At 33.6% G+C, this 1153433-nt stretch overlaps 3 protein-coding genes across 11 annotated transcripts; 2 read left to right on the top strand and 1 right to left on the bottom strand.

Annotated features, from left to right (window-relative positions):
• Positions 1 to 32500: 32500 nt before the first annotated feature.
• Positions 32501 to 754356, top strand: PTPRK (protein tyrosine phosphatase receptor type K). Of its 9 annotated transcripts, XM_031964293.1 has the most exons (34): positions 32501 to 32893; positions 230766 to 230888; positions 330733 to 331004; positions 399851 to 399932; positions 402248 to 402363; positions 425273 to 425447; positions 475451 to 475744; positions 597887 to 598189; positions 606358 to 606467; positions 608631 to 608832; positions 610335 to 610440; positions 629539 to 629812; positions 634148 to 634184; positions 696830 to 696968; positions 700252 to 700281; positions 704861 to 705021; positions 706721 to 706756; positions 707986 to 707997; positions 709223 to 709407; positions 712161 to 712248; positions 714231 to 714307; positions 714506 to 714523; positions 717058 to 717094; positions 718928 to 719025; positions 720670 to 720786; positions 731364 to 731518; positions 736036 to 736171; positions 736408 to 736557; positions 737641 to 737814; positions 740877 to 741008; positions 741139 to 741264; positions 742939 to 743102; positions 743888 to 744023; positions 752883 to 754356. In XM_031964293.1, exons 1-34 carry the CDS (start codon positions 32797 to 32799, stop codon positions 752934 to 752936), a joined length of 4416 nt encoding a protein of 1471 aa, XP_031820153.1. In that variant the 5' UTR covers positions 32501 to 32796; the 3' UTR covers positions 752937 to 754356. The 9 variants fall into 9 exon arrangements, with proteins under 9 accessions (XP_031820153.1, XP_031820154.1, XP_031820147.1 ...); XM_031964294.1 differs by lacking the exon at positions 714506 to 714523; XM_031964287.1 differs by lacking the exon at positions 700252 to 700281 and having other exon boundaries at positions 32502 to 32893.
• A 107057-nt stretch (positions 754357 to 861413) lies between these two features.
• Positions 861414 to 966060, top strand: THEMIS (thymocyte selection associated). The gene is made up of 4 exons (XM_031964295.1): positions 861414 to 861640; positions 927240 to 927398; positions 942423 to 942881; positions 963402 to 966060. Exons 1-4 carry the CDS (start codon positions 861550 to 861552, stop codon positions 964460 to 964462), a joined length of 1770 nt encoding a protein of 589 aa, XP_031820155.1. The 5' UTR covers positions 861414 to 861549; the 3' UTR covers positions 964463 to 966060.
• A 134083-nt stretch (positions 966061 to 1100143) lies between these two features.
• On the bottom strand, positions 1100144 to 1115847 carry C4H6orf58 (chromosome 4 C6orf58 homolog). The gene is made up of 6 exons (XM_003770610.4): positions 1115517 to 1115847; positions 1115204 to 1115290; positions 1109945 to 1110129; positions 1108827 to 1108927; positions 1105799 to 1106037; positions 1100144 to 1100365 (listed from the first exon to the last, which is right to left on the bottom strand). The coding sequence occupies exons 1-6, from the start codon at positions 1115818 to 1115820 to the stop codon at positions 1100277 to 1100279; spliced, it is 1005 nt and encodes a 334-aa protein (XP_003770658.4). The 5' UTR covers positions 1115821 to 1115847; the 3' UTR covers positions 1100144 to 1100276.
• Positions 1115848 to 1153433: the final 37586 nt, after the last annotated feature.

Below are 1153433 nucleotides of genomic sequence, written 5' to 3' on the forward strand. Positions count from 1 at the left end.
TTTGTAGTGGCAAAGAATTGGAAACAGAGTAGATATCCATAATTTGGGGAATGCTTGAATAAGTCAAATAAGTTGTGATATATGAATGTTATGGAATATTGCTGTTCTCTAAGAAATGATAAGTGATTTTCAGGATGATTTCAGAAAGGCTTGGAGAAACCTACATGAACTGATGCTATCATCAAATGAGTGGAACCAAGAAAACATTGTATATAACAACAACAAGATTATGTGATGATCAATTCTGATGAATATGATTCTTTTCAAGAATGAAGTGATTCAGGACAATTCCAATAAACTTGTGATGGAGAGAGCCACATGCATGCAAAAAGAGGACTGTGGGGATGGAACATGGATCACAACATAATATTTTCACCATTTTTTGTTGTTGTTTGCTTGCTTTTTTTCTCTTTCTCATTTTTTTCTTTGTGATCTGATTTTTCTTGTGCAACATGATAAATGCAAAAATATGTATAGTAAAAAAAATTGAAAAAAGAAAGCTTAAATAGATATAATTTCTAATATTTTCAACATTTTAGGGCATATCACAACTTCATTTTCATAATAATAAATTAGAAAAATGTGCAAAAGATTAGTTAAATTTTATTTAAAAAAAGGTTATTAGCAATAGAAGTATTTGATGAAGGTACAAAATAAGATGATAACAATCTGAGTAGATAAATTGAAATAAAGTGCAACCCTCAAGAAAAATAAGGAGGCTTAGAAGAGGGATGGGTTTTGTAGAAAAGATAATAATGTTTTGTTTCAGAAGGAAGGGGATAACAGAATTGAGTACATATATTGGGGAATCAACTGCACAAAACTTGATAGTTAAACCTGTGGGGACTAACACTATGAAAGAGTATAGTGAGTGAGTATAGAAAGAGAGAGCAGACAGTACAAATTTATAAAGATAATAAAATAACAATAAAATGAAAGGGAAAAGTCTAAAATGAAATCTGGGAATTGAAGAAATAAGAATATAATTATTATTTATTTGGGAACATATGTCAAAATAAGAATGTCTGGGTCCTAATGTTGAAAAAGACCTCCTAAGAAAATAGAAACAATCGGACGACTTAAGTAATAGTATATCAGTAGAGAAAGACAATAGATAAATGGGTCAGATCCTGAGAGACAACAGATAGACTAACTAGTACTGCTAAAAGGCTTGGACTCCAATTAGAAGGACATCAAGTAAAAGACAGGTCTTCAGTTCCAAGATCACTGGGGAACCATTCATAGAATCTTGGGCACAGGAGACTGAGACCTAATTACTAAAACTGGGACCAAGGGCAGGGGACTTGATCATAAGGAAAAACTCCAATTAACAGATTAGAAGGCATAAGTTTAGATCAAAGGCAACAAGAATGATTTGATGCTAACTATTGACATAGAAGTCCTTTAATTTCCTTGATCTGAGGGTCAAATTTTACCCAAAAACATGGAATTGGGCTTAACCTATAGAGGAGCATTAAATAATCTGATTCTTAGAAACCATTAGCCTAGGATATTTGTGGGCAACAACAACAACAACAACAACAAAAAAAAGAGAGAGAGAGAGAGAGAGAGAGAGAGAGAGAGAGAGAGAGAGAAAGAGAGAGAGAGAGAAAGAGAGAGAGAGAGACAGAAATACAGACCCATAGATTAGCAGGAAAATTGTGATTAAACAAGTTTACCAATAGCAACAATAAAATCTGACATTCATATAGTATACTAAGATTTGCAAAACACTCTAGAAGCATCATCTTGATTCTTAGAACAAGGCTATGAGGAAAATACTATTATCATTTGCTTTTAATGGATTAGGAATCTTAGGCTGAGAAGCTAAGTAATTTGGCCAGGGTCACTAAACTCACAAATGTGTAAGGAGAGCATTGAACTCAGAAGCTGTATCTGGAGACATGAATATTTTGGCTTTCTTGTATTGATTTAGGAATCAGATCGCTATGTGACCATATTAACTTAACTTTTTCAAATGATCTCTTTTTTTGTTAATAAAGAGGAAAAATGTTTTCTTATTTTGTACTTCTGCAGAAGTGGCCAAAACAGAAAGAAAAGAAATAAATTCCCTCTCAAATTATTCATCACCTAATCCTCACTATAGATTGAAAACATTTTTGTATTGGGAAGTTAAGGTTTGGTAGGGAGGGCTGCAGAGGAAAAGGAAAGGGAGAATAAAAAGAGTGGTGATAGATCATGGTGCCCATGCTACTTTCAAATTCAGTAGTCTTCACTCCTACCCTTGTAAAGTTTTGCAATGTCTCAATTTATATTGAAGTACTTAGGTCCAACTTTTCAATTTATTCCACTGATAAATAATTAATCTGCCCCTTAGGCTCCTTAGTCAACTGATCAGCCAATGTATTGTTGCTGGACAAAATAGCACAGCATATAGTCTTGTCACTCATCAACTTGAGAATGATTATTCTTCCTTGAGAAATCATACCTTTGAATATGAATAAAGAAATTTCTTTTTTAATAATAGGTAAATGTTGCAATCACTTAAAGGCATTTCTAATGACTGTTCTTGTCATAATTTCTGTAAGCATGTTCATCTGTGTCAAATAATGTATTCAATTTAATTCAGTTCAACCTATTTATTTGTTTTTAATTGTTTTATTGAAACTCTTAAAGAATCTCACTGTTATTTTCAAATAATCCTCACTCCAACAGGACACTGTTTTATAACAAAGAATTATAGTTAAGAAAAAATTGACATGTTGACTATACCTAACAGTGTATCGCATTCTGCTTCTATTGTCTAATGCCACTTCTGCCAAGAACTGAGAGGAACATTGGATTCAAATTTGTCACTGCATTTATATAAGTTTAGCATTTTCTTCTATCATGTTGTTATTATTTTTTTACTGTCCTATTGTTCCTGCTTCCCTCACTCTGAATTGTTTCATTTGTCTTCCCAGATGTGCTCAACTTGCTTCTATTTGTCATTTCTCGTGCTCATACTGTACATGTAATTTGTACAGTCATCTAATTATCACTGGGCAGATACATTGTTTCTAGATTTTCTCCACCAGAAAAATTCCTAATATAGATATTTTGAAATATATGGGACCTTACTTTCCATACTTTTCCTCCTTTGGTATATGCCAAGCAAAGGGACAGCAAAGCAAAAAGGTGTGAACAGACAAGTAGGTGGTGCAGTGGATAGAGTGCCAGAGCTGAAATCAAGAAAAACTAAGTCCAAATCTCAGAGAATTACTATGTGACTCTAAGTGAGACACTCTATCTGCCTCAATTTCCACATAAGTAAAAATGAGGTTATTAATAGCATTTACCTCTCAAAGTCGTTCAGGGGATAAAATGAGACAACATTTATAAATTGTTTTGCAAATCTTAAAGTGCTATATGAAGCTATTACTTGTATATACTTTTATATCATCATTTCCTAATGTAGTTCCATACTATTTTCCAGAATTAGATCATTCCCTTCTCCAAATCTACTAAGAATATAATGTGCTTGTCATCCTATAGATCCTCCAAAACTAAATTAGTATCTTTTATTAATCTTTAACAATACGGTAGTCATGAAGCCTTTTACTTGATGACCTACTTACTGGAAACAGGAGTCCAAGTAGTTGTTTTAATTTGCATGACTTCCAAAGTAGAATGTAAATTCCCAGAAGACAGAGACTATTTTGCTTTTGTATTTTTGTTCCTAGTATATAGGTAAGATTTGGATCACTTCACCTAGCTTGACACAGAGAAAGCATTTAAGAAACACTTGCTGATTGATAGAATATTATTAGCTATTTAAAGCATTTTCTTTCATGGCTGTCAATAATTTGCTTCTATAGTTTTGAAAACTATTTGTTTCTTTCTTTTGACAACTTATCTTGAGTAATGATTCGTATTTCTTTTTAAAATATTTATTTATTTTTAATAGTCTTTTTTTTTTTTTTTAACCTTGAGTTCCAAATTTTTTTCCTCCCTCTTACTCCTTCCCTCTTCTTGGAAGTACAAGCAATTTGATTTTGATTACATATGTGAGACTATGTAAATCTTATTTCTATATTAACAATATTTCCCCAAAAAAAATAAAGCTAGAAAAATGAAGTACATATTTTCTACTTTCCACAATTTTCTCTCTGGAAGTAGAAAGCATTTTTCATCATGAGACCTTGAAAATTGTCTCAGAATATGTCTTGATCAGGATAACTAAGTCTTTCACAGATGATCATCTTTATAATATTGCTGTTACTGCATACAATTATCTCCTAGTTCTGCTCATTTCATTCTGCATCGATTCATATTAGTCTTCCTAACTTGTTCTAAAACCATCATCACTACTTACAACATAATAGCATTCCATCACTATCATGTACCACAACTTATTCATCCATTCCCTAATTAATGGGTTCCCTCAATTTCCAATTCTTTGTTACTGCAATGAAAAGATAATTTTAAAAGATAAATTGAGGAAATGCCTTTATTCCATCATCCTTAGGTCAGTCAGAGTTTTAGAAATTCTTGTGTTGAGGAATTTAAAGATGATAAGACAAGAATATGACATATTCAGAGAAATCCAGGAAAATTTGGATTGGAAAACTGTTCTTTGATGAATCTCCTAATATAGAAAGCTAAAAATGTAATTCCAAGGTGTTAACTAAATATGAAGCTATTATTTTATTTTATTTATTACATCTCATATCTTCTGGAGCTTTTCTTTCTTTCTTTTTTTTTTTTAAGTTATTTCTTTCAGTACCTCTGCTGATTATTTTTGGAGGTAACAGACTTTTCTGTGCTACTCTTTTAGTTGTCTTTGCTTTTATTGTTAGGGTTCTCAGTGTTCTAAGATGATTAGGAAAAAAAAAAATATATATATATACATACACACAAAGTCTCACACTGTCACAAGAAATCTTCCATAAAACCTCTCACAAAATGATCTATTCACTTATTGGCTATATATTTTATCTTTAATGAAGGCATGAGTAAGTAATAGGCAGGTTTTTACAGAAAAAAAATATTACAGCTATATAATTGCTACTTAGTCAAGTCCAACTCTTCATGCCCTCATTTAAGGTTTTCTTGGCAAAGATACTAAAGTTGTTTGCCATTTTTCATTTCCTGATTTTACAGATGAGGAAACTGAGGTCAGCAGGTTTAAGTGACTTCACACAGTAAGTGTTTGAAGTCATATTTTAATCAGGAAGAGTCTTTCTGACTTCAGGTAGGGCAGTTTATCCAGCACCCCACCTAGTTGCACTCATACAATTGATATGAATAGTAAAGAATACAAAATGTTTGCATTGTTCATTGTTCGCAAATACACATTATCAGTATGTTCTGGGGGGAGGGGGGAATATTTCACTAAAAAGCAAAGTTCAACAAACGATCTCACAAAGATATTCTGATAGATACTGATATAATATACTATACAATATGTAACACTTAGAGAATATTTCCTCATACAACCACAAAGATCACTTTATTGAACGATCAATAAATTTATTTAAAATATCAGGAAGCATGAAATGGGGAGATGTGCCCTCATCAAAGACATTTATCACTATTATGCAGGTGACCTGAACAAAGTTCAAATGAAGGAGTTGGGGGGTAGGTTGGGGAGTATGTGCCCTGTCAATAGTACAATTCTCCTGACAATATTGGTCCCTAACATCATGCTGAATATATTAAGTCACAGAACACAACAGAGCTTCAACAATTAAATCAAGCCTAGAAATCTAGAAAAGAAAAATCAAGTAAATGAAGAACACATATTTCCCAGATTTTTACATGTACTGTGTGGGAAGTCTATCAAGTTAGTCTATATTGGTTGTGTGATGTAGAGATATAATGATCTGGGCTCTGAACTGAATAACAGAAAACTGGTATTTGTTGAGAAATGACAACATTGTTGATGTCCTCAGAGATACATTCCAACAAAACATATAACTTTTTGACAATTATTTTCTCTTGATAATATTATATCATTGTAAGACCATGTTTTTGAAAGAACAAAGATTGTCAATGTGGCACAAGAAAAAGGAAATGTGCATTCTGGATATATGTAAATTACAGTATAGTAATAAGATTATTTTCACATGACAAATATTGTAAAAGATAGCATCAAGGTTATGTAAAACTTTTTTTTAAAAGAGGTAAATGAATCACATCAAAAGAACAAGGAATAATAGATAACCTCATAACTTGTATATTTTATTGATATGCATAAAAAATTGAAAAAAAAAAAACAAAAACACTACCAAGGAAAGTTTTTCATGAACTGAGAAGAACTTCTATGGAAGATTTAAAGAAGGAAATAGACCATAATTATTCAGGAAAATGAGACATGGATAGATTGCAATATGTACCAATAAAATAGTCATATTGATGGTCTCACAGATCCACTGAGGAAAGAACATTAGCTACTTTGGCTACTGTATCAGAGTGTTTATACTAAGCTTGCAGTCCAATAAATTCCATAGGTTCCACAGACATATTTTTTTTTAATTTATTTACTTTATTCTGAACTTTAAGCATTAATATAACAAAGTAAAATAGAAAAAAATATATGATTGCACAGGAAACTACAAATCTAATATGCACAACTTGTTATTCCTTTTAAATATATAAGAAAGTTATCATACACCTTTTTTTCCTTTTTTCTCCCCTCACTAAAAATAGATGCCATTAGGCACAAATGTTTTTGTATGTATGTATATAGCATATACAAACATATATATGTAAAATTATTCTATACATACTTCTATTTATCGCATTTCTCTGGATGCAGATAGTATCTTCTTCCATAGGTCCTTTGTAATTAATTTGGATATTTATAATAGTCAAAATGGCTTAGTTACTCAGTTATTCTTCAAATAATATTGCTGTTACTGTATATAACATTATCCTGTTTATTTCATTCTTTCTCATTTTGTGCAAGCTTATCTATGTTTTTTTTTTTTTTTACAATTATCAAGATCATCATTTCTTATAGCACGGTTGTATTCCATCATATCATATACAGCTTCTTCAGCCATTTCCCAATTGATAGGCATCCTTGCAATTTTCAGTTCTTTGTCACCGCAAAGAAAGATGCTATAAATATTTTAGAACATATAGGTTCTTTTCCTCTTTCACCAATTATTTTTGGAAACACATCTAGTAATGCATTGCTGGGTCAAAGGGAATCGGCAATTTAATGACTATCTGACCACACTTCTCCCATCTCATATGTGTAGAGTTGATTTTTTTTTTTAAAAACCCAAATGAAATCTTTCTTTGCTTTAAGCTGAGAAAGAGCTCTAGCAGATCTTCAGATAGCCACCTTCTCCTATTTTAGTGCCAGTTTTCTGTTATATAATCAAGAATTCATCATCCATCTTTCAAGTCAGTCTGTGGCATAATCTCAAGACAACATCACAATCTGTTTCTAATTTCTTTAATTTCTAAACAAATGGTATAATAGATTTAGAGCTAGAAGGGATTTTAGATACCAATAAACCTAATCTGCTCATTTTGTAGATGGGATTTGTAAATTTTCTAGATGGGATTAGGTGACTTGCCCAGGGCATGAAGTTATTAAGAGCCTAATTTGAATTCAGGTCTTATTGCCTCAAAGTCCAGTATTTTAGCCACAATATCACACTGCCTCTCAGATGCCTTCTGCCATGTTTTTCCCCACACCCCTCATATATCAGAATTTATTTTAAATATATTCAAGTTTTCCCTAATTAGATGTAAAAACAATATTTAGCATTCTTTTTTTTTTTTAATTTTGAGTTCTTATGCTCAAAAAAGTTATCAAACTCTGCATACCCTTTGATCCAGTAGTATTACTACTGGGCTTATATCCCAAAGAGATCTTAAAGAAGGGAAAGGACCTCTTTGTGCAAGAATGTTCATGGCAGCCCTCTTTATAGTGACCAGAAACTGGAAACTGAGTGGATGCTCATCAATTGGAGAATGGCTGAATAAATTATGGTATATGAATGTTATGGAATATTATTGTTTTTTAAGAAATGACCAACACAATGATTTCAGAGAGGCCTGGAGAGACTTACATGAACTGATGCTGAGTGAAATGAACAGGACCAAGAGATCATTATATACTTCAACAACAATACTATATGATGATCAATTCTGATGCATGTGGCTCTCTTCAACAATGAGATGAGCAAAATCAGTTCCAATAGTGCATTAATGAATAGAACCAACTATACTCAGCAAAAGAACTCTGGGAGAGTGTGAATCACTACATAGAATTCCCAATTCCTCTATTTTTGTCTGCCTGCATTTTTGATTTCCTTCACAGGTTAATTGTAACTGTAAGACATGTATACATATATTGTATTTAACATATACTTTAACATATTTAACATATATTGGTCTACCTGCCATCTGGGGGAAGGGGTGGAAGGAAGGAGGGGAAAAATTGGAACAAAAGGTTTTGCAATTGTCAATGCTGAAAAATTACCCATGCATATATCTTGTAAATAAAAAGCTATAATAAAATAAAATAAATTTTGAATTCTGAATTCTAGCCTCCTCTTTCCTTTCCTCATTGAGAAGGCAAGTAATTTGATATACCTGTTATGAAAATATATTTCCATATTTGTCACATTATAAAAGAAAACAGATCAAATGCAACCCCCTGAAAAATAAACCAATAAGAAAAATATTTTTTAAAGTATTCTGCATTCATACTACAGCAGTTATTTCTCTGGAAATAAATAGCATTTTTCATCATAAGTCCTCAGGAATTGTCCTAGATAATTTTATTCCTAAGAATAGCTAAGTCATTCACAGTTGATTATCCTACTATTTCAATTATTGTGTACAATATTCTTTTTCTCCTCATTTCAATTAGCATCAGTTCATCTAGGTCTTTCTAAGTTTTTTTCTGAGAACATGCAACAGTATTACATCACAATCATATAAACAATTTGTTTAGCCATTCCCCAGGTGATGGGCATCTTCTCAATTTCCAATTCTTTGCCATCTGAAAAAGAGCTGCCATAAATATTTTTATGTGTAAGTCCTTTTCCTTTTTTATTTATTTATTTATTTTTTGATCGCTTTGGAACACAAACCTAGTGATGATATTGCTGGGTCAAGTGGTATGTCTGGTTTTATAGTCCTTTGGATATGGTTTCAAGTTGCTTTTCAGAAGGGTTGAATCAGTTCACAACTACATTATTGACAGGACATTAATGTCTTATTTTTCACACATGCCCTTGAATGTTTTTCATTTTCCTTTTTTGTCATATTAGCCAATCTGATAAGTATGGGTGGCATCTCAGAGTTGTTTTAATTTGTATTTCTTTAATAAATAGTGATTTAGACCATTTATTCACCTGACTACAATAGCTTTGATGCCTCCATCTGAAAACTCCTGTGACCATTTATCAACTGGGAAAAGATTCTTATTTTTTATAAATTTGACTCAGCTCTCTATACATTTTAAAAATGAGGCCTTTATCAGAGAAATTTGCTGTAAATAGTTTTTTTCCAGTTATGATTACTGTGTATTTCCTTCCATCTTATCCCTACCATTCATAAGGAGCTTTCTCTCCCTTCCCCTTCCTCTTCCTCTCTCTTCCTCTCTGCCTCTCTGTCTGTCTGTCTCTCTGCCTCTCTCTTTCTGTCTCTCTCTCTCACACACATATACACACACAGATACACACACACACACTCTCTTTCTCATTGTGTGTGTCTATCTCTTTATTTGTCTCTCTTCTTCTCTCTCCCCTTCTCTCTCTCCTCTCTCCTTTCTCTCTCTCTCTCTCTCTCTCTCTCTCTCTCTCTCTCTCTCTCTCTCTCTCTCTCTCTCTCGAAATAGATATAGTTATAGATACATATATATAGATAGATAGATACACATACATATATAGAGAGATAGATACATATATTTTTATATATGTATATGCATACTCCTAACTCCCCTAATAAGTATCATCATCCCCTTTAGGAATATAAATAGTTGAAACTGATTGAATCACTTATAATTTTTCTCTCCTTTTTACTTTTTTATGCTTTTCCTGAATCTTGCATTTGAAAGTCAGATTTTCTATTCAGCTTTGATCTTTTTATGAAGCATGTTTGAAAATCATTTATTTCCCTGAATGTCTAATCCCAATCCCCCTTAAAACCACTCTACCTCCTGAAGAATTATACTGAGTTTTTCTGGTTAGGTGATTCTTGATTATAAATCTGGCTCCTTCTAGAATATCATATTCCAAGCCATCTGGTTCTTTAATAGAGATATTGCTAAATAATATGTTATCTTGACTATGATTTCATGATATTTTAATTTTTTTTTTCTCCTGGCAGCATGCAGTATATTCTCCTTGGACTGGAAGCTCCAGAATTTGCTTATGATATTCCTGAAAGTTATCATTTGGGACCACTTTTCAAAAGTGATCAGTTCTATGTTACTTTCTATTTTTAGAATATCAGGGCAATTTTCCTTGAGAATTTCTTGAAATATGATGTATATTTTTTATCCTGGCATTTAGGTACTCCAATAATTCTCATAGTATCTCTCTTAGATCTATTCTCCTGGTTACTTGTTTTTCCAGTAAGATGTTTCACATTTTCTTCTTTTTTTTTTCATTCTTTGAGTTTGATTTCTTATTTCTTGATGTCTCATGGAGTCATTAGCTTCCATTTACCCAATTCTAATTTTTTCTATTTTTTACTGAATTTTTATTTTCAAAACATATGTAAGAATAACTTTTCATCATTGACCCTTGAAAAACTTTGTGTTCTGATTTTTCCCCACCTTTCCCCCACCCCTCCCCTAGATGAAATGTAATCCAATAAATGTTAAACATAGCAAAAAATATATGTTAAATCAAAAATAAATATATATATATATTAATACAATTATCTTGTAGCACAAGAAAAATCAGGTCAAAAAGTAAAAAAAAAAAAAAAAAGTAAGAAAGAAAATAAAATTCAAGCAAACCACAATAAAAAGGTAAATTAAAAAAAAAAAAGTTTTGTACAAACAAAACCAATGCAGACAAGATAAGAAGAGAAGCAGAAAATTGTGTGTGGGGGGGGGAATCTTTATATCCAAGGATTCTTATAAAGGCTTTGCTTCTAAAATATATGGAGAACTGTCTCAAATTTGTAAGGATTCAAGACACTCTAATTGATAAATGGTCAAAGGATATGAACAGACAATTTTCAGATGAAGAAATTAAAATCATTTCTAGTCATATGAAAAAGTGTTCTAAATCATTATTGATCAGAGAAATGAAAATTAAGACAACCCTGAGACACTATTACACACTTCTGAGATTGGCTAAGATGACATGAAATGATAATGATGAATGTTGGAAGGGATGTGTGAAAACTGGGACACTAATACATTGTTGGTGGAATTGTGAATAGAGCCAGCCATTCTGGAGAACAATTTGAAACTATGATCAAAAAAATTATCAAACTATGCATACCCTTTAATCCAGAAGTGTTTCTACTGAGCTTAAATCCCAAAAAGATTTTAAAGGAGGGAAAGTACAAGGTCCAGGCTACCTCTCTGGAGGGCCTCAAGATCAGTCAAAGTCCAGATCAATCAAATTCCTTGATCTTTTGGGGGAGAAGTGAAGGAGGCAGGCAAGCTGCCACATGGCTTGCCAAAGATGTATCCTGGATTCTGGAGTCCCATAGTCTCCAGCCTCTCTCCTCCTCATCCTACAGACAAGTGACCCTGACCTCTGTTCCTCAGCCCTCCAATCCTTGCCTACGATTACCTCACCACGCATTCAGCAAGTGCCAATCATGAAGAGAGCCATCACATTACAACATCATCTAAGTATATGCTTATAGAGTCATTATCTCACATATCATATCCTGAGAGGTTCTGGTGTTCCAAGAGTAAATGCTGAACAGTCACAGTGCCAATGGCAAGACTAGGATTATCTAAAGATTGAAGGAAGGAAAAGAAGAGTCCTTGGAAACAAAATAGTAGATTAAAAGATGAGGGGAAGTAAATGAGAACAGAATGCTAACAGATGGACTAGATTGAAAAAAAATCATGGCACATTCTGTCAATGAATATACAAGAAGTGGAAATATAGTTTGTAGAAGGTAATTAGCTTTAAGTGTTCTGCTGTCTGATCCCAAGTACACCTTTTCAGAGTTTCAGTCCTCTACAGGAAAGGGACCCACATGTGCAAAAATGTATGTGGCAGCCCTTTTTGTAGTACCAAGAAACTGGAAACTGAATGGATGCCCATCTGTTGGAGAATGGCTGAATAAGTTTATGGCATATGAATGTTATGGAATATTATTATTCTATAAGAAATGATCAGGAAGATGATTTTAGAGAGGCCTGGAGACATTTACATGAACTTATCCTAAGTGAAATCAGCAGAACCAGGAGATCATTATACACAGTAACATCAATATTGTATCACAATCAATTCTGATGAATGTGATTCTTTCCAACGATGAGATGATTGATGTCAGTTTCAATGATCTTGCGATGAAGAGAGCCATCTACACCCAGAGAGGGCACTGTAGTAACTGAATGTGGATCACAACACAACTTTTAATGTTGTTCACTTGCATTTTGTTTTCTTACTCATTTTCTCTCCTTTTTGATGTGATTTTTCTTGTATAACAATAGAATTGTATAAATATGTTTACACATACTGGATTTAACATATATTTTAATATGTATAACATATTGGATTGCTTGTCATCTAGGGGGGAGGATGAGGGAAAGGAAGAGAAAATCTGAAACACAAGGCTATTCAAGGGTCAATGTTGAAAAATTATCCATGCATATATTTTGAAAATAAAAAGCTTTAAAAAAAATTTTTTTTAAATGAGGCCTTTACAAAACTCTTGAAGATAAAATTGCTTTCCCAGTTAATTGTTCTCCATCTAATCTTGTCTGCATTAGTTTTGTTTTTACCTAATTCTAATTTTTAAAGAATTACTTTTGTGACTGATCTTTGGTACTACCTTTTCCATTCAACCAACTCTATTTTAAGGGGTTCTTTTTTCAGTGAATTTTTGTACCTCTCTTTTCATCTGGCCAGGGCTTTCTAAGGAGTTCTCTTCACTGGGATGGGTTTTTTTTTTTTTTTTTTTTTTTTTTTTTTTGCCCCTTTTACCATTTGGCCTATATATATATTTTAAAAGTATTATTTTCTTTAGAAGCTTCTTTTACCAAGCTGTTGACTATTTTCTTTATTATTATTTTCTTGCAACACCCTCTTTTCTCAATTTGTCCTCTACCTCTCATTTTATTTTTAATATCTGTTTGAGTTCTTCCAGAAATTCTCTTTTCTTGGAGTGAGGAGGATGTAGTAGTTATCTTCTTAGTTTGTCACCATAGTAATTTTCTATACTCAGATTTTTTGTTTGTTTGTTTTGTTTTGTTTTGTTGTTTTTTTGCTAGTCTATTTCTTGACTTTCGATTTTATTCTAAAGTTGGGTTCTGTTTCCAGGTTGGAGTGAGCACTGTTCAAATTTCCAGAGATTATATGTAGCTGTTTTCAAAGCTAATTCTGGAAATTTCTAAATTTTCCATTTTTCCAAGATGGTATGATCTAAGAAGAGGTGTGTTTATCACTCTACTAGCCTATGGTTTGTTTTGTGAATGATTACAAACACTCTTTTATGTTTTGGAACTGTGACCATAGCCCCTGTTCCCCTATGGCTTCAAACTCTGTTGTGCTAGTGCTCCTTCATACCCCAGAAATGAGACGCAGAGTTGCAACGCAAATTTATGTACACCCAATGCAAGAGAATCCTGCACCCAGCACCAGCATAGAGACCCCTTCTGAACAGCTGTCCAATCCTCTTATCATCTATGCATTAGGAGATCTGAAAGCCACTGCTATCACTTTTGTTTCACTTACCACCATGGTCTGCTACTTTTTTGCTGGGGTCTAGCCTATATTAAGCAATCATGCACTACACTGAACTCTCCTCTCACCTTGATGTGAAAAATGTTTCCATGACTACTTTCTAAATTGATTTGGGTTGGAAAATTACTTCACCTTTTTCTTTTGGGAGTTTTATCACTAAAGAGTTCATTTTGAGATTTTATTTTAAGTTGTTTGAAGGGGAATTTGGAAGAGCTCAGGTTAGTTTTGCTCTGCCATCGTGGCTCCACCCCTTTATTGTAGAATTTCCATAGAAAAACAGGGATATCCTCTCCTTTTTACTATTTATTTTGGACAAGGCCTCATTTCATTTTATCTGGTCTGTGAGAAGAGGTGCTGATTTCATGTAATGCTCATTTCCAAGGCTGAGCCTTTGAAATCATGTTTGCCCCCTTTTGTTAAGTTCTCAAGTATGCATTATTACAAATATTAGATGCATTTGTATAAAGATCCCAAATGTCTTGTGATAGTTTTGCTTCTTTTTCAAGTTATTATCCTTTGTGGCTCAATAGATTACTTTGTTGTTTTTCTTTTTTTTCTTTTTTTTTTCTTTTATAATGGTTCTTCCCTCCCCCTTCCATTTTCAGTTTCAGTCAATCTTGATCATATTAGTAAATCTTTAGACAAATATTACTTTTCTGGTCCTTTTAGGGACAATTAGTTCCTGGTCAACAAAACAGGTTTCTTAAGCTATATCTGTTTTTTTTTTTTCCTCCCCTTTTAAAGTCTCTAATTTCAAATGGAATTAGTGATAACATTACCATACCTGAAATGGCTTTGCTTTTATGCCTAAAATTTAATAATCTCTAAAGATTCATTTCAGGTTTCTTTTTAACAGGATTTCTTCACAAAGCATTAATAATGGTTGAGGAGGCCTTTAATAAAATAAAGATTGGTTCTCCAATCATATCCTAAAGTGACAGCCTAAGAAGATGAGATATTTTAAAAATTTATCTTATGGGAATGATATAAGGCTACTTTTGCCCGCTTAATAGGATATTAGTGAGTCACCATGACAAATCTTTCCTGGAAAGGAAAATGTATTTTCCTCATATTTGTTGGCATCTTGAAAAGGATAGGATTATTTGCGCAATGAAAATATATGAGGAAATCAAAGAAAGAAATCAGCATCCTAAATTGAGAATAGGAAAATACTTTAGTCCAATAGCAGACAAAATACAAGAATCATATTCATAACTTCTTTGTTGTTGAAAGCAGTAGCCAAAGCACCAAAAATCATAACGAGTGAAGGATGACAAAAAACAAGGGTAACAAAATTAATTGTTGAGCCATACTGAGGAAGATAAGGAAAAAAAAAATGTAACAATGGCCACTGCTTAGGGTGAATAGAATGACAATAAGAGAGAATACAAGATAGTATAAATCTACTTAAATTTTGCTTTTTTTTCTCTCTCTACTAATTTAAAAGAGTCAAAAAAAAATAGCTAGAAAGGAGTTTTTGGTGTTATTAAATGATTTAAATTTATATAATGCTATAGTCTCTGAAAAAAATGAAGTTAACAATTCTCCAGCAGGAAATGGAGGAGCACATGTTGGGCAGGAACAAGTGTCAACAGATAACTAATGAGTAATTTAGCAGAAAAAAATGCTGAGAAAAATGTCAGAGAAATGTGTTATAAAAAAATCAAAGGCTTGCCACAAAGCAAGAGAAAGGTTCAACCTATGGATGATCTATATGATCCCTTAATATCCATACAATGTGAAGAGCATGAAAGAATGTTCCCTTCCAAACTGGGTCATACTCCCTATGGTGAGTCCTTAAGAGGGCATGAATGGTACTATTAAGGACAAGGTTAAGTGTGGATATTGATCTGCATTGTTGGGGAAAAAAAGCCTCATCAATAAAGCCAGAGATTCATTAGCATATAAGAACTCCAGAGCACTGCTCCTCCTCCAATGAATCGCTTCCTCTTCAAAGGGAGTGTTTTTCTGCATTTTCCCCACATTGGAACGAATCTGTCCAAAATATCGGAGGAATAATCACATGTTTTTTGCTCCCCTTCTTCCAACAACCATAGCCACACCTGGCAGACACATAAAAGGCACTCTCATAGGTAGTTCTCCAGGTCTTCTTCAACTATCATCCTCACCACCTTCAATTAGAAGCCTTCTCGTGTTCCTTGGGAGTGTAGGTTAGTAGTGAGTGAATGGATTCTTTTCAATTTAATCATGTTCTGGATTGGCAGAGTTTTATATATATTTTACAGTTTTACTTAGTCTCAAGTAGGAATTTAGCAACACTGGAAGTGGAAGTATAGAAATTACTTTTTTTCCTGCCCTAACACCAATATATCACCAAAACTTCAAAATCTAATTCTCAGTGTACTGTTTTCTATCTCTCCCTCTCAAATAGTACCTATGAAATCAATTTGTTTCATCCAACAGCAGTCCTTTGCATTTATTCCAATTAAGGTAGGTCTGACTTTTTGAGGTTATTTGGATTCTAGCTTTGTCATCTGAAATATTAGCTGTTCCTCCAAGCTCCATTTCACCTGCAGTTATTTCATATTAGTATACCTATGTAGTGATAGAAGTGGGCCTCATATATGTTGATAGGCTCATGTGTGGGCCTATCATTGTATGTGGCTTTAAGGGAAATACAACAGGCATTTTTAGCCTCTTCTATATACATATTTCTCCAAGGGGACTTTCATTCCTTCCAGGATGGGGAAATAGGAGGTTGGAGCTGGTGGCCATTACTATGCTCTACTCAAAGTGAGGGGGAATCAGGTAAAAGTATATTTACTGCTTCCTTAAATGTTGGCCAGCCAGGGGATTATGACTGGGTTCTAGGGGAATATAAGAAGGGACACAGGAGACTCAGGGAAAAGGAGATAATAATTTCTTTTTTTTTTTTTAATAGCCTTTTATTTACAGGATATATGCATGGGTAACTTTACAGCATTAACAATTGCCAAACCTCTTGTTCCAATTTTTCACCTCTTACCCCCCCCCCACCCCCTCCCCTAGATGGCAGGATGACCAGTAGATGTTAAATATATTAAAATATAAATTAGATACACAATAAGTATACATGACCAAAACGTTATTTTGCTGTACAAAAAGAATCAGACTCTGAAATATTGTACAATTAGCTTGTGAAGGAAATCAAAAATGCAGGTGTGCATAAATATAGGGATTGGGAATTCAATATAATGGTTTTTAGTCATCTCCCAGAGTTCTTTTTTCTGGGCATAGCTGGTTCAGTTCATTACTGCTCCTTTGGAAATAATTTGGTTGATCTCGTTGCTGAGGATGGCCTGGTCCATCAGAACTGGTCATCATATAGTATTGTTGTTGAAGTATATAATGATCTCCTGGTCCTGCTCATTTCACTCAGCATCAGTTCGTGTAAGTCTCTCCAGGCCTCTCTGAAATTATCCTGTTGGTCATTTCTTACAGAACAGTAATATTCCATAATATTCATATACCACAATTTATTCAGCCATTCTCCAACTGATGGACATCCATTCAGTTTCCAGTTTTTAGCCACTACAAAAAGGGCTGCCACAAACATTCGTGCACATACAGGTCCCTTTCCCTTCTTTATAATCTCTTTGGGATATAATCCCAGTAGTAACACTGCTGGATCAAAGGGTATGCACAGTTTGATAACTTTTTGAGCATAGTTCCAAACTGCTCTCCAGAATGGTTGGATTCGTTCACAACTCCACCAACAATGCATCAATGTCCCAGTTTTCCCACATCCCCTCCAACAATCATCATTATTTTTTCCTGTCATCTTAGCCAATCTGACAGGTGTGTAGTGGTATCTTAGAGTTGTCTTAATTTGCATTTCTCTGATTAATAATGACTTGGAGCAAGAGATAATAATTTCTATATTCAAGTCTTGATCTCTTGATTCCTTTCTCACCTAATACTAGTTTAATAACAAACACATATGGAGAATAGTAGAGAAACTCATTTATCCAAATTATAAGAAAAGAGAAATCAGAGAAGGTATGCATAGAATATATGCCAGATATAACATAATGAAAGGGCTCTTCCTTTAGGAGGAAGATAATAGCTTAACCAAGAGAGAGTTTCCTGGATCTCACCCAAGGGGGAAACTCCCTGAAGTCTCTAGAGAAGCAAACTGGATATGAGGATATTGTAATGCCAAAAAAAACTGAGCAAGACAGAGATTGGAGACCAATTCAATAGTTTATTAAATGGAGAGAAATACTGGGACCAATGGATCTCAGGGCTAGACGAGACTATCATCTCAAAGAGTCTAGCCCCGAGTATCCGGACAGCAAGTCTTTTATGGAAAAATAAGAACAATAACAAAATGCAGAGACCTAGGTGGGGATAGCCTCATAGATGGAGGTTACTGATATTCTAACGACATTAAGGGATGTCTATAACACCTTTATCTCAACCATTAAGAGGGGACAGTCATAACTTTAAGGCAGAATATGAAATAGGACAAATGGAGGAACTGTTCACCCTATTAAAAGTGACCTTTGGCATTACAATATAACCACCCAAAACTCTCATGTCTTCTCAGAGTCTTTTCTTTCAGCAACCTGAAGTGGGCTTGTCCTCTTCTATCTTTTCTCTTGAAACTAAAAGTCAATTTAATGCTGTTTAAAGAACACTTTCACTAGAAAAGTCTGGAACAAAGAGTTGCACTTGAACGGTCACCAGAGAAGCATTGTCTGGAGCCTAAAGTTTTATCCTATCACCAAATCTGCCTTGTCTTATCTTGGGCAAAGCCTTCATCTCCACCAATAAAGAAAAAATACCATTTATCTCCAAGGAGGCCAGTATCACTAGGTCAGAGTGTATGTGTGGAAAGTGGGTTAAGTTATGGGAAACAGAAAGGTAGGGTGAGGAAGTCAGTTTATGAAGGGCTTTGAATGCTAAACAGATGATTTTATATTTGATCCAGGAAGTTACCAGGATTCACTGGAATTTAATTAGTAGGGAGGTGACAGACTTGTTCTTTAGGAAGATCACATTGACAGCTGAGTAAGGGATGGAGAGGAGTGTGGAGATACTCTTGGCAGAGAGAGCAAGGGTAGACATTGTGATAGTCCAGGCACGGTGATGATAGCTTTCCTCAAGGTGGTAGCAGTTTCTGAAGGAAGCAGAGAAATATTACAAAGATAAAATCAACAGGCTTTGAAAACAAATTGGCTGCTGAGAATAAGGAATTGAGCAAGATACTGAACTTGAAATGAGTGACTAGGAGGATGGTGATACTCTCAACAATAATATGGAAATTATGAAGAGAGGAGGGTTTTTGATATGTAAAATTTAACATGACTACAAGACATAGCATTTGAATTGTCCCATTGACAGTTGGAGATAATGATATTGGAGATCAGCAGAAAGGTTAGGATTGGATAAATAGATAAGAGAATCATCTATATAGAAATGATAATTGAATCCATAGGAGCTGATTAGATGACCAAGTGCAATAATAAAGAAGCAAAAGAAAAGAGATCCTAAGACGAAGAACCCTCTGAAGTATCTTCCTTTAATAGGCTTGACCTATGTGAAAACCTAGCAAAGAGGTTAAAAAAAAGTAGTCAGACTGGTGAGTAGGAAGCAGAATGAATAATGAAAACCTAGGGACAAGAGATTATCAAGGGGAAGAGAGCAATTAACATTGTCAAGGCTTCTGAGGAGTCAAGAAGGAAGGGGACAGAGAAAAAAAAAATTTATGTAGATTTATAAAGAGTTAAGAAGAGAGTGAGAGAAAAGGAAATGGAGGCACCTCTGGTAGACACTATCCCTTGTGACAAAATCTTTTACACATTCAAAATACTCTCAAAGCATAAACAAAACCAAAAACCATTATTATTTTCAGACTGCATGGCAGACTGGTGAGAAAAAATTTTTGGTTAGAGAAGATTTTACTGACTCCCCCTCAAAAACAAAACAAAACAAACAAAAACATAACACATTATTGCAGATATGTCAGTTTATATTACCTACATATAAATTCAGTTCTGACTATAACTAGAATTCAAGTTTCCTCAGCACTACCTTTTTCTTACACTTCTAAAAAAATGTTGCATTATTTCCAACCTCCAAAATCAGTCTTCATTTCTTTTTTCTTTTCGAAATTTCCAAACTTTCTTCATCTAAGACCCCTTCTCCTTTATTTTCTCACTTAAATTCACCTTAGTTGGAACAGTGAATCCCAGAGTCTTGAAGGAGTCACCCTGACTCACCTATTTGCTAATGTATTTTACAGTTGAAAGACAAAAATTTGAATCAGAAATCAGAGAAAAGCTTTCCCTGAATGAGCAAAACTGAAAAGAGGAAATCTCTAATCACTCCAACTACTTGATTAAACTGCCTAAGGGCAAATTGTTGCTTTATAATCTGTGATTTAGCCAACCTGAGTCTAACTTTGAAGTATATTGAACCTCTATTAAATGAGATGAGACTACAATTTTTCATTTTTAAAGTAAGTTTTTTCTTGAGAAAAAAAGTGATGTCAAGTGTGTTGATCAATCACCCTAAAAAGTAAATAATTTAGTAAATAGCAGAATGGATACAAAAAATGAAAAACAAAGCCCATCCAACACCATGGTTAGTGTTGCTCACTTATTTAAAAAAAATTAAAAGTATAAAAATAGAGATTAAAAAAAATTTAGTAAATGTATTTGTTCATTCAACAAACATTTGTTGAATGCTTAGTGGCAGGTACTACAGGAGTAAATATGTGTATATGTATATGTGTGGATGTGAAATTAACATACCAACACAACACAGTCATTATTCACATTACCATTACAATCTTTCTTATTTCTGGTATTCCTGATGGGAAGTTAAATATTGAAATGGAAAGCCCTTGCTCTGCTCTTTTTTAATGGTTTGGACTTGGGCAAACCACTTGAACTCTATGCCTCAATTTTTTTAACAGATAAATTAAAGAATTCAATTATCTCTAAAGTACCTCTAGCTCTAAAATTGTGATTCTTCCAAATTCTTCTACTTATAAACTATTAAGGAAATGAGAATGACTTTCCTATGTGGATTGGATGACCCATTTTCATATGAAAGTTAAAGCTCAAAGAAGAAATCAACCTTCCCATCACTCTCCAATATTTAATGAAAACCGGGTAAGGTACATTGAACTGTTTTGAAAAAACATAGAGAAATTAACATATTTTCTCCTCAAGGAACTTACAATCTATAAATAATACATGTACAACAAGTTTTAACAAAAGACCACCTACTGGTTTTTGAGGTCTTCTGCCCAAATAAATTCTCTTTATCAGCCTAGAATTTTAATGTAAAATAGAAGATTATCAGTGTTTTAATAGACACTAAGAATTTCGTATGCCATAATCCATTGACACATTCACCTAAAGCAAATGCAGGAATCATTCACCAATCTATGCAATAAAATGTTAAAACAAGGCTCATTAAGCTAAGTCAAGATATTTTGCATAATAATTCATTATCTCTTAAAATAGCTTTCTATTCTTTATATGTGTTTGCTTTGATTAGTAGGCTTCTTCAAAGTATATATCTCTCAGATGGCAATGACAAAAATATGTTAGATAAAACTTGTAAGCTTTGTGATTGTTTTGATTGTTTTCTTTTTAGCTCTTGTTGAATCTCTTCTCTGACTGTTGTGGTTCCATGTTTTTGACATTTTTCTGAGATCAGTGAACCATTAATATATATCAGCAGTACTTGTCAACAAGTCAAAGAGCTAATTGACTATTCTATTATGTCCCCAAAGAAATTTCATGTGATTTTCATATTCAAGATTTCCACTGTGCTCATATAGAGATTTAATGAACTCATCTCTAGACTTATTTAACTTGGGCAGTAAAACAACTATGGAAGTCATATAAATGAATAATACAAGCAAAACTTTTTTCCTCTTCCATCAAGGCTTTTTAGGTGTTTCAAACAAATCAGTGCTAACACACAAAATCTGCTATTTCTCTATAACCAAAAGTAAGAGGAGAATTGAAGCTATCTATTTTAGGTAGTTCAAGCAAAAACCTGTTTTTAGTTGAATTACCTATTTCAAAGGAGCTATGTAAGTCAAAAGAGATATTTCCCCCCTCCCTTTCCTTAAACTATATTATTTGGCTAATTTGTTTTTATTTATTTCAACATCTGAGCTTTGCAATGTTGTTCCCTCTGCTTGAAATATCTTTAAATTTTCTTTCTGTCAATATATTTTTTCCCCTTCAAGATTCATTTCAAAGGTCATCTCTACTGAAAGAAAAGCCTCCCAGGACTATAATCAACACTCCCCTCCCCCAAATCCATCACTACCCTATTCTATATCTCTAAATATAGTACATGATATCTTGCCTTTTTTTCTTAGCTGATATCCTTTTCTTTTGGGGGGGTTGGGGTGGGGTAGGAAGAAGTTGTTTATAAAAGTATCAAAGATTGTAAACTTGTTCCAACTAAGCCCATCATCCTTCATGCATGTTATTATGCTCAGTACAATATTATACACAATAGATGTTTAATGAATGCATATATATGAATTAGGGAATTTTCAGTTTTGAGTAAAGTATTAAGATGTAAAATAACTTTTCATCTGGATGTAAGATTTCTGAACTATTAAATTTCTTTCCAGAATCTCCAAGGTTACTAAATGGTATAGTAACACTGAACTGTATAAAAGAAATACTTTGCTGGAGAACAATTATAGGATTAGAAAAGTCTCCTGTGTTTTAGTGCATTTGTTTTATATGTTTAGACATCTCTTTTCTACCATTTGAAAACTTAAGTAAGTATGGGGGAAAAAATGGAGAAAAAAAGGAGAGGGGTTGAGTACACCTTGGTTGGTTGTGGAACAAAAATTACTAGTATAAAGAGGCAAATTTGTAGAAGTTCTTCTAGTTCATTCAGAACAAACGAAAAACAAATGATGCACATTTTTAAAATATTAAAAATAAATGAGATCTGTGGAGGAAAGGCAGCTTAACATATGAGATATAAAATTTTACTCTTGTAACAAAATCACTAAAAATCAAAATAGATCAAATAGAAATGAATGACTCTATAATACTAAAAGAATATTTAAAACAAATCCAAAAGAATGAGAAAATGGAGGCTATCTCAGATCAAGAACAACTAACCTAGAAAACAAGTCAAGGAGAGAAAACTTAAAAAGCACAATTACCTTCCCTTCCCCCCCCCCCCAAAAAAAATACTCTGAATATCATATTTCAAGAAATCATTAAAGAAAAGTTGTCCAGTCATATTAGAAAAAGAGAAAATTGTAAAAATAGAAAGAACCTATTGTTTTCAAAAATAAAAATATCTAGATAATGAGTGAAATGTTCATGGTTCATGGATAGAACAAATCGATGTGATAAAAACAATACTTCTTATGTTAATTTACTAATTTAATGTAAAATTAATCAAGCCCCAAGTATTACTTCTTAAAACCAGAAGAAAGAAAAAAAAAAAAAAAAAAAACAGAGTTCATTCATATAGAAGCAAAATGTTTCAAAAATCCCAAGGGAAATAATGAAAATGAATGAGAACAAAAAGCATGTAGCTGAATTAGATTTCAAACATTAATAAAAAACAGTAATTCTCAAAACAAATTTATACTGGTTAGAAAATAAACATCAATCAATTAAATAGGTTAGATTTGTAATGTAATGGTACAAATGTATATGATAAAAAACAACAACAACAACAACAACAACAAAATCCCAGTTACTGAGAAAAAAGCTTACTATTTGATTAAAAAAAAAAAGAAGAAGAAGAAGAAGAAGAAGAAAAGAAAAGAAAACAACCTGCTGGGAAAATTGGACAACAATATTGAAAAAAAAAATAGATTTAGATCAATACCTCAAAAGTTAAATACAGGGCAGCTAGATGGAGCAGTGGATAGAGTATTGACCCTAAAGTCAGAATTCAAATTCGAACTCAGATACTTAATACTTAATACTTTCTAACTGTGTGACCCTGAGCAAATCACTTAACCTGAATAACCTAAGCAAAAATTAAATAAAAAAATAAATACAGATAAGTTTCAAATGAGTATATAGATATAAAAGGTCATATAAAAATATTTAAAAGTAGGAGGGGATAGAGAGAAAGTTCATGACCAAAAGAGGGATAAGGATCAAAAAAGATATAATGAATTTGTTGGTAGAGTTGTGAACGAATCCAACCATTTTGGAGAATAGTTTGGAACTATGCTCAAAAAGTTATCAAACTGTGCATACCCTTTGATCCAGCAGTGTTACTACTGGGATTATATCCCAAAGAGATTATAAAGAAGGGAAAGGGACCTGTATGTGCACGAATGTTTGTGGCAGCCCTTTTTGTAGTGGCTAGAAACTGGAAACTGAATGGATGTCCATCAGTTGGAGAATGGCTGAATAAATTGTGGTATATGAAAATTATGGAATATTACTGTTCTGTAAGAAATGACCAACAGGATGATTTCAGAAAGGCCTGGAGAGACTTACACGAACTGATGCTGAGTGAAATGAGCAGGACCAGGAGATCATTATATACTTCAACAACAATACTAGATGATGACCAGTTCTGATGGATCAGGCCATCCTCAGCAACAAGATCAACCAAATCATTTCTAATGGAGCAGTAATGAACTGAACTAGCTATACCCAGAAAAAGAACTCTGGGAGATGACTAAAAACCATTACATTGAATTCCCAATCCCTATATTTATGCACACCTGCATTTTTGATTTCCTTCACAAGCTAATTGTACAATAATTCAGAGTCTGATTCTTTTTGTACAGCAAAATAATGTTTTGGTCATGTATACTTATTGTGTATATTTTACACAATATATTTATAAGTTATATTTTAATATATTTAACATCTACTGGTCATCCTGCCATTTAGGGGAGGGGGTGGGGGGGTAAGAGGTGAAAAATTGGAACAAGAGGTTTGGCAATTGTTAATGCTGTAAAGTTACCCATGTAATGAATAATTTTGATTATATAAAATATAAAAGTTTTTATACAAAGAAATTAAATAGATCTAAGATTAAAAGATAGATAATTACAAAAAATATTTTTAGCAATTTATCTAAGGGCCTTATCTTCAGGCTATTTAAAGATCTGCTTCACATTCAGAAGAATGACAATCATTTCCCAGTTGATAAATGGACTAAGGATATGCAAAGACAATTGTAAGGAAAGAAATGTAGTCTATCAATAGCCCTATGGGGAAAAAAATGCTCCAAATCCTGATTTATTAGAGAGAAAAAATTACAGTAATTATGAGATTATATCTTACACTCAGCAAATTATCAAAAATGACCAAACAATAAGAAAACGATAAATGTTGGAAGGGCTATCGCACTACGATGCAGTGTTAGTAAATGTGTGAATGGATACAACCATTCTGGAAAAGAATTTGTAATTATGCACAAAAATGTTACCCAAAAGTCCATGTTCTTTGACATTTTATGTCTTTTAGGCTGATTTCTAAAAGACATGAAGGTAAAGGAATTTATAGTTACTTTATTTGTGCTGAAAAAAAAAATAACCTGAAAGTTTGAAGGATGCCTATCAGTTAAAGAATGGTGAATAAATTGTGGTATATGAATAAAAGGAAAGAGGTTATTTCATAGAGACATGGAAAGACTTTTTTGAACTAATGTAGAGTGATGTAAATAGAATCAGAAGAATAAATCATACTATTATCAATATTACACAAGCCACAATTATATATCACAATACACAATTATAGAGTGGTATACAGTTATACAATCGATATTATACAAATCCAGGATTTTTATAGTCAATGAAGATGAAATGAGCAGAACTAGGAGTACAATTGATAGAATAACAACGAATGTTATACAAAGCAAACAACAATCACTTGTCCTTTTAAAAACAAACCACTTTGGAAGCTACAAGAACAACACCAATATAATAAAGATCTATTATTCCACAGGACATATAACAAAATAACTATGTTTTTGTTGACATAAAAGTGATAGATTTTGGATGTAGAATAAGATATAAATATTTTTGTATAAAGCCAATGAAGTGTTTTCCCCCTTTTGCTTGATAATATATATTATTATAAGGAATGCAGTTTTTATTCTTTTTTGCATTGAGATGAGGTTGGATGGAAAAAAAAATAGATTTCTTTTAGTCAAAATCACATTAAAAATAAAGAGGGGACACTACAGATGAGAAACATTGCTGCATTTGCAGAGGGGTCATTGATTATTTATTTTGCTTAAATGTTTACTTTGTTCCAAGAAATTTCTAGAGGAGTAAGGATAATGGATAAATGTTTGTAACTGAAAAACAAAACAAAAAATAATAATGAAAGATAACTAGATCTACAAGAAAGAGTCCAAATGTGAGGTCAATGCCTTAATACTCTTCAGGAATAAATGGAGAAGGGAAGGAGTGTAAATATTTAGGAGTTTGTTTCAAGTTTTTAAATTATCCTCACACTATATAACTTGAACAAAATGAGCTCTTAACTTAAAATAATCTTTTTTAGGAGACTTGAAATCCTTAATTTTAAGTTGTCCCTTTTCCTAAACAATTATCTTAAATTACTAAACAATAAACAAAAAAAGATAACTAAATTATAGACTTCCTTTTTGTGCTAAAGGAATGCTAATACAAAACAATAGGAATATTATATAATCTTATTTACCTCTCAGACTAGTTGTTATGGTGAGTCAGAATAAATATTATCACTCATCCCCTTTTTTGGTGTGGAAGTAACTCACCAGTAAAAGCAGTATTAAGATATCTTTTAATTGCCTGGAGGAAGTAATTTATTAAATACATACTGAGGCACCATAGATTCCAAACTTTTTTAAAAGATATTTTTCTCATCATCAAAATACATTATATTTTTATTGCATTTTGAAACCTGTAAGCCACTTACAACGCTGTAAGGTAGCTAACTAATGCAAATATTATTACTATATTTAGAGATAAGGGGGAAAAAATCAGAGATTGTGACCTGCTGAGAAACATTCAACTAGATTTCAGAGAAGATACTGAAATCCAGAAGAAAGAGTTCTTAATATTGTATCAGATTGTTGTCAGAATAGACTCGTTGAAAATGGGTAGGGGCAGATTAGACAAGATTGAAATATCAGTGATATGATTCTTTCTTTCTACCTCAATGCAATTTCTGCTTTTACGATTAGCTTTCTTTTTAACCAAACTTGTTAATTACATCAAGCTGTAAGCAAACTCTTCCTTGTTAGCAACTTTAATCTTAGAGTGTTCTCATTTCTTTTGAAATTTTTTATTAAAGCTTTTGTATCATTGGACTGGGTATTTCAAATTCAAAAATATATATTGAATAATTATTGTGTGCAGAAAATGAAGCAAGCTACCAGAGAAGATAAAAAGTTGACATATTTCCTGTATACATGGAACTTATGGGACACACAAAGTGATAGGAAGAAGAAAAAAAAGAGCATTATATAGCTCTGACTATTGTACTAAGAACTTTTTTTTTTTTTTTTTTTTTTTGCTGAGGCAATTAGGGTTAAGTGACTTGTACAGGGTCACACAGCTAGGAAGTGTTAATTGTCTAAAGTCAGATTTGAACTTGGGTCCTCCTGACTTCAGGGCTAATGCTAAGAATTTAAAAAAAATAATATATCTCATTGATTCTCCCAACAACACTGGGAATTAAGTGCTATTATTTTACAGTTTAGAAAATTGAGATCAATAGAAGTTAAAGTGTCTTGCTCAGTATCACACCAGTAGTTAATGTCTTAGGGCACATTCAAACTCAGGTGCTCAGGAATTCTATTCACTGTGCCACCAGGTGCCTCTGATGCATTAAGCACAGATAATAAATACTAGTTAATGATTTGTCAGGGTCTATTGCTAGGACTCAAGGTACTTCATGGAGGAATCACATGAGTTATAAAAGACTAAAATCAATAGGCTCTTTCTTTTGGCCTAATCAAAATAAGGTCTTGTTGAATTAGAGGGTATGATAAGGGCAATACTGCCAACCTTTCACTGTTGATACAGGTGGAATTCACATTAAGATAAAGGGAAGGATTGGGAGACAATCTGAAATGTAATAAGTCTTGGATACCCTAGTTTTCAGTCCATAGATGGTAAACAGAGTCCAGAATGATTTTTCAAATGATTGTTTCCATTATAAAGCAAAAAATTCTCATCAGGATTCCTGGTTTCATATATCAGAGCAATTTTTGAGTTAGGGCATTCATGTGTTTTTTATGGAGAAAATAAGTGTAATTGATTTTTTATATCTGAAATCATAATAAGGAGGAACTGATCATCTAGGAAACTTGAAGTTTTTAGATTGGAACAGATAATTCCAAACAGTGGAGAAGGGACAGAATGAAAAAGATGAAGGAAAAGGTATAGGTAAAGCATAGATAGCTTGATGGATTGAGGATTACACCTGAAGAAAAAGGGGGGGGGGGGAAGCCCAGATTATAATAGGAGATGGAGAAAATAGAAAATAGTTACTATCAAGTAACATTAGGCAAAGCCTGTTTTATGCCATATTACTTATTTCTACATCCCCAAGAATTTCTCCCTCAGACCTACATGGGAATTTACTTTTAGCACCTTCTTCCCTCTTTAGTCCCATGCCAGACACATGTCTAAAGGTTTAAAAAACAACTCTTCCTCACATAATGGTACAGGGGACTTTGGCCTACTGTAACCTGCATTGACATTTTTGAAAATACTCTTTATATTCAAGAGAGTTTAAATTAAAAGACTATTGTCACAGCAGCCCATGAATAAGTTTTCAGTAGCAAAGAGAATAACTTTTTTCTTCTCTTTTTAAAGAGAAGCTCTTTTTCATCAACCAACCCTGTAAGCTTTGCCTAATAACTTGGCATTATAGATTTTGTCATTTGATTATGGTGACTTTTTTTTTTTTTTTTTTTGAGGGAGTGGGAAAAAAAGAGAAGGGAAAAAGGAAGGAGATTGTGGAAAAAAGAGAAATGGGAATTGAGGAAATGTCTAGGATGACTAATTGGAATCACATTCTATTTATCTATGTTCACTGTGAAGTAAGCACCATTTTTAGTGACTGGACAAATAAAATCTTGCTGCTAGTTACAGAAATATAATTTAACATTGGCCAATGAGGAACCAATAGGTTATATAAACCTATAAATGGAATTTTGCATGAATGGCAGTTGTAAAATTGATAATGTTTCCTTTGGTGTCCTTTTTTTTCCTTCTATGGTCAAATTCACTCTTTTTCACTTTCAATTTATAAGAGAAAACCAGGATGTTATACTTTCTGTCTTTTTTCTCTTGATATATTTCTCAGAATTCATTATAGATGAGCACTGTATTTACTTTGATATTTAAAGGGTGCTTGTTGGTCAGAGAGGTTAAAGTACCAACATGCTGCTGGGATGAATCTCTTAACTACTGAACCAAGGAAGGAGAATGCTAAGAATCCTGTATTAATTTATGTTTGCATCTAAATAACATGTTTAAAAAAATATGTTGGAGTTTGCTTCCAGTAAAGAGATGAGAAAATATAACTCCCTTTTTTCCTTATAGAAGTGGGTAACTAAGGTCTGGAACAATGTATAAACTGTTAGCTTCTAAAGATATATTGATTTGTTTTGTTGAATTGCTTTTTCTCCTCCCTTTATTTATTTCTGTTATAATGATTCACCCATTTGTGGACTGGGGAGAGAACTATTTAGAAATAAAGGTGATTTAAAAATAAAAGATATGGATAAAAATTAAAATAAACATACTAAGTCACAAACATTCTTTTCTTACGTTAGCTGTTCTTTTCCCCTGTCAGTAAAGTGGCTTTATAAATTAAAACTTATGAGCAATATTAACTGGGAAATGGTTGAACAAATTATGGCATATGATTATAATAGAATATTATTGCACCATAAGAAATGATGAAAGGGACAGTTTCAGAGAAGCCTGAGAAGGCTTGTAGGAACTTGTGCAAAATGAAATGAGTAGAGCCAGGAGAACAATTTTATAACAACATTGTTAAGACAAACAACTTTGAAAGATTTAACTTTACGAAATGCAATGACCAACAATGATTCCAAAGAATAGGAGAATTGATCATGGAGGATGCCACCTATCTTCAGGTAGAGAAACCTGATTGAGTAAAGAAAGGTGCAAAACAAGATTACATTTCTGGACATGGCCAATGTTGGAATTTGTTTTGCGTGACTAAGCATATTTGTTGCAAGATTTCCCCCTATATATTGTTGATAGGTGTAAGAGGGAAAATAAGGAAGGGGTTGTCAAAAAGAAAGAAAGAATAAAGAGAAAGAAAAATGTAGAAAAAGAAAACATGAATAAGATCATTGCTGATATATTTAAGAAAGCAGAAAACATAAGAAGGAACGCAGATAACCAAGATAGCTTTGAAAGTTACATGCTAAATTTATTATATACTTAAAAAGAAAAACAAGCTGTACACAATAGAGATTCATAATTTCATGCACATTCTTTTTTTTTTTTGTCCTACTATGCATGTATAAAAATAATCATTTTATTGGGTATTTGAGTTCAGAATTTTAAAAATTGAAATGAAAAAATCTATCGGCTATGTGTATTTGACTTGTGTGTTTGGCATTAAAACAATATATATTTTTTCCCCTGTAGAAATCTCAACTAAAACTTACAGGAAAATGAGCTCATTGAAGCTACCAGGTAGCACTCTCAATTAATATGGGGATGCTCTAGCTGGTGCAAAATTTGATTTTAAATAATGTCAAAATTACCTTTTACCTGGTACTAGTAGTACTATGGGGTCAATGAGGTGAAACAATCATTACCACCAAAATATTATATTGTATTTTTCTGGGGAAAAAATTAAGCTAAACTGAATTGAAGTGTGTTAGGTTAGTCAGTATGTTAATGAGTGGTCTATATAGCTCCAGATTCTGTCTGAGACTGTATTTTCCTATCAAAATTTTACGATACTATTTAATTTGGCTAAAGGAAAGGTCCAGGGTATAAAATGTTAGGTAATAATAATACAATTAATAGAATTTCAAGGTTTTTTTTTTTTTTTTTTAACTTCTAAATGCCATGTGTGTCTGAATATGTGAGAGGTCAATATATATCACCTCATTCTCCTAAAGTTATATTAAACCTATTTAAATCCATCAGAATATGAAAGAAATCACTTAAATTCTCGTTAGTATATTTATGTTCTTTTTTGCAATTTCTTTTCTTACACTGCAATACCGAGTTAACTCCCCACTATACAGGTTTATCATGAAAACAAGTGATTATGGTATTTAGTGAAACACTTGAGGCTGCTGAAGATGAGTAAACTTTCAAGAATTCTTATTATCATTCGTCTCCATTTAAATAAAATAATCTTTTTTTTTTTGAAGGAGGAGGAAAAATCTTTCTCTTAAGTCTTTCTTGTGTTACGAATAACTACTCTCCTATATTGTCACTGACTGGTAACCCAATTATTTCCAAAAAAACCCAGTTTGGGGTCGGAGGTCCTGGTTTCAAATTCTGGCTTCTGCCACTTATTATCTTTTTAACCCTGAGAAAAAGCACAACGTATCTGGGCTTCAATTCCCTCTATCAATAACGATATAGTTGGACTGGGTCATCTTTACAGACTATCTCTAAATCTACACTCCTGCTATTTCCTTTTAAACCTTTTTAAGCCAAGATCGACCTGAAAGATGATATTTTGCCTTCTTTGGACAGGGAAGAACTATTAACAGAAGGAAGATTTCAAAACTTCTGTGCAAAGTAAATAATGTCACATCATATCTGGCAAGTGCCAAAAGCGAGCAGAACAGAAAGGAGACGAGCCAGCCTCTCTTGCTAGAAAAGTTGAATGTTGGCTTGTCACAGCACCATTCATTTATTTATTATGCATTTATAAGATGACATGAATAATGAACAAAGAGTTGAAGAGGGGTGATGAGTTGGAAAAGTGGAGCGTTTCTTCCTCTCCCTTCTTTCTTTCACAAACTGCTTCCAGTCCCAGCTCTCTCTCATCTCCGCCTCTTGGCTTCCATACAATCTCAGTTAAATGCCCACCTTCTGCAAGCAGTCTTTCTCAGTCTTCTTCAATTCTACTTTCCCCCCTCTATGCTTCTCTCCACTTTACGCAATTATATAGCTTGTTTGTACGTAATAATTTGTCCATATCTCTCCCTTCATTAGAATGGAAACTCCTTGAGAGCAGGGACTTTTTGCCTTGGCGCTTCTCACTGTGTCTGGCACATAGTAGGCCTTTAAGAAATTGCTGACTGACTGCTAGGGCAGGGCTACTTCTCGGCTTCTAGAATCAGGGGTGCAGATATTCAAGGACTACCTTTTCTTTAGTCCAGCTACCGCTGTCGAGGTTAGAAAAGGCTGCCATTTCTTCTGCCTTCTGTCTCTAATCCAACTGCGCCCCACAAACACAAGCATAGAGCTAGGAAGCCGAACAAAAACGTCTAGGAGCCAAAACAGCACCCGCGGCTCAATCAGACAGACCGGCAGACAGACTTCCTAGACGGACCGACGCTCCAGGACCGCGCCACGCTGCCGGCATGCTGGGCTTTGGTCTCTCCGGCAGGAGGCGCGGGCGGCCGGGCAGCTTGGGCTAGTGAGTCCCACATTCCTGCGAAGGGTTTGAAAACGGAGGAGGAGACGTCACCCCACGGGGCTCCTCCCTTCTCCCCTCAATCCCTCCCTCTCTCCCTCCCTCCTCCTTCCCTCAAAGTAACTCTGGACTAACAAGAGTCGTTGCTGCCGCCGCGGAGCATGGAGAGCAGCCGCGGTCGCATCGGGACTAGATTCGTCCCTGCTCCCCGGAGCTAGTTGGGAATCTGAGAAGAAGCACAAAGAAAGTGATCGCGGTGGGGCTGTCGGAGGCTGGATTTCGGCCCGTAAGGTCTCGCCTCGCCTGGGTTCCACCCGGGGAACGAGAGGGTGTAATTTGCGAAGCGGTTGGAAAACTTCTCCCAACTCAACATGGATACAGCAGCGTGGGCGCTGCCTCCCTTCGTGGCTCTTGTGCTCCTTGCCCCATGGCCTTTCCCGGGAGCTGCCCGAGCCCAATTCTCCGCAGGTAAGTTGCTTAGTGGCGGCGCGAGTGTCTCATCTCCCTCTCGCCCTCTTACACCTTCCCTCCCCGCCTTTTCTCTGGCTAGAAGGGTTTGCTTTGAAGACTAAGGGAGGGAGAGGGAAGAAGCCCCCAGGTCGGGGAAAGGTGCTGGGAAGCGCTGGACTATGCTTGAGTTTCTAATTGTTGGGAACCGTGGGACAGGAGAGGTGAATCTGGTAGGCTACTCTTCGTTCTGGTCACTTTCGTTGTGAAAACCTATTGTTTCATTTCGGACGGTTTCCTAGCCCGGGGTTTGGGTCACTCCTGGATGGCGGCGTCTCGGTGTACTTGTGCTGAAGTATTGCGATTGCCTACTCTTTTTCCTCCAGGGACTGTTAGCAGCCGAGTCCGGCTCGCTCTGGGTTAGTTAGGTTAAGGGGGAGCAAAAGTACACAGGACTTCTTCAAAGGATATTCTGCAGCTCTTGTTGATAATTAGTTCTAGTTCATTTTTTTCTTAAAAAAAAAAAAAAAGAAAGAAAGAAATATTACTCTCCCCAAAGCTGGCCTCCTAATTGTTGTGGATGGAGAAATGTCGAGCTTTCTTCTTGGCCAGGTAGTGTTTGTCCCAGGAATAATCAAATCTGCCACATTGTCTAACTTATTTTTTTTTTCCTGCTCCCTCTCCCGTCCTTCTCACCAGCCTGCTTATTAATATTAAGCTATTCCTCTTACTTGTATTGTTGATTTGTTCACCTAGACTTATCGTGTGAGCAAACCATGACTTGAGGAAACTATTCATGTCCCTTGGAAGTCAGGTTTGGACAAGGTTGAGGCACTGCAGAAATGGGGAGCCCGGAGTAGGTTTTAGAAACCAGGCTACTGCTGTGCTAAGGTCAACTGGAACTAGGCAGAGGGAGGATCAAGGTGATGGGGCTGGGGGGGAGGGAATGGAATGAAACTCCTCTCGCCAGGAAGACAAACATATTGGCTCGTAATTCAAGCCAAGAAAAGCCCTTGAACTCGGTCCTTCCAGCGAATCTGGTCCCTGTTCCTTTTCCCGCGCGACTGGCGCCTTCCCAAATAAAGTAACTTTTTGTCGGTTGCCTCCCGTGTCTCCTCTGAAGCTTTGTGAGTTTCACCTGGTGAATGGCGGCGTGCCTTGGGGCTCTGTGTCTCTTACCCGCCAGTCCCAGCAACTTGGCTGGCCAGGCTCCCATAGCTCCACTTCGCTGGGAACTGCATCTGCTGCTTTGGTTGGTTGTGCAGATGGAGACACAGAGGTGGCCAAGTTATTATGGAGAAGATAGAGCGGGGAAGAAGCTTCATAGCTATCTTAGCGATCTAGGTTATCAGCATGTCTATTCTGGAGATGGATAATTAACTTATAATTGGTGGCTTCCTCACGTGGTTGTGATTGTTCAATTTTCTGGAGGGCAAAAAATCTTCTGCCTGCAGGTTTCATGAGTATGGCTTTATTGTCCCCATCTTCTCCCCCGCCCCCCCTTCCCTTTCCAGGATCTATAAAGGGAATCAGGCTAGAAAAATTCAGGTAGTTCCCTGTGCTGTGTATGCAGTGCAGTCAGGCAGAAATTATGAAATACACACTTGCAATAAAAGCTGTTCTGAATGTTAGCCATGTAGGTGATATATGCAGAATGCATTTGCTGCTTGTGATGAATGATCTGATAATAGAATTTAATTTCCCTTATAGTAAACATTACTGCATGCATCTCTGACTTAGTATGACTATTGGTATTGGAGTTGTTCTTGATTTGTAAGGCATTCTATGCAGGCAAGTTGCAGGGAATATTGATTTCTGCCAGTGTTTGTCACCGCATTGAGTGCCTGAGCTGGAAAAGACAAGGAGTTTGTTAATTGAAAGTTTGAACTCCTGGCTAGTAGAGTGATTAAACTACATGTAGTCAAGAGTTGTAACTACTATTGTTACAGCAGCTCAGGATATAGTCAGTAGTAAAAAAAATGAACCTTCCATTTCACCAGGCATTTCTTCCAGCATGTAAATATTACTTTTTCTTAAGAAGAATGCTTTTATATCAAGGGAGGAGATTGTCTACTGTAAGCAGTTTCAATATCTCAAATGATCTACCAGAGAGAGGGCTTCCTATAAAAGTTTTGAGATTAGTAAACCAACTCCAATGTTATCCTAATTTTCTCTGTGGTGTCTTTTGTACCAAATAATTACTTATTCATTTGTGATTTACATCTGACCTGCTTCCAAAAATAATACATTCATAGTAATGCTCTATATATTGCTGTGCTAGGGGGCAAATAAAAGGTGAAACAGACCAGTTAAAGGCTAGTTTGTCTAGGAGGTAAATGACAGTGAAACTCAATAGATGTTTTCCATCAATATGTAGACTGAGTGGAGTCTGAGTATGACTGGATAATTATCTAGCTAGAGTAATAATAAACATTTAACTGACCCCATCTGACCTAAATAGATGTTCTTTTCTTTTCCAATATTCTCTTTACCCTTTGTATGTTTTTGCATGTCAAGTCTTTATGACTAAAAGGTGGAATAAGTTGTCTTATACAGTGAACTCCAATTAGTAGAATAGTTATAATAGGATAATCCCACATGTTCTTTTCTGATTAAGAAAAAAAAGTTTGTATTTATATTGTACTAAAGTAAAATGATGTGCTTCCTTACTGGGTGTAATCTTCACAGGACTGTGTGCAACAAAGGTTTTATAAATAAAGACAATTGTGTCATGTCTAATATGAGGTTGATTTACATATAATCTGATACTTGGTGTCAGTCTTGGAACTGTTAGAAATTAAAAATTTGTTTTCTTAAGAATGATTTTAATTCCAAGTCCTGTGTCAGGCTTGATACAAAAATGTAGGTATTAGAAACATAGCAAGCATATTAGTTTGTGAGGTCCTTATGCCAATGTGGAATTTTTTCCTATGGTGTTTTTTCTTACCTAGATTTTTAAATGGTAAAGCAGCCAATTCTTTTGGGAAGCCCTTTGGAAAAGCATTTTATAATTTCTGAAGTGCTCTACAGATGTTAGGTGGTATTAGTGTTATAAAGATTCCTTATTATTGTATGCATTTAAAATTATATACACAAGGGTCAGCTTGCCACTTCCAGAAATTATAGTGTGTGGCCCATTTCAAAAGTCTTGTTTTATGCAGAATACCCTGAAGGCCACTGGAAGGTTTGATGTTCCGCGTTATTGCTTTAGTAGTGTGCCAGTTTGTTACATTTTAAAATGTGCTAGATGTAAGTTTAGTTATTTCAGTATTGAAGAATTGTGTGATTGGTTAAAGTGGTGATAGGTTATAAATGAAGTTCATTTTAAATAGATCATGTCAAACTCAAATGAACATCTCTCATTTTTCTATATTTCACTTAAAACACCAACACCTGTTTCATAGCTAGGGAGATTAATGTGTAGTAAAGTTAAGTGGCTTGCTTAGATTATTCAGTGAATCAAGGATGAAACTGTACATAGAGAACAAATCTCATATTAGGTTCTGTAGTATAGTGATTTTTGTGGTCTGAAGCAGCAGTATCCTGGAAGATCAAAAGCTTAGGCAGTCATTAAGAGTTCAGGTCTTGATCACATTTGGCCACTTATTGATTCTGGGCAAGTCACTTGCCCTCTCTGTACCTTACTTTCTTCATTTGTTCAATGGATCCAAATTAATAAAGTGCTATATACTGTCCCACTATTGGATTCTAAATATCACAAGTTATCCCTTGGCATGACAATAAAATTTTTCTGTCTTTCACCTTCATCTAGTTCCTTTTAATCATCATTACCCACAAACAGTTATCCAGGCTAGATCTCAATTCTTGTCATTTCTAAGGAAAAAAAAAGAGATTAGTATTCTTTTGTACTTAATAGCCTTGTGTAAATCATTACTTGGGTTCAACAAGTGGGTGATTGTTTTGTTGGCATTTTAAGTATTCTACTAGAACTGATTATATTTTACAAGTTAATTTCTTTTAGTAGTAGTTTTTATTTTGAATTCTTGTTGGTTCACTTTTCAATATTAGTGTCCACAGTAATATGCAGTATTTTAGATGCAATCTTATCAGTGTCCTAGAGAGGGACTATTGTCTCTCTAGTGTGATGTATGTCTTTGCATGCAGCTCTAGATACTACTTTGAATATAGTTTCATGTCATATTACAAGGCAGATATGTATTCAGTTGCTCTCTTCTAGTTCTTGCATCTCATTTAGCAGTCCTGCTTCTAAGTGTTGTATTTTTTGTGTTTATCTTTCCCTGTTTTATATGCAGAAACAAAGATAAAAGTCCTTATTTTAGACTATGCCTTTGTTTTAATTTTCTGAACTTCTATTAACACTTCATTGCATTAATTTTGTAAAATCAAAACAAATGTCACCAAAGATGCTGCCACAGGGTGTTTCCTGGGATGGCTCATACACTAACTTTTAATCTTTCTACATGCTTTGTGTGATAAAAATTTAGTTTGTTGATTTTTCTTAGTTCATGTAAGACCTCATTTTGTGCCTGGTCTAATCAGATGGGGAGAAACAGATCTGGCTGGTGCTGGGGCATTGCATGGTGCTGACAGCTCTTCCTTTTCTGTTATTAAATATATATTAAGATGATAAAAAAAAAAAATCATCCTGTGTTGTGACCAAAAAAGCTCCTGGTTTTGGGCACATTTTTTAAAAACAGAAAATGAGACTCATGCCCACTACGTATACCAATCATGTTCTCATTGGATTTTATGTCTTTATCTCTATCACATTACAGTTGGCTTATCAACTTTTACATGCATAGTCATCATGTGGTAGTTATATTTAGGGAAACCTGCTTTGTTGCTTAGTAATATTTTTAGTCCCAGTATCTTCTTGGGTTATTGAAAGTATTAGTAAATACATAAAAAATAATATTTAGTGTGGTTTTGAAGCCATAGGAAAGCCTTGACTATGTTTATAAAAACTTGAATTTGAGCTGAAAAGGACTTTAAAGATTTTTCATGTTTGGGGTGTTGTTTTGTTTTCCTCTTCCTATTCCCCTTGCTTGCTGCTCTTCAGGGGATGACTAGAAAGGAATGCAGGAAGACTGACAGACAGGAAACAGCCTAGAGAATTTATAGATTCTTCTATTTTGTTGTTTATAAAGTACACATAAGAAAAAAAGTGGAATTCTTTAAGAAGGCATGTTTAGATGTTCTTTGACTTTTTTTCCCCCTAAAGAAGGAAGAATTCTATGCTTATCTCATTGTTAGCAACCTTTCTTTAAAAACTATACTTCATCCATTAAGTTGATTAACAATTTCCTCTTGGTGTGTTCCATCTAGACATTGTCTTTAAGATTAGATTTGTCTTGTCAGCTTTCTTTTGTAAAATTCTTTTTTGCCTCACTCTATATACTAAACTCCATGTTACTTTTCCTTTTGTCTAAAAATCTTGTAATGCTTTTAGTACTGTTTATTCTTCATTAAAGTACATGCTGAATGTCACTGTTACAAATATGCTATTCATAAATCCATGGTGTTTTCTATTTCATATTGAAACATAAATTGACATAGATTAGCATTGGTACCATTGACTTTTGAACTTTATGTTGTCTTTTGCCTTCCACAGAATAGCTATTTATCTTTATATTTCATGCAAGGTGAAAAACATAGAGTCAGTTATTAAAATCCTTTGAAAAAAATAGGTAGTTTGAAAATAACTATTTGTTGAAGCAAAATAAAATTCAAAATATTCTTCAGAAAATATTGCTATGTTTGAATATTCATTATGTTCATAAAACAGTCTTTAAGAAATATGATTCTGAAGATATTTAGAGACCAAAAATTCATTCCTGACTATTTTTTGGTCCAAAGAAAAGCTTTGTAAAAAGCTTTCTTAATACTATGCTGAATATGTTGGTGGGTGTGGCATCTTTATGCTTTTTTTTTTTTTTTTTTTTTAACATTTTAGTAAAGTGCTTGGGGAATTATTTTGATTTATGGTCATTTTTTCCAATATTGAAAACAAAATTTGATGAATTGTTTTAAAAAAATGTCGCTTTCCTTCCTTTTCAAGTGTTGAGATTCTAGGGAATGAAAGGGGGGAGAAATAAGCTTTGGAATATAAGCACCATAGGGCCTGAATTATGGAACATTGTCATTAATACACTTAACACTGAGTGATTTTTTTTTTTTTTGTTGTTGTTGACATTCTTCATTGCCAAATTGGTAATCAAGAAAGAAAGAAAAAAACCACACATGTCTTATTCTGTCACTTGTAATTGTTTTAGGAACAAATTTAGCAGTTCTGAATGAAATCCATGTTTTTGATTGATACTACTTCAGAATTGTTAAAGGAGTACCATAAACTGGAGGCGTCCTAGTGTGGTAGATTGATACCTGGATCAAGAAGCAGATGACTTGATTAACCCACTTATTGCCTGAGTGACCATAGTCCAGTGAATTCATCTCTATACTCCTTTGCTGATTTCTTAAGTGAGGAGCCCTTACAGCTCTCCATCTAGGATCCTGGGTTCTAATAAGAGTGCCATTGCAACATGTTTTCTTATCAAGAAAAATTTGATTTGAAATAAATCCAAGCAGAATTTATACATTTTCACTTAATTATTAGAATTTATTTTTATCAGTAGTCATTATTCTATTCTGTGGAAAATGAATTAGTAAGTTAATTATGTGTGTAAGTTTTTTTTGTTGTTGTTTTTCAGGCCTACTCTTTGTGGCCCCATTTGGGGTTTTCTTGGCAAAGGTACTTGATTTCTTTGCCACTTCCTTCTTCAACTTCTTTTATAGATGAAGAAATTGAAGACAAAAGGGTTAAGTGATTTGTCCAAAGTAAGATAGCTGGTGAGGGTTTAAGGCCAGATTTTAACTCGGGAAGATGGATCTTTCTGACTCCAGACTTAGTACTATCCATTGTGCCACTTAGTTGCCATATAAATGATTTTATTTGAGGGATAATATGGGATTATAGGATTCATAGCTGGTGAGGGGAATAATTTTTTTTTTGCCATGTAATCTGGAAAATTTCACTTAGTTTTTGTATGAACAGTGGATCCCCAGACTTGAAATCTGAGCTGGAATAGAAAAAGCACCAGGTGCTTTGCCACATGAAAGTAGCCGATAGCATTCAAAGCCTTTTGTTCAATTGGAACTTTAGCTTGGGAGTGAGTGATTGATTTCAACCTGAAGTAAACAGTCAGTGGCTTCAGCATTAATTGATGATCATCTGTTGAGGACATTATGGAAGTATTCAGTCCATCTCTCAAGGATAAGGTCCTTATCATTGGTTCCATCAGCACTGAGTAGTTGAGATACATCGGTCTTTCTTTGACCCATTAGAGTTCAAGGATTCCTCCATTGTGCATCTCTATAAAGGTAATGTCCAATTCTGTAACAATTACAGAGAGAGATCTCTCTCTTAATCATTGCTGGCAATATTCTTATCAGAGTTTTACTTAATAACCTGATCCTACACCTGGAAGAAGGTCATCTTGAGAGTCAGCATGGCTTCAGCAGGAGCTGAAGAACAGTTGATATGGTATTTGCTGCATGACAACTCTGGGAGAAATGCCAGGAGCAGAACAGAGTTCTGTATATAACATTTGTAGTACTAATCAAGGCCTTTGATGCTGTCAGCTGAGAGGGCTTATGGAAAATTATGTCAAAATTTTGTTGCTCAGAGAAGTTAGAGTATATCAGTTTCATGATGGCATGCTTGCTCCGGGTTCTGGACACTGCTCTTGAGTTTTCCCAGTCACCAATAGAATGAAACAAGGCTCTGTGCTTGCTCCATGTTTTTTAGCATGATGTTTTCAGCCATGTTGTCAACCTCTTTCAATGAGGACAAACATGGCATCAAAGTTAACTACTGTACCGATGGTAAATTCTTCATCCTGAAAAAGCTACAAGTCAAAACTAAAGTAGAGGAGTCTGGTACATGACTTTTTTGTTTCCAGGTGATAGTGCAGACTCTGAAGCTAAGATGCAACAAAGTATGGATTGATTCTTTGCTGCTTGTGCTAATTTTGGCCTAACAACACTAGAAAATACAAGTTCTCCATCAGCCAGTACTGTACCCTGCATATGTGGAACCATTGGCTATAGAAAATGGAGAAGTTTTGAATGCTGTGGATAAGTTCATTTACTTTGGCAGTATACTTTTCAGGAATGTCCATATTGAGGATGAAGTTGACACATGCACTGCCAGAGCTAGCCTGGTGTTTGGGCCGTTCCAAAGGAAAGTGTGGGAGAGAAGAAGTATTACATTCACTACCAAATTGAAGGTTTACAGAGCTGTTATTCTGACTTTATTGATATATGCCTGTGAAACCTAGACAGTATATCAGAGTCATGCCAGGAAACTGAATTCCTTCCATATGAATTATTTTAGGATGATTCTGAAGATCACCTGGGAGGATAAGATCCCAGAGGTCCTTTCTTGAGATAAACTGCCAAGCATTCAAACTGTGTTGGACTGACCCCATTGTTTGAATAGAAAATGTATGTTTGCCAAAGAGTATTTGATAAGAGTACTCACCCAGAGCTCTTGTGGTGGTGAGAAAAAGGCAATATAAGGACACGAGGTCTGTCTTGAGAATTTTAAAATTGTTTGATATGGTAGATACTGGTACAGGACCACCTAGCATAGTGTGTCCTCATCTGAGAAGGTGCTGTGCTCTGTAAGCAAAACAGAATTGAATTAGTTCAGAAGAAACACTAGATGCACAAAGTTAGAGAAGCCACCCCAAATGTTCATAGGGATTATTTGCGTCTTACTTGTGACAGAGCACTCTGACATCTTATTGATCTGATCACTCAGAACTGTACATACTAATTTGATTCTAACATAGTGATGACATTTTGGTTCTCTTTGAGAACAAAGGACAACAACCAACCAGCTGGAAAGAACCTTAGAGATTACCTAACCTAACCCTTTCATTTTATAGGTGGGGAAGTTGAGGCTCAGAAAGATAGAGACTTTCCCAGGAAAATGTCAAATAATACTTATTTTCTATGGATGATAACCTGATTCATATCAGTGCATCCTGATAGAGAGGCCACATAGTATAGAGCATAGAGCAGAATTAGAAAAGCTTGAGTTTCATATCCAACTCACATCCATAGATCCTCTATGTGACCAGATGATGAGATGCTGGCAAATTACTTCACCTCTTTTCTTCAGGTTGCTCCCTAAGAATTGCTGAATCGGCATTGGTTGAGAGAATTTACTGTCCTGAAGTATCCTAAACAAATAAAATCACAGTTTTGTGTTATCCCCTAAAATCTCTGCACAGCTTACTTGAAGGGAAAGTAATTATTTGCCCCATTTTGTGGTTGGAAAAAACTGAATTGTAGAGAGGGCTCTGTATGTGCATTGTGATTTATAATTTAATCTTTTGAAGTTAAAATAATTTTGGGGGATTAAACATAAATATAAGCTCAACCTTTCTCTATCTGTCATTCTGCTAAAAAGCAGCTACTAATGGGCCTTGCTTTCTTAAAACCCATTCTTGTGTTGTTTTGAAGAATAGCAGCTGACTGGCTCCAGAAATTCCCCTCAGTCAGAATTGAGCAATAGAATAACGTACAATAGTTTAAACAGAAGTCTGAGTGAATGACGTTCCTTGACTCAGTTTGAACAAACTAACTCATTGAACAAACAACACCTTTAGATGCTGTCATTCTCTCAAATCTACCTATTGCCTCTTGAATCACCAAGTGATTTCCTTATTCTATCCACTGCCTTACCAAAACTACAGTTTTCCAAGGTTTAGGTTGTACACAAAGGGTCTGCTTGAAGAGATTTGCTATATGGACTTCAGTGTAAAGAAAAAAAAATTGATAATGAATTAATTGATGACTTCAACATGGATGTGATTACTGCTTTAACAGAAAAATTTCGTCTATTGATAGCTTACACTCAGCTATATTAAAGCAAGTATAAATTCAAGAGTTAGAAAAAAGAAAGCTGCTTTTAATGGGAATGAAAAGAATGGGAGGGGGACTGTATTTCATTGTTATTGTTATTGTTATTACACTGTCTAGTAAAGTAAAGTTTCTGGGAGAGAAGAGGAGTGGAAAGAAAGGAGAAAGAAGAGAGGAAGGAAAAGGAGGGGAAACATGGAAAAGAGAAAGGAGAAGAGAAGGTAAAACGAGAAGAGGGGAAAGGAAGAAAGGAGGCAAAAAGAGGTAAGTGAAGAGAGGAAAGGAGGGAAGAAGAGTTGAGGGGGAAAGAAAGAGGAGGGGGGGAAATGAGGAGGAGGAAGGAAAAGAAGAGAGAAAAAATGAAGAGGAAAGAAGAAGAGGGAGAAGATAGATGAAAGGGTAAGAGGAGAGAAGATGAAAGAAGAGAGAAAAGAGGGGAAGAAAAGGATCAAGGAGGAGAGAGAAGATGAGAGAAGGGGAAGAGAGAGGAGAGGAAATGATAGGAGGGAAGGGGAGAAAATAGAAGAGTTAGAGGAAAAGGTGAGCATAGAAGAGGGAGAGAAAGGTGTGTAGTGGGGGATGATGAAGGGGAAAGGAGAGAAGAGAAAGGGAAGGGGGAGAAGGATCAGAAAGAAATGGAGGGGAGAAGAGAAAAGGGGAGAGGAGGGAGAAAGGAGGGAGAAAAGAGAAGAAAGATAAGGAGAGTAGGGAAGAAGAGAGAAAGAGAGGGATATATAGAAGAGAGAGAGAAGAGTGAAAATAAAGGGAGGGAAGAAAAAAGAATAATAGAGAGGGAGTGAAGGGTAGGAGAGAAGAAGGTAAGGAGGAGAGAAGGGAAGATGTATATCAAATTTGATGTGACATAAAAACAAAAGGGATCAACTAAAAATAAAGGATTATATCTGATTCCTAAGAACCAAGACCAATATAAGATTGAATTGTACTTAAGTTCACTTTTGTTAGGAAAATTGATATTGGAAGCTAAATAGAAATAATTGCTATTTGTTTAAATGTTGCCAATGGCATTATATTTTCTTAATAGATTCTTAGTCACTAGATGAAAACTTTGAATCATCTTACACATCTCCTCTACCATCCACCCTCTTAAAAATTCCTGCTACACTGTCTTAGATGATATTTTTCTCTTCTGAATGCATTTTAAGAGTGTTTGTAATGAGAATACTATCTTAAGGGGGCAGTAATATATAATGAATGTAAGTTCACATGTAAAATGTATTAAATATTACTAGTATCTTTTTGTTGTCTGTACTCCATATTAAAAAAAAAAAAAACAAAAGCTAAAAAAAAACATACTCTGAGATTCTTGTCAGTTTTCTCAAAAGAGAAATTATGATGCCATATATAGTGTATAGTATTGGTGTCAAAACATAATTTTACTTGAATTAAATAGCTTAGTTTGGCATTCTTTTAGAAATGGATTTTCCCAGAAGACCTAATTGTCATCTTATTAATGAGCCTGTAAGTGTTTTTCTTGATTCATTTACTATTCTAAATGTGTCTACTTTTCCTGACTGTTTCTGCAGCGAAGTCTCTGATTAAATCATGACTGCTGTATTTGTTTTTTACTGCTCACCAGCAATTCAGAAAATATTGAAAGAATGGTAAGGTTGTGACAGAGGCTAATGAAAAACAAGAAGGGTAAATTAATGTTAATCTCTAGTGCTCAGGCATAACTTGGTAGCTTACATGAGTATGAGAAATATTTTATATAAACTATGGTAGGAGCTGAAGGGGGCAGGCTCAGTGTCATTATGGAAATATTCTTTGCATATATTTTAGTCCATTCTCATTGTCACCTTTAAAATGAAAATTTCAGAAAACCACACTTTTCAGAAGTGATAATTCTGTTCATTTCTTCTTAAAGGGCTGGAGTTCACCCAAGCCACTTTTTCTTTTCTATCTTCTTTCCCTCTAACATATTTGTTTTTACACACATCCAGAGTTACTTTATATTTTATAATGTATTTTTATTTTATAATGTAGCTCAGAAGAATATTCTCAATTAATATGGATATAAAAAAGACAAAATTTGAATTGGTATTTTTGTGGGGGAAAGAGGTCAGACCAGGTTAATCAATAGATAGAGTCTGAAGTTGGTACTTATTTCCTTAGTTCAACTGTGGCTTCATATATTAACTGTGATACCCTGGTCAAGTTTTTTACTGGTTGTTTCATTTTTCTCTTCTATAAAATGAACTAGAGAAGGAAATGGCAAACCAGTCTGGTGTCTGTGAAAAAAACATCAAATGGGGTCATGTAGGATTGGACGTGACTGAAAATGATGGGACAACAACTGGTATTTTTAGTAAATAATAATCAACAAAATGAAAACAAATAAGGAAGTGATGATGAAAATGAATAAGGCAGTTACTATGCATTTTAAAAAATCCTGTAATTTTGTATATTTAGCCTAACATAATGGATAATCTGAAAGACCTGGGTTCAAGTCTTTTATGTGGCTCATACTTTTTGAAATGCCTGTCTGGGACAGGATTTGAACTCAGCCCTTCCTGACTCCCATCTCAGAACTCTATGCAATGTATCACCTAACACCAAAGACATTAGACCAGCTGATAATAAAGTTGTAATTATCCAGAGGAATAAAAGGAAGACAGAAGAGCTCCATAGCCAGTTCTTTGAGGTATTTAGGCCTGCACTTTTCTTAATTTCATTTATCCTTTCCCCTCCATTGAAGTAGAGTAATAAAGTATCTCTCAAAGTTTTGGAGGAAATTTTGTTTCTTTGTTCAAATTGAATGTAAAGACTGTTAGGATTTGCATGGTGGGGATAGATTGGGGCAACATGGAGAAATATTTAGAGTCAATAAGGACAGGGCCCATATGTTATTTCTTGATACTTTTTAGCTTTGTAATGACCAGGCAAAATAGTTAAACTTTGCTTCCATTCTTTATTTGTAAACTCAGGATATCAATTTCCAATACCTATGCCATAGGGTTATTCTGGGATCAAATTAAGTGATATAGGAAACAGAACTTTGCAGATATTAAAACCAGTTATTAAGTCAGCTATTATTACTTCTGCTTTCTACTTCTTAACATAGCCAATAAACTGTTTACCCTATGTCTGGGACTTGAGAAGTTTGTATCATAGTTTCTGGATTTTGACTGTCTTTCATCATGAATTTCATTGAAGCATGAATGCTTTGTTAGACTTATTATTGTCCTGGAGGACTTCTACATCCTGGAATATCTTGGATATCAATATTTTAGATAATAAAAATATTTTAGTTAAAAGTCTTTTACATATTAGGGAAATAGTTAAGATTTCATGTAATCTCTAAATTATTCTTCCCTAAATTATATCAGTGCCTCATATTTAGGTAAAATTTGAAAATTTACAAAGTGCTTTTTAGACTATTGCCTTACTAAATAGATTTTGAATATAATTTGGGAAAACATTTTTGCATCAAAGGTTCTGATAAAGGCCTCATTTCCAAAATACATAGAGAATTGACTCTAATTTATAAGAAATCAAGCCAATTGATAAATGGTCAAAGGATATGAACAGACAATTTTCAAATGAAGAAATCAAAACTATTTCTAGCCATATGAAAAGATGCTCCAAGTCATTATTAATCAGAGAAATGCAAATTAAGACAACTCTGAGATACCATTACATACCTGTCAGATTGGCTAGGATGAAAGGAAAAGATAATGCTGAATTATCTTTTAGGAGATGTGGGAAAACTGGGACACTGATGGTGGAATTGTGAATGCATCCAACCATTCTGGAGAGCAATTTGGAACTATGCTCAAAAAGTTATCAAACTGTACATACCCTTTGATCCAGCAATGTTACTACTGGGCTTACATCCCAAAGAGATCTTAAAGAAGGGAAAGGGACCTGTATGTGCAAAAATGTTTGTGGTAGCCCTTTTTGTAGTGGCTAGAAACTGGAAATTGAATGGATGCTCATCAATTGGAGAATGGCTGAATAAGTTGTGGTATATGAATGTTATAGAATATTAATGTTTTGTAAGAAACAACCAGCAGAATGATTTCAGAAAGGCCTGGAGAGACTTACATGAACTGATGCAGAGTGAAATGAGCAGCACCAGGAGATCATTATATACTTCAACAACAAAACTATATGATGGTCAATTCTGATGGACATGGCTCTCTTCAACAATGAGATGAACCAAATCAGTTCCATTTGTTCAATAATGAAGAGAATCAGCTATACCTAGTGAAAGAACTATGGGAAATGAGTATGAAACACAACATAGCATTTCCATTCCCTCTGTTTTTGTCTGCTTTGTGCCCTTCTCAGATTATTTTTACCTCATTTCTAAGTCCAATTTTTTTGTGTAGCAAAATAACTGTATGGATATGTATACATATATTGTATTTAACATATACTTTAACATATTTAACATATATTGGTCTACCTGCCATCTAGGGAAGGGGGGAAAAGTTGGAACAGAAGGTTTTGCAAGAGTCAATGCTGAAAAATTACCCATGCTATATCTTGTAAATAAAAAGCTATAGTAATAATAATAAAAAAGAATATAATTGAATTGTAAACGAGGAGGGCAACATTTTAGCCCATTAATTTGTTTAAAAATGATAGTCAACTTTGTTTTGCTGTGTACTTCACAAATACAACCACCATTTTGTGGATGAAGAGGCAGTAATGGTTGTGACTTGCCTAGGTCTACATACCTATTAAATGTCTGCTGCTGAATTTGAATTAGAGTCTTCTTGATGCCTTGTGTATCCCTTTAATACACAATCAATATCATTTATGATATAATACTTTCAACTAGTCTACTTATTTGTGAATTTAGCTTATTTTGTGTAAAAAGGTAGGGGTTTTTTAAGCATTTTTTTCTTCGATTTGAAAGAAAATCTGATCAACTATTAATGTAAACTGGAAGTTCTTTAATCAACTACAGAGGAGTTTATCAGTATAGCAACTGTTATGCAAAATTATGCAATTAAGACTAATTTTTTTTGTCTACTTCTGTTGGCTTTAAAAATAATTATGAGAAAAATGTTAGAAAATTTCATCTGTCCTGGATTTCATTGATAGAGAATGTTTAATTGACTGATACAGATTGCAAATCCTTTCCATGCATTAGTAAGTATTTAACAAATTTCTATAGCCTCAAATTTCAAAACCTAGAGACCAACCTCTCATAATGCTACTAGGATGACAACTGAATCCCCAGGAGACTTTTTTTTTTCATGATGGGATTTGATGACAAGAGTTGTGCTTTAATGGGTATTGCCCTGAAGAATCCAATGTTAACCTTTGTGACACAACAAGGCATCAGAGTCTGACTCAACTGTGGGGAATAAAAAGAGGATCGTTCTTCTGTGTTACAGTGATCTCATAGTTTTTTGTATTCCTTCAGGTCACCTTATTCTTTTCCTCTGAAATTCTTGTACATATATTTCCATAAAGCCTCTATAGAAGATACACCTAGGTCTACTTTTGTTGTATTTAATATTTGGGGTGTATCAGTGCTCTGTTATTTTTCTCTCTTATTCCATGACTGATCCACTTCTTTTTCAGATATACATGCCCTTAATATCTTATGCTATTTTTTTGTGCTTAACCCTTTATGGATAAGATGCTAATAATCTCAAACCATTAATTTCATCTGCATTTTGATAATTATGAAGTTATTTCCATTATTTCCATGGGTATCATTGAAAAAAAGAGTAAAGGGCCATGATAAATATTTTTTGTATATGACGGTCTTTTTTCCTTTGTCTTTGGTTTGTTTGGGAGGTCAGTGGATTTAAATTTAAAGATTTATGATAGGATTATATTGATAAGCTAATTCAGAGGAACTGGTGCAATCTGTAATATAACTGAAATGCTTTATTTAATTCAATTAATAATAAATTTAAAATAATTATAATTATAATGCAATATGCTAAATAATAAATAAAAATGAAATAATAATTAATTTAAAAATTTTAAATAAAAGTCACCAATCTTCCCAGGCTTTCTTTTGTTCAGCTACAAAATGAGGGGATTTTATGTGATGATATCTAAGGTCCCGTCCAGCTTTAAATCTGTGATCCTGATTATTAGTGCTGTTATGATATTAGTAATTAAGATAGGAAGCAGTAAACATTAAAACATTTCAATGCTGTTGCTGGAGTAAAAGTGAGTTTAATTTACAGAGGAATGTGGGAGAATCGATCAAATCCTTTGTGGAAATTCTGAAAGGGATCTTTGCAGTACTTTCAAGAGCTTTAGAGATTGAAGTGGTACTAATTTCATTTCATTCAATTTCCTTTTTCTTGGTAGGAGTATATTCCTGGTACTGTCTTTATCCTCAGCCTTAAGATTGACAATTTCTATTATCTAATTTCCTGGTTTTCCAGATGAAGAAATTGAGGCTCAGAAAAATTGTGGCTCACTCATAGTCAGACTCAGAATAAGTGGCAGACCTGGAATTTGAATCTAATTTTTCTGGTGCCAGTCAAGCACTTGCCACTGTACCCAATGCCTTTTAGGTTTCTTTATTGGCTCTCATGTGAAATAAAAGGCAGGCAGAAAATATTTTCATAGTATAATTGTAAAATTGTAAGTGATACAATGGAATTGAAATAATGATGCTGCTTTACATTTATACAGCAGTTTGTGATTTACTAAGGGCTTTAATATACATAGATGGCACATTAAATAGAATATTGGCCCTGTAATCAGGAGGACTGAGTTCACATTTTGACCTCAGACAATTATTGGGCAAATCACTTAATTCTATTTGCCTCATTTTCCTCACCTACAAAACAAGATGGAGAAGAAAATAGCAAACTACTTCAGTATCTTTGCCAAGAAAATCCCAGATGGAATCACAAAGAGCTAAACATGACCATTTGATCCCTCAAATGATTCCATGGAGGAATAAGTTAAAGAGCCACAATCAGGGCTGTAAAATAATAATTTGCTCTATGTCTTAGAGTCAGGGATAGAAGACAGGTCTTCTGACACCTCACTTCCAAAGTCTTTCAAATGTTTCACATTTTCATCTCCAAAGAGAAGATGTTTGTGTGCAAGAGTTCAATTTGGAGCCAAGTTAAGAAGGAAAGATGGTTGATGAACAGCCTGGCTCTTCTGGGTCTGGGGTCTCCCTCCCTAGGATCCCTCTAAATAGGAAAAGATGATTACCTTTTGTCTGCTCTGGGTTAAAAAAAAAAAAAAAAAAAAAGTGGAATATGCATTTTCTGTTCCTGTATGTGATGCAAGACAGAGGCTAGCTTAAAATTCCAGCTACATCATATGTAATATGTGAATTGTTTTAAAAGTGGTTGATGGATATTCAATGCTTGTAGAGGACAGATGATCAACTCAAAGAGTTGAGTTAACTCTTTTTTTCAAAACTATATTAATACTCGGGGCAGCTAGGTGGTGCAGAAGATAGAGCACTAGCTCTGAAGTCGGGAAGACCTGAGTTCAAATATGACTTCAGACACTTAAGACTTATTAGCTTTGTGACCGACTCTTGGCAAGTTACTTAACCCCAATTGCCTCAGCAAAAAAATCCCAAAACCCACTATATCAATACTCCACTGATGGGAGGAACCCCTTTCTGAATTTCTTACATTAAGGTTTTATTAAATGTATTAATAGTATATTTCCTGGAACTTGCTCTGGAAATCAATGTTAGGACAAACTGGGATTCAGTCACTGTTTTTCATGGTTAGCTCAGATCACTAGGAGACTTATCAACTTTCATTTTAGTGCCTTTGTCCTTTAGGAGCTTAAGCAACAGAAAGTCACAAAGAGCTGAATAAAGGAGGACCAGAAGAAACTATGGAGAGAGTAGCATCAGGAGGGGGGGTGTTGATGAGAAAGTAGGAATAGGGCCTTTCTACTGGCAACCACTCTATATATGCCTACCTATTCCCTGCTGAAGGTTGAGACCACTTAAGGCAACTGCCTCGTGACTGAAAGATCTTGACAGTGAAGATTATGTATACTATTATAATCGTATATATATATATATATATATATATATATATATATATATGATTAGTTACACTACTTACAACCAGATTATTTATATATTTATACTTTTCTGTGTCATGGACTCCTTTGGCAATCTGGTGAATTCTTTGCATACTTTCTCAAAATAATGCTTTTAAATGAATAAAATAAACACACAGGATTACAAATGAAACTAGTAACTTCAAAGTACAATTTGTCAAAATATTAAAAAAGATTCACAAATCCCAGGTTAAAAACTACTGATTTTCCAGGAATTGTGATAGCTCAAAACCCTTTTCAAAATTCTGGATTAATATAAGTAATTGAAAGTGAATGAGGTAAAGGTATTGGCATATTCTTTTGTTTTAAAAAGTAAAGTAAGCTCAGTTTCTATAAATTTTGCTAGAAAATTTGAGAATTTGGGTGAGTGTATGAGAATGTCATATGGTTTAGGCACAGGATGGAGAGAGGCCTTGAAATTGATACTTTTTTTTTTTTTTTTTTGGTTGAAGCACTTAAAATACTATCTTTCTCTTGAGATTTTATAGATGAGGGAGCAGAAGCAAATATGTAGGCATTTATCTCACAGGTAGTAAAATAAATTACTCTTTGTAATTCACTATCTAGATGTTGTTCCATTAAAAAAAAATCTATATTCACTTCATTATTTTTCTTTTTAACATACAACCAATTTAACAATTTTTCAGGGAATGTACTTTTAGAAGGTTTGTTTGAGTCTTTGCTGAGAAATGTGTATTGAAACAAAAGTGAATCAATAAGCAGAACAGCATTAAAAAAAAAAAAAAACTCTAGGTAGCAAAAATTGCAAAGAAGTGATTCAACTCAGAATACAGGCTTTCTTGACAGACCAAATATTGCTTCGAATATAGCAGAATATTGCTGCAAAAAGGAAAAAAAAAAAGGTTCATTTGTATGGTGCTTGGAGATTTGCAAAAACATCCTGTGAAATATACATGAAAACAATAGGAAATAGGAAAACCTCTCCAAAAGGTCCCAAATCATCAAATCCTTAAAGCTGGCCTAAAAATGAAAAGTAGGACATTCAAACCTATTAAAAAAAAACAACAACTTATAAATCTTGATAAAATTGAAATAAAATTGGCCAGCAATTTGGAGACAAGAGCTATGTTGTCTATATGAAGTTGCTCACCTTTGTGGAGATTTAATCTTACACAGTGTATGAAAACTAGTTTGAAAATGAGATAAAAACTAAAATTGGCCAGAACAGGAGAATAGGTCATATACTTCTGGCATAAGAGTCTACTCCTGTGGAGACTAATATCACACCAAAGAATGGCAATGTGATTTGGAAATAAGACAATTAAGAAATAGCTAGAAGAGAAGTTAGGCCAAGGACACCTAAATGATTTTGTTTCTTCCAAGTTCCTAAATCAGAGGGAGTCTTTGAGGACTTGTTGCCTTTGGATTAGACATATTTGCTAAGGAAATAAGTGGTTTGCATTTAAAGATGAATTTTGTGGATGGATTTTTGGTACAGCATGTCAGTATTTTTTAGGTAGTTATTGCTTTTCAAACCTTCTTAGAGATGATATCTTTGAAAATAAATTTAAATTTCATTTTGTTTTCTAAATCTTTTTATCTAGGGTCAAGCCATTTTTAGATAGACAGGAAATACAAATAGAACATGTATTAAGCACTTATTGTATACAGGAAGCAGTTTTTCTTTAGCTTAAGTATATTTTAGAGTTCATATGAAGTTTCTGACAATTGCCTAATCTCACTTGTGAAATTGCTCTTTATCATTCAATGGTCTAATCTGTACTCTTTTTTTTAATAGTTTGCTCTGGTATAGGTGAAGCTTTAGTTTTTCACCTTCTTCTTTCAGTTTTCCCACTCTGTGTTTTTTGATTTTAGTCCCCCAAACACTAGTGTTTTTTACATATTATGCTTTTTTACTTCAACTAAATGTTAGAATGATTCTTTTTACTATACCTGATATAAATCAGTATTTGGTAATAAAGTCTAGTTTTTTTTTTTTTTTTTTAAGAAGAACCTCCCCCCCCCCCAAAAAAAAAAACCCTAAACAAATAAATCATGGTATTCTTCTAATCAAAGAGGATATTTAAAAAAAAAACAAACAAACAAGCAAAAAACTATTGCATTTCTTGTCCTTAATTTGTACCAAATTAAAAAGGTAATTTGATGTTTAAGGAGCAGCTCAAATTAGCAAAAACTATTTTTACTGATCTAGTTATGAGATATGTTCACAAAGTCTCTGCTAATGATAATGTGGTAGTTAGAGATTTGGATCTGAAGTCTAAAAGATTTGAGTTCAGATTGTTAGCTATGTGACTTTAGGCAAGTCGTTTAAATGCTCTTTGCCTTTGTTTCTTCATTTGTGAAGTGGTTCTAAAAATAGTACTTATTTCCCAAGGTTCTTGTGAGAGCTTTATATGTGTAAAGCTCTCTGCAAACCTTAAAGATATAAATGTTCTGTATTATTTTAAATATTTCTATTAGGCATTTTCTTTGTGGGGTTTTCATTTTGGTATGATATTTAATCACTTGCTCACATTAAAAAATTATTAATAAAATTGAACATTTCTTCTCCCCATATTCTAAAATGTTATAATAGACTCTTTGTGAAGCATATTGAATTGCTTTTCAGGAGTAGGGATAAAGTTGAGAAGAGATAGCAAAGGCCTAAGACTGAGATGACCAGATGTCTTGATTTGATTGAGGCAATTTCAGTGCTTTATTACCAATACTAAGAAAGTTGGTGTTTGGGGGAATCAAGATGTATTTAGAGAGTTGTTTGTTTGCTTATTTGGGATTGGGCAGGTGAGTTTTTCATAGACTCAGAATTTAGAAATAGAAGGAATCTTTAAAAAACATCTCTCTTCATACTCTTAGTTAGGAACTTGGCTTTTAACTCTCGGAATTACCAGCACAAAGAATCTTAGAATTCTGTAACTTTGATAAGAAGGTTTTATATACCAAGGAAATTTATCCCAGGCAAAGTGCTATACTATCTTGGGACGCATTTTATCATCAGTTCACTTACACCCCCCCCACCCACACACCCACACACCCACACACCCACACCCACACCCACACCCACACACACACCTCTCCAGAAATCTTTGGGAACTCCACATATATATTATCTCAGGGTGTCAAATTATTTATAATTTCAGGTGTTTTTGAAGGACTTTGGTTCTCCTCTTCCCTTCTCCTCACCTATAGTGCTTAGAAATCACCAATGATTTTAAAGGAAAAATAAAAACTAAATTAATTTTATTTAGAATATTTCACCATATCTCCTTAAGTAATAAACTCTAGTAATTCTTGTTTGCTTCCAGTCTATATAAATTCCTCCATTTAAGTTTTTTTGTTTTATTTTTACATTCTGGTCTTTCCCTACCTGTCCAGTCTTCCATACTTTATTGTAGCTGTGTTCTTCATGTACTCTGTGATCCAGCAATACAGGCTTGTTTTTCCTTGAACAGGATTGACTTAATATCCCAACCTATAAATCTTTTCTTATCTCCCCTCCTTAGCTTCCCTCAAGACTCAAATTAAAACCTCAACCATTGCAAAAGGCCTTTCCCAGCTTTTCTCTCCCCCAAATTTAGTGCCTTCTTTCTGAGATCTTTTTTTAGTTATGGATTGTTGTTGTTGTTGTTGTTGTTGTTACTATGTGATGTATTTATTATTTTTTTCATTATGTCAAATAGAGAAAAATACATTGGAAAGACAATGAATCTTTTTTTGATCTTATCACATAGAATTTGACCAAAATACATTTAGTTTCATAGACACTATAAAGCCCAAAACTTTCACTCTCCCTTGATGGATAGAATTAGTTATGTCCGTGTGTGAAAGCTCTGGAGAAGGTTATTAGATCTTTTCTTATGTCCCAACACTTCTTTTTTCTATTACCTGCAGTTATATAATAATCTTCTAAATGCCTTTTTCATTTTGGTTTTAAGATTTATTTAGACCACTTTAAAGAGTTTTAACCTCAGTAGGTCCTGTGCTAAGCCTGGCAAGAGAAATAATTTGTCTCTTTGAGTCATGAATGTGTTTTTATGTTAAGTATCATTGACTCCTGAATATTGCCAGTAGGTGGCCAAGAAATATGGCCAGCAAATTACTATGTACTTCTGGTTTCTTACTTCACTGATGAAAAATAGGAACACTCAACATTTGATACAATATATCGAATTGTGCATGATGCAAATTCAGTTAAAAAAATTTCTATGTGTGCATTTTTCAATTCACTATATTTTTCTCTGTTATCTATCACACTTTTTAATCTATCAAGACTTTTTATTTATTTTCCAAGATAACCTTTTTTTTTCTCAAAGTTTTTTTTTTTAATTTTCAAAACACACAAGGGTAATTTTTTCAACATTGACCCTTGAAAAACCTTGTGTTCCAATTTTCTCCTCTTCCCTCCACCTCCTCTCCTAGATGTCATATAATCCAATATATGTTAAATATGGTAAAAATATATGTTAAATCCAAAATAGGCATACATATTTATGCAATTATCTTTCTGTACAAGAAAAATCAGATAAAAAGTAAAGAAAAAATGATAAAGAAAATAAAATTCAAGCAAACCACAACAAATGCTATGTTGTAATCCACTCTCAGTTCCCATAATCCTCTCCCTGGGTGTATATGGCTCTCATTATCACAAGATCATTGGAACAGGCCTGAATCATCTCATCATTGAACAGAGCCACATCTATCAGAATTGATCATCGTATAATCTTGTTGTTGCTATGTACAATGATCTCCTGGTTCTGCTTACTTCATTTAGCATTAGTTCATGAAAGTCTCTCTAGCCCTCTCTGAAATCATCCTATGATCCTTTCTTATAAAATAAAAATATTCTGTAACATTCATATACCATGACTTATTCAACCATTCTCCAACTGATGGGCATCTACTCAGTTTCCACTTTCTTGGCATTATGAAAAGGGCTGCCACAAACATTTTTGTACATGCGGATCCCTTTCCCTCCTTTAAGATCTCTTTGAGACACAAGCCCAGTAGAAACACTGCTGGATCAAAGGGTATGTAAATTGATCTCCAGAATGGTTGGATCTGTTCACAATTCTATCAACAATGTGTTAGTATTCCAGTTTTCACACATCCCCTGTCTATTACATTTGTGAGCTATGGTAAGGCATATAAGAAATGTATACATATGTGTATATATATATATATATATTTTTTTTTTTTTTTAAGGAAAAATACTTAGATTCTTGCTTGCATGTGTTTGAAGATAGATCTATTGCTTAGTTTCTGGTTTGATGATATCTGATTACTTAATTTTACTCAGTTTCATTTACTTGAATTTTAGTTTATAGCTTATTAGTATTTTTCTTTGTTGATGGTCTCACATCCCTTTTGTACAAAGTGCAGATGCTAGTGATGTTATGTTAATTTCTGACATTAGAACATTTAGTTCTACCAGAATTTCTGGTAGAATTTCCTAGAAAATGGTTCAAAGTTGCTAGTGCTTTGGGGATTGAAGGGAAATGGGGGGACATGTTGGTATGTGGTTATCATGAATTGCATTAAGTTAAAAAAAATTTACCATAGTTCACATCTATCTGATCACTTAGTGTATCACTTTGGGCTTATTTGTGTTGTGTTCCTTTTTTAAAAAATTCATGGATATATAACTAACATTGCTTACTTCTGCATTTACTCTGTTTTCAACTAAGACATTCCTAAAATTGACAAGATTTGCAAAAATTTATGTTGATTCAGAGGGCCTTTTGTGGGGTTGGCATCAAAATGTTGCCCCCAGGGACTATAAATACAGAGTAAACTATTCTTTAAAAAAAGCTTTCTGTCTGTATCCATTTTATATATTGATATTCATATGGGAAAATTTTCTACCATTTAACTCATTCCATTAGAATCTAGGATAGCTTTTTACCTTTATATCATCTTGAAGCCTGTTTTTATCACAAAGTATTTATTGATTGGACAAAAAGAAATAAACTACCCAATCTGCCTTTCATTTGGTGACCGATATTTTTGTTAGTGTCATCATAAAGAAACTTGACTTTTATTTGCATTTCCTTTTACTTTTTCTTTTAACAGTATCACTATTGATAAAAGAGCAGAAAACTAAAGTTGTATAGATGTTTCTATACAACTTGTTATACGAATGTGCTTTCAAGTAAACATGCATTTTAAAATTAAACGAAAAAATCTTTATGAATGATTCATCATTTCTTTTTTCCTGGTAATCACTTATGGGAAGCAAAAGGATAAAACTTAAGTTTTGTGATTTAGAATACATTCCATATATTTCAGAAGAAAACTCAACTAAATTCAGAAAACTGTATTTCCAGATATTGTGATTACCTCAAATAGCCATTTCCCTTTTTCATCAGTAATATGCCTTAATTATTCAGTAAATATAGTTGTCAAGATATACATACACACACACATATAAATAGATATTTAGGTTTCATGACTATTGAGTAACTGAAGTTCAATTAGCATTTATATAGATAATTAGTTAGAGGTTGAATGTTTTGTATCATCTGTTATTATGATAAAATATTATGGATTTAAAAGCTTGCTGTGAATGTTGACTCGTGTAGAGCTCTTATATATAACTAAAGAGGGCCAAGAAGATTCAGAAATGGGGATGCCTGGCCTTCTTTACATGAACTCTGTCCTCTTGAACTGTGTCCCACCAGATAGCAGACTCTAATATGTGTTATTAGAAATGCGATTTTATCTTTTCTCGCCCCAAAACACATACCCTTGCCAATTTTTGGTCTTTTCTCACTTTATTGCCATCTAGCTCCATTTTATGTGTTGTGTTATGATAGTAGAATGTCAGCTGCTTTAGGAGAGGGACTTTCTTGCATATATTTGTATAGTAATAAGTACACTTTTATTCATTTCTTCATTTATAAATAAGGCAAAGTATATGCTTGTGATTAGGGAAGGGATGGATGGGAAAAAGGCATGATTGATGTTAATTTGTATTGGGGATAGCCCATTACAGACAGTTTAACTAAGTCATACTCTTTTTCAGGAATCTAGAATCTTTCTACCAGAGACAAATAGTCCAGATCTCCATAGTAGCTATCTGGACACATTTCTTCCCCTCCACCCCTCAATCATAAGTCCAATGTAAAGACTAAAAGAAAGTACCTTTAGGAAAAGAGGGTTTGTGTGTGGGAAACCAATATGTATTTTTATTTAGTTTTCCTTTGTGAGTTCCCTTAAAAAAATCTCTAAATGGTAGTATCATAAAAATAAGTATTTTTTAATTAAATTTTATGTATTCTCCATGTATTTAAAAACATGTAATTCAGTCTTTTCACTGGTTCACATACTTATTTTCCAAGCTCTGATAATTAGTAGCACTTTATATATGTTAGTCATCATGTGATTGTAAGAAAAGCTATTTTATAGTCACTCAATCTGTGTCCTAATGTATAACAATCACTAAGCATTTATTAAACACCTACAATATGCCAGGACCCATTGCTTGGACTCTAAGTATACAAAGTCAAAAATAAATAAATAAAAACCTCTACTTACAAGTGCCTTATATTCTAAGGGGAAAGAAAACATGTACAATATCTTATATAAACAAGGATAAAAGGTAAATTGCTTTTGAGTTCAGATTTAACAGATTGGAGATTAATAGTTAATAATAATAACTAACCTTTAAAAAAATACTTTAAAATTTGTAAAGTACCATACTCATATTATTCTACTTTATTTTCACAATAACCTCAAGAGGTAGGTGCTCTTATTACCTCTAATTTTACAGGTAAGGAAACTGAAGCAATGAGTGTTGGGCCAGATTTGAACTTGGATCTTATTAACTCCTGGTATAGGTTTCAGCCATGGCACCACACATCTGCCTCCCTAATAAAATAGTAACAATAGTAACATAGACAAATGTTCTTATTCATGTATATGTCTTGGACACTTTAGTTAGTAGTTAGTTAGTGAAACCTATGGAGTTCTCAGAATAATTTTTTAAATGTATAAAAGAAAATATGCATGATTATAAAGAAAATATATTGAAACAAAATTATCAAAATCTGTAGAACTTGTTAACAGACCCAAGGTTATAAATCTTTGCATTGGAAGTTGTTAGAGTCTCACATGTCTTGTTGTCATATCAGTCTCCAGCACAATGCCCTTCTGCATAGATATTCTGAAAAAATAAAGGCAATAAGTTGACAAATTCATCTCAAAAGGTACAACAGATATTTTAAGCTTTTATGTTTCCCATTTTTGTGTGCATTTGAATGGACTAATAACATTTTACAAATTTCCTTTTCAAAACCAAGAATTGAACCACAAATATTTTGAAAGAATTTTCTTAAAAAAATTTCAACAATGTTTAGATTTAAATGTTGAAAATGCATCTTGTTACTATGTATAATTAGGTTAGCGATACTCCTCTTTTTTAATGCTATTGATTTTTCCCTAATGAGAAGACAATAAGGGCATTATTTTTGCTCTTTGTGTTAGTTGGCATGGACATTTTATACTGTTATAAAATAATTCCTATATTGCTGGAATACAGTAGTCCTCACTCTTTTTTGTTATTATGAGTAAAAATGGAATGATTAAATGATTAAATAATCTTTGTTAGGTTAACCTGTTACTCATGCGTTGTGAGGTTCTGGTCATACCTCATATGGGCGTGTTAAAACCTGGTGTTTGTCCTTTTTGTGAAATCTAGAAAGTTTTAGGATTTTTGAAATACATTTTTCCCTTCAGCAGGTTTTAAGATATGTTAATCTCGACAATTATTTTAATTTTTAATATAGTATGTGTCTGCTTTTTAAGCCAAAGGACATTGCCACATTCAAAGATGGCTTGATCACTGATCACCAATAGCCAATTCAATCATATAATACTCGGTTAGCAAAATGCTTTATAAATATTATCTCATTTTTTCCCCTCACAGTAACTCTGTTATTACTTATTCTACAAACAAAGAAATTAAGGCAGGCACATAGCTACTAAGTGTTTGAGTTGGGATCTAAGTTCTGGTCTTCTTAACTGCAGAACTAGTATGTATTCATTTGACACCTTGGAAGGCATCTTTGAGGGCAACGCCTTCATTTTGTAGATAAGGATCCTGAGGCCTAGTGAGTTAGTGAGGTTAAGTACCTTATTCAAGGTCACAGAGAAGAGCTGGCTTTGAAATCAAGATCACCTGAATCCAGTACTCTTTACATTAAATTAAAAAAAAATAGTGTTAGTTATTATTAGGTTGTTTCAATCCTTTCTGATTCTTTGTGATTCCATTTGTGATTTTCTTGGCAAAGATACTACAATGATTTGCCATTTCCTTCTTCAGTTTATTTTACAGATGAGAAACCTGAGGCTAACAGGATTAAGTTAGTTGTCTAGGGTCAAATGAGACTAGTAAGTAAGTATCTGATGTTGGATTTGAATTAGGTCTTCCTGACCCTAGGCCTGGCCTTAAGTGTGCCATCTAGCTGCCTAGCAGAAGTAGTTAATAAATGAATCTAGTCCAATCCTTCCCCATTTTACATTTGAGGAAACTCAGGACCAATTAGCTAAATGACATGACTAAGATCACAGATTTAGAGGGAGGCTTTGAATACAGGTTCTCCACCCCTAAATCCAGTCTGTTTTTGTTTCTTTGTTTTGGCTGAGGTAATTGGGTCAAGTGACTTGCCCAGGGTCACACAGCTAGGAAGTGTTAAGTGTCTGAGGTTAGATTTGAACTCGGGTCCTCCTGACTTCAAGCACCTTCAAGGCTGGTGCTCTATCTGCTGTGCCACCTTACTGCCCCTTGGCTGTTTTTTAGTGTACTATACTGCCTATGAGATGTCACCTTTCTTCCTTCACAATATTTTCATATGGTCTGATTTGGTTGATAAGTATTAATATGGATTTGGTCATCTTTTTCACACCATGTCAGCTTTCTCTTCTTTGGGATATATAAACTCAGTTTCTGTTGTATTTAATAGCTTTACAAAGTTAGTGCAATATGAAATTCAAATTATTAAGAACTGGTAATTCACCTTTACAAGTTTATCAAGTTTCTTGTAAACAAAGATGTCTTGGAGAATTGGTAGAAGACTGAGATCTAAGTGTCTTCTGCCTTGTGAGAAATTGTAATTGACAATCTTTGGATGTGTAATGAAATAAAAAAATCCAGTAAATTGGGCCTTATTCTTGCAAAATACTTGTAGATTGACAGGAGACTTTTGAAAGAAAGTCATAACATTTAGGAGATGTGGGATAATTCTTTTTCACATACAAATCAAGTTGTAGTCCCTTTTGGAAATGTTTACTGTAAAACATCATGGGCAGTTATAAAAAATTTTTTTTGGGATTGCAGGACTGTGTGGTGCCATTTCTGTAGAAAAGACTTGTAAGATTTTCTTTTCTTTTCAAACAGTCAAGATCAATCTTGTAAACATTTTCTCTTGTTTTGTTGTTGCTTTTGTCCTATTGTGTTTTGCTCTAACCTTTTACCCTAGGGAAACAAAAGTCTTTTTTTCACATCAGTGCTCCTGCTGTGTAGTCAGCCTAGTGTCCAACAGCATCAAAGCTACACTATGCCTTATTTACACAGTCAATTCAGTCTTGATGAAAAGTGTTTGCAATGATTTATCTGAAGATTGTAAGATGTAAATGCTAAAGGGAAGGGCTTGTCACAAAAATAATGGAATGTAGCTCACATTTATAGCATTGTAAGGATCACAAAGCTTTTTGTACACATTTTCTCATTCAAACCTCACTAATATTCTGAGAGGTGGTAGGTGCTGTGACTATCACCCCCATTTTTCAGATGAGACTAAAGCTCAGTGAAGTTAATTATTTGGGTAGGGTCACACAACTTGTAAATCTCCAAGGTGGAATTCAAACCCAAGTCTTCTTATCTTTGTATGCTATAGATTATACCATGATACCTCTCCTTGAAAGTTCTTGTATTTTGAAGTGTAATAGATCGAATCTTTTGTAGTTTTTCTAATGGAATATTGTACTGAACATTACCTTTGGGTTGAAATAACATTGTACACACAAAGTGTCTTCATAAAACACAGGTTTCTTCTTGTGAGGGTCAGTATTGAGAACTCCAATTCATACCATACCAAATCCAGGTATTTCTAGAGTTCCTATCAAAAATAAAGGGGCCATGGTGGGGTGGGAGGGAGGGGAGGAGAGGGAAGCAGGAATGGAATGCAAAGAGGTCCAGAGAATTTTTTTTATTTTATTCATTCATTCATTTATTTTTGGTCCAGAGAAATGAAAACATGTGGAGCGAATTAAAATGTTAACGGAATAAGGTGAAGGGCTAATTCTAATGATCCAAGTATGACTTCTGGGATGTACTTATATATAGAAACTATATTCTGTAAAGAGGTACTTCTATTCATTCTTCTTAGATGTTTTGGCAACAAGGTAAGGAAGTTTGACCATTAACTAGTTAAATATTCATGAGCAGATCATAGACTTGCTGGGTTGGAAGAGAACTCCTCAGAGGGCCTGACATACCAGATGTAGCATAAGTCCATCAACTAGGGAGCTGCATATTACTAGACTTGCAGGAACATTGAACTGGGATAGTAAATATGTGTTTCCAGAAATGAATGTAGGTCTCTTCACCTATATTTGGTTCATGGTAAGGAGTTTCAAGAACTACTGTATTTATAAAACTAGGACCAGGCAAAAGAGGAACATAAAGCTGGAACTGGAAATGATTTCAAAGGCTATATCATCCTAACTTCATACAAATTGCAGCTGGAAGCTGACCAAACATGAGTTGCCTTAATTCAGGATGAGAAGGAAGATGATGTATGGCAGTATTTATTAAAGGAAGTAAAAGCAGAGGGCTTTTGTCTTTGGTTACAGCTTAGGGAATGGGAAAAATAAGATATAGCAGTAAACACATTTAAATGGGACTGAGAATTAAAAGTTAATGACAAAGGTTAAAGGAACAAATCAAAGTGTCTAGGCTTTGTCCAAGCTTGGGGAGAGTATAGTGCATAGGCAGGTAAAATTATGTGGGATATGCTAAAAACTGAAGGAAAGAACTGATAGTTCTCAGGTGGAGGGAAACGAATGTGCATCCTTAAACCATTTTGGAGTTCAGAAAACAAACAAACAAAAAAGCATCTCCTTCCCTTATATTAGAGGTAACAAAACCTGCTGTTTAAAGAGCTGTTGGCTTACAGTGCCAGAGCAATCCACAGCTCTTTTGACCTATATAGATTTTTTTTTCTGAAAATGCGAAAAATAGATGCTGTTTTCTTCCAAAATTTCCTTTACTTTTTAGGATCACAGATTTGAAGCAATATAGGACTTTAAAAAGCAACTAGCTGGGAAAGGAGGGCTATTCCATACTCTTGACCCTCCACATTAACATTGGATGTTTAAGTGAGACAGAGCATCTTCAGAGTCATCAAAATAATGGGCAAAACAAAGTAAAGACGACTAGTGATGACCCTGAAGGCAACATCATAGTGTTATTGTAAAACTCAAAGGATAGGCTGTATGTAAAACATTTTGCAGTCATTACTATTACCACCACCACCACCATCACCACTACTGCCATGACTACTATGACTACTATTAAACCTCAATTTTACTAGTCAAAATTTTATTCTTCTTACACATTTGCCTTGGTATTTTTCCCTACCTTAAGATTCTTTTATACTTCTCATTTTTTCTATTATATAGATCCTAGTCCATTGATTGGAGAGAAATATATACACACAAAGTTGTCCTGACCAAGGCTTGATAATTTAACTTAGTTATTTTTATTTTTGTTTGTTCATTTTTAATTGTGTCCAACTTCATGACCCCATTTGGGGTTTTCTTGTCAAATATACTGGAGTGCTTTACCGTTTCCTTCTGCAGTTCATTTTACAGGTGAATAAACTGAGTCAAACAGGATTAATGATTTGCACAGAGTCATGGAACTACTAAGTGCCTGAGACAGATTTGAACTCAGAAAGTTGAGTCTTCTCTACTCCAGGCTAAGTTCTCTATGCACTGCACTATCTAGCAACCTAACTTTGTTATTGTGTTATAACTAAATCCCAGTTTACATTTCCAAACCCTGGCAATGAGTTATTTATAACATTCCTGTAAAATTAGTTACTCTCTTCTCCCAAAACTTCTTTAATGTGTTTTTTCCTAGAACCAATAACAGACTTTAATCATATAAGGCAGAGAAACTTGAAGAAAGTAGAGTAGTAGTTAAAGTAAACGTGGATATTATCATCAGTAGGTGGCAATTTTTCCAGTGTGTATTAGGACAGTATGTATAAACTTGGGTCTTCATTGAGTGAAAAATAATTGGCAACCTTGTAATAATGAGAAGAAGCTTCACTGTTACAATTACCAGATGTAGAAACATATGAGCCATCTGGGAGATCTGGGTTTAAATCCCATCTCTTTTCCTGGCTGTGGAATCTTGAGTTAAGCCTCTTTACCATTTTGATATTTTGTAAAATCAAGAGATTTGACTGGATGATTGTTGAATACATTTCCTTTTAAATATGACATTTTATGGTTCTATGCTTTTCACTGCTTTACAGATATACTATCTGTGGTTGTTTCTGTATGTCTTTTGATGTCTCTCTTTCATGCATGCCCCAAGCTTACTGGAAGCATTTAAAATGCGGAAGATGAAAATCATAGAAACCAGATTGATCCACATTCTAGCCATTTGTTATAACCATGCATAAAGTGCTGTCAGTTGCTCATCTTTCCTTATCCTGTCATTAAATATATTATTGAGAGTTTTTTGTTGTTGTTTTTGCTTTTATATCTTCTTAAGATTCCTTCTGTTTGGATTATAGGTGATAATTTACTCAGATTCGAATAGTTTCATGATACATAGTGAAAAGAGTCACAAAAGAATATTAAATTTTTCATGTGGTTATATTTCAAACAATAGTAAAATTTAACTCTGTTTTATTCCCAGTGTCAAACTTATTGTTCATTCTTAGCAATGTATGTGGAGAATGTACTGTTTTTGAAGGACTAACTATTCTAAAACAAAATATAACTTATTTCATCATATTTAGCATAATTTGTAGTTATGCTATAAAAGTTTGGATTAAATCTAATCATTGGAATTTCTGGGTTAAGGACTTAGTATTTAAAAAACAAACAAACAAAGAAACAAAAACAAAAACAAAAAACCTGGGAAATAGTTCAACAAGTATAGACTAGCATATCACATCATATACTAAGGTAAGAACCAAGAATGCATGATTTAATTATAAAAGATCATATCATAAACATACTTGAGGAAGAAGGAAGAAAATAATTTTTAGAACTATGGCTAGGGATAGAAAGGATGACAGAAAATAAAATCGACAATTTTGCTCACATAAAACTGAAAAGATTTTATACAAATCATATCAAAGTTAAAATTAGAATGAAGACAGTGAAAAGTTTTATTTTTGCAGACCATTTCTCTGATAAAGGTTTTATATTCATGATTTATAAAGAACGGATTCAAATGTATGAGAATAAGAGAAATTCTCCAATATATGAGTGGTCAAAGGATATGAATAAGCAGTTTTAAAGAGAGAAAATCCAAGACATTAACTGCTCTATTAAAAAATATGTCAAATCACTAATAATTAGAAAAATACAAATTAGAACATTTCTGAGATTTCACCTTATATACCTACTGTTGGTAAATGTCAAAAGAGGAAAAAGACAGTTGTAGGAGGATCAATAGGAGGACAGCCACACCAACAGTGAATTTGTAAATTGACTTTACCATTGGAAAAGATAATAAAAAATGCATAGCCTTCAGTCCAGTGATAAAACTAATAGGACCATAATCCCAAAAGATAAAAAAATAGGGGAAAGAACCCATATGTACAAATACAATTATAGCAAATATTTTTGTGGTGTTCAACTGAAAACTAAGGAGGTTCCAACTTCAATTGATTAATAGTTAATTGTATGGTATATGAATGAATATGAAACCTAGAAAACTTGTATGAATCAGTGCAAAGTAAAGTGAGCCAAATCAGAGAACTAGTTATACAACAGTAATGCTGAAAAGACAAATGACTTGAACTCTAATCAACGCAATGACCAACCATGATTCTTGAAACTGTTAATGACATATGATTTGAACTAATGTGGTTAAGTTGATCCTTAAATTTTTAATGTGAGGTTTTATACTGTGGAAATGGGCAATGAATATAAATCAGGACTTGATTTTAAAAAATGTTTTTCTACACTAAGTGATGGGGAAAATGTTAAATAGTGCAAATTAAACTTAAAATTTTTTACATGTATATTTATAGGATTTTGTTTTGTTTTTATGTTATTAAAGCATTTTAAAGAGAGTTTTTAAATTAAATATTCACCCCTGTACATTACTTACCTGCTGACGAAGAAGTGATGAACTCAAGTAAGACACAGAATGAAACATTTTTGGATGCAGCCAATGTGGAAATTTGTTTTGCTTGATTATGATTTTTTTTTAACAAAAATATTTTTTGATTTTGGGGGAGATAAATGGGGATGAAAAAGGGAGCTAAGAATAGGATTGTCAATCAAAAAAAGTAAAGAAAAAAAGGAGAGGAAAATAAGATGCATATATATATATATTAATTCACAGTAGAGGAATGGAAGACAGCTAGAGGGAATCAGACAAGAAGGACAGCTTTGAAAATTACATATTTTTATCATATGCCTTTTAAAAAAGCAAACTATAATAAGCTCACAGTTTTATATTAAAAAAAGTATGAACATAATGATATATTAGGTCTTTTTAGCCTGAACTAACCAGTTTAATTTATTATTTTAGTCAAGAAGTTTTAGATTGTCTTTGTTATCTTATTTCCTGATACAGATTTTGAAGTTTGCAACAAAAACATTTCTAATTTTGCTAGCTAATATCTTGGACAGTCAGCATAAGGTGAATGAGCTGAAAAAATGATTGTAAGATAAAGAGATTGAACTTTTTCCCCCTGAAAACATCTTATTCAGTGTATTTGAAATAAGTTAAAGTTGAGAGTGATTTTATGTATTTTAAATGATATTTAAAATTGTGTTTGAAATTCTGTTGATATATATTCATATAGCTGAAAGCCATATCATTTTAATGAATTTTGATAAGACTTTGATTTTGTGGCAAATGAGTTATTTCTTGCAGCAGTCCCATAAAGAGATTTATTTTCAAGCTTATTATAAAAATGTGCTTTATACACATGTATAAAAAGATTTTAAATTGAGTGTGTGGGTAAAAGCAAATTTCTACTGTATAACTGAATGGTCTTCATGAATACTCTTGTGATTTAGAAAAATGAAAATCTCATGTGCTTTATAGGTAATACTGATGTAGTGTCTGTACATGCGAATTAAAGGCAACTGTAATTTCCGTGGTTTAAGGTGAAAAAAACTCCCATTTCTAATGCAAATTGGCACCTTTTATGCAATTTCACATAGTAGTGTTTTTTAAAGAGTGGATCCTGTTTCAGGAGTTCTCTAGATTGAAACAATTTTCATAACAATATTAAGGTGTTTTATTTTCAAATATGGCCAGTATCTATAACTATAATCTATATAAAAAATTCTTTGAGGTCCTCACTATTTTTTTTTTTTTTTTTTTTTTTTGCTGAGATAAGTGACTTGGGGTTAAGTGACTTGCCCAGGGTCACACAGCTAGAAAGTGTTAAGTATCTGAGACCACATTTGAACTCAGGTCCTCCTGACTTCAGGGCTGGTGCTCTATCCACTGTGCCACTTAGCTAATTGCTCCAGTCCTCACTAATTTTTAAGAGTGTAAAGGTTTCCTGATATTAATAAGTTTGAGTACCTCTGCTCTGGAGCACTGAGAGCAGGTGCTTCAGGGCTGCATAGCTAGCTAGCATGTTTCAGGGGCAGTCTTAAATTCAAGTATTCTTTCAGTCTATTTATGCCATACTACCTCTAAATACAGATTTTGTAAATATGTTGTTATTAGTTGAATTATTGAACATACCAGAAAAAATAGATTAAATAAATTAAAGGGATGAATTACATTTTTAAGGTTATTTGGTAATAAATTTTTTGAACCAGGTTAATATGAATTGTGTTGTTTTGAAGAAGAGATCTTAAGAGTTTTTATTGTCTTTGAGGAAGTTTTGATTTTATGGTTCAATGGTTCAACTGTTTATTATCTATCTGTAAGATGCAATTTTATTAAGATAAGAAATGAACAAAAACATCTTAATTTGATTGAATTTAAGACTCTTTAAGAGTACCCATGTTGTACATTTAAAATGATTTATAGATTTTTTAATGAAATTTTTTATTTCTCTACATATGCATTATTAATATATAGATTGTGTGTATACTTCCTATATAAAGTGTATTCCAACATGAATTCCTGACTTTATCTTTTTTTATTAGCTTATTTACTACCTAAAGGCATAATCCTCTTTTTAGAACTCTGCATTTGATTGCTGTGATGATGCTTTAAAACCTCAGGATTATGAGTTGTGAGGAAAATGCTACAGAATAAAAGGAACTTGTTTTTTTTTTTTTTTTGTCACCTTGTATAAGTCCTCTTGCATATGTCTCTAATAAAAATTAAATGAGCAAAGTATGTAAAATTTTAAAATAAGAATAGATAAAATGATGTGCTTTTTAAAAAAAAGTTATTTTTTTTCATTAATTGTCAATGACTGTATTTTAGAAGAAAATGCTTTTAGAATTAATCTAATTCTAAACTTATGCTATTGTGAAGAGATAACAAGATTTGGAGTTTTTCAGCATAAAGCCGTCCCTTCCACATGGAGGGGGTTAGAGGATGATCCTGTTTTGCTTCCACAAAACTCTCCCAAAACCCCACTTAATTTCTTATGCTTACCCTCGATGTATTGAAACTGAGATAGAGAAAGTAGTGATGTAGGAGGGATAACTGTGGAGATATTAGCAGTTCACATATATTTCAGAAATAGCTTCATCAACTTTTGAAGAACCATTTGGCAATGAATTTGATTTATTCTCTTCAGAGCAAAAATATAGTAAATATAGCCTATCCAATGCCTTACCTAGAGCTACTTATAGAATATACTTCCATGTGTATATATGGGCAAACCTGAACTTGATGCACTTTGATGTTTTCAAGCAATTCTAACACAGCAGCAGTTCTCATTGTGTAGTACTTATGGGGCAAAACATTGCTATCTCCAGTGAACAAAATTAAAGTTCACTGTCTGTGTGCTGCTTATTTCTCTGTAGGATTTTCAAAAACAAATGAGCTATTACCAAAGCACCTTAATATGAAAAATTTTTAGAATTTAGACAGTTGCAAAGTCCTAGTTTGTTCCTCTCTTACAGTGTCTCCCTTCTTTTCTTCTGTATGATCTCTTTCCATTTGTACTGTTAATTATTCTCTGGTTTCCTTCCTTCCTCATTTATTGTAATAACCTCCTAAACAGTGTCCCAGGCCTTCCTCCAGTTCAATCTTGCAAACTCTTGCCAGACTGATTTTTTTCTAAACTAAAATGATCACAGAGACCTTTAAACCTCACAGCTCTTATAGGAAGTCTAGATTCTTGTGTCTACCCTTCAAAGCCCTCTACAATTTAATTTCATTATTTTAAGCTTTTATCCTACTCCAATCCCCACCTTTTGTCCTCCTATCTCCCTTCTCTCTCATGCTTCTAAAGAAAACTCAAGCTCCATCTAGATTGATTTACTGCAAGTTCCCTTTACTTCTCATTTGGGCACCATTTTTTTTTTTTATTTTCAAAATATATGCAGATAGTTTTCGACATTCACCTTTGCAAAACCTTGTGTTCCAAATGTTTTTCCTTCTTTATTCCTTGCATCCCCTCCTTAGATGGCAAGCAATCTAATATATGTTAAACAGGTGCAGTTCTTCTATACATATTCTTCCACAATTATCATGCTGCACAAGAAAAATAAGATCAAAAAGGAAAAAAAAATGAAAAAACAAAAAAAACAAAAACACAAGCAAACAATAACAAAAGGTGAAAATACTATGTTGTGATCCACACTCAGTCCCCACAGTCCTGTCTCTGGGTACAGATGCCTCTATCCATCACAAGACAATTAGAACTGGCCTGAATCACCTCGTTGTTAAATGTAAGTCTCAGATTTCATCTGAAATCATCCTGCTGATTGTTTCTTATAGAACAATAATAATGAATTATTATTTTTAAGGACCTATCATCTACCTTGGATTTTAGCTTTCTTGTGCTCAGAGACCTCTTTTATTCCCCAGAATACCAAGCAATATGCCTTGCAGGTTGATAATAACTATTGATTTGATGAACCAGCATTGTAGCCATTTGGTGATCTTTTAAAATCAGTTTCAAAAATAACCCCCCATTCACAACTTAACTACTAATAATCAGATTGGTGACAGACTTTCTTAAAATCCTGTATTGGCTGATATGGAAATGATTAGATATAGAAAATGTTCATGCTGAGAAACTTGAAGATGTTGATTATTTAATTTGAATATGACCATTTACCCTCTTTCCAAATTCTTTTTTCCATTATTAATGATAATTATAAGGAATGAGTTTGATAGCCACAGTCTTGTCAAAGTTAAGTAAAATAATAACTACTTAATTGTTAGGACCTGATGATTAACTTAGAATGTTTGCTGTAACAAACTACATGTGTCTATTAAAAAGGCCATTGCTTACCTGATTCTTCAATGTGATGATGGGCAGATTTTTGAGGAAACTACAGGTTGCCATTTTCGTAGACCACTAAAGACGCTGCTATTTCTGGTAGTTTTTCTAATTATATGCTTTTGTTGTAATTATAGAGCTCCTATTTGTTATTAGATATAATTATAGTGCTAAATGATCAACATTTATGATCTTAAAAAAGAGATCATTCTCTCTTTTTTTACTGTAGTTCAGGGACCCCCTTAATATTTAAATTCTTGCTCCTATCAGCATCCTATTGAGTCAGATTGCTTATTTTTAATTGCACTCTAATTTTATGAGGTTTATGTACATTTGGAAACAATTGTTAGCCAGAATAAAAAAAATTGGTAGTTTTTGGTTGATTAATGTGTTCTTTTATTTATTAATTTAAATTTTCTTTTCATCTGAGAAGAGACAGAAATATTGAATGGTATCAGAAATACTTCCTTTGACATTTTTGATTACCATTTTGGACTGGATAGAATAATTTGGAGAGCCTATTAACAGAAATATGTGTATGGGGATAGTTTGATGATGCTTTTCATTGTTATCAAAAGACATTTCTTCCATTACTATCCTGCTACATTTGTGTTTCCTGGACTCTTTTAGAAAAGTCATTTACCACTACTGACTGCTTTGGCCTTTAAAGTTTACTTCACAGAAGATTAGTCTGGAAGCAGCTTCATCTACCAATTCACAATTGACCTTGGGGAAAAAATGTGTATTAATATTTTCTTTGATAATTTCTCCAGCACTTGAAATTTTTTCAGACTTTGTCTTTTCACTCATATTTGTTAGAAATAGTTAAAATCTTGTGATTGACATTTACTTTGCCAAATGTCAGGAATTACTTTTATAATCGAAGTATATGTTTGGAGATATAAACAAATCAACTATAGATAGTGTTCTTTAAGGAATCATCTTTATTTTTTAAGAGTGATAATGCTCCTAAATTTTATATTAGGACTTTAGAGCAGAGTAGAATGATTAATAAAAATGAAGTTCACACATACTGAACAAAGCTAAATTTTAGAGCTATGAGTCTCCATGTAGTACTATACTTTACATAATGACATTATGTGGATAATGAGACCCATTGATCAGAAATGACTTGCAATTAAAACAACTCTTGAGGTGCTAACTCACACCTTCAGACTGGCTAAAATAACAGGAAAAGATAATGGTAACTATTGGAGGGGCTATGGGAAAACTGGGACATTGATGGCCTTGTTCATGGAGTTGTGAAATAATGCAACCATTCTTGAAAGCAATTTGAAACTATGTCTAAAGGACTGTCAAACTGCTTACCCTTTGATTCAGCAGTGCTATTACTAGGTCTGCATTCCGAGGAAATCATATAGGAGGGAAAAAGGCTTACATATACAAAAATGTTTGTAGCAGCTCTTTTTGTAGTAGCAAAAATTTGGAAATGAGTAGATGCCCATCAATTGAGGAATAGCTGAACAAGCTGTGTTATATGAAGGTAATAGAATCATTCTATAACAAATGATGAAAAAGCTGATTTTAGAAAGGCCTGGAAAAATTTACATGAACTGATGCTGAGTGAAACAAGCAGAACCAGGATACATTGTATGCAATAATAGCAAGAATGTGTGATGATTAACTATGAAAAAATTGGTTCTTAATGGTTCAATGATCCCAATTCCAATAGACTTTGGATAGACAATGCCATCTGTATTCAGAAAAAAAAAAAATAAGGCAACATATATCCCATGTTCACTTCTTTTTTCTGTTGTTTTATCTCTCCATTGGTTTTCCCTTTTGTTCTGATTTTTCTCTCCCAACATGATTCATAAAACAAATGTGTATTAAAAAAATAAATTTATTAGAAAAAAGGGAAGAAATGACTTGCTAAAGTAGCAGAGCTGAAGTGAAAATCTAGGTCTGCCAACTCTTGTCTAATGCTCCCTGTGATACCAAGCTTATTATTATTGTTATTATTTTGGTGTATGTGGCAACTCTATTTTTTTTTCTCCACATGTAGGAAAATTTAATGGAATAAGAAAAAAAAATGATTTGTTAAGAACTTTGTTCAGATTACCTAATCATAATTAGTGAAAAATTCCTAGTCAATAGTGGCATTTTGATAAATCTAGGGACAGTAAAATGTATTGGTTTTGATGAAGTTATTTTAAATTTGTTGAGATTTTAAATAAGGTCCTCCAAATACTTTTGAGTATTGAGTGGAGAAAATTTAAGGAGATAGTTAGTATATTAGTTCTGAAGAATCCTAGGGAGCTATAGTCAGAACATTAGGGTATAGGGAGAAAATGGAATTGAAAGGAAAATGACCAAACCTGAAAAGTACCACTGGAGAGATATAGATATCCTCTGCTATTGATGTTATTTCCAGTTTCATATTTTTTTTTAAAACAATAAAAATCTATATATAGCTAGAAGACTATTACATCCTCAGTTATAATTACTGTGGAAGGGTAAGGAAAATTAAAGCAGATAAATTTGGTAATTTTAATTATGATTATAGTTTAATTACAGTTATATTGTAGTTCATTATATTCATTATATAATGATTGAAAATTAAGGTAGATTTGGGTCATGAAATCTTAAATAATGTGTACAATTACATTGCATAGACAACCTAAATTTGACCTATATTCTATAACCAGCCAGTTGCCAGGCTCACCAATCTTTCCTTGCCTGATCAGCAGTTAAACATCTAGCTCCTCTAACCCTTCTCCACCTTTTACTGTGGAATTGCTAATCATATATTCTTTGCCACTGCTCTTGTGAAGACTTTAACAAGCTTCCACTTTAAGCCTCTACTTGAATTATATTATGAGTTGTAAGTTGCCTAGGTAGAAACTTTTCACCTCCAATTCTCACTCCTTTATTATTCCAGTTGTTGGCCTCCATTTCTTGGCTTTCCAATTCCTAATCCTTTATTCTCATCCATGTTACCCTCAACTCTGCCAATTCTATCCTTTCGACTTTCCCTCTAGATCCCTTGTTTAATAAAAAATCTTATCATTCATAATAGTCTTGTACCTTTCTCTAAAAATTATTCTGTGTGTATATCTATTTCTATATTTATCTACATCACATTATATATAATATGTTTATATTTGAATTTTGTGTGGGTGCATATTGTCTTCCTCTTCTTCAAAAGAATGTTGTCTAACAAGATTGTTACATAAATTAAAATTGTTATCTTTTCCCTCTCTATTATTTTACTTGATGATCTTTTTAGTTATTATGCATTTGTTGTCTCTAAGTTAAGGGGTAAAGATTTATTATATCACTAATAGTGGGCTAAATTCCAAAAGAAGTTAGCAAAGAACCAGAAGTAAGAAGATAAATTTACAGGAAAAAATTGAGGGAGACCAGGTACTTAATGTCACTGATATGTTAATTTTATGGTTTAGAGGTAAAGTTGAGAAGTGGTTTGGTATGCACCTCATTATTGTCTCAGAAACTTTATCATCATTGACCAACAGATTAATATTATCTGACAGCTTGCAAGTGGAACTAACTCCCAAGACTGGGGGACCCTATATTTATTGCTAGATCTTCCCTAGAAGGTAGGGAAAGAAATAAATCATTTTTAACTACATCATTCCCAAGACCAGGTGCCCTTAGGATTATTGCTACACCTTCCCTAGAAGGTACACCACATCAGATTTGATAATCATTTCTATAATGTGATTCTCAGATATACTTAGCTATCCCTAATGCCCTCATGACTTCCAGTTTGTCTTTACCAACTGTCTATTGGACAATTGGAAAAGATGTCCCATAGATATCTTTAACTCAGCCTGCCCCAAAATGAATTTAATATTTCCCCCAAAACTTAACTTTCTTCCTAACTTTCCTGTTATTGTCCAGGACAATGCCATCCTAGTTGTTCATTTGTTCAGTTGTGACCCCACAGACATACTATGCTAGATCCTTCAATTTTTCATTATCTCTTGAAGTCTGTCCAAGCTCCTATCTGTTTCTTTTATGATATTACCCATCTATCTCTTCAGTATTTTCCAATAGGCTTTTCCATTGAGTCCATCTTCTCATTATTTAGCCAAATTATTTAAGTTTCAGCTTCAGTATTTGTCCTTCCAATGAATAGTCAGAATTGATTTTTTAAAATATTACTGATTTGATCTTTCTTTCCAAGGAATTCTCAAAAGTCTTCTTGAGTATCACAATTCAAAAAATTTGATTCTGAAGCAGTTAAAATAACTGATAAGAGAAGAGGTTCACATGGCACTTTTTGTATATGTTATCTCATTTTTCACTTGAATCTTGTGACTGTTGAGGAAATTGATACTCAACTTTTAAGTGATAGAGCTGGAACATGAATTCAGCTCTTTTGATAGCCCAAAATTTGGAAAAGGAAGGAGGGGGAAAATGGAGCCCTCTGAATTAGAGGAAATTACTGAATTATAGATTTTAACAAAAGTATGCTTTTATTACTTTCAAATACCATAAATAGTATAAACCAAAATTTAAATGAGTACTGAATAAGTTAAATGAGGCAGATTGTTAGAAAAAGTTACAATTCACAGTAGATCCTGATTGTAAAATGCATCATAAATTGAAGCCTTGTAGTACAAATTATTTGCTGGCACATATTATAATGAATGCACTTTTTACTAAATAATGAAAACAGCACAGAAGCTCTTCGGTGCCTGAATCATAACAAAAATGTCAGGAGAGGAGAGCTTGAGATAGTGAGATCGTCATATTTCCAGAGAAATTGAGAAGAAAAACTCTTAGTAGACACAACTAGGCAAACAAGTGTTAGGTTAATGCATTAAGTGGCTTTATGTGCAGGAAACCACCTGGTTCCTCCTTGCACTGACTTCATTTGTTTTTGTCTGAAATAATGAGTACTGTTCATTGGCCTGGTGCCTCCGTTTGTAAGAGACAGATGCTATCTGATTCCTCCCTGTCAGAGGAATTCCCAGAATAAGCCATTCAACCAAGAACAATTGGTGGTTTGTTGAGTGCAAACAACCAAAGAGGGAATTCTTTGTAATCTTTAGCACCTTGCTTTCTCTATCCCAGGATGTAGACTGATCCATCACTAGCAAGGAGTGGGTATTTAGGAAAGTGAGACATTGGTTGTTCTAAAATTGTACTTTTTTTTTTTGGCATTTTCTGCTAAAATAATTCATAAAATCTTTCACATGATTACTCTCTGTTGACAATTATAATGCATGATAATGTAGATTGGCTTAGTAGATTGAAAGCTGACCAGCAGTATTTGGGTTCAAATGTTGCTTCCAAACTATGAAATCTAGTAAAAGGTTTGTGGCTTCCAGTCTTAGAAAATAGAAAGTACAAATACCTCATCTAGTGTATAATTCTTTTTTACTTTGGAAAAACTCTAGTTAAAATCTAATTCTTGTACATTACAAGTCCTTGATGCTAAGATGCCTATTTTAGTAGCTAGACAGTTTCCTTTGTTGCCATCATTTCAGAAATGAACTAAACCTTCTGTTCCACATATTTCTAAACAAATTTTGTGATTATCTCCATTTATGAAGATACAGCTCCTTATTATCCATTGCATAGACTGTTTATGGCTTTTCTAGGCTATCTATATCTACTTGCAAATTCACGTTTTATTCCTTTAAAAATGGATATCTTATTTAACATAGGAGGTAAAGAAGTAAACTTCAATCCATTTGCTTTGTTCCTGGTCACTTTTTTGGAGGAGAACTTGGTAATTTTGGATGAATGAAGTTTTGTGATTTGTTTTCCCCTGCTGCTTTCATTACCATTTAAAATCTGCTTTCACTAAACAGACCCTTCAAATAAAAGATAAGGATAATGTTTAAAAAAGACAAGGCTCATTAGGACTCCTGAGCCTCAATAGTTGTTTGAAAAATGAGAGAATTCTTCTGTTATATGTCACTGAGGTTCCCAGAAATAATGATCTTAACAGAGTGCTTCAGATTCAGCACATTCATATCATTCTTGCTGTCTTGTACTTCATCTGCCCAAAAATATTTCTAGCACCCAAGAGGGAATCATCAAGAACAAAAAGGTATATTTGATATCAGTCATATTATAGTAGTGCCCAAACTGTCCTTCTGTGTAAGCCCGCATCATAACGAGTGTAAAAGAATCTAAGCAAAATATTAGATTAGAGCAAGATGAGACTTTGAGTAGAGAAAAGCAAAAAGAGCTCTCAGGAATCAATTATTAATAAATTAACAAACATGTGTGGCATCTTATACCCATCATCTTGTGGAGAGATGCAGCTAGATGGCAAAGTGCATAGAGTGCTGGACCTGGAATCAGGGAAACCTGGATTCAAATCTACCGCTCACTGGGTATGCTTGTATAAGTCACTTACTTGGTTCGTTTCAGTCTTCAACTATAAAATAATGGTGATAATATATTGCTTATGTCTCAGGGTTGTTGTGAAGAGAAAATCAGATCACATTTGTAAAGTATTTTGCAAATTTTAAAGCACTATGTTAATAAGTGTTAAAGGTGATGTTCTTAATGGCAGGATTCAAGGGAAGTAAAAGATATAGCTCTTTTTCTTGAGCAGCCTAGAATCAGATTTGCTAAAATGTGCATTTAAAACATACACAAATGAAAGAATAGAGCACTGGACTTGGAATTCAATTCAGCTTCTACCTAAACTCTGATTAGCTATGTAACTTTGGCAAATCCTTTAACCATTCTGTGCTTTAATTTCCTCATCCAAAATGAAAGGGCTTTGGACATTTGATGCCCACTATGTTCTATTTAAGCTTGAAATTTCTGCATCTGCGATTCCATGATTTGGAACAATAATGAATGCAAAAATGGTATTTTACAAAATAAAGACAGTGGATGATAATATGTAATGAAAATATCCAAGGTTATTTGTATGTATGAACATGTTTGGATATTGTTACTGAACACAGGAGTAACTATAAGCTAGTTCTCTAGTCCTGTATTCATGCAAGCCACTCTTAACATTCTCTCATCATCTCTTCCTGTTCGGGCAGTTAGGTAGCACAGTGGATAGTACACCAGCCCTGACATTAGGAGGATCTGAGTTCAAATGTGGTCTCAACACTCACTGGACACTCAACGCTTCTAAATTGTGTGACCTTGGGCAAGTCATTTAACCCCAATGGCCTCAGCAAAAAAAAGAAAAAAAAAAAGAGCTAGGATAACAACAAAAAAATCACCTACCCAACAAAACTGAGTATAATCCTTCAGGGGAAAAAATGGATATTCCATGAAAAAGAGGACTTTCAAGCATTCCTGATGAGAAGGCCAGAACTGAAGAGAAAATTAGACTTCAAATAGAAGACTTAAATGAAGAATAAAAAGGTAAGCAAGAAAGGAAAATCATAAGGGACTTAATATGGTTAAACTGTTTACATTCCTACATGGGAAGACGATATTTGTAATTTATAAGAATTTTTTTCATTATCAGATTAGTTACAAGAAGTATATATAGACAGAAGGACCAGATATGAGTTGAATATAGTGGGATGATATCTAAAAATGTAAAATTAAGGAATGAGAGAAAAGTATTCTGAGAGAGTCACTTAGAATGGGAAAAAAAGTCTTCACAGAAAAGAGTCAAGAAAATTATTTCTGTTGAGGGAGGAGGTGACAGAGAATGCTTGAACCTTTCTCTCATCAGAATTGACTCAAAAAGAGAATAACACACTCATTTGAGTATAGAAATCACTTTTACTCCACAGGAAAGGTGGGGAAGGGTATAAGAAAAAAGGGTGGATTGGGGTAGGTAGTAGTCATAAGCAAAACACTTGAGGAGAAACAGTAAAAGGAGAGAAAATAGAATAAATGGAGTGGGGTGATAGGATAGGATGTAGGGGAATATTTTGAGGCAGAGTTCTCTGATAAAGGCCTCATCTTTCAAGTATAAAGAGAAATGAGTCAAATTTATAAAATAAGAGCCATTCCCCAATTGACATGATCTAAAAATATGAAATTTTCAGATTAAAGTCATATGAAAAAATGCTCTAAATCAGTATTGATTGGAGAAATGCAAATTAGAACAATATTGAGGTACTATCACACTGCTAGATATGGAGAATGATGGGTTGGAGGGAATGTGGGAAATTTTTTTTTATTATTATTTAATGAAAATTGAGACATCAACATATCATTGATGGAGATGTGAACTGATTCAGCCATTATGCCGAGCATTTTGGAACTATGCCCAAGTATTTCTAACAGCTCTTTTCTGGGGGCAAAATATTGGAAATTGAGGGCATGCCCATCAATTGGGGAAGGGCTAAAAAGTGGTATGTGATTGTGATTTTTATCACAATTATTGTGCTATAAGAAATGATGAGTTAAATGCTCTAAAAAAACCCTGAAGACTTACATGAATTGATGTCAAGTGAAATGAGGAGAATCAAGAGCACATTTATACTCAGTAACAGCAATATTCTAAGATGATCAACTTAGCTCTTCTCAACAGTACAATGATCCAAGACTTTTGGTATATGTTTTCTTTTACAATATAACTAAATGGAAATGTTTTACATGATTATACATGTATAATGTATAAAATTGATTGTCTTATCAAAGAGAATGGTAGTGAGACGGGAAGGGAGAGAGAATTTAGATTTCAGTTTTCAAAATGAATGTTGAAAATTGTTTTTATATATAATTGGGGAAAAACAAAATATTAAATTAAAAGAAAGTGCTAGTACGGTGTCTGGTACATAGTAGGCCCAAAATATTACTCTTTTGCTTGTTTTGATAGATATCCTAGGTTTTAATTATTTTTCCTATTGATATGACCCATTTTATTGTTTGTTTCTCTAATACTGATTGTTCTTTACATTCTTGTTATAATCTTTATGACTATAACATAATGTCCCAACATATTAATATCTATAATATATACATGTATAATAACATACTCTATAAAGTGTTAAGTGTGTTTGTATATGTGTGTATATGATATAGATATATAGACTATGTAACATTTACTCCTAACTAAAGTAGATTGAGGCATCTAAAAGAACTCTAAAATTCTAAGAAACACTGGAAAAGTGGAGGTGCTATTGATTTTTATGGGGAATTAGAACAGGTAAACTCATTATTAGACTTGTTATATATTCTAGGCATTTTGCAAGGTGCTGAAAATGCAATAATCAAAAATGAGCAAATTAATACTCTCAAGGAGTTTATTATCTATAGGAATAGATCACATTATTAGAAGAAAACATTAATTTATCTAACACATCTATAAATCTGCAGAATAAATGAAAAATAAATTTGTTGGAGTTAAAATATGTGGCCATTGTAGCATATTGGTTCAAGTTTTGAACTCAGTCAAGAAAATCTGAGTTCAAATATCTGACTTTGAAATTTGCTGGTATGTGATGTTGGACAAGTTCCTTAATGTTTCACAGCCTCAGTTTCATCATTTATAAAATGGGGGATAACAGAAGCATCCATGTCACAGGATTGTTGTAAGGATCAATTGAGATCAATTTGAAGGTCATATTAGGAAAGGTTTCTTTCAAAAGAGGAGCTTAAAGAAAATGTTTCTTAAAAGAACATAGGGATTCTTTCTGTAGGATGGAAGCCCAGGAGAGTGCATTCCAAGTATAGGAGAGTGTAATAATAAAGGCAGAGAGGCAGTAGATTGGAAGTAGAATGCAGAAAGACGAGTAATATGTTATAAAATTTGGAAGATATGTTGGACATATGAAGTGAAAAGCTTTCAAAGTTAAAACTACTCTTTTATACTAGTGTTATAGGGATCTACTAGAGCAAGAATTCTCAGTTCTTTTTGTGTCATGAACCTCTTGATAGTCTATGGCTCATTCCTTAGAAAATACTTTAAATTTAGTAAGTTTGAACAACATTATGACCCACTATAATTCAAAAGACTCATGATGAAACCTACTCAACATCTCTGAATAGAAAATTGACGGACACAAAGTACAGATTGAAGCATAATTTTTCCTCTTTCTTTTTCTTGCCTTTTTTTTTTTTGAACATAACTTCAGGAAATGTATTTTGCATGGCTACATAAACATATACATTTTTTTGGTTTGTTTTTCTTGAATTTTCAATGATTGGGGAAAGTTTGAGGGGAAGGCTAGAAATCAAATTGAAAAAGTTTTTAAAAAGAAAAATGCTTTCAGATGAATAAAATAAAGTACAAAGGATTTCAAAAGAAATCATGGAAATACACTTCTCAAAAAAATTCTTTTAAGGAAATATGCAAATTTGCAGACCCCAGATTAAGAACTCTTGCAGCAGAGTTTGTTGAATAGGGGAATATCATGGTAAGATCTACACCTAGAATATTTTGATCTGACTCTGGCAGTTTTGTAGAAGACTGATTGAAATGGAGAGAAACTTGAGGCAGGGAAATCAATTAGGAAGTCTTTGAGTTTAAATGAGAAGTGATTTAGGATTGAGATATTGACTCCTTGATTAGAGAAAGAAGGAGTCATTCTCTAGAGGTTTGAAAGATGGAAATGGGATAATTTGGCAACTGATAGGTTACATGAGATGAAGGAAAGCAAAGAGTTAAGAATAATGCCAAGGCTCTGAACTTGAGAAACTGGGGAGAAAAATAGTAGTGTTTTTTAAAGAAGAAGAAAAAGAATTACTTTTTCTAATAAAGATCAGAGATAAAAAAAAATAGCTCCATTACAATACCATTCTTAAGCCATAATTTATTTGTGAAACTACCTTGTAAGAGTCTTTTACATTTCAGGGTGAAAATTTCTATGGATTGAGGATTCAAGGAATAGTATAAGTTCAAAAAGTAACGAAACAGTTCATTTTAAACAAGTATTAGCACTGACCACTTACTGTTGTTACCCTTAGTAAACTACTCTAGCATGGGGTTTTCAGGTAGGCACTGTTCCTACTTTGTGGGAACTAATAATTTAGTGGAGAATTAAGGGGGAAAATGTAGCATTGTTTAAATAAAATATGCTGCAACCCTGACAGTGTGGTACAGTTGAAAGAATAGATGAGTTCCAATCCCAATTCTGCCACTCCCTGCTAGAATGACTTTGGGCAAGTCATTAACATTTCTGGGCTTCAGTATACTTATCTTTAAAAATGAGGTGATTGGATTAGAAGTTTCCTGCTTATAAAGGTCTCTTATTTTTGATCTTACTTAGAATATCTTTCCATTGTACTGTGGTTTACTCTCAATTCAGCTCCTCTGAGACTGAGCTACATTGTACCATTGGAAGAATGTTAATGTTTCTGAAGTAGATTTTTTTGCAGCAACAATTAGGTTATCATTAGTATTATAAATATGATCCAGATTGATTTGGTCCTTGTGCTTAATTCTATTGTCTCCTGGAAGAAAAATTTGCACTGTTGAGACACAGAAAACAGAATGAGGTTAATTTAAGTGTGGTGTCGGGAAAAACTTGACAATAATTAGAATTATCCAAAGATGAAACAAGATGCCTTAGGGAATGGTGTGCATCCTCTGACTAATAGTCCTCAGGCAAAAAAGCTAGATGATTTCTTGTCCAGAGTGTTAAAATTGGGATTCTTTATTTGGATGTAGATTTGACTTGGCTGTTGAGTTACTTTCCAATTTAGAAATTATAAATGACTTTGTTAACAGTGGTCACAGAAACATAGACATGAATACCTTATAGTGTTGATGTGAAAACTTTAATGATTTTTTTTCCCCCTGAGGCAATTGGGGTTAAGTGACTTGCTCAGGGTCACACAGCTAGGAAGTGTTAAGTGTGTGAGGTCACATTTGAACTCAGGTTCTCCTGATTTCAGGGCTGGTGTTCTATCCACTGCTTCACCTACCTTTTCTCCTGAATTTTTTATACATAAAGCGCATTGCAGATCCGAAAGTGCTATGTAGAAGTTACTTATTATATAGTTTGCCAAAAGTGTTCAGATTGATACAGAGCACTACTCTACCTGGACCAACTCTTTTCTCTTTATAATGAATCATACTTTCCCCAGGCTTGAAGGTATTATTTTGTTAGAAAAATTTTCCTTATGGTGTATCTCTATAGTGGAAGAATAAAAGGAAAAAGATATTCAGGTAAAAATTCTACTGTGAACTCAACATAAATATGTTGTTTTCATGTTTTGGTGACTTTCCCATAATTGCAATGCTTTGCTGCCCTATTGATTGAATTTTCCATAATGTTTACTGTTTGCTAGCCAGTTTATTCTCTGATCCTTGTCCAAACAACAATTAATCATTCTTTGAAATTTATTTGATGTTATGCTAAGGAGAAGAAAACTGAGCACTCCAAATTTCTCTTCTACCTAAAGGTCAGATTACTGAAAAAACAAAAAACCACACAAAGAAAAACAAAAAAGTTTAGAGAAGGTAAAATGACTGTGCAAGAAAACTCATTTGTTTTTTTTGTGTGTGTGTGTGTGTGTGTGTGTGTGTGTGTGTGTGTGTGTTTTCCTTTTGAATATAGTGCATTTGCTAATTTTCTTCTCAGATTGTAGATCAGCATTGCTAAATTATGGTTTCCTTTGTTGAAAGCCACAATAAAAAACAAACAAACAAACAAAACACATTTCCAGACATTGTCCTAATAGAATTTGACTCTGAGTAAATTGTCAATATAGGACTTCTTTATGATGCTTAATAAATTAGATTCTGAATATAAATTTTACATTATGTATCATCCAAATAAGGTAGACTCCATAGTTACTTGTTCTAATTCAGTAACTATACATTACAGTCATTTTAATTGAGATAGACAGATAATTATTTTTTCAATCCTCATCAAAGTGCAAACATCTACTTATCATGAGTTTTTGAGGTTTGATCCTTTGAAGGAAAATAGAAGGTAATGTTCTAATCTGGGCCTTATTATTCTTTGACTTTTGATTTAAAGTGTCTTTAAAACACCCAATTCAGTGCCATGTATTAAGGTGTACAGTAAATGTTTGCTGACAACTTCCTCCAACAGGAAAACTGACTTTTGAACTGGGACTGCCTTCCATGCTGATACCTATATTAAATATCTTACATTAATAGAACAGATAAGGGAGGAAGTAGGTGTTGTTCTTATCAGAGAATGGGTGCTTATCTCAATCTGAATGACTTGTCCCTCATTCTGAGAAAAAATAAGTGTATGAGAGCTTTCACATTTTTGGAAATGGCTTTGGTCAGATTAGTCTTGGATTGTAAATAATGGAGCAAATGGATTTCAGTGTCAGGATCCTATGGGGGAAAAACCACATTAGAAAAAGTATTTTTCTTACCTTTATGTATCACCCTAATCTCTTAGTATTTTCAAACTGTCTTTCCAAAGCTTTCCTTCTTTGAGATTCTTTACTCAACAGTATATTACTAGAGAAAGAAATCTCATATTCTAGTTTTAAATTTGATTGGATTGCTCTCCCTTTTTGGAATTCTAATATCATTTGATACCACATTGCATAATTACTTGTGCCTTCTTTCCAATATTAAGCTCTATCTTCTTAGATGGAGTGTTAGAGGGAGCAAAAATAGATTTCCCTTCATTAACAAAAAATAAAGTAATAATGATCCTCTAAATGTATATGTCCAGCAGTCTTATTCTTGAAGTAACTAAACTATATTGCTTTTCATGTAACTCTAACTGAAAAAAGAAGACAAAAATACATTAATATACAATAGAAAAAGGCACAGAAGTTCTCCTTAAAGAGACAAATTTTTAAAATTGATAATTGTTTTTATTCTGGATCTAAAGACATGACATATCATTTTATTGCAGGACCCATAATAATAATAGATGGCATTTTCATAGCACTTTATGGTTTGCAAAATGCTAGGTTACTAGGCTTGCAGCCAGGAAAGAATAGTTGGACTAGTTCATAACTCTTATCAGCAATACATTAGTGTCTCAATTTTTCCATATCCCCTCCAGCATTTGTCACTTTCCTTTTCCTTTATGGTTAGCTAATCTGATAGATGGTAGATGGTATCTCAAAGTTATTTTAATTTGCATTTCTCTAATCAGTAGTGATTTAGAGCATTTTTTCATGTGACTATTGGTAGCTTTTGATTCTTTTTTCTTCTGAAAACTTCATATATTTTGACCATTTAATATTTGGGATTGGTTCTAATTTTTGTAAATTTGAGATTTGAGATCTTTATTATTGAAACTTGCAAAAAAATTTTCCCAGTTTCCTGTGTTCCTTCTAATTTTGGCTACATTTAGTTTTGTTTGTGGAAGCTTTTTAAAATTTCATGTACTCAAAACTATATATTTTACTTCTCATAATTTTCTCTGTCCGTTTATAAACTCTTTCCTTGGCCATAAACCTGACATATACATGTATATATATATTGCCAAAAAGTTGTCAAATTTTGGTGCTCTTTGCCTCCAAAAGAGAGTGTGTTTACTCACACAACACCACCACTAGTCCATGCTTTCATCATTTGGACTATTGCAGTAGGCTCAATTCAACATGTCAATAACATACCAAGAAAAACCACATCAAAAATTTGACACACCAAAGACATGTCATGAAAACTACAGCAAAATTCAACATGCTAATGCCACATCCAAAATCATTCAAAATTAAGCATGCCAATGAAACCCCAATGATACATGTCAAAAATCCAACACACTAGTGACACACCAATGATGTGTCAAGAAAATTATGGTAAAACATTCAACACATGAAAGAATTTGAGCTCAGACTGTCTCTAACCCAAACAATGGCATTTTAATGATTTTTACACACACAGTAGGTGGACCAAACTTCCTGAAGCAGTTAGCAGCTCTGCTAAGCAAGAAAAAGGTATCTCTATCAGAATGATTAATATGACAGAAAGGGGAAATGACAAATGTTGAAGATGGTCTGGGGAAATACAAACACTTAAACACTGTTGGTGGAATTGTGAATTGATCCAGCCATTCTGGAAAGCAATTTGGATCTTTGTCCAAAGGGGTATAAAACCTTGCATATCCTCTGATCCTGCAAAGACCAGGTCTACTCACCAAGCCTACCAGTAACAACCACTACGTCTACACAACATTAGCCACAGTGATTTTTTAAAATAAAAATTAAAAATTAAAAAAGGGAAAAGAATCTATATATATCAATATTTGTAGCAGCTCTTTTTGTGACAGCAAAAAATCGGAGATTAAAGGAATGCCCATGATTAAGGAATGGCTGAACAAGTTTTAGCATATGATAAGTGATGGAATACTAATATGCTATAATAAATAATGAACAGTATGGTTTCTGAAAAACTTGGAAAGACTCACATAAACTGATTGATACAGAATGAAGTGAAAGAACTAGAACATTGTACACAGTAACAGCAGTATTGTATGATGAACAGCTCTGAATGACTCGGCTGTTCTCAGCACTGATCTAAGACAATTTAAAAGGACCTATCATGAAAACTGCTATCTATCTCCAGAGAAAGAACTGATGGAGTCTGAATTTAGATTGAAACAAACTTTTTTTTTTAAACTTTTTTTTTTCTTGTGTGATTTTTTTTTTAATCTATATTTTCTTTTCCCACATGACTAATATGGAAATGTTTTGCATCTCTCTACATGTATAATCTCTAAAAAATTCTCTATGAAAGGAGAGAAGAGGAATATAGAAGGGAGATGGAAAAACATTTGGAAATAAAAAAATAAATGTTAAAAATTTTACATGTAGCTGGGAAAATTTTTTTTAAAAGAAAAGAAAAGCAGGATGGTTTCAGAAAAGAACTAGGAAGATATATGAATTAATGCAAGTTAAAAGAGCAGAACAAGGAGACTATACTCTCAGCTGCAGCAATTTTATAATGTTGATCAGCTATGAAAAACTTAGCTACTGTTAACAATACAGCTACTATTATCAATATGAAGATCCAAGATAATTCCAAAGAACACCCAGTGTGGTTTTCTTAAAAAAAAAAAAAATGCTATCCACTTTTACAGAGAAAATAAAGAATTCTAAGTGCCATTTGAAGCTTGCTTTTTTTTTTTTTTCTATTTTTTTTGCAATATGGTTAATATGAAAATATTATAGTCTGGCCACATATGTAATTGGCATATTATTTACTTTGTCAAGATGGGCTTGGGAAAGGTGCCCCTATTTCTTCTTTGGGGCCAAGCTTCATCATTATAGTTTCTGGGCACTCAGTTTAAATTATTTCATAGTTATTGTTTTCCCATTGAAATTGTTGTAATCATACCAGTATATTGTTATCCTAGTTATGTTTAATTCAACTTGTACTAGTTCATATGAATCAGGAGGTTTATGTTCTGGCCAGGAACCCCGAGTGTCTTCCTTTTCCAGACTGATTTTTTAGAAGTAGGTAACAGAGGACATTTCTGGCCTCATTTCTTACCTGGCCTTAATCACTATTTGAATGTTGCTTCCAACAAACTGAGACCTGGGAAAGACATTAATTTAAAAAGACCAACTTCTTACACTGTATCCAAGGCCATCTCTAATCATTCTGATCTACATCTCACTAGTGGACCCCATGGCAAGGGAGAGGAAAGTGGGACTAATGACTTTGCATAACCCACCCTCATTTAAATCCAACTCACTTTCAAGTCAAGAAATCACCTTCCTGGTATCATTGGTCTTCTGGGAGAATAAAGGACAAAAAAACCCCAAAAAACAAAACAAAACAAAACAAAAAAAAAACAGTGATTCAGGAATGCAAACATTATTATTAGAAAAAGCTATAACTAGCTTAGGGTGAATGGGACTTTGTCTCAGGGAAAAGGCAGGGTAGGGTAGAGTGTGCTTTATTTTATTTATATATTTTTTTATTTATATATTTATATATAAATATATATATATAACATATATATATAATATATATATTATATAATATATATAAATTATATATATATAAACATATATGTATTTATTTATTTATATGTTTTATTATTTTATATATATATATATTTATTTATTTTATTTATAGGGAGAGCAAGCATCTGCCTTTAAATTGCCACTTACAAATTTCTCTAGTTCTTCTCACTCTGAGGCCACTTTCTTGCCCCAGGTGAAAGAATTTCTAGGTAAAAATTCTGTTACTTGTCAATGAAGAGTCACTTGAAGCTTACAAATGGAGGAGAGGCCCAGATCATTTGGAAGCTTTCTATGAGGCAGGAATATTTTACAGATGAGGGAACTGAAGGAAACAGAAGTTAAGTGTCTTACACATTCTCAACTCCTGTTAGACTTTGAGTTCCTTGAGAGCTGGAACTATTGTATTTGCTGGGGATTTGTTGTTGGGGAGGGGGGAGATTGTTTGTTTATCCCAGACACTTAGCATAATACTCAGCTCATTTTAGGTGCTTAATAACTTTCTTGATTTGCTGACTTAAAAAGGAGATGAATTTGGGGTTGTCACCAGATGAATCTTTTGACATTCCAGGGATTCTTTCCCTGCCAGAATCCCACAAAATGTGTTCCCCAAGAGATAATAGCAGAGGCATTGATAGAGTTCCTTTATTTTTTTCACTTTTTTTTCTCAATAGTATTTTATTTTTTCAAATACTCACCAAGTCAGTTTTCAACATTCATTTTTGTAAATCTTCTGTTTCAAATCTTTTCTCCTTTGCTCCCTGATCTCCCCTTCCCCAAAGTAGCAAGTAATCTGACATGAGCCATACATTTATATTATTTACATATTTGTCACACTGTGCAAGAAAAATCAGACCAAAAGGGAAAAACCAGGAGAGAAAAAAATCAAATAACAAAAAAAGGTGAAAATACTATGTTTCTATTCACATTCATTCCCATAATTTCTCCTTCTGAATGCAGATGGCATTTTGCAGCATCAGTTTAGAATATATACCTGTTTATAAAACTTTACATTCGAGGACTGTGACCACAATTATATACACACACATATATCCCCTTATGAAAGGCATATAGGGGTGGAAAAAAAAAATCAAAGTAAAGTGGTGAGATCCAGTTAAGCTGCATTATCAAGGCATTTTATGGATAAAACTGGAATAGCTCACAGATCAAAAAAAAAAATTGGAAGAAGAAAAAAAAAAGGATTTCTATAGCAGGCTGTATCAATAATAGTGGAACCACTGCATTTGAAGCTTAATCAGGCCAAGTATATACATGCCAGTAGCAACATAATTGTTAGGTTAGGATCCATTAGGATCCATTAAAAGATGGATCCTTAAACTATCTAAAGGAAGGGTAGATAACATTCTCAGAAAATATCAATGATGTTACTACTGTTTAAAAAAAAGATGCTTAAGAAAATATCAGTATATATCAGTATACTACTGATTCATTATATGTCTTATTTTTCCAAGTCTCTCACATATTTTGGAAAATTACCTACACATATATAGAGGGCACACTGGATGAAGATAAAAGAAGAAAACTTAGATTTTGGCAAATAATATCCTTGAAAAAAGTTCTTAATCTGAGGTTCATATACCTGTTTGGAGGTTTGTATTTTCAAAGGATATTTGAATTTGCATATGAAAAAATTACTTGTTGATTTTCACATTTAATTTGTTGTGTTTGTGTAATCCTATGTATTTATTTTTATTGATTTTAAAACATTGTTCTGAGAAGAGCTCCATGGGTATCATCAAACTGCCAAAGATGTCCAAGATATCCTGTTGTGCCTTCCTCCTCCCAAAAGGCTAAGAATCCTTGTTTTAGAACATCACACAACTGAAAGATGTGTTCTCACAATGATTCTCACATTGCTTATTGCCCTGTTGACTTAAAAAGAAATTTATTCAGTAGAGCAAAATGTAATATTAAGAGAGCTTTTCAACAGAGTTATGGCTTCTCTGCATGCGATATAATCATTTAAGAGTCCTAGAAAATGCAACAAATGAGAAAACTTCGTATTAATGTTAAGTAGAACATAAAACAGAGAGGTATATTTTCACCAAATTTTTTTACTTTGCCATGAGTGATGTCTAGTGCAGAGAACGGAAGAACTCCCTATTATTGTTAATACCTTCTTTCAGAAGATGTAAATCCTGGAATGTTGAAATCTATTATCACAGAAAAGTTCAGTTTAACTATTCACACAAATGAAGTGTATGAATACTTATTCAGTCTGATTGCTGCACATTTAGGATAGTCTACAAAATTGGCCTTTAAATTCTGTCAGGAAAATATAGTTTTGGGTTTTTTTGGTAGTTAAATTGTTTTAGTCATGTCTGAGTTTTTGTGACCATTTTTTTTTTTTTTTTTGGTTTTGTTTTATTTTTTGTTGTTTTTGGCAGATACTGGAATGATTAGCCATTTCCTCCTTCAGTGCATTTTTTAACAGATGAAGAAATGAGGCAAAAAGAATGATTTGCCCATCATATAACTCATAAGTATCTGAAGCTAGATTTGAAGTCATGTCTTCCTGACTCCAGATTCTATCCACTATACTACCTACCACCTAATCAGGGAAATACTATTAGCCTTTACAGATACCAAATACCTTTCTCTTCCTTTGGATAGATTACCAACATCCTGGCAGAATCTAGAACCATTTCACCGGTCAGGATCAGGAACTATTACACATAGTTTTTTAAACTTGGATTAGTAGAATAGGGATAGGTTACATACCTGTACATGAGTCTTGAAAACAAAATTCTACTCCAGATCAGACCAAACCACATCAGATTGACTGACATTGGTCTTTCTCTCTCTTCAGGGAATACAGATCATTCATCAGTACTCTGGCAAACCAAACCCAATATGATCTACTTAAGAGACAATAAATAAAATTCAAGGGCTAGACAAACAGAGATTCTTCCATAAAATTAATGGTACATTTAACAATTTATAATAATTATTTGGATAAAAATAAAAGACAGATGAACAATGGACATGGAAAATATTATAATGTATATTCTGATTTTGTTTAATCCCTTTTTCATCCTTATTTATGATTAAAACTGATCCAGAAATAAATGTCTACAGTAATTGAAATTATAACTTAGAAAAGAAAATACATCCTTTAAATTTGTTTTTCCAAACTATACAGCTAAATGATTTGTGCATAACTGTGTTGGGCTTACTGTATTCTGTAATAATAGCTTGTTGAGAAATAAATTCCTTTTAATAATACATTATTATATTCTTTTTCATTTACTTGTTGATCTTTGAGATGTGAGCATGAGGATATAAATGGTGGTAAATTCCCTGAGAATTGAATGGTCATTCTTTCTCTAAACCATTTCTTCAAAAATAATGTTAATATTAATTATTAATAAAAATTAATATTAATCATGGCTTAGGTTAGCCTGTTAGTGGTAATGGAGAAAAATCTTTTAGACAAACCATAAATGAAGAAGAAATGACTAATGATGGTCTTTGAACTTTTCTGTACTTTTCAATGTTATACATCATATTCAGGTGCTATCTTTGTATAAGAGAATATCTGCATTGTATTGTATATTGTGTATATATATATAGTATAGGAACTATTAGAAAAGCAATTCCTTCTTTTCCTTTATTTCTTAATTTTTTTGATAAATTGTAGTAGGTAAGCTCCATGAAAATTATCACAGCCACTAATCCATAAGACTTTAGTTTGTAGTTACAGAAAAGAGATGTGACATTTTGGAAAGGCTAAGGACATTCATGCAAAGAACAGTATACTTTTCATTCCTACAAAACCTTTGTTATTATGATTCTAAGAAAACATTCACTTTTTTTTTTAAATATAGATCATTAATTTCTGTAAGGAAACTGGCTGATTTGCCATATGCATTAAAAAAGCTTGTCCAGGGGCAGCTAGGTGGCACAATGGATAGAGCACCAGCCCTGAAGTAAGATGGATCTGAGTTCAAATGTGATCTCAGACACTCAACACTTCCTACCTGTGTGACCCTGGGCAAGTCATTTAACCTCAATTGCCTCAGTCAAAAAAAAAAAAAAAAAAAAAGAAGAAGAAGAAAAATAAAAACAAAAGCTTGTCCAAGGGTAGTTTTATATTTTTCAGTTTTGAAAAATAATTTTTTCCCTTGGCTTTCTTATTGTTACTGCTCCTAAGCAAAATATGGGATTCACATTTATTTTTATACATGTGCCATATTTAGTGATATTACTATTTAGTCTGATATACTAGAAGGACCTCTGAACTATGTGGACTTTGGTTGAAGTTTAGGGCCTAAACTTCCCCATTTTCAAAATGGGGATCATAGCATTTGCCACCCTCAAGAATATTTTTTCTATTATTTTGTAGATGATAAGCCTAAATGAAATAATAAAAGTAAATGTAATTATAAGAACATATAATTTTAAACTGTCATTGTAATTAGAAGTAAATTAAAACCTTTGTATTTTCTGAAAATTAGTAAACTGAATCAAAAAATGGGAGAATTTTTATTTAAAAAAAGTGCTGTAGTCATACAGCATATTTTATATATATTCCAACGTAGGTGGTGCTGGTCTTTTAAAATTATTAGTTTAGTTAACACCTGTAAGTCAAGAATTTAAATCCATTCTTAATTGATTTAGAATACTTACATTTTAAGACAAAAGGATATGGAGAAATTACTGTAGATTTTGATACATTATAGAACCTTGGAAACGCTTTAATACAAACAAAAATGATACTGTCTTCATTAGATGCCTCAACCTTCTTTGGAAAAAAATAAACTGTCATCCTGTTAAAAATGAATTTGCTGAATGCTTGGCATTATTTGTTTGCTCAATTGAAAGCATCTAATAGGATGGACAATTAAATGAAACTGATAACAGCTTGTTAGTTTAGTAGGAATGATTCTTATGCTGCTTCTGAAGAAGAAATAACTGTCTGGTTGGTGAAGTCCAGTACTGTTCTTACACAGTTAATAAAGTGATGAGAAGATCATTTTAAAAGACTGGATGTTGTTGAGTATACTGTAGAGGCAATCTTCCCCTTCCTCCCCCCCCCCCCCCTTTCAGTTTTATGTTAGATTTAATGGACACAGAGGTACCTGACAATTCATAAATTCTGTGATATTATCTGAACTTCAAATCTGTCAAAATAAAAATTCAAAAAAGAAAATTGTTTCATGATTTTTTTCTGTGCTATGCGAAATGACTCTCCTATTACTCCTATACTAAGGAGCTTCCCAATTTTATGTGTTCATGCCAGGAAAGATGGTTTGAAATAGCAAGAATAAGGTCCTAGAAATTTAGAGCTGGGAAGATAATTTATTACAACTTCCTTATTTTTACTGATATGAAAATAGAATGTAAACTTTTAGAGCTGGAAGTAATGGCAGAAATCATTCTCTAAAAAAACTCGAGGGATGTAAAGAGGTTTGCTCAAGATCACATAAGGAGTTGGTGATATTGAAACCTAGGCTGCTGATTTCCAGTTCACATATTTTTCAAGTATTAGTTTTGTTAATATGTTAGGTTTATGCCATTATTAAGTAGAGCTCATCATGGGGATTACATATTCTTGTTATTTTCATCATATTCCATGAATAATATTTTGGATCCATTTCTGTGGCACAGAGAAAGCAGTGGGATGGGTTTTTTCCTACTAGTTTTTGAACTCAAAAGACATTTTATGTTTTCTAGGTCAACTTCTTTTTATAACTGCAGGAAGTGAGGCAGAGAGAGATTGGGACTTTTTCAGGGTCTCTCAGATTATGGCATACCTGGTAATGGAATCCAGTTTTCTTGACTCACACTCCAGGTGTCATTATACATCAAAGTATGTTGCTACTTCTATGTAGCAGTATGATATAAAAATCCTCTAAAGTTAAAATTTATGTAAACAAAAAGTCATGAGAAGCACCATGTGAACCGTAGCATAACAGGAATGTTTGAAGAATGTTATCTGAGAAACTGTGACTACAAAAAAATTAAAAGGTGGTGTGGAACAGGAAAAAAGCTATTATCTAGAGTCATAGGAACTGAGTTCAAATTCTGATTCACATTAACTGCCTATGTGTTGTAGCTCAGTCAATTAACTTCTCTAGATCTCATGTTCCTTGTCCTATTCCATCTTAAATGACAATGAATGAATATAAAGCTCTTTATAAAATACTTTCGTATTTTTGAAGATATCCTTTCCTGTGTCTTAAAAAAAATGACTCTTGTTTCTTCAACAATTTCTAAATGATAATATTTAATAACCATTTTCCATCCTCATAGCCCTCTTCTAGAAATAGCTCATTTTGGAATTTCTTAAAATGAAATCTTGGCAGGGTACAGTGGTTCTTGAATTCTGGATATCTGACTGTTGCTATTAAAACTGAAGACAGTATTAGGTTTTTTGATGGCCTACTATATTGTTGGCTCAGGTCTTCTGAATTCTGAAAAAAAATATGTGTATAAAATAAAACTTGAGTACCTGGCATGAATTAAATACTTAATGCATTTTTGCTGTCTGTTTGCTGAGTGCCCCAAACAAGCCTATTTACCCAATATGCTTATTTTGACTTTCAAGGCCAGTTACAATTTGATTGTAGACATCTCTTTTCATTCTCATTTTTATTTTTTTTTAAATACTAGGTCTTTATTTTTCAAAATATATGCAAAGATAGTTTTCAGCATTCACTGTTTCAAAATCTTGTGTTTCATATTTTTCTCCTTTCCTACCCACTTCCCCCTCCCCTAGGCAGCAAGTAATCCATTATAGGTTAAATATGTGCAAATTCTAAACATATTTCAATATTTATCTTGCTGCACAAGAAAAATCAGTTCAAAAGGGGGAAAAATAGGCAAATAAGTAAAAAAAAAAAAGGTGAAAATATTTTGTTGATCCCCATTCAGTCCCCATAGTCCTCTTTCTGAATGCAGAAGACTCTTTCCATCACAAGTCTATTTGAATTGGCCTGAATCGTCTTACTGATGAAAAGAGCCAACTTCATCACATAATCTTGTTACTTTGTACAGTGTTCTCTTGGTTTTTCTTATTTCACTTAACATCAGTCCATGTAATATCTCCTCCTCACTTTTCTGATTTCTTATTTTTTTATTTCTTATAGAACAATAATATTCCATTATATTTTTATATGCTATACCTTATTCAATCCTTCCTCAACAGATGGACATCCACTCATTTTCAAGTTTCTTGTCACTATATTGCTACAAACATGTTTGTACATGTGGATCCTTTTCCCTTTTCTATGATTTCTTTGGGATATAGACCTAATAGAGACACTGTTGGATCAAAGAGTATGAATAATTTGATAACCCTTTGGATATAGTTCCAAATTGCTCTCCAGAATGTTAAGACCAGTTTATGACTTCACCCAACAAAGTATTAATGTCCCAGTTTTCCCATATACCTTCCAACATTTATCATTATCTTTTCCTGCCATTTTAGCCAATCTGAGAGGTATGAAGTGGTACCTCAGAGTTGTTTTAATTTCCATTTTTCTAATTAATAGTGATTTAGAGCATTTTTCATATGACTAGAAATGGCTTTAATTTCTTAATCTGAAAATTGTCTATTCATATTTGACCAATTGGAGAATGGCTTGTATTCTTATAAAGTTGAGTCACTTCTCTATAACTTTTAGAAACGAGGTCTTTATCAGAACTCTTAGATGTAATTTTTTTTCCTCAGTTTTCTGCTTTCCTTTTACACTTGATTGCATTGATTTACACTTGATTTTGTATGAAACCTTTTTTTAATTTAATATAATCAAAAGTATAAATTTTGCATTTCATAATGTTCTCTAGTTATTTTTTGGTCATAAATTCTTTGCTTCTCCACAGATCTGAGATAGCCTCATTAAAAAATGAAAATATTTACTCGTTCACATAATTTGTTAAAAGTTGAGTTAAAAATTCTATCCCTTTGTCCAAACCTATTTCCACCCAGTTAATGGTAAGCAATTATATTCATTATATATTTTTTTCAATTTAGCCTTTATTATTTTTCATGTCCTGTTAAAAATGTGTGCTCATAAGAGAGCTTCAGGTGCTTCTCTCCTTTATTTCTCAATGAAACGGATTATACTGTTGTCAGAATTTCATTTTGTAACAACTACCAATTGCTGTTGATTGAATGTCTTTTATTTTAAAATTGCATTTTTTCCCATTGTACATTTCCACATATGAAAGCTATTCACATTCCATAGACCTTCCCTTTAATATTGGGGGGTGGCTGATGTATGGGAGTGGGGAAGACTTAATTAAGTAAAAATAGTAAATATTTCTAGTATGTCTTAAAGCACCTGCAAAATTCCTTCCTCAAAGCCCCACCTCTCTAATAAGATAACTTTCTTCACGAATTCTCACTGAGATTGGTTATTATAAAGGTAAAGTATTTAACTTTTTTCATCTTTTCATTTAAGTTGTTGTAAACCTTATATTTTTGTTTGTAGTGTGCAGTTTATTCTTTCTCTGAATTACTTGTTATTTCTTAAGATACAGCCTGCAATATGATTATCCATTCCATAATCCATGGACACTTTGTTTATAATTCTTTGCTGTTATAAAAAAAATGCTGGTCCCTTCTAGCATTCCATTTTCTTATACCTTACTCGTACCCACATTCAGTAATTCAGTGATCCTTGCCTCTTTGGGCTCAAAACTCCCATATCTTGACTTTGAACATTTTCTCTGGTTGTCCACTCTTCCTGAATTTTCTTACTTCTTTCAATTCTTAGGTAATACCCCCTTCCCCTTTAAAAAAAAGTGTTTCCTAATTTTTCTTAATCTTATCTTAATCCTGCTAAACTACCCTAAATTTATTCTCTCTCTAATCTTGTTTATACATAGTTGTTAGTATGTTTTCCCACCTCTACCTCATTAGACTGTCAGGACCTTGTGAGCAAAGATTGTTTTCTGCTTTTTTTGTGTCTTCCAGCCCAGGAGTAGTTAATCTCTGCAAGCATCACAGAGATCCTATAGCTGATGAAGTCAACATACCCTTCTAAACTTAATATCACTGTGGCAAATACCAAAGTGAGATAAGATATGCCTAACTGTGTCTTTGCTGTCTATACTTCTCATGCTGCTAATAAACTTCTTTCATTAACTGTCATAGTGTGGATACATACTTATTTAATAACAACTTCCTCCTTGAACAGGGGAATGGACCTGGGTCAGACTTTACCCATAATTCTTTTACCCAAACTCTTTAAACTTTTGATTAACCCTTTTGGTATTTTAAACTGCTGTTTATCTATAGTTATTGGCTGTTAAAACATAAAAAATGCTTTATCTTGATATGTGATTGTATAATATTCATCTTTTCTGAGGCAGTAGAAAAGATGGCAAAGTGGAAAGTTGTCTCTTTTCACTGCTAGCTATGTGGATCTAGGTGGGAGAGAATGTGGTAGCAATGTTTTCCTTTTTTTAGTGAAAAATTTTACATTAATTAATGCTTTCATTGTTAAAGGGAACTCCTGAATGCAGAAATTTCTTTTACCCATGTAGGTTGGCACATTCTCCACAAGAGTCTTTTAAGATTCACTTGACATTAGGGAACAGGCAGCCTCAGAATTGGTGCCAGGGTGAGGGAAAAAACAAGTTGAATATGGAAAACTCACATAGGAAGAGTGTTTCCAGAGGATTACCAAAAAAGACTTACGTGGCTCCAGCCCATGGTGAGAAAAAATTGGAGGTAATCTAAGAGAATCCAGGATCATAACCAGCCAGGTGGTAGAGTGAATAGATGCCTGCACTTGGAGCCAGTTAAGGTCTTTATTAAAATCTGGTATTAGACATTAGTTGTGTGCCCTTGTCAAGTCACATAATCACTGTTTCTCTCAATTTTCTCATTTGTCAAATGGGAGCAATAATATTAACTATTTCCAGGGCTGTTGTGAATAAGGATACAGTGAGATATAGTATATGTGAATTTGTAAACCTTAAAATGCTATATAGATGTTATTACTATTATTGAATCCAATCAATATTTCAGTGGGAAAGAAAATTTCAAGAAGGAGGGTATATATGAAAAGCTTCAGAGAAATCAAGGAGGATGAGGATGGACAAGGTTAATGGATTGCTAGTCACTGGTAGCCATTAGAGTAATTTTTGCTAATTCTGACTGTGGATATCATTATCTGTGGATTGATTTATAAACAATTTAGTTGAAAGGAAGAGGGAGGAGGTATATGAATAAAAAATTAAAAGTTTGTTGTAAAAGAAAACTTTATCAATGGGGCAGGAGGCAATGCAGCATTAAGATTATCAATGAAATGAACGATCATTTTTCTAGAAGATTGATGAAGATATTTATTTTCTATCTCTTGATGGAAAGATGATGGCCTAGATGTTTAGGATGACACATTTCTTTTTAGATTCAATATGTGGCTCTGTTTTTCATGACTATACTTAATTGTTGAAAGGTTGAAGATTTCTTTTCTTTTTTTTTTTATGGGAAGAAGTGAGGAGTGATAAGAATAACAACTGGAAGAAGAAAATAAATTATTTAAAAATAAAGTAGAAGGAAGTTCACAAGGGAACAGTTAGGAGCAGGATTTGTAATATGCCCCCTCTGCCCTCCTCCAAAAAAAGACACTCTATAATAGATGTTTATGGTTCCCTTGGAAATCTTTTTTCTCAGTTCTTTAAAATGTTCATGTTTGTTGATGTTGGTCAAGTTAATAATAATAAAAAGGAACTTTTTAAAATGCTGAGGTTATTTCCAAATTGAGATTGTTTCAATGGAAAAACAGAAGTAGTAATAGGAGATCCCTCAGATCTGGAAATTATAGTTCATGACTAATTAAATCTAAATTAAAGTGGATCATGTCACCTAAGTGTTAACTTCCTCACCTATAAGAAGCATAATACTCATACTAACTACATCCCAGGGTTATTGTGAAGAAAATACTTTGTAAATAATAAAGTACTATATAAATGTATAGTTTTTATCCCTGGGAGCTAATAATCAATTGCTGTGTGTGTGTGTGTGTGTGTGTGTGTGTGTGTGTAACAAGACAGTGAGAAAATGGAAATATTTTGCTTTATAATTCAGTGATCTATTTGAAATCTTTTTACTTACTTAAAGACTTGTTTACCCCACAATAATGACCCAAATTTTAAAGGAGTTATCTTCATTTTAACTACTGTTTTGGAGATTGGAACTATACCTGTGATTTTATTGATTACAGTAAGCACCAGAATACAGTTATTTTCTCTCTTCTTGGTCATTGGATCTCACCTATCTTCCCCACTCTGTGATTTAACCACATTGTTCTTCACAGTCAGCAAGCACTTTATGAAGTGCTTACTATGAGCCATTCACTGTGCTGAATACTGGGAGTACAAATACAAGCAACAAGGAAAATAGTTCCTTCTCTCAAAGGAGTTAAGGTTATAACGGGAAAAAAACCACATAAAAGGAAGCTGAAAGTTGAAGGAGTGAGTAAAATACCCAGCCAAGACAAAAGATAGGAGTTGGAACTTCAGCCTAATTAGAATTGGGGTTCTGGGAACAGACATCCACTCTGAGGGTGGGATCTTAGGATCTGAAGGTACTTCTCAAGTGTACATTTTAGGGCTGAAATGATCTGCCAAGTTAAAGAGTTGTCTGGAGCATGATGGGGGATGCCAAGCTGCAGCCTGGTTAATGATGCTACATTTCCCAGCTCTCTACTTTTGCTGTGGCTATCCATCATCTCTGGAATACTTGTTTGCTTTCCTCTGCTGAGAGCCCCTTTCTTTTAGATGCAGCTTATACACCTTATATGCCTGAAGCCTTTTCTGACTCCCACAGTTGCTGGCACACTCTCTTCCAGACTCTCTCTCTCTCTCTCTCTCTCTCTCTCTCTCTCTCTCTCTCTCTCTCTGTCTCTCTCTCTCTCTCTCTTCCTCCCTCTCTTTCTCTTTCTCCCTTTCCCTCTTCTCCTCTCTCTTTTTTTTTTCTTTTTAATCTTTATAGTTTTATATGTACTTGTTATTTCCCTCCTTCAATCAGATTCTAAACTCCTTGTTGAGCATTGTTTCATTTTTTGAATTTATATGCCCAGAATCTAGCTCAGTGCCTGGCACAATGGAAGAACTACCCAGTAGATAATCTCTTAGAGAACTAAGGATTTAAGTACTTATTCTGGGGTCACACACCTGGTATAATAAATCTAAATCTTGCCTCAAAGGCCATCTCTCTATTCATTGGTGTTTGACATTACAGAGGTATCAAATTCACCACCAGCAACACTACCCAATATTAAGCATATTTAAATTTAATTCAGAAATATTTAACAAAAATAAAAATACAACCAAACATATAGAACACATTTTAAAACTGTCACTATGTAACCCAGGGATCCTTAGGTAAAATTTAATAACCCCTGTTTCTGTTTTAATTTAACATCACTAAATTACACCACTATGCTTCTTATTGGTGTTGGTACTAAAAGGAAAAAAAATAATTTTGGCCAGAATACTTTCATGGAATTGAAATTTTCAAAATTTAATATTTGAAATTTATAAGACAACTCATGTGGTCTAAATCTGAATTGAATTGTTAACATTTAATAAAAGGATACTTTTTCTAGATGGTGGTGGTGGTTGTAGGGAGACTACATGTGAATAAGTACTCTTGTCTCTCTTATCACTGGTAATTTGGTGTACACATCTAGCTACTGAGGAGAATATAATGAAGCTTCATCTGGGAATGAAGATATTTCCTTTCATGCTTGTGCCTTAGGCAGTGAGGCTCTTATGAGATGAATTTTCTGTTTTGCAGATGTTAGGAAAGTACTTAAATTCTGATGGACAGAGAAATAGAATGCTAGCTAACTAAAGGAGTAAGGTCATTGAATCTATCATGTAAAACTCAATCAGGCTCTGGGTTTGAAATTTCTCATATTCTAGAGGAAGAACCATTCATAAGGCTTGTCTATTGACTTGTGAATTTTTTCACATTTAATCAGTAATCCACATACCTAACAGTTTTTTTTTTCCTTCTGTAAATATCTATTCATTGTCTGCTTTGTACAAAATCTGATAAAAGCTCTGAATGTATGGCAGAATTAAGGAGGAAGGGTGATGCAGGAAAGTATGGATTTCTCAGGGAAAGTGCTTTCAGTTTGGGAGAAACAAGAAATAGGTGGAAAAGGATTAAAAGTTAAGTAAGTACCTTATAATATGGATCGCTCATTTTGGCATTAATCATGTGAAAGTGAAGTGAGAGATTCTGGAAGAATGGCATTCTCTGCCAGAGAAGTAAGAAAAGGCTGTGAATTTTGTTTTTTCTGGGAAAGATGCAGAATGGGTACAGGCTAGAACTGAGAGTTCTTATTGAGGAATCCGGAAAAAAAAAATGAAGTGGATTTTCTTTTTGGAACATGATTACTTTAATATAAGGGACTCCTTTCTAGGGAATAATGTCTTTAATAAAGCTTGTCTTTCTATATTGAAGGCAAGGAATCTCTTGCTTCTTTTTGGTCACATAGCATTTTTTACACACTTAGTAAACACTTTTTCTTACCCTCTCTCTTTTTCTCCCTCCCTCGGTAGTGTCATTTTTAATAGAAAAAGAAGGAATTGATCTTAGAGATTTCAGAGAAGAAAGAATCAACAGGATTTCAATGGGTATAAAGAAAATGGAAGTATAAGATATGCTGGGAGTTAGGCTCTAGATCACTAGAAAAATGAAAATACCTTGAAAGTAAATAGTGATATAAAGAAAGTCTAATTGTGAAGAGGAAAATGAATTCTGTTTTAGCATACTGAATTTGCGATCTTGAGAATATCCAAAACAATATATCCAGTGATGGTTTAAGGTGAATTCTGAAGGTGTTGTAAGAGTTTGAGGTTATGTACTTTGCTCAGCTTCTTATCTCTTCTCACTTCTTTGAGGTTTTCTTCCTTGTTATAGAGTGTAATATTTTTCTCTTTTCTTTCTTTACTAAACCTCAAGAATCCTATACCCCTTCATCTCCCTCCTGTGAGATTATGTATCATAATCTTATTTCTGTTGGGCTCTGATAAACAAACAAGATCAGGGCTGAAAATCAGTCTTAGGGAAAAAAATGTGGTTTGAATACATCATGTCCAACATACATTTTATGCTGTATACTTCTCCCTCCCAAACTGTAAATTAGAAACAGGTGGCATTCAGACTTGTATTCCTTGTTCCTATGTTGTGTTTAAATAAACAAAGCAGTGAGATAATGGGGGTCAGTCCATCTTGGCTTAGTAGATTTTCATGACTAGACATTTTTCATCATATAATTTTTTTTTCTGTTGATTGATTCTTGTTTCCTTTTTAGAAATTTATTTCATTGTCTCTATCGTTCTTTTCCAGATCACACTGAGCTAATCACAGTTGATTCTCTTCTCCCAAATCTCCTTTATCATCAGTCAGGCCATCTAGTTTCTCTTCCTTTATATATCTCACCCCCAACAGAAGAACTTCCTTTCATTATTCATTCACTTGTACCTTTCTCCCATTCACTATTAGAGTTAGATTTAGCCCAATATCTAGATTCCTTTACACTTTCCCCTACTCCTTAAAATAGCAGCACAATAGAATTAACTAAAATTTGTAACATTAGTTCTGTAATAGAGTTGTTGGCTCTACTACAGAATATCAAGAACAATAATCAGCACATATATTTTTTAATAGCCTTTTATTTTTCAAAATACATACAAAGGTAGTTTTCAACAGTCACCCTTGAAAATGTGTTTCATATTTTTTTTCTCCCCTCCCCCATCTTCTTCCTCCCCTAGATAGAAGTAATCCAATATAGGTTAAACATGTGATTTCCTCCAAACATATCTTTGCTTTTATCAAACTGCACAAGAAAAATTGGATCAAAAGGGGAAAAAATGAGAGAAAGAAAATCAATCAAGCAAACAACAACAACCAAAAACCATGAAAATATTATGCTTAGATTCACATTCAGTCTCCATACATAGTTCTCTCTCAGGATGTGGATGGCTCTCTCCATCACAAATCTATTGGAATTGTCTTGACTCACCTCATTGTTGAAAAAAGCCAAGTCCATCACAGTTGATCATCACATAATCTTGCTGTTCCTGTGTACACTATTTTTTTTTTTTTTTGGTTCTACTCTTCATTTAGAATTAGTTCAAACACATGTTTTTTCAGAGCACTCTACATATCTTATTTGCTTTTCACAATAACTTTTTGAGGTAGGTGCTATTATTATTCCCATTTTACAGATGAGGAAAATTGAAGTTGAGAGATATTAAAGGATTTGCCCAGTTTCTTATAGCTAATAGGTAAAATCACATTCATGAGCTTGATAGGAATATATTTTTCAGAGATGATTGACATTTTAAGAGAGAGGAATCTCCTCTTTATTGCATCTGTTGCATATCATGTTGTGGTGGATTGGATTTGGTGTTAAGATAATGGGGAACTAAGAGTTTAGGACAACTGAGTCTCACAAATCGTCCAGATACTGGTTTTGTAAACTTAAACTAGTTACTTTTCTCCTCTGAAACTGTTTTAGCTATATTAGGAGTATGGTAATTTTTATGTCTGTCTCAAGAGACTTTTTGGAAGGAAATTTTCATAAAATGCAAAGGGCTTTATAAATATAAAATTATATTATTTAGTTTCTGTGTCAATTGCATCCCAATATTAAGAAATATTGAATTCATGTAAAATTAGTGTAATGTAACATTAAAATATTTTAAAATAAAACAGTTGACTAATGTGAATGGAAAGTATAAACTTGTATTCACACTATATTGTTTTAATTCTAAAAACTCAAAAAAAAAAAAAAGATTAAACTCTGCTCTAGTCCCTAATTTAGCTAAAATATCATAGTGTGATTTCTTTTCAGAAAGCTCCTATAAGAAGAAAGAAAATAAATTTGGTATCTTTCTACTATTAACACAAAAGAAAAAGAACCCTTTTTGTGTGCAGTGACTATAAAAAAATTAGCTTTCAGTGCTGATTTTGTAAGATCTTTCTGAGTTTATGTAATGGGTGACTAGAAGGGGAAAAATAATTATAGCCCTATTTTTTTTTTCTCAGTCTCTACCCCTGTTCCATTCTTCACTCTCTTCCCCCTAATATAAAAAGGAAACAAAAATGATTTATCATTTTATTTTTCTAAGTATTGTTATCTTACCTGTGCTTATATGTGTGCACATGCATGTATGCATGTGGGTGCATATACAAATCTAAAAACGTGAGAGTCTTAAACTACATGTTCTTTTTTTGAGGGATATGCAGCTTTTCTTTTTCCTCTTTTCAGATAACAGAGTTGTTACTGAGCCAAAAAATACATGCTAAGTGAAGCATTCTTTTATTTGTACTTTGCCCTTTTGAAAAAAAGAATGGACAGGTCAAAGAAACTGTTAGGGTCTTAAAGCCAAAAACCTAGGTTATGAGAAGCTGATGTATTTAATTTAGGTCATACTCTTTTTTAAATCTACTTTTTTTTTTTTTTCATATTCTAAGATATCACTACTCATATACTAAAGAACACAATGAAATTGCTATTGTTGAGATGAGGGAGAAACCATAGGGTATCATGGAAAAACACTGAATTTTCCAAAAGAAAAAAGGCAAGTTATCAACAATTGTATGAAAGAATGATATAAATCATGAATAATAGAAAGGTAATTTAAAATAACTTTAGGTTTCATCTTATATTCATCAGATTGGTTAAGAGGACACAAAAGGTAAGAAAATGTAATAATTGATAGTATGGGGGTGGGGAATAAGGGCATGTGATAATTTATATATAAGTCATAGAGAATATATCAATTAGGATATATTCATAGGTCTATTAATTGAATTGTTAATTGTTCTAACCATTCTGAAAAAAATATATATGGAATTGTAATAGAAAAAGAGTGTATATTCTATGCTTTTTGACTAAATGAAACCATTATTGGGCGTATATATGCTCCAGGGAGATCAAACACATGAGTCCCATATATACAAAAATACAGTAATAAAAAATTGGTGGTAGTAGGAGCAAACAAAGTTGGGAATTTATTAATTGTGCCCATTGATTGAAGAATAGCTTAACAGATTTTGCTATATGAACATATTGGAATTTTATTACACTGTAAGAAATGACCAATATAAATTCACATATGTAAAAACTGTTACAGGACAAAATAAGTAGAATCAGAACAATGATGATCAATGTAAAGAAAATCATTGAGAAACTTTAGAATTTTCAGCAATGCAGTGACTTCAAAAGCTTGATCATGAAGCATGTTTTTCATTTCAAGGCAGAGAGGAGGGTGATAGTGGATTAGAGGTTCAATATGGGATGAGAAAGAGAAAATGCTATTAAGCACTTGTAAGGTACAGACACTATGTTAAAGAGCTTCACAGATAAATTATTTTATCCTCAAAACAACCATGGAAGTGGCTGCTAATATTGCTCCCATTTTACTGTTGAGGAAAACTGAGTCAGAGAGGTTAAGTAACTTGTCTAGGTTACCTAGCTAATAACTATCTGAAGTCAGATTTTACTCGGATCTTCCTGACTCAGCTTCAAGAATGAGGAGTGTATTTTTAATTGTGACTAGTGCATTGATTGTTTTGCTTAACTTTACTTCTTTGTTGCAAGAATTCTCTTATGTGAGGAAGAGTTATTGATAAATGATTTTTTAAATGAAAGATTTAAAAAATTTGAATCAAAAGAGACCTGAGCGTTAGTTGACTAGCTGACGTTAGATGCACTTCTCCAGCCTTGGTACACTCATTTACTAAATGAAATAGCTCTCTACAAAGTGATCTACGAAATTCCCGTCCATTTGGGTTTATTATATAGATTACACTAGATGGCATCTGAAGTTCCCGCCCTCCAGTTCTGAAATTCTATGATGAATATATGTAGAGGGCTGAAACTCTGTATGATTGATTTAAATAAGGTGTTAATTCAGTGGAATTGATAATACAATGTTTATCTAGTTTAGCATGTGACTTCTCTAATTCAGTATGATTGAATTAATCTTACAACAAATAATGGTTCTCTAGTGATATAACGACTGGCTTATACTCAGTATGATGAATGGATTTAATTGTAATATAGAGTATTTAAGAGGTCAGAGTCAGACCTAGAGGGGATTGAAACAGACTCTGGGAAGACAGAGGACTGGAGGCTGGAGCACAAACTCCCAGACTTGGGGAGACTTCAAGACAGAGACTGTTGTGGTGGTCCTCCTGCCTCCCTCACAGAAACCAAGACACATTCCAGAGGACCTCCAGAAAGCCAGCCTGGACCCCAGGCAAGGAAACAAGACTGTAAAGGAGACAGTAAAATTTTTTGGATTTTATCTCTGGCTATCCTCTAGTGATTGCTCTGCTGAAACAGAGTGGTCCAGAGACCTCCAGAAAACTACTCACTACACATATGAGTATATACCTATATCTCTATTTTATTAGAAATTGTTTATGATTAAAGTTGTATATATCACAAAGTATATATGGATGCATGGATCTTACCAAAAAAAAAAAAAAATCCTTGATACAATACTTTACAATCATGGAACACTTAAATAACTGTTATTTGACAGACACTGTGCTGGGAATACAAATATAAAGAAACATTCTATATTGAGGAGTTTTCATTCATTAATTAATTTACTTTTAATAATGTAATGAAGCATATATTTTAAAAAGACAGCATATAGATTTCTTTTTTTTTTCCAGTGAACAAAGTGTCTGGCTTTGGAGTTGGAAATATCTAAATTCAAATGCAGCCTCAGATACTTAAGAGCTGTATATTCCTGGGCATACTAGTTAACCAAGCTTGCCTCAGTTTCTTCATTTGTAAAAAATGACCTGTAGAAGGAAATGACAAACCACTCTGGTATCTCTACCAAGAAAACCCCATGTGATACCATAAAGAGTTGGAGATTACTAAAACAACTGAACAACGTGCTTTCCTAGTTTATTGAATTTATCTCAATTAATGTATAAACCAACCTTAAGCATAAAGCACCACAAAATACCATATTTATTTATTTATGTATTTTGCTGGAGTAATTGGAGTTAAGTGACTTGCCCAGGATTACACAGCTAGGAAGTGTTAAGTGTCTGAGATCAAATTTGAACTCAGATCCTTTTGATTTCAGGACAGTGCTCTATCTACTGCGTTACCTACCTGCCCCTCATAATAACATATTTTTAACATAAAAATCCACCACATCCCATTATCATAATGTGTTGATCTTTTTTTTTTCTTTTTTATTACTATATATTTACTCTATTGAAGACAAAAAGTTCTCAATGTATACTTGTATAAACTGACAAAATAAATTTCTATATTAATCATTCCTGAAAATAAATCTTTCTACATTTCAAATTCATTACCTCACTTGCAGGAGAGTGTGCATATACATATATGTATTCTGTGTTATATGTATGTATGTATGTGTGTGTGTGTGTGTACACACAGAGCTACATTTATACCCATATATACAGCTACATATGTATGTGAGAGATCATGGTGGGTGTACACAAATACACTGAAATATTTGAACTTTAGATTTTTCTCTGAAATTATCATCTACTAAATGTCAGTTATGTATGTCACATAAGATCAAAATTTAATGGAAATAAGGTTTTAACAAATATTTTTAATGGTGAAATATAAATAGTTTTATTAACATTAGTTAAATACTAACCTAAGTTCTTATTAATGTTAAAATTATTTTATGGCATCATGATCATTATTTACTTAAAAATATACAGAAATTTTTGATTCCTTTCTTGAACTTTTTATTCTCCTACATCCAGCCTTACCTAGTAAGTTACATTATTAACAGTTGCCTAATTTTTGTTCCATTGAAATTTCAGTGTCTTTCCAAGTCATTAAAGAATAAATTATTATGTAGCTATTTCAGTTAGAGTGGAATGAATCAGGCATACTCTTCAAGTATACATTCCTTTTTTGTTACATTTCAACAACCCTCTCCTCCCCCTTGACATACAGTGACAGCTGAGTACAGAAGATAACCTTTTGTTTTCTGATAGATGACTTAATATATGCCTACTAGGTAGATAAAACAACTGGAGAAAGGTACAAATTGATAGTCATCATTTTGTTGGGTTTTTTCTCCCCCATGGTTAGATGCTAGTTAATTACACAACTAATAATTGAGATCTCATTTTTCTCTAAAATGAAGATATTTATCATTTATCAATGAAGTTGATATGAAACTGTAGATTGTTCATAAGAATAGTCTTTAGAAAACAAAAGAGCTTGGGCTTTGTGTATTCTTATATCCTTTATTATTTTTTTTTTACTGTCTTTATCAGATAGTGGATGGACTTTAGAGAAATCATCAAAGAAATAGCTTCATTTTGGAAATAAAAGAAATCCAGAGTTTATAAATTGTCTTCCTTGCTAAAATGTAATTTTAAAAAATTGAACCTGTGGCTTTGTCAGGGAGCTCACTGTGAGGAATTTCTCTAATTTATAGGCAATGGTCTTCTCATGTTATCTAGGAACACTTAAGAGGTGACTTGCCTGTGATCCAGTCAGTATATGTCAGCAATTTCACTTAAAATAAAAGTAAGCTTTCTCCAAAGCCAGCATCCCTCATCCCCACCCTTATCCCCATTATACCACACTGCCATAACTTTACTTGGTTTCTTTCCAGTGAAGGATTTAAAATGTTTCTGACAAGTATAATCTGATTTGGCTATGTAAAATTTATGGTAACCCTTTTTGTTCACTATCTTTTTAATTATTGGTGCACATATTTTAAAGATTTTTTGATTTAAGTGGGATAAGAACTTCTCAATGCAGGTATAAACCTATGTTTATCTCAGTAGAGTAGTTTTTTTCCCCCCTGTGGCTAGATAATTTTGCCTAGTATCCACCTTTCTTCTAACAGACATCTCTAAGCTTAGGTATGTGCTCAGACTCACAGGACATCTCTCTGCCCCTAATTCAATGTGTATTTTTTTAGCTTGTTCCAGTACTTGTTCCTTTTTATAACCCATAAATTCTTTGACATATATTAATGATTTTTTAAATTGAATTAATTGAAATTACAGAGCAAATTGAGGTAGTCATTTAATGGCACCTTTTCCTTTAACTTTTTTCAGCTTGTGATTCTGTAGCCCCTGTGAACTTGGCCATTAGGCCTCTTTTTTTTTTTTTTTTTTTTTTTTTAATATGATCCTATTCTTCTGTGGTTGAATGCTCAGAAAAAAAAAAAAAATTGGAGGAATTTGTTCTTTTGTCACAGTACTATTGGGTAACTGCTTCTAATTAATACTGAACTAGAAACTTCCAAGTACCAAACAGTAGCTATCAGTTGACTAAAAAACTCTGAAATTCCTTTTCCGGGATCCTTAGATACATGATTGGATATACATTTGGCATCTTTTATTGCTATGCAATTAAAGCTATGTTGTTAATTGTCAGTCTGTTGAGGGAGAAAAAGGAAACTAAACAAAACTAAACTTTTATAAGTGTTAGTTCATATGTCTTTATGGATACCTGATATGGAAAAGAAGTATTTATAAACATGGTTGTTATTTAGTTTTTAGGAAGATTGACTATTGAATTTCTTTAGACAGAAGTCTTTTATCATGTATTTAATATATGGTTTGATAAAAAAGAATTCATTTTACATGTAACTTTTCTGGAGCATATTATATCGGTTCTATTTAGTGAGTTATTTGTGCTTAGCCACTTGATATGAGTTCATTCAGCAAACATTTAATCAGTCCCTACTATGAGACCCAGGTGAAATGCTGAGTAAGATGAACTCCCTGACCCTAAGGCACTTAATATCTTGTAGGGAAGATAAATAATTGAAAAGAAAGACAGGTTGCATTGTTAAATTGTATTAAGATTTTTGCCTAAGACATTCATGATACAATTTTGATGCTACCTCCTTCCCATTTTACATTCTTTTGAAATCAATATTTTATGTCTTAACTACCAGTCAGGGGTCAGTCTTCCCCTTCTTGGTCATGTTTTTACTTTGTTTATTGTAGTTTAGAATAAGGGATACAGTTCAGCTATTATATTGCCTTCTTGCTTTTAAAAATGGATTTGATGCGTGAATAGTTGATAATTCATCACATTTAATTTTTTTTCATCACACATTTATTAAACACCTGTTGTGCACGTGCATAGTACTTTGCATTAGGAAAAATATATTGATTTAAAAAAATACCAGGTATTTACTTCAAGGAATTAGTATAAATATTGATCAAAAAGCCTTAGCTGAAAGATTCTTTTCTTGTTGCACACTTAATAAATGGCTGATTCTGGCTCCGTATTTGTCTTATGTGTACATGCTGACTTTGGGAATTCATCAAATTTAAGGAATATCTAATGTCTAGTGAAAATCTTGTCTGGAAGGTTATTACATAAATATCAAAAAAATTGCTAACTACAACCAGGTGAAAGAATGTTTCATATTAAAACTACCCTCAGGCTTCAACATATATCCAAAAAAATTAACAAAGATGATAAAATTAAAACTGAAAAGCATGAACTGATACAATATGATATAACCAGAGCAAACCAAGCAATATAACACAACAGTAGTAGGTTAATGGAAAGAATAGCTTCAAAACAATTCAAAGTGAATATTGTGAAAAGTAAATTGGCCCAAAGGAAAGTGATGAGAAACCGCTTTCCTTATTATTATTATTATTGACAGATTTGTTTGATGTACTGATAAGTTTTACTGAACTATTTTCATCTTTTAAAAGATTCTTTGTGTTAAAAAATATTCCCTGGGAGGGGGAAAATGGGAGAGGTACAGGGAGGAATTTAAATGATCTAAAAAAAAAAAATTGACAACTGATATTTCTTGTTTTTGTTTAAATACTTTACAATTTCTTTTCAGTTCTAAATTCGCTCATTCCCTTCAGTCCTTTTTCATTGAAAAGGGAAGCAATACAACACCTATTATGCATATCAGATCTTGCAAAATAATATTTCTTCCTTATCCATGCCTGGGGAGGGGGGGAGGAAGAAAAATTTTAAAAGGGGAAAAAAAAGTGCTTCAATCTGCACTCTTAGTCTATCACTTCTCTATCTGGAAGTAGATAACAGTCCTTTGAAAGTGTGGTTGATCATTGTATGGATCAGAATTAATAAATCTTATATAGTCATTTATTTATTTATTTTAAAGAATATTGCTGTTACCATGTAGATTGTTCTACTTCTGTCTGTTTCACGTTGTATCAGTTAATATGTCTTCCAAAATTTGTTTGTTATTTTTGGCTGAGGCAATTAGAATTAAGTGACTTGCCCAAGGTTACACAGCTAGGAAGTGTGTTAAGTGTCTAAGACCAGATTTGAACTGAGGTCCTCCTGACTTCAGGGCTGATGCTCTTTTCATCTAGCTGCCCTAAAATTATGTTTTGTTTTGTTTTTTTAAAGAAAGAAACTGCTGCATGATGAATTTGTTTGTTTCAAAGGCGTTTCTGACCATGTTATCACATTTCTTTCTCAAGAAGTTTGTGCAAATGTGCTTACACTTTGGTAATCCTGAGATTTGGAGCCTCTATTATCCATACTAACCTACATTCTTTCATAGTACTCCTCTTCATATAGTGGAGGTTCCAATCAAGTTCTTCTTTTACTAAATCTTCCATTTGTAGTGTCTGGAATCTTCTCCCTCCATACCACTTATTCTTTCCATTATCTCAATCTGTTGAAGTCCTTAAAGGACTTCAAGATGCCTAGTCTGCCTTGTGTTATTGATTTCTCCCCTTACAGATTTCTCAAGTCTTTCATAAATGTAATCTACTATTCCTACCCCCTTACCTAATCCTCTTCTTTGCATTTTTTTATTGTATCATAGTTATTTTTTAATTGATAGAACATTTATTAAACATTTACTATGCATTAGGGACTGTGCCAAGTGCTAGGGAAGCAAACACTAAGCAAATAATATAGTCCTGTCCTTAAGGAGTTTACATTCTAATGAAATAAGAAACCACAAATAAGGCAGCAGGTACATGGAGTAGATAAGTGATTGCTTTTAGAAGTAAAACAGTTGGGGGGGGGGGGGGGGGAGGAGAGAAGCTAGATGACGCAGTGGATAGAGTGCCAGCCCTGAAGTCACGAGGACTTGAGTTCAAAATAGGCCTTTGACAAACTTCTTCCTAGCTGTGTGACCTTAGGCAAGTTACTTAGCCCCATTTGCCTCGGAAAAAGCAAACAAACAAAAAAGCAAAACAGGAAGTAAAGCAGAATTTGTCAAGAAGGAATCAGAGTTTAGAGTCATTTGATGGGTAAATGAGGTGAAACATGCCTGATGGTCCCTTTGAGGAAGTCACCAATTATTGGAGTGGGGCTTTAAAACAAAGATAATTCATATCGGGAAAGGAGTAGATAAGAAAGAAATGAGAATGAGACCAGGTGTGTGTGTGTGTGAAGACTTACCTTTTGTGTATTTACCTAAGGAACAAAGGCAAACAGGGTTAATTGACTTGCCCAAGTTCACATAGGTCATAAGTGTCTGAGGCCAGGAACCTGGCAATGTATCCACTGTGCCACCTCCCTGCCCACTGTTATAGATTGTTATCTCTCTGAAAGAAGAATGCTGTCTGTATTGTATCTTCTTTTGCATCTCCATTGTCTAGCGTAGCACTTTTTATATAAAACAATTGAATTAAATTTAACTTGTGCCATAAAAGATCCATGATTTCTCCTTAGAAGATTCTTCACAATTTGTTCCTTTCCTGTTTATTCCTTATTTGTAACTTTCCCCCATCTCCACTCCCCCCAACCCTCCTAAAAAAGCAGATCAATTTCCTGATACCCAATTTTCTGATGGCTAACGTCAACCTCCAGGTCCTGATGAGATATTGGATTAAGACTTCAATAGACAGGGCATGTAATTTGGAATGAAGAAGATCCTCCAGCTTGTTGTGTGCCCTATAGCAAGTCATTCAATCTCATTGGACTCAATTTCCTCATCTTTAAAATAGGCTAAATCATTTTAAATCTGTGATTCTATGATCTTTAAACAAGATATATAAATAAATATAGTTAATTATCATTAGAGCTAAATGGAATTTTTAATTAACTCAAAGTCTTTTAGCATATCAAAGGAGCAATTTCTTCTCTATTCTTACTATTTCTACCTTTCAAATATTACCTTTAACAAGTAGATGATGTGACTTGGGACATATAGCTTTATGTGACTTGATTGTTAAGATGACTTTACTCTTCAAACTCTTTCCAAGTCATTAACTTCTGAGTGTTACTTTGATTAAATGGACATGCCTTATGTCTTGGCTTCTTGTAATTCTTGATGTCATGGCAGAAATTAATTTTGAACTATGGGGATATATTTTTGGTATGTGTCCTTAGAGATACATTTTAAAAAGATTTTTATTTCTTTGGAATGTATTGTTAAGAAGATTTCTCCACTGTGCTAAGGAGATACATTAGCAAGGCAAGAGCATATCAACCCTCTACCCCACTGGAAGAACTAAATATAATCAAACTATTTTGTTATAAATTGACTAATATTTCCAAGTTTCATCACTAGGAATTGTAATGAAACTTGGTTTTAAAGAAATGTTTTTCAGATTAAAAAAAAAATTATATATAGCAGTTTCCAAATTTGGAAAAAGGATGCGGGTTATGTTCTCCTAAGGGGAATTGCATGGGTTCTATTTAAACAGTGTATCCTCATGGAATTGAAATTATTTTAGACTATTTAGCTTCTTATTTTTAGAATATAGATAGATAAAACAAGACCCAATATAAACATGCTTGAGTGCTGTAAATTTGGATATATTTACTTCAGAGTAGGATAAAGCGCATAGATACATGAACACTTGCCTTTTCAAACATTTTTCTCAGGACTCAATATTTGTTTAGCATATTCCATTATCATGAATATATGTTTGCATTTTGTTTAAGATTGTCTAAAATTCCTTAATTTCTAATATATAGATATGTTTATATATAATAGAAATCTTAAATATGATTTTTATTGGTAATGTATAATTCACATGCATGTAAAGCACTATGTTAACTCTTAGGATAGAAAGACAAAAGAAATATTCTCTGTCCTCAACCTTCGTGCATTCAATTTCAGAGACTATATGTCTATATATGTATGTGGTTCAGAGACCATATGTCTATATGGTTCCTGATTTGGAATTATAAATATGAATTAAATATGCACATATGAATCAAAAATATAAGATTTTTTTTTTCCTGCGGGAGGAGCCCAAAGAGATATTCCTAATATGCATTGCAACTAAATTAAGACAGCATTTAATTTATAAAAAGTTGTCATAGAAAAGTCTTTTCTACTTCATCTTAGGCAAGGTATTCCCAACCTTTGCAGAAATATTTGAAAATGAAAAGGAACTCTAATTTAAGAGGGTGCCTGTTATCTCCTTCAAATGCTCTGTCATTTCTTGATTCATTTATCCAGTCAATATTTCTTTTTATTGTATTTCAAAAAGACATTTTGTTTACTGCTAGAAAATTCTTCCTGATTATTGAGCCAAAATTTTTCATCCGGTTAATTTCTACCTAGTGAGTCTTGTTTTTTGCCCTAGAGAACACAAAATGTATCATTTTCATGTACATGAAAGTTGGTCAAATATTTGAGGTAGCTATCATGATTCTTTTTTTTTTTTTTTTTTTTTTTTTTGCTGAGGGAGTTGGGGTTAAGTGACTTGTCCAGGGTCACACAATTAGGACATGTTAAGTGTCTGAGGTCAAATTTGAACTCAGGTCCTCCTGACTTCAGGCCTGGTGCTCTATCCACTACACCATTTAGCTGCCCCAACAGCATGATTCTTTATTCCCATTTCTTCTAGGTAAACAACAATTGTTGATTCATTCCTCTTATAATATGGGGATTCTACAATCTGTATCATACCTAGTTACTAGTTATGTCTTTCCTCCCCACTCTTTTATATAGTGATAGGGATTTGATATCTTGATTCGTGATTTTATTGGGAAATAGGTGAGGAAACTCACACTATAATAATGCAGGTCTGTCCTTTAACTGAATAGAGCTATTGACTGGGCATGAACTTTTGTTTATGTTTATGTATGTGTGTGTAATGTTCTCTGGTTCGTTTTTCTGTGGTCTCTGGAAGCAGCCTTCCTTTCAGTTCAGTAATCTCCACAAGAATAGCCAGATGTTAAAGTCCAAATCCTTTATTGTCTCTTTCAAAGTCTTATCTCCTTTCCTGGAGCCCAGTTAGATTTTTTAAAGGCCTACTGGAGTCTTGGTTTCAGTGGAGAAATGCAGGAGGAGAGCCTGCCACCAGCAGCCTGACTGAAGGTGGAAATGAATTTCTCTCTCCTTCTCTCTGAGAGCTTAAGCTCTTGCCTCCAGTCCTCTTATCTTCTTTGCCTCTCAATCTGGCTGAATTTGTCTAAGTTTATATGCTCTCTTATCACAGGTGTGAATCTTGTAGAACTATATTAAGTACTAAGTATATGTACTGAAGTACATGTTAAGTACCATGCTAAACTAGATAACCATTGTCTTTATCAATTCCACTGACTTAACACCTTGTAAGAATCCTTTGTTTCAAGTTCAGAGTTCTGGTTCATAATATGTGTGTATATGTATCCATCTATATTTCAATATAATTGCTTTCCTATGTTTTGTTTTATGCATTAAAAAATATTCATCTGAGAAGTCTGTAAGTTTTACCAGACTGACAAAAAGGGGGTCTATAATAATAAAAAGGTTCAGAATGTCTGTTATAAAGAGTTGTTTAGAGGTTAATTGACTTACCCAAGATCACAGATTATTTGTAAGGTGCTGTATTTGAATTTAGGTCCTCTTACTTGAAGGTCTACATTTTTTATTTAAAAAAAAAAAATGAGCTCTTTAGAGAGTATATTCTAATTTGATTTTTGGTGATCATATAATTAGAATTTCACTTTTCAGATTCTTCCATCTAAATAAAGTGTATGTTCTTTTGGGAAGTCTCTATTATTTATACCTGTTTGTTTCCTCTGAACTTCTTGAAATCTGTAATCCTAAAACACATATGTTCCTTTTACCATGCCTAACTATCACTTAGGTACCCTGAAACTTCTTGACAACAACCAGCTAGTATTTGGAAATTATTTTTTACCTTTACAAATTAATGATTACATTATTAGGATTTGCTGCCCAGTAGTAGCTGTTGTTTTTGTTTTTTTTTCTTTTAAGCATTCAGAAGGATTTTTTTCTTTTTGGCCATTAGAATTTTCAGGTACTGATGACTGTAATAGTGAGAATAGTGTAATAGTGAGAATATAATAGGTGGTTATTCATGAACAATTTTTCCATAGACCAAGTTGCTAGATGTTGATTTTCATTTCTTTGAAAGCTTTTTGGATGAAAAATGGTTATTTTTGGTATTAAATCCTGAATTCTATGCAACTTTTTTTTTTTTAATTCTAAACTATTCATGGATAATCTATTGACTCAGTAGCTATTACTGGTAATTTTCTTCCTAAATGTTAATGATATTAGTTTATTTTTTATTGGTAGTATAGTATTTGAAGACTTCACTCTCTCTTTCATCTTTCCCTTATTTTGTCCCTTTTCATCCCTCACTTAATTGAAGGAACCAAATCTTTGGTTAGGAAAAAAATTCCTAGATTGCTTTACTAAAGGTCACATTTGTTTTTCATAAGGCCTTTTAATACATAGGAGTAAAGTAAGGCTGCCTATGGCAAAAACTTGAACTTTTCTCACTTCAAAAATCAAACCCAGGAGAGAAAGAACAAATTGGATTTAATCTTTCAGTTCATAACCTTTGTGACCTGTGTTATTCCCAAACCTATAAACTTGCAATCATTTGTGTGCCTGTGTGTGTGTTTTGTTTTTGCTTTTCAGAAAAAGAAAAAAAAAAAAAAGCTCAGTTAACTCAGTTTTTTCTTTGTAATATTCTTGTCCCTGCTTAAATTTTCCTTTCTGTCAAGACATGGGGTTGTATACAAAATGGAGTTTATATTTCTGGTGCTACAGGTGCCCATAGGGCAATTTGTTAGCACCATAGTGTTTGCCATCGGTTATTTTATCAACAGGCATTACTAACTTAAAGGCTTTCAAAGACTCCATTTGAAGAACATGGTAATGGGATGTTGATAACTAGTGATTCCTTTTGATTTTAAAGTTGAATTTGTTTTTTTTTTTTTCCTTTTTTTGTTTTGTTTTGTTTTTCATTAAGTTGTGGAAATGAAATACCAACTTTAAGATTTCTGCATTATTGATTCACTCAGTGATAACTTGCAACTTTACTTTGGGTTTTATGTGTGCAAATCAAACAGAGGTTCTTTAACATTATTAACTATTAATGTACCTCTTTAGTTTTTTCTCTTCAAATGGCCTCTTTCTTTAAGAAAACAGCCTGGGTTATCATGCCTTTATTTGCTCCACTAAGTAACATAGACATTTGTCTACTTCCATAGGATAGTGGATACCAATATTTAATATTGTGTTTTTGACACCTGTCATTTTCTTAAGGTTGGAATTTGTTATTTAAGCTTTTGCATATGTTACAATGGGCTTTTTGCCAAATACATTATGCTTAAATAAATAGGTGTTTAGTTTTCAGAAATATTTTATTTAATGTGATATTATCTTCAGCATGGGATTTGTAGGCCAAAGCATCCCTCTCCTTCTCTGTCTCTCTCCTCCACTTTCCCTCTCCCTCTTCTTGTCTCCCTTCCTTTCCCCCTTTTCTCCCCACTTCTCCTTTTCCTTCTCTCTTTCTTTTTTTCCTCCTCCTCCTCCTGCTCCTCTTCCTCCTCCCTCTTTTCTTCTCTGCCATCCTTCTTCTCTTTCTTACTTTTTTCCTCCCTCCCTTCCTTCCTCTCTCTTTCTCTCCCTCTTTCTTCCTCTTTTGCTCTCTCCCCGTTTCTGTCTCTGTCTTTCGTGCTCTCTTCCTCCTCTACCTCTCCACTCTGGTTCATTTTATGCTCATCTGTTTTTTTCTTGTTGGAGCATATAATCCATCCATCATAAAAGTGTGCAAATCCTATGCTTCTTAATAAATATCCAGAATTTATGATATTTTTGTATCCAAAAAGTACATGTTTTTCTTCAGGGCATCAAGTTTATGTCTGAATAAATAGTCATAAAATAAAACAGCGGAGATTATTTATACTAATAGGAGACTCACTAAAGTAAGTAAATGTTAAAATTATATAATTGGAATATTACTATTCTATTATAACACCACATCATGAATTTTAAAGTGGAATTTATAATTTAAAGGGAGGATTACATACATGTATTTTTATCATAGTCTGGCCTGGAAATGTGACTAATTTAGGCCATGACTAAGAGTAAGCTATAAAGGTATGAGTTATTTATATATCTATATCTATATACAAATTTCAGTTATACAGAATTCCTACTTCCTGAACTCATATACAGATTATGGCTTTAAATTTTAAGTGTAGTAACACACAGGAGGTTTTAGTGAGAGGCAAAACCCTGGAACCATAGTGATTCTGTGTAATATGTGATAAAAATGCCCTTGTGACTAGGAGAATAAAGGGACTTGGAGAAAAATCTTACGTGGATTCATTATTTGAATAGTGATAGTATGTCCTTACTTGATTACCTTATTTTCCTACAACTTAGAGATTCTGTTCTTTTTTTTTTCCTAGTTTGTTCTCATTTGATTTTCTCTATTTCTTGTTCTTTGCCATTTTTGTCCAATTTTATCATCTAAATAAGTTAATTTGCCTTTCTTCACTTCCTTCCTGAAAACTACCTGGTCAAATCATTATTCCAGGGAAGTTTTGTGGCCACATGCTGTCCATTTCATGACATAGGTTTAGCATGCTCTATGTAAAGAATGAGACTTTTTTTTTTAACCTGTCCAATGTGTGGATTAGTTTTATCTGACCATGCTTATTGGTTATAAGGACCATGTATTTTTTTGAGGAGGATTTGAGAGGATTAATAGAATTATAGATTTTTAAAGGTCACTAAAATAAAGAAAAGAAAGAAAAGGAGTTTCTTGAAGCATATTTAAATATACAGAATAAAAGTGAAGGAAATTCAGAAGGAAATACAAAAAATAAAATTTTCAAAAATAATGTGTTGAAAATATTATATACTTTAAAAAAAATTAAAGCTGCACATAATAGATTTAATTTTTTTATAGTCTCTGTTGCTCTTCATTTGTAACAATTTCCTTTTCTTTGTTCATTACAAGTAACAAAAAAAGAAAAGCCAGGTAAGTATCAGGTGAAATTTGCTTTTAAATACTATTTGGAGTGGGCAAGTAGGTGAATACATTGCTAGGTTCAAAGTCAGGAAGACTTTTTAGTGACTTCAAACCTGGACTCAAATACTTATGATCTATGTGAACTTGAGCAAGTCAATTAACCCTGTTTGCCTCAGTTCCTTATCTGTAAAATGTGCTAGAGAAGGAATTGGCAAACTATTCTAGCATCTTTGTCAAGAAAACCTGAAAAGGGTCATGAAGAGTCAGATATGAGAGAAAAAAAAAGACTAAATATTAACAACACAATTGGTGGAATGCTTGTACACTTGATGCTTCCCATTTACAGTTCTGTCTTTTTATCATTTAATATTATAATTTGGTTAATGTACATATTCTTGATGCCCATTAAGTATATGTTGATAATTGAAAGTTGATCACCTAGTATATATAAATGAATATAGTAGCAGAAAGATCCAATGTGTAGAAAATGTTATCTTGAATTAAATATTATTCCATCTTGAAAATGTTATGAACAAAGCAATAATTTTTTGAGATTACATATATATATATATATACATATATATATATATATTATTTTTTTTGTTTTTTTGTTTTTTTTAGTCCACGGGAACATTTGTTTAAGCAAATGTACTAAGGAAGCAATTTGATGTATTTTTGCAGCATTACTGGTTTTCTTTTTATTTCAATGATGTTCCAACATCTGAAGAATTGTGTTTTTTCATTAGGACATCTGGGACAAAACTCCTTTATTCTGCATAAGTTGTACATATATCTATTTTTTGCTTTAAATTTATAAATATGTATCTCTTGAACAATGTATGTATTTAAGAGAAGTGTTTTGATTAAACTGCTTCATTGTAAAAAAAAAGATTTATATAAAAAAGTATTTTATTTCTATTATGCACCCCCCAAGTCCCCATTTTCTTCTTCAATAACATTACACAAAATATGCTGTAACTTTACAAGAAAAATATCTTACTGTGATGTTTCAGAGTTTCATTATTTGCATTTTCTTCTGGCTTTTGGATTGAGTTATTTTTATCAATATATACAGAACTATTATAATAATAGGTAACCATAATCTGAAAAGGGATTCTTCCTCTAGACCTCCTACACATTGATTCCTTACATTGTGAAAGAAGAAATCATACTGGATAAAGCATTTATTAAGGGCATATTATTTACCAGATTGTGTACTAAGTCCCTGGGATACAATTCCACATTGGCAATATAGTTCCAGACCTTAAAGACCTTTACACAGCTAGACACATCCTTATATAGGACACACCATTTCAGAGGGAATTGGAAATAGAGGGAATTTGGGTAGGGAAAGTGGCAGGCAATGTTACAGTATGGGATGATCTGGAAATAAGTAGAGGCATAGTTTTTGGGTAAGGTAAGGCAAAAATCCAGAGCTGATATTTTAGGGGCCAAGTTCAAGATTTTTGTAGGAATGGGAAATGAAGGTGATGCTTGACTGCAGGTGGAATGCTGTAGAAATGGTTTGGAATTAGAACTCCTTTCACTGAAGTTTTTCTTTTTTTTCTATGAAGAGTGCAGTTTTTGCTAGCTTTCCAACAACACAGACAGCGCAAGGGTGCATTATTGCAATTATGTTTTATTTCTCACTGGGGAATTTTGTGGTCCTTTGAGTCCAAGTCTGTTCCTTGAACTACTCTAAGAAACTTATTAGAGTTTTGACCAGATGAAGATTTGGAAACTGTTACTTTGGGGATCAAAGTGGAAGTTTGATGTTATCCATGACCAAATGATCACTCTTGATCTTACTGTCATCTATTTTTTTTCTTCCTCACTGTGAAATCCAAAAGAATATATGAATGTTCAAGCTGTAGGAAAAGAAAAGAAAGGCCCATATAAACAGATTTTTCTAATTCAGATGCTGTAGAAGTAGAGATGGAATGATGAGTCCCCTTGATCACTGCTGATTTAAAACTTTGAAAAAGATATCACCTGTAACTTTCATGGAAGCATTGTGGGTGTATAGAGAAAAAAATTGTTCACCTGATTTTAAGATTAAGTAATATTTACCAGATTATCAAGTCTTCCTTCTTGCCCCCTAACTAACCCTCCTCCCCTTTACTCTTGTTATACCTTTACCTAGTTTTCTTCACAGGGGCTAGAGGGAAATAGGGAGGGAGTTGATTGGTGTTTTTTATTGCTAATCTTGACAATAGGCACCAGGGTATTATGGTGAGATGGAGGGAAATTGTCAGATTATTCAAATCCCCAGAGTTTTAGGAGATCTACTACATGGGAGAAAGCTGGGAATACAAATCCTAGGAAACTGACTTCTTTGCCTTCTGTGCAGTCTGTGCCTTTGACAATCTGAAGGAGTTTGGGAGCAGCACAAGGCAGTGCTATGTAGGAATGTTAAGGAGTTAATGTGGTATGACTTAGTGTTACTGTACTGTGGCTAAACAGATGGTATAATTAGTCTACAGTGGTGAAGAGCTATGTTTTTATGTTTTGATAGAAAGGACTGACTGTAGGTAGTAAAATAAGAAGCTCTAAAATACCAGTACCTTGCATGTATTTATAAATATTGTGAGGGCAGTAGTTATGAACTGTTATATTATACAATATACATATCCGTGTATTAGATGCATTGATGCATCATCTACATATTTTAACATGCTAAATATTCAAACTTCTTATTTTCAGGGGAAGAAATAAACTATGGCATAAATGAGCAAAACGTGTTACTAAATAAATTTTAGTAGCAGATGCAAAGAGAATGGTACAGACAGTATTGGCCAAATAGCAAATCTGGGCTCTGTAACTAACAGTATGGCTTTGGGCAAGTCATTTAGCCATTTTGGGTCTCAAGATTCATTTTTAAAATAAGTAATATGGACTAAATGACGGGTCATTTGCAATTTTAAACCTGTGATTCTATGATCTTGGGTTCTGAGCTAATATGAATTTAATTTTGTTGTAATCATATGATAAAAGAGTCCTGAGTTACAAGCTTTCCTGTTCAGCATCTTCCACACCCAATTTTATATAATTCAGTCAAAGACTTGGAAAGCAAGGTTGTTACCTGTTTCACTGTTTTTGTGGCGGCTTCCCCCCTCCCCCTCCCCATCTCATCCAATTTATTCTGAACTCTGTGAGACATTTTTGTGAAGAACAAAAACAGTTTAGAAGGCTGAAAGACAGGAGAAAATAAATTGAAGAGTTTTCTGCTGTGGGATTTGAAAGAAATTTCTCAATAAAGGAAATAATTTTAAAATAGTTTTTTTGACCCATAAGTGCTCTAATAGATCTTACTCCTAAGTTCAGACCAATGTGTTTTTCCCTTGCCTATATTAAGTAATACCATCTGACACTTTGGTTAATTATCAGAGAGAAATGTTGGTAAAGATATTCCCTTTTGCAGCCCATCTGTTATTATGGTGAAGTCATAATGCTGAAATTGTGACATCTCAATTATTTCCATGGCAACAAATTGATGTCACAATCCCGTATTTGATTTCTCTGCAAGACCCAGTAGAATTTGGATTGTAAAGTTTCTTATTCAAATGATGAAGGGAAATAAAAAACTTCTAAATATAAGCTTAGTTAAATATATTTGTATTTTAAACTACTCTTACCCCCACACCCAGTATGCAAGAAAGGGCACTTCTAAAGAGTTCTATATTATTAATGTCTCCTTTTATTTTTTTTAAGAGTAATCAATTTCTCAAAGGATGTGAACAATTTTTAGATGATGAAATTGAAACTATTTCCACTCATATATTTCCACTCATTTCGAGTGTTCCAAATCACTATTGATCAGAGAAATGCAAATTAAGACAACTCTGAGATACGACTACACACCTGTCAGATTGGCTAAGATGACAGGAAAAAATAATGATTAATGTTGGAGGGGATGCGGGAAAACTGGGTCATTGATACATTGTTGGTGGAATTGTGAACAAATCCAACCATTCTGGAGAGCAATCTGGAATTATGCCCCAAAAGTTATCAAACTGTGCATACCCTTTGATCCAGCAGTGCTACTACTGGGCTTGTACCCCAAAGAGATACTAAAGAAGGGAAAGGGATCTGTATGTGCCAAAATCTTTGTGGCAGCCCTGTCTGTAGTGGCTAGAAACTAGAAAATGAATGGATGCCCATCAATTGGAGAATGGTTGGGTAAATTAAGGAATATGAATGTTATGGAATATTATTGTTCTGTAAGAAATGATCAGTGGGATGAATACAGAGAAGCTTGGAAAGACTTCCATAAACTGATGCTGAGTGAAATGAGCAGAATCAGGAGATCATTATTTACCTCAACAACAATACTGTTATGAGGATGTATTCTGATAGAAGTGGATATCTTTGACAAAGATAAGATCTAATTCAGTTCCAATTGATCAATGATGGACAGAATCAGCTACACTCAGAGAAGGAACACTGGGAAATGAGTGTAAACTATTTGCATTTTTGTTTTTCTTCCCGGGTTATTTTTACCTTCTGAATCCAATTCTTCCCGTGCAACAAAAGAACTGTTCGATTCTGCACACATATATTGTATCTAGGATACACTATAACATATTTAATATGTATAAGACTGCTTGCCATCTAGGGGAGGGGCTGCTGGATAGAGGGAAGGGAAAAATCAGAAAAGAAGTGAGTGCAGGGGATAATGTTGTAAAAATTGCCCATGCATATGTACTGTCAATAAAAAGTTATAATTATTTTAAAAAATTCATTTAAAAAATCTCCATAGGAGGAAAGGGTATTGTGAGACATAAGGAAAAAAAAATAATCCATTTCTTCCCTTGCATTTCTCCTTTCCCTCTTCCCCAAATATTCACATTTCCTCTAAATATAAGTTTGATCTCTTTCATAGAAGTGTACTTAATGCTCTTTTTAAATCCTAGAATACTTAAGCATCAGCCAAATATCAATATTATCTAAGAGCAAAAGTCAAGATACTTCATTCTTCTAACTGTATAGTCAATACAAGTCATCAGTGTGAAACACAAACTTTTAATAGTTGTATCTCTTTGCTCTGGCTTTCTTGTGTCATCATTCCAATAGCCAGGGAAGGTACTATTTTAATTTTTGGTGAAAAGATAATAGGTTATATCTGTAAAGTGTCTCAGAAAGGAATGTCTAGATTTTAATTACTAGGTTCCCTCTTGCTATAATTGATCGCATACCCTTATAGTTGTTTGGCATTCTACTTGCGCTCTTCAGTCATTTTTCATTATATTGCATGTCCCTTTAGCCATTTCAGATTTGACTTGGATTATTAATCTGTCCTCGATAAATCTCAGGAAGACCAGTTCAAAAGAATTTTAGTTCAATTTAAATTATTGTCCTATTAACTAATTTTCCATCTCTTTCTAGTATTTCTTGTTTAAAGGTTTTAGAATTAAAAAAAAAAAACTGTTGACAACCAAAGGTAAAAAAGAATTATTCTTTGTTTAATACAAGACATTTCTATTGAGAACAAAGATGCTTAATTCATTTAGTTTTTCACTGTACAGCCTAGTGTTCACCTGTGTTTTTTCACCATGTACTCTAGAATTAATTCATTATGCCTAGAATCTTATAATTTCTATATAATAAAGGTAAAATTCATATATTTTTAAATCTTTATACAAGCTTTAAAAATCTTAAACACTGTATTGAGTTATATATTTGTTATAACATTATTTCTGGAAATGTAGTTATGATAAAATGGGATAATATCAAATGATTTTTTTTTTCCTTTCTTGGTTTGGTGTGGGTAGAGGAGGCAGGGGATGAAGAGCTTAGAAGCAGTGAACTGGTGTAAATTATTTGAAAGTCTTAATCAAAGAATAATTTTTGAAGGAATGGATTATTTTCCTTTAAGGTAAATCTAATCATTAATACTAAAACTAAAACAAAAACAAAACTCAAGTTATTGGCTGATAGAAACCCTTAAATTTTTTTTTTTGCCTTGAAGAATTCATACAGGTGAGTTGTGATTAATCTATTCATCATTATTTTTAAGTTATATTTTAAGAAATACTTCATTTTCTTCTGTATAGATGATAAAGATCCTTTGGATCATTAACTTTTGCAAAAAATTAGTCTCTGTAAGTAGTATATACTATTTGATTGTCTAGCAAAATTTGCCTTATTTAATATGCATTCACTTGAGGTCATATATTATCTACATAATTCTCACAAAAAGATAGGTATCTCCACTTTATAAGGGGGGGGAGGGAAATTCCATTCTGAGATTTAAATCACTTGCTCATGGTCACATAAGTAAGTAGAGAAAGAATCACAGCTAGGATCTAAATGAATAGATTTGTAATCCAGTGCTCTTTAGAACACAGAGGTAATTTTGATTATAAGAAATTGGAAAGTGTTTATGTAAACAAGTCAAATGCAATTAAAAGAATTAACTGAGAGGAAGGATTTCTGTAGCAAGTTTCTCTTGATCAAGGTCTCATATCTAAGATATGTAAGGAATTGAGTGAAATGTATAAAAATAACAACTAATAGATAAATGGTCAAAATATATGAAAAGAGTTTTCAGAGGAAGAAATCTAAGATACCAATAACATAAGAACAAATGCTCCCAGCCAGAAATAATTAGAAAAATGTTAAATATGACAAATCTTAGGTTTTGCTTTATATCCCTCAGTTCAGAAATAATGACAAAAGAGGAAAATGACAACCATTGGAGGATTTGTAGGAAATTGTTATTGAAGTTATTAAGTTGTAGAATCATTTTGGAAAGACATTTTTAACTATGCTCAAAAAGTTACTAGCTATATTGCTACTCTATACCATAAAGAAATGATGGAAAGGACCCACATGTATAGTAGTATTTATAGTAGCTCTGTTCATAGTTAGAAACTGGAATTTAAGGAGTTATAAATCTATTGGGGATTATTTATATGAGTGCATCATATTGTTGTTCAATAAGAAATGATGAAATGGTCAGCCTCAGAGAAAATTGTAAGATATTTATAAGTTATGCATTGAAATGAACAGAATTAAAACAACTTATGCAATGATAATATTGTTATAGTGGAAAAACAATTTTGAAAGATGTAAAAACTCTAACTCAATGATAATCCACACTTTGAAAAGAAAGAGGATAAAACATGTCACTCATCTTACCAGGTTGTGATGAACTTAAATGCTAATACATATGGTTTTTTTTTTTTAATTCAGAGATGTTTTTATTTTTCTTGTAATTCTTTTTTTTTTAATAGCTTTTTATTTACAAATTTATGCATAGGTAATTTTTCAGCGTTGATAGTTGCAAGTCCTTTTGTTCCCACTTTTTCTCTCCTTCCCCCCACCCCTTTCCCCAGGTGGCAGATTGACCAATATATGTTAAATATGTTAAAGTATAAGTTAAATAAAATATATTTATACTTGTCCAAACAGTTATTTTTTCCATATAAAAAGAGTTGGACTTTGAAATAGTGTACAATTAGCCTGTGAAGGAAGTAAAAAATGCAGGAGGATAAAAATAGAGGGATTGGGAATTCTATGTCGTGGTTCATAGTCATCTCCCAGAGTTCTTTCCCTGGATGTAACTGGTTCAATTCATAACTGCTCTATTGGAACTGATTTGGTTCATCTCATTGTTGAAGTGGGCCATGTCCCTCAGAATTGATCATTATATAGTATTGTAGTTGAAGTAAATAATGATCTTTTGGTTTTGCTCATTTCACTCAGCATCAGTTCATGTAAGTCTCTCCAGGCTTTTCTGAAATCATCCTGTTGGTCATTTCTTACAGAACAATAATATTCCATACTATTCATATACCACAATTTATTCAGCCATTCTCCAATTGATGGGCATCCACTCAGTTTCCAGTTTCTGGCCACTACAAGGAGGGCTGCCATGAACATTCTTGCACATACAGGTCCCTTTTCCTTTTTAAAAATCTCTTTGGGATATAAGCCCAGTAGTAACACTGCTGGGTCAAAGGGTATGCACAATTTGATGACTTTTTGAGCATAATTCCAACTTGCTCTCCAGAATGGCTGGATAATACACATACCTTTAAAACATGAAGGATATGGGGATCTGGGACTATTTGTTTTGTGGGCTTCAAATTTGTTTCTTGGTTCAATTGGAAGGGGACAGTGAAAGGGGTAGCTAAGGTACTAAACACAGAATAAGCAAAGAAATAAGGATAAAAGAATACAAGGTTTGATACTTAGAGCTCAATCAGTCCAATCTCTTAATTTTATAGAGCTCTCCAAACTCAAAAATACAATCAGCCAGCAAGCATTTATTAAGTTCTTACTGTTCTTCTGTGTGATAGTAAAAACATCCTCTGTCCTCTGTCTGTGATCTCTGGAGATCTCATTCTAATAGAATAGCAACAAAATAACTGAATATAAATAAGATGTATATAGAGTAAGTGGAAGATAAATTGAGAGGGGGGAAGGTATCAGATAGGATATAGAGGGATTAGAAAAGCCCTCTTAGAAGGTAGGTTTTGAGTTGAGTCTTGAAGAAATCTAATAGTAGAAGTGAGGAGGGAGAATATTCTAGGTAGGGGACAGCCAGTATAATGGTACCAAAACAAGAGATGAAATAATCTGTGGGAGGAACATTAGGTAGTCCAGGATACCAGAATTGTAGTTTTGAGGGAAGGATAGTAATAAAGCTTAAGAAAACTGAAAAGGTAAAAAAACAAGGCCAGTACATGAAAAGCTTTAAATACTAAATAGAGAATTTTGTATTTTCGATCCTAAACATAATCGGGAAACACTAGTTTATTGAGTAAGTGAGTAAGCTTGTGACATGGCAAATTTAAGCTTTTTTATCAGAATTAGAATAGAGAGACTGTTATAATAATCCAAATAAGAGGTGATAAGTATCTGAATCAGGGTGATAGCTTTGTGAGTAGATAGAAGGGGACAGATGTTGTGAAGGTAAAAATGACAAGATTTGACAAATAAATGGATAAGTGAGAGAGAGTGAGGAGCTGAATGTGTAAGCCTAGTGTGAGCCTGGTATAAGCTTGAGGACTGAATGGATAAATAGTGCCCTCTGTAGCAGTGTTGTCAAACTTTAACTGAAAAAGATTACCATGGGATTACATATTAAGTTATAAAAGCACAAATTAATATTATGCATTTTTATTGTGTTTCTATTGATTTTTAAACACTTCTCTATTATCTTGTTGATTTATATTAATTTGCTTCTGGCTGTTCTAATCTGTGTTGGGGTTTGGAATTTGACATCTTTGTTCTGCAGTAATCAGGGGTTTGGAAGGAGGGAAAGATAAATGAGTTGTTCTTTGGACATACTGAGTGTGAGATGACTAACGGACATCCAGTTTGAAATGTCTAGTAGGTAAGTAATTGATATAATATTACAGATCTTGAAAGAAGTGATCTGCCCAAAGTCACACAGATAGAAGTAGTAAAGCAAAAATCTAAATACATGTCTTTTAAATTCAAATTCAGTGTGCTTTCATGACATATGCTACTCTGCTTTCAAGTATAACATGGTATTCAGGTCAGTGCTTAAAGAGTTTTCATAAATAAATGATTGGAGTTCAAAGTAATGAAGCTTTGGAAACATTACAACTTCATCTAGTTTATAATTCTGAGCATTCTGGAGCCTTTAAATGTATGGATCTTTTGTCAAATTTATATCAATTGTGAATTTTTTAAGTTGGTAATTCTTTTAAATATATTATCAGGTTATGTAGTTTCTTGCTGAAATGTAGGTTTGCATTAATTAGGATTAAACTTTGAGGCCTTTCTAACTCTGAGATTCAATGAACTCCTGTCATTCATCTCATATTCTTATTTGAACAATCAGTGTAGGCAAATGCATTATATTGTTTTAAACTAAATTTTAGGTATGGATTCCCTTCTCTTCTTATAGTTTGCATTCCTTCTTACAAATTCTAATCTTGGTTCACATTTACTAACCGATGTCATTCTTATGACGCTTAGACAATGCTATGATTCAAAAGTTTTACCAAAAATTGCTAAGATAAATTCATATAGCAACTTGTCTTTCGACAGTCTCATGTATTTTTAACTGAGACATCGCAATACCTGAACTTTTTTCCAAAGGACTTTTTAATGGAGTAGTATTATGGATTTTTATGAAGATGTTAAACTATGAAATGATGTTGGGCAACCAAAAAAAAAAAGGAAATGCCAAGAAAGATACTTGGAAGAACAGTATCATAAAGTGCTACCAATATTTTGATGAACACAGGGAATAGGGTCCTTGTACAGAAGCAGCTTTTTTAATAAATGTTAGGCACTATGCTAAGAGGTCCATGAAAGCACTTAGATAAATAGTCAACAGACAGACTTGGTGCAGAGAATTAGGTGATTTAAGCATGGAATGTTTCAAAGAGAAAATCAAATCTTTATAATGATTTGACTTAGTGGTTAGCCAGTAGAGAATACTACTCTTACAGAGCTAGAATAAGCCACAGAATTATATAATATTACTGTTGGGAAGATAACTTTACTTCTTTTTTTAAAATTCAGAACTGCAAAAATATATACATCTTAAAACAAAATACTAATTTTTGCAGTAATGGAAAATTTTATTTTTACTTTCCATCTGAAAGAGTTTTCTAATATTTTCATAAAATAAATCAGTACAATGTTAACAGAATTATTACAAATTAAGATTTCTACAGTGCTTTAATGATCTCTACTCTCCTTTTTCCACCTTGGTTTCCTAGTTCCAGTAAAGCTCTATTTAAAGGGAAAATTTATTTGCCTTTGTAATTGGGGTTTGATCCAGGTTGATTAGTGCTATTTTAAAATTTTCTTGCCTACAGAGATGTAACTACAGTGAGATCTTATTATTGTGAGTAGAGTTGAGGATTAGCAATGTGCCAAGAATTATTAAAGAGGAGCCTAGGAAAATTTATTTTGGAATAATCCCTGGTGAATTTAATGCTTCTTTTGTTAGCATCTGTTCATTGACACAAGTACAAAGGAATCACAACATCATAAATTTAAAGCCAAAATGAATTTAAGATAATCCAACCTCATTTTATAAAGGAGGAAACTGAGATATACAATAAATGAATGAATTCTTAAAAACCCTCATTTTTAAGCACTTAGATGGTGCTAAACTTTGAGACTACATATATAAAAGCAAAGTCAAACAAATTCCTGTTCTCAAGAAAATTATATTCATTCTAATCTGCAAAACCAATTCACATGGGGGAGGCCTTACCAGGAAGGGGACACTTTTAGTGAGTGGGGGATTAATTGTTTCTCATTTAAAGAACAGCAGCAAAATTGATTTTATAATGGTCCTCAAATTGAGACAGGAGTTGATGTGGAAGATCAGCTTGTGGCAGGCAGCCCCGTAGTTGGTTAGGCTCTTGAGATAGTAGCTAGGGAGTAAAAAGTGAAGTGAAGCATAGACGATCAAGCAAGTAGTGAGAGTATTGAGATGCCTGGAGAGAGGAGTGAGAGATTGAAATCAGATGATTTTGCAATGGTTTCTCAGTAAATGTCGGAGAGAATTTGAATACTGCACTTGGTTTTTCTAAGATCATTCTAAATATGCTTGCTAATTTAGTGAGAGGAACCTGATACCAAGATAATGGACTACTTACTCACAAGGAGGCTTTGGCAAGTCATTTCAGCTATCATAACCTAAAGTTTCTCATCTGTAAAATAATTGTTGAGAGTAGATTTTATCCAACATTTCAAATTCTGTGAGCTTTTTTCTAGGCATATAGGCCATCTCTCTCCCCTCTTCCCTCTCCCTTCCTTCTTCTCCTTCCCTCTTTCCTTCTCTCTTCTTCCTCCATCATTTTCTCTTTCCCCCTTACTTTGTCTCCCTCACTCCCTCTTTCCATGTGTGCCTGATGGGAGATAAATTAGTCTGCATTTTTTTATACTTCTTGTTACCCTGTACTTAACTAGTGTAATATAAGGATGATGTGAAGCAGTGGATACTTTAAATCACTAAATTATTTTAGATGGAATTATATGATCAGCTTTAGGTCAGTATTCATGTATTTCTTCCTTAAGTTTGCTCAAGCCAATATCGGAATTACCCTCTTATCCTTAAGACTACAAATATTGGCCAAAGAGAAGAGGTAAAGTTAAATTATGCTAAACTGGAATTTTAAAATGTGTTGCAGATCATTTACATATTGTATTGCAAAGTTAGGTCAAAATAAACATCCTTTTAACTGTTCAGTGAATTGTAAGTGCCTCATTTTGTCCAAGCATTGAACTAGAACTAAGAGAATAGTGGATGTTAGGGTTGCCTCTAACACATGAATAATCAGACAACTGAGCCCAAATTAGGTTTTTTCCAGACTTTCCTTTTTATCTTTTTGTATTTCATAGGAAGAAGTAATATGTTATAATGGAGAAGCCTTGCTTTAGAATTAGGGAATTATGGGAAATTCATGGTTCCATCTATTAATGCAAAAAAATAAATGTCCAAAGCTAGTCTATAACTTGCATGCTCAGAAGTTTTGTCCTGGGTAATGAGAGAGACTCATAGTCACACACCTAATATGTTTCTATAAACTATAGATAGTTTACCCTATTACCTCTTTTAAAAGATATATATTTTAAATTGGAAATTATCTTTATATATTTTTAAAGTATATATTTTCTTTTTAATGTTATCTAGTTCTTTGCTGATCAAAAGTACTCCCTAACTCAGTGTTATAATAAATGTGCTGAAGAGGTGATTATTAGTGATCATTTAATCCAAGGACCTTATAAAAGTTCTCAGCGTTTTAGATCGCAAAGGGTATTATTGTTGTCAGAATGTATATGTCATACAAAATTCAGCATATAAGTATACTTTAAATTTCAAATGTTGATATAAGTAACAGATGGAATTGTTAATCATTTCTTCTTGTTTGCCTTCAATCCACTGTTCAGAACCCTTTTATTTTCTTTCTGTATATCATCCCACAATGTAAATTTCCATTCAGTTATCTTTGTACAGATAATTGGAATACACATTTATGTCTAAACATTTCTAAATCATACATAGAAGTAAGTGAGGTCATTAAGAAAGAGAATTGAGAGGGGGGAAATGGAGAAGAAAAGAACTATAGCGATTACTTACATATTATAGGTGATGCTTGAAACTCCTCTGTCCCCTTTTCTATCAAAAAGCATTCTGAGTAGTTACAATAAAGTGCTGGACTTGGAATGAGGAAAGTCTAAGTAAAAATCTCACCTCAGGTATTTATTAGCATTTTCACTAAGGGCAAATCACATAATATATCTGAGCTTCAGTTTTCTGTAAAATGGGGAATGATAATACCTGTGATGCCTACCTTACAAGGTAGATGTGGGTCTAATGTTACTTAATATATGTAAAGTGCTTTATAAATGCCATTTATCTTTGCTGTTATTCCCTCCTTCATCTTTCAAAAAAAAAGTTGCTTTTCGATTCCTTTAACAAATTTTCAATTTTCTTTTGGTTTTTCTACTTGACTAAAAACATTTGTCATCTGCTCTACTGTTGCTTCTTTCCCTGTCCTTAAGCGTGAGGGTCTCCTAAAGTTTCTTTTTTGACTATCTTCACTCTCTTCCTTAGTGATCTCATTTATTCCCATCTAAGACTTTTATTTCATTTGATTTTGATTTAGATATATGATGTTAATCACTATACAGTCACTCGGGTACCTATACTTTGGGTCATGTTTGACCTTTCCTATACATAAGAAAGGAGCCAAGTCATATTTGTTATACTTTCACAATATCTCTTGAATCTATTCTTCTCCCTTCACATTATTACACCTTAATTCCAATTCACATTGATTCTAAATCCTTTTCTCTTTTAAATTCATCTTAACACTTCCTAAGGTCCAAGTCAAACTATGTAAAGCCTCTTGCTCAAAAACTTTTAATTGAATTGCTATTATCTTTTTGGAAAAAATTAAAACATTATAACCTGACATTTTAGACCCTTCCTAATTAACATCCACTTTACCCTTCCCTTCTTAATTTCATCTTCTTCATGAACTATGCCCCTTCTAGCCCCTCTCCCTTTTCCCCTATTTCCTCTCCTCTTCCCCTCAATTGAATTAACTATCTACCCCATCCTGTGATTCTTGTCCTTGCCATGTTATATCTTTTATTAACACTATTTGAATAACCACTATATTGTTCCAACCCTCCCTTAGTGAGAAATGTCTTCAAGGGACAGGACTGTGTTTTCTTTAATCCTCACCATATATTCTTGAATATTTTAAAATTAAATTTGGAGTGCTGCCCCTTGAAAGGTTTCTTGATCCATTTTCTTTAGAGCTGCTTGCCCAAAAATGTAAGTAATAAGGAAAAACTTCAACAGTGCTTAGAAAGATAGTGTATTTCTCCAGATTTCAAGTTCTGTTGATTCTGTCTGTATTTTTAGTTAAATTTTTTATCCTCTCTCTCCTGTGCTTCCATAGGATTCTGCCCAGCTTGAAAGTTAGTGGTGACAGTGGTTGTTTTGCTTTCTCAACAACTAAATTCACATTGTGTCTATTTTAGATATAATTATTGACCCCCCCTATCTCCCCACCCCCACCTCCCTTCTATTTAATGACTTTGTCAAGTAAGAGAGATCAGAATCAAATAAATTTCTCTTGTCTTCATACTCCCACTTCCTTTTAGCTCTTCCTTTGGGGAGAGAAAAGGGGAATATATAAAAGACAGTGCCTAAGATATTGCCTTAGAAAAAGTAATAAAAGACCCCAAGCCCATCTTTTTTTTCTTGCCATAAATCTTCAACTGTGGGCATGGACAAAACCTGAAACAGGTTGCAAGTTGACATCATAGCTTGGGAAATTAAGTTAACAATTTCTGATAAAAAGGTGGTTGAGAATAAAAGAAGCATCAGCTTTGACTTTAAGCAACTATGTGTGTGACACAAAATTGCAGAAAGTGAGACATCTTAAGAAGCTTGCTTTTAATTAGGATCTGCCTGGTTTTAAATCAGATTGGTATGATTTTTACAAAATTGTAGCTACTCATAGGTTTTGCAAAATACTCAATGACATGTAAGATGGCTGTATGTTTAAAAACAAAAGAATTTAAACACTTTAAACTTGTTTAATAAACTGAAGGAGGCGGGGTAAGGGGAAAAACACAGTAGCGGTCTGTTTTACATAATCTGATTTTTACCACCCCAAAAAGTTTTTAACATTTATCTAATGAAATGAATTTTATTTTGCCAAGTATAAAAACAAGCAGTTGTTAATGACATCCTAAATGATGATTTTAAAAATCATTTCCAGGGCTTCTTTGATACTGCACACAACTGAAAATAAGTGCCTCTTGTTTTTAAAGGGGATTATAATTTCCTATAAAAGCAGAATGAGATATAGATAAAAAACAAAAACAAGTTGCATTATTGTTTTAAAATGTTTGGTTTATGATGACTTGCTACAACTCATATTTTGTTTTTTTTTTTAAATCATAAAACTTTTATGTCTAAATGAGAGAACATATGTATATCACTGTGCAAACCTTAAAAAGGTTTGCTATTATTGCTATTATTGTCATTAATGCTATTATTGTCATCATCTTAATCTTTGCCTTTAGAATATGTGATAGAATTCCTATCTAATATCCAGAGAAAGAACTGATTATGTCCAAATACAGAATGAAGTATGCTTTTATTTTACTTTTTTTTCTTGGGGGAGAGGGTGGTGAAGTGGAGGGGAGATCTATGTTTTCTTTTGCAATATGCCTTTTATGGAAATGTATTATACAACTTCATATGGACCTTCTCAATGCGGGGGTGGGGATGGGAAAGGAGGAATGGGGAGAATCTAGAACTTAAAATTTTAAAAAAATGTTTTACATGTAACTGGGGAAAACAAGATATTGAAACAGATTTACTATATAACAAAAATATAATAGTTGACATTTATATAGCACGTAAGTGATTTACAAAGCATTTGTGAATTTCAAATTAAATAATGCACATACCACAAGCATTTGTGTACTATAGCCAAGTCCTAATTAGTACGAATAATGAATAGCATGAAGTAGTTGCATGTATTCAGGTTTGAACTGTTTAAAGTTATGGTTATTGACTGCAGCCCAATTGAATTGTTGGGGAAGTAGTGGGAGGCAATATATAGGTGATGATTCTACAAAGCAGAGTAAGAACCAATCAGAAGGAAAGAACAGTTTAAAAAAAAAAAAGATGGAAGTTAAAGGTAAAACCTAGCTACTGTCAAAAACAGCAGAGAATCAAGTCAGTAAACATGCTGTGTACTTCTTACAGTAGCAAATACTGTGCATACAAAGAAAGTCAAAAGTAGTCCCTGTCTTCATGGAGTTCATAGTCTAATGGGGACTATATACAAAGAAGATATATAAGGAGGGAATAGGGAAAAATTTCTTGCAGAAGGGATTTTGACTGATATTAGGACTGAGAATTTAATAATGTATAGGGGCAGCCTGTAGCACAGAGTACATGGAAGAATAGAGGAAGGCTAGAATGTGTAAAAACACTGAGATGGAAGAAAGATAAAGTTATATAGGGCTTTCAAAGCCAAGCAGGATTTTTTTATTTGATCACAAAGTTTATTGTTCAAGGGGAGTCACATGCAGTCATCTTTACAAAGATCATTGTGGCAGTTGTGGATGGACTAGAGAAAAGAGAGGTAGAGATACTAACTGGCCATCATTGTCACAGTGCCATGATGGAAGGATGGCATTAAAGAAGAGAGACTGGGTTTGTGTGATAGATGTTATGAAAGTAGAGGGAAATCATGAATTATGAAAATTAAGAAACAATTAAGAAACAAAACCCCCATTTTACAAAGTGGAGGGATGGGAGATATCAATTGACTTAGACTGAGTCATGCACTTCCTGCAAGTCCAGTATTTGGGTCCAAGTCTAGTTCTTTTCTCATCACTGAAAGTTGCCTCTCAGGTTTCTCTTCCTAAATATAGACAGTGGAAAAGGATCAACATTATCCCTTGGCTTTAGCCACTCACTCACATCCTTGGAACAAAGTTTCATTACAATAAGGATTTCATAGAGAAGCCTTTTTGTGGAAGACAGTCTTACCCGACTGCAGCAGAATATAGAAAATAATTGTTTAGTTGCTTTCTGTTTTGACTTTGGACATCCTGAGGGATGAAAATATAGGACTAAAATTCCTTTTAGTGATGGTCTTTGTTATAAAGCTGTTCTGAACATTCCCCCCACTGTTTTCCTTGGTTTTATTTGCAAGCTGGAGCAGGTATTAAAGATAAAGTGCTCTGGTGGGAGTAGTAGCCTGGAGTGGTTGAAGTATTGCTAATTTCAAACCTTGTAATTTAGTTAAATTGAAACATAACTGCATTTAGATGAATGGGCTGCTAGTTTTGTTTTCCAATACAAACATGCCAACCTTTCATTACTACTTGTCTGTGCTACTGTTTCTATACTGTACTGTTCAGATATATTAGTTTACCCGAAAATTGACGTTGCAATGATTTTTTTTTAATTAAAAAAGAGAAAGCTCCTATTTTTTTTTAAAGTGATTTCAGTAGTATACTTCTCCCATCATTTTATATTCTGAAGGGAGAGTGAGAGAGTGATTGAAAATGACTAGATGTTTCCGTAGAAGCTTTGCACTTGGATGGTATGCATTAAAAACATGCTTTTAATAACCTGAGTGTGAATAAGTGTCATAGTAGGTATGATTACAAATACAGTTTATCTTCATTTGAAATCCATGGCTTCTATTAAATTTAATTACTTCCCCCATGGCTTCTATTAAATTTAATTAATTTCCCCTGCAGCTGGCATGGTAGAGGTGCTGCTACTGAATGAAGGTGATTGCTAATTGAGGGATGTTACTCCAAGAGGCTTTACTCTTCCCTGTGTGTCTGGATATTACTTAACCAGCCAGGAAGTTTAGAACATTAGTGAGATGTCACAGGTTAGGCAGCCATTGTTAGTTCATTGCCATGATCAAGCATTATTTCCTCTCTCCCCCCACCTCCCTGCCCCCATGCCATCCTTCTAGTGTGTAATGTTTCCAGTATTAGGGCCTGAAGCAAAGAAAGCTGGCTCAGGATTAATCTAGACAAGATGGAGCAAGCTATGCTCTGTCAGGCATATAAAGGTTTCTGGCAACTGTGACCAGGTTAATGTCTGCTGAATTTCTGAAAGCAAAAAAAGGAGAGGGGGAGCCCTGTTATTTTTGCATGGTTCCATGGAATAATGTTAAAATAAACAAAGCCTGGCAATTTTAATTACTTTGGTGTTGAGACATACAGGCTTAAAAATAATGTAAATACAGATATAAATTCTTGAGGTGAGAGAAAACACAGGCATTTTCAAAATGCTATTGTTCAGCTAAGTCTATTTAAACATGTTTACTCCTGAGGCAAACCTCCATTCTTACAGAATGACTATTTCCATCACCTTTAATTTTCTTGCCTCTTCTTACAGATATATAAATCTTTTCAAGGTTCTCTGTATTCATCATATTTGTCATATTTTATAGTAGTCATATTCCCTTACATTCATGTATTATAATTTGTTTAGGTCTTCCCCCAATTAATGAACATGTCTTTTTTTTTTTTTTTTAAACAGGTTCTTTGCTAATAACAAAATGTTTTTATAAATATTTTGGTATAAAGAAGGGCTTTTTTTTTTTATCAGTGTCATCCTTGGAGTATATGCATAACAGTGGAATCTATGGATCAAAGTGCATGGAAATTTCAATCACTTTATTTGTATAATTCCAAGCTGATTTCCAAAAGAGTTGTACTTATTCTCAGCTCCATTATTATTGCACTACTATGCCAGTTTTCCCACAGTCCTTCCAACATTGATTGTTTCTTTATTTTGTCATCTTTCCCAATTTTATGGTTGAATTAAAATATTAAGGCTGTTATAATTTGCACTTGGCCTATTATTAGTGATTTGGAACAATTCTTTTATGTGGTTGTTAATAATTTGTAATTTTTTTGAGAACTATTTGTTCTTATACTTTGATCACTTATCTTTTGGGGAATGGCTTTAGATGGAGACTGCCTTTATCTTTGTGCATTCCTCAATTCAAAGCTTTGCTTATGAAGATATTTAATAGATATTTAGTTCATTTGGAACTGTCAACAGTACCACTGTTTTTTTTTTTTTAACTTCTGAGTTTAAAGAATTAAGAAAAAATATTTTTCATGTTAACATTGAATGCTTTTGTGTAATTATCCTACTCGGTTTTTAAATAGTAAATCTTAACTATCATTTAACTGGCTGTTAAAAAGTTGCAGGCTTGATGTTTAAGCTGTATTCAAAGTTCATGTTGTACTTTAAATTCTTTGTTTTTTGAAGCACACCCTTTTCCTTTCATATTTGCACATAATGTAAATTCATTTATCTTCAGGGAGCATTTGAATCATAAAAAGCATTAACTTAAGTCTTGGGCTTAAATTTAATTCACTCATTTATGAATGAACTATGGGAAATGAGTATGGACAACAACATAGCATTTCCACTGTTTTTGTCTGCTTGTATTTTTTATTTCCTTCTCAGGCTATTTTTACTTTATTTCTAAGTCTAATTTTTTTAATGCAGCAAAATAACTGTATGAATATGTATACATATATTGTATTTAGCATATACTTTAACATATTTAACATGTATTGATCTATCTGCCATCTAGGGGAGGGGGCGGGGAGAAGGAGGGGAAAAGTTGAAACAGAAGGCTTTGCAAGGGTCATGCTGAAAAATTATCCATGCATAAATCTTGTAAATAAAAAGCTATAATTAAAAAATGAAATAAAATAAAATTTATTTTAAAGAGGAATCTTTGTCAGTCACTTAAAACTCCTAGGTTGACCTGAATCTTTTCCCTAATAAATAGTTCATTTTTCCCCAATCAAATTTTTCTTACTAGATGTTAAAACTTTGTTATATACCTACTTTAAAAAGTGGAACAAAATATAAACTCTGAAATTTATTTATGTGTTAAAAATGCAAATGTACTATGTACTGATGATTCTTTGAATTTGAATGTTTCCTGTAATAAATCTTTTTTCCTCAATTAGCCATTAAGATTACTGATTATTGCTTAACTGATGGTGTATTAATGGACTTGCCACACTAATTAGGTGTCCTGAAAATGCAGCAGTAGATCAATGAATGAATTAGAGTGGATCTTAATCTGTTTTCCCTCTAAGCCTAAGTAAGTTTGACTTTAAATATAGAATCATCATAGAAGCATGCACTTTTGTGAAACCTCTTTCTTATGTGATTTTTAGTATGTATGAAGGACTCTTGTAATAGAATGACTGCTTATTATTTCATTTTCAGAAACATTCAAATTTAAAAATAATTTATTTTCTGCCTCACAAATATTTATTCTTATTCATCTTGCGATTAGATGTGATAGTTCATAGTTTTTTTTTTTTTTAATTTTGAGTTCCTAAGAATGGGGATTTGTGGTCACATAAATGGAAAATAAGAGGAAAGGACGTAAAGATAATTTGGTTCTCAAGAAAAAATTGTGCTGAGGATGTAGAATCCTACATTAGATCATACAGTCATATAAATAGAAGCATACAAATAAGAACCATGAAGTAGATGTGTGTGTTGGTTGGCCTAGTTGATATTGACTTGATATTTAATTGATATGAGAACACAGGGCAAGGAATTGTTTTTTAAAAATGGTGTCTATTTTAACATAATTCAAAGAAACTTGGGAAGACTCAAATAAACTGATGCAAATGGGTCAGAGGAACCCCCCCCAAAAAAAAATATATGACCAAAATAGCATAAAGAAAAACAATTCACAAATATTTATTAAGTGAGTCTGAGGTGTTGGGCAGGGCAGGGCGATGGCACAATGGATAGAGTGCTGGACCTGGAGTCAGGAATATTCTTTTTGTATTTCCAAGTAGCCTCAGATCCTGTATGACCCTGTGACCCTTACCAAGTCATTTCATTTTTTTTTTTTTTTTTTGCCTCCAATTACCTCATTTGTATAATGAACTGGTGAAGGAAACGACAAACCACTATAGTATCTTTGCAGAGAAAACCTCAACTGGGATTAAAAAAACTGAACACTAGCATGTATTAATAACTCCCTTCTTCTGACGAGTACATTTTATTTTATTTTATTTTCATTTTCTGAAATGCACTGATTTCATCAGTAGAAAAAGCATTAGCATCTGCTTTGTTGATATCCCTAAAGGACCGTGGGACCTTAGCATCTGACTTGATGTTGAAACATTACATGTGTGTTCTCTCTCCCCTAAGAATGTAAGTTCTTGGGGAACAGAATTTATCTTCTATTTCCTCAGTGATTCACAGAGTGCTTTGTTTATACTAAGGACTTTATAAATGGTTTTTCTTTCATTTTTATAAGGGATATCTCAAGTACATATATAAGTATATGTTGTATTAATGTAAAGTATAAATAGAAATAAATACAAAGTAGTTAAGTATCAGGTAGTTTGGAGGGAAAGGGATTAAGACTTGCTAGATAGATTATGAAAGGCTCTTGCACAAATTGCAAGACTGAAAGACATCACTGCTATGCTTGCTACAGTAATAAGGCTTGTTTTGAAAGTGCACATGAAGCTTGAATTGTTCAACTCTAAATATGGATGGAAATATATATTGTGAGATATGGCCAATGTGTTCTAATTTGCTTGAAATTATGTCTTTTTACAAATAAGGAATCGATCTGGGCAGAAAAATCATTGAATAGTCACAGTAATTTTTAAAAAAGTTATTAAAAAGAGCAAACAAAAAATATAGGACAAGGACAGAGGGCTGAGACAAGAATGACTACTATATAGTAATAATCTCAACAGTAGTCCTTTAAATCAGCAAAGAACTTATCCTGCAAGAGTCACTTGAGCCTCGCAAACAGTCTTTGAATTCAGTGCTGTATTGTAAATGATTCTTTTTCATTTTTCTTGAGGAAACTTGGAACTAAAGTTGTTGAGTGTCTTGTCTTTGAACTTATGACCAGTTAAGTCAGGCATGAAATTTAAACACAGGTGTTTCTGATGCCAAATATCCTTTAATACTCTGCTCAACTCTTAAATGTGGGAGACTCTTTCTTGCTCCCCTAGCTGATAAAGCTTGTGCAAATATAGAGCTTTGCAGTTCAGTGTGCTTCATACATACTAACTCACTCTTATCCTCAAAATAATCCAGAGAGGTTGGTGTTTTTATGTGCCCATTTTTGAAAGAACAAAAAAAGATAAATGACTTGCCTAGGGTCACAGCTAGGAAATGAATATAAATTCAATTAATTCCAGATCTAGGCTTCTATCCACCATGTCACCTAGCTTGTATACATTTTGTATATATGTATATGTTGCTTATATAATATACATAGGACATAGAAACATTTATACTACAAGTATACACTAAAATATAGAGCTCCTTGAGGAAAGTAATCCTGTTTTTACATTTCTTTTTATCCTCTGTGCTTAGTATGTATGCTGTTTGGGATGTAGTAGTCACTTCACAAATACTTGTTTAAGCCAGATATATTAGTGATTCTTGTTTTCATATAAAATTTTCTGTTTTTTAAATAGGGAAATGTTTGTCAAGTTTAGAATAACAAAAAATGAAAATTAAAACAAAAGCTTGTTGACTGGTTGATTTTATTTCCTACATAGTGCTACTACTTTTCTTAAAATGATTCTGTTTCTAGTACTAGAGTATAAGGACCTTCCTCCATTCTTAATCATCAAAGATTAGAATTATCCCTACTGAATCATGTTTGCCCATATTAATCTTTGCTTACCTATTGCTATGGCCACCTGGATATGGATTAAGAAGCTATAATTTTCTTTTAGTGACCAAAGCCAATATGCACCTGCTAAATAGTGGGTTTTTTAAAATTTCATGTAGCTAGAATAGATGGAAGAATCCTATGCTTCCTTTTTTGTTTTATGTCTCTAGCTTTCCTTCTGATTGTCTTTTCAGATGGGAGTTGTCCAATCTTTTTTCTTGTTTCTACACTTTGGAATTGAGATAATTTTATCAGTTTGCTGTTAATGGACATTCTCTTTACTCAGGCTAAAATTGGTTATATAAATTTCATTTAGAAGTTAAGGTAAAGCAATTGCTCTATTTAGGCATGCTAGCTGAACTTAGTAAAATTTAATTAAGCCTTCTTGTTAGCCTTTTGTAGGGCTGACTAAACTCAGTTTTTTGACTTGGTAGACCAGTAGAGTAGCTTTTTAATAATATGTGAAACCTAGCTTGGTCTGTAGCCCAGACCTGCCTCCACTGCTAGAGTATTTTAATTGCAGAACAGAGGGAATAAGGCAGGCAGAATACAAAATCCTGAATTTATTGTTGCCCTAGGCATGCTCTTCTTCTGGATGCTCATCTTCTTTAAGGACCTTCCTTTCTTCTTAAGTCTTTTTTTTTATCTACTTGATTGAAGAAAACCTGTTCTCCCCTTCTTTCCCACTTAATATCTGCTTTAATTCACACTTCTCCCCATTACATTAATAATTTTAAATATTCACTTTTGTAAAATTTTTGAGTTGGATTTTTTTTCTTCCTCTCTCCTTTTCCTTTCTTCTCCCCAAGGGATCATGTGACATAAGCCTAAGGTTTGACCTATTCTATCTCAGATTTTTTGAGAAAACTTCACCTCATCCCATTCACTCATTCTTCTTTTTCATACATTTGAAGATTTCTCACACCAATCCTGATATATTTCTTCTACTAGGGCATCTTTGTTACCTAGTCCTTCAGGCTGGTTGTTCTCTTAAGTATTAACTGTAATCTGCCCTGTACCATTTAGAAGCAATACCCACACATCAGTGGAAGCTTTCAGGAACCACTTTAGCTAAGAAATCTTGCACTATTCCAATGTCTAAATGCATAGTGCTGCTTAAAACAATGATCAGGAATCAAAGACCCCATTTCCACTAACTCCCTCTATCTGTCTTGGAAACCCAGTCATCACAGACCAACAGATTGGCATCTGGCAGCCATAGACCTACAACACTGTGGAGGCCCGGAGGCCTCATGGCCATTGTCACATCATTCCCACATCAAGCAGCTCGGATCCAGATTGATTTGGGTCAAAGGGATGAAAGTCTTATCTTCCAATGCTGCTTCAGGCTGATTGGGGGTGTATAGCTTGCCTTACCCAGTGGGATCCAGACTGAAGAAGGGAAACAAGTGACTTGGAGGTATCAGCAGCATCCAGTGTTGAGTGTCAGAATCAGGTATCAGGTGATTTCAGGTTTACCAAGTGCTTGGAATTTTATGACTTGGACTCTGGAAGAAGCAACTTTCATAAGTATATTAAAAATATAAGGACCAAATATGAGCAAAAGAAAAAGAATTAAAGTGTAGTTAATATGGAGATTACTGGGACAGTAACCAGGAGCCCTACCCAGAGGAAGTGTGGGAGGGAAGATGAGGCTATTATAAATGCTTCTCATCCAAACAGCTTTTCCTGGGATAAATATCAAAGAATGTTTTCCCCAAATTCCTGCTTTTTGTTTCCTTGAAGGAGTAGGGGCAATGGGTGGAACATTGCGTTCTTCATCAAGTATGATCTCTCTCAGCTGAAACCCTAAAGTCCTTAGTCTTACAAGGGAGAGCCTTTACCCAAATAATACAGATGTCAACAAAACTGAAAGCAGTTTGAAACCCCTGCAAGGAGCACATGTGCAGGCCTTTTTAACAGTCCTTTTAGAATTTACTTGCCTTGGAACTATATGAGGGAATGCAGGAATTAGGACTTGGGGATTTAAAGCTGTCATGGTCGGGGCAAATAGGCAGCAGCATGGGCAGCCTATCTATAAGCCTGTTTCCCATCACCTGAAATGAATTCCCCTTCTTTTAAGAAACAACAGGAACCTGTCTAGGTCCTTGGACAGCTAGCAGTAATTGTTTCCCTGAATATTTAATTGGGAATTGTTTGACTGTCAAAAATTCCCTTTCTTTCCATATAGCCCCCATGATCATGCAAAACATGAAAAACATATTTGAAGTAAATATAGATCTTTGAAAAGTAAGCAAGGGATCTAGGATAGGGTTCCAGAGATCCTTAGGTTCTAGTCCTGCCTTCCATCAATGTACCATGTAAAAAGCTCTAGGCAAGAGATTAATTAAGCCTGACCAGGGTATGCTAATATTGTCTATTTCCTCTCCCACTTAGCAAAAGAGAAGGTGAGAGGTGGCCCCACATACTTAGGGAAAGTGGGCCTTCAGACAAAGAAACTCTAGCACAGGAAGCAAGAGAGTTAAAGATTGTACAGTAGCAACCAGAGAATCTGCCAGGGCTGGGCTACAAATTAAAATATCATCTATATACTTGTATTGTGCCTTATATTTTACACTGACTACTTGCTCTGATTACAGAAATTTGCTGTGAGAGGAAAAATCAGAGACATGATTTAAATATTATCAAAACTGGTCCTTCAGGTCTTGACCTGAGAGCACATATAGGACAAACCATCCTTAACTCACTTTTACTCCAGGTAATTGTCCTAGTTTTTAACAATTCCACCATAAGCCATACCAAGTGGGTTCTTATTCAAAAGAACACCACTGGGAAACTGAGTCAGAAGTATCCCACCTTAAGCAGAGACCAAAGTTGTCCTCCTAATTCTTTCCCAGATACTAACTTCTACCTGTAACAATTTCTTTTGAGTAGCTTGTGGCATATTTCTTTCAAATGGTGGATTGATGTCTTGATAATCTATCAAACAGTCATACCTGAATTTAAAACTCCAAATAATCATCAGCTGTAGTCTCAAAAGATTTTATCTCCAATAGCAATTCTCATTAATCAAAATTTCAGATGAATCTAGCTCTCAAGGATCACAGTTAGAGATTTATCCTAAGAGGTTCAAAGTTTATCTGTCATATATAAATAAATAGTTATGTTCAATATTATTCAAATTATTTTGCTTTTAAAATGCTCAATATATAGAAAAATTCTAAATTGAATATTGTCCATAAATATTATTCTTCGGTAAGAAATGACCAGCAGGATGATTTCAGAAAGGCCTGGAGAGACTTACATGAACTGATGCTGAGTGAAATGAGCAGGACCATATACTTGAACAACAATACTATATGATTGATCAATTCTGATGGATGTGGCCATCTCCAACAATGAGATGAACCAAATCAGTTCCAATAGAGCAATAATGAATTGAACCAGCTACACCCAGCGAAAGAACTCTGGGAGATGACTATGAACCATTACATGGAATTCCCAATCCCTGTATTTTTGTCTGTCTGAATTTTTGATTTTCTTCACAGGCTAATAGTACACTATTTCAAAGGCCGATTCTTTTTATACAGCAAAATAACTGTTTGGACATGTATACTTATATTGTATTTAATTTATACTTTAACATATTTAACATGTATTGGTCAATCTGCCATCTGGGGGAGGGAAAGAGGGAAGGAAGGGAAAAATTGGAACAAAAGGTTTGGCAATTGTCAATGCTATAGAATTACTCATGCATATAATTTGTAAATAAAAAAGCTATAATTAAAAAAAAAATCTTAAAAAAAAAGAACATTGTCCATAATAGAAACATGTTCAAAGGGACAAAAGCAAAAACTATTATTCTCAGAGTTCCTTTAAATAATGGACACAACTTTAAGATGACTCTATACAATCAATTAAAATTCACACAGAATATAGAATACCCTAATTCCACATGAGAATCTTATCAGAATTAACATGAATTAACATTTTTTTAAGAATAAAGAAATTATTAAACTTCCACCAATAGAGGAGTCCCTATAAACGTTTTGGAAATAACCCTATCAAATTAGGTTAAAATTCTGCTCTTGACTTTCTTCAAGAAAGCTATAGATCACTATTTGTTAACATATTCATTAAACAAGGAGATCATTATGCACTTAGATAAACATTAAATGATTTGCTGAAGAGAGATGGAGACCTTAGTAGACAATCTCAGAGAACTTCTGGTTCCAACAAACCTCTTAAAAATTTCTTTGATGCAGCATCAAAAATGATCTTGCTTTAGAGCGGCTATAGACTTGAAAAATAAAAATAAAGCATTCAGTTAATACCATGTAAACGTAACCTGTTCCTTTAAACGATATAAGGAATTAATGAATGTTTCAACCAGCAGGGGCAGAGGAGAGCTCCAAAGAGCTGCAGTTTGTTCTAACTACTAAGAATCAGCCACATGTGGTGGGAGGGAAGGGGAAGTTAGATTGTCATCTAACAGATCTTGCTTACTCCTTCCCCCACACCACGTGGCAGCCCTCTCAACTCCACTATGCTTTTCAACCCCCACTTCTCACAGCTAATTCTTTTAGGGTGCCAATTCCCCAGAATCCAACCCACCAGCCAGAAACATGCCCCAACCTCATGGAGTGTCTTCCTTTCCCTTGGCAAATGGCAAGTTCCACTAGGAGCTTGCTCTTTCCTGTCCAACCTAACTCTTCTCCCCTTTTCCAATATGCTGTGCTTTTCTTTCTTTCCCTCTTTCTTTTTCTTTCAAGCCATCTCTCCCCCTGTAACACGCCATCTCTCTCTTCCTCCTGCTTCTAATATATTCTCTTCTTCTGTAACATCCTCTCTCCCTTTCTCTAACATGCTACCAAACCAATAATCCTTCTAACTAGATGCTCCATTCAAATTATTACGCATGTGTAAGTTACCTCGTTTACTCTTGCCCTCAGAAGACTTGTGCTTCTGTTTGTATTTGAATGTCTCTTTTAGGCCCATACTTCACTAAAGGGAGAGTCTGATCTCAAGGATGGTCAGAGAAAATCCAACCTGGTGCCTGCCTTGAATCAGTATCCCAGCTATCTCTCTGGGAAGCCACAGATCGCGGAGAAGCCCCCATAAACTGTATGGGATGGGTGCTGGATCCCCTTCCCTAAATTAACTAATCAGAGGCTTCTTCATGTACAAAAAGAAAGCATTTATTTAGTCCCTTCATGGAGAGGCCCAAGCACATCTGGGAAGTATCTCAACTCCCAACACGGACCTGACCTGAAAAGTTGGAAATAGTAAAGCTGGTTAAATAATAAAAGACCCAAGTCTTTTCACTGGAGAGACTAAAGGAAGTAACCCTCATTGACTAGTAGTCAGCAATGTTGTCTGCTTCTTGTGGGTCATGTCATTTCCTGTAACTGATGTAGGGTGTGACTTTTAGTGAGCTCTAGGCCTAGAGATCATGTGACTTCCTGCAACCTGGGCCCAAGACCTGGTCTTCAACTCTGCAGACCTCTGAGAAAAGGGATTCTGTGACATGTCTAAGATTTAACCTATTTTATCTCATAAACTTTTTGAGAAAACCACACTTGGTCCCATGCAGTGGGTAAGTTATTTAACCTTTGCCTCCTTGAGTTTCTTAATCTGTAAATGGGGAATAAAGATACCAACTTCCCAGGATTATTTTAAGGATAAAATGAGATAATATTTGTGAAATAATGATATAATTTTGCTTTGCAAGACTTATGTCACTATGTGACATTATTACTATTATTTTAATAATTATAATTATTAATTATTATCAGATAACATAAGTGTACTTTACCTTTGTCACTTCGGACTGTTCATTTGACCTCCCTGAGCCTTATGTTCATGTTTGCAAATTGAAGTAGATTGTTAGATTAGATTATTTCTTACGGAACTTCAGACCTCTAAATCTAGGATTATATGAAGAGCAATGAGGCAAAGTCTTCATTTCATCCACATCCTTGCATGTGCTTACAAGTCTTCAGGGTACCCTACAGGAAAAGGAAAAAAAAAAAAAAAAAATATATATATATATATATATATATATATATATATATATATATATAATCCACATTCTCACCCAAATTGCTCTTGCATCAGACAAAGGCAAGTATTTGCTGTTTGGTGTACACAGTTTTTTTTCTCTCTTAATCTAATTATAGTAGAATTGCTTATAATTTTTGTGTAGCAAATGTTTATACTATTTTGGTTATTTTTACCAATGGAATTGTCTTCTCTGAACCAGTATGAAAAACTAATGTTTTAATGGAAACTTTTGTTTCTAATGGAAAATGTGTGAAGTTTTAAATGGCTGATTTAGAATTTGCTCATACTATCTTTTTATGTACTTTGGAAACTTCCTCCATATAGCTTAACATTACTTATGGCTATCAAAAGCCTTTGCACCAGCTAGTTCTTGCCTTTGTAAGTTTCTCTCATATTTTTACCCTAAGGAAGGGAATTGTTCAGTTATATTCAACTGGAAGTTCCCATGAAACTGTGCTAACAAATTGGTGATTTATAAGTCAGATCACTTATTTTTATAAACATGAGATCTACTCTGATGAGTATTTATTTAAGCTTTGCTCTGTGCTAGGCACTGTGTTTAGTTACAGGTAATAAAAAAAAACAGGTCATATGATCAGGGAGCTTACATTTTAAGTAGTTAAATAACTAAGCATATGCAAGATAAATGTGTATATATGCACATACATAGAAGAAGGCAGGGCGAGACAGAGATGGAGGGAAGGAGAACAGGAAGGGAAGTGTGTGAAGGGAGTGAAAAGAGACAGACAGACAGATACATACATACATACATACACACATAGACACACATGTACACATGAGACAGAGAGATGGAGGGAAAGAGAGAGGGGGGAAAGAAGACAAGTGGGAGAGGAGAAAGACAAATGGGAGATAATCTATGAAGAAAGAACTCCTTTCAGAAGGTGAGATTTGGGCTGAGTCTTGAAAGGCAGAGAAATTGTAGGGTAGAAATTAGATGATAGAACTTTCCAGGTATGGGGGAGATAGTGCAAAGTCCCAGAGATGGGAACTGACAGGTTGTATTTGAGGGCTTTAGGTAGGCAGATGTTGCTGGATCAGAGTGTGTGGAGGGAGTGAAGTGTAAGAAGACTTGACAGGTAGCAAGGTGGAAGCTTGAGAAGAGCTTTAAATGTCAAAGGGAGGAATTTATATTTTATCCTGGTGACAATAGGATGTCATTGGAGTACTTTGAATTCATTACTAATCCTAGCCTTAGTGCCAATGCATATATTTATTTGTTCAAAAATGTTTAAATTGGTTTAATTTTTATACTTCTTTACTTGCTAAATATGGGACACACAAAATGCCTTTCTATTATTAGGGAGTAATAGTAAAGCTTCTTCCCACAGTTTTTTGTCTTATTTCATACAGGAGATACTTTAATACTTTCCTCAATGCCTTCCTATTTTCAGGAGTGATTACCCTTTGTGAGAAATGGCTGGACATTTATTTTCTACCTATATGGGAAGGGGTGCTAGACCTAGACCTCCCCCCTCCCTTACCCAAAATGACTACTCAAAAGCATCTTCAGATATAAACAGAAAACATTTGTTTGGTCCTTGCAAGGGGAGGTCCAAGCACAACTACTGAGCAGCTCAGTATAGTGTGTGGCCCTGGGCTGGAAACAGGGAGTGAAATATATACAAAAGACATGGGTTCATTGGGTGTATTGAAAAGGAAATAAACATATGCCAATGGTCAGCAATGCTGTCTACTTCCTGTGGGATGTGTAACTTTCTGAAGCTTAGACCTAGGGTTTGACCTTTTCTGCCCCACAGCCCTCTGAGAAATTTTCACCTGGCATTCACACAGTTATGAAAATTAAATTGGAGAAATGAAACCTAAATTATAAAATAGATACCCCCAAGGACATCAAAGAATAATCAAGGATGGAGGTTATCTTTCCCTAAAAGAATGTAAGCTATTTGATGTCTGCTACTGACTTTTTGTAATTGGGGTAGTGGCCTGAAATTTGAAAAGACTCTTTTGTTCTTATCCCCTTAACTTTCCTTTGTCACCTTCCCCTTTTTACAATGTAAACTTCTAAGGAGCATGGACTGACTGTGTAATAGGTGGTAGAGAATCTTGTCATGTTAACTTCTGTCCAATTAATGTTGAATCAGGGGAAGTACTTGTGCTTCAGGATAGGAAATAAAATGCTGCCTTTGGAGTTTCAAAGGTGTGTCTACTCACTTAGGCATCCATTCTTGCAAGAATGTAAAATAAATCATTCCTGCATTCATCAGTGAATCTGTGCAGTTCTTGGTAAGATATTTTTTTTTCCCTTACCATCTCTGTGTCCTTCTTTCTTTAGTTTCTAGGAGCACTCTCATTTAAGGGCTTTTTGGGTAAGTATTTCTTTTTCAAAGTGATCCTGAATTAATACTTTAATTTAATTTAAAACTGTTCACCCCAAAATCAGAAAAGTCTTATTTTTCTTATTCTTCTATAACCTGACTGATCTAGGCCATACTATGTGTAGTCTTGCCTTTCTTTTGATTAATTCAGATTGATATTCTGTATTTATGTTAAGACTAATTACATTTTGACAAAAAAGTAGATTTTTAGCCAGGGAACTGTGTCTCAAAGAAAATAGACTTAACCCTTTGGGATTCATTTGCAAATAGGTGGGCCATTTTGGTCTTGTCCGAAGATTTGAGAAATAACCCAGACTCATTTATGGCTTAAGGACAAGGCTCTCAGGTAATATGAATGCTGCTCTACTTCTAGAGCTTATTAGAATCTACTTGTGAAACATAGGATTGGATAACTTGATTCTTCTTTCCTTTGTCAGAAAGGTGCATCAGTCTCTTCATAATTTTAAAAGTTGACTTTGAAATAAGGTTGCATTATTTGACTTAAGATGAATAGTCATATATTTAATCCTACTACACTCAGGCTACACTTGAGATTTAATTTACATAAAAGAGTAGGTAAATTCCTGAAAATTTTGAGCTATATCCAAAAATAGATTCATTTTAAGTGGGAGCTCACCCAGAAAATATTTATCTGCGATGTATTGATTTTGTATTTTATTTTTATAAAATGTATATTACAGTGGATTGGGAGGAGGACCAACCAACCTCTCCAGTTTCCTCTTCAAAAACAAGAAGTTTTCAGCCTTTCTGTGCATATCATTGACAGTAACTTGTTTAACCTTTTCTTGAGGCCAAGTCCCACTGAAACTTGGATCTCTCAATGAGCTCTTCACTGAATTGTTTTGTTGGATTGCCTAGATTTAAATGAGTTTCCTATTATGAGCCTTTGTAGACTGGGTTTGCTAAGGTGAATTTTATATGAGAAAGCTGATAATTTTTTTTTTAATTATGTATGTGTATATAAATGTATGCACACTTAATTGTAGTTTTCTCAGGGAAAGAGATAAAAGAAGAGAAGGGGTAAAGGATGAAGTACAAAGTGCCCAGCAGGGAACAAAAGAAAACCTACAAGGAAGCAAAGATGGACAGTCCTGAATACAGTGTATAATATTTATTATATAGACTTTCTTGAAAGAGATTTATTGTTTTATATTTTGAATCCTCTTTGTGTTCTGTTGTGCACGTGGCAATTTTTTTTTCTATTTTGTGTTTAAGTTTTAAATAAATAAAATAACTTTTAACAAACTGCACTAAAAAAATAATAAATGGTTGAGTCTGTACTTTTTTTCAGTTTTGGAGACAGCAGGCTGAAGGCTCATGATGTTATTGCCAAGTCTTTAACAGTATTCCCACTAGTATTTAGTTTGAGTGGCTAAATTGTTGACATATTGGTTTCATCTACTAAAAACAACTACAAAACCAATGGATGTGATCAAGAATTAGTTAGAAGAGATAGATGTCTAAGTTCTCAGTTCTTTTGAAAAGAATGAAGGAAGGAAGGAAGGGTTGGAAGAAGAAAAGAAGGAAAGAGGAAAAATCATTCCTTCCTAAAGTAATTAAAAAAAAAACTAGAAGTTCCTTCTAGTCTGAAATACCTGATTCCATCCTTTTCAAAACATTCTCCCTGATTTTTTAGTGGCTTCACACTTTCCTATAATAACCCCAATTTTGAAGGTTTAAGTAATGGACAGTTTCTGAGGTTTTCATTTTTTAAGAAAATAAATTTCTTACTGTACAGAAAATTTTTTTCTTATACTGTAGGAAAAAAAATTAAATACATGTAAGTACATGTTGAGTGACGTAAAACATGATATTTTTCTCTTATGGTGGTGGTGTTAAGTGTTGGAAGCAGAATGTAACAAAATTTAGAGAAAAAAAATTAATTTATGCAAGATAAGTTTTATTTAAAGTAATTCTCCAAAGTCCTTGATAGGACCTTTCATTTTCAGACCCAAGTTTTTCTAGTGATATTTTACACCTTATGAAATGTTAGCCAATTTCAGTCATCTCTCGGGGTGACACTAATATTTCTTCTTTTCTTTACAGAATAAACTTTACACTTTCTCAACCAAATAGAAAATCATGGTCACTTTACCAAGATTTGTGTTTAAATCCCCAGTTGGAGTTATGTTTGAATATATTCTAATTTCTAATTCTAATTTCTAATAAATGATTTGTTTAAAAAAAATCCAAAGCTCTGTGTTGTGATTTGTGATAAGCACAAAAGGGTTTTGAATGTTGTTCATTTTCTTCTTTTGGTGGCCTCAGCAATTCAACTCAAGGAACATTATTAAAATAGCAGACTATGATGTGCTAGTTTAGAATACTGTGCTTGGACTTAAAGGGAGACAGAGATTAATTAGACATAGGCCAAGTCGATATAATATAATAAGAGAGAGAAGACCCCTATGCTATTAAATATGAAGTACAAATCGAAAAAAATAATTAAAATTCCCTGTAAGCTTTATTAATCACAGAATACAGGAATAGATTTTATGGATCAAATGATGTGTACTCTGTGGACTAAGTTCAAGTTCTGGACTGCATTCCACCCTTCCCTAGGGAAACATGATCAATTAAGACCCCCTTTCTTTTTTTTTTTCCAAATAAATCTCTCTCTAGGATAGGGATACCTTCTCTTTTCAAGGTCCTTTCTAAATATTAAATAACACACACACACACACACACACACACACACACACACACACAAAAACAAAAACAAAAACAAAACTGTCTCTTTTGATTAATAGTTATACTGACTTTTCCAAACATCTAGGACAGATCTATGTATGGGATTATAGCATTTATTTATGATTTAGACTTTAGAGATAATTTAGTTTTTGGTAGGTTATAATTGTTAATTAAAAGAGAGGGAACTTATGTTATTTTCTTCATTTACACTTCATTTTTAGTACTGTAGTGTCCATATATGTTTGTCCATGTGTTTGTTTTCAGTTTATGAGTACCCAAACTGTCCTGCTTATTTGTGAATAGATTTCCTTCATATTTTGTGCCTTTAAAAAAGGTATTTCCTTAATACTCTTTTATTTCTTCATTTTAATCAATATCACTACCCACTCCCAATGAAGAACTCTCCCATTTAACAGATGTGCAGTTAAAAAAAAACAAGTCCATGAATTATCCATGTCCTAAAAATTGTTTCATACTTCACTTTTAATATGGTTATCTCTCCATCAGGAATAAAGAAGCATTCTTTATTTTTTATCTTGAATATTTTTGGTTAATCATTGCATTCTTCATAATCTGTATTTCTTTCAATTTGCCCTTCATAGAATGTTGTGGTCACCGTATGGTGACTTAATTTTTTATGGCACAATAATATTCTGTTCTACTCATCTGTAAAATGGAGATAAGAATAACACCTTCCTCATGGAATTATTGTGAGGATCAAATGATACAGCACATGCAAAATCCTTTGTATTCTTTATAAAGTGTTATGTATGTATTAGCTATTATTATATAACAGAATTTCTCCAGTCATTTTTTAATGGATGGGAAAGTGCTTAGTTTTCAGCTCTTTGCTACAATGTAAATTACTGCTGTGAATATTTTTGGTGCTTAGTCTTTTCCTCTCTTTCTTTGCCCTCTTTTGGTCATATGTCTAGTAGTGTTAATTACTGACACACCTGGTGGTTTTGGGGCTCTAATTAGAAATTGTTTTTCAAAAGGGCTGGACCATTTTATAGCTCAACCAATAGAGTAATAGTGTACCTTTCCCATAACAAGTTACTCTCCAACAATTGTCATTTATGTATATATCTTAATATGCTGGATATGAGGTATAATTCTAGGGCTCTTTTAGCTTTCATTTCTCTAATTAAAACTGATATAGAAGGTTTTTCTCCTCCTCATCCCCTATTTCTACTTATAACTTAGATATATTCTGTAGAGAATTGCTTTGACCATTTCTCTATTGGGCAATTGGATTTTGTTTTTATATATTTCAATGTTGTTGTTGCTTCGTCACTTTCCAGTTATGTCTGATTCTTCATGATGTCATTTGGAGTTTTCTTAACAAAGCTACTGGAATGGGTTGCCATTTCCTTTCCCAGCTCATTTTACAGATGAAGAAACTGAGGCAAATAGGGCTAAGTGACAATCTAGGATTACAACGCTAGTAAGTGTCTGATTCTATCCAGATCATGTACACTGTCTATTGTATCATCTAGCTGTTCCACATAATTTCAGTGAGTTCCCTGTAATTTTTGTATAAAAAAACCTTTATCAGAGAAACTTGGTGCAAATTTTCCCACAGTTAGCTTTTTTTCCTGATTAATTCTAAAGACATCGATTTTGTTTATGATCTTTTCAGTTTACATAAAAGCATAATTGTGCTTTTCATTGATTGAGTTCTATTTTATCTCTTGTTTGACCAAGAACCATTGTGAAATGTCTTTCAATCTGCTTCTTTACTTTGTTTATGGTGTAAGCTTTTGTGATCCTGCTTTTTTTTTTCCTCCCAGTAGATAGTTTTCAATATTCACCTTAACAAAACCTTGTATTCCATATTTTTTCTCTCTCCTTCCTCTCTTCCCTCCCCCAGACAGCAAGAAATCTGATAAATGTTAAACATGTGAAATTCTAAACATATTTCCATCTTTGTCATGCTGTGCAAGAAAAATAAAATCAGAAAGGAAAAACATGAGTGTAGTGTTCTCTTCTTTTCTAAAATAGGATACTTCTCTCTGGGAAAAGGTTTCTAAACCTCTGGGGAGGTTTTCTGGAGGCAGCATTAGTTTCAGTTCAATGTAATAATCACCTCAAATACAGCCAGAAGTAAAAATCCAGTCTTTTATTGTCTCTTCCAAAATAGCCTAGTTAGTTTTCCTTGGTTCTGAGAGCTCTTGTTGCTAGTCCTTTGCTTCTACCTCTGCCAGCCTCAGCCTCTCCTCTTCCGAATCCCCAGTTCTGCCTGACTGCAATCTCTAGCTTGTCAGTCTCCTCAACTAACTGACTTCTGGCTTTCAATCTTTTCAACTCTCTTGACTGAAGCTCTAAGAGTTTCTTATATATAATCTCTTAAAGATGTGAACCCAAAGGTTGACTCTTCCTCTGAGAGAGTGGTATTATGGGAGGTGTAATGTTGGAATCCTTACAAATTGTTCAGTCATTAGAATTGATAGAGACAATAATTATCTAATTTAGCATGGTTCAGTATGATCTGATCTTACAAGGAGATATTATGGGCCAGAACTTGAAACAAGGTACTAAGTAGAGCTGATAGAAACAATGCTTGTGTTCATACCTTTAGAGAACTTATATAAGCAAGAAGCTCTTAGGGCCAGAGAGCACTCTGGGAGATTGAGAGCCAGAGCACTCTGGGAGGAAGACCACAAGCCCTCTCTGGGAGGCAAGACAGATTCATTCCAACTTTCACCTTGGTGCTGGCTGGAGACATTCTGAGTTGAGCTAGAGGGGTCAGATCTGTTCAATTTTCCACCTTTGTGCTGTCTGGAGGCTGAAGGGAGCAGAGGCAAAGGACTAGCGGCAAGAGTTCTTGGAACCAAGGAGAGAGAAGGCCTGCAGAAAACTAGCAGAGTCCCAAGTGAAGGAGATAAGATTTTGGAAGAGACAATAAAAGACTACTTTAATCCCTGGCTGCATTTGGGGTGATTATTGATCTGAACTGATACTAGGGCTACCTCCCTAAGAAACCTGCTCCCAGAGAACCATTATATTTTAAAGAAGAAGAACACCACAGTGTAACTATCTCCCGATTTGTGAGATAATGTGTGACTCTCTCAAAAAGTGTAAACTTAAGCCCGTAAGCATTGGTTCTATCAATTCCATTGAGTTAACACCTTGTAAGGATTCTAACATATGAGAAAGAAAGGAAAAAAAAAAAAAAAACAATGATAACAACAACAAAAACAATGAAAAAAGATGAAAATACTGTGCTTTGATCCACATTCAGTGTCCTCTGTTCTTTCTTTGGATGCAGATGGCTCTTTCCATCACAAATCTATTGGAATTACCTTGAATCATCTCTTTGTTGAAAAGAGTTAAGTTTATCACAATTAATCATCACATAATTTTGTTGCTTACTGTATTTACTTAGCCTGAATTCGTGTAAGTCTTTCCTGGCTTTTCTAAAATCAGCCTATTCATCATTTCTTATAGAACAATAATATTCCATAACATTCATATACCATAATTTATTTAGCCATTTGCCAAATGATCCACATTGACTCAATTTCTATTTTCTTGAAACTATAAAGAGGGCTACTACAAACATTTTTGTACCCTTTCCCTTTTTTAATGATGTGATACTGATTTAAAATTAATTTCTTACAGAGTTTTGTACTTTTTTAGGAGTTGAGATTGAACAGTAGTTATTACTCCAGTAGTTGGGGTTTTGAGGTTATGTAAAGTAAGCAGAACTAGGAAACTGATTTATATCTTATTTTTAAAATTATTAAAAACAAACTATGGAAAAAAATATTGTAAACACTCTTCAATTCAATGACCAACCATGGTTCCAGGGGAATGAAGATGAAGAAAGCTGTATACCTCTTGATGAGGGAGGGGAAAGGAACAAACATTTGTATGGTATCTACTGTGCTAAGCATGTTTTACAAATATTTTATTTTATCCTTACAATAACCCTGCAAAGTAGGTGCTATTATTATCTTTGTGTTATAGTTGAGAATTCTGAGACAGAGTTAAGTGATTAACCCGCATAACTATTAATTGAAGCTAGATTTGAACTCAGATAATTCTTGATTTCAGACCTCAATAGAACTACCTTCTTATAGAAAGGTTCTGAATTAAAGATAGAGGAGACATATTTTTGCACCAAAGTGGGGAGATTTATTTTGCTATAGTACATATTTCTTAACAGGTCCTCTCCCCCCCCCCCTGCCATTGTTGATTTCGAGGCGTGCCTAATAATTCCAAAATATTTTTTGATGTTGTTAGTTTCATAGAATAATTAAAATGGAGGAGACTGGCTGGGCACAAATGTATTAAAAAAAAAAATACTGGAAATAAAAAAGGAAAGACCTTTTGATTAAAATGGCAGTAGGTGGGGCAGCTAAATGATATGATGGATAGAGCCCTATCCCTGAAGTCAAAGAGGACCCGAGTTCAAATTCAATATCAGACACTTCCTAGCTATGTGACCCAGGGCAAGTCACTTGAGTTACCTCAATTGCCCTGCCCCCCCCCCAAAAAAAATTAAATTAAAGAATTATTCTCTAAATTAGTAGTAGGAAAAGATTGCAAAGAAATCTAACATTTTCGTGTATATTCCAGCAATTATCCTTAAAAAAAAAAAAAAGTAATCAGATCAAATAAAAGTTAAAGAATTTAAAGGCAAAATAATCTATAAGGTCATTCACCAATTTGTGACTTCAATAAAAGACAACTGGGGCCATGGACATAGAAGCATCTGAAGAGGGAAGCCTGTGTGACCTCTGGTGTGATACCTCAGGGAGAATGCCAATGCAGATTAGCCCTCTGACTAAGAAAGTACAGAGGAATTACAAGACAATTGAACTCTGAAAAAAAGACACTGAAAATTCTCAAAACTCTGGGTATAAACACAAGAAGAAGTTGTAGACACAGTGACAAAAACTCCAGAAATAAAGATGGAAAGCAAAAAGGGTAAGTTATCCCCATTTGACTATATGGGAGTGAGTGGAATATATAGTCCTGATATGAAGATACAAATTAGGAACTATGGTTAGAGAAAAGGAGTAAACAAAGAACGTTACCAAACACTATGAAGTGGAGTCTATTATTTGAGTAAGTTTTTCCTTTACTTCTCCCCTCTCCTAAACTATTTGTTATTCTTCCAGTTTTTTCTTTATGGTTTCCAATTTCATTTAAAAAAAATCTTTGCTTTTATTCCATCCAGTGTTGTTATACTTGTAGCCCAATTATTTTCCCCATATCTTTGTAACTCTATTTTTATTTTACTTTTTTTCTGGATTTATCCTTTTATTGTCTCTTGATTCACAGTGTTTGGTAATGTTTATTTGACCTGATTACTTTTTTGTTTTAAGGATAATTGCAGGAATATACATGAAAAAGTTAGATTCCTTTTCATTCTTTTCCTATTACTAATTTAGAGAAGAATTCTTTAATTTATTTTTTTCCCCCCCTGCAGGACAATTGAGTTAACTTAAGTGACTTGCCCTGGGTCACATGGCAAGTAAGTTTCTGATTCTGAATTTGAACTCGGGTCCTCTTGACTTCAGGGCTAAGGCTCTATCCACCATACCATTTGGCTGCCCTACCTACTGCCATTTTAATCAAAAGGGCTTTCCTTTTTTTATTTCCAGGTATTTTTTTTTTAAATATATTTGTGCCCAGCCAGTCTCCTCCATTGTAATTATTCTATGAAGCTTATTCAATTGGCTAAATTGATTAAAATAAAATCAATAAGTAGGTATTTATTTTAAGAAGCTGTCCTAAAAACTAAACAGTACTGACAGTTAAGTAGTGCTTTTTTCTCATAAGGCAACCTATAGATTTGCATATCTTGCATTGTTCTTTGAGAAAAATAAAATGCTACCCCTGATTCCTGATGGTAAATTTATGTAATATATGGCATGATATTATGTAATTTCCTTGTACTAGAGTGAAAAATGTATAGTCATTAAAATTTTGTTTTATACGCAGTTAGATGAGATTGATAAAATTTTTATATTGAAGCTAACTTATCTAACTTCGAAAAGTCACTCTGGAATTATTTCCTCACAGTTAGGTAAAGGATTTAGATTTGATGATCCAATTTCTTTTTCAACTCTAATTCTTTAATTCTTTAGGCCATGTATTTGATTCCTCTATTGCTTGATTTTTTTTTTCTTTGTATTCCCTTCCATGGCCACAGATTTAATGTGCTTTTGCAGAAGTGCCTCATTTCCAATAGTATCTGAGGGTTTAGGAAATATAATTCATGGTTAGACAAGAATTTAAGATTTCTTCATTTTTCAAATGAACAAATAAAGGCTTAAAATGTCATTTCATGGTCACATGTACAAGTAGTGTGGGAATTTGGGATTTATCCCTGTTTTTATTGACTGCAGTGACAAAATGGCTGTTCCTTTTAGGAAAATTAACTCAAAAGGTATCTCCTGTTGGCTTAAAGATGTATAGAATTTTATAGCTGGGAGGGAAGTAAGTGATCATTGATGGTAGATGAGTGGTTCCGTTTTACAGATTTAAAAACTGATATATGGAGAAATTAAATTATTACTTAGACAAGTTCAGCCATGAAGTACCTGACTCACAGGATTGATAATTTATTCACTTCTAGATGTTAGCTTCTTGATATTGTATCAATGAAGGATAGTATAATTTTTTTTTTTTATTGTTTACAGTATAAGAGGCAAGTGAAATCATTCCCTTTGATTTTTTTTTTTTTTTTTTTATAATGTTAGTTTGGTTTTAGGTAGCTGAGTTAAACTTGCCAAAACATTTTGTCCATAGTTTTATTCAGGGTTTCTGTTTGATTAACATGAATTATTTACAGGTCATGCTGCAGAAGCCTTTAAATTAGTTTTTTTTTTTTTTTTTAAATTACCTGGAAATGCTGGAGTTTCCACTGTGACTCATAATCTTTCACTGAATTGCTTGTAAAGTCAGGTACTTGGCCAGAGTGGAGAAAGAATCAAAAAGAAAAAGAAAAGAATGAAAATATGCTTTTTGTTGTTGCTGCTGGGGTAATGGTAGATTAAAAATGTTGTGCTGAAAGTGAGTGAAGGCTGTAAGGAATAAAAGAAAAAGGGAATTTTCAGAGTTAAGTGAGAAGAACAAATTCTTAAGCTGTACATTTCTAGAACATCACCAACCAATTGATTATTTTTCATTTGGTTTATGAGCCTTTTGTTAGGTTTCTTCATCCCTGACAATTTATCTTATATCATACTGCTTGTTTAAAAAAAACCAAACAAACAAACAACAAAAAAAAACTATGGGAATTATATATCGTATGTACCTAGTTTCTCAGTCTGATCAAAATTTACCCCAATTTAAAACAACAAAAACCATTTTTAAATTGAAGAGAATTTTCTTTTCTTTCTTTCTTTTTTTTTTTTTTGATATTTATTCTTTATATTATTCTATTCTTACCCTTCATTATGAGATTGATTTGATCAGTAAACTAAAAAGAGTTACCTTGTGTTTTCTGTTTTAGCAGGAGAAATTAAAATATAGGAGGTTAATAAAAATGGTTCCTCCCTTCCCATGTCCAAATGTCCATCTCAGATCAGGGGAAGAACCAGAAGTTGTTTTGACTTCTTTTTGTTTCAGATATTAGTGTCTTTGCCATTAAATTAAAACTGCCTGGCACATAGTAAGTACTTTATAAATATTTATTAATTGACTTTTAGTTGCTGAGAAAAATGTTTTTTTTGTTTTTTTTTTCCTCATGTTTTTAAAAGCTAAGCATTAAAAGACACTTTTCCTTTAACTTGTCTATTTGCTTATCTCCTCTTCCTGCTGTGGTTAAGTTCCAGAGTGGATTAGAGGTTTCTGAATTGGAGATAGGAAGACCTGAGCTTGAATCCTACCTCAGATAATTATTAACTTTTTGACCCTGGGCAATTTTCTCTTTACACCTCAGTTTCTGTTTGCTCTTTTGTAAAATGAGGATAATAATAGTATCTACTTCCCAGAGTTGTTATGAGGATCAAATGAGGTATCATGTGGAAAATGCTTGACATACCTTAAAGTGCTTTTAAAAATTCTGTTGTGGTAGTTATTCTTGGTTAGACAAGCAGGTGGGGAAAATTTCTTATTCTTAAGATGGTTTTTATTTGTTATTTCTGAATGGGAGAGTACTGGTCTAGAGTGATTAGCGGATTAGCCAATCCTTTCATATTTATCTCATTTTCCTCTACCAGCTGAAGGGGAAGAGATGAATAGCCTGTTGTTCGGTAGAGGAGTCTTACACTTTCCAACTTAAAGCTGGGGGTGCAGGTGGAGCCTGGAATATGAGTTTTGAGTGATTCCTGTTGTATTTCTGAATATTGCCTCTCATTTCCTTGAAGTATTAAATAAAGTTTAGGGTAAATTTGAAAAGAGAAGAAGAATTGGTTTAGGAAGAGTGACAGAAACTTCCTAGGTAGAAGAGCATGGTGTAATGGAAAGAGTACATAACTTGAAACAAACATTCTAAGTTCAAATTTTGACTTGGCCACTTTACAAATAACTTATTTTTCTTTTCTTAATTCAGTTCAGCAACAGACATTTGCTAAACAAATCTTTTGGACATAGCCATTGTTGAGGAGGTAGAATTTAGTAAGGGAATATATGCTAACATAAAAGTTGTAAACAAATTTGTTTAACGAGAGGAAAGTTGTTATCAATGCGAAGGATTGAAGAGGACTTGTTAGAATCCAGGTTTTTAGGACACTTTTGCTGGTTCCCTTTCTGAAATTGAAGCTGTTAGAGTGTTACCAAATTTATTTTATACTCTAGAACAGGAAGAAAGATGTGGCAATCAGCTTTGTTGTATATTCTTTTGGTTGTGACAAGGGCAGCTCTCCAGAGTAAGTTTTTTTCTCTTTTTGACATATAGAATTGATAACCATCTGTGTAGCTTTACATAAGTCTCAAAAATAAAGACATATAATTTAGCAGATTCTCTTCTTTCTAGGGCATTTGCCAATAGTAACATTCAACCAGTAATTGTTCCTTACTTGTCTAAAAAGTTAGTAACTTGGAAAATATCCATAGGCATGTGTACTTTTTTTTTTTTTTTTCAAATGGTCCTTTAATGTAAAGAAGAATAGATTTTTTTTAAAAAGGTTCTTATTGAGAAGAGAATAACTCTAGTCTTTTGTATTATTCTTGCAAGATATCTGGTTTTTTCTCAGTAAAATTTAAAAAAAACCTTTTAAAAGCTAATTTATATAGTAGCATTTATAAATTCTCATCTTCATAATAACTCTTTGGTAAATAGTATTGCTGTCTCCATTTTGGTGATGGTAAAACTGAGGTTGTGTTAAGTGGTATTGTTAGAAATACACTCTTGACACTGAAACTCAGTTATTGAAGAAAATTTATTAAAGAAGAATATTAATGAATCATCTTAATATTTCTGGCCAGAAGTGGGCCTCTCCTCTTTGGGAAGAGGAAGCATTGAGCACAGAAGTGGTAGAACCTTTATACTTGCTAGTGTGGTGTAGCCCCACCCTTCAGAGAATGGATTGGTCTATTTCTTCTGGGTTACAATCTTTCTGATTGTGTATGTTTCCCCTATATATCCACTATATTTTTCCTTTTAAAAAGTACAAAACATGTTCTCTCTCCCCCTCCCCCATACATCCTATATACAAAAATGTCTGAAAACTCTTCCTACAAAGTGTGTTGTTTATTCAGTTAGCCTATTGTAGGTCATAGTATTGATTTGATCAAGTCCTGTCATTGACCTCAACTAGTTTGGATTAGATGAGCTATTATTTTAAATTTGTGGTTTTCTTAAAACCTTAAGATTCTTTCTGATTGGTTGAATCCACCTGTGCCTTCCTAGCCCTCCAATTTCTTGTTTGCTTAAGGCTTCTATTGATTGCTTAATTGTTCTGTGAATCTTAACCTTCTTTAAGCTCTGTTCTGAAAACCTTTTGGTCAGTGGTACCCACTATCCCACACTATCTCAAAGTTTGTAACACTGTGGAAACCCAACTTCTCAGCATTTCTCAAAATATGCCTAAAGAACCACATTAAATAAGATGTGAGAACCAGGTGCATTACTTTATATATATATATATAAAAGAATATTTCATCTTTTATCTTCATATGTTCACCATGAGTCTTTCAAAAAGTAATCATGCTGAGGAAAATTAAAACAAAATAATCTTTTTGTTTTGACTTTTGTCTTTAAAAAAAAAAAAAAAAAGATTTCATATTGTACCATATGAAAAAATTGGCTAGGAAGGGAAATATTGGAGCTACTGGTCCATTCAAAAGATAAGTGAACAAATTTATAGTTATCTCAATATTTCAGCAATGAATATTATCTTCTCCAATAAAGCAGATTGCAACCTTTCTATAGATGATGTCCAAGAGCTGTTAAGGCCAAAAAATCCATTACCTTAAAATTGTCCGGGTTTTGAGCCTTGTTGTATAAAATGTTAAATTAAGTGAATTCAGAAAAAAGCAATAGCTCTGTAAAATTTTTTATCCCAGTGTTCACTTTAAAAATGTTTCCTGAATGGTTTTTACTTTAAAAAAGGAATACATCTTCAATTTTGTGCACTACAATTGAATTTACTCTTTTGAAACTTAGGAATCTTATTTAGAAACAAACAACCTCTAACTCACTTCCTCTCTGAAAGCTCAAGTGAAACAGTCATCCGAAGTTAGGACATTCATAATAGTCCAATCATAATATGCTACAGAACTTCCCAAATACTGAGAGGTGTTGTTGCTGTTGTTTTGTTTCCTATTGGTTTCAGTCTATAGTTCAACCTTTTCATTTGGAATTCTTAAGATTTCCCTGGATGCTTGTAAGACCTTTTGTGAATATTGCAAGTGTTGCTCTTCTTTGCAAAACTAAAGAGCATTTGAAATTATATGTGTTCTAAGGCATTGTTTGTGGGCAGATAAAAAGTTTAGGTCACATTTGAATTTTTAAGTTAGGGATGAGTCTGATCTTTATACCACAGTATTGGGAATGCTAGAAATTATTTTTAAGGCATTTTCTTTCTTTGACTCTTTTTTTTTAAAGTTTTTTTTTTTTTTTTAATGAACAAAACCCAATTTTTCTTTCCCATCCCTACATCCCCTTCTATTTGTAGAGTAACTAGGTTGTCTTTGAAAAATCTAGCTACTTTGTGCCTCTCTAAACATTTTGCTTTGTCTATGGTAGGTATTTGTATGCATGAGCTGATCCCCATAGATACTTAGTGCTTTTTACTTCCTTAAATGATCTTTTATTAACTCATATTTTTAAATGTAACTTTTCCATAAAATGTAAGTAGCATGAAGACAGTTACTGTTTCCTTTATTATATTTGTGTCATCAGAGTGCTGTGTACATTAAATGCTTATTTAAGAAACCCACATCTTAACTGTCAACTAAACTCTGCTACACTGCATTTCTTTGTGTCATTCAACCTGTTTTGTATGTAGTAAACAGTATCTATTGTTGGAATTTAATGTATTTATATATGGGAAGACATTTAGACTAGAACACACTTTTGTTGTCCCATCATATTTTGCACATTTTGTATATAAATGTTTGATGAATGAATGAAAAGAGATCTATAAGTTCTTTGAGGTCAAGAACTGTTGCTTTTTGCCTCTGGGTATCCAACATACCATCCACAATACCTGATTCATAGTAAGTACTTGATAATTGTTGATCAATGGATTTGAAAGCCTGAATGCTAAGCATAAGGAAATCTCATTTTCTGTCAATACATTTAGGATAGAGTGACAAGATGAATCACTACTCCTAAAATCCTTTTATTAAATAAGAGCTGAATGAAGTTCCATTAAAATTAAAAAAAAAAACCTGGATAGGTATTTTTCATTTTAAGAAATATAACTAAAATATTTCCTGAATATGAATAATATGAAGTTATTTTATTACACGTTTGCAATTTATAGTTCATTTATCCAGTAATACCTAATAAAGGTTTACATTGAATTCTCTCATGCCATAATCTGCATGATTATCAGTTCATAGTCTTTAAAAAAAAACACACTCCAAACCTAGACAAACAGTAACCTAATCAGCATTTAGCCTCACCTGTGCTGAAGTGCCATCTTGTGCTGAAAAGTGAGTGCTGCAATGTCATATAACTAGGCAACACCAACTTTCAGGTTGCTCTACCCCCACTATATAATAGAGTGGCACTCCTTTTCTTTCTATTCCTTTCCATTAGTTATAAAGAATAATGAAGTGAAGGGGAGGGGACAAAAGAATCTGAAACACCAGATTTTTCCATCCTTCCTTACCTGTAAGCCACAGGTTCCTTTTTGGCTTGTACCTTGGGTTTGTTATTGTTTGTTTGTTTTTGGTTATTTCCCACTCCTCTTTTAATACCACTTCTCTACCATTGAGTACTTGCTCTAAATTTTAGGACTATCTGTGTCCTAGAGCTTAGAGAATCATTATTCTTGCTATTCTTCTACAGAAGAGGGGATGAGTGGGATGATGGACCCTATTCTTATTGCCAAGATTGCAGTGCAGCAGCATATGTTCTGTAATTCTGGAGAAACCAAGGCAAGATAGAGATTAGAGATTTTTTAATATTCTATTTGAAAGGGAGGAATTGTGCTGGGGGCATGCTGCCCCCAGAGCTGATGTCCAAAGCATCCAGCTGCTAATGGGTGCTTCCCATGAAGTATATAGACACACAGAACTCTAAGCTACCAGGGGGTAGATTGAGGCAGGGGCGGAATCAGAGCACTGAGAGCAGAATGGACTATCAATCCAGTTCTGACAGGGTGAGGGGAGACACTGGACATTCTGATAAGTAAGGGTCATGATGTCTAAGATAGAATGTCTTTCTCCTTATCTGGATCATGATGATTAGGAGGGAGGGTGGTGTTGTAAGACTGAGCAGAACAATTAGGAATTGAGACCAAACAATTCAGGAAAACCAAGGGAGGACAATTTAGGGAAACTGAGTCAGGATAATAAAAGGGAACTGTGGCTCAACATTCCACACTCTGTCTTCTGAATATTCAAATTGAATTACCTTCCTCTAGGTACCTGGAAGGTTATAGCACCATGATTTTGACCAACCCTATGTGAGGCAAATAAACCAAAATAAAACTAGAAAAATGCAAGGACTTATGGCAAGGGCAAGTCTCTCCCTGATAATCCCAGAGTTAATAGCAGTACAAAGGCTTCCTGTTGCAAGCATGTCAGTTCCTCTGCAGTTGGGGCATCATCTCAGCCAGAAAATCCACTTTGAGATGGACAGTTCATTGTGAGTTAGGTCTGTGGCCATTTGTGCACTTAACTCAGCCTCTGCTTATAGAGCAGCAGGGTTCAAGACAGTCCTGCTGCCCATTCAGAGGGGCAACCCACTCCAGAGGAGAAGGGTGAGGCTTGGAGTAGTTTCACCTGTCCCCTCCCAGAGGAACAGACAAGGCTGCTACTAGAATACAGAAAGGATTGTACACAGAAAGACTTCTGAGCAGAGCTATCAGAGTATGCACTTAGACCATTAAGGTGGGTAACCTCCAAACTTTTAGAGGCCTTATACCAAACTTCAAGATCCTTTGACAATGCTGAAATACGAATTAAGGAACTGCGGTTACAGGAGTGGAGAGACAGATCAGAGAGACTGCCAGTCCCAAGACAGGTGTCTGACTTCTAGTTGTTTCTAAAAAATAATCCCCAAAACTGAGTCTGCCAGGGCAATTCCAACAGAATAAGGGGTTTCAAAGTTAAAACATAATCAGAAAATCATAGTCCTGTAAATTTAAGCAAGGAGTAAAAATGAAAAGGACTGCTTAAAGAACTTCCAATTCAGTCTGAACTAGTGAGAGAGGGGGTGAGAGAGACGGAACTAAGGCAAAGTGAATAGGAACTAAGGGTTCCCATTCTTTTAGGTATTTTGAGAAAAATCTACCAGTTTCCCCAGTTTCCTATATCTTCTTCCCTTTTTTTCTCACAGAAAGGAATTATCAAATAACCATCCCACATATGAATCCCAAGAGTGAATCAAAATTCCTATACATAACAGACTAGTACAGTAGGGTTTCCTAAAAATTCCTCAAACATAACAGCAATAGTTACATAATTTTAACAATTTCCATCCCAAATCTTAAACATACAATAATAGATGATCTAGTAAGGGTTTAACATTCATTCATCAACTATTCCCAAAATTCCCCATATCATTCCAAAGTACACTAGGAGCAGGGGCGGATAGTCTCATTTAACAACTGCATCATGCCGAGGATGGGTAGAGACTCTCAATCCAGGGAGGGGGGTGGGTATGGTGTGCTGACAATCAAAGCTGATTTAGGTCCCAGAAGCAAGTCAATACATCTGTAATTTGACCAATATCTAGAACAACAATAACAGCAGCAACAACAACAACAACAAAAAACAGAATTAACAAATAAAGATTAGAACAGTCTGAGATAGAATGACTGGTTCACAAGAATTGCTACAATATGTGGGGAGGCCAAAATAGATTGGCCAGCAGCTTCCTATATAAGGAGAAATACTTGTCTCACAGGACAGGCAAAAAGCTGTCAGCTATAATCCCAATTTAAAAAACAAAAAACAAAACAAACAAACAAACAAACAGAAAACAGCAGTTAGGTCTCATAGACCACTGTGCTAATTGTCCTCTCATTATTTAGAAACTTAAAAAAAAAAAAAAAAACACTTGAATATCATATACACAATATCCAGTAACAGATAGATGACCAGGCTAAATACTTATTTGCCCAAGTATTTAGGATATGATGATTACATATAATCAGATTGGAAACAACAAGGTATGGTATAATTGAATTGCATTAACAATTTCTTATTGACTGTTGCTCTGATTATAGAATCAGTTACAGGAGGAAAAAAATGCACGGATATGTCTATAACAATATAAATAATCAAAACTGATCGCTAAGCTCATTCAGGATAGAGACTTTAACCCAGTTTTACTCCAGATAATTGTCTCAATGGAGCTTTAAAACTCCCAAATAATATTAACTATAAGCCCAAGAAATTTTACCTCCAATAACAAATCCCATTAACCAAAGTTTTAGATAAATCCCAACCAAGTAATTACCATAACTTTATATTGATAACAGTAAGAAATGTGACTTAGTAAGTTCACAACTTAGAACAATTATCTTTCAAATCTAAGTAGATGTTTCATAAGTGAACATTGTACATACAAACCAGTTTGCTTTTAAAAATACCCAATACGTAGAAAAATTCCAAATTGCATATTGTTCATAACAGAAACATTTTCAAAAGGACAAAGAAAAACTATCATTTTCAGATGCTCTTTAAATAATATCAGGATGACCCAATACAATCAATTAAAACTTAAATAGAATATCCTAATACCACATAAAAGAATCCAAGAAGTTCTTAAAAGTATTAAACTCTTAGAAATAACCCTATCAAATTTATGACCATATTCCTTAACCAAGGAAGCCATTATGTATCAAAAGAAACAGATAGTCAGTCAATTAACTTAAAAGCAGATCTATCTGTTAAAATCACTTGCCAAAGCCAAGCCTCTGCAGAAAATGGCTAGAACATATTTTAGTAGGGGAAGGGGGGAAGGAAGAGCGAGAAAGGATTTCACATGGCAGCCCTTCTATATAAGGCTTAATTGGAGGAAGAGGATTTCACATGGCCTCCCTTCCACTTCTATTCCACACGGCCTTTCTCCTAACTCCACCATGTTTCCCTACCCTCTACTCAACTTCCTCTTTCCTTCTTGATACATATTTTAACCAATTCCCAACCTTACAACCTTTCTAACTGGATGCTCCATTGCTAAAGTAGCAGAAAGCAGTGGGTGGTTAGTTTAATCTTTACCTTTGAACACAAAAGATTCTCTCCCATTTTTCTCTCCCCCACCTCTTCTTTTTTCCTCCCAAATACCTTCTCAATACTTTCTCTTGCTCCCTAAAATCAGGTTACTCATATTAGCATTATATCTTCTAAATAATTATAGAATTGTCCAATATAGGGTTAGGGATTTTGATTAATCATAGGTATTGCTCCTACAAATTAATCCTTCAAAATTCATCTGCATTCTCCTCTTTTTCCCTTCAAAACCTTTAAGATTCACAATATAGTGAATAGCTAAATAACTTCATAAAACCCACACATGTCCAGCAAAGCATAACTTATTGTTAGCAAATTACCCAGTAAGTTTCAGAAGGTAATTGTCTCCATTGAGACAATTATCTGGAGTAAAACTGGGTTAAAGTCTCTATTTATCCTGTATGAGCTTAGCGATCAGTTTTGATTATTTATGTTGTTATAGACGTATCCGTGCATTTTTTTCCTCCTGTAACTGATTCTATAATCAGAGCAACAGTCAATAAGAAATTGTTAATGCAAATCAATTATACCATACCTTGCTGTTTCCAATCTGATTATATGTAATCATCATATCCTAAATACTTGGGCAAATAAGTATTTAGCCTGGTCATACTTTACCTAGAGGCATGTGATCCCTTTCAGGCAAGTTAACAGAACTTCTCTTTAACAAGCCATTGTTCTTAAGATCTTATACTCAAAGATATCCAAATCTAGCCTGCATGGGCAACAGTAAAATTTATTTTCCACAGTTTCAGAATGATCCTAAAATTCTTAATCAAATGTTTTCTCCTGCCTGAGTTTCAGTCAGATAAGGTTTTATTGCCCTTTACTCTAGCAGGCTTTGAAAACCTGCTGAAAGGGGGGAGAGGGGAAAAAAACTGCCGATTTTAAAATAGCCAAGCTTTTCTGTTCTTTTTACTTACAAATCAGTGCAAAAGGTTAAGGAGTTATTAACCACAAGCAATTTTTATACTAAACGCAGTTGCAACATTGAAATAACCATTTCTTAATCATTGTTCTGAAATAACAGAGATCTTTAATCAACAAAACAGAAAGATGTCACATAGAACACAAATCACACAGACATAGACTGCACAATTACAACATTAAAAAAAACATTTAAAACATATAACCAGATAGTACCCAAAAAGGTGCTCAGAATTTGATCAGACCAGATGTCTCTTAGAAGACACCCAAAAAAAAATCTTCATAGATAAAGGTTCTGATAAAGGCCTCATTTCCAAAATATATAGAGAATTGACTCTAATTTATAAGAAATCAGGCCATTCTCCAATTGATAAATGGTCAAAGGATATGAATAGAGAATTTTCAGATGATGAAATTGAAACTATTGCCACTCATATGAAAGAGTGTTCCAAATAACTCTTGATCAGAGAAATGCAAATTAAGACAATGCTGAGATACCACTACACACCTGTCAGATTGGCTAAGATGACAGGAAAAAATAATGATGAATGTTGGAGGGGATGTGGGAAAACTGGGACACTGATGCATTGTTGGTGGAGTTGTGAATGAATCCAGCCATTCTGGAGAGCAATATGGAATTATGCCCCAAAAGTTATCAAACTGTGCATACCCTTTAATCCAGCAGTGCTACTACTGGGTTTATACCCCCAAAAAACACTAAAGAAGGGAAAGGAACCTGTATGTGCCAAAATATTTGTGGCAGCCCTGTTTGTAGTGGCTAGAAACTGGAAAATGAATGGATGCCCATTTTGGAGAATGGTTGGGTAAATTGTGGTCTATGAATGTTATGGAATATTATTGTTCTGTAAGAAATGACCAGCAGGATGAATACAGAGAAGCTTGGAGAGACTTACATGAACTGATGCTGAGTGAAATGAGCAGAACCAGGAGACCATTATATACTTCAACAACGATACTGTATGAAGATGTATTCTGATGAAGTGGATTTCTTTGACAAAGAGACCTAACTCAGTTTCAATTGATCAATGATGGACAGAAGCAGCTACACCCAAAGAAAGAACACTGGGAAATGAATGCAAACTATTTGCATTTTTGTTTTTCTTCCTGGGTTATTTCTACATTCTGAATCCAATTCTCCCTGTGCAATAAGAGAACTGTTTGGTTCTGTACACATATATTATATCTAGGATATACTGCGACATATTTAACATATATAGGACTACTTGCCATCTAGGGGAGGGGATGGAGGGAGAGAGGGGAAAAATCAGAACAGTAGAGATTTTTTAATATTTTATTTCAAAGGGAGGGATTTTGCTGGGGACATGCTGCCCCCAAGGCTGATGTCCAAAGCATCCAGCTGCTAATGTGTGCTTCCCATGAAGTATATATACACACATGGCTCTAAGCTACCAGAGGATAGACCGAGGCAGGGGTATGGTGAAAGCACTGAAAGCTGGAATGGACTATCAATTCAGTTCTGACAGGGTGAGGGGAGGCACCAGACATTCTAATAAGTAGGGAATGGCTGGGGTTATGATGTCTAAGATAGAAGGTCTTTCTCCTTATCTGGATTATGATGATTAGGAGGGAGGGTTGTATTGCAGGATTGAGCAGAACAATTCAGGGAAACCAAGGCAGGACAATTTAGGGAAACTAGTCAGGACAATAAAAGGCAATTGTGACACAACACTTCCTGATATCTAATATTAGAATTCTGTTACAATCCAGAAAATGTGTTTATTGTCATAAATAATGGTTAGATTATAATATTATTAGCATTATTATTAAAAGGTATTATACAGACTAAGTAAAATTGGCGAGGGGGGGAGTGGCTTGGGAATCCATAGCAACCATTCATAACAATATATCAGTGAGACTAGGTGCTGGTAATATAACTCAATAAATTTGGACTTTGTTTTTGTGGGTATCCACCCCCAAGTGATGAGTTGGAGAGAAATGGAGAATAATCTGCTTTTTTACCATTTTATTTTACCTCAATGTTTTCTACAACATTTTATATAGGGGGGGGGGAAAAAAAAACAATAAGGATTGCTTCTTGAAATAGGGACCAGAGGTTCACAGCCATTTTTAGAGCTCCTGGTATGGATCTTTGCCCTTGTGCTGGGATGATCTGCTATAGACAGCAGCAAGCCAAAAACAATCCTAGAAGAAAGAGTATAACTGTCCTCCCAGACTAAACTTATGATTCATCTAGAATAATGGAATGAGTGCTAGATTTGTTGTTAGGGGTTTGGGTTAAAATCCAGATCTGCTAATTACCTGAAGCTTCAGTTTATTTGTTGAAATGGTGAATTTGTACTGTGTTAGAATTCTTACAAGGTTCTAAGAATTGATGGACACCTTTAAGAGAGCGTATATAAGCTAGGAGCCTCAACCAGGCTGCACTTCAGGAGATTCACAAGGCAGATTCACTCCAGGAGATTCACAAATCAGAAGCCCACAAGCCCACTCTTGGAGATGGAGTCAGATTCATTCCATCTTCCACCTTTGTGCTGGCTGGATACTCGGAGGGAGCTAGAGGCTGAAACTGGCAGAGGCAAAGGATTAGCGGCAGGTTCCAAGGAGAGAGATTGGCCTCTAAGCATGCTAACTGGGACCAAGGAAGGAGACGAGACTTAAAAGAAAACAATAAAGGATTTGAACTTTAACTCCTGGATGCATTTGAAGTGATTATTAACTGAACTGAAACAAAGGCTGCCTCCAGAAGCCCCCCAAGAAACCTGCTCCCAGAGAACATTATATTTTAGAGAAGAACATTACAGTACTAAGTGTATTTTCAAGCTTTTATTTTTTGGCTCTCAAGTCCTATGCTCCTCTGTTATTTTATATCAGAAGTTCTTAATCTGACTTTGTGTTTTTGTGGCTGAATTTCAGTTTAATTAAATTCTCCAGTAACTCTCTACTTTTTATTTTATTCATTTAAAAATACTATTTTGAGAATGAGTTCTTAGATTTCACTATAAAGTCAAAGTGATTGAGACCAGGTGAAGTTTTCTCAAAAAAGTTTATAAGATAGAGTAAGTCAGACCTTAGGCCTAAGTCATGTGATCCCTATTCCCAGAGGTCTGCAGAGTTGGAGGATCAGGTCTTGGGCCCAGGATACAGTCATATGATCTCAAAGCCTAGAGGTCTCTAAAGGTCAAACTGGGTCAGCTATAGGAAATGGCGTGACCTATAGGAAGCAGCCAACTTTGGTGACTATTGGTCAACTTATTGTTAGTGTATCCAATGAAAATACTTGGGTCTTTTGCTATTTAACCAAATTTACTGTTTCCACCTTTTCAGGTCAGGCACATGTTGGGAACTGAGGTGCTTTCTGGGTGTGCTGGAGTCTCTCCCTGCAGGGACTAAATAAATGCATTCTCTTTGTACCTGAAGATGTCTCTGATTAATTAATTTGGGGGAAGGAGGTCTAGCACTCTGTCCCACACAAAAGGGTTCTATGACACACATAGGAAAGGTTAAGATCCCCTTTTTTAGAGGGAACTTTTCAGTATTGGTCCTCCTTTTCAAGTGAGGATACAAAATCTGAGGAGTGGGGGTCAGAGAAACTAATGAAATGACTATCTACCCATATGCACCCAAACCATCCTTTGTTATGGTCACTGGCCATTCAAGGGAACAAAAACCTAAATCTAGTTTAGCAAATATTCAAGAGTTAAAGAAGTAAAGAAAAGATTGAAAGTGATTTCAGAATATATCATATGAAATGAAAAATTTTAAGGACTTTGGTCTAGATGAAAAACTTAATTCAAAAAAGTGCCAGATCTCCTTTTTCAAACCCATGCTGCCTTATTTCTCATGCAGCAATCATTACAGTTCTTGACACTTTCAGTTTCAATATTTGTAATTTATTTTGTATATTAATATTTTATCTAACATGATCATTGTTCTCTTAATATATTTCTACAAAAGCTCTGCTGCATTCCTAAGTGTGATTTTATTAAATCTTAGAGCTGAGTTCTTTTCCCCTAAGAATACTACTTTAATTTTTATATTGAAGTCAATGGTAAAATAAGATTTGATACATAGAAATGTATTTTACAGGCATCTTTTTAAGGAAAGATTTCGTTTATGAAAGAGCACCTGTAATAATTTGAAGAAATGCAGTTTTTATGAAGTCAAGGATCATGTCCTATACCATAGGTAGTTTTTGCATCACATGAAACATCTGGCACTGTGTCAGATTTGGCTAATTATTAATAATCTGTACTTGTTGAACTGAAATACACACACACATATGCAAACATACATACATACATCAAAAAGTATGGTAAGATCTTAATTATGTAACTAATCTTTATTGGTATAATGTTTCCTTTAATTATATAGTAAATAATTTAAGTGTTATTCATTCTCAGATCTTGATAGTTTCTCCAAAAATTGCATAATTTTGACCAAATGATTATGTGAGATAAAATTGGATACTGTTCTTGTTCTTGAGAATTTTTAAATTCCTGCAGTTGTTTTCTTATATTTACTTCTTTTCAACAAACTTCATTTTAACGGTGTGGTTAGCAAACAGATAATTTAGTCCTTTAGAATTACTTTGGATGCACTTACAGTTAAGTTGAAGATTAAGGATTTGAACTTGGATCCTTTTGACACCCAACTCTAGTAGACTTTCCCTAAAATTTAGCCAATCAGTATGGTGTTTTAGAAGTGATAAACTACTTACTGCATGTATAAAGTCCATTCTCAAGCACTGAAGTCCAGTGACCAATACAAAACAAAAACAATAGACTTTAGAAATTATTTCTAGTGGGACAAAAAAAAATGATAATAGAAGATTAAATGTGGTACTTTTAGTTTTATAAAGCACTTAAAATTTAAAAAAAATCTCATTTGAATCTCATAATAATGCTATGAGATAGGTATTACAGAGAAGTTAAGTGAATTGCTTTATTTCTAGTGAGGATCAAATGTACAGCTTAAAATTCCTAATCCAAAGTCTAGCACTTTATCTGTTCTCTCTAAGAAAATTTCCCTGTGTGCTAGGCACTATGCTAGCAGTTACCACAATGTCTGGCACATAGTAAATGTTTAATAAAGGCGTCTTTCCTTGCCATTTTGACAAGTAAGTTTAACTTCTTAGTTTTCTTAGACACTCAAGCAATTTGAAAATAAAAATCCGATGACCATTGGTCCATTTGGGCCTTCTTCAAATTTGGAGGCTCTGGGAAGAATTCACCAATGGGAGAAGGGACTAGCATGGGCAAAGAGTGTTCCAGGGTGAGAAGATCACATACACCCTGGGAAGCACTAGGGTATGACTGGCAGAGGTATGGTGACAAAGTCTAGGAAGTTAGAAGCAGAACTGGGAGGTGAAAGAGTCAAATCAGAGAAAGGGAACCAGAGATAAAAGAAATTGGTGGCTGTAAAACCAATTAAGATGTTCTTGGAGTGATGGGATCATGAAAATAAGAATTTTGAGATTTTGAGAAATAAGGAGTTGATTGTTGGAAGAATGGAAAGATTTAAGGATGATTGTGAGTTATACATAAGGAGACTAAAAGGCATGGTGATCCTCAAGGCATTTTAGTTTTTCTTTATATAGGTTGATGGCCCAAATTCCATTTCAGGAGAACTTACCCTTGAAAAGGAATTGTTTAGTATGATGGCTTATATGCCATTTTGTAATGAGAATAATATTGATTAGACTTAAGGGATGGGAGGGGAGGTTGGTGCCTCTTCTACCAGTGATACAACCCATGTAGAGAAAGGAGAGCAAATTCAATTTTTTTTCCTTTTTTTTTTTTTCACTCCTGTTTACTCCTTCCTAATGTTAACCAATTATAAGTATAATCTCTTATTAGATATTAACCTGTTATAAATATAATCTCTTTGAATAAAATGTCAATTTGTTCAAAATAACATGATCATAAACTCCCATTAGTTAAAAGTCTACCAATATACACATGCTCATCCCGACTTTTGTGTGACAAGTGTAAATAAAATTGAGAAGGGTGGGTAGTCTTTTTCTTTCATTTCTAGGTTCATTGAGTTAATGCTGTACCCTATGTTTTAGAGGTTGTCTACTCTATCTCCTCTTCCACAAAAGCCCTAAAACCACAATGTCAGATTGTTTTATTCCACAAATCTGTACTCTTCTTGATGTTTTCATTTAATTTTCACAGAACAATAGGCATCATTTTTGTAAAGGTATACCTCTTATTTTCAACTCATTAAACTGTTAGCTTATATCTTATATGGGCTACTTGGTCACCTATTTTCCCAGGTTAGTTTTTAGTTTTTTTTCTCTCTTTTAGTTATTTGAGCTGAAGAAATGAGAGGATTTTAATTATTTTATCCTTGGCATGTATTTATTGCCTCTGTTCTAGAGCATCTTTTATACTACAATCAGTACCATCAGATCAAGCAAGAATAGCTACTTAGTTTACTTTTTGTTATAAGCAGGACAAATCATTTGGTGAAAGGAACTGAGAAGTAAAGAATCCCATCCTTTCTAGTGAGGCTAATAATTGATTTATAATGTGGAATGATAAAAGCTTGCTTGGCAGTAGAAGTGACAATCCAGATTTGTATCAGTTGCTCTGTTCGCCTTTTTAGAATTGGAACAACTCTGCATATCAACAAATTTTTCAAATGAATTTATGTGCAAAAAGCAAAATGCAAAATACATTAGAAAATTGTATCAACAGAATTTTAAGCAGAGAAATGACATTATCTTAATTATGTAAAGATCTTTTAATGTAGAACCTATGCGTTTTAAAAAAATTATTAAGGATCTATTAAGCTTAAAAGTTACTTGAACTTTAAAGTATGAGCTAAACCTTGTTTGGATTATTTGAAATGAAGCATGTAGTGTAGCAGGAAAGGCATTGGACAGAACAGGAGTTAACTTTTGTTGGTTGGTTGGTTGCTTTTATTCTCCAAAAAAAAAAAAAAATCAAAATGACATCGCTATATTAGAGTCAGGTTAGTTTGTCCAACTATGGTTGATCAGATCAATACAAGTTCCTAATGCTCTGCCACTACTCTGACACGGATAGTCCCTATAAACATTTGGGGCAGATGCTCTAACTTTGTGCATCTTACATTTCTTCTGAGCTAATTCAGTTCTGCTTTATTCTCAGAGCACCTTTTCCAATGAGGGCATGTCATTTTGGATGGCGCTGTTCCAGTGTCTCCCCTGTAATGTTCTTCTCTCAATTATAATCTTCTCTGGGAGCAGGTTTCTTGGGGGGCTTCTGGAAGCAGCCTTCATTTCAGTTCAGTGCAATAATCACCTCAAATGCAGCCAGGGATTGAAGTCCAAATCCTTTATTTTCTCTTTCAAGTATTGTCTCCTTCCTTGGGCCTGGTTAGTTTTCTTTTAGGCCTATATCTCTCCTTAGTTCTGAGAGCTCTTGCCGCTAGTCCTTTGCCTCTGCCAGCTTCAGACGCTAGCTCCCTCTGAATGTCTCCAGCCAGCACAAAGGTGGAAAATGGAATGAATTTGTCTCCTCTCCAAGAATGGGCTTGTCCTTTCTGATTTCTGAATGTCCCCAACTGAATCCTGGTTGAGGATCCTAGCTTATATATGCTCTCTTAAAGGTGTGAATCTTGCAGAACTCTAATAAGACTAAGTACATTAGTGAGCTAGAGAACTGTTAAGTACCATACTAAATTAGATAACTGACTTAGCATCTTGTAAGAATTCTAACACTCCCCTGTCATACAAACTTTGGGAATGCCCTTGTATCACTTTTTCTGACTATCTTGTAAATGTTTGCCCTGTATGAGTTCTCCATAAAGTAAGTCTTTTTGGTAAGCATATATTTTTCATTTGAACAATGTGGCCAGCCCAACAGAGTTATATACTCTCTCAGTAGAGTTTGAATACTTGGCAGTTTAGTTTGAGGAAGGACCTTAGTGTCTGGTATCTTATGCTGCCAGATAACCTTCAGAATCTCCCTAAGACAATTCAAATGGAAGCAATTCCTTTTCCTGGCATGACACTAATATACTATCCAGTTTCATAGGTACATAATAATGAAATTGGCTTAATAACTCAATAGACTTACAGTTTAGTAGTCAGTCTAATTTCTCTTCTCTCCCACATTTTGCTTTGAAGTCTTCCAAACATTGAACTAGCTCTGACAATCTTTTCAATCTGGACATTCCTGGAGAATGTACTGGCAAGGTAAGTGAACTCATCCACAGCATTTAAAATGTCTCCATTTGCTCACATTTACTAACGCTATGACTATAGGCAGATTAATTTGTCTCTCAGAGCCCAAGTTTCCTTATTTGACAATCAGGGATATTAATATCTCCCTCACATAGCCATTATAAGTATCAAATGACATGTAAAGAGTTTTTAAAATTGGAGAACATTATATAAATGTCAACAACTATTATTTGATCAATTACAGATTTATGTGTATTTTTCTGAGAATATAGTTGATGGTTTAGAATACTTACATAGCATTCCTATTTTTTTTTGCAATTACATAACATTCTAATATTCTTTGTGTATCATGAATTATAGATATTATATCTATCATTATTGGACAAAAGACAATGTAGAATATTGGTTAGAGACTGGTGGCATTGGGACCAGAAAGACTTGAATTCAGGTCTTCTCTTAAATCTTTCTTCTCAGTGCACTAAATAACTCTGTAAGTTGCAGAGAAGGTGCTGATTGGCAAGCATAGGAATAGAAATTTATATGTCAATGAAATCACAGATCTAGAGCTTAGAGTTAAATCAAAAAACATTTATTAAGCTCTTACTATTTGTCAAGCACTGAAAGCATCATCAAATAATGGAGGCATAAACAATAATTTTATATAAAAATGTATAAAAATGGGAATGATCATTTTATTCCCTGGATGCAAAATTTAGGGTTCCTCATTGGGTATAAAGTTAATTTCAAGGTCTTCAGCCTGCTCCTCAGGGCTGTCCATATTATGGTACCAATCTATTTTTAAGGTCTTATCTTCTTCTTGTCTTTTATATGTCTTAGGAACTGCTAAGTTCCAATTACTGTAAGTTTCTTAACAGTTCATGAATTTATCTTGTACTTGCCCTCATCCTAGCTTTTTTTTTCTCTTTTTTTTTTTATTTTACTCCTCAGATACTTTTTTTCTATTACTCTGCTTACTAACAATGTAGTTATCTTTCAAAACTCCTATCGAATGACAACTACCTTCATAAATCATGTTTAAATCCTTCATTGATGTTACCATGTGTATAGGATTTTTATCCTATATGTATAGGATGTATATGTATAGGATAAAAATCCTATACATATGGTAACATCAATGAAGGATTTAAACAAAGGATTCTTCTTTTGAACTCTTACTGCACATAAAATGATTTGTCTCCTTATTTATTTATTTATTTATTTATTTTATTTACACCTCCTTTATGGAACTTAGCACACTCTGATATGATCACATTTAATTGCCCTATCTACATTGTAAGTCCCTGAAGATACCCATCACACACACACACTTCCCTCATCTGTATGTTCCCCCATGATACTTTGAACATAACTGAGTAGAACACTGGATATGCAGAGTTACAAGAAAAGAACAGATTTGGGAATGTTACTTAAGAGACATCCACTTACAAATGAAGTCTTTAACAGTGAATGAACATATTATGAGGAAAAGATTTTAATATGAGGCAGCTGGATGGTGCAGTGGATAGAGCCCCAGCACTTAACTTTTCCTAGCTGTGTGATCCTGGGCAAGTCACTTAACCCCAACTGCCTCAGCAAAAAAATAAAAAAATAAAAAAATTTGATCGCAAATTTGTAGTTCTTTAAAGATGGTAAAGCACTTGCATTAAGTACAGTATCTCTTTAGATGCTCACAGCAAAGAGATTATGCGTGTCATGAAAGTTCGGGGAATATAAAGTTTAAGGAAATTGTAATAATAGATACAGATAAGTGATCAAAGGTCGCGATGGTAGTGAAGGAAAAGATGATTGGTTTGGGGCAAGAGGAGGTCATTAGTGTTCTCAAAGAGAAAATTTTATTAGTCTTAAAGCAAAGACTACATAGTTATTGAAAATGTAAAAGAGATTTTGTTTAGGGACTATTGAGATTGGATAGCTTGAGGTCTCTTCTATATGAAGAGTCTAAGATTCTATGATAGTGGAAAGGGCACTGGATTCTGATTTACCTAGAGTAGAGTTTGATTCTGCCCTTCTATTTGCTTCCTTGGTAAAACTGACCACAGGTTAACGAGGGGCACAGTGGATTCAGTATCTGGCTTGCAATCAGGAGGACCTGAATTCAAATCTTAACTCAAAACACTTACTACCTGTGTGATCCTGGATAAATCCCTTAATCTTTTTTTTTTTTTTTTTTTTTTTTTTTGCCTCAGATTTCCCATCTATAAAATGAGCTAGAGAAGGAAATGACAAACCACTCCGTTATCTTTGCCAAGAAAACCCCAGATAGTATAACAGAGTCAAACATGACTGAAAACAACTAAACAACAAAACTGATCATATCATTTAACCCATTTGTAAAAATCTCAGTTTCCTCTTTTGAAAAAAAAAGTGAGCATGATAGTCACTTAAGATTCTTATGAGATATGAGATACTGTAACATACTTTGCAAGCCTTCAAGTTGTATATAAATGGTAGCTATTATTATTCATAAATTCTCTATAAATTCTGGTTTCTTGACCTTAAATTCCTTATAATTTAATTCTTACATCCCTAATTTCCTCTGACTATACTTATTCTATTTTCAAAATGCTTCTTTACCCTAGCAGAAATAGCCTATATTAAGATTCAAATGTACTATAGATATATCATAAGCCTTATTGATTTTAGCTAGATTAGGGTTTGGGGTATATCACCAAATCTGTACTTGCAATATTCAAACTTTCTGGATTCTCTTAAAAACAATTGCTCTTCTAATAGGTTCTAGTAGAAACCAAAGTCACCTTTGTGATTTTGAAAATTTTCGGAAAAAAAATTTCACTAGTAGAAAAAAATTAATGTTACACTTTAGTCCTTCAATATTTGGACAAACATTGATGTTCCAAATATTTCCTCTTCAACCCCCTCCATTTCCTCTCTCTCCTATTCCTCCCCTCCCTTTCCTTTTATTTCCATTATATTCATGTAGGGGGTTGAAGTGGTATAATTATTGTTTGTTTGTTTGTTTGTTTTTTAAGCTTGAACTAAAGGTTTTAAAAAGAAGGCTGTATAGACTTTATGCCATGTACATAGTAGATGGGGTTATTTTTCCATTGAGTTGAACTAATTGATTTCCTAGATTCCTTCTAATTTAGGGATTTTGGAATTCAAATATAGACTATAATTGTTGGTTGGATCCTGTTTTATTTTTTCCTTTCCTTTTCAAAGTAGATCTTATCCCTAGTTCATGAGAAGAATCTGAAAATAAATATCCTTATTGTTAATCACAGCTGTATTGCTGACCCATAACCTTATCCTGCATAAAGAGCAAGAGAAAAATGCCTAAGAATTTTCTCCATTTAATTAGATCAGCTGTTTTCCCAAAGCTTCTTTGCCAGACATGTTATGAGGGTGTTAGTACTAAGTCCATATTCAATATGATGCTAGAAAATTTGAAAGTGCCAGAGTACAACATGTGTTTTAAGATAGCTATATTATATTCATAGCAGTAATGCTACATGAGATTTGGGGAGGAAAATCACCAAATTCTGTGGTTTTAATTGGGCCTTCTCTATTGAAAGAAAACCTGATGTTAAAAATTGACCACTAAAATTATGTAGTTTCTTACTGAACTGTTTGGAAGTTTGGTTTCTTTCTTTGCAAAATGGCCCTCCTGAACATTTCTTCATGAATTTAGGTGAATTTCTGTTAAGTATTCTTTAGTTCCTGGGGAAGAATGTAATGCTATGAAAAGGGGAAAGAAAGTATGCACGCTTTAGAAGTATCTTCTGTATTCTAATTTTGTCACAAAATCTCATAGTTTCACTCCAATTCAATAATAACGATCTGTTTACTGAAGTGATATGAGTGATTGAGAAAAAAATGGTCAGGAAATTCTAGTGGTCTGATGATTTATTCTTTAAAAGAAAAAGAAGATGGGGATGTTGAGTTGCAATTTTTATTGGCAGTGTCTTGAATGACAAAGTGTCAAAATAGTTATTCAAAATAAAGATGAAATTATCACATACATAAATGCTAAATCAAACAATTTAATAAATTAAGTGGAAATGCATGATTATTTAAACTTATGGTCTGCTTCAATGGGAAAACTGTGTGTGTGTGTGTGTGTGTGTGTGTGTGTGTGTGTGTGTATGTATGTTTTGCATATCTGTCAAAGCACAGTTTTCATGGGGCAAGCCTTTAGTTGTTAAGTTTTTGTGTGTTGCTTAGCAATATACATTCCTTGTTTGAATGAACTTAGTAGACTGAGTCATGAACTATTAGTTTATATGAGTAAGGTGCTTTTTTTTATACACCCAGCCAAAAGCATAATCAGATTCAGACCACCTAAAAACCAGAGTGGTCTGAAGAATAGATTTCAGTTCTTTTCATGCTGTCTTCCCAATTTTCCTATGTCTAATGCCTTTCTTTGTAAATACTCATGAAAATGTTTTATTTACAACCAGCCTTTAGACCCTCAAATCAATTTGTGTTTAAATTCTTTGTTTCATCATTTTCATCAGAATCAGGAAGACCCGAGTTCAAATTTTACCTCAGCCAATCACTGGCTCTCTGACCCTTAGCAAATCACTTAACTTTTTTCTTAGTTTCAGTTCCCCCATCTATAAAATTGAGATAATAGCAACACCTACCTCACAATATTATGGTGAAGATTAAACAAGATAATACTTGCAAATGGTTTGCAAATGTTACAATGCTATAATAACACTAGCTGCCACTCTATTAAGAAAGAAAGATAAAGCTTTCTCAGTACCATCATTGGAGGAAAATGCCTTAAATTCTTTCTTCCTTTTTTTTTTTTTTTTTTTTTTTTAGAGTAAACATTTTAGATACCTTAAAGAAAGACATTTTTAAGATGTTGATCTCAAATCCTAGATTTAAGATCTGAGTATTATCCTCTTCAATCCTTGAATCCTTTTGAATCTTTGTCACAATAATCACATTCCCACAGTCTTAATGATTTTTCCATTTGAATTGTTGGAGATCCATTAGCATTTTTAACCAATAACAACAGCCTTGCTTTTCAAATATTTTTGTTCAGCTATTGTGATTCTCTTATTAATCTCTTTCTGGTGATATATTTCCCCTTCCATTATTTCTTTCTTCTCAAGCATATTTTCTTATGTCTAAAATAGCTCTGAAGAAAACCAAAACAAAATCACTACTAACATTTAAATGGAAAGAACTAATTTATAATTCATCAAATTTTTATTTTTATCTTTAAATAAAAGTTTTATTAAATCATGCTTAGTTCATATGAAAATTGAAGGGATAAGGGCCATCCTACTTATTTAAAAAAGTGAACTATATATTTTTTTCAAGAAATGCTTTATTTTAAATACATTATTAAGCAGAGTAAATTTTGCTTACTTGCTTCTAACACACTCTTCTTAGTCCTGTGTCTTTACCTCCCCCAACTTCTGTGTCAGCCACTTAGGATGTTTCCTTTCCTCTAATTTTGCCTGTCAGATTTGTCCCTATTAAAATAGGCAACATCATACACAAATTGGGGGAATAAGGAAGAAAAGTGTCTCTCAGATTTTAGAATAGGAGGAGAGTTCATGACCAAACAAGAGATAAAGAGCATCATAGAAAGTAAAATGAACAATTTTGATTACACAAAATTGAAAACTTTGCATAACCAAAACCAATGTAGCTAAACTTAGAAGAGAAACAGGATAATGGGGGGAAATTATTTGAAGCAGATTTCCTCTGATAATGATCGTATTTCTGACATGCAGCGGAAATTAATTCAAATTTATGAGAATAAGCATTATTCCCAAATTGATAAATGTTAAAAAAAAAAAACTTCCCTTTTGTAAGATGTACTTTTCTGATACATAAAATGGGGAGATAATAATATTTTCAGAGATGCAATGTGCTTATATGAACATTATTACTATTGATTCATTATTATTACAATTGGAAGAGATTTTGAAATGATCTAGTTCAAGTTACTTGTTTTATAATTGAGGAAACTGGTGAGACTCAGAGATAAAGTAACTTATTGTCATTCAACCAGATAAAAATATTTTTTGACTTTTTTTGGTAGTCATAGTAACTAGTGTTCAATTATGAATCATATGTTTGTAAATATCTTTTATAATAAAGAGCTAAAACTTTACCTGAATATGAGGCTTTCTCTTATTTTTCAAACTATATATAAATGAAATTTCTTTTCATTGTCTGCTACTATATAGGGTAGAGTAAGAGAATATACAATGAAGTGAATCTGTTAACTTACATCTCGGAAAGTATGTAAGAAAATGAAATTTGTGAAATGCTTTGAGCCCCTTAGAATACATTATCAATTAATGTGCTGTACTAAAGAGCTTACAAAGAAGAAAATGAAGCAGTTTATATTTTAATAGAAAAAATACAGGTACTTATATTAATGTAACCCTTGTTTCAAATACTTTTATCACAGAAACAGTGCATAAAGTTACTGTACCTTAAAAGACAAATGAAATGTTGGTTAAAAACCTAGGTTTTATCTAATCATGGATCAAATGAAAGAAACTGTCTCAATTTCTCTGTTTAAAACAGAACTAATGAAACTATCTCTTAATGCTGCTGAGTCTCCCTTCTCTTGAGTTTAGGGAATCACTTGAAGTCAGGAGAATGTGTGAGTTAATATCAGTCTGTGAGATGAACTCTTGGAGCAGCAGAAGGTGAATCTGAAGTAATATCTTCTCAGAATTTAAGTGTTATCTTGGTTGTTGTAAGGAAGAAGAAAATTCTATGAGATTTTGGTAAGTACAATGGTTTTGGAAAGTCCCTTTCCTGTGAATGCTGAAGAAGAGAAAGGCAACTTTTAAAGTATAGATTTCTTTTGTTTACAAAGGAGCACATAACTAATGTAAGACTAACACTTTCTGAGAGACTGAATCAAATTCTTCCCATGAATAACAATATAAAGATAATATTATTTAATTGATATTTTAGAATAAAGTGAAAGGAGAAGAACTAATTTGTTCACAGTGCAGGGGAATCATCTACTGTATTGTTATATTATTGAAAGTTTGAGATAGCTGACTATGATCTTCCTTATAGTCAATATATTACAAATAGTCTCTTACCTCAGCTTTATTATAGATTGATTTATTAAATCCTTGTATATAAGTAACTACCATTAGAAAAGGGGATTTCTTCAATTTATTTATAAATAGTATTTAATGAATTAGGATGAGGACTTGATAATAAATTAAAGAAAAAAAGGTTGCAAGTTGATTAACAATAATATTAAATCCTTTAGATTGCTGTAAAGTTCTGAATGATAAAATTAATATGCCATTTAGTTAAGTGGCAGCCTGGGTTTGGGTGACCTGTGAGTTAGGCTATGGACTCCCTTATATTTTGTTACCTAAGGATATACACCATATGTTCAAAATGAATAAAAAGTAATTTTGGAAGGGAATATGCTAACTGCTGAGAGTTAAAGGACATCAGGAAAGCTTTCATGTTGAGAGGTACTTGATGTGAGTATTGAAAGAAACCAGGTATCCCAAGAGATCATGGTGAGAAGGGAGAGATGGCAGCATTAAGGATAGTTTCATTTGATCCATTTAGCACATTAAGTTGGAAAGCTCTGATTTCTGCTCTTCTGTTAAATGTTTGGGTAAGAAGCCTGAATGATTTATTATAGTGATGAATACTGGAAGAATCTGTAATGATATGCCAACAAATTAAATTGTTTTCTTGTATTAAAGTGATCTGTGCCTATAACCACTTTTAAATATCTCCTCGGTTTTCCATTAGACCATTGCCTTTTTTTCTGGATTTGTAAATAAGATTTCAAATTTGCTCTAATCAGAAGCTTCCTTCACCCTACTGTCTAATATTGTTATTGGGGCCCTAAGATACTCTCCATTTGCAGAGTGGATATGGAGGAGTTATTAACCTCAATGTTACTAAGAGTTCATAATGTGATTTTAAAATTGCTAAACATTAACTTTTGACATAATCCACTTGTGATGTATTACTTGTGGCTTTTTGTTGTTGTTGTTATTACTGATTGTTTATCCTCTTTTCCTGGTATTTAGTCTTAATTTAAAATCCTGGACTTCTCTCTACCATCAATCCAATTAGTATATGTTTCAATAATGTAGGAACTACCCTAAGCAAAGTAGAATTAGAAGAACAATCCCTTTTCTTTTCTTTTTCTTTTTCTTTATTTTTCTTTTGAAGTTCATTATTTTATTTATTTATTTATTTATTTATTTATTTATTTATTGTCTTTAAAGGTGTTTTTTTTTTTTTTTTTTTTTTTTTTTTTTTTTTTTTTTTTTTTTTTTTTTTTTTTTGTTTTTTTTTTTTTTTTTTTTTTTTTTTTTTTTTTTTTTTTAATAACTTTGTATTGACAGAACCCATGCCAGGGTAATTTTTTATAGCATTATCCCTTGCACTCACTTGTGTTCTGATTTTTCCCCTCCCTCTCTCCACCCTTTCCCCCAGATGGAAAGCAGTCCTGTACATATTAAATACGTTACAGTAGATCTTGGATTCAATATATGTGTGCAGAATCGAACAGTTCTCTTGTTGCTCAGGGAGAATAGGATTTAGAAGGTATAAATAACTCAGGAAGAAGAACAAAAATGCAAGCAGTTTATATTCATTTCCTAGTGTTCTTTCTTTGGGTGTAGCTGCTTCTGTCCATTCTTGATCAATTGAAACAAAGTTAGATCTTCTCTTGAACAATCCCTTTTCAAGGGAAAAAGCAAAACAAAATAAAACTCTACAAAATCTCACAATTAGAAGGCACCTCTCAGAAATTTTTAGCCTCAGGTTCCTAGACCCCTTAAGACTCATAGATATTTTTGAGAGGATCTGTGAACTTACATGGGAAGAAAATATGTGTTTATTTTCACTAACCTCTAACTGAAATTTATTATTCCCTTCAATTATGAATGTAGGCAATAAATCACTGTAATACTGGATTCATAGCCCCCAAATGATTTAGTCTAAAGCATATATGCCCCCAAAGTTCTATATCTCCATTACAACATATGCAATAAGTGTTCATTCATCTTATTGGATGCTTCCAGAGAGCAGAAACTTGATTAAAATCTCATGATTTTAATCTCTTCTACTTTTTTAATTTTCTAATTTTCAGTCTCTTATACTTTTGATTAGCTCCAATTGTTAGAATTTTTTCCCTGATGTTAAGCCTAAGTTTTTCTTTTGCACCTCCCACTCATTGATTCCAGTTTTGCCTTACAGGGCCAAAGAGAATAAGCCCAGTCCTTTTTTTTTTTTTTCCCAGATGACAACTATCATATCCCTATCACCATCTGCAGTCTCCTTTCTTCAGCTTTAAAATCTTCAGTCCTTTCATTTGATTCTTCTGTCATTGATGTTAAGTTTTTCACCCTTCTGGATGTCCTCCTTGGGATGTTCGTTCTCTCTCTCTCTCTCTCTCTCTCTCTCTCTCTCTCTCTCTCTCTCTCCCCCTCTCTCTTTTAAACAATATTCCTCTTAAAATGTGAATAGGAATTATAACAAATAATTTGAAATTAGCTTTGTGTTGTCCTATTTTGCTTTTCTTCTCATTATCAGCATGGATGATGGAAATAAATTAAACTTTACCTAGTCCCCACAGTGCTAGGATTTAATGAGGGCAACTATCCTGTTTTTTGAATAGTCTTGTTTTATCTTCCTGGTTCCCATCATAGAATCCTTGCTTAAATAGTAAAAACTAAATAATTGATAAATTATGAAGAAAATAAATAACAAATGTATTTTATTTTGCTGAAATTTCAATTTGCTATAATTGATAATCTTTGGAACATTATTTGAACTTGTGATGTGAAATATGTAATAGTATTACATTTCTGTATATAACTTTTAATCTTTTACTCCTAAACCAGTATTTCCTTTACTTTTTTTAAACCTGTGGAACACTTAGAACCTTAAAATAAATTGATGGAATTTAGAACTGGAGTTCCTCAGGGTAACAAAGTGTGAGAGTAGGATCAGGGAAATAATTGAGCAAGAATGGAAGAAAATCAGACTACATTTTTGTGCTGAAAATTTGCTACATTTAATAAGTATTTTATGTATATGCAAATTTTATGTAAACAATTCAAAATTTGTCATTTAGCCATAAGGCAACAGAAGGACATATACTAGTTATAAATATATTGTACCACATAACCAATGATGACTTGTACCCAACAATTAGTATGAAAGATATCATGCAGATAGGCTTATGATCAGAAATTAAGCCAAACTCATCATGTAATGAGGGCAAGGGATAATAAATGGACACTTGCTGGTACCTACAAGATATTAAGAAACTAAGAAAATGTTCTCTAGAACATTAGGTAAACCTAATGGCTTATATTTAATAGTGGTTATGGCTAGGTTGAAATTTATACTGTTAGGGAGAATACTTTCAGCTATGACATTATGGATCCACTTAATTATTAAGATAAGTCTCTCAGTATTGTCATCTCTGGGACAAATCTCTTATGTATACTTGAACCTAGTGAACTTAATTTCTGATTTTTTTTTTAAAGCAGTGTTTCTACTCTCTCATGAAATACATTTGCAACTTTAAAATTAGAGTCTTAAGCATGATAGTACTCCTGTCATTAATGGAAAAACAATTCATTATTAAGTTAAAAGAAATGATGATATTTTTGTTTTTCTTCTCAGATTTTTTTTTTACCTTCTTTCTTGGTCCAATCTTCCTTGAGCAGCAAGATAACTGTATAAATATATATACATATATTGTATTTAACATATACTTTAACATATTTAACATGTATTAGTCTACCTGCCATACTGGAGGTGGGGAAAGGAGGGGAAAAGTTGGAACAGAAGGTTTTGCATGGGTCAATGTTGAAAAACTACTTCTGCATATGTTCTGTCAATAACATGCTATTAAAAAAAAAGGTATGCTGATAGAGCTTTTATCTTCCAGTTTCTTCCCTGAGTATTGTAAGGATGTATGACTTAATGATGACAAGCTTTATGTAAACTTAGTTTTTTTTCCTCCTTTCTATCCACTGATTCTTATTAATTCATGAAGTAATATTACTTATAGTATAGTATTGTACTGTCCTCTAAAAATTATTTTAATTTTTCTGAGTTGGTTTTGCCTTGGCCATTATATATCTCTCTTCTTGAGTAATAGATACTTCATATTCACAAAATAAGTAAATGAATTTTTGTGAACTTGCTAGGGCACTTAATTATCCTTCAAAACTGATTATAGGAAGCATATTCTAAATGTCATACAACCAACTTATAAATGAACTTTTCCAGCACAACTCATCAGTCTATAAGTTGATATTCTCAATTTTTACGATCTATATGTTGTAGAAAAGATTAATTTTATATTATGACTGGAGAAGGGACCTCTAGAAATGATGCCACCCAATCCTGTTGCTTTATCCATGAAATAACTGAGATCTAGAGAGTTGAAATAATTTGACCAAAGTCTCAAAGTTAATTAGTAGTCATTCTATAGATCATATTTTTGACAGAAGCCATTTTTCAGATTTATTTTTAACTTTTTCACTTTATAAAATCAAAGGCCTCTTATGAACAGGAGCTCATTTTCTTTTGCTTTATGTAAGCAAAATGCTTGTTTGCATTTTAGGATTTTATTTATTAGCCATTACAATAGTTAATGAAAGTATTTTTTTAGATTGAGGACTTGGATTTTTTAAATTTAATTTCAGATATTTTTATGAAACCATAGTTCTTTAGATTCCATAATAATATTCTTGAAGTTTAGATGTTTTATAGCTAAAGAAAAACAAAAGCCAGTCCATATCAGTAGAGCATTTTTTTTAACAGGTAGAGACAAGAATAAGCTGCTTCAGTGTTCTCACTGAAGACTGGAATAATTAACTTTTATTTCGTTAAGATAATGAAATGTGAAAGCTGCTATCTATTTTTTTTCCTCTGATGAGATTTTATTTGCCTGTGCAAAATAAAGGAGAATGGGTTGGTTGTTATATGATACCTTATTGAGGTTGAAATTGATGAGAGATAATTGAAAGAGTATTGGAAACTTAACATGGTACCATAAAAAAAGCAATTGATTTGGAGTCTCATAACCAGGACACATATACTAGCCTTATAATTCTATGCCTTTATGACCTTGGACAATTCACTTAATCTCTTTGTATAGGAGTGATGAAAAATTCCCAAGAATATATAGTGTGTTCTTCATAGGACATCATTACAGGTAAAATGCATGCATAGTCAGAGACCATTTAAGTTGACTCTGTTATTTTATAGGTGAGGGCTTAGACTTTCTTAATAGGCCTGTCTTTTGCTCCCAATTCTGATAATAAAGTCGCAGTAGTGCTTGTAAAAAGGACATTTGCTAGACAAATTCACCTTTTCTAATTTTAACATATGAATTGTATGATTTTATTTAATTTGGTTGGATATAATCCGGGTGGCGGGGGAGAGTTAGGGGGGACTAGTTTTCCATTTGAAGAGACATGTAATTTTAAAGATATCTGTCAAGAATATTTGTTGGTACCATAGGTATCTTGCCTTTTACAAAGATAAGAGTAAGATTTAGAATGTGTTAGAATTCAAGATATATAGTCATGATACCCAAAGTGCAAAAGAATTAAGATAAAATGGAATTCTTTGTAGGCTAAAACCATAACTAGTAATGCACATTGTAAAGTGATTAGAATAGGACAGACAAACATTTGATAAATACTTTCTATTCTGGTTTATTTTCTCTTATCTTTACATCTCCCCCCCCTCCAAAAAAAAAAAAAAAACAGCTTAGAACTTTGGCAGAAGTCATGCTAAAATGTCATTTTCTTGCTCTAAGCTGACGTGTGGGCGGTGGGCGGCTTAAATAATAGTCACCATCCTTCAAATGACTGGTTCTTCTACCCTAAGTGGCCCTTAGTTCTGAGGAAAATGTATGGGTTGTAGATGCTGAAATAAACAGGAGTTAAAACTATTTATTTCACAAAAGAGATGCTAAGTTGAAAGTATGTTGGAATGGTTATGCATCCTTGATATACTATCAGTTACTTGATGGCAAATGGTACCAAGCAAAACTTTAAACTTCTTACTGGGGACATGGGACTTAGGCAGCTCAATCACAATTGCTAAAATAAAGACCATGCCTCATTTTCCTTTCTGAGAGGAACTCTGGGAAGAAAAGAAAAAATAGGAAATATGGCCAGCAAAGTATTTTAATGCATTGGACTGAGAAGAGGATGAAGGTTTTTAGCCAAGAGGCAGTTGGTACTTTATACCACACCACTGTTTGACCATTTGTGTAAAGGAGCTCTTTGACTTGGGCAAAACTATAAGTCCTCTTTGCATCAGTTACAGAATAAGCATGGTTCTCTTATGCCAGAAACATCCAGAAAAATATTTTATATAACATTATATTTTGGAATCAAATAATACTTGAGATTTGTCAATATCTTTGTTTTTGATCTTGTCCTGAAGCTTAGATGTTATTTGTTTCCTGCTGTACTGGAAAGTAAAGTCAACAACCATTTATTAATTGTCTACTGTGTACTGTTATGGACTAGAACTCTGAAACAAGGATTCTTACAAGGTGTTAAGTCAGTGGAATTGATAAAGACAATGGTTATCTAGTTTAGCATGGTGCTTAATAGTTTTCTAAGTTCAGCATGACTGACTTAATCTTACAACAAATAATGGTTTCCTAGTGATATAATAATTGGTTTATACTCAGTGTATAACATATGAGCTAGGATTTACAGCCAGAGAAGAGAAGCAGACTGGTGGTGAGAGTTCATGCTCTCAGAATCAAGGAGAGAGAGATTCAATTTCCATCTTCATCAGCCTCATGGTGGCTGGCCTGTCTGCCTGCATTTTCTCCACTGAAACCAAGTTCCCTCTGAAGGCCACGGGAAAGCTAGCTGAGAACCAGGCAAAAGAGACAGTAAATACTTTTGGACTTTAACACCTGGCTGTTCTTGTGGTGATTACTCAACTGAAACGAAAGCTGCCCAGAAATCTCCAGAAAACCAACCAAAAAATTATAATATACTAGTGCTATGCTAAATACTAGGTGAAGAGCAAGGGGCTTGGAATTAAGAGAGAGAACATTTACTAGCCCTGACCCTGGGCAAGTTACTTAATCTCTTCTTTTCCTCAACTGTAAAATGGGGATAATATCACCCTTCTGTCAGGGTTGTTGTGAAGATCAAATGAGAATATTTGTCAAGCACTTAGAACCATGCCACGGGTACACTGGACAGTCACTAAATGCTTGTTTCACTTCCTTCCTTGACTATATGTTTTTAAATTTAAGATGTTTCTATATATTCTATAGTTTAAGACTATATATTCTAAGTTTAAGGTATTACTCCTATTCTAATGAATGTCTCCTAGAGTGCTGACAGTGGAAGAAATTAAATGGTAAAGAGTATACTGCCTCAGTTTCAAAAAGAAGTGTGAATATTATATAGATATATTTCCATATTTGGGTAACATTCATTCACTATAAACTCAAATTCAGATTAAGGTTATAAAGTCATGGTTTGTTTTTAAAATTTATGGTTTGTATTCTGTCAAAAGATTTTCATTAACATCTCTTGAGGCCCATAAAAACTTCCTGAGTTTTGTTTATAAATTACCATGCAACTAAAAGATTGCCATCTCAGTCCTGCTTACCTAACTGGCACACAATACAATTTGCTGATGCTGCTGGAAATTGGCAAAGTGAGATGAGATTTGATTAGAGGATTTAACTAAAATTTTTTGCAATGTATGAGTGCTAACTTCATCTTTTGTTTTCTTTATCAGCCCTCATATATTGAGATAATTTCTCTCTCTCTCTCTTTTTTTTTTTTTTTTTTTTTTTTTTTTCTGAGGCATTTGGAGTTAAGTTAGGAAATGTTAAGTGTCTGAAGACAGATTTGAACGTAGGTCCTCCTGACTTCAGGGCTGGTGCTCTATCCACAACACCACCTAGCAAAGTATCCTGAGATAATTTCTCAATTCTCTCCTTGCAAGTATATATACCACCATATACTTGTGGTATATAAAAGTATACCACATTCTTATTAGTGTGTAATTTTTATTATAATGATTAATCACTGATCTTCTGACATAGATCAATAGGAAGACTATGTTTTGAAAAAAGCAGTTTGTGAAAAGAGAAAAAAACTTTTTGAGAAAAGTTTTTGTATCATATGTACCTTTGTATCATCATTTCTATAAGCTGCTTTTTTTTTTTTTTAAACCCTTGTTTTGTTTGCTGTGGTTATAAAATGAAGGATAGGCAAATTTTTTTTTTTCTGTGGGGGAATAACACTGAAGGAATTTGTTCAAAAAAATTTATGATTTAAACAATGACTCAAATTCCTTGAGATTGATTACTTTTATGTGACTTTTCCTTTTTTATGGTATTATGAAGGGTTTTTTTGTTTTTGTTTTTGTTTTTGTTTTTTTTAATCTATGAATCTTTATAGGCCTCATTTTCACCTCTGGCAATATAATTAGCACAACTTTTTTTTTTTTTTTTTAACTGAGGCAATTAGGATTAAGTGACTTGCCCAGGGTCACACAGCTAAAAAGTGTTAAGTGTCTGAGGTCAGATTTGAACTCAGGTGTTTATGACCTTTGAACTGGTGCTCTCTCTACTGCACCAACTGGCTGCCCCATAATTAGTAAAACTTAACCAAATTCATAACCTTTTACCCATAAAGTTTCTAGGATCTTTAAAGAATTCAAATTGTGTTGGAAGGAGAGATTGTATAAATTATAAGTTAGGGCATATCTTCTGTACATGAAAATGCCTGCACACAGCTAAAATGATACAGTAAGTCGCTAGTCTTTAATTTTGAGAGTAAGCATGCTTGGACACCATAGCATTATGGCTCAAAGTGCTGAAAACATAGCTTTCTCTTTTGGCACTCTCTACTCTAGACATGATAAAAGAAAATGTTTTGTTTGGCTGCTGCATAAGAAAATCTTGTTAGAAGAAATAATTCTCAGATATTAGATATTGTTTAACTCTTTTGTGCCTTATTGAAACTGAAACTTTTTCTGAGGGCCTATCTATGAGTGGGAGATTTAGATCTACTTAGGTCACCCTGCATTTAAGATAATCTAGAGTTGTGTGCTTGGATAGACAGAAACCTCTGCAATCAGTTTCAATCTCCTCAAGGTTCCCTTACTTCTTGACATGCTTTCTACAAAAGTATTCGTAAACTAGGTGAATTTTATTCTTATGATTGTTACATAATTGGTTCTCAATAAATACTAGTGTAAATATACACATCGAGGCTGCATGAGGCCATTATACAGGTTTTGCTTTCAGAATTATACTAGATTTCCTTTTGAATGCCCTTGCCACCTGAATCAGTCCGCTTGAGCAAGTGATTTTGTCTTTCTTTGCCCCAGTTTAAAGAAGCAATTTTTAAAAAAAATTTAATAGCCTTCTATTTACAGGTTATATGTATGGGTAATTTTACAGCATTGACAATTGCCAAACCTCTTGTTGCAATTTTTCCCCTCTTTCCACCCACCTCCTCCCCCAGATGGCAGGATGACCAGTAGATGCTAAATATATTAAAATATAAATTAGATACATAATAAGTATACATGACCAAACCATTATTTTGCTGTACAAAAAGAATCAGACTCTGAACTATTGTACAATTAGCCTGTGAAGGAAATCCAAAATTCAGGTGGGCAAAAATATAGGGATTGGGAATTCAATGTAATGGTTTTTAGTCATCTCCCAGAGTTCCTTCGCTGGGAGTAGCTGGTTCAGTTCATTACTGCTCCATTGGAAATGATTTGGTTGATCTCATTGCTGAGGATGGCCAAATCCACCAGAATTGGTCATCATATAGTATTGTTGTTGAAGTATATAATGATCTCTTGGCCTTACTTGTTTCACTCAGCATCAGTTCGTGTAAGTCTCTTCAGGCCTTTCTGAAACAGGTTAAAGGGGCAAAATTTAAAGGCAAAAATTAAAGGGGTAGAATAGCATCTATCTCCTTAACATTTATTAGGAGCATCAACAGCAGAAGTACAGCTTCATTAATCTAGTACCTTAAAACTCTTGTATTAAGTAGAGGCTTTATACATATTTGCTGAGTGAGGATAGGAAGGGAAGAACCTATGAAGCTGTAAACATTTACAGAGCTGGTCTGCTTCCTAATGTCACTTCTAGCATGAGACACTCTATTTTTTCTCCTTTTTTTCTCCCTGTCAAGTCAGCAAGCATTTATTATAGACCTACTATGTTCCAGACACTATGGTAAATGCTGGGATCAAAAGAAAGGAAAAAAAAAATAGCCCTTGATCCTAAGGAATTCAAATTCTAAAGAAATAAAAGAAAGAAGATAACACATAAGAATATGGAAAAGCAGGAGAAAGGAGCAGGAAACAGTAGCCATTTGGAGTAGGGAAGAGAGGATTCAGAAAGAAAGTTTCAAAAGAAGAAGAATAAAATCATGACCATTGCTCTGCCAGGTTTCATTCTTTAAAAAAAGATTAAAGTAGGAAATAACCTTTTAGAGAAGGGGAGTGATCCTCCAGGTTGAGAAGACTAAGGAGTGATGGTTTAGACATCTTCAAGGAGTCTTTCTTATCAATTCTTAATATTCTATACCAGCCTAATCCTCTTGAGTTTAATTTGATGAAGTTAGAACTTCACTTTTAGTTTCTTTTTGTCTTTTTGGCACTTTACCCATTAAATATGATGCCCCTGTGAGCTGTAGAAATTTTTGGTTCTATGAAATAAAATGTTCTGTGATTACTTACTACGATTTCTTATTTATTTCATTTATGTATACTTTAAACATTTTATCCTGTCTAGAGTATAGGCATATATCATTGATTGTTAATTAAATATGGTATTTATTGTGACTTTTAGAAAAAGTTAGGCATCAGTTTCTTGGTCCAGATTGTAAAGTCTTATTACTACATAAAATATAACATATAATATGGCTTACATCATATTAACTTACAAATTGTTTGAAAGTTTGGAGATTGTGTAACAAACCATTCATTGTACCCTTTTGAAAAACTATTGTGAGACTGGCTAAATTGATAGCAAAATAAATACAGAATTTGAAGGGGATTTCCTTATCTTCTTCCAGTACAATCCCTTTTCCACTCCTAGTTTGTTTTTTATAAAATAATAGTGAGATTATACCTACATGCTCTAAATACACCCCTAAAAAATACAGTTCTCAAGAGTTACATGTATCATCTTTCCATGTAAGGATATAAACACTAACTTAACCTTTAAAAAACATAGTTTTTTTCTTCCCTTTTTTACTTTCTTATGCTTCTCTTGAGTTTTGTATTTGAAGATCAGATTTTCTGCTTGGCTTTGGTCTTTTCATCAAAAATAGTTGAAAATCCCCTATTTCATTGAATATCCATCTTTTCTCCTTAAAGATAATGTTTAGTTTTTCTGTGCTCCTGTTCTATTTTTAAGGGAGTTGTTATTTTTTTTTTCCATTTTACCAATTCTGTTTTTTTTTTTTTTGAAGAATTTGCTTTTTTTCTATTTCATCAAATATGTTTTTGAGGAGTTGTGTTTTTTTTTTTTTTCCAGACGATTTCTGCGTTTCCTTTTCCAAATTCTCCTGCAAAGCTCTCATTTCCTTTCTCCATTTTATTTCTAACTTTCTTTTAAGATCCTTTTTTGATTCTTTCAAGAGAGCCTTATAAGTTGGAGATCAACTCATCACCATTTGGGATTTTATCTAGAGGTGTTTTTGCCTTTAGTGACCTCAGGGTTTGAGGTCTGTTCTTCTCTGTCTCCATAATAGCTATCTATGGTCAGAGCCCATTTTTGCTTTTTTTTTTGGTCCATTTTTAAAGGTTGAAGTCTGCTCCTAGGACACAGGGGGGGTTGTCCTAAGCTTCCTTTCCAGGCCAATAAAAGTTTTATGTTGCCCTGGAACTGGTACTGCTAGCTTCCTTCCCATGCTGAATGGGCAGCACAGGAAGTCCCACTTCTTATTTTGGAATTCAGGGGCTCACTATTTGTCTTCTGTAATTTGTTGGGGTCTCATATCTAGTCTGCTCATTCACTGACTTCTGAACTAGGACAGAGTATCTAACACTGCTGTATTTTAGCTAAGAGTCTCCCATTAGGGGAATTTCCTTGTCTTTTAACCTGTGTCTCATGGTCACAAGACGATTAGTCTATCAAAAGAATCTCTTTCCTCCCTTCTCATTTTATTGACAAGAGACACAGGAAATTAGGAGGTAAAAAGACTCATTCAATGTCATATAACTAATTAGTGCCTACAGTTACACATTGTGTAGCTTAAATTTTGCTAGTTTTTTTTTTTTTTTTTTTTAAGGGAAATCAAACATTGAATTGTTGAGCTTATAATTATGGGAAAATTCCTTTACAACAAAATAACTTACAGAAAAAAATTCTATTTAAGAAAGTTATTTTTACATGTTGGTGGCTAAAACAGAGCAATATTATTGTGACAATCTGCAGCAATAAATAATGTACAACAAATAATTTCTGATAAGAAGTATTCTCCCTGATTTCTGCAAATGTAGCAACTGCTTTATGTTAGGAAAGATTTGATTATGTGCTATTTTTATTGTGGAAAAGATTGGTTAAAGAGGTAGGTCAGAAAAGTGTAATGAGCTATTATTGACTTTAATGATAGTTCAGTATGCTTCCTTTTGACCTACTGTTGAGAGTCTTTTATCCACATCAACTATGTCCCAAACCTTGCAACTTCCCACAAAATCTCACAGTTCAGAGAAGGAAGGGCAGCTAGATGGTTCATTGGATACAGTGCTATGCCTGGGATCAGAAAAAATTGGGGATTTGGCTTTAGATACTTAGTATCTGTATGATGCTGGGCAAATTGCTTAATCTCTGTTTTTCTTAATCTACTAGGGAAGGAAATGACTAACCATTCTTGTATCTTTATGGGCATAGATGGCAAATGGATAGGATTTGGGGCCTGTAAGAGTCACATAACTCTGTTTGCCTCAGTTTTTTTCATCTGCATAATGAGCTAAACAAGGAAATATATAGAAAACTCTAAATGTAATCCTGAAGAATCAAACGTGATTGAAATCACTGAACAACAGAGAAAGAAATAATTGATTGGAATGGTGTGCTAATTGTGCTTTCTACTCAGAGTTCAAAGTAGTGTTTGATTTTCTAATTCTATTGTTTAATTTTAATTTTGAAGATTAAAAAATAGATATCAATTATGTTACCTTTAATAAGAAAAGGAGCCAATAAACAGATTTATGTATGGCATCAAAAATAATACATATTATATTAAGGAGTTAGAATGATATAGCCAATAAGATTTTTGATAACTTTAGTACTTTCCTTGAGTCCTTGCTGCCACATTACACTTCAAATTTTAAAATCTAGTGGTTTTAAAGTCTCAGGTTTCTACCAACATAAAATCTCATATATATGTTCTTTTTTACTCACGTTGCTACTAAGTTAGTTTGAGTCTTTATTTCCTTTTGTCTCTAATAATATAATAACTTATTATTATATTATTGGTCTTCCTGTCTCTAATAATATAATAACTTCCTGCTTCAGTTCTTACAGATGGCTCCCAAAGTGATTTTTTCATTTGTCTAACTCCTGAACTCTAATGTAGAGAGCATAGTTCCAATTGGTTGGCTATGTTATTTGAATGACAACTATATGTTAGTGTAAAATTTATTTTATAAGGCAAGTGCTCATACAGAGGTGAGAAAAAGTATTACAAAGCCAGTTTTAAAGTTTCTCTAAATTGACCAATTCTCTAAAAAATTTGGGAATCTTTTTGAAGAATTTTTGGAACTTTGTGGAGGGACACTAGAAAAGCATTGTCTAGCATAGTATGCCCATGTCAGAGTAGGCATGGCAAAATATTGCAATAGCCTAAAAAATCCCCCACAAGATTTCAGATTTACAAAAATCTCCAAATAGTCAGATAGACCTGTGGAAGAACCTTTCAAACTCATGATCAAAAGATCATCTTTGATTATGAAGGACAACCACTGCCAGTACCACCATCATCTCTTTATTTTCTGTGTTAAATATTAAGTCCTCTGTTTGACATCTAAATCTTTTCTCAATCTGGCTTCTTTTCTTTCTAGATTTCTGACACATTGTTGTCTTTTACATGCTATGTGATGAAGCAGTATTGGTTTATGTGTTGTTCCTCCATTTTAACACTTTAGCTATTGTCTCAGGGATATAATAATAATATAATATAGATTTTTTTGTTGTTGTGATTAGACAAATGTCTCTATGTGTGACCACATTTTATGCTACATTTCTCTTTTGATAGTAAGTCAATGACAGCAACTTCCTCATTCAATTATGGTGCTTATGATCAGATGAGCACCATTTTGAAATCTGTCAGTGATGATATTGTCCACTTTATGTGGAAACTATGAGTGTTGCTTGTTCAGACATGTAACAATGAGATTCTCTAGTAATGAGTATCAAGTCACTATATATGTCTGTGAAAAATGTAGATGTATCTTATTTATTGACACCCTCTTGTAAAATCCCATCATAGCCAAGCCGCCTTGAATTTGTTCAAACCTGTAGTAGCTGAATATTCTCTATTAGGTTCCAGAAATGCTTTAGATGGTTTTATTTTTTATGGAAATTTTGATTATTTTTAGTTTCTCTCACAAGAATTATGAGCCATGCCTTGCAATTGCAGGAACATCAGAAATGTTTTGTGACATGCCTGGCTCTATATTCTGCCTAATCTATTTTGCATTCTGTCTGTATTTTCAGATGAGGCCTGAAGTTACTGAACTGATAAGTAAAAAGGAGATAAGAAAATGTTTATTGGAAGAAGGGAGAGGACTGCTTAGTAGTAGAAGCTCATAAACAAAACCATTTAAATAGATAATTGTATTTCTGCTTGGCTTTTAAAGCTATTAAGTGTAATTTATCTTATTTTGGGTGGTGGATCATATAGATTATATTTTTCCAAAATGATTTGCTCATCTTCATTTTGGTAATCTACTAAGATAATGCCAAAGAATCCATTCTACATCACTGAATTGTGGGAGAAATGCTTTACTATCCAATCTAATGTCATAGCCCCAATGTTTCACTAAAAAAAGAAACTGACCCATTTCTAAAAATTTCTTTGCTTTTATATCATGCCCCAAAAGAAACTGTGCCATCACTCCCTCCTCCCCACCCACTAACCTATCAGCCAAAGAAATACCAACATCTACTGCTTATCCCTTTGGTAGTATTTTCTATTCTCTTCATCATTATACTGCACTCCAATGCAGCTTGAGTTAGTAAATATTTAATTTTTATGGGTATGTGTGTGTGTGTGTAATTCACTCAACTAGACATTAAGGCTACAAAGGCAACAATGAAATAATTCTTAAAAAGAAGAAAGTCAGTTAACCTCTCAGTGCTCTAGGTAATTTACCAAGAATATAACAAATTACAAGAGAAAGTACTGCATTGCATTAGTAGAGGGAATTTTCTCTCCTAGTAGTTCTGTATACTGATGAAAATATCAGGAAAAAAAAATAGTATTGCCAACATTTGCTTTAGTCACATCACTAGTTAAAACTTGGAGAATTTAACTGAGAAACCAAACTTTAGCTCAGGTTATTAACTGGTTAGTGTTAAGAGATTTTTTAATTCATCTTTGTTCTTCCTACCTAAGTTAAGATGTCAGGTTAGTAAGTTTTAATGGTTAGTACGTCGATTCTAACTTTAATCTCTAGTATTTATTAACTAGTTTATAATTTTAATCTGAAACAAAGTCCCCTTTAATCTGTTCTTTGATGCATAAAAATCTTTGCCTTTTTCTTCTAACTTCTGTTAAATTCTGTCTGGGAACTAAAACTGATATAAGATTTCTGAAAATGTTGTTTGTGGGTCATAGGTTTCTGTGTACCATGGGGTCTAGGCTCCCAGTTTTAAAACTTTGCTTATTGATTAGCATTTAAAACCAATAGTATACATACATATACACATATATATCTTGGAGTCAAAATCAGTTAGATTCCCAGGCTTTCTTCTTATTTGAGTAAGTCCTATAGAGGGAGACTTAAAAGTGCAACTTTCTTTTTATACCTTGAGATCCAGAATTGGACTTGTTTCTTAGTGTTTTGTTTTATTTAAGCATGGAATAGTGAATAGAGAGCTAGCCAAGATCCATGAACACCTGGATTCAGGTTCTTTTTCTGGCACATATTAGCTATGCATCTCTGGACAAGTCACTTAACTGAGAGCAGTGTTCTACCTACTCTTTCTTTAATTCACTAAAACTATAATTTGCAGGAAAGGTGCCAACTTACTTCTATAAAAGTATTTTTCTTGTTCATGCAATTCCTGTACTATTTAAATCATAGTTCTACTTCCTGTCCCTCCTTATTATTTGGAATAAGAAGCTGTTCTTAGCCTTTTAGGACCTGTGATTGTTTCTGCTTTGTGAACTAAGTGAAAAATTTGCTGAGAAATTGTTATTTCATCTTTAATTTTGGTCTGTTAGTCATGGACAGTATAATGTTCTACTAAAACTAGATGACTGCTCCATACAACTAACTGCAGGACTGCAGTCTAGCATTTGTTTGGAATTTGATCTCTTCTACCTATCATTTTTCAAACAATTGATAAATGTTAACTGTGCCCCCCAACTATATGTTGAACACTGCTTTAGGTTTTATGTGATTGTACAGAAAGAAAGAAGGTTCACAATAAGCTTGGAAGATGGTCTTGTCCATAAGAAACATACTCTAGTTGGGGGAGAGGGGTAGTTAAATACTCAAGATACACAAAGTAATTAGTAAATAGTCTTCTTTAGACAAAGAGGATTTGGTGGGAAGGAAGCTCCCAAATCTGTGATTTGCTAGTGTAGGGAACTACACTAGCATGTATGAGGAAATTCATTTTGCAATGTAAATCAGAAACTACTTTTCAATTTATGTTAGAAAGTTGAGATTCAGTCTGTCAACAAGAAATTTAAAATGCTTATGATGTGCTAGATGCTCTGATAACTGTTGAGAATATAAATACAAGCAAAAGAAAGATAATTCCTTCTATCAAGAGTCTTAATTATAATGGATCAAGATAATACAGAAAAAGAAACAAAAAAACTGCAAAAAGGTGCCATGTATGCAATTTAAGCCACAATGGAGAAAGGTTTGAAAGAGAAGTCTGATGTGCATCCTGGTGAGAAAGGAAGCAATGAGTGCCCTTAGTGCCATTCTTTATTGGAAGTTTGAAAGGAGCCTTCCAGTCAGGGGCAGAGAGGGTACTTTAAATTTGAGAATTCCTTTTGAAAGGAGTCATCATTTAGTCAGGTCACTGTAGATGTGTGAAGTCTTGGCCTAAGTGAGAGTTCAGTGGAGAAGTTCAGAATTCAACCTGGTAAAAAATGAAGAGAAAGCATTGTCTTAATGATTTCTTTAAAAATGGTTAAGTTTAAATCACTTGCCCAAGGTTCCACAGCCAGTGTGTCCAGAGGTAGGCTTTGAATACAGATATCTATGAGGTCAGAGCTTATCTCCCTACTAAGAATAGTAGGCTTTTAGCCCAAAATTATATTCTGATTTAATGAAGTGCTAAATCCATTCGACTCCAGGTTTGCCTAAGCAAATCTGAATGGAATGACTGTCAGTGCTCATAAAAAAACCTGTAATCCAGAAAGTTTGTGATGGAAATCATATTGGTGTTAGTATAATTCATCACTGATGTGATAAAGCCATTTCAGAATTCATATGCCTTATTAGGTTTGTTTCATTTACTTATGCTGATGTTAGCTCACTTTATGGAGCTGATGTGCTTTAAAAAGTTGGTTGGGAAGCAGATTTCTTTCTCTAAAAGAACTTTCACTATAACTTTGAAAATGTAATTCTAAATCTTGTTTCTGTTTTGCTGATGCCAGTGTGAAGAAGAAATGTTAGGAGGCCATAGCATTAGCTCTTCTAAAGATGGGACCAGCTGATTCTGAAATTTAGCCACATCCTGAAATAGAAGTAGTGAGGATATAATTTTTTTTCATGTCTTACCATGGCTGAAGTTTCAGAGAAATGGATCATAGATTTAGAGATAGAAGGGGCATGCAAGGTCCTCTAGTTTAATCCCTATGTTTTACAAATGAGATTTCTGAGGTCTAGAAAAGTTAGATAACATGCTGAAGTTCATACAGGTAAGAAATTGAAGAGCTATGATTCACACCCAAACTCAGCATATGCTGTCAGCCTTTTTATATTGTTTCCATTTCCAGGGAAATGTCATTATTATGGTAGTTGATGCCACAGATAGAATTGACAGGATTTAAAGAATAAATACCAAGGTTTTTAAGTGACTTGTGAATTTTAAAAGATATTCTTGAAAACAATGAATAGTAAAAATGAATTCAGCATTTTTCTTTTAAAACAAATCCATCCTCTTACCTTTATTATTTGTATTGATGATACCATTTGAAGGAGCTTGAGAACCACTCCCTTCCACTTAATCACTAGAGAAGCTCAAATCCCAAGTCAAGTAAGGCCTATAGTAATGACCAGCTTTCCTGGTAGTAGCAATTCTCTCTATGTAGCAGCTGCCATCTTGTTTTTCCCTCCTAACTCCTCATCAAATCAGTATACCAGTCCCCATATTTTCTCTGCATACCTAGTCCAGGCTTTCCACTCCTTCCCTTTACTGTCTGATTCTATTTGAGTCCTATAAAAATCAACCACATATTACTGGTTTGGACACTTCCTTTTCACTGAAGTGCTCAATGATACTTGATTTAGATCTATCTTCCCTGACTGGTCCTTCTAAATTGGGATTATATTCTGCCACTAAAGCTGGCTTACTTTTACCTTTTCTGCTGACTCTTGACTTGTATTCTGGTTTGTGAGGCTGTATCCTTCCTTGTACTTTATGTTGAAATCTCAAACCTTACTAAAAACTATATCAAAACATTATCATTTCTTCTCCAAAACATATTCCATGTCATTGCAACATCATTTTTGTTAATGTATAGTTCTGATCATACTACTTCCTTACTCAAAAATCTTCAATGGTTCTCTGTTGCCTGTTGGATAAGGCCCTTTTGCTTAGCATTCAAGGCTCTCAAAAAATCTGGCTTCAATCTATATTTCCAGCCCAATCATACTCTTCTGTTTTTCTCATATACTCTGTGTAATGGCTAAATTGAGACTGTTCCTTTCACAAATACATCTTATGTTTTCATGCCTCTCTCTAATTTGTTCCCATTCTTTTCTGAATGCCAATATTTATTGATTAAATCCCAGTCTATTTGTCAATGATCAGCTCAAAATCCTGGGAAATGAGAAATATGCAATCAAATTTTGATTGGAGGTTTTATGACATGGTGAGTAGAGTACTTTCTTTTCCAAGGGACATATCAGTGGACATGATTGTACCTTTTCTTTTCTCTTAGAAGCAATTGTGGTTACATGCTTTGTTTAGGGTCCTACAGCCCAGATATGTTTGAGACCAGATTTGAATTTGACTCCAGTGCCAGTGTTCTCTCCATTATACAATCTATCTGCCCTTGGAGATGATTTTTCACAAACTCTTTGTTATTTTAATTAAAACAATGGAAAGTATATAGACTATTGCTATCAATTAATCCCATCATTTTAAACAATAGATATCATTGCTATTTTTATTATTGCATTGTTAATGTTATCATTGGTATTTTTATACTCATAGCTGTCCATTTCATTAATGCTTCTGCTCTTTCAATCTTTGTTGATTAAAGCATCTTTTATGGGTTTCTCTGGCTAAAAGATTCTGAGACTTATTGGCAGTTTCTTGATGCTTTAGTCTTTTCACATTGTTGTTATGACTATTAATATACTAATTAATTAATTTACTGTATTTGTATATTAATTAATATTAATTAATATACTCATGTTAGAGTTATAGAGTTTATTTTTGATGGGGAAGAGCTCCTTGAAAGTTATTAGTGAGTGGTTTCTTGATGCTGAGTCTCTTCACATTGTTGTTATGACTATTAATATACTAATTATTTAATTAATTTACTGTATTTATATACTAATTAACATTAATTAATATACTAATGTTAGAGTTATAGAGTTTGTTTTTGATGGGGAAGAGCTCCTTAAAAGTTATTAGTTATCTAATTATTATTTTTTTTAAGAATTTGCCAGTATTTAATCTCAGTTATACTGAATCCACTAGTCAACTTTTTCTTTCCCTGCTATCTTCTTTTGCTCTTTTTCAAAAAATTGAATTTTTTTTTTTTACTTGAATTGATACATTTTATTTGTAGCCTCAGGATACCTTTCTTTTTATTTATTTTTTATTTTTTTCTCCCAAATTTATTTTATTTGAAGAAACAGAATAAATAAAAAGAAAAACATAAAAGCAATACAAAACAAAATGAAACAAAACAAAAGAGAACATTATCATGTGCCCAGCAAAACACCAGAGAATTCAAAATATATGACCACAAATGCCAATTTAAGAAAGTATATATATTAGTAGAAGAAATTATATTCTTGAGTCTTCATAAGACTTCTTTTATATTCCTTATAAATTGTTGTTTTTCTCTGTTGCACACATTATTTATTTTATTCCCCCCCTCCCTCCATATCCCCTTACCCTCAAGCACACTATAGTTAAGAAAGGATATATTTATACATACATATGTAGATATATGCATACATATTCATACACATACATTTCTCTTTCATTCCTCCCAATCCCCAAGCAAGTCAATAGTTAAGAAACAAAATGTATTTATATATACATATGTAGACACACACACACACACATACATATATATATATATATACACACACACACACACACCCCAAATGTACACAAGTCTTTCCTATCCTTACTGACTCTTTCATTAAATTCTGCTCCATAACTTGCCTTACTATTACTTAACCTCCACCCGTCCAGGAATCTCTCCCTTGTCTTCTTCCCTCACCCTTTGCTTCCTCATTCACCTATCCCTCTTCCCTTATTTCTTTATAGATTTTGGAGGGTGCTATGACCTTCATGGTATATGTGTAATGTTGCTTATTGAATCCATTCCAGATATGAGTAGGTTTTCAGAACTATGAGTCTTCCTCCCTCCTCTAATGCCTTTGTGTCTATTCTTCCTCAGCACCTCATTTGTATAACATGATTAATATTTTTATCTTAACTCTGTCACTCTTTCTTTTGAACTATCTTATTTTTGATATAAATCCTAAACAGAAAGTATACATTCCCATGCAAAAATAAATAAATAAATAATATGTCTTTGTTTAAACAGTTTGTCCATGTTGAGTTCCTTAAAATTGCTTGTTGATAGTGCCTCTCATATGATAACATTTCTGTTACATTGGGATTTGGTTGATAAAAAGTCCTGAAAATCGACAAGTTCATTGAATGTCCATTTTTTTCCCATTCAAAAGTTATAGATAATATTCTGGATAGGATGTTTTTGGCTGCAGGCTTAGTTTTTTTGCTCGTCTATAGATATGATTCCAAGACTTGTGTTCATTTATTTTAGCTGCAGCTAAGTTTTGTGCAATTCCAATTGTGGTTCCTGTGTATTTGAATTTTTTTTTTCCTTGTTTCTTGCAAATTTTTCTCTTTGATCTGAGGTTTTGAAATTTGGCAATAATATTCCTATGTGTTTTACACAAAGGATCTCTTTGAGATGGTGATTAGTGGAATTTTTCTATTTCTACTTTCTCCTCATGTTCTATCACCCCAGTACAATTTTCTAGGGTTATTTCCTGCTTTATTGTGTCAAGGTTGTCTTTTTTTTAATCACAACTTTCTGGCAGTCCAATTATTCTTATATTTCCTCTTCTTGATCAACACTCCAAATAAATTGTTTTTCTTAGTGTAAGTACCTCTAATCCTGAGGTGGGGGAGAATGGTGCCTCAAACTTCCCCCTCCACTTTGTCCAGGAATTCCAAACTAAGAGCTCTACCATCCTGTACTTGTCCACCATCAGCAGTGTCCCTGCCCTCAAACTGAACAGGTACTGGTTCCTTCTTACTCAGGACCATGTCTCAATAGCACAACTGGACTTGGCATTCCCAATCAAGTTCACTGTCTTCCTGGATTCAAATCTCCATTCAATAGTCTAGGAGGTACAAGACTCTGCAGTTCCAGCTAAGGCTCCAGCCACAATCAGCTATCCAAAGTGATCCCCCCTTGATGTTTCTGAGGAGCTAGCCTGGAGGTATTTGTACTTCAGACAGGTTAATCCTAGCCTGAGTTGTTTCTTCAGATCTTGTCTGGTTGTCTCTGGAAGACCCCTGTTCTGTCCCAAGTCTTCTTGATTTTTCACCAGTGGATATTCATCCTGAGGCACAAATTTGTTTTATGTGTGGGAGAAATTAGGAAAGTTTGAAATTTACCAATCCTCAGCCATCTTCCCAGAATCCTCCTCTTTCCAGTCTTTAAAAAAAAAAAAAACTAGCATTTTATTTTTAAAATTATATGTAAAGATAGTTTTCAACATTCATTTTAAAAATATACTAGTTCCAAATTTTAGATATACATATACAGTCATTTTAAACATATTTCCATATTAGTCATGTTGTGAAAGAAAAATCAGAATAAAAGGAAAGAATGATGATAAAGAAAAAAAATAGGAAAAAAGTGAAAATAGTATGTTTTGATTTGCATTGTCTCCATAGTTTTTTTTTTTTTTTTTTTCTGGACATAGCTAGAATTTTCCATCACAAGTCTATTAGAATTGTCTTAGATCACTTTGTTGCTGACAAAAATTTAATTGTCATAGTTAATGAGTGAAATGGGAAACTGAGGACTTCTCAGAATAGTAACTGAGTAATTCAAGACTCAGCACCAAGGATCTGTTAATCATTAAGGTACTGGGAAGAAGAGCAAAAGACTTACTCTTCCAGCAGAAAACATCTAAGAGATAACCCCTTCACTTTTATTCAACTGCTTAGAGAAGAACCTGGTTAATTATTTAATTGCCTGGAACCTCCAAATTGTCATCTCTATTTGTTGATTGAGAAAGCCTGAGGTGTAAACCAAGTCTCCTTAGTTATTTTAGAAACTTTTAACCCCTCTGGTTTAATTGATTACTTACCTCTAAATAAATCTCCTTATTGTGAAAGATTATGTGGTTTCTCATAAAATCAATAACTAAGGTAGATTGAACCTATAACCTAAATTTTAGTATATGAAGGTTTGATGGGTTTGGGAAAAATGAAATTCTTTGTACAAACCTTACAATAGAGTGCTTATACCAGTTCAAACAAGCATTTGCAAACATTGTAACAAACTGACCCACCATAAATTTAGGCAAACACACCTATAATAAGTCAACTATAGTAGTCTGACTAGAATTTAGCAAACCTTTGCTACTTCCATTTGAGCAGGCAGTGGAAATTAACCACATAAAAGGAAGGGATCACCGGTTCCTGTGGCTTTTGACTATTTAAATCATCTCTTAGACTTTGCAAAATTGGTCTCTCTCTAAGAACCCAGTTAGTGGACTGCCTGCTTCTCAGGAGATTCTAATAAAGCTTCTGATCTTCACTTTGAGAAGTCTCTGAGTATTTAGAGTCAGGGGTTGCATTGCTATTCCAAACAGTTGATCATACTACTGATCATGTTGCTGATGCTATGTTCTTTTGGTTCTGCTCACTTTACTTAGCATCAGTTCATATAAGGCTTTCCAGGTTTTTTGAAATCTGCCTGCTCATCATTTCTTTATAGACCAATAGTATCCCATTATTCATATACCACAACTTGTTCAGCCATTCCCCAACTGATAGGCATCCATTCAATTTCCAATTGCTTGTCATCACAAAAAAAAAAAAAAAAAAAATGCTATAAAAATTTTTGCACATGATAATTTTTACCACATTTTAAGTGTTGCTATAAAGAAATTTGCTTTTATCACCAACTTTCCTATTTGTGGATTTAAAAGTCTGATTATTATGTTTTTGGAACAGGAACTAGATTATATACATTACTTCAACCAGTCATCTTGATGTGGTGCGCCCATTAGGATGGATATAGCAATAACACAAAGACCATCTGGCCTTGGGAGTGATGTAGTGGGGAGTGATGTATTTCTTCTCTTAGGTTATCCTGCCCCAGTTTACTCTATATGACCAGAGTGCTATAGCTACAGATATTGATGACTGTCATATAATAGCCTATTGGTCAGTGATAACAGAGTTTCTGAGACTAATGAGCAACAATAATGAGGTGCTTAAAGGAAATGCAGGTTTAGAACAAAATTGAGTATCCACCACTTGACCTAGCAGTGTCTCAGGCCTAAAAACACACTTTTGGAATCTTCCCCATTTGTTCTGCCCTGAGAATTATGGGTATTGCATCTCCATACAAAGTCCTAACCAGACCACTCCTCAACTCCACCTTTAACCCACAAAATTAGCATATCAGTGTCACAAAGTACCTGTTCTCCAATTTTTCCCTATAAATTTATCTTCCTGTCTCTGGTTCTTTGCCAACTTCTTTTGAAACTTAGCCTGCTTTAATTGGCATTACAATTATAATAAATTGTTTCCCTTGACTTGGAGGTGGGGTTGAGCCCGCAAATTCTTTTGAGACACCTCATGATGCCAGTCTGGAATCCCAGCCTTTTAAAAGGGGTTTTGGGGTCCTCCTTGCACTCCAATGATTTGGACTGCATAAAATCCAACTATGTTAGAAATCATGGACATATGATCTATACATTTGCAGTTATGATAGTAGAATAATTGCTTCTTTCCAGGGGCACACAGTTACTTTATTCCAAGTATTCTGTCTCTTCCGACAGAAGACATGTGAGTAAATAGTGTTCCTGAGAAATCCTGATCAGTGTGCAATTAATAGACTAATTTGTAAGTTACATTTAAATAGCTATGCTGGTCACAACAGGCAGGCTTTTTAAAAACTGAAAATTAGCTATAATTGAAAATGTGTATTTTCTGTACTTGAAAAGGATTTTATCAAGTGATTTAAGACTTAGAGCATGTGTGGCATACATTATGTACTTTTCTCCAACTTCCAAGATAATGGTTTTTAGAAATTAGACTCAAATATGAAATAGGATTACTGCCACATCATTTTCTTGACCAAATACTGTGATTTTTAAAAATTTGAATATTGTCTAGTCCTTAGATTCTTGGAGTGAAGATAAAACAGTCTTAGTGTATTGCTTGAAATATTTCTTGGGAGGAAAGGAAGGACTCGTTAATAGGTTCTTAATTTTATGGATGAAAAGATCAGGGTACAGGGAAGCTTCAATTACTGGGGACAGAGTCCCAGTTAGTGGTAATTTCCAAATTCTTAAGAAGTTCTACAATGTGAATAAGAACCTCCTGAAAATCCAAGCTTAGGAATAGCATAGAAATAGAATTTACAGAGTATTTCCTGTATCAGCAGTCCTAAAAGATTAATTGATTCAGTTATGATTCTTTGGAACGTGGTAACTAGGAACAAATTTATAAATATGTGGCTTTATTCTTTTTTTGTCTCCTATGATTAATATTAGAAAGAATTATGATTTGTTTCTGCCAGATCTACTTTTTTTTTTTAACCACATAGACTCCTTTTATAGATCTTGTTTTTGTAGGAATAAAACACAAAAATGATTTCCTCTAAACTTTTCAGAGATGTTAAGATCACATTCATTAGTAGCTGTTCTTATGATCTTATGAGATGTTAAAGTTGTATATATTGGTAGCTGAACTAATTGTACCTATAGTTTTCTGTTTTATGGATTAGTGCTTTCTAAAGTTATTTGCTTAGGGATTTAAAAAAAAAAAGTTTAATATGAGGTAAAGCACATTTGTATAAAGTGTATGTTTAAGAAATATTCCCTCACCTGGATACAACTTATAATTCATAATCCTAAATAAGATAGATTGTTACCTTGCTTTTTTAGAGAGGTATTGGATTTTGGAGATCTGTTTTCTATAATTTCTCTCTTTAACGCGATTCCCTGTAGACCAGAGCTCTGGGGAGAGGAATTCTGAAATAAGCCAGATTAAGTCAAATGTGTGTGAGGCAGGGCCCACCAGTAATCTTTCCCTGTATTATATATTTTTAAAAAATAAATATGAGCTTGGTAGTTTCCAGTTTTGTCAAAATGTAAATATTTCTCCAAACAGGAATTTTTTTTTTTTTGCAATTGCACTTACTCTATGCTATTTGGTTCATTGTGTCCTTTTGGGTTAGTATATCTAAAACTAAGTTATGGTATCTAAAACTAAGTGAAAAGTTAGTGCCCCCCCCCCCCCAATCCCAAAAACTAAGTGAAAAGTTGTAATAGTATTCAAATAGATAAGGGATAATAATGATAATGATAATAAAGCTAAATACTTTTATCATCTAGAAAAGAATTTTTTCACCTATAAATCATTGATTCCTAACCGCATTTTTGAGATGAGTTAATGCCACAGTTTATTTCAAGTGGTGAAAAATTTAAAACAAAAATGTAAATCTCTGTTATTGTTTTAAGTACTGTGTGCTGTGTTTATGTATGTTGAAATCACTGAATCTAGGACTACTGAATTTGGGAGAGCTGTATAGCTAATACCCATATCCCTTCCAACTATTCATATGTTTAGAATTTTAGTGGGTTCTTGGTTTAAATTAAAAATCAGAACAAGTGAATACTTGTGTGTAGCTGTTTCAGGGAATTAAAATGAGAAGGAAGGTTGCCATGATATTGTAAGAGTATTTTCATGGCAAATGGGACAAGTAATTTATTACATAACTTTTTTATTGTAGTCAGTTGTTAATGGATATGGCCTAAGGAGCTTATCCCAGAGACTTTGCTTCACCAAAGGGAAACCTCAAGGCGTAAGATTCAAAGTTTTTTGCCTTTTTTTTTAATAGATTAATGCTGTTTTGAGGCATACTGCCTTCTTTGTTCCTAAGCAACTTTCTATAATGGAGTAGATAGAAGGGAAGATAATTTTAGAGCTTTGTATGTTGTACGGACAGAATTATACTGTTTTGGGATGATCAGAAAACTCCCATTCTTGCCTCAGTTTAAGAATAAACTTTAGATAATTAAGTTTATAAAGATGAATAATACCAGATCTGTGAGGATGGTCTTGATTCTTTAATGGAGGTCAGTAAGAATATATAACATAGGAGTGGGGTCATATAGATAATAAATTTATAAGTAAGGGGGACCTCAGAGGCCATATAAAAGCATCTCTCTTATTTTTACAGTTAATAAACTGAGACATAGAGATGTTGAATGAATCAGGTTCCTCTGATGTCAAATTTGGTACTTTTTCTAATGTTACCATATTGCCTTCCACATTGATTTAATGTCTTAGGCAAAACTAAAATCCTATTAATTCTCCCTGTGTCTTGTATATCTATTAGGGTATGACAGTGATTATATTTTCTGCTAAAAAAAAGTTGGCAACTGATTTGAAAAAAGAATGTTCCTCTTGTAAAACTTCATTTAAAATATTTTTTTCCTCTTGATATTTTCATTGTCCCAAGAATTTCAGCATGTGTAGTTGGTATAGTTATGTATATATTCAGTCGTCTTAGAATGAAATGATTTTTGACCTCTCAACATTCTTAATTAGATAATTCAAGGACTTTTAGTTAACACAAATTTATATTATTTTAGTTCCTTTATTACATTCCAATTAGGAGAGAGAATGGGAAGGGAAAGATAGAGAGATTACTTTGGTCTTGTGACAATTTAACCAAGTAGATTTTGTCTCTCTTTTCCAATACTTAGATTTATATCTCTTTGGTGGGAGACCATTTAATTCCTCTGAGATTTCACCAAAGCTACCTTGATTGAATTAAGGAGAATATTCTACTTTCATTTATAAACCATATTATTTTTACTTCTACAACTAGCTGTTCTTACTCATTTTTTATCCATTCTTTCTTGTGAATTTTTATTTCAACTTGATTTGTTAATGTTGAATGTTTTCCTTATTTATTTTTAGCCTATTCCTCTAAATCTATATTATAGCTTTTTCTCACTGAACATTAGTAGTTCTGATTCTCAAGAAGTTTTCAGTGTAGCAAATTAAAATTCTCCCCTTTTAATACATTCTTCCACCTGTTTTTGTAGTCTAATTTTCCACTGATAACATAAGTCTCTTTATAGTCATTTTCTTTTTGGATTGATGAATGGTTGATTACTGACCATCTTTGGGACTAACTGAAAAAATCTTATATTACTAGTTTTCCATGCTCCAGGTTAAATAGTTTCAACTATTTTGGCCTTTCTTAATAGAGGGTAGGTGATTCAGTGCGACATTTGCTGGTTAAGTGGGTACAATGCAGAACTTGGAATCTGAATCTGACCAGACACATGCCAGCCTTGTCAACTCACTTAATTTCTACATGTCTCAGATCCCTTATCTGTAAAATTAGATAATAGCACCTACCTGCTAGAATGTTAAGGATCAAATGAATTGATATATTAAACACCTTGTCCCTTAAAGCACTTTGTAGATATTAGTTATTATTACTACTATTATTAGTATTAATGTAAGTGTTTTCTATCCTAGAATAATTTCAGTGCATTGGGCTATGGGCCCAGTAAAGTTTTTTTGCCCTTCTGAAATAACCAGTCTAAAATAAAATATTGAATCGTACTACATATAATAAGGATCACACCACAGTTGAGCATTTAAAAAAAAAAAAAAGGGATTACTTGGTGATTCTTAAATGTCAGATAACACGTAATTGATCCTGACTGTGTGCTAGTTTTTTGAAGCAGATTTGCACTGTTGATACTGATGTGTGATGATATTGTGACCACGTCCTCATTATTTTTTCTCCAGCTTGTACTAACTTACCATGTCCCCCCTCTCAAAATCTCCATATCTGTGCTTATTAAAATATCCTTATTTCTGATGGTTTCTGCCACATCAGCTAGTGGAGGGAGAGACAATAATTTGTAATAAGGTATGTGGGATGAATGATTCTACTATTATATTGCCACTCTTAATATTTAAAAATGACCATCTGTATGGGTCATTAGCTTTTTGGTTTATCAGAATGACAAGTTTATAACTAGCAGTCTGCCCTTGTCCTTAATTGCTAAGCCTTGGTGCTCTCTGTAACCCTGTTTCCTATTTAATTTCATAATAACCATATATTTAGAGATGAAATTGACCTTATAGGTCATCTAGTCCAACCTCTTTTTACCGTTGAGCAAATTGAGATTAAGTGACTTGGACAAGGTAATAAGTGCCAGTGTAATAATCTGAACCCAGGTTCTCGTGTCCTAAATTCAATGGTTTTTCTTTTGTATCAAAAGCCTTAGATTCTTCTGGATGCTTTAGCTCCAAAGACAAATCTCTTTTACTTTACAAGCTAGAGTCCCACATAACTCCCCCTTTCTCAAACTGAGTTTGTAAACATTTTTGCATCATGGGGAATTCTCTGGGGAAACCTGTGGACCTCTTCTTTGAATGATGTTATTTAAAGAGTAAAAGCTAATGCATAGAATTACAATATAATGGATTTTAAATCAGAATCCAGGTGGATAAAGAACCAGATTTTGAATCAGGAAGATTCATCTTCATGAATCTAAACCTCTGACACTAGCTGTATGATTCTAGGCAAGACACTAAACCCTGTTTGCCTCAGTTTTTTCATTTGTAAAAATGATGTGGAAATGGCAAAACATTACAGTATCTTTGCCTTAAAGCCCCAAAATGAGGTCATGAAGAGTCACTAATGAAAATATATATTTTTAAAAATATATTTTTTAAAAAGCCAAGTTTATGGGCTGCAGGTTATGAACTACTTTGTTGGAAATAAATGGTTTGGTGAAGTTGACCATGTTCTTAAGCTATATCTTTTGCCCATTCTGGTTTTTTTTTTCCTTCTTTATTTTCACCAAGCACACATTTATCTACCTTACCTATTTACCTCCTTGGGCATATGTGTTTGTTGCTCAATTTCCATATGGGTTTCCTTTCATCAGTATCCTATCTGGTTTTATGGTACCTGCTTCACAGGGTAGTTCTGTTTTGCAATTTATTTTTATTTATTTATTTATTTATTTTGAGAAGGCAATTGGGGTTAAGTGAGTTGCCCAGGGTCATTCAGCTAAGAAATGTGTTAATTGTATGAGACCAGATTTGAACTCGGGTACTCCTGACTTCATGGCTGGTGCTCTATCCACTGTGCCACCTAGCTGCCCCAATGTTTTGTAAACCTTAAAATGAAGTATGAAACAGAGGGGTGAAGGGAGTGTTAAATTATTCTAACACATTGTGTGACTTGACATCTTAGGTTCTTTCTAACTCTGGAATTCTAGGAATCTTCTACTAATACTTTATTATTAGTGAATGTTCAATTAGAAATATTTTAATATCTTTTTTCAGAAGCATCATGGCATAGATTCTGGTATTGGATTCAGGCAGATCCTTTTTCAAGTCTCGTATTTACTTACTAGTTATGTGACTCTGGACAAATCACCTAATTCCTGTGCCTCAGGAATCCCCAAGGACTAAATCAGTTAAATAGTTAACAAGTATTTATTGGCAGAAAGGTTGTGTTCTTTATTGGTAGAAGTAGTTTCCATGCCAGGAAATAGAGAAATTATGGCTCTTAGTGACAAATTTATATATTCAAGGTTTACTTTCCAATAGTGATTTTATTTTTCTGGGGAAGAGACCAGCCATGTAATATCATTTCCTCTGTGAATATTAGCTATTAAATATAATTTTTATTATATTTTATTATCTAATTTTGTTATCTAATGAAGCTGGTGTAGATGAGGGCAAAGCTAACCAAATGAAATGAACATTATTATGGTATGAAAACTGTAGATGCACATGGGAAAAATTTCCATACTGGGGACCAATATCTATGTCAATTGTATTTATTTCTCCCTCTCATTCCCTTTCTTTGTCTTATGGAACAATTGCCTCAAACCAGGCCCTCACCTTTTCTCATGTCCTAATTGGTTTTCCCAGTCTCTATCTACATACTCTAGTCTCTTTTCCATTAAACTGGCAACATAAATTTTCTGAAATATAGGTCTGAAAATTTCACTCTGTGCAAGAAAGTCCAGTAACTCCCTATTGCCTTTGGGATCAAAGGGCATCTCTTTTTATTTGGTTCCTGTTAGTTTTCCCAGGCTTCTTTCTCATTTTACTCCATTGTATACTCTGTGTTCAGCCAAACTGGCCTGCTTGCCATGACACTCTGTGACTATTTATGCGTTTATTCCCATGCCTGGAATGTGTTCCCTCCCTACTACTTCCTAACAGAATCCCTAATTTTCCTCAGAGTTCTTATAGAAAGGCTTTTCTAACTCTCTGCCTTCCCTAAGTCTTTATTTCTGCTGTTACTAATGCTCTGCCTCTGAAATTAATCTATCTCTGTTTCTGTCCTCTCCATCTCTCTCTGACTGCCTGCTTATCTGTCTCTCTCTTTTTCTCTCCCCTTTTCTGTCCCTCCATTTCTTCCTTCCTTAATGTCTGTCTCTGTTTCACCTCTCTTGATGTGTGTGTGACATCTATTTTTTTATGTACATGTTATTTCACCGCAGTAGACTTTATATTTGAAGGTCAAAACTATCATTTTTTTCTTTGCATACCCAGCATCTAGCACAATTTCTGACAAGCATTTAAATGTTTTTTGAAATGAATTATATATTTATTATTTGATACCAAAGAAATTTTGGAAGGAAGCTTCTTCTTTGTACATCTTTAAAAAGAAAAACTATTTAAGTATAGTCTTTCCTGGAGACAGTGATTGATCTGATTGAACTCTCAAGGTTTCTGCTTCTATCAAAAAAGAAAAGAAAAAAAAAAAAGTGAGGTCTTGTCTATAGTTAGACTAGTTTTTTTTTTTTTTTTTTTTAAATCGGCAGTAGAAGTAGTGATTATACTAGGCTGTTGCAAAGAGATGAAATATCAGAAAAGGGGTGTCCCAGTTGAGAGTTTTACAGTTGTAGTAGAAATGGGTTTCATTCCAAAAATGAAATTCACTCTAGGATGAAATTTATAAGTTAGGAAGGGAGGGGAGATTTATAAACATCTTTGCTTTGCTTTCTTGGAATTTTGCCTGGAACAGACTTGGTAGTTCAAGAGAGGGAAAGAGTGGAGGTCCCTATTGAAAGAATTTTTTTGGTGGGTGGTCTATTACATTTCATGAAACTTATAACTTCTATATAGACTGTGGATAACTGATTCTTTTTCTTCCTTTCCTCAACTTTTCCTAGGTATCTCTGAGAATAGATTGAAAGTGCTGATTTGAGGACTGTTTGCCATTTCTAGTAAGATGGTTTCTAAACAGTTGAGTTACATACTGTAGAAATCTGAAACACATTACAGGAAGGCTGGACAGACTGAGCAACAGACTACAATTTTCTGTTTCCACATAATTGGAGTTGAATGTCCTTTCCAGTCTATGACATTGCTATAATTTAGTATTTGTCAGAGGCATTCAGAGATGTCACTGCCACAGTGGAAGTGGTAAGATGCCATTTCTTTCCACCTAATACCTTTCCCCAATCTTTCATCATGTGTTTTTCTGCTGATGTTCTCCATGTTATCTTCAATTCTTCACTTCTACTTTACTTAGCTATTTTAAAATTATGTGACTTTCATCTTCACATCTCTATCACACATCCTCTTCTCTCTCCTCACAGAGTTTCTACCCAAGTAAAGGCCTTTATTACCTCAGCCCTGGATATTTCTCATTCACTTTATAGACTCTTAACCTTTCTTTCTTCCAAATCTTCTTCCTCAACTGAGATGTAGGTTTCTGACTGAAAAAGAAAAGCTTTGTGGTTTTATTAGCAGGGACCAGGGGTTGTCAAACTTGCTGCTCAAATGGAAACTTTAAACTCCTTTAAAACTACTGATTATTGAATGAACCAGATTAAAATGTAATTGGGAAATGTTTAACAAAATTAACAAAAATATAATTCACCATAGCTGATGTTAATTTGTAATGTTCCATAATCAATATGTATTGTGCAAGGATAATTAGATACTTCTATATTTTCTATTTAAGTATGACTCTAATTGACCTGGACTACTTCAATGGGCTTCTAATTGGTTTCTTTGCCTCAGCTCTCTCCCCACTACAGTGTATTCTCCACCCATTGGCCAAAGTGATCCTCTGAACTTAAGTTTTACCACTCCAACTCTATAAACTCTACTGTCTAACTGATACTACCAGAATAAAATATAAAATCCTGTTTGACCTTTAAAGAGCTTCACAATCTGGTTTGACTCCACTTACCTCTGAGCCAAAGAGACCAGAAGTAGAGCCCTGGATATTTCTCATTCACTTTATAGACTCTTAACCTTCCTTTCTTCCATATCTTCTCCCTCAACTGAGATGTAGGTTTCTGATTGAAAAAGAAAAGCTTTGTGGTTTTATTAGCAGTAATAATAATAAATTATTGTTAATGTTTACATGATAATTCAAGATTTGCAGAGCACTTTATATACGAAGAAGCAGCATGACTTCATTTAGAATGGGTGATACTAGATTGTTATTTCTTTAAAAAAAATAGACTTATGTGTTTCAGATATATACTAGGTCATAAAAGAGGGAAAAGGACCTACATGTGCAAAAATGTTTGAAGTAGCCTTTTTTTTGGTAATGACAAAGAATTGGAAATTGAGTGGATGCCATCAGTTGGCAAATGGCTAAATAAGTTATGGAATATAAATATAATGGGTTATTATTATTCTATAAGAAATGATGAGCAGGATGATTTCAGAAAAGTCTGGAAGAACTTATATGAACTGATGCTAAGTGAAGTGAGCAGAATCAGGAGAACATTGTAGAAGGTAACAACAAGATTATGTGATGATCAACTGTGATGGAATGGGCTCTTTCTAACACTAAAATGATTTAAAACAGTTCCAATAGACTTATGATGGAAAGTGCCATCTGCATCCAGAGAGAGAACTGTGGGAAATGAATGTGGACCACCTTTTTAGAGGTTATTTTATTGTTTTTTATTTTTTGTTTGCTTTTTTTCCCTTTCTCTTGTTTTTTTCTCCTTAGATCTTATTATTTTTGCTCAGATGAAGAATATGGAAATATGTTAAGAAGAATTGCATATGTTTAGCCTATATAGGATTGCTTACTGTCTTGGAGAAGAGGGTGGTAAGGGAAAGAGGGAGAAAAAATTTGAAATACAAGGTTTCACAAAGGTGAATGTTGAAAACTATCTTTGCATGTATTTGGAAAAATAAAATACTATTAAAAATAGTCTTAGCCCATTCAGGGGAATGCTGTAGATATAGTTTACCTACATTTTGTTCAAGTCAATAAACATTTAAGTGCTTACTATGTGTGAGGAACTGTGCTAAGTGTTGGAGACACCAGAAGTAAAACCATTCTTTGCTTTACAAGTCTCAATATGATGAGCAAGACAACATAAAAATAACTATGTAGAAACAAGATTTGTTGGATAAATGATAAATTAGAGTAATCTCAGAAGGAAAGCTATAGCCTTCAGAGGTATTGAGAACTCAGTTTTGCAGCAGGCAAGATTTTAATTGAGACTTGAAGGAAGAGAGGAAAGACGAGGTGAAGGTAAGAAGAGACCGAGAGCATTCTAAGATAAGAGACAATTAGTGAAGATACATTTACTGGGGGAAATGGAGTATCTTATGTGAATATCAAAGGATTTAGCTAAAAGTATATCTCATCAATTAATAAGCAAAGATTTGTTAAGTTCTTATTGTGTGCCAGACACAACTACACATTCACAGGAGGGGGGGACGGAAACAGATAAAAAAGTGAAACAATTCCTATCTTTAAGGAGCTTATATTCTCCCAGCTCATAAAATAACCTTTACAAGCATTGGATAAGAGTTGTGGTTAGAGAATAGTTTCTCTGAAAAAGATCTTGTATTTTAATGGACTTTAAATTTTGATTCTATTCTGAGACCCATGAGTTAATAATGATCCTTAAAAGCCAAAGAATGTCCGGAGGTAGGCAATCAGGATAGCAAAGACCCTTAAGTACATTCATTTGAAGATTGGTTGAAAGAATCTGAAGAAGAGAAGCTAGTGGGGATTAATTGCTGTTCAAGTATTTGAAGCTCAGTCATAGGGAAGAAGGATGAAACTTAAGGCTCAGTGGCTTTTAATGACCTGTTATTGGTTATCCAAATACTAGGTAGTGTTGTTGAGTTGTGTGAAATGTTTTGTGATCTTGTTTGGAGTTTTCTTGGTAGAGATAATGGAAGGCTTTGGAAGGCTCATTTAACAGATGAGGAAATTGAAGTAAATAGGGTTATCTAAAGTCCTAAGCCATTTGAACTCAGGAAGACAGATCTTTCTGATTTCAGATCCAGAAGTCTATCCACTGTGCCACCTAGCTACCCACGTGGCTGTAGTAGAATTGAAATTTAGGTCTCTTCCTGATTGTAAGTCCAGCATTATTCATTCCACCGGATCTCTCATCTCTGTTGTCCTAGCATTCTTATTGCTGTGACTTAGTAGTTGGCACACTAGTACTTAAAAATGCATTCTCTTTGGCTTTCTCTCAGCTTCCTCCTCTGCTTCTTATCTTGTGTCCTTGGATAGTGTTTATTAGACTTTTGTTTTGCTCTTGGCGGATAATCTTGGCTGTATTTTTACTCTCTGATATTAAGTGTTGGTCTGGCCTTCCCGAGTTTCAGATTGTAACTCTTGTTTGTGATATCTTACAGCCTTGGTGTGTGCCTTGTTCTTGAAAAACAAATTCTGCTGCTGATTGAAACTTAGAATCTCAGATCCAGAAGTTACTTTGAAAACTGTCTTGTCTAATTCCCTTATTTTACAAATAAGGAAATAAGTCTTGAGAGGTTAAGTGGCCTGAGTTTTAACTGCTAGTTAAAACTTTTTTGTATTATCTCATTTGTTCCATAAAACAATTCCCTGAGGTCAGTATTACAAATTTTGTCAGACCTATTTTATGGACTTTCCTGTGATATGTTTAATTACACAGAACTTTATTTGTACTGAGCATTGAACATATAAAAAAAAAAGATCTTGCTCTCAAGAACCTTGCAGTCTAAAACAAGATGACATGTGTAGATATATTTAAAAATAATAGACAATTAATTTCAAAAATTGCTAATTAATTAAAAGATAAGACAAGTAAGTGCTCCTTTAGGAGGTAGAATTTTAGCTGTGTTTAGAAGAAAGTCAGGGCTTCTATAAAGTAAAGATGAAGAAGGAATGCATTCTAAGCCCAGAGGACCAACTGTGCAAAGGCAAAAGAGATGGGAGATGGTCACACAAATGTTAATTAAATTCGGTGTCAAATGTAGGATGCTGATAACTATTCTACACTGATTCCTGATTGTGCTACAACAATCTCATTTTTACCACTTGGGGCTTGTATATACTGAAAAAGTAGTGTATTTTTCCCCACCAGACAATGTCCTGTATGTAGTTTCACCTTCTTTGAGGTTGAGTCGGTCTTGATAATTTACTTGATCAGATTAGCTTTATGTTGAGAGAAACGGCTAAAATTAGGGATGATGATGTTGCTTTTGAATGGGACTGACTGGATGAAGTTTTCTCACTTTGAGACCAGGCCTAAGTCACATGATCCTTCTTCCCAGAGCCAGAAGATCAGGCCTTGAATCCTGGGATGCAGGAAGTCACATGAAGTTAGTGAAGTTACAGAAAGTGATGGGACCTACAGGAAGCAGACAACATTGGTGACCAAGGATAGTTATTTCCTTTTAGTTTATCCAATAAAAAGGCCTGGGTCTTTTGCTATTTAAACCTCTACAAGCCTGAAGCTTGTCAGGTTCCACAAGCACATGCTGGATGCTGGGATGTCTCCAGGTTTACTTGCCTGGATCTCTCCCTGCAGGGACTAAATAAATGCTTTTTCTATGTACCTGAAGATGTCTTTAATTAGTTAATTTGGGAAAGGGGGTGGGGGGGGGAATCTACCATCCGTCCCACACACTTTTATGGAAGCTGCTGATGAAATTCTTTTCCAAAATGATGAGATATAATCTCCCCTAAAGCAGTTAGTGTTCACTTCATTCAGAAATTTGGGTATGTGAATATAACCATACACTAGTGCACAGGGTAAAGTATCATTTAAAGAATGACCCTGATTAGGTATCTTTTCCAATCACTACCTCAGTGGATGCATAGGAAGGGAGTTTACCAAAAAAGTGGAAAGCATAATTTCTTTAAGTTTTATTAATGTAAAATACAGAAAATGGAAAAGGATTCTGACAACCACTTCGTGCTGTGCACTATTCTTATCGAAGAATAAGGTACTCAGTCAGCTGAGGAAAAGTCTTTGCTTTAGATTATACATCACCTGGATAGAAATACTATTCGTTTAATAAGCTTGTATTATGTTGCTAGGATCCTGCCCCTCCCTTAATACTAGGTTTGTCTGAAACTGCTTGTTCCTAGGGATATAGCTTTTGCTGAACTTGGAAAATTCTTTCATTACTTACCTGTGCCTTGGTTCGGTGTGTCTGCTTCTTATTCATTGGAGAGTATGAGGGCAAGCCCAAACTTTAGGGCCATGAAAAACTCCCTAGTCTTTGACCATTTTCTCCAAGAGAGAACAATTAAGAGGGAATAAAAACAGATTAAACATGAAGAATATCCCAGGGCCCAGACTGTTGTCAACTTGACACCTCAACACAGTCTAAAATCTTACCTGATTTTTTTTTCTGTTTCTTTCTTCACACATAATTCCTGAAAATCAATAGAAATGTAGCTACCACATTTGTCTGAAGATGCACCTGCTTTGAAAATTCATATATCTTTACTTTTACATGTGAGCATTTTGCACTTCGATAGAAATACCATTGAACCAGCTTGACTTGTTCTACCTGCCTTCATTAGTCAACGAAATGGAAGAGCCACTTGAAATTTCTCCTGCCTTCCTGTCTGTCTCTATCTCTGACAGTCTTTCTTTCTGTCTCAGTTTCTAACAGTCTGTCTGTCTGTTTTAGACTGAGAGTCTCACTGTCTGCACGATACTGCCTATCTCTGCCTGTCTCATATGTGGGTGTGAAAGGGAGTCTATCTAAAAATGAAATATATTCTTTCATAGCATGGGGGCTAGAAGTATGCCCCAAGATTTGAAAAATATGATGTAAAAAAATTTTGGCTGTCCCTTCATACCAGAGAAGTTTGATTTTTTTTTTTCTCTTTTATGGGTTGTATACAGTAATTTATTGTAAAATTTGGTTTAAGTGTCTGGTCAGAGGCTCTGTGTTGTCTGTTGACCTTTGCATGTAGTCAGTGATTTCCACAAAACTGCCCCCAAATTCCCTTTTAATTTCTTATACTGAACAATGATATGTTGAAACCTAATGGGGAAAGTCATGATTTGGCAGTGATAACTATAATTGGGATCAACAATTAGGATAGTTAGGGTCGACTTTGGAATTATCTCATTTTCCTTTGAGTTTTATCGGTATATTTATCTGTATATTTTGTCAAAAATTCTACAAGCATATTTGTATTGTCCAAGTTGTGTGGATTCAGGATTTATTTTCCAATACTTATGTAAGTCATATAGTTTTGACCTGGAAGGGATTTTATAAATGATCTAGTGCCTCTACTCCCTTATTTTATATATGAGGGACAAAATTCTTTGCCTAGTGAAATGTAATCTATATAAACTTATTTAATGTGACAAGATGTCATTCTATACTGGAACTCTAAAAAAATTATTAAACCATTATTACTGACAATAGATTATCAATGACTTTTACCCAGTCATATGCATTCGGCCACTTGCTATTAGCTGAAACTGGGAAGATATTTGTTAATTCCATTTGTGTGTGTGTGTGTGTGTGTGTGTGTGTGTGTATGTGTACTGTATTTCATGGGGTAAACAGGTTTAAAAAGTAAAATCACATTCTTTGGTATTGTACCTAAACTTTGATATATTAAATTTAGTTATTATGAGTATTTCTCCTATCAGCTGATCTCAAACTATCTCTAACTTGTGATTACATGTTGTTTTTTTTCTATGCCCATATTATAGGCATGGCATTACTTTGGTTACAAAAATAAGAATGTGAAATAAGAAAATATGTGAAATTAATATGTCTTTATTAATTTTAAATAAAATAGTTTTTCAGTGATTACCATTTCACATTTCTCCTAGTGCAGCTGTGAAACTTGATAAACTAAATGTAAAACTTTAGAGGATCTTTAATTTTTGTGTATTTTGTTTGAATTTTAATTTTGGTCTATTAGATTTTTTTTAAGCCGTTGATTGTATCCTTTGTTAAAAGGTTTATTTTTGATAGACATTTGTATTATGCTTTCCCATTAAGTCATATAAAAATAGTAGGTTTAAAGTTAGTTTAAATTAATGTCCCATGTGTTAGTAGTTCTATATTCCAGTGCCCCATGAGATAGTATGGGACTATGCTTTTTGATGAGAAGATCAATCCAATTTTAATGGACAGTTGGGTATTTAAATGAGCAAATTTAGGTTTCTGACTTGAACTCATAAGGGAAATGATTATGTTTGTGATTATGCTTGAAGGTTATCAACCATCTGAATCAGTCATTTATTCCAAGTACATTTGGTTTGACATAACACTTCCCCCCATATATTTTGCCCCATACTTCCCTCTTAACTTTTAAAACTTTATTTATGCCAAGGGAAATTTAATTTGAACAAAAGAACTGAAAATGGTCAGTGTCTTTAGTTAAATGGAAGCTTGTTCTAAGCAAATAGAAAAGAAAACCATGAAAGATAACTGTGTGCTCATGGTCCTCATATTCAATAAGATAATTAAGAACTACACAGCTGCCCTGGAGATGGGGGAGGGTCAGGGGAAGGACTTTCTGGAGGACACTGCAATTAAAATATAACAGTACGACTGTTCCCCACTAACTTCTGAGCCATCCAAAGCACCTATGGCCTTTTCCCAGCTTCCTGCCCTGCACTGGCTTAGGGAATATTGATTTAATTTTGGAGCCACAGGTTTGCTTTATTTTACTTTGACTTGTCCCAGCATTTTGTCAAATTATGTGCCTTCAAAAAAGTTCAGAGTGGAGTATTCATCTCTGATGACTATAGAGAAATAGGCGCCATTCCCATGTTCACACAGAGAACTACTGTCAGCTCTGTAACTAAATTCCCAAGGCTCTATTTTTCAAAGTGCCAGATGCTTTGGCAGGCCACATCTCAGGCCCACAGCATCTCCTCCTGTGTGCCAGTCCTTTTGAGTGAGCAGTTTAGCAACTTAGTGAGAGCTGATCATACAAGCTAGATTAGCATTTGATTTTTAGATGAAGAGCTTGCATATATTTTAAATACTTCATCATAGTGGAGGACAAACATTACCAGTGATGGATTTGTTTTTTCTGCTGATCAATTGACACCAAGGAATTAACAGTCTTTGAAATTGAAATATCTTTCCAGAAGCATTTTTTTCCCCTTTTAAAACCCTTTCCACTTATTTATTTTTTGCATTTTTTGTTTGCATTCAAATTATCTCATTCTTTCTTACCCATTGAGAGGGCAAGCAATATATCAATTATCCATTTGAAATCAAGCAAAATATTTCCATTATTATCTATTTTCTTAATTTGATGAGTCACAATTTTGTTGTTGTTATTGTTGTTGAGTAGAACATTGTTGTAAAACTAAAGATCAATCCATAACATCTTAGAACTTAGAGGGAATTTAACATCTAGTCTGATCACCACACATGATGCTTCAGAGAGTTGGACTTTACTTCCAGGTTCTATTAATTGTACAAAAGTGGCCATTGTAGAGACAAATAAAGTAACTCAGAGGGAAAAAAAAACAAAAAAACAAAAAAAACTAGACTTAGAGTTAGAAAAACTTTAAGTTTGAATCTTGATTTAGATATTTATTAGTTATGTGACTTTAAAGTCATTTTGATGGGTGAATAGGACAGCAGCAAAAGATTAGGTCTTTGGTAGATAGATGAGCCATAAGGAGGAACCTTGACAGAAAGCCTTTGTTGAATTTAAGTGGGCAGGAAGTGAGCCTTTGTTGCTGTGGGTTGTAGTTGAATTCCCACAGTTATTGTAAACAATCTGGAGGCCTACCTACTCTCAAAGGCAAGGTGGGAGAGATGTTGACAGGATTATCTTGACCTCACTGTAACAATCTGGAGGCCAAACTATAGCTATCAGTCCCCAAGATTATTTCTCTACTATACAGGGGTCCTCAAACTACGACCCGCGGGCCAGATGCGACAGACTGAAGGCCCACAAAACTAAGTTTTTGTTTTTACTATAGTCCGGCCCTCCAACAGTCTGAGGGACAGTGAACTGGCCCCTTATTTAAAAAGTTTGAGGACTCCTGATCTAAGACTTTCCCCTTCCTCTTTTTAATTGCTAATTCATTAGGAATTTAACAAACCCCCTTCCCCACCCCATGTTTGTAGCATGGTCCACTAGGAACTTTTTCCTTGTTAATCACTAACTCTCTTTTTAAACTTAGCACACCAGTCAATGGTGCAATAACCTACACATTATTTTCAAACACCTCTAGACACCAGCCAAAACCCTAAATATATTTTGGGGATTTGGTCCCTGTACCCCTCAACTTTTTGTCCTCAGATTCTGTTTCCTTATTTTTAGAATGAGGAGGTTTGATTTCTCAGTTGCTCCAGGCCTAAAATCTATGATCTTGTGATTTTTGAATGCAATTCCAGATAAGTTATATCAATCTTATAAAGTGAATTCACCTTATTAGGTATTTCCAGATATTCCATAATACTTTATTTTTAATTTTAGATGAGTATGAAACTTGAATTTTCCACCAACACTTGTGGAATCTTCATGTTAACATATAGTAAATAGGGAATTATAGAAGCTTTTTACTGAGGGGGCCAACATGATCATACTTATATTTTGGAAGATTATTTTGATAGCTGCGTAACAAATGGATTGGACAGGTGAGAGACTCAAGATAGTGAAATCAATAGAAGGTTGTTCAGATAGTCCAGGTGAGAGATGATAAAGACCTGAAATATTGTGGTAACCAAGTAAGGAAAATGGAATGAAAGGGAGAGATTTTATGGAGCCAATATTGACAGGATATGGCAACTGATTGTATTAAGAGAGAAGATGATCAAGGAAGACACTAATTTTTGAATTTGGGTAACTTGAAAGACAAAGATGTGTAAAATTGAAACAGGTGAAGATTTCTCAAGAAGTCTATGGGGTGGAGTAGATCAGAATCTAGGCCTGTCGGAAGCTACCTTATCCCTATTCTCAGAGGTCTGTAGAGCAGGAAAGATCAGACAGTAAGTCTAAGCTCCAGGAAGTAGACAACATTGCTGATCATTGGTCAATAGTTTTTCAAGTCCATCCAATTGAAAGACTTGGCTTCTTTACTATTTAACCAAATTCACTATTTCCAGCTTAGAAATTACTAATTCCAATTCCCAGGCACAATGCTGGGTGATGAGAGCTGCTTAGGTCTCTTCTTGCAAGGACCAAATAAATGTTTCCTCTTTGTATCTGAAGATGCCTCTGAGTAATCAGTTTGGGTAAGGGGTTCTGGCACCATCCCACACAGTGTATATTCAGTAAAAAAAGGAAATCCCCAAAGAGAAATGAATTTAAAGGGAAGTAGAAAAGATAATGAGTTCTGTTTCAGTCATACTGATGTGGTGTTAATGATAGTGGGAGGTGTGAGAATTGGGATGGGAATGCCTTCCTCTGGTCGGTGCAGGTCCAATGAGAAAGAAGAATTTGCAAACCTGTGAAAGGTCTGCATGACAAAAAGGAAGTTTATTGTTCACTAAGAAGGATGTTCTCTTAGCAAACAAAATTCCTAATTAGTAATTTGGCAAAAGTGTGTTAACAGACCCCCTAGTTATATGGGCAAATGTTGGCCTGGGGCTGGGAGCTGTCTGGGATATTCAATAAGAGATCATTAGATAGAGATCTCCAATCAAAAAAATCACTTAACTAGGAGTTTGAAGGCTTCTTCCCAGAGTCTGGGAATTCCCTGAAGGGGATCTAGGCTACCCCTAAAAGATCTCAGTTTCAGTGGAGGGTGATTTGACCAAGATCTCCAATTGAATGAAGCCACTTAACTTGGGAAGGGCTTGTCTGAGAACATATGCTTTTCCCAGGGTTTGGGGGTAAGGATGGGGGAGAGGGGGAGGTTACATCATTTTCCCCCCAAAAGATCTCAGTTTATATCAATATCTGCTTTGATAATCTTATAAATCTCCTGTTGGAGGTATCCAAAAGATAGTTTATGGTGGAGTATTGAAGTTCAGGATAAATATAATGGATATGTAGAAGACAAACATTAGAGCTTATAAATTATTTGTGGGAGTCATTTATGTAGAGATAACTAAAATGAGAACTGATGAGATCACCAGAATGCACTTCTGAAGTGAGCTGTACAAGTTTAGGAGATTAGATGGGATGATGATCCAACAAAGAAGACTGAAGAGTTCAGACAGAGAAAGGGTATTGCAGAGGGAAAAGTATTGTTATTGCAATTAAAGGTGTGAATTTAAGTTCCATGTCTGCCAATTTGTAACTTGTGATAATCTTTCAGGGATTTCCTAAAATGAGCAGATTGGACTAACTAGCTTCTAAGGGACTCTTCTGGCTTTCAGTCTCTTATCTTATGCAGTAAAAACTTGGAAAGAATGTGAGGAACTTGTGTTTAAGAGAGAAGGAATGGTCAGAAATGTCAGATGTGGCAGAGAAGTCAAAAGGGTGAAGAATGAGAAAAGGCCTTACATTTTAGCAGTTAAGAGATTATTTGCAACCTTGGAAAGAACAATTTCAGTTCTCATCATCATTATGCCAGAACTTAGTGTCACAGTTCATGTTCATATTCAGTAATAGTGTAATAATGTGAATGTATTCTTTTCTTTAGTTTTGAAGCATTTTAGTTATCCTGAGAAACAGAAAAAGCAAAACAGTTCTAGTTAATTCCACTTGAGCAAGGAAATGCCAGCATTATAGAAATATTACAGAAATTAGAATAGATTTATAATTTTTTTTGTTAGCTCAAAAAACTGTACCCCTAATTTTAAGATGTATACCTTGTAGATAGATACAAAAATATCAGTTTTCTATACTTGCTGTTTGCCAGCCTCATAAGAAAGCCAGAATGAACAGTTATTGAACATTTCACCAGTTGGAACACTGTATTACCTGGAAGTCCTGAAATGCACAGATGGACACTGTAAGTTAAGATATTAGACTGGGAAACATTGTGGAAGCTCAATGTGTTTACTGTAATATTAGAAGAAAAAAGGGAGTCATAAAATAAATGAAAATTAACTTCTGTACAATTTGTCTTAATTATACTTTATTGCATTTTAAGTGTTTGGAAATTACCGATCTTTCTATAGTAGCCTAAATTAATTGTTTATTAAGCATGATGTTTGATTAACTGGAATTCTTTACTCCTATCATCAGGTAGAAAAGAGGTGGATTTATTTCTATCTGGGATAAATTATTCCAGAAAGTTAGTAGTTGTCTTATTTTCATGGGTAAATTTCACAGGTTTACTGTGTTCCTCTAGTTCAACTAATAGCCTGTGCTGATCCATTTATTTTTCACTGATTCTCTAGGTTGTTGTTCCTGCTAATCAGATGCCTCCAGTCTAAAATTAACATTGAGTCTGAAAGAAGGCAATTAAAGTCATTTGTCTTCCAAATGAGTCAATGTAGGTATCACTAGTACTTTAAATTTATATAGAGAGCACTTAAGCCATTAAAAATGGTAATGGGTGCCCAGAAGGCATATTTTGCAATTCTGTAAGTCATTTTAGCACTCTTGACAACAAACTAAATTTTGTGGAAGACTTTTCCTTTCTGTTATACAAGAATATGAGTATCATACTTTAAAAAAAAAAAATATCTGTTGCAAAATTTCAAGTGACCTTCCCTCCTCCCCCAGGGAAATTATAGAAAGAATTTTAAGAGCAAATCTATAGATTATATTTTAAACAAAACTGCTTGCTGGCAAACATCTCTTCCAGATCTCACTGAGAAACTCTTGGACAGACAGTGACATTTAGCATACTATATTTACATTTTAATAATAATTGTCAAAATGATGCTGAATGGAGCTAATCTTAAACTGTGAGTCAAAAGGAATTTTTTTTTCCTTTTTAGGTCGTGAAATTGATGAGGTTCATCAAAATCAACTAGTTCCATATCCTTCTGTTTCCTGAAAAATAAACTAAGAGAATTCAAGATTGTACACTTACTCCTCTGAAAAGAGAATGTACAGATTATTTGAAAGGAACTAAGATATGTATTTTTCTTACTGGGTCCATTGATTATGTCAGTTCTACCTGCTTCCTAAAATGCTTGGAAGCATGGGCGATTGTTTTCATAGCATGATTAAAATAACTATATATATATTTAAAGCCATTAAAAAAATCAGGAAGCAAAATCTTATCCTTTTTTACTGCCTCAAAAATTCTCACAAATTAAAATGTACAATTGATTTACATTGTGGAGGAAAATTATTGTTTTCAAAAGGCCAGAGTATATGTAGATATAAAATCATATGAAGGTTAATCTTAATCACAAGATTTTGTCCTCCAAAACAATAATAGAAAGTGAAATAAAATGAACTATCCTTTTCTTACATGGTATCTTGTGACCCTGAATGAATTTGTGTTTGGACTGGGTTAAGGTCAGGAACATTAAATCTATTTTTCAGTAATTGAAATACTATTTCACTTGAACAGAACTAAATTATCCCATCAGACTCATTTTCTGTTCTTATCTTTTAGTTGGTCTTGTGTAAAGTTCTCTCTAAAATGTAATGTTCTCTGTTGAGATTTTCTTGGGGTCTCTGGAGGCAGCCTTTGTTTCAATTCAGTAATCATCACAAATGCAGTCCGGTGTTAAAGTCCAAATTCTTTTTTATCTCCTTCAAAGTCCTATCTCCTTCGCTTGGTGCTTGTCTAGTTTTCTGGAGGCCTTTCCAGAGTCTTGGTTTCAGGGGAGAAGCAAAAGAGGAAAGCCTGCCACCAAGGTGCTGTGAGATGGGATGAATCTGAGTCCAAGGGCTTGTGCTCCAACCTTCAGCCTCCAGTCTTCTGTCTACTTGTCTCTGAATCTCTGAATCTCCCTGTCTGAGGCTTCTAGCTTATATGCTACACACTGAGAACAAACTAATCATTATATCACTAGGAAACCATTATTTGTTGTAGGAATAAATCAGTGCTAAACTAGATTTAACCATTATCTCCTCAATTCCACTTAGTATCTTATTTCAAGTTCTGGCCCATAACATCTTCTTGTAGGATTAAATCAATCATACTGAACCATGCTAAATTAGATAACTATTGTCTCTATTAATTCCACTGACTTAGTACCGCATAAGAATCCTTTGTTTCAAGTTCAGAGTTCTGGCCCATAACAGTCTTGCTATAGGTAATTTGCATATCAGGGATTTTGAAGTGTACACTAACATAATATTGCCTTTATTAATTAAAATGCTAGCATTTTGGGTCTCTCATTCAGGACCCACTTATATCTTCAGTTTAATAGCTCAATCTAGTTACTTCCACAAGGGGAAATGTCGTAGTGGGAAGAATTCTCTTGGATAGAGAAATTTGAAGACCCTGTTGATAGTTGGGATGCTTAGGAGGAGAGGAAAGAATTGAACTTCTAAACTGTTTTAACAAACCACTTTGAAAATACTTATATACAATATTTTGAAATTTTAATTTTTCTGGAAATTAATAAAAGACTTCTCTTTTGTTTCCTTTAGGGGGTTGTACCTTCGATGATGGTCCTGGAGCTTGTGATTACCATCAAGACCTATATGATGATTTTGAATGGGTTCATGTTAGTTCTCAAGAGCCTCATTATTTGCCTCCTGAAATGCCTCAAGGTAAGAAGCATTGTGGTAATATTGTGTTTTATTTCTTTTTTAGTATTAATAACTGATTGTTGAATTAGGGCCAAGATTTTTTTCCCCTTTTCTACTTCTTCATATAATGAATATACAAAATCCTTGGCAAAGACTTACCAGGGAATAGGTCTAATCAAAGACTGTAAAAGAAATTCTGAGTTTAAGGGAATGGGGGGATTCTTGGTCTTTGTGTTTACCTATACAGATCTGGGAAAATGTGGATTCACCCTTTTGTCTGACTGGGGAATAGGAAAATTGACCAGTTTTTTTCCTGTGATTTGGGTACTTCCTGTCACCTATCTCTAGATACTCATTCTTTTCTTAATTGTTTAATCACTTAGAGTTAATTGTTATCCTCCAAAACATCCACTCTTTCTTGGTCATTTAAGTTGTTATCTCACAGACCATGAGAGGTGTAAGGCATTTTATTAATAACAGAGTATTAATAAGATGACTAATTAACCTAGAATCTACATCTCTCAAACTTTTTAAAATATCACAGAATTACACGGTTTGGTATGTTCTTTGCTCTTCCTTATTTTAAGTGCCACACCATATCTTACTAGGGATAATGTGTTTTAAATTTGTTATTCCCTTGGAAGCTTTAATGTTTTAATTTAAAGCTTTGCCTTATCTTCACAAGTATTATAATAATAGAGTGGCCAATAAATGCTGGCTAACTGGCACTGTCTCTGGGGGAAAATGTAAGAGATAATATTATCCATATTATATTTAAATAAAGAAAACATCGATATTGGCAGAACTAGTAATAGTACTGAGTTGACCAGGATTAAAAGTTAAGCTTCTAGTGTTGTGCCACAGTTCTCTTTTATTATCCTGCCTCAGTTTATAATTGTGCTGCTCAATCCTGCAAAACCACCCCTCCCTCTTAATCAGAATATTTGATAAGGAAAAAAGATCTTATATTTTAGAATATCAGAATGCCTCTCTCTATCCCAAGCTATCAGAATATCAGATACCATCTTATCAAGTTGCCTCTCCCCATCTCAGGAGTGTCTCCCCCCATTATGTCTTCCCCATCTCTGGTGGCTCTTCCCACCCTGTCAGAGGCTCCTTCCAGCTCTCAGCACCCTGACTCCGCTCCTGCCTCAGTCTACCCCCTGTGAATGAGCCATGTGTATATATGCCATTTGGTCCCAATAAATCTCTCCTTTTTAAGTAAATTATTAAATACTCTCTAATTTCTATCTTGCATCAGTTTCTCCAGCATTACATTTAGTGCATTTTCTCACTATATTATGCATCTTTTCTCGGTTACATAACAATGTAAATCCAGAAGGAATTTAGGCAAAGGGGGAGGGGGAGAAAATTTTTGATCAAAATCCCTTTTGCCTTTTTATTCTTGCTTTGCTGAGTATTTGGTTTAAAAAACAAAAACAAAGCTTTAAATGAGATATGTATGATACAGTAAGAAATATGCTGTACTTAGAGACAGAGCATCTTTTTTTTTATTTTGGCATTCACTAGCTTTGTGACTTTGAGAAAATTGGTAGACATAAAAATATCCTTTATTCGCTTCTGTTCCATATTCTACCCATATGTCTACTCCTGTGCCTCATTGTGTTGTGATGACCCTGGTGTGTGCCAGTTAAATGTAAACTCTGGGAGTTTGTATTCTGTTAGAAAGATTTTTTGTATATGTGCCCCATTAGAGATTATTTCTCTTCAGAGTATGACCGCGACTGAATGTGAAAAGATTCATTACTAATAGGCTGACTACGTGGTGAATTCTTTGATCATGATGATTCATGAAATAAAACAAAATACAAGCTCCACTCTATCATATACTCCTTTCTTCTCTAGTGGTGGTGGTAGAATGGCAGAAAAATGGATTAACAATCACACAGATTTTAGACCACATATGATATCCTAATTATTGAACTATTGAAATGCTATTATGAGAAGTAAATCACATATATCTTGATATTTTCACTATGAATGAAGCCAGGAAGTTGGGAAATAAGAAGAAAGATGGTATATGATGTTTTTATTTTTCCCAGAAAGGCAAAGGATTTGGCAGAGTTAATTTTATCTTTTATCCAAAGCCAACAAAAAATACTACATGTGAAACTGTCATCACAACACAACAATTCTCAGATTGTAAGGCTCAAGAGAAACATATCAACAAAGATCACATTCAAGATTACTGTAGTGTATGTCTCAAAATGTGTTGCAGAATAAATATTCTGTTGAAATCAACAAAAGCCTCTAAATGAAACCACTATTTTTATTAGTGACCTAAATAAATATAAAAGTGGCCACAGAGGAGGATAATGGAAAATATTGGAAAATATGTTAGAAGAATAACATAAAAAACCTTAAGTCTGTTGATCACATGGAAACCATCTCTGTATTTATCAAAAATATTTTTTTAAAGAAAAGAGTAAGAAAGCTTTGGAAACAGCAAATACCAAATAACAGCACAAAAAATAAAATTAACTACACCTGCATATGTAAGAAATAATTGCTTACCAATATTGGAGTTATTTCTACCTCAATTGTGTGTGTGTGTTCAGGTAGATCATAGACTTAATGAGGCCAAAAAAAAAATCAAAATGAAATATCAAAGTAAGAAAAATAATAATTGTATTGATGATGTGTAATACAATAAACTAATTATGATCTAAGCTCTTAATGCCAAGAAAAAGGAAGTGACAAGAGAATAGACACCAAACACTTAATTCTTTGAGGACAAGGACAGTTTCATTTTTATTTTTGTATGTCCAGCACCCAGCACTGTACCAAGTACTTTTTGTTTGCTGATTGATTCTTATTTTTAAGGAAATGCTTCTATCAATCAGTTCTCACAAGGAACAAAGCCAGAGAGCTTAGAAAAGACTTTAGTCAATAGACTCTTGAGATCTTTGAAAATGGGGAGAGATGGCAGCCATTGGCAACATTGGCTTGGAATATAAACTTGTTTGTAATATTTCAGTGCCTCTGGAATCTCTTTAAAACTGTAAGTTTCAAATAAGGTCCTGATCTTCATCGAACAAATACATTGCTCTCTGGAATTCTTAAAACTAATGAAATGACAGATTTAGTTAAAATACAAAATAGATTAGTCTATCCAAACAAACAAACAAACCCAAAAAACAACTTCTTTCCCCAAAAAGCCCAAATCAAAGCAAACAAGACCAACCAAAAATACAAACCTAAAAAGAAGTAAAACCTGCAATGGAAATTATAAAATGTATACTCTTTAATCCCACCTTGTAAATAAGCACAGAAAAGAGGTCAATTGCCATAGAATTATGTTACTAATTCTTTTTTGTAGTGATAAAACTGATAAGATGACTGAAATCTGTGTTCTTTTCTAACTGCTGTTTGCCATGGGTGAGTAGGCAAGTAGTGGTTGTTGAAGCTAAACTGAGCTGTCTTTTCTTTGCAAAGGAAAAAAATTTCACTGTGATGCTAAGATCCTTTGTTTTCTAAATTTTATTCCTATATTGTCAACAGATAATATTTCATTTTTGTACATATGTTTATCTCTCTCTTTTGATGATGTTTTGTTGGTATATTTTAATTAGAAAAACCCTTGCAGTTTCTTTAGCATCACTATTCTCTGGCATATTTAACTTGAAATATTAGGACAAAATTAAAAGGGGAGAGGATTGGAACATACACACATTTTGGCTGTTCATCATCAGAGAATAATCAGAAAGAAGTTGATTTATGGAAATGTTGCCATTGTTAATTACTACTGAAGTTAGGTAATGAATAACTCAAGAGGTCCTGACTGGCTTAGATGACCTTGATGACTCACCTTTGATGAACAACTTAATTTGTGGTTCCTAGATAGGATGATATACAGAGAAAATGAAAGGGTTTAAAATTCTGCTACATCTTCTAATTAATAGGACATTAAATAATTAATCGTGCAGAGGAAGATAAAAGGCCATGACCATTTTATTTTTACCCAACATAATTTCTGTTAGTTCAAAAAAATAAGGTGGAGGAAAATTTTAACTTAAAAAAAAAAAAACAAAAAGCAATCATTCCTTCTCATCTGCCATTCCATTTCTATCTTTATATCTTTATTATATTGATTGAACACTGTCATTTAATGTTAACTCTGGAAGATAGATGTTTAGATGTAATTCTTGTTATGGAATAAATGACTTAAAACAATTACACTTGTTACAGTACACTTTTATAAAGCAGAATCCATTGGTTTTTGAATAAATTGTGGTATGCTAGATAATTTATGGGATAGCTAGAGTGAGCCACACATATGAAATTGTGACATGATTTCCTTTAATAAGCATTTATTAAATGTTTATATGTACCAGATATTATCCTGAGAGCTGAGGACTCAAAGAAAAAAAAGTAAAAATGAAAATATTGCCTTTTCCCTCCAGCAGCTTGTTCTCTACTAGAAATAAACTCTATTTATAGATTAATGTTTACAAACTTAGTAATATCTATTACTATGGAAAAGTTGCTAATAATTTGGTAATCTGGGAAAGCCTCACTTAGGATGTGAACTTGAGCTGAGGAGCAAGTGAAATTGAAGAACATTCTGAACATGTAGTATCCAGTGCTTTGAATAGGAGCAAAGATGGGATGCCTTAGATAGAAAATAACATAGAGTACTTTTGGGTTAGACAGATATAGTACTTTTCTTTTTAGAGTCATATTAGTTTCCCTTAAACTTTTTACATTGTCCCCTACAAAGCCCTACATAAATCTTAAGAGCTTAGAGCCCTTCTTAACTCAAAGATTGAATCCCTTTGCCCCTACCCAAGTCCTTTATTTCTTGTCTATATTAACACCTCCAGAACTGATCAGTTTCCTACTCCTACTTTTCCCCTTCTCCTTTTCCCTTATCATTAAATTATATTATTATTTCCTTTATTATTATATTATAGAGAGTATCTGTTCATTGTACTCCTTTCTCGACATCTGCACAGGAGCAGAGGAACAGGTTTCTGAGCTCATTATTCTTTTTGGTCTTTGCTGATTCTCTTGCTATCTTTTCCAGTACAAAGAGGCTAGTTTTCCTTGCCATTCTTGGACTGAGACAGAACTATGACTGTACTTTACTCTTTACTCTTAAGGTTTATGAGAATTCCTGAGTCTGGAAGCTGTTGTTTGTTCATAGAGAAATGAACAGATGTCTTTAGTTTCTGCTCTAATTTGCATATCGAATGGTCAATCTATCCATCTCCCTGCCCCAACTTCCTTTAATGGCTAACTTTTTGGTTCTATCTAATCTTTTCCCCCATCTAGCAGATCTCCAATTAGTAGCAGAGATTAGGATCCTTGACTTCAGTGAGAGCCTAGTGGGATCCACAGAGCCATATATCTGCATGTTGGGGAAAGTTAATACTATAAGATAGATTTCCACTCATATTTGTTGCTAGTATTTAGCATCAGTGTTCTAGTTTACCATTTAAATTAAATTATAAATTGAACATAGCAAGAAACATGAGATGATTAGATTAATCTTTAAATTGTCTTCTACATTTGAAAGTCGATATAGAATAGGTCAATTACATTGTGGTCAATCTAGAATAGAATAGGATAAGGAACTGAATTTGGAGTCAGAAACATGGGGGATCATATCCTGCTTAAGATAACGTGAGATCCTTGGTATGTTTATCTAACATTTTGTAGTTCTCAAGTTTTTAACTTTAAAGTTTTATTTGTAAAGTTCTTTCCATATTCTAGTCTATGATCTATGATCTACTTTTTAAACCAGAAAAGAACATATAAAATGGCAACATAATTACATTATCAATTGTCTGGTACCCTCAATGTTTATGCTTCCTGAAATTATCTCCTCTTTACCCCTTATATCTTTTGCAATTGGCCATTTAGGTTTTGGTTTAAAAAGTCAATGAAAGAGAAATATACTATTTCTAGGCAGTCTTTTGCACTTTTAAATAGTTCTAATTATTGGGAAAGTTTCCCCAATATTAAACTCTACAAATCTATCTCTGTCACTTTTTCATATTAATTTTAGATCTTTGATAAATCTTTTTGGTTAAAGAAATATAATCCAGTTCTCTTTTCCACATAATTGTCTTTCAGATACTTGAGCTGATCTACCTTCTCTGATGTTTCTCTTCTCAAAGTGAAACATCCTGGTTTCTTCAACTGATTGTTTTATGAAATTAAAACAGTTCTTTATTCTTTATTTATCCTCCTTTTGACTTTGTCCAGTTGATCATTATCTTTCTTAACTTGTAGTGCCCCAAACTAGACACAACATTCCAAATATGTTCTAAAGTAGACAGAATATACTTGGGCTCTTGTCACCTTCTCCCTCAGTCATGTACCTCTCAATAAACACCATGGTGGAATTAGATTCTTATTTGCCATTTTGCATCATTTGCTCATGTTAGGCTTGCAATCCTCTAAAAGTCATTGAGTTTATACTACAGTGGAGAAAGATGCTGGCTCTGGAATCAGTGGAGCAGGTTAAGAAATTCATCTTGGGTGTTTACTGATACATTTATTAAGCATTTATATTTTAGGTGCTTTGTTACTTATGTGATCTTGAACAAATATCATTATCCTTTTCTTCTCACTTTCCTTACTTCTAAGATATGAAGATTATGGTTTAGATTTTTTGCAGCTCTATATTAAGATTTTGTAATTATTGTCAGACTTCTGTCTTACTTTGTCTCTTCCATATTGTATTTTTCATTTTAAAATCCAAATGCATTTTTCTCTGACTAAACTGAATCTACTAAATTGACTCCCATATTCTTAAGAGATTGTAGAGATCTTGATTCTGACCCTGTCGTGTATTATAATATTCAGTCCTCTCAAATTTGTGTAACCTGCAGATTTGTAAATCATATAATGAATTCAAGACATTACTTTGAAAGCTTTTTTGTTTGTCTTTTCTTCTGAACATTTTTCTGATCTTTGCCTTTAAAAATCATTCTTTTCTTATTTTTTTCTTAGGTAGACAACCCTATCATTAGATCTTCTCAAGGCCCATAAAAAAGAAAAATTCAGTAACTGTAACAAATAAGCATGATCCAATAAAACAAACCATGACTTTATCATGTCCAGAAGGGACTCTCTATTTATGTACCATGAATCCATCACTTTTCTGTTGGGAAGTGGATAGATGAATGGTATCCTTCTCTATCCATCCTTTGGAGTCATGGCAGATTATTGGACTGGCTAGTTTTAAAATCTTTCCAGGTTGTTTTTCTGTACAATGTTGTTGTTACTACATAAATTGCTTATCGATAAATATGTTGAACATCTAAAAGTCAAGCAATTACAGTCCCTGAAACAGTCTTCTGGAAACTGCTTTCCATGTTTCATTGGGACAATAATAATTAATCTTTGTGTGGCTATGACGAAGGAGCCCCAAAACTTTCTTTCTCTCTCTCTGGCTTTGAGAGTGAGCCATGAGATAAAGCACTCCTTGAAGGAAAGATTCTCCTTAAATACTGCCTCTGTGAAATACCTGCCCCAGGGATTCAAGATAAAGTGGTTTCATTCTGTTATCTAGGTGGGACCTCTTTGAGTCCAGGACTACTCCTAACCCTATTGAGTTGGAGATTAGCCCAGAGACACTCATTCAATTCCAAAATTTTCTATTCTGATTTCAGTTCCCAGCTCCCATCAAGAGCTGCTTCTAGCCAGGGTTTCAGTTATAAAAAAGAGGCAACTTGGGGCTTGCTCCTTGCAGAGGCCTAATATGCCATGCCAAGGAACCTCTCTCTCCCCCCTTGGCATAAGCTGCAATCCTCTGCCTGCTGAAATGATATTCTCTTTTAGCGTTACTACCTCTTTATCTTTTATCTCTCTATTTCTCTAACAAGACCTTATTCACTGTCTCTGCTACAGGATTTCTCTGCTAGAAACTCTCTGCCAATACTCCTCCGTTAGAAACTTTATATTCCTCTGTCGGGACCTTGCGACCAAGGAATTCAGTCTTTCTCTTCATCATAGCAAAGGCTGACTTCCCAATGCCAATAATAAACTTCTTTCTGCCAATCTAGCTTTTTGGGTTTATAAGTTCCTTTACGAAGGGCCTCTGTGCCAACCAAAGGGGTTCCCACAACTCCCTGCACTGCGCTGAATCCTAGGGGAATTGAGGGGACCCTGCGCCAAACCTCATCATTTGGGGACACAACCCCAAACTCTTCATTTGATTCCCTGACCTCCAGGAACCCTAAACCTCTTCAAGTTCAGCATCTAAAGGTCTATACTGATAACTGATCTCTATCACTGATTCACAGAAGAACTATGCAATTTCCAGTCACACATATATAATGTGATTTGGGAAGATTTTCTACAGTAGTGGCACCTTTTAAAAAATTTGATGTTATTTAATTAGGAAATGCTCTAAGCATTCTGTTAGTTGAGAATTTATTGTAATTTGAAAAACTAGCCAGATTCTTAAAATTTTCCTTTTCTTACATATATTAGGCAATTTATTTTTAGGCATTATTTCATTTTTAAAATTATATTACTTCCAGAGTTATTTATGTTATTGATAATAGCAACAATGATATTCATATGGTTCTTTACAGTTAAAAAACAACACTTTATTCCCTCTTGCTTGTCATGACTATTAATTCCCATCTTCCACACCTGAAACACATGGAAGAAGAGTAGAGGAAATATATAGCCCAGGGAGGAATGAGTATGGGGAAGAAGGAAGAACATAACCCAGACTTCTTGGGTGAAAGCACCCCCCGGGCTACAGTTGATTCTCGATTATTATGGAAGGACCTTTTACACACAGAGATGAAAACTTTTAGAACTTTTGGGTATTTTGGCAAACCTGAGTTACTGGAAGGATGGTTGGTGATTGAAATCCCCAAAATATACATATTCCTTTATCCCATTAAAGTTACTATTGCTGTTTTTTCCTTTCAATCTTTTAAATGCCTCATTAGATTTTGGGTGATATTCTCTGACATACTTTTTTTTTTTTTTTTTTTAAGAGCTTTTTATTTACAAGATATATGCATGGGTAATTTTTCAGCATTGACAATTGCAAAACCTTTTGTTCCAACTTTTCCCCTCCTTCCCTCCCTCCCCTCCCCAGATGACAGGTTGAATGATACATGTTAAATATGTTAAAGTATAAATTAAATACAATATATGTATACATGTCCAAACAGTCCAAACAGTTATTTTGCTGTACAAAAAGAATCGGAGTTTGAAATAGTGTACAATTAGCCTGTGAAGGAAATAAAAAATGCAGGCGGACAAAAATAGAGGGATTGGGAATTCTTTGTAGTGGTTCATATTCATCTCCCAAAGTTCTTTCTCTGGATGTAGTTGTTTCGATTCACTACTGCTCCATTAGAACTGATTTGGTTCATCTCATTGCTGACGAGGGCCATGTCCATCATAATTGATCATCATATAGTATTGTTTTTGTATATAATGATCTCCTAGTCCTGCTCATTTCACTCAGCATTTGACATACTTTTTAGATGATATTTAAAATTATGAAGACATTAAAATTTAGCTTTAGTCTAGCACTTTATATATATATTCACTGATAATTCTCTTTCAAAGTTTTTTTTCTTAAAGTAAACATACACAAGGACTCTTTATAATTATCATAATTTGAGCATTGTTAAAATGAATGATTTGTCTTCTGGGTTATACAATTTACTGAAATATATTGTTATTATGTAAAGGCCTATTAGTTCTCCATTCTGTTCTTGGGGAAGGTAAGGCAGATGACCTTTCACAGTCCTCACTCACTTAAATCCAATTCACTTGCATGTCATGGCATCACCTTCCTAATTTCACGGTCCTCTTCAAAAAATAAGTTAGCAAACATACGTGAGATTAAAAAATGTCATGGACAAGAAAGAGATGATAGTAAGCATTGTGACTTTTTAGAAAGATCAGTAAATATTCATTAAGCATCTACTGTTTGCCAGATACCATGCTAAATGCTGGGGATTTTTTTAAAAAAAAAGAGGCAAAAGACAGTGTTTGCACTGAAGGATTTCAGAATTTGATGAAAGAAACAACATGCAAATATATATACAAAATAATTACCATGCAGAATAAATAGAAAATAATTAACAGAGAAAAGGCTGTTTTGAGAAGGCTTGTATTGAGAGACTTAGGAAGATTTTCTGTTGTAGGGGCGTTTTTGCTGAGACTTGAAGGAAGCCAGTAAAGTCAAATAAAGTTAGTCAAGTAGTCAAGCAAAGTAAGAGACTGTTCTAGGCATGAAGTACAGCTAGGGAAAGTGCCCATAGCTGAGAAATGGAGTGTCTTCTTTGTGGGTCAGCCACAAAGGCCAGTGTTACTGGGTTGAAGAGTATTGAGCAGTAGATAAAGTATAAGAACACTACTTGTAAAGTAGGAAGGGGCTAGGTTCTGAAAGGCCCAGGGGTGCCAAATAAAGCATTTTGCATTTGCACCTGCACACAGTAGGAAAGGCTGCTAGGTGCCAGGCTGAATGTCTAGTACTTCATTCAACTTCCTCATTGCCAACCTCCCTTGGTGAGATCTCAGGTTTTGTTTTTTTTATCTGCTCACAATGTCTCCCTGAGGTAAAGCTGCTAAGGGCCAAACTGGGCATAGTTGGTTTTTGTTTCTGAGAAATATAATGAAGCTATCCTTCAATAATGCTTACCTTTTATTTGTAAAAACTCCATGTATTGTTTGAGGATGTATATTGGTCACATGACATGTCAGATGGTGTTAAGTAGTGAAGAGCAAAGAATTACCAATAGCATTTGTAATTAGAGGCACAAATACCTATTGACCCAGCAGTGCCATTACTGGGTCTGTATCCCAAGGAAATCATAAAGGAGGAAAAAGAACTCGCATGTTATTATTATTGTTCTGTAAAAAATGATGAACAAGCTGATTTTAGAAAGGCCTGGAAAGATTTACATGAACTGATGCTGAGCAAAACAAGAGGAATAGGAATATATTGTACACAATAACAGCAAACATGTGTGATGATCAGCTATGAAAGATTTGGTTCCTCTCAGTGTTTCAATGATCAAAAGCAGTCCCAATAGACTTTAGACAGAATATGCCATCTGCATCCAAAAAAAAGAACTAAGGATACTGAATGTAAATCAATACATGCTGTGTTCACTTCTTTGTGTGTGTGTGTGTGTGTGTGTGTGTGTGTTTAAATGTCTCCCATGATTTTTTCCTTTTGCTCTGATTTTTTCTCTCCCTACATAATTCATAAAGCAATGTGTGATAAAAATAAATAAATTTACTAGAAAAAAAAAAGAAACTAGAGTTACATTATAGTTATAGAAGTTTTTGAACTGGAATATTTAGGCATCTTGGTGTCCTAGGCTTATAGTGAAAAGTATCTAGGTTTAGATCTAATCTCTGACACTTGTTAGTTGTGTATGACCTCCACACAAATAATTTAGCCTTTGAAGTGGCACAGTGGATAGATTGTTATATTTGGGGTCAGGAAGATATGAATTCAAATAGGTCCTTACCCAGATACTAACTATGCGACCCTGTACAAGTCATTTATCTTTTATCTCAGTTTCTTCAACTATAAAATGAGGATAATAATAATACCTGACCCATCATTATGAGGATTGAATGAGATATTTATAAAGTGTTAATACAGTGCCTAGCACTTAATAAATACTTGGTCCCTTTTCTCTTTGCTCCTCATATGGTATTTTTTGGATTTAAGTATTAAGCCATGATCCACTTTGATGAAAGGTAATCATAGTGATCAAAAATCAGAAAATCTTCTTGGAGTGAAAGTGTGGGCATTATAATACTGATATTATATAGTTAAATTACTGGCATTCAGTAATAATTAATATATTACTTAGAGGTTGGTGTTGATGAGACCTAAATCTGACGTTCCATATCTAGTATAGATCAGTTAGCTTTGATGACTTTTCACTAATTTCTATCTTACCTGTTCTGCTTGTGTTTGCTTGTCATCTGGAGTGCATTGAATAAAAGACTTTGTAGAGAACACAGAATGGGAGCCAAGATGGTAAAATAAAGTCAGGAAGCTGCTTGAGCTCTCTCAATTGTCCTCAAAAACCACATGAAATTAAGCTCTGAACAGAGTCTAATGGAATGAAACCACTCTCCAGCTGAAGATAGACTGAAAAAGCTTCAACAAAGGTCAGTCTCCTTGGGATGAAAAGCATCTTCAGCCCAGGTCAGATAGGTTCTGGAAAACATGAAGATCTTAATTACAGCAAATCAGCAACTAAGATCCTCAGTCCTGGTTCAGTAGAGAAACAAATTAAGGGGACAGTTTTCAGTCCCAGCTCAGAAGGCAAACTCTGGGAAACCTGTTTCCTGAACAGAGCAGGCAAAACTACCCCATACAAACAAAAGGAGCTCCTGTGTTCAAAGTCAAGGTTCAGAGCTGCATAGGAAGCTTGGGACAGATTTCACTTTATCTCAGGAGCAGAGCTCTACCTTAAAAGTAAAGAAAAAAAAGAAAAGGAAAGAAAATGAACAAGAAACAAGCTACTTTGGTGATAGAGCAGAACAAAACAGAAATTCAGAAGAAAACAGAATGTCCACAGAGAAAATCTCAAAGAGTGAGGTAAATGGGTCTCATGCCCAAAAGGACTTATTGGAAATGCTCATAAAAGACTTCAAAAGGTAAATAAGAGAGGTAGAAGAAAAAATGAGAAAAGAAATGAGAGATATGTATAAGAAAGTCAACAGTTTGGAAAAGGAAGAGAAAAAAAGTTGTTTGAAGAAAACAAATCCTTAAACAGTAGAGTAAACCAAATTGAAAATGAGATACAAAAGATAACTGAAGAACATTGCACATTAAATGGAAGCTAATGATTTTGTAAGACAGCAAGAATCAGTCAAAGAAACTAAAGAGAATTAAAAAAATAGAAGAAAATGTAAAACATGTCTGGCAAAACAGCCAACCTAGAAAATAGATCTGAAAAGATAATTTAAAAAATTACTGGCCTACCTGAAAGCCATGACCAAAAAAAGAGCCTAGATAGCATTCTTCAAGAGGTCATTAAGGAAAATTGTCCCAATATCCTAGAAACAGAGGGGAAATTAGTGATTGAAAAAATTCATGGATCACCTTTGGAAAGAGATCTCACAAGGAAAACTGCAAGGGACATTGTTGCAAAACTCCAAAACTATAGTGTCAAAGAAAAAAATACCGCAAGCTGCCAGACAAAAACAATTAAGATATCAAGGAGAAAACAAGCAATATTACCCAAGATCTGGCAGCTTCTACAAGAAAGGGTCAGAGGGCCTGCAGCAATACAATATTCCAGAAGGCAAAGAACCTGGGATTACAACCAAGAATTAATTGTCTAGTGAGGCTCAGCATCATCTTTCAGGGAAGGAGATGGAGCTTCAATGAAGTAAAATATTTTCAATGATTTCTCTTGAAAAAAAAAAAAACAGAACTAAACAAAATTTAATCTATAAACACAAGTATGTAAGAGAACCATAAAAAGGTAACAGGGGAAAATATATATATTTAAAGGTTAAACTGTTTACATTCCTAGATAGGAAAATGATATTTGTAACTCTTGGGAATTCTATCTGTCACTTGGGCAGACAAAGGGGGGGGGGGAATCACATGGATTAATGGTTGTGAATGGTCCCTGATGTAATGACATCAAAGAAAAAGACATTAAGGGGTGGGAAAAAGTCTGTACTGAAAAAAGAGAAAAGGGGAAGATGTAATGGGGCGATTAGTTCACATGAAGAGGTGCAAAAGAATTATTACAATCTAAGGAAAGAAAGGAGGAGGATGAGCATTGTCTGAAGCTTGATCTTCTCAGTTTTGCCTTTAAGAGAGAATAATTTAATCATTCAGCTGTGTATAGAAATTTACATAACCCTATAAAGAAGTAGGAATAGAAAGAGAAAAAGAAAAGTAAAGAACAGGATATAAGGAGGGCAAGAAACACTAGGGAAAAAGATGGGTGGAGTGAGTTAAAAAAAAAAAAAACAACACTTTTAAGAGACTTTGTATAAACATATTACCTCTATTGGGAAACTGACTCAAAGCACAAGAAACTGTCTCCTTTTTGTTCCTTTTCCTAGAATATCTCTGAAAGCTAGAATTAAGAATTAGACAGGACTTTACAGGTCATCTAGTCCAGCTTGACGTAGAAACCTCTAGTAGGAATTCTTTTTTTTTAAATTAAACTTTAATTTTTTAATCAACTGAAATCTGCCTTTCTTCCTCCCTCCTTTTTCTTCCTTATTGAGAAAAAAGAAAGAATAAAAAGCAAACCTCCTGCTCTCTCTATATATGTATGGTCAAGCAAAAACTTTCATTAGACTAGAGATACTTACTCTTTTTTTGTTTTTTCTTGGTTTTCTTTGGCTTTCTGATTAAATTTGTGAAGCATGGCTCAAAATGATATTCTTAAATGCATAAAATAAAATCCTAGGATTATAAAGAACACCAAGGTAAGTGAAAATTCTGATTCTTAATTTCTTGATTTCCTATCAAAGTTCACAGATTCCTCTAAAATCTATCTATATCTATTGGATTTTTTTGTCCATGGTGGGAAGAGAAGAAGGGGAATATGAAGTGAGGGAATGGGAGTGAGGTCCCCTGACCTCAGTTTAAGAATTCCAATTTTAAACATTGTGTTCTACTTCCATGATCTTGGGGAAGCCATCATTTATTACAATGTTTATTATAATAGGATTATTATTCTTTATCCTTTAAAATATTCTTTAAAATGAAGTATATTTTACTAACTTTTTATAACCTCATATTCCACTCTCCTTAGTAAAATGCTACTTTTTGCTAAGATTAGAAAACTTCAAAAAAGTGTATCTTCCCCCTCCACATCTTTCTAATAAAATACAAAATACTCTTTGAGAAAATTAGTTGTCTTAAAGAGTTGTGGAGCTTAATACTTTTTGTGTGATATTGTATTTACATATAATGATGCTTCTGCTTTTCTTTGATTTAATATCTCTTCTCTTTTCCCTCTTTCTTTCCCCCTTCAGTGGGTAGTAGGTGGATGGGTGTGGGTGTGGGGATGGGTGTTGTCCTTTGGGGGAGTGTTTTCTGATTCTTTTCTAAGCAAACTTTGGAAAATAGATATTATAATCTGCTTAAACATACAGGACAAGGAAAAGAAACCTTGGTACAAAGATCATTTGTTGCTGAGAAGCAAATGCTTTCCTAGTTAATTTGGAGTGAAAGTTTAAAAATATTTTTCAATGCATGACTTTATCCACAATGGAGCCTTTCAGGAATAGAATTATGGGCAGTTTCATGGTGTTCATTCCATGTATGTTCTCATATACCTATTGGTATATTTAACTTCAACTCCAAGAAGAGAGTTTATTTACTACATTTGGGTAGCAGTTGGGGGGTTGACCAAGAATCCGGGTCAGTGAGTGAAAGAAAGCCTATAATGGACTACTTGAGGGGGAGCCACTTAATGAAGGCTGGTTTTTAAATGTAGGAACTATTACCCTCCTGGACACAAATGCAGCATGAACAATGTCTAAATTACAGTGGACAGAAGTGGCATGCTGAGGCAGGCATTTTCTTCCTGATGTTTCAGGTACATAATGTATTTGACTTATAGATGTACTAATGTTTCATCAAGAGGAAAGCATAGAAACAGAAGGGGGAAAAATATTAATGCCAGTGCCATCAGACATCCCTGACTCCACACTATAATGTATTAGGGATAAGATTATGGAGTGATTTAAAGAACTGTACAGTAACCTTTTACATGTACCTTTAAAAAATCAACATGTGATCCCCAGAAACAAAATTACATTTTCTTAAAGAAGAGTAGTATAGAAATTGCAGTTATGACTTCCCCTTTTACAAAGAAACTCTGTTTATGATGGTATGACTAATCTCTATCACATTTTCAAGTTAAAAAGACTCTTTACTCTGAAGTACTTGATGAATGTAAGGGGAACAAACTCAACAGTGACAGAAATAAGCTTTGGGATTGCAGTATTATTGAAATAGGTGTGCCAGGAAACTCTTCTCACCATCTGATATGTTCACATTCCTAGCCATTCCACTGTCCAGCAGCCTTCATTTCTATGAAACTCTAAAAATATAGGTCCTGATATTCAGTAAAATCCAGTGGCTTTCTATTACCTCCAGAAAAAAATATAACATGTTCTGATTTGAATTTAGTATCACTTACAAGCTGACCTCTTCTTATCCTTCCATTTATGTTATACTTTATTCCTCTCTGAGTTTTCTTCGGTCTAGCTGCATGACCTCTTCCCTGTCCCATCTCAGTGCTTTTCACTGGATTTCAGGAAATGCTTTGTCTCCTCACCTTCATCTCCTGGCTTCCCTGGCTTTCTCCAAGATTCAGGCAAATCTCACTTTCTGAAAGAACCTTTCCCCACTTTCCTGTAGTCTAATTTGTCTGAGATATTTTTCACCCAAATAGTTTTTATATACATGACTTCATTTGATTCTCACTGAAATCCTGTAAGGTAGATAATGTACCAGGATCATAAGCTCCATTTCCCACATGAAAAAATGAATATCCAAGAAAAATTCATTGATTCATCCAAGTTTTATAAATGCTTGAACCTTTGTTCTAGCAACTTGTTCTAATAAGCCTAGTTTAATAACTCTAGACTCATGTTCCTTTCATTGCACTATGCTGCCTCTTAGAAGGAAGAACATTTTTTTTCCACTAAATATCTTCAGTAATTATATAATTGTCAAGAAATGAAGCTGTAATTCTAGAAATTTAACAGAGCTGCTTCTTAGTGAGTAGAAAGTAATGATCCAGAGGTGATTCTGGGAAATTGCAGAAGGATTTTATGAAATATTATATATGAAGGTAGAATGTGGAGATAGTAAAGGTAGGCATGCAATGAGCAGTTTTGAATGGATGGGGACAAAAATAACCATATTCTCCTGGCAGCTTTTTCTGTACTCCAAGTTCCTCTGCTGCTGAACTCTTGCTTTTGTTTTTCCTTTTCCTTACTTCATTTAATATGTATTCATAGACTGTGAAGCATTGGGGGCAGTACAAATATAGACATTGATAAAAGGTTATTGTGAGAATATAATGTTACATCATGTGATAAATGAAGGAGTTGCTATGATTTCAGAGGATTCATGATATTACATTCTGCTCACTTATTGACAGGAACATACATACATGGACATATACTCATACAAATGATATGGTCAGTAGGGGAATAGGTTTTGCTTGACTAAGCTTCATTTGTTACAGAGGTTCTGTTTCTTTTGACCTCTAATGATAAATGTAGGGATGTAAGGGAGAAAACATAGATTTTTAAAAATTAATTAAAAATAAAATGGATTTGGACTAATATTTCTCACAGTTTTAAATGCTGTGAACTCAGCTGTCATTGGGAATCATTATTCCACATATTTCTTTCTCAAGCAACACTAGATTCACTTTGTCTTGTCCTAATTTCCAGTTTCTTTACTAGACTTAGGAAGTGGTAGTCCTAAAAAAAAAAAAAAAAAAAAAAAAAAAGAAGAAGAAGTGAAGAAGTGGCAGTCCTTCTTTTGGCATACTATATCTTCTACTGGGTGTTAGGAGAAAGAATAGCAATGTACTTCATGGAACTTTTAAAGGTTCAGATGGAAATTAAAGATATAAACCGCTTGGTCAGCTAAAAACTTGAAATGTTGACACTAGTTTTTCTGCTGAATCTTGCTGTAGAGTTGACCAGTATCCCATTATATGAGAGTAAAGTTATTCTATAATAGGATGAAAGAAGTAAATAAGCAAAACGTCTGTTTGAAAATATATTGCGATAAATCACCAGTGGATTTCATTGGAGGCAATAAAAATATCTAAAATTGCAAGAATGCACTTCCCAATTTAGGTTCTGAGACAAACAGATCATTCTTCCCCAGGAAAGCTACAGAAAGCTAAAGAAAGAAACTGAGCAGCATACTATTCAAACTTTTGGATATTGCAATCATTTGTCTCATAGAGCTGCTGGTTTGCTGTACTGTACTTGGGGCCAAGTGCCAATATAATCTAGACCTTCCTATATAGAAAATGAAAGCTTGTCAGCTTGATCTGTTAAAAGGCCATCATGAATTTCCTCTACTAAACAGCACCCTTTGTTGGTTGATATGGAATGTATTTGATTATATGTAAAGCAGTTTGTAACTTTGTGATGAACTAAGTGTTGCTATCTAAGGCTAATTCAAGATATGACTTAACTAGGCAGAAAAATTAAAGATAATTAACTTAATTCATTACTAATGTTGACTTGGGGCAGAATGTTTGATTTTATAGCCTAGAGACGTAATATTTAAAATAATTGGAAAGAATGTGCTTGTCTTTGCAAAATAGTCTAGTTCTTTAAATGTGAGCCTAGAAATATGTAGTCAGAGTTGTGGAAGCAGATATTTTCCCCAGCTGCTTAATGTGTGTTTGTATATTTTTGTTCATACAGAAGTTAGTTTTGCCATTTTGCTTTTTAGCATATAATTTACATTTCCTTTTTATGTTTCAGTGTATTATCTATTAACTTATCAATTAATAAATGTTAAATATTTCATGTTATAAGAAGAAAGGAACAAATTTTTTATTATTTCAATGGCTATCAATGAAAACCCCCTCACCTTATTTTCCTACTTCTATGCTTATAAATGGAAAAAAAAATGTTTTGGGAAATGGTTTGAATTTAAAATACTGGATATGTTCATGTACTGCTGCTTAACTGGCCTTTTTGTTAGGTAACACAATTACAAATGACAGAATGCATAGGATTTGATTATTGTCAGCACAAGAGATACATGCATTCTTTACTGAACACACACACATACATACATAAACACACACACACATATACACAATGATTCTTATTGATTCTATCTACACATTTCTCTTATTTCAAAATAACCTGCTTCGGGTCATTTTTACTTCTTTCCTGGATTATGATTTTGTAGTCAATTCCTCAATATAGATGTCTAAATTAGTAGCTCTCAAAATATGGTGTGATCACTCCTGGATAGCCCTGAGACCCTTTTAGGTGGCTGTAAGGTCAAGACCTTCCCTTTAAATATATTGCTTACTTATTAAAATACTACATCTTTTTCCAACTACATACCTGTTTAGCCAGATATTCTTTGTATACATCAACCAATGCAACATATTGAAACATTGCATTCAGAAGCATGAGAATCCACATATTTTTTAAGTCAAAAATTAAAGAAAATTTCAAAAATGTATAAAATAATGAAACTCAATTAAATTTTTGTTTTCAATAAGTTTTATTTAAAAATTTATATTTACATGTAATTGGTTTTTTTTGCTATTTTTAAATAGATTTAATAAATATATAAAATTTATCAGCTTAAATTTTAAATATCTTGAATGTTGATAGATATAAACCAAATAAAAATAGCTTTTAATTTATTAAGAATGAAAAATAGTCCTATAACTAAAAAGCTTTAGAACCTTAGGTGCTAATTTTCCTACAAAACATACACACCTTATTGTTTTATTCTCTGCTTAAAAACCTTCAGCAGTTTCTTATTGCTTCTAGTTATGCCTTGTCATTCCTAAACCATGCTATCCTCACAATTCCTCAAATTGTCTGGGCTACAGTAGCTTGTAGGGCACCAATCAAAGTATATTTTGAGTGAGATATCCAACCTCGCCTAATCAGAAGATCCTACATCATCCCTTGGGACTCCTTGGTTCTGATAGGTTAACTTATATCATATTTTGCCCAGAACTGGAGATTCCATGTCAATTGTCAGCCTTTTCTAGATCATGGAGCTTCAGGAATTTTTTCCTCTTGGTTATCATTTAGCCTGTTCAGTATAATTCAACCAGTCATCAAAATCAGTGTTTGGCCTCAAAAGCAGAAGTTTATATTAGAATCCTAAATTTTTTTCAGCCACATCCAGGCATAAAGACATAAAGCTTCAAGATCACATCTCTAAATGTTCATGCACTTATAAGTGAAAGGAGGAAATTTCTATACCACAAAGTAAAAAAAAAATAATAATAAATATAGATATTCACTATCATGGAATAAATCCACAAGCAGGCATAAATTACTGAAATATTTTCATCTTAACTACTAGCAACTACGCAGCATTACCAATGGCAAATGTTCATAGAGCAGTATTCTCTTAGATCTAGAGCTGGGAGAGATTTTAGCGGTCATATCATCTAATGCTCTCATTTTATAGACAAACTGAGGCCAAGGGAGGATAAGAGAATTGCCCCAAATCAAACTGGAAATCTGTGATAGAGTTGAGATTTGAACCCTGATTCTGTTGATTTTAGATACTTTTGCATTTCATCCTGAACCTGACAATGTTGAATAGTCCAAGAATGCAGGATATATAATCAAATGATGAGTACAGAAATCCCCCAGTCCGGTTATTTGGAGCAAGTTCTTTAACCTCTTTTGAACCTCTTTTTTATTAGGCATAAAATTAAAGACTTATAAGTTTTGGGACAAGATGAATTCCAAGGTTTCTTTCAAGTCTGAGATCTTAGACAACATCATATCCATTATTTCTATATAATAGTTGTTGTACAAGAGAGAGGGAATACAGTACAACATTTTAATTATTACTTTTTCTCTGATGTGAATACCGTACACACTGAATCAGAGTAGAAGCAATAGATGATAATATAGTTTTTCAAGATATTCAAAGCACTATATCATTATTTGATTTAATAATCAAAATAACAGTTGGGTAAATATCATCTTAAGGCTACAAATGCAAAAACAGAGGGTCAGACATTTTTTGGTAGTCGCAAGGAAGTGGAAATTGAGTGGATGTCCATCAGTTGGGGAATGGTTGAATAAATTAGAACATATGACTGTAGTGGAATAGTATTGTAAAAAAGAAATGATGAGCAACCTGATTTCTGAAAAGCCTGGAAAAGAATTACATGAACTGATGATAAGTGAAGTGAGTAGAATCAAGAGAATGATGTACAGAAGAATAAGATTATGTGATAATCAAGTGTAATGGACTTGGCTCTTTTCAACAATGAAGTGATTCAAAGAAATTCCAATAGACTTGTGATGGAAAGAGACATTCATATCCAGAGAGACAACTATGGACTGAATGTGGATCAAAGCAGAGTATTTCATCTTTTTGTTGTGTGTTTACTTGGTTTTGTGTGTGTGTGTGTGTGTGATTTTTCCCATTTGATCTGATTTTTCTTGCTTAGCAGATAAATATGGAAATATGTTTAGAAGTATGCCACATGTTTAACAAATAGATTGCTCTCTGTGTAGGGGGAAAAATGGGGAAGAGAGGGAGAAAAATTTCAAACACAAAGGTTTTGCAAAGGTGAATCTTGAAAACTATTTTTGCATGTATTTGGAAAAATAAAATACTGTTTTTTTTAAAAGCAAAGAATCAGAAAGATTAAATGACTTCATTATAGTCATATAAGCCCAGTCTAAAAGATCAGAGCTCCTCATCTTAACACAGGAATCATTATTGTCTTTCATTATTCTACGCTATTTTGTTCAGAATGGAGTTGGCTTTTGTATCTATCTATTTGTCTGTGTATCTTCTATCCCATAAACATCAAAGATTTATTTCTGGAAAAGAATATTTGTATTAACCCTTTAAGTTTTATCTATTTTTGAAAGTAGCAAGTTGACTCAATAAAGACAACTTGTCAGTTTCACTTTGAAGAGAATTTTAGTTTTTTCTTTCCTTTATCTTCTATAGCTCCTACTATGCTTCCAAAGGTTTCCATTTTATATAGATATTTGATGATGATAATGATGATTTAAAAGATACAATAGCCCAATTGGTTTTATGCAGTTTTATATGAAGATCATGTAATATGATAATTATTTTTTGATGCCTCCAGAACCAATGAATATATAATGCAACCTAATAACAACGCAAAATTAGAATATTTATCTGAATCTCATTAATAATTTTGAAATTTTATCATAAATTTCTTTGGACTATCTTTCTTGGGATTTTGTTGATTGTTCTAGTTCCCTTAGGGAGTATATGACATGATGGAAAAAGGACTAGCCTTGAAGTCAGAAAGATTTCCGTATTAGTCCTAAATCTGACCCAGCCTGGTTTTGGACTCTGGATAATTATTTACTATCTCAGCACTCTGTGCTGCTCTCTTAAATTGAAAAGAAGGTGTAATGTCCGGGCTAGCTCTTTGGAGGGCCTCAGGATTAGCCTGAGTCCTTGGTCTTTAGGTGGAGAAATGAAAGAAGCAGGAGAGCTACCATGTGGCTGGTCCAAGATGAAGTCTAAGAGAGAGTCCCCTGTGTTTGTGTCTCCCTTAAATACTCCAGTACGATTACATCACTACCTCACATGCTCAACCACACTTCAGCCATTATATCACCTCATTACCTTAAGTATATGTACTTAACTAAAGTGAATACATCAATAGCTAGAGAATCATTATCAAATATACTGAGTCTTAAGTATATCTTTTCAGAGTTCCAGCCCTCTACAAGAAGGTACCAAACTTTCTTTGTGGGTAGTTTCTCACGTAGGAATTGTCTTTAACAGTGAAATCACAGGCTTTATCCTTATCCCTATTCTTTTATTTTTCTAGTTTAATTTTTCAAACATCTTAATGAAAATTATATTTCTGTTGGTTTTTCTATATATTGTCACTCATCTAATAATAGCATTTTATTCTTGATGTAGCGCTTTAAAAATTACAAAGACCTTTTCCCATAGGACTCCATTGAAATAGTTACATTGGAAAAACCACAATTATAATTTTTTGCAGGACAGCTATTACATAAAAGGTCATTGCTAATGGGATATAGTAAAGTTGTAAACAATTTATAAACTCTTTATTGCAAAAAATTCCCACCATACATTTGTTTTTAATAAAAGATATGATAGATGAAATTTGTAGAGAATGTTTTAGCAGGACTTTTTTTTTGTGTGTGTACTTTTTATTTTACTTAAGGTTTTTTTTTTTTTTTTTAAAGCAGTCTTAATTTATTAAATAATATGATGATCATTCTTACTCTGAAAAAGGTGGTTTGTGAAATGCATTGTTATTATTGGGGTTTCATTTCATGTTCCCAGCAGTTTCCATTAATCTGTCCTCTTTTAAAGGCAAAGGAGGAACATAAACAAAAGGATTCTTGGCAACTGCAAAAAATGGGGGAGAAATCATTGGGGGAAAAACTTCCTAAGTGGAATTATATAAACAATAATTCTCTTTTATCTTCAAAATTATGTGATAGTCTAGTGCAATCTAACAGGAAAAGCCAAGTGGATGTAGGCTAGGTAAGAAATTAGGCAAAAAGAAATGTCTTTTTTATCTACTCCAAAAACAAAACAAAATAAAACCAAAAAAAAGAAAAAAAAAAAAAAAAACTACCTAAGAATCTTTATGGAAGGGTAAGACCATCAGGGTTTCGCACCAGAATCGAACTGTTGCTATTTATACTAACCCTGAGCCATCAAAACTCACCAGTGACTCATAAAGACTTTAGGTGGGACTTATTGTCCAATCTGTGAGAGTCAGAATGATTTGGGTTTAAAGCATACAGATAACTCTATTTGAATCCCAGTGGGCCTGGCTTTTTTCAAAGTACTATTTCAAGAAATCTACTTTCCTTTGGGCAGAGCACCCACATGTTAAGTACATGATTTTTCATATGGACAGAGGAAGGAAGGGAGGGAAGAAAAGAATGAAAAGAAAACTCACCTGGAACTGGCCAGTTGGGTGTCCAGTGAGGCAATTACTATTATTCATAGATTGTTGTTTGTCCTTCATTGTGGAAGAGGGCCAATGACATCAAGAACTGATTTCTTGACTTGCAAGTAAATTGGATTAAAATGAGGCATAAGGCTGTGCAAAATCACTAGCCTTACTCTTTTTTTCAAGAGCCATCTGGGTCCACTGGCAAGATATTGATCTGGACTACTAGAGATGGCCCTGGATGCCCTGGAAGACTGATAAGGCCCATTGCGTTTCATATGGAACTACTTGAGTATGCTTTAAATTCAAATCACACTATCTTTAAATTCAAATCATTCACTGATTGGCTAATAATAAGTCCTAATCCAAGCTTCTTTGGTCTTTGTTGGGGTTTTGAAAACTCTGTGTGAATATTATGACAATTATAAATTCTGTTCTAGCCAGAAATTCTGAGGGTCTTCTGCTTTCTGATTGTGGTGTTTTGTTTTGTTTGTTTCTTTCTTTCATTTTTTTTTTTTTTTGTTTTTTTTGAGTAGGTAAAAGAGGCATTTCTTACCTAGCCTTAATGTCTGAAAGGGTACTGCCTCAGATTTACTGAGACTCAGAAAAGATCTTAGATTTTATGTGATAACAAAAACATGAAAGTTGTGTGTGTCTCAGAGAGCATGAGAGAGATGAATAGACTTTAAGGAGGTGGTGTCATATTACTAGCAAAGATTTTTGCAGAAAAATTAATGCAAAAGATATTGCCAGGAGATGGATCATTAGAAAAGGTGTTTTCCTTTTTTCACTGGCTACTGTTAAAATAGTTTTAAAGCTATTAGTAACTTAAAATGCACTAAGGTTTGTTACTGTGTGGGACAGGGTGCTAGATCAATCTTACTCAAATTGACTATTCAGAAGCATCTACAGATACAAACAGAAAGCATTTATTTGGTTCTTGCAAGAAGGAGGCCAAGAATGCCAATTGGACAGTACAGCATGGTGTGTGGCCTAGTACAGAAGTGGAACTGATTATATAGTAGAAAAGACATGGGTACACTCTGCCCCTTCCTATTGATTTTAAAATTTATTGAATGGATTGAAAAGGAAGAAACTATTGAAGTCAACAACACAGTCTACTTCCTTAGAGTCACAAGACTTCCTGAAACTTAGGCCTACAGTCTCATCTACTTCACCCTACAGTCTTTGAAAAATCTTCACTTGTCCCATTCATTATCCATTATTAAAAGATCTTGAAGAAGGCCTTCATAATAAATATGTGTATTTTCCCCCCCTGAGGCAATTAAGTGACTTGCCCAGGATCACACAGCTAGGAAGTGTTAAGTGGCTGAGACCAGATTTGAACTCAGATCCTCTTGACTTCAGGGGTGGTGCTCTATTTAATGTGCCACCTAGCTGCCCCAAGTCCTTCATAATATTGAATGAATTTTGAATGACCTCCTGTACAGACTATTTAGAGTGATACTTTAGAAAATAATTTTATAGGATAAGAAGGTATTTTTATTAGTTGTGATTTAAACAGTTGGGAAAAGTAGAGAACTCACTTTTATGAAATCATAGATCCACTGGAGGATACATGAGTAGAAAGAGGTACTTGCTCAGTTCTATGTGTCATGGATTGCTTTAACAATCTGGGACTAAGCCTCTGGGACTAATTATTAGAATGTTTTAGAAGCACAAAATATATAACAGAATTTTAAAGAAAACCAATTATAATGAAGCAACAGTTATTTTAAAAAAATCTTTTTTTAAAGAACCAGGTCCCAGATTAAGAAATCCTGTTGTGTGGCTCAAAATGGTAAGTGATCACCATTTAGTAAAAAAAGCTGGAGATATCTCTAGAACCAAAGTGAATTTTATTATTTGTTCTTGCGAGAAGCAAGTGTCCCTCCAGTCAAACAAGCAAGGGACAGGAGGAGACAACTTTTGAGACAGGTGCAAATATCCCTCCCACCACTACCCCTCATCCTCATTGGCTGAGGATCTTTCTTTTTAAATATGGGAACTACCCAGGAAATTGAATTTTGGCCAATAGAAACATAGCTGCCCATATTTGATTAAGGTAGGAAGAAAATGATGTCATGGGAGAATAGTAGGAAGGGGTCTTAGTCCTTGAGTCAATGCCCAAGGACTACCTTCAGGATCACTCCAACTCTGGGGTAGATGAAGCCTTACTCTATTTTCACATCTTGAGAGATACTCCTCTATCTTGTTCACTCTTCTAGAGGATAGGAATTGCAATTAGGGGTCGAAGTTTCAGTGATGTAGATTTTTGTTTAGTATATGAAGAAAATTTTAGTAATTATCCAAAAACAAAAATAGATTGAAGACATGATGAGTTACTTGTCACTGGAGTCATTCTTCCTTTCTTTTCCTTCATTCTTCCTTTCTCTTCCTCCTCCTCCCACATGCAAGGTTTACAGAGGATATTAGTTATACCAGAGAAGAAAAAAATTAGTGAAATTTTATATTGGACAAAAATATGAAGAGGATCTAGAAAGTTGAGCCTAAGTCAAGTGGTAAAAGGGTAGAGAGAATCCCCTTAAACTGTTTATTCCTTTGAAACTAATGTACAAGGAGCAGCTAGGTGGTGCAGGGGATAGAGTACCATCCCTGAAGTCAGGAGGATTTAAGTTCAAAACTGGCCTGTGACATTTAAAACTTCCTAGCTGTGGGAACCTGGGCAAGTCACTTGACACCAGTTAACTCAGCAAAAAAAATAAAAATAAAAATGAAACTAATGTACAAGAAACAAAAATCGACATTGAAATGTTCTACATGGAAATTAACAGTAATCTTTGTCATTATGGTCATATTTACTGCTTATATGTCCTTTAATGTAACTGATATTAAAGATATTGAAGGGATATTGAGTTCAAACTTGCCTTAGAGAAATCATTGATTCCTACTAAAAAAAAAAAAAAAAAAAAAAAAAAAAAAATCCAGCCCCTTCTTCCCTTTGTAAAATGGTAGAATAGAGGATCATTCTAGAGTACAAGTTAAAGAGATAATTCTTTTCTTTTCTTTTGTATTTTGATCTTTTCAGTTGTGTTCAACTCTGTGATCTGATTTGTTTGTTTATAAAGATACTGAAGTATTTTGTCTTGTCCTTCTCTAGTTTCTTTTGCGGGTGAGGAGATTTAGGGAAGCAAAGTTTAGTGATTTGCACAAAGTCACACAACTGGTAACTGTCTGAAATAAAATTCTAACTCAAAAAGATGAATCTTATTGACTCTAGGCCATCTGATGCTTTGGCCATCATGCCACCTAGTTGCCCTTTCACTTTTACTGACACAACATTAGAACTTTTTCCTTAAAATAAATACCGTGCTTCTTTTTCATAAAATTCATTTTAATTTAATTTGAAAAGAATTAAAGAGGACTCAGATCAAATATTATATTTAACACTATTTCAGGTGTGTTTTATATGAATTCAGAATAAAAACTTAAAAGAAAAAAGGTTTAAGTTATTTAAACCATAAAATATGTATGTATATCATCTATAGGCACTGATTGGCAACTGCTCTCTCTCTCTTTTTTTTTTTTTATTGAGAATATTAGAGAAATCATTTCTTTTTTTTTTTATTATAGCGTTTTATTTACAAGATATATGCATGGGTAGTTTTTTAGCGTTGACAATTGCAAAATCTTTTGTTCCAGTTTTTCCCCTCTTTCTCCTCACCCTCCTCCCTCAGACGGCAGGTTGGCCAATACATGTTAAATATGTTAAAGTATAAGTTAAATACAATATATATATATATATATATATATATATATATATATATATATATACATGTCCATAGTTATTTTGCTGTATAAAAAGAATTGGACTCTGAAATACTGTCAAGGAAATCAAAAATGTAGGCAGACAAAAATATAGGGATTGGGAATTCTATGTAATGGTTCATGGTCATCTCCCAGAGTTCTTTCACTGGGTGTAGCTGGTTCAATTCATTACTGCTCTATTGGAACTGATTTGGTTTATCGCATTGTTGAAGAGGGCCATGTCCATCAGAATTGATCATCATATAGTATTGTTGTTGAAGTATATAATAATCTCCTGGTCCTGCTCATTTCACTCTGTATCAGTTCATGTCAGTCAATCCAGGCCTTTCTGAAATCATCCTGCTGGTCATTTCTTACAGAACAATAATATTCCATAATATTCATATACCACAATTTATTCATCCATTTTCCAATTGATGGCCATTCACCCAGTTTCCAGTTTCTGGCCACTACAAAAAGGGCTGCCACAAACAATAATTTCTTTTTAATATTAAGTAATATTATTTCTCATTCTTGTTTATTACAAGAAAGTTTTCAATTTATTATATGAAAGTGATTTGTTAATTTTAAGGTAATATCTATAAAACAATGTTCACAGAAGATAAACTTTGATTGCAATTTTTAGTTTCACATTGGGAACATAGGTTTGGAATGCCATATTTGAGTTTAGAACATATGAAGAAACAATTTTTTTTATGCCTTGAAGAATTAAATATTTGAAATATGAATTTTTAAAGCTATATTTTCATACTTTCAGATTCCTTTGGATTTGATTAAAATCTCTAACAAGGGAAAATTGCATGCTGTAGTCTTTGTAGATGACCTTCCCTCTTAATTAGAACATTTTTGTTTATCTAAGGGCTGAATATAAGGGCTTTGATAGATTCTTCAATTATTTTTAAATTTCTTTTTTCTTAAATGTAATAGAATATCCTGAGATATTTCTTTCTGTTCTATGGACAAACTTTTATGTTCATATAGCAGTAGCATAACCTGGCTGTCATTCTTGATACCTACTCATTATGTGTATATTCACCTTCAGCTCATTTATTTAAATACTCAATCACATATGCTTAATGAAACAGAGCAATAAAATTGGCTTCAGTGGAGAATATAATTTTTGAATACCTATACACATACAAAGGTATACATATCATAATTAATGATGCAAGCTTAATTTCTTATTTTGATTACTTGTCAACCATTTGTCAAGTGAATGATTGACCTTCTAAAGTATTGAATTCACCAACAATTCCTGTTAAAAATAATTTTGAAAATAGTTTTAATATGGTGTCATGATAAATTATAAAATAATCAGTTTTTTTTTTCTTCTTTTTGATGATGAGTAGGAATTGATTGGGTTTTATCAGGAAGAACTAAGTGAAAATGCAGAAGCTACCTATTTTAATACCTTATTCATAGTAATATCTGATTATTTCATTAGTAAACTAATCCAACATTTAGATTTGAAACTATTTAGCTCCAAGAACTGAAGAGACATTAACTAAGAACCTTGAATGCATATTACTGTACAATATCTTATCTAGATGATAACTAGTGATGCATTTGAGTTACTAAAATGAATCAATTTTCTAGAATTAATTGATCTAAGCCAGTGTTTTCTTAAACATTTTAGTCTTGACACATAGGTACACTTTAATTTCATCTAGCCTGTTTGATGGTCTGTTTGTCAATGCAGCCATAACTTCAGTGCCAGTTATGTTTTATGGTGTTTTTTTGGTTATAGAGAATTACTGTTTTTACTTGTATATGTATGCCATCTTGTTGACAGAAACATTTGGATCCTCCAGAAATCCTCTGTCATGTGAGCAAGAAAAGATATTTTTAAAAATTAATTTTATTAATTTTTTAAACATTTCCAAATTACATGTAAAAATATAAACAGTCTTTAAAAAACAAAATTCCAGGTTTTCTTCTGTATAACTTTCTCTGTCTTTTCTGTCCAGTCCCTCCTCTAAATTCTATTTTGCTTCTAACTACTGTCTTCTTTAATCTGCTTTTTTGTAATAATTTTTCTCCCTTTCCCTTATCCTTTTTCCTTCCTACTTCAATGCTGAGTAAGATAAATTTCTATTACCAATTGAGTATTTATATATCCCTTCCCTTTTAAAACAAATTTAAATATGAGTAAGTTTCAAACATTGCTCACTTCCCACCAGTTAACACTCTATTGTACAAGTTTTTCCTTGCTTCTTTTATATAATATAATCCCCCCCATTCTTTTATCTCCCTGTTTTATATTATCCAAACATAATCAACTCACTCTAGTATTCTTTTCCTATGTAGAATCAGTCTGACTGCTCCAATAATGACAGAGTTCTTTAATTGTCCATATATCATCTTCCCATGTGGAAAGTTACACAATTTAATCTCACAGAGCCCCTTTTCATTTCTCTTTTATTTTTACCTTTTTTTAAAATAACATTTCTCTTGATTTCTATATATGAAATTCAAATTTTGTAATCATCTCTAGTCTTTTCTTCAGAAATGCTTGAATATCCTCTATTACATTATCCATTTTTCCCTTGAAGGATTATGCTTAGTTTTGCTCAGTAGGTTATTTTATATTGTAATCCCAGCTCTTCTGCCTTTCAGAAAAATATATTCCAAGACCTCCACTCCTTTAATGTTGTAGCTGCTAAATCTTATGTGATTTTGGTGGCTCTGTGTTGTTTCTTTCTTGCTGCTTGAAGTGGTTTCTCTTTGACCTAGAAGTTCTGGAATTCAGCTCCAGCAATTCTGGGAGTTTTCATTTTTGTATTTCATTCAGATGGTGCTCAATGGAATTTTTCCATTTCTATTTAACACTCTTGTTCTATGGCATCAATTCATGTAGGTCTTTTCAGGCTTTCCTGATATCAATCTGCTCAACATTGCTTCTTGAATGATGATATTCCATTACATTCATGTCAAATAACTTATTCTGCCATTTTTCAGTTTATGGGCATTCCTTCTTTTTTGATAAAATTCTTCTCTTGGGGTCTCACATGTTACTTTTTAATTTTTGAATGCACTTATATGTAGAATTGGGACTTATCATCATCTGATTTTGTGCCTTGTGCTGATTCTTGTTTGATTCATCTCTAAGTTCTTTCTTTGATCATTGATTAATCTAATAATATCTCTTCTAGATCTGTTTTCCAATCAGATGTTTTTTGGTGTGATAGTTCATATTTTCTTCTATTTTTTTTCTCCTTTTGGCTTTGCTCTTTTTTTTTTTTTTTTTTTTTTGATGTTTTATGAAGTCATTGGCCCCCATTTTCCTATTTCTAATTTTTAAATAATTATTTTCTTTAATAACCTTTTTGTGCCTCTTCTTTCATTTGGCTATTTCAGTTTGTTTTTTGTTTTTGTTTGTTTGTTTTTTTTTTTTTTACAGTTATTCTGGTGTGTGTGTGTGTGTGTGTGTGTGTGTGTTATACCTCTTTTAGTAAGTCTGTCTTTTCATAACTTTCTTCCTTTGCTTTCATTTCTCTTTTTCCTATCATTCATTGATTTTCAAAATTATTATAATTTTTTTAAACTCTTCTAAGAATTCTTGTTGGATTCCTATTTTCTTCTCCCTTTGAAGATTTTACTTGTAGCTATTTTAACTTTATCATCTTCTTCATTTGTCTTTTGAGCTTTCTTGTCACCATTGTTGTATGCTATTGTTGGATTCTTTCTGTTATTGTTTGCTTGTTTTTCCTTTCTCTTTCTTGATTTGGAACTTTATTTTAATGTTGAACTCTGTGGTTTGGGAGATAGGGTAGCGACTGTCTTAAACTTTATACCTTTTTTTCCACTGCTTTTTCACACTACTGTTTCAGAGCTAGTCTGGGGTTTTCCAAGTTTTTGGTGTTTCCACAGTGATGTGATCTAATGAGAGGGCTGATCCCTGCATTCTTTTTCTATACTCTGGCTTTCCCCAGTAAGATTCCCTGATCTTTGGGAGCTGTAGTCATTTAAATCATCAAAGAATATGAACAGACAATTTGCAAATGAAGAAATGAAAACTATTTCTACTCATAAAAAATGCTCCAAATTACTATTGATTAGAGAAATGCAAATTAAGACAACTCTTTTGTATTACTTTATACCTCTCAAATTGATTAAGATGATGGAAGAAATGATGGAAATTTTGGAGGGAATATGGGAAAACTGGAACACTAAGGCATTGTTGGTGGTCTTGTGAAATGATCCAACCATTCTGGAGAGCAATTTGGAACTAAGTCCAAAGGGATATAAAAACTATGCATATCGTTTGATCCAGCAGTGTCTCTGCTGGGTCTTTATTCTGAAGAGAATTAAAAAGGAAAAGGATTCACATGTATAAAAATGTTTGTAGCAGGTCTTTTTATAGTATCAAGCAAATGGAGAGTGGATGCCTGTCATTTGGGAAATAGGTTGATTAAATTATAGTATAAGAACGTAATGGAATCCTATTGTTCTATAAGAAATGATGAACAGGTTGATTTTAGAAAAGTTTGGAAATACCTTCATGAACTGATGCTGAGTGAAAAAGCAGAACTAGGGGGACATTGTGTAGAGTAATAAGAAGATTATATGATGATCAGTTGAGATGGACTTGGCTCTTTTTAATAATGTGATGATTCAAGGCAATTCTAATAGCCTTGGGATGGAAAATGCCATCTGTATCCAGAAAGAGAACTATGGACACTGAATATGGATTGAAGCATCATATTTTCATTTTTGTTTGTTCCTTTGTCATTGCTTTTCTTCACCCTGCACCCCCTTGATCTGATTTTTGTAGCACAACATGACAAATATGGAAACATGTTTAAAAGGATTGCAAATATTTAATCTACATCAGATTTCTTGTTGTATTGGGGAAGGAGGGAGAGAAATTTGGAACACAAAGTATTACAAAAGTGGATGTTGAATAATATCTATATATTTTTGAACAAATAAAATACTATTGATAATTTAATAAAAGAAATCAAAAGCCTTTTTAATCATTTCTGCTCCGCAATATTCCTCCTCTTTTGGAGTCAGAAGTGATATTGCTTTTCAGGATCCCTGATCCTTTGGGTCCACAAAATGATACTGCTCCTTAAGGCTACATTCTCTATTTTGTGTGAAAGTATTCCTCCCCACTCTTGAAGTATGACCTAGAAATGAATATATAGTCATGATGCCAAAAAACATTTGGTCCTGGGTCTGGTCCTATCACATTGAGACCCTTGTAGGGTCTCCTTCCCATTTCTGCCTTGAGAGCTTCCAAAGCTGTTCTTGTTTTTGTCACCACTGGAGTTTTAGACATGTTTCTGTCATCACATGGAGTGCCTCTTTGGAATTTCATACAAAACGGCATATATATATATATATATATATATATATATATATATATATATAACACATGTTGTCTTCGCCTAGAAGAATTTCCTACTCTATGTTTTTTTTTTTTTGGTTGTTGTTGTTCTACCACTCCATAATTGAATTTGAGGTGCTTTTTAAAGTTGTTTGGAAGGAAATGTTGGGAGAGTTTTGCAGAGTCCTTCCCTATTCCATCATTTTGACTTTACCCTTGGAAGGCCTTTGCAGAAATTTGGAGGTAACTACTCTTATATTCTATCATGTATGTGTGTCACTATTTGTGTTTATATGTATGTATTAATGTAGGAAATAAATAGGTGTGTTTTTTTGTTGTTGTTGTTGTTGTTTTTTGGTGTGGAATACATTAGCATATGGTGGGTTATAGGGGAAGGAAGTAGTCAAAAAAGGCCTCAAACAGAAACAGAAGGTTGCACTTGTTCTTTTTTAGTTGCATACTCAATTCATTGATCTCCTCTTTATTTTATTCATGTAGCTATTTAGAAATATAAAATTTCCCATAAAAACTTCTTTGACTTCATCCTCTAGGTTTTTTTCATTATTGTCATTCTCTTGTGTGAAACTCTGGATTGTTTCTATGATTTGTTGTTTGACCCACTCATTTTTTAGAATTCACTTATTTTATTTCCAATTGGTTTTTAGTCTATCTTTACCTGGCTCTTTATTGATTATAATTTTTATTGCATTGTGATCTAAGAAGGAAGCATTTACTATTTTTGTCTTTGTTCATTTCATTGTGAAGTTTTCATGCCTTAATACATGGTCAGTTTTTGTGAAGATGCCATGTACTGCCAAGAAAAGATGTATTCCTTTCTGTCCTTATTCAGTTTTCTCCAAAAATTGTCATGTTTACATGTTCTAGGATTCTATTAACTCTCTAGTTTCTTTCTTGTTTATTTTGTGGTGAGATTTGTCTGATTCTTGGAGGAGAAGATTGAGTTCCCCACTTATATAATCTTGCTGTCAATTTCTTATTGTAACTGGCTTAAAAATCTTCTCTAGGAATTTGGCTACTTTACCACTTGCTGCATACATATTTAATATCTTTACTACTTCATTGTTTACAGTACTCTTTATCAAGATGTATTTTCTTTCTTTATCTCTTTTAATAAGATCTATTTTTACTTTTGCTTTATCTTAGATCATAATTGCTACCTTTTTTTTTTTTTTAACTTCAGTTGAAGCATAATAATCCTCAATATTGCTCTTTGCTATTTGAATTGTTTTTTTCTGGCAGCTTGCAGTATATTTTACTTGAGATTGTAGTTCTGGAATTTCATAACAATGTTCCTTGAGGTTTTCCTTTTGAGATCTCTTTATCTTTATCTTCTCTTTTTAGGAAATAGCCTGGTTTCTCCGTATTTGCCTTTTGATCTGGTATTAGAAACTGTTCCCCTGCTGTGCTTCTCTCCTGAGCCAGGATTGAGGATCTTAGTTGCTCATTTGCTGTGATTAAGGCCCTTTCACTGGCTCTACCAGAGTCTGTCTGAGCTGGGCTAAACATCCTTTTTACCCAGTGAGAATGACCTTTCTTAAAGTTTTTCCAGGCTATTTTGAGCTAGAGAGTGATTTCATTCCATCAGATTCTGTCCAGAGGCTTGGTTTCATGTGGTTTTCAATGGAAACTGGGAGAGCTTAAACAGCTTCCTGGCTTTACTCTGCCAGGTAGGCTCTATCCCCAGAAGCATTCCTAATTTTTTTTTTCCTATTATATTCTACTCCTGATCCTTTTTATAGTGTTTGTGAATATCTCTTATTTCCTCTCACTTCTAACTCTTCTACTTTAATTCTACTCCTTCACTTACCTTACTATTACTAAACCTCTCTTCACCCATGGATCCTTCCCTTATCATTTCTCTCTTAGCTTTCCCCTCCCTCTTTCTTCCATTCCCATTCATCTATACCCCTCATCCTATTCCCTTTAATGTAAACATCTTTCTATGCCCCACCTTATCCTATGTCACCCTTTCCCTTCCTCTTTATCCCTTTCCCATTAATCTACAAATATTGTCTCACTGCCATAAATCTACACATCTTTCTACATCTAACCATATCCCATTCACTGCCCTCATTTCTTTATAGATTTTGGAGGGAGCTATATCCTTCATGGTACATGGCTGTGTATATTTATTTGTTTATTTCCCTATTTAATCCACTCCAGATGTGAGTAGGGTTTTAGAACTACCAACATCCCACTTCTAATCTCTCTGTGTCACTTCTTCCTTTCTACCTCATTCAAATAGCATAATTACTATTTTAACCTTTTCCTATATAGTTTTGAATTTTGGAGTCAGATCATACTCAGTTCTGCCCCAATCCTTCTTTTGAACTACCTAATTACTAATGCCAATCTTATACATATGGTTTACATTTCCATGTAAAAAACATGAGAGTTTGTCCTTGAAATTAATCTTTGATGTTGCCTCTTACATGTTAAATTTTCCATTGAGTTCAGAGTTTGTTGACTTAAAGTCCTGAAAATCTGTGAGTTTCAAATAGGAAATTGCAGACATACTCAGTAGAGGTATTGAAATCTATCTTACCCTGCAGGAAAATAGGAGGGGAATGTAATATGAGAAGGGGGTGAGGATGACAAAAGGGAGGGCATATTGAGGGGGAGAGAGTGGTTAGTAGCAAAATACTCGGGGACTTATGGCGTCAGAGAGGAAAATAAATGAAGGAAAATATAATTAGCAATAGTAAGTATAAAAAATTTTTCAAAGCAAGTTTCTCTGATGGAATATTACTGTTCTCTAGAAAATGATGAACAGAATGCTCTCAGGGGAAAAGGGAAAAAAAAACACAAATGGAAAGTCCTGTATGAACAAAGTGAAATATACTATGTACAAAGTAATAGCAATATTCTATCAATGACTGTTATTCTCAGTAGTACATCCACACCTACTCTGAAGGACTTATGATGAAAAATCCTATCCATACCTAGAGAAAGAACTGATCAAGTTTGAATATAGATCAAAGTGTTCTCTATTACTTTCTTTATCTCTCTATTTTTTAACTTAATTTTTCTTGAGGATTTTTATTTTCATCAGAATGGGAGATAAGTGTTTTCTCAGAAGTAGGCAAATTCAGTGTGAAAAGGCCGATTTTATGGAAGCAGAAGCATTGGTTATATAGTATAAAACCAAAGACTGCCCACCATCCATTGACCTTAAAATTAATTGGTCTATACAGGTGCAGTGATGATGAGCTGGCAAAAATGGCTGAGGAGGAGTGCTAGTTGCAAAAGGGGATTTCCAAAGTTTGGTTTCTTCAGGGTCATATAATTTCTAGGAAATCAAAACTGAGGCCTAAGGTTTCACATAGTTTAGCAGATAGTTTCTGAGAAACCATATTATTTGCCCCATACATACTCATTAAAAAAAAAAAAAACAGTTTGTTGAATATTTTTTTCATTTAATATTATGGTTAGTTTTGCTTGATGTGATATTTTTGGCTATGGATTTAGTTCTTTAGATTGTTGTTATATGTTCTTTAGGACCTATGGTCTTTAATTATAGTTGCTGATAAATCCTATACAATTCTAATAATAGGTCCAGCATATTTCAATTTGTATTTGTTTGTTTTTTGTAGAATTTTCTCTTTAACCTGGAGGTTTCAAAATTTACCAGTAATATTCCTTTGTGTTTTCTGTGTTGGATCCTTTTGAATTGGTAATAAATGGATTTTTTCTTGGTGTTTTGTGTGTGTGTGTGTGTGAGAGAGATAGCTTTCCTGACTTTCTCTAATCATTTTTTTTCTTTAATCTTTATCTTCTTTTCTAGTTGGTTAACTTTGTTTTTCATAATCATCTTGTTTTTCTTGGATGGATCTTATTTAATTATTTAATTTTTCCACCCAGTCTCTCTCATTTGATTTTCAAATAATTTTTTGAGTTCTTCTATAAATTCTTTCTATGCAGATAACCATTTAACATTACTCTTGGGGTGGAAGAGACTCATTTTATTTCACTATCCTCCACTGAAGATTAAGTACAGGTATATTTTTACTGATAAAGTAATAAAGAAATCTCTTTTCATGCTAATAAGTAGACTCAGTCACTCACAGTTATGGTAGAAAGAATCCTGGACTATGTAAGACCTGATTTCATTTCTAAGTAAGTTAGTGACTTAATTACATGACCTTAAGCAAATGAACTCATTTTTCACTCATCTGTCAAAGTAACCAGATGATCTCTAAAGTGCTTTCCATCCTCTCATTGAATGATTTTAGATAGAGGTGGTATCTTAGTTAATCAGGTCTGGGTAGCATAAGATGGTAGAAAGTATAGTGGATTTATTACTGCTTTCCTGTGTTTACTACATACTGATTCCAAAAAGCTATGGGCACATTCTATACATATTTAATCTGCTTTTCTAATTTCAGCCTTTAAGGAGCAATATTATTGTGTTTCCAAAGTTGAAAGAGAGAGAAAGGAAGTAAGAGGAAATGAATGAATGGATGAAAATTTTTATTGACTGCTTTTTTTTTTTTTTTTTGGATAGAAGAACAATCATCATTCCATGTCACTTTATGAAAGACTTACCTTTTAGTGTTTGGGATGCCTTTGCATAGGAGAATTGTGAAACGTCAAAAAAGTTTTAAGCCAGAAAGTTTAAAAGCCAAAAAGAAAGCTTTTATGTAGTTTGCCAGGCATGGCATGTCTTTGTTCCCTAGTTCTTTGGGGGTATAGATCAGTAGATATCAGATTTGCAGTAGGCTAAGTTGATCTGATGTCTGTACTAAGTTTGGTGACAGTTTAGTAAGCCTTCAGGATCAGAGCTGGGTTGGCTAGCTAGGGAGAGAGGATGTCTGAACCGCTAAAGATCAGAAATAGTTCTAATTTTTTTCTTCGCAGGTAGCCATTTAATTGTAAATCTCTAGTACCAATCAGTATGGGATCTGGCCTGTGAAGAATCCTTTAACTTCTAGCATGGGCAACATAGATCCCTCTTCCTCCTTTTCCCTCTCTTTTCCTTCCCTCCTTTTCTCCCCCCCCCCCCGACTCTCCCGCCCTCTCTCCCTCTTTCCCTCCCTCTCTGCCTCCTCCCTCTCCTCTCCCCTTTGGTTTATTTGATAGGAATGTGGACTAGAGTCCTAGAGTTGAACCTTTCCAACTTTCACAGTACGTTGAAACACTTAAACACAGTTAAGGCTTCTTAACTAAAAGAATATGGAGGAAAAATCAATTAAAGTTGCAGGATCCTGCCACATGAAGGGGGGGTGTGGGGAACAAGGAAGAGTAACAGATTGTAACAGGCATAGAAGTGTTCCAAGTTGTTATAGCAACTTAGATTTTAGACCCATAATTATATAATGAAAATGTTATCACTGTAGTGAAAATCTAAATAGATTTTATTAAAAATATTTTTCATAGGGATATATGAAATTATGCTAACAAGCTTTTTTAAGTTAGCTTAGAAATAGAAAATATTATTCATATTATCTTGTAATAGCCATTTATTTTTTGTTAACTACAAGTAATCACACTGAGTTGTAGTTGGAGTCAACAGTATTTCTTAAAAAATAAATGCTGCTTATAAATTGAAAAGGCATAATGTTTTTTTGTGAGGAGAAGGAACCTAGGCAACGGTTGTGTTATTTCTTCAGTTTTTGTATTGGTCTTAGGGATGCTGTTTGTTTGGTTCTAGTTAATTGTATCCTCTGATTTCAATTCAGTTCATAAGATTCACCAGAAACTTTTCCAAGAAAATAATCTTAGAATTCAATCATAATCATAAGGCATGTTAAAATTATTACTGATAATACCAACAAAAGACAAGATGGGAAAACCCAATTTGCTCTTACTCTTTTTGGTCCTATCATTGGAAACAAAGTATTTGGGGCATCCTAGAAAATTTAGGTTTAGAAGGAACATGAGATGTTTTAATCAACTCCATTTTCTAGTCTAGTTTCAGTTCTCAGTATTTGAAAAGGTAATTTTCTATGCAGCTAGTTAAATAACAAATATTTATTAAGTTCCTGTTATAGGTTAGGAAGTATACTGAGCAATGAATGGTACTACAAAGAGAAAAGCAAGAGACATTCCTACTCTCAAGGAAATGATAGTTGAATGGCGGAGACAGCAAGCAAACAACTCTTTATAACTAGATGTAAATAGGATAAATTGGTGGATAATCTGCAGAGAGAAGGTGATAGAATTTAAGGGTAATTGGGAGAGGCTTCCAAAAGAAGGGGGGATAATTGGGCTAGGGAGGAAATGGAATCTGTGCTTATTTCAATTAAAATGCTTTTCTAACTAGTGAAGTATTCAAATAATTTTCCTTTAATAATTTATGTATTTAAAAAAAAATCTTTGAGGGAAAGTGAAAAAAAAATCCATTTCTTTTAAAATGAACATTTACGGTATTTTCCTGTGAGTTTTAAAGGGGGGGAGGGGTACCAAGTCAATGATTTTTAGATGTTCAAAAAGGTTAAAATGGGAAACTTGATTTAAGAACTAAAATTATAAAAACAAACTAACCCCAAACAGGTAATAAAATATATGAAAGACACAAGGAAGCTATAGTATTACAAACAAAAAGGAATGTATAACCAGAAAGGAAGATAGGTTATATATTTAGTGAAATTGAGAAAGAGCCAAAGAACATTGAGAGTAATATGTGCTTTGAATGAGAGGAAAGCCTGTATTACCCTGAGTGGTGCCAATTTGGAGAATTTGTTGATAGAAGACTTATTTATATTATCTGTTCAGAAGAAGAAGTTGGGAAGTAATTGTACTTTATGTTGTAGAGAGAATATCATGATGCAATCAGAATTTGTCAAAGTAGGATGTTTTTGTACCTATTGTTTTCATTTCTCTTAAACTGAGAGCATATTAGTAGCAGAAAAGGATGTTATCTCTGTTTCCTGGGTAGCTAGGTGGCACAGTGGATAGAGCACTGGGCCTAGAGTCAGGAAGACTTATTTTCCTGAGTTCAGATCTACCCTCAGACACTTTATGTGTTTCCTCTTGTCCAAAATGCATTGGAGAAGAAAATGGCATACTGTTTCAGTATCTTTGCTAAAAAAAATACAAATGAGGTCACAAGGAATAGGACATGATATAAATAACCAAATAAAACATGAATCTTTTTTTCCCTGTCATCCTAATATGGTGTTTTATTCAGCATTTTTCTTTAGATATTTATTGGCTTATTAGATACTTATTAGCTATCAGTTTAATGTTTTTCATAAATAAATAATAATACTTAACTCACAGGATTGTTTGGAAGATCAATGAGATAATGTATAAAGTGCTTTGCAAACCTAAAGGTTAATATATAAATGTTAGCTTTTATATGTCCTTAATTCATTTTTGTTGAAAGTAGTTTATAGATAAGTAACTTCTATTTTTATTGATATGAAAAAGAAAATAATCAGTAATCCTTTTCTCCATTTCTTCTGTAATTTAAACCCAATTATTAAAAACAAGAACAAAAATGCTTTTTAATGATTTTTGGAAGTCTAAGAACTATAATCTACTTTGAAGTCTTAAATTTGCTATTTATTGTCATCAAAAAGTGAAATCTCAAAAATTGTGTTCCGGATTTGTCGAATATAGGGATTGGAATGATGTACAAAGTTAAGTGCTTGAGGACACTGCTAATAAAAAGCTTGGACTTGAAAATAGTAGGTGCTTAATAGAGTATTTACTGGATGACCCGGCGTTTCTGATGCTAGAATTCTTAGTGCTATATCTTTTTAACTCTTTATCTTGTTAGTTAAAACTGGATTAGCTCTTACAACATCTTTTTTCCCAAGGTTCTTTCAGACTTCCAGTTAAAACATCTATCTAGTATTTAAAATTAATACGATTTGAATTTTAGAAATATTAATGTGTTTTGAGATACTTCATTGTGCCATATGTATTATAAAAACAAAGACATAGTTTATTTCCTCATATAAGTATGTCATCTAAGAGCAGGATGCTAAAGAGACTGACCACCATCACAGGTTTGATACTTTTATGAAAAAAAATTCATTTCTATAACTCCTAAACAGCCTTTTTTAAAAAAAAAAAAACATTTTCTAGGGGGTGAATATATCAAATGTTACTAGTTTAATGTATCTTCCTTTGAAAAGCAATTCAAATAGCATCTCTTATGGCAAGCAAATAATGTCATTGTAAATAATGGATACAGTACATCTTCATAGATAGGAGGATTGTCCCTGTATCTTGTTACATTAGATTGATCCAGTGTATAGGCGAATAACTTAATGGAACAGATGCCATTGACAATGCATCTTTAGAGATATGAATCAAAAAGAATGGATGACTGACTAAATTTAAAATTAAGTACCTTATTTAATATCCAAGAAAATCTCCCCGTGGATATTATTATACTGTCCCAAACAGTAGGCATATTTACCTAAGATTTTCTCTCCATAGGACCCCAAACAAACAAACAAAAAAGAGTTCAGTGTATTTTCTGAGAATTTCCCAGAAAATTTGCTTTGTTTTTTTTTTTTCCTAAGTGTTCTGAGTATCTATTTTAGAAGGCTTTTACAAAAATATCTAGCACCTACAATTCATCATCCAGAAAGCTGGGCAAAGTGATGAACTGTCCTCATCAGGATTGAGTATCTATTTTATTCCTTTGCTTTCTTTGGGCCTTCTTTGAATGACCCTCTGGGCTGACAAGTTTTTCTAGTGTTCAGATGCTGTCCATCTTTATGGAAAGACTTATCTCTGTTCATCTCAAATAGCTAATTTCTGTGAATGATTTGAAGTTTGTGGAAATCACCTGATTCAGATCTTATCCAGTGTTTGGGAAAAGATCCAGACCTGGTAAAACACAGTCATCTGTTGTTTGAGACTAGTATGACAAATATTAAAACTATGTTGTTACTGCGTGTCTGTGCTAAGTGAAACAAAATTTTGCCTGACATTTTTTGAATCATTCTTGATAAAGATGTTTTAAACCTACTCAGATTTTCCAAATTATTTGTTCAAAGTTATATCAGTATTGTATCTTGGGAAATAGCATCACATCATAGATTCATAGTTTTATGGTTGGAAGGAATTTTAAATGCTATTGGGTCTTACCCTACTCTCTCATTTTATAGATGAGGAAACTGAAACTGAAGATCAAGTATCTTGCCCAAGCTTATATAGCTAGTTGAATAAATGAGGCAAATTTGAACTTAGTGTTTTCTGTATCTAAGAGTAATCACAACATTGTAACCTGATAATATTTCTAAAGTGTCCTCTGAGAAATGCTCAGCATGTATTGTATGTTAGAAGCAGTGTCTTGTTTTCTGAAGTGTAAAAGTATATAAACTTTATTTAGATGGATAAACCTATTCACCATCAAGCATTATCAGATGTTTGTGCTAGACTTGGGATACAAAAACATAATTAAAAAATGAATAAGCAAACAAAAATAATATTTGTTCTTGAGGAGCTTATATGCTGAAGGGACACCAACATATATACGTACTTGTATATATAACACCATGTTGTTGTCTTCATCTTTGTCATTGTCTTCTTTTCCTTCCTCCTTCTCCTTCTCCTTTTCCGTTCCTCCCATAATTATAATAACCAGTATTTGTATAATGACTTTTATATGGCAGGCATTGTGTTAAACACTTCATAGGTATATCTTATTTGATCCATACAACAAACCTGAGAGGTCCTGTAGACAATAAATTTTGTAAAAAGGACATTGAGAAAGGGCAAATAATAATGCAAATAATTGCTAATCAATAGCAAGAATCAGAAACATGGCTAAATTCATATCTATATCATCTGTTATCCGAGATGCTTATGATAAAGAATTTGGGTTCTGGATGGATTAATGAGGAATGGCCATGTTTAAAATTATCACTTATGTTTTTTCTCTTCTAGAATTGGCCAATTAATTGATTTCCAATTGTTCCTTTAATTTCCTTTTTTTAAAAAACCATTTTCCTTTCCTTGTCCCATAAAATAAACAAACAACAACAACAACAAAACCAAACCTGAAATTTTGTGTTCAACTTTTGAAGCATAAAACCCTCAATAATGACTAGTTTATTATACAGCCCTGGCATAACACAGTGAAGATTTTTCTGCCCCAAAATTGAACGTAGAGATTTTTTTCTTATATAGAATGCAATAGGTTCCTGACTGTTGCCAATTAATGCCTTTGGAAAACACAGCTTATATTAGGGTCACTTTAGGAATTGATTTCCAAAAGTATAAGATAGACTTGATCTCTGAAAAATTGATTTTGATTTTGATTTTAAATAAGACAGTCTTCTTTTTTTCTCCACCATCAATCATGGAACACAGTATATGAACTCTAAACATCGTGGCAAGAAATGTTGCATCATGAATAAGTAAAGTCATTACTTTTCTACATTGACGTTTCTACAGATATTTATTGCGGACTTTGGATCTTTGTCCACTACTTTAGCTATAGTGAGATGATCTAAAAGTGAAAATAAGAATGTATGTATTAATTCTAAGTAAACAGAAGATGTTATGAGTATGTGGTCCATAGAATATGAAAGTTGTTTTTTATTAAGAACAGAAATGTAACTACATCATTAGGAATTGCCTGTTGGGAAAAGTGAAGAAGTTTAGGTAATGCTCTGTTATCCACATAATTCAGATAAAACAAACTCCTAATTAGCTACTATTGAAGAACAAAAAAAGGTATGTACATGTGTTGATGGAGGTAATATAAGGATAAATGATTAGGGGAAAATCAGCTGTCTTTAATGATGAATTTTGATGACATTGATAACAATCACCAAATAGTCAACTTACCACTGCCAACTGTGATGGTCTGTGTCAAAAGAAAGAAAGAAAGAATGACAAAGTACTTATTAAGTGCCTAATTTATAGAAAGCACTGTGCTAAGTACTTGAGAAAACATAGAAAAACTTGGCAGATTCTTGTTATGGAGAAGCTAAGATTCTAATTGGGAGAGAGACAAGACATAAGGAAGGATCATCTTCTGGATATATGGAAAAGGCCTAGTGGTTCTTGGGGTGGGAAGTAACATTCAAGGCTCTGTAGATGGCAGCAATAAGGCATATGGTAATTAAGGTTCAGAAAGCAAAAAAGGAAGCTCTGATGATACAGCAGTTGTCTGGTAAATGTTCTAGGTGGATGGGAAATAATCCAAAATTGCTTGAATATAGAGAGAAAAGACACAAAAAATACAATCGATATCATGGGATAATGCAAATTATAATTTCTGCTTTTTGACAAGTTACAATCATTTTGGTGATAACAACTTTAAAAAAAAAAAAAAGGTTTTCCTGACTTTGCATGTAGATTACATTGAATTGAGCAAATGAAACATGATGGTGAGGTGGGGCCTGGACCTGAAATTTCATTCATATATGGATACCCTCCTCAGTATAAACTCCTACTGCTAATTCAGATACTGTTCTGAAACTTAATTGTAAGAAGATACCAGAATGGAGGGTCGGGGAGAAGTTAACCATTAAGGTTAGCTTGCTAATATGTATTACAACATATAAAACTGGAATCCAGGGCTTTTTCCATTTGTGATATTTGACTTATCAATTTGTATCTACTCGTAGTATTCTACAATTCTGAGACAATTTAATATTTCCCTAAAATGTCATCTATAACAGACTTAATGTGGGGAACTTGAAGCATGATAAGAACAATTGACTTTGAGTTGGGGATATGAATTGAAATCTTAACTGTCTACCACATATATGTTATTCAACCTTTGTTTTTGAAGGAGACCAGTGACATCATGGGTGATGGCTGACATATGTAAGTAGGCAAAGTTGTATAAAAGTCACTGGCGTCACCCTTCCTGAGTCATTTAAGTTTAATGGTAGGACAAGAATCAAATTGACTGATGATGGCTCAGAATGCAGTAGGTGACCTTTTTGTCTTGGAAGCTTGACCAAATACTAAGTGCTTCAAAATGCTTGCTTTAGCCACTTTTGTGGCCTTTGGGAAATCTTCACATGTTTGGGGTGGGCATTTCCTTAACTCACCAGCAGTTAGAGGCCTTGCACTTATCCTCAACTAAAAATCCCTAGTGCTTCTGAAGAATAATATGAGATTGAAATTTTCATATTTGGAATGTTTATCAAGATAAAGGAGAAGCCAAATCTGTTTCCTTTTTAGAAAAGCTAAGTTTCTTTTGAGTATTTCTTAATTACTGACTGCAATAAAAATTATTGTCTATTTGTGGCAAACCTGTAACAAATGAGATGATATGAATTCATAATTATATTGAACTGTGGTTGATATAATATGTGGAATGGATGTCAACAGGCGAACTCAATAAAGATAAGTGAGTATGGCTCAGAAACTTACTTTTGGAAAAACATCACCTTACACAAAAATTACTTCCAAGGAGACTGTCTTACAGATTTAAATTCTGTTCCCCAAAGCAAAATTTAAGAAAATGCCTCCTTGTTATTTATTAGTTGAAGAAATATCAGCTTTTTGTCAAAGAGAGACAATTTCATTTGTAGATTCCTTTTAAATCCTTAGGCCATATTTATCAATATGTTTGAAACTCACTTGTGAAATAAATCATCTAGAAATGTCTATTTGAGGTCAATATTATAGATCTCTTTAGAAAGTCTTTATCACTTAAAATATGTTTCTCCTACAGTGTGCATCACAAGGAAAGAAAAGTTTAGATTGTGAATGGGTAGGTGGAAAAATGGGTACTGGAATGGATACTGGAAAAAAAAAAACTCAGATATAACAAAGGAGAAAGAACTGGAATAACCTTATGACATTTAATTAAGTAGTTTAGAGATTATTGAATAGAATTATAAAACTTTAGAATCAAAGTGTTGAGAAATTATCTAGTCCAGTCTTTATTTTATAAGTAATGACCCTGAGGTTTGGAAAGAAGTTAATAATTCGCTTAGTCACACACAAAAAATGTCTTCTCTTTTTCTGTTCCTTTCCATTTGTTAATTTAGGGAGATCCATATTAGAATCAAACAAACAGCTTACCTTAAGAGAAATTGAAATGTCTCTCAGAAGCCTTCCTATTGTGCAGCACAATATAGTATTAAAAATAGTGTGTAGGTTGGGAAGGGGATAGCTCATTAGCTTTAGTTACCTAATATTTAGCAATATTCATTCCAGTTAGGGATTCGGAGAAGGAAAACAATAGAGTTAATTTAGGTCAGTATTTTTTTAGCTGGAGAGTTATGACCAATTTTTAGGGTCCTGTGACTTCCAAGGGAATCCTATAGAATATAGCTACTAAATTACAAAGAACTCTTTGGGTCGACATGGTACTTCAACATAAATTATTTTGATATAGCAGTTAATTAATATGAGATCCAGTGATGCATATTATAATCCAGATCTTCATTAGTGAGAAATATCACTGAAGAACTTAGGAGTTGTGGAAAGGAGATGGGAAAATGATCCAGAACTTAATAAATATTGAATTTTATTTTAATAACTTGATTCCTTCATATGGACATACTTCAAATTATGTAACAATATTCTTACATACATTTAATGATTTTGACTATTTCTTTTATAGTGCTCATAGTCAACAAGACTATATAATCAACCAAAATTTATTAATTGTTTACTGTGTGCTTGAGAAGAGTAGTATTTAGCATTCTTGGAAAGGTCTATATCGTGAGAGCCTTTAAGTGACACCCCTCTTTTCCCCAGAATAAAAAGTTTTCATTTTGTTCTAAAAATAAAGTGCCACTGAAGCTTCTTGAGCAGTATAATGACATAATCAGACCTCTGCTTTAGAAAAATCAGTTTGTTAACTTTGTGGATGATAAATTGGAGGCAGAGAAATCTGTTAGGAGCATTTTTCAGTAATCCAGTTAAGAATCTGAATTAGGGAGGTGGCTTTGTGACTGGAGAGAAAGGGCTGATGATAGAAAAAATGTGGAACTAAAATTCATGAGATTTGACAGCTAGTAAATACGAAAGATGAGAAGAAAGAAATATCTGCCATATGACTCAACGATTCAAACCTGGGTAGTCTAAAGAACAATTATACTCTCAACATAATTACAAAGGGTGATAAAATAAGGGTATATTAAGTGACTAATCTAGCATCAGGTACTGTTCTATTCACCTGGTTTCTTGAGATACAAATAAGTGAAGGAAATCTAGAACTCTTTTCGTTGTACATTTCTACCTATAGAGTTGAAATACCTGTTTTATAAATGAAACCAAAACCCCCCACCTTAATTTTAGAACAGATGAAATCTAAAGACAGTGAGATGAAATTATTGTCTAAATATAAACAGGAAATAAGCAAAAGATCCAAGATTTACATGTGGATTCTCTAATTTCAAATCTAGTTCTTTCTAAAAAATGCCAAATATGTTCCATGTATGGTCTCTCCCAGTTGAATATAAACTTCTAGAGGATAGGACTCATTTGGCTTCACTTATTTTCATACCCAGGACCTACTCTACTGTTTGGTACACAATAATTGTTAATATATTCTTCCCTCCCCATTCCTCCTTTAATTTCATGCTTTTTGCATAACATAATTTTTTCCTCTTCTAAGTCATCTTCACTTGCTATTTCTCTTGCCATTTTCATGTGTCTTCCCCATTTAAGGCAAGAAACAGTATTTTTTCTATCTCTTAAGTCTGGCGCAAATCACTCAGAATTTTCTTAGGTCTCCATTAAGCAACCTTTGTTTGAATGATTCACATTAATAAAACTTTCTCCAGCTTCAGATCAAATAAATGTTTGTGGAATGAATGCTTGAATGTCTAGGCAAATAAGAGGCCAGTACCTTAAAAAGAGGAGTCCATTTACAGACTTTTTAATAACAGTGATCTTGTAAAAGCAAAAGAAAATCCTTTAGTGATGTTCCCTTGCTTAACTTACAAATGAAAGGAAGTTTTTTTTTTTTTTTTTAAAGGAAAGAAATATCATTCACATAGATCTTAAGAAATGTTGTCAAAAAGGGTACTAATCTTAACATCAGCATTATGGTACCACATAAGGTTTTCATAAACAGGAGTTTTCATAAATGCAAGGTACCAAGATAGATTGAATAATATAGCATTGCCCAGCTTTATGGAACCACAAGGAGATAAGAGTTCATTCTACTACAATGATGAAAACCTTTTAGTGATGTCCACAAATAGAGCAGTATACTGATTGTAGTGAAGGTTCTAAGTGATTCACCACTTTTCTCATTTCACGTTTTAATTTTTTGATGTGATTTTTACAGATTTATATCTAGAAGAGATCAGTGTGTTTATTGAAGACATTTTTTAGAGAGGTGCTTTCTGAGAAGAGTATGCCTCTGGCATATCTTGTTCTTTTTTTTTTTTTTTTTTTTCCTTTTTTTTTTTTTTTTAATGTTTTGTTATTACACCGCTTTCAATTCCCCATATCTTTTCCTGCTCACCCTCAGAAAGATACTCCTTATAAACAACAACAACAAAAGAGAAACAAAAAAAGCCATTCAGCAAAACCAGATCATTCAGTAGTGGTTCTCAAACTTTTTGGTCTTAGAATTTTTTTTATCTTTTAAAAATTATTGAAGACTCCAAAGAACTTTTTTCCTGTGGGTTCTGTCTATGAATATATATTAAATTAGAAATTAAAATGTTTTAATATTATTGTGAAAATTATTTTGATTTCTTTCCATGGTATCCATGAAAGTATTTTGACCTTTTTTTTAATGGCAACCCATGAAATGGTCTTGACAACCCTTAGGGTATATATCTATATCTGTAGATATAGATATAGATAATATATATAGATATATATCATAGTCTACTACTATACTATAAATAGTATATAGACTGTAGTATAATCTATAGTGCCTAGACTATACTTTCAAAATGACTGGCACACATCAGTCAAGTCTAACAGGATAGAAAAATTTTTTATACCCAAGTCCACCACTACTGAAATGAAAGGGAGGAATTACATTCTTATATTTCTTCTTCAGAGCCAACATTGGTCATTATATTTACTCTTTTTCAGTTTTGAAATTTTTTTTATTCTTTTCTATTTTGATTTATAAATGTTACTTTGTTTTTCTGGTTCTAAGCTTAACCATACTTTGAATAATTTCATATACATCTTCCCAGGGTTCTCTTTATTTTTTATATTCATTAAACAAAATTCATTATTTTTTTTCAGCCACAATTTACCTTTTCTCACAATTGATCACCAATCATTTGTTAATTGCTTATATGACAGACATTCTGATGGGCACTGGAATTAAAAAAAAAATGAAACTTCCATTATCCTTAGGAAATTTATGTTCTGTTGAGGAATACATGTATGTTAATTAATCAGTTAATAAATATTTACTGTTATATATTGCTTACAGTGCCTAGTGCTAGGGATACCAAAAATGGCAAAGGATATTCCTAACTCCCACAGACCTTGCAATCTACACAGCATGTAAAGAAATACAAATGAAACAAGCTGTCTTCAGGATAAATAGAAAATAATTAAGAAAGAAGTCACTAGAATTTTGGAGGATTGGAGAGAAGGTGGGATTTTAATTGGTAGTATAAAAGCTAAATGATTCAAGATAACATTTTTTGCAAAGATATCATTACAAAGATGGGGAGAATCAAGAAAGGGTAAATGTAGAAAGTAGCATTTAAGGAGACTTTTGAAAACACTAAAAGGTACTAAAAGTAGAAAGGAAAGAATATGTCAGGAGGACAATCTTTGTAAAGTCAGAAAGAAAACAGTTAAGTGTCTTGTGTGAAGACTATCAAAAAGGCCTGTTTACCTGGGATTGTAGTTTGTCAAGAATAATAATGTATAATAAGATTGGAAAAGTAACTTGTGCCCAGATTGTAAAGAGCTTAATTTTGAACCCAGAGACAATAGGAAGCCATTGGAATTTTTGCTTGTGAGTAAGGGAACAGCATAGTATGATGTAAGTTTTAGGAAAATCATTTTTAAAATAATATCTTTCCCCCAAAAATATATGCAGATGGTTTCCACATTCACCCTTGCAAAACCTTATATTACAATTTTTCTCCCTTCCTTCCATTCACCCCCTCCTAGAGAGCAAGTAATTCAATATATGTTAAACATGTGCAATTCTTTTATATATATTTTCGTATTTGTCTTGCTACACAAGAAAAATCAGATCAAAAAAGGAAAAAAAAATTAGAAAGAGAAGAAAACAAGCAAACAACAACAATGAAAATGTTTAAAATATTATGTTGGTATCTACATTCAGTCCCCACAATTCTCTTTTTGGTTGCAGATAGCTCTTTCCATCTCAAGACTATTGGAATTGGCCTGAATCACCTCATTGTTGAAAAGAACTATGTTCCTCAAAAGTGGTCATCATGTCATCTTGTTACTATGTACATTCTTCTCCTAGTTCTATTCACTTCACTTAGCATCAGTTCATGCAAGTCTCTTTAGGCCTTTCTGAAATCATCCTGCTGATCATTTCTTATAGAAGAGTAATTAATATCCCATAGCATTAATAATATACTATAACTTATTCAGCCATTCTCCAAGTGATGGGCATCCATTCAGTTTCCAGTTCTTTGTCATTACAAAAAGGGCTGCTATAAACATTTTTGCACATGTGGATTCTTTTCTCTTTTTTAAGATCTCTTTGGGATAAAATGTAAAGTGTATCTTTAAAAAAAAAACTTACATGTCATATACACTTATTTCAAGGATGTAAATGTAAATTTCTCATCACATATTCCCAAATTTCCTTTCTAATTACCTTATTTACTTAATAACACATATGATCACTTTTAGTTTATTTTATGCAGTATATTTTGGTTTATTTATAGCTGCTTTACAGGGATACTAGGGAAATAATTTCACATTTGATATGGTATATGTCCCCAAAGAATGTGTCTTAAACACAGTACATCATTTTTCTATACCTGAGAGTTTTGCCTGAAACCTTATTTCTAAAGGAATATAGACATGCAATCATTCTTGCTTCCAGGCTAGATCCTGAGGCACATTGGTGTGAAGTGTTTAAACATCCAAATAATCATTGCCTTATATTTTTTGTTCAGAGAGAGAGGTGTAGAAAGGGAAAACAAGATGATGGTTTTTCTTAGATGGTTATTAGGGAATAAAAGATTTAGAGATGCATTGTTTGGCAGATAAAGGGACTGAGGTCCAGGAGAGGTTAAGTGATTTTCATAAGACCATACATGTAGTAAACTGGCACAGGTTCTTTTGATCCCAAATCCAGGTAGGTCTTTGTCCCCTTCATCACTCAGAGGACAGTTTTTTTTCCCCTTCATTATTATGTGAATAAAGCAATATCTCACTAAAGAGTATTCTTTCCATCATGTACTTTTTGGAGAGAAATTTCATAAAGAATTTAGAAATGTATAATATAAAATGTAGAAATAATAATCATCACATAATATGTCACTTTAAGTGATCACAAAAAATGATCTGCCAGCAGTGTCCAGAAAGGCATGATTGGGTGGTAAGATTTATAAACCAGAAACTTATTACCATTCATACCATTCAACTAATACATGACACATCTCCATATCACAAATACAGATGCCAAAGTATGCTTGAGAATTCAACAAATTAACTGTACCAGACCCTCATGACAGATAAAACTAGTAGCCAAATCACTCAAATTTAATATTGATGTAAAAGTTAAGAACATTTTTTGATGTTGTTATGTTGAATGCAGTACTCATTTTTTTTCAAATTATATGTAATAAGAGAATTAAAAAGATAAAAGCCTCCAAATTATATGGGAACAGAATGTTCATCCTTGTCCTTCCATTCTGTTTCTGAAATATCCTGAAGCAACCTTTAGTGAGCCTATCAAAGATAAATCAGATGATCAGCAAACATTTTAATTAGTACTTTTTATGCACCAGACATTGTGCTAAGGGTAGAAAAGCCAAGTAATAGATTCGCTTTCCTTAAGTAACTTATATTTTACCAGATTTACATTCCAGTGCATTTATTCAATTATAATTATAAGTTATTTATTTTTCATTTTAGTTCACACAGAGGCAAAATATAGAAAACTTACAGCAGGATAACTTCTTATCCTATTATAAAATTGAAATAAAAATAGCTGACACTTTTATAGTTCTTTCAGCTGGCATTCACAGAATACTTTATAATGCAAAGGCATATAATTTTTCATTTGATCCCAATTAAAACACTTTGAGATTGGTGCTATAATTATCCTCATTTTGGAGATGAGGAAACTGAGGCTGAGAGGTTAAGTAACTAACCTAAAAAATATTTGAGGTAGGATTCAAGTGTATATCTCCCTTACTTCTAGATCTATCTTATTTGATCTTTACCAAAATTCTATAAAGTAAATACTTCAGATAGTTTATCTGTTTTTACAGAAGAGGAAATTGATATTATAAAAGCCATGTGACTTGTTTATGATTGGTTAACTCAGAATAGACTTGCATGAAATAATCAATAACAAAATGAGTAGGACCAAGAGTACATTGTATACAGTAATATAATATTGTTTTAAGAACAACTTTGAGTGAATAAGTCATTTTGACTTCTGTAAGTACCAAATGGACTCCAAAGGACATATGAAGGAAGATGCTATCTGCATCCAGAAAAGGAATGTTTAATAAAAATATTTGTACAATGATGATTTATACATTTGTGTTCAATGGTAGCCATTCTAGGGAAGGGAGGGGAGAAGGAAGAAAAATAGTTCTACAACAATTTTATTTTATATTTATAAAATGAATAGCAAGTTGTACACCATGGATTTGCAGTTTCAGTTATGATCAACTTTTTTTTTTTCTATTCTGCTACTTATGGAAATGCTTCTTCCCCCCTCCCCCCCTCAAGTTCAAAATAAAATAAATTTTTATTTTAAAAAGGATCAGAGCAGGGATTTAAGCCCAGTTTTTCCTGTCCTTAAGTCTAGCATTGCATATATTACATCAGCCTCTTTTTTTTTTTTTTTTTTTTTTTTAATTTGAAATAGAGACATAGGGCTATCATTAGAAAATGTGAGATAAGTAGGGTTGTGGAATAAAAAAGTAATTAAATATTTAGTAATGTAAAATGCATAAAAATCTAACTTTATCATCCTATTATCTCCTCTTTCTCCCCCCCCCCCCACTCCTTCCTCTTACCTTCATTTTTATGAAAAGTATCTAAAGGCAGGTTTTTAAGTTAAAGCTGGGCTCTAGATTGTTTCTTCTAGGTCATTGTGTCTCTTCATCTCTGAAATCCCTCTTCCTAATAACTTCAAGACATTGTCCAAAAAATTAAGTTACATTACTCTTTATGGAAACAATGGAGTATAGTATGATTTTCCCAGCTCTGAGGTAGCTCAAAAAAAAAAATCCATCTGATCAATATTTCCTAAAGTCATCAAATTATAGGTTTTAGCTTTGTCAAGGAAAAGTCTTTAGTATAATGTTTTAGGTCCAAAAACCTCTTGGAATTGGGGAGGGAGGTTGCAAGATATGAGTTATTCAACTAGTATTTCTCAAGTACCAGGTACTAAAGTAGGCATTGGTGATATAAAAACCAAATCAAATTAAAGATAGTCCCTGCTTTCAAAGAACTCAACGTTCACTAGAGGAGATAGTATGTACTGGAGTTGGTATTAAGACAAGAGGACTTAAATTAAAATTGTGGTTCTCTCTCACTTTTGGAGGCAAACTGGGGCCTCAAACAAATATAGGTGATATTTAGGTAGTGGATAGTATAGTAAGTTGCCCAGATGGGAATTCTAACTTAAGCTTTCTGATGTCATAAGGGGCAGTACAATGCAGTGGGAAGTGTTAGATTTGCCATGAAAGAAGATAGGTTCCTATTCTGGTTCTTCATTCCTAGCCTTATTTAACTTTCCAGGGCCTTAATTGCATTATCTGTAAAATGAAGAGTTTGGATGAGAGGTTCTCTAAGATGCCTTATAGTTTTGAATCTGTGGTCACATTTCTTTGCTTCCCATATCCTTTTCTGCTTCCCTCTGTTTCTTCAGACTTCAAGCCTGCAGGTTTTTGCTTGGCAGTCAAGAACTTCCAAAATTGCACTTGTCTCTTTAATACAATCATATCTCTTTGGATTCATCCCTGGGAGCCTTAACTTCATTGAAACCAATCTCCTCAATGTTAGCCTCACTAAGAAGTGAATCACTTAATGTCATGCTTTTATTGTATAAGTTTAGAGCAATTATAAATAGAATATTAAATTTAGAACCACATCACACTGATTTCACAGCTCAGTTATCATTAGTTGCTCTGTAAGATCTTTCATTTAACTGTTTTTAATTGATAACATATCAGTATTATATATTATATGGTTGCTGTATATGAAACAAAGTACACATTCAGTCAAGTCATTTCAGATCATTAGCAATCAAATGTTGGATTAGCCTGAGAGAAGGGTAAGGAAAGAGCTGATTTAGTAGGGGAACAAAAAACATGATGTTGAAAAAAATCTCAAAAATAAAGCCTTTTTTGTCATCTTTACTTAATATTTCTCTGCATATTGGATGCCTAACATTGTACTAAGAGATGTTAACTGGATTTAGTTGATCTTTCTTTATGAATAAGTAAGCAAGGCAACTATTAGTTTAATTGTAGGCATCAGATTTTATTCAATAATAACCTTGTGAGCTGTAGTTTGTTACTATATTAGACTATTTTTAGAACCCATAGTTCTATATAGTACCATGATGTATTATATATTTGTCATGATATGGCATCTAGTATAATCTGTATATAATAGCTTTTCCCAGTGTGCCCATTAAGCAAGTTGGGGTAGGAAGAAGTGCAGAGTATATAACAGATGAAAGAACATTTTTAACTTAGAAATATTAACCTTTTTTTTTCCCACAGCATCCTTAGGGGAGTATGCAGATTTCAAATACATTAATCCAGAAATCACAATGATCTTGGGCTTCACCTTAAAGATTTTCTTGAATTCAACATGAAATATGGCAAGTCAGGGCATTTATTTAAAATCTGAGAAGACAACACCTCAAAATTTTTATTTCTATATTTGTGGTTATGCTAGAAAACAGCATATGACTAAAAGTCAGAAGACCTTAATTCTAGTTTCTGTTCAACTTATGTGACTTAAAGTACTTGGGCTTTAAGTTTTTCATCTGTAAAACAGTAGGCTCTATTCCTGGTGATTCTCTATTTTAAAAAATTTCAAGTTTTCCCTGGAGACATTCAATTTCAAATATTTTGGAATAGTTTTCCCTCTAAGTTAGTTTCCCTAGTTTTCTTATAGTTGCATGTTTGTCCTAATGGACATGTCAGTATTTCTGAATATTTTCCAAAAAGATTTGCAGGAAAAAGACATAGCAAGTAAAAAAAAAAAATCAGTAAGTTTTAATAATTATTAGCAATGAAAGAATTTTTTTGTGACAAGGGTTTAAGCCTTTGCTTAAAATTAATATTTTTAATATACTTGGTATATTGGTATTTCATTTTGATCCCCAATTGCTGTTAATAAGTACAGTTCTGGAGAGAATTTCATATTTGCTTCTCAATTTGCTTCTCAAAAACAGTTAAAATTGCTGAAGTTAAGATAATAGTGGAACAAAGAAAAGAAAAATTATGTAGTCAAATCTTGTGGGTTCTTTCTTTTCAATATTTATTATAATTGAGAAAGGAGTTAAATTGAAGTATATTTTTCCATAAAATTTACTTTTTTTGTAAGGAAAAGTTTTGCTAAACAGTTTCAGTCCTGTCTTTTCATTAAATCTTCACAGATTATTGCAAGTGAAGTCTCCAAGTCTTCTCACTCATAAAATTGTTCATTTACTGTACTACTTGGGAGTAGAGATTAAATTTTCTATCCCTATTTCAGTCCATTAATAATATAATTGTAATGCAGTATTTAAAGAAGTTTTAATTTCTTTTAAAATTTTAGTTTTTAAGATTTTTTATTTTATTAAAATTATTTTTACTACAGCATTTTCTTTTTGTTTTACATATGTGGACACACATACACATACACATACACAGTTTGCCTTTTTCCTCTTCTTCAGCCCTCCTCCACCTCCAATATTTTTCCTATTCTGCTGACTTTCTGCTTTAATTCTGCCCCTTAACCTGCCTTGGTATTATTTAACTTCCTTCCCCCCCACCCACCCAAAGATCCCTTTTTCCCACACACCCATCCCTCCCCCTTTATTTCTCTTTCTTTTTAAAAAAAAATATTTTATTTAAAAAATAAGAAAAAATAGAAAAAGAATACAAAATAAAATGAAACAAAACAAAAGAGAATGTTGTCATGTGCTGAGCAGCATCTCAGGGAGGATACAAATTATATAACACAAATTATCAGTTCAAGAAAGTATATAGATAGATAGATGTAGATATAGATATAAATATAAATATATAGATATAGAAAAATTATATTTGTGAATGTCTATCTTTTCTTTACTTCCTTGTATGTTTGATAGACAATGTTATGCCACAGTTCTCTTTTATTGTCCTGACTCCCTAAATTGACCTGTCTAGGTTTCCCTGAATTGTTCTGCCTCAGTTTCTAATTGTTCTGCTCATTCCTGCAGTACCACCATTCCCTCTTAATCAGAATATTTGATAAGGATAAAATACCTTCTATTTTAGACATCATGACCCCAGCCATTCCCTACTTATCAGAATGCTTCTCCCAATCCCAGGATGTCAGGTGTCTCCCCCCACTCTGTCAGAGTCCCATTCCAGCTCTTAGCACTCTGACTCTGCCCCTACCTCTGTCTACTCCTGTATCTGAGCCAAGTGTATATGTCATTGAAAACTCACATTGTTTGCTGGGTTCTTGGAGATGATAGTCTCATTCAGCCCTGGGACCAAACCATGAATCCATTTGGTCCCAGTAAATCTCTCCATTAAATAAATTATTAAATTATTCTCTAATCTCTATCTTGCTCAGTTTCTCTGGCATTACAGCTCTTATGAAGAGAAAGCCTTTTCTCTTTGCACAGGCAAATTGAGTAGTAGAATATTTTACATATTAGAAACTGAGACTTTGAGATCAGTTATTCTACCCACACATCTTGCAGATAGGGCCTAGATTTTTGACTATTCTGCATATATATATATTTCTCATGGTTTTTTATTCTATTTAATCTTTCTCAATAGATTGTAAGCACCTCAATATGGGAACTGTTGTTGATTTCATAAATGTTAGCTGATTGACTATTGTATCATTTCCTGACATTTTTCTTTAATCACCTTCCCTTTATGGTTTCTCAGAGCTATCAGTATTTTCCCTTAGACCATGTATTTTCATATTTGAATAAAATTCCAAATCCTCAGCATGACATTCAAAATTTCTCAAAATATAGCTCCCACTTACTTCCCCCCCCCATCTTCCTTTATGTTATTTCCTTTTACAAACTCTCCATTCCACGCCAAATAATATATTAAAATGTTCCTGTACTTAACTGCAATCCTCCCCTATCCTTACTCCTCTTGCTTTGAGCTCTTCTGTGTTCTCCCCTCAGCCTTTTAGAATTCCAATTTTCTTTCAAAACATGCTATCTCTTATAGACCTATCTTGGTCCATCTACTCCTCGGAATTCATGTTTTCTTTCTCTTGAAATTGATCCTATATATACATTGTATTTGTTTATATGTTTTTGTGTGGTAAACAGATGTAAAGTTCTTAAGAGAACGGAATATTTTTCCTTGTATGTTAAGTCTCTAGCAATCTCTTGACTATTTTAAGTACTTAGAGGATTAAATATTTAGATTTGAGAAACCAAAATGATTGGAAAACTCATTGTGTTGGCATCTTTGACCATATATACAAGAAGTAAAAGAAAGAGAAAACTCTTTGTTAGAGAAAAATGCTAATATTTAATTATTTTAATTTTAATTTCATTTGGGATTTAACACAATTCCTAATGTTTTCATTTTAACATTTAAAAAATTGCTTGTTCAGAAGAAAATTAATTAAAATTTTATGCAAATCAGAGTTGTTTTTATTCTAAAATATTCTTTTTACATTCAAAATTCTGAACTTTAAGGAATCTTAGATTTTCAGTGTCTCTATTGTGCATATTTGTTTCTTCAGTGGAAGTACATTGAACAGAAAGACATGATTCAGTTTTAAAAAAAAATCATTATTTGGCAAAACACTTGTTCACTTGGCAAAAGCTGTGATTTTGAGTTAAAAAAAAATACGCCCAATGGGCATCTTTCCCAAACCACAATTCTGAAATTTGGAATATACTAGTCTCAAGAGATCAAATATATAATTTAATGAATCTCTTCCCTATAATAATGCTTTCCATGGTAACTTAATGAATCATGTGATATGGTGACTTTGCTCAAAACTGCTTTGGTTTGAAAATGACAAATAGGAAGGCATTAGCTAAGTTTGATAATTACTGATAATGTATTTTTTTCTCCCAATGAATTCCTTTAGAGAAAAGAAGTCATATTTTTGAGTTGTGGTTTTAATATAAACTGTGTATAAAATTACCTACGTGGAAGGGAGTTATGTAATGATTTAGTTTGCGAAAATTACCCAAGAAGAAGAGCTATCTTTTGAGTTAATCCTTTAATCCTCTTTTCTGACTGGAAGTTTCTTTTTTATCTATCTTCCCCTCTTCAATTTTAGAGGCAGATAGCCAGTTATGGTATAAACACAGAAAGAAATGAGATAGCCAGTCAAGGTTCAGGTCCTGTCACTGAGATATCTTGTATGGCAAGCCAGCTATGAGGCCTCTTGCCCTGGTTCAGAAGGCAAATTCTCAGCCTTAGAACCCTAATACAATATGCACAACAATGTCAAGCTACCCAGCATAGTGGGCTAACTTGTACCAACTGAGACCCTGAGACAGAAAACTAGTAAAAGCTGGCCCCCAGTAAAGAAACCTGAGACAATTCCCTCTTTGCCTCAGGAGCAGATCTCAAAAATGAGCAAAAAGCCTAAAAAGAACTCTGACCATAGAAAGCTAGTATGATGATAGGGAAGATCAAAATGCAAACCCAGAACAGGAGAACACTGTCACAGTTACTACATGTAAAGCCTCAAAGGGGAATATAAATTAGAATCAAGCCCAAAAAATCTTTTTGGTAGAGCAAAAAAAAGAGTTTTAAAAATCAACCAAGAGAGGGGGAAGATAGAATAGAGTAAACTACATCATGATGAGTGCAAAAGATCTATTACATTAGAAAGAAAGACTGGATGGGATGAGCATTATTTGAACTTTCTTCTCAGAGTTGGCACAAAGGGGCAATAACATATAAACTTAGCGTAGTATAGACATTTATCTTACCCTGAAGGGAAGTTGGATAGTAAAAGGAAAGGCCTGCTGATACAAGGGAAAGCTGAAATAGGAGAGGAAAGGGGAAAGAAAAAGAGGGGAGGAGGTGATAGAACGTAGGGCAGATTGAAGAAGGTTGTGATTAGAGGAAGACATTGGTGAGAAGGGACAGGGTGAAAGGATAGAGAAAATCATAAATGGGGGAAAATATGATTGAAGGAAATAGACAATTAGTAATCATAGCTGTAAATGGGATGAATTCTCCTATAAAATGGAAGCAGATTGCAGAGTGATATAAAAACCAAAATTCTGTTCTATGTTGTTTATAGAAGACACATTTGAAGCAGAATGATATATATATATAGAATAAAAGTAAAAACCTGGAACAGAATATATTATACTTTAGCTGAAGCATTTTTCAAAAAAAAAAAAAGTACAGATAGCAATCATAAACTCAGACAAAGCAGAAGCAAAAGAAGATCTAATTAAAAATGTTAGGAGAAGTAAACTACATCTTACTGAAAGGTGCCATAGCAATGAAGTAATAGCAATACTACACAAATCTCCATCAAGTAGTAAAGCATCTGAATTCTAAAAGAAGAGATTAAATGATTTATTGTAAGAAATACATAGTGAAACTGTGCTAATTGGGGATCTCTTCCTTTCAGAACTATATACATCTAACCACAAAATAAAAAAGAAAAGTTAAGTATGATAAACCTTTGGAGAAAATTGAATGGGGATAGAAAGAATTTTTTTTTTCCTTAGGGAGTGCATGATACCTACACAAAAACTGACCTTGTATTAGGGCACAAAACCCTCACATTCAAAGGCAGTAAGGCAGAAATGTTAAATGCATCCTTTTAAGATAATGATGCAATGAAAGTCATGTGTTATAAAAGGCCATGGAAAGATAGACTAAAAATTAATCTAATCTGAAAGAATGAGTTGATCAAATAATAAATCATAGAAACAGTAATTTCATTCAAGAGAATAACAATGAGACAACATACAACACTTCTGAGATGCAGTTAAAGCAGTTCCGAGGGGAAATTTTATATATCTAGATGGTTACATGAATAAAATAGAGAAATAGGAAATCAAGGAATTGTGCATGCAACTAAAAAAACTTAGAAAATAACATATTTAAGTGAAAGAGATGAATGTTGATGAAAATATTAATTGCCCAGATTAACAGAAGAGGAAATAAAATATTTGAATAATCACATTTTAGAAAAAGAAATTGAAGAAGCCATCAATGAACTCCCTGAAAAAATCTTCAGACCAGATGGATTTATGAATGAATTCTACCTTTCATTTAAAGAATAATTAATTCCAATACTATAAAAACTCTTTGGGAAAATAGGCAAAGAAGGAGTCTTCTTACTAAATTCTTTTTATCACATAAAAATGGTGCTTAAGAGCAAGAAAATTTATAGACCATTTTCTCTGATGAATATTGATGCAAAAATTTAAAATAAAATATTAGCAAAGAGATGGCAGCAATTTATCATCTGGGTAATACATTATAAGCAAGTGAAATTTGTACCAGTAATATAAAATTGGGTCAATATTAGGAAATCTTATCAGCACAATTTATTATATCAATAACAAAAGTAACAGGAATTGTGAAAAAAAAAGTACCCATATATACAAAAATATTTATAGCCTATTATAAGAGCAGCCTGCTAGTGGCTGGGGATCTAATTCTGACCAGCAGAATAGATCCCTTCATGTGAGAGAATGTTAACAATACAAGAAGACTGAGAAAAAGTTGGATTATCTGACCTCTCTCCTCTTCTCTTTTGCCTCAGATTTATTTCATTCCCAATTCATAAGCAACAAGGCTAATTGCAGTTCCTTCAAGTGTGTTATGATTCACAGCAGTGGGGGCTTTCAGAGAACCAGCATCCTTTAATGGTATGGTCTCCTTTAATCCTTTACAGGCTTTCTGGGTTTCACACATAGGAGTAGTGCTTAACAATAGCCGCTCTTTTTGTGGTGGCAAAGAATTGGAAATTGAGGGGTTACTTATCATTTGATGAATGCCTGAACAAGTTGTGGTATAATATAATGGAATAATATTATTATATAAGAAATGATGACCAGGCAAATTTCAGAAAATCATGGAGAAATATGAATGAACTGATGTAGAATGAAATGATAAGAACCAGTAGAACATTTTATATAGTAACAACAATCTTGGACTATGATCAACTATAATAGACTTAACTCTTCTTACCAATACAGCAGTCTAAGACAAATCCAAAAGACTCATAATGGAAAATACTGTCCACATCCAGAGAAAGAACTATGGAGTTTGAATGCAGATGGAAGAATACTAGTTTTAGAGGGGTTTTTTTTGTTTTTGTTTTCTTGTGTTTTTTCCTTTTGTTTTTATTTTCTTCTTTCACAGCCTGACTAATGTGGAATTATGTTTAACATGATTGTACATGTATAACCTATATCAGATACTTGTTGTCTTAGAGGGAAGGGAGAGAAAACAATCTCTCTGTGTATCAAGTTTCTCATCTCTAAAATGAGAAACCAATGAAAGTCCTTTTCCATGTATACCTATGATCCATGTATCAGCTTTTTTCTGGGTACTTAAGGCATAATGGTGATAAATAATCCTTTGCATTGTAACTTCCAGATATAGTGGGTACCTTTCAATCATACAAGATATACTTTCATCTCTTTTTATGAAAATGTGACTTTTAATTCTTGTGTACTTAGTAATTCTTGGAACATGGGCCAACATATATCTATATATCTAGATCTACATATAGATCTAGATATATAGATATATATAGATAGATTTGTCTTTTTGTCCAGGAGGAAGAAGTCTGCTTTGTTTGGGATTATAGAATAGAGTAGTAACGTGAGCTGGAGATTTTCACAGAGACATAGTAATCCAGAACCAGGTAGAAAGAATATGGATTTCCTTATGTGTAAATGGAAAGACTGGTTCCATGGGACTAATGGAGAAATACCTTATTCAAAATTTTCTTGAATTTCCTTCAGCATTAGTATAATTCAGGCATTCCAACTATAGGGAGAATCTGAACCTGTGCTTTTTAGCCAGTCAGAGAAACTACTTACTGTTTATTAGACATTGTGCTAAATGGTGATTATACAAAGAAAGTCAAAGACTGTGAGCCCATGCCCTTCTGAACTCACATTCTCATTGAGGAGAGCACAATCGAACAACTATATATATATATCAAATATATACAGGATAAATTAGAGATAATTCTTTGTGGGGAGTCACTAATAGTAGATGGGATTGGTAGAGGCCTTCTTGCAGAAGGTGTGATTAGAGGTAAATTTTGATGAAAGCCAGGACAAACTGGAGGCAGAGAGAAGGGGAAAGGATGCTCATGAAGTACAAACACTTAGAAGGGCCCTGAATTGAGGGATGAGTATCAATCATCTTGTGTAACAGAGAGCAAGTAGGCTGAATTTGATGAGGTATAGATTTGGAGTACCCAAATGAAAATGAGGTCTAGTGGCATGTTTGGAGTACAAGGAGTCAAATGGAGCTCCCCTCAATCCCACAGGATTCGGCACAAGGATAGGGAGTTAAATGAAGTCTAGTGGTGGCACAAGAGTCCCCTGTAAAGGAATTTACAGACCCGAAAAACTATATTGATAAAAGAGGTTTATTATGGGCATAGGAAGTAAGATTAAAATCTAGGTAGTAAAAGGTGTTAAGAGAAGAGGGCACTGGAAATATTATTCCTGTGGACAGAGACCCGTGGCATGCCAGGCGTAAGGCTGGCATGTTTGGAACCTCTGCAAAGAGAGGACTCCAGCTTGGCTCTTTTATAATGAGAGATTTAGCTAAAGGTGGAGTCCCAAGTTGGCTCAGATTCCATGGGGGTTGTGAGAGCCCAAGCTAGGTGGGGGCTGGGACAAGCCCAGATGTCCTTTTGGAATTGAAAAGGGGTGCTTTTGACCAGGGTTTGTGAATCAAAGGTCCTAGCTTCTTGAATTGATAATGAGTCAGCCAGGAGGGGTTGGGAATCATCTGAATCACAAAATCAATTTGAAAGAATCACAAATCAGTTTCTTAAAGGGACCACAATCTGCTTCAAATTGAGTTTCATGGTACTTTGGAAAGTAAATAAAAGAACAGGAATGATTCAGGAAAGTAGCTGAAAATATTACCCTAACATTTATTTGTGTTCTAATTATATATCTGCTGTTTCAGTGCCCTTTTTTGAGTCTGTTAGCTCAAGGAACAACTAAAAATGTATGAGTTTTTGATGTGGAAGAAATATCCATGATCATTAAATGCCATTAACAATTTCTTTGATTCAAAACTGAGTCAGTGCAGGTGCAGATTTTATAGGTTGAGGTGAAAGGGCTGACCACCATGGAACTATGAAGTTGATTAGATAATTATTTCTCTCATTTTGTTTTGCAGATGATCTGCATCTATTTTCTTTAATTTGCGGGGTTAAACAAACTCATCTTTTTGTCAAAGACCTTCATAGTTTGGCTCCAGACTGCTTTTCTTCAAAAATGAAAAAGTCCCTGGAGCTTTTCATGTCTTCTCTTACTTAGGCAATGAAATAGCAATCTCAGCAGTCTGAGCCTTTACTTCCATGAGTCATTCAAGGTCTGGGAATGGTTTCAGTGCTTTAAAAAAAAAAATCTAACTTCCTTGGGGACAAGGGGTTAGGATATTATTGTTATGCTATATAACAAAGAATTAAAAAAAAAAACAGTTTAGCAAAACAAACCTTAAAAACTGTCAAATCTGACAGAATATGAATATTCTATACCATAGCTCCTACCCTCTGCAAAGAAGGAGGAGTGCATTTCCTCAGCTCAGATTAGGGGCCAGACTTGATCATTACAATTACATAGTCTTCAAATTCATGTAATTTTTTTTCATTGTTTAGTTTTAGAATTTTAACAATGATGGTCACTGAGTATACTCTCTTGTAATCTCTACTTCTTTGATTGTTTATATTAATCTTTACATGCTTTTTTTTTTTTTTTTACACATTCATCATTTGCGAAGACACAATAACATTCCAATACATCCATGCACTATAGTTAGTTTAAAAATTCCAGAATTAATGGACATTTGACAGAATGATTAGAGAATGTGACCTAGAGGCAGGAAGACCTGGGTTCAAATCCTGCCTCTAAAACATAATAGCTGTGTGACTTTGGGCAAGTCAGTTAGCCCTATTTGTCTCAATTCTTCATCTATAAAATGAAGTGGAGACAGAAACAGCAAAGTACTCCAATATCTTTGCCAAGAAAACTCTAATAGAGTTTTAAAGAGTCAGACACTTACTGAAGTGACTTTATAGCAACAAAAAAGGGTTGATAATATGAATATATAATAATAATAATAATATGCTAGGGTTATTGTGATGTTAAAATGAGATAGTATTTTTAAAGCACTTAAATTTAAAGCACTTAAAGCACTGTGATTACATAATGGTTTGTTTTGTTTTGTTTGACTACAGCAAACTTTGGTATGGATATTTTAATGTGCATAAAATCTTTCTTTTTATTTATTCATAATCTTAAAAAGATCTCTCCTTCACTTAATCTTCTTCAGTCTCTTCCTCTTTTACTATAAAAATCGCAAGGGAAGAACAAACAACAAATAAACTGGTTTAGTCTTTACAACAAAATTAAGATTTTTCAATGTAATCCACATAGTTTTTATGTTAAGTTGCCCTTTTGATGAAAGTATTAAACTTTTATAAATTATGAAATACATTCTTCTATAATGGCCTTGCTAACTTTTACAAAAATTCTACTCGTTTTTCCCCCCCAAAATCCTATATATTTTTTTAAAATTCCCTTTGCTTTTAAAAGAGAGAAGATAAAGAAGGAAGGAAAGGAAGGAAGGAAGGAAGAGGAGAGAGAAGGGGAAGGAGAAGAGGAGGAAAGAAGAGAGAATGAGAAACTTTTTTATTTATACTTTCTGAAAACATTTTAGACTTGTTCTGTCAGCTGAGGCAAGATAACAGCATACTCTACAGTTAAATTGTCCCACTGGGCCTCTCACCTCAAGTTTTCATTTATTCATTTATTTATATTTGATACAATAATAGGAAGATATGAAGAACATGGAGCTCAGAAAGGCATGAAAGCAGAACAAATTTCTACATTTTCTCATTGATGCAATCTCTCATCTATCAGCAATGATACATTCAATTATAGACCACTATCTAAGGGATTTAATTCTTAAATAGAAAACCACAAGGGAATATTTATGGGCAAATTCATTTCTGCTCTTTGCTTTGTGCTTACATTTGATGAAATGAATGAAGCAGGAGAGAGATGTAGGGAATAGTAACATTGTGTATTTATAGATTAGTTAAGCTATAATTCTACCACATTGTCCTTGACCTTTTGATGGGTTTATGTACCCTTTTTTGCCTCAATCCCTCCACCACTTGAATACTCAGAAAACCTTGGGAGAATTTTTATTATTCATTGTTCAGAAAGCTTCCCAATATTTCACTTTCTCTTCTTTTCTTCATTTTCAGTTACCTTTTTGTGTAAGAGAGAATGGATATAAAGTTTTCTGTTTGCAGTGGCCAATAATTATTAACACACAAGTATCAAGGTGGATTTTCGTTTTCTTTCTCATTTAAGAAGAGTTCTGCCTATCCTATGCTGTAGATTCCACAAGTTTTTTATTCATTAGTCACACAATTAGCTATGATTTTTCTTCTCTCTCTTCACAGAAACTTTGATTACTCCATTCCTTTGTAGAATTTAAACAAAAAAAGTTGGTCTTCTGGTTCCTTTGATTTTATTCATGGCCTATTTAGACATATCATCAAATGCTGGAGGGGCTGTGGAAAGGTAAAGAGAACTAACTTCACTGTTGAGTGGCTGCCCATTAGAACTGACTATTGGTAGTTGGATATTCACGAGAACTTCAAGTGAGACTTTTATTTTTAAAAACAAAACTCCAAAGTGAAAAGGTGCCCTTTGTTAAGCAAAAGCAAAAAAAAAGATTCTATTTCATTTTATAAAGGTATATTTGGAGCATAGTTTTTAATTTTCCCCCTCTCCCAAGGATACAGATAAATTGGGTGCATTTTTGAGTATCCAGGAATAGAAAATGAGGGGTCAAAGAGATGTTTGTGACATGACAAATTCTGTACTTTAGAAAATCAAGTGAAGTGAACAAGCATTAATAACTTTTGCTTAAGGGCTCTCTCTCTCTTTCTGTTTATACAGATCAATATGTTCATGTATGTATATGTGTATATATGTATATATATATATATATATATATATATATATATTTTTTTTTTTTTTTAATTAAACTACCAATTGTTTCTTTTGAGGTAGAAAGTCCTGACCTTTACTGGGTACCTTTAGAAAGATTTTGCTAAAGTATTCTATAACAGCATTTCCTCACTAGTGTCTTGTGATTTTTGAACATGATGTAGTCAGATTTAGTGGTTAATATTACTTGTTCATTGGCACATTGATTTAATCCACTGCAAATTGTGTTTGCAAATTGTCTAATTAAGAATACATATTTGGGAATAAAATGACCTCATTTCAGAACTCAATTAAAATAAGTATAAAAACATCATTTTGACTTTGAGATGTACAAGTACAAAAATTTTATTATTTCCTCAATCTTATATCAAAATGACATAAATGCACTAGCTCTTTATCCTGTTAAATGTCACTTTTTGAAAGCCATAATATCATTCTGTTTTAGAGACTCCACTTTCTCTGGAGAATATCCTTGATGATGTTAACACAATCTAATTCTTGTGGGTACTAGGTGAATATTTTACACATCCAGCAAAGCAGTTATCCTGAGAGCTCTAACATGTTTAGGCTAAAGCTTTTTGACAGAACAAGAAAATCCATTAACTTCACTAATTAGTTGAATAATATATTTATAATTCTGATAGTTTGATTTTCAAATTGTATGTCTATGCAACTAAAGGGACTCATTAATATTAGGAAATTGAACTATTTAAAATAAACTAAAGGTAGTCATGATTGTGAATCTCCAGCTGCAGTTATTTTGTTTTATTATAATTGTCTTCATCAATGAAATTTTAAATGCTTGAGCATTTGGTAAGGCTCTTCTCCCTCTCCCTTCCCCTCTCCCCCCATTTAACTCCTGTAAAGTTGAATCATCATTTCCTTATTCATTCTACTTCAATAGAATATAAGCTCCTCTTTGGGTAGGAAATGTTTCCTTTTTGTTTTTGCCTCCTAATTCAACAGTATATTCAATGTTAAATAAATACTCTGTCCTTGGCACTATGCTAGGAGCTGTCAGGCAGAAAAGCAGAAATAAAGCAGTTTTTGCCCTCAGGGATATTATATTTACCTAGGAAAGACCAGGTAGATGTGACAAATTAAATAAAAATATTTCTGGAAGAGGACACTAGCAACTTGAAAGATCCATTTACTATAGGAGGCAGAATATGACCTGGAGATTTAGGAAAATTAGGAATTCTATGTGGTAAAGGTAAGGAGGGAGTGCATTTAGGAAACTGAAATTATTCTTTGTAAAGGCACAGAGATTAGAGACACAATTCCCTAAATGTAAAGGTAAATAGTATATCAACCTTTAATGCTTGGCAGCCTTATGATAAGCTTTTGGAGTTATCTCTGCTCCCCCACCCCCCCCCCCCCCCCCCAAAAAAAAAAAGAAAGAAAAAGTAACAGTACTACACTTAAGAGCTTACAGTTTAATAGGGTCAAGTACTTGTGTACTTGCATGGAGTTGAAACCTGGAAAGCCCAGAAGTATGACTGGGAGGGAAATGAAGTCTGGACTACCTGTATGTACCCCTTCTATATATGAAGTCCCAGAAGAAACTCTCCAATGGGAAAAGGAGAAGCTGTAAGCCTTAGCATAGGTGTCCTTAATGAGTGCTGATGTATTGATATCTAGACCAAAATGTGTATGTAGCTTTGATTTAATTTAAAAAGCTATCCCTGGTTACTGATATCTTAAACTTATTGAGTCATTACAGTATTTTTCTTATGGGATGAAATAGTTTTTCTTTACCCAAAAGGAGATTTTTAGGAGAATTATATTTGTAAAGAAATAGTTGAAAGAAATAAAGGTTTAATCATTAGGAATCTTATTGGTTAAGAAATATGAACAAGTCAAAGAAAAATGAGTCAAATTTATAAAAAAAAAAATACAAGTCATTCCCCAATTGATAAATGGTCAAAGGATATGAACAGGCATTTTTCAGACAAATAAATTAATGCTATTTCTATAGCTGTATTGGTGAGGTTTAGGTTTTAGGATTCCCTTCTGTCAGGGAACCAAATGATTCCCTAAAATCACTTCTAGTTTCTAGAAACCTAGGTTTAGGGAACCAAAATGAGATTAGGGTTCCTGGTGGTCAGGGAGTTAAATGATAAGATCTAGTGGCAGGTTCAGCATTCAGGGAACCAAATGGAGAGATTTGGCTCCTCTACACCCCCTTGGGATTCGGTGCAAGGGTAGGGAGTTTTGGGGAACCCCCTTCTTGCGACTCAGAGATTCTTTGTAAAGGAATTTACAAACCCAAAAACCTAGATTGATAAAAGAGGTTTATTATTGGCATTGGGAAGCAAAGTTTCTAGTAGAGAAATCCTGACAGAGAGGCATAAAGTCTTGTTAGGGAAATAGGTGAGGATAAAGAGAGGTTAGCACTGGAAGAGAATATTATTCCAGTGGGCAGAGGCTTGTTGTTCCAGGAAGAGAGATTCCTTGGCATCTTAGGTTCTCTGCCAAGAAATGAGTCTTTAATTGCATTTTTATAAAGAAGTCTTTGGCTACATTCCAAGGCCTGCTCCATGGGGATTGGGCTAATAGGTGGAATTCCAATGGCTCTTTTTTATCTACAAACTGGATTTCAGCTTGAGCTGGAATTAGAATGAATGAGTCTCTTTAATTCAATAGGGTTGGAATTCTTTAGCTCAGGACTGAACCAATCCCATCTAGATAATGGAATGAAGCTGTTTATCTTGTTTCCTTACTGTGGGAACCCACAGTTTCAAGGAGTATCTCTCCTTCAAGGTGTTTTAGAATTCCGGGGTCCCTTCTTCAACATGATAAAAATGCTCTAAATAACGATTAGAGAAACATAAATTAAAACAACTCTGATGTAAAACGTCAGATTAATTAACATGACAGAAAAGGAAAATGTTGGATGTTAGAAGGGATATGAGAAAATTGGGACACTAATGCAATTTTGGTGAATATGTGAATGCATCCAGTCATCCTGGAAAACAATTTGGAACTAAAGCTTAAATGACTTACCCCATTGTCTTAGAGGGACCTGTGAGAAATGGGACTTGAATTTCAGGTTATCTGAATTTTACCCAGGGCTATCTGTTAAGAAATTATTTCAGAATAAAGTAACTAGGAATTCACAATCATAACTTTTCTACATACAGTTAAAAACTTTAATTTCCCAATATTGCTATCTTTATTTCCGTACAATCATTACAATGTCAATGATTATGCCTGTTTATTTATGAATTATAATTTCTTTTAGCTCCAAATTTTCAAAGAATTTTAAACCCTTTGAATTTTCCCATTTCTGATATAAACATCAACATTATTCCACTTGCCAATGTTTAGAACCTTTCAATTTATTCTTGAATCCTCATTTTACATAGCTAATTAGTTATCACACTTTATGTTCTTTACTTCACAACTCTCATCTGACCCTCTTCACACAGCTACTACTTTCATTCAACTTCATACCTACTCTTGCCCAGATTATTGCAATTTCCTAATCAATCTCCCTGTCTCAAGTCTTACCTGATTCATCCCATCTACAATACTGCTGCCAAAGTAATTTTCCTTAAGTATAGAGCTGACCATGTGACATAGAAACTCAATTGACCCCAGTGGTTTTCTATTGTTTCTAGGATTTTTAGCTTTTAAAGTGCTAAACAATCTGCCTCCAATGTATTTTTTCCAGAATTACTGGAAACTACTCCCTCTACTGGACTCTTTACTTTAGGAAAACTTGCTTTCTCTTTTTATCACATAAGATTTTCATCTTTCCCTCTCTTCCTTCTACTTTCCCTCTCTTCCTCTCTTCTTCCCTCCCTCTCAACATTCCATCTCTGTACTTCTTCTCCGACTATCCTAATAGGCCCTTTCTTTTCTTCACTAAATAAAATTCCTTTAAAAAAATTTAATACATAATCCCAACACCATATTCTTAATGAAGCCTTTTTTTTTTTTTTTAATCCTCTCAATTTCTGGTGTCATTCCTTCTAGATTATTTAGTATTTATTTTTTATGAATTTGTATTTAATTTTATATTTATGTTGTATACTTTGAAGACTTCTTGCTAGTAAGGATAGTTTCATTCTTTTCATTTTTATTCTCATTGTCAAGAACAGTACTTGGCACATAGAAGTTGATTAATAAGTACTTGATTGATTATTTCAGAATATCTTCCTGATTTCTTCTGTTCTTTAGATATCAAGAAATATCTGCTAGCCACTAATTCATTCTCATTTATCAATCAACTAATATTTCAACTGAGCATTTTAAGCCTTATCATGTTAAAGGCTACTTTTTTACTTTGTTTTTGACCTTTTATCTTTGATTGCAATTATTTTTTGGGGGGGTGCATGGAGAAAGGTATTCAACTTAGTGTTCAATTTTCTAAGGGAGAGTCTAGCTTTGACTATAGGTTGTATCCTATTTTGTGGGTAGTACATGCTAGCATAAAGGCATTGATTTGGTTTGGAGGAAAAGGAAAAGAGTGACTTGGCAAAACTGATCCTACCATTTAATACTGATATAAATACCCAGTAGATTGTTCTAATCCCATTTTGGATATCATCCAGCAGGCAGTCAAAATTAACCAGCTGCTCCATTCATGCAATTTAAGTAGATTGCTCAATTACTTCAGCATTTTAAGGATCCCTAATTTTGACAATGTAGACATTCTCTCCACCTATACAGTTCCAAATCCCTTGATCTGTTAGTATAAAAGGTTGAAAAAAAAATCTCTGCCTACTGGTTAACAATCTGGTGATAAACTTCAGTATATGTAGTTATGCTTGGTCCTCGGGAGACAGACATTCAGTTCTTTCCCTTGCTGTACTTATAGCATTCTAGTGAAAAATGAGTTGGATTTTAATGGAGGTAAAAACTCAATTTACCCTGCTTGCCCTCAAAAGGAAAGCAGTGAATACTATCATACAAAAGCACATTTGTCAAATGATATTTATCAAATATAACATTAGGCATTAAGAGGTATAGAAATATTAAGCATTATTTCTGCCTTTAAAGAGGATAAATAGGTTTCTTCCTCTAGTTAGTAATATGACTTTATTTTTTCAGTGGGACAAAGACATACTGACCAGCACATTCTGTGTTTTATTATAAGGAAATCATTCCCATGTTTACCCTTTAGTTTTGACAAGCTGAAAATCGAGCTGTCATTTTGAGGGTGTAAACAGATTTCTGAAAGTGGCTTGGTAAAAAATATCTATTCTTTGTAGATAAATAGGCAGATAAATTGAAAAAGCATTTATTAAGTAGTTACTGTATGCTAGCCATTGTGTCAAGCATTGAGCATATAAATAGAAGCAAAAAAGGCAGTTCCTAACTCCAAAAACTTGAAGACAACATTCTTCAAAGTTCTGAACCTTTGTATTTGTTCTTGAATCCTCATTATTCCTCACTGCATCTGTCTTAAGGAAGCTTGAAAGATGGAGGAGAAGGAAATGGTAACCACAGAGTGACAAAGCTGCTACCAGAGGAATGGAAAAAGGCAAGAGAAGATATGGAAACGAAGTCAGTATGGATGTAGACTGATTTTAGGAAATGATGGTCCCAAATTAGATTCATTAATTGGTGGAGAGGGCTGCTGGGGAGGAATTACTGCTAGTTTGAGAATGTTGCTGAGAAAGAGGTAGAAAAGTCTGGATTCAGGAATGGAGCTAGGAGAGAAGGTATCTTCTATTTATAAGTTGTGTGACCTTGGGTTGTGCTTCGTTTAATTTATGTTGATGGTAGAAGTAAAAACACTTTGTAAATCTTAAAGTCATCTGTGAATATCAATTATATTTCTCTTCCCTTTGTTGTAACTAAACTCCCTGAGAAATCTGTCTATAATATCTCCACTTTCTTTCCTCTCCTTCTCCTTAACTCAGCATGCTGGATTCTTACTTTATTGTTTAATTAAAACTATTGTATCCAAAGTTGCCATTGTTCTCCTAATTTCTAAATATAATGATGGCCTTTTATTAATCTTGATCATTTTTTATCTCTATTGCCTTTGCTACTCATAATCACTATTTTCTTGACATACTCTTCTTTCTAGGTTTTTCTGACACTGTTTTCTCCTCTTATCTGTTAGCCATTCCTTATCTGGATCTTCATCTATTCTCTGACTGCTAATAAAAGGTGTCCCACAAGGCTCAGATTAAGGTCTCTTTTTTTCCCCCTCTCCCTCTTCTATTTAATTTGATGATCTTACCTTTCCCCATGGAGTTAGTGATCATTTCTGTTCAGATTATTATCCAATCTATTTGTCCAGAGCTAATTTGTGTTATGACCTTCAGTTTTGCATTTCCAGGTACCAATAGGACTAACGGTAGATGAATTTTACATGTAGAAATAGCAAGAAAATTACAAAGTCCAGTCATCTACCAATTTTATAAACATGTCATCTATGTATTTAGGTCTAGAGCCGAAGACAGACATGTGGAGGTACTCCAGTATAGATGAGTAATTGGTCTAGCTGGAAAAGACTGAAATTAGGGGATTCGAACTCACATTTTATAAGGATTCCAAAGATGGTGCTCTTTCGACTGCACCTTACAATGGAATCCCTGCTGAAATGAGATTTTTTTTTTTTTAACTTAGTCTGACTCACCAGATTTTCATCATTCTACAACTTCACACCTTTAAATTTACACCTCTTCCATGTTCTTTGGGTCTTTTTCTTTCTCAAAATGGAGAGATGACATCATAGAGAGCTCCTCTCAATTCTCCATTTATGTAGGCACCCAGGGTAGCCATCTCATTATTTTCCACCTGACTTCATTTTTCTAGTTCATCATATGTTACCCCCCAGGCCTTAACTGGTTTTTTTTTTTTTTTTTTAAATTAATATGTTGTCTTCCCTCAGATTGTGCACTCCTTGTAGCCAGGGATTGTTTTATGCTTTTCTTTGCATCTCTGTCTCCTATCATCCCCCCTTTCCCATTTCCACCATCTTCATCATCTCCATCTCTTCCATCTCTATCTCCATTAATATAGTGCCTGTTTTTTACATAGTAGGTGCTTAATAAATGTTTAAAAGGTGGCTCAGTGGATAGAGTGCCGGACCTGGAGTCAAGAAGACTTCTCTTTCTGAATTAAAATTTGGCCTGAGGCATTTACTACCTGTGTGACCCTGGCCAAGTCATTGAAATTACTGAACAACAATAATAACACATAAATGTTTATTGATGGGCTGTTTCTGGATAGTTGAATATTATCAAATTTACTATTTATATCCCACCAACTATTAATTTGTCTGTTCCCAGGGATCCCATTGGTCCAGATTTGTTTTGGAAGTCTATGAACTCATCTTTTGGACACTAAGATACATTTCTTTTTAAAATGCTTACCTATCTAAGGACTTTTTAACTTTCATTTATTCAGTTAATTTTCACAATATTAAAAGATAGTGCTTGTTTTTCATATTTGAGAGATTTTTCTGTTAAGAAAAGAGTTGGCTCTGCCAATTATGTTGCAGATGGAATAATGAGAATGGTATTTCAGTCACAATTAATTCCAATCTTGCCTCTCCCAAGATATATATATATATATATATATATATATATATATATATATATATATATACACACAGTTTGAAAAGAGTGATAGTTTTTTTTTTTTTTTGGGGGGGGGGGGGTGGAGTGGGGCTCCACAACACATTGTCTTTTAATTAAGCAACCTGATCAGGATAAATATGAAACAGAATGAAGAAAAAAAAGGTAAATGGAAGAATGCTGTTCAATTTCAAAGATTTATTTTATACTTTAGTTCTTGAGATCACAGATCTCATTGATATGGGCATTTTCTCCGATAATGTAGAGTATAACAACTCCCCAGCATTCTTGCTTTTGACTTGTTTCCATATCTTCTGTTTCTTTCAAAGGGGTTCTGTCGACTGTTCTGGCAGCTTTCTTTTAGCATTATATAGGTGGCAGTGCAGCAAGAGGCAGCATCTACTTGCTATCCCTAAATTTTCTCCTTGATTAGTCTGTATGTTTTTTTTTTTCCCTTGGGGGAGGGGAGGCAGATGTATAATAAAACTTTTTATTATCTTTTGAAATCATTTTTAAAATCTATTTTTATTCTTAATATATTGCAACTTTTACTTTTTGGCTCTGTGAATTAACTGATTCTGATTCTGTGAGACTATGATATACCTTGATTTATAGATGTGGTATAAAAACACAAGTGGATTTTTTTCCAGAAACAGGCACTGCAAATAGACAAAGAGGTGGTTCCATATTCATATACTCATAGGATGATATATTTGGACCTGAGAGGTATCAAAGAGGCCATTGAGTCTCGTTAATTTTATAGAGGAGGAAACTGAGGTCTAGTGAGGTTAAGTGACATATCTAAGTCTACACAGAGAGTTTCAGTCTAGAATTGAAGTCGGATTGTTTGATGACAGAACCTGTAATACTAGTAACATGGTATAGGCTTATTTCTAATAATGGATTAGCATTTGCGAAATTGTGCAGCATTTTTAGAAATCCCACTTCAATTAAGTTGATATTTGTGGATTTTTTCTCTTTTCTCCAAGTTTAGGATATATTGTGGGTAATTGACTTTTTGGGCACTGCTATTTGATGATAGGAGGAGAAAGTACAATTTTGTGGAGAGATATGAACAGTATTTATAAAATAAGACCTCTTTGAAAAGAAAGAAATAGGTATACATTGAAAAACAATTATATAGAACCATCATTTTGTGGAACATAAGATGTTTATACAGTATAATAGATATTATTGATTTGAATTTTTTCTATTTTTTAAATAAAATTTTGCTCATGTCACTCATATTTGCTGTGTCAGATAGTTTTAGTTAACTATTGTTTTGTTTTTTAGACAGAAAATAGTATGGAGAGGGTTTTTTTGTGATATGATTGTATAAAAATGTTAATAAAGTAAAGCAAAAATATTTCATTAATTTTTATCTTTATCATTTTCTGTTGTCTTTCTCATAAACTTTTCCAGGGAAAAAAAGCACCTTTGCTATTGTTCATTACATTTGAAATACGGTATTTTTAAAGTCCTAAAGGATAGATATAGATAAAGATAGATAAAATTCAGTTGAACAGATGGAAGGATGCTTTTTGCCTAGTTGTTATGATAGTTATGATCTCTGGACAAATCTCTTGATTGATACACCTTTGGAGTGTGTCGTTCAAGGGCAAATTCTTAATTAATTGACATTAATTAAGTGACAGACTTTTGGTTTTAATGTCATTCCACTTGGAAATAACCACTAGCTCTTATTTTAACATGGCTTTCTTTTTAACTTCATGAATCAGATGCCTTCTAAATGCATTGGACCTTATCTTTGCCCCCTTTTGAAGTTGAAGCACTCACCCTCCTATTTCATACATTTGATAACCAGCCATTAATTTAGTTGTCATCCAGCCCCTTTCTTGGCATCTTACAATTATTTTACTGGAGAGTGTTCTTTTGTAAGCATTTTTCATCTCAGTATATATCATATTAGAAAGGCAGAGTCCCATAGCTGAGCTGATAGAAATCTAGTCTTGAAACCAGGAAGACATTGGTTCAAGTTCTGTTTCCAAAAACCTTGTTATAAGACCTTGAGCATCCTTAACTCTCAGATTCCCAAGCAGCTCTCTAAGAGAAAGTTAAGGCAAAATACTGACCTGCATTGAATTTCTTCACCCAAGAGTTAGTTCCCTATGTCACTAAAATTATTATTCTTGTCCCTATCCCATAATGCAGTATCAGCTGAAACAGTCAATCTTGTTTATAAACTTTACCTCTCCTTCCAATTCCTTTAGGTCTTTTATAGGATGGATTGAATTTGTACAGAATGTCAAAAGAATATGAGGGATTCATAAACATTTACAGTTGGACTATTTTAATAATTGTGTTTTTTCCAAAGATAAAGGAATGTTTTTGATATTCAACAAGTTCTTATTTAAACAAGATGGCTACCAATAGGCTAACAATGTCCTTTATCTTCACAAGAAGCATTATAGTAATGAAGTGTCATTTTAACATTTAAATTGTATCTTTTTTTATTTGGACATAAGTACTTATTTTTACAATCTTACAAAAAACGCATATCTCTGGATATGCTCCATGAATATACAATAACACTTAAACTGTGATCTTTGTCACAAAACCACTGTAGTGCACCAGGGCTTCAGGTGTTGTCTAAGAACTCTTTTCAAATTTAGTATGCGTAAAAACAAAATTTTAGGATATGCTAGAGTTTGGGGGAAAAGTATGGCTTTTATTCCAACCAATATTCCAAATTAGTTGTGCCCCATTTAAAGAATAGACATAAATGACAGTTCTTATGCCATAGAGTGAATATATTGTAGAGCTTCAGGCCATAGCCAAATTCAGTCTGTTGTTGTTGTTGTTGTTGTTTGTTTATTTTAATAGAAGATTGAATATTTGCTCAGAAACATTGATTAGACTGATTAAAGTTGTCATGGTAAGTTACGGCAGTTCCATTCATCAAATATTTAGTGAATGTTTCTAGTGTGCTAACCACTATTTTAGAGTATTGAACCTTCTGTAATTGTTCTTCTGACTTTACGTGGTGGTCATATTAAATTTCCTTGTAAATCTTAAGGAATAATGAATATGTTACATTTATTATTATTTAAATTCAATTTAAGGAGCATTTAAGAAGTTTAATTACATCAGTTTTTATTTTACCTTCATTCCCAAGTATATCTCTCCACCCTGCTTTGAACACTGAACCATTCTTTGTAACAAAGAATAGAAAAGAATAAGAGAGAGGAGGAGGTGATATGCTGGACTGCCTGTCTTGAATATCATGACCAGATTTGTGTTTTTCTAGGATTATTTTGTATCTGCAAGGAGGTAGATTGGAGAGAATCAGACACTAAATGCAGGAAACATAATTAAGAGATTGTTGTCATAATTTCATTATCATACCTAGTCATATTACAAAAAAGCAGATTGTAGAATTACAATCAAAATATTAACATCTCATGTTTATATAGCACTTTTTCCAAAATACATTAAGAAGTAATGTCTCTTTAATAGTTGAATAAAGTTAGGGTCACAAGGGTTATGATGAAATCTGTCTTTGGCAAATTCAATTTACACCCATCCTCAGGTCTATACATCATCTTTAATTTTTTGTAGGATTTGGCAATGATGACTAATCACTTCTTGATAATCTTAATTGCTTTGGTTTCTTTGACACTGCTCTCCCCTGATTCTTTCCTTTTCTTGGTGCTTTCTCCTCTCTTAAACTCTCTTTGCTCACATTTCCATTTCTTATTTTTATTTGAATCATCTATTATTATTAATTTCACATAAGTCAACATTTACCAATAGCCTACTATGAATCAGGTGCTAAGCACCAAATGCTAACAATAGCTTATATATATTCTTTCTGTTTTAGAGATGAGGAAGCTGAGGCTCAGATAAGCAAAGTGCCTTTCTCTAGAACCTTATTTATACCTATAGTTAAGTTGTAAACTCCCTGAGGATAAATTTTTCATTTTGCATCCTACTCCCCCAACATTGTGTCTTAGACACAGAATTTTTACTTTAAAAATATTTTTTGAATTGATTCTAATTAGAATCAGTTGGGGGTTGGAGTGTTCTGATAGTATTAAGGAGAAACAGATATATTTAGCGTCTACCTCTGTATATAAAACAGACTTTTTATTTCTTTCAAAGAATTTTAACTAGCCTGCTTGTACAGAAAATTCTGGCTTTCCACTGATTTTTTACCCCCTTCTCTCTACTATGTTGATTACTTCTTCCATATAATTTATGACTCTTTACATCTCTTCTGTTGCTGAGTGGAATAGCCTCTTCAACCTTGTGGGATTATCATTGATATCTCTAGGAGTACATAGCAATTCTAGTGAAAGGGAGAGGTTTATTGTTGTCATATTTATGCCTCTCAAACTTTTGTTTTTTCCACTCTAACATTCTTTTTTCAATAGGATTAATCAGATAATTCCACTATTACTCTCTGTAATAAATCTATTGGTTCATTAAAATCATGTAAATGATTTAGCATAATTAATGACCCATAAAATTATTAATTCTTATCCGTTACAAAATGCTACCCTCTCAACTTGATGTTTTCCAAAATTGGCCTATTATCAATCCTTAGATTTTCAATAACTACATACTCCTCCTATCCACTTATACGCTCCTTTTTAGTATTGTTGATTGTTTTCATCCTTATTCCTTGGATTATTGAAATTGAGGTTTAAAATTTTGAATGACATCTTTTGTTTTTATATCATTTATATTTCCTACTATATTCTCATCTCCTCATCCTCCAAGAAAAGTTGATAATTGTCTAAGAAAGACATGACTAAATTTGTGCGTAATAAGATTAATATGGCATAAATTTGTCAAGGATTCAGGCAAGAGAACAGGCAGAAATTGAAGATGTAAAAGATCAGTTAAAGCCTACTATATCCATATGATCATGTGGTCATACAATATGGAGTGTTCTCAAAGGAAGAATTACAATTAACAAACACATGAAAGATTTCTTAAAATCATTAATAATAAAAAGCACTTTTTAGTAGAAAAAACTGCTAAGAAAACAGATGCTTATTAATTGGATTGCAAAGACTAAAAAGGGGAGGGGGAGAAGTTCAAAACTATCCATCTACCAAATCTGGTATCATAGCCAATGTTCTACAGCTATTGCTTTCAAACTCTACAAAGATGGGATTACATTTTCATTTGGGATGTGGAGAGGGGCAGGACCAAGTTATGTCTTTTGGGTTTGATTATTTTTTGTAGTTCTTTTCTTTTTCATTGTAATTGGTATACACTTTTTTTTTTCTGATTCTAATGACAGTACTTTGTTTTTGTTCCTGTCTTCCCATGCTTCTTTATGTTTATCTGACCCATTATTTCCTACAACATTAAATACTGTTCTTTTTATTCTTCTTTCCAAATCTCCAAATTTGTAAACTCAATGCCATCCTTTATTCTTCATTCTCTCTAACCTCATATAACTAGTATCTGATCCAAACTTGATACTCTATTCCCAGTTGGCATGTCTGGCATTTAGCAAACATTGTAATAAATGTTTGTTAACTAATTCACATTTAGAGATCATAATTTATTTAGCAATCCAATTGATAAGCATCTGTTTTCTTAGCAGTTTTTTTGCTACAAAAAAGTGCTTTTTTATTATTAATGATTTTAAACAATCCTTTATGTGGTTGTTAATTGTAATTCTTCCTTTGAGAACACTCCATATTGTGTGACCACATGGTCATATGGCTATAGTAGACTTTAACTGATCTTTTATACCTTTAATTTTTGCCTGTTCTGTTGCCTGAATCTTTGACAAATTTATGGTATATTAATCTCATTATGCACAAATTTAGTCATGTTTTTCTTAGATAATTAAGTCTCCGTATAACATATAATTCAGCCAAACAGAATTACTTACTGCCCTCATATAGTATCCCAGGAGCCATCAGCATATCCATGTGAAGGATAAAAATAGATTATTGGCCTGAAAGTCAGATAGAGAGTTAATTCTATTTCTCATTCTGTAATCAGTACTTCTGCAAAGTTATATAAATAGTCTGGGCTCCTAGAATTGTTAGTGTTACTGAAATCTCTTACTGAATATTCTTAACAATGAACTTTGAGTCATTCACTAATTGGATATCTAGTAGTCACTTTGTACACCTAGTAATTTTAATTTGATCTCTTATCAACTAGTCTTGGTAAAAATAACATAGTATATGTTTAATTGAACACGAGATTTGTTGATTTATTATTGAGGGATAGCTTTTTTTTATTTTTTGTGTTTTGCAAAAGCAGATGGATGGAAGTCTGTTTCTTGATTTATGAATTGTATTCTTTGAAGTATCCAAAGCATATTTATTATTTTTTGTCATTTGCACAGGAAAATTTGTCAAGAAACTCAAGGTTCTGTATTTGGTCCTAGATCTTTGGTAGCTTAGGACATTTTGATTTAGAAGGACAAAAGGAAAGACTATCTGAAACTTGAAAATATCCTGGAAAATTAGGGAGATATGACTGTTATTAGTAATAAACTTTGTTTCTAGATCATTTTATTTGGGAAGTTAAACACGATAGCAATTCAGGTTGTCATAGCCATTCTGATGTTTGATATGTAGTACAGCACCAAATGATGCGATTGAGCTTCAGGCATCAGATGATGAAATTGAGAGCAGTTGGCATCAGAAGTTCGGATTTGAGGTTTAGTCATGTGAAAAATAATGGCCATTTTCTTTGACAAAAGGTTGTTTTATTTATAGGAAGAGGTTACAGACAAAATGAAGAGATTAAAATAGGCATCAGGATGGTAGTACCATGAAGCATGGGGTGGGGAGGGAGGGAGATGTGCTAAGGAGAAAGACACCATGAGGCATGGTGGGGAAATAAAAGGAAAGATGCTATAAATCAGAATGCTGTGGTGAGCTAACCCAGAAAGTGTCGGCATATTATAAATCTGCTATAGATTTATAGGGAAAATTTAAACTCAGAGGTTTGTTATACTTTGGATTCCTGACTGGATACAGCAAGGTGTGGGCTACTCAAAACTTCCACAAAGAATAGAACTATAGGGTTGAACTGATTTCTGTCAGTGCCCTTCCCTGCTTGCCTCAGGGAATAACCTTATCAATACTTCAGGTTTTCTCTGCTAATCCTATCTACTTACCCAGTTCACTGTCACAAGCAATAGATACAATATTTTTTAAAAATTAAGAAAAGAGCAACAAGGGAAATAACTCAGGTGTTTGAAGAACTATCATGAGGCTTTTTTATGGTCAAAGGGAATACTGAGTAAGAGTTAACACGAATCAAGTTGAAAGAGAGAAGATAGTTCAAACTAGGAAGAAATACAGTTGGCCAAATCAAGAAAGTAGGAAGGGCTAAGATATAACATAAGAATAGTGGGCATCCCAGTGTCACTGGAGGGAAAGTGTTTTTATAGATAGCTTGGAAAGATGGTTTCATAGAAGACTTTGATTGCTGTGAATGTCTTTTATCAGGAAATCAGCTTCATCCTTTCAGGTTTCCTTAGTTCCTAGTATGTGTGCAATAAAATTATTTTAATCATCAAATTAGGTGCCTTTTTCAGAAAAATAACTTATTTTAATCATGTAAACATTTCCAAGGAAGTTATTTGTTGACAAAATAATCTAGAGGCATACCTTTTAATTCCTGATAATTGTCAAGTGGGAGGCATTTGATTCTTTTCTTGCATGCCAAAATCCAATTTAAAATAGTAAGGAAATCCTGAAAAGGAAACCTACAAGTCTGAAATTATAAAAAACAAACAAACACATAATTAGAAATCAAAAGGGAAGCAGTTCCTTCTGTATGTAGGGTTTTCTAATTCAACACTTTCTCAGATCTTAACTGAGTTGAACATAAAATAAAATAAAGATCATGAAAAACCTCTCTGACTGATGGGCAGAAGTTTCTAGTTTAGTGCTTTTGCTGAACCAATTTATCCTATCTACATTTTGATATCTGGAATCTGCAAAAGAGGGATGCTTTAAATATGTTAACTCAAACTGAAATTTTTCAATATTGTGTTAATTGTGAAATTCATTTTAGCAATATATGAAAGTTGCAATATTGCATTTATATTGTTTTTTACAAGTGCTTTCCATAAATTGTCTCATTTGATCCTTACAGCAACCCCATGAGGTTGGTACTATTTTTATAACCATTTAACATACAAAAAAACCCCACAAAAAACAAAAAACAAAAATTGAGACTGAGAGGTCATGTGCCTAGAGTAGTTAAGATTCAAATGGTCCTTTCTGACTCCAAGTCCAATACTCTGTCATCCACTAACTGCTTCCAAAAAAAAATAGTGTTTATTTAATGCTTTAAGATTTTAAATTTATTATCTTTTATTATTATTAAGATGTTTCTTATCTTATAATTTCTTTCTCCATTTGATTTTCATAATATTCCTGGTATGTGCATGCTTTTATTATTTTATTTTATAGATGAATAAATTGAGTCAGGCAGTGATAAATGATTTGCCACAGGGTCAAATAGCTACTAAAATTTTAAGGTAAGTTTTAATTCAGACTTTCCTGATTCCAAAAGAAGCAACTTCTCTAGGAAAGTATCCAATTTTTCTTCACCAGTAAAAAATATACTTGTTTGGAATTGGGAACATTTACACTATGACCTAATAATATAAGAAACTTGTTCTTAAAGGCAAGGAAGGCTAATGTCAAGTCCTACTTCTCAGATAGATTTCTGTTGTACCCTAACCAATCACTTTAACTCTTTGTGACTTTTTAAGTTGATGTGTGCAAAGGGCAAACCTGCTCCCTCTTTCTTGGTCAGAAGAGTTACTACTACCTTTGAACTGGTAGGTTCAGTTCCTAGCCCTATGTCTTGCTTAGCTTCTTGGAGAAAAGGGCTTGAATGGCAGCCTGCCCATGCCAAAACATGTTTGTTATGTAGAGAACTTAATTGGCTGTTATTTTATTAATACCAGTTGGAGAGGAAAACTTCCCCTTGCTGGTCAGACTTCTCTTTGGCATAAGGTTGCTGAATATGGCATTTCATAACTGACCAGGTGCATTCTGCTGGTGTGTTGTATTTTTTTTTTTAAAGCATCTGCTATTTATCTTGTAATAGGCAAAATATGTGATGCTGGGTAACAAAAAAAAAGTCAGTTTTGCACATTAGCTAGTTCTGTATGTAGGAACAATAATAATATGAGATTTTTTAAGCCTAAAGGCTCAAAAAAATATATTTTGCTGATTAAAGCCCTTGCTTGAATGATTTTTGAGTTTTTTTTTTCCTTCTGCCCTCCAACTCTTAATATGTTATGCTATAGGATAGTCCTTGCAATGACTAAGACACAAAGTGTTCCATGTCATCATAAGCACATATATAGAAAGGTAGGCCAGATGTGTCAAATACACAATCCAGGGATTATAGCACTTCTCAGTATGCTGAACCCAATTAAAATGTTGTTGGAAAATATTTAACAAAATAAATAAAAATATGATAAAATGTAGATGATGTCCTTATGTTGTTTACAATGTTGGTATAAGACCAACAGGCATTTTCCAAATACACACTTTTAGTGGCATTTGGTTCAATCCGAAACTCATAGGGACGTAGATAGTGGCACAGTGAGTATAGCACTAGACTTAGAATCTAGAAGAACTGAGTTTAAATTCTGAATCAGATGTTAGCTGTGTGATTCTGGATAATTCATTTAATGCTTTTTTTTCCTCAGTTTTTTTTTTAAATCTGTAAGATGGGGATAGTAATGGGAATTATTTTGCAGAGTTATTATGAGAATAAAAAATTGATAAAATATGTGATATAATTGTAAAGTGTTTTGCAAACTTCAAAACACCATAATAAATGCTAGATATAATTTTTTTTTTTAACCTTAGAACTGAAGACTATACTTCCAAAAAAGAAAGTATTCAAAGTATCCAAAAGTATCCAAAAAGATAACTTTGTGTTTATATCACTGAGAGAGTTTTGGTAACTCTAAACACATCTACCTGCTGTTTTGTTTGACTTGTCTAGATGAATATCTATCACACACACTCCAATTTCTTCCCTCCTTTCTTCCTTCACTTCTTTCCCCCTTTTTGTTCATTCCTTTCCTTTATACCTCTCCAACCTATTTTTATTTTGGTTTTCAAGGTTGTGTTCATTGCTTTTGAAATTACTGTTGTCTGGCATAAATGGTACACTATAGGGGGAAAAAAAGTAATTTTTTTTGACATAGCCATTCAGGGGATTTATTTTGCTTAATTATGTGTATTTCTTAAAAGATTTTTTCATTTAGTGAAGGAGAAGAAAATAAAATTTTAATTTTTGTTTCTCCCCAATTATGTCTCACCACGATTTTTATAATTCATTTTACAAGATTTTGAGCTCCAAAATTTTTTCCATCCTCCCTTATTCTGAAAATGGTAGGCAATTTGATATGTTATACATGTGATAGCAATAAAAACATTTCCATATTTGTCATGGCTGTGAAAGAAACAACAGATTAAAAGAAAAGAAAACATGAAAAAGAATAAAGTGAAAAAAAGCATGTTTTCATGTGCATTCAGAGAGTCTGGATTGGGTACCATTTACCTTTCTGAAGAGCCAAGTCTTTCATAACTGTCTTGCTGATATTGTCTGCTTTTTTTTTTTGTTTGATGTTGTTGTTGTTGTTCTACTCATTTCACTTTGCATCAGTTCAGACAAAAAGTAACTTTTTTTGCCAGGCAAAAAGTAAAAAAGAAAAATGCTTTTACTATTTTTCCCCATTTATAAATTTGTTACTGTTAAGGTTTTTTTTTTTTTTTAATTTGTTCCTTAAATAAAAAGTTCTTATTTTCCAACTTGGAAGATGCCAAGATACATTTAACTTTTTTTTTTGAATATATTGCATGAGTTTTCTATTGCTAATCAAGATCCTTTATTCTTCAGATATTATAAAATTGATGGAAGAATTTCTTTACTTGTGTCATTGCAAAATTTCCCCCCAATAGAATATAGGCTCTTTGAGAGTGGGGACTATTTGTAGGCACTTAATAAATTATTTTGAATTAAATAACATAGGACATTTCCAGTGAGGGTAGGAAGGGACTTCCTCTATCACTGCAAAGTGAGTCACAATAGACTCTTTTCTTCTCTACCCAATGACTTGGGTATTAAGTGACTTTCTTAGGGGCACACAGTCAATGGGTAGTAAAGGTAAGGGATTAATTCTTAGAGATTGCAAAGGAGGGATGCTTGAATGTGTTAACTCACATTGAAATTCTTTAATGCTATGCTCATGTATCTAAAACAAATGACTTTCTTAGGATCACACAGTCAATAAGTGGTAAAGGTAAGATGAGAGATGAACTATCTTTCTGTTCCTGAGTCCAGCTATCTTTATCCATTATTCTTTGCTGTCTCTTCCTATTTGCTAATATGCTTGTCCCTTATCCTTATCCTCATTTTTCTTTTTGTGGCTTAACTCCTTGAAAAAGTCAGATTTTCTTGCCTCCATTTCCATTCCTTTCACTCTCTATTTGATTATGCAGTCTGGCTTCCTACCTCCTTATTCAACTGAATGAAATTTCCTTTGCGAGATAGAACTTACATGTTAAAGTTGTATCCTACCAAATAGATTGTTTAGGTTCAGCTAGACTTTTTTTTTTTTTGGTGGCGGGGGGTGGGAGAGCAGGTCAGGGGGGGGGGGGGAGATTAAATAACTTGCCCAAGGTCACACAGCTAGGACTGTGTTAAGTGTCTGAGATCAGATTTGAACTCAGCTCCTTCTGACTTCAGGGCTGCTCTATCCACTCCACACCTTGCTACCCCTCAGCTGAAAATTATGAAGAGTACAAAGACATAGAGAAAATTCTTTTTTTTTTTTAATAACTTTTTATTGCCAGAACCCATGCCAAGGTAATTTTTTACAACATTATCCCTTGCACTCACTTCTGTTCTGATTTTTCCCCTCCCTCCCGACACCTCCACCCCCAGATGGCAAGCAGTCCTATACATGTTAAAGAGGTTACACTATATCTTAAATATAATATATGTGTGCAGAACTGAACAGTTCTCTTATTGCTCAGGAAGAATTGGATTCAGAAGGTATAAATAACTCGGGAGGAAAAACAAAAATGCAAGCAGTTTACATTCATTTCCTAGTGTTCTTTCTTTGGGTGTAGCTGCTTCTGTCCATCCTTGATCAGTTGAAACTGAGTTAGATCTTCTCTTTGTCGAAGAAATCCACTTCCATCAGAAGTATCATACAGTATCGTTGTTGAGGTACATAATGATCTTCTGGTTCTGCTCATTTCACTCAGCATCAGTTCATGTAAGTCTCGCCAATCCTCTCTGTATTCATCCTGCTGGTCATTTCTTACAGAACAGTAATATTCTATAACATTCATATACCACAATTTACTCAACCATTCTCCATTTGATGGGCATCCATTCATTTTCCAGCTTCTAGCCACTACAAATAGGGCTGCCACAAACATTTTGGCACATACAGGTCCCTTTCCCTTCTTTAGTATCTCTTTGGGGTATAAGCCCAGTAGAAACACTGCTGGATCAAAGGGCATGCGCAGTTTGATAACTTTTGGGGCTTAGTTCCAAATTGCTCTCCAGAATGGCTGGGTGTGTTCACAATTCCACCAACAATGTATCAGTGTCCCTGTTTTCCCACATCGCCTCCAACATTCCACATTATCTTTCCCTGTCATTCTAGCCAATCTGACAGGTGTGTAGTGGTATCTCAGAGTTGTCTTAATTTGCATTTCTCTGATTAATAATGATTTGGAGCATATTTTCATATGGCTAGAAAAAAGTTTTAATTTCTTTGTCTTAAAATTGTCTCTTCATAGCCTTTGACCATTTATCAACTGGAGAATAGAGAAAATTCTTTATAAAAAAATGGAGAGTAGGTGGAAAGATAAAATCAGAAGGTAGTACATACTAATTATGACATTAGAAAAAGAAAAGTGAATGGGAATGAATGGACAAATTATGTCCTGATGGAGATTTATTTATCGAATGACAGCTATATTGTCATATGTGCCTCTTCTTGGTGTAGATATAAGAGAAATGAGTAAATAGAATACAGAGGATTATTTGTCTGAGATAAGGAAAAGAAAAGTGGTCAATTAAGTGGGTTGTGTTTGTATATATATATGTGTGTGTGTTTTCTAATGATTGATAGTAAAAGAGGCAAAAGAGATTGGAATTTTATGTGCTTCTAGAGAAAAGTAAAGGGAAATAAAATCTTATTTTAATCATAGGGTAGAACATTTTCAAAAGTCCTCAATGTTTAAGTGGAAAAATCTGGAAATCAAAAACAGGCTATATAAAAGATATTTAGGATTTTCAGTATTGTGTGTCGGTAAAGCTTAAATTGTATATAGCAGGAACTATTAATCCTAATTTCTAAATTTTAACATATATTAGATAAATCCTCTCCAATTCCTTCCCCCCAGTCTTGTGTTAGAATAGGAAGGAAAATTATTGTACATGTTCAATAAGAGGATTCTTTCTAGGGTTATCTGCCTTCTGAAAGATTATTGAGGCTGTTCTCTGTTATCAAAATATTTTTGTTCCATTTTTGAATGTAAAATTGGTTATACAAAACTGGCTTAAAGCCCTTATGGAGGTAATCAGAAAATATTTCATTCATAAAGAATGTGCCTGAAAGAGGCATATATTTTGCCAAGTCAAAGGGAGGTACTTTTTTTTTTCTTGGACAGAAGCTTTTGGAAATTCTCTAAAAGTTCAAATTCAGCCCCTTTCTTTTCAGGCTATGAGACTTAATCTTATGGTATAATCAGGTATTTTGGCATAGGCTTGAGCTGTTTTTCCATCCTTTCTTTTTTGTACTAGGCTGATTATGTTAAAGGTGTAGAACACTCTTAAAGACTTCCTTTACTTATGCAAGGTCACTTTCTTTGCAAGTTTTAGTCATAGAAATTTGTTCAGGATGCTGAGAGAAAGTGATTGGCTCAAAGTCATGCACCCTATGGAAGCATATAGAAAATCTAGGTTGATAGAGCTTAAAGAATATTGATGCATAATCTAAAGAAAGAAGCCAGTTTCAATCTGTTTTGAATGAAAATATAAATAAAATTGTAGTTCCTGAGTTTTCTTCTCCTTTCATTATAATAGATATGTTATTTTTCCTTTTCCTTTAAAAAAAAAAAATTCTCACTTTGTTTGACTCCATCAGTTCTTGATATACTTGTGGTTTTGAAATAAGCAACTTTCAAATCCTGCTATGAACAATTTAGCATCACCTCCTTAGACAGCGATAATTCACATTCATCTCTTAAGCCTCTATCAGTTTTCTTTATTCTTTGTGGTACTCCTTTGGTTTTTTTTTTTTTAATACCTTTTATTTTTCTCTTAGTCTTGATCCTTGTCTTTGCTCATGGGAAAAAAAAATGAGACTTCTTTATGCTGATGTAATACCTTTGTTGGAAAGCTTTTAACATATTGCATCTAAGGAGTTTTCTGTGGGGAAAAGCAGATAGGATTTCTTTTTCTTTTTTGGTTTTGTTTTTCCCCTTTAAGTGGGAGTAGAGTAGAATAAGAAATTAAAGTTTACTATATTGAAATTTCATTAGAGGATATGAACTGGATTTCAATGAAAAGTAACCAACAACAAATGCCTGCGATATCATTTCTAAAACTTGATAACATTGGCACTACTTATAGAAGATTCTCTAGTTGTGAAAGATTAGAGGGAGTTTTGGAACATGGATTCAAAACCACATGTGACCTAATATGCCAACCATCCTTTCATAAATAAAGCAACTTAATCCCAAAGAGATTGTGATTTCCTTGAATTCACAGAGACAGAATGTGTCAAAAGCAGCAATTGAATTCAGTTTTCTTTACAACAGAGCCCATTGTTCATTTCATATTACCATACTACGATCTTGGATGATGACCAGGTAGCCTACCTCAACCTGAGATTCATTCAGGATAAATGGAGGACCTTGAATGATTTTCATCTTGTCAATATAATTATAAATGAAACATCAGTTCTGAATTCCAGACTACTGAAATTTGAATCCTGCCAGAGATTCCAACTAAATGCTCAAATCCTGAGCAAATTATTTAATTTTTCTTAGCCTGGCTTTCCTTAAAAATGGGAAAATTAATTAATATCTTATTCATAGGGTTGTTGAGATATTCAAAGGAAATAATGTATGTGAAGTACATTGTACATCTTGAAACAATGTTAAAATATTGAAATTTCTCTGAGCTTAGTAGAAGCCTCACTTTAGCTAGTCATATCCAAATTCAAAGTTAATTTTGAGAGGAAGTAAGGTGGGGGAAAAGTCCACTTGGGAATGTAGATTAAAAATACAGAAAAATGACCCTCCCCAAATCACTGTATTCATCTCTGAAGGTCATAGGAGTAGAAAGGCTTGAGGGCATTATTTTTGGAACAAAGAAAAAAAATTATCCTATGTTGGCTGTGCCTCAAATAATGATTTCAGTTTGTCTCTCTTCCTCTCACCCAGTTCTCCTGATTACTGCTTCTTAAAACTGTTTGGGCATGAAAATGTATTACCACATCTTTAGTTCTTTCAATCAACAGTTTCTGGCATGTTCATTTCTTCTGCAGGGATAATCTCACTTCATGCCAGGAGCTAACTGCTTTTCTACTATGTGATAGTGCTCCAAAGAAGTACTGAAAATGATCTTATTTTTAAGGAAGATTAACCCCCCCCCCCCACCTCTTTTACAATAAAATAGTATTGTCTGTTATATTTATTGTTGCATTGAAACATTGAATATGGTAGAGTGAGTCAGATTCTTAAAATTTTAGCTTTGATATACTGCATTCTAGAATTGTAGTTTTCAATCTGGGGTCTATGGATAGGTTTTAGGAATCACATAGCTTTTTGAGAGAGTACAAAATACATAGAATAATAAAGAAAACCAAAAGTTAGTAAAATAAAGTAGTATTCTTTATTATTCTATGTATTCTATTTAGTGCATTTAAAAACATTGTATCAAAAAGGAGTATAAAGGCTTCACCGATTGTCCAGAAGATCCTGACACAGTAAAAAGATTAAATTACTCTAGGACCCTCAATAGATTAAATAGGAAGAGGGAAATAATTTCCCTTCACTTTCTTCCTATATTTTTTTAATTGAGATGATTATTTGGTTATTTCTTTGATTAACCTTTCAGGGAATACCCTGCAATAGTAGAATAGTCAAATTTTTATTCAATATTAATAACAGCAATAATATTCCTATGAGATTATTAGGAAATGTTGAATTGAATTCATTATTTAATAACAATTGTAGGCAAAGCACCATTCTGGATGCTTCTATTAGGATACAAAGTTTAGGTAACCCATGATTTCTGCTCCTGTGGAATTTAGTTTATATTATATATGACACAGAACAGTAAAATAAAAAAAAAATCACAAATATATAAAAGATGTACAAGCAATGCATATGTGGAGATTAGGAGGAAATATTATTACTAACTTTGATCTTTGAGATATTTTCAATTTCAAGAGAAAAAAAATTATCATTTAAGAGTGGTGGTGAATTCATGAAGTAGATGGAATAGAGTGGTGTAGTTCACAGGAGCTAATGTTTTCAAGGCACAAAACTGAAGAATTGCAGGATGTATAAAGAGAATATCCCAGTAATCCAGTTCAGTTGAGGTGTAGTTTTTTTGAAGGGATTAGTAGGAGGTGACACTGGAAAGGAAGGGTGATGTGGGATTGCAGAGAATTTTGAATACCAAGCTAAAATAAGTAGCGTAGAAGAGAAAAATATCAGAGAATAGTATGGGTTAAAATCTCATAAAATTCAGACATGTGGACCAGTTCAATTCATTTTTACAAACATCTCAGCCCTGGCAATGCAAGACTAAAATGAGATATTGTCCTTCATCTCAAAGTTTGTAGTAAACTTGAGGGTTTAGTGAAGATAAAACAAATACAGAGATAATTCTAAGTCATAGTAAAGTAAGTGCTTAGGAGGAATCCAAGGAAAGATCTGAACGATTCTTGAAAAGACTGATCCTTTGAATTTGAGGAGAATTTTGTGAGAATTCATAGCAGTCAGACAAAAAGTGATTTGAGAAAGAATGTAAAGATTTTCAGAATAAGAGGGCTGTTGTCAGGTTCAGAGGCAGGGAATGTTATATAATTGAGGAATAGAGTGAATGGTTCATTTGAAGATTTTGAAATGGCAGTATTGGATAAAATTGGCAAAGGCGGTTGGAGTAAGGTCTGGGGGGCACTTTAAATCTTGTCTAAATAATTATTTGCTAAGCATGGGGAAATACTTGAAATACTTTGAAGATAGTGAGACAGATGTGAGTTGAAGAAGAAGGAGAATGCAGAAGTCTTGAGGTTGGGGACATTTTTTGTGGATGGGGGAGGGCTTTATATTCCTGCTACTTAGTAGCTTCTTAATATTGAATTGAATTGAGGTATGACAGCTGTTACTGTAGTAAGATCCATAATCACTGGAAAGAAAAGAAATAAAAATTTAAGTTCTTGCTATGTGCCAGGCACTTTACAATACAAATATTATCTCATTTGCACCTCACAACAACTCAGAAAGATAGGTGCTATTATTATCTTTTTACAGATGAAGAAACAGAGGCAAACAAAGCTTAAGTGAGTTGTTCAAATTCACATAGATTGTAACTATCTCAGGCCAGATTTAAGCTTGCCTTCCCCACTTGTGACCCAGTACTCTATTTATTGCACTATTGGTTGTTTGACAGGATAGATCCAAGATCTTACAAATTGGAATTTGGCATTGTCATTGTTAAGGAGGAATTAAAGAAGACTGAGCTTTTGAACTTGGGTGACTAGAAGTATGCTAGTGTCATCAATAAGTATTCATCAGAGAATGATTTTGGTGTAGTAATAGGAATATTTTACTGTGTGTGGCCCCAGGTGATGGGGTTGAATTCCAGATTCCATGCTTGCTTTTTTTTTTTTTTTTTTTTTTTTTAAATATGGAAAAAGTCACTTCCTCGCAGTTTCCTCCCTTGTAAAACTGGGGATAAGAGGAGACAGATGGATTAGAGAAATTACACAGACTTTTCTAAGTCTGTGTTTAATGGCCCTATGATAATGTCTTGGGTCACTGGGGTTGGTAGAGAAACCCTGAAATACTGATAAAATTATTCGCTGAGCCAAGGAGGAAAGGGTACTAATGGGAATCAATTCAACCTTATAATTCTATCTTCTGTGGAGGTTGTGGATTGCCACACTTTGCTATGTTCAATCAGAAATCCAAGTTATGTCAAAGCACCGAGATTAAATTTCCCCTATAAATCTGCCCATGGCCCACATCATCTTCGTCAAATCCCTTTTGCAGTTAGCTTGCCATGGCATTTTGCCTCATTGTGTCTTTTTCCTCATGTTTTTCCCATGCCTCATGGTATCTTTTCTTTCATTTTCCCTCCTCTCCCTTCTCCCCTCCCCTTCTACTCCCCACACCTCACCATGTTTCATGGCGTTTTTGTCCTTATAGCTAACTAATTCTTTTAGAGTGTTGAACTCCTCCATTGATTTAGTCTGCCATTCAATGGTATATTCACACCTCATACTATATTTCTTTAATAGATTCTTCTAAATTCCTATCCTTGGTAACCCTATTTTTCTTTCAATTCTATTTCATATTTACCATTCCTGGTGTCTATTGTATCTCTTCATCTTGTCTGTAATTTCTCTTACCTTTTGCCAGAGAGAATGGCCATTGTTAAATTCATGTGATTCAATCACATGAATCACATTTGGGGTACTTGAACCCCAAATGCATCATCTATACAGTAGCAACGAAAAGATAGATTCTGGATATCAGTTTGTGTGTGCCCTTTGATCTAATGATAACACTGCTACATCTATGCCCCAAGGAGATCAAATGAAGAGGAAAAAGACCGATCTATGCTCGAATATTTTTAACAGCCGTTTCTGTGGTGGAAAAGAATTGGAAATTATCAGGATGCCCATCAGTTAGAGAATAGCTGAACAAAGTGTGTGTGTGTGTGTGTGTGTGTGTGTGTGTGTGTGTGAGAGAGAGAGAGAGAGAGAGAGAGAGAGAGAGAGAGAGGGAGAGAGAGAGAGAGAATGTGAGTTAGTGAGAGAGAGAGAGACAAAGACAGACACAGTTAGAGACAGAGACAGACAAAGAGACAGAGACAGACAAAAGAGAGGTTGTGTTGTAAGAAATTATGAAGGGGATGATTTCCAGAAACTTGGGAGGATTTTTATGAACTAATGCAGAGTAAAGTGATCAGAAGCACACTAATCAGTTTAAATAATAACAGCAAAATTATGAAGACAACTTCAAAAGACTCTCATGAATACGACTACTTTCCCAAAGGATACCATAGAATTCCATAGGACTCAAAATGAAATGTACTACCCACTTCTTGATACAGATTTGATGGACTCCTATTTAAGTAATTTTGGTGGTGGTGGTGGTGGTGGTGGTGGAGTGTTATGAGGGTGGTGGAATGTGCAAATGAGAAATTTGTTTTGCTTGACTATACATGTTTATAACAGAATTTGTTTTTCTTTTCTTTTCTTTTTTTGGTTTACGGGGTAGGTAGGAGAAAGAGAATCTAGATCTGAAAATAAAATGTTTATTTAAAAAAGAAAAATTTAAGTGGAATGTAATGAGTTCAGTTTTTGCCATTACTCGGTTTATGGTAATGGTTCACTGGAAATCCAGGTGGAAACATAATAATAATGGTTAGAAACGTTTGATTAAAGCTTATGAGAGGTCAGTGATGAAGATAAGGATTTTAGAGTCATAATAATAATTCATACTTATATAACATGTGAAACTTAAGAAAGCTCTTTCCTCTCAATAGGTCAGTGAGTTTAAGTAATGAAACAATATTATTAAACCCATTTCATAATTGAGGAAACTGAGACTAGAACCAAGTGACGTATACATTTGTAAAATGAATCAGTCTGAGATAAGAGTTGAATGTCTCCTAACTTCATCTTCTGATTTTCTTTACTAAGTTTTATTGGTGACTTAAGAAAAATCAGTTCTTTTCTGATATATCCAGGTAACCTCAGTGAATCTTTCCCCTGTAACAGAGGGGAAAATAGTAAATAAACTAACAGGGAACAGCATCTGATAGCATATGTACCATTTCATTTCCATCATCACCAAATTCTAAGAATGTATTTTTTTCATCATTCTCTAGGACTAAGATTTGTCCTTGTGTTAATTTCTATTAAGCTGTCTTTTAATGTTGATTTCATTTATGTAATTGTGGTCATTGTATATGCTGCTCTGCTTCTTTTCTCTGTGCTCTACATAAATTTCTACAAATCTTCCCATGGGTTTCTCCCCTTAAATTTATTATATTTGATAAGGTAGAAAGCTTCTTAATACAGCACTTGTGTTAGCTTTTTCTTAAATTATGGGCACACACAATGTTTCCATGTTTTTGTTATTACAAAAAAAGTGTTTAAATATTTAGTATAACATGAGGCTTTTCTTTCTTTGTTTTCCTTGAGGTACATATTCAAGGGTAGTATAAGTCAAAAAGAATGAATAGGTTAGGGAAAGTCCCTATTCAAAATTGTTTTTCAGAATAGTTGGATGGATTCACAGCTCTTTCCACAATTCAAAAATTAATGTCCCATTGTTCCTTCACATTAACTCTTTCCATCTTTTTTTCTGTGCCATTTTTTTTCCTATGATTCCCTGAGATTTTCTATCAACTACACCAAGCTGCCTCTGCTTAGAGGTGATAATTGTGTATAATAAGAGAGTGCAAAGAGAAAGAAAAAGAAGAGGGTCATGGACAACTATGGAGATGTTTGTATGAGCAAAAGGATTTAGAAGAGGAAAATAATCATAATGACAAGAGAACAGTGTCAAATGTAAATAAGAGGTCAAAGAGAATGAGGGCTGGAAAAAGCCCACTGAATTTGATGACATGGAAGTTAGTGATTTTTGGGAAGAGTCTAAATAGAAAGAAGATAAGAAGAGAAAGCATTACTGAGGTTAAAGAGTGAATGGTTTGTGTGGAAGTAGAGATAATGCTTTAGATTTTATTTAATTTTTTTCATTATTATCATATTACTTCATGATACTATACATTAATCATCACCTTTAGAGTTAAGTTAATTCTAAATTTCTTTGAAGAGTAAATTGAGGAGACTTTTAAGAAAGTTTTACAACATGGCATTACTATTATGATCACTATACCTTAGATGTTTCCAAAAGTCTTCTGCTTATTATTATTATTATCTTTTTTTTTTTTTTTACCATTCTTTATAATATGACCTTCTATGTTCTCTCTATTTTTTTTTAAAGTTTAAGAAACACCTGGATTTTTATAGTAGGCTCTTGGTTATTAATACATTGTTGATTTGTGGGATAACATAAAAATTAAACAACAACTATTATTATTTAAGTGTGTGTGTATATATATGTGTATATATATATATATATATATATTTAGTAATGGAGATTCTTGCATTTCTCAGTGATAATTACAAAATTTAGGTTGACTACTTTAGTGGTAAAAAATCCCCTTCTACATTATTTTATATTTCATGGAAGGATTATTTTTGATTTGACATAGGAATTTAGTTAGGGTTTGAATTCTGCCTGAAAGCTTATTGTTGGTCAAGTCTCGTAACTTCTTTCCACCCAGGGTTCCTTATTTTTAAAATGAAAAACAAGAATATTTATGATTTATCTATTACAGGTTTATTGTAGGGGTCAAATGAAGTAATTATGCACAGTGTTTTGAAACCTTTAATGAACTACATTATTTTTTACTTCATTATATATCTATATGAGTTTACTGTGTTACAAGAAGGAAAAACTTTAATTAGATGTTCAGAAGTGGAAATAGGTAATGAAGAATGTAATGGATTCCTAATTGGGCTTCTTACCACAAGTTGCATGCCTGTCACTGAACTATTTTTCACACAACTGAAAGTGATATTTTTAAAGTACAGGCCATATTACTGTCCTATTCTAGAAGATCTAATTTCACTGTTTTGCATTTAGAATTGAATAAAAATGAATGTTTTTGAAATTCAAAGTTCTTGCAAATCTGCCTCCAGCCTATCTTTTTCAAAACATAACTCTGTTTGGTCCTCCATGGTTATCCATATGGGCCTGTTTCCTGTTCATGTTTATAATAATAATTTCTATTCATTTTGCACAAACTTCCTCTTACCTCTCATTAGAATCCTTAGTCCCCAACAAAATCCTTTTCAGGTGATACTTCCTTAATAAGGCCTTTCCTGTGTCTCTTCCCTTAGCCAATAGTGCTTCCTTACCTCCAAATTACTTTGTTTTGATTTCGTATATGTTTCACCTTCACATCAAGAATATTAAATCTAGGAACCTCAGACAAAGCCCTACAAAGTACTTGGCAAAGAATTGTGCTTAGTGATTAATTGATTATTCAGTTTTCTCTCAGTAGTACCTAGGGAACAAGAAGCTTAAGTGAGGTTAAGTTTTAAGTAGGAGGGGAGAAACAAGCATCTGTTGAGTACCTACTGTGTGCTGAACACTGTGCTAAGTGATTTTCAAATGTTAGTTAATTTGATCCTCACAAAAACCCTTAGAAGTAGGTGCTAGTGCTATTTATCTTTTCTAGTTGAAGAAATTGAAGTAAACAAAAGTTAAGTGATTTGTCAGGTCACATAGATAGTAAATATCTGAAGCTATATTTAAAGAAATTTGTCTTCTGCACTCTGTCCAGCTTTCTATCCACTAAAGTTCTTTAAAAGTCTGTTATGGAGTGGGGGAAATCAGACTCAGAAGGCAGAGATTTTATGTTCCTCTTTCTTATTTCTTATTCTAAAATGATGTAATAACTATAGATTATCTCCATAAGTCATCTAGAAAATCCATTTGCAGTAATTTGATAGAACTTTGCAAAGGAATCAGTGAAGTAATATTTTTCTAGAGAAGATTGCTAATTACTTTAATTATTTAACTAATATTGAGTTCACTTGAAATGTTAATATTTAAATGGGAAATTGTCTTATTTTAAAAATTATTTCATTACATATCAAGTTTGTGCATTCTGTATTCCTGTTTTCTCATCTGCTTATTTTTCCCCTTAAAATCAAAGTCAAGCAACAGAAATATATTAGAATTTCTTAACATATCAGTAATTAAAACTTAGTAAAGAATGATTGAAATTTTAATATAATGAATATAAGAAGGGTAATAATTTATCAAGTGTTCATTTCAGCAATAAGTAACAGCTAGAGCTAATCCAATACTCTTTCAAGTATCAATTGCAATGAACATTAATGCCTAATGGTGAATTGATTAGAAAGCTATAATTATTGGAGGATTGTAAAACTAATTTAAAAAGCCTACTTTCATCTTTTCCTTTTTTAATGAAAATCTATCATTGATGGAATTGGCCATATTCCAAGGACATCTTGTTAAATTGTGTATGGTGATCACAATGGTTGTTTCTCTAAGGGTAACCAAATAGAGCAAAATCCCATTTCTGAGGAATGGGTCATGAACAAAGTCATATAATTAAAAAAATCCAACCCAACACTGAATCCCATATTTCTCTTGAAAGGGCAATAGTGTTTTTTTGTTTTGTTTTGTTTTGTTTTGTTTTGTTTTGTTTTGTTTTGTTTTGTTTTTTTGTAAAATGAGCCAGCAATCAAAGGAATTCCAATTCTCCTATACCCCAAATAAATACAAAGCAAAAAACCCAAATAAAACCTACCTGTCATAAAATGAGAATGTTACATGGCATGGATTTGAAAATAATAAACTGGAAGGAAATAATGAATTTTTAAAATTATATGCTACATCAAGACAGTTTTCTAAAGTACTGTACAATGTGATTTGAGGTGTGTTTTTCTTATGTGTGTTTAAATTGATTTTTTATTCATTTTGTGTGGAGTGCTTCCTCATTGTTAAGTAACAGATTTGGAGCTGTAGATAAATTGCTGTACAAATCAACTTGTGCAGGGTTCACTGATTGTATAGCACTTTAGGAAATCATTGATGTTATTTTGTAGCCTCCATTTTTTCAGTCAATTAACAAGCATTTTTAATTCACTTATTATGCTTCAATTATTGTGAAATGACCTCTGTGTTGCCATGTCATCACAGTTTCTCTAGTATACACCCCTCCAAAAAAAAGCCCCACCTCAGAATATAGTCTGTGTTTCATAAGGGGTATTTCTTGATTTAATATGTAGTTTGAAATTTAAAAAAGCATTTGAGTGTTATTTTTATTGAGTAATAATTTAATACTCAGTAATCTGTTCTACAATATCAAAACTGTGTTTTAAAAGACATTGCATTCAAATTCCTTAGAAAAGAAAGATATTGGCTTGCCAATGACCTCATACAACAAAAATGAATAATCATTTTTGAAAACATAAATAGTTTATTTATTTTATGCAATAAAAAGTAAACACATAGGTTACTTACTTTTAACTGAACCCTATGGAGCTTTATTTGCAATAACAGACTTAAAAGTAATAGAATGTGAACATTTTATCCAAATTATTCAGTTGTACCAAATAAATAATTTTGATTATATTGTTTTCATACAAAGAAAATTAATGTAGACAAGATTAGAAGGGAAGCAATAAACTGGGAAAACATTTTTACATTTAAGGCTTCTGATAAAGGCCTCATTTCTAAAATATATAGAAAATTGACTCATTTATAAGAATTCAAGCCATTCTCCGATTGATAAATGGTTAAAGGATATGAACAGACAATTTCTATATGAACTTAAAACCAATTCTAGTCATATGAAAAGGTGCTCTAAATCACTATTGATCAGAGAAATGCAAATTAAGACAGTTCTGAAATACCACTGTATACCTCTCAGATTGGCTACGATGACATTCATTATTATGTTGAAGGAGATGTGGGAAAATTGGGACACTAATACATTGTTGATGGAATTGTGAATAGATCTAGCCATTCTAGAGAACAATTTGGAACTATGCTCAAAAAGTTATCAAAATATTCATATGCTCTGATCCGGCAGTGTTTTTACTGGGCTTAAGAAATCTTAAAGGAGGGAAAGGAACCCACATGTGCAAAAATGTTTGTGGCAGCCCTTTTTGTAATGGCAAGAAACTGGAAACTGAGTGGATGCCCGTTGGTTGGAGAATGGCCGAATAAGTTATGGTATATGAATGTTATGGAATATTATCATTCTGTAAGAAACAATCCACATGATGATTTCAGAGAGGCTTGGAGAGACCTGCACGAACTGATGCTAAGTGAAATGAGCAGAACCAGGAGATCATTTTACATGGAAACAACAAGGTTATGCAATGATCAATTCTGATGGACTTGGCTCTCTTCAACAATGAGATGATTCAGGTCAGTTCCAATGACCTTGTGATAAAGAGAGCTGTCTGCACCCAGAGAGAGGAGTGTAGGAACTTAGTATGGTTCACAACATAGATTTTCACTCTTTTTGTTGTTGTTTGCTTGCATTTTATTTTCTTCCTCATTTCTTTTTTCTGTTTGGTTTGATTTTTCATGTGCAGCAAGATAATTGTATAAATATGTATGTATATATTGGATTTAATTTATTTCTACCATGTTTAACATATATTGGATTAGTTGCCATCTAGGGGAGGGAGTGGGGGAAGAGGAGGGAAAATACAATGCAACGTTTTGTGAGGGTTAATGTTGAAAAATTAACCATGAATATGTTTTGAAGAAAAAAGGCTTTAATTAAAAAAAAAAAAGCTTAAAAAAACTTTAAAGTCCTGGAAAAAATTATTCAATTGTGATAATTGTTTAATCATCTGAGACATCCTTGTTCAATTTGAATGAAGTAGGGTCTTGAGTATTTATTTTAAATAATTTTTTATAACTTCCTTTAATTATGATTTGTTATGATAGTGAATACTTTTACCTGCAAGATATATTTTGAATCTGTACAAAAATGTTTATGTATTATATGTATGAAATCATATTTCTTATAAAATGTTCACTTAAATTGTGCATAGTCTATACACTGGGAGGCTCCCTTTTAGAGGATTGAGTTTTAATAATTAAATATCTGTGGAATCTTTAACTTTTCTCTTCCTCAAACTTCTTTTGATTTTCTTTTTTTCCCTCATTTTTGTTTTTATTGTATGTCATTTCAGGATCCTACATGGTGGTAGATTCCTCCAATCATGACCCTGGAGAAAAAGCCAGACTTCAACTTCCAACAATGAAGGAGAATGATACACATTGTATTGATTTCAGTTATCTGTTATATAGCCAGAAAAGAATGAATCCTGGCACTTTAAACATATTAGTTAGGGTGAATAAAGGACCTCTGGCTAATCCAATTTGGAATGTGACTGGTTTCACTGGTAAAGATTGGCTTCGGGCTGAGCTGGCAGTGAGCACCTTTTGGCCCAATGAATATCAGGTAAAAAACTGTTATTTTTGTTGTTGTTTTCAATATCCTTTATTAGCATTAATGAATCTCTTTTGTGACTAGAATGATTGAAATAAAATCTTTTGGAATGTTAATTCTTAATTCTACTAAATTATTAAATAAGTGGCTAGATCTCCCAGAAAAATGAGATAAATCCAAAGGATAACATTCAGCTTTATATATGTTTGTTCCAGTAATCACTGATCTGTAAGGGCCATTAAGGGGGAGAAGGGAATAAGCAGATTCATAGTACCTACTAGGTATCAGAAACTGTATTAAGTGCTTGCAGAAAATTATCTTACTTGATCCTTACAACAGTTCTGTGAGGAAGATAGTGTTATTATCTCTAGTTTATATTTTAATTTTATGTTTTATTTGTAATTTTATATAAATTTATATTTTATGAGGAGGAAGTGGAGGCAAACATCAGTTAAGTGACTAACCTAAGGTCACACAATGTCTGAGACTGGATTTGAACTCTCATCTTCTTTACTCCAAGCTCAGAGTGTTTCACTTGTATCACCTAGCTGCCATATGATTTTCTCTTATTTGTAGTAGAAATCTTCTTCCTTCCTCCCTCCCTCCCTCCCTCTCTCCCTCTCTCCCTTCCTTTTCCTTCCTTCCTTCCTTCCTTCCTTCCTTCCTTCCTTCCTTCCTTCCTCCTTCCTCCCTCCTTCCTCCCTCCCTTCCTCCCTCCCTCTCTTCCTTCCTTCCTCCCTCCCTCTCTTCCTTCCTCTTCTCTCCCTCCCTTTTCTCTTCCCATCTCCAAATTGTACTGAGACCGAGTCTTTGTCCAGTTGCTTCTTGGCAATTCCAAGCTCGTGGCAGGTAAAACTACATGTCCTACCTGGAGAAGTCTGAAATTTGATCTGATCCTCAGCTGCTTCTTCTGTTTGTGTTTCTTTACATGAAGAAAGGACACACAACCTCTGTGGACAGGAGCAACCCCACTAAGGCCTGGACAACACAGCCAGCTTCCTTCCTTCCTTCTTTCCTTCCTTCCTTCTTTCGTTCCTTCCTTTTCCTTCCTTCCTTCCTTCCTTCCTTCCTTCCTTCCTTCCTTCCTTCCTTCCTTCCTTCCTTCCTTCCTTCCTTCCTTCCTTCTTCACTTTCTCCTTTCCTTTTTCCTCCTTTCTTCTCTCCCTTCCTTCCTTCCTGAAATATCTAATTTCAAATGTACCCTGAAACATTTACTACCTTGGTGACCTTGGACAAGTCAAATAAATTCTCTTTGTTTCAGTTTCCTCAACTATAAAATGAGGGGAATAGCAGAACCCACTTTTCATGGTTCTTATGAAGATCAAATGAGATAATATTTATAAAGTACTTGGTTCAGTAATAGCTACTTAATAATTGCCATGTTAATATTTATTTCCTTTATTTTCCTGCTAACAATTCCTTTTAGTCAAACTTCAAAATAAAACCTATTTATATACTGACTGCTTCTTTTCTGGTGGCTGTAAAATTGTACTACATGGTTGATACATTACTTTTTACCTTACAATTTTTTGGCTACTTAAAAATATTAATATATGGTTGACTCAGTCTTTTGAGGTAAAATAATATTTTTAGGGCCACATTTGTGTAATCTAATTTTTTTTTTATCTTGCTAATTATCAGACCACTCTGAAAGTTGTAGTTTTTTTTTTGTTTTGTTTTGTTTTTTTCCTTTTTAATAGTCTGACTCATCTTGTATGCAAAAATTAAGTTCTGGTCTAGGATTAAATCCATTACTTCTTTACTGGGCAGTGAGGTTGTTACCAAATGAGCCACAAAGATATAACTCTCAAATCTATTAGTGGAAACCTAATCTGCTGTTTTCCATTAACTGGGAGCACATCATTAATCAGTACAATGATGCATGATAAAAACTACAGGGGTGGCCAGAAATTGGTGTGAAATAATAGTTGAATTTTTTTTTTCTCTGAGAAATAAACCATAAACTCTTGCTACCTAATTTGTTTTTTATGATTTTTCTTTAGAAAAATAGCAAATATATGAAGGATAAAGTTTATTACATTCCACTCCCTGCCCACCCGTCATCTTTTTTCAAAGACATTTTGTTTTTATCCAACTTTCATGTCTTCAATGAATATTTTTGCCATAAATAGGGTGGATACAATTCAAAATAGAGATTCGTCTAACTTTAGCTGTAGGGAAGATTCGGCATGATTTGAACCAGAGAGTTTTAATTCATCAAAGTATCAAGGGAAGACAGATTTTCCAAAAAATGAGGATTTTAGATAAAATTTTTCCAGTGGAATCTTATCTGAAATGGAAGAGTTTGAGGATGGGTGTATTATATACAGTAAAGCCATAACAACTTGTTTTTATTAAACATTATAAAGAACAATAATAATATGTTACTTATATATCTGGATGACATAATCCCTATTTTTCCACTATACTTGACACTTAAATTTCTTCCCCCCTCCCCCTGCCTTCACTTCTGATAAACCAGTTAGCCAGCCCCCCCCCTCAAAAAAAAATACAATAAAAAAATAAAAAAACTTCAAATAATTCAAGAAAGCCTTTATATTGGGATTTTTGACTTTAGTAGAAATTTCTGAAGTTGTACTTTCATCTAATTGATTTCTTTTTTTATAATAAAATGTATGTTGTTGCTGAATTTTGCTATCATGATCGGTTCTTCATTTCTTATTCCTTTACTGAAACCTGTCTGGCAAAAACAAAAACAAAAACAAAAAACAAACAAACAAACAAAAAAAGAAGTGAACAAAAACTTTGTTACAGAGACCTTCAATTTTGTATTCTAGAATTTTCCTGCCTCTGTGCACTTGGGAAAGATGAAAAGGTGTTTTTTATATCTTATTTGGGATTTTTTTTTTGGAGGGGGGTCCATTACCTTAAGTATATAATGATAATACTAATATTTAGCATTTATTTAGTGCTTTAATGTTGTAAGACTGTTTCTATATGCTTTACCTCAATTAATACTAACAACAAACTTGGGGTTGGTGCTATTATTATCTTTATTTTACAAATGAGGAACTGAAGCAGAGAAAGGTCAAGTGACTTGCCCAGGATCACAGAGCTAAGTGCTGATGGCTGAATTGATGTCAGTTTTTTCTGATGCTTAACTTCAGACTATACTGGGCCATCTAGAGCTTAGTAGATGGGTTTTAGAGTTTAACTCCCTTTTAGTGGTCTTTACTTTTATATTATTTTGTCATTTTAAGTATTGTTCTACATTGTTTTTCCTAGTTTTGCTTATTTGTCTCTGCATTATTTTAAGTCTGCTGATAATTCTCTGAATGGATTTCCCTTATTTATCATTTCTCACAATGTAGTATTATTCAACTAATGCATATATCTTCTTCTTTTTTTTTTTCTGTCACTCTTCTATCAGTAAATAATTCTTTATTTGGATCCTTTCCTTCCAAAAAGAGCGCTACTGTGAATACTTTTAAAAAAATATTAGAATATTGTTTCTGCTTTGGTTATTTACCTAAGAATGTTAACACTTAGTACACTTCAGTTATTTTTCTTGAATCACATCCAATTGAAATCCAGAATGGTTGAACTATGTTATAGCTCTACCCAAGAGACTCAATGTACCCATGGTTCCTATAGGATAACATGAATTGTTCCCATCTTATTTTCTTCTCATCTTTACTACTTTGCAGAGAATATGGTGAAATTTTAGAGTTGTTTTTAATGTGCATTTATCTTTTTATGACTTGGAACAAGTTTTCATGTGATCATTTATAATTTTCAGTTATTTCTAGAACAGTTCATATCCTTTGTCCAGTTAACTATAAGGCAAGGTTTTTTTTTTTTTTTAATTTTAATTTTATGTAGCCAATTAAATTTTTAAAAAATTTTTCTCTATCACTTGTTTGGTTAGAAATAGCACTTTAGATATAACTGTAAATTGACTAAGCAAAAGCAAAATAGATCTAATTAAACGAGATAAAGAAGGAAACTACATCTTGTTAGAGTACCATATAAAGAGGTAATATCAATATTAAACATATTCACTAAATGATAGAGCATCCAAATTCTTAGAGAAGTTATTTGAGTTGCAAGAAGAAATAGCAAAACTAGTGGGTTATATTTATCTTCCTGTCTTACAACTAGAGAAATGAAACCATAAAGTAAACAAGAAAAAAGTTAACGAGGTGAATAGATTTTTAGAAAAGTTAGATATGATAAACCTTTGGAGAAAAGTGAATGGGTATAGAAAGGAATATATCTTTTTCTCAGTGGTACATGGCACCTACACAAAATTTAACTATGTTTTAAGTGATAAAAATCTCACAATCAAATGCATAAAGGCAGAAATATTAAATTCATCTTTTTCAGATAATAATGCAATAAAATTATAAAGAATTATGGACAAATAGGCCACAAATTAATTGGAAACTAAATAATCTAATCTTAAAGAATGAGTGGATCAAACAACAAACCATAGAAACAATCTAGTAATTTCACCTAAGAAAATAATAATAATGAGACAATATACAAAACTTATGTGAAAACAGACAAAGCAATTATTAGGAGAAATTTTATATCTCTAGATGAGTAAAATACAGAAAGGTGAGCTAGAAAAAGAACAAATTAAAAACTATCAATTAAATACCAAATTAGAAATTCTGAAAATCAAAGGGATGATTAATAAAATTTGAAAGTAAGAAAATTATTGAATAAAGATATCACTGTAAAAAGTATTTGATCATACTATGATTTGTTTTTCATAGTATGAACTTTAGTATTCATGTTTGGGTCCATTAGCAGTTTATTGTGCTATATAATTATGCATTAGATTGTCTTCCAGGTTTCTTAGCAGTTCTGTTCAATTAATTGCTTTATATTCTTGGTAAGGTTAATTTTGGATTAGAAAGCCTCTTTATATTAGATACTATATTTTGGATTTTGGTCTTTTTCTGCTGCCACTTCATCTACATGTATATTAAAATGTTCTTCTTATCTGTTTTTTTTTTTTTGGGGGGGGGAGGTTTGATACCAACAAGATTGCAAAACAAACTACTTTAGTTGTTTTCTTAAACTCTGGAATACTGTTATGATTTGTTTGTCTTGTGTCAGTGCTCTGGTGACTATTAGTGACCATGATTTGGATTTATTATGAAAATTTATACTTTAAAACTTTGTTTGCATTGACTGATATAGTCTTGTCCTTAGCAAAATATCATAAACATAAGACTAAAAACAACAGTAAAGTCATGCTATTTACCAAAACTATCACAGTCAGTATCATGCTATGTTTTTTTTTTTAATAGTTTAATTTCAGAAAGCAAAAGCAGTAAAAGAGATTTTTATTTTTTCTCTGATTTTTTTATTTGGGGGTGTGTGTGAATTTTTTTTATCAGTGTGTCAGTCACCTCAAAAATATGTAGATTAAAACGTATCAGAAAATTAAGACAAACTGGTGATGACTTTTGGGTACTTCAAAATTTGTGTTGATTCCAGAGGGAGAGGGGAATAAATAATTCAAAGGAAAATAGAAGAGATGATGCTTGTTTGCATTACAATACATTTGGATTCAGTTGGAGCAACCTGCCTTGCTGAATTAGTGTGTTTTGATTCTTTAGCTTACCATACCATTGCATTAATTATTTAGCATATATTTGATTTGCTTGTCTCCATATATCAAGAAAGGAAAAGGGAAATGTCTTACTGGTTTGAGAGTCCTTTTAAAGCTCAATCACATCATTCTGAGCCATTTAAAACCTTCTAGCATTGCCTTGTCATCTAATAATGAAGCACTACATAATAAAAATGTAGCTAAGCACCATTTTAAATCAGTTTCTTCCAGTGTTACCTGACTGCTACCTTTGATAGTCGGTTATTTTTTTGTTTAATTTCTTGGTAGTTAGCATTTTTGTATGGTTTTAGCTTCTATGTGAACTCTTTATTTTAAAATACTGGGGTTTTATTTTTAATTTTTTATCAGATTGTATATAGTAGTGAAACAAAGTCATAAATTTGAGGTGGGGGGAAGACCCAGACAAGTTACATTTATTTTTATATATTTGTTACATCTTTTGGTAACCTGAGACATTAATTTTGAGGCCTGAGTGGACAAGTGAAAGACTGTGAAATCAAAATCATTATGAATTTCTGCTAGCTTTGCAATTACAAGAGATTGTAGAAGAAAAAAAAGCCCAAATAGGACAGCTCACATACTTGAGCACATACTTGTTGGGATTTCAGTTTTACCCTTTCTGAAGATGTTCTTCAGTCATTCACTTGTGCTTAATACATTGTGATTCTGTGGATTATACTGTCTGTGGGGTTTTCTTGGCAAAGATAATGGAATAGTTTCCCATTTCCTTCTTGAGTGGATTAAGGCAAACAGAGTTTGAATGACTTGCCCAGGGTCACACATTTAGTAAATGTTGGAGATTGGATTTGAATCCACTAAACCAACTAAGCTGTCTTTCTGGGGATTTTGAGATATAAACAAATAGTGCACTAACAGTGAGGAAGGAACAAACATGAATTAAAAAAAAAAATTTAATTGGATTTTTAAGTCCACCGAGGACTTTTTCTTTAAGTGTGGCCTTAAATTTATCAGCATAAAACTTGCTTTTCTATATAATTTTTATTTATTTTATTTTATTTTTTGCTGAGGCAATTGGGATTATGTGACTTGCCCAGGGTCACACAGCTAGGGAATGTTAAGTGTCTGCAATTAGAGTGGAACTTTAGTCTTCCTGACTTTAAAGCTGGTATTCTATCCACTGTGCCACCTACCTGCCCCATTCTCTGTTATTTTTCATGTATCAGTATAAATAATCATTTCATATCACTACTTAAATTTGCAGATTAGATTTTTGATATTTTTGAATAATTCTTTAAAAAACAAAAGAACATTTTCCATTGCTTTTTAGAAGTAGTAAATCAATTGTCATTTTATAGTTTGAAAGGCAAAAAAGGAAATGTCTATAGCAGGGATCCTCAAACTATGGCCTGTGGGACAGATATGGCAGCTGAGGATGATTACCCCCGTCACCCAGGGCTATGAAGTTTCTTTATTTAAAGGACCACAAAACTAAGTTTTTGTTTTTACTATATTCCATCCCTCCAACAGTCTGAGGGACAGTGAACTGGCCCCCTTTTTTAAAAGTTAAGAGTATATGGGTCAGGAAGGCTCTGAAATCCCTTCTACATCAATTAAAAAAAAAAAAAAGAACATTATGGAAGAATAATTTTCAAAAAGACATTTCCATTCTTTCCAGGAACATCCTTTTTTTTCTGTTACATTCTTATTCTTATTTTAGGAACCCCTTTGTTCCTCACCATTTCGATGAAGTTGTTTGAGCCTCCAGATATTAGAATACCCTTTTAACTTCTATAGAATTTATTTGGCTTTTAACAAGTAGTCTTTGTGGTATGTCTTTAATATTTATGTCATATCTCTTTAATCTGATTATAAATTACTTTCGGCAGGGACTATGCTTTAAATCTGTTTGTATTATTAATGGTTTGTATTATTCTGTAGATATAATTCATTCAACATTTCCATCCATGGAAGGAGGAAAAAATGACTAGGCAGCTAACTATTTATTTTTAAAGGATAAGGTAAAAGTATTGTTAATCTTAATTGATTTCCATAGCATTTCCTGTGTATATATATATGTTTGTGTATGGGCAGGGGTTTTTGGCAATATTATTTTCCAGAATATCTTTGACAAAGAACACATTACAGCATTATCTCATGTTCATATGTCATCCTGGGAATGCAATATTGTAATACTGCAAACTCTCAAGATCAAATGTTTTAGTGGGCTAGATTTCAGTTTATTTTGGTCAACAGGTAGTTATTGTGAAACAACAACTATATTATTTGCAGTGTGATAACTCAATGACATAGAAGAAACATGACACATGCTTCTGTATCTACACATGAAATAAATGGGAAAGAAGGGAAAGGGACCTGTATGTGCAAGAATGTTTGTGGCAGCCCTCTTTGTAGTGCCTAGAAACTGGAAACAGAGGGGATGTCCATCAATTGGAGAATGGCTGAATAAAATGTGGTATATGAATATTAAGGAATATTATTGTTCTGTATGAAATGACCAGCAGGATAATTTCAGAAAGGCCTGGAGAGACTTACATGAACTGATGCAGAGTGAAATGAGCAGGACCAGGAGATCATTATATACCTCAGCAACAATACTATATGATGATCAATTCTGATGGACCTGGCCCTCTTCAACAATGAGATAAACCAAATCAGTTCCAATAGAGCAGTACAGAGTAGAGAGTTCAATGAATTGAACCGGTTACTCCCTGTGAAAAAACTCTGGGAGATGACTATGAACCACTTCATAGAATTCTCAATCCCTCTATTTTTATCCGCCTGCATTTTTTATTTCCTTCACAGGTTAATTGTACACTATTTCAAAGTCTGATTCTTTTTGTACTGTATGGACATGTATACATATATTGTATTTAACTTATGTTCTGACATGTTTAACATGTATTGGTCAACCTGCCATCTGGGGAAGGAAGAGAAAAATTGGAACAAAGAGTCTTGCAGTTTTCAATGCTGAAAAATTACCTATGCATATATCTTGTAAATAAAAAGCTATAATTAAAAAAATGCAAGAAAGAAAGAAAGAAAGAAAGAAAGAAAGAAAAAAGAAAGAAAGAAAGAAAGAAAGAAAGAAAAGAAAGAAAAGAAAAGGAAAGAAAAGAAAAGAAAAGAAAAGAAAAGAAAAGAAAAGAAAAGAAAAGAAAAGAAAAAAAATGCGAATGTAATAAACTGTCAGAAACAGCACCAGGGACAGATTCTAAGTGCTCCTGTTGAGATTAAAAATAGATCAATGTCTATTGGGGCAATTGGAAAGAAGCCTCATGGGGCAATGTAAAACTTAAATTGAATTTAGAATAATAGGGAGAATATGGACAAGATTGACTGAGAGGAGTTTACCATCTCAAGTAGTATACACAGTATGAGGAAAGTCCTAGAGGTGGAAATATATAAACTTTGTGATAAGGATAATGAGAATGATTTAGCTCAAGTCGAACATACATTGGGGAACAGTTGGCAGATGAAGTTAGATTAATTAAGGCTACAGTATAGAGAACCTTGAATGTGTGGGGAAGTGTAAGGGTTTTATTAGATTAGCCCTCAGGAGCCCTTAGAAGTTTCTAAAAAGTGTGTGTGTGTGATCACATGATGAACATGAGTTTAAAAAAAAAAAAAAAAAAACAACTTATTTTTAGAGGTAGCATTTGCTGGTTTACTCTAGTTATTATCTTGAGTCCCCTTAAGTCACCTTCCAAAATGGCAATCCTTGGATAAATTTGGAAGATTAGGAAGTAATAGAAGATGTGTGTATGTGTGTGTTTGTGTATATTTACAGTTCCTCATGGAGATAATTTTTCCTTAAAAGGTAGTGAGTTTGAGGCAGAAAAATCAGAATCTTGCTCCACATAAATTTTGGTGGTGGTTCTTCTCCTTCTCCTTCTCCTTCTCCTTCTCCTTCTCCTTCTCCTTCTCCTTCTCCTTCTCCTTCTCCTTCTCCTTCTCCTTCTCCTTCTTCTCCTTCTCCATCTTCTCCTTCTCCGTCTTCGTCTTCTTCTTCTTTGTCTTCATCTTCTTCATCTTCTTCGTCTTCCTCTTCTTCATCTTCTTCTCTCTCTCTATTTCTGTCTCTCTCTGTGTGTCTCTGTCTCTCTCACTGTCTCTTTCTGTTTCTCTCTCTGTCTCTCTGTCTCTCTCTCTCTGTCTCTCTCTATGTCTCCGTCTCTGTCTCTGTTTCTCTCTGTAGCTGTCTCTCTCTCTGTATCTGTCTCTCTCTCTGTATCTGTCTGTCTCTCTCCCTGTCTCTCCCTGTCTCTCTCCTCTCTCTCTCTCTTTCTCCCCTTCCCCCCCATTAATACTGAATTCTTGTTCCTTCTGCTCTAATCTTTGGGAAACTTTCCCTTATTATAAAGGATGAATTATGTCCAGATGATGCTCTTCTGCTCCATTTGTTTGTTAAATCCTTAATCTCCTACACCTGGGTGGCTTCTAATATTCTATTTGCTTTAAATACTGATGACTTCTACAAACTCCCTGCAGAATATGCCAAATAAATTTTTCCTGCATCAGAAAAGGGGATACTCCCTGCAATCTCTGAGAAAATCAAGTAACTGCTATTCACAAATGGACCAGACAGTTTTAATGTAACCAGGTTAACAAATTGCATTTACTGCCTTTACAATCAGGAGTGCCTTATTGATTGACAGCAGGAAGTTACTTGTTCAAATTGAGAGTTCCTCTGTACCAATCTCCTAATCTCTGAATTGTCAGTGTGTTTCCTTTGCAGTGGAGTTAAAGGTCCCTCCCCTTTTTCTGACTGCCATTTGATTCCCAGTTTGTAGCCAGTCAAGTAATCTGCCTGCACTGTAAGATGTAGAAATTTAAAATTAGTTTTATTTGTGGACATTCTGTAATTACTTTTTTAAAAGAGTTAAGAAAAACGTTAAGAAGAGAATAGGAATGGCCCAATTATCAAGAGCTTCTATTTTATTCTTACATTGAGTTTGGTTCTAGACAATATCTTTTCTTGAGTGGTTATATCCTAGATTGTGCTCTAGTCTTGAATGCTACTCTAACTGAAAGCTTGTGGTCTAGAAATAATGCTTTGACCTTTTAATTAAAAAAAATCTCTTTCTTGTTTATATTATGTGATTTTTATCTTCACACAGAATTTATGGTTATATAGTGGCCTTTTATAACCTTAATCACTCTAGTACAGTGATAGAGGCAAGCAAGGAAGGATAAGAGAAATTAAAACTGTGGTTAGTCCCTCTAGTGCAGCACTGTTAGCTGGTTGATAGACAATATTGCTTATTAGGACAAAGCTCTATAAACATGAACCATTTAATATCAAATCAGAATGTTGTTTTCTGGCTGAAAATTTCATTAGCTTTTTGTTTGTTCTAATAAATGCAGTTCTTTAAGAAGAGTTGATGAGAAAATATGGTTAACAGTATAAACAGAATGCCTAGCTCTTGTGAAAAGAAGTAAAGATGGCAATAATACAATTTAACAAAAAAATTAAACTTATGTAGTAAAATTTTGCTGATGACTTTTGTTTGTAACATTACCTACATATCCCAATAAATTTTTAGAGAGCTATTTTTAAAGAAAGAATGGAGAAAGGAAAAGCTCAAAAAGTAACCATATAGAGGAATGCCATTTCTTAAAATATTCCACATTCAAAACTCAATATCTCTCTAAAAAAAGAGAGGGGAGATTCTTCTTTATACTGTGTTTTGTTTTGTTTTGTTTTGTTTTGTTTTGTTTTTTGAGCCAAGCTTAGCCATTATAATTTCACAGCATTCATTTTGGATTATTTTTCCATACTCCAATTCCATGGATTATTTAAGCATACATGAGGTTTTTTCCACTAAATGCCAAACATATGCTTCTAAAACATAGATGTGACCATGTTACTCTTTCCCTCAAGAATTTTCAGTTGCACTGTTTCCTCTAGGAAAACATTCATTTAAAACTTTTCACATTTTAGCCGCAGCATACCATTCTAGCATTCTTGCCCATAATTCTCACTGATGCACTCTGTGGTTCAATATGAGTGCTTTTCTTTACAATCCATGACATTCTGCATCTACACCTAAAATTTCTCTCACTTCTGCCTTGATCACTTCTGCAGTTGCTAATTCTCAACCTGTAAATTGGCTTCATAGGGATTTTTGTGCTTACTCTTTTTGCTCAAAAGACAGATATATAGAACATGGAATAAAACATGTGTATATAAATCTAGACAGATATGTATGGATAGATTTGTAAACCCTTTCAGGGCAGAAAGTGTTTGGTTTCAATTTTTTGGATCTTTAACTGTGCCTGGAAAATATTTCATTGGCTTAATGGATGCTTGTTTAGTAAATGGAAAAAGGCACTGAAGTTGATAGTTGAAATACAAACAAAAAAATTCGAAGTTCTTCCCATTATAGGAGTTTCTGATCTATTCTGCAAAGGGTAATAAGTGGAGAGTATTCTGTTAGAAACTGAACTGCTCTTAGCACCAACTTCTAATGGTGATGATGCATCTGAAAATTTCATCTGTTTAAATTTGAGATGATGCTGGCTTAATTATCTCCTCTTTATAGAGATTCTCCCCCCCCCCCCCCCCCAATTTCCTCTCTTTTGGTTCTTTTCTCTCAGTCTTCAACCATATAGAGATTTATCTTGAAAAAGAAAAAAAATGTTTTTTAATTGAATAAGGCTTTTCTTATGCATATAGATGGAGCCTGTAGATGAACCTGAAGAACTAGATCTAGATCTAGGAAGGCTTGAATTCAAATTAACTTTCAAAACAACAGTGTGACCCTTGGCAAGTCACTTAATCTTTATCTTCCTCATTTTCCTAATGAAAATGAGGATAATAATAGCACTTGATTCCTAGGATTATCATTAGGATATTATTATTATTGAGATAATATTTGTAAAGTGCTTTGTGTACCTTAATTGTTGCTTTTCATTTATTGTGCAGTCATGTCCAACTCTGTGACTCCATTTGGGATTTTCTTGGCAAGAGTAGTGGAATAATTTGCCATTTCTTTTTCCAGCTCAGGTGTAGAAAATAAAGGAAACAAGGTTAAATGACTTTCCCAGGGTCACATAACCAATAAGAGTCCAGCTTTGAACTTGAGAAGATAAATCTTCCCGATATGAGACATGGTACTTGGTCTATCCATTGTGCTAACTAACTACCTATTCATTGCAGACCTTAAAGTATTATATAAATTATTTATTCTTCTCCCCGCCTTTCTCTCCCCCTCCCCCTTTCTCTCCCCCTCCCCCTTCCTCTCCTCCTCCTCCCTTCCCCCTCTCCTCCTCCTCTTTCCCTTCCTCCTCCTTCTCCTTCTTCTTTTTCCTCCTCCTCCTCTTTCTTCCTCCTCCTCTTCTTGTACTTTCTTTTTTCATCTTCCTCTTCTCTTCCTCCTCCTTCATCTCCTTCTCTACCACCTCATTTTCCTCATTTTTCAATCATGTACAGATCTACCCATCTTGAAACAGATTTTCATTTGATTAACCTGCCCTTTTGAGGTATGGTCCCATTTCTCTGCTTTTACTATCCAATTTATTGAAATAGTGAGCTCTATCTCATGCCTCTTCTTTATTATTTTCTGTTCTCTTAAATCTTTGCTGGGCTTTATTCTTTCATTTATACCCTGAATCATCAGATCTAATGGTTTTTACTATTATTTTATTTCTCAGGAGCACCTGGTACTGTTGATCATAGGATCAACAATTTAGATCTTGAAGGGAACTTACAGAATCTAGTCCAATACCTTAATTTTAGAGATAAAGAAATTTCTTGTCCAAAATCATGAATTGAATAGCTGGAGTGTGAACCTGGGCCCTGCAATTTAACCCAGCATTTTCCATTGTATCTTACTCCCTCTTCATGTTGTGGAACTGTATTTCCTCTGACTTTCATAATGTCATACTAATGTGGTTCTCCAACTTTTGTTACAGCTATGCATTTCTTTTTCCCTTGTTCTTTTATCTCTTTATGCAAAGCAATCTTGATAGTTCAAACTTTAAGCCTCTGCTTTTTTAATCATTTGCTATTTCTATAAGTTTGAGGTGTTTTTTGGTTTTTTTGGTTTTTTTTTTTTTTTTTTTTTTTTTACAAATGCCTGCTACATATTTTTTAGTTGAATTACTAATCATTGTCTAATATATAATACAGCTCATCTTTGCCTGATCATTACTCCACTTCTTGACTTGCATCTTTTTATTAATGTACTGTTCTATTTGTGATCTCTTGTATTCCAGTTTTTAGAATAGCATTGGCTTACCTTCAGCTCTTTCTTTTCACACCCTCTTATCTCATTTAAGGATTTTAAATATTTTCTAAATGTCTCTAATATTTTACCTTTTCTTTTCTAGGCCATTATCACCTCAGGCCTTCTTCTATTTTCTCCTAATTAGTCTTTTTCTCTCTTCTTTTTCATATCTAAGTGAATCATATATCATTATCAGATTAATTTTCTAAATGTATCATTTCAATCAGTAAAGAAGTAAATCACTCCTAATCTTATCGTTTTATTGAATCTGTTGCCTACAGGATAAAACCTAACCCCGGAATTCAAAACTCTGCCATTTCCATTTCTTTTGGCCTCTCTCCTTTACAAATACAAATATGCCTTTATTGTAGCTCAACTATTTTACTCGTTTTTTTTTTTTTTTCTTATTACAGAACTTTTGCTTAGGTTAATACCACTGTCTGAAATGTTCATATTCTTCTTGTTCAGAATATTCATATTTCTTCTGTGTCTAACCAAATCTTGCCCACCTTTTGAGACTTAGCTCAAATCTTCTCTTCTCAGTGCTTTCCCCTAGATTATTCTAGCTAAGAATGATGCTATAGTCTTTATTGTATATTAGACATTGGGCAATTATTCATGTCTTGGGACATATCTTTCATATTATATTGAAATTCCTTTTCTCTTGCATTTTTTTATTCACTTTTCTTGTATTTAAGGTCACTAACTTGACTATAAACTCCTTGAAGTAAGTACCATTGAATCTTCTTATTACTCCTATCTCCTCATTAACTATCCATCACAATCCATCACCATGCCTTCTATCAAGAAGGCACTCATTTGTTCATTAATTACACTGATTAGAACTGATATTCTTAAATATCTTTTGATATTTATTTGATTTTGATATTTGATTTGATATTGATATTTGATAATCTTAAAAACTTGTTTAAATGAGTCATTTTTACAATTTTATAGGTGGTTCCTCCTGAGTAAAGTATTTTGGTTATCTTCTTTCTTTGTGCTTATCTTGAAGGAGTTTTTAAAAATCAAAAATTATTGAATGTAATTTTTATTTTAAAATGCATTTCTATTCTTCCTTCTTTGTTTCCCCCCTTCTTTCTCATTCAATCTTTCTCCATTTCAGACTTTCTCAATCTTAAATGATAGTATATTCTCATGAAACCTACCTTCTTCCTTTAGTGCATTAATTATAATCTTTATGTCTCCTGAAAGCCCTTGGTATTTGTTTTTCTTTCCTTTCTAAATTGTAGTAGAGTTTCTAATTCTGTGGTCAAGCATGAGAAAATTTTCTTTTGTAAAGGAGAATTTTTTGGGGGAATTCCTTAATAGTCTTATAACATTTTTGTAGGATAAGTAATATTTTAAATCCTCCAAACTATTAAGCATTTTGGTGTTTTTCTATGGTGAAAAAAATGAAGTGATTTTCTAATTTAAAGCTATTATTTAGCTCACACCATTCCAAATAGCAGTTAGTTTCATTTATACTCCAAGTTGACATTTATAAATTGACCAAGAATAAATAAATATTAGAGACTGAAATTCTTCATAAATCTCTCACATAGCATAGGGACATTGGTTGTTTCCATTTCACACTTACTGTTTAAAGCAAATAATAGAAGGTTAAGTGCAATAAAGAGCTCTATTTTTTGAAGACTATGAAAAGAAAATTTGCAGAAATCAGAGAAGCAAAGGAGGATGGGGTCATATTCACACACTTGCAAGTAGAACTTTCTATTTCTTTATCAAAATTATGTGGGTGTTTTGCCATCAGAGAAACTTAGACATCTTAAATTTTTCTTTGGCCAACATGTGCTGCACATGTAAGATCGTAATATTTAGAACTAGAAAGTAGTTTTCAGGTCATCTAGTTTGTAGAGCCAGACAGATGGAGTGAGTTGTTTGAGATCTCACACAGGTAGTATAAATAACAAAGGGTTTTAAACTCGTTCCTAATTCAGAATCCATTGTTCTTTCTAGTGTCTTTTCCCATTTTTTTCTTCAGATTTTTCTACCTACTTACTTGTATACTATTTCTAGGACATGGGGTCTTATGCTTTTGCTCATTAAAATGATCTTTGTGGAAATTTGTTCTCAATTCATTATGATCACCTGTTTTCCAATTATTTAAGAATTTCTGCAATCTACTTTGATTTTATTGAAAGGATCTTATTAGCACTGTCCAGGGGATTATTGATCTATATATTTGTAACTATGGGGAGGGATATACCCTTCTTAGCTCCTCCCTCCTTCTCTTCTTCCCTCCCTTCCTCCTTTTCTTCCTTCCTCCCTCCCTCCCTCCCTTCCTTCCTTCTCTCCCCCCCAATCTCTTTCTCTTACTTTCCCTTTTTTTTTTCTTGTTTCCTCTAGAGTCTTATGTTTTTTCTCCCCAAAGGAGGTAATTTTTCCTCTTCAATGGCAAACTCAGCTGGATTGAGTAATATGTGTTCGTTTGTTACCTCCTCTGACATTTTGAGAAATGCAAACATAACAAGGTCCAAACTACTTCCTAGTCTTGGTGAATAAGTCTCTGGCATAATGGGAACAAGCCTTCCCTGTGGCCTTGGTGAAGAAGCCAAATTCCACATAGGTTTGCATGGTTACAGAATTGTGCAAGTAGTTGGACTCTGACGTTATCTGTTATACATGTGCTTCTACATACAGTGCAGCTTTTGTCTTCTGAAAGGAAACCTTTGTTCTTCTAACCTGACTTCAAAGGGTTTCACAATAAAGGTGTTGAAGCTGAGGTAATCAGACTTTGGCTTGGAAGTTTCAATTATGATGGAAAGATCTCTATTGGGAGCCTGATACTGTGGCCTCATAAATTTCTCTTGCATAGTACTAGTTCTTGGAAAGAATGTGTGTGTATAATGAAATATAATGAGATAATGTATTTATTTGCATGTTATACTTTCACTGCAAATCTATGAGTTTTAGATGTTTTGTATAAGAGAGATTAGGGTAGCATCTTGAAATAGAGTTATTTCTACTTAGGGAATAAATGATTTACAGCAAATGAATGCATATTAACTCTGAGTTCTATTCAGTACATTAAATCTTTTCATAGAAAATCAACCTTTTTTTTCTTTGATCAAAGGAGATATATATATATATATATATATAAAAATCATTTGTAAAACTTAAAATACTATGCAACTTTAACTCTCTGTTTTCCCTCTTAGGCATTCAGTTACCTTGGCAAGTGAGAGACATTCCTGAAAAATATACTGGAAGAAGTAATATCTTTCTAGATAAAGAGTTCTTAGTATTGTGCCTGTGAACTTGGGGGGAAAAATTTGATATTTGTATTTCATTTAATTGATATCCATTTTATTTTGATTTAAAACTGCATTTTGGGAAAAGACCTATAGGTTTCACTACATTGCAAAAGGTGTTCATGATAAACAAAAAAAAAAAGTAAGAATTTCTGTTCTAGGTATAATAATTATTTTTCTTTCACATATACCCACAATAAATTTGCCTTTGCCTTTCCCCTATATCTATACCTTGACAAAAAAATAATAGATATTTACTATATAGAAATTGTTCAAGTCCTTGGAAAAATTGTGCTGTAATTATATGGGTATGAGAGACAGCATGACCCATTGAGTAAAGTATAGGTCTTGGGATCAGGAAGACCTATGTTCATGTTCCACTTCTGGTCACTATGACCACAGAACATTCTAAGATTTATGTGGGGTTTTTTCCCATATATAAAACAGAGACAATAAAACCCATGTTACCTCCTTCATAATGCTATTAGGAAGTTTCAAATGTGATTTTCTATAAACCAGGTTGAAAAACTTTGAATATTTTATATGTATCAGACATTAATATTAGTAGCAATGTAAATATTAATAGCAATGATTTTAAGAAATATTTGTATTATTTTTGTCAAGAAGATGGTTTTCTTTCTTTTTAAAAAATAATTCTTGATTGTCACTGATCATTACACCAGGGAAAATTAAAAAACATATCAGAACAAATTATTTTAAAATTAAAGAAAATAATATAGTAATTAGCTAGTGCTACTATGTCTTGTAGGTCAAAAAATAATTGTGTATTATTACATCAGTATGAGCATGTACTTTCTCAACAAGAATCATAATAATCTCACAATAATAGATGCTCTTTCTGTCTTGCTGTGACAAAAGAAAATTAATTACTTGTTCATCAGTCTTCTGATGATATATCTGTTTGAAATTATCTAGGTTGGTCATCAAAAATCTTTCAGTGAAATAGGAGTTATGTGAGTAGACCTGTAATCAAAGGCCTTCAAGCTTGGAAAAATAATGTAGTAAACATTTGGATTTCAAGTCAGCCTTGTGTTCAAATGTTGATTCTGATGCCTACTCCCTATGTGACATTGTACTTTTTTGGACCTCAGTTTCTTCATCTGTACAATCCATGGGTTGGACTAGATGATTCCAGGAGTCACTTTCAACTACAAATTTAATTCATAGAAGTAGGACTATAATTCTGTAATAGGACTTCTTTTACCAGATATATTTTTACAAGATCCTGGGTAGATAGGTATGTACAATAGTTCACCTATTTTATATATAAATCAAACATTTACTGATAATAAATCATAATATCATGACTCTCCCACATTCAGTTACATGACCTGAAGTTTAAGGAGTTTTGATCTATAAAATATGTCAGAGTTTTCACTCCCCAGTGACATTGTCATTGAAAGTTCTTTGGATTATATCCATTTTAAGGCTTTTCTATGTGGAATTCAAGAACAGTTAACTAAATCCTTTATCTCTCCTTGAGTAGAATGACCTTCTCAAATTAGTATATTTCCTCATTGATTCATGGAATTTTAATCTTGCAACAGATGTAGCTGATCTTTGCACAGCTAACTGCTTACTCTTTATAGGCTCCTAGGAATATACAATTCATCTTTCCCAATGTGAATAACGCATTTAATTGGATAAAGAAGAAATGCTGCTGTAAATCCTTTTATAGTAACTTCATAGCTATTTGTGATTAATTTATAGAAAATAGAAGTTTTCCTTTGGTCATGTATCATTCCAAATATGCACTTTAGGTAAAATTATCTGATACATAAGTTTCATAAGACTTCTCAGTAATCACAAAATCATAAGTCAATTTACTAAAATAATAACATAATATATAAAAAGGAAATCATGACTTTGTCATGGCTTTTAAAACAAGAATCAAAACTATTTGGTAATTGTTCAGAGATAGACAGTACTTAGACACCTGGGGAAAATGCCTTTGGTTATCTAGGTAGAGGTTATGTTCTTAATTCAGTAAATTTTAAAAAAAATACATACATCTTACATAAATTATTTTGCTTCCTTCTCTATGTACATTAGTTTAAAGAAAAATAAAACCCGATTCTTGTATGTTTCCTTTTCGTCTTTATTTATGTCTTCCCTAAATTTAAATAAGCAGTAGTATAAATCTAGTTAAATTTGTTATTCTACATTTTTGGAATTTTTTAAGTTCCTTAAAGAGATAATTTAGGTTTTTTACAGATAGTGAAATTTTGGGTTTGTGGTAAAGAAGTTTTTAACAGAATGGCACATAGCATTTATACCTATGTCGACTGCCAAGTTGTGAAAAGTGTGTGTGTGTGTGTGTGTGTGTGTGTGTGTGTGTATGTGTCACTGGTTAAAAAACAAAAGTAACTTTTTATTATTTGCAGAATGGCTTGTGCTTGTTTTAAAGGAGCTGATTGTTTTTGACTTCATGAGGTATTAAGTAAAGGGAGGGATGATTTCTAAAAAAAAATTTCTCTTGAGAGAGCATAGATGATTCTACATCAGTACATAGAATGTATTAAAAAAAAAGTCAAGGCTTTTATTTGAGAAAATATCTATGTTGGGGTACAGAAATTGGAGCTCCTGTTACATATTGCTGTTGTTCTCATAGATATGAAATTATTGAATATATCCTGTCTTTGTGTCAGTTTTTTTTGTTTGTTTGTTTTTGTTTTTTTAGAGAAAACATTTCTCATCTGTCATAGCTACTAAATTGTTGTCATCCTTGGAAGGGGTGGGAATGGCAAATCTGATATAGAAAAAAAAATTCAAGGGGTAAAAATTCTTTCAAAACAGCATCAAAAAGCGAGAAAAAAAAACACTTCAAAACTAATGCATTGTTTGGGATATATAAATTACATAATTCGGGGCTTTTAATCAGATTTCGGGTCAGACTTTTGGGATGGTGAAATCTTGAGTGTGTTATTCTACTGATGAGAAATAGTACTTGTTGAAAGTATCAGCCTTAAGGTAATTGACTTGGGCCAGTCTAGACAGATTGTACTTAAAGTATCTTGCTTTAGTTTACTTTGGCCATGACTGCACATAAATTATTGTAAAGATATACTTACCTTAAAAAGAACAAACTTTTCTGGCCACCTGGAAAAAAGGGGAAAATTTAATAGTTCTCATTATTTGAGGCTATATAAGTGATCCTTAATCTTTTCTTAAAGTATATAAGACATAGAAATAAGTTTTAAATCTGTTACACCAGAATACTGTGTACATTAAGACAAAATTCTATTTTTTTCTCCTCTTGTATATGAAATCATGATTTTCCTTTAAAAGAGAAAGCAATGATTCATTATATTTTTGAGATAACAGGAATTTTGGAAAAATCAATTTGGAGTCAAAGGACCTGGATTCAAATCTGTTTTCTGTTATTTATTCTTTATGTAACTTTTGGGAAGTTATAAGATCTTTCTGGCCCTCAGGTTACTTTGCTGTAAAGTAAAGCAGTTGGACTTGATGATTTGTAAAGTCCCTTTCAATTCTTGATCCAATTTTGTTTAATATTTCCTTGATGATATATTTTTTGTGAGTATCTGACTAAAATTATGTTGAAGAACCATATTTTATTACTATTATATTTCATATTATTATTCTTAGAAAAAGTAATAGCTAGAACTCAAAATTTGGTTATTGTAAATACATGTTCATTATAAAAAGAGAAATATAATGATATATATTGTGTTCAAATTTTATAGCACTAAACATATTTCTCTTTCTGTAAAGTGGAAAATTTGCTACTTTGAGATGAAAATTAAGGGAAAAAGTAATAGATTATATTAGTAATCTAATTTAACATAGATGACGAATGGAAAGGATGAGTGGAAATGACTAATATGCTTTTTATGTATATGTGTTAAAAGAAGCTTTATTCTTCCTCTGTGGTAAAATTGAAAGAAGAAAGTGTTGCTGGTATTCATTTATTCCAGTTCATCAAAATGCTTTAAAATGATAAAATAGTTAGTTAGAACTCTTAGAAATAGACTACTGTTGGTATAATAATGTGTTATAAGATGTTATAGTGTGGCCTACTGGCTATTCATGGAAGAACAATTTAATATTACTGGATTGAGTATGTGAGTTGGAAGGAGATGTCAGGGCTATCAAGGCCATTTTGAGTAAGATTTTCTTCTACAATGTAAAGGAACAAATAATCCTTTGATTTTTACTTGAAGACCCTTAGTGAAAAGAGAACTTGATATACCTCTCCAGGAATTCCAGTTACCTAAAAGGCCTCTGGTAATAATATCAAGAAATATTTACTTATATCAGGGATAAACTTGGCTCCTGTAGCTTCTATTACTCAAACTATTGCCTTCTGGGAATAAGCAGAGTAAGTATTCTTCTTCTTCTATATAATTATACTATAGATACTGGAAGATGATCATATTTATTTATATCTACTCACAGATTCAGAAAATTGGAAATGTCATCAATTGGACGTTCTTGGCACAAAGGATAAGTTGACATAAAGAAAGAGTGTAGGTTGAAAAAGTAATTGAATAATTATTGCATTGGTATTGTTTAGTTGTAAAGGAGGGCTTGTATTAAAGAGGATAGAATAGTGGTGTCAGGAAAAAAAAATCAGCCCTCCTAGAAGTCACTTAAGTCCATACATATTACTTGTCAGACAAGGGGAAAGTCAGTTGTTTTGAACACTGTACTACTTCTCCTTAGCATAGCTTTCCATTTTTGTGGATATTTTCTAGTTTCTATTTTCTTTGAGTGGAAAGCAGTGGTAAAATGAAAATAATATATTGCTTTTAATTTTAATTCTTTAATATTTGTTTACATTGTAAAATATTTTACATCATGTGTGTGATTTTAGTAGAAAGTGCTTGTTGCATCAAGTTTGATTATTAAAATGAAATCTATTTTGTCCTTTTTTTTTTTCAGCAGAGATTGATTAGGGAGTTTGTTAAGATTGAATCCATGAGACTTGGTAAAATGTGGGAAATATAGGAGAGGGAAAAATCAAAGATTTTCCTAATATTTCAGTCATAAGGATCCAGGTGAATGATGCTGACGTTGGCAGAAATGGAGAGTTCAGAAGCAAGAGCTAGTTATGAGGGAATACAGTTTTTTGGCTTTAGACTTCTGGGTTTGAGATTGTTAGAAATGTATTCTTGACACTGAAAATCAAATATCGAAGAAAATTTATTAAAGAATAATCTTAAGGAATTGCCTTAATATTTCTGGCCAAAAGCCAGCTCTGTTTCTCTTCAGGAAGAGGGAGTCCTGAGCACAGAAGAGGGAGAAGCTTTATACTTGTTTGATGCAGTTCTTCCATTCAGTGACTGGATTGACCCCATTCCCTTCCAGTTACAATCTTTCTGATATGCCCACTCTGTGTTTCCCTAAATATGTATAAACATATATCCTATATTTCATCATTTATCCTATGTTCAAAAATGGCAGAAAACTTCTCTTAAGAGGTATGTTTAATATTCAGTTAGCCTACTAAACAGGGGCAATAGTCATCATTGACCCCCAACTAGTTTGGGCTATATTAGCTATTATTTTACGATTATGGTTTTCTCAAAATTACAAGACTTTTTCTGATTTGTAGAAAACACTTGTGTTCTCCTAGTTCTCCAGTTCTTTGCTCAAGGTTTCTATTGGTCACTGTTCTGTGTTCTGTGGCATCTTAACCCTCCTTAACTTCTCACATTCTGAAAACCTCTTGGTCAGTGGCTCCTTACAACATTCTGTGGAAACCCAGCTTTTCAGTATTTCTCACAAGATGAAGAAGGAGATAATCAAAAAAATAAATAATTGGCAATACCTCTTAAGTTCTGAATAACATTTTAGGGATGGAAATTCCTAAAAGTTTTCCATTTTCTAGAGCAGATTGTCTTCTATTATTAATCAATAGAAACAGAAACAGATCAAAAAATGAGATAGCTGGGCTTAAAACCCTACATGAGTTTTTTACCTGTTATACGGAAAAATCTTTAGGGTGGTATTTGAAGACATAACTTCAAAAGACTGATGTCTTAATCATATACTCTCATCTATGATGAGTTTTATATTTTCTTATAAATGTTAAGTTAAAATGAAGATTTGAGATAACCTTTTTTTTTGTTTTCCAAGGACAATTCTAGTTTTGATGAATGGAAAAGAAAGTAAAATGACTTAGATTTCACTATGAATTTTGTTTTGGTTTTTTGAAAGTTGTTGGAAAAAGAACTGTCAGTCTGCTAAACTGACTCCAAACATATCACGTTCTCTATAGGTTTCCTGCCTGGTTCTATTTCTTTGGCTAAACGGAGTATTTCCCACTTTCCCCTACCTTTCTTAGGTTAGAGGGATTAAGGAGAAAGGTGGTGAAAGGAGAGTGAGACTTATATAATAAGTGCTAGCTGACAGTACTACAGAATTATAGAGAAATAAAGATTTCGAAAACCTAAAGATAAGAACTAAAGATTTTCAAAATATTTCTAAAGTTGTAGAGCTTATTCGCTCTGGCATTTAGCTTAAATGAATTCATGCTTGAGAAGTTATAGCATTTTTGTGGTTGTGTCAAAACAGTGACTAAAATTTAACTATATAATTAAAATTTAATTTGGAAATAAATTTCTATCCATAGAAATTTTGAAGCACTAAAATGAAATTAATAATGGCATAAGCTATTTTGTTGTCTTCTCTTTGATCTCACTTTGCCCATTTAAACTTTGTTCTGTTATTTCTAGTTTGATTTTTCCCCCTCTGTCATTAACTTAAATTTGCAAAATAAAACTAATTCTTCTTGTCACAACTTGATTTTATAAACCCTAAATGACAACATATTTGAAAAATTCAAGTGTGTATGTATGTATATGTGTCTACGCCTGCACATACACACACACATACATACACACACACACGCACACACACACACACACACATGCATCAGAATGTGTTTTATTATCTCAGCCCTGTAGTTATTTTCAAACATCCACATAGGGGGCAAACAAAAAAATTGGTTTTCTAGCAAGGTAGATATTTAACTAAAGTTCAAATAAAATTTCTCTGCTTATGATTGTCCTACCTGAAGTTATTTTAAAAGCATACTGCCTGCCTAATAGAAAGGGGAGATCAAATACAAGCTTTGTTCCTTGCCCTACAGCATCGACTAACAAATTACTTTAAAAAATCAAATGTAAAAAATGCAGACATTTGCCAAATTCATACTTGCTGGTCACAATTGAGGGGCTAGAAGTCAGGGATGCTAAGGCCCATGAGAATTGGAAATAAAATATATTTGATAGTCTGTATGACAGAGGAGAAATGTAAACTGAGTGATTTTCTACTTCACTGTATGTGCAAGAAATAAGGGGACAGACTGAGATTTTATGAGATTTCACGAATCTCCTAACAAGACAAGTAGAAATAATTCTTTCCCATTTAAGAAAAAATTTAATTTCTCTCACTCTCTCACATTTAATTGATAACTGACAATAGATATCTGGCCTTCTCTAGATTAAGTGTAATTTTTTTGTGACCCAGGACTCTTTTTATCCTTTTGTTGACCCCAGAATTTTCTCCACAAAATAAGTTCAAATTAAGATTTGTTAAATGATAAGTAATTGTAAAAATATTTTAAATGTACAGAATATTCTTTGGGTGTGATTCCAGTATGTTACTTGGCAACATACATAATTTGAGGACAAAAGTTTTTGAAATACTAATAATTAAAGACCTTGTAAAATAGCAGTTTTTTTTATTGAAACATTTTTTCGTTTTCCATATTTTCTTTACTTTTCAATGAATCTCTCTTCATCAATGGGAATTGGGAAGAGGATGCCATTTAGCCAAAAAGAAAAAAGAAAGTAGAACCAGGCAGAATTCATATAGTAAATATGCTGATTTTTTGGAGGGGGAGGGGTGTTGGAGGGAGTCAATTTAGCAGACTGACAGTTCTTCTTCTTTTTTTTTTTTTTTAAACTGAGGCAATTGGAGTTAAGTGACTTGCCCAGGGTCACTTGGGCTAGGAAGTGTTAAGTGTCTGAGGTCACATTTGAACTCAGGTCCTCCTGACTTCAGGGCTGGTACTCTATCGACTACACCAACTAGCTGCCCCTTGACAGTTCTTTTTTCAAAAATATAACTAAAAATGTGTAGTTTTCCATTTGATTCCATTACTGCTTTACAAATCAAGTGTGTTTTAATAATGTTGTCTTGAAGGTACTAAATACAGTGCTATTATTTTGTAACATGACTTTTTTGCAGTGCAAAAAAAGTATTTTCTTGTTATAATGCATGAAAAATGAAATGTTAAATTAATAATGTACTTTGATACATCCTTGAAGTTGCCCTTGAGTTATGATATTATGAAATATCAAACAATTTGCACTAAACTAAATTTGAATTCAAATTTGCTGTAATACACTACCAAAGGAACAAGTTGCTGTAAGTTTTAAATCTTCTTAAGCTAACTTAACATGGCATAGTTCAAATTATAATTGTTTATCTAAGTTGTAAAAGGCAGACATTTTAGAAGGAAAATAAAGATGGAAAAATCTTATTAAAATCTTTGAGTTCACAATTAAAACAGTAAACTCCTGCAAGATTAATTGCTACTTTTTGGAGAATGATATTTAAAGAAGTTTAATATTATTGTACTAACTGGAAATTGGAAGAAGTTTGTTCATGGGTGAACTACTTTGAACCATTGGTTCAAGTATTGATAAGTCAGGTATTCTTTTTCAGCAGTTTTGAACTGACATTGAACTTTGTCGTTTAAAAGTAGATTTGTGTGACCCACTTGCTGGAAGGATAGTGTAAAAACAGCTAATGAATTAAAGATAGATAATGAACTACCTTTTTTTTTTTTTTTTTTAAGTGAAGTCTGATTGGAATAACCTGTGGAGATCATAACTATAGTGTTCCCTACAGGCAACTTCAGGAATCTGACCCCAGATGTAAGTGGACTAGGCTGACTCAGGGAAGTGTGTAGAGTCACAGGGAAGATATTCTGAGAGGAAATCAGGGGAAGAATAATAGGGAAAGTCTTTCTGGAAAGACATACTGATTTTTTTTTTAATTATAGCTTTTTATATACAAAACATATGTATGGATAACAGAAAGAGTGGAAAGACACGTACTGATTTGAAGGGAGTTTAGTATAACTAGCCTCAACCTTCCCCAATCATTATACCTGGTTTATAATTTAGAGTTTTGGAGAATTGCCTGGGTAATGCGAGATCAAATGACTTGACCAGGGCCACACTATCACTATGTCAGAGGTGAAACTTCTGGCATTTAGATGAAATTTAAATGGCACTGATGCCAAGGCTAGCCTACTATTTGGCAAGAGGTGCTTGGGCCCATTATGTCACCTTCCATTTTACCATCTGTCAGGTGAGAGATTTCATAGGATCATAGATTTAGAGTTGAAAAGGATTTTAGCGGTCATATAATCCAATGCTCTCATTGGACAGATGAGAAACTGAGGCTTGGAGAAATTAAATGGCTTCCCAAGGGTCATGTGGTTATGTAAATATAAGGCTAGATTTGAGCCTCAGTTCTTCATTGTCCAGCACTCTATCCATTGTTTTATTGCCTCTTTAAACCAGATAGCTTATTTCTAAAAATATTATCCTAAGTATTATAATGAATAATATAACCCTCTTTATAATTTATTACTTTTAGAATAGCAGCTATCCTCTTCTCCCCTAGGATGGAGATTTTTTTTTTTGGGGGGGAAGGATGAAGCAATTGGGTTAAATGGACTTGCCCAGTGTCCCATAGCTGTAAGTATTAAGTTTCTGAGATCACATTTGAATTCAGGTCCTTCTACCTCCAGGACCAGTGTCCTGCCTACTTCTCCATTTATCTGCCCCTATGATAAAGATTCTTTTTTTTTTTTTTTTTTTTTTTTTTGTAATAGCCTTTTATTTACAGGATTTATGCATGGGTAACTTTACAGCATTAACAATTGCCAAATCTCTTGTTCCAATTTTTCACCTTTTACCCCCCCCCCCCCCTCCCCTAGATGGCAGGATGACCAGTAGATGTTAAATATATTAAAATATAAATTAGATACACAATAAGTATACCTGACCAAAACGTTATTTTGCTGTAGAAAAAGAATCAGACTCTGAAATATTGTACAATTAGCTTGTGAAGGAAATCAAAAATGCAGGTGTGCATAAATATAGGGATTGGGAATTCAATGTAATGGTTTTTAGTCATATGATAAAGATTCTTATTAAAAAATCTTTGCAACATAGAGCAGCTAGGTAGTTTAGTGGATAGACCATCAGCCCTGAAACCAGGAGGACCTGAGTTCAAATTTGGGCTCAGATACTTAACATATCCTAGCTGTGGGACCCTGGGCAAGTTACTTAACCCCAATTGCCTCAGCGATAATAATAATAATAATAATAATAATAATCTGTGCAACAAGGCACACAGTCTTCTTGGGACAATAGTATGCCACTGCTGATTTACCACTTGGCGTCTAGACATTTTTCTTCCATATTTATTCACCACACTTAACAGACCAACTAGTATTTTAACTAGTCTGTTAAGTAATTATCAACTCACTACCTGTGGTTAACTTTTCTGTTCCATTCAATAAAAACTGGAAACCTTCCTGAGCAACTGTTTCTATTTTCTGCCATATGATTATGTTATGTGAAACATTGTGTGCAGATACTAAGTATCTTTAAGCTCTGTGATTTCACTGGTACAATTACTTCCCTGACTGATAACAGATCAAGTCCCTTCACAATTTAATAGATAACTTCTTGAGATGTTGTGATCCACAATTTCTTCATTTTGTATGCTAGATAGTATTTGGGCATCTTCTACTTTAGTAAGGCTTTTTCAGAATTAGTAGAAAGCTGGTAAAATCTTGGAAATTCTGCATGATATGATGAGGCATTTATATTGAACATTAGGGGAAAAAGTGTGCAGATGATTTACTTGAATGACCATTTTTCATTAATATGTATATTTATGAACTTATTGATTTCCTAGATTGAGAGCCAGGCCCACTATTTTCACTCTTTACTTAAATCCTAAAACCATTATCAGTAGAATTAGTGTGATTTAGTGTTTAAAAAAAAAAAAAAAAAAGGTGTTCCTATTACACTAGTGGCCGCTAGATGGCAGAATGCATTGAATATTGCACTGGATATTGAACCCAGAAGACAGGTGATTTTTGTGACCCTGGTCAAGTCATTTAATCCTTAGCCTTATTTTCATTATCTGCAAACTGAGGATAACAATAGCACTGACCTTGTAGGATGCTAAACTCAAAAGCTGTAACACATGTAAAGCATTTTGCAAAATTATGGTGATTTTTAAAAAGACAAACTTTAAAAAAAAAAACTCTGCAAATTTGAAAGTGCTATATTCTGGTATCAGGAAGTCCAATGATCACCAGACACCCATCACTCCATAAGGTACTTCAGATGGATTATGCAAACCCCCTTCCATAACCCAAGCTTCTTACAGGTTCCTCCAGTATTGAAGAGATGACTTCACATTATTATTCCTCATTTTCCTCATATGTTACATGAGATATTAGAATTCAGAATGTCCATAATGAAGCTCATCTTTTCTTTCCTTAAATTCACTCTCCTTCTGACCTTCCTTGTTTCTGTCATAAAAGTTCACAACCTCGGCCACTTGTGTCTGCTCATGATCTCTCATTTCAGATAACCAATCACTTGCCAAATATTATTGTATCTACCATCATTATATATCTCTTATGTAGTCATCTCCTTTTTTCTGATTAGTCCTGATCTTAATTAAGATCGTTATCACATTTTTGCCTGGATTATTGTAGTACCCTTGTAATTGGCTTCCTTGCCTCATTTTCTCCCCTTTCCGATCTATTAAATGCATGGCTGCCACAGTGATTCTTAAAATGTAACTAAAACTGATCTTGTTATTCTCCTATTTAGTGAAGCCTGTTTTTCTATATAAACTTTAGAGACAAATATAACTTTGATTTTTAAAGTCCTTCATAAGTTGTTGACAAAACTAATTTTCTAATCTTATTATATGTTACTTCCCTTTCAGCATTCCGTGGTTCAAGCAAAATTACCTTCTTGCTCTTCCTCATAAAGGACACTCAGTTTTTATATTTCTTTGCCTTTATCATGGTTGTTCTCTATGCTAACAATGTATTCCTTCTTAACACTCTTCTTTTAGATCCAATTTTTTTTTTCACCGCTCTGTCCAAGTGTTTTTGACCTCCCATAAAATTCTTACATATATCTTATATATTGTTGTCTCCCTAGTAGAATAGATTCCTTGGAAGCAAGACTATTTTGTTTTTGTTTTCATATCCCCAGCATATAGCACAATAGCTGGCATATGATAAGTGCTTAATATATATATATATATATATATATATATTTAAATTGATTGCTTGAGTTATGTCTAAGATGGCATGTCATGACAGATAAAAAGTTAAGAATATCTGAGTTCAAATTTGGCTTCAAATACTTATTTTTTTTTTTTAAATTTGATTTAGGGAAGACACAAACTTTTGGCCTCATTTTCCTCATCTATAAAATTAGAGAGCTGAACTCATTTTAGATCTCTTCTACCTCTCTATGGGTGATTCAGTGTTATTTTGGCTACTGTTAGAGGCAGTATAGTTTTGTTTTAAATACACATATAGCTTATACCTGAGTGACCCAATTTCTTTTTCTTCTGGACAAGATTACTATTCTAGTAGGATAGGGAAGGGAAAGCTAGGTGGCATAATGCATAGAGTGAGTGACCTAGATTCAGGAAGACTCTTGAGTTCAAGTCTGCTATAAGACTACTTGTATGACCCTAGATAAGTCACTTGCTCCTATTTACCTCAGTTTCCTTATCTGTAAAAATGATTGCTCAAACAATTCCAGTATCTTTACCAAAAAAACTCCATAGTCTCACAAAAAGTCTGATTACTGAAATATGACTGAACAACAAAGAAAGAGAAATGCTATTGAAATAGATTATCTGGATTTTATCAAGCATTTTGCAAAACATTTTTGTGGACATTCTTATGGACAACATCCTCTGAGTAGTCCCACTGTCTAAAACAAACTCCAGAAGAAATTTTCATTCCTTCAAAGCATAGCTCAGGTGTTACCTTCTATATTAGTTCTCTCCTGAGTCTCTCAAAACAGTAGCATGTTTTCAGTTTTATTTATTTAATCTGAATTCGATTTACTTATCTGAATATGTATACTATCTTTCCCATAACTTCCAAATTCCTAGTAGAATGTAATCTCTTTAAGGGCAAAGTCTCTTTCGTTTTTTTTTTTTTTGTTGTTGTTGTTGTTTTTTTTTTGTTTGTTTTTGTTTGTTTTTTTTTTTTATTGCCACAGCTTAGCATTGTGCCTTCTTACCCAGTGGTGTAAAGGTTTTTGAATTGTATTGAATTAAGCATAGTCTAGATAATAATAGTTAGATGGATCCAGAAGTGTTTGAATGACTAGACATAAAGAATAGTCTTCAATTATTTTATGTCAATTTAAACACTGATTATTTTTGTCTTTATGTTATTTGGCATCTTTTATCAATGACTTGTATAAAAGAAGAGGCATGCTGTTTATACCTAATTAGGAGTAATAGTAATATGCTGCTTGCCTGAGAATTCAAAAACTTATTGACAGACTGCATTATTGGGCTGAATCTAATGGGAAAACTTGAAGAGGAATATACCTCTTGAATTACCCCCCCCCCCCCCCCACACACACACAAACCCTTCTTCCCAAAAACAAATATAAGAAGTATGGCTACGAAGCAGTTTGTGAGGGAAAAAATATGTGAACTTTCATAAGCCAAAAGTGCAGTGTGAAACAGAATTGTGTTAATTAAGATAAAGAGAAGTTAAGAAACTGAGATCTAGGCCAATTGTCTTCTCTCCTGACTGAATCATATCTGGCGCATCATATTCAGTTTTTGGAGTGGCATTTTAAGAATGGCATTAATAGAGGGCAGTTAAGTGGCACAGTGGATAGACCACCAGCCCTGAAGTAAGGCGAACCTAAGTTCAAATCTAGTCTCAGACACTTAACACTTCCTAGTTGTGTGATTTCTGGGCAAGTCACTTAACTCCAATTGCCTCAGGAAAAAAAAAAAAAAGAAAGAAAAGAAAAGAATGGCATTAATAAACTAAACAGTGTCAGTAGGAATTCAGAATAGCAAAGGTCCTCAAATTCTTGTCATTTTAGATAAATTCAAAATAAAAGACTAAAAATAAAAATAAAGACAAAATAAAAAGACTTCTAAAAATAGAAGACCTGGATTTTTTTTTTTAACTTGGTCTCAGAATGTAGTTCTAGGAGTAATGGATAGCATGGTTGGAATTGAGTACATAGTTGAGATTGATTTCAAATTTTCCTTTTTTATATAATTAATGCCACCTACAAGTTGAATGGCCTAAGGATAATGTAATTTCTCTTTTCCCTAATGGTCTTGAAGCTAAAATTAGATTGTGAACCCCAACTTATTTTTAGGTATATTATAGAAGGTTTTGCTATTGTTGTTCAAGTATTGCCTTCACTAGAGGTCTTTCACTTCTTTCTTAACTCTATTTCCTTAAGTCTATGCAAAGATATAAAGGCTTAAGTTATTAAGATGTGATCAGTTGATTGTAGGATAGTAGAAAGTATTATGAGAAAGAGCACCAGTGTCAGAATCAGAATATTAGCATTTAAGTGCTATACATTCCATTTTCTTTTGGGATGTGGACAAATTATGCCACCTTTTGTGCCTCAGTTTCTTCATCTGTGAAATGGAAATAATATATCCACTGCCTATTTCACTTAATTGTTTCAAGAGAAATACTTTGTAAAGTATAAATTGTAAATTGTTATATTGGCAATACAATTCTAAAGCTCCTGGAACACTAATTTAAGGATTTAGAATTTATCCCATGTCAATGGGAAATAATCTCTTTAAGATGTTAAAGTTGGCCATTAAAGTTAAGATATAATTTATAACAAGAGGAATTAGCCACTTATGGAAACAGTTCTCTAAGACTCAAAGACCGTAGATATTATATATATATTAATTGCTATAGTATCCCCATGCTTAAATTATTTAGCCTAATCAGTAGGATTTTGATTGGTAGCTTCTGATTCTGTTTACAACCTGCATCTAAGTAAAGTATTATTATGGTTCAATTCAGTAGTGGCAGTTTTTCCCATCTTACCCACCATTATAAGAACCAATAAAACTAGATGCCATAGACAGATATCTTCCCCAACCCAAAAAAGTATTGTATATCATTGTTTAGTTTCCATGTGCAACTCCATGACCTCTTTCCCCTATCCTGACTTTTAGCAGAGGTATCTCAATGACCTTTTTACCCAGTATTTCTTTAGTTGGGAATTATTTGCTGTGATTTTGCTTTCCAAGGTCTTTAGGGCTTTGTCATTTGCCCTTTTACTTCCCCTGCTAAAACTTTGATACCACTTTTGCTCTTCTATGAATGTAATCTCCTGTGTTTTCTCTTTTGATTGGAGCTTTGACCCCTTGTGAAGACTGTATCATTTTTTAAATTTGTATCTCCCAATATTTATCACAGTTATTGGCAGGTAGTAAATACTATCCTGTTTCTTTCTATGTAAAATGGCAAAGTTCGGTTTATGGATTCATGTTTATCATTGAGGAAATATTGAATTTGAGTCAAAAGTCTTAGATTTCATTCTGCTTTTGCCACTTGTTTGCTGTCTGTATGTAAGTAATTTTTCTTCCCCTTGAAAACCCTAAAGTGTTATGTAAATCAGTAATCAATTAATTAATTAGCCGGCACTGTGATAAGACACTGAAGATACAAATTCAGAAGTGAGAATTCTGTTCCTCAAAGAGTTTTGATTGTAATTTTTGTTGTTGTTATTTTATTAGAGGATAAAACACATTATATCTTCTTGTATATTTATTGTATCCAATTGTGGCCAAGATAGAGAATTTTGGTTTGGTGAATCATAAGGTTTATAAGTGATATGTGTGATTCGACACAGTCCAGTAACAATGTAATAATGATTTGGTCATTACAGGGAGCAAGAAGCACACAAGATTTTAGGGTAGTGGAAAAGTATAAAGTGTGGTCTCTGGGATTAGAAAAGGTCCCTGTCTGGGCAGATACAAAATACCCTAAAGGTATATGAAGCTTGGACTGCAGCCACTTAATAGAGTAGGTTAGGTGAATTTTCACTTATTTGATGATATGTATAACTAAGGCTCAAGAAAGTTCCAAAGCTGAATGCATTAACCCAGCTAAATGCCAGCTTTGACCATCATCCAATGTCCAGTGGGACAGTTGTACTAGGTAGCCTTTAAGGTATTTTTCTAATTTTAATATTCAATTATTCTGAATTTTTACATGTGAAGAAGGCATTGTAGTGTTTGGGTCCCATGAAGAGAGGTCTCCTGGATTTTAAATCATTAGTTCATTTCTGAGGGAGGTAAAAAGGGCATGGGAATTTGCCTTAGAAAATCTTGCTATGCATATGCTCCTTTCAGTCTGTCATTCAGATCCATCTACAATCCCTTGAACTTTCTTGGCTCCTCAGTATAATTTAATCTAATACCGCATAGCTGACAAATTCATCCCTCCTCCAAGACAGAATCTTGTGCTTTTCTCTCTTTATCTGGAGGTAATATTTTGAACAACAATTCTCTTATCACTTATACTAGCAAAATACTTATTAATAAACAAACTGAAAAACTGTGCATACCCTTTGATCCAGCAGTATCTCTGCTGGATCAAAAAGATGATAAAAAAGGAAAAAGGACCCACATGTGCAAAAATGTTTGTAGCAGCCACTTTGTTGTAGCAAGAAACTGGAAACTGAGCAGATACCCATCATTTGGGGAATAGCTGAAAAAGTTATGGTATATGAATATTATGGAATATTATTATTCTATAAGAAATGATCCACCAGATGATTTCAGAGAAGCCTGTAAAGACTTATATGAACTAATATTAAATGAAATGAGTACAGTTAAGATAACATTGTATACAGCAACAAGATTACATGATGATCAACTCTGTGGACATAGCTCTTTTCAACAATGAAGTGATTCAGGCCAATTCTAATAGACTTGTGATGGAGAGACATCTGCATCCAGAGAGAGGACTGTGGAGACTGAATGTAGGTCACAATACAGAATTTTCACCTTCTTTTTTGTTGTTTCTTTCTTTTTTTCTTTCTCATTTTTTCCCTTTTTGATCTGGTTTTTCTTGTCCAGCATGATAAGTGTGGAAATATTTATAGAAGAATTGCATGTTTAATATATATTGGATTTTTTGCTGTTAGGAGATGAGGGATGGGGAAGAGGGAGAAAAATTTGGAACACAAGGTTTTTCAAGGGTGAATGTCGAAAACTATATTTTATGTATTTTGAAAATAAAAAGCTATTATTAAAAAAAAAACAACCTAAAAACTTCTTCCTTAGGCATTAGAATCTAAAAATCAATTTACAATATCCCTGTGCTCATGATTTATTTACATGTATCTGTATCCATACCACTTACATTTTCCATTAATCTGCTTCACTTTATCTACTCTGAACTTAAATAAGCTTAAGCGTTCCAATGATTTTTTTTTTTTTAATCTCAGAGAATTTCAGTTAGATCTAGCGACTTGGTCAATATGGTATTAAGATGCTAACATAAATGTGTGGGATAAGTACTTGATATTGGGTCATGTATTATTAAAAATGCTTTGTAAAAATTTCATATACTCTGTCAATCAACAAACATTTTTGAACTACTCACTATTGATCAAATGATATTTATGAGTTGTAAAGTATAAAAACAAAATGAAAAGAATTTTGCATTCTTTGTTAGGGAGAACAAAATGGACAGATTTACAGAATAATTTTGGAGAGGGAGCCTTAGGAGTTCCTATGCCACTTTTTAACTAAAAATATTATATGAAATTACTCTTCTCTATAAAATTATTCAAGGTCTGATAGGTTTAATTTTCAGTCTTCCCTCAACTATCCTACCTTTTTATTTTTTTAAAACATTTATTATGTCCTTATCATTCATTCACAAAGAAGAAAGTAATAGCAACATTTTTTAAAAAGTTGCAGGAAATAGCTCAGTAATGAGAATCTTGGGAATAAAAGCAAAAAATCAAAAAAAAAAAAAAAGTGGAAGTAACCTTAAAAACCATGTAATTCTAACTTCAAACTGAAGGTTAGACAGATGAAGCATCTTTCTTAATGTTATGCAGAACAGGTGTCACCACATACTTTTGCTCATTTAACATGGTTTTTCCATAGCCTAGTTTAATAGGTAATTATTAAATTTCCCTATATGGAAAACTAAGTCTTTCCTTCTGCCTGGGACAACTCAATTTAGCTGAGCAGAAATGGCCACTTACCACCCATTTTCTGTTTCCTCTTTACCCCAGGAGGTTGTCATGTTCCAGGTAACCCTTATTTCCTTGATAGCTGACACCCAGTTCCATTATCTGTGACTTTTTTTCCTTCCCACTTAGACACAACTGTGGCAAGCTCACCTCTTCTATGAAAGTTCTAGTTACTCTGAAAATTTACCAGTCACTTCTTGCATCTCTAGTTCCAACTTTTCTCATAGAACTGTGTCTCATGTATAACTGTGTTGCTATTAATCCCTAGTGATATTATTTTGCTTAATGTCATATTTTCAAGGGACCACTTCATATTAATTAGAGCTGTAGCAGAATAATTTATTTCCACTTAGTGTATATTCAGTAAGCAAGAGATTTTAAGATTTTAGATGAAATAATATAGCTTTCTGCCATGTATACTGAGGAGAATTTATGTGAAACATGAGGTTGCCTATTTCCACAAAGAAATTGATGATGCTTATCACATAATTTGTTTATATGCTATCATGCTACTTATATACACAGTGAATTGATTGTGAAATGCTTTTGTATGAAGTATAAAATATTATTATAAATAGGATTAAAATAAAACCCTTAATTGTGATCTATAAATTCATTTTTCTCTCCTAAACTAATATTTTCTAAAATGACATTATATATTACTGATCTGTCATGAAAATTAGAATTAATGGTATTTTAAAATCTATCTGAATTATTTACACACATTTTTGGACAAATCAAGCTTTCTGAAATACTACTACAAAAATGACTTTCTAAGTCATTTTTTTTTTAGTAAGTATTTTTTTTTAAACTAGGAATTTTTTTGGGGGGGTGATATGGGTGAAGAACATGAATTCTTAGGGCCCATTAACATTAGCTATCTATTTACATTAATCTTTATTGAAAAATTGCAGTTTTTGTGCATACTCTTTGATCCAGCAATGTCTATACTGAGCCTGTATCTCAAAGTGATCATAAAAAAGGAAAAGGACCCACATGTGCAAAAATGTTCATAGCAGCATTTTTGTAGTGGCAAGGAACTGGGAACAGTGAGTAGAACCATAAGAATATTGTATATAGCAACAGCAAAATTATATGATGATCAATTATGATGGATGGGGCTCTTTTCAACAGTGAGGTGATTCAGACCAGTTCCAATGATCTTGTGATGAAGAGAGCTCTCTGCACCCAGGGGATTGTGGGGACTGATTGTGTATCACAACATAATATTTTCACTTTTTTTGTTCTTGTTTGCTTCTTTTTTTTCTCTCATTTTTTCTTCTTTTTGATCTGATATTTCTTGTGCAGCATGGCAAATGTGGAAATATGTATAGAAGAATTGCACATGTTTAACATATATTGGATTACTTGCCATCTATGGGAAGGAATGGGGGGAAACGAGGAGAAAAATTTAGAACACAAAGTTTTGCAAGCATGAATTTTGAAAATTATCTATGCATATGTTTTGAAAATAAAAAGCTTTAATAAAAAAAACTGTCATTTTGATTAATTCATTTGGAAAACTGTTTCATACCCATCCTCCTCAGTAAAAACTTTTCAGTAAGAAAGGAATCCATAACTTTGGAAAACTGGTATTTTTACTATTTTATAAAATATCACTTCATTTTTTCTGATTTTTCCAAAGCTGACCTGTAATTTTCCTGTTAATTATAGAAAGCAACACACAAAATAGTATGCTTGCATTTAAGTACTGAAAAATTAATCCAGCAATCTTCTTAGCAAAAGTTCTTGTGAATTCTCCTTGTGCAACAAGAGAACTGTTTGGGTCTGCACACGTATATTGTATCTAGGATATACTATGACATATTCAACATATATAGGACTGCTTGCCATCTAGGGGAAAGGGTGGAGGGAGAGAGGGGAAAAATCAGAATAGAAGTGAGTGCAAGGAATAATGTTGTAAAAAATTACTCTGGCATGGATTCTGTCAATAAAAAGTTATTATAATAAAAAAAAGTTCTTGTGAGATCTTTTAAAAAAATTTTCATGATATTTTTTACTTCAAAGTACTAAGGGTATGTGTGTGTGTGTGTGTGTGTGTGTGTGTGTGTAATCAATAGCTTCTTTGCTGTTATTTATATAGTACTTTAAGTTTTTAAAGAAATTTAAACACATTATTTCATAGAAGTTTAATAACAAAATTATGAGGCAGGTGCTATTATTTTTTTTCAGTCATACAGATGAAGAAACTGAAATTGAGAGTGGTTAAAAACCTTGATCTAGGATCACAACAAGGAAGTGTTTGAGGGAGAGAGAATATAAATGTTAGGTCTTTGTATGACAAGTCTAATAATCTCTCCACTCTGCCATCCATCTGATTCTGTAGAATCCAGGATTTGGAGTTGGGAAAACTTTCTATTAAGATCTTTTCTTTGCTACTTTCTAGTTTGATTGCATCTCCAAATTTTAGTATCAATGTCTCAAAAAAATTGGGTGGTAAGGAAGTAATAATGACATCTTCCTTAAAAGACTATGTTAGTTTCCTGTACATGCCACATTGCCTAGTTCTTTAAAGAGCTGTCTCTTCAAGAACTAATCAGTAAGAGAAAAGCTGATAAGTAGAAGTAAATAAAGAATAATTTTACACACATACACACTTATTTGTGTCTAATTGGTACTCATTTTTTAAGGTGTAAGGGGGGAGGAAAAAGTGGAAAATTTATAGGATTGTTTTATCATAGATTTAAAAGGCATAGAAAATTGTATATAACAGATATGCTATTACATGTGCAATTATCTTTTTATTATACTGTTTTGGAATTGCCAGTTTTATTCCAGAAATTAAAAGTTAAATAAAAATTTAAAAATTAAAAAATTATCATGGACATTATTAATAACAAAGAGGAAAAAATGCTTAGAGATTCATATACAAAATGATCAGACTAAACAGACCAATAATAAGTAAATACTTAGAAAATAGTCTGGTTTATATCACTGGATATTTTCTTCAATCTCATTCAACTCTCACCTTCTGTTGTTACTTTATGAAGCTACTCTGGGACATACTGAGGCCTGGATTTTCACTCAGGAGAACCTGGAATCAAATTTCATCTCATTTACAATCCTGGGCAAGTCATTTAACCTCTCCAAACTTTCATTTTCTTATTTACATATCGAAGGGTAGATAATGCACATGAAGTGCTTTGTAAACCTTGAAGTTCTACATTAATGTCAGCTGTATAACAATACCTTACATTTATACAAATCTCTAAAGTTTTCTATGTGCTCTTTTCACTTTGTCAGGACATCTTTTTATTCAAAAACCTACCTATTAGGAATGTTCTCTTTTCTTTTACAAAGGAGAGAGAACAGGCTTAGTTAGAGTAGATATTATACTGGATAGAGGGCTAGATATGACATAAAGAAAATTCAAAATCAAATCCGGCCTCACACAGTAGTTCTGTGACATTGACCAAGTCACTTCTGTTTATCCCCATTTTCTTAAATGTAAAATGGCAATAATAGCATTTATATCCCAGAAATTTTGGAGGATTTATCGGGATAATATGTGTATAGCACTGAGTACAGTGCCTAAAGCATAGTAAGTTCTATATAAAAGCTTAACTGCCATTATTGTAGTTGTTATAGCAGTTGTAATACAAATAAGAATAACATTCTTATTAATGTGTGATCCTTATTTTCTCTTATATTTACCACAAGCTCTTGTTCTCCATTTTAATTTAGTTAACCAGTTACTTTTCTGCCAGAGGTTTCCAAAAGTCCTTCTCTTCTTCCCTCTTTCTGTCCTTCCATCTTCTGTAGTTTTGATTGGAGAATGAAAATACTCTTTCCAAAGCCTCTCTTTTACATAGAACTCCTCTCTAGCAATTCTTCATTTCACCATCAGTTTTATTCCTTGAACTGGACTCCACTATGCCCCTGCATTGGGCACTGAGTAATTTCTCCCCAACATCCTATCCTCCCTTATTCCCTATTTAATTATAGGTTCCTTGAAGGCAACAATTGTCTTTATTTTTATTATGTGTATTCAGAATTTACCACAAGATCTGGAACACAATAGTCACTTCATAATTCCTTCCTTCTCTCCCTCTAGTAGTTATTTGGATCAAACTGATAGATGTCATTCATTGTGAAGCAAAGTCTACTGAACTTTCATTTCCCTGGATTTCTACAAGTACTGCTTTAAATGTTATGCAGTTATTGGAATTAAGGACTCTTTTTGGTATATCAAATTAGTTATGTCAAATTAGCATAATAGAATTTGAATTTTTAAATGGCTATATAGATTATTCTATTCATCCCTATCCCTTACCTCTGCCCCAAATCTTTTCCCTATGCTATGTTAAATGTATACATGTTTCACTAGAAATACCTTGGTTCCTAATTGAGGATCTTTACCATCACTCCAAATATAACACTTCTATAATCAAACTCCTTATCCTTTCTACTCCCAATTCTCTCTTCTCTTGTATTATCTATCTACATCACCTAGCTATACTTGACCGCCATTATAATTATAATCCATTATAATTTTTCTTAACCTTATTGCCTTTATCAAATTATCTCTTGGATCTTGCATATTTATAGGCAGGTTTTATTTGTTGTTGTTGTTTAAGTTACTCAAAGCAAGTATCATTTTACTTTTCAGCTTTGTGTCACCAATACCTGGTGGTAAAAAAATATTGAGTGGTGATGTGTAGCATTTTGACCTTATTTTTGATAGGGGGCATGAGATGTAGGTTTATGCTGAGTTTCTGACATTATTTCCCAGTGTTATGAGTTAATCTTTTGAGATGATTTGGCAAGCATTTAGACTCTACTGCAAGAAATACAATTCTGATGGGCTGGCAAAGTAGCCCAAATGCCATGTAAATATTACCTAAAGATTATTTTATAGTGAATGTACCCAAGGCAGCTGTTCATATGGGGACACTCTTAAAGGCTATCTGAAGAACTTCAGTACCAATTGTGAGACATAATTGATGCTGGTACTGGATTCCTCAGCATGGCCTTTCAAATAAGGTAGTGTGCTGTATGAGCAAAACTGAATCACAGTAGCACCAAGGAAATGTGATCTGTGCACATCTAGGCATCTTCATCCCAACTCATATTGAACTGATCAACTATACTTGGACACACTCTACCTTGACCCCAACATCATGATATCACTGTTTCTTCTTGGAGTGGGAAGAACAAACAATAACAGTGATAATAAAGATGATGATGATAATGTGAATTTTGAGATTTTCCCTAACATTTATTATCATGCTTTATCCTGTTATGCAAATGGAGTATAAGATTTGGCTGATCTTCCAGCTGATGTAGCAAATAATGCTGAGAGAACAGAAAGGAATAAATATTTCAGAAATCAGGCTAGCCGACACAGACATTTGAAGGAGAGAAATCATTATAGAAATGTGTTTCCTCTTCTCATCACGACCTAGTGATTGTTCACTGCCATCAACATATATGTGAGAGCACAAGACCTCTGCAATCGGCAGCACCCTCTAGTCTATAAGTCTTACCCTGTGCTTCATACTTTTAATCAAGGGAAATGACTCTATTAGAAAAGTGTCTGAGTTTATTCACTGTCAACCTACTATTAACTCATGTACAGAAAACCTAGTAGTTGCTTCTGTAGATAGGTTTAACAGCTTTCCAAAGACCCAAAAAAGAATGGTTTTGCTATCATAGTTCTTAAACTTGTCAAATAGTTCAACATCAGTAACTGATAAAATTTTATTAGTGGAAATGATATTATAGAAAAATCATAAGCATTCACTTTGCCCTTGTATCCCGAGAGGCACCACCTTTTCTAAGGTCTAGGTCAATTTGTCATCACCCAATTTTACCAAGAAAAAATAAGCAACACTCATATCTTAATATCTAAATCTGTAAACTCAGAATATACAAGCTATTTTTTTTTTCTGTTTTAAAGATTTGAAGTAAATTCTAGGAATGCAGACCTAGTATGGGAAATTTCTTTTTTGTTTGTTTGTTTTTGGTTGCTATTAGTGTTGTTAGAAGAGAAATTTCACTTCATCCATAAAGTGAAGAAGGATTGTTCTAGAATAGGGGTTCTTGACTTTCAAAAAAATTTTGATAACTATAACTATATTTCAATATAATTTGTTTCCTTTGTGATAAGTATTTTGTGGGTTAAAGCATTTTTCTTACAAGATATTCAGAGGTTTTATCACAGGAGTCCATGGTCACACCCCCAAAAATTTTGGAAATATTGGACTTAGGTTTTTTTTTTTTTTTTTTTTTTTGTATTTCTTCTAGATGGAAAATTCTATAAACCATATTTTTATTATAGATACATGGAGGGCTAGTAAGTTAACTGATTGGCCAGTGTAACCAATCATTTCCATTCTCATTGATTTCCATATAAATGAAATTTATTTTTATAAAATTTTATAAATTTATAAAATTCATTTATAAAATGAAAATAAAAATATTTAAATGTATGGTAGAAATTAATATTTATCTGGAACTTTTTTTTTTTCAGAATAACTTCTATTTCATAGGATTTAGAAAGAACTGTACAGATCATTTAGTTGAACTCCTTCATTGTATTAGTCAGGAAACAGATTTCTGGAGAAGTAGAATCTGTTTTCTTTTCTTTAGTGTTACAGTGGTTGTATGTTAGAGAGCTAAGTTTGAATTCCAGCTGATGTTTTCTACTTTGTTACACTGCCTTTCTCAGACATCTAGATATTAACAAATGTATAGTTTTAAAAAATTAAAAATCATGACAATATTTTGTTGTCTCCTTTTGAAGGGGATTGTGAGCAGGTAACACTATTCTATTCCTCTCAGGGTGCTGTAGTTGTTGTTTTTATAATCATTTGGCTTTTTTAGCCTAAATAAAGTAAATAGAAAGTAGAAATTAAATTATGCAGTGACACATTCAGTCAATTGAGTGCACTGTAAAAATCAAGTGGTACATTTAGACTTATAGTTCATGAGAGAGTGATTATTACTTAATCATATATCATGTCTCAGACACTGTGTTAATTGCTAAAGATATGAGTATGTATGATCAAACAAGTTAGTCCTTGTCTCTTGTAGCTTTTTCTATCCCAAACCTGAATAGTCCATTAATTTGCTGGCCTGATACTCCTTGTACATCCCATAAAGTCTGACTCAAATGTCAGCACCATTGAAGCTTAACCTGATGATTTTGTGGTTTTTAAGTGCTATTCTCTTTCTATGGCTTCTTCCTGCTTTTTACTACTCTCATGTACATATTATCTTATTAAATACTTCAGTGATCCATGACAGTAGTGACATGAGTATTCCCTCAGCAATAAATATAACTTCTCCAAAACTTCAGAGATAGTCCTTGTGAGTTGCTTTAGAAGAAAAACCTCATCACCTTGAGCCCAACCTGTGATAATTACATCCAGATTTAGCTGTGTTCTGGTCCTTGGATGATTGACAGGCTCTGTATTTAAGTTTTTACAGTTTGGTTTAGTACTGTCACTGCAAAATCTGTATTCTTTTGGCATACCCTTTGACAGTAAAGAATGACCTCCACATTTTAATGTGACATTACAAATAGATTAGAGTTTAAAAGTATCATCTTTTATTGCAACTAAAACCTTATCTAAATTTTAACTAAAATCCAAATTTTTATTGGAAGCCTTCCCCAGTCCCTTTTACTTATAGTGTCTTTCCTGTAATATTTGTCTTAGGTATATTGTACACAGCTTGCTTTTATATAAATGTTTGTGTGTTATCACTCTCATTAGATAGTAATTTTCTTGAGGGAAGCAACTATCTTTTGCCTCTTTTTGTGTCCTGAGTGCTTAACACATTGCCTGGCACATAGTGGCACTAAATGTGTTTATTGATTGATTTATCTGTGTTATATTTATGGATATTTATGTTTAATTTCTTCCAATTAGACTGCTGACTCTTTGATACTTGGGACAATCACTTGGCTCTCCCAGAACCTAGTAAAGTAAGGTGCTTGTAATGCCTATTTAATTAATAGCTGTTGAATAAAAGAGTTGATCTGAAACTCAACTTTTAAAATGTGGGCATTTTAACCCAATATTTCAGAGATATTATTAGAAATTTAATAATATGACCCATAATATTAATTTTTGGCATTATTAAACGTGTGATCTTTCCCCCCAACTTACCAGTTTATGAAATAGAAATTTGAAAAAAAAAAGTTTGGATAAAACACTTTAAAATTATTTTTAAAAAATTATTATTGAGCTTAAATTGTATTAGGGTATAGTAGAGAATATAAAAAATAGACACGTCATGTAAATATAAAAGGGGTATATTGTATTTTAAATATTTTAATTAGATGGCACATCTTAACAGAAAACGATCTTCATAGATATTTCATAATTATTAAAATTAGATGGTCAAGTTACAGTATATCAGTTTAGTCTTTCTTTGCATTTTAGAGAATTGTCTAATTGTTTTATTGCTCACTGAGGAATAATGATTACTGCAGAATAATACTTTTTATATTGTTCCTGCAGAGATAAAAATAAGTAAACTTTCACCTTTTCTTTTTGTCTTCAATACTCTATATTTCTGAATTAGAACTTTGTTGTTGAGAGAAATACAAACTAGGATCAGCATTTACTTTTTTAATGACTTTTTTATTATGGAGCTATTCTTTAAATTAAAAAAAAATTCATCATACTAGTAAATGTGTTTTTACACTTAATGAAACTCATAAAATTGAATGAAAATATGGGTTAGTTTAAATTGTTAATTTTGCTTTATCAGTCACCTTCAGTATTTTAATTTTTATTGTTTTAAAAATTATAGTTCTCAAGGAAATAACATTTAATCATGAGAGATTAAAAATGTTTGTGTGAAAGATGAAGAAAAATATGGATGTTTCTTTGACAAAATGACTTCATAATAACTGACTGCAGCATTTCAGATCTTTATTGGTGTCATATGTATTTATTTACATTTGATATTGAATTGAAGAACATAACTTTCTATATGTATTAAAGTACGATGCTGATAACTTTATCATATGGTTCAATGTAGATTTCTGCTGAGCTGTGCCCCATCCAAAAAAATATTTATTTATTTATTTTTTTTACAAAGCATGTGCATGAGTAATTTTTCCAACATTGACCCTTGCAAAACCTTTTGTTCCAAATTTTCCTCACCTTCCCCCCATTCCCTCCCCAAGCTGTCAAGCAGTCTAATACATGTTACAGATGTTGAAATGCATGTTAAATCCAATATATATTTACATATTTATACCGTTATTTTGCTTGTGCTTCATTTTCTATTCCAAAACCTTAATGGCCCATTAGTCCAAGCAGTTGCTATAATTAAGAGGGAACATCTTCCTGAGCTTTTCTTTTCTTTTCCTTTCCCAGTTAGTTCTTCCAAGCTTCTCTGATTAAATCACATGATTTGACTTCTGCAGGTGCTGATATTGTAAATAAATATATCCTTCTGTTCCAGACTTTGTGCTTCTCAGAACTTTGAGGCACAAAGTAGCACTGAACTTACTAGACTACTCTTCAGCACACAGCTTGTTTTAGTGTCTAAATATTGTGATTCTTCTTGGCCATAGCAGACTGCCCTGTCACTTAATATTCTGAGTTAAAGATTACTGGGAAAAATGACTATCTGTGAATTCTTAGTGACCTTAGTTTATGGTGTGTGTGTGTGCATGTGCGTGTGCATATGTGTGTGAGTGTGTGTGTGTGTGTGTGTGTGTGTGCGTGTGTATTTTACTAAATCTGAAATTTTATTGGTACAAGGGAGTTTCTGGTTACTAACTTTTGCTGTTAATGCACATAGGCACATAGGTGTATTCTGCAGTTTATGACCTTTGAAACATTACTTGGAACATAGAGAAAATGAGTACTTACATAAGGTTACAAAAGGTCAGAATCAGGGACTAGAACTTGAACTCATTTCTTCTTGATTGATGTCATCCTTCTGTCTACAACTTGATGCTGCCTCTCTTTCTTTACAAAAATTCTGACTGAGTGACATTGTTTGTTGTCAAGAAGAAACTGTTGACTTTATTTATTTATTTTTTGGTGTCTTCTTATATTCTCACTCTTCTTTTTACTATAGTCTGAGAGGATAAATTGACCTCTGCTTTCCTCCCTTCTCTCCTTTCTTCTTCCTTCCCTTCTTTCCTCCCTCCTTTTTTCCTTCCATCATTCTCTCCCTTCCTCTATCCATCACTCCTTCCCTTCCTCTATCCATCACTCCCTCCTTCCCTCTTTCCTTCCTTTCCTCCTCTTTTTCCCTCCCTCCCTTTCTTCTTCCCTTCCTGCTTCCCTTCCTTTCTTTTTCCCCTCCCTCCTTTCCTTCCTTTCTTCCCTCTCTTTCTCTCCATCCTTCTTTCTCTTCCTCCCTACTTCCTCCTTTTCTTTCTTTTCACTTGAAATCTTAAAGAGGAGTTCCAGGAACTTAAGAACAGAAGTTACTTGACCAAAATCCAGAGGCAGTATATTGAACTCAACTTCTGCTGACTTAGAGCCAGCCTTCTGTTTAATATTGGCACATTGCCTTTTTTATTTTGTTTTTATTTGGTCAGGTCTTTGAATCTCAGGTTCCTCATCTGTAAAATGTCCACTTTTTTCTCAATTCCAGAGTTTTGTGATTCAAACTTCCAAGGAATATTAAATAGTTGTGACCTACCAACATAGTGCAAATGAACTTTAATATAGTAATTTCACAAAACAGGCCCATAGTTTAGTTTAGAAAATATAAATGACAAATTTAATCCAATTTAGCAAACATTTACTAAATAAGCAAAATACTCTCCTAAACATTGTATATATAAAACAAAAATAAATGAATCCATTCACACAGAGAGCTATGTTTGCACTGTGGAAATCTGAGAGGTTAAACATTTCTGACTAGTATTTCCTAATGCCTCTCCCATCCCAGAACACTTTGGGGATTCAGTAAAGGAAATGTATTAAAGTAACAGAAATCAATTGCTAACTGAATCTTTGATCCTGTTTGCAACAGTGCCGTGTCTTCTCTTTTACCTATATATTTTTGAAGGTATAATGGAAATTGGCTATTTTCTTCTTCCCATACCCTCCTGCCTGTTCTATACTTTTGAGATGCTTATATATGATAGATAAATATATATTATAAAATAGATGATATTTTGTGAATATCATTTTGAAGTTAGTTCTTTTATTGAAACTAGGGCATTAGAAGCAACATTTCAAAAATAGTTTTCTTCTGGTCTTGACAGAGTTAGTACTCAGAAAGACAGCATCATACAAACATGAGGGTATCCTTAATACTAAATGTTTCTATTTTCAGTTAAAATATCTAAATACTTTTTTTGGAGTCAATGTTTTAATTAATGTTGATTAAACTACTTGATTTGAGGAAACTAAACAGTTTAATAATTCATACACTTTTACATGTATATACATCTATTGTTCTTACAGCTACTAATCTATGGTCACAGATAAAGAAAGCATGTGTTTTTCTTTCTTTTTTTTTCTTAAATAAAATTTTATTTATCCCCAATTATATGTCAAATAATCCTTTTAAAAATAATCTTTAATATTAATTTTAAAAAACTTGCATTCCAAAATCTCCTTCCCTCACTCCTCCCTTAGATAATAAACAATTTGATATAGGTTGTACTTGTATAGTCATATAAAATATATTTCCATATTAGTCATTTTGTGGAAGAAAACTTGAACCAGACAAAAAGAAGGAAAAAAATAAAGAAGGAAGGAAAGACAGAAAGTCCAGAAAGAAAGAAAAAAGAAAGAAAGAAAGAAAAAGTCGTATGCTTCTATTTGTATTTAGGTTCTATCAGTTCTTTGTTTTGAGGTAGATAACATATTGCCTTATGAACACTTTAGGATTATCTTCAATCATCGTATTGCTGAAAATAGCTAAGCCATTCACAATTATTCTTCATACAGTATTGCAATTACTGTGTACCTTGTTCTGCTTACTTCACTTTGTATGAATTTATGTGTTCATGTGAGTCTTTACTGACTTTTCTGAAATCATTCTGCTTGTCATTTCTCATAGCACAGTAATATTCTATTACAATCATATACCAAAATTTATTCAGTCATTGTCTAATTTGTGGCATCGCATCAATTTCCAATTTTAGACACCACAAAAGGAGCTACTACAAATACTCTTGTACATATATCCTTAGAAAATTTATTGTGGACAAGATATCTTATATTTTGTTCCCCTATGGTTCATTTATATCAGTGACATTAAAAAGGAACTTGCGATTTATATTATGCTTATTTTGTACCAGCACTAATTTATTAATTACTATACAAAAATATTTACTAATGCTTTCCAATAATTTGAGATATCAAGATCTATAAAGTGAATTATATTTTTATTAACTATCATACTGCTGAGAAGAATTTATGGGTATTATAGCAAAATTTAAAAATAGATATAGCTAAGTGAACAATGATATATTATTGGTACTCAATGTTTACTGAATAAAGCAAAGATTCTCTTCCCCCCACCCCCAATCCTTTTTCTTTTCTGTTTGATTTCTGCATATAAACTTAGCTTAATGTAAGGGATGGATAGCTGGATGCAGTCTTAGGATATTTCAGTCTTTTTTCAAGATTTGATCCTTAGTTGCAATGTTACCATGGACAAATGAGAATAATACTTCCTCACTGGGGCCAGGTAAAAAATATTTTTTTAATAAGGAAAGCATCAAATAAATGTAAAGTTATTATTTTATTATGAATTGCCTTCTTTCCATTTTCTTACTTCCTTTTCTACATAATTAACTCCAGTTATAGGTTCCAAGCTAGCCACATTTGGAAATTAGTTCTTTCCCCCAAGAGGAAGCATATAAAATCTCTTGAATTAGAAAGAATGACCTAATTATGATGCTACATTTTGCTAGTAGTGCCCTTTACCTATTGTTTATGCTTATGTCAACAAGAAGGACTTTTTATATGTCAGATACTATGCTAAGAGTTGTGAATACAAACTCAAACTCCCATTCTCTGTTCCTGCCTTTGAGAAGCTTATTTTTTGCTGGGGGAAGATGATACATAAAAGGAAGCCCAAAAGCGAGATAAGGAAGAAGGAAGAAATCTGGAGAAAAATATATGATGAAGAAATATGGATTTCATCTTGGTGAAAAATGAAGATATGTTTGGTTTAGAATTCCTCCTTAAGTAAAAGTTCTGGGGTGAGCTATCTAAGCAGAGGGAGGATTGAGAATATAGGTTGCTTCCAAATGGGAATTCTAAGGCTGAAGTAATCCACTCTAGTGGAAATGATATAGTACATGTTTTTTTGCAATGTTGACCTGTTCCTTTTTCAGTTAGTGATCCATGTTTTTGTTTCCTATCCTTCACCTGTTTTTGTATATCCTAGTTTAGCGTGAACTAAACCTTCAGATTCTTGTCTAAATGTTATTGTTGTTGTTTTTCTTTTTGTTATAGAGACCACACTTCCTCTATTTTCTCACTTTTGAATATTATGTCCTACCAAAAAAAAAAGTCCTTTGTAGTATTATATATACCAACTTAATGGATATAAATCTTCATACCCCTCCTCAGTTTGGCAAATTGTTATGAGTCCCACATACTACAGTATAATCTCTCCTTTTCCCAATAATTTTTTTTTGATGTTAGTAGATAACTAGAGCATTAAGATACCATTTAGGTTTTATTTACTTTTACTGACAGTTGATAGAAATTTTCTGATGGGGATAATGTTTTGTTTTTTCCTTTAAAAACATAATGTGAAATTCTGTATTGATTAGAATGTGATGAGCTTCATTTTCATTTATTTTTCTTTGTGTTTTCATTCGTTCTTTTTTTTTTTTTTTTTGATCAATTTGATCACCTTATATTGTTTAGACTCAAAGTACAGTGGTCATTCAAAGGTCTTATCCCACTGTGGATTTATTTATTTATTTTTGCTGAAGCAGTTGGGGGTTAAGTGGCTTGCCCATTGGACACATAGCTAGTAAGTGGCAAGTGTCTGAGAACAGATTTGAACTCGGGTACTCCTGACTTCAGGGCTGTTACTCTATCCACTTAGCTTCCCCTCAACTGTGGATTTTTATGGAAGCTTTATGCTGCTCCATTTTCAACCTGGGTCAGTTTACCCTTTCTTAGATGGGAATATAACAAGGTGAGAACATTAAGAAATGAATGTAGGTAAATTATTCCTGGTTAAAGAGAGGGCCTTTGAGAGACGTAGAAGATCAAATTGTTCAAGGTCTTTCTTTAAGGTAACAGTTTCATTGCAGGTGATAATGTATCCTGTGAGGTTGAGGAGGTTTCTCATAATAGGAAGGAGCAAGTGACAAGTATAGTCCAGAGGAAAGTATATAGAAGTTGCGAGCTGGAAATTTTGCATAGGTGTAATTGGACACAGGCAGTGTTGCACTGGAGAAGGCCCTGTCAAATCTTGAGCAATTATAAAATGAATTTAAGTGCTATGAAATCAGGTGAATATAAATTTAATAATTATATTCTTTCATTTTTTTTCTGGTTCCTTTTAGTGTAATGCAATTTCCCTGGTTATCACTGGTTATCATGAACATTTTTCAATGGTAGTTTTTCTAGGATCATGAATGCATATATTCTGATTATTCGCAATCTTCAACAGAGCTAAGAGGACAAGTGCTTCTAACATTCCAAAGGAAGACTGGGTGTGATGTGGTTGGGGGACAGATTTAATGCCATGGTTAATAACTCTACTATTCCAAACTACTATTTCATGGATCAGAAGGATATCTTTTTTAAAATGCAATTTTAGTATTTATATATTTGGTAGACTGCTTATTGATTTAAATTGGGTTCTGGGAATTATCTGGCTATCTGGTCATTTTACACTCATGTGACACTGCATTAACTTGTATAGAACATTTTACTATACAGTGTTTCATTTGTCAATGTTTTGGGACTAAGTTATGACATTCTTCAATATGTTATAATAATCTTATGCATCACATTTTAAAAATTTCATAAATGTATCTTCTCATTTTTTATAAAATTCTTTATTGATCCTTAAAACCCTAAGAAAAAATTTTTGCTTTAATTCCACAATAACTGCTCAGGAAAGGACTCTGCATTGTAATAAAATAGTATAATTAAAGCAAACCAGTGTGTTGGTCATATCAGACAAATATACTTCCTATAGCATGTGGGATTTATCTTTGTTCTAAGAAGAGGACACTAATATTGCATGTCTTTCTTTTGGAGACAGAGTTGTTCATTGCATGGATTAAAATTTAATATTGTTCTATGTTGTCTTCTTTACTCATTATTGGTGGTCATTGTGCACATTTTTCTTTCTAGGCTTTCCATCTATTTTTATAGACCTTTAAAAGTTGTGACACAATAATATTCCATTGCACTAACATACTATTATTTTATTCAACTCTTAATCACTTTTTTTTGCCAAGAAAATTATATATATATATAGTTTGTGTATCTGAAACCTTTCCTTCTTTCTAGGATCTGCTTGGAGGAGATGCCAGATTATTGGTATCATTGGTTCAAATACTAGGCATAGTTAAATGACTTTTTTAAAACTAGTTTTCAAAATTGTTTTATCATGGTAAACAATTTTAACGTGGTAATCAGTTTTTTTATTTTGATTTGCATACAGGCAGATGCAGTATATTTTAGTGAACTTGACAAAAAACTGGTTTATCGACAACTTTTAGTTGAAGTATATCTTTCAGTTGCTGAATTTCTCACAATAAAATTGAGATGAATAGCTAACCCAGGAAAGGAACAGTGCTTGGTTATAGTAACAAGTATCCAATATTTGGATATCCAGTCACTGGATATAAAAACATGTCCAATGATTCAGTATATTTGTTAAACCTTTGGAGATGTTTTTTTCTTTTCCTTTTATAATACTGAAAACTACTAGCTATGGTACAAGAATTAGTCTTAGTGTGTTTATTTGTAATAGGAAACTATTACTTTGTCATAATGTCATAAGTCAAAATTGCCACCTTACATGTAGACACAATCACAGAGAAGAAATTACAGTTTTTATGCTATCCTGTACAGTTAATTGAATGGAAAATTTATAGTAGTTATTCATTATTGCATGTATGTGTCTATCTGTCTGTTTCTTGGATATACATTAGAGATGAACTCTCTGATATGGATCCACAGTTGAACAGCAAGAGGAAAGCATTTGCATTTTCTTTGGAAATTGTAAAGTTTATTTAATAATCTCACCAAACTAAGAGCCATCATTTTAATATTAATATCCTTTTAGTCTTACATGCTTATGAGGTATAAAACACCTTTAAAGTCTGGGAAGAATTGAAAGTATGTGTCACTTAGAAGGTAATGAATAGGTCCATGCTGTAGGTAGGTGCAAAACATTGCTAATAAGAAGTTAAGAAGGAAAAGTGGAGTGAAAGGTAATGAATGAAAAAAAAAATTAGCATTTTCTATGTAGCATGTACTTTGCTAGTTCTAGAATTGAAAATATAATAGCAAAGACTTTGCTCATAGTATATGTTTGAATAAAGAAAATAATAACATTGGGGAGTGAATGGTGGCCAAGGAGAGTTGGCTTATTTCCAGAACAGTTACAGGGAAGGTAAGTTGACTTGATCATGGCTGTGGGTTCCAAAACTAGTGAGAGAAAAAAGTACACCTGATATTGAAGAAGGTTGTCAAAGTAGTGGTGAAGTGGTAAGGAGTAAAGCAATGTATGTCTGAGACTTTACCAAAGTAGTGGTCTTAGAAAGATGTCATCAAAGAAATGAATGAAAATGAAAATTATGGACTGATTATCTGTCAAGAATGAAGGGTCATAACTAGAAGGCAGCTTTTGTACTTCATGGTTATTTTTGTTAAGTGAAGAGACTTTGAGGAAAACCTCCCGACATGTTTGGTGGGTCCCCTTTAATGCATATTTGAAGGAAATGTGCGAGCATTGTAAATGATAGACTTTGTTATTGGATGGTGTATGTGTATTTATGAAATCACAGATCATTCATTTGAGTATTTGAATTTCAAAGAATTCTCATATCATCTAGCTCAGAGGTTCTAAAATGTGCTCTAATGATTTTCCTGCAGTTCAGAAGACCTCTCCAAGAATGACATGCCTCTTCTATACTAAATGCATTATCAGTATTGTCTCATTCGGTTCTAAAACAACCCTGTGAAGTATGATCTATTATCATCTACATTTGTAATTGTGGAAACTAATGGCAGACTCAGGTAAAATGATTAAGCCTGAGTCACTAGTAAGTGTTTGTGGTCAGATTTTAACTAATATACTGACACCAGAGTCAACTTTCTGTCTTTTGTATTATCAAATTGCACATTCAAGACTACTTTCATAATAATATTCTGGTGTTATTTGCCTATTAAAATATACTGGTTTTTATTCCAAAATCTGTGTGAAGATGGATTTTCTCCAACTCAAATAATGTATCACAACATATTTAATACAGAAGCAGATATGAAATTCCAGCTGTCTTTGTAAAAGTCAAACCTGAAAGACATTTGCAAAAAAAAAAAAAAAATATATATATATATATATATATATATATGTAAACCAATATTACTCTTCCATTAAATACAGTGAGAAGAGTGTCATTGTTTTACATTTCTATGCAAATATTTGCATATATTTTAATGAGAATAAACGTACTATTAAATGTTTAAACTGTCAAAGCAGCATTTCTTAGATATATTTGGAATCATTCACAATGATCTTTACTTTTGTAACATTTGCTGGCATGCTTGAGCCCTCAGACATTGAAGCTGTTTTGATAGTTGTGCTGGAGCAGTGAAAGAAATCTGTGCCTTCCTTTATGGAATGTGACATTAGCAGCCAGGACTTTGAAATGGAGAAGATAGCTGATAATTATCCAGTGTGTTTTAGACATAAATGGAATTCAATTGAAAAATCTCCCAGTAATCCTTAGAGTAAAACTTCTGATTTGGCATCTTGCTGCAATTATACATTAAAATAGCTAGGACTGCCTGACCCAAGTGGAAAGTACAGAATAAGGCATATATCCTGACCTATAGATTTGAGAGTCACTGATTTTCCCATCCCCCCCCATTGTTGGTGCCTCTGCCTTGAATGACCCAACTTAAGTCTCTGTATGCTAAAGACTTATATTATCATCTCTTTTCTCTTTGGGAGTTTAGATTCATTGTGTCAGTCAGCAAACATTTGTTAAGCTTTTTCGGTGTACCAGACACTATTCTGAGATCTAGGGGAAGAGATTAATGAATGATTAATAGCTATAAGTTGCATGTATGTGTACACATGTTTGCTCATGGTTTCACAAGGAGGAGAGTGATAATCATTATCATGTTGTAACATTAGTCTCATTCAACTGCTCAAGTGAGCAAGGCTTCAGAGGTTAAGATGATACTCTTATGTATAGTGTTAATCTGAAAATTGTTTAAAGTCAAAGGGAGGTCTGGAGAACAGAAAGGGATTGATGGAGAAGCTTTGAAAAATGATGCTTTGCTTCTCCAAAGAATTGAGCTGAGGCTGCCTAATTTTATTATTGAAATCAGCCCTGTACCAAAGAGGGGAAATGTTAGCTCACAGTTCCATATTTATACTATAAAAACTAGCCTAGCAACATATATGGTGTGCTGTGATGTAAATAGTATAATTGGTTTCGGTTTAGACATAGAATATTTGATTTGTGTTGTGAAAATGAGTTAGATATAGTCTCAGCTTTGTGACACCCTGTGCAAGTAACTAGCTCTATTTCATTTTCCTTATTTCTGTTATGAGGATAATAACAACATTCATTATCTTTCCTTTAAAATCAATGGGTAGTCTTTTTTTTTTTTTTCTCTAAAAGATATACACAGGTCTGGGAGATATTTTCCTTGACTTTTCTATTGTAATAGAAGAAATAGCAAATAAAACTATTTCAGTATGAATTTGGCTAAACTTAAAGTGACAGAAATCAGGTACACACCTTAATTTCTTTTGTTAAGACTTTTTACCAAACTCTATTTCAGATTTAAGAATACTTACAAATTCTGCCAAATTATGTTATGACTTTTTTAAAAAATTAGTTTTCTCAATTTCTTGCTTTAATTTCTTATAAAGTTTATGACAAGTAAAAGTTCATTCTTTTTCCAAATAAATGGTCCTGGTGGAATGTAATAAAGAAACTATAAATTAGTTAAGCATATTACGTCAGTTTGATGATGGGCCACTATTTTCAGATGATTAATGGTGATTGAATATCTTGCTTATATGTTAAAACCAAAGTTGAATTATAATTTTAAGAGTTCAATGTTGGTATTTTATCTGTAACATCTTTTCTTGACAGTTGATGGTTTTTTGATTAATAATAGTTTATTGTGGCACTCTATATGTGTATGTATGTAAATATGCATTATATAGGTAGACATCCCTCAAATTAAAATGCAGTATCCTGCTGACTATGGTCTTTCATCTTCAGGGAAATACATGGACAATACATATTCATTTATAGTAATGCAGTCTTCACTTAGTGATTTTGTCAATAGGGACTCCACTTTTACTAGAGGATTATAGTTCCAGTTGTAATTGTGATTATATAACAAACTAGGATTGGGGAGACAATGGAAATTGCTGCATATATGAAATTTCAAGCCAGGTCCCAATTAGCATAAGTCCAATTAAGTCCCCCTGTAGTTGTTACATGCATTTAAATTTGGACTTTTTGAAGTTATAATTTAGTAAAACATATTAATTGGTTCCAGATGAGTGAAAATATATAATATAAATTTGAATAATGTTGCCATTTCAGGGAATTCATTATTTTTACTAATGGAGACCTAGTTGTATTCCCAAGCACAACTTTGAGAGTTATCAGTGAATTATATTACCATCATTGTCTTTTTGGATGGTTGAATTCTTCCTTGATAGCTTTTTTTTTAAACTTTATATGGGCTTATCAATAAATTATTAGAATTGTTTTCAGGTATCCTATTAGCATTTAACTTGAGCCTTTTGTTCTTTATCCTTTTAGAGGAAGGATTCTTTTAAAAAAAAATATTTAATATACATTGCTTCATGAATCAGGTTGGGAGAGAAAAATCAGAACAAAAGGGGAAAAAAAACCATGAGAGAGGGAAAAAAATTGATTTACATTCAGTTTCCATAGTTCTTTTTCTGGATGCAAATGGCATTTTCTGTCCAAAGTCTATTGAGATTGCTTTGGATCCCTGAACTACTGAGAAGAACCAAGTCTTTCATAGTTGATCATTGTGTATTCTTGCTATTATTGTGGACAATGTTTTCCTAATTTTTTTTGTTTTGCTCAGCCTAAGTTTGTATAAATCTTTCCAGCCCTTTCTAAAATCAGCAAGATCAGTATTTTTTTTGTAGAACAGTAATATTCCATTACCTTCCTATGCCACAGTCTTAACTGATAGGTGAAACTCATTTTCCAATTTTTTGTTAACACATAAAGAGTTGCTACCAACATTTTTTGCACATGTGGGTCCTTTTTCCTAGAGGAGGTATTCTTAATTTCTTTTTGTCATGAACTTTTTGGGAGATATGATGAAGCCTAATAACCCTTTCTTAGAATATTTTTATATGATAAAATTACATGTATAGGATTATAAAAGAAAACAGTTATATTGAAGTACAGTTATCATTTTTAATAAACAAATTCATGGATTTTGTGTTTAGAATTCCTGTTTTAGAATATTTATCCTGAACATCAAAGTTCTGTTCTCTCTTAACTTTTTGAAGTCTAGTTTTAGATTTTGTCAGTATAGGGCAGAATTTCCTGACAATTAACCTTCTCTAAAAATGGAACTGATTATCTAACAATGAATTCCTTGTGAAGGAAAGGAGCTATTTATGTAGCACTTGTTGACTATCTTTCAGAGATACTGTGCTAGGTATTCTTGCTTCAGAAGGAATTTTTGAGTATATGATACCTTCCAGTTTTTAAGATAATCAACTTATTATTTGCTAGATGTTAGTAAATTCAAATAGAAAAATTAATAGATTTTAGGAAGCAGAAAATAAAACTCCACTTAGCGTGTTAAAGTATGAAAGTGAGATTTAAAAAAAAAAGTGATTCATCTCATCTGGATAGATAACACAATTTAAATCAGGGAATTGATCAGTTATTATTTAATGAATTCTTTCCAAAAGATTTCAGGTGATGAGCCTTGAGTCTCAAAGATCTGAATTCAAATCTCTTATATCTACCACATTTATTCTTTCCACATTCACCTTAGTTCAGACCTTATTACTTCTGGAAATGGTCTATTTCCCCCGCCCCCCAGTGCAAAGAATGCCTTCATAGTAGATGCTTAAACAATTCATATTGAATTGAATCCACAATATATAAACATAATAGTAAATTGTTGAATTGATATTTTGTTAATGCATTTTTACATCCAAGGAGAAGGATTGGCAAATGGTCCTAATTTGTTGTCACTTCTTTTTGTGTTCTGGTTTCATTTATATGACAATGTCAATGTTGATATGTTCCATGTCTCTAGAAAGATTTCAACTCCTCAATTTTTTTATGTCTTTGCATTTCACAGTTTTACACTACCAGATTATTTAAATCTGTACTCAGACACAATCAGTTCCTTCTCTGTGTATGGATAGGATTTTTCACAGTAGTTGAGGATGATTGTACTACTGAAAATAACAAAGTCATTTATAGCTAGTCATTCTGGAACATTGCTATTACTTTGTAAAAAGTATATTTCGTGTTGCTCATGGAAAATTTTCTAGGTTTTTTTTTTCCTGAGAGCATACTACTCATCATTTCCCAGAGAACAATAATATTCCATCACAAACACATACCACAGTTTATTGAGTCATTGCCTAATTGATAGGCATCTCTTCAATTTCTGTTTTTTGTCTCAACAGTTATTTAAAGATAGGAAACTAAAGAAACTGTGATTCATATTTACCTTCTGCTGTTTTCTCAATTTTGGAGAAACAGAATGAGAATCAATAGATTCACTGATCTTTTGTTCTATATCTTGCATTATAAGAAGAAATAGGAATAAAAATTAATAATGGTACTTAACATTTTTATAGAGCTTTAACAATTTAAAATTATTTTAGATATGTTTATTCTTATACTCCTCACAAGAACCTTGAAAGATAGGTGTCTTCATCTTGGTTTTATAAATGAGGAATCTGAAAATCAGAAAGGTTAAGAGCTTGTCCAGGTTCCTCCTCTGTCTGAGATAGGATTTGAAATCAGGTCTTCCTGACTGGAACTGAAGAGATTTATACAAAATTGTTAAATCAACATGATGTAAGCTAGTCTGTTATTTGTTGTTACCAAATATAATGTAATAGTCACTCTTTTTTGGTTTAATTGCTTGGGTTTAGGAAGCATTTAGGTAATGCTTAAGCTTTAACATCTATTCAAACTTTGATTTAATGTGATATTAAACAGCTCAATTGTTCTTTGCTATTAAATTGAAATCCACTTATTTATTTAAAATTACTTTATTATCTTAGGTTAATCCTAGCCAGGAGTACATACATTTCAAAACAACAACAACAACAAACTGGGATGGTTTGAATTTTCTTAATTGTGTGCTTTGATTATAAACAAAGCTCTTTTACCAACCAGTAGATCAACTTGCTTTAGTTCAAATTCATTTTTTCAGATATAGTTGTGTGACTGAATTGATCTATTCTCCCATGTGCAAAGGTGGACTGTTGTGCTAAAATAAATGACACATCTCTAAAAATGAGGAAAAAATAGTAATATAATGCAGTGTTATGTCAATAAATGAGTAAAAGAAGTAGAAACCTTTACCAATGGTCTTTTATTTTTGTCTAAGGAAATTACCTGTAAATTTTAATACAGATGGTGGAGCCATGATTACATAGTTATAAAAGTAACATTTTACTGATACATTTTCTTCATGTTTAAATGTGATATTCATGTTCTTTACTTCTTGGGGAAATACTTGATCACAGTGCCTTCATATAGAAAATGCTTAATAAATGCTTGTTGACTGATTAGCCAACTCACTGAGGTTGAGGCTTTAAGAATAAAGATTTTTCATATATCTTGCAAGGTTTTCCTCTCCCCAAAAAAGAATAAAGATTTTTTAAGGTGATTTTTGCTTTGGTAAGAATACTTCTTATCAATGAGAGTTTTTTTTTCAAAATTCAAAAGGCTAGTTAGTGAAGTAGCCAGTTCCCTCTTATTTATTAAAGGTCTTCCAGTAGAAAATTGTCAAATAAATTTTTGTGCAGATTCTTTTTCATATCTGTTAAACTAGTTCTGTAAACTAATTTTATGTCTTTAATTCATTTTTTTGTTAGATGACTTACATTGAAATTATATTGCAAATTCATGACTCGGGGGGTTTCTTATGCATCAAATTGGTTATATGTCAGTTATTTAGGGGCTAGAAAAGATGAGAAAAGGTCAATCAGTTTACAAAGGGATTAATGGGGAAAAAAAATTATTAAGAACATACTGTCTCATTGTTAGCTATTACTTTTGCCTTGTTCAATAGCAAATTTGACCAGGTTAAAAATCTGATGTATTTTACAGCCCAGTATAAAGAGTTTACCATTCCTTGAATAATAATGCACCTAGGCATCTAATTATCTTTTTGAGACTTCTCTCCATTAGGATTCCTCAGTTTTCTCTGTCAAAATTGGAACAGATGATGCATAAGGGCCCATTCCAGCTCAAATCTATGACTTATGCATAGGAACAATACCTACACAAAGGAGATTCTTTTCATGTTTAAAAATGTTTTTAAAAAAAGTCCTAGATTTTAAAAGTTTTCTTACAAGAGTTTGACTTGCAGTATTTAAGATCCTCTGGGGCCTTGTCAGCAGAAAACTGCTTCACAGCATCATTTAGCATGGAAATGAAAGTAATTATGTTTTTGTGGTTTCTAAATTAGCTCAGCAAAAGTTTCAGGACTTTCTCCAGGGAAAGTAACTTTATTATGTCAACAAAATTTTATGAATTAGGTAAAATGTATTAAATACCTTTGTTCTTTTTTTCCCTTCCTAGTGAAATTACTTTTATATAGAAATCACATTTATAAAAGGACATTTGGGATACCTGACACTACAGTGGTGTTTTAGCCAAAATTTTGGAGTACTTTGAAGCCAGGAATCTTCGGTGTCTTTGTTAAATTTTTAGGATCTTTATTTGTATAGAAACTCTAATGAATGGAGATCAATTCTGAATTAACCATTATACTTCTTTATGTGCTAATTGTAATACTCTATAGCAGAAATTTCAATTGTATATAATAGAAATCAGTATTAAAATAGATACATTTATAAATGCAGTTGTTTAACTTATATTACCAGAGACCTGAGTATAAACTTATTTTTTTATTTTTTTATTTTATGAGGCAATTGGGGTTATGTGACTTGCACAGGGTCACACAGCTAGGAAGTGTTAATTGTCTGAGGTCAGATTTGAACTCAGGGCCAGTGCTTTATCCTCTGCCTCATCTAGCTGCCTCATAGATTAAATTTTTAAAAACAAAATAATTGAGAAATATGTAAGGTTATTACTTGTATGAATTCAGTCCTGTTTACCTTTTTATGCTTCTTTTGAGTCATGTTTGAAAATTAAATTTTCTGTTTAGTTACCGGTCTTTTTATTGGAAATAATTGAAAGTTCCCTACTTCATTGAAGATCTAACTCTGCTGTTGAACAATTATGCTAAATCTTGCTGGATTGTTGATTCTTAGTTGTAATTCTAACTCTTTTGTCCTCCACAATATGGTATCCCAGGTCCTCTGATAATTTATTGTAGAAGCTTCTGAGTGCTGGGTAATTTTGTGTATAGTTTCTCCAGATTTGAATTGTTTCTGTTTACTTATAATATTTTTCTTTTGATCTTGAAGTTCTTGAATTTAGCTACAATGTTTCTTCTCCTCCCGCTCCTCTCTCCCTCCCCCCTCCCCCCAGTGAGATTTCTTTCACTGAGTGATTGATGTATTCTTTTGCTCTATAGTTCTAGAATATCAAGGCAGTTTTCTTTGATGATTTCTTGGAAGATGCTGTCCAGGCTCTTTTTCTGGTCATGGTTCTCAGGTAGTCCAATGATTCTAATATTGTCTCTACTGAATCGGTATTCCAGGTTGGTTGCTTTTCCAATGAGGTATTTTACAGTCTCTTCTTCTTTTTATTCTTTTTAGCTTGTTTGACTGATTCTTGAATTTTCATAGAGTCATTACTTTCCTTATTCCCAAAGCTAGGGTTTTTTTGGTGTGTTTGTTTTGGGTGAAGTAATTGAGATTAAGTGACTTGTTCAAGGTCACATGGGTAGTGAGTATTAAGTATTTCAAGCTGGATTAAAATCAGGTTCTCCTGACTCTAGAGCTGATGTTGTATCCACTACATCACTTAGCTAGCCCCTTCCTGCACATTCTAATTTTTAACATATGATTTTCTTCATTTAACATTTGTACCTCCTTTTCTAATTGGCTACTTCTACTTTTAAGGCTTGTTTTCTTCAGTCAGTTTTTGTCTTTCCCAGCTGTTGACTCTCTCTTTCATACTCATCATTTCTTTTCCAGATTTTTTTTCTACCTCTTGTATTTTTTCTTTTAAACTCTTTTATGAGCTCTTCCAAAAATGCTCTTGGATTTGAGACCAATTCATATGCCTCTTTGAGATTTTGCATATAGACATGTTTGTTTTGGTGTTTTGATTTTTTGTCACCCTAGTAGCTCTCTGTGGTCAAGGATACTTTTTGTTTCTTCTTCTATCTTCCTTATTCCCTCCGTCCCCTCCTCTCTTTCCTTTCTCTTCTTTTCTTCCCTCTCCCCTCCCTTCCCTATTTCTCTATTTCCAGACGTTTAAAGTCAAGTTCTGGGACACAGGGGCTATGTTCCAAGCTTATTATGTGGCTTTGTGTTTTGGGACACTTTGGCTTTTGCTTTGATTGCAGGTCCTGTCATATTTAATAACTTGCTCACAGCATTGGGGATAACCTGATCTAGTCTGGTCTTCTGTTGTCTAGTTTTCCAGGCTGGCAATTTGCTTTTTGCATTGGAACTGGTAGCTCCACCATGTATGCTGTACTACTGTTGTGTTGAGCCAGGAAGGGGGGGGGGGGAAGATCTTGTTTGCTAAACTATGTTCTCATTGGCTTTCTGGGATATTGTTTGTGATGCTGGACTGCTGCCCCCTCACCTAAATAAAATAAACCTTTCCCAAAGTCCAGTCTTAAACTGGAAAAATTGTGTCATTCAGTCTCTTTGTAGTTTCTGTCATTTCTGAATCTGTTCAGATGCTTGATTTCCTGTTGTTTCCATGGGAAACTAGAGAGCTCAAGCAACTTCTTGGCTTCTCTCCATCTATGAATGTAGTTCTATGTTTCAGTTTATGGTATGTACATATTTTAGTTTTTCTAAATATTTTACTTCCTTGAAAATATTTAATTTTTTTTATATCTTAGTAAGATATTTTTATCTTGTACCTCTTTTCTTTTTAGAGGTAGGTGACTATATGTGTGGAAATTTCAGCTGCAATCAGTCTTAGTTTATGTGTTGGTTCATTTTTGCTGAACTGCTTTAAGTATCTATTTTTGTTTGCTTTTATTATAATAGTTTTTTTTTGGTAGGTTTAGAGGGAGATATATATTTGGAAATAAAATGATATAAAAATGAAAACTATTTTTTTAAAAAGAAAAAAGGTGCTTTTTTTTCTTTTTGATAAAATTTTGCTTTTGATGTATAGGAAGATTATTAAAATATCCTCTATTCAGCCAAAATTTAAAACAAAAATGTCATTGGTCTTCAGATATTTTGCAAATAATTAACACAACAAATTTGTCCTTATTCTCATTATTTGTCTCCTTTGCACTATTTTACTCTACTCCTATTTTCAATCAGTAGTCCAGAAGTGTTGCTACAGATGAAAAAACTAAATGAAAAGCTCCATCTTCATGATTTCAAGTAATTGAGTGAAAGGGGGGAAAGCCAGTTTGTGACTAAAGTAGAGCACATTCAACACCTCATCAGAATGATTAGATTCTGTTTTTTTAAGTTGATTTTTGTCATAATGACAAACTCTAAAAAGCCTCTCATGAGAATGTCTATTCTATTAGAATTGACCCATTAGCACAAGATTTGTTTAATTTACAAAGTGGAATTCTTTCTACCACTCTCTTTCACTTTTTTGAGGGACTGGTCAGAAAAACTTTATAAGTTGCATGGTCTTTTGAAGTGAAAAAGCTGATTAGATCTTTACCAGTCAAGGGATAGACTCAGAAATTTTCTCTAGCTTTTGTTAATGGTGCAAAGCCAACACCTAACAGGGAGGGAAAAGGTCAGTAAAAGGAGAAACTAATTATTTTCTTATAATCAAGAAACATTTCTTTAGTTTCCTTTTAAACAAAGGCCTAGATTTATTAGACTCTCTTGAATGAAGTTGAATTTAAATGAGTAAATAAAATACTTTTCTCAGGGGTGCAATAATCCCACTTCCTAAAGCTGTTTCTGAAACAAAGGAATTTTAACAATTTGGAAAAGTAAAAGTAGAGCAAGTCAACAAGTTAAAATAACTTGCATTTGAATGGTAAGATCCATAATATTTCTTCTAAACAAGCTATTAACATAATGTAGAAAACCACATTTTTCAATATGTCACTGATTTGTGACTTACTGATGTTTTTTATTGCCCAGGTATCCTCATACCATTCGTGCTATATTCATGCTTTTCATCTTATATGTTTGTTATCTGATATGAAATCATATATGATTAGGCAACTAAGTGGCATATGGGATAGAGCACTGAACTTAAGAGTGAAGACCTAAGTCCATATATGATCTTAAGATAGCTCATTAGCTGTGTGATTTTGGTCAATTTATTTAATCTTGATCTGCCTCAGTTTTGTCAATAAGAAAATAAGAGTTATAAGAGCACCTACCCTACAGGATTTTGGAAGACCAAATGAGGAAATATTGTAAAGTATTTGGTGAATAATAGATGCCCCACAAGACTTGCACTGGATTCTCTTTTTTCTTTCCTCTCTTCCCCTCTTTCCCTCCTCTTCCCTTTTTCCCTTCTCTGTCTTATTCTTTCATAGATTTTTCAGAGGATCTGTCCAATGTGCTGAAGGCATTCTTACAGTTCATAGAAGGTACTGCAACATGTACCATTTCTCTTTTCTTCTGAAATATTTCCTTTAAACCAAACATTATGTAGTATTTCAATAGAGATATGATATACTTAATAGGTTTGTAAATTTAGAGCTACATTTTTTTTTCTTTTTGATTGATTTTTCTTGTGCAGCATGATAATTTTGGTAATATGTATAAAAGAATTACACGTTTCACATACATTGGATTACTTGGCATCTAGGGAAGGGTTGGAGAAGTGAGGGGGGACAATTTTGGAATAAAAGAATGAATGTTGAAAACCACTTATGCATATGTTTTGAAAATTAAAAAAAAAAATGTAGAATTAGAGACAACTTCAAGTGTTACCTAGCCAATTTACTTATTTTACGTGAGGAAATGGAGCATCAATATGGCTAATTGAATTATCTAGGGTCATACAGAGTATAATTTACACAGCTGGACTTTTTACGAGGGTTCTTGGATTCCAAATATAACACTTACTCTTCCCTCCTCCCCCCCATCTTCCATATGAAACTATTCCCAATGTATATCACTCCGTTGCTTTTTGGATCATTCAAAAATTCTAATTTAATAGAAATCATGGTGTTTGAAGATTCTCCTTCATAGTGGTATCACTATAATTATATTTGTGGAAAAGCTGAGTATCTATTGTAAAAAGTAAATTATAATCACTAAAAATGTAGTAAATTTTCCTAAATATGCATCACCACCCCCTCTTCCATCTATTAAATTTTTGACGTACATAATGCCTCTCTGCAAGTAGGTAGGTAGGTGTGTGTGTGTGTGTGTGTGTGTGTGTGTGTACTTATGTAGGTATATGGATTAATGGTCTGAATTTCCAAATTATAAATCATAGTTTTTACTAGGAGCATATTTTATCTATTTAATTTTTCCTATATGAATTATTAGGCCAATATTATTGAATATTTTTGGATAACATTTAAGAGGCCCTAAAATATTCTGAAGCTTGCAGAAAACATTGTCCAGAATGACATAAGAACCTATGGGCCCTTACTCATCTCTTGACCATAGTTAGATGATTATTGGCCGCAGATGTTTTGTTGTTGTATTTATCTAGAAACACAGGCATCAGTGTATTGACATTCCCTAATATGACTACGCCCATGAGCAAACTCTCACTTTTTTTTAAACTCACTTTTAACAAATGTGAATCGTCCTGCAAAACAAATCAAAGCTTTGCACATGCCTGAGAATGAGTATCTGGTTCTGAACCTCAAGTTATTAGACATTTCTAAGAAGAAGAAGGTATATTTCTTCACTGGTCTTTTAAAATCATGATTGGCTGCTGTTTTTGTTAGATCTCTGAAATTTTACAGGTTATTTTCCCTCACATTGTTAAAATTATTGATTAAATTATTCTACTTCTTCTACTTCACTGAATATTAATTCTTATGATTCTCTGTATGTCTGAATATAGCATGTTCATCATTTTTAATTGTATAATAAAATTCTATTTTGTTTGTATGCCACAACCTGTTTAGATATTCCTAATTTATGAGAATTGATTTTCTTCCCAGGTGTTTGCTTCAAAAAAAAGGTGCTGCTATAAATATTTTTTTACTTAGGAGTCTTTGCTTTCTAACCTTGAATTTGTGGGATACTTTAATAATAAAACTGGTTTAATACATATGTGTGATTTAATATCTTTCTTGTTATGGTTTCAAATTGTTTTGGAGAATAATTAGACCAATTGATATTTCCTCCTGTGGTGTATTAGTGTATCTACAGTCCCTCCATTATTGGCAATATTTTTCTTTCTTTTTTTTTCTGTTTTTTTTTTTTTAAACCAAATAAGGGTAAGTGTAACTTCACAATTCATCTTTTAAAGATGTTTATCCTCATTCCTCATTGGCACTTCCAACAAAGGCACACAAAATATTGAATTTGATTTTTATATTTTTTTATTTCTTTGCCACCATAAAACGTTATTACATTTCCATACATATGAGTTCTTTTCCTCATTCTTTGTCTCTTTAAGTATATAGAGCTAGTATCATTATTCTCATTATTACATAATATCATCACACATTTAAGACATGATGATAAAAATTTTATTGCTTATTTTTCTCTTGTTTCATACTGGTTACACTCTTTGAATATTTCTCGTCATGCTGTGTGCACATGAAATAAGATTTGAATATGTGGCTTTTCATGGTAAGAATTCATTTTTTAGGTGCAGGGAATGGATTATTTTCATCTTTAAACACTAATTTTTAGCAAATATTTGCATGTAATCATGACTTAATTAAAATATTTGTTCAATTTTTCAAATGAAAATGGAGTGGCTTGTTGAAAATGGAGTAGTAGACTGAATTTATTACCTACAAGTGTAATGTTCTTCTCTAAAATATATTGTTCTCTGGGAGCAAGTTTCTTGGGGGCTTCTGGAGGCAGCCTTAGTTTTAATTCAAAGTAATCACCCCAAATGCATTCAGGGAGTCAAAGTCCAGATCCTTTATTTTCTCTTTCCAAGTATTGTCTCCTTCCTTGGGCCTGGTTAGCTTTCTTAAAGGCCTCTCTCTCTCTCCTTGGTTCCCAGAGCTCTTGCTGCTAGTCCTTTGCCTCTGCCAGCTTCATTCAGCCTCTCCTCTTCTAAATGTCTCCAGCCAGCCCAAAGGTGGAAGTTGGAATGAATCTGACTCCGCCTCTGAGAGTGGGCTTGTGGGCTTCTGTGTCTTAGTGGGCTTGTCCTTTAACGGGCTCCTCCTTATATATGCTCTCTTAAAAGTGTAAATCTTGTAGAACTCTAATAAGTACTAAGTACATCTAGAGAACTGCCAAACACCCTGCTAAACAACCCTTGTCTCTTATCAATTCCACTGACTTAGCACTTTATAAGAATTCTAACATACAAGCAGGACTCAGACAGTCATCAGTATAGGAATTTAGGCTGGTAAGAAATATGAAAAGGTCTATTTTTCCTTGGAAAGTAGGGATAGCTATTTGCTTCTAAGAGCCCTTGCCATACTGTGACTTTTAATAAGTAACTATTAATTGTTCAGAGCATTGTCATATGCTTCCTTTTGTCCTGGAGGATGCAGTATTTTAGGTTTTATTTGTAGCCTACCAAATATATCATACTATATGACAAATTTACCATAATTATAATCCCAGAATGGATCCAGCAAAGCTGTTGTTACTAGCTTTTTCTTGGGCACATAAAATAAAACAAAGTCACCAATGAGACATGACTAAATAGGATGTGTTCTGTTTAGACATAATAGGAAATAGCAAAGTAATTGTCTATATTGGTATCCTTAAATATGAGAAGAGGTCTTCAGTGTCTTAGATGAATCTTCCATGGGATGACATACCTTAACCCCCCCCCTTTTTTTTTTTTTTTTTTTTTTTTTTGCATTTTTGTATTTAATTGCTTAAGGGATATACAAAGTGATATGTGAAGTAAGAGAAAGAAAATACTGGGAGAATAAAGGAAGTCATTCTGATGGAAGATGATTTTGGAGTAAACTTTAAAACATAGGTTGGATTTCAAACCTACAAAAGTTAGGTGGTTTAGAATATTTTTTAATAGTAATTGCAGGCATATGAGAAGAAACTAGATAGAAGACCAGAAAGAAATAAAGACAAAAAAGATAATTGTAAAAAGTGTATGTTGAAATTATTATATACTTTAAAAATAAACAAGCTGTATATAATGGAAACTTGAAATTTCATGCACAATCATTTTCTTTTTTTTTTTTTTTAACTTTATCCTGTAAATGATATTATTTATTTAATTTAATGTTTGTTAAATTTATAGTAAAAAGGAACTAATAAGAAAGTAATTATGATGCTAAAGAATAGAATAAGTAAAAAGATATAAATAAGAAGGCAGCTTTGGGCATCCTTCTAATCCTTTCATAATATTCCAAGTGCTCAAGGTGAAAATTATTGCTATAGACAGACTTTATTCATGTTTTATATAACTCCTTGCCTATCCTATAATAATGCCAACATAACAATGATCTCAGAATTTATTATCTCAGACTTCATTATCAGAATTACAAATGATGTAGATTTGTATCCTTAGATCTGAATTCATCTTTACTATTCCACACTAAGATTTCTCTTTGCATATCTTTAGTAGGGAACAATCTATCTACATCGTATTTCTCCAAAAAGTTGACAGCTCCATTCCCCCTTCTCTCATAATAGTTCCTCTGGAATTAATAATGCATTCATTTTTTTTTCCTCTCTAAAAAGATTCTTTCCTATTTATTGGGGATAGAAGTCTTCTCATCATACTTCCCTCAAATTATGTTCCTACTCCTTGGAAGTGGATCCTCGTCACTTTCTCACGTATAGGCTTCGGTCTGCTGTTATAGCTATCACTGACCTAATTTCAATCCAATTTCAGTAAATATTTATAACCACTTATGACACTAAGGAAAAGTAGATCATTTATTTGAATTTTTCCTAGTTCTTGAAACTTTCCTCCCTCTCTTTTATATCAGGAAGCTGAGGCTTGCTTTCTCACTTCCTACATACATATATAAAGAAGATGTAGTGCAAAGAGCAATTAGATAGGAGCCAGAAGATCAGAGATCTTATCCCAAGTCAATTGTTCATTTCTTCACCCAATGATCTGGTAAATTTTACTTCACTTGGCCATGTTTTTAACTCCACTTTGTGTATTGCTCAGGTCCCATATCCTGGAAGAGATCTTTCTGGTATTTAAATGTTTTCTCCTAACCCTCCAAAATGCTTTGTTTTTTCCTACACATATCTCTATACTTAACTGTGAATATATTGTCTATTCTAGTACAGTGTCACTTCCACCTATATTCTTTTGTCTTTCTGTCCTTCTTTGGCTAACACATATAAGCCATTCAATAAATACTAAATTAGTTTAATTTGGCATAATGATATTTCTCTGTCTTTCCTCATAGAGGTTTTGTGAGGATCAAATTAGATTTATTAATGAAATGTAATGAAACAAGCTTGCCCCATCCTTTTCCCATATTTATCTCCATTTTCAGTGGTGTGCATGTATGTGTATGTGTGTGCTCATGGATATTTATGCAACATAATATATTTTTGGAGACCACATATTGTTTACAGAAATAAAACAGCAATTTTTAGTTTAGTTTCTTTAACTGACAACTTCATCTCAGAAAAATTAATTATTCTCACATTCTTGTGATCCATCTGTGATTAACATTTAGAATGTGAGCAAAATAAAAAATGTAATACAATAAATACCTTTTAATCCTTATGGAAAATTCAGTGAAAATAAAAGTCATATATCATCTATTCTCCTTCTACAGTGGGAACTGTGCAGAAATGAGTGTTGTAAACATTTTTCCTTTCATTCTGACAGGTAATATTTGAAGCTGAAGTCTCAGATGGGAGAAATGGCTACATTGCCATTGATGACATCCAAGTTCTCAGCTATCCTTGTGGTAAGTGTGATTAAGAGTTGTGTTTTCCTGAGGCTTTTCAAGACCTATTTGATATTGGCAGTGACTCGAGTTTTCATCACTTGATCAGTTCTCTCTTTTTTCTCCCTGTCTCTAGGATTTCTCTTTACTGCCTGTAGAGAAACCATTTTTATGTTATTATGAGTTTTGTAAAGAGTCTCGAAGAAAATATTCCATCCCTGTTAATCAGTTCAATTGTAAAAACTTTAAATAAGTTCTTATTAATTGCAAGGCTATATATATATATATATATATATATATATACACAGAATTCAAAAGGTACAGAAATTATAGATTAAGATTTATTCTGAAGTTTTTATCCAGTATCCAATAGAACATTAGGTCTATAATAAGGAAAAATCATTTTTTTGAATTTATTTCAGTTCTCATTGTAATATTGTGTAGATCATGTAACCTTTTTTTTTTCTTCCCTTAGTAATGACTCTTTTTCATCAATTTGTCTAGGTAATTATTATATTGTCTGTGTATAAAGAACATTGACTTGAGATTTTTTTTTCCATTAATTAGAAAAAAGTGGTAAGAACTCTAGCAGCAGATGCTATTACTGACTGGTACATAGGGACAGATTTTATCAGAACTTTTTAAGTTCACAATTGAAAGCATTGGCAGAAATACACCCATATACATAGGTATATACAGTGTTTGTACAGTGTGTACAGTGCCATGATGTTGTTAGAAATGTTCTTAAGATGTTCTTTAGGGGGAAAAAAAAGCTAAATAAAGGAATTAGTTTTGCCTATTCTAGTCCAAGTATTCAAATAGATTCTTATGTCAAATTGGAATGCTGATTAACCTGGTTTAACATACTTCATTAACAGTTGTTTTACATGTTTTGGTTTATATGTCAAAATCTGGCCCATTTTCAGATAGGTATTCTTACTTATCTCTTGGTCAAATAGTATCCACTAAAGCATATAACTTCTAAATCCCCAGTTTAGGACAATTATCCTATCAGTCATAATCCTGACCCCAGGTCAGGATATAAAAGGTTTTATATTACTGCTTTAAGTATTCGGTAATCTTCTATTTTAGATTTATGTATGTGTGTTTACATATATATTCTGTCATTGATATGGAAGAACATTATTAAAAATAGGTATCATTGCTCTATTTTTAATGCAGTGGCACTTAATTATTTCTTCTGGTGTTTTCTGGAGAGCAGGTACCATTTTCCTAGAATCAAATACAGGCAGCAGAGTCTTAATTTCTCCTCTAAGAATAAAGGGGGGGAGGGGAAATTTATTCACTTTAAGGATTAATAAGCATCATATATATATTCTTTTATAATATTAAGTGAGAAAATAAGTAGTATGCTAATCCAATGATCATTTGGGCCTTATAAAATACATGGTGAATTACAAAAAGGTTTTGGCATATATACAAAAAGCTAAACAAAAGTTGCTGACCTTAACTATAATTTACCAATAATATGTTATTCAAATGAGTCCCCAATTCTTCTAATAGTTGTGCCTTGATTTTTTTTTTCCAAAAGAAAGCATTAGAAAAGTTTTGATTTTAACAGGTAATTCTACAGAAAATATATCTAAGGGATTTATAACTCATATATCCATCAACTGTAGTCATCATGTTTGTCAGTCTAATATTTCACTTGGGTGGCTTTCCTGAGGCAGTACAGACATGAGGATTTAGTCCCACAAACTGTGAATACATGGTGACACCTGAAATGCTATTTTCTGGGAAGTACTAGATAGAAAAAGCAATAGAAATTGTATTGCGTTAGTCTGAGGGGTAGGAAAGAATGAAGGTATGACTAATTAAATAGAGTGTTTGTCTTTCTTTGACACTGGTATAATTTTTGTACATCAGATATGATTGAGCCTGTTTTGGGAAAGCTTTCATTGTTTTGCTTGATGTTTTCTGTGTTGTCTGCTTTTCCTTATTACCATTTGTAAGGGTTTATTATTTTTCACTTACTACTTACAATACTTGTTATCCACAATTATTGAATGCCATTGCATGTAGAATGTTATCTTTACTGTGGTATAAATATTCAAAGAAAACAAAGCTATTGAAAGTAAAGAAAAGGAAATTGTTGGTGAGATAAAAGGAAATCTCTTTTCCTTGTGGAAAGAATATAACTAACTTTTTTTTTTAAAGGAAAATAGAATATCTTTGTTTTCATGGAATGTGTGTTGGGCAGTTTTAGAGTTACCAATTTTCTTAATCTTTTGGAAGTAGAAATATGTAATGTAAGATTCTATGTGAATTGTGTTTATCATTTCTCTCTCCCTCCCCCCCTCTCTCTCTCTCCATAGATAAATCCCCTCATTTCTTGAGGCTGGGTGATGTAGAGGTCAATGCAGGGCAGAATGCTACATTTCAATGTATTGCTACAGGGAGAGATGCTGTGAATAACAAGTTATGGCTGCAGGTAAGGCTAACTAGTCTATTGAACTAATGTGGATAAATTTGTTAATGAAAAAGCACCAAAATTACATGAGGACAGATTATATTTTAATTCACTTATTTTGCCATGCGACTTTTTTTCTCCTTAGCTTGAAGTGATCTTGTGAAGATTCATCCTTTTTCATGTTCTCCACTTGAAGATGTGAATTAATTTATGAAGTTATTTAAATACTGTGTCTTCTATCAGCTCTCAGTTAAATGTCATTGTTCTTCCAATTTATCTGTGTTCAACTTAAAAAAATAGCTCCTTAGAATAGCTGGCAGTAAAAAGAGTAAGAAAAGAATTTTTTTTTTTTTCTTTTTAAAGTGCTTCACAAACTAGATTTACTAGAGCATGGTTCATAAGATGGAGAACTGTCAGTTTGATAAATTACATTTTGAGAAACCTTTGAGGCAATATTTCAAGCAATGTGTAGTCCAACAAAAGAAAATTAAATTGTTCAGACTTATAGGTGCATGATGGATAAACTCAGATCTCAGGGTCAAGGCTAGATTAACCGAAGGATCAGTATACAAATTATGCAGAAGAAAATAATATATGTAAAATGAAATCTGAAAAATCAAATCTGACCAAAGGAGAGACAGTGCAAATCGGAAAATAAATGTGGAAGTAAATTTGGAAAGGATGGGAATAGGATGAGGAGATTATGTCTTGGAAGTCTTGGAGATTGAACCTGTGCAGGGAGAAATAACATTAATGAGGTTAATTTGAAATTCATTGATACTTATCAGTTGGGTGTGCCTAGTTGAGTCATATAATCTTTGTGGAACTCAGTTCTTCATTTGTAAAAATGAGACTGTTAGATTACATGTCTTTTAAGGTACCTTGCAGCTCTAAATATGAGTATGTCTCCTCAATACTTTAACCCATAAAATCTTAAATTTAGAAGTGACTTTACAGGACATATAGTCCAATCCATAGCTGATAGAATATTTCTTCTACAACATGTATAATATGTGATTATCTTACTTTTTCTTTAAGATATAGATGACAAAGGTCTTTTGCTTAAAGACCTTTGGTGATAAAGAGCTTATTACCTACTTTTGGATGGCTTTAATTATTAGGAAGTTTTTCCTTAAATCAAGCCTAATCTGCCTGCAAATTGCCAGAATAAGGTTATATGGAGTGAAGTAGTCTGAGAACTATTTTATCCTAACTCAAAACAAAATAGAGAACACTAGGGTGAATAAAATAAATGTGGAGATGGTGAAAAGTAAATAAATGGGTATTTGTATAGATTGCTACTTAGTCTGTTGGTGAGTGTATTCATATTTACTGTTGCTTATCTTTTGGTTCTCTATAAAATCAGGATTGCTATGAGCAGTAATTCTGAATTCATAGTTGGTTGATAAGGAAACTTTTAAACTTTTTTTTTTTCCCTGAAGAGTCTCTTTACCTTCAGAACTTATATAAAATTAATAGAGTTCATGCTTCAAGGAAACTTCTAGAAATGCCTTTTTCTTTATATGTTAAAATATAAATGAATCCCCCAGACTGGCTTTTCCAATATACTTGTGAAAGGACATGATTCCTATCTTCTCAGATCTGAAAATTTGTCATGGAAAAGAAGAATTAGATAAGTATATATTTCTTGTAATTCATACATTTGGGGCAAACTTGTCAAATCTCTAAAGAGACATAGACAGTCTTAGGATAAGCAAATACTTGAGTATTAGTTAGAACTATCCAAATAAAGACCTCTAAAATCATTTGCTTATTACTACCCTTTCAGTAAGGTAATATGTTTCATCATTTTGTCCTTTAGATATCATCCAGTATTTCAGAATTTTGACTATTGCATTGATAAGTGTTTCAAAGTTTTTTTTTTCCCCTTCATTATATTATTACTGTTGTTGTTCTGCTTCTATTCATATCACCTTGTTTTAGTTCGTGTATGTCATTCTACAATTTTCTAAAAAAAAAAAAAAAAATCTCTAATTTCTTAGTATCTCAACACATATAACATATATACGTGTGTGTGTGTGTGTATGTGTGTGTGATAATTGTTCATCCATCCTTCTTTTAGGCACCCCCACCCTTCTCTTGTTCTTTGTCATCACAAAAAGAACTGTTCTGATTTGCTATTTTTGAATAAGTCACCATCATCAAACATCACAAAAGCAAAGCCAGTCCATTTCTTTGGTCGACCACTTTTTGGTCAGTGGTTGTTTTGATCCCTTCAGTCTTTACATTCTGTTCAAAATTATCTTTTAATTTTTATTATTCAGTGTCTTTCTTGAAACTATCCTCAAAAAAATTTTTTTTTTTACATTGAGTGGTTATTCATTCATTGAAAATTCTCCCTAAAATAGTCCCTTTTTGGATCAACATTCCTACCATTATTTATATGAGTTTCTATATTTATGTATATCTTGAATTGTATAATAGATAGAGTAACATTGTATAATAGATAGAGTAGCCTCTGGATTGTTACAAATTGCAGACCTCTGCGAGCATGTCCTATTTCTCAAAACGACTCTTTAAATTCTCATCTATCCTTTGGAAGCTGAAGTGTCCAATAAATGGTTTCCACAGAAGCTAATCCTACTTCGTGTAGATTGACTGACATAATAGTAACTGTGGCAGATAATTTCGGTTATCCTTCTTCATTTATTTCAGAAACAAAACACTGGATGAAAACTTTTTCAGGAAAAACTGTTCTTGAGCTGATTCACTTACAGTTTGTGTTAAGTAGAATCTAAGCTCCCTTCCATTTCACTGATTCTCTGATTCCTTTATTTACTAATGGTGAAGAGAATATTTCTTTAAGCTGTTAGCTTTGGAAAATATGTCTGAATGTAAACAATTGATTTGCTAAATTTCTTTTCTTGATGTAGGTTTTAATTATCATAAGATCCTTTTTAGGGGAACTCAGATATTTTGTAGTTCTTGCTTTGTTTTAGGGTCTAAGACTTAATAATATGCTGGAATTAAGTTCATTTTTAAATCTCCATATCTCAGTTTCCTTCTTTAGATCCTTTTCTTTTTAATGAACTATAGTAGATCTTCCATAATTTTTTTTCCTGCTCTCCTAATGAACATATCATGTTATTGCTTATATAAATGCTCATCTTTTTTTTTTTTTTTTCCAAACGATGGATTTTCAGAACTTCCCTGTGAGGAAACAATATAGATTTCTCTTTCTTTTATATTCCAGTTCATTAATATTTTAGGATTATAATGCATCTTAATATTTTTTTCTTAACCTGTGGCATATAAATTGTCTATTTCTTGAGCATTTTTTACACTCACAGACACATAATCACCTTTAAAAAAAAAAAGTCAAACATCTGTTAATTTATACTCAACCAAAGTATATCAATTATTTGCTTGATCATTTAAATATTTTTTCATTGTATAGAATAGTGAAACTATTGCTTTTTCTGCATAAGAATTTGTTGGGAGGGGGGGAGCGCAATTCCCAATTAAAAAAAAAATCCACATTTATAATTAGTGAAGTAGGTCTTGATATGTATGCAACATTGATAAAATTATGTCTCAATAGATTCCATTTCTCAAATACTCTTTCTCCAAGGGTGTTTGACTTTAAAATTAATTTTTTTCCCATTAGAATCATAGTATCATATAACATATTATAAGAATTGGTCATGACCTCAGAGATCAACTAGTTTAAACTCATACTTTTATAGATGAGGAATTGAGTCCCATATATGTGAGATAAGCTAAGGTTTCACATACAAGAATTTGAGCCAGAATTAGGACCCAAGTTCTTCGGCTCCAAATCACCTCTTTTTACATTACAATATAGTTTCTTCCATGAGACAGTTGACTTTACTTTTTCTTCAATTTTTAAAAAAGACTCAATAGACTTTTTCTTATGAGATTTTTAAGAATTCATTGTGAGAATAGCTACTTGAGATATCAAACTGAGACTGTGGAAAATTGTGCATTAGAAACAACTTGAAAGGGCATTTTATCCACATGGTAAAATGGCTTTTTATTGATCCTCATGTATCAGAAGTCAGAAAACATTATTTCCATCTTTACAATTTTCAGTTTCTCTGAGTTTCTTAGTATCTTAAAATGTGCCCAGTTAGAGTAGATGTAAAACTATCAGTAGCATAATTTCAGAGAGGCCTAGAGAGAATTGCATGAACTGATGGCTAAGTGAAGTGAATTTCACTTAGAACCAAAAGAATATTGTACACAACAACAAGAAGATTATATGAGGATCAATTCTGATGGACATGACTCTTTTCAACAATGAGGAGATTCAGGCCAATTCCAATAGATTTCTGATGAAGAAGAGCCATTTACATCCAGAAAGAGGATTGTGAGCATTGAATGTGGATCACAACAGTATTATCACCTTTTTTTTTTTTTTAATTGGTGTTTTGCTTACTTTTTGTTTTCTTTTTTTTTTTTTTTGATGTCATTTTTCTTGTGCAGCATGACAGTTGTGGAAATATGTAGAGAAGAATTCACATGTTTAACATCTGTTGGATTACTTGATGTTTAGGAAAAAGGGTGGGAAAAAGGTAGAGAGAAAAAATTTGGAACACAAGGTTTTGCAGGGTGAATATTCAAAAATATCTTTGCAAAAATTTTGAAAATAAAATAGTTATATATTTTTTTTAAATGTGCCCAGTTAAAATTGTTTTCAGCAATGGAAAGAGTAAGAAGGTTATGTACTTAATAGTAAAAATTATTTTTCTATAGAATTTAAAATATCAACAGTGATGAAAGAACTTAAAAGTATTGAGCATAATAGTTTATTTAAATTAAGGTACAAAATAATACATGTATTTTAAAATCACATAGAACACATAAAATGCTGCTTTTTTAAAAATATAATATAGAGATATATAATACACCTACCCTTACTAATTAAAATGTAGTAAACTTTTAATGAGAAATAAGTTAATAAATAATTATATGAAGTCAAGAAACTTTGGTGTTTGCCAATTTAGAATATTTTTGCAGTATTTCTAAGATGTGTTCTTTCAAAAGTTTATCTCCTGTTGGTACTGAGATCAATAAATCTTAGATTAAAGACAAGAGAAGTAATCTAGATCTCAGCAGAACACTGATCTCTTCTACTTGACTTAAGAGAGTACTGGGTTTCTATGAAGGTATAAAAATAAGCCTCACTCATTTTAGTAATCTCCTCTAGGTGCAATTCACCTGATGTTTTAAAAATTGCATTCATTTTAAACAAATACAAAGAGGATAAAAGGAGAATATTTCCATCATATATATATATATATATATAATATAAAACACAAGAAAAAAGTGATTCAATATAAAACCATAACTTTCCATTCCACATTAATTAAAAAAAAAACAACTGTGATAAATACTGACAACATTTTCAAAGCTACTCTACTTTTCTGTGCTTCTTTCTAAGTTTTCTTTTGTTTTCTGTGGTACTAATTTAGCATTTTTCCCTCCTTCCCCACCCTGCCCTAGAGAAAGCTACCTTTAAATATAAATATACATATCTGCGTGCATGTTTGTGTATATTGTAGTAAAACATCCTCTTGTTTTTTTCTCATTTTACTCTTCATTTTTTCTTGCAAGTCTTTCCATTTTTAAAAAAATTTTCCACGTTTTTCTAAAATCAACTAGCTCATCATTTCTTATAGCACAGTAGCATTCTATCACATCACCTGATGATTTCAGTAGTCATGATAATGAGCTTACAACAGGGTTCTCATTTCTTTCAAGGATTGGCCTTGTGGATACTTCTAAACAACGAGGTATTGAGATATTAATGTTAGCACAAAATTAGTGGACTGCTTTTGAGGATTTGTGGGGAGCAGTTGTTATGTTGTCTTTTGTCTAATCTTTCAAAAGGGACTGTTCCTTTTCATACACAGATAGGTCTTTATTCAGCATAGATAGAAGGAGTATTACTGGATGATTCTGGTTAAACTTTTTATAAGGAAAAAAAAGGCACAAGCTATTTTAACTCATTTTCTCTCTTACAAAGAAGATCACTCCATTAAAATCCTACTCTAAAATTCAATCACAGTTTAGAGGTAACTAAATTCTTTAAGCCTCTCCTAGAAGAACATTTACTCTTTCAAGTTCTACTTGAAATGAGAGTAAGGAGGATAAGGGGGAGGAGGAGGAGGATGAAGAAGGAAATGGAGAAGGAGAAGGAGAATCTCAGTTATTTGGATTCAATGTAACTCCATGCCTTCCTAAATTTAGAGAATGTAACCACAAGTTTGGATGCTGTGTGACAAATTTCCTTAGCCACAGCAAATCATGAAACCACCTATTTGCATATGAGGTGATTATGGCCTACATCACTAGATGAAATATTAATGAAATCTTAGCTCTTTTCAATAATAAAAATACAATAACATTTGATATGTGTATTTACTCTTGCTTATAAAAATATGGATAAAATTGATAGTAAAACAATGGTAATATGGTTCCATGCAATGCTGGAGTTGTCAGAGGCTCTTAGTTTATATCTTAATTTCTGTTTTCTTGCTTGTGTGACTTAAGAGAAATTGCCAAGCCTCTCTGATCCTCAGTGTACTTATCTGTGAAATAAAGGGAATGACTGTTGACCTCTAAGTGCCCTCTAAAAGCAGTAACATGTTAGACCCATTGTTATCTTTAATCCAAAGTGAATACTTGAATAATATCAATCAAACAAAATTGTTACATTTTAAGTCTTAGAATTTCTTATATTGATTTATTTGTTGGGGGAGGGGATGTAGGAAGAGTCAAGAATCATGATTCAGATTACTGTTCTATTTTAAAAGGGTCCAGAATAAGTGGACACCTACATAACAATTCCATAAGGGTCCCATTGCCAAAACATTTGTCAGACCATATGCCTTGGCTTCAGGTTTAGTGTAGATAACTAAAACACTAATGACTTCATCCATCATTTTGGAGCTTGGCAGAAATATATCATTGGATCAGACAGAGAAGCTTGATTGCAGATGTTGTGAGAGTAGGGTATTGGGGTGGGGAGGAGTCTTTGGTTAGCACCATTTGCTTTGGTGATTCTGAAATGAGACTATTTATTATGTGACTGGTAATCCTATATAGATTGCCATCAGAACTGTATAGTAGGGCCAATCTGTCAGCAAATGCTGTGGGAGGGTTGACTTAGTGCCTGTTAAGTTGATCTGCCAAAACAGGGAAGTCAGCCACCATGCTGCCCTTGGTAAGACTCATCAGTGCTAATGGAGTGTGATGCAGCCATTCTCCCAGCCAGCGGAAATGTCAGTCCTCATGGAGTAACAGATAATTTAAACAATTGCCTCAGAGTAAAAATTGGAAAAACAAAATTAGGTAATTGTGATGTGAATCACTCAAAAATAAAACACACCCCTAAACAGAAAACCATTAACAAGAGAAATAGACCTTCAAGTAAAACCTGCTCTTAGGCTACATTATATACTTGATCTAAAACTTTTGACTGTGTGATGTTTTCTCTTACTAAGGAAATTTCTTATCTTTATACTCACAATTGATCTTAAATATTACTACAGAGCAGGAGAAAATAGTGCAATGGAACTGGTGCTTGTGCAGAGAATACAAAAATTCCTATGAATATAGTAGAATTCCAGCATTTTTTCAATGATGCATAATAATCATTCACAACTATATTCCTGACTATCACATTTAGCACTGTAGTCCTTTTATTTATATATTTATTTTATTTAATAGCCTTTTATTTACAGGATATATGCATGGGTAACTTTACAGCATTAACAATTGCCAAACCTCTTGTTCCAATTTTTCACCTCTTACCCCCCCACCCCCTCCCCTAAATGGCAGGATTACCAGTAGATGTTAAATATATTAAAATATAAATTAGATACACAATAAGGATACATGACCAAAATGTTATTTTGCTTTACAAAAAGAATCAGACTCTGAAATATTGTACAATTAGCTTGTGAAGGAAATCAAAAATGCAGGTGGGCATAAATATAGGGATTGGGAATTCAATGTAATGGTTTTTAGTCATCTCCCAGAGTTCTTTCTCTGGGCATAGCTGGTTCAGTTCATTACTGCTCCATTGGAAATGATTTGGTTGATCTCGTTGCTGAGGATGGCCAGGTCCATCAGAACTGGTCATCATATAGTATTGTTGTTGACGTATATAATGATCTCCTGGTCCTGCTCATTTCACTCAGCATCAGTTCGTGTAAGTCTCTCCAGGCCTTTCTAAAATCATCCTGTTAGTCATTTCTTACAGAACAGTAATATTCCATAATATTTATATACCACAATTTATTCAGCCATTCTCCAACTGATGGACATCCATTCAGTTTCCAGTTTCTAGTAGCACTGTAGTCCTAAAAGGCACATTTATAACAGCATGTTGAGTCTCAGGTTGAGATTACTATGTTTTCTTTTGCCAGTATCTTAAATAATTTTTTAGTTTCTTAATTTTGTTTTTTTTCAAGTACATTTTGTTAACTAGTTGTTATTTGTATAAAGGTGGACCAACCAAAGCATTAAATTTTAATTATGTTTAAAAATATGCAAAAGGAGTGTGGTATCACAATCTTAAGACATATACTTAAGCTAATAAATCTTTACTGAGTGCCTACTCTGTAGCAAGCCTTTTCTTATGTATTATGGTGGATCCAAATTACATGAAAGGAGTTATTTCTGACTTCAAGGAGTTTACTTTCTACATGAAAAGATAAGTTATAACAATATAAAGTAATGTATAATCCATGTAATTCTGAGTCTTTCAGATAAGCAATAATATGTCTTTAGTCTAGAGAAGTGAAAGAATTATATATATATATAAATCCTATAAATGCTATATTATTATTTATTTGAATCTTAAAGGATGGGAAGAATTTGAATAGGTAAATGAGAATCTTTTAAATAGAGGACTAAGCATGATCAGAGAATGGTAGGCAGGAATCATTTATAAGAAAGAGAATGAGGATTCTTACCCAGTTAAAGTGGAATCTTCAGATATAGGGTTGAATACATGGAAAGCTCCACAAATAGGTAGTATAGTTGGGATGTTGTCCTCAGAGTAGTAACAATGAACCATTTTATAATATCTGAATATCATAAATGTTTAGCAGGTTGAGGAGTGTTTTGGTAATTATACAATCTCACAGTTGAAAGTAACCTCAGAGAACAATCTAGCACAATCCATACCTGAAAATGAAATTTATATCTCATAATTGAATCTTCTAAATCAGGGCTTCTGAAACTTTTTCCACTCCATGAACGCTTTTTCACCTGAGAAATTTTTATGTGACCCCCAGGTATATATAGGGATATAAAATAGGTATACAATAGGTATACAAACAAAACATTTACTGATGGTAAAACATAATGTAGGGAACTTCATATTGAGTTATAAGATTCCATATGGGATTGCAAACCAGTTTAAGAAGATGGATTCTAAATAATATCTTGGAAGAATAAACATTCAGCCTTTCCTTCATATCCTTTAGTGAATCAGCTCATTCTGATTTCAGAGAGCAGCCTTAATTGCTAGGATAAGTTTCCTTACATTAAACTTAATTTTTTTCTTCTTCCATATTCATCATAGTTTCCTTCTTAATCTGATCTTTGCAATTAACAGAACAACGTTAATCCTTATTCTGTATGCCATCTCTTTACATATTTGCAGATACTGATCATCTTCCGCTAATTTTTTCCAATTTCTTGAACTTTTCCCCATGAGTTCATTTATTATCTTTGTGCAGATTATTCCCATGTCAGTTTATCGATTTATCTATAATTCTAGTCTTTTTCCTGGACTCCAGTTCCATATCACTTAATTGCATATTGGACATTTGAACTATATGTCTCATAAATAAATATCTCAAATTCATTATGTTTTAAATAACTCATCATCTTTCTTCAAAAACCTAAGTTTGTTTTGAAAGTTTTTTGGTAAATAATTGATGGCATCATTGTTCTTATATTGATCTTTTTCTAGCTAATTTAACTATACGCTATCACTCATATATATCCAATCACTAGCAGATCTTATAATGCCATTCCAATATTTCTGGATTTATTCCTTTTTCATAGATACTATTATATATACTTAGTATATATTAAGTTTGCTGAACCTTTTTTGGTAACGATGGTGTTGACTTATACTGAACTTTTACTCCACTTAAACTCTTAACTCTTTCCTATACAAAGTGATATCTTTCTCATCTTATTCTTGGGAAGTTGATAATTTCAAAAACCCAAGTGTAAGATTCAATTTTTCCCCATGAAAATTCATATTAGAGTTGACCCAGAATTCTTCCCAGTTTAAAAAAAATATGTAGAATCCCACAATTTTAGAATTTCAAGGGACCCCATCAAATATAAACTCTACCTGAAAAAGAATTACTTTTATAATAATAGTTGCTTGTTTGACTGGAGGAACGCCTGCTTCTTGTTAGAACATATAATAAACTGTCATTTTGCTCCTAGAGATATCTTTAGTCTTTTTTTTTTTTTTAATTAAATGGTGATCACTCACCATTCTGAGTCATACAACTATAGCCTTCCTAATTCATTGTAAAAGAATAATGTAGAAAGTTATTTTGGCCTAGCTTGTCTTTGAAAAAATGCCTATAAAATCTGAGCAATTGTCGAGGCTCAAGAATTTCTCAGGATTGAAGTCTATAAATTATAATATTCATGAGTGAAGATGATGGACTATTCCATTGTCAGAGTATTTGCTCTTTCTTAGACTTGGGTTTCCAAATTCAATTTCATTGAGCATTCTTGTTTTTGCCTATTTGCTTTCTCTTACCAATAATCTTGATTTGATAAATGGCTGCTGTTGATTAAATATCTATTCTGTGCCTATAGATGTTTTTCTCTATCCACATTACCTCTTTGGTTTTTCATTTGTGTCTGGCTCTTCATGGCCCCATTTGATGTTTTCTTTGAAAAGATATTGGACTGGTTTGTTATTTCCTTTTCCACCTCATTTTACAGATGAGGAAACTGAAGCAAACAGGTTTAAGTAACTTGCCCAGAGTTACACAGTGAGTGTTTTAGGCACAATTTGAACTCAGGAAGATGAGTTTTCCTGGCTCTAGTCCCAGTCCTCTATCAACTGTGCCATCTGCACATTCTGCAAATCATTACTTTAACTTCATTTGCACTATGCTTCTGTCACCTTTCATTACCTGTTAAAACCAATTCTCATGAAAAGTAAAAAAAAAAAAAAACCAAAAACTTTCCTTTCTAACTTTGAGCTAATGAAGGAAAAGAAGTATGAGTTTCTTGTCTGAACACCTGAGTTGCAATCTTGGTTGTTAATTACTAAAATACCTTTTTATACAAATAATTATCTTAATTACACTAATTCACATTTTTAGAACACTTTCCATAAAATGTCTCAATAGATTCTCACAATACTTTTATGACATTGGTAATGAAAGGCTTATATTTTAGATTAAGTGAGGCATAGAAAAATAAAATGACTTGCTGATAAGCTCCTGAATAGAGAGTGTGGTGGGCTGAGAGAATCTGAAGAATTGATAAAAATTATTCCCTAGGGCCAGCAGGAAAAAGGTTCTGATAATGGAGATCAGTTTAGTTCCCTGGTCCCACCCACTGAAGGTAATCCAGTCAGAAATTCAAATTATGTCCAGTTACTGAGGCTAAATTCTCCTATTAGACAACTTTTAGCCCATGTCCTAGTGACCACCTTCTTTTGGGTCAGTTACCATGGCACTCTACCTTATGGTATCTTTCCTAACACCATTATGCTTCTCAGCCCCACTTTTCCCCCTTATAGTAACAGTCTTTTAAGATGCTAAGTCCCTTTCAGGATTTAACCTGCCAGCTAAGAGCATGCTCCAAACTCATGGGATCCTCCCTTACTACTGCTAATTGTGATTTACACTGAGAAACTTATCTTTCATATGTTCTCCTACTCTACTTCATATTTATTGTATCACTTCATTTTGTCTGTAACCTATTCCCTTAAATAAATCATATTTCCCAAAAAGAATGGCCATTGTGAATTCTTCACATGACTGAACCCCACTTTTGGTGCCTTCCATCATCTGTTGTCTACATAGATCATATTTGCTGTCAAAGTCCACATTATAAAACACATCATAGCCTAAAGTCTAGTAAGTGGTTAGTAAGGATCTGAAACTAGGTCTTTTTTTTTTCCCTTAGTTCAGTGGTCTTTTAAGCACATGACCTGAACATGACCTTAAAGATCTTTCTGAGATTTTCCAGGTTTTTTTATGCCTGATTCTTAATTTTTAACCAAGCAAGTTATTTAATCCACTACCTTGAAAACAAATTTTCTCCAGGCACAGAGTATTATTTTTCTTTATTCTTTGTTAAATCATTCCTTCACTTTTTTTCAGAAAAATTTTTAAATATCAACCTCTTTTCTACTTTTCCTTAAAATAGTTCTCTATAGATTAGCATTCTTGCCCACACTCCCACAGATATTTTTGTGTTTTGTGAAGTTATACTGTTGCGATTCAAAAGGAGACCCCTAAGAGGTTGGGGTCACAGATGGGTATCTCGAGGCATCTCAAATAATTTGCAGGCTTGACCTCATCTCCAAGTCAAAGGGGCAAAGTTTATTGGAATTGTAATGCCAATTAAAGTGGGCTAAATTCCAGAAAGACTTAGGAAAGAACCAGGAGAAAGAAGATAAATTTATAGAATAAAGTTAGAGAGACCAGAACTTCATGTTACTTATTTGCTAATCTTATAGCTTACAAGTAGGCTTGAGGGGTGGTCTATTCACTATTGTCTTTGGAACTTGGTTACCGACCAGCAGATTATCTGTTTAACAGTCAATAATGTAGGACTATCCTTAGGTTAGAAGACTTTAGAATCATTGTCAGACATATTGTTAGCACTCTAAGGTCAGAGGACCATTGCTATAGCTGCCCTAGAAACTATGTTCCCTTCAATATTGTACACAACTCCTATATGCTACTATAATGAACCTCTATCTCTACCACCCAAAAGGGGAATAAATGAGAAAGAAAATAGAAAAGAAACAAAAAGATGAAAATACTATACTTTGATCCACATTCAGTCTTCATAGTTCTCTCTCTGAATGTGATAGAGAATTAACTGAAAAACAATTAGAAGTAATCCATAACTTTAGCAAAATTTTAGGATACAATAGAAATCCACATAAATCATCAACATTTTTATACATCACTAACAAAACCCAACAGCAAGAGATACAAAGAGAAATTCGATTTAAATAACTGTTGATGGGATAAAATATTTGGGAATCTATCTTTCAAGGGAGGGTCAGGAACTATATGAACAAAACTACAAAACACTTTCCCCGCAAATAAAATCATATCTAAGCAGTTGGAAAAATATCAGGTGCTCTTGGATAGGTCGAGCGAATATAATAAAGATGACAAGACTACCTAAACTAATGTATTTATTTAGTGCTATACCAATCAAACTCCCAAGAAGCTATTTTACTGACCTAGAAAAAAATAACAAAATTAATCTGGAAGAATAAAAGTCAAGAATTTTAAGAGAATTAATGAAAAGAAAAGGAAATGAAGGTGTCCTAGCTGTACCAGATCTAAAACTGTATTATAAAGCAGTCGTCATCAAAACCATTTGGTACTGGCTAAGAAACAGAATAGTTAGTTGATCAGTGGGATCAATGACTATAGTAACCTAGTATTTCACAAATCCAAAGACCCCAGCTTTTGGGATAAGAATTCATTGTTTGTCAAAAACTGCTGGGAAAATTGCTAATTACTATGGCGGAAACTAGGCATTGACCCACGCCTAACATCATATACCAAGATAAGGTCGAAATGGGTACATTATCTAGGCATAAACAATGATATTATAAACAAATTAGAATAACATAGAATAGTTTATCTCTCACATCTGTGGAGGAAGAAGGAAATTTGTGAACAAAGAACTAGAGATCCTTATTGATCACAAAATAAATAATTTGATTATATTAAGTTAAAAAAATTTTGTATACACAAAACATGCATACAAGATTAGAAGGGAAGTAATAAACTGGGAAAAGATTTTTATATTCAAAGGTTCTGATAAAGGCATCATTTCTAAAGTATATAGAGAATTGACTCAAATTTATGATAGTGTTCTCCAGTTTATAAATGGTCCAAGGATATGAACAATTTTCAGCTGAAAAAGAAACTACTTATAGTCATATGAAAAGGTGCTCTAAATTACTATTATCAGAGAAATGCAAATTAAGACAACTCTGAGACACCACTACACACCTGTCAGATTGGCTATGACAAAAAATGATAATAACCAGTGTTGGAGAGGTTGTGGGGAAACTGGGACACTGATACATTGTTTGTAGAACTGTGAACATATCCAACCATTCTGTAGAGCAATTTGGAATTATGCCCAAAAAGTTATCAAACTGTGCATACCCTTTGATCCAGCAGTGTTTCTACTGGGATTATATCCCAAAGAGGTCTTCAAGGAAGGAAAGGGACCCACATGTGTAAAAATGTTTGTGGTAGCCCTTTTTGTAGTGACAAGAAACTGGAAAGTCAGTGGATGCCCATCAGTTGGAGAATGGCTGAGGAAATTATGGTATATGAATATTATGGAATATTATTGTTCTGTAAGAAGTGACCAGCAGGATGTTTTCAGAGAGGCTTGGAGAGAGACTTACATGAACTTATGCTAAGTGAAATGAGCAGAACCAGGAGATCATTATACACGGAAACAAACAAACAAACAAAAAAAAACTATACAATTATCAATTGTGAGGCATGTGTCTTTCTTCAACAATGATATGATTCAAACCAGTTCCACTTGTTCAGTGATGAAGAGAGCCATTTACACCCAGACAGAGGACTACAGGAACTGAATATGAACCTCAACATAGCATTCTCACTTTCTCTGTTGTTGTTTGCTAGCATTTTGTTTTCTTTCTCAGTTTTTTTCTTCCTTCTTGATCTGATTTTTTTGTGCAACAAGATAACTGTATAAATATGTATACATATATTGGATTTAACATATATTTTAGCATATTTAACACATATTGGACTCTCTGCCACCTAGGGAAGGGGCTTAAGGGAAGGAGGGGAAAATTTGGAACAAAAGGTTTTTCAAGGGTCAATGTTGAAAAATTACCTTGTATATGTTTTGTAAATAAAAAACTTTAAAAAAAAAGTGTAGTCCTAAATAAACTGTTAGCCAGGGGCAGCTATATAGAGGAATGGATAGATCACTAGTCCTGGAATTAAGAGGACCTGAGTTCAAATGTGGCCTTAGGCAAGTCTCTTAATGCCATTTGCTTCTCAAAAAATAAATAAATAAGCTGTTAGTATCCCTCCCCCTACCCTCCCTCCCACAAAAAAAGAGTATACTTTCAATTGATTTCAGAAAGTTTTATTTTAGGTAAAATCTTTATGCAAAAAAGGGAGTGCTAGGTTCCTGGCAAACATTAACTGTTAACCTTGTTTCTTAAAAAATGATTTTATTAAATGTTATTTTAAAAAAAAAATTCCAGTCTTTAAAGAGATGATACATCAAAAGATTTTTTTTTTTTTTACAAAAGCTACCAAGTATTCTTCAGAATAAAAATTTTAAAGCCATTTCTAAGTCAGATTATTATTTTTACTCCAATTCATGTAATAAATGAAGAAACTATAAATGCAATCAATATTTATAGAACATTTAAATAGTTCATAAAAGCTTGCTAGTCTTTAACATACTATTTTTTAAGTCTTTGATCTGTTTTCTCAAATATCCACAAGCTTAAACCCAGATACATGTCTGAGACTTGTTCTTGATTATTGTCTTTTGTTCTGAGGACTAACATAACATCAACTATGTTGGTGTCAAGAATCAGACTTATATGATTTTGGAAAATTTTACCGTAGTTTGGACACAAATAATCCTTATGAACATTTAGGGTGGGAGATATCTCTAAGTTTGTGCATTTCACATTTCTTTGCTATTAGAAAAGAAAAAAAAATAGTTGGTCCGTGGCATTATTTCTAAGACTTTCTATTGTAAGTTAATTGTTTAATTGATAAAACCATACACTACAGCTTTAAAGGAATTAGAAATCATAGTTATTTTATTACTTATTGACATAAATTCACATTAATTTTTTATTTAATTTTACAAATATAATTTTTCAGTTTGTGGATGCTTTTTGGAAGAAGTAGACAAATTAATATAGTAGATCAAATTTATACTTTGTAAAGAGATTTTTTGTTCTTAAGAAACAACTGGCAATAGAAAGAAGAGTTTAATTAAAAGAGGATGTTAGTATACTTGCAATCAGGTTAATAACTTTTTAAGCATGGATAAATGTTTCATAAGACTACTGGAGTTATTTCTCTGTGAGTTTTTTTTTTCTAAATTAGTATTTTCTTTTGTAGTGCTTATTGATGGAGAATCAAAATTCTCTATTCAAGTTCCAGCTTTCACACTTGATTGCAAATTATTTCATTAAGCTGAAACTCTTGGATTTCAGAGATTTAATCTTACATATTCCCAAGTGTCTAACTTCATGCTGTTATAGACATTTAGTTATCAAACATTCATCATATCTTAATTTTTGTGTTGTATTTTACTTGTTTTTAGTTTCAGTTAAGTCAGATTAGAATAGTTTCTGAAACCGATGGGCCCTGTTATAAAGGAGATAATTTGTAAGTTACATATGGATGAATTATATGAATATATTAGTATTACTTTTAAATTACTGAGATAATGCTAAATGGTCTGTGAATATTTTTTTAAGATTCTAGCTTTAGGAATAACATTTCAGAATTATAATTTTTGTCATGTTGTACTTTCTTCAATGATATATGGAGGAAATTTTGTACCAATTAGTGTTACACCTTTTAAATTCTTTGAATCTGTGATTTATAAATAATGAAAGTCAAGTTGTCTTAAAGACAATTATTGATAACCACCAATTTGAGGCTCATTGGCCTGTGGTGAAGTTGTCATTGGTCCTTGAGAACAGCTCAGCAGAATTGTTGTTTAATTCAATTCTAGTATTTTTAGGATTCTCAGAGTTCATTTTTAGAATAGTTCTTGGAATAAGAGCAGAAATTGGCAGAACTGACTTAAGGTTCACTTGATATCATTCATTAGGGACCTAAATATGGAGTATAGTGAAAATAATATTTCTCCTGCTACTATAAATTTTGAGACATGAAGAATTGTAAATCATTGTTTTGCAGTGGAAAGATAGTGTTCAGTTTTTAGTAAATGAATGAAGCACTGAAGAATTTTTATTTTTTCCCCCTGTATATCATGCATAGTAATATAGTTCCTATAATTTTTGTAAAGGATTACTTCTTAGGAAAGAGGAAGATAGAATCCAGACTTCTAAATTGATAGGTATGAGGAACTTCAGATATTCCAACTCCATATATATAGATTTATAATTTACATTCATAGAGAGTTGTCTACGCCATGGAAAACTTAAATGACTTGCCCATTTCTACAGAGCTATAACATGTTTAACTGTGTTAGATTTTGTTGTTTCTTCAGTTTTGGAAAAATCAAAATTTGTCTTAATTTAAATTTGGCTTACACTCAAAGGAAGTCTGATATCAGAAATAGAATCAAAATGCCTGGAGATGTGGTGGGTAAAAAATGAAATGATTGAGATTAGGAGCTTTTGAAGTTGGAAAGGGGAACATGAACAGGAGAAATTTCCTGAAATCATCTTGTGAACAGTTAAAGGAACATGGAAACAATTACTGATTGATCAGTTCAAGGCTAGTTTGCAGATAAAATGTATGGGTTTTTTGAGATGTATAAATTGTGAGAAAACTCTTTGCATCAATCTTTGGATCTTACTGGATTTTTAGTAAGCATTGTAAGTCTCTTGGTTACAATCTCTAAGCATCAACTAGAGGTGGTCCAGTTACACAGGACTAGATTCAAACAATGCGATAAAGTTGTCTGTTTTTTTTTTTTTAACCAATTTGCACAACTGAATAAAGTTTTCTTACAAGACAGAAATTGGAATAGACCCATAATTGGATACAAAGGGAACTGAGCTAGATCCAGAATTGAGTCACAAGATGGAGTCAGCATGGTTCTCTCCATTTCTACTACCACTTGCTGTTCTAATCCCCTCAATTCCTTCAGATGCCAGGGAAGCTGGGAAACTGAGACAAGGAGGGAAAGTATTCAGAACATGGAGTACAGTCAGTGAAGAGGTAAGGAGTTGGAATTTGGAAAATGTGATACAATATATGACAATGTAATAGGTAGCCAGTGTTACTGGAATGTATAATATATTTTAAAATGTAAGTAAATTTAATTAACATTTAAGAAGAATGGAAATATAGGAGTGGTCCAGCTTGAGAAGGATTATAAAAATGAAACAGAATTTTTATTTGATTTTGAAGGTAAATTTGGAGTATATAAGTTTGTGATATGATCAGAATTATCTTTTAGGAAGGCCAGTTTGGCAGTTTAGTGTAAGATGGATTGTCATGGGAAGACTTGAGACAATAAGAACAATCTATAGGCTATTGTAATAATCCAGATGTGGCTGTGTGAATAAAAAGAAGGAGATATATTAGAAATATGTCTAAAATGTAGAATTGACAAGATTTGGCAATTATTTTCATATGATCTATGTAAAAGTGAGAATTAAAGAATGAAATTTAGGTTGGGTGGCTTGTTGGTGCTGTTATCTGTAACAGGGAAGGTTCAAAGTTGGCGAGGATATTCAGGAAAAAAAAAGGAATTTATTTTTGGATATAGAAAGTTTAAAATATGTGTTGGATATCTAATTCAAGATCTTCATTAAGCATCTGGAGATTTAAGATTGGATATCAGGAGGTCATTTTTCACGGTGTTTCTTTATTAGGCATTTCCTAATTTCCAAGGAAAGCCTGAATAACTAGGTGGCACATTGGGTGGCTAGTTCTAGAATCAGGAAGATTCATCTTCCTAAGTTCAAACTTAGGCCTCAAACACTTATTATCTATGTGACCCTGAGATAATTCTGTTTGCCTTAGTTTCCTCATTTGTAAAATAAGATGGAGAAAGAAAGGGCAAACTGATTCACTGTTTGCCAAGAAAACCCCAATTGAAGTTATGAAATTCTTTGACTGAAGATACTGAACAACAATACCAGTCTATCTAATTCTTCAAAAGCTAACTTTACTATTGTATTACCTATCCTAGTCATTAGTCTCTGTGTTTCTGTCCAATTCTAAAATGAGGGTGGGGTAAACTAGGTGTTTAAGTTTCTTTAATCCTAAAAATAGAACACTATCACTTAAATGTGAAATGCACACATACATAATGGGTTTATAATAACAGTCATTACCAAATAATGTTAATATTACTCTCTTTTAGAATCTTAAAATGAAAAGTTCAAAAAAGAGAATAATTGATTTAAAATTTTTTAAGTATAAGCAACTTGAAGCTCAGTCTATTTGTGAAGATCATCAACAAGTTAATTTAGGATAAAAATTTATTTTATCAGTATTTATAAAGCATTTCCCATGTGCCATGCATTGAACTAGACTCTGAGAATTAAAGAACAAAATGACAATCCCTTGTTCATGAGAACGCTACATTTTGCTGCAAATTGTGAGACAGTTAAGACACAGGAACAGAACTTAGAATATTCCTTAGTTTTAAGTTTATAATAGATGTGAAATAGGAAGATTATGCTATTACTTGGTAAAAACTACCTGCAATCACTTCATTTACTTTCGAATGGTTTTAAGTTTTCACAGTATTGATTCACTTGTGTCATGTGAAAGATCACTATTTTTTTCTTTTTAGGTAAATGAACAGTGCCATTTTATTCAATGATCATTTAATATGTATATAGAAAAAACTCTGTGTCTTTAGGATATTTTGAAAAATGAACTATAAATATAGTTACTGCACAAAGGAAGTAACTTACATTTTCTGAGTGAAGAAAGTACGTAGGGATTCGTGAGTGATTCTGCTTTAAGAGTCAGTCATGGTACGTGCTAGCATCATTCTGCTTTTCAAAGCTTTAATGTGTGTGTGTGTATGTATGTATGTATGCATATGTATATTTGTGTAATTTCATTGAAGTATGGGCTGATTCTTGTACAAAATAAATGCACCAGAGCAAATGAGCTTCTTGGTATATCTTAATCATTAATACACCTTGTCATTGAGATTTAACAAAGTCACAGCTTCTAGACATCTGATACAGGATTAAATTCCTTGTCTTTAGGCTCCAAGTCTAGCCTTCTATCTCCTTTAATAAATTTCCAGTAATATTTTTGTTTGTTTTTGGTAAATCTAAAGCTAACCACATTGGGAAAAAGAAACTATGTTATCAAAAATAATGTTATTCTATAAATTAATTGTTTCTAAATATCTGTTGTTTATTGATTGAAAGATACTTCCTCAAATAATATAAATTGAAACCTCTTTTTAATAGTTTCCCATCCATCCAAGGATGATAATAATGTTGGTGGTGGTAGTGGTTGTGATGGGTATGGTGGTGAAGATGAGGAGGAGGAAGAGGATGATAAATGATGATGTTAAATTATTGCCTGTTTTTCAACTCTGATGATAAACCCTCTGAAGTTACTCACTTTATTCATTTCAGTTAGTGAATAAAATCTGTGAGAGGGAAAGAATAGATATTAGGGAGAATGTTTTTGCATACAATGTTGAAGAGTGAGGAAAAAAAAAGTGACTGCCACCTTTCGAAATTAGAGAGAGAGAACCTCTCCATAGAAAAAGCAATTTCTCTACATGCATGTTACTCAATTTCATTCCCACTTCTTCAGTAGATAGCCCACTCCATCATCCCCATTCTTTGGCTAATCATCATTCTTTCCTTGTCTACTGTATGCCTCCCTACCTCCTAAAAGCATTGTTACAATAAACAAATAAACCTCTCACTTGATCCATTCATCCCCTCTAGTTTGTATGATATGTCTCTCTTCCAAAGTGAAGTCCTTCTACAACCAACGTCTTTACTTTCTTTCCTCTCATTCTCCGCTCTCTGCATTCTGGCTTCTGATTTCACCATTCTGCTGAAATGACTCTCTCCTTAGTAACCTGTTATCTTTTAATTACCTTATATAATTAGCCTTTTCATTACTCAACCATAGAATTCTCTGCAGCCTTTGACATTGTCAATTAACCAATCATAATCTGTTTCTGTTTGTCTCTATCTTTTTCTCTCTGTGTGTCTCCTTCTCTTCCTGTTCTTTCTCTTTCTCATATTCCTTTTTTCCTCTTTCTCCTCTTTCCCCTCATTCTCCTCCTCCTCTTCCATTTTATTATTGTATGTGTCTTTGTATATTCATCCAGGTCACACCGATTAGATGACCATCCAGTCTGTATCCTAGGCTCACTTACTCATCTCCTTTTTGTTTGCTATAGTTTTTAGGTCTTGTAGATTCTCTGAACAAATTATTCTTAATTCAGCTTATCCAGGTTGATCTGCAGTTTTTCATCTGTAGGCCCTTGGGAGACATGTCAAACTGGATGTCTCACAGACATCATAAATTCAATATGTCCAAAAATTAAACTCATCTTTTCTCAAGTTTTTTCAACTTTTTAACTTTCTTGTTAATTTTGAAGTAACAGCATTCTCCAAGTTACCCTATTTTATAACTTTGCCATCATTATTAATTCATTCTTTTTTCATTCCCCACAGTTAATCACTTGCCAAGTTCTATAGATGTGTCTTCATAACATCTGTAGTATAACACCCTTTGTTCTTCTCTGCAATTGCTTCCATCTTGATGTGGACCTCTTCCTTTTGAACTATTGCAATAGCTTTCTGATTGGACTCCCTGCTTCAAGTTTTTTTCTCATTCAAATTAGTTTTATCTCTACTAAGTTGGTCAATCAATTTGCCTAAAGTGAAGTTCTGATCACATCACACACCGTCTTCCCCAGTTCATTAACTCCAATGGTTCATTATTATTATCTCTCATAATAAAGAGAAAATCCTCAGGCTTTGAAAAGTTTTTCATAACTTGCTCCTTTCCTACCTTTCCAGTCTTCTGCCCCTTAACATCTGCTAGGTCATACAGTAGATAATGTATTTGGCCTGGATTTTATCAGACGTAAGTTCAAATGTGCCTTTAGATACTTAATAACTTGTGTGATCCTGTTACTTAACAACTATCTCAATTTTCTCAGCTGTAAAATGGAGGGATAATAAAGTATCTCCTAGGATTATTATAAGGATGTGATGTATTAGTATTTGTGAAGTACAGCGTCTGGCCCAGAGTTAGAGAGCTTAATAAATTCTTGTTTCCTTCTTTTTTACTCAAAAATTACACCTTCCCATGTATTCCGTGATCTACTGATACAAGTTTCTTGATTCTTAAGTGTGTTCACTGCCATGTCTAGAACTCCTTCATCTCTGTCTTCTGGCATTATTTCTGCTTTCCTGGTTTCCCTTTGGTGTCAACGTCTCACCTTTTACAATATTTTTTTTTTCTCTGCCCCTTTTAATAGTAGTGCCTTTACTGCTATGCTTATCTCCTTTTCTTCTAATTTATCTTATTTCTACATTTTTTTTTCATATTATTTTTTTTCCATTATACTCTAAACAAGCAACCTTATAACAGCAACCTTTTTTTTGTTGTCATTTGTATATTTGTTGTTTTTTCTTTGTTTATGCCACACATAGTGCTTGGCATATAGTAAATGTGCATTAAAAGTAGACAAATTTTGACTTTATTTAAATTACTTTTAAAAATAATATCTTATATACTGTAACATAGTTAACATGTATAAAACTGCCTGCCATCTAGGGGAGGGGGTGTAGGGAAGGAAGGGAAAAGTCAGAACAGAAGTGATAATGTTATAAGGGATAATGTTATAAAAAATTACCCATGCACATGTTTTGTCAATAAAAAGTTATATTAATAAAAAAATAATATCTTAAATACTTCCTGCTTTAATTTTGCAATTTGAATTTTATTTGCAGAGACGAAATGGGGAAGATATACCAGTGGCCCAGACTAAAAATATCAATCATAGAAGATTTGCTGCTTCCTTTAGATTGCAAGAAGTGACAAAAACTGACCAAGATTTGTACCGCTGTGTAACTCAGTCTGAAAGAGGATCTGGAGTTTCCAATTTTGCTCAGCTAATTGTGAGAGGTATGATTAAAAACTTTTTTATTTATAAAAGTAAAATCTTTTGATATCCAAATAATTTATAGCAAAGGTTAGATTTTTTTTCAAATCTTATTTCATTCCAAAACATTATTAAAAGAGCATCACAAAAGTACAGTAATTTTTATAGATGAAAATCAAGGATGAAATCCTGAAGATGAAGACCTCTATTAAAAAAAATAATTTTTAAACTGTACTAAGCACATTGAATGCATTACCATATTTTTTCATGAAGTTATTATGTGTATGGGGGATGGGATGCTAGACCCCCCATTACCCAAATTGACTACTCAGAGGCATCTCCAGATACTAACAGAAAGCCTTTATTCAGTTCTTGCAAGAAGTGAGCCAGCATACTATCTGGGCAGTCCAGCATGGTGTGTAGCACAGTACAGAAGTGGAAACTGGCTATATAGCAGAAAAGATGTGGGTCCTCTTTCTTCCTTTTGATTTTTAAATTCATTGGTTCTTGAATAGGGAAGTGGCTATTGACTAAAGGACAATGCTTTCTGCTTCTTGGATATCAGGTAACTTCTTGAAACTTAAGCCTAAAGTCTGATATACTTTACCCTATAGTTTTCTGAGAAATCTTCACTTGTCCCATTCAGTCCCTCCTCTTTATTTTATACCTTTGAAGATTCATCACATCAATCCTGATACATTTCTTCTAGGCCTTCAGGTTTGTTCCTCTCTTTAGTATCAACTGTAACCCACTCTCTACCATTCAGAATTAACTCCTGTATATCAGTGGAAGCTTTTACAGAGATCATTTTAGCTAGGGAATCTTGAACTATTCTAATGATTAAATGCATCATGCAATTTAATCAAGTGAATAATAGGATAATGCTGCTTAAAGCAATGAGCAGGAACCAGAGACACTGCTTCTACCAATTCCCACCATTTGTCTAGGAAACCTTGTTATTACAGACCAATAGATTAATATCTGGCAGGTGGTGTTATCTGTGGAACTACAGCACTGTCTAGACTAGGTGGCCGCAGAGCTATTATCTCATCATTCCGGCATTCAAGTACTCTAAAATCAAATTCATTTGGGACAAAGGGATAAAGATCCCATCTTCTGGAATTGCTTTAGGGACATAGTGCTGGCCCTGCCTAGTCGGGTACAGACTGAGAAAGGGAAATATGTAACTTGTGGATGATGACAACAACATCTGGTGCTGAATGTCAGAACTGGGTTTCAGGTGATTTCAAGTTGACCAAGTAGTTGAAATTTCATGTCTTGGAATCTGGAAGAAAAAACTGTCACAACCAGATTAAAAATGTAGGGACCAAATATGAGCAAAAATAAATAAATAAACAAGTAGAGTCAGTATGGGGGTTACTAGGTAAAGTAACCAGCAGCCCCACCCAGAGAAAGATGGGCAGGTTGGGAGATGAGGCTGTTATGAATGTCTCATATCCAGACAACTTTTCTTATGATAAATACCAAAGAACATTTTCCTGATATTCCTGCTTTTGTTTCCTCAAAGGAGTAGGGGCAATGGGTAGAGAACAGTGTAGCCCTGTTCACAGTGAAAGATTGTTCAGGTAGTCTAAGATGCAAGAATCATCATGTTTCAAAGGTATCAACCATTAGGTAGAGAGGATAGCATGCAGAGTGAATATAATAATCTTAAGTGGTTATAACATCTTTTAGCAAAAACTCTGAGCCTTTTCAGTCTTACAAGGGAAGGCTTTTACCCAATTAGTAAAGTTGTCAACAGAAAACAAAAGCAATTGAATGGCTTATGTATAAAATCTATTTGCCAGTTCTCCCCTATGTAAATACACTTTTCCAGATAGACTTCAGGATTGAGGGTTTAATAGCTCTTTCAGAATTTACTTGGGCAAAAACTGGGCAGACCTGATAGATCTGTTTGTTTCTACTAGCTTGTGACCAGTGAAAATAGGTTTTTCAAGGGATTGGAGAACATTTATTTTCCAAACAAGTAGTTTGGTATAGACCAAAGAGAAGTTTCCACTTTCCGGGCTTTGGAATTATAAATTCACTTGACCATGTTTGAAACCACTCAGAAGGAGAAAAGGTACAACCCCTTTCTTTAGCAAGGGCTTGTTACTGTAGCCTCTATGAGGGAGTATAGATGTCGGGAGTTGAAGAATTAAAAGTAGCATGGTCAGGGACAAACAGGCAGCAGCTGAATCTGCAAGTCTGTTTTCCTTGGTCTAAAATGAATCCCTTTTCTGTTATCCATTACAAAACAACAGAAGCCTCTCTATGTCCAGGGTCAGTTTGCAGTAACTGTTCCTGTGCATATTTAATGGGGGAATGTTTGGCTGTCAAAAAAAAAAAAAAAATCCCTTTCTTTTCATCTAGCCCCATATGCATGCAGAACATGGAAGGTATATTTAGATTCAGTATAGATGTTCACTTCTCATTCCTTTTCCCAATGTTAAAGCTCTGGTAAGGGTAAAAATGCTCTGAACATGATAGGGAATTAGAACCTCCAGTGGTTGGCCTAAAGTGAGCTTGGAGGCTTCCTCAATTAGAAAGGCTGTGATAGCCACTGCTTTAAGGCAAGAGGGTCACCCCAAAGAAATCAAGTTTATTTAAGTAGTAAAAGACTTTAGGTTGGGCTCAGGCCAGGGGAGAGGTCAGTTTTGTTTTCAGGGAATTAAAAAGCTTTGGCCTGATCAGGGTTCCATTTACGGGGAATTATGTCAGGACATTGAATAGAAACATAGAGGCACTTGGCAATAAATAAACTTGGGTATCCAGATTCTACAAAATGCAGCCATTCCCAGGAAAGTAAATAGCTGTTTCTTAGAGGAAGGTAAGTAAAGGGAGTAGTAAAGTTGCTTCCTACCCACAGTGAGCAAAAGGGAGGTAGAAATTAATTCATGGCCCAAATACTTAATAGACTGATAGGCAAAGTAGGCTTTCTAACAGTTTTCTATTGCCTTAGGAAACCAAAAAGTTAAAGGTTTTTATGGCAGCAGCCAGAGAAGCCTCCAGTGTTGGGCTGTAATTCAAGATATCATCTACATACTTGTACTGTGCTCATGATGTCTACTGACCACTTGCTCTGATTATAGAAATTTGCTATAAGAAGAAAAAGCAGGGACTGTGATTATAATAGCATCAAGACAGGTCCTTCAGGCTTCAGCCTGAGAGCACATATATGATAGGATAAAGCATCCTTAGCTCTATTTGGCAATTAATCATGCAGTAACAATTCCACCTCATAGCCAAACTCAGGAATAATCAGGTCAGAAACAAAGAAACAGAACTAGGAAACTGAGTCAGAAGGATCCCACCTTAAGCAGAGATTAAAGTTGTCCTCCCAGGTCTTGTTTAGATAAGACATCCATCTGTGGCATTTCAGAATGGCATCCCTTTGAGTAACTTATGGCATTTTTCTCTAATAGTGAGTTAGTGACTTAATGATTCATCAGGTAATCAAAGTCAAATTCAAAACTCAAAAGAATCTTAGCTACAGTCCCAAGAGATTTAATTTCTAGTAGCAAATTCTACTAATCACAGCTTATGGCTAGATACATTATTTTTTCAACGTTTACCAGGACTTACACACATAGGAGATTTTGTTTAAAATGATTTTCTTTTATTTTTCTTGAATTTAAACTCATTCTAGTACAAGGGATCAATCATTAAACAAGCTTATAGATTCTTATTAAACACATTCAATGCTTAAGAACTATACATCCTAAACAGGCTCATTTCTCAGGGCTGATGACCTTGCTTACTCTGATAGTTTTAAGAAAACTGGCAGGCTTAGAAATCAAGGGGAATTGAGTGAGACTTCAGGTATGGATCATAGCTTGTTGTTGCCCACCCCAACTATTCTTATTGTTTATATGGGCTGTACTGTTTGATACCTCCCCTCTAATCTGTGAAAGGGAAAGAAGATGTTGCACACCCTCATACTTGAAGCTGAACTGATAAGGCTTTCACCTCATCCCTCTTGCTCCAAACACAGTAAATACCAATTTTTGGCTTAACATGATGACAATAACTCCAAATAACTTAGTTATCAATGTTAGAATTTTCCTAAGTAATAGCTAACTAGTCTTAGTTGTGATTTCTTCTTGATTTTCTAGCAAAGATGAAAATACCTTATTTCCCAGGTTACATTTACAAAGAATTTTAAAATGCAAACTAACAATGCTGAATAAACTTACCACCTTCTTTTAGTTCAGTTCCTTCTGTCCCTAAGCAGTTGTAGCTTTTTTAAATTCTCAGGTAGGATTTCTATTCCCTTAAACAAGTTTCCTTTTTGTTTTAGGAAAAAAAAAAAAAAAAAGATAAATCTTAAAATTATGATACAACAGATTTTAAAATTGATTTAACTTCAGTTTATGAGATTCCCTAAATTCTAATCAGATGTTCCAGGCAAACTGAATTGCTATTTGGTTATTTTCCTATTCACTCAAACATTTCTCTTTTGTGAGCCAGGAAAGAATTAATGTGCCAGTTTTTTTTTTTTTTTTTTTTTTTTTACTCACAGGGCCCTTAGAAGTGTAACTCTCAATAAGCTCTCAAAAGGAGGCTGTTTGTTTGCCAGAGTTTTTAAGGTAGCAGCAAACTGCTTTTTTTTTTTTCTTAAAATTCCCAAGCTTCTAAATCTTCTGTTAACCTAGTCAGTGCAAATAGTTTACAATTTACATATCCCTTTAATAGGCTTTTGTAATGTTCTTGTTGGGTTTTCTGGAGCTCTTGGGAAGCAGCCTTCCTTTCACTTGATTAATCACCACAAGAATAGCCAGGTGTTAAAGTCCAAATTCTTTATTATCTCCTTCTCAATCTAGTTTCCTTATCTGGAGTCCCAGGCCAGCTTTCTGGAGAGCCTTGGTCTCAGTAGGAGAAGTGCAGAAGGCCAGCCACTAAGGTGGTGTGAGATGAGATGAATGAATCTGTCTCTCCTTGGCTCTGAGAGCTTGAGCTCTGACTCTGGCTGAGTTTGTCCTAGCTTATATGCTCTCTTATAATTACATTATCATAGGTGTTAATCTTGTAGAACTATATTAAGTATTAAGTACATATACTGAACTAGAGAACTATTAAGCACCATACTAAACTAGGTAATCATTAATTCCACTGACTTAACACCTTGGAAGAATCCTTGTTTTAAGTACAGAGTTCTAGTCCAAAAGAGGCTTTGATTAGAGCTCTTTTAAAACTGCTTTTACTATCATATCTCAAATAACAACTTTCATTGACCTGAATGAGTATATTCTCTTTCTCTCCCTCTCACCCCTTTATCCAAGTATCCTGCTTTGATCAGGGAAGGAGGGAAGGGAGAAGAAAGAGAAAGACTCTCCTTTATGCACTATCCCCCTTATCCTGGGGAGGCCTTAATTTATTTGAATTTGCTTCCAAATTACTTTATACACACACACACACACACACACACACACATACACATACACACACACATTTATTTCAACATTGACATTATATGTTGGTCACATCTCAAAACCCATGTAAAGTTATCAAATATGAAGTAATCATATTCAATAAAGCAGTTGATATTCATATAGTATTTGTTTTATGCTAAGTATTTTTGCAATCATGTGATCTTCACAACTACAATCATTATTAGTTCTCTTTACAAATTAAAAAAAAAAAATCTGAGCCGAGATAAAATAATTTGCCATAAATTACATGGCTAATACATATCTAAAAATGAAACAGAGAATGATGGGCTTTATATTTATAAAGGCTGACTGGCTTTCTCACCTCCCATTGCTATGCTAGGTACTGCCAGGGGCACCTGGATTCTTCCCAGGCAGTTGCTGAACAGCACCTGCTGAAGCTGGGGTGACTAGCCAAGATCTCCCTTTACCAGGGAGCTATTTGAGCACAGTTGTGTAGGGTTCCCAAAGCTGTTGTTTCCCTGTTTCTACAGGTAAAGGCAGAATTCGAGTTTCCCTACATTTCTTTAGCCTTATCTTTTTTTCATCTGATCTGAGATAAGAGGGTTTAGCAAAGAGAGGGACTTGGGCTATATTGATCTTGTTAGCAATCCCCACAACTAAGATATACTCAGGATTCTGGGAAGTGCAGTATTCTGAGTGATCAGAGTTTTGGAGCATGCTAAGTGATCCTCAGGGTTGTGGAGAGGTACCTTAATACCTTTTGGGGTGCTTTCCCAAAGGAGTAGAAGGTGACTCCAGACAAGATAGGAGTCAAAGGAAGGTTTAAAAAAAATTTTATATTTACCTAATTTTTCTTTTTTTTTTTTCACTCATTTTTTTCAGGATTCGGTAAATTCCTGGAACTATCCCCAATCTTAGATCTTGCAATCTTAAAATGACTAATTGCCAGATTTCTTAATCCTTGCTTTCAAAACTTTGAGAATCTTCTAACATTTTAGAAGCAATTCTATAACTTTATTTAGCTAACTTTATTTTTGTAGCTCCCCACTTGGTCAGAGCTGAGGTCCAGAGGAAAAATACAGGCTTATTCTCCTTTTAAGGTGGGAGTCAAGGGTATTAAGAAACATTTCTCAGTGTTCTAATTGCAATATAGAAGTCTTTTAGTCTATTTTTTTTTTTTTTCTGGCTGCATTTTAAATCTTTCCAGGTAACAAAATGTAGCTCACAACAGACACAGGCATTCTGCACAAAGATACAGAAACAGACAAAAATGACATGGAAGAGGACTTTCCCATTCCGGATAAAACCCAGCAATACCTTATCATTTTCTTTTTACTTTCTCTTTATATTCTGATAATTCATATTTTTTATTTTTGCTGTGAAAATTTGTGTTTGGACTGGGGAGAGTGGCTACAAACTAATGACTTGTGATCCTGTAAAACACAGAGCTGACTTCTCTACTACCCCCAATCTGGCAGAGTCACCCAGCATTCACCCAGAGTGTCCTCCTCTGTGCCATTTATCAGGACTTCCTTCTAGCTTACTAGGTCCATCCATTTCCTTGGATCACTTCCATATGCTTCTGGTTCAGTTTAAGGATAACCCAAGCGCACAGGCTGTGCTCACAAAAAGTGCTTACCCCTGGATTATGTGGGCATAAATTACCTGATTGTCCTCCTGCTCTCTATCTTGTTCTAGAGACTATGTTTGTTTTCTGTTTTATCAAGTACCTCTGCCTTGGGCCCATACTTCACAGACAGGGAGGCTGGAAGTCCAATCTTGAGAACCATTGAAGAAATCTCTCAGTGGATGCCTGCCCCCTTTATCCGAACTCCCAACTATCTCTCTGGAACGTCATGTGATACTGGATAAACTACCATAAACTGTGTTGGTCAGGGTGCTAGACCCCCTTATTGACTACTCAGAGTTGTCTCTAGATACAAACAGAAAGCCTTTATTCAGTTCTTGCAAGAAGTGAGCCAGCATACCAACTGGGCAGTCCAACATGGTGTGTAGCATAGCACAGATGTGGAAACTGGATTATATAGCAGAAAAGAAGTAGATCCTCACTCTTCCTGTTGATTTCTAAATTCACTGGATTTGAAACTAGGAAGTAGCTATTGACCAATGGACAATGTTTTCTTCTTCCTGAGGATCACATGATTTCCTGAAGCAAAGACCCAGGGTTTACTATATCCTACAGTCTCTGATAAATCTTCATTTGTTGGGCAGCTAGATGGCACAGTGGGTAGAGCACCAATCCTGAAGGCAGGAGTACCTGAGTTCAAATCTGGACTCAGACACTTAATACTTCCTAGCTGTGTGATCCTGGGCAAATCACTTAACCCCAGTTGCCTCAACAACAACAACAAAAACCTTTACTTGTTCCATTCATGTGAAAATAAAATTAATAGATAAATATGTAGAACTTTTTTTAGGTGGAAATACTTATTCTTGTATTATTCAAAGCTCTACCAAGTGAGCAGAGTCAAGTCCCTGTACTTTCTCCTCATGTGAGTCATTCTCTTTATCCTTTTCATCTATTATACTATTTCATTAAGTTGGTAGAAAAAGAAGCAAAAATTTTAGGGAAAAATCAAGTGAAACAGTGGGAATTGGTCATTGCATATTCATCACTACTATGATAATACAATAACATAGCCTGCATATACTAATCTATATATGTTACATTGGTTTTCTTTTTTTCATGGAATGTTTCTTAAATGTTCCTGCATTCTTAGGTAAACCTACCTTTCTGCTTGGTTGTAACTCTACTTCAAAGGAATCTTTTGCTCTCATATCTGTACAGTTAATTTTTTCACAAACATTAGTGCAAGAGAACAGGTTTCCTTACATAAAATAATAGTAAAAAACCAAAACATGAGGGTGAGCTACCATTGCATAGTGGGTAAAGGGCTAGATTTGGTGCTGAGATGATCTGAATTCAATTTTTTTCCTTAAATTAATTTTTTTTTATTTGCAATTTTAGTTCGAAACTATCTCTCTCCCTCCTTTTCCATCCTGTACTAGAGAAAACCACCATTTGACACAGATGTTTAAAGATATGTGAAATCTTTGGGTTCTAATCATATCCATAATGCTTACTCTGTGACCATCGAAATATCTCTGTGTTTTGCTTTTGTCCTTTGCTAAATAGGAAGAATATTACCTCACATAAATGGGCCATTATAAAGCTTAAATGAAATAATGGATGCATAGCCTTTCGAAAAATAAAAATATTCCTGAAATACTGTTTATTTTATTATTGATTACATCATGTTAAGTCAAGCACGCACTTGGACAGAATTGTATTCTCTTTCTCTTTTATATACACATAATAATGATTCTTCAATTATACCCTTTCAGTGTTTGACCACAGTTTCCTCCCAGCTTGCTACTACTTTTAGCCATATGTTGCTAGCTCAACTAAAGATGGCTGTGGATAATCCCCAATGTAAATATGGTGATTATGTTGTAAAGTTGTCATGTTCACTGTATCTTCAGAGTGTGCCCTGTGGATGTGTGTAAATTCCTTTGATAATCACAGGGCTGCTGGGACAAAGGCTGCTTGAAAGAGCAATAATGGTTTTAAGGATCTAGGGATGAATATTTTAATAAGGAAAATTGGCTTTAATGAAGAGATGGAAATATCTCCATATGAATTAGACTTAGGAAAGAGATTTGGTGGGGAATGTGTTATTGACAAGATCTGGAATACTATTGAAATCTTTATTTCAGATACCCTTTTTTTTTTAAGATTTAAGCAACTTTTATGGAAATAGTGCTTTTATTGGTTAAACATTACTATACCTATTCAGCAATTCATAAGATGTATGTATTGTAATGAAATATATGACATTTGTTATTGTTGTTGTTGTTGTTTTTTAAAACATTACCCTTTATTATAATCCTTAAGTGATTATACAGTTAGAGAACTGCAGGGAATAAAAGACACCATCCAACAGTGGAGGGCACTAAGAAATGGAACAGGTGACCTGTCATGGAGGAGCTGACAGTCTAGCCAAGGAGGACATGATTCCTAGCCAATATGGGACATTTGTAATATGAAGTTTTTAATTTAAATTACTTGAAAAGAAACTTATGCTATTCCAATTTTTGTCCAAGTGGTTATTGATGCACAATGCAAATACATTTTAATCAATAAAATCTGTCATTTTCCTTGTACAAGGGTGTGAAAGTCTATAACTAATACATTCTAACTATTGCATGAGAGAGAACCCATTAAATATTTAATTATCTAAAACTGAATAACTATAAGGCAAGAGTTGGTACTCTGACTTTTAAAGATAATGTTGACTGTGTATTTAACCTACATATTTCATAAATTAATGTACTTGGATGCTAGCAGAAAATGCATTGTCTATGGAATTCACGAATTTTTCCTGAAAGGAATTTTAGAAATCATTTAACTAACTCTTCCATTTTACATTGAAGAAAATGAGGCCCATGGGCCACTGAGAACCGTAGTCACACAGTCAGTCAGTGGAACAGTTGTAGAACCTAGGCCTTCTAACTCCAAGGCCAGGGCTCTCCATTCTGTGAAATTTTAAGCTATTTATTAAAGTTTAAAACTTCAGTAGAACTTGGATGACCATTTTACATGTTCATGTGCCCACACACAGTGGAGTATTGGGAAATGATTATCAAGTGATTAAAACACACACACACACACACTCCACTCTCTCTCTCTCTCTCTCTCTCTCTCTCTCTCTCTCTCTCTCTCTCTCTTTCTCAGAACACACTTTTCAGTTGAATTTGTATTGTTAATATTTTTTCTATTACTCTCCTAAGTGGGGACTGTGTGGGATAGCAAACCTCAATTAAAAAATACTGAGAGCTATCTCAAAGTGAAGAATAGAAACTTTTTTAGGATCTCTGAGAACCAGATAGTCCCTCTCACTGGAGTCCCAGAGGGAGGAGGATCACTTTCACAAAAGGTTGTGGGATAATTTAAATGGTCAGTGAAAGAAAGAAAAAATTACAGAAACTATTCACCTATCCACTCCTGTTAATCCTCCTAAAATCATTGGCAAACTAGACCTTTATTCCTTCATTTGTCTCTGGAAAATAGGTGGGCTTTTGTGACTCTAGGGTCTTGGTTATGCAAGACTTGTTTCAAAAGAAAGAAAGAGTCTTCTGCTTCTAAGGTTAATAATCAATTAAAATAGTTTAAGGAGATTTGGTTTTACCTCAGGCTTTTTTCAATTAACAAATAGAAATTAACCAGTTTGCAGATTTTTCAAATATCTCCAGACCATTAAATAGTCAAATTCTTCTCTAAGCAGTTAAGTAAAGGTCCAGGAGGTTTCTCTCAGATATTTCTGCTAAAAGAGCAAGTCTTTTGCTCTTCTTCCCAGAGCCTTAATGATCAATAGACCTTTGGTACTTGCCCGCAATTATTATTCTGAGAAGTCCTCAGTTTACCGTTTCACTCAGGACCCTCAATAAAACAAATTTATGCTTTGGTTTGTAACTGTTATTGATTTTTGATGTGTAATTGAAAATGAAACTGTTGGCTCCCAAAAATTGAGTTTAGTTGGCTCCAGCACACAGAAGTATGTGCGCATGGGTATTTATATTAATATATATTTACATGCATGTCGATTTTTAACAAAAACATTCCACTACCCATTGTACACCTGAATAAATGCATATGAGACCTTGTTTCCAGTTTTATTTGACAGTATGGGCAAGTACCTTTGTCTTGATAACTACCAAGCATATATTGCTAACCAAAAACATCCCCTTAGGGATCAGCTATCTTGGTGTTAAAACTTTGCTGAAAATTAACCATAATGACAGGTCCTATATCTCAGTGGCACTTTAGAACTGACATCCTGTTACATGGATACAAAAGATGATAATTTTAAAGGAAATTTTGGGGCCACTGATATGAATTGTCTTTAATATAAACTGGCATAGTATTGCCTGTTGTCAAAGATGACCCTAGGGTAAGAGTTTATTTGTGCATTTCCTCCTAAACTGAAAATGACAGGGCATGCTTAAGGCATTTTTGTTGCTGTTTGTAACAAATGAAAATTTCACTGCCAGGTTCTCATGCTGAAAAGTATTGATCTATGTGTTCTCACAGCCAAGGGAAGGAAAGAGGAAAAAAAAAAATACACAATTTACTTTGTCATGACTTTAGTATTGTTTCCAGATCAGTTTGAGTAATGATAATGTTTTCAGCTTATGGAAATCAAACTTTATTGACATTAGTGGTTATTAGAGAGTAGATGAATGGAAGCTTTTGTTCAATGTATCTAAAAATCACAATGTGTAAAGTATGAAATCTTGGCTGAAATTCCTGATGTTTGTATGCTCTTCTTTTTCGAATGATTCATCAACCAATGACAAAGCTCACTTTCAAACCCTGACTTTGTGATTTAAATTGTGTTGCTGTTCTGATATCTAGCCTGCTTGCCTCGAATGTCTGTGCTCCTTTTCACTAATAAATTTTCAAGCTGAGGTCTACTTCTTTGAAACCAATCCCTTAATACTTTGTTTTTATCCATTCCTTCCCTGAAAGTCCCATGGTACCATTTCAGACAGTTATATAATCTCAAATTTGGGACAAGGCCTACTAATTTATTAGATTTGAATAATAATTCCTGTTATGTTCTGGCCAAGTGGTCATTCACTTATGGTGAGCTGCAATTGTTAAGAAGCTCTTTATTTGCAGCCTAAATTTCTTCCTTTTTAATTTCATATATTTCTCCTAGTTCTGTCTCTTTGATACAAGTTGAAACTATTTTCCTTATTTTTTCCTCCAATTTTTTTTTACTCTCTTCCTGACACTCAAAGAAAGCTACCTTATTAAACCCTTCTCTCAGGGTAACCAGGATGGTGAACAGCCTTTAGATCATGCTGTGTGAGTGGTGGTTCAAGGAAGTGAATGATAATTAGCCCAGAGATGAAGGTAGGTGTTCAGTAGAAGAAAGTATACTGGACTTGGAATCAGGATGATATAAGTTCAGATTCAGCTTCAGATACCTCCTAGCTGTGTGACCTTAAGGAAGTCACTTAACATGTCTACCTCAGCTTCTTCAACTGAGGGAAATGGGAATAATAATAGCAAGGTTCCCAGGGTAGGTATAATGACAAATGAGATAATATTTATAAAGCATTCACCAATACATAAGGACTTTGCCATACAGTATGTTAGCTGCTCTCTGAATTTCCATGGTCATGGGGGAGGGTGGAAAATACTGTCTCTGATCAGAGAACTTGGGTTCAAATTTTATCTTTGCTGTTCAATACCCATGTGATCTTTAGCAAGTTGCTGATTCAGTAAGCCTCTGTATTTTCATCTATAAAATGAGGGGGTTGGCACAGAGAGTGTTTATAGGCCCTACTAAAAAAAAAAATTTTTTTTTTTCTTTTATTCTCTGAGTTTTGATTGTGTCACTAGCACATTTAATGATATCTACCTTCCCTGCTTTGGCCCTAGTCATCATAAGGTTGAGTATCACCATCAAATTTTAGTAGTACAATTTAGTGCTGAAAGAACTAGATTAGGAGGAAAGAAACCTGAGTTCACAATATGATTTTCTTCCTACAAGTGTGATGAGAGGCAAGCCATTTAACTTTTTTTGGGCCTCAGTTTTCATACATATAGAAGAATTTGACTTGATGACTTCTAATGTCCTTTCAGTCCTAAACTCATGATCTAAGCACAGACCCTTGGAATAATCCACTACAGACTGCCTTCTACTTTGACATTGAACACTTAAGGACAACACTCTGGATATAGACATTTGTACAGGTTTAGATGTACTTAAATACAAACTGTTGTCTTGCCCAGAACTCCATATCCTCCATAAAAATAATGATAATTTTTTTTCTCTTATAAATTGATAAAGTACAGGCTATTTACATCATTCCTTTGATTCAACAGCTGTTTTTATATATCCTTTCCTCCTCAAAAACAAACAAGCAAACAAACAAAAAAAAAATCCATCCCAACAACTCCACAACAAATGTGTATGATATGGCATGACCCTTTCTCAATGAATTTATGTTGTTTTTTTTTCAGTGCTTTATCTTTATTAAATATCCCTTTTAAAACTATGTATTTTGTAGAATTAAGAATTCTTTTCAGGAATTGAAATCAACTTTATTGCCCTAGAGGGGGCAAACTCTCATCTCTTTGCTTATTTGAACATTAGGATATTTGTGTTCCTCTAAATGTGTGGCTCATCTTTGGCTGTCATTGTTACTTATTTGACACCTAGCATTTCCAGTCATATATTGTCAGTTAACTTTGTATATGTGTTTATCTTCTGTCTCAGACTAAATTGCAAACATCTTAAGGACAAAATATTTTTCCTATCTTTTGGCAACTTGAGCATATCTTTCTATATTCAGGGGCCTTGAAAATATTAGATGCTTGATAAATCCTTCTTGGGATAGGTCTTGGAGTTGGGATTTTATTGATTTAACAAACTTCAAGGTGAGCTTATTATATTTTACAGTTTTCTGGGGGAACTATTGTAATGCTGGAGAAACTGAGGCAGGACAATAAAAGAGAACTGTGGCATTATACTAAAAGGTTAAAAGTATCTTATTCAGATCCTCAGTGCCTCAAGTTGGGCTTGAATTTGAACCCAAGTCTACTTGGCTTCATATCCAAATTTCTATCCACTTCTCCATATTGCTTCTAAGAATTTTTTTTATTGATTTATTATAAATAACACAGAATCATCAAAAATATATTTGGCACATAATGTAACATTTTTGGAGCCTGTAACTATAATTTTTTCTAATTTTTGTGAATATCACTTGGCTTAATAGCCGTGTATCCATCCTTGTTTTGGAACAGTATATTTTTATCTTTGCTAATTATCTCACATATCTCTCAGCATGTTATACTGAATAGGGAACCACTTTTGAAACTACTGAGACTTTGATGCAATTTCTGCCTCTAACACATATTGGCAGTTTGGCCCTGGGCAAATCACTGGAAACTCTCTGATACAAGGATATAAGTTACCAAGATTGTACAGGCCTAAGGACTTCTGTCCTGTAGTTATGTATACCAGTGAAATGTTTGGACCATTTCTTATCCTTTTATTTATCCTTACTTTCATAAGCCTTCTTTGAAGATCTGTTCCTATATTCCTCCCTTGACTAATCCCTTCCTCCAGTTAAGCCCTCTCCCTTAGTACTATAAAGGCACACTTATTTTGGGTAAATCATGGAAAGTCCCCTGGAAGAAGGTCTTTACCCTTCTCATGTGGCTCTTGGCTTTTAGAATTTCCTAACTGTAAAAATGGATGGAACTCTCTGCTTTCTTTTCTCATATACATAAGGTCCTTTTCCAAACAGGAACTACAAGAGCTCTTTGGACTCTTCCTCACTTGTGGTACTTTGGACCATATTTGCAGTCTTCCCTCTATTTTTCTATTCACTATTTTCAGGGATTTTGCTTTTGCTAGCAGATATTATAAGCCATATGAGGTGGATCATCCTAAGAATATAATAGTAAGAGGAAGGATTTCACACTGCATTTTTGATTGAAATAGAAATGGCTGATGGAAACAAGAGAAAAAGTTGGGGAGAATCCTGGTGATTTAGGTTTAGTCTTTGAAACGAGGAAGATGCTTTACTTAAAACTAAGATTTATCCAAATCTAATTTGATTCAGTATATTTAAAAAAAAAATCAGTTTAAATAATCATCTTTTCCCTCTGCTCTGACCTGCCGATCAATCTACAAAGCAGAACTAAGTGACAGTGTCTTACTAACAATGTTTCAACTTAGTGGCTGTGGTTAGTAGCAACCTTAATACTAGCTTCCTATTCAGGTATAATATTGGAACCAAATGGGATGCTTACAAGTCACTGAACAATTAACAAAAGGAAGTTTACTTTGCCCTCTTAGGGCAAGAATAAGCTTCTGGGATGCAGTGATACTTAGGTTCTCTGGATTCCTCTAGCCTCAGAAATCTCCTAAGATTAAGGAAGCTTCTTTCACACTGATAAGACTTTGCATACTCTTGAGTAAATAGAAAGTTCCATTTTGGGAATCACTTAAGTCCTAGGAAAAATTAAATCTTGGAAAGTGTACCTTTTTTAGGGAAAACGAATCTATGTTGCAGGATATAGGGAATCAGTTTTCTTAACAAGGTAAGGTTTATGATTGTTTATTCTTGTCTGTTCTTTGTTCCTGAAGAACAGGAAGATTTTTGGAAGGTGGTGTCTTGATTTGCAAGTGAATTGAATTTAAGTGAGGCAGAAGTAAAGGAAATCACCAGCCTCACTTTCTTCTCTTGAAATGAATGGAGCCATGTGGGCAGTATATAGATCCAGATTACATAGACTATATAGATCTGGAGTTATCCCCAAATCCTGTGGGAGATTTTGGTGTGTGTGTTTATTTTTAATTATTATAGCTTTTTATTGACAGAACATATGCATGGATAATTGTTCAACAATGATCCTTGCAAACACTTCTGTTCCAACTTTTCCCTGCCGGGGATCCTCAAACTATGGCCCATGGGCCAGAAGCGGCAGCTGAGGACGATTATCCCCCTCACCCAGGGCTGTGAAATTTCTTTATTTAAAGGCCCACAAAATAAAGTTTTTGTTTTTACTATAGTCAGGCCCTCTAATAGTCTAAGGGACAGTGAACTGGCCCCCTATTTAAAAAGTTTGAGGACCCCTGTGTATACCCCTTCACCTAGATGGCAGGCAGTTTCATACATGTTAAACATGTTAAAGTATATCTTAAATACAATATATTGTACATATTTATACAGTTCTCTTGTTGCACAAGAAAAATCGGATTTAGAAAGAAGGCAAAAATAACCTGGGAAGAAAAACAAAAATGTAACCAAACAAAAATAGAAAGAATGTAAATGTATTTGTGGTACACACTCATTTCCTAGTGTTCTTTCACTGGATGTAGTTAGTTTTGTTCATCACTGATCAATTGGAATTGAATTGGATCCTCTCATTACTGAAGATAGCCACTTCCATCAGAATTGATCCTCATAGAGTATTGTTGAAGTGTATAATGATTTTCCGGTTCTGCTCATTTCACTTAGCATCAGTTCATGTAAGTCTCTCTAAGCCTCTGTGTATTCATCCTGCTGGTCATTTCTTATAGAGCAATAATATTCCATAACATTCATATTGTAATGCTGGAGAAACTGAGGCAAGATAGAGATTAGAGAATATTTAATAATTTATTTAAAAGGGAGAGATTTGCTGGGACCAAATGGATCCATGGTTTGGTCCCAGGGCTGAATGAGACTATCGTCTCCAAGAGTCCAGCAAACAATGTGAGTTCTCAATGACCTATATATACATGGCTCAGACTCAGGGGATAGACTGAGGCAGGGTGCTGAGAGCAGGAACAGGACTCTGACAGGGTGGGGTGAACCTCCAGAGAGGGGCATGATATAATAGGGGGAGGCACCCCGGAGATGGGGAGATGCATCTTGATAAGATGTTATCTGATATTATGATAGCTTGGGATGGGGAGAGGCATTCTGATATTCTAAAACATAAGATCTTTTATCCTTATAAAATATTCTGATGATTAAAAGGGAGGGGTGGTTTCACAGAACTGAGCAGAACAATTATAAACTGAAGTAGAACGATTGGGGGGGATTCAATTTCCAGAGACTTTGGTGTTTTTAAGCAAAGGCCTTTCTTAGGTCTTAATTTGTGTGAAGCAACACCTATTCAGTAAATAAGATTTGGTTAGAAATGAGGCAAATGAAAGCCTCTTTCAAAAAATCCTATTGGGAAGGGAAGACCTTCAAGATTTCTAGACTTAATGGAAAGAATTGCTATTTACATTCACTCTGAGCCATTGAAACCCAAACAAGGATCATACTACTGAATCAATAATTCTAGAGAGAACCTATCAATATTCAGTTTAATTTTTATGTAGTATTGATTTTAAGTTGGTTTCTCTAGCATAGCCATTAGGATTTCAAATTCATATGAAAATTTAAATTATCTTATTGGGAAAGACCAGTGATTTAAAACAATTTGCAATTTTAAAAAAAAAATTCATCTTTAAAATAATTGTTTGCTAACATTTCTGCAGACTCCCCCAAAAAAGTTTGTCTGGTTGGTGGTGGTCAGTTTAATTTTGAAATTTGAATGTTTTAAATTCTGTTTACTTAAGTGCATTGCAATTATATTGGGATGTCAGAAGAGACTCTTGATCATTTTTTTCCATATTTAGGCTTATTTTAAATTCAACAGCTCTTATATTTGCCTCTTTTGTATCCATTGAATACAACATAAGAAAAAAACGGATGTCTTGCCATTCCAAATTAGCCTTACTTATATTAAAATAAATATCTAAGATTCGCCCATATCCATTCCTTTCCCTACCTGTAGTATTACTTTAGCAATGTTGAGACTACATTCAAGTTTAGATATATGTTTGGTTTTTTTAGGTTCTGTTTATTCTTCCTCATAAAAATACTTCATAGTGTTATACCACAGTTCTCTTGTATTGTCCTGACTCAGTTTCCCTAATTATCCTGACCCAGTCCTGACTCAATTTCTTTAATTGTTCAGCTTTGTTTATAATTGTCACCTCCATTCCCACTCTCAGCACCCACATTCTGCCCCTGCCTCAATCTATCCCGAGTCTGAGCCATGTGTATATAGGTAATTGAGAACTCACATTGTTTGCTAGATTCTTGGAGATAGATGATAGTCTCATTCAGCCCTGGGACCAAACCATTGGATCCATTTGGTCCCAGTAAATCTCTCCCTTTTAAATAAATTATTAAACACTCTCTAATCTCTATCTTGCCTCAGTTTCTCTGGCATTACAATTGTAAAGGATTGCCATTTTCTCTGAAGAATTTTGAATGTGTTTCTAAATTTAATTTCTGTGAATCAGAGGGATTTCAGTAGTAAAGCTGATATTAGTTTCTCACTGAGTAAATCTTAGAATGAGTTTGTCTTTAGTTAGAATCTTTGTTGAGGACTTCAGATAGATCATGGAGGTAATAGAATCATTACCTCTAAGGCCTGCTGCTGAGTATCTATGAGCTAACTGCCTGTTCTAGCTGGATCTGATCCCTTTATTCTGTTGTATTAACAGGTAAAATTGATCCCACTAAACCAAAGGGGATTCTTTCTATTTGTAATGTGATAGCTAGTAGGGGCTATTTACATTTTTTTTTTTTTATTACTTTTCTCTCATCACTCTATTTTCCCTATTGTAAAGACTAATTAAAAAACAGCCTGGGTAAGCAAAAGGGAGAATGCCAGTCTCAATTGGTTTCTGTGAAGCTCCACTGGATAAGGCAGCAGCATTAATTGAGAATCCACAATGTTCCAGACACTGTGAGACACTAGAGAAATAGAGGACATAACACCTGCCCACAAGGAATTTTTAATTTAGTTGATGGTGCATGCCAAGAAAATATAGCAATGCGTATTACTTCAAAACATCTTTATGGATTTGACTTCTTGGATTTTTAACTTCTTTTAATGGCAGAAAGTAGCAAAGCAGCCTCCTATTGTTAAGGGACCCCAAAAGGTTGGGAGTCGCAGACTGGTGTTGTGAGATATCTCAAAAGAATTTAAAAAATTCTTTATAAGGCTTGAGCCCATATGCAAGTTAAGGGGTAAAGTTTTCTGTAATTGTAAGGTCAATTGAAGCAGGCTAAGTTCCAAAAGAATTTAGCAAAGAAGCAAAAGAAGACATATTTATCCAGTTCATGTCACTGGTATGCTAATTTTATGGCTTACAGGTAGGTTTAATTGGTGGTCTACTCACTATTGTTTCAGAAACTTGGTTATCACTGAACAAGAGATTATCTATCTGACAGTCAGTAATATTTGTAGGACTATTCTAAGGCCAGAAGACTTTAGAATCATTGACAGACAAATTGTTAGAACAATAACACTCTAAGGTCAGAGTCTCAGGATGTCTAATATATCTTCCCTAAAGTCTAAGGGAAGAAATATCATTACATTCCTAGACCAGAAGATTTTATATCATTGATGTACAAATTGTTAGAACAAAACACTCGAAGGCAGGGGTGGGGTGGGGTTGAGGGGTATGGAAGAGGGGATCTATATTGCTATATTTCCTTTAGAAAGCTGTACCCTGCCATAATCAGAGCATTTCAGCATTTAACTACTTTGTGCTATGTAGGTATTGTAGTATGTGTATTAAGCAGAAATATTTTTTATTACTAGGCACTTAGGTTGTAAAGCACACCTTAATGTGGGTGTAAGTATTTAGTATGAGCTATATAGATTTATAGATAAATGCACCAAATGGTATGCTGAGTTTATTAAGTGCTTTCTATTTGTAAGGTATCATGCTAGCTAGCCACTGGGGAGTTTCCTTTTTTAAAATTGTAATTTGTATTTTTATACTGTGTAGAGCTCCCTCTACTGATGTAGATAAGTAATTCTTCTTTAATGAATTGTATTAAAGTCATCTTAATTACCATAGGAATACTTTCTAGCTGTGTGATCCTGGGCGAGTCACTTAACCCCTATTGCCTCAACCCCCCCCCCCAAAAAAAAAATACATGCAAAGATAGTTTTCAACATTCACCATTGCAAAACCTTTTGTTTCACATTTTTCTCTCTCCCTCCCTGTCTCCTCCCTCCTCTGAACAGCAGGTAATCCAATATCAGTTACATATATGCAATTCTTCTAAACATTTCAACATTTATCATGCTGCATAAGAAAAATCAGATCAGAAAAGGGGGGAGAGGGAGAGAAAAGAATAAACAAACAACAACAACAACAATAAAATTAAACAAACAAAAACACCACAAAAATAGTATATTGTGATCCATATTTAGTCCATATAGTCCTCTCTGGTTACAGATGGCTTTCTCCATCCAAGTCTATTGAAATTATGCCATTTCTTTATTGATTAAATCACAAGGCTACTTAAATGCTGTTGTTCTGAAATAAAACCCTTATAAAAGGCTTATTCTACTAGTCAAAAATATGGTATAAAAAACAATAGCAACAGCAACAACGTAATAAATTGAATTTATTTAATTCAATTGAATTGAATCCAGATCTTCTTGACTCTTTAGCCTAATTATCTGCTTTGCCTTGTTGTCTTTCAAAATATACACATAAATGTAATACAAGGTATGAAATAATAAGAAACCTAAGTGTTTCAGAAAAAAAGTTAAGCATTTTAGCTTGAGGGATTTATGTTTTATCCTGTAGGCAATAGGGACCACAAAAGCTTTTACATTAGCACTGATATATGCTCACTTGTGTGCCAGTAGTTGAAGTAGCTAGAAAACTCTTTCAATGGATAGAGTGGTGGATTTGGAGTCAGGAAGACCTGAACTCAAAATTGACCTTAGACTCTTTCTAGCTATGTAACCTCTGCCTTACTCCACTGGAGAAGGAAGTGATTATAAGAAATAAAATATCTTAACAAGAACTCTGCTGACTCACAGATAAATGCTAGAAAGATTTTTTTTAATTTTATATTCTTGCAAGAATGGGTGCCTAGATGAATAGATACCCCTTTGAAATTCCAAAGGCAGATTTTTTTTTCTCCTATCCTGAAGCACAAGTCTCTCCCCTGATTCCTCATTAATTGGATGTTACAGAAGTTACACACATAGCTAGTCCTGCCCCAAAGGAGCTTCCATTCTAAAAGGGGAAAAAGGGGAGGACTCATGGCAAAGAACAAAATATTCTTTTCAAATCTCAGGCCACCCTTGATTATAAAAATTAATTCCTCACTCCAAAGATCTTATGTTAGGATTCTTACAAAGGGTTAAGTCACTTATCTAATTTAGCATGGTACTTAACAAGTTTTCTAGCTCACTAATGTATTCACTGCATGGAATCACTGGAATTCTACAAGATTCACAAGTCGAGGAGATTCAGAAGCCACAACTCCCACAATTCCATTCTCGGAGGAAGAGTCAACCTTTGAGTTCATACCTCTAAAAGAGCGTAGACAAGCACTAGAGACTTTTGGGAGATTCAGAGCCAGAATTCGGAGTTAAGCTAGAGAACCTAAAAGACCAGCAACAAAAGCTCTTGGAACCAAGGAGAGAGATAGGCTTCTAACAAAGTTAACTGGGCTATATTGGAAGAGACAATAAAGGACTGGACTTTAACTCTTGGCTGCATTTGAGGTGATTATTACTCTGACCTGAAACTAAGGCTGCCTCCAGAAGTCCGTTGTCCCAACCTCCCCCTCCCCCCCCGCACCCCCCCCTGAAATCTGCTCCCAGAGAACATTTATATCTTAGAGAAGAGAACATTACAAATTTACATTCTTTTGAAGGAAGATAACCTTCATCCTTGATTATTCCTTGATGTCCTTGTGGATTTCAGTTTTCTAATTTAAGTTTCATTTCTCCAATTTTATTTTCATAACTATGGAAATCAAGATGGCCATCCATTTCTCACAATTCCCTCCCCCCTTTTTTTTTCTTTTTAATAATTTGTTTTTCACATGCTTTTCTAACCCCTCAAATTTGGTTAATCCTTTTTACATCCATTTTCATAAAAGTCTATTAACCCCCACACAGATCTCCTTGCACAGGATAAATAATTAATCCTTGAATTCCTTGATAATTCCTCTGATATGGCTGTACTAGGAGTGAAACTACTTCCAATTATAACATATTCCTCTTCTTCCTTTCAACAACCTTTCTAGGGTCATTCTATTTTCCCTTGCCATTCTGTCTAGTGGCATCTAATTACTCTGCTATTCCCTTCACTGCTTCTCTGGTGTAAGTTATCCAATAATATTTACTCAACCACAGTAGTAATGACCCAAACTCAGAGCTAGATTCTTAGCCTTGAATTAATCAGTTACTATCCTTGACTTAATTCTTCCTAATTTAATGTTACTTTCTTCATTTAATTCTAAAGCAAAAGAAATAGCCAATTGGTTCAGTGCATAGGTGCCCACTCAGTTCCCCGGCAAAGGAAGTTTGAGATTGCTGCCTTCACAGTAACTCCAAGGTTTGCTTTGAGTATGCTCATCCCTGAGAAATGTCCAGAGCTACCCTCAGCTAAATTCTAGACTTGGGTACATGGCCACTATAATCTTTAGATTTGGGAATTTTTTACTTTGCCGTGAGAAGTAAGCTAATAGATCTCTAGAGCTAAGAGGCTAGTTATAGCCTGTTTATTCCCTCACAAAAGGAAAAGGTAGAATAAAGTGTTGAAAATCTCCCCAGAAATGTTATTTTGGGAACAGAAAGAATTCACTTTCATGTTTTTTCATACGCAAAAGGAATGGTATTATCTGGGCATGACGCAACCTGGAACACAGACATAGAAATTGTTTTATTCAGATTGTTTACAGAGTACTTTACCAATTTTACTCAGGCCCTGGTGTCTATCGCTTTCTTAAGTCCTTAACTTGATTCTAAATCTTCCTATGAGATCTATACCTATTACATGGATAATCAACTTACTCTTTGATGTGTATTTTCTAAATTTTCTTCGACTAATCAAACCTCTTTATAGAGGTATATATATATATATAATTTGTCAGGAATCAAACTGAATTGTTTGTGAGATATCATTCCCAGTAATATTTACCCATGTCTTAAACCTATGTCCCCCTCCTAAGCCCCAAATAATATTGTAGTAGGGAAATAGTATTAATAACTCCCTCCCTTCACAGGATTGATGGACTCTGTACACTCAGAAACTGTGTAATTTGGGTCCATTTACCAACCAGTTCCTTCCCAAACAAATGTGGCCCAAAGTTCTTTGGGATATGGGACAATGATCTCATCTTCTGAAACTACTTCCTGCTGAGAGTGGAAGTTGACCTGAGTCATCCTACAGGGTCTCATTTGAAGGGGCTTGACCTGATTGAAGATCCAGTAGGTTGAGTCAGACCCCTGAAGCTATTTGATACAGCTCTCTAGTGCTGGTCATTTGAAGGTGAATTGTTCAAAGTCTAGAAGGAAATAAACTTAAGAAAATTAGAGAGAGAGGGTGAGAAAGCACTAAGAGCAGAACCCTCATTTGTGGGATGTGTGCTTATACCTTAGATTCTAGCTAATTAGGCATCATTTTTTAAAAAAGAGATTACATGATACCTCAAAAGCAATTTTCATAAAGGGGAAATTTCATCAAAATAACAGAGGTATTCACAAAATCCTTCATTAACAGGTCTCTTTAGCTGTCAAAAGGAGAATAGTGGTAGAGATTAACTCAGACTTCTGCATGAGGTATAATAGAAAGGCTTCTGCCAGTATTTTTTAAAAAAACTATTCCCCTTCTTTTCCTTGTGATAGGATGGAATGAGAAAGGGTAGTATAGATTGGCCAGCAGCTTTTCAATATAAATTATTTAAAACAAAACACTATATACACTATACAAACAAATTATTCCCATATTAGTAATAAGTTTAAATAAAAGTGACTTTCCCATTGATGTAATAAAATATTTCACAAGTTACATACCTCTAAGAAAACTTGAGCACACTAAAATCCTCTTCTCTAAACCATACAAAAGATATTCCAACTTTAGTTTCAATAATCAATAAAATAACAGATCCCACAGACAGTTGTATCGTTTTTACATTTACATGAAGTCCTTTCATTTATTTCATATAGACATATGAGTAATTTTTCTTAGTCATCTACTTAATTATAAAATATAATGACTGACTTCATAGTTTCAGGAAACAGCAAGATATTACATACCTGAAGTGTGCTTATGGTTTCTATTGACCATTTATTCTGATTATAGAAATTTTCCATAAGAGGAAAAAGCAAGGGTCTGATTATAATAGAATCAAAATTGATCCTTCAGTGCTTCAGTCTGAGGGCACATAAATCACAACTGACCATAAAGTCATGTAGTAACAATCCCACCTTATAGCCAACTTAGTTCTCAAATAGTGGATTAATAACTTAACTCAGGTAATCATTTCCAAACTCAAATCTTAAAACAGTATCAGTTATCATTCCAAGAGATTTCATTGCTTTACCAAGTTTCACTACTCAAGAGGTTTAAGATCTTAATCCTGTGTGTCTGCAGAACACAGCCAAAACTAGAAGCAGTACTTCAAGAAACAACATTTGCTATCGTATTCATTAAACAGTGAGACCATGATGCACTTAATAAATATTAGATAATTTGTTAAATGGATTTTGAAATAACCATTTTCAGAGAATTTGCAGTTTACCAGAAATCTAACAAACTTCTTAGAAGTTCCTTACATTGTGAAGACTAGAACCTTTGTTATAGCATCACAAAAAACTTTGACTTAAAGTACAGACTTGAAAAATAATAAAAAAAAATTCAGTTATTAATACCCTGTAAATACAAGCTATTGCTTTAAAAATAGAAGTAACTAATGTTGATGGAATTTTACTTAAATGGGGGTGGGTGAGAAGGATGGGAGGTGAGCTTTAGGGAGTGGGTTTTTTTTTTTTCCACTAATGAGGAACAGCCATACCCAACAAGGGAAGGGTGGACTAAGCCTTCACCTTCCCAAGCCAACAGATCATGTAAATGATTAATATATAATTACCCCAAATTCCAATTAAACACCTTAAGAAACCTAAAAAGTGAAGAGACTGGAATTCTACAACCAGAACAAAGCTTTTTTCCAAACCCAGCAAGGTTCACAAACCAGGACAATGGACCCTAGAGCAGGGAGGCCCTGAGTCTACCTCCCTTGTGTATCCAAAGTACTTGAGACAGGTAGGGAAAAGTCACTGATAAAAGTCAGCTTAGTTCCATAGTTCCACAATTTGGAGAAGTGGTCCTGTCTGTAATTCAAGTTATATCAAACTCCTGAGATCTACTCTATGTAGAGGTGTTGAATAGTTACACCTTGCTATGCCCTGTCAGAAATCCCAGTCATGTTCCTGAAGTTAAATTTTCCCTGTAAAATCTACTTATAGGCCATCCCATGGCTGCTGTTTTCCTTTGGATCAACCCTGTCAAAGCACTTTACTATGTGGTATCTTTCCTCATGCCATGTGATATCTCCCCAACTCCACTGTTTCCCAACCCCACTTCTCCTCATTATAGCTAACTAACTCTTTTGGGGTGCTAAGTCCCTTTCAGGATTTAGCCTGCCAGCTAACTCTTGGCAAATGGTAAGTTCCAATAAAGAATTTACCCTTTCTGTCATTACTTATTAAATCCCCTTTCTTTGCTGTCCCATTCTATTTCATATTTATCAAAAATGGTGTCTGTTGTATCCCTCTATTTTAAAATGCCTGTAACCTTTTTCTTAAATAAATTTACCTTTTGCCCAAGAAAATGGCCACTGTGAATTATTCACATGATCAAACCCCACCTTTTTGTGGGGTCATCATCTGGTGTCTATATAATCTACAGCATTATTGGGTCCTTGAATAACATAATTTGGTGCGAGCCCAACATCCTGCTCCTCTCTCTGTGCCCAAAACCATATTCCTTTTTCTTTGTCCAACATCGTGATACTTAACAATTTTAGGTTTCAAGATTATGACAGTAACAGTAAGTAACTTAAATAGCAATCTCACAATTTTCATAAGAGATATCCATATAGACATAACATAGCATATCACAAAATTGGATAGTAATCTCATGTAATTTATTGTCAAGTTTTCCAATTTTGACATACACACCAGTTTAAGAAAAATATTATTTTAAAAATCTATACTTCAGCATGTGAGATTCTAACTGGATGTTTTATTCAAACTATCAGTTGCTTTTATGAATCAGTCTTTCTTGTTCCTGTTTTTAAAACCACCTTTTTTACACTTTTAAGATTCAAAATATAGGTAATATCTAAATAACTTTGGACCAAATTTCATAAAACTTATACACATGTCTATAGAGTTGACAAAATTTTAAAGCATAGCTCATAATTTTTACAAATTGTTCAATATACTATTTAGAAAGCAATACATTTCATCTTACAAGGAGATACAAATATGTGAGCTCTTTAGGTAAGTTACCAGAAAACTTTTGTTTTAATAACCTTTTTTAAAATCTCAAATCAAATACAGATTTAAACTTCTAGTAATAATACTTCAATATTAATGCACACATATTTCTAAAATCTTATTCCCAAATGTGTCAATTGCATATAATTCTATCATGTACCATTTAAATTTAAAGACACTATTTTAGTTCACATTTTTGGAAGAAAACTCTTCTTTCACCTCAAAAACTCCATTCTCCTAGACTTCCCAAAATTTTTGAAATGGCAGTAAACTTTTTGAGAACTGAAATGGAAACACAGGCCCCTGGGAGTAAAATAGCAATGGCTCCTATCTCTCCCCACCTAGTTTTTTTTTTTACTTTTTCCTCCTAAATTTTGTACTTTTCCCTATGTGGACTGCTGAATTGGGAAGGGGGAAAGATTTTAAATTATAAAATGGGTTTCCCTAGATTTTTCCAAGCTATATAGTGATAGACCATACTTTTTTCTACAGAATCCAAACTCCGCTAAGATGAGTTTAGGGAGTCTAGGGGGTTGGGGAACATAGGGACCTATCTAGAGAGAAACCAAAGTTAACTCCAGAGCATGGGGTTTGGGGGGAGCCTGTTGTTCTTTGGAGAGGCTGGACTGGACAGAAGTCTATATGTAGCAGTCCTGGTCATTCTCAGTCCTCTCTAGGGAAAGAAGCTTAAAAGCTTAAGAAAAATTCAAGCTAATTTGCTTCAAGATGCCTTATAAGCACTTTTAAATTCTAAAATGGCCACATTTTTTTCCCCTTTGAAACTCAGCTGATTGAGAGAAACACAGAAAAGAAAACATACTCATACACACATACTGCTTTTAAATTCAGAAATGTGAAAATAAATAAAAAATTACTTGTATTATACAACTTTCTGTTTTATACTCAGTACTATATGTTTATATGGTCATACAACTGATTAAAATCAAAGGTAACAGTTAAATTGATGGTTGGACTTCAGAATATTTGTTCACACCAGACATGAATTTAAAAGTGAATTTACTAATGGTTTTTTTTTTTTTTTTTTTTTTTTTTTTGCTGGCCAGACTGAAACTCCATGGGTAGTGATAATACATGTAGGAGATATCTAGAAAAATATTTTGCTTTATCTCTGTTTATCTGCTAGTCATAGTTGGGCTCAAAACAGTCCATGTGAAATGAAATTCTTTTCCTAGTCTTTCTGAAAACTTTTATACTACATAATAGTAGAGTGATTTCTCAGCAGAATTCTCCTCTGTGTCCTTAGCCTTATTGCTCCTGATAATTATGCCTCCAGTCCCTGTTTTTAAAGACATGTTTTCTTCTTTCATTGAAAAGTTGGGTCTTTTCTCTTTAGAACTACAGCTAATAGTTTTTTTTTTTTTCAATTCTGTCTGAATGCCATTTACTTCAGAAGGTGGTTTTAAAAAATATTTACTTAAAGGTAGACAAAGAACTCCAACCTGTCATCATATCCTTTCTGCAAAACCCCACTAGATTTGGTATCTTTGTGTGTTGTGTAGGAATGTTAGAAAACTGTTCTGATGCTTGGTAATCAAGAAAAGGGAGGTATTTGGAATTCACAATACATGGCAGAAAATGCAAGATGTCAGAGAAGCCGTATATTAAAGAGAATTTGAATTGGAAACTGAATTCTAATCTGCCACTGGGAGCATTTTGATCATTTTGATTTATTAAACTTCTATAACAGCATTCAGATGGAACTGAATTAAAACACTTTAGTCTGAGGTAGTTTATGGTACACAGACCAGCTTGTTACCAGTGTTATTCTGTAAAGGTTGTTTTTTAGCACCATGGGCACTGAAACAAAGCTTATTTTTAAGAGCATTGTTCACATGGATTCTTACATGCAGATTTGAGTCATTATTTTGTGTCATTGTGCTCAAGCTAACTATAGTATTTTGCACTTTTACATAAAAGTTTGTTAAATATGTGAATGCTAATTTACTTTTGTATTATGCCAGTGATGGAATTAGAACTTGTCATAATTTGCTTTATATCTCTATTCTATTTGTTAAATATACACTATGACATAAACACTAATCATGAAGTGCTTTCAACTAGCATAGCCAAACAAATAAAAATCTGAATAGCAGTGTTAGAGTTGTTGTTTTTATTGTTGTTTTATCATCTTTCTGCTTCAGTACCCAGAGATGGTCTTTCTGAACAGTGGTTTGTAATAAAGAGAAATCAATTACTATTAGAGTGGCATTGTAGGTTAAAGGCATTACAGGTTCACACTCAGTCTTGTAGCCAGGAAATGGTGCTTAACTGTGATTCAAGAATGATACAAAAGATGGATGAGACAGAGTTCAAAGAGCAGTAATGTGAGGGTCCAGCACTATCATTCCAAGCTGTCTGAGCAGTATGATGGATGACTTGGTGGCAAGAAGTAATACTGTGAGATGATGAAAGATTCATCTCCAGATCTTGAGCCATAGTACACCGTCTACCTATTGGTGCTCTAGTGGCATAGTGATTCCTGATTTGTCATGAAGAGCTAAATTACTATACTTAGGCAGACAAACTGGTACACTGAATTTAGCAACCCAGATTTTTGGCAGCTGTTAAAAGAAGCAAGTAGCATATCAAACACTCCTGCACATTGTAAATTTAATTACCTTATATTTATGCATAGTAGTTGTTGACAGGTTCTTGTAAGCTATGCTAATATGGTAGGTAATTTGTTACCTCCAGAAATCACTTTCCATGTGTCTTCTGATCATTATCATGAAACATGATAAATGATCTCACCCATGAGGTGCAAATGAAAATGAAATGGATAATTGGATTCTATGTCTAAATTGTGGCTGAAATAGTTGCTGCAATTATAATTGAATTTATCTCATTAAAAATGTGCTTTGCACTGTATTGGTGACCTTTAATAATGTTGGTTGTGGTATTATTTGAGAACAGTTTTTAAAGAGGTGGCAAGACTTGTGATACTAGAAATGCTTTCACCTCTCTTAAATGCCCCCACCCCCTCATCACGTGCATATTAAATGCCTTGTTCACTTACAATTGATTTATACTAATTGATACTTATAATATCTCCAACTAGGGATGACAGAGAGGAATGTGCTATTAAAAATCATAATGGACTCACTCAGGAGACAATGCAAAAGGTAGTAAAAGTACTTAAAAATAAATTATCACTGATGGAATATGTCACACTGCTGAATAAAGGGGGAATTTTTGCAGAATGTTTTTTTTCTTTGGTCAGATATTGCCACTGAAGTATAGATAATTAAAATTTAATTTTTACTTTATTCAGAACCAGTGGGCTATCAGCTCTAAAAGCTTGAAATGTTTAACTTAGATTCAGTCTTTCTATTACTAACCAGGTAATCCTTTCTTCATTAATTGACCCAAAAATTCTAAAAAAACTAAGGAATTTTAAAAAATTTTAAAAAGCCTATGGGTTTCCTTCTAAACACAGTACAACTCTAGATTTCTTTATTTCTGCTACTATTATTTTTCCAATTACTCAGGATTGTATTTGCAGCATTGGCATTCAAGTTTTCCGTCCTCTCACCCTCTTTAAGCAATGAATTGTCAAATCCTATCTATTCTACTTTCTGCCCCTATCTACAGTGTGTAGCACAGTATTTTATACATAGGAATATTTCATAAAAGTTGTTAAAATTGAACTGATTTTAATCACATTTCATTCTGATTATGAATATAGAAATAAGTAGGAAGCAACTTTTATTCTCTACAAAGATTTCTTTTTAAAAAAAAAATTGACTTGTTGACAATAATAGAGAATGATTTTCATGAGGATTCTATCAAGAACTGCTCCAATAAGGCATAAACAATTGCCTTCTCTAATTTGTATATATTCCTTGTCACTTATTAGCATCACTATAATTTTCCTTCATGCTTTCAGATACATATTTACCTTATTACCCTCTCATAAGGCTGATCCTGCCTCTTTGTTTTCACTTATCTTTCTATCATTCACGTTCAAAATGAAGTGTGTGTGTGTATGTGCATGTGTCTACACTTCAGAGATATATATGTGTATATGTATATGTGTATTTCTGAAGTCTGTGTATATATGTGTATGTATATATATTTGCACATATATATACATATATATGTGTATATATAGAAATATATACAAAGATTCATATGCATACACATAAAATATATCTCTTTAAACACACACATATATATTTTTATTATGTGTTTCTATCTTTGTTTGAAGTTTCATTAGGAGGCATTGCTATGATTGCCATCCCATACTCCTCATTTTACATGAACATTCTGTTTTTCTTTATTTCCAAGCTCTTATTTCCTGAGTACTTCACACAGATCATCATTTAAAAACCAACAATTTTCTTTTTTCTTATTAAAATTCCCTCCAAAATAGAGGAATATGTACATACTATATGTTTACTGTGTCATTTCAATGTGTGTGTGTGAAACTTGAAGTTGTGGTCCAATATATATATATGTACTTATGTCTATATACATACATACACACAAATATGTGTGTGTATTACTTGTCTGTCCAACTGCATGTTATAATATAGACAACAGGATTCTTCTTCCACTTGGTTTTTCTGGGACAAATAAACATAAAAAACAACTTGTATTACTTTTGGCTACCTCAAGAGTCATCCAGCTGGCCTTCCTCACTTGTATGTGTAATATGTGTTAGAAAGTTACCTGCATGTTAATTCTTGACTAATCCATTTTCAATTCCTTCTAATTATCTTTTTTAGAAATTACTTTTTTTCCCTTTTCTTCCCTGTTTTTCATTGTTTTAAACATATTTTGCACAGAACAAAATAGTGTTAGGCATAGTTTTTCTTCTCCAAAAAAAGCCTATGGGTAATCTAGTTATACTATTATTTTACTTAAGTGTTAACTTAATATCTCATGTCATAATAACACAAATAAAAAAAATAGGAAAGCAGAGTTTCCCATTATCCCAGCTGCTTAGAACTTCATAAAATTGATATAGCTTCTATATAGTTAACACAGTGCCTCATTGTCATTATCATATCTTTACATTCCTTTTCCCACTATAATTGTTTTGGTTTTGGCCTTTATTACAATTAATTTAGACTATTCAGACAGCCTCATAATATCTTCCTTCCTGCTAAACTTCTACTTTATGCATGGGTCTTAATATGTCAGTCCTATTTTCCAGACCTTAAAACAGATATCTATTGTCTACTGAGCACAATTCCAAATTATTAACAAGCTCAACTTCATTCAGTCCCCTTCAAGGCTGGCAATATATTATATTTCTATTCTTTTATCTTATAACATTTCTCCACATGATAATGATAATAGAACTTATTTAAGTAGCTTTTCCAAACCACTTTCTTCACAGCAACCTTGTGAGATGGTAGTTCAAATATTATTACTTTTTATTTTATCAGAGAATTTGTGGCTTGCCACAGATCAAACAGCTGATAAAGATGAGATACGTGATTTGAACTTATATTTCCTAACTTTGTATCTAGCTCTCATTAAACCATACAACCTTTCAGTATACTCTAAGATCAAGCAAAATGAGATAATTTTCTATCTCCTGTACATACCCAATCCTTTCCTTAAGTTCCTTTTTTTGCCCATTATTCCCTCTCTGCCCCCTCATCAATTTTTTTCATATTTAATTGCTTTTCATCCTATTCCTCCATGAAAATTTCCCTGATCTCACAAGTGAACTATGACTTCTATTCTCAGATGTCATATATTTATTTTGTTAGTGTTTTTATTGTTTTTCTCTTGTCTAGTTTTCCTAGAATGTATGTATCTTCATCCTCTTCTGCCTCTTTAGAATCTTTAGTTTTCTTAAGAATTCTACTCAGAAGCTACTTTCTATATAAAGTCTTTCTACACACCCTTCTCCAGCTGCTTGATGTTCTAATTGACCCTCCCATTTTAGTTTTATTCTTATCAATTTATTTGATTTTTTTTTTTATACAAGCCTTTATTATCTCTCTTCACTGCCCATATTACTGGGCAATTTAAAAGAAAAGAAAAAGAAAATCCTCATCCCATATGTGTAATCCGGAAAAACAAATGTTCACATAGGCCTACTCCAAAAGATCTATGTCATCTTTGCATTTTAAGTCCATCAGTAATGTTTTGTTTTAAATTTTTCAGTTATGTTTGTATTGAATAATCCTAAATTTTTTTTTCAAATTATTTTTCCATAATGGAAATGAGTATATGTTGCTCACATGGGTATAAATTGTTTTCCTTGGTTCACTTAATTCTCTGTCTTCTCTGAAACAGTCCATTTCATCAGTTCTCATAGCAAAATTTTAATTCATCATATTTGTATGCCATAATTTGTTTAGCCATTCCTTGATAGTTGAAAATCCCTTTAGTTTCATATTTTCTGCTGTTCTGAAGATTTTTATACATATGAGTCTTTTCCACCTTATTTGCAATATTTGAATTTATTTTATATATGTTTTATTAATATTTTTGCATTTTGTATGTACTTAATCTGTTTTTCCACTTGAAATATAATTACTTTGAGGGAAATAACACCTTTTTTTTTGGTATCCTAAATACCTAGCAAAGTTTTGGACATATTTGTTACTTAATAAATAGCTGATTGATGGATATATATATCATTTTGTATGGTAATTGCTTTTGTGTTATAAAACCTCTACTAGACTGTAAATTTCTTAGGATAGGATTGTATTGTATCAATCACTTTTAAACTACTTAGTGGCCAATCTAAGTCTAAAGGTGTAATTCATAGAAAATAATCTAAACTAAATTAGCTTTTTTCCTAAATTGAAATTATTTATTGAAAGACCCAGGAAAATATGTGTGCAATAGAACATAATTAGAGGATTCAATTTAAAATTATAAATTTCCATTTCTGACTGTTTTACTTTAAAAAAAAAGATTTTGTTTTTAAAGTTATCCAACTTTTCTGGGCTTTCTTCTGAATTTTTGTTTGTTCTCTGATGTATATATTTTTATTTGTTTTTTTTTCCTGCTCCTTTCTCCATCGCACCCTGGACAATTAAACATGAATACATACATTTATGCATATATATATAGATAGATAGATAGATAGATACACACACATACACACATATACATATATGTCATACCACACTCTATATATTTCTCATTGTCAGTTTTCCTCCCTCTTAAAATAAATAAATTTATAGGTCAGAATCTTTTCATATTTTTTAAAAATCACCCAACTTATCATTCCTTGTTTCAGTGTTCCCAGTCCAGTGTTCAGTGAGAGTAACTCACATATCACAACTTGTTTAGCCATTCCCCTACCTTCCTGTTTTTTGAATTACACAACCTTCCCTTCTTCTATTTTCTAGCCCTCTTATCTCTTTCTAAATTTAGAAGACATATCTCTCTGATATAAGGGTTGTCCCTCTAATCTGTTTCTGATGAAAGCAAGATCCCAGTAGTACCAACCCTTCATCCTCACTTGCTTCTTCTATATCAGTTCTTCCTTTCATGCCCTATTTGCATATTTTTTTCCTTTTTAGCTCTTTCAACCCAGTTTTAGTTTTTATAATTATCCCATCATACTCAGTTCAGCCTAAGCCTTTCTTTTAAACTATTCAATAAACATAATGATATGTTAGTAAGATAATGTTAGTGATAACATTTTTACTTATAAAAAGTAAACAGTTTGACCTTATTGAGTCCATTATAATTGTTCTTTAATGTTTACCTTATGATTTTGCTTGGATCTTGTATGTCAAATTTTCCCATTAAGGACTATTCTTTTTTGTTATAAATATCTTAGTCTTTCATTTTGGTAAATATCTATTTTTTTCAATCAAGATTATACTCAACTTTGCTGGGTAATTTTCAGTCATAACCTATGGTCTTTTAATGTAGAAGCTGCTAGGTCTTGTGAGATCCACATTAGCTCCACAAAATTTAAAATATTTTTTCTTGTTGCTTGTAATATTTTCTCTTTAGTCTGGTAACTTTGAAACTTAGCTATGATATTTTCTATTTCTGCTTTGCCTTCTTCAAGAACTTCGGAGCAATGATTCTTTATAATTTCTAAAAGTATAAAGATTTTTTTTTTTGTTATTACTTTTAGATAGTCACAAAATTCTTATATTGTCTCTCATTTATCTGTTCTCCCAGATTAGGTTGTTTTTTCTTAACAAGATATTTCATATTGTCTTTTTTTAAAATTTTTTTGCTGGAGGAAAATTTGGAGAGTTTGGACTTTTTAAAAAAATCTATTTCCTATCGTTTCCTCAAGATAGCTTTTTATAAGACCAACTTTTCTTGACATAGTCATTTTTAGTTCAGAGTCTACTAGTATATGTTTTCCATTCATGTTTTAATCTCATTATTAGCATGATTTGGAAATGTTAATTGAACACTTAAGGTGACTTTCTGCACTTGAGGAAGTAGTCTTTTTCAGTTAATCTGACATTTCTTGAACCCATTTCAAGTTTTCTTGTTAAATATATTGGATTAATTTGACATTTCCTTCACCAGATAATTTTATAGTTGAGGAAACTGAGGCAAATCAGGTGAAGGAATTTTCCCTGAGTCACACAGCTAGTAAGTGTTTGAGACTGGATTTGAACTTAGGAAGGTGAGTGTTCCCAATCCTAGGCCTGGCTCTCTATATACTGCACCACCTATCTTTTATAATAACCAGTAACAATTTAATCTGTTTAGTAACTGTTAACATTACTTGAAAGTCAAATGATGAGCCAAATTTATTTCTGCTAACTCACTTTGGTGCCTTGCTTTACTTTACCATTTATCACACCATTTATTAAGGAGGAATGGTAATACTAAGTTATTTCACAATAATGTTAGGTGAATTTATAATAGACATACAGTTAAATCTGCAAAGTATATGGAAATAAATGTTTTCTGTGGTTGCATGTTGAAATATATTAGTTTGGAAAAAGGATCAAATTAGAAGAAAGATAATTATCTTTGGATATATTGAGATTGAATGTTGGTGGGATATCTAAATAGGGTAGACTTTTACAGTGGTCACTTGATTTGAGATGAATTTGTTCTAATCACATTATATGTTTCTGTTTTAAGACATAGTGTATTTTTATATAAGCCAAAGGAAAAACACTCAAGGTTCTGTTTTTTCCTGAGTGCTAAGGATTAAATAGAAATTACACACACACATACACACACACACACACACACACACTTCTGTCACATTCAGTTGGGCAAACATTCAATGAGTACCTACTACAAGCAGAGATCTTTGTTAGGTTTCTGGTGACCAGTGATAGCAGATAAAATTTTAGAGATCAGATACCATATAATCTCCCTACTTCTGTGGACTTTATGATCTAGCATTGGAAGTGATAGGTACATGGAGCTACATTTATTTATTTTTTTTTTTGGAAAATGAGTGAAGTTCCAAACATTGGGCACTAACCATTTTGCAAAATACTGTTTGATAAGTGCATTAGAATATAGCCTGCTGTGTCCAATATGGAGCGGAAATATCATTACGGATTGGTAGGATCATAAGGTTTCATAGAATAGACATTTAAGTTTTTCATTAAAAAAATGAGATGGCAAGTCATTGAGGTGGGACAGTGGTAGGAAAAGAATGGAGAAGACAAATGTAGTATAGAGAATGAATAATAGCGGGAAGGTTCCCATGCTGGCATAGTGGATTTTCATAGAAAAAATGGTGGGTAATCAGTCCAATATAATATAGTATGTAGCAGAAGCAATATGAAAGAAAACTTTAAAATCTGAGTTGGGAAGATTCTCCTTAAATCCTTTTGTTTGGAGTACTATGTTTCACTAAATCCAGAAGTGACTTGGAAATAGAATGTTATAATTTTTTTTTTTTAAGAAAATAGGTGGGTTGTTTTTAGTTAGCAAAGTTATATTTAATAAGGATGTATCTGGGACAAAGCAAAAGGCAACTGCTATGGCCTAGGATTTGGGGAAGATGGAGCAAGCACACTGGTTTTGCTGTCATAATGCCTGAGTTAATATCCCATCTCTGTATTTAGATGTATGGTATTGGACAAAATACTACCTCTTGACTTTTTCTTATGCGAAAAATAAGGGGTTTAAACAGATGGCCAATAAACCCCCTTCTATCTATAAATCTATAATACTATGAGACTCAATGGAATTGAGAATTAGGGTTGCTTAGTAACCTGGAAGAACAACATGCTTTCTTAATGTCATTTCTAGTGGTCCCAATGCTGAACCAAGTCAATTAGCAATAGCAAAAACAATTTCTTTTGTTAAACACACTGTAGAGAGTTTTAGATGCCTCTCTAAGGAGTTTGAACTGTTCCATGGTTCCTTTGTGTGCTATTTTTGTGAATCTTGCACTTATTTTTTCATAGCAGATATGCATTTTGAAATAAATTCATCCAAATTGAGATCTCCCCTGATAATTTCTGACAAAGTTTTCCAGACCTATTAGTCTCATACAAATTGTGATAGGTACTCATTGGAATTATTCACTCTCTTTTCCTTTAGTAATTGAAGATATTTGTTTTATAATTGCAGCCAACCATATAATCTCACATACAGCTTTGTCAGTTTGGGCTTTTTTGGAACAAGTGTTTCAAGATTATCATACCTAATTAAGTGAATGGAATGGATAGGCTAATGAAAATGTGTGAGTGATTTTTGTTAGCATTTTGAGGTGTTTTGTATGTTGGAAATAAGCTTTTTAAAAATTATCCTTGGGATACATAGTACAAAGTTTCAAATTATAATATATTGGCCTAACAAATTATATACAAAAATAATTCATAAAAGTTTCAGAAGTATTTTACTTGAGTTTTAAAAGGAAATTTCAAGAGTAAAGAGAGAGAGTTAACTCTTTTAACTGTTGATAATAGAAGGAAGTAAATAGCACTGTGAATAATAGGATCAGTAGATTCCTGTCCCTATTTAGCAGAGGATTTTAGGTGTATGTCTGAGTGTCTCTCTGTGTGTGTGTGTGTGTGTGTGTGTGTGTGTGTGATGACATAATTATCTAGAATAATTTAGAAGAGGGGGTTGCTTTCTGGATCCTGAACATTTGCTGTCATTATTGCTGAACTTAGTTGCTTGGGAAATATAAAAATTATATAATTTTTTGGGCTGCCCATAGGTAATCCAAAGTAAATTGAAAATTTACCTTATTTGTAATAGGTACATCTTTGACATACTATTATGAAATACCTTCTTTAAAATTTATTTATTTACTTATTTATTTTAAATATAAATACAAAAGAGGAAAAATGAAAAAAAATTGCCATGTGCACATATGAGAAAGGATTCACAATATGAAACAATAAATTTCCATGTCAAGAAAGCCTATATAATATTTCATATTGTGTTCAGAACTGTCCATCTTTTACTTCCTTGCATATTTTCTTTTGTTCATTGTTATGCAGTTTTTATTTTATTTTTTCTACCTTCCTCTCCCTTCTTCCCCAAGAAGGTTACAATTAAGAACAAATACACACACACGCACAGAGAAATATCTATAATTATTCACACATATACACATATGCATTCGTATGTTTCTATGTAAGACCATACTAAGCTTGTTCTCCGTTTTTCTAAAGCTAGATAACCTCTTCCTTTATAAGTCTGGGTCTTTCCATATTTTTCTAAATCTGTGACCTCATTATTTCCTACACCACAGAATTATTCCAACCTTGTACTCTTTGGTTATTTTAAATAGTTTAAAACAATACTTTCAGATATTTTCAGGTCTTTTTGCAACAATAATTTCAGGTCTTTTTGCAACAAAATCCTCTAAGTCTGGCAGTTCTTTAAATGTCTTTGTTGCTGTTCAGAATTATGCTTAATTTTGCTAAGGATAGTATTTTTGGCCTCAATGCCAGTTCTTTTGCTCTTCAACATATAGTATTTTAAGATCTATGTTCTTCTAGTATAGTCTGAGTGATTCTAAGTGTGGCTCCACCATATTTGAACTGTATTTTTCTTGTTGCTCGTAATATTACCTCTTTCATCTGGGATTTTTGGAATTTGGTTGTGATATTCCTGTAGATTTTCCTCCTAGGATCTCTTTCAGGGGGTGAACAGTGGGATTTTTGTTGTTGTTGTTTGTTTGTTTTTTCCTCTTGCTACCTTCCCTGTCTGTTCTAAAACTTCAGGACAATTTTCTTTAATTATGTTTTTTTCTTGATCTGTTTTCCAGAGTTGTGGTTTTTCTTAAGAGATGTTTAACATTTTCCTCCTTGTTTCATTTTATATATTTTGTTTTGTTATATCTTAGACTCTTATAATTTTGTTCATTTCTGCTAGCCCCATTCTAATTTTTCAAATTGTTTACTTCCTTAAAATTCTGGAACTACTTTTCCAGTTGGCTAACTTTTCTTTCCATAATCTTGTTTTTCTTTAATTGTTCTTAATTATTTTAAAATTTTTCTCAATTTCTCTCATTTGGTTTTTAAAGGCTTTTTTGAGTTCTTCTTTGAATTATTTTTGGTCAGGTGACCATTTTATGTTATTTTTTTGGGGGTAGGAGAGGTTTTTTTGCTTCAGTAGTCTGAAGGTAGTGGTCTTTTCTGCTCCCATATTCTCCTTTGTTCTCCCTCTTTCTCTCTCTCTCCTTTTTTTTTATTTTTTTTTATTTTTTTATTTTTTTAAACAAATTGCTGGTATAATCTTTAGTCCTCTGTTATGGGGGATGGTACCTCGGGTCTTAGGTTTTCCCTCAGGTCTCTCCTTTGGCCTGGAATGGAAACCAAGGACTCTGCCCTCCTGTAAGTGCCAACAGCAGCAATATAACTGTCCTACACCGTGCATGTGTTGGTTCCTTCTTTCCTAGGGCTATTTCTGACAGTCTAGCTGGGCCTGATATTCCCTATCAGTATAGGTTCCCGCAACCTTCTCCATTTCAGTGCCTGACTCCTCACATTATCCTGGAAGTAAAAATTCCTGTGGTGGGAGCTTGAAGGAACCTCTCAAGGCAACTACACCCTGACTCATTGCTTACTTTTTTAGCAGAGTTGACTTGAATATGTTAATACTTCAATGGGGCCACACCTCTGTCCTGGGGTCTTTCTTTGGTCTCTGGTTGTCCTAGGAGGACCACTCTTCTGCCCCAATTCTTGTTTATTTTTGCTACTGTACACTTACCCTAGAGATCTATTTTGTTTTGTTTGTGGACTTATTTTATATCACCTTCCTAAAATCTTCTCTACAAGGAATTACCTTGAGAAATGTGAAGCACTTTTATGTACTCTGAATTGTCTTTTTTGAAGTGCCATATTTTCCAGAAACGCTGGATGTAAAGCATGCAGGAAGCCCTGAATATGTTAAGAATGAAGGCTCTCCATCCTGAGCTGACATAGTTTGCATCCCAAGCTGGATTCCCTGTGTGAACTTGGAGTTAAGACAGCACTAGGCTTGTGCACCTGAGACTCAAGTAGATTATCAGAAGTTCTTATCTTTATAGTCTAGATTTTCCTAAGGGAAAAGAATGTACTTTTTGCCATTGCCTTGCTCTTCTCCTTAAGAAGGACTTTTGTCCTTTTCTATCTTTTATAGCATCTTTTCCCTTCTCATGCCACACCTCTTCCTTCCTTTGGCCTGTCATTATAAATATTTCAGGGCTATCTCCAGTCATCTTGATCTATATTTTACCTCTGGGCTCAGATACCTCTGGAGGAGAAAGTGAGATTGGTGATTTTGCACAGCCCACCCTCATTTAAATCCAAATTCACTTGCATGTTCTGGTCTCACCTTCCTGATGTCATTGTCCTTTTCAAGAACAAAAGACAAGGGCAACTAGATAGTACAGTGAATAGAACATGAGTTCAAATACAGCCTCAGACACTTAATACTTATTAAATGTGTGAACCTGGGAAAGTCACTTATCCCAACTCCCTTTCTTAAAGCAAGCAAACAAACAAACAAGAGCAAAGAATAAACAACAGTTATAAAAATGCAAACCTCTATATAGATTGTAAACTTTTTGGGTTGCACATGTATGTCCATTTCTCTTTTAATAAACCTAGTTTTCATGTAAGTGCTGTGAAGTTCTGATCACCTGTTGACAAAAATAGGAACTAAAAGATAACTGTGGCAGTGATTTGTTTGGTTGAAATTTGAAGTTCAGATTTATATTCCATTTGGATATAAAACATTTGCTAGCATTTTTTTTTTTTTTTGCCATAGTCTTAAGAATTCTTAATATAAAAACTAAAAGAGAAAAGTAGAAAGTACTGTGAATAGAGTGCTGAATCTGAAGTCAGGAACACCAAAATTCAAATCTTGCTTCTCTGATATTAACTAGCTTTGCAACCCTGGAATATGTCATTTAACCTCTATCTCTTTTTGCAAGTTTGTAAAAGTGTAATAAAAGCAGTATTTACCTCCCAGAGTTATGAAGATAGAATGACATAATTGCAAATGTTTTTGAAAGTGCCGTATAAATGCTAATTCTTGTTGCTATTGTTATTCTTAGTCATGTGGTTTTATCACTTCTGGCATTCTTAGACTGATTTGTAAAACTATAACTACTCTTTTATTGGATTTACTTTTCCATCTAATCTATTTTTTATCTACTTTAGTTTCATTTAGAGTATCAGGAATATTACCATAAATTACTTATTTTGTTTTGAAGATGAAGTACTGGAAATTCTGCTATAATTTGATATATGTAATCACAAAAAGGATCTATCCAGAAAATCTTTCAATAAAACTATGAAATTTATGAGGAAATTGAGGCTAGGAGCTCAAACAATTCTCAAAATGCTATTAGTACCACATTTAAAAAAAAAAAGATAAGTATCCAATAAAAAATGGGAGCACATTTTTTTTATTTTTCCCCACATTTTTATACATATTAAAAATTTAAAAATATTGCCACAATTAATAGCACTATCTATGAATTTGTATCTTAAGTGACATTGGACAGGTTACAACTCAGGGTCATGATGGAAGGTGGTAAATCAGGCTAGAGAACAGCCCTCTTGCTTTTACATTTATAATCAGAAGTTATACAATAAATATGGCATTTTACCTTGATAAAGACCTGAAGTTTGCTTGAAGTGGGTGGAAGTGGGTATTAGAAGGTTTGCAAAATGTGAGTTATTGTGATGTGAGGCAGTTTTCTGAGTTCTATTACTGTGTCTCACAGAAGAAATTATACAGAAGCAAATTTAAAATTCAAGTTAGGCTCAGAATGTTCCCTAATATATTTCATTGGAACAAATTCACATTTTTGAAATATGCTAAAGCAGAACTAATTATCTACTTATATATGTAATTGTGTAACTAGCTGGTTTAGTGAAAAAGGCACACATTAACACATTTCAATCAAAGAAAGGGTCATGACAGATATTGTTAATTAATATTTTAGTACCTTTTCTGCAACCTTATTTTATTATCCATTAAAGATAACTGATCAATATCAGACTCCTAGGAAAATGGGAGGGGGAAACCCACACAAATAATAGATGTATACTCCTTTTTGTATCCATTTTTTTCTCACTTCTTTTATGATTAGTTATAAATTAGTCAAGTAGATGTCATTTTGTTACATGTGTATATATTTCAACCTTTTATAGAGTTTATATGAGGATTTCCATGTTTCATGTTGTTTCTTTCCATTAGCTCCTGTTTCATTCACAAAGATACATAACTCATTAATTATCCTGTCTGTTGATCTCTCTACTTTGTGCATTGTGATGCCATTGAAGTCTTATATAAAGTCATGAATTATTTGGAGTAATTTATTGTTCCCTGAATCAGTTCATTATAGAAGCCTGGTGATAGACTGTCTATTTTTTGATCAAAGGGGCAACATCTATGTTTAATTGCTTCCTGTGATAGTGTGCATAAGTATCCTGCATTCAATATGTAGGAACTTAAAGTGTAACACCACTTGGATTTCAGAGAATTTTTTTCTTTTTCAAATATTCTCCACATTTTGGACTAATCTTCGTCACTTTTGACAAAAAAAGAAACCATGTGTTTTAGTGCCTATTTTACAAAAGGTGATGAGGCCATTGTGAGGAGATTCCAAATTAAGATTAATAAACTGATGTGATAATGCATAGGATATGCAGTTCCAAATGCAGAAATTGCCAATATTTTTACTGAAATAAGTTTTTTCCTGTTTCATCACTTTGACTGGTAAAGTCTGTGTCACAAAGATGAAACACTCAAAGTTTTACATAATTTGCTTCATATCATTTTAAAAATGTTCTCTATGCATATACACACAAATATAGAAAGTATGTATCATACTGCTTGAAAGATAAAATTGCTATGTATAATAAACAGTGGCATATTTAATGTCACTAGGTTTATGTGCCCTAAAATAAATTTGAGTTAGATCAAAGAGATATCTTTTTTATATTCTGTGCTTAGTACATTTTACCATTTTGGAATAGTATTTTTTCACTCATATTCTTGACCATTTCAATATATTGCTAGATACATTTAAAATATAGGGCAAATAGATGGTACACTGTTGTGCTTAGAGTCAAAAAGACTCATCTCTTTGAATTCAGTTTTATACTCAGATGCCTTACTAATTATGTGACTATGGGCAAGTCTCTTAATCTTGTTTGCCTCAGTTGACTGCAAAATGAGCTGGAGAGGGATGGCAAACCACAATCATATCTTTATCAAGAAAACTTGGTAAAAATAACAAAGAGCTGGACATGAGTAAAATAAGTGAAAATTTAAAAAATAACACAGATGTACTTTTCATAGAAAAGAATACTGAATATATAGGTACAAATATGCATGCTCATTGATCAGAAATGTTCTCTGATTGTAATAAAAGACCAGTATAATTATTGCTGTGTTTGCTGATATGTCTTTTTATACGAGCTGGATAACTCATTTGATGCCACTTGGTCACTAAGCAATTGCTTAGAAAGTGTTCTTTTTTTCCAGTCAACTAACTTCTTTAATTAAATAGTAACATTTTTTAGGTGCTGTGTATCAATGTCAGAAGAAGCTATTAATTACAAGGTTCAGAATGCAAGGGGATATATCTTATTTTTGAAGACTATTTCAGTCACAATTTTTAAAGGCCAAATATTACATCATTCTATTCTAAATAGTATCTTCTCTTTGGAGTTCTGATGTTGCAAAAATAGTTTAAACTGCTCCTTGGTGACAGATCAAATATAATGTTCATTGTTATGGCTATAATAATATCTTTATAGAAACAACTACTGAAATGAAGTTATATTTCTAGTACCAATTCTAAATTTTTTGACAAATGGAAAGGTAAATAATTTGATTTTGGCTAAGTGGAAAGAAAATATAGAACAGTGAAGAAGGAACTCTATACTTCAGTGAAAATATAACAAAATCAAGTTTGAACTCATAGAAATAGAGATTGTTGTATATAAATATATTTTTTACTTACCTAGGTTCACTATCAAATGTAGATATATATATATTTTTTGTTTTCATTTCATTTGTCATTATTTCATTTCATCAAATCCATGATATAGATTTGAATCTGTATTTCATGCTTCTCAGATTTGTCAAATTTAAGTCACAGCTTTTTTGAGACTCACTAATACTCTTCTGTAGAGAATTCATACCTTCAATGTGTTATATACATGTCATATATAATTGATAACAACATGTAATAATTTCTTCTATCTTCAGATTTTTCCTGTTTCTCTGCTTAATGGATTCATTTAGTGTTTTGCTATTGAAGTTAAATATAAGTGCCAAGAGATATCATAGTATTAAATCTTTTAATATTATGCTGTAATCTATAACCATCATGTCTAAGAAAACTTCTTGAAAGAAGAATACCCACTGCTCATAATTACAGGATAGAATTTCTGCCTTGTGCTTGAAAATTGATCCCTGATACTTGACATTTTATTATGTTACCCAAAATATACTTCCCCGGACCAAAGAATGAAATCTTTAAATTTTGAATCCTTTATTTAACTTTGCCTGGAAATGTGTTTTATACACGTTGTTCAAAATATCTGCGTCTATGAATCTCCAATGTTTGTGTGCCTCCATATTCTCTTAATATAAATTATATAAGTAACAATGATTTTTTAAATATATATTTTGCATAGATGTGTTAAGTTCAAAGAATTAACAAAAAGTATTTATATGTATATCTCACCTATATACACACATACATGTAAAATATTCAATTATGCAATAATTATATTATTTGAGATTCATATATAGTTCTTGTTTTCATTATTACTCTTATCCTCTAGGGGCAGTTAGGTGGTACACCATCCCTGAAGTCAGGAAGACCTGAGTTCAAATTTGGTCTCAGTCACTTAACACTTACTAAATGACCCTGGCCTGGGCTAGTCACTTAATCTCAATTGCCTCAGCAAAAATACACCCACACACCCACACCCACACCCACACCCACATCCACACAGACACACACTCCTCTAGTCTTCTGTGCTTCAGTGTCTCCTTTAGAATGTCAGTGTTGTTGTGTTTTCCATTTATTATAAGTGTTTCCATATCCCATACATTAACAGAATTGTTCTTTGTTAATTCATTAGTGAATGACTTACAGGTGTGAAAAAAATAACTAAAAAGGCTTTTTAAAATATAGGATTATTAGGTCAAAATAAACTTTTCCAAAACATGATTGCAATATTCAGGCTTAAAATGAAAAAAAAAATCATTAATATGAAATAATTTTAGCGAGATCTGCTGAAAAATAGTTCATAAGGAGATATCATAGGCTCATACCAAGGGATATTTCTTCAATATAAGAATACAGTGAGACAAAAGCATGTTGATTGCCTAAGCTAACATTCAAAGCTGTGTTAATACAATTGTCGTGACTTCTCAAAGGACATGTTATTTTCATGGTATTTTTTTAATTTATCTACCCATATCTGAGATAGTGTTTAGTTCTAAGAGCCATGTTTGAAGAAGAACTTTGCCAAACTAGATCTAATCTGAACAGGAGGTTTTTTTTTAATCTATCTACCTACCTACCTGTTTGTTTTATCTATCTACCTATCTACCTACCTATTTATTTATTTATTTGTGGGGATGGGATAGGAGTGAGAAGTGGGATGATGGCCTTTCATAAGCATTTATTTCTGTAACAGAACAAGGGATAATACAAATTTTGTTTTGCTCTAAAGGACAATATATTTATTTTCTCAAGAACTTTTTTTTAATCAATTAAGAATTAGTCTGGTCATTAGATCATTTGGAGAATCACTAAAATGACTATAACCTTGTATTCCAAAATCATGCTGCCAGGTATACCCCCCAAATGATCAAATATAGAAATCTGTTCTTCTATACAATGAAACATTTATTTACAGCAGCAGCACTTTTTTAGTAGCAAAAGTGAACTCCTTTCAATTTGTGAATGTCTAAATACAGTAAGGTACTTACATGAATGTGCTATAATATTTTGTATAATTAGAAATAAAAATATTAAGAATGAAGTAAGCTCTTAGAAAATTTCAGTGAATTGACTCAGAATGAACTGAGACCCTGGTAAAACAACATAAGAATGACTATAACATTGATGGGAAAAGCAGGAAATCACAATAATGAGCAAAAAACCAAAAACAAACCTGAATGCTTTTTAATGAGTTGACATTAACTTTATCATTAAATTCTACCTTAAACCTGATTAGCTGACCTTTGTAATAAACTTAAGTTTAAAATACCAAATGAAAGCCTTGTTTATAATATATTAGAATTGTATAAGTATGAAAAATGGCCCCACATAAAATTTGTATAGGATAAAGATCTATAGCTCATTTGAATAATATTTTTATTATTTTCCCTATTTAATTTCTTTTTACTACACTTATGAACTGGTGACCTAAACTGCAATAGCCATCAAGAATGATAATAAGATTATTCTAAAACTACATTTTTCGGTTTACTTTTTGTTCATTGTATTATTTGATCAAATAAAAAATAATTATAAAATAATTAACATAATATATTCTTCTCCAAGCTTATTTAATGATTTATTATAAGCATCCTTTCAATAATCATTTTCAGTTCCCAAGTCCTGTTAATTATACTTTGACAGTATTCCTAATATCTGTTTTCTTCTTCCAGATCCTACTTCTACTACTGTAATACAGTTCATTACTACCTGACTGTATAATTGCAATTTCAGAACTTTCTCTCTTCCATCTTTGACCTGTTCTGTTCATGCTTCACATTGTCACATCAGTTTTCTTTATTTATACATCATCCCTTTTCTGAAGACCTTTCAATAACATCCTAGTAGCTAGAAAACAATATTTAAATACAACTTGGCATTCGTAACTCTCCTAACTTCAGACCTTCCTATCTTTGCAACTTTATCTATATTGCTATCTTCCACATATTTTTAGTTCCAATGAAACCAGACTATTTTCCCTCTGTGACTGTCCTTGAAGTTATAGCTCAGATGTAAACTTCTTCCAAAGAGCCATCCTAAATACTTTGAAAAATAATTTGTCTTTCTCAAATCTTGTAAAGTCCTTCTTGTCTTGTAGGTGTATTAGGTGATATTTCCTATTATACTTACTTTCTTATAGAACCTCTTATAGATGTTCTCTTAGAAACTGTATAGAGGTTTTCTTAGAACCCTTATAGAATCCTTCCTAACTCCAGACTTCATATAAGTTTCATAAGGGCTGGGGCTTCATCTTACTTATATTTATGTTTTTGCAAATCCTAGCATAGTGCTTTGAATGTAGTAGATTCTTAATAACTTTAATTGAATTGAATTATAAGGAATTCAATTCTTAGAAACTGGGAATAGATAGAAGTAAGTGACTTTGTATATAGGATCTAGGGTGAAAGAAGGATGGAAAGACTTAAGTGCCTACCATGTGTAGCACTTTTAAAATGTTAGTTTATTTAATCCTCACAATCTTGTGAAATATTATTAACTATTTTTATCATCAAAGATTAGAGGAAACTGAAGGGAAACTGATTCATTGACTTGCTCAGGGCTATTTTTTTGCAATACCTTTAAGGGACAAAATCAATAGGAGTAAAGCCCAGTTTTCTATCCAATGGACTACCTAACTACCTGCTGAATTCATAGCATGTATTGTTCCTTCTATAGTGTAAGGATTATTTTGGGAATGCTTTGTTCTTGGGGTTCAATTGACAACTTTCATATATACACTTTAAAATGAATGATATGATTTGGTGGCAGATAAAGTAGGAAAGAAGAGTTTGTTGGATAAATCATTAGCTTATCGGAGGGTGGGGAGACCTTGGTTATTACAGATACCATAAAATATATTTCTGGTTCTGTCTAGGACTTCTTTTTTGGACTTCAGACTGCTATCTCTGATTTTTCCCTTGTTTTATTCATTTATATTTTCTGAGTTGAAATGAAATTTGAAGTGGGAAAAACATTTAAATGTACATAATTAGTTATAGTATATATATTTTTGACATTTAAAGTATGTTCTTAGTAGTTTGAAATTTCAAAACAAATACAATTTAAGATTATTGTTATTAGAAATTATATAGATGGTTATAGAATAACTTTCAATCATTTATTGAAAGTTAATTGAGCAGTATCAGAGTAGTTTGTCTGATACAGTGGGATTGTATACTTCACTTGACACTGGGTGTACTACAGGGATTTTGGCTACACTCTACCTCTGGGTTTGCTAGTGTATTATGTTTTGAAGAATATTAATAATGCTGCAGAACAATTACTTGGTTCATTTGCTAGCTGATTAAAATGCATGCATAATTCATTGAAATGAATAGAGATTTTATAAATAAGATGCCTTGCCCTCCAGGGCCTAAAAACAAAATATATATGCTAATCTATGACTATTCTTTACCTCCAACATAAAAAATTAAATATGTAGTGGTATATTAGTATCATTAATACTAAATTTCACTCATTTTAATAATGTGCTTAATCAAAGTATATGATTCTTAGTGGCACTCAAAATTCTCATAGTTCAGATTTGGAGCTGCTTCTCTGATTTTTGGTGTTCCCTTAAAGTTTGACTAACCATTTAATATGTGAATTCACATGCTGAGTTTTGCAAACCAACTATCTTTGGAAAGAATGGCTGCAACATAGGATCTCCATAAATTTCACAAGTACATTTTTAGAGGTAGTTATCATAATAAAACATCATGGACATTAACCTCATTGGCTTTAGGTTTTTATTTGTCAAGTGAAGGAAATAGACTTTTACTTTATGTGGCACAATATAAGTACTAAATAAATGTTGTTTCGCTTAGGTCCCTTTCAACTAAAATTATGATTGTCTGACTTTATGACTTGAATATTCTAACAATTTAAAATTGTTAAGAAGAAAGTGGCTTTACAGTTTCATTGCATGTCATTTGTTTGGCTTTTATATTTGGGATGACAATAAATATAAGTTTGATGGATAAAATTTCAGATCCCTTACATTAGTATTTGCTCAAAGCCCTTGATAACTATAGAGTTTTAAGTCAATAAGGGTTTAGTACTTAATAAGGCTTTACTTGTAAAATTCATTATTCATTGATCATGATTATGGCCGATATTTTCAGGTTGTTGTTGATCTATAATTATAGCTTTTCTGATAGCTGATGGAAATCTAATGTACTATGAATTTAGAATTGTTTCCTAGTTAAATTAGTTAATATATGAACCATCTGGTATGAAAATAAACTTTGCATGTATGAGGGGACTCATTTTATTAGTAAAATACTGATTGCTTCTTGAAATATGTGTAATATTTAGTTAGTCTTGGAAGGAATTTGCATTGTTTTTCCTTTTACATTCATTTTCCCTAGCCATCCTACTTTGAGATAGATATATGTATTAAAAACATACTGATTGTCCTTTATATCTATTCCCATTATCTCTATCACCTCCTCTCCTCCTAAACTGAAGACTCTTAAAGGATAAAAGGAATTATACAAGATAACATGTAATAAATATCACTCCACATCTATTTATTTATGCACTTGTACTTACTACCATGTTAGTATAACTATATTCCTATATCTCCATTAAATTTAAACTTGAAATTTAAATAAATATTCTTATTTGAAAATATGAACTTGAATAAATTCATAGTTGTGGATCTTTAAGACTGTTCAAGAACAGTTCCAAGAATCAAGATATAGATTAGAATTTCAGAAAACACTCATCTAGTTGCACTATATCATTTTTGTCTTGGTAGTATGGAGAGAGAGAGAGAGAGAGAGAGAGAGAGAGAGAGAGAGAGAGAGAGAGAGAGAGAGAGAGAATGCGAGATATAATATTCTTTTTAAAGAACAGACCTGACATAAAAAGGAAAGGAAACAGATCAGAACTTCAGTGAAAACTTATCTCACCAAAGCATGCTAATTGTTTCTAGATAGCATTATTTGAGCAATATTTAAAATTTTACAATGAATTGTTAGTTTACTTATATAAAAGAACTGGCATACCAGTTCATTATTTCTGAGTTCACATTTCCAAATGATGAGTTTTACTATTATAACTGTTATTCATCAGAGGTATTCTTTTTAGAATCTTTTCTTTTTGTGGTCAAAACTTTTGAATGTTCATTTCTAAAGAAAAATGGTTTTGATCTAATAAAATATGCCATTTATAATTGTAAGATCATTTTATAAATCATTATCATTTTATTTATTTTTTGCTTTTCTTTTACATGTATAATTTAGACATATAGAATAATAAAAAGCTTTTGAATATTTCAAACTTGTCTTATGTGTATTTGGTTTTCATCTAATTGCTTTGCATATTCTTTTCCTTTAGAACCACCACGACCCATAGCTCCTCCACAGCTTCTTGGTGTTGGGCCTACATATTTGTTGATTCAATTAAATGCCAATTCCATTATTGGTGATGGGCCCATTATCTTGAAAGAAGTGGAGTATCGAATGACATCGGGATCCTGGACAGAAACTCATGCTGTCAATGCACCTACCTATAAACTATGGCACTTGGACCCAGATACTGAATATGAGATTCGTGTTTTACTCACAAGACCTGGAGAAGGAGGGACAGGATTGCCAGGACCACCACTTATCACCAGAACTAAATGTGCTGGTAAGATTGAATACCTGTTGTTTGCTATTTGAATGATAAAGCAGCCATTTTAGCAAATGTGATGAATTTTTTATGTGAAATGAATTTTAATTTATTTATTCCATTCCTCATTCTTATTTTAACAATATCTAAACAGGTACAATAGGTGCAAACTTAAAGTTTTTGACAGATGTTTTTTACTTGAAGTAAAGTATGAGCTTAGAAACTTAGCAGATTTAAGGAACTTGGTTATGTTAGCTTTTCCAAAATTGTTTTCTTTTGCAAAAGGGTTCGTCTTTGAACTATTTTATAAGGTAGAACTCCTTTAGTTCATATAACATAATTTAAGGAATTATATCCATCTCCTCAAAACTAAATAGAATACACCAGAAACTCATCTTGCTTTTGTTATGATGCATCCATTTTTATTGCAATGACTATCTCTTTATGACCTTTTCTATATTGTACATTGTTAAATCACAGCATTAGCTGGTCTTTTTCTGTGGAACTGTGCATATTATATATGTGCCATCAAGAGAGAAGACCTTGTGGGATGTTCAACAAAATACTGAATCTTTATATCTTTCTGGAAGATCTCTTGCCTCAAAATAGGTTGCTCTGGTGCAAAATCCACATTTCCTATTGTAGAATGAAGGAGTTACAATGGAGCCAAAATTCTGTGGATAATCCTCATTAGAAAACTGTTGTTTATCATTCCTGATTGGCACAGGATATCATTAATCTTCAGTCCAAATGAGACTATTTGACATTCATGGTTATAATTCCAAAAATCACTGTAGCATCTTTATACTTAAATAACCTTGATAATAGACAGTGGAGAAATACAGTGAGACAATGGAGAAAGAAAGAAGGGAAGACAGAAAAAATTGGGAATTCTTAAGAGGGATGAAAGTATTGGGGATGGAATTTCTTTTGCCTGATAGAATAGTATTCTTAGTGTTAAAGGAAGGGTGATATTTAATCCCTTGACATCTATTTGATATAGAGAGAAAAGTCACAGGTTTAATTTTCTCAGCAAATTATTTCTTTAGTGTTATTTTGAAACTTTTTATTATAAAATTTTAAGTAGGTACTCTGATTCCTAGATTGTCAAAGCAGAATTCCTTTGACATCCATCATCAGGTCAAAATATTGCTTAATCACACAATTTAGTTGCAAATCTTTTTTTAAAATCATTTAATCATTTAAGTTTTGAAAGGAGATAAATTAGGAAATTGAGGTTGTTTTATTTATCATTTTGAAAAGTGCTCCAAATTTTATTTGTATTGAATATTTTAATAGCTATTCCTATTATCATATCTTGCAAATTTCATGATGTCTGGGTAACTCTTTTTGTTTTTAAAAAAAAATACTTTTAATACCAGACTATATTAGATAATTAGGATTTCATATTCTAGGTTAAATAAGAATGATGCATGTGTGTTACAGAAGCTTAATTTTAGTGCCAGCTGATGTTATATAGTAATCAATGACTATCATTTACTCAACAATACTATTTTTTATTTTTTTGGTAGAACTTATGGAGTTCACCAGTCATCAGTTAAATTACCAATAGATCAGGGATGACAATTCAGTCTTATTAAATGGCTGATAATTTCCCAGGCTAATAGTTGCTAGGCAGTTACTTACCATCATATGTATTGGAACGAATTTCTATTAGAAAAATTGAGCATTTTAGACTTTTCATTTTAGGATTTTGCTACTGTTAATATCCTTTATAGGATACTGTAACAAACTGTACTTGTAATAGAAGGGAGAAAGATGCCTCAAAGAGTCGAATGAATGTTCCTTCCTCATGTTGAAGTTTTGATATTGCTATAGCATCTAAAACTGTGAGGCATTTCTGTGTCCTCCATTCTTTCCTCCAAAATCAAAAATTTTTGGTATTATAAAAACAATGTACTATGTTGAGAATACTGATAAGGCATTCTGTAAGACATTTTATAAACTCGATACCCAAGCATCCAATAAAAAACCATATAAGTGATAACTATGTGGTTCTTTGTGCTAAATGGAAGAGAAAATGCAAAGCTGATATATGTCCCTTGTTTTCCATCTTTACTTATCAGTAGGGATAATAAGATACACTTGAAGTAGAATACTGGTGAAATTGGAATGTAATAAGTAAAAACAAGTATAAAGTGCTCTGAGTTCAGATGAATGAGATTTTCTGTCCAGCTGGAAGGATAAAATAGGGAATAGGGAATACTTCATGGAAGTATGTGAAAGATGAATAAGGTACACATAATTAAAATGACATTAAGGAGTAAGTAATCTATGTTGAAGTTTATCATCACAAGAGAGATATAGTATTGGGAAGATCTGAGTTAAATTCAGGGTGGAGGATATTATGAATTAAGCTTGAAGATAAGTTGGAATGGAATTGTGTATGTCATAAATACTAGTTGAAGGATGTTTTTCTTTCTTTCTTTCTTTTAATCTTATCTGGTAAGCTCAGGCTGCTGTTGTAAATTTTGAGTATTATAGACATATGGCCATGGCAGTGCAGTAGGAAGATTAATGTTATAACTGGTGGTTAGGGTAGATTCCAGAGGAACTATTTAGTAGCCTAAAAGCCACTTAAGAAACCATAGTAATAATGTAGGCAAGTGGAAATAAAGGCCTGACCTCAGGTGGTGAAAATTATTGAGGAAGGATAAACATGAACAAGGATACAGAAGGATGATCCATAGGATTTGGTTGATTGTCTGGAAGTTTGCGACTGAGGAAAAAAGTCATCAAAAATTATTCTGAATTTGAGTTTGAATGATTGGGAGAATAGTAGTTCCAATGAGAGAAAGAGAAGAGTCATGAGGATGAACAGATTTTTTGAGAGGGAAATGTTGAGTCCGTTTTTAAAAAGTGGAGCTTTGATTTTTATGGAAATCCATTAGGTCAGTGGGAATATGAGTCTAGAGCAGAAGAGAAAGGACAAGACTAGAAATGAGAGTTGAAGCTTTGGAATTGGTTGGGATTAATTATAGAGAAATCATAGAAAAAAAAGAAGTCAATGGATACAAGGTAAAAAAACGCCCCCTTTATAGGTAATACATGGAAGAAGATGGGTGCATTTGATATATAGAAAAGGCAAGAACTTATAAAATCATAAATTTAATGATGAAATTAACTCTAGAGTGGTTACTAGTCTACCATTTCATTTTACAAAAGAGAAACTGAGAATCAAAGAATTTGTCATTTGTCCAAGATCGAAGCAGGATCTTCATTCAAACTCGACATGACTATTCGGCATTTTTCTATTCTTCCATGCTGTCTCACTCATAATGTTCACATTCTCTGAAATTTGTTGAATGTCATACATAGTATGATATTCTGCATACAGTAAGAATTTAATAAATGCTTCCTAAATAAAAAATGAACTCTATTAAAATTCAATTATTCATGTATGCTAAAGAAGAAAGGTCTGAGGGAACCCAGGCAGGGCAGGTGGAAGGTTTGTTGTCTTTGTGAGAAAGGAAGTTTAGATTAAGTTTAAATATATTCTTTTATTTTTTATATTTGGGACTAATAAAAGTACAGTTATGCAACACAAAACATTGTTTTACTCTATGATGCTCAGACACTACAGTACCTGAATTCCTTTTCCACTCCAAATTCTTCCTATTATTTGTACTAGCTCCTTTTGCTTTTTATTATCTTTGTTTTCATCAAAAGTGAGCAGAATATATATATATATATATTTTATTTTAAATGGCAATTTATTTACAGATGGTTACTTATTTTTTTCTTTCTGGTAATGCATGCTTAATGGACATTTGCCACATTTTTATTTGTATAAATGAGCTTTTTGGTTTTAAATCAGTTGTAGTTGGCCAGTTGTGTAATGTCTGATAGTGACAGCATTTGAAGTAAATGAAATTATACCATACTGTTAGTTATATTTTATTATGAAGATGAAAATCCTCTTTGAATTTTTATATTCAAAGTATGTTTTGTGTTATCTTTGGTAAGAATGATTATATAATTCTATGAGATATTTTACCCTAGAAATAAACATTTATTTTTGCAAAGAAAGCAAAAATAATTTATATTCATAGTTACTTTCAAATTTACAAATGTCTTGACATTTCAGAATAATATTGTATTGATCTTTTTATAGTGCTTTTCATTTGAATCATACTAGTATGTTGTTTTGAGGCATGAAAATGAAAATAACCCTTTGAAAAAGGGCTTTACTTCTAGCGTTGGAGAAGTTTATGTTGTCATTGTTTTTAATGATCTTTTCTACTTTGAATATTTCTGTATTATTTTTGCTTAAGTACAGACATTTGTTGATTTTTAATTTAAAATGGAGAGTCTGATACAAATATTTAGATCCATGAATCACTTAGAAGATATTTTATTTCTTCAATAATAACAGATCATTTATACAGTATTTTAAGTTACCTAAATCTAAATTATCTAGGTAAGAATAATAGTTAACATTTCTTGAACATTTTAAGACTTTTCAAAATATTGCAAATACATAATTTTTTTTTTCCTTTCTAACAAACTGGGAGTCAGATTCTATTTTTATTACTAGTTGACCTATGAGGAAACTGAGACAGACAAGTTGAATTATTTGTCCAGGATTATCCAAGTAAAAAGTGCCTGGGCAAGATTCAAACTTAGGGCTTTCAGAATACAAGTCTAACACTATCCTGTGGCCACATAGCTGCTAATTTCTGCTTTTTGATTAATCAATTTATAAGCATATATTAAATTTCTATTTTGAGGGAGCATTCTGGGAAGATGGGAGAGTAAGTTGGTAAATTTCAAGCCCTCCAGAGAAACAGAAACACAATAAGACAAATTTTATTTCAGGGTGAACATAGACTGGTGAAAAAATCAAGAAGACTTAGGACAGAACAGGGGTCGTCCTGGTACAACCTGAGAAGGTCTGAAGAAAGATTCCCATTTGAAGTGCAAAACACCTCCAGGCTAGCTCCACTGAAGTCCACTGAAATCCCCTGGGTTATCTAGATGTGACTGGAGCCTCAGCAAGAGTCACCCTACTGTTTGTCAATTCAGGATTTGAGTCCAGGAAGACTGAGTGAACCTTGGCTGACTGGGAATGCCATGCCCAATAGTGTGGCCTTGATTGAGAAGGGACCAGCATTCTGTGAGTGCAGATGTAGTGGGTCAAGAACGCTGCTGGCTATGGGTACTTGCAAGAGAGTTGGTTTCTTGATTTATGGCTCCTGGTCAAAGTGGAGAGGTGAAGGGAAGCTTACACTAATGCCTACTATTAAAACAAACAAACAAACAAACAAACAAACAAACAAAAAAACCGAACCAGTAAAGTAGAACTCCACCATTGAAACATATAATGAGAACAGGGAGGACTGGGATTCATCTTTAGAGGAGGACACTTTAGTTTAAAAACAAAACAAAACAAAACAAACAAACAAAAAAAAAACAACCTTCTACCCCAACATAAATGGCTCCCCTCCCAGAGAGAATTTATAGAATTAAAAAAAAAAAATCAAATGAGACATTGAGGAAAAACTTAAAAAAAAAAAATCATCTAAGAAAAACAAGAAGATTATGGGGAAAAAAAGTTAACCAGCCAGAAAAGAAAATACAGTGTATCTAAGGTGAAAATAATATTTTGAAAATTAGAATTAGGCAAAGGGAAGCCAATCAAGCTTTGAGAGACCAAGAAATAAGAACATATTATAAAAAATGTGAAAATAGAACATAATGTGAAACATAAGAAAAATGACAGATCTGAAGAACAGATCAAGAAGAAAAAATATAAGAATAATTGGACTGCCAGAAACCTGTGACCTTGACACAATAATGCAGCAAAAAATCCAAGAAAATTGCGGTGGAGTGATAGAACATGAGGAGAAAGTAGAAATAGAAAAAAATCCACCAATCACCATCTGAATGAGATCCTTTGTGGAAACACGCAGGAATATTGTTCCCAAATTTCAAAACCCCCAGATAAGAGAGAAAATTTTACAAGAAACAAGAAAAAAAATTGAAATACATTAGAACTACAATTAGAATTGTACAAGACATTACCAGCTACAATAAAGGACTGCCAATCCTGGAATCATATCTCCCCAACAATCAAAAGAACTAGGTCTATGACCAAAAATAGCATATCCAGGAAAATTAATTCCCAATAATATTGAACAAGGAAAAATAAACATTTGACAAATTTGAAGATTTTCAGGACTTTCTATCAACCCAAACTGAACAAAACAGAAAATTTAAGATATGAGATCCAATATCAAAGATCACTTTTAAGGAACTCAACATGAACAAACTATTTAATCACTGACAAATAGGTTTTGTTTTTATGGGAAATGTATATCATATGTTTATGATTCGCATCAAAATAGTGTAGAGTTAAAGTAAAAATTTAGTAAACATGTTGTACAAATGAGGTGCAGAGGAAGAATAGACAGACATTGGTGGGGGGAGGAGGGCTTATAGTTCTGAAAATCTACTCACATTGCGAATGGGTTCAGTAGGCAGTACTGTATGTGTGAGTGCATATGTGTGTGTGTGTGTGCATATATGATGTATGTGTATGCATATAGGATGTATGTGGGTGTATGCATACGATGTGTGTGTGTGTATATCATACCATACCATATATATCATAAAGGGTAAAGCACATTCCCAAATCTATAAAGAAATAACAGGGGAAGGATGGGAAAATAGAGAACCAAAGGGTGAGGGAAGAAACATGGGAGGGATCCTTGAATGGGAGAAGGTTATGTTTTATGGAGCAGAATTAGATTAAAGTGTAAGCAGGGATAGGAAAGTATGTATATGGGGACTGTGAATGTCTATGTATGTATGTGTGTATATGTGTATATATATATATATATATATATATATATATATATATATATCTTTTCTTAACTAGAGCTTGCTTGGAGGTTAAGGGTGAGCAAATGAAGGGAAAGAATAAAGTAAATAAGGAGTTCAGCAGAGAACCAAATAACTATTTTCAAGGAAGTAAGGAAAAAATGATCATTCACGAATATATTTTTTTCTGCTAATATATATATGTATACTTGAACTGGTATTTGTTGTTATATATTTTGAATCCTCCTTGATATTCTGTTAGGTGTATAACAGTGTTGTCTTTTGTTTTGCTTTGTTTTATATTCATTTTCTATTTTCTTTTTTTTTCTTACACTGTTTTTTTTTTTTTTCAAATAGAATAAATTTTAAATTTTTTCTATTCTGAGTAAAGTTCAGTTATATGTATTGGGAATACAGTGACAAAAATGAATAGGTCACTGTCTTCAAAAGTGGTTAAAATAATAATTACTTATATATGTATATATTGAAATGATACAAAATGAATATAAGGCAGTTTTGGAAGGAAGGTCACACAGAAAGCTGGTAGACCCAACAAAGACTTTATGTAGGAGAGGCTCTTGATTGGAGTTTTGAAGGGAACCAAGACAGAGAAATGGGATTGCAAGTAGGCCTATATAGCTGGGACAGAGAGTACCCAGAAAGGATTAAGGTGTGTGAAGATCAGAAAGGTAGTAAAGTATAAAATTGTAGAGAGCTTCACATTCCAAACAGAAAAGTTTATATTTGGTCCTAGAAGTAATCAGGGGAGCCTCTGGAGCTTATTAGTAATGGAAGGAGCAAGTAATATTGTGAGATTTATGCTTTAGAAAAATCACTTTGGTGACTATATAAACAATGTATTGGAGTTTGGAAAACTCATAGGAGGTTATTGTAGTAGAATATGAAAGATATGATAGGAGTCTGAATTATACAAGTTATCTGAATAGAGAAAGATTCTTGAGCAAGGTGTTGAGGAGAATAAATAATTAAATTTGGTGAATGATCTCATATATGGAGTAATGAGAATGGGAAAGAAATGATAACTAAGGAAGGAATCACTCTCAATAAGAATATGCTATTCAGGTGCTAAAAGGATATGAAACGCTGATGGATAAAGGGAAGAAAAAAATAATGATTTTTCTACTTTGATTTTTTTTTTTTTTTTTTTTTTTTTAGAAAAAAAGTAAGGCTTTTGTTTAATTGATTCATTCATGTCTAATTCTTCATGATTGTTGAGGCCTGACTTGAGGCCTGGTACTCTACCCAGTATGATATCAGCTAGCATCAGTATAATAGCAGCAAGTATAGGACCATCTTGTTAAAAGGTTATAACATCTAATTGTGTTAGAACAGGAAGGGAATTTAATAGTTTTTTTTTTTCTTTTTGTCTAACCTGCTTATTTTACAAATTAAGAAAAAGAAACAAAAAGAGGACACCCAAATTTCTAATTAGCTTGTCTACAATCATAAATTTATTAGTCTAAACCCCTGTCTTAGTAAAATAAAAAAAAATAAAAATAAAAAAAATTGAGGGCTACCAGTGGCCTCTCTCAGCAATCTTGGAATTGTACTCAATCCTAAGGTTCTCCCCTGAAAGTCAATCTCTTATTTTGTCACATTGCCAAGTGGCTTACTCTGAGTGAATTGTATTCCACTTTTCATAGCTAAGTAGGAAGTAGCTATGTGGCTCAATGTTTAGAAGCTGAGCCAGTACTAAGACATGAAAGTAAATCTGGCCTCAGACATTTACTAGCTGTGTGACACTGTACAAGGTATTTAACCTCTTTCACCATCAGTTTCCTTATATGTAAATATAAGGAGAATAGTAGCATCTACTTTCCAAAGTTGTTGGAGATATTACATGTTAAATGCTTTGCAGACCTTAAAGCACTGTGTGACTACCATCTGTCATTATTCTTTTTATTTTAGTAGGGAGCTCTTCACAGCTAAGAAATGAGTTTTGTGCTAGAAGTGAGAGGGACATCATTTGTTAAGGTGTTTTAAATTTTAATATTCAGGGAACATGTCATGTTTAAATTTATTGAAATGTGCAGGCACTGATTACTGACCTATCATGATTCTACAGGCCCGATTTGTAAATGTAGTATTTTATTGGACAAGTATAAATCTGACTGTACTTAGCAAATGTTTTTTATTGGGAAATAGGTATTTTGATAGATTTTGCAAGCAACAAAATTTATTGCTTCATATAAGTTCATTCATAAGGAAAGCTTTGCAAATAAATACCAAGATTTATCAGCAAATTTGCTTCTTTTTTTTTTTGGAAGCATTTGCCGTTTCCTGATGATTACTCAGGTAATCAAATTCTTTTTTGCTTACTAGATATAAACTATTACTCTCCCTAGGTGAGTGAGAAAGTGAGGATTTAAAGGATACCATTATCCCAATTTGCTGATTATTGTCTTGATGTAAGATTAAAAAAAAAGTTTAAATCAAAGGATATTTCAGGCAGCAGTGGACATCATCTTGTTGAACATGAATTGCACTGGTTAAAAATTATAGATTGGTTAATATATATATTACAATAACATAATATATTATATATTATTTTCCATTTATGTGAAGATAAGAGACCTCATGAACTTCAAAAGATCAGGAGAGCAAGCCACTAGAGGTCTAAAAGCCAAAGTCTAGCCCAGGCTTTATATTCCCTCCCTAAGGAATAACCAGGACACATATATATGTCTTCACATATATATAATAATAATAATAATAATAATAATATAATATAAATTGGTTAAAATTTGGCATGCATGTTAACAGTTTTGTGAGTAACAACTAATTTTACTATTGGCCTAAAAGAGAACATGAAATATTTTGCTAGAACTTAAAATATATTTTAAGAAATAGCAATATAATTCACATAGTCATAAAGCCTACAACAGATTTAAATAAGCTCCATTTAGACTTAAGTTAAATAAAATTCAGATTTAGCTATTTAGAAGTCACCTATATCACTAGTATTATATTTCTACTACCCCTATCTAAAAAACTAAGACTTGGTAGAACTTAAAAAAAAAAAAAAAAAAAATCTTCAAGGTTATTAGGCTAGTTAGTGACAAGCTTATTTAACAGCAATAAACTTTGTCAATCCAGGCCACTAGATTGATCAGTGGATAATACATTGGGCTGGGAACCAGAAAGACTCACCTTCTTGACTTCAAGTCTAGTCTCAGATACTTGTTACTTGTATGATTCTAGTTGTGTCACTTAACTCTGTAAAATGATCTGGAGAATGAATTTGCAAAGCACTCAAGTTATTTTTGCCAAGAAAACCTCAAATGTGATCACAGAAGGTCAGGCATAACTGAATTGACTGAAAACAGCAATTATCTTGCCAGTTACTAGATATTGTTAGATTGTCATAGCTTGTGTGATCTGTCTTTAAGATGTCTTCAGCACATACTTTTTACAGTAAAAGACCAATGATGTGTGAAGGGTGGAGCAACTAAACTCTTGACTAAAGTGTTGGCTGTGTTTTAATTTGCCTGTAGATGGCCAGGTCTCTTATAGAAGATATTTTATTATATGAAAATTATGTTTCCAAATAATAATCCTTTTTCATATCTCTTTTGTAGTATATTATATACGTTTTTCATTTCTTCTTGCAATGATCTCATTTCATTTTCCCATTTTTCTTCTAAGTCTCTTTTAAGATCTTTTATGCAAGAATAATTTATTTTCCTTAAAACACACAATCTGGTCTATATTGTTGTTCATAAAGATTTTTACAGCTTTTTTGTTGTTGTTGTTTTTTAAAAACGTATTTTAAAAGAGGCAAAAGTGTGACACTATCTTAATGGGAAATCATTAAAAAATTCTATAAACAATTGAGGAAGATAAGCATTTCTATGTGTCTGTTTTCTTTGGGTATGCCATCTGGTATAGAGGCAGGGAGAAAACACTTTTTCTTATTAAGTAGAAATAAACTGTATCCTAATCAAAGACCATCTGAATAGGAGAGCTAGAACAATTCTAAGTTACAATTGCTCTCTTACGTTGATTTTTATTTGGACCTCACCAGTTGTAGCCTGGTGTTATGATTAGTTGATATTTTGTCAGTGTCTCCCTGCTTGATAAGGTCAGTAGTTCAGTGCATCCAGAAGGTAATATACACAGATGAGAGAGTTCCTTTCTGTTATTTATCAGTTGTGTTGGCACTTTTCAATGAAACATGTAGATCTCTGAAGCAAAGAGGGGAAGGTTATGTTTTTTTCCCCCACTTTCAACATTTTATTTTAAAGAAAAAATATTTTTTTGGGGGGGGAACTCTACTCCCACCCTGTCTCTACCTTAAAAGGTAAGGAATTAGTTTTAGCGTTCTGGCTACAACTTTATCAGTGAAAACGGAACCATATATATTGATTTTTTTTTTTTTACTGGTGTCCAAGATAGTTATCAATCACAAAGACTAGTTATCAATGACAATCAGCCTTGAGGCCAAAAAGCTGTGGCAAACATTTGTTCAGCACTATGAGTTGACTTATGATTCGATTTTACTTAAAGGTTTTCCTCAAGGTTGTTTTATTATATTCTCTGTCTCTTTCTCTGTCTCTGTCTCTCAGTAAAGTGTGTGAATTATTACTATTATTATTATAATGTTTCCTCAATGTGATTTCTTTCTTATTTATATTGGAAAAATAACTTCAGTTTCAGAGAATAATAATGATTGAAATACCAAGAAGAAAATGACACACAGGAGTAAAAATGATCAGATTTGGAATATAAAGAAAAAAATCAAATACTCCCAATCTTATTTTTCTCTTTTTCTTTTATAATTCTTCCTATGTCCTTTGGAATAATTTCCCAAATTCCCAAGAGTTTTTCATTAATTTTAGAAGCTTCTTGAATTCTCCCATGGCAGCCCTCACATAATGTAAAAAGTATACAGTTTCAAATTGTCAGATGAACATACACTGTGCTTTCAATGAATGAAAATATCTTGAGCATCATCTTGCATTGCTACTTTGAATTCTAGGTTGGAGAAAATGAATTCATTGAAAGATTTGTCCAATCACTTCAGGAAACAAGAAAATGTCTTTATATGCATGACTCACTGCTTTCTAGCACTTTTTGGCAAGTATCACAAACTATGTTTCCATTTCTTTGTATGTGAATGCTTTTAAAAAGCACTCTCACAAACATAGTTATTTATGTTATTGTTTTCAAGAACTATTCTTGAAGAAAAGGAAATGAAATTTGGAGGGAACTGTGGTATCATAAAATGGAAATTAATAATATCACCAAGTAATTATTGTCCATAGTTAGATGGGACAATACCAAGGAAAATATTAATAAAACATATTTAAAAGTCTGTGCTTTGTTCCTTGGAAAAAGGAGTTCTGTTGTCATAAAGCTCATTTTGAATTGGTTTTCTTTGGATAATGTTTGAAGTCAAATCAAGATGTTATTTCCAATGTAGATGTCAGGTTCAAGTTTAAGTAGTTACAAATGATATCCCTCTTTAAATTCTCCTTGCTGGACTTATGATCTGTGGCAAACTTAGCCTGTGATTATAAGAAAACAGAGAAGGTCTTAGGAGTAGACCGAATTGTCACAATCTTTTAACAGTTAACAATAATCTATTAATAATTTCTGTAACTGGGATTCTGACAATTCAAAATTGTTAATGAACTTGATTAATATTTTTATATTCTTAATCTCTGTGTTTTATTCAATTCAGGTATTGTTTTTACATCTTTAATCCTATTCATTTAGTTTATTACAATTGAAACTGATACCATGTTTAATTATCCTTAAGACTTGAAACCTTTTTGAATCTGATAGTAATATAAAGCAATTTTTAATTTGCTCCATTAGGTTACATTGAATTTTGGAAAATGCTGTGTGACAAGATAAATCCCAGGACGAGTGTACCATAAAGGTCCTGAATCTTTCTCCAGGTGCTAGGTTTTAGGTTACAAGCTTTTGATTCTCAGACCATGACCCGTGACTTCTTAGTGGCTTAAAAGAAGCTAAAAACAAAGGTTCTAAATTCATTTTTGTATTATATACTCCTTAGTATATTAAAACCTCTGAAGAAATTCTGACAATAATGTTTTTAAATGTATAAAATAAGATATATGAAAGATTATTGTTATTACGAAGAAAAACATTTAGATTGAAATGCAGTTATCAAAAATTTGTGAAAAATGATTTTATAGCCCCCAGAATAAGAATAATCAATTCTTACTAGTAGAGACAGCTTTACTTCTTCACTGATTTTTCTCCTCATTACCTTGGTATTCTGCTTCCCTTTCATCTATCCAGCTGTCCCTGTCCTATTCTAACATGACATGAACACAATTATCCTGTCTTTTATCCTCTAGTAGGCTTTGCTAATAGGAAAAAATGACCTATATTGGGGAAATTGCATAACATTTCTATCTCATACCTCATGTATATGATTTGTATGTATAACTGTGTATGTGGAATAGGGGATAGGAATGGGAGCAATTTGCATAAAAGGCCATTTAGATCATAAGAAAACGTAATGACTTTTTACTATTTTTTTGTTTTGTTTTAAAGATTTAAAAATTGAAAACTATGTATTTTAGCTATATGTGAAGGATAAAAAACAGTTATAATTAGGAACCAATTGGAGAAACTCAAGTGATCTTTTAATAACAAGGAAATTTATTCAAAGGAGTGATTCTTTTTGATTCTCATTTAAATCTCCATCTTTACTAGCCAAATTGCAGTCTTATTAGATGTGACTTAGTTGTAGCTGGTATATATACAATATATGATGCATGTTGTTTTCTTTGTGTTTATAATCTTTAGTGACCAATGAGTAATCCTCTCTGCTTCTTCTTTCCTCCTCTTAAACCTAAACAGACAGATGGAATAGTCTAATAAAAACATAATGACGCAATTCTGTTCTGAAGTGTTCCAAATTGAACCATAGTTAATGCATTAAATGAGAAAGAAATTTCAATGGGGATATATTCATGCCCTCCATATTCCCAAAGGCAAAGTCTGTGCAACTTCAGCTGTCACTCCAAATGATACGTCTTAGAAATGTCATTGAGTGATGTCCATTTAGATTTTCATCTTTTCTGAACATTTGCATAAAATTTGAGCTCTAAGATCCCTATATCTTTATTCTAAATATCCTTCCTTTCCCTACTTTCCTTTTTTTCTCTTCTCTTAACTTTTCTCTTTCCACTTCCTCCTCTCTCTCCCTTCATGTTCATTTTTTCCCCTAGTGGTCTTTCTTTGTCTATTTCTGTCCTGCTCTGTCTTTTTGTCTTTGTATCTCTTTTTTCCCCTCCCTCTCCTCTCCCTTTTTTTTTTTTTTTTTTTTTTTTTTTTTTGTTCTTCTTTCCCAGCCTATTTTCTCATCCTGGTCCCTCAGGGATAACACACTGACCCTCCCTTCTTGCAAAAAATACCCAATATGAATTATAATGGTGAAATATGGGTTAGGAGTGAAGAAAGTTTGAAGTATATATCCTATCAGAGAACTTAAAAATCTAATAATGCTTTATTGCCCATTTATTCTGTTACATAAACCAATAATTCAAATATCATTTTTGGCATTAATGCCAAGTGTAATTCCATAATTCTCTAATCTCATATTAGAATTTTTTTCTCCAAATGTGAGCTTTTTCTTGACATTAATTGGGAAAGGAAGACGAAGTGAAATAAAGTAAAGTAAAGTTTTGAACGTAAAATTTTTGAGTGAAGAATTCTATTTGTATTTTTTAAAGTAAATAGCCACCTGCAGATGGTTTACCCAAGATTCAAGGCAAAACTCCAGTTCAACTATTTGAAAGCAAACTCCTGCTTCTTTAAAATAATATACTGCTGTTCCACAAATTTCTTATCTCTAAGATGTACCTTAAAGGAGTAGACTTCCATTTTTGAAATGGAAATACCAGGAATCAGATTCAGAGTGTCAAGTTATTTTTTTCAAAGTATAAAGTTAAAGACAAGTTTTACTTTGAAGGACTTTCCCTGACTTTTTGCTTCCTCTCTTACCATTTAATTAAGAGATGTTATGCTAATATTCTTATACTTCAAAAATATATTCCCGTGTTCTTTTCTCTGAGTGAAAAAAAATTAGCCTGTGATTTCTTCTAGATTTTACATACAATGTAATTCATTATCCATCCATCCATTATATTATATGATGATCCTCAATATTTTTTTATATTCTTTCTTCACAGATTACTTTAAATTAGTCTTTTGAGCTGATATCATTGACATCTTCCATAGATATTTTTGAAGTTTTCAAAAAGATTTTCACCTCAAGTGTTTCAGTAAGAAATGACAGCCTTCCCCCCCCCTTTTTTTATTCACCTCCTTGTCCCTAATCCAATGATGAGATCCACATTGAGCAATACTACACTTTTACCTTTTAATTAGGTTACCTAGAAGATTTATGAAATGTTTGCCTAGAAATCTTACACTTACTTATTCTTGTAACTAGTTTGAATTCTCTGCTTTTCTGAGACGAACTCTTAGAGCATCCCTTCTCTCTTCCATGGGCCTGTCATAATAAGAACTAACATTTATAAATTCATCTTAAGTTTTCCTAAGCACTTAACACGACTTAAGATATTTGGGCCCCAGTACCTCCCAATAATATATAATAGATATTCTGTCCCTGTTTTACAAATGAGAAAGCTAAGAATCAGAAATATTACCATATGCTCATCTTGACACAGTTAGATAATTTTAGTGTTGGGGTTCAAACTTGATTTTCTGTAAGCATAATACTGAGATACTGTTTCCTAGCTAACAAATTAGAAAGAATTTTTAAAAAGGAAATTGGTGTGTGTGTGTGGGGGGGGGGGGAAGGCGGGGAATGGAGCCAAGATGGCTGAGAGTAGATATCAACTTTCTGTGACCTCCTCTGACCTACTGTCAGATAAAAAATAGATTATTTCTAAACTTATTTTGGAGTCAAAGAACCCACAATTACATGGAGTACAACACATTTCTAGAAAAGGATACCTTGAAAAAACTTCAACAGATCTGTTTCAAATGGGCAGGGGGGCAGTCTGCTGAGCCCAGACTGCAGCACAGGGAGACCAGGGCAAGGAGCTGAAGCAGAGAGTCAGAACAGTGCAGTTTCCATGCACCTGGGTATGTTCTATGAGCCTTTTAAGCTACTCTATCTTGGTTGCAGGCAAGTGGTTTGGCAGATTTGCTACAAAAGGCAAATTGTAAAACCCTGAGCCTAAGAAGAACCTAGGACCTACCTCAGGGCAAACTAAAGCAGCTGTCACTCCTTTGCATTAAGCAGACCCAAGCCTTAAAAAAAATGAGCAAAAAAACAAAAAGAAGTCTCACCATTGACAGCTTATATATGTATGTTATATATATATATATCCAGAGAGAGAGAGAGAGAGAGAGAGAGAGAGAGAGAGAGAGAGAGAAACAGACCTTAAATCCTGAGGTTCCTAAAGGCAAATCAACTCCAGGTGAAGCCCCAAAGGGAGATATTTCTTTTAAGACTGCATAAAGGATCTTAAAAGAGAGTTAGAAGAAAAGTGGGGAAAGGAAATGAGATCTTTGCAAGAAGGGAAGGAAAAAATCACATAATGCCTTACAAAATAGATATGAAAAAGATACCAATTCGTTGAAAAACAAAATTTGTGAAATGGAAAAAAATGCAATGAACAAAACAATTCAATTGGCCAAATACAAAAGGAGCTTAAAAAGGTAACTGAAGAAAATAATGCACTAAAATTTAGAATTGAACAAATGGAAGTGAATGACTCAATAAGACTTCAAGAATCAGTTAAACAAAATAAAAAAAAAAAAAAAAAGGAAATGGTTGAGGATCTGTGGGAAGGAGAAATACAATTATGTCTATATCTGCTGCCCTGCCTTATTTCAACTCTAAGGAAGAAGATGCCCCTATGCCATGTAATTTCTAGTTTCTCTATTACTCTATTCATGCCATGGGCACTTAACACAATGCCTTTCACTTCGTAGGTGCTTAATAAATGTTGATTATATTAGATTAAATGTGTGTTATTGATAAAATTGTAAAGTGAGTCAAATAGTTTAGAAAATAATTTGGAGTTATTTTTTATTTTATCTTATTTTTATTGTAATAACATTTTATTGACAGAACCCATGCCAGGGTAATTTTTTATAACATTATTCTTTGCACTCACTTCTGTTCCGATTTTTCCCCTCTCTACCTCCACCCCCTCCCCTAGATGGCAAGCAGTCCTATATATATATATTGAATATGTCACAGTATATCCTAGATACAATATATGTGTGCAGAACTGAACAGTTCTCTTGTTGCACAGGGAGAATTGGATTCAGAAGGTAAAAATAACCTGGGAAGAAAAACAAAAATGTAAGCAGTTTACATTCATTTCCCAGTGTTCTTTCTTTGGGTGTAGCTGCTTCTGTCCATCCTTGATCAATTGAAACTGAGTTAGGTCTCTTTGTCAAAAAAATCCACTTCTATCAGAATACATCTTCATATAGTATTGTTGTTGAAGTATAAAATGATCTAGTTCTGCTCATTTCACTTAGCATTAATTCATGTAAGTCTCTCCAATCCTCTCTGTATTCATCCTGCTGGTCATTTCTTACAGAACAATAATATTCCATAACATTCATATACCACAATTTACCCAACCATTCTCCAATTGATGGGCATCCATTCATTTTCCAGATTTTAGCCACTACAAACAGGGCTGCTACAAACATTTCCTTTCTTCTTCTTCTTCTTCTTCTTCTTCTTCTTCTTCTTCTTCTTCTTTCTTCTTCTTCTTTCTTCTTCTTCTTTCTTCTTCTTCTTTCTTCTTCTTCTTCTTCTTCTTTCTTCTTCTTTCTTCTTCTTCTTTCTTCTTCTTCTTTCTTCTTCTTCTTTCTTCTTCTTTCTTCTTTCTTCTTCTTTCTTCTTTCTTCTTCTTTCTTCTTCTTCCTTTTTTTTTTTTATTTAATAGCCTTTTATTTACAGGTTATATGCATGGGTAACTTTACAGCATTAACAATTGCCAAACCTCTTGTTCCAATTTTTTACCTCTTACCCCCCACCCCCTCCCCCAGATGGCAGGATGACCAGTAGATGTTAAATATATTAAAATATAAATTAGATACACAATAAGTATACATGACCAAAACGTTATTTTGCTGTACAAAAAGAATCAGACTCTGAAATATTGTACAATTAGCTTGTGAAGGAAATCAAAAATGCAGGTGTGCATAAATATAGGGATTGGGAATTCAATGTAATGGTTTTTAGTCATCACCCAGAGTTCTTTCTCTGGGCGTAGCTGGTTCAGTTCATTACTGGTCCATTGGAAATGATTTGGTTGATCTTGTTGCTGAGGATGGCCAGGTCCATCAGAACTGGTCATCATATAGTATTGTTGTTGAAGTATATAATGATCTCCTGGTCCTGCTCATTTCATTCAGCATCAGTTCGTGTAAGTCTCTCCAGGCCTTACTGAAATCATCCTGTTGGTCATTTCTTACAGGGCAATAATATTCCATAATATTCATATACCACAATTTATTCATCCATTCTCCAACTGATGGGCATCCATTCAGTTTCCAGTTTCTAGCAACTACAAAAAGGACTGCCACAAACATTTGTGCACATACAGGTCCCTTTCCCTTCTTTAGTATCTCTTTGGGGTATAAGCCCAGTAGTAGCACTGTTGGATGAAAGGGTAGGCGCAGTTTGATAACTTTTTGGGCATAATTCCAGATTGCTCTCCAGAATGGCTGGATTCGTTCACAACTCTACCAACAATGCATCAGTGTCCCAGTTTTCCCGCATCCCCTTCAATATTCATCATTATTTTTTCCTGTCATCTTAGCCAATCTGACAGGTGTGTAGTGGTATCTCAGAATTGTCTTAATTTGCATTTCTCTTATTAATAGTGATTTGGAACACTCTTTCATATGAGTGGTAATAGTTTCAATTTCATCATCTGAAAATTGTCTTTTCATATCCCTTGACCATTTATCAACTGAATAATTTGGAGTTATACACAAAGTTACAAAGATACCATTTGAACCTGCTAGGATTACACCCAAAAGAGAACAAAGAAAGCAGGAAAGGACTCATAAATTACAAAAGTATTCTTAGCAACATGGATTTAATGTGGGTTCCCCTTAATTTTGGCATTGCTGATCAAATTATATTTTATAAATGTAATAGATGAAAGGGATTATTTTATAGAATCATGAGTTCGATTTATCATTTAATTCACAAAGTTGTTCACAAAATTGTGAATTAAATGCTAAACATTGATTAAAGTGAGAAGAACTGGGAGAACAATTTATGTAATGTCTTACAACAATTGTAAGAATTAAAACAAATCTTTGAAAGGCTTAAGTTCTGTGATCAATGTAAAGTTCAATCATGTTTTCTTAAGACTTATATTAAACCTTTCTTCTCACATTCTTGAACAAAGTTGATGGAGTAGATTCAAAAGAAGACATACTGTCTTCAAATATAGCTCAAGTTTACTTAGTTTTACTAATTTGGATTTTTTTCTTTGTGGGGCATAGTTGTCTTAGGGAGGAATGAAGCAGTAATATTAGTAATATTTTAGGTTGAAGAAAATGAAAAAAATCAATAAATGAAATAAATGCTAAATGAAATCAAATCAAGTAAAAAAAATTAACAATATCAAGTTAAAGAAGAGGAAGACAAAGTAGAATAGATTTGGAACTACAATGTTAAATATGAGTGATATAAAAAGCAAAAGACTAGATTTTTGTGGTAAGAGAAGAGAGAAAAAAAATAAGTCCTTATAATATCATATTTCATCACCTTTTTTGTTCTTATTATACTCTGATGATATTTATTCAAGTGAAAATTTAAAAAAAATTAAATGAAGGAAATCACAGATTAGTAAAATATGCCTTAGTTCTACTATTAATTCATTATGAAACCTTCAAAAAATCTTTGGTTAATTTGTGAAGTTACTGTGTATCTTCTCACTTCAAATATCCTCTGTTCCTCTGATTACAAGGATGTATCCATAAAGGAGCAGAACATGTTTATCTCAAACATCTTATTTCTCTCTTCACTGCACTAATTTGGCACCACTTTTTACTTCTATAGCAACACTCATTTTGTACTTCTTTGATTTCTTCATATGCTTATGTGGGTACCTTTCTCCCTCTCCTACTTTTCACCTTTTTTTTTTTTTTTTTGGTATGTTATCTTTCTGTTAGATTGTAAGTTCCTTGAGGCAGGCTTTATCTTCTTGTATTTTTTATCCAATATTTAAAATGTGCCTGGCATGGAGTAGGCATTTAATAAATGTTTATTGATGATGATGTTGGTGATGATTGCTTTGATTTGACTCTTACTTTATCTTCTCCTTTCTAATTTTAATAATAGTCATCCCATCTGTTTTTCATTTCAGACCCCACATCTGAAATCAGATCTCACCACTATCACCTATAGTAAAACTCTTTGTATAACTTTTTTTTAACTTAACAAACTTTATTGTTAACTGATGCACGGAACAATTTTATTTGGCCTTCCTCTAGAAATATAGAAATAGCTTTATTGTGTAAAATGAGATATTATTCTTTAAAAGAGGATTCTATCTCTATTTTAGTTTTAGACTTATCTTCAAATTATGTGATGTCATTTAATGAGAAAAATTTGATCTTAATTTTTGCATATATTTATATCTATATCTATATATCTATTTATTATCTGCCACAAAATGATGACTGACAAAATTTTAAAGTACATATAGATTTCTATGTGACAAATCCAATACGTCTTTTTCATCTTTGTTCATCCAGGGTATTCTTTCCTTTGGTTGGCCTCTGGAGCTCTTACTCTATATTACTTTTCATTCTCAGTATTTATTTCTCAAAGAAATGCTTATTCTGATTGGAGAAGGCAGATCATAGCTTTGATCCTCAGTAGATATTTAATAATGAAAGCCATTAAGACTAATCTGTGTAAAATATGAAAGCATTAAATTGCATTACCTCTTATTTTCTGTTTTGATTACTTACTCTACTTTTAGACCACATTGATAAGCCTGACAGCTACCATGTTGAATCTCAACTAAAGTACTTTTTACTTTTTTTTTGCCCTGAGATAAAAATAAACAAAGAATTTAGATGTAAAAGTTATGTTGATGAATCCATTCACGTTGAACATTTAAGGAACAAAAACATGTGCCATGTAATTCTAAAATTTGTGTTCCCATGGTAACTCTGACATAAGATTATTATATTCTTTTTTAAAGTTTCTATTAGTTTATTTAATATTTCCTCCTCTGTACAAATATGCTCTTTCTAGTTGAAGAGAATGCATTATCATGTTCTTTTAGAAGTGTGGGTATGTGGGAGAAGGTGTCCTTTTGCAGGATTTCTTGTGCTTAAAATGTATCCATTTAATTCCTAGTTGTAGGCACCTTTTTCTTGCTTATATATATAAACCTTGCCTATACACGTAAAACAATTTTATTCTTATCTTCTACCCCATCCCATAAAGTTAAATTCAATCAAAGAACCAGGTTTCCTTTTTCTTTTTCTTTTTTTTTTTTTTTTTGAGGGAGGGACTGGGGGAAGGGTTAAGAATAATAGAAGGTTGAATTCAATTGATTATTTGTTTAAATTAAATCAGTTTCATGTAAGTAATATACACTACCTTCCTTTTCTCTGTTTGAGTTTGAATGTTTAGAAATTTTTGAGTATATTTGAGCTGACATAGAAGAATCATAATTTAAATGAATCAGCTAATAATATCATACAGGATTTTTGAACTTAGCCTTTCTATACCTATTATTGCCTTCAGTACACAATTATGCTTCTTTAATAATAAGAAAATAACAGCAACAACATTTCACAATTTTTAGTAGAGTTATTGCAAATAACCCCATGAGCTAGGCAATTACAAATCTAATCCACAAAAGTGAGGCTAAAAATTAAGGGATTTTCTCCATTACTCAGTCACTAACCTTTTTTTCTTTTGATTTTCATCCTAATATTATCTATTATCTTATTCCAATTTTGGTGTCCATTGCTACAAATCCCTAGGTTATTCCTCTTCTTTCCTCAGTGACTTCAACAGTTGGCTTAACATTTTTCTCTGCTCCCTAACTCCTGCTCACCCACTGGAGAACTTCAGCATACATATTGATTCTCCTTCAAACACCCTAACCACTCTGTTCCTCAACCTATTCACCTCTCTCCATGTGCTATTCTTCTAATTTATTTGAGTTATACACAAAGATGATCATACTCTTGATCTTGTCATTACTACAATAGTATTTATATCTTTAATTTACTGGTTTTCATCTCCATCTCTCTCTCTCTCTCTCTCTCTCTCTCTCTCTCTCTCCCCCTTCCTTCTCCCTTCCTGTCCCCCCCTCCCAATTTTCTCCTAAATAACCCTGCTTTTCACCCACACTATAACTTCTAATCTCTTGATCTCTTATTTCCTCTGAACTAAAAATTCTCTCATGTTACGACATAATTTCATGGTAAACCAATTCATATTTGTACTGTTCTCCTCCCTTGAATTGATCAACTATCCTGAATAAAGAATTTTTGAATAATGATCCTAGAATCCTTGTTATATTACTGATTATTTCTAGGAAAGCCTTAGGTGACTTCCACCATTTCATCCCATCTCCAATAGATTGCCCACTGAACTGTCTCTTCACTTTTGCTTATTTTCAATCTTTCCCTCTCCTGGATCATCTTATTATAGTAAAATTAAATTCATGTCTCTTTTATTCTGGAAAAAACCCTCACTTGGATCTTCCATTTATTGATCCATATCTCTTGTCCTTATGTCACAAAATTTTTCTAATAGGTCATCTATATAATAGGTTTCTTTCTTTTTCTCTTGTCATTCCTAACTGTATCCAATTTGGCTTCTGATCTTGTCATTAAACCAAAATGGTTCTCTCTATAGTTAGCAATAGTTTTTTAGTTGCCATATCCAACAGATTTTTTTTAATTAAAACTTTTTATTTACAAAACATATGCATAGGCAATTTTTCAACATTGAACCTTGAAAAACATTCTGTTCCACATTTTTCCCTCCTTCCCCCTACTCCCTCCCCTAGATGGCAGGTAGTCCAATACTTGTTAAATATGTTAAAATATATGTTAAATCCAATATCTTTATAGTTATTTATACAGTTAACTTGCTGCATAAGAAAACTCGGATCTAAAGAGAAAAAAAAAAAAAAAAAACCTGAGAAGGAAAACAAAATGCAAGCAAACATCAATAGAAAGCATGAAAATGTTATGTTGTGGCTCACACTCAGTTCCCACAGACCTTTCTCTCTGTGTGTATATGGCTTTTTTCATCATTGAACAATTGGAACTGGTTTGAATCATCTCATTGTTGAAGAGAGCCATATCCATCAGAATTGACCAACATATAGTCTTCTTGTTGCTGTGTAAAATGATGTCCTGGTTCTGCTCATTTCACTTAGCATCAAAGTATTTCCAGGCCTCTCTGAAATCACGCTGTTGGTCATTTCTTACAGAACAATAATATCCCATAACATTTATATCTCATAATTTATTCAGCTATTCTCCAACTGATGGCCATCCATTCAGTTTCCAGTTTCTAGCCACTACAAAAAGAGCTGCCACAAACATTTTTTGCACATGTGAGTCTCTTTCCCTCCTTTAAATCTCTTTGGTATTTAAGCCCAGTAGAAATACTGTTGGATCAAAGAGTATTCACAGTTTGGTAACTTCTTGAGCATAATCCCAAGTTACTCTCCTGAATGTTTGGATCCATTCACAGATCCAACAATGTATCAGTTTCCCAGTTCTCCCACATCCCCTCCAACATTTGTCATTATATTTTCCTGTAATCTTAGCCAATCTGACAGGTTTATAGAGATATCTCAGAGTTGTCTTAATTTGCATTTCTCTGATCAGTAGTGATTTGGAACATCTTTTCATATGACTAGAAATAATTTCAATTTCTTCATCTAAAAATTGTCTATTCATATCCTTTGATCATTTATCATTGGAGAATGACTTGAATTATTATAAATTTGAGTTGATTCTCTCTATATTTTAGGAATGAGGTCTTTATCAGAACCTTTTTGTAAAAATTTTTTCCCATTTTATTGATTCCCTTCTAATCTTGTATGCATTTGTTTTGTTTGTACAAAACCTTTTTAACTTAATATAATCAAAATTATCTATTTTGTGATCAATAATGATCGCTAGTTCTTCTTTGGTCACAAATTCCTTCCTACTCCACAGATCTGAGAGGTAAACTATACTATGTTCTTCAAATTTGTAGATAATGCCATTTTTATGTCTAGATCATGAAGCCATTTTGACTTTATTTTGTTGTGTGGTGTTAGATGTGGGTCAATGTCTAATTTCTGCCATCATGGGTTCCATCCAATTTTCCCAGCAGTTTTTGTCAAATAGTGAATTCTTATTCCAAAAGCTGGGGTGTTTGGGTTTGTCAAACACTAGATTACTATAGTCATTGAGTATTTTGTTCTGTCAACATAACCTATTCCACCGATCAACTACTGTGTTGATCACAGTCAATACCAAATGGTTTTGATGACCACTGCTTTATAATATAATTTTAGATCTGGTATAGCTAGGCAACGTTCATTTGCTTTTTTCCCCATTAATTCCCTTCAAATTCTTGATCTTTTGTTATTCCTGATGAATTTTATTGTTATTTTTTCTAGGTCAGTAAAATAGTTTTTTGGGAGTTTGATTGGTATAACACTAAATAAATAGATTAGGTAGTATTGTGAACTTTTATTATATTTGCTCTACCTATCCAAGAGCATTCGATGTTTTTCCAATTGTTTAAATCTGACTTTATTTGGGTGGAAAGTGTTTTGTAGTTTTGCTTATATAGTTCCTGATTTTCCCTTGGTAGATAGATTCCCAAATGGTTTATACTATTGACAGTTATTTTAAATGGAATTTCTCTCTGTATCTCTTGCTGTTGGATTTTGTTAGTGATATATAAAAATGTTGATGATTTATGTGGATTTCTTTTGTATCCTGCCACTTTGCTAAAGTTGTGGATTATTTCTAATCGTTTTTAGTTGATAGTCTTGGGTTCTCTAAGTATACAATCATAACATCTGCAAAGAATGATAATTTAGTTTTCTCATTACCTACTCTAATTCCTTTAATCTCTTTTTCTTCTTTTATTGCCAAAGCTAGCATTTCTAATACAATATTGAATAGTAATGATGATAATGGGCAACCTTGTTTCACTCCTGATCTTTTTGGGAATGGTTCCAGTTCATCCCCATTACATATGATGCTTGCTGATGGTTTTAAATAGATGCTACTGACTATTTTAAGTAAAAGTTCATTTATATCTATCCTCTCTAGCATTTTCAATAGGAATGGATGTTGCATTTTTGTCAAATTTTTTTTTTTGCATTTATTGGGATAATCATATGGTTTTTGTTAATTTGATTATTGCTATAGTCAATTATGCTAATAGTTTTACTAATATTGAACCAGCCCTGCATTCCTGGTACAAATCCTACTTGGTCATGGTGTATTATCCTGGGGATGATTTTCTGTAATCTCTTTGCTCATATTTTATTTAAGATTTTTGCATTAGTATTCATTAGGGAGAATTGGTCTATAATTTTCTTTCTCTGTTTTCATCCTACCTAGTTTAGGTATCAGTACTTTGTCAGTGGTATAAAAAGAATTTAGTAGGAGTCCTTCATTCCTTATTTTTTCAAATAGTTTATATAGTATTAGAGTTAATTGTTTTTAAATGTTTGGTAGAATTCACATGTAAATCCATCTGATCCTGCTGATTTTTTTTTTTTAGGGAGTTGATTAGTAGCTTGTTCTATTTCTTTTTTAAAATTGGGATTGTTTATGTAATTTATTCCCTCTTTTGTTAATCTGGGCAAACTATATTTTGTAGGTATTCCTCTATTTCAATTAGATTATCAAATTCATTGGCATAAAGTTGGGCAAAGTAACTCCTAATTATTGCTCTAATTTCTGCTTAATTGATGGAAAGATCTCCCTTTTCATTTTTAAGACTAACAATTTGATTTTCCCCTTTCCTTTTTCTAATCAAATTAACTAAAGATTTATCTATTTTGTTTTTTTTTTTCATAAAACCAACATTTAGTTTTATTTATTAATTCAATATTTTCTTACTTTTAATTTTATTAATCTCTCCTTTTATTTTTAGAATTTCAAGTTTGGTATTTGATTTAGGGTTTTTAATTTGGTCTTTTTCTTTTTTTAAATATAGCTTTTAATTTACAAGATATATGCATGGGTAATTTTTCAGCATTGACAATTGCAAAATATTTTGTTGCAACTTTTCCCCTTCTTTCCCGCAACCCCCTCGTCCCAGATGGCAGGTTGACCAATACATGTTAAATATGTTAAAGTATTAGTCAAATAAAATACATGTATACATGTTCATACAGTTATTTTGCTGTACAAAAAGAATCAGACTTTGAAATAGCATACAATTATCCTGTGAAGGAAATAAAAAATGCAGGTGGAAAAAAATAGACTGATTGAGAATTCTATGTAGTGATTCATAGTCATCTCCCAGAGTTCTTTCTCTGGGTGTAGCTAGTTCAATTCATTACTACTCTATTGAAACTGATTTGGTTCATCTCATTGTTGAAGAGGGCCGCATACATCAGAATTGATCATCATATGGTATTGTTGTTGAAGTATATAATGATCTCCTGGTCCTGTTCATTTCCCTCAGCATTAGTTCATGTAAGTCACTCCAGGCCTTTCTGAAATCATACTGCTGGTCATGTCTTACAGAGCAATAATATTCCATAATATGCACATACCACAATTTATTCAGCCATTCTCCAATTGATGGGCATCCATTCAGTTTCCAGTTTCTGGCTACTACAAAGAGGGATGTCACAAACATTCTTGCACATAATGACTTGGAGCATCTTTTTATATGGCTAAAAATAGTTTCAATTTCTTCATCTGAAACTTGTGTAGTGGTATCTCAGAGTTATCTTCATTTGCATTTCTCTAATTAATAATGACTTGGAGCATCTTTTTATATGGCTAAAAATAGTTTCAATTTCTTCATCTGAGTATTTATTGTCTGTTCATATGCTTTGACCATTTATCGATTGGAGAATGGCTGGATTTCTTATAAATTAGAGTCATTTTTCTATATATTTTAGAAATGAAGCCTTTATCAGGACCTTTCACTATGAAAATGTTTTCCCAGTTTATTTCTTCCCTTCCAATCTTGTCTGAATTAGTTTTGTTTGTACAAAAGCTTTTCAATTTGATATTATTGACAAAGCTAGTATATTTAATACAATATTAAATAGTAATGGTGATAGTGGGTAACCTTGTTTCACTCCTGACCTTAATGGCAATGGTTGCAGTTTATCCCCATTACATATGATGCTTACTGATGGTTTTTAATAGATGCTATTGATTATTTTAAGGAAAAGTCCATTTATTCCTATGGTACCCTTTAATATGATATAGTTTCTTTCCTTATCTATTTTAATTAGATCCATCTTTGTTTTTTACTTGATCTGAGATCAGGATTGCTACCCCTGCTTTTTTTTCCCTTCATCTGAAGCATAATATATTCTGTTCTGGCCCTTTACCTTCACTCTGTATATGTCACTATGCTTTAAATGTTTTTCTTGTAAATAACATATTGTAGGATTCTGTTTTTTAATCCAGTCTGCTATCTGCTTCCATTTTATGGGATAGTTCATCCCATTCAAAATCACAGTTAAAATAAGTAATTCTGTATTTCCTGTCATCTTATTTCACCCTAGGTTATTTTTTTTTCCTTTCCTATTCCCCTTCTTTTCTCCCCTGTGATTTGGGAAATCCATACTATATTGAGGTATTTAGCAAAGAACATACCATAATGCTATTATTTTTAAATTATATTCTACATTGGACACGTGGCTTTTAAGAAGTTTGAAGTGAAAAATGGCCTGATAGGATAACAAGACATATTACAAGTGACTATCTTGAAAGACATGAGAATGAGCTAAACATTTTCCATTACTGCCAAATGTTAAGGGGCAGGCATTATCCCCTAAACAACTGTTTGCTCCCATTCTTCTGTTCTAATGTGAAAGTGGAATTCAATCTCTTTGACACATATTGCTTTAGCTTCTGGCTTGGTAACTTTTCTTTGTTGAAACTTCGTTAATATATGAGTAGGCTGTAGTATCCTGGCTGAAATGTGTTAGCAATATCACCATGTGGAAAACAAATTTTTCTTGGCTAAAACATATTAGGTATGAAGTGTGTCTCTTCTACCCCCTATCTTCATTTTAGTCCTAAAATGCTAGAGAGTCTTATAGAGTCTCCCCCATCCAAAGTTCCTCACATGGATGCATAACCATTATTGTCATGATGGAATATCATAGAGAAAGCCTAATTAACACATATATACCTCACTGGAGGGGCTCTTTACTATTTGCTCTTTGTTTTTTTAGTTTTTCCAATAGACTGTACATATTTGTGAGTATGTATTTTATATCTCAAGATTTTATAAAATTTTTATTTGCTTCACTGGAAGAATATTTCTGTAACTGCCTATGAAAAAGTGGGTCTGTTTACACTCACATTATTCATAATATTTTTTTACTGATGAAAAATGAAAGTTTCTCTCACTGGTTATATAATAGTATACTTATGCTGAGAAAATGTGTCTTTTATTTAAAGGATCTTCTTTTGAGAATCCATGCCTTTAATCAACTTCCCTCCCAAATTACTGCTTGATCTATCTTAAATTAATCTAGCATGTAAAGAAGGTTCAATCACTCACTTAAAAATAATATGCATGTATTATTTAGTGTTCTGAAAGTTCATTGAACTTGAGAGCACTGCCTCCTCACCCCATCAAAGATAACTTTTTTTGTTTATTTTGGGGGAAAACAGTAAAACAAAACAATACAAAGTGCTATTTCCCTAAAATTAAAAAAAAAAAAAAAACTTTAAAAGTTTTCAATTAAACCATATCTGGGTTTAAATTCTTCCTTCAAATCTATTTCAGAGACAGTTAACTATTTGTTGCTTTTAATATAAAAGTATATTAGCCTTCACTAATAAATATTCCAATTTAATATTTGATTTTTTTTAAAGTTATGTTATCTGTTAAACTTTGATAATTCCTTAGCCCTTGGTTTCAATAAATCATTGGTGCTCAAATTCCTGCTGAATGAATGATTCCCAAAGTCATCTTTCATGGAAAGGAAGCCTATGTAAATTGGTATAGCTGCATTATATAGTACAAATGATGAATTCAAAAGTCCTAAGAATGAATTGATATTAGGAATGCATTGTTAGATTAATAAAATTCCTATTCTTTTTTCGGATAACATTGAAAGTAGGGAGACAAAACAAAAATGGCTTATAGGGAGTTGTAAATGAAGACAAATGAGTGGATGGCAAGATTCTCTTGATGAATTTGTGTCATCAGGCTCAAAGTACATCCTATAGTACTAAAAGAACATTGTTATATGCCTACTATCAAATTGCTGAAGAGCTGGCTAGTATATGTCCCATTTTTAAGGAGAATATTACAGATCTTCTAAAGTGTGAACTAAATGATTTAATACTGGTTTACATACCAAGTGAACTTAATTTTCTTTTTAAGAATGATTATTAGTCTGGTTGATCAGAGGAGCAGTAGCATGGTTTGTCAAGATTTTCGTGTATCATGTCACACTCTTATGAGTTATTTTTGTGGACAAGGTAATGGAATCTTTATTAGATGGCAGTAGAGTTTGATGGTTTTAAAAGTGTGATCAAATCCAAATGATGGACATTAATGCTTTGAGGTCAACTAGTAAGATAATATTAGCTTTATTTGTTCAACATTGGTAGCTGTTGAACATGCTTGACCAGAACAGTGATGTGAATTGAAATGTGCAGTAAGAAAGTTAATCCTGCAAAGAATTTATAAAGATGTAATAGAGGAGCACATAGTGATGCTGGAAGCAAACTATTAGAAATCTTCTGAGATAATAGGTAATGATGACCTAACCTAGGGATGTAGCTATGAAAATAGAAAGAGAAGAGATAGAAGAGATTTATTGGGAATAAAATCATTAATATGTACTGATTAATTGAGAGATGAAAAGGAGGAAGGAGTCAAAGAATATTCCAAAGTTTAAAAGCCTAGGTGACTGGGAAAATATATGTACCATTAATAGAAACAGAATCACAAAGAAGGGCACATTCTGTTTGTTTGTGTGTGAGTGTGTGTATGTATGTGGATGTATCTGTCTATGTGTCTATGTCTATCTCTGTATGTGATCAAGATGGGTTTTAAGGGAAGTATAATCAAACATTTTATGTAATTTGGTGATGACAATTCAAACACAAATTTTAACAAAAATTCTAAGTTACTGACATGGAATCAATAGTCTTTTTTTTTTTTAATTGCTAGTTACATTCTCTTTTTTTTCCCTTCAGTAGTATTTTACTTTTCCAAATACATACATAGAAGTATTCCTTTGGAAGGATTATTTACTACTATATGTTCTTCCTTATCGTTGAAACTATTTTTATGACATTTGATTTGTATTTGAAATTTTCATTAGTAAGATTTTTGTAAAAATTTTAACACAATAATTGTACACTATTTCAAAGTCCAATTTTTTTTTTAACAGCAAAATAATTGTATGGACATGTATACATATATTGTATTTAACTTGTGTTTTAACATGTTTAATATGCCTTGGTCAAACTGCCATCTGGGGGAGGAGGGGGGAAGGAAGTGAAAAATTCGAACAAAGGGATTTGAAATTGTCAATGCTGAAAAATTACCCATGCATATATCTTGTAAGTAAAAAGGTATAATAAAAAAACAAAAACAAAAACAATTTAACATAATTCATAGATTAAAAAACTAGTGCCAAAATAATTTACAATAATAAACACAGAATGTAAAATAAAAAGTGAAATAATTTTATCCTAATTAAGATATGTAATTTTATGGCATAAATGAATGTAATGAGCTCATTTTTATACTTGTATGATATTAATTTTAAAATTCTGCATGTAGGATTTATATCACTTGTTATAATATTTATCAGAAAAGAATTACTAATTTTTTACTTTACTTTTTTAATTAGACATTTTGGGGGGTTCTGCAAATATTTCTGTATATTTTTATTTTCTTCCTGACCTTATTCCAGTTGCCATTTGTGTTAGATAGTGAATTGTTTATGTGTTTATATGGCACTCCTAAGTCTTTTACTCCAATGAAAAAAGCTCCCTTCATTTCCTGATAATTATATTTTTTTCTTCCTAGATTTCATGAAACACTAACAAATTATATAGCAATTTTAAAATTTATTTGTTTCAAATAAGAGAAAACAATTTTCATTAAGTATTTAGATTGGATATGATATCATACATTGGAATGAATTCTGATTTTAGAGTCAGTCAGTATCTGGGTTTAATTTGACTATACCACCTTCACCTCCATAACATTGAACCAATTACCTAATATCCCAAGACCTCAATTTCCTCTTCTTTAAGATGTTAGACTGGATTTTTTCTGTAGTCTCTTTTACCTCTGTTATCCTAGTTCATGACAGTGAGTGGTCTGTGCATTCTCAAAGGCTTTTGAACTCAAGATCTATTAATTTGACTCAAGCTGGAAAAGATATCAAGTATGGTGCTGGCTATAGACAGTTTTTGTTAGTTTGGAGAGACTAAGCATTGGTGTATTGGCCACTGATGATGGAAAATCCTGAAACAAAATTATAAAATTTACCCTTAGTTCTATGAAGCCCCTTTCCATATCTTCTTCAGGCTAATATGCATACTATGTTCTAGCAGCATGGCTTAGTAATACAGAATTTACCTTTGATCCAGGGACCCCTCATATCAAATTCTGGGCACTTGCACTTATCCTGACCATTTGAACCTTTAAGTCAATTTAACTGTCTGCACCTTAGGCACCTCTTTGACTAAAGATGGCAGAAATGATGCTATCTGCATTAAGCTGAGATATATTGTCCTTTACTTTCTTATGAACTTTGCACAAGAGAAACAGAAAGGGAAAGATAGGCTCTGAATTTGCTTTGCTGTTAGCTTTTCTAATAGTAAAGTAATGTTTCAGAGTTGAAAATAGAAAGTGGAATTTTCCTAATTTTGAACAATTTAGGGAATAGTTGCCTTGCCCACCTGGTAGTTACAGATTGAGAATGAGGGAACTGCAGCTTCCATGAGTTACCTTTACTGGCCTGTAATATTTCTGAAGGTGGAAAACAGTTCTGATTAACTTTGTAAGTTGTAGATTTAAGGGAACTGCTGTTTTGCTGCCGACATAATATTGCAAAGTTACTAAAAGAATTTCATGCTGCTTTTATGTCTCAAGAACATCAGAGATTTTTGCTCAGCATGAGGGCAGATTGAATCAGAAGAGGAACAGTTGGTGGGCTGTATAGGATTTTCTCAAAAAGATCACCAATACCCAGGCCTGTAATATAATTGTGAGTCACCCCAGGCATATTTCCCTTATGTGACTCATGGCTCATTTACATATACATAAACATTTACAAAAATGTTTAAATTGAGTGAATTCAAAACAGGTTTGTGAGTGGAATTATTTATTTAATTATTCTTTGGCCTTCTATTGAGTGCATGTGACGTCATGACTATTATTGCTTTGATTATTTTAGTAAATATTTAATATTAAGAGTTATTGATATTACCATCTTGTGTTAGCAGAAGCCACAGCAGTAGGATGTCCTACCACAGGTTCCCACCATATACCCAGAAGTGTATTTTTAGGCTTCCTGCCTCAAAAGCAAAACAGTGGATACTGGAATAAGAAGAAGAGCTTCACTATAGGTTTCCCCACTAAGCCCATATGCCTCAGGGGCTTCCTGGGATATAAAACAATTATATGAGACATCGTTGAGGAAGTTGACTGACCTTGTTCAAAGTAGAAAAAGAAGGAAAAACAGAGATGGTTAATATTATAGATATATCTCCTTTCTTAATGCCCATTGTATATATCATGGGCCATGTACAAGAGTTCTGTATTTTTGCTGAACACACCAGTGTAAAAGTATGAGTCCAAACCTCCTGGAGTCAAAATGATGAAGTAAGAAATAAATCATCGTAACTCCCTCATATTCACCTCCAAACAACTATAAAATAGAGTCCCAAACAAATCTTGCAACAACAGAGCTTTCTAAAAGATGGGGTTAAAACAATCTTTTAACCCAAGAAACTTGGAAGATTAGTAAGAAAGGATTGTCTCAGTTAAAAGGCAAATGCAGTCCAGGACAGGAAGTGTCCCAGCAAATCAGCAGGAAGCTTCTCAGCAAATCAGTTGGAGATCCTGAGTCCCAGTTTATAGAGTAGCCAGATTCCAAAACCAGGACTTCTCTACCCCTTCCCCCTTTTGCTCTCTAGTGCATTCACTATCTTGAAGAAATTTTGCATTCATTGTTTTATTGGAGTAAATCCATATCTTGAGTGTAATCATTAGTAGTCAGAACCATGAATTTCAGAGAAACTAGTAATTAATGGACTGTTTCTTGTCCAAAGATGCTTTTTATAGTATACCTGACAAGTGGTTGTTAACCCTCATCTTGAATTCATCACTTACTAAACACCTAATACGCAGTGTTTATCACCAAGGACATACTAACAAGAATGTCAGTTTAATGGTTTTCAAAGGATTTAAAATTAACTCCTTGCATGGAGTCTGGAAATCTTTTGTCTTCTTTAGTATAATTTATTACTGTTGTTTAGAATTAAACAGCAATCAGTTCATCTTCACTACTGAATTATTTATGCAGGGTATTCTTTTCCTTTCGCAGTACAAATGTTGTACGTAGGATTTCAAGTGTTGCATCAGGAATTTTAAACTTGCTTTAAAAATGCTCTTTATACACACATATTCTCAGAAAGGATAATGTGCTATCATTTCATGTGTTATTATATGTTCAGCAGTTGTTGCATAATCACAAATTCTATTATACTGTCTTTCATTTAATAAAAACTAATTCTTAAAGGCCCCACATTTTCTAAGTATTGTCACTCTCATTGAAACTTAATTTCTCTTTAAGACTAAATTAACCTTTCATTTCACTTACTTAAAAAGATGTAGAATTAAGTATTTTCACAAACATAAAGAATCTACAAATCATTTATTATTTTTCTAATGGATAAAGAAGATTTTTGTTTGTTTGTTTTTTCCTAAGGCAATTGGGGCAAGGGATACACAACCAGGAAGTGTTAAGTGTCCGGGGTCAAATTTGAACTCAGGTCCTCCTGACTTCAGGCCTGGTGTTCTTTCCACTATACCAACTAACTGCCCCAAGAAGATTTTTTTGAAAGGTATATAAGTAGAAATTTGGAAACCTGATAGGTTCAAGCATTCAATGTGTGAGATAGTCATCAAAGAATATTTAGGAAAATTCTTTAGATAACATAGTCAATAAATCAATACCAGTGATTTCTTGGAAACATTATCTTACTCTCTGAAAGTTGATTTTCATATTTTCTTAGAAAAATAAATGTATCTGTTTTAAGTGGAATATACAAATAATAATTCCTATATCTATCAGAATGTTTACTTTAAAGATGTTGAAGCTTGTTTAATTTCATTTACTAAAGGTCATTCTCATTTTAAAAGACCATATGCCATATTTCTTTAAAAAAATTATACTACATTTTACTTATTTTCTAGATCAAAAACAATTCTGAGTGTCTCTCTACTTATGTTTTTTTATTATCATGATACATTTAAAAATACCATGAGGTGGTTCTCCACCCCCACACCTCCATATAGTAAATAGGGATAAATCTTGTCTTATAAAGTAAAAACTGCTAGAGCACTAAACATTCAACTATTCTGCAGTGTAAAGGTTCTTAATCAGATTTACTTCAAGGACCAAGAGTTCTCTACTTTGGGTCAGGTAGTAGGTGCATTGATAAAGCAATAAATTGAAAAACTTGAGATCCAATTCAATCCTAGTCTCTTACTAGCTCTTTTATGTTGGTTGTCACTTAACTTTTGTCTGCCTCAGTTTCCTAAATGTTTAAATAGGAATAACCATAAAATGGGGTGCTCAAAATCTGTTGGAGGAAGACAACATGCCAACAATCATGTACAAGCAAGGTATATACGGGATAAATTAATATTAATCAAAAGAAAGAAGATATTGGAATTAAGAGCAATGGAGAAGGGCTTTCTGTGTAAAGTACAATTTCACCTATGACTTGGAGAACCTCACAGAAGCAAAGAGGCAGAATGAGAAAGGACATTCCTTGTTTGGGGGAAAGCCAATGAATGCCTAGAGTAGAATTAGAAGCGCTATGATAGTTCATTACTTTTACTCTCTGTCCATTTTTAGTATTTTTATAATGTATGCATTAGATAAATGTTCTGTGAGGAAATATATTTATAAAGGGGCACTTTTTTTTGGTTTTAGGGGAATAATGTTTCATAATTATTCCCCTAAAACCCCCTCAAAAAAAGTAATGTTTCATAAGTAATTATGTTGTTGAGTTGTTTCAGTTGAGGCCTGTTTTTTTGTGACATTTGTGGTTTTCTTGGTAAAGATACAGGAGTGATTTATCATTTTCTTCACCAATTCATTTTATTAATGAGGAAACTGAGGCAAATAGAATTAAATGCTTTGGTCAGGGTTACACAGCTAGTAAGTATTTAAGGTTCCATTTGACCTCAGGTCTTCCTCTAGTGCTCTAGTTTTTACACCCCCTAGCTGCACTATGTAATTATACCTGTGATTGATATAATTCTGTGTGATTTAAAATTTTACATGTTGATGTTAGAAAAGACAGTCAATTATACTTTAAAGTAGGACTTTTAAAACTTTTCTCACTCATGACCTCTTTTCACCTGAGAAAGTTTACATGATGGTGGGTATAGGTATGTAAAATAGGTATACAAATCAAACATTGATTGCTAATCATAATTTTGCAATCCCCACATTCAGTTTCATGACACTTTAGTGCGTTGCAATTCATAATTTAAGAAGCTTTTCTTTCAGATTGTGTTTGATCAGTTTCCAGCATTCAGTTTACTTGATATTTACTTGATGTTTTCTTCATGTCATTTATGACTGTAGTATAAATACTTTAGTTTTTTACTACTACTTTTTCTTTCAATTTTCTATATTTAAAAAATTTAACAAATACATATTTTCTTCTTTTTCTCTGGCATTGAGAATGGACAAGAAGATATGATTGTGAAATCTTTTCCTTAAGAAATGTGATTTAATATAGAACTGTTTGAAGGTATGAGGGAGATCTTGGTGAATTATTTAAGTTTCTTCTTGCTCAAATATTCTGTGAAGAAATGAAAGTTATAATTGAGGAAAGAAAACCACTTACAACATACCTATCTATGAATAATTTTTAATATATTTATTATCACAGATATACATATATGTACATATTAAAGATGTTCATATATACATCTTTGTATATTTGTGGTGCTGATGGATATGACTACAATATAATATATGCAAAACTAATATACATGTTAATCATTTTTACTCATAGAGTGCTGATAAATGATGCACCTAACAACCATAAACAAATGACTCCTTTTACTGGATCTTCCAATGGATTAAAAACCAGGGATGTATTTATGAAGAATAATACTTGGTTTCCAGTTCAGGCTTTGCTGCTCTTTCTCTCTATGTATGTGGTGTGTCCCTCCTGCATTTTCCTCCTTTCTACAATTTGATTAACAATAATTATATTACAAATTGTAGACTTATTTTTAGAAAAGTTATTTATAAAACTTTAAAGAAATAATTAAGATTGAACTATGGTAGTTGCTATTGTTTTATATAATTTTCCATAGTGTTCTCAGATATTAGTTAAAATTGTGATTCTGGTGCAGTGATTAAGATATGGAAATTAGGAGAAATTTAAAGACATGAAAATGAAATTGGAGATTTTTTTTTTTTGTAGAGTGATATAGAGGAATTAAAAAAAGAAAAAAATGTCAAAGTCTGTCTTATTTGAATTTTTTTACATTGTTTGATCACCACTACTACCCTAAAATGAATTTTAACCTTTGAACTAGCTTCTGTTCAGAGCTCATTAACATTAATCGCTTCTGGCAGTTTGTTTTGTTGCTGAATTGTAAACAATAAATGTGTGTTGGCCAAGTAGAATTAATTATGTTATATCCAACTTGTATTACTTTCATTAATGGAGCCCATGAAGAGGTGATTTGTCTCTTCCTTGTGTGTGAACTGCAGCTATCACCTAGAATTTGACAATTACTTTGTAAGTAAATGTAATTGGATCCATCAATTTCATCACCTTAGATTGTATCTATATCCATGAAATGTGTCTTGAAGAGAACCTTAATAAATGGATCAGCTGTGTTGTGTTCTAGTTTCTCTCACATAGAGGCATTGGTAATGATACTGACTGTCTTTATCATGCAACATCTGGTAGAATAAGGAATGGCCATTGGGGGAAATTTTTTAAAATAATGAAAACTTGTAAGTTTTTTTTTTTTTTTGAGAGGTAGTTGCCACAAGCTTATTACATGTTATTATATAGTTATTGTACTAGTAATAAAATATTGTAGTATTGTAATATTGTAGTATTATTATACTAGTTATGGTATTACTAGTACCAGATGCTTGAGAAATATCTGTTATTGGAAAGAACTTAAAAGCAGCAAAGGATAAATTTCAAAAACTGGTAATTATTCACAGTCAAAATTCAAATTTTCATTATTGTATATGATGAAATATTGATACTGCTATTAAATACCAACTCCACTTCCTTTTATTATTATTGATGTTAACCTAGTAATCTCTCAACTGTCTGAAAATTAATGGCCTGTTGTACAAGTCTAATAGTTCTTCATTGAATGAACATCGGATATTTTATGCTGTTTGCTATATGATATCTAGCTCATAATTATAAATAATGACACAATCTTTTTTGAAATTAAGAGTATTGTTTTTTTTTTCTCTTGATGTTCTTGCCATTCTTAAAAGTGTAAGATTTTATTTTTAAATTGGATAAATTTAAATATATGTCTCTTTCTTCTTACCCCATTCTGAAACACACACTGGGGCAAAGAATGAGTAAGAAAATTTGTATAACTATTGACTGGAAAAGGTCAGAATTTTCCTTTTGAAAACTGAAATTTCAAGTTTAGTATATTAACACTGATAAATTCAGGAGCATTATGTTCTGTCAGAAGTCATATATGCCCTTGTCAAGCCTCACTGGATTTTATTTTATTTTTTAATTTTATAAGAGTTAAATTTGAATTGAAGCTAATGTTACTGACAAGAGGGAAATAGAAGCAATTGGCTTGCACTAAACAAGTTTGAATGGTTGTTAATGTGAATGACTTTCAGGCAGTGAATGTCAGAGAACAGTAGATTACTTTCTTTACCTCAGGCATTATAAGCCATCTCCTGTGGTAGGCCTGACATAATTTCTTTTTTCCTTGAACACAGGAAGCAAAGTAATTGGAGTCTAGTAATTTTGGCCTATGGCTGATGAAGATAAATCATAATGAGCTATTGGAATACACACTGACAGTCCACATAAGGCATAAGGCTACTAGAACACTAATGCATTATTCAAATTTTGTTTCTTTCTGAGATTCATATTTGTGAGAAATTGTGACACTGCAAATTATGAAGGTAATAATAGGTTCTTATTTTTCAATAGGTTTCAGGTGCTTATCAAATTGCTTCAGAATTTGAAACAGCTTTAATTTTTTGACCATGACTCAAAAGTTTGTACTTCCTATTATGTGGGTTATTCTTTGTACTCAAATAATATTTTTTAAATATCCTTTACAAATGATTCTTATAAAATAATTTCTTTGTAACATATCAATGAAATAGCAGAAGAGACTTCAGCATAATTTAGATCACCCTTTAAATTTATGATAATTTTTGCTGTCTTGGACAGTTGCTCCTTTCTTCTAAATCTTTAGACATGAGAGTAGCAAAATTTCTAACAAACATTTCAGAATTCTGTCATTTATTAAATTAATAAACTCTTCTTATGTAACCTAGATCTTTCCCTTTATTCAAGTCATTTTTTCCTTGTTTTGTTTCCTTTGGACATAGAGTGTATAATTCTGTATCTCCATATTTATGTAGAAATAGATTCTTTTCTGGATTTATCAATATCAGTTGAATAAATTGATAAATAGGGATTATTAACTATAAGATACTGTAATTTAATACTTTCTACACAGAACTGCTTCATAGAAGCAATTTCCATATCTGGTCATCCTTTTTAATTTTTATAGTATCATCTATTTTTTTCTCTGTACTTTTGAATATTCTATGGCCTTTATAGCAAAACTATATATATATAACTCTGACAAGTTAAAAGTAGAGATTTAAAGTTGTTTCATTGTCTATGTATTATATAGCTTTGTATATATTCTAGCAACCTACTGACAACCTGATAAGTTCCCTGAACACTATTTCCTTACCTTCTACCTAAAAAAGCACAGTATACATCTACATGCATGTGTGTGTGTGTGTGTGTGTGTATTTTTATATATATATATATATATATATATATATATATATATATATATATATATATATAACTGTGGTACATAAGACAAATTGGTGTTCTTATTTAAGATTTTCAAAACAGACATTTATTTATTTACTTATTTCATTCTTACCTTTATAAATTGAGAGTTCTAAATTGTCTCCATTGATTCCCTGCCACTGAGAAGCCAAGTAATATAGAATCAGTTATACATATACATATGAAGTAATTAAAACATTTCCATATTAACCATGTGACTATATATTTTTTTAATAAAGTGAGAACATCATACTTTGCTCTTAAAGCTCATCAGTTCTTTCTGTGGATGTACATAGCTTTTTTTTTTTAAATCACAAATCTTTTGGAATTAGTTTGGATCATTATATTTATATTAGGAACCAAGTCTTTTATAATTAATCACCATTATAACTTTGTTCTTACTGTGCACAATGATCATTCAATTCTCATTTTACTTTGCATCAGTTCATGTAAGTCTTGCCATTTTTTTTTCCTGAAACCACCCCTTTGTAATTTCTTATAGAATAGTTTCTATCACAATCATACTCTATAGCTTGTTCAGCTGGTCCCCAATTGTTGAGTATTCCTTTGATCTTCAATTCTTTGCTACCTCAAAGAGAGCTGCTATAAACAATTTTGTACACTAGGTCTTTTTCTTTTTTAAAAAAATCTCTATGTCTTTTAGACATAGTACTAGTTTTACTATGGGACTAGGCAGTTGGTTAGTTCTTTGGCTAATCGTTTTACAGTTCCAAATCATTTTACAGAATTATTGAATCAATTCTCTACTCCACTAGAAATTTATTAATTATGCCTATTTTCCACCTCATCCCCTTGGACATTTATTACTTCTTACAGATATAAAATGTTATGTCAGTTGTTTTAATTTGCATTTGTCTTAAAAGTATTGTATATGAATATGAATACTTTTAATTTCTGTTTCTGAAAACTGTCTTTAAATTATTTTGACCATTTATCAATTGAGGAATTGCTCTTTTGTTTTGTTTTTTTTTTACAAATTTTACTCAATTCTACAGCCAATATATATTTGAGATACAAAGCTGTTATTAGAGAAACTTGCTATATATTTTTTTGATATTACTTGATTTTCTGAGGTACCTTTGAGCAAAATATAATTTATATGATTCTTTCCTTTTTTAAGCTTTTTATTTTCAAAACATATGCATAAATAGTTTTCAGCATTCACCCTTGCAAAATCTTATGTTCCAATTTTTTTTTCTCCCTCCCTTCCTTCTCCCCCCCTCCCCTACATGGCAAGTAATGTAATATAGGTTAAACAGGTGCAATTCTTCTACATATTTCCACAATTATTGTGCTCCACAAGAAAACTGATTATTAAAAAAAATAAAATAAAATAAAATAAAAAAAAAAGAAAACTGATTATTTCTTTTAATTAAGTTTAATTTCACTTTTTGAAATTTTATCTGAGATCATGATGGCTACCCCTGTCTCTTTTACTTCAAATGAAACATTCTCCAGTTCTTTAGTTAATCTTAGTATGTGATTTTCTGTTTCAAGTGTCTCTTGTAAGCAATATATTGTTAGATTTGGGTTTCTAATCTATTTTTCTTTCAGCTTTCATATTATGAGTGAGTCTATTCCACTCACATTCTCTGTTTCCCCTCTATTATAAATCATGATAGCTTTTTTATGTTTAGCTTTTTATGCTTCTTTTGAGACTTATATTAGAATGTCAGATTTTTTTATTCAGTTCTAGTCTTTTTTATCAGGAATTCTTGAAAACTCATTGATTTCATAAAATATAAATTTTCTCCTTGAAGAATTGCATTCAGCTTTGCTGGATAGGTGATTCTTGATTATAATCCTATCCCTTTTGCCTTCTAAAATAGCTTATTTTAACCTTCTACTTCTTTAATATCCAAGTGGCTAAATCTCATGTGATCCTGACTATGGCTCCATGATATTTTTCATCACTTCTTTTTAGTTGCTTGCAATATTTCCTCTTTCACGTGGGAACTCCAGAATTTGGCTATAATATTTCTGGGAGATTAAATTTCAGCAAGAAATTTCAAGAGGTAATCAGTGGATTCCCTTCAAGTTCTGGCCTGCCCTCTGGATCTAAGATATTGTGATAGTTTTCTTTTATAATTTTTTGAAATGTATTATCTAAGCCTTTTCTTTAATCATGATTTTCAGGTAGTACAGTAATCCATTGTCTCTTCTTGATCTGTTTTCTAGGTCATTTATTTTTCTTAAGATATTTTCTATTTTCTTCTATTTTCCCCCTTCTGTTGACTTTGTTTTCGTATTTTTTGAAAAGGCTATATGACCATGAAATTAAGCAGATACATGTGAATTGCATTTAGTTGAGGGAGGGGTCTGTAAAGTCACCAGTCTCAGTTCCTCTTTCGAAGCCATATGGGTCCAATTGCAAGATATAAATCAGGCTGACTAGAGATGGTCCTGGATGCTGTGGGAAATCTTGGTCTTTTTAAGCCAAGGTCTTCAGCTGGTCTCAATTTGACTTTAGGCAGTGCCTAACCAGTGATTAAGTCCTGGTAAGAAATGAGACAGAGAATGGAGAAAACCTTCCTGGTCTCTGGCCAAAACAGAACCAATTTCTATTTATTTTGAGTCAATCAGAGAATAAATAATGGTTTTTGTCCTGTGTTCTATTGTTAATCAATCTATGAAAGCTAGAGTGATTTGTATTTAAGGTTTGGTCTTAATACCAATTTTCTTCCAAGATTTCTGAGATCAAAATGTACATTCTTTTTGGGCAGAGCACTTATAAGTATATGTATGTGTGATAGCTAATATGAATAGAAGAAAAGGAAAGGAAGAAGAACGAAAAGTAAAGAAAAAAGCTTTGTTGCTAAACTGACTCGTTGCCTCACTTTTTACTTTGCTTTAAAAAGCAATTGTCTTGATCAAACTGTGATCTGTTAAAGACTAGCTTAGGCCAAGGTCTCCCACTGCATCCATGGCCATCTCTAGTCACCCTGATCTGTATCTTGCCATTACATCCAAATGGCCTCAGAGGCTAATTGTTAGGGGCCAGAACTCTGAACCTGAAACAAGGATTCTTACAAGGTGTTAAGTCAGTGGAATTGATAATCCAATGGTTATCTAGTTTAGTATGGTACTTAATAGTTCTCTAGTTCACTACATATACTTAGTACTTAATATAGTTCCACAAGATTCACAGCTATGATAATATACTTATAAGAGAGCATATAAGCTTGGACAAACTCAGCCAGAGTCAGAGCTAGAGAAGACAGAGGACTGGTGGCAGGAGCTCAAGCTCTCGGAGCCAAGGAGAAAGATTCATTCCATCTTCATCAGCTTTGTGTTGGTTGACCTGTCCTCCTTCATTTTCTCCACTGAAATCAAGTCCTCTATGAAGGCCACAAGAAAGCTAGCTGAGCACCCGGTGAAGAAGATAATAAAGCATTTGGACTTTAATACCTGGCTATTATTGTGGTGATTACTTGGCTGAAAAGAAGGCTGCTCCCAAGAACTCTAGAAAACCAAACAAGAGCATTATAGCTAATGACTTAAGTCCAATTTACTTGGATGTCATGGCAGCACTCACTAGGTCTTCTTTGAGAATGAAGGACAAACAGCATTATTTCTTGATGTCTCATGGAGTCATTAACCTTCCGCTTGCCTAATTCTAGTTTTAAGAAATTATTTTCTTCTATTAGCATTTGTAGCTCCTTTTTCCATTTGGCCAATTCTGTAGCTACTACCCAGTACTTTGTATGGGCAATATAATTATCAGCCAGTGCTAGCTGCATGCAGTGCCAACAAAGGATACCTTGTAATATCTTTCTGACTAGTTGTCAGATCTCTTTACCATCTTTGGGCTGAGAATTCTCATAGCTACTGCTACTGTTTTTTTTGTTGTTGGGAAATACTAATATTCTGTGGCATACTTTTATACAACCTCCACAATATTTTTATTGAATAGTTTTGTTTCTGAGATTATTAAAAGAACTTTGAATTTTCAAAAATAATTCGCCCTTCTCTCATTTCGTCTTATTTTTGAGTCCCACTTTTCAAAATTCTTTTTTACTTACCCCTCCACACCTTATCTTCTATCAACCTCTCACAGCCCCCCCCCCCCCACTTCTCTTACCATTTTCCCTAGTTCCTGCCTTCTTTTCTATCCTGTCCCTCCTTTTTTTTTTTTTTTTCTTCTCTTTCCTCCTACTTCTTTATAGGGTTAGATAAATTTCTATCCTACTGAATGATTAAATTCTTCCCTCATTAAATGAATAAACCTTCAGACAATGCTCATTCCCCTCCCTTCTTTCCCTTGTAATAGGTCTTTTTGCACCTCTTCATGTGAACTAGTTGTCCCGTTATACCTCCCCTTTCTTATTTTTCTTCTGTATAGACCATTTCCCATCCCTTAATGTCTTTTTCTTTGATGTCATCACATCTGGAACCATTCACAAGTACACCCTCAGTCCATTTGGTGTACCCCGCTGTCTGCCCCAGTGACAGATACAGTTCCCAAGACTTAGATATTTTTCCTATATAGGGATGTAATCAGATTAACCTTTAAATATGTATTTTCCCCTGTTTATCTTTCTATGGTGTTCTTGAACTCTGTGTTTGTTTATTAAATTTTCTCTTTAATTTTGTTTTTTTTTTCAATAGAAAGGATTGAAAGTATCTTATTTCATTGAAGCTCCATCTCCTTCCCTGAAAGATAATGCTGTCTCATCCAGAGTCTGTCTGAGGAGGGCTGAACATCCTTTTCACCCCAACAAGACTGACTTTTCTTGATATTTTTCTAGTTTATCTTGCACTGGAGAGCAATTTTGTTCCATCACACTCTTATCTGAGGCTTGGGTTCATGTTTGTTTTCGAGGGAAATTGGAAGAGCTTGAGCAGCTTCCTGATTTTACTCTTTTACGCTGCCATCTTGGCTCGACCCCCCAGAACTTCTATTTCTTAAATTCCGAATAAGTTAAATAATTTTTTTTAAAAGAAAAGATAATTAAAATACCATTGCCCCTAAAGAGGACTAGGATTTTCACTCCAATTTCAGATTTGCATAAGTTTCTTCTACTTCACTGTGTGTATAATTTATTCAATGGCACTATGCTACATTTAAAATTATTTAATTGAACATTTCATATTTCATGACTTTTCTCCTTAAAGATCTCTCCTCTGTCATCAGGCCTCTGGGGCTTTTCTAAAACTTAAAAGAAAATCATTAATGTCTGACTATATCTTTAATCTCAATATTTAATTCTCATTTGTTTTTTTTTATGCTATTATTCCCAAAAACAAAATAGTGATTATCCTTTATCCACAATCTAATGCTTAGGTTTTTAACAAATGTTAATCCAATAATCTTATTCTGCCAATTTGGCATAGTCCGTTTTGTCTAAAGCAAGATGACATGGCATGCTGGTCAGTGTAAATTTTGTAGCAGAAAAAAAAGTGTTTACTTCAAGTTACCAATAAATGTGCATTTTTTTATAACCTAAGCCTGAATAGCTTAATAATTTTAAAAAGTTTTGCTTAAAATTAATTTTTAAAGATGCTCTAATATAATTTTGTAAAACGCCATGCATTTCATCAACTAAATTGCATGTATATTTTGTTGTGTAGTTAACAGAATACTCAAATTGTATTTTTTTTAATCTGTAAAAATTTTTTTAAGGATTTAGTGAAATAACATATGTAAATACATTGCAAATAACAGTTATGCAAATGTTTGTTGCTATAATTTTTTTTTTGTTTTATGTAATCTATGATTTTATTGGTCCTTTAAGTGAGAAACTCTATCAATGCAAATTAGCCCTTTCTAATAACTCTTAATTTTAGCTAATTGGTCAAACACTGAGAGATTACATAACTTTCACATGGCCACCCAACCAGCCATGTGTCAGTGGAATTTCATTTCAGATTTTCTTCAATATCAAGGGCAGCTCTCTATAAATTGTGCTTTGCTGATTCATATCACAAATTTAGTAATAAATAATACATGAAAAAATGTATTCTTAGAAATAACATTTATTTTGTTTAAATAAATTCTATCACCTGGTCTCATCCTTTGCTTGGACCTAATGACAACATTAACCTTTGAACATGGATATTCTATTTCTACCTTGAATTCATAACTTTATATTTTGACATCAACATCTGTTACCATGGAAATACTTAATACCCTGCATTTATCTTTATATCTTCAGAATCAGGGTCATAAGATTGCCAGGGAGAAAAATTGGTAATCACCACTGAAATTCTAAAGACAACATGCTCCTTCTTATGTTAAATTGTATTTCTTTTTTAAATACAATAGGCATTAATTGGCACTTCTGAAAATTCAAAAAGTTGTTTTCTATTCTAATTTTTCAAGGGCTTTGGTCTATAATTCTTTTCAAAAAAGAAATATAGGATGATGAGGGTTACTTTACTTTTTCTTTTTTATGTAGCCCAAGTAAATAAACCATCAACGTGTAGCTATTCGTTGTAGTAGAACATCTGTAGAGAAGGCAAACTATGTCGAGTTAGAAAAGAAAAAAACAAGTCAGTATTTTCTCTATTGTCAAAAAAAGATAGTAGTAAAGATTAGCTATTTTAGTTAAAAATACATTGCATCAATATATTTGAAAAATTGTATGTTGGGAAACTTTGCTGTCCCATTTCCAGGCTTCTGGCTCTAAATTTTTTATCCTGTTTTCCCATGTTCAATAATTACTCAACATTTCTAGAATATGTGCTTTCATTGCTGTGAGCAATGGTTCATATCACTTCCTTATCTATTTATTGTTAGACAGTTTGCTGAGTTTTCATGGCTGAAAACATTCATCAGATGAGAACTTTTGGAAGTGAGATTGGGAATACCTTCCAAAACTGCACTTCTTTACTTAAGATTTCAAGATATGCTACCTCTCCCTCCTGCCTTGACCCAACAATGCCCAGCATTAAGATAAAATTCTATAGCTGGTTCATATAATTTATTTTTGATAAATATCTTATGACTGAAATCTTGGAAAGAATTATATCCTTTCTGAAATATTTATTATTTTAAACCCAAATGTTCAAGTTCTGTAATATTTACTTAGTTTGAAGATTCTTTTCCCATTGTTATGCTTCCTTTATCCTTTATAGTCTTTTTTGATGAAAATTGTGGAGAAGGAAGAAAGGAAAGGAAGGGAGAGAGAAAAAGAAAAGAAGTAAACACTGATATGAACAATTTAGCTGCCCTAGAAACATAAGGGAAGTTTTTGGTTATCTATTTGTCTTGTCAGAAACATCTTCTTTCTCCCCACTCACCAACTCTCCCATAGTCTCCCCAATATTTTGGGAGAGCAAAGAAGTAAATTGTTGTGAATAGCTATTCAAAGTTAAGGAGAATTATAGGATATTGGATCAGCTTCTTGTGTCTTTTTACAAGATCTTAATGATTAGAGTGCAAATAGTAATCAAATAAAGTTAAGTATGTTGCGGGGGGGGGGGGGGGAGAATGTAGAACAAATTAGAATAATACAGGTTGCCCCCTCCCCCCCACACTAAATGATATTTTCAGGAGAAGGGAGTTTAGAAAACAATTTGTGAAGATGGAAGTGTTACTGAAGAATCAGAAAGAAAACTGATAAATTTTACCAAGACAAATAAAATGTTTCAGGCATCAATGTTTTCAATGTGGTATCTGGGGGGGAAAGCAAGAAAGAGTTGAAAGAAATTAAAGAGATTGCAGGCACCTTTTTAAAAAAATCCCTAGGAACTGATTTCATATTTGATTGTTTTGAATGAAAATTTCTAACAATATTTGTTTATACATTTCTTTACCCAGCATCTCTAATATGTGTGCATTATTCTCTTTTAAGAGTAAGTGCAATTCTGCATGAATTAGGCAAAGCACCAATTAAGTTTAAAAATTGACATTTTTTTCTTTTCTTTTTTTTTTTATTATAATAACTTTTTATTGATAGAACCCATGCCAGGGTAATGTTTTTTTTTTTTTTTTTTTTTTTTTACAACATTATCTCTTGTACTCATTTCTGTTTCGATTTTTTCCTCCTACCCTCTACCCCCTCCCCTAGATGGCAAGAAGTCCTTTATATGTTGAATATGTCGTAGTATATCCTAGATACAATGTATGTGTGCAGATCCAAACAGTTTTCTTGTTGCACAGAGAGAATTGGATTCAGAAGGTAAAAATAACCCGGGAAGAAAAACAAAAATGCAAACAGTTTACATTCATTTCCCAGTGTTTTTTCTTTGGGTGTAGCTGCTTCTGTCCATCATTGATCAATTGAATCTGAATTAGGTCTCTTTGTCAAAGAAATCCACTTCCATCTGATTACATCTTCATACAGTATCGTTGTTGATGTATATAATGATTTCTTGGTTCTGCTCATTTCACTTAGCATCAGTTCATGTAAGTCTCTCCAAATCTCTCTGTATTCATCCTGCTGGTCATTTCTTACAGAACAATAATATTCCATAACATTCATATACCACAATTTACCCAGCCATTCTCCAATTGATAGGCATCCATTCATTTTCCAGTTTCTAGCCACTAGAAACAGGAAAAATTGACATTTTGTCATGAATGATCTAAAATTTCTTCCTCAATATGTTTGTTACTGCTTTTAGAATTAGGAAAAAATAGATATGCAAATGTGCACAATAACCAAATAAGTTGTTGCCCTTTTATACATACAACCTCTAAAACAAACCACAGGCAGAAATTATGAAAACAAACAACAAAATGACATTTATATTACTGTTTCTGTGGATGCATGAGTGTTCCTTCCCATGGACTTTTTCATAAATGAAATTCATTAGAGAATTTTAGTGTGTTTTTTTGATTTTTTTTTTTTTTGGTTTAAAAATGTTAAAATTAGTAAGGGTAGAGTTTAAAATTCACCTGGTCTCTTATTCTTATTAACTAAAAACTAGAGTCAATATTGAAAGTAGTATGTTTCTGTGTTCAAATAAAATATGATTGGGAGAAGAGGGAAGTAAAAGTCATCCATTGTTTTTAGATTTCATAGGATGTCTAATGCAAATTTGAAAACTAATTCCTAATATATAGATAGAGATTGATAAATCATATTTATATATATTTCCTGTACTAACTTTTTTTTGTTCTTCTGCCCTTCCCATGATTTCAAAGGCTTATTGAAATTTCTCCCCTGATTTCTATGCCATATTTCAAACTAAATACAAAAAAACACCAAATCATTTCCTCCTAAAACTTATCCTTCCTTTATCACTGCTTTGGTATCTCCTGATTGCCTTCAGACTGAAATATGAATTACAAAACATCACATTCAGTGTTCTCCAGAAAACAGCGTTAGCATATATTTCTAGGCATTTTCTTAGCCTCTTTAACACATTTCATTCAAATTAGACAATTAGCTGCTCTTCACAAATCTTCCTTTTTTCTGATATCAGTGCATTTCTTTAACTTGCTCCCTATAAAGCTTAAAGAACTTTATAATCAGTGCTTTAATATTTCTAAGATAGAAATATTAAAGATCACTTAGTCTATCTTTCTAATTTAAGAAATGTCGAAATTTAGGCTGGATGGTCAAGAAATTTGCTGAACATCATTCAGGTAGTCAGTGGGAAGACTAGTATTTGAATCCAGGTTTTCTGCTTCCAAATTTAATACATTGCTCCCCAAATAAGGCAAAAATTTGTTAAATATTCTCAGTTTTATTCATCTAGTTGTTTCTAGTATTTCTTCTCTTATCCTATATATGTCTAAATTTGGAAAAAAGCCGTTACACTTTATCTTGTGACTAACCTAAAGTGACTCTGTTAAATTCTAATCCATTCTTTTATGCTTATATCAAACTAAATCAACCAAATAATTTATTTTTCTTGCATATAAGCTATATGACACAAATCAAAGGATTACTGAAAAAATCCACAGCAAAGTAAAAATTATAAGGTTAGGTTACAATATAAAATAATCACGGCTGCCAATTGTTAAACTTTTTTTTTTTTTAACATTGTGATAAAGGATTGGAACTATCAGCTATTCAGGGCAATAGTATTCTGTTTAGCCATACATTCCCTTAGTTTCTTATTTCTTTATTACAGTGAAGTGTAGGATACTATTTCAACTCTGACTTTTCTGTATTCTAAGTATTTTCTTAAATGTTTATCAAATTTAAAGGACACCAATAACTAGTCTTTTTTTATTATAGCTTTTTATTTACAAAACATTACATGGGTAATTTTTCAACACTGACCCTTGCAAAAGCGTGTGTTCTAGTTTTTCCCCTCCATCCTCCCACCCTCTCTCCTAGATGGCAGGTAGTCCAATATATGTTAAGTATATTAAAGTATATGTTAAATCCAATATATGTATACATACTTAAATAGTTATCTTGCTGCAGAAGAAAAATTGGATCTAAAAAAAAAGAAGAAAAAATATCTGAGAAGGAAAACAAAAATGCAAGCAAACAATAACAGACTGAGTGGAAATGCTATGTTGTAGTCCATACTCATTTCCCATAGTTCTCTCTCTGGGTGTAGCTGATTCTCTTCGTTAATGAACAATTGGAACTGGTTTGAATCATCTCATTGTTGAAGAGAGCCACAGCCATCAGAGTTGATCATCCTATAACCTTTATTTAACTTTGCATCAATTCATGTAAGTCTCTCCAAGACTCTCTGCAATCATTCTGCTGGTCATTTCTTACAGAACAATAATAATCCATAATATTCATATATCACAATTTATTCAGCCATTCTCCAATTGATGGGCATCTGTTCAATTTCCAGTTTCTAGCTACTACAAAAAGGGCTGCCACAAACATTTTTGCACATGTGGGTCCCTTTCCCTTCTTTAAGATCTCTTTGGGATATAAAGCCCAGTAATAACACTGCTGGATCAAAGGATATGCACAATACCACTAAGTAGTAATCTGATTCCTTCCAACTTCACATATTTCTTCATTCTTAATTTGTATTTTTATCAAATTCAGTAAGTAATCTCTAAGTTCCTTTTACATGCTAGATAAGGTTTTAGACTAGCTTGGCAGCAGCAATATAAAGTCAAATAATATATAGTCTTAAGAGGAAAGAGAAATTACTGTTTTGTTGTTGGTGATGGTAGTTTGTGTCAGTGTTGTCCTTGTTGCAGTGTTTTTTTTTGGACTCTTCATGACTATTTTGGGTGTTCTTGTCAAAGATAGTGATTTGCCATTTCATTCTCAAGCTCATTTTATAGATGAATAACTAAAGAAAATGGGTCAAATGACTTGCTCAGGATCACATAGTGGGATTACAAATCTGAGGCCAGATTTCTGTTTAGGAATCTTCCTGATTTCAGGCCCAGCATTCTACTTACTGCATCATCCAGCTGGAGATGGGACAAAACTATCAATGTGATTCAAATTTCAGTTTAAAATTTCACTATTTTGCTTTTATGTTCTGCCTACTGAGAACCTCAGAGTTACTTATTCTTTTGTGGTTATTGGCAGTCTAATATGTATTTCCAACACTTTGGGTCAACTATATCATCTCTTCTTTATTATATCTATGCTATTGATTCTCAGATCTACTACCCTAAACTCTTTACTAACTTTTATAATCTTCTCTCCAACTATGCATAAGACCTCTCAATCTGTTTCTTCTGTTGACATGTTAAACTCAACATGTTCACTACTGAAATCTTTATCTTCCCCTTCCCAAAAACAACAACAACAACAACAACAACAACAACAACAACAACAACAAAAACCCTGTTCTTCTGAATTTCTCTATTATTTTTAAGAGCTCCAATGTCCTGCTACTCATGGGGGCTCTATTTCTGTAATTCACTCACATCAGCTTTGCTGTTCTTCCAACAAGCAATCTTCTAACTCTGCATTTTCCTTGTTTTTCCAGTATGACTAGAATTCTCACCCTCCTGAGCTTTGCTTCTTAACTTCCCTGCTTTCTTAAGTTTAAGTCAAAATACCATTTTCCATGAGAAACCTTAGTGCTATCCCTTCCTTCTGTGGATTATCTCCATTTATTCTGTTTCTCATTTTTGTGGTTGTTGGTATGTTATCTGTCCCAGTTTAATGAGCATTCCCAGCATAATGATGCACTAGAAACCTCGGAGTCTCCAGGAATGGTGACATCCCTGTGTCACTCTCTGTGGGAGATAGTAAAATTCCAAAATGGGATGAATTTGGTGAAATTGTTAATGCAATCACAAGGTATTCCTAACTGTTCATCTTTTGGTGTTTACCCTTCCCCCCCAAAAAAAATAAATGTGAATTTGTGTTGTGGGCTTTATCTACCACTCACCCAGATTACAGTATCTATTTTTTTGAGAGGACACAAGAGGTTCTGTAGAAGTCTTGAAAGTGAAGAGCAGCATGAAATTTTACATGTGAAGTTGCTATAGATACCTACATTTTAGTTACATCACCAGTTTGGTAGGAGAGAGTAAATTGGGTGAATTTTGAGGATAGAACAAATATTTGTGATGTACAAAAGCCTATTATGGGCTGTGATAGAGGAGGGAATGTGAACCATCTTTTACTTCCCTCCATTATATGATCACACGTACTTTTTTTTTTGGTAGTAATAGAGTTTTAATATTTTTTAAATCTTTCATAAACAGGAAACTACAATCTAGACTATTTTATTTTTCAATACAATATTCTGTTAATTATATCATGCATTTATTCGTAATTGTACCATTATTTCATTCTTGGATTTCTCCCCTTGACTATAGAGATAGGTAAAACTCCAAGCATCACATTTTTAGTTAAGAAAACAGCAACCTAGCCACCATAGGTGGCTATGAACAGAATCTTAGCAAAATGAATTCACTGATTATTGTTAGTGAACATTAATTACTTTGTGCCAGATCAAAAAGAACCAACCCAGAAAGAGACATCGATTCACAAAGAACCACTTGAAGGAGTACAAGATGCAAAAAGAGTGGAAATACTAGTATGAATGTCTCAAATGTGGCATCTTCTAGTTTCTACTCTTCCAAAACCTTCCTTTTTGCTGTATTTTTTCTTTTTGTAGCTTTTTATTTTTGAAATACATGTAAAAATATTCACCATTCACCATTGCAAAACCTTGTATTCCAAATTTTCTCCCTCATGTCCCCTACCTCCTCCCCTAGACAGCAAATAATCCAATATATGTTAAAGATGTTTGATTCCTCTATACATATTTCCACATTTATCATGATGTACAAGAAAAATCAGATAAAAAGGGGAAAAAAAACAGGAAAAAACCAACCAAACAACAACAAAAAAGTAAAAAAATGCTATGTTGTGATCCACATTCAGTTCCTATTGTCCTTTTATCTGGTTGCAGATGGTTTTCACTATCACAAGTCTATTGCAATTGTCCTGAATCACCTCAATGCTGAAAAGAGCCATATTTGTCAGAGTTGATCATCATATAATTCTTATTGCTGTGTATAATGTTCTTTTGGTTGTTATCATTCCATCATCCTGAATCACCCTGCTCATCATCTTTTTTTAATTATTTTTTTTAAGAAAACTTTTTATTTTCAAAACATATGCATGGATAGTTTTCACCATTTACCCTTGCAAAATGTTGTGTTCCAATTTTTTTTCTTCTTCCCCAATTCCCTAGATGGCAAGTAATCCCCAATACATGTTAAATGTGCAATTCTTCCATACATATTTCCACAATTATTATGCTGCACATCAGATCAAGAAGGAAAAAAATGTTAAAGAAAACAAAATGCAAGCAAACAATAACAAAAATAATGAAAATAGTATCCACATTCAGTTTTCATAGTCCTCTCTCTGGGTGTAGATGGCTCTCTTCATCACAAGATCATTGGAACTGGTCTGAATCACCTCGCTGTTGAAAAGAGCCATATGCTTCAGAATTGATCGTCGTATAATCTGGTTGTTGTTGTCTTCAGTGTTCTCCTGATTCTATTCACTTTACTTAGTGTCATGTCATGTAAATCTCTCCAGGCCTCTCTGAAATCATTCTGCTGATTATTTCTTACAGAACAATATTCCATAACATTCATATACTAGAAATTATTTAGCCATTCTCCAACTGATGGACATCTTTTCAGTTTCCAGTTTCTTACTACTACAAAAAGGGCTGCTACAAACATTTTTTCACATATGGGTCCCTTTCCCTCCTTTATGATTTTTTTGGGATACTGGCCCAATAGATTCACTGAGAGATCAAAGGTCACATTTTGATTGCTCTATAGACATAGTTTAAAATTCCTTTCCAAAATGATTGGATCAGGTCACAACTTCACCAACAATGTATTTGTGTCCCACTATTTTTCAATTTTCCCAGCAAATTTTGTCAAATAGTGAGTTCTTATTCCCAAAACTGGAGTTTTTGGGTCATACATACTTCCATCATCAAAGGAACTGCCCCTGAAAACTCATTTTATAGTGGATTTCCCCATTTTAGAACCAGTAGCATAACTGATTTAGTGGTAGAATTATATATTAGAAAACTATTGTAGTAATTCAATTAGATAATAATGAGGACCTTTTTTTAGATATTGTCACAGAGCTTAGAAGACAGCCAAAAGCAATATCTAGAAGTCTGAATAAACATAAAAGACAGTACTAACATCCATATAACTAACATTTTATTCTTATTTTCTAATGATTGGATTTTTTTGCACATATGTGTGTGTATGTGAATATACACACATATGTATATTTGCAATAGTATAGAAAGATATACTGATTTAGCCTTCTTTAGAAAATTAAGGTTCATAAATTATGAACTTTATATCTTTATTCTTTGACTTAAATTTGGATGTTGGGTATAGTACTATAATATGACAAAATCTTAAATTGCCAGAGATAATACATGACCTTCATATAAGGTCCCTTATTCATTCAAAATAAATGAAGTGCTTAATCTTTGCTAGCCATCATGAATCAATTTTGTCTTTACTTAATATTGAATACAGTTGTCCTAATGTAATTATAATCATATAAGCTCCCAGAATAGAATAAATATTTACTGATTTTAGAGTTTTTCATCACTGCTATTCTCATTTCCACTACGACATTAGTGAAGGTGATGTTGAGCAAAGCTTTGTGCTGCAAAGTGGATCCCCTTTTAATCAGTGCTAACCCTTCTCCATTTGTCACTTTTCTGACACAATCCCCTCATGGCTATTTTAACATTTCAGAGGAAAAGGTTGCATTTAGTTTACTGAATGAATAATTGTTCATAGATTGAAACGTTCTGGTTGAATGATTAACATGGTGTTGCTGAATTTCACAGTATGTTTCATTCAGCAGACAGGTGTCTAAAAAACAGGCATTGTCTGCCACATCTGCATTGTTGCACTTTTATCTTCAGCTGTTTGTAAATTACTAACTGCTTCTTGAAAGGGATGATTGTAAATCTATTGATATTCATGTAGCTTGAAAGATGAATTTCAACATGTATAATAACAATGAAAAAATGGTCATAAATTTTTTCTGTATGGTCCTCCCTTCCTCACCATTCATTTAGTTCTATACCCAAATAATTTCAATTAAATTTTGGAAATAATTTCTTTTTCAAGTTGCAAATCTCTTAATAGACTCTTACAAATATTAAAATACTTATGGTAAAGAGAGAACAAATTGATTAGATGAGTTTAATTACTTTTTTCCAAAATTTTATATTAATAGTTACCCTGAAACATTTTTTTAATCTATGTTTAAGTACTTTCCCCACCATTTTTTCCCTCTTTATTGAACAAATTGCCTGGTCTCCTTCAGCCAGAGATTTATGTTTTCCATTATATTTAAAAAATATTATTGAAATTCCTTTTTATGTTTTCAATCTTTTTTCAGATCCTAACATTGTTAAACAGTTATTGGCTTGAACTGTCACCTAATTTAATGTATATGGATCTTATTTTACCATGGAGATTGCATGTTCATTAAAAGCAAAACTTTTAGTCCTATATAAAATCACAAGACCTAGCACAGCTATTAGTACTAGGAACAAAGAAAGGCATTTCATACATAAGATACAGATTAATTTTCTATTTACTTTTCAATGAGCACATCTGTTTCTTGCAACCTAAGACATTTCTTTTGCTTTTTCTAATTACATGTCATTTTGTTTAATGATTCTGAATGGCTAAAATGTTGGCAGTCTCCTTGGCTTTGCATTCTTTTTACTTGACAGTGTTCTTCCCACTTTTCACATAGCTATTGGATTCTGTTGGAGGAGTCTCTGTTCAGTGATTCTCTTAGTTATTTTTCTCATCTCTTTGTTTTTATTTTTAATCTTCACTATAAATTTATTAACTTTTTTTCATATTACTCACAAAATAATGCTGTTTTCTTTCTTGAAACTCGCTATGTAACTCATGCTATAAATGCCATTTGCTTCTTCAGTTCAGCTTGATTGACATTCTGATTTCTTATACATATTATACTAGAGGAGCTAAATATTACACACTCATTTCTTCTGCATTCAGCATGTTTTATTTTTCATTTTTCTTTTCCTGTCAAAATTTGGTTCTGTATTTCATGACAGTGTTCTTGACCTTACTAATATTTTGATCCATCCCTCTAGATGTCTCATCTAACTTCTTCATCTGAATTTTTACTGTCAAAATTTAAAGAGGTTTCTGTAATTTAGATGCTTGTGTACAAGCTATTTCAAATATCTTAGTTCAGTTTTAAACTATTAAACAAAAAAGTCTTTAAAACATTAGATACATTCATGAATTGCTTTCTAAGTGATTATAGGATCACATGTATCCATTTATGTACTTGTATATTTTTAGAGTATATATATTCACATATATAAATGCAAATATACATGTACACACAAAATAAAATTTAGAATAATGTCACTGATAATAATAAGCACATTAATAATAAGTTTAAAATTACTACTTTTTTTCAGAAAATCATCCTTTTCCAGGTTTTTCTGCCCATCTGATTGGGCAGATGAAAAAATGGAATATCTGCCAATTATGAATTGTTTTCTTTTGCTTTTGTTCCTTTAGAGTTTCTCTGCAATTCCCATGATTAATAATGGGTGTTTTTTCTCTAATTTTCAGGTCTTTTGTTATATTCAAGGATAAAGAGAAGACAATCTCTTTCCTTAATTAAAATATCTATTTCACTAGTAAATTACAACATTTTGTTTGAAAATATTTGTGATCAGGCATGAATGACAGATTTCTACCTTTTATTTTTTACCCTCTTATTCTTCTTGTTGTTCAGTTGTTTTTCAGTCACATGATATTCTTTGTGATCTCTTTTTGGGTTTTCTTGGCAAAAATACTGGAGTAGTTTCCTATTTCCTTTTCCAGCTCATTTTATAGATGGGGAAACTAAAGCAGGATCATACAGGTAATATCTGAACCTAAATTTGAACTCGGGTTTCTTGTCTTCTGTTCTGAAATTTATATCTACTGCACCACTTAGCCATAACCCTTATTTTTTCTAAATCTTTGCTTTTACTAGCTTATTAAATTTCTCACTGAATTTCAGACTGAGTTAAAGTATAAGCTTCAGCAATTAAATTATTTTTAGTTGGTTCATTTTGAGAACTGGAAAGCTCTAGGCATATCTCTGAATCTGAATTTAACTTTACTAGTATCTAACCTTAATGCTTCTTTAAAGTCTGTCCTCGTAGTCTGGAAAACGAATATCATTATGTCCTTATGTTGACTTTGTCACTGTCCCAAGCTTAAAATATCTCATTCTACAAAATTGTCTCTCACTGCTTCCTTTTTTATCATTTGCTTCCCCTTCCCTTAAAAAAAAAATCTGTGTTGTAGTAGGATTTGGTGAGCCATGTTTTAAGCATTCTTGGAGTAAGGAAATCCCTCAAATACTACATTCTGCCACATCTGTCACTGATAATGGAGAATTTGGAGAGTAATTAGTGGTTAGCTTAAACAAATAGATTTTTTTTTCTTTCCAAACTCCTCCTTTACATATAAAGTATACAAGAGTACAAATTAGAATACAAAGGTTCAAGTCTTGCTTCATCCAATTTTTGCATGATGTTGAGTTACTTAGAATTTCTAAATATCTTTTTATAAAATGGAAATCTACAAAATGGTAATTCCATATGACCTACCCTGATTACTTAATGGAATTTTTATTAGGATGATCATCCTATCAACAAATTTATTAAACAAGTAGTCTGTATCAAGTGCCACTAGAAGCTTTGGACTTACAGTACAAAGAAAGAAATATTCCTAATTTCAAGTTTCATTTTAATGGGTGTACCCAAGAATGGGTACACACACACACACACACACACACACACACACACAAACACACACACATGAATGTGTCAGGACCTCTTTTTAACTGTAAGCTCTTCTTTAAATGTAAAAATCATAATTATTACTTTTATTATTTATTATAAAGTCCTTCTGCTAAGAGGACATTCAGTGATAGTGTATCTTATTGCAAAATATATACTTCTTAGATTCTCTTTCTTAATTCAGGGTTTGATTCAAGTGTCATCTTCTCCATGAAACCATTTATGATCTTTTGAGTTCAATCACAAAACATTTATTAAACTCCTGTTATGTTCTAGGCATCATGCTAGGTTGTTTACCTCTAGGGATACAAATGTAGTCAAAAGATAATCCCTGTCTTCAACAGTCTCATAATCTAATAAGGGAGAAAGCACTAAAACAAACATATGCAAAGTATAAAGTCTTTTTTAGATTTATATCTGTTTGCCATCTTAGGTTTCTATGTTCATCTGGCCCAAATAATTTTATACATAAAGATGTCCCAGAAAGGGTAATTAACTTGTCTGAAGTAACAACTACTTAATTACAGAGCAAAACAATCTTCCTGTTATTATTGTTGTTATTTTTATTAACAAAATATTGTTAGATCTATATATGAAAATTTTCAGCATAAAATTTATATACCAACTGTAGTTATTGAAATATGATCATAATACTACATCAATAAAGCAAGCTGAGATACTGAGCTTCAGATTTGATGAGTTGTAGTATATCTAGTTTATTAAACTCCAATGGTACTAATTGATTTTTAATGACAATTTATATTTAAGTATCATTAGAGTTGATTCATTTCAGCCTTTCTTTTATTTGAAATGCACCAGATTTTGTCTTTTTTTGAATCTTTTAAAATTCTGGGTAATATTAGTGAATTTTCCTTGAAATCATAAAAACAAGTAATTAGATTTTTACAATCATTTAATATATTGCTTTGGGTATTTTCTTTAAGCAGTTACACAATCTTTTATTCAGATTAATCTGCTCTTTTCACATATTCTTGCCCTATGTGAATGAGCATGAAAACATTTGTTTCAGACAACTGACTTATGGTCCTTTTCCTTTTCTTTTTTTGGGTGACATTTTACATTCTAAATTCTCTCTTCATAATTCCCTCCCTCCTTGGCACTGGAGAAAGTCACAATTTGACAAAGATTTATTTAAAAAAATGTGAAATCATACTGTGTGTACTTATTTTTATTATTTCTTTCTCTTGAAATGGATATCATCTTCCTTTATAACTCCTTTATAGTTGAAAAAAATATTTATAGTACTCAGAATAAGTAGTTTGTTCACAATTAATCTTTAACAATATTGCTATTAATGTATATAGTGTTCTCTTGGTCTTGCTCACTGAACTTTTTATTATTTCATACAAGTCTTTTCATGTTTTTTTTTTTCTAAAACCAATCAGCTCATAATGTAGTAATATTACATCATAATAACATACCACAATTTGTTTAGCCATTTCCCAATTGTTAAGCTTCCCATCAATTTCCAATCTTTTTGCTATCCCCAAAAAAGTATATAATAATATTTTAGAACATTATAAATATTTTGTTATACATTATTATAATTTTACTTTATCATATTACATATATATATTTATTTAGTACATATTACTATACATATTTTAAAACATTTGGGTTCTTTTCTTTTTCTCCTGATCATCTTGGGAAGCAGATCTATTACTGGTATTTTCACATCAAAGGTTATATACTATTTTATTACTCTTATGATTCTTTATTAGGTAAATCAGCATAACTAAATACCTTAATTCCAAACAGCACGTTTAGGGAAAATGTTAAAGCAGGTGAGAATTTTTGAAAAAGGACTACCTTATGTTTAGAAGAATGCACATGTTTAATATGTATTGAGTTACTTGCTATCTAGGGGAAGGGATGGGATAAAGGGAGGGAGAAAAAAAAAATGGAACACAAGGTTTTGTAAGGGTGAATGTTGAAAATTGTGCATATGTTTTGGAAACAAAAACTTTTATTAAAAAACAAAATGCAAATGAGAGGGTAGGAAAAAAAATGGATTTTCTTAATGTGATGTCTTCTCTTGTACAACTAGCTAATTGTTGCTATTCTGATTTCCTGGCATATTGAACAAATAGTTGTAATATATCTGTAACCTTTCTAAAGAGTAACACCAATAAAATTCTTCAGGATGTGACAAATACCACATTAAATAAGCCCCTTTCTTTTCTTTTTATTTAAGCCCTTTGCTTTTCTTCACATTATCACCTTAATAGCTCATTTGGTGATTTCATGTCTAGTTAGATGAAAGTCTAACCTTGTTACCTACATATATATACAGAGAGAGTAAGTCTTGAGAAATGTTTCTAGTTTCATTTTTAAAATCTTTAATAAGTCATCTTAACCAGAATCTGTGCAATGTGTTTTGAGGGGGGTATTTTTTTTATATTCATTCCAGTTAAGTCATTCTTAAAAATGTATTCATATGTGAAAATGAAGGTTTGTCTTTTTAAAGGAATGTAGAAATATTATAACGGTATTTACTCCTCAACTAAATATTCTTTTTGAAAGGTTTTCCAACACTACTAAATCCACTGGCAGTTCTAAACATCATAACACTTATTCAAAAGTATCATTCATCAGTACCTAAAAACAGTATGTTTAAATTTTGCATTGTTGTATGTTCTCTAAAGTTATATATCTAGTTATGCACAGCAGATTTACTAATTACGCAACTACCCAGTTAAAAATGGATGCAGTAATCTCTTTATGGTAGGAAAAAACAAACTATATCTCAAGAGATAACAAAGGAGGAAGCTGAGATAGAAATAAATGCTAATTAGGATAGCACAAGAAAAAATGTCCTGCTTTCATTTCTCAAGAGGATGTTTTCCAGGCTATTCATTTGTATTGAAAAATGCGTCTTTTGGGACAATTATATGATTCGTAAGGATTTTGAAGACAACACATGAAATTGGCAAATAACAAACAGACCCTTCTACACAGTACAATATTAAAATATTAATTTTACTTGTCATTGCTTCTCAGCAGTTAATGTTATTAGCTTCTAGTTTTTCAGAATTTACAAATATTATAACTGCTTTTACCATATGTAAGTATATATTAAGCTATGAGATCATAGAATTTAGAACTAAAAAAATATCAATTACATAAAATAGCACTTTAAATTTTTGTTGCATATATTGTTCCTGTAAGATATGATTAATATAATCATTCATTATAGATATAAGTTTTGAAAATTTGCTCGTTCTATTTCTGGAGATTATCTTGTTAAAATTTTGTTAATAAAATATGTACACACACATGTGTGTGTGTTTGTGTGTGTAAGTATGTATTATGTATTAATGTCTCACTAGACATAACAGAGCAGTAGCCTAAATTGAGTCAGAAAACATTGATACTACTTCCAACTTACTTGGGATAGTATGATCACTTAGTCTCTCTGAGTTTCAACCTCAGATTCTTCTATCAAGTGAGACTTTTGCTCTTAGTGACTTTGATCTCCTTAACATTCTGTGATTCTATTTCATTTGCCCAGTGTATATGCAATATGGATTGTGGCCTCTGCTGTGGCTGAAGAGTATAATAAAAAGCATAGATCTTAATATGCAGAACAGACTTCTTGGGTCAAAGTCTCTAAATCAGAAATGTCCTGTTTAGAAAAGTTTGTCTTCTCTTTGTTTCATTATTTCTTTTTTTTCTATCTTTCTTTGCCCCTCCTCTCTTTCTTTCCCCCTCTCTTACCTTTTCTCTCTCCCTCTCTCTTTATTTGCTACTCCTTTTCCTTATACTCCCTTCCATTCTTTCTTCCTTTTGCTCCACATTTTTTTTTCCTTTGCTAGTTATTTTAGGTTCATGATTTTTTGATAGAAAAACCCTGGAAAATCTTAATAATTTTCTTTGTTAATCTTGGTTTTACTAAGCATAGTTTTAAATGTTAGGAAATAAAATCTTTCTAAGACTTAGTGTTTTCTTGATATTTATTACTATTTTTTCCCTGTGAACACTTTATCTTTAAACTCTATTGCTTTTCATTCCTTTCTTTTCCTTCCTATCTATACTTTCATGTTTACTACTTTTCTTGCCTTTCCTGTTCCAATCTTCTAACTTTTCTATAAATTCCACTATGTGCCTTTTTAAGGGAAAGAATACTTTAACCAATTGGACAATTTTTTTTAAAGAATCATATAAAATAACTGCACAAATTTAATATTACCTATTTAAAATACATGTATATCGATGCCTTTTAATACTTATCATCTGCATGGTGTAGGTTTTAGTTGAATACTAATTCCTTTCTTCCTTTGTATTTGCCACTTCCTCAGTATTCATCTGTTTCTTTTGATAGTATATTTCATATGTGAAATTCTAAATATCTGGTTGTTAACTTGTTTATAACAAGATCATAATGTTTCAATTTAGAAATTAGAAACTGATACATAGAAACCCTCTACATTAGACTGTAATCATAAAATTTTAATAATAGCTTTGAATGTTTTGTTGGGAATTATTGTGTAATCCTATAGGTTTACTATAGAACGAGATGCAATGGTAGGCCAGTGCTACATAGCAATTGAAGAGGAATATTGATGGTAACTTCTCTTAGAGTTGAGTACCTCAGCTGTATGTGAAAATCTACCTTAATGAGAAAATTACTACCTTTGAAGAAATTTATTCTATATCTGCACAGTAATATTTGTTAGGAATTTTTTATTTAACATCATATTAATAGTTGTCTCTCTACTCCCAATCTCTCCTCTGGAGTTTGGCAAATAAAACAAATCTAATTTTCTTTCATCATGCCATCTTTTTGTATTTTAAGGCTGTGGTATTTATCTCCTTTCCCTTCCTCCCCCTATCTGTTCTTTTTCTTGCCTCTGCTCCTTAGTTTTTTTTTTTTTTTTTTAAAGACCTAAAAATCTGAGTCTAGACTTTTGCATTGATCCCTATAAAGTTGAATCTTACAACATTTCACCCATTATTCTAGTTTGCTGAATTCTGCCATACAGTATGTAATGTGTTTATAATGGAAGGATTTGACATGAGTAAGAACATTCTGAATTTTAATATATGTATGCACCATCACCCCTGTGTATATTTTTAAAAAATGATTTTATACATCTGGAAACCAAATACAGTGGGAAAATATGCCTGATTATCATAACCAAATGATTGTACTGTACAGGATGACCATATCCCTTTTCATAAACCATACTGAAGTATTCATGTATTGACAATAAATATGATTGCCACTGGAATTTTTTGTTAAGTATATTATAATGTATAAAAGAAAAGTGGAATTTATTGTATAATGGAGTCACATAGTCAGAAATGAACTTTGGTAATATCACTCTAACATCTTTGTGGAGGATGTCCAGGAGAGGGGAGACACCTAAGATAGAGAGAGAAATTAAGAAGTTGTTTCATAAGTCCCAGTGAGTTTTCATGTAAATTTTAATTTCCTTGGTGACTGTGAGTTATAAGAAAATAAAAGTTATAAGGGTATGTCCTGAATTAGGGGGGCTGCTAGTGGAGAGAATTGGAAGAGATGCCAAAGACATTGCTAAGGTAGAAAAAAAAAATTTAGTAAGAGAGGTTTTAGATCATCAGGTAACAAGGATTACTTTGAGTTATAAATTTGGTTGACTAGATGAATGATAGTAACTTTGAGAGAAATAAAAAAGTTTGGAAGAAGATTGGGTTTGAGGGAGTTCTTCCTTTGTGACTTTTTAATTTTTTTTATGTTTTGTTGATAAATTTTGCTTTTACATTACAATATTTAAAAACTTCCCTTCTTCTTGAGAGTTCTTTTATAATAAAGTACAACAGTTAAATAAAGCAAATAATATAGTTACCTCATCTGAAATTGCATGTGATAGCCCACATTTGTAACAAATACACACTCATATGCACACACACACACACTCTTTTGTCAGTTATTGCTGGGAATTATAAATAGACTTTCATAAGGGTCAGGGTTCTATTGCTATTCTTTAGAAAAGACAAGATTTTCTCAGGCAGTCAGTCAATAAGCAATTATTAAGCAGCTACTGAGGGAAAGAAATGATGCTATGTGAAGTTTACCAGTTTTTATACGATTCTGGCATTCTATTCATCTCCCAGCTGAGTAATTTATTGAGGAAAAGACTTAAAGGTAGTCTATCATTCCTTAATCTGGATGAGTTCATGCAAGATGAATTAGAAAGCCAAAAGTCTGAGGGAATTCGAATGTCTATATTGACTGCTTTACATTTGAGAGCAGGGGCATGGAGCAGAGAGAAAACTGTGTAACAGATATTGAATTCCTTCAGAAATCTAATAGATTATAACACAAATGAAGGTCTGGACTGAATGAGAATCATAGGTGAAGTAATTTCAAACGAGAAGCTGTAGGAAGTTGGAGTCAGAGAATGACATGAACAAAAACATACAGCTAATAGTGGACACAATAAAATTGGAGATTTACTGAGAAATCCAGATTAACTAGAATGGTAGCCTAAACTCAGCCTTATTAGCCTGAATTTAAGTTGTAGAGTACTTTGGAATGTAGCCTGGGGGTAGCTAGATGGCACAGTGGATAGAGCGCTGGCCCTGAAGTCAGGAGGACTTGAGTTCAAAACTGGTCTGAGACACTTAATACTTCTTAGCTGTGTGACCCTGGACAAGTCACTAAACCCCAATTAACTCAACAAAAATAAAATAAAATAAATCTAGTCTGAAATAATTTATTTTCTATAAAGTAAGGAGTCTGAAAGTTTTGGGGTAAGGGCTATGATCTATTGAGAACTATGTATTAGGAATGTTTTTTGTGTAGTAGTGTAATGGTTGATTTGGGGGAAATGATGATCTGGACTATTATTTGTTATTATAGTTTAGGCAAAAAGAAATGATAAGTTGGGTCAATGTTTTGACAACGGGAATGAAAAGAGTGCACAAATACAAAGAGAGTGGCATAGATAAATTCTGTAGAAACTGAGAACTGACGCTATCCAAGCAACAAGGGAGGGGAGAACCTTGAAAATCATTTAAAAATTATTTATATATACATATATATATATAAACCCCATATATATATGCGTGTGTGTGTGTGTGTGTGTGTGTGTGTACACACACACACACATATATGTCATCAACATTAGGCAATTATAAGCAAGTGAATTTTGAATTTTGAAAGTGCTGAATATTCAAATTTAGGTAAATGGTTATTTAGAAAAAGGGAAATAGAACTTTGAAGAAAGGGTAGTCATAGATTTATTAGACATTTATATAGGTACTTTTTAAGATTGATAATTAAATATGTGTATGTGTGTGTGTGTATATGTGTATATATATATATATATATGTATATATTATCATTTCTAATCCCATCAAATCAGTCAGTAAACATCTATTAGCTATTTACTCTGTGGCAAGCACTGTGGTAAGCACCAGAAAACAAAAAGAAGCAAAAAACAGCCCCTTCCCTCAAGTAGGTCACAAGCTAATTTAGAAGACAAGAACTAAGTTAATATATACAAGCAAGTTATAAATGGGAAAAATCTGAAATAATCAAAAGACTAAAAGTACTAGAATTAAGAAGTTTTGTAAAATGTTTTCTGAAGAAAATGAGATTTTAGTTGGTGCATGAAAAAAGTTAAGAAAGTTGTTAGGTGAAAATAAAGAAAGAGTATATTCCAGGCATAGAGGAGAATCAGATCCAAAACTTGGAACTGAAAGATGAAGTATATTAATTGTTGTATAGCAGTTAAATTTTTATCCCTGGATCTGTATAGTTGGTGTGGAGCAAGGTCTAAAAAGGCTGGAAAGATAGAAGGGGGGGATAGGTTATGATGAACTTTGAATGCGAAGAAGAGAATTTTATATTTTATTTTATTTCTATTATATTTATGATTTGTATGATACATTATATGTTATTTATTTATATTTGATTGATAGAGTGTTCCTGGAGTTAAATTAATAGTAAATGACATGGTCAGACCTGAATTTTAGGAACGTCACTTTGGTGGTTGAATGGAAAATAGATCAGAGTGGAGAGAGACTTGAATCAGACAGACCTACCAGGAGGCTATTGTTATAATTCAAGTATGAGATGAGGAGGTCCTGGACCAGAGTGGTAGCAGTGTCAAAAAAGAGAATAGGACATATCTGAGAGATGTTACAAAGGTGAAACCAACAAGCTTTGGCAGCAGTTTCTATGGGGGTAGAGTGAGAGATAGGAAGAAGTTGAGGATGACTCCTAGTTTTCAACATTTAGGGACTGAAATAATAGAAAGTAAGGAGAATTTGGGAGAAAAGATAATGACAGGTTTTATTTAAGTTATCTACCAGAAATCTAGTTCCAGATTTCTGAAAGGGCATTGGAGATGTAAATCGGAGGTCAGCTGAAATTAGAGAATAGGTAAATCTTTGTCTCTGTCTCTCTCTCTCTCTCTCTCTCTCTCTCTCTCTCTCTCTCTCTCTCTCTCTCTCTCTTTCTCCTTTCATTCCTTCCTTTCCTTTCTTTCTTTCTTTAACTTTTTTGGTTGACCTCTTCTTTTGAGGTAAAGAGAGTGCTGTCCAGACCTTACAGTGCAATTCTGAATCTTGGTTCAAAGCAAAAGGGGTCCCTTGTGGTCCAAGTGGATATCTTTGCCTGCTCTTTTAAGATAAGAGTCTGGTTTTCCAGAGTTTGTCTTCTGAGCTAGGATTGGAGGGTATATGACAAATCTGTTCCTCTACTGAGCTAGGATTGAAGGTCTCATTTGCTGATTTGTGTGATTAAGACTGTCTCACCAGCTTTCCCAGAGTCTGTCTGAGCTGGGCTAAACACCCTTTTTATCCCAGTGAGACTGACCTTCCCTGAAATTTTTCCAGTTTATTTTGAACTAGAGAATGATTTCATTTCATTAGACTCTGTTCAGAGGCTTGGTTTCATGTAGTTTTTGAGGGAAACTAGGCAACTAATAATGCTCCTTCAAAGGATTTTAATATTGTAATATTATGTGAAACATTTTAGTTTACTTCTGAGAATTCATTGAGAAGTGAAAGAATATACAAAAATCTCATGACAGGCTAGTATTGAATCTTCATTATTAATTGAAAAATTTTCATGAACTTTCTCTAATCTTAAACTTTTTGCTCTTTTGTCCTGTGATTCAGTTTATAGTTCCTCTTTTTAACTGCTAAATTGAAAAGCTTTAACATGTCCCTTGAAATATAGAAAGACAATGTAAAAAATTTCCAAATTATCTTGTCTTGAATATAATGAAGAACTTATTTTTGTATCTCTAAATCTTGTATCTTATGTTTCAGTAGCCTTATAGTTTAAAAAAAAAAAAAAAAAAGCTATTCAAATGCTTCATACTGGAATAGTTAGAGAAAATACCATTTCTGGAAGTAGAATAGCATACGCATTTCTATTGCTTTTATTTTTATTGAAATTTTAGACTGTTGGACATTCTTTTTTCTTTAAATAAATGCATTTGAATTTTCTCAAGATTTATCTTCTCTTCTAAAAATTACACTGTATGCAAACATCACTAATCTAATATCAGTTTAAAGAAATAATGCATTGTATTTGGACTTGGAAGACATATTCCTGAGAAGGTAATATTTATATATTCTGAGATATATTTATATGCATGACTCTCACTGTGTTTTGTGCTTTATATGGCTTGCATGGGTGAACGTCTTGATGGATTTATTCACCCTAGATGATATTTATTCCTTTTACTTCATTATACATAATCCACCTGTACTAGATCTGAAGGCCTGTGTAGACTTTATACTCTACTAGAGAGCTTATCAGCTTCTCTGCAGGCTGTTCAATTTGAATTTTAAAAGTGAAAATGAATGAATTTGTGTTGCTTGTTGAGTTCATGTTCTGAACTGCTTTTGCCTCCTGGTACTAGTTTGATAACTGGAGACTGGAGAGCAAGTTTGTGAATTGTCATTCACAAAGGATAAAAAGAATTTTCATGTGGTCTACTCATACTTATTGTTATTACTATTATTATTCTGACTTTTTTTTAGGGATAAAGGGAATGAATTGATTAATGGGAGGACAGAAAGATTTAAAGGATCAGTATTAGGAAGTACTATGAATATTAGACTGTTCATGTTATTTTATACACATCACATAGATATTAATAAATAACTCCAGCATCTAGATTCCTAAGCCTAAGTTAAATTATTAGTATGAGGACTTCATTGCATGGAGATGTTAAATAGGTTGTTAAATACCACTGAGATTTCTTCTTTTGGTACAAATATTTGCATAAATAAAGACAAGGCTTTGGGAGGTCTGAAGCCTTGAGGAGATGCAACAGTTTCAGAGTCAGAACAAATAAAGATAAAATGCTTTTGCCAAGTAAAATTGAATTAGTGCATTATAAGCTGTTGAAAACAATTGCTTTAGGATTTAGTAAAGCAGTTTACAAAGTTGCCTAAAGACAAAATCTTCCAAGTTCTCCTCTAAATGAAACTTCTTGTGTTACAGTATTTAGGTTTTAGGAGACTTCAGTTGACATTTATAAAATGCCTTTTCCATGTGTCCCTACCATCCCATTGCAAATGAGTTACCTACATTTTTATTGTCTAATAGTTTATAATCATGTAAGATATATCTAAATACAGGAATATTTGAGAGATATTGTAGGAGAAAACATTACATTTCCATTCAATAGGAATTAGGTACCTATTATTATATATATTATTGTCTTAATCACAACAGATACTCAAAACAGTCCCTAAAAGATGTTTTATCTCTTTGGGTTGGGGTTAGTTGTGGAGAGACTATGAGTAGAAGGAAAGATACTATATGTTTTGAGACGAATCAGTAAACTATGATTTGAGTGGTTAAAAGACATTTAAGTAGTAAGGGAATACTTGAGACACAGTGCATTTTAGATGCAGGAATCCTGTTCCCTCAGTTACAAAGAAGTGTTTTGAAAGCTTCCATCACTAAAACAATCACAAGTCTTTGGCATCTTCTAATCTCTGTCTGTGGAAAGTCTACCTGTCTTTTTCAGTTAAAGATCTTCAGTGATCTCTTTCACTATTTGTACCAATGGTAAATTACTTATTCCTGTGCTATTCTTTATTATTATTTGTCTATGTATTCCCCCACTAAATTATGGGATCCGACATGAATGGGACATTGTCTTATTTAAAAGTCCTTTTATCTCCCCACGGTTCTTGTGCCAAAGTATTATGTACTTATTAGGTGCTTAATAATGTTTGTTTAAATTGTATTTTTTTTCTCTATTCTGACTGAAAATTGACTTCCACTTTAGGAATATGAACAAGCCACTGAATTTCTTTGTACCTGGGTGTTTCTAATCTAATGGCTCCTGCAAGCACTTGAAAACAATCTGGAGTCTTAGTAATTTACCAGCTTTTAGAGATATTAGGACATCCCACTAACTCAGGGAAGCAGAAATGCTCTCATTAAACTATTTGATAGCCAAACCCCTTCAGGCAGAATAGGTATTTCCTGACAAGATCAGATAATCTTACTTAGATTAGAAACCCAGGCTTCTATAGAATTAAACATATTTTAAATTTTAAACCAATGATGACATGTTTGTGGGGAAGAAAGTAAAACAGATATTATTAATTTGTAATTCTCCCACATCAGTGCTTATAATGACTTGACAATAAACTTTGTCAAAACACTGCAGGCTGGAGTAGGGTCTCATTAAAATTCTAGTGTCAGGAAAAGAGACTTTCTATGATTCCTATTGTTTAGTATGAATCTACACATATCACAATGCATATGGAATGTATGTTTTTCTCAGAGGAATAATGAAACTTATAGACTAGAGAAGCTGTTTATAACAATTCTCTTCTATGTGTAATCTTTTAAAGTGCAAAAATTTGTCCTGAGCATACACAGTCTATTCCTTGTTCATTATATGCTTTCTGTGCAAAATGCAGAAGGGACAAACCACATTTTAGACTTGCTCTAGTTGAAAGTTTGGTCTTGAGTGAAATTACCAACATAATTAAATGAGGTAATATTATTTTTCCCCATAAAGGATTTTTTTTTCCTTTTGTACTTTTTTGTTTGTGATAACAATGTTAATGTGCTCAGGCTGGGACTTGTCATGAAGTGATAGGGACATGGCACATTGTTTGGGTGAGCTAAAACAGTCATCAATTAGGCAAGTTTTTGTCATTCTTTTGGGAGTATTTTAATTAGTGTTTAGAAAAATTTTAAAGTTTTTTTTTTTTTTTTTTTAAGATGAGTGTGGTAAAGGAGAAAGAGAAAAAATTTATTTGAATGCATTTGTCTATTTTGAGAGAGCTATGGGCCATTCTCAAATTCCTAACCCCATAGCATCTAAATATATTTTGCAGTTTAAATATTTCATTTTAATGATGTCATGTTCTTGGGACATCTTCAGGGGAGAATCAAATAATTTGTTTAATTACCATGTTCCCCTAAATTTTCATCACTTTCTTAATAGATAATTTTTCTCAAATATGGTTTCTGTGTTAAGAAAAGGGCAAGCAATATTAGAATATGTGCATCTGGAAGCAAGTCTAATGTATAATTAATTTTTGACATTGAATTAGAAAATTCCTTTTAAATTGGAGAGAGGAGGAATGGGTGATTATTTGTGAACAGTCCAAATTGCCATTTCCTGACATCCCCTTAATTATTGTATTTTTAAAAATTAATGGATACCAAATTTTTTGGATGGAATTTTCTTTCTGGTGGGATAGAAACAAAATTATAATTGATTGCAGTACGGAATTAAATACTTACTGCCAAAATCTGACACCAAATGACCACAAAATATAGGGAAAACACATTCTGTTTCAGTCAATCAATAGGCATTTATTAAATACTTACCATATAATTGGGACTGCATAGTAGTGGAGTTAGAAATATAGAAGTGAGAGAGTCCCTAGGTACAATGAGTTTATATTCAGTTGGAAACCCCTGTCCCTCTGCCACCTGCCTGGAGTACATGGAGTACTCATTAATATTTATGGTATAAGGCCAGATTTTTCAGTTTAACAGGTCACACTTGCCTTTTTATTAAAAGCATTTAGTCTTTCTCCCCAGCTGACATATCAGGCAACAGTCTTTTGTTAAGCACTTACAATGCGTTAATTACTATACTAAATATACAGGATACAAAGAAACACAAACACATGAACTCTAATTTCAAGGAGCTCAAATTCTAGTAAGGGAGACATCATACAAACTACTATGTACATATAGGGTAGGAGAAAAATAATCTTAAAGAGGAAAGGCAATAATAATGAGACGCTGGGAAAAACATCTGCAGAATGTGGAATTAAGCTGCCTTGATGGAATTCAAAAGTAGATAGTGAATGGGCACAAAAGTTTAAGCATGAAGAACAACCATTGAAAAAGGAGAATTAGGAGGTGTAATGTCATATTTAAGGAAGAGCAAGAAGCCAGTATTGTTAGATTGTAGGGTACATGCAATGAAAAGTAAAGATAAAGTATAAGTATAGAATACTGGAACCAGATTGTAAACAGCTTTAATGTGAATCAAAATTTTCTAGTTTATTGACTTGGTAATAGGAAACACTGGCATTTAAATTGAGGTAAGGTAATATTGTCTTAATTATTCTTTAGAAAAATTGACAAACAAGTAGAGGATGGATTGAATGGGAGAGATTTTTGAGGCAGGGTGACCAACCGGCTGTTGCTGTAGTAAAGTATGAGGTAATGAGGACTTGTACCAGCTTGGCAATTCTGTAAATGGTGATAAGGAGATGAACAATTGATATTGTGAAAGTAATTAAAAGACTTGGAAATATATTGGCTATATTGGGTCAATTTAAATGAAAAGTCAAAATAAAAATGAAGTTGCAACTTCAGTGACTGGCACCTTGGTGTAATCCTGGGTAATAAGTTCAGAAGAGGTGAAGTCTTAGGGGAAAAGTTCCAAAATGATGAAAAGAGTTTTTAGGTAAATCTGGGAAGCCTTATAAAATGCAGAGTGAAATAAGGATTATTACAAGAGCAATTTATACAATAACAAAAACATTTTTTAAAATTTATTTTTAACACACATTGCTTTATGAATCATGTTGGGAGAGAAAAATCAGAGCAAAAGGGAAAAACCATGGGAGAGATTAAAAAAAAAAGAAGTGAATATAGTGTGTGTTGATTTACATTCAATCTCCTTGGTTCTTTTTCCAGATGCAGATGGCATTTTCTATTCAAAATTTATTGAGATGGCTTTGAAAACAAAAAACATTAAGTGAAATGGATTAAAGATTTAAGAAAGCTAATTAATGCAATGACCAACTAATTCAGGAAAATAGTAATGAATCATGATACCCTTATCCTGAAAAAGAAAAAAAATTGACTCAATATAGTGCAACATATATATTTTTTAGACATGACCTATGAAGCATGTTTTCTTAACAATGCATATCTGTTTTGAATTTTCTTTTTCTCCACTTTCTGTTCTGTGGACAGATGTGTGTGTGTGTGTTTGGGGGGAGTTGGCTATATATGAAGAAATCTTTGATTAATTGAAAAAAATTAAATGACGACTTTAGAAAGAATAATTTTCAGTGGAAATTAAATTTCATAGGAATTAGAATCAAGTGATAGTAGAGAGAATGGAATAATTGTATATGTTTTCTGAAAGAATTTAGCAAAGTGAAGAAAACATTAGGACAATAAGTTGTGGTCATGACTGGAAGTCTTCCTTCCTCCCTCCCTTCTTTCCTTCCCTCCTCCCTCCCTCCCTACCTCCTTCCCTCCCTCCCTCCTTTCTTCCCTCCTTCCCTCCCTGCCTCCTTCCCTCCCTTCTTCCCTCCTTCCCTCCTTCCTTCTCTCCCTCCTTCCTTCCCTCCCTCCCTCCCTCCTTCCTTCCCTCCTTCCCTCCCTCCTTCCTTCCTTCCCTCCCTCCCTCCCTCCTTTCTTCCCTCCTTCCCTCCCTCCTTCCCTCCTTCCCTCCTTCCCTCCCTCCTTCCCTCCTTCCCTCCTCCTTCCCTCCTTCCTCCCTCCTTCCTCCTTCCCTCCCTCCTTCCCTCCTTCCTTCCTTCCCTCCCTCCTTCCCTCCTTTCCTCCCTCCTTCCCTCCTTCCCTCCCTCCTTTCCTCCTTCCCTCCCTCCTTCCTTCCCTCCTTTTCTCCCTCTTTCTTCCTTCCTTCCTTCCTTCCTTCCTTCCTTCCTTCCTTCCTTCCTTCCTTCCTTCCTTCCTTCCTTCCTTTTTAATGATGGAGAGAAATGAGGCAGCCAGAAGAGTGAGAGGTTGAATATAAGAGGTAATGGATTTCATACTGCTCTTCTGGAGAAAACAGAATCAAGTGACATCAAATGTGCATGTAGAGAAGATTTTCCTTAGACAAGATATTTCTTCCTTTGAGACCAGAATGAAGGAGGTGGTAAAGAAGGGAATGTGTGTCTGAGTCATGTGACATAAAGAGCAGAGGATAAGAGAAAGGACTCAGAAAATACCTTCAGTTTTTGGTGAAGTTGGAGGCAAGCTTTTAGTTCCAAGAATAGGAAAGGAAGATATTATGGGAGATTTGAAAAAAGGCTAAAAAGTTTTAGAATACCCCTTGGCATGAGTAGACTCACAAATCAGCTTGAAAGATGTAAAAGAAATGCTTAATTGCTATGAAGCCATGTTAAAATTATATAACAAAAATTTTTTTCTCAATCTGCCCAGGTTACACATTTTTGTTGATTTTATTTCTGCCTTTTTTCAGTATTATGTAAATACAATATTTAATGTTATGCTAAAGTATCAGCAACATGTATAAATATAATAAAAATAGAAACTAAAACATGAGATGAATATAATTTTTTTTATAAATTAAATATTAAAAATGCATTATTTTTACAAATTTCACTAAAAGATTAATTTATAATTGTCATTAATATTTCAATGAAAGAAATGGAATTGAATAAGTCATTATTTTTACATCTTTACTATTTATGTAACTATATATGTAATATATGTAGTTTTTCTTTTTTGTTTTGCTATTCTGAATTTTTTTGTATTCTTTTTCGATTAAGGTTTTCTTTTTATTGCTTCCTAAAAATTCTCTCACATTGGGAAAAAAAAGAAAAACAAAAACAAAATCTTTGTAACAAATATGCAAAGAATTTACATATTGGCCATGTCAAGTAAAGTGCCTTGTACGTTTATTGTAATAGGTGGATGTCATTTAGCACAAATATTTTGAAGTTGGCTATAATATTGATCAGATATGTTGTTATCTTTTCAATTAAAGGTGAGAATATTTGTATGAATTGATGCACAGTGAAATGAGCAGAACTAGAAGAATGATTTATAGTGGACTAGTAACATTTTCAAACCATGATTCCTTTGCAAGAATCTTTTAAAGAAATTTATACATTTTTTTTCAAGACTAATTTGCTGAAAACCAGGTAATATTATCTGAAAAGCCACTTTACTATGAATATGTGAACTACAATATATTGTGAAACATCGAAATGTTCAAGGGGAAAGCACCATTGTCAACCTCTCTACATAGAACACTGAACCTGGAAAACAGGGATAATTGAGTTTCAAATCTTGCTGGTGTCATCTTCTAGCTATTTGATTCTTGGCTATGTAGCATCTCATGTTCATTTTCCTTATCTATAAAATGGTGACAATAATAGCACCTATCTTCTTTGCATTTTTTTGAAAATCAAATGAGATTATATAAGTAAAGCCCTTTGCAAACTTTAGAGCAGTGAATAGATGTTATTTATAGTGAGTTTGTGAGATGTGGAGTAAAGACAGCAGTATCCATGTCCATATTTAATATTTACAAATCTCAATTTAGCATTAAGAAAAATTAGGCATACTAGTATTCTCTAATAATGCCCCAGTAAACCATTAAGTTTACCTTCTCTCATATAATGAAGAATTCATTTTATTTAATGAATATTTATTAATTGCCTACAATGGGTTAGATATAGAACCAAAAAAATGTTCTCATCCTTAAGGAGCTTAATGTTCTACTGCAGAATCCTCAAAGATATAGAGACAAGAAAGCACATGATTCTAGAAAGAAGAGTACACCTTGAAGTTTGAGTAGTATAGTGATACTAAAATAACTTATGAGGGGCACTTGAGCCAGACTTTGAATGAAGGCAGGAATTCTAAGAGTTAAAGGTAAAAATAAATGCATTCTAGGTATCAGGGAGCCTCATTTCAAAGGCATGTACATTAAATTGTTGAGTTGAAGTAATTGAGGGTTCAGTGACTCCTTATTTAAGTAATATCAGTATTAAAAGATGCACATTATTCTGATCAACCAATACAATCTATATCTTGACAATATAAGCCCAATTTATCCTTGTCTTTCTTATTATCTAAAGGAAACAAGCCCGAGGAGTCTTCATGATTTATATCCTGATTATGAAGACTGAGTGTATGGTAGCTATCTTTAAGAAGCATCATTTAGTCTAGTTCCAAATGATGTTATATTTTAGCAAAATAGTTCTGGATAGAAATGCTCTTTATCCTGAAAATGAGTCCTCATTCCTTTATGATTTCTTTTTCTTTTGATGGTCAAAATAAATAACAGCACAAAAGAGATACAAATCAAAGAGATTATCTTATTTATTTTCTTTTTGTTTATATTTTGTGTAACTACTCTTCTTTGAATAGATTATTAAGAGCGCTAAAGAATGCCATCTTCACTCATCCTGATCTGTATCTTGACACTGAATCCAGTGGGCTCTGGAGGAGAAAGTAAGGCTAGTGATTTTACACAACCTTCCCTTACTTAAATCCAGTTCACTTGAATGACTTGGTATCACCTCCCTGAAGCCATGGTACTCTTTGAGAACTAAGGATAAACAACAACCTCTGGGAGTAGAGCTGCTTCTCTGGGGACTAACCATATCTAGTCAATTGAGTTCTTCTGCTCTTCTTTCCTTCCCCTGCCTCCCTTCCTCTCCTTCCCCCTCTCCTTCCCATTCTCCTTTCTTCTCCACTCCCCTATCCTTCCCTTCGATTCCCCTCCCATTTCCATTCTTTCCTCCTCTCCCCTCTGCTCTCCTTCCTTCCCATTTCCTCCCCTATCCTTCTCCTTTTCTTTTCTTCCCTTCCTTTCCTTTCCTTTCCCTTCCCTTCCTTTCCTTTCCCTTCCCTTCCTTTCCTTTCTCTTCCTTTTCCTTCCCTCTCTCCTTCCTTCCCTTCTCTTGCTTGCTCTCTTTCCTCCTTCTCTCCCTTTCTCACGTCCTCCCTTGCTTCCTTTCCTCTTTCTGTCACTGTCAGTTTTTCCCTCCCTCCCTTCCCTCCTTCCTTTTGTTTCTTTCTCCCTCTCCCTCTCCCTTTCATCCATATAAGGTAATACCTTGTTATTTACAGACTACATTTCTTTCTTAAGACCATACCTTAAACCCAAATCACTCTGGCTCTCACTGACTGGCCAGTAGACCCTTTTAGAAGCCCTGATTGACTTAGAATGACTATAAATAGCACTTGTTTTTGTCTTGACCAGAAATCCTAAGTGTCTTCACTTCCCAGATTGATTTTTTTTTTTGACTAGGTAAAAGAGGCCATTCTTTGCCTCACTTCTCACCTAGCCTAATCACTGAATAGGCATTGACTCAGTCAAACTGAGACTTGTTAAAAAACTTTAGCTTGAAGAGGCCAAGATCTTCCACTTCATCCAGGACATGTCCATAGTCCATCTTGCCACTGTGCCAGCTACATAGCTTTTTCTTACTTGCATGTCATGGTATCATCTCCCTGATATCATGGTCCTCTTCAAGAATGAAGGACAAACAATAACAGCAACAACAGGAACTCCAAAACCTGTGCATTAAATATTTTCAGTTTTTTTATATCCCACTGAAATTTACAATCTAATGTTTTACAAATAATTCTCTAGATGCTGTCAATAGTAGAAAAAATTATTTGGTCTGTTATTTCCTAAAAGGTACGTAAACTTTTGCTTTTAATAGTATAATAGTTAATGTAATTTTTTTTAAATGCTACAATTTCTTAAAATTGGAGATATGAGTATTGCTCCTTAAGCTTAGCATTTAATAGAAAAATTTGTTGGTTCCTTACTGATTTATCCTAATAAGATCTTGGATTTATAAGAATCTGTGAAGGTACAGCTCATCTTCTCTTTATACTTTTGTTTAAATATGAAAATCATATTCCTTTTCTTATGTTTAGTATTTGAGTCAAATACATTAAAAGAATATTATAATGCTTCATTGTAAGAGCATGATTGCTTCAAACTAGTATGTGTCAGAATTTGAGTTTCATCCTGTTGTTTTCAACTAAGACAATCTAGTCCTAGTTATAACCATATCCAAAAAAAAAAAAAAAAACCACATCAGTAGAATATACATATAATAAATTTATATTTTAGCTTAGTGCATATTAAAGGAGAATTTTTCTTTAATGTTTATTCTAAATCTCCAGTCCAATTTTTACAGCTTTCTTCATTTACTTTTCATTTAGAAAAAAAAGTCATACTGTCCCACCAATAGATCTGTCTAGCCATCCTGCAGAGTCACAGACAATGAAGGCATGGAATTTGGGAATTTGGGAATTCAGCTCTTTCAGCTCAGCAGGTGAAATAGTTAAATTTGGTAGAGCTTAAGACAGCTGCTATACAAGATATGTCATTAAAATATGGTAGTTTTAAGTGTTGAGTGTAAATCTTACTCTAAGACAACAGGTCCAACTGGGGAACATAGGCAGGGTACAGGTAGGGAATATGAATTTTAACTGAGAATGAAGATACAGATAGAATTTTCTTCATGGCATATCATCTATTCACCAAGATTGCAGATTAGGATTCTTTTTATTGAGATGTAAAATGGGAAGGGGGAAAAAAAAACTCTGAAGCAAATATTCAGACATGACTTTTTGGGATTTAAGGTAAACACAAAGACTTTGATGCTTTTTTGTAATACTAGTTCCCTTCTTCCTTCTCTCCCTATTTCATTTTGTCTTTATTTTGTATGTATTTTACACATTTAATTTGTACAGACATAACATTTATATAGTATAAATCTTCCCTTCCCTTATAAAGTGTATTCTCCTTAAGCATAGAGAAGTTTTTTTTTTTTTGTCTTTATATTATCAGCAACGAACACAGTGCCTAGAATATAGTAGGTCTTAAATAAATGCTCTTTGAATAATGAATGAGTTAAACTGAGAAGAGCATCTCAGAATATATAAAAGGTAATTAGAGCCACATAACAATACAATTTATGGAATGATTGTTGATTACTCAAAATAGGAATTATTTCTTCTCTACCCTGCTTTTAAACTGCAGTTTTTTTGGGGGGAGGGCAGTTAAGGAACTACAGGAATGTGCTTCTTCTCAGAGAAGGCAGGGTTCCATCGGTGCTGGTGATTATAGAGGATTTCTAGGTCCAATAGAAAGTCCTAGTAATACCTTCCTTCAGAGAATAAGCTGATAGTTGTCTTTGTGTATTCTCAGGGAAAGGAAGAAAATAAGAATTTATTAAGCTCCTACTTTGTGTCAGTTATTGCCCTAACCATTTTATAAATATTCTCTTATTACAATAACTTTGGGATGTAGGTCCTAGTATAATCCCTGTTTTCTGGTTGAAATAACCATGGGGGACAGAGATTGATTTATCTTTTCAACGTTTTTAAACATCTTTGTTAAAAGGAGTCATGGACAGAGGAAAGGAGAGGGAGGGACATTTGGAAATAAAGGTACCATAAAAACTTTTTTTTCCTCCAGTGGCATAAAGTTAATAATGGAATAGAAAGCTATTTTTCTAGTGACAGAAAGAAATGACGCTATCATCTTCATTAGGTTATGAATTTTAAAAAATTCAAAGTCCCCGAGCTTCAGTTTTTCTCTTATAAAATGTAGACAATGATAAAATGGGGAAAAACAATGTCTGAGTCTGTTCTGTGGCTTTTTAGATAACCTCTGAAGTGATATATAAATATAAGTGTCAGCATTACAATTTAAAGGCTAGTTTGTCTTTACCAGTTTGTTAGTAAATTAAATAATTTTGTTATAGACGTATTAGTATCTCATGGAACATAGAGGCTAATTGGGGCATTAGCAGACTGAAACATATAACACATATAAACATATATTTGCAGAAATAGATTTCACTAGGGAATGTATGTACAAATAAGAAGATATATTTGTTATTTGACAATGATTATAATAAAAATGGATGTATGGAACACATATCTTCCCATTGCCAGATGTTAAGGGTGGCTCTTACAAAACTGGATGGATCTCTGGTGGCATTCTCATGGGCATATGAACATATGAGGAATGGTAGCTATTTGTGTCATTGTAGAGAACGTCCAGATTCATATTCTAGATCCATTTGAGTATTTAAGTAACTATAGTTAGATAATAATAACAATAATAATAACTAGAATTTATATAGTTTACAAAGCACTTTATAAATATCTCATTTAATCTTCATTACAATACTAAGAAGTAAGTACTATTATTATTATTATTCTATTTGTATTTGAAGAAACTGAAGCAAACACAAATCAAGTGACTTGTCCAGGATCACATAGTAAGTGTCTGAGGCTGTATTTGAACTCAGGGTTTTATTACTTCAGGTCAAATTCTCTATCTACTGCACTGAACCAACTGTATGATATGAATTTAGAATAAATCATACAGTAGCAATAGTAGATGGAATACAGATTGGTGACAAGATAAGAAAGGTTAAATTCACTTTGTGCATAATGTAATTATTCATTTGAAAATATTTGAGTGCATAGTTGTTTATAATCCTCAGCACACTTTCAAACATTTTCATTGTATTACCATTTCAATTTCAGTAATAGTATCATGTTTATTACCTATGAAAAAATAAATTGTGAGATATTAGTATAATTAATTTTAGGAGTATTTCATTTATATGTGTGTATCGTCTTAAACTTTTTTTGTCTCTGTATATTATATTCTTAAATATTAAGACCCCTCCCAAGGACTTTTGTTTATATGAGTTATATGCACTGATATTTTCCAAGTTAGAAAATAAAATATGTTAGCATTATTTTTTAAAGTAATTCTGACCTCTCCCACAGTTTGAAAGGTTCCCTTGAATATTTTCAGAAATACTTATATAGAAATTATGAAGATAAGATCCTCAAATACTCAGGATACATATAAACTCCTTTACTATGGTTCATAAAATCAGTTGATGTGCAAGGAAACAAGGAAACTTGTTTAAAGTTTAAATGTAGTGTTAGTATTAATTGGCATTTGTCTCAAATATTTTCAAAGAACAATATCATCACATTTCATTATCTGAGATAAAGAGGTATCTCTTTGTATCGTGTCTTAAATCCATTTACTTTCTCTTTTTAGTAAATCATTGTATGAATAGAATTAATGAATAGAATATAATCTATTCATACAACTTTATCAATATAGTATCTTCTTCCATCATCAGTTCTTAATTCATACCAAATCTGTAAAGCAAAGAGGTGTGTTTGTGTTTGTGTTTGTGTTTGTGTTTGTGTTTGTGTTTGTGTGTGTGAGAGAGAGAGAGAGAGACAGACAGACAGACATACAGAAGCACAGAGAGAGAGAGATGAAGGAAGGAAGAAAGAATGGGAGAGAGAGAGAGAGAGACAGAGAGAGAGAGAGAGAGAGAGAGAGAGAGAGAGAGAGAGAGAGAGAGAGAGAGAGAGAAAGAGAAGGACAGGAAAAGGGAGAGAGGGAGGACAGGAGGGAAGGAAAGAAATTCAGGAGTGGTACCGTGAGCTTTGGAGTAAACCAAAATTCTTGGTTTAAGTCTTACACTTGACAAAAATTACTGCATGACCATAGGTAAGCAGCTTAATCCTTCAGTGCTTTCTTTCTTCTCCATTCCCCATCCCCTCTGATAGCTCTGAAAGACTTTGTCATATAAAAATTTCTCTACGTTTTCTGTGTTGATGAAATCATAAATATGACTCCCCACATAAATACCCAGTTTCCCCTTCTGTTCCCTTCCCCCCCAAAATTAAGAGAATTCATAAACTAAGCAATGAATTAGGACTGTATCCTTTCTTGTATGGAAAATCAAGCTAAACTGTGCTTTGTACATTTTTATTATTAGGAGAAAATCATTTTTAAAAAATTTCATATCTACCAAAAAACAAAGTTTTATAACTGACTGTATGATGAAATTAAATATGAAAAGAGATGGAAAATCCACAATCAGTGTAATTAGTGGTGCATATTATGTTTCTCATTAAAATATCTAAATCTTTTGAGGCAGCAGATACTTCATTTCTGTTTTGTTGTCATTTAAATATCTATTCTGGATGGAAGAAACTGCACCATATCAATGCTGTGGCTGTATATTATTATACTTCTTTTCAGTGCACTTGTTTCCAAGCTGTATATTCAGGACTAACTAAATGATTGTTGGAATGTGACATTATCTTATCATACAGAAAGCCCTTTAAACATAAAAAATGTGGAGAAATGCTTCATTGCTTTTATAGATGGCATTTCTTTTTGAACCTTAGCAAGATTAATGTACTCAAATGATTTATACATACATCAGGTAGCAAAATGACAGTAAAAAATATTGATTGGGGGTAGGAAAATGCCTAATAAAAATCATTGCCTTAACTTTTTCTAAATTCTACTAAAGCCAATGACATTTACCTTTGGAATGCATAACACTATCATTATTTTGCATTTATGTGCATAAGTTGCCTCTACTAATAGTAAGAAGTGGCAGCTTTTGATAGATTATCACACCATTGATTCAAATGCACAGATCATAAGAACATAGGTATCTCATCTTCTAATAGGTAAATTGCCTTCTTTCAAAATGAAAATGCAACAAGAAATAACTAAAGAACTTGTATTGAGGAAAAAGCATAAAATAAAAATTTTAGGGAACTGGCTACAATTGGACAGACTAGTAAAAACGAAAATTCTAGAAGCTGAGTATAGTTTTCCACTTGGGAGATGTGTTGTCTTTTGTCTTTCACTGACATAACTGCTTCTATAGATTATAGAATAAGGACTCAGAAAGTAGAAATGACCAGAATTATGGTTGAACAAAATTTCAAAATGTCACCAGAAATTTTGCTCTATCTCTCCATAATTTTCAGTCTTAACTTTTGTAGTTTCTTTCTCTGTTGCTTCCAAACATATCTTTCCCTCTCCACCCTTAAAAAAGATTCCCTACATTTGTTAAACTGTCCTTTAGGTTGTTTCCTGTCTTTCATGCACAAACTCCTAGAAGTTCTCTGTACTTATTGTCTTCTATTTCTTAGCATCTCTCAAGTCTTTGCAATTTCATTCTGTTTCTCAACTTGAGCTACCATTTCTAATGCTATCACTGACCTCTTAATTGCTAAACCTAATGTCATTTTCCCTTCCCCTCAAACTGCTCTTTCTTGATCACAATGAAGCATTTGACACTGTTGATCCCTCTGACCTGTCTTCATGTGCTTACATAGCACTGTTATCTTATTATTTCCCTGAGTAATCCTTCTCAGATTCTTTTGCTGGTTCATCATTGCTTTCATCCCATGTCTCAACAATGAGTTTACCCTAAGGCTCAACTTTCCCCCCCTTTCTTTTTTTTATAAATTGTTGTCTTAATCAGCTACTATGATTTAATTTCTATTTCTACATAAATGGCCTTTAGATCTCTTTATAAAGCCTAAGTACCTTGCCTGAACTCCAGTTCTATCTCATCAACTTTCTGATGAACATTTCAGATTGGGTGAACATAGATACCTCAAATCAGTTAACCAGCAATGACTTATTGTCTTTTATGTGCAAGACATGTAAGTGCTAGGAATGTAAATACAAGGAAACAATATGTACTCTCAGTTTACTTATAGTTTAATGGAGTGGGCAACAAATTTAGAATCTATTCCATTTTAAGTGCTCAATTTTCTCTTACCCTACATATCTTGTAATTTACAGATCTTCGTGTTTCAATCTTCACATCTTTTGCTTTTTCTCCAACTCACACAGTCCCACCTATGTTTTAAGTCCTTATCATCTTTTACCTGGACTGCTGTAATAGGTTTTCAGTTGATTCTCCTGCCCTAGCTGTCTCCTGTCTTCATTCACATGAAAACCAAAGTGATTTTTCAAAAGTGCACACCTATCCATGCTCCTTTCCTAATAAGTAATATAAGTGGCTCCATAATACCAGCTTAATTGGCCTTCCTATTGATCCTCATGCTTGATACTTATTTTTGCCTTCCCATGTGCTTTTTTTTCCTAACCCAATTTTGGGTTAAGTGACTTGCCCAGGGTCACACAACTAGGAAATTTTAAGTGTCACACAACTAGGGAGTGTTAAGTGTCCGAGGCCAGGCCAGATTTGAACTCAAGTCCTCCCGACTTCAGGGGTATTGCTCTATCCACTGCATCACCTAGCTCCCTCACTCATGTGTTTTTACATAGATTATCTATATACCAGCAGTTGAGCTCTCCTATCCTTAGATTCCTTCAAAAGCTGAAGGAACATTTATAGGAAACCTTTCCTGACTGCTGTGTCCCCCCATACCAAATGTCAGTGCTTTCACCATTAAAATTACATTTCTGGATGACTAAACATTTCATAAATAAGTTCAAGGGAAAGAATTGAGAATAATCATTATGTACAAAGGAGAACTTAAAGGAGTGTTATTGCTTATTTGGAATATTTATATGCTAATTTGGTAAAAGGGTGTTTAGACTTATTTTTCCTTACCACAGGATAACAGAATCACTACTAATGAGTAACTTATATAAGGAAGTAGATTTTGAGGGAAATCTTCCTAACATTTAAGAATTGTCTAAAGGCATAATGGGCCTTCATCATGGAATATCTTCAAGAGGACCATATCTGATTAATATCTTTATAAAATGACTTCATGATTAATTATATTTTTTCCTTATGTTTAATTAATATATTTGTGTTATCTGAATTTTTCAGATGAATGACCCCTTGTGGCCCCATTTGGAGTTTTCTTGGCAAAAATACTGAATTGTTTTCTTATTTCTTTCTCTAATTAGTATTTCTATATTCTTACTTCATTATCCTTGTACAATATTTTGTATAAAATTAAACAAGTTCTGAAAACTTTTTAAGACAGATACTATAATTCATTACCTGTAATAACAAAGAGACTTGGTAAATATTAACTGAATTGGCTTGAACAGTATCTATGCTATATATTTATCACTCTTTATAAGTATGTTATTTGAACTCAGAAGAAAGGGAAGGTGGCTGACAACTAGACCAAAAGGACTTACATAGATAGCAGAAAAAGGATAATGTTATCATTTAGAAGTAAAATAATTTGATTTAGAGTGAATAATTGATTTTATAAACAATTAAATCACACCAAAGTTCCAGAATCAAATAAAAAGATGTCATCTGAGTAACAATAGTGAATTCCTTTTTATGCAAACTACCTGCTATTTTAAAAAAACTTCTGGACTTTCAAATAATGATTTCAGATCTAAGTTAAGTCCTAACTAACTAGCATAACTAAGTTATGAGTCCTAAGTGATTCAACAGGTCTTTTAGGGCATATTAACAAATAACAGCCATCTTTTTATAGAAAAAAATCCCCGAGGTTAATTTCTTTTTTTTTTTTTAATCTTTGACAATCTTAAATTGAAGAAACATTCTATTAGTGTTAGCTGGATTTTCAGCTCTAATCAAAGACTTTGGCAGTGGAAATTGGTTTCACAAGTCCTTTCCAGTCAGTCTCTTAATTTTATAGATTAAGCTATAGCTTCAGAACCTTGACAACTCTGTTAAAGTCAATCAGCTTGTCTTGGGAGCAGAATCCAGCTTCTGCTAGCACAGAAATTCATTATTTGTACACTTAATAAATAAGATAACTTGGACTGTCACTTTTTTAAAAGGAGAGGGAACAGAAACCAGAAAAATATTTCTATTCCCTCATTAAATAATGTTAATAATAATTTATTTCACCTTAGAAATAATTTGCTATTTTTGCTTAAATCTCAGAGTTAAAAAGAATGCTCAATCCTATTCTTTTTGTCTCTTTAATCCCATTTATTTCTCTAGTTGAGCTTCTTCATAACTATGTTATTTCCCTAGATGACTTATAAGCTGCAAATTATTTTTTGCCTGAATTCAAGTGTAGCATTTGTGGAAGCTATTAAAAAGTTTGTAGATGTCAAGTAAATGTATATGATTAAATAAGTGATTCAAATAGCATAATTAACAGATGGCAGGAATGATTATATATTCATATTTCTGGCCAACAACATTTGGTAGATATAATTACTTTACAGGTGTTAACTGCCCTTCTATCATGAAATGAGACATCTCTGAGCATTGGAGGTTCATAGCTAAATGACTGATGGGCTGCAAATTGGTTAGGATATCATTGGCTCTTTTAAAAAAAAAAAAATAAGGCTGGAAAGCTAAATTCAGCTCATGAGGTCTGATACCAAGTTCAGAAAAAGTGAAACTAACCAGGAGAGCAGGTGTTGCATAATATCCACACTGATTACTGGGGGAGGGTGGGGGGAGCCTAAACATTAAAAAGTGTTTAAAATTCACTACATGTTTGAAAGGTACCAAGTCCAAATAAGCAGTCATTTAGGGAGAAGGCAGCAGCTGGTATGAAGTATTCCTCTGACTTTTTCAAAATTACCTGAGTTTCATGTGTAAAATAGTCAAGGGAACAGTTTTACATTTTTGTGTTGGTAAGATCCACAGCTAGACAGAGAAAATAAGGAATTAAAAAAAGAAATAGATCCAAAATTTTAGGGGTTTCTTTTTTGCTTTTAATTTTAAGAAATAACTTTGTCATTTTATATATTGAATATTAACTACCCTAGAATAAGAAAAAAATAAAAACCTGTTATCACTTTTTTAAAGGCATAATTCTGAAGTAAGACAAATCATTTGTGAACAATCAGAAATAACATGGTAGACCATAACACAAAAACAATATTATATTAGGAGATGAAAAAAAGAAAGAAAAAGATACAATCTGGTTCATTTTCAATTTGATCTTTAAATAAGCTGGTGGTAACTAAAAACAGGAAATGGATAAAGAACAGATATCATTATAGACTATCACTATTCCCTAAGGAATTTGACCAATGCAAATAAATGCCCACAGCCTATAGACCAAGAATAAGCAACAACAATAATTTTACCTAGATAAGTCAGTGAAGTTGGCACTAAATCCATTGACTCTCTAATGCATCAGGTTCAAATGCAAATGCTACTCTTTGGATGTTCAAACCTTTTCATAAACTATTTTCTTGCTCCAACTCTCCACATCTTTTTATACCTTAATTCATTCCACATTCTTTTTGATCTAGTGATATTGGCTTCCATAATGACCCAAAAACAATACACTTCATCTCTTGGGTCTAGACAGTTTTTCTGAATGTACCTTCATACCTGTAATATTCTCCATCCTCATCTCTTCCTTTTTGCTTCCCTTGGCTTCCTTCAAGTCTATTAAAATTATACTATATATAGAAAGCCTTTTTCAACTCCTCCAAATTCTAGTATACCTTATCTCTGATAATAATTTTTTATTTATTTTGTTTGTATTTATCTTGCATTTATTGCTTGTTGTCTTCCCCACCCTTCTCTACCCCATATTAAATTATGAACATCTTAAGACAGGAACATCTTTTGTGTCCCCAGAGCTTAGTAGAGTACCTGGCATATAAGTACTTTATAAATCATTACTGACTGAATAAATAATAGTAACATAACTTGGCCTATTATAACTTTTTTTCACTCCAAAAGAGTAGCCAAGCCACTAGATTAGTTGTCTAATATTACAGCTCCAATGTGCAAAACTAAGAAAAATGAATGGCCCTAAAGGAAATGAAGATACAAAGGGTTTGTTGTTGTTGTTTGAGTTTTTAAACTTTCTCAATAGTGGAAGTTTAAATTCTCATTTTTGTTTCCATATTCTCTAGTTGGAAAGAATGGATCTGTATACTGGAAAAAAAAGAAAAATATGACTAATAGGAAATTGTTACTCATAATAGGTAAAGAGAGATTCAAGTATGCACCTTTCCTTAATGAACCCAAATCACCTCTCATTAAATGTACTATATACTCAGCTACTGAAAGAAGTGAATTATTGAGCAAATGGAAGTGAATATGGCAAGATTATGATGAATGAATGACTTGGAAGGCTCACAGAAAATCCAATGTCCTGATTTTCATCCAATATAAAGAAGATAATGTGAATTTAATTCCTCACAAAAATATATTACTAAAGCCATAGCCAATGAACAACTAATACAAGTTAATAATAATAATGATGAATAGCATTTATATAGCACCTACTATATGCCAAGTACTTCGCTAAATCCTTTTCAAATATTACTTCATTTTAGTCTCAGAAGTAGCACAATTATTTTCCTAGTTTTTTAGGTGAGAAAAATGTTGCAAATAGAGTTTGTCAATTCCTACAGTCAGATAGCTACTAAAAGAGAGCAGTTTCATGAACAGAGAATTGTACCAAAAGCTGTTGAGGAAGGGGAGAGGGTTACAAAATAATAGGAAAAGACATTAGTAAAAAGTAGTGCACAACATTAGTTTTGAAAGAAACCTCATATTTTAAGAGCTAGACTATAAAATGAATAGTATTACAGTTATGAGGGACAGTCAGTAGAAAGGCCTGGTGTGTGTGTGAAAATACAGGAAGGCCATTATTACTGGAGTAGTATTTGGCTTTGAAAAGCTTTCAATGAGATTATATGCATATTGTAAAGTATTAATTAAAAAATACTAAAATAAATTTTAAGTCCCTACTATATTGCCAGGCATTATGATAAGTCCTTAGGAAGCAAAGAATAGAATTGGAAAAACATAGTGCTTATTCTGAAGAAATAGACAGTCTAAAAGGAGAGACAATATACAAATAACTATGTGGAATAAGTTCCTAGAGAAGCAATAGGGAATAGGATCAAAAGGGTAGCTAACAGGATTAGGAAGGGATTGGAGTGCCTCTTTTTCTAAGGCAGCTTGGAAAGAGGAAAGGAAGTAATGATGTTGAGGAGTAGAAGATAGTAGTTTATTGGATCATAAAAAGGTTTTAATCTTAGTAAAGCAGGTAGGTGGTTGGTTTATTTCTAGGAAGTCTGGGCATCAACTTTTGAACATGAACGAAAGTGGATTAGAGCTCTCATTTTGAGCTGAGATATTGCATAGAAAAAATTTTGAGTTGTGAGGGTTGTTTAGCTGTTTTAGTTAAATCTGAGTCTTCATGACTCCATTTGGGGCTTTCATAGCAAAGATTACTTGAGTTATTTGTGTTTCCTTCTCTAGCTCATTTTACAAATGAGGAAATGTAGGCAAGCAGCATTAGATGCCTTTTCTAGGCTCAAACAGCTTGTAAATGTCTGAGGCCAGATTTGAACTAGGGCCACTGCATCAGTGGGAGTAACTTATAATGCACACATAATAAATTTTTATTGCCTAGTTGAGTCAATAAAGAGTGGTTGAAGCAGGTTAATCAATACAACATTTATTTATTATTATTATTATTTTTTAAATCTCAGTATGACATTAGTAAGGACATGCTATTTTACCTTTCAATATAGCAAGAATTTTGAAATAAGAAAATATTTTCATAGCTATTATACTTATTGTTTACTTTTAGTATTCAAATAAAAAACTAACTCAAAATTTTAGTATTGATTATTATGTTTCAAGTTTCATGTTGTCTATAATTGAAACCATACATATGATGAAATAAAACCAATTTATTTAATTCTGAAACATAGCTATGGCTTTATAGCATAACACGTTTATTTTATATGCTTTACAATAAATCTGATCTTTTTAGAAAATTTTCTTTTTTTGTATGTAACCAGGTATCCCTAATTTTAGCTAAAATTCCTTATTAGAAGCTATTAAGGAACTTGATGACCATGACCTTAAAAGGAAAATTTTCAACACTCTTTTAAAACCATTGAGAAGATAGAAAGCAAGAAATAAATGACTGATTCCTCAAATGGAAAGAAGTTAATTGGTAGGGTATCCCAAAGATCAATCCTAGTACTACTGATGTTGTCCATTAATGATTTAGAAAGTGAGGTGAATAGTGATTTGGGGTTTTGCTGATGTCACCAAATTATTTAGCTTAGTAAATTCCTAAGTAGGATTCTGAAAGAAACAAATGCAAATAGATTTTCTTAATCTAAATAGTCCTCTCAGCAAGTGGTTAATGATTATGTTTGATTTGCTTCATTTATCCTTGTTAATAGAACCTGTTAATATCTGGGAAAATACCAGATTCCATCTCTGTCTTATGTGAGAGAACTCCTATTTCTTGGTTTAGTTTTTCCTGACTTCTTTATTTACTTCACAGTGACCTCTGTTTTTCTAATAGTTCTACTTTTTAGAGGGATTAGGAGTGGAATTCTCTGTTACTTATAGGTTCTAGTATGTCCCTCTGGATTCTGACATAGATTGGAAAGTAAAAGTCCCTCAGAATGGAATCAGAAATATTGCTGATACTTAATTCTGCTAAGCAGCATTTCTTTTAGGATCTAAATTTGCATATCTACCTGATAGAGAGGGAAAATATGGGGCTACTGAAGTTAATAAATCTGATGGACTAAAGCTACTTTTATTCCTATTGATGTCATTGACATTGGTATTTAGTTAGAATATGCTTGTGACAAAAGAAGGAAATATCTAAAATGTAGATTCATCACACACTGCCTGCTACCATATCTCCTCTTTGCCGAGTTTGATATATCTTCTACCTGCCTCTTTGAGTTACGATTGGCCTAAATATAGCTTAACAGCTTATTTTGTTGTGAGTAGTGGCCTCATCCTTAGATTGAGTGACAAATCTAGAAAGATGTATTAAATAGAAAAAACATCTGTGTAATTCTGAAACTTATATTAAGTCAATCATTTATTAAGCACCTACTCTTTCCTAGGCACTTTGCTAAAGGTTAGTAATACAGAAGGAGGCAGAAGATAATCCCTGGCATCAAGGGGTTTATTATCTAATGGGGAAGCCAACAAACCATATGCTGGATAAATAGGAAGTAATTAACAGACAGAAGCCACTGGAATTAAGAGGAGGTTGGGAAGGCTTCCTGTACATGATGAAATTTTCTTTTTAACTTAAAGGAAATCAGTGAGGTCAGTAATCAGGGCAGAGGAGTGAGAATGTTACAGCCACAAAAAAAGTCTGACATTCAAGAAAAACAAAGAGGTTAGCCCCATTGGATTGAAGAGTTATCTTACAGGGAGTAAGGTATATGAACACTAAAAAAGATAGGATAGGATGAATGCCTAGGTTTGACTTTGAAGGCCAAGCAGAATTTTTGGTTTGATCTTTGAAGTAATAAGAGTTCTATTGGAGTGACATTGTCCCATCTTAATTTTGGTAGCTGAATGGAGGATGAATTGAAGGTAGAGATTTGAGGCAGGCAGACCAACTACAAGCTATTGCATTAATAAAGACATAAGGTAAAGAGAACCTGTATCTGTAGTCCTAGCATCAGAGAAGAGATATGGAGAGTAAGAGCTAGTGAGGAGTTAAAGATAATATATATTCTGGGACCCTGACATGTTAGAAGAATGGAGTTGTCCTTAAAAGTATTAGAGAAGTGAAGTAGAGGGAAGGGTGCAGGAGAGAATTTAGTAAGTTGTTTATAATACATATTATAAAATGATATAAAACATTTTAAAATAGCTAACTTGAGAAGTTAAAGTACAGAAGACAAGAAGACTATTAAAATAGCACGTTATACATTGTCACCTTTGATAAACTGTTTGACTCCTTACCCCTGTTGCAGTAATCAGGAATATTAAATAAAATAAGAAGAGACTCCTGAATGCATTAAAAAAAAATAACAGATTGTTTGACTTAAACACTTTCTTATGACCTTACTGGAAATAATGTTTGATTTATCTCTCTGTGTTGACCATGTCTTAGGTAATAATGGACTTTCCTGAGTCTCCGTTGCAATAAAGTATGTGCGCTGACACTTTTTTTCCAATTGCAATTGCAAGTACCTTTTTAACATAGATACTAGGAATAGACTACAAGCATACATTATTTAATTTCTTTTGGAGAATTAGAAAAGATAATTAAAGTATTCCCCTTTCAATTCCTTTTGTTGCTTCTTTTTAGAGTAGGCAACAAAATACTTGCTTTTGGTGAATACTGTGAATGAGGAATCCAACTTCTTTTCAGTTGCACAATTTATTACTTTGTTAATGTATGTGCACTGTTTTTTCTTTATAGGTAAACCAAATGACAGGTTTTTTAGTTAAGGATCATAATTTAGATATTTAGTTCATATATTTATGTAGTTACACACACTATATACACATATATTATGCTCAGCATATGTATGTATATACACACTAATAACTAATATGTTTCTTTGTGAGTGAGGAATATATGTATGTATAGATATCTCCATTAGGTGATTTAGAAGAAGAAAGAAACTAGATCAACAGATAAGTTTAAAGACTTTGAACAGTTTTGGATCTGGGACTGTTTGGCAGAGGCTGAATTTGAAGTTTTATTGATCTGTCAGCCTGTTAACTTCATCACAGTCTCACTTAATTTACAGATATTACAGATACAGAAGACTTGTTAGATCATATAATTCATTTCCCCAGAGCCAATTGTAGAAAAAGAAATGAAAGTATCACATTTCTCTTAAATATCTTTGAACTATGAAAGGTAATGACAATTATGTCCATGATGTCCATGGACAAGAATGTCCATGATGCTTATAAAAAGAGATTCAAAGGTTATAAGCAAAGACTCATGTAGTGATAAAAATAAATAAACAAAAGTTAGTGGAATAGCAAACTGTCCAGATCACATACTATTCATAGAATCCAACAAGAAATCAATGAGAACTCTCAGTGAAATGAAAAGCAATTTCTTTTGTTCTCTGCCTTAAAATTCTATGAATTTATCAGTTCAGAGCAGAGAAGTTATTATCATCCTTAATGACAATAATGAACTCCTGTTAACAATAAAAATATGTAAATAATTTTTATCTCCAATCTACTTTTTGAAGACCTACATCTATCTCATTACATCCCAGATATGCTGGGTATCCTAAATCTTATTTGACAGGAGTTTACCAAATCACACAGAAGTAGGTTGAATCAAGAATATAACTCAGTTTTTCTAATTGTTCTTAACATGTGGTGATCAAATATCTACTTATTTTAAAGATATCAAATTATTGGCCCATTTTGAATGAAAATGAATACATAATTATTTCCCTGAATGGGATATTCAATTGCCTTTTCTTTGAAAGTACTTTACATTCAACTCAGCACTTATAGGCATGCTCTAACAAATTTGAATCTCTTCTGAATTATTTCACTTTATTCTGTCCTTGGCATGCTACTGTATATTCCAGCCAAATTGGCCACTTTTCTGTTTGTTTAACTGGCATTCTTTCTTACATTGTTTCTTTCTCTCAGCCACCTCTCTGTCTTCCATGCCTCAATTAAATTCTCCTTCCTCCATCTCTTAGGATTCTCATGATACAAGTTACACCACCTACAGAAAACCTTTCTGATCCCTCTAGTTATCAATGTTCCCTTATTTAAATTGTCTTATATTTTGTCACCTGTTCATGTGAGTTGTCTCTTAGAAGGAAAAAAGTGAAAGAAAAAACCATTGAAGGCAGACACTGGATTTTGTTTGTTGGTTCTTTGTTTGACTTTATCTAAGTTGTGCATTGTAGTCAGCAAATTTGTTGAATTAATCAAACATGCTGAAAAGTGAATAATATAGTTACTTTCCACTATCAAATTGAATCAGTCTGGTATTTAATCTCAATAGTCATAAAGTAATTGAGATAATAATACCTAACCAAATTTAGACTTTACTTTGGGAATAACTAATTTCAACTTGAGTAAAATGTCTACTATTCGATATTTAAATATCTTTTTTTGTGGATTCATGACAAAACTGGACTAGAGAGTACTCAAACCCATATGATTTAAAAATTATTCTAATGACTGAATGCAGAAAAGAAATATTTTTCTTAAAGGAAATTATCAAATTAGTGTAGAAATGTAGTTATAACAGTATGTTGATGAAAAGGACTGCTGTCTTAAACAGCAAGAATTGCTCTCTCAATTATACTTCTCTACAGGAGGGCTTACTCAGTGAAGCAGATCAACAATGAAGAAATTATCTTTCTCATTTGGAAAGCTTTGCAAATGTCTAGTTTTTTTTTTTTTTTAATTGTCAAAATTTTATAATTAAACAGAAAGTTCTATAATGACAACCAAAGGAAATGTGCACACATGTTAGGTTATGTGTTAGTTAAGAAGACTTAACTCTCTTGCTAATAGTTCTGCTTTATGAGGAACAATGTCATTCTTTTAACTAAAATCAGTCATGTCATGTATTTACACATTTACATTCTTTTGGAAAAACATGAATAAAACTCTTCCCCTTACCCTCATTGTGTTTATTTGGCACTGCATATAGAATTTATATGTGTGTCTGTGTTCTTTAAGAATTTCAAATTATAACAACAATGAAAAAATAATATTTTTTTCCTCCCTTATAGCTTCATTTTTCCATCTTAATTGTTAAAAACATTTAATTTGTGCTACAGTAATCTTTTTTTAATCAATTACATAACCTCTTAAGCTAGTATAAAATAGAAAGCATCTATCAATCTTGAATGAGATGTATATCAACACTTTTGATTGTAAAAATCAAAGTATTACACATACAAAGTATGTGTTTTTCGCGTGTTAATTTTGCCAAGAGATGTGTGTTGTCTTGACTTAACTTTTCATCACACACTAAAATATATAAAATAGAGTGATATATTTTTTTCCAAAATCTCAATCAGCAAAGAATCAATCTGGAAGAACAAAAAAACTTTTAAGTATTGAATCTAGATAACATTCAGTTCATGCCTTTCATTCATAAGAAAAATTGACAGAAATGGGTAGAATGTGTTCACACACATTTTACCTATTTTAAACTCACTGCAAATTAGGAGAGGAGAGCATAAACAGAGTAAATACCTATAAATTCTGATAACTTGCTAACTGATGGGAGCAAGAAAATGGAAAAACCTATTTTTTTTAAAAAAAGTTAAATCTTATAAAGATATTTAGTGTGTGAGTAAACATTTATCTATTTATCACTAACATATTAATTGATAGTTATGCAGTCAGATAGTTGAATACTCTAAATGATCAAGTGATTATACTTACTACTTAAGAAATAAGAAAAATTGTATTTAATTTTAAATGATTTTCATGCAAAATATCTAAAAATGTCACTTAAAGAGGAACATTTCAGCTATCTTGGAAATTAATTTGGAGTACAGTATTACTGTTTATCTTAAATAAGAGGTTATCTTTTTTTTTAATAGCCATTGTTTTTAATAGCCATTAATTGATAAAATCAATTAATTAGACGATATTCTTAGTCAATATAAATGTCATAATAATCATGGCTTGATTTTTAGCTTATGCAAACATTGATAAGGTATATTGTATGCCAGGATATTTTATTATGTGGATCCAAAACAGATGTGTTAACAGGGTAAGCACCAGAATTTTTATACAAGTCCAATTCATTTTCAAAATGATTTAATTTCTTTAATTAAAGTCCAGTTTTCTAGGATTCTTGGTAAACTGTCTTTTGGGAGTTTACTCAGATAATTTGTAATTAACTAACTTGCATATATACTAAAAAGCCATTAAAATAATCCATTAAAGCATTACATATTTTGTAGTCCCTTGAAATTATATAATTAAGTACAGTTTGATCAAGATATTTGGACACCAGCACTATTTTTGAGCAACTGTTCATGTATAAGAAAAATCAACAAACCCTTAAAAATACTTTCCCCTGGGAATGTTACCATAGAATAATATTTCTACTAACATAAAAATGAAATTTAATGATTTTTATAAGCTCCAATAGTGTGGAGGAAAAGCTAATTTGTGCATTTATGAAAATGAATGGAAATTCTTTTTTTAGGGGGTGATGAATTGGGAGGGGGGATAAAGTCTTTATAATCTGTATCAAAAACACACTTAAAACATCTTGCCTAGGATTTGTTCCTTTGTATTTATATTTCACCCATAGTTGTGGATACCTGATTTTTTAGAACAATCAGACATTTGGTAGGTGCCATACATTCCTGTTTTTTGCCAAGGTGAAAAGAGATGCAGAACCAACTAGAAACTCTGTTTTCTCCAACTATTTGTCTGGATAACATTTTGAAAACTTACAGTTTAAGGAAATGAGTTCTACTTTCATTTATAGAATAAAACCTAGTCAATAGGAAGACAGGGGTAAGCACAGAAATACAGCGGAGCTTTTAAGTTTTAAATGTGTAAAAACACAACAGCTCTTCTTAAGCATGTAAAGGCTATTATTCTTGTGAGTACCTACCATAAATGACATAATGCTGCTGTGCAGCTATTAATTCAAGCTTCTTCTCAAGAATTATACCTCAAGAATGCATGTATTTTTAGGATTAAATTTTGTCTCCTCCCACCTAACTCTTGAGAAAGCAATAGAAAGAAATGAATTGTTTAACATACACAACATGGATTTAAATGACTTCAATTACACAAGAATCTTTAGGATCCTTTTTTTTTTTTGAAATAGTAAAGCTCTTGTCATTTCTAGAATTCAGTGCTCTCTGCTATTATTATGATTAGGAAGCAACACACAAAATTCTGTAGACACTGAGAATCAAAGAGCATGATTGGTAGGAAATTGGATAAATAATGTCTAATAAACAGTAATAATCCTAGTTGTAATTAAAGAACTAATTCTTCAGATCTCTGTGAATAAAAATGATACTTTCTTTTTCATTTAATGACACCATCTATTATATATTGTAGCCTAAAACAAGATCAGTTGTTTATGAATTAAATTCAATTTATATATACTATCTCATTTTAAGTTAGCCTCCTAAATAACTTAAAATGCCAAAGTTTTTTTTCCCCTTTTTCTTTGAAAAGAATGTATTCCCCATCATTTTCATTGATTATTTTTCCTTTGTTATTTTAGGTATATCTCAGCCTTTTAAAAATCTGTTAGATATCTCATTTAGCTATATGTTGAAATTCTTCCCAATTCACAGATATTTGTCACATTCCTTTTATGTGCTTGAGACTAAAAAAGCAGATACATTTCCTGATGTCCAAGGACTTAGAATCTAGAAAGTTTGAGAAGAAAAAATATGAAAAATTACTAGAATGATAGAAGCATTTAAAACAGAAAAAATTAAATTAATATGTCATTAATTTCATGCCTACAAGTATAGTTCTTTCTGGAAAAAATCTGCTAAATGAAACTATGTAAATTTTTATTTGCTGCTTCTATTTAATTTCACCAAGTACTTAGATATTTTTGTTATTCTCATTGTAAGATTTGCTTTATTTTGGTTGGTTTGTATTGATTAATAAGTTTAAGAAAGTAAGCCCTTATACAATGTCAACCTAGATGTTTATAAACTAAGATTAATAATATTAATTTGGGTCACTGGTTAGAATTAGTTACATTCTACTGAGAGATATGGCATATATATAGATAAGTAATTTTAAGGTTATTTGTGCAGGAAAAGAACACTTACACCATAGTTATCAAGAGTAATTTCCTAGAGAAGTTGGTGTGAGACCCAAGTTCAGTCTCCAAAATAATAATTCTGAAAGTTGAGAATAGTATATAAGTTCCACTTATAAGAATAACATTACATAGAATGTAAAGTAGTTTTTGGAAATAAGTCTGAAAAAGCAACCTGGATCTAGGACCTTTAATATCAGACTGAACAGCTTGAACTTTATCCTAACATCAAGACACTTAAGAGTTTTGAATGGGGGGAATGATACAGTCAAATTATTGCTTAGGAAGATTTGTTTGTCAAATGTATGGACAATAAGTTGAAGAGAAAAGAGACATTGGAATCAAGGAAAAACAATTAAGTCAGTCAATCAATGTTTATTAAACTCTTGCTACATGTCATGTTATGTTCTAAGACAATCACTGCTCTCAAGGAATTCACAATTCTACAGTAAAGATAACACATGAATAGAAGTTAAAAAGCAATGTCAGGGGGTAGAGAAAGAATGTTCAGATTGAGAGGCATGATGAAGTTCTACAACTGATGGGGAAATGATGACATGGCTGCCCTGAAACTCCTTCTTGAATAGAAAATCTGGGAGAAGTTCTCTTAGGTCAACTTTCCACCTTCTCCCATCAGAAGAAGACAGAGCCCCTAAGACCAGGGAGTAATTAGAAGATTTGAGTTTCACCATTGATATGATTTTACAGAATGATTAATATTTAATATTTCATTATTTATTAAAAATATTTAAGAGCTTAATTGTTTAGAATAGAGTTCTGGCCACTGGAAAGCATACTAAATTCAGATTAGACAGTCTCTACTGTCAAGAAGCTCACATTGAGGTAGGGGAAGAGGACACCAACACTAATAATAATAATAATAATAATAATAATACACAATATTATTTGATAGCACATTGGAAATTATTAAAGAAAGTATTATGCGAGTTTTAAGGAAAGAAATTGTTACGTACTCACCTGCTCAAACACTTAGAAGCCTACTTCTCAAGTTGTGCTTCATAGCAAATGGACTAAAGCTTCTTACTTAGCATAAGAGAACAAAGGATGGGAATAGAAATTGAATGGAAAAGGATACACTGCCTTAAATAATTTTCCCTTTCAGAATTTAAATAATGTTATAATTATTATGTATTTTGAGTAAGCTATAAAGTTTGGAAATGACTGCAAGGAAAATATATGATAGGAAATGAAGTTTTTCCAAGTTATTTTCATTAAGCAGATTTATCTGTGGACTTACTGATTATCCCACTATCTTAAAATAATAATTCTTATCTTTCCAGTGATTAAAAATGTTTCATTGAGGTTTGTTATGTTATTGTTGCTTTAGAAAGGAGATAATTCTTCAAAACCATTTTAATATAACCACATACTTATCAGGTAAAAGTAACCCATTTTTTTTCCTATATGTGTCATTTAAAAATTATAAATGAGCTCAGTTAATTAATCCTTACAACATGCCTGTATTAATTACAGTCTTAGGCAAGGTTCTTTGTCATTTGGTAATTCTTTTTGTCACATTTGTACTGTGCTGACTGCCACAGCTTGATGCTGATAGGCATGCTGATTCATGCTTGATTGTGCCAAAATAGGTTTTATTCATTTAGAGAAATGAATATAAAGAGGTCATACCTCACAATCACGCTGCAGTTTTTACTGCATGTAAGCCATATATTTCCTTTTAATTTTAACTCTGAAAAATGTACTGGGATTTTTGCAGCTTAGCTGTACAAATCAATGAAATTTATAATCAAGGGATGTCTAATCTCTAAAGCTTATACAAGAATTCACAGCTATTGATTACATGTGAAGGATACACAAGCTGTTAATCATGCATGAAGGCAGTAGAATAAACAGTGTGTCAGAAGGGAATGGACAAATAATTGTCAGTCCTGTAGTTATTATTTGTCTCTTTCCCATTCTCCCCAAGCATCTACTTCAGTACATTTGACAGTTATAGTTTGCATATTAAAACAAAAGTTTTAAATTGAGAATTCTTTGCCCAAGTTACCATAGTAAAGTTTAAGTGTAGTTGACTTTGGGTGTTTTTTGTTTTTTTGTTTTATAAATATTTTTATGGTCTTTGTTAACTTTCTAAAACATGGAATCAATTAGAAATGGGTAAATTGGTAATTAGTATATTGAGAAATTAATAGGTTATCAGAAGGTATAAAAGATGAATCATGGTTTTAGAGGTAGAACCTCACTATGGCTTATGGTCATTGGGGCCAATGTTTAACTGGTCTGGATGCTAAATTACATAAGATAGTGTTTGAGAAAAGATTCACATTAGTTATTACTGATTTTTGACTGATGGATTGATATTTTTTCAATACTAACTAATATCTCCATCCTGGTGGCATGCAAGATAAAAAATATATCTTTGATAACTCCACTGGAGTTGTTTAATAAAACCCTTGAGTAAATCTGTGACACTTAGCCAATTTCTAGTTATGTGATCCTGTATAAATCAGTTAAATTCATCTATAAAATGGGGACATTATTGTTATGAAATTCTTTGGAAACCTTAAAGTAATATATAAATGAGATTAAAAATATGTTGTATATATACAAAGAAAAAAGGAGGGAAGGAAGGAAGGAAATTGTACCTCTGGTTAAAAAAAAAAAAAGACTTTTATTATGATGAGGATTTTGCACATCTTTCAATATTTTGAAGTGGGGAGTGGTGACATGGCATATGATGTAGAAAGTTAGCTCCAAAGCCATGAAGAACTAGGTCCAAGTCCTATCTTTGACATATATTGGCTATGTCATTGGGCAAATTACTTACCCTCTCAGAGCTCAATCCAATTGTCTAAGATATTAATACAGAACCTCCATTGATAGAGGAAATAACTATCACTATAAGGAATTCCTTCAACATTTCAAAACAGATCACCCAAAATCATCTAATAATATAATTCTCAAGAGTAGCATGTATAAAATTAAACTCCTATAATGAGATGTTATTTTTTTTCTTTTGTTCTTTGCTGTAGTTTTCAAAACTAGTGTTCCAATCAGTTCATGTCTGGGAAAGATCATAACTAATGATCTTTCAAGATCATTTCACTAATCAATCAAGACATATTAATTTAACATCTGGTACTGAAGAAGTATAATGCTAACTTACCTGTGGATTATAAAGATTTATAAAAATGAACTCTGTCTTAATAGAGTTTATACTCTAGTTGAAGAGAGAACATAAAAACGTGTAAATTTAAGAATAAAATAATATAAGAAAAGTGGTGAATTTTTAAGAAAGATATTTGTAAGATTTAATTAGGTAAGGCAAACATGGACTTGATTATGATTTGTATTGTTGGAGCTTAAACACACAGCAATCAGATCTCAGATATACTAAAGTACTGGAATATAAAAGGAGATACATATTAGAGTATTGCTTTTTGCCTAAATCTTTGAAGTTCAGAAGAAATTTCTAAAGATTGAAAAATGCAAGAGAGATATGATCAAGAGACTATCATCTCATTTGGCTTAATATAGAGTTAATGTAGGAAAATAGAGGAATATAAGGCTGAGTTTTAGTTATGTTATTTAGTTTTATAATTAGGTGATTCTTTTCTTCCCTTACTAGGATTTTGTTTTTCCAATTACATGTAAAGTTTTAAAAATTATTTTATTTCTTGGTGAAGCAATTGAAGTTAAGGTGCTTGCTTAGAGTCACACAGCTAGTAAACATTAAATGTCTGAGACTGCCTTTGAATTCAGGTCTTCCTAACTCCAGGACCAGTTCTTTATCTGCTGTACCATCTAGCTTACCCTTAACATAAATTATTGTAAAATTTTGAGTTCCCAGTTTTTTCTCCCTCCCTCCCTTACCTTCCCCTTCTCAATCAGTTCTTGTAAGTCTTTCCAGACTTTTGTGAATCAGCCTGCTCATAATTTCTTATAAAACAATAATATTTCCATTGTATTCATATATCATAACTTATTCAGCCATTCCCCAACTGATAGTCATCCATTCACTTTCCAGTTCCTTTCTACTACAAAATTGTTACTATTAACATATGTGCACGTGTCTCCCTTTTCCTTTTTTATGATTTCTAGATCTAATAGTGACATTGCTGGATTAAAGAGTGTATACTGTTTTTAAATCCTTGGGGCATAGTTCTGAACTGTTTTCCACAATAGCTGCATCAGTTCACAATTTTACTAACAGTGTATTAGTGTCCCAGTTTTCCTACATCCACTCCAATATTGATCATTATCTTTTCCTGTCCAGATGATTCTTTTTTTAAAAAAATTCTTTTGTTGCTCTACAACTTAACCAAATGTTGTAATTTTTAACCTTAAATATAAAAATCTTGGAGGAGGGAAGACACACAGAGACACACAGATTGCTACATAGTATAGTTTGCCTATTTTTCTCTTTTGATTAAATGTTTTTACCTTTAATTTTGTCTGAGATCAATGATTACTACCCCTGAATTTTTCCCTAATAAATTCTACTTCTGATCATTATTATGTTAGTGTCTCTTATTTTCTATTCTTGCTCTCTTTTTTGCTTTAAGTCTGCACATTGCCTTGCCCCTTACTATTATTTAATTTACCCTACTCAGAATCCCCCCTTATCCTCTTTCTCCACCTTTCCCTTCCCTTCTTGTCTCATTCCCATTAATCTATATACCCTTCTATACCCTCCCCCTTTTTCCTATTCTCTCCACTTATTTCATTATAAATTTAGAAGACTTTTCTGGGTGTGGGTATGGGAGAGTGGGGGGTGTATGGTTATGTATATCTCCTTCCCCATCTAATTCCTCTGTTATCTGTTCTTCCTCTCACACAATTTTACTTTTGATTATTTGTCAGGAATCCTTGTTACAAACAAACAATCTACACAACTATCAAGGATGAGTCTTAGGACCATTCAGATTTTATAGTTCCTTAGCACATTCATTTTCACACTCATTCAATGTGAGTTGTTGCTTATTTATTATTGGCTTAAAAATTGGGTTTAAAATAGATCACTTTAAAAACATCCCAAATGCCTTTTTTGGAACTTAATTTCTGGTACTATGACATTGTGCCAAGTTATCCATCAATAGTTTGTTCTCTGCCATCATTTGATTATGATTTTTCAAGAAATCCTTTTACCCAAGTGTAACCAAATTAGCAGTTTTCTCATCATTACGCATGGTCTGAATCTATTATTTTAGTATTATCTTACATTTTAGATAACAAGATACTAGAATATAAGGATATTGTTCTATTTTTTTTTTAATGAGATTGAATTTTTCTTCAAGAAAGTCAGCAGAACTTTGACCTGTGTGGTCCTTTTCATGACCCTGGGATCCAAGCATATCACATTAATAATGTAGTTTGTCATCTACCAAAGAAGCAAATGTATGTCTTATGATTACTTTTAAAGCTTAAAGCACCTTCACTTTCCAGTCCTATTAAAGAAATCTCAGAAAGTTACAGTAAACTCAGTTTGACCTATGAAATCAAAGATGAAATCATATCTGGCAAGAATTGTAATGTCTTGTGATTATAAAAGAAAGGTTGGTTGATGAAAAACCCACATCAAATCATTCTTAAGGGATCACAAAGGATGTAACTATTTCTTGATAAAGATGATAGATTGAAGTTCTATATAGATAGATAGATTAGAAAGATACATAGATAAATGAAAGATATGTAAATATATTACAGATAGATGGTGGCAGATGAATGATATTTATGGAGAGATTGCTATCTACATCAATATCTATAATATGTCATTATTGCCAGGATAGGGATTGCCTAACTATGCTTACTATTTTTCATTGCAAGGTTGGTGGTAGGAGGAGAAAAAATATTTTTAATTGAAAAAAAAGGAGCATCTGAAAGAAAAAAAGAAATAAATCTATGCCTTTAATAAAAGAAATAACATGTTTTTACTTTCTCCTTATGTGTATTGCTGTATTTGTCTCTTCTCCCCCACCCAGGTTATGTTTGGTACTGAATATTTTCCCATTGTTTTAAATGCTTTGTCTGACTTTCTGAAGCTTCACCTTCTATTTATTTAGTAAACAGAAGGGAAATTGTGCCTTGGAGTCTGGCTCTCCATTTCTAAGGAAGCAGAAGCCCCTGCACAAAGCTCTTGTCATGCTCCAGTGTTCTGAGTTTGTGTACATCTTGGACAAAATCTTTGCTCTTTTTTTTTTTTTTTTTTTTTTTTTTTTTGTCACAAGCTTTGGGACATTTTCTATTTTTTCTCTGATTGACAGTTGGATAATAAGTTTTATCATTAAAAAACAGTTCTAGAGAAATACAAGCTTTCCCTTCAGTTCCCCTGTGGATAGCAAAGCTTTTGTTTTCACAACTCTTTCAGAATAACTAGAGATTATCTCTCCAAAAGAGGTGCTGATATTGACCTATCCTGTCACGTGTTGCTTAACAAGTGTCAGAGAAATTGAATCCTACTTTATCTGTTCTCTAGTGCTGCTTATTGAATCTTCCTGCTGTTGAGAAATGCTAGGGGTCAACAGATTCTGTCTCTTCACCTCATCCATCCCTCCATTAACCTTGACAGAATTACAAAAGTGGCTCTTCATTTTATTTTACAAAGTTGGGTGAAATCTTCCGATTCTTGTACTTCAAGTGAACATTTTAAGAATGAAATCATTTTTCTTCACATTGTTTCACGTTGGAAGTGGAGCCCGAGTTGAATTTACATTCATTTTGGCTATAAACAAATAAATATATGTCTATATATTTGTATGTTTGGGTTTATGCGTGTTTTGTGGGGAGTTGTGTTTTTCTATGTCACATGGGTGTTTTATTGAGGTTGGAGGAAGAATTAAATGTAGACACTGCTAGTTTAGTTTAGGTGTGTATACACACACACACACACACACACACACATACAGCCAAACAGGCAGCTATGTGGCACAGAGGGTCAAGTGCCACTAGAGTTAAAATGTCTTATCTTCCTATATTCAGAACTGGCTTCAGACTCTTACTAGTTGTGTGATCCTGGGCAATTCACTTCATCCTGTTTCCTCATTTGTAAAATGAGCTGGAGAACAAAATGACAAATGACTCCAATAACTTTGAATAGTCACAAATCATCAAATGTGATTGGAAAATGACTAAAAATAATAAACCCCCCCCCAAATCTAATTAAGCATCTAAAACATTGTATCACCTATTATTAGAATCATTATGCATGTGAATAGCTGATTGGTTTCTGAGGAGTGTAGGGTTCAAGTCAGGAAAATCTATTTAACCTCCTAGATTTTCAGACAAATTACTCATACATTGCTGATTTGGGTTGAAAGTTCTTATATGGATAGATTCTCCCCCAGGTTGACATCATAGAACAAGATGAAAATGTGAAAATATACAAGGCATTATCATAATATCTGTGAATACAAAACCAAAATGTGATATATCTGTTCAAGGAACTTTCATTTACTAATAAGGATATATAGACCATTAAATAGATATAGATATACACAGCTTAATATAATGCAGAGTAGAATGTGCTGGTTTTAAAGGAAAGTTTCAAATCTAAATTAGAAAGTACCAATTCATTAGGTAGTAGGAAAAATTTAATTGACTTAAATATGTAGGTAACCTGGGTTTTTAATCTCAGTTTACACATTGGGTACTCTGTTACCTCTGCATAAATCACTTAAATTTGATCTCATTCCTTATGGTCCAACAATTTCAAAATGACAAATTAACCAAATATTTAACAAATTTCATGTTCTTTTATTGTTAGTCATTTGGGGATAAAATTTGCTTTCTAAAATGGTGATAAAATCCAGTATTTTTGACTTCTACTTTTCCTATCATATTATAAAACATAAATATGGTTTTACAAGATAGGGCATCAAGTCTAATCCCCTCATTTTAAAGATTAGGAGACTAAAATTTCAGAAGATGATATAAGTTCCCTGGATAAACTAAAATCTTGCCAGGTCCTATGACATCAGAGTGAGTGCTCCTTTTGTAATGCTGGAGGAAACTGAGGCAAGATAGAGATTAGAGAGTATTTAATAATTTATTCAATGGGAGAGATTTACTGGGACCAAATGGATCCGTGGTTTGGTCCCAGGACAGAATTAGAATATCATCTCCAAGAATCCAGCAAACAATGTGAGTTCTCAATGACCTATATACACATGGCTCAGACTTAGTGCGTAAATTGAGACAGGGGCAGAGTTCAAGTGCTGAGAGCAGGAAGAGGACTCTAGCTGGGTGGGGTGAGCCACTGGAGATGGGGGGAAGCACCCCAGATATGGGGAGAGGCATCTTGATAAAAAGGTATCTGATATTCTGATAGCTTGGGATGGAGAGAGGCATTCTGATATTCTAAAACATAAGATCTTTTATACTTATCAAATATTCTAATGGGGGGGGGGGGTTTGCAGGACTGAGCTTTGAGCTGACAATTATAAACTGAAGCAGAACAGTTAGAGAAACTGAGCCAGGACTGGGTCAGGATAATCAGGGAAACTGAGTTAGGATAATAAAAGAAAGGCTGTGGCATAATACTTTGAATCTCTGTTTTCATTGTAAAATGGGGAGAAGAATAAAATATGATATGTTTAAGGAAACAGTAATACTTTCTATGCACTAAGCATTGTGATAAGGAATAAGGATACAAATAAGAAAAACAAATATTGTCCCTGCCTTCAAGGAATTTATAATGTAATGGAGGGAGACAATGCACAAAAGGAAGCTGAAAAGTAGGAATAGAGGGATAGGGTAGAGATAAAAGGGCTTTGTGTTCCTTAGGATTCAAACCACATAGAGTTACAGATAGAAAATGAACAGTCAGCTGGATAGCTCAGATCTAGTCACCCAAAAGGAAAGTCTTGGCAAGAGTTTGGTGCTAGACACTCAAGCCTTTCAATCAGAGGAGAGAGGAGACAGGAAATTTGGGAGTTTTGAGTGTCCAAAGATAAGTTAAAAAGCATGATTATGAGATTTTAAGTGATCAACTATCTTAGGATGGATATCTTGTTTCTTGGAGTTCAGAGCAGGCAGAACTATAGGTAGAAAATGAAAAGTTAGCTGGGACAATCTCATGTCCAAGCCTTTTTAAAGGAAAATGAAAAATATTGTTGATGCTCAGATGAGTGTGACTTTTTGTTCTTCCATTTGGGGTTTTCTTGACAGTTACTGGAAGGGGTTGCCATTTTTTTCTCCAGGTCATATTACAGATGAGGAAACTGAGGCAAATAGGGTTAAGTGACTTGTCCAGGGTCATAAAGCTATTAAGTGTCTTCATCCAGATTTGAACTCAGATTTTCCTATTTCCCAGCTGGGTGCAACCCAGCTCTCTCAAGGAAAACTTTGGGAGGAGTTTAGTCTTCCATTGTGAACAGAGCGGAGGCTGTGGGAGTTGGGAAGATATTTTGAATCCAAAGCTGAGATAAACAGCATGATGATGAGATTTTAGGTGATCAGACAATTTATACAGTACTTTAATGTTTATATTAAATTTTACATGTACAATTCTATTTAATTCTTATTGAAAACACTATTATTTAGGTAACTGCAAGTAATTTTATCCCCATTTTATGAAGTAGAAAACTGATTGATTGTCCGAGTGCTTCATATTTGTATTACTAATAATTGCAAAAAGTAAAATATCATTCTAGCTCCTTCCTAACTCAGAAGCTGCTTTTACACGATTTTTTTTCAATACTTACCTTAATATAAGTTTTTAGAGAATTAAATAAAAATGAAAAAAATACCCACCTAAACTTTACTGAATAGGAAATACTATAGTCAGATATGAGCTATAGATAATAAATTTTGTTAATTATTTGACAACTCTTTTGAGCATGATTTGGAGTAGCAAGTAATTTGAGTCAGAGAGATCAGTTAAGGAGGCTGTTGTAATAATCCAGGTGAAGGATGATGATGTCTTGAATCACAATGATTATTACATTTGTTAAGAAGGAGAAAGATACCAAAGATGATGAGGAAGTAGAACTGACATATCAGCTTGGGTTTGTAAGGTGAGTGAGATCGAGGAGTTGAGGATAACATCTATTTGTGAATCTTTATGTTGGAAGGATCTTGGTAGAAATAGAAGTTAAGGGGAGGAGTAATTTTTTTGGAAAAAGATAATACAATGGCATTTATGATATAGATCATAGTCCATTTATATCTGTTCATTTTGTGTGAGTCAATCTGTCCTACTGAAAACAAAAAGGAGCTTTTGGTTCTTACTTATGAAGAGTCCTACTAGAGGATTTTCTGACAGATATATAAGGTCATCTGACTCAAAGAGACAAAAGTCATCAGAGAGGACATACCAGGGTTAGAGACACTAATGTCAATATATCATGATGGGAGTGAGAGTCATTTAGAAGGAATGACAACAGGAAACTACTTTCTCTGAACTCCACAGGTTGTAAATTGTAGTAATGCAAAATAAATCTGAAATAGTTTTAAATGGTAGATTTTTCATTTTATCCTGTAGGTAACAGGGAACAGAGGAGTGACACAGTGACTTTTGTACTTTATGAACACCAATTTGTTATAAGAATGGATTGGAATAAAGAGAGGCTTTTGGCAGAGTGATCAATTTGAAGTTTTCCATTCAAGAGGGAATTAACACTTGAAATACATAGTAGTGAGAGCTATTTGAGAAATCTGGTAGTGGAATGATTAAAATTTGGTGATTTATTGAATTTTTTCATAAATAGTATTTTTTCAGACAAATGTAAATATAGTTTTCAGTCTTCATTTTTGTAGTATTTTGTGCTCCAAATGTTTCTCTTTCCATCCTTTCCCTCCCCCTCTTCCCAAGACAGCAAGCAGTATGATATAAGTGGAATTCTTTTAAACACATTTCCACATTTGTTATGTTATGCCAGATAAACCAGGCCAAAGGAGGAAAAAAAAAAAACATAAAAAAAGAAAAAGCAAACAAAGAAAGTGAAAATACCATGCTTCAGTCACATTTAGTCTCCATATTTTATTCTCTGGATCCAGATGACATTTTTCATCCCAAGTTTAATTGGAATTGTCTCGATTCCCTGTATTGTTGAGAAGAGACAAGTCTATCAGAGTTGATCATTACATAGTCATTCTGTTATCATATACAATGTTCTCCAGGTTCTGCTCATTTCATTCAGCATCAGTTCATGTAATTCTTTCAGGCTTTTATGAAATCAGCCTGCTCATCATTTCCTATAGAATAACAATGTTCTATTATATTCATACACTATAACTTATTCAGCCATTCCCCAACTGATGGGCATCCACTCAATTTTCAGTTCCTTGCTATGATAAAAAGAGCTGCTGCAAACATTGTTACATATATGGATGCTTTTCTCATTTTTATGATCTCTTTGAATTATAGACCTATTCCTTTGATCTCTTTCTCAACTCTTATTGCCAAAGCTAGCATTTCTAATACAATATTAAATAGTAACAGTGATAGTGGACCTTGTTTCACTCCTGATCTTACTGGGAATGGTTGCAGTTTGGCCCCATTACATATGATGCTTACTGCTGGTTTTAAATAGATACTACTGATTATTTTAAGGAAAAGTCCATTTATTCCTATACTCTCAAGTGTTTTTAATAGGAATGGATGTTGGATTTTATCAAATGATTTTTCTGCATCTATTGAGATGATCATATGGTTTTTGTTAATTTGGTTATTAATATGGCCAATTATACTGATAGTTTTCCTAATATTGAACCAGCCCTGCATTCCTGGTATAAATCCTACTTGATCGTGGTGTATTATCTTGGGGATGATTTTCTGTAGTCTTTTTGCTAATATCTTATTTAAGATTTTAGCATCAATATTCATTAGGGAGATTTGTCTATAATTTTCTTTCTCTGTTTTCAACCTACCTGGTTTAGGTATCAGTACCATGTCTGTGTCATAAAAGGAATTTGGTAGGAATCCTTCATTCCCTATTTTTTCAAATAGTTTACAAAGTATTGGGACTAATTATTCTTTGACTGTTTGGTAGAATTCACATGTAAATCCATCTGGTCCTGGGGATTTTTTTTTAGGGAGTTAATTAATAGCTTGTTCTATTTCTTTTTATGAAATGGGACTATTTAAGCAATTTACTTCCTTCTCTGATAATCTGGGAAGCCTATATTTTTGGAGGTAGTCATCCATTTCACTTAAGTTATCAAATTTATTTCCATAAAGTTGGGCAAAGCAACCCCTTATTTTTTCTTTAATTTCTTCTTCATTGGTGGAAAGTTCTCCACCACTTGGTGGAGACTACTAATTTGATTTTCCTCTCTCTAATCTAATCAGATTTACCAAAAGTTTATCAATTTTACTGGTTTTTTTCATAAAACCAACTCTTAGTTTTATTTATTAGTTCAATAGTTATTTTACTTTCAATATTATTAATTTCTCCTTTTAATTTTAGAATTTCAAGTTTAGTAATTGATTGGGGGTTTTAATTTGGTCTTTTTCTAACTTTTTAAGTTACAAGTCCAATTCATTGACCTTCTCTTTCTCTATTTTGTTCAAGTAAGCCTATAAGGATATAAAATTTCCCCTTATTACTGCTTTGGCTGCATCCCACAAATTTTGGTATGATGTCTCACCATTGTCATTATCTTGAGTGAAATTATTAATTGTGTCTATAATTTGCTGTTTCACCCAGTCATTCTTTAAGATGAGATTGTTTAGTTTCCAATTACTTTTTGATCTATTTACACCTAACTTTTTGTTGAATGTAGTTTTTATTGCATTGTGATCTAAAAAGAAAGCATTTACTATTTCTGCCTTCCTGCATTTAATTTTGAGGTCTTTATGTCCTAATATATGGTCAGTTTTTGTGCAGGTTCCATGAACTGCTGAGAAGAAAGTATACTCCTTTCTGTCACCATTCAGTTTTCTCCAGAGATCTATCATACCTAATTTTTATAATATTCTATTTACCTCTTTAATTTCTTTCTTATTTGTTTTGTGATTTAATTTATCTAAATCTGAGAGTGCAAGATAAAGATCTCCCACTATTATACTTTTGCTGTCTATTTCTTCTCGCAACTCTCTTAACTTCTCCTTTAGGAAGTTAGATACTATACCACTTGGTGCATATATGTTTAATACTGATATTGCTTCATTGCCTATAGTACCTTTTAGCAAGATATAGTTTCCTTCCTTATATCTTTTAATTAGATCAGTTCTTGCTTTTACTTGATCTGAGTTAAGAATGGCTACCCCTGCTTTTTTGACTTCACCTGAAGCATAATAGATTCTGCTCCAGCCTTTTATCTTTACTCTGTATGTATCTCCCTGTTTTAAATGTGTTTCTTGTAATCAACATATTGTAGGGTTCTGACTTTTGATCCAGTCTGCAATGTGCATCCTCTTTATGGGGGAGTTCATCTCATTCACATTTACGGTTAAAATTACTAAATCTGTATTTCCTGCCATCCTAATATCCCCAGATTATGCTTTCCTTTTTCTTGCCCTACTTCCCCCCTTCCTTAGTATTAAACTTATTAGTCCCACTTGCGTCACCCAGCTCTCCCTCTTTAGTATCCCTCCCTCTTCCCTTTGAATCCCCTCCCCTTTCTTGTACCCTTCCCGTATTACTCTTTTTCCTTTTCCCTTTTCCTCTCCCACTTTTTAATGAGGTGAGAGAAGATTCTCTGTAAAACAAATGTGTCAATTATTTCCTCTTTGAGCCAACTCTGATGAGAGTAAGATTCACACAATGCTCCTCCCCCTCTCTAAGTTCCCTCAGATATGATAGGTTTCCTTTGCCTCAATGTCACATGTAGTTTCCCTCTTTTTATCTCCCCTTTTCCTTTTTTCTGACACTATCCCCTTTCCATTTCTACTTCCCTTTTTTTATGCTATATCAGTAAAATCAAATTATACATGTGGTTTTTATGTATACCCACAACAGAAATACAGTACTCAAGAGTTCCTTTTACCTTTTTCTACTTGTCTTGAGTTCTGTTGATGGAGACCAAATTTTTTGTTTAAGTCTGGTTTTTTCTTTAGAAACAGATGGAATTCCTGTTTCATTAAATGTCCATCTTCTTCCATGGGAAAAAAAATGCTCAGCTTAGCTGGGTAGTTTATTCTTGGCTGCATTCCGAGTTATTTTGCCCTTCAGAATATCAAATTCCACGCCCTTCGATCCTTTAATGTTGAGGCAGCCAGATGTTGTGTGACCCTTATTGTGGCACCTTGGTATATGAACTGTTTTTTCCTGGCTGCTTGTAGAATTTTTTCTTTAGTCTGAAAATTCTGAAGTTTGGCCACAATATTCCTCGGAGTCTTTATTTTAGGGTCTTTTTCAGAAGGTGTTGGATGTATTCTTTCAATGCCTATTTTACCTTCCGGTTGTATTACTTCTGAGCAGTTCTCTTTAATGATTTCTTGTTAAATAGTATCTAGGCTCTTTTTTTCATCATAATTTTCGGGTAGTCCAATGATCCTTAGGTTATCTCTCCTAGATCTATTTTCCAGGTCTGTTGTTTTTCCAAGTAAATATTTGATATTTTTTCCAATCTTTCATTTTTTTGGTTTTAATTGACTAATTCTTCCTGTCTCAATGAGTCAGTCATTTCTATTTGTTCAGTTCTGATTTTTCGAGAGTTATTTTCTTCATTACCTTCTTTTTACTTCTTTTTGTATATGTCCAATTGAATTTTTAAATGAGTGGTTTTGCTCTATGGAATTTTTTTCCATTTCACTAATTTTTTTTTTTTTTTTAAGTGAGTTATTTTCTCCAGTTCACAAATTCTGTTTCCCGGCACTTCTTGGGAGTTTTTTACCTTTTCCAATTCGCATTTCAGGAGGTTGTTTCCTTTTTCCACTTTATCAAATTTTTCTTTTAGTGAGTGATATGTCTTTTCTGTACTCTCTTGCATAGCTTCTCTTTCCTTTCCCCATTTTTCTTCTAGTTCTCTTTTAAGGTTTTTAATAGTCTCTTCTAGGAGAGCCTTTTTTATTGGGGACCAACAATTCTCTGGAGACTGTCTGCTATTGGTCTCTTCAGGGTTGAAAAGGTGTTCTCTTTCTGAGTAGAAACTATCAATTGTCCTTTTGATTTTCTTACTCATTTTGTTAAAGCCTGTAGGGTCTGCTTTCAGGGCCAGGAGGTTACCAGCTTCCTCTGCAGAGCAGTGAATGGTGTATGGGCGGTTAGCTGTCCTGTTAGCCAGCTGCAAAAAGCACCGAAGTACTTGAGTGCTCTGGAAAAGAGTTACCCTCCCAGAAGTAACTCAGGCCTGAGGGCAGAGCTGGGAAAGTGCCCTGCAAAGAACCCCTGCTGTGTGAGATAATGACTGCCCTGGGGCTAGATGCTGAGCAGTGAGAGTTTCACTATCCCAAGCCAAATCCCGCCCTGGGGCTGTGGGTATTAGCACTTGAGCTGTGAATGGATTTGCAGGGACAAGAAGTGTCTCTGCCCAGAGAAGCACAGTCCTGTTGGGGAAGTTCTATTGCCCCAGCCCAAGTCCCCCACTGTGCTGATTAGAGGCTGCCCAGGCTGTGTCCTACTGCTGTGGGGGTTTGGAACTGCCCCTGCTAAAGCTCTGAACTGCAGGATGTGGCTGCTGGTCTGTGTTTCGGTCTGCCTGAGTCACTTCCGGGTTTGAGTAGCTACAGCCAGATCTTGTTAGGTTCTGGCGTTTTTTAGAGTACCCTCTGTTTTAGGCTTTAATTTCTCTGCCAGTTTACTGCTTTGTAATCAAGGCAGAACAGTTAGCCTATGGCAGAGTGGCCTCTATAATTTCTCTAGCCACAGAGATCACCCCAGCTCCTGGTCTGCTCAGGATGCTAGTCTCTCACTGCCTGGACTAGTCTATTCCTGGCCCCTCAGGACAAACCTTTCCTGGAGATCTTCCAGATTGACTTCAGCTGGTAAGTTGTATGCTTCTGATCTTCATGAATTTAAGCAGTGAAGAGCTATTTCTGAGGCTGGATAAAATAGCTGGTCCTGAGGGGAATGAGAGGAGCTTAGAAAGTTGCTTGTGCCTTCTCTGCCATCTTGGCTCCGCCCTCCTGAAATACAGACCTAGGAAATTGTTCTCCAGCATGGTTGAATCATTTTACAACTCCACCAATGATGCATTAGTGCCCCAGTTTTCCCACATCTTCTCTAGCAATTATCATTTTTTCCTGTCATTGTAGTCAATTTTAGAAGTGTGAAATGGTACCTCAGAGTTATCTTAATTTGTATTTCTGTAATTAATGGTGTTTTAGAACATTTTTTCATGTGACTCAAAATGGCTTTAATTTCTTTATCTGAAAATTGTGTGTTCATATTGTTTGACCATTTATCAGTTGGGGAATGACTTTTATTCTTATAAATTTGACACTTATTTATATATTTTAGAAATGAGAACTTTATCAGAAACTTTGGCTATAAATCGCACCCCACCCCCCCAGCTTTATACTTCCCTTTTAATCTTGTTTCTGTTGGTTTTGTTTCTGCAAAACCTTTTAAATTTAATGTAATAAACATTATCCATTTTGCATTTCATAATGTTCTCTCATTCTTCTTTGACCATAAATTTCTTCTATTCCAAAGATTGAACAGGTAAACTATCCCTTGTTCTAATTTGCTTATAGTATCCCCCTTTATATATAAATCATGAATGCATTTCAACCTTATCTTTGTATAACCTGTGAGATGCTTCCTAGTTTCTGCCACATTATTTTCCACTTTTTCTCTCAAAGGTTTTGTTGAAATAGTGTGAGTTCTTATTTCAGAATGTGGAGTTTTTGGGTTTCTAACACAATTCTGATTAATACTTGTGATAATGGGCATTTTTTCCAATACCTCATCTTATTCATAAGAATTTTAGTTTATTCCCATTATAGATAATACTTGCAGATGGTTTTAGATAGAAGCTTCTAGTATTTCAAGGAAAAATGCATTTCTTGTACATTTTCAGTTGGTTTTTAACAAGAATAAATATTTTATTTTGTAAGAAAAACAACAAAAACCAACCTTTCTGCATCTAATGATACAATCACATGATTTTTGTTAATTTTGTTTTAAATATAATCAATTATGTTAACAAATTATCTTATATTGAACACTCTTCATTCCTGTATAATTCTTACTTCATTATAATGTATAATTTCTGCTATTTATTGCTGTACGCTTGTTTGCATCAATATTCATTAGTGAAATTGGTTTATAATTTTTTCTCTTTTTGTTTTTCTTGGCTTAGGTCTTATCATCATGTTTGTTTCACAAAGTGAGTTTTGTAGGATTCCTTCTTTGTCTGTTATTCCAAATGATTTAACTGATATTTGAATTAGTTAATATTTGAATGTTTGGGTAGAATTTATTTGTAAATCCATCTATTCCTGATGGTTCCCCCCCCCCCTTAGGTACTTTTCAAAAAATAATTTTTCTCTTCTATTGATCTGGGCAATTTATGTCTTTGTAAGTGTTCTTCCATTTACTGAAATTGTTAAATTTATCAGCACAAAATTGGGCAAAATAATTCCTAATTATTGCTTTAATTTCATCTTTATTAGTTCTATACTAATTTTTAAATTTTTATACTAGTGATTTGTTTTGTTTTTTTAATCATTAACCAATGGTTTATCTGTTTCATTAGTTTGTTTCATAAAATGAGTTTCTTTTATTTATAAGTTAATAGTTTTCTTATGTTCAGTTTTATTAATCTCACTTAATAATTTTTAGGATTTCTAATTTGGTCTTTAATTGAGGATTTTTTAAAAATTTCATACACAATTCATTGACTATCACTTTCTTTGTTTTATTGATGTAAGCTTTTAATGATACTAGTTTTCCTCTTGAGTACTATTTTTTCTGTATGATATGTTTTGATGTATTATATCTTTATTATCATTTTATTTAACAAAAATATTTTTTTCTGATTTGTTCTTTAACCCACTAATTCTTTAAGATTAGGCTATTTAATCTCCAATTAAATTTTTAATCTGTTTTTCTATTTTTTACTAAATGTAATTTTGTGGCAATTATGATCTGAATAGGTTATACTTAATGTTTCTGAACAACACAGAATGTTTTAAATGTTGTATTATTCTGAGTATAGCTCAACAGTACTTAAACTGTTTCTAGTTGCTTGTAACATTTTTTTTTTCAGTTACCTGAGTGCTTTGATACTTGGCTATAATATTTTTGTGAATTTTCATTTTGAAATGTCTTTCCTTTGGTGATCACTGGATTGATTTCCATTTCTATTTTACCCTCTAATTCTACAATTTCAGGGAAATCTTCCTTATTTTTTTAAAACAAATCATAACTTCCAGGTAGTCTTTCAATTTGTAAATTTGATTTTCAATATGTTTATTGAGTTATTTGTTTTCCAATGAAATATTTCATGTTATCATGTGTTTTTTTTTTCATTCCTTTGATTTTATTATTTCTTGATGTTTCATGAAATCACTAACTTCCTATTGCCTAATTCTCATTTTTAAGGAGTTATTTTTTTTCCAGTAAGTTTTTGGATATTTGCCCAAAAGATAACTTTCTTTTCTTAGGGTTTTTTTTTTTTTTTCTTACATTATTCTTATTTCTTTTCTCAAGTTTTCTTCAACCATTCTCATTTGACTTTTAAAATCGTTTTCATTGACTGACTTTTTTACATTTTTCTTTGAGTGTTTGCAAGAACCTTTATGGTTTCTTGAATTTGAACTCTCATCTTTTCTATCACCTTGGTAGCCATCTAGAGTTAATTTTTTTCCCTCTGTTTTTACTCATTTTTTAATGAACTACTTCTTGGTGTTTAAATTTGTTATAGAATTAGGCTCTGATCCTTTAGAATAGAGAATAATATTTCAGGCTTCTGTTTCATGGCCTTGTTTTCTGAGCTTTATCTCATGAGTTTGATTTCTTGGTCCATCTCAGTGTTCAACAATACAAGTCCAGGTGTGGTTAGTGTTCCCAGTGCTCATTCCTTGGTCTATGAGTTACCTTAGATATTCCCCCCTGCCCCTTTGCCAGGACCAAAGCCACTGCAAATGCTCCTCAGTGTCTGCTTACCCCTCTTCTCTTTGAAATCAGGGACTCAGGTTTCCTAAAAATGACCATATCCAGCAGTGCTCCTGGCCCTCTGAGACCACACTCACTCCTTTCTATTCCTTACCTGTAGTCAGAACTTGAGACCCTATCTGGTTAATGAACCCGACCTTTGGGACCATAACCAGCAGTTGGCCCTCATAGTCTTATGCTAATCAACTGCCTGATCCTCACACTATATTTATTTAGAACTAAAGTTCTAGAAATTAATATGGCCAGACACAGCTGTGCCCAGAGCATTCATTTTATTCATTAGATGTTATCTGACCCAGCAGTATCTTCACTTCATTCAGGCTAGACTACGGCCTTGGAAAGTCATATCTCAGTGTCCTCCCAAGTCCCAACTTTTATTATTTTTCTGCTCTAATTCTCTCTTTCAAGTAATTTTTTAAACTAACAAATAAAGGACTTTTATAACTCCTTTGACAGGTGTTTTAAAAAAAATACATATTATTGTTCTGAACAACACAATCTTCCCCATCAATGTAGTTTACAAACTGTGGTGATATTATTCTCAAGTTCCCCTTTGCACTTATATATACAGTATTGTATAAAATTTTGTTATCTCTAACTTCATAGGCTAACCTTTATACATGTTCCTTTACCTCCACTCACACATCTGTCCCTCTGATATAGGGCTTAATCATTGCAATAGCCTTTTAATTGGGTTTCTTCAAATCTATCACCCTCCACTTCCTCCTTCACATAATTGCCAAAATGATCTTCTAAAATACAGGTCTAAGCATGCCATCTGCATCTTATCACTTAAAGAGACAGTGTATTCCTTTTTAGTATTAAATATGAAGTCCTCTGATATTTAAAATCCTGTCCTATTTTTTTTTTTTTTTTTTTTTAGTCTTCAATTCTTTGTGACCTTATTTGGTGTTTTTTTTTTGTTTGTTTGTTTTTTTTTGTTTTTTTTTTTTTTTGAAAAAGATACTGGAAGGCCTTGCCATTTTCTTTTCAGCTCATTTTAAAGATGAGAAACTAAGGTTAAAAGGGTTAAGTCTAGGGTCATACAGGTTTAAGTGTCTGAAGCCAGATTTGAAATCAGGAAGATGAGTCTTCCTAAATGCAGGTTCTGAACTCTGTCCTTTGGACTACCTCCTTATAAATCCTCCAGACAGACAAGTTAGGTCAACAAAAGCAAATAGATACACCTTTGCTGTATTACATCTTATTTTTTTTATACATGTCATCCCTACTCCCTTTTCTATATCTTTTTACATATCTTATACACATATAATGTTCTCTCTTCTCATTCCCAATTCCTAACTTAACTCCTTTCCTTCAAGTTTCAATTTAAATCCTACCATATGCAGGAATCATTTTTTGTTCTTCCCTGGGACCTCACTGCCTGTTAGTGGTTGCTTAGATTACTTTCCATTTATTATATATTCACACATATATATGCACCAAGTACATTTATACATATATCTTTATATATGTGTACATATATATATATATATATATGTGTGTGTGTGTGTGTGTATAAATCTTTTATGTATATAGCTATTTCCATATTGTCTCTTGAATCAAAATATGAGCTTCCTCAGGGCATGCACTTTATTTTTCTTTTTGTATCCCCAATGGTTAGCACATAGTAAGTCCTTTAAAGGTCACTGACGTAAGATTTATAAAGAAATTTTTACATATATATAAAGGACCTTCATTGATATACTTGTATAGAATTCATTGTGACAAATTAAGATTATAGATTTTCACATTTTAAATTAAAATCTATATTCAATGGTTTCTCTGTCTTCATTTTATATGTAACTAGATAATCTCTTGTTGATACTTAAGAATACATATTTTGACTGTGCAGAAAGGTCTGATGCAAAGTATTCCTAGAGAACATTATAACTGGAGTGATGAAAACATGACTAGGAAAATGAATACATCACTTGTACCAGGGAGAAGAGAAAAGAGAAATGAATTGGCTATTCACTTTTCAAAAGGAAAGTGGCAGTTATTTTAAGAGTTTGTACTAAAACAGGTATAAAAGCTCTGTACTTCAAAGTACTTAAAAAAAATTTTAATGATAAATTTTGTCTATCTCCTTTTTATGAACTAGTATTCCTTATTCCCTACTTTGTCCTCTTAATATGAATAATATTAAGAATTTCTACAGCTTTATTCTAAGCATGATAAGCATGGTGTGGCTTTCTCTAATCATTTCTACATTATCACAAATAACAATGACTTGTTTTATTGCTAAACAGAATCCCAGAATTTTGAGAATTGTAAAGGTCTTCAGCTGTCATCTAATCCAATCTACTTGTAAATAGAATCTCTTGTATAGCATTACTAAAAAGGCAAGCCATCTCATGCCCCAAAATGATATATTGGAAAGAACTTAATATTTTAGTAGAACTCTTAAGTCTTGATATTTTTATGACCTGGACAAGTTAGGGGTTTTGAGTCTTAATTTTCTTCAAATATAAACTGGACATAATTCTTATATTCTTACTTTCTGTATTGTCAGATAAATGCTTTGTAAACTATATACACGTGTGTATATATGTATGTATTATATACATTAATAAAATGTTTATAGATTTGTGATTTAGTTTTATCATTCTGGATCACAATTGGTATTATGGAGAAAAATGATTATCTTGGTCCTATTTGATCTAGTGATTTTCCTATTGGGTATATAATTCAGAAAATTAGATAGAAATAAAATTCAGAAATATGTGATAATATATCTGTTCTTTGGGGGATGGCTAAACAAATTATAGTAAATGAATATAATGGAATATCATTATTCTCTTAAAAATGATGTCTATAAGGAATTAAAAGAAATGAGGTATATTTTGTATGAACTGATACAGTGAAGTAGAACTAGAACAACATAAGCAATATCTATTCCAAATTTAACAAAAGACCTCAAAATAAAAGTTAAACTCATAGGTAATTAGGAAATAAAAAAAAAGATCAATAGCTCAAGTGAAAGAATAAGGAATCATATTCTTTTAGACAAGGAGAGGACTGAATATAGAAACAGTCAACAAATATAGCAACCTAGTCTTTGATAAACCCAAAGATCCCAGCTTTTGGGATAAGAACTTACTGTTTGATAAAAATTGCTGGGAAAATTGGAAACTAATATGGCAGAAACTAGGCATTGATCCATACTTACGCCATACACCAAGATAAGGTCAAATGGGTTCATGACCTAGGCATAAAAATGAAATTATTAATAAATTAGAGGAACATAGAATATTTACCCTCAGACCTGTGGAAGGGAAGGTCTTTATGACCAAAGCAGAACTAGAGATCATTACTGATCACAAAATAGAAAATTTGAATTATAAAAACTGAAAAGTTTTGTACAAACAAAACTAATGCAGACAAGATTAGAAGGAAGCAATAAACTGGAAAATATTTTTACAGTCAAAGGTTCTGAATAAAGGCCCTCATTTCCAAAATATATAGAGAATTAACTCTAATTTATAAAAATCAAGCCATTCTCCAATTGAAAAATGGTCAAAGGATATGAACAGACAATTCTCAGATGAAGAAATTGAACTATTTCTAGTCATATGAAAAGATGTCAAGTCATTATTAATCAGGAGAAATGCAAATTAAGACAACTCCTGTCAGATTGGCTAAGATGACAGGAAAAATAATGATGATTGTTGGAGGATGCGGAAAACTGGGACATTGATGCATTTTGGTGGAGTTGGAACAATCCAACCATTTTGGAGAGTAGTTTGGAACTATCTCAAAAAGTTATCAAATTGCATCCTTTGATCCAGCAGTGTTACTACTGGGATTATATCCCAAAGAGATTATAAAGAAGGGAAAGGGACCTGTATGTGCACGAATGTTTGTGGCAGCAACAGGATAATTTCAGAAAGGCCTGGAGAGACTTACATGAACTGATGCTGAGTGAAATGAGCAGGACCAGGAGATCATTATATACTTCAACAACAATACTAGATGATGACCAGTTCTGATGGATCAGGCCATCCTCAACAACAGATCAACCAAATCATTTCTATGGAGCAGTAATGAACTGAATAGCATGCCAGAAAAGAACTCTGGGAGATGACTAAAACCATTACATTGAATTCCAATCCCTTATTTATGCACACCTGCATTTTTGATTTCCTTCACAAGCTAATTGTACAATATTTCAGAGTCTGATTCTTTTTCTACAGCAAAATAACGTTTTGGTCAGGTATACTTATTGTGTACCTCTACATCTAATGGTCATCCTGCCATCTAGGGGGGGGGTGGGGGGAGGTAAGAGGTGAAAAATTGGAACAAGAGGTTTGGCAATTGTTAATGCTGTAAAGTTACCCATGTATATATCCTGTAAATAAAAGGCTATTAAATAAAAAAAAAAAAAAAATTGTTATATATATTGTTAGATGCAACCACAATATTTATGGGTTATTTCAATTTAACTATTTTTCTTTGAAAGGGAAGATATTTGTGTGTGTGTGTGTGTGTGTGTGTGTGTGTGTGCATGTGTAGCATAGTATATATAATACATATATAATGTTTACAAATATAATTTTATATCTCTATACACACACTTTCTATATGCCACCTATATGAGAGTAATTGTAAAAATAAAAGGAACTAATAAAACTTTTCCTTTTTTTTTTTTTTACAAAAAAGGAAGTAAAACTAGTTTCTTTATACATGATTTTCAAGTAACATAATTAACTGTATAATTATCCCTCAAATAGACATCTTTTAGCAAAATCAAAATCAAATTAGCCAGTAATGAGGATTTTTTTGTATACCTTACTTGTCTAATATATAGACACTGAGATAGTCCAGTGGATAGAGAAGCAGGCCTAAAATAAGGATGATTTGAGAGTAAATTCAGCCTCAGACATGAGCTGGATAACCTTGGACAAATTACTTAACCCCTGTTTTTTTCAGTTTCCTCAATTGTTAAATGGGGTAATAATAGAGCTGGTCTCCCAGAGTTGTTGTAATGGTCAAATACAATAACATTTGTAAAGTGCTTAGCATGCTGCCTGGCACATAATAAATACAATACAAATACTATAGTTGTTGTTTTTATTCATAATGATAATATTGTTATGAAATTTCATCAATATATGGTTCTTTGCAGAGTACTATGTATGGCATTTCTATTTTCAGAATTGAATTATTGTCATTTTCATTGAATGCACAGGTTTTGATATGTTGTTTTTGTACAATGAGGTAACAACTTTTGATTATGCAACATTCTAGTTCATTCGTCTTATTGTATATATAGTGAAGTTGTTGATTTTTCCTCATTCTGTACACTTTGATTAAGCCAATGGAATCAACAGTGATTTAAATGTTACGTAGTTGCAAGCCTCCCTTCTTCTATATGAACTCAAAACTCTAGCTGAATTGAACCTGGGAGTGGGTAGGGAATCTTTTGTACTATCTTTCTGTGCCTCATCGCCCAATGAAAATATAAAATTTAAAGGGAGAGACTGTGTCCTGTTACTTTTCAAAATATAGAATAACAGCATTGAAACCAAAGCATAGATAGTGTAAGACTTGCATTTGTGTGTATTTTTAAAAATACTTTGTTATTTAAATTAAAGGGCTACCAGCATCTTTCAAGTTGCATAATAAATACATTGAACTGAAATTCCAAATTGGACTTGCCATATGTGCACCCTGCTTATTATCTTTGCAGAATTGAGATTTAAATTTTAAAAATGTAATTCTCTAAACATGAGCCCAGAATGGCTTTTTCAGAAGGAAAAGAGGGTTTCTTCATTTTAATTTAACTCCAAGAGTCTACCAACATTGAATTGAGAGTGATAAGTTAAGGCTCCATGTAGGATTTTTGTGATGACTGTGTTAGCACCCTGGATACCTTAGAATCAGCTGGAGTCAAGATAAATAAAAGTCTTTAGTCTTTATTCTTGGTCTTTAGGGATAGAAATGAAGGGGATGGTAGCAGGACCTTGGCTAGTCTTACCCCACCCCCTAGTCCCTCCTACAGTCCTCTATATACACCAATCATTGAGCCAGGACAGGATAGTGGGAAGGCTTCCACTTTTTCAAGCATATGCCCATAGAGTATTGTCCAATCAGTAGTTAGCCTCAAGTGCTTGGCTGTCCTGACCTCAGTGCATCAACTCTAGAGTTTCAGCCCTCTACAGATTTTATTCTGCTCTCCTTTGAAGAAGTAATACATTGAGGTTATGCTGTTAATGTTACTTTCTTCGAGGTATATGCATAGTCATGGTCATGGCTTTCAATGTATCAATATTTTAAGTTAAACTATCAGACTTTTTTTGCTATTAGGGCCGAATACCTTGAGGAAGCAATGATGAATTGCTAGCATTCCAGGATCTTCCCACTGTTCTGCTGCTTTCCAAATGAATGGAAATGCAAATGGTAGTTTGACTTGGGTGACAGTGCTCTAATGTCCAACTTTGAGCTTCTCCTAGGACTGAGTTGGAAGGGGACCAAAGGAAAAGGATGACAGTGTGAATACCCAAATATATTCTTGTCATTTTTCTCAGCTTTGCTGCCTTGATGAACAACATCATTACTGAAATAATAAATGTTAATTAATATCTGCATCACTTTCATAAGTGGTAGTTTAGTATCACAATTAGTGTAATTAGTATACAACGTAGTTTAGTGGCATGATAAATCATAGTGCAGAACATGTTGACTCTTTTCAGTTATGATATATTAGCTAATTTACTCACTTATTAACAACAGAATAAAAGAGAGGGGGAAAGTTAGCAGTGACAGCTGTAGTAGTATTGTATTTACTTTTGTAGCATTTTTTATTATGGTTCTAAATATTGTGGATTGCTGATGCTTTTAATTACCATTCCGTTTATACAATGGGTAAATCATAATCAGTGACTTGAAACTTTCCCATAAAGAAAAATGGATTGAGATATCTGTAAACTAAGGTGGGAGACTAAGTGAAAGGTTTCTAAGTCATTTCCAACCTTGCATTTATGGTGATAGTGCTCATGAAACTATCTGCATTTTTGTTTTGTTTTCCAGAACCAATGAGAACACCAAAAACACTAAAAATTGCTGAAATCCAAGCAAGACATATCGCAGTGGACTGGGAGTCTTTAGGCTACAATATTACACGTTGCCACACTTTCAATGTCACTATCTGCTACCATTACTTCCGTGGTCACAATGAGAGCAAGGCTGACTGCTTGGACATGGACCCCAAAGCACCCCAGCATGTTGTGAGCCATCTGCCACCTTACACAAATGTCAGCCTCAAGATGATCCTAACCAATCCTGAAGGGAGGAAGGAAAGCGAGGAGACAATTATTCAAACTGATGAAGATGGTAGGTTTATACTATGTTACCAAAAAAGGAGAATATTTAAGAATTTCCTATTATTCTTGTTAATTTAAACTAAAATTGACTGAAAACTTGATGAATTCTATTTATGAAATTAAAATTAATGCTGTTATCTTGAATTAGAATGACTATTTCTCTCCAAATAAGTCACCAAATGCCATTTCAAATATAGTTAGGTGTTTGAACCATGCTAAAAATAAAGATTGGATTAAAGATTTTAACAGGCAGTTTTTAAAAAGCTAAAAAGTTTTAACTATTATGGTCATATGTCAAAGTACTTGTTAAATTATTTAATTGTTCATTACATTTTTATAACTAATAAATCCAATATTAGTGGTTTCAGGTTTTTCTAGCAAAGGAGAGAAACATCATGACATTCTCAAATTTCAGTTTAAAGTGTCTCTGACATTTAAATTCAGTAAGGTAAAAACTTCATCACTTGATAAAAGTGGGAAGGGGGGAAAGCATTAGATGTTAATAGAACTACATCTTAAAATATTTTAATAATCTTAATAGAAATCTTACTAAAAAGAATTAATTGAAGACTTCTAAATAATTGAGCTATACTTCCCATTAGCTAGTTTGTATATTTGCTAGATCTGGAGTCTCGAAGATCTAAATTCAAATCTGGCCTCAGACATTTACTATCTTTGTTACCCTGTGCAAATCATTTAACCTTTGTTTGCCTCAGTTTCCTCATCTGTAAAATGAGAATAAACATAACATCTAACTTACAAAGTTTCTATGATGTTCAAGTAAGATAACAATTGTAAAACACTTGCACAGTGCCTGGCAATTAAAATAAAAATGACTGTAATAGCACTGTTATGTGTTATTATTAGCTAGCAAATAATAATAAATTTTTATAACACATTATTGTGTTTGCCAAAGATAAAGCATCTTCATATGTGACATTGAAGTCTACAGACATATATTTTTTAAAAAATAATATCTCGGTGTGCTAAAAGTATTTTACTGCTTTAAACTGATCTTGATACTAGTTTGGGGTCCATTCAACATTAGCTTTAGGAGACAGAGCTATATCTAGCAAATATAGTATGCAGATACAACAGCAAAAAATAGTAACTTAAACTAACTCCAAACATTGAAACATTTTAAAGTTTATAAATTCCATTAGTATACATGTAATTATCTTTTTTAGAATTTAAGAAATAAGCTCAAATAGGCTAAGTGAATAAGCCAGGATTATATATCAGTAAATGTCAAGAATACGATACAAACCTAAATCTTTTGACTTCAGTTCCAGTACTCTATTACATCACACTACTTTTCATGTGTCTTCTATCCACAAAATGGTGATATGTCTGTGTATGCACAGAGCAAAGTATCCTAAATTTAGCTCTAGTACAGTGGTATCAAATTCATATAGAAATGGGAGCCACTAAACAATGCATGTATTATCATACTGGAAGGCCACATTTTTACTTAGAAAAACCACACATTAACATATTGTCATATTTTTATTTATTTTGTAAAATATTTCCCAATTACATTTTAATCGGGTTCAGACTACATTCAGAAGTTTTGCCACCTGCATTGGATTTTGTGTTTGAAAAATGCTATTGTAAATCATTCTTCTTTACTTAAGCAAAAGACACTAAGCCCCGAGGTGTTGAATGACTTGTCTCAGATTACACACTGGATTTGGAGCTCAAACACACATCTTCAAATTCAAAATCTAGTATTCATCCTACTGTTTGCTATTTTTTTTTATTTTCTTTTTGGCTATTGTTCATCATTTGATCTAATGAAAAGTATATTACTAGAGGTGGAAATGACCATATTTTTATTTTTAAGCTGTCCTTGAAGACCTGTCTTGGAGTCCATATGAATCCTAATAATAGAGAGGAAGGAAATACCAGACACCTTCTCTTTCTTGCCTTACATAGCATATACACAACCTTAAACTTAAAATCTTTGGGAACACAATGCGATCCAATGGGACTGGGTTGTCCCTTCTTTTAATTTAGAGGGAGAATAAAGTCAGCTAATGAGGCAGAGCTAATAATGGAAGAGAATTTTCATGTGCAGAGGAAAACATGTGAAGTATTCTGACATAGTCATGAAACTTAATAATTGTCAGTTTTATTTGAAAATAAAAATCTCATAATACTACACAAACATGATAACATTGGAACTATGAGAAATTTACCTTTTGTTGTTGTTATTTAGTTTTGTTTTGTTATGCAAAACAAAATCAAAGCAGATATAGGTTGGAAGCATGTAAAGAATAGGGAAAAAATGTGTATTCTCTTTGAATCCCATTATGTAAACTGAATTGGGAATCAGAAGGCCTGAGTGCTTCTCTTGGACTTGTGTCTTTGTGATTTTAAGTAATTCACTTAATCTCTCTAGCCTTAGTTTACCCATTCTGAGCTAGATATCTTTTCAGGTCTGTATTGACTTTTAAATGCTCTATCTATGAAAGACAGCAGTGCTTTCAAAGTTCTAGGAGGCAGAGTGTGAATAGAGACTTGAACATATTCTGAAATCTACTTGGGATTTTCTTGCACAGTTAGCAGAATAGTTGAGAAATTCTTGACTTGCCTGATGGACAATTTCACCTCCAAGCAAGTATATGAATTCTTATTCTGGACCCAATTCTGATCTATCTCTAGGAATTTCTGGGTAAAGTAAAGGTACTGGGAAACTTCTTAGAGAGTGAATTGCAGATAGTCAAGCAAAACTTGGCATGAGACTGTGGTCTAAAGGTACAAGAGCCTGAAGAACCAATTACATATATGTCTTAGGAAAATTTGACCCTTACTCATAAGTTTCCTATTCTGCCAGATTGGTGTTTTTGCATGCTGTTTTCCATCTCTTTTCATTTCATGGTTGAATTTTCATCATTTTTTCCTTAGTAGGTTTCCACACCTTCTGGGTTGGCTAGTATAGTATTAATAAATGAAACCAAAAAACAGATGACAGAAAATAAAATCACCCAGAATCTGTTTTTCTACATTTGTTTTCCATCAAAGTAATTTTTAGACTGGAAAAAATAATTTGACCAAAAATTGCTGAGAGAATTGTTTTTTTTTTTTTTTTTACAGGTAACAAATTAGATATAGATAAAATTAGAATAGATTATAGTATAGGTGGATGAATTCGATCCATCCAATCAGAGAGAAAAGGCCATAAGGTCAAGGACATTTCCAAATTTAATTTCTGAAATAGGGTGAGCTTTCAAGAGAAAAAAAGTCGGTAGTAGCCTAGCAAACAATCAAAAACTTTGTTCAAATCGTAGGATTCTCTTTGATAGGTGTCAGAAATGAGTGCCAATTTCATGCCCAAATGTTTCTATAGCCTTTGTAGTACTGACCTTGTCAATTTGACCTAGGTTTCTACAGAAAAGCCAAAGTTTAAAAAAAAAATGTATAGGTCTTCTTCTGGTTGCACAGGTTGATCAGCCTGTAATGTGAGAGTGTAAATACCGATCAAAGTTCCCCATATCTTTTGATGTCCAAATGAAAATTTGTCAAGCTATTACTGAAATTGAACAGTTAAGATACAGGAAGATGTTAAAGGTAAATGCAGTTAGAGACATTCAAATGAACTGATTCATCTTTTTTTTTTTTTTTTAATTGAGGTAATTCTTGAAAGCAATGAAAATATTTTTGTTGTCTACCACATTTATGATATATTTAGAACCAGTTGCTTTGAAAATTCTCCTGTGTAATGAAAAAGAAAGAATTGAGGAAAGATGAGGCTTGGGAGCTAGAGGATAACCTTGTGAGACTATTAAATACAACAAAGTCTTGAGATGGAAGAGAATGCATCTTCTCCCTGCTGCCCCCTCCTAGTTGTAATATTTGAATTCTCACTGCCTAGAACTAATGATCTCATTTACAGAATTAGAACTTTGAATAGTGAATTCAAATACAGGAATGCAACTATTAAGAGTTAGCACTAATCTGCTCTTAATTGGTCTTTTACCTGAATCTGTTTGAATTCTATCAATACCCAAAGTAGACAATGAATTACTCTAAGGCCCAATAGCTATTTTTTACACAAGTTCTTGCATTATTGTTTTACAAGTGTTTCATGTAATCTTTGTCAGAAAGAAAAAAGATTACTTAGAATCTCTAATTTTATAGTCAATTACCATTATATGACCAATTTTCATTGTTCAAATTGTTTTCTTTTAACACCTTTCCTACTAATAAACCTTTTTCACACATCCCCAAAACATATGAATAATATTCATATTCATTTATGCACACTACACTAAATTTTCTGGTACCTATAGATAGATGGGTTAATAATTAAAATGAATTCTTGTGGATCTTTAAAGTAGGTTCTAAATTAGGCAAAGCTATGACTTTGCTATTTCCCCTCCCACTTCAGGAAATTCATTTATAAATTGAAATTAACTATGTTACTATATTCAATCGTAATCCTTTAGAGTTTGCTTTTGCTGTTATACAATTATTGCTACATGAATTTGTTGTAGCAACAACTTAAAACATACTGCTCCCTTCTTGTATTATAGGATTTAACCAAAATGCACATTTCTAATTCAATTTTATTATATAAGACTATATTCAGTTGCTCCCATGTAGCTGCGTTTTTAATATATAGTGCAAGATCTTTTTTAGTATTTTTTGGGGGGGAGTGGGAGTAGGTGGTAAAAGAAAACTTAAATCATAATTTGTTTAAAGATCAGTGGATGTTGTCAATCTGATTAACCCACTATATTAAATTATTGCCACCTTATGTACATAGAGGAAGAATAAATTATCAGCCATATAATAAAAAAGATATAATTTCACAAAAAAGAATTCTGGAGACATTTATAAATCAGACAAGCCATACTAGAATGATTTCCCACCAGAACCCTAAGGTAAAATTTATATTTAATTTATTGGATACTTTTTTCCCCCTAGTACAAGGCTAGAACTTTTTTGTACGAAGAGGTTTTGGTATCATTTTTTATTCTAGAAGTCATAAAAATCAATAATATGAGTTGGCTGAGGAAAAAAAAAACCTGTTATGGGGGAGTTGGGCAGAGGGTGGTTATACATATGTTATGAAAACTATTTATAATGATTATATATTAAAGATTCTATTATGCCCTCTTATTTCTGCTGCCCTCTGTCTCATTGGTCTTCACGTATCTTCAGTTTGCCTCCAACTCTGTAGTGTATTCATTTTCAGGAGATTTCTCTATTTATCTAAATTAATTGAAAGAATATTAAAGAGAATTATTAAAGTCATATTAACACATGCCCACAAAGTAATAAGTCAAACTTCTGGCTCTCTATTAAAAGAAAGAGATGATGTCAAGATTCACAGTGATGTCCATGGCAACCTATTTGTTGCCATGGTGATGGCCATTTACCAACTTCATGCTACATTTAGCCAAGCCACAGGTATATACAGAAATTGGCAGCCTTCTTAAGATGATCCCCCCCGCCAAAGATAGAAAACTGCCAAATAGTATCTCTCTTAGAGCTGCCAAACTCCTTTTATGTAGGTTACCCTCCAGCTTATTCACTTCCATGGTCTAGTTGCAAGTTGTGTAAACCATTATCTTCATTCCAAATTCCTCAAGAGAATTAGGTCATCTTCTAGAAGCATCTTGTTTTCTCCTCTATATGTCCATCTCATTAATAAAACTGAGATAAATGCAGGGTGACCAGTGAGAACTAGAACAACACATGGGACTTTTTGCAATGTATCTTTATTTTCTGTAAATGAAAACTTAAGAGAGCGGATGGAAAAGACACATCCCATTTTAACTACTGCTGCCTGCCTATTCTTAAATGCAAAATGCTGCATACTGACTTTAAAATACCCCTACATATTCCTAATGTGCCCATTGCCATTTTAAAATTGCTAGAAAAATTTTTGTTGACTAAACTTAATAACTGCAGTTCTTTGAATAGCTGTTTCCTCCTTGATTGGGGTTTCTGTCCTCCCTGTAGTAACTCTCTGCAAAATAGTTTAAATGGAGGAATCTTTTTTCTCCTTTAATTAAACTAGTAAATATGCTTAACTTGACAAGAGGAGGAAGAACAGATACTCCTTTGGAAAACAATGCCCTGCCTACAAGAGTATCAACAAATGCCACAAAACACACAGAGGAGTTGTCATGGCCTATCAGCCTCTGTATGTTATATAATCTGTGTCAATACAGTGAAGCAAAACATCCCTGGATGCCTTAGTTAACTTCTCCCCAACTCTTCCACTGACAGATGGATGAACAGTTCTTGTGAAGTTTAGTGTTGGCATCTCAGCTGTTTACTATAGGCTTCTTTGCCTTCATGAATTTATTATTAATGTGCCAAATTATGTTGCCTGTCCCAGAGGTCATGTCATCATTCATGGTCTCCTTGTAGATTGAATTGAATCTCACTGTTGTGACAGACCATTTGCTTTGCCTTGATGCTGCTAGCCATGATGTAAAGCATTTTCTTTGATCTAGTGATTTTTAATTTATTTCACTCCTCAAAAAATTGCATTATACTTTAAAAATGCATTCCCTGAAAATGTCATGTGTGAAGTTCATTAGAACATTAGATTAAGGAAAAAATATTAATTAAAATATGCAAGCAGATATTTAGGCTGACTTTAAGAGGAATAAGAAAAATACTTTAATGAAAACTGAAGTATTATGCATATTTTTAGAAGTATCTTATTCCTTCTACTTGTTTCTTAACTTTTCAAAAGCCACACTCAACACTCTAGGTGAATTTATGTTTTAAAGTAAAAAGTACAAGTGAACAAAAAAAGGGACTGATGGTGGAATATACTTTAACTAGAGGATTCTTAAGCTTTCCAAATTGCTGCTGTTGTAGTTATCAGTTACTGTGAACTATTTTCAGCATAAGCAAGGTTCAGGTGAAGCTTCAAACCCTCTTACACTTAGGAATACTTCATAATTGATTATTCCGATTAAAAAAAAAATAACAACAACAACAAAAAAAGCCTCCATCTCCTGCTATTTTAACTTCCCTTGGCTATATTTGCTTTGAAAAATTTTTTTCATTTGAAAATTCAGCACTATTGGTGAAGCACTAATGGTGAAGAAAATTTCTTCACCATTAACCAATCACTTTTATGAATTTATGCTTATGGGTATTGTTTTTTGTTCATACAAAAGTATTTGAGATGGTATCAAACTGAGTACTAATGGATGGCATAGTCTCATTCCATTTGGTTTGGTTTTCATTTTTTCTGTTAATAGTAATTATTTTTGAACTGTGTTTGCTAAGATTTATTGATCTGTCATTGTCTTTAAAAATTCTATACAGAAATTACAGTCATGTTCTTGAAACAAATATATTAACTAAGAGGCTTAATGAAGTCAAATCAGATTATATGCTGTCATCTTCAAGCATTTCATGTCATTCAGTACACATTTATTGAGTACCTATGGTGTATAATGTTCTCTGCTCAAAAATGTATTTAATCTATTCTTACCTCAAAGGAATATCATTCCTTTTGTTTTACAAGTATGTACTTGAAACAAATGTATTATGGTTCCCTATTTGTCAGCTTGAATCCAGTGTCATTATATTCATATATAACATTTTAATAAGTGTCCAAACTGGGCATGATAGTATTTCCATGTAATTTTTGCTAGTGGAAAGGTTGAAGCTGTTGAATTATTTTAGCAGAAAAGTTCTAATCTCCAATAGGCTAAAGCCTATTATATGTCTGCCATAGTTCAGCACCAATTGGGTGAATCCCTGGATCAGTAGGCCGCCAGGCTACCTAAGGTGAGGCAAACCAACTCATGTTAAAATTTTTCTGCCAATCAACAATAGAATCCTGTCTATGAGAGGCTGTTGCTATATATGTTCAGGTCAGGCTTGGTAGAGAGACCCAGTCTTTAGTATACATATATTAAATATAGATAGAAATTATGTAGATGTACATTATGTATATATATATATGCATATGCCATATACATTTATACCTATAATTAATTGATCTAGCACATCTGATTTCTTCTCTCTCCCTTTGTCCCTCTTTCATATTCTCTCTCCCCCCCTTTTTTTCCCTGCTTTTCTCTCTTTCTCTCTTCCTTACTCACCCCTCCCTCTCCCTCTTTGTGTCTCTCTCTTCCTTTCTCCCTCCCTTCCCCCCATATATAGACATATTTCTAACCAAACCCCTCTTCTTTGTAGTGCCTGGTCCAGTTCCTGTCAAGTCTCTTAAAGGAACCTCATTTGAAAACAAGATCTTCCTGAATTGGAAAGAACCTTTGGATCCAAATGGAATCATCACTCAATATGAGGTATTGATGAAAAAGTTCATTTTAATGTGCATAAACATATTGGATGGGAGATAAAACAGAATTGGAGAAAAGAGAAATAATATTTAGGAAACAATAATATTCAGGTCATTATTAATTCACTTCAGTGTGGTTTCTAAATATTTTCTAATTGTGTGAATACTGGAAAGGGTGCTAGATTTTGAATCAGATTTCCTGAATGTTAATCCTTGTTCTGCTACTTGCTATCTATGTGATCATGAAGGAGAGAGAGTAGAAGAGCAAGGAGGAAACTCCATAAGCATATGATGTCTTCTATATGCCCTGCACTGTGCCACGTATTCTTACACATATTATCTCATTTGAATCTTCTCTTTTTATCCCATTTTACAGTTGAGGAAATAAAAGCAAGTAGAAGTTAAGTCACTTGCTCAAGATCACACAGCTAGTAAATATTGGAGACTGGTTTTGAATTCAGGTGAATCTGACTCTAGGGTCAGTGCTCTATTGTTCATGCCTCTTAGCTACCTTGTAGGCATGTCATTTTTATTCTGTAATCCTCATATGTTGATGTTACTCATCAAGATATGAAGATATTGGAATAGATGAACTACAGATCCTTTGCATTTTTAATATATTTGATCCTAAGTGATGTTTCTCTGATATTGAGTAGTGATAGTACCATGAAACAGGATCTGTAAATTTCTATCTTTAAATGTACAACTTTTCTTTTTACTTGCTAGAGATGGGTATTGGCAATGTCAGTCAGACTTCTTCACGATTATGTGTAATAAATCATGACATTCACAAATATATAGTCTTATAATATTAATAGAGAACTGTCAAAATTTTTGATTTAATAGAGACCCAGGAATTTCACTTGCCAAATAATACAAAAATAGGGAAAGGTCCATATAAATCTGACTCTTGGAGTTTTAAGTTGACTTTGGCTATTTCTTTGAGACTCTCTCCTTATGAATCCAAGAATGGTATAAACAGGCTATTAAAATACATACATTTTAGAATTTTTGTCTGTTCCTTCCTTTTCCTAAAAAAGTAGTTACAAAAGTATCAAGTCAAAAAGTATTCATGTATATATAAGGATATCTGTGCCTACTTAGATTTCGTTAAAGCTTACAAATACTTAAATTTCCGATGGTTACAAAATGAGACAAGTGAATCATTGAAGGGGGAATCATGAACTTCCAGCAAGTTGTGATTATATTATCATATCTTGAATATTATTTACATAAAAATGTGTTGATTTAGAAAAAAATGAGATAACAAAGGAAACTTTTATATCTATAGCCACAAAATTCTAAATATGAATCTATGTGCATACCAGAAAAGAGAAGGAAAGGAAGTTAAATGAAGTAAATGGATAAAAAAATAATCCTAGCAAGTAGATGGTTTTATTTAGAAATGGGTTATTTAGCATTCATTCATTCAATTAAAGCCAGGCAAGCATTTCTTAAATGGCTGTCATATGCTAAGCATTATATTAGCTTATGAGGATACAAAAACAGAAATGAAAATTCCTTGCTTACCATCAAGGAGTTTGCATTCTAGAGAGATATAACATATGCACAGATAAATATAATAAGAGTATTTATGTGTACACGCACACAGATATACATATATACGCGCATGTTTTTGTATGTACATCTGAGAAGTATACAGAGGGCATCCTAATGACTCAGGGAATGGGAAAAGATCTCTTCAAAAAAAATGATGCATGAACTGAGGATTGAAGGAACTTCAGTTCCAAAGTCGAAAGGTGAGGACCACAGCCTATGCAAAAGATACAGATATGGGATAAGTAATCTTATATATGGTGAAAAGTGATTCCTGTGAATATTGAGTATTGAGAAATTGAAATATTGAGAGTGTGACCAGAAAATGTGTTACTAGCCAGAAAGACAAACTTGTGCCAGGTGATTATGGCCCTTAAATGACAATGGAGCTTACATTTTATCCTGGAAACAATGGAAAGCCACTGAAGTTTGTTGAGTAATGGATTGATATGGTCAGACCTTAATGTTTAGAGTATCATTTAGGCAGTTGGATTAAGGATAGATTGGAGAAGAAAGAGAAGGGATACAATGGATATTGGGAAACAAGTTAGGAGCAGTTAACCATTATGTAGGGAAGTGCCTAATAAGACTTTTTTTTTTTTTAAACAAATAGGTAAGCTATAACAGCATCAGGTCATTTGATCCTGCTGTTCCTGTGGCCGGGCCTCCCCAGACTGTGACAAATTTATGGAACAGTACACATCATGTATTTTTGCATCTGCACCCTGGAACAACCTACCAGTTCTTTATAAGAGCCAGCACTGTCAAAGGCTTTGGGCCAGCTACAGCAATCAACATTACAACCAATATTTCAGGTATTCAAATAAATGATATGGAAAGGTGTTTTGTTTTGTACTATTGAGTTCTGGAGAAAGTGATACATTTTTTAAAAGATAGCCTTTGAGAATATATCTTAATAAATTTAGTATGGTTTTTAAAATCACTTAGAATAAATTCAATTCAAATTATTACATAGTATATTTTAACATATTTAACATGTATTGGACTACCTGCCATCTAGGGGAGGGGAAAAGTTGGAACAGAAGGTTTTGCAAGGATCAATTTTGAAAAATTACCCATCCGTGTGTTTTGTAAATAAAAAGATATAATAAAAAAGCATTACATAGTTATATTTACCTAACTTCACATCAAAAAAGAACCATATACTGTTAGTTAAAATTTGTTTTTTTTTTCCATTTAATTTCTCACTTAAGAGACCATGAACTGCATGGTAACTGAGAAACCCATGTATTAACATTATGTTGTTTTATATCTCCATTTATTTTGTTAAATATTTTCCAGTTATATTTTAGTTTAGTTCTACCCTGAATAATGTTGCAAGCCATTGTTTGAGATCTTTGATCTCCATTATTAATCACCATTGACTAACCATATCTAAGACAGTTATTACTGCAGCAGCACATAACATACTACCCAGCACTCCCTTCTGCCTCAGTGAATTCCCTATTGCATAGAGGAGCACGTTGGACCATGGTTTTTCCTTCCTATTCCTCTTTTATTCACTAACTGAATTTCTTATCCTCTTCCAACCAATTTCATTGACTTTAGATAATGAAAAATTTCCTCATAAAAGTGATGGGCATTTCTGATTATGTATTATATTATAATACAATAATATATGCACATATATTATTGTATTATATTCTTTTTGTTTGTTTGTTTGTTTTTAACCAACCTAATCATAATTGTTCATGTGCCTAGAAGTAGTCAATAATATAAATACCTGAGATAAGAAAGTTCTTTTTACACACAATTGTAATATGATGGAAGAAGATAGCACTGGAAACCTAGTAGTTAAATGCTGCTCCTGGTTCTGTAATTAATTACTGGTGTCACCTTGAGCAAAACATTTGATCATTCTGGAGTCTTAGGCTTTAGAGCTACAAAATGAGAAGTCCCATTTTATAATCTCTAAGGGTTCCTTTCAAGTCAATAACTCAGTGACCTTCCATGATAATATTTCATGATTGTATATTAAATGCCTCTATTGAGTCTCATTTTTATAAGCTAACTTTCCTCAATTCTTCTCCATACTTTTGCTCCAGAAACCATTTCATGGTTTCTCTTTAATTTCTTTCATATAAAAATCAACAAAATCTTTATTGCCAAAACGTTCAATACAAATACCTAAAGTTTTGTAGCAATTAATGTTATGTGCTTTTTTCCCCCAATGAACATATTTGACAATTAAATGTTGCATTGATTTTCATTTCCTTTGGAATTCAGCATAATTTAGAGTCTGACAAAACTGTGCTGCTTGATCAAACCCTCTTTCTCTCTCTTTCCTTTTAATCAGCTCCCACCTTACCTGACTATGAAGGAATTGATGCATCCCTTAATGAAACTGCCACCACTATAACAGTTTTATTGAGACCTGCGCAAGCTAAAGGTGCACCCATCAGGTAAGAGGAAGGCTAATAGAAGAAGCAGCCAACAGAACAGTTTATGCTTTAATTGACTAAAAGTTAATAACATAATTCATTTCTAAGTGATATTCATTTGGCATTATTGTCAGTTTTTTCTTTGCCTGTACAAAGCCTACATATAGATATATGTTAGATGTAAATTATAAGGGGATTCTTTGGTATTCTTAACCCCCTCTTTTTTATTTGATTTAGATATTTGATTTTTTTTTCTCTTAGTACCATATTATTTTTTCCCCTCTCTTTTGGTATCTGTGGAATATGACGTTTGAAGATATTTGTCAGAAAGAAGATTGGAAAATAACTCTTTTCCAATGCAATAAATCAACTATAATGTAGCAAATTTCATATGTATGATAGAAAAATTGGAACCCGAGGAAATAGAAGAAGAATAATAGCATTGAATACAAACTATCTGACCTTTTTTTTTTTCCTGAAGTACCTGTTATTGGAAATTGTGTTGGAGCTATTAAATTTTATTTTGTTTGCCCCATGTACCAATATACCCTATTTTTACCTTACCATTCAGAAACATTTTCTCTCACTTCAACCCAATGATTAAAAAAATGAGTCTGGTTAATTTCAGGGAATATTTTTTGTCTTTCCTCTCCCAATCTCTTAACCTTTTCCTCCTCAACACAAGATTTATTTGTACTGTCTAAATGTACATGGTTAGTGATCATTTTCAAACTTGTAGTAAAATCTAATTTTATATAGTCATATACTCATGCTTCTTTGTGGACTAAAATTAATTTTTTTAAATATTTAATCATTTCTGAGGTACACACAGTAATATAGATAATAATTTAAAGTCCTTTTAAAAACAGCTTGTTATTGGCAGCTTTAAAGAGAGAGGAATAACAACTGAAAGTTCATAATACTTCCTATTTTTAGTATCTTAAGACTTGCCAAGTTCAGTATCATAAACTTTCTTTTAAATGCAGACCAACCAATAGTAGATTAGTAATCAATGAGAATAAATTTGTAAATATCTACTTAATAAAAAAGATAAAAATTACTGAAATATGAGCAAATGATAGAATATTTTACAGTATGGATTACTTTCATGAGAAAAAGGTCCTTCAACTACCAGCTTAGTTCTAATTTATACATCTCTAGCTAGCCAAACTGAATATAATTAACTAATGAACTGATGAAAAGCTTTTTTTTTGTTGTTTGTGAATCATGTTTAAAAAAAAAAAATCAGAATATAAACACAAAAGCAAGATAATTCCAGCAATTGACATTGAAACCTGGTGAGATAATTTAAGTAAAGGAAGAGGTGAGAAGTCACAGGAATGCTGAGTATGGTCTTTGGGAAATATGTTGTCTAATGTCAATTCTAATACCTTCTTTCTGTTAATTATTTCCTGAATATAACTTGCCTCCTCTGTTCTATTGTAAACTTCAAGGAATTATATTTTGTCCTTTTTATACTCAACAGAGTATAACAATAGAACAGGACAAAGAATAGCACAGTGCCTAAAATATATTAAACATTTATTAAATTTTTAATTAATTTATTTGACATACCATCCCAAAGTAATGATTGTATTGTTTTGCTCCTTATCCTAGAGCTCTGGGTGGTTCTTGCCTAATAGGTCTATTAATAATTTAATAATTATTAAAGATAATTAATCTTTATTAAGATAATAAAGAGTTGTGTCTCTGAACCTGTAAAGCATTGTCTGGAATGTGGGACTTTTTAGATAGTGGGTCAAGCACATTTGTTTGACTAACAAATCAGGATAGCAAGGCTGTAAGATAGCATTGGGATCCAAATCATTTATTCTTTCAATTGAAGCATATGGGGGAAATTACTTTTTTTCCACTAAACCAAAAGTGACCACTAAATTTCTATAGATTTTTATTAAATTGTATTGTGTTCATTTTCAGGTATGATTACAACTTTCCTAGGTCCTCTATGATTCTGCTGTAGATGAAATGTTGAGTCAGATATTCAACATAGGAATTATGCCTATGATTCACATCACTTTACATGACTGTAAAGTAAATTCAAATTCAAAAATTCATGAATTCAAAAAATGCCCTATGATCTTAACTAGAGCTTCTTAGATTGACAGTTACTTCTGGGAGCTGTCTAGTCACTTCAGCTTATGCCTCTTCAGATAGTCATGGTCTTCTTTATGCCACCTTTTTATATGAGAGTTTGCAGCATGTTTTACGTGACACAGACTTTGGAGTTATCTGTCTACTTATAAATTATAATGTGGAAGATTTCAGCTTATTCCAATTATATTGATGAAATTATTTGAAATTTTTAATTGAGAGAGGATATACAGTAGATAGCTATAACTAACTGCTTTGGATTTTGGATTGTCTAACATACTTTACAACTTTGTTTTGTTCTGGTGTCTTGAATTATCTTGGCATTCAAACATAGTCTAATTTAAGGTATTGCTCTTGATTTCTTTTCATCTACTTACTTCAGATATCAATTTGAGCAGCTGAAGTCAACAAGGGAATCTTTGCTTACATGGAAATCAATGTGTTTTATACAAAAGATGATATTCTTGCTTTACATTATCCAAAATCATATGTATAGTAAGTAGCAGTTCAGCTCTTGGCTGGATAAGATTTAGACCATTAAAAGCATCTGTTCTTGTTTAATCTAGATGAGAAGACTCAAAGGAAGCAATCAATATTTATTGAAAGCCTAAGTGAAAAGCCCAAGTGTACCTACTTGGTAGGTACTGGATAAAGCACCAGGGCTGGATTCAGAAGATTTACCTTTCCAAATTAAAATTCCCCCCTCAAAATGATTAGCTCTGTGCCCTGGCAAACCCACTTAACTCTGTTTTAGTTTCCTCATCTGTAAAATAAGGTAGAGAAGGAAACAGCAAACTCCAAAATCTTTGCCCAGAAAATCCCAAAAGAGATTACAAAGAGTCAAACATGACTGAAATGACTTGACAAATGCAAGTGCAAAATCTTGGGCATATATAAATAGGCCCCCCCCAAAAAAAAATAGTCTCTGCTTAAATTTAATGGAGCAGAGAGCAAACAGCCAGATATTCAAATCCAAGTCTTTTACATCCAGCAAATGTTATTACTCTTCCTACAACATAAACTGTGATGGACTTTTCCATTAGACTTTAATGTTTCAAATTTCCAGGTATGGTTTCTTTACAAAATAAACTTTTAAAAAGTTATTATTTGTTCCTTAGAGTAAGTAGGTAAATTGATAAAATGCAAAGGTTTCAAGTCTCTGAAACTCAATAGTTCCCAGGCTAAATGATTCTACTGTTGATCATTTTTCACTCATAAGGAACAGAGAAAGATAGATTTATGATTTTAGAATGCACTTAAAGTACATAGTAATCAAATCAATAATAATATTACTTCTAGAAAGAACATATCATGTGACTACTTTATGAATCCATTCACCATCATAGGTATATTTTTGCCCAAATCATCTTGTTTTAGTTTTCTGAGTCTGTATTGTTTACTTACAGTTTAGAGTATAATGCCCCAAAACAGAGACATATTTAAAAATTTGTTTGCCTTACACTTTATATAGTGCCTGACACATAGTAAACACTTAAATGTTTAATTATTTCACTCTCATATTAATTTATTATGTAATCCTATCTCATTTTATCAATAAGAGCAGAGCAGGACACCTAAGGATTTGGGTTCTTCTGGAAAGAACCCATAAACAACTTTGATTATTTGTTATGAATGAATAAAACTATGATACTTGAAGAGAGGACTTACTTATATCTACTTCCTTATGATCTAAAATTATTTGGTTTCATTCACTAATTCATAATTACATTACATTACATAATTACATTACAGGCTACCTTGGATCTTCCAAATTAACTAGTTCTTCTCATTTGTTCACTTAAGAAATGGATACAAGTCTCTCCATTTCATAACCACACTGATTGTGTTTCCTAAACAGTTGCACCCTGTTAAGCCATACTTTTTCTTCATTTTTTACCCAGTACCAGCTTTTGATCTATACCTTACTTTAGAAATTACATTTCCTTAAGATCTTTCTTTTCATATGTTAAGCCTAAATGTAACTGCATAATGTAATATTACTGCTGAACATGTGACTTTATCTTTATACAAAGTGAAATTGGAATTGATCACCTTCTGGGGGAGATCCCACTTCATATATTTCTTCTATTTCTTCTGTTTCTGATGCAGTTACCTATTTTAATCTCCTCAATATTTCATGCTGTTTTCAGAACAACAACAACAAAAAAAATGCACCACACTGATCATTATGGTGCCTGATAAAATTGCAAAGAAGTATTATCAATTTAATCTTTCAGTTAGCTAAAAAGAATTCCTAGCTATACAGTATTAAAAAATGTTGTGTAGACCTGGCAAGTTTCACTCTTAAGAAAATTCTTTTTGGATTAATTCTAAGGCACTTCAAAGTGTCTTATATTCGTTGCATGTTTCATCTAGGCCTTCAGATCTCATCTACAACTTTAAAAAAAAATCCCTTTAATTCATCATAGTTTGATAACTCCAGATTATCTTTCAAAATGAATGCTATTTTATGTTTTAACCATCAGTCCCATAGGCTATACAATTTTTGTTCACATTCCAAAAAAATTGGCTGTTCTTCCTGGGAAAATGTATTAAATTTTTTGACCCATTGAAATTATATTTCTGAAGGATCACAATTTAATTCCAACTCTTCCTGCCAGAAGAAAAGTAGCAATCTCTCCAGAGAGATTATTACCTCAAAAAAAAAAATACAAAATTTTATCTTAGCAGGTTCTGTTATAAGCATGATATCTTCACCTCTGTGGAGGTAACAATATTCACAATGTTCTCTTTGTGGTCATTATTTTTTTTTCACATTTGTTTGTAATGTGACTCTGGACAAATAATTTAATCTCTTTGGGATTCATTTTATTTATTGTAAAAGAAACGAGATGTACTAAGTGGGCCCTATTGTTCCTTCCAGTGTTACTGTTCTATGACTTCAAAGTATATACCTATAACAGCATACCCTACCTAAATCATTTAATGGTTTCATGCAAACCTGAGAAAGTGAAACAACTTTGTTAAGTTGTTTTACATTTGATAGTTATGCTCCATATATTCCCACAATTTTATGTATATTTCTTGAAATCAAGGGTTTTTTAAAAGATGAATTTAATCTACATGCATATGCACAATGCTTGTGGATAATGATACAATGTGACATAAATGAGTTGGGGTTTTTTGTTTGTTTTTGCTGAGGTAATTGGGGCTAAATGACTTGCCCAAGGTCACACAGCTGAAAATGTTAACTGTCCCAGGTCATATTTGAATTTAGATCCTCCTGACTTCAGGGCGGGTTCTCTATCCATAATGCCACCTAACTGTCTCTCATAAATGAGTTTTAAAATAAAAACTATTAAATTAATACTTATCAACAATTATAAGAATTATAAAAAGGGAAAAACTATGGGAGAGATTTAAAAAAAAAAAAAGAAGTGAACATAGTATGTTTGTGTTGATTTACATTCAATCATCACAGTTCTTTTTCTTGATGCAGATCGATTTTCTATCCAAAATCTATTGGGATTGCTTTGGATCACTGAACTACTGAGAAGAACCAAGCCTTTCGTAGTTGATCTTTGCACATTCTTGCTATTATTGTATACAGTATATTCCTGGTTTTGCTTATTTTGCTCAGCTTGCTCAGCATCAGTTCGTGTAAATTTTTCCAGGCCTTTCTAAAATCAGCGCATTCATTATTTTTTATAGAACAATAATATTTCATTATTTTCATATACCACAATTTCTTCGGCCATTCCTCAATGGATGGGCATTTATGCATTTTCCAATTCTTTGTTCCCACAAAAAGTGCTGCTACAAACATTTTTGCACATGTATGTCCTTTCCCTTTGTTTATGATATCCTTTGGATACAGACTCAGTAATGGGACTGTTGGTTCAGTCCCAGGGCATGCAGATTTTATAACCCTTTGGGCATAGTTGCAAATTGCTCTCCAGATCGCTTGGATTATTTCACATTCCACAAACAACACATTAGTGTTCCAGTTTTCCTACATCCACTCCAACATTAATCACTATCTTTTCCTGTCATCTTAAGCAGTCTAAGAGATGTGATGTGGTACCTTAGAGTTGTTTTAATTTACATTTCACTAATCAGTAATGATTTAGGGCTGTATGAAAGAAAGAAAGAAAGAAAGAAAGAAAGAAAGAAAGAAAGAAAGAAAGAAAGAAAGAAAGAAAGAAAGAAAGAAAGAAAGAAAGAAAGAAGAAAGAAGGAAGGAAGGAAGGAAGGAAGGAAGGAAGGAAGGAAGGAAGGAAGGAAGGAAGGAAGGAAGGAAGGAAGGAAGGAAGGAAGGAAGGAAGGAAGGAAAGAAAGAAAGAAAGAAAGAAAGAAAGAAAGAAAGAAAGAAAGAAAGAAAGAAAGAAAGAAAGAAAAGAAAGAAAGAAAGAAAGAAAGAAAGAAAGAAAGAAAGAAAGAAAGAAAGAAAGAAAGAAAGAAAGAAAGAAAGAAAGAAAGAAAGAAGAAAGAAAGAAGAAAGAAAGAAAGAATCCCTTTCTAAACATTTGGATTTCTCTTCTATTCCAAAATGAAAAGAGATCTCCTACTTCACTGGAAATTTTATTGATGTTACAGTTTATACTTATTAACTATTAGCACTTATTATTTAATTTGTTTATCCTTAATATTCATATTTATTTTCTCCCCTTCTAGATCTTCATCCCCTTGAGAAGACAAGGAATATAATATCAGTTTTATTTATGAAGTTACACAAAATATGTTTCTTTGTTAGCATTGTTGCAAATTTAAAAAAAAACACTAAAAAACAAACAAAAATAATGTTAAAAAGTATGTTTCAATCTGCATTCAGAGTACATCAGATATCTCTTGAGGTGGATAGCATTCTTCATAGACCCTTTGGAATTTTCTTACATTATTGTATTCATCATAGTAGAATAGTCTTTCATGCTTGATCGTTATTACCTTAGGGCTGTTGTTGTATACAATGTTCTTCTGTTCTGTTCTGTTCACTTCTGAGCACATTGCATAAGTTCATTTAAGTTTTCACAGATTTTTTCTAGAACCATCCTTCTCATTATTTCTTATAACCCATTCGTATACCACAACTTGCTCAGCTATTCTGCAGTTGATGGGCTTTCTATTAATCTTCAATTCTTTGCCAACAGAAGAGCTACTACAAATATTTTTTTTTTTTCTATGTGGAAATTCTTTTCCTTGCTTCTTTGATCTCTTTTGGATATAGGCCTAGTAATGGTATTATTGGCTCGAAAGTTCAAATTGTTCTCCAGAAATGTTAGACCAGTTGATAACTCCACTCTTCATCCCAGTTTTTCTACATCTCCTCTGATATGTTGTTTCCTTAATGTCTATTTTTATTTCTCCAATTCATTTTTCTTTTCAACGCTTTAGCTAGAATTTCTAAAACAGTATTGAATAATTGTGGTGCTAATGGACATCCTTCTTCCCAGGTCATATTGGAAAGACTTCTAGCTTATCCCCATTATATAAAATATTTACTTGGTTTTAAGTAGATGCCAGTTACCATTCTGTACTTTTTGGGGGAAGCAGGGGAGGAGGGGGGGAAGGATTTGCAAAGGGATTGGGATTAAGTGATTTGCCTGGGATTACAAAACTAGTAAATGTTAAGTGTCTAAGGCAGGATTTGGACTCAGACTCTCCTGACTTCAGGTCCAGTGTTCTATACATTGCACCATGTAGTTGCCCCTACTTAATTATTTTAAGAAAGCTTCTATTCCTATGCTTTCTACTAGATTTTATAGGAGTGGGTATTTTATTTTATCACAAGTTTTTTCTACATTTGTTGTTTCTACAATATTAACTTTTTAATTGTTTTTGTTATTGATATTTTAAGTTATGATTATACATTCTTTCTTCTAATATTGAACCAAAATTGCATATATAAATTTTGTCTCATTATATTGTATGAACTTTGTCATGTTTTGCTTTAATCTCCTTGTTGTTTATTTAAAATTTTGCAACAATATTCATTAGGAAAACTGATTATAATTTTTTCTTTTTTTTTTCTTTTTTTTTTCCCCTGATTTAGTATCAAAACTATATTTGAGTCATGAAAAGAATTTAGTAGGACTTTTTCTTTACCTACCTTCCCTCAAATAGTTTATATTGTATTGGGATTGTTTCATAAATGATAAAATCAGCTTGTAAATAACTCTGATCCTAGGGATTTTTTTCTTAAGTAGCTCACTGTTATCTTGTTCAATTTATTTGTTTTTTAGATATTATTATTTAAGTCTTCTATTTCCTCTTCTGTTAATATGGGCTCTTTATGTATTTGTAAAATATTCTGCCATTTTACTTAGGTTGTCAATTTTACTTGCAAATAATTAGGCAAAATAACTCCCAGTAGTTGCTTTGATTTCTTTTTCATTGGTGGTACAGCTACTCTTTTTATTTCTGATACTAATTATTTTCTTTTCTTCTTTTTAAAATAAATCAGTAAATGATTTATCTATTTTGTTGTTTAAAAAAAATAAAATCAGTTCCTAGTTAAGTTTTTTTTTTACTTTCAATTTTATTCATCTCTCCTTTTATTTTCACAACTTCCGTTTTGGTGTTTCATTTGTTTGTTTTGGGGGATTTCTTTTTCTTTTCTTTTTTTTTTAGTTGAATGATTTATTCACTGATCTGATCTTATTTTTATTAAAGTGTGTGTTTAGAGATAGAAATTTTTTCCAAAGTACTGCTTTGGCTGCATCATAAACATTTTGTTATGTTGTCTCACTGTTATACTTTTTAAAAATGAAATTATTGTTTCTATGATTTCTTCTTTAACCCACTTATTCTTTAGGATTATTTAGTTTCCAGTTCATTCTTAGTCTATGTTTCTGTGCGTGACCTTTTATTGAATGTATCTTTTATTGAATTAAATCCTTAAAGGGTACAATTGATATTTCTGTTTTTCTACATTTATCTGTTAAGTTGTTCTTTTGAAGGTACCATGTAAAGCTGAGAAAATCAGGGCATATTGAAATGTACTTTTTAACTTTAATTTTATTTGCTTTTTTTTAAATTTTCAACAAGGCTAATAAGGAAACATGCTTTGTACAACTTCATAAATATATAATATGTATAATTGATGTCCTTGCCTTCTCAATAAGTTGAAGGGGGCTAGAAGGAGTAAAAAATGTGGAAATAAAAATTTTGAAAGTATGAATATTAAGAATAAACAAGAAATAAAATAAGTGGTAATAGTTAAAAAGTACTAACTGTATCATCAACAAAATTTCCAGGGCAATAGGAAAGATCTCTTTTCATTTTGGAATAGAAGAAAAATCTAAATGTTTAGAAAGGGATTCTTTTTTTTTTAATACAGCCCTAAATCATTATTGATTAGAGAAATACAAATTAAAACAACTTTTCCCACCCCTCAGATTGCCTAAGATGACAGGAAAAGATAGTGCTAAATATTGGAGGGGATGTGGAGAAAATGGGACACTAATGCATTATTCATAGAGTTGTGAACTGATCCAGTCATTCTGGAGAGCTTTTTGAAACTATGTCCAAAGTAATTTGATAATGCCCAGGTAGTTTAATAATTCTTAGATTCTCAAACTCCTGAATTTGTTTTCTAGGGAAACTATTTTTCCAATGAAATATTTCATATTTTCTTCTCTTTTTCCCCATTTTTGGTATTTTGTTTTATTTTTTCTTTAAGTTTTATGGAGTCATTAACCTCTACTTGGTCCATTCTATCTTTTTAAGGAATTATTTTCTTGACAGTTTTTTTTTTAACCTCTTTTTTTATTTGGGCAATTTTTCTATTTAAGGAATTATTTTGTTCAGTATATTGTTATACCTCTTTCCATTTGGTCCGTTCTATTATTTTTTTTCTTTTAAGGTGTTATTTTCTTCAGTATTTTTGTGCCTCTTTTACCAAACTGTTAATTACGTTTTCATAATTTTTGCTTATTTCTTTTCCTAATGTTTTTCTCTTACCATTCTTAGTTGATTTTGAAAATACACATATCTAAAATATTAAGGAATTCTTATTGGGCTTGTGTTTGATGCTTGTGGTTATTTTGATTCCATTGTTTTCTTCTGAGTTTGTTCTTGTCACCATGGTATTTTTTTTTTCTTATTACATTTGTTGTTGGTTGTTTGCTCAGATCCCCAGCCTATTTCTTGACTTTTATATTAAAGTCAGTCTATGTTCTTCAAATAAAGGAGGGAATGGGGTAAACACTGTCCCAAGTTTCAGTCATTTTTACTCTGTTGTTTTCAGAGCTAATTTTGTGGATTTAGAAGTTTTTCCAGTGCACATGCCAAGGTGGTGTGATCTGTGTGGAAAAGTAATCCTTGCTACCTTGTGATGAAAATGATACTGCTCCATAAGAGGTTAGGTCTTGTGACCAAAAGAGGTCTTTTCTTTCCTGGAAATATAACTGGGAAATGGTTATAGATAATGGAGTTTCCAAACACAATCCCGTTTTGCAACCAGTCCTAGCACCTGCCTTCCCTATAGTTTCTTTTTGACAAGTTGCTGAATTCCCTTATCATGTCAGTTTTGAGAGCTGCTAAAGGTGATGCTGATTCTGTTACTCTGTTACCTCCTCTCAGGCACACCACTGGTGCTGTAGTGATGTGGACTTTTGGTCAGCCTTGGCTTGGGCTCATAGCCCAGTGTCACAGAATTCTCCTTCCTAAGTTGTTTTGAGCTAGGAAAATATCACACCCTAAACTTTTGTTGGTTCTGACATTTCAGAATTTGATTTGAAGATTATTTATTTTTAACTTTTTCTTCATTTAAAATGTAAATACAAAATGGAGATGGAGGAGAAGAGACCATTTCCATGTACCCAGCAAAATATAGAGGATTCAATTTAAAATCATAGATTTTCATTTCTGAAAATATTTTTAAAAATCTTTGCATTTCATATTATACATTGTTTTTTATAGCTTTCTAATTTTTTCAGTGCATCCTTTTAAGTTTTCTTTGCCGTACACTTTTTTCTCCCTCTTTCTAGAGCTATCCCTTCCTAGGGAACTCAACCTTTAAACACAACTATGTGTGTGTGTATGTTTATGTATGTGTTTACAGACATACATGTACATATATGTAAAACCACACTATACATATTCCTATTTCTCAGTTCATTTTCTGGAGGTAAATAGTACCTTTCTCTATAGGCTCAAATCTTTCCATGTTTTTTCCTAAAATCAACCAGCTCATCATTTCTTATAGCACAGTAGTATATCATTACAACTGTATGTCACAACTTATTAGGGATTCCCCAGTTGAAGGTCATCTTTGATTTTAGCTAGTATAATGACTGTAAGATGATTTAAGCTATTAATTTTAAAATTGTTTGTAAGGAAATACTGCAAGAGTGCAGCAGCTTCCTTTACGTCTCCATATGAACTCCATCTCTGGAAGATTCAGTAAGTATAGTTTAGGTAGATATGGCATATAGATAGTGAGAGCCTTCAGATGTTTCTGTTTGCACAAGACACTGTGCTGTTTACACTATATCTTGAAATATTTTGCAATCTCCTAAGTGAGATACATAACTATGCTAAAGACTATGGCATTGGAAAAACTAAGTGGATGAAGAATGCTTTTGGTTCAGACCTGCTATGCAGTTAAATGATTAAACTATACAGCTTGTCCATCAGCATAATCACATTTGTGCCTTGCTCAGATAATAACTGCAAGTGAACAGGGAATTGGATCCAGAATTGAGGAAGAGAGCAAGGTCTATCACTTTTGGGAAATCAAGTTTTTTTATTTTTTTAACAGCCTTGATCTTTTCCTTGACATGAAGTTTCATCTATTTCAAATCAATACTCTTTCATTGTATTGCAGTGGTAAGTTATCAAATTGTACAGTTGTTGAAGAATTAAGATCACTCAAAGGGTTGTGGAGGAGCCACATGATAGATATGAGTTCTCTATAACACATCCATTACAAGAAGTTACCAAGAAGAAGTTAAGCATTTATTAAGTTCTTATAATATTATAGGAACTGTTCTGAATGCTTTACAAATATTATCTAATAATCTTTGATCCTCATATCAACTCCATGCTATTATTCCCATTTGTAGTAGAGGAAATTGAGGCAAAGAGGCTGAGGACTTGTCCAATATCACACAGCTAATAAATGTCTGAGATCAGTTTGAACTCAGGTTTTCCTGACTCCGGGTACAATTCACTATCTATTGCTCCATTTAATTGTTGAAGAATATGCAATGTATAATGTATGTTATGAGAAACATTTGTGAGCATAGTTGAAAATGTGGTGGGCATGTTGATAAAGTACAATAATTGTTTTATAGTCCATCTACTCCATTAGAATCTAATAATTTAGTTTTTATCAAGAAAAACTCAGGAAAGTTCCTATTATATCGAGTAGAATATATACAGTGCATTAGAGAACCTAAAATAGTCATAACAGTCACACTGATCTTGGGTAAGCATGAACATATTATGATTTACATCATTTTAAGAAATTGCCACAATAATGAGTAGAGAGTATTAATTGCATAAATCCACACAGAGCATACAATTGTTTTTTTTTTAAAGTGTAGTAGCAGATATTTATACAAGTATAGGAGTAGATGAGGCAAGTTATTATTATGGTAGACTGATTGAAAACCAATTTAGCATGTGACCAATTAATGTGAGAAAAATAAAGAGCCATTGGAAGACTAAAAGAAACAAGAGAAAAGTTTCAGTGTACAAGGGAAAGCCTTCAATTAAGAAATCATCAAGACACATAAATGATTTTGAATTCTTGAAGATTATGCCAATCTAATGTGAATGTGACAGTTCCATGAGCTGGAAAAGTACCTAATTACAAGTCCTGCAATACACCGTATTGTATATGTACAGAGGATTATATAATCTGAATATTGACCTTAAAGTGGTGATTATTTTTTTGCAATAGTCACAATTCATTATACAATTTTCAAGATGTTTATGGAGGACTTTTGAGTTGTGTATTAGTGGTGAGGCTATATATAGTGTCTAAATAGATTGGCTATAGATAATGTATAAATAGATAAATTAATAGAAAGGCAGAAATGTAGCACAGTGTATATAATACCAGACCTGGAGTCAGAAAAGCCTGAATTTAAATATGGCTTCAGACACTTAACCTCAGACTGAATAAGTCAACTTAGCCCTGTTTGCCTCAGTTTCCTCATCTGTGAAATGAGCTGGAGAAGGAAATGGTAATCTGCTCCAACATCTTTGCCAAGAAAACACCAAATGGGGGTCATGGAAAATCAGGCATAACTGAAGCAATTGAACAACAATAACAGTCTGTGGAATTATAAAAAAGATCTTTGAAATAGTGATAGCACTTCGAAAAAATATGATATAGGTAATGGATTTTTAAGAGTACAAGTTTGGAGGAATCACAATCAAGACTACATGTTTATTTGGAGAGAAAGATAGGATGAGGTAGACTTATGGGATGCCACAGGATTTCATGCAATACATATTCTATAAAAGATTGAGGATTTCATATATAATACATATAAGTGGATTATATGTATATTTGAGTAGAAAAGCAAAATAAGTAGATATAATGAAAGATAAAATTTTTAATTTTGTGGATTATTTTGTTATTAAGGATGCTTCTGATTAGTATTCTATGATTTTGCATTGGAAAAGATTTTGAAAAAAATGTTTGCTCTCTGTCCATAGTATATATGAAGTCAGTGATGCATCTTTCTTCTTTTTGTGGGGAATTATTCAGCAAGCCATACTCATGAAACTCTTATTGAAAATTCCAAGTGCAGAACTATTTAGAATGAATGTTGATATTCAAAGTGAGAAAGTAAGGCAACCTGATATATAGTCATGGTCCAGCTACTTCTTAGTCAGGTGACTTTGGGAAAGATCTTTCCTTAGATGTAAACATCAGTTTTATGATTTGTAAAATGGAACAGCACTCTCTCTGTATTTATGTCACAGAAATGTTAAGACAAAGTGACATATATAAAATATTTGTAAATGCTTAACTGCTAGTTAATATAAAATTTCTTTCCAACAAAAGTACAAATAGACATGGTAAGGATGATTGGTACTTTGAAATACATTATTGAAACTTTATAGCTGTAATATAAATATAAATAATATACACTTAAAAATGACAGAGTCATCAATTGGGATAAAAATTAGCTTAACTAAAAGGAATTATATTAACACTGCTTATTTGAGGATTTATATTTTATATATGACTTTGATTTAACACATCTTAAAGGTCTCAGATCTATGCTTTTAGATATTTTGATTCTTTTTTCCCCAAGTAAATAAATAAATTAGGGGGAAAAAATTGTGAGAGGTTCAGTGAAGAATTATTGAGCATTAAAGTCCTATAAATGAATGTGTGGTTTGTTCACAATATCATAAGAATATTATTATGAGAAAAATGATAATGGTAGTAAAAGATAGAGGGTTTATGTATGCATTATTTTATATCAGGATATAAAGTTTTCTATTATGTCAAAAAAATCTAGATTTAAATACCAGGTCTACTTAAGGCCACTAGGTAGCATAGTGGATAGAGTGCTGAGTCTAGAGTCAGGCAGTCTCCTGCAAAGGTTCAAATCCAACCTCAGTAACTTACTGTTAGCCTTAATTTTCTCATTGTCAAATGAGTTGAAGAAGGAAATAGTAAACCACTCTAGTATTTTTGCCAAGAAAACCTTACACAGGGTCACAAAGAGTCAGACTAGACTGAAAAATGACTTAGCAACAGCCTAGGACAACTAGATAGCCCAGGAAATAAAATACCAGATCTGGAATCTGGAAGACCTCAGTTCAAATTTTGACTTAGACTTGAGATGTGAAACCCTGTCCAAGTTATTCAACCTCTGCTTTTTTTTATTTTTCTTCATCTATGAAACAGGGATAATAATAGCACCTGCCTTTTGGGTCTGTTGTGAGGATCAAATGAGATAACTATTAAATGTTTGGCACAATGCTTGGTACATAATAGATTATATCTAAATATTAAATGTTATTATGAATATCATTATTATTATTATTATTACTTATAGCTTCTTTAGATTTTAATTGCCTCATCTGTCAAATAATGATTTATAAAAATGTTGAAGAGACTTTAAAGACCCCAATCATATGATATTATTTATTGCTCTAATGTGACATTTTAAAAAAAGAACATTGGATTTGGCCCCATGATGTTTGTGTGTGCTGCTGTCACATTCACTATTATATCAAAGGATCTTGCCTGTGCTGCTGATGCATTCGCTGCTGTATCATGAGATCACTATCACCTTTAATGAATCACAAATTCTAGACATAGTCAAAAGTCATTAAGTTCAGTCAAATTTGAACCCATGTCCCATTACAAATTCAGCCCACTTTCTGCTTTGAAGTTCAAGTACCTTCATCTGTAAATGAGAGAAAACAATAGCTATATTAACTACATCACAGAAGTATGATGGTCAAATGAGCTAATATATATCAAGTACTTTGTAAGTCATAAAAGTACTATATGAATGTGAATTATCATGACTACAAAGTTGGAAATAAGTTCATTTATTAATTTATAACTCCACAAAACTACTTAACAGGGTTACTATCTATGCCATCTCTTTTAGGTAATCAGGAACATTGAGACATCAAAAAACACATATCAGTGAGTTAAATTGATCATCTAAGAAGTACTGCTTTGGGTATTTCATCCAAGAGTTAATTCATTTTCCTCAAAGTTCCACCTCCGTAGTGATGACATAAAATATTTCTAATAAGTTCTTTAGTTTGATTCTGGAAGTTGGAGCCACCGACTGTTCATTTGAGTATCCTTAATTGTTCATTAGGCTCCCTTCAGTTTAACTGAACACAACTGTTATCTGCCTTTTTATATGAATTTTGGTGATTAGATATCATCTGCTAGTGAAATTATTTATACTTAGTCTTTTGCTTAATTTTTTTTCATGAAGCCTGAAATTCAATAAGGGAGAAATATGAGTATGGTGGGAAGAACCTTCTTTGGTGTCTTCATTTCCTGTCAGATAAAATTAATACTTCTTTGTACAGTACTTGAGCCTCTTCATAACTAGCCTACAGCCTACATTTCTAACTTTATTTAACACTGTTCCCCTTAATGTACAATATATCTCAGCAATACTGGACTCAATTTCAATCAACCTCTTTTTTTGCCTACTATACCCTGAATAGATTCTGCCAAGTTCTTTATCTGTTCACTTGCTTATTTTTCTTTTTGCTCAAATACCATCTCATTAAATTTTCTCAGTGATCATCCTCTTTCTAGAAATGACTCATGTCCTTTGATTCTCACAAGTATCTTTCCTTTTTAAGTTTCAATTTCTCTGTCTCTTTCCCTATATTTCTTTATCTCTCTGTCTCAAACACACCCATACCTCCCCTCCCCCCACAAACACACACGCAGCTGAAAACAGTTTTTTTTTTTTTTTTTTTTTAAATTAAATCTACTTTGGTCCTAGGGAACACAAAAATAAGATATCACACACACACACACACACACACACACACACACACACACACACACATATCTGCCCTCAAGAATCTTACTTTATACTGGGGGGAGAAGAGAAAACATCTAATCAGATAAATTGATGTGTGATGATTTATGAGCGTGGAAAAATTAGGGATCTAAGATAGGTTTCCCTATGGAGGAAACACTGAAGTTGAGCCTTGACAAAAGTTAGGAGGATTCAAAGAGCGAGAAGAGACTTCATTCCCTTATTGGGGACAGTTTGTACAAAGGTCCAGAAAGAGGAGATTGATGCATTTGGGAAATAGCCGATAGCTCTTTGTGACTGGAACATAGACTGTGTGCTATAAGCTTGTCAACATGGGATAATGTCAGATTGTGGAGGGATTGATATGCCAAGCTAATGAACTACCATCTCTTAGTCTTCTAGGCACATACAACAGTCAAGTTGCATTGCAATTATTTATCTTCACAGTTTATTTTTCTATTAAATTATAAACTATTTGAGATTGTTGGTTATATCATTTTCATCTACATATTTCCATTAATTAAGTAACTTGTATAAAAACATTTAAAACAAACATTTACTTTTATGAAAGTAAAATTAATCACATAATACTAATCCAGCAATCACTTTATTAGGTTCTAATCCTGTCTCTGTCATGGACTTCTTCTATGACCTTGAGTATGTCATCTAATTTCTCTAGGCTTTCATTTTATCAAATATAGAATGAGAAATGTGGATGAAATAATCCTTCAGTTCCTCTTCCCTTCAGAAATTTCTTGATTCTATGGATGTACAATGCAAATAAAGATGAAAAATATAATGAAAGAGCCCCTGGAGTGTCTTCTTGTTGTTGGGCATATGTCTGCAATGCCATGAATCCCACTTCCCCTGCTGAGTCTATGCCTAAGAACTTAAAGCATTTTGAATTGAAAAATTCCTGCTCTCTGGGCAACTCTCAGAGCAGAATTCTTGTCAGTGCCAATCTTAGAATCTTAGAGGAACCAAGCTGGCAGGGAGAAAGGAAAAGAAAGATGCAATGCACACAATTTCAATTTATATAGACTTTGCTCTTGGTTGGTTTCCCAAATTTGCAACTGTGATTTACCAATGCTTTCGTTATATTTCTAAGAGAAAGGAGGTATGTGGTAGGTAGCAATCACATATTTTGTTGATATGTTTTGAGAGAAATAACTATTTCTAAATATTTAATGTAAAAGATGATCATTTCCTTTTAGATCTATCTTAGGTCTAATCAGTTCTCTCATTTCTCTGGGTAAATGCGTTTATACAGACCAGGGTTTTGTAAAAAAGACTTTTGATGTTCTCTATTTTTGAATAACATTTCATCATAAGTTGACCTTTTATTCAAAGAGCCAACTTTCTTTCTTAGAGTTCTAGATTATTTTAATCAATTAGAGGGGGCATTAAAATAATAAAGAGGGCACTTTCATATTTTTATAAAATCCAAAGTTTAAAGTTAAATCATACTTATTATTTCAATTTTTCAGTCATTTTAAAGCTTATGTTCTTTTAATTGAGTCTAAAATAATGGCATATCTCTTTCTTAACAGCACCTTTACCTAAAGAATTTGTTACATACAATAATAGAGTGGGTTCAATAATAAACAGCTAACAGAAATTTTAGTTCTAAGGTAGAGTATACTTTTTTTTTTACTTCAGAGTTATTCTTCTCCCAGGACCCTATAGATAATAAACTTTAGTAGAAAACTATCCAGCCTTTTCAGAAAGGTATTGGAAGGTTTAGGTTGGCATTTAATAGGCCAAATGCCATCTGTTTCTACAATTTGTGGCACTTTATCATTGACAACTGTAAGAAAACGAGGCAGTCTATTTTGGTAGAGTGGACAGATTTCTGTCCATCTGTGCCCATATTACAACATGTCACTTGTACTTTAGATCTCTATAGCTCTGAGCCAAGAGAGATGCCATAGCAAGGTCAAAAGGTGGAGAAGCCTGTCAGCACATTCTGTCTTTAATGATATGACAACTGCAAATTGGTGCTTCAAGAACAGCCCACGGCAGTCATTATGTCAGGCCTTGAAGCTGAGCTTTATATAATATTATTTCAGAGAAAAATGTTAACTTTAAATATTTTAAACTATCAGACAAGGAACCTAATCTATAGCATAACTGTGGTTAGTGTCAAATTCTTTACTAGAGTGCATCATTACACAAAATTTCTAAAATATGGAGATGGTTCTTTAATATGGTTTTCCTTTTTGTTTTGTATTACATGGATCATGTGGGAAGAAAGAAGTAGAAGCCCATTTAGCATTCTATAGCAATGCTAATAAAGTTGCTTGCACTAAGAACAATTGTTTAAAAGAATAAACGGCTTTGAGACAATAAAAATTACATTAATGTAAAAATTAATATAAAAATGTGTCATTTGTTTCCTGTTCCACATATTTGATATATGGGATTGGAGAATGTCCCATTTCCCTTCTTTAGAATTATTAAATTGTATTTAAAGTATAGATACTTTACAACTTTTAGCATAACTAACTGGCAATATTGTCATTTTTTTTTCCCTTTTATGACCTAAAAGTGCCTATCAAATTGTGGTGGAAGAATTACATCCCCACCGAACCAAGCGAGAAACAGGAGCAATGGAATGCTACCAGGTCCCCATCACCTACCAGAGCGCCATGAGTGGAGGTTCACCATATTACTTTGCTGCTGAATTACCCCCTGGCAATCTACCCGAACCTGCCCCATTTACTGTTGGTGACAATAGGACATACCAAGGATTTTGGAACCCTCCTCTAGCACCTCGGAAAGGTTACAACATCTACTTTCAGGCTATGAGCAGTGTGGAGAAGGTAAGTGCCTAGCTACATTTTCTTTGTCACTGCTTCAAGGTAATGCCCAGTGGCTTTTTAGAAATTCCAGACAGCATTAGTCAAAAGTTATAGTGTATGGTGGTGCTGTTGCCTCTACCACTGGGCATATTTCTGTACTGTGAGACCACGGCTTCACGCCAGTCATATCTCACACAACTCCCGTTTCCTAGTAACTGTTTCTAGTTGAGGCTTTAATAAAAGCCCACAGTAGCCGTTTTGAGTAAAATGATTTAAGCAGTGTGTTTCTGCACCCTCTGTAAATATGCACCATTGTTCTTGCCCCCTTTCTCTGTGGTAGCACACTTCAAAAGATTAAATTTACTGTAGGATAAACAAAATGCGTACTCCTCAGCAGGCTAATAAAATGTTGCAAACTTTTCAGGCAGTATTGAACAAATAGAAAATAACAAAGTAAAAATCTACTGATTACAAAGTAATGTGCTGCCTGTGGTACATTTGACAGAGTCCATGAAGAAAGCTGCCTCTAGATTGCCCAACTGCTGTGTAGCTAGAAAAGTAGGCCTTTGCATCTCCCTGGTTACCTCCTCCCTTTATCCATTTTGGACACAGTTGGTTTTGAATACTGTTACTGGTCTTGTATGAATATTGAAGAGAAAAACACAAGAAGTTAAATACCACTGTGGTTCTCTGGGGAGAAAGATCTATTTTACCACATGCTATTTTTTGAATGGTTTTCTTTCTTAAAATGGAAATGTTTTGAGAGAGATATAGGGGCAGAAAGTGTTTATATGAGAGACAGAGAGAAAGAAGAGAGAGAGACAGAGAGAGTGAGTGTTGCACAAGAGGGCAGCTGCCAAGTTTTAAAATCCATTTAAGGATTACATTTTTAGATATGTATAGCTCTATGGGGAGTGCCTTCAGGTTGTAAAAATCCTAAAGGATTATCTGTGAAATTAAATGATGAATCACTGGATTGAAGGAATTTGATCTTAGCTGTAGTCTTTTAATTAGAGGGAAGTCATGTTCTTCCATTTGGATTTCTATAGCCCCTGTGAGAAACCAAATCTTCTGAATAGTTATTGAATATTTCTTAAATAAAATCTTTATCTTTCCAATTATGGAAATATTTAGCTCAGAGGAGACAGAGAAGAAACAAAGGGAATATACCCAAAGGTATTATGAAAGAAACTATTCTCTACATCTATGTGTGCTTGGTAATACTGAAAAAGTAAACAAAATGTTCCCCTCCTACCTAAAGACTCCTTACTGCATTGAAGGTAGTTGGTTGCCCTGATAAAGCAGTGAGTATAAAAATTTGTATTCCATTTAGAATGTAAAGACACCCTAATACAAAAGAGTTCTTTTTTTTTAATTTTTAAGAGGTGAGAGATAGCAAATTAACTTTAGTGACTTAATCTGTGATATGAGAAGGGGTGTTAATGAATGCCCCTTTCTGGGAAAGGGTTTTCTATAGTACTATTTAAAAGATTTGAGAGGATTTTTTTTCTTTCAAATTGCTAGTGTGACCATACTGTTGTACATCTAAAGTGTAAAGTTGTGACAATGTACTTCACAGTTATCTTGGCAGAGTTTTAAAATTAATGTGGTTCACATCAGCAACAGGGTCAAGGAATACTGATGTAGTTAAAAGTGATTGCTTTCAGGAAAGCAAAATCCCTTTAGGTTTTTACTAGAGCCAGAAATAATCTCTTGTTCTCAGTTTGCTATGAAGGCCTCAGGTCAGAACTAAATAAAATTAATATACTTTTAATTATTACTTGCTGAAGAAATTATTTTGGATGATTTTTAATATCAACCAACAATCTAAGATTGATTTTGAATGATCGAACATTTTACTTAAAGTAAAATACTTGTAGGGAAAATGTATATTTGTTATATTTTAAGATTTAGTATAATGTCAAAAAAATCCTTGAGTATGAGGTATATTAGAACACGAGAATGAACTTCTCTCTTTTTTTTTTAAAAGGCTTTCCCCAATCCCACATATGTAGTATCTTGTTCCCTTATCTTCAGATTCCCAGAGTATGGCTGCTGCCTTGAGTTGTAAATGGAACCCTGTGAGTGATTCTTCCTACTTTTGTAGTTGATAAGCCCCTAGTGGTATGCTTTAAAATCAGCCAGTAGAGATAATTAAGTTTTACCAAAGGCATTTGTTCAAGTGATATAGCTTTTGTTGAAGTTATTTTGTTTTTAAAGATATGGAATATTTCTTTTCAAAAGCCCAGGGTTCATTTTTCTCTAAATATACACAGAATCTTTGGAAAGAGTGACCTGAAAGTTAAAATTAATTGGAAGTGAGGCATAGATGTAAGAAAACGTGTTTGACAAAGGGTAACTCCCAGCTCCTGATATTGCCTGGCCTGGTCCTTTCTTTCTGGGGAGCATCCCTCCATAGTTACTATTAGGTATAGCATCTCTACTGAGAAAGATACTCAACTAAGCTCTTGAGATCTGTTTCTTTCTTGAATTCATACCCAGAACAGTTCTCTGAGGCAAGGGTTATGTTCCTTGATGCTAACATCCTTCCTTGGGTAACTATCTTCCCATATCTATATGTGTCCTTGCATATATCATTGTTCCTAACTGGATGCAGTTTTCTTCTAGTCTGGAGCTCATAAGACATGATTGAAGGGGAAGGGCAAGGAAAGAACCATCCCTACCTATTCCCCTCTGTGCAGATTTTCTGTATATAATTGGTATGGTACTGATATTCTCCCGATATTTAAAGTCCCCAGTGGTATGGTTAAATTGTTATATGTATATCTTCCAAACTTAATTAAAAGGTTTATGCTTCATAAAAGGATCATAGTGTAAAAATGTATTCTGTTTATACATCAGAATTTTTTATCATAAGTAATTATGTTCTATGATAATTCTCAACTGAGATAGGGGAGTGAGAATTGCAATTCTATACTTGACATACATACACATACATGTCCATGTGTACATATAATACATGTATATTTGATTTACTGCAATATAGGACTAGGACTATTCCATTTGGGGCATTGTTTTGTAGAGCCTGGCACTTGCTAGGAGCTTAATAAATGCTTATTGATAAATGAAGAATTTATTTATTATCTACTTAAATTAAATTTCATATTTTTTTATGGATTGAAGCCCAAACTGTGGATAAAAGAAAACAAATCTGGAAAGGGAAATCTATGTCTTCTCCCATAAAAATCTTTTTAAAAGTAAGAAAAGCTTATGAGATACATCATGTATTCCTACTTTTTGCTAGTCTTAATTTCCCCTCTACTAGATGAATGGAAAGAAGAAGAATTTTAAAAGTCTGCCAGGTTTTTGAGCTTATAGCCTCTGCATGCATTTTCATCCAAAATAAATCTAGAAGGGAGCATGAAAACACATAATTCAATGAGATGATAGGGAACTGCTAAAATTTACTGAATATAAGGACATTGTTATCCTTTGTAAACTTTAGGAAGATTAATTTAACAGCTGACTAGGAAGACGCTCGAGTCCAACTAGAAGACTATTGCAATTGGCCAGTTATGAAGTATGTTATGAAGGCCTGGCTCAGCATTAGTAAAAGTGACCAAGAAGAAAAAGGATGTATATGTGATAGATATTACAATAGAAATATCCACAGGACTTGGCAATAGGTTGGATATTGAGAGTGATTAAGAGTGAGGAATTGATGATTACACCTAGATTATGAGCTTATGTAAATGGGAGGAAGATTCTACCCTCTAAAGTAAAAGGGAAGTTTGGAGGAGGGGAAGATTTGGGAGGAAATATAATGATTTCAATTTTAGAAACAGTGAGTTTAAGATATTATGGGCCATATTATAATTATTTGTTTGGAGGCTAGGGCTAGATATATAGATCTGAGAGTCATTATTATAGAGATAATAGTTGAAGTCATGGAAGCCAAAGAGATCATTGTATGAAATAATATATAAAGAGAAAAGAAAAGGTCACAGGGGACACATAACTTTAGTGGACATAATCTGTGGGAATGTGGTACCAGCTTTACAATTAAGCATAGGTGGTTTATTGTGTTATTTTTTTTTGTTTGTTTGTTTACCCAGACCATATACAGAACTATGATTTTTTTCTTGCCACTGGATTGCAGAGATTGAAAGCAGAATTCTCCCAATACTTACAAATACCTTGTAAAGTCCTCTTTAAAGTTTTTTTTTTAATATTTCCCTTATCAGCCTTGGAAAAAATTAACCATCTAATGTCCAAAATCCAATTCTTGCTACTCTAGATTGGTTTTAAAGCCTTTTCTTACTTGATAAGTAGAATAGCTTGAAATGTACATTGATTATATTTTCTTTCATTTTTTTTTTTTTACACCTTCAACAGGAAACTAAAACCCAGTGTGTACGAATAGCTACGAAAGGTAAGAACCTGACTTTCTTTCACTTCCTTTCTCCCTTGCACTGAGGAAGGTATTTTACTTTTTGCTTCAGGACTAATTAAATTTGCCATTTCTATTACATAGGCTTTGTAGTACAGCCCCCATTATAGTGCCAGCAAAGTACTATGACTCACTTGAGTATCTTTAATACATAATGGTGGGCTTCTTTCTCCTCCTTATACTTGGCTAGTAGAATTTTGTTTCAATAGGCAGGATTTAGCTAAAATATGAAAAACTCATTTTTGTCATTTTTACTCAGCAAATTCTTGTATTTATCAACAGGTTGTTATCTTTATTATATAAGTAATTTCCTAGGTGATACTTTTCTCCTTTCCTGCCTCTCTCTTTCTGTTTCTTTTCTTTCTTTTTCTTAAAGTTTCAAGGGAGACCATTGAATAAAACTTCAATGGAGTATATCTTCCTGGGCAAATAATGCCAATTCTATATAATATGGTTTAGTGATGCAGTGTTTAGTCATTTTGTAATAAAAAGTAATTTTGTCTTAGGATAAAGATCTAGGATTCAGAATGGATGAGATTCTCCTTTTCCTATCACATTTATTGCTTCTCATTACAAAGTTAAGTAACTTTTCAACAATGAGACTAATTTGATAGATTTTAGCAACAGAAACAAGAAAAGACTATATTGATGATAGCATGATAATCCTCAGAGAATTGGTATTATATTTATGAATATATATATGTGTGTGTGTGTGTGTGTGTGTGTGTGCTAAGTTTAGTGTCTTGTATATCAAAGAATATCAATTGGAAAGGCCCTTCAAGATCAGTTGATCTAACTTTTAGTTGAACAGCATCCTCATCAGTGATTATATTGCTTCAGAATGATGACTTCTAGTGATTGAGAGCTCCCTGTGCTATAAGGTTACTTATCTCTTCTTGTACAACTCTTGATTGTTAGAAAGTTTCTCCTTTTCTTGACCTGAATTCTGCTTTTCTAGACCTTTCATTTATTTCAACTAATTCTGTTCTCTTATATGAAGCAGAAATTCTAATCCTTTTTCCAGTCAACCAACAGTCAGGAAGTGTTTCTCAAGAACTTATTATGTGTATGTATATGTATATCTGTAAAGGGCTGAAACTCTGAGTAGATGCACTGGAATCACACAACCAAGCACTTAAGGCTAATTACTTATTGGCCAATACTCTATTAGCATATGCTTGGAAAATGGCCCTTCCCACTATTCTGTGCTGGCTGGATGTTTTGATCTATATAGATAATTGTAGGAGGGATTAGGCGGTGGGGTAAGACAAGCCAGATTCACTTTGGTGGTAGATGAGGACAGTAGACGGTAGAGGAGCTCGTGGAGAGCTTACATCCATCCCCTTCACTTCTACCCCTAAAGACCAAGAATAAAGACCAAGGACTTTTTTGCTTCTTGACTCTGGCTGATTCTAAGGCATCCAGGATGCTAATTCGGTCTTCACATGTATCAACTTTTATTTCTATTATTATATTATCTTCCTTACAAGATTGAGCTCTTGAGGGCAGGAAGCATATTTGTCTTTCTTTGTAGCCCTAGTGCTTAGCATCTTGCCTGGCACATAGTAGGCACTTAAATATTTATTGACTGATTCACTATTATATGGCATAGTTTTTCAGTTCCCTTATTTTAAATTTCCAGTTTGTTGTTGTCCCTCCTAAAATGTGGTGTGTTTGGAACTAAAGACATTATAGTTTGAACAGAGGCAAGCACATCAGCACCTTCCCTCTATAGTATGGTTCTTTTACTAAAAAAAAAAAAAATCATAACTTTTAAAATTGTCACATTACACTCCTGACTTAAACTAAGCTTGCTACTTTGGACCTTTTCCCCCATGAACTGCTTTCTAGCAATGACTCTTTCATCTTGTATGTTTGCAGTTGACTTTTTGAACTGAACAATAGGACTTTGTCAACATAGATATCTAACAGTTGACTGTACTACCCCACTAGCTGAGAGTGATCTTTACATTTTAAAATCAAATTTTGTTTAATTTTAAAATTTAAAGCCCATTCTTAACTCATGTAGGTCTTTAGGTCAATATTTTGTTGATTTCTGTAAGTAAGCTATGAAAAGGTTATATAATTTGCCAATGAAAATAGTTCCCACAATGGGAATTCCCTAGCTGACAAAATAATAGAACATTCTTTGTATAAAATATTAATTTAAACCTATTAAATGCAATATTATGAGGCTTGATCCATTGATCTAGTCTATCAAGAATTTTGGGGGGAGGCAGGGACTTCCAATTATGTCATCCAATATGTCAGCCTTCTTTCTTTATGTTATCAGCAAGTTCAGTAAATGTTCTATCCATGGCTGCATTAAAGTCTTTTAAAAAAATATTGAACAACACAACTCCAAGGACAGATCTTTGGAATCTTCCAATAGATATTTTACAGGGAGAAAGGTTGATATCACCATATGGACAAGATATCCTATCAGCTTATCCCACAGCTGCATAGAACTCCCAAACTCAGGAGATATTTAAGGCTGAATTTCTGATATATTTTTTTTAATAATCTTTTTTCTGTATCTTTTTAAAAATAGATTTGGGTTTTTTTTATTTTGTTTTATTTCCCTCTGTGATGTTTGGCATAGTGGCTTTTCACTTTACTCCACACTTTCTTAGGAAGATACCAAGAAGGGAGGGAGGGAAATAGGCATTTATATAGCATCTACTATGTGCCAGACATGGTATTAAGGGCTTTTTACAAATATTATCGCTTTTCATCTCCATAGCAACTCTGTGAGGTAGGTGATATTATTATCCCCTCCCCCCCCCTTTTTTTTTTTTGGCTGAGGTAGTTGGGGTTAAGTGACTTGCCCATGGTCACATAGCCAGGAGCTGTTAAGTGTCTGAAACCAGATTTGAACTCAGGTGCTCCTGACTTCAAAGCTGATGCTCTATCCACTGCACTACTAGAAGAATGGGCTGAGCCATGATGAATTATGTGCAGCAAGTATAGTCCTGGATCAGAATGAGCTAGGATGCCTAAGTGGTTATATTTTCAGAAGCCACATGTATTCTAACTGTAGCCTTTGTTTTTATATTAATTACAAGTGGGTAAATGGCTTGAACCTGCATTTGTATTGCCCTCCTGTGAATCCAAAACTCAGTGTTACCAAGAGTTTATAACCAGAGGATACTATTATTGAGAAAAGTTGCATTCTTCATCTGCCTCCTCTGCATTATCACCTTTCCTCTAGTCAAGTAGCAATCATATGAGACCTTTTTTTTACAGAAATACTTCATAATCAGCTTAGTCTTCATTTTAAGGAGACACCCAGTACAGTCTCATTCATTTGTTGCCTCTGCTTTGAGTTTCTTGGACACTGTACTCTCACTCCCCGTACTCTCTACAACCTGCTCTCCTTTCCAGCTCCTTTTTGTATTTAGTCTTTCTTCATTAGAATGTAAACTCCTTGAGGTCAAAGATAGACTATCTGCTTCATTTTGTAACCCTTGTGCTTAGCACAGTGCCTAGCATGCAATGGGTGCTTAATAAAACTTTGCTGCTTTATTGTATTTTGCTATGGTAGTACCTGCTAGAGTCTCTTTGCGTTTCATTGGCACAACTTTCAAGAACCTAAGATTATTTGTATAGCATACTCTGCCAGATTGAAAAATTGAGGTAGAATTTTAGTCAAAGGCTAGTCTTGTCCAAATTTCTTGGTCTTGGATTTATTGTTCTTCAGTCATTTTTCATTCATGTCTTACTCTTTATATCCTTATTTGGAATTTTCTTGGAAAAGATACAGCTGTGTTTTGCTATTTCTTCTCTAGTTCCTTTTATAAATGAAGAAACTGAGGCAAATAGGGCTAAGTGAATTGCCTGGGGTCACACAGCTAGTCAACTAAAGAAGACAAATCGTCCTGATTCCAGAGTTGGCATTCTATCCACTGTGTCATCTAGCTACCCAAAATATATAGTAGCTATTATTATTATCATCATCATCATCATCATCATCATCATTGCTAATTATTAATATTGTTGTTGTTGTTGTTACATATTGAGAGAAAGGAGAAAAATAAACCAGAACCTCATGATAGCATATAAATAGCACCAAGTTCCATAGGTCTTTTCCCTCATTTTCATTTTTCCTAATACCCCCTATCTCCACCTGTGAGAATTATGAAACTATATTAACTTTGAGACTGAGCCATTGGAGAATAGATCAGAGGATTAAAATCAATGAGTCCTGATCCTTTTTTTTTTTTTTTTGTACCTAAAAGGATTTCTTAACCACCTTTAACATTGTTATTTTTGTCCCACTACAAAATTTTTTTTTCTTTTTAAATACATCATTAATAGAAAAATTCAATAAATCTCACATTATTAATTGCATCTAATATAACTATGTTATCTAAAACTAATGAAGATATCCTTAAATAAATTTCCTGAATAAAAACCTTTTACAGGTGATATAGTTGCAAACTATTACTAAAGTTTATGAAGTTCAAATTTATTGTGGCATTTTTTCTATATAGACTTAGATTTCAACCTAAATTATCATATGGTACAAACACTCTCTCTCCCCCAGATGGGTAAGTCATGTCATTTCTAATTGGAATTCATTTAATTATTGTTCTAGTAACTAATAATAACTAAAATTTACATTGTGTTTAATGTATGCCAAGTGCTTTAAATTTTTTAAATTGATCTATACAACAGCTCTGGTATATAGCTGCTATAAGTATACCCATTTTGCAGAGAGGAAACTGAGGAAAGCAGAGTAAGTAACTTACTATGGGTCATACAGCTAGTAAGTGTCTAAGGATGAATTTGCATTCAGGTCTTGTTGAGACCCTGTGCAGTATTTGCTGTGCCATATAGTTGACCCTAAACTAAAACGTATTTTTGCTTTTCTAAATGCATAGCTTTATTTGGATCAGAGAATCCTCACCTCCCCTCTGCCACTGGCATTTTTTTTTTTTTTTTTTTTTTTTTTTTTTTTTGGTTTTTATCTCTAGTGTTTGGATTCTATTTGCTATCTTAAACTGAAACAGTTTAGAAGATTCTCTCTCAACACCTTAATCATTGTTACTATTATAACTTCTATAACTCTATTGGGACTTTGGCATTCACATTTCCTGTTCTTGGGACTTAATCCAAATTAAAGAATATAGTGATAGATTTGAGCACAAGCTCCAAAGAAAAGGTAATAGTTAACTATAGTTAAAGGAAAGGTTAACTATTATCTTTTTTCATTACTTAAATCTCAGTTGTTAGAATCTTTTGTTAAATGATGTCAGAGAATTATTAAATGTCAGAGGAATGACCTAAAGAGGTGGTAACTGCTTGAACTGTTATTGGTAGCAAGTTATAATTTAACCTTATAGTGAATTTGGTCAGATTGATTTTTCAAGGAATAAGTACCTTGACATGATACCTTTCCTTCCAGAGTCTTAAAGTACTTTAGGGACAGGAAATATTGAAGAAATTTCATTTTCAGCTTTTACAGTATGTTGTTGATTATGTTACAAGATAATTGAAGCTGAAGCTGAGTCCTAAAATGCCTGTATATGCAAGACTGACTTCACATTAGCACAGGTGGCTCCCTTTTCTGCTTTTGTGATGTATAGTATACATGTGGACTCTACCCCCCTCTTAATTGCAGCAGATAGGGAAGAAGTTTAACACAGAATGGGGAGATATCTATATCTGTATCTATAGCTATAGCTATAGGTATATATCTTTCCATTGAAAATAGGGCTTTTCAACATGACAAATATGGACATATGTTTAAAAGAATTACATATATTTAACTATGATCAGATTGTTTGCTGTCTTGGAGAAAAGGGAGATGAGAGGAAGGAAAGTTAGTATCCCCATGTTACAGAGAGGAAACTGAGGAAAAGAGGGAAAGGGTTAGAAAAATGAATGTTGAAAACTATCTTTACATGTATTTGGAAGAATAAAATATTATTTTTTTGAAAGAAAGTAGTGCTCTTTTTAGTATACCTTGGAGTCTAGGGTATATATAGTGAATATAGAGTGCCATTTACCCCATCATAAAATTAAACAAGGAAATCTTTAGCAAATGGAAAATATAGTGTGGCATATCTGCCTTGCTAGTGTAGAGAGAGAATAGGAAATGTAAGTATTGATAACTAGGTAAATTTGTAGTATCCATTGTGGGTTTTTTTTTAAAACATTATTCATATTACTATTCATTCCCATTTTATTTGGGGCAGCTTGGTGTCAAAGTGAATAAAGAGCTCTATGTTGGCTTCAGGAAAACCTGAGTTTAAATTCAGCCATAGAGGGTTACTAACTGTATGGCCATGAGAAAGTCACTTAATCTTTGTTTACCTCAACTTCTTTAAATGAAAAATAAGAATAACATCATCTATATCATAGAGTTGTGATAAGGCTCAAGTGAGGTTAATATTTGTAAGTGCTTACCAGAAAGGCTAGCATATATATAAATACTTATACCATTTCCATCTTTCCTCTTGATGTAGGATTTTTGAGAATTTTAATTCTGAAAAATTCAATCAGCATCTTGAGATAGAAAGTAGGATAATAATCATATGAATTTATTACTGATAGTACAACTGAATAGCAAAAAACTCCCACATACAGGATTTTACCATGTCACTCTCTTACTCAAGCATCATCAATAGCTCCCTATTACTTCTACGATAAAATTACCTTGTATTTAAAGACTGCTCCAAGTCCAACTTTTAATACATTTTTCATATTATTCTCCTTCATATGCTCTATATTCTATACAAACTGGACTACCTGCTGGTACTCAAACTCGGCATTACATTTGTTTTCTGTATCTTTGCCCATTACACAGGCTATGTTCTATGTATGGGATACTCTGTTTTCTCACTTCTGTTTCTTAGATCAGGTTGGATTACACCACTTACTGATGTGTTGACTCCTGATCTTTGACTCATAGTGTTTCTCAATTGTGGCTCTTTATTTCCTCACTTATTTTTGGCCATACTTACTTTTCAATTCTGCTTTCTTTAATGATCATTTTTTCTTTATTTTTGCCCATCTCTCTATGTGTTTTTAGTTTTTAGTGCTATTTCCCTCTTAAAATTGGTTTATATTCACTGTGTGCCTGTTTCTTATTCATTTCCCCTCACACCAATATAATAGAAACTAAAAACTCTGTGATTTTTTTTATATTTTTGTATCCTTTATGATTTTTTTTATTTAGAAGGCAATTAATAAATTTTGAGTGAATTGAATTTACTATAATAGAGGGTGATGACACAGGCTACATGCTATCCAGATTAGGAAAGTATTTGTGTAGTAGTATACAGTATACTGTATGCTGAAAACAGCAGCTAACATTGGTATTTGTCCTCAAAAGATATCAGGAGACAGCTACCTTTGTTGTAAAATTTTTATGACATGTTTGTGCCTTCACGCTAACATCACAAAGAAATTGGAGAAGTGATCAGAACCAAAAAGGGAAAAAAAAAAATAAAGACAAATGTTAGGTAGTACCCTTATGGGGGAAGGGAGGACTACAAAGAACATAATATCTTAAGAAAAAACACATATCTGGTAAAAATTGGTCTAGGTAGCATATTGTAAGTGCAGATCTACACTTGAGTCAGTATTTTTTCACATTATAACATTCAGTCAATTCTAAGTCGTCTATGGGAATTAAAGAAACCAAGCTAGATAAAAAGGTTATCACAAGTAAGTGATGTTGAAGTATTAGTTCCTATCACCTTACAGATCTTTACAAAAGATTGCTGACAAAGAGCAGTGATTACTTGGTTATATGACTTATTCAGCGCAGACATACAACTAGGTCCCTCTGATAACTGAGAAATATACAATCCACTAGTATTATGATCTTGATATTAAGTTAAAGTGACTGTGGGAATATCTAGCTAGGTTGTTAATGCCTGGAATTGTGTAGGCAGAGAGTAAAAAGTATCTTATATTCCTAACATCCCTAAGTTAGATTTCTATGAGGAAAATAGAGGATGACTGAGTTTTATGATTCCCTCAATCCAACCACCCCAATCAACAAGTACTGCACTATGGAGAGTCTGGCACTCTTATGAGGGCAGTCCAGTATTTCCTGGAAGTTTCTTTTATTATCTATGAATTGAATCCTTCAGGAAAAGAGTGTGAGCAAGCCTTACTTCCATTGTGGCAGAACATTTTCCTGGGATAGATATACTGTGCTTCCAGAAGGCCTTATTTTGTTCATTCTTTTAAACAACAGAGTATTTGCTAAAGATGGGTTAAAAAAAAAAATCTGGATAAGACAGAGTCCAGGATTATGAAATGCAGAGGTAGCAAATCAATCCTTTTTTTTCCCTATGTTGTTCAGAAGCTTTGTAAAATTCTACACCATAACTTGGAAAGGATTCATAGAGGAATACAAATAGCCCAAGTCAAGTGAACAAGTATTTATTAAAAACAGTTAAAATGTTCCATGAACTGTGATAAAATCTGGGAATAGAAAGAAAAGGCAGAAAACAGTAAAATATTATTTCTATGAAAAATAATCTATAGACACTTTAATTATTAGCAAAGAAGGAAAGGAGGCTAAGAGATAGTCATCACTTTTACAGAGCATTTGGCAAACTGTGTTGGTAGAAAGGGTTTCCTCACAGGGATTTCCCTTCACTGTTAAAACTATAGATTTAACAACAAAATTAGGAAAGAAAGTGGACTAACTGGTATTCATCTCTACTAAAAATAAAACTAGAACAAAACAGATCATATTGCTATTTTAACTAGTTCAATAAAACTTCAGCAAAATCATTTTTGGAAAAAGAAAAAAAAAGAAAATCACCCATTATTGGATGCATTTGCTTTTCAATTTTTTATTTGCTTATGCTTTGATCTGTGGTCTTTGATGAGTCCTTGCAGGCTTGTGAAATAATTATTATGACTCTCCTGAAACCCATTCTCACTTGTCCATCTTTTCCACACTTAGTCCATGTACATATCATATCCTTTAATCCATCCTTGGGTGTTCCCTGAAAAACATGAAAGGAGAATTTAGTTGAATATGCATCTTGATGACTGAGAGGATAATATAAAAGTATCAAGATATAAAGCGGTGGCAAATAAAGAAAAGTGATGAATAAGGAAAGCAGAATTGAAAAGTAAGAGTAGCCAAAGTTTGAGGAGAGAAAGAGCCATAATTGAGACTATTTTGGAGGTAAGGTTGTGGGTAAAAGAAGCTGGAATGATTTGATTCTTCCTCAGACCTGCTCCTTTATTGTCATGACTACATATCTCGCTAGATTAACATTTCATCTAAAAATTGCTCTGTAGTGAAGGCAAGCCAGAAAGTGAAAAAGAAAGTGAAAAGAAAGACAAAGCAGTTAGGAGGTGGATAGGCAAACTTTGGAGAGCAATTGAGGGCCGCTTTTATTTAATAAAATAAATATAGAAACCTATTAAGAAGAACTGACATAGTATCTATCTCCAGCTCATTCCAATTTTGTTGGAGTTTTGCTTCATGAGAATAAGACTTTCATAAATTTGTTAAAGGATAGAGTTACTCTTTAAGGTACTTGCCAAGTAAGACCAAAGAGAACTAGGAAAACAAAGTAAAATTGGGGCAAGTAGTCAGTGAGAACCGTGGCAGGTGAAAAGGAGACCTTGGTAAAGAATAAAGAAGAACTTAGAAATTATCAAAGAAAGCAGTCCAAGGGAAAAAAAAATTTAATTAAACATTTTAACCCAGACATAAGTTATAAAAACACGACAATTGCAAGTATGTATTTCTGCTAGTTTAATTGAAAATAAACTTGAAGTTTAAAAAAAAAAAAGTTCATTCTGCTTTTATTTTTCTATTTTTCTATTTTTATTTTTGTCGTGGCAAATACTGGAACAATGTGGATAATCCCTTGAAGTAACTTTTATTCTAGACACAGAATATTAAAACATCTCCTCTCCATATTAGGAAGAGGTAGATATTCCCAGGATTCTCAGGGTTTAATTCTGTCCCTGTACAGTGTACACTATGCCTATCCTTCTTTTATAGTCAAGAATCTCTGTACTTCTGTTTAGTTCCCATTTGGAAAACTAAAATTTATTAAGAGCTGATAAGCATTTGATACATGGAGTACATTTACTGACTAATTATGAGGTCATCTTAAGTCACCCAACCTAAGCTTTAATTTCCTCACATCTAAAACTGAAATAATTCCTAAAGTAGTTATATTACTAATACTGGTATGATAGACACCTGAATAAATATTAACAAGTTAAATAGTAAGTGGTGTTTTAATGTCAGATAGACATAGTACTTATGGTAAGACCTGTAGTTCTGACACCAAAAAGAGGTTGTAGTCTCTTCTTTCCAGAAATATAGGTCTTTATTGAGGAGGCCTAATTTGAGGAGTTACTTATTTGGAGGGGGGAGATGGCATACTTAAATTAGAATCTAATAAGGGAAAAGTCATTCCAGTAATAACAGTGCATATATTAGGAGACCACTTATAGGTAGGAGTTATATGAACTGATAAAAGGAGAACCGAACAATAATGTTTATGATGGATACCAGAATAGAAGTTTTTAGAAGGAGAATGACTCATGAAAAGCTTTGAAATAGACTATGAGAATGAGTCCAAGTACTGTGGGAAAATACCATTAAAAATTATGGGAGTAAATAACTACAACACCTAGCTTCCTCTATAAATAGAATATATTTTTGAAAATGCTAAGCACAGTCTTGGCACTATATAAATGCTTATTCTTTTTCTTTCCTCTTCTTCCCTTCACTTTCCCCTTATAGGGAAACTACTGTTAATTATAGAAGTGAGTGCATAAATGAATGGAAGAAAAATCATAAGTTACATGTCAGAGGCTTTGCTAAAAGTGCTGAGGATTCAAATACAAAGGTGGAAACAATCCCTGATCTCAAAGCTTAAATTCTATTAGAGAAAGACAATAGGCCAGAGAGGTTTGGAAAGTCACAGGACAATAAGGGACTGTTGGGGTGAGAATTCTGGAGCCGAAAGAGTAATTCCTCTAAACTGTGGTCTCAGGGGCAGATGGTAAAGGAAAATGAAAAGTAACAGTAAAAAATGGGGGGGAAGTGGTATCAAAACCTGAGCAGATACAATTATAATCTACCAAAATGTTTGTTGGAAAGGTTCTTAGAAGTCAGATAGCTTTCACTTTTTATGGATGACGAGACTAGCTAAAATCCTCTGGATTTCAAAGGTACTCAGTCTGTAAACAAGATTTTTACCTACATAATCCCTTGTAGTCAGTATTCTAGAGCTTTTAGACTATTGGAAATAGGAAATTTCAGTGGTCATCCTTATGCCAACCTAGTCTCTACTCCCTCAAATAAATGTTTTATACATATTAAGGAGATTATAATACACTACAAATATAATAAAAATAGTATCTCTGAATTGGGCATGTATCTTTTCATTACTAAATCCCAAATATTTAATCAGGAATGTCTTTGTGTGTTTGAAAGCACAAAACAAATAAAGATTTAGACTGTATTTTGCCATACTCCAAAATTCAGACACTAAGAGGAGAATTTCATGGTATATGGGATGACAGAGAAGCCTTGATATAGCTTCTTGACAAAGAGGGGAAAAAAAAGAAGAAAGGGAAGGGAAGGGATTCATGCATGATACTTGTAACAAAGCTCTTGGGAAGGGGAAGAAGTGAAATTATATGCCCTGTTTTCCCATTTTCTCTTCTTAACATTTGTAGTTATGCTGTTCATTTGGAAGGTACACACCTTAGTTTGATATGTCAGTTTCTTTTTGGTCCTCTTCACTAGCCCTCTTCTCCAGGCCAAGTTGGGATAACTAGCCTTTGCATTTTAAACTCAACATACCACTTTTTTCTTCCCATATTTGGGAGGTGACTAAAAGAAGGATGAGATATCAGAAATAATTAACTCTCTGATCTCACATAAATTTATTCATATCTGATCACATTTCCTGGGGTCACTCTATCTCTGAATTCATTTGCCCTAGACAATACCAGGATAAAGAGGAAACTTATACTGTTCCACCAGTGCCATACTTTCTCTAGAATGCAGTGAAATAATCATTACTACTTTCCAAATCTTGGTACTTTATAAGCTGGAAAGATTTTAATAAAACTGAGGTACATAAAATTTTGTTTAGTGTCTTCTCTGGGCAACCTTGCTAGCATAACTACAACTAGAACCCATTTCATCAGTTTTCCACTGCTATTTTATGATAGTGATGGGGTGTTGTAAAAGTATATGTTAAAGGTGACAGTTTAGGGATTTATGACTGTAGCTTAAAGAAGAGAGAGGAAGTACTATAAACAGGCTATGTCAAGACAAAAAAAGTGACAAGACTTGAAAATAAATTGTAAATACAATCACCAGTTGAAAAATACTTTTAAGAGGGGACAGGAAAAAATTTAATTAAGAAAAAAAATTAAAAGAAAAATTCCTTTAATTTGTATGCTCATTAATCTTTATGCAGGATGAGACCCCCAAAATCATTTGGTCCTGCCTTCTAATTGGTGATATTCTAATTAAGTTAATTAAATTCTAATAAAGTGACAAGATCTCAAAATTTACAGGTGATACAATGAAGATATGATGTTATGAGTATCACAAGGGCATTTCACATTTTGTGATGAGGAAACTACATAGATGCTAGAGAATATAGCTCTCTGTAGAGAAAATAGAAGTTAAGGGTATACTTCATACACACACACACATACACACACACACACACACACACACACATATTTGTGAGTGTGATTTTGTGGAGTGGAGGAAGATATCTTGATCTAAATGCCTTGTTGCCAAATCAAAAGGATAAAAAGCAACAACAAAAACCTATCTTCCAGGTAAAGTGACTTGTACTAAAAGCAATAAGAGTTTAGAGATAGACACAGTCTACTTTATAGATAATAATTTTAATGATAATAGATGATGTTTATGTACCATTTTATTATTTACAAAGCACTTTACATAAATTATCTCTTTTATTCCCACCATAGACTGCTTAGATAAAATGCTTTCTGAAATTAAGAACTTGTCAGTAGGAAATAAGATCCATGTTGCCCTTTTCTTCACTAGTCCATATTTTCTAATGAACATAAATTCAATAAATATTGAATGTTTTCAATGTTGTGTGTGTTTGAAAATTGTCTATAACATTTTAAAATCATTATATATTATTAAGAGCCTACTCCCAATTTTTAGGATCCAGACTTCCTGCTGTCTATCACAGTAGATATAAAATCATCACTCAGACTAGATGGGCAGTTTTTTTGTGACAACATTGCCCTTGGTTAGTACAAATAATCTAGAATTGAATCTCTTTATCTCTGAACCATACTAAAAAGAGGACTGCATCATAAACTATGTTTCGGATGGCTAATATCCCTTTATACACATTGCTGTCATGTTACTAACCTATTGCCTGCCTCTAGTTCAGGATATAAAATGTTTTCGTTATAACTTAACAGTTAATAGTTTTGTATCACCATCCCTTGGGAAATTTTTAATATATGCTGATTTATTTTTCTTAAGAGAATCACTTTTTACATTCCTGTTTGCCCCACATGCTATAATGGACTTTTAAAAAATAGTATTTTACTACAAATACTCATTAATCTTTTATCAATATTAAACCTACAAAGGTCACTGTATTTAATTTGAAACTTTGATTGGATACTACTTTGTAAATACTTATGGCACCATAATATCTTATGTTTCCTAAATATAAAAATTACAAAGGTTAAAATAATAATTCATCTGAGCAAATTACTGGTAGAGAAAAGCAAAAAAAATAACGTGAAATTCAGGTGTTGAATAATGCTCTTAGTGTAAGCCTGAAAGGCAAAATCAGTAGTGTTTGAAATTGGAAAATATATGATAAACTATTCCTACCGATACTACAAATTTTGACATGCTTAATTGTGCCTGATTTCCCCCTGCCTTCATTGTTAGTAACTTCCTAAATAAAATTAGTGTTTTGTTCAGTTATGTTGATAGAGAAGACATTTTTCAATAAATTCTATCATTTTCCCAGAAGAGACAGATTTCTTTAGGGGAAGTTTATGGAAGACAAACATTTCTAGAACAAAGAAATTTAATCAAACTTAGGATTTCTAAACTGAAAAATAGTTAAAAATGTCAATCCTAGCTATTTTTGTTCCAAAAGTTCACTTATAAATTCATTTTCCCCCCCTTCAGGATAATGGTTAAGTTCTCAGAATAGAACATAAAATCTTACTTAACTAACTCATAACATAGCCAAAATGTGTAACTTGGTGAAAAAGAACCTGACTATAATATGGCATAATTTTATGTGAAAACAGATTTTAAATTTCTACTTGAAATAGAGTGAGCTCATTTCCTTTGGTCCATATCTCTCTCCTTGTATTTATTCAGCATTTTCTCTACTTCCTTGGTAGAAGGGAGGATAGTGGGAAGAGAATGAGAGTACCAGCAACAGGGTTATATGAACAGAAATCTTTACCTCTTCAATAGTGGTGAGTGAAAAAAAGAGAGGGGTATGTTATTAGGAGCCAGGGTAGTCTTGTGTCTAAGGGAAATAAGAGCCCAAAGCCTAATTCTCCTGAAATCTCCAAACATCCAAGAAGAATTCCCCTGAATAATTAAACACAGTATCTGCCTTTTTTTTTTTTTTTTTTTTTAACCATTAAAAGTTTTATCTAGTGGAAAATTGAAATACATAGGTGTTAGGGGCATGACAGTGCTTAGAATTTTTTAAACAGATTTGGAGCACTGATTTAGTATCTGAATTGTAAATAAGCCAAAAATAGGTGTTTATTTTAATACTTTAAAATATACTTTTCGCATAAGCTAGCCCTATACTGAAGAAGACCAAAGTGCCTCCAACTGCTCATGAGAACTTGATTTGGTAAAAACAATTTATTGCATGATGATCATTCTTCTAGTATTGCATCTCTGAAAAATGAACTTAATTCATCTTATTGTTGTTGAATTGTTTTGTTTATGTTCAACTCTTTGTATCTCCATTTGGTTTTTTTGGTTGGTTGGTTTGAGGCAGTAATAAAGCAGTAGTTTGCCATTTTCTTCCTTAGTTCATTTTATAGATGAGGAAACTGGTCTGGGGTTACACAGCTAATAAGTATCTAATATCAGATTTAAACTTAGGAAGCGTTTTCCTGACCAGGCCTCACATTCTCTCTAATGCACCACTATTTCATCTAGTCTATAACTAAGCCTTCTTAGTGTGGCCTGTTCTTCTAACACTTGCCCTCTATTGATATATCCTAAGGACTCAAACAATCCTCTGTGGAGTGTTGAGGCAGGTATGAAACAGGATGATGATTCTGTAGGAATGGTAAGACAGTACAGGTAAGTCAGGTTATTATTTATATAGAAAAAGGTATTTTGCTGGTTTGTTTCAAAAGAAAAAATCCTGACTGGAGAAATAGCATGAGGTCTAGAAAGCCTTTCCAGAACTGAGGAAAGTCTATTGTTTAGGAGGAGGAAAAATAAGTGCCAGGTTTTCTTTTTAAAATTCATTTTCTCTAATAGAAATTATCTAAGGAACAAAATAATAACCAAAAATCCCAATACTCAGTTTTCTCCTTCATTCTTTTTCTCTTCTCTGTCATTTCTGCTCTTCAAACTAGGTAAAGTCTATGTTTTTAAAAAGCATTTGTTTTTGAAGTTTCAATATGTGCTGCTACTTTAGGCAACATCTTTCATTGCTGTCTTTTTCTTTAGGCTTGCAGATGGATGAAAATGCCATCTCAAGTGACAAACATTTGAGAATAAGTTAGAAATAAGGGAGAAAGATTTCTTAATCTGTAGAGAAAAAAAACCACATCTGAACTGCATTTTGGGCTTGCTGCATGTGTATACATCATTTGAAGGAATTCCCATTGTTTTTAATTGTTTAATTCAACAGATTTCATGATTTTCTATCATCTGTAAAAGACTATACTTTGCTTTAAAAATAGAGTGCAAAAAATGAAAAATGAACCTGCCTTCTAGGAGGTTACACAGTACAATACAATGGTCCCAAAAACCAACTGATGAAAGAAATTTAAACTGTATTTACACTCTGCTATCATGTCACTCTTTTTTAGGAATATCCTGCAAACTAGATATGAATACTTAAAGTATATTTTGGGAATATACCAGAATCCAGGGGGAAAGAGGATTTAAAAAGATTTTATGTGTCATATAAGAAAATTACTCCATTACTTAAGAATCAGGAATTATATTGGCACAACCTCTTCCTTTACAGGTATAGATTGCAACCAGTTCATGCCTTAAAATGCAGCCTTAACAAATTGCTGTAGTTTAGGAACATTAGGTAGTTAATCTCTAGCAACTGAGTCTTTTTTAATAGCTGTAAAAATTGGCTTTATTTTCTCACATATTAGTTCCTTCTTACTTCTTTCATCTAGCTCTGACCTCACCACTAAACTTGAAATTGTTCTCTCCAAGGTTACCACTGATAGGCAGGGAGGCCTTTTCTCAGTCTTTATATTTATTCTTTGTCCTCTCTACATATATGATAATTCTTGTTGACAATTCTCTCTGCACTGGTAGCCTTTCTCCCTGTGTTTTCATGACATGATTTTCTTTTGGTTTTCCTGTGTAGGCACACTCCTCACTCTTTTTTGCACCATATCTTATAATGGGTCTTCTCTAAGACTGTCTCCTGATACATTTCTTTCTCTATTCACAATCTCTTTGTGATTTCATCAACTCTTGTAGGTTCAGATTTCATGAAGATGTATCTTTGAACTACATAGTCAGATATAATTTCTTTCCTGAAATCCATTGCCACATCACTACTTAAGATGTATCTCTAACTAGATGTCCCTTATATGTTTCCATCTTAGCTTATTCAAAAAAGAAATTATTATCTTCCTATTCAACAATAAACGGGAGGGGGAGAAAACTTTTCAACCAAAAAAAATAAATAAATAACAACAAAACCCTTTTCTTCTTTCAAATTTCTCCACCTAGGTTCTTAACTCTAAAGTCATCCTTTATTCTTCATTTTCCCTGGTCTCCATATTCAATCAATTGCCAAGTCTTGATTCTGCCATCACAATACATTTCACATCCATCACTTTCTATTAGCTACTCTATAGTATTGTGGGAATTATTTGGGACAGGTAGTAATGGTGACATGTTTTCATTTTGTTCAGTAATGTATGTGTTTTTGTAATAACTCTAGGTCAAATCAGTTTTGACCTTGACTGGTCTCCTTATTTTTAATTAGTTCTCTCTCAGTTGAGTACTAGATTTTATATCATATATGTATTGCATTAATTTCTTTTGTTGGGTCTTTAACAGTATAGGTTTTTTTTTTTTTTCCTGGGGAGGGGGTATTAAAGGAAACTGGGGTTAAGTGACAAGCCCATGGTCACACAGGTGGTAAATGTCTAAAGCTGAATTTGAACTCAGATCTTCATTTCAATGTATTTTTAAAGCTCCTTCATAGCCATTGGCTTATCTATCGTGCTAACTAGCTGTTCCAACAGAATAGTTTTTAAGAATATATTTTGCTGTAGATCTAAATAATCTTTATAACAAATACCTTTAATGAAATCAGTGGTGGCAGAGTTTATTTCTTTTATTAATTCTTGTATGGTGTGACATTGGTATCTTGAAAATGGAAGAACAGGGACAGCCAGGTGGCACAGTGGATAGAGCACCAGCCCTGAAGTTCAGGAGGATCTGGGTTCAGATTTGATCTCAGACATTTAACACTTCCTAGATGTGTGACCCTGGGCAAGTCACAACCCTATTGCCTCAGCAAAAAGCAAGAAAAGAAAAGAAAATGGAAGAATAGTGAGAATACCAGTTTAAAGAAACAAACAAAAACTCTTCCATTTCTTTGCAAAAATAATTCAACTCCTACCGGGATGAAGATTGTACAAAGACTATAGAAACTGAAGGTTGGAAATTTAATTTTTGCTAATGTAACACATAAGGTTATACCAAACTTTTATCAAGAAAAGCCTCTATTAGTCTCTAAGTTCCAGATATCAAACTGTTAAATATCGACCCCCCTCCCCCCCAAGAATTATTTTAGGCATTTTTATTTGTGATGAACTTGGACAGTTTGTACCCATTAAATGATGAATGAACTGAGAAATATACTGACATAATAGGAAACATAGATAATGTAGAATTATAAGTATTCCCAAATGGAGATGGATCCCTGCATTATATCCTTGCATCATGGCACATGTAATGAAAGATTAAACAATTTATCCAGAAGGTAAATATAAATGTGACCTAGGTACTTACTAGATTTAACTCCTTGTAAACTTATTGGGGACAGTAAAGATTAGACATGGAAAAATAGAGTATTCATCAATAGTATACATATCCAAAGTAATAAAAATGTGCTTTCATGGTGATACATTAAAGATTCTGCATCCAAATCTTATGAATACATTATTTAATCATGTAAAACAAATGATTCCTGGGAGGAAAAAAAAAAAGAAAATTACATATTTAAATTTTCTAACATGTAGTAAATTGTAAGGTTTGTGTTATATAAATAAATTTCATTCTCTTTCTTTGTCTCCAGTAAATTGAATATGGTTGTCCATCCAACCCTCATCTCCTTTTACTGCAAAATTAATCACCTCTTAATTCATCTATTTTGTCTAGAGCCTCTCTTTTCTCTAGTTCATCTTACATACAACTTTCAACATAATATTTCTAAAGTACATATATGACCCTGTTATTCCTTTGCTCAAAAAGATTCCAGAATTTAGGATTAAATATAAACTTCTTGGTATTCAGAGTCCTAAACAACCTACTTTCCAATCTTAATGTACCCTGTTCTTATTTAGAAATTTTATGTTTCAGTCAAACTAACCCACTTTCTTTTTCCATATATAACATGCCATCTACCATTTCTGTACTTTTACACAGGCTATCCATCCTCCATGAGTATGATATAATTCCCTTTACATCACTGAATGCCTAGTTTTCTTGAAAGTTCAGTGTCTCCTTCTATGGAAAATTCAGCCTAATCTTCACTGTCCCTCTACCTGCCTCTATTCCCCCTTCCCCCCAATCTAGTGTTGTCCCAACAGTATTTTTATCTATGTTTTTATTAAAAATTTCTATGTATTCTTATTTTTCTATATTAACCATTCAATTATTACATATTACAATGCCACACCATACAATCAGGGATTATTCCATTATTTTGTTGTTTTATCCAGTGCCTAGTACAATTCTTCATACATATAGAAGGTATTTATTAAATTTTTGTTGAATTGAATTAGCTAGGTGTTAAAATTTTAAACATAAAGGATCTTGCCACTTCTATCTTGAGATGTTTTCTAACTTGATAGTACTGATCAGTGCTTATATTATGAATGCACATATTCATTCATCTCTACACCATTATGATATATCTCAATTAGACTACAGTAGACAATTGAGAAAAGCTATATTATATCCATATTATAGCTGGTGAACCTAAAACAGACAAAGATTAAATAACTTGACTTGCCCAGGATCAAATAGTTAGTAAAGTGTCTGTGGCTTGATTTGAACTCAGTCCTTCCTGCTTCTAGGTTCAGGATTCTATCTACTTTATCCATAATTAATCTGAATATTAGGTATCAAGGAAAAAAAATTTAGAGAGCTGTGACAGAGATAGCTTTTCTTTCTTTATTGGAAAAAATGCTAGATTTGGAGTCAGATGATAGGAGTTTGTATTTGGGCTTTTATACTTTTCGGCATTTTTCTTATTACCGGAGTAGTGATCTTGGGTAAGTCAACCTCTTTTCCCTTCAGTTTTTGAATAATGAGAGGCTATGGCCTTGATGGTCACTTCACTTCTAAATCCTATCATTTTAGAACTCTTTACTCCTTCAAATGCTTTAGTTATCTAGCTGCCACAACCATTTTTGTCGAAACAAATTCACAGTTTCTTCAACCTATTTAAATGTGCTCTTTCCTAGAATCTCATTTTGGTAACAGTGTAAGTAAGAATGATTGATTTTCCCTTGGGGCAAAAACAGTGGGGGAAGGAAGGTAATAAAATACTCAGGCTATACTTCTTCCCCTAAATGGAAACAGTAGAACAATGAATTTCAAGATCATATTTCCCCATAAATTCCCTGTTGATAAAAAATTTGGAACATGTACCTCCTATTTATATTGTATTATATATATAGATCTAGATATAGACTTATACATGTGTTTATTTGTGTACATGATATATATATATACACATTTGTTCACTTATAAATTTTATACACGTACAGGTGATATAATGTGTAGAGGGCTGGGCTTGGAGTCGGAAAGACCTGAATTCAAATTTTGCCTCAGAAGATTACTACCTATATGAGTCTCTGACGTCTTTATGTCAGCTCATCTATAGAATGAGGCCCATAGTCACCAGACTAAGAGAGAAAGCATGCCCCTACTGCTCTCAGAAATCTCCACACACCATATTCATACACATAAAAACCTGAGACAACACTTTGTCTGTCCCTGTCCAATAACAGCCTACAGGGTTAAGTTTTAGAATCAGGAAGACAATGTAGAATTAAGGAGAAATAAAATAAGAAACTTTTTATACCATAATAGTAATATGACATATTTCAGATGGTTGTAAGGCTCAAATGAGATAATATATGCAAACCTTAAAGCACTGCAAAAGATGCTTGTCTTTATATCGTATAAACAAAAATTATAAAAGAAACTGATTTTTTTTAACTTTCACTGAAACATTACTGTTACTTGAACTATAAGTTCAAAGTTGAATGCTTAATTAGTTTTTGACATTCTATTTTAAAATGTTTTGATATAGTAATTTTGAAAGTCTCTAGGTCTGAATTCAATTTATATTGATACTTGGTTTTAATAGTTCTCATTACTGAAAAGGTAGTTCACAAAGCTACATATATAACTACCGTTAGACCATGGTATTCACCTCATGATGTGGATGGTAAAGAGCTTGTAACAGGAAACACTTTTTTGTTTATTTGTGTGCTTGTGGTTAGAGTATCTGTCTTATCTTCTGTCTGTGGTTAAACCAATTGTCCATATTGTAAGCATTAACTTAAACTGACAATATTATCTCTAACCCATTTTAGTTAGCCTCATATGAACTGCATTACTTTACAGTATATGAAAATGAAATAGATAATTTCACCATTCCATCATGTGGAAATCCCACACTTCCCACAGGATAACTGCTATAATACATGTGACATTGGGACCATTAGAAATTATGGAATGGTGGAACATACTGTTATCTATCTTTATATTAAATATTATTTAAGCTTTGTTGCTTTTTTAGATAAAAATAAATAGAAATGTGTTCTAATATTTTTATTTTTATTTTTACCATTGGATCATCTACTTCCTTCCCCTTCTCCATTTTGGGGACCTGTAATATAGATAGGAGTGAGGGTAGGAGTAGGAAAGGAAAAAGTGTTGGTGAGGGACTTCAGAATCTAAGACTTCTCAAAGACTGAGGGCTAGACTCCAAGAAAGAGGCTTAAATGTTTTTTTTAAGGAGTTACCAGAGAAATCTAGATTCTCTGAAAATGAAAATTGGGCTGATACAGGGAGAAAATTTCCATCTGTAAACCACATTCTTAACAGAAGTAAAAGGCCTGATTATAATACTATTGATTATCACAAAGGCTTTGACTCAGTTTTGCTTTTGTGATTTATTCATATACTGCAAAAATATATGTAATAAATTTAAGTATATTGAAAAAACTCAAATATTTGATGTCTATGAGGAAAACTGTTCATAGGATTGTAGATTTAGAGCTGGAAGGAGCCTTAAAGACCTTGGACTCTAAACTGTTTTTACAAATGAGGGAATTGAGATATAAGAAATTTGTTACTTCTCTAAGTAGCAAGTACCTGCAGCAGGATAAAGATGTATATATTTTCGAGCTCAAGTTCAACATTCTATCTAATGTTGCATCTAGAGGATTTCACCAACATAATAATTTCACAATTGATATATAGTGTGGGATTTTTCAGGGAAGTCGTTTAGGCCCATTATAATTCTGTCTCATATTAAATGTGTTATCTTTTCTAAATAAAAGTTAGTATGGCAAAGAGGGAGTTGAAACAGAACCTGTTTCATTCAATTAACCTACAAGAATGATGTCAGGCTAAATGGCCACCAGAAAACACATTAAATAATTTCTCCAACTTGTGAAGCTTTTAAAAAATAATATCAAGAATTTCATTTGGACTTAATAAGCATAATCTTAACGTATACAAAGGAAAGATAGAATAGAAAACTCAAAGCTTGAATTGTATGGGGAAATTGAATCAAAAGATGAAGATAATATCTACAAATCCCTTGGTTACCATTCAGAAAACGATATTTTATATTAAACTATCAAGGGAAAAGCTATAGCTGGAAATGTTATGAGACTGACATGCTGAAATCAAAGTTCAGTAGAAAGAATGCATTTAAAGCTATTAATATATAATCACTACCAGTCTTAAGATATATTTTGGAAATATAATTGTTGGAATCTTTACAAAGTGTTAAGACATTTCTTTACAAAGTGTTAAGACATTGGAGTTGATTTAATCTTAGAAAGAGTTATTTTGGAATCATTACATTGAATTCCCAATCCCTATATTTATGCCCACCTGCATTTTTGATTTCCCTCACAAGCTAATTGTACAATATTTCAGAGTCTGATTCTTTTTGAACAGCAAAATAACAGTTTGGTCATGTATACTTATTATGTATCTAATTTATATTTTAATATATTTAACATCTACTGGTCATCCTGCCATCTGGGGGAGGGGGTGAGGGGTAAGAGGTGAAAAAATTGGAACAAGAGGTTTGGCAATTGTTAATGCTGTAAAGTTACCCATGCATATAACCTGTTAATAAAAGGCTATTAAATAAAAATAAAAATAATTTTTTTTAAAAAAAAAAGAGTTATTTTGGGCCAGAACTTGAACTAGGTACTAAGTACAACTGATGGAAACAATGCTTGTGTTCACACCTTTAGAGAGCTCATAAGTATCTAAGTACTTAATGGAGTTCACAGGTGTAGGGCTCAGTCCGAATTCACACCTCTCTTGAAGTTCTTAGGGCCAGAGAGCACTCTGGGAGATAACCCAGAATCCCTCTCCCTCCAGAAGGTGGAGTTAACCTTTGGGAGATCACATAAACATAGGGAGCTTTTGAAGCTTGGGTTTAGTTCTTCTTGTGGGACTTAGGAGAGAGAGACTCTGGAAGAAAGCCTACAAGCTCTAACTTCAAGGCAAGAGAGATCCATTGCATCTTCCAACTTGGTGCTGGCTGGAGGCTGAAGAAAGCAGAGGCAGAAGCCAAGGACAAAGCTGCAAGATCTCTTGGAGCCAGGCAGAGAGATAGACCTCAACTAACCGGGCTAATTTGGAAGGAGAAATAAACGTTTGCATTTTTACCAGCTGGCTGCAATTTTGGAGTAATTATTTATTTCAACTGAGACTAAGGCTACCTCCAGAAAACTTCCACAGATGGTGATATCCTCAACAGAAACCGGAAAGTTTAGAGGAAAGATAGGTTTGTATATCATGGTTTCTAATTCTCTCAAAGTTTTAATCTCCCTGTTCTGGATGTGCTCCACTTTGTCGGTGTTCTTCCTAAAATATGAGCACAGTACATATAACATGGATCATAAAAGATTATTTGCAATGTATCCTAAGAAAAATCCATATAATGTTAATAAAACATACGATCCATCACACTAAGGCCACAGTAGAAAAATTAACCAAAGGACTAATGGTAATCTGCATTGTGAATCATAGAAAATTTATCCTACAACTGGAATTTTACACAATTCTTTATATTCATTATTTTATTTGAATAGAATAACAACCTTGATAGTACCCACATGTAGTTTTATCCTTATTTTTAGAAAGAAGGCTCAGAGCAGCCCATCATTACACAGCCAATATGCCTCAAAGGTTGAAAACACACTTTAAGTCTTGGCTAACTGCAATATCAACTGTTTTACTATATCACTATAGCATGATAAAGGTAATTCAAAGGAACAAAGACGCAGCAGAAGAGATTAGTATAGTCCTGTGAAAAGAATAAAGCTATCCTTAAAAGAAACCAATCTTTGAAAAATTAAAAATGTTAGCAGAAAAAAAATTAACTTACTTTTACTGCTCCCATAGTTAACTGATATACTCTTCTGACCGAATCTTTCTAATTATTCTTTTTTAATAATAAGGAAGATTTGGTAAAATAGATAAATAAATTCTTGGATTTATTTATTCTCTTTGAAAGATTTAACTGTACTTCTATTTGAATATGAAAGTCTCAAATAAAAAATATTTTTTCTCCTGATTTAAAAAAAATCTACATACATAGCTAAATAATTATCAACCAGAATCATGCAATTTAAGAGGTAAAAGGGACTTCAATGACCAAATCATCATTTCATTCATCAGAACAGATATTTCCTAGAATTCATATTAATAAATTCTGATGTGTCTATAGCACTTTACATACATTCACTCATTTGATCCTCCCTATGATCCTGAAGAGGTATGAAAGAAGAAACTGCAAAACAGATTTTAATTGATTTGTCCAATTTAACCAACTAGTAAGGGGAAAAGCTAAAATTATGCCTATTAATTAGCTTTTCTTTGTAAACATCATAGCTCACTGAGGTTTTAAAAAAAAAGATTCCAGTAATTTCTTTTGCTCTCCAGAGTCTTACCACTTTCCTGGGCCTTCCAGTTAAACAACAAAAACAGGAATGCTTTCTGATTAAATTAAGTGATCTCTAGGGTTTTTTTCCAGTTTTAAAATTCAATCTCTTATTGAAATAAAAATTAACTCACTCCTATTGAATCTTTATAGGTTGGAGCATATTTTAGTGGGGAAAATGTATTTCTCTTTAACCTTTTGTGGTACAAGAATATAAATTTATATGCAGTGTTATTATGAAGCAGTAGATAAGGAATTCAGTTCCAAAGTTCATTAAATTCTTTCTGTATTCAAGGTACACACTACCTTGTGCAAAGTGCTGGAGTTGCAGAAAGGGCTGAGAGGTATCCTTATGTCAAAAAGTTGGCTGTATAATGGGGAATACACATGTACTTTTGTGGAAAGGAAAAGAGAAACAGAGACAAATAAATGCAAAGGACAAGTCCAGATAAGTTTCATGCTAGTTTGGCATGAGGTAGAGAAAGGTGTCTAGGAAAGACTTCATAGAGTAAGTGGATCTGAGTTTGTTCTCAGGTGAAGAGAATACTAACATCTGATGGAAGTGACATTCTCTTTCAGGGGTATTGTGATTCAGGAGCCACCTGCCAGTGGCTGCTGGAGGTCTTACTCAGACCTGTACAATGGATCTCTTCATGTAAGAGGATTATGGTGATACAAGGAGACTGAGAGACAGTTGCTATTCTCTGACCTCTCCACTGAGAGGCAATTGTGTTATCTGTTTTCTCCTCTCTTCCCTCTGCCTCCAATTCATTTCATACCCAGTCCACAAGCAACACCTATGTCAGTAAAGGCTGCTTTGCAACTCCTTCAAATGTTATGATCCACAGCTGTGGAGGCTCTCGGAGAATTGACCTGTCCTTTCACTTAGGCATGGGGATAAGAAGAATGAACAGGATACATCAGAGTAACCTAATATGTCTGAAATGTAGGCTGTAAGAAGATAATAAAATGGAAAGGTAAATTTGGATCCATGTTATAGATGTGAATGAACCATTAGTAGTTCTATTTAACATAGAATATCCTATTTTTGTCATCACAAATATTCATCTCCTGAATAATTACTATGCACTAGGAACTGTGTTGGACTCTAGGGATAAAAATTAAGACAAAAACACCATTCCTGCCTTCAAAGTGCTCTTATTTTAATTGGCAGGACAGTGGGAAAACAAAAATGACATTGTTATGGAGCACAAATCCAGTAAAAATGTTAACCCAAGTCTAATTTCTGCTGAACTGCTTTCTCTGTTCTCAGCAATTCTTGTCAAATAGGATATTCTTCAGGTTTCTTTCAAAGAATAGCAGTCTAAAATTACTTACTGGTTCTGTACTAGGAGTATGAAGTTTGGTGAGTAAAGGACCTCAAATTATTCTTGGTTGCCCATGTCACATTATCACAGAAATTTAAGGACAAATCCTTTTGCCAGATACAGTAGTGATGACATAGCTTTAACCTGAGGCTGGCCCTTCTCTCTAATCCTTTTTATAAGCCTCCCTTATCAAGAAAATTGAGCCACTTAGCTTTCCTAGGGGATTCTTACTGTGTTTAATAGATAAATGATTGTAAACTTAGCAATTCCTGGTTTGTTGCTCTTTCTGTCTGCTTTCAGAATATGTAAGTTTTCTCTCTGTGCATTTCATGATTCAGGATCACCTAATGTTGCTCCTTCATTTTAAAGGAATGGAAATGCAAACTTACGTAGTTTTAATAATTTGCTTAATGTTGCACTGTAGTATATAGCAGAACCAATTCCTCAAATATTGGGCCTTTAGCTCCCAAGTCCAGCATTAAAACTTAGGCTAATATCATCTTGTGACTTCTTAGTTAAGCTCTTTATTTTACTGTTATTTAAGGGAAGTATTTTATATGGAAGAAAATTGCCTGTAAAAATAGTTACAGGGAAAACTGCATGCATATTAGCCTTTATAAAACATTAGTTCCATTTTAGAACATTGCTTATACTCTTAACATCCTTTAAACCTTGAATACATTTCATGGATTCTGAAGTAGAGAAGCATTACAGAGAGAAAAAAAAAAGTTCAGTATGATATTAACAATCAAATTTCCCAAACATGATATTTCATTCCAGTGCTGTAAAATCTATATGAATTTAGTAATTCCTGAAACCTGAAATTGAGGAGTTAGTTTGCTGACAGTAATTCTGATAAGAGCATTTTTTCCATATAATTAAATTATGTTCAATCTAAGTATAATGTATATTTTATGTTATGTATATTTTGTATCTTAATGAAATCAGAACAATGCACTGAATATTGTTAATCATTTCAGAAGAATGAGGTGATAATACCGTATTTTTAGAATGGTGATTGACAACTTCATGTTCTTAGTGATTAAAAACAATGAAGTTTTTTTTTTATTATGACTCCTCATAGCTAAAGCATTGTATTATTTATACAATATTGTGTTATCTGACTCACTTGGGTTTTCATGTTTTGTTTTTATTGTCTTATTCTATTATGGGAGGAAAGATAAAAACTCATCCTGGTGTTTCTTGAATGCATATTCTGAATGGGATAAAGCTTTTGACTAGCATATCATTGTGATAGAAAAAACATTTTTTTCCCTTTACCATTCATCTATGAATTATTGTTTATTTTTTTAATTTAAAATGAAATTAGGATCTCTTTAAATAATATCCTTCTAATTTATCCTATTGATAATAACATTGTAGCCAGAATGTTAAGTGTTTCCTAAACATGTTGTAACCTTTCTTGATGGGGAGACAGGAGGGAGGATAGGAGAAGGAATAGATCAAGGAGAAAGAAGGCTGTTTGTTTAAAGTTATACACAGCACTATTTGGGCAGCTGGATGGAGCAAGTTATAGGAAGCTAGTTCTGGAGTCAAGAAAATAACAAAATTTAAGTTCCGTCTCAAACACTTACCAGCTATTTATCTCAATTTCTTAAGCTATAAAATGAGCTGGTGAAGAAAATGGCAAACCATGCCAATATCTTTGCAAAGAAAACTCTTAATGGGGTTATGAAGTGTCGAAAATGAGCAACAAAATGATGTTATTTATGATGAGTGGTGTGTAATTTTTAAACTCAACTTGCAAAGTTATTAATATATGGAGCTCTGATGAAGGAAATGAAAAACCTCTGGTTTAATATCTAGTAGTAATAACCTAATATTTTTTTCAAAATAATATCTCCTTGTTTTACAACAAGTCTATGTTAGAAGGACAGCATTGCAGTTGGAGACACTTTAATATGACATGAACATAAATTGAATTTTCATCAAGACACTGAGCTAGATATTGTAAGAACTATTCTTGATATAGACTTTAGCCATGGTTTAAGATTTGGAATTTTGTTCTAACTCTTTTTAGAGTGATTAAATTTCTTTGCCCAGAGAGTAGAATTTTATTTTTAAGGATCCCATTATTATTGGAGAGGTGATCATTTTTACTTTAAAAGTTAAATATCTTTCAGAATCAATTGATTTATAGCTCATATCCATGTTTATTGCTTGAAGCAAAAGCAGAAAGGTTAACATAATTCAGGTGTTTGCACATGTGATAGGCAGCAATGAAATAATCGCAGCCAGATCAGGCCATTCCTTAGGAACAACAGCTTTATGTTTGTTTAAAACATAAAAATGTACATTTTCACTTTAAATTGCTGCTATTTGTTGGTAGAAGTATACCCAGTAGTTTGATAAGTGAAAGCCCCATGGTGACTTTCTTGGGGCACAAATGCAGAAACTATCCCCTTATTTCTGACTGCAACTGTTATTTATAGCATCTTGCATTTTAGCCTCTTCTATTAGCAAGTGAAAAATCACCCACTTGCTTTAATGCTGTATACCTGGTTGGTTTGTCTGCTGCTATTACCTAGTGGTGAACAGAACTATATTATGTCATTGAAAATTTGTTTCAAAATTTTGTCATTAAAATGACGATTAAAATTTTATTAAAATTAAAAGTTGCCTTTACTCCATCTGACTGGCTATCATCTATAAAGAGTCTTTAAAAAAAAATACAGTTACATTAGATTCTTATTCCTTTTTATTGTATACACCACCTGTAAAAGTATTATTGATATGAGAATGGCTTTGCTTTGATGGCAGTGTAGATGATGTCTACAAATTTCTTTGTTAAGGAAATGGGACAAGAAGTAATGGAGAACAGCAGTAAAGAAACCAGGATAAATATGAATAGATATAAAATAACTGAAGAGAAAGAGGAGAAAGAAAATGAAAAATATCCAAAGGAAATAGAAATCCTCAAGTTCACTTCCCCACATGCCCACCTTACCCCAAACAATTCTGTCTCAGTTATGTTGAACAAACCTTTATTAAAGGACCCTATATATTGGGCATGATTTTTGTCTCTAGGGATGCAAAGACAAAGCTGTAACCCAGGACAAGTGCAATTAAAAAAAAAAAACTACCTCTTCTGAAAATGTCTTTTCATTGGTAGTTCCCCATATCAGGAGAGCACTAGCTTCTGCATTGTCCATTATAGAAGTGCCTGCCATCTCCTGATGGCAGGAAAGGTGTCTTTCCTGAACCTCAAACTCATCTTTCACCTCACTCTGAAATTATTAGCTCTCTCTCTAGAATTTGCTTTGGACACACCTTGCATTGATTTCTGTTGTATTATTTCCCCTGCCCTACCCATCCCACCTTGCCCTCAGGACAAAAATTTTTGCTCCTAAAGCCTACATTCTGCACTTAAAATGTTTGAGAGAACACACATAGATAACTGAGTAGATCAAAGCAGGCCTCATGGCCCAAAGCTGGCAGTTTGGAACTCAATCTTGAAAGATTATAGATATTCTGAGAGCTATATCCTTCAGTAGGGAAGAGGTGGCATGACTACACACAAAGAGCAAATAGTGTTGAGTTTGGGGAGGAGAAGGAAGTTTAGAATTCTGTTTGGCAGGAATATAGAGTAGGTGAAGGGGAAATAATATGAAATAAGCCTGGGAAACTAGTTGGAATCAAATTGAAGAGGACCCTATATTTAACTGAGAAGCACAGTGCCTGATATACAGTAGGCACTTAATTAATAATTTATTGACTGAGAAGTTTGTATTTGTTCTAAAGATTTTCTTTACATTCCTGAGGTCCCCTAATTTTTCTGCTTTATTGGGATCTTTTTGGAGGTAGTAATAGTCCTGAGAACTGGCACATTGTTATCTGCTTATTTGTCACTATCTCACTACTTGAAACATTGGATAAAATTAACCCTAAGGGAAAGCAAATTGTGGCAGTTATCCCAGGTCCTATAATTTGCTTCCCTTTCCCTACTAGCTGAACACACCCCCCCCCCCTTTACACACACACACACACACACACACACATACACACACACTCTCATGAGAATGTTTCAGGGGGTTAGAAACTCAATGAAATAGGCAATAAAGGATTTGCCTCAGCCTCTATGTGATATATTGTAGGGCTTCTAAACTTTTTCCATTCATGACCTCTTTTTACCTTAGAATTTTTTAGGTGACCCTAGGTATATAGGTATATTAATTAGGAATAAAAATCACACATTTACTGATCACAAACCCTAATTTCATCACTCCCACATCAGTTATATGGGGTCATAACCCACAATTTAAAAAGTTTTGGTATATCACTCCAAAAGCCCCCTCCAGATCCACTTACACCTCCCTATCATTTTGTGACTTTTTTTCTCTACAATTCTATCCTGGTTCATTTATCCATTTTTCCACTTGAAGGAAAGGGAACATACTTAGCATCTAAATAGCACCTGCCTTATGTCAGGTGCTGTGCTAAGCATTTTACAAATATTACCTCATTTGTTTCTCATAACAATGAGGTAGATACTATTAATATCTTCATTTTACAACTGAAGAAAATGAGGCAGATAGAGGTTAGTGACTTGACTAGGATCACAAAGCTAAGAAGTAACTAAGTCTACTTTCAAACTAAAGTTTTCCTGACTCCATGCTCACTTCTCTATCCATTGCACCATCTATCTGATCTCCCCTCTTAAATGAAAATGGTTGGAGGATAGACCACCACATATGATTTAATCCTAGTTCTGCGTAATAACAGTCATGTGAATAGAAATGGTATGGATACTCCCCTCATATCTCATTTTAGGTCATTTCTACAGACATTAAGTATCTTTTGTGTGTTCCTACTGTGTTTGACATAGAGAATATAAAGAGAATGATCAGGAAGCTTACAGATACTACTATTTATGTCAGGCTTAGAAACAGAAAATGCTTTCAGGCATGTTCTTTCTAGTACTCAAATTCCGGCCTGAAGATACCATGTCTCTCTCTCTCTCCCTCTCCCCCCCCCTCCCCCCTCCCCCTTTCTTTCTCTGTATATATGTGTGTGTGTGTGTGTATGTATGTATGTATATATATATATATATATATATATATATATATATGTTGCAAAGTATTGTTAGGCCCCTCATGCCAACTGGCTGTCTGTCCTTGAGATCACAGAATTATTTCCCTAGCTTGGGCACGCCCCTCTCCAGACTCTGAATTTAATTTCCCTTCTTGTTTCCTTTGTTGAGGGAGGCTCAACATTCTTCAAGACTCTCACTCAACTTGCAACTTTGGAAGAGGTCGTAATATCAAATCCTATCAAGTGAAAGAAAAAAATAGGAAGGAAAAAATTATGACTTGGAGGAACCACGTCAACAAGCCTTTTATAAGTATGTGTGAGAATAGAAATACAAGCAAAAACAAAGCCAATTTCTGTTTTTAAGGAGCATATGTTCTAAGGGTGATTATAACATACAAAGGAAAAATTAAAAGGTGGGAGACACAAAAGAGTAGGAAAAGTCAGGAAAATTAGGAATAGGGCCAGGAGAAAAGTTCTGGGCACTTCTTCAAAATGGAGGCTCTTCATAAAACTCATTAGAGGAGAAGGCCAGGGTTAGAAGGATGCAAGTTTGGAAATGAAAAGTATGATGGAAAAATCTGAAGAGTGTCAGGAGCAGAACCAGTAAAGAAGTAAAGGATTGAGTTTCGGAAAGAGGAAAGAGTTGACAGTTTGAGGTAGCTCTGATATGGAGCCAGTCTTGAGAACACTATAGTCTGGATCTAGGGATGATGTAGGCCTCCCTGTGAAGTTTCAGTAGTAAAGTTACCACTAGTAAGTAGTCTGAATAGAGTTTGAATCAGAACTCTCTAAAAACTTCTTGAATTAAGGAAAGAATGGTACTTAAGTTAGGTAGGTCATTATGTTTAGTATTAGTTGTGATATAATTTAGTCCATTTTTTGTGTGGTACACAGAACAGGGTATGGGAGAACTTGGAAATGAATGATTAATTAAGGTTCTAGGAAACCAGCTTTTATGGCCTAGAGCTTTCCTTCCCATTTATTTCTGTGTTTGTGTTTGGTGTGACTGTGAGTTCTGACATTCTAGGTAAGGTATTCAGGAACGCATATGACCTTCCTACATTATTACTCTGGGTGTCTGTCTTTGGGACTATGGCCAGATTCTTTGTTATACCCAGAGTATACCAAAGAGGAGATGTAAGTCACACAGATTATTCTAAAAAATATCTGAATCTCTACAGCCAGGCTCGGTTTTCTGTGTCCAAAAAGGTTGCCCAATGATAACCATCGTTTGTGAGAAATAGACCTATATGCATTACAGCTTTATGTTTAGATATCTTAGTGGTCAATTTGATTGGTATTACATGCTATAGCACTTCCAGTATATCATGGATTAGCATAAAAATTTAAGTGAAAGTTTTCAGGGCAAGTTTAGCTTAAGCCATAGATGACTCTCAAAGGCCAGCAGATGACACAGAAAAAAGTTTAGAAACTCAGAAATGCAAGAGATATGTATAGGATCATATAATATTAATATATTTTATCTTTTAATAAATTAATTAGCATTTTTTTCATATGTGGATAATATTTAACTTAGATTTATTTGTCTGAAAATTGCCTGTTCATATCCTGTCATTATTTATCAACTGGGGAATGGCTTGACTCGTTTTGTTATAAATGTTGCCTCAATTATCTATATATTTAAGAAATGAGGCCTTCAATTTTTCCTTCATTATTTTTTGCTTCCCTTATAGTTTTAATTGCATTGGTTTTATTTGTGCATTTTTTAAAATTTTATGTAATAAAATTTTTCTGTTTTACCTTTTGTAATCTTCTCTATATCTTCTTGAGTACTAAATTCTTCCCTCATTTATAAATCTGATAGGCAAATTATTCCAAGCTTTATTAGTTATGATATCACCTTTTATGTGTAAATCATGTATACATTTTGCCCTTATCTTAGTATACTCTGTGAGATATTAGTCTATACCTAGTTTCTGCCACAATATTTTCCAGTTTTCCCAGTAGTTTTTGTCAAACAATGAGTTTTTATTCCAAAATCTTGGCTCTTTGGGCTTATCATATACGAAATTACCTTGGTCATATATATATATATATATAATGTGTATTTAGTCTCTTCCACTGATCAACCATTCTGTATCTTAGCCAGTATCAAATTGTTTTGATAATTACTGCTTTATAATACAATTTTAAATCTGCTATGGCTAGACTACCTTCTTTTGATTTTTTTTTTCACCAATTCCCTCCTTTTTAAGCTTTTGTTCTTCTAGACTAATTTTGTTATATTCTTTTTAGAACTGTAAAATAACTTTGATAGTTTGATCAGTATGACAATGAATAGATAGATTTATTTAGGTAGAATTGTCATTACATTGTATTGACTCAGCCTACTCATAAGCAATTAATATTCTCACTGTTGGCCAGTCCTGAAGTGGACCTTCGCTACTGATCAGCAGTGGAGTCAAGGCTTCTTTGGTTGCTTATGTTGGGGGTAGGGTTGCTGAGTTGGGGGTCTTGCTGGTATCATTATTTACTAGGGGACCACTGATTTGTAGGAGGGTAAGATCTCACTGGTGGATTTCCCCATTCTTGGAGCCTTGATGCAAGCTGGCTGCTGCTGTTGCTGCTGCTGCTATTTGACTTTATTCCTTTTCCATCCCAGTCAGACAAATCTTTCCTGTAGTGATGCAGTAAACTGTTTCCCTGCTCCTAGATCAATTCTGAAATGGTTTTCTGATTATTTAGAGGTGAATTTGAAAGGGCTTCAGAGGGTTCTTTCCTCATTGTGCGATTTTGGCATTTGAAAGTTCAAATAAAATCATTTTTAAGATGTAATTCAGACTTAAAAATTTCAAAAGTAACAAAACCTAGGTGTTCTTTGATAGTAATAATAGTTGACATTTGTTTAATGTTTTCAGATTTACAGATTACTTTATAGGCCTTTTTTCAGTTGATTTTCTTTATAGTCCTTTATATAATAAGGTATGCTTCTTCTCCAACTCCCCCAACTGCTGTTGTATTATTGCTGAAGAAACAGATTCAGCTTAAACCTCTTGCCCAAGATTACAAAGTGTCAGAGGATGGATGGCAACCCATGTCTCTAGACTTATTCTGTTTGACTTCAGAGGATAGTTGTCAAGAGGTATTTTGAGATTCACTATAAGTAAAAGGTTTCCCTTCATTGGAAGTCTTAAAAGATTATACGAGCACTTGTCCATTATATTGTAGAGGAGCTTTCTGTTCAAGATGGTCCCTGAGTTTCCTTCCAACTCTGACATTTTATGATTCTATGAAAAACTTCTTGACAATTAGAGATGTCCCAAAATGGAAAGGTCTACGTCTGGAGATAATGTATAGAAGTCTTCAACCTTTGAGGTACATTGTGCCAGATATCTGCTGAGGTTCCTTCGAGTGCTCAAATTCTGCTATTCTGTGATTCTTTGGTATTTGATTTGTCCAATGCTTATTAACTAAGTCAGTAGCAGAAACTACTCTGGATAATATTTTTAACTGTTCTCTCATGACAAGTCTTCAAAAACATCTTGCAGGAGGTGGCTGATACAGTATGTTGCATAAAGGCAACAAAATGAATGTCATAACAAAAATAAAAGTACATATTAGTATTGTGTATTTCTCTTGGGAGAAAAACAGCAACTTGACTCCAAAGTTGAAAAAAAATTGCAAAAATGTTCATATCACAAGGTTAGTTCAAGCTGACTTATGTTTACCAGATGTTTTGATAGAAGTCTTTTTCAGTATTTATTCTAGTGATATCTCTTTTTCACTTTGCTGTAAAACATCTAGCTTTATATCCTATTTTCTTATAAAGAGCATATGGTTTTGGAGATAGGTGTTAAAACTACATTTTTAAAAAAGAGTAAAAATTTTAATTCCCTGGCAGTACAATCATTGTTTTTAAAATAGTACTTACACATTACATCTAAAAAGGTGATTTCTAAAGTGTAATGTAATTGAGAAAATATTAGTAATCCATCTTCGTAAAGTTTCTATGCTGTTTCTGTTCTTTAGACTCCAAAGATTTCTGTCCTAAATTGAACAGATCTCCACTATTAGCCCCAGTAAACTTCATAGATTCCTTATGTAATTACCAAATTAATTATTTTCCCAAATAATGCTGACTGTGGCTGTTAGAAAACTGTTGAGTGTTTTTGTGGTTTGTTTTTTTTTTTCCTGAATGAAGGAAGACTGGTCTCTCACCATTTGATCTACTTAAAGAGTTACATAAAGCAAGTATTTTATGAGCCTGTTTGTAATGGAAGGAGTTGATGCGGATCTCTTTATTGACAAAGAATTAATGTAGGGTCACTGTGTCTTATGTGGGACTCTGGAAAAGCAAATGAGACAGCTCATTAGGCTATTAAGTGTCACATCTTAAAATGCTTTAATTTAGACCCGTAATAGAACAGATTCTATCTAATCCTGTGATAGTTCATTCTAATGTTAAAGAATGGGGAAACATATACCATCCTATGTTCATCTTCTCTCCAGTTTTGCTTATTGTGCCTGTCTTTTGTATTAACCTAAACTCTAAGTTTAAAATTAACAAAAAAAATAATCATTGATATATCCCTATGGCATATATCTCCCTCTATTTCTAAAAATATAAAAGCACTTTTACAAATAACGTTCTCACTTTTTTATCCAAAGGTTTTATGAGTTTGATTGGGCTTTATTTTATTTTATTTTAAAATATGAAACAAGTTCTCCTTCTTTACTATCCTTTTATCTCCTAGGGACAACATTTTTTTTTTTTTCCTAAAAGCATTCTGAGGTAAAGGTCACAGGAAAAAAATCATTCTTCTGTCTCAACATTTACCACTCTATGGATTTCTCTTTTCTATCAAATGCTACCTTCTTATACAAAGCTTTTAATTTTGAAAAAGTTACTCTGATCCCTAGTTTCCTTACCTAGATAATAGAAATAATATCTATCATACTTAATTGTCAGAGTTATGAATATTAAATGAGAAAATGTACATAAAGCATTTGTAAACCTTAAAAGACCATATAAATGTTAACTATTATTAATGATGATCTAAGTCTCCTATTTTTTCATGAAGTTTGGATGGAAACCATCCTAGAACAAGTCAGTGTTCTCATTATTATGTGTGAAACATTCTGGGGAGTAGCACACAGTCAAATAAAATAATAGCTATTTGTAATTGAATAAGTCTTCATCATGAACTTACATTTCTTTAAACAGATTTGCATAACTCAGCCATTTGTTGAATGCTTCTTTTTGAGTCTTTTCTTTTTTTAAAAAAATTATATATATATATATATATTTTATTTACAAAGCATATGCATGAGTAATTTTTCAACACTGACCCCTACAGAACCTTCTTTTCCAAATTTTCCCCTCCTTCCTCCTACTCCCTCTTTAGATGGCAGGCATTCCAATACATGCTAAAATATATGTTAAATTCAATATATGTATCCATATCCATACAGTTATCTTGCACAAGAAAAATCAGGTCCTCAAAGAAAAAAACTTGAGAAGGAAAACAAAAACGCAAGCAAACAACAACAGAAAGATTGAAAATGCTATTTTGTGGTCCACCCTCAGTTTCCACAGTCCTCTTCCTGGGTGTAGATGGCTCTCTTCATTACTGAACAATTGGAACTGGTCTGAATCAATTCATTGTTGAAGAGAGTCATGTCCATCAGAATTGATCATCCTATAGTCCTGTTGTTACCTGTAATCCTGTACAATGATCTCTTGATTCTGCTCACTTCACTTGGCATCAGTTCATGTAAGTCTCTTCAGGCCTCTCTGAAATCATCCTGTTGGTCATTTTTTAAAGAACAATAACATTCCAAAACATCCATATACCATAATTTATTCAGCTCTTCTCCATTTGATGAGCATCCATTCAGTTTCCAGTTTCTAGCCACTATGAAAAAAGCTACCACAAACATTTTTGCACATGTGGGTTCCTTTCCCTCCTTTAAGATCTCTTTGGGATATAAGCTCGTAGTAATACTGCTGGGTCAAAGGGTATGCCTGGTTTGATAACTTTTTGAGCATAGTTTCAAATTGTTGAATCCATTCTTGAATCTTAAACATTTCATAGCCTCTATCTGGAAGTAAGTCACTTTTGCTTACATTAAACAAATCTGGCAGTATGTACCTAATATCTGTCTTTATTATTATTCAGTAAAATGATTTCTTCTTATTCCAAAAAATATTTTTGAATTTTCAAAAGAAAATGGTAATGAAAACTAATTAGAGATGTCGTGACATTAGCATAGAGATAACCAACATTTGTGACATAGAATGGAAGGAAGGATGGAAGAAAGGAATTAATGTATTTACTCTTCACTCTGTGCCAGCCTTGACTATACCAAGGACTAGGAATATAAATATAAGCAAGCAAAACACCCCTGACTTCAAGGACCTTACAGTTATATTCTGGTGGAGAAAGACAAAATCTAAAAGAGAGTTGGAAAATTAAAAAAAAAAAATGAGGGGAAAGTTAAATGGATAGTTTCTAATGAAAAAAGAAACAAACAAACCCCAAAAGCCTAGTGATCCTTGAAAGATTCAAAACTATCATTTCAACCTCAGTAACATTTACTTTTAGGTAATTTGGATATTGCAAATTTAAAGAACATTTCTTTGTGAATTATTCATGCAGTTTTGATCAATTTGATTAAAAAAAATTTCATGGATTTCATTTATATCTTTAAGTAAATGTAAAGCCACCAATCAAGTTCATTTTATTATAAGTTAATCTAATGACTAACAAGCATTCAGTAAGTGTTTATGCCATGTGCCAGATATTATGATAGGATCAAGAATATAAAGAAAAATGTGGGAAAGTCCCTACCCTCAAGAAGCTTACAGTTAGTGAGAGACTGTATGAACCTGTTTATAAGTGTGTGTGTGTATGTATGTATGTATATGTATATATATAATACATACAGAATGTGAATACAAAGTACTTTGGGGAGGCAGAATAGGGTCATCTCAAAGAGGTAAGGAAGCTAGAACAAAGGCACAGGGATTTGAGATGGTATTGTATGGAAAGAGCTGAACAACCAATTTGGTTAAGATTTCAGAGTTTATGGAGGAGAATGATATGTAAGAAAAGTGATCTTGGTTTTGAAGAAATTTATACATCAAATAGCAAAGGTTAGGAGGCACTGGACTTTATTTTATCAGGACAAAGGTTGTGTGTTTGTGTATGTATTTAATGTGATAAATCCTAACTCTAGTAAAAAAAAAAAAAAAAAAACAATTATTTTTGCCAGCTATATGGAGGCTGCATTGGAGGGAAAGTCAGGAGCTGAGGATACAACTGAGTTTATAAGTTTGGGTGATTTCACTGACTTTAACAGTAATAGAGAACTCTAAAAGGAGGATTAAAGGCAGAGTGAGCAGGAGAGGAGAGATAACTTCTGTTTTGGATTTGATGAGTTTGAGAGATCTGTAAAACATCCATTTGAAAATATCCAATAGTTGGTTTTGATAATCTCTAATATTAAAGCTAATATTTAAATCCATGACATATTAATGCCACTATGTGCTATTCTAAAATCCTAAGAACATAGTTCTAGGCTCATGAAACTTGAATATAGGCTTAAGTCCTTTTTTAAAGATAGATTTGTCAACTGGATTTAATGCTCTAAACCTCTGACAACAACAAAAACTGTCCTTGACCACAATTCATCCAATTATGTATGAGTATCTCAAAGTCATTTTCCTAAAAACAAATTTATCTCAAATTGAAAGCATAACTTAGACATCTGTGCCAAACCCCAAGTGCTATCCTTGTGTACCACAATCAGCAGTGCTTTTCTAAGACTTATCTCCCAGGGCATTTAAAACAACTGGAAGTAATTTAGAGTTGGTTAAAAAAAATCCTCTTTCTTTTTATTCACCAACTCTCCTTTACCTCTTCTTCTTGCCTACAACAACCATTTCCATCATTTATTTAGGGAAAAATTCTTTTATTCTTTGGAATATCATGTAACTTCAATCTATTTTAGGTTGTATCTCTGGTCAATCAGTATTGATCTTTAAAAAAAAAAAATGTTTATTATTCCAGAAGAACAAGATCTGATATCAGGTCCAAGCAGAGCTGTCTCAAGTGTGTCCTCTCTTTTATACATGGTAGCTCACACCAATATTAGTATTCTCTGAGTGAACAGATAGACAGATCTGTGACAGGCTATGTTGGCTAATTCCCACATCAGTTTAGTCTCCTCTGTATTGATTTAAAAGCCTACAGGAAAAGATTAGGTCAGTGCAAGGATTGAGAACTTTGAGCCAGTGGGAATCAGAATTACTGGTTTGTGCCATTCTTAAAGAAGGGAGTATTTTCATCTTTTAAATGAACTGACCATTCCTATTTGAGGACACAACTTTTTAATTTACTCAGAATCAAGTGATGATTCTGATTGTGAGACATGATAACTTCAATTTGGTTGTAAATTACTTGAATTGTTTTTTTATCATTAAAGGGATAGAAGAGTTCATCTGAAGTTCATTGCAATTTCATCATGAAATGAAGAAGTTGTAAAATTATAGTAATAATCCTTCAAGGCATTAATTAAATCGCCCCTTCTCTTACCCTCCTCATATTAAATTTGTTATGTATGTTTTTAATTTGAGTGTCAAGGTAGTTTTCACTTGATGTGTTGTTAAAAGCTAGCACCAAAGAATCAAAGATGGAGGTCTAAAATGAAGAATAATATTGACCTCAGCAAATAGTTCAAAACTAAGGAAGATCCATAATCCCAGAGTCAAAGATAGAAGAGAAGATTAGAGAAAAATGAATATTTAGGAACCAGAGAGTATAAGGAATGTGAAGACAATACACAGAGCATAGAAGCTAATACACAGAACTGAATAGTGAAGACTAAGGCAATGACATTCCCAGACAGAAAAATATATATGTACAATAAGAAACCAATGAGTGGCTTTCTAGGGCATAGTCTACTGAGAATCACAAAGTTCAGATTATTATATCCCAGAAGTTTGCCATCCCTCATGGATCCTGACATTAGAAAACACTTTTTATGGAATGGGAAAACAAGATGCAAGCTGGAAATAAACTTGATCAGATAAATTATTAATCAGTAATAGAGCAAAGAAGTGTAATAAAGCAAATTATTCAGTGTTTGGGGAATTTTTTTTTAATGAGTCACTGTTATTCTATCTAGACTTAAAAATCTGGTTCATTCACTTTACCATCTTGTCAAGTTATATTCCTTTCTCATAATTTCTAATACACTGTAACCTTTTTTGGGGCAGGGATTGTCTATCTCTCTCTCTCTCTTTTTTTTTTTTTTTTTTTTTTTTTTTTTTTTTTTTTTTTTTTTTTTTTTTTGTATTTGTATTTTTAACACAATGCCTGGCACACACAATGCTTAACAACTATTTGTTGATTGATTGGTTTCTCCATTAAACTTCTAGAAAGAATAGTTTACTCTTGCTGCCACCAAATGTGTTTCATCATCACTCATTCATTCCTAAACTTCCTAACCAAACTTTAAGACTGCTTTCTCCTGATTTCATTTTTGCCTATGTATTATTCACTCTTCAAATTTCTTCAGTGCTTTATCATCACTATCCTTCCACCCAAATTCCTGTCTCTTTTCTGCTTTCTCTACATACTTATGCATGACCATCAAATCTTATGATTTCAGTCATTATCTCTGTATAATGGATGCCCAAATCTACACACGTATCTTCAAACTCTCCCCTGAATTGTGTTTAGTCACATTCATTTGATTGGATACTTCACTGGTATCTCAAAATCAATGCATTTTAAATTAAACTCAATATATTCTCCATATAAACTTTTCCCTTTTTCCAGCTTATCTCTTCTTATGAATTATGTCATGCTCACCTTCATCAACCAAATAAGTATTAAATTTTAGTGTCATCTTTGACTCTTTCATTTCCCTTATCTTTCCAGTGGAATCAGTTAGTCATTCTATACTCTCATAATCCCATGAGTCTGTTTCCTCTTTTCCATTCACATTTCCAGACTCTCATCATCTATTATTTAAACTGTTGTAATTCTCCTTGGTCTCATCCCTTTTCTCTCTGATCTACCTTTTATAAAGTATGAAAATAATCTTTCCAATATATAGATCTGACCATATTTCTGCCTTTTTTTTTTTTTTAATAACTAGCAGAAAACTCTTTCTCTAACTTTACAGCTTGGCATTCCAGCCATACTATAGCAGACTATTGCTAAATTTTATCTTACTTTCTTTTATGGCTAGTTCTTCTTCTTTTTTATTATTAAAGCTTTCTATTTTCAAAACTGAAACATTCATTCATGTTTACGGATTTTTTGATCTAACACAGGATAGTTTTTCATAGCAAATAGCACTAATGTTTAATGTAAAATACTATGGAAATCACAAAAGTTCATTTCTGATTTTGAAAGAAATCTTTCACCAGTCTACTCAAAGCTTAATCACACCATCAAATCTTTCAAAAGGAGGGATAAAAAGTTTCTCCTGGCATTACATATCAGAAATACTAGAACAATTTAAGGAAATAACCTTTAATATATTTTCAATACATCTTTATAAAGATTTCAAAGCACTCTCTGAATTATCTTGTCATTTGAATTTGTAGATTTTATTGTAAAATAAAATTATACTCAGTTATTAAAAAAAAAAACATATGCATGGATAATTCTTTAACATTAACCCTTGTAAAACCTTATGTTCCAATGTTCTCCCTCTTCCCCCATCCCCTCCCCTAAATGGCAAGTAGTCCAATATGGTACAAATATATGTTAAATCCAATGTATGCATATATATTTATACAATTATCTTGCTACACAAGAAAAATCAAATCAAACTGGAAAAAATGAGGAAAAAAAATAATATGCAAGCAAATTACAACAAAAAGAGTGAAAATTCTATGTTGTGAACCATACTCAATTCCCACAGTCCTCTCTCTGGGAAGATTATCAGAAGATTATTGGAATTGATCTAAATCATCTCATTATTGAAGAGAGCTATGTTTATGGCTAATTCTTTCACATGTACTGTCTCATTTCTAAAGTTTCCTTAAATAATATTGGAATATTTCCTTTGTCTCTATTGCATTCCTATCTTATATCACACACATCATGCTCCCATTGAGTCAAGGACAATACTGTTTGGCATTTTTATCAAAGACTTAAGAAAAAGCATATATGGAATGATCACAATTGCAGATGTCACAAAACCGGAAAGGATAGCTAAAATTTTGGATGATAAAGGCATGATCCCAAAAGACCTTAGAGTCCTAAGCTGAATTTAATAAGATAAATTTCCGCTGGGAAAAAATATAAATTCTTACACATGAGTACAAAAAAATGAATTTCACAAGTAAGGTAATAGGGGGGACATGGTTAAACAACAATTTGCAAAATTCCAGGACTTTTACAGGATTTAAGGCTCAGTGTGAGTCTTATGGTAGTTTCAAATAGCTAATACAGTCTTAGATTCCTTGAAGAGAGGCATAAATAATTTCTAATAATAAAGAGATCTTAGTTCTACTTTACCCTCTTTAAATCATATATTAACTGGTATATGGTATTCATTTTTCATTACTACATAATTAAAGATATTACCACATTAATAAGGATATTGCTAAGTTGCAGAGTGTCAGAGAAGGGCAATCAGAATAATGAAAAGCATTGAGTACATGTCATATGAGAATTCAGTGAATATACTGAGAATATTTAGCCAGGGGAAGAGGGTACTTGGGGAATGTTATAGTTGTCTTCAAGTATATGAAGGGCTTCCATGTGGAGAAGGCACTAGATTTATTTTTCTTGGTCCCGGAGAGAATATTAAGGGACAGTAGATAGAAATTGCAGAGAAAATTTAGGTTTGATGTCAAAAAAACTTGCTAACAATTAGAGCTACACAAGAATAGAATGGGCTGAAATTCATTCCAGCAAAGATTGACAACTTACTGAGTATCATAGAAAAGATTCTTTTAAGATATAGGTGGGATTAGGTTGCTACTGTGATTCCTTCTAACTGATAAGGTCTGTGATTCTGGGACTTTAAGTACAACATTTATTCCCCATTGCATAATGGAAAGACTTAAACATTAAATTGTATATGATTTTCTTCAACTATTCACACTGTTTAATTAAGGGAAACATGATAATTGATATTTATGGAATGCTTTAAGATTTTCAAAATGATTTCTATGTGTTATCTCATTTGCTTCTTATATCAACTATTGGGTAGATACTACCAGTATTATCTCCATGTTATAGACATTTTCCAAAAATTCTTCATTTCTTTAATTAACATTACATATAATCTTTCCTTTAAGTGGCAAGGAAGGGTTATTAGCAGAGATTTTATAATTTCATTGCTGGGGAAAACTTAAGTTGACTCATTTGGGTTGAATCTGTATAGAAAAAATATTGGCAGAATTCCCAGGTAACTACTTCATAATGAACCTAAGTAGGAGTGCTTAAAACAAGAACTTAGTAGTAATGCAGAATGAGGATGCAATGAAGTATGGAACCAGAACAATGAAGAAAAATTGTGGGATCAAAGTAACCTGAGAGAGCGAGAAAAAGACAACCAAACAATAGCTATAGCCATATACCAAAGATTATCTTTGTGTTTATTGCAGTATTGAAAGGTTCACTGGGCATGCCCACATATCTATGTTTTCACTCTTAGCCAATGAAGAAGAGCAATGCACTCACTCCAAGCATCCCAGTTCAGGAACTTATCTTTGCCACACTATTGCGGTTATCTCCCAAATGTCCTGCCTGCTTTTCAGTCTCTCCTTTGTCCAATCAACTCCTAAACCTTAGCACCAACTTAATCTTTTTAAAACATGATTTTTATCATGTTGACTCTCTGAAAAACCATTAATTTTGCTTCCAGACAATATATAACCTTGTTAATTTGACATTTGAGGCCCTTCCCAGTCTATCCTTTAACTTATCAGACTTGATACTTTTCCTCTATATGACCCCTCCATTCTGTATAAAGTTGTTTATTCACCATACCCCAGATATTAAATTCAATTCACTGCTATTTATTGAGCATGGGATAAGTTTTAAGAATACAAAGATAAAAGTGAAATAAATCCCTATTCTCAAAGGATTTGCATTCTGTTTGGAGTAAAGGGAGAAACTACATGTGTACATAGATAGATTAAAATATATACTCTATCTCCATGGGCAAAACATAGGTTTTACATGAAGACTAGTTTTTGTTTGTTTGTTTATTTGTTAGATATAACACCGATTCCAGAGAGCTTGGTGGATGAGATTAAGTGATAACATATGGTAATAAGAGCTATCTAAGATAGCTGTGATCTTCACTTCACAAAAGTGGTGATAATTTGATTAGATGTTCCTGAAGAAGAAGATGAGGCAGTGTAGCAAATGTCCCATAACTGATAATAAGAAGGAGAATTAGTTTCTTAGGGGTAGGCTAGTGGATGTAATATAGTTGGAGTCAAACATAGCCAATTATGCTTAATCTATCACTCCAGTGTGAGTTGGAATATTTTTCCTCTTGTGTATCTGGGAATTGGGGAAGTGGCATTAAGGAGTGAAGTATTTGTTTTTATCTCTTCCTGTCTTCTAGCTTATACTCACACTATTCCTTTAGCCTTTAATTTCTTTGTGTCGTATATGATTTTCAACTACTCTTTCTTTGTTTACTCATTTGTAAAATAGTTAGCAATCCTTGTAGTACTTGCCTTGAAGTTTTAATGAGTTACCATATTTAAGCCCCTTTGTAAATATTACAGTGCTATGTGAATACTGTTATTGTTCTATATACAAACAATTCTCTCTCTCTCTCTCTCTCTCTCTCTCTCTCTCTCTCTCTCTCTTTCTCTCTCTCTCTCTCTCTCTCTCTCTCTCTCTCTCTCTCTCTCTCTCTCTCTCTCTCTCTCTCTCTCTCTCTCTCTCTCCCTCCCTCCCTCCCTCCCTCTCTTCCTCCCTCCCCTGAGAACTTTCAGATAAAAAGGGATGAATCAGCTTCTGATGCTGAATGAATTTTCAGACTATATTTGGCTATTCTTTAAAATTTTTGTATATTAAAGAGTGAAATTCTTCTTGAACTTTGGTTCTGACTGAAGGAAGTAAGACCAATATTTGATGTGCATGCGCTCAATAAACAGAATAATCAGCTTTTTCAGGAGTAATCCAACTACTATCTGATCAGCCATGTAGGACTTTTTCCTTAGAGGAAGTTAGGGAGCTGAAGGAGCCTCTTCTTTTTCAGTTTGAGTCAAAACATATGAAGGCTTTGATAAGATTAAAATAATCCCAAGAAGCAATTTCAAGAAGCACAGCTAGAAACAAGAACTAAGAAACATCCATGTCTCACATGACATATTCAGCTAATGGAAGACTAAACTCTTAAGGACCTTCTGAAGATAATGTCAGGATGTTCAGATAAATATGAGCAATGGCTGGTTGTGCTGGGAAATTGTTGAAGACATTTTTATGTTTTCTGAATTTTTAGTCTTTTAAAAATATTGCTCCTGTCTCGATATTTCATATTCTTTTTGAAGTGTCAATTATTCTTCCAATTGGGTTTTTTTGCATGCACGCATGAGTGCATATGTATGTTGTGAGGAGAGAGGGGAGGATTTCCTCACATGCAGTATGCATTGATTAGTCACAATTAAGTATAGTAACAGATTAGTTACCCAAACTAATTAGTGATTTGATAGTTATTATGGCTAGAAAGTAAGGAGTGGATTCCCAGAGTACCCATATAAATCAAATGTAGTATTTTGATCACACTCTTAAAAAATTAAAATGTAGGAGCTATATTAAATTAAAGAGCTAAATTATATAGAGCTAAATTAAAATATAGGACTATCTTTATAATCAACATTACTTTTTCAATAAATTGAGGAATATAGATTTATCCAGACAAGTTTTTTTTTTTTTTTTTGGGGGGGGGGTTGTTTTGTTTTGTTTTTTTGTTTTGCCTTTTTCCAGAGGCAGGGGAGAGTTTGAATAATAATGTAAAGGATATGTTTCTTTTCTCAGCAAAGTAAGGAAATTATCAACCCCTGGACAAGTTTTCTGATTTGCTTTTCAGTTTAGGAAGACCTATTTAAATTCAACAATAATTTCTCTATTCCATTTCTCAGTCCCATTCTTTTCCAATCATCTTGCCAAAACTGCATGCAGCACTATAGACTTATTCCTTCCTTCTATGTGTTACATAATAATAAATCCTTAGGATCTTCCCTTCCCAAATTGATTTTTTTTGGACAAGGTAAAAGAGGTAAAAGAGGCTATTCTCTGCCTCATTTCTTACCTAATGTTAATACTGAGACCCATGAAAGACTTTAGCTTGAAAAACCAAGGTCTCCCACTGTATCCAGGGTTATTTTCAGTTGTTCTGATAAACATCTTGCCACTGGACCCAAATGGCTCTTGAGAAGAAAGTGAGGCAGTCACCTCACAGCCCTCTTCACTTCACTTTAATCCAATTCACTTGCATGTCAGGGCATCACTTCCCCAATGTCATGAAGAAAGAATAAACAGCAACATAATGGTGAATGGCATAAATATCTAAATTGAAAACAAAAAGATTCCTTGATATAATATCAGATGTGCCCACTAGTAAAGGTACTCTTAATTATTGACACGAAACATAAAATTAACATTTAGAAAATAAGTTATATCTACACATCCTTTTCTGAGTTCTCTTTTCTTCCCCCACTATCTCTGAATTATTAATATTTTCCTTCTGAAGTTGCTTTATTCAAACATTGAATTTAATTACTTGGTATATCTTATATTCCCCAGTAGAATGCAAGCTTCTTGAGGACAGACATTTTTTCCCTACTCCTGTCCTATTCATAATAAGTGTTTGATTAATATTTGTTCTCTCTCTCTCTCATGTATATAAATATGTTTATGCATATGTGTATATAGAATATAAAAACAATACATCAATAAAATTTGTTAAAAAGAATTTAATTAAATGTGTTTTTCATAGCTCCTCTGCAAATAATCATCTTAGTACGTATTTATATTATTTATATAGTATTATATCATAAATTTTAATTTATAGTGTTTGCAAAGTGCTTTATCTTATTTTATATCTCATCTGCAAAAAATGCAAGGAATTCATTTTTATAAATATCAACATGGAATAACTTCTCTTTTCCCTCCTGTTAAATACATGGTGTTTTTAATTAACCTTCCCCCTTTATTTCTGTATTTTCAGGGGGTTGGGAATAGAAGAGATGGGAGATAGAGGCAGACATTTTTACTACCTGAGAAGGCATTACTTTTTTGTTCTTTTTTTCTGTACAAGTGAAATGTGCTACTATCTATTTATCTCTATCATGTCTTTTTATTGTTTTCTAATTTTTGATCAAATTCAATTGTTTAAAGATTTTTTTTTCCTTGAAGCTTCACTCAATCAAAAGAGTATTGATATTAAAAAGATGGGCCTTGTTTCATAGAAAATTTTGACATCATTAAATGCACAGTTTCACAGTTTCACACACTCCTATTCAGTTTTAGACCCAACTTATTTTCCACTTCTAGTGTTTGCCTAACATATGGATTGGTAGACTAGAATTATGAATCATCAATCTAGTAACTGCTTATCATAATTTGAACAGAATGTTTTGTCCACCTAATTTTTTTTCATTTCATTTCAACAGGTATTGAAAGGTTGTTTACATTCTTCCTGCCAAGTAATAGGCAATTAGGACCAAACTCATATCAGTGATTGTGAATCTCATTTATGAAGCTTTGCATGTTAGCAACTGAGGCAAAGACCAACTCTTTCACCTAGTCAAAAAAAAAATTAAAATAAACTAAACTACTCTGATTCTCATTAATTGGGCACCAATAGGTATTAGGCCAAGCCTCATTTGGTCCTTGTTTGCATCCTGATTGACTTACTTTGAATATATATAGCACTTATTTCTGCTTTTAAGAGCCCTGTATCTTCTTTGATGCATGAAAAGACTGTTGGAGCCTTTTTGGCAAGGAAGTAGAAACTGAGTGGTTGCCTATTAGTTGGAGAATGGTTGAATAAGTTATAGCATATAAATGTTATGGAATATTATTGTTCCATAAGGAATTATCAGCAGGATGATTTCAGAAAGGCCTGGAGAGATTTACATGAACTGACTACCTGAAGTGTGTAGAACCAAGAAAACATTGTATACAGCCACAGTAAAATTATATGATGATCAATTCTGATAAATGTGGCTCTTTTCAACAATAAGGAAGTGTTTCAGGTCAATTCCAATAGACTTATGATGGAAAGAGCCATCTGCATGCAGAAAGAGGACTGTGGGGTCTGAATGTGGATCACAACATAGTATTTTCACCTTTTTTCTTATTATTTGTTTGCATTTTGTTTTCTTTTTTCATTTTTTCCCTTTTAAATCTGATTTTTCATGTGTAGCATGACTCTCTCTCTATATATATATATGTATATATATATACATATATATATATAGATATATATATATGAATTGCACGTGTTCAACATATTGCATTGCTTGCTATTAGTGTTGTGCCACAGTTCTCTTATTATCCTGACTCAGTTTTCGTAAATTGTCCCTGAATTGTTCTGTCTCAGTTGTTCTGCTCAATCCTGTAAAACCATCCCTCCCTCTTAATCATCAGAATATTTGATAAGGGTAAAAGATCTTATATTTTAGAATATCAGAATGCCTCTCCCCATCTCAATCTATCAGAATATCAAATACCATTTTATCAAGATGCCTCTCCCCATCTTTGGGGTGCCTCCCCCCATTATGTCATCTCTGATGCCTTCCCCCCACCCTGTCAGAATCCCATTCCCACTCTTAGCATCCTGACTCTGCCCCTATCTCAGTCTACCCTCTGCGTGTGAGCCACGGGTATATATGTCATTGAGAACTTGAATTGTTTGCTGGATTCTTGGAGATGATAGTCTCATTCAGCCCTGGGACCAAACCATAGATCCATTTGGTCCCAGTAAATCTCTCCCTTTTAAATAAATTATTAAATATTCTCTCATCTCTATCTTGCCTCAGTTTCTCCAGCATTACACTAGGAGAAGGAGTAGGGGAAAGCAATGGAGAGAGAATTTTTAACAGAAGGTTTTGCAAGGATGAATATTGAAAACTATCTTTGCATATATTTTGAAAAGAAAAAGCTGTTATTAAAAAAAAAAAAAAAAAGACTGCTGGGAAGTCCTTTGCCAATGTTTCCCACATCATGTGATGTCTTCCAAAGTTCTTTAGAGAGACTTTGAGTCTTTGGATCACTTCTTCTGACCTCCACATGAGCACTTGAATTACATGAGTTCTCCATGAAATAGTCTTTCTCCATGAATAGTCCATGAAAAATAAAAAATAATAAAAAAAAAAAACTATATGCAATTAAACAACATGGATAGTCCATTGGAATTGTACTTTCTGCAATACACTGTGAGTGTTTGGCAGTTTAGCTTGAGAAAGGACCTCAATGTATAATACCAGGGAGTCTTCATAATCTTCCTAAGACAGTTCAAATACAAAAGATTTCATTTCCTGGCATGTTGCTGGTATACTATTCAAATTTCACAGGCATACAACAATGAGGTCAGCACAACAACTAGTACATCTTCAGTTTGGTCGGTAGTCTGGATAAGGTTTAGGTTTTGGGGTTCCCTTTCAGGGAACCAAATGATAAGGTCTAGATTTAAGGAATCCAAATGAGATAAGAGTTTCTGGTGATTAGAGTTAAATGATATAGTCTAGTGGCAGGTTCAGAGTTCAGGGAACCAAATGGAGAGGTTTGGTTCCTGTACACCCCCTTGGGATTTGGCGCAAAGATAGGGAGTTTTGGGGAACCCCCTTCTGGCAGCACAGAGGCTCTCTGTAAAGGAATTTACAAACCCAAAAACTTAGATTGATAAAAGAGGTTTATTAAAGGCATTGGGAAGTAAGGTCAGAAATCCCAACAAAGAGGCATAAAGTCTCATTAGGGAAATAGGTGAAGGTAAAGAGAGGATAACACTGAAAAAGAATATTATTCCAGTGGGCAGAGGCCTCCTTGGCATAACATAGCATGTTTAGAACCTCTGTAAAGAGAGGATTTTAGATCAGCTCTTTTATGATAGGAGTTTTGGCTGAATTTGAATAGAATTGAATGAGTTCCTTTAATTGAATAGGGTTGGAATTCTTTTAGCTCTGGACTGAACCAACCCCACCTAGATAACAGAATGAAACTGTTATCTTGTTTCCCTAGGGTGGGGTCCCTTATTGAGGCAAGAGTTGAAGGAGATTTTCTCCTTCAAGGAGTTTTAGTTTCGGGGTCCCTTAATAATGGGTTATAATGAATGGGTCTAAATATGGATGGTGTGATGCTGGCTGGTACAGAATCTGTGTTTTCTTGGTGTTGGTAGGCCAAAATTAGTACAAGCAGCAGAGAATCAATCCATACTTTGGTGCATCTCAGCTTTGGTGGCTGCATTGAGTGCATAATTATCTGGGGGCAGGGAAGGGGCAACAATGTACCAACTCTTCTTCCACTTTAGTCTTGGCTTGTAGCCTTTTCAAGTTACATTGTTTACCATCAGTGCAGTAGCTGACCTTGATTCCATTTTCATCTTCTTTGAAGTCATCTGACAATATTGCTGAAAACATCTTGCTTAAAATCATGGGAGCAAGCAAAGTCCTGTTTCATTCCATTGCTGCCTGGGAAGTACATCTATCATCTGGCACCTATACAAGCATGTTTTCATGAAATGACTGATAAACTTCTCAAAGCACCTAAATTGTCATAATTTACTGCAACTACTAAGACTTTGGTCAGATTAATGAACCTTGTGTTTTAGACTTGTGTCCCTGGCATTTCTCCTGTAGGCGTCAGGTAGCAAACACCATATTGACTGTTCCTCAGGCCTTTTTGACGCCACACTGACTCTCAGAAGGATGATCATGTTCCAGATGAAGAAATAATCTATTAAAGAAGACTGACAAGAATTTTGTCAGAAATGACTAAAAGAACCACACACACACACATTTCCCCTATGATTGTCAAAGGTCAATCTATTTTCTTTACATTTATAAAGATGAACAATGGAGGAGTCCTTGAACTTCTGGGAGATAACCTTCTTTTGCTATATAATCTGGAAAATTTCAACTTATATGAGCAGTAGACCTTTAGTCTTGTAAATCTCAGGTGGAATAGAATCAGAACCGCCTTTTTGTCATGTGAAAGGAAACTAATGGCATTAAAACCTCTTCTTCATTTGGAGGTTCTGGTAGAGAGGAATTGACTCCAATTTGAAGTGTTCAGTCAGTCTTCAGCATTGACTGATGACCATCTGAGGAGAATACAATGGAATTGTTAAGCCCATGTCTCCAGGATCATATCCTTATCACTATTCAATATAGTTCTGTCAGCACTGAACAGTTGAGATGCATTATAAGTCTTTGGTGCCAGATAGCCAACAGTACATCATAAAAGTATGTCAAATTATTACTATTACACAAAACTTAATTTTCATCTGCCTTCTTACTGAGCCAGGCATGCTGCATTTCAATAAATTTTGATTCCATTTTTCTTCTGATTAAGTTAAACACTGTCTTCTTAGAAACAAATGAACCATTCTGCTGATAAACCCTATTATTCATTCTCCCTCCTTCCTCTGCTCCCCTTACTCCTTCTTCATTCCTCCTTTTCCTTTTTCCTTCTTTGCTTTTTCTCTCTCTCTTTTTCTTAGTATCTTCTGAATTTTCCCCATCTTTTTTATCAAGCCAATCTTGATATTTTTACATGTTCACATGAGTAAATGCAGTGCTCTATACTATCTGAAAATTATCTACTCCTTTTCTGCTCTACTGTTGTCAGCCATGTGTTGACTCAGCTTTCCCTCCAAGTTAGTAATAATTCTTCCTGCTTTGAGCCCTCTAATATATTGACATTAAGTCTTATGGTAGCAATCTTGCCTTGGGGGCTTGCTTTTGTTGAATAGAGGATAATTCCATGTTCAGTACAGGACTCTGTACTATACATTGCCTTTGTTACTCTTACATCCTTTATGTGTCTGTTCCGTATAGTGACGTAGTCTAATAACTGTGAATATTTTGCTGCAAGGATTCACCCACAAAGTTTTATGCATTTAGGTAAATGGAAGATAGTGTTGGTGATGAGGTCACGAGATACACAAGAATTATTGCTATATGAGAAATATATAGAAAAATAAATCTCTATAAAGTAAAAGAAGTAGAATTGGAATATTTGTAAGAATAATAAAATAATATGAGGCTTTTCCCTCCTTTTGCTCCTGCTGTCTCAATATATATGTGTATTTTTATTGTAAAATCTTGGAAAATATTAAAAGTAAATGTTGATAAGCACATACATAGAATGATTCCTTAATGATATTTTCCCACAGAATTGGCTGTACAATATTTATCTTCTTTATGCAGGGAGATATTAATGGAATTTTCTCACCTACAAAGTTCATGGGTTTTGTCTTTATTTAAATGTATTTATTTATTTTTCTTCCAAAGAGGAAGTCCAAGTTTCATAGCTGAATAAAGTTCTTTAAGAATTGAGTGCAGCATAAATAACTTTGAAATACTAAAACTAAAAACAAAGAGTCTATCTAAATCAGAGACCAGAATATGAATGTATTAAGAATATATATAAGAATAATGAAGGTAAGCAAACCTTGGCCTCATAAGGAAAGGACATTTTATGTAAATCATTGTAGCCAGATAAGTTTGTATATAGAAAAGACAAAGAATGATAACTCCTGTCATTTGATGGGGTTTTGGAAAATAGTTTGAGATAATCAAATTACAATTGTTTAAAAAGTCTAACAAATTCCTATAGAAATGCTGAGTTTATTCCATAGAGTTCAAGAATGATGCTCATTGTACTGAAAAATCAAATTAATATAATATGGTATCTTAGCATGAAAAGTCAGCATTTACATTTCTTTTTATCTTTTTTTATTCACTGAGCCCTATGAATGAATTAGAAAATATTTTGCTTGCATAAGAAAGATCAAAGATTGTTTTAATTTTTATTCTAATCCTGGGACTCATCACGAAATTTGGTTATTTATTCTTACTTAGAGTACAACTTGAATCATTTTTCTAAAAACATTTAATACATTAGAGGCCTACTCTTCATATTTTCTTCTTGATAATTTGCTGGGTAAACAAGAAAATACATAAGATCATGGCTTGCTGGTGCCATGGCAACCTAATTCTATATTGGTACCATCATCTGTTAAAATGAAAATGACAGTATGGTCTTAAACTTAGAATAGACTTTGGTGGCTGAAAAGCATGGGGATGAGCTGGGATAATATTTGCCCAAAAGTCTACACAATTCTTTTAAAGAATTATTTGAATGGGTTCAGATGAGTCAGAATATTACATGATTAAAAGATTAGGCAACTTTTGTTTTACTTTTATCATTAAGTAGCTTTGAACCTCAAGCATAAAGCTGTCTCCTTTGTTTGTTTGTTTGTTTGTTTGTTTGTTTTTAAGAAACATGAGTAGAAAGAGACTAAATTATGAGAATTATCTGGTGAGCTCATCCCAGATCTGGTTAAAATGCAGATCAAACAATTCAGATAAAATTTGATTAGAAATTGACACTTCCCTGCCTCTTTCCCTCCCTTCCTCCTTCTCTCCTTCCCTTCTTCCCTCCTTTCTTCTTTCTCCCTACCCTTTTCCCTTCCTCTCTGTCTCCTTCCCTCCTTCTCTCTCCCTCTGCCTGTGTTTTGTGTGTAGGATTTAACTCCAGATTTTTACTTTTTCATGGAAAACTTTCACAGGATAAGCAGAATTTAAGGCAATTTCATAGAACAGAGGAAAAATCATACACAAAAATGAGATGACAGCAATATTACCTGAGTGGGAATAGAATATGATGGGACAAGCTAGGAAGGGCTAAAAAATGGAATCTAAAGAGAACGGTGGCCATAATAACAGATTGTAATCCTGACATTTCATACAATTCATATAAGTAGTAAAATAGAATTATTAACTGATTATAGGATAGAGTCTGTATGCTTTCTGGACTCCATTTAATGAGTTCTAGTTAATGCAGGCAGTTTAGTAGGTGTATTCTCTTATTCTTACATTTTGCAATCCAAAATGGCACCTTTGATATGATTTCTATTCTGCTCTTCACTGGCATGACCCTACATGTCCAATCTATTGCTAATTTTAATCACTTCTGTTTTTACAACATCTCTCATATTTATCCTTTATTTACTCTCATATACCCAATACCTTGATGCATGAGCACATAAACTTACTCTTTTTTAAATTTATTTTTATTATATATATATATATATATATATATATATATATATATATATATATCTTTTTATTTAAAAGATATATGCATGGGTAATTTTTGATCAATGACCTTTGCAAAACCTTCTGTTCCAAATTTTCTCCAAATTTTCCCCTCCTCTCCTCCACCCCCCCCCCCCCCACCCCCGCGCCCCTTGAATGGAATACTTGACATTTAAGTATGTTAAAGTATATATAACCTTATTCTTAAACTGTTCTAGTAGCCAACTTTCTGATCTCCCTGATTCAGGTCTCTTTCCATTCCAATCCACTTAGCTGCCAAAGTAAAGCAAAGGTCTGACCATTTCACTTCCCCATTCAATAAACCTCAGTGGCTCCCTATTAGGAATAGTTAGTAGGTTGCTCATTAATTAGCACTATGGATGGACAGAATGCTATACCTAGAATCAGAAAGGATTGAGTTCATATTCAATTATGGTATTTGTTTGTTCCATGACTTAGGACAGATTAGTTAATATTTGTCTGCCTCTATTTCCTCATCTGTAAAATGCTGGTACTAATAAATATAATAATAATACGTGCTATTATTTTAATTGCAACTTTGCAAATGTTTAAGCACTATATAAATGATGTAATTTTTATTTTTATTACCTCAAGGATCAAATATAAAATCCTCTGTCTAACTTTTCAAGTTCTTTGAAGTTTTTTTTCTCCCTACATTTTCAGTCTGTCTATACTTTGTTCTCTCTAAATACTCCATACTCTAGCAATACTGAGCCACTTGCACTTCTCATATAAACATTCTATCTCTAACCTCTCTGACTTTATACTTACTCTGCCCCAGAGTTGAAACATTTATTGAGTATAATAAAACATTACATATAGTAAAACAATAAACATTTATTGAGTATAGTTAAGTATTGGAGATTCAAAAAAAAAAGGCAAAAGACCTTCCCTAGCATCTAGAATCTTACAGTTTTACAATCTTACAGGGAGAGATAACATACAGACAGATATGTACAAAGCCAACCATAAGAGGATATATCAATCAATAAATACTTATTAGATGCCTGCTATGTGCCAAGTTTTGTACTAAGTAATAGGGATGTAGAAAGAGGCAAAAGAGAGTCCTTGTCTTCAAGCAGCTTACAATCTAATAATGGAAGAGACAATTTGTAAATAATTAAAAGATAATTAAGAAATAATTAACAGGTGGAAAGTACTAGAATTAACATGCATTTGGGAAGGCTTCCAATAATAAATAGAATTTTAGTTGCAACTTTAAGGAAACCAGAAAGACAAAGCAGAAGAGTATGAGCATTCCAGGAATGGGTAATAAAGAGAGAATGCTGAGAGCCGAAAGTGAAGGATGTTTTGTCTGTGGACTAGCCAAAAAGACCATTTCACTGGATCAGAATATATGTTGAGGGGTAAAATATAAATAACTAGAAGACTAGGAGAGGGCTAGATTTTGAAGGGCTTTGAATATCAAACTACACTTTAAATTTGATCCTGAAGGCAATAGCAAGCTACTGGAATTTGAGTAGGGAGCTGATTTGATTGGACCTGTACTTTAGGAAAATCTATTTAGAGTATGAATGAAGGAAAGATTGGAGTGGGGAGAGACTTGAGACAGGCAGATCTCACCAGCAGGCTGTTAAAATAATTAAATAGAATATATTTTATTGTAAACAATTGTATATACAATTCAGATATGAGGTGATGAGGGTTTGTCCTGGAGTAGTGGCAGTGTCAGAGTGTAGAATGGAAAAAATTTTACAAAGGTAAAATCTGCAGGCTGTGATAGCAGATTGGATATGGTTGGTGAGAGGTAGTAAGAATTTGAGGATGACTCCTGTGTTTGAAGCCTGAGTGACTAAGAAGACAATAATATTCTCTATAGTAATAGGGAAGTTTGGAAGAAGGGGGGGTAGGGGAAAATAAGTGTTCTGTTTTGAACATACTGAATTTAAGATATCTACTGGACTTCCACTTCAAGGTGTATGAATGGCAGTTGGAGATGTGAGATTGGAAGTCAGTAGAAAGGCTAAGGTGGGGTAGGAAGATTTGAAAAACATTAATATAGAATTGGTCATTTCAAAGGAAGCTGATGAACTCATTAAGTGAGGTAGTATACCGGAAGAAGAAAGATAAACCCAAGAAACTCCTGATTAGGGGGTATGACCTGGTAGAGAATGACAAAAAAAAGAAAACAAAATGCAATTAAACAGTAACAAAAACAGTGGAAATGCTATGTTATGATCCACACTTGAACTGAAATCTTCTTAATTCCAAGTCTAATAATCCACCCACTGTACCATGTGTTTGCCATTTGATATAAAAAGATGCATCATGAATTAGGACTTTATATAAAGTAAAATTTTTGAACATCTATTTTGAGAAGAAAAGAACTAGCACCTCTTTAAATCACACTGTTCCCTTTATTTGGGATGTTTTCTACATTGACACTTCATTTCTGCTTAATGCTTAATTAACTTATGAAGTAATACCGGTCTTTCCCGGACTAGTTCGAACATCATGTTTTCGGTGCTCATCTTTGTTCCAAAAAAATCTTTGGAATTCCCAAACTTTTTCCTTGTGATGGTTATGACTTTCCACATTCTACATTGTATTATGGCAAATTTTGTATCTATAGTATTCCCCCGATTCCTTTGGGATTTCCTTGTGGATTGTTATTCCTTTTTGTTTCCCCATTGGGCATTGTATAGTTAAGTGCATCTAGACTAAAATGATTGAACAACAGCTATGTTTCAGGCCCTATGCTAAGTGCTTTACAGATGTTGTCTCATTTGATCCTTACCCTAGATTCTGGCAGCTAGGTGGTATTTTACAATTGAAAGAACTGAGTTAAGTGATTTCTTGCCCAGGATCACACAGCTAGTTACTAAGGCTATATTTGGAGATCAGATCTTCCTGATTTCCAATCCTTTTGCTTTTTCTAATATAGTATTTAGCTGTCAGTGGGGATACAAATAGAAAGTAATCCTTGATCTCATAAGTTCCTATTTTAATGGTAGAGATAACATGTATGTAAGATTTCAAGGCAAACATATAAAAAGGCTCATCAGGTCTAATGGTAAAATAGCTGTTGACTTTTCTTTCTCAAAGACGGCTACTGGGGGTGAGCTGGAAGCAGACCTACTATTTCTCCAGGGCTCTCATTTCATCATGAAATGTTACAGGAGCTTAATGAATACTTGTTAAATTGAAGTAAATTCAGATGGGTACTCCTTCAAATAGATGATTTCATGAGCTTCTCATATTTGTATGTGGTAAACACAGTAAAAGTATACACACACACACACACACACACACACACACACACACACGACTACCTTTCTAAGTGATGAATCTTCCCATACTTAGGCTAGTACGTATATGAAAAAGTTGAAATCCATTTTTTAGACTCTCATCCAAAGCTTTTCTAGTTCAATGTTTATAACTAGTCAGAGTTTTATGATGTCCTCACAAAACCTTCAAGATGCTGGAGCCACCTTTATATTACAGTGGTACATTAAAATAGGACTTCAATATAAAAATTAAAGATATGGTACCATAAGTGATCATTACATTATTTATACAAGAATCTCAATGAATTATTCTTGAATATTGCTTTAACTTTTATGAAATTGTACTCCATTTCTTCAAGAAATAAAATTAATTTAAAGAACATTAGGTATTATTTAAAATTTATATTTTTAAATATACACCTAAATCCCTATATTGTAAAATTTATGATGTAAGTTAAATATTGTATTAAAATAACTTTCAGAAGTTTGCTCAATAAAAGTGATATACTAGTTTAGATATTTATCATTGTCCAGAGTTAAATGGATCTTGGCAAAATTGGAGAACTAAGGAATCTGAGAATACTTTTTAGATGATAAGAAAGTAAAGATTTATAGCATAAAGAAAAGTATTAGCAGAAAGAGAGATCTACATTGTCTTAGTACTTGCGCATAAGTTATGGGGAGGGCTCTGGAGTATAGTCACTGCCAATAACTTTATCTCGATCAAAAAGACAGAAAAGTAATATTTGTTCTTACTGCCTTTGTTCCCACTAATAAATCTACATTTAAGTGACATGTTATAAAGAGGAAATTTAATCCCTTTAATAGATTTGTGGTGGACAAGGACTCAAAAAATACATTTATACACATATGTCAAGATCTAAAATTATCAAGTGTTAGGTACACTTTTGAGGAATATTTTTATTTGCTCTTTAGCTAATATTCACAAGTCTTGTGTGTTCAGTTGCCACAACATTTCTTATGTATGTTAGCTTCTCTCTATTACTAAGGTAGTGGCCTTATCACTTTTTATTTAGATTATCACAATATCCTTCTAAATGATCTTTCAGCTTCAAGTCTCTCTCTCTTTTTATTCCATTCTTCTAAAGTGACATTTGCAAAGCATAGGTCTTACCATGTTATCTCCCTGCTTAAAAAACTACAGTGGCTATCTATTGTCTCTAAGATAAAATACCAACTTCTCTGACAAGCATTTAAAATCTTTCAGAGTTTGGCTATAGATTTATTCTTCCACTTTACTGCATGACCCAGCTTCCTTGCTGTGACCCCATTTTCCTCATCCACCCAGCAGTTAATACTTGAATTGATTTACCATCTCCCTACACACACAGACACATACACACACACACACACACACACACACACACACACACAAATTACCTCATATATTATGTATTTTTATATGTGTATTGTTATCTTCCCCAGTGCAATTTAAACTTCTTGAACAATGGGACTCTCATTTTTGTCCTAATAAATGACTGCTGATCATTTGATTTTTAGATGTTAAGAAGATCATTTAACTGAGAAACAAATACGGAAGCTTATACTATGATTACCAAGGGTAATCATTCAGGTGTTAAGAACCAGTAACACAAATTTTAGCATTTCAAAGGCTGTTATGGGCCAGAACTCTGAACTTGAAACAAAGATTCTTACAAGGTGCTAATTCAGTGGAATTGATGAGACAATGGTTATCTAGTTTAGCATGATAATTAATAGTTCTCTAAATTCAGTATGATTGATTTAATCTTACAACAAATAATGGTTTCCTAGTGATATAATGATTGGTTTATACTCAGTGTAGGTCATATAAGCTAGGAGACTCAACCAGGTTCATTCAGAAAGAGGCAGAGAAGACAAGCAGACTGGAGACTGAAGCACAAGCTCTTGGACTCAGATTCATTCATCCTATCTTACACCACCTTGGTGGCAGGGCTGGCCTCCTCCACTTCTCCACTGAAACCAAGGCTCCAGAAAGCCTCTAAGAAAGCTGGCTGAAGCCCCAGGCAAGGAGACAAGACTTTGAAGGAGATAATAAAGGATTTAGACTTTAACCCCTGGCTACTCTTGTGGGGATTATTGAGCTGAAAAGAAGGCTGCTTCCAGAGAACCCTCCCCCTTCCCCCCCTCCCCCCCCAAAAAAAACAACAAAGAACATTACAAAAGGCCATTAAATGGACTAGATTTCCTATTATACCAGATATAAGTTTAAATTGCAAAGATGGAAAAAAAAAAATACAGTTCCTTTTCTAAAGGAATTTACATCCTGCTGAGATGACACAACAGGAACACAAGTAAATAAGGTATAGACTGAGAAGTTTCAATAAGAATGAGTACAATAAATACTGGGGGAGAAAATCAGGAAAGATCAGAGTAAATGGAAAAACTCAGCAAGTTACAGAGTCGAATTGAAAACCAAAGGTTTGAGGTGACAATCAATCTTGGGAACAGAAAATTAAGTAGTGCACAATATTAATCCGCTTGTTATTTCACTTAACATTAGACCTTAACTGAAAATCAGACTTTACTTTAACTGTTTTTCTCACACACACAGAAACAAACGCACACAGAACTTATGAAAGGCATCCTCATTATGTCAGTCACATCTCTCAAAGCAATATTAATCAGATATCTGCAGAGAGACAGTGTGGACAAATAGATAGAAAGAACCAGCCTCTGGAGCAACTAGGTGGTGCAGTGGACAGAGCACCAGCACTGAAGTCAGGAAAACCTGAGTTCAAATCTGGCTTCAGATACTTAACACTTCCTAGCTATGTGACCCTGAGCAAGTCACTTAACCCCAATTGCCTCAGCAAGAAAAAAAAAAAAGAGGAAAGAAAGAACTGTCCTCCAAATCAATAAAACTTGAGTTCAAGACTTTTTTTTTTTTTTCTGAATTGTACTTAAAGACTTCCTTGTGCCAAGAAAACTCACAGGTCTTGTCCTCTAATCTGGTCTCCATGTGATATTCCTGCCTACGTTCATGATTTTATTCTTGTGTTTTCTTTGCCTTGGGATAAGTGCTTCTTAAATATGTTGAACAAAATTCTAAGTGTATATTCTTCTTCCTTTGAATTTTATATAATTTACCATTATTTCACACAAATATGATTTATTGACTACCCATTTTATAGTTGCCACATGCTCATTTAATCACATTTTATAATGTGTATGTGCATACACACATATGAACATATTTGGTATCTACCTTCATGCATAAAAGGTCAAAGTAAATGCCATATACTTCTGCTTAAACTTCAGCAGTTCTAAAGATTGCTTCATATTAAACACCATATTTTTGTAAACTTCCAAGAATTTCCTATAAACTAACTTTAGTTCTTAATAGAATGCAGTGCAAAAGTAACCAAAAAAATAAGCATCACCTAGAAAGAATTTTTTTTGAGCCACCAGAAATATATAATTCTCCATAGGAGATCTCCTTTGGGGGTGGGGGGGGGAGATCACATCTCTTACCTCCCAAATGTTTAATGCTAAAATGAAAGATTTATCCTGAATATTACTGAAGAAGATATAATTTTAATTAGTATCTGAGCCAAGACTAATAGCATAGAATGCTGAACCAGAAATTAGGAAGACCTTAGTTCAAATTCAGACTTAGAGATTTACTAGCTGTATGACCTTGGGCAAGTGACTACTCTGTTTCCCTCAGTTTTCTGAGCAATTGCATTAAACAAGACACTGAGCATATTTTTGAGAGGGACTTCAAGATGTATAAGACCTAGACTCTGCATCAGAAATTTTACTTACAATCATAGACTATTAGACTTAAAGAATCTTTTACAGGTGAAGAAATTGTGACACAGAAAGGAAATATGACATGTCTAAGGTCATTCAAATTGATAGCAGAAAAATGAGCCTCAGACTAAGGTTGATTCATATACAGTAGTCTTTCCTTTGCGCCACCATGACAAACTGAAGATTTCACTGAAGTAAACATGGTCCATATTTCATCATAAGGAAATGCTTGAGGTCAAGTGGCTGAAACCACATAAAATGAAGCCAATTCACACTTTGTTGAATGAGAAGGATGGTTGGTTTCTCATTGGTACTTTGAAATCACATCTACACACAGTCATTACTGTGTGTAGATCCTCCTACTTTCAAAATGAAATAGCCAAAGCTAGGATTCAGTATGCTTCATTTCTGCTTCTCTTTTTTAAAAATCTAATCTAAATAACATTTTATATAAAATGTATGCATACACACACACACACACACACACACACACACACACTTAAATAACACACACACACACATCATTTGAGCTTGTTCCCATTTATACTAAAATCAGGATTTGTCTGCAGTAACTATTGGGGTGTAGAGCTGGTTTACATTATGATGATGGTACTTGATAATGGTAGGTTTTAGTTAAATTTGAGCACACCTTTTGTTTTCCCCATTCTGTTTTGCTTTTTTGTCTTTCCAGCACAAGACACACTACATCTTGATAGCTTATCGCAGCCAATCATTTTATTGTATTTTTTAAAGTAGAAAGACTATAAAATATATTTAAACCTTCTGCTTTCTCAGAATTCTATTTTGTAGCCTTTGTCTCCTATTGGTTTTTAATTAAAAATTAAGATATTTAATGTTCTTATTTTTGTTGTTGTCCCTTCTGTCCAACAAATTATTTATCGTATCTCTTAAAGCCATTAAATTGTCAAACAAAAATTTTATCTTTCCCTTTATGATCAAACAGGACAACCCAGAACAGTTTCAGATGCAAAAAAAAAAAAAAAAAAACAAATTCTATCACTTTATCTGGATATCCTTTCTGATGTTTAGCATCATTCTTGTTGAAAAATTGGCCTTATATGTAACCTGAATTGTCAGTTTTCCAACTTTTTGAGCTCATTCACGTTTATATTTCTCTATTTTTATATAAACAAAATAGATTTGCTTTGGGGAGGGTGAATTGTTTCTGAAGATTTTCATTTCTGTAATAATAATAATGTGCTTTCAATAACTTCCTTATTTAAAAAAAATTATTTAGCAGCAGCAACAGAAGAGCCGGAGGTGATTCCAGATCCAGCCAAGCAAACAGATCGAGTAGTGAAAATAGCAGGAATCAGTGCTGGGATTTTGGTATTCATCCTACTCCTCCTAGTTGTCATATTAATTGTCAAAAAAAGGTAAGACCTTTTAATGGTGTCTTGTCCCACTATCTTACTATATATGCCAATAATTTCCACAAATTTTTCCTTACAGGATGTTTCAGTGTAGGCCATCATCAAGAATAACTTAGTTTTTCAAAATATATTGAGCTCTTCAGTTTATTTCTCATATTTTAAAGTAACTAATTCTTTGCAATTCATTGTTGGATGTATATTTCTCTACTATATTTTGAATTTTCCAAATTAAATTAAATTTTCAAGTTATTGAAATACAAGAATGCTTAGGATATCATTAAATATGTTATCCATTTTAAAAAATTTATTTAATTTACCCTAATGTGCTGGTTTAAAGCTCTTGATGCTTTCTGCTATATCATGATATGTTTTTACCAACTGCATTTTATATGTTCACTTTGACTAAAAATCTAGATCAGAGAAAATTTGGTTATTATGTAGTCAATTTCTGTATTATAATATCTTCACTGTGTATAAACCTCATTATTAAAAAAAATGAAACTCAGGGCTTTTTTTTTGATTACTATTTTTCTCAGCATTCAAGATTCTTTGTAAGACATCAACCAATATCGCCATCTTCTGGAGTTTTAAAAAGATATTGTTCAAATTTCAACAACTCTTTAGGAAATTAATTTGAAAAAATGCTACTTTTTTAAATATCTATATCAAGATGCACACTTTTCCATGGTTGAAAATTGTCAATCTTTTGTCACATTCCATAATCATTTTATCAGTATTTCAAAGAAATACTATCCTCTAATTAATATAGCTGATGTATTCTATTAATCTCTACCACTATGTCTCCAAGTCTGTATATTTAGGATATGCTGCACCAACCAGTTTGTCTTTCAAAAGGCCCAGCTGTCTGTCTTAAAAGTGTTTCTGTGCAGCATTGTTTTCTGATTTATGAATTTCTTAATGGAAAAATCTACTAGTTGTAAATGTTGCATATGTTCACTTGAAAAATAGTGTATTTTTATTATTAAATAAGTGAAATAAAACATTGAAGTTGTAGCTAAGAGTCATGCTACATGTTTTTGATGGTTCCATTAGTTTTTTTAATTTATTGCCTCTTTACAATGACACCCTGGAGATATATAACTTGGAGAAGAAGCGTCTGCATTAGAAACATTAGGTATGCTTATAGTGTTTTGTGTTAGTTAGCTACATATGTGCTTTCTCCGATAGTGCTCTCCCTTTTCTCTGTTGTCTACCTTTGTATATGAGAATTACATTCTACATGAAACAAGAAACAAAATTGGCTAGTCTCTTAGTGATACAAATTTGGAAATGAAGGCCAATAAGATTCTCACCTATACCCTTGTACTAATCATGCTGTTTCTAGTTCGGGCTAACTATTGCTAGCTCATCAGCTAATTACAACCTTGCTTCATCATTAAGCTCCATGTAGTCACCTTATGTCTGATAAAGGAGCATATTGGAGTGGCTTCCAATTACATATCATTAGTCATTTCTACCTGGGATAGATTTAACTAAACTAAGCTATTTTGTGGAATTTGAAAACTGTTAATATTCCTTTACATTTTATATTGACAGCCTACCTTATCCTGGCCCTTCCTTTTAAGAAAAAATTTATTTGAAATAAAAATTTCTTAGAACAGTAAGGTAATGCTGTCACTACACATGCTTTCAATAACAACAATTTTTCTTTGTGGCAAATCTCTAATCTTTCAAGGCAATCATATGTTAGGCATAATATTTTGTCAGTGACCCAACGACACAAACCACAGATGAACTTTTTTCTGGTCCATATTTAAAATAGGTTAGAAAAGTTGGCCTATTTAATGAGTCTCTAATGCTTGAACATTTTTCATAATTATAATCTATTTGTTTTTCTACTCAGCAGAATGGTAGATAGGGCTTACTTTTCTTTTCCCTTCTCCCAGATAATTTAGTTGTGGGTTTTATAAGGGGTCTTTTAGGTATATTCATGATGATTATATAAAAACTTCAGAAAATAAAGTGATATATGACAAGGTTAGCTAATTTGTTTTGGACAAGTTAAAAACAGCTCTAAACATGACTTCCATACATGTATACATACACACATGGAATCATACTTTTTTTTTTAAGGAAATTGAATGTTTAAAAAAATTCTGATCATTTTCAGCATATGTTGCCAATAAATTCATATTGTAGTATCCCTTTTACCATAAAAATCATTCCAAAGAAAATGATGAAAGAATGGATCTATTTAGTTTCCTAGCGTATGAAATGTTATTGGAATCCTCCATTTTTCTCAAATATGATTCTATCCCTTGCTGGGAAAAATATGAGTGGGTAAGCAGCTCTCTCTCTTATTACTTCACGTATTGAAAGGGGTGGGGGTTGTGTTTTTCTGGTTGTTTTGTTAAAGAATGAATTGAGATTCAGTTGAATAAAAGTACAATTGGAGTTATATAAAAGTAAGTGGTTAGGCTAAGGAAAGGGATATTGCATCTTTCAAAAAGCAGTGTCATTTTTTTTTTTAATTTAATCGCCATTGAAATATTTCCAGACTTATGCCATTTCTTCATTGGTTCATATATTTCTCTATATATGATATTTTAAAATGCTCAGCATGAATACATTAACATTTCCAAACACCAAAATGTTAAAATTATGTTTCAATACAGTAAACATTTGTGTGTGTGAATGTGTTCACATGCATCTACTCTAAAAATGTTTATGGATGTGTGTGTGTGTGTATATATAGTGTATGGTTTATATGTACACATATGTGTGCATATGTATGTTTATATAACATATGTATACACCCCTGTACCTTTGGGAATTAAAAAAAATAAACAGTAGCTATTTCCATAAACATAGGTCTCATTCTATGTACAAAATACAAAACTTTAGATGTTTAGGTTTTATAGTTAAAAAGTAAAAAACTTACATAGTGCACAAGTTCTATACACAGCTGTTCCATTTGTCATAACATCTAGATGGTAATGGATCATATTATGCTTAACTGCATGTTGAGAAGACACAATCCATTTAATTCTTCCATGGGGGGGCAGTAAATAAAATATCAGCATGTTATTTTTTCAAGTGATCTCTTTTCAGAACTCATTTTTGTATTGCTTGTATGTGTTTAATTGCATGGCAAAGGAAGTCTAATCAATGCATGGAGCAAGCGGAACTGCTAACTGAAGAAACATGAGTTTGGTTTTATTTTATTTTTTTAACGCACATTTTTCTGCTTTATTGAATGTGACAGAGTCACGCTTTTCATTCACCATTGCTTCTCTTTTTCCACTGTCTGTGATTTGCTTGCCAGGAGGAGCTACTATTCTTACTCCTACTACCTGTAAGTAGAAAATGGGTGACGTTCTTCTTTACATGTGTGTAAGATGCAGTATCCCTTTTCAAAAAAATGAAGAAAGGGCTTTATAATTCTGGTAAAGTTTCAAAGAGTGATTTCTTTTCTTGGACTCTAAAATCAGAAAGTTTATCTTTTCCTTCCTTTGAATTTCTGGACTTTGTTAGTATTTTTTTTAAAGGGATATTGTATTACCGTATGTTGAGCTTCTTTGAATTTTTATTTACAATTTTTTCATGAGTAGCTTTAGACAATCCACCATGCCAGACTTATACTTTAGCCTCAGAATATCATAGCATAACTCACCAGGTTAAGTGGCGAACATGGATATGGAACATTAATTCCTATATTTGGCTAATACTTTCAGGTTAAAAAATGAAGTCGTCATGCCTGATTCTTCAGGATACCTACATGCTATTAATTTAGTCTAGTCTTTAGGAATATTTAAACTGATTTTTTTTTTTTTACAATTTAGGAAGGTGAAAGTGTGGAATTAATTGCAATCATTTTGTCTAGGCCCAGAATGGGTCAGGAAGTATATGTAAAAATACACAGAATTGTAGTATTGTAAAAACCATTAAAATGTATGAGTTGTTTGGGGTAGGGTGAACTAATTCATAATAAATTAAAGTAAATTTGGGATTGGAGCAGTATTTAACTAAGGACCAAACACCTTCGTATAAATACTTTTACAAAGGCTTGGAGCACTGTACTCAGATGTCTTCTAAAGCCAGCTATGTTTTTCTAGCTCTAGGTATGGGGTCTTAAACTATAAAAGATTCACAGGCCTTCCTGAGTCATCTTTGGATGGAAGGGTCTTCTGAAAGGTTAAGGCAGTTAGGTTGGCTTTGATTACTTCAAAGCAGGTTTGGTCTTTACCAAACTCACTTTCCAAGATGAAGAATTGTAGAAAAATTTTATGAAGTATTTTCTTTACTATGTCCTCTGGAAGAACAACCATAATCTCTTGTCCATTCTCTAGGACTGCTACTATTAACACAATTATTGCATTGCATAGGCCAGCTTAAATAGCAGTATATCCAAAAGTTAGAAGACTAACAATTTGACTTTGTTGAAAAGAATTAAAGCAATCTTTTGTAAATTGAAATAGCTTCTAATTTATCATGATGAATGATATTTCTTTTCTTAAAGAATGGTTCATGAAGCTGACCATTTAATACCTCTTTAGGACATTTTCCCACTAATATGCCCACCTGCATAGATTTATGCTTTTGGAGCTAGGTAAAAATCATTTGCACTTAAGTCGGTCTTATATAGTTGCGTAATGAATGCTTAACTATCTAGAAATTCAGATTAAATAGATTACTCTAAGAACAAGAAAGTATTGAACATGTAAGGAATTAATGAGTATATAGATATAAGAATATCAATATGCTTAACATTAGCCAATTATAGATTTTAGATACATTTAGAACATAGTTGATACTATAATATAATTGACTATTCACAATTATGGTAATATGCTAATAGGCTTTAAAAGTCTTGAGACTTATCATAACTAGATGGCTTCCCCATAGAACTCTGCTACAAAATGTTGCTTAATATAATTGAGTTTTAAATTCTTTTTTTATCCTTATCAAATTATATTAAATCAGAGGAGTAGCTTTAGAGTCAGGGTAACCTGGGTTCAATATGTGACTATGAGCCAGTCAATTAACTTTAGTGACTTAGGGACCTTTCTACTGTTAGAAGTTATACATGAGTTGCTGATCATCATCAGTGGAGAGTGTTTACAGAGTGTGTGTGACCAAGACTCAGATATAAGCATCCTTCTCCCAACCCTATCAATTTAGCCAAAGGATGACATAGTAAAAGCTAAGATCTGTGGAAAATATACAGAAGAAAGAAACAAAACTTACAAATCAAATATGAATCAGAGAGGGTATTTTGAAAATTCTGATATTGAATTAGAAAAGGCAATGAAAGAAAATTGAAGTATGATGTAATAGCAAGCTGTTGTCAAAGATCCCTTGGGGAATTGGTTTCTAGAGCAGAATACTTAAAACTTGCTGCCATTTCCCCCCACTCCCTATTGTAAGATAAGGTAAATAAAAACCTACCTCACAGGGTTGTTGTGAGGAACAAAGTGTAAGAACAAAGTTATGGGAACACATGTAGATTGTTAAATAATCCATATTTGTGAATCTAAAGTATTAGTGTTGATCTGTGCCATAAAAACTTTTCAGCTGTCACCCACTGACCCAATCATTTATTATTATTCATCAGTAAAAAAATGCAAATAAATTATTCATGTGTCCAAACAAAGTTTCATCCTTTAATGTCATGCCCTCGATTTATTCAGTATTGGCCATGTTCTTTATTGCTTTCTTGAAAATAAGTACCCCAGATTTCAAGCCCATATAAATTTTTGGCCAACCCATTCTGCTACACATGATTAATAAATGTCTCAGAGGACATAGTTAATGTTCTGTAAAATTTATTTGCCTATGTTATTATTCACCATGGACTATTTTATGTAATCATTTATCAGTAGGTTTATTTTTTCTGAAATTACAAATTTGGAAATTTGATGACATGCCAGTTTTTGGACAAAAAAAATGGGCACATGAGAATTGAATTACACATGTGAGGTGTTTCAAATTATTACTAAGGTTTTTTTTTTTAATTTTGACCTAACTTTACATATATAATCCATCTTTTCCATTGATGACTTATCTTTAATCTGCTGCTCTTGTATCTCTGCTTCTTTTCTAATTTACAGCCAATGAAATTTAGTGAAAAGCAATAATTTTCTACCATGATATATTATATGATATAACAATAGAAAAGGTATTTTCATCATACAAATAATATTTATATCTGAAACAGAAAGTAGGCAATTATACTGTGTTAAATCACAATTTACCTAGCTTCAATTATTCTGTCACACAAGAGCCATATCTAAGTTACTGTAATATAATCTTATTAAGAAACTTTTTTGGTGTTCTCTATCACAAGCAGTTTAGGCAGCTAAGAACTCCAGAATGACCAGTGAATGTCATGGGCTCTGGTAGTGGCCACTTTAGGATACAATTCTGGGGTTTGGTGTTATAACTTTGGGAGGATACAGTGCTCTTTGGATCATATAATGATAGAGATCCTCACAATGCTGGATATCAGTAGTGATCTTTAGATATTTAGCATTCATTCAACAAATACCCGTATCAAATATCAAACTCTTACAGTTTTCAAATACTTGGTTTTAGAAAAGAAGTAGAAAACAAAATCTTTGCTCTCTGGTGTTCCCTAGCAGTGGGCTCCTTGATTACCTTTGCCATCACATTTGAATTATCTGTGGGTTTTGAATATTTTTTATCTCCTTTTAAGAAATCTTAGAACATGGTTTGCATAGAACTTTTATAGAGAACTAGTAAGTATTTCTTATCCTTACTTCCAGAATAGTAAAATGGGCTTTGCCCATTGAAGAACTTGCCTCAAGTACAAACTGAATAATTCAGAAAATATATAAAATATTCCTCTCCTTTTCTAAGTATGTCATAACATTAGGATGGAAAGGGCTATCCTGCCATTTTATATTTTTGTCTTCTGCGCAAAGGTGGCTAGCTATGTTGTTTTGCTTGCTACGTAGAATAAAAACATCACTTTCCAAATACTAAAAATTTTAATGCTGCTAGTTCTAAATCTATTGAAATACATCCCAGTATTTCAACCAATAGTTTTTGAAAAGGAAATTTTACTCATGCAATGGTGGAGCGTGGGTGTTCACTGTTTGGAGAGTCATAGTACCTAATTTGAATCCACTTACAACCTATATAATCTTGAGCATGTTATTTAATATTTCTGGGACTCAGATTATAGTAGATAATTTTGAATTTGCCATACATGTATAAAATTCTCCTAGGCTTTTTGACGGCACTGTTGCATATATTGTCTTTGAATCTAAGGATTGGTGCTCATTTAAGCTACATTGAGTAGTTGCTAGTCCTGAATAATTTTTGACCATTTATTAAATAAAGTAATTGTTGCTAAGCATTTAATTGTTCAGTTTTATAAAGCATTTATTAATTGAAAATAGAAGTACATGATATGAAAAGTCAAAATGTGATTCCATGAATATTTTTGAGTTTTAGTAAACAATTTGAAAAAGCAATCATTAAGTTCTTCCCTATAGTAAAAGCTTTAAGTAGATCAGAGAAATAAACTACACAGCAGGAAAACAGTAAAAATTAAATTTAATTTAATTTGAGGAGTCCCATGAGCTTCTATGCTTATTTTTATAAAATATAGTTATATCCTTTTAGCACCATAATTACATAAATGGGGTGAGTAGGGAAAATAATGTGACAGACTAAAGGTGTTGAGGACATGGATGTTGAGATTTCAGTACAACATAAATAGAATATTTTCATGAAATTTAAGAAGTATTAATGTGTATATCTCAACCTCACTTTTTGGGGATTTCCACTGCCACTAGTGCTTATATCCTACAAGTTTCTTTATTCCCAGGCTGTCCTGAGTTATATATTGCCAGTTTCCTCTTCAAATAGTATACTAACTTGTTCCTTTTAATATGTTGATTTGGCAGCAAGCTTGCTAAAAAACGCAAGGATGCCATGGGGAACACCCGCCAGGAGATGACCCATATGGTAAATGCAATGGATAGGAGCTATGCTGATCAGAGCACTCTTCACGCAGAGGACCCACTGTCCATTACATTCATGGATTCTCATAACTTTAGCCCAAGATGTAAGTATCTGATTAAGAACTTTACTGAATTGTTAAAATGATTTTTGACCTCACTGAGTGCTACATATTTAGGTTAAGAATAGTTCTAATCAGAACAGACTAAGACATTTTGAAATATTTCTCATGTCTCATGGTCTCAAGACTAGAGTCTTGATGAAAATGAAAGATTTAGTTTCAAGGTGTACTGTATCTTTTCAAGTCAAATCACCAACTTGTGAAGGATAGTTTTAATTATGTAGTCATACTGAGAATTTTTTTTTTAATGACAAAACACAGTTGCTACATTTTACCATTTACACCTCCCTTTGCAGACTTGCTTCCCTTCATATATTGAAGGGGAAATTTATGAGTCAATGTAGGGATCACCATTCCTGTAAATTCTTCTTTATGCCTTCCTACCAAAGATCTATGAAAAAAGTCGCAAAATTAGAAAATTAAGTTGCAGTATTAGTATAGATCTTTTGTCTTTAATATGTGGCACAGAGGCCAAAGGCATGGTCATTTGGGGTGATTTGGGAATTTTGTTGTTTAAACTCTTGTCCTTCACTCTACTTATGAAATTGCAGCCTTTATGAGAAAAGAAACTGTACAATTCTCTTATCTGCTTTTGATATAGGAATAGCATTGTGAGCATAAAGCATTTGTAAGGTTTATCTTTGTATCTTTCAGAGGAAAGAAGATTACTTCTGAAATGTTTAGTTTGCAGATTTTTTTTTTCAGTTCTGACTTTACCTTTCTGTACCCTGCTATATTCTCTTATGTTCATTTAGTCTGAAATTATTACTTAGAAGTATTACATGATTCATTTCAGAACTTAATATTAAATTTAAGAATTTCACTTTGATCCATTTCACTTTAGTTCTTCATTATATTGTATGAAAAAAGGAAATTTGCTTTGTTGAAATGATATATAGATCAAACATAGTAAAAGATTGGAAGTGGCACATTACTAACATTTAATAATTGTCTAATATGAATACCCATGACTTGTGCCAGCTTGAAAGGTCAATAGCAGTAGAAAAAAGATCACCAATTATAAGCTTGAGGAAGAGGTTAAATGGAATACCACTTTGTAACAGTTTAAACAATGTTTATTCCTTCATCATAGAATCAGAAATTTATAACTACAATGGACCTGAAACGTCATTTGCTCCAATCCCCTCCCCCATTATACAAATGAAAAAATTAAGATCCATGCAATTTATACTTCTCCAAAGTCATACCAGCTAATTTACAAGCTAGATTTGAACTCAGTTAATCTGATTCCTAATTTAGAATTCTTTCCTCCATAACTTATTAATTCCCATTCAGAAGGAGAGTTATACTGTGAACTATATATGTTCAGTCCTCAGATTCTTTAGCAAATATAAGTATCCTTGTGATGGTAATTTGTAGCTTTTTGGCCTTTAATTATCAGTCATATTTTGTTTTTGTTTTTTTTTCCCCTAAGTGACTAGTATAATGCATGGTACTAACTGATACCCCTTTCCTTTTACTAGAAAATGCCCAAGCTGAAAATTTGAATTTTAAATTTTTAGCCCTTATTAATTAAGATAGATTTAATTGAGCTATCTTTTCTTTTGACTATAATCCCTTTTTTTAAAAGAAAGAGAAAAGGAGAGGGGGGGGAAGGAAGGGACAAGGGACAAAAAACAAATTGAGGATAATGTATTTTTTCATGAGCTTTGTTTTCCTGCAGTGCCCAATGATCCACTTGTGCCAACTGCTGTGTTAGGTGAGGACCTAGTCCCTTATTACCCACCCCTGCATGGATTGTACTTCTTTGCATGGTTGTGCAGTCTGTCCACATATTAATTGAGTGCAGTGCCTGGAGCAACTTGTTTCTGATGATAAATAGCTATATTCTTATCAGACAGTGGAGTGAGAGTCAACTCACTGCTTAGTTTATGAACTCAGATGGCAATAAAATTAAAGTAAGTGCCATGGTTAGAATAGTCCGTTCTTTAATTCTGAATTTTAACTTAACTAAAGCTAAGCCATGAACTGCTCTTGATACATGTTACATTAGATTACCAGACCTCTAGAATTAATTCAGATCAAGTAAATTATGACGTCAACTTTTTTGACTAGCTTTGTGTCATATCTGAAGCATGATTTACTTCAATGGAACTTTAATTTGGTTATACAAAAAGTTTCTTTCCATACTGCAACATAGAAATTCTTATATAGTTACTCCTCTATATACAGAATAGATATCTTCTAACCAAATGATTGATAAGCAGAAATTTGCATACCTTGACCCTTTTTGCTCTTTGACTCCTGTGATGATGATTATCACAATGAAAAAAAGAAGTGAGGATGACATTATTAGCTGAAGAGGCAAGAGGAGCAATACTAAGGAATCTGGATACTTAATCATGTATCAACAAGACATGTCCTGTTTCTCCCTATTACCCAAGTAACAGATCTGTAATTGCAAAAAGTAAGGAACTTACATTAAAAATTGCATAGTTGTCAGAAATCAGAAAATCAGAAAATAAAAATATCTGAGTAAACATCTTTCAAAAACCTTAGTTACCTGATTTGTCAGTATTTTAAGAGTAATATTCTGTATATCAAATTGCTACCTAAAGAATAGAGTAAAGCAAAACTAAAGAGCTAATACTAGGACTGAGAGTATTAGCAATTTATATGCATGTATTTTCATTTATTTTAAAAAGAAATACTATTTGAAAATGCTTTTTAAAATAGTGATTTTTTTAAAAAACCAATTTGTTTTGATAGATATTCAATCAGACCTTATTTCATTTTCTTCATCACTGAAGTATGATATATGTGGTTTTCATTGGAAGAGAGTTGCGTTATGCTTAATTTTGTATTTCAGAATTTTAGGAATATTTAAAATATTTCTTAAGAATGACAATTATTTAATGATTCAACATGGGAATTTTAATATTCACGTTTTTGTGTTTTTGTGTGTTTTACTGCCTCATTGGGTTAAAGTCCCTATTACTGGTAAGTGTATTGCAAAGCACTGCAGAAAGACTATATAAAACATAAGAATGTTTAAAATGTGTATTCTTGTATGGATAACAAAAAATGGTTGGTACACGTCAATTATAGTATTACATGGTTAATTGAAATGTAAATATATTGAAATTAAGAATTCATGTTGACAGTTTTAGGGAATTTTGGTACAGCTTGTTATATTGCACTATAGAAGATTAGCACAAAAGAAACATCCTGGTCTATTTCCTGTTGGATAGAGCCATGGGTAGGATTAGTGATATGGGTATATGAATTGTACATTCTAGGTTACTTATGGGATTATATGAAATTAGAAATATTTAGGTATTCAACAGCAACAGACAAACTGTTGATATATGCCTATGGCTAGTCAATAGTTTTCGGATTCCATTATAACTTTTTTTTTTTTTCCATTTTGCTCTTTTGAAATTATGTGAACTGTCAAGTTGTTCCTTTTCTCCTTTTGACCTAAAGTATATGTTAAGGGATCGTGTGCAATCAAGTGACTTTTTACATTTAGTGTTTTGAATGTGAAGTACCCTGGTATTTTTTCTTTTAAACCATTTGCATTAATTGGTATACTTTGACACAACTGAATTATATTTATGTGCACATTAGCAAAATAGCAAAGAAAATGTTTCATGAAAAGCTTATTTCTAGATAAGACAAAAGTCTTATCTCCAAAAGACCAGTTAAAATGTGCATATTATATAGGAATGGCCCCTTTGGTTTTTTCCCTTCATTAGCATAAGTTAGTATTATGGTAACTTAGCTTCAGTCTTGGGATATGATGTGTATGATGAAACATGTAACTTTCAAATTGTATGGTGTGAGCTTGAAGAGTAGGAGTGAAGACATTGAATAGAAACTTACCTAGCTAGGGAAAAAAAAGGCTGAGCTTAATCATGATCCTCATTTGCATGACTTCAGAGAAGAAGGGGAAAAAATGAGTAAAAAAAAAATGAGTAAGAACTGATACAAATCTAATTTTAATAAATTTTACATAGATTTAATATTATTCTCTTAGAATTTGCTTCACACTTGCAGCTAAAACAAAAGCCTAGAGTTTTGTCTTTATGAAGTTGATACTCCATTCCTCTGTTATGAGATAGTTACTTCCTTATGGGATCTGAAGGGTCCAGAATTCACACTTTTTAATATTTGTTAAATGATGTTTTCTTTTTTAAACTTCTCTACTTTGTGAAAATGCTAGATGAGAACCACAGTGCTCCAGCAGAATCTAGTCGTCTCCTTGATGTACCTCGCTACCTCTGTGAGGGGACAGAGTCTCCATATCAGACGGGACAGTTGCATCCGGCCATCAGGGTGGCAGATTTATTACAGCATATTAATCTCATGAAGACATCGGACAGCTATGGATTCAAAGAGGAATATGAGGTGAACACCTAAGAGTAAATTTTAAAGTTATTTTTATTAGTGTATATATAGGCTGCTGAGTTAGGTATGGAGAATATGGCAAAAGAGGCCAATGATAGAAGCATGCCATATACCACAGGGAAAATTAAAATATTAATATCAATAGTAAATCAAGTCAACAAATATTTTATCAAGAACCTGCCACTATGTGCCAGGTACTATTCCAATTGTGAGGATTGCAAAAAATAGACATTCCCCAATTCCCTACTCTCATCTCTTATCCTTCTCTCTCCTCCTCCCCCCCAAAATAGTGCTGAAATAGCACTGAAAACTGAAACAGAAATTGCTCATGAGTATAAAGCAACATCGACATCTAAAATCTATAGTGATTTTTTTTTTAAATGCTAAAATTACTTGAGTAACTTGTATCTTAATTTGGGTCTTTGGGTCCTGTTTGTCACTATAGTTTCAAAATTCTCATCTGGAAAAGTAATTAATATCTTTGAACACAGAAGCTTAGAATTGAAAGATAATATCAAGAACTTTCTAATGTAGCTCATGTGAAGAAGAATCCCTTACTACAACATTCCTTGTTGATGAACCTTCCTGATGATTGAGCATTAAGTCTCAAAGTAAAATTTAACGTTCTACAAGAAGCCTTTTTTTTCCTCAGTCCTCTTTAATACTAGTACCCTAGTACCTTACCTCCAGTTTATCTCATATATATAATTGAAGTACAGAATTGTTTGCATGCTTTCTGATCCCATTGATATGTGAATTCCTTGAGTGCAGAACCAATCTTTTCTTTTTTTAATCTCCAGTGCCTGGTACATAATAGGGACTGAATAAGTGCTTGCAGACTTAATAATTTATAAATAGGTTTACTTTTCAGAATAAGCTATTTGTCACTTTCTTAGCATTTTAAAATGTTTTCCTTGCAACATCCCTGTGAAATAAGTAACATAAACAAGATATCCCCATTTAGAAAATAGGATACTGAGATCCAGAGGAATTAAGTGTGCTTAGAATGCTATAGATAGTATATGTTAGAGCTTGAAATTCAAGATCAGGTCTCTGTTGACCCCAGGGCCTCTGCTCATTTTTCTATGCAACAGGCAATGTCAGCTAAAATATTTGCAATTGCTACTGTATTCCCCATAACCAGATCATTATTATTGTTATTGTCATTATTTAAATGAAGAGCATAATTTATAAACATACTTTGAAACATTTTTTATTATATATTATTTGATTTTTCTAAAACTGATCTATATGGCATGTGTACTTTTTTTTTTCTTGAGGGTTTTTTTTGAAGGGGAGGAGATCTATGTTTTTTGGTTTTGGGGGCTTTTTGCAAGAATGAGCTGTGAGAGGAATCTTCTTTTCTTAAGTAAAATATTAAAACTTTATATGCTTAAGGAAAATTTCAATGATAGAGCTATGTAGTCTCCACATAGTGAGCTTGAGAAAAACCTTCCTTTTTCACTCAATTGTCTAATAAGTTTCCATTTAAGAATAAAAAGGAAAAATTTCTGTATATTTCAGTAAAGCTATCTACTACTGAAATCAGTATGAAAAAAATGCAGCTTATTTTGTTAAGATCTTTAAAAAAAAAAACCTTCATTTTGTGCATATTTCTTAGATAACTAAGTCTTTGTTTTAAAGTATTCCATTTGGCAGTTTAATACTGCTAGAAATAAGTTATGGTAACCAACTAATTGTGTAAAGGTAAACTGTCTCTCCAGAAATATTTCTCATTTTGTATGAATTCTTGTGTACACCAGACCTCAAAGAACCCATTTGATATGTTAAGTGAAGCTTAGCTTTTTCTGCAAGTAGAAATCCTATACACATTTTAAAATTACTACACATAGTGAATAAACTAATCCAAAAAATTTTTAATTCCAAGATATCTGATTATGGTAACATTTGTTAAAGCTCACATGCATGCCTTCCATTAGAAGCATATGGTTATAGTTCTGGGTCTGAAGTTAGGAAGATCTGATCAGATCTGACCTCAGACAATTACAGATGTGTGATCTATGTTCCAGGGTTCTTTGTGTGAGTCATATTGGTAAGGTGCTTAGCACAGTCTGATATAGAGTAGATGTAATGCGAATGCAAGTTATGATAACAATAATAACTTGCATTCGCATTACATCTACTGTTATTAATAATTTTTATTATCAGTAAAAGATCTCTCATAAGCTTCAAAGATTTTTTGTGGGGGGAACATAGTGTCTATTTATACAGACTTGAATGCATGTATGTATGTATATAAAATGAGTGTGTTAGTTGACTTATTGTATGTATTGATTCTATTAAAATAAATGGAAAAGTCAAAATTTTATTTTTTTCTAATTTTTATTTTGGAAGCTTATATGAAGTGTGTTGATTTCATACTATTTTAGTAGCTTCTGATGTTTTTTCCTCTTTCAATAATTTTCAATCTTTATACTGTTTTCTTCCAAATATTTTTGTTTAGTTCTTTCTTTATCATGAAGTTTCAATTATATAGATGTTTATAATCACTACAGTTCTTTTAGTTCATCCACATAAAGATCATCTTTATTACCGGAAGCAGGAGTTGAGGCCTGAGAACTTAAAGTGATTTACTATTTTTTAGTCATTTTTAAAATCAATTTTGCTTGTTGGTACCATGTGTATGATCTTACACTATGATTTTAATTAGCATAGTATGATCTTAATTTAGAGAATGAAATTGGTTCCTGACAGTTGGTTTTTTTGTTTTGTTTTGTTTTGTTTTTTCCTAGAGTTTCTTTGAGGGACAGTCAGCATCTTGGGATGTGGCTAAAAAAGATCAAAATAGAACAAAGAACCGATATGGAAACATCATAGCATGTAAGTTCCCATACCATTTTCACTGAACATGTGGAGGTCAGATTTTGTGTTAATTACCATTTCTCTCTGTGTGCTTTAACAGACTCCCAGAGAGTAACACATCTGTTTAGAAAGTCAGCCATTTAATTTAGCTATTGCCATGATTGTCATCATCCTTATTTAATTAAATCAACTCGAATTCCTTACACAGGGGAAATAGCCTGCTGTTTGGTTTCATGTTTGTCCATAAATGCATGGAGGTGTTATTAAACAACTGAAAATATCAGGGTAATTAAAAAACATTCATAGATTACGTAAGTTATAGTATTATACAGTGAACATATTAAAGGTGGGAGTATTGTACTTCCCACATGTCTTTAGCAATCTACTTAGAGCCTGGTTATCTGAATTCCTAATTGTTTGATTAGAGTTAGTATCAGGGATTTTTTTTTATCTTAGGCCTTGAGTTTAGTTTCAATTTCTTGGATTTAAATATGGGAAGAATACAGTGATTGTCATATGAAACTAATCCTATTACAGGAAAATTAACTGATGTAACAAGCTGTTAATTAACCTAGAGCACCCTATTCTAATTAAAAACAATTCAAAACATGTTGCTAAAATAAACTTCAGAATTTTACATTATTTTAACAGTCGTATGGGATTATGAGCCAGAATTAGAACCTCTCTTCAGATCTGTTGCTTATTTGTGGTAAAGAGCACGTTTCAGATTTGTACAAGTCTCTATAGTGGCTGCATGGGGACTGATGCAACTGCTGATTTGTGAATGTTGTGACTTCCTAGATGCTAACTGCATCTAAAATACATAAATTCATGACATAACAGGTCTCTTTTTACTATATCAGGAAACTGACATTAATGTAGACAGTCTGGAATCTCATTCTCCCCAATTCAGATTAAAAGTAGACTACATTATAGTTTGTTGTCCAGTCATTCAGTCATGGCCGACCAATACTTCAGGTGGGGTTTTCTTGGCAAAGATACTTGATTAATTTGTCATTTATTTCTTCAACAAATTAAGGCAAACAGAGATTAAATGACTTACCAAAAGCAAACAACTAGTGAGTGTCTAAACTAGATTTTTAGGAATCTAAAGGAATATTACTCAAATATTCCTTACTTTAGACCCTCTATCCACTCTATCCACTGGGTCACTTAGCTGCCTTGTAGGCAAATTTGGAAAGTATCTAATGGAGAATGAAAGGATGCAAATAATTAAAGTCTGCATACATTTTCATGGAGTTCTCGTAATGACAATCATTGCCAATACCTATATTAAACTTTAAGACTGCAAAACAAAATCAAGTTAACTACCTTGTGAGGTCGGTGATAATATTATTCCCATTTACAGATAAGGAAACAGGATGAGAAGGCTAAAGTAATTTTGGGGGAATCACATACCTAGCTAGTAAATTTTTGTGGCAGGATTCCAACTCAAATATTCCGGACTCCTATTACAACACTTTATCTATTATACCACTGAGCAGCCTAACTGGTAATGCCTATATATGTAGTATCATAAAGGTTTTAAGCTTAATCTTAAACTCTTAAATTATAGCAGTTTAAAATGACACTAAGACTTTTGGGATACCCCACAAAACAACAGTTCATATTTATATGGCATTTTACATTTAATAAAAATTTTATCCCATTTAATCCTTACTATAGCCCTTTAAGAGAGTACTATTTCTCTCATTTTCAAGGAGAAAAAACTAAAATATATACTGGTTGAGTTTCCCATGATCACATCACTACACTAATAAGTGGTTGATGCAAGTCATTTGATTCATAAGTTCAGTGTGCTTCTCAATACACTAATCTATCTCAGTCATAGACATGATTCCATTCATCAAAAAATTTATTTATCAAAGAGTATCTGTGATTCTCCTCTGCCTGTTATTTCATATTGATAATCTCAAATCTGAATGGTCTTAGGAGATCATAAAAATTTAACAGTTGCTGTTATTATTTTATATTTGCAGATGACCACTCCAGAGTCATTTTGCAGCCTGTTGAGGATGACCCTTCTTCTGATTATATTAATGCCAACTATATCGATGTAAGTGTTCATGTGATACTTATTTCAACTTTATTGACTTCTATATATTTGAATCTCTTTTTTGCATGTTCTACCAATAAATTGATTGATAGCTTTTAAAAATAAAGAACAAACTGTACACTTTTCCTTGTTCTACGTCCTAGTACTCACTGACGTTGTTGTGCTTTCTTTCACACCTGACTTTGGTTTGGGCTGTAGATTTGGCTGTACAGGGATGTAAGTACCACTATATGTAAATAACAGCACCCTATTTTAAATATTGACTTCATCTACTCTTAATTACAGTTCTTACTAATGCCTATTACTAGTTTATCTCTGCATGCTTCACCCAATTAACATCATATGATAAATATATATATATATATACATGTTCTTTCTTTTTTTGTCTGTGACTTCTGTTCCTTGTTTAAGAAAAGATAGTTTAGCCCTTTCCCCCTCCTGGCTATTTCTAGTGGGTGAAAAAAGGTAAAAATGTTTCACCTTTGCAATTCATCAAGTATTTAAGTTTTATTTCTTGATGGTTTTTGTGTCTAGCTTTCCCCCATACCCACCCCTTTCCCCAAACTATGTGAGAAGCTGGATGGTATGATGTGTACTAGTAATTCTGAAACTTCATGTTTCATATTTTATTTTCTGCTTTACAATATGGGTGGGGGAAATCGTTTATGGAGTGTGGTGGTGGTTTTCGAAAAAGTGACATTTCTGACAATCAAATTAAGTTAAATTTAGATCATATGTTCAAAATGTATTTAAACTGATTAGTTATAGCATACATTTTCTTACTGTATTTTAGTTTTTATAGATTTTAGCTATAAGTGAGTATATATGTAAATAACATTTTTTAAGATTTGGTAGCTAAGTTATTGTGAAAGAAAATGAAAATTGAATGATTGCAATCTGATTTTAAAGATAATAGGATTATAAACATTAATATATTATCTAAAAATTGTGGGATAATTGATAATCCTTTTGAAAGGAATGTGTTTGCCCAATTCACACATTTTATATATATATTCTTTATACATATATATGTGTGTGCATTTACATGTATATAATACATTTGAAAGTAAAATATCACAGTTGAAGATGACCATACTAATGTCTGTGAAAGAATGATTCAAAAAAATCATTAGTTAGAATTATATTTATACTTCTAATCGTTTTACTTATTTGAACTGAAATTTCTTTAGTTTATTAGATTTATTAGTACCTATTGCTAAATAATCATAAGATTGAATTTTATAAATATAGTGGGTATGAATTACACATTTGTATTCCTTTGAAGTGTTCCAGTGATACTCAATATTGTAACAATTCCCATCATGATCCATTTAGCAAACAAAAGTTTTTTTTCATAATAAACCATTTTAAATTCTTCCAATTAATCAATGTTTTAATATTTTTCCCTGTTTAGCATTTTAATTTCAGGTTAATCTTTTGTCAAAACTTATATACTGGAACCTTTTTATAATACCATTTTCTTCAGTTACCCTTTAAGCATATTTTATAAGTGAGACATATCCTATTGAGAGCTTTCTAGTACTTTGAATCCAGAATTCTTCCCAGATGAAAAGCGCATTTGGTACCAAATAATGGACTGCACAGTTATTTTATGGAATTCTAGTGATCACCATACATATTTATTATATTTTCCTTTTTATTGATTTATTATAAATAAAATGCAATAGGCAGAATTTGGGTGATAAGTTCACTCCAGACAAAAAGCTTTTAAGAAGTAAAAATATTGATTTCCTCCTTGAATATTTTATATTGATATTCATTAAACTTTAGAGACCAGTAATCCTACCCAAAGAGTTTCAGTGAAACCTTATCCTTTGCCACTTTGCACATTCTGGCTAGTTAAATGAAGCTACCCACATCCAGACATAAAAAAGTCATACTCAGGTGTTTGTCCTTCAAACACAACAAATTCAAATCTTACCACCACCACACTTAGTGATAATTAAATGAATTTTGAATTTGTCTTTAAGGATTTCTCTGATGTCAAAATAGCTAGCAAACTATCTTTTAACACTGCAACATTTTTTTTTTAAAAAATCAGATGTTTTACCTGAGAATGTGTGTATACACAATCAAAAAGTTTTTCTGGTTGTGGGGTTTTTTAAAATTTTATTCCATATGTGTGCATGTTTATAATTGTGTGTATGTACAAAGTAAGCTAATAAACATGCATAAATACAGTTGGTATAGTTGTATCATCACATTTCTAGAAAATGGTTGTTTCAAAATATATTAAGATGTTAATTCTATGCACACATGCATTGTCCAGCTCTAACATTGAAATATTCAATTATTATTTATGGTTCTAATATGTCTTTGTCCATTTGTAATTCACTGTGATGTATTTTGAGTTAATAAAATAAAAACCTAGATCTTTGTACACCATTATCGTTGGATGTGTCACCACAGACCAATGGGAAGGCATAAAACTCTTAAAGGAATATAAAGTCCATAGTAGAAGGACTATTTTAATGAAATAAAATGAAGTATATTAGGGTCATGAAATAGCATATAGTGATTACTTTCTGTTATTCTAATAAGATGTTTATATTTGCTTTTCAGATAAAATATATCTGTAGCTTGAAAGGTGAACCATAAAAGTTCACTACTCATTTCTGAGCATTTTATTACTTAACCTTAATGAGGGGTTTTCTATACCTTCTTATGCCTTCATTCTTTTATTTTTGGTAACATTACACAATGATAACTTCTTTGTTTTGCTGTTTTAGGGTTACCAGAGACCAAGCCACTATATTGCAACGCAAGGTAAGTTAAAACCTTTGTGGCTTTAATTATAATAAGATAGTAAAGAGACGCAACACATTTTCAGTGTAACAGAGAAACACCTACTCTTTAGTCATTTGTACAGCTGCCATGTTATATCTTTTGTCCACGGGGAATACATATATATAAGTGAAAGCTTGTATTAGTTTATTAGTGCTAAGAGTTGCTGAGTAACTTGCCATATTAAGTAGTTTGGTCCTTGGCATTTTGGCATAACAGAGGACCTAGCCAAGAAAATTAGCAGAAAAAGAATCACAGATCCCTTTAGTAAAGGGGAACTGAAGCTGGTCTCACCTTGAATAAGGTTACTGCCTCCTTGAAGCATAGTTTGTTGGCACGAAATTTTAGTGGCCCAAAACCTGTACTGTTTTAATGAGATATTAAATTAATTGCCATTTCTACTCAGGGCAAAACTGCAGACAGACAAAGAGCTTAGAAGAGCCAAGGCAACTTAAGTTCCTAGAGAAGAGGGGAAAAGGCAGGAAAATCTTGCTGCTGCCACACAAAGAAGAATAACAATGGCTGGAACATAGTCAGGAAATAGTCTAAATTTTCTATCCCAATTGATCACTGATTATTTGAAAGGGAGGGAAGGAAGAATTGCACATTTGTCTTATGGAAAATAGAAGCAGGTGGCTCTAATCTAGTGTTTACTGCTTTGTCAGAGGTCATATCCTAAGTATTTCCATAATATCTCCAGGAGTAATTTAGTTTAATTGTGCATCATTTTAAAGTTGGAAAGCATTCAAGTTTTACTGTTTTAAGTGCACTACATCATAGCAATGTGTTTGGAGGGAGTGAACATTTATCAGCAAGTGTGCATCTTCATTAGCCCCCAAATGTGTATTGTTTGTGAATAATGGGCATTAATTCAATTAGCATTATGAGCTGTTTTGTTCATTGGGAGTGGAAACCATACATTTTTCATGATGATTTGAAAATGCCCATGGAACTAATGCAGAAATGATAGAAGTGTCATTGGAAGCAATAATATCTATGCCTATAAATATGTTACCATATAACATATATACATACCAATATGTTCTGTAGTAGGTTGTTTTTTTTTTCTTTAATAGTTAATGCTGACCCAGAGCTAACTTAAATGCCATCTTCTGATACTTTGCTCCATACATTTGATTGCTTTTGATGTATTTTTCTGCTTTTTTTTTTCACATCCAAACTCTTCATTAACTGCAAAAATATTGAATGAATAGAAATTTTCCAAAGCCAGGACTCTTGCGGTAACCTTTAAATTTAGCTCTCTGTCCTACTTCATCTTTCATAGGTCTGCTCATCTTCTCCCATTTCAACTCTATAAATTTGAATGGCTCCTAATTATTTGTATTATCATACTCTTATTTGCTATTTAACTCTTCACAACTGGTACCTTCCCACATTTTTGGACTTTTGACACATTACTTCCTTCTGTGGACTCTGTGGTCTAGACATATTGGTCACATATATTGCTCCATCTTCCATCTCTAGGTCTTTGTACTGATCCCATACCTAAAATGTTCTCATTCCTGATCTCTGCCTTAGAATTCTTGACTTCCTTCAATCAGCTCAGACACAACTTTTCAGTATTTTTTTTTAGTCCATTAAGCTACTTCTACCCATTCCCTCTAATTCTGTCTTCCATCATATCTGTTATCTTCTATATACCATTTTATGTTGTGCTCTTTCCCCCTTTAAAATGTAGACTCTTTGAGAGGAAGGTATACTTTTTCTATTTATTCTTAGCACTTAGCATAATGACTGACACATGATAAATATTTAATAAATGCTATTTGATTGATTGATTACTTTCTTTTATAGGTCCAGTCCATGAAACAGTTTATGATTTCTGGAGAATGATCTGGCAGGAGCAGTCAGCCTGCATCGTAATGGTTACAAATTTAGTTGAAGTTGGCCGAGTAAGCAATTTGTTTTTTTTTTAAGTTTTTTTAAAAATTGATTAGCAATTCAATTCAATATATATATTTAATACTTATATATAGTTCTTATAATTTAGCAAGCTATAAGTAACATATAAAATAACATATAAGAACCTAAAAAGAAGTGAAATCAAATCTTTGTGAAGAGCAAAGGGAGAAATACTTCAGGAAGTACATCACCTTTTATTTGAACTTTAAAGCATTTTTATCAGGCAGAGAATATATAAGAGGACATAGAACTGTATAAGCAAAGGTGAAGAGACAGGAATCACCGAGGGGATGTACAGGGGACGATGAGTTTTCATGGTCATTAGTTATATGTTATATGGTGTTACATAGTAATTATATTAATTACATAGTAGAGAGCCTTCAATGTCAGGAATAGATGTTCGGATTTTACTCAGTAGGCAAGTAAGAGCCATTAAAAGTTTTGAGCAGAGGAATAACATTCCAGATCTGTAAATTGCCCAGTGAAATTCGTCTGATATGAAGGATGGTTTGTAGGGGTTACAGAAAGGCCTGAAAGAAGGATGACCTGTAGGTAACAGAAGGCTATTGTTATATCTCATGTGCTTGGTAGTAAGATCCTAGATAAGTATAGCATTAGGAGCTAGAATAAAAATCATTGAAAGAGATTTTTGTCAGGTAAAATTTACCTTTAAAAAAATTAGGAATTTCCTTAGACAGAAGGAAAAGTCAAAAATTTCAGAGATGGAGGTAATGATTTTTCTATAATCATAAATAGTTGTCAAAAGACAGTTTAGGGACAAAGATAATAACTCTTGTTTTGGCTCTCTTGAGTGTGAGGTTTCAGAGGCACATCCAGTTTAGAAATATATGTCTGGAAATATCAATCTGGAAGTCATATGTTTAGATATAATAGTTGGAATACAGAAGTTGATATGATTAAGTAAGAGAATAAACAAGGAAAGGAGAAAGGAGCGCAGATGCTTGGGGAGTGTACTCTGCTTTGGAAGGAGGGGAAAGGCAGGAAAGACATAAAAGAAGAGTGAAAAGGAACAATTAGAGAGATGGAGTTGAAATAGAAAAATGTGGTATCTAAAACTGAAGAGGGGCATAGACTGAAAGGTAGTTAGTGGATTTTTCAACATAGACCCATTGATGAATTTTGAAATGGAACATGAGAAATGGGGACAATAACCAGATTCTTATCTTTACAAGATGACATTTGATTTAAAAATAAAAACAGAAAAGCTATAAATAATAGAAAGTTTTGCGATTATGTTCTATAAATAATAGTAAGTGCTCTTAAAATTTGTACTTCATATTCAAAATCCAGCGGCCAAGGAATTTCTTTGACCTCTGAGATTTTCATATAATGCATTTCAATAGTTGAATGTCATCCATTTGTTTTGCCGACTCTTCCAGTCTTGTACGCAACTGGCATTGTAATCTCATTGATGTTTGTGGTGATGACAGTAATTTGAGATGACTTGTAGGCTTCTAATTAGTCATCTTTGATTGAAACTTATTCAGAAATGGAACCTCAGATAAAAAGATCCTAGGTTCCAGAATGTATCCAAGTGTCCTACTTGATATAAATTACCTTTTGTGTCTTTACTTTTAACATTCTTTAACATGTTATCTCAATTTGCCATTTAGGTTAAATGTTATAAGTATTGGCCTGATGATACTGAAGTTTATGGTGACTTCAAAGTAACCTGTATAGAAATGGAACCACTTGCTGAATATGTGGTTAGGACATTCACCTTGGAAAGGGTAAGTATTTTAAAATCCTTTTATCATTGTAGGAAAATCACTGTCACAGTCAACCAGCGTTTAAGACTTACTGTGTGCTAGACACATATTAAATGATGAGAATAAAAGAAAAACAAAAAAACTAGTCCTTGCTCTAAGTGCTCAAAGTTAATGTTTTTGTATTTAAAATGGTAGCAGAAAATGTTTCTGTTCTCTTTAAAAATATTTCCATATACAATCAGAAATTGCTATGAGTACCATACCATTAGTGTATTATGAAGAGCAAGTTTTTCCTTGCTAAGGAGATCATTGTATTTAAATTTAGCACATCATACTGTAGCTAGTTAGCATCCAATTGAGAAAGAACTGTGTATTCCATGAGCAAAAAATTATTTTCTTCCAATTCAAATGGAGAGAAAAACTACATTCTTCAAGAATTTATTATGTTATCTTTCATTTGCAAAATTATTCAGGAAAAAACTCATTAACCACATCTTACATATAAAACACTGTCCCTGGCATTAAAAAAAGATAAAAACTTGATGTAAGATGCCATCTCTGGGCTCTTGGAGCTTATAATATAGGAGTCAGTAATTCTGTTCTGCCATTTGTGATAATGGAATGGCCATTCAAACTCCTAGTTGTGGTGAAATGAACTAGCAATATTTAGCATGTAGATGCAAGATTTAGAAGAGATATTGGATTTGACTTGATTAGATTTGATCCCAAAAAGTAGAACTAGGAAAACCAAGAGCAAGTTGTGATAACATAGAAGTTGATTCACTTCCCCACATGCTCAAACCCTCACCCCCAAAAAGTTCAGTAAGCACTAGCATCATTTTTACAATTAGAGCTGTTCAAAAATACAACAGACTGCTATTATTGAAGGCTTCAAACAGACTATTATGTTTGAAGATGAAGGATTTCAAACAAAATAGCCTGTTTTATTGGGTATTTTTTTTGGAAAAGGTTCCTGCTCTGGTAAAAGTTGAATTACATTGCCTCTAAGGCCCCTTCCAATTCAGTGACTCTAAAAAAAAAAAGAAGAAATGAGAACAGAAAAGCCAGAGGGAATAGCAAAGATGTCCCTTTAAATAGCCCTAACTGCCAAGTAAGATAAATTGGATGGCTTGTGGCTAAGAGAGGCAAGCACAGTAGGGACAATGTTTCAGATGCTGGCCTGAACACTAAGACCAACCTGCTAAGGGTATGACTCCATATAAATATTTAGGGTTCTACTTATATTTGGAAATAACTCAACTTAATCAATTGGGGATGGCTGAATAGGATATACAGTTTTGCTTAGTTATAAAAAGGATAAATGAATGAGGACATATGACAAATTCCAGCTGTTTGGAATGAGAATATTTAGCACATGTCAAAATACCATTAAGTGAAATTAAAGAACCCAAGAGGAAATTATTATCTCCTAGAATCTGGTGATTAAAAATCTAAGCTTTGTGAAATGACAAATTATAAACTCATGTTTTATTTTAAAACAATTTATTTGTATGTGAATTTTAGTGATGTGATGTAAATTTTAGTGACTTGATTATTGAAGAATATTGAAAATATCTAGAAATCTGGATTCTTGTAATGTCTGATTTTTGCCTGAATAATCAATCATTAGCATCTCTCAAGTCACTCTATTTCTCTCTTTTTTTAAAACAATTCCATTAAATAGCCTAAAGAAGAGAAGGATACTCTGGTTTTAAATCTTTATTTCTGACACATACTAGCTATGTGACAATGGGCAAGGCACTTAACCTCCCAAGGAACATACTACAGTAGATCTGATTTGCTAATAGTCTTTGGAGGGGAGTTCCTTACTCCAAACAAATCAGAGGTCTAGATCAAAAAGCAAAACCAAAAAAAAATAGCATTTTCTAAAATGATTGATGAGGGCAAGGGTAAAATTTATGTAATTTGTCTTGAAAAAGATTTTTGTTTCACTTGGGGATTTTTTGATGACTTTTCTTGCTAGTTGCTTACAGAATAAAATGGTAAAGTTTGACCTATCTATTAATTCTCAACATTGTGTTCATTAAAACACATTTGTATTAAGTAATACTATGTTACAACACTGTGCTGTGCAACTGGAATAGACAGAAATAAAAGAAATGAAACTCCTTCCTGATATAAATGTATATGACAGTGCTATAGAATTTAAAAGGTAACTATTTATTTTCCTAGTGAAATAATTGCCTAAATATGCTTTAAAATAAAACCAGTTTTTTTAAAATTCTCAATCTGTTTTTCAAAATGCACATACTTATGGCACAAGCCATTCACAGAACTTAGTTTTCACATTGGTGTTATAAGTAATAAGGAAACATTAATCATGGATTTTTTTGTCACTGTACAGTACTATACTGATTATCTTTAAGGAAAATCCATATTTAAGGAAGTACATTCTAAAAAGAAATCTGAAAGAGGAAATGTTTTTTCAAGTTGAGGAGAGATATGACCTAGCATAGCAAAGAAAGCAAGAGAATTTTTAAGATGTGCTAGATAATGGGAAACAACAAAATGGAAGTGAAGTTGTATGCAGAGAGCCTGATAAAACTGAGCACCAGCAGAAATGAAAAGTCAGAAATTAAAGTAGTATTTAGAATCCCCTTTCATCTCCTACTCAGAGACATTCAAATACTCTACATTATATACAGAACAAAGTTCAAATGGTGTTCAGGGTCAGGGACTGTTTAGTCCCAGTCTAACTATTTAGAATTATGTCCCATTACTTCAGTATAGAAAACATCTCTTCTAGTAAAACTATTATGAAAATGTTTCCTACTTTCTTAGCTCCAGGCCCTTCTCCCTAACTGAAATATTTTCTTCCCTTCTCTCTGTTTTATCTAAATCCTACCCAAACTCTGGAGTTAAATAAAATCCTTCTTTCTCCAGGAAACTTTCCCATGCAACTGTGTCACAATGTGATTTCTCTCTTCTGGGAATTCACAAGAATCATTATCTCTACTTTTACTTGGCAGAAGTTTGTGTACTGCCTTATGACATTTCTTATGTTGTAGTGCTATATTGTTATTTCGCTTTTGTATTGTTACTTAACTTTTCATCTATGTATGCCTTTCTTTTCTTGCTAAATAAAATGTGAGCTTTTTAAAGGAGAAGATCTTACCATTAGCAAATGCTAGAATGAGAAATAAAATTCAGGTCTTATGACTCAAACTTCTGTGCTTTTTCCACTGAATTGCTGAACCCCCAGCAAGGACAGAAGGATGGAACAACTGCTATTAATTTAGAAAACATTTTAAAGCCCTTCTTATGTCTAAGACACTGGGCTAGATAAAAGAACAAAAAAATCCATTTCTATTGATACTGCTTCCCCTGATTTCTGCCACAACCACTTTGGTTTCTGGCAATTAAATTCAACAAATATCCATAGTAGAAATGTCTACTCCATGCAAAGCATTGTACTAAGCCTTGTTGAGGAAAATACAAAGATAACTAAGAAAAGCTCATATCCTCATGGAGCTTCTGCTCTGTTTTAATGAAGAGTTTATAGGATTACATAGATCAAGAACTGAAAATACTTAAGAAGCTGTCTACTTCTGCCTTCTCATATTATAGATCAGAAAATGGAGGCTCAGGAAAGTTAAGTGAGTTGTATAGGTTCAAACAAATAGTAAATGATGGATTAGATGATACTTGATTGAGAAGGTGAAATTTGAAGTGAGTTCTAAGGAAGTGGTGAGGTTAGAAAGAGAGTATATTCTTTGCTGAGCATAGGCAAAGGTGAAAGAACAAGAGAGTACATATAAAGACCAGATTATGTGCCCATTCTTATATACACCCCTTATATAAATATATGAATATTCTATTCACTGTCTTTTTAAAAAATTCTATCTTTAAACAAGTGATAGTATTGTGAATTATTCACTAGGCAAATAAATTTCTTTGGCTTTATTTTTAATTAATTGTGTTGGATTGGAGAGTCCAATTTAAGAGATTAGGTGGAACTAGCACTAGAATTCAGATCAGGAGGCTTGAGTTTATATCAAAGCATTGATATTTATTAGCTAAAAGTCCCTTTCCCTTTTTAAGGTCACTTCCCTCATCTTTAAAGGGGAAGCATAATACCATTGTCACCTACTTCATAACATTGTTATAAGGAAAGCACTTTGGAAATATTACATTGCAATAGAAAGAAAAATGAGTTACAATTTTTTAAAATGAGAAGTGTATTTTCATTTCTGTAGGAAATACCAGTGTAGCTCTGTAACTCTTCTCCAACTTTTAGCCTGAGAGTTGCCTAGAGCAATGAAAAGGTTAAGTGATTTGCTCCGGATCACATTACCAGTATGGGTTAGAGCAGGAGTATTGAGGATGTTCTGATTCCAAGGCCATTGCTTTAATCCTTATACCATGCTGCTTCTCCAGATTATAATTTTTTCATGAAAATATGTATTTTTTATCAAAAGGAAGATTTTTAATAGTTTCCAGGGAAGAAATAACAGAATGAGGAAACTTACAAAACTACAGTATGAAATAATTGAATTGTACATTCTTTCTGAACTAATCTCAATGTTTTGTATCACCCCTTCCTATCAAAAAGGAAAAAATATTTTTAATAGAAATATCAAGCATATGCTGTATTTTCACTCTAAATGTAGGTGAATTTGGAACAGATTCAGAGCAAAAAATCTCTGATAGAAGGATTTTATTGCTCCTAATGCTAAAAAAGATAAAGACTAAAAAAAGTACTGAGGTGTGTGTCTCTAAAATGAGAAACACACACAATTTTACCTGTACAGTGGCTTCAGTTTCATCTCCTTTACAGCCTGTGGATAAGAGTATGCCCTTGAGACCTGCAAAAGAAAATGATTAAAGGTATACTGGCAGAGAAACTATCCAAGACAGATAAATCATAAGTTTCAGTAATATATGTAGAAAAAAATGAACTTTTGCCTTCTTCCTAAAAGGCATATGTGCTCAGTAAAAGGGGAAAATACTTTAACATGAAGTTGCAGAATACAGGGTCATTATTATGGTCAGGATGTATATTGTAACTGGACTGCATGAGAGAGCAAAACAGACAGCTTTGTGCTTTTCTAGTAGAATGAAGGAAGACACTTGGGCCATGCATGTATTTTTAAAATAATTTTTATCAATTTTTTTCTAACTTTTTATTGTTTTTTTTTCCTATTAGCAAGCATTTGTCTTATCTGTACTTTCACCTTTCCTTCCCTGGGGGGAAAAATGAAAATACACATTTGGCAATAAACAGTCCCACGAACATTTTCGACCCTGTTGTATGCCAAGTGCTATGTCAAACACCAAATAGTAAATTGATCTGAATAGACAAGGAGCCTTGGAGGCTAAATTATTCATTTGCTTCTTCAATAATCTTTATCCCTACATCCCCATCTAGTCAGTCATAATTCTAATTTCAGCTGTATTCAACAGATTTCCTTCAACCTTTTAGATTTAAATTCAAATTTTGGTCATATCCTCATCACTTTGTAATTTGTAGAATATTTGCCCATCTGGAAATGAGAAAATATTTGTGTGTGTGTGTGTGTGTGTGTGTGTTTATGTAAATGTGGAGAGAGAGGGGGAGAGGGAGAGAGAAAGAGAGAGAGACAGAAACAGAGACAGAGACACACACACACACACAGAGGCAGAGACAGAGACAGAGACAGAGACAGAAAGACCTTTCCAGGTGATACGGGTTCAAAATTAGAAAATGGGAGAGGGAAAAATCTTCTTGGTTTGGGAGTATAGAAAAAATACTTGCCTTCACTGAATATATGCCTGTTTCTATTACTCTGTATGACAAAGTTTATTGTTATTTAGATGCCAGATGGGATCTTGTGTTCACTGAAAACTTTTAAAGTCTCAATCAGGAACAGTAGTGATAACTAGAATAATAATTTCTGAATATCAGGTCCTTTATTTTGCTTCCTGATATTTAGGCTTCTAAGCCTCTTCATACATACCTCACCTACTGGTGGAGTTGACTGCAAAGCATTATTTAATCACAAAAAAAAGACTTCCAGAATAATGTTAGAACTCTCCCTCACACAGCTCAGCAACTTGACCACACACTCAAATCATAATCTCCTTATTTTCATCCCTACTAATGGAACAAAGGTGGAGGGCAAATACCTAGTAATAGCTGGCTGCTATCACGCTATGGAAAAGGGCCTTTCTTTCCCTCTCCTAGCTTTAAATAGTGAATGAAGAGTCATCTCAAAGACTGAAAATGGGAGCATCTACCTCTCCCTGAAAGCAGCTTCATCTGGATAAGAAGTCCAGTGTTTTCCATAGGGTCATTGTCCACAGCTGTTCCTTTTCTGCCAAAGTGCTTGCCTTATCTAGTATACCAACTAAGTGTGCTTGAGAAATCAGAATAATATATTAGATGAACCATATTTGAAATTGAATTTGTTGATGAGTGCCAAATGTGTATCCCACCTTACATTAGAAAACCTTAGTTTGCCTTATATGCAAGAAACTTAAGAGTTGAAGTTAATTTTTTTTTTCAGTAAATTTGAAACCATATACCTTAGTATGAATTTCCAAACAACCAGTATTCCTTTGGCCATTGTGTTGTGGCTCCATTGCTTAGTATCCTATATTTAATATTCTGAAGGTTCTTGTTGCTTTTTAGCACAGGGTTTGGCACATGATAAAGTATTTAATAAATACTTGTTGACTGGTTAAAGCAATGCCTTTTACTTATTAAAGCATAAGAATCCGTCATAAAGACAAGGCCTTTATGAGAGTCATTATAATTGGGTTGCTGTCACCGTTTACTAGTGTTCCATTGTAACAAGGGAGATTCAGATTTTTCATGTAACAGCTGTGTACGTATAATGATGTTCAATAGTTTATTATTTAGATTTCTGGAATTTAAGTAGAAAAGGCAATATCATAAGGATATTATTTATGAAATATGAAAGCATAAATATTATGTTTAAAGACTACTCTCTAAGAGTTGTGGCTCAGTAGTGTTACCCATGTTGCATATTAGTGTTATATGTGCCTAATCAGACTGTTAATGTACAATACTAAATATTAATTTGCAAATATATTCTCAGCTGTTCTCCGAACAAGCAGTTGTAATTGAGCTCTTATAAATAGTTCACAGTAGGGTTGGAGTTTAGTAGAATATAATATTTTTGACACAAATGTTAATTTTTAAAAATAGATTCTGTGGTTCATCTGTGTTCTACAAGCTGTGCAGCTATTTTGCCGCCACCGTCTCAACAGGCTGCTTTAGCAAATGAGAAGAGAAAATAGGGAGCCATGTGTACAGAAAAGCTTGCATTAAATTAGGCTCATGTAAAGAAGTTTTAGAACATGAGCTCTTCTGCACAACATAATGCAGGAGGATGGTAGAAGATTAGAAGCTCACAAAATAGGGATTGCTGCAAAATCTTCAGAAAGCTTGTCCAGCCAAGCCAGATCATCCAAAGAGCATTAACAAATGAAACTGGTAGGAGAAAAATAAAAATATTGGAACAGATATATCTATATGTCTATAACAAATAATTTTCATAAGTGATAATGGAGCGTAGCAGCTCAGATATACTTTAGAGGAAAAGGAAATGTCACTAAAGTTGAAGTCATGTAAATCAAAACATGTACATAGAGTAAAAATTTATGCTGGAGGCAACACAGTTTTTAGAGCACTGAAGGATCAGTTTTCAAGAACTTAAAATATATAACATTTAGGGGAAGATTGGCAATATTATTTTGTTTTTAAAAAGTCATCAAGAGGTCACCCATAATCAGCAGTTCAAATGCCAACTTTTTCATTTCTTTAAAATTTGGGTATTCCTTCTTGAAATATAAGACAGTGAAAGAAAGGTTTTTGTAGCACACTGTATATTCAGGTACCCTACTGACTGCTCAGCTCTGAGCAAACTCTGGTTCTTCCCCATTCCTAGAATACTCTCAACTACTGATCTCTCTGGTTTCCTTTAAGTTACAAATACAGTCCTACCTTTTACAGGAAATCTCCAAATCCTAAAGTTCTAGTGCCTTCCATCAGTTAATTATTTCCTATACATCATAAATACATATTATGCTTTATATGTGTGTGTATATCTATCTCTATATAGATATGTATTGCATATGAATTCATATCTGTATAGAGATAGATATACACACACATATATTGTTGTGTATGTTGTTGTTTTCATGGTATCTCCCAATAGATTTTTATCTTCATGAGGGCAGGAAATGTTTTACCTCTTTGTAATCCTCAGTGCTTAGCACAGTGCCTAACAAATAGAAGGTACTTAATAAAAGTTTACTCATTGATTGAGTGGTGTGAAAAATGTTAGAGTATGAGTTCATTATTTTTTGGTTAGAAAATTAAGCATTTTGCTTAGAAGAAAAAGAGCAAAAGCTTAGCCACAAAGGGCCTCCACCAATAAGGTGTAAAACTATACAAGATTTCTTGAAAGATTTATCTCCAGATATAATTTTGTTCAATAGTAATTTGATTACTATTATCTGGTATGACATTAAAAAGGAAATATTTGTTTACCAGAAATACATCCTAATTTTTGGAGGATACATTCTTTGGAGTCCAAATGGAAGAGGGATATCCTATGGATTAGGAGTTAGGAGCCATTTTTCTGCTTAGGATCATTTGAATATTTGTAACATCATTCATGGGCCATATAAAATTATCAATTTATAGAAATTAAATAATAGGAGGTTGTTATGCCTAACTTTCAGCTCATCATCTCTTATGATTGCCTTAACAAATGATTTCCAGAGCCCCATGTGGCTTGCAGGATGGATAATCTCCATTCCTGCTAGAGAAGATGAAATTCTCCAGATGGCAAGTATTGGAGTTGGTATTTTGATAATCACATCAAGCCCCAGTATATTCCTTGGCTTAAGATCCCAGACTGCCCTTCAAAAAACCAACCTAAAAATCTGAATAGGAAATCAAATTTCATGTGTAAGGAACAAGAAGACCAGTTTGACTGGATCATAGAGTGTGGAAAGTGGGGAAAATAGGTTAGGTGGGTTGGAGTCTAGTTATAAAGTATCATCTCAGGTTATTACAGTCTAAATTTTAATATCATCATTCAATTAAAATATTCTCTCCAAAGTTACCAGTGATCTTAGCATATTTTCATAGTGCTCATCCTGAATTCTCTTTCCTTTCTATATCTTCTTGACACTTTGCTCCCTTGGTACTTCTGCCATCTTTTCTGACCTATTCTTACTTTTACTTTTTTTTTTTTATAAACATCTCAGTTAAAATATAGGCTCTTTATGAATATGGACTGTTTCATTTATTGCATTTGTATCCCTAGTGCCTCGTAGACACTTAGAAATACTTTTGAATTGATCATCTATATCCAAGCCCTTAATTGTGGTAAACTGTATCTACAGAATTTGGCACATGATAAAGTGTTTAGTAAATACTTGTTGACTGGTTAAAGTAATGCCTTTTATTTGTTAAAAGATAAGATTCTGTCTTAAACACAAGGCCTTTTATGAGAGTCTGTTCGTTCTCAGATAACTATATGGAACTACAGTCTTTCTCTTGATAAAGTTTTACCTCATCTACTTCACCTATTCAACAATTCCACCCATATCTCATAGACAGAACTCAATGTTCAAAACAGAATTCATTATTATTTTATCAATACTCAAACTTTCTAATTCCCTATGATGCTACCTTACTTTCAGCCATTCAGGTTTGCAACTTCAGTCGCAACCCTCAATTCCTCATTTTTCTTTACATATCAAATCAGTTTCAAGCCTCATACTGTCTCTCAAAGCTATTTGTAAGTGGGTAGGCCTAACAGATTTTTTATTGGGAGGGGGAGGGGAGTAGCAAAGCCATCAAAGTTAAGTGACTTGCTCAAGATCACATAGATAGTAAATGTCAAATATCTAAGATCAGATTTGAACTAAAGTCCTCCTAACTGCAGGGTCTCTGCCTTGGATAGAGTCACTTGAACTCTATCCACTATACCATCTAGCTGGTAAGTAACAAAAAAATTTCTAAGTCATCAATATCTTTGTAAACTCATCTTTAAAATACTAAATCGGTGGGTCAGGGAAGTATTAGGTTTTCTCATTTGTTTTTCCATAATGATTTTTTAAGGCTTTAAATTAAGGAGCAAATAGGATGCTTGCATATACTTAACACATATAAATCTGCAGACTACCTAAGTTAGAGCAGGATACTGCCAACAGTGATCCTCACTCTCATTTATGTAGCACTTTTTGGAATTTCACAAAGAGATATTTCAAAACTATTATCCCCATTTTTCAGATGAGTTAGCTGAGGCTTAGAGAGGTTAAATGACTTATCTAGCAATATTTGGCCAGTTCCATATTAAAAAGAAACTTTTAAATCTTATTCTCTTTGAAAGCTCTGCTTCCACTGATCTTTTGGGCACAGAGGGAGTAGAATAAGCTTTTAAGGTTATAACAGATCCTTATGGCCATTATCTTTTTTTAAGTACAAAATTTAAGCAATTTTGTTAGTAAAATAGTATTTATTTTTGGTTACTTTGAATTGTTTCTAGTATGTTAAATTGTGTTTGAGATTTGTATAGTTTTATATTTGAAGTCTTTATTTTTTGTCTTTTTTACAGAGAGGATACAATGAAATCCGTGAAGTTAAACAGTTTCATTTTACTGGCTGGCCAGATCATGGTGTGCCATACCATGCCACAGGTCTGCTGTCATTTATACGCCGGGTCAAGGTATCTAATCCACCCAGTGCTGGGCCCATTGTGGTCCACTGCAGGTATGTGTGGGTAACAGATGGACAATCAGCTTAATGAGTGATTTTTATATATTGTTAATAAGATTTAGCTCATAGTATGCAAGAAAATTTTTGAATTTTCTTTAAAAGGTGTCATAGATAAGATTAAAAAGTAATGACTTGAAACTTAGCTATACATGAGATATATGATAGAGGATAAATAGTGAATGTATTCATCCCAGGATGTGAGCATGTTTTTCACAGAGAAGCCAATAGGAACTCCTTTTCAGTAGCAACATCTGTGTTATTTTCCTGTGAGTTTTGCAAATCCCATACTAGATAAAATGGGTTGTTGTAATAGGGTTTTTTCCCCCAAAATCTAGTAAATCCCCAGTAGAAGCTAGGCTTTTAAAACTCAATATGAGACACACAAGGTTACTAAATAGGCACAGATTGCAGGAATTTGCACAACAGAGCAACTATTTTAAAAAATGCATCAGAGGACCAGAAAACAACATCAGTGAGTTCCAACCAATATATACCAGGGTAATGTGCACATTATGTTCAGACTTTCTTCTGATTAGAAATTTAGCTTAAAACAAGCATCAAGAGCCATGAGCACATATCACATAGTCTTATTTTGAGATGTTGCCAGAAAATAAGCCCAAGTTCTGCAGATCTTTTCCCACATGCCACAAAGTACTCTGGGGAACTTTTGGTGGTTATCTGTTTTCCTTCCTATATATACAAACAAGTGAGACTCAGCAAGAGTGAATAAAAGTAAAAACTGGAATAAAACAATGATAATTCAGAGAGATCAAATAATAGTCTTACTTTTAAAAATTAGTCAAATAACTCCTAAAGAAATCTGATGAAAGCTACAGTTTCATATCTTGTCTCAAACCCTGGGAAAAGATTTTGGATGATAAGGAAAGCCTAAGGATGGCAGGTAATAAAAAGAAAGAGAGTTATCAAGTTGTTAAGAGAGCTGAATTATGAATTAAGACAATTTTTAGGAAGTATTTTCTTAACTATATGCTAATAAATTAGACAAGCTAAAAGAAAAGGGTTAGGGTTAGGGTTAGCTAAAAAAAAGGGGATGAAAATCTACAAGTATTGATCCCTTGTGATAGGCTGAGTCAGTAGAATAAAAATGACAATTCTTTGTACATTAAATTAATTTGCTATATCAAACTATCAAAAATATTTTATAGAAGAGAAAAATAATAAAAATTCATTTGGAAGGACAAAAGCTCAAAGTTATCAAGCAAATCAAAGAAAAAATGCAAAAAGGTGGTCTAGATATACTAGATCTCAAACTGTATTATAAAGTGGTAATTATCAATACAGTTTGATGTAGCTAAGAAATATAATGGTGGATCAGTGGAATAGATTAGATATAAATTACATTATAGTAAATTATTCTAGTAATCTATTATATGATAAATTCAAAGATCCAAAACATTTGCAACAAAAACTACTGGAAAAACTGGAAAGTAGCATGGCAGAAACTAAGTATAAGATCATCATTTCACACTGTATAACAAAACAAGGGCAAAATGGTTACATGATTTACATCTAAAATGTGATACCATAAGTAAACTAAAAGAGCATGGAATAGTTTCTCTGTTAGATTTATGAATAAGGGTAAAACTTAAGATCAAAGAAGATAGAGAGCATTACAAAATGTAAAATAAATAATTTTAAATTTATAAAATTAAAAAGTGTTTGCACAAACAAAGTAATGTAACCAAAATTATAAGAAAAACAGAAAGTGGGAAAACTTTACAAGTATCTTAGATTAAGTTCTCATTTCTCAAATATAAAGAACTGAATCAAATTTGTAACATTAGTCATTCCTCAATTGATAACTGTTCAAAGAATATGTAGAGGCAGTTTTCAGACAAAAATATAAAAGCTGTCTGTAGAGAAAAAACTAAATTGCTGTTGATTAGAGAATTGAACATTTTAAAAAATCTGGGGCAGCCACAGATTGACAAATCTAACAAAAAAGGAAAATGTTGACTCTTAGAGCATTTGTGGGAAAACTGAGCTATTAATGCACTATTGGTCGAGTTTTGAACAGATCTAATCATTCTGGAGAGCAATTTGGAACTATGCTCATAGGGCCATAAAACTCTACATACCTCTGATCCAGCTACTAGGTCTATATGCCCTCCAATAGGGAAAATAATCAATTTGTACTATAATATTAACATAGCTCTTTTTGTGGTGAATATGAACTGGTAATTAAAGGGATGCCCATCCCATTGGGGGATGACTAAATAAGCTGAGGTATGTTATTGTAATGGCATATTATTGAGCTAAGAGAAATGACAGCAGGATGATTAAAAAAAAAAAAAAAACCTGGAAAGACTTACATGAACTGGATGTACCAGTTTCTACCCAGAAACAGCAATATTGTTTGATGAAGAGCTAAAGATGATTTAGCTATTCTCAACAACAGTTCCAAAGGACTAATGAGGAAGCATACTATCTATCTATCTATCTATCTATATACACACACACACACACACACACACACATATATATATATATATATATATATATATATGCATACATACCAACTGAAATATGCTATTTTTCATTTTTTCTTTCATTTTTTTCTTTTATTTAAATCTTCTTTTTACAAAATGACTAAAATGGAAATGTTTTACATAATTACACATGTGTAATCTATTTCTGATTGTTTACCATCTAAGTGAGGGAGAGAAGAATGGAATTTAGAACTCAAAACTTTAAATAAAAATGTTTTTTTAAATAGGCTCTTTGGGGGGAAAAAAACAAGATATCTCACAATAGCAAAAAGATTCTGTTGCTTGAATTTCTGAAGAAACAATGTTCTCTCAATCCAAGCATCAGTGGAATGATTTAAGAAATGAAGATAAGAGTTTAGAACCTAAAATAAAACAATCCTTCAGTGGAAGGATCTGTTGACTTATCACAAAAGTTTCACATCTTAGGATTTCCATGATCAAAAGAATGCTCTGAGATGCTCATTTAACTTGTTTTCCAAGGTATCGTGTTCTGCTTTCAAGTCCAACTTTAGAAAAAGGTGAATTATAAGAAAACAAACTGACAATGTGAATTTAAGTAAAGGGACTTCTCTTTTCCTCTAACAGATTCTGTTATAAAAGTGAAGAAGCATTACTCCCTTAGGGAGTGAGGGGCAGCATTTATCAATACACATTTAGTCATGCTTTTTGGGAAATGAAGTTACCATCTAACAATGACTTTCTTTCTCTTCTCTGTGGCACTTTTCATGCTTTTTTCTACCTTCAGCTCTTCCAAAGAACCTTCTAATTCCATCAGTTTAATCTTCCAGATTTAAGTGGAACTCACATTTTTAAGCTCTAAGAACTTGGTCCTTTTATTATAATTTTCAGCACATAATAGAGGGAAATCACAATATTCACAATTTGTCAATAGATCTCATTATTTAAATTGAAATTTTCCTTACTTTTGAAGATTTGTTTTATTTTTAAAATATTGTATTCTTTTTCTTTTCTTAGAATGCACATTGAGTTCCTTTGAATTGAAATAGAATTGCTTATGATATAGATTGTAATGTTTTCTTACATAAAATTTGGCAGAAATAAATTAATTCTGCTTACAGCCCAGTCTTTAAAGCCTTTCCTAATCTATTCCTTACTTTGCACAGAATGAGGACTTTTACTTTGTAATGGAATATATATATATATATATATATATATATATATATATATAGTCATCACTGTAAGTTATTTACTTGTTTGTTCCCTCAAATTCCAGAGGTTTGATTTATTGTAAGTCCTACATAATTTTACTCATTTGTAACATAGTTATTTCCAGAGTTATGACTCAGGAACTCATTAGAATATGAAAGATGAAGTCAGGGACTTGAGTGTTTATCTGAATTAATCCAACTATGTCTATTTGGTCTTTAATTCATTCAGCTGAATTGATTGTTTGTATCACTGAATTGAATAAATCATCCCATTATGTTGGCATCAGCAAAGAATTTTCCCCATTATAGTAGCTTTCCTTCCCTTTTTTTGTGGTTCACTGTGTCCATAGTTTGGATGGTTTCTTGTTTGTGTTTTGGCAGGAAAAGAGAGGAGGAATCAAGTACATAAACATTGACATCATTTGATAATGCTAGTGTCAGGACAAGATTAAAAGTCAGGTCCAAAATTCACTATTAATTCACACTTTTTCTTCATATAGTTATAATTTGCATAATTTGGCTTCATCTATGATTTGTCTAAATACATGAAGTAAAGATGTAATGAATTTTGATGAGATTTTCCATAGATAGCAATTTCACTTATTAAACCAGAACAGATGGTATTTTTATGTATGTATATATGTATGGTTGAGTTGTTGTGATATTCTGTGCTTTCAATTAAATTTGTACCTTCCCACGATGTACAGAAATGGATTAATTTCAAAAAGAAATGGAATTTTGGTAAACTATAGTGATCCTGCCAGTATGGATGTGAAAGAGGCCTTGGATGATCATCAGAGACAACTATATTTATTGCATGATCTTTTTTTAGTGCTGGTGCTGGACGAACTGGTTGTTATATAGTGATTGACATCATGCTGGACATGGCTGAAAGAGAAGGTGTGGTAGACATTTACAACTGTGTCAAAGCCCTCCGTTCACGTCGTATCAACATGGTTCAAACAGAGGTAAATTGGTTAATCTCTAGTGGATCTATTGCTTCCTAATATTCATCAATCAAGATGGTAGCTAGGTTTGTTTGTTTTTTTTTCCCTGGAATCACAAATCTTCTATGTTTATAGAAAAATATTAGTGTACTTCAGAAAGGTTATATAAAGAAAACTCATTATATTCTTTTCCCTTGGATAAAGGAAAGTTTTATTAAAATTCCATAATATTTTCCTCTTTTTTCTTCCTTTGGTAGGAGCAGTACATTTTTATTCATGATGCCATTCTGGAAGCCTGCTTATGTGGAGAAACTGCCATACCTGTCTGTGAATTTAAAGCTGCATATTTTGATATGATTAGAATAGACTCCCAGACTAATTCATCACATCTCAAAGATGAATTTCAGGTATTTGCAATCACTAAGAGTTCTTCATGTAAGCAACTGAGGGACATTGGTTCTGGGCACTCTTAATTTTTTGAATGAGATTTTTATATCAAATTCACAACTTTTAACTTTATTCTTTTCATTATCTATTTTATGAAGTTATTTTAATATGAATGAGCTGTGCTCTTGTATTTTGAAGGACATGTAAGTTCAAATGCAAAGGATTTGTGGGTAAAATAAGGAACATTTAAAAAAATCAACCACATTAGTGATTTATGTGTATTTACAACCCCTTCTTTCTCCTGCAGTTTTACAAAGTTGACCTTATATATCCTTCATCATATTGTAGAATCCAAGCTCATTAATTATAGAAAAAAATGGGTTATATCCTCTTCTTCATTAATATCATAGCATGCCTAAACATATGTGGTTTTACTAAATTGAAGAGCTAATTGCAGCTCATCCACTGGTTTTTCCACAAATCTAGGTTGTTGGTTTTTTTATTTTTATTTTTTTAACATTGGTTTCATCTACCCTATTCCAATGATAGATTTTAGAAGATCTGTAAATTTGGACGGGGGAAAAATTACTTAAATATATTTAGGTTCCTTTGTAGTCTTGTATATTTTATTTTATACATTCAAAAACATGATTCTGAGAAAGGGATCCATAGGCTTAGCCATGCTGCTAAAGAAGTCTATGAAAAACACGGAAAGTTTAAGAACTCCTGAATTAGAGCATGCTGCCTCCTAAAAATATGGCACTCCTAATTTTGTTTATACTTTAGCTGCTGATTTAAATGTATTCTAATCACCTTGAATTAGTTGGTTTTTCTTTTCTACAGAATAGGGTTTTTTTACATTACTATGTTGCTTTTTTTCAGTGAGGTATAGCAAGGACATTGAGATATTTAACATCATGTGCTGTATTTTTCCACATCTCAGGCTTTATTAGTCTTATCTAGAAAGTCTATCAACTTGCCACTGTGGTAGATGTCATAATTATGTACACATCTTAATTTCATTCTTCACCTAAAATGTGCAGTCTGCACCATATTGCATGGAGGTCACTATTTTGTAACCTTGGCTGACTCTTTCTCTTTAGACCTTAAATTCTGTAACTCCTCGACTACAAGCAGAAGATTGCAGCATAGCCTGCCTGCCAAGGAACCATGACAAGAATCGTTTCATGGATATGCTGCCACCTGACAGATGTCTGCCTTTCTTAATTACTATCGATGGGGAGAGTAGTAACTACATCAATGCTGCTCTTATGGATGTAAGAAACTACTTCTCTGTTCATGTAGAGCTCTTTAAAAAACTGCATAATGAGAAAGAACACTTATTCGTTTTCTTCTTCAGCACATTAATCCTAACATTTTTGAAGTACTATTTCTTTTTCTTAAGAGTATTTTGGAACTTTTCACTAAAAGGTATTTGGGGAACTAAAATATTCATAACTTAATAGGAAATTCTCCTATTCTCTGCTTTAAGATCTACTTGGAAATGATTTTCATCTTATTTGTTTTCAGGGAAAAAAAAAAAACATTATGTAGATCTCTTTTGAATGTAGTAAATAATTGACTAATCATCAAAAATTAAATGTTAAGAATCTTCTATCTCTAACATTTTATGACCTAACAATTTATATTTGACAAGTATTTCTTTGGGTCTCCAAATTAGGAAAGATTATATAATCCCAAATTATTTATTTATTTATTTATTATAGCAGAGCAGATTTGAACCATTAGGATTTTAAAATTCTACATATACCTAGACTCCAATTATTTGATAAGTGCTTACATAACAAGTACAGACTAAGCATACAGTCTAAATATCAAATTAATTAGTAAAACTAGATCAAGAAGAAATGAGGGTGTGTGTGTGTGTGTGTGTGTGTGTAGAGAGATAGATATATATATAAACAAAAGTATTAGTGAAAATTCTCACCCACATAGAATTGTTTGCCTAGTATTTCCTTCATATATTTCTCCATTTTTCATAATGTATTGTAAGCCCTGGACTTATACTCTCCCAGCTCTTCTCCTTTATCCCCTCAGGTGAACACATTAAATGTGTTATTTAAAAAAAAAACATAGTTGGAATTCTCCATAATTCCAGAGATTTAACTAGACTCCAAGTATAACATAGTTATCCTAGAACAGAGAATTATTTCATAAATCTGAAAAAGTATCTATCATGTTACATTTTGTTTGTCAGGCCAAGAAATTAAGATTTAATCAGAAAGCAATAGGGAGTTATTGAAGACTTTATAGCAGAAGAGTGATAATTAAATCTACCTTTCTTTCTTTCTTTCTTTCTTTCTTTCTTTCTTTCTTTCTTTCTTTCTTTCTTTCTCTCTCTCTCTCTTTCTTTCTTTCTTTTTTTTTCTTTCTTTCTCTGTATTTGTATTTATATATACTTTGGCTACAGAATGACTTGGAAAAAGGAGAGAGTAGATACACAATGACATACTAGGGACTATTTTAAAAAAAATTCTGAAAGCTGATTATGAAGGCTTACATTTTATTATTGGCAATGACATAGAAAGTACTGAGCAAATGCAGAAAATGTTAAAGACATGAATTCAATAGGACTTGGTTTCTATTTAGTCATCAGAGGTAGAAGAAAACAATAAAACTATAAGATTTTAAAGATAGAACACTGGATATGACTAGATATGTCAATAATAAAATTAGAATGAAAATTTAGGATAAAATATATTCAATTTGGGGCATCTCGAATTTGTGGATTTGGTGGTAAACAATTCTATCCACACAAGCAATTCAAATATTGGTATTGGAAAGGTATACTCACAAGAGAAACCAGATATATTAAAAAAAAATTTTTGTAGTGACAACACTATAATATTTAAATGACTTTTTTCAATCCTCCATTCCATTTTTCACATATATAAAAAGAAGAAAAGGAAAAGCACTAAATTTGTAATTTTATAAATTTTCAATTATTTCATCTCGTTTGGTTTTTGGTTGCAGTGATGTATCAACAATACATTAGCATTTTAAAAATACATTTAATTTCTTTTGAGGTACTGATTATACCTCATTCATTTTTGTATAAACTACTTGCCAACATCTCACTCCCAACATTGGAATTGAACCTTCCCTTGTAGCAAAGAAAATGTTAAGTAAAAGCAACCAAGTGAATAATAATATCACACATTATATGTTATAATCTATTCTGGTCCATGAAGAAAAGGAAATTATATTTCATGATGTGACCTTGGGAACTATTATGGGGTTTCTATTACTCAGAGCTCAACTATTTTTAATGATATTTTCATTTGCATGGTATGAATCAAATAGATTATTCATATGGATTTTTATTTTATTCAGTATCAGTTCAATAAATTATCATGGATTTTTTCCCCCTCATCCTCACAGTCTTTATTACTGCACAATAATATTTTAGTTTGTTTATTGCCTGGTCATTGGACACCAAGTTTGTTTCTATTTGTGTCCTAAAAAAAAAAAAAAAAAAAAAAAAAAAAAAAAGTGCCACTGTTAATATTGTGTACACCCTCAAATCAAAAGAGAAGTGTCAATTACAATAGAAAATGATAAAAGTATTGGAAACATGGGCCAACTCTAAGTCACATCTATTACTCACTCCTCTCAAGTTCTTCCAGTTTCTTTCTTACATAGTCAAAAGACCATCCAGAAATAATCCGAAGGGCTGCATCAAGCTCAAAAGGAAGTGAATTAATGACATTCCTGTAGTGCAAGCATGTTCAGCAGACACAAGATTAATTCCTGCAGTGCTTTTAAAACATTTTGAAATATTCAAGATATTGTGTTACAAATGAGTTAGCAACACACTGATAACCTAGGTCAGTATTCAGGAGATGGTGCAACTATATTAGTGAATGGACAATTCATAAATGTTCCTGCCATTGCCTATAAAAGAGAAAATAAGAATGCTTAATGGTTTTCCATCATTTAACGAAGTCCTAGAAGACCATAAGAGGAGTCTTAAAGAAACTCTTTAGCTCTTTTTCCCCCCTCTGCATTCATTCTCACTCCATAAGCACTTACTGAGCACCTGTGTTCCAGGTATTGTAGTATATATGCTGAACGTAAAAACAAAGGATAAAATTGAATTTCACTCTACCCACTGCATGGGTAGAAAATTCTGATACTGTTTGGAAACAAAAGCTTATGGTTACACTGAATTATAGAAGCCATAACGAAAGCACTCTGAAATAAGCAGCAGCTTTGGATATCAGACCATTTGGGCCGATTTATGTTAATGGTGAAATGTGTTGTTTTGGCTCATGACTTTACAGTTCTAATGTTCCCTGTCCATCCTGTTTCTTTACAGAGTTACAGACAGCCTGCTGCTTTCATCGTCACTCAGTACCCCCTGCCAAACACTGTGAAAGATTTCTGGAGATTAGTGTATGATTATGGCTGTACCTCGATTGTGATGTTAAATGAAGTCGACTTGAGCCAGGTTGATGCCCATAATGTGATTGTTGTATTATATGCACTTAATTTTCTAAAATCATACTGTAATGCTAGAGTTCTCTTGGCATCATGAAAATTTGAAAGTCTAATCACCATCTTCATTTCCTTTCGTCTAGGGCTGCCCACAGTACTGGCCTGAAGAGGGCATGTTGCGATATGGACCCATTCAAGTAGAATGCATGTCCTGTGCAATGGATTGTGATGTGATCAACAGAATTTTTCGGATATGCAATCTCACAAGGGTAAGCAATTGTTCTGTCCTTCTAACTGAACTGCTTCGGGATATCATGAGTTGAGATAATAATGGTAGAGTATAATTTTATTCAGACACCAAGGGAAAAAAAATTAATAAACTTCACTTATTCAGTGCTAAGGCTAACAATCATTCCATGCTTTAGTGCCAGAGTAAAATATGCATCCTATAAACAGAAATGCTGACAGTTGGAAGCTAGCTCTCTTAGTGGATTTTTGCAGTAGCTTATTACTTTTGGAAATCTCAATTCAAATACACAACCCATTATTAGTTACTAATCTTATTCTGATTCACAAGCATATGTTTACCATGTTGGAAAGGTATATTTCATTAAGATTGTCATTAATTTCAAAAAAGTCATTTTGATAAAATAGCAGAAATGTTCATCTATGAAGTTCCAGGCACAGTAGAATGTCTGAGGTTTGTTTGGAACAATAGCATTCAAATCACTTTCCATAGCAGCCTATATTGGAACCTACATTTTCCCCAAATAATAAATTGAGCTATCAAGTTCTCCCTCCCGCCAAATATACACAATGAAAATGTTTACATTTTTAAATGTAGCCAACAAAGAAACAATACATAAAAAGGAGCATTAAAAATGTTACCTCCAATTAGATATTAAAGAAAAACAAGATTTTTTTTTTTTCTCCCAACCACATTGGCAAAAAATACTTAAGAATGCTCTCAGTTTATTTATCATTTCAGAACTCTCCACAAATGGCAGCTGCTATATTTCAATATAGTTAACTTTTTTTTTTTAACTTCAAAGAATTCATGACTTTATCAATGTGGATACTGCTTCCACCTACATAAATTGCAGCCCTCCCACATACTTTAAAATGCTTTCTGAGTTGCTATGACCAGAAACATTCATTACTTCTGTCCAATTTTCTGGTAATAAAGTTCTCTAAGCTTAATAAGTCTGATCCTGAGAAGACCCACAGGCCATCACTAGATCCATACCTCAAAGCCTTTTTTATTATGGTAAGAGTACCTTAGCTTTTCCTCAATTACCATGGCTTTCTGGGTCCCACCAAATCTCTGTACCCAGATGAGACATTGAGATAAGAGTTTAGTGGAGAAATATTTTTAAGTACTAATAAAAAAATTCTGTGCCATAATGACAAATATCCAATTCTATTATTTCTCATAAAGGAAAACTTTAAAATATCTCTTTTATAAAAATAATATTTGTACACATTTTAAATGCTTACTTAAATGAAAGCTGATTACATTTCAGGACAATTGCTTTGTAAATACTTTCATTAAGAAACTATCAATATAGAGCTAAGAAAGTGTGTACCATGAAAAAATTTCAGAACTGCAACTAAAATCTACATTTTTTTTCTTGGCAGTTTTTCAGTTTTAGAATTTTTTTAGATATTTTGTGTTCAGGCAATAGGTTTTGGAAAGATTAAGTCATATTCCAATCACTTGAATCTCTTGCATGGTGTCACTTGATCCTTGCTTTGGGGTTTTTTAATATTTTTGATGAGACATATTTCTGTGCTTATATGTGTACGTTGACATCTAAAGCAGAGAGATTTTTTCCTATAGTAAACATAAGTTATAATATGATGTCAAATGGGCTTTATATTCTGCCCATTAGTAGCATTTCCATTCACATTTCATTTTCCTACAAATATTTTTCTTCCCACAGCCTCAGGAAGGCTATCTAATGGTACAGCAGTTTCAGTACTTAGGGTGGGCTTCTCATCGAGAAGTCCCTGGATCCAAACGATCATTCCTGAAGCTAATACTGCAGGTTGAAAAATGGCAGGAGGAATGTGATGAAGGGGAAGGGCGGACTATCATTCATTGTCTGTGAGTATGAGTTTTGGTCACATTGGAACAAATTGTGCAGCTCTATGTTTATTTCACGAATAGTCCTGTTTGACCTTTCACTAGCAACTATCCTCTTTTACAAACTGGTTTTCAATCTTTTGTTCTTTTTTTCCTGCTGCATACTCCTAATCTTGTAATTCATTTCTCTACTGACCCCATTTGGAGTATCAAGATATGTTCTCTTGCATTCATTGTATTATATGTTGCTTTCTCAGATTCTTCTCTTTGTAATTTCCTTTTTCCTATTTTAAAAAGGAAAAGAAGAGATTTAAAAACCCACTACTTTTTCTTTGATGCCAAAAAGTTATTACAATTTCCTCTTCCCTAGCAGGCAATTCTTCGGGTATCATAGGCATGAAATGTTGGTTTAGGAATGTTATCGATATTGGGATCTCTCTTTTGCTGGCAGCTCAATAGTTAATATGCAGTGGTAGTCTCAGAGAGTTGCTTAGAACTTTGAAAGGTGTTGTCACTTTCCCAAAAAGAGTCACATAGGCAGTGGGTGTTAGAGATAGGTTTTGGTGCAGATCTTGGATCTCAGTGTAGCTCTACATTGTCATACTACTTTCAAACACTGTTGCTTCTCCCTATCCCCCAAAAAAATTTATGAGGAGAGACAATAGGAAAATAGCATGTTCTGAGGGATTTGATTAGTGCTTGCTTCTTTGAATATACATAAGTTAGCCTGAGTTGTGGTCCCCCTAAAATAATATTTTTAATGCTATTATTCACTTCTCCATCTTTTCTTCTTTGTCTCCTTTCAGGAATGGAGGAGGCCGAAGTGGAATGTTCTGTGCCATAGGCATTGTTGTGGAAATGGTGAAAAGACAGAATGTTGTTGATGTTTTCCATGCGGTCAAAACATTACGGAATAGCAAGCCAAACATGGTGGAAGCCCCGGTAAGTCATAAAATCATAGAAACTTAAAATTTAGAGGAACAGTTCTATTCTGACTTTTTTATTTGATCTCTTGCATCTTTATATTGGGACACCAAATGTTTCAGTGGGGTTAATATGAATCTCTCTGGACTGTTCTTTCTTCAAAGAAAGAATCCCAAGTTTATTATTATTTTTCTATGGTATGCCCAAATAAAATCCTTACTTATTATGTTTTATTCATACATTAGTAATGAAGAGAGTCATTTCTCTCTTACCTGAGAGAATTATAGGATTTAATTCTGTTTTATTAGCATGATATGTGCTAATAACTTTCATAATTCAGTGCAAAACATTAAACTCAAGAAAATCCTTTTGTATTGATAATATTTTGGTAACAAATATTTTCAATGAAGATTGAAGCCTATTTTCCTTATTCTCAGTATATTAATAAATCTCTGATCTTTATTATGAAATTAATTTGTAAATTAAATCCTACCTTTCCAATTAGCAGCTATCAGCTTTTCCTCTCTATCTAGCAAAATGACAGCATCATTTTGACCTCTAAATAAATGTAGAGATCATAAACCATTCTTAGCACATTTTAATAATGACTTAATACTTTGAAGAAAAAGGTTAGGATTTAATAATTAGAATATTGAACAGTTTCTCTGAATATTTAATATAGAGTAATACTGTCAGTTAAATGAATCAAATTATTGTTGGAAAAAGAAAATATTTGCAAATGAAACTGTCCATAACAGACAGTTCTTGGTCATACTTAGCTACTAATCTCCTCTGTATTGCCATTTAAAAATCTCTTTTAATTTTTTTTTCAATTAATAAGCCTTTATTTTCTCTCTCACCCACCATGATCCATCTCTCCCCCATCCCTGAAAAACATCTTTAGTAGAAAAAAAGGAAGAAAAAATAAAAACCATTGTCAAATAGACATAATGAAGCCAAACAAATCCCCACAAATGTACATCTTTCTCTTTTGAATCCATGACACTCTTTCAGGAGTTGGGTAGCATGTTTCTTCATCAGTTTTCAGCAATCATCATTTATCACTGCTGCTTAAAATTTTCAAAGTTGTTTGTCTTTACAATGTTATTGCTGTATAAATCATTCTATTTCTACTTATTTCCCTCTGCATCAGTTCATACAAATTTTTCCAAGTTGCCCTGAAGTCATTATGGTATTCCATTAAATTTTATATCCTTAATTGTTCATCCATTTCCCAATTTGTGCTTACTCCCTTAGTTTCTAATTCTTTGTAACTATGAAAAAATTACATATTAACATATATACCCACACACATATACACATATATATATCTATATAATATGCATTTGTGTGTGAGTGAATATATATATAGATATAGATATATACACACATACACACACAACATACACATACATGATGTGTGTGTGTGTTCATATAGATTCTTATCCTCTTTGTTCTCTTTGGTGTAAGCAAGCTACCTTCACTTTAATTCTGCAAACAGGTGGATGAAATCTTCTGAAAAAGGGGATTCTCCATATGAACAATAGCATTACTAGGCAAGGAAAGGGAAGGTCAGAGAGACCACTGCCTTAGCTTTATAAGAGGTTGTTGTCATGGCTTTGTCACCCACTTTGATCCTGTTTCTCCTCTGATATATATAGGATTGAACAAATATTTGTGAACCAGCCATTATGTGAAAAACACAGTGATAGGTTTTGGATATACAAAGAAAAAAATGAAAGTCCCTACTCTTACCAAACTGATTTTCTTAACACAGTTTACTTTCCAGAAGAACTAAGCTTCAGTATTCAATAACCAAAATATTCATGTAAGCAACATGTTATGCAGACAATAGCAGCCTACAGCTCACAGAATAGAGTCACAGCAATAGGACCATGAGACCATAGCATCATCAACTTAGACCTGGTAGGAGCCTTAGATGTCATTTATTAATCATTAAAGACATTTAGAAACTGATTCCAAGAGAGGTAAAGAGCATATATATATAATAAATGGGGTAGTTAGGAGATGCAGTAGATAGAATGCTGGGAGTCATCTTTTTTTAGTTTAAACTTGGTATTAGATACTCACTAGCTCACTTTACCCCATTTCCTTTAGCTTTCTCATCTGTAAAATGAGATAGAGAAGGAAGGGCAAACCAGTCCAGTATCTTTGTCAAGAAAATACCCAAAAGTGGTCACAAAGCATGAGACTCAACTGAAAAATTACTGAACAACAAAAAGTAGGATTTGAGATTTTCTGACTCTAAATCCAACCTTCTTTCCAGGCACCAAGATAATAGTCCTTAATAACTCTGAGTTGATAATGATAGTGTTTGTTATGACTCTGGCAATGAAAGAAAGGAGATAGTCTCTGCCCATTTCTTAGCTAAAATTCCTTTGCTGTCTCTCAGCATACAAATGTGAACTATGATGTCACCAGATGACTGAATCTAATAGTGAAAGGAAATAGCATTTTTTTATTAGAGGAAAAAAATTCATGCTGATTCCTACTGAGAGTAGTTTCCTGTCTCATGAAATGTAGTTAAGTATTTCATTTTAGCCACCTACTCTTATTTTTCTCCCCTAACATCATAATTCCCCAGGTATTCAGAATGGATTGATAGATATTCAACTATGTTGCTAGATCCTCAGTACAGCTTTCAATCACTCCATCCTTTCCTGCCATACTTTCTTTCCTTCAGTATCTATACTTTTTAATCAGCCATTTCAATTTTATATTGCCTTCATCCTTTGAATCCCTTGCCCTATTGTCATAACACTGCTTATTCCTTTCCAAACCCTAACCCTGGATTACTCCTACAGTTTTTCAGCTCTTGCTTACATGCAACTGAATGCTAATGAAGAATATCACACAACCTGACTGAAAGGGTCTAAAAATTTATGTTATTTAATCTCAGTTGGACCCTCACTTCTGCTTGCCCAACCTTTCACTCTGATCAATTCTGTTTTATGCCTCAAAGAAGTTGCTTTCTCAGAAAATTCTCTTGGTCTGAGCTACAAACTCCCCATCTCCTCTGAACAGAGCACCTCACTTTGCCACATGTTTCATTTCTTTTTTACATTTTAAGTCATTTCTGCATCATTCTGCATTTTTTCCTTTACTCCAGTCTCAGTGGGGGAAAGAGCTTTCTTTACCAAGGCCAGCTCCATTACTTGTACCTCTTATCCCATCATCTTTAGCAGTTTGTCTTTTAGTCACTTTCCTTTTTTTTTTTTTTTTTTTTGCCTCATTTTCAACATCTTCTTATCCATTGACTCCTTCCTTACTGTCAGCAAATCCAAATCTCCTCCATCCCTAAAGAAACCTTGATTTGACCTTTCCTGTGCCTTTTAGATATTATTTTCTAAATGCCTTTCCTTACACTATTCTCTTAGGAAAATATATCTGTCCTCATTGGCTCCACTTTGTAACCTCCTGGACACTTTCAACACCTCACAGTCTAGCTTGCAGTTCTGCTGACCTGAAAATCTTCTAATATCACTAGTGATCTCCTCATTGTTTATTCTACTTTTCTTTATCCTCATCCTAGAATCATACATCTAGAGCTGGAATTGACGTCTGAGGGCATGTATTCCCGTCTTCTCATTTTGTAGTTGAAGTAACTTGAAGGACCAAGATTTGTCTGAGACTTCATGAATAGTAATTGTTAGGGTCAGGATTTGAAACCACTTCCTCTAACTACAAAGCCTTTTCACTATTCCATGCTGTCTTTACCAAGTTGTATATTTTCCTTGCTGGGTTTTGCCTCCCAGGGGATTCATAATGCTGCTATCTTTTGTTTCCTTCCTATCCTTCAGCTTGCTCCTTCCAGGTTTCCTTTGCAGCATTATCATGTATATTACTTCCTCTATATAGGTTAGGGACTTGCACTATGGCCTCTTCTCTTCTTCTTTTCCATCATCTTTCTTCTTAATCTCATGACCTGCCTGGTAATCAATTTGAAAATGAATCCCAAATCTTTATATACATCACTTATCTCTGCTTCAACTAAGCTTCTATGGATTCAGCAGTCATCAATTTGCAAATGATTCTTAAATCTGCATATGCAGTATTCATCTCTGTCCAGAATTGCATTTCTAATTATTTCCCCGACATTTCAACCTGAATTTGCCATAGACATCTCAAATTTGACATATCCAAAACCGAGTTCATTGATCTTTCCTTTCAAACCCAACCTTTTCCCTAATTTTCCCATTAGCAAAAATAATAGTATTTTTATAGCATGTACTTTGTACCAAGTACTTTACTAAGTATTTTTAAAATATCATTTCCATTTGATTGTCATAACAATCCTAGGGGGTTTACAATTGGGGAAAATGAGCCAATTAATTGCCAAGAGTTACACAGCTACTAAATGACTGAAACCACATTTGAACTAAGGTCTTCATGACCCTATTTGAAATTTTTTGGGGCAAAGATACTGGAATGGCTTGCCATTTCATTTCCAGCTCATTTTATAGATAAGGAAACTGAAGCAATTGGGATTAAGAAACTTGCCCACTGGTACAAAGATAATAAGTATCAGGCCAGGTTTGAACTCAGGAAGAAGAGTCTCCCTGAATCTAAGCTGGACAATCTATTCACTTTGCTACACAGCAGCTCACTGCAAATGTTTTACCATTTTTCTTTTTGACTAAGTAAACCACTTGGAAGCATCTTCAACCCTTTACTATCATACATTCCCCACTTGTCGTGTTTTGTTCCTTTTACCTCCTTAGCATGTCACTTTTGTACCCTGAAATACTCATGTCACAATGACTTCAGTCTAGTTCTTTGCATGAACTCTTGGAACAGCCTAATTATACTCCCTGCTTTCAGTCTCTCTCATTGCTGACCATCCTCCATGCAATTTCCAAATTGATCTTCTAATTTTTAGCTTAGGTCTAACCATACTTTTCCTTTCCTCAAGAGGTTTTCCTTACCCCTTGCTTTTAGAATATGGTACAAACTTCTCTGTCTAGGTTTTAGAGTCCTTCCCCATCTTATTCCAGTCTGTATTTCTAGGCTGAGTACACAGGACTATCCCTGACACACACAACAGTTTAGTTAAAGGGGGGCACTTAATGGATCTTCATGTATAACATCCCATCTCTTGCCTTCATATTTTTGGCAGACTGTTACCCTATTACTGGAGTGCTCTCTTTCCTCAGCTCTACCTCCTAGACGCTCTTCAAGGTCCATTTGAAGGGTTACATCTTCAAGAGGCCTTTCTTGATATTTCCTACTATTAGTGCTTCTATATCATTAAATAACTCATATCTATTTTATTTTTGTTTTGTTTTTATTTCTCTGTGAAAATGTTACATTCAAGTAGTAGAATGTATATTCCTTGAGATAATGGGGTTCTTACTTTATAACCATAGTGTCAAGCACATATATAGTAGGCATTTAATAAATGTTTACTAATTAATAAAGTCTATCTCTGACTCTAAGAAGTCTGTTTCTAAGCAACTTTCTGAACATCATGAACATCGGTTTGCATGTTCTTATATCATCAAAAGCAATTTTCTGAGACATGAAGATTCTAAATTTTACTGCTTGAATGTAATAATATTCACAATAAGAGGACAACGCTCTATTTCACCATGAGGGGGATGCAAAAACCTGTTCATGTAAATTAACTATATTCATTTAAAAAATGCATGTCAAATATTTGCTCATAATCACTTAATATTTGCTATTGAATCTATCATTGCGCATACATATGTACATCTGTGTTTCTCTGTGTGTGTATGTATGTATACATATACATTTTATACCACATTTCAGCTTTAATTTGGCATGTTGCTGAAAGACATGTTGCTGTGGTTAGTGCATATATGTTTTATATAGCTTGATCAGGAGCATCTGTTAGTAAGAAAACAAGCTAGAAAAACGAATGCAGCATTCTTTCTTGCCTCATGTATATCAAGATGATCAGATAACTAAAAGAAACGACTCAATTAAAAAATACTTTTTAAAAAATCCTTACCACTTCCTGCTTATGGATGGAGCATACTGAGGTTATGCAGCTATCTGAAGTATTGGGTTGGTATTCTTTCACTTTAAAGGCTGATATAACTCTATTTCTTCCTCTTCTCTTTTCCTTTTCCCTTCCCCTTCCCCCTCCCCTGAACTTGAGCACAATAATATGATGTTTCAGACATTGTCAGATATTAAACTGAATAGCTTAAGGCTACACAAAGGCTTTTAGGATATCCTATATGACAAGAAATTTAAATCTTTAATTTTGTTTAAATGTACATAGGGTTGTTCATTGTACTTAGTCCCACTGTAAATTCAAAATGTTATAATTAATCCATTTATGTAAATTAGCCATCCTTGGCCAGCATTTGACTTTATAACTAAGATCCTTTACTTGCTAATAATATCAGTAAATAAGGAACCTTTCCCTAATTTTCTGGTAAATTTAAAAGGCTTTTTAATTTAATGTGTCAAGATGTAAAGGTCTTATAATAACTATTTCCCTTTAATGGTCCAGTTTTAATGAATTTCTTAGGCCAAAGTAGAAGGCATACTCAGAATATTTCCTCAACTATTCTTATATGTTCAGGGATTTAGAATCTTTGTCCCTAAAGATGTTAAGGATCCATATGTATATGTCTGTATCTGAGATAAACGGTATAGTGCTCTTTCGAGCATGAAATCCATAGCCCTATGAATCTTCTCCTTATTTAGGAAATTCTTATGTTTTATTCTTATCTTACTTTTATTTATATAGATTGTGTTTATATCAGAAGCAGTACAGCATGGTGCTTGAAGCACTTTAGAACTATGCAGAGCAAGTCATTTAATATCCTGGTGCCTCAAATTGATTTGTTTGAACATGGTCTTCTAAAACACTTTCCAGATCAGAATCTGTGATGCAATACATACATCAATAATCCCTTACTTCTGCAAATAGAATAGGGAGTATTTTTCAACTCTTCATCAGGCCAAACTCGGTCATTGTAATTAAATAGTTTTCAGTTTCTTTTTTTTTTTTAATTATCTTTCTTAGGATTTATTTTGTAGTCGATGTGTATCTTACTTTCCTGTTTGTAATTACTTTACTTTACATCAGTTTATGTCTTTTTGTGTTTCTCTGAATTCTTCCAGTGCAGAAATATTCCATTACATTCATTTACCACAATTTTCAAGGAGCACTGCTACTTCAAAAAGTGGGTCCTTTGTTTCTTTGATCTCTTTAGAGTATATACCTAGCAGTAAAATCTCTGATTCTAAGGATGTGGACATTTTGTTTACCTTTTTTAAAGCATAATTCCAAATTGGCTTCCAAAATAGCTATATCAGTTCAGAGTTCCACCAACCATATATTAGGATATTTATCTTACCATAGTGTCTAATATTAACAATTTCTGTCTTTTGCCAACTTTGCTTATTTATTCTTCAGAGTTGTTTCAATTTGTATTATCCTTATTAAGGTAATTTGGAATAATATTTCATATTGGTCTAATAGCTTGCAGTTCTTCTTTTGAAAGCTTTCTATATCATTTGACCTCTTATGTGTTACTGAATGACCTATATCTATGTTAATTTCCTTTATAATGTGAGTATAAGACTTTATTAGAGATATTTGGTGAAAATATTTGTTTCCCCAACTAGTGGTTCTCTTTCTTATCCCATCAAAACTAACTCTGTTCATGCAAAATCTTTCAATTCACATAATTACGTAAATTTTCTTTTTTTAACTTTTGTGTTGTCACCTATCCTTTAAGATAGATTTAAGAAATATCTCCATATCTAAAAATTTTAATCTGAATCTAGTGGCTCTGAAAGCAACCTAGTCCATGATCCTTGCCTTCCATTTCTAAGCAATAGTCTCCTTGTTCAGTTTTTCCACTGCTAATTCTTTCCAAATATCAGTTATTTTCTTTATTTTAAACCAGGTCCATAGTTTTCATATTGTCCTCTGAATAATTCATCTTACTTACTCTTTAACTCTGTGGTTATTCTTAGGGATATTCTTGAACATTTTTCCCCCCAAAGGAATAGGAGTTTTCCTTAAACCCAAAAACACTTCTTTCTATATCCCCACTAAACTTTGTACTTCCTGATTGATATTTTTCTTATTCCCTTAGTTTTCTAAGATCCTTTATCAGTTAACATTTTTTTAGCTTAACTTCTGGTTATTTGCATGTATTTTAAAATTTTAAATTAGAAATAATTTCATTTAGGTAGTTTTCTAATTAAAGCTAGAAAAGTTCAACTAGTCTAATTTATTGAGGTTTTCATAAACATAAATGTATAAATTATGTTAACATTAAGAGCAAGTTCTGAGACTAAGAAAAAAATTTAAGATAAATGCTATTTTTAAAAAATTACTGGAAGTCAATATAAATTTTACTTTCCAAAAGTTTTCTTTGAAATCTTTGATGAGATGAACAGGCAGGATTTATTTTTTTTTTTTTTGATATGTTGTGGTTTTGAGGAAATATTAGTTTGAGATTAGCCTCAAAGAGCCAAAATATGAGTGCCCAGTTCTAAAAATTATTTTGATGGAAACCATAGTTTTTTATCACTGTAGAACTATTGCTATCAATGCAGTTGGCATCAAAGATACATTTATGCAGTTCTTGTCCAGGTGTTTTTGGGGGGTTTTTTGGTTTGTTTTTTGTTGTCTTTTTTTTTTCAAAGTTTCTTTAGATTAACTCCAAGACAAAGATGAAGGCTTTTTGTCTGCAAGTTAAATATAAAAGCAAAATATAAATATTAAAAACAAAAAGTCATTAAAATATACCATAAATGTGGCTTGGACTATAATTAAAAATTAAAGTTATTTATTACCAACATTCCTTTTTATCTATTTTTTTTTTATTTTCTAATTCTTTATTTTATCTTGATGTATTTTAGGAACAGTACCGTTTCTGCTATGATGTGGCTTTGGAGTACCTTGAATCATCATAGTTGGACTGGACATGGAAAGTGAATCCCAACTAAAACTTTTCCGCTGTTGAACCAGCAGCTAATTTACCTGTTGAACCTGTGAAGAGATTTAAGTGTTGGGGGGAGGGGAACATTTACATTTTAAATGCAAAAGTATTTTTCTTATGAAATTGTGTATGTTAATAAGAGGACTTAATCAGTTTCTATGCCTGTAAACAATATCAAAATTTAGTGCCACAAAGTTATATTTAATAAGAACCAGATTAAGCCAACTAGGGGGCAAATAGGGACTTTTCAGTGTTTGTACAGTTGATATGATATGCAGCTGCCTCTCTCTGGGCTCACCTGTTGCATGAATCAATATTTCCTATATGGCATTTTTTTCTCCTTCTTTTGATAAAAGATGTTAAAAATTTAAAAAGAAGAAAAAAAGCTGTGCAAATTGATAGTAAAAAAAAATCCATTCTTTATACATTTCAAGTGTAGCAGATCTATATAAATATATAAATATATTTAACTGGCTTATTTTGTTTTAATGTGCAATGATGACTGGATCACATAAAATTCTTTTTAAAAAAATAAACATAAGCCAAAGATTCAAGTGTATATATGTCTATATGGAGAAAGCACACTGTATTTATTGGTTATTTGCATTCCTTTTTTGGATGGCTTAAGAAAAAAAATCATTTTTCTTGAACAAAGCTTTTTTTTTTCTGAAATCAAGTGTAAACGATTTTTGTAGTTTATTTTTTGTATGTTTTAGTGTTAGTAGGAGCCATACTTTTTATGCCTAGACCAGAAAACATTGGTGTAGTGGTTTGGTTGTGTACATGCTTGTGAATTTTCATGTGAAAATAAAACCAACTTGGCTATCAGGTCTTTTAACATGGGACCAAATTAAAACGTTTTGCTAAAAAATGTATAGTTTTCCAGTTAAATTAGTCGAATATTGGTCAGATCATTACATAGAAGTGTACACATTCTGATGGCCTTGCTAATGACTTGCACAATGTTGAACGTAGTCTCTTTGCACCATTTCAATCTTAACACAGCCAGTCTTGTTGAGCCACCAGCTAAGCACAGGTCAAGACAATAAGATGGCAGCATTCATTCTTTCAGGGTAAGACAAGTTTTATCAAATTGTAAAGTTAACACAATGTTTCTTTTGATGTTTACACAACTGTCAGCTTTGGGCTCTGACTAAACAGAGTTTGAGTAAATCAATGCCAGATTCCAGTTTTGTGCATTGTCACTTGATTCCAAGTGGACTTTTCCAAATGTGGTCTTGTTCACATGTTCCACATAGCTGTAACTTCTCATTATATGCCTGCTGTTTGTTGTTGACTTGAGCATTCCAGTCTCCTCTTTTTCGATTGAAGTACATGACATGGTGCTTATAAAATTTTAATGTAAAGTAAGAGTGAATTAAAATTTTTTTATAATAACATTTTGCCAATTGCACATTATTTGTCACTTTTTGATTCTATGTGTTATCTGGATATTATTTTCACTAAAAAGAAATTTCCCTGTTTCACCACTAACCTGTGAAGTGAATATCCAAATTCAAAAACAGTGTTGCCCAACTAGGGCTTTTTATTTTTTCAGTTGAATACAGCAAGTGAGAAAGCTAGCAAGTGTTTTGCTTCCATAAAAGTAGTTATTTTCTTTTTTTATATTTGCCTCTATCACATCACCAATGCAGATTTATAAAAACAGAATGCAAACCAGTGTTGGTACAAAACTTGTATGCTGCTTTGCTAATGAAAGAACAAGGATAAAGTTAATTTTTCTTTTTCCTATTCTTCATTAATCGATTTGCCTCAGTGGGCATCTTCAAACTTCCATTTTCTGCCTAGTTGATTAGGACATGTGTGATATCAGAGTTTAATCTAATTGGTAATTCCCTTTTTATCTTGAAAGAATGATTTCCATAAAAAGGAGAGACATTTACATTATCCCAGAATCATTGTCAGACCAAGAACAACCTTTCATCCAAATTTCAAGATATTCTCCATTAGAGGAGGAGAGATAAAAGGGGGAAAACTAGGCAATATAAAAACAAAAGATATTAGTAAAAATCCATTAAAATATATTTTCTACATAGAGTAACTCAGATAAGCTGCATAGTGTTTTTAAAAGAGGATGGAAACTGAGTTTTAAAACTACATAGTCTAAAGCTCTCATTCCAGACAAGAAGTAACGAGTTTAAGAGATGTGTAGTGGAAATTTGTTGTGCTCAAGTTCATACCTTTTTCTGGTATGCTGTGTCTTATTTTTTAAATAAAAAGCTACAGGCAGCTAGGTCCAACAATGGGTAGACCAGGGGTCTGTAATTAGAAAGATCTGAGCTCAAATTTGGCCTCAGACATTTTGGTCACACACTAATTGTGTGACCAAGACCAAGTCATTTAACCATGTTTGCCTCAGTTTCCTCATCTATTAAATGAGCCAGAATGGGCTCATTTAAATAGCAATATCTTTGCCCCTCATACTATCTTCCCACAAAAAAGGGGGTTCATAGAGATTTTGAAATGACGGAACAACAAAAGTAATTTTTAATGGAGGTGTCATAAAATATTTTTTCAATATTCTAAAGCAATAGAAATGATTTTTGATTACCTTTATGCTGCTGCACACAGGGAGTAAGGGTGGAGATCAAGGTGCAGAGATTGCCTTGATTCTAGATCCAGATGGTAAGGGGTGTTAGAGAAGGAGAATCTTGAAATCTGAAACAAGCTTAACAAAAATACAGAATGAGAATGAATATTGACAAAGTTACTAGAATCAAGTCACAGGACAGTTAGGGTTTTGATTATAAGGACCTCTTTAATGTGTTTCTAAATTTTGTAACCTTTTAGAATATTACATGTAAGTAGCATCTATTTACCTTTGCAATATTCAATCAATAATATTTAGTAGCTATCCTGTGTCAGGAGCAGTGGCACAGCACCAGCCTAAATCTCCAACTAGCTATAGGACATAAAAAGGGGATTCTCAAGCAGATATGGTTTGGTTAGATGACCTCTGAGGTTCATCTGACCTCCCCTGAATAAAATATATAATCTTACTCTTTAAGACTTCTCCTTGACTTCACTGTTTCCCACAGAAACATCAATAATAATCCAGCCTTCTGGGTTCAATATGTTAGACCACTAGATAGTTCAGTGGATGGAGTATGGAACTTAAAAGATGAGAAAAATCTGAGCTCGAATGTTACTTCTGACATTTGAAAGCTCTGTAACCCTAAGCAAATTATTTAAGCTCTCTTAATTTCAGTTTTCTCAGTTGTAAAATGGGAATAATAAGAGCATCTACCTCCCAGGCTAATTGTGAGAATCAATAAAATAATAGATGTAAATATCTTTTCAAAAATTAAATCACTCTATAAATACTAGCAATTATTATTAGAATTATTTTTTAACTTTTCCCTTTCCCTCATTCAAATTCAGTTGTCAAAATCTTTTGATTCCACAGTGTCCCTCCCATCTGCCCTTTCTTCTTTTCCTAGAAGAAGCCTTTATTATTATCCTTGTTCTATTTAACTACTATTTTACAATGCCTGGCATACAGTAAGTATTTAATGCTTATTGAATTAAATCTGCCTTCCTAAAAGATGAATGCCTCCGTTCTATCTATCCTCTAATCTAGACTGTATGTAGTTGTCAGAATAAACTTATGTATAAATCTTATTTTGTCACATTTCAAAAAATTCTTTATGAGTTCCCTCAGGCCTACTGAGTTAAGTCAGATTGCTCTGGCTGGCATGTAAGCTTCTCAAAAATCTGGTACCATCCTACCTTTCCAGCCTTTTCTACTTTTTTTTTTTTAATATAGTAATTTTTTTTAAATTTCCAATTACATATAAAGATAGTTTTCAACTTTCATTTTTGTAGGATTGTGAATCCCAAATTTTCTTTTCTTCTTTTTCTTACCTCCTCCTTTCCCAAGGCAACAAGCATTCTGATACAAGTTATACATTTGTAGCCATTTTAAATATATTTCCACATCAGTCATGTTGTAAAAGAAAAAATCAGAAAAAGGGCAGAATAACAATAAAGAAAAGAACAGGAAAAATGTGAAAATAATATGCTTTGATTCAATTTCCATAATTCTCTGGATGCAAATGGAAGCCTAGATTTTTGTGAAACTTGACTCTCCTGGTTTTCCTACTCATCTCATCTTTGTTTCTCAGCCTTTTTTGCTGGTCACAGCCATGTTCAATACCCTAAATAAAGCTATCTCTCAAGACTGTTTTTTGCCTAGTTCTCCTCTGTACCCTCTCTCAATTATCTCACAGATCTTAGAGATTCATTTATCATTTCTATATATATATATGATTTTTATTTCGATACATTCAGCTCAACTTCTCTCCTGAGCTACAGTTCCATATCATCAGTTACACATTGCACATCTCAAACCCTTGATATATAAAACTCACCTTCTATTCTCCAACACTTCAAAATAATAATGCTCCTGCAAATATCCCTATCAATTTCACAACTATTCTTATAGTCAGCTAGATTTGCAAAGTTGGAATGGTCCTCAGTTATTCCTTTTCCTTCCCCCATAATTAAATAGTTAGATGCTACAAAACACAGCACCTATTCCTGGTGAGTGGATGATAAAGATAGATTAAGGGAGCAGAAGTAAAGGGAGCTTTCCTTAAAATAATAAGCAGTATATATCTAAAACCAAGTAAGCCTTATTTGTAATGAAGAAAAAGCTAGACACATTCCCAATAAGATCAGAGGTGAAACAAGGTTGCCTATTATCACCACTATTATTCAACATTGTACTAGAAATGTTGGCTTTAGCAATAAGAAAAGAAAAGGAAATTAAAGCAATTAGAATAGGCAAGGAGGAAATATAACTATCACTCTTTGCAGATAATATTATGATATACATAGAGAATCCTAGAAAATAATCCAAAAACCTTATTGGAAACAATTCACAGCTTTAGCAAAGTTACAGGATATAAAATAAACTATATGACAAAAATTGCTGGGAAAACTAGAAAAATAGTATGTCAGAAACTCTGCATAAATCTACTTCTCACACTCCATAAAACATAAGGTCAAAATGGGTACATTATTTGGCATAAGGGATACCATAAACAAATTAGGAGAATGAGGGATAATTTATCTATCAGATCTTTAGAGGAGGGAGGAATTTATGATCAAAGAAAAACCAGATAATATTATGAAAGGCAAAATAGACAACTTGATACATTAAATTAAAAGGTTTTTTGCATTAACAAAACCAACAGAAACAAGATTAAAAGAGAACTACAAAACTGACATCCAGTTGTTTCTGATAAAGGTCTCAATCCTAAAATATATAAAGAACCATGTCTTACAAGAATACAATTTATTCCCCATTTGATAAATGGTCACAGTGTATGAACAGACAATTTTCAGATGACAAAATTAAAATCACCTAGAATTACATGAAAGCATGGTCTAAATCATTATTGAATGGAGAAATACATATCAAAACAACTCCGAGGTACCACCTCACACTTCTTAAATTGACTAAGATGACAGAAAGAGATAATGATAAGGGGATGTGGGAAACTGGGATACTAATGTATTGTTATGGAGTTGTGAAATGATCCAACAATTCTGGAAGCAATTTGGAACTTTGCCCAAAGGGCTATCTAACTGTGCATACCCTTTGACTCAGAAGTGCCATTACTGGGTCTGTATCCCAAGGAAATCACAAAAGAGGGAAAAGTACCCACATGTGCAAAAATGTTTGTAACAGCTCTTTTTGTGGTAGCAAAACATTAGAAAATGAGTAGATGCCCATTAATTGAAGAATGACTGAACAAATTGTGATATATTAAAGATAATAGAATATTATTGTTCTATAAAAAATGATAAGAAAGTTGATTTCAGAAAAGCCCGGAAAGATTTACATGAACTGATGCTGAAGGTGAAACAAGCAGAACCAGGAATATGGTGTACACAGTAACAGCAAGAACATGTGGTGATCAGCTATGAAAGGCTTGGTTCTTTTCAGAGGTTCAGTGAACCAAAGCAATCCAAATAGACTTTGGATGGAAAATGCCATTTGCATCCAGAAAAGGAGCTATGGTTACTCAATGTAAATCATTATATTCTGTGTTCATTTCTTTTTTCTGGTTTGTTTTTTTTTTACCTTTCCAAAGATAGTTAATTAGATGCTACCACCAGAACATCTCATATGTCTCTGCACTCATATATTTTATCCCACTATACTAATTCAAACTATCATCACTCCAGCCCAATTTATCCTAGTTGGTCTTATTATTTCAGATTTCTTTCCATTTCGATCCATTCTCCACTTATGGACCAAAATTTTCTTAATGAACAAGTCTGAACATGTTGCTCCACTTTTCAGGAATCTTCAACACCTCTCTATGGCCTCTATAATTAAATGCATTGACTTATTATTGAAAGCCCCTGACAATCTGACTCTAGAATGTTTCCATATTTATTTCACTTTTTTTTTTCTTTTCAGCATTCTAAATTTTAACCAAAATAATGTACTTAACTCTTCTCTGATCTTGACACTCCATATTCTACCTCCATGGCTTTCCACAATCTATATCCCCTCCCTACCACATCCTTCTTTGCCAACTCCACTTTCTAGCTTTCTAGCTCAGTTCCAATGCCATTCCCTATGGTAAGCTTTTCCTGATTTATAGTTGTTGGTACACTCAACTTCCTCCCTAAATTATCTGATTTTTATTAATTTGTTTAAAGTTGTTAATTCTCCATAACTTGAAATTTTTTGATGTCATCAATACTTTGTTTCTTTGTGTACTCCCTACTTAGCATAGTGTCTTTGTACTCCATAAACACTTTAAATTTTTTATTAGATTAGGTTGGGTTGTTAAATTGATAAATGAATAGAACTGGTCCAGAGGTCATTTATAGTATGTAAATGGGATATACACAGGCAAATTTTATTACAGAATTTTAATTAAAAGTACAAAAAGGAAAGTATATCAAGAGAAATAAGAAACATAGAGCTATGAGACTGCATAGGAGAGAGATCACTTTGAATGCAAGGGGAGTGAGGAAAAGTTTCTTGAAGAAGGTGAAATTTGAATTGGATTTTGAAATACACACTTAAGATTAAGGCTGTAGAGTATGGGAAGGGATGTAGAAATAAATATTCTTTCAGCAAGATAAGGAGAATAAATTAAACTATAGCACCAATATTGAAAAAACAAATACTTTTGAAAGGCTTAAAAACTCTGATCAGTGCAGTTAGCAAACACAATTCCAGAGGACTGATAATCAAGAATGCTGCCTACATCTTGACAGAAAGACTAATATGCAGAATAGGACACATTTTTTCACCATGGACAATATGGGAATTTGCTTTATTTGACTATTATCAGGGGAAGGTAATAGGCATTTGTTAAGTGCCTACAATATGCCAAGCATGGTATTAAGCATCCTAGAAATACTCGTTTCATTATCACAACAACCCTCAGGAGTTGAAATTATTATTATCCCTATTTTATACATGAGGAAACTGAGGTAGATGTTAAAGGGCTTGTACAGGGTCACATGGTTAGGAAGTGTCTAAGGATGAATTTGAGTTCCTGTAAATCTTCCTTGACTATGGGTCCAGTCCTCCATCAAAAAGGATTTCTACAGTTCTTTCCCTTTCTCCTCCCCCCCCTCAAAAAAAAAAATCTTGGGAGAGGGTAGAATGAACAGAAATATGAATGCCTGCTAACTGAGGTGGGGAAGGGGTAAAGAGAAAGAATCCCTGGCTATAGTAATGCTATTATCCAATTGGTAAGTACTTAAATTTTTTTTTTCATTCAAAAATGAACAAAATAGGTCTTACTAATAAAATAGTTGCCTGACCCTAAGGAAATGCAGTAGCTGACTTTTTGCCACATTTTATAATGATGACCCTACCCAATTTTTCTCCCAACTTTTTTATATCCCCTTCACTTTTAGTTTCAAGACTACTGTCTTGTCTTCCTTTCTCCTGATTATTTCTTCTCTAGGTTCTTAACTAGGCCCTTATCCTCCTCCCAGTCCTCAGAAGTATGTTAACCAAAGCTCTGTCCTTAGTCATTTTCTCTATTTATGTTGTTATTCAGTTGTTTCAATTATGACTGACTCTATGACCTGATTTGGGGTTTTCTTGACAAAGATACTGTAGTGATTTGCCATTTTCTTCCCCAGTTCATTTTATAGAGAAGAAATTGACACAAACAGGGTTTAATGAGTAGTCCAGGCTCACACAGCCAGAAAATGTCTAAGGCAAGATTTGAATTCAGGAAAATTAATTTTCCTGGTTTCCAGCCTGGCATTCTATTTACTATGACCCCTTACCTCTGTTTTCTCCTTTGTCGGTATCATTTAATCCATACTGTCAAATATTACTTTTAACTTAATGCTCCCAATTTTTCCTCTGATTTCTAGTCCCAGATTTCGAATTACCAACTGGACATCTACATCAAAATGTCTTCCCTGTTTCTCAAATTCAATGTCAAAAGTTAAACACATCATCTCACCCCTTCCCTAATTCCTAATCACATTGTCCCCCCCCCAAAAAAAAAGTGTCTCACCTCACCAATCCACCTTGCACCTGATGCCCTGTTTCGCTCCACAGAACAAGAAATCCCTCCCAGGAAAATTTCATCATTTTAAACTCACCATGCTACCAACTGGAGCCTTTATTGACCACTTCCCTTAGCCTCCTCTCCTTTGTTGTTTGTAATTGGAGGGTGAGATATCAAACTTGTCCCAATTCCTTCTTTTATAGAAGGCAAAAACAAGATTGTCAGATCATCCCACCCTGTTTCTGCTGCCCTTTCTGGTTTCAGCTTCATGGAACAAGATACTTCCTAGTTCCTATGCTCATCCTTATGACCAATCCTTCTTTCCTGTTTCCTCTTGTGTGTTGTCTTCCCCATTTACATTGTAAATATTCTTGAGACCAGAGACTGTCTATTAATTGTATCTCCAGCTTTTAAGACAGGGTCTGGCAGGTCACAGGTACTTAATAAATGTTAGATTGGAATGGATTTCTTTATCTCTTGATGACACATCTAGACTCAAATTTTGAATCAGCTTTTCCTCTTCCTTCTCCCACACACCAAACATCTAGTCAGTTGCCAAGCCTGGTATGTTCCATTCATTCTCTTGTTAACTGGGTAATTATAATAGTTAATTATAAAACAATTATAATTGGTCTGCCCGCTTCTACCCTTTTCCTTCTCCAGGTTATCATTCATGTTTGAACACTTCAGTGGATCTATAATATTACAGATATCTACAGCACCTACTTTGATATAGATTGTGACTGATCCATAGCTTTTTATCTTTTGTAATTCATAGTCATGTCCTTCTATTGTTCTTCCAGAAGGCATACTATATGGAAGAAGCCATCCTTCAGGCTTTGTTTGTACTTTGCTTCACTTAATCCTTGGAGAACCTGAACTGTCTATTGTTATTTATCACTGGCTCTCATTTCAGATTTTCTTACACCAGCCCACATCCTTTTCTGAACATAAACTTCCTCTCTAACCTCCCTTAAACCATTTCATATACACACATATCTTTGGAAATTTGCTCTCAATGTTATGTAGCTCTTCTGTTTCTAGACTGAATGGTAGCATGGTGGAAAGACAGTGTCAGAGACTTCTGGGAATCATTCAGTTTTAAAAGATCCATCAACATGAACTTTTGTGTTGTTAGCTAGATGATTGTCCAATGACTAGAAAAGTGATCTAATATTTGAAGACTTGAACCACTTTAAACCACTAAGGAGAGATGCTGAATCTCTAATTTCTCTGGCATAGAAATTGCCTATGTGAGAAACTGCTACCAACAAGTTTGCTATAACATATTGTCTCAGGGAGTTGCTTAAATTCTTGAGAGGATAAGTGATTTGCCCAGGATCACAAGGTCTGTATTGAGTCAAAGGTAGGTTCAAATCCATATCTTCCTGGATCTGGGGTCAACTCTCTAGAGAATTTGCCATTCTGCTTCTTACTGTTTCATAAAGCTACAAAAACATTTTCCCTAATGTACCATGTAACTCTTCTATTCAAAATACAAGAGTGACTTCCCATTACCTAAGCAGGGCTTCTTAAACTTAAAAGAGTCCTCTTGTGACTCTTTTTCACCCAAGAAATCTTTACATGACACCAGTAACAGATATATATATATATATATATATATATATATATATATGTATATATAATAGGCATACAAATCAAATATTTACTATTAATAAATTATAATTTCAAGACACCTCCACATTTAGTTATGAGACCCCATATGGAATCACAAACCACAGTTCAAGATGCTGGGGGAAACTAGCATGATATACAAGTTCTGCAGTTTAAGTTCTGTCATTATCTAACAATTCTTTTTTTAAAGCTTTCCAGTCTTATTGTACACTATTTCCCTCCCTGTGTTCTGTTTCAGCTAAATCAGAATACTAACAGTGACTCAATCTCATCTTCCCCTCCTTTATATACTTCAGTGCTTTTGCACAGGCCATCCATCACCTGTGTCTGAAAAGTACTACCTTTGCATTAGTATTTGTTGATATCCTTTTTTTTTTTCCCTTCACAACCTAGTATATACCAACTCCTCCATGAATCATCCCCTGATCTCTTCAGCTGAAAGTGACCTCCCCCCTTTCTCAAATTTCTTAACATATTATCTAGATTTGTCCTTTTCCCTTATGCTATCTTAAATCATAATTGCATACTTATATTATCCCATATACCTGCTCAAAAGAAAAGTATACAAGTGGGCCACAATAATTATTTAAGTTCTTTCCCAGTACTAGGCATGGGGCTAAACCCTGAGAATACATATATAAGGGGGGGGGGGCGGGAAAAGATAATAATTACCTTCAAGGAGCTTAAATTCAAATGGAAGAAGATTACAAAAAAGAGACCTTAAAATGTTGGGGAGGAGGATAGAGAAAAGGTACCATCTGGGGACATAGTGGCAAAATTCAATCAGAAGCACAGATAGGAATAGAATGAATGATAGATGACTTAGGATCATCACCAAGAGGACCCCATTAAAAACTCACCAGTGTGAGAAGATCAGCTTAATGAAAAGTATCTGCCAACAAATATTTGTTCCATGCCCGTCCGCCTCTCTTTCTGAGCATGTGTGTTGGGATAAGACAAGTATACAAGTCATTTTTTTTTTCTTTTTTCTTTTTCTTTTTCTTCTTTTTTTTTTTTTATTATAGTAACTTTTTATTGACAGAACCCATGCCAGGGTAATTTTTTTTACAACATTATCCCTTGCACTCACTTCTGTTCCAATTTTTCCCTCCCACCTTCCACCCCCTCCCCTAGATGGCAAGCAGTCCTATATATGCTGAATATGTTGTAGTATATCCTAGATACAATGTATGTGTGCAGATCCAAACAGTTTTCTTGTTGCACAGGGAGAATTGGATTCAGAAGGTAAAAATAACCTGGGAAGAAAAACAAAAATGCAAACAGTTAACATTCATTTCCCAGTGTTTTTTTCTTTGGGTGTAGCTGCTTCTGTCCATCATTGATCAATTGAAACTGAAATAGGTCTCTTTGTCAAAGAAATCCACTTCCATCAGATTACATCTTCATACAGTATCGTTGTTGACATATATAATGATCTCTTGGTAAAGTCATTTATTTTTAAAGTCTTTTTTAAGGCTTTTTATTTTCAAAACATATGCATGGATAATTTTCAACATTTACCCTTGCACAACTATGTGTTCAAAATTTTTCCCTCCCTACTCCTCCCCTAGATGGAAAGTATTTCAATATGTGAGCAATTCTTCTATACATATTTCGAATTATCATGCTGCACAAGAAATATCAGAACATAAAGAGAAAAAAATGAGAAAAAATCCAAATGCAAGCAAACAACAACAAATATTATGTTTGCACTCCATACTCAATTCCCACAGTCCTCTATCCCAGTGCAAATGGCTCTCTTTATCTTAAAATCATTGGAACTGGCCTGAATCAACTTATTGTTAAGAAGAACCATGTCTATCAGAATTGATTATCATATAATCTTGTTGTTGCCATTTACAATGATCTCCTAGTTCTACTCACTTCACTTAGCATCAGCTCAAGTAAATCTCTCCAGGTATCTCTGAAATCATCCTGCTGATCATTTCTTATAGAACAATAATATTCCATCCCATTCATAACTTATTCAACTATTTTCCATGAGGCCAGATTTTAACTGAAATTTTAGTTCATTCAAAGCTCTATTAATTATACTACCTTACTGACTGGTCTAAGGTCACACAATAGCAAGTGACAGAAACAAGATTTGAATTATTGCCCTTTGAATGAAAAAGCTAGTATTCTTTCCACTTCAATATACTGTATTCCACAAGCCTCTAAAATAAAACCTAGCTAAATGTGCAGAACTTTACCAACAGCAAATCACACATAAGGTAATTAAATAGGAAGAGGATCAAGACAACATTCCCCCCCAAAAAGTCTTTCCCCATTTTAACATGACCCACAGTCCAGTCCATCCCCTTTTCTTACCATGGTTATGGTGGATGAGTTGGTAGACATGGGAGCATAAGTATTAAGGTACAAAAAAGTTTTAGGGTTCCTACATTCATCAATTTAATTGCAGATGCACTAAATTACATCTTTGTCCAATAGTCAATGAATTGATAAATGTTTTCTGAAGTTAATTCAATTCCTAATTTCCAGAGAAATGGTATAAAATTCTTGACACCACTCTAGTGGGTTCTTTTTAAATTAGGAAAGACTTATTGGTATATAGAATAAGCCATTTGTGTCTCACTCTGTGTTCATATCCTTTTATTCTGTCCTAAATGAAAATAGAGAACATATGGTCATAATTCCCTGAATAATAACTCTATATACTTGATTTTGTGAATCACCCCCCCCCCCTTTAGTTGCACTAAAAGATTTTGTGAGAAGGGAAGAACAGCACTAAATTTATTCACAACTCTGGAATAGTCTGAAAAATAATATTAGGTAAAAAAAATTAGGTTATCTCTCTGAAATTAAAAGAAAGAGTTATGTTCTGGGATCTGTTTTAATTTAGCTACATGGAACTCTTTGGAATATAAATTGTCATCTCAAAAAAAATCAAGAAAATGGAGTAGTAGATAAATTAAAGGAACGAATCTCTAGTCTCCTACATAGTGAACCAAAATACTAACATGAGAAAAAGGGAACACAGGAGAGTGATTATATTTGCCAGATCATTAAAGAGACCAGTGAAGAGATTTCTAAGATTGTTGAAAAAGAAAACTCTTTTTCCCCATAGTATATCTAAAAGCTTCTTTAATGTGAAATTCTGCCCTATGGGGGACAAAAAAAAAATAAAACCACACATTTACCTCTCCTGATGTACTTGCCAACTGGATGAAATAACCTGTATTGAGTTAAATGATCATAATCTCATGGAGAAACTAGAGTAGTGATTTATTGTTGATGGGTTTGGCACAGTTCTGAAGAGACATAGGAAAGAGACCCAAACTCCGTAATTTAATGCTCCCTCCCCTCCCCATCAGTAAAACAATGATGATTCACCAATATGTTCCAATCTGTGGAAATGGCAGTAAATGCTTTGCTATGACTACTCAGTTGAGCTATATTGCTTAGATTAATAGGTAAAATCAGACGGACAAGAGGAAAGAAAGTAGATGTGGTAGCCTTGACACTCACTTGATATTTTATCCTTTTGTATGACCTTCATTTTAAACATCTTCATATCTTGAATTCATTTTAAGAAACATGAATTTCAGTAATCAACATATTTATCACAGTTTTCTTTGAAGTATGGGAATTCTATCTCACATTTATTCCTTGTTTCTTTTCACCTTTCTTTTTATAGCTGGGACATCCTCACACACACATTCACAGTGGGCTTTCCCCAGAAAAAGATACCTCAGGTTCATTATTTTTGTGGCTTCGTATTCACTCAAAAACAATTATTTCACAAGCCCCCACCACTGGGTTTATTTTTTTTTTCATATCAGTCAGGGGACACAATTAGCCCAAAGCAAAGGCATTTAATGAAATAGCAGGAAAAAAAGCAGTATATTTTCCTAGCTCCCCCCCCCAAAGAAATGAAAAAACAAAACCGAAACAAAATAAAAAAGTAAACAAATAAGCAACAAAAAAATTAACCCTACTACATGTCATCAAAGACTTTATTCAAAAAGTCTATTTACTTCACTGATTATATTTTGCTTATACTTATACACTGCCAGATCCATTTCAGAAGATACTCTTCAAAAGAAACCTCATAAAGCCTATGGATCTGACCCTTATAATATTGAGGTGACTCCAAATGTTTTGGTTCAGATATGTAAATGAATCTGAGTAAGCACAAAGCTAAACCCTAGAACACAAGGTTATCATCTAGCTTATACTCACCTTTTGACATGTTCATATGGTTGTCAACATTTCCAGCTTCTATATTTTCTTGAATTATTCTTCTACCATAGATAAATTGTGGGTGGACTTTTTCAATGAAAAATCAGAGACAAAGTATGTATATATGTATTTGTATGTCTGTGTGTGTGTGTGTGTGTTTTACATACCTTGGAATATAGTTCCACATTCTTAAAAGATTAGTTAAATTCAGAATTCCATGTGGCACATGATTTGCTCTTAATTTAGTAAGCAGAAAAAGTGATACTGGGGAATTAACCTTATGGTGTTAGTAGTCTTAAGAAGTGTAAAAGGAAAGTGCTCCTCTTGCAAGCTTTGGGCTAGCTTGAAGATGTTTTAAAACAGATACAAAATAGCACCTGCCAAAAGAGCCCACCTCCAGACTGATAATATAAAAGTAATTTCTATAGCAGGTGCAAAGCAGCATGAATTTTCTCCCTCCCAGTCCTCACCTCCAGCCAGGGATGGAAGGAGGAGTTCTTAGTGCATAAATCTAATTACTTATAGCATAGTAAGCAGAGTGGAATTGATTCATCTTCACTTTCATATTATAGTTCTAGCCTAAAATGAGGAAAGAATGAAATCATGGATAAACAATTGGCTTTGGCATTAGAAAGAATTAGGTACACATCATTTCCATGTGACCACAGTAAACTCTCTAAGACTTTGTGTTCTGCAAAATACTTGCTGATCTGTAGTGATAGCAAGTCTCCTTGAGAGGGGTTCACTGAACTAATTAAATCACAGGGTTGCATCAAAAATAAGAAAATGATTATTCTGCAGTCCCTTCTCTCAACATCAAGCTTAATCTTTTCCTCAAATTCAGATCTGACCATGAAAAAGAAACATCACTGACCAATTAATTTCACATAAGAGTTCTTGCAAATTTTTTTCTTAAATGTTCTCTTCTAAAGCACCCACATGCATGAAAATGTTTTTTAGCAACTCTTCAAATTCAAGAATTTGAAATGGAGGGGATACTCATCACTGGGAAAAGTTTGAACAAACTGTGGTATATGAATGTAGTGAAATTATATTGTTCTATAAGAAAGGATGAGTAGGTGGATTTCAGAAACACTTGGAAAGATTTCCAAGAACTGGCGCTGAGTAAAGTGAACAAGATTCAGAAGAACTTTGCATAAGTAACAGCAATCTTCTGTGGATGATCAGATTTAATAGATGTTATACTTCTCAGCAATACAATGGTCTAAAATAATTCCAAAAAGATTCATGATGGAAAATCCAAAGAAAGAGCTATGGAGTCTGAATGTAAATCAAAAAAAAAAAAAAAACAAAACCCTATTTTTTACTTTTTTTTTTTCCTTATTGTGGTTTTTCTCTTTTGTTCTGATTCTTCTTTCCCAACATGACTGATGGGAAATATGTTTAATATGATTGTCCATTATAACCTAAATCAGATTGATTGCCATTTTGGGGAGGAAGAAAAGGAAGGAATAAAGGAGGAAAAAATGGAAATTAATATATTATAAAGTAAATGTTGAAAATAAAAAAAAGTCATAAAAAGTTCTCTTCTGCTAATATTCTCTTGAGAAATAGCACAGCATAAGTAAAACATTGGCTTTAGATTCACAAAGGACTTTGCTAGAGCCCTGTATAGGTCTAACAATCAAACCATGCTAGCTAGGTGACCATATGTTTATTCAATAGAAATTTATTAGGCAAATTCAGAAAAAAAAATAGTTCTTGGTCCAAAAGACTAGTGTATTTGAAAGAAACAATATTAATACGGATGAATGCAAGCAAAGTGCATATAAAACAATTTTGGTGAGGAGGAGAATATTAATGGTTGCAGAAGATCAGATTGAGACTCTTAGAAGCAGAACATCAAGTGAACCACGAAAGAAGATTAAGGAGAGGAGAGATTCATTGTGAGGATAAAGGACAGATTGTATAAAACAGAAACATTGAAGATGGAAAGTCTGAATTAGATATGTCAGTTTAGCTGAAATAGAAAATGTGTGAAAAAGAACAAATTATGTCTGGGAAATTGGCAAAGATAAATAAAGATAAATAAATAAATAAAGTTAATATTGAATGGCCTATGGGAAGACAAGTATATTAATTCAATGATGGAAAAGTTATGGATTTGTCTACCCATTCTGGAAGAAAATTCAGAGTTAATAAAAACAGTAAAATATCTATAATATTCGATCCAGAGTTCCATCTGTTAAGAATGTACTCAAAGGAGGAGAAAGGGCTAAAGAGATTGTGGTGTGGGAATGTAATGCTATATTACTAACCCATAAGAAATGACAAAGATGAGGAATAAGAGTCACATGAGAAACAATATATGAAATAATCTGAAGCAGAACCAAGAAAGCAAAATATACAATTACAATAAAATAAGTGGAAAGAAAAAGAAAACAAAACTGAATATTCTATACTTAGAGTGACCAAATTTAATCCTGAGAAAAATATACTTCCTTTTGTTGTGAAATATTCCTTATGCTGTCATATTTGATATGTTGATTGGTTTTGCTGGCCTTTAAAAATCTTTGTTACAAGAAATATCTTCCTAGGTAAGAGAAGGGCAATAATTATATAAAGAAAGAAATCAGCAACAAATGAAAATTTTTTAAAGAAGAGTAGACTACAATAAGATTATATTTGTTTTGTTTTGTTTTTTATGGTTTTTTTGTGAAAAACTGAAGTTAGACTGTTTAAATGTCAAATGCATATGTATTTGATTGTAGAAACTATTTCTAGTCATATGGAAAGGTGCTCTATCACTATTGATCAGAGAAATGCAAATTAAGACAACTCTCAGATAACACTACACACTTCTCAAATTGACTAAGATGGCAGGAAAAAGATAATGATGAATGTTGGAGGGGATGTGGGAAAACTGGGACACTGATACAGTGTTGGTGGAACTGTGAAAGGATCCAACCATTCTGGAGAGCAGTTTGGAACTATGCTCAAAAAGTTATCAAACTGTGCATACCCTTTGACCCAGCAGTGTTACTACTGGGCTTATATCCCAAAGAAATCCTAAAGGAGGGAAAGGGACCCACATGTGCAAAAAATGTTTGTGGCTGCCCTTTTTGTAGTGGCAAGAAATTGGAAGATGAGTGGATGCCCATCAGTTGAAGAATGATTGAATAAGTTAGGGTATACGAATGTTATGTAATATTATTGTTCTGTAAGAAATGACCAACAGGATGATTTCAGAGAGGCCTGGAGAGACTTACATGAACTGACGCTAAGTGAAATGAGCAGAACCAGGAAATCCTTATACATGGCAACAACAAGACCATACAAAGATCAATTCGGATGGATGTGGCTCTCCTCAACAATGAGATGATTCAAACTGGTATCAATTGTCCAGTAATGAAGAGAGCTATCTACACCCAGAGAGAGGACTATGGGAACTGAGTATGGACCACATTTTCACTCTTTCTGTTGTTGTTTGCTTGCATTTTTGTTTTCCTTCTCAGATTTTTTTTCTTTCTAGATTGAATTTTTCTTGTGCAGCAAGATAACTGTATAAATATGTATACATATATTGGATTTACCATGTATTTTAACATATTTAACATGTATTGGACTACCTGCCAGCTAGGGGAGGGGGTGGAGGAAAGGAGGAGAAAATTTGGAACAGAAGATTTTGTAAGGGTCAATGTTGAAAAAATTTTACCTGCATATGTTTTGTAAATAAAAAAGATACAATTAAATAATAATAATAATAAAGAAATAGTAAATGGTTTGGATAAGAAATGATGGTGATGGGTTATGGAACAAGCAACTCAAGTGCAGAGCATGATGTAGAGTTGCAATGATTGACTATAGATCCTGGATTGGAAAAGATGGTAATTGAAGTCAGAGTTAGAGTGTTGGTTTTGAAGTATACAGAGTACTAAAAAAATGAAAGTCATATTTTTAAAACCACTACTTAAAAGGAATGAGACACAGAGAGAGATGGAAAGCATAGAAATTTTTAAATTTATTTATTTATTTACAAAGCATATGCATGGGTAATTTTTCCAACACTAGCCCTTGCAAAACCTTTTGTTCCAAATTTCCCTCTGCTTCCCCTCACCTCCTCTCCTAGATGGCAGGTAGTCCAATACATGTTAAATATTAAAATAAATTTGAAATCCAATATATGTATACATATTTATAGTGATCTTGCTGCACAAGAAAAATCAGATCAAGAAAGAAGGAAAAGAAAAACTGAGAAAGAAAACAAAATGTAACCAAGTAACAGAGTGAGTGAGAATGCTATGTTGTGTTCCACACTCTGTTCCTCACAATTCTCTTTCTAGGTGTAGATGACTCTCTTCATCACTGAGCAAATGGAACTGGTTTGAATCCTCTCACTGTGAAAAAGAGCCATGTCCATCAGAATTAATTGTCGTATAGTCTTGTTGTAGGCATAGAAATTTGTGATCAAATTCAAAAGTTTCAGAGTTCTTGAATATGGAAGTAGAACATATAGGGGTGATGGTAATAAGAAAAGTATGACCACCCTTGTATGTGGCTGATGTTGAATGAAGATAAATTCATGAAGTTAAAGGGACTGCTGAACTAGAGACCAGGGTGTTTATGGGAATATTAACAAATATACTGATTGCATATGTGCTTTCTGGAGCTCCCAAGTTGGAGTTCCAAAATGTACTATGTTTTCTAGAGCCCTGATGCAGGGGTGCCAAAATATACCATCTGGACTAGCTCTCTCAAGGATCTCGGGACCAACCCAAGTCCTTGGTCTTAGTGGAGGAACAATGAAGCAAGAGAAGCACAAGGATGGTCAAAGATGGAGTCTGTTTATTTCAAGTCCTCTCAGCCCCTAGATACCTTAGTATGATTACATCACTACAACACACTGAGCATGTGCCAACTATAGATCCATTTTATCACCACATCACCACAGCACACTTCCCAAGTGCTTACTATAGCAGTATTACATCATCACAGCAAGGGCTAAATATATGCACCTCTTTACTGTAAATATCCCTTGTTTCAAGTAGAACTCAGGTGGTCATACCCTCCTTGACTTCTCAGGAAGGGTGAGAGGCACCAAAGGGAGATGGGGAGCCGAACCAAACATTGTCAGCAGGTTCCCTCTGGACTGAAGGGTCTTACCTTGCACCCTCTACAACTGATGACCCCAAGTACAAGTGTAGGGTATGGAGTTGACATTAGCCAAACTTTGAGAAAAGAAAGTGAATAAATTGGGAACAAGTGGGAAAGTATCACCAGAATCTGGTTTATAATGATGTATCTGAATGTTGTAAATCTCAAAAGGAAGAGAATTTGTTAAGTGATGTATCTTTTAGAAGGAAGGGCTGGAAATAGAAGAGGGGTATACTTGCTCCTCTTCTTGATCTAGAAGCAAATCCGGTGTTAGAGAGGGACCCAGGAGTAGTGTCTTTTGGTAATGGGGGCAAGTGAATGGCAGAATATAGAAAAAGAAAAAGAGTAAAAATAAAGGAAAATATGTTAATAATAGAATCCAGGTCCAGTTGGAAGGGAAAGATAGATGGACGGAAATTTTAGAGGGAGGTAGCTGAGACAAGATATGAGTGTAATGGCAAGAAATATAACAGCTGAGCCTCTGGTCTTAAGCTGAATCATGGAAATGTGTAATTCAGGTTCTTGACTGATCCAGTCCAACAATTGAGGCTTTACCCAAGCCTAGCACAGCAATAATAAATAATGAGTTTCGATGAAGTAAATTGGGGGCAGAGTAATAATTTATTCCATTGTAGTCATTTGAGGAAAAGCAAGAGAAATAGTTTCAGAATCAGGAACACACTGCCCAAGCTTCCCTGGATGATGGCTTTATGTGGGCTCTATTCCTTGTCTGTCAGTATTTCCTTTACTGAAAGATCAATGAATCAGCCTTGTGCAGTGCCAGCAAAATAAACTAATATAATCTTGAGCTGCATTAAAAGGAGCATAACTTCCAAGAATGGGGAAGAAATAGTTCCACTATATTCTATCCTCATTGTTGGATACCATAGTTTAAGAAGGACATGGCTAAGTTGGGTATTTAAAGAAAGGCAGCCAGCATAATGAAGGAACTTGAGTCCATGCTGTATGAGAATTAGTTTAAGAAAATGGTGATTTAGCCTAGAGAATAGAAGATTTGGGAGAGCAGATGCAAAATCAGGAATACTAGGTGGAAGTTCCTAAAAAGGCAAAGTCTTGCTATGAGGATACATGTCCTACCACATTAGAGGTGGCCAAAAATGGAAAGGTCTATGTCCTGGAAGTGATGGATTTCCCTCTACTTGAAGTTCTCCAAGTAGAGGCTAGATGATTTCCTGTTAAGTATTTTAGAGCTAAGGAATCCTTTTTTTTTTTTTTAAAGAGTTGGAATAAATGACTGCTGAGATTTGTTCCAATGCTCAGATTCTGTGATTTGGTTTTTTTCCATACTATATCTCTTAGTACTCCAGACAGCTTTCCAATACTATAAATTTTAGAGGAATTTGTTAGGTGTTGATCTGCAGACATGCAATAAATTTAGCACACTAAAGAAAGCACATGTCCTATAATAACACCTACCTTGCAGGGTTGTTTTAAAATTCAAAATAAGATAATACTTGTATAAAAAGCTTAGTATACTGCTTGGCACATAATAGGTGCTTATAAAATGCTTATGTTTTCTCCTTATTTGTTCATTTTTCACAACACAGTTGTATTCCATCATATTTATATTATAGATTTTATTCAACCTTGCCTTCATTCATGGATGTACTTTTAGTTTTCAGGTTATTGCCACTACAAAAAGAACTATTGTAAATAATTTTATAATATAGGTCCCATTATTTCTTCTTCTTGGGGAGATATAGGCCTGCTAGTGTTATATCTGGGCCAAAAGGCATTCACTGTCATAACTTTTTTTTGTCACCATAATCTTTTAAAGGCTAATTAAGTTAGAGCAAAACTTTATTTATTTATTTATTTATTTTAGAAAAGTGGAATTGGAAGTAGGGAGGCTGTTTTCTTGAACACCAATCAAATGTCTCTATCCTAACTGGATTGATATATTCTGTGCAACTGACTCCTTCTTCCTTCTCTGCCCTTCCACAATCTATTTTTCTATTCTTCTGTTGTAATCCACATAAAAATTCCTTATGTCCATAGTGCTGCATGCATATTGAAAGAGCATTAAAGTTTTTTCATTTGATTCTCACAACAGCTCTATAATATGGTAAGCAATTTCACAAAGACTTAAAGAATCTCAGTTTGGGAAAAAATTTCTGAAACTACATAAACTAAACTATATCTGGTTAAGAATTTCTCTACTAGACTTAAAATGAACTGATGCTAAGTGAAATGAGCAGAACCAGGAGATCATTATACACAGCAACAGCAAAATTGTATGATGATCAGTTCTGATGGTCATGGTTCTTGTCAACAGTGATGTGATTCAGACCAGTTCCAATAGTCTTATAATGAAGAAAGTAATCTGCACTAAGAGAGAGGGCAGTGGAAACTGAATGTGCACTATGACATAGTACTTTCACTCTTTTTGTTGTTGTTTACTTGCATTTTGTTTTCTTTCTCATTTTTTTTTTCTTTTTGATCTGGCTTTTCTTGTGCTGCATGATATTTGTAGAGATATGTGTAGAGGAATTGTACATGTTTAACATATATTGGATTATTTGCCAAGTGGGGAACAGGAAGGGAGAAAGGAGGGAAATGGGAGGGAAAAAAATTAGAACATAGGTTTTTGTAGAGGTGAATGTCAAAAAATAACATGTTTATATTTGGAAAATAAAAAGGTTTAATTAAAAAAAAAAGTATAGATTGCCGCATCTTTACAGTTATACAACCAAGTAAAAAGTGAAGAAAATATGAGCCTACAATGTTTGTTAATTAACAAAACAAAACATTTAACTCAGTTGAGGAAAAACACTGTTTTAAAGGTGCTACTACTACAAAATAAAACAACAAAAAAAGAGTAATTTCTCTACTCCATAGTCATAGGGTAATAAATCCAGAAGTAGAAAGCTTTTATAGAGGTTATTTAGTCCAACCAATTCTTTAGTTTATCAGATGAGGAAACTGAGGCCAACAGAATTCAAATAACTTGCCCAACACCACAAAGGTAATGTGACAAAATGATTGGAAGACAGATTCTCTGATTTCAAACCTAGTATTCTTTCTCCAAAGTATCCAGTTTCTTCTTGAAGATGGAGAGTACGCCACTTACTGAAGCAACTCATTTGACTTGGACAGTTCTAGTTGCTAGGAAGCTTTTTCTGACACTAAACTTAAATTTACCTCTCTAATTTCAATCCATTGATCTTAGATCTTATGTGTATGGCTATTCATAAAAAAAAATCTAGTCCTTCATTCACATGAATCTTTTAAATGTTAAAGGACAAAAACCATGGCCTTCTTTTTCTTCCAAGTGTTCTTTGGTAAGCATTTCAAAATCATTTTCAGAATGCTTGATCTAAATGGATTTTCCTGATGGCTCTCTTCTGTAGCCTTCTTTTGGTAATCAGTGCCCTAGCTAAACTGTTGTTGCCCAATAGAATTAAATTCTCTATGTTTATTCATTTCAAAGACCCCTATATAATTGTAATATATGCATGAGAGATTCCTTTTTTGTTTGTTTGTTTTCAGTAGTGGAACATCTAAAACAATATTTTTCTCAATTGAGTTAAATGTTTTGTTTTGTTAATCAACAAACAAACACTATAGGCTTATATTTTTCTTCACTTTTCAGTTGGTTGTATGACTGTAAAGATGTGATCTGCTAAAAGAATTTACAAGAGACTGTTTCTACTTTGATTGTTATTAAGAATGCCCTTGAGAAAATTATCTTTTTATGTAATTGGAAAAATCAAAATATTGAGTGGGGAAAAAAGAATCCCTTTGAGAGCCAGAGCTCAGATGGAAGAGTGCTAGGAAGAAATAAAAACAAATTCTTTACAAAACATCTTCAAACAGATCTAAAAATTGGACTTGAATCCTGACTGAATCCTGATGGAGAAATAAAGGAAAAGTCATAGTCACTCGTCCAATTCAGCTAGACATAGGGGGAAAAGACAGAGTGGTTTGTGGTCACTGGAGACAGGTTGGGCCAGGACCATGTAGTACTTTCTAGGTCTCTGCATGCTGTACACTCCAGCATCCTACAAGAGTACTAGTGCAAGTGTACTAGTGCAAGAGGAGGTCCCAAGCCCATACCAGGTCTCTACTAGACCTTTTCAGGGACCCTGAGATAGAGACAAGTGCCAGCTAGTAACCTTATTGCCTCTTGTCCAGCTCCAGTCAGAGACCCCATGCATGGGGGAGTGGGAGTGGGGAGTAGATGTTCCCTGATAGGAAGGCCCTGGACAGTATCTTTAGAAAGGAAAACTTCAAGAATCAACAGAAGCAGTGGTGTGTACTTAGACTTAAGGCACAGAGAAGTGTCTCAGTTCTAACATCTAAACTAGCCTGCAAAGGAATTGCCAGAGCAGGAATCCCAGACTAAAGAAATCATCCTGCTACTTGATCCAGAAAAGATTTCCAGGTCACTTTTGAGCCTCTCTTCTTGATCCTCAGAGCATCAGTGCTAAACTAACTATAAAATCAAGACTCTTGAGATACCTGAATATCAGGACATCTAAAAACCATCAGATAAGCATATTTAATTGCCTGATTTTTTGAAATTCAAAAGCTTGAAGTATATAATCCTTTCACCTCAAATAAAAGAGAAGAAATGCCAAAGCAGACAAAGAAACTAGGCTCATTTTTCACAGACCCTTGGGGCCTTTGAGAGCCAAAAATTCCAAGGTCTCACCTTTTACATTATTGTTTCTCCCTGGATTCCATCACTAAAACAGTGAAAACAAAAGAGAACTTCTCTTAATCATACAACTAGTAGACTGAACCAGTTTTAAAACATCTTTATATGTTCAATTTTATTCAAGGCACTTTTATGAAAACATTATCACAACCTTCTTGGAAGCAAATTGCTTAGCCTCTCCATGTGTGGAGATAATATCAGAGCTCCTTTGAGCATTGCCAGGATTATGACAAAACATTTTATAAACTATCTGATATTATTCCTATGGAAAGGGCGAAGTGATATGGATAAAATGATAATACAATTATATTTATTCAGAAGTAGTTAAATGGCTGGATTCAAAGAATAGTTGATGGTTCAATGTCAACATAGCAGGCAATTTTCAGTGAGAGAATCAGGGATCTGTGCCTAGCCTTTTGCTGTTTAACACTTTTAGCAATGATCTGGATAAACGAATTGTTGGTATGATTAGCAAAATTTTAGACGACATAGTTACTAGCACTATTGTTTAGTCATATCAGTTATCTCTGATTCTTTGTGATTCCATTGGAATTTTCTTGGCAAATATATTGAAGTGATTTGCCATTTCTTTCTCTAACTCATTTTATAAATGAGGAAACTGAGAATAAAAGGACTTGTCCAGGGTAACATAGTGTTTAAGGCTAGATTTGACCTCTGGAAGATGAATCTTCTTAATTCCAAACCCAGTGCTCTATCCACTGAACCACTTAGCTATTCCTTAACTAACACACCAGGTAATAAAATTGAGATTCAAAAACACTGATAGTTTTTTTGCCTAAATCTAAGAAAATAAAAGTTAGTGGTGTTAAATCTAAATTTACATATTTGGGTACAAAAAACAAACACTCAACAATTCTAAAAGTATAAGATTAGAGAAATAATTAGACAGTAGGTTGGTTAAAATCAGTGGAGGGAACACATATGGAAGCTAAAAACAGTATTGCAATTTTCAGTTTCCAGAAATAAGTAGGTGACTCCCCTTTCTAGTTTGCCCTGGTCAACCCAGAATTTGGATATTGTTTTCATTTTGGGATGCCATATTTTAAGAAAAACACATAAACTGCAGAGTTTTCAGAGGACATAACTGGGAAGTTAAAAGGCCTTGAATCCATATTATATGATGATTAGTTGAAGAAGATAAGGATGATAATCTTGTAGAAAAGAGGACCTAGTAATAAGATAACTTTTTCAAAAAAAAAAAAAAAAAAGCATCAAAGTTAGTTTGTTTTCCTCCAAAGACAAAGCTAGGAAAAATGGATCAAAGTGTTCAATCTAATTTACTTATTGTATATATTATATTGTGGGCAACTAGGTAGCAGTCCATAGAACTCCAGACCTGGAGGCAAGAAAATTTGAATTCAAATGTGAACTCAGACACTGAGCAAGTCACATAACAATTTCCTCATGGAGGAAGGAAATGGTTGGATATGACTCAACAACAAAACTTTATATTGAAGATTCCTTTTTAAAAAATTATGTGTTGTACTATATAGAAACTGGTCTCTTCCAATTCTAAAGTTTTGCAATTCTGTGATGATCAATGTGATTATTATAGAAATACTGAAAATTTTGTTTCATTTCCTATCTCATTTTTTCTTTTGTTCAGTTTCATCTGTGAATACCATTAGAATGGTATAAATAGATGTGAAAATATGATGGAAGATTATGTTGCATGCCAAGATTTCTGTACCTCTGTTTTTACTGTTTGTAACTTCATTTTTTTAAGAAGGCAGTTCTATTTGTAATTTTCCCTCATTCTTTTCAGTCGTGTTTTACAAATGATTTTTTTATCCTAAATTGGTGCTGCTGTTGGATGCTAGTTATATCTGTTTAACTATAAAATCAAGTGTGTTCTCCATTTGCCAGTTTCTGGGTCTTTTTCTCTTTTAGTCTTGGTATTCAATTTAGACTGCTTAAACTTTTAAAGTCAGTGTTAATAATCAAGCCATCTATAGTGTACTAGGTACCTCTATTTTCTCTTTTTTTACTCACTCCTTTTTAATCTGGCTTCTAACCTCATCATTTCATCGAAACTCCTTTTTCCAAAATTACCAATGATCTACTAATTGCCATATATAATGGTTTTTCCACAGTCTTCATCTTTCTCAACTTTTCTGCAGCATGTGGTACTGTTGACTGATCACTCTTCCTAGATAATCTCAACTCCCTGGGTTTTCATGACATTGTTTTCTCTTCGGTTTCTCTTCTTCCCTCCCATCAGATTTCTTTTTCCTCCTTAGTATCCTTTGCTATTTTTCAATCTATATTATGTTCATTATCTGTGTTCATTTTTTTTCTCATTTCAGCTTTTGTGCTTGTTGATTTTACTATTTCTATTGAATGTACATCATTCATCCAGAAACTGAGGTTCACAGCCTTAGTATTATATTCAACTTCTCCCTCTTTTTTTCACCTCTCCATATAGCCATTTAGTTTCCAGTTTGTTATTTTTATCCCAACACGTGATCCCAAAATACATTTTTAGCCATATTATATATCATACTCTTCCTTATATGCTGACTACATGACTCACCTACTTAAGAAGTGCCATGTACACACACACACACACACACAGAGAGACAGAAAAAGAGCAATTCCAATTCTCACTAATTGTATGACCACATATTGGATGTTTATTCCTCAGTTTCATAATCTTTAAAATGAGGATGATAATAGCATGATACAACCTCCCTCAAAGGGCTATTGTATGGAAAGTGCAGTGTAAATTTAATATTCTACATAAATATTAGTTATTGTTTTATAACATATTATTCTATTTTTATAATATTAAAATCAATTGTCAGTTTGGGGTTTTTTCCAGAAAATTTTTTTGATATTCCTTAATATTAACCTTGTATAGGTTCATGAAGCTAATGTGAGCAGTGTTATAATATGATTAGAAACCAAACTCTTTTCTAAGACCTAAGAGCACCTAGTCAGTCATTTTGACTATGCCATTAGGCCCAAGAGGGATCAGGTAAAAGAAGTGAAAAATCACACCCACCAAGGAACTAAGTAACTAAGACCACCCTTACCACATTAATGGAGAAAAAAAATTCAGATCCTTGGGGCAATGAATCTGCAACTGGGCCTTGAATACCATAATCGTATAGAAAAGCAGAACAATATCTTCAGATATCATGACTAAGGGACTCAAGTTTGTGCACAAAACAGGAACTAAAAGTATTTAAGAGTAAGTTTTAACTGAAAACTGAGTGGATGTCTGTCAGTTGGAAAATGACTGAATAAGTTATCGTATATGAATGTTATGTAATATTATTGTTCTATAAGAAATGATCAGCAGGATGATTTTAGTGAGCCCTGGAGAGACTTACATGAACTGATGCTGAGTGAAGTGAGTAGAACCAGGAGATCAGTGTACATGGCAAAAGAAAGATTATATGATGATCATTTCTAATGGACATGACTCTTTTCAACAATGAGATGATTCAGGCCAGTTCAAATGGTCTTGTGATGAAGAGAGCCATCTGCACTCAGGACTGTGGTGACTGAATGTGGATCACAACATAGTGTTTTCATTTTTTTGTTATTTGCTTGCATTTTTCTCATTTTTTCCTTTTTGATCTAATTTTTCTTGTGCAGCATGATAATTGTGGAAATATGTACAGAAAATTTGCACATGTTTAACATATATTGGATTACTTGCTGTCTAGGGGAGGGGGTGGGGAGAAAGGAGTATAAATTTGGAGCATAAAGTTTTGCAAGGGTGAATGTTGAAAATTATCTATGCATATGTTTTGAAATTAAAAAGCTTTAATAATTAAAAAATAATTCACTTTGTTTAAAAAAAAAAGTAAGTTTTTAAAAAGGGTTAAAATCCTTTTCCCAACATTTGTGCCCAGTGCTCCCTTCAAAGTTCAGAACTCTTAGGGACCAGGGTGTTGGCCCTACCATCATTCTCAATGAGGCTACACAAGGAGCAGCTATTAAACCTTAACACATTTCTGCTCCAGAGCTGTTATTCCCAGATGTAGAGGAGGAAACCCTTTAAAGTCAGATTTGGTTAGAAGAATAAAAATTAATCATCAAACATGGACACAGACCCCATGGTTTTAGTCTGTCTCTTCTCTTATCTGAAAAAAAAATGCTTCTCAAAAACATTTCAGGATGGTTCTTCTTAGACCATTTTTTCTCTTCCCATTCCAAGTCTGAAATATATCTTGGTTTTACATATTTGGCATCTTTCGGTCCTGTCTGCAGCTGAATAAGGGGGAAATGCTGCCAATTTCCATTGTTAGGTACATCAACTTAGTGAGTTGGATGGATCTTTCTCTCTGTCTCCGTCTCTCTCTGTCTCTCTATCCCTTTCTGTCTCCATCTTTCTCTGTCTCTCTGTCTTTCTCTCTTTCTCTGTCTCTGATTCTGTGTGTGTGTGTATGTGTGTGTGTGTGTATGTGTGTGTGTGTGTGTGTGTTTGTGTGGTTAATAGGAATAGAGCAAAACCAATATATCCAGAATATCCAGGACATTATATTTTAGGTATTATGTCTTTCCTTTCTATAACCAATATAACTTTCTAATTCAGATTTCTCATTTTCTTCTGCATTGGAAAGTTCCCATGATTCTTTACAAATACTCCAACCCCAAGCCTTCTACCCTATACCACCAGCTTCCTGTAACATTTATTCTTGATTTCCCACCATCAATTAAACTGTTAGCTGCAGCCTTATCTGAAACCAACAATGTTCTCAGGCTAAATTTAACAGCGTTGTCTCTCAGAATTTGGTCACAATTGATGCTTCCATTTCAGCCCAGCCACAAAAAAATAGGTTTAAAATCAATTATGGCTATAATTTTTGTTCCTTAGTTATTTCATCATTTCCTACCAAATGAAGTCCAAAACCCTATCTTGAAATTCTTCCTAAATGTTTTGTTGTTGTGGTAGAATCAAGAGACCCAATCCATGATCTGAGGATATATTAGTGCAAGGAAGGATCAGAAAATGTAAAAAGTCAATTAAAAAAAACAGTTTAGGGCAAGATAGCTGAGAATATAACTTGAGAATAGGTTAAGAACTCCTCCAAGATAGGAATTGTTCTGTTTTATCTTCGTATTCCTATAGTCTCACAATGAATGACATGTAATAAAGATTTAATTTTAAAAATCGTTAATTTATTAGTTGGTAATAACTAATGGCACAAAGAATGTTTGTGGCAGTCCTATTTGTAGTGGCCAGAAACTGGAAACTGAGAGGATGCTCATCAATTGAAGAATGGCTGAATACATGGTGGTATATGAATATTATGGAGTATTGTTTGGTAAGAAATAACCAAAAGGATGATTTCAGAAAGGCCTGGAGAGACTTACATGAACTGACGCCGAGTGAAATGAGCAGGACCAGGAGATCATTATATACTTCAACAACAATACTATATGATGATCAATTCTGAGGGACCTGGCCATCTTCAGCAATGAGATGAACCAAATCAATTCTAATGGAGCAGTAATGAACTGAACCAGCTAGACCCAGTGAAAGAATTCTGTGAGATGACTATGAACCACTACATAGAATTCCCAAACCCTATATTTTTGCCCTCCTGCATTTTTTGATTTCCTTCACAGGCTAATTGCAGAATATTTCAGAGTCCGATTCTTTTTGTACAACAAAAAAACAGTTTGGACATGTATACTTATTTTGTATTTAATTTATACTTTAATATATTTAACATGTATTGGTCATCCTGCCATCTCGGGGAGGGGTTAGGGGGAAGAAGGGGAAAAATTGGAACAAAAAGTTGGCAATTGTCAATGCTGTAAAATTACCCATGCATATAATTTGTAAATAAAAAGCTATTAAACATTTTTAAAAAATAATTAATGGCACAGTCAAAACAACTGACAAAATGCTCTTAGGCCTTAGAAAAGAGTTTGGTTTCTAATCATATCATAGCACTGCTCCTCACATTAGCTTCGTGAAATTATACAAGATTTACTGAAATCTTAAGGAACATCAAAAAACTTACTGGAAAAAAAACAAACAAAAACAAAACTTGCAATTGATTTTATAATAATATAAAATAATATTAAACTTATACTGCCCTTTTTATACAATAGCCCTTTGAGGGAGGTAGTGTCATGCTATTATCATCCTCATTTTAACCATTATGAAACTGAAGAACAGACATCCAATATGACTCACCCAAGGTCATGCAACTAGTGAGAAGTGGAACTGGATTTCAAAGCCATGTTTATTGGCTTTAAATTCCAGTACTTTTCCCACTTTTCCATAACCTCCTATCCTAGAGGCAACTCTAATGCCAGTACTCTTTTAGTTCAACTTCAATGTTGGAATGAAATGAGGCACTAGTAAATCATTGAACAGTTAAGAAAAAAAGTTAAATTTGCCTTAACACAAGAAGAATATACAATAAAGATACTATAGCACTTAGGTTCTCTGGATATGTGTCCTCCTCTATTTACCTGGAAGGAAAATACCCAAGAAGAGGGTCCCAGACTCCACTTGGATGGCATTATTTTTAAATGATAGCCTTTTATTTTCAAAATATATGCAAAAATGGTTTTCGACATTCACCCTTGCAAAATCTTGCATTCCAATTTTTTTTTCCTCCCTTCCCCTAGCCCTACTGACAGCAAGTAATCCAATATAGGTTAAACATGTATAATTATTCTATACACATTTAAATAATTTTATATATTTTATTATATATGATAATATATAAATGCACATTACATATTAATTATATGATATATAATGATTGTATATTAAACAAATGTCCATGTTTATCATGCTGCAAAAGAAAAATCAGATCAAAAAGGGGAAAAATAAGAAAGAGAAAAAAAGCAAGCAAACAACAACAAAAAAGGTAAAAATAGTATGTTATGATCTACATTTAGTCTTCATAGTCCTCTTTCTGGATGCAGATGGCTTTCTTTATCACATATCTATTGGAATTGGCCTGAATCACCTCATTGTTGAAAAAGAGCCATATTAGATGGGATTTTTTTATACTATGGAGCTGCATTAGGGAATCTGGGCTAATTGAATCCTGGGAACAGTTTTGTCTCCTTTGAGTGAAAGGTATTCCCTCTCAGTAGGGCAGCAGGAGGGATGTATCTGGCAATAATTGGCCAGTAAATTTTTAACAAGTGGGTCTCCCCAGAAAGGGAGAAAAAAGGATTCAGGACACATTTTAAAATTTAATCCTTGACATTTTATTGATCATTTTTTATCAATAACAACAAAAAATCCCAAATCCTGATTTATAGCATTTGTTGCCAAAGTTTAAATGCTGACACTTAAAATTTAGTCATTGGTTTTCTCTTTAGAACTGGCTCTAGCACACCTCTGGATATGTTAATCTTTGTTATAGAGAAATAGCTAATAGACAGTATTATTAGATTATATAATATACACATATATATATTTCATATGCAAATGTAAATATATATGCTATATAATACTTTCACAGAAAAAGTGTCAAATAACAAATTGCAGTTTCCAAAAAAATTGGAAACCTATTTCCCAGAAATAAAGCAAAAGGTCTCATATTCAAAGGAAGTAATTATATCAGAAAGTAGATAGAGACAACATGCCTGGAGATGTGACGGTTGAAGGATGAAATGACTGAAGCAACAAAGGTTTGTGCTTCTAAGCATATAAATTTATTAAACAATGCATGCCAAGGGCCCAACAAATCTTCCCAATAGCCTTCCTCAGCTTTGGCATTAGACCCCAAATAGGAGGAGATAGACATTTTTGTACAGAAAACAATCAAATAAGAACAATTAACTAAAAGACAACAATCAAAAAGGCTGTAACATTTAGTAATTTGATTTCTATTTGGAGAAAAGATTAGAGTCTTTCCAAGTTAGTAGAGGAAGACTGAACAATACAATTTCCTGATTTCAGAAATAGAGGTGTCATTCCAAGTCTCCATATACAATCAAAGGAACATGGAAGCAATAACTGATTGCTACAAGATCAGTTTTCAGATAAGACAAATGGATTTCTTGAAGAGTGTAATTGTGAGAAAACTCCTTGCACAAATCTTCAGAATTGACTGGGTTTTTGGTCAGCAGAACCTAAGGGTCTGTAAGCAATAGGTAGAAGTGGTCTAGCTTCCCAGCCATGCAAGGCTAGGTTTAAACAATGTAATGGAGCCCTCTCATAATTCCCACAATTGAACAAGGTTGTCCCCTGACAGAAATTAGAGTAGATCCATAAGTTCATAGAAAGGAACTGATTTACATGCAGAATTGAATCATAACATGGAGCCAGTATAGTTCACTCAATTCTCACTATCACTTGTTCTAATCCCTCAATTCTGAGAAAGAGAGAGAAAGAGAGAGAGAGAGAGAGAGAGAGAGAGAGAGAGAGAGAGAGAGAGAGAGAGAGAGAGAGAAGGAGAGGAGACAGAGAAAGAGACACATAGAGAGAGACGGAGACAGAGAAAAAAACAGACAGAGAAGCAGACACACACACAAAGAGACATTAATATAAACAGACACAGAGAAAGAGAAAGAGAGAAAGAGACAGACACACAGAGAGAGAGAGAGAGAGAGAGAGAGAGAGAGAGAAAGAGAGAGAGAGAGAAAGAGAGAGAGAGAGAGAGAGAGAGAGAGAGAGAGAGAGAGAGAGAGAGAGAAAGAGAGAGAGAGAGATGGAGAGAGACAGACAGACACAGACAGAGAAAGAGAAAAAGAGTCAGAGACAGAGACACAGAGAGAGTCCATGGAAGGAACTTTAAACCTGAACTAGTATAAGTCTAAACATATTTGGTCATGAACCTCTTTTGCAGTCTGGTGAAACTTATGGTGAAACTTCCTTCTCAGAATCAACTATTAAATGCTATCTATAAATATCTCTCTATCTTAAATCTATGTACATATTACACCTATCAAATTGGCTAAGATGACAGGAAAAAAGAATGACGAATGTTGGAGGGATGTGGGAAAACTGGGACACTGATGCATTGTTGGTGGAATTGTGAACGGAGGCAACCATTCTGGAGAGCAATTTGGAACTATGTTCAAAAGGCTATCAAACTGTGCATATGCTTTGACCCAGCAGTGTTACTACTGGGCTTATATTCCAAAGATATCTTAAAGAAAGGAAAGGGACCTGAATGTGCAAGAATGTTTGTGGCAGGTCTCTTTGTAGTGGCCAGAAACTGGAAACTGAGTGGATGCCCATCAATTGGAGAATGGATGGATAAACTTTGGTATATGAATGTTATGGATTATTATTGTTCTATAAGAAATGACCAGCAGGATGGTTTCAGAAAGGCCTGGAGAGACTTACATGAACTGATGCAGAATGAAATGAGCAGGACAAGAGATAGTTATGTACTTCAATAACAATACTATATGAGGATGTATTCTAATGGAAGTGGATATCTTCAGCAATGAAAGGATCCAAATCAGTTCCAATTGATTAGTGATAAACAAAACCAGCTACACTTAGAAAAAGAACACTGAGAAATGAATGTGGACTGCTTGCATTTTTATTTTTTTTCCCAGGTTATTTTTACCTTTCTAAATACGATTTTTCTTGTGCAACAAGAGAACTGTATAAATATGTACACATATATTGTATATAAATTTTATTTTAACATGTTTAAAATGTATGCGACTGGCTGCCATCTAGGGGAGGGGGTGGCGGGAAGGAAGGGAAAAGTTGGAAGAAGAGTGATTGCAAAGGTCAATGTTGAAAAATTACCCATTCATATGTTCTGTCAATAAAAAGCTATAATAAAAAAAATAAAAATAAACCTAGGATTACGGATGTAATCCAAATATATATATATATATATGTATATATATGTATGTAAGTCACAGGTAAGGAAACTTATGCAATGTTATACAGTGGTATACCTTGGCCTTAAAACTGTCTATTTAGGCTTTTCCCACTGTCTCATAGTTGCAGTCTAAATACTAGATCAGTTTGGAGGTCTTGTTTGGGTGAATTAATCTTTGCCTGCTATTGTGAATAGCCTAGGAGTTCCTTGGAGGCAAGTTGGGCTAGTGAGAAGAATGCTACACTTGGAAGCAGTGAAAGTCTTGCTTATTATATATCATAATTATACATAATGTTTGCTCATAGTACAGGGTTGCAATCTGTCTAAATCTCAATTTTCTCATCTGTAAAATGGTAATAATAATATCTATACAATTGGATTCATGGGATTGTCCTGAAGAAAGCATTTCATAAACATTCAGGTTCTACATAACTATGACATTATTATTTTAAAAGAGAAAATGCTTCCTATTTGTTTATACAACTAGATGTGCTTTCTTTTCCCCAAGAAAATGAATTAAACTTAATTGAATTCAAAAGGTATTTATTAAGTACCTGTCTTCATACAAATTGAGTGCTCTGTTCTGTTGAATGCCACCCAGCAACACTAGGAGAAGTTAGAATGATGTATTGACATTCACAGCCTCTAAGAGGAGCAGGAGAAAGTATGAGCAATTCAGTTAGGGAGAGCACATCACATGGACTTTTCCTTAGTCTCACTGTATTATGAGACAACATGCTGGATTGTGGCTTAGTGGAACAGTAAGATATAATTTCTAGATAAAATCCCAGAGCCTCTTGAGCCTGGGTTTAAACAGAATTTTCCAACAAAGGCCTTGCCATGGCAGCCGTCACATCATCAGTGGTACGGTAGGGTCAGGGAATGTAGATCAGTAGCAAAACGGGAATTTTTAAAAATTTACCTGACTCACTCAGAACAAGGAAGATGAAATGGTAATTATGCCATGTCAGCTAGTTTGCTGGATGAATTTCAGCAGGCTGTTCTGACTAGAGTTGGGTAAGCTATTTTTTTTTTTATTAATAGTATTTTATTTTTCCAAATATATATAAAAATAGTTTTCAAAATTTTGGTAAAACTTTGTATTCTAAAATTTTCTCCTTCCTTTCCTTATCTCCCCCCCACATGACAGCAAGTAATCTGAGATAGTAAAATATGAGCAATCCTTTTAAACATATTTATCATGCTGTGCAAGATAAATCAGACCAAAAGGGGAAACAAAACAAAATAAAAACAATGAGAAAGAAAACAAACAAATGCTTTGCTCAACAAACAAATGTTTGCTCCACATTCAGTCTCCATTGTTTTCTCTCTCTGGATGTGATTGGCACTTTCTATCCTAACTATTGGAATTACCTTGAATCGCTGCATTATGGAGAAGAGCCAACTTGATCCCAATTGATCATCACATAATTTTGTTTTTATCGTGTACAATATTCTCCTGGTTCTGCTCACTTCACTCAACCTCAGTTCATGAAGGTCTTTCCAGGATTTTCTGAAATCAGTCTGCTCATCATTTCTTAAAGAACATTAATATTTAATTACCTTCATATACCATAACTTAGTTAGCCATTCCCCAAGTAATTGGCATTCAGTTCAATTTCCAAGCTGGATATGCTTTAACTTTTGAGCACACTACAGTTATGTAATGAGAGACAGGTCTGGGAGAGTTGGGACAAAGGTCCACATTCACATGCTGTATACTAGGCCTTGGGAATTCAGATATGATGATGAAATAGCCATTGTTCTCATAAAGCTTACCATCAGAGGGAGGGATCCAAATAGAAAAATAGAAGGTAACTTGAGTAGGGAATAAGCAATAATAATTAGGAGAAAGTGAAGCGGCTTAATGGAGAAGACACTTGACCTGAGTGTTGAAGAAAGAGAAAAATGTAAGAATTCAGCAAAGTAGAAGTGAGTAGAAACACCTTTTTATAAAGATGATTCAGTCTATGAAAATATACAGAGGCAAGAGATAGAATGCTGACATGATTTAAATATTTTTAAAAGAAAATAGAAAACAATCAATTGTGATGATGTGCATTCTGAATAAATAAAATGAAACAATAAGACTTGAGAAATGAAAATAACACATGTCCTGTCTAACAATAACAATAGGATATAAAAACAATGACAATATTTGCAATATCCCTATAAAAGGTAAACAATTATTTCTTGATTATGAGATTAAAATGTTTATGTATTAATAACTTTTTATTAATTTCAGGCACTGTTTTATTCCTCTTATGTTTTCAGTTTATATATTCCCCACTCTACATAACCAAATAGCACCCTTTAAAGTATGGCAATAAGATTGTCCTATTCCTGTTTAGTTGTTTAGTAGCGTCCAATTCTTTGTGACCCCATAGACCATATTATCTGTGGAGTTTTCTTGGTAAGGGTATTAGAGTAGTTTGCTAGTTCCTTTTCTGAGAAATTAAAAGGAAAGCAGCAGTTTAGTTACTTGTCCAGAGTTATGCAGTTAGTTAAGTGTCTGAGCTGGATTTGAACTCAGGTTCCCTAATTCCAGATGCAGCCCTCTACCCATTGAACCATCCAGCTAACTCCTAAGCTTATTATATTATTGTACAATATAATATAATAATATGATATATGTTGTTTCTCTGTCTAACTCTTTGTCTTAACAATAAACACACATTGGTCAAGTTCAGCCTCCCAAATTACCCATAGTCCTTGTGTTACTGTGCATTCTATAACCTTACCTGGCCTGATTTTGGCACACTGTTTTATATTTTACTACTTTGCCAGCTCTGGCTAATTAGAAAGCAGAGTTCAAATGTTAAGTTCATAGTATTCTTAATTATTTTTAGTCAAATTTGATGCCTACCTCACTGTTTCGGAAAGAGATAAAACAAGACTGATAAGGTTAATTGGAGACAGATTGTGATGACTCAAGTGCTAGGCAGAGGTGTTAATATTTCATGCAAAATATACTATGTGCCATTAAAGAATTTTGAGTAAGGTAGTTATATGGTCAGATTCTCTCTCTCTCTCTCTCTCTCGCTCTCTCTCTCTCTCTCTTAAATAGTATTTTGATATCTCTACATATGGATTGAAGAGGAGAATAACTAAGGAAAATCAAATAAACACTATTACTTGACCAATCTTAGCCCTAAAAAGTCAATTGTTCAATAGATCAACAAGCATTTAATTAATTATTTACTATGTGCTAGGGGTGCTTAGTGATGCAGATACCATGTAAAGTAAGAATATGGTTCTTGCCTTCAAAGAGTTCACATTCTAGGAGGAGACAACGTGCAAATAATTGCACATATAAGATAAATACTATGACAATGGAGCAGTAAAGAATCACCTCTCTCCTTTAGGCATGTGGGAGAGTAGGGGTGGAGTGGGGACTTTGTGTAATGTTACATATATTATCAGATTAGGCCAATTGTCAGTTGGATTTGCCTATTTTTATTTGCTACAAAGGAGGGCTAATTTGATGGCCAAGGGAGAAGGCATATGTGAAAAACATAATGACATAAAAATAATAGTTATCAATAAAACTTAAGAGACTATAACTATAGCTCAGTTAAGGATCTATGAATAAAGAGGAGAGGATAGATGGGATAAGCTTTGGTAATTTTTTGTACATGAAGAATTAAAAAATGCAAAAATTGCAGTATGATTTCAGGTTAGAAACCTGGATGGCTGGGAAAATAGTGTTATTCTCAAGAGAAATAAGGTAGTTTTGGAAAGGATGTGTTTTGGGGAAAGGGTAGTTCCATAAGTTCCATTTCCCTTATGTTGTATTTGAAATGCCAGTGGGGTTTCCAGCATTCCACATTTCCAGTGTGGAATGAGGACCTTAAGAAAAAAAAGATTTTAGCTGCATGGAGATAATTGAATCTATGCAACCCAAAAAAAATTTGCAAGAGTAATTAGAGTTAGAAGAGGTCTAAGAAAAGAATCTTGGGACATACCCTTGTTTAGGAGATAGAGAGTCTGATGGGTGATAGACACGAAAATTCATCAGGAGTCAGAAAGTAGAAGAAACAGAAAAGAATAGTGTCCCTAACATCAATAGAGAAGATAATATCTAAAAGGAAGGAAAAATTAATGGAGTCAGATACTGAAAGATCTATGAGAATGAAGAATGGGGAAAGGATTATTTACTTTAGCAAAAAATAAATCACTGGTAATCTTTGGAGTAATTTCAGTGGAGTGGGGGGAATGGAAGCTAGATAAATACACAGAATTGAGAAGTAAGTAGATGGTGAAATGGAAGCAACTAGGACATTATACTGCAGATGAATCTTTCAGAAGTATAGAAATTAAAAACAAAAGAGACAAAGGATAATAACAATTTTAAAAAAAGGAATTTTGAGCATATTTGTAAATAGTAGAAAAGGAATCAATGAATAAAGAGAAATGGAGAACAAGAGAGGCAGAGGAAGGTGGAAATGAATAAAGGTAAAGAATCCTCAAAAAGATGAAGGGGGAACCAAAAATTCAAGTAGTCAGTTTTAACAAGGAGAAAAGCCACTTCTTCATCAGAGATTGAGTAAAAGGAAAATAATTTAATTGATGTTGAAGGGGGGTTAAGGGCATGAAATAAGGGGAGGGGAGGTAACTAATAGGAAATGGTTTAAATTTTTGTGCTAAAGTGGGAGTCAAGGTGATATGTTGAGAGAGAGGGGTTAGGTGGCATTTGGAGGCTTGAAGAAAGAGATTTGGAAGGGTATAGAGATTTAATCAGGAAACATTAAAAAAAGGATTATTATGCAACAGTGAGGGCCCAGTTGAGATTAAGTCATATGAATTTGTTTTGCTCCCTGGTTCACCTGGTTTTATGAGTTCTCCAGGCATCATTAAATAGTGTAAGAATAGAAAAAGTAGCTAGATAATAGAGGAAGTCTAGGGTTAAGAACTGGCAGGGTGTGGATAAGGAAAGAACAGAGAAAGAGGGATTCAGTCCAGGTTGAAAGATGGGAAATTGTTGAACTGGTTAGGCTCAGGACCATGAAGAAAGGAAAGTATAGACAGAATTGGAAAGGTTGACTAGGCATGCATTAAGATATAAAGAAACAAGAAGCTGCTGCCATGATTAAACATAGGTTGAAAGGATTAACAAAAAGGAGAATGAACAGAACAGAGATTTATGATCAAAAAGAGATCTCAGAGTTCACAGTATTGAAAATGGAAGAGCATGGGCAATGATGAATTCATCCCTTGTTATCACCCTGATGGTGACTGAGATAGATGTAAATTTTGATGGTTAATGGACTGGGATGTTAGTGTTCAACTGACCTTGGAGTCAGTTGGGTTTGAAAGGAAGACTATGAGTCAGATGTTGAACTCTTTGAGAAAGAAGAAAAAAAGGGGTTTAGAAGTCAATAGATGATGGAAAAAATGTCTGCACAGAGTGATACAGATGGATGGAGTGAAATTTGAAGACAAAGTACTTAGTGATAAATGAGGATAATAATAATAATAATAATAAAATTAGCTGACATTTATATAGTGCTTACTATGTACCTGGAACTCTGCTAAATACTGTACAATTATTATCTTATTTGAAACTCACCACAAATCTGAGAGGTGAGTAATATTATTATCCCCATTATGCAGAAGAGGAAATTGACAAAGGTTGAGTGATTTTCCCAGCATCATAAGCTACTCAGTGCCTGAGGCAAGATTTGTATTTAGATTTTCCTGAATTCAGGTCTACTATATTCACTGTTCATGGGATCCCAATATATTAACTCCTCTACCTGACCTGATTTATTGGGAACCTGAGAGAAGTAACAATCAACACTTGCAAAGAGTGACTAAAGATAAAGATCCATTCACAAAAAGCCAGATTTCTATGAATGGAAAATGTTGGACAATGTGAGAAAAGAACTAAGATTCAGGAGAGCCGGACTTCCAGTTGTCATAGTCTAATAGCTTCTAGTTGCTACAGTTAATAAAAGAGATTAGCCTCTGGAAAAGGTTAGAGCTAAAGTGGGTAGAAATGAGAATCCTTCCTCTAACACTTACTAGCTAGGTGGGTCTAGTCATATCCCCAGTCTTCTCTGTGCCTCCGGTCAAAAAGGAAAAACCTAACATTAGTCTCAGATATACTACCAGGCTTACGATAATATGATTCAAAACACTCTATCCCAGCAGAGGTGTCAAACTTAAAATTCTTGGTTGTAAGCAATCTGTAAAACCTTCTTAATGCAGCCTGAACCACATTAAAATATAATTGAGTAGTGTTTGACAGCATAAATAAAAACACTATATATAATATATATAAATATGCAATTAATATTATATATATTAATTTGCAGTGTTCTAAATCAATAAGTAGCTCACAGGGATAAATTTCTATTTATTATTATAAGACCATTGTCTTAGCAGATGGAAGATCATGGAAGATGGAAGCCCTTCAAGGATGATGCTTATGAGAGCAGGTCATTGTTTAGTCCTAAGGCATGGAAGGTATAATTTAATTTGTCCTTCCACATATATTTTATACACACTCTCCCCATACATAGTGTATATATCTATAGGATTTTTTGTTGTCACTCAGTCATTTTCATTTGTGTCCAACTCTGTGTAACCCTATTTGGGATTTTCTTGGCAAAGAAAACATGGAATGGGTTCCATTTCCTAATTTTACAGGTGAGGAACTAAGACAAACAGGGTTAAGTGATTTGCCCAGGATCACATAGCTAGTAAGTGTCTAACGTTGGATTTGAACTTGTGAAAATGAATCTTCCTGATTCCAAGCCTCCTGCTTTACCCATTGCATCACCTAGTTGCTCCTATTTGTGGAATACTATATACTATATTTATAAGGAGAATGCTTTTTGAGAATCAATTTGCGCTATTTCATCAAATATCCTTGCTTTGAACTAATTGTTTCTTTTGTCTGACAAGAAAAAGTAGACATGTTTGTTAAGGCTTGTGGTATATTGTTTCGAATGGAAACAATCTTAGAGTACCCTGATTCTAGTTTAGCTATTCTGGGGCTCCCATTTATGATGGAGGAAGTTACTAATATAAAGCATTGCGCAATGTAAATTACTTTGGTTCAGGATCTGTTTAGGTTTGGCTTTTATATCCCCAGTGGTTTATTCATAGTAGGTGCTTACTATTAAATGTTTGTTCAATTCAATCTGAAATCAGCATTTTTTCCATCCTTCCCAACAAAAATTTCACATATTCATGTTCATAGCTTTCAATTATCCAGCTTCAAAGCCAGTCATTGGTGGCCCATCTAATCTGTAACACAGAATTTGACATGAGAGTCACTGAGGTTGATGTACAATTTCATCCTCCAGCAGAAAAGCATCTGGAAAAATTTGTTGACATCACTTTGCTGCACACAAACATGCCGCTCCATCTATTTCTGAAAACAATGTGAAGAGCACCACAGACTGTCATTTTAGCAACAGTAACAGCTGCATTTTTGTCAAGATCTGGCTGGGGGGATGACAACAATAAAAAGCCTCTCCCATTCTGGACCTCATCCAGTAGGTTAGGTATGGAATCCCACTGAGGAGACTTTTTGCTTTAGGGTCACAGTTGTTCAAAGAAATGGTAACTCAATCGAATGAAATGAGAGGAAGCAACAGAAAAAAATGGAAAAACAAAACTCCCAAACTCTGAGGAGCTATTCCAAAAGTATTTGGTTTGATTATTTTCTTTTTTCCCCTCAGTCACATGGTTTGGAAGACAAGTGTGTTAAAATGATAATTTTAGGAAAGGCTAGGGAAAGGTTCTGTGTCGACTTGTACCATATGTCACACACTGTAATTCTCTTGTCAATGAAAAATAACTGAGCTTTATTTGAGAGATGCTAAACACAGTAATATTACAAAGCTAAATGGTGTGTGAATTAAAAAATAAAATGATTTTAGTTTTCAAAAATCAAATTGGGATGGTAAGCAGGAAGATGGGAGAGGAAAGAGGAAAATGAAAAAGAAGCAAAGGAAAGAGGCTAGAACTGTCTAATCCTTACTTGCCATCTACCACCTCCACTACAAAGACAATATACACTACATATAGACATGTACCATTATTCATAACGTATATACATAATATAAGTAATATTTGCCTATTTTCATGAGTAATAGTCATCTTTTGTTAACTTTGGATTTTGTATCATTTCTGCTTTTCTGCCTATTATTTCTGATTTCTGCCTATTATTTCTGATTTCTGCCTTTTGTTATACTGCTTCCTGATTTGATTCACTCAGTGATTATTAATTGAAATGAAGTCATTTGGGCATTTAAAAATAATAATTTTATGGATATGTTTTGGTTTTACATCAATTTCATTTTCTAATATGAACCTTTAAATATTATCTCTTGTTTAAAAAATTTAAAAAGAGAAAAAATAAACTAATCAACATAGCAATTTTAATTATACATGCTGTTTTCTATATCCATAGCAATCCTGACACTTCTGTAAAGAAGGGACAGAGGTAGAATTTCATATTTCTTCTTCAGAGGAAATCCTGGTCACTATAATTATTCAGTGTTTAATTTCCATTTTTGTTGCTCTTCTTTCTATTGATATTGTTCACATATATATTATTTTCCTGATTCTGTTCATTTCAGTCTTCCCATGCCTTCCCTAATCATTGTTTCTTATATCATAGTAATATTTTCTTATATTTTCAAACTATACTTTATTTAGCTATTCATTTTTGGGAATTTTCCAGTGATATATGATAGTATTATAGAATATGGGGTGATCACTGGGCTTCTTTTCAGCTCTGAAATTCTGTGAATATTTGAAAATGGTATATTTCTGGAAAACCTAAGATAAGCTGATAACTAAATAAACCTAAGTTATTATGAAATACAAAGAAGAATATTGACTCTTGGAGCAATTCTGAAGGGGGAGGGGACTTTGTTTTGTTTTGTTTACAACTTTTTCCACCTCCCATCCTACCTCTGCTATTGTTTGTCACTGCAGGGGAAGAAACACTTGTGGAAAGCTATGACAGCCTCACTGATCCCCCAAAGACATTGACTGAAAGGTTTTCTTCTCTGCTTTGTCTGTCTTATCACCTCTCTTTTTGTCTCTCTCTCTCTCTCTGACTCTGTTTCTGACACTGCTTCCAAAGGAATATTGGAAATTTTTTCTCTCCCATCAATTTAATTTTAAGCAAATTCCTTCCTTTTCTTAAGAAATCTTTATTATTCCTGTTGATCTCTGTTTAGCAAATGGAGAAGTATTTTTCTTATTTAGAGACAAAGTTAAAAATAATTATTATGGAATTAATAGAAAATAGAATTAAATTGTAGAAATGTTCTACTACTTTACCCTGCCTGACCCTTTCTGAAAGTCCATTTCCACTATGATCCTAACTTAAGATGCTTTCCCTTTTTCCATAACACACATATATAGACATTTCTTCACAAGCAAAAATTATGAGTAGATTAAAGAGTTCCAAATATATAATAGCATCTTTCATCTCTGCTGGAGGATATTTACATGTTAACCATTATTACATATGCTTTGGCTCTCTTTTCTTGAGCATTCAAATTGTTATCATAAAGGTTTTTCCCCCCAGGGAAGATGAAAAATTTTTTAAAATGGAGAGCAATTTTCTTATACCCTGAGAAGGTAGGTCAAAGAGGTTGCTTTGTTGGAAGTGCCCAAGAGGTTATCTTAATTTTACCCTTCTCTTTTATTTTTAAAACCTGGACAGGTACAGGAAAGAAAATATCTTGAGGGAGACACTTTCCCAGCTATCATAGGTAGACAGCATCATTCCAGAATAACCTTTCCCAGACCTTTAAATGTTCATTTCTTTCTGTTTCCTGCCCTTTGCTATCAACAATACAAAGAAGTCTGTCTCTCTTATGTATGTAAATTAATTCCACAAATTATTTAAAGTTCCTCACTGCTTCCAAAGGAATATTAGAGAAGGGGGCTTGGAATTTGGACATAAAACTAGATTCTAATGGGGAGAATAAAATCCACTATACTGGTAAATGTTAAAGTCAACAAAATATGCAAAATGCCCTGAAGCAATATAATATCTTGGCCTCACAGAAGGTAGGAAATTACTAGAAGAAATGTAAATTATGTGCAGGAGAAGAATGTCAACTATATTTCAAAAGCAGGCTTGGTTCTACAGAGCAGCTACATACACATTGCAATTCTTTAAGTGAAATACTATAAAATGCTTAAGATTGAGATTTACATATGGTGAAGCAATATATATATATATATATATATATATATATTACTATTAAAAGTATCATTCCAAGTTTTTAAACTTTATTTCTGAATCTGAGTGTAATGCTAATAAGATCTTGGAATTCAGAGTTATAAGGAAATTTATTTTACAGATGTGGAAACTGAGACTCAGGGCATGTAGTACCTGGATCAGTGCTATTCAAGTATTAAATAGAAGAGCTGGGATGATAGATGATAGCTTCTAATTCCAAATTCAATGTTCCTTTGGCTATGTCATGATGTACCTACAAAGTAAATAATACTGCAAATGTCAACACTGAAGCAAAACTAAAATATCAAAAGCTCTTTGCCACATATGACATTGAACTTAGCACCTAGGAAAGCAAATTTCATTTTCTTTCAAAGGTTTTATCTGCCTAACCTTCTCCAGACTATTTAATCAAGACCCTGCTTAGAAGACTTTAGGCACTAATATACAAAAAATAACCTGAAAAGCAGGGGCAAGTGAAGGAGGAGACACCATCAGATATGTAAAACTTGCAAATGCATTCATTTCTATTGGGGAGGAGCTTCTTGTGTTTTTTCAATCAATCACCAAGCATCAAATGCTCATTCTGTATGTGCCAAGCACTTACTTCACTAAGTTTGGAGGATACAGAAGTGCAGAAAACATAGTTGCTGCCCTCAAGGAGATCATACTGTAATGGATGAGAGACCTCATGCAAAATCATTCTTTATACAAGATATATACAATACAAGAAGATAATCTCAAATGAAAGATGCCATCAAGAGGGATTGTTAAATGGGTGGATTTAAGCCAAATCTTGAAGGAAGCCACGAAAACCAAAAGGCAGCAGTGAGGAGGGAGGGCATTCCTGGGAGAAGGGACAATCAATACCATCATGGAGACAAGCATTGGAATGTCTTTTGCAAGGAACAGCAAGAAGGTTACTATTGATGTTTTTATGGTACAAAAAGGAGATAAAGAGTAAGAAAACTGGGAAGAGAGGAAGGCATTTGGCTTGGAAAAAGATTTTAAAAGTCTTGTATGATAGATAATGCTGGTGATAGATAACAGCAACAACCATTTCTGCCATCAGAAGTCTTTATTCTATTAGAGAAGACAATATGTGCACATTTAAGGATATACAAAAATGAATGCAAGGTAATTTCCTGGGTAAAGCATTAATGAAGGACAGAGGGTGGGGAAGAGAAGAAGAGGTAAGGTCAAATGTAGCAGGCAGAATTTGAACTAAACTTTGAAAGTGGTGGTGAGGAGGAAGTACCCTTTAGGTAAGGGGATTAACCTAAAAGCATGGGGAGACAGGATATGTCATATGTAAAGGAAGAGCACAAGGGACGTTGATAACCTTCTCTAAGCTTTGAACTGTTCAAGATTCATGTGGGAAGAGCAGTAGACTTGGCATTTAATGATCTGAGTTAGAAGCTGGCTCTGCCACCCACTAATTTTGTAACCTTAAACAAGTCATTTAACATAAGATTGGACTGAATGATTTTAAGTCCTTTCTAGCTCTAACAATCTATGAGAATGTACTCCTGAATGTTCCACCTCTTTGTTGTCTCTATTTTCCCTCAGATCTAATCTCTGACTCCATAGTCTTATAAGATGTGACTCTTTTCTCTGACTGCTCCTTTGCTTAAGGATTTGCATCATTCTTTCTGGCCCTAGAAAAACCCATACCACAGCTGACACACAGAAAGTTCATTCAGTCAAGGCCTTTTTATGAAATTTCACTTTGGAGTCCAGTTAGACAGATGATCCTGTTGAATGGCTAAACCCAAAGAGAAGTAATTAATGAGTCAATGCCCATTTAGAAGGTTTCAGAGAACTGTGTTTGGCTCTATGCTGTTTCTTTTTAAAAATATTTTTAAATTATTTTTTTTACATGAAGTAAATTTCTTTCCCATATGCCAACCCTTAGAGTATAATACCATATAACAACTACTTTTTAAGAAAAAAAAAAGAAAAAGGTCAATAAAATAGATTAATTCCCTTAAAAAAATCTGATAATATATGAATTATACATATTCACATAGTACTTAAATTATTGTAAAGTTCTTTCCTCACAACAACAAAGTGAATTAGGCTGATAAGTGCTGAGGCAGATGCAAAAAAAAAAAAAGATCCATGATCCAATCCCATCTCTCTTGGACCTTAGAGTCAAGTTGATCAAATAGTGGTTGCTTCTTAGTCTGTGTTTCATCTTCCTTCTCTATATCACTATTGTTCCTGGGATGACTCTTCAGAAGTTGCTACCACTAAGAACTATCTCATTTTCTTCATTCCTCATCCTCAACTATTTATAATCGCTGAACTTCCTTGCAACTTAGCTTACTTAAATTTGAGGCACAGATTTATACTCCCCTAAGTCCTTCCCTAACTCCCCTAAGAAGTCCTTCTTGGGGCCGAGCTAACTTGCAATTTTGCAACATACATATTTGATCACTTTATGGTAGTTGCTTTGTCCATTTACAGTGTTAGCATTGTGAATGTTTCCTTGGCTCTGCTTACTTCACTTTGTATCAGTTCATTTAAATTTTCCTATGCTTCTCTGCATTTATCTTACTTCTTGAATGAATGACAAAGGAACTGGTTCTGCTCACCACTAAAAACAGAAGATTCAGAGAGAAATAATAATTGTCATCAACTATTAGAAGGACTATTATAAAGAAAAGGAATCACACTTGTTCAAAGAAGGATCAGGACTAATGAGGTAATTTTCAGGAAAGTAAATTTAGGATTTATATCAGGAAAAAATATAATAATATTTAGAGCTGTGGAAAAGTAGAATTGAATTGCTTAGGAAGTAACTAATGAGTTCATTCATGTTAGGATGACACTTTATTAGGTATATTAGAATGATCATTCATTTTGAGATATGACCTGGGTTAGTCCACTGAGGTTCTTCCCACAATGATCTCTAAAGTCCCTTGTAGCTCTAGCTTTATGATTCTGTAATCTTTTGTCATCTCCCTCCCCCACTTCATCCCAGTAGGTTTAGTTGCCATGGAGAGGTTCAGAAACTGTAAGTGATTGAAACTAGGGATTGAAAAAAAATGAGCTATTGGTAGCAGTTTCTGAAGGACACCAAGGAACCAAAGGTATAGGATAGAAGGAAGATGAAACACAGACTAAGAAACAAGCAATATCAGATCAACTAGATTTTAAGATCCCTAAAGGCAGGGACTGGATCATGGATCTTTTTTTGTATCTGTCTTAGCACCTACCAACTAATTTACCTTGTCATTGTGAGGAAAACACTTTGAATTAGACTGGCAATACAATAGGTATGTACCAGTGGATGCCCATATACACAAATATACATATACACACCACATACACATTTATATCTATATCTCTGTGCATGTGTGCATATTTATACATATACACATATATACATAAACATACATAGAGGATATTTCGATGGTATGGTGAATAGAACACTATACCCAGAGTCAGGAAAACCTGAATTGAAATCCAACCTCAGTTACTAGTTGTGTGACCCTGGGCAAGTCCCTTAACACTATTTGCCTCAGTTTCCTCATCTGTAAAACAAGCTGAGGAAGGAAATGGCAAACTACTCCAGTATCTGCCAAAAAAAAACCCAAATATACACACATATACCTGTATATATGTATTGAGACAGGTCAATTCTCCAAGAGCCTCCACAGTTGTGGATCATAGCATCTGAAGGAGTTGCAGGGCAGCCTTTGCTGACACAGGTGTTATGGATTGGGAATGAGATAAATTGGAGGTAGAGGGAAGAGGAGAGAGGTCAGACAACACAACACAATCCCTCTCAGAGAGATCAGAGAATGGCAACTGCCTCTCAGTCACGAGGAGATCTATTCAGCAGGTCTGAGTTGGATCTCCAGCAGCCACTGTCAGATGACTCCCATGACATAACATATATGTGCTTATAAACATGATTTGTGTAATTTGTATTATTATTTTGTTAACATATTCAAATAAGCAATGGAGCCAATCTTTGCAACAATTTTTAAAACCTGTTTTGTTCCTTCTAGTTTCTGAAGTTTGCAAACTTGGAGTCATCCTTGATTCTTCCCTCTTTCTTTTCCATATGTGTCTATTCACTTGCCAAGTCTTATGATTTCACCTCACAATATCTCTCATGTCCCTCTCTTTCTACTTTACTAGGACATTTAGGCCCTCATCACCTCTGGCTTGGACTGTTATCATAGCCTTTGAATTGAGATCCTTGCTTCTAGTCTCTCTTCTAATCCATCCTTCATATAGCTGCCAAATTGATATTCCCAAAGTACAGCTCCCTCTGTTTTCCTTCTCTTTCTCTTAAGAATCTGCAGTTTCTCCCAACTGATTCAAGGACAAAATATAAACTCCTCTGTTTAGGAGGAAAATTCTTCACATGGTAGCTCTAGAATACATTTTGAGGTTTTCAGTACATCACTCTACAATCCAGCCTAATAGGCCTGTTACTTGTAGTCTCTATTTCCCTCTAGAAGGCATTTATCTCCATTCCCTATATCTTCGATCAGGCTGTTTTCCATTTCTGGCATTCACTCCCCTTCTTACCTTTTCCCTAAAGAATACTTAACTTGCTCCCACTCTCAGCTCAAATACCACGTTTTTCAAAAGATCTATCCTAATCTTCCACCTCTTCCAACCCAGTGGCTGGCTATTGCCCTCCCTCAAATCATGTTATATTTTCTTTTTAAAAATCTTTTTTAAAAAGTTATTTTCAGTTACAAATTTTTTCTCTCCTTCCACTCCCTCCTTTACTCATTGAGACAGCAAGATATACATTAGCCTTTCTTGCATTTAATCTTTCCATATTTTACACTTTTCTATTTTTATATTTGTTTCCCAGAAATAGAATGAAAGCTTCTTGAAGACAGTAATTGATTCATTTTTATTTTTGTACCCTAAGTCTCTAGCTTGGAATCTTGCATATGGTAGACAATTAATAAATGTTTGATTGTTGAAAAAATTAACACTTGCATCTGTAAGAAGTAACCCCCCCTCAACTGGAATGGTATTCAAAAATGGAAGACCTTTGATTTGGAGGAGTATGGAGAATGTGTCACATTTCTTCTTTTTTTTTTATTATAACTTTTTATTTACAATATATATGCATAGGTAATTTTTCAGCATTGACAATTGCAAAACCTTTTGTTCAACTTTTCCCCTCCTTCCTCCCACCCCTTCCCCCAGATGGCAGGTTGGCCAATGAATGTTAAATATGTTAAATAATAAGTTAAATACAGTATATTTATACATGTCCATACAGTTATTTTGCTGTACAAAAAGAATTGGACTTTGAAATAGTGTACAATTAGCTTGTGAAGGAAATCAAAAATGCAGGTGGACAGAAATAGAGGGATTGGGAAGTCTATGTAGTGGTTTATAGTCACCTCCCAGAGTTCTTTCGCTGGGTGTAGCTGGTTCAATTCAATTACTGCTCTATCGGAACTGATTTGGTTCATCTCATTGTTGAAGAGGGCCATGTCCATCAGAATTGATTATCATATAGAATTGTTATTGAAGCATATAATGATCCTGCTAATTTCACTCAGCATCAGTTCATGTAAGTCTTTCCAGGCCTTTCTGAAATCATCCTGCTGGTCATTTCTTACAGAACAATAATATTCCATATACCACAATGTATTAAGCCATTCTCCAATTAACGGGCGTCCACTCCGTTTCCAGTTTCTGGCCACTACAAAGAGGGCTGCCACAAACATTTTTGCACATACAGGTCCCTTTCCCTTCTTTATTATCTCTTTGGGATATAAGCCCAGTAGTAACACTGCTGGATCAAAGGGTATGCACAGTTTGATAACTTTTTGAGCATACTTCCAAATTGCTCTCCTGGATGCATTCACAATTCCACCAACAATGTATCAGTGTCCCAGTTTTCCCACATCCCCTCCAACATTTTTTCCCTATCATTCTAGCCAATCTGACAGGTATGTAATGGTCTCAGAATTGTCTTAATTTGCATATCTCTGATTAATAATAAGTTGGAGCATCTTTTCATATGGCAGGAATAGTTTCAATTTCTTTGTCTGAGAATTGTCTGTTCATATCCTTTGACCATTTATCAATTGGAGAATGGCTTGATTTCTTATAAATTAGAGTCAATTCTCTATATATTTTGGAAATGAGGCCTTTATCAGAACCTTTGACTGTAAAAATGTTTTCCCAGTTTATTGCTTCCCTTCTAATCTTGTCTGCATTAGTTTTGTTTGTAGAAAAACTTTTAAATTTTCCATCAATCAATAATGATCTCTAGTTCTTCTTTGGTCATAAATTCCTTCCTCTTCCACAGGTCTGAGAAGTAAACTATCCTATGTTCTAATTTATTTATAACCTCATTCTTTATGTCTAGGTCTTGAACCCATTTTGACCTTATCTTGGTGTATGGTGTTAAGTGTGGGTCAATGCCTAGTTTCTGCCATACTAATTTCCGATTTTCCCAGCAATTGTCAAACAGTGAGTTCTTATCCCAAAAGCTGAGGTCTTTGGGTTTGTTAAACACTAGATTATTAAAATTATTAACTGTTTTATCCTTTGAACCTGATCAACTAGTCTATTTCTTAGCCAATACCAAATGGTTTTGGTAACCGCTGCTTTATAATATAATTTTAGATCTGGTATAGTTAGGACACTAACTGTGATTTGATTTTTTTTCATTAATTCCCTTGAAATTCTTGACCTTTTGTTTTTCCATATGAGCTTTGTTGTTATTTTTTCTAGGTAATTAAAATAGTTTTTGGGGAGTGATTGATATAGCGCTAAATAAATTGATTAGGTAGTATTGTCATCTTTATTATATTTGCTCGCCCTATCCAAGAGCATTTAATATTTTTCCAATTGGTTAGATCTGACTTTATTTGTGTGGAAAGTGTTTTGTAATTTTGCTCATATAGTTTCTGATTTTCCCTTGGCAGATCACATTTCTTCCTTTTGTGAAGGAATTGTACTAAATAAAAAGGTTATATTGATGAAAGAACAGTCAATTATATTTGCTGGATAACTTAACATATAGTAAGTTGGTTACAGTTAAAACAATGACAATCTTAATAATCAGTTTTTTTTTTAAAGCTCACCATAGAAAACTGACATGGATTTTTTTTGCGTGTGTTATTTACTGTAAAGTATTCTGGACAATTACATTCAATAGAAAAAGGATCAGAATAGTTAGGTATCCCTGTAACTTAAAACATTAGAGAAGTTAAGGAAAGTGACAAACTCAATTTAATTCGGGTATCATTAAAGCTCTTTGGCTGCCAAGAGAGACAAGCTATTTTGCTTTCCTCCTGTAGGAAATTGTCAGTTGATAGGCAAAATCTCAAGAATAATTAAAGAAAGAGGATGTGTGCCCACCACTGGGAAAATCAATCTTTTGCAAATGCATTAAAATGAATTCAGTATCCTTCCCTTTTAATAGCATCTGGGTACAAACATTTATTTTGCTTGCCTTTGACGGCACCTGAAAAGTCACATTGCCTCCTTAAAAATAAATTATGGTGCTGGAAAAAAAAAAAAAAAAAAACACAAGCCAAAGAGGAGGCTGTGTGTGTGTGTGTGTGTGTGTGTGTGTGGTGTGTGTTTTAACATCATAATTCAGAAAGTTCTGTGGGACTGCAGGTGTCTTAAATGCATTAAGATATTCCAGGCATGTCTGAGAATGCTTTCTATCACCTGAAGAGAAATGGAGGAGGGGGTGGGAATATAGCAGTGAATGTTTCATAGGCACCTACCTATCTCTTATTCAGAAAGCTGAAAGTGAAACCTCTCTTTCTGCACAGAGAGACTAGCTTTACTAAATGCTACACATGAATTTGCCTGCTGCTGATGTGTCTATGGAAAGTCAAGGGGTTGGCAGCTGAGTGGAAATACTGACCTTTCATTTAGAAAGCCTGACTTTGACATTTGGATTATGTCACAAGTAAATGAAAAATTGAAACATTCACCCTAGTTTCTTATCAAAATTAGCAACCCTACTTTCTCTCTGTCTGTTTCTTTCTCTGTCTCTCCCTCTCTGTCTCTGTCTTTCTCTTTGTGTCTTTCTGTCTTCCTTCCTTTCCCTCTCCCTCTTTCCTTTTCCCCCTTTTCTTCTCCCTTTCTCTCTGTCTCCTTCCTCCCCTCCCCGCCTCAGGAAAAAAAAAAAAAAAGATTTTTTAAAAGCACCACCACCTATTTACTCTACCTCACCTCAACAACTCTGCTTTAAGATACTCCAGACTAGGGTGTCCAGGGGTATTCTGTGGTGTTCTCTTCTTTTCTAAAATATGATCATTCTTTAGTGTAGAGGGCTGAAACTATCGAATTCAATGCATTGAGGTCAGGACTGCTGAGCTTGAGGTTAACTACTGATTGGATGATACTCTATGGGCATATGCTTGGAAAATGATCCCTTCCATTATCCGTACTAGCTCAGTGATTGGTGTATAGAGGATTGTAGGAGGGACTAGGGTGTGGAGTAAAGCTAGTTAGGGACACACTGGGCAGTAGACAAGGGAGAAAGCAGTCGTAGAGAATCTGCTTCCATCCTGTTCAATCCTGCATCTGGGGACCGAGAATAAAGATTGAGGACTTTTGCTTATCCTGACTCCAGGTGATTCTGGGGTGTCCTGGGTGCTAATATGGTCATTACACTTCGGGTGCAGGTTTCTCGCGAGGCTTCTGGAGACAGCCTTAGTTTCAGTTCAGAGTAATAATCACCTCAAATGCAGCCAGGTGTTAAAAGTTCAAATCCTTTATTGTCTCTTCCAAAATAGCCTGGTTAGTTTTTTTAGAGGCCTATCTCCCTCCTTGGTTCCAAGAGCTCTTGCAGCTTGTCTTTTGCCGCTGACAGCTTTAGCTTCCAGCTCTCTCTGAATCTCTAGTTCTGAATCTTCTCAATTGACTGAATTATGGCTCTGTCAGTCTCCCGAACTGACTTACTTCTGACTGAGGCTCTAAGAGCTTCTTATATATGATATCTTAAAGGCATGAACCCAAAGGTTGACTCCTCCTCTGACACAATGGGATTATGGGAGGTATAACTTGTGAATCTCCCAGACTTGTGAACTCTAATGTGTGAGCTAATGTGTGAACTCTCAAAGGTGTAAACTTAAGTACATAAGCATGGTTTCTATCAATTCCAGTGAGTTAACACTTTGTAAGAATTCTAACATCATTCCCCACTGGTACTGTTAAAGGATAAAAGGAAGGGAATAAGTATTTAGATACTTGCCTACTATGTGCCAGGCACTGTGCCAAGCATTTTGCAAATATTATCTCACTTGAGAACAACAACCCTAAGAGATAGGGTGTCCATAGGTTCATAGATTACTATGACCATTTTATAGTTGAGAAAGCTTAGGCAACTATGGGTTAGCTGACTTACCCAAGAATACATAGCTAGTAAGTGTTTAAGCTAGATTTGTACTCATCTTCCTGAATACAAATGACAACTCTATCCACTATGCCCTCTGGCTATTGTTCTTATTTTTCCAAAGGGCCTGGGGTTCCTAATCAGGACTGCTAACAAGACTACTCAAATAACCATTAAAACATTTTTAGGCAGCCTTAGGATCTTTTTAACATGTGGTAATGATGTGCTTGATTAGGCCATCCCACAGATTTTACCATGATAATAAAGTTTTTGCAGAGATGATATATTATGGGTGTCTAACATTGAGTGTACTGTCAGATTCAGTTGATGTGATGATTCTTTTTGCTGAATTGATTCCATTCCCCCTTTTTTCTTTTCTATTTTTTTTTCATTCTATCCTCTTCAAACTGCCTTGTATTTCACAATTTTGTATTTTTTTTCATATTTATTCTGTATATATGTCCTTGTTCTCTTCCCTGTTGGAAGGAAAGCAAGTGAGCTCCCTGCATGTGGGGACATTTATTAAATTTGTTTGTCCAGCACTTGGCACAATATTTGGTAGATATATAGTAGATGCTAATAAATTACTTGTTGATTAACAAATCAGTCTTTTTCTTTGTAAAAACAGATGACTTTTTGGGGTGGGATATCATTAGAAATGAAGGTGATGTAAAGCCAAAATATATGAATTTTTTTTTAAAAAAAGAAAATTAACTGCTTTCTTCTCTCCAGATGCTTTATAGTGTACTGTAATATTGTTTTTGTTTTTCCTTTCATTGATATTTACCTAAATGCTCCTACTAAATATAAAATGAGTATATCTTCTTGATGTACAATGTTCTTTACCACCCCTTGTTTTGCCTTGGATAGAGCACCAAATCTTAAGGAAAATCTGAGTTCAAATCCAGCTTCAGAATGTTTTTTAAATGTGATCCCAGGCAAGTCTCTTGTTTGTTTCAGTTTCTTCAACCATAAAATCTGAATAATAACAGTACCTACTTATTGGGGTTGCTGTGAGAATCAAATGAGATATTTGTAAAGAGATAAGCACAGTGTTTGGCATATAGTAGGAGCTTAATAAATACTTGGTCCCTTCACCTGTTCCAGATCTTTCTTTCCTTCTCTCCAGATGTTCTATAACATACCATGTTGATACTATTTATTCTGTTCCTCCTCCTATTAATATTCATCTTAATGTTACTATTAACACAAATTAATATAAATTCTTATTATACTAGGTGCTCCATCATGCCTTGTATCAATTCATTTTGAATAAGTATAGCTTTTCATAGCTATAGTCTAGTGTTGAGTTTCATTATTCTACCAAGTCTTTGAAAAAGGTGATTTGAAAAAGGTGATATCTTAATTTGCAAGTGAATTGGATGTAAATGAGGCAAAGTTGTACAAAGTCTCTTCCCAAATCGTCAAAATGCAATGACAAGACAAAAATCAGAACAATTGGTGATGCAGTGGATGACCTTGGCATCTTCAACGTCTGAATAAACTTAAAGTGCTCCACCGCACCTGCTTTGTCTGTCTTAGTGACCATTGGAACAAATTGTTCTCATCTATCCTCCTACCGGGGAAAGTTTCATATGCTTGGGATAGACATCCCCCTAACTTACTAACAGGTGTTTGGCTGGTTCAGCCCATCTACAAAGACAGTTTATCATGTTGTAGTTGCTGCACTTGCTACAGTCTCTTAAAGCCTATATGACAGGTAGACACCAAAGATAGATGAATAGCCTTGAAAAGGACTTTTTTGCAAGCCTTCACACCAGAGGTGCTGCTAGTCCTCCTTGAACACTCATACTCCACCCCTTTATATTCATACATGTATATAACAAGAGCCCATCATATTTAAATTTTTAGGACATTATCCAAAAATCCACATCTCATTTTCTGACACCATCTTTTTAACTGCCTTTTTACTTCCAAAATATGTTTTGTATTTTGAAACTTATATTTTCAATTAGTAAATATGATGAAAATACTACCTTCATTTCTAAGGTGCATTACTAAGGCCTTTGGTTTTGTGCTTAAGATTTCATAACCTCTAAAAATGCTTTCTATGTTCCTTCTGGTGGTGAATTTATCCCTACATGAATCTCCAAGAGGGAGTAGCAGTCATCATTTATGACATGTCTCAGGAGGCATTCTGTCACGTCTAGGATACATGCCCTAGGAAGACAGCAAAGTTTTCTATTATTCATGTCATCTTGATATATGGCTGCCTTGGAATCTCTCGACAGGGAGTCACTAATCACCATTATTCATCTTTTCTTCTTCATACCATTACTGGATGACCTCTATCTTTGCACTGGCTGTCCCCCATGACTGGGATGCACTTCCTCCTCTGCCTAAACAAAAAATGCTAAATGAATATAATGGAATATTGACACACTGTAAGAAATGATTAATATGATGAATTCAGAGATGCTTGGGAGGACAATATTTTTAAAATAACTTGTATTTAACTACTTTGTTTTCACTTATATTTATTATCTTTATATTATACATATGCATATACAAAAATATATATATATATACACACACACACATTATATATATATATGTCATTGCTATCTTCTCTGCTTGGAAGTAAGTTCCTTGTGAGCACTCTTTAGTATTCTTATATCCCCACCACCTGGTACACATAGTAGGGGCTAAATAAATAAATGTTTATTGACTGATAGATCTGCTAGTTGTATTTGGTAAATAGCATTATTACTTAGAGCACAGAAAGATGAATCTTTCTAAAAATGTTCAACTTTCCGCTCTTTAAAAAGATACTTACTCCATAATTCCAAATAGTCAATGTCTTCTCTTCCATCTCTATCACATTCTTTGCTCTTCAAACTTCTGAGAGAAGTTACTAGTTTCTCATCTGCTTCAGATTGCTTTTTTCCCCATTAACTTTTTCTTGAAGTTCTTCTTCCATTTGTTTGAGGAACACTTCATTTTGGCTCTATGTCCCTTTTATTTTATTTTCCAGCAGAAAGAATAACTTATACTTTGTATATATATAGCTGTTACTGATCACTGGCAGAGCACAGGCATGGTACATGTCCTGCAGTTCACTGAAAATACATTTGTGCCATATACTTTTTGGAAGCAAGTTCCTCAGTCACCTGTCACTCATTTTGGTGGTTTTTATAGGTGAATAACCAAGTGAAGTGCTATGGCAAAATATTTCTAAATCCTGTAAATGCCAACTTTGCAACATCTCTAGCATTTATCTACTTGTATAGTTTCCACCCTATCATATTTACTGCTATCTGCCTAAATGATTGTCATAGCCTCTTGTAGGTATTCCTGCCTCCACTCTATCACCTCTTTATACTCCTGCTAGAATATTTTTTTGTTATATAGAGAACTGGACATGTTACTCTTTTGTTCAAAAAATTTCTGTGGCTCCCTTTTGTTACCTAGTAAAGTTCTAATTCCTTTTCTTGTAATTCATAGTTCTACACAATCAAGTACCTCATTACTTTCCTATACTCATGTAACTAACCTCTCTGTACTTTTTATTTTATGAAAATTTTCAACTCTTTCCATTGAACACAATCTATATAGGCCATGGATCCCAGATCTTCTGATTGCCTATAACTGAAAAGTCCTCCTCCCCTTCTTACCCTGTTAATTTTTGTTATCCATTTTTTTTAGAGCTGAAATACAATGATACTTTATTTTGAAGTCATCTCTGATTACCCTGAACTGGTAACAAGTTTTCTCCTAGGAGCACATGTGATACTTTAAAAAGATTCTCTAATATATTTTTCATGTGATATTTTGTACCACAGTTGTTTCCAGAAGTTGTATCTTCTTTTAGGTTCCCAAGTCTGCAAAGAAAATTAATATAACAATCTGCATATATTAGGTGCTTAATAAATGTTTATTAGTAACTGAATAGATGAAGCATCTGTTGATTCATTTTTGCACATTTGTACATTTTTATCAGGGACATGCAATAAGTAAATTCGTGCTACTTTTGATTCACTTATTTTTTTTTTAAAGATGCTATACAATTTCCTATTATTTTCATTTTTGAATATATCTTTTCTTCCCTACTAAAAGAGCCATCCCTTCTAAGGGAAAAAAGAGAGAAAAAGAGTCAGAAAGAATATCTACTTTGCTCTCAGATTTTTGTTACTATAAAAGTGCTGCTATAAATATTTTGGTGTGTATGAAAACTTTCTTGCTACATTTGATCTTTTGGGGGAATATATTTAGCAGTGGGATCTCTAAGTCAAAAGGGCATTTAAATTTCTTGTTTAAATGCAGATTGGCTTCCAGAGTAGTTGGATCAATTTCTAATTCTTTGTATAACCTATATCAGTTTCCCTTTCTGTAGTCCTTCCAACACTGAATATTAATAAGAGAGTCTTACCTTTGGGAGCATGAAATTGTTTTTAAATAATATTTTGATAATTCTTACTTCAATATGGTTCAATTGTTTTCCTTTGTCATCCTACATATTTTATTTTAGGAACTTAAAAATAAAGCATTATTTGGAGACAGGGTCATAAAACAAAAAAATTTAAGAGCCCCTGAAAATTTTCCACTTCTTTTTAACTTTGACAGTGTAATCCTATTTTAGGAATATTGGGTTTGCATCCCATTCAAAAATGTAATGTTTTCAGTGATAGCTTCAGTGTTGATGTGTTGAAGGCAAAATGGCCTTTCAGGAGGTCCCAAAACTAGTTCCTTTTTTGAGACCAGCTCTATAGGTTCTTAATCTGTTTGAGCCTCAGTCCACTCTCCAAAAAATAAGATGGTTCTAAGAAATCTTTTTCTCTTGCATTCTAGAATTCTTACAATATATGACTAGAGAAATTGACTAGAAATTCATTTTCCATCAGAAGTGACTGACAAAAAAGAATATAAAAGGTATTTTTAGCATTGATGGTTTTTAAAAGCAGCTTTAAAGAACTTCTTTGATAAGACTAACTTAAACTTTGACCTTCAATATTTTTTAATACTCAAAGGTAAGCAGCCTAAGTTCAGTGAACCCCTGCTAAACCATTTGCCTCTAGGTATTCCTCCCCTTCTCATCTTCTCTGTAATGCCAGAGAAATGGAGGCAAGATAGAGATCAGAGAGTTTTTAATATTTTATTTGAAAGGGAGAGATTGTGCTGGGGACATGTTGCCCCCAGGGCTGATGTCCAAAGCATCCAGCTGCTAATGTGTGCTTCCCATGAAGTATATATACACACATGTGGTTCCAAGTTACCAAGGAGTAGACCGAGGCAGGGGAGGAGTCAGAGCACTTAGAGTGGGAACAGACTATTAGTCCGGTTCTGAGAGGGTGGGGGGAGGCACCAGACATTCTGATAAATTGGGATCAAGAAGAGCAATGACAGGATAGGGGGAGGCACAGAACATTCTGATAAGTAGGGAAGTCTGGGGTCATGATGTCTAAGATAGAAAGTCTCCTTCTCTGGATCATGATGATTGGGGTGTGCAACCAGGCAGAATGATTCAGGGAAATTGAGGTAGAACAATTAGGGAAACTGAGGTAGAATAATCAAAGGCAACTGTGGCACAACACTTTTCTCTCCCCCAACACACACACACACACACACACACACACACACACACACACACACTGTTATTTCCAGGAAATGGTTTGTCTAGATTGTTATTTGATTCAATATTTGCAAGTGAAAAATAAAGCATTTGGTATTGAATTGTAAAGTGTGAGCTATAAAATCACGCCCTGGAGAAATATTTAGAGCTTCTGTGTTGTTGATAGGAGATTCAAGTTCTGCATAAAGCATGCTTTGGAGATGCACTAAGTTGAACTTGCTGTTTTACTCATAGAGGATTAGATATACCAAGGTAAGATAATGCCAAAACGGGGCTGTTCTGATGTCACCTTTGCTGATCTTTTAGAGGTCAACCTGACACTGATTGGAAGCTAGTGATATTCTGGAAAAGGTCAAAGGAGTCTGCTTCATTGTATGTCAGTGGGGGAAGGAGAAAACTAATAAGTGGGGAGGCTGAAGAGTTGAGGTGAAACTCTGTACTAGCTCCAGTTCTAAGTTTTTCCAATTAGTTCAACAAAAATGTGTTGAGAACCTACTTTGAATCCTATATCATACAAGACAGTGTGAAGAACATATCAATCAACAAAATTTAATTAATTAAGTGCAACAAGCACTTAATATGTTCCAGACACTGTGCTAAGTGTTAGGGATCCAAAGAGAGGCAAAAACATATTTAAGGAGCTCACATTCTAAAGAGAGATAAGCTGTAATGGGCTGAGGTTTGAGTTGATTGATGCACTGAGATTAATATACATGATTGGATAAAGAATGGTCCCTGCCCACTCTCTGTGCAAGTCCTGATGTGTTGTATAGGAAATGACAATTTTGGTGGGTGGAGGCAGAGAGAGAGACAGGAAGAGAAGCTGAGAGAGATTGGGCCTGGGTTCCATACTCCTAGCTGCTGGTCATGTGGCTGCTGGTCTAGCTATCTTCTTGACTCAGCTGCACACATTGCTATCGCCGATTCTCTTCCACCTCTGATCCTTCTTCACTAAGAATAAAGATAGACTATTTTCCCCTAACCTGAATTCCTGACTCTGGCTGATTTTAAAATACGCAATCTTCACATTTGGTGCCCAACTGTGGGAACCAAGGACTGAAGAAGTCTCCGGTGACCAGGAACTTGGGTGAGTATTGTTAATAGACAAACAGGGAACTTATTTTCTTAAAAACTAAATCAGTAATCTTTTTTTGGCTAAAATGGGACAAATGCTAGCTAAAGACTCTCCATCCCGCCCCCAACCCCTTCAACCCCTTCAACCCCACCCACTAGTGGTGCTATAGAAAGCATGCTTAAGCTGATAGAAGGACAAGGGCTACTTATAACTTGGGAACAGGTAGCTAGACTTGTGGGTACATTAAATCGCATCTCCCCTTGGTTTGTAGAGCAGGAGCAGATCTCTCAAGATAACTGGTCCTTGGTTGGGCAACAGCTGTCCACTTATTACAGTGAAAACGGTCCTCATTCAATTTCCATCGAGGCATTTTATTTATACAATATAATTCAGTTAGCACTAAGAAACCCTATCCCTAGAAGAAAGAAAAAACCCATTGCTTCTGCTCCCAGTAGCCAAGTAGGGAGGCCTGATATTAAGAAGGAAGGCAATGAAGAGATTAATGACCATATCCCCACGGGGCATGGAGACTTAAGTGAGCAAGGGTGTGGTGACTTTCCACCTCAGGAGGCAGCTTCAGCCTCACCTCAGGAGCAAGTGATTGACTCTCCTCCATCAACTCCACCCTCCGGGATGGAGGGAGGAGGGGCAGTGGAGGGGGGAGGGCAGTGACAGCACCATCACCTTCCCCCCAGTATCCAATTATGAGTAGATTACAAGAGGGCTTAATGAAGGCCAAAGAAAAGGGCGTGGACGTCAGGGAGCTCCAGCCACATATCTTTCCTGTAATTTCCCAGTTTAATGCCTCAGGTCAAGAAAGTCGAAGATACGCCCCTTTTAACGTAGAAATCATCAAAGACCTGAAAAAGGCTTGCACTCTTTATGGGGCTACATCAGCTTATGTTAATATGCTATTACAGAATTTGGCTTTTGAAATCTTGACTCCTAATGACTGGAAATCTATAGCAAGAGTATATCTAGAACCTGGACAAAATTACATGTGGCTTTCTGAATATAGTGAGCTCTGTAGAATACAAGCCCAACAAAATAGTCAAAATGCTATTCATGCTGCAATCACCTATTACCTACTAACAGGTATAGGTCCCTATGCAGATGTCACAGCACAGATTAATTATTCAGGCAAAAATTTTTAATGTATCAAAGGTTGGACTTTATTCCAATTAAAATGACAAAGGGGCTCTTAAAAAATAACACAAGGGCCAGATGGAACCCTTTGCTGACTTTTGTGGGAATTTGGCAGATAAATACAAGAACTAAGGGAAAATTCATCAACAGATGTTTTAAAAGGCAACTTGCTAAGGAAAATGCAATGAGGTGGCAGAAGGATTTTTTCTAGGATCAAGAAGGATGCTCCTTTTAGAGGGAGATTATAAGACGTTGTGCCACAGGGACAAATGCCCTTTTATAGCCAAGACTATGATTCAGACTTCCCAAGATCCCAACATGGTAGACAGGGTCCCTTCTGGCGAGGGACTTCTAGAGAACCCAAGCTTTCAATGTGGTAAAGTAGGGCATCTGAAGGCCTGTTGGTATAGAAGGCAGAGGAGAAACAGGGTGGGAGAACAAGACCCAAAACCCATGTCCAAAATGCAACAGAGGCTTCCCCATTGGGCCTCAGAATGGTAGACAGGTTCAGGGAAATGGGATGAGGGGCCCAGCCCCAGGGCCCCAGGAAAAAACTTCAAAAGATGGCAGTCAATGGTGCACCCAGAGAGTGCCTAGACGGCCAAACCCCAATTAAGGACCAATCAGCCAGGGCCATATGATGGAAGAAAGGGGATTAATAATCAATCGCCAGGAAGCAAACCTTATGGGGAAAGGGATTACAATTAGGAGAATAGAGTTGTATGCAGCTGAGACAACTGGAGATACCCTTGAGAGGTGGGAAATTGTCTTTCCCCAGCCTATGGATCCCTTTGCCCCAGGCACAGTAGGCTTGACCCATTTTACCTCCTGAGAGTATGTACAAAACAGTGTCCATCCACACACTGGATGTGGGAAATTGGGAATGTTAGATACCAGTCACCAATAAGGGAGAACAATGTGTGACTTATCACCCAGGAGAAATAGTAGCATCAGGTTTACTCCCACAGAATCCTAATAAGCAGCTTTAAGGATAGTCACCCCAGATTCTGATTTCAGATCACAAAATCCAGCAATATATTGACAAAGAGCCAAAAACTGACTGACCCATGCTCACAATCTATAAAATGGCCTCCTTTGGGACTGGTTAATTGGGCAGACGACAGTCAAGGAGGGTGCCAATTGGCCCAGGCCACTGGGGAAAGATTGCCAACACCCCATGTCTGGGTTAGGGGGAAATCATGGTTAGTGCTGCCCTAGAATGGACTTTGAAGGCAAAAGAGTTTTTACCCTTTTATAGTAGAAAAAATCCCCATCAATCTGTAAGAGACGTTTTTACAGCAATTAGGGTTAAAAATGAGTAATTTGTTTTTTAAGCAGGGTTGCCGTTGAAGGCCCCAACACTTTCACCCTGTTCCTATCCAATGGAAAACTGATACCCAGTGTGGATAGAAAGTGGGCCCTTAGCTAAAGGAAAAATTAGGCCTTATTAGATATAAACAGAGCAGCTTGACCAAGGCATTTGAAACTTTCAAACCTTGAATTCCCCAGTGTTTTGCTGTAAAAAGAAATCTTGGAAAATGGAGGATGTTAACGGATTTTAAGAAAAGGAATGAACAGATGGAAACTTTTCTTTAAATTGGACTGCCATCTCCTACCCAGTTGCTTAGAGAATGGCCCTTTTAATAAGATATTAAGGATTTGTTTTTCTATTTTATCCCTCTGGATAAGGAGGATATGAAAGATTTGTTTTCAGTGCCCAGCTTAACTTTAGCTGAGCCTTATAAAAGATATGAATTTGGCCAGTTTTCCACAGGGAAAGGAAAACAGCCCTTACTTATGTATGTTGCCGCCTTTGCTCCAGTAAGAAAAAGATTCCAAAAGTTATGCCATTACATTATATGGATGGATTTTGGGATAAATTGAGGAACAAATTTAGAGGATGTCACAAAAGACCCTAGAAAAACCCAAGGAATTTACAAAATTATAAATGCACCAGAAAAAAAAAATTCAAAAGACATGCCTTTTTCAATTATTTAGGATATGAAGTATACTTTAAGGTGTTACAGTTCCAAAACTGTCCCAAGAATAGAAAAGCCAAACAATTGAATGATTTTCGGAAATTATAGGAATATCCAATGGATAACCAGTGGGGTTTGACTACCCATCAGTTACAAACTATTATATTGATGTTTTTGGGAGACAGTGTTTTAAATTCACCATGCCAGTTTACAAAAGGAAGCTTCCAAAAGGTTTTGAGAGGAAGTTGAAATTTTTATCCAATGGGTTGAAAAGAGTTGCCTTCAAAAACCCTTGAGAATCAGTTTTTGCCACAAAGAGGCAACCCACAGCAGTCCTTCATCAAGGAGAAGTGTGGATAGAGTGGGTGAAACCTCCCCAAATCAGAAAAAGCCTTACACCCACCCAGTGCTTGTGGCTAGAATTTTATTAAAGGCCACTAAACGAGTAAGTAACAGTTATTGGGACAAGACCTACAAGATATATACCTTTTTAATTAAACACAAATTAATGTGTTTGTGGAGACCATCCTAGAGTGGAAATTTTATTAGCTATTTCCCAAATTTTATACATGGGTCCTTCCTTAAAAGAACTGACATTACAAATTGGCTTTTGGACTTTTAAGAAAACCTTCTAAAGCCCTTAAGGACCAACTATCTTCAACGGATGCATCCAAACAAATAATATTTGGTTGTATACCTCAAATTTTAATTATAAAGAGAGAAAACCCCTTTTCAGTCCACTCAGCAGAAATGAATTGTACCCATCATTCTAGCTCTTACTTATTATCCAGGAATTAAATATAATACTGATTCGGCCTTATTTAGAGGGTGGTAAAAAGAATTGCCACAAGCCCAAATAAAATTTCCAAGCCCTAATATATCAGCCCTTTAAGAAACTTAAGAGCAAGTGGAGAAAGCATCCAGGTAAGATCTATATATTACATGTCCATTCTCAAGTAAATTCCATCCCATATTTGATCAAATTCAAAGGCAGATAGCCTTCTAAATATGTTTAATACCCCTTGTTCCAAGAAGCTCAGGGATCCATCTCTAAATATCATCAGGCGTTGAGCTTTACGTTTACAATTTGGAATAACAAGAGGGAAGCTAGGAGCAAGTAAAAGCCTGTAATGGCTTGCCCTTTCCCGCCCTACACTTTCCAGGGAAGAACCCCGTGGTTTGAGACCCAATGAAATCTGGCAAATGGATTGACCCATTTAAATCTTTTACCTGGTCTTTCATCCATGCCAGGGTAGAATTTTGATTACTTTTGCAATGCCAGCAGCAAAGACAGCCCAGGGTCCTTTAAATTCTTATACAAGCATTTTATTTGGGGTAAACAAGAAATAAAACAGAAATGGTCCCAAATTTATACTTAAAAACATTTTGCAATTTTTAAAAGTATAAGATTTTAAGCACACCACGGGCAAATACTTTTTAACCTCAAGGACAGGCAATAGTGGAGAGGAGAAAAGAGATATTTAAGACGCCCCTCCAAAAAAAAAGAAAGGGGGAGCCACAGGTAACCCTAGAGAACCTTCTAAATCTAACCCTTATACTATTTAACTTTGATTTTTGACAAAGATGAATTGGTTCCGGGCAGACAGGTTTTATAACCCATCAGAAGGTCAGTGTCCAGTGCAAGCAGCTCCACTATCTTTAGATAACGCCAAGATGTGGAGAACCCAGAAAGTGGTGAATGGAAAGGACCCAGATAGGCTAATTGTTTTTGGGAGAGGTTTTTTGTTTGTATCTCCCACATGTAGGAGAAGGGAATCAGGGATGGGTGCCAACGAGCCTATTTACCTTTGTCCATTCAGAGAGGAGGAGCAGACCCTTGAAACAAAGGAGAAGAAACTAGAAACATCGGGTGGTTCTGGGTTGGCCTCCATTGGAAAGAGCGTGGGCAGTTATGGCGTTTGGACCCATGGGACATCAAAAGATTGTTGGATTCAAAACCCCAGGAAATCTTTGGATTTCTGAGACATGATAAGATTGTTGGAACGAAACCCTTCAGGGAATCTTTGGGTTTTCTGAGACATAGGATTTGAAAACCTTCAGGAATCATTGGATTTCTGGAGACATAGGACTTGAAAACCCTAGAGTCATTGGATTTCTGAGGAAATGATAAGACTGTTAAGGACTTCAAAATCTGCTGGAAACCATTGGATCTCCCTAAACACATAAAAAAAAGATTCTTTGGATTTCAAAACCCAGGGGACATTGATTCTTGGACATGGAAGCAATGGACAATAGATTGGTTTTGGACTATCTTCTTGGCCTGAAGAAGGTGTAATGTGTGACTGTTGTTTACATACCTCCTTCTAGGACTTCTTGACTTTTCCAACACCATGTTGATTTATATTGTTTGCTATTCTTGGCTACTTTATGTACACCCATTTTTACACCACATTGGGTTTGCAATTGATTGGGTGGGGAGAAATCCCAATTTGGCCTCTGCGATTGCTTGTGTTGTGTAATACCTCCCTGCTTGATGGGTTTTGCAAAAGACCTTCGCCCAGAAACCCGCTTGGGCCATCCCCACTTCCCTTTGGTGCTTTTCACCCCTTTCTGAGATGTCAGGAAGAGCTGGATTTTCCTTTAGTTTTCAATGCCTTTCCTGGAGAAGAGGCTGTGATCACCTCCCTTGAGGGTTCTGATCTCCTGGAGGAGTTTAGGGATTGCATGACCACCTGTGTTCTGTAAAATAAAAGAAAGGGGAGAGGTAATGGGCTGAGGTTTGAGTTGGTTAAAGGTCCCAAAGTACTTGAGGCTAAATAGTAATTGGGGCTATTAATTACATGATTGGATAAAGAATGGTCCCGCCCACTCTCCGGGCAAGTCTTGATTGTGTTGTATAGGAAATGACGATTTTTGGTGGGGGGAGAGAGACAGGAAGAAAAGTTGGGGAGATTGGGCCTGGGTTCCATACTCCTATTGCTGGTCGTGGGTTGGTTAGCTATCTTCTTGACTCCAGTTGCCACATTGCTATCGCCGATTCTCTTCCACCTCTGATCCTTCTTCACTGAGAATAAAGATAGACGATTTTCCCCTAACCTGAATTCCTGACTCTGGCTGATTTTAAAATACACGATCTTCACAATAAGCAAACCACCATATCTATATATGCTATATACAAAGTATATGGGATGTTTCACAGAGAAGGCACCAAAAAAACTCTTATAATTTAAGTCATATATCTTCCATTTGTAAAGTATTAATACATGTTAAAGACACAAATAGCAGAGTGGGGTCATTGCCAATCTGCATATGGGCACAGTATTGCTTTGTTTTGTTCCTAATGAGTCCCCATGCCAGAATGGCAATGGTCCTACTCCCCAACTTCTACTATTCTTGTAGTGATTCTAACCTAATTATTTAGTTCAACAGAGAGCATATGATATCTCTGATGAGTATTGATTTTTCATACACACACAAACACACACACATACACACACACACACACACACACACACACACACAAACACACACATTGTATGGAGTCAGAAACTTTGGCACAATTCCTTTATTTGTTCTGAACTTTGACATTCCAGTTCTCCTCTCTCCAGATCCCAGACTACTTGATCAGACCCATGGCTACCTTATAGGCCTCAGTTTAGAGAAGGTCTTTTCTGCTCCACTTCTTAGGACTTTCACACATTGGCAATGAAACCTGAAGCTCAGCCTATTACCAGTTGCTTTATTAATCCCAGATTGCAGAAGCCACAGGCAGTGAGCTTTGTGCCTTCTCCCCTCCTCCCCTAGCTGTCCCAATATTCTTTTCAAATTTTATCAACTGATCAGCCCACATCAGAGTAGTTGTGTGACATAGGAACTCACTGTTAATGTCAAAAGCCAATGCAAAAGGGCCCCACCCAGAAGGCAATTAATAGATTACTGCTTCAAGGCAGGCTGCTCATAGGCATAGATCTAATTTCTCAAACTTATTTCCTTTAAGAAATTCCTTTCTTGGAGACCTCCAATGGGGAATGAGCTACAAGAGGAATTCATTTTAGGGTAATAAGATACATGAAACTCCACATTTTAGCTACTGAAAAAGAGACAAAGGACATATTCCATATGGAGTGGATAACTAATTCAAGTGGTTTTGTAATAGTAACTTTTCTGAGACTTCTCCAAGACTATGAAACTCTGCTTTGGAGAGAGGCTCTATATCATCAGCAGCCATTGATCCAAGACTCATCAGGTTATTGTTTGAACTTTTCTTGAAACCTCTCCAGTTTCTTAATGGATAGACTGCCCAGCCCCTGCTCCCTAAGTGGAAGAATTCCTCTGAGAAAAAGTTCTTCTGAAGAAATTTCTCCAAGATTCAGTCTTGGAGAAATAGTAATAGGATGAATCTGGGGCTTTCTTATTATTGGTTTCCAAGTCTCTGACTGACTCCTGCTCTTTTTTCCTGTCTTATGGCTCTGAACTCAGCATGATAAAGTGAAACCTTTATGTTGGAAATCCTATTTCATGGCCTCAATCTCTCTTTTCCTGACTGAATCCCTACCTGTGTCTGTTGAAGCCCAACCCCATCAGTGGAGCTTTTATTCCTTGTGATTTTACATTCTAGGTTTCATTGCATAACTCTTAAAAGTTGAACGCTCTGTCTATAGTTACTGATATCCTGGGCCAATTTATTTTCAGCTATTATTCTGACAATCCAACTTTCTATAGGAATGTTAACAATAATCAGGAAATAATGGACCTGGAAATTTATTTACTCTCCCTGGCAACCTTCTCCAGCACCCATTTGGGTGCTCCTTGTAAGCTGGGATCTATCATGTCTTATTAAGAAGACAGTCTATACACTACTAGAAGCACCTTTGGCACAGCATGTCAGAGTGCTGTAACAATCCATCTGCTCACCCCATGCTCTATATTTGCATTGCCCTTCTCTTACTTCAACTATTATGAGAGTCATGCTGTTATCCTACTCCATTTAACAACTCTGCTAAATGTTAGGAGTGGGTCTAACCCAGGCGGTTTCTCTCTAATTCAAGTTCAATGTTGGGGGAAAATGAGATGTTTATAGGGTCATTCAATAGTTAGTAAGTGGAAATTTAGTTAACCATAGTATAGAAAAAATATTCAACAAGAATATGTCAAAACTTAACTGAGTAGACATAAAACTGCTCCTTTCCTCAATCTCCCTATCTCCATCTCCATATGGAAATATGTCTAGTCATTGGGATATTATGTGGTAACTTGCACAGTATTGGGACATCTAGCAGGACTAAAAGGCTACAATTGATGTTGGTGAACTGCTTTATGCAGCACTTGACTATGAGAGCCTGGTAGGACGCTTAATGTTTGAGTCTTAGAAATTCATGAGTCAATCAAGTCCCAGAAACTGTTTTGTAGTCTTTCATGGAAAAACTAGCCTAACTTAGGATATTACTTCCACCATAGTTAGTAATCAGTAATTCCTCTGAGATCATAATAATATTTGAGGGTTCAATAGATATTTTTAAATACAAACTTGTAGGCTTAGACAAAAATCACCATATTGGCTATGTTCTTCGACAAAGAGATCTAACTCAGTTTCAATTGATCAAGGATGGACAGATGCAACTATACCCAAAGAAAGAATACTAGGAAATAAATGTAAACTGCTTGCATTTTTGTTTTTCTTCCCAGGTTATTTTTACCTTCTGAATCCAATTCTTCCTGTGCAACAAGAGAACTGTTTGGTTCTGCACACATATATTGTATCTAGGATACACAGTGACATATTTAACTTGTATAGGACTGCTTGCCATCTGGGGGAGGGGTAAAGGGAAGGGGTAAAGGGAGGGAGGGGGGAAAGTCGGAACAGAAGTGAGTGCAAGGGATAATGTTGTAAAAAAAAAATTACCCAGGCAGGGGCTCTGTCAATAAAAAGTTATAATAAAAAAAATTCTCTTATTCTCCTGAGAAGTTTCTCTTAAACCTTGGTGATCTTAGAGAAGTCCTTCCTAATTTCCTGGGAGCAATATAACTTTAATACAAAAACCAAATCAAGTATCTCCTTTAAAAAAAAGTTTTTCTCTTATCAGTCACTGAGAATCTATATATCTCTGTACATATCTCAAATAATATTGTCCTTGCAATTTTCTAACTAGTTGCATACTATTTTGTAATATAGTTAAAGCTATGTATGTAATTTCCTACTAGATTTTAAGTGTCACATGGTGTCACACTTTATTTTAGCTAAACTTGCATAATCCCCACCACCTAGCACCATGCTCTGTATATATGTAATATTAAATTAATAAATTTATGTTATAAAGTGGTATAGCATGGAAATTCCTAGAGGAGAAGTTGAGAGAGATGCAAAAAGAAATAGGCAGCAAAACTATGCTAGTGGGGGATCTCAACCTTTCTCTCTCAGAACTAGATAGATCAAACCAGAAAATAAATAAGAAAGAAATTAAGGAGGTAAACAAAATGTCAAAAAAGTTAAGTATTGTAATGTTCTGGTTAGCTTTCTGGAGGTCTTGGGATGAGTCTTCATTTCAGCAGAGTAATCACCACAAGAATAGTCAGGGATAAAGTCCAAAAGTCTTTATTGTCTCCTTCACAGTCCATCTCCTTCTCTGGGGCCCCGGTTAGTTTTCTGGAGGTCCTCCTCCAGAATGAGTCTTTGTTTCAGTAGAGAAAATGCAGGAGAGCCACAGTCTCTGTCTTGAAATCTCTCTCTGGATGAGTATGCTCTATTACAATTACATCATTATAGTATACTAAGTATAAACCAATCATTATATCACTAGGGAACCATTATTTGTTGTAAGATTAAATCACTCATACTGAACCATCAAAACCATCAGTAAGCATCATATATAATGGGGATAAACTGGAACCATTCCCGATAATATCAGGAGTGAAACAAAATTAGCCACTATCACCATCACTATTCAATATTGTATTAGGAAATGCTAGCTTTGGCAATAGAGATGAAAAAGAGTTTAAAGGAATTAGAATAGGTAATGAGGAAACCAACTTATCACTCTTTGCAGATGATACAATGGTATATTTAGAGAAACCTAGAGAATCAATGAAAAAAACTATTAGAAATAATCCACAACGTTGCAGGATACAAAATAAATCCACATAAATTATCACCATTTTTATACATCACTAATAAACTCCAACAGTAAGAGATATAAAGAGAAATTTGATTTAAAATAACTTTTGATAGTATAAAATATTTGGGAATCTATCTGCCAAAACACAAATAAAGTCAGATCTAAACAACTGGAAAAATATCAAGTGCTCTTGGATAGGTCAAGCGAATATAATAAAGATGACAATATTACCTAAATTAATCTATTTATTTAGTGCTATAGCAATTAAACTCCCAAGAAACTATTTTATTGACCTAGAAAAAATACAACAAAATTCATCTGGAAGAACAAAAGGTCAAGAATTTCAAGGGAATTCATGAAAAAAAATATGCAAATGAAGGTGGCTTAGCTATACCAGATCTAAAACTATATTATAAAGCAGCAGTCATCAAAACCATTTGGTACTGGCTAAGAAACATAGTTGATGAGTGGAATAGGTTAGGTTCACAGGGCAAAACAGTCAATGACTATAATAATCTAGTGTTTGACAAATCCAAAGACCCCAGCTTTTGGAATAAGAACTCACTATTTGGCAAAAACTGCTGCAAAAATTGGAAACTAGTATGGCAGAAACTAGGCATTGACCCACACCTAACTGTGTATCAAGATAAGGTCAAAATGAAGTCATGATCTAGACATAAAGAATGATATTATAAACAAATTAAAAGAATATAGATAGTTTATCTCTCAGATCTGTGGAGGAGGAAGCAATTTGTGACCAAAGAAAAACTAGAAATCTTTATTGATCACAAAATAGATAATTTTGATTATATTAAGTTAAAAAGGTTTTGTACAAACAAAACTAATGCAGACAAAATTAGAAGGGAAGCAATAAACTGGGAAACCATTTTTACATTCAAAGGTTCTGGTAAAGGTCTCATTTCTAAAATATGTAGAGAATTAACTCAAATGTATAAGAATTCAAGCTATTCTCCAATGATAAATGGTCAAAGGATATGAACAGATAATTTTCATATGAAGAAATTGAAACTATTTCTAGTCATATGAAAAGGTTCCAAATCACTATCGATCAGAGAAATGCAAATTAATACAACTCTGAGATACCACTACACACCTGTCAGATTGGCTAAGATGATAGGAAAAGATAATGATGAATGTTGGAAGGGATGTGGGAAAACTGGGACACATACATTGTTTGTGGACCTATGAATGGATCCAACCATTTTGGAGAGCAAAGAACTATGCTCAAAAAGTTATCAAACTGTGCATATCCTTTGACCCAGCAGTGTTTCAAGAGATCTTAAAAGAGGGAAAGGGACCCACATGTGCAAAAATGTTTGTGGCAGCCCTTTTTGTAGTGGTTAGAAACTGGAACTGAATAGATGCCCATCAATTGGAGAATGGCTGAATGGTATATAAATGTTATGGAATATTATTGTTCTGTATGAAACGATCAGCAGGATGATTTCAGAGAAGCCTAAAGAGACTTACATGAACTGATGCTAAGTGAAATGAACAGAACCTAGGAGATTATTGTACATGGCAACAACAAGACTATATGATTATCAATTCTGATGGACATAGGTCTCTTCAACAATGAGATAATTCAAACTAGTTCCAATTGTTCAGTGATGAAGAAAGCCATATACACCCAGAGAGAGGCCTGTGGGAACTAAGGTGTGGACCATAACATAGCATTTCCATGCTTTCTGTTGAAGTTTGCTTGCATTTTGTTTTCCTCCTTGGTTTTGTTTTTTTTCTTTCTAGACTGGATTTTTCTTGTGCAGCATTAGATAACTGTATAAATATGTATACATATATTGGATTTAATGTATATTCTAACATATTTAACATGTATTGGACTACCTGCCATGTAGGGGATAGGGTGGGAGGACAGAGGGAAAAATTTGGAACAGAAAGTTTTGCAAAGCGTCAATGTTGAAAAATTACCCATGCAAATGTTTTGTAAATAAAAAGTTTTAATTAAAAAAAAAGGAAAAAAATTATGTTAAATTGAGTGAATGTATTTTTATACTATATATGTCAATGTCATATAGAAATGAAATATATCACATCTTGTGTTCCTGACTACATGCAATTCAATGACTTGAAACTCTAATCTACTACATGTGATGGCACTAAACCAACTGCCTGATCTTTAAATCTCTATGCTATTTGTATCTCCCAAAGGCATGTATGAGCTCCTTCTCTCAAGTTGTCATAAATTTGTTCTTCCTTTTTAATGAACCTTTCTATTGTTCATTGAGATCATTGACCTCCATGTCTCAGACTTGACTTTTTATTCCATTTTAATTTCCTAAACTACACAGCAAAAGTGTCATTAGAGGTGGTCAGCATTTTTTTTTTTAATAAATTGAAGCATGTGGGTTTTTATGAATTTTTCAAAGACTGACAATTAATAATAACCTATAAATGTCTATTGGATTCAGCAAAAGATTTTTAAAAAGGCTGACTTGGACTAAAGCAATAAAAAAAAAAAAAGGAAAAGTCTGGAAGACTATTTGTAAGGGATTCCTATCTAGACGCCAAGTAAACAATGCCCTTTGAGCTCCATTCCAACTAAAATTCTATAATTCTATGAAGTAAAGATTTAAGAAAATTTCCCCCCAATATTATATACAATAAATAAATTGCATATAACACAGAGATTCAGTGAAATTTGAAATGAGAGATCTAATTCCTTTTTTGGGAGGAAACTCCCAAAAATTTCAGAATCAGAAGGGACCTCAAAAGTCAGGTGTACCCAAATAACAATTCCCTCTGCAACTTCCTCAGTCTATGTTCATCACACCTCAACTTGAAGGCCTCTAGTGACAGGAAACTATATAGCTCATTCTATTTTTGGACAGTGGATACTTGGGGTATTTCCTCACATATCTGGGCAAAATCTACTCTTCTCCAATGTTTACCAACCATTCTAGTTTTCTCCCCCCCATCCCATTTCTTTTTTTCAAATAATATTTTACTTTTCCAAATACACATAAAGATATTTTTCAACATTCATTTTGGTAAGACGTTGTGTTCTAAATTTTCTCTCTCCTTCCTTTATCTTCTCCCTCCCCAAGATAGCAAGTAATCTGATATAGATTAAATATGTGTAATCTTTTAAAATATATTTCCATATTTTTCATGTTATACAAGAAAAATTAGACCAAAAAGGAAAAAGCCAACAACACTAGAAAAACAAAAAACAAACAAACAAACAAACAAACAAAGGTGAAGATCTTATGCTTCGATGACATTCAATCTCCATAGTTCTCTCTCTGGATGTGATTGGCATTTTGCATTCACCCCATTTCCTTCAAGAAAAATCAATCTATCTTTCACATGAGCATTGGTATGTCAATAAATGTTCAACAACCTGCTCTTCAAAAAAAAGTTTACTTTATCACTTTTTTTAAGTCTAGACAGGCAACAAAACCCTATAAATTAAGCTTGATTTATGGGATATAAATGCTCACAATAAAAATTTAACAGCCAACTCTTACTACTGGGTTTGGATTTAACACATCCCTAACTACTTCCAAAAGTGACAGACTTCCAAAAATTTGAAGACAGTTCTGTCCCACTTTCTTCAAGTCTTTGCTTTCCTAGGCTTGTTCTTCAGCTAGATAAATAAGTACCTGATTTTCCATCAATTTCCTGAAGGGACATTCCAGGCTGTAGTCTGGTTTTTGTTGTTGTTCAGTTCCTACAGTCTAGTTCTGAGGTTTTCCTGGCAATAATACTGGAGAAATTTGCCATTTCCTTTTCCAGCTCATTTTATAGATGAAGAGATTTAGGCAAACAGGGCTAAATAACTCAACGCAGGGTCACAGTATCTGAGTATGTATTTGAACTCATGTCTTCCTGACTCCACTCTAGACCTCTATCCAGTAAATAAAATGAGATTCTCATTTCCCTCACTTTGGACCTTCTATTTTCACTATTGCAGGCTAACTAAGAAATCACAGCTATTAAAGTAAAATAAATAAATAAATGAGAGAGGGAGAGAGAAAGATAGATATTGAATCTGCTTTTTTGAATACCTTTTTGCATTGTTGACTCTTGCTGAACTCACAGCCCACCAAATCCTCAGGCATTTGTATATAAACTGTTGAATAACTAAATCTATCACTATGTTTGTTCAAATGATTTATTTTTATATATAACTATAATAGGATATAATTTAATATAAGGTATAACTTTAAACTTATTCCTGTTGAATTTTATCATAACATAATGGAAAAAGTACTAGCTCTGGAAGTCAAAGGATTTAGGTTCAAATCTTCACTCTAATGCTTCCTAATTGCATAACTTTGGACAAGTCATTTAGTCTACTGGGCCTCATTTTTTTTACCTGAAAAATGAGGGAAAATATTTCTTCTGAAGTCCCTTCCAGCTATAAATACACATTCTTATAATTTAAATATTTGTGTAGCTTTCCACAATGTCAACATAATTTTAGATCCTAATTCTGCCATGATATTGTAGCAAGATTTTTTTTTTCTTCCCTCTAATTTTCTAGCATATGGGAGTGTCATGAGATTGTTCATCTCTCCCACCTATTATTCACCTCTTCCTGGATATGATAAGGAATAACCCTATTCCACTGCCAAAAAAAAAGACTGGGATTTGAGATATGATAGAAGTTTTTTGGCAAGCTTTTGGGCTCTTGGATGTGTTTGTTTGCAAAAAAAATTTTACTGTCTTAGTTCTTGGGAGAAAGAAAATATTAGGGATTAGAATCCTCCTGTTCCAACCTGTACAGAGATGTTGCTTAAAAATGAGAGGGAAAGATTTTGCTTCTTTTCACAAATATCTGTTTATAAAAAGGTTTTAGGTTCCTTTTCATAAAAGTGAACTAACCTTAACACTTTAGGTTATTTGGAATTAGCCTGCAGTTGAGGCTGGTTTCCAGAAATGTTATTCTGGGGCAGGTGTAACTCAGATCAGTCCAGTTATTCAAGCTCTAAACACTAATGAAAGAGAAGGCTATAGAGTAGAGTTTCCCTTATATGGCACTGAATTTGAGAATCACATAAGGGAGCCACCTGACAAGTGATTGCACAGTAACTCTGCTTCTACACTCTGATAATCTCATTATCCAACCTGTTTTCTATCTTCCACCTTGCCATACACACCTGCAATCCAACAACTTCCTGATGTTCCTAAATAACTCTCTATCTCTAGAATTGCAATCAAATTGCTTTTTCCCCATCTTGATCTGTTGAGACAATATAATACAGTAGAAATAGTACTGTATTTGGTATCAGAAGAACTGCATTTGAATCTTCTTTGAAACTTACTATTTAGGTGATTTTGGGATACTAATGATAGGTGGAGTTTATATAACCATTTAAGATTTTCAAAGCGATTTGCATATATTTTCTTGTTTGAGTCCATTAACAAATCCAGGAGGAAAGTGATGTGATCACTCCCATTTTATAGATAAGGAAACAGGCATAGAGAAATGATTAAATTAGAAGCTGAATAAAGGGCTGGACCTGAAGTTCAAGACCTGAGTTCAAATATGTAATTATATCCTCCCAGAGCAAATCCTTTAACTTAAGTTCTGTTTGCTTCAATTTTCTGAACTGAAAAAAAAGAGGATAGTAGCACTTACTTTACAAAATTGTTGTGAGAATCAAATGAAATAGTTGTTTGTTTTGTTTTAAATCACACATCATATTGCCTGGAACATAATAGGTACTATATAAATGCTTATTTCCTTTTTTTAACCCTTGCCTTAAGTGACCTCAACTAAAGTTTCTGAAGTACTGGAATTATTTACCATTTACTTCTTCAGCTTGTTTTACAAATGAGGAAAGTGAAGTAAATGTGATTAAGTAACTTGCTTAGAGTTGCACAGCCAGTAAGTATCTTAAGACTGGATGTGAATTTAGGAAGCTGAGTTTTCCTGACTCTAGGCCTGGCACTCTATCTGCTTATGGCACCTAGGTGCCCCTACAGTATCTTTGTCAAAAAAAACCCAAATATCACATAGAGTCAAATATGACTGAAGAACAATAGAAGCATTATTCAAATTCAGGAATTCTTGATGTCAAGTCCTGTACTCTCTGCATTGTACCACTATCTCAGATGACTGAGGTAATCACTTCATTAAAGTTCCTTAACTACAGAATGAAGTTATTGGATAAAATTATTTTGAAGGTCCCTTATAATCCTAAATCTATATTCCTATTGATGGGGGTGTAAAACTGTGTTCCCTTTTGAACGTTAAAATTAACATTCTGAAATTCTGTCCCCTTTGATTCGTGACCCCTCCAGACTCCAGAGAGTCTTATGAGAGTATATCCTCCTGGCTGGGCCTTTTCTAAGGCAAATCACTCCATTGATGCAGACCCTTTTTGGAAATTCTAAATTCCAGAAGCCTTTAAAAGATGATTTCCATTCAATTGGAGATCTAGGCCTGGAGATTTTTGTTTTCTTTTCAACCTGAAACCTGAGCCTCAGATTTCCTATAAAAGATATTTCTAAACTCACTTCTTTGCAGAATGTCCAAAGTAGCATGCTCTTTTAGCATAGATGCCAGGACCCTGCCTGCTGAGAAGACACTCTCTTCTCAGTGCCAGCCTCTATTTCCCTAATAGGACTTTGTCACTGAAGAAGTCAGTTTTTCTAGCAAAGCTGATTTCTCACCCAACAATAAACTTACATTTTTGCTACTTAAAACTCTTCGGGTTCATGCATTCTTTCTTGAAGGACCTGTACCTCTGATCAAAAGGGGATTTCCACAACTCTCTGACTGCACTAGAACCCCATCACTATTACAACAGCCTTTCTGATCATGTTTGCTCTTCTCCTTGAAGTGAGGGAGTGTGGAGAAGCAAGAGAAGTGTGTAAGTGATATTACTGCTCCAGGAAGGTGTCAAGGTGAAGAAGGGACCCCAAAACTCTCTCTCTCTCTCTCTCTCTCTCTCTGACTTTGGGAATGAGCCATGAGGTAAAGCACTTGAAGCTCCTTGAAGGAGAAAATCTCCTTCAACCTTGCCTCAGTGAGAGACTGCCCCAAGGAATTGGATAAAATGGTTTATCTAGGTGGGATTGGTTCAGTCCTGAGCTAAAGAATTCCAACCCCATTGAATTAAAGAGACTCATTCAATTCTAAGATTTTCTCAATAATTTGGAACTCCATCCACTAGCCCAGCCCCCATGGAGCAGGCCTAGCTTGTAGCCAAAGCTCCTATTATAAAAGAGTCAATTTTAAACTCATTTCTTTGTAGAGGACCTGACATGCCATTCTATGCCATGCTATGCCAAGGAAACCTCTGCCCACTAGGATGATATTCTCTTCCAGTGCTACCCTCTCTTTATCCTCACCTATTTCCTAATGAGACTTTATGCCTGTCAGGATTTCTCTATGTCTCTCTGTCAGGATTTCTCTACTAGAAACTTGACTTCCCAATGCCTATAATAAACCTCTTTTATCAATCTAGGTTTTTGGGTTTGTAAATTCCTTTACAGAGAATCTCTGCGCCACCAGAAAGGGGTTCCCCAAAACTCCCTACCCTTGTGCCAAATTCCAAAGGGGGGCAGGGGAGCCAAACATCTCCATTTGGTTCCCTGAACCCCGAACCTGACACTAGACCTTATCATCTAACTCCCTGACCGCCAGGAACCCTAATCTCATTTTGGTTCCCTAAATCTAGACCTCATCATTTGGTTCCCTGACAAAAGGGAACCCCAAAACCTAAACTTCATCAAAAGGTAGATTCCAAAAAGGACTCAAGTTTAACTACCAAAAATCTGATCGTCCTGTACCTATTTTTGAGTTGCTGAGGCCATCAACAGTAAAGGTTCCTCCCAGTGCCAGGATACTTGGAGAGAGATTAGGAGAAGTACTAGCTTTCATAAGTTTCAGTTCCTTCCAAATCCCCAGTTCCATGTCCAAGAATGAGTTGAGATTCTGAATTTAGAGTCTCTGTGTATTTCTTCTAGCTATAGGGATACTTAAACTAGTCTAAGAACTTGGTTTTGTTTTATTTTATATATGTTAGTGACTATTTCAATATACCTGGTTTTCTTTATAGTTCTATATATTTCATTTTATGCATTTAAAATTATTCTAAGATGGGATAGATAGGCTTCACCTATCTATGATGTAGTCATGACATAAAAAAAAAATTAAGTAGCCTTGAGTGGAGTCTTCTTCCACAGGTTCCTCTTATCTGACCCTTGGATTTTACCCCCTAAGTTCTCCTTGGTTGAGCTTTAATCTTATATTGCCAGGGCAGAGACATCCACTTTGTTTTTTAGATATCTTCTTACTTAGCTGTCTTTTGGGGTCCAACTCTTATAGTGAATTAAGGGTATGAAAACATTCTGGGGCCAGGCAGAGAGGTTTGAATTATAAACTCTTCAAAGTTTATTGATCAAATTCTGAGGGATGTGGCTTTCTTCAACAATGAGAGGATCCAAATCAGTTCCAATTGATCTGTGATGAACAGAACCAGCTACACCCAGAGAAAAAACACTGGGAAATGAGTATGGACCACAACATAACATTTCCACTCTTTCTGTTACTGTTTGCTTGCTTTTTTGTTTTTTTCTTCTCAGGTTATTTTTATCCTCTTTCTAAATATGATCTTTCCTGTGCAAGAAGATAACTGTATAAATATGAATACATATATAGTATTTAACACATACTTTTACATATTTAACATGTATGGAACTACCTGCCATCTAGGAGAGGAGGTGGGGGGAAGGTGGGGAAAAGTTGGAACAGAAGTTTTTGCAAAAGTCATTGTTGAAAAATTACCCATGCATATGTTTTGTATATAAAAAGCTATTAATAGTAAAAAAGTTTATTGGTCAGAGAGACAAATATGTGTGTGTGTGTATATATATATATATATATATATATATATATGTGTGTGTGTGTATACATATATATATATATATATATATATATATATATATATATATACCTCCAGTGCTTATAGACTTGAAAACAAAATCTAAGAAGCACAATCTACTGAGATGTAGATGATTAAGCCCTAATCTTGGTTACTTAGAGATGTAAATAATTGAGATACACATAGATACATATCAGAGTAAATTTACCATATCAATGTCCTCAAGTACCTTTTTCTCAAATGTCTCCATTATGGGTTGTTTTTCTTGTCCTAAGATCAAAGTTAAGCCTTTGATTCATTGTATCGTAGTTTTACATTTTGCTTTAGTCGTTAGATTTCTAATCATTATTATTAACAAGTATGTCTCTGCTATTTCATAAGAGGGAGGTTGGTGAGCCAAGTTACTGTAAGATTCAAGACTTGGAATGCATTCTTACCTTCTGACCCTCTACAACTGTTTATCCCAAGTTATCTGTGATATGGTCTTTAGCATTGTCTTCCCTGATGGTCCTGCCTCAGTTTCCCTAATGATTTTGCCTCAGTTTCCTTAAATTATTCTGCCTTAGTTTCCCTGAATTGTTCTGCCTAGGTTTCCCTAATGATCCTGCCTCAGTTTCCCTATATTGTTCTGCCTATTTTCCTAAATTGTTTTGCCTCAGTTTCCCTGCATTGTCCTGCCTCAGTTTCCCTGAATTGTTCTGCCTCAATCCCCTTAGTTGCAACCCGCCTCTGGTTCATTAGAACTGATATAACTCAGGGCTCGTTACTCTAAGGTTATAAATTGTAGATGTGTAAACTCAAGATAAGGGGGAGTTCAGACTTCCTGGCTCCTAACTCCATCCTAACTCATCAAGAATTTATGGTCCTACCCCCCAACCTGTCAGAACCAGACTGATGGTTCTTGCCTGGAGATTCCCACTCACCAGAGTTTGGACTCCACCCCTTGCCTTTGTTTAACTACCAGAGCTAATAGCTATAAATATGTCACTGAGAACTCACATTCCTGCTGGATGCTTTGAGACATCAGCACTGGGGTCTGCATGCCCCCAATACAACCTCTCCCTTTCAGAAATCCAAATAAAATATTAAAAACTCTCTAATCTTTATCTTGCCTCAGTTTTTCCGGCATTACACTCCTACAGGAGATCTGAATTTTGCTCCTTGGGCTCCTGATTTTGATATCTGAGATACCTTATCCAGGCCTCTATACCATTTCCCCATGATTTCTTGTTGTACCTCTGGGCTCATATGCCCAATTGCTCCTGGGTATATATTGCTTCCTTCCACTCTCTCAACCTTCCCCACTTCTGCTTTTAACAACTCTAACTAATAATTCATTCATTAGAACATAAGCCCCTGGAAGGCAAGAACTGTCTTGCCTTTTTTTTTCCTTTTTTTTTTTTTTGTATCCCCAATGCTCAACAAAGTGCATGGCACATAATGCTTAATAAATATTTTATTAATCTTTAGACAACTTCCTTGGAATCATTTATTAGTAACTTCAGAATATCATTCTTGAAAGCCCACTTCTCCCTTAAAGATTTAGGCCATTAGATCCTACCTATTTTCTCTCTGTCCTTTGATTGCCTTCCCTTCCCTTCCCTCAAAATTTAGGGTTCTGTCACAATGTCTGGATTTCCTCTCCTGTCTATAATGAACTCTGTGATGGAGTGGTTCTACCCCAGTGCTTCCATTATTTCTACCTCAGCCACCAATTCCTTTTTGATAGTGAGAAAGTAGTTCACAACAGCATTCTCTTTATGGCTTTTTTAAAGAATGAAATAATCATTAAAACAAGTCAAGAATGCATCAGCTTGCCCTTCCCCCAAAGGCAAGTGTGACTTGTGTGAAGCTTCTAGCTTTTCTAATTTTGACTGTACTCATACATTGCTATCATCCTAAAATGTACCCCTGGTTACATTTGGAACCCCTGGAAGGCTAGCTTCCAACTATTCCCTTGCTACTGACACTAAGAATTTTCTTGCTTCTTGATCCCTCTAAATACCAGCATCACTCCTTTTCCTCTACAATTACCATGCTTTCCAGGTGCCCTCACAAAAATTGTCAGAGACAGAACGGGAAGTTTCCCTCTTAGGCAGTGGCATCTGTGCTTCTAGCTCTCTCCCAGCTGGGCAGCATCCCAGTCTACAATCACTGGAGGCTGGGATGGGAACAGACAAATGGAGATAAAGAGAAAGATGGGTATCACAAATCAAGATAGTAGAGCAGGGCAGAAATGGGAGTGGATAAATGGAGTCAGGTTGAGGTGGAATGTTGGCCAAGAAAACCAAATGTACTTTGACTCTTCTGTTGGGGAGATAGCTGTTTGTTTGTTTGTTTAAACAGTAGAGGAAATGAGTTACCTAGCCTTTCCTCTATTGGCTCTTGAAGTAGAAACCGTTGCCACAATTTTTAACTGGTTAGAACTCCACTTTTGCTACTTACTAGTTATGTGCTTCAATATATGCCTTTGTTAAAAGAGGGGTAATACAATGTAATAAAGTGCTTTTCAAAATGTGGAGAGCTTTGTAAAAGTTTGTTACTCTTGCTATGTTGAATTTTCTACACCTCAAACTTCTGCCTGTCCCATGAGTTTCACCATGTGATTTTAACCTGGAAATGACTTAGAGTTATAGGACCTCTAGGACCTCATAGAAATAAAGAACAAAAAAGGAAAGTGATTTGCTCATCACTACACAGAGAGTAATCTTCAAAACTGGGATTCAAATCCAGTTAGGTCTTCTGATATCAAAGCTAGAGCTCTTTACATTATAGTACCTCCTTCAAAGCTTTTTTAAATAACATGACTTTTCCTACAAGAAGGCTCTCCTGATCTAAGCCAAAAGAAATCAGCCCTTTTTATGAACCTCTTAGCACTTAGTATTTTCTTTGATTACAGAATACTTTCCCATTCTTTTGTGTGTTACATTCATTTGTGTTTGTCTCCTTTCAAGGTTGTGGGGTCCAGGGAAAGAGTATAGCCCTTGGTTTCTAGGAAATTTATGTTTGAATAGGAAATTTACCAATGGCGTGATTCTGGTCAATTAACTTCTTTGAAATCTTTTTTTTTTTTTTTTTCATCAACAAAATAGGGATAATAGTATTTGTACCATGTACTTTGCCTGATTGCTATGAGGTTAAATTTTTATGAGAATGTGAATTATTAGTATTACCAAACTGTTGGTGCCATGAAGGCAGGGACTTAAGTCTTCCTCACTCTTGTACCTATCATGATGGACACCTAGCTATATAGTTGTTCCAGTTGCATCCAAACTGATGTGACTTTGTGACTTCATTTGGTGTTTTCTTTGCAAAGATACTGGAGTGGTTTGTCATCTCCTTCTCCTGCTCATTTTGAAGATGAGGAAATTGAGGCAAACAGAGTTAAGTGGTTTGCCCAGGGTCATGCAGGTAGAAAGTATTTGAAGCCATATTTGAATTGGACCTAGACACTGTCACCTAGTGATCCAAGTATAAGATATGAGTACAAAATCTGATTATTTATGCGATACAATTAAAAGATCCATATTTTATAGAGAGAATTGACTCAAATTTATAATAGTTCAAGCCATTCTCCAATTGATAAATGGTCAAAGGATAGTGTAATCTCTCCTACTCTGAGGCTACTGATTTCCAGGGCCATACATACCAATCTTCCCCGATAGACATGGAGATGAGATGATGTTAAAGTGCCAAACAACCTTTCTTTATTGATAATCTCAGCAGAGGTTAGCAGGAAGCAAGAGCAAGTGTATTTATGTCTCTAAGTGTCTCTCTCTCTCTCTCTCTCTCTCTCTCTCTCCATCCCTGAATCTCTCTACATCTCTGCCTCTCTCTACTTCTCTCTGCATCGTTCTCTTGCCTATGGCAAAGCTGGCCATTTATATTTACTCTCCTCTGGGATTACCTTATGCCTAGCCCACTCAGCATTGCATATGTGGATCTGCAAAAGGGAGACACCTGGAATCAGTGCTGAATCCTAAGAAAAGATCTAGCAAGAGGACACACCCCTCGTCATTTCAAGGAAACACCTGTAAGACACAACCTCCTGCCTCAGAGGCCAAGCCCCTTTTTATCTCCTGGGTCCACCCTACCAGCTGAAATGGCATACATGGCAATTTTCAGAAAGAAAGTCTCTAACAGGATATGAACAGACAATTTTCAGATGAAGAAATTGAAACTATTTGTAGTCACATTAAAAGGTGTTCCAAATCACTATTGATCAGAGAAATAAATATTAAGACAACTCTGAGATATGACTACACACCTGTCAGATCGGCTAAGATGACAGGAAACGATAATGACCAATGTTGGAGGGGAAGAGGGAAAACTGTGACACTGATACATTGTTGGTGGAGTTATGAACAGATTCAAACATTCTGGAGAGAAATTTGGAACTATGCTCAAATATCAAACTGTGCATACCCTTTGATCCAGTGGTGTTTCTACTGAGATTATATCCCAAAGAGATTTTAAAGGAGGGAAAGGGACCCACATGTGCAGAAATGTTTGTGGCAGCAATTTTTGTAATGGCAAGAAACTGGAAACTGAGTGGATAGCCATCAAATGGAGAATGGTTGAATAAATTATGGTATATGAATGCTATGGAATATTATTGTTCTGTAAGAAACGATCAGCAGGATGATTTCAGAGAGGCTTGGAGAGACCTACATGAACTGATGCTAAGTGAAATGAGCAGAACTAGGAAATCATTATACACCGCAACAACAAGACTATATGACAATCAATTCTGATGGACATGGTGCTCTTCAACAATGAGATGATTCAAACTAGTTCCACTTGTTCAGTGATGAAGAGAACCATCTACATCCAGAGAGAGGACCTTGGGAACAGAATGTGGAACATTACATAGCATTCTCACTCTCTGTTGTTATTTGCTTGCATTTTGTTTTCTTTCTCAGTTTTTTTTTTATTTCCTTCTTGATCTGATTTTTCTTGTGCAGCAAGATCACTGTATAAATATGTATATATTTATTGGATTTAACTATTTTAACATATTTAACATGTATTGGACTACCTGCCAGCTAGGGGAGGGTGTAGAGGGAAGGAAGAGAAAATTTGGAATAAAAAGTTTTGCAAGGATCAATGTTGAAAAAATTACCCATGCATATGTTTTGTAAATAAAAAAGCTTTAATAAAAAAAATTTAAAAGACCATATTTTGGAACAATCAAGGAAGGAGTAAGAGAAGAACATAGGAAAGAATTTTGGAAGAGACCCAAAGAGAAAAAACAATCCACTTTATCACATATTTCAACCTCTATCTGCTTGGCAAGGAATTAATATCCTTTTGGTTTTTATATCCTATACTGCTTGCTATATAACAGCTACTTGGAGCATCAGAGTGGGTTGCTATCTCCTTGGATATTACAAGTGGTTCTTTTTTTTTTTTTTAAGAAGATTCAAAACAATGAAGTAAATGAGGATCAAAACAAATCCTTAATAATTCAGAACTATGCAATTCATAAAGAAATGAACAGAAAACAACCCTCATTCTAACTATTGTTCTTCCCTATATTTAGTCATAAGATTAAAAACTTTGGATCAAACTTATGATTCCATTGATCAATTACAGTAGAATATGTAAACTGGAATATTTCATGTCCAATATGAAACCCTCCTATATCTATGGAGATCAGTACTTACTTTTAAATGTTATGGTTAGAGTTGCCTGTAGTACTGAGTGACTGTACCTAGGGTCACATAGCTATAGGTATTAGAGGCTGACTTGAATTTATCATGTCTTGGCTCCAAGCTCAGTTTTCTATCCATAGTGTCTCTCATAAGATAAAATTAAAACATTGCCAACAAACTTCATCCACCATGGAAAAATATAAAGCAAATTTGTGTATGCGTGTGTGTGTGTGTTTGATTATATAAGAACCTAGAATGCAGAACTTTCATTTGCTTGTAAAAGTCCAAGCTTCCTATAGCTAAATAATATATGAAGTAGATGATTGGTGCTATAGTTGTGCTATACTTATTTGTGTTGATGCCATATTCCCCCCATATTGACCTCTTTGAGGGAAAGGACTATATTTTTGTTGTCTACTCCTAACATGGTACCTTGCGTGGTTAAATATTTGTTGAATTAAATTACAGGCACATCTCATTTTTATTGTGTTTTATTTTATTGTGCTTTACAAATACTGAAGTTTTGTGTTTGTTTTTTACAAATTGAAGATTTGTGGCACCTTATGTTGAGCAAAGCTCCTGACATCATTTTTTTCACCAGTGTGTGCTCATATCATGTCTCTGTCACATTTTAGTAATCCTTGCAATAATTCAAACTTTTATATTAGTCATTTTTGTTACACTGATCTGATATCAGGGATCTCTGATGTTACTACTGTAATCATTTGGGGTATCCCAAGTTATGCCCATAAAAGATAGTGAAATTAATTGACAAATGTAAGGATACCACGCCATGGACTCTCTCCTCCTCTTCCAGAAGCGTTGCCCCACCTCTCCCTTCTAATTTGTCTTTAAGTGTTCTCTTCTCTAACAACACAATGTCCCTGGCTGCAGGGACTGTCTTGATACTTTGTATGTGTAGTTTTTGTGCTTATAACAATAGCTGGAATATTGTATACACTTAATAAGTGCTTTATCTATCTAACTTCCAAATTGAAGTATCTATACTCATTAGTGTTTTAGATGGGCTGATTCAATTTCTCATACTTCTTGTCCTTCCAGCTATTCCTTGGGCTCCTGTAAGGGAGTAAGCTTCTACTTTCCTTTAACTTCTTTGTTCAAATTATTTGATCATCTTACATGTGGTTATTAAATTTAATTCTTACATGGATTTGGGGAAAGAACCTTTAAAATGGAAAAAAGAAACAAGATGCCAAAGGAATAAAAGGGAGTTCTGAATAATATCATGCACAAATAGTGTCATTCTGGGAAAACAACAGATCAGAGTTACAGCTGTCTTATATTTGTCATTCATACTCACATGTTGATACTTTGGATTGTGAGTATGCCCAAGGACATATGGCCATGTAGGTGTTGCATATTTTGGGGAGAGTTGGTTACAGAAATGTCTCTCTCCTTTTTCTCTCTGTTGTCTCATTATCCCAAATCCTTTTCTTTTCCTGCCTCTTACCTAACACAATTCTATTTTGCCATCTGCCAAGAACTGAGGCTTTTTTAATTACATAAGAGAGCTGAAGCCTTCTGTTCCTTGTGTACGTACAAAAAAAATCAAACTTTTGAATGAATGCTCTATGATGAATAAATAATTCTTCACTTGGTAATGTGTAGATGGTCATGATTCTCAAAGAATCATAGAATATTAGAACTGAAAGGGTTTTCAGAGATCACCTAATCCAGTATTTTCATTTTACAAATGAGGAAACTGAGGTCAAGATAATTTTCACAGGGCCATACAGAAAACTGAGTGGCAGACATATGAATCAAAACCAGGTTTTCTCATTTATTACTTCTAATGCTCTTTTGGGAACATTACATTATATACCATCTGTTACAGCCCCTGAATAGGACCTGTCATGCATCACAGCTAAGTTTGTTTTTGGATAATGGTTTTCTCTTTTGGTAAGAGGTCTTGCCAAACATCTTCTATGTTAGATGTTGTTAGCAGAGGAATTGATAAAAATTGGTCCTTGAAGCAAATAGGCAGAAGGCTCTGATAATGGAGATCAGTTTAGTTCCATGGTCCTACCCTCTGGGGAGGTGATCCAATCTGAAATCCAAGTTATGTCAAACTCCTGAGACCCACCCTCTGTAGAAATCCCAGTCATGCCCCTGAAGTTAAATTTTCCCTATAAAATCTACTTGTGGGCTATCCTATGGCTGCTACTTTCCTTTGGGTCAGCCCACCATAACACTCTGCCTTGTGGTTGTCTTTTCCCTTCCCCCATGCCTTGTGATATATCCCCCTAACTCCACTATGCTTCTCAACCCCTTCTCTTCCTTACAGCTAACTGACTCTTTTAGGATATTAAGTTCATTTCAGGATTTAGCCTGCCAGCTAAGGGAACACCTCAACTACATGGGGTGCTTCCTTTCTATTGTATTGTGAGTGAACTGTGAAAGCTGTTTCACAAGATGGAGAGTGTTGTAAAAACTGAGTGAAGGTCTACTGTGCCTCAGGGCCAGATTTTTTTTCTCCAGAAATCACATGGTTTACAAGGAATGGGACCATCCCTTTGCTTTGTGAGTCTAAGTTAGGGCCACCTTGGCACTGAAACTTCCATATAAGATAATTTAATAATCCTAAAAATGTGATTGGGTTAGAAGTTTTTCCTCATTTATGACTTAGAATGTGAGGTCATTTGTCCTGACTAATCAGGGCAAAGGTCCAGTATATACTGAGTGTTACCTCAAGTCCCTATATAATTCTTATCTGTTAACTGGGCCTCTCTTCTCCTTGTCTAACTGCTTGTGGAGAGGGGATGCCCTCTCTCACCAGATCGTAATAAAATTCCTTTCTGCTTTTACCTTGAGAAATCTCCTTAATTTATTTGATTTATTGGAATCAGTGGTCTTTGTTCCACACATGAGTTTCACTGAGGAACTTGTCTTTCATATGCTCTCCCAACTCTATTTCATATTTACCATTCCCAGTGTCTATTGTATCTCTTCATTTTGTCTGTAACCTATTCCCCTAAATAAATTTACTTTTTGTCAGTGAGAATAACCATTGTGAATTCTTTACATGATTGAATCCCAACTTTTGGTGCCTGCCATCATTTTGTAACAAAACCCATATCATAGATGACATTATTTGGTGCTAGAAACCCTTGCCCTTCTTCTTGGCAAAAAGTAAGCAATGTGTACCCCAATATTTTTTCCTGTTCCTCACTTAATGTGGATAGTCCAAAAGCCCAGAAAATACCTGGTGCTTCGAAATTCATTGGTCTTCTCCTTCACCTTAGTATAGGGGGATTCCCCCCATTTTACATCCCATTTCTCCATGTAGAAAAGCCTACCTGAAGGACTTCCTGTGTCCCCAACTTTCTGAGTGCCAAAATCCTGCTCTCAGGACCTGGAGTATTTAAAAGGGTATGGCTCATTGGCTCAGTCATCTTGAACCCTCTTTCTCTTCAACCCTAGCTGCAGAAGGGTTGAATTGGATAGATCGACTTGAAAGGGAAGTTTCTATCACCTTAAATTTTGGGGCTGTGTGTGTTTTAACTAGTGCTTGCTAAAATTATGAACTTGTTCGTTCAGGTATGAAATTTTAGAAATTGGTGTGCAAATATTGAAGTATTATTACTGGAAATTTAAATCTGGATTTGATTTGATTGTAAGCAAAAACTGAGTCACTTATTTGTATCTCTTAATTGGATGAAATGTGTTTAGGGTGTAATGCTGCTTTCTAAATTGTATCTGAGCTGTGCTTTAAAATTCCATCAGCCTTGCTGGACATGTGCCTATATGTTTTCACTCAAAATTATTTAGTTATCACCTATGTTCTAAATCTTAGAATTGTCTTGCTTCTTTAACAAAAAAAAACAAAACCAAAAAAAAAAAAAAACTATTAGCTTGATCTTCTCAGTAGATAACTGTGTTTATGGGTCCTTTCTGAGGTTGTTGTTAGTACTGGGATAAATTATTCTCTTGAGTTATTTAAAATTGATGATTTTAAAACCTAAAACTGGTTCCTATTGTGTCTAGGACAGAAGGATACAGAGAAGACTTTATCTAGATGGATATTATTCTTGGATCTGTTAGCCCATTCTTCCAGCAGCTAGCAAGTTCATAAGCCATTGAAGATGAGCTTGGTATGGAATGTGAAATTCCCATACAAGAAAGAAAATACAGATGTTATCTGAAATTTAGGATTGAAAATTGAATTGTAGTTTTATTTTAGATCAATTGGTATAATTATGTATGAAGATATATGTAATGTCCAGACTAACTCTCTAGAGGAGCTTGGTACTAGTCCAAGTCATTGATCTTAGAAGAGGAATGAAGGGGCGGGACCACATGCATGGTCAAACATGGAGTCCATTCATTCCAAATTCTCTAGCCTTATATACCCTAATACCCTTACATAACTATAGCACACTGTGTATGCACTGATTATATACTACGCAAGCAGGACCACATAAACAACTAACTACTGTGTATAGATGACTCTTTGCCACTAGTATCATTCTGCTTTAATTCTAACACAGGTTGTCACTGCCCCCTGACTTCTCAGGAAGGCCAAGAGCTCTTAGGGGAGATGGGGAGCTGAACCAGACACTGTCAACAGGGTTCCTTTTGCTGTACTAAAGAGTCTTATACCTCACCCAGGGTCCCCCACTCTCTGTGATCCTCTACATCTCTCCCTTTCTTTTGTTTTAATTAAAGTTAAATCCATTAGCATGGAAGGAGTTACACAGGCAAGTAGTAATATCACAGGCAAGTAGTAATATAACAATATGAATAAACATGATACTATAAAAGACTTACATGAGTCCCAGAAGGAAGGTGTAAAAAGTAACTGTCAATTCAAAACCACACATACACTTCCTTTAGCAGCCAAGAGATAGTCCAAAGCCAATCTAGTGTCCATCATTTCATGTCTCAGGGAATCCAATAATTCCTACAGGTTTTGAAGTCCTGCATCAGTCTCATTAACAATTATTTTTATGCTCATGGTGACATTCATTATCCAATTGCCATACATATAGGGCTAACTGCCATGCTTTTTCAGTGGCAGACATAGAGAAGGAATCACCTGATGTTTCTTGGGTCTTCTCCTTTGTTTTGAGGGTCTTCTCTTTTTTCTGCCTCTCTCCTATGGACATCAGTACCCATTGAATTCTTTCTGCTACTGTAGAGACACAAGAAAACTCTCTGCCCCAGGCTGTTAGTCTATCTGGTCCCTTACATTCACCACTCTCTGGATCTCTCCACATTACCTCATGATTATCTAAAGATACTGGAGTTGCTTGCACTGGACACTGCACTTCTAGCAGGTTATGAAACCTGTCTGCTGGAGTCAATGCATTTTCATCAAAAATAAAAAAAATTAATAGTTTAGAAGTTCTCTAGGATTACTTGTGGTTCCTCCTTTCCTTTGTTTTTGGAGGAGCATCTTGATGTCTGTTTCTCTTCTCTACTATTGCCTGTCCTTGGAGATTGAATGGGTAGTGGTGTGTGAAATCTGATATTGTGTGCAAAAGTATGCAAAATGTTTAGAAGTATATGCAGGTCCATTATCTGTTTTTTATTGCTTGTGGCACAGCCATAATTGCAAAATCTTGTATAAGAAATTCAGTGACCACCTGGGCTGTTTCCTTTACTGCTGATACTGCAAAAGTAAATCCTTAAAAGGTGTCCACTACAACATGGATAAAAGACAGATGACCAAAAGATTTATAATGGGTTACATCCATCTGCCAAATTTAATATTTAGAATGAGATTCTTGGGCAGCCTGAAATAAAGGCATGTTGGCTAACATGGTGAGAAAGCAATCTGTTTTTGAGTTTCCATAAAAAAACAGGACCTGGAAGTCCCATATGAGAGTAGACATGAAAGAGGTAGTATTTACCTGGATGTTTTCTCACTTGCTCCTGAAGTTCCCTAAAAAGCTATATTAGCAGCTACAAATTGTAGTTGGGCTGCGGCAATTCTTTGTACCACACCTACTGAATAAGCTGAATCGGATATTATATTTACATCTCCTGGATAATAAGTAAGAGCTAGCATAACTACATACAACTCATTCTGCTGAGTGGACTCAAAGGAAGTTCTGACTACTCTTTTTTATAGCTAAGACAGGAGTATATACAGCACAAATGTTATGTTTAGACACATCTGTAACAATGATTGGTCCTTTAAGAGGAAGCTTAGAAACCTTTTCTTCAAAAATCCATGGCCAATTATGTAATAGCCAGGTTATCTTTAAGGGGGACCCTTGTATAAAATTTGGAGCTGCAGCCAATAAAATTTGCCATTCTGGGATGGTTTTACAGCATACATTATTTTGTGCATTGGTATAAAAGGTGTATATCTTGTCAGATTCTTATCCCAGATAATTGTACTACTCTCTTAATGGCCTTTAATAAAATTCTAGCCACAAGTACTGGGTAAGGAGTAAACCTTTGTTCTGGTTGTGCTGGGAGGTTCACCTACTCTATCACACTGTCTTCTTGATGAAGGACTAGTGTAGGTGTCTCTTTTATGGCAAAAACTGATATTTCTAAGGGTTTTTGAGTGACTCTTTCAACCACATTGGATAAAGCCAGTTCAACCTCTCTCAGAGCCTCTTGAGCTTCTTTTTAAGCTGGCATGGTGAGTTAAAGCATTGTCTCATCTTAAAATGTCATACAATGGTTGCAATTGATAGGTAGTCAAGCCTAACATGAATGCATCCATTGGATATCTCCTATCAATTTCTGAAAGTCATTTAAGGTGTTTAGCTTCTCTGTTCTTAAGGAAAGTTTTTGTACTGTAAACACCTTAGGGTATACTTCATATCCTAAATACTGAAAAGGAGTATGCCTTTGAATTTTTTCTGGAGCTATATGCAATTTGTAGTTCTTTAGTGTATCTATGGTCTTTTGTAGGCATGCTTCTAACATTTGCTCCTCAGGTGCACACCCTAAGATATCATCCATGTAATATAATAACAAAACTTTGGAAATGCTTTTCTTACTGGAGTAAGAGCAGTAGCAACATACATTTGACACATAATAGGGCTGTTTTTCATTCCCTGTGGCAAAACTGTCCATTCAAATCTCTTATAAGGCTCAGCTAAATTAAAGCTGGGCACTGAAAAGGCAAATCTTTTCATATCCTCCTTATCTAGAGAGATAGAATAGAAACAACCCTTAATGTCTATAACCCATAGAGGCCATTCTCTCCAGGGGTCCTCAAAGTACGGCCCACTGGCCAGATGCGGCAGCTGAGGATGATTATCCCCCTCACCCAGGGCTATAAAGTTTCTTTATTTCAAGGCCCACAAAACAAAGTTTTTGTTTTTACTATCGTCCAGCCCTCCAACAGTCTGAGGGACAGTGAACTGGCCCCCTATTAAAAAGTTTGAGGATCCCTGCTAGGCAATTGAGTAGAAGATAGAAGTCCAGGATGAATAGTTTCCATCTGTTCATTTACTTTTCTCAAATCAGCCAACATTCTTCATTTTCCAGATTTCTTTTTTACAGCAAATATAGGGGAATTCCAAAGACTTAAGAGAATGTTGTAGGTGCCCTTGATCAAGTTGCTCCTGCACTATATCTAATAAGCCCTGAATTTTTTTCACTGCTTAAGGACCACTGCTCCAACCATACCAGTGTATTAGTTCTTCATTGAATGGGAATAGGTGAGAGTGCAGGCAGGCCTTCCACAGCAGCCCTGCCTAAAAAGTCAAAGTGCTCAATAGTAATCCTGACTGCTATAAAATGTCTCTTCTCTTTTGCTTTGCCTGGGGACATAGGAGGACAAAACTGCTGGTATCACTGCCCCTCCAACTCAGAAAGGCAGAGTTGAGGGAGGAGGATCCAGAGACAGAAAAACCTAAGGGCACATGCTTAGGCTTAGGCAGATGTGAAGGAGTGAGAAATGGAGAAGCGCCACACTTCTCAAACTTCTTAGTGCAGTCCTTACTTCCCTTACTTCCCATGCCCCTCAGTCCTGCTAGAGCAATAACAAACAATATGAATCAACAAAAGACTTCTTTAGCTCTGTCCTACATGCTGTACTCTGTGGGGCTATGGCTTCCTTGTTTGACACCCTATGCTAAAGCTTTCCTTTTCTTTTTCTTATATGTGGATTTCTTAAACACAGTTTTATCACATTATATTCAGTTAGTTATTCTCCCATTACCTTCCACATCTCTGTCTCTAACCTCTCCTCCACAACATCTGAGAACTCAGTGATCTGCTTCTGAGTTACAAACAAGCCTTGCTTCTCTATTAGCCTAAGTCTTCTTCATACTTCACTTGGGAGGGAGGTTCTTTTGTTAGCACTTGCCCCAGTTTGGCTAAAAAACAAAAGTGAATAGATTAGCCCTTACAAAATCTTCCTGCTTGCCTGTCTTTATACTTATCCTGTGTGGGTTATGGGGATTCCTCAATCGAACTCTCTGATCTTGTCAGTAGAGCTGCTTTGTGCCCTGATTTCCAAGGAACCAAGTTGGGCAGCAAATGTAATTTCCGGACTAGATTTCTGAAAGATCTCAGTACCAGCCTGAGTCCTTGATCTCAGAAGAGGAGTGAAGAGGCAGGACTCACATGGATGGTCAAAACATGGAGTCTGTTTATTTCAGATTCACTCAGCCTTCTATATCTTAATATCATTATATAACCAAAGCAACACTGTGCATGCACTAACTATATGTGCAGGCAGGCCCACATAAACAACTTGCTATTGTATATAGATGATTTTTTGCCACCTGGTATCACTCTGCTTCAATTACCACACAGGTTGCAACGTCCCCTGACTTCTCTGGAAGGCCAAGAGCCCTTAGGGGGGATGGGGAGCCCAACCAGACACTGTCAGCAGGGTTCCTTTTGCTGTACTAAAGGGTCTTTCTTATACCTCACCCAGAGTTCCCCACTATCTGTGTTCCTCTACAGGCATAGTCCACCCTTCTCTCACTGGATGTGGGTGCTCCTAGCCTGGCCTGAACCCTTCTCCCACTTCACTGATTATTGAGGGAGGTGGAAAGAATCCCACTTTGCTCAGCTTTTCTTTGGGTCCTGCTCTACTGGTTAGATGAAATTTCCTTCACTTTAAACATTTCCCCAATAGGACAGCTGCTCATTTCTCAATCCTTTATGTGGAAGTTAGTGCTAATCTTTTAACAAGGCATCTACCTGGGAAAAAGGGTCTTTGGCACACTTTTAAAATCCTTCTTCTGCTTATGTTTACAAAGTGTTAATAACTGAATATTAGTTTTTATTTTTTAAGTCTATCGTGGTTGTTTTCAGAGCAAAATCACTTCTGTAATGCTAAAGATCACTTAGATAAGATGCTATATCAAGGTTCTATTGCTTAGTGAGGCAAGGAACTTCTGAGAGAAGTTTGTAAGAGTCTTGATCTGAAAATGATTATTTCAAAACCAATTTAGCAAATTTAGCATTTATTTAGTGTTTTGTGGTCTTGTTGTTTAATCAATATGATCTATAGCTTTCTTAAAATACCTAAAGCAGAATTTTCTTTGCACAGTGCTGGATTTCTTTTCTCCAGCACTCTTTTCTCTTTTCTCTCTGTCTTCAAATTAATCTGCTTGTAAAAAGAAAGCATGCTATGAGAATGCTTAATTTAAGTCTTCTTTTAGACCTGAAGACTCTAATATGGGATTGGGCTATTCAAGAGAGAATTTTTTTTTGAACTATAACTAATATATTTTTCAAGTTTGAATCCAGGTATGGATAAGGACCAATAAATCAGAAAACCCTTCATCCAGGAGAAATGTCACAGAACTTCAGAAAGTGAAGGGTTGTTCATCTGGGTAAAAGAAGCTTAAAGAATGACCTTTTGAGCTCTACTTGAGGTCAGACCCTTCTAACTTGATCCCCCAAATCCTGTCCTTTTCCCCACCTATTTCTGAGTCTAGCAAGGAGATAGAATTCACATGTGGTTTTCATACCTGAAATCAAACAGCTAAGGATGATTAGTTTGTCCTGTCCCTGCTTTTTTTCTTTTATAGCAAATCTCTATAGTAAGAGCAACTTTAAGCTTTAAGCTGACCATGACCATTAAAAGCATAGCAAAAATGCAAGTATAAAAATCTTCCTGTTTTCTATTTGAAAATGTGTAGTCATTAGGTAAATGACTATTTTCCATCATTGATGAGTGAATATTTGTTCTAGTTATCTCCCTGTTAATGGAAATATATCTTATTAGAAATATGTTTGTATAAGGTCTCTAAATCTTTCAAATTGTAAGAATATTTAGCTACTGATGCAACTCTTTGTTAGACCCAACTGCTATTCTCATGCAATGTGACTTAGAGAACTTAAGTGCAATTTAAAAAAAAAATAATGTTTTTGTTAGATCCATGTAAAAAGTCAATTCTATTTACAATAAGGGGGAATAATATCTGTGTCTGTGACACAAGCAAGATTTTTCATAACGTATTTGACATGCACAGACTAAGTCATAGGAAATTGCTTTCTTGATGCAGCCACAAAAGAGGCAGCTATGATTTTGGCTTTCTTATTTTCCCAGATCTCCAAGCAACAGACAAAGTCCAATTAAAGTCCCATCCTAAATGGGAAGCTCTGGAAACCCACTTTACTGTATCCAAATAGAAAGTCATGTTATATCAAAACTCCAAGGTTTTATTTCTCTACTGATGTCATATTTCTCCAGTTAAGACCGTTTCTGCTCTCGATGCAGAGGAAATTCCTCAGGAGAAACAGCCAAGCCAGCACAAAAACAGCCAATTCTCTACTAAAAGAGATCATCCTTTGTTTTGGCCTGCCCAGCTCTTTACAGAGTGACTAGACATCAGGTCATCCAAACTGTGGCTAAGGCACTTAAAATTGATTTATTATCTCCACTCTGGCAGACTCTGTCTTCATTTCTGATTCTATTCCCTTTGAACACACTTCCCAGGGACAAGAACTCTGCTCTTAGTGCTCCCTCAAGCTATCTCTGCCCCACCTGTGGGCTCCTGTCAATTTGGGATAAGAGAGCTTTTGGTCAGACTGGGACAAAACCTGATCTCAATCTGTTATTCTCTCTACCCAATGTCTAAGTCCTTTTGAACACTTTGGCATTTGTGTCCTTGGCCACACAAGTCACCACTTTGCTATTTGAAATGCTACTAACATCTGTTTCTTAGGTTTGTTCTAGGCATCGGTCACTTTCAAATGACCACCACTTGAGAGCTACATCGATCAGCTTTAGGGATCTGACTAAGAATTCACTGTTTAACTCACTTTAGTCACCTCCTGGCCCACCACTCCAAATGAGCTTTATGCCCATTTCCACCAGGAAATAGTTTCAGAAGATAAGATCATTGCCCTATATGCCAAAGGATTTTGAACCTTATTTGTTTGGAGGGAAATTGACTGTTGGGGTGGATGAACCCTAGCAAAATACCTAGTGTTTAAGTAGGCCCCCACTAAGGTGCTAGCTAACTTTACATTAATATCTGTTATTATGCCTTGGTAATTTACTTTGTACCCCTGTGATGTCACTAACTTTGGCTTCAATTTATCTCTGTAACACTTCAACCCTATAGACCACTGTATTTCACTCTTAGTTTCTGAACATTATTTAACAAGTTCATGATTTGATCCTTGAAATTTTAGCATTGGTCTGATAGACCCTCTTCTGTTAAGGGACTCCCTACCCACTTTTCTTCTTTTTTAAAAAAAATTATAGAAAGTTCATTTATTTTTAATACACATTGCTTTATGAATCATGTTGGGAGAGAAAAATCAGAGGAGAAGGGAAAAGGAATGGTGGTGGGCAAATGGGCATTAGAAAAAAAAATCATACAGCCATTGAAAGATTAAATGCAATTTTGCTATAGGTTAAAAATGAATTGATAGTAATTTAACCAAGATAATTGACTCCAAGCAGAAAAAACAAAACCATAAGAAAACATTTATGAGATATACACCCTTTGGGAATATTACTGTAGTAAATCTGAAATACTTGTGGAAAGAGTCTATGTGGTTATTTTTACTTACCCACAATGACTCAATTTCTGCATGTGGTTGTAACCAACTCAATTTATTTCAAGTCACTTATGTTTTCTTGGACATACAATCTGTTGTTTAAAGATCCTATGAAAAGCATACAAACAAAATGTTTCTCATATCAACTTGGATTCTCCTAATAAAAGCAATATAAAAGGATAATTGTATGTAGCATGTAAACACTCAATAGTTGACAATAATAAAGAAAAAAATATAATAATGGGAATATCTCTAGTTAAATATACATTGTTGGAAATTATAAACCCAGCATTTTATATTTGCATGATACTTCTCAGTTTACAAATATACATTACCTTATGTAAACCTCACAGACAAACTATGATTAGAGAGAAGAATGATATTATTTATTATTGTTATTATTGTTATTCTCATTTTATAGATGAGGAAATTGATATCTGAAGTTGAGTAAATTGTCCAAGATCATTCAATTATTATATGGTAGACTTAAAATAAAATCAAATTTTTCTGACTACTAGTCCAAGGATCTTTTTTTTTTTTTAATGGAGTAGCATTATCATGAAATATACATATCTCAAAGTCAAATGCACTGTATCTGTTTAATATAGTCTAATAAACAAGTCTGACTCTAACTGGCAACCTGTTAGTTCTGTTTCAATGTTGAAACAAAAGAGATCCTTAAAACCATTCAATAGTTAAAAAAATTAATTTACTGCTTTCATTAACATAGAATGGATATTCTAGCACTTAACTTGAGAAGAAATGGCCCTCAGTCCTCTATGTGCAAACACATCTTGTTGGCAAGGCAAGGGACTATTGCTCTTAGAGGTTTTGGTGAGTCTCAAAGATCCTGACTTCATCTGAATAGGTCTTTATGGCATTAGGTGATCAGGAAGCCATTTCAATACAAACAGAATCTTTTCTTCTTGAGCTAATCAAGTTGTAGGGACAATTTTGTTGCTTTTAAGGGGAAAAAATAACCTCACTTGCCTATAATGAGAGTTAAAATATTGCTCATACCACTCATGATGTGTGACTGCATGAGATGAGTTTATAAAACAATGAAATAACTGGCATTTTGAAGAGATGACATCACTTGGAAGTCATAAACTTCAGTATATCAATAGATCTGTGGTACCATCAGTATAGATACTTCCTCTGTTGATGAGGATCATAACCCACAGAGATCTGTTCATTTCATATGATCCTTGAAACTCTGAAAATTTACTAATACTGAATCCATACATCCAATAAAATAGAGGATTTTCCTCTACTTTTTTGTTTTGTTTTACATTTAATGGATATTAGTGGAGCACTTTAGGTTATTTATATGCAGTTATTTATTTTTGCTACCAAGATTGACTCATTTCCTTTTTTTAATTACATACTTTTTTCAAATGTGTCTTAGCACATGCCATTTGTTCATTTGTTCAGGTATTTCAGTTGTATCTGACTTTCTATGACCATTTAGGGTTTTCATGGCAAAGTACTGGAGTAGTTTGCCATTTCCTTCTACAGCTCATTTAACAGATGAGGAAATTGAATTAAACAAGGTTAAGTGACTTGTCTATGGTCATACAGCTAGTAAGTATTTGAGGCTGGATTTGAACTTATGAAGATGTCTTCATGATTCCAAATCCATTGTGCTTTTCACTGAATCACCTAGCATCCCATAAGAAATGTGCTATACTCTATCCTAACCCAACATATATCTCCTCATTGATCTCTATGTCACTTGCATATGATATTCAAAAATTGACAACCATGCATCATTATAGGAAGAAAATTTGTGTTAGCAAGATATGTTCTTGTCCCAGGGAATAATAGCTTGGGATCACTATAAAAACTGCACATTTTCTCAAATCCAATATATCCTACTTTCTTCTCTTTCAATTCTGGGACCAACTAGTTGTTAACCTGAAGTACTTAAAACAATTGCATACATTTTTTCAGGTCTTTTAACTGTGTGGGATGGCATGCTAGGCACCCCTTATTCAAAGTGACTACTCAGAGGGATCTCCAGATACAAACAGAAAGCCTTTATTTGGTTCTTGCAAGAAGCAGGCTATCATACTCACTAGGCAATCTAGTAGGGTATAGTGTAATATCAGAGAAACTGTGGCAAGCAGAGATTATTTTTTAATCTTTAATGTGGATTTTAAGCTAGCTGACCACATGGGATTCTTGTCCAAAGCATTTGGTTCAGATTAATTGAGGCAGGGAACTTATATAGGGTTTTAGCTAACTAGAGTTTGCAAACAGAATGCATAACCTGAATATATAATCTTATAGGGGAAACAAAAGCAGATGAGGGGGACAAGGTCGCTGGGAGGATGGAAAGCCATAATTTCAGGAAAGGATCATAGCTTAATCCTGATAGGATAGGGGTCAAGATAAGAAGGTTGATGGCAGGAGATGGGGAGGCAAGGGGCAATACTCAAAAGGAGGGGAAATTATGCTAAGAAGGAATGAGATAATGCACCTGGAGTTTATGACACAATGGTATGTAGAGGTCAGAAGTTCAAGGTTTTTCCTGGGCTCTTTTTTAGACTCAATTTTCCAGGCCTAATGGCAAGGGGGGGGGGGGGGGGGGTGAGGGAGTGCTATGAATTTTTTATTCAGACCTCAATAGTAGCGCAGTACAGAAACAGAAGCTGGGTTATATAGCTGAAAAGTCACAGGTTTTACTCTGTTGATTTTTAAATTTTTGAATTGAATTTTTTGGGAACATGGAAAAGACTATTTACCAATATACAATGATGCTTCCTTATTTGGCAGGAGCAGTGCTGATGTGGCAGAGCAGATTTCATTAATGGTCATGACTTCTAGGAACTTGAAACTTAGGCCTAGGGTTTGTTCTACTTTTCTTTACAGTCTCTGATAAATCTTTATTTATCCCACTCATAACTAAATACAAAAACAAGGACAATAGGCATTTTTCATCCATTTGATTTTTCTCACGTGGATCATTTGGCTAATCTCTTTCCCAGTACTATGCTGCTTCCAAGAATTTTTAAAGATTTTCATTCATTTAGTTTACTCTGGGTGGAATGCTAGATCTCTTTTAAGCGATATACAGTATCATTCACAAATGAAAACATTTAGGAGATATCATCTATAGGAAATTTTTTTTTGTCTATTTGTACCATTTACAAAACAGCCTTTAAGACTGCAAAACATCTTTGACCAGGTGGTAGCTCCCTATTTTATAATTTGCTTAACAATAATAACAATTACAGAGGCACTTAATGATGTTCTTTATATTTGCATAGATCAAGGAATCTTGTTTAATGTTAAAATATAAATGAAAGACTGTTAGAAGAAAATTTATAAGATTGTATTTTACCTCATTAATTCAGGTATTTTGTTTTGTTTTTGTAACCAGCAAACACTAAACACAGTCAGATTTTGTATTCTTTCACCTTTCACTAGTGATGTAGTCTTTAGCGTTAGGTATGGTTAGCTGAGGAATTGATAAAAATTAATCTTAGGCAAGCAGGAAGAAGGCTCAGATGATGGCGATCAGTTTAGTTCCTTAGTCCCATCCTACAAAGGTAATCCAAGCAGAAATCCAAGTTATGTCAAGACCTTCATTATTGATTATGACCAATGTCTTTGCATATTTAACATTTTTTTTTCATATTAAGGCTTATTTGACTAAGCCAGATTGAAAATGCTAAAATTGTTTAATGTCTTTTTCTCATCTTCACCCAATGCCAATTTTAACCTTTGTTCCAAGCAGTCAGTAGTCTAAATAATCACAGGAACATTGAATAGTGTTCTCTGTATCTATTAAGGAATCTTTTATAATCTTAAGTTATGAATGAAATACTCCTTATTTGAAGAGAATTTTTAAGACTGTGTTTTGCTTTACTGAATTAAATGTTTTTTTTTTTTTTTGTAATCAATAAACACAAAACATAGTTGGATCATTTGTTGTTCTTTTATCTTTTATTGAGTTATCTAGTTGAATTTTATTAGCTCTGAAAACAGTACTAACTTGTAACCTAGGAAGTATCCTGGATTGTACACTATCTCTTACTCCATATACCCAAGCTTTTGCCAAGCCTTGCCTATTTCACCTTTGTAGCATCTCTCAAATATGCCCCCTTTTTTTCCTCTGACTCAGCCACTAATAAAGGTCCTCATTTCCTCATGCCTGGACTATTGCAATGGCCTGTTGCAGAATGTGCCTTCCTCATGACTTGCTAGCCTCCAATCCATTCCCTAATTGAGCCAATAAAGAAAATTATAAATAAAAGATGTATAGAATATAAGTGAATGGTAGTCTCAGAGTAAAGGTACTATGGGTGAGGAGGTCTAGAAAGTCTTCTTACAGAAGGAAGGATTTGAGTTAAATCTTGAAGGAGGTCAGAGGAGCAAGGAGGCAGAAGTGAAGGGAAAGGTATTCCAACCATGAGTGACAACCATTGCAAAGATATAAATTTGATCCCTTAAACTATATTCAAAATCTTTATATTATGGTAGCACCTACTAGAACTCATAGCCTGGCACAACCTTGAAGAATCCAAGGTCATCTCCATACTTCAGGAAAGTATTAAAATAGAATTCTATGTTCATTCAAGTCCTGAATTGAAGTGTAATATCACTGAGAATGATTTCTAAAACTAACCAATCTAATAGCCCTGAAGCTTGTTCAGATTAGACATGTATGGGAAGGAAAACAACACTCTCTCAGGCCAATTTTCACCCCAACTTGCTGAAGAAGAACTGTCCAGTGAATAATTTTATCATTATGTAATCTTTGGAAGAATTTTGAGTAACTTAGGTAGAGATAAACTGCTGGTTATAAGTAGTGTCAAATAGGCCCAGAATGGGTGCAAGCCTAGATTGGTTTGAGCAAAACACTGTGTGGACTGATAACTAAGGCTACATGCAGCAGAACCCAGACTTGGGAAAGAATGATTGCAGCCACAAACAGACCACCTTCTTCCTGTGGGAAGAAGGGTGGGGACCTAAGAACCATCCTATTGCCAGCCAATAGTAGAGAAAATGCAAGAGTAGGGGGAAGGAGTGAAGAGGTACACAAGAATTGGAAGACATCAGCTTTGGTACATAGTGTCATTTATTATCTTAATATTTTTTCCATTTACTTAATTTCCTAGTAATTTTTTGAAAAAAGTCTGTGCTTCTGAAAAGGAGAGGCATAGAGACAGAGGAAGAGATAGGGGAATAAAGAGAGAACAAAAACTAAAGAATTAGAAGATGTGTATATCCAGCTACCATGCTGGCTCTGGAAATACTAGTCAAGATAGATCAGTTTTGCAGGTATGTGTGGGAAAAAAAAGTGGGAGCCAAAAAGCAAAGCAAACAAACAACTCTTTATTTTCCCATGTAAGTTAAGCTTCTATTCTCCCTTAATCTCCTCCTAACTCCTATTGTGTTTACCAGACCTGACTTGTTTAGTTGAGTAGACTTTGAGTTGTCTGGTTAAGCCTCTGTTTACCAAAGCAACCTAAATGTTAAGCTAATGTCCCCACTATCCCAACCTGACTGTGACCAAAAGGGTCTATAGAAAATATCAGTTTTTTTTTTTTGTTTTGTTTTTTCCCCAAAAGGGAAACTGAAGCATTTTGTTGCATTAATAAGGTTGTTGAGCTGGGAGTCATGGAACTTTGATTTAATCCAGTCATTGACACTTTCTACTACCTGTGGAGTCAATCATTTATTCTCATTTGGTCTCAGTTTCCTTATCTGTAAAACATGAAAGATAGAGGAGATATCCTCCAAATACCTTTCCAAATTAAATCCATGAACTCTTGATCCTCAGTGAAACAGGCAGATTCACCAACAGGCCTCTGCAATAGTCCAGCCATTAGGTAATGAGGGCATTCATTGGAGTGGTGACAGGGTCTAGGAGAGAAGGGGACATATTTGAGAGATGCTACCATCCTATAAGTGTTGTAATGAATAGAGCACCAGACCTGATATCAGGAAGACACCTTGAGAATTCAAATCTGGCCTCAGACATGATAACTATGTGATTGTGGGTGAGTTACCCTATTTGCCTGTTTTCTTATCTGTAAAATGAATTGTAGATGGAAATGCTGAATCAATTCAATTTCTTTTAAAATAACTTTTTATTTTTCCCAAATACATACAAATATAATTTTCAATATTCACCTTTGCAAAACCTTGTGTTCCAAATTTTTCTAAATTGTATAGATATATAATTATAATATTAGATATATTATAATATTAGATATAATATTATATATAATTATATATCTATAATCAATCTATATATTATAATTTTTCTAAACACATTTCATATTCTTCAATAAAGCAAAAGAAAAATCAGATCAAAAGGTGAAAATAAAACCACAAGGTTAAAAAAAAACACACAAACAACAACAACAAAAATGGGGAAATACTGTGCCTTGATCCATATTCAGTTTTCATAGTTCTCTCTCTGGATGCATATGGCCCTTTCCATCATAAGTAGTGGAATTCCTCATTGTTGAAAAGAGCCAAGTCCATCAGAGTTGATCATCACTTAATCTTGTTGTTGCTGTGCATAATGTTTTCTTGGTTCTATTCACCTCATTTAGCGTCAGTTCATGTAAGTCTTTCAAGGCTTTTCTGAAATCATCCTGGTCATTATTTCTTATACAATCCAATGTCTTTGTCAAGAAAACTCCAGAGGCAGTTAGGTGACTCAGTGGATAGAGCACCAGCCCTGAAGTTAGGAGGACCGGAGTTCAAATTTGACTCGGACAATTAACACTTCTTGGCTGTGTGACCCTAAGCAAGTCACTTAATCCCAATTGTCTTAGCAAAAAACAAACAAACTCCAGGTAGGGTCAAGCAGAGTTGAACACAACTGGAAAACAATTAAACAACAAAAATGATCCTATTATTCTATGAGACTGGAGAGAAGACATGAATAGTTTAATCCATACAAGAAGTTAGTTACTGAGCTGCATGAAACTCATACATTATAGAAGGAAAAGATCATAAGGGTGGAAATCATGGCAGAAGATCTCCAGGTAGAAGGGAGCAATTATTTATTAAGTACCTATTTTGTCAGGCACTTTAAACATTTGATCTCATTTGATCTTCAAAACAACTCTTATAAGAAATTTATTCATAATTGTTTACCAATTAGAGTATGAGTTCTCTGAAAGCAGATTGTCTATATTTTGTTTCTTTGTATCTTGGAGCTTAGCATGGTATAGCTTAGCTATAGCACATAGTAGGCACTAAATAAGTGCTTTCTGACCAACTGAAATCATGCATGGTTCATAAAATGAAGAAAATATATGGCCTTGTGACACAATCTTCCTCCTAACACAAAGATCCTGGATAAAATTTGGGGGCCGTTAAACTTCTCTGGTTCTTTTCCTCTCATTCAAATGAAAACTGAAATGCCAATATCCTAAATTCCTCAAAAGCAGCATTAGTCCTCCCTACCCAATTTCCATATTATTCTTACTGATTTATAAAATTGACATTTAAAACAAATTTTACTTCACAACAAAAGGCACACAAAGGTTTCAAATTGTACCCCAGAAAGTTAGGAAAATTCCTGTTTTCTCCTCTTATAAGTTCCCTTTTTGTTATCTAGGAACCTACATAGTCTTTATGACTTCCAGTAACGTCTTAAGTAAAGGCCAAAGGAATAGTAAATGAACCTGCCCATAAATCATGTCACCTTGAAATAATTGAAAACTTACAAACACTCAGACCTAGCTCTGAAAACAGTTGCACAAAAATCCTGTTGTTTTTTTTTTTTTTTGAGGTACACTATTTTCTCCAAACCATTAGCAGTGCCTTACTTAGCATAAAGTTAATAATTAAGAAATAGTCTGGGAAAAATGAGAAGAAGAAGAAGAAGAAGAAGAAGAAGAAGAAGAAGAAGAAGAAGAAGAAGAAGAAGAAGAAGAAGAAGAAGAAGAAGAAGAAAGAAGAAGAAGAAGAAGGAAGAAGAAGAAGAAGAAGAAGAAGAAGAAAAGAAAAGAAGAAGAAGAAGAAGAAGAAGAAGAAGAAAAGAAAAGAAGAAGAAGAAGAAGAAGAAGAAGAAGAAAAGAAGAAGAAGAAGAAGAAAAAGAAGAAGAGGAAAAGAAGAAGAAGAAGAAAAGAAGAAGAAGAAGAAGAAGAAGGAAGAAGAAGAAGAAGAAGAAGAAGAAGAAGAAGAAAAGAAAAGAAGAAGAAGAAGAAGAAGAAGAAGAAGACAGAAAGTTACTGTGGTGACAGGGAAAATCAGAACACAAATTCAGAAGAAGACAACAAAGTCAAAAAGGCTACATTCAAAGACTCAACTTATCCCAACCATGCCAAATATTTGGAAAAATTCAAAAAGTTCTTTTAAAAGTCAAATAAAAGAAATAGAAGAAAAATTGAGAAGAGAAATGATAAGATGAGAAATTTATGAAAAGGGAGTCAATAGCTTAATTTTAAAAAGTTCACAAAATACTGAAGAAAATCTGCCTTAAAAATAGAATTTGCCTTTTGTGGTGTCAAGAAACTGGAAACTGAATGGATGCCTATCAATTGAAGAATGGCTGAATAAATTATGGAATATTATTGTTCTATAAGAAATGACCAGAAGGATGATTTCAGAGAGATCTGGAGAGACTTACATGAATTGATGCTAAGTGAAATGAGCAGAACCAGGAGATCATTATACATGACAACAAGAAGATTATATTATGATCAATTCTGATGGATGTGGCTGTTTTCAATAATGAGATAATTCAGACCAGTTCCAGTTGTTTAGTATTGAAGAGAGCCATCTACACCCAGAGAGAGGACCGTGGGAACTGAGTGTACTTCACAACATAGCATTTTCACTCTTTTTGTTGTTGTTTGCTTGCATTTTATTTTGATTCTCTTTTTTGTGGTTTGATTTGATGTTTCTTGTGTGGCAAGATAATTGTATAAATATGTATGCATATATTGGATTTAACATATTTCTACCATGTTTAACATATATTGGAGTATTTGCTATCTAGGGAAGGGGGTGGGAGAAAGGGGGGAAATTGGAACATAAGGTTTTGAAAAGGCTAATGTTGAAGAATTGTCAATATATATGTTTGAAAAAATAAAAAATAGAATTTGCCAAATGAAAAACAAGAGGCTAAAAAAGTCAAAAATAATATCTTAAATATTAGAAGCAAGAATATTAAATATTAGAAAAGGAAGAAAGTAACTCCATGAGGCATCAAGAAACAATAAAACAAAATTAAAAAATTAAAAAATACAAGATAATATGAAGTATTTCATTTGAAAAACAATTGAGCTTAAAATAGATCAAGAAGATGTAATTTAAGAATTATTATACTACCTGAAAACCATGAGCAGCAAAAGAATTTAGATATCATCTTTCAAGAAATTATCAAGGGAAACAATATTTTAGAACCAGAAGATAAAATTGAACTTTTAAAATCTTCTGATCACCTCCTGAAACAGATACCAAAATGAAAATTCCCAGGAATATTATAGCCAAATTCCAAAGTTCCCAGGGTAAGGAGAAAATATTACAAGCAGAAAGAAAAAAATACACTTAGGATAACACAAGATTGAGCAACTTCTTCATTAAAGAATTAGAGGGATTGGAATATGATATTTTAAAGAGCAGAGGAACTAGTAATGAATCGCCTACCCAACAACACTGAATATAATCCTTTAGGGGAAAAAATGATATTCAGTTGATATTTCTTTTCCTTCCTTCATTCCCTTTCCTTCCTCCCTCCCTCCCTTCCTTCCTTCCTTCTTTCCTTCCTTTCTTCCTTCCTTCTTTTTTCCAAGAGGGCAAATACATGTTTGTCTCTAGTCATTCTTCCCTAGATGCTTTATAAGCAGCCCAGGTAATTTCAATAACACTGCCAAGAAGAATCGCAGGGTATTGGGGGGCAATAGGAGAGGAAAAAAATTGAGGTGCATTTCCAAACCCTTAGACTCATAGGAAAAAGTAATGCAGAAAGGGGTTTCAATGATTAGATGATGGGGACATGGCTAAGGCTGTGAAAGCCACTCTCAGATAACAAGGCATTAAAGAAGGAAATTTGCTTGTAGGATGCAAGAAGAGTTACAATGCCAGTCCTTGGGAAACTTCTTGTTACATGGCAGAAGCGATAAGAAATATGCTATGAGGAAGGGGAGGTTTCAGCTATAATTATAGAGAGAATTTTTGGTTACTTTAAGGTTTAAAAACATTTTACACAAATATCATTTTATCCTCACAAAAACCCTAAAAGAATGATGACCCTGTTATCATCCCCATTTCACAGAAAAGGAAACTTGGACAAATTGAATTTAAGTGATTTCCCCAGGTCACATTGCTAGTAACTATCTAAATCTGGATTTGAACTCAGATCTTCCTGACTCCATGTATATTGTCCTACCCACCTCGCTACTTACCTGTTTATGAGTTTTTGACCTATATTTTAATTTATGAGGGATTCTGAAGCATTCTTTATCTATGGGAACTTCACAGCAACCTGTTTCCCTGAAATAAAGATTGGTTATACTTTCTTCTGAGAAATAAGGAGAATAGCAATACAAATAACATTATAGATAGAATATCATATCAAACAATGGAAGATCTCTGCCCTCATTTACAAGAAGCTTAAGGGAGCTTTCACAAAGTGCTATGACTGAGAGGACCATGATGGAGTTTAGTGATATGAAGTGGTAATGTATAGCATTATTAGCTGCTGTAGAAAGCACAATCTGTGTACATAGTGATGGAGTAGGAGATAGGGGCTACAAGGAGGATGGCATGGTGCAGTTAGCTGGTGGTAACTGTAAAAGAGTGATAAGGTGGGGGTTGGGAGGGGAAGAAAAGTTCTTGTGGTATCATCTCCACGGTAATTCTTTCAAACTGACTGAAACCAGACTACTTGGTGAAAGTTGTCACCCTTAGGCATTTTTTCTTAATAAGAGCTCTGATGTGATCTCTAGCCTTTAAATAAACTCATTCATTATTTGAGCTGTGTTCTTGCAAGATGGGTTAGTTTCTGTCACACTAGGTGACATAAAATAGGAAATTCACAAGTGATTTGATGAGAAAGTAATGGAGATAAATAATTGAGAAATCTAAAGTATATCCTAGTCTCATGTCAGAAGAAAGTCTTTGTGAAAATGGTTACAAAAACAAGATTGAGAATTAACAGATTTAGAGATCATCTAATATAGCATGTTCACATACAGACTAGGAATTTAAGTTCCTCATTTACTTATACCATCAGTTGATATAGTGAGACACATACAATGCAGTCAAATAGGGCCAAATAAGTAATCAACTAGAAAGTCTCTGTAAAATGGACCACATAATAACACAGTTTTACATCTTAGTTTAGATTCAGAGATCACATTCTCCTTCTGTTCAGGTAGTCTTTTCACCTGCAGCTTTGACCACAAACAGTTTTGTCTAAGCTGCAAAAAGACACCTGGGGAAGCCATAAGCAAGGAAAACCATACTTGGCATTCTCATTCTGTGGCAGCTGTTTAGACTCCCTCACCCCGCCCCCATCCTGTGTTACTTTAGTGTTGGAAGGAAATGTAGACCACAATGAGGACAATGAAGAAGTTTTAGCACCTTCCTTTATGGGTTCCCCACCCCCATAGTTCAATGTGTGTAAAGAGATGGCTCAGATTCTAACTGCCATGAAGTGACTCTTGACAGCTTTAGATTGTGTGGTACCAAGTGACTAACCTGGGTCAGCAATGACATCCACTCTTCAAGAATTCATCCACTCTCTGAATCCCAGAACCCTCCCAAGAGTCCTTCAGATCCAATCAGGCATCTATTTCCAAGGTAAGCTGAACTTTCCTTCTAACAAAAAAAAAAAAGTGTCAAGGAGAAAAGGTATGTAACCACCATTCTTGCACTTTGAACAAAAAGGGATCAGAAGGGAAAGATTAAGAGGATCATATGAGAATTCTTTAAAGTAACAGTTTCAACAGTTTTGGAAGAGAAGATGCCATGTACCTGCTGAAAGGACCAGATAATGCTAATTTGTGTGGAGTACACCTTGATGATGGAAGGCAAGGAAATAGAATTGTTTTTTAGAATAAGATGTCTAGCCATCAGTCAATAAGTGGTTAGAAAGTGTCTACTAGGTGCCTGCTAAGAACAAGGGATACAAAGAAGCAAAAAAGACATTCCTTGCTTTCCAGGATCTCACATTCTAGTGGATTGTGATAGGTGATTGAACGTTATAAAGAGTTTTGTTTCTTTGGCATTTTCTGAAATGTATTTGCAATCTTATTATGTAGCGCCAAATCTTCCTATCTGGAATAATGATAAAATTTTGATTCAAATGTGCATGCAAGCAAATGTTCTGTTAAAGTTTATTTAACTTTATTTCAGAATATCATTCCACAGAATCATGATTAAAAAATGAAAAAAATTCTGACAATCAGAACTTAGATTTAAACAATGAAAAAGGATAATTATGGATTCCATTGTGGGTTCTTAGAAATATTGTCAACAAGAGAAATTATTTAGATTCTTTTTAAAAAATCAGTATTTTATTTTTCCCCAGATATATGTAAAAATATTTTTAACATTTGCTTTTAAAAGTTTAAATTCCAATTCTCTCCCTTCAACACTCTCCACTCCCCCACATTGAGAAGGTAAGCAATTTGATATAGGTTATACATGCATAGTCATGCAAAATATTTCTATAATAGTCATGTCATAAAAATATAGGTGAAAAAACCTGAAGAAAAAAAAAGTGAAAAAGTATGCTTCAATTTGTATTCAGATACCATCAGCTCTTTTTCTGATGATGAATAGCATTTTTCCATCACAAGTCCTTCAGAGTTGTCTTAGATCATTGTATTGCTGACAAAAGCAAAGTTGTTCACAACTGATCATCTTACAATATTGCTCTTACTTTGTACAAATATATTTCATTTTGCATCAGTCTTTCTAAGATTCCCTGAGAGCATTCTGTTCATAATTTTTTATGGCAGAATAGTATTCAATTGTAGTCACATGTCACAATTTGTTCGGCTATTCCCCAACTGATGGGCATCCCCTCAATTTCCAATTTTTTGCCTCCAGAAAAGAGTTACTATAAATAATTTTATCTTTATAGGACCTTTTCCTTTTTTTTCTTTCTCTTTTGGGATATAGACTTCGTGGTGGTGTTGCCAGGTCAAAGTGTATTCACAGTTTTATTATCCCTTGGGCATATTTCCAAATTGCCCCAGAATGGTTGAATCAGCTCACAATTCCACCAACAGTACATTAATGTCTAATTTCCCCTACATTCCGTCATTTCATTTTTCATTTTTGTTCTGTTAGCCATTTAATAGATATGAAGTAGTATTTCAAAATTACTTTAAATTGCATTTCTCTAATCAATAGTGAATTAGAGCATTTTTCATGCATAACTATAGATAGCTTAGATTATTTCATATGAAAACTATATCTTTTGATCAGTTATCGATTGGGGCATGATTCTCTCTCTCTTTTTTTTAAATTATGTTTGAGAAATGAAATCTCCATCAGAGAAACTTGCTTCAAAAATTGCAAACTGTTTTCCCCTCCATCCTATCCCCCCTAAACCTGTTTATTTTCTCTTTTTGTGTCTCTGTCTCTCTCTCCCTGTCTCTGTCTCTGTCTCTCCTCCCTCTCTCCCTCCTTCTTTTTACCCTGTTCTTCAAAAGTTTTTGCTTCTGATTACCTCTCCCCAAATCTTCCTTCCATTCTACCACCTCTTCCCCTATCTTCTTCCCCTCCTACCTTTCTACAGGGCAAGATTCCTATACCCAATTAAGTGTGTATGTTATTCCTGCTTTGAGCCAATTCCGATAAGAGTAATGTTCACTTACTTTCCTTCACCTCCCTCATTTTCCCCTCCACTTTAAAAGTTTTTTTTTTATGTGAGATAATTTGCTCCGTTCTAATTCTCCCTTTCTCCCAATATATTTCTCTCACAGCTTAATTTTTTTTAAAGATATTACCCTTTACTTTTAACTCTCATCTATCTGTTCCCCCTCTGTATCCTCCTAACTGCCCTCATAATTAGAAAATTCTTAAGTAACAAGTATCATCTTACCATATAGGAATATAAAAACTTTAATCTTATTAAATCTCTTATGATTTCCTTTTTATAGTCAGTTTTGATCTTTTCATCAGAAAAGATTGAAAATCCTCTATTTCATTGAATACCTTTTTTTTTCTCATGAAGGATTATACTCAGTTTTGCTGGGTAGGTGATTCTTGATTGTAATCTTATTTTCTTTGCCTTCTGGAATATTATTCCAAGATTGCTTATCCATTATGTAGAAGATACTAAATCGTATGTAATTTTGACTGTGAGCTATATTTGTCTATGAAGTCCTGGGAGTTTTAATTTTGGGATCTCTTTCAGGAGATGATCAGTAGACTCTTTTAATTTCTTTTATCCTCTGATTTTAGAATATCAGGGCAGTTTTTCTTACTAATTTCTCTCCACCCCCTTTGTATTTTATTTTTCCAAATACATGTAAAGATAGTTTTTAACATTTATTTTCATAAGATTTTTACTTCTATTTTTTTCCTCTCCTTCCCCCTACCCAAGATGGTAATCAAGCTGTTTTAGATTATACATGTACAATCATCTTCCACATATTTCCACATTAGTCATGATGTGAAAGAAGAATCAGAACAAAAGGGAAAAACTATGAAGAAGAAAAAACAAACAAACAAAAAGGAAAATAATATACTTCCATCTGCATTCAGACTCTATTGCTATTTCTCTGGATTTTCCATCATGATTCTTTTGGAATTGTTTTAGATCATTGGATTGCTAAGAATAGATAAGTCTATCAAAATTGATCATCCACACTATGTTGATATTATTATATACAATATTTTCTGGCTCTTCTCATTTCATTCAGCATGTAAGTCTTTCTAGATTCTTCTGCAGTCTACCCGCTCGTTATTTTTTATAGAACAATAGTATTCTAATTCATTCATATAACACAATTTGTTCAGCCAATTGATAGGCATCCCCTCAATTTTCAGGGATTTTTTGCCACCACAAAAAAGCTTCTATAAATATTTTTATACATATAGATTCTTTTCTCTTTTTTTTAATTATTTCTTTGGGATTCAGATCTAGTAGTGGCATTGTGGAATCAAAAGATATGCAGAGTTTTATAGCCCTTTGGGCACAGTTCCAAATTGATTTTGAGGGATGATGTCTAGGCTCTTTTTATCATGGATTTCAGGTAGCACAATAATTTTTTAAATTGTCTCTCCTGGATCTATTTTCCAGATCAATTGTTTTTCCAATGAGATATTTCACATTGTCTTTCCCTCCCATGGTTTTGTTTTATTGTTTCTTAATTTCTCACAGTCATTAGCTTCCATTTTCTCAATTCTGATTTTCAAGGAATTATTTTCTTTAGTGAGCTTGTGTGCTTCCTTTTTCATTTATCCAATTCTATTTTTAAAGAATTTTTTGTTTCAGTGAATTTTTGTGCCTCTCTTTCCACTTGGCAAATTCTGCTTTTTCAAGCATTCTTCTCCCCATTGGCTTTTTTTGTACCTCTTTTACCATTTAGCCTAGTCTGTTTTTTTAAGTGTTATTTTCTTCAATTTTTTTTTTGATGTGTCTCTTTTACTAAGCTGTTGATGCAAATTTCTTGCATCACTATCTTTTCTCAATTTTTCTTCTACATCTCTTACTTGATTCTTAAAATCCTTTTTGAGCTCTTCCATGGCCTGAGACCAATTTGTTTTTACCAAAATACACATACTTATTAAATGTTTTGCTGAATTGAATTTATGATCTTGATTTCATTGTGTGTGTGTGTGTATGTGTGTGAAATGAACTTTATTGGCAAACCACAGGTTACAGCCTAAGATTTTTTTTTTTTTTTTTTTTTTTTTTTACAAAAGACTACATATATTAACCATATTTTCCAGAAAATCTGAAGGGAGCAAAACTTTTAAAGCATTTTTGATAGTCTAAATAATCAAAAGGGAAGCTAACATGACAAAGGAAGGACTTGCTTAAGCTTTCTCCCAAACTCTTCCTTTTACAAAATGACTCTAAACAGATTTTAGGATGACAGAGCTCACAAAAAGATGGAGTAAAACAAATTTCCAGTTCAGGACAACTTCGGTCAGCAAAAAAAACTTGTTGTACCCAGGTGAGAGAGGAGCTTAGTCTACCACAAGCTGAGCCAGTACAGACTGGTCCTAGCAAACCAGGAACAAGCCTTAGAGCAACTGAATCAGCAGCAGCAGCAGTGATAATTTCCAGACCTTTTAGCCCACAAACAGTAAGGGGATTGAACAATTGGTTACAAGGATATTACAAGGGTTCTCTTTGGTAGCAATGAGGTAGGACTCTGACATTTTGACCATATGTGGATTTTGGGTGGCAGTCCCAGGGTGAAGGGGGGCACTAGCATACCAGAGCTTAGCAACACAATGGAGTGGGGACTTTTTTCACAGTTTTAGGACAAAAGAGAGTACTTGTGGTCACTCACAGAATAAAGCACAGGCCAGGAGAAGAGTAAACACCTCTCATACTATCTTGAAAGAACTGAAAATTTATAGGTCCCTAGAAGTATTTCTGACAGTTCACCCTCCATCTTGGAAGCAGAGGCCCACTTAAACAAAGAGTTAAAGTCAAATAATTGTCTGGGAAAATGAGGAAACGGGGGGGGGGGGGGGGAAGAAAAAGGTTTTAGATTGTATGTATAAGTGCATGAATACAAATACATACACTTATATACATGCACATACACACACATAAACACATAGTCTGCTAAGTATGGTAGAATGGTAGAAAGAGATCAGTATAAAGCAGAACCAAAAAAAAGTGCTAGAGAAAAGGACTGGAGGTCTCTTTTCTCTTGTGTAATAGAGGAAAGAGTAAAGGAAGGCTTCTTGGAGGAAATGGCATTGAAGTCAGACTTTGAAAGAAAGAAGGAAATTCAATACTTGGGATGGTGGAAAGAAGGAGAATCTATCACAATTGGGTTGGGGCAAGAGAGGTGGCAATCTACATAAGCAAAGGCATGAAAAAGAGATGTACATTATGAGAATAAGAGACAAAAAGTATGATGGAAAAATCAAAGCACTGTGGAGATCCTTGATCATTATGATCAAGAAATTTAATATACAATGAAATATCACTGAAAAAATTCAAGACAAGTGATTTGATAATCAATCATTTTGTCATCATAAGAAAATTACTTGGATGTGAAAAATAAAATGGAGTGGGGAATCAACTCAAAACAGAAATACCATTTATAAGATTAATATAATAGACCAATAGAATTTTTCTAGTTCAATAGGGCTTTATACCAAAATATTGACCTGTAGAGAGGCACATATCCTCCCTTCAAAGACTGCTGTCCTCATATTTGAATTTTTGGTCCTCTTTAACCTATACAGCTACATGGCATAACCACCCCCAAGCCATCAGTAATAGGATTTCATTATAATGGAATTCTTCTCTCAGGACCTGCTCCATCCATCACCCTCCTTGGGAGAGGAAGGTTAAATTCTCTAAATTCCCTCTCTTGATATGATTTTTACCAATGGTTAAATTTCATCCTGGCATCCCTTTTACTCCCCCCATCACCTACTGAATTTGCCACAGATAGAAGGATTCTAAATTAAAGCTCTGATAATCTAAATGAAATAATAAGGACATGAATTAAGATGGCTGTAATGGGAAGGAAGACAAGTTAGAGATAAGAATTAATACATATAGAGAGACAATAGGACTTGACAAAGTCCTTCCTTGACAAAGGAGGAAGAAGGTGCTGATTTAAAAAAAGGTCAAAAGTAACTTTTAGGCTATAACTAAGAAACTGGAGGGATCCTAGTTCCAGTTCCAAAAAGGGCCAATTGGCTTTATTCTTATTCTTAGGTTAGAATCTATTTTTTTTAATGGATGATTCCATGATCACAGACTATACTCTTAATTCAGGGGGAATGCATAGATTCATAAACATAATTGGACAGAATGTTGGAGGCAGTCTATCCAGAAATAAAAATTTGTTAGGTACCTACTGTGTGCCAAGCACTATGCTAAGACCGGGAGATAAAAAAAAAAAATGACAGATAGTTCCTGTTCTCAAGGAATCCAATAGGGGAGATAATATGTATACAAATAAAACAATCTAGTCCTTCATTTTTAATCTAACCTTCATTAAAAAAAAAAAAAAAACACAACAGGTACAGAGTGAATTTTGCCTAAAATCTAGGATTTGAAGCAATAAGGCTGGGAATCATATCCAAGCCTTACTCAGCATAGTGCAGTAAATGAGTACCAACTCTAGAGTTAGAGAATCTGCTTTCAAATCCTTTCTGTAAAACTTAATACGTTGGTCGTCTTGAATAAATGTCTTAGCTTTCCTGATCTTGAATTTCCTTATCTGTAAATATGAGGTTTGGACAGAAGGTCTGTGATGTCTCTTCCAGCTTGGTACTGACAATAACTCCAAATATAGCATTCTTTCTTTTGAACTAAGTTTACAAAAATGCGGGATGACATGGGGTCACTTAGAGTCCTCAGCAGCAAAATATGTAGCCCTTGAACAAGAGACACATGTAACTACGAGAAAAATGAAGACTCTGATTCAATTGTGGTTGTTCAGTCATTTTTTAGTCCATCTGATTCTTTATGACTCCATTTGGGCTTTTCTTAGCAAAGATTATGGACTTTTTGGCATTTCCTTTTCCAGTTCATTTTACATATGAAAAAATTGAGCCAAATAGAGTTAAATGAGTTGCCCAGGATACACAGCTAGTAGATGTCTGAAGACAGGTTTGAATTCAGGTCTTTCTGATTTTGGGCTGAATACTTTATCTACTGAGTCTTTTACTTGTCCCTGATATATAAATGCTATAAACTTAAAACATACATGCAACTTGAATTCCAGATCATGAGGCTAAGTACTAGGAGCAGCTACAAGATAAAGTAAATAGAACAGTGGACCTGGAATCACAAGACCTGAATTCAAAAATAGTCTCAGACTTCATATAACACTTTTTTTTTTTTTTTTTACATCTTATTAGAGTAAATTCACATTAGAAAGGAATGAGAAATTGACAAGGAAAGGTACTGTGATGAATTAGAATTTTAATTAACAGAATTGTAACAAAATTTATCTTTAATTCTTTTAACTGTAAAATGGAGGGATTGATTTAAAGCATCCTTTCTCTCTCTTTCTCTCTCTCTCTCTCTTTCTCTCTCTCTCTCTCTCTCTCTCTCTCTCCCTCTCTCTCTCTCTTTCTCTCTCATTCTCTCATCCTCTTTTCCTCTCCCTCCTCTCCTTCTCTGTCTCTTCTGTCTTTCCCTAAATCTGTCTCTCTCTCCCCCTCTCCTCTCTCTCCCTTCTTCTCCCCATATCCCTCCCTGCCTCTATTTCTGAATTTCTTTCTCTGTCTTGGTGTTGTCTGTCTCTCTCTGTGTGTCTCTGTGTGTTTTACACTCTCTCTCTCTCTCTTTGTCTCTTCCTCTACCTCTCTGTCCCTTCCTTTCTTCCTTTGCTATACTAGTAAGTCAAATTATTTATTGAATGCCTAGTGATGGATACAGAATACTTGAAAATTTCTAAGAGTTAATTACTGCTAAACTCATATGATCTAGAGCCCTTATCAATGAAAACTGATAGAAATAATACATATTAAATGAACATTTATTTTATTAACAGATACTCTATTCTTGAAATCCTTATTTAGCCCAAATTAAATTTCATATTTCAGAGGATCAGCAGAAGTCAACATTTTTATATTTAATTCCATGTAGTGTCAATAAACAAGTTATCTTTCCCCCATTCCCTGAGCCAGATTTCATTTCTTCCCTTTTGTTTCCTAATTTTCTCAAAGTATGGACTAGATGCCACCTCATACTCTCTAATTGTGTGATTCTCACAGATATTAGCCTTTTCTCCCTCATGAAATTACATTTATATACTTTCATATTTACTTGTATTAAGGTAGTATTCCTACTCCACATTGAACACAAGCTTTTTGAAAATAGGACCTATTTTATTTTTTGCCTAATATAGGTCCCAACATATCATAGGTGCTTGATAATGTTTGTTAAATTTAAATTCTTGGAGAAACTTTTAATTTCAAAATATAGATATAACCCTAGGTATATATTTTTTCTGTTTCAAGATGCTAACAATTGACATAGTTGCTAAAGGTAAATGGGAAGCCCCTGATGTGATCTTGTAAAGACTAAATGATGAGGATGTATTGATTTTATTTTAACCCTCCCAGTACATAATCTGACTACATCTATAAAACCAAAATGGATTGATCTCACAAGGTAGAAATTCCCAATGGAGTGTCCATGTATCTAGGCATGAATGAAAACTTTGTGGCTCTGATTTGGTCCTGCTCATATTCTGTCATGCAATTCCCTTAAGAGGACATGGCTGAGCAAGAAATCTTATGCAGAACCATGGAGCATATCAACAGGGTGATTTTTGAAGGAACAGGCTATACAGAAAACAGTTTTGAAACATCAGCATGTTAAAAAATTGCTTATTTTTCCACCAGAATAAAATTCACATCTTTATAGTGTCTTAAGGTTTACAAAATACCTTCCTCAGAATGTGTCTGTGAGAGTAAGCATTCCTTTTCCTTTTTATAAACTGAGACTCAGAAGAGTTAGATGACCTATCCAAGACTGCATCATGTGAAAGTAGGAATTGAAACATAGATTTCTTATATGTCCAAGTAAGGCTTCCTTCTTTGTTTTGTTGATCACACATTTTCATATATATCAGTCATTTTTAGATATATCCAACTCCACCCCTCATTACTCGAAAATAGAACCAAACATTGCACAGAAAAAAAAAAATCTAAGAAAAAACACCTGATACAATAACCATGTCTGAAAGCATATATCTCTGCTAAAGAGAGCAATGACATATTACTGCAGTTATGCAGTGTTTGGTTCTTTTTCATATTCATTTCATTTATATTATTGCATATATATATTCTGAGTCTGCTTATTTTATTTTCTATCAATTCATAAAATCTTGCCCTGTTTTTTCTGAATTTGTTCAGATCCTTTTGCATGATGATATTCAATTACATTCATTAACACATTTTGTTCAGCCATTCCCAAGGGAGTAGTCACTTCTTTGCTTCCACAAAAGGTGCTGTTATGAATTTTCCATTATATATTGAGCCTCTCTTTCTCATACTCTTGGAGTATGTGGTAAGTAGTAAGATTATTGATCAAAGACAATCCACTATGGGGCAATTCACAGCTGTATCCACAGTGTATGTTTGATTGTCTTATCATAGCTATTCCAACATTGCTGGCTTCCATTTTTGACATGTGCAATAATGTGCAGGATTCTTACATTATGCTGCCTTTTCATACTGAATCCTCTGCTGATTCAGAATAATCTAGAAGTTAAATTAGTTAAAAGGCAAGTTTTCCAGGAGTGTTAAAGTATTGAAGGAGAATGACAAGGGTAAAAATGCCTCTATGTGACTTTTAAAATCTTGTGGAATGCTTTTATTTTATAGGAAACACGTAATTCTGTCCCCATTTTATATAGGGAAACACTAGATCTTGTCCAGAGTCACACAATAAGTTAGTGGCAAGATAATTTAGATGCCGTGGCTCCCCACGCCAACATTCTTTCATTATACTATATGATTTCTCCTTTCTGCTATTCAGGAGAGGATTTCTGATTCTAACTTAAGTAGATGTCAGAACTGTCAATAATCTCAATATTATCATTATCATTTTTGGCATGAAGATTATAGATTCTTCTGGTTACTAACATATTTTATAAAAATGAAGTTTTAAAAATCATTAAAAAATAATTTTTAGGACAATCAAATTTAAAATGAGGAAAAAAGGTGCTAAATTTCCATTTTCTTATCTCAGTTCAAGGCATTTTTTCCCTATATGCATAACGTAAATCAAATGGATTTGATTCTTTAAAAGATTCCATGAGTTAAATCCTGTCAGAAAGCCTGAGAAGATTTAACTTTCACAGATTATTGGCATGAGTTGCCAGTATACTTTCTTTTTGACTTCCATATTGATCTGCTCATCTGAAAGCTTCTCCTATTCTAGGAGGAATTGTTCTAATGGGTCATACAAGGTTTTTTTTTTTTTTTTTTTCTGTCTGAGGAGGCAGAGGAAACATCCTGCTTATTTACTAAGCACATCGGGGAAAGGGTTGGAGAGTGGTAGGAGTTGTAGCCATATAGATGGCCACATTGGGAAGAGGGAAAATAAAATAAACCACACTTTGAATCTTAAAGATGAGTAGGCATTTGGGCATTCCCCAAGTACTGTTGTGGTAAAAAGGACATTTAGGTAGATGACTGAGTTCATAAGAAAATTCCATTATTATGGAGCACCACTGAGCTTAACTGAAATGTTAGAGGAAATGGGAAGGAAATATTCATTCTTCCTTTCTTCCTTTCCTTCTTCATATTTCCTATTCTTTCTTTCCTTATTTCTTTTTTCTTTCTCTTCTTCCTTCCCTCTTCCTTCCTTCTTTCCTTCCTTTCCCTATTAGGGGCTAAGATTTGAAGTGTATTACACTTGTATATAGAAGAATTACACATGTTTAACATATATTGGATCATTTGACATCTGGGGAGGGAGTAAGGGGGAAAGGGCAAAAATTGGAACACAAGGTTTATCCATGTATATATTTTGAAAATAAAAATCTTTAACTTAAAAAAATGTATTACACTGAATGTGTGTGAACTTTTATAATATGTGTGGACATATAATATACACATATATAGAATATGTGCACATTTATATATATATATATATATATATTATGTACATACACACACAATATGAGGAAATTAAAAAAAACATTATTCCTTAGTATGGCAGGTATCATTACTATAATTTAGTATGTATATATTTGAATACTCATAATATCCATGTACTCCCCAAATCATTTGCTGTTTCATATATCTACTTATGATTTATGACATTAGTACCCACATATATAATATACCCACTTTTAATGAGGTATTATTGAAATGTTCTTTCTTTAAAATATCTCTCATCAAGAAAGACATTTCTGTGCTCTCCATTTTTAGATTCCCCTCTCTCTGTTACTGATAGAAGCAACTTCTTTCCTATTGTCACCATCTTGGCCTGATTCATAGTTCTACCCACTCAAGTGAAAGCAAAACATGCTTAACATGTTGTTTAGTACCTTCCTTGGAGTTGTCTATTCTTTTGCTCTTACCTCATTTAGATCTTCCAGTTGTTCTTTAACAATGTAAATTTTCATTGCTGGACCTGAAAAAATCATTGCCTAATCTTGGCATGAGGGGCTTTTAAATAATTTTACTTAAATAACTTTACTTACTTTAGATAAATTTACCTAATAATTTTATGACAACTACTATTTATTTACAATTTAGTATGTTAATGTTGTTGAGGCAAAGAGAGAAAGGCTCTGTGTCTTCTTTCATTTGTTTGTTCTCTCCTCCTTTCCTCCCTCCCTTCTTCCCTCTTTCCTTTCTTCCCTTTCTTTCTTCCTTTCCTCCCTCCCTCCCTTCTTCCCTCCTTCCAACCTTCCCTCCCTCCTTCTCTTCTTCCCTCTTTCTCTTCTTCCCTCCTTTCCTTTCTTTCTTCCTTTCCTCCCTCCCTCCCTTCTTCCCTCCTTTCAACCTTCCTTCCTTCCTTCTTTCCTCCCTCCCTCACAGTAAGGCTCTGTGTCTTCTTTCACTTGTTTGTTCTCTCCTCCTTTCCTCGCTCCTTTCTTCCCTCTTTCCCTTCTTCCCTCCTTCCCTTTCTTTCTTTCTTTCTTTCTTTCTTTTTTTCTTTCTTTCTTTCTTTCTTTTTTTATTTCTTTCTTTCTTCTCTTCCTCCCTCCTTCCAACCTTACCTCTTTCTCTTCCTTCCTTCCTTCCTTCCTTCCTTCCTTCCTTCCTTCCTTCCTTCCTTCCTTCCTTCCTTCCTTCCTTCCTTCCTTCCTTCCTCCTTTCTTCTTTCCTTCCTTTCTTCCTTCTTTCCTTCCTTCCTGCCTTTCTTTTTTTTTTTTTTAAATATAATCTTGCCCAAACTGAAATTGCAGCAGTCATTCACAAAACCTAATTTCATTGTTTATCAGCATGGAAACTTTAACCTGCTCCCTTTTATGACCTAGGCTGGTTTGCCCCATTTAGGTAGCATGGTGGTCCCCAGATCCTGAGGATTCATCATATTGGTACTGAATTAGTTGATGAGGACAAATCAGCTTTTGTCCTACTGTAGCTCAGAATTTTCAAGCTCAAGTGATCTACTAGCTTCCACCTTCCCAGTAGCAGAAATTACAAATGTGCATTACCATACTTAGAATATTCCTTCTTTTGTTTTGAGTAATAAACACTATATTAGAAACTGGCTTTCATTACATTCAAAATGAGAAATCACACATACTTCTTTAAAGGTCTTTGTTCTTTAAAACCCTTCCCACCCTGGCTCTTGTTTTAAAACTAGTAAAACAGACCACAAGCTAGACAATGATAAACTTCTGCATTGGTGCAATAGATACAAGATAAATCTATCTGTAAAGCTAATGCAAATAGAAACTAGTTACTCATTTTAGGGCATGAAAAATGCTTTCATGCTCAGTAAAATTGCTTTCTCCTTTCCCTCTCTTTCTATTAGTTTTTAATCCTTAATTCTAACTCAAACAAACACCACAAAGAAGGAATATTCCCACATACAAAGTAGAATAAAGTAGAATAGAAAGAGTGTTACATATGAAAAAATATCTCTAGAGAGGATAGCTTTACTTTTTAAAAAATATGTGGTAAATTCCACATATTGATGCCAATGCTTTCTTGCTGGTTTGTATTAGCTTTATGTCATCTTTAAAAGTACTTCAATTATCCTTCTTTTCACCTTCATTTTTCTTTTTTGGCAACACTCCTTATCCCCTTACTCCAATATCTTCCTATATATAATATAAAATATTAAATATAAAAAGAAAAACACAATCTTTATAACAAGCATAGTCAATCAAAAAAAAATCTATACTTGGACAAAAACATAGGTATAGTTTTGTACCTTAAATTTATCATTGAGAGGCTTACTTTCTTAAAGAAGCCTTCTTCTATATCTATATCATTCCCTGTATTTTATGTTTCTATATAAAGCTTCTACTGATAAAGCTCAAAATTGCAATATATGATTTCTGCTACATTCTGCTAATGTTAATACAACATTAGTTGAATGGTATAGAAAATCCAAAGATTACTTAAGTTTTTCCATACCTTAGACTTTCTTTGTGGGCTTAGAAATACCCTACAAGAACTTTTTACTACTCATCCACATTTCTTTTTAAATCACCCCCATACCTGGGGTTGACTGGGCAAATCTTTATTTATATGACTGTTGCACCTGTTAGAAGTATTGAGGGTACTTTTTTTGTAATGGGAAGAAACTCTCAGAACAGTTATTCTAACAGGGCTTCCATCTGCTGAAAATTTTAGCTGCATGAAATCACTACATAATCTGAAGAAGAAAAAAAACCTGTGAACATTTATTGCAGGAAAATTAATAGACATCTAAAGAATAGTATTATGTCTAAAAACTCTCCATTACTTTTTATCCTTGATTTAAACCACTGCCACCCAATATTTTCCAATGGCCAAATATTATGATGAATTTAGTCCATATTTTCCAAATACTCAAAAAGGACTTGTTCTAGACATAAAGAAGATAATGTTATTTTAGAGGCAAGGAATTAAATGTTTCAAAAAACTTTAGAGTTATTCTAATCCAATTATCTTATTTTGCATATAGATGAGAAAACTAGAAAGTCCAGAGAAGAATCTTAATTCCAAGATCCCATAGGTAGTTAACATTAGAGCCAGAAATTGAATCCAAATCTGATTCTAAAGCCAATGTTCTTTCCCCTAAACCATACCTATGGTTTTCCTATTAATTGTGTCTGACTCTTCATAACTACATTTGGGGTTTTCTTGGCAAAAGTACTGAAGTGGTTTGCCATTTCTTCTCTAACTTATTTTACAGATGAGAAAACTAAGGCAAACAGGATTAAATGACCTGCTCAGGGTCATACAGCTGCTAAAGGTCTGAAAATCGATTTGAACGCAGGTCTTCCTGACTCGAGAATCAGTGCTTTATCCACTACACAACAAGGCACAACATTGCTTTGATCCTTATAACAGTGAATCTTAAATACATTTCATTATTATTTATTAGCAGCTATTGTGAGACTATAAAAGCAAACTATTAAAGTAACCGAGTCAAAGAAACAAATGATCAGGATACTACACATATTCATCTTTAGGTAGGATTGCTCTATTTGAATTGGGGACATGCAGCCATTAACTAGATGAAAGTAAAACCGTGCCTAAAAAGGCTCTAAAACAATTGTGCAAATATTGATATTTAGTGGCTTATATATTATATATACTGGCCATGCATTTTATGGATCTAGTGCAGGTTTGAGAGTTTATATTGAAAATGTTTTCTCTGTTTTAATGCCAATGTAATTATTTTATGGCTAATTGCATTTGATTATTTTTGCAGGCTTAATTTAATTGGAGGCATGACCAGCAAAAAGTGCCAAATCCCAATTCTGAAAAAAGTCTAGCTTTCTATTTTTTTCATTTCGGCATTTCACAGAAAAACGTTCCAATAAAGAAAAAAAAATGTACTTTTCTTCAATACCATTTTGTGTGTGTGTGTGTGTGTGTGTGTGTGTCTTTAGTATGGTCCACAATAATTTGAGCTATATCAACTAGAACCAAATCAAATAGCAGCTCTTTTGGAATAGTGCCCTTGTCTAGTGATACAAGATATTTTATTGAAAGAGCTTCTGTTAAATGAAATGATGCAGAGCAGTAGTTTTTCATGGAAAGTAATATCTCTGAAGCAGTATTGAAAATGGAAGTAAAATTATTAAAATAATTCTGTGTGATTTGTAGTTATCCTGTAATAATTTTCTCAAGCAGAAAGCATGGTTTTGTGATGCTTCTAGGTGATGATTTTGTTTGGAAGGAGCTGTCATAGTGTTTCATCAGAATCTATAAGTTCATTTGTCTGGCTTCTATTCACCTCCACCAATGATGAATTTAAATCATTTATATCTAAATATTTCAATAAAAGAAAAATGTTCTTTTCAATGTGTTCACATTTGAAATAATGATTTAATAAATACTCCTTTGAGGCAACAGTGTGAGATAAGGTTCCAAGACGGCAGACAAGGTTCAATTCTGAAAAGTTATTTCTTTGAAAAAAAAAAAAACATTCATATTTGACCTTCGCTGACTTAGTGATATTTGAAATTTCCAGATTTGGCTATATCATATCATAGATTGGATTTGAAAGGATGTTGGAGGTTATCTATAAATTTACACATGAGAAAACTGAATCCCAGAAATGTTGAATAATTTGTCCAAATAGATAATAAATAAAAGAAGCATTAAATAAATACCTGTTATGCAGTAGGCACTATGCTAAGTACTTTATAAATATCTCATTTGATTATCACAAACCTTTGAATTAGATTCTATTTTTTCCCTCATTTTTACCATTGAAGAAACTGAAACAGATAGAGATTATGTCTCTCAGGGTTACAAAACTAGTGAATCAGGCCTTGCTTTCTCCAAGCCACAGCTCTAACTATTATACCACCTACCTTCCTCTGGGTAGTTCACATGACAGAGACATGCATTTAATCCAGGCCATTTTATTCCAAATGCAGAATTTTTTTTATTGGGTCAAATCTATGTTTTTAGATGTCATCTTGTTTTAAGTAAAGTTTAACTTTTTTTCCTCATTATTTCTCATTTTCTTAGTCCTCATGCTTTAGCTTTAGGGTAATTTTGCTGCCAGAACTATATTAGTTAATAAAACACAGGTCAGCAAAAGAGTTGCCTTTTCATTGTAATTAAAGTCACTGGGGGGAAATGAGAAAATAAGGGTCCAAAACCTTAAAACTTAGATATGTAAATGAACGTTAAAAATTTAGTATTTTTTTTGGACTTGAATTATATATAAAAGTGAAAGAAACATTTTCTCCTAAGCTTTTTTTTTAAAGCTATAAGATCTGTGATAGGAAACAAGTGTGTAATAAAGCAAGAAAAGATGAAAATAATTACTGCTGTATCATATTTAATAATGGCAGAACAAAATCAACTAGGAATACACTTTCTACATTATTTGTTTAATTGAGGATATGCCAAAAGATGTGGATAATTAAGTACAACAGAGTATTCAGATCTGCTATAGGGGATTCAAACTGGATAATTTGCTGTTTATTTTAAATAAAGAATGATCTTGTTTGTTCAGTGTGGACTTATATCAAGAATCAGTTAAAACAATTCTAAATTTACATGCTCTCTCTCCCCACACTCCTCAGCATAATGATTCCACCAACATAGGCAACAAAATTTTCTTCTCCTTTCTTTCACAAACTACCCTGGGGAAGGTGTGATTGTAAATTTTCCTAATAGAGACAGAAAGAAAAAGTAAATGTGGAAGTATAATTTCTGTCGACTGCCACTATGGTTTTTAATGATATAAAAATTGAATTGCTGAGTTGGACCATCACTGTATTAAGTTTTCAGCAAGTACAATTTCATACAAAGCTGGATAATTATATTCTAGTGAGGAGTATATGCTCATGTAAAAAAGAAGATAAAAATGTGACTTCTGGAATTGTAATATTTGTCATATATTACAAATGAAATTTATACTATACCATAACTAGAATAAGCCTTTAAAATAGGTTAAAGGGCAAAACAAACAAATCCAGAAAATAAATCAGAGCAAAAAAAAAGTAATTTGAAGCATTTCTATATGCTCAAAAATTCTCGTCTCCTGACATTTAAAATTCTGCCTTGTTCCATATACAAATGTGTCTTTCTCCTCAAAAAAAAAAAAAAAAAAAAAAAACTTTTTAAAATAAGTCTTTCTGTGTCAAGTTTTAACCTGAAAATGAGGTTGACATTCACATTATCAACCAAGGCTTTGGCATAAACTTTCAAGTTGAGAAAGCTATTTGAATGAATCATGCTTTTTTTTAAGTGAAAAAATATTTTAAATGGAAATGAATTATTTATTGTTTGACAAGGAGATTTTACCTGAAGAAATAAAAACTCTACCCAGAAAAAGGAAGGGTGACATCTACTAAGATATATATTTGGATTAAAGGCTCAAATTTCTTATTTTAAGGAAAAATCTTAGAGCAAAGGGAATTCAAGCATAACTGGACTGGGCTTATTCATAGTATTTTTTTGCAAGTTGAAGAAAGGACACATTTAGCTGAGTATGAATTCAAATCACATACAAAAAAAATTGATTATTTTCTTCTGTTCTATTAATGAAATAAAAAAAGCTATGGTAGATTCATGCCTTACTCATGGAAATTTTACATAGCCTTGATTCCTTATCTAATTCAGTTCTCAGTTCTTCTTTCTTTCTTTCTTTTTAAGCAGATAGTTTTTCACATAGTCCTCATTCTCTTGCCCTTAAGATTTTGACTCAGTCAATTCATCATAACTTTATTTTCCTTGAAATTGCAATTTAAGGTCAACTTCTTCCAAGAAGCTATTCCTAATTCTCTACCCCAGTACCTACCCTCTCCTTTTAATGAATTTTTCTTTTTTTTTATTTATCAGTCAATACTTTCTCTTCTATAGCTAGCAATCTTCAAATACTGAGAATCATAGATTTGGAACCGAGAAAGACTTTAGAGGTCACTTAATCCATCCTCAAATCCAACCTCATGTCAGAACTGTATCTAGGTTTTACCATCTATTACAAATTCCTATAGGTCACCATTGCATATTTTGTTATCAATTGCCTTCCTTGAATGAATAGCTGATTACTGAAGCAAAAGAATTTGAAAAAATCTTGTGTAATTACATTTAGCTCTCATTTTGCATTGGCACAAAATTCTATAAAAATGACTTATTAGCAGATTAGAAAGGGTTCTGAATGATCATTTTATTTTTTTCATGCAAGTTTAATCATATATCCAAAATGAGAAAGGCTTGTGTTCAATCATTGCTTCTGACACATACTGGCTATATGATATTTGGCAAGTTATTTAACCTTTTATTTCTCTAAGCAATTCTCTAAGACTGTGAGCGCCAAAGAAAGTATTGTGGTAGAGAATTCCTTCTTTTCAGACTTCTTTATTTCAGTAAAATCATAAGGCCATTGCTTATTCTCTTATGTTACTGGTAAAAAGTAACTGAGGGTTCAGTTTTCCCCTCCCTAATTAGGACTTGAAGGGTAGAATAGTTTCTCACATCTTTTGTATCAATCATGGACCATACTATCTGTGAGGTTTTCTTGGCAAGGATCATAGAGGAAAAGATTTTTAAAAGTTAATAAAATACTTATATTATTGTCACACTAGCTCATTTTTACTATTGATGGCCTATTGAGCTATTCATAATGGTTTGAATAACTCAATATTTTAAATAATTGTCTACTTTTATTTTTCAAACTGCACTTTGCAAATCTCTGAGTAATTCATATGGATTAACAAGAGATGATTCATAGTTTCATTGGTCACTGATGATTTTCCCAGTGCCTCAAAGATGTTAATTAGTGAAAGTGATATATCTACTTTTATCTACTTGTACTGAGAGTACAAATTTGCATATTTTTCTTGGTGTCTTGAAATATAAATGTTGGTGTGATGAAAAATCTTTATATTCAGGGACTTGTGATCTATATGCTTTCCCTTGTTCTATTCTACTAGCAAGTTTCTGTTTCAGAATAATGAATAATTGCTATGTCAGAGACATATGCCACATGACCTATATATTTTTGTTGTTCCACTGTTTTAATCATGTCCAATTCTTTATGACTATTTGAGGTTTTCTTGATAATGATAGTGGAACAATTTACCATTTCCTTCTCCATCTCATTTTATCGACGAGGAAACAAAGTCAAACAGAGTGAAGTGATTTGCCTAGGATCACATAGTGAGTAAATGTTAGAGGCTGAATTTGAACTCAGGTCTTTGACTCTCAGTTTGCTATTTTTGTTTACTGCACCACTTAGCTGTCCTAAGCTACATATACCATACTGAAAACATGGCACCTTTTAAAGAAACAGAATCTTAGCCTTAGAATGGATTTAGGAAGTAATTTATTCCAACTCATATACCTCCCACCAAAAAGAAAATAGGCTACAAAATATCCATTTAGTAGTTATTCATGTCTGCTTGAAATCTTCTAAAGGAGGTGGGTTGGGATAAGAAAGTTAAGTGATTTACCACTTAAGCATCTTACTATTAAAAAGGTCTGAATCATACCAATCCTTCCAACCCCAAATCTAGTGCTCTATCTACTAAGTGACATTGCCTCTCTAATAATGTTTAAAATCATATTTTGACTATTCATCAGGATCCTAGAGATAATGGTATCTTAAAAACAAAAAGCAAAAAAAAAGAAAAGAAAGAAAAAGAAATTCAAACTCCACAACTTTCTTTTTTTTCTCTTGAAATCATTATTTTTTTATATTGTTATGTATCAATGAAATAAGTGATTTGACAGGTTTTTTTTTTTATAATTACATGTAACAATTTTTAACATTTCTTTTTTAAAATTTTGAATTCCAAATCATCTCTTACCTTCTTCCCTCATTGAGCAGACAAGCAATATGATATGTTGTATATGTCTGATCAGGCAAAACATATTTCCATATTAGACATGTTGTAAAAGAAAACACAGACTTCTCTCCCTCAAAAAAAAAAAATGTAAAAAAATATGCTTTGCGCTACACTCAGACTCTGTCAGTTCTTTCTTCAGAGGTAGATAGGAGTTTTATCATGAGACTCCACTAATTTTAGAAAGAACTTGAACTTCTTTCTTCTAAGTTAACAAAAAAATAGGGAGAATAAAATAACAAGATATAGTTTCCATTTTAGGCTATTAATACAAGTATACTGTCTAGAATGATGGAGGTAATTATCCAAGTGTATTCTTTCTTGATTGTATCACATTTAATACATTATGTTCAGTTTAGCTAGGCACATCTTAAGAGAGACATTGGCAAACTGGAGAATGCCTGAAGAAGCATGATCGGTGGTATAGAGTTTCCAACTAAAGAAAACTTGAAAGGATAAGGAATATCTAGAATGGAGAAAAAGAGACAGGGAACACCTAATCCCATCTTCAGATGCATGGGAAGCTATAAGAGAAACTAAACTGAATATGTATGATTCCTTAGCCAGAATTAGGGCTGAGGAGTACAATATATGATTCTTATGACCAGAACTAGGGCTAAATTACAATGAGACATTAAAATTAAGCACAAAGGAAAAAAATTGTAAGAATTTAAGAGATTTTAAAAATTGGAATGAATAATTTATTCCTAGGTAAGGAGGTTTTGGCAACTGAAGGTGTTCAAGCAAAAGCTAGCCAGCAATTTGTCAATTATAGACAAGGATTTATATTTCAACTATGGATTAATGTCTATAACCTAGATTTCCTTCATTCATGAACCGCTAAAAACAATTCTAGATTGAAGATGCATACTTGGTTCAGCAGCATCTACTTAAAACTATAGTTTTCTTTTACCAGGCTAAATCAAATGATGGATAAATCAAAGTAAAAACCAAGAAAAAAATCACCTTATAAGCACAGGAGCATATATTCCCAAAGATTCTTATATCATGGGTGGGAGAAGGAACACACTTAGCTAAAGAACATATTTGGGAAAAGGAACATGTATCGGAAATACGGGTAACCAAGATAACTTCTCAGGATTCCAATCCAGTTTTGATTCTGAAGCTATTGCTTGCTGCTTCTCTGCACTGCCACATTTTGATTTATTGAAAATATCCTTTGGGCCAGCTATTGGTGATGTCTGCTGAAGGGCAGCTGCTTTTTGTCCTGTTCCAACTCAAGGATTGATCACAGCTCTTAAGGTCCATGGCCTCAAGGTTATTTTTTTTCTCTAATGTGAATCAAACCTACAGCCTTACCTAGCTAGCAAACAAAATACTTAGGTAAAGCCTGTCTTTTGAACTGTTTTTGTTTTCTCCCATTTATACCTCCTTCAGACATTCTATTTTATTTGCAGCAAAAATGTCCTTTTAAATCTTTTCATACCATGATTGCTAGTAATGGTTGATGGAAATTATTTAGGAGCTTTAGTTAAGAAGGCTGGTGGGTAGGCTACAGCTCCCAATCTTCACTCTGAAATCTTAAAAAAAATTACTTCTTTCCCTGCATTTGTATGGTTACATATATCTATCAGATAAGTGACAGCATAATTTAATGTACTATCTCTTCTAAAAAATAGCAATAATAATCTATATAGTACTAACTGTATAAAGATCAAATGAGAATGCATATAAAGTACCCTGAACACTTTAGTTGTACCATATACATGTTAGCATATATAAATATTATATTCATATTATTTTAAATGCATAGTATATGTCTACTGATAACATTTTGGTGAGATTTATTTCAACTCAATCTAAAAATACAAGGTGTCCCAAAAATTGTTAGTGTAGTTTTAAGCTTTAATAATTATTACAGCCATTGAAGCTGAAAACCACACTAAGATTTTTGGGACACACTGTATATATTATAAATGTGTTACATGCATGGTAAGTACAAAGCCACAAATGAAATAGTTCTTGTATTGTAGCACACTCTATCTCCCTAAAACTATTTATTGAGCTAATGTTATAGCAGGGGTTTCCAGGCTTTTGTGTTCTATATTTGTTGGTTTTTCCATTGAATTCAGAAGAAAATGAATTCTAGAGTTTAAGATACACGTTTTTAGAAGAAATGAAATATATTAATTCTTCATAAAGTCAACTTTACATTGGTATGTTTATTAGAAATAAAGCAATAAATTAGTGAGACTCTTTATTTTATTTTAAGTCAACTAGTAGTTTTTCTTTCCCTATAGTTTTTGAAAGAGATACCTATAAACCATAAGGCAGCCACCTTTTGTTTCTTGCTTTGGGTTTGATTGAGAACAGGACTAAGAATTCTGATTTACAGAAACATGTTGATATGAATACAATTAAAGCCTTATGAACATATGCTGTAAGATTGGACAATGGTTCTCCAAGAGTATACCAAAAGTTTTGTAATTACATTGATTAGAAATCAACTATGAGTTTTTATTTAGTGTGAAGTTGGTCTTTCACTGGGTCATTGTCACTGATTGTTTTTCTAATTCAGTATGAAAAAGATTTTACACCCAAACCTCATTTGTGTGTTTTGCTCAGTTCTAAATTATTCCTTTGACTCTCTTCTCTGTCCCATCCTGCTCCATTTCTTTACTGGCCTTAATCCAATCTTCCATTTTTTTTTCAATGAAGCTGCTAACTTTTAAAAATTTCAGTAGGAGGGGCAGCTAAGTGATGCGGTGGTACAGCACCAGCCTTGAATTCAGGAAAACTTGAGTTCAAATCTGACCTCAGTCACTTAACATGTCTGGCTGTGTGACCCTGGGCAAGTCACTTAATCCCAATTGCCTGGGGGGGGGGGAATTTCAATAACATGATTACAGATATTTACTAATCCTCCCTGTACCTTCTTGACAAATTTCTCAGAGGGGTAAATGAGGAGTGGGAATTATATATAACTTAGGTTGGAAGCCCTTGTGATAAGGAATACAGTCATAGAAGTCGCAATTTCTGTTCTCCCAAGATCTTATTTACCCATACACCATTGTCTTTAATACTATAGGCAGTCTTTTACTACCATATATTATGATGGGCACGCCACATAATTCTCTAGTGGAGAAAGGGATTTTTAGTCAATGGAGAGGGTACCAGATTTCCAGTCTAAGGTGTTATGTTTAAATCTATTTGTGTTGCCATGAGCAATTCATTTGCCTTCCCTGAATCTCGGAGTCCTCATCTATAAAATTAAAGGAGCTCTCTGACTTCTTTGCAGAGGTGATAGGCTATGGGTATGGGATATTGCATATACTGTCAGTAAAAAAAGCAGTTACTAATTGCTAACCATGTGCAAAGAATCTTCTAAATAAACATCATCAGATTCAGTTCATGTTCAGCAGGAACGACTCTTTTCCTTCCCTCTGCCCCCCCCCCCAAAAAAAAAAGGTTTTTCTTCTATTTTTAAATAAAACAAGGCTCACTGGAAGTGAGACACATTTAGAAATGAAGGTGATATAAAAACAAGATATTATAAAATTGGATTAAACTTGTTTTAAATGTTCATAAAAACAAATTTGAATGATTGAAGAAGGGCATGTGAACCTTGGTATTTCTAAAGTGATGGGCTTTCCCTGAGCAAATCCACTGCATATAGTATATTGTTTCTGCTGGGGGTGATTCTTGGGAAGGAAATGAGAAGTTGTAAATGCCAGCAAGTCCCTGACCACTCTGGTTGATATGGAGTACTTAGAAAAGCACACATCAAATTATGGCAGTTCCCCCAGTGGTATTTTCCACCCATTATCTCCTTGGAGTGCTTTGCTTTTCACAGAGACATGTAAATGAAAATGGTCCTTGCCAGTTATTAAGCTGCTGCTCTTGAATGGCTAATGGACCAAATTTTCATTCCTTTCTAAGTTCAGATTTCCCCATGGAAGTCAATAGGAGCTTCAGATGTCTTTCTACTGATCTGCTTCTGATTTGCAGTATAACCTTAGGCAAAACTCTCCAGCTGTGAAGAAGCTTCCTTAACTGCAAAATAGGCTTCCTAGGGACTATTGGAATTGAGTCTTCAAGATGGGAAGGCATCTTGCAACCATAAAATGTGGCAACAAAATCTAAAGTCAAATTTTACTGGATTACACACTATCTGAGGGCAAACCGTGTATAATTCTGCATCATTCTCATTTTAGCAAAGCAAATGATTCCCCAACACATGTCTATTAAATGATATGCAATGAGGGGACAAAAAATATCAACTTACAGCTGCCCAATTAGTATTATTTAACATTTTATTTCTTTACCTCAAGAATCCACAGTCATCTTAATTAGAATAGTAGAATGTGCCAGGCACTGTCCTAAGGCACTGTAAGAACTGGAAAGGGACATAGATATTATAACTGAAAAAACTGATGCTCATTGAATAGAAATGACTTTCTTAACTTGAATGGAATCAGAACTGGAGGCTAGATCCTAGATCTCCCAATTCCCAGCACATTGCCCTTTCCCAGCAAAATTCTGGAATTTTTCTATGGGTAAGATCATCCAGGGGATGAGCACAAAGGATTGCTGTTATGTCAAACTGAGGACAAAGCCCACTAATCTTCGCTAAGGAAATCAAGGTGTGTCCTAATATCTTGATAGATTAAAACATTTTGTTTTGTCACCTGGATGGGATTGGCCTCTAACCTGTGGATGACTGGAACTGAACAGAGCAGGCTAGAGATGGGAGAGTCAGGAATCAAACAGAAGCTTAATTTTAAAGTGAGGGAAATAAATTGCAAACAAAGCTATATGTGTTGGGGCGGAGCCAAGATGGCGGAGAAGACACACGCGACTTTCTAAGTTCTTCTCTTACCCTCTTTATCAATATTATATCGAGCCTCAAAAATAGTCTTGACTGCTACAATTCATAAAGATAAGAAGTAGAACAACCCACCGGCCAAGAAAATCTGCAGTCTCGCCAAAAAGGTTGGTTCCGGGGCCAGGGGAGATCACGCAGACGGGAGAGAAATTAGGTTCCGAGGAGAGTCTCAAACCGAGGGTGAAGGCACAGATCTCAGCACAAGCGCGCAGCCCCAACCCTCAGTACAGGCTTTTCCTTGAGGCAGTTGTGATCCTGCACGGCAGGAGGACGCAGCCCGGGTTAGCCTCCAATCTGCACAGTGGGGAGCTCGGCTTGGGGCCATAGAGCTTTTCCAGGGCCGATTTGCATCAGGCAGAGACGCTGGGCAGAGTTCCGGGCGGTCTGCAGTCTGCGGTCTGCGGTCAGCATGCAATACTCACAGACCCACAAGAGGCTCCGCCTGGGGCAGTGACACTTTCACCCCTTAGCTCTCAGCCGAGGGCAATCGCAACCCACTCAGCCCTACTAAGCAGTTTGATAGCTCGGCCAGTGCTGAATCCACTTCCTGTTGGGGGAAGGGAAAACCTCACCAGAGCACTCCCATACCTCTGAGCGGAAATCGGTTTACATCTTTTCCTGCTCTGCAGAGGAAGCTGGTAACCCCTTGCCTAGGAGACCTACCCTAAAGGCTTTAAAACATGAATAAAAAGATGAAAGAACGATCGACAGCTTCTATGCAGAAAAAGAGCAGGTCAGCAAACCTGAAGAGACCCTCAAACAGCAAAATGCATCAGACTGTCCTCCTTTACATGATGCTCTCACAGAAGAGACCATTAAAAGTCTCAAAAGAGAGTTAGAAGATAAATGGGGAAAGGAAAGAGAAGCCTTACAAGAGAGCAACAACTTCCTGAAATACGAATTGAAAAGTTAAAAATTCCTAGGAAGTGCAGGAAACAAAATTGGTGGAATTGGAAAAAATAAAAAATCTCAGGAAAGTAAGAATTGGAATTGAAAAATAAAGAATTCACTAGAAAGTAGGATCCGTGGAATTGGAAAAGGCAAAGAACACGAAGAAAGTAGGATCTGTGAATTGAAAAAGAAAATAATTCACTAAAAAAAAAAATTAGTGAAATGGAAAAAATTCCACAGACCAAAACAATACATTCAAAAACTCAATTGGACATGTACAGAAAGAAGTAAAAAAAGCTAATGAAGAAAATAATTCTTTAAAAATTAGAACTGAACAAATAGAAACTAATGATTCATTGAGACAGCAAGAATCAGTCAAGCAAAACAAAAAATGACAAACTGGAAAAACCATGAATTATCTATTTGCAAAACGACAGACTTGGAAAATAGATCTAGGAGAATAATCTGAGGATTATTGGACTTTCTGAAAACTATGATGAAAAAAAGAGCCTAGATACTATTTTACAAGAAATCATCAAAGAGAACTGCCCAGATGCAATAGAATCAGAAGGTAAAATAGGCATTGAAAGAATTCATCGAACACCTTCTGAAAGAAACCCTAAAATAAAACCCCAAGGAATATTGTGGCAAAATTTCAAAACTATCAGATTAAGGAAAAAATTTTACAAGCAGCCAAAAAAAAACATTTAAATACCGAGGTGCCACAATAAGGATCACCCAAGATCTGGCTGCCTCTACATTAAAGGAAAGAGGGGCCTGGAATATGATATTCCGAAAGGCACAAGAACTTGAGATGCAGCCAAGAATAAACTACCCAGCTAAGCTGAGCATTTTCTTCCAGGGAAGAAGATGGACATTTAATGAAACAAATGAATTCCATTTGTTTCTGAAGAAAAAACCAGAACAAAACAAAAAAATTGATCTCCAAGCATAGAACTCAAGAGATGCAGAAAAGGTAAAAATAACTCTTGAGAATTGTATTTCTGTTGTGGATATACAAAAAGAATACATGTATAATTTGATTGTACTGATATAAAATAAAAAAGGGAAGTAGATATGGAAAAGGGATGATGGCAAAATAAGGTGGGAAGGAGGGATAAAAAGAGGGAAACCACATCCCACAAAGAGGCTAAGGAAACTTATCATATCTGAGGGAATTTAGAGAGGGGGAGGAACATTGTGTGAATCTTACTCTCATCAGAGTTGGCTCAAAGAAAAAATAATTGACATTTGTTTTAGAGAAAATTCTCTCTCCTCATTAAAATCGGGGGAGAGGAAAAGGGAAAAGAAAAAGAGTAATAAGGGAAGGAAGGGGGAAAGACTGAAAGGGGGGGAGGGAAGGATTATAAAGAGGATAAGTATCATGATACAAGAGGGGTACATAAGTTTAAAAGGAGGAAAGAGGGTTGGGGGAGGCAAGAATAAGTAAAGCACAATCTGGGGTTATTAGGATGGCAGGAAATACAGATTTAGTAATTCTAACCATAAATGTGAATGGGATGAACTCCCCATAAAGAGGAGGCAGATAGCAGACTGGATCAAAGTTAGAACCTACAATATGTTGTTTACAAGAAACACATTTAAAGCAGGGGGATACATATAGAGTAAAGGTAAAAGGCTGGAGCAAAATCTATTATGCTTCAGGTGAAGTCAAAAAGAGGGTAGCCATCCTTATCTCAGATCAAGCAAAAGTAAAAATTGATCTAATTAAAAGAGATAAGGAAGGAAACTACATCCTGCTAAAGGGTACATAAACAACGAAGCAATATCAATATTAAACATATATGCACCAAGTGGTATGGCACTCAACTTCCTAAAGGAGAAGTTAAGAGAGTTGCAAGAAGAAATAGACAACAAAACTGTAATAGTAGGAGATCTCAACCTTGCACTCTCAGAATTAGACAAATCAAACCACAAAACAAATAAGAAAGAAATTAAAGAAGTAAATAGAATATTAGAAAAATTAGGTATGTTGGATCTTTGGAGAAAATTGAATGGAGATAGAAGGAATATACTTTCTTTTCAGCAGTTCATGGAACCTATTCAAAAATTGACCATATATTAGGACATAAAGACCTCTAAATTAAATGCAAGAAAGCAGAAATAGTAAATGCTTTCTTTTCAGATCATGATGCAATAAAACTACATTCAACAAAAAATTAGGGGAAATAGACCAAAAAGTAATTGAAACTAAACAATCTCATCTTAAAGAATGATTGGGTGAAGCAGCAAATTATAGATACAATTAATAATTTCACTCAAGATAATGACAATGATGAGACATCATACCAAAATTTGTGGGATGCAGCCAAAGTGGTAATAAGAGGGAATTTTATATCCTTAGAGGCTTACTTGAATAAAACAGAGAAAGAAAAGATTAATGAATTGGGCTTGAAACTAAAAACTAAAAAGACCAAATTAAAAACCCCAATCAAATACTAAATTGAAATTTTAAAATTAAAAGGAGAAATTAAAATATTGAAAGTAAAAAACTATTGAACTAATTAATAAAACTAAGAGTTGGTTCTATGAAAAAGCCAATAAAATAGATAAGCCTTTGGTAAATCTGATTAGAAAAAGGAGGGAGGAAAATGAAATTAGTAGTCTTAAAATGAAAAGGGAGAACTTTCCACCAATGAAGAGGAAATTAGAGAAATAATAAGGAGTTATTTTGCTCAACTTTATGCCAATAAATTTGATAACCTAAGTGAAATGGATGACTACCTCCAAAAATACAGACTTCCCAGACTAACAGAGGAGGAAGTAAATTGTTGAATAGTCCCATTTCAGAAAAAGAAATAGAACAGGCAATTAAACAACTCCCTAAGAAAAAATCCCCAGGACCAGATGGATTTACATGTGAATTTTACCAAACATTTAAAGAACAATTGGCCCCCAATGCTATATAAATTATTTGATAAAATAGGGAATGAAGGAGTCCTACCAAATTCCTTCTATGACACAGACATGGTACTGATACCTAAACCAGGTAGGCTGAAAACAGAGAAAGAAAATTATAGACCAATCTCCCTAAATTGGAAATTCTAAAATTAAAAGGAGAAATTAAAAATATTGAAAGTAAAAAAACTATTGAACTAATTAATAAAACTAAGAGTTGGTTCTATGAAAAAGCCAATAAAATAGATAAGCCTTTGGTAAATCTGATTAGAAAAAGGAGGGAGGAAAATGAAATTAGTAGTCTTAAAATGAAAAGGAGAACTTTCCACGAATGAAGAGGAAATTAGAGAAATAATAAGGAGTTATTTTGCTCAACTTTATGCCAATAAATTTGATAACCTAAGTGAAATGGATGACTACCTCCAAAAATACAGACTTCCCAGACTAACAGAGGAGGAAGTAAATTGCTTGAATAGTCCCATTTCAGAAAAAGAAATAGAACAGGCAATTAAACAACTACCTAAGAAAAAATCCCCAGGACCAGATGGATTTACATGTGAATTTTACCAAACATTTAAAGAACAATTGGCCCCAATGCTATATAAATTATTTGATAAAATAGGGAATGAAGGAGTCCTACCAAAGTCCTTCTATGACACAGACGTGGTACTGATACCTAAACCAGGTAGGCTGAAAACAGAGAAAGAAAATTATAGACCAATCTCCCTAATGAATATTGATGCTAAAATCTTAAATAAGATATTAGCAAAAGACTACAGAAAATCATCTCCAAGATAATACACTATGATCAAGTAGGATTTATACCAGGAATGCAGGGCTGGTTCAATATTAGGAAAACTATCAATATAATTGGCCATGTTAATAACCAAATTAACAAAACCATATGATCATCTCAATAGATGCAGAAAAAGCATTTGATAAAATCCAACATCCATTCCTATTAAAAACACTTGAGAGTATAGGAATAAATGGACTTTTCCTTAAAATAATCAGCAGCATCTATTTAAAACCATCAGTAAGCATCATATGTAATGGAGACAAACTGCAACCATTCCTAATAAGATCTGGAGTGAAACAAGGTTGCCCACTATCACCATTACTATTTAATATTGTATTAGAAACGCTAGCTATAGCAATAAGAGCTGAGAAAGAGATTAAAGGAATAAGAATAGGCAATGAGGAAGCCAAATTATCACTCTTTGCCGATGACATGATGGTATACTTAGAGAGCCCCAGAGATTCTGCTAAAAAGTTATTAGAAATAATCCACAACTTTAGCAAAGTTGCTGGTTATAAAATAAACCCACATAAGTCATCAGCATTCTTATATATCACTAACAAAAATCCAACAGTCAGAGTTACAAAGAGAAATTCCATTTAAAGTAACTACTGATAATATAAAATATTTAGGAATCTATCTGCCAAGGGAAAATCAGAAACTTTATGAGCAAAATTACAGACCACTTTTCACACAAATTAAGTCTGATCTAACCAATTGGAAAAATATTAAATGCTCTTGGATAGGGCGAGCAAATATAATAAGGATGACAATATTACCTAAACTAATCTATTTATTTAGCGCTATACCAATCAGACTCCCAAAAAACTATTTTAATGACCTAGAAAAAATAACAACAAAGTTCATATGGAAAACAGAAGGTCAAGAATTTCAAGGGAATTAATGAAAAAAATCAAATGATGGTGGCTTAGCTGTACCAGATCTAAAATTATATTATAGAGCAGCAGTTACCAAAACTATTTGGTATTGGCTAAGGAATAGATTAGTTGATCAGTGGAATAGATTAGGTTCAGGGATAAAACAGTCAACAAATATAGCAACCTAGTCTTTGACAAACCCAAAGATCCCAGCTTTTGGGATAAGAACTTACTGTTTGATAAAAATTGCTGGGAAAATTGGAAACTAATATGGCAGAAACTAGGCATTGATCCATACTTAACGCCAGACACCAAGATAAGGTCAAAATGGGTTCATGACCTAGGCATAAAGAATGAAATTATTAATAAATTAGAGGAACATAGGATAGTTTACCTCTCAGACCTGTGGAAGGGGAAGGTCTTTATGACCAAAGCAGAACTAGAGATCATTACTGATCACAAAATAGAAAATTTCGATTATACCAAACTGAAAAGTTTTTGTACAAACAAAACTAATGCAGACAAGATTAGAAGGGAGGCAATAAACTGGGAAAATATTTTTACAGTCAAAGGTTCTGATAAAGGCCTCATTTCCAAAATATATAGAGAATTAACTCTAATTTATAAAAAATCAATCCATTCTCCAATTGAAAAATGGTCAAAGGATATGAACAGACAATTCTCAGATGAAGAAATTGAAACTATTTCTAGTCATATGAAAAGATGCTCCAAGTCATTATTAATCAGAGAAATGCAAATTAAGACAGCTCTAAGATACTACTACACACCTGTCAGATTGGCTAAGATGACAGGAAAAATAATGATGATTGTTGGAGGGGATGCGGGAAAACTGGGACATTGATGCATTGTTGGTGGAGTTGTGAACGAATCCAACCATTTTGGAGAGTAGTTTGAACTATGCTCAAAAGTTATCAAACTGTGCATACCCTTTGATCCAGCAGTGTTACTACTGGGCTTATATCCCAAAGAGATTATAAAGAAGGGAAAGGGACCTGTATGTGCACGAATGTTTGTGGCAGCCCTTTTGTAGTGGCTAAAACTGAAACTGAATGGATGTCCATCAGTGGAGAATGGTTGAATAAATTGTGGTATATGAAAATTATGGAATATTACTGTTCTGTAAGAAATGACCAACAGGATGATTTCAGAAAGGCCTGGAGAGACTTACATGAACTGATGCTGAGTGAAATGAGCAGGACCAGGAGATCATTATATACTTCAACAACAATACTATATGATGACCAGTTCTGATGGACCAGGCCATCCTCAGCAACGAGATCAACCAAATCATTTCCAATGGAGCAGTAATGAACTGAACCAGCTAGGCCCAGAAAAAGAACTCTGGGAGATGACTAAAAACCATTACATTGAATTCCCAATCCCTATATTTATGCACACCTGCATTTTTGATTTCCTTCACAAGCTAATTGTACAATATTTCAGAGTCTGATTCTTTTTCTACAGCAAAATAACGTTTTGGTCAGGTATACTTATTGTGTATCTAATTTATATTTTAATATATTTAACATCTACTGGTCATCCTGCCATCTAGGGGAGGGGGTGGGGGGGGGGAAGAGGTGAAAAATTGGAACAAGAGGTTTGGCAATTGTTAATGCTGTAAAGTTACCCATGTATATATCCTGTAAATAAAAGGCTATTAAATAAAATTTAAAAAAAAAAAAAAAAAAGCTATATGTGTTGGTGCACTGCCCCTAGTTCAGGGGAGGGGGGCCCAGTTTAGTATGGGAAAAATCTCAATACTTAACACCAATAGCTACACAGTGAACTATAGCCCTGACAATGACAGATAACAGCAATAAGGTAACATATTTGACTCATAGCAGGGCTTCATGACTAGACACAATTCTGAGATTTTTCTGTGGTTAAAATCACCTAGAAGATGAACACAAAGCATTGTTGTTATACTAAGCTCAGGACACAACCTGATTATTGGCTAGGTTTTCTACATTTGTAAAATGATTGAATTCATTCAAAATCAATAAGAGAATATTTGTGATTTTTTTAAAAGAGAGAGGTAGAGAAAGATAAGAAAAGATTTCTTAGTAGTTTCATCTTCTCTCTAACTAATGACTGATGGAAGTTTTACTTAAGGAGTCACAATTTTTTTCATCAATTAATATTCACTAAGAATCTAATAAATACTTATCCACCAATAAACTCACAAAAATTTATTTAGTACCAGTTATATGCCAAGCATTATTCTAGGTGTCAAAAATATAAAAACAAAAATTAAATAGTCCATGTCATGGAGTAGCTTATTTTCTTTAGGAAGAATAATCATGCATAGAATATACGAACTATATACAGGTCCTAATTCCTCTGTATGCAATTAAAAGACTTCAAGAACTGCCCTGACTGAAAAAGAAAATTCATCCTTCTGGAACTCAAACTTTCCCAACTTAGGCTGATCATTAAACTTATATATTTGTCCTCTCTTGAAGAAAAATATTAGGGTTAGCTAGGATAGAGAAACAGCCCTGAAGTCAGGAGGACCCAACTTCAAAAGTGGCATCAGATATCTACTAACTGTATGATGCTGGGCAAGACACTTAACTCTAATTGTCTCTGAGAAAAGAAAAAAAGAAAAATATCAATGATGCACTGTGTTTTAGACATTGCTGCTAGAAATGATTTTTATTAATTTAACATAATTCCAAACCCAAGCATTTTGAGGTTAGAGAAATGTCCAAATGTCCAATGACTGTCTTCCCCTACTCCCTCCCATGCTCTCAGATTTCTTACTAATTCAGGATAAGTTGTGGTAACATTTATAAGTGTCTTGAGCAAGGAAAAGGTCACAATATGATAAAATACAGTTTTGAGTTAACATACTACTCCATTTAATAGAACAAAAGTCAGTTAATCTCCTAAAACTCCTCAGGTTTTTCCTTTAACTGCTCCTCTCAAGGGTTCAAAAAAACTTCCTTTTGTGATCAATAACCTATTCCCTACAGAAGGGAGTTAAGAATTGGATACTGCCCATGGGTAAGTGGTAACTCCCCTTTCACTTCAGGAGAAGGGAAAGGCCGTGATCTTAACTTTCTTTCAGAGTTTGGTTACCACCTTTAATCCGTTTTTCTGAGCTTTAGTTCTTAGCCTTGTTACATATTTTCCTAAAGGGAAAAGTCTGAAAAAGATGTCAAGTGGAAGAAATATTTATTTTTTTTAATACTTTTAGCTGAATTAAAAAGAAAGTTTCTAATATATTCCATGCCTCAGTATCTTTCCAGCTTGATAGAACTTGCTGGAACTCACATCCTGCTTCCAGAGCCTTCAAGAATATTAGTTCTTAGGAGTCTCTTTTGCCCCCAATTCCCCTGAGACTTGATAAAGAATTTTAAAAATGCTTTAATAAAATACTAATAAAGAAGACATCTTACATCTGGTTAATTTGTGAAGAATAAAGGAGAAATACTTAAGGTATGTGCCCTCATCATCTGTCTGTATGATGTCTGCCTACCTTAAGTCTGTCCCTATTCCAATTTATCCTTCATTCAGCCACCAAAGTATTTTTCTTAAAAGGCAGACCTGCTGATCGTGTTACCCCACTACTCAATAAACAGCAGTGGCTCTCTATTGCCTCCAAGATATAAAATGCTTTGTTCTGTCTATTTCAGAGTCTAGCCACCTCCTATCTTTCCAGTCTTCTTACACCATACTCCCCACCACATATTCTTTAATCCACTGAAATTGATCTTTGGACTATTCCATTGAGAAACCTCATCTCTTGTCTCCTGGTGTTTTCTCTGGATATCACCCATGCCATATTCTCTCTCTACAACTCTGCCTGCTGACCTCTCTGGCTTCCTTTAAGTCCCAACTAAAATCCCTTCTTTTAACGGAAGTCTTCTTCAGCTCCTCTTTATCCTACTTTCCTATGTTATTTCTTATTAATCTTTTATATAATTCATTTGTATATATTTGTTTTGTTTCTTTTTAATCTTTTATCTAACACACTTGTATATGTTTGTTTGCATGTTGTATCTCCCATGTAAACTCTTTTGAGCAAAAGGGTCTGTCTTTTGTCACTTCTTGTGTTCCCAGGCTTAGTATAAAGTCTGGTACATTTATTACAAAGGAACTTAATAAATGTTTATTGATTGATTGGCCCATGAGGGGAGCCTGTCAGTTTTCATGGACTTGGTTATTGTATTTTCTCTCTAAAAGGAAGTTCCTCATTCCAGGAGCCAAACATATAATTATGATAATAATAGCTGACATTTGTATAGAGCTTCAAGATTTGCATACAATATCCCATCTCAACCTTACAACAAGCCTGATAGATAGATGATATTATTATACCTATTTTACTGTTAAGAAAAATGAGGCTGAGATTTTAAATTATTTGCCTGGAGGGCAACCCACCTGTTAAGTATCTGGAGTAGGATTTTAAACCAGGTCTTAAATTTTTTTAATGTAAAAAAAGTGTCATAAGATACTTTTTAATGTCATACATTACATACATATGACACTCAGTGTCATAAGAACTCCAGCTGTAGGCTTTAAGTCTGTTCTTTTAAAACCTCTTTTTCCTGTTTAACCTCCTTAGCAATGTAGGGACTCTTATAGAAACTTCAGTTTTATTTGCAATTAGAATTCCCTTAGGAAAAAGTACCCACATGGGCAAAAATGTTTGTAGCAACCCTGTTTGTAATGTTAAAGAACTGGAAACTGAATGTATGCCCGTCAATTGGACAATGGTTGAATAACATATGGTATATGAATGTTATGGAATATTGTTCTATAAGATCAGCACAATGATTTCATAAAGGCCTAGAGAGATTTACATGAACTGAGGCTTAGTAAAGTGAGTAGAACCAAGAAAACATTGTGCACAGCAACAACAGGATTATACGATGATCATTTCAATAGCAAGGTTATTTGTGGCTAGTTTTAGTGGTTGTGTGATGGAGTCTGCATCCAAAGAGAGGATTTGTGGGGACTGAATGTGAATTACAACATAGTACTGTCATTTTTTGTTCTTCTTGTTATTTGTTTGCATTTTTTTTTCTCATTTTTTTCCTTTTTGATTGGATTTGTCTTGTGCAGTATGATAATTGTGGAAATATGTATGGAAGAATTGTACATGTTTAAAATAGATTACTTGTCCTCTAGGGGAGAAGGTAGGAGGAAGGGAGTGAGAAAAAAATTGCAACACAAGGTTTTATATGAATGAATGCTGAAAACTATCCATGTATTTTAAAATAAAAAGCTTTATTAAAAAAAAAAAAAGAAATCCCTTTAAATAACCTCCTTAATGTCTGCTCACCAGACTCTGCCTAGTTTATGAACATTGTCTTTTCAACAAACTGTCAAAGTTCTCAAAAGATGTACCTTACATTCCCTACCCAAAACCCAAGGTTTTCTCAAAAGGTTCCTTTTTTTTTTTTTTTTGAAAAAATTTTATTAAAGCTTTTGCTTTTTATTATATTATTATAGCTTTTTATTTACAAGATATATGCATGGGTAATTTTTCAGCATTGACAATTGCAAGACCTTTTGTTCCAATTTTTCCCCTCCTTACTCCCACCTCCTCCCCCAGATGGTAGGTAGACCAATACATGTTAAATATGTTAAAATATATGTTAAATACAATATATGTATATATATCCATACAGTTATTTTGCTGCACAAGAAAAATCAGACTTTGAAATAATGTACAGTTAACCTGTGAAGGAAATCAAAAATGCAAGTGGACAAAAACAAAGGGATTAGAAATGCTATGTAGTGGTTCACAGTCATCTCCCAGAGTTCTTTTGCTGGTCATAGCTGGTTCTATTCATTATTGAACAAATGGAACTGATTTGGTTCATCTCATTGTTAAAGAGAGCCATGTCCATCAGAATTGATCATCATATATTATTCAACAATAATATAATATTATAATATATGCAATATATGCAATATGCAAGGCCTTCCTGAAATCATCCTGTAAAGCAGTTTATTTTCAAACACATGTATGGATAATTTTTCAAAATTGACTTTTGCAAAACCTTGTGCTCCAAATTTTCCTTCCTTCTCTCACCCCTCCCCTATTTGACAAATAATCCAATATATGTTAAACATGTTAAAATATATGTTAAATCCAATATATGTATACATATTTATACAATAATCTTGTTGCACAAGAAAAATCAGATCAAAAAAGAAAAAAAATGAGAAAGAAAACAAAATGCAAGCTAACAACAACAAAAAGAGTGAAATGTTTGTGTTGTGATCCCCACTCAGATCTGGCCTCAATCATCTCATTATTGGAAAGGGTCACTTCCATCAGAATTGATCATTGTATCATCTTGCTGTTGCCATGTATAATGTTCTCCTGGTTCTGCTCATTTTACTTAGCATTAGTTCATGTAAATCTCTCCAGGCTTCTCTGAAATCATCCTGCTAATAATTTTTCACAGAACAATAATATTCCATAACATTCATATAACATAATTTATTCAGCCATTCTCCAATTGATGGGCATTCATTCAGTTTCCAGTTTCTTGCCACTATGAAAAGGGCTGCCACAAACATTTTTGTACATGTGGGTCCTTTTCCTTCCTTTAAGATCTCTTTGGAATATAAGCCCTGTAGAAACACTGCTGGATCAAAGGGTATGCACGGTTTGATAACTTTTTAAGCATAGTTCCAAATGGTTGGATCCGTTCATGGTTCCACCAACAATGTATCAGTGTCCCAATTTTCCTACATTCCCTCCAACATTGTCATTATCTTTTCCTGTTTTTTTTTTTTTTAGCCAGTCTGAGAGATGTAGTAGTATCTCAGTTATATTAATTTGCAATTCTCTGATCAGTAGTGATTTAGAGCACCTTTTTATATGATTAGAAATGATTTTAATTTCTTTTTCTGAAAAGTGTCTGTTCATATGCTTTGACCATTTATCATTTGGAGAATGGCTTGAATTCTTACAAATTTGAGTCAATTCTCTAAATATTTTAGAAATGAGGACTTTATGAGAACATTTAAATATAAACTTTTTTCCCCAATTTATTGCTTCCCTTCCAATCTTGTCTACATTAGTTTAAACAAAAGGTTCTTTAGGTTTTCCAAAGAGAAAGGAAAGGTTAATATGTATACCCTTTAGATGGAGCTAAATCAATTTACTTAATCACTTTTATTTGTTGTTATGATATATAAATGGCTCCAGCCCATTTCTAGCTCTGCCCCAAGGTAATAATAGTGAAAGGAGAGAAGTGCTTATGGCTACTCAACTCAGAAGAAAATGTCATTAGGATACCAATGCAGATGTTGGTGGTCCTTACTTGGTCTGAGAAACAGAAGGACATAGATTTTGTTAAAACTTGTATGTCTGTGTTTTTTTTTTTTTAATCAAATGCAATAAATTTTTCATGTCAGTCACCAAACTTTTATTAAGCCTTTACTACTGAGGTCAAGATAGTAATATCTTAGTTTGAAATAAACACGGGACAAATTCACAATGATCTATTCTCTTTGGCAAAAGAAAGGTTTGTTAGAGAAATAATTTAAGACAAAAAAGGAGGTAAAATAGGCACTAAGAGTGACAAATATGAAATAAAGTTGGAAGAGTATATATTTGGAAAGAAATTTGAAAGAATAAGCTAGAATAAGGAGAAAAGTACCATTAGAGGGAAGGCACCATGAGAGCATATCTCACAGTGGACTTACTCCAGAAATGTTTGTTTTCCTGAAGCAATTAGAGTTAAGTGACTTGCCCAGGGTCACACAGCCAGGAAATGTTAAGTGTCTGAGGCCAGATTTGAACTCAGGCCTTCCTGACTTCAGGGCTTGTTTGCACCATTGCACTACCTATATGCCCCTTAGTTCTGAAACTTAGTAAAGATCTTCATCCTAAGTGATCCTTTATAGAGGAATATAGCCTTGGGGATTTCTTAGAAAGACCAAAGAAGTAAAGGCAGGAACTCAGAGGGAAGGATCAGAAACCAGAAAGCAGACTAGGTTCCAGACCTGACTAAAGATTTTGCTAATCATTATCTCAAAAGGTTTTGTGGGACAGACAATGAGGGTTGATATAAAGTTCCTTACTGATTGTAAGGAAAAGCTAAGTTCCCATAAAGTTCCCATAAAGGTTTTCCCAAAGATGCTAACTAGATTGGGGACAGAATTGATAAATTAACAATAAGCTCTGACTTCAAATTCTATAGAAATAAGATTTGGGCTTCTTCCTGACAAGGGAAGAGAGTAAGTTACATCATTACTGTGTGTCAGGAATTATAACAACTGTTGGAGATTTAAAAACAAACAAACAAACAAACAAAAAAACAGTCTCTGCTTTCAAAGAACTCTTGACCCTTTAAGAAACACAACATTCAACTAAATGTATACAAATAAACGATTAATTGCCACTTTCTATGTGATAGTGTTCAACTTCTGATGACAACATTGCCTATATGATCTTGGGCAAGTTATGTGCCTTCTCCTGGGCCTTGGTTTCCTTATCCATAAAATAAAGGAAGTTAGAGCAGATGTTAATAATGATTTGCAATGTAAGCAATTTGAAGTGGTTTGCAAACCTTAAAAAGTTATAAAAATGTGAGCTGTTGTTATTAAAATGAACAAATATTATTGATGAATTTCTAATGTTCGATCTGTACCTTAGGAAAAACTATGTCATCCATAGTAGAATGATATTTATTTGAAAGAAAATAGTATTTTAAATTGATTCTTATTAAGCAGTATTAAAGTTTTACTTTGTTCTATGAAAAGTAGTTTAAAATAGATATCAGCCCTTAGGGTTTTTTTTTTATTATAAAAGTTAATTGAAGGAAAGCAAAAATTAATTTTGAATCTAGAACAAAATCCTGATTTTCCTATTTGAGGCAATGAACCATAACTATGTAAACTATAAGTTCTCATTCAAAAAAAGTTGTTGTTATTGCAAATTATTGCAATATTAACTACTAATAGATACCATCCAGTTGCTAAGTGGCATGTAGTATTGTATTTTTACTGTCAGACTTCATTCTAGTTGCTTTTCAGATGCACGTCTTTCAAAAGAACAAAGTAGAAATATTCATAGCATTATCTTGTCTTTTTAAAAATCACATACTCACTGATCTGTAAAACTCAATAATTGGCAACATCACCTAGTTATTAACAAGAACTTAAAAAACCATGCCAAATTTTATGGAGAAAGTGAATCTTTAATACATCTATATAAGTGTATAGAATATATTTTTGTACTATGTACTATTCATATTATGTGTTATATAAGTAATATATATAAACTTCTGTGTCCCTTAGTAGTTCTTTTGAGTTCCAGTTCACACATCTCCAATTGCTTGCTGGATCTGGCAAACTTAACCTATCTAATACAGAACTCATTATCTTTTCCCCTAAGCTTGACCTTCCTTTAACTTCCCTTTTTCTGCTGACAACACCATCATTCTTCTCAACTACATTTGTAGCTTTTCATGCTCACTCACACCATATCACTGAATGTGGAGGCATTTAAAATCAATTCCCAAGTCTTGTTCTTTCTATTTCGACAATATCTCTCACATTTATTTCTTTTTCATTTACTTGTCTATTGCCTTAATTGAGACCTTCATTACTTCTCATCTGGACTATTGAAAAAAACCACTTTCTTAGTCTATGTCTCTCCTCTTCAGCCCATCCCCACATAGTTCTTTAATTGGTATTCCTAACGCATAGGTCTGACTATGTTATACCACTGTTCTAAGAGCTTCATAGATTCCCTATTAAATCTAGGATAAAATACTAATGTTTCCTTTGGAATTCAAAGACTTCACAATGTAGCTCTGTATTTCCAGGCTGATTACATGTCACATAATACATGTGTGTATATGATTCAGATTTTTAGGTTGATTACATATATATAAAATCTCTCACAGACTATATTCTAAATAAACTAGTCTTCTTGCTGTTTCTTGCACATAACATTTAATTTCCGATCTTTGTGCCTTGTACAGATAATCCTCACACTTCTCATCCTTGTTTCTTGGAATCTGTAGTTCCTTTTGAGGTTTGGCACAAGTGCTGCCCTCCTATGAGAAATCTTTTCTGGACTAGATGATCTCTAAAAGTCCTTCCAGGAAAGTGTAATCCTATGAAACCCCTACTTGCTAATGACACTCCCCCAATCCCATTATTTTCTATTTATCTAGTTGTTGTCATTCAGTTGTTCAGTTGTGTTCAACTGTTTGTGATACCTTAGATAATATCATATCAATTTTGTCCATAGGGTTTTTTTCCCCTCCTTTTTAAAATTTTTTGAGGCAATGTGGGTTAAGTGACTTGTCCAGAGTCACACAGTTAGGAAGTGTTAAATGTCTGAAGTCATATTTGACCTCATATTTGAGGTCCTCCTCACTTGAGGGCCTTTATTCTATCCCTTATGCCATCTAACTGCCCCAGGAATTTTCTTGGCAAAGATTCTGGAGTGATTTACCCTTTCAAACATCTAATGAGTGTTTGAGACACAATTTGAGGTTAGGTCTTCCTGACATCAGGCCAAATATTCTATCCACTGAATTATATAGCTGCCTCATTCATTTAGAACAAATTGTAAATTTACTTTTCTATGTACACTCAATTTTACTCTAGTAGAATATAAACTCCTTAAGGAAAATGACAATTTCATATTTGTCTGTTCTCAGAGTGTCTAAAAGAGCACTTAATACATAACAGAAACTTAATCAATGCTTGTTGAGTTAAACAACAACATTATAAAATAATTTCCTTAATAATTGCAAGAGACATCATTGTTTTTTCATCTTTCATTCCCAAGAATTTCAGTTTTGGAGTTTTGTACTCTTTTAAATTTTTTTTTTCCTTATCTAGAATCTATTTTATAATGGAGTTATATCCATTCCTTCTGCAATAAATGTCATTAACTTACTCATTTCCATTAAATTGCTTATTTAATGCTATCAGTCTTGATACTCTTTATCTCATGGTAAATTACAGCAACATTTAATCTTCTAAAACTGATTTCCTGTTGCTACTTCCTAATCCTATTAAATTTATATTGACCAAATGACTTTTACAACAGTATCCCTTTTTCTTCTATATTGTCAACTTTTCATCATTTCTTCTATATAGTTACACTGTCCTGGTTAAACAAATTTATTGGATGGATAACTTTCATTTGATTCTTTCCCACATGCAATAGAAAGCTAAAATTCACTGATTTTTGTGATACCTTGGACCATACCATGCCAATATTGTCCATGGGTTTTTCTTTTTTTTTTTTTTCTTTTTTTTTTCCTCTTTAAATTTTTTCAAGGAAATTTAGAATAAGTAACTTGCCCAGAGACATACAGCTAGGAAATGTGTTAAGTGTCTGACGTCAAATTTGAACTCAGGTCTTCCTAAATGTGTTAATGGACCTTAGATCTGAATTTGGATTCTCAAGCTGCTATTCCCTAGCTAGGTCACTAGATCATACAGTTCCTAGAAGTGGATAAAGCACACATCTTCCTAAGTTCAAATGTGACCTAAGATACTTAGCCGTGTGACTCTGGGAAAGTCATTCAATCTTTTTTGCCTAAGAAAAATTCATCTCATCTGTAGAATGAACTGAAGAAGGAAATGGCAATCCTTTCCAATATCTTTGTTAAGAAATCCCCAAAAGGTTCACTAGGCAGGTAAGATAGAGTACTGGAACTGAAGGAAGGAAGACTTGCATTAAAATCCAGTCTTGAACACTTCCTAACTGTAAGATCTTGAACCAGTCATTTCTGTTCATCTTAATCCACTGGAGAAGGAAATGGCAAACCACTCCTGAATCTTTGCTAAGAAAACCTCAGGGGCATAAAGAGTCAGACGGGATTGAACAACACTTCTTAACTGTGTTGACCTTCAGCAATTCAAACTTACCTCTTAGTGTCTCAGTTATTTCAAAAATATCCCCATTAACATACTTCCATAGAAGATTTCAATAGCTCTTAATAGTAGGACCTTATTTATCATGGTTGTCTAGTGATTGGGAGTTAAGGAAGGCAGGGGGAAGGGACAGGAAGGGAGGGATCTATAGGGCCAGGGAAAATCTACTTTTTAGTTTATGCCATCAAATCTAGGGTGACCCAGCTACCGTAGTGTATGTTTTAACTACTTAAAGAAGATTCCTCTTTCTGCTCTGCCTATTTCTATGGGGAGCACAAATTCCTCCCAGCTATCTGATGTCATCCTCTCTGGATTCAAACCACTGATAGTGCATAAAGCTACATTTCCCCCAGGGAACTACTAGATTTCTTCCCAGAAGCTTGTGAGTCAGGCTACAAATAAAATGAAGGGATTAAACTAAAGACGATCTCTAAGATTCCTTCTATTTCTAAATTTATAATCTTCCCTACCTATCTTATACTCCATCCTTTTCCTCCAGAATTTGTCCAAATCGATCTCTAGGCTTCTTTAATTACAATTCGTTTAACTAGAAAGTCTTTTTCCTTCTTCTTATTCATCCCTTTACAATTGTATTGCACATTTCATCCCTAAACCTCTACCTTATGATAATAAAAATAACATTTCTGACTAATAGTTTAGGGGGGAAGGGATATTCAATATCATTTACTGCATTGAAAATTCAGGCCAAAATTTGCCGCCTTGTGGAAATCTTCCATAATTGACTACTTCCTTCCCCTCTCCCCCACTCTTTCCTTCATTGTCCATATAATCAGATGGTATTAGTGCTTTAGTTGATTTATATCTTCATTGCAGAGTGCACTTCTAGCTCTTCTAAACTAGGTTGAAAGATTAAAGTTGGGAGAAGTTCTCCCTTCTTTTGTGTCTACTTATAACTTTTCTTTAGTGTCCATATTCAGGAAGCATTCAATAATGACCCAAAAGGAGAAAATCCCATGTCCTCAAATTTTTTCTCATTCTATATATAAAGAAATCTGAGTATCAAGATAGTAATCTATTTCTACAGGAATGAAAAATATTTACAGAGCACTTTAGAATGTTATTGCATGTTTCCTCCCTAAATCTCCATCTTATGATAATAAAAAAACATTTCTGACTAATACTTTCGGGGGTTGGAGGGTTATTGAAATCTCATCCACAGCAGATGTGCAGTGGTGGCAAAAGCCCAACTGAGAGAGATGATATGATTTGGGAAAAATAAATGAATGAATTAAGTAACATAAATACATGATGTTGTTAACTGCAGTTTATTTTTAGACTTTATGTCCCCTAAATAGTATTATGGGCATATTTGTCTTAAGTCTATGCAAGTAACAGCAAACAGCATAGACCTGCTAATCACATCAAAGAAAATAAATAACCTAAAGCCCACTTGGACTCTAGGGTGCTGAAATATAGTTCAAAAGCAAGCATGGTCTTTAACTTTCTATTGCTTTATTCATCTTTCAGCAACTGAAATGCAAAAGTACTAAATAAGGTGCAAAAAGGTTTCTCAGAATATTACTCACTAATTCTAGAAAGTAACTTAGCTCTATTTGTCTCAGTTTCCTCATCTGTAAAATGAGCTGAAGAAGAAATTGGAAAACTACTCCAGTATGTTGGCTAAGAAAATTCTAAATGGAATCATGAACTGTTAAATACAAGTGACTGAACAAATTAGATGACCTTTATTACAACTATTCTATATTACCTATAGGGGCTGGTCACATTTTTCAGGACCCAAACTATTTCACCTCCAAGATCTAAAACTCTGAAATTTCCCTCTCTCATCACAAACTCATGATTTCCTTTTTATTCAGTTAATTCACTTTCAATATACTTTTTGTCAAGGTCTTTAGACAATCTTTGTTAATCATTGGATCATTTGACTTAAAACTCAAAAGGACATGTGACATAGACGTCATGATAATATTACAAAGAAACTGAGCATTATAGATAAGTGACTTCCCTAAGGTATTGAATGTGTGCCTTGTATCAGAAGCATGATTTGAACCTAAGAACTTCAAGCTCTAAATATAAAGCACACAAAAGTACTCCTTTATCATAAATTTAAAATAATATTTATCAAAATACCATATACATGAATACCAGCTATTTAAGTTTTTTTGGAAGGGGGAAATATAGCCAAGGAGATCAGGAAAGACCTGATAAATAAGGTAAATAAATAAGGTAAATTTAAAAATGTAGTCGATACCTAGAAATAATTGTTTTCAACCTTTAAAATAACTTAAGGGGTTAATTTAAGCTTTTATGATAAAAAAAATTTTTTTTTTCTTATTTCCTTTATATATACTTTCTCCCCCCACCTACACCATATAAACTACAATGTTCAATCACAGTAAAGTGAAAAGAGTGTTAAAATTTCTGGAAAATCAGAATTGTCTCAAATGTCAGGCTTTAATCTTTTCAAGTCAGGTCTTCCATGGCAACCAATAAAATTCTACATAATTTGTTATATGGAATAATTTTTTTCTTTCTTATTTACTTATATATCTATTTTTTTTTTTTGTATGAGCTCTTAAAGACAAGAGAGTTAATGACTAAAGTTTGATTCACATATCCCGTAAGGCAAGTCACTATTTCTTCAGGATTTCTTTTGTAAAAACTCTTGCATGTAGCATAGATATGGCAGAGCAGAAGTCGTAAAAGATGGTGCTTTTCTATTTGATGCCATTTTGCTAGCTGGGACTTTTACTTGCTTCTACCCATATCCAAGTTGTCCTAGTGGAGTAAGGTTCTGGCCAAGGACAAGTCATACCCATTCCCAAAGATTTGCACTTTTGTAAAGAAGTAGGAAGGAAGAGAGGATGATGGTATCTTCTTATATTTCTTTTTGCAACACACACACACACACACACACACACACACACACACACATATATATTTTTACCATTACTCACTATGCATACCATTATCTAATTTCATAAAGTATCAGAGCTGAAATTTGACCTAAAGTCTAATGATACTGAATAACTTCTAATAATATATTTCTAATGTACCTTGTTGCCTCTCATCTAACCTAATTACTTATAGAGACAATGCATCCCAATACTTACTCAAGGTCACACTCCTGATTAGGAAACGAGGAAAAACAAACCCTCAGCTTTCCCAGAATAGTTTTATTTCTACTTTAATGTCTGTGTCTGACAGCATTTGCCTCATTGTGAAATAGTTGCTATACTGTTATAAATTTAGCACTAGACACCAGGCACATTTCACAAAATCAATTACATAATATATTCTATATAAAATGAACTCAGGTAAAAAATATCTTTGTTCTAAATACAAGACAATGGCTGTAGTGACACAGTAGTTGGCCTGAAAAAAAAAAAAAAAGATCTGGTGCCTTTGGAATATTGGAGTATTTAGAGTCAACAATATAAGGCAATCCCAGATCTTATGATATTTCTGGATCCACTAAAATAATAATCTTAGAATTTTGCAATTAACATTATTAATGTAACTGTAGATCTTTACAATTAGCCCTGCTAAAAGTTTTGTTAATTTTGGTCCATTATTCCAACCTGTGTCTTATTAATCTTGCTAATATCATTTAATGTCATTTATTCTGTTGCCCAAGAACAAGAAGAAAATAGTCAATGAAAAGTCATGATATTGTATTGTATTGTTCTTACCATGTTGTAAGAGAAATATTTAAATTCTTGGTCAAAATACAGCACCTATTCTTAGTAAAAAACATTAGAGAGCAAAGAAATAAAGGGAGCTTTCCTTAAAATAATAAGCAGTATCTAAAATCTACAGCAAGCATTATTTGTAATGGAGAAAAGCTGGATGCATTCTCAAGAAGATCAGGAGTGAAATAAGGATGCCCATTATCAGCACTATTACTCAACATTATACTAGAAATGTTGATTTTAGCAATAAGAAAAGAAAAAGAAATTAGAATAGACACTGAGGAAATAAAATTATCACTCTTTTCAGATAATGTGATGATATGCTTAGAAAATCCTAGGAAATCATCCAAAAACCTATTGGAAACAATTCACAGCTTTAGCAAAGTTGCAGGATCTAAAATAAACCCGCACAAATCATCCACATTCCCTAATTGATAAATGATCAGATTTCAGATGATGAAATTAAAGCTATTTATACTTATATATATAAAAAAAAAAAAGCTCTACATCACTATTGATTAGAGAAATACAAATTAAAACAACTCTGAGGTACCACCTCACACCTGGCAAATTGGCTAAGATGATAGGAAAAAATGATAAATGTTGGAGAGGATGTGGGAAAATTAGGACACTAATGTATTGTTAATGGAATTGTGAATTTTTTTTCCAAAACTTATCAGGTGATCCTAGTTGGACCTCTGCTCTGTCCCCATCTTATTTGCTTCTCATTGGTTTATGTTTACACTGAGGTACAATTTTGTTTTGTTTGTTCTAAGGGCTGTATCACATCATGGGGGATAATCTAAAGAGCTTGGAATTTTCTAACTTACTCTGCCATCTTCCCAGGATGCTCTCTGATGTAATTTTTTAAAATAATAATAATACTGTTTGGATCCCATACACAAATGTTTCCTTTAATAGAAAAGAGAATGTTTCAAAAATAAAATTTTACAGGGAAAATGTGCTGAAGGAATAAAAGGACAATAATAACTGATTTTCTCACTAAAAAACAAATAGGTACAGGGATGGACTAGAACCAGCTCAAACCTGTATTAGCAGTTACACTTCAGAAATTGGTAAATACTATAATTAGATCTTGATTTATTATTTATTGTCTAGAGTTAAGAAAATGATGGAAGAAATGTTAATATTTCATGTTAAACTTTTTTTTTTGGAGAATTGATTGCTAAACATTTACTACTACTATTTAGAAGGAACATCATTGCTCATTTAATCCAATCTATGCCCAAAAGAAATTCCCTACTCTAGCATACCTGACAAATCCAATCTCTGTTTAAGTGCCTCCAAGAAGGGAAAAGCTATGTTATCTTTCTAAGTAGTTCATTTCACTTTGAGATAACTCTAATTGTTAGGAAATTGGAGTGAGTGAGTAATTGTCTGTGTGTGTGTGTGTGTATTTCCTGACAACAATTCAGTTTGTCTCTATGCAGCTTCTATCCATTGCTTCCTGTTCTTTCTACTAGGTGGTGTATTGAAGTCTGGTGTCTAGCGTTGGGTCAGGAAAACTCATTTTCCTGAGTTAAATCTGACCTCAGACATTTACTAGCTTTGTAACCCTGTGCAAGTCACTTAACCTGTTTGCTTCAAGTTTTTCATCTGTAAAATGAACTAGAGAAGGAAATGGGAAAACCTTCCAATATCTGCCAAATAAACCCCAAAATGTGTTCATGAAGAGTCAGACAGAACTGAACAATAGCAGTGGGGTCAAATTAAAAAAGAAAAGTTTCTTCTGTCCTCCACATGATTGTACTTCAGATACTTGAAGACAATCATCATATCTCCTCTGATTTTTCTTCTCTATGTTAAACAAGCCCAATTTCTTCTGAAGATCTTCATAAGTCATAGACTCAAGCCCTACACCATCCTGGCTGCTCTCCCCTAGATACTCATGTAGCTTGTCATTGTCTTTTTTAGATGGCAATATCCAGAAGAAAACACAATTTCCCAAATGGAGTCTAAGGAATATAGATTACAATGGGATTCTATTTTCTTCCCTATTCCAGAAACCTCTGGCTCTGCTTAATGCAATCTAAAAATCACATTTTTCTGGTTACTAGCTTATATTACTCACTCATAAGGAATTTTCAATCTAGTATAAGTTCCCCATCTTTTTTTTTCCAGAACAACTATTCTTATAGTAACCATATCTCCTGGATCTTATATTTGTGATCCCAAGTGCAAGGCCTTCCATTTATCCTTATTGAATTTCATCCTATTAGATTCTGCCCAATGCTCTATCTTGTCAGAATCTTTTTGAATACTGCCTCTGTCATTCACCATGTTAGCTAGTCTACCTAGCTTTGTGTCATCTGCAAATCTGATGAATGTAACGTATCTGATAATGCTAAATGTCACAGAGCTTACTATATTTTTCTGAACTCTCCCCACTAGAGACCTACCACATGAGACTGAACCATTAATAGTAACTGCTCTTTAAGTGTGTCCATCTAATTAATTCTGAATATCTATATGACTATCTAACCACATCCTATTTTTTAACCACAAAAATAATATTTCATAAAAAGCCTGGCTAAAACCTAGATAAACGCTATCTACATTGCCATTATCTCCTCTTCTTTGTTGCTTATACTTTAAGGCATTTATGTATAGACATCTGAGGACATAGGTTTTATTATCAGTTCCATTCTTGAATTTGTCTCCTTTGATTTCATGAATATTCTAGGTATTTCACTTTTTAGTATCTAACTTGGATATGTGTATATGTGCCTGCATGAGTGCGTGTGTGTGTGTGTGTGTGTGTGTGTGTGTGTGTATAAAACTATCTATATTGATACCTATCTATCTATCTATATCTATATCTATCTATCCATCTATATATGCAAGGATGGGCTGGAGCCAGCTTAAACATGTCATTTATAAGCCCCGTTTTAAATTTTTAGTATTAGAAATTATACTTCAGAAATTGCCAAATGCTATAAATAAGATCTTGATTCATTGTCTAGACTTATTTATTGCTTATTATCTAGACAGAAGAAAATGATGGAGGAAAATAAATATATATATAAAATCTTCTTCCCCTTTTATCTTAGCTTAAAGACCTTTTGATGAAATTTAGAAGACCCAAATCTATTTTTACCTACTTTTTTTAAAAGGTATACATCATCAATGGCCAGGAATTTATCAGTCCTATATTGGTAGCTATGATCCAGAAAACTAGCTGTCATTCTCAGCCACCATTTTAGCTTGCTGTTCACTACCCACATCAGTTTTTCTTTTATGTGTCCCTTTTGTTCAATGAGCAAAAGTGAGAAAAATATAACTGGGACTTATAAACTTCAGTTCTTGCTCAAGATTTCCTAATTGGTGATGCTATTTTTAATGTTCTTTCTAAAAGTGTCATTTGTGCCTACATGAATCACCTGGTGTCCATTTTATATAATTAAAATACTCAAAGGGATTTGGGGTGGCTCAGTGGACAGAACACTGAACTTAGAATCAGGAAGCCTGCCTCAGACACATAGTAGCTATGTGACTATGGCAATTCTTTTAATCTCACTCAGCCTCAGCTTCTTCTTCTGAAAAAATAGGATAGTACTAGTGTAATGCTGGAGAAACTGAAGCAAGATAGACATTAGAGAGTTTTTAATATTTTATTTGGATTTCTGAGAGGGAGAGATTGTGCTGGGGGCACGTTGCTCCCAGGGCTGATGTCTCAAAGCACCCAGCAGTGAATGTGAGTTCTCAATGACATACACACACATACACACACGTAGCTCCAAGCTTGGGTAGCTAAACAAAGGTGGGGGGTGGAGTCCAAACTCTGGTGAGCGGGAATCTTCAGACAGGGACTATCAATCTATTTTCTGACGGGTTGGGGATAGGACCATAAATTCTTACAAACTAGGAGTTAAGGAAGTATCCAGCTAGAGATAAGAAGTCTGAAACTTAGAGTTATAAACAATGCCAAATAGGTATCTGAGATAGGACATCTGGAGTGTCAGATCTCCACAGCCCTAATTATCTCTATTCTAATGAACAGAAAAGGGGGGTTGCAACCAGGAAAACTGAGGCAGAACAATTAGGGAAACTGCAGCAGGATAATTAGGGAAACTGAGGCAGAATAATAAAAGGGAACTGTGGCACAACACTAGAACCTACATCACAAATTTACTGGGGGAATCAAATATCTAAATTGCTTTGTAAATCTTAAAGTACCATGTGAATGACAATGCTTATCATCATCATCATCATTATGATTCCATCTATTTGGCTTCTCCATCTGGTGAGAAAACTCTTAGCCCAGCTAATTCTCCCTTTCCTATGTAACTCTGGCCTATGTTCAACCATAACTTTCCCACAGGGGATCCATATTGACTTTTTTTTTTTTAATATTATAAGCATGTTAGTGGATGACCTATTCTATCTATCTGTTATCTCACACTCTTGATACATAATCATTTTGCTTTCTAATCTTAAATTTTCCCAATAACATTCTTTACTTTAGTTCTATGAAGTTCCTTACGGTTTTTTGTTTTTATCTGCTTATACTTACCATATGTTTCTCCTTTGTCTCTGATATTCACTTTTAATTTTGTAATAACTATTCATGATACTCACCCCTATAATAACTCTGATAGAATATTGTCATTCAGAAAATTGGTCTTTGTTTCTGGGACAAAGTTGTGATGAATTCAATGACCTGAATGTAATCCAGGCCACTTTTCTTCTGAATCAAATAATCACAGCATGAATGAAAAAGTAATTCTTTAAAAATTTAGCAACTGTAAGTCTTTACATTCAAAATACCAAAATAATGTAGTCACATAAATATATATTTAATGACGAACTTCACTGGTTGTCTAGCTAAATGTCAAATACAAACATCAGCATTCTTGATGGATAATTCATTATAATTAATATAGTAAGCACAGGACTATTTTAGAGACTTTTGTAAGAGATATGATCAATTAAAAGATGTAGGATTAATCATCTATACAGGGAAAAATGTATATGAAGAATGCTGATGTTTGTATTTGACATTTAGCTAAATAGACAACCAGTGAAGTTTGTCTATAAATGTATAAATAAATGTGACTGTATTATTTTAGGTTTTTGAATGATTGTAGAGACTCAAAGTTGCTAAATTTTCAAAGAATTACTTATTCATTTATGCTGTGATTATTTGATCCAGAACATGACCCTAAAACATAACATTATTTTAGTAAGAAAGTAAGATTTGCTTTATGAAAGCCCATATTTTGACAATTATTCGAGAAACATTTTATAGCTCATTCAACCAATATTTACTAAGTCAACAAATATCTATTAGGTATGTACTTTGGGCAGGGCAGAGTGGGGAAGACTTTAACTTTACTGCTGCCATCAATGATAGAACACTTCTTAGTGACCTTTTCTATTGCCTTAGGGGAAAATAGTGGGAATTTAAAAGGGGTAGCATGATAAATTGTGTAGGACTTGGAGTTAGGAAGACTTGGATTTGCTAGTTAATAGTTTTGTGACCTTGGGTCACTTTTTACCTCACTGAGCCTTCTTCCTCATCCATACAATGAATGGACCTCCTAAGGTTTTTGTTTTTTACTCCAAAACTATGCTCTTATATTATAAATATAGATAAATTTCTATCTATACATATGCATAGATGCATTTCTATTTATTCTCAGTCATGAATATTTAGCAAGTACCTACTGACCATTGGATAGAGGATTAATCTTCCTGAGTTCAAAATCTGGCTTTGGATATTTACTAGTTGTGGAACCCTGGGCAAGTCACATCCCTATTTGCCTTAGTTTCCTCATTTGTAAAATGAACTGTAGAAGGAAAGGGCAGTCTTTTCCAAGAAAAGCTCAAATGAGGTCACAAACTATTTCTATGGTCCTCAAACTACGGCTGGCGGGCCAGATTGGGCAGCTGAGGACGATTATCCCCCTCACCCAGGGCTATGAAGTTTATTTAAAGGCCCATAAAACAAAGGTTTTGTTTTTATTATAGTCCGGCCCTCCAACAGTCTGAGGGACAGTGAACTGGCCCCCTTATTTAAAAAGTTTGAGGACCCCTGCGATAGGGTATGATGGAAATTACTGAACAACACTAAGTCAATCACCCTGCTAGATTGCTGGGGTAATACAAAATGAATACTATATACTTTTGGTATGGTAAGTTTTTCATATACTTATTTCATTCTCTGCCCTTAAGGAATTTGAATTCTACTAGGGGGATGTAAAATGTTCATAGATAAGTAAATGCAGAATACATATAACATAGATACAAAATGATTTGGGTGAGAGGCATTAACAATGAGAGGAATCTGGAAATGGTCCTTTAGCTAATACTTAAAGAGACCTAGGGATCCCAAGAATCAGAAATAATGTGGAAAAACCATTCTAGGTATGTGTCAGTCATAGAGTCCAGAGATAGGATTTTATGTATGGGGAACAGCAAATAGGCAGTTTAGAATACAGAAGAGAAATGATGTGTAGTCATCTTGGAAAGGTAGATTGGAACTGGATTATAAAGAGCTCTAAATTCTAAGAAAAAGTGTTCGTGTTTTGTCTTAATTTCAATGGGCACCATTAAATGGCCTTTTGAGTATTGATATATTCAGATGTGTGATTTAGAAATATTAATTTGGCAGCTGGGTGGAGGATGGACTGGAAAGGGGAACTGCTGGAAAAGTAGTCTGTTTATGCTAGTGGCAGAATGCATAGAATCAGAAATATCTGAATTCAAATCTGATCTCTGATAGTAGCTATGTGATCTTGGGCAAGTCACTTAATCTGTTTCCTCAAGTGTAAAATGAAGATAATAATACCTACCTTTTTATCCTTTATATAGTTTGCTTTGTATATATTTGTTTGAAGGTTGTCTCCTTGATTTTATTTTAAGTTTCTTGGAATCTGTCTTTTGCTGCTTTTTGTATCCCAAGAATTTAGCATGTTGCTAGCACATATTGTGCACTTAATTAATTGATTACTTAACTAACTCATAGGGTTTTTGTGAGGATCAAGTGAAAATATTTGCAAAAATACTTAGCACAATGATTGGCACATAGTTGCTGCTGTATAAAAGCTTATTCTCTTACAAACTGGTCCATATGATAGGTAAGAAGGTATAGTGTAGGGTGAAAGAAGATCTGAATGTGAAAGATTAGAGCTGCATTAAGTAAATTCTTCAAACACATCTGCAAGGAATTTATATCCTCCTTAGTCAGATTCCTGAATAATTCTGTACCATAGGAGATTCAGAGTGGTCAAATACCTGTAAAAATCTGTCCAACATAATTAAACTCAACTGGTCTGTCCAATTCCCCTGGAAAGCTCTCTCAATAATTCACCTGGAAAATTGAAATTGCCATTATAATAGTCTTTCTTAGCCCTATCAACCATCAACTCTGGAGACATGATCACTGATTATCTAATTTCACACTTATGAACTTTCTGCCCAAAGGTGAGCCTTATTGGTAATTGGGTCTGTCCATTCTGAAGTAGGAATGTAAAAAAAAAAGATGTCAATACAAAAACAATTAATAAATAAATGCTGCTACCCAACACATCCAAGGAGTCAGGCATTCAAATAGTGAGACCTAACCAGTGTGCTCCCTTGGATGTCTCCTAGCTTATTCGTCCATTAATTACCTCCTTCTTCCTTCCCTCTATTCAAGTGTCTCATTCTATCGGCAGGGTAGGAGAGTTAAAGGGTCCCCACTAACCATCCTCTCTATTGTAGTTGTGAAGGCAGCTTGAAACAAAGAGCTTTGCTTCTAAAACAGCAGATCTCAAATCAAATCTTAGTTCCACTGTTTACTATCTATATGGCCTTGGGAAAACTATTTAACTTTCTTAGGCCATTTCTGTGAAATGAAGGGATTGGACTAGATGACCTTTCATATTCCTACCAGTTCTAAGTCTGTGATTCTAAGAAACTGAAGTCTTGCCATCATTAAACTTAAAAAAAGCTTATGTGGTGACTCAAGATGAGCACAGAGGAGAATGGCAAATAATGGCCAATTTTATATTTTTGTAATTATCATTATACAATGTGATTAAACAAGGGGAACAGCATGAGATAATTAACAGAGAGCTAAATATGAAATCTAGAGGACTTGGGTTCAAATATTGCTTCTGACAATTTTGAACTGTGTGATCCTAGGAGAGTCATTAATCTAAGTCTCAGTTTAATAAGGTGTAAAAAGGGGATCATAATAACTCTAGTAACAACTTCAATGAGTTGTAGAATTCAAATGAGATCATATATACAAAGTGCTTTGCAAAATACTTAAAATACTATATAAATGTAGGTTATCATTATCACTGTTATTTATTACTATTACAGACAGCATGAATGGAGGAGAGATCTCAAAGTAGGGAAGAACTGAATTCAAGTGCTCTCTCTGACATATATCAGCTATGTGAGACTGAACAAATCATATCATCTCAATGAGAAAATCATGTAGTCTTAGTGCTCTAATGTATATGACAATAAATGAAGAAATTTCTAGGTAACAGTTCTTCACCCAGGTGTTCTAGCACCATTGAAATGATAGGACTTGTTCTTCTTGGCATTATTATTTTCTTACTACACAATCCACACTTGACCAATGACATAAATTTTCATGATAACCACCAACATGGTCTCTTTGACACCACCTGACTTAATTGAGATAGAATCTATGAATGGAACTTTTAATTTACCAAGCTCTAATTGTGTTAATTGGCTTTGAATAACCATTACATCTTATGTTGGTACTGAGGGTCCTTTCTCTTTATGTAAATTCAAAGTTATTCCCCGTATTTGAAAATAAAATCAGAGAGAAGAATATCAAAACATTAGCAGCTTTCATCCCCACATACATATTTAACATGGTAGGAGAGATGGAAGAACAATATATTAATAAAAGGCTTTTGGATGCTCTGATGTGATCTCAGTACTACTTATGTGGATTTTCAAACTAAAGATGGGTTTATAAAAGGATACAAATGTAGTTTTTTTTATTGAGTAAAATATCAATTCCAAAAAGGTGATTTCAAAGGCACATGGCTCTTTAATTACAGCCTTCAGGGGCATTGTTTGATCACTGAAAATAGGTAACCTTATTCCAGCTTTCTCTGATGTTTGGCATTGTGCTGCAAACATATGCCTTGCTTTGGAAAGAATCAGTCTGTAAAGATTTAATAGATTTAGGTTTTGCATGTCTGTGATGTATTCCTTGGGGTTAAGAGGAAATCATAAAAAAAGATTCTTATGTTTATGTGTGTATATGTATTCCAGGCACATTTTGGCTACCATAATACTGTTATGCATATTAAATTGCATGTGGCTTTTCAGAGATCATAAAAATAGATGATATCTTTCAGTCTGGGATCAAGCCTCCTGGTGAAAAGAAAACTCAGAAGCCTTCTTAGATGACCCATGATTAAATAAACTAAAAATAATCATTGATTTTGGAATCAGAGAAGTTGAATTCATTTGCTGCCATCTTTAACAAGGATTACCTTCCTTGAACCTCAGTCCCCTTATCTGTAAAATGAGGTGAGTTGGAGGATACCTTCTATTATTATCTTTCAGATCCAATTTTTTTAATGACTCTAGAAGTTAATAAAGGTAGATGAATAACTAAAGGAGGGTTTTTTTGATAACAGTTTTGAATTAATTTCAGGTATGGTTAACTTTGGATCACATTAATAACTCCATGAGCTATTTTTAGCAGCAATTTTTAGCAACAAAATGATTGACTAATTTTGTGGGAATAAAGTTCTTCATTGTCAAAATTAAGCTTATTTTATTTTATTAAAACTTTTTATTTTCAAAGCACATACATGGATAATTTTTCAACAGTGACCTTTGCCATACCTTGTGTTAAAAATTTCCCCCCTCTTTTCCTCAACCTCTCCCTCAGATGCCAAACAATTCAACACATGTCAAGTATGTGCAATTCTTCTATATACATTTCCACAATTATTGTGCAGCACAATAAAAATCAGATCAAAAAGGGAAAAAAAAATGAGAAAGAAAACAAAATGCAAGCAAACAACAAAAAGAGTGAAAATGCTATGTTGTGATTCACATTCAGTTACCACAGTTCTCTCTCTGGGTATAGATGGCTCTCTTCATCACAAGATCATTGGAACAGGCCTCAATCATCTCATTAAAAAGAGCCACATCCATCAGAACTGATCATCATATAATTTTGTTGTTGTGTACAATGTTCTCTTGGTTCTGCTTATTTCACTTACATCAGTTCATATGAGTCTCTCTAGTCTTCTCTGAAATCATCCTGCTGGTCATTTCTTATAGAACAATAATATTCTATTAACATTCATATACCAGAACTTATTCAGCCATTCTCCAATGGATGGGCATCCATTCAATTTCCAGTTTTTGGCCACTACAAAAAGGGATGCTAAAAACATTTTTGCATATGTAGGTCTCTTTCCCTCCTTTATGATCTCTTTAGGATATAAACCCAATAGAAACACTGATGGATCAAAGAGTATGCACAGTTTAATAGCCCTTTGGGTATAGTTCCAAATTGCTCTCCAGCATGGTTTGATTCATTCACAACTCCACCAACAATGTATCAGTGTCCCAGTTTCCCCACATCCCCTCCAACATTTGTCATTATTTTTTCCTGTCATCTTAGCCAGTCTGAGAGGTATGTAGTGGTACCTCAGAGTTGTCTTAATGTGTATTTCTCTGATCAGTAGTGATTTAGAGCACTTTTTCATAAAGCTAGAAATGGTTTCAATTTCTTCATCTGAAAATTGTCTGTTCATATCCTTTGAACATTTATCAAATGGAGAATGGCTTGAATTCTTTTGAATTCGAGTCAATTCTCTATATATTTTAGAAACAAAGCCTTTATCAGAACCCTTGGATGTAAACATTTCCCCCAGTTTATTACTTCACTTCTAATCTTGTCCAAAGGATGTTTTATCTATAATAGAAGAACTTTAAAGGCTTCATTTTAAGGAGGGGTCTTAGGATAATCTCCTAATTTCCCATAAGATATACTGCTTTTTAACTTTTTTGGATTTCTCTTAATGTCCTCATACATGGTACTCTTCTATTTTTTCCTCATTCTTCTCTCCTTTTTAGTTTCCTTGGATGTATTATCTCCTCATTAGAATGTAAGTTCTATGAGGGCAGGGATTGTCTTTGTTTTGGTTTGTCCTAAAATCCTCAGAGTTTAACATGCTTCTTACTACTTAGTAGGTGCTCAACAAATTTTTATTAACTACTGATTACCTTTAATCTTTTTATACATCTACTATATTCTTCTTTTATGCTAAAATTCAAAGTAAACTCTTACCACCAGGAAGCTCAGGTTTAAAAGTTATTGAAATTTATGTGGCAACCCCCACTGTTTCCATTCTAGTTCATCTTCCTGGATCTTGTTATTCAGTTTGTTGTGTGAAGATCCGTTGGTGGGGTGGGAGGGAGGGAGGAAAACTTCAGCTTGTCTATGGCATGTGCTTTTGTGCCCCTCTTCCTACCTACAATTTAGCACTTAATCACAATAGCTTTCATCCTCTTCCCTCAATTTCTAATTTCACTTCCCTAAAATGTGGAGAAAAGTTGAAATAGATGGTGCTTTTAAATCTCCCTTTAAAACTATGTTTTTTATCAATATTGTCTTTCTCTTACTATGAAAAGTTGTCTTTAAAGGCTGTTTGAATCTTTTGGGCTGATCTAGAGGGATTTCTATCTTGTTGTTTTCTACCTTGGTTTTTAATAAACTTTAGTTTGTGTCTCCATCAGGAAGAAAGACTTGAATAAAAAAATTTCTATTTAACAAAGTGAACCAAGAATCTTGCATTTTTAATGATAGATTGAGTCAGGTCCAATATAAGGTTGGTTTATTGACTTGTAAAAATCTAACAGTAGTCCATTTAATCTAGCCCCTATTGTTTTTCTTCTTTGTTTTTTCAGCTAACAAGCATTTTTTTCTCCCATTTCTTGCTCCCTATTTAAAAAGAAAAAAAAAAAAAAGAAAAAAAAAGCACTTTAACAAATATACATATAGTCAAATGAAATTATTTCCATATTAGTTATTTCTAAAAATAAGTTCTCTGCTTTTGTGGGTGGTCATTGCACTAATTACACTTCTTAAATCTTTCAAAGTATATCTTTCCCACTATTATTATAGAAATAATTGGCTCTCTTGTTTCTGCTTATTTTACTCTGTAGGCATAACACTGAGATAATATGTATAAAGTACTTTATATGCATTTTTGTTGTTCAGTCACTTCAGTGTATCCAACTTTTTGTAACTCGATTTGGGGTTTTCTTGGCAAAGATATTGAAGTGGTTTATCACTTCCTTTTTTTATAGATAAGAAGCAGAGTCAAACAGAATTAAGTCATTTGCAGTCACACAATTAGCAAGTGTCAGATTTGAACTCAGGAAAATGAATCTTCCTGAATCCAGACTGGCATTCTATCCATTGTATCACCTAGGTGCCCCGTGCTTTGTACTCAAGGAACCTGTAGTCAATTTGACTCTTTTTGTTTTTTGGGTTTTTTTTTATTTGTATCTCCACCCTGATATTGTCCATCTTTGTAATCTTACCCACACTCCTAATGTTATTGGTCCTCTTTGAGAAAGAAAGACTACAATAACAATAACAACAACTTCACCCATCATCCATTCAACCCAAATTCTAGTTGATTCATTCACAGCTACTGAAGATTACTCCAATTAATTGAGACCCGATCTTATTTTCTGAGGACTATTTCCTTTTTTTCTGAACAAGGAAAAGCTAAGGTGATTCTCATCTTACCTCCATATTAAACTATCTATCAAACAGGATTGTCTTACCTTTGTCAGGGGAGGTCCAAGTGAGATATACTGTCAGGCCAATCAGAAGGAACACACATCTAGGTTTAAAAGACCCTCATGTAATGCTGGAGAAACTGAGGCAAGATAGAGATTAGAGTGTTTTTAATATTTTATTTGAGTTTGTGTTGGGGGCATGCTACCCCCGGGCTGATGTCCAAAGAATCCAGCAGCTAATGTGAGTTGTCAATGACATATATATGCAGGTGGCTCCAAGTTACCAGGGGATAGACTGAGGCAGGGGCAAAATCAGAGAAATGAGAGCAGGAACGGCCTATCAATCCGGTTCTGACAGGATAAGGGTAGTCACTGGACATTCTGATAATCAGGGAAGGGCTGGGGTCATGATGTCTAAGATAGAAGATCTTTCTCCTTATCAAGCATCCTGATGATTAGGAGGGAAGGGTGGTGTTAAAGGGTTGAGCAGAACAATTAGGAACTGAAGCAGAACAGTTCAGGGAAACCCAGTCAGGACAATAAAAGGGAACTGTGGCACAACATTCACTGAGAGTTTTTGGTCATTGTAAGAGACCATTGACCCAATTTATAGATTACTGATAGGCTAACTAATAAATTGATCATATTCAGAACTTTCTCAATTTACCTTAATTTAAATACATTTTGTGTTAAGGGACAGGTCAATTCTCTGAGAGCTTCCACAGCTGTGGATCATAACATCTGAAGGAGTTGCAGGGCAGCCTTTGCTGACACAGGTGTTACGGAATGGGAATGAAATAAATTGGAGGCAGAGGGAAGAGGAGGTCAGAGTGTCAGAGAACAGAAACTGTCTTTCAGTCTCCTTGTATCATCCTCTCACAAGAGGAGAGCCATTCTGGGTTGGATCTCCAGCAGCCACTGTCAGGTGGCTCCTGTGTATTCCAACAGCTCCTGTATATTCTAACAATTTTGGGATATAAAGCTCCTTATTCTATTCTAATTGAACTGTTTTTTCTTTTTGTATTCAATCTCCATGACCTACCTTGCCTTCTATTTTTTATACATGTCTCTTTAAAAATCTTAGTTTATTGTATATGTTGTTTTTATATACTCATCTCTGAGAAGTTGGCTTTGTATAGAATAGAGAGAGATAAGGTGAAGAAGTTACAGGAATGTATGAATTCTTTTTCTGTATTTTATTTTCATTATTTTTGTGTTTCCCCTATGACCTGTATAATATGTGCAGGCTCATTTACCTGAGCCTTGGCCAACTATAAATATATTTACTTAACCTGAGCTTATGACATTTATTGGTATTTGGCATTTATTGATACTTAGTCTATTAGCTGGACCACTATCTGCTTGATTAAGCCTGAAGGCCTGATTTTCTGTTTCTTAGAAATCAGGAGATTTCCCTGAAACCTTCCATTCCAATCTTTCCAAATAGCAACAACCAATTAGATGCCTCCCTTCCCCTTCTCAATATTCTCTTACTTGTGATGTAATTTCTTGTATAAAAGCTATATAATTTTACTACTTCTTTAGCCCTCCTACCATGAGCTTTCTCTTTCTTATCTCGTGATGGGACGACTCATCCTCCAGAGGTTTTCAATAAACAACTTTTCTGCCTTCTACTGAGTGATCTCTGAGTGGTCATTTTGGGTAAGGGTCTTCTACATCCCTCACAGCCTTTTCCCCTTTATTGAAAGTGTGTCTCTTTGTATCTTCATATTGTAATGCCAGAGAAACTGAGGCAAGACAGAGATTGGTTTTTAATATTTTAATGTATAGAGTTTTAGGGTAGCTGATTGAATGGAACTCATGTTCAAAATCATTCTGCCCAAGGAACTGATGTCGGGAACTTATATAGGGTTTTTGCAGACTAGAGTTTAACAAAGGCAGATAAAGGGGAGCCAGGACTCTGGGAGGACAAATAAACCATAATTCCAGGAAAGGATCATAACTTCATTCTGACAGGATAGGGGTCAAGACAAGAAGGTGGAGGACAGGAGACTTTGAGGTGGGGGGAAATACTCAAAAGGAGGGGGAATTATTTCAGCAAGGATTGAGATGATGCACCTGGAGTTTATGACGCAATGGTATGTAAAGTGGGAAAAGGAGCCTCAAGGTTTTTCCTGACTCAATTCTCCCAGTTCTAATGCTAAGGAAAGGGGGGAGGGGAGAGGCATAATAACTTTATTCAGGGCATTACAATATTTTCAGTATTAAGAACTTTCCATCCTTCCTCTACTAAACTGCCCTATAAAAATTTTAAGTCATGGATTACTATCTATTCTTTCTCTGAACCTTTTGAAAACCTCTCTCCTTAAATCTAGCATTCATGTCAGATGTCCTCCCAGTATTCTTCCTTCTTTTGATTTGAAGATGGATTTCTATCTTTTCTACCATAGAGATCCATTTCTCCTTTTAGAATCATTTCAGAAAAATAATTCACCTTTGTTTTATTCAGTTTCACAAACAAAATTATCATTAAAACACGTAAACAATATGTTATCTCATTTGCTGTTGTCAGAGAGAAAGCAAGAGACAGAGACAAATAGATACAGACATAAACATACACATACATACACACACACACACACACACATACACACACCCTTCCAGGAAATATCCATATAATTGAAGTCCCTGTTAATGTAAGTTGTCTTTATGCTAGTTTTGATGTTTGCTTCATGAACTACAGATAATTCTTTCTTCTGCCCTGGTGGTGTATAGCAGGCTTCTATAATAATATCATTTCTCTTCTCCCTGCAGTAATTCTCATTTAAATGTTTTCTTTGATGATTCCTCTCCTTTGGTTCTTGGTCTTTTACCCATGAATACATTTGGTTAATATTCAGTGCTACTCTGCCATCTCTTTTAAATTTGTTCTTTCATAGGTACCATATTCCAGTCAAGAGTTACGTTTCCCATAACCCTTCAAATTTGTGTAATAATTTAGAAAAAGTTGGATTTATTCCTTTGCATTCGAATTTCTATTTTACTTTGCTTATCACTCATACTTCAGTTATTTTTGAATGTACACCTGAAATTGTAGATTTTATTGATGGTTACTTTTTAAATATGTTTAAGGAGTTACTGGTTCTTCTTATGCCTGGTATTTTCTGTGATATTTATTTGATCATCATTGTAAAAAAAATTGCACAAACTGAGCAAAATAAATAAATGAAACAGTTTTTTTTTTATTATGCCTATTTTCTAGTTTTGGAAACTGAGGCTCAGTGGGATTGTAGTTTTGTCCAAGTCATTCTAAATAGCTAAGGCCAAGAAAAGTAACTAGGTTTTCTGATCTCTAGCCTTGTGTGATTTCTTTTGCATCAAACTACCTTTCTTTTTTAAAAATTTTTTTATTATTATTACAGCTTTTTATTTACAAGATATATGCATAGGTAATTTTTCAGCATTGACAGTTGCAAATCCTTTTGTTTCAAAAAAGTGGAACCTTTCTTAATAAGTGACTGCTGTTTTTCCTTCTGTCCTTAGATTTCCCCTCCTTCCTAGTTTTTAGGTTATCCCTGATGTAGCAAAAATACACCCTAAATTCCAACAACCTATGATTTGTTTTCATTCTGATTTCAACACAAGCTAAAAGTATGAGAAGAATGCAAACTAAAGGCTTTAGTAGAAAAGTAGCATTTACTTTGCTTATTGACTAGATTAGGAAGCTATTATTCCTTTAGGTCCAGTCAAATCAAATCAAATCAACAAACACTTATAGTATTAAGTACGTAAGATGTGCAAATCACTAAACTAAAACAAAATACATAAAATACATACATAAGGCAAAAATGGTAGTCCTGGCCCTTAAGGAGTATATAGCCTAATGACAGAAAAAATATGTAAACAGGTAAACAATATATGTAAACAATAAAGGATATTGAGTTGATAGAAGGCATTCTGAGAAGGGAAGTAACTTCTACAGAAATGGGAACTTGTGAAGTCTGTGTAGTCCAATGGTAAAACAAAATTTAGGATGACAGTGATGAAGATGATCCAATGGCCTGGGAAGCAGTGGATAATCTTGGTATCTTCAATATCTGACTAAGATCTAAGTTCTCCATATTGTCTGCTTCAGCTGCCTTCATGATCATATGTTGGAGTCTAGCTATAGTGAATACAGAGAGTATGAATGAATATCCAAGGCCAAACAGAAAATAGGCTTTGCAATCTCCATTTGTTAATCTGAGTGCCAGTGTTTATATACCTTCTAGACTAGTGTTACAAAATTAAGAGCTACTTTCAGATGACATCCAGGGTTAATGCACAATCCATACTTTGACATTTTAGTATCCACTTTAACTATCAATACCAAGGTACTTATCAACATAGAATTGTAAATAACATAGTTGTGATGCTCATCAAGATCAACAGAATAGTTGTGGTTTTTATCAATTCCAAAGTACTTGTCAAAATAGTAGTAAATAGCAGAAATTATCATACTAATCATATTAATAATGAGGTATTCTACCTCAAGTATGTCTTTTAATTTATTGTTAAAGGGTAAATAGTATAGTTAAAATGTCTTCTTCCTGTGGCATGCATTCTCCATCAAGATTACCCTAAATTTATCAAGTGTGTCTTTATAATTCATTTTTAGGGAAATGATGAGCCAAAAGTTTGACTAGCTGCCATTCGTGAACCAGTCTTTTGCCTTTCATGGATTTATTCAATACTGGCCTTCTACAATCATAAGAACAAATTTTCTCACTAGCCCTTTTCTTCACAGGAAATCTTCATGTTTGGTGATAGAGATCCTTAACTCCCCAATGGATTTGAGGCCTATTGGTTATCCTCAACCTGGGTTAGCCTTTCTGGCAAGGCAAAAACATGTACAGTACATTGGTGAGCACTGCACATGGTATAATTTCTTGTATCCACTGGTGAGAGTTGGGCAAAGGTGAACATCAAAGGTGGATGAGAAGCCCTGAAAAGAGTTCATCAAATCCTTATTGAGTACTCTACATACCCCCTGTGGAGCAAAATTATAAGAAACCTGGAAAAGTAGGAAGTTGGAGAAAAGGCCAGATTGTAAAAAAAAAAAACTTTAAATGCTGAACAGAGAAGTTCGATGATTCATCTTGGAAGAAGTAAGCAACTTTTGGAGTTCTTTGAGTATGGCATCATATGATGAGATCTAAACTTTAGAAAAATTACCTTGGCTACTGAGAGGAGGATGTATTTAATTGGCAAGAAATTTGAAGTAGTGAGACCAGTTAATGAAAAACCATCAAAAGAGATTGAGAAAGAACAGTTTGGATAGATAGGAGATCTAGGAGTACAGCATCATAAAAACCTGGTAAAAAGAGTGTATCCAGAAAGACAAATTAACAATAGCAAATACTAGGCAGCTTGATGATTCAGTAGATAGAGTGCTAGACCTGAACTTGAGATGACCCAATTTCAAATCCTGCCACTATATGGCTTTAGGCAAATCCCTTTACTTTGATCTTCCTCAGTTTTCTTATCTATAAAAAAGGAGTGAAAATAGCACCTATACCCCAAGGTTTGTTTTGTTTTGTTTTTAAAGATAAAATGAGATTATATTTGTAAAGTACTTTGCAAAACTTAAATGGCTATATAAGTGCTTACTTGCTAAATTGTACAAAGAGGTTGGGAAAGGAACAGGATCAAGAAGAAATAATTATATTTTTAAATTTAAAGATCATTGTTGATTTTGGAGAGAACAGTTTCGGTTGAATGGTGGAGTCGGAAGCCAGATTGCTTATGGTTTAGAAGAGAGTGAGAGGAAAAGAAATGGAGATAAATAATGTAGATAGTTTTCTCAAGTAGTTTAGCTACCATGGGAAGAAGAGACATAGGATGATAACTAATAGGGTTGCTGGCATCAAGTGGGAATTTTTTTTTTTAAGTTTGGGGTAGACATGATTATATTTGTAGGGAATTGAGAAGGAACTAGACTATAGAGAAAGATTGACATAAGAGATAGGGAAAAAGAAAACTGTGATAAGGGAAGTACTATGTAGAGAGTAGGGGTGGTTTTGGCAAGGAGAAGGTCTGCCTCTTTAACTGAGATCAAAGATAAAGAGGAGAAAGGAAGAAGTTGTCTTAATTTTATAAAATGAAGAGGAGAGGAGAAAATTAAAAAAAAAAAACCAACTGTCAGTTTTTTCCCATGAAGTTTGAGGCAAAATCATTAGTGTAAAGAATTCAGGATCAAGAGCTATGATAGACTTGAGGAAGGGTGAGAAAATCTGAAGCAGCTGCTGTGGAAAATAGACTAGGCAATCAATTAAGGTTTTAGATAAATGTGTTTGTATTAAACTTGATTAAATTCATTTTAGTAATGGAAAGGTGATATTATATACATGAAAAAAAGTTTGCATGAATGATAGATCATGAAGAAAAGAAAATCAAGAAAACAACTGATACATAAATACAATAATGTGAGCGATAACAATAAATCAGCTGAAGTCTACTTTATTATGAATAGCTCTGGGGCATAAGAACTTATAATAAAACAAACCTCCTTATTACTAGAGAGGTGGGCAACCACTGATATGAAATCAGGTGGTTTTGTTTAAGTGTTTCCCTTTGATACACGTGTTTATTGTATAGGGAGGTGAAGATAAGGAGAAATGATTGTTGTTCAGTTGTTTTCAGTCTTGTATGACTCTCCTTTGATGCCATTTAGAGTTTTCTTAGCAAAGATGTTGGTAATTCCTTCTCTAGCTCAAACAGATAAGGAAACTGAGGTAACTAGAATTAAATGACTTGCTCAGTGTCACCCAGCTAATAAGTGTCTGAGGTCAGATTTGAAGTCAAGGAATATGAGCCTTCTTAACTCCAAGCCTAGTACTCTAATCACTGTACTCCCTAGCCAAGCCAAGGAGAAATTACTGTGGTATATAAAACAAAAAGCATCAACAAACCTTTAATAATTCATCTTTATCAATTGCTAAATGGAACTAAAATGATATTGATTATCATGATGATACAGGGTATTCCAAAAATTTTCATGCAGTTAACTTATCTTTTGAGATACACTGTGTACCAGGATATTGACTTCTTATCTTCTTCATAGAGATATTAGAACCTGAGTCACTTTATAATAAATCTTTTTTCTTCTCCTTTAGGTTCTGTTTATGAAATGTTTGGAAATGAATGCTGTCTATCAACAGGAGAAGTGATCAAAGTAAATAGTTTCAAAATAAAGAAGATCATGGCTAATATTTGTAAGGAAAATGAAGATGGTCAATGTTCTCCCAAATTTGAACTGCCTTTAAATTTTCCAGGTACAATATCTTGTGATCATATTATTAATTGTGTCTCTTCATTTGAGAAAATGCAGGAGTGTGGGTTTTTGCTTTTGTTGTTGTTTTTTTAATGCATTCATACAGTTAACAGGAATGAAGCAATTGTTCTCACTCTAGGGAAAATGATCTGTTATTCTCATTCATAGTTTTGCTGTATATATGCTTGAGAAATCTTTATTTTAAAATGTCATATTAACTTAGCTTATTTTGATTTGGAATCCATACAATTCAAGCAATTTAAAAGAATGATAGAAATTCTTGAGCTTTAAATTTTCTCTTTCTTCCTCTTAAACTTCCTTTACTCAAAAGTCTGAGTGATTTATCTTTTGTAAGGAACATTCCTCCTCCAAAACCCCCTTTAAATCCAGGCTCACATTTATGTTGTTAGACATTTTCCAAATGAAAGCTATTTTATTTGATAATGATAATAGTAAGAGGTTGGATTTATGTAGTGTCTTTCTACCTTAGACCAATTTCCTTTTCAACTAGCAGTGTTTTCAAACAGATGTGCAGATTTTTATCCTTCCACCAGAAGGAATGTTTCCTGTTAAAGTTAAGACAGTTAACTTTTTGCCAATGTTTTCATAAGGCCAGTTGTTGCTCAAGACATCCCTTTGAGTTTTCCTATTTACATTATTGCATGATTTGAGTTGCTGGCTTGGAGAAGTTATTTGAGATATATTTGCAGTTAGAGATAGACTTAAAGGGAGAAAAATATTAATAATGAGTACAAAATCAGAGAATGCCTTCCAACTAAAATGGTTATCAACAACATATAAACTGCACAAACTCTCCTTCTCCAAGGTCCTCTAGCTGGTGAATTTGAGCATGTAGACTGAGTTCAATCCTGAGGCCTCTAAAGGCCTGGCCCCTAAAGAGAATGATGATCCTTTTCTAAAATTCTCTGGATTGTTATATCCTCACTTTGGGGCTTGGAAAAGAATCACTTACAGTCTATATCTGACTTATTTCCCATAAGAGTAATGGAAAGATACTACTCATCAAATTTGCAGGTTGTGTGTGTGTGTGTGTGTGTGTGTGTGTGTGTGTGAAAAATTAATACCCTGAATAACAGAGTTGGGATCTAAAATGACATTGACTATCTAGAATGTTAGACAGAATCTTCTAAGATGAAAATTCAGCAGGGATAAATGTAAATTCTTGCACAGATCTTCAACTTATTCAAAGTGCAACACAGGTATGTACAGTTAAATAACAATTTGTCTGAAAAAAAAAAAAACTTGGGGTTTTAGTGAGCTACAAGTTCTGGATATTGTAGCAACAAAAAGAATTTGTTTAATCCAGGAATGCTTTAAGAGAGGTCTTTTGTTCCAGAACATAAGGATATGTTAGTCTGGATACTTTGCTCTGATGAGATCACATTTGGAATATTATTGTCAGTTTTGTTCACCACACTTTAGGAAAGACACTGACAAAACTGTCTTTGAGGATGGAAATTATGCCATTTTTTCTTCTTTGTTGCAATAAGTTATATTATAGATTTAATTAGATTGAATCAGAGTGTTGGACTTGAAGTCAAGAAGACCTGAGTTCAAATTTTGACTCTGACTCTGACATTTATGTGCCAGAGGCATGCTGGTAAATGTTTTAAAACTAATTCTTCAGGGGGAAAAAATTACTCACATATAATTACAAATATGATCTACATTATCAACATTTTTGCTGTTACTTTCTTAAGTTTAACAAGTAGCAAAACAAGAGCTTAAGCCCTTTGACCATTTCTGAGATCCAAAAGTACATCCTGAAAATAGCTATCTCTGGCATGCCCTTGTTATGTGATGATGTCAAATCTTACTTCAGTCACGATGTGACTGTGGACAAGTCACTTTACCTTAGAAGCTTTCAGAGTGTTCGACTAAATGACTTATCCCTCTTCCTTTTAAAATTCATGATCCTATGATCATTTGAAGACATCTGATTGCAGTAGGGGGTTGCAAAATGTTAACAGGCTTTGTCTCACTGGAAAAATCCATATAAAATACTAATACTCTTTAATATTATCAAGAAATAAGGTTTTCAGGTGACTCATGGAAATTAATGTATATAAAAATTTTACTTCTTATATGAATTACATGAATTACATTTTCTACACAATCCCAAAAGGTTTCAGTTATTTTGATTGAAGAGAGATATTTTCTCTTTAATAGAGAGAGTTGTTATCTTACTAGAAGCATTGAATTGGCTAAAGGAAAAAAAAATCAACTAAACAAATGACTCTTTTCCCCCATTCATAAAATAAGTATAATGTTTAATATATAAAAAAAAATTTAGAAAAGCATTTTCTCATTGATTTATTTAGATGAAGATAAATTTTCTGTTTTAATATTATACAAATAATATTCATGCTGCTACAATTTTCAAAAATAATGGAAAACACACCTTATGTTATTTTCAAACATTGTTAATTGTATTATAATCTACCTCTTATAATCTAACCTTTATGGTTAGACCTTTAAACTATTAAAAAGAAATCTAACAGTATAGTTTTGCCTGATTCTTCCTTCTCAATGCTTGAATCTCAATTGCATGTAGAAAACAATATTGAATTTACTCTAAAAATAAATTTGCAAATATTTTCATTTCCTTAAAAATAAAACTTCTGTATTTGAGACACACATAAATTAATATAAATTATATCTCAAATATAAATATTTGAGGATAGATATAGATATATATTTTGTTTTATGGGATTTGTTTTGTTTTGTTTTGTTTCATGTTTTTTTCCCCACCAAATTTGATGGTAGCAGCAGTCATCTAGGAATCTTCCCTATAACATAAAATATGTATGTATATTTTTCCACATAGATACACATGTCTAAATGCATACATATGCATTATACACACACACACACACACACACACACACACACATATGTGGAGGGGGAGGAAAGCAGGAGAGTATTAGTCAATAAAAACAAATCAGCTAATATTGAATTTTTTTATGTTTTCATTTAGACATCATTTGTTAATTGATTTTTTAAATTTTAATTTGGATCTTTGATTTCATTAGGTTATGAAAACTCTAAATAGATGCAGATTGTCAAGTGACTCGTTTATCATCTTAGAAAGTTGCCTGAGACTTACTATCTCTTGCCTATAGTGTTATAACTAGTAAGTGTCCAGGACAGGAGCCTAGAGTCTTTTTGGTTTCAAGGCTGGCAGGGATGTAGTTCATTCTCCAAATGTGAAGCATTATCCTATGGTCTGGACTCCCCTGGAAGGAAAACCCTTTGTGAATGCCAGAGAGATAACCTTTTTCTCACAACATTTGGAAAGCTCATCTTAACTGTAAATTAGGGTCCTTGTAGCAGCTGCTCCCAACATATGAAGTCTCACACATGATACCCTTTTTTTTTTCTCTCTCTGAGAGGCTTGTTATTCACCAAAATTCCCCTTTCTCAGCTGGATCCCAAAAGTTTTAAATTTGGAGTTAATAATGAGGCAATCCTTGAGGCTGGTACTGTCCAAGAAATCTCCCTCTTTTGGCTCCTAGGTTGGATTTTGTGATTGACTGCCTTTGGAATGCCTTTTCTCTGCTTTGGAGGCTCAATTCAGGTTCTCTCATACTTAGAGCATATAGAGAGGCACGCCTTAGGAGCCCCTACCACTTGGTCATATAGTTCCTTTCTTCATAGTTACCATATTACTGATAGATTATCCCATTGACACCTTAAGACTGAGATCAAGAAGTAAACATTGAGGAACTCTCTGCTTGGCCCATTATGTTAGTCCTCCAGTTCTTCAATAAGCTTTTGGGCCAAGTCAGCCACAAGCAGAGTTTGGCTAGATTTACTCATCTTTGTTGTGTCTCCCTGGAAGGAAGAAAGAAAGATGGGAAAATGTTGCATCGCCCTAGATCGGTTAATTCCCCTTTATAGGTCAATACAAAAGGGTGGCTCTTCCTATGACATCCCATCTTATACAGTGAGAGAGGGGGAGTTAAATTATTCTTTGGGGGTAACCTACACAGGTGTGTAAGTCTTTCTCCAGTATAGTCAAGAGGCTAACCCAAGACATTCATAGATATGTATAGATACATATTGTGTGTGTATAGATGTGTGTACGTATGTATATGCGTATGAGTGTGTTTGTAAGGTATGTATAATCAAAAGTCCCAGAGACAGCCTCAAGAACCTGTGACTTATCAAGTTGATGGGGGAACTTTTCATCAACCCCCTAGAAATGATGATTTTAGGAGAGTGGCAAGGGGGTTGGTTCTCTTCTCATGTCAATCAAGATTTTCTATTCTCCCAATATGAGTCAAACTAAAAAAAATGACATTAATTTGTGTGCCACTTTTAGAGCCTGACACCAGTATCCTCTGTTGCTCTAGCTTTTTTTGTTACGCCTTTCCATCTTTCTAACTACTTTGCATCTGCCAGTCTGCTTGCCAAGTCCAACCTTCCCTGCAGAACTCTGTGGGAGCTATCCAACCTGAATTCCAGAGTAGACCCAGTAAAGCAGATGGTTTTATTTTAACATTGATGTTGCCTGTAAATTGAGATCAGCTAGGTGGTGCAGTGAATAGAGGACCTGGAATAAGGAAGAGAGATTCCAGAAATCCAATCTAGCCTTATACCTTTATTAGCTGTGTGATCCTGGACAAGTCATTTAACCCTGTTTTCCTCAGTTCTCTGTGAAATGAACTGAAAAAGAAAATGGTAAACTATTCAGTAGTTTTGTTAAGAAAATGCCCAAAAAGGATCATGAAAAATCCGATACACCTGAAATGACTCGACATCAGTGCCAATTTTCTGGGGCTCTGAGAAGTTAAAAGGTCTTAATTAGGCTTGTATAATAAGTGTCAAAGGCAGGATTTGAACTTAGGTTTTCCTGATTCCAAGCCCAGCACTCTGATCACACTAGGTTTCAATTCTTTTGTAAGGCTTATCAAACTAAGTGCAAGTAAAACTTACTGCACTATCTCAAGACCTAGGAAGAAAATGGAGAGGAGCTTTTGTGTATTGATGATGATGGTAATAGAGATGTTTGTCTTTGTTTAGCATTCAAATCAAGATCTATTTAAAACTTCAGTTTCAAAGGAAAACTATATTTTGCTTATGTTGGAAAATGGTATGGTTTTATAATTTGAATTTAATGTGAATGGATTTTAATTGTTTTGCATAACTGTGGGTAACAGATTTGGGGGGAAATGCTGCATGGTAAACATCAGCAAATATGTCAGGCAAGGCACCACATTAGGGGGAAACACCACAGCATATGTTGACAGCAAAAGAAGAATTGCTGCTGTTCACCCTTCACACCAGAATAATTTTTTCAATATTTACCTCCCATGTGTACAGTGAGAAACATATGGGTCTTTCCATAATCGTAAGCATAAACAGGTGGCTACTTAGGTAGGTTTAATTCGAAGGCAGCATCCATATTGAAGCAAAGCAATCAGCTCCACATGGCTCCCCAACTCTTTCTGCTAACATTCCATTAGCAAAATTAAGACCGTTTAAATAAAGGGGAGTGTGGAGTCCTGCCTAAATTGGTTTGAAAAAAAACCCTTTTCAGAGCCATGAATAACAGAAGGTCTGAGAATTGTCTTTGCATTTTGTGATTTCTTTTCTTTGAAGATATAGTAGCAGCTGATCATAATGAGACTTTGAGTAAATCAACATTCACATTTTAAATGTTCCAACACTTTTTATTTTGCTCTATAATCTGCTTTTTATAAATATGTAATTGTAATAGTGAAACTTTAAGCAATGCTTGGGGCAGGAGGTCAGAAGGAGTGAAAGGTGGATCATTCCCTCTCTCCCCTCATTTTAGGGCATGTGATGGGAATCTAGGAAGCTTATCTCAATCATGTAGTTTCTGGGGAAATACTGAAAGGTTTGGTCTAACATAAATTCCTCCATGGATTCTGAATTACTCAAGGGGACTTCTGTTGTCTATATAATCCCTGGAATAGTTCAGCATGCTGGGAGGTAGAGAAGTTAGCTGTTCTAATGTGCTCTCTCTTGGGAATTCCCAAAACCAGTTGTCAAACTGGGGCAGCATTGGACATTCCCCTTCTCTATTAAGGGGGTCTCTGATATTCCTTCGAGATACAAAATATCAGGAGGTCTCTAGAGCCTTTTTTTAAGACATGATTTTTATTGAACATATGTAACACTTTTACATTATTAAAAATACTTTACAATAAGAAAAAAATCAGCTTTAAAAAACATTTTCTCTGGATTTATCCTTCTACAGTTTAAGCAAAAGAATATGATATCTATATATGTATATATATTTACAAGTATGGACACAGAATACTTATGGACTCACTTCATCAAAATACACTACACACATATGTATAGATACTTACTGATAAGTATTTTCACAATTAATTAATAAAGCACATCCACCTCTTTGGGTTTGTCTTTGTATTTCTTTCCACAGACTGAATCAACCTTTAAAAAGAAGGGAACATTGTCTCTATTCATTTCCAAAGAACAACCTAATGAAATAGCTACAAAGTGCCTGCTCATGTAAAATTCTACCAATATTTATTGGAATGATATTTCTTGGTTTTTATAAGAGAAGGTAACCGCACAAGTCTGAAAACAAAGTATACATTTTCTACAGAATTTAAGGCATTTAGCAGTTTTGTTGGGTCCCTAGAGCCTTTTGAATCCTCCTTTTTTCACTGGGTATCATTTTCAGACTGATACAAGAATGATACTTTACTTGAATGTAGAGAAAAGACCTCACTAGAATTTGCAGTTTACAGTAACTTTTAGGCCTATGAGCTTATGTTTATTTTTAGTCTTTACTTTTTTGAAGAGAAAGGTATTTAAATATAAATTACTGCAGATAACAGTTTTATGGACAAATTCTCATTCAAGCAGGCCCCTTAGGCAGAAAAGGCAAGATTTCTTGTGCTATCTTTACGAATAAAAACTATTTATTAAATATCCATGGTGTGTCAGACACTATACATGTTACTGTGCTTTCAAAATAATGCATAAGTTAAAGAGATGAGATTTTTAAAAATGTTTTGGTGGAGGTTTCAGAGAATTATTGAATCATGGTTTTGTAGAATATGTAGGGAGAGAAGGAAGGAAGGAAGGAAGAAAGAAAGAAAGAAAGAAATTACACACAAAGACTTGGGCTTAGAATCTGTTTCTTTACTTAAATGCAGATTCAATTTAAACTATTTTAAGCAGGTATGATTCTAACCTATTTTTGAAGATAGATTTACAACTGCACAGCTTCCCTGAGTCTGTCTTTTCAATCTTTAACAATTTTCTCCATTGGGAGACAATCCTATATAATTGTGGTAGATTTTCCATGATACTACTTTACTTCATTTTCTCTTTCTTTTTGTTTTTGAAGGTGGGTTTCAGTTTATCACATTTCTTTCTATGAGAATCTCTCATATTTTTGAATACCATACTTAAATTTCCCCTAAGTGTTTTATTTGGAACTGAATGATTTCAGTTCAATTCAATTCAACATATGAATATATCATTTAGTGCCTGCCTTGTAGAAAGGACACAAAGTTTAGATAAGATATGTAGTCCCTATCCTCTTATAGTCTAGTACAGTGGTTCTCAAACTTTTATTTTCAGTATCTTTATCCTATTAAAAATTATTGAGGATCTCTCCAAAGCATTGTTGTTTATCTGGGTTATATTTATAGACATTTACCATATTGGAAATAAAAACTATTTTTGAATTTATAGACCCTCTAAAAGGGTTTGAGAGATCCCCAGGATTCTCTAGACCATACTTTGAGAACCACTACTAGACTTTGGTAGAAAAGAGAGAGAATGCAGAGAGAGAGTTGGGCCGGGAATCCGGATGATTCATCTTCATGAGTTCAAATCTGACCACAGACACTTACTAGTTGTATCACTTTGCTTAAGTTGCCTGATCCTGCTTGCTCAATTTCCTTATCTGTAAAATGAGGTGGAGAAGGAAATGGTAAACCACTCCAATATATTTGCCAAGAAACCTCCAAATAAGGTCACAAAAAGTCAGACACAGCTAAAGAACAACAGAAGTAACAACTACACTCTGATTATCACAATACAAAATTAAATACATGAGAAGTGCATTAGAGAGGCAGAAGATAAAAACAAGAGAGAAAAAGATCATTTCTGGGAATTGGAAGAGCCCTAATAATGGTTAGTAGTCATGTAGCACTTTGAAAAGTCTCATTTGAAATGAAAGCTTATGAATAAAGATTTACTTACTTTAACTATCCCAGTACCATAAGTATTCCTTTTGATACTTTGATCAGGGAAACATACATTTTCTTTACCATTCCCCAATTCCATTCCATATCTTTTGCAGTGATATTCATTAGCCAGAATAATTTAATATGAACCAAGTTAACTTCTTTACCTTATTCAAGCTTATGGGTTCTTAATATTTTTTTTTGAGCCATTGACCCCCTGTAGTTATTTGATAAAACCTTTGTAGCTCTTCTCATAATGTTTTCAAATACACACACACACACACACACACACAAATACACACACACACACACACACACACAAATACATAATATTATCAATGATTAGTAAAAATATTTTTTTCCTTTTACAAATTCACAGACTTCCTAATCTCAAATCTACCACCTTGTCAGAAAAAGTTAACCCCTTGCTACTCTATATGCATGAAAATTAGAGTACATGAGTCTATCTTACTCCACTCAAATAAGATAGTACTTGTCAACAATGGGATATAAAATGAGTATAAATTGCCTAAGCTAAGTGTAACCTGGTATTCAAGTCTTGATCATCTGCTTAGGACTCTTCTAATTAGAGGAGAGAATAATGACTCCACACTGTGTCTAATTAAAAAATGAGTTGGCAAAATAGAGAAGCTGTCTTCTTACTTTGAGAAAAAAACATGCAGTTCCACCTCCTTTTTGGGAAGAAATCCAGAGAGAGAGAAGAGATTTTGTGAAGTGGTAGCATGGAGAGTGCTCTATCAACATTTTACTGATTTTCAGTTTGCCTCCTTAGATTTTTAGGGAAATTTCTCCTTGGATGACTCTGTCTTTTGGTTGAGATGAGATATCTTGCTCTCAGTTATGAGAGTTCATTCATTGTGTGTTGTCTAGTATATTCTAATGGATATAAATTATCTGATTTATGTTTGCTGTCTACTCAGATGAATGGGTTTATTTGCTATTCACTATTTGTGATGGATTTTTGTATAACTAGCTTTATATAGCTTGCTTAACTAGAAGGAACCAAGCCTTCTGATGTAAGATACATCTATTTCATCTTTAAGGAATAGAGAGCAGGAAAGTAACTATAATCTAAAATCATCTGCCCTATAATAACACTACTTAGGTAGACAGATTTAATTCTAGTCCATTGCTGTCTCTCTCTCTCTCTTTGAAGTAATTTTCAACAGAATGAATGAGACTCATTGGTAACTAGTATAATTTGGAAGACAGTTTTTTCCCTTAAAAATACTACAACCTAAAAAACTAGAAATTAACATCTACTGTTTTTCTGATATTAAAATATTACTCTATAGGAAAAATTATCTAATAATTTTAATAATTTTCAGGCCCATTCTTTGTAATAGATATGGAAGTAAAATTGATGTCAGATTTACCACTATGAGGCCTAACTGGACATTCTTTTTTTTTTTTTTTTTTTTTTTTTGCTGAGGCAATTGAGGTTAAGTGACTTGCCCAGGATCACATAGCTACGAAGTGTTAAGTGTCTGAGGTCAAATTTGAACTCAGATCCTCCTCACTTTAGGGCTGATGCTCTAACCACTGCACTACCTAACTGCTCCTTTAAAGTCTATCTGTAATGATGGTGGAAATGGATTTAAATGTTACTGGCACTAAGATATAGGGGAAGGTTATATGGCCTAAGTTATATGACACTTTGTGGCTTTTTATTAAGAAGGAATTTTTTCTTGACTTGTATAACTCATTGAAGTGATAGTTTAATCAGTCATTTCTTCTATATTCTACCACTTAATTTTTCTCAACTGTTCACACAATCATATATTAAGGGAAAATAAAGGGAACCATAGAAACATTTTTCTTGTAGTGTGGATTTCTAGGGAGAAAACTCCAAAAGGTGCAATTATTTTGAGATAATGATGCTGCTAAAGGAATAAGGCATCTTAGCTAAATTTTTTTCTTTATTATATTACTTTATAATATCCTGAGTTTTCTAATTATTTTAGCATAACCAACCCACCTACCTGAAAACATGAATTTATTCACAGAGGGACTTCTATATATCATCAATCAAATTATGCAAGTTTTTTATCCCTTCCTATTATGTTATTTTATCTAGTTCTTTGGCAACTATTATAAGAATTGTTGAATTGTATTTAAGAGACTAACAAATCTAGGCTTTTAAAAATAAATTTTCCCCCACACAGAAATGAGATCAAAGAACAAGGTGTGTTCTATGATTGTAAAGAAGTTATTATTCTATAGGATATGATAAGCAGGAGGATTTCAGAAAAACCTGGAAAAACTTTCATGAACTGATGTAGAGGGAAATAGGCAGAATCAGAAAAACATTGTGAGGAGCAACATCTATATTGTATGATGAACAATTGTGAATGACCTGGCTATTCTCAGCAATACAATGATTCAAGACAACCTCAAAGAACCCATGATGAAAAATGTTATTTGCCTCCAGAGAGAGAACTGATGAAGTATGAATGCAAACTAAATACAAACTCTTCCTCCCTCCCTCCCTCCCTCCCTCCCTTCCTTCCTTCCTTCCTTCCTTCCTTCCTTCCTTCCTTCCTTCCTTCCTTTTCCTCTTTGTCATCCTCTTTCTATTTTCTTTTTCTTTCACTCTTGACTGTACACACATGACTGTACACATATAACCTATATCAGATTGCTTTCCCTTTCAGGAAGGTGGGAAGAAGAGAAATAAAGAAGATGGAACTCAAAAAAAAAAAATCCCATTTCCCATCAATAGCTCTACTTGGTTTTCATTCCATGGAATATCAGATCTCTTTCATGATCACCTGAAATCTCACTAACACACAGATTGACTTAATTTTTGATATGTGTTACTTCCCTTGGACTTTCTTAGTTGCTTCTCCCTTTATCCAGGTCTTTATCTGAGGCCTGGAAGGTGGAGCAATAAACTCATCCCATAGCCTTCTATAATGCTCTGAGAACATTAGCAGTTCTCTTTGGTTTCTACTCTATGATACACTATGCCCCTGATAGGTGTATGCCCTTTGATGGGCCCTCTCCCTTTTTTAGCTTCCTTTTGTGTGTTGTCATTCCTTAATTAGATTATAAAATCCTTGAGGCAGGAACCATCTTTTTCTTTCTTATTTGTATCCCCAATACAGGATGATTTCAGAAAGACCTGGGGAGACTTACTGATGTGGAGTAGAACCAAGAAAACATTGTATATAGCAACCACAAGATTATTTGATGATCAATTGTGATAGACATGGCTCTTTTCAACAACGAGATGATTCAGGCCAATTACAATAGACACATGATGGAGAGATCCATTTGCATCCAGAGAGAGGACTATGGGGACTGAATATAAATTACAACATAGTATTTCACCTTTTTTGCTATTTGATTGCTTTTTCCCCCCCTTTCTCATTTTTTCCCTTTTTGATCTGATTTTTCTTGTGCAGTATGATAAATGTGGAAATATGTATAGAAGAATTGCGCATGTTTAACATATTGATTTACTTGCTATCTAGGGGAGGAGGTAAGGAGAAGTGAGGGAGAAAAAAATTGCAACACAAGGTTTTTCAATGGTGAAGGTTGAAAATTATCTGCATGTATTTTGAAAATAAAAAGCTATTATTTAAAATAAAAAACTTATGGTAAGATTGAAATGAAGGCTTCCTTCTTCCCTAACAACTCCCTTCCCACTGCTCAAGACAGTTTTTTCCTTAGGAATTTATAGGAATCTCCTGATTACAGCTAACTCAATGCTTTTATACAAACCCCAGCAGGGATACTAAAATCACTCATCCAATTAAAACAGACTTCTTGTCCATAATTTCACTTCATCTACTGGCTTTCAAAGATTTTTTAATACTTTATATAAAACCTATAATTGAGACTGATTGATTAAGCATCTTTTCACTTACTTTAAGTTGATTTACTTAAAAATCATGTTTACAAAAGTATGATCTACTTTATCAAAATATTCTGCATAATGTTGATAAATTATATCCACAGGATGTTCATATTCTACTTGTTTAGTAATTTTTAAGAAGGAAGAAGAGAAAGAAAAAGGAGGAGGAAAAAGGGAGAAAGTCAGGAAGGAAGGGAGGGAGGGAGGAAGAAAAAGAGAGAGGAAAAAAAGCAAGAAAGAAATTTGGAATTAACTTGACATGATTTGATCTTGATGAATCCATGATGGCCTTTTTATAATTACAGCTTCCCTACAGAGAGCTTTGCCAATCATGTCTTTAATGATCCATTTTAGAATTTTTCCAAGATTCAAAATCAAATTCATTGGTTTATAGTTTCTGGGCTCTGTTTTTCCTTCCCTTTCCCTTTCCCTTTCAAAATAAGATACTTGCCTTCTTAACTTTTGTGATGTCTCTATTTTCTATTTTTTCAAGTATAATAATAATAATAGCTAACATTTATATAACTTTATGTCCCAAGTACTGTACAAGGTGTTTAAAATTGCTATTTCATTGATCCTCACAATAACTTTAGGAGGTAGATGTCATTAATCCCATTTTGCGGATAAAGAGATTGAGGCTAAGAGAGGTTAAGTGACTTATGCAGGGTCACACAACAGGGTTTCCTGACTCAAGATCCAGTTCTTCATTAGCTGGCCCACTAAGCTGCTTCATATATTACTAAAAACAGCTCAGCTATCTATGCCAGTTTTTTTAGGTCTTAAAAATATATTTCATCTCAACTAGGTGAATTTAATTCATCAAGGACAATTAACTGTTCTCTTAATACCTCCTTATTTATAGCTCATGTATATCAGAATTTTCTTATCAATGCTTTTTTTTTTTGTTACATGAAAACAACAAAAGAAAATAAAAGAACCCCCAAAACAAAAAAGGTGTTTCTTTTTGTTTTGTTTTGTTTTTGTTTTTACAGTTAAATAAACTGAGATTATATGACTGTTCTGGAATAATACTAAGGCAATTAGGTGGCACAGTGGATAAAGTGTTGGGCTTGGAGTCAGGAACACTTATCTTCATGAATTCCAATTTGACCTCAGATAAGCTATGTGACTGTGAACAAGTCTCTTAATCCTATTTACCTCAGTTTCCTCATCTGTAAAATAAGCTAGAGAAAGAAATGGCAAACCACTCCATTATCTTTTCTAAGAATACCCTAAATGATATCATGAAGAGTCAGACACAATTGAAAAACAACAACAAATGGAATAATTTTGCACCTTAATAAATGACAAATATGAGAAATTCAGAGAAACATGGCAAGATTTATATGAACCAATATGGTATGAAGTAAGCAGAACCAGGCAAATAATATACAAAATATAATTAGCAATATAAGTGAAAATAATGCTAAAGTGATGTCATAGTCTGTATAAATAATGGTCAATATGTACATGTCAATACTAATAATGAATAAACAGAAGAGAAGAAATGTATCTATCTGATTTTGTTGAATATGTGGGAGCAAAGAGAGCTGGAATAAAGTCTACACTAGCAGATAGTCTCTTTGACAGTTGATTGTTTATCTTTTGGTGATGAGATAAGACCCACAGGATTAAAAGGAAAAGGGAGATATTTAGAAATGACTGTGATATAATAATAAAAGGTATAAATAAAATACATTATTTAAAAAAGTTTAAAAACACTTTCTTGCTGTCATACACACATACATATCAGCTCATTTACTTTTCTAGTGGAGAATACAAAGAGAATACTAGATGGATTGTTATTTTTGTTCCTTTAATGCAAATCCTGAAAAATAACAAAATTTATACAGTGCTTGTTTCTTTCTCCTATTGTTTAAAATCCCATTTTTCCACTGAAATAAAACCCTTCACATAGATTAAAAAATATATCTCTTCAGTTGGAATGAAAAGAACCACAGGTTTCAAAAAACAAAAAACAAAACAAAACAAAAAAAACTTTAACAAATCTGTACTGTATAATTCATCTGCTACCTTCAAAACTTATCTTTGAAGTTGCAACTTTATCTAGTCTTTAAAGACACAACTAAGAGAGCTACTTCTGTAATTATGTTAGCACATTGAACTACTCATATCATCAAGAAGTTCAAACTTGTATCTAACTGAAATCCTCTCAATGTAATTTTAGACCATTTCCCCCCATATTTTGCATAAAATAAAATCATGACTCATCTGGAGGATGGTGAGTATTGTATAGATGATAAGGATCAACTCACTTATAAATATTTTCAATTCAGTTTGACATTTAAATTATCTACAAAACTTATGTGATGCCAGGTAGAGTTTTTTGGTAAATTGCATCAGAGAACATTGATTAAAAATGTTAGTATTAATGATAATTATCCTCATGCTAGCAGTATGGTTGAACACTTTAACATTTTTATTTCCCTAAAAGTTTATAAGATGTAAACATTAGTCACATTTTTCAGACAACTGCAAAACTAATAGAAACATAAATAAAACAATGGTGGGATATTTAAATATGGAGTACTTTTGGGGATTTATCATAACAAATTCCATTTGCATGGTAAAGAGTAAAGGCTATATAGAAAAGGAAAGTGAGGAAGCGATTCCAAGTACTGACATTATCCAACAAAGGAAGATATATAGCTAAAGGGTATAAAAAGAATTATTCAGTGATAGCTAATAATAACACCAAACATTTATATAGCATTCTAAGGTTTGCAAAACAGTCTAAAAATATGATCTCATTTTATCTTCATGACTACCTTGGGAGGCATTATAGATTGAAAATCCATTTAAAATGTATATTCTAGACTTATCTATGAGTTTATCCTGTCTGTTATTACTTTGCATGCATTTCCTTAGTGTGATGTCTCTTTAATTCAAACTTCTCTATTCATAGGTCTTTTCAAGATTATGACTGATAGGATACCGTATCATACAATGAGTGACATTACAAGAGCAGTTTATATTGGCCCAAATCGGCTAAATCACCCTTGCTTCTACTATCAGAAGAATATAAAATTGGGGAATCTCACCATCAGCCCCGGTGAACCCATCATGCTCAACTCCATGGAAGAGATTAATGGAGAAATGATGGTGAACTGTGGTGTGGAAAGGAACAATCAGACTCATTTCTTTACCATACCTTTGTCACAAGAAGGAGAGTTTTATGAGTGTGAAGATGAACATATGTATACACTAAAAGAAATTGCAGAGTGGAAGATTCCAAAGAGCAGGAAACGGATTGTGAAATTTACAGATATTTCTAATAAATGGAACTCCATTTATCCATTTCCTGAGGATTTTGATGGTTTGCTTAGTCTCACACCCATCTATGAAATACAGGCAGTGATGAAATGTAAGTATTTGCTGAAATTAGTATCCTGTGGACTTAGACATAATGTATACTCTGTGCTACTAAGCAGTCTCTTGGATGAACTATAATTTAGAGGTAAATTGAAAAAAAAAATCAAATGTAGAGTAGCATGTTCAGCATGGGAAAGGATTAACACACACACACACACACACACACACACACACATAAGAAATGGTCCTGTGCATTCAATGATCATAGTCTGATGAAGGAATCAAAATTATATGCAATATAAAATACATTTAGATAAATAGAAAAGAGAAGTACAGAATACTATTTGAAGTGGAAAGTAGGAAAAAGAAATTTTAAATTGGGACATGAGCAAAGAAGCACTCATAGAAGAGGTATCATTTGAAGTTGATTCTAGGACAAGTCAGAATTCAAAAGGTTGAGATGGGACTGGAAAAGACATTCAACTAGATAACATTTTTAGGTTGCTCTACATGTCACTCCATAATGGCCCTATACAGCTTTGCTTTAGTTGCCCCCAGGTCTAGAATGTACTCCCTCATTTCTGTCTCTTAGAATAGCTGGCTTCCATCAAAGCTAAGCTCCAGTACCTTATTTATATAACATATCTTACCTTTTAAAGATACTATTTGAAGGTATTTTATCTATAAAAAGTAAGACTGTTTCATATTCTCCACAACCCAATTATTACCACGTCCCCTCCATCAAAATTATCTCTGGTATTTGTTGATATCTAGTATTTTCTGACTCTTCATGATCCCATTTGGTGTTTTCTTGGCAGAAATACTGGAATGTTTTGCCATTTCCTTCTCCAGTTCATTTCTCAGATGAGGACTTGAGGCAAATTGGATTAAGTAACTTGCCCAGGACAAATAGGTAGTAAATGTCTGAACTCATGAAGATGAGTCTTCCTGATATCAGGCCCAGTACTCTATCCACTTTGCCACTGTGCCCAAACTAGAATTTACTTTGTATCTATTTTGCATTTACATATGCGTATACATATTATTTATTTTATTTTTTTATGTTATGGTGGTACTTTTGGAAATGGCTTGAGTTGAAAATCCATTTTTTATTTTCATGTCTGTTTTTCTTCTTTTTTTTTTGTCTCTTTTTTATTATAGCTTTTTATTTACAAGATATATGCATGGATAGTTTTTCAGCATTGACAACTGCAAGACCTTTTGTTCCAACTTTTCCCCTCCTTCCTCCCCCTCCCCCAGATGGCAGGTTGACCAATACATGTTAAATATGTTAAAATATAAGTTAAATACAATATATGTATACAGTACATATTATTTTTATAATATAATACAATCCTCTTGAGAACATGGGCTGTTTCATTTTGCTTTTGTATCACCAAACAACTCACATAGGCAATCAGTCAATTCAATTAGTAAACATATTTGCAGCTAAGTAGCAGAGGGGATAGATCTTTGAATCTGAGATCAAGAAGATCTGAGTATAAGTCTGTTCTTAGTCACTTACTAAATGTGAAACCTTGGCAAGCTGTTTCTTACCTCATTCTGCCTCAATTTCTATATCTTAAAATAGGAATAATAATAGCACATACTTCACAGAATTGTTACTGGGATACCCAGTTCTTGGGGAGAGCAGGAATGTGTGGGAATCACATTTGAACAAGTAACCAACTGAAAACTTTTAGTGTGAGCATTTACACCTCAGAAATTGGAGAAAATGTGAATAATGATGATTTAAACTAAAAGTGTGTCTTGATTACATCTTTTATTTTTCCTGGAGAGCCAGTGCAAATTTTTGAGAGATCACCCTGTATTTGTAAAATATTTTGCAGATCTTAATGGGCTATATAAATACTTGTTGTAGTTGTTAAGCATCCACTATATGTCATTTACTGCGCTACATCCTAAGGACATTAATATGAAAAAAAATAAATAAATAAAACAACCCTTACACTCAGGTACTTACATGCTCTAGGAGTATAGTTCCTAGAACACAGAAGGTACTTAATATAGACTTCTTGGCTGATTCATTTCTATTTTTGCACATGTCCCGTGTTCTAACCAAACTATATAGTACATTGTTTCCTGAACAAAATCCTCCACTGTCCTAAGTAAAGTTTTGGCTTATCTCCCTACCTACAATGCCTACTTTTTCATAATTCAGTTCCATCTTATTGATGAAGTTCTATCCATTCTTTAGGGCCTTGCTCAAATAATATATGTTTCCTGAAGTCTTTCTTGATGTCTTGCAATTAAACGGATTCTTTGTCTTTTAGCTTCCATAGAATTCAGTATAACTCTTAAGAATGAGTGATGTTTATATACACTTTGAGTTTGTGAAATATTTTACTTACTATATCTCATTTGATTTTTATAATCATGTAAGGTAGATACTATGCCTAAAATTACTCCCATTTTACAAATTAGGAAGCTTAGACCCAAAGGTATTAAAGGATTCATCCCAATTTGAAACCCAGGTTTTTCCTGCTTCCATTTCCAGTGCTTTATCTACTAAATACGGTACTTATTTATTTCTTGCACCTATTTGTGCATTTTTCAGAACTATTTTTGTATTTATTACTCAATTGGTGTATTGTTGTTTAGTCATTTCAATCATATCTGATTCTTTGTGATCCCATTGGAGATTTTCTTGACAAAGATGCCATTTCCTTCTCCAGATCATTTTAGAGATAAGGAACTGAGGGAAACAAGGGTAAGTGACTTTGCCAGAGTCATACAGCTAGTAAGTGTTTGAGGCCAGATTTGAACTTAGGAAGATGAGTCTTTACCTCAGGCCTGACATTTTATCTGTTGTGCCACCTATCTGCCCCAATTAATATATAGGTTCCTTTAAAAACCAGGCCTATGACTTAATTATCTTTTTATTTTCTGCAGCACTTAGAATATTGTTATTTATATAGTAGGTACAAAGTTTCTTTGATACCATTTAATGCCCCTTTCCTATATCCTCAAGACTTCTGATATTCTTATACTGATATTGATCCTTCTTGTCTTTAAGGAAAATATTCTGATGAAAATGTTAACATAAGATATTATTATATAGTTTTAAGGAGAGAGTTTAAAGAGAACTGAATGGAGGATATGTTGTTTATCTGAATGGAATGGCTCTCTAATAGTTGAATGGCAGGGTCTGTTAGGATAGATTTTTTAAGGGGAAAGAAGCCTGTTGGTACTTTTAAAATTATCATCCCTACTTTACTCTTGCATAAGCTTGTTGATTATTTCTTGAATATTATTGAAAAAAAATATAAAACAATTGGCAAGAACATTTTCTGGAGGTTTTAAACTGTGAAGGTGTCAAAAAAATGTTACATACCTACAATTATTCAGCTACAATGGATGATAAGAAATCTATTTGAAAAGGGTTATATTTTAGGAAAGCATGAATTTTCCTCAGATAAAAACAGGATTTCATATAAGAGGTTATTATTTAATATGAGCGAATTCTGAAATTATAGGAAAATTTTGCCTACAGTGGCCAAAGAATGTGGTAATTTGGTTAACAGAGGGTTAACTGATATAATAGTTGAATTAGAAGATTCCTTAAAGGTCAAATAGCTTAGCTCTTCTCTGATACAAAATGACCTCTTTTGTCTTATTGAAAATGTTAATAAAATAAATAAAACACTTTCCTGCCTTAGTAAATACAGAATTAGAAGCATAATCCAGTCTTCCTTTGATTCAAAGTCTTACACTGTAATAATTCAGTACATCAATTTTCATTGTATAGTAACGTGAGTATTATGATGATATATAAATCTGATTTCATGCTTACTCTAGGACCCAGCTTCTTAAACTGTAGTTTGTGACCCCATATGGGATCTTTTAGTGCATGAAACTAGGGGAATATCTTTTTTTCCTTCCCTCTTCTTTTTTTCCTCGCCCTCTTCTCTCTTCCAAAATCGTAATCTTATTGTATTTTCTTTCTTTTTCATTGGATCTTAGGATTGTGACTCAGGAGGGTCAAGAAACTTTAAAGTCCAATTAGCTCAAAGTCTTCATTTTACAGGTGAGAAAAGTGAGGTTCAGAGAATTTAAGTGACTTGTCAATGATCACACAATCAGTAAATATTAGAGATAAGATTTGAATATAGGTCTTGTTAATTCCAAGTTCAGGATCATATCACACTACCTCTGCCATTAATTTATTTATTTATTACATTTACCCCCTCGAACCAAGGTTTATGACTGAATTTGAACTTATGGGGAAAATGTGAAGGTGTCCTTTCTCTGAACAACTAACTGGCAGGTTGCAGGCTTCAGCACTCTGTTCAATAGCATTCAATAAATATTTATTTAACAAGGACTGTGTTCTGGAAAAGATACAAAAATGAAAATCATATTTTTTCCTCAAGAGACTAAAAATCCAAGGGAGACGAGGTATATATAGGAACAATTATTGTACAGATTCAAACATGATAAGTATAAAAACCTGGGAGTTCAGATTGAGATGTGTCAAATAAAGGCTAGAGAAATCAAGACAGAGTTCATGGAGGAGGTGGCTTATGAGGTAGAATGGGTAAGGTTTCAATTAAATGAAAGGAGTGGTAAGGGCATCCAGACATTATAAATGTTATGAAAATGCAGGATATGAACAATGAATAATTAGCCTTACAATGTATTTTGCCTTCTGAATTTGAAGAAAATCAGGGGCATGGAGTTAATTAAAAAACCTATATATTTATTAAGTGCATGGAAATCCATGAACTAGGCATGAATATTATATATGAACTAAAATACAAGTTAATGAAGAACAGAGCAATCTCAAGTCTATTGACTACAATTAATATTTTTTGCTAAATAAGTAAGTGTTATTAGGTCACTATTTCATTTCATTTTCTTATTTTTTGATTCAGAACTATGATTTCATGCTCATGAAGAGCTACCAGAGTGGAAACTATTCACCAATATAAATCAACAACTTCCTGAAATGTATAGTTTTAGAGAGTTGCCTGGGGTAATAAGAGGTTTTTCTGACTCCAGGTCAAGCCTCTCTCAACTATATCATCATGCTTCCTACTTTAGTCAATTTTGGTGGCATAAAAGTGAACAATTATCTTTTTTTTTTTTTAATTTAATAGCCTTTTATTTACAGGATATATGCATGGGTAACTTTACAGCATTAACAATTGCCAAACCTCTTGTTCCAATTTTTCACCTCTTACCCCCCCCCCACCCCTCCCCTAGATGGCAGGATGACCAGTAGATGTTAAATATATTAAAATATAAATTAGATACACAATAAGTATACATGACCAAAACGTTATTTTGCTGTACAAAAAGAATCAGACTCTGAAATATTGTACAATTAGCTTGTGAAGGAAATCAAAAATGCAGGTGTGCATAAATATAAGGATTGGGAATTCAATGTAATGGTTTTTAGTCATCTCCCAGAGTTCTTTCTCTGGGCGTAGCTGGTTCAGTTCATTACTGCTCCATTGGAAATGATTTGGTTGATCTCGTTGCTGAGGATGGCCAGGTCCATCAGAACTGGTCATCATATAGTATTGTTGTTGAAGTATATAATGATCTCCTGGTCCTGCTCATTTCACTCAGCATCAGTTCGTGTAAGTCTCTCCAGGCCTTTCTGAAATTATCCTGTTGGTCATTTCTTACAGAACAGTAATATTCCATAATATTCATATACCACAATTTATTCAGCCATTCTCCAACTGATGGACATCCATTCAGTTTCCAGTTTCTAGCCACTACAAAAAGGGCTGCCACAAACATTCGTGCACATACAGGTCCCTTTCCCTTCTTTATAATCTCTTTGGGATATAAGCCCAATAGTAACACTGCTGGATCAAAGGGTATGCACAGTTTGATAACTTTTTGAGCATAGTTCCAAACTACTCTCCAAAATGGTTGGATTCAAAAGTGAACAATTATCAAAATAATTCATGAAAAAAAACTTCTTTCCACTGGATCCATGCATCATAAAAGATTAAAAAGCAAAAAAATCTCAACTTCTTTAGGTTTGTGCAATGCTTTTGAAAGTATCCTTTTGAGGATGCTTCTACAGCTATTCATTGACCCTTTGAGGTTTGCATACTTTATGAGAAAAGTCTTTATCCTTATAATAAGTTTACTTTATGGTTTGTAACCTAAGACCTCTGAATGTTGCCATCTATTGCAATGATAAGCCTTTAGGAATTCTGGGCTTCCCATCTATGCTATAGCTGAATTTTCTTCTATATTTCTTCTCCCTAATCAATCAGCTTCATAAAAGTGGGGATTGTCTCAATTTTCCTGTTTGTATCCCCAGTACTTGACATAGTGCTTGGTACATAACAAGCATCTAATAAATACCTTTTCATTCATTTATGGCTTTCTACCTTGCCATACTTTAAATGCCGTTTCCAGAATTATGTTGCAGAATGATATATTTGCAAAAAGAACAGTTTTAAGAAATCTCTCTTACTTTTCTCTCCTCCTCCCCCCATTTTCTGACAACAAAATAATCCTTTTCTTTTTTCCTTTCTTCTAATGAGTGTCAATATATTAGATATTGTGATTTACAGACTTATACTGATGGCTTTTAGAAAGAAAAATTCAGTCTGCATCTTTTTAATCTCTGTTCCATCTCTTTAGGCTCAAGCTCATTTTTATAAGCATTCCAAATAGTAAACAAAGGAAATTTTGCTTTTATTCTCTGAAATATCTATCATATCCCCACACCTCCGTTCAACTTTCTTTGCCATTATTCTAGTGTAAGTCTTTATTATTGCTCACTCCTAACATAACTTTCTAGGAGGCCTTCCAATCTTTTCTCTCTTTTTCTTCCCCTTCAATGTATTTTTCATACCTCAATGAGATTAATCTTCCATATTCATATTTCTGGTAATAACCTAGAATATAAGATCTTGAGGACAGTAACTATTTCATTTTTGTCTTTGTATCCCCTAGCACTCTGCTTGATTCATAATAGGTGCTTAACAAATGCTTATGGGTTGATAGAATGATTGATTAATGTCATCAAATTTTAAACAACCATCCTTTGTCTACTAAGTAAAGTCCAAATTTTTTTGCTTGTTAATCCCATCCATAGATGGATTGCAATCTATCTTTCTAGTCTCATCTTGGGTCATTCTTTCATATATACTTTATGTTGTAATCAAACTAGATTCCTTTCTTTTCTCTTTGTCTTTTTTCATATTCCAAATTGCTGGCACATAGTGGGAGCTTATTAAATGTTTGTTAACTGTCTAGTTAACTGACTTGTAATAAGAATCATGTCTTATTTAATTTTATGCCTTCCCTGTGGCCTAGTATAATATTATTTATATAATTAATACGATTGCTTGGATTTGTTGACAGTACTGTCGAATTTTTGGCTAAATCAACACATTGTTTTACACCACCACTCCCTGACATTGTCAAAGAATGCCCCATATTAACTGTGTGAGGTAATAAGTTAAAAATCTTGTCAGTTTTCAGTTTTCACAAGTCTAATGAAATAAGAAAGGGAAAGAAACATTTATTAAATAACTACCATATGCCTGACATTGTGTTAAATGCTTTAAATTTATTATATCACAATCTCATTTGAAAGATTAAGATTTTTTTGGTACAGTGGAAAAAGTACTGGATTCAAAGACATATAAGCTAGGTTCAATTACCTACTATGATATTTACTATCTCTGTGATAGAGAATAAATTATTTAAACTCTTGGTCCTCAGAGATAAAATAAAGAGCTCAGCTTAGATGATTTTTGAGGTCCCTTCTTTATATCTAAGACATAGTGTGAACAATTCATATTTACCTTTTTAGGTGTTGAATGCAACTACATTAGTTTTGAACAATTACCAATTCCTAAATGTGAGTTATGGGTTAGTTCTTTCACTAAAGGAGCTGGAGAATGAACCATATTTAGTTTAATAATAATGAAAGTAGAAGATATGATAGAAAGAATATTTAGAACATTTTGAGCATATTCAGCTTTCTCAAATTGAGAAAAATCTGAAGAAGATGAAGCTAGGAGAAAGTAGAAAATGTAAGTTGTTCATAAAAAAAGAGAGATTAAGTGGATGTGTTCATGGGCAAATGCCCTATGAATTTCAAATGAAGATGTAAGAAGAATCTAGAACTCAGCAATTATGAATGAAACTGATGAATCAATAAAAAAGGAGAAGTGAAATGTAAGTGGTATGTATGCTTGGCCAGTAAAATTCACAGAGCAATTCAAAAATAGAGATGAGTTTTATAAAACCATTTTTGAGTGGGTAAGTATTGAGGAAATGATGAAGAAAGTGAACTCTGCTAATGGAAGTATTGGAAAAGGCATAAAGAAGTGATTTATTTAAAAACAGAAGGAACTGGAGGTTGAGAAAAAACTGCAGCACTTAAAGTATGTTAAGTTATAAAAGGATCTTAAGAAAAAAAGAGGCATAGGAAAATGAATTTCTTGCCTCCAAGAATTAAAAGAGACAGAATCTTCCAAGATTTGTAGCCATATGCTTTTTAAGGGACTATAGCAAAAAGACACTAGAATATTGAATGGGGGTAAGCATTTAACCAAACCTTTAAGTCTTGGAGGAGAAAAAGACCGGAATGGGAAATCAATTTATTTTTATAATTGCAAACTTAAAAACTCCAATAAGATTTTCAAACAACAAATTTTCAAGGGATTTTAGAACTTGCATGTTTTCTTTTTTGAGACTATTTTCAGATGCTATATTGGCTAAAAAATTTCCTTAGCTATCTAGATAATTCAAGCAAGCATCCAAAGACTAACTCTAAGATCTTGAAGTGTTGCAAAAGAAAATTTGGAACTCTGTGACAGTTTGGTATCCCTGAGGTCTAAGTGAAAAAATAAATATCCCTAACAATTGCTTTGAAGAAATAAAGTTTGTGGAATGGTTTAACAATTTCAAAAAAAAAAAAAAAAAAAAAAAAAAAGAAAGAAAGAAAGAAAGAAAAAAAGAAAAAAGGAGGAAATTATCTCATCTACTTTGTCAAGCAGAAAGGAAATACTTTTTAAGCCTGAAGTCTGTTTTCAAAACCAGAAATAATAATGAATTCAACTTCTGTTTATATTACACTTTAACTGTTTTTAATGTTTGCAAAGCACTTTATGTTCACTGCTTTGTTTGACCCTCACAGTAAAACTATGGGGTAGGTACTGCAGATATTTTTATGCCCCTTTTAAAGGGGAAACTGAAAATCCAAAAAGATTAAAAGTTATAGTACCAGAGGTGGGATTTGAATTTAAAGACTCCAAATCCAATTTTTTATCCAAAATTATTCTTACTGAATATCGGGAAAAATCTTCATAATTACCCTGAAAGGGAATTTATGAAGGCTGAAGCATGTTAAGATGTTTATATAGGAAACACATCTCTGGAAAAATCATTGTTGAGAACTCCTCTCTTTTTTGGAATTGACCTTTGGAGTTTGATTAGTAATGGTTTCTGTTACAGCCTGTGGTGTTACACTTTGGTTACAAATAAAATAGATGCAAGGTAGTGGAAAGATAGGTGAAGATCTAGCACAAATACAACTGAAACTTGAAAACAAGAAGGGAATAGCAATATTAAGAAAGATCAACAGTCTTATGGACTGGGGTAAATTAGGGCTTATGTACCCAACCAGTAGGAAACTTATGCCTCAAGTGCACTTTAAGTCTATCTTGTGCGAAAGAGGGCTGAATTGTCCATTTGCCAGGGGCCTCAGCAGACTTCTTCACCTGGGAGTTATTAGTTCAACCCTGTTCCTTGGTCTACACCGCAGTGTCCAATGTGAACAGGATCAGGAAAGGCCCTTCCTAGGTAGGGATGAGCTTCTCTTCTCTTCTATGTCCAGACCAGGAGAGGTGGAGTCTGAGCAATTAACCCTTTAGTCTGCAAAATATGGAGATGTTTTGCCATAGTGGATACATATTCTCTTAAAAACTGTCTTTTTGTTCATAAATAGAATCCCAGCTCTCTCCTCTCCCTGGGTAGGGGTGACTAAAATGAAGTTCATAAGGAGACAACCCCATATCTCTTTGGGGTTTTGTGCATATCCTAAGAAGGTCCAGAGGGAGATACTTGGTCCAAGGTAATTGGGTTTCTGTTATTAATTTAGTGAGCTGTCTCTTAATTTCTTGATTCATTCTCTCCATTTTACCTGATGAGGGAGGGTGCCAAGGAGTATGAAATTCCCAGGTAATATCCAAGGCCTGCATGAGGAGCTGCAGAATCTTACTTGTAAAGTGAGTCCCTTGCCAAGTCAATTCATTCCACCATCCCATACTGGGGGATTATTTGTTCCAGCAGAATTTTGCATACTAGGCGGGGCAGTGGCCCAGGGCAGGGGAAAAGCCTTCACTCAAGATGTCAGATGGTCAACTATGACCAACAGATATTTGAATGGCCTATTGAGGGCAGTTCAATAAAGCTCACCTGTATTTTCTGATATGGCTGGAAGCCTGGTGGCCTCCTTCCATTGGGGTTCAGTATAAGACAATCTTGTTCATCCTTCGACACACAAAACAACCATCCACTAGCTATCTTGCTAGTGTGTAAAGGCCAGATGACACATACCATGTAAGTACAGCATCACACAGGTGCTGGGTGTCCCAGTAACTGCCCTGATGCAGATTGAAGAACCTGTCTCATACCTGATTTGGTCAGATATGACCAGCTAGGAGATACCATTGGCAGCTCCCTGCCCTCCCAAGGATAAAGCTTTTTTTCTGCTCTGCTGTTGTAAAAGACGGGGAAGGAAGAGTTGGAGGAAAAGAAGTAATTAGACTTAACAAACGATTGAGGTATTCAGATTCTACAATTCCCATTCTCTTTGTTTCCTCATCAGCTAGGCGGTTGCCCTGTCTTCAAACAATTGTACAGGCTGATGACCTTTACATGGGTTATTGATATACTTTCTGATATCTTTAGGTTATCTAGCACTTGGAAGACCAGAATAACATGGGCTAGGTCTCTCCCCTTGCTATTTATCATTCTCCTTTCCTCCCATATTTCTCCCAAAACATGAGCCATGCTCCAAGCATATTTAGACTCAGTACAGATATTGCCATCCTTTCCATCTAATAGTTTTAGGACCTTGTTTAGTGCATACAATTTACAAGTTTGAGCTGACCATGAATTGGGACCTCCAGTCAAGGAGAGGCTGTCACTATTTATCATCGCATATTTATCATTTTCCCTCCATCACTCTAAAGGATCCATTTATGAACAAATTCATTTCCTTCAGAATTGGGGACTTCTACAAATCTTCTCTAACCTTGGTTTGGAGTTCAATAAAATCGATACAGTACTATTCTAAACTGCTCAAATCCTCCCTCCAATAGTCCCTCAAAGACCAGTTGGAGTCCTTGCCATCCTTCTAAGGATATAGGGTATTGCAGTGGTTCTCAAAGTATGGTCTAGAGAATCCTGGTGATCTCTGAAACCCTTTTAGAGGGTCTACAAATTCAAAAATAGTTTTTATTTCCAATATGGTAAATGTCTATAAATATAATCCAGTTAAACAAAAACGCTTTAGAGAGCTCCTCAATAATTTTTAATAGGATAAAGATACTGAAAACAAAAGTTTGAGAACCACTGGGGTATTGTGCCCCCTTGCCATTAGAATGGGATCCCTCAATTTAATTTTTAAAGGCATCATCTGGACTTTTCCCTTGTTTGTAGGGCCTGTCCAAACTTCTGAATCAATTTGCCACTCTTCATCTTTCATGAATAAAATTTTAACTGGGACAATTTGGATTTCCCTAGGGGTTAATTGGATAGATCTCTTCCTAACAAACTTATTCCCACCTCTGGGACCAGAAGCAACCTGCTCAAGACAATGGTTCTAAAACTTCAGAAAGGGGGACAGGGAAATTTTCTCCTTTTACTCCCCAGATGTTGAAGGTTTCTTGTCATAATTTAGTCCCAGAGGGCAGGCCCCTCTGCAGTCCAGAAGAACAAGTAACACCAGTATCTATCAGGAACACCACTTCCTCCCCTCAGGGCCCCTCCCTTAAATTTATCAATAGTTCCCAATGAAATTGTTCAATGAACCCCTGACATCCCTAGTCTTCCAATTCCACTAAAGAACACATTCTCTCCTCTATTTGTTGTTGGGGACAGTCTCTCATTATATTACCCTCCTTTCCACAACCCAACATATTAAAAGCTTACTTTTTTCCCTATTCCTGCCTTCCAATTTCTTCTCCCATTGTCCTGGTATTCTCTTTCCTTTGTATCCCTCCCTAGTCTGGGGCTTCTTCTACTGTCCAGAAGTCTTAGGTGTCCTTATCATAATTTGGACAGTCTGCACCATGAGTCAAGTTTTCTGTTTTTGCTTTTCATTCTCTCTCCTCATACATATTTTAATGGCTTTCTCCAAGAGGTTTTCCAAAGTCTTATTGTTCCATCTGTCAATCTTCTGAATCTTTTTACTAATATCTGACCAGGCAGGGGCTAAAGGACCACTTTGGCATGGACTCACTGCCTCAGTCACTTATATTTAATCTTGAGTATTTATTAACATTTTCTTTTAGCCTGTTTAGAAACTCAGTTGGTGACTCCTCTTTTTCTGGGTAACCTCAAAGGCCTTTTTAATTCTGGGGCTTCAGAATTGTGTTTTTAATCCTAGTAATAATTAATTCTCTCATATCCTGCATGTGTATTCTATGGACCTCATTGTTGTGGTCCCATTTAGGGTCAAGAGTTGGATATTTTTGGTCTTCTGGGACCATCCCAGATGGCAAATGTCTTGTGTTCCCATTCCACCATTGTGGTTCTCCTAATCATCCCTCTTACTTCAAGAAAGAATAAGGGGCATTTGTCTTGGCTCTGGAAAGAGGAGGAGGAGGTAGAAAATAAGAGAGAGGTAGAGCATGAAGAGGATCCCAAGGGTGGGGGTTAGATTCTTCCTTGCCTCTTACCACCATCTGCTATACTTCTGACATCCAAAATTCCACATAAGAACTTTTCTCCTGATTAGAAAACTGTTTGCCACTTGCATATAAATTTAGTTTTTGGCATACCCAATTCTTGGAGGGGCTGAATTTTGGCCAAATAGTGCAACTTCTGATATTCATTATGTTCCAAACAAGGCAACAATATTTAATCATCTTTTTTCTATCTTTCCCTTTATGTTTTGGCATCTCATTCCAATTTTGCAATGGATTGCTTAATGGACTATCTACAGGTACCTCACATTTGCATTCCAACTGTACTGGTTTAGACTGCTCTTTCCTCCTAATTTACTAGAGTGGTCATCATATCCTCCAAATTCAGGAAAACTTAGCTGAATAGGGAGGGTCACTTGCTCCCTTCAAGTCACCCATGAAACATTTCTGCAGCCATCCTTGTTTTGAAGTTCCATCTTAATTTAGTTGGGAGCTGCTATTATACTCCCTGAGTATAACCCCCTAGACTCAACAAATAACCTTCAAACCTCTGGTAGCTATATGTGTAAAATTTTTGTGACTCCTCCTTGCCTACCAATGGGACTTCCTTACTTTCATTTTGATTTGTTGAAGCCCTACCTTCATTTCTGTCTCTCTTAGTTCCTCTCTTTGGGATTTTTCCTTTCATGAAGTGGGATTCCTCACCAGAAAAAGGAGTCTCTCAGTAAAATATGGGTGTGTGCTGAACTCTGTTCTCTGTAGGAGACCCCTTCTCAACCAAAGGATGAGCCCCCAACACTGTGTGGATCAAAAGACCACCAATTCAATTAAAGACAGAGAGAGGTTTCTCAAGGTAGAAAATAGAAGCATTTATTTGATCTAGTCTCATGAGAATTGAGTGTCTGTCACCACCAGGGCAAACTAGCAATGACATGAGGCATACTGAAGGCAAGCAGGAGGTTATATATTGTAACATAAACAAGTCTAAGAAACACTCTAAAGTCTGGACCTCCACTCTGATCAGAGCAGGTGGTCTCACATTCCAGTCATGAACAAGGAAATATCTCTTACCCAATCCTAACACAGAAATCATAGAATTATCTTATATGGGAATTCCAGTGTTATAGTGGCTGTTATTGGAACAAGAAAAGGAGCAGGGGGATACTGACCGATTTACCTAGATCACATAATTTACAGAATCTGAAAATTAGGCCTGTGTGCCAGGGCTCAAGTCAACTTGGCTAAATTTTGAGGCACCATCTCCATTTTATACACTATCTATACCAGATTATGTGTAGGAAAGCTTTCATGACTTCCTTGTTCCACTCAGTATAAACAGGTCATCTGTTAAAAGGCACTAAAAGACAGTGGTGAAAGTATTGGACTAGAACTCTATAAACATCTGGATTTAAATTTCACCACTGATATTTATTATTTGAGTTTTAATTTTTCTATCTGCAAAATGAAGATAATTGTATTTCAATTGTTTTGAGAATTTTTAAAAATGAGATAAAGTTTCTAAAATATTTTATAAAGTATAAAGTGACATATAAGTGTCACTGATCATTAATATGAAATGCTTATTAATTTTTGATGCTTTCTTCCTCTTCCTCAAAGGGAACATCTAGGTGAATAAAAACTATCCATATTTAATTTCAGCCTCAAGAAAAGAATCCTAGGGACCAAAAAATAAATAAATAAATAAATAAATAAATAAATAAAGGAGAAGAAATGAAGCAATAGTCCCCTTGTTTGGGATAAGTAGTGTAATGTAAATTGTTGAACAAAAGAATGTACAATTCTGCATTTTCATTTTCTTTCTTTTCCAAAAAGGAGAATTATTTTCATATCAAAAACATTGCCATAAACATTTGGGTGGAGGGAACTGAAACCCCCTAAAAGTTGAAAAAAATAGCAAAAAAGCATCTAGATGCCTTAAATCTGCCTTAAAATTGAGTTCCAATGTGCTGAAAGATATTGCAAGTATGCTCCTACAACCACCAATGGTAATCGTTAAGAATCATGAAGAACTAGAGAGTTTGTGAAGGTCATAACAGACAAATGTACTAATTTCTGAAGTAGAAAGACCTGAATTTTTATGTCAGTCTGAAAAAATCTAGAACTGCTTTATTAACAATTAAATGATTGCTTTAATTATTTTGGTTTTGGAATACTTATTGTACTATTGTACATACTGATTATTAGAAACCAATATAGGTTCACTAAGAACAAGTCAATGAAATAATATATTTTTCTCATTTTATAGGATACCACGTATAGTAGATCCAAAAAAATGTCATAAATATATCATACTTTTATTTTAGCAAAGCATTTGAAATAAGCCTTCTAAAATAAACTTTGTTACTAATGTTGTGGAATGTGCAATACTTGACATTTGACTTTCAAATGGATTAAGCTACCAAAAACAAGTATTAAGAAGATAAGGGCAGTGACTGAGAGTAGTATCCAGGATTATCCTATTAAATCTTTTTGTTGTTGACTAGGTAAAGATTTAATAGATAAGCAGATTTAAGGGTGACACAAAGCAGAGAAAGTTAATCCAGTAGATTACAGAAACAAAATTGGAAATGATTATAATATGCTAGACTTTTAGAAATCAGTGAGATGAAATTTAACTAGAATCACATTTAGTTTTTAAATTTTTAGTTATACAAGTAGCAATGAAGTTAATTTCTCTCCATATGACACACTTGAGGTCCTGGATGACTATAACCTTGACAGGAGTCAATAACTTGAGGCAACCATTAACAAAAGCTAATGTGATCTTAAACTGCATAATAGAAGTATAGCCTTTAGATTACAAGAAGTCATTCTGTACTGATATGACTAAGGCTGATATTTTATTTGTTGTTTGTCCTTTGTTCTCAGTGAAGATCTTGACATCAGGGAGGTGATGCCATGAGATTCAAATGAATTGGATTTAAGTGGGGCGGGTTGTTGCAAAGTCACCTTTCTCCTCCAGAGACATCTGTATTCAGGGCCAAGATTCAGATCTGCAGGATTGTGGATGGCTCTGGATGCAGTGGAAGATCTTGACCTTAAGCTAAACCCTTTAATATGTCTCAGTTTGACTGACACAACATCCATCATGGGATTAAGGGTGGGCAAGAACTGAGGAACAGAATGACCTCTTTTACCTATTCAAAACAAACAAACAACAATTTGAGAGGGGAAGACCCTCAGGGTTTCTGGCCAAAACAGAAACAATTGTTATTTATTTTCATTCTGAATCAACCAGGACCCAAACAATAACCAGCTGGAGCTTGGCTAAAGAACTATTGCTGGGCAAAGTGAGCCAAAATGATTTGGATTTAAGGCATAGTCCTTAAGAAAGAAATCTAGCCAGTAAACAAACCACTAGATATCTTGAGGTTTCAATGATCAAAAAAAAAAAAAAATTTTTTTTTAAGATTTCTTTGAGCAGAGAACGCAGTCAGCCACAACTAAAATGACAGAGCAACAATAGCAGTTATAAATGATGTCTCAATTGATCCTTATAACAAGGTCCAGAAAAGTTCACAAATTTTGTACACAAATCATGTGATAAACAGTCATTAAAACTATTGAAACATCATTTTTTTTGTTGGTTCATAAATCTGGACTCCAAAAAGAGCCAAGTCTATCATAGTTGATCATCTCATAATCTTGTTGTTGCTGTGTACAATAATTATAATACAATACAATGTGGCTGTGTTCTCTTGGTTCTACTCACTTCATTTAGTATCAATTCATGTAAGTCTCTCCAAGCCTTTCTGAAATGACCCTGTTGATAATTTCTTACAGAAAAATAATATTCCATAACATTCATATACTCTAACTTATTCAGCCATTCCTCTACAGATGGACTTAATTTCCAATTCCTTGCCACTACAGAAAAGAATGCTACAAACATTTTTGCACATGTGGGTTCTTTTCCTTTTTTAATAATGTCTTTGGGATACAGACCCAATAGAGACACTGCTGGATCAAAGATGCATAGTTTGACAGTCCTTTGAGCATAGTTCCAATTTTTGGATCATTTCACAACTCCATCTGTAATGCCAGAGAAACTGAGGCAAGACAAAGATTGGTTTTTAATAATTTAATTGTGGAGAGTTTTAGACTAGCAAAGGCCATTTGGCTTCATGGAACTCTTGTCTCAAAGCATTCAGCAGCGAGCAACTAATTTAAGAGACTTTTATATGGCTCCAGATATAGGGGAAACAAAGGTGGGAAGGTGAGAATACTGGATGAGTGGATTAGCCATAGTTCCAGGAAAGGATCTTAACTTAGTCCTGACAGGATAAGGGTCACTATAAGAAGGTCAAGGGCAGGAGACAGCAAGACAAGGGGCAATATTCAAAAGGAGGGGGAATTATTGCAGCAAGTGATAGAGGGAACCATGAAACCATCCTCTGACTTTGGGGGGGGGGGGGAAGCCATGGAGGAACTCTTGAGAAACTTTCCTCTGGGAGAGGCCTGCCTCAGGGAATCAAGATAAAGTAGCTTCATTCTATTATCTTGGTGGGACTAGCTACACCCTCTATTGAGTTGAGTCCAGGACCACTCCTACTTAGCTCAAACTGGGGACAGTGACAACATTGAAGGAATTTCATTCAATTCATTTCTTATAAAAAAGGACAATTTTAAACTCATAATTTGCAGAGGTCCAAAGTGGCACAGCTGCCTGTCAGGACTCCTGCCTGCTGTGAAGAGACACCCTCTGTCCTTATTTCTCTACCAGGATTTCTCTGCTAAGACCTTTATCTCTGTGCCAGGACCTTGACACTGAGGAAATCAGTCTTTCTGGCAAAGTTGTCTTCTGCAGAACCAACAATAAACTTTCTTTTTTGCCACTAATATCTTGGTTTTGTGAATTCTTTCATGTTGAACCTGCACCGACCAGAAGGGGATTCTCACACCTCAACTCTCAGCATTGCCATGAAATGCATCACAAGGACTTTAGATAAGGCACCTGGAGTTTTATGATACAATGGAATGTAAAGTGGCCAGAACTTTAGGTTTAAATTTTCTCACTTCTAATGACCAGGAAGGAGTGGGGCATAGTTAATAATTCAGGGAAACTGAGGCATAACACACCAATGATGAATTAGTGATCCAGTTTTCCCATATCCCCTCCAACATTTGTCTTTTTTTTTTTTTATGGAAACATATCATAAAAGGAATAGGGAAAAGAAGAATTATTTAGTTTAGAGAAGTGATGAATAAAAGATATGACAACTGTTATCAATATTTGAAGGACTTATTGAGGATCCTACTGTTTAGGATTGGAAAAGAGCTTAGTAATTATTCTAATTATTTCTTGCCATAATGAAGGAATTGAGGACCAGAAAAGTAAAGTAATTTGCTTAAGACCATACAAGTACTGAACAACAAAGTAGATTGAGTTGAAACCAAAGGTGGATCTTGGACTAGCAACTGAAAGATAAATAGAAGTAGATTTTAATTCAACATAACAAATAACTTTATAAGCTAAGATAGACAAGTATGACAAAGCTGCCTTGAGAAACACTAATTCCTTGTCACTAAAGCAAGAATTCTTTTCTTTCTTTTTTATTTACTTTTATTTTTAATAATATGTTTTAATTTTCAAAATACATGCAAAGATATTCAACATTCACTCTTGTAAAATTCCAAATTCCAAGTTTTTCTCCCTCCTTTGCCCCAACCCCTCTCCTAGACAGCAAGCAATCCAATATATGCCAAAGATGCACATTTCTTCTATATATAATTTCACATTTATCATTCTGCACGAGAAAGATCAAAAGGGAAAAAAAATGAGAAAGAAATTAGTAACTGGGAATTTAAGCATTATAGAGAGATATTTATTAAGCGTTTTTCCAGTGAATCTACTTATACTTCAATTTATATTTTGAATCAGAAAAAAATCCTTAGAGAATTAATTAAAATAAAATTCATATTATTTGAATTCTATATGCATATACAATATATGTGTGATGATTGAATTCTATGCCTGAGTTGATATATATATGTGTGTGTGTATGTTTATGTAATACACACATATAGGTATAAGCATACACATTAATTATATGTGTATGTATCTATTATATGCTTATGCATGTATATGTATATATGCATATAAGCACATATATAATTTGCTATACAAAAATCTTGAATGTTTCTCTTTCCTGAGAGGTTAAGCCATATAGAGTGTTACTACTTTGGGGGAGGTAGGTCTTTTTTTGTTTTTCAGTCACTTTTCAGTCACATTCAACTCTGTGAACCCATTTGGACTTTTCTTAGTAAAGATACTAGAATAATTTTTCATTTCCTTCTCTAGCTAATTTTACAGATGAGGAAACTGAGACAACAGAATTAAATTACTTGCTCAGGATCACACAACTCGTAACTATCTGAGGTTGAATTTGAACTGATGAAGATGAATCTCCAGGCCAAAGACTCCAGGCCAAGCTCTCTATTCACTGTACTACTTAGCTATCCTAGGAGATTACAATTTGGGTTATCTTGGTTCCAGCTTTTTGCTTAAGGCATTAATAGGATTAATGAAATCACTCTCTGTTAGTCCAGTGAGTACATTTTATTATAACACAGAGCTAACAAGGCCAAGATCAGGGTTTCCATATTTCCTTGCTTGGTTGTAAAGCCACAGCCTCTAACTTTAAAGTAAGAATGTTATTTCTCACAAGTGTGCTCTGGTTATAAGAATTTGTATGAGAAATTTTAAATGAATTAATATATGCCTCTCATCACCACTTGGAAAATAACTCAGAGTATATGCCATGATGATAACTCAGTATCTTTATTTTTGTTAGGTAACATTATAATTAAAATTTGAATTAGAAAATATTATATTATTATTATTTTATTTTAGGGAAACTCAAAATTGTTATCTTTTTAAGAGAGCATCAACATTATTATTATATTATAGGAAAGTAGCCTTTTCCCAAATCTTTCTTGATGTAATTCAAGTCTATTTTATACGTGGGAAAACTCAAACCTATATCTGTTAAAATGGCAAAAGAAAGATCAAACCAAGTCCATGATTGGATCTAGAATGAAATTGACTTCAGAGTGTGAAGCTCTGTCTTTTTTGATGTCAATATTCATGTCAAAATTGTATGGTTCAAAGTCATCTTGGCAACAGTGAGAATGACACAGTAACTGAACTATTGAAAATATAATTGAGGTCTGCCTGGAATCTTTTTCTGCATTTAAATGCTTGTACTGTAGGATTTTGTAGTGATCCTCTTCATCACAAAGTAGTTTTTAGTAGGTCTGTTTTGGAGTTTGGAAGACTTTATTTACTGATATTTCCAAAGGATCACAAGATTTAGAGCTACATGGGATTTCAGAGGCTATTTAGTCTAATTCCACTATTTTTCTAATAAGGAAATTGAGACCCTGGAAGATTCATTGATTTGTTCAAGATTATTATTGGATTTTGCTATTTTTCAAGAGTGATATTTATATACAAGTGTGTATACATATATGTGTGTGTGTGTGTGTGTGTGTGTGTATATATATATATATATATATATGTTAATGTACATTATCCATTCATACATCTATAGGTATGTGTATGTGTGTGTATAGTATTGGGAAGCACTCTAATGGTAAATTAACCCCCCCTCCAAAAAAATGTTACTAACTCAAGTTTAAACACATTTTTTTTTCTTTTTCTTTTTTAGTCCGAAAGGATATAGTTCGTATCCTCTCTGACCTTGATGTGGAAGTTAAAGATGTAACTGACTGCTATGATGCTAAGTGTTTCCTTCAGCTCCTATCTACTGAAGATCTTTTTGAAAAAACCAGCAATGAATTCCCCATGGCAGTTGAAGTGATAGAAGGACCTCAAGGGAATCCACTGGGCAGTGGCTTATTGCAACCTGGGAAAACCATTGTCATCCACAAAAAGTACCAGGCATCGAGAATCTTAGCTTCAGAGATTAGAAGTGATTCCCCCAAAAGGCATTTCTTGATTCCAGCTAGCTACAAAGGTAAATTTAAGCGGAGACCTCGAGAATTTCCTACTGCCTATGACCTGGAGATAGTGAAGAGTGATAAAGAGCAGCTCCATGTGGTAGCCACAAAAGGCTTTGATTCCCCTTATGAGGAGCTGTCATCTGTGTCTGTGGGGGACCAGTTTTTAGTTCAGCACTCACAGACCAGTGAAGTTCTGTGTAAGGGGATCAAAAAAGAAGTGGGTGTTCTGGCTTGTGAAAAAATCCTCAAAAAGGCCTATGAATCTGTTCTTTTACCACTGTACATGGAAGGTGGCTTCATAGAAGTTATTCATGACAAGAAGCAATACCAGCTTTCTCAGTTATGTGCTCAGTTTCGCTTGCCTTTCAATGTTAAGGTCTCTGTGAGGGACCTCTCTATTGAAGATGACATTTTGGCCGCCATACCTGGCCTGCAACTGGAGGAAGAGATCACAGATTCTTATCTGCTCATCAGTGACCTTACTAACCCCAGTGAGAGCTGGGAGATTCCTGTCAGCCGCCTGGGTATGTCTGTCCAATTGGTTAGCAGTTCAGTTGATGTCATTGACTCATTTCCGGTACGAACCACTGTAGAAGAAATCAGTGAAGAAGAGTATTACATGATAAGGAGATATGAAAACCTAGCCTTACATCCACCACCTCGACCCCCCAAAAACCCCTCCATAATGGAAAGGAAATCAAATTTTCTTGCTCCTCCCAAGCTAAATATCATGGATCCACCAAAATCTTCCAAGGTAGGCCTTTAACCTAATAAACCTTGATGCATTTACTAGAGGAGAGTTCATTGCTTGTCTTTATTAAATTTATTTTTTTGCTTACTTGCCTTTTCTTCTTGCCGTATTTGAAATGAGGCTTTATGAGTCACATTAGAAGAGTGAGCCCTTACAGAACATAAGCTGCTAGTCATGTATTTAGATACTTAAACACGGGATGTTGTGTGATGTTTCTGCTGAATTAGGAGTAATAAGTATGGTATTTGTATATAAAGACTCAAACTGCCATTTCAATGGTGGTTTTGGTAATTATGAGTGTTTTATAAGGTATCTTAACAGCAAATCAATTTCATTCTGGAAGCACTGAGTGTTTTCATCTAGGTAGTATAGTTTTAACACTTTATCTAGGAAATGAGCATACAATAAACTCCTCTGCTTTTGGGGTAGCTGGTAGCATAAGCTATAACACTTGTCTTCATTTTGTTTTATGTTTGGAAAGATGGAAAATGGCTTGGTGAAACTGTGTATAGAAATGGGAACAGCATCTGCTCACATTCTGTCTGTCTTAGCCAGAGCTGTTATCATTCCTTCTTTCATTCAAAAACAAAATCAATAAAATTGCAGACAGTTTGAAATCGTTAGAGTCAATAGTGCCATCAGCAAGTTAAAGATTTTCTACTGGAGCGACTTCATTTTTTCCTGCGCTAGTTGCCCTTTGGTTGTAGTCAGGGTAGTCAGGACGCCGGTTGAAAAGAATACAACCTTTAGCTGATCATGAGAAAGATTATGCCCGTTTTAGGATGTGGAGTTATACAAGGGGTAGAGAACTTTGGTGTGACAGAAATTGTAGAAACTGCAAGGGAAAATAAACAAGTAGCATGACAAAGAAATGAGGGTGTTTAATTTGTACACAAAAGCCTTAGGCTTTAAGTATATACATGCTGATATACATTTAAACTCAGTTTTCAAGATTATACTCTGATTACATGTAAGAGAGATCCAGAAAAATCCTTCTTCCTGTGAAAACTGAACCTGTAGGAATTTTCTATGCTTATGAATGTTAGTTGGATTCCTGACTGGATGACTGTTTTATCCCAAAGAATGCTGATTACAGGATTATTGTTAAACTGGAGGGAGGTCTCTAATGTTTGTAGGGTTCTGTCCTTGGTCCCTGAATGGTTCAACATTTTTATCCATGACTTGGCTGAAAATGGAGAAAGAAGACATGCCAATCAAAGTCATAGATGGTACAAAGCTGAGGAAGAGTTTTAGGCTGGATGACAGAATCAGACCTCAAGATGACTTTAGTGTTAGAATGATGGGCCAAAATCAACAGTAATTTGTCAGTAATAAATACAAAGTCCTACTTTTCATTTAAAAATTAACTGTCATATGAATACAGAAGTGAATTGTCTTGATAGCAGTTTGCATTAAAAAAAAAAAAAAACCCTGCAAATTTAAAAAGACTGATTCATTTTTAAAAACTAAAATCTGTGATTTCATTGTCATAAAGAACCCTTAGTGGGGAAATTACCTCTCCCAATGTCACTCTTGTGAGGTTTGAGAAATAGAAAGGTGCCTAAGATTGTAATACCATAGCAAGAGGTGGATGTGGGAATTGCATGTGATAGGAGATGGGCCACATTGAATAAGAAATCCAGACCCTTTCCAGACTCCTCTACATAAATACCTGGTGCACCTTTGCCTCATACTTTAAGTGTTCAGGATTATAAGAAATCTTAAAATGACATCATAAGGAACCAAGGCATATTAGAAAAAGAAGAGATTTAAGTGGAAAACTAGCCTAACATTGTCATTTTTATGGGTGAAGGAAGTGAGGATCAGAGCAGTAAAGTGATTTGCTACAGGTTGTTGTTGTTGTTGTTTATCCTCTGGTCTTAAAGAGGACCATGACATCAGGGAGGTGATGCCGTGACAAACAAGTGAATTGGATTTAAGTAATGGGAGATAGATGGAAGAAAGATGTTATAAAATGAGGATTTCTTTTATGTCTTAATTGAACTAAATTCCTGCTGAAAGCCTTTCCAACTCTCAAATTCTATAAATTTGGGAAAAGGAAATAAATTAGGTTCTCTAACTTTTTAAGTCCAATACACCTTCTATTATAGATACTATACTATAGTAAGAGGAACAGTTAAGTGAGCTCAGAGCACTTAGTTTACATGGGACAAGTTTTAGGGGCACATGGTAACTGTCTTCAGATACTGGGAAGGTTATGGCCATTTGAGAGAATTTAGGGGTTCTCAACAGAGCACTGAACAAGCACTAAAAATTACAAGAAATCAGGTTTTAACGCAATATAAAGGCAGACTTTTCTTACAATTCTTAGAATTTTAGATGCCCAATAATTGAATGAGATTTCTTACAAAATATTGAGCTCTCCATCTTTGGGGAATGTATCTTTTATGAACTATAAATGGAAAACATATTGATAAACTTCCCTTTAGAGGAATTTACTACTTGGAAAATCAATCACTGCTTATTTTTAATAGAAATATTTAGAAAAACTAGAATTAAAAAAAATACATTCATACAAGTGTTTTCACACGTTTGTCTTTAACCCCATTGGAATTATAATGATGCATAGTTTCAATACAATGGAAAGCACAGTTTTAATGTTCTGTATCTCAGATGAAGCTGTTTAGAAAAAAAAAAACATTTAGAATTTTGGATGTAATGTTTTAAGTGTGAACAATTTTCCTTCTCTAAAGGTAATCAGTTTTTAAGACTTCAAACTCACTCAATACTTTAAAATGCCTCATTACACACTGAGAAGAGAGTTTCAAATGCCTCATTAAGAGAAGTTTACTTTTACCTTCCCAATGGGTCATTAACCTTATTAGATCATTTCTTGTGTTATTAAGTTATTGGGCAGATAGATGGGAAGTCTAAATGTACAAATATCTAAAGAATACTTTAGAGCTCCTGGTCAAAATTTTATCCTACATTATTTATGTTACTTAATTCAGTACTTCACAATTCACAAAAATCACAGAATTATAAGAATATATAATAAAGATTATTGAATCCATCCATACTCTAGAGTATCTTTGGAAATTTGATCACTCTTTTTTTGTGTGAAGACATTCATTATAAGAGAAACTAAGACATTTTCCAAAGCAACCTATTCTATTTTTGGACAATTCTAATTGTATTAGGCAGCAGCAAAAAAATAAAAAAAAAATTTCCTATTCATAAAATCAATGAATTTTATAATATTTTGTCACAATTTTAGATAAAAATACAGATTTTGCCTACTAATGACAATTTTCATTAGAATTATGATTTCCCACTAAAAAGATTTATTAAAGAAAATTTTTCTATAATGCACTTATACTAGTTTTTGATAGTTTCCTGCTGTATTTTTCCTGTGTAACTTCCCTTTTTTGACTTTAACTGTTGCTAAAAATATTAATCTTTCATTGCTTCCCATAATTTGAGCACCAATAAATATAATTTCTTTGAGCACTGATTCTTAGAAATATATCTTTCTATTTATTGAGATTTATTTTTCAGATAAAGAAAATCTGCATAATTACTATTGCTTTGATAATTTTTCCCTATCAAACTTCTTTTATTTATAATGATTTTTAGAACTAGTGGCTTGCTTGCTACATTTTCTTCCTTTGAATCATTTCTTTCTCTTGACATAAGTGTTTTCTGTTATAGATATTTTCTTGTCTCCTAGTTCATAAATAAAAAAATCAGTATTTGGTTCACCCAAGTTATAATCCTAGAAAGAAGCAAACCCATTTAAATTGTGATGGATATTCTGAGACTACTTTTCATGCCTTAATGAAAAGTTTGACACTTTAAACATATCTTCTTGAAAAAGAACTTATAAGCTAACAATTAACTTTGACTTTTGGATGTTAAGATCATGAACAAATTTTTAAAAGAGGATCTGAAAATAGAAAGGTTACTTCAAATGGGCAATCACCATCTTGTTGGTCTTCTACTTTGTCATACCATCTTATTGTTACAATTTGAATCAATTCCTCTTAATCCAAATTAAAAGATTTTCTTAAATTGAAAACAGACAGGTTTTTATTTATTTGTTTTTTACTGTGTAAACTTGACCTTGTAGCTTATGGTAGATGATGATACTGAATAATGTGTGTAGAAATGCAGGTTTATATATTATTTAGCAAAATAGCCAGTCATTGAATAGTGTATCTATTCTCTTCAGTCCACAGGGATAGGAAATTTAAGCTCATTTGATCTGACCATCCTTGCTAGATATCATCTTTTAACTCAACTTTTCAGCAAAACTGTTTGTGAAAGTTTAGGAGCCACTATTTCTCTTCTTTGTTTCTAAACATTTTGCAATATGATTTTTATCTCATTTTCAGCTGAAATTACCCTCTCCAAAGTTACCAATGATGTCTTCATTGTCAAATCAAATAACTTTTTCTCAATTTTCATCCTTTTTGATTTCTCTGTAGTATTTGTTATGTTAATGACTTTTCTTATTGGATACTTTCTTTTGGTTGTTTTCATGACACTGCTCTCTCTTCATTTCCTTTCTATCTATCTGACCACTCTTCTGTTTCTTTTCTAGATCTTTATCCCTCTTACCCCTCAAAATCTTGGTCTTCATCTCTTTCCTCTATCTGGTCTTAGTTTTCAAATTAGCAACTGCCTTTTAGACACTTCAAAATGGATGTCATGTGGACATATAAAACTGAACATGTTAAAAATAGAATCTTCCTCTCTGTCCAACTTCCCTATGACAACTAAGGGCAACAGCAACTTCCTGGTCACCCAGATTCACAATCTTGGTATAATTATTGATCATTCATTCAACTCTATATATATCCATTGCCAAATTTCAGTTACTAACTTCATGACATCTCCAGTATACATTTCTTTTCCTCTCCTCCCATCACTTATCACCTGAACTATTGAAATATCATTCCAAATTGTCTCCTTGCCTTGCTTTGTGCCACTCTAAAGGAACCTCTATTCAGTTACCAAAATAATTTTCCTAAAATGTAGATCTGATCATGTTAACTCTCTGGTGAAAGAGCCTCAATGACTCTTCTGTAACCTCCACAATCAATCAAATATCAAGACCTCTGTTTGTCATTTAAAACCTCTCATAACCTGGTCCTTCCAGATATCTTAAAATTTACTCCTCTCTGTGACCTCTACAATCTATCTATACTAGCCTAGTTGCTGTTCTTTGAGCAAATCATTCCATACCTTATTACCATGTGTTGGCACTGGCTGTTTCTCATGCATGAATTACTCTCTCTTTCTCTCTCTCTCTCTCTCTCTCTCTCTCTCTCTCTTTCTTTCCCCACTCCCTACCTTTTAGTTTCCTTGGCTTTCATAAAAACTCAACTCAAATTCTCACTACCCCTCCTCAATTATGCCATTCTTTATTATTGCTTTACAACATGTAATTTAAATTAAAATAAATATAATATTAAATATTTAGTAATTTATGTTAAAAGAAATACAATATTTAATATATTTGTCAATAGATAAATTACATTTATATTTTTTGAACTCACCAATAATATGAGTAAAACACCAGAAAATTTCCATCAGAAAAAATATGTTTTGAAAAATGAATTATGAGAAAGATTTTCCCCTTATAACTATCTAGCCCCCAACTATCTCTCTACAACTTTCAGTCATTGTTCCTAAATCTACCTTAAAGTCAAAGATTGTCTTTTGTCTTTCTTTGGATCTCCTTCAATTAGTATGGTGCCTAGTACTTAGTAGACCCTTAAAATCCAAAATAAGCTTAATTTTTTCTCCCCTCAGTAGTCCTTCAAATAACCCCGTGCCCCTCCAAGGATTCTTTTTTTAAATGACTCTAGTTCCTTCATTTTTCAAAAACTTGCCCTCTAGCCCTCCAAAACCTCATTCCTCCTTTTCTGACTTAGCTCCTGACAGAGTAATTGTTAAAATGTGGCATGATATTGAAATGGATGCAATATTCTAGATGTGATCCTAAGACAAAACATAGTAAAATGATCACTTTCAATGTTCAAGATATTGTGTCTTTCTTTATGTAGCCTAAAATCAGCTTATCTTTTGGGACAGAGGTACATGGGTTCCCCGTGTTTCATGATTGGTTTTTATTATACTCATAGTACATTAAAATTTCCAGGTCTTTCTTAACACAAAATGTTTTCTAGTCACACCTTACCTATCCAGTACTTTTAAAGTAGATCAAAACCATCATCAACAACAACAACAAGATGGAACCAAGCATTAGATTTCATATTTATCATTTTAAAAATCCATCTTATTAGATTTAACCTATTAGCCTATGTTATGGGCCAGAACTCTGTACTTGAAACAAGAATTCTTACAAGGTGCTAACTCAGTGGAATTGATAAATACAATGGTTATCTAGTTTAACATGGTGATTAATAGTTCTCTAAATTCAGTATGACTGATTTAATCTTACAACAAATAATGCTTTCCTAGTGATATCATGATTGGTTTATATTTAGAATAGAGTATATAAGCCAGGGGGGACTGAGAGACAGAGTCATTCCATTGTCCACCTTTGTGGTGGCTGGAGGCTGAAGAACAAGCCCTCAGACTTGGAGAGATTCATTCAACCCATCTCATTTCACCATGGCGGCAGACTCTCCTATTTAGCTTCTCCACTGAAATCAAGACTCCAGAAGGCCTTTAAGAAAGCTAGCCCGGGCTCCAGGCAAGGAAATTAGACTGTGAAGGAGATAATAATGGATTTGGACTTTAATGTAATGACCGTGCTAGCACCCAGGACACCCCAGAATCAGTTGGAGTCAGAATAAGCAAAAGGCCATCTTTATTCTTGATCTTTAGGAGCAGAAGTGAAGGGGATGGAAGAGAATCTCTGCAAGTGCCTTCTCCCTCATCTATTGGTGAGAGTGTGTCCCTGGCTCATCTTACTCCACCTCCTAGTTCCTCCTACAAGCCTCTACACACCAATCATTGAGGCAGTATGGATAGTCGAAAGGACCATTTTCCAAGCATATACCCATAGAGTACTGTCCAATCAGTAGTTAGCCTCAAGTGCTCAGCAGTCCCGACCTCAGTGCATCAACCCAATAGTTTCAGCCCTCTACACTTTAACACCTGGCTATTCTTGTGAAATGAAGGCTGGTCCCAAGACCTCCAGAAAACTAAACAAGAACACTACATTTTGGCACCTGAACAGGACCAAGGATTTAAGTTCATGATTCTGACATGATCTTGAGTTCAGTGGAAAAGCCTCCAATCGTGATTCCAGTGGAAAAGTCTCCATGACCCAAAAATTAGAGTAAGTACAAAAATAGACAAGAAGGAAACTTTGTAAAGGGCTAAAGTAGTGTTTCAGCTGAAATGGGACAAATGTTTAGAAAGGAGCCTTTTCCACCTCAAGGAAAATGTATTGAAAGCATAGTTAGACTGATAAAACAAAACCAACCAAACAAACAAACAAACAAAAAAAAAAACAAACCAAGGATTGATTATAACTTGAGAGCAGATCATTCTACTTTTAGAAATATTACAACACACATCTCCTTGATTCTCTAAAGAAAAAGAATTAGATACAGAGGAGTGGAAATTAGTAGGAGAACAATTAAGTGAATATTGCAATGATAATGGTACTGATTCAGTTCTTAAAGAAACATTTTATACATATAACTTAATACATTTGGGTTTAGGAAATTATATGTTATAGAATAAGGAAAAAGAAGAAAGTGCAGGAGGGAAAGATACAGACAAACTAGGTGAAAAGGATGAAGAATTAGACAAGAATGGAGTTAAGTACAATTCTGATAAAATTAAGGAGTATGGTGCTTCACAGCAGGAGCTATTAGGGCATTCCCCAACCCCTAACCTACCCCCCCTCAATTAGCCCTTCAGGGGTGGAGGGAGAAGGAGGAGGGGGAGGGGCAGTGACACAATCAGTACCACCTATGAAACAGCCTATGACAAGATTACAAAAAACACTAGTTAAAGCTAAAAAAAGGAAAGGATATATCTGATTTGATAAATTCATACCCTGTTATTGAAGAGTTTGACTCTTCAGATCAACAAAGGAAAAGATACACTCCTCTTGATCTGGAAAAAATCAAGGATTTAAAGGGTTACACTCTTTATGGGGCTACATCATCTTATGTTAAGATGGTATTAGAGAATTTGGCTTATGAAATTTTAATCCCTAGTGATTGAAAATCTATAGCAAGGACATGTTTAGAACCTGGACAAAACTTGTGGCTTTCAGAGTATAGTAAACTATGTGGGATACAAGCCTAATGAAATAGGCAAACTGGATTTAATATACAAATCACCTTTGACCAATTATCAGGTAAAGGTCAGTATGCAGACACTTCAGTACAGATTAATTACCCTTTGATAGCATGTGAGCAAATTGCTGCTGCTACTATCAAAGCATGGGGCACCCTCCCAGGAAAAGAAGACAGAGGAGAAGCCTTCACAAAAATAGAACAAGGTCCAAATGCACCCTTTGCTGATTTTGTGGGATGTCTACAGACAGCTGTCATACGAACAATTGGTGAAAATTCAGCAACAGGAATAATGATCAAACAACTTGCTAGAGAAAATGCAGTATCCTGATATGATCAATCAGCAGAAAAGCAATCTGATGGAAAAAAGGCATTACTTGATCTCTAAGCCAAAAAGCAATCAGGTGGAAGAAAGGGATTACAAAAGGGGGGGAATACAGGCTTTTTGACCTGACAGAAGGGCAGTGTCCAGTATGAGCAGCTCCAATGTAATTGTAGTGAATGGAAGGGACTAGATACTTTGACTTTTTGGGAGAAAGGGTTTGCTTGTATCTCTACAGTTGGAGAAGGAATCAGATGGGTGTCAGTGAGCAATATTCACCTTGTCCATTGGAGAGAGACAGAAACAGAAAAAACCATGAAACAAAGGAGAAGACCTAAGAAACATCTGACACTGAAAGAGTATGGCTGATAATGAGACTGTTACAGGACTTTAAAACCAGCAGGAATCATTGGATTACCTGAGATGAAAAAGTGTTGATAATACTGTTGTAGAACTTCAAAACCAGCATGAATCACTGGATTCTCTGAGATGAAAAATTGTTGATAAGACTGTTGCAGAATTTCAAAACTTGCAGGAATCATTGGATTCTCTGTCACATGAAGTGATGGAGAATAGATTGGTTTTAGACTATTTTTAGGACTTATGGACATGTATAATTCCTCATGTTTATTCATGTTGTTTGTTCTGTAATACTTCCCATGTTGATGGATTTATGTATACCTGTTTCAAGTGAGACCCTTCAGAAACTTGCTAATCTGGTTTGATTCCCCATTTTCCTTTGGTGTTTTCATCTCCCTTCCTGAGTCATCAAGTAGGATGCAATCACCTCCTTTTATGGCGTTTTCACCTCCTTTTTTCTGAGAAGTCAGGAAGGGTTTGATCACCCCCTTTTTGGGGTTATCACCTCCTTGAGAAGTCAGGGAGGGCATGACCACCTATATTCTAAAACAAAAGAAAGAGGGAGATGTTATGGGCCAGAACTCTGTACTTGAAACAAGAATTCTTACAAGGTGCTAACTCAGTGTAATTGATCAAGACAATGGTTATCTAGTTTAGCATGGTGATTAATAGTTCTCTAAATTCAGTAGGATTGATTTAAACTTACAACAAATAATGGTTTCCTAGTGATATAATGATTAGTTTATACATAGAATAGAGCACACAAACCAGGGGGAACTGAGAGACAGATTCATTCCATTGTCCACCTTTGTGGTGGCTGGAGGCTGAAACACAAAGCTTCAGACTCAGAGCTAGATTCATTCACTCCATCTCACACCATGATGGTGGCAGGCCTGTCCTTCTTAGCTTCTCCATTGAAACCAAGACTCTGGAAGCCCTTTAAGAAAGCTAGCCCAGGCCCCAGCCAAGGAAACTGGACTATGAAGGAAATATTAAAGGATTTGGACTTTAACACCTGGCTATTCTTGTGGTTATTACTCTAGTGAAACAAAGGCTGCTCCAAGATCTCCAGAAAATCAACAAGAACACGTCAAGCCTAGTCTCTTTTTGAATCCTAAGTGTAAGAGCCAAGGTTTGACTCTCCTAGTTCTGTGTTGGCTATGAATTTCATAAATATATCATCTATGCTTTTATTCACATTATTGATGAATATTGGTAATACAAAGCCAAACAGAACAGAAACTTCTTTCTTTGATGATACCTACTCATCAATGTCACATTTTTGGGTCTGGTCTTTTAACCAATTCTGAATCCAGCTATAGTTATCTAGTTAACATTTTTTTCCATCTTGTACACAAAGATAACATCAGAGATATTCTTGTGAAATCCAGTTGTACTATGGCTATTGCAATCTTAGGAGCCTTTCAAAAAATAAAGAAAGTAATCCAGTCAGGTCTGTTGCAATTAAATCATGTGGGCTCAAATTAATCATTGCTATGTGCTCACAAACTATCTCTTTAATAATGATAATTAATATAATGATAAGAATAATAACTATCTTCTAGATTTTGCTAGTAATTAATCACTCTAAAGGTCTATTCTTTTGTAGATTCCATCTTTTTCTTTTTTTTTTTGATATTTGGGATAGTTGTTCTTTGGCATCTCTTCTAATCTCCATAACTTTTTGAACATCAATGATAGTAATATGATCATCATGTGTGGGACAGGTGCTACACTCCTTCCCCAAATGAAATAATCAGAGTCATCTTCAGGTACAAAGAGAAAGCATTTATTTAGTCCCTGCATGGAGAGACCCAGCATACTCAGGAAACATCTGCCCGACCTGATAAACTAGGGAAATAGTAAAATTAGTTAATGAAATATGTCTGTGGTCCTTTTTAGACCTCTTCCCTTTCTCATCAGAATCACTTGTTAATTCAGAAAATTTTAGAAATTTTGCTGAATCTTAATTGGAACAGAGTGATTTTGATTTTTCCCAAGGTCCAAATGTCTGGAGGAGCAATGGTAGGCATACTTCCTTCCTTTGTTGATCCTCTCTGGCTCTATGTAGCTCTTATGGGATACTGTACCTTATCAGAGGCATTTCTTCCCACTACCATAACTCCTTCCTTTCACTTTCTTCTTCTTTCCTGTTCATTATTATATGGGTGAAGATTATTGACCATACCTAGAGAGATGGAGGTAGGGAAGGGATAGTCATTTTCCTTGTGTGGCTCTACCTGCCTAAGGCAAATTATCCCTTTTACCCTTTCTCCCCAGTTTCTACTTAACTAAATTTGCCCTGGGTATCAGAATTGCTAGAGATAGAACTGAAAATAATAATCAATCTGAAGAGGTTAGAGAACAGAGACTAGTTAGCATGAAAAAGCTGAGGATTGATTTCATATTTATCTTAAGTCTTTTGAGGATTTATTTGGTGCAAGATCATGTCACCAATGTTCACTTTTGAAAATTACTAAACAAATGCAAAAATACTAGAACTGAAGTAGGAGGAATTTAGATTAACTTTTCCCTGAATTTATTTTAGTTTTTTTCAAGACAAGAAGAAGGATTATATTCACTTGATCTAATTGGGTTTATTGCTGACATTAAAAAGGATAAAGAATCTCACTGTTATTTAGTCTCACAATTGGTTTGGGTTCTAAAAAACAAAGAATATGCAAGAATCTAAAACAGTCAGTCCAAACTTTTCAGTAGAAACAGCATGAGTTTGACTTCAAAGGACCCAGGGAGTTATCTCAGCTCTGACTCGCGTGTTAATGTTAAGAGTTCACATAACCTCTCCATTAATTCATTTGTAAAATAAGAGATTCTACTAGATGTCCCCTCAAGTCCCTTCCAACTCTCACTTTTTGATCCATTGATTTAGGGTCCTATGATTCTGAGTTCAATATTAGAATCTGTAGGGTTTTACAAGAGCTCAAATCTAAGGAAGGAAATCCTAGGTACCTTCAAATAGTACAATCAGGAAAGTAAGAATTTAAGGGCTGGTAAAATTCCTTTAGTGTCAGGGACTGTGTTTAATGAATAATTCAGTTATTCTCTTTGGAGAAGAATGCAGTATAACCAGATTGCTTTAGCTATAAGGAAAAATATGTTTCTAATAATGATACTTGTTTGTTCATTTAAAAGCTCATGAAATGTGCTCCCATGCAAGTTTTGCTGAACAAAATTGATACTTGTCTATTTGGGAAGAGGAAGAAAAGGATTTTGCATGATGCTGTCTGAAAATTAGAATCTGGATTGGATCAGGGTATCTCCAACTCCAGCCCTGAGGCTTACTTGGCTGCTTTTAGCTCTCCTTTGTTCAGATGAATATGTAATCAGATGAACAAGTCTTTGAGAAGAAAAACAATGATTTCGAAGTAGTGGTAGAAACAGCTAAGTATTATAAATTTAAAACAGACACACAGTGTGAGTTTGAGAATACCAGTTGACCTAGCAAAATCCCTTCTATGCTGTTGTTATAATGAACTCTTAAGTACACTCAAGGTCTGGATGTCTATAATTCTGCTTCTATTCACTACCAACATTTTAAAAGGATAAATAGTTGTCAATTCAAGAAGCATTTATCAAGTGCCTACTATGTTCCTGACACTTGAGACCTGGGAATACAAAAAAAGCATCTCCCTGTGCCCTTTTAACAAAAAAAACAAAATAAATTCATCTTTGGATTTATTGGGTAGATAGCATGCAAAGAACTATGTATAAAGAAGATATGTACAGAATAAATTGGAGGTAATCACAGGATTTTTGGCCTACTGCAGAATGCTAGCAGGTAAGTATGTCAGAATTCCTTTCCACTACCTTGACAAGCATATGTTCATATGTAAGTAGCATTAAGGGAGATTGGAAAATACTTCTTGCAGAAGATGGGATTTTAGCTGAGACTAGAAAGAAGTGAAGAAATCAGAAGGTAGAGATGAGGAGAGATAGACAGACAGACATACACACACACACACACACACACGATGCATACACACACACAGAGGACACATACATACACACATACATATGCAGAGAAAGAGAGAGAGAGAATGAGAGCATGAAGGGGGGCGGGGAGGGGAGTGTGTAGCTGTAGTTGGGAGATGGGCTATGTTGTACCAGAAAACAAAAAGAAAGGTAATGACACTCAGTGTCAGAGTACACAAAGGGCAATAAAATTTAAGAAGCCTAGTAGGAGGTAGGAAGGGGCCAGGCTATAGGCTACAGGTACATAAAAACCAAAAGATTTTATATTTTATTCTGTAGCTATATTTATTTTATATTTATTACATGTCATAGTGGGAAAAAAAGAAATACGCATTTATATTTTTGTTATTTGGTCATTTTTAGTTGTTTGATTCTTCATATTTCCATTTGGGGTTTTCTTGTCCAAGAAAGGAATGGTTTCCCATTTCCTTCTTTAACTCATTTTACTGATGAGGAAACTGAATAAAAATGGGTTAATTAACTTAGCTAGGATCACAGAACCAGTAAGCATCTGAGACTAGATTTGAACTATGATATTCCTGACTCTGGACTGGTCACTTTGATGCGTTCTAGTGGTAGAGAATTGAGGGGGTGAGAATTCCCTCTGGTCGGTGCACAGGTCCAACATGAAAGAATTTGTGAACCCAAAAAGTCTGAATGACAAAAGGAATTTTTATTGGCACTGTGAAGCCAGCTTTGCTAGGAAGACAGACTTCTTAGTGGCAAAAGGTCCTGTCAGGGAAAATGGCAAAGGTTAACACTGAAAAGAGGGTATCTTCACAGCGGGCAAGAGTCCTGGCAGGCAGTTGTGCCAAGAAGAGTGCTTCTTGGCAAAGCATAATCCAGCTTTGGACTTCTGCAGAGATTTGGAGTTCAAAATTGTCTTTTTATAAGACGCCTGAGGATGGGGTTTCTACTGATTGAGCTTCAATGCCCCCAGGATTAGATTTCCAGTTGAAAAGAGAGTACTTATCTTGGAGTTTCAAGCCACTCACTATCAGGCCCAGATCTCCAAATGAATGAGACCACTTAAATTGAAGCTACTGGGAGTGATCCTGGGCTAATCTTTAACTCAATACAGGGTGCAGCTACTCAATAGAGGTGCAGCTAGTCCCCGACAAGATATCCAACTGAATGAAACCACTTAACTGCCCTGAAGGGTGGGTCTTTGTCAGAGGAAAGTTTCACCATCAAAAGTCAAGGGAGACACAATTTGCATCAGCTTTATTCACTGTGTCCTCTAGTTGTCTAAATGCATTCATATAACATCTACTATATGCCAGACACTGTGAATCTACAAATATTATTTCATTTGATATTTATAATAGTTTTAAGAATTGGTAATATGCTATTATTATTATTATATTCATTTTATAGTTGAGGAAATTGAGGCAAACACAGATTTTAAATGATTTGTCCAGAATTACATAGCTACTAAATGTCTGAGCCCAGATTTGAACCCAGGTTCTTCTGATTCCAGGCCCAGTGACCTACCCCATCTATTACATTTGAAACTGGAGTTTATTGATTAGGAGTATAACTTAGTCGGATCTGTGCTTTAAGCAGGCCAATTTGACAATCAGTCAAAAGACAGACTATCACAAAGGGAGATTTGAGTCACAGAGAAAGCAGAATGGTTCAAGCTGCATTCCAGAAAGGATTTTTGGCCTACTGCAGGTTGCTAGCAGGTAAGTATGTGTCAGAATTCCTTTCCACTACCTTGACAAGCATATGTTCACAATGGGGGTTTGGATTGTCAAAGATATATATGGCTTTGACTTCTAAGTGCCACACCAGAGAAATGTAACTCCTGCACTCTGATGAAACAGCCTATAACTAGATTGGGAAAACGAATGTAGGATTGAAAGAGAGGATATTTCAGTCTCCTCAGAGATTTCAACTGGGGTCTGAAAACTGGCATATGAGAAACATTGCCTGGCCACTTCAAGCCCCAGAGTCCAGTTTGTCACCTGAATTTCCAAATATTGATCAGATAAGAGTCCACAAGGAGACTGTTGTTCTATATTGAGTTGGGGGTGGGGGATGGAGGTGTTTGAAATAGCTCTGGAACCCAAACTGGAGTAAGAACTGAAAAGGGAAATTATGGTTTTTTTATTAGGGTCTGAAAGAGCAGCTCTGCAGTGGCTGCTTATGTTGGGGAATCACTTCTGATTGTTTGTGACAGCAGAAGTGGCTGATAAGTGCCAAAGACAGAAATCCACAGTCTCCCAGGCATTGTCCAGACCTTTGGAGCATAACACTGTACCCACCAGACTGGCATTTACAGGCTTTTAATCACGGATGCCCTGTCATCTCTGGCAGTGGTTTTGTTAACGAGCTGCTGAATGAGTCATCCCTGTGTCTGAATGTGTAGCAGGTATGGGATTTAAATAAGGTCTGATGTCTGCCCCAAGCTTTAGTATTTTCTCTTTGCTTAACATCCAAGACTGCAGTTTGTCTTCCCTGTGAATGAAAAATATATATACTTTTATATGACCATTTGTCACCAAAGTATTTCTATTTTCTAGGGACAGATGAAGATTGATGATTTGGGGTTTGATATCTCATAGCACATAAGTGGTGAATTGATCTCAAAATAATCTCTTTTAAGAAATACCAGGATTATTGAATTAAGGGCTGGTTTAAACCAACTCTTAATAATTTAATTTCAGTGCACCTCCTATCTGGCAGCTAGGTGGAGCAGTGGGTACAACACAGGCCATGAGTCAGGAAGACCTGAATTCAAATTCGATTTCAGACATTTACTAGTTGTACAACCCTGGCCAAGTTACTTAACCATATTTGCCTCAATTTCCTCATGTGTGAAATGAGCTGGAGAAGGAAATGGCAAACCACTGCAGTGTTTTTGCCAAGAAAACTCTAAGTGGGGTCAGGAAAATTGAACACAGCTGAAATGATTAAACAACAGCAAAATCCCCTATATGAGAGGATTTCTTGATCTCTGACCTCTTCTGTCCTTGATTTCTTGTGTCTCCTCCACTTTCAAAATAACCTTGTATTAACTTTATATCTATTTTCTATTTCCTTACATGTGCATACACTTTTTTTTTCTTGAGGACAGGATCTGTTATATTTTTATCCTTGTACCTTCAGTGCTTGGCATAGTATCTGTCACATAGAAGATGTTTAATAAAAGCTTGCCTCTTCCTTGCTTTATTTTCACTATCGCTATGCCCTTGAGTCATTAAAAAAGAGGTTATATTATTATTTATAATGTCCAATTTAATAAATCAGAGAAGTGTGTAATTGATTTTAGAAATATTTTCATCTAAAAGAAAAGGCTTAATGTTTAAAGAATAAACTTTAGAAGCTGGTTTGCTTGTTTTTAAATGTGTTTATTTTTTGAGACTGTCTCATCTCATCTAGACTGGAAGTGTAGGAGCTACATTCAGACCTGATTTAATTAATGATCAGCATCAAAGCTTTGATATTCTATTTTTGATTTTGGTTAATTTTCTCTTTCTTAGGAACCCTGGAGTCCTGCCTTTTCCAACTCCCTGGGCTTCACAGTTTTGGGGCCAGATTTAGTACAATCACTGAATCAGCTTAATGCATCAAAGATTTGAACTCCTGAGCTCTTGCAATCCACTAACTTTAAAGTCCTCAGTAGTAGTGTGCATTGCCACACTCAGTGGATCTAAATAACTCAATTCAATTACTTTTCCATGTCTTCACATATAGTAACAGAATCAATATTCAAAACTAGGGCTTCTTACTTCCTATAGAATACTCCATCTACACAATTCTCTTTTTGCCTATTTTGAAAAAGGAGCTATTTCACACAGGTAATAGATGGTAGAAAGGAGCTAATGACATCTTTAAATATATATCATCTTCTTCCTCTATCTATAGAGAAATATCTTGTAGGAAAGAAAATGAAAAACTTTTTTTTTTGTTTTGAATGAAAAAGAAAACAGTTGAACAAACTAACTACCACATCAAATGGATGATGATAATAATTGCATGTTCTGCACTAGAATGCCCCATCTCTGAAAAGAAGAGAAGGAAGTCTGTTTTCTCATTTGTTCTTCTAAATCATCCACAGTCATTGTAATTACACAGTATTTACTTTTAATTTTTTCTGTTGATACAATTATAGTTATTGTGCATATTATTTTTCCAGGTTCTATTTTCTTTACTTTGAATGTAGTAGTATGTCTTTCTGATTTTCTCTCTATTCTTCATATTTATTGTTTCTTATAGCTAAGTAATATTCCATTAATGTATGACAATTTGTTGAGCCATTCCAAAACTAATTAGCAGTTACTTTGTTTCTAGTTCTTTGCTATTATGAGAGGTAATGTCATCCACTAGACAAAAATATTAGGTAGCATTGAGCCACTATTACTTATTTCCATAGGATAGTATATAATAAAAGGAAATGGCAAGGCCTTAGGGAAAACTTTCCAGCTATAGGGGTAAGGAGATATTGATTAATATTGTCAAAGAATTTTTCTATGTTTATTTTCTCTGGAGATTTAAAGAACACAATGGATTACTATCTCTGTGCAAGGTATAGCTCTGCCTTTGAACAACTAAATGGATCTTATCTACTTGTCCTTTTATATATATCCATGGGGATGTTGCCTCAGAGGCTGAGTGACAATTCTCAGCCACATGTTCTGATCTTTTAGAGGTAATGAAGACTTTGGAGACGATTTTTTACAGATTCACAAGGGAGCCAAGATCCCCAAAGACCAAAAACAATATTTCACAAGTATATCTATATGTATAGAATTAGGTGTCTGAGAAAGAGAATACAAAATATTGTGGAAGCAGTTTTTCCTCTTTTCCCAAAGAAGTTTCAAAATGACCATGAGTAATATGGAAATATTGAGAGAGTTGAATAAGAATATGACTTTTTCGGTGCCCTCTTGACTTATAACTAAGTGAACAGAATTTTCAATTCTCTAATTGAACAGGACCTGAAAGACTATAATTTCTGTCTCAGAAGACAGAGGAATACTTTAAGCACATTACTTCCTTATAACAGAGGGTTGAATTTGATAAAAAGGCAAAATTTCTTCAGTCCACATAATCATTCATATGTGCACATATTCTTTCTTTGAATTTTTTTATCTGCAGTTTTCTCATATTTAAAAAGGGGAAACAGGGACAGGGAAAGGGGAGGGGAGAAAAGTTTCTGGCTTTCTTATTCCAGAGGTATTTTTTCATTGATGCCAGACAGAGAATGAAAATATTTCTGCTTTACAACCCCAAATCAATTTTCTAAGTAATTATTAAAATATAAAATAAACAAGTTAATTAAGAAAGATCAAAGATAGATGTTCAAGATTTTCTCCTTTTTTTCCAAAATCTGGAAAATTAAAAAAAATAAGCAGAAAAAAAGAAGTATGTTAAAAAAAAAAGACAGGAGGGGAGATAAGTGGACACTAATAGAGAATTTTTTACATGTAAAAAAATTCATTGGGCCTCTCTCTAAATGCTCTAAAGACTCTCACTGAGAGAAAAAATGACTCATAGGTTACACATTATTTAAACAAAAACTCTCTAACTCAACCATTTCTTCTTTGTGCTTTTATTATCCATCATCTTCACTGTCCAGAGTTCTAGTAGGGTTTGATCACAGAATTGTAGCAAGTCTTTATGCAGTTTTTTTATATTCTAGTTGTACCTTTATCATACAATGTAATTATCTTTGATACATAATTGGGACATTAAGTAAAAGTCCAAACAAACCCAGGCAAACCAAGAAAATTTCAAGGTAAAGTATTTTTGCTTAAGTTTTGAGGAAAACCAGGAAACAGAAATGATTCAGAACAAACTTTAATGAGCGAAGTATCTCTTTATTACTCTGTAGCTAGTTATTTGTATTTATTTAACTCTTGCTGCAATTGTATATTAGAGTGATGAGTAAATGATGTACTTAGCTATTCTAACAGATTTTTTAAGTTGTTGAAAATATAATCAAGTTATTTTCTTTGCCTTGGTTAACTAAGTCTATGGAATGCTTGGCCTCCTTCCCCCACTTTGCCATCCCCAACCACAATGCCACAGTACAGACTGTTGTTATTCACCTAGTATTCAGTATCTGTACCTATCACAGTACCTGGCACATAGTAGTAGGCACTTAAAAAATGTTTATTGTTTGATTATTGACTGATCAGTTTATATGAACTGCAAGAGTAATATATAGAAAGAAACAAAAATGTTAGCATAAGAAATTAACTTTGCAGACTCAGAGATATGAAGTTCTTCTGCACTAGCTACTCTTCTTTCAATTTCATTAATTTAAAATTTAGAGCTTCTAGGATTCCCCAAAACAGATTTTCTAATTCTTAGTGACAATTTATTCTTGTGCTAGAAATGCTATTATTTTTACTGGTGATTTTCAAATCTATATCTTTAGATTCTATCTCTTATTTTGAACCTCAAACCTATAGTTCCACTTGTCTACTGAATATCTTCACCTGAATAGTCTATACCGATTTTTTTCACTTCTCTAGTCCTCAATTTCTTACTCTAAAAATGGAGGTAATAATGAAATGATGTTTGTGCCATCTCCTTCATAAAATTGTTAGGAAGAAAATATTTTAAATTATATATGATGATCTCTTCCTTTTCCTCATCTCCTACTTTAAATTGTTAACAAACTCTTGTCAATTTGACCTAGATGTCTCTTCTGTTTGTCCTCTAATTTACATTATCCCTAGTTTAATTATAGTGTGGAATCTCACTGAATCTTGTCTGACCCACTGTTCCTTCTAGGTCCATTATCTTCTAGTTCTGATTTATTTTCCAAATCAATGCCAGATTTTGTGCTGGGCTTTGAATTATGAGAGTTGGATTCTAATCATGTCTTAGATATATCTATATGTATCTATTTATCTGGATAGCTAGTTAAGTAGATATAGTTGTATCTATGTATATAGATATATATATATATATATCTATACACACATATACACACAAAAGTGTGTATGTATATATACACATATATGAAACCAAATTTATTGGGAAGATATTTTGGAGTTTCATCTCATCACCTGATCCAGGAGGATGATAATCATTGATTGGGACCCTCAGGCACTTCCAATTGAGGGCATAGTCTTTCATGTTTTTAATTTTTCTGGCTTCTAATTTGCTATTGATAAGACCAGTATAAATCAAAAATAGCTGGAAGGCAAGTCACTGAAAAAAAAAAGCAATAATTTAAAGTAGGATGTTGTTAGCACTACCTTACATACTACAGAAATCTCTTCTCCTCTTTTTCCTCCTCTTCCTCCTCCTTCTCCTCCCCTCCTTTTCCTCTTTCACCTCCTCCTTCCTTCCTTCTTCTCCTTTTTCTCTTCCTCCTCCTTTTCCTCTTCTCCCTTTGAAATCAGATATTCCTGACTCCTGTGCTCTATCTTCTTTACCTCTAAAAGATATGGGCTATGGTGTTTCTAATAGTTTTTAATTTTCAGAAATGATGGGGACTCTGAATCTGTCTCAGAAAATTACCAGCTATATGATCCTGGACTAATCACTTAATCTTTTATATCATCAATTTCCTTATCTATTAAAATTGGGACAATACTACTGGTACTACCAGCCATGCAGCGTTATTTTGAAGAAAATGCTATGTAAACCTTAAAGTACTTAAAGTGAACATTATCATTTCTTCTTATTTTAAATTAAATGTTACAAAGCTCTTCTAAACATAGATCCTATAGAAAGTAATGCATAATTCTGTATGTCATTTCCTGGGGCGGAGTGGGGAAGATGGTATGTTTCAGGCTGTGGAACTTCTTGATTGTTAGAGGGAACATACATCTTTAAACAACTCTAAATCACATTGCAAGTAAAATGTACTTCTTTTGCATAACAGTGATTGGAATATTATTTTGACTAATGTGACTTATCAGGTTAGTGTTAGGAAAGAAAACCTTCCAAAAGCTCATGATGAATTTCCTCTCATTTGCAAAATAATGACATACCATTTTCAGACGCTTTTCATTTAAAACATAGAGACACGTTATCTTCTATTATTATGTTCAATACCATTTGGAGAAAGCTGACCTTCCCTGTTAAAGTTGAATACTTATTTTAGTTTGCCATTCATGTATACAAGGCCCCCAAAACAATGATCAATAGAAACCAGGTTGCTAGCATTCTTTGTAGGTGTTTTTTTTGTTTGTTTGTTTGTTTGTTTTTGGTTGTTGTTGTTGTTTTAATTCTGTCAGCTATTTCAGTAGCTGCTAAAGAGAAATATAATTTTTTTTTTTTTTTAATTTGGAATTTTTTTTTTAATTTTTTTTTATTATTTTTTTTTAATTTTTTTTTATTTATTTAATAGCCTTTAATTTACAGGATATATACATGGGTAACTTTACAGCATTAACAATTGCCAAACCTCTTGTTCCAATTTTTCACCTCTTACCCCCACCCTCCCTAGATGGCAGGATGACCAGTAGATGTTAAATATATTAAAATATAACTTAGATACACAATAAGTATACATGACTCAAAACATTATTTTGCTGTACAAAAAGAATCAGACTCTGAATTATTGTACAATTAGCTTGTGAAGGAAATCAAAGATGCAGGTGTGCATAAATATAGGGACTGGGAATTCAATGTAATGGTTTTTAGTCATCTCCCAGAGTTCTTTTTCTGGGTATAGTTAGTTCAGTTCATTACTGCTCCATTAGAAATGATTTGGTTGATCTTGTTGCTGAGGATGGCCTGATCCATCAGGACTAGTCATCATCTAGTATTGTTGTTGAAGTATATAATGATCTCCTGGTCCTGCTCATTTCACTCAGCATCAGTTCGTGTAAGTCTCTCCAGGCCTTTCTGAAATCATCCTGTTGGTCATTTCTTACAGAACAGTAATATTCCATAATTTTCATATACCACAATTTATTCAGCCATTCTCCAACTGATGGACATCCATTCAGTTTCCAGTTTCTAGCCACTACAAAAAGGGCTGCCACAAACATTCGTGCACATACAGGTCCCTTTCCCTTCTTTAGAATCTCTTTGGGATATAATCCCAGTAGTAACACTGCTGGATCAAAGGGTATGCACAGTTTGATAACTTTTTGAGCATAGTTCCAAACTACTCTCCAAATGGTTGGATCTGTTCACAACTCCACCAACAATGAATCAATGTCCCAGTTTTCCCACATCCCCTCCAACAATCATCATTATTTTTTCCTGTCATCTTAGCCAATCTGACAGGTGTGTAGTGGTATCTTAGAGTTGTCTTAATTTGCATTTCTCTGATTAATAATGACTTGGAGCATCTTTTCATATGACTAGAAATAGTTTCAATTTCTTCATCTGAGAATTGTCTGTTCATATCCTTTGACCATTTTTCAATTGGAGAATGGCTTGATTTTTTATAAATTAGAGTTAATTCTCTATATATTTTGGAAATGAGGCCTTTATCAGAACCTTTGACTGTAAAAATATTTTCCCAGTTTATTGCTTCCTTCTAATCTTGTCTGCATTAGTTTTGTTTGTACAAAAACTTTTCAGTTTGTATAATCGAAATTTTCTATTTTGTGATCAGTAATGATCTCTAGTTCTGCTTTGGTCATAAAACCTTCCCTTCCACAGGTCTGAGAGGTAAACTATCCTATGTTCCTCTAATTTATTAATAATTTCATTCTTTATGCCTAGGTCATGAACCCATTTTGACCTTATCTTGGTATACGGCGTTAAGTATGGATCAATGCCTAGTTTCTGCCATATTAGTTTCCAATTTTCCCAGCAATTTTATCAAACAGTAAGTTCTTATCCCAAAAGCTGGGATCTTTGGGTTTGTCAAAGACTAGGTTGCTATATTTGTTGACTGTTTTATCCCTTGAACCTAAGAGAAATATAATTTTAACCAAATGTTTGACTGGAGATGCTTCTACTTTGTTGCTTAACTAAAGGTTGTAATTTTGTTTATGCTTGTCATCTATATGGAAATAAAAGTTGTCTTTCTGACTCAACTAGCTGCAATTTATTTGCCAAGGATTTGTGCACTAAATCATACCAAATCATGCAGGTTTCTCTAAGCAGTGGATAAGATTGGTCATTTGTGCTTTTCAAGTAATTCTCTAATTTTAGTATTAGCATTGAAAGCATTCTAGAAAAAAGTTTAGGTCAAGACTTTCTGGTTTGTTAGCCTCAATTCACTGACACAGATCATTTGAAATTATAAAAAAATTAATATTCATTTATTCGTATCATGGCTTTTCCCATCTCTTTCCATAGATGTTTCTAAATGAATATGGAGTTCTTTCTATTATTTTCCTACAGGTTAGAAATAATAGCCATGATGTCATGACATGGGGCCTTGAAAAATCACTAATGTTTCAGAATAAAAAATTCTGTCTCTGGCTCTGTGATGATTTTTAAAGTCATAGGATAGGAAGGTTTACTTTGTGCCACTGTAAAATGTGAAAGATATTAATGCATTTCTTTGGAATGTTATGAAGAAATACTCATTATTTCATCTTGAAAAATTTCTTCAGAGACATCCCAAGATGAAGTTCTTGAATACATTAAAGGAAGCTATAATCCTTTAAGTCTAGTCCATTTCACACCTTTGCAAATACCAATGGTGAAATAAAGTACCTTTAGCATAAATTTACAGTGTTTGCAGGTAAGCAGAAGAGGATTTTGAACAAATCACAATGAAAGCTATCAGAGCACTCTAGGCCAGGAAGAAGAATCATAAGGTAGAACCATAGGAATCATGGGGATTTTTTTTCTTTTATTTAAATAAGAGCCTAATAACTATTACTTGTAAAAAAAAAAAAAAACAATATAGTATTTCTTCATAATACTCACTTTTGTCAGATTCTGGAGATAATTAAGGAAATGAGATCATTTAATTATCATGGCATTTAAAATATTAGGGAAATAAAAATTATTAAAAATTTTAGGTGGAGCCAAGATGGCAGAATTGAGTCAGGATCTCACCAAAACTCTCCCAAATGAGAAAATTATATGACAATGATACAAAAAATTTATGAAAACAGAGTCAATAACTTGGTCAAAGAGGCACACAAAAATAACAAAGAAAATACTCTAAAAAATCAGAATTGGCAAATGGTAAAAAGGTACAAAAATATGCTGATGAAAATAAATCCTTAAAAGGGAGAATTGGGGGGAAGGAGGAGAAATTTTGGAATAGAAGGTTTTGCAAGAGTCAATGTTGAAAAAATTACCCATGTATAGGTTTTATAAATAAAAAGCTATAATAAAAAAATAAAAAATAAATAAACCTGTGATGGAAAATGCCATCCACATCCAGACAGAACTATGGAGGCGGAATGTGGATCAAAGCATAGTATTTTCACCTTTTTTTTTTTGTTTTACTTTCTCATTTTTTTTTTCCCTTTTGTTCTCATTTTTCTTGCACAACATGACAAATATGAAAATATGTTTAAAAGGACTATACATGCATAACCTATATCAGATTGCTTGTTGTCTTGGGGAGGGAGGAGATAAGGGGGGGAGAATAATTTGGAACACAAAGTATTATAAAAATGAATGTTGAATATTATGTTTACATGTATTTGGAAAAATAAAATATTATTGAGGAAAAAAAGGGAGAATTGGACAAGTTTTTTAAAAAAAGGTACAGAAATTCACTGAAGAAAAGAATTTAAAAAGTAGAATTGACCAAGTGGAAAAGGGGGTACAAAAGCTCACTGAAGAAAATAATTCTTTAAAATTAGACTTGGGAAATGAGCAGAACCAGGAGATAATTATATACTTCAACAATGATACTGTATGAGGATGTATTCTGATGGAAGTGGATTTCTTCAACAAAGAGAAACTCTAATTCAGTTCCAATTGATCAATGAAGGACAGAAGCAGCTACAACCCAAAGAAAGAACATTGGGAAATGAGTGTCAATTTTGCATTTTTGTTTATCTTCCCGGGTTATTTTTACCTTCTGACTCCAATTCTTCCTGTGCCACAAGAAAACTGTTCAGTTCTGCACACATATATTGTATCTAAGATAACATATTTAACATGTATTAGATTGCTTACCATTTAGGGGAGGGGATGGAGAGAGGAAGGGGAGAAGTCGGAATAGAAGGGAGTGCAAGGGATAATGTTGTAAAAAATTACCCAGGTATATGTTCTGTCAATAAAAAGTTATAATTATTAAATAAGTAAATAAAATTAGACTTGGGCAAGTAGAAACTAATAACTCCACAAAAAATCAAGAAATAATAAAATAAAATTAAATGAATAAAAAAATAGAAGAAAGTGTGAAATATTTCATTAGAAAAACAACCAACAATAGCAAAACACTTTTGAAGAGGGTCAGGGTGAAAGGTGAAAGAGAGAATAGAATAAACTGGTGGGAAATGCAGTTAACAATAATAATTGGGAAAAGAATTTTGAAGCAAGTTTCTCTGATGAAAGACTCACTTCTCAAATGTATAGGGAACTGAGACATTTTTTTTTTTTATGTAAAAGAGCCATTCCCCAATTTACAAATGATCAAAAGATATGAACTATGTCCAAAGTTCTATAGAATCATGCATATCTTTTGACTTAATAATGCCACTACTAGGCATTATTCCTAAAAGAGATTTTTTTTTTTTAAAAAGGAAAAGGACACATGTACAGAAATACTTATAGCAGTTCTCTTTTCAGGACAAAGAATTGGAAACTGAAGAGATGCTCATTAATGAGGGAATGGCTGAATAAATTATGGTATGTGATTATGATGGACTATTATTGTTCTGATGCTCTCAGAAATACCTGGAAAGTCCTCCATGAGCTCATGCAAAGAGAAATGTACTGTGTCGGGAGTAACTGGAATGATCAGCTGTGAATGACTTTTCTCTTCTCAGCAATACAATAATCCACAACTACACTGAAGGACTTGTGATAAAAAATGCTATCCATACCTAGAGAAAGAACTGATTGTGTCTGAATACAGATTAGAACATACTTTTTTTTTTTAATACTTTATTTTTCTTGCCGGTCTTTTTTTGTGGGGAGGAAGGGGGAGAGAAGATCTATGTTTTCTTTCATAATGTGACTTTTATGGAAATGTCTTACATAACTTCACATGTGTTTTCTTTCTTAATGAATGATGGAGATGAGGAGGAAGAGAGAGAATCTGAAAATCAAAGTTTCAAAAACAAATATAAAAAAAGTATTTCCCATGTAACTGTGAAAAATAAATATTAAATATTAAAAACATAAAAACTACCAACCTGGAAAATGGATTTAGGAGAGATAATTTAAGAATTATTGAACTATCTGAAAGCCATGATTTTTTTTTTAAAGCTTAGACATCATATTTCAAGAAGTTAACAAGGAAAGCTGCTCCAATAACCTAGAACCAAAGGGTAAGATAGAAATTGAAAGACTCTACCAATTACTTCATGAAAGAGATCCCAAAATAAAAACTCCCAGGAATATTATAAGCAAATTTCAGATCTGGAGATAGAGAAATTATGGACTTGGATGTGGATTCAACTAGGTATCTAAATATTACTTTGTAATCTGGTTTTCTCCTTTCCTTTAAGTTATGTGAGAACTACTTATCTACCATCAGAAATTAAATTGTGTTTCCAAATATAATAACCTGCATTAATGATTTAGAAACAAAAAAAAATTGTTACTGCTTTACTACATTAATAAATTATCTAGAGCTGTCAGATATTTAACATAAAAAAAGAATGATAGAAAATTTATCTAAACTAAACAGGGAAAGAAAAAATGAGGAAGCAAAAACAAATTGTTTGAAATATTTCTCTAAAATAAACTAAATATTATTATTATGCTATACAGATGTCACCTGATTTTGTATAATTTCAGTTTTTTGTTTTTAGCATCTAAATAGTATAACAAAATACCATAGGTAGCTCCAGTTACCTGCTTGATCATCAAATGGTACTCATTGTAAAAGCAATATAAGATTGTGTTTATCACTACAAATAACTCTTTATTGGAAGTATTCTTGTGAAGTGTGTTTATGTGTAACTTGGGCTTGTCTGGACTAGGCCAGAGAGAATACCATGAAGATCTCTTTGATATTCTATAGTGTGAGTGGGAATAGCTCTCTATAAATGGCTGCATAACCAATCCATGTCTCTTCTTTAATAGTCATTTTTTTATAATGGGGAGATTGAGATAGTTGATATATATTTTTTTGCTTCACCTTTCTCACTTATGTTCTTTTCTGTGTACATTTTTTCTTCTATGAGCAGAGTAGTTAAAGATGATAATATATCCATCATGTGAAAATCAAAACCATGAACTAAGGAATGAACTCCTTTCCTTGCTACCTCTATTGCTTTGACCATAGTAACCTTGGAGTTAGTATCATAGGTCAGAAGGAAGTGTAGCTTGCCATCCTTCCTGGAACAGAAGCCAAAAGAAACCAGGGTACCAGGGCTCAAACTAGAGGTAATAAGAATTTAGCATAGAACTGGGACTGTGTAACCTGTAGCAGGGTTTCTTATTTTTTTTCCCATTCACAATTCCTTTTTGCCCAAGAAATTTTTATGTGACTCTAGATACATAGATATATAAAATAGGGATACAAATCAAACATTTACTGACAATAAATCATAATTTCGCAGTCCTCAAATTAATATATGAGAACACATATAGGGTTGTGGCCTTAGTTTAAGAAGCTTAGGTCTATAGAAACCAACTAAACTATTAATTAAATTCACTTTTCTTACCAGAGACTGAGGTAGTGCAGGAGGGTAGGAAGATTATGGCTCCAATAAATTGGAGTAAGTTTATATTTTTGTGATTATACATTTTGAAGTAAATATTTCTTTCAAAAGCTAATCTCACGGTTAGTGGTTAAATGAAACTGAGGTATAGAAGACCCATTCTATACTTGGGAGAATATCATCTAGGGGTGGAACCATTTGCAGAGAACCTATAACCTCTCTTCTCCAACTATAGAATCCTGAGTGGTGGGAAGTGAAATGTAATCTGGGCTTCCAGATACTTAGGGTCAGGATAATATAATTATATTAAAATAGGTACCTATTATATATACATATAGAGAATAAGAAAAGCTGTTTTGAAAGCCAATATTTGCAAGTTTTATTTCATGAAAACACTGTTTATTATAAAGACTATAAGCTCCGTATGAGTCAGGATTGTTCCATTTTTATCTTTGAATTTCCATTTCCTACCACAGTGATTGGCACATAGTTGAAACTTAATAAATGTTTGTTCATTGACCAAATAAGAAAATATTTGCATGGTGTCTGGCTCATGGTAGGTATTATATAAATGGTTTTCTTATTATCATCATTGATTTATTTATTCATTTCAATTTATACTTATATCATAAAAGTAGAAAAAGTGTCCTTTGAACTAATTTACAATTAGTTATCTTTGAAATTATACTTTAGCTTCAAACAGCTAGCTCAGAGGAAAACTTATTTCTGTAAAATTTAGCCCCAAGAAATTGTGTTGTGAGGAACAATACTACTAGATCAGTGAAAGTTGAAATTAGAACTTTTTTTTGTTACTCTTTCTACTGTACATCTAACTTCATCTTTTATCAGTCCACTAAGGCTTTACTCTGATTCATAAGAAAGGCTCAGTAATGGTCTGTGAATACATCGAATGAAGACCTTCTAAATCAATTTTTTTTCTCCTTCTCCCTTCCTCCTTCCCTCCTTCCTTCCCTCCTTCCTTCCTTCCTTCCTTCCTTCCTTCCTTCCTTCCTTCCTTCCTTCCTTCCTTCCTTCCTTCCTTCCTTCTTCCTTCCTTCCTTCCTTCCTTCCTTCTCCTTCCTTCCTCTTCCTCCTTCCCCTTCCTTCTTCCTTCCTTCCTTCCTTCCTTCCTTCCTTCCTTCCTTCCTTCCTTCCTTCCTTCCTTCCTTCCTTCCTTCCTTCCTTCCTTCCTTCCTTCCTTCCCTTCCTCCTTCCCTTCTTTCTTATTCTCCCTTTTCCTCTCCCTCTCCCTCCTCTTCTCTTTCCTCCCTTTCCTTTTCTTTTTAATAATTTGAAAACTTATTTTTGTTAATTGAGGTTAAAATGTATCTGATTACATTTAAGTTTGGTGAAAACCTATTGTTGTTTAATCTAATCCCTTTAAGTATGTTCACTCCAGGAGTTTTCCAGGTTCAAAGAGGCCCTAACAGCTGCTTGTAACTCTGGAAACAGAAGGTCCCAAACTTTTTTGGTTCTGATGTTCTTGTTAACAATATTTTGAGCTTCTTTGCTGAAAAATTTCTGTTCTTACCTGCTTCCCCAAGACAACAAATTTAATTAGTTGTCTACCTTATCATCTTAGCAAATACTCATATTGGGCTGACTTTTGCTAGTTCCCCAAAGACCCATATATAGTTACTTTACTTGTATATTCTTCTTATCTATTCTACTGTAAGCTGACTTTCCTCTAGCCAGGAGGGAGAAGAGGAAAGGAAAAAAGCCTTCATGAAATTTCAGTCTCTTTTCCCTTTGGTCTGCAGAAGTCCCTGAGATAGTTTGCTGTCATTTAGTACAGAGTCTATCTTTTTTAGGAAGGCCATGAGCAAACATCTTTCCTTTCCGATTTTCCACTGGGAATCTGCATTTTCTGACTCCTTTTTAAAAGTCAGGTTTTCTAGTTTTTAATAAAGGCCTTGTCTGAGTTCTTTTTCTGATTGAAACTATTTTTGTTGTTATTCTTAATGGAACCAAACTTTAGTACGATTTAAAACTTATGCGATATCTAATATTATACTACATACAAATATAGCAAAGCTGTTTTCCCTTTACTTGCCAAAACTGTTAATGTTTTTTTACTCCGAATGACTAGAATTTAATCTCCCCCATTGTCAAATCTGTGTGAACAAGACCTAGTTTATGGGGATTAAAAATAAAAAAGAAGTCATAAAGTATGGTTTGTTATTGTGGATGCAAAGAAATTTACCTTCACTTAGCTAAGAACATGAAACTGTTCTAATCATAGATTTGACATCGTGACCATGTTGGATTTTTTTTTTTTTTAATGTGCCTGTTCAAGCAACTGCATTTTATAATTGGTCTCAACTTCAAACGTAGATTTCTCATTGTCTGTCTGACTACAGGAAATATGGTTAATAGAAGTACATGTCAGCCTGACTGTAGCCTTTCTATAAAAGTTCCAGTCAGGCCACTTTGAGAACATTTTATTTCCCATTATGAAACTGAAATCTTGAGGGATTGTTAAAAGGTAATCAGTCTTCTGTAGAATAGCCCTGAAAGGCAAGCAGCCACTCAGTGTTGATTGGCAACACGGACTTTCTCATAGAATATTTAAAAAGAATGAGCTTTGCTACAAGACAATCAGGGGAAATGCATTCCAACATAAATCATGCATTGAATGCTGATAGCTTCAGGTAGAAATTATTACTAACTCCTTTAATATCATTCCAAGATTTGAGCCTATATTAAAAGGACATCTGTAGATCAGTGGGTAGGGTAGAGTTTGTGATTGTGTTTTCCAATGCTCCTTGTGCTTACATAGGATGTTGTACATTGTGTCTATAGGTCATGTGGCCAAAAGACATGAATTTCAATGATGTTTTATGTACATGTATTAAGGTTTGAAATTGATTTGTTCCTTATGAATGAAAGGCATCAAATACTACTATAAATGTCACAAAGGGGGGGGGGGGGAAGGCACTTAGAATGTTTTTCTTTGTATAGGAAAATGATGCTATTGTGTATTTGTGTGTTTTGAACTATTTTCTCAGATAGCAGAGACAGATTTGCATTGTATATATGGACTTACTGTTCCTCCTTTCACCCAAAGTACAAATTTGTGAGATAACTGGCTTGGTTTAAAGGTGTTTTCTCTGACTATAGAAGCAGAAAAGACAATAAGTCCTTGCTGGAACATATCTCTGACCATGGCTTACTTAGTACTAAGTGCCAATCAGCTGATGTAGTAGGAAACTGGCAATCAATCTAGAAGAGACTTTGGCATTGATATTGTGTGGTCTTTAGAAAATTTAATATTATATTGCAGTAATAGAATGCATAAATCCATAGGATTTATGATCTAGAGGACATAGAATAGATCTAGAGGACACCTTAGAAGTCACCCCTCTATTCCAAATGCTTGGTTTTAGAAAGGATTACAGAATTACAGTGTTGTAAGGGATCTCAGAGGCTAATACAAATGAAACATTAGCAAGAATCCACTATTCAGCATCCCCAGTGAGTGATCACTCAGATTTCATAGTGAGTTAGAGCCATTATCTCATGAAACAGTTCATTCAACTTTAGAGTTATGTAATGGAAAGTAAGATTTTTCTTATATTTAAATCATTTCTTAAGTTCACCTCTCTGGGACCACATAGAAAAAGGTTAAGTTCTCTTCTATTTGACAGTGATATCTTTTAAAAATTGCTATCATGATCACCTCATCTACCCAACTTGTCTCTTTTTTGGGCCAAACATCTGAATTTCCTTCTTCTTTCTCATATGGCATAATCTCCAGTTCATAGAACCAAGTGGTTTACTGTGGGCATAGTGAATAGAGTTCTGGACTTGGAGTCAGGAAGACCTGAATTCAAATCCAGCCTCAGATACTTACTAACTGAAGAATAGCTATTCTACAGAAGACTGAGTATTCTTTAACAATGGCTCAAGATTTCAGCTTCATAATGGAAAATAAAATGTTTTAAAATAGCCTGCTGGGGATTTTTGTTTGCCTCAGTTTGCTCAATTGTAAAATGAACCCCTGCCTCCCAGGGTTGTCATGAAGATTAAATGAGAATTATCTTTATTTTTATTATATTTATAAAAGTTCTGAGCCCAGTGTCTGTTACATAGTAGGTAATAATAATATTAAAATGCTATTATCTACATATATTAATGCCTGTTCTTTTCCTCTTCTCTTTTTCCTTCATTCAAACAACTCTCATTGAAGGAAAATATTTGTCATACACAACTGTGAGATTTTTGAGTAGTCTTCAAGTCTTTACTTTATTGGGATAAAGTTCTCACATTTAGAGTGTTACTCATTTATGTCCAAATTTTCATGACCTCATAGAGCACTGTGTCCCTGAGATTTTTTTAGCAAAGATATTGGGGTGGTTTGCCATTTATTAAGGGAAACAGAGATTAAATAACAGACTTAGAGAACCAACAATTAAATCAATTTTATAGGTAATATTAAAAAAGGTATTCTTAACACCATCTCCTTTTCCTAATGTACCTCTTCCTATCACTGTAGGAGTTGAAAGTAGTCATTTCATATTTTTCTTTCCTAGGAAGCATAACTAAACAGTAGCTCCTCTACTAGTGGTTGGGGGTCTCTTTACTAATTGGGAATGGAGGTGGGTGGAATTAGATCTTTACAAGCAAGCTTATATAGCTCATTTTTTAATTATGAGTCGAGAGCTTCAGCTTCAGCTAATAGAAGACATAATAGTAGTAAGTTGGAGAGGACTGAAATAGGCCCTTTCCTATAAATTTTACATCAGCCATGTAAGTGACAGGTTGTGGAAAGATATGTTTTTACTTTCCTAGCCTGGCATTTAGACAGTAAAAGCCTAGCATCGGGACTATATGCATAGCCTTTCTAATTTGTTTGAATCTTCCAGAGCTGTCATTAGACTTATCTAACCTTTGGCAACTCAGCTTTACTTCCATAACTTGATGAGGCATAAGAGTTTTTTTTGAAAGTGTAAGAACTTTAACAGACATTCTTTGTACTAGTAGAGGCATATAGTAGATGGAAAGCTTACTTAGGAAGTCAGGAAGAGTTGGGTTTAAGACTGGATTTTGACTCATACCAGCCAGGACACACTCTTTTTTTTCCAAAAACAAATTGACATGACAGATATTTAAAAGCAACAACAACATTTCTTTATTGACTCTGTTAGCTAAATTTGTGCAAATATTACCCATGGTGAGTCTTTTGACTCCACTCTTAGATTTTACCCATTTTATAAAGTCAATCTGGAGGTAAACTATGTTTGGTTATACCTGACAAATTTATTGACATGTACTTGTTTTAATTATCCTTTAGTAGTTGCTGATGAAGTGATGTCTGCTTGTCCAAAAGTATTCCTGAAAATTTTTGACTTGTTTATTTTGTATTCTAAAAATGCCTATGAATCACTTTTCTCCTCTTTGAGAAGAAAGTATTTATTTTTGTACAGCTGTCTCAGGGTGATTAGGACTTCTGTTTTGTTAATATTGTACCAGTTTCTATTGTAGTATTTTACATAACACTGTTTTCATGTAATTCAGCAAGAAATGTTCCCAAGACGGTTGCTATATCATTATTGTTCTTTGATATTTAGTGTTTTATAGAATATTTTGCACAGGTGGATAAAATCAGGTCCTCCATAGTTGAATAAATATATTAGGACTAATTTTAATCCTCTATAAGCTTAATAAAAGTATCTTTGTTATAATTCCAGTAGGAAAAACAATAAGAAAACATATTTTCCTATTACCATATGATTTTGATCTTTGCTGTTAGTTGTCTATGTGCTAAAAGATTAGGTCTTAGCACTTAATATGGTAATATTTCTTTAAAAATTGTTCTTAAGTTTCTTATCAGTTTCATGTCTGAGAGATTATAGAAAACACTTAGGTCTGTGATAATGATCTGGTTCCTCTACCATTTGTTGGTTGAATTCTCCAGAATATTTTTAAGTCTCTATTCCAGGTTATGCAGATTTGTTAAGCTATGAAAAGCAACCCTGCTACCCCTTTCCTCTCCCCCCACCAAATCTTAATAGGTGTTTGAAAAATGCTAAATTTGTATTCCCTGTAGTATTATGTTGTACTATTTCTATTGTTTACTTGTATTTGACTGATAATCAGAAAGGAGCATACCAGTTGGGGCTCATGAACAATAGTGCTAGAAACCCCATCAACCTACAAAGCTAACCCTAGAATGCTAAGTAGTAGAGCTGCCCTCTAGGGGTCTGGACCATTGGTACAAGTGGTGATAGAGAAATATTTCTAGAAGAGTTGCTATATTTTTGTAAATATTAGCTGAATTCCTGTGGATGTTGACTATGGAGTTGATTTTTTTTAACCTTCTTGGATCTTAATCATTTCACAAGCTTTATGCAGTGACAATCCACTCTTCTTATATTAGGAGAATCCAAGCCTGCAGCATATACCATTTCTCTGAACTATAAATATAAAAGTCATGGCTGAGGTAAATTTTTCTTTTTCTTTTTTTTTTTCAGGGGAAGGAAGCTAGAAAGGGAGAGAATTAGATTTCAATGCATAGTAGAAAAAGAAATTCTTGTGATATTGCCATATTTTAGGATGACATTCCATATAATGAACATGATGAAACTTCACAATAGTCGACATTTACAGTACTTTGAAAAATTAGAATGTCCTTTACTCATATTTGAAGGATTCTCTTCCTGCCAGAAACTGATTATGTTCTAAAGTTCAGGTAGCTTAGACTGAGGCAAAGCCATCAAAATCATTGAATGTTGGTTGAAATGCCATTTTTTAATGGTGGAGCAGCATTGTTTTCTGTCACTCTATGAATGGCAAATTTGCCTTTTTTTGCTATAGCCTTACAAACATTGATTGCCCACTAATAGGAAGCTAAGGCTGAATATAACATTAGAGGGAAAATATTGGAGAAAGGGAGGAGCAAGATTTTATGTGACAAGGAATGAATTGCTATCATTTGAATTCAACAGCTTCTCTTGAGCAGACTCAGGGGAGACACTTGTCTTTTGATGCTCACACAAAACCTCTTATTGATGAGGTGTCATCCTGCTGCCAAGTGTCAGACCATGCCATTGGATGCCAATAATATGTAATATATACATGGGCAATTTTGGCTGCAGGTAAAACTCATGTGGGTATGAAACATCTTGTGTTACTGAAATATGACACGTGATGATGGCCATTATGGACAGGCTGATTGAGGTTGGTGAAATGAAAATTGAAGCTGAGGGTTTCTTCCTTACTTCATTTTATTTTATTTTTAGCTTGGAAAGCACAAAGAAGGTCTCTACTTGTGCATTTTTTTCTGCCAAAGCATCTCGGGGAGCCAGGAAATTTTGTACAAAGATCAGATGAAGAGATACTAGAAAAAGACCTGGAACTAGCTTTTTTTTTTTTTTTTTTTTTTTGTAAATAGGAGACTGACACAGATTTGAATATCCCAATTTTTTCGTGATATATATAATCAAAAGATCATGTAGAATAAGATGTCAAATATGTAAAATGCTTTAAAATACCTCAAACACTGTATAAATATTAGTTGTATTATTATAGCACTTTTTGTTTAGAAAATCTTTTGTTGAATATTTGCTCCTAGGCTTTTGGTGTATGGTTAAACATAGGCATAGAGACTTTTCATTATTATAGGGAATTCCTAAATAAAGAAATTCCTTCTACTAATGTAGGCTGGTGTAATCTCTTCAATTTAGAATTACAGAGTTTCCTAGAGGACTAACACACACACACACACACACACACACACACACACACATACACACACATACACACACATGCACACACACACAGAGTATGTGTCAGAATCAGGATTTGAATCCAGGCCTTTTGCTTCAGAAGGCAGGTTAGGTGACTCAGCAAATAGAGTTCAAGGCCTAGAGTCAAATCTGATTTTAAGATAGTTGCTAGATGTGCAAGAGGGGATTTGTATGTCTCAGTTTTCTCATTTGTAAAAACAGGTGGAGAAGGAAATGGCAAGCCATCCCAATATCTTTGCTTAATAAACTTCAAATAAGGTCATGAAAAATTTTACATGAGTGAAAAAATGACTGAACAGTAACAACTTTTACTTCTCAGGTTGCCTCTCTATTCATTTCACCTCTTTAGCTTAAATGTTAGACCTCTTTTTATAGTCTGCTTGTTCTGTCAACAAACATTTATTGAGTGCTTCCTGTATGCAAAGCCTATTTAAAAGGCTGTTCAAGAATCTTTCTTAATAGAGATTTTAAAAGAAAACTATACCAAGAAGCAGTTTTATAGCAAAATTATTACCTTTGGAACACAACAACTTGAAATCTATCTCCTAAGTTTGTCAGTCACTTAAATTGTCTATGACAATTGGAGTTTATCAAGGACTCTGAATTCCCTAAGAAAAAGTTATTACCTGGAGTTGAAGTTTTCTTCTTATTTTTATTATGTGTTTTTAATATATTAAACAACTATACTATGTCACATATTGTACACACTTAAATGAGTCAGACCATTTGTTAGGCACATACATAAAGGAAGGAAGAAAAATTTCTAAACACTACAGTAACATTTTTGTTTTAGAGGACACAGTTGAATATGTTTCTAAGCTTTCAGTGGTTTATTAAAAACAAGTCCATTATGGTGTTCTCATCTATTCATTAAACACTAATGTTGTAAGTGGCTACTGTGTGCGAGGTGTATTTTTAGGAGGTTGTAAAGAAATATGAAGCCCGTCTCCAAAAAGATCCTTGTTAGCTTAGAAAGGACAGAAAAGAGCTTTTTCCTCTCAGTATTTCAGTATTCTTTTTAAATAAGAAGATTGATAATTCAACTGAATTCAGTTGAACTTCAGTCATTACTTATAGCTCTAACACTGTAGTTAAATGTAATTTTTTTCTTCCATCTTCCAAATTGGTTCACCAAAAGAAAGTAGACTTCTTACTTAAATTGTGAGGAAGCATCATCCCCAAGCATTATGCTCTTTCAAACACTAGAGCATCCCAGGACATTCTAGACTACTTTCTATCTCCTTCTTATGCTGGCAGTACTACCATTCCATAGAACTCTTCCTGAGTGCTGAGTTCCTCTCTGAACCTTTATTTGAGAAGGCACCTGTACTCTGCAGACCCAGACCAGTTCATATATCAGAGAAAATTTTTCTTTCTCAGATTTTCTCTTGAAATTTCTTTGGTTCCCCTCCTCCCTAAAAAAACAAACAAACAAACAAACAAAACCCCAAAAAACACATTTTTTTGGCACACTTTTGTGTATTGCCTTCCTCCTCCCAATTAGAGTACAAGCTTCTTCAGGGCAAGGATTGTCTTTCAAAGAAAAAATTTGCTTTTATTTTTATTACCAGTGCTTAGCATAATGCCCATTATCTAGTAATTACATGATTAAACCACTTTATGATCTATCTTATTGTTTTTAGTATACAAGGATTCTAGCCATAATCTTGGATGATAATGGTTCCTTTAAATTTCTGAAACTTTGCAGAAAAGCAAACCATAATAAACAATATTATCATATCTAACACTATTAACAATATTGTTATTTTATAATATAAATATTATCATTTAACAATATATCATATAGTTAATATTATTAAATAGTAAACAATGATAAAATATTAAATAACGATAAGGAAGATTTCAAATCAAAGGATTTTTTTTTTTATTTTTGTAATTCATACTTGAAATATAAGTAGCTAAACTCTCAGAGGCAATATGGTACAATAAAAAGGAGTGAGCAAATCTAAGTTTTAATTTTTATCCTACCAATAAATTACTATGTGAACTTGGGAAATTTGCTTATCCTGTCTGAACCTCAATTTCCTCATGTGTAAAATAGAGTTGAGATAAAGTCCTTTATATGCTTCTATGTTCACCACTGATTCTTCAGGTGATGTTGGAAAAGATATCCATATGTTTCCCCACACATATTAATGCTAAAGTAAATACTAATTTGACAAAAAGGAGGTTGGAAGGTTTGAAGTAGAAATTGTGATGTAATGCCAACAGCTCTAAACTGGGACTAAGTGTAACTGAATTCTCGTCTTATCTCTAACTAACTGGTTTTCTGAAGTTGGTTAAGTCACATCATTTTCTTTTCTTTTTTTTTTTTTCACATCATTATCCTAGGGATTTCCTCCTCTATAAATGAAAAGGGCTGGGTTAGATGATCTCTAATGTCCATTCTACATTTAAATAGAGCTATTATTAAAATGTTGTAACTACAGAAAGAAAATAAGCATTCATTAGATATCTCTTATGTGACAAGCACTATGCTAAGCACTTTAGAAATATTATCTCATTTGATCCTCATAACAGTCCTGAGAAGTAGGTGCTATTACCACCCCCATTTTATAATTGATGAAATTGAACAAATAGGGTAATTGACTTTCTCTGGATCATACAATTGGTAAGTGCCTAAGGCTGAATTTGAACTCATAATCTTCCTTACTTCAGATCCAACACTCTATCCACTATCCAATTGCCTGGTTACCAGCAAAGAATACCATTTTACAAAACCTGTAGAGGCAGTAGTTAGGAAGAAGAAATTTTTAATAATTCCAAAAGATGAAAAAATCACGAGCAAATAAGATAAAAAAAGGCTTAGGATAGGGAGGTGGTTATAACTATCTTTTTGATTGTGTACCGATTAATATTCCTATATATAGCTAGTTCTGTTTTCTAGTTTTCAGTGCCCCCTCCCCCCAAAAAAAAAACCCTTTACTTTATTTGCATCTGCTTCAGTGGAGAAAGGATTTTGTAACAGTTGATCACATCCACCAGAATTTTGTCAGATAAAGTGGTTTTAGAGTTTCCTTTTATTCAGGATTTCAAATTTGAATCCATAAGAAGAAAATTCAGGTTCAATTAACATAATAGAAGACTCCCTCTTCCTCAAATCTCCCATTTTATACACATCTTTCCATTCAACATCAAACATACGACTTTCAGAAATAGATATAAGTAAACCTCTTAACCAGTTCTGCATTGCATGGAGCTTAGTCATCAGTAATTTGCTAAAATTGCAATACAAAATGGTACCCTATAAAGTATAAGGTCATGTAGTTCTAATTTCAGTTTCAAGAGCTTATGCTTTATGGAGGACAGAAGGGCTACTGGCATAAGGTACTAATAACCTTTGAAAAATCTGACTGTTGTGTAAAAAGGATGGCAACTTGAGTTGTGATGAACATATGAAGGGGACCAACAAAATTCACTTGACAAATATATTTTTTTGAAACTGGTGGCAATGTCATCTGACAGGAACAGATGTTCACTCAATGTGCATTTGAATTAGCCAAAAAATTGGCCTACTCTTTTTTTTTTTTTTTTTTTTAAATAACCAACTTATTATTTCTAGAAGCAAACTCATTCATACATCTATTTCTTCTTCCCTATTCTGCAGGGAAGGTTATTAGAGAGGACCCTTTGTCTTGCTTTTCCTATTTGCTTCTGTTCATTAGACAATTCTAAACCATGCCCTTTCTCAAGAACATTCTCTTTAGAGAGCAGGCTCAGAGCTACAGATTGCCATTTTACTTGCTCAACAATTCCTTGAGCCATTTACTGTGAATGCAATTTGATTCCCACATTCTGTTTAGGCTGTTGCAGTCCAGACACTCCACTAGATTATGCATGTACTTAATTTTTTTAAATTGGAAAGCTACTCATGAGTGCTGTTTCATTTATGTCTTTGCCAAGTTTCAACACTTGCAATAGTCACTGGGGCTGCATTCCTACAATCTTCATTTCACAATAGAGCTCGATTCTGGCAGCTTCTGTGTTTCAAAAACTAGCCTCCTCTTCAGAGAGATTTGTAAATCTTACCGATACTCAGGGCTTCTCCATGGATTATTTCCAAGAAGAGAGAACAGCATTCAATGACTCTCTAGGGAAAACCTGTTCAGTAGGTTGGGGGTGTGGGTGGGAGGTAGTGATTCCTTTTAATGCCAATAAATAACAATACCATTGACCTAGAGATCATTTTCAACCTGAGCATTGTTAGCATGAAAGAACTCCAAGATAACAAAATTGTGCTAAAGATTTAGAGCCCTTCCTGCCATAAGATCACTGAAAACTGCATGGGTGACTATTCATCTGGTGAATAATACTTGTCTTTCACCATTCATAGTAGCATTGTGACTTCTTTGAAAAATGTTTCCACAGATTAAAAGCAATGATTAGGGTCCATTTTCCAAAAAGTTAAAATTTGGCTTTTGTTGTTTTGTAGTCTTCTTTATAAGTGTCCCTTGTTTTTCTTTAAATGCTCCATTTTATGTAGCCTGTATATTATATTTGTATATATTTGCTTGAATGTTGTCTTCTCCATTAGAATGTGAGGTACCTGAGGGAAGGAATTATCTTTTGTTCTTTCTCTATACCCAGCACTTAGCACAGTGGTACTTGATAAATGTTGATTGATTGCAAGTAGACAATTCTCCCGATGGAACAAATGCAGATTCTCTCTGATGAGTTTTAAATGCTAAAAATACTTTATGAAGATAATAGATTTTCAATCATAGTGTCTTAGTATCAATTCTGAAGAAGGCTAAATAGGTCACAAAATTGCATAACATAAGATAATAAATAGAAATGATTTATGTTCTACTTTTCCAAAGCAGATATTTGGGAAAGAGGCAAGGATAGGCTTACTTTAATGACCACAAAACACTTTGAGATCCCTAAAGATAAGATCCTCTGTGTCCTTAAAAATTACATTAGCAAAATCATGTGAGCACCTGGTATGTAGATAAATAAAATTGCTTCTACCTCATTTTAACTGATTAATACCCTCTGGTCTCATCTTAGCAATTGGTGTCTAATGCTATAGTGTATTTGACATGTTATATTGCTCTCTGTGGGCTGAAAGTTGAACTGAAATAGAATAACATGATTTTTAACTACAATATTGTTAATGCATGAATATTGGAGATATGTGGTATGATTTTAGAGATCTTGTAACGGTCTCCAAGGTCCCTAAATCACTTTACTTTCTTACTAATGCCTGGAAAGAGAAACAATGCCTTTTATTAGTGAATTATAAAATAAGAACTGAAACACAATGCCAAATACACACTTAAATTCATGTTAAGATTAAGAAGTTATCAGGAGCTGAAAGTAAGTTTTGATAAAATAAGAAGAAAGTACAAGAAGATGGTTGTGTAGAGGTGAAGTGAGAAAGTAGATGCCTTAAGGAGAAGGAGCTCAAAATGGAAAAGGCAGGGTTTCCACTAATTAAACTTCATCTGCTTCAGTTTTGCCTAATATTGGTATTGTTCTTGAGAAACAACTAGGGCCATGGTGCTAAAGTGTTAAGCCACTGACTGCTTTTGATTACTAAGAACTCCAAGTACTTGGTATGGAAAAAAATTGTCAATGATTATGCAATCTATAAACTTTGAAATCATTTCCATAAGTCTTACATTTCATCCCAGCTCATCAAATGCTCTTTCATGTGCTAATGATACTAATCAAGGCAGATGTCATTCTATAACCAAACAATTAACCTTAAGAATAAAAAGCAAAATGAGAGAGACTGCTAATTCTTTACTTGGGGCATTATCTAGTGTTCCATCTTAAGCCATGACATTCTTATAGATTTATACATAACATAGCTTTTAAAACTCTCTACCATAAAATGATCCTTTGCCTTCCTTTTGAGACTACTTACTATAAGTGATGTGATAGATCTAGCTATTTATAGATTATTTTAAGAAAAATTACTTTATGTGACAGCTCAGTAAACATTTATTGAGTACATACTATATGCTTAGACACTGTGCTGCCAATGAGGATACAAATATGGAAAAAGACAATGCAGGGATAGGAGTGGGAAATGATAGAAAAGGTAGAGAAGGGGCCCAAAGGGCCAGGAAAGGTATGTGATGACACAAAGATATGATGGAGTAATCAGACTAGTTAATATTAGAAGCACAGTTATGACATATGAATGTATTGGAATATTATTGTTCTATAAGAAACAATCAACAGAATGACTTCAGAAAAGCCTAGAGAGACTTATATTGACTATTGCTAAATGAAGTGAGTAGAACCAAAAGAATATTGTACATAGCAAAAAGGATAATTTCTGATGATCAACTCTGATGGACCTAGCACTTTTCAACAATGAAGTGAATTGATTTCAATAGTTTTGTGATGGAGAGAATCATCTGCAACCAGAAAGTATGGGAACTGAATATGGCTCACAGCATAGCATTTTCACCGTTTTTGTTGCTACTGTTTTTTTTTCTTTCATTTTTTTTTTTCTTTGTGATCTGCTTTTTCTTATGTGGCATGGGATAAATGTGGAAATATATTTGGAGGAATTATATATGTTTAACTTATGTTGGATTATTTGCTGCTATGGGGAGGGGGCAAAAGGAAGGGAGGGAGAAAGATATGGAACACAGGTTTTGCAGGGATGAAATTTGAAGACAATCTCTACATGTATTTTCTTTTTATTTATTTATTTTTAATTAAAGCTTTTTATTTTCAAAACATATGCATGGATGATTTCCAATATTCACCTTTGTAAAACCTTGTGTTCCAATTTTTTTTTTCTTCTTAATAACTTTTTATTGACAGAACCCATGCCAGGGTAATTTTTTACAACATTATCCCTTGCACTCACTTCTTTTCCAATTTTTCCCCTCCTTCCCTCCACCCCCTCCTCCAGATGGCAAGCAGTCCTATACAGTCTACATGTATTTTCAAAGGTGAAGAATTATAAAAAAAATTATTTGTTATGAGGGATGATTCTCTGGGAGGAGGCTGGAGTGAAGATACAGAGGAAAATCAAAAGATATAAAGATATAAAATTTTTATTAAAATATATTAGAAGTACAGTAGTAATATCAAGGAAGGGAAATGGCATAAAAAGCCAAAAAAGCCAAAAAAAAATTAGCCCTATACATTTAATACATTTCTATACTTCTTTGGGAAATATTTACTATAAGAACTGGCTATTCTAATTATAATCTGCCTCAATTTCCCCCCCTGTAGTATAAACCTTTATACTTTAATACTTCTGTAATCTATAATTTCCAGCCTTATTACATATTATTCAATGTATATTTGACATTCATCTTTCACATCCATACTGATCCCCCTAGCTTATAGAGCCTTATCCTTAACATCACCTTGTCAATATTTTATATATATTTTGCATTTATTTATAATTATATGTATACTAATCTCCCTTTGAAGACTAAGTATATATAGTATTTGTCATTGATTCCCTATAACTGGTATAATGTCAAACATTCAACAGGCCCTTAGTAAATGCTTACTGATATTAAGTATTCTTTCTACAAATACAGACCACAATCCTTTCAATCCTTAGATGGTTTTGTTGAGGTTCAAAAGGAGACCCCACAAGGTTGGGGTTGTAGACTAGTGTCGTGATGGTTCTCAAAAGAATTTGCAGGTTTGAATCATCTCCAAGTCAAGGGGTAAAGTTTATTATAATTTTAACACCAATTGAAGAGGACTAAGTTCTAAAAGAATTTAGTAGAAAACCAAGATCAAGAAGATAAATTTATAGGAAAAGACAGAAAAATCCAGTTCTTTACGTCTCTGATATGCTAATTTTGTGGCTTAGAGGTAGAACTGAGGAGTAGTCTGGTATGCATCTCATCATTTCTCTTAGAAACCCTGATATTGATGATCAACAAATTGTTATCTAGTAGTCAGCAACATTTGTAGGACTATACTATTGTATTCCTAAGACCAGAAGACTTTAGGATTTTTGACAGATAGTTAGAACAATCGTACTCCTAAGGAGGTGGGGGCTTCAGGATTACTGGTATATTTTTCCTAGAACATCATTTCCCCCCCCCCCCCCATTCCCCACTCAAGCAGTTTGAAGCCCAAATTCATTTGGGATAAGGGATGATGATCTAATCTTCTGGAGCTACTTCAGGCTGATAAGGGGCATAGAGCTAGTCCTGGCTTGTGGGGTCCAGACTGAGGAAGAGAGACATGTGACTTAAAAGTAGCAACAGAATTCAGGGGGCTCTGAGTGTTAGAATCAATGTCAGGGGATATTCAGGTTGACCAAATAGTTGGAATTTCATGGCTTGGAGTCTGGAAGAAACAACTCTCACAAGTATACAGCAACCAAAAATGAGGGGGGAAAAAGAATAAACAAAAGTAGAGTTAGTATGGGGGTTACTAAAGACAGTAACTAGGAACCCCACCCAAAGAAAGACTTGGGGGGAATAGAGGAGGTTATCATGAATATCTCACATCCAGACAGCTTTTCCTAGGATAAATACCAAAGAACATTTCCCCCAAATGCCTGATTTTGTCTCCTTAAAGAAGTAGCGACAACGGGGTGGAACAGTGGCATTATACACAATGAAATAAGTGCTCAACTGGCTTAGGGTATAAGCACCATAATGTTTAAGTGCCTTACCCCCAACTTGGGTTATTTGAGAAGTGAAGGGTGGGTCAATGTCATTCTATAAAGAGCTGGGCAGGTTAAAAGGAGATATGATCTCCTTTAGCAAAAAACTTTGAGCTTTTTCAGTCTTGCAAGAGAAGGCTTTTACCCAATTAGTAAAGTCAACAACAACCAAAAGCAGTTTGTAGTCCTCTGCAAAGTGACATATGTGTAAAATCTACCTGCCAGTCCTCCCCTGGACGGGCTTCAGGAGAGAGAGATTTTAACAGCTCATTCAAGATTTTTCACAAGGGACTGGGGATCCTTTCCCCAATTCTATAGTTCTGAGGAGGGCAATAAGTTTGGCTTTTTGAGCAGGGACATGATTATAATAGCGACAAAGCAGGTCTTTCAGGATTCAGCCTGAGAGCCCATACATGTTGGGATAAAGCATCCCTAGATCTGTTTGGCAACCAATAATTAAGTAACAATTCCATATTGTAGCCAAACTCAGGAATAGTCAGCTGGGAAACAAACTGGGAAACTGAGTCAAAAGGATCCAATTTTGAGTAGAGACTAAGGTTATACTCCCAACTCTCATCTAGATAAAACATCTATCTATTATAGTTCAGGAAGGCATCACTTTGATTTCTCTCAAATGGTGGTTTACTGACAATGATCCATCAGGCAATCATACCCAAATTCAAAGCTCAAAAGAATATCAATCATAGTCTCAAGATATTTTCTTTCAAATAACAAGTTCTACTAATCACAGTTTGGGAATTGATACATTATTTAAAAAAAAATTAGCAGGATATACACACAGGAGATTTTGCTTAACATCTTTTATATGTTAAACTTTTTCTGGTGCAAAGGATCAATCATTAAACAAGCTAATGGTTTCAAGAAAAATGGCAAGCTTACAAATTAAGGGGAGTTGACAGAGACCCCAGGGAAAAGGCTGAGCTTGCTATCGGCTACCCCAGCTAATTGGGTTTCATGGGCTGTGCTGTTTGCTACTTCTCCCCACTCTGTGAAAGGGGAAAAAGGTGCTGCACACCTTCATACTTGAAAGTGAATTAACAAGGCTTTTGTCTTATCCCTCTTATTCCATACACAGTAATTACTAATTTTATGTTTAACATAATGACAATAGTTCTAAATAACTTAGTTAACAATTTTAGAATTTTCATGAGTAATAGTTTGTTGAGACTGTCCAGGCCTGTTTTCTACTTCCCTAGATGATGAGGATTCAAGAGTTGCCTCTGTACTATGATCAAATATCAAAGCAGGACTTTAATGCTGAAACCTCGCATCTCTAAACAGAACTTTAGTAGAATCAGTAAAGTCTTTTAAATGGATCTTTTAAAAATGACAACTATAAAAAGTATAAATAAAAAAAATTGCATGTGTTCAGATTACTTAAAAATCTCTCCAAATCTCATTTTATAAAGTTATCCATAAATGTTGGTATGATTGATAAATATGGACACTGATTACATCCCAATTAAACAGACTACTGTTTATTGGTTATGACCAGTTATATTTGTATTATAGTCATTGAATCATATGCTAAGGGTTCTTAACTTTGGTTCTATGGATGCCAAAGGATTCGATGAATGCCAAAGTGCTCTATGAATAGATTCCAAGGGGTCTTTGAACTTGAATAGAAAAAAAAAGTTACATCTTTATTTCAACTAACTTCTAAAATTTGCACTGCCTTCAATTCTGAGTTAGAACCTCTTCCATGCTCCATGACCCTCCACCACCCTCACCACAAAATGAAAATGTAATGCTGAGCAGGCATCCATAGATTTCAAAAAACTGCCATCAGTACACAAAAAGATTAAGAATGCTTGTTCCAGGCCAATAGAATTGCAACTTTTCAACTTAGGTTTTGTTTTTTTTAATTGTGTCATTGTTTTCCCCTTTTGTATACTGTACACAAAAAGCAGATTAGTAAGAGTTGTACTTTACACTCATCCCTTATTATAACTATTTGTGCTCCAGGCAGAACTTGAAACACAAGTTTATTAGATTGTTTGCTGTTTGACTATTTCTGGTATAAGATGTGGGATGTTTGTATGAAGTGGAAATTTTAGTTTTACTCTCAATTGTTATCTCAGAAGACTTTTTTTTGTGGGGTGCCATGTTTCTAACTTCTCTTGTTGACATAGTCTTCTTTACAATAGATTTGATAAAATTATTTTGTTTTAACTTTTTGGAGTCAGGGGAGATTATACTGAAAATAACTACTCTGCCTCCTGGATAATCATGTAATTCCATGTAATACACACACACACACACACACACACAGAAAATGGAAAGGAGGGCAGAGAATAGAAGGTCAGAATAAGAGTGTGGCATGTTACTTTAAGAATACTGTAAGGAGTGCTCAAAATCAAAGTGAGATAAGACTAGCAAGAAAAGATGGAGTTATGAAGAATATCTAATTATAGGAAAAGGAAAGAATCAAATAAAAGGATAGGATTTTGTATGGTGTTGGGATTGATGACAAACTGGTGAAAGAGAAAGCAGAATTGCTCAACTTATTTTTACTGTTGTTTTCTCTTTCAAAGATTTTGATGTTTGGCCTGAAAAGGAAAGAACAAAATAGTCACAAGGGAGCTAATACTCAAGATAAATTTATTAGAGCATATTTATTTATATTTATGTTGTTATATTAATTTATTAAATTATAAATTTTTATTAGATTATCTAACTGCCTTTGAGCAGTTAGATGTTTCACAAGATAAAGTACTGGAATTGGAATCAGGAAGACTCATCTTCATGAATTCAAATCCAGTCTTAGACATTTAATAGCTATGTGAGTGCTATTTGCCTTGATTCCTCATCTATAAAATGAACTGAGGAAGGAAATAGCAAACCGCTCCAATATCTTTGCCAAGAAAACCCCCAAAGTGGGGTCACAAAGGGAATTGAACATAACTGAAATGACTCAAACAACAACAATAACAACAATTGCCCAGGTAGACTTTATCTCAGGACCTTCAAAAATCTGACAGGTTGATTGCTCAGCCACTATCAATGACCTCAGAAAGGTTGTGGAGAATAGGAGAGATGTTTTGAGACTGAAGAAAGACAATTGTTGATTTCTAAAAAGAAAAGAAAAAAAAGCTTATAACCTATAGGCTAAATGATTTTGCTTTGACTCCTCAAAAAATTCTAGAAAATATTATTAAAGAGATGGTTGGTGGACATCAAGAAAAGAAAGAAGTATGTATGCATAAAGAATCTGCATAGGCTCATCAAGGAACACTCCATACTGCCTTTTTTTGGGGGGGTGGGGGTGGAGGGAGACTATTATCCTGACAAAATATAATTTTACCTAGACTTTAAAAGTCTATGTGAAATAGACTTTTTACAAAATATTTGCTAAAATTTCTGCCCCTACACTAGTCACATGATAAAACTGGAGAAAAATGAACTAGATTGTAGTTCACTTGATTGGATTTAGAACTAGTTGAAGTAAGATTGAAAAAGTAGTCACCAGAGATTCAATGTCTTTATAGGAGATTTCCAGTGGAGTGTCCTAACTACAGGTATTGAATCCTATGTCATTTTAAGATTTTTATCAGTGCCTTTGACAAAGAAATAGATGGAATACTTATGCAATTCCCAGATGCCACAACATTAGGAGAAATAGAGAGCACACTGAATGATGTTAAGTATCAAAAGATTTCAGTAGGGTAGAATGTTGTGCCAGATACAGTAAAATAAAATATAATGTGAATGAAATATAATATGTGATAGAGGACAGAGAGCTGTCATTGGAGCCAAGAAGACTTGTGTCCCAATTTCTTTTCTAATACATACTGGCTGTGGGACTCTGGATAACTAATATAGCCTCTCAATATTATAGACCAGAGATATCAAGCATATCACCCTTACCCATAACTTTCCCAGTAAATCAACAAGTTTCTTTTAAAATTTGACACTGATATTCTGGTTGATTCTCTAAGTTTCTTTTTTAAAAAAATTATTATAGCTTTTTATTTACAAGATATATGCATGGGTAATTTTTCATCATTGACTTTTGCAAAACCTTCTGTTCCAACTTTTCCCCTCTTTCCCCCCACCCCCTCTCCTAGATGGCAGGTAGACCAATACATGTTAAATATGTTAAAGTATATGTTAAATACAATAAATGTATACATATCCATATAGTTATTTTGCTGCACTAGAAAAATCAGACAGAAAAAAAAATTCCCCACTTTCTGCTTCCATTCTTATCTTGGTGCATTGATTTTGTTTGTGCAAAAACTTTTAAATTTAATGTAATAAAAATTATCCTTTTTGCATTTCATAAACTTCTATAGTTCTTCTTTGGTGACCTACCAGCTTAATATGGCTTAACAGTAGCCAAAGGTAGCCAAAGAAGGTAGATTTTGTTCCCACATAGTTCACTCCTATAATTGATTGATTCCTACTTGATAAAACTATGAAGATTAAGTTACTTTGGGGTGGTTGATTTGCTCATCAACACCACTCTCTTCCCACTGCCCTTTTTAAATAAAAAGAACACTGGACTTAGAATTGGAGTGGCTGAGGACTTAAGTTTTTTCTTTCATATTTATTACCCAGACAATGATGGCAAGCCACTTATATACTCTGAGCCCATCCTCATAGCCTTTCTGACTGGATACACTACAAATTTATGTTTCATCACTTCAATTTTTATGCAATTCTTCTATACCGCCTTTATCAGTTTATTATCCTACTGTACACAGTGGCTCTTCCAAATCTTTTCATTCCTCCTAAAACTTTCTATGGCTTTTATTTTCTCAGTTAAGAACTTTACCTCAGAAAGAAATAAGGTCTTCCTTCCCTTTTGTCTTCCTCATTTAATAGCTCTCAGATGCCTTATGACACTATTTCTTCCTTCACTTCTGTCTCACACAAAGATGTATCCCTATTCTTTATCAATGCACAACCATCTACCTGCACAAGCTGTTCCATTCTATTCCATTTCTTCCAACAGATTGCTCCTTTGGTCATTCTCACTCTATCATCCATCTTGGATTTCTCCCTATCTATTTATTAGCTTCTTCTCTACTGCTTACAAATATGTCCATGTCTCCCCAACCTCAAAAACCCTCATTTGATGCTTCTATTCCCACTTTTCCTAACTTTTTGTGGCTAAAATTCTTGAGTCTACAAAAGATTCCTTAACTTTCTACTTATTTTCTTTTTAATTCCCTACAGTCTAATTTCTGACCTTATTATCTAGTCAAAACTGTTCTCTTTAAAGTTTTCAGTGATCTCTTAGTTGTCAAATTCAATGCTCTTTTCTTAGTGCTTATTTTTTTAACCTCTACAATTTTTGACATTTATGTTAGCCCTCTGCCCTTGATAATCTTTTTTCTCTCTGTTTTTGTGACACCACTCCTGATTCTTCTCCTATCAAACCTTTTTTTTTTCCACTTTCTTTTGCTGGACTCTTTGAGATCATATCCTCTAATTATAGGTGTCTTGCAGGATTCTATCTTGGTATCTCTTATCTTCTCCCTCTATATTTTCTCACTTGGGATCTCATACACATTTACATGTACATGCACATATGTACATATTTATTTGTGTATATGGATTTAGTTACAATTTCTATGTTGATGGGTTATCAAATCTAGCTATCCAGTGCTATCTTTGTTGGCCTGTGGTCTTTATTTTCAACCGATTTTTCAGATATTTGGAACTAGATGTCTAGTCGATATTTTAAACTTAGCATATCTAAAACTGAACTCATTATCCCTCCTCCCTTCCTTCCCCAAACTTCTGCATTACTCTTAAGGGCACCATCTTCTCTTCAGTCCTTAGGCTTGCAAACTAGGTCTTATTTTCAGATCCTCAATAGTTTCCCCCACCTCCATATCTCATTTCTTGTCAAGGCATGCTGACCTTTGTAACACCTCTTGAATATTCCTCCTTCTCTCCTAATACCTCCACCACCACTCTGACAAAGGCTCTCATCACTTCACACGTGAATTGTTCCAATAATCTTTTGTTGGGTTTATCTGCCCCAAGTATCTCCCCACTCTAAACCTTCCTCCATTCAGCTGCCAAGTAATTCTTCTAAAGCTCAGATCCAAATGTATCACACACACACACACACACACACACATGCACACACACACATTTTCTAATCTTCATACTCCTTAGTTCTCAGAATTTAATATTTAATTCAATGATTCTGGTATTCTTGTTCTAAGAACAATTTTCTTTCTTTCAATCCCTGGCTCTGATTATCGTCCACTCTTGAAATGTTCTCCTTCTTTAATTTTGCCTCTAGGCTTCTTTCAGTCTCAACTAAATTTGCATTTTTCACAGGAAATCTTTCCAAAACCCTCATAATTCTAATGCTTTCTTACAGTTAATTATTTCCTATCTATCTGTAAATAACTTGTTTCTTCATGTTCTATTTCATGTTGTCTCTCCCATTAAATTGTGAGCTCCTCCAAGGCTGGAATTAATTTTTTTTTTCTTTTTTTGGATTACCAGTAGTTACCACAGAGCCTGATACATGGTAGACATTTGATAAATGCTTATTAGTTATAGATATATAAAATAAGGATAAAATAATCAGAGAAATTACTTCATATATGAAGGTCAAAAGTGATACTACAAACTTGAAACATTATATAAACATTTATTATTATTACTAACATAACTTAGTTTCATTTGATGTAAGTGACAACTGGAAAAACAGGACTTACCCTACTCAGTGAAAGCATATTTCTCTTAGACTAAGAATTTCCCAAGATTGCAGATTTATGCCTATAAGAGAAGTCAAATGACTTGCCTAAAGACACTCAGGCAGACTTGGAATTCACTTTGTGACTCAATATCTGGCTTGATTTCTATTATGCCAAGTGGCTTCAGAATTTCTTGAAAACTTTGGGAGATTGTGATATTATATTGAATGAATTAGCCCTATAATGTTATTCTTATCTTTAGGAGAGAGTTGGTATTTCAATATTATATTTCAAACTTTGGGGGGGAAGCTAATGTACTCATTAACATATATAAGGGTTTCTTTCAATAGTAGTAAAAAATATTTAGAATATTGGTATTTACTTTCTAAGAAGCAAAAGTCCTCCCTTTCAAATCTCTCTCATGGCATGAGGGAGATTTAATTTTAAATCAAGGGTCAAAATATTTTCATAGCTAGAATTAAGGAGTAAGAAAATGATAATTACATGCCATTTAGCTGAAAGTCATCCTTTTCAAAATTAGGATTGGATTAAAGTAATAATTACACAATAAATTATAGTTAATTTATAAAATCATAGAAATGTTGATGAAACTTTTAATTTTTTTTTTTTTTTTTTTTTTTTTTTAGGATATAAACTCCATGAAGGCAGGAGCTAGGATTAATCTAAAATTTCCGTTTTCTGCTAGCACCTAACACAGTGCATATGTACTCTATACATTAAAAAAAAAACCTTTGTTTAATTAAATTAATTGGTAATTATTTTAAAGTATTTTTAAAAGTTCTTATCTTAAAAATGGATTAAATTTTCTACTTGTCCAGATATAATGAGACTAAGCTCAATGGATAAAATTAACCAAAAAAAAAAAAAAAATCAGATTTCTCTTCAGTGTAAGCAGTACCTATCTAGCTTCCCTCTTGGGCATTGGGTCCATCAAAAAATTGCCCCAGGTTCAAAATCTCCTGCCATATGTCTTCCGTCAAGAACATTTTTCATGATATCCATCAATGTGTTTACTTTTCTTAATCAACTAGAGGATACAATTAATTAAAAGACCTTTAATGAAAGAATATAATAAGAACAGCAGCAACATTCCTGTCAAAACCCCCAGGTGCTCTCTCTCCCAAATATATAATCAGTGGGATGAATAGACATGAATATAGATCATTTTCAATCTCTCCCTCTGTCTTTCTCTCTGTCTCTATCTCTGTTTCTCGTCATCTCTCTGTTTTGGACTATTTTGCCATCACATACTGAGGATCAGTAAAATTTTTCTCTCGAGGATCTATCATTTTCTCATAAAAAGAATTGGCTCTCTAACCATTCTCTCTCTATCTTTCTGCCTCACATAACCTTTACATACGTGTGTGTGAGTGTGTGTGTGTGTGTGTGTATGTGTGTGTGTGTGTGTGTGTGTTTTATGATTATTTCCTTATGCTATTTGGCTCAGTGTTCTTGTTCTAAGCCTCTAATTTTATAAAGGCCCCTTTACTATTGATTTCTGATTATTGAGCTGTAATCTCATGCAAACAACTATGTGAGGCTGCATTCCAATTAACCACAAAGATCTGAATTAGTCTAATCTTCCTTCAGTCCCCAAGATTTTCTGGGTCACTTATGAAAATGTGGTAGCTATAAAGAATTTATTTCCAACCTCAAATTATTTTTATCAAAACTCCAGCTGAAAACATATCTAAACTTTGAGCAATCCTACCCTTTCTAACAATGAGATTCTTTTGAAAGTGAAATGGGCTGTTTTGGGAAAATGTTGGGTTTCCCATTATTGGAGCTCTTTAAGCAAAAGCTGGGTAAGCACTACACAAAGGGGATTCTGAGTCAGGTATGAGTTTTACTAGGTGATCTCAGGTTCATTTAAATTAGAAAGTTTGGTGATTCTATTATAGAAACCAGATATTAACTTAAGTATATGATATATAATTTAATATTTAATTGAATGTGTCACCTATAAATTTAATAAATGCACAATATTACATAAGATATTTTGGAAAAAAAAGAAAAAGAACAAAGAAAACTTAGATACAGATTGTTTCTGGGTATCAGAGATTAGAAAATTCTCTTTTGAATTCATTTTAAATAAACAGAGAAAATAGTTTAGAATCATAGAAAATAGTTGAGAATGCCCTTTAAAAACCTGCTGATCTTTCAAAGCAGACAAATACAAGCATTAAGTTATTGCTTAAAATCTTAGAAAGCCACTTGAGGTTCAGAGGACTTATATAAGCTCTCCATGGTTATATATCTAATAAGTATCTGAGTTGCAATTTGAATGCAGGCCTTTCTGACTTCAAGTCCAACATTCTATCCACTTCATACTACCTCTATCCAATAATAATGGTGGCAATAACAATAAAAATCTTTCTTGATGCTACTTTACAACATGAAGTTGATCATTTCTGAAGATTCCTAGGTTGATCTTTAAGGTTCTTTTTCTAATAACATGGAAATGAAGCTTTTTTGACCAAAATAACCTAACCCATTTAAAAGAGTTTATTTAGTCAATATTAAGAACAACACAGAGCAAGCCAAGTTATGTGCCTGCCTTCTTTGAGAATGAATCTCTTCCAATGAATAACTTGACAGGTTCCATATGCCACTGGTTTTATTCCAATCTGTTTTCTCCTCATTGAACATTTCATTTTTTTTTTTTTTTTTTACTTTTAGAATGCAACTTAGAGAAATACAACCCCCCTTTCAACTGTGGTCATGTGACCACTCTCTTCTTGAGTAAGATAGTTCATCCAGCAGAATTAGAGAGCAAAAAGTATCTAGCAATGTAAGTGGATATCCTTTCTAGTTACTGCTGATTCCTTGAAAATCAATTTCCTATTTCTGTTCAACTGAGTTTATTGAACATGTGTGTGACCTGAGGTTGAAAGATCCTGCTATAAGGACTTCATGGAAAGTAGTTAAGTATTTTAAGAATCTGGACCAATGCAGGCAGAAGGAATGGAACCTCTTAGTGGAAAGCAATGTCAATCTGATAAAAAGAAAGCAAGCCTTCTACATTTATCTTTGAACTGTCTCCAGATGGACCTTGCATAATTTGAGGATTTTTACATCAAAATATTTTTAATTTTTGAAACTGTTTAAATCACTGACCTGAATAGTTTTCTGTTTATATAAATAGATGGTTCAACAGATAATTGTTACATATTAATTAATATTCTAGATTTAGAAATTACAATCCCTTGCCTTTTAAAAAAGCTTTTTCTGAACAGGGTCTTATTAATTCAGCAACAGTGAATTCCCTTGTCTTTTTTTCCCCCTTCTCCCTATTCTTTTCTTCCTCCTATTGTTTTCATTGGAAAGTATGCTTTCTTTTTAGGGCTGCCAACTCCTCTCTTCAGATCTGCAGGCTACAAAATTGCTGAGGTAGCAAAAATGTTCACACTTTGAAGTTGGAACAATTTGGTGGGTTAAAAGAAGGAAGTGAAGAGACAAGTGCCAAGAGTAGTTAACAGATCCAGAAACTCAGCATGACATTTCCTTGTTAGGAGGAATAGGAGGATGAGTCACAGGAATACAAACAATATTATTTGAAAATTTTAATGCACTTGAAAGTATAACTGATCCTTCTCCAAATATGTAAAAGGAAATTTTTCTTCCTTTGAGCAGGATGTAATCCACTCATGAGAAAATCTATAGATCCACAGAAATGCAAAGAAATTATATAAAGTAGATACATACCTATGTGTGTGTCTATGTACGCTAGAGCATGTGCATGGGTGTGGGTGTGGGTGCAGTTCAGCATAAATGTTTAGAGGAGAGAAGAGCAACAATATACCAACAGCCAATGATGTGCTGGATCCAGGTTGTACCAACTTGAGAGAAACACTTTTATATTTTCTTAAAAATTGAAAAACACTACAAATTAGAGCTTGATTTATCATTTTGTTGATTTTCTAGAATTAAGGTGATAGAGAAAATGTTAATAAGGCAATTTAAATTAAAAGTGTATTATTTATACTTTCCCCCCCCCAAAAGCTAGTTGTTAAACATTTATCATCATACCCCTACCAGAAGCATATTGGACATACTGTAGCAAACATGAGATAAATCATTGTTGATTGATATATCATATATATTGAAGACACCTTGTAGCTTCATGGAAAGATGAGTTTATTAGATGGGAAAGGAAGTTCTGCTTTCGTTAAGACAGGAAAGAAGCCAACTTTTGTACAGAGTAGCTGAATGGTATCATGAGTAGCAAGGATGGTCTTAGGGTCAAGACGACCTGGGTTTAAATTCAGCCTCAGAGTCTTACTAGCTGTGTGGTCTTGGACAAGTTACTTAACATTGCTTGCCTCAATTTCCTCATCTGTAAATCGAGATAGAGAAGGTAATGGCAAACCCCTCCAGTTATCTTTGCCAAGGAAAGGAAAACCCCAATGGGGCCACAGAAAGTCAGACATGATTGAAACAATTCAACAGCAACAACATAAGGAGCAGATTTTGCTATATTTCTAATAGGTCAAGTCATCAATTGGGTTATTCAGATGAGTAACATACCAAAACACAAGCCATAACAAGCCCTATAGAATCATAATATTCTAATCTCAGGTCCATTTTATTTAGACAATAACACAAAACTTCTACATTTTTCCTTACCTATCACAGGAGTGTCTGTGAAACCATTTCCTTCAGTTTCCACCATAATCTTATTCTATCAATCATCCTTTTTTGCTTTTAACTTCAAATCTTCATTTCTGTCTATGAACATATTCAGATGTTCCCAGTCCTGAAGACAAACAAGAAGCAAAAATAACCTCCTCTTGAGTTTGTGCCTATATCTAATCTATTGCAATTTAATTTTTAAAAAAGAAAAATTAAACAATACTTACAGATTTTTAAAGAATTTACATCATCATTGTAGCATACAACATCTATGCAGATAAGTATATATATGACCATTTGAAGAGAGGGTAACTACCTCTAAAAAAAAAAAAAAGCTTGTTGTGGGAAATAGCATGTGGAATTGAAGCCTTGAAGAAAGGTAGGGATTCTAAAAGGGACAGGTAGGGAAGGCAAGCATGCATTTCAAAAGATAAAAAAGATGGAGGTAAAAGAAGTGTTGAGTTTAGGGAACATCAAATAGGCCATTCAGGCTGAAATGTAGTGCATGGGGAGGGCAGTAATATATAATAAGTCTGGAAAGATAAGACTGGAGACAGATTGCAAATGGTTTTAAATGTCAAGCTGAGGAGTTTTTATTTCATTCTAAAGCTAAGGAGTCATTGAAGTTTCTTGAACAAGGTAATAACATTATTAACTTGTGCTTTAAAAAGATTATTTTAAAAGTTGTATAAAGGACTAGTTTGAAGAGATTAAATAGTGTAACTTCAAGCAAAAGGTTATTTTTATGGTCCATGTGAGAAGTCAAGAGGGCCTGAAATAGAGATAGTAGTTGTGTGAGTGGAGAGAAGGCATAGAATTTGAGAGTAGTGGGGCAGGAGGTGAGAGAGAGAGACAAATAAGGATGATACTAAATTCTCTAACCTGGCTTCCTGGAGAGATGTTTGTCGGAACAGGAAGAGGGAAGTTTTGAGGAGACAAATTCCATTTTGGGCATCTTGACTTTGATCAAGATATCCAGGTAGAAACATCTAGGTAGCTGATAATATGTGCTGAGAGTTCAGTACAGAGAATAAGGCTAGAAATATAGAGTTTTAGAATCTTCTTCATGGTGATCATAATTGAACCCATGGGAGCTGGTGGGTGATCACTAAGAGAGTATGCTAGAGAGGAAAAAATGAGGTTTCCAAAGAGAGTCAAGGAGAATACTCATTATTAGGGTTCAAGATATTGATGATTATCCAGCAAAGAAGACTGAGAGGAAATGATCTTAAACCTCAGAAGAGAACCAAGAGAAGAATATCAATATGGAGATAGTAAGAAAGAAGAGGACTAACAATAGGCCATTGGATTTGGCAATTAAAAACAATATTTGGTAATCTTAGAGAAAAAAATTTCAGTTGAATAGATATATCAGAAGCATGGTTAAAATTGCAAGGAATTGCTGAGACCTGTATGGGAAGAGAGGAAGTGCAGGTAATGAGTATAGATTTTGTCTGGAAGTTTAGTTATGAAAGGGACAAGAAACTGTGAAGATGTATGCATCCTGGGAGCTTGCCCCAACCAGCACATATCACTCAAACTTGAGAATAGGCCTGAGATATGAGCCCAGAGGGGAGAAAGTACTCTGTAGAGAAACTATCCATCAGTGCAGTGTAAAGCTTGAGTCAAATGTTCTTCACATGAGTGCCTTTAGGTCTCCTATTTAGCTACCAACCTCTTCTGAAAAGATAGAATCTTTAGCTCTAAAAGAAATCCATATTTGTGTAATACAAACTTCTAGTACTGCTCATCCCACTCCCAGGAAGATTCTAAGATCAACAGAACCATATAAAGCAGCTGTGAGCATCTTTATAATTCTCTTGAGACCGCTAATTTCCTCATCTCCATGGTTCTTCCTCAAATAAAGGCTTTGTGAGTAGCCTCCATTTGTCAGACCATAAGAATAGATTGAAAGCAGTATTTTATGCCGAGACAGTTTCAAAGCTCTACAAACACTTTAGGGAAAAAAAGCTATATCACATATAAGGGGAATATCTTAAATATTACAGCAAAATAATTTCCAAATGCTGTGTTACCCCTTTGCCACATATGATCTGTAAATTTCGATCTACATTCTCTTGGACTCTATGTGTATCTATGTAATAGTGTATCCACAGACTTTGTTGCTGTTAGTGTTCAGTTGTTTCAGTTATGTCTGACTTTTGTTTTCGCCATTTGGGATTTTCTTGACAGAGATACTGAAATAGTTTACCATTTCCTTCTTAAACTCATTTTCATAGATCAGGAAAAAGGCAAACAGGTTTAAATGACTTGCCCAAAGTCACATTTAATATGTGTCTGGGACCTAATTTGAACTCAGGTTTTCCTTAATCTAGTTGTGATGTTCTATCCACTGAGACCTACTGCTAGTGCACAGACTTTCTGTCTTTGATAAATATTAGTTTTAAAACAAAGTACTAATTAAGACTGGCTGACTAACATATATCCCCTGACATTGTAAAGATGTATGCATCCTGGGAGCTTGCCCCTATCTGCACATATCACTCAAACTTGAGAATATGCCTGAGATATGAGCCCAGAGGGGAGACAGTACTCTGTAGAGGAACTATCCATCAGAGCAGTGTAAAGCTTGAGTCAAATGTTCTCCACATAGGTGCCTTTAGATCTCCTATTTAGCTACCAACCTCTTCTTGAAAGGGTAGATTTTTTAGCTCTAAAAGAAATCCATATTTGTGTAATACAAACTTCTAGTACTGCTCATCCCACTCCCAGGAAGATTCTAAGGTCAGCAGGACTTTGTTGGAAAGTACACTGGTGGGTATTCATGAGCTATATCGCTAACATTTTCAGGGTTAACTCTGTCTAGACTTTGAGGAGATATGAAGTAGTCATGGTCTAGGTACCCAACTTGCCAGTGCAAATAGGGTTAAAAGATTAGGTTTAGAGCATGTGCTACCCTACATTTGACTTATAGTGTATTGGAGCTCTTGTGTTCATACTCATGTTTTTATCTTTCTTGTGCCTCTTTGAAATGAAGTTAAAATATTAAAAAATGACATTTGTAGATTTCAAATTACTGAAAAGGAAATGAGCAAGTAGATTTGGTGTATAAATTTATGTGACTATCTTAACCTTTAGAACATGGTCCTCAGAAAACTCAAGGGTATTTGGACAAATAAATATTTGAACCTGGAATTTGAATGGGGGAAATGGAACTGTGAACCAGAATAAAACCAAATCCCTACCAATGTCACCAGTGTCAGCATTACACTGGAGCATTCTACCTTCTGAACTCTTCACCATCTATATTAAAGAATAGGTCATAATTGTCATTCCTAAAAGCTTATGATCATTGACTAGATTAAATAAAGTAATTTTCTTTTCATTCCAATTTCATTTTTTTCCAAAATAGCTTAATGATTCCTTTGTCCAGAGAAAAACATGCTAACATTGAGCTTAAAAGAACAGCACTAGATTAATCTTGTGATACTTTGTGTGATAGTGGCTCTTTTTTTCAGTTCAAAAAGAGTACAGCTATTACCCAAAGGGGCAAGGATTACCAATAGTTAGCAATGTTCTTATGTGCCATGTCAATAGTCATGACCACTTTGAAACTGCAGCACTAGAGATACTACAATCTCCAATGGAATTTACTCCCTTGATTTTCTCCATTCTAAAATAGTGATTATTATGTGTCAGTGTAATACTGTTATTGATTTTACTAGCATCCTCTATGAATTGGCAGAAAGGCCCTTACGTTGGCCAAAGTCGAAAAGCCTATAGTTCTTTCATCAGGAGTCCTTGAAATAAGACTGAGTGAAGTGGCATTTTTTGTTAGCAGTTAGAAAAATAGACTGCAGAAACAGACTTTGGGGAAACTCAAAGTAAGAAGATGATCCCTAATTTAGGGGGGAAAAGCAACTAAGAAATGAACAGCTATGATTAAGCTCACTTCTTGAATTCATTTGATGATCATGTCAAAACACTACAAATTGCACTACTACTCAGTATTTTATTCCTTTATTTCTTCAATTAAATAGAGCAGTTACCACAAGGGTGAATGCCTAATAATTAGCGATTAAACTATAATAGGGAAACTATTGAAAAAATATTAGCTGATGCTGTTGAATGCCAGTCAGAGAAAATTATAAGAAATAAATGTCAAGATTTTTATTTGAAAGGAAAAAAATTGCCAGACTAAATGGAAGATTAATGGAATGATGTTTATCACAGCTATATGTGTGTGTGTGTGTGTGTGTGTGTGTGTGTGTATCACCACTTTCTAAAATGTTTTGTGCACTGATCATACTTCCCTCTTTATTTTTTATTATTGTCTTGTCAGAGTAGCCATCATAAGTAAAGGGGGTACAACTATATTGCATGAAACTGAGTGACTCTTGAAAAGTACTCTGGAGAAACGAAGCATTAGGGCCATTTTATCTCCTCTGTTGCTGCAAAACTAAAAAGGATTCATAATAGCTTTTATAGGTACTTACAATTTGCCTATGATTTTACAATCACATTTGTGATAGAGTTATAGTTTATTGAGATAATGTCTATTCCCTACCTTTTTAATAGACTAGTAGTATTATACTAATTGGACTTGTAATATCATTTAAATGAGTACTTGTTTACATATTTGGAGATTATAAGGATTTTAGTCAAATATTTTTGAAAAGAGCATTCTATCTATCTCTCAAACAGAATGTAATTAGGTTGAAATATTGCTGTGGTTTAGGAAATGATGAACTCATTGATTTAGAAAAACATGGAGGGAGGGGAAGAAAAATATGGAAAAACTTGGGAATATGAAAGAAGATGCTACTACCTCCAGAAAAATAGATGATAAGTAAAAACAGTATAGTTTTAACCTATATCGATGTGAGTGTATATGTGTATATATCTATGTTTATAGATATCAATATATATGTGTGTATATGTTTAGATATGTATATATGTTTATATAATATTCATGTATGTATGTGTGTACATACACACATATTTACACTCGTGTGTGTATCTTTACTTAATTGTAGCTTTCTTTGGAAAGGTTATGGATAGAGAGCGGGAAATAAAGTAAAAAGTTCACAGCAGAGAAGAAAAGAAAACTTATAAGGAAGCAAAGAAAAACTGGGTAGCTATGAACACAATGGGCAATATTTATTACACAGGTTTTCTTGAAATAGAAATTTATTTGAATCCTCTTTTATGTTCTTCTGTGTACATGGCATTTCTTCTTTTCTTATTTTTTTTACTTAAATTTAAAATAAATTATAATAATAACAACAAAGGAACATTCTGAAATTTCTAAGAAGCCTTATGATAGGACTAGCTTAAAATAGGATACTATTTAGTGCACTTCTTGGGATGATACTCCATATAATTTATCATTCCTAGATTGGTTAATGTTGAGTGCAGATGGCTATAATTGGAAATGCAGAATAAGAACACTGCTGATCCTTTACTGTTACTTCAATGGTAAGGATGTTTGTAAAACATGCAATTAAACATTACAGTAAGCTAGCAGCAGAGTCAAGAACATAATTTTTTTTAAATGATAATTTGGAATACCAGATGGTTCCTTCTGTCCTTCTATGCCTTTTTTGAGACACAAATGCATATTTTGGATCAAAATGTGAGGTGCTAAACACATTATTGAAACCATCACAGCTCTTGCTAATTGGCACCCTTCATTGTCTCTCAGTAGGGGTCCAAAGAGTGCCATGTTGTTGTGGAAAATAAGCCATCAAGTTACTTCTACAAAAATGACTTCACTTGAAAAGAGTTTGATTTTCTTATTGAGAGGACTGGGCCCCAGTTCTTGTGCTACATGGGTGTTCTACAAGTTGAGTCCAAAGCACTAAATACAACTCCAGGACATAGAAGGTGTTATATCCAGGTATTGACATTCCTTACTAATTTTTTATGGTCCTTTCAAATTCTCATAATTTACATGTTGCAGTCTCTTTACATGCCTAGAGTCTTGTAGTCTATAATTTACTGATTTATAATTTGCAATAACTTGTAGTTGTAACTCTATTCTATTTTAGTCTATTTTAGTAATTCCACCAAACACTTTTTCTGTTGATGAGCATGTGACCTTTATCTATTAAATGAAAAGGATGGGCTAGATGGCTTATGAAGTCTCTTCTACCTCTAAAGCATAGATCTAAAATCTTGTGAAATAAGGTAGGAAATCTGAAGTAACTGGTGGTACAGCAGATGAACCTGGGTCTGGAATCATGAAATCTTGAGTTAAATCTGACATTTAAAACTTGCTAAATATGTGACCCTGATCAATTCACTTATATTCTGGTTCCCTAAGTTTCTTCAACTATAAAATTGAGATAATAATAGGACCTACCTTCCCAGTATTTCTGATGCTCAAATGAGATATTTGTAAAAGGCTTAGCATAGTGTTTAGCACATAGTAGATACTTAGTAAATGCTCATTTCCTTCTTTTCTTCCCTATTCCTTTTGTCCTACTTCTCCTCTTCCTCCCCTAAAAAAAAAATCTAATTTCAAATGCTATTGGAAATACCTACAACCCTTGAACCTTAGAAATAATGGTTTTCTTTGGCCATGTTGAGAATTTTAATATATCTAGAAGTTTATAACTAGAAGTATATTTATACATATTATATATAAATAATAAACTTATAAATATAGGAATATATATATATATAATATTTATATATTATTTATATAAATATTAGTTTATAAGTAGAAGCATATGAAGATATATAGGGAAGAATATTTTAATAGAAAAGAATATTTTAATAGAAAAATAACATCTTGGTATTATTCTGGAAATAGTTTTAATCTCATAGCTCCCCTAAGAGGATCTTGAGGAACTTCAGGTATCCTCAGACCACATATTGAGAATTGTCCCTTTGATGTGGGAATCTGAGATAGGGAAGAATACTTATTTTATTAATACAGATGATACCTCATTCAAACCTTCTCACAGGTAGCTGATAATATAGTAAATGGCCCACTGGATCCAGAGCTAGGAAGACCTGAATTCAAATTCAGTCTCAGTCACTTCCTAGTTGTGTGACACTTGAGCAAACCATTTGACTTCTGTTTGCTGAATCATCAGTTTACCCTTAGGCTCTGGGTTCTCTACTTTTCTCTACATGTTCTCTTGCTTAGTGACCTCATTATTTCCCATGAGTTCAATTATTATATCTCTACAGATAATTCCTGGTCTATCTATCTAACTTTGGTGTGTCTCCTGAACTCTAGTTTACCCACTGTACATTTCAAACTGGATGATGAATAGACATCTTGAACTCACCATTTCCAAAACAGAATTTATTATCTTTCTTCAAAAACATTTATTCCTTCCAAATTTGATGTTGTCAAAGGCACCAGATGATATGGTTTAGATTAGATATTCCTTAGAGTCTCTTCTAACTTTTGTATTCTGTCATCTTTTGGCTAATCCAGGTTTGTAATCTTAGACTATTTCTTGATTTTTGTCTGGAATATGCTTCCTCCTCACATCCATCTCTAAAAATCCTCTGCTTCTTTCAAAGCTCTTGTCAAATGCTTCTTCATTCAAAAGAAAGTCTATATAGAGATTAAACCTGTATAACATTTATTGTAACACTGATCCTCCTTTGCACTCCTCTCCCCCAGCTAGATCCTAGTGCTCTCCATTTTCTTTGTATTTATTTTGAACGCATCACATTATATCCCTATCTAGATTATCAACTCTTTGAGGGAAGGGACAGTTTTTATTTTGTCCTTGTACCCTAGTACAAGACCTGATGTCTATTACATGGTAGTTATTCAATTAATGAATATTGATCCATTGGTCAATTGTAGCAGTCACAATTCAGTTATCTTAGGTCACAGAGTCGTCAGTTTTTCTAGGCTGCTCCAGACACCTAACCAGTTTTTCTAACACTGATGACCATATTTTCTCAATTTCTTTTTTATTAATTCCATCCTCTCTATTCCTTCTATTGTTACTTAATAAAAGCCACATCCCTAAATTGTTGCTATTGTTTCCAAAAGAAAACATACTTTCAAATCTAAATTAAATTAAAAGGAATTTTGGAGAATCCAATTGGTTTCTAACTTGTGGACAGCTTATATAGTCTACCATTTATGATGTGGTTAAGCAAAATGTCAAATAAACACTATTCTCTAATAGATTTTGACTGCAGATTTAAATGTTAACTTTGCACCTTCTCTCCTAGCACAACAGGAGGCTAAATTCCTAGAATCTGAAATATCTAGTCACTATTTAAACAAATATACTCTTTTAAGCTTCTTCACGAGAACAACTTCTGAGTGTATTTTTTGCATTGCTTTTATGAAACTTAAGTCCAAAAAATCTAGTAGATGTCATTTGTCTTGTGCTAATGGTATATCAACATATTTATTTAGTGTTTATAGTCAGAGGTTATACCTACACTTGATGATTGTTTTTGCAGTTTTCTTCTCAACAGTAATTCTTCATATAGTGCATATTAGTGCTAGTATTAAACTAAAAAATGTAAAAAACCAAAACCAAACCTTCTTCCTCATGACTAACAAATTAATACAGCACTCACCATGCTGTTCCACTGCTCAAAAATCTTCAGTGGTTTCTTATTGTTTCTAGGGAAAAAAACAACAACAACAAATTCACCAGTTTGACATTTTGTAATCTACCACAGTCCTCAAGTGACTTTAAGCCATCCAATTAAAGGGTTAGATATTTCTCATTTTTTTGTGATTATTTAAAAATTTTCTCAAGTGGACAAATGCTTTCAGAAACTATCGGCTGAAGATATACAGACCTTTATGAAATACTTACTCTCCTCCCCTCCTCCCAGCACTGTTCTAAGGGAAACTGCTCCCAATTTCCCTTCTATCTTCAATGTCACTATTGTAGAATAATGAATTACACTGTCTTACCATACTTCATACTTGGCTTATAGGTGGCTCATTTTAGGAGGTCAAATGAGTCATTTTGACCTTCTTCCTGGAATCTCTAATCAGCAAAAAACCATTTCTGCCTCTGCTTGGGCTTTTAAGAGTTCTTTGCCATGTTTCCATATTCCTAGGCATCTATGGCCTTCAAACAATGGACAACAGTGAAAATTAATTTTTTAAATTAAAAACAAATTAATCAGCATGTAATAAGCATCTATTACATGCCAGGCATTAATTCTTCCCTCCCAATCTTTCTGTCATGGTAGATTGCATGGTTGTCTGGCATGGACACACACATATACTATGTTATCTGTCCCTTTCTTATCTTTTCAGTTGTCATAGACTTTATTCCATTCCAGTATAACATATACATACATACAGATATACATGCACATATAAACACATACTCTCTCTTTCACATATATCTTCATATATTTGTGCATATATATGCATACATATACCCCTCCTGTGCATGTGTATATCCTTGTTCTATTTCCACTATTCCTATCATTTTCAATTCTATGAATTTCCTTGGAGACATCATATATGTGTACATATCATATGTATACACACATATTTGTATGTTTATATACATATACCTATGTATGTATATATAAACATATATTATGTATATGGTTGTATCTATATGTATCTGTACACACATATAGACACACATACATATAAAATACAAACCCATATATCTCTCCCAATATCCTTCCTTTTCATAGCTATCTCTTAAAATCATTTGCTTTCCTTAAGGCTCACCTCATTTGCCTTTTCCTATTGAAAGATACTCCTAATTACTTTTGTTATTTTTTTTCTTAAGTTACATTGTATTTGCTTAGGTGTGGTAGTGCAATGTAGTAGAATACTGGGTCTGGAATCAGGAAGACTGACTTCTCTAACCCTGTTTGCCTCAGTTTCTTCATCTGTACAATCCAATGGAGAAAAGAAAATCCCAAATGGGTTCATGAAGAGTAGGACATGATTAAATAACAAGGCCATGTTGTTCTCCTTTTCCCAGGCAGAATGTGAATTTCTTGAGAGCCTGGACTTTCACTTTTGACTTTGTATCACCAGTACCTAGTAGTATAGCATCTTACATTACACTGTTGTAATAGCCTTCTTATTGGTGTCCTTTCCTTAAGTCTCTGCCCATTCAAATTCATTCTTCTACTTATCTCAATGTGATTTTCCTTTAAAAAAAATTTAGGAGTAGCTAGATGGCACAGCAGATAGAGCACCAGTTCTGAATTCAGGAGGATCTCAATTCAAATACGACTTCAGACACTTAATACTTACTAGTTGTGTGACTCTGGCAAGTTACTTGCTTCAGCAAATATATATATATATATATATATATATATATATTTGTTTAGATCTTTCATACAACATAGTCCACACCTTATTTTTAAAATTTTTATAGCTTTTTATTTTTCCAAAAACATGCAAAGACAGTTTTCAACATTCATCTTTGCAAAATCTTGCGTTCCAAATGTTTCTCCCTCCTTTCCCCCCAATCCCTCCTATACACAGCAAGGCAATCCATTCTAGGTTAAGCAAATGCAATTCTTCTAAATATATTTCCATATCTATCATGCTGCTTAAGAAAAATCAGATCAAAAGGGGGAAAAACAGAAAGAAAAAACAAACAAATAAACTAACAACAAAAAGGTGAAAATACTATACTTTGATCCACAATCAGTTTCCATAGTTCTCTCTGGATGAGCATGGCTCTTTCTAGTACAAGTCTATTGCCTTGAATCACCTTATTGTTAAAAAAGAGCCAAGAACATCACAGTTGATTATTACATAATGTCCTTGTTGCTACATATTATGTTCTCTTGGCTCTGCTGACTTTCCTTGTCATCAGTTCATGTAACTCTTTCCAGGCTTTTCTGAAATCATCCTACTAGTCATTTCTTATAGAACAAGAATATTCCATTATCTTCATATACCATCCTATATCCTAACTGAGGGGCATGCACTTAATTTTCAGTTGCCACTATAAAAAAGGCTGCTACAAGCATTTTTGCACATGTGGGTCCTTTTACCCTCTTTTGTTATTTCTTTGGGATATAGACCCAGTAGTGATATTGCTGGATCAAAGGAAAAGCACAGTTTTATAGCCCTTTTGGCGTAGTTCAAAATTGCTGTCCAGAATGGTTGGATCACTTCCCAGCTTCACCAACAATGCATTAATGTCCCAGTTTTCCCACATCCCCTCCAACATTTATCATTATTTTTTCTTGTCATCTAACCAATCTGAGAGGTGTGAAGTGGCATTTTTTGGCTTAATTTGTATTTCTCTAATCAATAGTGATTTGAGTAGAAATGACTAGTTTCATCTTCGGAAAATTGTTCATATCCTTTGACCATTTAGCAATTGAAGAATGGCTTATATTCTTATAAATTTGAGTCAATTATGAGGCCTTTATCAGAAACACTGAATGTATAAAAAAAAATTCACTAGCTTCTGGTTTTCTTCTATTCTTGGCCACATTGGTTTTATTTGCACAAAACTTTTTTTTAATTTAATGTAACAAAAAATATCCATTTTGCATTTCATGATGTTCTCTATTTCTTGTTAACATTTCTAGTACAATATTGAAGAGTAATGATAATAATGGATAATCCTGTTTCACTCCTGATATTATTGGGAATGCTTCCAGTTTATCTCTGTAACATATAATATTTGCTGATGGTTTTAGATAGATGCTACTTCTCATTTTAAGAAAACTCCACTGATTACTATGCTCTCTAGTGTTGTATTTTGTCAGATGTTTTTTCTGCATCCATTGAGATAATCATATGATTTCTGTTAGTTTGGTTATTGATATGATCAATTATGCTAATGGTTTTCCTATTGAACCAGACCTGAATTCCTGATATAAATCCTACTTTGTCATAGTAGTGTATTATCCTGGACATAAATTGCTGTAATCTCTTTGTTAATATTTTGTTTAAGATATTTGCATCAATATTTATCAGGGTTTAGGTATCAGAATTATATCTGTATCATAAAAGAATTTGGTAGGCCTCTTCCTCTATTTCTCTGATAGTTTATTTAATATTGGAATTAGTTGTTTTTTAAATGTTTGGTAGAATTCATTTGTAAATCCATCTGGCCCTGGAAATTATTTTTCTTAGGGAGTTCATTAATGGATTGTTCAATATTTTTTTCTAAAATGGGACTATTTAAGTAATTTATTTCCTCATCCCACATTGTATTTTTTCAATTTTTTTTTCAAATAACTGGGGCTATAGTCTATCTTATTTCTTAGAAATATTTTATAATAAATACTAAATAAAATAAATACAACATATAAAACTAAAATAAATAATAGAGAAAATAGGAAAAGACAGAAAAAGAAAATCAAATCAAAACAAAATAAAATACTGTGCCCAGCAGAGCATCAATAAATTTCCATTTCAAGAAAGCATATTTAATAATAGAAGAGATGATATATTCATAACTATCCATCTTTTCTTTCCTTCCTTATTGGTTATTCTTTTGTTCTCTGGTATTCACTTTGTACTTTATTCTTTTTTCCCCTTTCATTCCCATTTCCTCCTTCCCCAAGCAGGCTCCAGTTAAACCCAGAAATATTTATATATACATACCTACACACACATACACACACTTATACATACATATTCATACCAACCCACATACATATATATATATATATATACATACACACTTACATTTACCCACTTAGATGCATTACCACATATATTCAGACACATACATATATACACACATACCATACATAAAATTGCATCTAAAACAATAATAATATGGCTGACATATGATATAAATTTCTCTCTTAATTGAATCTTTAAATTTGACTTTGTCTAAGATCAGTGATTACTATCCCTACCTTTCCCCTAATAAATACTCCCTCTGATCCTTGTTGTAGTGCTTGTGCACATATTTCTTACTTCCTGTTTCTGATAACTCTTCTACTTTAATTTTGCTCCTTAACTTGCCTCACCATTACTTAACCTCCCCCTACCCATGGACCCCTCTTTTATCTTCTCCCTCTACCCTTTCCTTTCTTCTTTATTCTTTTCTCATTAATCTATACAACTTATCCTACTCTTGTTAATCTAAACATCTTTCTGTACTCCACTTTATCCTATGCCACCCTTCCCCCTTATACCTTTCTCATTATTCTATACAATTTGTCCTCTTACTGTAATTCTACTCACCCTTCTATACTTCATTTTATCCTTTATCTCTTACTCATTAATCTATACACTTTATTGAACTTCTATAAATCTATACATCCTTCTACATCCCACCTTATCCTCACCCCTTATTTCTTTTTGGAGGGTGGTATATCTTTCATGTTCATATATGTGTGTGTGTGTGTGTATGTGTGTGTGTGTAGCATTCCCTATTTCCCCATATGAGTAGCTTTTCAAAACTACCAGCCCTCCTCCCCCTCTAATGCTTCTGTGTCAGTTCTTCCTCTACACCTTATTTATATAACATAATTACTATTTTTACCTTTTCCTAGACAGTTTTGCTTTTTAGAATCAGGTCATACTTAACTCTGACCCAATTTTTCTTTTAAGCTGCCCTTTTGCTGATGTTAGTCTTAAACATATGATATACATTTCCATGTAAAACATAAACAATTTGTCCTTGTTGAGGCCCTTGAAATTAATCTTTGATATTGGCTCATATATTAAATTTTCTTTTAAGTCTGAGTTGGATTGAGACAAAATCCTGAAAAACTGCAAGCTTGTTGAATGTTCATTTCTTTCCACTTAATATTTTGTATAATTTTGCTGGATATGATATTTTTTGCTGCAGGCCTAGTTCTTTTGATTGTTGATATATATTATTCCAAAACCCTAATCTTTTATTATGGGTCCTGATAATTTGTGTATAATTCTAATTAAATTTCCAGCATATTTGAATAGTTTTTTCTTGTTTCTTGCAAAATTTTCTCTTTGATCTGGGGTTTTCAAAATTTGGTAATAATATTCCTATGTATTTTCGCCAAAGTATCTCTTTGAAGTAGTGATTGGTAGATTTTTTTTTCTATTTCTGCTTTCTCCTCATGTTCTATCACTCCAGTGATAATTTTTTTTTGTATTATTGTGTCAAGGTTCTTTTTTTAGTCACAGCTTTCATTCAATCCAATTATTCTTACATTTTCTTTTCTTGATCTATTCTCCAGATCTGTTTTTCTTATAAGCTATTTCATATTCTATTCTTTTTTAAAAAATTCTTTATATTTTGTTTATTTCTTGCTCTCATAGCTTCATTGGGTGCCTAGTTTTAATTATCAAAGAATTCTTTTCTTTTTTTATTTTTTTTATTTATTTTTTTTATTTAATAGCCTTTTATTTACAGGATATATACATGGGTAACTTTACAGCATTAACAATTGTCAAACCTCTTGTTCCAATTTTTCACCTCTTATCCCCCCCACCCCCTCCCCTAGATGGCAGGATGACCAGTAGATGTTAAATATATTAAAATATAAATTAGATACACAATAAGTATACCTGACCAAAACGTTATTTTGCTGTAGAAAAAGAATCAGACTCTGAAATATTGTACAATTAGCTTGTGAAGGAAATCAAAAATGCAGGTGTGCATAAATATAGGGATTGGGAATTCAATGTAATGGTTTTTAGTCATCTCCCAGAGTTCTTTTTCTGGGCATAGCTAGTTCAGTTCATTACTGCTCCATTAGAAATGATTTGGTTGATCTCGTTGCTGAGGATGGCCTGGTCCATCAGAACTGGTCATCATATAGTATTGTTGTTGAAGTATATAATGATCTCCTGGTCCTGCTCATTTCACTCAGCATCAGTTCATGTAAGTCTCTCCAGGCCTTTCTGAAATCATCCTGTTGGTCATTTCTTACAGAACAGTAATATTCCATAATTTTCATATACCACAATTTATTCAACCATTCTCCAACTGATGGACATCCATTCAGTTTCCAGTTTTTAGCCACTACAAAAAGGGCTGCCACAAACATAAAGAATTCTTTTCTTTAAGACTGTATCTCTTTTTCTAGTTGGTTAGCTTCCCTCTTCCCCCACTCCACCATAATCTTCTTATCTAATAGATGGTTATTAATTTTTTTTAGTTTCTCCTCAATCTCTTTTATTTGATTTTTGAAGTGTTTTTTGAGTTCTTTAAGTTCTTCTCATTTTGGGAAGGTAGCCATTTAATATTGCTCTTTGGGGTAGAAGAGACTTTTTTTTTTTTACTTCACTACTCTCTTCTGAAGATGAACACTGGTCTTCCCTTTTTCTATAATAAGTTTGGATTCTTCCTTCTTTTCAGGTTCATTTTTTTTTAATGAGAACTATTATTTTAAGCACCTCTAATTCTGGGGTGGGGAATGATACCTCTAGCTTCACTTCAGCTCTCCACTCTGACCTGGAACCCCAAACCAAAAGTTCCACCTCCTGAAAGTCCCTGCAGCCATTAGTGTCCCTGCTCCACTGCTTCTGTACTCACCAGCTGAACTGGTTTCCTCTCACCCATGGCAGCATCTCAGCAATACAACTAGGCCTGGTATTACTAGTCAGCAGAGATTCCCTTAATCTTCCCAGACTCAGACCCCTGACTCTCTGCTTTAGGAGATAGAAATTCCTGTAGTCCTGACTGAGGCTGCCTCTGAACCTAGCTAAGCCCAGGTCTCCCAACTTGCTGTTTCTAAGGAGCTCTCCTGGAGATGTTTATACTTCACATGAGTTAATCCCTCAACCTGGGGTCTTTAATTTGAGTCTTTTCATATTGTGCAGGAGGAGATTGTGCAGATTGTTCTAGCCCAAGTCTTATTTGTCCCTTTCATGTCCTTATCCCTTCCACTCCCTGTCTGTGTTCATCTTGGAATACAATTTTATTTTGTTTTGGGGAAAATCTGGAGAGTTTCAAATTTTCTGGCCTATTTTGCCATCTTCTTAGAATCCTCCCCTTGTGATTTTCCTAAAGCATAGGTCTGATTCATTCTCTCTCTCTCTCTCTCTCTCTGTCTATTTGTCTCTATCTGTCTCTCCTCTTCTCTCCTTTTCTTTTCTCTTTTTCTCTCTACCTCCCTTACTCCCTCTCCCTGTCCCTCCCACACTCCCCACTTAATAAAGCTCCAGTGGTCTAGTATTATTTCTATGAATCTTTGGCATTTAAAGTATTTCATAGCCTTCCCCATCCTAGTGATCATATTCCTTATTCCATTATTTGAATTCTTCAATCCAGCAAACAAGAAGCGGGGCTTGCTATTTCTCACACACAGTACTCCATCTCCTGCCACCAAGCCTTTGTATTCATTGTTTCCTAGTCCTGGAAAACTCCCTCTCCCTGATTCTGTCTCTTAGTTTTCTTGGATTCCTAGAAGACTCAGATCAAATCCTAACTTTTTCAGGAGGTTCTTCCTACTACCCTGTAATTGCTAATGATTTTCTATCTGAGAATATCTTTCATCTACCCAGCTAATAATGTGTACGTACCTAGATATTTATGTTATCTCTCCTATTAGAATGTGAGGTCCTTAAAAGCAGAGATTTTCTTTCTCTCTTTGGATCCGTGCATATAATAAGCTTTTAATGAATGCTTTTTGACTAATTGTGACGATGACAATAATAAATCTATTAATACTTTGTATTTGCATGGAACATTTCTGACAAGTTTCTCCAAGTGATTCAAGGGGCAGCATTTACTCTAAACACAAGAAGAGGTTAGAAATAGCTGTTGCTATCAATGTCCCAGAAAACAAGGAGAAATGTCCCTTCTTTTGAATACTGTCCTTTCTAAACTCTATTTCTATTGCCTACATTCAATACAAACATGTGGAATGGTGGTATTGTGGTCAATGGAGCCAGCAGTCATTTCCCATGATATATTATGCTCTAATAAACTTTTGGTTCAACTACATATCCGGGGGATAATGCTTATTTTATTGCTTATTCTTCATCTGCAGCCTAGTAAGGTTTTGGAACATTTCACCCTGTGGCCCCAGTGACTCTCTCTGCTGGGGGCTTGTAGTATAAGTTTGCTTAATTGGAGTCTTAACCCTTATTCACAGAGGCTCTAATAATATTGCCAGTTCTGTTTCCTAGTCTGCTTTGGATTTCTGATTACATAGCTTTGCTGCTACAACTAGAATGCCAAGGAGCAGATTCTCTCTTCTATTCAGGAATGTGACAAACACAAATTAAAAATGTAAGGTGAAATTGAATATTTGATGTAGACATTTATGTGTATTAATCATAATGTTCTCTCTGGAACCCTTTTTTGTAGCAGCTGCTGATGGGAATGTCTCCTATCAGGCTTAGTGAAGACTTTTCTTGCCCATTAATTTGACATCGAGATCATCAGTCCTGGGTTTTGAATACACAGAGGGCATGGATGCTTTGTTTACAGTCAATTCATAATGAGACTACATAGCCTTATTTTATTGTCAGATTTTTCCCACTCTCCGAAGAGGGGTAGCACCTTAATAAGAATCTGTTTCTTCAAATCATTGCCAGAAGATCTTTGTTATGTGAGCATTAAGCTCTTGTAGGATGGTTTCCTCTGAGGTGAGTCAGTTTCATCATTATTGACAAAATTGTATCACAGTTTTTAAAGATATATTTAGTGAATACCTTGAAAAGGAAGTGGTGATCACAGAGAGCCTGGACAACTTCAGTTAGGAATATATTAAGCATTTTTGATAGGCTAATTACAATAGTAAATCAAGGCTTTACATGTCATTTGTCAACATTTTTAAGAAAGCATTTGACAAATATCTCATGCTATGGAAAAAATGAAGATATAACCTAAGCAAAAGTATAATTAGATGACTTTTGAATTGGATGGATATCTGTATATTAAAAAAAATCAGTGATTTGACAAGGGAAGGAATAGCTAATACCCTTAATGCTGGATTAAGAATTCCCAAAGTTTTGACAGACTAGAGAATTGGGCTAGATAACAGAGAAATTAGTAAAATGAAATGTGAAATCTTACATTTGATTCAAAATAAATTAAATTTATGAGTAAAAGACTTATGATGCATGATAGGATAGCAATTTGCTTGCAACCAGCTAAAAAGCAAGAGGAGCCAGCTGGAAAGAGAGTGCTTGCTACCTAGGTGACCTTGAGCAATCAATCAATAAACAAGCATTTATAAATATCTACTATGTACCAGGTACTTTGTTAGATGTTATAACTAAAAGTACAAGGAATGAAAAAGATCACATATAAAAGGAACTTACAGTATAAGTCACTTAAGCTTTCTGTATCTCATTTTATTTCTCTATAAAATGAGGGGGTTGAACCAGAGGGGTTTCTTTGATATGAAAAGAAAGATTTTTTTTTTTTTAAGAAAGAAAGTGTTTTAGAAGGTGTGGGCATGTAAGGAAAGCTAGTGCCTCCAAAGTTTTTCTCATTCTTTCCATATATCTGTTGTCAGTCTTAAATAAATGCCCCTTTTCCAAAGCTCTCCTAGCAAATCTGCAACTCACACAGGCACTTAGCTTTGAATCAGGATTCTCTCTGGTAACATGGACTTGTTAGGTTGAAGTAACATGCAAAATACCCAGGCATCCATGTACATATAGAACATTCAGTAGTAAAGGATATGATAAATAATTTTTTATCAAACCATTTCATTTCTCAGATGAGGAAAGTGAGATTTAGATGACTAAAAATGCCTTGTTTAAGGTCATACAGTTTACTGTTTTCTCACTATGAGATGATACATTTAAACTTAGAATTTTCATTATTCATTTCCCCTTTTGACCAGAAAACTGTATTAAAAGAGAAATCACTGAGGTTTTTGAATGTTGTTTATGCAACCAAAGATGAGTGAACTGATAAACAGGAGGATTAAATCTCTGACCCTGTTCTAAATATCAGTAGGTACCAAACCTGGGTTTACCCTTGGGCAGGAGGAGAGTTGATAGTAGTTACTTATGGAGTTTGATTTGAGAAACTCAGGAAACCTCTTCCTGCTGAATCCCTTTGTTTAGATAACTCAAAATATATCCCTCTACCTACATTTTAAAACTGTTTGAAAAATTCATTAATATGCAGTTTCATTAATCAAGTTCCTACTAACAGATGTATGAAGGCCCTAGATGTCTGGGGAAATGAGAGAAAACTCAAAATAAAGATAAGGTCTAGTAGTGCGATGGCTAGAGTTCTGTATTTTGAGTGAGAAAGACTGAAATTTCAAATCCTATCTCTGAAATGTATTTGCTATGTGACTATGGGGGAATCATTTAATCTCTATGCCTCAGTTTACTCATGTGTAAAATGGGATAATAATCCTGCAGTACCTCCATCATAGATTACTTGTTCAAGTTGATACAGTATAAGTACTGTATAAACATTAAATCACTGTATAAATATCATGATGTTGATAAGTAGAAGACAAAAAATTTTGCCTGCTTCTTATTTATACCAGTGGTTTACCCTTTGATTAACTAGGTTCCTTAGTAGTAGGGCCTGTATTGAAGGCACAAATACAGGAGAATATTTCAATGAAATCCCCAAATGCAAGTACCCTACTAGAATCAATGAGCAGTCACTGAAGCTATTTTGCTCATTATGCTGTTCTTCCATCAGACATCTGAAAGATGGTCATTTTCAATGATTCCTAAGACTGTTTCTCCCCCTTCCTTCCCCCCATCACCTTCTAGGTATTTGTCTTCACTATGTACTCTGTTGGCGGCAAAAAAGCAATTTCCAGTTTCAAATGATAGCATATAAAATTGTCAGAAATACAGCCAAGTGTGCTACTGCTCCTTTACCTGAGGAAGCACCTCTAGGCCTCATGCCAGGAATGACTGGGCTTGTGTTAAATAACCACCATCTATCCAATATTTGTAAATTGTTTTTACCTGAACTTCAAATTCTGGAAGGCCTGACTTTGTGATCCATTGTGCAAATTTTAGGTCCAAATTATGAACTTAAAGGACTTTGTCATCACTCTGTATAGATGTCACTTACCATCTCCATTTCTCATATCACTTATTGTCTATCATTCATATCATTTCACTCATTCATCTTTAAATAGTGCAGAGGACCCCAGATGTGGTGGCGTAACCTTCTGCTCATGTTTACTAGCTGTGTAATCCTGGACAAGTGATTTAATCTTTATGGGCCTTAGTTGCCTTACCTGTACAGTGAAGAGACTGAATTAAGTGAGCTTAGGTTCCTTCTAGTTCTATCCTATCCAGTTCTATCCAGATTTGGTCCTCTGAGATATCTATCTTTCTTTCTTTCTACACACACGTGTGTGTGTGTGTGTTTGAGTGTGTGTATTTCTGGTCACATACATCTTGCTCTTAAACAGCATAGTGATTGAGAAAAATCTATCCATCCTCCTAAATATATATCCTAAGGAGATTTTTACCTTCCCCTTTGTCAACTTTAAAGCACTGACAATGCCTCCTAGAAATACTATAATAGTGTCTCACTCTTAAAAGAAATAAAAAAAAAAACCTCCTTATTTTTTGATTTCTCTTAAACACCAGGCCTGTTTCTTACCAGTGAACTTCTCTAACCTTTTACATTCACAGCTCTTAATTTTCAAATGGCATGGCAATTTTCTATTTTCTTGGCATTTTGTTGGGAGATAAACTGAGGGGGAAAATAGAATGTCCTTCCTGGTCTGAGGTGTCACATCCTCAATTTTGGTTCTCCGGAATGGTTGCAAGTGAGTTATAAACTTTTGAAATTAAAGCATTGCAGTGGAAAATCATAACCAGAGTAGGGAATTTGATATTTTTTAACACAGAGAAGACAGCCATCTAGTGGTTCTTTCACCTTTATGATATACTTCGGATTACTGGCTTATTAGCATGCTTCCCTTTCTGACCAAAAAAAAAAAAAAAAAATTACTTTAAAGAAACTTGTTTAAATGAATGACCTTTACTTGTGCTGTATATTAGTTCTAAGATAATTTGTACTTTTCCAGGTCAGCCTGTTTAATAAGTGACACTTTGTAAAATGCAGGAAGAAATGTTCTTCAAATTCCTTTTTTTCTATATTTAATGTACTTCTCTCTTTGCTACCCTGCAATGAGCTTGTCTAACTCATCTTCCTTCACTTTATTCTCTGGCAACTGCCTCTTTTGTCCATTTCTCCTGGTAGTAGTTGGTGATTATCTATTCTAGGATCAACTGTCACTTGACAGAATTTTTTTTTTTTAGCTCTGATAAATTGCTCATCTTTTTCTTTCTCTCTCACTTCCATCTCAAACTGTCTTATATGACCTTAACTCTTAATCTGACCAGTCACTCATTACTTATCTCCATTTTGCTGATCAAGAAATGGATGGGATTAGTGATAGTAGCCCACCATTTTGTTACTTTAAAATTGCTACTAAAAAGACTGGGTAAAAGCCTTCCTGGCAATCTATGTCAGCTTGGCATGGGGTCCTGAAGTTCCAGGCATTGCTTGGTATAAAGCCAGATACTTAGATGAACCCTGGGCCAGGAGAGATGACAATTTTATTTACAAAGCCCAGGTGAGTTCTTACATGAACTCAAACAAAAGCAGGTCCAAGTTTTGTTCAGAACCACATAAAATAGTATGCAGGGGTTCTTAAGCTTTTTTGTATGTCATAGCAGGTTGGTAAAAGCTATGGAACCCTTTTCAGAGTGTTTTTATTTTTTTTTATTTTTATTTAATAGCCTTTTATTTACAGGTTATATACATGGGTAACTTTACAGCATTAACAATTGCCAAACCTCTTGTTCCAATTTTTCACCTCTTACCCCCCACCCCTCCCTAGATGGCAGGATGACCAGTAGATGTTAAATATATTAAAATATAAATTAGATACACAATAAGTATACATGACCAAAACATTATTTTGCTGTACAAAAGAATCAGACTTTGAAATATTGTACAATTAGCTTGTGAAGGAAATCAAAATGCAGGTGGGCTTAGATATAGGGATTGGAATTCAATGTAATGGTTTTTAGTCATCACCCAGAGTTCTTTCTCTGGGTGTAGCTGGATTCAGTTCATTACTGCTCCATTGGAAATGATTTGGTTGATCTCGTTGCTGAGGATGGCCAGGTCCATCAGAACTGGTCATCATATAATATTGTTGTTAAGTATATAATGATCTCCTGGTTCTGCTCATTTCACTCAGCATCAGTTCGTGTAAGTCTCTCCAGGCCTTTCTGAAATCATCCTGTTGGTCATTTCTTACAGAACAGTAATATTCCATAATATTCATATACCACAATTTATTCAGCCATTCTCCAACTGATGGACATCCATTCAGTTTCCAGTTTCTAGCCACTACAAAAGGGCTGCCACAAACATTCGTGCACATACAGGTCCCTTTCCTTCTTTATAATCTCTTTGGGATATAATCCCAGTAGTAACTACTGCTGGATCAAAGGGTATGCACAGTTTGATAACTTTTTGAGCATAGTTCCAAACTACTCTCAAAATGGTTGGATTCTTCACAACTCCACCAACAATGCATCAGTGTCCCAGTTTTCCACATCCCTCCAACAATCATCATTATTTTTCCTGTCATCTTAGCCAATCTGACAGGTGTGTAGTGGTATCTTAGAGTTGTCTTAATTTGCATTTCTTTGATTAATAATGACTTGGAGCATCTTTTCATATGACTAGAAATAGTTTCAATTTCTTCATCAGAGAATTGTCTGTTCATATCCTTTGACCATTTTTCAATTGGAGAATGGCTTGATTTTTTATAAATTAGAGTTAATTCTCTATATATTTTGGAAATGAGGCCTTTATCAGAACACTTTGACTGTAAAATATTTTCCCAGTTTATTGCTTCCCTTCTAATCTTGTCTGCATTAGTTTTGTTTGTACAAAAACTTTTCAGTTTGGTATAATCGAAATTTTCTATTTTGTGATCAGTAATGATCTCTAGTTCTGCTTTGGTCATAAAGTCCTCCCCCTTCCACAGGTCTCAGAGTGTTTTTAAATGCATAAAATAAAATACTTATGAGTACAAAAGAAGGCAATTATATTGACATAAAAATATATATATTTTTTACCACACACAGACTGAAATCCTCTCTTAAGAAACCTGAAATAGTTTAGTACAATCTAGATTTTCAAAAAAGGAAATTGAAGCAGTTTCATTGAATGATAGATATAGAACTGGAAAAGACCCCAGAGGTTATATAGCCCAACCCTCTCATTTAATAAACGAAGAAGGTGAGACCCAGAGAAGTTAAGTGACCTGTCCAGATTTAGACAGCTAATTAAGTGGCAGAGCTAGGCCTTAACCAAGGTCAACTTACTCCAAATCCAGTGTCCTTTTTTTGAGCCACATTGAGTTGTTTGAAGTCACTTTCAGTGGTGGGAGTCTTAGGGTCATATTTAGTCTTTGTCAGAGGCTGAACCTTAAAGACAGTTCTTGCTAATTTTCAGGTTCTCTGTCAATACTACTACCTTCTATTCTATTATGATTAATATTTTATCCTATCTTATCTTATCTCTTCTTATCCCATCCTATCCTAGTCTATCCTATGCTATGCTATGCTATCCTATCCTATCCTCTGCTTTCATTTCCTATCCTATGCTATCCTACCCTATCCTCTGCTTTCATTTCCCATCCTATGCTATCCTAACCTAACCTATCCTACCCTGTCCTGTCCCATCCCATCTCATTCTACACTATCCTAATCTATTCTATTCTATTCACATTAATAACCTACCAGGTTTTAGTCACTGTAGTTGGCTTCCAAGAAACTATGACAAAAACCAACAAAACAACCCAGTCCTTAACTTCAAATAGGTTGCATTCTAAAAGGAAAAGCTATTGTGCACAGATGAAATAACATAAAATATATTCAAAGCAAAGTAAATGACAGGACTGGAAACTGAAAAATGACCCAGATCTAGTATTCTATACCATCTATCCTTCATATCCTGAGATATCTAATGCTTTTCTATTTGGAAAGATTCCTTCTCCTCCCCTTTTTTTTCCCAATCCCAATACTACTTTCTTTGTAAGAAGCCTGAACATTTGGTTTAGTGTAAGATTAATTGCTTAACATTGCCTATCCTGACCTGAAGAGATGGGAGAAGTGAGTGGGGAAAGGGGTACTTGAAAAAGTACTAGCTATGGTTGACTTGTCCAAGGTGAATCAATGAATCACAGAAGCTTGGGGATGGGGTGGAATTTGGAGAGGCAAGGTTTCTAAATTTGGAAGGTAGTATATGTACTGTATTCTTCAGTTCTAAATTAAATACTATGTTCCTTACACTGCAACGTCTTTCTGAATTCTTTGTGAGCTCTCAGCATTAAGGATGCATTCTGGTTACTGTTGTATTTTCATATTTGGCCAATTCTTCTTGTATATCCCATTTTATATCTTTATGTGGTTGCACAGCACAACACATAATATGCCTGGCGGTTTCTTCCTCTACGGCTCTAAGTCTTTAATGTTGCAAATGAAATTTGATGGGTGACATCAAACAATGCTATTCTCTGAGCTATTTTCAAGCTCATAAAAAAAGGCATTGAATGAAATAAAAATGACAGTTTTAGATTTAAATGAGGTTGTGGTCATTATTTGGAGAGAGAGAGAGAGAGAGAGAGAGAGAGAGAGAGAGAGAGAGAGAGGAAGAAAAGAGAAACACACACACACACACACACACACAAACAGCTCACCAAAAACGAAATAAAAAGGCAAATTGATGGAAACCTTAAGCTGACCTATATGTTTACCACTTATCTTATAGTAGCTTATATTTTACTGTTTCTCTGTCTGTAAACCACAGTTTTTGTTTGGAAATTTCAGGATGTGATGTATGCTGGGGGGCTGTAATAGAATTTCCTCATGGAGCTGTCTTATTTGTTCTTTGTGCTGTGTGTTTGTATATGCAGGGGATATAGAACTATTGAGGACTTTTTACCTATTGGAAGATACATACATGAAAATGCATATACATGTCTATAGTTTTATATTCAAAAATGTACAAAAGGTAAAATAGTATCATTTTAATTTTAATATAAGTGCTGGCGGTTAATACATGTTATTCTTGTGTGTGGTTTTTTTTAGATTATAATAAATAGTTTATGGCTTATATCTTATAGCCCTGGTGGCTCATAAATGTACTCTGGAGGGAGAATTCTATGTCCATCACAGATTGCTTCGATAAATAAGTCATCTCCTTCTCTAAAGTCATTTGTAATCCCATAGCAGCTTTACTTTCAGCCAGTGAGAAAAGAAAGAATTTGTTCTGCTAGTTTACACTGTCATTCCTCCTAAAGGAAGTCAGGAGACAGGGTCTATATCTAGTCACTTTAATCAACCAATACTTTTTGAGGGGTAATGTGTATTGTTTTTAGCTATTCTTTATGTCCAGTTTCTACAGAATCAATTGGATTGGCTGTGCTCTTGAATTTCTTCATTATGATGGTTAAGAGGACCAGATGGACCATTTTTTGATTTGGTGATTTCATCATACAGCTGTGGCCTCAGAGACAATTTCATTTTTACTTGTCCATCATCAGCTGTACTAACTACTTTACTCACAGGAGGAAAAGGAATGGGGGGGAGTGGTATCCCAACTTAAATATAGAGGTACTCTTATAATATAGTCCCACAGACATTACCCCAGGGCAGCATTACAGCATGATTCCTGTTTCTATTCCTCTGAATGAAGAATGAGTGTCTTTTATCATACCATATGAGGAAGGAAAACAGGATTTTACATTGGAAAAATCACAAGTTTGGGAGTCAGGGGAACTGGATTCAAATTATAGATTCATGGATATAGAGGTAAAAGGAACCTTGGGGATCATCTAATTTAGTCCCTCATTTTATTGAAATTTGAGGGCAGGGAAGAGGTGAAATGTCTTCATTTGCCAAGGTCATATCAGAAACATGATCTGAATTCAGGTCTTTTGATTATACAGTCAATGTTTTTTCTACTGCCTCATACTTCTTTCATGCCCCAATATTTGCATGACCTTGTATTGTTCTCAGTTTATTAAACTGTAAAATAAGAGGAATGGAGCAGCTAAGTGATAGTAGATAATGTGCTAAGCTTGCAATCAGAAAGATTCATCTTCTTGGGTTGAAATATGGTCTTAGATACTTAATGGCAGTGTGACTCTGGGTAATTCATTTAGCCCTATTTGCCTCCATTTCCCTATCTGTAAAATGAACTGAAGAAGGAAATAGCAAGCCATTTCAATAAGTTTGCCAAGAAAACCCTAAATGGGATCTCCAAAAGTCAAACATGGTAGAAACAACCAAACAACAACTAAATGAGAAGGTTGTCCTAGACACCTTGTAAAGATCCTTTTAAGTTAGAAATTGATAATCCTCTGGATTTATTATCTGTGATTTTTCAATTTCTATTTTTAAAACATACCCCAAGGCATCACTATCTTTTTATTTCTCTTATGGTGCCTTTTTTCCATCCTGTCTGCTGCAGCACAGCAAGTGTGATCAACCATCTCCCTAGTTGTATAATAAAATTTATACAGTCTCATCTATGTACCTCACATAGTCTCTGAGCATTCCTGGTCCTCTTGCTTGAGTTTAGTCATAGCAAGCACCCAGTGCTTGAAGTCTATACTTTTAGCCCTAAAGCCTTTTTCTTTAAGGAATTTTAAACTTATTTCTCTAATGAACTTTGTACCACTAGAGCTAATAAAGCAAAACTATTGGGTACCCTCCTTATATACTTATTTCAGCTAAATAGGATAATAACTGGATGAGATTGTATTTATAACTTTAAAAATAACAAAAAAAAATTAGGATGGAAAAGAGTGTGCAGTGACCCATATAGTAATATAAATCTCCCTAATGGTAGGAGAAAAGAATTTATAGTTAGGCAGGAAGGTTTGGGAGAAAAAGATTTTCCTCATTAAAAATATTCCTTCCCTCCCTCTCTCCTTCCTTTCCTTCCCTTCCTTCCTTTCCTTTCCTTCCTTTTATCCTTCCTACCTTTCTTCCTTCCTTTTATCCTTCCTTCCTTATTCCTTTGTTCCTTCCTTCCTCTCTCCTTCTGTCCTGCTCTCTCTCCCTCCCTCCCTTCCTCCTTCTCTTCCTTTCTTCCTCTCTCTCTCTCTCCCTCTCTCCTCCTCTCCCTCCCTCTCTCCTTTCCTCTCTCCTTTCCTTCCTTCCTTCCTTCCTTCCTTCCTTCCTTCCTTCCTTCCTTCCTTCCTTCCTTCCTTCTTATCTTCCCTCCTTCCTCCCTCCCTCTCTCCTTCCCTCTTTCTTTCTTTCTTTCTTTTTCTTTCTTTCTTTCTTTCTTTCTTTCTTTCTTTCTTTCTTTCTTTCTTTCTTTCTTTCTTTCTTTCTTTCTTTCTTTCTTTCTTCTTTCTTTCTTTCTTCTCTTCTTCCCTCTTTCCCTCCTTGCTTCCTCCTTCCTCCTCACTCTCTCTCCTCTTCCACTCCTCCTTCTTTCTTCCTTTTTCTCTGCTAAAATCCGCTTAATTACCAAGGACCTCATCAACTGAAGTCCTTCAGAAAGCTTTTACACTTCATTTACTTTCATTTTCTCCTAAATCTTCCACTGTTTAATTCTTCTTTCTTTCTTTCTTTCTTTCTTTCTTTCTTTCTTTCTTTCTTTCTTTCTTTCTTTCTTTCTTTCTTTCTTTCTTTCTTTCTTTCTTTCTTCTCTTCCTCCCTCTTTCCCTCCTTGCTTCCCTCCCTTCCTCCCTGCCTCTCTCCCTCTCCTCTTCCCTCCCTCCCTTCCTTTCTTCCTTTTTTCTCTGCTAAAATCCGCTTAATTACCAGGGACCTCATCAACTGAAGTCCTTCAGAAAGCTTTGTACACTTCATTTACTTTCATTTTCTCCTAAATCTTCTACTGTTTAATTCAACAACATCATCATGAACAATAATTCTTTTATGTAGCTGATCATTCTCTCCTCCTTGATATTGTCTCCTATTTGGATTTTCATGACTAATTCCCTCCTGCTTCTGTTTCTTCTACCTATCTTACTTCTCCTCTGTCTCTTTTGCTGGATCTTCTTCTAGATCATGTCCTCTAACCAGAAGTTTCTCTCTAATTTCTTTTGGGGCTTTCCCTCCTTCTCTCTATGTACCATTTCAGTTTGTGATCTCTGCTGTACTCAATTATCATCACTCTGCTGATTGTTCTCAAATTTCCTTATCCTTCTCTAATCTCTGTTCACCAATCTCACATTTTCATTATCAATTAGACATCTGGAACTGAATGTCCTAAAGACATCTTAAATTCAGCATATCTACAACTGAACTCATCATCTTTCCTCCTCAATGCATCCCTACTTCCAGACTTCTATATTTATGTTGAGGACACCACCATCCTTCTGATTCTCCAACTGGCATCATCACAGTCTTTTAACTCTCTCCTCTCCTCCCCTCTCTTTCCCCATATTCAATTGGTTACAGAGAAGTGTCAACTCTATCTTCATAATATCTCTTTGTATATCAACCATCTCCTTTCCCCCTACCTTCCCCATCCCTCTTCTCACTTCCATCAATTTTAAGCAGGCCCTCATCCTTCAGAGATTGTCCTCATAGAAAGCCTGTATCCAAATTCTATCTCACATGTCTATTAGCTTTCCTCTTCTGTAAAACAAGAAAGGTGGACTTTATGGCTCCTGAGGTTCCTTCCAAATCCAAATCTATGCTTCTATGGTGCCCTGGAAACAGCTTATTTCACCTGTTGTGTATTAACCTATGTAGAGTTAAGAAAGTATCCCTGCTAGTCCCGAAGCACATGAATTTATGAATTTAAAGAAAAATGATTCTACAAACTCATTAAGGTTCCCTGTGGCAATGTAGTAACTCATTGGATTTTCAGTTCCCCTTCTTGCATGCAAATGTTACTGATCACTGAAACAGGCCTTTGGTAGTTCTGGCTTTTGTTTGTGATTTGCTTACATCTAGACAGTTACCGAGTATCCTTCTCACAGCCAACACATCTGTCAAGCTATTTTGTGCTTGGCCGTGCACATATGTATTTATAATAGAGTAAATTGCATTTACGGTATATAGTGGTGTTTTTTATGCAGTCTGGAAGCATTGTTAAGTTATTAGGCATTTTAGAAGATTGGATCAGATAAGAAAATTTGAACAGAAGTGGATATTTGGACTTGATATCTAGCCCTGATGGCTCTTTTTGTTTTTTATTTTTTTGTTTTTGTTTTTGAAAAAGCAAACATTATACTGAAACATCCTCCGGGGCATTTCCCAGCCTCTCTGACTCCTGCATATCAACATGAGGTGCCAGACTGAGATCCTGAGAGGGCCGTCTGGCTTAAGTCTTAAATTTTATGTAAATAGCCTTTGTTGTTTAGATGTATGTATGGACTGAGCCTCTGCTCACAGAAGTCTCTTTTGAAATGAGAGAAATCCAATCTTGGAGCCACAGAGGGCTGGCAGATATCACATATTTGAACACAGTAAATAGATCTAATAGAATTGCTTTGTCAGCCGTTATTACCTACTTTTGAATGATCTCAAAAGCGAGATAGGAAAGACTGCCATCTGGTGGGTATATCAAGTTACTACAGAAATAATTCTATTTCTCCATTTCCAAGTGTTGTTTTTCAGTGGATTTATTTACATTGTAAGTTTTAAAGCAAACACTGGGGATATTTTTTGTTGCTGTAAATAGTATTAAAATATGCATCCCAAAACAAGAGATACCATTGGAATTCTTGAGCATTATTGACGTTTGATATTTCTTTTGTAATAATCATCTTATATTTATAAATTTTAAAAATATATGAGACATATGTATATATATGTATTTATATATGTGTGTGGGTATGTATATATATACATACCCACACACATATATAAAACACTTCTGTGCATTAGACATTGTACTGGATGTTGGAGACACAAAGAAAAACAGAAGAAATTTCTGCCCTCAAGAAACCTACTTTTTGGGATGCTGAAATTATGATTTTTGTTGATTAATTGAATGGATATGAATATTGAATAAGAAGTCCCTGTCTTTCTTTCACTTGCTCTTTTGCTGATGCCACTGAAGAAGGAAGAAAAAAAACTGCACCTGTAAAAGATCTTTTCTTAGGTTGTAGAGTCTTGGGCTTTTATTTCCTGAAAATCAGTTTCTTTTCTGAATCAGCTTTTTCTCTGACAAATCTGAAGAGCCCTTACCCTTTGACCTAAAACTTTCTTTTTTTTACTTCTTGTGGGAATTGCTATCTCCAGCTTTGGCTTGGTGTAGCTGAGCCATCTAAAGTAAAGTTCAGTTTTCTCCTTTTTGTCATTTTTCTCCCAGACCCCCTCAGTGTCCCTAAGAACTCTGTATGTGGGTACCTCTGGCTCTGGTACTTAACTACCCCTTTCCCTCCTTTCCTTCATACCACATTCAATTTTGCTTTTCTTAGGCCTTTTGTTTACTAGGGAAAGAGTGCTGACAGAAATAAAGGTATGTATAAGAATCCTACTCAGCAATCAGAACGAAAAGCTTGCATGATCCTTAAGCTATCCAAAATAATTAACATTACCTTGGCCCAATGCTTTGTGATTCTCCAGAGCTTTCTTTCTGATCCCTTCTGACCTCCAAATGGTATGGTAGCTTCCTTTCTATATAGCCTCTGTACTCCACAAATTTAAGGATTATCTAGCTAGTTACTCTTCCCCCCCCCCCAAATTCCTGTAAAGATAGTTTTCACATTCATTTTTGTAAAACTTTGTGTTCCAAATGTTTCTCCCTCCCTTACCTCCCCCTTACACACACACACACACACACACACACACACATACAATACATATATATCATATATTTTAAAATTTTATTTAAAAAACCTCAACATTCATTCATTCAACTTTTCAGGAATTTATTAGATATAAAGTATTCTATTCATTAGAAATGCTAAAAAAAAATTTCGGTAGTACCTGATGTATAAAATTTTTACTTTAATTTGTACAAAGGATGTCCTGGTAAGAGCATCTCCACCCCACCTCCACTTTCTCCTATTGAAAAAAAAAAAAAAGGTTACAAAGACCTTCCTGTTTTGGCACATACCTTTCTTCACGAATCCTTCTATTTGTTCATTCATGGCTTTTGCTTTTATCTATTGCAGTAGTTCCCAGATCCTTAGATAAGGAAAGTAGCCAGAAGAAGGGAAATATAATCTCTTTTCCCACTGCTACAGATCATGCTGGGAATGGATTTGTAGGGATCAAGATAGTGAATATTGAGCAATAAAGCAAAAGATTCCAGTGATTTGAACACGGACCTGAAAACCAATAAATCTAATACTAGAACTGTTTCTGATTGAGAATACAGTAAGCTACTTAATCTCTGTGGATTTCAGTTTCATATGTCAGAATGAATATTGTACTTTGTCAATTGTGGGTCCTCCTTGTCAGCTGTGTTCCAGCTCCTAGATGATCAGAGTAACATCTTGCATTTGTATAGAGCTTCTTATTTTTTAAAAGTGCTTTCTCTTATCTCAGGTAATGCCTAAGAATTTCTGATCCCCTCTTAGTTTCAAAACCCCTAATTCTCTTCTATCAACGAACTTTGTTTAGGGGGAATGGGCTAAAGCAGTTTTTTTTTTTCAAATTAAAAAGAGAAAAAATATATTGATAACATGCACATTATCCTATTATTATTATTTTATTAGAGATTTTTAAATAATGGATAATTGTTTGCACTAGACTGATTTCTTTCCTGCTTGATAGTGTCACAAAATGTCATAATTTTAAAAAGCAGTATCTAATATAAGAGAAATTCAAAAATAGAAACAAGAATTGTTGAATGTCAGAGTAAGGAAGAATATTTACAAGTCAATGTGATTAGGTGGATAAAATATTTGACTTAGAATCAAGAATACCTGCATCCAAATACAGCTATTGAGACTTCTTAACTATAAATTAACTTCTCCACATTTTAGGTTTTTCATCAACAAAATGGAGAAAATAATAAATGTAAGACCTCAAAATATTATTGTGAAGCTAAAATGAGATAATGTATATAATATATTTAAATTCACAAGTGATATCTAAAGAGATAGACTGGGACTTAAGGGGAAATTTGAATAGATATTTCTGGAATCTTCCCTATCCTTTTCCCCTCCTGGCTTTTTTCTTGGTTCTTGAGTTTCCAAACCAAACTATCTCATTCTGGATCTTCCTTCTGAACCTGGGAACATCTTCACCTCAGAATCTGCAATCACCCTTGCAGTTTTCTGAACCTGGAGTCTCCCTTTGTAAGTACGGTCCTCTTCTCCACAGTTTAGTTCCTCCCAGAATCTCTGTTTTGTGGAAGGGCCTGAGTAAATCTTCATTCAATTTTTGGGTCTGTTCCTAGCTTTTAGATTTTATAATCATGTGGCTGTGGCAGGTATCTTTGTGTCTCTCAATTCTTCCTTTTCCAGTTTTTTTTTTTTTTTTTTTTTGGTTTTTTGTTTTGTTTTGTTTTTGGTGAGCTTTCTTCCCCATTAAAATGCAAAGTCCAGGAAGACAGGAACTATATTTTTGTTTCAAATTGTCTCCCTAGTATCTAGAACAATGCCTAGACATAGCAAATGCTTAATAAATATTTGTTTTCTTCCTTCCTTCCTAAACAGGTAGGATGGGTTGGGTTTAGGGGAAAAGAAGATGAGTTCTGTTTTGCATGTACTGAGTTTAAACTGTCTCCTGGATATCTAATTGATGAGATGAACAAAATGAGGCAAACTGGTGACTTGCCTAGAGTCACACAGCTAGTAAGTGTTTGAGGCTGTATTTAAACTCAGAACTTTCTAGTATAGGCTAATTTGAGGGAAAACTTCATGAATGAAAGAATAATACATTTTGGACTCTCACTCTATTCCAATCAGTGTTAATCAATTTGATAGAATCATATCAATGTTACATATATAAGATCCCAGAGGTGTGAACTGCAGATTCTAAGTTAACTTGTTTAACTATAGGAAGTTAACTAAAGGCCCTCCATATATATATATATATATATATATATATATATATTTTTTTTTTTTTTTTTGCCTTATGATGATGACTAAGCCTAGCCTGGCAGAGGTAACAACTATGTAGTAGGTCCCCCAGAATATCTTTGTACCTCCAAAACAATCACTTGTCCAACAGGAGCAAATGACCATCTTATGATAGTTAGAGCATTGACTGTGATAACTTGTACCGTTTTCTCTTGCCCAGATTAAGAAGAAGCCTGTCCATTTTATTTGAAAATTTTTCTTGCTTCACCCAACTTGGTACTCTGCTAACATATTGTTTCTTTTAGCGTATGCATCACATTTCAATCAATGGAATTTTTCTGTATTTGGTATACAGAATCACTGAACATCTAGTGCTATTAAAAAAGGTCCTGGAAGGAGGAGGCATCCTTGTGATTGTGAGGAAGATCTGAGATCCACTTCATTAGAGGGGACTAAAGTGCCATTGACTCAAACTTTTGCCTCAGTATCTCTTATTATTTAGTGGCATAATTTTAATATCCACACCATCTTGCCAGATCACATCAGCTTCCATATATACGCTCATTTCTATTCTCTGCCCCTTTGGATGAAAGATGGATCTAAGCCACTTTTTAAAAATGGAACTTAGCTCAGAATATCTCATTTCTTACTTGGCCGTACCATTCTAGATCATTTCTGCCTTCAATATGACACAGAAATCTGGAAAAGACCTTAGCTTAAAAAGACTAATTCTCCCATTGCATCCAGCACTATCACTTAATCTGCATCTTACTAATAGACTTCCTTGACTTTAGAGGAGAGAATGAGGTGTTGATTTTGTACCACTCTGACTTACTTAAATCCAGTTCACTTGCAAGTTGATGTCACCCTCCTTATGTCTTTGGTTTTCTTCAAGAATAAAAGATTAACAATGACAACCTGTGTTAATCCTTTAAAACTTCCTTTTGTGTATTGTCTTCCTCTATTAGATTGTAAGCTCTTTGAGGACAGAGACTATCTTTTTTTTTTTTTCCACGTTTGTATACACAGCACTTAGCATAGTGTCTGGCAAATAGGAGGTGCTTAATAAATATTTATTAACTTTTGACTTCATGTATACCTTAATGCAGTATCTGTGAATTACACTGAAGTCTTTGCACTTTCTTTTTCCACCCCCTTTCACATCTTGTCCCAAGTTGTTGTCTCACCAGCCATACCCACAAGAAAGTCATTTTTTTTAAATGAAGTTCAGCAAGATAGTTGAATAAATAGAATGCTGGACTTGGAGTCAAGAACACCTCAGCATGAATCCTGTTTCAGTCACTGATTAGCTCTGTGATGTTGGGCAAAAATTGCTTACTTTCTATCTGCTTCAATATTTCTTATCTGTAAAAAGAGGATAATAATAATAGCATTTATTTGGCCTGACTCTTGTGAAGATCAAATGAGATAGTTTGTAAAACTCTTTGAAAACTTTAAAATATTATATAGATGTTAACTATTAATAGTATTCAACATGTATAAGACAGATAAAAGATATGATTAATGAGATTTAGCAGTAAAAATAAATAATAATAGAAAATGATAGAAATATATATACATATATGTGATGGAATATATGGTGGAAATATGTAATGGAAAATTCACTTAGGAAAAAATTATTAGAGAACTATTTTCAGCACTCTCTTCTGGTTGGCTGATCTGTAAGTCATCCTGATCTGTAAGACCTATGGCGGCATCCATAGTTATGATATATTCTTGGATTTCTGAGTCTACCAAATTGTACAGCAGATATTTGCATCTCAGTGTTTTGAGTAAGGCTTGTTCTCTTGGCTTTAAGAATAGCATATAATGTGCAAAATGTTTAAAAAAAAAAACAACCCAGTGACTTAGAACCTTAGAACATTTCCTGGAAATAGACTTTCTTTTTCACTGAAAGCCATTGCTCCCCTCAGAGTCAGAAAAAATGGTAGAAAAGCATTTAAGCTAGAGAAGCAGTTAATGTTTTCCTCCCCAGAAAACAAAAGAAATTAAAATAAGTTTGGCAGAAGGTCCTTTTTCCAAACCCACCTCTCAAAATTTTCTGAGGCCTAGTTATCAAGGGGATAGCTCTCATTTGCAGATCTGTAGTTTACTGCTGTGAAAATCTATTTGTAACAACAGCTGGCTAAATGGTACCCACCTGCGTAGCCCCTACAGTGGCAGAGGCTGCTGATGTTGAGTCCAAAATAGACACATTCCCATTTGTATGCATTAATTGCTATGTATGTTCTGTGAGCTTGTGTAAATTTCATCCAGGTAGTCCCTACAATGTGTGTGTGTGTGTGTGTGTGTGTGTGTGTGTGTGTGTATGTGTGTGTGATGGGGAAGGAGGCAATAGTGCAGAATGATGTATAATGTTAGTTAAGAGACTTTTTAATACTTGGAGATGTCCAGCATGAGGATAATAGAGAGCCTAATGAAAATACATAATTTTTATGAGTACATTTTAAGGGAAGTTTAAAATTTGTAGGAGTAATGACATAAAGCATCTATCTATCAGCTACTTTAAAATAAGACCTTTAGCTATTTTAAAATATTTCAAGGTAGCATGTGAATGTAACCTTGTCTGTACTCTGGTACAGGTTGTCTCTCAATTTTTTAAGCAAACCCCAAGTTCTCTGTCTTAGCAGACAGACTTCATGAATAACTGGTTAAAAAGTTCACCAACTTGAAGCCACTGAAATTTAACTATGTTCTTTGGTACTGCACACATATAGGGGATCACTAGACAACACTACACACAGCAAGCTTGGTCTACTCTGTGAGAATATACCATTCACTGACATATCCTTCAAGATGCTACAGTATCAAACCAGGAGGAAAAAATTCAATGGGGGACTCTCTTTTTGATACCTAAAGTAAACAAATTCTGTTAACAGAACCATACATTCAAATAGTTTGCTATTGAAAGGGGCAAAATTTGAGAGTCCAAAGAGACATTCAACATAAATTCACTCTTATGTAGAAAAATTTTCCCTTTCAGAATTAATCTAAGAATGATTATTACTGCCTCCTCTTGTTTAGCCTGAGTAGAAGTTTAGCATTAATTTAACATTATATATGTATATAAATATATGTACACATATACACATACACATCGTTAACACAGCAAGATTTATTAAGTACCTATACTACACAGAGGGCAGCAGCTAGGTAGGACAATAGATAGAGTGCCAGGTTTGAAATCAGGAAGCCTCAATTTCCTGAATTCAAATATACCTTCAGGCACTTACTAGCTGTTTGTCCTTGGTCAAATCACAACCCTATTTGCCTCAGTTTTCTTGTCTGTAAAATGAACTGGAGTTAACCATTGCAAAATCTTTGCCAAGAAAACCACAAAGAAGGTCATGAAGAGTCAGACAAGTCTGACAAACAAAGCTAAAACTAAACAAGCTAAATTACTACACTAAACAAAAGGGTATGCAGAAGTAAAGAGTGTGCTAAAAACAGAGGACACAAAATTTAGATAAGCTTTCACTCCTGACTTCATGAAGCTTATGGTTTAATAGTGCTAGACCTAAGTATAGATGACTGTAACAAACATTATTTGGTGAATGCATTGGAAAGGGATAAAGTACTAAGCAAAATGCTTTAAATTAGCAATGTATATATACCAATTTCTGTTGTTCCTCAATTTTAACAACTTCAGTGCTCAGAATCTCTTCTAATTCACTTTCTCTTTTTATTGATTTTCTTTTAAGTAGACTGTGTCCTAAATTGCTGCTCTTTTTAGCTGAATATGTTCTCTTCCAAACTAGCCCCTCCCACCACACACACACACACACACACACACACACACACACACATTCTCTCTGTCTCTCTCTTTTTTTTTATTTTCAAAACATATGCATAGATACTTTCCAACATTTACCCTTGCAAAACCTTATTTCCATTTTTTTCTCCCTCCCTTTCCCCAACCATCTTCCCTAGATGGCAAGCAATCCAATATATGTTAAACATGTACAATTCTTCTATATATATTTCCACAATTATCATGCTGCATAAGAAAAATAAGATCAAGAAGGAAAAAAATGATAAAGAAAACAAAATGCAAGCAAATAACAACAAAAAAAGTGAAAATACTATGTTGTGATCTACATTCAGTCCCCATAGTGCAGATGGCTCTCTTCATCATAAGAGTGGAGGTCTGTCTGAGCTGGGGTCTTTGGGTTTATCAAACACTAAATTACTATAGTCATTGACTATCGTGTCTTGTGAACCTAACCTATTGTACTGATTGATTCTCTATTTCTTAGCCAGTACTAAATGGCATTGATAACTACTGCTTTATAAGATAGTTTTAGGTCTGGTATAGCTAAGCCACCTTCATTTGCATTTTCCCATTAATTCCCTTGAAATTTTGGTCATGATGATTTTAGGGAATTATGAATTATCCAGTTTGGGTTGAAGCTTAACTCTTGGAAACAGGGAATAGAGAAACTAGGGAAATAAACCTAAAAGAATATTTGTAATTAGAGCAGATTAACAGGATTAGATCTCAGAATGTAGGCAATGGGGAAATATTGATTTTTAACTTGTTCTCCTTGATTTTATGATTTATTTTCATTTTCAATTTTTTTTCATTCTTTCATATACCTAAAAATCCATTTCCATCACCTACCAAGATATTAGGTTTACACTAGCCTTAACATATAAGTGTAAGATTAAAAAAATTTGTATAAATATAGTATATTTATAGTATAATGTATAAATGTAGTATGTATACATGTATAAATATAGTAGCCTTTTAAGGCTAATTTTTTTATGATACCAAATATGAATAAAAATCTAGTGTCTTTCAAAGAACCATTAAAATATATACACACGATTTTTACTATAGAAGGTCCAACAAATCCATGGCACCGTGGACCACACAGACTTAGAAATCAGAAGTTCTGGGTTTATATCCTGTTTTTAATCCTAGTTCCCCGTGTAATTTCCTTGCTGGAGTATGCTGGAATCACTCATGTTGGCTCCTGATTTTTACATTTTAGAAATCATCAAATGTTACAAATAAGAACTTGATTTTATTGTTTTGTTGATTGTCTAGACTTAAGAAGATGATGACAAAACTGTTAATAATTCTGATTAAACTAAAAATTGTGTTAGGCATTGGATTTTGTTGTTGTTTTGTTTTGTTTTGTGTTTTGTTTTTGCTTTTTTTTTTTTTTTTTTGAGAGCCAATTAATAAACATTGATCAGCATACTCTCCCTGGACTTTGGATAAGTCATCAGATCTCAGTTTTCTCATCTATAAAATGAAAGCGCTAGTCTCAAAGGCCTCCAGCTAGGGATCTCTTTAGCTCTTGATTTATGATCCTATAATTCCTCTCTAGAAAGGAATTTCTTTGGGGGGTGTCTTCTATCTAGAAGGGCTCTTAAAGCCTGCTGAATCCAATTCCTTTATATTACAGATGAGGAAACTGAGGCTCAGAGAGGTTTGGTGATTTGCACCATGCCACAAAAAGTGGTCTGAATGAATCTAGATCCATTACAAATGGATATGAATCTGGGTTTTTGGAATCCAGGGCTATTATATTTTCTACTGTATTATAATTACTACTATTGGAACTGAATATATTGACAACTGAAACAGTAGTTTTTACTGATAAAGACAACACAGTTTAGCAATAAAAATGAGTTTAGGATGCTTACAATATACTAAAAGTAGAAATTCATTGTCAAAACAAAAAAAAATCGTGCCTTCCTAATTTTGCAGATAAAATTATTGAGGTCAAAACATAAAGTAAACTGTCCAAGGTTATACAGCATGGATACAGAGCAAGCATGACGACTATTATCTCCTGGAAAGTCAAAATAGAACGATGATACATCTTGTAGACACAACACACATACATATAAAGTATTTACTTTTTTAGTTAAAGTTAGTATTATATAACCTAATTGTACATCACTGGATGCCCTTTATTGGAAAATACTGTCAATACCACTACCATCACCATGGATAATAATATCATCTACATAGTGCTAACTTTGTGCCAAAGATCATGCTAGATATTTTACAAATATTATTTTATTTGATTCTCAGAACAGTCCTGGGAAGTAGCTGCTATTATTATAATTTTCATTTTATAATTGAGGAAACTGAGGCAAATGGGGGTTAAATGACTTGCCTATGATTACCAAGCTAGTAAATATCTGAGGTTAGATTTGAACTCAGGTCTTAACAACTCTAGATCCAGTGTCCTATCCAACATCCCATCTTGCTGCCAAGGAAATGAGTTCTATTCATTCCATTTATATCACATAAGTCAGGTTGAAAACTTTTTTCATTTTCAGAGTTTCACCTGAAAAGCCTATATTTTAGTGCTGAAAGGTCTGGAGGATTATAATCACAGTTTTTCAAAAATGATTTTAGAATATTTGTCCTAAGCTCTGCCCTATTTTACTATACCATGATCCTCATCTACCATCTGCAGCAGGCTTTATTCTGCTGGACCCTCTTCAAATGAGATTCCACTTCATATGTTTTCTAATTCAAAACTAATTTCACTGAAAGATAATCTGACCATAAATGTGGTGTGTATTTTATTCCATTGTGGTTTCGATTTGCATAATTCAAAAGATGATGAATTTTTCCTCCCCTTTGGCCACAAATTAACCTCTCAGAGTATAACAGGCATAATTTTCCAATTAAAAAGAGAAACACAGAAAGGGACAACAATAACAACATAAATGAAGAATAACTGCATTTGCATGGAATCAGAGAGGCAAGGAGGTTAGGGGAAAAACAAGTGGAAGATTTGTTTGTAAAAAATCCACTCTAATGTTCGTGACACCGACACTTACGGTGACTAGCCCTTCCTTTCAAATAGGATGTGTATCGCCACAGTTACTGTGAAATGAAAAAATGTTTCTCTGTGTTAGCCTAATGAGGCAGGCAAGCCAGCCAGATAGTAAGAAGTGGGATGAAACAGGTGCAGGCTTGGTTTTGTGAAACATGCAATATTTCCATTTTGTTAGGGGCCACCATTAGCTAGTATGCTTAAACAGTGGGGCTCAGTGAATATTAATGGTGTTTGAGCCTTGTTCCAGCTTCTCTAATTTTGTCTTTTAAGATTACAAAAGGAATGAAAAAAGTAAGGCAGTAATTTTGGCACTGTAACCCTTTGTATTCTAAAATGTTTTTCTGTTCTTCTCTCATGCTGTCTATTTGATTAATGTCCCTAGGGAAGTCCACCTCTTGTGTGTCCTCTTTACCACATCTAATATGTTGGAAAGTGGGGTGAATGTCCTGGCACGTAGCCTACAAGTAGGAAACAGCCTTGAGTTTAGCTTTGCTGGGTGTCCGAGCTGATTCTCCTCAGATCATTTCCTTTCCTTTATATATTCTTGTGCAAACGTGTTGGACTGTATTACTTTCTTTGCTTTCCCAGCAACCTATCTTAAATTTAATTCTGTGGTGGCTGAGTAGCCATTATCTCCTACAATCACAGATTTTAGAGTTGCAAGAGACCTCCATACCCATTTGATTCAACCTGCATCTCTAAAAGAATCCTTATTATAAGAGACTCAAAAAAGAGTCAAGCAGATTTTACTGGAAGTTCTATAAGAAAGCAGAAGCCTTCATTTCCCATTCTACTTTGGGACATCTCTGCTTGTTAGGAAGTTTATCTTGATTAAGTTGTTCTTTCACCTTCCACCCATTTTTTCTAATCCTGTCCTTTAGAGCCATGCAAAATAAATCTTTCTTCCACATGATAGCTCTTTGATTATTTCAGAACAGCTATCATGTGCCCCTAAGTTGTCTCTTCTCCACATGAAATATCCTCAGTCTTTAGTCTATCTTCACATAGCATGGACTCAACACTCTTCACCATATTGATTGAACTTCTCTGGGTGTTCTCTAGCCATACCCTTCTTAAACTGGGATACAGGTTAACAAGACTAGCACTAGATTTTATTTTGTATTGTGACAACTTTTTGTAGAACCATTATGATTTTGCCCATTACTATTTTTAAAAATATACTTATAATAACATACTTGTTTTGAGAGTTTTGTTCATATCATCTTGAAATGACAGAATCTAACATTCTTTTTTTTATGAAATGACTATTGGGAAATTTAAGAGCAATATGTATATATATATATATATATATATATATGTAAAATATAGAAAGAAAGCACTAAGTATGGAAGAGAGTTGGCAGTTAGTTCTTTTTCATTTTGATTAATGTATGCAGTCAATATAGATTATCCATGCCTCAGGGTTGATATTTTATCTTGAATGACCTAGTTTCCTTGACTACATAAACTAAATTGACTGGGTAACTATAACTTACTTTGCACAAGGTAGAAGCTGCCTATGAATATTCTTAGATGTAATACATAGTGGGAAACATCCACTTGGGCTTTGGTGATGAGAGAAAGTATTGCATGCTAAAATTCAGATGAAGGGTTTGAATTTTTGCTCTTATTTGATAGCTCTTTTGAAGCATACAGTATGTCAGGACAACATCAAACACTGTGTTATCACCAAATTTGAAATGAATTTTTAATGGTCATTAATGCTGTGTATGCTTTAATAATCCTTTCTTCTGCTGACTTGTTATTTCAGATTGAGTAGAGAAGCTAGGACAATTTCTGTAATGTTGATGAAAATGTGCATCATTTAGAATTGAAAGTATGATTTACTTTGTTTAGGGAATAAGTATAAAATAGACATGAAGTATATTGCTGTTTATGACATGGAGAGTAATGAGAGACTCAGAATTAATTAACTGTAGATAGTCAAACTAAACTTCGTTTTAAATGGAGCAAATTCAAAAAGCTTTCTAAGAAGAGAATAATACTCAAATATATCCTTGGAGGATGATTTTCTGTGCCCAGGGTGACTTTTTTTTATTTTTTGTCATTTAAATTGCAGCATTTCACCACATCTATATTACCACAATCTATTGATGGAAATGTGATTTGTAACTCACTGTGATATGCAGAAGATTCTGTTTCAGAGTTTAGAAATGACCTATAATGTGATGGATGCTCTTCCTTGTCATATTTCTGGAAAGTATTCAGTTTGGACTAATAATTTACTAGTGAAATCAATCATACTAACCTGTGCAATTTCAGAGTCTCCATGTAGAAACAAGCAAGAACCTGCACTCACAGCAAGCAGCTGCCACTTCAAAATTACCAGTTAGTTGTCAAATTGATTTGACCCATCTGGAAATAGAGCAGGATGTGATCAGGACAACTGCATTAGCAGAAACCAGTGTGATGAGAGGTCAGTTAAACAATATGATTTCATTTGTTAATATTCCAGAGTCTAAACCTGAACTTGATAAATGCTCAGTTTGCAAACATTTTGTTCCCCTCACTATTTCAGCTAGAATGGGAACCTCAGGCAAAATAAACCTCACTGTCCTACATGTTTTGTAGAAATGTCAGATCTGATAAAAGATGAGTGTGTTTGAAATTCCAATGGCAATGTTAAACTGTGCTTCCATAAATGACATGCATATTCACTATTTTTCAGGAATAGACACATAGAGAAGGGCAAACTTTATTTATGCTTGTTTTATCCATGGTCATCCTGGCTAAGGAAAATGTTCCTATTTGATAAACTGATTCAGCTATGGTAATAAAGTTTTAGGATTTTTATTTAAAATGTCACAAGGATGATTAATGGGTTTGAAAAAGATGTCTTATGAGCAAAAGTTCTTTTTTTTTTAAGTTAGAAAGAGGTGACAGTGAAAGATTCTGGTGACAGCCTTTGAGTGTATGTTCAGTAAGTGTTCAAAGGATGAAAATCAGGTGCTCACCATCTGAGGGTGGAAAAAGAGAAAACATGCTCACAGAAAGGAAGAGAGCCTCTAGGTTAGTCATAAAGAAGCTTTGACTGTCCAGGTCTAAAATGAAGTATCAAAAAAGGTTTTTCTTAGAAATTCTTCTCCTTCCTTCTCACAATGAATGGCAAGCCAGGCTCTCCATAGAGAGAACAAAAGCCTGAAGCCACTTCTATCTCACTAATGCTATGTACTCCCATTTATAATTATAAGAAAAACTAACAACAAATTGATCTTTTCCTCCCTTGCAATCATACAATTTGCTCCTTCTCTTAGTTTTCTGCTTAATGCACATTCTTGTCCCCGCATCCTCAATTTTCTATCACTATATTTTTCTTCCTTCATCACAATAAGGGCATGTCAAAGTCAATATACTGGATATCATGCTCCTGAAGTATTCCTACACCCAAACCATTCTATACAAATTATGTTCTTTTATGTATTGAGCTTACTAACTTTTGGCACTAATCCATAGAGCTTTCCTTATTACCTTGTCTTTGGATCTCTCTAGCTGATGAAAATGAAATTCTGTAAAAAATTTTGAAAATCAAACAGATTGCATTTTCTCCAAATTCCAAACACTAATCAAGTATGAATTTAAAAGAGACAACTACCAAGATAGAAATGATGTAGCATGTTGGGTCCCAGAGCTTTATGCATGGGCAATATCTTCTTTCTTAAAAATATTGATCCTAATGGGTATCACATACACAATTCCCAAAATCATAGTTCTATATTTCAGTCATAATAAACAATGTAGTCTATTCTATGTCTGTTTTCTGAGTCTATAGAAAGATACTCTGGGTTTGCAAAAGACTACTTAAACAGAATCTTTCCATTTGTGTATTCTAGGAGGGTTAGTACAGATCCAGAAAAATACTTATTTCCTTTTTCTTTGAAAAACAGCACATGTAACTGTAACAGAATAAGACAAGAAGGTATTCAGTGGCAAGGGCAGAGATTTCTTAACTTTAATCAAGAAATTAAGGAAAGGTGTTTTAGTTGTTGTTGAGTCATTTCAGTCATATGTGACATTTTGTCATCCCATTTGGGGTTTTCTTAGCCAAGATATTGGAAAGGTTTACCATTTCTTTTTTCAGCTCATTTTACAGATGAGGAAACTAAGGCAAAAAGGGATAAGTGACTTACCCAGGGGTCACACTAGTAAATGTCTGAGGCCAGATTTGAATTAAGGAAGAAGAGTCTTCCTGACTCTAGGCCTACCTGCCCCAGGTGTAAGATATTCTTTTCTAATTTATGTAACACTAGGCTGTATTTTTTGTTTATTTGTTTCTATCAATGTTAAGATCTAGCATCTTTCTTTCACCCTAAAATTTACAAAGCACTCTTCTTTCCACTCTCTGAAAGCAGGTGTTGTCATAATTCTCATTTTACAAATATGGAATTAGAGCTCAAAGGGATTAAATGATTTGTCTCAGCTTATGGATCATATAACTGATGGAACCAAGATTTAAAACTAAGACTTTTGATTATAAGTTTTTTCATTGTTTTACACTGTGCCAGTTTTGTAACTTGTATCTTTATTTTTGAAAAGCTATATAGCCTTCTAAAATTGCCAATATTTGCTAATGTGATAATAATAATAATAAAAATAATGATAATACACTACTCATATTCTCTAGCCCTTCCCTTATAGAATCAAAATTAAATTTTAGTGATATGTCCCCATATCATTAAAGCTATGTTTATGCAATAGCCCTTAACCAGCAATTCAGTGGTAAATGATTTATCTAATCAATTAACTCATATAATGTAAAAAAGAAACTATTACATTGTAGTTTTCTCCTTTTCACTGATTCATATAATTTCAGAGGGAATAGGGATTTCAGAAGCCATCTAGTCTAACCCCTAATTAAATAAAAATCACTTTTACTGTATTTCTGAAGATGATGTTCAAGCTACCACTTTAAAATCTCCAATGACAGTAAATCCACTATCTCCTGTTTTAGAAAGTTCCATATATTTTTAAAAAAAAATTTCTTTTATTGAATGAAAATCTACTATTACTTGAAATTTTCCTAGTTATGCTCTCTGATGCCAATCTGAACAGTCCAATTCTTTTTTCCATATGCCAGCTCTTTAAATAGTTGAACTCACACATCAGGTTCATATTGTGTCTTCTCTAGGATATTTCCCCTTTTTTTCAAGTCAATTCTTAGGACATACATTTTGATCCTCTTCAAATCTTAGTTATTCTTCACTGGAATTCCTGTTTCAATGTTTTTCTTAAAATGTACTACCCAGAACTACACAAAGTACTCCAGAAATTATATGGTCAGGATAAAGTATAGGGACATTACTATTTCTCTTTTATATTTATCATGTCTTTTTGGCTTCCATATCATTCCATTGACTAATATAGACTTTGAAGTCCATTAAAAGCCCAATTTTTTTCATATTATTGTTAGTTTTATGTTGCCTCTTCTATCTTATACTTGGCCTCCTCTATTTTATACTTATTATTATCTTATACGATTTTTTTTTAGTCAAAGTATATTTGCTTTTTTTCCTATTAAATTTCATTTTCCTTACATGAATTGAAGTTAAGTGATTAGAACCAAGAGAACATTGTACACAGCAACAACAAGAATGTGTGATGACTAACTGTGATGGACTTGGCTCTTTTCAACAATAAAGTGATTTAGGCTAATTTGAATAGACGTGATGGAGAGAGCCATCTGCATCTAGAGCGAGGACTATGGGGACTGAATGTACATCACAACAGAGTATTTTCACTTTTGTTATTTGCTTGATTGTTTTTTCATTATTATTTTTTCCCCCTTGATATGATTTTTTCTTGTGCAGAATGATAAATATGGAAATACATTTAGAAGAATTACACATGTTTAAGTTATATTGATTACTTGCTATCTAGGGGAGGACCAAAATGGGGAGGAGAAAGAAAAATTTGGAACACAGGATATTACAAAGATGAATTTGAAAATTATCTTTGCATGTATTTTGAAAAATAAAAAGTTATTATTAATTTTAAAAATAAATAAATTTCATATTTTCCCCTAAAATTCTAATTGGATGCTTCATTGTGGTTTGGACATGATCATAGGTTCTTAAAGCAATTAGACACAAAATCTGGCAAGTCTTACCAAATTAAAAAAAAAAAAAAACTTGCAATATTAACATTATGCAACTTAGCCAAGAACCAACCTACCTAATTTCAGAAAATCTCAACTCTAGTTTGATCATAGAAAAACAACAAAAAAAAATTGGCCGCAGAAATTCTCCAAAACCATATATTAAATTATAGAAAAATTGTAATCTGTGTTGAAGGACAGTGATAAAGTTTCAAGTCCTTGACATATTGAAATAAATTATATTTTATTAAATTTTGAGCTCTTTCTAGTTACTAAATTTGATTTCTAACATACTAGCTGTCCTTCCCAGCTTCCTGTCATCTGCAAATTTAGAATATCAGATATGCATGATATGCAAGTACTTAAGTCATTGGTTAAAATAAACAACTCAAAGTCAAGAGAAAAGTCCCAGGACATTTCATTTGAGGTCTTCTTTTCTCAAAATAAAAATCTATCAATGTTCATTGGGGTCTTAACATTTGTGACATATAAAAAGTTTGAGACACAGAGTTTCAGAGTAATCATTTGTATTAATTATGCTAGCAAGTAGTTAATAAGTCAGTGACACTCTTGACCAAAGATCTGTCATGGAACATTCTCAATGATTATATGCTCTTGGAAGAGTGGGTATACCTGAGTATAATGATCAACTTTGATAGGCAAACAATTAATGAGAAAAATAGATATTATAATGAGAGGTAGACCTATTCCATTGAGGGTCTGAGGAATTGTGACTTTGATCATTCTTACTCCTAGACTACCCCCTCCTCCCCGCTTTGGGCAATCCAGATAAAGGTTTTACCCTAATTCCACCCTCCCCTCCCTAATCTGAGTACAACACAAAGGATTTCTCCATTTGTATGGGGTTTATATAAGATTGAGGAGAGAGCTAATTCAATCTCTTTATCAGTGATACCATTCAAGTGCTAGCAGGGCTTAACAGAGAATGAGGATGTATGAAGGGAAAAAAATTCTGGATCCCCTCAATAATTTGATATTTGATGTTCATTTTTCTCACATTCAAACAGTTCTGAGCCCGATTAAGTGTAGCTGTCATTAAACCCATGTTTCTTTAATTTATTCCTAAAGACATCATGAGAGTTTGCCAAATGACTTTGTGAGATCCAAGTATATCATGTTTATGACAGTCCTTTTGCTATACCAATTTATTTATTTGATTCAATGGGCATTTATTAAGCATCTGTTTTGTTACTGGAACTATTTCAGTTCCAGTTATAAAGACAAAATTAAATAGTTACTGACTTCAGGAACTTATATTTTATTGTCCAAAATAAAAACTTTAGTGTAGCATGATTATAACCTGTTCTTGATGAGGTTAGACTGTAATGCTAGAGAAACTGAGCAAGATAGAGATTAGAGAGTATTTAATAATTTATTAAATGAGAGAGATTTACTGGGACCAAATGGATCCATGGTTTGGTCCCAGGGCTGAATGAGACTATCATCTCAAAGAATCCAGTTGTGAATGTCAAATACAAGATTCTTTTATAGGGTTGCAAGAATGATGATATAATGGGGGAGATCCCCGGATGAGGATGACCTCATTGGGGGGGGGGGACCTAGGATGAGGATGACATAATGGAGGCAGGCACCTAGGATGACATAATGGAGGGAGGTACTAGAGAGGCTCCTGATATTCTAATGATGTCTAAAATGGATAAAGACTTTTATCCCATCAAACATTAAGAGGGAATGATTATAGCCTAAGGTCTAATATATAAGACTTTTATCCTAACATTAAGAGGGAATGGTTATAACCTGAGGCAGAATAACTGAATAAGACAATTAGGGAAACTGGATCAGGACATTAAAAGGGGACTGTGGCACAACAAAGCTAGAACTGAATGATCACTATTTCTCTTTTTAAATTCTCACAAATGATCTCTTTTACAACATTATCCCTTGCACTCACTTCTGTTCCAACTTTTTCCCTCCCTCCCTCCACCTCCTCCCCCAGATGGCAAGCAGTTCTATACATGTTAAATATGTCACAGTATATCCTAGATACAATATATGTGTGCAGAACTGAACAGTTCTCTTGTTGCACAGGAAGAATTAATCTATTTTTACTTTTGTTTCATCTGAGATCAGAATTATTATCCCTGCTTTTTTAAATTTCAGCTGAATATAATAAATTCTGTTCCAACCTTTTACCTTTACTGTGTATGCATCTCTCTGTGTCAAATGTGTTTCTTGTAAACAACATTTTGTAAGATTCTGGGTTTTTTTTTTTTTAATTCATTCTGATATTCACTTCCATTTTATGGGAGAGTTTATCCCATTCACATTCTCCATTATGATTACCATTATTTCTCTTCATCCTATTTTCTCCTCTGTATATACTTTTGTTCTCTCTTTCTATCCTGTCTTTAGTAGTATTTTTAACTCACCCCACCCACTACTTTATTTCCGATCACTCCTTCCTCCTTCTCTTGGGGTTTTGCCCTTCCTTCTATCCAGCCCCTCCCTTTTCTTTCCTTTTTCTCCTCCTGTTTCTTTATAGGATTATGTAAATTTCTACCCAACTGAATGATTAAATTATTCCATCAGAGCTAAAACTGATGAGATTAAGCCTCAGACAATGCTCACTCCCCTCCCTTCTTTCCCTCATTGTAATGTCTTTTATGCCTCTCCATGTGATCTAGTTTGTATTATTATGCCTTCCCAATTTTTTTTCCACCAATTAATGTCTTTTTCTTTGATATCATTACATCAGAGTCCATTCACAACCATACCTTCCATCTGTTTGCCCTAGTTACATATATAGTTTTCAAGAGTTACAGATATTATTTCCCATCTAGAAATGTAAACAGTTTAACCTTTAAATTATATATATAAAATGTCCTTGTTTGCCTTTATATGCTTCTCTTGAGTCCTCTGTTTGTAGATTAAATTTTATGTTTAATTCTGTGTTTTTCAATAGAAATGATTGAAAGTCTCTTCCTTCACTGAATTTCCATCGCCTCCTCTAAAAGATGATGTTCATTGTCATTGGATAGTTAATTTTTGGTTGCAACCCTAGGTCCCTTGCCTTCTGAAATATGATTATTCCAGGCTCTGATACTTTTGTAGAAGCTTCCAGATCCTGGGTAATCCTGACTAATGCTCCTTGATATTTGAATTTTTTGTCTTGTAGCCTGCAGTATTTTTTCCTTGAGAATTTAGTTTTGGCATTTTGCAACAATGTTCCTTGGGGTTTTCCTTATGGGATCTCTTTATGAAGATGGATTCTTTCAGGGACTATTTCCCCTCTATTTCTAGAATATTGGGGAAGTTTTTCTTGATGATTTTTTGAAGAATGCTATCTAGACTCTTTTTTCAGTCATGGCTTTCAGGCAGACAATTAACTTTTAAATTGTCTCTTCTGGATTTATTTTCCAGATCAGTTATTTTTCTAATGAGATATTTCACATTTTCTCCCATTTTTTCATTCTTTTTAGTTTTTTTAACTGATTCTTGATATCTCATAGAGTCATTAATTTTCATTTGCAACATTCTTGTTTTTAATGTGTGATTTTCTTCAGTTAGCTTTCGTATCTCTTTTTCCATTTGGTTAATTTTACTTTTGAACATGATTTCTTCAGTGGATTTTTTTTTTTTTTTTTGCATTTGGCCAATTGTATTTTTGGAAAAAGAAATTGCCTTCCTTTTCCAGGTTGTTGACTCTCTTTTGCATCTGTCATTTCTTTTCTCATTTTTTTTTCTTCTACCTCCCTATTTGCCTTTTAAAATCTTTTATGAGCACTTTCAAGAAACCTCTTTGGACTTGACTTGAAACCAATTTATATCACTTTTTGAGATTTCCTCTGTGTTTTATTTTGTCTTCAGTTGAGTTGGTGTTTTGGCTTCCTTGTTCCTGTTGTAGCTTTCTATATGTTTAAGGTTCTTTACTGTTTCTTGAGCATTTTCTTTCATTTTATGTTGGTATTTCCTCTTTTTTTTTTTTTTTTTTTTTTTTTTACTTTTATGGTCAAGCTCTGCTCCTGGGGTAAAAGGGATGCTGTTCCTGTGCAGCAGCTCTGAACCTTCTGTTTGAGTACAGGGACCCCTTGTGTTTGTAGGGTGGAGCTTTGTCTGCTCTTCCAAGAAACAGCTTGGTTTTCCAGAGTTTGCCTTCTGAGCTGGGATTGAAAGCTGTCCCACTGATCTGCTTCTCTACTGAGCCAAGACCAATGATCTCAGTTGCTGATTTGTAGTGATTAAAACCCTCTCACAAGATTTCTGAGTCTATCTGAGCTGGACTGGATACCCTTTTCACTCCAGTGAGATTGACCTTTTTTGAAGTTTTTACAATCTATCTTAAATTGGAGAGTGTTTTCATTCTGTCATACTCTGCTCAGAGACCTGGTTTCTGAGAGAGCTTGAACAATTTCCTGGCTTTACTCTACTATGTTGACTCCACACCAACATGTACAATTCTTCTAAACATATTTCCATATTCATCCTGTTGTGCAAGGAAAATCAGATCAAAAGATCGAAGGAAAAAAAAAAGCCATGAGAAAAGAAAAACAAGGAAGCCAATAATAACAGTAACAATAATAACAATAACAAATAACAACTACTTTGATCCACATTTAGTCTCCATAGTTTTCTCTTTTGATGAGGTTGACTCTTTCCATTGTAAGTCTATTGGAATTCCCTTGAATCATTTCATTGTTGAAAACAGCCAAGTCCATCACAGTTAATCATCACATAATCTTGATGTTGATATGTACATTTTTTTTCTTGTTTCTATTCTTTTCATTTAACATCTGTTCACAGAAGTCTTTTCAGGCTTTTCTGAAACCAACCTGATCATCATTTATTACAGAATAATAATATTCCATTACATTTATATACCATAACTTAGTCAGCCATTCCCAACTGAGAGGGATCCACTTAATTTCTAGTTCTTTGCCACTATATAAAGGGCTGCTACGAATATTTTTGCACATGTGGTCCTTTTCTATTTTTTGTGATCTTTTTGGATTACAGATTCGGTAGCAACACTGCTGAATCAAAGATATGGGTAGCTTGATAGCCTTTTTGGGCATAGTTTCAAATTGCTTTCCAGAATGGTTGGATCAATTTACAACTCCACCAACAATGCATTAATTTTCCCATATCCCTCCAATATTTATCATATTTTCTATCATAGTAGCCAATTTGAGGGGTGTGCAGTAGTATCCCAGAGTTAATTTGCATTTCCATAATCATTAGTGATTTAGAGCATTTTTTCATATGACTAGAAATGGCTTTAATTTCATTGTCTGAAAATTGTCTATTAATATCCTTTGACTATCCTTTGAGGAATGGCTTATATTCTTATAAATTTGAGGCAATTCTCTATATATTTTAGAAATGAATCCTTAATTAAAAACACTGGATATAAAAAAATATTCCCAGCTTTCTGCTTCCCTTCTAATCTTGGCTGCATTGATTTTGTTTATACAAAACCTTTCTATTTTAATGTAATCAAATTCATCCATTTTGCATTTCATAATGTTTCCTAGTTCTTCTTTGGCCATAAATTCCTTCCTTCTGCACAAATCTGAGAGGTAGATGATGCCTTGTTCTCATAATTTGTTTGTAGTATTACCCTTTATGTTTAAATAATGAATCTATTTCGACATTATCTTGGTATAAAGTATTAGATGTTGATCGATGCCTAGTTTCTGCCATATGATTTTCCAGTTTTCCCAGCAATTTTTGTCAAATAGTGAGTTCTTATCTCAGAAGCTGGAGTCTTTGGGTTTATCAAATACTATATTACTATAGTCAATGACCATTATGTCTCATTAACTTAAACTATTCCAGTGATCTATTTCTCTATTTCTTAACTGGCACCAAATAGGTTTGATGATTACTACTTGATAATATAATTTTATGTCTGATACAGATTAGACCAAGAATCAAGAGAACTCATCTTTGCCAGTTACAAATCTGACCTCAGATACTTACTATCTGACCCTTAGAAAGTTATTTAATCTTGTTTATCTCAGCAACTAATCTATAAAATGAGTTAGAGAAGGAAATGGCAAGTCACTCCAGTATCTTTGCCAAGAACTCTCCAATGGGATCACAAAGAGTCAGATAGGACTATAATAACTGCACAACAATACTTTGCAGGATTGTTGTTAGGATCAAGTGAGATAATACATATAAAATGTGCTAGGTATACTTCCTGGCATAGAGTAAGTGGCATGTGAATATTGATTCCTTTCTCACCTTCTCTCTCTGTCCCCTACTTCTGGAAACTACTAATGTGAGTCTTTTGCCTCAGTTATGGGGACATAATCCTGAAATAGATCTGTGCTCATGGAACAATGATCTGGTTATGCTTTGAACAAAAGAGAACTTCTAATTATGTCCAGTGTACAGTATGCTGGTTAAAGAATACCAACTGTGTCCAAGCAGCAGGGGAGGAGGAGGAGTTGCATACATGGTATACTTTTAAGTTTAATTCACTTTAAAATATTATCTCCATTACTTTATTAAGTCCATACAGTCAACAAACCATAAGTCAAGCCCTGATTTGTAGCATTTTCTAATTATTGAAATGTAAATACTCAAATCAGATTTTTAAATTATATTTTATTTCATCAATAGTTTTCCAATTGCATGTAAATATATTTTACGATTCACTTAAAAATTTTTTAAGTGTCAAATTCTTTGCTTCCCTCCTGCTCCTATCCCAACTCTTCAGAAGCCAAGCAATATGATATTAATTCTACATGTCAAACTGAAAGCTTAATAATCAGCTCCCACTAACTGCTTCATGCAAGCTCCAGCACATCCTTTTTTCACTCTAGTAAGCGATTTACACAGTCCCTGGGAAAATCTGACAACTACATAAGGAAATATAGTCATTATAAATTGACTATAAACAAACCTTCCATTCATTTCTGGTATTTATTCAAAGCCTGGGACTGATGATCTTGATGTCAAGTTGATGGGCAAGAAAAGTCTTCACTAAGCTTGACAGGAAGCACTGCCATTAATGCTGCTCCAAAAAAGGGTTTCAGAGAGAGCGTTATGACTAATATCATAAACAGCTCTATCAAAATATTCAATTCCACCTTAGGTTTTTAATCTGCTTTTACTTCATTCCCAAATAGAAGAGAGAATCTGCTCCTTGGCATTCTACCTGTAGCAGCAAAACTGCATAATCAGAAACCCAAAGCAGAAAAGGACAGAGCTGGAAATATTTTTAGAGACTTTGTAAATGAGGGTTAAGACTCCAATTAAGCAAACTTATACTACATGGCCCCAATAGAGTGAATAACTGGGGCCAGAGGGTAAAATGTTCCAAGACCTTACTAGACTGCAGATGAAGAATAAGCAATAAAACAAGCATTATCCCCTGGGCACATAGTTGAACTGAAAGTTTATTGGAGCATAATACATCATGGGAAATGACTGTTGGCTCCATTGACCATGATACCACAATTTCACATATTTGTACTTTAATGCAGGCAATAGAAATGTAGTTAGGAGAAGATCACAGTATTCAAAAGAAGGCATTTTTCGTCTTGTTGTCTGGGACACTGATGATAATTTCTAACCTCTTCTTGGGTATACAGAATAGATGCTGCTCCTAGAAGCACTTGTATCAACTTGGCAAAAATGTCATATACAAATTCAAGGAGTTAATGACTTCATAAATATCCTCATCATGATCAGAGTACAAGACATTGTACTGGTATTCAGATCTAGCTCAATAAATACTAAATGATAAAGGGGTGGGGAGTACTTAGAACATAACCCTTAAAATAAGTGGTTATCATGCTTATTAAAAGGATTATATGGGCATCTTCAGTGGGTAAATGTTTCTATAATATATGTGATCTGAAGTGGGAAAAAAGGAGGATTGATTTGTATATCATTTAAAGGTAGAAAGTAATATCTGTGCATAGTTAATCAATAGTCTTAACCTGATAAGATATATCATTGCATATCCCAGTCCTTTGAGTCTAAATGCAGTGGAAATCAAAAGAGGACTCCAAAAATAGGAAGTGGCAACTGAGCTAAGCCTTGAAGGAAATAAAGGAATTTAATAAGTGGAAGAGAGGAGAAAGGACAGTCAATCAGTCAATTCACAAGCATATGTTAATTGCTTACTGAGGACAAGTCACTGGGTACTCAAAGCCAGTGAAGTAGCCCTTGCTGTCAAGGAATTTACTTTTGATTGGGGGTGGCATTACAAGATTTATTGGTATATAGACATATACAATTATAGATATAAATATTTTCTGGGATATTTTTTGGAAGACACATTAATAATTAAGCCATTTAGAAAAGATATCATGTAAATGTTGGGCCTTGATTTAAACCTTGAAGAAAACTAAGGATTCTAATATCAGGGAGTGAGGAAGGAGTGTATTCCAGACAGAGAATAGCTAATCCAAAGGCATGGAGTTGATAGTTTGATTCTTAGAGGTGACAAACACTTACAAGGCCATTCTAGTTGTTTAGTGGCTGTATAAATGGAAGAAGTATATAATAAGGCTAGAAAGATAGATGGGCCATATTGCAAAGGCTTTAAAAATTGAATGGAAGACTTTTTGATCCTGATTTCATTCTGATAGAGAAAATGAGTCATTTCTGAATATTTCATTGAGTAGGGAAACATGTTTAGTTATGTGCTTTGGAAAAATCATTTTGGTTGTGGGTGGTTAATTAATTGAAATAGAGGGAGACTTGAAATGAGGTTATCAGAAGAATATTATTTGTTTTTTGTTGTTTTTTGTTGTTTTTTTTTTTTTTTTTGCTAAGGCAATTGATGTTAAGTGACTTTCCCAGGGACACACGGGTAGGAAGTGTTAAGTGTCTGAAGCCAGATTTGAACTCAGGTCCTTCTGACTTCAGGACTGATGCTCTATCCACTGTGCCATCCAGTTGCCACTTTTGCAATAATATTTATTTGAGAGGTGATAAGGACCTGAAGAAAGGTGTGAGTAAAGGAAAGGGGACAGATGCACAAGATATTATAAAGCTAAAAACAACATGTTTTGGCAAGTGATTTGGATATACATATGGTGAGAAGTACTTAGGACCCATATTAGACAGGTGGCAATGAGAATAGAAAAGAAGTAATGGGCATGAAAAATGTGGAAGAAAAAGATTTGACAGGCACCTGATATGGATATAGGGAATTAGTAAGGGGGAAGTAAAAGATGACAAAAACTAGGATGACTGAAAGGATAGTGATGGAAATAAGAAAATCAGGAAAAGAGTCAGTTGAAGAAGAAAGATAAAGATTTCATATTTGGATATGTTGAATTTGAAGTGCTTCTGGGATATGTAGGTGAGTCAGAAAACCCAAATTCAAATTGCTTCTCTCACACTTAATACTCATATGACCTTGGACAAGTAATTCAAATGATCTTGTCTCAGCTTTCCCATTGGTATGGCTAAGGCCCAGAAAGTGGGGCTGGTGACTTTGCATAGCTCTTTCTCACTTAAATTCAACTTACTTGCATGTTAAAGCCTCACTTTCCTGTCATCATCTATATATTTCTATCTCTAGCTACTTGTCTATCTACACACACACACACACACACACACACACACACATATGTGACCAGATAAAAGAGGTTATTTTTTTGCCTCATTTCTTACCTATCCTTAATCACTGATTGGGTCTTATCTCTCAAACTAAGACCTGTTAAAGACCTTGATTTAAAAAAGAACAAGGTCTTCCACTGTATCCAGGGACATTTCCAGTTGTCTTTATCTTTATCTTGCCACTGGACTCAGATAGCTGCCTAGGAGAAAGTCATTTAAATTATCTCAGCTCAGCTCAGCTTTCCCATCTCTATAACTAAGGCCCAGATAACTGCAGAAGAGAAAATGATCCTGGTGACCTAGCATAGCCCTCCCTCAGTTAAAGGCAATTCACTTGCATGTCATGGGATCACCTTCCCAATGTCACTGTCCTCTTTGAAAATGAAGGGTTAGTAATAACAGCTTTGAAGACAAAAGCAAGAGGAAAAAGTGGCATTGTAGGATGGTGGTACAGTGGATAGATTGCCAGGCCTAGAGTCAGGAAGACTCATATTTGTGTTCAAATCAAGGAAGTGAATCTAAAGATACAAAAAGGAATCTCATATTCTCCTTAAATGGAAAGCTTGGAAAAGTTTCAATTTCTTATTTTTGTATTGATTAGAAAATTTAAAAAAATGTTTAAATAATGGCCATCTTTTTTATACATATCTTGCAAATCAATGTTTGATAAATGCCTTGTGATAAAAGAGGTTTAGAGAATTGACTATACTCTTCTGCAAGTATACAGGTAAGTCAATCAGTCAGACAAAGGCTTTTAAGTACCAGATATTGTGCTAAGCTGGGAATAAAAAGGCAAATGCATTGTTCTCTACTCTAAAGGATCTCACATTCTATTAGGGAAAAAAAGCATGCAATAAAGTGAAGACATTCAAGAAATATACAGAATAGAAAGAAGGTCATCTCTGAAGGAAAGTATTGCTGTGTTTACAGGGGTGAAGGATGGGCAAGACCTTTTATGGAATGTGAGAAATTAATTGAATCTTGTAGAAAGCCAAGGAAGTCAGGAGGGGAAGGTAGGGAGGAAGAACATTCTACATTGGTGCAAATACACAGAGCTGGTAGATGTGATTCTCCAATAGTATCAGGTATGCTTCGCTTTGTCCCTTTGCACTTCCTACTCTTCAACATTATCAAGTGAGGTTAGAAATGCCTAAGTATAGTATATGATAGCCCAAGTTACCAGTTTTTGAGAATTTCCCCTTTTAAATTGTTTCCCCCTGAATAATTTCCAATTTATCATCTTTAATGAGCTACAATGTTTTCACTTTGTATTGCTTTGCATTTCCATTATTGAATATTACAATGATTTCTAGAGTCTTTTTTTAATAACAAAATTAAACACACTGATAAGATCGGATTCTTCCAAATCCATTCATAGATTAGCACCATTTAAGTAACCTTTTTTCTATTTTCTTTAATATGATTATGTAATATCATAGTAACAGAGGATGACAAACCCTTCTTATATATATCATGCTAAACCAATTTCAATTCTCACTTCACTCAGGTATCTCACAGTTATTTTTTAAAATGAGGACCAATAATAATAAGGATTAAGAGGTTGTAGATATTTGAGATAGATGTTTAGAAAGGAAATTGGGACTGCGATTTCATTGGTATAATGTATCCTCAGATTAGGAAACTTTCTACTCATACAGGTTAACATTATCTCTGAAATCTAAAATTTTTGAGAGTTGTCTCTAGTAGAGATATCAAACACATGGACTGAAGACGTATAGCCAGAACAGATTAAAATGTATTTGGAAAATATTTAACAAATAAATAAAATTTAGTAAAACCCAATTAATATTTTATTACATTTCAACTTTTAAAATTAAGTTAATATGTGGTCTGTATGAAACCTTATATATGGATTAGCAGCCTCCATTTATTATATTTGAATTGGACAATACTGATCTGTAACACTGAGTTTAAATCCAGGGTTTAAATACAAAGCTAGTATGTGTCAAAGATAGGACTTGAACCTGTGTTTTTTCTGATTCTAAGCTCAGCTCTCTGTTTAATTCAATATACTATCACCCCAAGTCTATGTGAGAGAGGGTAAGTTGGCTCATGTGTAGCAAGAAAGGATTGCCTGTTAGTGACTTTACTTTTTTGTAACATGACAAACATAAACTGTTATGCTGAGAGATGTCTAGAGAAAGTATCAAGAGCTACAAATATCAGTGCTACCTCTGAAAATAAGTGCAAATGTTTCCCATTTAGTTTTTGCTGGTAAAGAGAGACTAAGATGGTTATAAATACTGCCAAACAGATGATCTTTCATTTCCTTTCTCATATGTTTTATTCATTTATTTAGCCTCAGCAAAAATTGTGCTCATAAAAGATGAACTGAAAAAGGAGCTAAAAGATGAGTGTGATCATAAATACATCAGTGAAAATGTAGTTGGGAATGTAAAGCAAAACTAATAGGAAAGGACCTTCCACAATAAAGCACAGTTTTGAAGAAGGTAAACTTTTAAAAGTCTACATTTATGTCTAATGGTTTTTTAAAACCTACAGATAATAACCTTCAACAAGATAATTCTCTTAGAGTTGTTCTTTGAGTTTTTTAGAGAGAAAAGCAACAAGACAAATAGTTGAAATTCAAATAGATACATAGGAAATACATCCCTTATTAATTATCATGTGGTATCTCTAAGCAATGGAGACTATTCCTTTTATTTTAAGCCCTCATCTGCTTTTGTCTCTGTCTGATAAACATATTCTCTAATAAGAGGTAGAATATCAGCAATGAGCTGGTATGTGTTTATCAGTCATCTCTCCAAAGCAAAACAAAACAACAACAAAACACTATGATACTCTTTTAAGCTTAATCTATTTTTACTAATATTTTTCTGTCATTTTAAAAAATCTAGATGATGAACAAAATAATAAATCAAGCCTTGATTTAGAAAATTTTCAAATTTCTGAAATGTAAATTTCATCCTGAACATTGAACAATCAGCTTTTATGAGCCAGTCCCAGCTGGCTTTAATATATCCCTACATGACAAACAAAACTTAATTTTACTATATTGTGGATTCTGATTAAGGATGGTTTTCTTCATTTTTTTTGGTAGGCACTTGGAACTTTATAACAAAAGGTTATATTAGCAAAGGATATGTAAGTGTTGTCTGAGGATGTTTCTATATGTGTGTGTGTGTGTGTGTGTGTGTGTGTGTGAGAGAGAGTGTGTGTGTGTGTGTGTGTGTGTGTGTAAAGTGAAGTCATCTGATTGACTATGGTCAATTTAGTTGATTGGACAAGTCAGTGGAAAATTCAAATGATGTCAGTCAGTGAAAAAATGTCTATTAAGCACTATGTGCAAGGTATTGTACTAAATATTGGGGATAAAAAGAAGGGGAAAACATGTGGTTTCTGCCCTCAACGAGCTCATGTTTTAAGAGGAGAGACACATTACAAATAAGTGCCTGTACAAGATACATGAGCCTGTGATGGACTGCACTCCTCTCTCACCCTGGTTCAATAGACCTTTTCTGTCAACATTGTAAGATATAGATAATTGCATTTCTGAGAGCAGCTAAATTATGTATAGTGGATTATCTTTTTTTTTTTAATTTTTGAAGTTTTTTTATTTTCAAAACATATGCATGGATAATTTGACAACATTGACCCTTGCATAGCCTCGTGTTTCAGATTTTCTCCTCCTCCCCACCCCCTCCCCTAGATGGCAAGCAATCCAATATATGATAAACATGTTAAAATATATGTTAAATCCAATATGTATAAACATATCTATACAATTCTCTTGCTGCACAAGAAAAATCAGATTAAAAAAAAGAAAGTAAATATGAGTGAGAAAACAAAATGCAAGAGAACAACAACAAAAAGAATGAGAATGTTAAGTTGTGATCCACATTCAGTTCCCACAGTCCTCTCTCTGGGTATAGATGGTTCTCTTTATTACTAGATCTTTGGAACTAGGATCAATCATCCCATTGTTGGAAAGAGTCACATTCATCAGAATTGATTGCTGTATACTATTGATGTTGTTGTGTACAATGATCTCCTGGTTCTGCTCATTTCACTTAGGATCAGTTCATGTAAGTTTCTCCAGGCCTTTCTAAAAATCATTCTCTTGATCATTTCTTGCAAAACAATAATAATCCTTAACATTCATATACCACATATTCAGCCATTCTCCAACTGATGGGCATCCACTCATTTTCCAGTTTTTTGCCACTACAAAGAGAACTGCCACAAACATTTTTGCACATGTGGATCCCTTTCCCTCCTTTAAGATCTCTTTGGAATATAGGCCCAATAGGAACACTGTTGGATCAAAGGGTATGTGCAGTTTGATAACTTTTTGAACATAGTTTCAAATTGCTCTCCAGGATAGTTAGATCCATTCACAGTTCCACCAACAATGTGTTAGTGTCCCAGTTTTCCCACATCCCCTCCAACATTCATCATTTTCTTTTCCTGTTGTCTTAGTCAATCTGAAAGGCTTGTATCTCAGAGTTGTCTTAATTTGCATTTCTCTGATAAATAGTGATTTAGAACACCTTCTCATATGACTAGAAATGGTTTTAATTTCTTCATCTGAAAATTGTCTGTTCATATCCTTTGACCATTTATCAACTGGAGAATGGCTTGATTTTTTATAAATTTGAGTCAATTCTCTATTGTAAAGTCTGGGCTAGCTCCCTGGAAGCCTCAAAATCAGCCAAAGTCAGGATAAGCAAAAGTCCTTGGTCTTTAGGGGGAGAAGTGAAGGAGATGGACAAAATTGCCAGGAGTTTTACCAAAGATCCTTCCTTGATTCTAGAGTCCAGAATCTCCACACTTTTCTCCTCTCTGACCTGCAACCAAATGAAATTCTCTTGCCTCTCTCACTCCACTCCCTAATCCTTACCTACAATTCTCTTAATCCGAAGCACTGAGCCAGCATTAACTGAGAGAAAAGAAATTCCAAACATATGCTAATAGTTATTGTCCAATAGGTAATTAGCCTTAAGTGTTCAGTTGTCTGATTCAAGAACACCTTTTAAGATTTTCAGCCCTTTACACTCTATATATTTTAGAAATGAGGTCTTTATCAGAACCCTTAAATATAAAAATGATCTCCCAATTTATTGCTTCCCTTCTGATATTGTCTGCATTAGTTTTGTTTGTACAAAAACTTTTTTAAGTTAATATAATCAACTATCTATCTGGTGTTTAGTTATGAGTTCTAGTTCTTCTTTGGACACAAATTCTTTCCTTCTCCATAGATCTGAGAGGTAAACTATCCTATGTCCTTTTAATTTGCTTATCATGAAGCCATTTAGATCTTATCTTGGTATGTGGTGTTAAATGTAAATCAAACCCTAATTTCTTCCATACTAGTTTTTAATTTTCCCAGCAGTTTTTTGAGTCAAATATTGAGTTCTTATCCCAAAAGCTGTGGTCTTTGGGTTGTCCAACATTAGATTGCTATAGTTATTGATTATTTTGTCCTATGACCCTTACCTATTCACTGATCGACTACTCCATTTCTTAGCCAGTACCAAATGGTTTTGATGACCTCTGCTTTTTATAGTAGATTATCAAACAATGTTGTTAATATGTAGAATGTTCTCCTAGTTTTGCTTGTTTCACTTTGCATCATTTCATCTAAATCTTTGCATGGGCTTATATTTAGGTAGGGTCAGCATTTACAATCACTCCTCTCTGAGGAGTAGGCAACAGAGCTGCCAGGTGAAAAATCTTCCTGCACCCAGTACTTACTCAGAGACCTCTAGAAAACATTTCTGTTGTCCTGTCTTGATTTTATTTCTGTATGTGGATGTTAGAATGCTCTTTGCCACAAGTTCTTAGGAGTTTCTGCCAGGCCACATTTTCAGATCTCTCTGTCCAGCTACAAAGCTGGATGGGAAAAATGACAAAATGGCACTTCTTGACTTTTTTGATCATAATTCAGTCTGATATGTTCCTTAGATCTTTCTTGAGGAAGTGTGGGAAAATAGCTTGGCTCCAATATTTCCTCTTACTATGCTACTTTGATTCTTTTATTTTATTGATTATCTAGACTTAAGAGATGGAAAAATGTTAACAATTCAGATTAAAATTTAAAATGCTGTTTACTTTTTTTCCCTTTAGGATAGCAAATCACTTCATTTCTCTTCTAACATGGAGGGTTTGGATTAGATGCATTCTAAAGGTCCTTCAGGCTTGAAATCCCATTATCTGTATTTATTTTCTTCAATCAAATCAACAGAAACTGCACTATTGTGAAAACAGATTAAGCAATTAAACACAATAGGATGATAATATATCATGTATAAGGTAGATGGACATTGTATGTTGTACATAGGTATAATTCCAAGACATTGGGGAAGTTGAAGCTGGTGGATTGAGTTTGGAAGTTTTAATTAAAATGAGCTAAGCTAATTAGATGTCTGCACTAATTCTAGGACTAATGTGATGAGGCTTTCGTAATGGGAGGGATCTCTGGGTGGTCTCGGGAGGGAGGTTTGGATGGAAGAAGTCAAAAGTTCCTCATGCCTGTCATTAGTGGAATTGAGATGAGATAGATTCAGTTTAAAAGGAAATTTTTAAAAATTGATTGAAGGAAGGAAGGAAAAAAGTAGAGAAAAGGAAAAAAAATTAAAGAAAAAAAGAAAAGAATAAGAAAAAAGAAAAAAGGTTTACATAAGGAAGTATCACTAATTTTGGATGTGGTAGGTACAAGGGCCTTCCCTCTTTTAAAATAATAAATAGTAGGGACCAGAGGTAAGGAAATGGGAGATGACTGACAATTCTTTAAATTTAAAGCTGGCAAGATGAGTTACCTGTCCAAGCATCTTATCTTTCCCAGCAACAAACTCTCTGTCTCTGTCTCTGTTTCTCTCTCTCTCTCTCTCTCTCTCTTTGATCATTGTCATCATCATGCAAGGCTGTTAGAGGAAATGACTTGCAGGTTGTGGCAGTAGCATGGAATATGAAAATTATTTTCTTTTTTGTGCTATTCTCCTTGTTACTTAATCAGGGAAATGAATCATAGAAGCTAACTGTTACAATAGTGCTCAGTTTTATTTCATTGACATTATTCTAATTATTGGGTGTGCTAGTTTCTGGGTTCTACTTTCCTCATTCTATATCACTTGCAAGCTTATCTGAATTCTTTATTTTGTTCTTATGGCAAAGTAATATTCCAGCATTTTTATATACCACAATTGGTTAGCCATTCCCTATTAATGAACCTCTCCTTTAAAAAATGTTTTTTAAGATTTATTTTTTAAAATGGGGGGCAGCTGGTTGGTGTAATGAATAGAGTACCAGCCAGGAAGTCAGGAGGACCAGAGTTTAAATCTGGCCTCAGACACTTAATACTTCCTAACTATGTGACCCTGGGCAAGTCACTTAACTCCAATTGCCTCAGCAAAAAAAATAAATAAATAAAATTTTAAAAATCGTAGAAAGGATTGTTATTCAGGTGGAATTCAGACTAAATTGCTTCTGAGGTCCCATCTGATTCTGAGATATGATTCTGAAATGCAGAAGTCTACTAAAAAAAAGGATAGAGAGTTGGCTTGCTTATTATGTACTCAAACCGAATTTGTGATTTTTGTTAGATTAAATAAAGTCATTTTGATGTATTGGTCTGAGTATTTTTATGGAAACTGAAGACTTTTTCTTTGGGGTTATAAAACCTTGAACATAGATCACTTTTTCTTTTGATGCCTTCCATTCATCAAAATATTTCTCAAAATGTGTCAAAGTATGATAGAGGTGGACTGACCAAGGCAGAGTATAGGGAGATGAACCCACAGTCCAGTCTGGGACACTATGTTTTTCCTATTGCAGTTTAGGATGGTAGTTACTTCTTAGTTTAGCATGTCACTCTTGACTCCTATGTAGCTATGGATCACTAATATCTTATTACCTTTTTCAGACAAACTGCTTTTTAAACATGTCTCTTCCATCTTATAATTGTGAATATGATTTTTTGAATTAAAGTTGATATTGAACCATTAATGATGAATTTTTAATGCCTTCATTCAACTATGTACTTCTAAATACTTCACAGAGTACTATCCTTTGTCTTCCATCTCTCTGTCATATCCAAAAATAGATCATGAGAGACTACATTCCATTGACATTCCAGTTTATTAATGATGTGAAAAAGGAAATAAATTTTAGTGACATGATTTTTTTCTTCATAAGTCATGCTGATTGTGATGACCAATTCCCTTGCTAGGTAGTTACCAATCATTTCTTTACTATTATGTTCTATCCTTTTAGAAAATTATCTTGGCATTACAGGCATATGAATGAAGAATTGATCTATTCATTGGTTATCTGTCATTACATGATTGACCCATTTTGGGGGGGAGGGGGAATATTCCTTTCATAGTATCCTTTACTTTGCTTTAATGGCATACCAATTTCTTTGGGAAATTCCTTATTTGTAATGTGTTGAATGTAGTCATGTTCACAATAAGCCACTTCATGGCTTCCAGATGATTCTTAAATGTTCTGTAAAATAGCATTCTATTGACACAACAGGGAGAGCTTGTAATAACTGAGTAATGAGAAATGGCTTCTGTGGAAGAGGTACCCGAATTATGCTTTGAAGGAAACTAAGGATAATATGAGGGGATGATGAGAGAGTGCATTCCACACAAGGGGAACCTTTCATGCCAAAGTACAGATGGACTCATTTTGTTCATGCATATTTCACATCCTATTTCTGATAATGTACTCCCTAAATATTTCTCATAAGAATCAACTTAAAGACTAGACTTATTTTTTCTAGTATTAATTTTTGTGTTTTTGTCTCCTTACCTTATGTTTTTGTTTTCTTACAGAACCTTCCAAAATGACTAATACCTGCAATAATGAGAAAAATCTGAAACCACTTGCAAACTGAAAAATGTACCTGAAAAAATGCTTCAGCTTTGTCTTCTGAGAATCATCTAAAGCGTAAATCAGCTGTCATCACAATCATTCCCTAGAGTAATTTGACTGACATATGTAGAATATTAAAAACCCAGGAGATATAACAAGTTTGATCTAGTGACTTAAAAAAAACCCTATGGCCAGAAATTAATATCTACTAATGTTAAAATTTTCACTGTAATTTAGGCACTTATGAAATGTGCACATGCATTTCTTTCATTATATATTTTATGTATAATGATATCAGTAAATCTTAAATATTATTATATTACCCAATTTCCTAGAACTTCACAAAATCACCCTGAAATGAAGCAACACAATTAGGCACAAACACCTCAAAACCCTTCAACTGAAATTGTCAAAAAATTCCTTTTGCTATTTCTCCATTTTTTTTCTTTCCTTTTGTTAAATGGGGAAAAATAAAAAATTTATAAAATTTTTAAAACATGATTATGTGTGGGAGAAGTCTGAAATTGTTAGCAATTCTATTTTTAAGCTTTGGAATTATAGGAATGGGATTTCAATTAAATGTTAGGATTATTTATGTCATAATTATTCCCCAGATTTATGACCCAAGTTGTAATATCACCTGACCAATCTGGCTATAATTTAGCTATAATTTTTTCTTTTAATTATCCTAACTGTGGTAAGGTATCTCCTTCAGATAAACACATATTGAACCCCATAAAAATTCCATTCTGTTATCCCAGTAAGATTTGATCTTTAAAAAAAAGGTTTTTAGTTATCACCAAAGATAGTTTCTTACTCTAAGTCATATTGATCCTCATTTTTAATTTATAATACCCTCACATTTGTGTAGCACTTTAAAATGTTTTTATATCAATTGTTTCAGTACTTCTTAATAACTACATGAGATAGAAATTTTTATTCATATATTTTTAATGACAGTTAAGACACAGAGTTTTTATAAGGAATAATGGGAAAATCACTGGATTTATAATTAGAAGGACTAGGTTCAAAATCCCATCTGACCTTTTCTAGATAGAGAGGCACATAGATATGTGCCTTGACATTTAATTTTCTGATTCTCAGTTTCCTTCTCTGTAAAATGAGGATGATAAAAATTTCACTACTGTTTGTTTGCTGTGTTAACCTTAAAACACCTTATAAATGTTAATTATAATTATTATTACTGTTAAGTTGCATATTTAATAGCATATAACTATTTTGTAGAAGATACATAATTATAATTGTAATCTTCTGACTCTAGGATCTTCCCATAATAGTATATAATAATTGCTTGACCATTAACCTGCTAATAATTATATATTCTGTATGTAATCATTCATAAATTCATCACCAAAGAGGGTCATAACATCCCTCAAACATATATCTTTTTACAAAGGATATTCCTTTCTAATAATACCTAAATTTATCCCATTTCTATTATCATATTCTGCAGTACTTCTTTCCTTCCTCCCTTCTTCCTTTTCTCCCTCCCTCCTTCCCTCCCTTCCTCCTTCCCTGTCCCTTCCTCCTTCCGTACCTCTCTTCCTTTCTTCCTTCCTTCCTCCCTCTTTTCCTTCCTCCTTCCCTTCCTCCTTTCCTCCCTCCCTCCCTTCCTCTCTCCCTTTTTCCTTTCCTTCTTTTCTTCCTTCCTTCCCTCCCTCTTTCCCTCCCTTCCTTCCTTCCTCCTTCCCTTCCTTCCTCCCTTAACTTCCTTCCTTCTTTCCTTCTTTCCTTCCTTCCTTCCTTCCTTCCTTCCTTTCTTCCTTCCTTCCTTCCTTCCTTCCTTCCTTCCTTCCTTCCTTCCTTCCTTCCTTCCTCCTTCCTTCTTTCCCTTTTTCTTACTTTCCTTCCTTCCTTCCTTCCTTCCTTCTTTCTCTTCTTCCTTTCTTCCCTTCTTCCTTCCTCTCCTTCCTTCCCTCCCTCTTTCCTTCCTTCCTTCTTTCCTTCCTTCCTTCCTTCCTTCCTTCCTTCCTTCCTTCCTTCCTTCCCTTTTTCCTTACTTCCCTTCCTTCCTTCCTCCCTCCCTCCCTTCCTCTCTCCCTTTTTCCTTTCCTTCTTTTCTTCCTTCCTTCCCTCCCTCTTTCCCTCCCTTCCTTCCTTCCTCTCCCTTATCCTCTTCCTTCCTTAACTTCCTTCTTTCTTTCCTCTCCTTCCTTCTTCTCCTTCCTTCCTTCTCTTCCCTTCCTTCCCTCTCTTCCTTCCTTCCCTCCCTTCCTTTTCCTTTCTTCCCTTCTTCTTCCTTCTCCTCTCTCCTCTTCCTTTTCCTTCCTTCTTTTTTCTTCCTTCCTTCCTTCTTTTTCCTTCCTTTTTCTCCCCTTCCTCCTGACTGCATTCCTCTTTCCTGTCACTCCTCTTTGTTCTATGTCATATCCCTTTCCTTCTCTTTCTTTAAATCTAACATTTAACATAAACATACAATAAAGTTTCTTACCTCTTACAAATTAATTCTACATGGCATATATTCTTTCTTTGACTTACAATTCCATTATTTTCTTTTTCATTGCACTTCTAGCATTGATAAATACAAAAGCTTTGTACATGCTTGTCCATTCTCAATAAAATTGAAATATTATGATCTATTTCCTTTCTTATACATGAAATCATTTCAATGTTTACATACTTTTAGAACAAATGATGGTAAATTTAAATCACAAAACCTTAAATTTATTGCATTAATCTGCAATAAATCTGAGTTACTAATAGTGCATATGAAATATTTCTTTTTTACATTTTTCAGCTTTACAACAGTCTTTTAGTGCTACATATTTATAAAATCATAAGAGGTTCTGTTTAGTCATACTTTATAAGATTTTTTCTTGTTGAAAATAAAATTTAGTGCTCTCTTGGACTTTATAGTTTTTTTTTTTAATGCACATTTATTTTCAAGGAATTTAACAAGCTTTGTGGTCATTTAAAAATAAGCCTCTAATGTTGTAAAGGCAAAGTAAATTGTGGTTCTGAAATGAAGGAAAAGAAACAGTGACTTCTTTTAAATTAATATGGATATATACCATTATCTCATAGCATACATTTGATGCAACTTTATAAACTCTAACAAGATGCATCTGATAGATGCTCGTTCACTGAATTTATTAAGACAGTCTTGAGGGAAAATAGAAGATGTATACATGTTTCAGCACTTTTAAATTTAATTATCATTATTAATACTTTCTCTATTACTTTCTTAAATCTAGAACATCTAGACAACAAATCCAGTCCTGAATTTTTAGCACTTGCTGAATTCTAAAGTGTAAATACTAACATTAAAATTTAACAATCATCTCTGCCTTTAGAACTGTCTAGCACACCTCCAAGACTGGAAGCACAACAAGGAAAAGAAATAATGACTAAATAATTTTAAATGAAAAAAAAAATATATATATGTACTTAAAAATTCACTTGTGTACACACATATACACATGTATATATATATATATATATATTTTTTTTTTCTGTTAATGCTAATTATTACTAGCCAAATACAACTGTGTGTGTATCACTGGACTACTTCCTCAAAGGCTAACCCAATAGACCATGTGTTGAGTTGAGCTGAAAAAAAAAAAAAGAATCACTGTCCTCATTTGTTTTATACTATACTCAGAGGAGAGAGGAAAGTCAAATTATTTTCACATTATAAAGCTTTTGCTTTGATTTTTACAAGCTATGAACCAAAGTCAATAAATCATTTGGATGTTTACCCATAGCATTGTGTTACAAATTTATTTTAAGGTCAATAAGGATTGAAACTTATAAATGATCTCTACTATACTTTGGTAATGTTATTACTTAATAATAGTCAAGTGTTTTATTAATGTCAATGACACTAAAGAAGATGGATTACCATCTGCTTTACTGCTGCATCCTGTCTTTGATTTGCCCTGCAGTTGAACCCTTCAGTATGAGTTGTTTTCTTTTATTAGAATGAGTTCCTTGAGAGCATGAATTGACTTGCTTTTCTATTTGCATACCTAGTACTTAGCACAAATGTTAAGCAACCAACTCTTTCTAAGAAAAAAAAAAAGAAAATATACCCATGACACTTTTAAAAATTTAATCCATATTGCCTATAGTAAACACACATGATTTTTATTGATTGATGCAATCATTCATGTGCAAAATTAGTTAACAGTTCCACAAATCTGTCCCAAGACATCAGATACCCTGATCTTTTTTGGGGGGCTTTATCCTCTTTTGCCTTGTCTATCCCTGGGGTGTCTCTCTGTCCCTCACCAGCTTCCTATAATGGATGAGCCTCAAAGAGTTAGGGGAGTCTATCCCAAATTAAAGACTTTCCTCAGTGGAATGGGTGGAAGAGAACAATTTGTTCCAACAGTCATGAAGATGGCTGAAGTGGGCAATGTGGCACTTAGAATTTTGTTACCAGGGTCATCTGCATCTCCAGGTCATGGCCAGTCATTTTTATTTTTGTCCATCATTGGACTTGGATGACTCAAGAAGAGAATGAAACTGACCACTTTTTGCAACTCTGCCTCCCTTGAATCCAATTTGTGTGCAAGTCATTATTGCCCTATGATATTGTTGGTGCTCTTTGAATGAAGGAACAAAAACATTATTCCACTGGGAATCAAAGTGCAGGGTGCAAACATTGGTGGCTTTGAGTCTTATCTACTCTTAGGTGCTTATGAGAAGATTGTCAACTGTAACAGAACATAATGAGAACAAAAACAATTCCAATATAGGGTTCAATTCCAATATAAACCATTGAACTTAGAAAACAACGCAGTTCTTTCAAAAAATCAGAAGTTACTTTTAAAGATGGAATGACATTACTCATACTTCAATCTGTAATTCACAAAACTATTTATAATAGTGCCCTTTGTAGAAAAGTATTGCTCCCATTAGGTTTTATACTTTAATTTTTTTTTTCTGGTAAAGATAGAATACCTTGAACCAATCCCAAACTGGTAATGAAACTATCTTTCTCACAGGGATGTATATCACTTGTGACAAGAAAACAAGGTGAGTGGCTAAAATCCAACCCCATGATGGTGGGTGGAGTAGAGATAAAGTGAAGAAATTCCAAGAATGATTAAATTCCTTTTCTGTATTTTATTTTCTCTAGGTCTCTGTGACCTGCATAAGTATGTTGAGTATTAGCCAATATTTACTTAGATTTTTAGATATGTATTTAACTTAAAATGATGACATTTATTACTATTCAAGTTATCAATGTTTAGAAAGCTGTTTGCCTGATAATCTGAACTTGAAGGCCTGATGTATGGTTCCTCCCAGAACCAGGGAATCTGCTGTTTTTGGCACAGATAACATTTACTTAAAGGGGGGGGGGGCACTTATCTCTTAATTTTCCCCAACTCATGATGTAATCCTTTGTAACTAAAACCTATAAAAACTGTATATCTTCTCCTAGTTTTTTAGCCCTTCTACTATGTGCTCTCTTTCTTTCCCTCCTCAGGGTGGAATTGCTCATTCTCATGAGAATTTATTAAATAAACAACTCTTCTACTTTTTACTTCGAGAAGTCTCTGAGTAGTCATTTTTGGATAGGATTTTCAATCCCTCACAATGGAAAAAAGAATTCCATGCCATAGTTGATTAATGGCGTTACCTTTTCTTGCTAGCAGTATGAATTTAGGCTGATTTTGTTTTTGTTTTTGCAACAATATTTGGAACTTTGAAACTACATGTAGTAAGTGAAATAATTTTCTTTATTCAGATGCATATAATCACAAGTTTTAAAATTCAAGGAGACCTCAGAGACCCCCTAGTCCAACCTATATCTGAAGAATTCCCTTTTAATTAACCAGTTATTTGGTCAGGTGTACTAGCCTATCAAGATGTTTTTGAATCTTGACTTTCATTCAAAGTCGTTGCTGTTTTTCTTTACCTCCCAGATTTGTTTGAAAATTTGATAAGCCTCCCATCAAAAGTCATGATAAAAATGTTAAAAGATAAAAATACAATGTTCATCATAAATCCCTGGGGCAGTCTTCTGCCCAATGTTGAGATGTACATCTCTTATGTCTGGTGTCTATTCCCCCTTGGGACAGTTAATAAGTAAAAAGTATTCTTTCTTTTTTAGAGTTAATAAAATAAAATCTCTTTTTAAAATCAGTTTTTCATTGTTTAATTCTCATGCAATAACTTCTTGAAGGGTGTGACTGTTTTGAGATATGCCTGACAAGAAACTGGAAACTGAGTGGATGCCCATCAATTGGAGAATGGCTGAATAAATTATGGTATATGAATGCTATGGAATATTATTGTCTTGTAAGAAATGACCAACAGGATGATTTCAGAGAAGCCTGGAGAGCCTTACATGAACTGGATGCGGAGGAAATGAGCAGGACCAGGAGATCATTATATATAACAACAATATAGATGATGACTCAGTTCTGATGGACCAGGCCATCCTCAGCAACAGATCAACCAAATCATTTCTAATGGAGCAGTAATGAATCGAACTAGCTCCCAGAAAAGAACTCTGGGAGATGACTAAAACCATTACATTGAATTCTAATCCCTACATTTATGCACACCCTGCATTTTTGATTTCCTACAAGCTAATTGTACAATAATTCAGAGTCTGATTCTTTGTACAGCAAAATAATGTTTTGGTCATGTATACTTATTGTGTATCTAAGTTATATTTTAATATATTTAAATCTACTGGTCATCCTGCCATTTAGGGGGGGGGTAAGAGGTGAAAAATTGGAACAAGAGGTTTGGCAATTGTTAATGCTGTAAAGTTACCTATGTATATATCCTGTAAATAAAAGGCTATTAAATAAAAAAAAAAAAAAAAAAAAAAAAGAGAGAGATATGCCTGACAAGAAACTGGAAACTGAGTGGATGCCCATCAATTGGAGAATGGCTGAATAAATTATGGTATATGAATGCTATGGAATATTATTGTCTTGTAAGAAATGACCAACAGGATGATTTCAGAGAAGCCTGGAGAGCCTTACATGAACTGATGTTAAATTAAATCATCAGAACCAGATCACTATACAGGGCAATGACAAGACTATATGAAGATCAATTCTGATGGATGTAGCTCTCTTCACTAATGAGTTGATTCAAACTAGTATCAATTGTCCAGTAATGAAGAGAGCCGTCTATACCCAGAGAGAGGAATATAGGAACTGAGTGTGGATCACAACATAACATTTTCACTCTTTCTGTTGTTTGCTTGAATTTTGTTTTCTTTCTCAGTTTTTTTTTTTTCCCTTTTCAACCTGATTTTTCTTGTGCAGCAAGATAATGGTATAAATATATACATATTTTTGATTTATATACATATATTGGATTTAACTTATATTTTAACATTTAACATGTATTGGACTACCTGCCATCTAGGGGAGAAGGTGGAGGAAAGAAGGGGAAAATTTAGAACAAAAGGTTTTGCAAGGGTCAATGTTGAAAAATTATCCATGCTTATGTTTTCTAAATAAAAAGCTTTAATAAAAAAAAAAAAAAAGATTGTGGAATATTCTGTTTTCTGGTTGTTAACATTTTCCAGTTTAGAAAACCTTAATTTAGAGTCCAAAGGCTTATGTTTGAATCTGTGTCCTACTACTTATTTGATGTTGGTCATTATATATTTTCTTTGTGTATCACTTTCCTCATTTGTAAAATCTGGAGGTTCTATTCGATTTCTAAATTAAAGACCTATCACTAATTCTTATCCATTAACAAGATAAAAATGTATTAGGTAAATTATTTAATTCTTTTTTAATGAAGGAATTGGGATTAAGTGACTTGCCCAGAGTCACATGGCTAGTAAGTGTCAAGTCTCTAAAATTGGATTTGAACTCAGGTCTTCCTGACTCCAAAGTTTGTGTTTTAGAACCCTGACTTCCCAAGTTTCTGCAGCAATTTCCGAACATCATGTCTTGTCTTAGATTTTTTTGTGAAAATCCTTCCTGCCAACCTCTGTAAATGCATATGATTACAAATACTCAATGCATTAGCTAATGCATGTACTACAATAAAGTTGCACTCAGAGACAGAATGTCCATTGGGTATTGGGGAGTGGGCTTAGAAACAGGAAAATCTTAAGTAATCTGAAGTTTAGCTGCTGTTTTTGTAGGCAAGTAACAAACTCTTTGGGCCTCAGCATTCTCTTCTACAATTTGGTGTCTATGACATATGACATCTCCCTCATAGGGTTATTATAAAAATCAAATGTATATGTAGTATATATATATATATATGTATAATTAGTAAAGTGCTATATAGATGAGTATATATAATATAATTAGTAAATGTATATATAATATAATTAGTAAATGTATATATAATATAATTAGTAAATGTATAGTATAATTAGTAAAGCTCTATGTAAATGTAAATTATTTCAATTATACATTTATATACACTTTATTTATTTTATATTTTTATAATTATCTATATTATATATAATTTATACATGTATATAATATGTATAAATTATATATAATATATATATTTTATAATTTATATACATTTCAATTATACATGAGTGTGTATGTATGTATATATATATATATATCAGAAACTACAAATGTGAATATAAAATAATGTGTGTATATGTTTTCATAAGGGCTAGCAAGTTGGAGAAAAATAATAATATCTCTGGTATGAAATAAGTAATTTATGATGTTCTTTCCAACTAAGATTCCATGATTGCATTGTTTTTATACTGACATATTATCAGATAATCTCATCTCTATCCATCATATATCTAGTAAAATTGTCCTTCTGTGAATAATTTCATCATATTGGGATCCTTCCTAAGCCATTCCCACAAAGTGGTTATACCATTTCATGTTGGCCATAGTACTTGTTAGCTGGGCTACAGCAAGTAGGGTTTATTTTGAAGATGAAACATCACCGTAGTCAGGAGGGTATAGAGAACATCGTATTTGTGATAGAAAGGAGAAAAATGAGGGAAATGGTTTCCCCTTCTGGAATCATTAAAGTATATTATTAATACTTTTTGCCTATTGTAGCCTATTTGGTGGATTTATAGGAAGTTCCATTAGAAGACAGAGATATAATCCTAGTCTTTAGAACTGAAAGGTATTTTGAAAATTATTTACTTCAGCTCCTTCATTTTACAAAGAAAGAAATTGAATCATGGAGAGGTAAAATTATTTATCTAAAATCAGAACAGTATGAAGTAGCAAAGTCAGATCTGAATCCAAGATCCCCGATTCTAGTGCTACTTCCATTATTTACTCAATGTTTGGCATAGGTTTTATTTGATCTTGACTGTGTATACATCTCATTTGAACTGATATTTCTTGGATGAATGATTGATTTAATTGAGTCTATGCTATAAATCTTTGAACAGGATGCCTTTCAGACTAGGAATATACTACCTTCGCTTTCCCCTTCCTACCATGACTGGTTTCCTTCAAATCTCAGCCCAAGGACCATCTCCTATGTGGGTCCTTTTCTTAAACTCTTAAGCTTCTTGTGTTTTTCTCTCAAATTACCTTTCATTTATTTGACGCATACTTTAATTACATGCCTCAAATGGCATAATATTTATAAAGTACTTAGTTCAATGCTTGGTACGTAACAGGCATTTGATAAATGCTTATTCCATCCATCCATCCAAATACTTATGGGAGTTGACTTGTTGACATAATGGATAGAGGACCAGACGTAGAGTCAAGAAAATTTTAGTTCATATACTGCTCCAGAAACTTATTAGTTGTGTGATCTTGGATACATTACTCAACTTTTCTGTGTCTCATTTGTTAAATGAGGTGGTTGGATTGCTTTTTAAGGCTGCACTCAGCTCTAAAGCTATGATACAATGTTCTTTCTCTAATAGATTGTAAGTTCCATAATGGCAAGAATAATTTCCTTTTTGCCTTTGCTGTTTCCTGAGCATAATAGGTATGAAATAAATGTATGTTAATTGATTGATTATTGTGTAGTAGCTGTTTGAAGGAAAAGATCTATTACTAGGTTATCCTATATTTTCATCACCAAATGAATATATTGAAATCTCTTTAAAAATAAAAAAAAATGTGATTTGCCCAATACTGTAATTATTCATTGCCAGTTGCTCAGGACTACTAGATTTTTTTTTTTCTCATTTCTTTAACCACAAAAAAAGATATTGTTTAACAAGAAAAGGAAATATTTAAATGATGTTTCATGTCAATATTTCTGACATTGTAACTGTCATTCTCCCTGATCCCTGTTTATTTCCTCTAAAGTAATTGAAAGTTTAATCTCAGTTAAACAAAGAAAATGTCAAAATTTTATTTTCCATATCCTGAGTTTAATTAGCCCAATGTTTTAACAGTTGACAGCAACAGTAATTACTTTTTATGATTAACATTGAATCTAAAGAAATATAATTACCCTGATCTATGAACTGAGTAATTAAGTCAAGAATGCCTACATTCCTTAGACTTAGTTGTGGTTTTTTAATCTTTGAAATGTATTGTGTAATGTAAAAAAAAAGTTTATTCTAAATTAGTACCAAAAAATTCAAATCCATGTCCTGGGATATTAAAGGTCAGAGTCCAGTTTAGCTGACAATAATGTTGGCATTTATTTGGTGGATTTTTGTGTGAGCACTCAGTCCATAAAACCCATGGCATTTGATATCACTGCTTGAACTTAAGTGGAAACAAAAGAAAAAAATTAGAATATTTTGCATAAGATCTATTCTCTTTCCTTCTTCACTTATATCAAACTACACTCCAAACTTGACATAGATCCTGATAATAAATCATAAATGTATGTTCCTTTATTTAGTAAAGTATTCTCCTTGCAAGAACCCTGTAAGGGACATAGCATGAGCATCAGAAAGGCTGCACTTTGGGAATCGCTGTAGTGACAGATAGCAAAGCTTGCAAGTTCCACCACATTCTTTCAGTCTTGCTAGGTGAAGCTCTAGAGAAATCTGCATGTCACTGGCAGTGGCTGCCAAGATTATGAAAGGAGTTGAAATTGATTTACTTATCGATTTCAAACGTGATACAAATAAAGTAAAGATGATGCTGTTGCTGCTGATAAAAGGATTAATAGCAACAATAATAAAAATAATGTTTTTTGTAAAATGTTAAGGTTTGCACAGCATCATATACAAATTATTTAATTTGCTGACTCTAAGATACTACTATACACCTCTCAGATTGGCTAAGATGACAGGAAAAGATAATGACAAATGTTGGAAGAGATATATGAAAATTGAGACACTAATACATTGTTGGTGGAGTTGTGAACTGTTTCAACCATTCTGGAGAGCAATTTGAAACTATGCCCAAAGGGCTATCAAAACATGCATATCTTTTGATCCAGCAGTGTCTCTACTGGGCCTGTATCCCAAAGAGATTATAAAGGAGGGAAAGAGACCCACAAGTGCAAAAATGTTTATGGCAGCCCTTTTTGTAGTAGAAAGAAACTGGAAACTGAATAGATGCTTATCAGTTGGAGAATGGCTGAATAAGTTATGGTATATGAATGTGACAGAATATTATTGTTCTATAAGAAATGATGAGCAGGATAATTTCAGAGAGTCCTGGAGAAACTTACATGAACTGATGCTAAGTGAAATGAGCAGAAGCAGGAGATCATTGTACATGGCAACATCGAGATTATATAACAATTAATTCTGATGGACATGGCTCTTTTTAATGAAGAAAACCATCTGTACTCAGGACTGTGGGGGGACTGAGTGTGGATCACAACATAATATTTTCTCTTTTTTTGTTATTTGCTTGCATTTTGTTTTCTTTCTAACTTTTTTTCCTTTTTGATCTGATTTTTCTTGTGCAGCAGGATAATTGTAGAAATATGTATAGAAGAATTGCAGACATTTAACATACATTGGATTACTTGTCATCTAGGAGAGGGGATGGGGAGAAGGGAAAGAAAAAAATTTGAAACACAAAGTTTTGCAAAGGTGGATGTTGAAAATTATCCATGCATATATTTCGAAAACAAAAAACTTTAATAAAAAATTAAAAATTGCTGTAAGGTAGTTTTCATTCTCACCATATTATAGACAAGGAAACTAAAATTAAGAGAGGTTAAATAATACTCAGGGTTTATCTTGATTCCAGGCTTAGCATCCTATCACTTTCTTTAACTGCTTCAACATAAAGATGGCTGAGGAAAATTTTTGCTGAGAGAAAAGCAAAAGAATAAAAACACCGTCCTTGACCCACGAGTCTCTCTTATACTACTAAAAAGATTGTGAGTTTAATTTTTTAACATTTATCTGAATTTTTAAAATAATAGATTTTTATTTTTAAAACATATGCAAAGATAGTTTTCAACATTCACTCTTGCAAAACCTTTTGCTCCAATTTTTTCTCCCTCCCTTCTGCCACTCTCTTCTCTAGAAAGCAAGTAATCCAATATATGTTAAATATTTGCAATTCTTCTGTACATATTTCCGCAATTATCCTGCTGCACAAGAAAAATCAGATTAAAAAGGGAAAAAAAATAAGAGAAAAAACAGCAAACAAACAACAACAAAAAGGTGAAAAAACTATGTCATGATTCCCATTCAGTCCCCATAGTCCTCTTTCTGGATGCAGATGGCTCTCTCCATATCCCAAGTCTATCAGAATTGTCCTGAATTGCTTCATTGTTGAAAAAAGCCACATCTATCAGAGCTGATCATCACATAATCTTCTTGTTGCTGTCTATAATTTCTCTTTATTCTATTCACTTCACTTAGGACCAGTTCATATAGGTCTGTGAGTTTGATTCTTAAACAAGATAAAGTGCCTGTAATCATTGATCATGTACCCATTTTGTAGTTGAGAAAATCAAGAAAAACATGTTAAATAACTTGCCCAAAGTCACACAACTAGTAAATAATTGAGGCTAGATTGAAGGCTAGGTCTTCCTGACTGCAATTTCAGTGGTCTAGTCCATGTACTACCTAGCTGCCCAGATAAGAACCAGAAACATGTTCAGTCTGCTGTGTGGAAACACATTAACCAGAGTCCTAAAGTACTCACAATGGGAATAGAAAAGATGACTAGGTCTCTTATGTCTCTCACATAATGTCCTGAGATACCAGAAAAGGCCTGAAAAATTTAAATCTTTGAATCTCAGAAATCAAGGAAAGTATAATGCCAGTAGAAGGGAGTTAGCACTGGAACCTAAAGGACGAATGGTAATAGCAAACAGAGAGCACCATATCACCAAAAGCTCAGCAATGGACAGTGTCTGTCCCTGGCAGAAATAATCAATTTAGGAACTAATGATGGAGAGATGAGTAAAGAGAAAATACAAACTTGTATAAAAATTCATTGTAAATCTCAATCTTTCGCAAAAGGAGGGAACATCTCTGTAACAGCTATAAGTAGAGACTCAAAGGAAAAAATTGATTTGTCTACAAGGACAACATGAATACATAGGGAAAAATGAAAGGAGAAGTACAAAGCAAAATAAAAGAGGAAATATGGGAAGGAAACTAAATAGCAAAGAAGAGAAAATGGTAAGTCTTAAGGAAATGATGTTCTGAAAATTAGAATAGACAAAACAGAAACCACCAGCTCCAGGAGATCACAAGTTATAACTGAACAAAATAAAAGATTGGAAAAAATAGAAGAAAATGTAAGATAGCTGATATAAAAAAATTATATTGACATGGAAAATAGACAAGATCATTTAAGAATTATTGCACTCCATGAAAATCTTGATTAAAAAAAACCCATGGACACTATTTCAAGAAAGCATAAATAAAAACTGTGTAATCTCTATTAGGATTAGATGGCAAAGAAAAGATAAAATATATTTACCGACTCCAAAAGGAAATGTCCCAAGAATGTCAAAGTCAAAATCTAAAGCTCCATCATCAAAGAATAAATATTGCAAGCACATAGAAAGAGACTGTTCAAGTACTCACAATCTTGTCTAAATAATATAAAACTTGTCAGTTTCTAGAGAAAAATGAGGAGGGTTGGGGGGAATCATTTATCAAGTGACTGCTCTGTGTTGTCCATTCTAAGAGCTTTGTAAATATTTTCACATTTTCTCTTTTAAATATGATCTCACTTGAACTTCCACTGTAAACAAGAGAAAATTTTGCTGTACAATATTCCTAAAGCCACAATATATAAGTAATTAACACAAAATAATTTAATCTTCAAAGTTGAGTTATACAATGGGAAAAAATTAGTCTTTAATGGTAGAGAACTTGCAAACATTTTTGATAAAAAGACCAGATTTAAACAGGTATTTCCAATGCAAACACAGGACTCAAAAGATACCTAGATACATTTATTTGAGCAATTCTAAGACTGTGGCAATGTAGTGCTAACATTCCATCAGGCATAAGAAACAAACTTCAGCGAACCTTCTTCAAAGGCTATTGAGGGACTATAACAAGAATGTGTGTGTGTGTGTGTAAGAGAAAGAAAGAGAAAGAGAGAGAGAGAGAAAGAGAGAGAGAGAGAGAGAGAGAGAGAGAGAGAGAGAGAGAGAGGGAGAGAGGGAGGGAGAGAGGGGGAGGGGGAAAAAAGTAAAAAAATAAATAAGAAAAATGGAGAATTTAGAATTGGGTTGGTTCTGTTCTGAGAATTTTTAGAGGCAAACAATTAAAGAAAGTAAAAGAAAAGCTCTTGTGTAAAAAGGAGGGGAAAAGAAGTGAAACTTTTTAGTTTTCATAATTGGAACAAGTTAAAAGAAGAACATATGAACATGGACCAAGTGATGGGAAACAGGATTCAATTGAGTTCCTCAGAAAGAGATTTAGAAACAAAAAGGAAGATTGAACAAATAAATATGCAATTTGTTATAGACATATTCAATTCAGAAAAGAAGCAAGCAAGGATACAATGAATAGTGCTAAGAGAAAAGATAATACTGGGGAAGGGAAATCACAAGCAAAATAAGCTTTCTGATCTTTAAATGCTTATTGATGGGAGAGGAGAAGAAAAGAAGAAAAGAAAAGAACTAGAATCTAAAGTGATGTCTGTCAAATTGCTGAACAAATTGTGGCATATCCATAAAATAGAATATTATTGCATGTTAAGAAATTACAAAAGAGGTGATTTCAGAGAATCCTAGATAATATGAACTTATGCAGAGTGAAATAAGCATTACCAGAAGAACAATATTATAAAGAAAAACAAATTTGAAAGATTTAAGAACTCTTATTAATGCAATGATCACCTATATCTTCAGACGACCTGTGATGAAGCAAGTTTTGAGAGAGAAAAAGAAATATTTTTGAACATATTCATGGCCTGGACTTAAGACTCATTAAAAACTATTTTATCTTTTCATATTTTAAATTTGAGGGGTTTGAGGGAGGCATGATAGTAAAGCTGATGCCAAGAAAAAAGAGTTATTCTTTTGTTTTTTTTTAATGCATGGCAAGGAATAGAAAGAAGTTTAGTTAAAGCACAAATAAGAGAGTTTTGAAAGCAATGAATGGAATTTACTATATACTTTTAAAAATCATCTGGTGTAAAATGGAGATTCATAGCTTTATATCCTATCTTCTTTTCTACTATGTATTGTTGAAATAATCTCTCTTTTTTGATGTTTAAGTTTCAAATAAAAATAAACTTTAAGCATGAAGTCAGTAATGAGGATAGGAGAGGATTCAAAATGCTTCCTGCTCCTAATGGTAATAACATTCAAATTCCTGATTTTTAGAAATACAATTACAGATATGAACTGAAAAAAATGAAGAAAACATGTTCAAATGTTATTTTAATAGAATTTTAAGAACGATTTTTAGTTCAATAAATTTCATACATTTATCACTTTAAATAAGGTTTATAATTTGCTCATCTTGAATGTCACAATTATAAAATTTTATGGGAAATTTCTTGGTAACAAAGAAAAAAGAAAAAGGAGACAATTCAAAAAAGATTTGATTTATTACTTTTGAATTACATTATAATGAATAGATAATACAGAATCTCATTAGTATTTAAGCTAGAAAGAAGAAGATGAGAATTACTAATTGTTATAATTAGAGAAACATTAATTCAGTTAAAAAGGCACAGATATCATTAACCAAATAATTAAAAATAATTATATATATATATATATATATATATATATATATATACACACCACACCCAAATCACTAGATGACACAGGAACTATATGGTGATGCCAAAGAAGATGAAATGATTTTTTGCTAAGAAATCTGAATTGGAATAATCATATATACTTTTTTTTTTTTCCTGAGGCAATTGGGGTTAAGTGACTTGCCCAAGGGTCACACAGCCAGGAAGTGTTAAGTGTCTGAAGCCAGACTTGAACTCAAGTCCTCCTGACAGGGCACTGCACCACCTAGCTGCCCCAAACATATGTACTTTCAAAATCATGTCTAAATTTTGGAATTCCTGAAGTATATCATAATTTACAATAGTCTGTTCATTGCAGAATTTACTATCTTCCTTAGAATTTTAGATGTCATTACATTTTTGAAGAGAAGCAAAAATTTGTGTCCTGGGAAAGAAAGAAATAGAGAGATTATTTGTCAAAATATAAAATTTATATATCACTTAAATATATACTTCAAATTAATTTGATTTTTGTTTCAAAACATTAAATGTTAAAATAATATGCTCTGATATTGAAATTAAGTTACTTTTTTTGGTAGACCAATCTCTAAAACTTCCTGAAAGGCTATTCTTTCAGTGAAGAAATATTGACTATTAATTATGGAAAAGAAATGGAAAAGCATATAGGAAATGTGAGTACACCACAACATATAATTAAAAATTTTGAAGGATAGGAGTGTGGAGTACTAGCATCCCCTATTTCCTTAAAGCAGAGCCTAGTTTTCCTTAAAAAGGCCAAAAACCATCCCTGGAACCTGATTAGCCCCTGCCTTTCTTGGCAAGTGCCTGATCACCTAAAAGATATAAATAAGAACACCCACTATATCCATAATTTTCCCTATTGCTTGGTAGATTTCTAAAGATGATGTGAGTTACTCTGATGACAAAATACATGCTGTATAAGAATGAAGGGGACAATGTCTGGAGAGGCTAAGTACCATTATATTTTTATTTCATATTCTTGCCATAGTAATATAAAACATTTTCTTTTGTTAACCATTCAATTACTTGAAAGTTTTAAGGCTTATTATTAAGTTCAAATTAACTGAGTTAATCAGGCTGAGTCCTAATAAGAACTAAAAAAAAAAATTATTCAGGAAATAAAATTGGCCAGGTAAGTGGCAAGGGTGAGGGATGTTGGATAAACAATCAGATTGCCCTTGGTATCTTTAGGGTATCAGGAGAAAGTGAGAAAGGCCTCGAGTCTCTTTTATAAAAACCTCCATTAAATTTTGAGAAGACATGGTTAAGAGTCAGAAAAAATAAATAGGGATTTGTGGATCTTGATCATCAATAAAGGGAACGTACAAACTGATAAGACTACAGATCCATTTGAGTACATTAATATGTCTATTCCATTTTCCCAAGTGCTAGGGATGATAAAAAAAAAAGATGAATAAAACTCAGTCTGCCAGATTTCACTCTCTAGTTGAGAAATAAAACAAACACACAAGATTATGGCAGAGAAATATTGGGAGTCCAGAAGTCTTAGTAAATTTATTACATAAGAACTTAAATGATCATCATTTATCCAAACACAGGTTAGATTAGATCACCACTAAGGAATACTTTAGGTTTGAGATTCTAAAAATTACTCAATAAACAGTGTATATATTTTGATTGAAAATACAAAATTTATTGATTTAAAAGCCTCCTTCTCTAGGAAACTATTACAATTTATTGTAGGGATAAGACCCAAATATAGATAACTATAATGTTAAATATTACATTTACTATATTTCTGACTAGTTTTGTGGTTTTGCATAATTAATATTTTCCAATTATGGAAATGTATATAAATATTAGATAATTATAATAATAATATTAGATAAATTATTAAATAGCTAAATATTATAACACTAGCCTTTACTATATCACTAACTATGTGATTTTGTATAACAAATATTTTTCCAATTATTTAGGTTTTTCTTTATTTGTGTAGATGAAAACTTACATTTAAACAGTTGTTTTATATACCTTATTAGGTGGACTCTAAAGTATTTTATATATTCTATGGCTAGTTTAAGTTAAATTCCTCTTTGTATTCTTTCTGGGATTTATTGATATAATATAGAAATATTAATGATTTACATAGATTTATTTTGTATCCTGGAAGTTTGTTGAAGCTACTGTTTCAATTTTTAGTTGAATCTTTATTTAGAGCTCTTTCATCACATCATCATATCAACTACAAAATATGACAAATCTGCTTCTTCTTTAACTCTGCTTATTTGTTTAATTTCTTTTTCTCTTAATTCTAGAAGCAGTATTTCTATTACTATATCAAACAGAAGTGGTGACAATGGACATGCTGGTTTCACTCCTGATTTTATTGGAAGCGATTCTAATTTATTTTCTTAAATGACATTAAAAACTATATGTCAACTATATATCATTATAATAACACTAATTACAAAGTATCTCACCTTAAACCAGGGACATACTCTCCTACAAATTCACACAGATTTAATGTTCACTATGGAGCACTGACATCAGAAATAGAAGCATTGCTCCATGACTAGGCTGGGCTGACATATCAAAGGCCATAACATCTCATCTAAATGAATAACTCAGAGGGACTTGCTCCTTGCAGAACATGATGTCTGGCTGGTTAGGTCAATACATTGCTCATCCGAGTGGTTATTTAACCACTAGTTAAATCACCTAGTGGTTATAAATAACAGTTATTGGCTGAGGTATCACTTCACTTGGCTACTATTTGACTGCACCAGGCAGGGCTTGGTGTATGAGCATGCTCATCAGAGGGTGTAGTATCCCAGTTGGACAGGTTACTATGCTGGAATTCTTGGTGTTTTCAATGTGTAACTATAGCCTCCACCAGGTCTGACTTTACTGTGTGTGTCACTGTGCTCTTTTCAGCTTGCAAGCTATTGTGCTTTTTTCAGAAAGGACTAGACCATTAATCTAAGATCTGTGATTCCCTCAGCTGAGGTTTATTCTTTCCTAGACAGGAAATAGGGGAAATGCCATCTCTTCAATTTGATAGTTCTTCCTGGTTCAGAGTTGTATAACTTCAACTTATACTATCCACATGGTTATATTTTCCTACTCTTATTTCAGTTTGTTAAGTAAATGAGTAGCAGGGGATGAATTACTGAAACAATCTATGTCAATTACAAGTTAATTGCCTTTGCTGGGGTTTTTTTTTTTTTTTTTTCATCAGACCCCTTCTAAGGGGTAGAATGCTTCACTTATATCTCAAAGATCTTCCCATTTACATTTCATTGGTCCCATTCCCCCTTTCCACTTTCAATTTAGTGTGAATTGGTTACACCATAAAATAAATCACAAAAATAATATTAACATGGAGGTCCTATAGTTCTGGTCTTATGAATTATCTTGGCCATTTGTGTTCTCTGTATACCTCAGTGACATTGAATTGTAAGTTTGTGCCCACCTTTCCCCTTTTACATTAAATGTGTGTGAATTTATGGGACAGCATGCCCTTGGTTTGAGTGAGGAGATAGTTTGTAACAGTGTGCCTAGATGATAACACTGGATTTAATGCTGGGCCTGGAGTCAGAGAGAATCATCTTCACGAGTTCAAATCTGGCCTTGGACATGCATCAGTAGGATTATGTTGGGCAAGTCACTTAATCCTATCTGCCTCAGTTTCTCATCTATAAAATGAGCTGGAGAAATGGCTAACCAGTCCAGTATTTCTGCCCAAAACCAAAACAAAACAAAACAAAAAAAAACCCTCAAGTGTTATCATGGAGAGTTAAATATGACTGAAAAACAACTTAATATATTTTGTAATTATTGCTCTTGCTATGTATTTGGATGATAACATACCTAGCAATACATTATTGTAAAAAATACTTTAAATGCGTTCTTCTTCTCTGCCCTTCACATTCCCCAATTCTATGTCATTTCTTTCCTTCATTCTCACAGACAATTGCTTCTAAACATAAGTTGATGATACCAGAAAACCTCAAAATGTTCAATTTATCCTAAGATTTATATCAAAGTGTGGACCAAGTAGGATTATTCCTAGAAACACAGGCTTTGTATTTGGCAAAATATACCAAACCTCTAATTCCAACCCTTAATATTCCATTTGAACAAGTTGTGGTAGATTAGTTTAATCTGGTATCAGTCATATAGTCTTAAATGTTTGTGGGTTGACTAATTACCTTAGCCTACCTTTTTCACTAGTTATCATCTTATCTCTCCTCTCTTTTCTTTTTCTCCTCCTTTATCCTACCTTTTAATCAGTTTTAAACATCCAGAAATCCCAGGGTATAGATCAGGTAGCTGAGATAGCATACTCTGTTTATCTGATATTCATAGGCCTGAAATCCTTAGGATATGACAAAAACTGGTGAAATATCATTAAATACATTTGGTAGATGGCACCTTTCCTATATAATAAAGGAAAGCTCAAAAGTTATCTTAAGAGATGCCATCCCTGAGTTGACATTATAGGTGGTGGCCCTTATACTAGTTGAGGCCCAAGTCACCCTGCAAAATCAGATATTTATAGATATTTATGGGTTGACCATATCTATAAAAATTAAAAGGAGCAAACATTTATTAAGCACATACTGTTTGCCAGGCACTAAATGCTTTACAAATTATCTCACTTTATCCTCACAATAACTCTGCTAGGTAAAATTTCCTTTCCATTTTACAGTTGATAAAAATGAAATAGACAATAGTTAATTTATTTGTATAAAGTCACACAGCCAGTAAGTGTCTGAGGTTTTATTTGAACTCAGCTCTTCCTGACCCTAGGCCTAGTATTCTATCCATTGGGTCACTTCCCTTTCTTTTTTCTGAGCATTCTAAAGATTATCTTTCAAAACATCTTATTAAAAAGCCTAAATTTTTGGTGTGGACTATGTTTGCTTTCTTGGTATGTCTACTGGTTTACTATAAAAACAGTTATTTAGAATAGTTTTTATTATTAAATGGCAAAAAAATATAGTAAAGTTACCACCACAAACAAACAAAAAACTAAAGAAGTAGGAAAAAAATTGATTGATTCTCCTTTTCATCATAAGAAAATTTTTGTACATATATTGGATTACTTGCTGTCTCAGGGAGGGGAGTGGGGAGAAGGAAGGGAGAAAAAATTGGAACACAAGATTTTACAAGAGTGAATGTTGAAAACTATCTTTGTATGTATTTTGAAAATAAAAAAGCTATTATTGAAACAATTTTCTATAGATCCAGTGTAGAACAAATTCAAAGTAGGATTTCTTTTTCTGAAGGCCTTTAAAATAAGATTGATTTGTCTGTCTTTAGCTATCTACAACTAATAGAACATCATTGAATCAAAGACATGTGATTTTATATAAAAGATTTGCAAACTCAGGTTCACAGAGATTAATTGGCTTGTCCAAGATTCAACAGTTTATAAGAGAAAAGAGGCAAGAGTTGAAGACAAATATTCTGGTTCCAAATCTCATTCTCTTGCCCTGTACATGTTTCTTTATGTTCCATATATATATATGTACTTCATACTAAAATAATTGAAAAAATCTGTGATTTTATTGGTGTGGGCATTTCCTCCATCTCTATAGATCATTTTCCCACCGTGATCCCCATAAATTAGTAGATAACTTTAATTGGTTGTTAAGACAAGAAATACCAATACTTTTTATGAACCTATTGGTAGTTTCAGGGCCATACCTGAAATATTTCCAACTAGAACCTTGCTAATTAGAATTAGGGGACCATTGGCATCATCTTGGACCTTTTGCTATCACGTTCAAGCCGTGATGAGAACTCAAAGTGGGACTTAAATAGAAGAACACATAATAACAGAAACAGTAAAACTTTAATTACTTACCTGAACTATCATCTGTTTCATATAGAAGATTAAGCAAAAACAAGACTCTGTTCTGGCAATCAGTGAAATCCTTAATTAAAGGAGGCTGGTCACCAGAATTGAGCAGTCTTGGGGGCAGAGCTGTCTGGAATTTGTGAGTTTTTATCAAAGATGTTTCAAAGCGTATTGCTGCAATATAATTCACAGCAGTTGCCCAACTTTTTTCAAAATCTGACTCTGGTTTGGAGTAATATTGATATCTAAGAAAAAAACATTAAAAAGTTTACATTTAGAGTTGGGGACTTAAATACCTATCTTCTCTAATTTTCCACAAGTGTGATTGGTTTTTCTTGTCGTTATACTAAATACTTACTGTAATCTTAGTACACCTTATTCTTTACTGTTATTTAAAAAGTGACCCTAACTGTTAGCCATTATTTTTTATTTCTGTCAACAGCTTTCTCCCCAAGAAATTCACATTACTGTGTTATCATTGGTACAAAACTTTGATAACCAGGCCAAATAGAAATTCATCCTACTCTATGTAATCTTATTCAGATCTTTATCTTAAGAATTAGTGCTTTTTATTAATTTGTTGATTTCTAAGCACATTCTTCATGGTAACTTTCTCCAAACTGCTTAAGCCTTTGATTCTACCCTCAGCCTCAGTTTACTCTAGGCAGATGACTTCATTTCTGTTTTGGCTAATGTATACTCCTTTCCTCAAGGAGCTTGAGGCAATAAATCACAAACTCCCTAATTTTCCAATCTTAAAATTTCCCTGTTAACTTTATTCATTCTCTTATATTTATTTTTTCAGGAAAAGAGGTGCCCTTAAAGTTTTTTTGTGTCCTAGATGCCATTTCCTCCTAAGTCCAGAATTATCAACTTCTGTCTAGCCACTATGTATGTCCCTATTTCTTCAAATATGAGATGATTCCATTAACAAAGGCATCATAGTATAATGGCCAGAATAGCAGATGCAGATCAGTTGAAATCTAACCTCTGACACATATTGACTGACAGTGACTCTGAGCCAGTCACTTAAACTGTAAGTGTCCCAAACTTATAACTAGCAAAACCTTACAGATTACCAAGCAGTTGCAGACTTCATTTGTCAGGAGAATTTCCTATATCAAGAGAACTTCAGGTCTGGTCTTTTTAAAAATCATATTTTAAGAATAAGCTGATAGTCATTGGAAGAGTAAACCTGGCTGGCCTGTATAAATTTGAAAAGTAATTTGACCAAAGAAATCTGTTAGTATTTTCAAAAGCTAACTTTATGTCATTACATTCCTATGTTTTCTGAAATGAGTCAGGATGATAAAAGAGCACTGAACTTGCAATCCTTGGACTGATTTTATATCCCAACTTCACCACTCACTATCTGAATGATTTTAGCCCCTCCCATACTTCATTTCTTCATCGTTATAATGGTAAAATTGGACTAAATGACTGAAAGATATTTTCCATCTCTAGTCATAGGTCTAATTTTAAATCTTATTTAATGCTTTATAAATACATTATATATAATATATTTGTAACAATGTAACAATATAAATTCATGCTTTCTTTCTTTAAAGAAAGACAAATTGTTTGTTAAAGGCTGTGGTGTGAGCTTGATGATTTGGGCATAACCAATCTGTTTCATTCATACATTCAGTATTAACTGTATGTACATGGATATGGACTAAAAAGGAGCCATTGGAGCAGTCTATTATGGAGTCTTTTAGAAGCTGGATTACAAGAGATTAAATAATATGGGGTAGCAGAATTAGGAGGAATCTTCCAATTCTTTTAATGTTTTTGAATCTCAATGTCCATATCTTTAAAATGAGACCCTAAATACTATATAATAATAATAATTATGATTATATGTTATGTATAGATAATAAAATAATAAAAATATTATATTATTATTACATTATATTAAAATATTATAGTTATTGAAGTATAATATACTGAAACATAGTGGATAAAAAGCTAGCCTAAAGCCTAGAAGAACTAAGCTCAAGTCCTAATTCTTCCAGGTCTTGGCTATGTGACTCTAGACAAATCTGACTATAAATTGTGAAGAAAGTGCTTTGACCCTCAATTGTAGAGAGTATTTTCCCTAAGTGAGTGAACTATACACATGAAATAATGATTCTAGTTTCTATCTCAAATCCTCTATTTTACAAATATGGACATTGAAGTTCAGAATGTGTGTCACATATGTGATCACATTGTGGTCATATAGCTAATAATATAAGAAGCAGTATTTGAACTTTTGATTTTTTTTCTGATTCTAGGTCCAACACATTTTCTGCCATTACTCCTCAATCTGTCTTCATTCTGTATACATCTTGTCTACACCCTGCTATAAAAACTTCTCAAACGATTCCCTGAAATGTGTTTAGATCTTATTACAAAGGCTCAGGGATATTCTGATTTTTGATTTGATCAATACAAGGTCATCTGCAAACAAGAGTATGTGGAGGACATTACCATCTATATTCTCTTTTCTATTTAGATTTGACTCCAGATATCTTGTTTTATGTGTTCCCCTATAGTGATTATCTAAATAAAATTATTTCTATTGTCACATCTATCAAGTAGGTACTTGAATCAATAATTGTTGATATTTTCCCTTATCTTTTTTTTTAAGAGTAAAAACAGCTACACTACTTTTCCAATCATTCAGATCTTTCCTTCTTTCAGATATGGGAAACATGCTTTTAGAATTAGATTATCTCTAGCAGAGATTTTTTTTTTTCTGTTTCTGCTTGGACTGGTCCACCTGCATCACTATCTAGGTCTTCTAGAATGTTATTATCATTTCCTTACATAGACTGTCAGGTTTTAAGATTTCAAAGTCCAAATATGATATTTCCATTTATTGCCAGTGAAGTTATTTTATTATAGAAATCCTAACAGCTCTATTCCCCAATGGAAATGCATTAATAAATGCATGGAAGGACCTCCAAAATAATAAAAAAGACACAATTGAAATTTTGCTTAGGAATCAGATGTAAAACATGACCCTAAGTAAAAATGCATCAGTTCTTACCTATTATCAAAAGTATTTCTGGCTGTTTCAAGGGTTGCTTCATGTGCGATCCATAAGTATTTCATTAAGTCATCCAAGGTTGTAGAAAGATTTTTTGCTTGCTAAGCCAAGGAGGAAAAACTATTTTAATATTCAGACAAAAATGAAAAAGCAAGAAAGATCATTGGAGAGGAGATATGGGCATGGAAACAGAAGAAAAAAACCTGAGTTTAAATTTGGCATTTGCTAGCTGTGTGACCTTAGGCAAGTTATTTAACTTTTATTTGCCACAGTTTGCCCAATTGTAAAGTAGATATAATAATAGTACCTATATGAGAATTAAATGATATAATATTTAAAAAGTACTTAGCACAGTGCCTGGAAATATGATGATGTCATCCAATTTAATTAATTCTTACTGCTTTATTTTCCTTTCTCCTCAAATTGGCCAGAATTAAATCACATTTTTAAAAAATTATGTTTTGAACTTTCATGAAAAAATTCATGAGGATTAAAATGGAGAACAAATAGTATCATTTTAATCACATCAAAACCCAAAGAAGTAGGCTATTTAGAACCATAAGTTTACTATTTCATTATCAAATACAACTCATATATACCTTCTACTCTGACCCTCTTGTGGACATTTCATAATTGATTTGTATTGACACATGTTAATTCAACCGGTTACTACAGGATCTTTGATAAAAATAAGTGGAATAAGCAATTTCACTGTGCTATATATGATTCCCTTATTCTACAGCTCATTGATTAGCTCCTGTTTACTAGAATATTGAGTTTATTCGAATGTTCCATTCAACATTCAGCCATACTTGTTAACTAATGGATACATTTAATGTGTCTAGGAGTGAAGATCATGATGGTTGTCTGGTTCCTAGGAGGTTGAAGAGAAAGATGGTTCATAGGTGTGTGAAGAATTGAAAAAAGCTGTTGAAATGTTCAAGAGCCCCGGCAAAGCATGTGCTAATATAGCATTACTGAGAAAAAAGAAGTGCTGTATTCCTTTATAAAGGTACCATTTTGTTCCTATAGAATCTGAAAGGAGAAAACACAAATCCCCATTGTAAAAAGGGGGATTAAAAAAACCTCACCCAAGAGTAACATAAATGTTTTTAAACCTGAAAATATGTATTCCATTTTGTCATAGCATCTGGGAAGGATGAACGACAAGTCGTGACATTATAACAGAAATGCATCTGGTCCTTTGGTGGTGGCAAAAGTGTCACTTGGTCTGATGAAATCCCTAATGCTCCAGACTCAATTGCACTAAGGAAGGGTAGTGCACTTAGATAGTAGTTCAAGCCTGTGGAAATAATGCTGAGAGTTATTAAAACAAACATTCATTATTATTGATACAAGATCAAGAATTAACTATCTAGTGAAGGTGATTATAGATGATTTAAGCAAACACAGTTGTGCCATAATGAAGTTACATGCTAGCTTATTGGATTATTACTAATAACAAAATTTAGTGCTAATGATAAAGTATTCCAAACCAGGAAACTGAATGGAATCAAAGGATTAGGTTATAAAATTAAAATCTATAAAATTTCAGCAAAATATTTCTAATTGTTTATATTTCCATTTAGATCTGAACTGCCACCAAAAAAACTATGAAAATAATATGTATTATATTCCCCTCTTCAAAAATTTCTCCTTCTTATAGACATGCCATTGTATTCCTAATCTTAAAAGAATTCAATCTTCGGATCATTTCTGACTAACTTTACTTAGTTTTCCCTCAATTTAATCCTTTACCAAGTCCTACCTATTCTTTTTCTATAATATTCATTGGACTCAACTTTTCTTCTTTATTCATATTTACCAAAACTTAAGCATTTTATGCTTAAACAATCACCGTGGTTAATTAAGTATGTTTTAAGTATGTATGTGTGTTCCAGGTGTGAGATATCTTTTGGGTATACCTCATCCCCATTTATTTTAGGGATATAAATAAAATCCTGAGGTAATGAGATTTGTGAATTCAGTCTGGTTTCTGGGAAACCAGACCTCTGAATCAAATTTCTGCTTTCAACCATTTGGTGTTTAATGAAGAACAATGTCACCCTACATCATTGTCAAAGATCTCCATCACATTGGGGTTCCAAACATTTCTTTCTCAGTTTTATAGCTAGCAAACTTGCACATTCTACTCCCCTAAACCCAGTGATTTGAAGTTTCTGCTTCTAAACATACATGTCCCTTTTCCCCATTATGTCAGCACTTTCATACTTCTCCAGTTCAATCTAATAGTCCCTCAGTTCCTTGTTTTTCTGCCATTCCTCTTTTTTGTACTCTTTGTTATCTTTGCTTTATCTTTAAGAAATAGCATTTTACCTTCAATTTTTTCAACTTTGTAGAAAGCTGGGTTTCCTAGACAGATACCCTCTTTAGTGCTGTTTGCCTTTCATATCCCTCAACAGAGTAGACTAAGAGGAAGAGTGGCTATACTCCTTGTTCCCTACCAGTTCTTACAGGTCATCACTTTGACATAATTTCTGTGCAATTTCTTTTCATTTGAGATTTATCTAAATAATTTAATCCTAGTTTCTATGAACTACTAGTGTTTCAAACTCTTTCTTTCTTAAGGAATTCAGCACCTGTTTCATAGTCTCTTTCTAACATAACCTCTAACTGCAGACTTAAGTACACATACACAAACATTATCTCAGACATCTTTGATTCCCAATTCATCATCCTTTTCATTTCCCATGACATATAACTTTACTCTAACTATAGCAAATCACAAAAAACATCCTATCTTAGATTTTATAGTGCATAACTGAACCACTTCCAAGATTTGAGCTCTACAATTTCCTTTTCTAAGCAAAATTTTATTTTTTAATAACATAAATCTATTTTCCCTTTTCTCGATTATCCTTCATATTGAGGAAAAAAAGAAAAAAGTAAAAGAAAAAAAACAAAACTTTTTTTTTTAACAGATACACAGTCAAGGATAAGAAATTTCTACACTGATCCCCTGTCCTGCCATATATTTCTCTGTTTCATACTTTTTAACAGTACTATCTTAATCATCACTCCTATTCTAATCTCCCTTTTTTTCATTCTTTAACCTGTTACTAACCATTTTAACTATACATAGTTGTTGTTGTTGTTTGTTTTTGTTTTACTGAGGCACGTGGGGTTAAGTGACTTGCCCAGGATCCCACAGCTAGGAAGAATTAAGTGTTTGAAGCTGGATTTGAACTCAGGTTCTCCTGACTTCAGGGCTGATGCTCTATCCACTGTGCCATCTAGCTGCCCCTATACATAGTTCTTTAGCTTCAATCCCTTGCTACCTTGTCCTACAGTTGTGTTCATGTCTACCATTATGAGTTATGTAACAAAATCTGCTTTTTCTCTATGCCTTCCTAAGCTAGTGAATTAGATAAAAGTCATATCACTATGCTTACAGGGTCTATAGAAACTGCATTTTTCCTATCTCAATTTGTCACCAAGAAAAATCATATTTTATAAAAAAACATTGATACCATTTGCCACAAGCTAATTCCCCCTTTCCTCATATCATTCAGATATCTTTAGCCACTATTTCCTCTTTTGCTCTTGCCTCATATGAAGAGTTCCTCACCAAAGCTAACACCTTTCCCTGTACAAATGATCCATTCTATCCCCTAGGCTCCAACAGATTATTTCCTTTGATATCGCCATTCTATCATTGATTTTTAAACTCTTCTCATCTACAGGATCTTTCCCTATTACCTGAAAACACACTCATGTCTCCCTCATTCTTAAAAATATCTCACTTGATCCTTCCATCTCGGATAATTATTGTTCTATATAATCTTCTTTTGACTATGCTGATGATTCTCAAATCTATCTAGGCCTGTCCTCAAACTTCATCTCTCCAAGTGCCTTTCAGATGTCAGTGTAAGTATCAACCTTGACTTCTCATACTTCCCCTTCCCTACATATCTAATGTGATGCTGAGGTCTGCCTGTTTCACCTTTGTAACCTCTCTCCAATATGCCTCCTCTCTCCTTTGCGATTGCCCTTGCTCCAATGCAGGTACAACTCTTCATCTCACTTGGACAATTGAAAAAGCCTGCTGGTTGATGGAGGCAGACTCCTCTATCAAATGGCTCCCTACTACAATCCAACTTCCAGTTAATCACCAAAATTATTTTCCTAAAGCTGAAGCTGAAGTCTAACTATGTTATCCCCCTACTTCATATGTTCCAAAATCCCTTTGTAATCTAACCCCTTCTATCTTTCTAATCTCTTTATTCATTACTCTCCAATAAGTACTCTTAGATCCAGTGACATTGGCTTTCCTGGCTGTTTGAAAAACAAGATACTCCATCTCTCAACATTAAACATTTTTCGAGTTCTCTTCCATGCCTGGAATGTTCTCCTTCCTCATCTCCACTGACTTAAGTCCCAATTAAAATTTCATCTTCTACAAGTAATCTTTCCCAAACTTCATAAATTCAAGTGGTTTTCCTCTATTACTTTTTAAAAATTATCCTACATGCTCCTTAGTTACATATACATGTTTTCTTATTCTCCTATTAGATTCTAAAATCCTTAAAAGAAGGAACTATCTTTTGTCTTTTTTTGTATCCCCAATATATACTGTCTGGTATTCATTAAGTGCTTAATAAAGGTTTAGACTAATTTCCCCTGATTAATTATCTAAACAACAGTTTCAAACTTTTTTCTTCTTTGGTCAAGCTTCCAGTAGTTTCCATTTAGTGGAAAAATTAAGATTTTTATCTTTATCTTTACTTATTTTCTAGTCTTTTCATGCTGGTCTCTAAGGAAAACATGGACTTCTTTTTTTCTTTGTAAGGTCAACTCCTTCCTTGTGTTCTAGATCTCATCATCTCCTATGTCCCAATATTGAACCTTATGTTCCCTGTCTCAACTATAGATCCTTCCCATATGCCTACAAACAAGATCATCTCATCTAGTATTCACTTGATTTTTTCCATGCTCTCAAACCATGATTCGATATTTTTCTTCCTTTTTAATATAAAATTTCTCCAAATTACATATATATGTGTATATATATGTATATTCCATATTTATAATCTTCATTCCCCTTAACATTGTTTAACTCCTTATAATCAAAGTTTTGACCCCTGAATTTTTCTTTAAAAAAGTACATTGTTTTCAAAGTGCAAGAGTCATCTCCTATCTCCTTTTTCCCAGTTGAATATATTCTGTCCTTTTTCAAAATTCCTTAGGACACTTGTCTCACTTTCTCCTTTGCCCTCATTACTATCTACCTTGTATTATATTTATATGTGTACATGTTACAGCCTGTGTCCCACAGAATATAAGCTTTTTGAGATCAGGGACTGTTACATTGTTTCTTTTTAAAAGACTAAATATTGCTTCTTTTCAAATAGATGAAACAATGTCTTTTACATAGTAGGTGCTAAGTAAAGTTCTTTGCTAACCTTAAATACCCACACACACACACAAACAGAGAGAGAGAGAAAGAGAGAGAGAGAGAGAGAGAGAGAGAGAGAGAGAGAGAGAGAGAGAGATCCTGCTATTATTTAAAAAAAAAAAATTATTGACTAGCTTTAAATTTAAAATCCAAAGTATTCTTTAGGCTGCATAACTTCCCTCTCCCACTTCATTCACAATTCTGTGGAAATTTGAAATATTTCATGCCACCCTAAGAAGTTTTTTGGGCCAACTGGTCAAGAAAAAGAGGAAATTCCCAAGTTATAAAATCTTGGTTGTACTCACTGTCAATATCAGAGCTGAGAATGTAGTGTGATGGCCACAAGATGGTGCTGCAACATAGTCATATGTGCCCAGAAAAGACCTTTTTTTTTTTCCCCTTAAATGATAACTTTTTGGCCACTAAGATTCTATCTGGAGAGAATAAATGCTTTCTCTTCCTCCCCCCCCCACCCCTTTTCAAAAGCTTTTTATTTTCAAAACATATACATAGATAATTTTCAACATTCACCCTTATAAAACCTTGTATTCCAAATTATTTCTCCCTCCCTTCCCTTTACCCCCTTCCTAGAAGGCAATATATAATCCAATATATGTTAAGAATGTGCAACTTTTCTATACATATTTCGCCAATTATCATGCTGCAAAAGAAAAATCAGCTCAAAAAGAAAAAAATGAAAAAGAAAACAAAATTCAAGCAAACAACAACATAAAAAGTGAAAATACTATGTTGTGATCCATACTCAGTCTCCACAGTCCTCTCTCTAGATGCAGATGGCTCTCTTCATCACAAGACCTGGACTGAATCACCTCATTGTTGAAAAGAGCCACCTTTTTCATTCAGAATTAATTATCATATAATCTTGTTGTTGCTGCGTGCAATAGAAGTGATGCTTTCTAAAAGTGTACTTATTTACTCTTTGAATATTCAAATTACTTACAAGCCCACCAACTGTTCACAGAAATGCACATATGGTCTCCATTTTCTCTGCCACACTCAGTCACATTGGTGGGATCAGTTAGTCTTCCTGGAAGAGAATAAATTATATCTAGATTGTAAATCTGGGTGACTTGAAAGATAGATGGTGATACCCTCTTTAGTACTTTTTGGGAAGTTAGGAAAAGGTAAGAGTTTTTGGGAAAAGAAACTGATTTTAGTTTGACTATCAATTTTGTAATATATTGTTTCCAAATCCTTGCAATTTTATGGTTACATTAGAAGTATCCTTCTACTGTAAAGAAGCCTATTCTTACCTGTTTTAAATTGCCATCCACACTGCAAAGGCAGTCCCCATAAAATGTTTTTTTCATTATTTGGTCCAAATCTTTCAAAATATTTAGCTGTAAATGTAACTAAGATTTTGTACATCCCCATTCTTTCAGGATATAACCATGGATCAATAGTGTACACCCCATTCTCTATCTTGTAGTCACTGAACTGGCTGGGACAGTCCTTCCAAAGTGGAGGATAGAGATCTGTTAGAGTTGATGTTTCTACTAAAAAAGCAGAGACAAAGCCAGCTAAGGCACACAGGAGGGAAGGTAGCAAAAACATCATCTCTGGGACTATAATTTGTAGAGCATGGTAGGAGGTTTATATAAAAATGCATAAGGCAGTGATGGTGCTCTTTCCCTATGAGCCAATCAGAAAGTCTGTTTATTTACTACTAGAGACTCCAGAGGTGAGATAAAATTGTGTTCCAGAAACTATCTTAAAAAGACAAGCTATTTAATATGTTGTGGTTTAACCAAATAATTCACAATACACTTGCATGTGTAATTTGACCTTTCACTCAACTGGGAAAGAGAACATATGGGAATTATGCAGTTTTTTCTTATCACAGAAAAAGCATGTTTGCAGCAGTTTTTTTTAATCAAATTAATGTTTTAAAATTTTCCTTATACTACATTTTTGTTTTTAAACATATTTATTTTCTCATCAAAAGAATCAGATTTATTTACTCTATACCCTGTATTAAATGTTAGAGATCAACCATTGAAGAATGAACTTCAAAATTTATAGCTGTGACCATATATAGAATTAATATTTTGTTTGATTTTTTACAGAAATAACTTTGTACTGTGTGGTAATTTGAAAATAGCTGGAGGGAGCCTTGAGGACTCTTTAAGGAGATTACAAAGTTACTGTGGGAAATTATTATTCATAGGATACAACTTGTTGCTATGCAAATAAATAAATATAATAAAAGATATAATGGGGGAGAGAAAAGGAGAAGTCTGGGAAAAGTAGTCTAGGAGAATTTAAATCACATTTGATTAGAAGATTAGGGATGATTTAACAGAACAGGTAGTCCCAGAAATAACCATTGAAGGAAGAAGTGAATTTCAACAGGAAGAGAGAAAGAGGTGGTGTCTTGCATGCATGGAATAGACTCGGCTCAAAGTTATGAAAACAAGAAAGTCCAGGATGAGATTAAAGCAGCTAAATTTGGCCCAAATGGACATGACACAAAAGCAAGAAAAGTTTAAAAAAAAAAAGATTAGAAAAATAGGTTGAAATCAGTTTGTGGAAAGTCTTAAATTCTGGATTAAAAAATATGGATTTTATTTTATAGTGAACAGGGAACAAGTGAAAGTTGGCATCAGTCAGGTAGCAGAGTAGATAAGAGTGATTTACATTTAAATTCCATTTCAGTTGTAAATCTTGTGGGAAGTGAGAGAGAAAGAGACAGACATATAGAGAGAAATTATCTATTTGGGATATGAAACCATTATTAGAAAAATTTAATATGTTTTCCCTCCATTTAGCTACTTCTTTTCTTCTCCTATCTATATTAATTTTGTCTATGCAGAAACTTTTCCTTTTCAAATAATCAAAATTATTATATATTTTATCTTTTCCCTCTCTTGTTAATTTAAATCCACATCTCCTACTCATAATTTTAAGAGGACATGGTTTGTTGTTGTTTTTCATATACAGCTCTTTTTGATCTCATTTGGGATTTCTTAGCAAAGATACTGGAGTGGTTTGCCATTTCCTTCTCCAGTTCATTTTATAAATGAAGAAACTGAGACAAACAGGCTTAAGTGATTTTACCCAGGCTCATATAGCTAGTAAACATGTAAGGCCTTATTTGATTCAAGTCATCCTGACTCCAGGCCTGATATTCTATCAATTATACCATTGAGCATTCCTGGTATATGGCCAACTTATTTTGTAATTTTTAAAAATAGTCTGATCATGAATGTTACATATTTATCTAGAATGTATTAAGGAATATTGTGAAAAGTGTTAATCTAATTTCTGCCAGACTGTTTTTCAATTTCCTCAGCAGTTTTTACCAAGAAAAGATTTTTTTCCTAGTAATTTATTTTCCCAGTAATTTTATCAAATATTAATTAATTGATTCTATTGTTTCTTATTTTTCCTGGTTTTAATCTTTTCCACTGATCTATCTTTTTAAACAAGACATGATATTTTTATCCCTTCATTCCTATTTGTTTTCATCATTTCCCTTGATATTTGAGATCTTTTGGAAAAGGCTGCAAATGAATTTTGTTATTTTGTCAATTTATACCAAGTATCCCCTTCATAATTTGATTTATGTAGCATTTAAAGTAGAAATTAACTTTGGAAGTATTGAAATTTTTATCATAGCATGGTCAAGTCATGAGGACCAAAAAGTCCTCCAGATATTTAAATTTCTCTTAATTTCTTTAAGAAACACTTTTTTAATTGAATTTATACAATTCTTTTGTTTGCTTTTATAGGTCTACATCCAGACATTTTATTAATTTTACTTACTTATTTTTTGCTTTTTGGGCTATATTATTCTTAAAAAATAGAAATGTTCATTTTGAGAGTTTATTTTCTAGACTATAATTTTGCTGAAGTTATTAATTACATCAAATCCTATTTCTGCTCTATAGATTGCCCAAGTATCCATCAGGTCAAGACCTTTTGTTACAATCCACTAGTTTGTAAATTCCTTGAGATTAGGGACTATCTTTTGCCTTTTTTTTTCTTTTTTGTATCCCTATTGTTTAGCACCTGTGCCTGAAAAATAGTACATTTTTAAGAAATATTGATTGATTTTTTTTTCTTAATACTTTTCTGTTATTTCTAGAACTATATCAAATAATAGCGGGTGAAATGAACATCTTTTCTTCATTCCTTATTTATTAGAAAAAGGTTCTAGTACATCTCCATTGCACATGATGGTTGCTTTTTTCAGTTTTAGATGGGTACTTTTCATGATATTTTAAAATGTCCCTCTAACCATATATTCTGGGATTTTTGTCTTTTTTTTTTTTTAAGTACAAAAATGCTGCACTTAGTCAAAGGCTTTTTCTAAATCTATTGAAATGAACATATGGTTCTGGATTCTTAGGTTTTTATTATTGTTGATCATGTTAATTATTTTCCTAATATCTATCCTTATATGAACTATCCTTACATCCTAGGTATAAATATGATATATATATATATATATTTTAAATTTTAAACTTAAAATAAGAAAAGGGGAAAGACACATTACCTTCTGCATAACAGAATATAAGGGAGGATTCAGAATTCTAAAGCAATAAATTTCTATTTCAAAAAAGCCTATGTAATAAATAATACACATTGTATTTAGAATTGTCCATCTTTCCTTTGCTTCCTTGTAGGTTTTCTTTTATTCTCTTCTGTGAATTTTTTTGCTTTATTTTCCCCCTTCTTCTCCACCATCCCCTTGCTAAGAAGGCTACAATTCAATGACTGTGCTCACACACATACACACACACACACACACATACAGACAAATATATACAAATATATACATACATCTACAAAGATATCTCTATTTTTATATATATACACATATACATCCATATGCATCTATGTAAGACCATACTATGCTTTTTTCCACTAGTCCTCTGTTTCTCTAAAGTTGGATTGCATCTTCTTTCATGAGTCTAAGTCTTTCCATATTTTTTTCCAGCTCATCATTTTCTAAACTACAGCAATATTTCAACCTTATTTTGTCTAGTTATTTTAAATAGTATAAAACAATATTGATATAGCTGACACATAGTTTAATTTTCCTATTTTCTCTTTTGATTAAGTCTATTTTAGCTTTAACTTTGAAATTGTGATGACTCTCCTTGCTTTATTTATATAATAAATTCTACTCTTGATGTTTATTTTGTTTGTGTTCAATTCTCACTTTTATTGTACTTCTTGAAAGCAACATATTGTTAAGTTCAAATTTTTACCATGACTATCTTTTTTCTATTTTATGGGTGAATTCATCCATTTTACATTCTGTCATTATCAAGTAACTATCATTACTTGTTATTTATTTCCCTCCTTGCTATTTTTTCTCACTATCCTACTTACCTGTTTCTATCCCTACTGAGTTCTCCACTTTGTTTCTAGCTGCTGCCTTGCTCTACTATTGCTTAACTTACTTTCCCTCCAAAAATACTTCTCTTATCTTCTCCCTTACCCTATTCCCTTGTCCTCTTTTTCTTATCTGAATTTGAAAACTTTTATACCCCTCCAATTATACATGTTATTCCCTTTTTATCCAATTTCTGTTCATCTGTACATCCTTCTATATCCTTCCTTATCTTGTTCTCTTATCCTATCATTTCTTTATAGATTTAGAAGACTTTTATTCCCTTCTAAATGTATATGTTCTTTCTTTAATCCACATCTGATGTGAGTAGAGTTCTCTTCTGCCCTCCCTATTCATTTATCCTCTTATTTCTTTTTGAAATTAGAAGACTTTTATACAAATATACATATATGTGTATGTATGTATGTTTTGCTCCCTTTTTAACCCATTCCCAATGCAAACTACCATCTCTCTTTGCCCATCTAATTGCTCTCGATTAGTTCTTCCTCTTTCATCTCATTTTTACCTTTTCCTAGTTTTCTTTTTAAAATCAAATTATAATCAGCTCTACCACAGTCTTTCTGTTGAACTACTCAATTACTAATGAAAAATTCAAACATACAATTTATATTTCCATGTATAAAAAGTTGATGATCCATCCTTTTTCAGTCCCTTATAATTAGCCTTTGATGTTTAATTTATATTTGTTTTGGATTTTGAATGTCAAAATTACTATTTAGCTCAGCCCTTTTGCAATAAAATCCTGAAAATATGGCGAATCATTGAACATGCATTTTGTTGTTGTTCAGGGATTATGTTTAATTTTGCTGTGGATGATATTTTTGGTGGCCACCTTAGTTCTTTTGCTTTTCTATATATATAGTATTCTAAGACTTATGGTCTTTTAGTATAATTGCTGCTATGTCTTGTCTAATTCTAATTGTGGTTCTGTTGTATTTGATTTTTTTTTCTTATTATTTGTATTATTTTCTCCTTGACCTGGGGATTTCAGAATTTGATTAGGATATTGGATATTCCCGTAGATTTTCCTCCTTAGATCTCTTTCAGGTGATGATTGGTAGATTCTTTTCTATTTCTACTTTCCTCTCTTGATCTAATGCTTCAGAACAATTTTTTAAAAATCATTTCTCACATTACTGTACTAAGATTCTTTTTTTTTTTTGACTGTAGGTTTCAAGTAGTTCAATTATTCTTATATTTTCTCCTTTTGTTCTGTTTTCCAGATTAGTCGTTTTTCTTGAAATATTTCACATTCTCTTCATTTTTTATATTTTGTTTTATTATTTCTTGGTCTCTTATAACTTTACTGACTTCCTCTTGCCCAATTCTAATTTTCAAGCAGTCATTTTCTTCCGTAAAATTTTGGATTTTCATTATACACAGCAACAAGAAGACTCTATAATGACCAATTCTGATTGACATGGCTCTCTTCAACAATGAGATGATTCAAACCAGTTCCAATTGTTCAGTGATGAAGAGAGCCATATACGCCTACTAGAGAGAGGACTGTGGAAACTGAGTGTGGACTACAACATAGCATTTGTTGATGTTTGTTTGCATTTTGTTTTCTTTCTCAGGTATTTTTTTCTCTTGATTCGATTTTTCTTGTGCAGCAAGATAACTGTATAAATATGTATACATATGTTGGATTTAATATATATTTTAATGTATTTAACATGTATTGAACTACCTGCCATCTAAGAGAGGGGATAGAGGGAAGGAGGGGAAATTTTGGAACAGAAAGTTTTGCAAGGGTCAGTGTTGAAAAATTACCCATGCATGTGTTTTGTAAATAAAAAGCTTTAATAAAAATAATTAAATAAACAAATAAATTTTAAAATATATTTTGGATTTCTTTTTCCAGTTGGTTGACTTTGTTTTCATATTTTCTTATTGTTTTTGGATTGCTCTTTTTTATTTTTCCTCAATCTCTCATTTTTAAAGTCTTTTTAAAACATATTCTACGAATTCTTTTTGAGACAATAACCATTTGACATTACTTTTTGGGGTAGGAGGGACTTTTTTGCTTCAGTATCCTCCTCTGAATATGATCCCCTGTGTTTTTTCCTCCTACAGCAATTTTCTATGGTTGGATTCTTTCTGCTTTGCAGTCCTTTAAAAAAATTTATACCTATATTAGCTTGTTATTATAATCACCTCTAGTCCTAGTGTCTCTGACCTCAGGTTCTTCTTACTGTTATTTTTTTGTGCTCTGTCCTGGCCCCAACCTCTGTATTCCTTTCTCCCTCTAAGACACAGTGAGGGCCCCCTTACACTATGCTGCAAACTCTAGTGTTCTATGAGAACCCTCAAGTAGTTATAACCTTCAATTCTCCCTCTGGCTTTGAACCAAAACCAAGAACTTAGCTCTCTTGTAAAATTCCTCCTTATCCCTCCTCAAATGATGCCCAAGAACCACTTCTACGCACCTTCCTAGATTATACTTAGGGCCTGTTTATTTAGAAGCTAGACTCTCTAACCTAGATAAATTTCATCCTAGGCCTAGAGACTACAGCTATGAGACTAAAAATTATTATAATCAGTTACATGTTTGTACATATGTCTTGAATGCATATAAAATTATCTTTAGAAAAAGGTGAAAAAATGTTCAATATTGTCTTCATTTTTAATTATGTTTAAATTGAAGTCAAGAAAAATTACTTAAAAGTTCAGAGCCTATGAGAGCTTTATTGTAACTTATAAAAAATAAATTTAAGCTTGCATATATATGTGCACATAAAACACATATAAAACACATAAAGCATATATATGTGTATATATTTGTGTGTAATATACACAAACATATATAGATACATGCATATCTCTATCTATTATATATATGTATATATATACATATATATTTATATAAATGTGTATGTATATATACACCCACACACATTTCACCACACTGATTCCTCACTGGGGTTATTATACCTTCATTGGAAACTGGAGTATTAGAGAAAATGCTCTTTTATAGAAATGTTCTTTTTTCACACAATTTGTCTTACTAACATGTCCTACTCTAGGATATGGATTGTTGAAGAAGTTATTTTGACAATACTGGCTAATATTATATTTGGGAATAGCTAGGGCTTCTACCTGCTCAGTGGTATTGCTCAAGACAAATATAGAATGGCCTCAATTTGAATGAAAAGAAGTAACATAACTTATGAATTGTTATTGTATCCTCAGTAACAACAATGTAACTTTGAGAGGATGATCGAGTGGATGATTCAATCTTAGAATTAAGAAGACCCGATTTCAAGTGTGGTCTCTGCTATATAATTTGCTATTTGAGCTGAGGGCAAATCACTTATAATTTCTAAATACCTCCAGGCAATTTATTTACTCTTTAAGTCAATGTAAATTATAGAAAAGGTGTTGGTCTTTATCGATAGCAATTTCCTCTTTGGAAGTTCTTTTTACAAATAAAATCACAGGATTAAACCGGTCATCAGAAGAATCCCAAACCATCATAGCCAACAAATATTTGATTTCCTTACCAGATGAAGAGAAATGGTTGTCAAGAGCCGTATTAAACTAGAATGCTCTTTCAAAAAACAAAACATTACAGAAGAGGAGAATAAAATATTATGAGCATTATCAGCTCATGAAAAAGTGAAAAACAATCAAGACTACAACCAGAAAGTGAACAGAAGCTTGGTGTGAGACACAAGCAACCTATATCATCCTATGATTTCTGAATAAAAGTGACAGAAAGGCAACAAATGAATGTGAGAAGGAATGGATTTGTCAGCATTTCTATTTTTATGTTTATATAATATTTATTTAATAATTATAATATTTATTATGTTTATATAATATTATTTATATAATATTTATTCATTTTATAATATTTATTTTTAGTTCCCTATGATTGTTTCTGTTTCTATTCTGCCTTTTCTGAGAGATACAAGTAATTTTATTTGATGATTTTTTTGAAATATGATGACTAGGCTCTTCTTAAATTATCTCTCCTATATCTGTATTCCAATTCAATTTTTTGGATACATTTACATTTTCTTCTATTTTAAACATTTTGATTTTAGTATTTCTTGTTGTCTTGTGGATTCATAAGCTTCCTTTTAACCCATTCTAATTTTTAACTAGTTTGTTACTTGGTTTTGTTTTTTGCTAGATTTTGTGCCTTGTGCCAAGGTTAATTACCTTTCTAATTTTTTCTTCTGCAGCTCATTTCTATTCCATTTCCCCCCTCTAGAACTCTCTTTACTTATAAAAAACAATTTAAGCTTTCAATAATGATTGCTTCATCTTTTCTAAAAATACTAGTTGAATGTATGTGCAAGCTTTTATTTATTTTTTTTAGGAGGCTTTGCTTATATATGTTTGGGAGTTATTATTTTTTTCTGGGTTTATATCTTAAGTGTACCTATCACCATAATATATTTATTATTGTGTATATATATATATTACATATATTATATATAATATATTATAAAATATTATTATTATATTTTATATATACAGTATTTTTATAGTTATTCAAATAACAGAAAAATGGAAACGTGTTAATACTAATAAAGAACCACCACTGGGGGGAAAATACTTTCCCAGATCAAGGATGGTCTTTCTAGACACAGTTCATGCTATCAACAAAGTTATGCAAATGTTGGTTTGTATAATACTATCATATTATGTATTTTATTGTAATTCCTAGGAACTATAAATAACTATAAGCAGAACAGGTGGTATGATTCACATTGAATATGTGAAAAAAAATAATCATGCAAAAAGTTTGTAATGTGCCTAAGGTCATAGCTAAATAGTGAAAAAACTAAGACTAGATCATAAAACTATGAATCTGATCTCACTGTTATTTTTCTTACAAAATTTTCTGTCCTGCTCCTTATGAGTTCTTGTGAATTTAGGGAAAGGGAATGGTAGGGTAAACTCCATAGTTCCAGTCCAGATATCAGTCCTAGAAGTATGATCCATGTTCCCAATACTTGTTCGCCAAACACTTCAAGAGTAATCTTGGTGATGTGTGGCTGGTAGGAGTTTCATTTTTTTTTATTTAAAAATTTTTTAAAAAAATTTTATTATTATTATTATTATTATTTTTAAATTTTAATAGCCTTTTATTTACAGGTTATATGTATGGTAACTTTACAGTATTGATAATTGCCAAACCTCTTGTTCCAACTTTTCCCCTCCTTCCCTCCACCCCCTCCCCCAGATGGCAGGATGACCAGTAGATGTTAAATATATTAAAATATAAATTAGATACACAATAAGTATACATGACCAAACCGTTATTTTGCTTTTACAAAAAAGAATGGGACTCTGAAATATTTTACAATTGCCTGTGAAATCCAAAATGCAGGTGGGCAAAAATAGGGATTGAATTCAATGTAATGGTTTTATATTCCCAGAGTTCTTTCACTGGGTGTAGCTAGTTCAGTTCATTACTGCTCCATTGGAACTGATTTGGTTGATCTCATTGCTAAGGATGGCCAAGTGCATCAGAAATGGTCATCATATAGTATTGTTGTTTTTTTTTTTTTTTTTTTTTTTTTTTAATAGCCTTTAATTTACAGGATATATACATGGGTAACTTTACAGCATTAACAATTCCAAACCTCTTGTTCCAATTTTTCACCTCTTCCCCCCACCCCTCCCTAAATGGCAGGATGACCAGTAGATGTTAAATATTTAAAATATAACTTAGATACACAATAAGTATACATAAAAACATTATTTTTGCTCAAAAAGAATCAGACTCTGAATTATTGTACAATTAGCTTGAAGGAAATCAAAGATGCAGGTGTGCATAAATATAGGACAAATTCAAGTAATGGTTTTTAGTCATCTCCCAGAGTTCTTTTTCTGGGTATAGTTAGTTCAGTTCATTTCTCCCATTAAAAATGATTTGGTTGATCTTGTTGCTGAGGATGGCCCTGATCCATCAGGCTAGTCATCATCTAGTATTTTGTTAAGTATATAATGATCTCCTGGTCCTGCTCATTTCACTTAGCATCATTGTGTAAGTCTCTCCAGGCCTTTCTGAAATCATCCTGTTGGTCATTTCTTACAAGAACAGTAATATTCCATAATTTTCATATACCAAATTTATTCAGCCTTCTCCAACTGATGGCATCATTCAGTTTCAGTTTTCCCCACTACAAAAGGGCGCCACAAACATTCTGCATATACAGGTCCCTTTTCCCTTCTTTATAATCTCTTTGGGATATAATCCCATTAACTCTGGATCAAGGGTAGCACGTTTGATAACTTTTTGAGCATAGTTCAAACTACTCTCCAAAATGTTGGATTGTTCACAACTCCAAACAATGCATCAATGTCCCGTTTTCCTGCATCCCCTCCAACAATCTTTATTTTTTCCTTCATCTTAGCCAATCTGACGGTGTGTAGTGTATCTTAGAGTTGTCTTAATTTGCATTTCTCTGATTAATAATGACTTGGAGCATCTTTTCATTGACTGAAATAGTTTCAATTTCCATCTGAATTGTCTGTTCCTTATCCTTTGACCTTTTCAATTGGAGAAGGCGATTTTTTTATAAATTAAGGTTAATTCTCTATATATTTTGGAAATGAGGCCTTTATCAGAACCTTTGACTGTAAAATATTTTCCCAGTTTTTGCTTCCCTTCTTTTGTCTGCATTAGTTTTTTTGTACAAAAACTTTTCAGTTTGTATAATCAAATTTTCTATTTTGTGATCAGTAATGATCTCTGTTCTTTTTGTCTAAAGACCATCCCCTTCCACAGGTCTGAGGGGTAAACTTCCTGTGTTCCTCTAATTTATTAATAATTTCATTCTTTACCTAGGTCCTTGAACCCATTTTGACCTTATCTTGGTGTTGGCGTTAATATGGATCAATCCTAGTTTTGCCATATTGTTTCCAATTTTCCCACAATTTTTATCAAATAAGTTCTTATCCCAAAGCTGGGATCTTTGGTTTTTCAAAGATAGGTTGCTATTTTGTTGACTGTTTTATCCTTGACCTAAAATTTTCCACTGATCAACTAATCTATTCCTTAGCCAATACCAAATGTTTGGTAACTGCTGCTCTATAATATAATTTTAGATCTGGTAACTAAGCCACCATCATTTGATTTTTTTTTCATTAATTCCCTTAAATTCTTACCTTTTGTTTTTCCATATGAACTTTGTTGTTATTTTTCTAGGTCATTAAAATAGTTTTTGGGGAGTCTGATTGGTATGGCCTTTAAATAAATGATTAGTTTAGGTAATATTGTCATCTTTATTATATTTGTCCCTATCCGGCATTTAATATTTTTCAATTGGTTAGATCAGACTTAATTTGTGTGAAAAGTGGTCTGTAATTTTCTCATAAGGTTTCTATTTTCCCTTGGCGGATAGTTCCTAAATATTTTATATTATCAGTAGTTACTTTAAATGGAATTTCTCTTTGTAATCATTTGGTTTTTTAGTGATATATAAGAATGCTGATGACTTATGTGGGTTTATTTTATAACCAACAACTTTTAAAATTGTGGATTATTTCTAATAACTTTTTTGAGAATCTCTGGGGTTCTCTAATTATACCATCATGTCATCGGCAAAAAGGTGATAATTTGGCTTCCTCATTCCTATTCTTATTCCTTTAATCTCTTTCTCAGCTCTTATTCTTAGCTAGCTTTTCTAATACAATATTAAATTAACGGTGATAAAGGGGCAACCTTGTTTCCTCCAGATCTTATTGGGAATGGTTGCAGTTTGTCTCCATTAATATGATGCTTACTGATGGTTTAAATAGATGCTGCTATTATTTTAAGGAAAAGTCCATTTATTTATACTCTCAAGTGTTTTTAATAGGAATGGATGTTGGATTTTTATCAAATGCTTTTTTCTGCATCTTTGAGATGATCCATTGGTTTTGTTAATTTGGTTATTAAATGGAATTATATTGACAGTTTTCTAATATTGAACCACCCCATTCCTGGTATAAATCCTACTTGATCATATGTATTATCTTGGAGATGATTTTCTGTAGTCTTTTTGCTAATATCTTATTTAAGATTTTGCATCAATATTCATTAGGAGATTGGTTATAATTTTCTTTCTCTGTTTTCAATACCCTGGTTTAGGTACAGTACCATGTCTGTGTCATAGAAGGAATTTGGTAGGTCCTTCATTCCCTATTTTATCAAATAATTTATATAGCATTGGGGCCAATTGTTCTTTAAATGTTTGGTAAAATTCACATTAAATCCATCTGGTACGGGGTTTTTTCTTAGGGGAGTTTTTAATTTGCCTGTTCTATTTCTTTTCTGAAATGGGACTATTCAAAATTTACTTCCTCCTCTTTGGTCTGGGAATCTGTATTTTGGGGTAGTCATCCATTTCATTGGTTATCAAATTTATTGGCATAAAAGTTGGCAAAATAACTCCTTATTATTTCTCAATTTCCTCTTCATTGGTGGGAAGTTCTCCTTTTCATTTTAAGACTACTAATTTCATTTTCCTCCCTCCCTTTTTTCTAATCAGATTTACCAAATTATCTATTTTATTGGCTTTTTCATAAACCAACTCTTAGTTTTATTAATTAGTTAATGTTTTTTTCTTTCAATATTTTTTAATTTCTCCTTTTAATTTTAAATTTCCAATTTATATTTGATTGGGGTTTTTTAATTTGGTCTTTTTTAGTTTTTAGTTCAAAGAATTCATTAATCTTTTTCTTTCTCTGTTTTATTCAAGTAAGCCTCTAAGGATATAAAATTCCCTCTTATTACCGCTTTGGTGCATCCCACAAATTTTGGTATGATGTCTCATCAGTATTATCTTGAGTGAAATTATTAATTGTATCTATAATTTGCTGCTTCACCCAATCATTCTTTAAGATGGATTGTTTAGTTTCCAATTACTTTTTGGTCTATTTCCCCCTAACTTTTTTGTTGAATGTAGTTTTTATTGCATCATGATCTGAAAAAAAGCATTTACTGTTTCTACTTTCTTGCATTTAATTTTGAGGTCTTTTGTCCTAATATATGGTCAATTTTTGAATGGGGTTCCGAACTGCTGAAAAGAAAGTATATTCCCTTCTATCTCCATTCAATTTTCTCCAAAGATCCAACATACCTAATTTTCTAATATTCTATTTACTTCTTTAATTTCTTTCTTATTTGTTTTGTGGTTTGATTTGTCTAATTCTGATGCAAGGTTGGGAATCTCCTACTATTACAGTTTTGTTTTTTTCTTCTTCAACTCTCTTAATCTCCTTTAGGAAGTTAGTGCCATACCATGGTATATATTTTAATATTGATATTGCCTTTTTAGCACCCCTTTGGCAGGATGGTTTCCTTTTATCTCTTTTAATTAGATCAATTTTTCTTTTGCTTGATCAGATAAGGATTTTTCTTTTTGACTCACCTGAAGCATAATAGATTTTTCCAGCCTTTTACCTTTCTCTATATTTATCCCCTGTTTAAATGGTTTTCTTTAAAAAACCATTTGTAGGGTTCGACAGATCCAGTCTTATCCCTCCTCTTTGTAGAGTTCATCCCATTACATTTATGGTTGAATTACAAATCTGTTTTCCTGCCATCCTAATAACCCCAGATTGTGCTTTCATTCTTGCCTCCCCAACCCCTCTTTTCCCCTTTTAAACTTATGTCCCCCTCTTGTTCATGATCTTATCCTCTTTATAATCCCTCCCTCCCCACTTTGGTCTTTCCCCTTCCTTCCTTATTATTCTTTTTCTTTTCCTTTTCCTCTCCCCATTTTTTAATGGGCGGAAATTTTCTCTAAAACAAATGTCAATTATTTTTTTCTTTGAGCCAACTCTGAGAATAAGATTCACACAATGTTCCTCCCCCTCTCTAAATTCCCTCAGATTGATAAGTTTCCTTAGCCTCTTTGTGGGATGTGGTTTCCCTCTTTTATCCCTCCTTCCCATTATTCTGCCATCGTCCCTTTTCCTTTCCTTCCCTTTTTTATGTTATATCCAGTACAATAAATTTAATGTATTCTTTTTGTATATCCACAAAAAATACAATTCTCAAGAGTTATTTTACCTTTTCTGAATCTCTTGGGTTCTATGCGGAATAAATTTTTGTTTTGTTCTGGCTTCAAAAACGGAAATTCATTTTGTTTCTTAAATTCACTTCTTTGGGGAAAATGTCAACCTGGGTTTTATTTTGGCTGCTTCAATTTTTCCTTTAATATCTATTTTGCCCTTTTTCCTTTAAATGGGGTTGGGTCGGGGGTGATCCCCTTATTTGCCTCTGATTTAAATGGTTTTTTTGGTCTTGTAAATTTTTCCTTTCTATAGTTCAAATTTTCCCAAATATTCCTTGGGGTTTTTTTTTTTCTTTTCAGAAGGTTTCATGTTTTTCATCCATTTTTTTGTTTTTCTTGCTTCTCTTTTGTGTTTCTTTAAAATATATTGGGTTTTTTTTTCATCTATTTTAAAAGAATAATCCCTCAATTACTTTAATCTTTTTAAGTCTTATTTTGGAATGATAATTCTGTTTTTTCATTTTATTTTTTTTTTTGTTATTTATTTTCTTTCAATAATCTTATTTCTATTTGTTCTTTTTTTTAAAATTTTTTTTCTTATTCTTTTTTTTATTCTTTCTTTAATTCCAATTATTTTTAATTTTGTTTTTTCTGGGAATTTTTTTTTTCATAATTTTTTTTTTTTTTTAGGTTTTTTTTTTTTTCCAATTCTTTTCTTTTTTGTCTTTTTCAATTAGGATCCTACTTTTTGGTGTTCTTTATTTTTCTTACTTCTTTTTCTGAGATTTTTTTTTATTTTTTAATTCCCAATTTGTTTTGACTTTGGGAATTTTTTAATTTTAATTCTTACCAGGGGAAGTTTTTCCTCTTTAAAAGGCTTTTTTCCCTTTTCCCCCAATTTCAACTCCCTTTTTGGGGCTTTTAAAGGTTCTTCTTGAGACATAGTAAGGGAGGAAGTCCTGTGCAGCTGTTTTGGGCTTTGGTTTGCTGACCGCCCCAAAAGGCGCGATGGTTCTTTCTCCCAATTCGTTTTAAACCTTTGGGGGGTCTCCTGGTAGGGGGTTACCGCCCCTCTGCAGAGCGGGAAAGAAAACCACCGGCTGGGGTTGGGGTTTCCTAGTGAGTTTCCTTCCCCCAACAGGAATATTCCACTGGCCGACTACCAAACTTTAGTAGGGCTGAGTGGGTTAGGTTTGCCCTCATGGGGCAAATTAAATTTGAGGCTGGATTTTGGGATGGGAGAAAGGCTAGGCCGGGGCCCCCGCCCGCCGGGGGTTTCCCCCAGGCTTTCCCTTTACAAATCCCCAAAAGCTCTCAAGGGGCTCCCCAGTTTGGGGAGGCTCCCAAACTCCACCCTCCCCTCCGTGCAAGTCCCTGGCCCAAGAAAACCCGTACTTTTGGGGCTGCACCTTGTGTGAGATTTCCTTCACCCTGGGTTTGGCCTCCCCTCAACCTAATTTCTCTCCCGTCGCGGGGGATCCCCCGACCCAACCAACCTTTTTGGCGGGCATTTTCTTGGCCCGGTGGGTTTTCCTTTCTTATCTTTAGAATTTACATCAAGACATTTTTGAGGGCTGATATAAATTGATAAAATAAAAAGAGCTTAGAAATGTGTTTTTCCATGCTCTTAAACTCCGCCCTGTTGGTCACTTTCAGGACAAAATTTTTCCTATTTTTACCAAATTTATTCAGTTCTCTTTGGTCATATTCCTTTCTCCACTACAAAGGGGCTCCCCAATTCATACACTACCGGGTCCCTTTCCTTCTTTAAAATCCTTTTGGGTTAAGCCCATATAAACTGGATCAAAGGGTAACAGTTTGAAATTTTTGGATTTTTAAAAATCTTCCAGGGTTGGATTATTTATTCCACCAACAAAAATTAGTTCCTTGTTTTCCCACATCCCCTCAATATCTCTGCATTATCTTTTCCTGTCATTCTAGCCAGTCTGACAGGTGTGTAATGGTATCTCAGAGTTTTCTTAATTTGCATTTCTCTGATTAATAATGACTTGGAGCATCTTTTCATATGGCTAGAAATAGTTTCAATTTCTTCATCTGAGAATTGTCTATTCATATCCTTTGACCATTTATCAATTGGAGAATGACTTGATTTCTTATAAATTGGAGTCAATTCTCTATATATTTTGGAAATGAGTCCTTTATCAGAACCTTTGATTGTAAAAATATTTTCACAGTTTATTGCTTCCCTTCTAATCTTTCTGCATTAGTTTTGTTTGTACAAAAACTTTTCAGTTTGGTGTAATCAAAATTTTCTATTTTGTGATCAGTAATGATCTCTAGTTCTTCTTTGGTCATAAATTCCTTCCTCTTTCACAGGTCTGAGAAGTAAACTATCCTGTGTTCCTCTAATTTATTTATAATGTCATTCTTTATTCCTAGGTCATGAACCCATTTTGACCTTATAGGAATTTCAGACCCCTTGTTCAGGGTTTATATACTAAGGCACCCTGCCATTTGACTAAAAGGTCAAACATGTCAAGAGAAATTCCCTTGAGGTATTTAGAAAGGAATCTGTGGAGTCAGGAGCTAGGTAAAACAAGTAGATTTATTCAGCACAAAAAACAAGAAAGAGTTGGAACAAAGGACAGAGTCATCCTTAGGTAGAAAGTTTCACTAGAGATTTGACCATATTTTTATATGGGCTAAAACAAGGTCAAGGTCATCCACTCTTTCCCTGAGTCTTATTTAAGAATATTAGATATGGCCAGGGTCTGATACTAAATCAGGCCCCATCAAGGCAAGAATATAAATTATTTGATTACTAATTAGGCAACCTAAAGTGATAGGGCAGCATCCTAAAAGTGAAGAGTGGTTAGACCATCAGAATTGCCATTTAGAGCACCCCAGGGTAGATTGGCCAAAGGATTTTATTCTTACATAGAATATCTTCTGGAACCTTTTCTCATGGACTTATCAACAAACAATTTATTAGGTGCCTACTCTGTGCCAACTTTTATGGTAGGCAATAGAAATAGGACAAAAATAAAATACTCCTTCCCTCAAATAGCTTAAATTCTATTAAGGTTAAAATCAATATGCATATATAAGTAAATATAATGAAATGTTAAGGGGAGTTTTTGGAATCTGAGGGCAATAATTAAGCAAACCTCATTTTAAGAGATGGTATGTGACTTGAGCTGTGAAGGAAATTGGACATTTGAAGTGATAGAGATCAATAGAGAGTATGTTTTTGGATTGTGGCCCTGGAGTAAGGAGTTCTTCATGCGAAGGAAATGGAATGCCATGCATTAGTTGCTGCCTTCAAGTAAGTCAGTTTGATCAGAATATAGGGCAGAAAGAGAGGAAATGTGTAATAATCTTTGAAAGCTGCTAGAGCCAGATTGTAATGTTTTAAACTGCAAATAAAGGAATGTTTATCTTATGATAGAAGCAATAGGAAACCATAGGAGCTTTTTGAGTAGGGAATTGATGTAGTCAACTCTTGCTTTAAGAAAGACAACTTTAGTTTTACAAAGGTAAATGTTGAAAACTATCTTTGCATGTATTTGAAAAAATAAAATAATATTAAAAATTAAAAAATAAAAAAAGAATGGAACTTCGGCAGCTACGTGGAGGATAAAATGGAAAAGAAGGAAAAGCTTGTGATAAGGTGGTAATTAGAAGAATGTTGCAATAATATAGATGAGAATTGACAAGGCCTGAAGTAGGATGTGATTGTGTGAAGGACAAGAAGGGGACAAATGAGAATGTTGTCAATAGAAATAGAACTGACTTGCCTTGGCAGTTGATAGATATGGGGGAAAAGACCTTCAATTCCAATGGTACAGGAAACTCTCAGTAAGAAATCTTCCTCTATCTATGCAAATCACCAACTATTCTACAATTCATTTTTTCAAAAAGTCACCTTGGATACTGAGAGATTAAATATCTTGCTCAGTCAGTATATGCCAAATGTGATATTTGAATCCAAGTTTTCCTCCCCTAAAGTCAAGGACTCTATCTACTATGACACTATCTCTACAGGTGGGGATTGTAAGGGTTACAAATCTTTACTTCAGTGTTCTTTACAAATACCATCTAAGTTGATCCTCAACTCCAACCTTCCTCAAAAACAACAACAGAATACCAAACAAACAAAAACAAAAACAAAAAACCCCAAGCAACCTGTGTAAAACAATTCTGTAAAATAATGTCAGGCCAGACTTGACTTGGGTTAGTCTGATGCTTCCAGGATAATATTAGAATGAAAGGAAGGAAATACTTCTAGATTTTCTAGCAGTTATAAATGGAAATTTGCTTGGGCATAGAGGGGAAACAGCTTTCAGCAAAGTTATTGGTGCTGATTCAATTGAACACAGTTTCTTTACCTTAGCATTGGATAAACTGGCTCACTAGTCAGAAAAATATATCATCTGGGGGATGAACCCTTACTTCTCATGGAATGGATTTTATAGTTAGGTCATCAGAAAGTTATGTCAAATGTTTGAACCTTACTCCAATGGACTACTCAAGTCTCAGGAATATTTTTGATATGATTTAAGGGAAAGTTTCACAATTCTGAATGAGGTACATGTTTTTCATACCATAAGAAGGTATTGCAAACCGTGTTTTCTTCATGTTGCAGACAAGAAAATCAAGGTTTTGGAGGTTAAATGATTTTCCCAAGATTATACAGCTCACAAAGTATAGAGTCAAGAAGTCAACAATAAAAAGCATTTACCAAGTGCTTATTTTGTGCCAGCAACTGTGTTTTGTCTTGGAAATATATACAGATACAAGAAAGAATAAGGCTCCCTGTCTTCAAAGAACTTAGATTTTAGTGGTGGAAATCAACATGTAAAAAAAATAAAAGTCAAGGTAGACAGTGTGTGAAGACAACTAGAGAGAGGGCATAGGAGAGAAAATACCGTGGAGATGAGTCAACAGTACAGCCTGGAGAAGAATGAAGATGTGATTGGTTTAGCTTCTTCCTTAAAATGGAGTTTCTGGGAGGAAGCAACCAGTCAGAGGGAGAATTTTATGACTGAGAGTACTTCCAATATGAGAAATAATTCAGGGGTGCGATGATTTTGCAGGATGAAGAAGTTTCTCTGCCCTAGCAGATGGGAGATGAGTCAGCAATAACGCTTGGAGAAGAATGAAATAAACTAAGACTGTGAGACATTAAATGATTTTTCTCAAGGTGATAGAGCTCATCCAGGTAGAATCAGAACCTAATCCCTGCCAGGATTTTTAACTTAAAGTCTAGTTTTTATTTAATTCATCACTCTTGAAGACAACTAGGTAATAGTAGATCAGAGATGGGAGATGAGATGTCTCTGATTTAGAGGGAAGAAGGTAGGTCTTAAGAACCCGAAAGACCTATCTCTTACTTGTATGACTTGGGGCAAGTTATTTAATCAAAACTCTTGGTGTTCCTAGGCAACTTTGTGAGACTGTAAATTAAATATAAATTGCTGATTTGTATCAGTAAAGGCAATTTTCCCATATTGAGAAAATCATAGGTAAACAAATTATACACATTAATTCTGGCATTATCAGGTGGTTGAACCCTTGATGTGACACAGTAATATGACCTCTATTTCTCCCTTCCTTCCCCACTCATTATGTCCAATCTTTTCATTCTCTCTGTTGATCTTTTCTTTATACTCCAGTTATCACAAATAACCTAACATCATGAAAATTGAGGTTATGTAGCATGAGCACACCATCATAACTTCTCAACTTCATCATTCATTATATGCATCATTAAAATTATATTTTAAAGCAGTGGTCATCAAAACCATTTAGTACAGGCTAAGAAATATAGTGGATCACTGGAATAGGTTAGGTTCACAAAAAAAACAATAGTCAATGATCATAGAAATGAAATGTCAGAGAAACTGAGGCAAGACAGAGATTGGTTTTTAATCTTTTAATGTGGAGAGTTTAATAAACTAGCTGACCAACAGGACTACCATCTAAATCATTCAGTATAGAGTGGCTGAGGAACAGCGTTTATATCAGATTGTAGCTAGCAAAGCAAGCAGGTGATACAGAAGCAAAAAGAATGCATTTAGGTCATCAAGCAGCTGTTATAAAAATTATATTTCTCACAGCCTAAAGCAATAACCAGATACATACAATGATGGGGATGGGCTTGGGATGTATACAATGATGGGAATAGGCTTAAGGGGATCTTCCAGAGTCAGTATTTTCAGAGAACAATAATTGATCTTTATCTGCAGAAGCACCTCACAGGTGTGATTCCCAAGTAAGCAGAAGAACAGAAAGGCAAGATCACTTTATGGTAATACTTGTCACTTTGATCTACTGTGTAAGACTAAGTTCAGGATCTCATGAGAAAATTACTGGGTCCTTTTTGGTTCAGCAGAAGCAATATTCCCATTCCTCTTTAAATCTAATAATTCCTTTACTAGTTTCCTTGACTCTATTACCTCTGCTTTGAATTCCTGTTTTACCATTTATCTTCTGTATCCTTAGGCAAGATCTTGAATATCTATAGGACTTAGTGTTCTCATCTGTTAAATAAAGAATTCAAATTTGATGTCCTCTAAATTCACTTCAGGCTTCAAATGCATAATTCTATAATCCTAACATTAATATTTTTTCTTAAATATTCTCTATGACTCTATGACTACAGAGTATGTGTACAATCTCTTCAGAGATTTCTTTCTCAATTCAAATTCTCAGAGGTCAGCAAATCATACATACTAATTCTAGCACTAACAATAGCAGGGTGAATCCTTGATGCAATGCAGTAATATGTCCTTTATCTCTTTCCCCCCAGGAATTGTTCCCAACCTTTTCATTCTCTGGGTTCACCTCTTATTTATACTCCAGTTACCCAAAATAACCTAGCTTCTCATTATGATTGAGGTTATCTAGCATAAACTCACTTCCTTCATCCTAACATCATCAACCATTATTTTTTTCCCCATTTGATCACAAAATAAAATATCCCTATTCCTCACTAAGGCCACTGATAGAATTATAATACATCCTAGGGCAAGAAGGGAAGAGCACACATAGGATCATCTCAGTTTTGTTCCAGTGGACTTTTGATTATAGTCCCAGCTTCTATGGAGATCTCTGGAAATGCCCCCTTTACCATATCCAATCAGAAAGCCAAGTTATGACAACCCCTGTCCCCCATCCAGCTACCACCCAGATTATTTTTTTCCTCTATAAGAGAACTACTCATACTGTAGATTTTTGCTAACCTTCTTTAGGAATTTAGCCCAACAGAGTTGGCATAATTCCACTTCATGGTATCTTCCCCTTAATGATGTTTTCCTCCTATTACTTCTAAGAAACTTGTCTTCCCCCTTGTTAATTATTAAAACCCTTTTCCTTACTAAAAACTCTTATGGATTTAGCCTGCTCTTAATATAGTAATGAAATAAATAATAATAATAATATAATAAATAAATGATTTCCAAATAATATAAATCATATATACCCATACACATATATGTATACACACACACACACACACACACACACACACACATATATATGTATATATAATAAATCTTTGTTCTTCATCAGGAAATGAGGAAGCTATCAACCCTGCTGATGTGAATAGAAAGAAGGGAATGAGCATAAGAGAATTATTGAGGATAGAAGCAGCAGAATTATACAATTGTCTAGCTAAACCAAAATGGGGGTGGGAATGTATTTATTACCAGGAAAACCTCTCAGAAAAATCAACAAAATAACACACACAAGAAAAAGGTAAAGCCATCTCTCCCTCCCCCATGTAATAAATAAACATAACAACAAGGAAACTTCAGAAGAATGCCATAGCATTGCAACAGCCACATTGTGATACACATAAATTATGATGAACTGACTAAAAAACTTCTAGTGTGTTTTAAAAGATGAATAAAAAAATAAAGAAAGAAATTAGGATGGAAACTAGAGTTCTCAAATAATTAATGATGACAAAATTGTGGTTTAGAACAAATAACAATGACCATCTTTAATTTAATGCCTCCCTGAGGGGGAAAAAACCCAAAGCTTTAAAACTAAAAAATGCAGAGATGGAATAAAGAATATTCTAACAACTATTTCCATGAAAGTTGTTTAAATGAAAAAAAATTATAAAAATCTCACAGCCTCTTCCTTCAAGTAACTCACATTTTAAAGAGGGAGAGAAACATGCAAACAACTCTATATGTAAAAATGTGTATGGAGTAAAATGAAGATAATTTTAGAGGGAAGACAATAGAAGGGAGTGAGAAGAGGAGGATCAGAGATCAGGAAAGGCCTCTTGCAAAAGATGAGATTTGAACTGATGCTTTAAAAAATCTAGGGAATCCAGGAAAAGGAGACAGCATTCCCCATAAGGGGAACAGCCAGTTCAGAGCCTTAAAACTGGGAGATGGGGGACCATATTGGAAGAATAGTGTGAAGGACAGTGTCATTGAATCATGTAGTACATAAAAGAGAGGAAAGTGTAAGAATTCTGGAAAGTTAGAAAGAGGCTTGTCTTGACTATACTATATGATATTATTCTATACCATACAAAAACCATACTATACCATACTACACTATACTATACTATACCATACTATATTATATAATTTTAGTTAAACTCATAAATTGACAGGAGTTCCTAATTCTTTAGACACAATTTGAATACAATTGAAATACAATTATTCTTACCAAAAGTACTTAGGTATAAGAGCATGAATTCAAGTGTAGAACAGATAGAGATTAACAGCTACCTCCTCTTTCTCCATGGAAGTGAATATATTTAAGTAGCCCCAGCACTTTAGAGAAAATTAGAAAGCTGCAATGAACATAGAGAAAGGTAATGTGTGCAATTTGTTTTGGAGGGCCAAGGATATTTAGCTATGGATTCTTGAGGACTCATCCTTGGCTTCTAGTTTCTACTCCTCCATGAACTAATATAATTTTGAAGAAGTCACTGCTGATTCCAAAATTATGTCTGTGACTTTGTATATATAGGAAAATTACAAATGCCCAGAAGCTGAGAGAGATTTTCTTTTTTTTGTTTGGTGACACTACCAGCATTTCCATTTGGTGAGCCAGGAGGTGTGAATTCTACCATTTTAAGCAGGATGTCTATTGAACTTGACTTTTAAACAACTCTCACATTGTCTAAGGTCCCTCAAGAGAACAAAGAGAAAGCATTTATAAGCAAAGCCCTCAAAAGAATCTTTCAAGATTTGCCAAACAAAATATCCTAGGAAAAAGAAAGGAGGTAGGGAAAACCAAATGTATGACTTGGAATGCAAGACACAGAGAAAGGTTAGTCAAACAAGAGATAGGAAGTGGAGGTAGGATACCAAAATAACACCCCTATATGGACTGAATAATATTATTAAGTTGTTTTCAATTGTGCCCAATTCTTCATGACCCCATTTGGAATTTTCTTGGAAGATATCCTACACTAGCTTGCTATTTCCTTCTGCAGCTCATTTTATAGAAAAAAACTGAGGCAAATAGGGTTGTTACTTGCTCACAGTCAAATGGCTGAGTGTCTGAGACCAGATTTGAACCAAGGAAAATGAGTCTTTCTGACTCTAGTCCTGGCATTCTAGATACTGTGCCACCTAGCTGCCTAAATTGGGAAAAGGAAGAGAAAAGGCTATTGTTTTATAGAACATTGATTAATTTTTAAAGTTAGGTAATTCCCTAAGAAATGTGATATTTTAATAGTTTTCTAAATACTAAAAATACCAACTAACATATGAAAAACGTAATCTATCGCTAATAAGAAGAAAAATGCGAATTTTAAAAAATTTAACTATCTCTTCAAATCCTTCAAATTGGCAAAGGTGATAAAATATCATAATATTCCATGTTGGAGATGTAAGAAGACAAGCATAGTAATAATTTGGTGAAATTCTAAATTGGGCCAATTCTTATAGAAAACATTTTTACATTGTAAGAAAAAATTTACAAAGTTTTATATCCTTTTATCTAATAATTCCCTTGTTGGATTTATCACCCAAGGAGGTCAGTAACAGAAGGAACTATTGAATGAATAAACAATGAAAATCAATAAAATAAAATGAATTTTAAAATGAATAATTTAGAGAATCACGAGAAGACTTACATGAATTGGTGGAGAGAAAAGAAAATAGAATCCAAAACAAAATAAACAAGATGATTATGACAAAGTAAATGAAGACAATATTGATAAGGTGAATAAGACCCCCAGAAAAAAGGCCTCAGGTGCTTGGTAGCTGGGCAGGTCATAGAGAGGAGCATTGACAGGGATTACCATTGTCCTTCGTTCTTAAAAAGGACCAAAATGGCACCATTGTGTTAAAGTTGGGTTACAGTGTGGTGCTGATTCTATTCCAGGCGAGATTTATAAGGTAGGGGATCCATTGCTCAAACAAAAGCTTACTGAAATTTTCCAGACTATATAGCAAGAGAGGTTATGCCCCAAGAGTTCAAGGATGCCTCTATTGACAATCTCTCTACAGGTAAAGGGAATAGATTGTCTTGTGATAATCATGAGGGTGAGGTGGGAAGGTCTTCTCTCTTAGTCATTACTGGCAAAATTCTTGCCAGAGTCATCCTTAACAGACTGATCCTAAGCTTGGAAAAAGGTCATTTATTGGAAAGCCAGTGTGGCTTCAGAAGGGGCCAAGGAACAATTGGTGCAGTATTTTCTGCCCAACAACTGCAGGTGAAAAGCCATGAGCAGAACAGAAGTCTGTATATAACATTTGTAGAACTGACCAAGACCTTTGATGTTGTCAGTTGAGAGGACTTATTGAAAATATGTCAAAATTTGATTGCCTAGGGAAGTTCATCAGTAGAACAGATCAGTTTCATGATGGCATGATTGCCTGGGTTCTGGACAATGGACAATGCATCTTCCCAAGACAATTCAAATGGAAGTGATTCAGTTTCTTGGCATAGTGCTGGTATACTCTCCAGGATTCACAGGCATACAACAATGAAATCAGTACAATGACTCTGTATACCATCAACTTGGTGATCAGTCTAAAACTTCTCTCCTACACTTTTCTTTGGAGCCTCCCATACACAATGCTAGCTCTGGCAATATGTATGTCAATTTCATTATCAATGTGGACATTTCTGGAAAGTATACTGCAAAATAAGTGAACTTATCCACAGCATTGAAAACTTCACCATTTGCTGTAACTGATGATTCCACATATGGATGGTGTGATACTGGCTGATGGAATACCTAGGTTTTCTTGGTGTTAATTTGTAAGAGTTACGGGAGGAGCCACACACAGCACAATTAGGAAGTACTAAGGCCTGGAGCCTGAGATCCTCAGAAGTGGTTTTCTGTGATCAGCATGGATCACCTCATGAGAGGAAGCTCTGGTCGCATTGAGATCTGTATCATCTACGGGAAGCATCTCTTTCTCTAATTGGTTGTGAGTGTGACCTCATAGACCAGATATAAACTATGGGGACCAGGAAATAGGAAGAGTTTTATTAGGAGTCCTACCAGTAATTTTACTAGGAGTTGACTAAGAGTGAGCAGGAGGTCAGAAAGGTAGTATGTGAACATGTGGAATAAAAGATCTTAGGCTTGCATGTGACTGTCCTTGGGTGCTCTGTCATGTGTAAAATTACCACTTGATGAAGTGGTGACCAGAGATCTCTGAAGATCTCCGATTGAGTTAAGATTGGTAGAACCACTGTGAGAGACAGTGGCCAGAGATTCTACTGAGCATAATAATTACTGCCATCAAGGCACCATAATTGCTCCTTGCCTATTCTCTCCCAAGCCTGTATAGCGCACTGTGCAATAGATGGAAATACAGTCACATTGTATAAAATCTGAGCCTGAATTGTGGAATAGCAGTCAGTGCCAGTAATTACAAGCATAGACTCTTCTGGATACTGATGATCATTGACCATGGCATACTTCTGAGTTGATTTACCAAATTGAACCACACAACTGATTGGCCAGGAGTAAAACAGGCCAATGCCATGGATTTCCAATCATTCAGGGTAAGGGCATACCTACTTGATAACAGTTATAACATTTGTATAGTATAGGGAGCATTTGGACCATAATTAACACAAGCTTGTTTCACTCCCTTCAACATTTTTAAATGGGACTGGGATATGCGTCTGGTCTCAGCCCCATCAGCCTCTATTGGATAGGTGTGAAGGGCCCAATCAGAATCCCATGGAATTACATCTTCTTCCTCAGCAGTTGCCCTTATCAAGGCTTCCTGTAAAGCCCCGCGGGGGTGGCTCTTTCTGTGTTCTATAGTAAAAGCAACAGGTCTTTGTAAAGTAATCTTTTGTTTTATCTCCACTCAGCCTTTAGGCAGAGCTCTTGCATTCCCTATTCTCTGCCTTAAAATAATCCTTTGTCTGTTCTCTGCCTCAGCCTTTAGTTGGAGCTGTTGTACTTCTTGTTCTAATTGATGTAAGATAGTCTTTGGTTTGTGCTCTGACTCTGCCCACAGGTAAAGTTCCTGCACCTTTTGTTCTGTTTAATCCCCTCACCCATCCCTTCTTGCTGAGCTGTACTTAATGGGTGTGCTGGAGCAATTTTCCTGTTGTTCAATTCTTACTGCATTCTTTTCATCTTTGCTATCTTGCTCATCTAAGGCTATATATTCTAGTAATTATGCTAATGAAGAGTATATATGCCTGGGCATTGGGGAACAAACCCCCTGCTCTTCATCAGGGATGTTTTTTGTTAAAAGATCACCTGTTCGATTTTCTAGCTCCATTTGCTTGAGCTGCATGTACAACTGTATCCTTGGGCGTGGTCATAGGTAGACTTATATCTAGGCCCTTAATAATTCACTGCCTTCTCTTCCAGATAGAGGACTATTGCACCTTCCCAGATTATGGGGTCTGGTAAATGTGGGCACTGCCCCCACATTTGGGCTGCCACTTGTGGCTCCCTATCCAGAAACCACTATTACCAGAAGAATTCCCAGGCCCTCAGAAGAATCTCTGGTCACTGTCTTGCACAGTGGTTCCACCAATCTTACCTCAATTAAAGGTTTTCAGAGATCTCTGGCCACTACTTCATTGAGTGGTAGTTTTATATAAAACAGAGCATCTGAAGACAGTCACATGCAAGCTTAAGATCTTTTATTCCACGAGTTCACATCCTACCCTTCTGACCTTCTGCTCACTTTTAGTCAACTCCTAGTAAAACTCCCAGTAGGATTCCTAGTAAAACTCCTACTTCCTGGTCCTCACAGCTTATATCAGGTCTATAAGGTCACACACACAGCCAATTAGAGAAGGAGATGCCTCTGTAGATGATATAGGCTTCCAGACCTTAGTACTTCCTGACTGCACCATGGTCATACAAATATTGTATACAGACTTCTGCTCTGATCCTGGTATTTATCCTGCAGTTGGACAGCAAATACCCTATCAACTGTTCCTTGGTCTAAAACCACACTGGCTTTCAGATAGATGATCTTTTTCCAAGTATAGGGTCAGCCTATTAAGGATAACTCTGGCAAGAATTTTGCCAGCAATGATTAAGAGAGAAGACCCTTTACTCTGCCCCCATGATTATCACAGGACAATCTATTCCCTTTATCTATATAGAAATGGACAATAGAGAGAGAGAGAGATGAGGTATCCTTGAACTCCTGAGGCATAACTTCACTTGCCCTTTAATTTAGAAATTTTAAGTAAGCTTTTGTATGATCAATTAACTCCCCACCCCCACCTTGTAAATCTCAGCTGGTATAGGATAAGCACCAGGTGTTTTGCCAAATGGAAGGAGCCTAATGTCATTCAAAATCTCTTCTTCAGTTGGAGTTTCAGCTAAGGAGTGATTGATTTCAATTGAAGTAAATGGACAATTGCTTCAGCATTGATTGATGATAGTCTATTGAAAACACTATGGAGATATTCAACCCATCTCTCTCTGGGCTCATGTTCTTATCACTAATCAATGTGGCTCCATAAGCACTGAGTATTTGAGATGTGCCATAAGTCTTTGGCCCATAGTCTTCAGTGTATCATAAAAATGCTCTGGATTATTATCATCAGCATAAAACTGAATTTCACCTGCCTTCTTACTGAGCCAAGAATCCTGTATGTCTCTAAGTTTCAATTGTACTTTACTTTTAATGTAATTGAATGCTACCTTCTTAGAGATGGACAAGTTATCCTGTTGGTATACCCTATGGAATTCTCATTTTTCATTTAGCAGTTTCTGAATTTCTTTATCATTTTCATCAAACCAGTCTTGATATTTATAAGAGTTCTGACCTAGATGAGCAAATTCAGTGCTGTACAACAAACTTCTGAAATCTGCTTATCCCTTTTTTGCTCTGCTGCTGCCAACTGTGTCTAAGATCAACTTACACTCAAAATTGGCAATGAACTTCCTGAATTACCATCCAAACTATTTCCTAAGTAGGGAGAAATACTGCCATGATTATCTCCTTAAGTAGGTTTCTTGTTCTTAAGCAGGCCTTTTTAAAAAATAATCTTTAAGTAAGAATATTGCAACGGGCCCTTATAAATTCCTTGCATTGACAAAAATTATCATGACCTCATAATTATTATATTCAATCTGAATATCAAGCTATAAATGTCAACTCCTGAGGTTATTTTCCTTCTATTAAAGACCTACTCCACTCTCTGCTAAGTCCTTTCGGTTCTCTTACTAAGCCTCAAAATACCTGATTCATTAAGAACTTAGCCTGCCTTAATGGCAGGCCCTATAAATAATGCTGAAATAGTTTTGAATAAAATCTTTGCCTCTTGATTTGGAGATAGTTTAAGCCTACAAATTCTTTTGAGACACCTTATAACACTGGCTTGAAATCTCAATATATTTTGGGGTCTAATCCCTGTTCCCCAACATTTAGTGAACTCATATAGGAGAGTCCTAGAACCCCAATTTATTTTTTGTGGTTCAACACTTTTGTATCTCCACACTCCAACAGTGATAAAAATTAATGAAATGCAACTAAATACAAGAAATTATATTGGTTCCATATGACAAGTTTTAAAATCAATAGAAGAAATAGGGAAGAAATTCAACACAATTCCACTTTTCAATTCAACAACATTATTTGAGTGCCAATTATGTACTAAGCACTGAGAATCCAATGATAAAATGAAAAACAATTCTTTCTTTGAATAAAAACAACACTAACAACAGCAGCAACAATTACATTTATATAACAATACTATGAACCAGGTATTGTGTCTAGCACTTTACAAATATTATATCATTTGATCCTTATAACAATTTTAGAAGATAGGTTGTATTATTATTATCATTTTACAGTTGAGGAAACTGAAGCAAACCAAGCTAAGTGGCTTATCCAAAGTAATATGACTTATAAGTTTCTGAGGTTAAATTTAAACTTTTCTTCCCCTCTCCAGAATCAGAACACTATGTGTATATGAGCATTGCCCAGATTTAAACTCACTGTTAGAGTCCAGTAATAGTGTGTCCAATTATGGCTGATCAGATCAATACAAGCTTGGAAGTATTCCCTTTGGACATTTGGGGTGGCTTCTCTAACTTTGAATACCTCACATTTTTTCTGAGATAATTCAATTCTGTTTTGCTCATAGAACACAGCATCTCCTCTGATGAGAACATGCCATGTTGGACAGGCCTATGCCAGTTCCCATGTCATAAAATCAATTCTAAAGTTTTTAAGAGAGACTTTGAGAGTGTCCTCACTTTGTGAGTGCTTGCCATGTGTGAGTTCTCCATAAAATAGTCTTTCTGGCAAATATACATTTGGCATTTGGACAATGTGGCCAAGCCCAGTAAAGTTGTTCTCCCTGCAGTACAGTTGGAATACTTGGCAGTTTAGTGAGAGAAAGGACCACAGTGTCTGGTATGTTATGCTGTCAGGTGATCTTCAGAAGGAAAAAAAATACACATGACACACTTTTAAGTTTAATTTGTATTATTAATATTTTTCAATCACTTTCTTAAATCTAGACAGAAAAATAAGTCAAGCCCTGATTTGTAGTATTTTTCCATTTCTGAAGTGTAAATGTTATAATAATAAAAAGTTCACAATCAATGAGATGTCATTAGTAGTAAAACCTGTTTTGTCTGTCTTAGTAATTCAGTACCTAGAACAATACCTGGGTCAGTAGTTGTCACTTTAAAAAAAAATGCTTGTTGAATTGAATCCCTGCCCTAAATTCATGGACAAACATAAATTAATCAAAGAAAATTTGAAGGGAAAAAGAGCATTCTCCATTGAAAACTTCAGTAAAGCTTTCACTCTACAGAGGGCATCTGAGCAGAATATTGACATAAACTAAGAAACTTAAAAGGTAAACTACAGACATAGAGATCAGCTCCAGAAAGGGATAGAGATGAAAGATGGAATGACAGGCTTTTTTTTTTAATAGCCTTTTATTTACAGGTTATATGTATTGGTAACTTTACAGCATTGACAATTGCCAAACCTCTTGTTCCAATTTTTCCCCTCCTTCCCCCCACCTCCTCCCCCAGATGGCAGGATGACCAGTAGATGTTAAATATATTAAAATATAAATTAGATACACAACAAGTATACGTGACCAAACCGTTATTTTGCTGTACAAAAAGAATCGGATTCTGAAATATTGTACAATTAGCTTGTGAAGGAAATCCAAAATGCAGGTGGGCAAAAATATAGGGATTTGGGAATTCAATGAAATGGTTTTTAGTCATCTCCCAGAATTCTTTTGCTGGGCGTAGCTTCAGTTCATTACTGCTCCATTGGAACTGATTTGGTTGATCTCATTGCTGAGGATGTCCAGGTCCATCAGAATTGGTCATCATATAGTATTGTTGTTGAAGTATATAATGATCTCTTGGCCCTGCTCGTTTCACTCAGCATCAGTTCATGTAAGTCTCTCCAGGCCTTTCTGAAATCATCCTGTTGGAGAATGACAGGTTTGAAAAACAACTTGTAGGACACATAAAGGATTTGATAGGCAGCAATGGAAAATGTCTTAAAAGGTACATTTGAGCCAGATTATGGAAGAAAAAGCAGTAGGGGAGCCAGGGAAAGATTTTTAAAGACCAGATTGAAGTAGTTAGACCTGTGCCTTAGTGATTTAAATATGGCAGCTGTAGGAAACATGGATTAGAAAGAGGTCGGTTACAATAGTCCATTTTTGATAAAGGCCTGAAATAAGACCTTGTGAGAGAAGAAAAGGAGGTAAAAGAAAAAAGTTGTAGAAGACAACTCAAAAAGACTTTTCAAGTTATTGATTCAATGTTGTTAAGGGACAGAAAATTCAAAAATGACCCCAGCGTTTTAAACCTAAATCACTAGAAAGTAATATAGAATTAAAATGACTTGTAGACTAGAAAATCTCTCATATGGAAACAAGAAAAAACTTCTCCCAGACTCTTAGTCCTTTTTTAAAAATATTGAAAGATTATATTAAATATCCTAATCTGAAGCCTTTGGATTAATCTGAAAGAAAAATCTTTATTATTAATGGTCAGTTCTGAAAAAAAAAACTTTCCTATTCCTTTCTTGCTGATTACGTCAGTTATCATACCAGAGCAAGGAACCCTCTATTGATCCATCTTGATTATATTAGGGCAGTGATCCAGCTAAGAAGTTTAATTAGTGGCATTTAAACAATATTGACCAACTAGAAAGGAGAATTTTTGAAAGGAGTGATCCTAGAGGGACTGAATAGTTTTAAGAAAATTATTATCTAAGATTGAGTATTCATTATTCTGGACTGATAAAGCAAAATGCAAAAATTATCCTTGGTTGTAAAATTATATTTTATTTTATTGTGAATTTTTCTTGTTCAAAATTTCTATAATATTATTTCAAAAATAATGTGTGTAAATATATCCAAGAGAATATAGATTGTCAGCTTCAATATGTTTTTAAGCAGTATGATGCTTAGAATTAAAATAATAAAAAATTAATGGAAATTATTTCTGGCAAGCTGCATTAATCATGCATAGTACAGTATGTATATGTTAGCAAACATACTATTCTTTTGTAGCATTTCTAAGTATTTAAGGAATAGGTGATAAGATTTCAATCTAGTATGTAATTGGAGGAGTAAAAAGTACGTTCAGGGTGAATGTGGTGGGGAAATGTAAATGGAAATGTTTTCTCCATATGTATTCTTCATTGTGGGAATATATTTTTCAGTTCCTCAAGGAAACAGTGTGGATTGAGTTATATTTACAACAGGACTTACAGTTGAGAAGGACAATATGTCAAGTGATCATAATGCAAAAATAATAGGTCAAATATATTAGGAAGGTGCAGGCAAAGTGTTCTAAGCAGTACAGTGGGTAAGTATATGGCTCATAGAGTCATTTTGGAGTCAGCAAGATCTGAGTTCAAATCCTGCTGTAAACAATTACTAGCAATGTGACTCTGGGCAAATTACTTAACCTCTTGTGCCTAAAATAAGGATAATACCTACCAGATAATACTGCTAGACTAGTTTCTTCCAACCTTACATGATCTTAGATTTGATCCCTTGCCAGTTTAAACTGTTGTGTTTACAAAATCCCCTTCAGCTGAATTTCCCTTAATTCTGCTCCTCCTAACCTGTTCTATTCCAATGATTACTGGTATGACCCTGTCAACTAGTGCCTTAACAACATCACACCTCAAACACACATACACACACACACACACACATCTTTGTATTCAACTTATGACTTCTTTTTGTAGTAGAGAATTACTTTCAAGAAAGTACCTTTTAATAAAACAATAGTATTTCTCATACACTCTCACAATTCTGATAACAGAAAGAAGCAGCCCCTTTCCTCCTGGGTAGCAATAAAATTCTATATCCACCTTTTTCGATTATAATGAACTTCCCAACCCTTCTAAAACGACAGTGAAACAGCCCCCAATTTCAACAAATTCATTATTCAATCACTGAATATATATTCATTCCTTTTTATGTATTTCATGTACTTACTCCAGTTATTATTTATTAATTGGTCTATCCATAGAACTATTACCTATATATTTATTATTCTCTAGGTCCTAGATAATTCTCTGCTATTTACAAACATGACCAGATCTTTTATCATCCTTTAAAAAAAGTAAAAACTTTAGCCATTCTCTCAGGCTGTCATCTATTGTTACTCCTTTTTACAGCTACTAGAAGCAACTCCTTACACTCTTTGCTTTGATGTCTTTTCTTCCTCTAGTAATATCTTTTCCATTCTTGTTATTCCCTTAGAACTACTCTCTCCAAATTTATCAGTGACCTCTCAATTACCAAATCCAATGGCCTCTTTTCATACTTTCTTAACATTATTCTTTGTTAAAATTTTTTCTTTTTTTATTTTATTAAAACTTTATGCACAGGTAATTTTTCAACATTGACCCTTGCAAAACTTTCTATTCCAAATTTTCCCCTTCTTCCCCTCACCTTCTCCCCTAGGTAGCAGATAGTTCAATACATGTTAAATACTTAACATTTTTTCTTAATCCTTCTAGATCTCTGTTAACAAATGACTTTGTTGAAATTCACCATTATTTATTCTGTCACCCAGCTTCATAAATCAGGCATCATCTTTTACTCATCACTCAAGATCATCCCACATATCCATTCATTTCCTATTCTTGATTATATTTCCACATCTCAAGTTTCAGCACCATTCTCTTTACAACATGTCCCTTTCTTAAACATTCAGCTTTGTTACACTTTACCCCTCTCTACACATTTTTTTGACTCCATGCTTTTGACCCAGATTTCCCTCATACCTGGAATTCTCTTCTTCCTCATCTCCAACTCCTACCTTTTCTGACTTCTAGTACAAAATCAGAAGTAGTTGACATTCAGATGAGGCAATTGCCACTAGGTTCCAAATGAAGACTGAGTATATGCTTCTAGTTTTTTTTTTTTCCTCTCCTTTTTTGGTTACAGGCCTGTTTCTAACATGTGTTGACATTTTCTCCCTCTACATTCTTGTCTCCTTCCTTTGCTGTTTGTAAGCAAACAGTGGCTAGTAATGATATCTGAGACATACTTCCTTTATAGGGCCCTTAAGAGACTAACCCCTTGGGCAATATCTTGGGTATGGAAGTATATTTGCCTCTCCTTCATTGGCCATAAGAGGAGAGTTCTTTCAGACCCACTCCCTTTGCCCTAAAGAGGGAAATGTCAAGATATTAGAAGATACTTTATTTTATAGAACTAAGGTCCAGCAAGCAGGCTGTAACCTGGGCTTGGTGCAACAACAATGCTTTGTGCTCATACTCCGGATGATCTCAGCCACAGCAAAATCCCAGAATTGTTTAGTACCAACATCGGATGGTCTGTGAACATAGACAAGCATCTGTGGTACCCCTCTTCTAGTCACGAAACCCTTTGAGATCACTGTGAAGTCACTGGTATAAGTATTGAAATCTCCCCATACTGCGTTTTCCCTTTCCTCTTACAAAGGACTGAGCTCCAGCACATATATTTTTGCTTGCAAGCCATCTTCCTTACTTTGAAATTAAACTTCTGTTTGATTCCTCCTCTCATGTCCCTAGTCTGCTTTATTCTACTGGTCACCCCTAGGTTAGAGACTGCTTCTGATCCCATTGATAACTCAAACATACACTAGCATGCCAGATTTTCAGACATATGCCCATTACATCTATCTTAGATGTTCTAAAATATTTATGTCCAAGGTGATGGAGGAGGAGGTATAGTTTCTAATATTACTGGCTTAAGTCCCTATGTTGATATGTTCCTTTGTCCCCCACTGTTAGCTACCAGTAATAAGCACCCCGGATTTATTTGATCAATTTACATCAAATAACCTTTAAAAGAGATATTTACCTTGAAATTATAGCAATAATGAATATAACAAACATTTTTTTTCTTTCAACATCTGTAGGCACTGGAGAGACTTACATGAACTAATGCTGAGTTAAATGAGCAGTACCAAGAGATCATTTTATACTTCAACAATACTATATGATGATCAATTCTGATGGACCTGGCCATCTCCAGCAATAAGATGAACCAAATCAGTTCCAATAGAGCAGTAATGAATTGAATCAGCTATACCCAGTGAAAGAACTCTGGGAGATGACCATGAACCATTACATAGAATTCCCAATCCCTATATTTTTATCCGCCTGTATTTTTGATTTCCTTCACAGGCTAATAGTACACTATTTCAAAGTCCGATTCTTTTTGTACAGCAAAATAACTGTTAGGGCATGTATGCTTATATTGTACTTAATTTATACTTTAACATATTTAACATGTATTGGTCAATCTGCCATCTGGGGAAAGGGGTTGGGGAAAGGAGGGGAAAAGTTGAAACAGAAGGTTTGGCAGTTGTCAGTGCTGTAAAATTACCCATGCATATAACTTGTAAATAAAAAGCTAAAAACAAACAAACAAACAAACAAAAACATCTGTAGGCACACACTCCTCTAAAAAAGAATCTTAGTCCTTGAGATGAGTGAGCTTAAATTTAGAGCAATTTCTACTTGATATTCATTTCCATTAAATTCACTCCTTTTATTCACTGTAGCTCCCTCTTGTCCACCCTCCATCTCTAACATATCAAAGAGGTCACCTAGGACTCCACTGTCCATGAACTTGGCATGTATTACAAATGATGGACTTTTGATAACTTGATATTCTGACCTTTTAAAGATCACAAGGTTATAATTATGTACAATATTCCTTTTCATCTAATGTCCCCCCCAAAAAAGGGAGAAAGATTCATATTCATTGGCCAAATATCAGCATCTAGAGTCTTTCATCATCCACAAGACATGCTTTGGCTGATTAGTAACTTTTGAAGGTACCTTTTTCTTCAATCTTAATAAGAAACAAAATCCTCATCTTTACTATGTAGTTAATAGATCAGAGCTAGTTACCAAATATCTTTATCAGGCCTAAATATCTTAATCAGACCTAACAGGACATTCTGTTAGATGTTATCATGAATTCCCAGAAACAAGCTAAATAGCCAATTCTGTTTAGTAATCTTTATACAAATAAATGACTAGAAGTAAGTAAACTTTAAGTCCAACAACAACAGATTATTATCTAGTGAATTTTGTCTTTGTGGAAATTCACTTCAGAAATCAAGTTGAATTTAAATGAAAAACAGGAAAAAAGATTGCCAACATGCACAGCAGACTATGAGATGATTCAAAATATAAACCAATAAATTTCCATTTAAAGTTAGCCTATCTAGTTCAGAGCTGTCCTTCTTTTCTTTACATCCTTTTAGGTTTTCTCTTCCTTTCTTATACCACAGAAACATTCCTGCCTCATGCCATCTAGTTTTTTAAATAACCTAAAATAATATTAAGATGTCTGACATATAATGGAGTTCTATTTTTTATTTCGATTAAATCTATTTTAGTTTTCATTTTGTCTGAAATGATGATTACTACCTCTGCTTTTTTACATAACAAATTTTACTCCTAATCTTTATTTTGTGTTTGTGTCTCTTATTTCCTATCCATTCTGAGTCCTCTACTTTACTTCTACACACTTGCTACCTTATCCTCCTATTACTTAACCTACTCCCTCCTCCAAGGATCCATCCCTTATCCTCTGCTCCTACCCTTTCCCCTTGTTCTCTTGTTTCTATCTAGATTTAGCAGACTTTTATAACCTTGCAAATATATATGTGTGTGTGTATATATATATATATATATATATACATATTCATATATGTTCCCTTTTTATTCCATTCCCATTAATCTATACACATTATCCCATTCCTGATGTTCTCCATTTTAAAAAAATAACAAAATAGTATTCCAACACAATCACATACAATTTGTTGAACCATTCCCCAGTTGATGGACATCTCAGTTTCCAATTCTTTTACCATGACTAAAAGAGCTGATGTGGTGTATGTGTGTGTGTGTGTGTGTGTGTGTGTGTGTGTATGTATAAAATTTGTCCTTTTTTCTTTTATTGCTGGGTCATGGATTATGCATATATTTTGTTACACTTTGGAAACAGTTCAAAATTTCTCTATAGAATGGTTTAATCCATATATAACTTCACCAACAGTGCATTAATGGTTCAATTTTTCCACATCCCTTTCAACATTTGTCATTTATCTTTTCTATCATTTTATTCAATTTGAAAACTGTACAGTGGTATTTCAGAGATGTGTTATTTTGCATTTCTCCAATCAACGGTGATTTAGAGCATTTTTATATGACTATAAATAGCTTTAACCACTTCATCTGAAAACTGTCTATACCCTTTGATTATTTAGCAATTGAGGAACACTTCTTATTTTTTATTAAATTTTATTTAAAAATTTTTTTATTCCATTTGATTCTACATGATTTCTCTCTATATTTGAGAAGTGAGGTATTTATCAGATAAACTTACTAAAATAATATTTTCATCATTATGATCCTGATATAAACTGAAATCTTTTAGGGGACCTGAATGTAAATTGCATCCCTTTCAGGGAGCTCCCAGATCCTGGAAAAAGCCTGCAAACTCCCAGTTAACTGGTTTAATTCAATTGGAGATCTTGGTTAATCGGCCTCCATTGAATTGCCACAAACAACTCTCAGTGGTTCAAACACCTAGTTATATGATTTTATTCAATTGGAGATCTCTGTCTGATGGTCCTCTGTTGAGTAGCCCAGACAGCTCCCAGCCCCAAGCCATGATTTATCTCATATAATCTAGATTTTGTTAATCCATTTCTGCCACATTCCTAATCAGGAGTTTTGTTTGCTAAGAAAGTTTCCTTCTTAGCTAACAATAAAAATCCCTTTTTGCCGCACAGATTTTGTGTTTGTGAATTTTTTCGCATAAGACCTTCATTTTCGACCAGAAGGGATCTCCCATCCCAATTCTTGCATCTCCCTGACTGGGAATCCCCAAGAAGCTTGGACAAGATAAAGCTTTTTCTTGTTGTCTATTCTATAGCTAGG

This window comes from Sarcophilus harrisii, chromosome 4 (genome assembly GCF_902635505.1).
Source record: "Sarcophilus harrisii chromosome 4, mSarHar1.11, whole genome shotgun sequence".
Lineage (NCBI taxonomy): Eukaryota > Metazoa > Chordata > Mammalia > Dasyuromorphia > Dasyuridae > Sarcophilus > Sarcophilus harrisii.

Bases quoted from the DNA above. Each gene is read 5' to 3' on its own strand.
- PTPRK (XM_031964293.1), top strand. From the start codon at position 32,797: ATGGATACAGCAGCGTGGGCGCTGCCTCCCTTCGTGGCTCTTGTGCTC. The intron at 610,441-629,538 runs GTAAGAGGAAGG...ATGACCTAAAAG, and splicing joins GCTAAAGGTGCACCCATCAG to TGCCTATCAAATTGTGGTGG. The intron at 743,103-743,887 runs GTGAGTATGAGT...GTCTCCTTTCAG, and splicing joins CGGACTATCATTCATTGTCT to GAATGGAGGAGGCCGAAGTG.
- THEMIS (XM_031964295.1), top strand. From the start codon at position 861,550: ATGACATCCACTCTTCAAGAATTCATCCACTCTCTGAATCCCAGAACC. The intron at 861,641-927,239 runs GTAAGCTGAACT...CTTCTCCTTTAG, and splicing joins ATCAGGCATCTATTTCCAAG to GTTCTGTTTATGAAATGTTT. The intron at 927,399-942,422 runs GTACAATATCTT...CTCTATTCATAG, and splicing joins ACTGCCTTTAAATTTTCCAG to GTCTTTTCAAGATTATGACT.
- C4H6orf58 (XM_003770610.4), bottom strand. From the start codon at position 1,115,820: ATGATGTTTTTGCTACCTTCCCTCCTGTGTGCCTTAGCTGGCTTTGTC. The intron at 1,115,291-1,115,516 runs GTAAGAATAGGC...ATTCTCTTCCAG, and splicing joins TGGATGGCAATTTAAAACAG to GAAGACTAACTGATCCCACC. The intron at 1,108,928-1,109,944 runs GTTTAAAAACAT...TCCTTGGCTTAG, and splicing joins AATGGAATACATATTTTCAG to CAAGCAAAAAATCTTTCTAC.